The 1,130,787-nt window shown below is 40.1% G+C and overlaps 11 protein-coding genes, 3 long non-coding RNA genes and 1 pseudogene across 22 annotated transcripts in view; 7 read left to right on the top strand and 8 right to left on the bottom strand.

Annotated features, from left to right (window-relative positions):
- The first annotated feature begins 1,551 nt into the window (after positions 1-1,551).
- Positions 1,552-4,229, top strand: cox20 (cytochrome c oxidase assembly factor COX20). The gene is made up of 4 exons (XM_086258799.1): positions 1,552-1,691; positions 2,402-2,516; positions 3,244-3,307; positions 3,454-4,229. Exons 1-4 carry the CDS (start codon positions 1,659-1,661, stop codon positions 3,596-3,598), a joined length of 357 nt encoding a protein of 118 aa, XP_086114925.1. The 5' UTR covers positions 1,552-1,658; the 3' UTR covers positions 3,599-4,229.
- Positions 4,230-6,989: 2,760 nt separating this feature from the next.
- Positions 6,990-9,902, top strand: LOC147315838 (uncharacterized). The gene is made up of 2 exons (XM_086258796.1): positions 6,990-7,184; positions 9,084-9,902. The coding sequence occupies exons 1-2, from the start codon at positions 7,022-7,024 to the stop codon at positions 9,806-9,808; spliced, it is 888 nt and encodes a 295-aa protein (XP_086114922.1). The 5' UTR covers positions 6,990-7,021; the 3' UTR covers positions 9,809-9,902.
- Positions 9,903-10,815: 913 nt separating this feature from the next.
- On the bottom strand, positions 10,816-20,679 carry LOC147315837 (solute carrier family 22 member 7-like). Its single transcript, XM_086258795.1, has 12 exons — positions 20,571-20,679; positions 17,921-17,987; positions 17,428-17,831; positions 17,121-17,224; positions 16,769-16,923; positions 16,464-16,632; positions 16,192-16,312; positions 13,540-13,649; positions 13,167-13,381; positions 11,872-11,980; positions 11,472-11,678; positions 10,816-11,210 (listed from the first exon to the last, which is right to left on the bottom strand). Exons 3-12 carry the CDS (start codon positions 17,812-17,814, stop codon positions 11,147-11,149), a joined length of 1,641 nt encoding a protein of 546 aa, XP_086114921.1. The 5' UTR covers positions 17,815-17,831; positions 17,921-17,987; positions 20,571-20,679; the 3' UTR covers positions 10,816-11,146.
- On the top strand, positions 20,680-23,252 carry LOC147315836 (uncharacterized). Its single transcript, XR_015124399.1, has 4 exons — positions 20,680-21,034; positions 21,238-21,324; positions 22,023-22,101; positions 22,985-23,252. It is a non-coding gene; the product is annotated as an uncharacterized LOC147315836 (long non-coding RNA).
- A 20,849-nt stretch (positions 23,253-44,101) lies between these two features.
- Positions 44,102-93,019, bottom strand: epas1b (endothelial PAS domain protein 1b). Of its 4 annotated transcripts, XR_015124398.1 has the most exons (17): positions 92,616-93,018; positions 70,734-70,924; positions 66,284-66,435; positions 65,044-65,131; positions 61,469-61,587; positions 60,512-60,714; positions 57,478-57,584; positions 53,444-53,591; positions 53,111-53,316; positions 52,721-52,956; positions 52,261-52,371; positions 51,184-51,716; positions 50,875-50,971; positions 50,576-50,663; positions 50,306-50,482; positions 47,778-50,068; positions 44,102-47,446 (listed from the first exon to the last, which is right to left on the bottom strand). XR_015124398.1 is itself a non-coding variant. In XM_086258793.1 (16 exons), exons 1-16 carry the CDS (start codon positions 92,639-92,641, stop codon positions 49,917-49,919), a joined length of 2,628 nt encoding a protein of 875 aa, XP_086114919.1. In that variant the 5' UTR covers positions 92,642-93,019; the 3' UTR covers positions 44,102-49,916. The 4 variants fall into 4 exon arrangements, 3 of the variants coding, with proteins under 3 accessions (XP_086114919.1, XP_086114920.1, XP_086114918.1); XM_086258793.1 differs by having other exon boundaries at positions 44,102-50,068; positions 50,312-50,482; positions 92,616-93,019; XM_086258794.1 differs by having other exon boundaries at positions 44,102-50,068; positions 50,407-50,482; positions 92,616-93,019.
- A 2,278-nt stretch (positions 93,020-95,297) lies between these two features.
- LOC147315833 (protein kinase C epsilon type-like) lies at positions 95,298-192,035 on the bottom strand. 2 transcript variants are annotated; one of them, XM_086258789.1, is made up of 15 exons: positions 190,961-192,035; positions 149,608-149,671; positions 140,716-140,884; positions 138,987-139,021; positions 138,808-138,896; positions 138,564-138,693; positions 138,285-138,427; positions 137,868-137,964; positions 137,511-137,779; positions 137,236-137,409; positions 117,670-117,824; positions 102,659-102,797; positions 102,225-102,413; positions 100,297-100,443; positions 95,298-100,014 (listed from the first exon to the last, which is right to left on the bottom strand). In XM_086258789.1, the coding sequence occupies exons 1-15, from the start codon at positions 191,306-191,308 to the stop codon at positions 99,868-99,870; spliced, it is 2,295 nt and encodes a 764-aa protein (XP_086114915.1). In that variant the 5' UTR covers positions 191,309-192,035; the 3' UTR covers positions 95,298-99,867. The 2 variants fall into 2 exon arrangements, with proteins under 2 accessions (XP_086114915.1, XP_086114917.1); XM_086258791.1 differs by lacking the exons at positions 149,608-149,671; positions 190,961-192,035 and adding an exon at positions 143,179-143,375.
- LOC147315834 (uncharacterized) lies at positions 169,107-170,380 on the top strand. The gene is made up of 2 exons (XR_015124397.1): positions 169,107-169,503; positions 170,050-170,380. It is a non-coding gene; the product is annotated as an uncharacterized LOC147315834 (long non-coding RNA).
- Positions 192,036-203,288: 11,253 nt separating the features above from the next.
- atrnl1a (attractin-like 1a) lies at positions 203,289-533,145 on the top strand. 2 transcript variants are annotated; one of them, XM_086258787.1, is made up of 31 exons: positions 203,289-203,771; positions 203,855-204,138; positions 236,639-236,722; positions 238,648-238,761; positions 239,649-239,777; positions 243,853-244,061; positions 247,132-247,306; positions 247,389-247,476; positions 249,817-250,063; positions 255,037-255,220; positions 257,906-258,060; positions 271,567-271,651; positions 273,170-273,381; positions 274,654-274,772; positions 275,992-276,108; positions 277,132-277,264; positions 281,864-282,051; positions 284,166-284,379; positions 284,985-285,176; positions 300,378-300,626; positions 301,040-301,177; positions 323,148-323,241; positions 336,813-336,865; positions 356,875-356,969; positions 360,418-360,496; positions 364,731-364,888; positions 380,877-380,938; positions 394,247-394,325; positions 471,094-471,189; positions 509,071-509,185; positions 531,406-533,145. In XM_086258787.1, the coding sequence occupies exons 2-31, from the start codon at positions 203,894-203,896 to the stop codon at positions 531,525-531,527; spliced, it is 4,230 nt and encodes a 1,409-aa protein (XP_086114913.1). In that variant the 5' UTR covers positions 203,289-203,771; positions 203,855-203,893; the 3' UTR covers positions 531,528-533,145. The 2 variants fall into 2 exon arrangements, with proteins under 2 accessions (XP_086114913.1, XP_086114914.1); XM_086258788.1 differs by lacking the exon at positions 275,992-276,108.
- On the bottom strand, positions 422,010-430,015 carry LOC147315832 (uncharacterized). Its single transcript, XM_086260148.1, has 3 exons — positions 429,827-430,015; positions 422,627-429,359; positions 422,010-422,159 (listed from the first exon to the last, which is right to left on the bottom strand). Exon 2 carries the CDS (start codon positions 429,047-429,049, stop codon positions 422,927-422,929), a length of 6,123 nt encoding a protein of 2,040 aa, XP_086116274.1. The 5' UTR covers positions 429,050-429,359; positions 429,827-430,015; the 3' UTR covers positions 422,010-422,159; positions 422,627-422,926.
- LOC147315830 (uncharacterized) lies at positions 523,938-540,113 on the bottom strand. Its single transcript, XR_015124396.1, has 3 exons — positions 540,058-540,113; positions 533,178-533,309; positions 523,938-524,163 (listed from the first exon to the last, which is right to left on the bottom strand). It is a non-coding gene; the product is annotated as an uncharacterized LOC147315830 (long non-coding RNA).
- A 5,016-nt stretch (positions 540,114-545,129) lies between these two features.
- Positions 545,130-657,725, bottom strand: gfra1a (gdnf family receptor alpha 1a). Of its 2 annotated transcripts, XM_086258785.1 has the most exons (11): positions 657,258-657,725; positions 656,499-656,804; positions 655,593-655,673; positions 636,703-636,873; positions 574,540-574,718; positions 573,456-573,628; positions 570,037-570,146; positions 569,215-569,349; positions 559,094-559,275; positions 550,496-550,543; positions 545,130-548,999 (listed from the first exon to the last, which is right to left on the bottom strand). In XM_086258785.1, exons 1-11 carry the CDS (start codon positions 657,295-657,297, stop codon positions 548,847-548,849), a joined length of 1,578 nt encoding a protein of 525 aa, XP_086114911.1. In that variant the 5' UTR covers positions 657,298-657,725; the 3' UTR covers positions 545,130-548,846. The 2 variants fall into 2 exon arrangements, with proteins under 2 accessions (XP_086114911.1, XP_086114912.1); XM_086258786.1 differs by lacking the exon at positions 636,703-636,873 and having other exon boundaries at positions 657,258-657,724.
- A 3,246-nt stretch (positions 657,726-660,971) lies between these two features.
- Positions 660,972-684,079, top strand: LOC147315828 (coiled-coil domain-containing protein 172-like). 2 transcript variants are annotated; one of them, XM_086258064.1, is made up of 8 exons: positions 660,973-661,140; positions 661,324-661,409; positions 662,861-662,977; positions 663,448-663,613; positions 666,210-666,311; positions 668,403-668,505; positions 683,481-683,556; positions 683,788-684,079. In XM_086258064.1, exons 1-8 carry the CDS (start codon positions 661,062-661,064, stop codon positions 683,821-683,823), a joined length of 765 nt encoding a protein of 254 aa, XP_086114190.1. In that variant the 5' UTR covers positions 660,973-661,061; the 3' UTR covers positions 683,824-684,079. The 2 variants fall into 2 exon arrangements, with proteins under 2 accessions (XP_086114189.1, XP_086114190.1); XM_086258063.1 differs by lacking the exon at positions 683,788-684,079 and having other exon boundaries at positions 660,972-661,140; positions 683,481-683,750.
- A 2,761-nt stretch (positions 684,080-686,840) lies between these two features.
- On the bottom strand, positions 686,841-690,978 carry LOC147315827 (uncharacterized). Its single transcript, XM_086258062.1, has 6 exons — positions 690,868-690,978; positions 690,618-690,706; positions 690,344-690,458; positions 687,561-687,673; positions 687,344-687,458; positions 686,841-687,102 (listed from the first exon to the last, which is right to left on the bottom strand). The coding sequence occupies exons 1-6, from the start codon at positions 690,908-690,910 to the stop codon at positions 686,927-686,929; spliced, it is 651 nt and encodes a 216-aa protein (XP_086114188.1). The 5' UTR covers positions 690,911-690,978; the 3' UTR covers positions 686,841-686,926.
- Positions 690,979-1,051,674: 360,696 nt separating this feature from the next.
- Positions 1,051,675-1,130,787, top strand: part of nrg3a (neuregulin 3a) — a 350,331-nt gene continuing 271,218 nt past the window's right edge. The window contains exon 1 of one of the 2 annotated variants that reach the window (XM_086258784.1): positions 1,051,675-1,054,110. In XM_086258784.1, coding sequence (XP_086114910.1) covers positions 1,053,387-1,054,110 — 724 coding nt within the window. In that variant the 5' untranslated portion in view covers positions 1,051,675-1,053,386. The remainder of the gene's footprint in view (positions 1,054,111-1,130,787) is intronic. The other variant, XM_086258783.1, reaches the window with a different exon arrangement.
- Positions 1,130,101-1,130,787, bottom strand: part of LOC147315826 (uncharacterized) — a 691-nt pseudogene continuing 4 nt past the window's right edge.

The raw sequence follows: 1,130,787 nt of genomic DNA, 5'->3' as shown, positions 1-1,130,787 counted from the left end.
TAGGTCAGCATATACTGCAAAAACACCAGCTTTTCTATTAACAATTTCAATTTCTTGAGCTCCGTGTTTATAATACTGGAGCTGGAATACAGAATAAAGTTTTAAAGCTAATAATATAGATATGTAAATATCTATATAGCCCTCCACATTTAAACAGCATTCATATAAATCATCTGTCTGCTAGTAAGAGCAGCATGTCTTACCTCTCCGGTGGCTGCAGGCAGTGTCTGGAGGTAAGCTGCCCAGCTTTATAAAGGACACAGGAGTCAAGTATCTAGTACCAAACAAACTCGTATAGGATATCAGTGTTAATCCCTACTACCTGTTTTTATTAGAAGGATAAAACATTTAAACCTTTTTTTTTTTACTCACAAGCTGGCAGAAATATAATTTTAAGAGGAAAATTTATTTTTAAAACCTTTTTTGACACAGAAGCACCAAAAATGTAAATGGTTTTCACCCAGTTCTAAACATGCAGTCTTCGCTTTAACTATTAAAAATAAAAGTCGGTTCAGAGAATGCTTAAAAATCTGTTCAAATAACTTTTATAATATATTTGACACAAACTTTAAACAATGTTTTACACTGTTTATCAGTCTACACCTCTTCTTTCTAGTCACCTGTTATAGGTACAGTGCTCAAGTCTTTAATCTTCCTCTTTCATTTTTGTGATATTCAATCAGACTCCTAAAGTGATGTAATAATAATAATTACCAACAAAACAGGATGACTGCTAATCTGTTGCGGATGTAGTGAAATAACCTTGTTTTTAAATGGGGGATCATTGTGACATGCAGGCTTCCTGTTTGATGTTGTTTAATGGAAACGTTTACCCTGTCACATAATTCCCGTCAGGATTAATGTTTGTGATAGGTTAGGATGACACAGCAGTGTGACTTCAGTTTCTTTTTCATTTAACTAATTAACCATTTATTTACTGTATCCATTTTCTATAACACATAAAACAAGGCAGCACAGTCTGTATTTAGAACACATTGTCTTCAACCAGTTTACTGGAGTTTTTTTTTCCTTAAAGCAAATAGGCACATCTACAAGCTGAAAAGTGATTGCAAATGTCAATGTTCTCTGTTTATTTATTTTTTTAGTTTTTTTTATATATATATATATCTGCTTATATTGGCAAATAGCCTGTAGTAAACACTACTGCAATCATTTTTTGTCAGTCAGTTTTATATATCTTTCATTTATCATGGGAAAAAAATTCAAAAAATTGGCAAAGAGGGCAACAGAAATAGTAGAAAATAAATAAATAAATAAAACAAATAACATCACAGTTCATATTTTAAGTGACCGAAAAGGCCTGGGTTGATTACAATGTAGGCACAGTAATGAAGAGTCATAAAGATACTTGCTAAACATGTCATTACTGACGTTTTATATCTAACCCCTTTATAAATCCTGTTCACTACTAAGTAGCGATATTAGACGTGAAAAACACAGAAAAACAACAGGAAATCATTTTTGCAGACGCCGGAACCACACATCTTTAGTACGTTTGAGTCGGCGACTTATAGGGAACGGACCATTCGACAGGTACGACGCATGCGTATAGAGGCAATGTTGTTACGAAAGTGATTATATGTTTTTAATATAAATTGAACTTGCACGTTGAAGAAGGACACAAATACGGCGGCTATATGGCAGGAGAAGATAGGGAGACTCAGACCAAGGTGAGAACTCGAAGGGACTCGATGGAATCGCGGCGGAAACGCATTGGTGTTTGCAGAAGGTCAACATCAGCCGATTTGATTTAGCTTGTTTAATTTGAACTGTAGGAGAAAATGAGGAAAATATAAGTTAACAAAGAGCTCAATTCGAGTAATGACAACAGGCCGAACGTTTAAATTAAGCAGCAGTTAAAGAGGACAGCTGGATGATACATAACCTTCGTGAGACAAGACGCTTCAGACAAGACCCGATTTGGAAATTTGGTGCTTAAAGATTAACTTTAAGTAGCAGACATGAAACCAGCATCCCTGTTAGTGAGGCAACGATTTTCTTAAACAGTATGGCAATCCGAAAACTTCGGCTTACGGATTATTGACCCTATTATTCAATATTTCTGTAAAACGCCTGTCTGTGTTCACAACAACACATTTAAATGAATAAAAAACAATGGACTGTGAGTGGTGTGACTGTGAGTACTGGAAAACATTAACGTGCAATAAACTGTAAAGATATTCTTTTTGGCATCAATGGATTTCTACCCAGTGTGGGGAAAATGTTGTAGGTGCCCGTTGGTCACCATGAACATCTGATTATTTCCTAACTGACAAACACAGTGTTCACACAACATTGTAAAGCATTTATAGACAAAGATGGAATTCGTTTTTGGAAGGAATTAAGATCAACGTGTATGTCTTTACTGTCTGTTCTTCAGGGTCTGAGGCTGCTGGGGATCCTGGATGTCCAGAACACTCCTTGTGCCAGGGAGGCCATCCTGCATGGAGCTGGAGGCTCAGTAGCTGCTGGGCTGCTTTATTTTCTGGCTACTAGTGAGTCTTGAGTCTGAAATGTCTCTGAATTTACTGCTTGATTGTTTTTATTACTGTCACTCAAATGTTAAAGTACAGTTACTTTTGGATGCTCCCTTGCCACAAGAGGTCGCTACAGCAGGTAACTGTAGTCAACAGGGTTTATAAAGGGGATATGCACAAAATAAAGAAAGGATGTGTTTTGTAATTATTTTTATGATGCTGCATTACTGTATCTACATTATAATCAATACAGTACTTTAAAAAAAACTTTTTGATAACAATGTGACTTTATCTGGATAAAAACAGAAAATCTAATAATCACTTTGCCAAAATCTGATCGCAGCTTCCACCTTGTGAGAGGGATGCTGTTTGCGACTCAAAATGACTTTATATGTTTCACGAGTAATCTATTTGGCAAACATATCACGGATTATAGGCCAACAAGTCACTTAGAACAGTTTAAATACAGGCAATCATTTTTTTGGCAAATAACGTAAATCACCTTTTGGCACAACATGCAGTACCCTTCCTGACGCAGCATCAGAGGGGACGTGTGTCACGGTTCGCATGTGGAGTAATTTACTATAATTTTCTTGTACAGTTCATCATGCAAAGCCAAAACCTCTTGATGTATCCAAACCTTAATACACATTTTATGGTAGTCCCTTTAAACAGAAATGCAAGTAAACAAAAGTTATTCCAGTTCGTCTTATAGTTATCTGACTCGTTTTCTTGTTTTCCTCAGGTCGGGTGAAGAGGTCTTTTGATGTGGGATTTGCGGGTTTTATGGTCACCACACTCGGGTCCTGGTAGGTCTTAAGGACACAATTTTTCTTCAGTGCCTTTCACGTTTTAGTCAGAATAAACATTTCTGTTTTGGCTCTTTCTCGCCTGTCTAGCTTGTTTACTACTTTGTTGTGTAACTGGAATGCTCCTGTTTCTTCCCACTGTTAAGGTTTTATTGCAGGATGAACAATGCTAAGCTCCGTGTGCAGCAGAGGCTGATACAGGAAGGCATCAAAAACAAGGTCGCGTATGAAGGAACTGTTATGGACCCCACAAAAAAAGGCAAAGCAGAAGCACCTTCAGGCCCCTCGTGACCTCTAGCTCTTTTCCTCTCGGAGGACAAAAGAGAATGCAGCTAGGCTAAACAGACCTAACTGCGTTTCTCTGAATTGATGGACAACATTATTAGAAACATTTCATGGATGTTTTTCTGTGTTGGATTGTTAAGGAGCTCCTTCTCTGTTATTGAAATTCCTTCATAATCTGAAAGCGCCAAAGCAAGTTAGTTTCATTTTCCAGTCCCTGACATGATGAGTTTGACTCATTTTCACTGTATCCTAATGCTAAACTAATAAAAGAAGTACTGATTTTGTTTTAAAATGATGATCAGGTTAAGTTATTACTGAGGTTTTCTACACATCAGCCTCTACATAATGTAAAATGGAAACTGCTAGTGTGAATCTGTTGTTTTATGTTATTAAAGCAACAAAATCAAAAGGTGTATCAGAAATGAAGGAAAATCAGGATGTACTGGAGTCTTTTCAGTGGTGTTTATCTGAATGTGCTGAATGAAGCGTCTGTGGGAGAAAGTACAGAGCAGCAGGATTTGTGACTCAGTCTTTAAATCCACTGTATCCCTGAAGGTTTGATTATTTAATGTAACAGTTACATGCTTTCGAAATTAAGATTAAAATTAAAAATCAAAACAAAGGCCTCATATAGAAATTGTAATTGATCTTTTTTTATTATAAACTTTTCTGTGATTCAACTATTAATAAAATTACTGTGAGCCTTAAATTTAGGTTTAGCTTACATTTTGAGTCTGTTACCAGGGTAACAGTTTCTGTGATCCTAGCTTACTGGCAGGTTTTCTTTATTAAACAGAACTTCTCTCTGACTCCTCTTCTGAAGCTGCAACTGAACCAGCTGACCGAGGCTCTTTTTCATTTCTGCAGTCACAAAGTTGCCATTTTGATATTAATTTGTTACTTTTGTTTGTTTAGTTTGCATCAGGCTGTCAGCCTCTTACTGTAGTGATCACGTATGTATGAAATTTCAAACATATACGATCTACGAACAAGGTCTTCTCAAGTTACAGCTGAATTCAACTCAAGAATCACATGAAAAATTTGGTTGACTCCTGCTTTATTTATAGAGTTAAATTGAGTGCAGATAAATGCTGACTGAGTGGAGAATGCTGATTACGATGACTCATTTTCCCTTGTGTATTATTTATTTGTTTCTATGGGGCTCATGGTCCACACTCAAACACATTTATTTGCCCTTTACGGCTGAATTAAAACTGAGGTTCTGCAAGCTGATCAGTTTTTCTGGAAATTCAGTTTCTCATTTCTAGTCAGGATTTTTTAAACCTGCTCTCTGGAATATAGCCCCAGATCCTAGCTGGATAAATGTGTTTGCTACATGTTCAAGTGGTTTTATATTCTTGGCACACTGTTATAAAATGTTGGCTAGCAAGTGTCTATCTGTCCTTCCTGTTTGTAGTACTGCAGGCCATTGTAGGTCCATTCTAATATCAAAACGGCCTCTTTAAAAAATATTTAGTATGTTTTACGACACATATTACACTATTTCAAATGCTTTTGGTGCCAGAAAATGTTAGTATGCCCTCCTGTATGAAATCAGCTTGCTTTTTGTCCTTAGTGAGTTCCTGGTACCAGCTACAGGACATGCAACAGGAGTGTAAAAGTAGTTTTATATCTCAGCTGCCTTAAAAAGGAAAAACTGGAAAATGAAATCTAAAACATTGTGCAGAAGAAGTAAGATATGCAAGGCTACATCAAACAGATCAAATTAAGAAGGGAATCATTGTTCAGTCCAGGTTCCTGTTCAGCTCCTGTATATTTTACTCTGATGCACAATGTACAAAGAATTTCTGCTCACATTCTTCATTTACATTTTTTCTCCTGCATAGTCACATAAAGTAAAAACCTTTATCAGGTTGTGTAGCTAATACTAATCTAATGAACATGAGATTCCATTTATTGTTATTTAGCGCATGTGAAAAGTTTTGTTTTAGGTTTTCTATCCGATCAGTTTTAGAAAGAGAAAAATCATTATTTACCACTTTAGCAAGTTAATAATTTGTTCTGTCTGATCACTTTTGACCATTTATAGCCCTGAGCCTTAGAACTTCAAAGAAAAAGACAAAAACAACAACAACAAAAAGAACATTTAGAAAAACAAAGCAGAAAATATGGCAGCATTTTAAACAAACAAAAATAAAAACAACAACTACCATTTTAGGAATTACAGTATTTAATTAAAAAAAAACGGAATAATTTGAGGGTTTTTTGATTTGTTTTTGTTGCGTTTCCTGTTTTTTGGTCTGTTTTGCCCTTGTGAGTCATATATTTGATATAAAACAAACAACTCTTTAAGGCAAATAATCCTCCTGGGTAAAAATAAAATCTAAGCCCCTCCCTTTAGAAATAAAAAATAGTGCGACACAAACATACAGAAATAAAGTTTACATACAGGCTGTTAAATTATACTGATATCAGTTTTTAATGCAAATCTTCTCATCCTGCTGTGTCACAGACACGAACACCAACAGAGGCTGAGCACATCCACGCCTCATTCAAAGCAGCTTTCTGAGCGCTGTTGAGATCATGAGGCTCAGCACAGCAGCAATAAACAGCTTTGTAAAAGTTCCATGACACGTAGTTTCACAAGAAGACTTAATTCACACACCAGACATGTTACTCAGACACATGGTGTCTGACATTTTAAGACGGAACTGACATATTTGAACAGTTTTTGAATTTAATCTGGAAAAAAGGCTGGGATCACACCTGAAGTGGTTTTGACGCATGGCAGTAAACACGACATACACCACAGGTAGGACATGAAGAAAGTTATTAAAAATGATAAAAATACAGTCTGTCCTTTCTCTGAATTCAGGATTGCAATGGATGTTTTTAGGATGCACCATTTAGTTCCATTATAATCTAGACCTCAAAAACGGGTAACTCTCACTCAGACGTTCTGGATGGACAAGTAGCACTGCAGGGAAGCAGAAAATTATGTAAATGTGGGGATGAATTGTCTCTTAAACGATCTCTAAACTTAACTCGCTTCTCTGCTGCTGTCATGTTGGTATGTTCCGTCAGTTTGATGACAAATATATATTTATTTAGAAAAAAAAATAACCATGTTAACAAAAAAACATTTTTTTTCTTAAAAGGAAATGTGCTTATATTGAAATAGAGTTCAAAGGTCTCATATTAAATTAAATGGGAGCTCAGTGCATAGTTTAGACAGAATCGTGGATAGCTAAGCACTGTTATTCGTCTATATTGAGGTTTGTGTTTAAGGGCTCACATGTACATATCGGATGTGTTTATCTGGCACATTAAAAATGATTTTGTCCTTGTGTTTTTGCATACTGCAGTAGGTGGTCACTACAACCTGCTGCCTTCACAGCATCACCTCTTTGATCATCTAAACAGCTGAACACATAAAGAGCTGCTGTGCAGCCTCTTATAGCTGACAACATGGTGACAATAGCTGTCCCTGACCTCGTCATTTCCACTTTTAATGCCACTAATAAGACCGCCACCAATGTCCACTTAGCCAAAGTGATGAATTGGCTGACCTTCAGCCTTGGGCTGCCCGCCATTGGACTCGCTCTTTACATCCTCAAGAATCTCTCCAAAGGTTTGTCTTCTCTGTGTTTAAATATGTCTTGTGATTAGAGTACAGCCTTTCAGAGCTAAAGATGCAGAGGTTTGAGTTAGACATTTTGGCTAAATCTGGGACAAAGTTGGCACTAGCAGTGTGTGCAGCACAGTATATGTTTTTTGTTTTGTTTCATTCTTGGGATTTTATCACTGTGCATCACTTTAACCCCCACTTCTAACTGCTTGTCACCACTGAACACCTTTTTCAAGTGTGGCTAATGGAAACCAAAGAAAATAGCCCCTTCGATCTAACATGAATTGTCTTTGATTACTTTTACCTCAAAAACTGGGCAGATAACAGCTTCTGGGCACCTCCTGCGCATCCTGCTGGACACTAGGAGGCAGTCAAATTTCATGTAAAAGTAAAATTTCATGTCTTGCTTTCAGCAGTTGTAAATTTACACACAAGGTAACAGCTAAATGTAGACAATACAAATTTGTTTCTTCACCCTGAATATATAGCCACTATTATAAATCTACTGAGCCACTAAACAGGTAAACCAAAGACAGTGGAGACGATTGTATCATATCATCAAAGAGGGATAAGGAGGCTGACATTTGTCTTCAGGAATGCAGCGTATGCTCCCGACAGGTTGATATCACAGCTAATGTGATGGCAGCAGCAGAATACACTGATCTAAATGGGACTGCTTACTGATGGCACCAAAAAGACCTGAAACAAAATTCAACACAGACACATGGAGATAAACTCTGGGTCTCTGGCATCATAACAGCCTGGCTGATAACCTTCAGGAATACTTCTTGTACCAGAAACCTTCAAACTGTTAGGTGTAGAACACATGCCTCACAGAATGTAAAAAGAAATGAGAAGAAAAGCAACAAGCCACTGAACCACAGCAAAGGAATCGTAGGCACAGATATGTAGTGGCTCTTAACACACTTTAAACAAATAGCCCAAATTACTGGTGACTGTGGTCTACGACATGCACATTCAGTGGAGAAGGGGTGATTAAATGCTGCCTCCTAAAAGTAAAAGACTTTCAGACAGGTTGTTAAAGCACAAATACGATGAATGTGATATTTTGCGCTGTGCCGCATACATTTAGAGAGGAAGCGTTAAACCTTGTTTAAGCCTGCTGACGGCTAACTGTTATCAGATGTCCACAGGCAAAGTTTTGTTTAAGCTACTCAGCCTGTGCATCTGTTTCAAATAACTATGTATTTTTTTCATTGGGATGAATTTGATAAACTATTTGAAGATCATCTGAAATTACTCAGAAATCTGATTGTGACCCACACCCAGTTTCACACCTTGGCTCAGGCGATTAGAGGATCATCAGGGGGTCCTTTTGTCCCTCTGTGGGGGGACACTCCCACTAGGTTTAAATCTGGGACTCTCCACCATTTGACCTTAGAACTGAAGAAGCTTCTCGGATGAGAGGTGAAACGTCTTCAAGCAACTTAAAGAAGTCCAGACACTTTTCTTTGCAAGCTCCTTTGACTACGATGACCTGGATGACTGAGAACCTTCACAGACATACTCAGAAATCTATGCTTATAACAGCAAACATCAATCTTCTTTTCCCTTCATCCCCCAATGACCTTGGCCACGTCTCATAAGTAATCTGCAGCTATACAGTAAAATACAAGAAAGTAATGTGAACCCTTTTGAACAAAAATATCGAGTATCTGTGGGACGTGCTGGACAAACAGTCGCCAACTGCTAGTGATCAGGGACTTCTGCGCTTCTGAATAAATATCTTCAGCACTTCTGTTGGATCAGCAAATAATGGATAAGCACCTGTTTCTAACAACATGTCATCATCTTGATAGGTTTTAGTATTTCCTGAGTACAAGTGAAGTATTTAATAGCAATAGCTCAGCAATTCATTTAATTTCTGTGTTTGTTTTCCAGGTGGGAATAAAGTTCCCATGCACGTCATCTTCCTCCTGGTTTCTGACATCATCAGTTTCTTCGGACGTCCTGATGCGAGTCAGAAAGTGGACAGCGGGTCCACGTTCTCTGCCAATCCCACCGACTTCATCTTATATTTTGGTGTCGTCTCCAATATCACCCTCATGCTGTTCATAGCTCAGGAGCGCCATCTCCAGGTGGCCTACCCACAATGCCTTGCCTGCTGCACCAGTATCAGGAGGCATCCCGTAGTGGCCTTGGTAGCATGGGCTGCCCCATTCGCCATCCTGGCTCTCGCTGTGCTACAGTACAACCTCTGGTTCGCTGTGGCTCTCCTTGCTCCTTTCCCCTTTCTCCTCTTCTTTGCTGTGGACTCATGGAGGGCTCTGAATTGCTCCAGATCTAATCCTTCATCACCAGAGAGGAGAAGGACAGTGGTGGGTATCGGTGCAATCTGGGCCAACTACACTGTCCTCTATCTCCCTTTCATCCTCAACCTCCTTCTTGAAGCTCTGTCCTTGACAGAGGTGGTGAGCTATCTGGGGCTAGTGTCTCACTTGCTGCTCTACCTCAGCCCTCTGGTGGACCCTTTCATCTATATATTCATGAATAAGGGTCCCAAAGAGGTGCTGCAGGCACTGCCCTGCTGCCAAAGGTGTAATCAGAAAGAAAACACGACACCCACAGTGAACACTGTGTCTGAGACAGTAGAAACAAGACTTTGAAGAGGAAATACAGGAAATACACAAATCTGGCATGGGACAGTTCATAAGTCTGTCAGATTTCTGGAAGAGATTTTTAGTCTGAGGCATTTTACACAGGAATGATTCTGTTACTCTAAACTTGTAAAACTATAAACCACTGTAAACACATAAGACTGCAGTTATGTGCGGGCAAGGAGAAAAGAAATCTGATAGCAATTAGCTTTGGCAAGACCACACAAGTAGTGTCAATGAAAAGTGTCAGGTTGAATATAATTGGATGTTACAGGTCAGCTGGTAACAAGGTGGTTGATGAGATGGTAAACAGAATGAGAGGCTCCATTCCAACACTGAAATAATGCATATAGAGAAATCTGGCTCTCAAATCCTTCCTCAGCCATACGAGCACATATGCTTCATATGCACAATCAAAATAAGGGTCACTGGATTATCCATTGTCCATCATAACTGCAAAGCTACCAACACGGTCTACTCATCTATTTTAGCTTATCATAACGTCTCTCTCTATATCTGAAATGCTTTGTATTTGTTTGTATTAACACTTGCTTTCTTTCATTGTCAATTTCTTTTTATAAGTTAGCGTTCCTTTTTAAGTATATTTACAATTGTAGGAAATTGTTACCAGTGCTGGAAAATCAACTTTTCTTGCAGGAATGTGCACACACACACACACACCTGCATCTAAAGGGCAGCCTAAAAAGCGAGCTGATGGCTTTTCCTTTATTTTTGCTGTGTTCTCATATTTTAGTTAATGCAAAGCTCAGTATTGCTGGATAACTGTAAAAAGTACAAGTTGAAATGTAATGAATTGTCTGTGTTTACACTGAGCAGTAAGGTCACTTTTGATCACCTGACAGGTTGTTCTAATATTAGAACTGCCTCACATACATTAAAAATAACACGGTGAAGCTCTTCCATACATCTTGCATACGTTTTTTTTTTATTTAAAAAAACAACTGTGAAAATGTAAATTCCTGCTGATTTGTACAGTTTTTAAGATCTCACAATACTTCTTGCTTCATGTACTTTATTAAACCTATAAATTTTATTGTACTTAGATTTGAATGCAGTTACACATCTATATTTCTTTCGTTTTCCTTTTTTCATTTTGTTTTTCTTTTCTTTTTTTCAATTGTGTAAATATCAGTGGGAAACTGTCTCGGTATTTAAAGAAAAAGGTCCACATATAAAGTCTAATACAGTGCATCATCTTTTAGATCAAATAAAATTGTAACTGAACATTGGTCAGTGCAATTTTTTAATGTTATAAAAAATGACATTTATTCTTTCTTTTTTTACATTTTTGGTCAAAATCTCTTTTGATTTTGAATTCATTCTTCGTTAACCTAATTGTGACTTAACTTCTAGGAAAATAAGCGAGGATTCCTTGGATACATCTTTCTTTCTGAAATTAAAAAGAATGGAAAAAAATGAATACAGACCAACATAATATTTAAAATAAGTTAAATAAAACATCAGTAGCTCAACAAAAGGCTTAAAAGTCTTTACAAAAAAATCACACAGCTTATATTTTAAATAACTTCATATATATATATATATATATATACACACACATATATACTTTTTTTTTTTTTTTTTTTTTTTTTTTTTTTTTTTACACATTTAATGTATTAATTTAATATATGTATTGTATTATGTCACCAACCTTGGATTTTCTATGTCATCAATTGTCTCAGGCAGCTTCACATTCAGTGTTTCTGGAAGAAGCAGAGCCACTAGGCCAGAAATAATGGCTAAAGAGCAGAGGATGATCTGAGGAAGAAGAGTCCACACATCCTCCAGCAGCAGGATGAGTGGAGCAATTGATACTCCCAGACGACTCACGAAACTAGTATAGCCCAAACCATTCTGCCTGATAAGACAGAAAATAAGTCAGAGGAAGTGAAACCTCTGTAACCCTGCTGAAGGCAGACGAGTTTATAGACCTTAGGTGATCTTTACTCAAATAATAATTAACATCCAATGCCGGAATAATGCATAATAATCCTACCAAATAAAAAATAACTGGCATGGGTCAAGGGATTGGAAGTAAGTGAATCACTGACCTGGTCACGGTAGGGTAAAGCTCAGTGGTGTAGAGGAAGATGGTTGTAAATGAAGCTTCTGAAAGGCCTTTTCCAAGTGTGGCAACAATGGCACGCACGTGCCACAGATCTAAAGAAAAAAAAAGGAAATAAATAAATAATCATTTACATTTAGTTACTGTGAAACAAAAGGGAAAACTGATCACTGCAGTATAAGCTGCAGTATTTATTCTACAGCAGTGGTCTGGTAATCTAAGGATATAACATCTGTAAATAAAAGTGGAGCATGGTTTTAAAGTCTTACCAAAAAAGTGCCCTAAAAACCTGCATTCTTTCTAATGGCCAGCAGAAGGCTTTTGTGAAAAAGAAATCAAGTAGTGATTGCTTGTAAGTTATTACTTGACTAAAAACTTAAGTGATGACTAAACAGTCTCAGTCACAAAAATCTTTAAAAAAGTCTAATTTACAGTAAAAAAAAAAAAAGATAGTAATACTTCAGGTAATGGCTACATTGTGATTGACAGGTACCATTAAATACAATTTCGATGCCAAAACTAGCATACAAATTAATATCATAGTAAATGAACAATGTATGCTGGGAAAAAAACAGGCTAGCAGAAACTAGCAAGCTTGGTTAGCCGGGTCCTGTATGTGTGGAGTTTACATGTTCTCCCTCCCGCTGTGTGGATTCTCTTTGTGTACTCAGGGCAAATCCCAGAGCTTAAAGACAAGCATTTCAGATTAATTAGTGACTCTAAATTGGCCATAGATGTGAGTGTAAGTCAAAGGTTATCATTCTTCGTGTGTTAGCCCTGCGATAGACTGGTGACCTGTCCAAGGTCTACCCCCCTTCTCCCAAATATGACAACAGGGATACGCTCCAGCCCTGCGATGACCCTAAACTGGATGTGTTTTCAAAAAACAGAATGGATGGATGGCTGGATGGACAAATAGATGGATGTATATCTTCACAAAATGCCAACAGGCAAAACTCCCAACTCAAGCCTTCAAATCAGTGATCCACAAACGACTGGCTGTAAAAACTGCATACACAAGAAAAACTGCATTCTTCCTCTTCCTGTAAAAGAGAGCACATTAAAATCTCACGGTATGATTTTATTGTGCTCTCTTTTACAGTGACCCTGTTTGGGTGAATGAATGCACCTGAAGTGAGAAGTTATTGGTTTCACAAAGATACCTCTGCTAATAAAATGAGTGCACTTTAGTTTTCACAGTATTACAAATAAACAAACCAGCCTGCAGTCTGTGCGGTTACAAAACTTCTGGAAAACAGGTAACAAAAAGCTCTCAGTGACCTTTGGGAATAAAGATGTTTATCCCGATGCAGATCCCGGTCAGTAGCAGCGTGCCTGATTGGCATTTCCTTCGTCCAATGATGTTGAGAAAACAATAAATTGTGAGCTTGGCAGGAACTTCAATGGCTCCATAGATAAAGTGTGTGAGGTACATATTCAAACCAAACCCAGTGATGTTCAAGCTGATTCCATAGTATGTTGAGGCGACTCCATACCTGCAGAATATAAAAAAGTATTTTTATAAAACCTACAGCATTCAAAATTCAACTATTGAAAAGAGATTTCTGATTAATTCAAAATCTCAGAGTAGTAGATAGAGGTAGTTTATGATTTATATAATTGTTGTTGGTATTGTCTTCATGCTGATACACACCAAACAATTCCAAGTAAAAAAGTTAACCATCTCATTCTCGGTGTTTTGACTAGGTGGAAGTACGTATAGTTTTTTGCCTGGTTTTCCTGGACTTCTATGTTGGAAAGAGTCTGTAGAAAAACAGAAATAATAAGCAGTTAAACATGGATATTGATTTCTGGGCTAAATCGAAATTTTTATTGGTTTTTTTGTTGCTATTTTAATATGTTGGTTCGAAACAGGTCTCTCTTGTAAATGATACACAGAGTCTCAATGTTTTGTCCTTCAGAATGCTGAGGCACAAAACTCATATTGTATTGTATTGAAGAAGGTGATGAAACAGGAGGAATGACTGCAGTTTTAAGCGGTCTTTCAAGAAAAGTTCATTCAAGAACTCTGGAGTTTCACAAAGTGTGGACTAAGGCTGATGTCACTGTTTCAAGAGCCACAATCCACATCAAACCACCCCTGAACCAGAGACAAAGTCAGAAACATGTAACTTAGGCTAAGGAGAAAAAGAATTGAATTGTTGATCATTGATAAAAAGTCCATTGAACATCAAAGTTAAAGAGTGTGGATGAAGAGTGCACAGTATCCAAAGTGTGTGAAGTCCAATGTGAAGTTTCTGCTGTCTGTGATGATTATACAACTGTCCAGAGGTGTGGACTCGAGTCACATGACTTGGACTCGAGTCAGACTCGAGTCATTAATTTTATGACTTTAGACTTGACTTGAAAAAATGTTCTAAGACTTGTGACTTGACTTGGACTTTTATACCAATGACTTGGGACTTGAATTGGACTTGAACCGGTTTACTTGAAAAGACTTGATATTTTACCCCAAATATAAAATTTAATATGCATATTATATAGAGATTGAAAATGTGACGTCATTCACGGGTAGAACCGCAAAGGATTCTGGGAACTCGTGGCAAGCGGTAGTAGCGCACGCAGGCTTTCAATTAAAATCAGTCACACAGCGATAAAAAGAAACACAAAAATGTCAAGAAGCTGTTGTATTATTAACTGCAATAGCCGGTCGCATGACAGCCACGGGAAGCCGACGGGTAAAGAGATCGGTTGTTATCGGATTACGTCGTTGAAGAGAAATTGTTCGAGCCATGTTTCCGAAGTAACAAAGACGCGACGGATGGCCTGGATTGCAGCCATTCAAAGATCAAATATAACGTCCCAGAACACTCCAGCTCACAGGTTAGTCTGCTCCAAGCATTTACACGAAGGTCAGTATTTTTTAGTAGTTAATACGTCATTTTCATAACATAATTGGTGATATAGGTTACAAGCAAGTCTGGCGCTGAACAGAAATTGTCGCGCTATGCTCCTTTATTTATTGTGCATAAATAGTGAATTGTCCTGACACAATATTGCGTTTCGCTTCTGTTATTATGGTACACTGACAAAAACATATACTTTTATTCACAGGATAAAACAGTTGTTTTGTATCACTAATTGCCCAGTACGATTACAGCATACAATATTATTGTCACTGCTACATTTCTGTAACGCGTACCAGAAATTATTTCCACTACTAATTAATTACCGTTGAGCTCAAAGGTCCTATTAATAAACGGTTAATGAATGTGTATTTATGACGACGATTTGTGAGACTGGTAAACTTATGATACGTACGATGGTCTTTCGTTCTACACGGTGCGTTTCAAGGTCCTGCACCCATCTGTCGGTAAACTGTACCTGGGCTTGTTGCAGTGACCGGAAGTTACTAAACTTCATGAGTGTATGCACTCACTCCAAGAACCGTATGATTATAAATATGCATATAAATATGCTACGATGAGATAGCTGACTTCATCTAACTAGCAAATGTTGTCCAGGCTACGTTGGTGATGCAGTTTTTTTTAATATGTATGATATTTTTGTCATGCGATTTTAAAGCTGGTCCTACAACCGCATCCAAGAATGACATGCAGCTTATCTCAGAACTGTCGGTGAAAATTATTCTTGGAGCTAGGTTTAATTGAGCTGCATTTTAAAGAGGTACAATTTCACAATTTGTGTATATTTTCTAAGTTCACTATTTTGTCATGTGTTGAGAAAAACACAGATTTTAAAATTACATGGTCTAATATTTACATTTAGCATATAACTGCAACATGCTTTTTTTCGTTGTTTTTTTTAAAGACTCGAAAGGACTTGAAATTCAAAGTTTCAGACTTGTGACTTGACTCGGACTTTTACACCAGTGACTTGAGACTCGACTCTGACTTGCCTGACATTACTTGAGACTTGACTTGAGACTTGAGGATAAAGACTTGAGACTTACTTGAGACTTGCAAAACAATGACTTGGTCCCACCTCTGCAACTGTCTACCAAGAGATTTCAGAGCATTTCTTTAGTCTGCTCACAAGCTTTGTACAGATCCTGAATCTCTTTTCCAGTAGGAGCTGGCGCCTTCTCACAGTGCAAAACTTTTTGCTTGATTAACCCATGCAACTTAACTTATGTACTTAAGTAGAATTGTCAGGTATCTGTACTTTACTTGAGCAGTTTTTTTCTGACAACTTTTTACTTTTACTCCCTACATTTTTAAACGATTATCTTTACTTTCGACTCATTTTCTTACATTTTCAAAATGGGCTTGTTAGTTTTGGTTTGACGTATTTGAGGGAAGTTATAAACGAAGCCCAGCCTTACCTCTAGTTTTTCTCTGGAAAGTTTTTGTCTTCTGTTGATGTTTGCACATTTGTCAAGATAAAACTGGGCCCTTTCCACTTTACCATTTGCTAAAAGCCAGCGAGCAGATTCAGGAATCCACCTACAATTATAATCATACAAAATAATCAACCATTAATTACAACGATTATTAAGTCAGATGTGGGAAATACACTTCCAAAAAATGTCATGAATTAATGTTGTTATGAATGAAAAACATCTGTTTTGTTCCCCTGCTGTTGTACTTCACTTACCACCAGGTTAGAACTGCGAATCCTAACGGGGCTGTAACTGTCATGGTCAACGTCCGCCAGTCAGTGAGAAGAAAGGCCATCCCAGCCAGCAGCATGTAACCTACAGACCAGGCCAGGCTGCCAATCACCCCAATAGTTGACCTATGACTTATGTCAGCCCACTCAATGGCTGAAAGGTATGAAAAGTACCAAAATGAATGATTATTAGTTTATTGTTAATTATGAATTTTAAACCTACAACAACTGATTTTAGGGGCGCAACATGTGATGTGTTAACATTTTTTGAAGGCAAAAAAGTCATTTACTGAGAACTATTGAGATGATGCTGATTCCTGTCAGTGAAAATCCAGTGAAAAATCTCAGCACTGCAAACAGTATGTAGGAGTTTGCAAATGTGCTGGAGAAGCCGAACACGATCGACAAAATGTAAGAGACCAGAAGCATGGTTTTTCTCCCATACCTGGAAACAGCACAGGAAGTACATTTTCCCATAACAACCTACAAAGGCCTCAAAGGGGTTTCACAAATGTAAAAGTACAGTCATGTTTTTTAAGTGTGGTTTTGACCAAAGAATTATCACAACTATTATTCCTTGTGCACGATAAATTGAACAATGGAAAAACAAATGCATATCCAGCATAAAGTGAACTGCCTTACTTATCACAGAAGAATCCAAAAGCTAGGGCTCCGATCATAACTCCAACGAAGAATATTGTGTTTGTGGTTTTTGTCAGGCTCTTTTTATCACAGACAAGGTTCCACTGGGAAAGAAACCCACAGAGGAAAGCATCATTTAATTTGATCCATTTAGGTACTAGTTTCTTCTATTCAGGCCAATGTAAGGGTCAATATTTTTTTAAATAAAATTTGAATTTCATGACAGTCAATTTATGTCACACACATCTGTGCATGTTTTTTGTTTTTTGCAATATTAGTTTTTAGTCGTACACTATTTTTACTGTACCTCTGTGGCCAGCGTGGAAATGAAGGTGGAATTGTCATAAACCCATCCACTCTGACACCAAACTGTGGGCAGGTCAGTGCGGTTGGAGTTGTTGGATAAAAGCTGAAACTGAGGCTCTGCGAACATCTCACAGGATTTCGGCTCCCCATCTTCTCGTACAGGAAGGCTGACAGTCAGTTTCTGCTCCTGAGTTAAATTTCTGAAGAGTTCTTCTGAAGACTTCTCCAGCGTGCTAATGTCACAGTGGTGAGGGGGCACAGCAGCAATGAAGTTATTTAGTAAGAAGTGACAGGGGAGAACCATCCGCGAGGTGCACAGCAGGATGAGGATGGCGATTTGGAAACGCCCAAACCCATCGATTTCCTCGAGGATGGTCTCAAACTTCATCTTTGCTCTGCTTATGACTGCAAAAGTAAGAGGTTTAGAGTTAGTTTAAAATGTCAGAAAGTTAAAGATGTGAACATGTATCAATACAAAGACTGAGATTACTCACCTGCATAAAAAGCTGCATAGGGTGCATGCACTCGAGCTGCAATGTCCTCTTCTGAGTTCTCTGCCCCCTTTTATATGATAGGGTTGGATTTAAGCTCTTCAGAAATTTGCCTGACAAACTGACTTGATCATTAACTTCAGGGTGACTTTTGAACATCATTACATTGCAAAATATGTCAAAGTCCAAGTTGGTACTCCAAGTTACACATTGGAGAAGCTAGTACAAATGTCAAATGACCCTTAACCCTCCTGCTACATGAATGTAAGGACAATAAAATTTAAATAATGCAAACCGCAAAACCAAGCAAACAAATGATCTCCATAAAAAGCTTGTGACATTTCCCTTCATAAAAATCAGTAAGCGAAAGTGACTCTGGGAAAGGACAAAATGTTCTTACTCTGATCTCCGTGTCTCGGGGTCTCTGTGTGGGTACCTTCTACAAAGTTCACAGTTCAATAGAATGCAGATTTTAAGGCAAATGCCTCAAACAAGCTAGGCTGGTTAGTAACCCATCCACTGATAACCCTCAGCCACATTTTAACTTACAAGTGTTAGTCCTTCTTCCAGGAACAATTGAGCTTCAGACACGCCGCACTCTGCATACGTTTAGGAGAGAAATGATGTAATGCTCGAGGGTCACTAGTCAGCAAATATGACAATTAAAATAACTGATTGGATAGCACTTCTAAGATATTAATTCTCTCACAGTTTACACCTGTGTACATTATTAAATTAAGATTTAGTCATGAACTGTTTTACTTCACATCTGTTTCTAATGTATTGATGTAAAGTAAAGTAAGTAAAGTAAAAATTTATTTATATAGCACCTTTCAAGATAAAAATCACAAAGTGCTTCACAGAAGCTAAAACCTAAAAATAAAAATCAACCAAAAGCAAGTTTAAAACCATGGTCGGCAGCGGCAAAGCCAAACACAGGCGCCATCATACCGGAAGATGTTTCACCTTTAACAATAACAATGTAAAAATCAGAAACAGATACAAAAGAGTTAAGAAATACTACTTTAATTCACACAGATAAACGAAACATGTCAGTTTAATCAATTACACAGAATAGTACAACATGTATACATGTTTTTTTTACTTGGCTACATGTGTGTCAGTGGATGTTTCAACCATCCATCCATCCATCCATTCGCTACCGCTTATCCTTTTCAGGGTCGCGGGGGGTGCTGGAGCCAATCCCAGCTGTCATAGGGCGAGAGGCGGGGTACACCCTGGACAGGTCGCCAGTCTGTCGCAGGGCCAACACACAGGGACAGACAACCATTCACACTCACATTCACACCTAGTGGCAATTTGGATTATCCAATTAACCTATCCCCACAAACTGCATGTCTTTGGACGGTGGGAGGAAGCCGGAGTACCCGGAGAGAACCCACGCAAACACGGGGAGAACATGCAAACTCCACACAGAAAGACCCCGGCCTGATGGTGGAATTGAACTCAGGACCTTCTTGCTGTGCAGCAACAGTGCTAACCACCGTGCCACCGTGCTGCCCTATGTTTCAACCAACCAAGCTTATTTAATTATTTAAGTGTGTAGAGCAGGGGTGGCAATTCCAGGCCTCGAGGGCCGGTGTCCTGCAGGTTTTAGATCTCACCTTGGGTCAACACACCTGAATCACATGATCAGTTCATTACCAGGCCTCTGGAGAACTATAAGACATGTTGAGGAGCTAATTTAGCCATTTAAATCACCCGAGGCCTGGAGTTGCTCACCCCTGGTGAAGAGCAACAATAGAGGAACTGCAAATGTTACAAGCAATTCCATTGAAGAACCATCTGCACAAAAATTACTTTTCAGGTTTACAATTTCCTGCTACTTGGAAAATTAAAGAGTAGAGGCCAAAAGGTCAAATATCATGCAATTTGAATTTGAAAATTGCATTTTATGCTGGATACTATTACAGATCATCGAATCCTCACTGAATCAAAATTAAATTAATATTTAAGAAAGAGGGGGCCTCTGAAAATTAGCATCTACTTCACCATTTTTGAAAATAGTCAGAGGTTAAAATGTATTTGAGTTATTTCTGGTTTTAGTAAACAACTTTTGATCAAATAGCTGAACCACTTTTTGTAGCATTTTATATGTTTTTTTCCCCCAGCTACAGATGTGAGAGACAGAATGTAAAAGTTAGCAGTGCCATGCTATCATGGTGCTTTTGTGATTTTTGTTTGGGAGTTGACCTGCGCAAATACGCATGATGATAAAACACTGTAATTTGGAAGTTCAAAGTTGCATCAGCAAGATATTTCCTCATGTTCAAAACATTCTCCTCATTGAAATCATATCACAAACATCTGTGATGATTTTAAGCAATCTGGCAGGACAACATTTGGCTATGATCACTTGCAAACCTGTAAAAATCATTCTAAATTTGGGAATAAACATGTCTTCAAGCATGAGATTGTGTGGGTGTTTTTATGGGGCAAAAAAGTCCATCAGAGGCACAGTTCTTAAGTGGAGTAACGCACATGTTCTAAATATTGGGATATATGTAAATACACTGTAGATATTTTCCACATCAAGTAGTAATAGATGAAAAAAGGGAAAAACGCATAATTTTGTTTTGAATAACTTTTTGTAAGAAGAATTTAAACCATTAACTTACATTACTCAACTTACCTGCAAAAGTCTTGAGCCACTTTCTTCTTTGCTTCCAAGGAGCCAGAGTTTCTTGCGTGTTTTTAAAGTGTTCTTGAGAAATGATTCTTCAAACTTTCTGAAGGTTTTTTTGTTTGCTTCTCAGTTAAGCCACTTACCACTGACCCAGGGGCGGAGCGTGGGGGTGGCTTACTGGGCTTAAGCCCGGGTTGTTTTGTCAGAAGCCCGGGGTATTTTGGAGTGCAATTTTTTCATAGTTAGATGCCTGGCTGACAACTGTATAAAACAAAAAGTACACACAATATTCGAAGCACATAGTGCACACTGTGGGAATTTACGACTGTGCGTGAATCCCCCCCTGATATTGGTATGATCCAAGCTCAGGCACTAAGCGACTGAGCGAGGGGGCGGGGCAGCTGCTGCCCGTCAGTGCGCTGTTGGAGAGACGGAGCCAGCCATACTAAGGAGAGCTTAAGTTTGACCAGGTACCAAAGCAAATCATTCGTACCGTACAAATAATGTAAATATGACGGTGCATCACGAAAGATTGATATCAAACTGATCACTTGACCAATATTACGTTACTTGCTCTTCAAGTGAATCAACAAATGGCGAAATGAAAAGCCGAACAAATGCTATTTTTTTTTTAGAGATTCTTAGCTTACGTGTGTTTATTTCATATTTTCAGTTCTTACCCTCCCCGACTAAATCGGTTTCAGTTATGTACTGAAATATAAGAATGGACATTAGAGGGTTCTTTCAAAGAAAAACTCAGGTAAATGTTATTTTATATATTATGCTTTGTATGTTGTTCAGTATATTTGTATGCAAAACAAGAGGGATTTCAGTACACAGCAGGATATTCACATTTGTAACCAGATATTTACACTTTAGGGAGAAAACATAAAACATTTTTACTGCACAACATCAATTTAGAGTAAACTTTTGTTTTAGATAAATATTGAAATATCTTTTGAATTAGTTAAATGTCACAATAAAGAGAGACAGAGCTTTCTGTTTTTTATCACTTTCATCAAATTTAGGAGTACATGTACACTAAGTTTATTGTTAATTAATAAGAAAACTCCAGACGATTCCATTCTGAGCTGAAGAAGCTTCTGATAGGTTAGTAGAGTCCATGTGAGTAAACAGGTGGCACAGCTGTGGATGCATATAAGGCAAAACACAGAGCCTGTTTCTGTGACATGGGAAAATCAAGAGATGTCAACCAAAACACCAGGAAAAGAACTGTGGAGCTCCATAAGTGTGGCTCAATTTGAATACAATTTGGTGCCATTTGCAATTAAGAAATACAGACGATTTCTCTCTTTACTCTTAAAGTTAACAAATATGTTTTTTATATTTATCAATCTAAAAAAATAAACATTTAGTCTGATTTGATGTTACAATTAAAAAGTGTTTGTGTTTTTATCTGAAGAGTTTGTAAATATCTGTATATTTGATGATTGTCAGCACAAAGAGGGAGAGAGGAACAGAGAGGGAGAGAGAGGGAGATGGAGAATGAGGACAGAACAGAGATGAACAAGAGCAGGTGAGACACACATGTTAGTCAAATGGTTGTTTACCAAAAGTATCACCGTATCATAGGTCCTCATGTATCTCGTACCTAGTGTTTCTTTTTAGGTTTGTTATTTTTCAAATTCTATATTTATTAAGTTATGCAGGCTTGTTTGCACAACAAGGCTAAATAATTATATAAACCTTTCTCAATCTAAATATTGTACTTTGGTAAAAATTAAAAAATAAATGTAGTGCAGGTCTATGATGATTTTTAGTGCTACTATCATCTAGTTCTGATTCTGGTTCTGTCTTGGTTAAGTCCCAAGTAGTCCTGATTTTGAACTGTTGTAGTCCTGTTTTAATTCTGGATCAGTTCTTGGTCTGGTTGAATTGGGGTTTAGTCCTCGTGTCTTGATACAGCCCTGATTTTGTTCTGCCTCGCTGCTTAATTAAAAAACTAGTTTAAGGTGTTCTGCACATGTGATATATATTTTTCCCTATATGAAGTCATTCTTTTTTGAACAAAACTCAAAACAGAGCCAATTAATCTTTCAGTCATTTCTACCCCCCCCAAGGGAAAAAAAAATCCCACATGCATACTATCCTTTTGGGCTAAGCCCCGGGTGTTTCAAATGTCTGGCTCCGCCTCTGCACTGACCTATCAATCAATCAATCAAGCATAAAAAGGCACCTAAACTCAACAGACAAACCAATGTTGAGAAGTAGAGCAGAGCAAATAAAGAATTATGCCTATTTTTTCTTCAACAAAACATATAAAAGTGACCATAGTGGCTTTTTTCATAAGAATGCATTGGGTTTTTCTTTTTTACTCACCTTTTTTACTCACTATGTGTTAATAGACCTCTCTGCATTGAATTGTACTTCTTATTAATCTCTGTCTCTCTCTTCCACAGCATGTCTTTATCCCGTCTTCCTTCTCTCACCTGAACTGGTCACGGCAGTTGGCCGCCCCTCCCTGAGCCTGGTTCTGCCGGAGGTTTCTTCCTGTTCAAAGGGAGTTTTTTCTTCCCACTGTCACCAAAGTGCTTGCTCATTGTTGGAATTTTCTCTGTATGTATTATTGTAGGGTCTACCTTACAATATGAGGCGACTGTTGTTGTGATTTGGCGCTGTATAAATAAATTTGAATTTAAAAAAATTACATTAAAGGTATATAAATGTATAAATTATAACTGTTGGCTAAATTTGACAATCTGTATTTATTAACTGAGCAAGTGTTTTGTTTTAGTCATCTGAAACTGATTGAAGTCATGCTCAAGTACAATGGGTATTCGTTACGGTAGTGACCATATTTGGACACTAGGTGGTGGTGTAGCCTCTTCTTATAAAGATAAATTAAACTCAGCATGCTACAGCAGGTGAAATGACAGGATTAACACACTGAATAAGTAATAAGCTAGTTTGTCTTCCGTATTTAACATTATTTTCTCATAATTTCAGAGTGTCTAGTGCACTGGTCAAACGCACAGGACATAAAAAGGAAAAAAAGGGATACAAGTCCTTTTGGACTTTGTTTGCGGTTCACTATTTTGTTAATCAAGCATTAAACAGAATAAACCAGCAGCCCACACTAAAAGCAATTAATGTGACTGATACACAGCAGCAAGAGTTGTAAGAAAGCAAAGAGTCTCTACGATACTATATAAAAGTCCTCAAGCAAACCCTTTTAAAAGGGAAAAAAAAAAAAAAAAAAAATCGCAGAAATAAAGGGTTGGCACAAATGTCACGTGCAAAAAAACGTCAACAGCTCATTCTGGACAGTGGGTGACGGATTGACCGTGAATATATAGTAACTGTATCCGCACAAAACTGGAAAAATAAGGCCCTTAAAAACTTTTATTATCTTACATTCTTTCTGTGTGTAAACGACTGTTGATTAAATGCATCTATACTGAAACTGGAGAAATATGTCCCTTTGGTTTCAATTTAACAGGTAAACCTTGTTATCAGTGCATTTCACTTCAACCCATTTCAAAGGATGAATTAGAGTGGAAACTGTGAGCCAGGCCTGCTCGGATCACTTCTGAAAGAATGGTCAAAAATTCCCATAAACACACACTTAAACCCTGTGGAAAGCCTTCCCAGAAGAGCTGAATGTCAGGAGATCCTGAAGCCTCAGAACATGAAGAAAGGAAAATATTTACATTTCATTTTAACATCATTTGTTATTTAATATTTTTTATCGCTTTGTTCTAAAATTCAGAAATTGGAAAAAAAAAAACAAGAAAAAGTCAATTAATTTATATATTTTTAATGTTTCCTAGTTAAGACAATACCAAAACTTAAACACACTGTTTTGAATAATCATACATGTTCATTTATTTTAAAGAACATGTGAAGATTTGTGTCAACTCAGAGAGGAAAGCTTTCTGAATGTATATACACGGAGAAGTGCTTTCTAAATGACAATCTTTTATTTTTTACATAAAGTTCAATATTGAGTACACATACAGACAAATACACACATGAAAAGCATCTAAGCAGTCAAAGAGAGAAGCGTTCTCATGAGAAAGCTGATGTTTACCCTGCGGAAGCTATACAGTCTGCACCGTCTGTGGCTTTCACTTAAACACACACACTGACGGATGAAACGTCTCCCCGGCCATATGTCTGTGTGCTTCCCCTACGCACAGGAAGTGCCCTCGAGGGCGCCGAGAGGTTAATGACGCCACACTAACACAAGGTCAGAAAATGTAGCACATTGAATAACAAAATAACTGGAATGTAAGATTTTTTGCTTATAACTTTTCATTTCTGAATATAAAGATGAATAAGTAATAATAGTATTAAATTAACTAAAACTCAGCATTTAAATTGTGACAATTTACTTAGAAGACAGAGCTTTGTATTGAGCGCCTCTTTGGGCCATCGAAACCACAAAACCACAACTTTGCTATTCTGGTTTATTCTGTCTGCTGAGACACTGCCATTTTTGGCCAAAGGCATTTATTTTCATTGCTTGAGCTCGGCGACATACAGCAGACAGATGTGGTTGTGCAGTAATTGGTGCACATAATAAAGCACTTAGTAGTTAAAGAGCAAGATATTTCTGTAAGGAACTAGTAGACACCATCTGCTACAATAAGCAGCTTTATTTATACAGCACAGCTCTTCAACAAGTTAGTTCAAAGGTCTTTACAAACACAGGGGTGACAAAAAAGCCAGAAACAATATTAACTGCTTTAGCGTAGTGTTGGGCCAACTCATTGTACCAGAACAGAGTCAGTGCACCCTAGCAGGTGTCTGAACTCAGCTGGACAGATGAACATCAATATTCTAAAAGGTTTACAGTGGAGGTGGAGTGCTTTCTCTAACAAGTCACTCCAAAATGTCACATTATTGTTGAATTTGGGTGAGATCTGGTAACTGTAATTATATTATTCACACCATTTTTTAAACCATTCACTTTGGTAAATGGTAAATGGCCTGTATTTATATAGCGCTTTTCTAGTCCCTAAGGACCCCAAAGCGCTTTACACAACCTGTCATCCACCCATTCACACACACATTCACACACTGTTCACTTTCTCCCATGGGGCTTAAAAAAGAATCATAAAGTAAAGGTTATCGCTCATAACAACTTTGTATTATTTGCAAAGGATCCATTATTTTTCCTTATACTTGTTGTTTGCCACCTGTCTGTAGGTGGAGCAGCAACCTCTAGTGCTGAAAAGCTATGAAACTCTAATATAAAAGTACCTTTTAATGTTGGCAGTAATCCATTCGTTTTTTATATTGAAGCTATTCTGCTTATTCTCAGCTTCATATTTTAATTCTTGGAATCCACTACAGTTGATTTGAATAAATCCCAGTTTAGAAATGAAGCATTTTTATGTTATACTTGGCCATGATGCAGTCCTTCAGCTCATTTTGCATGAAATAAGCCATTTTTGCTACCCTCCCTTTAAATCAACTTTCTTCTGATTGGCTCTCCTTGCAAATAGAAGGTGTGAAGAGCATGTAGGCAGGGTTTTCTGTGCTCAAAGCCAGAGCTGTGTCTGGTGAAAGTGAGGCTGATCTGGACAGCACACCACCTGCGGGCCCCGACCTCCGACCCCAGCTAGGTAGATCTCTCCTGCACGTTGTCCACCACCCCAGGCCGAGCACATCTTTCCAACGCTTCAACCTCCGGCTCCAGCTGGGCAGGACCTGCTGGCTCTTCAACCTCTGAGCAGGTGAATGCACAGGTGGTGGGGGTGGAAGTTGTTCAGCTGAGCTCCTCCAGGGAACAGGCACGGGTGCAGGCTCTTGCCGGGCACTAGCTGCTCCCACCCACGGAGTGTGTACAGGTGCAGAGGGAGGCTGTGCCTTGGGTGCCCTCACCCTGGGAACCGGCACAGGTGTCAGAGTAGACCAGACCTCAGCCACTCGCACACATTTGGGAGACGCCGGTGGGGATGGCCGCGGTGGCGGCCAGGACCTGATCTTAGCTGCCAGATCCTCAATCACCTGCATCTGGTGCTCGGTCCGCTTCTGCGGCTCCTCCTGGTGAGGGTGTGCCACAGCTGCCTGTTCCTTCTGCATGGCCTCTAGGTCAGCCAACATTTCAGCCAATCTTGGGTTTTGTCACCACTGTAATAAATCCACGGCAGACCTGACCAAGTTTCCATGATTTTCAGCATGGCAGCAGTCAAACGCACACAGGAACAGCAACACAAATTCAGGACCTAATACAGACTTTAAAGCCGCGCTGCAGACCACGCTCTGCCACACACTGCCTTGTAGTTGTTTTGCCTCAGCCAAACAGTTAAGTTGTGGTTTACATCCTTGTCTGTCCACCTATGATGCAGTATACATATGTAGTCAGTAGTGGCCAAAAACTCACCTTTGATTACCATATTGCATTTACTTCATCAATGAATCCAAGTGAACATTTATCCTAGATTAGCACTGCGGGGTCTTTACCTTACTGGTAAGTGGTGCTATAGGAATAAAACTGAACAGATCTAAAGAAATAGTTCCTGACATTTGGGTTTGTTAGAACAGGACGGCTGGGTGACCACAGCCCTTTCAACACAGGGCTGACAGAACTTTTCCTCCATATATTAAAAAATACAATACCCAAAATAAAACATTAAAATAAAAATACATCAAGGCAGATTACTATACTAAAAATAAAGATAAAAGTACATTTATTGGGTTTGTTTTGTCAAACTTTGCTACTCAAAGACAATGAGGAGCAAAGCACAATTAAAAGTGCTTGTTCTGATGGCAACTTTAAACTGTAAATAGTAGCTAAGTGTCCACACTTGGGGTTTTGTGTTTTCTAAACAATGTGAGGACGCTTAAACTCCATGGTTCCAGGACATCTTTTTTCTCTGCTGCCATTTACACAACTACATTCACGCCTCAAAATATCTTAAAAGTGTATTTTGTGACCCAGAAAGAGTAATATTACAACTAAGTAGCTGCCGCCAGGGGCGGAGCGTGGGGGTGGCTTACTGGGCTTAAGCCCGGGTTGTTTTGTCAGAAGCCCGGGGTATTTTGGAGTGCAATTTTTTCATAGTTAGATGCCTGGCTGACAACTGTATAAAACAAAAAGTACACACAATATTCGAAGCACATAGTGCACACTGTGGGAATTTACGACTGTGCGTGAATCCCCCCCTGATATTGGTATGATCCGAGCTCAGGCACTAAGCGACTGAGCGAGGGGGCGGGGCAGCTGCTGCCCGTCAGTGCGCTGTTGGAGAGACGGAGCCAGCCATACTAAGGAGAGCTTAAGTTTGACCAGGTACCAAAGCAAATCATTCGTACCGTACAAATAATGTAAATATGACGGTGCATCACGAAAGATTGATATCAAACTGATCACTTGACCAATATTACGTTACTTGCTCTTCAAGTGAATCAACAAATGGCGAAATGAAAAGCCGAACAAATGCTATTTTTTTTTTTTAGAGATTCTTAGCTTACGTGTGTTTATTTCATATTTTCAGTTCTTACCCTCCCCGACTAAATCGGTTTCAGTTATGTACTGAAATATAAGAATGGACATTAGAGGGTTCTTTCAAAGAAAAACTCAGGTAAATGTTATTTTATATATTATGCTTTGTATGTTGTTCAGTATATTTCTATGCAAAACAAGAGGGATTTCAGTACACAGCAGGATATTCACATTTGTAACCAGATATTTACACTTTAGGGAGAAAACATAAAACATTTTTACTGCACAACATCAATTTAGAGTAAACTTTTGTTTTAGATAAATATTGAAATATCTTTTGAATTAGTTAAATGTCACAATAAAGAGAGACAGAGCTTTCTGTTTTTTATCACTTTCATCAAATTTAGGAGTACATGTACACTAAGTTTATTGTTAATTAATAAGAAAACTCCAGACGATTCCATTCTGAGCTGAAGAAGCTTCTGATAGGTTAGTAGAGTCCATGTGAGTAAACAGGTGGCACAGCTGTGGATGCATATAAGGCAAAACACAGAGCCTGTTTCTGTGACATGGGAAAATCAAGAGATGTCAACCAAAACACCAGGAAAAGAACTGTGGAGCTCCATAAGTGTGGCTCAATTTGAATACAATTTGGTGCCATTTGCAATTAAGAAATACAGACGATTTCTCTCTTTACTCTTAAAGTTAACAAATATGTTTTTTATATTTATCAATCTAAAAAAATAAACATTTAGTCTGATTTGATGTTACAATTAAAAAGTGTTTGTGTTTTTATCTGAAGAGTTTGTAAATATCTGTATATTTGATGATTGTCAGCACAAAGAGGGAGAGAGGAACAGAGAGGGAGAGAGAGGAACAGAGAGGGAGATGGAGAATGAGGACAGAACAGAGATGAACAAGAGCAGGTGAGACACACATGTTAGTCAAATGGTTGTTTACCAAAAGTATCACCGTATCATAGGTCCTCATGTATCTCGTACCTAGTGTTTCTTTTTAGGTTTGTTATTTTTCAAATTCTATATTTATTAAGTTATGCAGGCTTGTTTGCACAACAAGGCTAAATAATTATATAAACCTTTCTCAATCTAAATATTGTACTTTGGTAAAAATTAAAAAATAAATGTAGTGCAGGTCTATGATGATTTTTAGTGCTACTATCATCTAGTTCTGATTCTGGTTCTGTCTTGGTTAAGTCCCAAGTAGTCCTGATTTTGAACTGTTGTAGTCCTGTTTTAATTCTGGATCAGTTCTTGGTCTGGTTGAATTGGGGTTTAGTCCTCGTGTCTTGATACAGCCCTGATTTTGTTCTGCCTTGCTGCTTAATTAAAAAACTAGTTTAAGGTGTTCTGCACATGTGATATATATTTTTCCCTATATGAAGTCATTCTTTTTTAAACAAAACTCAAAACAGAGCCAATTAATCTTTCAGTCATTTCTACCCCCCCCCCCAAGGGAAAAAAAAATCCCACATGCATACTATCCTTTTGGGCTAAGCCCCGGGTGTTTCAAATGTCTGGCTCCGCCTCTGGCTGCCGCCATTGTTGGAATTCAACTTTTGCGAGATCCCGAGTTAGTTTTGCGAGATCCCGAGTTAGTTTTGCGAGATCCCGAGTTAGTTTTGCGAGATCCCGAGTTAGTTTTGCGAGATCCCGAGTTAGTTTTGCGAGATCCCGAGTTAGTTTTGCGAGATCCCGAGTTAGTTTTGCGAGATCCCGAGTTAGTTTTGCGAGATCCCGAGTTAGTTTTGCGAGATCCCGAGTTAGTTTTGCGAGATCCCGAGTTAGTTTTGCGAGATCCCGAGTTAGTTTTGCGAGATCCCGCAAAAGTCCGTCTTAATTTTTTTTTCCTCCCATGTCCCCTGTGGGGCTCCGTAATAAAGCAATAAAGAGGACTGAAAAACAGGGACAATGAAAAGATAAGGGAAGAGTAAAAAAAAAAACAAAAAAAAAAAAAACACCATTTCGGTCAGGCTAAAGTTTGGTGATGTATTTTAATGATCCAATCTGTTTGATTGCAACAGATTTCTAGAACAAAATAAAAGCCTGAATCTTACCGTAGCCTTGTATCATCTGTTGTTAGACTGCAGCACAGTGTAAAACTAAGAAATTACTTTACAGTCTCATTTTATGGTAATTCCTCTGTAAAATCACAACTCAACACTATTGTTTCCTACTTCTGAGGTACTTGTCTAAGTAAGAAACAGAAGAAAAACTTTTTCTTAAATCTCTCACCAATTATTTCTTTATTTACAGTGTGTGAAGGATGTGTTACAAATGTAGCGTTTTTATGTTTATTAATAGGGAATTACCCCTGACCGCTTTGCCACCCTGTCCCATCAAAAGGCTTATTTTTGTCGCCTTTCCTGATCAGGCAAACTGGGCTCTGCTGGGGTCAAACAGTAGAATGATTAAATAATCATTGCATAAGCGCTTTGTCTTTGTGCTTCCCAGATCAGAACAGTTCCTGAAAACAAAATTCTAGACTGGAAATGGTTTGATTTGGCCAAGCATTGTATGAATGCTGAGTAACTGTATTCCCACAGAAAACAGATTGTCAGAACTTATGTGATGTCAGATAGCCATTGTCTTACTATGTCACAGTAAAAAATAGCTGGGTTCCAGTGTAGCAAACATTGCTGATTATTAATAAAGAATTAATTGTTTTGAATAGCCATTTCCCCGAATGGGGAGGAGGGAGAGATAATAAAATTACACAGAAAGCTGAGACTTCTCACTTCAACAAATATCTGCTGTTAGTCAGTTTTACTGTTTTACTTACCATCAAGGCAAAAGGTTTTGGCAATGGCACAAATTTTGTGTTTCATTTTACTGCTTCAGTTTTTATTTGGTTTATATTTGTTGATGACATTCACACAATGCTAGCATCACAGGCTAAACACAGAAATGTCACCAGCATCGCTAAGGGGTCAAATTTCGCTAGCTGACTGGTCAGGTCCCACCCCCAGGTGTGTGTAGCTGTACTGAGCAGGGATTTTTCCTCAGCAACGTTTGCTGGACAAGGATTTGGGTAAAGTAAATGTTTATTGGATATTTATATGGTCTGAAGTCAGAAACAGTTAAATAAATAAAAATTTTCAGACACCGTTTTGAGAGAGATAATGAAGTTCATATAAACACTGAATTCTTTGGAAAGTATTCGATTGTGTTGATGTTTGGCTGTTTTTGTGTGCAGCCAAGATTTTCAGTCTCATCTTTGGTCAGCTCAGCTTTTCTTGTACTGCATATCAACTATTATCTAGAATTGTGGCATGGTTAAAATCACTTGCTAATAATGACAATTCTCATATAAGCACTTTTCCAGTAACGCTGTTCTGAGTACCGACATTGTTCCTTATATTTCTATCACAAAGACAGGTGCTAATAGCAGCAAAAAGTAGCACTGACCTGGTACCAAAACTGCCTGTGCCAAAGTCAAAGGAAAAATGGACATCTGTGAATATAGGAGGGGCTAGCACAAGATAACTGACCTATTATCAGCATATGCCCCCAGCATATTCTACCTGCTATGACTATTACTTCAGTGTATGCTAGTAATGCAATGTAAACTTTGGCCTGTTGAAATGTTGCCAGTATGTGATACCCTGATGGAAACTTCCAGTCATGCAGAATGGAAATCAGACACCAAGCTCCTCTTAAAGGAACTACGTGTCTTTTAAGTACATTTTGTCGTCTTTAATTTTTACTTGGGATTTAGCAGAAAGCAGTTCCAAAGTATTACTGTCCAAGCATTGGACACATGCTCCTCCAGGGAGCCTATGTGTGCACAGCAGAATTTATTCTCTCCACTATATTTACACCAGAGCAATCTCTGCTGTAGAGATAGCAGAGATCCTTAAACTATAATTTCAGCATCCTTTAAAGGAACAGTCTAAAGAGCTTGGAAAGAAAAGCATCTGGACTTCTTTGAGTTACTTGAAGACGTTTCACCTCTCATCCGAGAAGCTTCTTCAGTTCTAAGGGTCAAATGGTGGAGAGTCCCAGATTCAAACCCAGTGGGAGTTTCCCCCCAAAGAGGGACAAAAGGACCCCCTGATGATCCTCTACCTAATCACATGAGCCAAGGTGTGAAAGCGGGTGTGGGTCACAATCAGCCAGGGTTTCTGGTGAGCTCATTGTGAAACCTAGCCCCACCCTATCATGTGATTTCCTGAGGTCAGATGGCCCAGGATGTGAGTGGGCGTTAAGGCGTCTGGGAAGGGATCTCAAAACTGGATTATAGATGGCAGACAGTTGGTGTCGTAAACCAGCGCCTCTATTCAAAGATGGTCGCTCACAGTGGACGTAAATGGCTTCTTTCACTCTCTTTCAAACCACACCCGCTTTCACACCTTGGCTCATGTGATTAGGTAGAGGATCATCAGGGGGTCCTTTGTCCCTCTTTGGGGGGAAACTCCCACTGGGTTTAAATCTGGGACTCTCCACCATTTGACCTTAGAACTGAAGAAGCTTCTCGGATGAGAGGTGAAACGTCTTCAAGTAACTTAAAGAAGTCCAGACGCTTTTCTTTCCAAGCTCCTTAGACTACGATGACCTGGATGACTGAGAACCTTCACAGACTTTAAAGGAACATATAATGAGAAAATTAATTCTAACCGCTGTTGGGATCCAGTAACTTGGTTGTCAAAACAAGATGTAAGGTATACCACGACTCTCTTTCTATCTCTCTCATGTTATAATCTAAAAGTGCTCTCTGATTTTAACATGGGAAAGTGCCTGTTTGTTTACAGCGTGATTCGAGCTATACTGGGGGGGGGTCAGTCCCAGCTGAAGCAACGCAGTGTCTTGGGACTGAATCGGAAAAGAACAAACTGTTCCTGGATCAGCTTGTTGGAAAACAAGCTGAGTCCCCACTGCATTAGGCTAATATAAGAGTGGACAGAGAAAGGTTTTGACAGAAAAAAAAATGACTGAGTCAGGTCACACCCTTACAAAAGTTAGTTTCCTCTTTTTATCAGCTTATCTGTTGACGCTTCTCATAAGTAAAATAACTTGTTTTTGAGGGTAATATGAAGCTTTGAGAAGCTCATAATATTATTAGCAAATATTGATTTGATCCGAATAATAAATAAATATATATAAATTACTGACAGATGAATGGTAAAAATGGTAAATGGCCTGTATTTGTATAGCGCTTTACTAGTCCCTAAGGACCCCAAAGCGCTTTACACAACCAGTCATCCACCCATTTACACACACTGGTGATGGCAAGCTACATTGTAGCCACAGCCACCCTGGGGCGCACTGACAGAGGCGAGGCTGCCGGACACTGGCGCCACCGGGCCCTCTGACCACCACCAGTAGGCAACAGGTGAAGGACACAACGACCGAGACTGTCCAAGCCGGCGCTCGAACCCGCAACCTTCCGATTACAAGGCGAACTCCCAACTCTTAAGCCACGATCGCCCAATCTTTGAATCTATTTCATATCAACTCACCTAAATGACAAAATATATCAGCTGAGACTGAAGAAGTCACTTGGATAATGACGAAACATTTCTGCCACTGAAAACGCTACGTCCAGATGAAGCGAATCAACTTTTGGAGATATCATGGCTTGGTGCATTAACTCCACTGGTTGCAAACTGAGTCACAGTGAGTTTAAAACCTTACTAAACACTTTTCTGGTGTGATACAAACTACAGATTGACAAGTTGGTACTGTATGAGCATGCACACCAAGAATGCAGTGCTTGGCTCAACGGTCCCAGTTTGGTTGCAGTAAAAGTTAATCAAGACATTAAGCTCAAATCTTTGTTTAGGTAAAAAGAAAAAAGATCTACTAGCGCTGCTATCAATCCATATTTTTAATGTTGTAAAGCATTCAGTGAAACTTCCGAGTTTCAGCCTTTTACTTTTACTTTTTCTGGATGTTCAAAAGAAATTTCAAACCAGTCCGTTGCAAAAAAAGATCAAATTTAACTCCCCGTGTAATTAACTAACACATATTTGGAGTTAAGCTTTAGGTAAGGTTTTCAAATAATTTTTTCCCCAAGAAAATATATTGTTTAAAATGGTGAGCTGGCATTTAATGACCCCAAGTCGGTTACCTTGCACCGAAAAATAGGAGAATTTTAGTGATTGATGCTTGAATTAATGCTGGTTTCACTTGAGTTGATGAACAGCCATGCCCAGACAATGCAAGTAGCACCTCCTGGCTTCCAGCAAACCTGACAGGTGATGATTCATCTCTTCAGATAACACCTTTCCACAACCCCAGAGTCAAGTGGGTTGGTGTTATTCATTTCCCATGGTGTTCCAGGCAGTTCACTGCCAGAAAAGCATGGCATGCAGCTTTAACTGAAGCTATTTTTGATGCACGTAATAAAAGCCACAGCCCTTCAAGGCATGGTGGCATAGATAAAGGGACTTGTTGACTGTGTTGAAAATGTGGTTTGCCAGAACAAGCAATGTAGTGCCTGCCATTTGTCCTTCTTCATCTCTCTCTCATTGGCTGCTCACTTGTTTCTGCTTGTGCTACTTTTCCAGACACTTTTTAATATAGATTTGGAGACCCATCTCACTTGTACACCCATTATATCATGCTAATGTGGTAAGAAATATGCTGTTTGGTGTCTTCAAAATAAAAGCCTCATCCTGGTTTGATAATCTAATTTATTATAGTCAAGCAGCATTACATTTTTGTTTTTTCACCAGTATGACTAAAAGTGATTAATTGTAGTAAAGCTAAAAGAATAAAGTGATACCATAGATATGAAAGTGAACTCAACAGACCAGTGGCAGACTGCCATCTGAATCACTGGGTCTGGTGGCCTGAGATTCATATTAACCTGTTGTTAACATTTAACTTGTCCAACTTGTCCAAAAAAAGCAAGAATGAGATACTCTCTTGCTCATCTGCCTACAGGCTTTCTGCTTTTGTGGCAGTATCTGTGGTGCACCGTAGTGCACACCAAACATGCACTTTAGTGCATGTATGCAGCCTTGCGGTACAAGCCATACATACCAGCTTCTCGTGCAGTAAATTTTAGTTTGCCACATGAAATGGGCAGAGTGAGAGATGCACAAAGCTGCAACCTGATGCTGAATACTTTACCTGATTTACATTGTTTCAACCTAAACTTATATTAAGTGTGTCTGTGTGTGCATGTGTGATTTAACTTTGCTTACCTGCTGAATATAGATATTCATTTTACCTTTGTAGCCTCTGATTAAATGGAATGATCCTTTTCAAAAAGTGCTGAAAGACACCACAAAAACTCTTGTTGTAGAGAAAGTCGGACACGCTTTTACTTTTTAAAAATTATATTAAATTATATCACTACATTGACAAGAGGAGTTGCCCTCAGCTGGCCAGTGGGCCAATGGGTCAACTGGTCCTACAAGCACTGACAGCAGCTCATTCATCCATTTTTATTGCTGACACTGTATTACCCAATCAAATCTCTTAACGCAAACACCCCACCCCTACCTTCGTTGTGTAGAACAGAGTTTAGTGTGAAAGAAGTGGTGAAAAGGTGGAACTGAAAAGATAAGAGATAAAAAGAAACTAAAAATAAATGCAGCAAAAGGTGTCAAGTTAACTGACATGTTACCTGAGATTGTTGCTAGCACCAGCAGTGGAAAAGTGCAGGAGGAGGGGCCACGACCGCAACCCTAGAGACGAAGAGACGGAGAAGTTTGACCTGCTTTGACCTTGAGCCACTGCTAAAGTGTAGTTTTTAATTGTCACATGATGCAGTGCAGTGCAACTGAACTAACCCAACACCACCAGGACTTGTTAAGTCCAGTAGAAGAACTATTTTGAGATGAACTTTTTTCTTTTTTTTAAGTCAGCCTCAGCTGGTCATTACAGGAATTGCTGTTTCTTGACACTTCCTTCTACTCATTTTTCAATCCACAAAGTTTGGCAGTTTAAGAACATCATGATTGATAATTACATTAATTACAATAAATTCTGTACCGTGACACGCATATTTCACAGGCAGCTGTCTAATAATTTAACACAAACAACAACAAAACAATTCCAAAATATTAGGCACTAGTAGAGAAATGATACTAAGTATAATTTGGAAAAGATTTGGTGCCATTAAATGTTCTGCAGAAAGCACTGGATAAAGACTTGCATTGGAAACCTGAAATGAAAGGAAGCTGGTTGGTCTGCGTCGCCGGTTCCGCCCATTTTTACCTCCACCGTGTTTTCCTGGCTCCCTACCTGAAGGAAACAAAACACTCTGAATCAGCATGGAACAAAGGGATGCAAGATGTGTGTGTTGTTTACCTGCAGTCCTCTCTGAATGGCCCATGCATGCATTTGTATGGCCAAAAAGTTTGGGTTCCTGTCTTGATGCAAAGGAAGGAAGAGGTACAAAACATTAAAAGTTGAATGTATTTTGGCTGATAAGCCATCAGGATGTGCTGGCATAACACTTTACAAGAGCCTCTGCCGTCAGCTCCCATTGCTTTAATGACTGGGAAAAATTCTGTCATCATTTGTTTGAATTATGGGAAAACACTGAGCTAACTAAATGCAACAGGAATACTCCAAAGACTTTTGTTTGGTAATGGTTGTTTAAGTATATAATCTGCTTGTGAATCAGATTATCCTGTGGCGTTCATGTAAAAAAGATGGACATAGCTAGCAGGTTTGAAAAGAGAGGCCAACATGGAAATTTCCCCAAACCTGCAAAGTCAGTGAGAAAAGGATCCCACTTCTTAATTACTTCCCCAATGAGGTGTTGTCTCAGTTATTTGCACTATCAGATTATGTCTGGTTATTGAAGCCTTAGAGGGTACAGCAGAAACATTCAGTCAAGGCTCAAAAAACTCGCATCACCACAAGCGTGACATGTGAATCATACATCTGCGTCAGATCTACACCATAACCAGAACCCCATTTTAACCCTACACCACAACCTTCTACATAATCTTATGTGCACCTCCCAAGAAATGTAACTACATGGTTGACACAACAACTTGAATGGTGCGGAATATATGTATTCATAGCTGCTATAGTCAGCTGCTGTGTAGGTGTAGCACTTAGAGGAAGCTGAATATGTGGTGGTGTTTGTCTCATCCTACCTGAAAAACTTCCATTACTTGTGGCTTTGTGGTTTAGTTTATCCTCAGCATTGTGACCTGAATGTGGCAGAACCACTCTCACCAGGGAAGCAAAAATGTGGCGAGACAATAAGGCTATAATTGCCTTTCTGTACCCGTTTTGGTCTGTTTGTGTGGATCTCTCAGTATTTCCCAGTCAAATAGAGGATGTGCGTCATAATGCAGCATAAAAACACAGCAACAAAAGCACAACAACAAAGGTAAAGCTTTGAAAAAGGCTTTCCATGCAACAGGAAAGCAGATCAGACTGTCATCAAAAGGTTTTTAATAGCATGTGGAACATTAATGGTGGAAAGTATGCCCATCTTGAGTTTGCATTTAAAATCAGGTGGAACAAAGCCAAGTATATTAAAATGATAAAGTACAATTCATTACAGTTCATTTGTTAAACTGTACAGACAGATAGAAAACAAAAGACACAAAAAACACCAGCTGTCTTAATGAAACTGGGCCACCACATTCCTCCACAACAGGCAAACTGGTGTTCTGGTGATGGTGATGTTCACTTTGTTTCTGTTTTGATAATTGTGGTGCTGGTGTACAGCACGGTCAGTCTTCTACATTTGTGCTGACGTTAATGCCCGAGAAGGTTTAAAACTCTGCAGAGTTACTGATTTTGGTGACTTTTACTTACTATGCACATTCACACTCCGGGACCTCACTTTGTAACTTCAGTCTGTCACTTCACGCCTGAGATTCCTAAATGCTTCCACCTTACAATGTAAGTCCCAGATCTTCTATTGGTGAGTTTCAATCTAGTGATTCAAGATCACTAGATTGAAACTCAGTCAGATCACAGCATATACTTCAACAATCCATACATTTTCTGATGTTTATCTGGGTATGGGTCGCGGGGCAACACTTTAAACAGCCACGTACTCCAGCTATTTTGGTGAGACATTGAGGCGTTCCCAAGCAATCTCAGAGAGATAATCTGTCCAGCATGTCCTGGGTCTACCCTGAGGCGTACTTTCAGTTGAACATACCTAAGACACCCTTACCTAGGAAGCGCCTGGGAAACACCCTAGGCATCCCAGACAGATACCTAAATCACCTCAACAGCCCCTCCCAAATTACCAAATTCCTTGTCCTATGTTTAAGGGAGAAATGCGGTGAGGAAAAGGATTAATATCCCTTTTTTTAACGATACCATTCATTGGCCATGCAAGTAAAGTTTCTGCAACAGCACAAAGAAAGCTGCCAGGTGCTCCTAGTGTAGGATTAGAGTTTTTCCTTTAATTTTTCACCTGGTGTGTGTTGCCTCAGCTTGGCCAAAAGTTAGAGTTAAGTAGGAGTTAAGACGACTTTGTCTCAAACAGAACACTTTTTAAAAAAAAAACTTTTATGCAAATGTTAGTATTGTGTAATTATTGATTTCAAAGTGTGTGTGTGTGTGTTTGTTTAACAGGAACAGCAGTCTTGTTATTTATTTATTTTAAGTAAATGTTAATAGTCAGACGATTAATCATTTTCATGAGGTAATCACATGGAAAACAGTCTGCAAATATTAAGATCGAGTAGAAACACTTACTTTTAAGCTAACCTGAACTATGACAACAGAACGCTTAATTCCAAACTTTAACATTAGACTAAACCTGAATCCCCAAAACAAACTGAAACCCGCAGATTTACCTTGTAACATTTCTCCTTTGATCCCGTGCTCACAAAGATGGCGCTGCAAGAGTACACACAGCGAGCGAGGAAGACGGAGGGACCAGCAGCACAGAACAGGCTGTTACAGAATGTTCTTCAATTAAAATGTTTGAAACTGCTAAATGGTCTTGAACTGAGCATTCGATTGGCTCCAGACCAACTCAAACACAAGAATACACACGTGAGCGCGCACAAAGTTGCTTGTGCAAACTCAAATCATCTGGTAAACAGTCCCGCCTACCACAGTAACATTTTAACAAGGATGAGTACACTACATGATAAAAGTACACCAGCTTTGAAAAATGTGACACAGCTGGCTGTCAACCAGACGTGGAATGTAAGCAACTTTATTTAATGTGGTGGGTATTTACAATGCAGTTTTAATGTGCAAAACACACCATTATTTATAGTTTTGGAGCTTTACTTGTTTTTAGATGAAGTGAACATTAATTCCACATTATAATCTTTCAACTGATCTGAGAGGATGATGTTTAAATATGTCAGGTTGAAGTTCAGCAAAGCTGTGCCACATGTACCTCTGTGACATGTCATATTTTTGAACCGTTAAATACATTTGAGATGGTTTTCACTAGCTGGGACCACATCCTCATTTTAGGTTTGACAGCATTTCTAGTGGACAATGGCAGATGGCTTGAGCATGAGTTGAGGCTGTGGTTTGGGGAAGGCCTCAGAGGGGACTGGCAGCGTCTACTGGGCCGGGCAGATCCCCATGTACTAATGAGAAGTGAATATATTAAAAAAGTGAGGTAGGGTGGGGCATGAAAATGAGAGCAGCTTGTTGTGCCAAGGAGGGGGACACATATAGACAGTTCTCTGTCTACAGGAAAAAGCCATTTGCCTGCACTGTCCTTATGATACAGTTGAATAGCATATGATTTGTTTGGGGGTTTTTTTTGGGTTTTTTTTATTTTTATTTAGGACAGTTCTGATTTCTATTACTTTTCAAACATTATGACAGTCAAAAGGAATATTCTTCAAAAAAAGAAATTCAGACATAACTATGTGTTATCCTCAGTTATCTGACTTGACACCACAGGTCAGCCCACAGCAGCAGTGCTCCAAGCTTCAGACTCAGACATTCTGAACCACACCAGCGTAAGGGAGTGCTTTAACAGTCATTAGCAGGATGTGGTTAAGGGATAAGGGTAAGGGATATTGTCATGTCTATTTTTGCTGAGGTCATGGTGGTTTGAATGTTTTGTAAAAACCGGTATGTGATAGATATCTAGAGAATACATCAAAAATAATTACATCGAAAAGGTAGGTTTTATCTAAAAAGATGTTTAACTGGGGGGGATCACATTTTTATCATGTACTCCAACAAAAACAAAAAAGATGATTCAGTTGGTGAAGAATGTCAAACTTATCTATATCACACGTACTAGGTTTCAGCTTCTGTTAACTATTTATAGATGTAAGCTTGTCACTTTTTTTAGGTACACCTCTTCAACTGCAAATATCTAACCAGCCAATCATATGGCAGAAACTCAGTGCAATTAGGTATGTCGATTTGGGCAAAACGATCTGCTGAAATTCAAACCAACCATCAGAATGGGGAAGAAGGCTGAATTAAGTGATTCTGAATGGGGCATGGATGTTGGTGCCAGACAGAGTGGCCTGAGTTTCAGAGAAGGTGATTTCCTGCACAACTACCTTTAATATTTACAGAGATCAGTCTGAAAAGGAGAAAATATCCGGTAAGCAGCAGTTCTGTGGGTGAAAATATGTTGTTGATGTCAGAAGAGAATGGCCAGATTGCTATAAACAGATAGGAAGGCAACAGTAACAGAAATACCACCTCCTGCTACCAGGATGTGTAGAAAAGAATCCCTGAATGCACAATAGCAAACACATGGCAGCAGCAGAAGACCATACTGGTGCAGCTGATCATAGGAAACCGAGACTGAATATCAAATGTGGACCACAGACGATTGGGCAATCACTGTCTGGTTTCATGAGTTTCAATTTCTCCTACAAAATTTGGATGATCAGAATATTTCATAAATGTGAAAGAATGAATCCATCCTGCCTTGTGTGAACAGCTCAGCCTAGTTGTGGTGTTGTAGTGGGGTGGAGGATATTTTCTTGACACACTTTGGGCAACAGCCTGAGTATTGTTGCTAACCATATCTCTTTAAGACTACACTGTACCCACCTTCAGCAGGATAACACCCCATGTCAAAGTTCAGATCATCTCAATCTGGTTTCTTGATCATAACAATGCGCTCACTGTACTCTAATAGCATCCATGGTGAGCACATTTCAATCTTTCAATCTTTGCTCACCGTTCTCATGATCATTTTGACCCCACGGGATGAGATCTTGCGTGGAGCCCCAGATCGAGGGAGATTATCAGTGGTCTTGTATGTCTTCCATTTTCTGATGATTGCTCCCACAGTTGATTTTTTCACACCAAGCTGCTTGCCTATTGTAGATTCACTCTTCCCAGTCTGGTGCAGGTCTACAATACTTTTCCTGGTGTCCTTCGAAAGCTCTTTGGTCTTGGCCATGGCGGAGTTTGGAGTCTGACTGTTTGAGGCTGTGGACAGGTGTCTTTTATACAGATGATGAGTTCAAACAGGTGCCATTCATACAGGTAACGAGTGGGGGACAGAAAAGCTTCTTACAGAAGACGTTACAGGTCTGTGAGGGCCAGAGATTTTCCTTGTTTGAGGTGACCAAATACTTATTTTCCACCCTAATTTACGAATAAATTCTTTACAAATCCTACCATGTGAATTCATGGATTTTTTTTTCACATCCTGTCTCTCACAGTTGAAGTGTACCTCTGGTGCAAATTACTGACCTCTGTCATCATTTTAAGTGGGGGAACTTGCACAATCGGTGGCTGACTAAATACTTTTTTGCCCCACTGTATGCAACTAGCAGAAAGACTAACTCCCAGGTATTATTCAAAGCAGGGTTTTCTTTAGAGAAGTTATCATTTAAGGTATTTTTGTAACACCAAAGCTGCACATGTATATATTATATTATAAATATGTTCATTATTATTACAGCAGATTATATCAGTAAGAAAGCTGAAAAGATATTCATTGATAATTTATGGCAAAGAGGTGGGATTAAATAAGTGCACTTCTTCCTGCCCCTTTTCCATATGTAACTGACTCAGAACAGGTGAAGCGATATTGAAATTTATTTTTGCTTTATTTTGTTAGCATTTTTTTCTTTGCTAAATGAACTTCTGTGTATTGTTTACATGATCAAAATAAATTGAACACAAACAAACAATGGAATATCTTTGGATTTTGATGAAGAAAAAAAAAGAATCCTCAATTTTTTATTTAGAGATATATACAGGGAGTGCAGAATTATTAGGCAAGTTGTATTTTTGAGGAATAATTTTATTATTGAACAACAACCATGTTCTCAATGAACCCAAAAAACTCATTAATATCAAAGCTGAATGTTTTTGGAAGTAGTTTTTAGTTTGTTTTTAGTTTTAGCTATTTTAGGGGGATATCTGTGTGTGCAGGTGACTATTACTGTGCATAATTATTAGGCAACAAAAAACAAATATATACCCATTTCAATTATTTATTTTTACCAGTGAAACCAATATAACATCTCCACATTCACAAATATACATTTCTGACATTCAAAAACAAAACAAAAACAAATCAGCGACCAATATAGCCACCTTTCTTTGCAAGGACACTCAAAAGCCTGCCATCCATGGATTCTGTCAGTGTTTTGATCTGTTCACCATCAACGTTGCGTGCAGCAGCAACCACAGCCTCCCAGACACTGTTCAGAGAGGTGTACTGTTTTCCCTCCTTGTAAATCTCACATTTGATGATGGACCACAGGTTCTCAATGGGGTTCAGATCAGGTGAACAAGGTGGCCATGTCATTAGTTTTTCTTCTTTTATACCCTTTCTTGCCAGCCACGCTGTGGAGTACTTGGACGCGTGTGATGGAGCATTGTCCTGCATGAAAATCATGTTTTTCTTGAAGGATGCAGACTTCTTCCTGTACCACTGCTTGAAGAAGGTGTCTTCCAGAAACTGGCAGTAGGACTGGGAGTTGAGCTTGACTCCATCCTCAACCCGAAAAGGTCCCACAAGCTCATCTTTGATGATACCAGCCCAAACCAGTACTCCATCTCCACCTTGCTGGCGTCTGAGTCGGACTGGAGCTCTCTGCCCTTTACCAATCCAGCCACGGGCCCATCCATCTGGCCCATCAAGACTCACTCTCATTTCATCAGTCCATAAAACCTTAGAAAAACCAGTCTTGAGATATTTCTTGGCCCAGTCTTGACGTTTCAGCTTGTGGGTCTTGTTCAGTGGTGGTCGTCTTTCAGCCTTTCTTACCTTGGCCATGTCTCTGAGTATTGCACACCTTGTGCTTTTGGGCACTCCAGTGATGTTGCAGCTCTGAAATATGGCCAAACTGGTGGCAAGTGGCATCTTGGCAGCTGCACGCTTGACTTTTCTCAGTTCATGGGCAGTTATTTTGCGCCTTGGTTTTTCCACACGCTTCTTGCGACCCTGTTGACTATTTTGAATGAAACGCTTGATTGGTCGATGATCACGCTTTAGAAGCTTTGCAATTTTGAGACTGCTGCATCCCTCTGCAAGATATCTCACTATTTTTGACTTTTCTGAGCCTGTCAAGTCCTTCTTTTGACCCATTTTGCCAAAGGAAAGGACGTTGCCTAATAATTATGCACACCTGATATAGGGTGTTGATGTCATTAGACCACACCCCTTCTCATTACAGAGATGCACATCACCTGGGGGCAGGGATAGCTCAGTAGGTAGAGTGGTGGCCCCATGATCGGAAGGTCGGGGGTTCGACTCCACTGAACGGCTACCCTGAGGTACCCCTGAGCAAGGTACCGTCCCTACACACTGCTCCCCGGGCGCTGCACTGGTGGCTGCCCACTGCTTCACTGGGTGAATGGGTTAAATGCAGAGGAACTATTTCCCTATGGGGACTAACAAGCTCACTTTACACTTTACACCTAATATGCTTAATTGGCAGTAGGCTTTCGAGCCTATAAAGCTTGGAGTAAGACAACATGCATGAAGAGGATGATGTGGACAAAATACTCATTTGCCTAATAATTCTGCACTCCGTGTATATTACTATCTCTATCTCCAAATAAAACATACACACATATAGTTGATGAATAAGGGTAAGATCAGTATGCTTTAATAAGATATCAGTGCAGAAACACAAACTTCTTATTGGGTTACATTCCCCACATTGTTGTAGTAGTAATAATAATAATAATAATAATAATAATAATAATAATAATAATAATAATATTCATAATAATAATATCATCAACAGATTTTAAGCATATTTTTAAAAAAAAATCAAAATGGTATTGTATGACATTGACAGAACAGAATACAAGTAGCTTAACATGGATCCCATAAGGAAAAACAAAAACCCTGTTACACAAGCCAAAGATAAAATGCGGATATCTTTTTAAAGAGGAAGCGCGATGAGTGAGTGGATTAACTCCTGAATGATTTGTCACTTTACCCTTCAAGTAGCACAGTATGTTGCGCACTGGTGATAAGCCTCCTAGAGTTAAAACACAAAGCTAAAGACCCAATGATTTTTTTTTGGGTTAGCGTCACTAATGCTCGTGTCTCTTCGACATTTCTTCAGGGAAGGAGTTTTTGTTTGTTTGTTTTTTGCTTTTACCCCCTTTAATTTCCGACTTTGCAACATATCTTAGTTGTTGTTTTATTTCAACACTGGACATACATTTCACCTATTTGGCATTCAACAAGTTTCATGGTAGCTGCTGAATGCTAACAACATAATAGCTTTTAATTTTCTGACCAAAGCTAGTGGAGTTTTTTTTCCTTCTTTTTAAATCAACTTCCGTGTAGCCAACTTTTTCCACATGCATTACCACAGTTTCTTTCTTATCTGATGAGGTCATTTAAACTCATCTGAGGTGCTGTTCTTTGTCGCTGTGCATATTTCCTCACACTAAATACATCTTTGGTTTGTAATATTTCACTTACCACTGAGATTCTTTACTAGTTTATATTGCACATAAAATTTGCAATTAAAAAACGATAACATGCTTCAAACATGCTGTAAGGTGCTTTTCTGGAAACCAATGTTTCTATATTTTTATATATTTCAAACACTGTACATAATCCTACAAACATTATTAGCATTTAATTGAAGCCTCTTTTTACTCCAAATATGAAAAACTTCCAATTTAATCAAGGGTATAAATGGCCTCTTCTTTTGGGTTGAAAAGAAACATTTTGGTAAAGTGAAAGGAGTGAAGAGGAGAGGAGAAACAAAGAAGTGATTTATCAAATTGGCAAGTGGAGAAATATGGCGCAGGTAGGCAGGCTGAACAGGAAGTCTGTCATTTCATTTGTCCTTCAACTGAACTTCACTTCTTTACATCTCCTCTTATTTGAGATTGTTGCAAATTTTGATCAAGTTTTGGTTGCAATTTTACTGTTAAAACTCTTCCTCCTGACAGATTTCGCCTAATTATATGCGGTTAACTAGAGGAAATTTAGAGGTAATTAATTTAGAAGTAATTGCACATTTTCATTGTGTAATTACCTACTGCATTTTTTTTTTTTTTTTAATTGTTATCAGGACTGTCCCCTTCCTCTTTTTTGGCACAGTTTCAACATAATCTTTTGATATTTTACAAAATTATGCTTGTAACAGACACCTTTAGCACCACTCAGTACCAGAAAACCCTTATAGGCACATGAGCGCTGACTGAAGCAGCATGTTGAGACACTATATATTAAAATATAAGAGCTTAACATTACAGTCAAATCTTTTTTCCCCCACCCAACTAATTCTAAAAACCCACAAGCAGCCTCATTAGCAAACAGGTCATCTGATAAGCCTCACACAAAGCTTAATTTGTTATCAAAAGGAAGGATTGGTTCTAATGGGATTCTACTCAAATCCAAGAGACTGGCTCATCACTGCTGATCAATTAGGATCGAAATAGATCCCAAAAGCTCTATTAGGTTTGGGTATATTTAAGGAATAAGTGAAAGAAAGCTACAGTGGCGCAAAATCTGAAGAGTTATCATCAAAATCATTCCAACTGTGAATGTTTTCTCCAAATATTATAAAACACATGACAAATTTGTATTTAACAATAATCTATATTTCTTTAAAAAAAAAAAACTTTTGGGGGTTTTATTTTTAGATTGATATCTTCTACTTGGCTGCGAGAAAATATCTCAATTTCATATCCAAATTTAGATTCATGCAGCAAACAGGAGAAAAGAATTTACCTTTAACTTAAGATGCAATGTCAAGTTAAGATTGCATTTGATAATCATCCCCCGCAGACCTACAGTATGCCATCTACAGATCTAAAGGAACAAACTGTGCACTTGAAGGGTGACCTCGGTATGTTGAGACAACCATAAAGTCATAAGGCACATCATAATGATTAAAATGAACTTGAAAGAAGTTGAGCACATCAGGCGGAGAACATCAAAATACAGTGTTAGTGGATCCAAGAGATGTAATAAAAGTTCTACAAATGACAATGATACAATGTCTATGAAGCACCTTTTGCTTTATATATGCAACTGGAAAACTATGTGATTAACAATGTGGCAACTTCACCTTCCTTACAATATTCAAAATGCTACATATCTGAAAAGTGAAACTTAGAAAACTGATATTTACCTCTTGTTTTGTTGTTGTTGTTTTTTTATCTGATTTTTTTTCTTGTTATTTTTAAAGCAAGAACAACAACAGTACTGGCCAGCCAACAGATTCCATGGATATTTTAGGATAGAATAAAAAAAAAAAAAAATGCCACCACAACACAGAAACAGCACAAGAAGAAACAGCACTGTGAGGGACTGGCTCTAACTGCATCTATGGGGGGGTAAGGTAAGGACAAAGTACCAGGACACAAACACGAAAAACACCATCTTTAACATTAGTTCTGTTTTAAATACATAACATATGTGTACAAAGCTCAAAGTGGTCACCACACAGAGACAATTACCTCAAAAATATAGACTGAGCTTAAGAAAATACTTTGAGAGGAAAGAACAGAAAAACTGTATTTCACTGAAGACATACTGACAATGTTTGGATGAAAAATTAGTTTCAAAATCTGCTCTTATGGCAAGTAATAATCAAAGCCTTAAAGCTTTCTGTAACTGGCAGCCACTTGGTTTGTGAGTAAAGAAAAACTGGCCTTGTCCTAATCTTTAAGAAAATTATATAAACTCCACTTTCAAGTCATGTCACAGGCTGCTGTACTGCATTAAAACCATGGCTGCTGCTATGTACATATGCATTGTCTGAATGAGTAAGTGATCATGTCAACGCTGCCGTCTTTACCCTGTCTGTTATGTGCAGCGGTGTGCACAGGAGGTCGGGGCGGGGGACGACATCCAATCATGATCTTTTGCCCTAATAAAACACCAAGGGGCAACAGAGGTTACTAGAGCCGCTTAAGCTAAGCGCTATTTCGGCTCTACTGGGTCCCCCAAAAAACACCCCTCAGCTGCCCGTCTAGACAGCTCAAGTGCCCACCTGATCAGCTAAAGTGCCCTTTTGATCCCTCCCACGGCACTTGTGATTAGCCCAAGTGCCCCCTGTGTTGGGCTCAAATGCTCTCCAGTTGGCTTAAAAGAGCATACCAGTGACAAATCTCACATACTTTACCACCTGGGCGATCGTGGCTCAAGAGTTGGGAGTTCGCCTTGTAATTGGAAGGTTGCCGGTTCGAGCCCCGGCTTGGACAGTCTCGGTCGTTGTGTCCTTGGGCAAGACACTTCACCCGTTGCCTACTGGTGGTGGTCAGAGGGCCCGGTGGCGCCAGTGTCCGGCAGCCTCGCCTCTGTCAGTGCGCCCCAGGGTGGCTGTGGCTACAATGTAGCTTGCCATCACCAGTGTGTGAATGTGTGTGTGAATGGGTGGATGACTGGATATGTAAAGCGCTTTGGGGTCCTTAGGGACTAGTAAAGCGCTATATAAATACAGGCCATTTACCATTTACCTGACCATTCTCTAAGCATTCTGCAAACCACATTTCTTTTTCAAGCTGTGCTTCCTACAATGATTGTACAGCTTGTCTGCTAACAATTTTGTTGTGTACTGTACATAATTCAAACCAATAAGTGTCTCAAACTAAATGTAAAACCGTGGCACGACAGGATTCAGCAAATCATGCAAACTTTTTCTTAAAGCTTCCCCAAGTACAGGTGCAGGACAATAACGAAACCAAAACACCCCCACCACCACACAAAGGTGTCCCCCTTTTTCAAACAGTCCCTGGTCCCCTCATAGTCTGTGCACACCACTGGTCTGGTCTTTATGGTTTCCTGTATTGCATAAAATGTGTGTTAGCTAATAACATTTAATCATATGAACTCTTACAGTGTGTGCATGTCACATTCCTTTGTGCAGGCTATTGATTATGTACATAAAGTCTAGCTTTGTTACTGACAATCTAAGTTTTAGCTCAATGAAATAATTGCACAATAAGAAAATAACCCTGTATCCACACAAGCTACACACCTGACTGAGACACTAAAGTGAGGAAAGCGTGTTTAGACAGATTTAAGATGAAGATGTTAAATCTTAAATGTTCAGATTACATATATTGCAATATGTTTATTACAGTGTCAGAGAGAGAGTGAGAGACAGAGAAAATAAGAGAATGTAGAACGTTGAGTAAGAACTAAAGAAGAAAAAAAAAAGGCAGTGTTAATGTGGTGAAGTGTCCGGTCAGTTTGGATTGAATAAACTGGGGGAATTTCATAAAAGCTTCAATATCTCAATTCAGAAAAAGAAGAAAAGACTATTTACAATAATGATATGTCATTTGAAACATACAGATCTAATGCTACTAGTTTATCTACTAAAGCAGCAGAGATATGCTACAGTGATTTATGGGATGGATTCAGACAAAACGAGGCAGGCTGATGAATGTGAATATGTGGAAAAAGGCTTGAGCAAGGCTGGGTATCACTTTTACTGCTTCCGATTCTGCTCGGCAGTTCTGGTTCTGGTCATAGCCTTTCAAATAAAGCAACCTTTAATTCTCTAAAGATTAAAATAATACTTAAATTGGAGTATATTTTAAGTCTTGGGCATAGAGGAAATGAAATTAATACAGATTACCGCAAAGTTACAACATTACATCTGGCCGCACTGTAAAGTACTCCAGTCCAGCATATTGCACCACTATGATTAAAAAGAAATCATCTTTGGGTGTCCGTAATGAGAATACAATAGTGTAAAGGATTCTTAAGAAATCTTTAAAATGGCTACAATTTACCACAGTTCATGATACCCAACTCTTGCTTGAAGCTTCAACTGCGCTGTGTCTACAAGTTGCTGGTAAAACATGCAAATGTGAAAGAAGACCGTGTCTCTGTTCATGTGTAGGTAGTATAATATCATCTCTTCTGAGCCAAATGCTTTAGCTAGAAGAGCAGTAGGGCTGGGATCTGAGCTGCATAGAGTCCATATCAGGACGTAGGTCAGAGACCCACTGCTCACAGATTCCCGCTTTGCTAAACCTAAGCAGGAATCGGCTGGTAGTCAGGGTGATGTGGCTGTAGATGTTTGAGCAGAGCTGGCCTTTGAGGCAGGTTTTCTTCCACACCACTAACACCCCTTTACACCAGAGACCCGAGTTCAGGATGTGTTTTCAAACATAGCTTTGCCACCCTGTTGGCATCTATACCAAACCCGGTGAGATCCCAGTGTCAAAACTCTTAATTAATGTGATGGTGTGACCATTGTCATGTATTAAATGTGCAGCATTGACCTTTTTTTTTGACCAGTGATCGTTTGTTATACATGCGGGTCATTTGATGTTTGGCTCAATGGTGGTCAACCTGCATCTGATATGAGTCAAGAGCTTGGCAGGGAAAGGGGTGCATGTGGCTTGACCCTGATAACTCAGCTTGGTCTACACAGAGAACTTAAAAAGGGATGGGGAAAAGAGTGTGGGGCTAAATAAGGCAGGATGTGGCCATTAATACCATTCTCTATAGTTAGCTGAGCTATAGGGCTCATAGAAGGCCTAGAGGTACAAAGGTAAAGAAAGGCTTAAGTCTCGTGCTGCAGGTTGAGGCTCAGGGCAGGGAGTAAGTCCAGGTTTATGTCGGTGTTTGAATCTGGGGCTCTAGGTGGCCTGGTCCAGGGCTCTCAGCAGGTCACAGCCCTGGAGGAGGTGCAGGTTGCCCTGCAGCGGGACATTGACCTCGCAGTCATAGCGGGTCAACTCCGGCAGAAAGGAGGGTTCAAATGAAGGCCCCAGCAAACGACTGGCTATGCCTAGAAAATGACAGAAATAAAGAAAATCCCTGTGTGTCAGTGATTTACTTGTTTATTTGAATTAGAAGACCACTTGACATGAGTAGATTTAGTCAGAGCAAGATGTTAATGGCCGAGTCATATATTCTGCAACGTAAAAGTACTTTAAATTAAACAGAAGACTAAATGAGTGCTTTAACTGTCCACACAGTGATATTAGCTGACTAAAATCTGTAAATGTTAGTAATTCCAGCTCACCCTCACACTTGTTAGAAGGCAGCATGTTATACTCTCTGTAGTCACAGCTCTTTTGGGGAAAGCCTTTTTCATTTCGACCACTTATCCCATTTCCTGCGTACAGTGACTTCCTGTGTTGTTGCAGCGAGTTGAGACATGGAGCCATGTTCCCTGGCATCATTCTCGCCATCTCCGACTCTGAGAGGAGAGAGCGAGAGGTTAAAAAGGTGCAGCTGATGCGTGGAAGAGATGATAAAACATGGTTTCCATCCATTTGCTGCACAAGCATACCTGCCAGTGATCCTGCACAGAGGGAACGATCCATGCAACTGTCACTCCTTATCTTCTTCCATATGAACTCTGGCAGCTTGCTTTCACCCTGAAACAGTCATACTCAATTGATTAGCAGGTTGTGCATGCAGATATTTTTTTAGGCAAACTATCAAACTCAAGAATTTAAATCGTGGTTTGGAAACTAACATGCAACCTTGCGTGGAACACTAATGCCTCAAAATAATGCACTATGTTACACTGAATACTTTAAGTTGCAGTGGAACTTTTGCTGTACGGTAGGAGTCGGAGGAACTCACCACAGCCATCTGGCTGAAGGAGCGCTTCATACTGTTGGCCATGGCCACTCTGGCTGGACTCATGTCTCTGTAAGCTTGTACAAAGATGTCGATGGACCTGCATACATAAAGTGGATGAAAAAAAATAATATTAATAATAAATAATTGCGGCAATAATAAAGAGAATTTGGTGGTCAACACCCTTTTTTATTTAAATCATGTTGTTAAGGTTTTTATTCCTTATTCCTTTTAGTCTTATATTTTCACAGTTATATGCATCAAGTTAAATTTTCCTTGAGCACTAAAATAAGAGACTCATAGTTAAGTCACCTCTGTTTCTGCATGCCATGTGGCATGTTCTGCTTGCAGGATGGCCGTTCTTCCAACATCGTGTCCATCAGACAGGCTTTGGTGGGCCGTGGTTGTTGTTGGTAAGTCAACAGCGGGTCTGGTGGCCACTGCAGATTCTGACTGCCACCCATGGAGGACAGCGGGGAGCTGGCCGGGGCCTGGTATGGGGGATTGTGCAGATGCCCCATCATGTATGACCTTCCATGGGGATCTGCATTCCCCTGGCTGGAGACTCTCTTTTCCCCTCCAGCCCAGGATGAAGATGTCGCACGCTGGTAGTGGCCTGGGGATTGGGAGGAGGTGGACAGGGGCTGTAAGAGGCTGGCCACATTGTTGAAACTCTGCTGGGTGGTCTGGTTAATTTGGGGCAGGCTGGTGTTGCTCCCCATGGATCCTGCTGGAGCTGCCTCCAGGGGCTCTGACTCTGTGACAATGGGATTGAGCTGGAAGTCCTCTCCATCCATAGGGATATAAGGAGCCAGAGTCTCCAGGTCCAAATCATTCAAGTCCCTCTGGATAGCAGAAATAATTTTTGTTTTGTTTTTTCAACACAAATATTTAAGAAAAGAGATCCTTTTAAGCATTTGGTGAAAACTATAAATTATTGCTTTAGACATGGGAGTATTTGTGGCTGAGATAATGCTGCAGTGTTCATAAACTGCCACTCAGTTTAGACTAACAGGATTATGATGATTACATTAGGAACTCAATAATAAAAACATCATTGTGAGCACTAATATTTTATCAGCAGCCACTCAAATATGTAAACCACTGATTTATAGTTTTGTTTAATCCAGTACTCGTTAAATTGAAGAAATACTAACATAAAATGGAAAATGTCCTGGATGCTTTTCTCACAGATTTATAAGCTAAAGGTCAAAGACACTATAGCAGTAAATTAAAAAGCTAATGATACAGAATACATATGTTGAGCTGGTTAATTCAGGCTTTTTTCTTTGTTTGTCTGAGTTAACATAAAATTCACTAACTCTACACAACTTTGGTCACACACACACACACACACACACACACACACACACACACACACACACACACCTCAGTGTTTGCAGAACTGTCTCCCTTTGTGTCCAGAGCAAACAGCTTCTCTGTGAGCTCCACCCTCAGGTCACTCTCCACTGAGCTGTAGTAATCATCTGGGCTGCTGGGCTGCAGAGGTGAAGGACAGAGGGAAGGATGAACAAAAGGAAGAAATTAGATTTAAATGAGAGAAGTGGAGAGAAAGAAAATGATAAACACAGACAAAAAGGACTAATACATAAGAGAAACAAGAGAGATGAGTTTTGACAAAGGCACTATTCACTGCTACGAGCCTATTCCATCCAAATAACCACCCCCGTTATTCTCACACACTCTGCCCAGTTTTAGTGACCTCATCGCACACTGAAAGAATAAACCATGGAACAAGTGTAACCAACCAGTCACTCGCTCACTAACTAATTACTCTTTTCAATTTCACAAACTGGCTCTCAGTCGTGCCCTGTCGCGCTGTCCTCACCGTGGAGCAGCTGCTGAGGCTCGGAGTGGCGCTGCCCGATGGAGGATTCTGCTGCACAGTGAACGAACCACCGGCCATTTTACCCACGTCCCCTGGAGCTGCAGTTGGGGGTCCAGAGGCATTGGAGGCAGACTTGTGGCTCTCACTGGCCCAGGACGGTGGTCCCGGAGGGGCCATGGCTGAAACAGACACCTGGGAGTATGCTGGCTGCTGGGGCTCTTCAAACTGAACACGACCTGCGAAAAAGAATCACAAATTTGAGCCAATTTTTTAAAAAAGACAAAAGGAAACTGTATTAAAAAGTTGTTTCTGCTATATTGTTTTTGCCAAAGTAAGGTGGAAGAATACTGTGGCCATAACAGACACAGTTTTACAGAAGTAAATACTGACTGAAGTCGAGGGAAACGATCGTGTCTCCAGGTGTTGGAGCAAGCTGAGCGAGATCTTCCGGCTCCTCTTTGAATTCACTGAAGAGGGCATCTCCAGGCTCTCCGCTCATGCCCACTCCAGGACTGAAGAAGCTGCTCATGTGTCGTGGCTTGAACAGGGACTCCGTCTGCCCCAGGGACAAAATCATCGACTTCTCCTCAATGTCACTACGGATTGGAGAAAACACAGCAAATTTGAACTTTGAGATATAGAAATCTGAATATTTTATGATTAAATCCAGGCAAAGATGGCATTTAATTGAGGGAAACTTGGATTAAAAATGAAAACTCTTACCTGAGGACATAGTTGATGCACACGATGCACTGCGGCTGAGAGTTGCGGCTGTTATAAATGACAGTTCCCTGGGTTTCTACCCAGACGTAACCCCCGTTCTTAGCCAGCATACGATACTGACTGCTTACTGCCTGACCCTTGGTACACACTGCATAAGGAAGAGAAGAAGAAACAAAAAAGAAGCTATGAATAACATTGGCGTTATTGCTTGCAAGTTTAAAGCAGATATAAAACAATTTTCCTGAAACTGTGAGCATACTTCCTTTATTCTTCAAAAGTGGCACACTGATTTGACTCGAAAGTGAATGACACTGAAACAATAATGTCAGGATCTGGAACATTACATGTCTTTAGTTTTAAAAGTCTCCATCTTTTACTTATTAAGTCATTTCTCCATGTTCACCTTTTGTTGTCATTTTTATTAGAGTCTTTACATAACGATTTAAAATGCCATGAGATGACTGTTGACTGGCACTAAATAAAACTGCGCTGAATTTGATTTCAGCTACTCTCCTCAAGTGTACAGGACTGCTTTAAACAGGGCCAATGTAATCAGTGTTCTTCCTTATTACTCAGAAATTACTCACCGAGAGTACTTGTTGAGTTTTTGTTGTTCATGCGTAAAATTGTGACGCGTTCACATTGTTGTATAACCCAGTGAGTAATCTTCTGATGAGGAAACAAAACCAAAGAGAAAATAAACTGACAGTTCTTTTCAGTCTGTCGATGTCAGTGACAGATGGACTGTTTAATCTTCTGTGTTGCAACTTTCCAATCAAAGGTCACATCAGTAGTAAAGTTCATAAGCCTCAGGCCAGTCAAATTAGAAGACGGTGTAAACCTTCAGTACTACTTATTAAAAGATTTATGTGAGTTTATGTATATATTGGAGCTTGCATGTGTACTTTTGACCATGTGTGTATTAGAGGAAATCCAAATAAAGTCAATTTTTGCTTTTTAAGGTTATTAAAAGATCTATTCTAGGAAGAGAACAGATCAAAGAAAGTATTAAATTCATGCCCATTTGGAGTGCCTGTAAAATCTTGACCACAACTGTATGTGGTGGATTTTTATACTTTGTTTTTATTTAGGTGTTTAAAGTCCAGATTGGCTAATTATTTGTTAAATATTTGCATAATCCTTTAAAAATCAAGCAAATATTTGTAAGCGGGACAAGGCGGGATGTTTGACTTTGACTCGAGAAGGAAATGTTCTGGCTACAGTCCAAAGTTCAGCACTGGCGTGGGAAAGGCGTAGGAATGGTCACAAAGCGTACATAAGGCCAGTGACTCCCTGTGTGTGTGTGCGTGCGCGCGCAAGTAAGACTGTTGAGAAAGCTTGGAGGGGACAACACTGCATGTAGCAGAGAACACTGTTAGCATGTGCTGATCGACAGGCTGGTCACGTTGGCCGTGAGAGCGGCTCGTCTGTGTTTGTGAGACGTTCAGATGGATAGAGAGTCCTTTATCTTGGCAAATGTCAGACAGCTAAGGGCTGCGGATGCAGATGACTTAAGATCAGTGGAAAGACAACATGGCTAAAAGAAAAAAAATTCACATGCAGCACACTAAACAAAAACCCGAGGACTACAATCCTCTTTCAAGTCACTTTTTTGGTTTTTGTTGACATGCAAAATTAAAGTGCAGCGAGACCAAAAGAACATGTCTAAAAGGTCAACTTTGGAAGTGCAAAACTTCAAAAGACAACTTGGTATCAAACAATCCCAATATGTGCTGAAATATTTCTGTTTCAAGCACAATGGGTCTGTTTTTTAAGCCTATTGTTTTTTTGTTTTTTGAGCCAACCTTTCAAAGTAAGTCTTTGATTTAAAAAGTCATAATAATTTGACTTTTGTGAATGTGAGTTACTTTGTTTTTTGTTTTTTTATTTAAAAAGAATGCACTTATTACCCCAGATGCTTTTAGATATTATTACTTTGGGCCTGCGGTGTTTTTTAATCCATCCAGACCGTTTCAGTGTGAATTACCATTTTCGGAAATATTGTCCATGTTCTCTTTAATACTAAAATATGACAGCCATATTCTATACTTCTTATGGTTATTGAAGTATCAAAAACAGAATTTAAAAATTTGCATTTAAAATTGCACAAAATAAATCGATCTTTAATTGTAAGCAGTTTCCCCCATAAACTATTTTCATTCAGTTAAACTACACCCATAAACTGCATGATTGTGGAGAAAGACCCAACTGTGATGAGAGGCTCGTGCTTGGCTGTATGCATTAATGTCATCCAGTCTCTATTGAGGGTAATGTTAGCTAGCGGCATGTTTTATCTGACTAGTGAATGGAGAAAATTGTAAAACCACAATTTGTCTTTATGATTTTGGACTAATTGAGTGTGGAAAAAGTTGTTGGTTTATTTTATTTTTTACTTCATGGTAAGACAGGGAGAGTGCTTTTAGTTTAATGAAACAGGCAGCAAAGACTTGTACAGCTCTGAAACTCACACCATTACAATCTAGACTGAAACACACCACTACAGGCTACAGGGGGAAGTATTTGGGTTGTACTGCTTCTTTAAGTTTCTGCTTGACATCTTTTTAAATGATGAAAGTTTTGGATGAAAATATTATTTTCTGTGAAAAGTAAAATATCAAATTAGGTACAGTTTTGTGTCTTGATGCATACTCAATCATCCAAGTAAGGAAAGTTGATTCTGGTCATCTGGATGTAGCGAATCAACTTTTTGGAAAGTACAGTTTTACTTTTCAAAGAAAATATCAGGATTAGTGTTGGCCCAGATATGCCAGGAGGGAAAAAAAGAAAAAGAAAAGCATAATCCTCTTTGTAACAAGAGCATTTTTTGCTGTGTACACACACACACACACCCATTATGTTGCAGGGGTGGTTTTAAGGAACTAAATTACCACTTTCCCTCGTGCACTGTCAAAGCCTCTAATGATACAGTACTGTCAGTGAAGAGAATAGCCATGACACTTCAGAGCCTTGTCCGCATGCACGCGCGCACACACACACACACACACACACACACACACACACACACACACACACACAGTTATTAGATTGTAATAGAGGCCACCTGGTCCCCTGTCCACTGTGTTTGTGGCATCAGATGTGCAAACCTCATCAGGCCATCAGTGGATGCACCTAATTTAATAACAGACATCTTAATACCATGTTGCTGCTCTTTACATACACACAGACATCCACATATGTCTAAACAAGGATAAATGTATTTGTCTACCTAAAACATAAATAAAGAAAATAAAAATAAAATTTAATGAAACAAAAATGTCTGACAAGAAAACCCCCCAATATCGTCACTCAAACTTTAGGCTGTATTACCAGCTGACTACAAGCTTGAAGCGTTTAGCTGATCTGGCTAGTGATTATGCAGTTTTTACATCCTGATCACTAAAATTAGAGTTCATTTAGGGAATCCTTCAAAGTAAGTTTGGGTGACCATGGCTCAGGGGGTTGGGAAGTGCATCTGTAACCGGAAGGTCGCCGGTTCGATCCCCAGGCTCTCTGTCCTGGTCGTTGTGTCCTTGGGCAAGACACTTTACCCTACCGCCTACTGGTGTTGGCCAGAGGGGCCGATGGTGCGATATGGCAGCCTCGCTTCTGTCAGTCTGCCCCAGGGCAGCTGTGGCTACAATCGTAGCTTGCCTCCACCAGTGTATGAATGCGAGAGTGAATGAATAGTGGCATTGTAAAGCGCTTTGGGTGCCTTGAAAAGCGCTATATAAATCCAATCCATTATTATTATTATTAAGTGCCTCGAATGTGCCATTTCAAGATGGCTGCCAATACTGGCAACCATGCAGAAAGGCTCTAATTATTGTTTAAGAGTTGCTCCATATTTCATCAGGTTTTTGAACCAATCGCTTACTGCTACGAGCAAAATCTGAGGACACGCAGGCTTAGATCTTAGCTAAAGGCTAACTACACGTGCAGATTGTGTTCATAGCTGAATCACCGTGGCTTGTTTTGCTTCATATTTGATGTTTGAGGCGTTCAAAGTCTTTTTTAAGGTCCGAGCATGTACTTACAGTTTTGATGACTCTTGGTGACACTGTCTGAGTCCAAGGCGTGGTAGAAGTCGTAGATGGAACGACCCAGCAGATCCTCGGGAGTGTAACCCATCAACTCTGTTACCCTGGAACACAGACACAGACATCTAATAAGACACGGGCTTTTACTTATTATTTGAACTTTTCTCACATGTACGACTCAAAACACAAATCCTGCACTTCATCCTGAACTTAAAAAGACATCATGTACCACTTGGAAATCAAACTGAGCGGTGGATAGATTTCCAAAAATAAGAATTGCTCGTTCTGTCTCCAACCTCCCGGTGCTTCTGGGAACAGCTAATCTCTCGTCTCTCATCACAAGTTCACGTTGTTAATCAGGATTTTGTTGCTGGCTTTCAATAACCACGTTTATAAAACTCCCTTTTATTTCTCTCCAACTCTTTCGCCAGTAAGTAGAGGTTTTGAGAATAAATAACAGGATTACTGTAATCTGATTACAGGTGCACTAATTTAAATGAAGTTTTTGAGTGCTGAAAATAATTACATACTTAGCTTCAGGCTGTTTTGACAGCAAATAAACTCAAGTTAATAACGTATATAAATAAGTGTAATTTTGACTTCACTGAGAAGCCAACAATTAGGCTAAGGGTCAAAAGCAGAGCCTCTTCCAAACAAACTGTGCTGTGAGAACATGATCCAAACCTACAACAGGAAATGGGCCCCTGAAAACAAGGTTTTATCAGGATAAGGAGACCGGGGAGGGTAAACTGGGACAGAGAATGAAGATAAGTTGTACTTAACCCAAATTAAAGTGCTAGGAATGTGATTTTACTCCAACTGCCACCAAAATGTTTTCACTCTGGCATGAGGATAGACTCCAGAGTTTAGGGATAGGATACACTGCAGCATAAAAAAACGTTTCAAATTTCCAGTAGGTATAAATGTACTCTTTCACTCCGTTTCATCCTATTTGTACCTCTGATCATCACTCAACATTTTTTGATGTCAAATCAGTTAAAATACAGTTTTCATCATCTATATTGCCCTTTGGATAGCTTTGGAGGTGTGAAGCCAAAGTTTCATTGAGATGAACAGTCAGCGGATGATGATGATGATGATGCGGTGGATTTATTGTGTGAGGGACAGAGTGAGAGGTCTGGTGATGCAGACCCTCAGATTGCATAACGCTGACAGATGTAGTGAGGAAAGGGAGGGAAGGGAGGAAAGGGAGGGGATGAATGTCTGGAGGGAAGAGGAGTACATAGGCACAATGGGTTTAAAAAAAAAAAAAAAAAAAAAAAAAAGACACATGAAAAAAGGAAAAAATGCATTAAGGCCAGAGAGGAGAGTCAGAGTGGGGAAAGAGACGAAACAAAAGCATTAATAAAACATGGTCACAACTAAAATAGCTTCAAATTATAACAATGATGATTACGATGGTGATTGCTTTCTTTTCTTTCCTTCCATTCATTTCCTCCATGTTAAGTAAGTACAAGCGTTTCACTGTTATTTTTATGTTATTTTGTATCACGGTGTACTTTACATTATTACAGATATAAAAGTAACAAATGACAGGAAGACCAAAGCAGAGGAGCACATTACCCTGCGGGCTATCGTCTGCATACAAATGATTTTATACAAATGTTTGAATTAAAACTCTAAAATTAATTAATGCAGGAATCAACGCTACACAAATTGTATCTAATTTAGTGTAATATTTGGGTCAATGTCCCTGTATTACTGATAAATCTACAACATGCACTGTAATAAGTAGTGATTACTTGCATGACGTTTCTGATTGACACTTAAAAGTAACATAGTACACACAGAAGTGTTGTCCACGTCTAAATTATCCAAGTTGTATAACTTTAGAACTTCCCTTTGTGTCCTTTTGTGTTTGTATTCCTTATACTGTAGAATTGAGAATATAGCCAATAGCCATACGTCATTTATAAAGCTGGTATTTAATCATAAAATGGACTTTCTTACTGTACTTAGTAAATTATAAAGAATCAACAGGGATATTGAGGGGAGGAAATAATTGTTCTTCTTAGGTCAAGCAGAGTTTAAGCAAACTAGAAGGTTAAACTTCTGATTGTTACCCCTCTTGAAGAACTAATTATTCCTAAGTGATAAGTCTCTGTTCTTTCCCCCTCTCTCTCCTTCTTTGTTTCCTCCATCTCTCACACTGCCAGGCATGAGCTGAAGAAACTTTCCGTCCCTCCTCTAATGAGTGTAAGTCTCTGCTGAGCCAGGAGGGTCGACCCACCTACAATAAACTCATTTGCGTAATTGGAGAGAAGATTTAGGCGGCTATTAAATTGCACTAAAAAGGGTGAAAAAGAAAATGGGCTCTTGTTTGTAGTGCAGTCACACACAGACCTGTGCATGCAATACACAAAAGGAACATTTCTCTTGCATGAGAGGCTTGATAAGATTACAGATTTGCGTGCATGCGATTGTGTAACACCAATCTGAAAATGCGTTGTGTTCCCTTCTCGTGCCAGTGGGAAAGAAATATCTGGGCGCAAACTATGAGGTTCTTTGGGTTTAAGATAGCCGCTTTTCATGCTAACCTACAAGTGACGAATGATAACTGACACAATGTCAGATGTCATTTTGTTTGGCAGCTTTAAAAATGTTTCAGCTTTAGGCTTGTTCACGATCTAATCCAGGGTCATTAACACTTGGCACGCTCTGACAACGTCATGACAGCGCCTTATTAATTTATGTTTCATCACCAACTTCTATTTTCTTACCTGCTAAGTCAACACACTGCAATCGCTCAAATCTTCTGTGTGTGTGTGTGTGTGTGTGTGTGTGTGTGTGTGTGTGTGTGTGTGTGTGTGTGTGTGTGTGTGTGTGTGTGTGTGTGTGTGTGTGTGTGTGTGTCAGACTTTAAGGGTTGTGTTTTAATTGGCAGCAATGTGAATCTGCTGCTCTACTGAACTCTGCTGAGGTTCAAACCAAATATAGGTGCATAAAAATATATTCACCGAAGCATATATTATCATTTAACACAAAATCTAAAAAATATGTTTCTGCCTACCTCTCGTCACAGTAGGTGAATTTCATGTCCATGCTGTGTCTGCTCAGGAAGGTCTTGCTGTCCAGCGGCGTGTCGATGTTGGACGGGTGTGGTATCGGTTCGCACATCAGGACAGCGCATGTGAGCGGAGGCTCTTTGAAGCCGCACAGCACTCGCGGAGGGCAGCTGTTGTACATCCTCAGTTGTCCAGTGCAGTGAAGCACCTGAGGAAGAGCAGCAGGAGTGTAAATGGAGTTTACACAGTGTCAGAGTTACCCCTGTGGTGAATAACATGCAGCCATAGCGCGATTATTACAGTTTTCCCTATCTGAGTGTTCATATTTACCATGACGCAGACACCTATTGTAGTGGTCATGCCTTTTTTGGCCCCACATTAGTCGATATTAATGGCCAGGGCTGCGATAGGTTCTTCAAAAAACGGTAAAGTACTTCTTACCTTTGAAAATAATGCTTTGCATTACTGCTATACAACCCAGAGAAAGCATTTCTCTACACTATTTGTTACACTACTTGTGTTGCTGCACAAGATTGCTTGTGGAATTGCTATTTAAGGATATAACATTAAACTTTTAATATGGGCTTCTAGACTCCTACCAGCATCATGAATTGCTCTGGATGATGGAACTCCAGGCCTCAAGGGCCAGTGTCCTGCAGGTTTTAGATCTCACGCTGGGTCAACACCTGAATCAAATGATTAGTTCATTACCAGGCCTCTGGAGAACTTCAAGACATGTTGAGGAGGTAATTTAGCCATTTAAATCAGCTGTGTTGGATCAAGAACACATCTAAAACCTGCAGGACACCGGCCCTTGAGGCCTGGAGTTCCCCCAACCCTGTTCTAAAATCTAAACCCTACTTGTGTCCAATATGTGGCTAAATCTATTCACAATGTAATAATCTCATTTTGTGTGTGCAGTTGCTGCAGATGTGATGCTTTGTAGATGTAGCAGTTGTTACCTTCCAGCTGGCTGACTTGAGGTTGACAGTGCGTCCTCTGTTGGTCACCGTGCATTTCATCCTCATGAAGAAATCTCTCTCTGTGCTCAGCTCTTTGCATTTTTTACCAAAGCCACTTCCTGGAAGACACAAAAAAACAGTGTGTCAGAATTCATCATCTGAATCATCATACAATAATACAATGTCACTGAGCAGGGGCAAACATAAGCATTTAAATGATTCAGATCCTGCTCTTGTGAACAGCTTTTTAGCTTTTTGCACAGTATATAAAATTCGCTTGACATTAAAGCATAATAATATATGGATCCTATAAGTATGAGGAGATTTAAAACAAAGTTCAGTGTCTTTTGTTTTTTTTTTTGCAATATAATAAACTGGAAGTTCACTCCCTTTATCTCCCTTCCAGCTTAGTCACAGAGGACTTGGAAAAATAGGCCAAGTTGTTACATCATAAGGTCAGAGTTCAGCCCCGGAGCTGCAGCCACAAAGCAAAGAGAAGTGTGTCTTTTGTCAAACTCCACGCTTAAAAGTGTGTCTCTAACTCCATATGGTTACACTTGAGCAAAACAAACACCACATAAATGTTTCCCCGACACTTACAAGCACGTTCATGTTCAGATGTGAATGAGTGTGGAGTGAAAGTGCGTTAAATAGAAAAGGTCTATAAATCAGAAGGTATTGTTCTGCTGGTGTGCTTTGTGGCCACTGCTGATAAGAGTTATCAACCACAGCACAGCGAGTGTGACCCTGTGTGTGTGCAGGAGAGAGGGATGGAGTAGAAAGTGGATTCACAGACAGAAAACATGTAGTATGGGTGTACTTCTGGCTCTGCTTTGCACTGCGTGTGTAACATACTAAGGTCATTATCTCTACCCCATAATGCCTTGTTCCTCTCTCAGCGCCTTTCCTCGTCTGCTCTTCCTCACGGTAGCAGCTCTTATCTGCTTTCCTTTGCACATGTCCTTTACAACTCTACTTTATCTGTTTATAGGTTCATCTCTGTATGACCTTTGAACTTTTGTTCTCATGTTTTTCCCCCCCTTGTGGACCCATCAGATATAGAATATTAATAACCACACTCTGTTCATGTTTTGAATTGTTTTTCATAGATCATTTCTGTCCCACAAGTAAAAGCAGGAGAGTTGAATGGCTCTGTAACAGTAAGAGCTGCAAGGCTGTACAAAGCATGTGGAAGATAGTAAATCTGTGTAACACCTGACAATTTCAGAAGAATGATTTTTCATCCTCAAGTAAACTCAGAGGATATAGATGTCTGAGGGTCCATTAAATACTTTGGTCACTCCTAGATAAGACAGCTGCTGACAACAAGCTGACAGTACTGTGGAATATTATCGTCCTGTAGGAATGATAGGATTTACAGGCCCCTGAACTTTCCCCTAGCACCAAAGCCAGCCAAACACTTCTAACTAATCTACATTGGCCTCAATATTGAGCCACAGGTACATGAAGTGAAGAACCTGTCCAGGCTATATTAGACCAAAGGTAAAGTGCACATGTCTGCAAGTATGCACGGTGTGTTTAAGTCAGTGTTGACATCACCCACACTACACTACAACACAGCAACCACGCTTGAATCTTCCATATGGACAGCTGTCTATTCACAGCTGTCTGCATAAGTATCTGCAAAAGCATATCAGCAACTGTGCATTCAGTTTTCGGAAGTTCAAAGGTTTTTAGGAAGAAAATGGGCAGGGATTTCAATAACTCCTGAATAATCGTTTAAGTTAATTTAAATTCCTTAGATCCTAAAAAGTGAGCATTTATCTGATGGAATTAGCCACTGACATCAAATCGAGTCAACGCCCGGACCAGTGAGACGTTTTTGGGCAGCACAAGGGATTTTGTTAATTATGTGTATCCGGGAATAAAGGGCATAAAAGGAAAATTTAAAAAAAAATCAAAAAAAAAAAATCAAAAAAAAAAATCACACTATTAAGAAGAAGAAAACATGCTTATTATGACTTAATGTCATTAAAAAAAAAAAAAAAAAAGTCAAGGTTAACACAGTCATTACATCTCTCGGCCCACATGACAGGAGCTGGAAAGTAAGCCAAGCTGTTACATGACAAGTGAGAGTTCAGCCTTGGAGCGATGCCTCAGAGCCAAGAAATTAAGTGTCTCTTGTGTCAAACTCCAAACTCACAAGTCTTTATCTCCGTATAGCTAAGGTTGAGCAAAACAAACACCAGACGAACATCTCTTCAGGCCAAAAACAACTGCGTACGTTAATATGTGAGTGACTGAGTGAAAGATTTAAATAGAAACAGGCCTATAAAATATAAAGTATTGTTCTACTTGCAAGTTTTGCGGCCAGTGCTGATAAGCGTTATCAACACTCTGTGTGTGCTTATATTCTATATATACATGCAGGGGAAAGAGTTCGAATTCTCAACAAAAAATAAATAAATAAAATAAAAATCACAAAATCCTGCCTCAGAGTTTGTTTGCGTTAACATCAGCTGATGACATTTTATTTCACTGGAGTCACGCTGCAGATACGCAACACCAGTGCGACCACACATACTGAAGTAAAGAAGTCACACCGGTGTTACTTGTCCACAGAAATGTCCAGAAAGCAGCAAACTAACACAAGATTGGTTTATTGTCTTTTATAATTGAGGCGACTGTTGTTGTGATTTGGCACTACATAAAAAAATTTTTTTATTTGAAATCAGAAACAACTAGAATTAAAATACAAACTCTCACATGATTGGGGGAAGTTTACTTAGATTATGCCTCCAGTTATCCAGCATGGCTGCATGACTTCACACTTACATAATCTCAAAATGCTGTGGACCTAATGAACCACTGCCACGATTTCAAATAAGGAAGTCAGAGTATGTACAGGCAATTAATATGAGGCACACTCTCGGGCTTAGATAATACACAGTTTAACACAGTTTCTTTTGCTCTTGTTACTGTATGATGTCATTGTGAGTAGATTTCCCAATATGGTCATGAAAGCCGACTCAATACGGAGGGTGACCATAAATGAGGAGGAGCTGATTTCAGACAGAGTGAACTGAAAGGCGAATTGTTCCTTTACTAACAATATGAAGCTGGTAATGAGTATTACAGGTGACCTTTAAATGTTTCCAGTCTGAATCAAAGCTTAGGAATCTTGTCTTCTTCGAAGAGTTAACTATTTGTAATGTGAGCATCTTTTAAGTGTATTTGTTTTTTTAATTATTTTTTTAATTTGCGTGGTATTAATGCTCTCCAGTGAGTTGCTTAATTTGTTTTCTGTTACATAACTCATGGTGACGTGGGTGGGACAAAACATCAACTTTGTACACAGGATATCCTATTATCTAATGGGCAGCATAGCTTGTGAATTGCTGAGCAAATTTATTCTTTTATTGAGTAGATAAGACTCCACAGACATTCCTCTACTTTATTTCAGGGGGCATTTTCTGATAAGGAGGAGAATGAAAAGATCACTTGTCATGTCAGAATGACTGCATATTTTTTTTTAATCAGTAAACCATAATCAGGTGAATGTAACAGTTGTCATAGGTGGATAGAAGATAATGCGTATGAGACTGTGTACTAACCAGTCGTCTTCAGACTGAGGTTTTCTCTGATCTCCTCATGGTCGCATGGGTGGGTGAAGTCAAAGATGCTGTGACCAGTAAGCTCCACCTGAAAAACAAAAAGCAAACAAATAAATAAAAATCCTGAAATAAGGAATGTTAAATAAAGATATACAATTGCCTTTCTGTTACAGTTTTCTCTACATTTTACAGTAGTTGTTCCATCAGTTAGACATGCTGCATATTTCTTTTTCTGGCACCAGCACCAGTAGTTTTGTTTGGGATAAATAGATGAAGAGGGGGTAGTGAGCGTGAGTAATGGCGGCCACCATGAATGAACAAATGCACAAAAGTGTGTCACCTCCAGAAACACAGAATGCTTCAACACTAAACAAACAAAACTTTAGCAGCTTGTGATTGTAATCCTCCGATAACCAGTCAAGCTGCACTTTCTATGCAGTTTATATTTGCCCCATATAATATAAACTATGTAATGAACACACTAAAAGAATAAAATTTGGACATCAAAGACAAGTGTCCAACCAGAAGTGAAATGTGTTCTCCTTCTGTTCCACAGCAACGGTGTAAGGAGTGAAGGAAGACCACTAAGTTTTTGGACAAATCTTCTACCACAAATGATTTTCTTCCAGAAAATCCACTTAAGGGACATAAAGTTCAGGCAAATGGGTCACAAGGAAAGCCTGAAATCAGAAAGCTGAGGGCAGCGTAGGGTCGCAAAGCAGAGCTTTTGTTTCAGCGTTTACAGTAAACTTCTCCTTTACGATTTGCTGTTTAAGTTGGTGCCAGAGAGGGTGGGGAAAGAAAATGCACAATGTGTTTATAGTTGAACCTCACCGTCTTGACTGAACACACACTGCTGGCATAACAGGCATTTCACATAAACACACCCCTCTCTCTCTCCTGAGTACCCGTTAACATCCACATCTGCGTCCTGTCTGACTGGGTTAATGTCTTTCTTCCAATCTTCTTGAGAAGTTAAAGAAAATTAAAAAAAATCTATCCACATGTCACGTGCAAAGATGTTAGATGTTGGTGATGTTTATGACCTCTCAAAGCACTTTAAACTACAAGCCAAATTCACCTGTATTTATATAGCACTTTATTCTGTGTCTGTGGACGCCCCCCCGCAAAAACAAAAAATAGCATCAACTATGACTGCGTGCAAATAAACAGGAACTGATCACATTTAGAAGTGTCTGCACATGTCTGTTTATTTAAGTGTTCTTTAATGGCTGTGTACCTGCGTGAGTCCCATGAATTTGTTGATGTTCTCGGACAGGAAGATCATGTCACCATCTGATGTTACTACGGTGATGAAGCCCTCCAGAGACTTCAGGTACAGGCTGTCCATCTGTCCGTTGTCCTCGCCGTCGCTGCTGCTGCTGCTGCAGCCTGGAGGGAGAGGCAGCAAACAGGAGACGCTTACAAATTGTTTCTCATTCAGTGCTGATTATAAATGGAAATCATTGTGAATCTGTGTGTGTTTGTGTGCACACATCAGGCTTGTTTTCCCTCTTGAAGCTTTGGCTCGGGGACAAAACAAACCACTGTAGCTTCTTCCTGCATCTCCGGCCACCCCTGATGCTCGACCCTGACAAACTGCTCAAGCGGTGCCCGCTTTTAGGACATAACTTGCAATTATGCTCAAATACACTCAGCGCAGTATCCAAACATTTACACACAGTGACTCCAGTCTGTCCACAGTGTCTTGTTTCAGCTAATTGATAGAAAAAACACCTCTAGCCTCGAGCTGGCCCCAACTCAAGAGGCGTATGTGTTTGCAGACGCTGGCTTCACGCTGAACAAAGCCCAGTAGTTGATGGGGGTGGAGGGTGGGAAGCTTGCAATTCCTCTAGTGTGTTTCCCTGAGATAAGAGAGAGCAACTCTCAAGGCTTCCAACAAGGCCTGGGGCTCGAGTTTGGAGCTGGGCCCAGATAGCATTAGCCCCTAGAGGACCCGGAGCTTTCACATGGGCCCCAGGGAGCTGGGGAGACTCTCAAGGCTCTATCCAAAGACCAGCGCCACCTTTGGCCTAAATACTAAGCTGTGATTACCAGTCATTTGGACTGAGTTGCACTTTTCTTCTCTGTGCTGTTCTTTGGTTGCGTAACTGCCCTCGTTTCAGAATAATGGGGAGCAGAACAGAGCGTTTGATAGGGACAGCTGCTGCTAAGAGAATCATTTCCCCTCTATTTTCTGACATTTGTCCGGTCATACTGGACAGAATGAAGGGACAGAGCAGTGAGGCAAAATGAGTTTCTCATAATATGAACTCAGAACATTATGTGACTGTCATAGTGGGAATTCTTTTTCCACCATTTTCCTGTTCATCACGTTTGTAAAGACAGAATATCTGGTGCATGCTTTCACATGCCAAACAAAAGAGATAGTATTCAGGGTGTGCTACACATTAGGACGCCACAAGAGAAAACCTTGACAATGTCACCTACCCGAAGTGGGCTTCAGGGACTGAGGCTCAAATGAGCATCTATTTTTGGGGTTAGGATTTGATTTTAAAACGAGGAGAAGAAAACGTGAAACTGAACAAAAACAAATATTTTCTTTCTTTCTTGTTGATAGAGCCTAAACTGTCAGAATAGTTTTGTTAGGTCAGTAAATGCCTGAAGGGAACCAGTACCAAATATTTAGACATAAATCTAAAAGTAAGGCACAATTTCGATAAGTACCATTAAAAAAAACAAAACAAATGCATGACACACAAATTGTGTTCTGAAAAGATGAGAAATATTCAGTAATGAACGCAACCAAGAATAGAAAAAAAAAGAAAAAAAATCCATATGCAGTTGGAGAGTTGTCTGTCATTTATGCACATGTTACTAAAGCAGTAACTTAATATAAAAGCACTCTACTGAAAACATCTGTTATAATAGTTGTTTGGAAATTTCTATATTTTTCCCCTTATTTTGGTCAATCTGCTTTTTATTCTACTCCTTATCCAATCGTTAGGGTTGCTGGAATGCTGAGCATAATAATTTACGTTTTTAAAAAAAAGTAATATATTATGAACTCAATTGAGGGAACTTGCAATTTGCCAGAGAACAAATGGCGTACAGATGAAAACAAAATATTTGGCCGCCTGATCAAAGGGCAGTAAATCAGTATATTTCCCAAAATGTAGGACTCTACTTCAAACACAGCTGGGACCTCTGCAATTAGGAACGCATATGTTTCACAGTATTTTGATCCAAGTTAAGTCAAAGTCAAGACAAAAATACAGCTGAATCCTTTGAGGTATCTCCTAATCAGTACATCAAAGTTCATCAGGTCCCAACTGAGCATAAGTTACTTAAGGGAGGTGTTCCCTACAGTGGCTCTTGGGTGCATATACAGTATGTTTGTGTGTTTGTGAGGGTGCATTCCAGCATGTTTGGCGCCAAGGCAGTCGGCTGTTATGGCTAGCAGGGGTAATGCCAGCACCAGCCGAACGATGGGCAGAGCTCTTCGTTTCCTCCGCAATCTCTCCTTCCATCACGGAGCAATCAGACCGGCCTGATAATGCTGTATCTGCAGCTGCATCTCACGGATCTCCTTGTGCTCTCCTCCCCTCTCACCCGCTGCTTTCCTACCCTCATTACCTTTACAGCTCCTCCCCGTGCACGCCTCTTCCTCCTCCTCTCGTTCGCACTTGTTAACCTCTCCTTTACATACATCTCATACATACTCCCCCCCTTTAACACTTCTTTATCTATGCGAGCACGTCTGACAACCGCTACTGGAATTTCAGGAAATGTTAATTACCCTAAATTGGTTGTATCACCCAAATGACTTTTGAACCCTGCTTTTGAGTGCTTTGAGAAAGTTTCAGTAGCTACCATTGTGTTTGGATAGAGGCAGATGTTTTACAGGTGGATGTCTCAAAATCTTGGAATTTGAAACTGAAACCATTTGCATTTTTATCTCTTTTTGTGGTTAACTAACCCTTTAACGAATGTGCTGCTGGATTGCTTTTTTTTTTTTTTTAATCTTTGTAAAACACCCTGATTAATTGTTCTTTTTTTAGTGGAAACGCAGCCCATATTCCACATCTTTATCAAGCATCGATTTCATTTGTGTAATTTGTGCGCTAAAAATCCTACTTGAGATGCTAAATGAATAAAGAAACGACACATAAATGCTCTGATTAATGATAGTCTACAAAGAAGAAATGGGAAGTAGTCATCATTGTTGTTTAAGGAAGCACTGGTTGAATGCATGGCTATTTCCTCTGCGAACAATGAAAGTAGTCAATCATAAATAAAGAGCAATAAATAGAAAAATCAAAAGTTACATAAGAATAGACTAATGGCAGTCTAAAGATTTACAGATAAGTCTAAGGTATGGCATTAATCACAGTGCTTTCCTGTGTTTTATTACTATGGTGTCGTAGAGCTGACAGCTTTTATTAATTGCTATAAAAATGGTTTTAAAGAAATTATAAATCAGGTCAGCTCACAAAGTGTGAATGATGGGAATTATTTAAATTACATGCCAACATTTTTTTTCTCCTCCGTGTGTTATAATGACACAGTCAATAAAACAAAAACCAAAAACAAAGACAGTCATTTAAATCAGCGACAACATGAATATTGCTCATCTATACACAAACAGCTTTGACTTTAAAGATATCGTGGGGAAGTTTACCAGCATACAGGTGTCAAAGGTTAAAACCTCACTTTACCGCCTCCTCCCCTGTGTGAACTCAAGTTTTCTAGCTCTATTAAGGAAAAATAAACATTTTTTAACAAGCTGCAGTGCTGACAATTGACGTTGGTTGTTAAATTTTGTGGTTCTCTGATCTCACTTCGAGACACGGACGCAGTGGAGGAATTCCAGAACAATAGGTCTGATTCTTTGTTAAGCTTCCTCGGCTTCTAATTTTAACTAAGACGAGAGGAAGGAGGAGAAGTGCAAAGAAAGACGCCAGCAAATACTTTCCTGCTTTACTGGACAACTCGACATAGCAACAGACACACACACGAACGTGCCGACGCAAATCTGTGATCACACGTCAAAGAAGCTGCTGGAGGGAGGTGGTGTGCCGTTTGAATTTTTTCTCCTTTGTGTAACGAATTAAGATTCACTGCACGGAAGCTTGCACCGATTTGCATTTAGAGGTGTGTGAAAAATTAAAGGAAAAAAATACATATGGGCTTGGTAAAGAGCTGATGTGCTGTAAGAACAGCACATCTTCAGAGCACCTTGGTATTGACACACTAAGAACTCTACTGAAGGGATGGCCAATTCTCCCAAGTTCATTCTGTTCTCCTAGAGGTAGGGAGTCCTGTCTGAAGGACCAAAATCGTACATATTTGACAGCAAAGACCAATCACAGCATTGGTGGCAACAAAAGTTGCCTCAAGGTGCTTTATATTGTAAGGTAGATCCTACAATAATACATACAGAGAAAATTCCAACAATGAACAAGCACTTTGGCAACAGTGGGAAGGAAAAACTTGCTTTTAACAGGAAGAAACCTCCAGCAGAACCAGGTTCAGGGAGGGGCGGGGCCATCTGCAGCGACCGGTTGGGGTGAGAGGAGGATAAAAGACATGCTATGGACATGCATATGCCTATGACTATGTTCATAACTGAAACCAAGTCAGGAGTCTCAATTTCTCCCTTTAGTTTGTCACCCATGTGCATATTTGTGTGAGTCTGTGTGTATCTGCCTGTGGTGTAACGTTCGTACTTATGGCGAGCAGCTTGCGTGTACGGAGGAAGCTGATAGCGAGCCTCATGATGGATGCCTTGTCCAGGTGAGCGCTGACGCTGTGGGATAAAGGCAGCTGGTGGGCCAGCTCGTAGAACACCTCCGTCTCTTTGCTGCGCCTGCAGCGCGCTGCATCGCGAGACTTCTCCTTACGTCTCTCTGAGCTGCTCCTGCGCCACAAAACAGACAAATGGTCATTTAAACATGAACAATGACACATAATCATACGGTTACTCTGGAAGTCGGTTGGCTTAATGAGACAGTCGGTCTTCGTTAATAATTATATTTCAGGTTCTTCTGTATCATTCAGCAGTTAATCTTCCATGAATGCACTCACTGTCTGGGGTCTTTAAAATTTCCTACTCGACCTTGCTGCGGGCACACCACAGCATAAAGAAACCAATCTCATAAATCCCCATGTGATTCGACAAGCACCAAATGTGCCCGTTTCAAAGGGGGTTCGCTCACAAGTTCGAATACAATGCATCATTCAGTATAAATACAAAGAAGTGGTTGGTTTATAAAGCTTTTCTGCAGCCCTGAGGTACAATAATTGCTCTTTTGTTTTTTTCCCCCTGAAAAACTAGGACTTACATATTTCCACATCAGAAACAAACTGGGCCATGTTGAAATATCAGCAATATCAGAAATTCACATCAATGAGACAACAAATAGAGCTGCAGAAATGTTATTGCGCTGCCTTTGTTTTTGCAACCCAACACACATGAATTCACTTTTTTGATAAAGTTACGCAAACATATTCAGTATTCAAAAATTGCTTGACTTGCTTCTTAAAGGACTACGATTGAACCTGAATTTCACTTTGTGTGAGCTTGACACCAGTTATTGATCATCATACACAGAAACATACACCCCAGCAGCTCCTGCTTTTGGTATCGCTTCAAAGCCTATCAGTGTCTGTCAGTACAGAAGGGGACGTCCCTGTTTGAGATGCAGAAAGCCAGTTCAGTTCAGCAGTTGGCAGTCAGGCTGGTTTAAGTTGCAGAAACAGTTTCCGTGTAATGGAAAGAAATAACTTGTATAACGAGTAAAGACACTGCAAGGCAGAACTACAGAAGGAACACAAAAAAGATGTATTTAGAGATAAGAAAACAATAACTTCTTATGACGCGACACCATTTCCTTCACTTCCTGCATGAAGAGATCAGTCACCAGGTCACTAACACAAACACTGTATATCTATGAAAAACACACATATGTACTCGCTGAAACAGCACACTTCAAAAATGATCAAAAGATCCTTTTATGAGAAAAGTGAAATGTGGAAAAAAATGCATTAAACTTGTTATAAAAGATGTTCATCCTGGCTTCTGATTTGAATACTCACTAAAATTCAGTCCCTAACCAACTAAAGACTGGCTTTTCTCAACCTTTTCCTCTTGATGTTAAAAGAACAATTACAATATCTTAAAAATAACCATCCCACTGGTAACTCATTCACCTCCTGTGTCCACTTTCATGCATATTTTTGTTCAACTTTCTCATTCGTATTTGGATTTAGTGAAACCTATTGAGCAAAATTCAATTTGAACTTTGCCAACAGGAGGATTATACAGCGTGTTTGGAGTCTGTGTTCCATGCGAGGAAAATGGGTTTTAATAGATGTAAATTGGTCTTTAAAAATAAAATTTAAATTGGAAACCTGGTTAAAGACGTGTAGGCAGGTGATTATTTTAATTTCCTCTGGTTAATGCATTTGTTGTTTGAGGGAGAGAGCTTTTGCTCACAGCACCGAGGTTCCAAGATAAAAGCGTTTACTTCAACAATCAAATTGCAATCTGAAAATCTTTTCATGGCGGTCAAGCTATAGCAAAAATGCCGCCAACAAAGCCTACACAAGAGCGGGCCAAATTATGTCAGCAAGCAGAACTCTGGGTAATTTTCCATGGATATGGTTTCTTTTTTTTGGCTCCAGGCTCTGAAAAAGAAATGCATCAGATTTGGACGTGAAAGCTCAAATAGGCAAACAGTCCTAGTTTAATCGCTGATCCAAGACATCAGCACAACAATCCATATTAGGACATCACACGTGGAGTTTGGCTTTATCTGGGCTCCCTCGTATGCTCAAATTCAACTCTTAGTCACTGGATACCGTCTGCACAACATGGGACTGGTAAGGTTGCGCAACAGGGTTCAGATTTATATGAAAAAGCTGCAAAGCAACAGCAGCAGGGGAAGAAACTGACAGAAGAATGCTGCCGGATGGAATAAGAAAACTGTGGTAACATCATAATAGCAGACTCATCATGCTCCATTTAAATCCACTGAATCACCTCTGCTGAAATACCTGGACAGGAACAGCATGATTATGCAACAGGTGTGACTATAAATAAGACAGTGACCAATATGTGTTTTTTTTGCAGTTACTGCAGTTTCTCACTCAACCACCTGGGGATTACTCCAAAAGAGACAATTGTCATAGACTTTCATATTATTTAGAGTCTGTTACAAAAATCAGTTTTCATCTGTATAGCTGTTCAGAATTACTTGGAGGACTTTTTTGTTTTTCTAATTTATTCGTTAAAACATTTTTAAGGCTTAAAAGTTATACTCTCTTTTGCTAGTTTATTGTAGTTTATTGTATAAATACCCATCTATAAAGTCTTGGCTCCAGTTCTGGTGGTGTAGTACTTTATTTGGGCATTAAAAAGCAGGTATCTGCACCTTAAGTTCATAAAAGTGTATTAGCTTGGCTCTGGGATATCAATTCTCAGGTAAAACAGCATTTAATTCATTTTTTTAAGTAACAAAATTCACTTTAAAATTTCTTGAGTAACAAGACAGAAACATTTTTACAATCTCCATCCTAAAATGCAGAAAAGAAAAAACTAAAATAAAAGTTCCGATACAATTAAGTGGGACCTTTCTCATACAGATTTAAATTGAGCATTTTGTTCTTTAACAAGAGCCAAAAACAGGTTAAGTTAAAAAAAAAAAAAAAAAAAGTGCTGTGAACAAAAAGCTTTTTTACCCTCAGATCTGTGAGCAGCCTCTACGGAAAAGATAACTTTACAAACCACAACAGGCGAGGTGAAGCTCTGCTGAACTTCACATGCCCTCTGTCAGTGGTGACACGATGTGGTTTATCAGACTTGATCACATCTGTGGCAGAACTGCAACATGCAGGGCCAGAAAGAAAATGTAACAGTGCAGAAGAAACAAATATTTTGGCACCAAGGTTAAAAGGTAAAGAAGCCAGATGCCTTCACACCGTAAAAGATCTCTTCTGAAGCGGAGACTTACAACCCACTGAGATAAGAGAATAAAGTGCCAAATTAAACACCTGATGAAATACTGAACCAAGTGAGACGACTATAGAAGTGTTTTCTTGCTATGACAAGGTCGAACAACAGAAAACGTCCTGCATGCCCATATAGAAAGTGTACATTGAACCATTCAACCGTTGTGCATACCGATGCTTTACACAACACAGCAGCTAAATGCCAGGAAAAATGGCAGTCGTGTGTGTTCTGGACGCGTTTACATTATTCCATACAGCGGAAAGTACATATAAGAGGACATTTTATCACCACTTGGATCAGATTTACAGTCTCGGTGAAGGAACTCTGATGGGGGTGGGATCACTGCTGTTTTAGGACACTGTGGGGCTTAAAGTGTTTTTACTGACTCTTGTAGATTTCAATATATTACTGGTTTCCAATATTCAGCTTACACTTTATTTAAGATACTTTAGATGACTCTTGGTGAAAAACACTTGCTACCTTTGCATGTGTATTGAGTGGTTTTCACATTTCCATGAGCCCTGGCTCGATGGCACATATCCCTTTACCTCAGGAAGGGCATCCAGGGTAAAAAAAATTATTTAAAAAAAAATTAAAAAAAAAAATCTGCCAAATCAAAGATGTGGAGTTGCTCACCGTCATGACCCTTTGTGATTAAGTGTACTGCCAAAAGTGGCTTTTGTTGTGCTGCAATGAAGGGATACTTCAGAAAAACTAAGTTATGATAATACTCAACAGGTGCTGAATGTGTTCATGACCTTCCCACTGGAGACTACAAGACATAAATGCTTGTGCATTAACATAAGATCGCTATGATGTACATTTATCAATTTATGTAAATAAATGTTCTGAAAATATATATCCAAAATCAAAGTAGAAATAAAAAGGGTAAATTGGCATTTTATTTTCTATTATCAGAATTATTTTGTCACAACATCGTTTCTATGGAGAGCAAAAACTGCCAAAAGTAAATAATCATAAGTTACAAAAAATAAAATAATTTAACTAAAACAAAATTCTAGAAAGTTTATAACATAAATTTATAGTATTTCTGATTTGATTTGCACTTCTGTTAAATGACCATAATGTTAATTCCTTATATCTGTTTATGCTCCAGAGACAAATCCCCTCCTTTTAACAGACAAGATTTTTAAAAACATTTTTTTTTTTTTTAAACAAAAACAGGACCAAATCATCTCTTTTACTTAAACATAAAGCAAGAGCGTTTTCAGTGGTTCGCATTACAAAATTAAACTTTTCCCTGCAGCCAAAATCTGGAGTCCACAAAGCGCACAAACTAGAAAATCCAACATGCAAACACACATTAAGGACAAGATAGCATACAATTAACAGGAAAGGCAGAGCACAGAAGCACCATTATCTTATCTCATTGAGTGTTATGTCCCATCAGTGCGTCTCCCTGCTCGTCTCTGAGGTTTAAACTCATTAACCCCGACTGTCAGTCACTCAAAGTCTCATTACTGATGAGCCAGCAGACAGCAGACTGCTTCCACTCAATCAAGCCAACTGAGAGAGCAAACTTCAACTAGCTCCTTGATGTGTGAATGTGTGTTCTTTTGTCTTTGTGTGTGTGTGTGTGTGTGTGCCACTCTTTGATTGTCCAGGGCCATTGTTGCTGAAGATCCCAGCAGACTATTTCAGTACAGAAAACAATGGGAGTCACAGCGCTTCACCAGGGCATTGCAGCCTTCCGATGTACTCACTGACCCCTCGCTCATATTCACAAACGTGCACGCAAACACACGCACCCACCTGCGCGTGCATGTGCATACCAGAGGTTAGAGGTCAGGTGCATCTACTCAAGTAAAACTTAAAAAAAATTTCCAGTATTTTTCTTCTTCCTACCTTCTTTCCTTCATTCCTCAAATCGTTCCCACAACGATTTACTGCAGAAAATGTGTTCACTTTGACCTGCAGTAAAAGATAAATCTGGTCTGACAGATTTATTTCATCTTGTGCTTCAGTGACTCAAATCAAACAAAACCAATGCTGGTAATCAAGTAATGCCGTTTCTAGAAGAAAAGAGTCTTGTCAGATACCTCATATTCAATTATTTTCCACTTACGTTTATTATATATGTATATGGGTTTTTTTTTACCTTCCCTTATGTCATTCTTTGAATATATTTAGGCAGTAAAACTACGTGACTAAGTTTGCAATCATGGCTCGGGTTAAAGCACAATGCATTTATGACAGTATTGACACAAATGCATCACATCCATTTCAGACCATAAAGCACTCCTACTGAACTCTATAAATGCTTAAAGTGTTTTACAATGTGGCGTCTGAGTCCTGAGCGAATTGTTGTTCCAGTAGTAAAAATACATCAAGTGGAATGTCTCGTCTTAAGAGAGAGGGCCATATTGGACAATTTGCCAACCAAATTTACTCAATACTATCTCAAGTTCTTGTGTGGAATTGCCTCACTTGAGTGAGACAGGAAGTTTCCTCTTCTGAAGCCTGATTTCTGGACATTGAAAGTTACTGCGCAAACTTGAAGTGGCTTAGATATTGACCCAGATTGGTAAATGGAGGTAAATGGAGTCTTTCCTGTTTGCTCCATCTCTTTTTAGGGTTAACCCCAGCTCTTAGACTTTGCACCCTACTCATGCAGGACTCCTGATCTGATACATTTATTTAAAAAGAAAGTCTTCGGCCTACAGTACCTGCTCAGACTTGCCTTTGCATTGCTGCATTTTGTATGTTTTGTCTTGTTTTGATACAGTTTGAGATGCTGCATAAAAAAGGAAAAAAGATAGTTGGTAGTTGCTGCTCGATACAGACGCATATTTGAGAAGACAGTCTGGCTGCAGAGGGTACAGAGTTCATGCAATCAAGCCATGTGGAAAATTCTGTACGATCAGCCAGTCGCTGCCCTCCTCAGACTCTCAGCTCATCCCGAAAAGTTGGATCAAACATGAAAAACACATTAAAAGGGCTACTAAAGGACATTATACCATTTGCGCCACCCTCTCAGCTCCTACTGGCAGGGCCTCATCTTTTAACCTTGGGCTACGCACACTAAAGCAAACAAGCCAAAGGTTAAACATACCACAAACCAACATACCACAAGTTTCTGCCACTTCAGAATGACACACTAAACTCACAACCACAATATATAGGTACACATACATGTACAGCAAGGTGACCTCCAGCAAGCTGACAATGATGATCCGTCAGTGCTGCAGTCATAAATACTATTTTGAAAGCTGAAACACACCTAAAAGAAAAACCCAAAACAGCACACTCACTCACCTCAGGCCAAAACATGAATCTGTTTGTTAAAGCTTCTGAAATGAAAACATCCCACAAGTTTCAGCTCCAACTTCTATTCTTGCCATAAAATGATGTAAAACGCGGAGATAACATTCTTTGTTCTGCTCCGATTCATTGGCACATCCAAAAGCTGCTTTTAAAAAGGCCTACGAGAGTTGCAACCAAAGCTGAGAGGGGGGAGATGCGGGTCACCAGCTATTTTAATCATCAAGAACTCACGCAAACGTGGTATGAGTAGCTCCAAAAGGATTTCTGTTTGTGTTGCGTTTGTGATGGAACAGATGATTTGGTTTCGTCTGTTTCTCCTCTCTAACCTCTGCGAGAGAAGTGAGACTGTCACTCTAAACCACAGCCAGTCACATGCTCAGGTACATGCAAAAGGTACACGAACACGAGAGGCAGAGAGCAACATCAGCCTGACTCACACTGAATGTAGAGCCCTGAATGTGACAATACTAATTGTGGTTGAAAGGCTGAAGATGGAAATAGTACTTTAGCAGCAGATACCACTCAGAGATACTCAGTCCCTGGAAAAGCCAACCTTCATACTGAGGTATTTTCATACCTGCAAGGCCATCAACTTTCCTTTGTTTGCTTGCAGTAGTTGTGACTTAACTGGAAGTTGTGGTCAAGTCGGCGCCACTGAAGCAGACGTCATTTTATGCAACTCGTCAGCCTCGCACACTCACCAGTACTCTGTGTTGTGTTCAGATGCAACACTTGCTGGGAAGCGCCAATTATCTTTGTCACATTGTCATTCCGAATACCAGTTGAGCCAATTCTTTTAAATCCGTCTCAGCATATTTTCTGTTTCACTCACATTGCAAAATAATGACGTCAAACTCGTTGCAGAGCAGGGGAGCGTTTTCACATGCAGGCCGCTTATCCTACTCTGTTTGCACATTGTTCATACACAGATAAGAAAGCAGCTTCTTCAATTTACCCTCCTCCCCTCGACACACAAAACAGCAGAAGAAGTCATTACTTTAACTGACAGCAGCGTAACACTAATCAAAACAGTGGAGGAAATAAAATTAATCACAGTGAAATAAGAATAGTAGAATACAAATCACGTCTATTTTGATTTGTGAAATTAACTTGTGTATTTTTAAAATGACTTTTAATGGTTTTTAAAAAAAAAAAAAAAAAAAAATCTATAAATCATTTGGCTCTGGCAGTAATTTGTCATCCAACAGATCCACACTTGCTTTTATTGAATAGACTTCAAATGACCAAATTTGCTGCTCTAATTATGTGTAAGTCATGTTTAGAACTTTCACTTGGCTCTCAAATCGTTTTACAAGCATCAATCAGAATTATGAGCTCACCCGACAGGCAGCTTCGGAATCGAACAATGCAGCAGAGCCAGATGTTTTTCAACCTGAAGCGTTGCTACTTGGAAAGCAAACCTGAAATCTGAATGTGGTACAACAGTCCACACCCTCGGTCCTCATTCATTATTTTTCTCCCCCTTACCCGCAAGCTTTTTTCAATCACTTTTGGTACTCTCGCTGCGATAAACTTGCCATTGGACGCCTGCAGCCTGGAGCGTAAGGAGGAACATGTGCACGCACACTCACATGTTGCCCAGTCGCGAGATTATTTTCAGGCCTAATCGGAACAAAAACAAAGAGGGCAGAGCTGCTGCCGCTGCTGCTCTCGGACATATTGTGTCTGTTCCCCTCTCTGCTGGCAGTAATGAGGCCGTTAATACAGTTTTCCCCTGCAGCCCTCTCTGTCTGCACAGCACAAAGCTTCATCTGTTCAGATCTGCATTCAAACATGAACAGATAGAGAGCGTGGTGTTCAGGGTGATCTGACACTGCATCATATCTCATGCACTAACGTATGACAATCTTATGTAGATTCATGTACAGTAATAAGCATAACAATCTCTCTCACACACACACACACACACACACACACACACACACACACACACACACACACGTTAACATTTAATTGAATCTGTCCAATTCTTATTTTTAGGTGCTTAAAGATTTATTTTTGTATCTTTGGAAGGAGGTTTTAAGGTTTCCTGCGACAGAGATTTGATTTAAAGGATCATTTCAGCAAATGTGACGCTCCAAGTGAAATTAAGCTTTAAAAAAAAAAAAAAAAAACAACTCCTTTTTTTAATTAAAAAAAAAATTTAAGGCAAATCTTCCATTTAAGAATGGAAAACTTTCATCTCGTTACACATTTATTTCTTAATTTTTACTTACACAGAACATCAATGCCCATTCTTTGGACATAATGTAATGGTGTGTTATTACAACAAGGCCGAGGTTTCCATCACTTAAAAGATGCAAACAGATACAGCTGGAATTAAACGCATCAACAGCAGGCGAAAAGAATTCCACAAAAGCCTTTAATCTGAGTAAGCCGAGTTTAAAAGACACGAGCTCATTGCAGGTTTATGATTCATGACTTATGTAAAGACACAACAACAAAAATAAAAAAGGTGGATAAGGGAAAGGGGAGGCAAGAGGAGGAGAGACCCGAGGCGGCCGCCGGTCATAGTGGCAGAGGAACTGAACTTCAGGTAAGAAGTTATGACCTGCTGTCTATCTGTGTCAGATATAAACCAAGTTTAGTTGTAGTTTGTTTAAGTTGTGCTGACTTTTTACAGGCGCTTAGAATAACTGGTACTGCATACTAGCTAGCATGACGGAGTTTATATACTGCTGGGCGGGTGCTATGAAGTTACTGATAGTAAATTTTATTTTATGCTTAAGGTTAGTTTCTCAAACTCCTCAAAATCTTAACAAATTGTGCCAATCCTTACATGTTGCACCAGGCTGATTTATCATCAAAAGTGGAGAAGTCTGTGACAGAGGAGACAGAAGAGCAGCAGAGAGAGAAATAAAAGAGCAGGAGAGAGAGATGGAGATGGAGAGATGACTTTATGTCATCCATGAGGGATGCATTTGGCATATGTTTCACATATTATAGCCCAACAAGTTACTTATAGCAATTTAAATACGAGCAATCAGTTTTTGGCAAATACCGGCTATTTTTGTGTTTCTTTTTATCGCTGTGTAACTGAGTTCAATTGAAAGCCTGCATGCGCTAGTACCTCTTGCCACGAGTTCCCAGAATCCTTTGCGGTTTTACCCCTAATGACGTCACATTTTTGGTGGGCCGGTCTCTGGTCAAAATGCCCGGGCTGATTTTTTGTCCCAGTCCAGCCCTGCATATTGGTACCATTTAACCTCCCAAATCTTTACTTAAACTGAAATATACATACATATAAATATATTCCTGCTGTCTGGGAGATGTGTCTTTCTGTTGACACCAGAAACTACAACATGCAGGTGCTGTTAACTGAAGAGACACTAATCTACGAGTTTGTTATTCAAGTTCTGGATTGAATCTTCAGGTTGTTCAACAAGCAGCCCCATAAACACACGAACACAAATGCCCAGAAAACAGGTCCTGACTCCTGCTGTGATTGTTGTGATAACAAGCCAAAAGGTGCTTATAGGAAACAGATCCTGTAACCAGAGCAGGTGTCAGGCTGTGTTAGTGCGAGCAAGAGTGTGCACGTGAGTTTGTGTGCGCATGCGAGTGTGCTTCATGGACCATTTGCTCTTTTGCCCAGTAACTAAAACTGTTCTAATCAGTTTGTTGTCATTTCCATCACTCTCGCCGAGTACAGATCGACAGATTTCGTTGACTCTGAGGCTTGAACTTTTGTACCATTCCTTCACCTCTTCTTTAAAGATCAGTACAGCTGTATGAAGATCGCTATCAATTCCACTAAAACTAGATGAAGTGTGAACTAGATGAAGTCTTGTTGTGCGCAGCTTTGCTGAAAAGTACGCCGTTTACATGTCTGTCTTTGGTCTGAATTTAAAATAAAAAAAAGAAAAAGAAAAAAAATATTTATATAATTAATATATACATACACACACACACACACACATATTAGTTCTGATTTTAAAATTAAATTTTCATTATTTAACGATGAATAATTAATCTTTGTTTAAAAAAACAAAAATATATTATGTTGATCAATCAGAAGAGGGAGACTAATAGATTTAAAAGTAACCAAGTATTTTTTTTAGTGTGTTACTAAAACTATAACTGATGAAGTAGTCTTTGGAGGAATGTTACAAAACAAGAATACTACTACTACTATCATCATTATTTCTTAGTCATTTATTTCCCCGGGCAAAAGGGAGAATACACACTAAAGTCTCACACAGGCATATTGGCACTTATTTTTTTAAGTGTACTTTAAAGAATGTTGAAGTCTGTTTGGATATTTTTAGATTGTGCTTATGGAAAACATGCTGCTTTCCACGATAAAGGTGGTCTAGAGTCAGAAAAGGCCTACCCACACCCATAATGCACACACAAACAACTTAGCAGACACACACACACACACACACACACACCTTTCCTTGCTTACAGTGGGTCTTCCTGTAGTTGTGGCGCCTCGCCGAACAAACACAGAGCAACAATACAGTACTGACTAATCTGTGATCCTAAGGAACATCAAGTTCTGGAAACACAGCCAAACAGGCATTTGTCTGTGTGTGCATGCGCACACACACAGACACACGGGCGAACAAACAGCTATCCCAGACAGGGGCCCCGACTTCGCCTCAATCAAGGGAAGAACGATGCAGGAGATTGCTGATGATTCCGATAGTCCATGAAAGAGAGCAGCGCGCGCACACACACACACACACACACACACACACACACACAGAGTCACTCTGGCACAAACAAACCCGCCCACAGCACGCTGATGGTTGGGATAGACTGGCTGATTGAAAGAAGCACAGAGGGGATGGAGAAAGGGAAAAGGCGAAAGAGAGGGAGGCCACAGGTGGTGTGAGGGAGGTCAGCTGACCAGACTAGAAACCCCGCTGAGAATACCAAATGAGCTGAATGGCACAAATCTAAACATTTAGATAGAGAAGGCAAACTAAAAGTAAAAAGATTTACATGGTGAGTTCAAAATCATTTATTTCAGCTCATCAGAGAAAGTTAAAAAAAAAAAAAGTTTTAAATTTTAAAATGAATGGGTTATTTTGTTGCTGTCTTTTTTATTATCATTGTCATTGTTACTGTATCCAGATTCTCCAAGACCTAATTTATGTTTTAATTAGTGTTCTATATAATCACAATAACTATGTCAACAATGTCATTTTACACAGTGAATTGTACTATTTTACAGTAAGAAACTGCTGTTGTACATGAGAGTAAGTGCACTGTTAAAGTTTCCTGTACTTTATTGGAATTTAAGTGTTATTATATAAATAAATATTTAAAAAAAATCAGTACTGTTGGGGGGAAAAAACAGCACCCTTAGTCATGATGAACAAAGTTTTTCCCCATGTGATCTGAATTATTGCCCCCTGATGAGATAACAGCCGACCTGAAGTGATTAACTGCTACAGGAGTCTTGTTCATGGCTCTGTAGAACCAACACATTTACAACAACAGCAATCAATAACCTAAACACTTAAATCAGTAGAGCACTAAAAAGTTTGGGACGCGGTCCATTTTCTTATTATAACTACAGATGAAAAGGGATGAGCTGACTGCTGACTCAGTTAATGTGGTGGGGCAGATACAGATGGCACCTGAGAGAAGCTTTGGTGGGTAAATCTGTAGTATTTGTGGTTTAAGGGTCTCGCATGGAAAAACTGAAGAAAATCCAGTTCCTAGCAATGATAAAACTGTTTCATTACTCAAAGTTTCTGAAGAAAGATAAAGAGATGATTAAAAAGAGAACGTAAGGAGAAAACAGACTGTCTTTACTTTGCATGTTTTTAAACGCAAACCCAATGAACAGAGGACTGACTACAGCGGGATTACAGTGACAGGATTACAGGAGGAATGTGAGTGTGTTACTGGTTTTCACTTTATTATTGCTTTCACTCAAGTTTCTGACATAGTTGTCAAGTCAAGGTTACTCGACTTCAAAAGCTGCGAAACTCATTTTGGGGCATTTTTAAGTGTTTGCAAAATGTTTTTCTGGCAGAAAAAAAATGCACCAGGTGAAGGTCAAAAACAAGCCCTGATTTACTGTTCCGTCCTGGTTATCGGCTCTTGACCTCCGGTCCCGTTTTGCAAATTCACCTTGAACAGTAAAAGTGTCGAGAGAGCTGAAAAGGACATTCAAGGAAAAAGCTTTTAACACACAGGAGGGGGAAACAAAAGGGAACAGTAATCTCTTTCAACACAAAAACTTTTCAAATGACAAAAGTGAAATAATGACAACTGTAGTTCTGGAGAGATATACAAGTTTCCTGAATTTTTTATTTATTTATTTTTTTTAAAACAGCATAAACTCCACTGTGAAATTAAAAAAAATATATACAATCTTACAGAGCACTACAAAGTGACTTTTGCTAAAGTGCATTGTATTCCAGACTAAGAGGACGGTGTCTGGACTTCTAAATTTGTGAATGCGCTCTAAAGCTCCAGAACAGTGAAGCACGAGGGAGCATGTGGAGGCTTTTTCTGTGTTTGCTTTTAATGAGTGCATGAGGTGTGATCAAAAAATCCCCATAAAAAGAAATAATCTAATCTGATTTCTATTAGGCCGATCTCCCTATGAGGCCATCTCTTTGTGCACATACGTTCTGTTCTGACATGCAAATCTGCACAATGGATGTGGGTGGTGACTGAAGACCGTTTTTCCACTGCACCTGCTCACATACAATGATACACCAAATCTTAGACACCTGTGGACATGGCAGTAGAACTCTATATTGATGTCCTGATCCTGGAAGATGATTGGTGCATAAACTGGTTAATGTGGAAATGTGGGATAAGAGTCTTAACTGGAAATATAGCTCTCATCAGCACTGATGACCCCCCCAACATGAAACTCGGGTCACTTTACAGGGTGAGGTTTTCCTCTAAGAGCAAGTTTGAGGTGAAATTGTAGATGCATACGTACAAGTCTTCAACATGAACACTTGAATACATATAAATGTAAAAGTTTATGCAGCTGCACTGTGTTTAAGGAGCATGAATCCAGTCTTTATGCAGTGCGGTTAAAATGACTCTTCTGTTGAAGTTAAGGGAACTTTATCATTGGTTACAATAACAGAAACAAGGCTGCGGATATGGAATGATTGCGGTCAAGCAGATGTTTCGGTGTGAAATAGAACAACAGCGGTCCCTTTTTAAAATTCCCTGTTTTGCTGACATTTCCTTCCACCCTGACTTCTTGCTACATGGACTTTTTACTTGTGTTTTTTGTGGGAAATGCAAATATGTTTACAATAAAACTCCACAGGGCATCTTTAAAGTTAAGGAAAATGTGGCTACAGTTAGTTACGATGAGTTTCAGAAATTGGTAAATAAAGCAAAATCCCTTCTGCACACAACTTTCTATGTCCAGCTTCTGACTTTGAAGAGCAAACATTTCACAGTCACTCTTGAGGTGAAACGGGAAGTCTACAGGGAGATGGAGCTCAGCCAGGTGACATACAGGGGATCGTGGATCTCAGCCAATTTGGTAGCAGAGGAAAAGGAAGAAGGGGAGCTGGCGGACGGGAAAAAGGAAATGGCAAGGAGACACAGTTCTGAAAAAGAGGAGAATGTGGTGAAGCAGAAGAGGCAAAGAACAGAAGTGTGGTGGGGAGGCCGTGGCAACAACAACAAAGTGAGCGGGGTAAACAGCGCTGTCGGGTGTCCAGAATAAATGTGAGACAATGTGATACGAGCGAAAAGCAAAAAAGAAAGAGGTTAAAGACAGGAGGAGGTAGCGTAGGCGGGTGAGAATGAATGAGATAAAAATAACAATGGAAAGATATAGAGAGGTTTCCCAGACCGACTTCTCGCCTCCCCTGCTGTTTCCCCCTCACTGCGCAAGGGTCTGATGGCCAAATGGGACGCTGGACTGTACGTACGGCTGACCAGGGCCCTCAGCAGTTAGCAGGGTCTCAGGTTTACCAGTTTGTTTATTGCACACACTCACTTTTGAGCTCTTTTTGCCATTGAAAACAGAAACATTCTTTCTTTATTTAATGCTTGATATTTACAGCTCGTTGGTGCACTCACTCACAGACTGCATCTCTAGCTGAAGAAACTTACAGTTTAATTACAGAAAGAAGTGCAATCTAATTTGTTTAAACACTCAGAGTGTTTGTGAAAAATTCCCCAACACTAAAAACCTGCAGATAAGATAGTTGATCGTTTTATGTCTAATTATGGTTGATGAGTTTTCTCATTTAACTAATGGTTATGATAGCCAAAAACAACAACCGTTCCAACAGTCTGAGTACTTATAAAGAAAAGAAACTCATTTTTAATCATTTAAAAAATAAATAAAAAACAGCCAGTTCCCTTTTACCAAGGCTGTGTCATGCTGATTGTTCCAACGAGGGAACAACACCGTTTTTTTTTTTTTAAAGCTGTCCAGTGAATTCACAGCAGGTGAGTGCTCATCATTGTCCTCCTTTACTCAGGCAGCTCCCTCTGCTAAACCAAACCAGCGCGCTTCCAGTAGTGAGAACACGTCTGACACAAACCATCCCCTGCGGCGTGATACATGTGAGAAAGAGAAACCTTCAGATAATTCAGAACTGATTCTCCCAGCATTTTCCATGGCTCATGTGTAAAAACAGCTTGTGTCAATAAGATCATGTTCAGTAAAAAGCAACAAAGTAAAACAAGCACTCTGTTCACAGGCATTCCCACTCAATTCACAGCACTGTATAGAAAAAATGAAATAAATCCACACCTGTTGCTGGAAAGTAACAATCACTGACATGCACTTTTATTAACTTGTAAATTCTGTCCTTCCTGCTCTGTAAGTGCTCTCAGCGCTGATGTGTTAAATAGCTGTTGGCCAGCTGCCTCTTTCTGAATCCACACATGCTTCTAAAGCTTCAAGTCCACCGCTGTCCGTAAGCAGCAGCAGGAGAAGCAGCGGGCTCGCTTAAAACCGTTCACCCAGAAAGAATCACTCACGGTAAACCACACGAGTCACACAGCTGGCAAATGTAGCGTAGCTGTGTCTGTATCACTTTGCTACTTAATAACCCCAAGCCTCTCTCTCTCCCCACTCAATCTTTCACTTGCTCTACCTCGCTTTAGTCTCTCTTTTTGTTTGGCCTCTATTGTTTCGGTCCTCATCTTCCTCTCAAATTGTTTACCCAGAGTAAAACACTGAATAAGAGCTTGACAAACACAAACAGTGGACTCTCAAAATAAATGGACACATTCCTAACCACAGAGACTCAAAAACTGACAAACAGACTGAAGTGTCTTCTAATGTTGCTGCTGGTACCAAGCTTTTGTTTGTTTATTGAGATTCTAACTGAAAATAACTCATAATGGCAGAGCCAGCGAGCAGCTCATACTGTAGCATCCCCTCCCCTCCACCCCCTTCTTAAGGGAAGCAATAAATTCTGCCCATACTTGATATTGAAGACAAAGTTCAGTCGAGGTCTGGGAATCATTGCGAGTTGTTAAGAGGCGCTTCTTGTAAGTCATCAAACCAAAAGTGTAACATTACCGGTAGTATTATTTAAGGTCACGTTTCCAGCTTTGTCACACTCCGGGAAAACCGTTTTGGGAAATCCCAACACAACTTAAAAAGAACCAAAAAAAAGGAAAGGTAAAGCTTTCCTTCTTTAGACTGGGCAGTAAGGAAGATAGATTTTAGACATATTGTTCCCAATATGAATTATTTTAAAGAACTGAGGATTTAGAGTTTCAAACCTCACTAAAGCACTCTACTTGAGTTAATGTACTTAATCACTTCCCATCTCTGAATACAACAAACAAGCTCCAATTTTAAGCATTTGGGCTTCACCCTCTCCGTCTTTCCTTTCACTCCTCTGTCTTGCAGCGGGCAGGTTGCACGCCTTCTGTAAGTGGGGTGATGTTTGGGTCGGGAGACCGGGTTTGCCCGAGGTTAGCACACAAAAGAGGCACGAAGGCTCTGTGCCAACCAAGCCCTCAGCCCACTGTGCAGCACTGCGAGGATGGGAGGCACTGAGTTGACGGGCTTCTGTAATCTGACGCAACGCCACAGCTGCTCCTTCTGCACTTTACTCATTGGTCTTTAAATGCCTCATTGATTTACGCTCATCTATAATCACCTTTGCATCCACTTGATTATTTCTGTCCTCCCTTTTGTGTGCTCTCTGTCTTATCTTTGGCAACTTGCTCACCTCCCTCACCCTCCCCTCTCCTTCCCGTGGATGAGCATAAGAAAGCAGGACACAAAGATGTAACAACAGCAAGAATATGTTGCCAAACTGGTGTGTTTAGGAGATCATTAAAACCACAAATCAGGCTTTTAAACTACTCGCTCCACAGCACCAACACCACTCAGGATAAGGTTCAACATGACCAATATGATGAATGTGAGCAGTTCTAGCTTAAAAGCACTGCAGCACTGACAGCTCAAACAAGCTGCCAGAATTATTCAGCAAGCATTAACACTGCCTGATGTCAGATCACCAAAAGGTGAGTCCAGCCCACTGCATCAAAACTGCATTTTACACTTTTCATTATATATTACTCTAATAATCAAGTTGCAGGTTATACTTGGAGCAAATCATAAAACTGTTGCTTGTTAATTTCGTCCAAACCAGAAGTTTTTCAGCCTCCTGACAGGAAAAAACAAACACGACCTGTGGCCGCTGTGACGATCTGCTTCTTTGATTTACGATAAGTTGTTTAAATGACACTTGTTTTTACAAAGTCATTTGAGCCGGCCCATATATTTTATAAATGGATGGTTCATTAAATGTCAATGTTTTCCATATGTACCTCTTAAAACAAACAAAGGGAAAATTTGGAGGCATTTCTTTTTAAGTTATTACAGTTCAACTGGTCTGAGGTTTAAACTGGGCTACATGCGGTCCATAAAATAAAGTGATTCTAGCTCAGCATATATTCCCTCAAAAAGAAAAACTTTTCAGACATTTTCCCGTTGAGTCTTTGGAGTGAGTGAAAGGTTACAGACAGACAGCTTAGTATGTACCATCTCCTATAAAACAGTCATTAAGAGAAACTAAACTCAAAGTCATTAAAGGTCTTAAATTCATTCAGCTATGTTTTGGTGTGGAGATTAGAAGAAAAAGAACCCCACAGCTGTCATATAAACACCTCAAAGACACCATAAAATTTGGTTCTTGTTAAGATGACTTAACATGCACATGGCTACTAGTTGTTTTTCCTCCTAGAATTAAAACCAAATCATCTCCTCAATAAATGCAAAAGTTTTATACCTAGAAACTGCTATGATAAGGTTCTTAATATATTTTTTTAACATCCACAATTTAAATTGGCCCATTTTGTTATTGCTAGAATATACAGCTACACCCCCAACAACTATGATAACGGTAAAATGTCCTCCAAAGAGACAGAAAATACACCCGAATCGCTCAGCAGTCATGTAATGTATATCTGCCTGGCAGCTGCCCTGGACTCTGACCTTTGAGCATTGTTTCCAATGGGATCACATGCTGAAAGAAGCGAGAGGAGTTCCTCACAAGCCCACAACTTATTTCTGGTATCAGTAGACCAACATGTAAAAAAAAAAAAAAAAAAAAAAAAAAGGAGAAAAGAAAAGAAGCTATTCAATGTATTCAGTAGCGTGACAAACACTGCTGGTGTGTTACGGAGTCAGGTTGTGGTAACGGCTTTCTGAAGTTGTTACAAACCAAAGTAAACATACAAGTGTACACTATGTCAACCACTGTTATACATAACAAGAAAAATACTAGTAATGTAACATTACTTGTGAATCCAGTTGAGCAATGTAAACACTCGGGTCTAAGAAATGAATAAAAGAAAGCTACAAAGCAATACAGTGAAGATTTTTTTGGCTTAAATGATGGAGAACATTTTGAACTTATTGCCGATTATAGTAGTCACACTAACATAACAGGAAAAGTTCACGATGTGAACGTGGCGCAGACATAAGAATATAACAGATCAGGTGACTTGGACTTACAGCGTTGTAATAATCGTCATCGCAACTCAACAAGTAACAAAATCCAAATTATTGTCGCAAGAAAATTATGTTTATATTATTGATAACACAAAATATGAGATGCAATTCAAAAATAAGAGAGAGCTTTACTTTCCCACTGATGTACGGCCGACACCCTTGCAGTCATTGTTATTTTGGGAATTTCAGCTTGCCTGGAGGACATTTTGGGGTTTTGGGAGCACTGCTGGCTGCTTATACAAACTCAGGAAGTGTTTCTTTGCTCCAAATCAGAAAGGTGTGGTAACTCTACCAGCAACTAATATCATCAAGACTCAGAAAAGATTGCAGTGTCAGTTCAAATCAGCGTTGACTCAGTGGATGACAAGACACAAAGCTGGCCTTACGCACACAGACTTTATCAGATGTTTTTCACCCAGTTCAAGGCTCTTGTAACATTTTCGGGCTCCTCTTTTCGGGCTCTTGTGAAAAGGTACTCCTGAGAGGCTATCCTGAATTTATTTGTGCCTTTAGTTTGAACTTTTTTTTTTTTTTTTCTTATTAACTGATTTATCTGATTACGTTTTTTCTGTTTTTCTAAGAACTTGTGCGACTGCTTTAACTTGCCGAAACTCGTAATGGCAATGTAGAAAAACCTAAAAAGTACCCCGTTTCCTCCAATTTTGCTTTACTGCATTCTCAGTTTTGCTTCAAGGGGGAATGCATTTTCTCTCTGACAAAACATCTTCCAAGCAAAAAAAAAAAAAAAAAAAAAAAAAAAAAAAAAGGCAAAGCCCGCATAAGGTGGAAGCTTGATCCAAAAGATCCAAGATAGTACATGTAGGAGACAAGAGGGTTCAACTACAGTGTGAAATCACTACTTTTCCCCCTCATCAAGTCTGTTTGCTGATTTGTGCATTTTCTTTTTTAACTTTCAGTTACCCATCAAATTTTTGAATATTTGCCTTTAAAGTTCCAACTGCAGAAACATAAACGATTAATCAGTTATTAAAAAACACTTATTATTTTCTCCATTTGCAGATATCTGACAGTTCATTTTTCCTTCTTCCATGAACATGTTGGGCTTTTACAAAACAATAAGCAAAAAAAACAATCAAAAACGTTCCAGCTGTAGCTTTAAAATAGACACGCACACCAACATATAAAGAAAAATCAGTGACTCTGTGATGAAAATCTTCTGAAATCTTTTTGTGTATCAGGATACAGAAAATATGTACCTGCCGGACAAGAAGTCAGTTCATCACATCCACATGATTATTATTAATAAAACCAGTGAGAGACACCGGATCTCAAATAAACACTGGCAGCTGTCATGAATCAAAACTTATCAAACCAATTATGACTTCCAGGCAGCAGCAGTGACAACATACTACTGTGTGACACAAAGACAAACACACACAGAGCACACCAGCGAGAGGACAAACACCAGTGAACTCTCACACACTTACACACACACACGCTTTTCATGTGCAGCCTGACAGAGACACACTTGCAGAGATCCTTTTCCCTAAAATGGCCGATAGGTCTTCAGTGGGAGCACAGAGGCGTTGACCAGTCAGAGGAAATGCCCTATACTCATCTCACTTTCCATCTCCCCAAGTCATTTTCTCCCTCTTTCTCTGAATGTTTTCACCCCTGGCACAGTTATCCTGCCTTAGTCCCCTGCTTTGTTCACCTTTACGCTTGATCTGACAGACAAGAGTCAGAGAAAAGAGTCCGAGGTGCACAGGACATACAAGCAGGTGTCAAGTGAAAACAGCTGCACTGGTTGAAATCAGTTTTCTTCTCCAGGTAGTGTGAAAGATTAATTTGCAGAAAATCTCTGGGAATCTCTTAATTAAATATTAAGTTGAGCATCGTTTCACGCTCTCACCAGGAATCAACCAGGAAACCTAATTTAGAATTTCCCACAGGTAAGATGTTAAAGCTAACTGGCCTGTTGTGACCACACAAACCAAGACAGGCTGAGACGAGTAAAGCATTATTACTAAGCCTGAGGCTTCATGGCTACTGATGAACAATTAACAACCAGAAAAAAGGGAATAAAGCCAGGGAAACTGAAGAAACCTGAAATATTACAATACATAATTAGAGCCAAATTATAAACAACTTCACTGGTCAGATCAATGCTGGGATACACTGACCTAGATAAAACATGCACAATTATCTCCTGTTTGACTAGTTACAGGACAAGATTATCATGCTGTGTGATATGACTAAGTTAAGAAAAAAAAAAGATGTCACAGCTCTATGAATGCTGCCAGTCATGCCGCCAAATATCAGTTTTTGAGATTTTGGCTAAACATCAGGTGGTTAGAGCAAGAGCAAGGTACTGCAATATATCTGCAGGTCTAGAACTTTCCTGATCAGGCAGTCTGATATCTGCTGTAATGACTGATTATCCTTTACTGATGCCCAGCTTCTGTTAAAAGGAGGTTAAAGGTTAAGAGCTTGGATTCTCTCCAGAAAGTGCTGCCTTACTTAAAAAAAAAAAAAAAGGAAAAAAAAAGTGTGGTGTCTTTTTTTTTTCTTCTTGTTACCACTTGTTCAAAAGTCCATGTAGATCTTGTTAATATTTATACATTCATAATGACATGCACCTTTCTATAGTAAGCTGCTACTTCGCATGCAAGTTGAGCCTTCTCTGTGTCTGCTCTGCATCCTGTGTGCAGGATCAAAGTGTTTTATGTGGGTTTAATTATGCAAGAAAATTTTTCTTCATATGAAACTTCATAACTTCCATTTAAAAAGATTACAAGTGTTGTGCATAGAGGTATTTACACACATCCTTTTTTAAAAGTTAATGGTTTGTTTACAGGACCACTTAATGTGGAAATTAGTCAGTAGTGGGGTTTAACCTTAGAATGAGCGAGAAGCAGATCAGAAATTGTATTAAATTTCAAATTTGAATATATTTAGAAAGTATTTTAAAGTCCTTTAAAGTTCATTCGGGGTTTTAAAATATGCACAATTCAATGTGACTGCGGCTTCTCGCAGTGAAACCCAAATCAGCTCATTTCCAAAACAAACGCTCGGTTCAGTTACAGGCTAAACCGGCCACTTGCCTTCCAGCCCCGGTGCATCAGAATTAATGCAATGCTAAGATTAAAGCTGTGTGAAACCACCGCCTGTCGCTGCCTTCCAAACAAGCAGAGAGCGCAAAGCTAGGCCAAGTCACATGCAGCACTGCAGCAACAGGTCCCTCTCTGTGCCACAGCAGCCAACTGTCAGGCAATTTCTGCACTAAATAAACAGCCTCTGTTATTAAATCCGCGAATTAATAAAGTCACATCCAAGCGGAAGGCAATTAAAACCGCAGAGAGGCTGAAGGAGAGGAGTGAATCCAGTATCTCTTACCTCTTTTTCTCCTTTTCGGCTGTCATATTTTCGCAATGCTGTTTCCACGACAGTCTTGAGTAAAGTCCAACTTTAGAGTTAAAACAAAATTATATTTAAAAAAAAGCAGGTTTAAGACCGAAGTGCGCAGGTCACAAGGAGCCCGCTGACAGATGAAGTCATTAAACCTGTGAAGCGTTCAGTTAGTCCAGGCTGGCGGTGATTGAGCTGGGGGATTGGGGCCGTACAGTCTCAGAACACTGCCGAGGATTGTACAACCTCTCACCCGCTGAGAAAAGACTCCACACAGGCTGAACGCTGAGCTGCTGCTGCTGACAGAAGCCGCCCGCAGGTCCGCTTGTCAAAACTTTTCTTCGCTTGCTGATATGCAAACTCCCAGAGCTGCTCTGCCTCTGACCTGAGGCTCAGCTGAAGCTCAGTCCCGAACAGCTGATTGGCTGGAAATGCCACCGGGAGACCACCCCGCCCCTTTATTCAGCCCCGCCCCTCCCACTGTGGCCGCTGAGCTCCTTACCTGTTTTGTGCAGGTTGATCTTGTTCCTACAGGTGAGGACGTTATAAAGCTCCAGTGCGGACAATCTGTAGATAAAGTCGCTTTTTGGCCTAAAAACTAGCCTACAGTAACCAGACTAGAAGTATAATGTAGTCACCTCTCACTTTAATGTAAGCTTATGAAGCTTTACATGAAACCATGATTACGACTGTTCTGAGAATTTATCTTTATGCCATAAACACACAGGATCAGATTGTCTCAAAAGTGAGTTTTAACTCTTTAACAGTGTATCCTAGTTCTGCTCCTTTAAAGGCACAGTTTAACTACTCGTGCGACCTTTCTAGGAGAAACTAAACTTTTACTGGAGGAAATGCTGTGTCAACTTAGACTAAGAAGTTTAAAAAACAGTCTTAAGTTTGCCAGAGTTTGCCCATCATTTATAGTTCATGTATTAAACTTAGGAAATCCTAATCAGGTAACGCTCAACCTCCAAGTTCAGTAAAATTATGTCTTACTTGAAAGTGAATTGACATTTTGAGACCCTTGGTCAGTAAATTCAGATTTTGAGTCAGGTAACTCATTTTTTTTGACCATTTCTGCTTTTCTAGTGGTGAAAAGCCTCCACAGAGTGGGATGATTTTCTTTATTTAACAACTGGATGCATCTGGATACTGGAATCAGGGCGACGGCCGCGGTGATTATTCCACCGTCTCCACGCTCGCTCAAAAAACACGACGACACTCAAAATGCTATTGTTGAAACTTTAAAATGTGGAATTCAAAACCAGTGAGTGATGTCATGGTCATAGTCTGCATGTCATAGGTGTGTCATGACTATGATACATCTACAATCTGTTGTTTGAAACACACTAATGTCACCATTGCACAATACAACCAAAATCTATAGTGTTGTAGTTTGTAGTACTGTAAGTACTGTTACACAACCTGTTAAATTACTTTTGAGTTACTTTGGCGGTTAGTTTTAATACAGACGCCAACGACAATTTCCAGTTTCCAAATTTATATACGTTTATTTACACACACACACACACACACACACACACACACACACACACACACACACACACACACACACACACATATATATATACACATTCCATGGTTCCAACTTCCAACCATGGAATTCTTGACATTTTCAGTGTCTTGTGTCAGATTAAAATGCCGCGGCATGCAACGTCAGCCTAACGTCATTGAATGACCTGTGGTCTTAGTTAACTTGAAAAGTATAAAATGTACTAAATGTTTTTACTAGAGTTTTAAGTTGGATTAAGTAGGACAGGAGTCAGTCCCGAGGCCCGTGCACGAGAAGCAGCCTCGCGTGTCGTCTTCTCTTTGCCTTTCTTATCACTGATCTGCTGTCAGTCTTCACAGCAGTGTTTCCATCGGCGACACTCCAGAACGTTCAAAAAATGTCAAAAACATGGAAAGTATATTCATCCAAACTCATTTCTTCCACTCATTCTTTAATAGAATAATGAAAACAGCCTGCTGCCCTGCTTTTAGCCTCAGTTAAAATGGAAATCTTGTTCTGGGTTTTACGTAAAACTTAGATTTTCTATATTGAATCTCTTATCATGAAAATTTTTACCATTAAAGTCCATACAAGTTCACCATTTGCACTTTTCTGGCGGTTGCCGTTTGGGAGTCATTTACTGGCATTGTCCGCTGAACTAGAAAACAGATTTCTATCTATGCTGCAGGTTGTCAGGTGTAGATGTAACACAACTGTATCAATTTGTGTTTATGTGTAAGCACCTGCAGAACAGACCAAGAGCTGGCTTTAAATATTCACTTTTTCTAATTATGATATGTAAGGTGTACAACTAAAAACCAAAGTAGACAGCAATAAACAGCCTGCGTCACAGCTATTGTTGCTATTCTCAGCGAAACATCAAAGATGAGCTGTCGTTTTAAGAGCAGGTTGCACCGCATTGTTCAGAAACACATGCTTTGTGTGTTTAACATTGTCCTCCTGAGTCAACATCTCAAATATTTCAGATGGAAAAGATACACATACAGTAGCTTCTGCTTTTTGCTCACTGTGATGTAATATGGGGAGCAAATTATAAAACATATTTTCATCTGTTTTTTTTGACACATCTGAAATCAGTGCAAAGTGAGCATTAAAAATCATAGGAGCTGAAATGATACACCAAACAAACAGCCGTCTCTCTTTGACATCATGATATTTAATTCATTTCAAAAAAATTAAAATACACCTTCACATCCTTTTAAAATACAGTACATTTGGCACGTAGCGCAAAAGGGCGAAAAGAAAAAATCAACATAAACACACATGAAGGGCATGGAAATAATTCATCAATGAACAAAATGTACAGACAGAGCTTCACAAATACAGGGACTGCGAACAAACCGTATAAACATACAGTAACACTCTGCGGGAAGATGAACGTTTGACACTGTATGCATCATAATACTGTATCCACTGTTTGAAATCAACATCGTGCCTCCTTGTTTTACATTTATCTCCAACCGCCTCCATCGCTGATGTGACAACGAGTGAAGATGAGCTTCCTACATGAAGGATGTTTTTGTTGGAAATGGCATTTGGCATTTAACATGGAGGACTAGGCATCCCTTTCTAGTTGTAGTGGGACAAATAGTTTGACTTTTTTTTTTTCAAATGAAAGACTAAAGCAACAGGAGACACGAGAGAAGAAGAAAAGTTGGACAACGTTAATCGATAGATCCGCTGTATTTACAGTAACGCATCTTCAGCTCTTTAAACTGCTGCTACAGCATGGGTTTTACTGCTACATGAACGGTGCTGCTTGTTGTGCTATTCTTGGACTTTAATGAAAGCTCATTTAAATGTTATCTGCATGTGAATAAAATTAGATCACAACTCCCACAAATTACCACATATGTAACTGTTTTAGCACGATTTGAAACCAGTTTCGCAGTAACGGTCTTATGTTGTCATCTTTTGGCTGATATTAGCCAATCACAGCTGTATGTTGTCAGATTTCTTTCTTTTACACAATAAAAAGAAAAAGCATAAAAGATGCTTGATGACATTTATAAATGCTGTCATCACACAGTTTGTTCAGCTTTAACTGACTGGCGCTGGTACCGGTCCAAAAAATGCAGTATCACCCTTGAAATGTTTGAGCACTTCGTAAGCAGAGGCTTTATGGGAATGGATGGGGAATCATTTTGGAAATTGAACATTTATTCTATGCCGTTAACATCCCTGACACCCTGCCTTCTTCCTCTACTCTGTGCTACCTTAAAGGGACCAAAAGTAGCTTCTGAGATACTTCTGAAATGTGCTGCTACATGTCTGGTGGAAGTATTGTGCTCAGTGGACACAAGCAGCTCTGGTGTATTACCGGGACCAGTCTTGCTCCAATCATAATGCTTTTTTACACACAGCACTCAAAATCTTCAGATCTGAGAATGGCGTGTCTGAAAAACACTCATCGTGTATCCCTGTAATTTCAGGGTGATATCTTGAGGTTAGGCAGCTAAAACGTGGAGATGAATCGGATTTTAATTGTAACTGCATTTTCTTTCTGTTTGTTTCAACAAATACAAAAACATGATAATCAGCTGTTATTGATTTTAAGTTGTTATTTTGTGAGTTGTAAATTAAATGCAACCCATCAGTGCCAGTGCAGTAGTTTTGTCCTTGTCTAATTCAAAATCAAAGTCTTTGGCCAGCATCATCCATCCAATTCAGGGTCAAGGCGAGCTGGAGCCTATCCCAGCTGCCATAGGATGAAATTGGCATTTTGGACAGGGCTAACACGTAGACATCCACACCTACGGCCAATTTAGAATCACCAGTTCACCTAACATCTACTATCTGCATGTCTTTGGACGGTTGGAAGAAGTACCTGGAGCGAACCCATGCAGATGCAGGAAGAACATGCAAACTCCACCCAGAAAAGCCATAGCCAGATGGTGGATTTGAACCTGGGACCTTCCTGCTCTGAGGCTGTGTGCCCCATGATCTGTCAAGAAGATCTAACATGTTCCAGATATTTTAACAGATTACCTGCAACTGCTTCTGCCCCCAGATAACCAAGGATTTCTCAGCACAGAACCGGGGTGTTGTCTCCCTTGTGGCTACCGTGTTGGTCTATGTCCTCTCCTACTGGAGCTGTTGTTGCCTCTTCGTGATGGGGTGTCACACATATGGGTGGAGGCTGCCCCTGTCAGACAGGCTTTAAGGTAACAGCCCAGCATCCCTCACACCGTTCGATTAATTTTGTCATTTATTTGTTTTGTAAGAATCATTCTAAGTAAGAATTAAAACTACAAATGACCAAACTAAATGGTCACCATGACGAGTTAAGAAAGGTGTTGATGTCCACAACCTGCATGGGACAGGTTAAGAATACCAACTCCTGTGACCTCCAAGCACTCCAGTGTTGCACATTTCCTTAAAATTGAATTTGAAGTTTGCACATTTACTCACATAGCAGCTCAACATGAAACGTGCACTTGTGTTTGAGCATCAAGGAGAGTTTAGATTTGCTCCAACTAGTGGTGCATGAGCCCATCGCGGTACAGAGACTACTTCCTGTTTAGCTATTTGGGAACTGTGACCATTATTTACACAGTTCTTTCTGAAAAAGTACAAGGAAATTAAAGAGCACATACGCTTTAGGTATTAGTCTATTAAATAGGCTCCCAGTAAACTTACGGTCATGTTTGTGTTTATTAGTGCCCTTATCATCATAATTTCTGTTAAATATGCCCTCAGGGGCACTTATTGATATGTTTACATAAATGATTATTTTTTTATAGGATCTGAAGGCAGATTTCAAAGCTTCAATCTACTTTAAAGTGTAGCCATTGTTTTTCTTATAATAGCACGCTACTTTCTGCGCTGGCTGCTCTTGACAATATTAATTTTTGGCAAATATCTTTCATCAGTGTGTGGCAATTACATATGAATGTGAGAGAAATGGTGCTGAAATGCTTATTTGATGGTTTCTGAGAGAACGTGGTGAATACTTGTCACTTCTCTCTGTGAGCTGAACCTACTGTACTTCTCTTCAAATGCAGGAACAACGGAAGAAAAAAGAGCAAAAAAGATAGAAAACCCCCCAAAACTCCTATTTCAGAGTATTGCACATGGAGTTTTCTTTAACATTTCTGGATTCTTTTCAGCTCCCTATAAAGGTATCAACCTGCAACATGGAGCAAATTCGGTCCAATTTCTTCCTTATTTGAAGCTTATTTTACTTCCATGTTTAGGCCGTACAAGAGAGGGGAGGAAGAGGAGGGTCTGATCACGTGAGTTTCACTGAAATCTACAACATGAAATTTAAAGATTTCTAAAAACACAAAAAGAACAAGACAATCCAGTAAAAACTACTCAACAAAAACCAAAAGAAATGTATCAAATTAAAAAAAATAAGTACAACTTGATGGGAAAACGGGCTCTCCTCGTATGTACACACACACACACACACACACACACACACTGCAGAGCAAATACATTCAGTTGAACACATTCTCCTCTGTGTACGATCCTCGACTTTCCTGTGGAATCACGGGGGTTTGGTTTGTCATGTTAGAGACAGTAGGTCCAGTACATTCACTGGTAACACAGTTACTGTACACACACGCGCGCACACAAGGCATTTCAAGGATAAACTGGTCAAAAAGGTGTTTAAGGAGCTGACCCAGGAAGATTTCGCTCCACAAGGTGCATCGAGAGAGTCAGTAACAAGCACTTCAGCTAAAATGAATCGTGTTTTTAAAGGGCACCTCGGACGTTTCCGATTCAGCTTGTTCCAGCTTGTTATTTGGCTTTACTAGACTAGTGTCTCCGTGTCAAGTATCGTGTTATATGCAAAACAGCTTGTTAACACTGTAAGCAAACCTCATCCCCATAATGGACACTCCCAGTAGTAAGCTACAGTAGTACCATTTGTTTTTGTTTGTATTTTTTAACGAGGAACTGGAATGTCGATGTTGAGAAGCTAAAAGAAAGTTAGTAACGGAGCACAGCAGAACTACTGACATAATGCTAAACTCAAATTTAAAATGCCAAAGTATCACTCCAGTGATGCCTCTTCTCGAGTTATTATTTAAGGTAATGACGCACTGACGAATACTGAGACTAAACTTTTAACGTCAGAAAAATCTCTGATTTCTCACACCTCCTTTCCACACTTCTTTCCATAACGAATAAAACAGTTTTCAAGATATTTCTTGTTTAAATACAATCATTGGTTCAATGATTTTTTTTTTTTCATTTACATACACGTAGGAAGGAAAAACACTGTTTAAACACTGAGACACAGCACGCAGCACATCATGTAAAGAAACGACTCTCTCTCTAGAAGAGGTGTGCAACAACACATGCATGCACACTTGTACACACATGATCTTATTTCTCTCTCACTCTCACACACAGAGAACATGACCTTGCCTTTGTATCTACTTCAGTTTGGTTTTGTCCGCCGCGCTGCCTGCTTTTACAACACATCCGAACCAGCCGAAGGAGCATCGGGTCATTTCTTACAGTAACTGACCTGAACTTGCATGCTGCTTGAGGTCCATGGGATATGCACAAATGGACAAACGACAAGAGCACAGAAACCATAATGAGTAATACAAATGGTCTAGTATATTTCCTGGAGTGGTCAGAACCTGGAACAGCTCAGGAGGCCGTGTTTCTTTAAATACGGTGTCTTTGAAAGTTTTTCAGGTGTGGTGTGGTGTTTGTGGTTAATGTTACACATCGGCATGTACGTGTCTAGGCTTTGGTCTCATCGCCAAAATAGGAGAATCCTTTGAACTCGTCTTGGTTGATCTGCTTGATGATGCTCTCTTCAACAGGCGTCAGAACGGGTTCCTCACGGGTGAAGTCCTGGTCAAAGTTATTGACGTCCCTTTTGGTTTTCTGGAAGGAAAGGAAGAAGAGATAAGGTCTTCTTTTGGTGGATTTAGCCTTTGGACATGAAGTAACTGGGTGTGCAGCAGTGTCAGCAGTCTTCAACAAGTAAGATCAGTGTTTGGTCATTCAAAGAAATTGCATTTTTGCAACAAAGGCTTAACTTTAACTTCTTCTCTCTACCTTTGAACAGAATAGTAATAATCTTCACATTTTTGCATCATCCTCTGCAAACAGTCTACAGATGCTTTCCCCCACAGTTGCTTAGTTACTTAGCGTGTGTGTACTCACGATGCGAGGTTTGAACGGTGGTCTGATCTTCCTCTGCTCCAGCAGCGTCCAGTCAATCTCTCTAAAGAACGGGTGGAGTTTAATGGCCTCCTCCAGACCCTGAGCCATCACGCAGCCCAGACGCTTGTTAGGGCTCTTAGTCATAAACTGACAAGTGCCAGAGAGAAAGAGGAGAAACAAAGACGAAAAGAAAAAGAGTGAGAACATTTTAAAGGATATGATTTAAAGAGGGAGATTCACTGCTGAACAAGAATGTCTTTGTGAAGGAAAGAAAAAACTAAGACAGGGTTTTAAGTCTGTTTCACTATTCATTTCTATTTCATTTCCTGATTCTAGTCTTGTAAGAAGCAATTAACAGGTATCATTTTCAGAGATCTCAGACTGAGTCAGAGGAAGATTCGCACAATAAGGCCAAAAACACCAAACATCTAAAAAAGACAAAGTTTTGTTTCAGAACAGAAAGTAAAATTAAAAATCTTTCATTTTTTTCTGACTCTTCAGGGTCTTGCTGCTGCTCCCCAGAACACACTACCAAATATAAATTACCACTGATGGAAATAATCTTCTTCTAATATTGTGTTCCTACCTGAAATTAATTTTTGGCATTACAGTTTGCTCTTTTTCTAATGCAATCTTTTACGTATAAAGGCAAAAAAAGGGCTCAGGATGGGTTCAGATCCAAAGGTTTCTAAAACAGCATGTGAAGAATCACCATATTTTCAAGCAGAAAAGGGGAAATTCTGGGACTATTAGTTGCTTATTCGTATAAACGATACATAAGAGCCATTGCTTTTTATTAAAATGCCTTCAGGATATTTCGCATGTATGTTAATTAAAAACTAGTGGGGCAGTAGCGCACAAGCTGTTCATGTGACTTGAAGTCCTTCAGCTGGATGACATGTCCAATCAGAGCCCATAGCACCGGTCAAGTGACCGGTCAGAGTCCAAGACACTGTCCAACATAAACACACACTTTCCCACAAGGCTTTGCAGTCAAACTGTACCCACAGCCAAGGTAAACGCAAAGCTTGTGATGGAAAAACTGGATGAACAAATACACAAATGGACAAGTGGTGCTGCACACACAACCAGTAACACACAGAGACAAAAGTAATAGAGAGGGAATTATCTTATGTTGCTTTAGTGGAGGAACAGGAAACATGGATCAACAAATGACACTGAGAAAAAAGCAGCATCCTCACTCACATGTGAAAAAGAGACAAAAGCAGGGAAACACGAGGACAATTGTGATACACTCTACTTGAATCCTTTATAAAGTGAAAGTTTTAGTGCTAAAACAAACAAACAAAAAGTAAGAATTATATAAGATATACACAAGATCTAATTATATATCTTATGTAGCATAAGGAAAAACACAAGAAAAATCATGAAAGACTCAGAAGACAGTAGTAAAAAGGGTGATTTGATTATGTTAATTTGTGTTCTTACTAAATATCCAAAAATGTCACCACTGGAATTATCATGATATGTGGAAACCATTTCTTTCTGTCTTTGTGGAATCTAAAATTGGTTCAGAATCTTCAGAATAATCCCCAAAGTCTGGACGCCGCATTATCCACATAGCAGACTGCGTAAGTCAGGAGTGTCCAACTCCAGGCCTCGAGGGCCGGTGTCCTGCAGGTTTTAGATCTCACCCTGGGTCAACATACCTGAATCAAATGATCAGTTCATTACCAGGCTTCTGGAGAACTTCAAGACATGTTGAAGAGGTAATTTAGTCATTTAAATCAGCTGTGTTGGATCAAGGACACATCTAAAACCTGCAGCACACCGACTCTCGAAGCCTGGAGTTGGACACCCTTGGTGTAGGTGAACTGTTTCTATTTAATCTGTACGAAACTACTTAAATAACTCATTTGCTGGATGTCGACAACAGCGCAAACAACACAGTGCCACAACTAACTGACCGCTCTTAGAATGGACACGGCCTCCTTGCTGAGCCAGACCGGATAGAGCACGTCATCGTGGAGGATGGACTCAAACAGGTCGTCTTCGTTATCGGCCTCAAACGGTGGCTGTCCTGCCATCATCTCGTACATCAGCACCCCTAGCGCCCACCAGTCCACTGAAGGACCATAATCCAGCTCCTGGAGGATCTAAAAAAAAAAACCAGAAATACTCCTCTCAAGCCCAAATTGCTTTTATATACAGTTTATGAAGACGAGCATTGGTCCCCCTATTTAGTCTATCTTAATAAACTGTCAGGGATGGCGTGCTTGGTTATAAAAATACCTGTCTAATCACAGCTTAGTGTTTAATACTCAAGTGACAAACTCAAGTGTTAAGAAGATGTTATGTCTGTTGCTCTGTTTATGCATTGTTTGAGTGTTTCTGGGGTTACCTCAGGTGCTATGTAGTCCGGTGTCCCACAGAAGGTGGTGGTGGTGACTCCATTGAGAATTCCTTCCTTGCACATCCCAAAGTCTGCCAGCTTACAGTGACCCTCAGCATCCAACAGTATATTGTCCAGCTTCAAGTCTCTGCAGAGCGGAGAGGTTGTACGGATAAATAATGACAGACATCTGTGTTGTATAGCTACAGCGTGTTTCCATATTCAGAAAGATGAGTCAAATATAGGCATAGTAAAAGCTTTTCAGGAACAGGGGAAGAAAATATTTGTTTGCAATGACTCGGAAAGCAAACATGTTAGTTAAAGCTACAGTTATATCATGCACTTTATTTCACACAAGAGTATATATTTGAGAAATCAAAGATATAGCCACAGTTTTATAGTCACAAGAAAAAATAATACAGGGAACGGCAGGAGGACGGGGGGCAAAGAGAGAAAGTTAAGGGTTGAACAGGAGAAGCACGTAAAGGCAAAAGAGAGAAAATGAGAGTCACAGAGATAAGAGCAGCAGTGTTGAAAGATGACAAGGTTGGTCATGAATGCAGCCGCTCTGGGCTTGATGGTTGATCGCTACAAAAATGTCAACATGTCCTCGATGCAGCCACTGCAGCCATTCAGCCCGAGGTGTTTTCATAAATACAGTCGCCCTGACAAGCCAAAAAGGAGACGGAGCGTGCGTGCTTCAGGTCGAGAGCTTATGCAAGTGTTCTGTTTTTGTAAGCTCCAAAAATAAAAAAGGGAGTTGCACAATCCCGTGCTGTTGAAAAGTTTGTTCTTTTCTGTCCCACCGTGTTTTTGTCTGACGGCGCGTTAAAAAAAAAACCCTACGAAAAATTCAGATATGCTAAAAATGTCTATCTGGTTCCTGTCCATTATATTTCATAACTACACTTATATAATCTTTTGTCATGTGATGTATTTCGCAGTCATCTAACAGGTCCGAGCAGTTAGGAGATGCATCTGGATCTCGTGCAAAGTTAAGCCGCGAATGCTATGCTAATGGGAAAACTAGCGTGACATGTTAGATGCAGCAAAGCCTGACAGCTGGGTTTGACCACGTTTTTGCATAACAGTTACACTTGGAGTCAGGCTCAGGTCACAAAAAATACTGAACGTTTTCGTGCTTTTTTTCAAGTTGGAGTGATTTTCAATTGAGGAGGGGAATGTAGTGCACGAGAAGATGATGTTTAATGTTGCGCTGTTTTCACATTCATTCGGTGATTAAAGAACATTCAGCTTCGCCTGCCAAGAAATCAATTTTTTTGTGCTTTTTGTTGTTGATGAATGTTTGCTTTCATTTCTCTGAAATCCACTGGAAACCCTAAACTCTCATCAATCCGAGCTGAGCTGCCCAGAACAACCATGGTTTTGTCCCGCTGAAGAGCTGGACGCTGTGCCTTGCCAAAAGGCACACTGGCACAGCAAAGAGCAGCACTTGTTCTGTACTTTCCCAGATGAAAAATTACAACTGCGACCCCCCCGGCTGCCTGTTTGCATATCTCACCCCAAGGCGACTCCCTGCACATTAATTCTGCGCTGCCTGTGGAAAGGTACAAAAATCACATATGAATTTAATGCATTTTTGATTGAATTTAAAGGCACGCTGACGTTAATCTTTGTATTACACATCACCTCGGTGCAGGAAATTCAATATTAAGTGGCTGCAGGTGTTCAGCAGCACTAATGGAATGATATTTATTAATGTGAAAATGCTTTGTGGGCTCAGAAGTGGGTGTAAACAAGAGCTAATAATCTATGTTGCAAACCAGAAAACAGACAAAATTTATATAATCTTTGTGAGTATAGTTATGTCTTTAATTAATATACTGTAGATTAAGAATCCGTTTTCATCATCAAACTTAGATTCTCTGCACAAATCTTCACTGCTATTATCACAAGTGATGAAGTCTTTCTGTTAATAATTGGTAGGATTATGGTGTTATGACAGTCAATGGATGCACGGCAGCCTGGATCGGAATGAAAAAATAAAAAAGGTCTCTGGGCTTTGAACCAACTTCTTTATTAAGATTAACGATCAGTACAGCCTATAAATGTATTAGTTTTTTATTTGCAGGAACAACTTTCAATAGAGATTTCACATTAACATGTCTTTATTACTTTACTAATGAATGCTATGGTTTGCTCGTTTCATTCGTACAGTGTGCTCCTTAATATCAAGTCTGAAAAACATGTTCGTTGTGTTCAAACAACACAATAATCAAAACCATAAAGCATTATTAACTTATGTCATAAAGATTCAGGATCAAAAGTTGCAGTATCAGAGTCTAACATTCAGTTAATGCTTAAGTACGATGGCTTGTATTTCAGTCTTTTATTAAGTCCAATGAAAGCAAATGATAAAATGTATCATCAGTAGATGGTCAGGGTGTACGAGATATACAAATCGAATTGTTTGAGTTTCGCAGCTTCAAAGTCGATTGAATCAAACGGTGCGGAAGGTGGGGAGGGGGTCAGTGCATGCAAGGTAGTAAAAAAAAGAATAAAGCCAAGACAGAAGTGCAAAACACTACAGCTACTCAAACGGACACTTCAGAGTAGCTCGCAGAGATTGTGTTTAATGTCTCCAATCTCCAAAGCTCCGTATTGAAGCAAATATAAACGTGTTTGCAGACATTTAAGTTGCATTGCGACTTAAAGGTATACATCTTTAGAAATAAGGTTGCTCCATATCACACTGCCCAATGACAGAAATACAAAGCAGGACCAACATGTAAGCCGCCAATGATGATTCAATAAAAAGGGAAGATAAAAAGGGACCTACATGAAGGTTCAATATTAACGTTTTTGTATTCAGGTACCTCCGTCTGTTTGATAATATGCATTCAGTGCACTGGATCCAAAAATCAACATCTATGATATTATCCCTTTGCAAACTCTGAGGTCAATAAACAAAATTCTTACTTTAGGCAGCAGGTGAGCTTTTACTCAAATGTTCAAATACAAACTATTATTTATTATATTTATTTATTTATTCATTTCTAATGAATAAAGCATTACGAAAAACTGAAATTTTACTTCATAGAATCTCCTGGGATGGAATTTTGTAGAAGATTGTATCTTATTGTATCCAAATCAGTATCAAGTCATTTTCTTTCTGCAGGGAATTCACAGCTGTAGTTTCTTTTAGAGGAGCTGCAATAATGCTCAAAAAGTTGTGCCAATAAACAGGAGCTGCTCTGCTCACACTGTCAGGGGCTCTATTTGGAGTTCACACACACACACTCACGCATGCACACACACACACACACACACACACACACACACACACACACACACACACACACACACACACACACACACACACACACACACACACGGCAATCAGGCCCAATTGAGAGCATTTCCTGTGTTTCATGGTAATCTTGAGTGATTTTTCCATTACGTCCCCAGCGGCAGGGCCTATGCTCTATGACAGCTAACCCTTCTCTCCCAACTCTCTTACCCCCATCCTTCCATCCCTCCATCTCCTCATCTGTGTGACTATATGTTCCAAACACACATCTGGTCAAACATACAAACACACACAGACTGTTGCCACTGTATATTTTCTCTTTGTGGAATCACTGCATGAGAGGCACATCAGGCTGGGAGGATATTAAAGTCCATAAACTTGAGGATTAATTTGAAAAACTATAATATTGATGTCAGTGAGTGTGAATATTAGGTTTTGCAACTATACTTTAAATAAGCAACCATGCCATATGTGACAGAGTAGCACTCAAATACTTAAGTTAGATATTAAGGATGGAGTTTTATTACTTTTAAGCAGAATTTAAAACTTGCAAATTCTTCATAAGAAAAAAAAACCCTTATCTAATTACCTATTATAAAAGAAAACAACTTACCTAATTTCAGTTACTACTACTGCTTATTTTTTTGGATTCCTCTCAGATTGTCATATCTTTACTACTTGTTTTTGTGCATGTGCAATAATCGCTACTAGTAAAAGATCTGGGTCTTGAGGTTTGACCCAGACACCCAACAGCAGAGTTCAAAACAAGATTTTGTGATGACCAAGTGTTGCATCAGGACAGGAATGTGATCAATTGGGAGACAACAATATAATCGTCACTCAAATTGAAGACAAGCTGTTTTGACACAGATAAAAAGGTGGTCCGAGTAGGAATTTGACTGTGGTGTGGAAAGAGTCTAGAACTATAGAAAAAGATGATCCAGAAAGAGCAATGTTATTACATCTTGTGGATGGTGTTCCTTTTTAGCATCAGGGCAAGCAATTTCGATCAAATGCTACACTGTAAACGACTGAGTAGCATTAGTTGTTTTGACGTATTCATATTCACGTTCCTAAGTTAATAGCATATTAATTATTAATTAACTTAATAAACTTCATTTATTGCATTTAATAATTAATAGATTTATTATCCCATTGTCTTTTATTTGGATGTAATGTTTCCCAGATTTCCTCTAACTTCCCTACTGTGATACTGTCCAAAAGAGGCACATTTGTTTGTCAATTTCATTTAAGCAAGGGGTCTAGAACTCCAGGCCTCGAGGGCCAGTGTCCTGCAGATTTTAGATCTCACCCTGGGTCAACACACCTGAATCAAATTATTAGTTCGTTACCAGGCCTCTGGAAAACTTCAAGACACGTTGAGGAGCTAATTTAGCCATTTAAATCAGCTGTGTTGGATCAAGGACACATCTAAAACCTGCAGGACACCGGCCCTTGAGGTTTGGAGTTCGAGACCGCTGATTTAAGCTATCCAGATAGAAGATAGCAATAGCTATCTGCTATTCTACAGGACAGATTTAACAAGTGTTGGATACATTCCTGAGAAATTTTGGTCCATACTGGCATGATAGCATCACACAGAGGTTGCTGCAGATTTGTCGGCTGCACATCCACAATGTGAATCTCTCATTCCACCACATTCCAAACATGCTATTGGATGGAGATCTGGTGACTATGGAGGCCATTTGACTACAGTGAACTCATTGTTATGTTCAAGAAATGATTTGTGAGATTATTGAGCTTTGAAACATGTGATCTACTGGAAACAACCATAAGAAGATGGGTACACTGTGGTCATGAAGGGATGGAAACTGTCCGCAACAATACTCAAGTATGCTCAGTTGGTGCTAAAGGGCCAAGAAGATATCCCTCACCCCATTACACTACACAAGGCACAGTTCATCCGCGCTTTCATGTTCTTCACACCAAATTCTGACCCCACCGCCCCAATGTGGCAACACAACATAAGAGACACATCAGACTAAAATTTTATTTTCTACAATTTCGGCGTGAACTGTAGCCTCAGCTTCCTGTTATTAAATGACAGGCGAGGCATCTGGTGTGGTCTTCTGCTGCAGCAGCTCATCTGCTTCAAGAATCAATGTGTTGTGCTTACAGAAATGCTTTTCTGCACACCTTAGTTGTAACTAACACTCATTTGAGCTACTGTTGCCTTCCTGTCATCTTGAAACAGTCTGGCCTCTTTCCTCTGACCTCTGGCATAAACAAGACATTTTTGCCAGAGAAGTGCCGCTCACTGTCGCTATTTTCGCTTATTTGGAACATTCTCTGTAAACTCCAGAGATGGTTGCGTGGGAAAATCCCAGTAGATCAGCAGTTTCTGAAATAGCCAGAACAGCCCGTCTGGTACCAAAACTACGGCACGTTCGCTTAAGTCATCTTTCTTCCTCATTGTGATGCTCGGTTTAAACTTCAGCAGTTTATCGTGATCATGTCTACATGCTTAAATGCACTGAGTTGCTGCCATGTGATTGTCCACTCAGATACTGGCATTAATTCAATTCAATTAATTTTTTGCAAATGGTGCAAAAGTTACTTTATATTGTAAGTTAAAGACCCTAAACTATTAAAAAGGAACCCCAACTACATCTGACTCGTATAAGCAAGCACTTTGGCGACAGCGGGAAGGAAAACTCCCTTTTAACAGGAAGAAACCTCCAGAAGAACCAGGCACGGGGAGGGCAGGCATCTGCCATGACTAGTTGGGAGATTAGAAGGAGACAGGAAAAAAGGCTACACCTCTTCAACTGCATTAACAAGCAGCTGAAGAGGTGTCTCTAACAAAATGTACAATACTAAAATAGGATATAACTAATATTACTAACCATATAACTAGCAGCAATCACAGAACTGATTCAACTATAATACAGGTTAAAATGAACAAAATGGCTGAACTCGAAAGACAGACTATCTCATTGAATAGTGGCATTGTAAAGCGCTTTGGGTGCCTTGAAAAGCGCTATATAAATCCAATCCATTATTATCATTATTATTATTATTATCATTATTATCATTATTATTATTATTATTATTATTATTATCATTAGGTCAGGCATTCAATCCTAATAACATTATGCTGACTGTGACTCAAAAGACTGTGAGGTGCGACATCTAGGTCTTTGTTCCCACTATTGTATGATGCCGTGTGATGGTGTTTTACTAAAGACTGCGGTGTATATTCATAGGTTTACTTTACACAGATACATATCTACTCTTAAACCAGTCTCAACCTGCTCTGACAACAGTATCACCTCTAAACATTACCTTTCATTTGGTCACATAACAAAGTTGAAAAGAAGGGAGCTTGAGCTGCAGTCTAAAAATATTTCTTTACGAGGAGTGCGGGTTGTTGGTGGTGGTGATGGGAGCATAGATGAGAGGCTTATGGGAGAAAAGACGAGATGGTGAGGAGAGGGAGGGAGCAGAGGAAGAGAGCCGGGACGTAATGTTCCCAAAACACTTGTTGTTCATCTTCCTCTGTTCAATAAAGTGGGTCAGGGACAAGAGAGAGTGAGAGGAATAGGTGGCGAGAAAGACACAGTGGTAGCTTAGTCAACTCAGCCATCATGAATTAACACGCATGTGTGCGCATCCTTGCCAACCTCTGACAGAGTAATATTCACTATCAAAACAGCATGACTGAGAAAACACTGTTGAAAGACTGAACCATTAATCTCAATGTTCGCGAACGCCAAGTGGAGTCAGTTTGACCTGGGAATGGGAATGAATTCTTTCTGGAGGTGAGCCAGGAACTTAAAAAAATTTTCTCCATTATGGTGCATTTCAATATGCTCATGCTCTAAACTCAGTGGAAAATTACCTTCTATGATACATGAAACTGAGCTGGAGCAGTCAACAAAGCCTTGGAAGCCCTTTCTCCCCAAAAATGCAGAATTCAGATACAGAGCAACAATCCTGCTAACTAAAGCAAGTATTATTCTGACAACCTACTTAAAAATGTCCAAACATGGACATAAATCTTATTGTCAAGTGATGCTCTACAGCGATTAGTATACTAGAAAAAAAAAAGGTGCATCTTTTAGAAGTATTTCTGTTTTTACAAGATTATACCCCATTCATGAGGTGGACTTCGGGTGGAGTTTCACTTTAATGCGTGATTATGAGGCCAAAAGCAACAAAAACTAAACGCGGGACAATAAAGCTTAGAGCTCTTGGTTAGGACTTTGATGACTGATTTGGATACCATTGTGCCAACCAAAAGAAACACAGACATGTTCACACAGTTGAAATTGTATGATTAGACCCTCCCCCTTCATTAATAAAACCATTGTAACACAAGCTGTGTGAAACAATGAGTCCTGTTCGAGCAGGCACCAACAGGACGGGACATTTGTTTGTCTGAGATCATGTATCCAAAACAACCACGTAACAAAGCAGAATTATGAAAAACTGTAGATCTGTATTTGACATCCTCTGTTTGTAAATTATGTAAATATGTTACACAAGTGTTTTTTATAAAAGTTTTTTATCCTTCTTCTTTTTTATGTAATAGCTTGTTGCTCTTTCTTCATATTTAGTTTTCCACTATGTTTAACAGTTCTGCTCTTTGCCCTTGTTCTGACGGTATTTCTACATATTCTGAATTTGATGTTCAACCAACCATAACGTACTATTTCAGGCATTCACTCTGTAGCTGCTACTCAATTTAACAGTTATATGTTTCATAAGTAACTAGTTTAGTTTGTTTACCCATTATAGTCAGCTTTACATTTTTAATACTGTTAGTAATAAAAACTGTAACTTAGATATCTTTTTAACAATACCAAGTCGTTGGCATAGTTTTGGCAAAACACTTTAATTAACATTCATATTAATTAATATTGATATTTTAATATTTTAGCTTACTGAGAAAAACATATATCAACTGTTGTATCTATTATATGTAGCTAGCAATGTAACTTTCCAAAGCATGAAGTACTGGTAACTATTTAAAAACTTTTAGACCATTATTGTGTGCTTTAATTATTTAACCATTGTCAGCATTTTTTCTTTACAATGTTTGCAACCTAAGGTTGCTTCACACACGAGCACACACACGTCTTGATGGTTATCCGACTATTTTGTGTGTGTGTTTCTAAAGTTTGTGTGTATGAGCCCTCTTGGTGCCAGCCTGCTGTTAAACAAGTCTTAACTTGAATCTCATTGCATCTTATACAAGCCCAAACCATTACCTCATACTGTCTGTACTGTGACCACACAGTCAATCTCACACACACACACACACACACACACACACACACACACACACACACACACACACACACACACACACACACACAGAGCAAAAGGTCAAAGGCTTCAGTGAATAGGTGACATAATCCATTTAATCCATTACTGGTTAAACTTGTTCAAATATACACAATTATTCTCCGTGTACCCCTGGTTGGGAAACACAGCTGTAACTGGCTTATCTTTAGCACCCAGCAGGTACTGTTATATTTTTTGTTGTATTTCAATGTAAAAAAAGACTGCATAAGAGATGGATGTAGCTTCCAGGTTTTAAAAAGGGATGTTAGTGTTCAAGTGCCTTACATTAGCTTTTTTTTTTTAATGGCTATAAAAAGACTTTCAGTCCTGAGTCGAACACACACTTTCCTGGTGAGTTGAGGTTCTCAGTCACTGGGTTACAATCAATTTTTTTAAGTTTTCTTCATATCATGTCTTAGAGATGCTTATTTGTGGTATGCTTATTGCTTATTGGCTAATGATTTATTTCTTGTTCTTTTTTATCCTATTCTTTCATTTGAAATGAATATTTTTCCTTCAAAGCACATCTGATTTTACATTTTCAACTAAAATCTTCTATATTTAGTTTTATTAATGCTTTACTGACACATAAAATACTGTAAATATAAACTAAATAACACGTCAGACACTAAGATTTGTTAGGATTTCAAGGGAAAAAAGTTTTATTTCAGTAGATGCACTAAAAGTGACAAAAAAGTTTTCTGTTCTATTGCTCCTTTGACTCAGTCATATTTCATCTTGTCTGTCTGAAGAGCAAAACAAAGAAAACATACCTGGCAATATTGTGATCAGCTAAAACAAAATGAGACTTTATTAAACCCTCTGGCAGAAATGAGCTGTTGGAGCAACAAAAAAACAGGATTCATACAAAGTAAGCATGTTTAAAGCAGTTTCCTGCAACCATTATTATCCTGCACATATTCATCTGATAGTTATGACTTTTTGAGTAATTTTTAGAGGGGTGTTGAAGAAGAACTTCCCCAAAAAATACATGCTTGGTAGGTTTCTGGAAATGAAACCAAAAGACTGAAAGGGCAGATAACAAGAATTTTAGGTGGGTGATTGCAGGAAGAATGTGCATTGTGCAAATGGAGTTTACCATCATCTCTGGCGTGAACTGACCTTTAATTTCTGGGCAAACGAGCAAATTCCCAGCCGTGTTCTGCTCACACTGTGTTTTTGTGTGTTTGTGCATGAGGATTTCATCCCATCACTTTGTATTCATGGCTTTGAAGGGCAGACACATGGACAATAAAAAGTCACAACAGTAAACGTGCACATACACACAACCAGCAGCCCCGGGATAAGCTGCAACCAAAACAGCCACATCTCATGTTAATGCAGTATTTGTTATTGTAATAACTGATATATCATTTTAACAGAGGCATTTTTTTATTTTAGGGACATGTTTTGGAACAACTCAGAGACATTTCCAAAACAGTGGTGGTTCTTTTTGCTCTTAAAAATAGGCCCAATGTTTAATGCCAAGACTGGAACCAGTTAATTAGACTATTAAAGGCTTAGAGTTTTTGGAGGTTCTCACATCATAACCAGCCAGGGTACCTGCTTATTTGTGAACAACTGCTGTATTTATCAGGTATCATTAACAATATCAAAAAGTTTGGGTTCAATGAGAAGTTTTTTTTAGAGTAAGCTGAAAGTGCATCACCAGGCTGCTATTTTAGTTTAGACTGGCATTAGCTCATGTTCATCCCTTTGATAGGCTTAGAAGTTACGGTAACTTTGTAGAGCTGCACCGATTACTGGATAGTCACTGGTCTCATTGACTGTTAATTTACATAAAACTGTTGTGTCTGCTCTGACATGATGCTTACAGGTTTAAATACTTTCACGTCGTGAGAAAGAAGGTTTTCACAGGACTCTATGCAGTCCTTTGAAAAGTCGTCGTGGAGGACTTTTGGCCCACTCTTCTTTGCAACAGTTAACCAACATTTGCAGCCATTCATTTATATACAGCTCACTTAAGGTCGACCCACAATATTTCAGTCGGGTTGAGGTCTGGACTTTGACTGGGCCACAGGGACAACTTTTCTTTTTTGGCCATTCTGTTATAAATTTGCTGCTGTGCTTGGGACCATTGTTGTGTTGCTTGAGCCAATTTGAGCCAAGCATTTAGCTATCAGACAGATAATCTCACATTTGACTCTAGAACACTCTGGAGTTTGGAGTGCATGGTCAACTTAATTGCAAGGTCCCCAGGTCCTGTGGCTAGAAAGCGAGCCCAAATCATCACCCGAGGTGTCGACACGAGGTGTTTATCCTGATATGCTGTGTTGAGTTTTCGGCTGAAGTAGTGCTAAGGCTTATGGCCAACCATCTCCGCTTGAAGAGAGATATTTGGCACCCCTTTCAAACAAGCCATAGTTGTTCAGTCTTTTTCTAATTGTGTGGTCAGCTTTAGTATTCAGTATGCTGACTGAGGCCTGTAGAGTCTGATATGTGGCTTTTAGGTTCAGAATGAGGATTAAATGGTCTGATCTTCTGGTGAATCTGCTTGTACATCAATCCCTGTAAAGACTGTGGCCTCCTACAGCAGCCTACAGTTATCTATCCTCTTCTATGGAAGCAGTAAGGCTTTACTCAGTTTTTCACAGACCTACATGGAAAACTATAATTTTTACACAACTTCCTTAACCCGTAGGTATTGGTTCAGAATAACAAGGTAAAATGCAATTATTTGGTAAATTTTACAAATTATCCTGATTGCTAATGTCACCGTATTGTCCTAAGTTTGATAAGCAAACAACTACCAAGACTGAAAGTATAGTTTTCCTCGCAAATCTCACATCTGTCCTTTTTCCTGTCAACTACCAAGCATTTTATTTTTTGTTAGTTGGCAAACAGCTTTTTTTTACATTTCGTCCAATCTTCTCGCCCACTCCAAAAATAGCACACTCTTAACAGTGCCGTTGCACTGTGTGATCTAAATGTGTCGAGGGGTCAAAAATAGTAGCATTCAGTTCTGAAATGTTTGTGCTGGCAGAATTCATACAAACTCTTTTATCAGTAAATGGGTGTTTAAGATTTTTAAGAACCCGCAGCCAGCCTGTAAACAAGACAAGTAAAAGTAGCCAGTGTACTTATCTTTTCTTGAGACTTTTTTTGAGAATAGACAAAACAATGAAACAGTTTTCATTGTTCTGCTCAGTTTGTAGAGTTCATCACATAGCAAAACAGGGTGAATCTGAAACTGAATAGAAACTTACTACTATCCCAGTACTCTTTGGCCGACCTTGGCAGGGTGGAATAATCAGGGCTATGTAATTCTTTTCAGATAGGTCAAAGCTGTTGTGGTATTCTTTCTCTATCATTGACAGGAACAACCTAAGACCTTGACAGTCTCCACACTGTGAAGGTTTTGACAGTCTGCCTGATTTCACATAGCCTTCTAGGGTTCAATTTTGACCACTTTTGCATACATCTTCCATGTATGCAAAACCTTCCACTCAACTCTGACCCGTCAGAATTTAACATTTTTAAATATTATTTGTTTTTCTCTTGCTGCACTGATCTTTTCTGCTGTGGAACAATCAACTTTTAAGATAGCAGTGAGAAAAAAAACTCGTTTGGCTTATAGATGAAATATGAATATCAGAGATGTGCCTCAATCTTTCAATTAAATTAACTGACAAGAAACTGGCCTGAGATGTTTGAAGCAAACATGTCAGAATTTTGTCATCATCAAGTTAGAGACATTTTATTTCTAATGATAAAAGTATTTATGAATTCTTAATGAAAAGTACATGTAAATATGTTTAGAAAGTGGGAGTATTGAAAGTTGCAGGACATTTTCTTAAAAAAGATCAAGTATATGGACATGATATTTTCAAATATGGTCTTAGACAAGGATGACATGTGGACATGTTTAAAAAAGGAAGGGGCACATGGAGGCTGCTGTGCTTCAGGAGGTAAAATTATGGGTCGTGTAAGACTGGAAGGTCAATAGTGAATGACGCTTGTAGTATACAGATATATATATTTATTCTTTCTGGATTCTTACAGTGAGTGTATTTTCTAACATACAACAGAACATTTCAACAGTTTTTTTTTTCACGGCACCATTCAAAGAGACCTGGTTGTTAGTCTAGATTCAGGCTGGACAGACTGCTGTGAGGACACATCAGGTTTCAACTAAGGAAAATGTTTTATATCAACAAGCCTGTAGGTATAGATGTGTGCTTGTTTATGTGTTTTAAATATTTTGCTGTTGGGAGGATCATACAGGTGTCAGGGAATTGGAAACTTAAAGCCATAAACAAAAATTCTCTCTGCTAACATGCCACAGATGGTATGACATAAACACATGCAAACTCATGCACAGGTTGCATGATGAGAGACTCTAAACAGCAAATTAAAGTTCACATTCATCCGGGAAAACAGCAGAGAGAACAACATGCTTTTCTTCCATCAGTGATATTTTTGGATCAAACAACCAAAATCGTCTCTGAGTCTCCATCCATCACAATGGTGTTATGATTCAAGTTGTGTGGATTTTTTAGGACCAATTGTGTGTTTCTTATTGGTTGACAATGATATTATGACTGAATGGATCCATGCAGACAGAAAATACCTGGAGCAAAAGGACAGTGAGGTAATCTCAGCACACGTATGAACGCAGAGCACTTCCAGGGTCATGACCAAACACAAGAACACTCTGTGAGTACTCGACAACAAGCAACACTGTGTTAAAATGAGCTGTTCCTCTCTCAGTCGGTGTTCTGAAGGATCCAAACCAACCTGACATCAGTGCTACTCAACATGCCTGGATGAAGTTTAACTACACTCACATATTTGGCTTAATTGTTCTACACCTACTGTAAATCAGCTGATGAAGCTTGAGGATGTTTTTTCTTAAAGGGTGTCCATCCTCCACAGAACCAACTAGCAGTGGTATAGAAACCCAAACATTCACTTGCCATCACCGGGTAAAGTATTCGTTAGCAACACGAAGTGAGGCAAATGACTGAAGCAGCTATCAGTAGGAAAACCACTGATTTACATGTGACTGAGAAATAAATCCATTAGAGAGTTATCTACCTAAATGATTGTGCACTAGTTACCAACTGTCAGCTACAAAGCAACCCCCACTGAGTGAATCACTTTCTATCTTAATAGGGCTTTGTGTTGGAAAATTAAGATTTTCTGTGGTTGTTTGCAAAGCTAACAATGTGCAGCCCAAGACTGATGATGCCTGAACTAAACTTGAGTTTAGCTTGAACGGAAAGAAGTTAGAAAAAAACAATCAAACACTGGTCAAACATAGCTGGTGAATATAACTGAGACTACCAAAAATCAGTTATTTAAATTTTTCCCTGTCCTAGAGTTTCCATATTTTTATATTTTTTTAGGTTTTTGCAATGCAAACATCTTGGTATTTAACAAATAGTTACCAAGATTTTGAGTTTGAAGAGAATCACGGCTTTACTATTATTCTCAAAGACACCAAAGTGGTTTTTTTTTCATCCACCCAGTATTTACTCAGAAAATACATTCAGAACAGATAATATATTAGATAGACTTACTGGAACACACTTCTACATACAGGGGTGGATGCAGCTACCAGCATCACCATCACTGGCTGATAAATCATGCAATAAATGACTCTACAATAAATAAATTGTCGTTGCTAAAGTGTTTAGTAAAGTTTGCAGTTGTTGATCCTCCATTCATTCTCTGACTTTAAGCATTACAAACTGCTGCACTGCAGTGCTGATGTACCAACTTTGGACAAATGCTAGTGCCTTAGCCAAGGGCAATGACAAAATAATAATAGAAAGGTAAACCAGATTAAGCATGGCGACAGCATGCAAACTGCACAGAAGAGATGTTATGCAGCATTTTTGTCAAAATTAAATGGTTACCTAGCACCGTATAGCAAAATTTGAAAAGGACTGGTTCTTGCCCCAAAGCCACTATCAATAAACAGATAAAACTACATTTGGAACAGAGGAAAAATATTACTTTAACAAGATTTTATGTTTTTTAATTACTGTGCTGCATATGTATCAAAGCAAAGCAATAGTTGTAAAGTATTTGGTCATTTGTGTTTTCCACCTTGGAAACTCAAAAGTACATATTTAAAGGTTCTTAAATATATTTTCAAACCTACCACTCCACCTTTTATGGTTCGTGCATTCAGAAACTTTCAAACCAGCAGAATGATGTGCAGCCACTGAGCAGTTTGACAACAAAGTTCACAAATTACGTGCTCAGTGATTCTGTGAATCACCCACCCCTGAATGACTGTCCAAACAATGGAAACATGTTATGTGTTGTTAGAACATGGGCGCTCTGACACCTACTCAGACCAATGTACATTTCAGGAAAGGAAGGCTTTGCTGCAGTTTTCTTCATTCTTTGATTTTTTTCAGAAATTCTCTTACGTCTCCTGTTAATCGAACAAGCACATCACGGTTACCTGTAAATGACTCCGTGTCGGTGCAGGAACATCAGGGCAGATGTGACCTCGGCGGCGTAAAAACGAGATCGTGCCTCATCGAACTTCCTCGATCGCTGGATCTGAAACATCAGGTCTCCTCCATTAACATATTCCATCACAAAGAACAAGCGGTCCTGCGGGAAGACAGTGAAAAAGAACTTTATTCAGTAAGTGTGTAAATATTTCAATTCGAAAATGGCAAAAATATCAACATAACTCACTGATGTTGGTAATTTTGTGAATGAAACATGGCAATAACAGAGCAGCACTTCCTCTTTTAAGATTCTTGATTTTAAGCTAGTGCTCTTACATTTATCCATTAACAATAAATAATTTAAACTCATAAATCATATACAGTCACTAAAACAAAATACATTGTATACACTTGCTTTTGAATATTTTCAAAACTTTAGATTAATTGAGTTTTGGAAACTACGCAGAAATCGTTTACAGTTAACTGTTAAATCTTCTGTTACATATTTTTTGGAAACTTAAAAGGAACCTATTATTCTTTTCTTTATATTCTGTTTAATGAAAATCATTACACTGGCGGATGTTCATTTTAAATATGTTTCAAACGTTTCAAATAATGAGGTCGCTGTATGTACGAAGAACCGCTGTAAGCCAAAAGTTCCATTTTCAAACCGTTTTTCTGCTCTTGATTCTATATGATATCCTGGAGCCTCTCATATGATCATCACAGGTACACAGCTCTGGCTGAGCACAGCAGCCCCGCCCACCAGCTGTTCAAACATTCTGTTTTTCACAATTTTTTCACATCACATCTGCCTAAATCAAGACATTAGAAGAAAACAATAAATGGAACACGAACTGTTTATTAATCAGAGAGAAAATCTTAGTTGTAAATTTAACCCATTTTTAAAAACACAAGACACTTTGGATTTTGTCTCAAATTTCCCTGAGTAGAGAAAGAAAAACAATACAGATTGCTATGTGACAACCACTAATTGTCCCTACTTCCATAGAACCCCTTCCTGTGATACACACACATACAGAGGCGAAAAACAACACACACACTGCTGTAGACCACGCCCTCTGAGCCCTATTCTCTTGGTAATGAAAATGGGCTCCGTGGGGAAACAAACGGCCTCCTTCCTGAATTCCAGCTCGCTTTCTTCATATAGGAAATAAGAGAGAGAGAGAGAGTATGTGCAGTGAGGGTGCTGTGATATAAACAGCTGGGTATATAAGAAACAAGGAGGAGCCCGTCAGAGCCATTGTGTGAGGCCTCAGGGTTCACATCGTTAGCTGTTAAGGTGACACAGAGCTACAGATCTGAAGCTTCTGTGTTTCCACCACATTAAAGGAGACCCCCGGCTGTGAGGCGTATATAGGATTTGTAAAGAGCGACAAAGACTGAATCTGAGACACAGGAAGTATGTAAACAGAATATGTTCACGTGGAAAGGTAAAAAAAAAAACCAAAACCAATTTATCCTGTAAACTCTGTAGAACAAAGACAAAAGCATTTCTATGTGTGTGTTTCATTACATTGAGAGCAAACAAAGTTCTGTTTCTTGCATGTACCTAAAATTGTGGAGCTAGCTGCACAAACAACCGCAGTTTCCTCTCCAATGCAATTAGCTGTGAATGGGTTTAAGCATGACAATGATTGTGCATGTTCTACCCTTTGTTATTTAAAAAAGACAACAGCAAAGAAGAAGTAGAAATTTTATGATTGTCTCACACCCACTGAGTTCTCCTTATTAGCATTGGAACAGTGATTAAGCACGAACATTGAACATCTTTGGCTTTATACAGCACCTGCTCCATTAACTCATCAGATGCACGTCAAACCTAAAGCGCTTTGAGTGCTCAGAAGAGTGGAAAAGCGCTATATAAGAACCAGTCCATGTACCATTTACCAAACCTGTCGCCATCTGGATATTTGGGGCATGTTTACCTAAAAAACTGTCTGTATGTTTGGCCATAATGAGTGTTCATAACTGGCCACAGGATACATTAATTCTTAGTCATTGTCTATGTTGCCTGCCTTGCAACACATCTTGAGAGCTTTGGACTGCACTTTAAGAGACAGAGTGTTGAGTTGCTGATCCTGAACTAGTGAAAAATTTTGAAGGTAGTCGTCACACTAAAAGAAAGACACATCTTGATTTGTTGTTTCGAACATTTCAAAAAGCTGGAACATTTTTCTAATACCTTAAAAAAGCAGTTGGTCTTGGTTTATAGTCTCGGAATAGACAGCGAATGTGACACAATCGACCTGTCAGGTGCAACTCAGTCTTTGCAGGTTTGTAAGCGACTGTAAATGTCTAATGGGCTAAAGTAAACAAATACATAAGGACAACAGACATTTATGAGAGCATCATTAAGCCAGAGAATTGAAAAAGTTTATGGCATAAAAAAGCCTCTTGTTTCTTAAATCTAAAATTAGAGACTAAACAAGTTTTCTGTTTTTTTGACCACTTTGCCCCAGTTTTCCCAACCCACTTTACAGATGAGGACATAATTATTAGCCTCCAAATATGATTTTTTTTAAGTATTTCCCAAGCGATGTTAAATAGAGCACAGCTTTTCCAAACATCCTGGTTTTATTTTGGATGCTTACATTTGCACAGAAGCAAAATGAATCTGAGAAAAATCGAAAACTACCAGCGTCAAAATGATTAGGCCCTGTGATACTAATAGACAGTTATGTTGTAGTGCAATCATTTGTTGTAGTCTCACATCCTTCTCTCCCGAGTACTCCCAGACTATTTTGCTCTGGCGAATCTTTCAAACTTCTCTAGATTTGCTGGTCTTCCTGCATAGACCTTGATCTTCAGTTCACCTCAAAAATTTCACTGGGATTCAAGTCGGGGCGTCATGCAGGCCAGTCAGTAACCTTCCTATTGGTCTTTTGGAGGCAGATCTTCACCATAATCTTTCTCCAGGTTGTGCTTCACCTTCAGCCTGGTTTGAGGGTGTTTCTTCTGCAGAAGTGAAATTTCTTAGTAAGTGAAAAATTTTGAAGGTAGGCTGTTCTGGGGTCTTTAGATACTTTCTCACTTTGACTTCTTACCTCTGCCAGGCTTGTTCTGTACTGTGTGGCTCTCTTTGAATTTCTCAATGATTCTTCCCACTTGAATTTTAGACACTTGGAAACACTGTGGTAACTTCAATTCAATTCAAAATGTTGGAAATTTATAAAACAGTGCACAGATTTATTTCTCTTCTGATAGCAATATTAACCAGATATGGCAATTCCATTTTAACCATTGCAGCTCAAACAAAACAACAGTCACCAACTGTATGCTTCCTTTCTACCGATATGCATTAACCTTCCTCTGGTTCCCCTTTTTTAAAATAAAAAATACAAATAATTTATATTTCAAGTGCTAAGCTTCCCAAGGGTGAGGGTCGTTGCTAGATGGAGAAACTACAGAGCTTGAAAGACTTGATTGTTCTTTAATGAGAGTCGCTGAATCTAGACGATGAGGAAGTCCAATTTTGTTCGGATGCAAAAATTGTACATTAGCAGGTATTTTGCAGATGACTGCGAACTTTTCTTCTTCTCATATACAGATACTTCATAAGACCATTTTAACCCTTTCATGCATGAATTATGACAACCTCAATCAGGATTTTTTTTCTTAAGTATTTTTATTCATCTTCAGGCATGAAAAAAAGATTTTTGAACTTCATTTTTTTAAACATGAGTTTTTTTTACATATCTGAATTATGAATTTGGTATGGAGGGACACATCACTGTCCAATGTACTGGTTGATGTGCAAGTATACCATCAACACTGGCACAAATGCAAGAAAACAGCCTTTGAATAGCCACTGTAGTGACCACTATGCGTGAAAGAGTTAATGTGCTATCATTATTTCCAGTAGGCAGGTTAGTATAACAGATACGATGGAACTCCTTTGACTTCAAAACAGTTTGCAGTTGTGTAGCAACTATATGAAGGCTACAAGAGCTAAAATGTTACGCTCTATATGAAATATGTCAACGCTGACCATATCTAAGGGTATGATAAGGGTACCAGATGTTGGTAAATATTATGGTCTGCTGACCTGCTGAGATTGCGGTTTAAATGATTAAATTGGATATAGACTTAATTAAACAGCATTTGAAAATCATGTCTTCTTAGCTTACCAACCTCTGTCCCTATGTAGATGTTATACCTTATTTTGTGTTGTGTTGTGTAGCACTGCCTAACAAGTCTAAAACTGATTGTAAGCAGGTACAAAGTCCATTAAAATGTGATGCAAAAGGGTCCTGACTAGCAGTGGGTGTATGTTACTATACTAATACACTTTTAAATCCTTTTTAACTGCCATGAAATCAGGATTGCTACTGAGCTTTAGGTACCTTCCACAATGAAGTGTTATACTGTCTGTAGAGTATTGTTGCTTTTCTTTAGTTGGATCGGAACTGATTAAAAAAATTAATTTGGCCATTCACCAAAACATGTCACATTCATGCCATGTATATTTAACCCTTGTGTGGTGTTCGTATTTTTGTTACTCAGCCAGTGTTCATGGGTCTGGTGGACCCGCTAGAGTTTTGGCTTTCCAAATTAACACTATCAAACAATTTTATGTTAAATTACTCAACAGATGTTTACTTCATCCCAATTACAAGACATATGAACAGCAAACATGGTTAATTTTTTCCCTTTACCTTTGTTAGATCACATTTATGAATTAATGTGCTTCTCGTTTTTCTTTTATATAAAATGTTATAAATAAATCAGTTATAATCAAGTGGAGTGAGTGGAAAGACACAACACATTTACACGTGAAAAAATAATTAATTGTTTAATTTTTCTTTTGAAAAAAACTGAACACGGGTCTCACAGACCCGAACACCATACAAGGGTTAAAGCCAACCTTGGGCTCTTTTCTCCCCTCTGTTATCAGTTTAAAGAGGCCTCAAAATTTCGTGTTACATAAGTGGCCGATAGTCCACCTCAGAGAGAATTTCTTCCCTCCCTCCACTCCTCCTGAAAGCGACTTTAAACAGGATGTTGAAATAGTTTGTTTAAATGTACCCAAAGTCCCAGCTGGTCCCACCCAATCAAACATGAATAAACATTTCCTGACTGTAATTACAAATGTACAGATACTGGCTTCCCATTTCTGACACACGGGCGCGCACACATAGACACACACACACACACACACACAGACAAAGTCAGGGCATATTTTAGAGGCACACGGCCAGACGATTCACTACATTCTACATAATGCTGACAATAACGTCTTGATGGTTATCCGACTATTTTGTGTGTGTGTTTCTAAAGTTTGTGTGTATGAGCCCTCTTGGTGCCAGCCTGCTGTTAAACAAGTCTTAACTTGAATCTCATTGCATCTTATACAAGCCCAAACCATTACCTCATACTGTCTGTACTGTGACCACACAGTCAATCACACACACACACACACACACACACACACACACTTATATATATTAGTGCTGTCAGCGTTAATCTCGTTAAAATGACGTTACACCATAACCGCATTAACGCAGCAAATCTCCGATAACGAGTTACCGCGGATCGCCCCGTGCGTGGGGCTGCATGGCGTCAACGCGTTAATGAGCTAACCGCGCTTATACGGCTTTAAAAAGGATAATGAACACCACTGAGATTTATTTTATCAACTTTTCTTCTGACGATGTTGTCTGTGTTGAGCGCTCAGTGGATATGCGTTCAACTACTCCGCCTAGGCTGCACTGTCGAGCGCAGATCCACTGAGCACAGCGCAAGCTAGTGAGAAAGAAGCTAAGCTCTTTGCAACATGGCAGCTGCCTCAACGCTACCCGAAATTGAACCTCCCCCACCCTCATTCAGATCTGGCCTTTGGAACTATTTTGGTTTTCATGTGAAGCATGACCCTGATGGACAAAAGTAAAACAGTATGTCAGCTGTGCCACGCAATGCTCAATTACATGGGTGGGAGCTAGTGTGTTAGCGCAGTTAGCTCGTTAACGTGCTGGCCGTCCAGCCCCATGCACGGGGCGATCCGCGGTAGCTCGTTAACGGAGATTTGCCGTGTTGTGGCGTTAACGTCATTTCAACAAGATTTACGCTGACAGCACTAGTGGGAATATATATATATATATATACACGCCGGTTCGAGCCCCGGCTTGGACAGTCTCGGTCGTTGTGTCCTTGGGCAAGACACTTCACCCGTTGCCTACTGGTGGTGGTCAGAGGGCCCGGTGGCGCCAGTGTCCGGCAGCCTCGCCTCTGTCAGTGCGCCCCAGGGTGGCTGTGGCTACAATGTAGCTTGCCATCACCAGTGTGTGAATGTGTGTGTGAATGGGTGGATGACTGGATATGTAAAGCGCTTTGGGGTCCTTAGGGACTAGTAAAGCGCTATATAAATACAGGCCATTTACCATATATATACACACACACATACATACATATATTTGTTTATTAACTTGCAATAATTTTGATGTGCTCACATTGCCCTTAAAACTGAGATCTAATTATAGAAATGTTAGATAAGATGAGTTCATCTGCTGAATTACTTTCCACCACTCCAGTTGTTGAAATGTTAGCTGTAACGCACTGCTTCTCCTCTCCTGAAAATATGAACGGCTGACATGAAGCTAAAATAAACACTTTCATCAAAGTCAGTCAAAAACGGGGAACAAAAAAACAACAAGTGGGGTTTGAACTTTTGTCCATGCACGAACAAAAAAACTCAATTGCTGCCCTATTTTCCTCGGAACATTATGAGCCATTACCGTTTGGCTGCTGGTCATTACCACACAGAGGCAACCAGTAAAGATTCACTTGGTGATTTCTTTCAACAGAATCTGGGTCCTGAGTTTGTTTTGTGGTAATCAGAGTTTTCGTAATGCTATATGGTAACTTTGAGAAGTGACTTTCACTCCAGATGTGACAATTAGTCTTCAGAAAAACTTTGATTCATCCTTTTATTTTTATTTTTATTTTATTTATGTGTTTTTCGCAGATGTTGACTTGAAGAGAAGAGCTGGACTTTTCCTTTTTTTTCTCCTTGCAAAAGGAAATTATTGTAATTGGAGGACAGAGCGTACTCTGTGTGTGTGGCCACTGAACCTGTTTTTGCTTTCAAAAATTCTGCATTCTAATCAGTTAAACATATTAAACCCTAATGTGTTTAGTAGAAAAATCATTCCTGCATTCTTGGCTTTGCCTTGAGTCTGTATAATCTTCAATTTAATTTGTTCCTCATATTTATCAATCACTGCATGTATAAACACACAACAGCAGTAATACAGGGCAATGCAAAATGCAGTAAGGGTTTCATACATATTTGTTTTACGCAAATGGAAGTTAAAGTTGAGAAATGTTGATCATTTTAGATGTCTGTTGTATTCCAAATGTCCTTCTACTATCCAATGTTATTAAAAGCTACCAATAGCAGAAATTAAATATAGTGAGATGTACATTTAATAAGCTGCGGCTTAAGGTGGATATATTAATACAATTTTCTGGCTCTGGCACAAAAATACAACATCCAGAAATCAGTAATTGACTCAATCATACGAACAAATGTTGGCAGCAATTTAGAGTTTTGGAAGCAGCCTATAGATGATGTGTCTCTATGGACAGACCGTAGACTGTATATAAAAGACGGTCATAGTCATCCACTAGTTTGGCATTTCAGCCACAACTATGTCAGTGTTTCCAACACATGCTATATATATATAAAACAGAGCCATAAAATACATACTTTGCTCATTTTAAAAGTGTGGACATTGCATAGTTTGTATGGTACTGTGTGATGTATGGTATTGCTCTTAAAAAAAGCTTATATATTCCAGGCTCAAACTGAGAAACAGAGAGACATGCACTAAAGCATAGCTCGATTTATTTTCTATTTTCCACTAATTGGACCATAATTTTTTAATTTTTTTTTTTTTTTTTTTAGAAAAACCTGAGATACTATATCAAAAAAGTAATTTTCTTACAGAATTTCTTAGAATCTGACTTTTTCTCCACCTGCTGGCCATTAGAAAGAATGCAAGTTTAAGCCACTTTAGTTTTTGGCACAGATATGTAAAAAATTATGTCAATAACTATATTAAAAAAAACATGTCATCATAAACTAAAGACAAACTTTATAACAAAAAAAATCTTTTATAAGATTTAACATCAAAATTGATTTATATTAATCCTTTCTGACCTGCCACCTCTACCACTGTTGGGTTTAGGTAAGTAAACATCAAGTCTGAGGTCTAAGGAATGCATTATGTAAGGGTTTCAAGTATAAAATTACATGTTTGTCTATGCCTGAACTGCAACCCAAGAACAGCAAACATACCTCTACTAATGACTGTAGTTTTGTAAAGAACAACTCTGCACTGCTCAAGGCTGACACATATTTGGCCGGGCAACCTCAATGTTGTGCCTGTGTGTGTTTATTGTTCTCACACACTAAATTCACCCTCACTGTAGTTCTCTGACAGAAGTTAAATACTTGGTGTGGGCTGCTGGTTCTCCCACAGAATATCGTCTTACTCCTTGTTCCCATAATAAATAAATAAATGAATGAATGACAAGTGTAGAAATGTTTAGCTTATTTTAGAGTTTAGAAATGTGTTAACATAGAATGTAGAATTATTGTAGAGACACTGACACTGCCCTCAATGTAATAAAGGCCTGACTGTGTCATGAAGTTAGGAGTAGATTGTAGAAGACCCCTCCCCCAGTTGAACTGTGAAAGGTCTCAACATTTGTAACTGGATAACTGTGGTCTGGAAGGGAGATGGGTTTTTATGACCTCTAGGGAGTCACCTACACCCACAGTCTTTTAACTGTCACGGACACTCACTCACGAGCACTCACATAGACACAGACACAGAGTTTGCAGCACACCGTGGGGGGGTTTTATGATGGGGACGCCTCTATAAAGCTGGCTGTAACTAACAAAGGGGTGAAGATTTTGCAGAGGGGCACCAGCCTGGCAAGTCTTCCCTTCTAGAAGATGCATGCTTAAATGAGGATAAATGAAGATGAGTAAAGATGAGTAAAGATGAATAAAGTTTTGTGAAAATGACTACTGAGTCCGGTGCCGTCTCTGGTCGAGGAATAAAAAGAACAGGGGTAAAACTGATTTGTTTTTCATTGGTCAAAAGGGAAAAAAAGGAGGTAAGTAGTTGACTGTGATTCATTTAATGAGAAACAGACTTCCAGGAATGTCAGGTGACTATAAAAGGTCGATCAGGTGAACTGTGTACCGTGTGTGTTTTGTGTGATTTTGAACTGGACAAAGAGGTAGATGATTCTGTGAGTGAAGGTTTTTTCTGTCTCTAAGCAACAAAAAAGTGCTGTGAGGACAATGTTCATCCATACATGTGTGAGCACTCCCTGCACATCTTCAATGTGTGGACAGAGTGAGAACGTGTCAGCAGCACATCAGGAGGAAGAGAGGAGGATGGAGGGAACAAGTGGCATAATAAGGATGTTAGGATAACTGGAAAACAGAAGAGAGTGGGACAGATGAAGCCAAATATGTACTTTGATGGGTCGGCACAATAGTGCAAAAGTTCGCCTCACGGCGAGAAGGTTCACCTGTTGGTTCTCCTGTTTCCTCATGTTTTTTCTTGGTTTTCTTGAACGCTCAAAGATATTAAACTGTATTTATGGCTCCCTCTGCCTTCTCTAGGAGTAGGATTATGGGAATTTAACCAACGCAAAAGCTGAGGACACAAACCTGTGTGGAGGCCTGTACAAGCAAAAAGTGTGTTGCCCAACAACCATGGGGATGGATGCTACATTAAGGCCAAATTCTGACTGGCTGCAAAGTGAAATTAACCCAAGTACACATCAAAAATCATCTCAAGTTACTTTATGTACTAAAGTAATCATCGTACAACATCAGAGCGTCCCAGTGATGCGAAGACTCCCAATCAGGAAGAACAGCTACAACAGAGGAAGGGATTACCAGCAACATGACGAGAAGAAAACACAAAAAGTCAATCACATTAGGTGACGGTCTGGTGCAGAGGTCCTGAGATAAGGTTTTCTCAACTTCAAAGCGAGCAACTAAAGCAACTACCAATGAGAGTTAAGAACACTGTTGACAGACATATGGCAGGGTAGTATATACATTGGAGGGTTACCTAGGAAACCGGAGCCTGGACTGTGCTTTAGTGACCAACCAACAACTACATCTCTGTGTGAACGGCCCTTTAGGAGAGGCAGCCATCTGTTGCAACCAGTCAGAGAGTGAGGGGCAAAAAAATACAGAAAACAGTAGTACCAAGAAACCAAAAAGGGCAAAAAGTATGAAACATAAACTGAGGAAGAGACAGAACATGATATTTAATGAAAAAAAATCTACTTTAACTACATTAGTCCACTACGACAAAAAACCCTATGATGGGCTGGTGAGGCTGAACCCTTCTGCCCAGCTAGGCTAGGCCGCAGCTGCCTTCCACCCTAGTCAGATAAGTAGTTAAAAAATGGATGGGTGAAGATGTGATTGTAATAACAGCACTGTCAATGTTACCAGTGCTTTCCTCTTTTCATTTGAAAATGTGCAAAAATGGTGCCAGTAAAATCTGTTGTGCGAAGAAAGGAGCAGCATGACACTGCTGACATCGGGTTAATGGTTGTGTCAGAGATGCTTTTTTAACCCCACTGCAACTCTCAAAAAGCCCACTGCAGTCTTCAAAAAGCTCTTTGGGGAAAAGAGGACAGGACAAAATGCTCTCATTTTAAAGGTTGCACAAGAAGTGCAAGAACACACACACGCACGCACACACACACACACATCCAAATAATTTGTACTGATGAGGTGATAAACACAGAGCTGGCATCAGGTTGCTGGTTGTTACTACTGATCCGTCTATTGAAAAGCTAATTTGCCCAGAAGAAACGCTCAGAAGACATCTTCTATTCACATAATAGTGTCACAGTGACTTGTAAAGGGTCTAACTATCACCCAGCTCTCTTGAACACCACTGAAGATTTGTCATAATGATAAGAAGTAGACTATTCCTGGAAGGGAAGGCTGTCTGGGTGGATATGTTTGAAGTTTTTTTTGTGAGTGTGTGAGTGTTTACATTCAGTCTAAGGTGAAGAGATGGGGTCAGTTCAAGGGTGTCAAAACAGGCCTTGCAACTTACATTTGTATTGTGTAACATCAGGTGCTGGTCTTAGTTTATATTTAATATCTAAATCTAAATGCAAATTATGGTCTAGTTCACCATCTACATCTCACATGAGATTAAAGACTGCAAACACATCTTTAGCTTAGCTTAGTTGCAAGAAAGGTTCAAATTTCACAATAAAATAAGTTTGCTATTACCACAAATAGCTACTAGGTTTGTATTTAGATATTATGACTGTTTACTGTCCACATAAAAGCACATGTAGATGTAGATATTGCACCCCCAACCTCATGCACACAAAGTTATTTGCAGGTCAGGTCACTGCTAAACCACAGGTAGGTTTAGGGTTAGGCTGCATTTTAGCAAAACAAGCATAACTTTCAAAAGCAAAAAGATCTTATCTTTCAATCAAAGTCTCTGAGGTACAGTTTGGCCTTGCAATTCTTCAATTACTAAATTATGTATAAATTCCATATAAAGGGGAAGATATGACCCCAGCCATAACCCTGACACAAAGCCTGTGATGAAGTAAATGTGAATAATGTCCTGTGTTACCTGAGCCACAGGGGGCAGTGTTCATGTGAACTGTGCACAACACTGCTGCTGAAGAGTTTAAGAAAAGTGTCGGCAGTGACAAAAAGGGCATCCGCTGTGTCGTGACAGGTTAAAGTCCTCAAAAGCAGAGCTTATAAGCATGAATTAGTAAGTCTAGTACATCCTAAGTAGTGGTAGTAGGAGTGCTAATGAGCTCGATGCTCAGCTGAGACATAGTGTCACACATAAATGACCAAAACAAGGTTGCAAGATTGATATCTATCAAACTGATTTATCCATTATTACTGCTAAAACAAAGGTGGTCACTTTACATACAATAGGACAAAAAATTGATAAATACAAATAATTTTTATGTCGCCACATGTGAATGTCAATAGTTGCAGATATAACAGATGTTAAAAACTAAGACACATGGGTTGAGTTTGACTGATTTTCATCTCTGCTCTCAGTCTTCTAAACCTCAGTCTGTGTCTGCTATTCTCTGGCTGTCTTCATCTCTATCCGTCCTTCCATCGTTCTGTGTCAGTCCATCTGTCGCTCTCTGTCCTAAGCACCGAACAACAAAGGTTCATTAATGTACCTGCCTGGTTTCTGGCCATCCCTGCTTCCTCTGATCTTTCCCTCTTAGAGTTCATTAAAAAACACTCACTCTCCACTGCAATCTAACCGGGTCTTTGCATCACAGCTACTTTTTTTCCCCTTTACACCAATCTGTTTCAACGTCTGCTTCTCTTTATGTAATCTTTCCTTCACTTTGGCAAAAAGAAAACAACAACACAAATACCACCAGCCATCTTGTTATCACAAATACTGAAAAAAGACTTTTTCACGTCTTCCCCTCATCATCTCTAGTTTGCTCTCCTCGCCATCTGCATTTCCTCGTCCTCTCCTTCTCTGACTTCACTTTTCAGCCTCACAGTGTATCGAGCAGAACGAGGCCTTGGCGCTACTGTTGTATAATGTTATTTACATTTCTCAGCGGTAATTAGGCCGATAGGGGAACGGTTGTGATCCCACAGTCGATTAAGAAGAACGAGGAGGGCGGGGCGGTTGTAGGTAGAACATAGGTCACACAAAGTACAAAGACTTTTTTAGGCATAGTGATGTCACCATGAACTCAGTGCCTCCATCAGGTTTTGGGATATCTTATAATGTAGTCAGAAGTTTAAAATTAAATTGAATAAAAATGCATAATATAAAAATCGACCGCAATAATTATCAAAATCGATTTATACAAATAATATAATAAAATAACTTAAACAATTAGTAAAATAACAAAAATAAATAATCCAAATGATAGTTTTCTCAAATTTTTGAATTACTCACATTTATATAAAATGAATCAATACAAGCACTAAATAAAAAAAATCCTATAAATATTATAAATCAAAGAAAATGGATGGACGGAGGTTTTTACAGTTATCACTTTAGAAAAAAAATAATATTTCAAATTAGCACAATCTCTCTTAGACAGACAGACACACAAACACTTGCATAACCACGTTCCATGTATTCACCACCAAAGATTTGTGCACGGCACAACATGTCTGGACAGGCTTGTGTACCGGAGGCCTGCAGGTAGGGGCCACTGAAGCGTCCCGTCCTTAGACCTCACCGAGTTAAAGGGACAGACCTGGTTACTGAGGTGAGATAAGAGTTTTTTTTGGGGTTCTTTAAAAAAAATCATAATTATTATTTTAAAGTGGAGTAATGTTTCTAGCTTTGTATAACCTACAAGTAATTAGTAGGTTATATTAAAAGTAGCATCTGCAAAACCAAGGCATGGTTGTCATTTGGACAAGGGTGGACTGGAGATGAGTCAGGGCCTCAAGTTGAGGACTTCAAATATCTCAGGAACTTGTTAGAAGTCGGGAAGAGAGAAGATGGACTGAAGGCAGCGTCTTCAGTGCAAAAAGTGTATCAGTGCGCTGTGGTGAAGAGAGAACTGACCATAAAGGGGAAGCTGTTGATTTACTGGTAGATCAATGTTCCTTCCCTCGCCTATGGCCATGAGTTTTGGGTACTGATCAAAAAAAATAAGATTGTGGATACAGGTGGTGAAGCTTTCTCCAAGAAAAAGGTTGAGAAGCTTGTGATTGGGGAAGGTTCAGAGGGAAGCTGCTATGTCTTTGCATAGTAAGAAGCCAGTTGACGTGGCTCAGGCCTTTGATTAACACACCTCCTGAACACATCCTTAGTGAGGCTGGAGGAGGTGGCTGAGTAGAGCGAGGTCTAGGCGCCTCGCCTTAAACTCCATAGTGGAAAACAGACGGATGGTGAAAACACCACAAGGAACAGAAATCCTTCTGCAGACACTTAAAAAGAATGGCAGAATAAATCTCTTGGATTAAATTCTTCAGTTTAAATCAGTGCCACATTGTATCGTCACGGTCAGACTAGCAAACTGAGTCGATACAGATCAGCCCAGTGAAAGGCTGAGTGGAACTGGCGTTTTGCAAGAGGCGAAGAGTGACACCGCTGCTGTGTCTGTGTCATTGTAGATGCAGGATGTAAATGTGGGTTTGTTTACAGAGCATTCAGTGCGTGTTCTAAGAAGAGTGAGGTGGGAGGGTGAGGGGAAGTAGATGGGGTCAGTTGGGTGAGGCAGGTGATGAAGGTGGGGGTTCCACAACATATGGAATACACATCACTGATAAGGATCAAAGCTGTTACATAAGAATCGCAGTCCCTTTGTCTCAATCAAGAACACAGTTTCAATAACCGCTGGTGGGTGTGTGTGTGTGCGTGCGTGTGTGTGTGCGTGCATCCGAGGATGAATCTGATAAGAAAAAAATAGGAAGAACAAAATAAAGACGAAATAATGCAAGACACAAATACGCAATGCAGTCTCGTCTCTATGACGTTTTCTATCGTTCTCTCCGTCTCTGTCGACTCCACACACGTTTGTGTTCGCTTTGGAGGAAAATAACAGGAATAAATAAATTGAACAGGAAACACCATCAATTAGTGTAAGACTTTCCAGAGCATTCAGAGAAAATAAATACAGATGCAGCTTGCAAAATATCTTCTATGCCTCCTCCCTGACATATCTGGCTCCCACTGGTCCCCTGTAGAATTCCAAATTTTTCACTGCATATCTTGCAATGTATGTTCAAACATGAGAAGTAGAAGCAGAAGCAGGTGAAATAATCTCTTTACCGGTGTGTCATAATTCTCTTCCTTTCAAACATTTTTTTAATTGTCTACTTCTTCTAGATTTTTAAATATAAAGAAGGTGATTATGGTGACACTCCCCCTTTCAAAACATTAAAAAAAGGTCATGCAGCCCCCTGAAATGTCTTAAAAATAGTATTATATGGATCACTGGCAGCAGCAAACACACCTTGAGAAGCTACTCAATTGATGGTCTGTTGACACAGAAAAGGAAAAGAACAAAGAAGCGCTGTTTTATCAAAGAAAGTTATTCCCAAAAGTGAGGTCATGTTGCTTTAAATGAGCAGGTTAAGGATTCTTTCACACTTCTGACTTTTTACTTTGATGTTAACCTAACTTTGAGGCACGAAACCTCACCTGAACTTCGGTCCAGTGACGACAGCTGGACCAGATCACAAAACTTAAAGATGGTTGGTTTCAATTCTAGAGTGGAAACTTAACTGAAACTCTGAAAAATGTTGATTCTTTCCAGATCTCTTCAGAGATGATGACAGAAAGAATGGAAGAAAAACGATACCACGTGAAGATAAGGAAACTATTTCAGCAAACCAATCCCTAAAACAATGTAGAGCAAGAGAATAAATCCATGCATTTATTATTTATACATCCACTTTTGCAGATAGGAAGCTACCTGCTGAACTGACAACAGTCTATGTCAGAGGCACAACCTTCTATAAACTGAGGATTCCACATAAGTAAAGTTCAGTGGTGTGGTATGATTGAAATATGAAATATAACAAACTGAGAAAAACTCACATGCAGTAGAATCTGACCATTAGTGTGAATTATGTGTATAATGTATATAATGTATATCATTTTGACCCTGTGTGGATTAGAGAAAATTCTAAATATTATCAAAGTTGTGCACCCGATTGTTTTATAAAACCATAAAAGTTAAATGCTATAGAATCATTCCACCCTGCAAAAATTACATACCCCCCAAAAAATCATAGAAAGCCTAAAATTACCATGACATCTATGGCCGTGACAAGTGTCTGTGAACTTGTGACCAGAGCTATACAGACAACACACATATGCAGTATGTGTATATTCCATTTCCTGTCAAAACATCATTTCCTGGAACATAAGCTGAATTCTAGGAAGTAGACTTTGTTAGTACCTGTAAGAACTGCACAGCAAGTCTTCTAAAATAAATGCCTCATTTACAGCAGACCTATAGTGTACAGTGCATGTAGTGAATATATAGTGTAACTTTTTTAAAGACTGTTTTAATGACTGAAGTGTTATCTCATACAACCGATTCCTGTCTATCTACATGAACACGAAATGGCTATTTTTCACTTTTAAGACACAAAGGTCAGTAATGGATCAAATTATTTTGCCGATCACACCAGACACCAAAGTGTGAGAGATATGCATCATAGGCTTTTACGCTTTTACGGCTCCTGTGTGACCAGGCTGAACTCTGGATGCTGGTGGAAGAACTGGGATGGGACAGAGTCAGCAGGCTGTCTTTTCTCACATGTTGGACATGATGGGAAATTCTCTGCATCAGATGCATCCTCACTACTCAAAAGACTCTGTTTGTTTCAAACAAGGGTCTGAACCAGCAACGTCAAACATGCGGACCTAAGAACAAAAGTGCACTGGATGGCTTTTTGAAAAGTGTGAATAAAAGCAGAAAAGTCATTAATAACTCCAATTTTATAACTAAGTGCGCTGGTAGTATTGATGTGGGGTCACTAGTGTTGCTAAATAGCAGTGAAAATACATGCACATTAAAAAAAAACAACTTCCAAATGTGAAGTTGCATGGGTCATAAATAAGCAGCACAGCAACTTTTGTAGATGTACTGTGATCCATAAATTTTAATGTGCATGTATTGGCACTTTTTCAGAGTAGAAAAATAGAGATTTTTAAAGTAGTGTTTATCTTTCATCTGTTTGGTAAAACGATGGTTCATTAAAGGTGAACAATGCTTGGTCTAGACCATTTGAGGTCAAATTGAGCCAACTACAATGACTTTGACACCCTTGGTGTTAACTTTAAATGGTCTGGTAGAGCGTGCAGGAGGCAGAACACATGGCGTTCACTCACTCAGTGTAAATTCACTGGACAGCTGCCTCGGCTTTTCACACATGGGCATGATTAGATATTAAATTGTAATTCGCAGTATAGAGGGATGGCAAAGAATTTATAAATCCAGCAGAACATTTGCATTCTCGTACTCAGCTCCACCAGGCTGTGAAAGTGCACACATGAAGGCACATTGACACTGATGAGTGGTTTTAGCTATTTCAGGAAAGAGCTGAAGAGATGCTGTATTTGTAATAAAAAAATAAAGGTTTCAGCTTTTTTTCTTTTAAATAACAAAACCTCTCCAACTTTCATGCTTACCTCGCTGACTGTGTGTGCAGCTTGTGTAAAGCACCTGAACCTCTTCAGGTTCAAGCTGATCAGAAAGAAGTTTGCACCTCAGCGGATTATGTGTCCTGCTCTCTTCTGCATTTTAGAAAGGACACACCTGGAAGTAGCTTTATCATAAATACACACGCTCTCACACATGTGCATGTACAAAGCCACTATATGGTTCCCGACAGGAACATTTATGTAACGCACAATAGACAAAACATACAGAGGTCTGAAAGGGGCGTCCCACCCACAGCTGCCCTTTGTGTGTCTGTCTGTCACAGCCAACTTAAAGTATTGATGGATAAAGACGCTAAAAGTGGAGATGATGAAAGCAGAGTAACCTGTGAATGACAGAGCAAGAAGACTGAAGACTGGTGCTTCGCTGCTTTAGTGTTAAAGCTGCTTGAAATATTTTCTTAAAAGTCTTTCTTAGCTGCCTGTTTAACAGCACAGTTCATAAAATGTTGCATTCAGCAGATATAAAATATGACAGCTGAAGACGATTTGATCCAAAACATAACGAGAAGTTGTGATGTGTTCTGAGAAGTGAATACAGAGCAGTTCTCTTATTATAGTTCTTGTATAGGTTGACTGTCTTGCTATAGTTCTCTCAGTCTATTACTGCTCTGGATGTGTTTACAAACCTACACGGCATGCTTAGCTGTTAACACGTCCTCCTTTATGGCCTATTTAACCCTAAATAATGAACCTAAAATACAACTAGGTCAAGGGGTGGACAGGTAATGGCCTTAGGCCGTTTTCACACATGAACTTCGAAGTCTGAGAGGATCAAGTTGGGATATTTTCTCCACAAAGTCACTTAAATCCTAAATTTGAGCCACCTCTCATTCAAAATCATCTTCTCAGAGATGTTCAGGCAGCTTCCAACAATGAAGCGATTTTTGGATCACGCTCCGGAGGTCCTGGTCTGGCACCTGTGATATCTCTGTGGACCTTAAACTTGCTATCATCGATGTCGTTTTCAAACAGACAAGACTTTCATGTGGAAAATCGCTGCTGGTTATTAGAACTGTGCGTCCCACTACAACTGAAAATTTTTCATCATTTTGCTAGACCTACCACACTGTAAGGGAGGATTGAGGATTTTTTTTTTTTTACTTTTACAGGATTGTGCACTAAGAATGTGTACCCCAGGTTAAGTTGTTGGGGTGTTACTGCAGCATCCTGAGGGAGAACATTTGACAGCATGTCACAGTGCCATCTTGTGTCAGCACAGGGCACAATGATTATGCAACCCACATTCGCCTTTGACCTCTCACCCAGATATACATCCCTGTGACTTTGTCCACTTTCTGAAAATCTAATTTAAGGTTTGCTCATTTGACACTGAAGTGAATCCAGCAGACGTCACAGCGTAACAAGTCCAAGGGCCAAGGTGGCGTGCTTGAATGGAACTTCAGCTACCTACTGTCTTTACAGCAGGTAAGGGTTTTGACGTTTGGAGAACCATCATTGAAACGTTTTGATCACACCTCACTTCATTTGCACTGGTGGAAACACTCCACGTGGTTTAGCCAGGAGGCCTAAGGCGAGGAGCCTGACTGTGAAGGAGGCACGTACCTCCCAGTGGTAAATGCACCAGACTATTAGCAGCACCATTTTTACCTCTGAGCAAGCCAACATCACTCAGGCTTTGTTCTAGGAATAAGGCAGGTTAAATATCAGCTAATGTTCTATCCAACATAATCCCCTGCCAAGCACAAAGGTTCACTGCTGCAGTGCACGTGTGAACACAAGATGTACGCAGTTTAACCCAACAATCGTTTTTCTATTAAGGAGAGGGGAAGAAAACAAAAGGAAATTACAAAAGAATTAACAGAAGACTGCCTAACGGTTTTTCTCAGGTTTTAAATGATCTTTTATCCCCTTTACTAATAATCTAATAAGACTAAATAATCAAACTTAGAAGAGCAGTAAAATCTTTTATCCTGAACATGTAAGTTATTTTTATCTTATTTCTTCAAATTCAAGATGCAGCAGAAACAAATGATCAAAGATTTGGATTAAAGATGTTCAAAAGAAAAACAGCAGAGAAAAAGCTCGAGAACAGCCTGCAGTTTGATTCAGTTTTTCCTGTGATGTTAAAACTTGTCGGGTGAGAGTTTCCCTCTTTTTTTAAATTTTTCTATTTTCATTCTTTTTAATCTGTTGTACTTTTGAAGTTTTCATCAAGAAACAAACTGCAAATGTTTTCTCCAAGAGAGCTTGTCAGCTTCGATGTACGACGGTACAGATTCTAATTCCAATGCTGCCCCCTGGAGGTGCAAATAATGTCTGCATGTTTGTGTGCGTATGTGTGTGTGTGTTTGTGTGTGTGTGTGGGGGGGTCCCTACTTTAGTCTGGAAGCAGCAGAAGAGCTGTGTCAGATAGGGGTGTCTCCTGGCCAATGCTAAGATCCGTTTCTCAGTCATGGTGCAGTCCACGTCGTCATCCTGCAGGATCACGTCTTTCTTCAGCACCTTGACGGCATAAACCTCGTCTGTGCCCTTCATCTCCGCCAGCATCACCTGGTCACATGACACAAACTCGTTTGTGTTTTCTGGTCCATCCTTTTCACTGCACATCTTACTGAATTTCACAAACAGAGCTGCAGAGGAAGTGAGCCCACCTTTCCAAAGCTTCCTTTCCCCAGAACTTTGATAAACACAAAGTCATGCAGGTTCATCCTCTTGGCCTCTGGAGCGCTGTGACCTTTGACCTCGCCATTCGCCTGACTTTCTTCGCTTTCCTCTCCGACGCTGTTCCCATCACCTCCTGTGTGCGTGTCACACGTTACCGTGTCCACAGACGAGGAGGAAGACAGTGGGTGTGTTTTGTGCTCCTCTCCGCGGTGGTCAAATGACAGAGCCTTCCGGATGTTCTCCAGCTCCTTCACGTCTGCAAGAAACCAAGAAAAATAAGAGCTGTGCTGTGTGTCTCCATTCTGTTTGCTCTTCAGAGTTTAATAGTCAGAAAATGTGCCTACCCTGATCACACGGGGAGGTGGGGGCAGACTTTGAGCGATCGTCTTCTATCTGAGGGATCCCTGATAACGGCTGCTGAGGATCCTGAGCCTGAGTAAGCTGTTCACAGAAAACATGTCCCCATCAACATTTTCATCAAGAACTTATGATTCACGGTCGGTATGTTAACACCACATGCAGGCGACAGCAAAAACGCTCATCTCAAGGCTTCATAACAGGACTTCACACAGCAGCGGTTGACACCATAGTGCGTAGATCCATCTTTATAGTACATGGTTTTTGAAGGACACATCCCCAGTGGGTACGCCCCTCAATTAGTTTCCACTGTTTATTCAGAAACACCTTCTTTAAATACCATTAAATATAAAATTTAGAATAACTCTAAAGCCTCTTGAGAACACTCTGGCATATTTCCAAACCTTTTTCCGTCTCTGGGCGCTGTTAGAGATCTTGTCTGGAGTGACTCCGAGGTCAGACAGGACTTTAGCGATCCCTCTGGCATCAACGCCACAGTTTGGAGCTACGTTGCTCTCACAGCGTCTGTGTACGTTCACCTTACAAACTGGGAAACAAAGCAAGAAGAGTAAGAACAGTTTCAGAACAGATTCTAGAAAGAGTTTATCCGAACGATAATATACAGACATCTTTAATTTGCTTACAGTTGTATTAACTAAAGAATGTCACGTGCTCACTTGTACCTTTACACTGGAGTCCCTGTCGCATCAGACCCCACAGCAGAGACCCACAGTGGTCACAGAAGGTGAGAACTTTAAAGTTGTGGATGCTGAACTTGTGCGGGACATTAACGCTGAATCTCTGAGACCCCACCTGTAGGATGCACCAAAGGACAGTAAGACAAACCTGCAAGGATCTAATGTTAGAGTGGTCCCTGAACTTTCTAAGAATCCGTGCGTAGGTTGTCAAAGTGTTTCACATCCGTACCTCCCCGACCATGTCATCCTGCTTCTTCATGCCGGCACATTTGGTAATGATCAGCTCATGGCAGCGCTTGTGGACAACACAGGTGCACACTGCAGCAGGTACACACATACAACGCACGCATTAACAGGTTTTACGTGTGATTAAAGTGCAGCCACTTGTAAAGGTAAATATTGTCTTACCTTGACACTGATAGCCCTGCTTTCCTAAAACCCCCCTACAATCAGACAGAGATAAGAGAAATGTTTAAAAAAAAGTGTTGTGGACTGCTGTCTTCATATTTTTTACATAATTTAGAAACTTTGATTCCCTTTTTCAAAGTTTATGTCACAATTTTAGAAGATTATTTAAGCTGTATTTAATAGAAAATAGAATATCTGATTGTTGCAGTACTTTGATTTTGAAGGTCAAGCTTTATTGCAAGCCCCACAAAGGTTATGAGTGAACATCAAGGTCTGAATGATTATAAACTAGTCCATTAATTTGTTACATCAGCTTCTACCAGGGCCTAGAAAAACGGCTTATCTTTCACCTGTATTAACTTCTCTTTACTTTGAATTTATAATCAGTCTTTCACAGATAAAGTCCTGAATGATGAGGACTTATTGTATTTGCTCAATGCAAATACTTTTTTTTGATTTGTCTACTCTGTTCCAAAGTTTGGGTTTTGTCCTGTTTGTTGCCACTTATCTTTTTCCTGCTTAACTAACTACAGCAGGCGCTTAAACCTGAGGCTGGTTCGACTGGAAGTGTCTCCCATTTAAAAGGGAGTTCTTTCTCAGTTACGTCATTAACCAGTTGTTGTGGTTGTTTTTCTAAAACCGTGTGTCCTTACTTCCAATTTAAAGCAAATGTGTTTCACTTAATAAAAGAGAAAGAAGCGCAGCTGTAAGCCAGTTTGTGGAAAAAGCCTTTTTGTGTTTAACATCATGCAAATTCTGCAGCATCTTCTCTTTCTCCTTTGGCTTTTTGTTGCACACATAAGGGAAGGTAGAGGTTGGAAGTTTTCCTCCTTCTAAAATTCTACCAGGAGGATGATGGGAGTCTAGTATTATTCTTCGGCAATATTCAGTGGATTCTTCAGCCTCTGCAAAATGATGCAGTCTATGCTGGTTTCCGACACATTTATACACGGCCAAGAAACGAAAAGTGGCGCTGTTCTCAAACCCACTGAAAGGGTGTATTTTTCAGAGATTATTTCAGGATATAACAGTGAGCTTACACAAAAATTAAACAGACTCCTTGCAGTTTTTTTGCTGATTCACCACATCACAGACCCTGACCACTCGGAGACTGAAACACAGCTCCCTTGTGATTCTGATTACACATCAAACGTTCTTTCAGAGCGCAGCTGAAAGCGAGCGGAGCACCGAGGCCACATGGTTTCCATGTGAGTGAAGCTAATAGCCGTTTGTTGGGATGGAAACAAACACAGCTGGCTTTGTTTGTTACTCCCCACTTCACAGCATCCACTGTGCTTACGTGTAAACAAGAGAGCAGGTTATTACTGGGAGAAAATTGGGTTAAGGAAGTGAAGCAGTGAACACACATCAGTGAAAGGCAGCTATTGTAAAACTGATGTTTACATACAGCTGGTCAGTTAAGAAACTTTTTCTTTATTAACCTATCAACACTTCATATGTTCACTCTGAACCACCCTTGGCATTTTCAGTGAGAGACTCTGGATTCATTAATCTTTGATAGAAGGACTCGCAAATCACACAAGTGAGCCTTGCTTTCATCTCTCTGCACTGCTGCCACATTCCCGTCCTGTCTTCAATGCAGACACACTCTCATCTACAGTTTGTTGATTATTTTTCTTTCTTTATTTACAGGTTTCTTTCTGCCGACCTGTAACGACTGTGTGCATATTAATCACTCTATAGACATGAGCGTGCATGTGCTTCTAACCAGATAAAGTCCCTGCAGTGTGAGCAGTACGTGGGCTGTCTCAGGTAGGTGGCCATGAACTTGTGTCCGTTGACTTGGTGGACTCTCCGACGGACGGCACCTTGACGCTTCCTGGGACGCATCCGCTGTCGAAACACACGCTCCTCATTTTCGATAGAGCCTGCCGCTGCTGTACGAAAACACAACAAAAATACAAGAAGGATGTTATGTTGTGTTACAGTTATGGTTTTATTTCCAGTCTCTTCAGTAAGCCAAACTAATGTGAATAAGCTCCATTCATTCCGCTTTTTGATAGTCAGTGCTTTATAATCTTGGTTACTCATGCTGGCATCTCCTATAAATGAGCAACACCTGCACGATTGATGATAAATAAAAACTGCATTTCCAACAAGTAGCCAGTAGATGGCAATGACACTACAGGGCTGGCAGTGTGTCCCTTTGGTGACAATCAACGCATTAGTCCTTTTTCCTTAAACCAAGTCCCAGTGTTTGTGACCTCTGCTTTTCTTCTGGTTTAATTACTCAGGGGTTTCCCAATGGCAGTGCAGAGGTTTCAGTTACTGCCTGATCTTGTTAATTACACACACATTTCATAGGATAGAGGTGGTGAGAAATAAAAAAAAAATAGAAATGAGGTTATTTGTATTTATTAAATAGACCAAATTGTTCAATTTGATGTGTTAATACACCCAGATCTATCAGATTGTGCCATTTGGATAGAAGAACTCCATGTGGACTCCCCCCCCCCCCCGACTACAAGCATTATCACTCACAACTAAACTCCGAGTACTGTGTGTTACATTCCACCTGACAGTGTGTATATTTTGGAGACGACTCAAACTCTCCGCTCACTGAGAATGTTTAAAAAAAGAACAATTGAATAATTCAGTCCTGTGATATAACTGATTTGCATTTTTGATATGACCGACGCTGCGCGAACATCTGTCTTCTGACTCTGTCGGCCACATGTGCCGTCGAGTATGCATTTCCAGTTTCCTCAACAGCCGTGGCTTGAGAACTCCAAACATCCTCTCTCTTTGATCTTACATTATTCAGCATTCAACAACGCTCATCGTGTAGGAAAGTAAAGCAAAGAGCAAAGCTCATCTGGGACCCTGACAGAGCAGCTGCTGCCAGTGACAGCCCAGGCTCAGCTGATATCCTTCAACACACCCAACTGGACAATCTCAAATAGGGAAAGCTACTTAAGCTACTGCAGCATGCCCATCTGCAAGCTGCTCTGCATCCCAACCCCACCACATCTCCCTCTTTCCATTTAATGCTCTGACTACATCAGCGTCATATCTGCTGTCACTGATGCTTGTTCTGTTCTGCGCTTTGTTCTCAACTTTTTTTTCCACTGGCAACACCTGCAGCACTTTATCTCCCTCCCTCTGGAGGAATATGAGTTCCCAATGCTCCCGCAAATACATGAACTTGAATGCATGAAAACTTGGTTTGCTATCTAAAAAAAAGACACGTCTACATCAACTTACATGGAACCTGCTGAATGCTATTACGCTTAATGATTCTTGTTCATGTATATCGCATGTTTGCTCATGTATTTGGAGGTTTGAGAGATTGGCAGTGAAGCATTTTGCCTCTCTCTCCAAATACTAGAGCCAAACATGTGACAGATCGTTACACTTATTTCTATTTCTTCAAATTAGGGGAGTTCCTGGACTAATCTGATAGTTCTTTAGGTGACAGAGAAAACACTAAGAATATTCGAGTGGTCTAAAAGACAGAAGACACTTAAAACTGAGCAGATTGTAAATGCACAGTTTCCTGCGTAACCATATGTAACCATTCTGACCAGTATAATGCTGGTTAGTGCGGTCATAATCGGTTTACTTTCCACCTGTGCTGTCATAATCGGTTTACTTTCCACCTGTGCTCGATTATGACTTCCATTCAGATAGAGTGGGAGAGAAGGTAGTAGGAAGTGGGATGATGACATCTTCAAACGGGTAACTGTTGTTGTAGATTAATACTATAAGAATAATATGTTTAACCGACCAGTATTTCTGGATATGACTGGACATGCGCATGCCTGTTTTAACACAGTGTTAGCTTATAATGTGCGATTAATCACCATTTAAACTACTACAATCACAGTTAAGGTCAAATACAACAGTTGTCATGTCTTTTAGAGCTTTTTTCTTGGAGGTCAGAGGGTCGAAAAGTCTGGACAAGTGAAATACATCAATTTCAAAGTCATGATGTTAAAAAAAAGGAGACAATTAGTATCCACAAACATGAAGAGATGGATTTTTTTGGGTGAGTATTTCACATTTTGCTGCTATGCGGTGGTAGCTGACGGAAGACACTAAAAGAACAGAGAAAGTGAGAAAGAAAGCTACTGAAATAAAGACATAGACAACAATGCTTTAGCTGGGGGAGAATTGCAAATCACAATCTGAAGTAAGTACAGAACAATTTAGGACCTGTGGTTAAACTCACGTGCAGTATTTCCCATTCAAATTTGGCTGGTTTGTGTAACTTAGCTTGAGTTCTGCTGTGTTTTCTCAGAGTGAACCCTAGTGATTGTGGTGATGTACTAACTGAACTTTCCTCTGGTATCACCACCTTATCAAACTTTACATCTCCAGCAGCACTACTCTCTAAGCCTCAAAGACTTAGTCTACATTCCTTCCTGCCTGTCATGTTCTGCTTGTCATCAGTCTTACTCCTTCAGCCCCTTTGCCATCAGCATCGCCTAGCAACTGATGACTGCTGCCTGGCAACAGTGTTAGACTTGGTGTCTTACACTAGGGAAGGAGTCAGGGTTGGAGGTTGGCAGCGGTAGAAAGGTTGCTCCTCTGTCATGTCCTTATGACCCCAAAAGTTAGACTTAAGTAGGCCAATGCTTGCATCGTACTCCGAGCTCTTTTACCTTTTTTGGCTTTCAAAGTCAGGAACATATTGACAGATAGTCTCTGATATTTGTTGAGATGCAGCACACTAGTATCAAATGTTACCTTGAAGATTAAATGCCTGAAGAATTTTGTGAATAAATCTGAACATCATCTCCCTGCCATGAATGAATTAAATCTCTGAATCCTGAAGGATATCTGGATGCAGATTCATTTGTAACATTGTCTGAAGAACACTGGCCTGGTGTTCTTCAGCTCAGTGTTGATGTTCAACACTTTTATGCTCGGCAGCGCCAAGCTTGCTTGCATTTTCATGCAAATGCATCCACAGTGTTTCAAGTAATTTGGCAAATGAATAGTCAGACAAACCAAGTAATCACATTACATCCTGGGTGAGTGAAGGAGGTAAACATAACTGCAAAGCTAAGTTATGTTTATCTAAAATGTAGATATTTATTGTTGCAAGGATTTTAGTCCAGAGGGCCCGGTGGCGCCAGTGTCCGGCAGCCTCGCCTCTGTCAGTGCGCCCCAGGGTGGCTGTGGCTACAATGTAGCTGCCATCACCAGTGTGTGAATGGGTGGATGACTGGATGTGTAAAGCGCTTTGGGGTCCTTAGGGACTAGTAAAGCGCTATACAAATACAGGCCATTTACCATTTACCATACTGGCATGATATACTGGAAATGTTTTGGCTCCACATCCATGATGTGAAGCTCAGACTCCTCAGGCCAGGCAATCTAATCTTCCTTTTTTGGTTTTGGTGAGCATGTGCAAATTGCAGCCTCGCTTTCCTGTTCCTAGCTGACAGGATTGGTACCCGGTGTGGTCTTCTGCTGCTGTTGTTGCCCATCTGTTTCAAGGTTTCAAGGCTCACCTGCATACCTTGACTGTAATGAGTGGTTATTTGAGTTACTATTAGCTTCCATCAACTCAAAGAAGTCTGCCAGTTCTCGTCTGGCGTCTGCCATCAGAAAGGTATTTTCACTCGGAGAACAGCTGCTCACTGGGCATTTTCCTCTATTTTTGGACTATTTTCTATAAACCCTACTGAAAGTTGTGCAAGAAAATCAGAGTAAATTAGCTTTCTCTGAAATACTGAGACCAGCCCATCTGGCACCAATGATTATGCCACGTTCAAAGTCACTATATCACCTTTCTTTTTTTTATTGTGTGCTTTTTTTGTGTGTGGCTTTATTTTGAGCCCCTACTCTATTAACCTATTTCTATTCTGATGCTCAGTTTGAACTTTGAACAGCAGGCTGTTTGACCATATTCCCATGCATAAATGTGCTGGTTTCTGCCATATAAGCAGCTGAACAGGTATACCGAACAAAGTATTTGGTTGGTTAGTTTATGTTGCATGTATTTGGTTAATACGATTTTTTATCAATAAATTATCAATAAAGAACTCACTAAATTGTTGTGTGTCCTGGAGGAGGCCATAGTCAGTGTTTACTTGTAATTTTATTTTATTTTTTTGCTGTTGTTATTGTTTCTTGTTCTGTTTCATATTAATGTTAATATTTAGTCAACACAAAAGTGAGGTGACCCACTACTATCAGTATACGGTATCCCGTGTGCCGACAAGTCTGTGTTGAGCATGTGCATCTTAAGCATCATGACTGCAATTGCAGTAGATCACAAACACACAGGCACATAAACTTACTGTATGCCACTGCAGAGAAACAACAAGGAGCAGAGTCCCAGCAGGCAATATAGCTTTAGAGTCCATTTACGAAACACAGAGGGAAAAGGAAAATTAATATTTCCTGCAGAAAAACCTAATGAGACCTCTTTGTCACTCTCTACTGATCTCCCTCTCAATCACTTTCAATGATGTAACTGGTCCATTAGCGAACACTCCACTTTACTAATCGATTTATCACCCCACAACCACTCCCCTTCTCCTCTTGCGACCTCTGGATAACTCCCTTTCTGCCTTCTCTCTCACAGTCTCTCCAACATACCGTAAAAATGCAATTAGTTACAGATTAGATGTACCAATGTTAACTTTTCACCTCTGGTTCAACATTCTGTTAATAGGAGGCCCAATTGAAAAGCTCCACAAGTATGAAGAGAAATTTCAAAATAAAATTTTCTACAAAAAAAATGATTTGCAATATCACTGTATTTTGCTAATTTGCGTGCGCATATCACTCAGTAGTTACATCTCCACAACAATAGAATAGAATAGAATAGCTCTTTATCGTCACTGTTGCAAGAACAATGAAAGGCAGTTTGGCATCTCTCCATGTGTGTGAAATACACGGTTAGTGTCCAGGGTGCGAGGGGTCTTTGATGATGATATTGACTTTCTGCTGAAGTCTGCCAGTTTAAATGTCTCCGAGGGGGATTAGTGAGGTGCCAATTGCCCACTCTGCTGCCCTCACCACCCGCTGCACTTTCCTCTTGTTGTCCACAGTACAGCAGTTGAACCTGAGTGTGCAGCAGTAAGTCAGAAGGGTCTCGATGGTGGAACGGTAGAAGTTCACTAGCAGTCTCTGGGGTAACTGGGCATGACGCAGTTTCCTGAGTAAGTACAGCATTTGTTGTGCTTTCCCTACCTGGTGGGAAATGTTTGTGGACCAGGTAAGGTCGGCCGAGATGTGGACTTCGAGGAACTTAATTCCTTTCTACCCTTTCTACCTCCTCCCCATCAATGTAGAGGGTAGAGTGCTCAGATCGCCTTGTTCTCCTGAAGTCGGTTACCATCTCCTTGGTCTTGGTTGTGTTCAGATGCAGGTTGTTGTTTTCACACCATTGCTTCAGATGCTGAACCTCCTCTCTGTAGCTGAAACATTGTTGTTCTCGATCAGTCCTAGGATGGTGGTGTCATCAGCAAATTTGCTGATGGGTTAGGGTCTGAAGTCCGAGACTGAAGAAGTCACTTGGATGAGTGATGAAACGTTTCTCCCACAAAACGCTACGTCCAGATGAACAGAATCAACTTTTGGAGATTTACTTTCCTGGATGATTGAGAATGCATCAAGATATTCAGGTATTGCTACAAATTACCCAAACTGGCAGAACTGGCATTTCGAAACAAATTAATGCACAAAGCTGTAAAGGATGTCACCGTGGCTACATCCATCCGGTGGTGTAATAATTTCAGATTTTCATTGCATGATAGCAAATATAATTCACAAAAACAATAATATTGCAAAATTGATTGAAAATCTGAAAAATGGATGCGATCGGTCAAAATCATCCTCAGCTTCATTTTATTTACTTAGCTGAAGCAAACATCAGATATGCAATGCTCAGTTTTTATACTGCAGTAACTCAGTCAGGCCGTGCACAAACTGAAGTCACACCTGTAAATCAAAGCTCAGTGTAGAGCCACACAGTTGCAGTGCTATGGTTAGCTTACACTACTCAAAATGGAGAAGAAAAATCACTGCAAGAGAAGACAATAAATCAATAATTAAACTAAGTATTAATTCATCAACAGCTTGCCCGTCTCCAATGCTTCACTCAACACTGTAACAACAGCCTAACTATACTTTTGTATATGACTAAGGAAGCAGGTTTGCTGCGGGAAGTACCTCGCTCCACAAGTGAGAAGTTGCTGCAGCAACAGAAAAGTGAACCGGTTAGTGGTTGTCAGCTTACTTTAGTCAGGCATAGTGTGGTTGCAGAGTAATGGTTACTGAAAGGGAAGAGAACCACGATAAATTGGAAAGTGATTCTGCTGCCCTAACTGGGCTGGGCTGATTATTTTGTCATGTGCGAATATTTGACATATCAGTTCTTCATTTTTATATATCTTGAACCTTATGTCCATCTTTTACATGCAGTCTATGGGGCCTCAGCATTTAGTCAAAGCATCAACGATTATAGTCTTGTTGCAAGTGTAAGTACTAGTTCTGTATATCACATCAGCATCTGCACTCCTTCTCAACTACACTGTTACATCTTTGTTTTGCAGTGAAACATACAGCAACACGTAGGAGTACAAGATTACAGCTCGAGGCTCTCTTGAAGCACTGTGTCTCATATCTTAAATGATGAGGTGATCTCTGAGTTTACAGTCAAACTCTGATTGCATCATTTAACTTATATCGAAGAAGAGCGCTGGCTGCACAATATCATTGTCATAGAAACACATAGGGAATCTGACACATCTATTTCCTAATGTAATGCTGCAAATTCTGTGCAGTGACAGGGTGACTCACTCCTGACTTCACGTTCTCACTGAGTAACAAAAACAAAAAAGAGAAGTAACTTAGAACTAAACACACATATCTGTTGGTTCATCTAACACCAACATTGTTTTTACATTCTCTTTGTTCCTCTATTCCTAATTCCAAATAATTGTCATTTTTAAAGTGTATGCTGCATTATAGAGCAAAAACCTACGTTCTCTTAATACAAATGGAGCACTATGCTTACATTATTGCTTTCACTTTCCTTTCACTTAATACCCACTAAAAGCTCAAAAACTGCACATTAAGATGATTGGAGAAAGGATGTGAAACTATAATGACGATCAGTATTAGTGCAGTCATTTAACAAAGGCTGTGCAGACTGTTCTGGGTTTTTTATATTAGATATTTTTTTCCTTAATCTGATGGACTTTTATAAATCAAGAGGTTCAAACTTTTTTGTTTAACGACCATTTTAAAAAATGAAATAAAAAATAGCAGCTTTTTGCTGATGTTTTTACAATTTTGCCATCATTCTGTGTTTCTGGGAGACTTTACACATCATTATTTTACCTATTTTACCTCTATCAGAAAAACTATATGGACTGTAATTTCTTTTTTTATGACAGTTTAAATTTTAGGAAGGCTTTGAGTTGTGCATACTTAGGGCATCTCTTTAAGTGACAAAGCCAAAGCTGTCTTCTACTCTTTACATGCACTCATTCCCTTCTTCTGACTGTGCCTTTGCTAGCACTTAAAATAATATTGTTAGGTTGTTTTTAACTATATTCACTGCATGTTACAATTCGAGTATTTTATTTTAAAACTACATAACATGTGTTTGTCTCTATGCAATACAACCAGAAAGTCCAAAGGATGTACCCTAACAACACAACAAGGAGGGCCAAAGTGGTATACTTGAGCTCCTGCAGTTAGAAACTTTAACTTTTTAACTGTTTCTAGCTGCATGATAAGAGACCGTGGCTCAAGAGTTGGGAGTTGGGAGTTCGCATTGTAATCGGAAGGTTGCCGGTTCGAGCCCCGGCTCGGACAGTCTCGGTCGTTGTGTCCTTGGGCAAGACACTTCACCTGCCGCCTACTGGTGTTGGCCAGAAGGGCCGATGGCGCTTCTGTCAGTCTGCCCCAGGGCAGCTGTGGCTACAACTGTAGCTTGCCTCCACCAGTGTGTGAATGTGTGTGTAAATGGGTGGATGACTGGGTGTGTAAAGCACTTTGGGGTCCCTAGGCGGGACTAGTAAAAGCGCTATACAAATACAGGCCATTTACCATTTAATGGTGTAGTCTATGCTTTTATTTTAGCTCTGGCATACCTTTGAATTGTACTTACATATTTAACTTCACAAATATATCACTACTAGCGTTGTTATTACAAAATGCAAAATAACAAATGATTGAACTGTCATTGCATATTTATGTATCCTATTACTCTGTCCCATCTTAAAGATAGTGTTATTAATATCCTATTTATCTTCAATATTTGTTATATGAGCTTATTTGAATTTTTTGATATAATTTATTAAAGTTTATAAAACATGCTGCAAATATGTAGAAGGACTTTGCACACATGCAAGGTGTTTTAATACATCTGAATGTGGCAACACTGGTTTTCTGCAATACAAGGAGGAGAAGGTGTGAATGTAGCAGCAGCTGTGAGAGTCAGAGTGACTTGACAAACACAGGCTTTTGCCTCAAAATACATCATCATCATCATCACTTTACACTGAAAGCTCCTGCGATAGTTACACAGCAGCTCTTAACAAGAGATAAGTGAGACCGAGAGCAGTCGCTCTGTGTTACATACATGACAGACCCCGCTGAGCTTCATAAAACAGTTTCACTGAGTTCTTACCTTCACTGGAAGATCCTGATAGGTCAATAACAACATACACCTTCCCCTCTGGTTCCAGGTCAATCTGCAGAGAGAAAGGTAATGAGGAATAAAATAAGAAAAAGACAAAAAGAAGGCAAATACAAAAAAAAATTAGACAAACTCTTACTAAATGATGCCAAATTAGCAGCTCATGCTGCAGTGTACTCATAAGAGTCAACTTAATTCCTTTTATACTAAATGAAACTGAATTATTTCCTGAAAATAAGAAAATGATTCTTTAATAAATAATAATTTATTAACAATGCTTCTCTACTTTTTTACGTGTCAGGACCATTCACTCATCCTACACAGTTTTCCAGGGGTCCATAAAGGACAACACGCATAAAAAAATCACAATCCCCCAGAATAAAAACATTTAGAGATAAGATAAGATAGATAGAGATACAAAGCATTGCAGTTATGAAAAGCATTAAACAAAAGACATGCAAATATGTAAAACATGTCATTTTTCTCAAAGTATCATTGCACGTTTAAGGAAATTGGTGTTTGCAAGGATGTTACGAGGCAGCTAAGGCAGCTAGTTAGCAGAGTCAATAAGAGTAGCTTATGTAATGTTTTGGTTGTTTATTGTATTGTATTTATGCTTTGTTTTTTTTTAATGATAGTATTAAATGGGGTTTTTTATATACTCCTGATAGAACAATGAGTCATTGCAAACCTGATGCAAAAATAATATCTATCAAAATATGAAGCTGCTAGACTCGCAGAGAGAAAACAACTGCGATAGATATTTCTGATTATACCGCCCAGCGCTATCTATGTTGGTTAGATATCCTGAGTAAGCGGAAAATCACACTGAATGAGGCCCGTAGATTCATGTGGTAAATGGTAAATGGCCTGTATTTATATAGCGCCTTTACTAGTCCCTAAGGACCCCAAAGCGCTTTACTTATCCAGTCATCCACCCATTCACACACAGGCGATGGCAAGCTACATTGTGCTCAGATAACTCTTAAGTGGTGTGACTCAGCAATTTATAACAATCAGGCGCTATCAGTTTTAAAATGCATGAACTTCATGCAGCAGTAAGACCATTTAAATATATATGATATAATTCCAATGAAAAATTATTTAAATGAAGAAGTGAGAAGATGGGGGACACAGGTTAGTCTGGTAGGGATTTAAGCCCCGATTAGGGTGCGTCTTTGACCAAACGGTACATCTTACAAGACCATCCTCCAGACAATGCCTGCAAGTGAAGCCAGAAGCAGAAGGTTGCCCAGGCTGCAGCGGACTTGCGTGCCTCAGGAGACCAACATGGAAACCACAGGGCGAGTGAGCTAAAACCAGCTGCAAAGTTGTTACTCTGACAAGCGAACAGGGCAAGAGATGCAAAGTGAGATGTAGACAAAGGAAACCATTAAAAATCCTTGCACAGCTTCACCTGAAGGCACCTTGTGAGTGTTGCATCCTCTAAACACATCTTGTTGGCTGAGGACTCTCTTTTAGGCTGGAACTGAGCTAAACATCAAGTGAATTCTAACTTTCGGCAGGGTCAAAAGTGCAATCAAGTAAAAGAAAGAGGTGCACTGACTCACAACACAAGGGGAAAAAAACACGAGTTTCCTAGAATTACTAGTTTTATTCCAATACCGCTGGAAACCAAAACTGCAAATTAAATTAAAATACAATTTTCCAGCCACCCAGCCCTACCAACAACTTCCCAGATTTGATACCATCTGAATTTGAAAACGCATAAAAAATCTAGACTTTTAGACAAGGGGCACGTGGTCTGATGGAAAACTGCTTCTTATTCTGCTATCACTATGCACCATCACTGCAAGCTAATTAGCAGAGATCAGTGGAGCAAGAACAGGGGGTGCATTACCCTGCTCTGCCTTCCCTTCTTCAAAGTTTCAGTCACCTTGTCTCAGTTACAGTTAGAGTGGCAGGTATGTAAATGTGAGGTCTGTTTTGTCAAATGTTTTTGCATGCTATGTTGCTCTCTTGCATGCACAATTACGCAATGAAAAAACACAAACCCTACCAAAAGAAGTTTTAAATAGGGGATCATTCAAAGGACAGCCCTATGATGTGATTGTTTCACATGTGGTTTTCACATTATTTTCCGTTATGTGCTTATGGTATTGGAAAAAAAAAAAGCAACGCAACCAAAAATTTTTTACCAACCTGTGAGAAACCGTACAACTGTGGCATCCTGTTGGGCCAAAATATCACAGTGCCACTTGCAAGACACACTGGCAATGTGGCAAGAAAGTTCAAGGAAAAAACTGCTGTGGCGTGCAGTTGAGATTGACACATATCCTGTCAGACACCCACACGTCAAATATATACCTCACAAACACTCACAGCCACACTCTCACACGCATAAGACCCATATGCAAATATCGAGGAGTCTGAATGGTTTTAGGGAGAAGTTGAGGGAAGTGGAGATTATTGAGTGCCTGCACGTGTGTGTGCATACAGTATAAATCAAAGCATGTATGTCTGCGCCTTAGCACACTTGAGCAATATGATGAAAGTGGGTACTGGCTGAAGGGTTCACTGAGTTTCTACCAGCAGATTGTACCACCCACGGTGGTGATAATCCCAATGTGAACACACACATTCACACATTCACACGCACACCGTGAACAGCAGTAAGCGAAGACTCGTGCAGTGAAGGCGAACAGGCGTGGGTTCAGTAATGTATACAGTAAGAGATGGAAAGCAAAGAGGGAGACGGATGAGGGGGAGGACAGAGAAAGTTTGTTGGCTCGTTCCAGTACGACAGTGAAGGAGAAAGAGGAGGGGGAAGAGGGTAGCACTCTTCCTGATCTTTTTTTTTTTTTTGCAGTTGTAGTTGTTAAAACACATTTTATATCCAGTACTTGTTCCTGGAATGGCACTTCTTTTTCTTTCCCCGCTTAATGGATCTTCATCATTAGGCAGGACAGTACACTGTGAACATTTTGAGGTTTAACAAGATAATTATTCTCATCCATCTGCATTTTCTAGAAGAACAAACGGAAGGAAGGAAGTCATTGTGGCAGATGGACAGATGAGAGAGGCAAAAAATTACCATGAAACTGACAGAGGAGGGACAGTTGCATTCTGGTGACAAGACTGAACGATCTATAAACAACAAAATTACTCAGATTTGGGCTGTTTTTGTTGCCTCTGTCTATCAAGCAAAGAAAGTGTGTTGTCTTTGTGACAGATATGGAAAGAACATGTAGGTGTACTGACAAGTGTATTGGGGATGTGTTGTTTTTCTAAACCCATACACACTAAAATTATCCAGGGGAAAAATGTTTTATAGAGAGGGATTGACATTAAGTGTAGTTATAAGTCAGGCAGATTGTTTGGAAGCAGTAAAGCAGGCCAATGATAGCTGTTTTTGATGAATAAAATGGGCTGTTTCCCATAACTGCTACAGCACCAGAAGTCTTTTTGCAACCAGAAGTATAACAATCTGGCTGTTCATCCACCCATCCACCTTTGCTTATTCAAGCCTGGGTCATGGAGGTAACAGTTCCTTTAGTAACCTTCCTTTTCCCGGCAAACAAGGTGTTCTCAACCCACCTGAGAGATCAATGCAAAAAGCAGAAACCAGATCCTGAGAAAGTGCAAACCTTCCATCACTTGGTTACTCTGTTAAAATGGCGTTCATTCCCCTTTTCATACATTTTTTGAACAGAACTGGTGACAAAAGGCAGCCTTGGTGGAAACCAACGCAACTGGGAATGGCCTGTAGCAATATACCCCTACTATATACCCCACCACAAGATACCCCATACTCTCAAAACACCCCAACACACCCACATACATTCTCAAGGGGATAAACAGTTTATCCAGCATTCTGGATAGGACAATAACCAGATTGCTCCTCCTGAGTCCGAGGTTTAACTAATGGATAGACTCTCTTCTACGGGACTCCGGTACAGATCTTCCTAGGGAGGCTGTGGATTGTGATCCCCCTTTAAAACTCTCTGTTCCACCTTCTTAAAAAGGCAAACCATCCAATGGTCTGCCAATCCAGAGGAATCGTGCCAGATCTCTGTGCAAGGATGGGTCAACCAAGACAACCCCACAACATCAAGAGGGTTAAGGAACTCAGGCCGAATCTCATTGACCCCAGGGCCCCTTCTACTTGGGTGGATGAGAGTTGTTTAACTATCTCAGTGACATCACCCCTAGTGATGGATAAGGTACCCCCCACATTCCTAGAGTGCTTCCTCCATGGAAGCAGTTGAGGAGATCATCCAAGTATTCCTTCCAACACCCAACTATATCCACAGTGGAAGTCAGCAGTGCTCCATCCCCGCTGCACATAGTGTGACCAGATGATTTTCTCCTCCCTAATCATCTGATGGCTTGCCAGAATTTCTTTGAGGGCAGCCAAAAGTCCTGCTCCAGGGCCTTAACAAACTCCTCACACACCCAAGTTTTTTTTATGAAGGTCCATGCTGGTTATTTGGGATGTGCCTGACGAGGCCCAGCAGGCAAAGGCCAGGTAACCAGGCACTCTCTCTAAACCCCTTAAAGACCAATCACCTGCAAAGTTAAAATTACCAATTACTGTTTGGCATGTAGTTGGCAAATGTTTGCAGACATTTTCCAGCCCATTCTCACTCCTGAGGCGTAATATATTGACGATTTGTCAAGTCCCGAGGCATTCCCGGGGAACGCGAAAGGTGACCTTCCACATTCTTATGCTATGCACCGGGTTAGGGATGAAATCCAGTAGAATAACGCTCCCGTGCTAATACACATTCCAGCCATGTATTCCCTAACCCTAACCATAACCTTATCCCTAACTTTAACCAGCACTTTAATGATGTTAGATAGTGTTTTCCAAAGCAATTTAAGTAAAAAAAACATTACATGCGTAGAACGGTTCTCATTTTTCCTAATTTTTCCGATCTCGTAACATAGGGACGTGTTGTCACCTGGCGCAAAATGTTGCGCTTTGGGAGTGAAAACGTGTTGCATATTCCATGCAAACTACAGGAAACTGTAGCAATATGCTAACGACTAATCGCATCACTTGCCAACAAATTTTCCCTAGCAATCTGAGATTGTCCATAATTTTTGCCTGGAAAAGGAAGGTGTGGGTAATTTTAGTTCTACATTTACAATAAAAGAATATGTGAAGCCCCAAACTTAAAATCAGAGACCTACACAACAAACATTCAAAAGTATAAACACTGGTGTAGAACCTTAGAATGGAAACAACATCAGAAAAGAAAAAAGCGCTGTGTCCATCAGGACCTCAAAGATCACAGCATACATGCACACAGTGCCTTTGAGGTCACAGCTCTCCATTCATCCACTGCTACTGAGCGTGCTCAAACTCAGGTGCAGATGTCACTAAATATAGATGCTGAAGAGGAAGGAAAAGGCCCTTCAGTGTGCATGTGTGTATGTCCGCTGGTTTTGTTATTATGAATTCACACCCATACACATGGCACATGCTCTAGATTTACTTGTCATCGCGTTCGACTGGTAAAAGGAACATTTTAAGATTAATCAGGGAATAACTTCATCATATGACTTCATATAAAACAAATCCATTTTTCAGTTTTCATAAAAATCAAACATGTTAATGTGAGATGTATGTTAATTCAATCTAGATTTGATTGGTTATAAACAAACAGAACAATACTGTATATCTGCTACTTGATTTCACTGGCAGATCAAACGTCACATGGTTTTCATCAGTTAGTACTTCACTGTGCATATTGTGTTGTATATCAAACAAGTAGTCAAATTTAATATATATTTTTTCTTTCGAAAAGCCTTAAACTGTACACTTATTTATAGCGGAAAAGGCACACATACAGACACACACAGACAAACAAATGCGCACATAGGGAAATTAAATTGTAGCCTTTAACTCAATTGAGCAGGTTTTCCTCCATCCTGCCTCATCTGCCCTAATGCATCAAAAGCATGTGTGTGTGTGTGTGTGTGTGTGTGTGTGTGTGTGTGTGTGTGTGTGTGTGTGTGTGTGTGTGTGTGTGTTTGTGGTTTATGTTAATAACTGTAAAGTGGAGGTGCTAATTCTCAACTCACACTCGGCTGCAAACCGCCCTAGTATGAGCTCGAGGCTGTCACTCGATGAGGCCAACAGGACTTAATAATCGACTACTAGCATAGGTGAGATCCTATACCTGTAAATTCTTTCCATAAAAATCATTAACAATCTGGAACAAAGGGAAGCCTTAGTGGAGTCCAACAGCCAGCTAGTCTACAACTACCATGACCAAAACATATGTAGGGACTTTTTGTTACTTCACTGCTACTGTATAAAATGAATTAGAGATGCAATTAAGGACTTTTTGAACAGCTTAATTTTTGTTTATTATCCTTTTTGCAATTTACTAAGCAGGAGTATATTTTGATAATAAATTGAGCAAAATGTATCTTATCCACAAAGCCCAAGATTGGTTATTTTATGCAGCTGTTGACTAAATTTGGGTCTTTTCTTTTTCTTTTTTCCCCAGGTAGAAACTTCAAACAATAGCCCTGGGTGTAAGGGGCAAAAGTGTGACTCAGCTGTATATTGCTGTGCAGCTTCTACTGTGTATGAGCATGTGTGAGAAAGTGTGAACTCCTAGTGATCCAGACTGGCCCAAAAATAAAGGTCCTTCAACAAGTCATGACTCCTTTCCACACCTGCCAGCTCTCTAAACACACAGAGACACACACACACAAACACACAGCCCCACTGGCTGTCAAGGTTGAAGTGAAATCACATGACTTTGGTGAACTCTTGGCTCTAAGCCGCTCCAGACACGCTGTACGCTGACACGCTGACACGCTGACGTTCTCTCCTCCAACATGAAAACAACAATGGTAATGTAATAATATATGTCACTCTGATTTTAGGGTCTACATTTATGCAATTAACATGAATGAAATACTATGGGGCGACTGTGGCGCAGGAGTTTGGAAAGCGCATCTGTAACCGGAAGGTCGCCGGTTCGATCCCTGGACTCTCTGTCCTGGTCGTTGTGTCCTTGGGCAAGACACTTTACCCTACCGCCTACTGGTCTTGGCCAGAGGGGCCGATGGCGCGATATGGCAGCCTCGCCTCTATCAGTCTGCCCCAGGGCAGTTGTGGCTACAACTGTAGCTACCTCCACCAGTGTATGAATGTGAGAGTGAATGAATAGTGACATTGTAAAGCGCTTTGGGTGCCTTGAAAAGCGCTATATAAATCCAATCCATTATTATTATAATCCAGGGAGAAAACTGACAATAAAATCATCGTGTTGTACAATCATGCTGTATTTTAGTAAGTCAGGAGTGACTGGGGAGTGCCCAAGACTAAGACCAAGTATCCAAGTCTTTCAATGCCAAACTATCTGTGCAGCCAACTTGTTTACCAAACTAGAAACACCGAGCGAAGCATCATGCACTCCCATGGTAAAATGCCCTCTTTAACAGGAGGAAAAAACATTTACAGATTGCTACAGAAAATCTTTTCAGTTCATTTGAACTCAGCTGAGTAAAACCGTATTAGGCCTTTCTTATTGATCGGGCAAATATGGTCACTTCTGGTGTAAAAAGCAACATGTGATCAAAGCATAAAAATGGAATTCCTCAAACCAATCTCTAATATCGTGGGAGCTGTGTACAGCTTTTATGGAGTGTATAATTTTCAGTGTGGACAAAACTATTATAAAACATATTCAGCGATCAGGATTAAGCACGGATGTGGTCTCAAAAAAGAAGAGAATCACAACTGCGAGAGAAAAACTCTGAGTGATAATGAGTGAGAGACAAAGCGAGAGCGAGAACAGGGAGCACATTGTGTTTTATCTATTCTCCGTGACAGAGAGCACACGGCCCCTGTGGACTGACACACTGCAGAACCTTCAGACACACACACACAAACACAGACACACTGCTAAACTTGTAAGAGCGCCTGTTGAACACACGCCTAACATAAACCCATGCAAGCTTGGTATAAGCTTGCTCTTCTGCTCTAAGAGCTCCAAAGGACTGTCTCAGATTTCAGTTTCATCCCGTTTCAGCTTGTTGGCCTGATGTGCCCCTTTCTCAAGGAAGTGATGATCATGCTTCAGTTCACCTCAGTGTAGCCACTTTGTCACTAGGTTAATTTATTTAATTTTTCATGTCTTTTTTTTAATTATGGCATTAATTCATTTTCGTGACCGAAAAAGGGACATTGTAACATTAGATATAATAATGCAAAAAGGGTTATGAAACTACCAGAATCATAAAAGCTGGTGAAAACAAATTTGGTCATAAAAACAGAAAGACAATAAATAAATATAAATATAAATAAATATAAACAAATAAAACAGTTTTTTTTAAGTAATGAAAAAATGTCAACAATGAAGTGATGCATGCGTATCACTGTTGTGCATGGGATTGCTGGAGGTAGACAAGCTGAGATTGCAAACATTGCCACATTTACAAGAAACATGCAGAAAACGAAATCCTTATCCAACAAATATCTGAAAATCTCTAATATGTTACAAAATTTACAAAACCTATAACCTTTCAAAAGGGTTTCATAACTTCATTCTCACTCAACCAGCAAATTAGGTCACATTGCAAAGATGCCCAGTGGTCTAATGGATAAGCTATCAGCTACTGAAGCTGGGTCCAAGTCCAATCTGGGTCATATATATAGAGTCATATATAGACAATCCCTATGGTTGCAAACACATCTCTGGGCCTATAGAAGTTGATAAGAAAGCATCCTTCTGGTCTGAACTCTTTCATTATAAGTATAAACTCATCACTTCAGTTATTCATTTGTTTTAATATTTTATTTATTTAAAGTGAGAGAAAGAAGCATTATCTGAGACACGCTCACTGGCTACCAACACATAAATCATGAGTTGGTAGCCAGCGAGTACGGCGACAGTCAGGTCCATCACTCACTCATCACATCTGATTTCTCAGACTTGACAAACCAGTTGGTGATGTATTCAGCACAGACTTTTTGCACCATACGCTGAGCAGTGTGCATGATGTATAAATGCAATGAAAAAAAAAGTGTTTCTGTTTAGATCTGAAGGTCTATAGAGACTCTGTAACCCAGAGTAAAGGACGAAATGAAAATAATGTCTTTTGCTGTTGCAGTCAATTAATGACAAACAAATGGAGGCATTAAACCCAAGAAGTAAGATGAGCGCACATATGTTCTGGCTCCAGAGAATGACTTTAAACAGCTGGATTGTTTCTACTAATGCACTGGATTTACTTCAAACAAGCCAGAAATACGGCAAACATACAAATATACACACTTAAACACACAGCCCCTCTGTCGGTTCCCATTCATAACTGTCCTTGTCTTTAGCCACGTCTGTCTTTGCCTAATTTGTCCCTGTTGAATAAGTGATGCCGCAGCATTGTGAACTAAGCAGCTATGGTGACACACACAGACAGACACAGTTTCTCTGCCTCATATAAACTATTTCCACCAGAGTTATGCATTTAAAAGTGTTTACTTTATTAGTTGTCAGAGATTTATTTTTCAAATAAGACTTTTGTACTTCAGTTACTTAATAAGTAACTCAATAAGAGAAGATAAGAGAGTGTCGCTTTTTCCCAAAGTAACACTATGTTCACCAGAACATTAAATTCAGTGTCAGATTGTGGGTATTTTACATGATTTAATCTACTGCTGCAAACTGACACTAACAATACAGAGGATTCTCACACACAGCTACAGTCGTCTGATAATGTTTGATCCATTGCATATTGATCAGCCAGAAGCACCACAGAGGGGGACCTTGACCTTTCCTCGTTTTCCAAGCTGCATATCCTTAAATCCTTCACTCACTCCCCTCACACAAAGATTAGAGGAGAGGAGACAAGGCAACTTCCCTGGGCGCCTGCTTAGTGGCTGCCCACTGCTTCACTGAGCGAATGGGTCAAATGCAGAGAAAAAACAAGTAATTTCCCCACGGGGATCAATAAAGTATACATTATTATTATTATCTCCCTAAATGGGACTTCTAACCTCACTGTGACATTAGGCACAAATCCACCATACAATTTTTGCTGTAAATGGTAAACGGCCTGTATTTATATAGCGCTTTTAATAGTCCCTAAGGACCCCAAAGCGCTTTACATATCCAGTCATCCACCCATTCACACACACTGGTGATGGCAAGCTACATTGTAGCCACAGCCACCCTGGGGCACACTGACAGAGGCAAGGCTGCCGGACACTGTCGCCACCGGGCCCTCTGACCACCACCAGTAGGCTACGGGTGAAGTATCTTGCCCAAGGACACAACGACCGAGACTGTCCAAGCCGGGGCTCAAACCGGCAACCTTCCGATTACAAGGCGAACTCCTAACTCTTGAGCCACGATCGCCCCGCAATTAATGCTCATGATATGTTTTGCGGAATACTTTTAATTAATTTACAATATGGTAAAATATGACAAGATAACTATTATATAGCTACGAGTTCTCCTCTGGTTGTGGTTTGCATATTCCACAACTGTGTCATCCCTCTTTAACATGTTGAAGACAAAAACAGCACCTCTGCCCCTCCACCAAGCCTCCTTTCCTCTGTCCTCTCCACTCCAGATGTATTTTAGGAGTTAAGACCTCTTTCAATATGGCGTGCTGACACTGATTTCCAAGTCAGAGGCAGGGGTACAAAGCACAGAGGACACAGTTAGGAACAAATTAGAGAAATGAGAAAACCCTTTTTCTCCTACTTCATGCAAAACTACAAGCCTGCTTCAGTGTTTCGGGAATTTAGAAGCTGTTCGGGAAAAGAAAGGAGACCAACCAAAACAAAGACATTGATGCAGCTCATCAGGTTTGTAAGATGAACACAACGGGGGAAAGATAAGACAGAGATGTTGTAGTTCGAGGAGTTTTAAGAGCTGTAGTTAAGCTCACAAGGGATTTCTCCCCAAAACTGTAAAAACCTTCACTATGGGAAGCTTTTAAGAGGAGAGTTGCCCCATTTATTGTCATTAATGATCCAGCATTAGCTGTATGTAACAAGAAACCGGAATAACTGCAGAATAACTAAATTATCCTGGTTAGTCCAATCAATATTTGTGGACATGGATGTACTTGTCTCAGTAATGCAGAACAGCCAATTAGTCGATCCACATACTCACTGGCAAAGAGAGAGTCGGAGCAAGCGCCATACTTTAGAACATCCTCTCACATCCTCACAACAACCTGCCACCGTCTGAAGTACGTTTCCTTCCCCAATACAAAAACTTTGCCTAATTGCACCATAAATGAGCTTTTCTATTCTTATCGATCACTAAAGCATTTTACTTGATAAGTTACGCTTACACAGGCATGGGTACAGGGCTCGGTCTAAATGATGCGTGGTGACTTTTGAGTGACTTTAGTGACCTACTTCTATTTCCTAAATAAAACACAACCACATGATGTGCAGGACTGTGTCACAGCTTATGATGACCCATTGTCAAGGCGTTTCCTTGCTGAAAATAGGTCTTTGGTATAAATGAATAAATGAACCTGGACTTTAAAATATTCTAATCAGTGTGCTGGTGACTTTCATTTGGAGTAAGTCCAAAAGTGTCGAGTCTTGACTGAAAATAAGGGGAAAATAGTGATGGGGAATGGCAAAGCTTGAACCATGGATGACATGGTCAGCATAACCTGTGCTCAAACCTTTATCTTGACATTAAATGTTCTTTTTGATCTCATTTCATTTTTTTAAACCACAAAGAAAAACGTAAACATATGCAAAATAGCAGATGAACGAATGAGATGGCATTGAGGCAAAATTATAAATGTACACACTGTGATAACCAAAGTAGGTCAAAAATGTCTATCATCTAAAAATATAGCACATTTGGCACACTGGATAAATATATAGCAAAGCATATCTGCAGTTTTTGTATTGAATTCTCCTTTTCCATGCTAGCTAAATTACTCACATGTTGCTCAAATTTACAACAAAATCTTGAATAATCATGCCTCATAGTGCTGTATCACCCCAACAGAGCACTTTGCTGTCAGACTGCTGGCTTGCATGTGGCTCCTGGAGTATTTAAAAGTAAAACGGGAGGCAGAGCCTCCAGCTTTCAGGCCTCTCTGTCACGATCCTGGGTCTTAGGACCCAGTGTTTTGAGTTTTAGTTCATTTTGATGTTTATAGTATGTTAAGCTCATCAGGTCTCCTATGTTCATTTGCTTATTAGTTCCCTCTTGTGTTTTCAACCCCTGTGAAGTCTCCCTTGCCCTTCGTGTGTTTCATGTCTGTTGTCTTATGTTGTCATGTCTGCCTCTCATGTTTCCTGTTTCATTTTGGAGAGATCTCGTGTTTTTATATTATGGATTATGTTTTGAGTCCTTTGTGGTACTGTTTCGTGTTTCCCTAGATCTGTTATGGTTATCTTAGGTTTTGCTCTTTGGCTTTGTCATATGGCTTCCCTGTGTTCCATGTTATGTCTCCCCTGTTGCTGTTAAGTTTGCATGTTTAGAATTCAGTCAGTGTGTTTCCTGTTTTACTTTGTAGGTCCATGCCTCATGTGAGTGTTTCTAGTTTTGCGTCTCTGTCTCGTCCAGCCTGATTGCTCCCCTTCTGTGTCTCATTCCCTCGTTATCCCTCTGTGTATTTAAGCCTTGTGTTTCTCTTTGTCAGTGTCGTAGTCTCCATCATAGCTGTGTGATTTTTCCCTGTGGCTCCCTGTGCTTTAGTTTTCCCAGTTTAGTTTATTTTGTATTGTTTTTCGTGTCCCACTCCACGCCAGCAATAAAGCTGTGTTTTTTGAGTTTACCTTTTGTCTCTGTGAGTTTGCGTTTGGGTCCTCTCCTGCCTGCCACACAGCCGAAACATGACACTCTCATCTGCAGAGCCAGGTCCCACTTTGGATTCATAACACAGAGACACTCTCTACTTTTAAGATTAGGGTTAAAACTTTCCTTTTCATAAAGCATATAGGTGTAATGTTTATTTAACCCTTGTGTGGTGTTCGTATTTTTGTTACTCAGCCAGTGTTCATGGGTCTGGTGGACCCGCTAGAGTTTTGGCTTTCCAAATTAACACTATCAAACAATTTTATGTTAAATTACTCAACAGGAGGTCCGGTAATGGCGGCTGGCTGAAAGGACGTGCCCACTTCTGCTCCGCTATCTTTCTGTAAAATCCTGAATAATACTCGTTTGTTAGACATTGAACGACACCTAGGACAGCTGTGATGCCTCTCTCGCAAAGGAAACCCGGGAAAAACATTGGTAGACCGACTCAATCGAAATTATCTGACTTCACTTCTAAGTTGAACTCTGAGGCTAGCTGTGAAGCTAGCGTTAGCCGTGAAGATAGCGAGACTAATATTAACGCTAGCCAGGCGGTGGAGGAGGGAAATGATGAGCCGACTGAGAGAGAAAAGACGGCCGAAGGCTCAGACGTAATACTGGCGGCTATTGCAAGCTTGAAATCCGATTTTTCCTCCAAACTTGATGGTATTTTGTCAGCAATAGAGACCGTGAGGAAGGATGTTAATGAGTGTGCCAAGCGGGTCAACGAGGCGGAGGCCCGGATATCTGCAGCAGAAGATAGCATTACCACCTTGGAAGCAAAGGTACGGACTCTTGAAAATAACAACAAAAACCTCGAGGACAAAGTGCTGGATCTGGAGACCAGATCGCGACAATCTAACTTGAGACTTGTTAACCTGCCCGAGGACGCAGAAGGAGAAGACGCGTGCGCTTTCTTGGAAAACTGGCTACCGGAGGCTCTGAACTTGGCGCCGCTACGAACCACTCTGACGCTGGAGAGAGCGCATCGGGTCGGCCAGAAGAATATGTCAAATACCGCTGCACCAAGGACTATGATCATGAAGTTTCTAAATTACAAGGATAAAATGACCGTGATAAGAGCTGCCAGGGCAAAGGGACAGATTCTTTTCAAGAATCGCCCGGTGAGATTTTATGAGGACCTAGCGACCGGAGTGCACAAAAAACAGAAAGAGTTTGACGCCGTGAGACAACAGCTTCGCTCCATGGGTATCCGGTACGGCATGATTCCTCCTGCGCGACTGATAGTGACACACAACGGACAGTCCCGCATCTTTAACCTGCCAGGTGAAGCGGAGAACTTTGTGAAGGCTCTGAGGTCAGAAGGTGGACCGGGGTGAGATGATGTAATCATGGTCATACTACAGTGTGTTGGCATGGAGGGGTGATTACTGAGCTTTAAGTTTAAAAAGAAGTGAGAGGGAGAGAGAGAAAGGCCAGTTTGTTATATTTATTTGTTTATTGGTCCAGAGGCTCACAGCCACTATTAGTACCCTGATTTTCTTATCGTGTTCAATAACGAGTTTTTTGTTTGCATAGCGGGGTGGGGTAAGGGAAAAGTGTTCAGGCACAGTCGGTTGATCCTCACTTTTGGGTGGAACAACCTTTAGCTGTTAGACAGGTGCCAATATGTATAGGGGGAGGGAAATGGGTGCCCAAGTTCAAGTTAAAGGGGCATATTCAGTATTCATTGTTATGGATGTAGTTTTTGACATTCAGGTATTATTTGTTTCTCTGTCCTTTAATATTTCAAATGTGTTGGGAAGCTCATTCAGTGTTATATGTTATGTCTGGTGGGATAAGAATTAAAATTTCTTCTTGGAACTGCAGAGGACTACAAAAACTGGAGAAGGTAAAACAAGTAATGTCTAGGCTGAACTCTATGCACTCTGATATCATGCTGCTACAGGAAACGCACCTGTTGTCTAGTCAAGAGGCGAAGATTAGGAGGAGGTGGCAAGGCAGTATATATTCTGCGCCCTTCACTTCTCAGGCAAGAGGTGTTATGATCTTGATCCACAAATCTATACCATTTCAGGTGACAAGGGTTATTAAAGACAAGGCTGGGAGATATGTTATTTTACAGGGCACACTTATTACGGAAAAAATAATCCTGATAAATATCTATGCTCCAAACACTGACGACCCAAAGTTTTTTCATAATCTTTTTCTTACAGTATCGTGTCTGTCTGGTAGCCTTATTATAGCAGGGGATTTTAATTGTACGTTGAACCCAGAATTGGATAGGAGCTCAGGTATTGATCTCTCTCATCCTAAAAGTAGGCAAACTATTCAACATTTTATGAAAGAACTTGATCTGAGGGATATTTGGAGGGATATGAACCCTAAGGTCTTAAAATACTCCTGCTATTCACATACACATAAATCATACTCGCGTATTGATTACTTTTTAGTTTCTGCCAATTTGAGTTATAAAATAAAGGACTGTCACTATGATAATATTTTAATATCTGACCATTCGCCAAACTCGTTAATATATGAAGATTTGAGACTGAAGAGAGATCCCCCTAGGTGGAGATTTAAACAAAAGTGGCTCCTAGACTCAGAATTTATATCTTTCATAGATAACCAAATAAACATTTTTTTTGATACTAATAGGGATGAAACATCACCCTGCTCAAGATGGGAAGCTTTTAAGGCCTACATAAGGGGTCAGATTATTAGCTTCACAAGTTATAGAGCAAAGCAAACTTATCAGAAAACAAAAAAGTTGGAGGCAGAGATTGAGATGCTTGAGGGAGAATATTTTCAAAGTTTTTGTCCAAGAGTCCATCAAAAGCTTCTGTTACTAAGAACACAGTATAATGAACTTTCTGCTTCTAAGGCAGCCTCACATCTTTTGCGTCTTAAACAGACATTCTATGATCAAGGGGAAAAGCCCGGGAAATTATTAGCCTGGCGCCTCCGTCAATTACAGAATGAGAAAAACATTGCCTCAGTTGAAAACAGTGATGGACAGGTTATTGTTGACCCTCTAGGAATTAATGAAACTTTTAAGGTTTTTTTTGAAAAATTATATAACTCAGACATAACACACATGGGACAAGAGCAAGATCTCTTCTTAGATACCCTTCAGTTGCCCAGCATTTCAGGACTAATGAGCGCAGATCTTGATACACCTATAACAAAGGAGGAGATATCTATAGCAATAGACCATTTGAAAACAGGTAAAGCCCCAGGCCCAGATGGGCTGCCGACAGAAATTTATAGGGTATTTAAAACTAAACTGCTGTCCCCTCTTTTTGACATGTTTTCGGATTCATTTGAAAAGGGAATCCTTCCGGTCTCATTAAGAGGAGCCCTGATAACTTTATTGCCCAAACCTGGTAAACCGTGCAATAAATGTGGTAACCTAAGACCAATAAGTCTTCTTAATGTGGATCTAGTCAGGAGGGAAAACCGGACACTGCTCTACTATCATTAGATGCCGAAAAGGCCTTTGATAGAGTTGAGTGGCCCTATTTATTTGAAATATTAAAAAGATTTGGCTGTGGGGATAATTTCTGTCGGTGGATTAGACTTTTATATAATGAGCAATATGCTGAAATACTGACAAATGGAATTATATCTAAACCGTTTGAAATTAAACGGGGCTGTAGGCAAGGGTGCCCTTTGTCCCCTTTATTGTTTATTTTAGCAATCGAACCGTTTGCCATTGCGGTGCGGTCCCATAAGAGCATAACTGGTCTATCAGTAAACCAACAGGAACACAGAATTGCTTTATTTGCAGATGATGTTATTCTTTTCTTGGAAAAGCTGAAGGAGTCTATCCCAGCCTTGTTGGATCTACTACACATATTTGGACGGATATCAGGATATAAAGTGAACAAAGAAAAATCTTCATTAATGATACTTAACTCAGAAGAGAGAGAGGGTGCTGGAAATTCTTTCCAATTCAAAATGGTAGACTGTTTTACCTATCTGGAGATTAAGATAGTGCCATGTTTGAGAGACATTGTTGGAGCTAACTACACCCCTATGGTAGACTCAATCACCTCATCCCTAGATAGATGGAAGCCCTTGCCCTTGGCACTTATAGCGAGAATTAATGTTCTTAAATTAAACATAATGCCCAAACTTTTGTACCTGTTCCAGAACATCCCATTGTCACCCCCTGCTAACTTATTTTCACACCTGAAGACAATTTTTGTACGTTTTTTGTGGAATGATAGACGACCAAGGCTCCGTTTATCACTCTTGTACTTACCGTATGAAAGAGGAGGCCTCAAATGTCCCAATCCACTTTGGTACTATTGGGCAGCCCAATTGAGGACTATGATGTATTATTTTACAGATAAATCCCCCCCGCCTTGGACAAATATGGAAAACAGTTCAGTACCTCTTCCCCTTCCCCAGTACCTATACTCAGCAAAAGTCAAAATGTTGAAAAAAAAGACAAAAAATCCTATAGTCAGAAATATGATTATGATCTGGTATCAGGTTAAAAAATACCTGGGTGAACCCACCTCTTTCGCACGCTTTAGCCCAATATGGGGTAATCAATTTTTCCCTCCAGGCAGAGCAGACCCTGGTTTTAGGAAGTGGGCTGACAAAGGCTTAAAGACAATAGGGGATCTCGTGGGATCAGAGGGTGAGATTTTGATGTCATTTGAGGAGTTGATTTCCAAGTATGATATCCCATGCAAACATCGATTTAAATATCTACAAGTGAGAAACTTTATTAGATCATCTCAAAATCAGTGTTTGTCAATCCCTCCGTTTTCCACTTTGGAAACAGAAATGAAAAGAGATTGCTTTGGAAAGGGAATAATCTCCAAATTATATAATATGTTAGTAGAGGGTTCCCCTGAATCTTCTTTAGGAAAACTTAATGCCTGAAGGGAAGATTTACAGGAGGACTTATCCTCCGAAGACTGGGAGGAGGCATGTGCTGAAGCACAAACACAAACTACCAATACTCGTCTCAAAGTATTGCAATATAATTGGCTAATGAGGACGTATGTGACTCCAGAAAAGCTTAATAAGTATAATGGTGATATCCCAGACTTGTGTTTCAGGTGTGGAGAGGAGAAAGGGACGTTTTTCCACTGTGTCTGGGAATGCAATAAAGTACAACGGTTTTGGAAAGAGATTAAACAAGCTCTGGATATTATATTGGGTACACAACTAGCTCTTGACCCTAAACTTTTTATTTTAGGGTTATATCCTGATGGACATCTTATGTCTAGAAAGGTAATTACCGCCCTGGACTTATGTCTACTGCTGGCAAAAAGAGTCATAGCACTCTCATGGAGGAAGACCAGTAAACCAAAATACATTAACTGGATTAAGGAATTGTCCACAACTTTACCTATGGAAAAAATTACTTACATTATCAAGGGGAAACTACCACTTTTTCAAAACATCTGGGGTCCCTTTATGCAATATATGGGAAATATGGATCTTGGCAGTATGGTGGATGGGGCAGATGGGGTGTAAATGTTGGTGGTCCTCTGCAGTTTCCTAAATTAATCTCTTTTATACTTGATCTTTAATGCTGTGTGAATTGTACATTTGAGTTTGTAACTTTGAACCATGCACAATAGTGTAACCGAGTTGATGTTGAGCAACCCTTGGAAATAGAGAAGCTTATTATTATTATTATTATTATTATTATTATATATATATATATATATATATATATATATATATATATATATATATATATATATATATGTGTGTGTATATATATATATATATATATATATATATATATAAATGTGTGTATATATATATATATATATATATATATATATATATATATATATATATATATATATATATATATATAGAGAGAGATATATATTATTATTATTTATTTATTTATTTTTTTATTTTTTTTTGGGGGGGGGTTGTGTTTTCCTTTTCCTTTGTTTGACTAAGTTATTATTTACAGGTGATATAGTTTGTACTTCCACTTAACTGTTGCTCTCTAACATCTTATAAGTGTCTGATTTGCAAGGGAGGGCGATTGACTGTTATACAATAATTTAGCTGCCCTGGATGTTTCCTTTGCTGTGGAAGTACTCCAATTTCTGTATGTAATTTTGAAACGCAATAAAGATATTGTTGGAAAAAAAATTACTCAACAGATGTTTACTTCATCCCAATTACAAGACATATGAACAGCAAACATGGTTAATTTTTTCCCTTTACCTTTGTTAGATCACATTTATGAATTAATGTGCTTCTCGTTTTTCTTTTATATAAAATGTTATAAATAAATCAGTTATAATCAAGTGGAGTGAGTGGAAAGACACAACACATTTACACGTGAAAAAATAATTAATTGTTTAATTTTTCTTTTGAAAAAAACTGAACACGGGTCTCACAGACCCGAACACCATACAAGGGTTAAGTCATCTATACTTATACATCAATACTTGTTATTAATCTCTGGCTTTCCTTCACTTTGTGTCCTTTGTCCTGTCTAACTCCCCTCACCTACCGCTGTTTACGGCAGATGCCGCAGCCCCTCCCTAAACCTAGTTCTGCTGGAGATTTCTTCCTGATAAAACTGAACTTAATTAAATAGAATTTTCACCTCAGCCACCACATTGTGCACATTACATGCTGTGGACTGATTTATAGCGTAAATTACTTGATTGTGCAAATATAGTCTGTAAGGCATATGTAACCCAGTGTTAAGAACGGGATTAAAAGTATAAATATTCATACTCTCACGATGGGAATAAATATTGATAAAAACAAAGTTAATTATAATAAATACTGATAAAAAGCATGTAAACAGAAGTTTAATTAATATGTACATATGTATATGTAATGTATAAGTGGTGTGGGGGCAGGACTTAGTCCTGTAGAGTGTGTTTGTCAGATCCACTGAGCGACCAATCATTGGCCGGTCTGACCCTCCCCCCAGTCTGTGCGCTGCTGAGACACCTGTGCGTGCCTTCGTGTGCCAGTAAGATACGCCAGAGACACAGACGGTGAAAGATCAGTTTACCCGTGCGGCGAAGAAGCTAGCTGGATAGAGAAAGTCCTTTTTTCGGCAAGAATAATAAGAGTGATACTGTATTCCAGAGGCCGTGAGCCAACGTGAGCACTGTGAAGCCCCGTGTAGCATTTGTTGCTTCGCATGGTAAGTCCCAGGCAGCACACGTGCGCTAGCATAGCATGCTACTTGCCGCTAGCTCTGATGCTAACTTCCGTTAGCCATTTTGCAATGAAAGTGCCTTTTCCGAGGCTAAAGCAATTAGCACTGAGTCTGCTGCACTTTATATGAGATGTTCTTTAAAGGTTTATGTCACATTACTGTGGTATTGATGTATAATGTATGGTTTTGTGCGACGTTATGTTAGCACATGTTCACTTTTCTCATGGTGCTAATTATAGTTCTGCACAATTAAGTATTAGCAACGTGAAATTAAGTGCCTTCACCTGCACTTAGCTGAAACTTGATAAGTCTCAAGCCAATGTGTATTTTTAATGCACTGCTGAGCTATTTTGTATTGTTTTAAATGTGTGTTTCCTATGCACTTTTTCCCTTTGAAATGAGAATAATTTGTTGTACAACATAGAATATTTTGAAGAAAATTTAGAAGCACTACAAGCAACCAGTAGTAATAATAAGTTACAGGCATGATAGCTTAAATGTTGAACTACTGTGTTCTGGCCTGGTCCCCAGGTCAGGTTTTTTCCTTTGCTTATTTGGATTGGATTGGTTTTGAGGACCTGAGAAGAATCGAGGATCCCTTTTCCAGTACTGGATGGCGAGCCCAGCCCAAAGAGCCGGATGAACTGGTAGATTGTAACCCGACTGGTTACAAACACACTGAGTGACTACTGAACATTGAAAGACTGAAATTGACTTTTAAAAAAAAGACACAAAAGACAATATATCCTTAGGTCGACCATTTGTGGGGTTTATTTTATTTTGTTTTCAAGAAGCGCGCTCTACTTTTGTTAAATGTGCACAACTTTAATAATTGCTAATAAATGCAACTGTGTTTTCTACACCTACTGTGTACAAGTCCTCTGTTGTCATACACCCTTGGCTCCTACGAATCTAGAACCTGTCTGATCTGGTCCATATTTCCCTTCTGTCCGCGTACTGTGGTTAAAGGTAACTATACTGCCCGCACTACATGCAAAGAAGGCAAGAAGTAGCACTAACAGGTCTAGTATTGCACCACCAGTGTTACACATACTTCCTCTGATTGGTTAACTGAGGTCCTTTAGTTTGTCACTTTTATCTGGCTTTAAACAAACACTGTACCAACCAGGTAAATTTAGTGAGCGCGCGCGCACGCGCACACACACACACACACACACACACACACACACACACACACACACACACACACACACACACACACACACACACACACAAAAACACACACACACACACACACACCTCCACAAATATATCAGCAACTGCTGGACTGACAGTGCAGAATTTTAATATACTGCATGTTAGTTTGTATGTTTCACAGCCATAAACTAGTCTTTGCAGCATAAGACTTTAAAGCATTAAGTTAGAAAAAATGGCACACTGAACCTCAACTTCCACAACCAAATCACTCTCAGTGTGCCTATGCAGATCCCTTAGAGGCCCTCTCTGACAATATCTGTATGTACCATTTGAACGCAAGTGCATCTGTGCAAAAAGCAGCAGTTGTGGTTTCTCACAGATGGAGATAGAAATCATTGCCTGGAATAACGGAAGAGAGAAAAACAGAGATTGAGGAGAAACATGTGCATTAACCTCCAACTGACTCGAGGCAGGGTGGATGACGCTCTAAGGGAGCAGGAAGAGAAGTGGGGAAAGAGACAGACAATACTGGAAGGAGATTCAGAGACAACTATACTCACAGTTACCACTGACTGCCACACAGCGCCTCAGTGTCCAAACCAAATGTTAACAAATGTATCTGAAGACATTTACTTAACAGAGATAATAAATGCCGGTGCAGACATCAAAGGAAAATAAAATACTGTACATAAAATCTAATACTCATAACTAGAGCTGGGCAGCATCTCCAAACATTTGTATCACGATATCTTCTGAATTTTTGAGTTTGCATTGACTTCTTCTTTTCTTTGGAGTTTATAAAAACTCTTGTGTCCTCATAAAACAACAAAGAAGACATGAAAACAATAAAACACAGCTAAAACAATACACGCTCCACTCTCAGGCTCTGTCAACAACAATTAAATATTTGGCACAGGGCTTCAGAGCCAGTCTTTAAAAGACTTGTTATGATTTTGACTTAGCAGTAATGTCTGCTGCCACTGTTTTTAAAACAAGTCAACATCTGGCTCATTACCTTTAGTATTTCCAACACACAGCTGTTACATGTAGACTTGAAACAAACTCCATTTGGGATAATTCTTCCAAACTCGGGGGCACCAGTTACTCTGTCGTTGGGTTAAAACATTATCTTTGCCTCACCTGGTTCCTGAGTTGCCTCAGTGAAGTCCATCACACAAGAAGCACAATGACAAACAGGCGCAGTGAAGCAAACTAAGCAAAATGATTCTCATATTTAAAAAATAACAATATTTTCTAAAAAAAAAGGAAGACACAACTGGTTACATCGTTAAAAAACAGTCTGCAGGATTCCTTCTCTCCTATTTTAACATCCGGTAGCTAGCATTACTAGCATTTCCTTCACCTTTGTAAGTTTATAAATGTGACATTAATAATGTTAAAAATAATTTTCTTGGTTTTAAAGTAGTGAGCCAAGAAAATTAGTTCTTAGTTGTAGTAATACAGGCCTCTTCTCTAATGGCTGCTAATATATCATTTTTAGGCAACTACAAAGTCCACAATAAATTAATAGTGTGAATGAAATTCAGATCAGTACGCCACTATACAACCCGGCAATATTGGTCACTTCTACTTAAACACCAGGGTTTTTATAGTTAACCAAAACGAATCTAAAAACTAAAACTAGATGTGAAAGGACCTTATTGTAGCTGGAATTTTCGCCTCATTCACGCAGCTCCTGAAGCAGTTTAATATTCCTCGGCGGCATTTTTTCTGCTATTTAAAATTTCGTTCATTTCTGGAATTACCTGAGGAAACTTCTTTGGATAAAATTATTAATAAAAACATTCATAAGAGAGGGGCGATTAAAGAAATCTATACTATATTATTAGATCTACAGTCTCCTTCTCTCTCCATCCTTGAGGCACAGGGGAAGAAAGACCTTGGGATGGATATAACAGATGAACTCTGGCAATCTTTTCTCCACAGGGTACACTCCTCTTCTATATGTGCCAGGCATGGGCTCCTCCGATTCAAGGTCCTACACCGATTACCTATCTCCAAGGAAAACATAGCCAAGTTCTATCTGGGAGCTGACCCCCTGTGTAACAGATGTAAAGCAGAAACAGGGTCACTCCTTCATACTTTTTGGACGTGCCCCAATCTTCATAACTATTGGGTGTCTATATCTAATACCCTTTCAGAGATATATAACATTAAATTTGATCCTTCTGCTCTTAGGCTGTCTTTGGAGTGATACCTCAAAGTCACTCTCTCAAAATACTTTTCGAATTCTATTGTCTTTGCTTCACTTTTAAGATGGAAGCAGGAAGCTCCTCCCACACATGAACAGTGGCTTGCAGACCTCATGAGGTTTTTTCAACCACCAAATTTCTTAAGGCATGGCAGCCATTTCTATTTAAAACATTTAAAATGATCACCTTATCATGACCTGATACCAAATCTCTACATCACTATCGTAGTTAACTGTACACTGAATGTCCCTTGTACATTTTATTTTTATATTTGAGTTTTGTTTGGGGGTTTGTTTGTTTGTATTTCTTCTCGCTTTTTGTTATCTTTTGGGGTATTGTACATATTGAACAACAAAGTACTGTATATTCAAAGTTCTCCCAGTAACATGCGGTTGTAACTGAAAATTTAATTATTAAAAAGAAAACTAGATGTGAAAGAAAAATGTTTCAATTAATTAAAATCAAAATAGAAACTAGACTTTAAAAAAGCCAAAATAACTGAAATGGTTTTGGGAACCTGGAAATCTGAGTAAAATAAAATAATAAGAGAGAGGTAATATCCTTAATTTTAGTGCTTCTTAAGCTGGTAAAATTTGTTATCATAACTTACCTGATGATGCTCTGTTGGACATGTTTATTGAGACTTTAGATGTCTATAAGACTGTACCTATAAGTCAACAAAAATATAAATATGATATAACTCAGACAAACACTGAACATAATTTAGTAAAAAATGTCCCTTGAAAGAGATCCTTCACACTTAATGTACATTGTGCATTAATACTAGTTTAGCATACCATTGTGTTTAGCAGCAACAACCTAAAAAAAAGATTTTGAACGAAACTCTTTCAATGCAGTTTAATTAATTAAATTCAGACACTTTCTCTTGAAGAAAAAAAAACTCATCCACTGCCCGAAGCCCTTACTGTGCGTTCTGTGTTAACAGACACGTTATCTGCAGAATATGTTGCATGTATCCTTATGACTTTGTGCCTTGAGGGGAAACTGACTGTGGGAGGAGCAACAAGAAAATTAATATTACAGAGCTGAAAAACACAACTACACTGCGCAAGTTCATCTTCTCGATAATACTCGTGTTTATTGCTCTCTCACTCTCAGCATGAGTGGAGGAGAGAGGAAGAGACCGCCCACACACCCATCTGCTTCTACTACTACTGCACACACACACCCACACACGCAAAAACACATACATACATCTACATTCAAAAAATCACGCGAAAAAGACACAAATTATGCATTAGTATTAGCAATTACACCACAGCTTTCCAACTTAGATCCATTGTGCCACAAATGTCTGCAAGAAAGTGTTTTGTATGCACCAGCCTATATTACGGTCTTGGTGTTCTTCCAGGTCTCTTGTACTGTGTGATCTATTTGAACATGTTGTCATGTTGCTAAAAAAAAAGGTTGTCTCTGGGTTATCTTGCACACACTTCACACAAACACACACACACACATATTCACAGTACACACATAGTATATCATACTGTCCTCGCCCGCCAACGCTAATTCAAAACATACCTGAAGCATTAGTCGACCATTAGCTCCACTTAAAGATTTATATTAGAGCTGTTTGGCCTTTATAAACAGCAGGCTGCAGAACACAGCTCTGTACTGAAGGCCTCGAACACACCACATGACAAACATCTTAACTTGTAAATTTACAAGTTGAAAAAAACCCCCCGAATTACTCAAGATGTCTGCATCTGCTCTGGATGAAGAAACTACTATGAGAAATACCCAGAAACATGTGACTTAAGATTTATCTCTGTTTGATCAACAGAAGATGAATGTTAGACATTTTCAACCACATAAAACAGCAGTTTGTCAAAAGTCTAGACCCATGCTGACACCATATGAAAATAGGTAACAGGGTATCTATTCTATGTCAGAGTGAACACTGTGGTTATTTTAAAATTAATAGTTTATTTAGTGGGCAGCACGGTGGCACGGTGGTTAGCATTGTTGCCGCACAGCAAGAAGGTTCAATTCCACCATCAGGCCGGGGTCTTTCTGTGTGGAGTTTGCATGTTCTCCCCGTGTCTGCGTGGGCTCCCTCCGGGTACTCCGGCTTCCCCCCACCGTCCAAAGACATGCAGCTTGTGGGGATAGGTTAATTGGAAAATCCAAATTGCCACTAGGTGTGAATGTGAGTATGAATGGTTGTCTGTCCCTGTGTGTTAGCCCTGCGACAGACTGGCGACCTGTCCAGGGTGTACCCCGCCTCTCGCCCCATGACAGCTGGGATTGGCTCCTGCGACCCTGAAAAGGATAAGCGGTAGCGAATGGATGGATGGATGGATAGTTTATTTAGATGCCTCTCCTGTTGCACAGAAACAAAAAAGAAGCTAAAATTCAGTTCAGTTCTATTCTATTTATGTAGTGCCATTTCACAAAACCAGTCACTTCAAGGTGATTTATATTGTAAGGTCAACACCCTACTAGACAAAAAACTCCAAGAATCAGATGAGCCACTATAAACAAGCACTCCATCACAGTGGGGGAGCCCCCCCCGGCTTTGCTTTTAACACAAAGGGAGTACACACTAGCTTTGGTGGAATCGTAACTGGAAATGGGATACTGGCATACCTTTTATCTGCATCTAATGTAAATCAAATCACAGTTTACACAATAAACATGATGTACTGAAGAAGTCTCGCAAGTAATGACCGAGACCATAATTTCACCACAAATGAGTTTACCAAAGTCATAACTGTAGTAAGCACTAGGGGAGTTTTGTCATGTATATATATCATCTATATATATACAATATATAGGTTGTATATATACAATACAGTCTATGCTGGCCGTCAGAGAGATGGTTTAAGAAGCTTCACTAGTGGCTCCACTTTTCATTTTCACAGGCAATGTCCATCTTTTATGTACTTATATACTGTAATATCAAGTAACAGGTTGATATTATCTGTCGATACTAACTACTTGCCGATCTGACAGTATGGCCATTTGTGATGGCCTACAAATGAAAAATTAAAGACAGGAGAAAGATATTGATATTGTATAGTTAGTCCACCAGACAACATTGAGCAACTTCCCAGCTGATCCGAGCAGAGTCGGGCAGAGCATAAATAAGTAAATAAATAACTATACATAACACACGTTAGGAAAATCTGTTTAAGACTCAAAAAATATTGGTCGATATATCAGATTTTTAAATGACCAAACATTGGTTTCGGTATCATTCTAATGGCGCCTATGCTTTCAGGTAGAGGGATTCATTTTGCTGGATTCAAAAAATGTTGTTGCAAGTTTATAATATATAAGTTAATAAGTTGCTAAACCTTAGGTTTGGCGAAACATCAAGACAAAGGTGTAGTAAATATACTCTTTTTATTTTTCATTTTGCTTTATTTTGTTTTTACAATATCCGCAAATGACTAAGGGGGCAACTGACGAAGAAGTTTGGATACCTCCAAGAATTTGTGGTCTATCTCTGACTACGAGGTTGATTCAAAGATTCAATTATTAATGTCACATGTTGTCAACTGAAGCTTAATGAGCTTCATCTTAACCTAATCACACTGAGATGCATTCCTCTGGCGTAGGGGAGAGAGAAAACTTTCCCAAAGCCTTTACGGTATCACATGAGCTTTAGTCAAGCTGAAGTCATGTGGCTTCATGTATCCTCAAAGAGACCTACAGCTACAAACTCACTGACACTTGTACAGGAACACAGCACAGATAAACACAGAGATACAATCATCTAGGGGAAGTTTCATGAAGGCAAAAACTAATGAGAAGAATCATCTTGCACTTTTACTAAGAATGTCACCTAGATGAAAATTTGCAGTAATTTTCCAGTTATATACTGCATTGTGCATATGTAGGTACATTCCTGTATGGCTGCTTGTGCTTCGAAAGCATGTTAACATTTCCGAAGCTTTTATTGAATCTAGCAAGACACATGATTTATTATTCCCCAGGACATCACGTTGCCTTACTTAAGAAGTCGACCGCTTTGGAAGCCAACAATTTTTAATTTAGGAGACTCAGCTCTAGCCATGATTCACAGCTCAACAACTGTTGTCATATTTTGATTAAACTGATAGTTATATCTAGTTGGTACACCACACTGTAAAAAAAAAAAAAAGTAATATATAAGTATTTTACTGTGTATTTTACAGTTTTGTACAGTTTTTCTAGAATATCATTAAATTTACATAAATAGGCTGTGATTTTACATTTCAAATGTAAAACAACATAAAATCACTGTAAATGTAATAAAACAGAATTTTCTTGTTTTTTAAATATATTTGTCTGTACATATGCATATTTAGATTGTTAAAATACATTCACAAATGTATCATAATTTCACAAATATTTGTCCGTTATTTGACAGATTGAACTGTTAAATTCAAATGTAATGCTATGGAAAAATATATAAAATGATTCTTATAAACTTTTTTTTTACATCAAATAATGTTATTTAGGGCGATCGTGGCTCAAGCGTTGGCAGTTCGTCTTGTAATCGGAAGGTTGCCAGTTCGAGCCCCGGCTCGGACAGTTTCAGTTGTTGTGTCCTTGGGCAAGACGCTTCACCTACCGCCTACTGGTGATGGCCAGGGGGGCCCATGGCGCGATATGGCAGCCTCGCTTCTGTCAGTCTGGCTCAGGGCAGCTGTGGCTACAACTGTAGCTTGCCTCCACCAACAAGTGAATGAATAGTGGATTTGTAAAGCGCTTTGAGGGTCTCGAAAAGCGCTATATAAATGCAATCCATTATTATTATCATTTAAACCAACTGTTAACTGCATATTTCTGTACATTTAAGTATTATTATTCATATTGCCGGATTCATTGACCTTGTTTATAGGTAATTTCATTGTTTAATCACATTAAAATGAAAATAACCGTATTTTTATGAGAAAGTTATTTTCTGTTATTTTACGGTATTATTTTGGCGCCCCAGCTGCCGGAACATTACTGTTTTTTTAGGATTTTTCTTTTTTACAGTGCATCTCAGTCAGTGTTGACATTGTGGAGGACTATAAATACCTTGGAGTACACATTGACAATAAACTGGACTGGGCTAAAAACACCACAGCACTTTACAGGAAGGGCCAGAGTCGTCTCTATTTTTTGAGGCGACTGAGGTCCTTCAACATCTGCCAGAAAATGCTGAGGATTTTCTATGAGTCTGTTGTGGCCAGTGCGATCCTCTATGCTGTTGCATGCTGGGGGAGCAGGCTGAGGGTCGCAGATGCCAACAGACTTAATAAACTGATCCGTAAGGCCAGCAATGTTGTGGGGATGGAGCTGGACTCCCTCAAGGTGGTGTCGGAGAGGCGGATGCTGTCCAAGATAAAGACAATGTTGGATAACACCTCCCACCCACTCCATGACATGCTGGTCAGTCACAGGAGCTCGTTCAGTGAGAGACTGAGATTACCGAAAAGCACCACTGAACGACACAGGAAATCATTCCTGCCTGTGCCCATCTCCCTGTACAACGCATCCACTTAACACACTGTTTGCTGCTACAGCTACACATGTTTCTTTTCCAACTATTTATTTATAAGTGACTTATGTATGTATGTATATATATGTATATATTGTACTATTCTTAGTTAGCGTATTGTCTGTCTTGTCTTAATGTTGGTTTAAAATGGAGCACTGTAACAAAAAATAATTTCCCCCAGGGATCAATAAAGTATTCTGATTCTGATTCTGATCTCTACCTGACTGATCTGCTCTGCTTTTTCTGGGGTGGGGCCACTATCCAGAATACTGAGTTTACACCTAATTATGTGCATTAATAGTTGGATGGCTAGACGTTTACAGACATCTTTGCCCAACTGTTACATAAGAAGCTAAGTGGAAGACCACGAAAAGCAAAAGAAACCGATTACATGTATTTGTGTAATATAGAAGTAGCTGATCACAGCATCATAAGCCACTCAAATCCTTGAGTTTGGCTGAAAGCTTGATAAATGTCCACTCTGTGTTTGTGTGAATGGAACAACAGGGTGTTTTCTCTTCTCTCATCCTGTTTATGAGGAAATGTAGATGGTGCCTTACTAAGTTTAATTCTGTTGTGTGGAGCTCACCGGTGATTTACGTTGCAGACATTCCACAGATGCTTGACCTCTACACTGCAAATTATGATTTACAGACTTCATCAGGCTGTTACATAAGCTCTGCAGTACCTCTGTGTGGTATATATCAAATCTCCAGTTGATTTTCTTCCTTTCCTGTTCTGAGAGCCCATGTTTACATTTCTGTGTTCTGCTAATGTAATGTTAACAATTCAGCAGGTTAGCCACACATAGGTAGCACCATGTTTTAATCCTCCCAGTGCCATCCACAATCCTTTTACTAGTGAACAATCCCCTCGCACTTACTTTTCAGGATCAGATACAGCTGAGCAGCTAACTAGTAATGCTTGCTTTTGTTATGCTTTGGAGATCTACTGCTACTTTAACTAGAAGATGGTTGGGCAGAGAACCGTGCAGAAGCATTCTCTCAGGCTAATGCTGATATCAGTACTTGTGTCCAGACTTGTGAGATGCCTCTTTTCCGCCCCCAAGCTCAGGTGTCACTACAGGTTCTGGCACGTCCTCAGACTTTTGTTCTGTATTTAGCTGTTAGCATTTAGATATGAAAACCCACATTTTAAATGTGGTTTATCATAGCTACACATCCAACTTTTGCAACAAACCAAATTGCTTGAAAGTCACTTAATAGTTTAGCATGACATATATTTAGCACAAATCCTACAACAAATAGACTGTTTTTGTCTTTTGGGGTTGTTTTTTTTTTATTATTACTTGGTTATTTTGATTATATGGAAAGATTATGAATGTGTCTGTTTTAGCCTAAAACCATTCTGCAAATAATAGAGCACCGGAAACACACTGGAAAGAGACCAGGAAACGTCATCAGTCGATAGAGAAGAATATGTTATAAATGCTAATAATCCCACGTGTGGCAAGCACAACGATATGGAGAAATTTCACAGTAATTCTTGCTTCAGTTCTTTTCTTGTGAAAAGTGTTTTTATGAAGTGGTGCTGACAGGAACTGCAGGAGAAACAGTAAAGCTTTCATCACAAGTGGCTTATTTCTTCATCATGCATTCCTTACATATCTGTGCCACTGTAATTTACTGTGTTGTAGCGAACACGGACAGCACAGCAGAAAAATGAATGATAACAGAAGCTACGGCGGGGCACCTGGAGAGCCATATTTCTCATCTCCCTCTTCCTTTCTTTCTCTGGGAAGTAAACTTGGACAGTGAAAACAGGAAGTAGGGCCTACCGTGTGACTCCAACACACTGCCCCTATTTTTAGACGCACACACATACATAAACATGCACAGCCCAGCCCCCGTTTCCTTCAGCCCATACAGAGGACACCCCTCTACTACAGCCCACAGGCAAACAGGGTCAAGAAGAGAGCAAGCCTGAGCTCTTCCTCTATTCCCTCTGCATGAGAGTTTACAAAGCCTACGGAAGCCAAACTGCACTGCACTGAAAATGCTGAAGAGGCTTTCAGCAAGACACTTCCAGGTCCAGAACCCATGTAAAACACAGATATGCATGTCATTTCACAGTGTTTACTGAAACTTCTCCAACAGACTGTATTGCATTTTATTGTATAATGGTGTAACTCTGCATTAACATGCAGACAGCCTTATATTTTTGTAGCTGCCTGAGATGGTGCAAGTAAAGGACCATTAACTTTTAAGTGGCTTCATCTTCAGGGATTATCGTTTGATTTAATTTTCTACTGTTGCACCACTGTAGAAAGGCTCACTGTAAAAACTTTAGGTGAATGATTTAATAATAAGATTAGTAAAATTTCTAGATTCTACCAAATAGTCCAGATGTGATTACATGTAGGTCAATGGTTTAACGTGGTCAGAGTACTAACACTGCTCAGTAACAGCAACAGCGGTAAGTAATGCCAGTTTCTGGCAAATACATTGGTATAATTATTAATTTGATCACTATCCTCTGCTAGTTATATCCTTATGCAGATTTGGGTCATTTCCTGCACTTCTGCTATTTTTTAGGTGACATCCTGAAAGTCTGTTCTGACCAATTACACTTTTGAATGTGCAGTTTTCACCACAGACGTGCAAATAAAAACTGCTGAGTGAGCGAGACCCAATGGGCATATCAGAGCACAGGCATACTGGTATGCAGGTATTTTTTTCTCTCTCTCTCACCTTTCATTGTGAATTGTATCCTAGACTGAAGGGGAACTTTAAAAATGAACATCTTTACATTGTGTTCTTCTGTCAGAATTAAGTTGTCATTTCTTTTCTGAAAAAGCGAAAATGAAACACTGCATAAAACAATCAGCCGTTTGTACGCCCATTTGCATTAGCACACTAGGGCAACGCCTTTCTTTAAAATTATACAACATGAAGTAAATTTTACTTTCCACACAGACCTTCCAGTGCACAATTGTTTTTGCATGAAACATTCCTCAGATGACTGAACATAAAGTATATAACTGTTTACAGAAATCACAGGCTGGGGCCTTCATCAACATGAGCCTTGAAGTGTGGCGCACTCGTTAACTCGTCAGTCGGAGCTGAACTTGTTTTCGCCTCGGCAGACTTTTCCTGTGTGTCTCCTCTGTCAGCTCCAGCAGCTGAACCACAGTCGTTTCAACCGCAGACAACCACACAGCAATCTGGCTTTGTCACAGTTGCAATACCACAAAAACAGTGTTAGCGCCACAGCTGGGAACAAGAGAGCTGGGAGACACACCAATGATAGTTACTGGTTGAATAAAAAAATATTTTCCCATTTTAAAAACTTTATCAGTCTGCTTTCATTATCTCCATCCATCCATCGATTCTCTTCCGCTTTTGCTTTTCAGGGTGGGTTGGGTTGGGGGGGTGCCCGAATCAGCAGATCCCCTAAACCGATGCATCAGTATCAGATTGCAAATGGCAAAAGTTGGATCAGTGCATCCCTGGAAAGTGCAGTCTTAATGAAAATGAACTTGGTCTAACCCACATTTTCACAGATAATTTCACAGGTTTCATTTAATTCACCTAGGTAGTTTTTGTACAATCTTACCTCTACCTTAGAAGAAGATGAAGAATATTTGCACATGTTTATTTTCTCTATGTACAACGGTTCTATGGTTAATTCTGTGCTAATCACAAAGAAGCTATCTCAGCATGTTTGAATGATTTATAGTGTTTTTGAACCTGTATTGTTTGCAATGCACGCATCCCACGTGAATATACTACAATCACTGTATTCCTGCCTCCTACCCCTCTTAGAGTGATGTGTTCAGCTACACACAGATTACCATAGTCTACCACTGGCACTGGTACTTCATAGACTTTTTTTCATATGTATTCCATGTCCAATAGAATTAGACTCTGCACAGAGTCCATGGATGATAATTGCTAATCAAAAGTGATGCAGGAAAGTATAGAAAATGAGAATAAATTGTAATGCCTTTCATTGCAGTTCTGGCAGCTGCTGGCTAAATCCATATGGCACAGAACCAATGTTAAGAAGATATAGCTCCTGCCAACACTACTCACATCACACCCTTTACACTGCTAACAAATGAGGGAAGGTGGGAGTCTTAGCAGGAGAGAGTGAACAACAGAGAGAGGCCAAATGTTCATGTTTTTTTAACAATTATGTGAAGCATTTTCATTCGAGTGTATCAATGTGAGATGGGCTTTTACAGCAAGTGCGCAGACCACTTAATCTGATGAACCTAACAATGAGAAGAGTTGTGACTAAAACATGACTGGACAAAGCAAATGATATCTGTTCGTGCTCATCAGTTAGCCACTTCCTCCTCTTTCATTACATCAGGTGCCCCCAAAATACATGTGAAACATTACAATTTAAACACAAGGCACAGAAAGAGAGAAAGATCTTTACATGTTCCTGTGCAATCTTAATCTGCAATACCAATGCTCACTGTCTCATATCTCATTTTCCTCCTTCTGTTTTGCAGTACACTACAGTACACCCCCGCCAAGTCGCAGTTCAGAGTTTGTGGCCTCAGCCATTTGCAGATTTTTTCTTAGAACCTAACTAATAAATGTTCATGGAAATATCCTCCACAAATAAATACCCCTGTACTTGGAGGGGGGAGGTTTGAAAGACGGCATCGGCATTTCCGCATCATAAGAGTTTACCATGTGCAGCTATCTCGAGTGTTCTTTGTTCTTCTTAAAACCCTTAAGATGCCGCCCAAATGCATATTTAGGATTTTAACTACTTTTTTCTACCACATCTGAAATACACGGTTTAAGGATCTTGCTTTGGCACGTACCACCAACCTAAACACTGTTTTCAACCAAGCCATGGCAAAGATGTCCCCCCGGCAGGACAATAGGAACAAAAACCATGACACAAGCCCAAAGTGTTGAGCCAGCCTTAAAACAGTGCATATCCCAATCCAAGTGAGAGTCTGTGGGATGTTCTAGAATAAAGCTGATCCACAAAGCCTCCATCACGCAATCCACAGTACCCTGAGGTCCTCTGCCAGACACCACAGGTATTTGAAAACAGGAAAAAAGTTAATTGAGTGGGCTGCTGTTCAAACACCATTAGACCCTAACCTCCCATTTCCCAATGTATGGAGAGGTCTGCACAGCTCTACCTCCAACTTTGACCATATCCCTGACTTTCACAAGAAACACTTGCAACTATACTTCTATAACTAGGACTGATATATGTAAGAATATGTTTAGCTGAAAAAGAGAAGTTATGGTTCTAGCATTTCTATCACCAGTGCTATGGTATAGAAAAATGTCTATTCAACCATGGAATCCATAAGAACTTTTATTTTGATGTGCATTTCTAAAATCCTCAACATGAGTTTGACAGCTGCTGCAGTCCTCCCCCTCCATCCCTCAGTCATTTAACCATTCAAAAGCAGACAGCTTCCTTCAACACCCTCTTTGTCTTGCTCTTGACTGCCTCTCTACCTCCCCTCAATCGCTGCCTGTTTGGCAGAAACACCAAACCCTGAATGTCCTTCTCCACACTTCTCTCTTTAATGACAAGTTCCGACAAGGCAGCTGCCTACACACGATTCAGAGGAGAACAGAAATTCCTGACAGATTTAGGAATGCGATCTCCTTTTCATGTCAAACGAACATCAGTTCTTGCACCTTTTTTCTGTTCTCCAGCGTTTTTTTCTCCAGCTTAGCCAAGCCACATATCAAACTGATATTTGCTGGACTGAAGTAGCGTTAATTCATAAATCATGTTCACCACAGACCAACCAGTGACCGGCCCTGCTAAATCACATCCCACATGTGCTGGATATGCAAGGCAAAGCACAGTTCTCTCATTAATTCTGAAATTATTGAGTTTATTTACAATTTGCCACATACTTTATTACGTCTTGGCAGTTTGGAAACTGGTCAGTACCCAAATGCTGTTACTTCAGCAAGTCAACTGTGAGCTACTGGAGCACTTTGCACAATCCATTACACAACAATTTTCATATCGTTGATTACTGTTCTTCATGCATGCTTGAATAATGAGCTCAAATTTCTGGGACGTGAACTCACTGTTATGACAGAGTGTGTGTGTGCGCGCACTATGTGACCTGCTCGGCAGGTATGACTTTCTCCTGAAGGTGATTATTCACAGAGCTTGTAAAGGCTTGCGGGAATACAGTGACACATTTGGATTTATGCCCAGGTTTTTTTTGTTGTTGTATTAATATTGTTACTTGTCACAACACGGGTATTAGGTTTCAGTTCACATGCTTTTGTCAAATGAAATATCTGCAGATTTTTTGATTTCCAGGCACAGTGGATACTGTATCACCATTAGACAAAGACAACACACCAGTGTCTCCAAAACCTCTTTCGTTTACTGCAGAACTATTTTGCGTCATGGGATAAGATCTTGCCAAAGGATAAAACTGTCCAAAAACCTTAACTCTCTGACGTTCCTTTGCCATGAATGAAAAGGCTATTGTATGTGCTGCAAGTGGGGAACTGTGTGGATTATTTAATGGAGTTCATAAAATTCATAAAAGATTAAAGGAGAAAGCATTATCAGATATGAAGAGACAACAAAAGTGTGTGAAAGCAGAAGCCACAGACATAGACAGGGGAGGACAGTAAAGCATTCAGGTGGGACATTGTGGGACAGTTCAATGTGTTCTCGTCCCAGGGTTTCAAATACATCCATTCTGTCACATACTGCTGGCATTACAGAAATACACGCAGGATTACCTTTGGTGTTGGTGCTGTGATGCACCGACTGCGGCAATACTGGTCTAATGTTTTAAAGAACAGTGGACCCTGGATTGAGTCCCAGGTGGGGGCTTTGTTTTCTGCACTTTTTTCCAATTTCTTTTCACTCATGTGTTTGTGTTTGTTGGTAAAGTTTAATAAGGTTTGTTTTAGCATGCAACACTCCACGATATTAACCCTACACACTGCAAAATGATGCTTATGGCCACTGACTGCATCTAAATCAGGGGTCTTGAACGCCAGGCCTCGAGGGCCGGTGTCCTGCACGTTTTAGATCTCACCATGGGTCAACACACCCAAATCAAATGATTAGTTCATTACCAGGCCTCTGAAGAACTTCAAGACATGTTGAGGAGGTAATTTAGCCATTTAAATCAGATGTGTTGGATCAAGGACACATCTAAAACCTGCAGGACACTGGCCCTCGATGCCTGGAGTTCGAGACAACTGATCTAAATGAAAAGCTGTGGTAAGTCTACTGACTCTGAATGCGCCTGAGTGACTTTTATGTGGCAAAGAAATAATTTTAACTCAATATCTTGATGAATTACTGGATAACACAATAACTGCTGAGTTTAGATAGAAAGCAGCCTGGGTTTTGTTTTGTTTTCTCTGTGCCTGTGGTTACTGGCTACTGACAAGTGGCAAGGCACCATCTGATATGTGTATCAGTCTGATCCTGACCCAAAAGATTTCCCTCACCAACAATCAATGGGGCGGTCTATTCAGTTCTTTTAATTTATAAAGCGTGGATAGCCATGTTTAAGTTGAGCCGTTTGTCACCTTACACACAAAACAGACACTCACAGTCTCTTTATCATGCTGACGGATTCAGTTTCCTAATTTAACACTGATATTCATTCATTATTCTCATCATTTCTTTTAAATTAAAGATGTGTTTGAGTCCTATGGCCTATTTTTCATTGTCCCAAAATTTTTATATTAATTTCCATCCTCTATACAGCTACCACTGTTAGGCTTTTGCTCACTCTGAAATCACATATTTATTTTCTTGTCTGGTGTTTAAGCAATCCACACAACATTTTATTTCATCTCCTGTTTTCAAACCTACACTCCCTGAATCAGCAGCAAATTTCAAAAAAATGTAAGATGAATTAGTCTTGTATTCATTAGTATAAAGAGTAATTAAACTTGGAGAGATACCATCAGTCTCCCACCCCCATGGGGCCCCGGTGTTGGTAATACTAGCAGATGACACTGCAGCACTTACTCTAACACACTTTGGTCATCTAAACATAAAATGATGAGAACCATGTAGCTCCAGAAACAAAGCACAGACTGCATTTGTATGACACTCGGGGGAAAAGTAAGAAGTTGTGTTTCATGATTGATGACGTATGATACAAAAACAATCTGCTGACTAACAGTAAGTACTCTGCCTGAGTTCCTGGAAGACATGTTTGGGTGTCACAGACAGGTGGCACGGCTCTCCTGAAAAATACTGTGTATAATAAAACATCACTGTGAGGCAAACAATGTGCACATTGTGATTTGTGGTAATGTTCTTCTGACTTTCTAAGCAGTCTGAGTATCATTCTCCTAAAAAGATCTCATACTTCTTCAAGTCTGTCATATGCCGAAGAATAAAATAATAAGGTTCTTTTTTGTGTGGGAACTTACACAAATCTGTAACCGAGCCTGAGCCCAGAAATAACAAATAAATCACTCTTTGGTATAAGAGGGACTGTTTTAGTCTGGAGCAAAGTTAGTCTCCATCAACCTAACGATGAAATTTAGTTAAGGTTCCACTACTGATTTCACAGTCTAATATTATTATGGATGCATGTTATGCCATATTCTTGATATTTAAATAGATTTATTGTTTCCCTGTATGCATGATTGAAGAAATATTTGGAAAGATGTTACGGCCCTAGCGTAACGTAACAAAAGAACAAGTGGAAAAAATTTTATTCATTGACTTCGCACCAGATGCAGTCACACTGAACAAATCTCATAGTTCATAATATAATACAACATGACACAAAAAGATGTGGTACCATGTAATGCGATACGATACAATCCAATGGAATAAGATTGGATCAACAGACATGCAGGGTTGCTAGTTGGTACATGATACAGGACATGTTGGTTTACACAAGAGTTTTCTTTACAAGTTTCCTCTTTCTCACCACAATAAGAAACAACACATGGCCTCAGCTAATCAACTCACTGATTGGTGATTACTTCAGACCTGTATTGATTTCAGCCATAAGGGCAGCGCTAAGTGTTGGGAGTGAGAAAGAAATCCAGTCCAAGAAAATCATGTTTTGTTATTCTGGAATTATTTGATGTGAAGAATTGGTTTGAAGCTACTATAGTAAACATCAACTTTCTGAGCCTTTGCAATTCCTCTGCTTAAAGGATAAAAACACTCCACAACAGACTTATAGCTTACGTTAGCATTGCTCATGAGGAAATTACACAGTCTTAGTTCCCACACGCTGTTATCTAGTTCTTCTTTGTCTAAGCTGACATAACTCTTGATGTAGCTTAAGTTGAGACATGTTTGCCCGTGGGAGTGCCTTAAAACAAGTGCAAACACAAGGTGCAAGACTCAGAGGACCAAGATGAAAAATTCCTGTCATGCTGATGAATGAAAATGGATCAGGCTGACAGCCGTATAGCACCTTTTGACTTAAAAAGCACCACTGCAGTTCAAGAAGATTACTATTTTCATGTGTAGTAATCTATATTTAGAGGTATACCTCTGCGATCTTTCTTGCCCTTTACTTGCATACATGGAGCTGGAGGCTGGAAAAAAGCAGCAAGACTAGCACAAATCACAAGTGACCGTACTGGAACGAGAAGGCATAGCGCTAGGTTACCAGCTAATGCTAGCAAACACTTTTAGTAAGTACCATTCATAAACTGTACAATGCACAGACACTAATAAAATATCACTCATCAAAAAACTGAAGGACAAACTTCTTGGATTAGCTGTGCCTCACATGTTTTTTGCAAGATAATTCATTATAAGGCTACAACGGAACGAAAGCACAAACGGTTCTAGTTTAGCAGCTAAAGTTATCAACAGTGGCCATACTGTTGGTTAACATGCGTTTTGATGCTGAAAAGTTGGGCATTTTCACATGAAAGGTCTGATTTGCCTTCAGGAGTCAGCCTTGAGTGGCTACAAGAGGAAACACACTTTTTTGGCTTCATTTTTGAGCTCTGGAGGTTGCCACTTGCAGGCTAGAGTAGCTTCAATAGTGTACCTTAAATGAGATTTGTCAATATGATGCTTTACTTTTTGCTTGATATAACAACTTAAGAAGGTTTAACAAAGACCTGAACTCGATAAAGTACTCTGTGTTTCATAATAACTAGCAGAAAGTTTCAACAGGCACATTGTGTAATACTACTACTTAATTTAACTGAATTTTATCTAACTTGAGTTACTAGTGAGTAGTGAGGAGAAAAGTCATAACAGCATCCCTGTTTGATTATTCCCTACATTCTACAACATTAAGGGCAATTAAATGTTTTTAATATAGCACCAGATTACAACAACAGTCATCTCCAGCTGCTTTATATTTTAGGCAAGAGAACTCCAACAATCCGATAATTCCTATGAACAAGCACTTGGCCATGGTTAATAGGTAGAACTCAGTTTTAACAGAAAGAGACCTTCAGCAGAACAAGGCTGTGTGATGAGCAGCCATCTGCCACGACCGGCTGTGGGATGAGAGGAAAGTGAAGACAGAAACAGAGGAGCGCAGAGAGACTGAACAACAAACAAGCGAGCAGAAATAAATGTAATGATATGAAATAGTGTAAATGCACAGGAAGTCCACCAGCAGCACATGTGATACAGCTCAGAAATATTTAAACCCATCAGAAGATTCACTGAGAGTCTCGTATTCCGAGTCCTTCTGTCAAGAACTTAATCTTAACACATGAGACTTCACACTCCCCCACAGAACAACCTTCTCTGTCCTACAGTGCAACATTCTGTAAAGGTTTCCATCCACTGCTTTCTCTCTTCCTGTCCTTCTCCCAGCTCTCTCTCACTGTGTCTAATGGACCTGATGGCCTCATCAATAATACAATCAACCAACTATTTGCTTCAGCGGCTTCAGACAACAATGGACGGCTCCCCAATGCTTCTGTGAATGTGTGCATGAGTGTCATGCATTTGGCCTAACTGCATCCACTCTTTGTAGCTCTGTTGTGGGTCACTGGTTCATCTAACAAGAGCACAACAAAGGCAACAGGATCTATATTGTGTGTGTAGCGAACCCTGTTGTGCATCTGCTAAACTTAGCTGCAGGACAGCAGAGTTTGGGTTGCAGAGATCCTGTAGTGTACAACAAAAGTGTGATCATCTTTGCACAGTTTATAAAGATGCGATCTGTGGTCTTTCCAGTAGATGTATCAATATACTGTATATCTGTATGTGAGAGTTGGATGAAACACCAACAGTGACCATGTTTGGAGTCGCTTCTGCTCACAAGTCCCTGCATCCCAGCATTTTGTCTTTAACCACCTTTCAGCTGCTCTTAGTGTTATGTGGCTAGCTGCTGAAGACAGTCAAGTTAGCTAGAGGAGCATGTAACAGAAGCAGAGCCAGACATTTCCCTTGGTTTGGTTCTCTGCACAGAAAACATGACTTCATATGAATCAGCATATTGTTCCATGTCTGCTGGATGTGTAAATAAGCAACTGTTCGCTAACACAGCATAACAATTTAATAACACACTATGTCACTTTCCCACTTGTTCATTTTAGAGGAACAAATAAACTAAGAGTCAAGGAAACTGATGTACCAGCTCATGGTAAGAACATGAGCTTCTACAATATAAATGCTGTTATAAATAGAAATATTTGTTTGTACTTTTGAATGTTTGAATGAGCTAGTGTCATGCTAAACTCTTATGCCCCATGTCATCTGCTCTGTTCAGTTGACTTGCAGGTTGAGATCTGCTCAATCCAACTTTGTTTACCTAGTTCACAGCAACAGTCATTTCAAGATCTCAAAGATACGCACAAGGTGTCCCATCGCTGCATTAGGAAATAGTGAAAAGGGTTTCATATTCCCAACTCGTCCTATACGGAGGCTTGCAAAGGACCATCTGGAATCACATTATAAGTCATTTAATGTACATCATCAGTGGTGAGAAGGTGAGTTTAAAATTTTAACCCAAGCACTGCTCTTCTTCTTTCACCATGTCTTTCTTCAACACGCTAAAATGCAAACCACAGTCTCTGCAGCAAAAACCTCCAAGGCTAAAAAAGAAAGTTTCTTTTAATGGCCACTTGAAGCTAGCTACAGAAGTCCTCACATGTTAAAATGTCCTAAATTAAATGGCCCGAGGGGAAGTCTTTAACAGTAGGAAAAGCTGTAAAACTTGTTAAAATGTATCCTCTCCTTCACATTTTCCAAAGTAATCCAGAACTGCTTTGTTTGACACCCCTGTTGTTGGGTCTTTAGATTATATATACAGCGCCTGGAGGTGACTGCTGTTGTGATTTGGCGCTATATAAATTAAATTAAATTAAATTAAAAACAACATTAGCTAAGCCTTCTGTATTATTAAGTGTTGGTCCTGTCTTATTATATAGAGTCTGTAGATTATGTAATATGATGGAACACACAGCTTGTATTTTTAGGTGTAAATCCCTGCAACTATATGACTACTTATAGTCTGCTTCCTGCCAGACTCCCGGGAGAATTGTGATTGGAAAAAGAGTGATTAACTGATTCATTGGAAAACTTTCCACTGAGGTCCGTTTGCCTACGACAGAGAAGGTCTGAGCACCTTGTTCGACTATCACTCCCACTGTGTGTGCTTCAGGTGTCTTACCCAGTCCTCAAAGTGCTTGCTGCTGTTCTGCAGGATGTCCTCGAATTGGATGATGCAGTTGGCCACGAAGTCGTCGTAGCCAATGGGCGCGTCGTGGAAAACTGATAGCTCTATCTTGCGGCCGTCGTGGACCTCCGTGATGAACTCGTAATTCCACGTGGGGCTGTTGGTCTTCTGCTTGGTGGAGGTCTGGCCCACGCGAGAGTCGTCCACGTTGAGGGCGATGTACGTGTCCAGGAGGAAGGTCTGAGTCTTGGGACCGACGGCGTGACGCAGGGACCAAGCTGTGGGTTTGAGGTCCAGAGCCTCGCGGATCCTGATCTTCAGCTGCCCGTTGAAGACCACCATGGCGATGAAACGCGCTTCCAGTAAAACCACAGGACACCTTTCACCTCAAACACCCCCAAATCAACCGTGCTTTAGCGCTTTGAATAACAGCTCCGTTCAACCGGTGGTCCTCCGGGCAGAGCGTGTTCCTTCCACTCCGATATGAAGGAGAGAGTGCAGTCACCAAGCACACCAAGCTGCTGTCGTGTCTCGAAACGTCTGCACTTGTCGATTATGCTACAAAATTTCCCCCCAGAAACTGAACTTCAGTGGCGGAAAAGCGACCGTTAGCCCGGGAAGCCTTCAGAAGTGCACGGAAGAAACATGAATAGCTACGGCGCACATACGAGCAGAGGCCCCAGATGTGATTCGCTCTGTCATGGTGTTTACCTTCGAGGTATTAAAAAGCTCTGTTAGCTGCAGCGGGGCTCCCTGGAAGCACTGGCCTGCGTTGCATTGCACCGTGCGGAGGGTGGGAGGCTCCAAATACCTGCTGCCAGCCGCCGCGGCGCACTGGAGATGTTCGAGCTGCGAACCAGACAGCGGCCGGTAACGACCGCAGCAGGGGCGGAGAGAAGGGGGGCGGTGGGTGGATGTGTCAAAACGGGCTCCTGCTGCTTGGTGCACGGCCTGGTGTCAGTCCAGTGCAGCTGTTTGAGCTCAACTTCCAGTGGACACAGCCTCCCGACACCGCTGTGTGTCTCCGTCTCTCTCTCGCGCGCTCTCTCTCTCTCTCTGGTGCAGGAAATGCGAAAAACACGTCAGATTTAGCGGAGCCTGATGTGACAGACGGGGGAGTGCGACGCAACCAAGACTGGGGCGGTGTTTAGGAGCAGCGGGGCTGGGGGGGAAGGTTGGATGAATATGAAGGCAGAGAAATAAAAGCCTGAACAATTCACCAAGGTGCCCTTGAGCAAGGCTAGGGCTGTATAAAGAAGCCAGTGCAGGTTTACACAGTAATAGGCGTGTGTGTAAAGCTGTTTTATTAATGCAGAAAAAAACAGGTGTGTGTGCAGAAAAACAACAAGAGTGTTTAATACTGAAATGTGGACGCCTAGCAGCATGTCTCCACTCATTTTGCTGCATGTCCAGGTGCAGAATTATGAACATTCATTCACTCAATAAAGGCCACTTGCCAAGGCCATAAAAAGATGGGGCCTTAGGGGGATGAATGTAGGGATATGTGAGGCATGTGTGGAATTTAAAAGAGGTGACTGAAAGCCATGTTACTTATCAGCAGCATGATGTGTGCAGCACTGAAGAAAAATATAACCTAAAACATCTGCAGCCTCAAGTGGCTTTCACAGCATTAAGCAACATTTCAGTTTTCAGTTTTGGTTTACCAAGGATGCAATGCACAGATTGTGAGTAATTGCCCACTTTGCACCTGCAAGACTGCATTGCAAGATATGAATGTTTGCCAGGGCTCTAGCAGGACTCTAATTAGTTTTGCAAAATCGTGTCATGAGTCTTCATAGTTTCCATAGTCTTTAAAACTGTACCATCGTTGTTTGAATTCCTTCCAGGGTAAAAATGAAGCGGTGTGTTTGCAAGGAGCCAGACACAGCATGTGACACAGAGGAATGAGATTTTCTACCTTCTCATATATACAGACAAATGCTTTATATATTTGACACAGAACCTGCAGTCTGTTTCTCCCGAGGCACAGATGACAAATGTGATTTATGTGCAAGCTTAGTTTTATTTGGAATAATTGTAGAAGAAGAGTCAGGCGTCTGCTTCATTTAACAGCAGAAACTACAAGGTGACCGCATGCACGGGGATCTGTCTTAGTGCAGGAGCACACATACCTGACAGGCTCAGTACAACACCAAGAGTGATTCACATTTTACACAAGGGAAGGATGCATTTATGTGCAGATAGCATTTAGTGTTTTCAGCACTGGAGCAGCTGAAAACACTGACAAAATATCAGACTGGTATCAGTTTTTAATAGAGAGTGAACATGTTCTGTTATCTATTAGCAAATATGTAGGACAAATATGTAGGCTTTCACTGGCTTTGTTTAATGTGTTAGACAAAAAAACCCCAATTTAACCTGTTTTGTTGACCTGTTTTCAAACAGCTGGTCTCTTTCTTTAAGTTCACTTTTGTTGAATACTTGTGCAACAACAGTTACAAAAACAGAGAACCTTTTTTTGTGATGTATCTTCATCTCTTTATCTCAAATATGAGGAAGTTTGAGAAGACTCCAAAATATCTTTACAATCTGCAGAACACAAGTGTGTTAGAGGCTAGTTTACTTGCCTCATTTAGGCCATGTTATGCAAAAGTGAACATTAATATACAGTGGGGGTGCAGATTGACTGAAAAAAGGTGGATATTGAGAAACACTCAGATGAGCAGGGTGAAAGTGATCTGTTATGCTTAAACCTTGAACATCACTGACCCCTGTTGTCGATTGTTTGTAATTTCAAGTTTCAGGCACCTCCCACCAGCTGCAAAAATGATAAACTGCACTGCTTCTGAGAGAGGACAGAGAAAGTAAATTACTCTACACTGTCTGTCCCAGTTTAATTCTCTTACAGCCTCTTACCATGGCCATTTCTGTGTCAGAAATACAAGAACTAGCGTATTACTATCATGATTTTTTTCAATGTCCTAGAAAATTACAAGGTGGCTGAGAAATAAGACTTTTTCATATACTCATAATATACTGACCTAATGATTTCAAGAAACACACAGAGGTGGAACCATACTTGCATACAGGCAGGGAAACATTTTTAAGCCATCTTAGGTTTTTAATCCTCTGGTTTGTCAAATCAAATCAAATCAAATCACTTTTATTGTCACATCACATGTGCAGGCACACTGGCACAGCACATGCGAGTGAAATTCTTGTGTGCGAGCCCCACAAGCAACAGAGATGTGCAAACACAACAACACAAACGAGCAAAATACAAGAATGGCCAACCTGAAACTAATAAATATATGTACAATATATAATAGTGTATGCATTTCTGGATGTGTATACTAAATATTTTCCTACGTGTGTGTGTGTGTGTGTGTGTGTGTGTGTGTGTGTGTGTGTATACACATTTTTACAAAGTAAATAGTAAAAAATTTTATTAAATGTTACACTTTGTTACAGTAAATGTAGAATATTAGCAAATAGTTTAAGATAAAATAAGGCTATGTGTGTGTGTCAGTTTAAAATGAGTTTGACACCTCTGATCTAAAAGAAGTGCATTGTTACTCATGTTACCAGTAGCTGTGTTAGCTTAATGTTGGCTTAACATTAGCTAATGTAACATTTGATTCCATTCAGTGCTAATGTTAAGGCAGCTTTACTGCATAAAGTCAAAAAAAAAAAGAAAAAAAAAGGGATGGAGCCACAACAAGGCCAAACACGTGGATATTATATTGGAATCTGGCCTTGTGGTTTGTTTAATTTTTAACAAAGGAAACAAAAAAGTCCAGAAACTAAGGAACCATTAATAAGAATTATAAGGTCAAATATTACTACATGTAGAGAGAGGGGTGATACATAAGGATCAACAGAGACTTGAATTATTAGCAAAGTGATGAGGACCTGACAAACCTTTGAAGATATAAAACAACTATAAGCTTTAAATATTTCTTTGAGTGAAATCAATCATCATCCAGATACTTTGGATGCTTTGAGTGTATAAAGACATACAACTGAAAGCAAATATGTGGGAATGTCAGCAGTTCAACAGCTGCAGAAAGATGTTATTTGCTGTGTCTAGCGAGCATTTGGTGGAAGTTCAGTCTATATTGTTATAGATGTGAAAACACAGTTTGTCTTCCAATTGTAGAAAAGGGTATGAAGCTTCCTTTTATGACTCTTTCAGCTGCTGCAGAGAGGAACGACTGTGGTCGGTGGTTGCAGCAGTGAATCTAATATTCTTCTTTTCTGTGGTTTTCCATCATTGTTTAAAAGGAACAATGTATTTCTGTCGAAAACTTCTCCAACTTGTTTTCTCATTAGCACATCAGCCAATGTGTCTCTGAGCTCTGCAGATAGGAATCAATCACACGCACAGGAAATCCCCTGGACTCCGGCCACGTCCTGCCCTCTTTCCCCTCTCACTCGGCCGGATCTAAATCAAACGAGCATGGCTTGGCAACAGTGGATAGGCTCTTCATCACAACTGTAACTATGGTCACACTAGGACAGTAACATCCCCATGGCTACAGGAAAATAACTGTCCTGAACATTTTTCCACTTTAAGTGGCTGCAGGAATGAAAGGAAAATTCTTTTTATGGATCAGAGAGGAAGTTCCCAACAGGAGAGAGGAGAAACTGTAGACTGTAGAAAGATGGAAAACTGATCTGAATAATTGTAGGAACTGTTACTAATTTGTTTTTATTGAATTTGACATATATTCCAAACATAAAACTTCACATCTCCAATAACAGTTCATCCATCCTTTCCCTAACTGCTTATCCAGCTGTGGTTCCTGGAGGCTGGGAGCTGAATGATAAATAATAAATTCATTAAAAATAATAAAACATGCCAATATTGTATACGTTTATCTAAAAGGAAAGTTTTAAGATAGTCTTATAAGTCTTATTGGAGCCTGATAGCCGAAGACTCTGCCCGCCACTCCTACTTTCAGAAACACGAAAACGCTGACATCTAAAAAAATTGAATAAAGATGTTTACATCTCTTTCTGAGTTGTTCTTCCCTTCCTGTAGTCGTACAAGTCAGTTTCTCCACTACTTACCTACTTTTACTGGTAAAACAGCAATCTTTCTGAGAAACTGAGAAATTTGATTTTGAAATGAAATTAAACAATTACTAGTTGACACTAATCTCATTTTCTTACAGTTTATGACCCTGTTTTTCAGAGCGGTAAGTGTTTATTTACAGGGCAAGTCTTCTCTTCTCCTTTTCCAAATGATTGACACACTCAGTCACAGATGTCCTAAATCCATGATTTCACAGTCTTTTGTCATGCGTTTATTTTTCAAGAAGGGCAAAGAAATTAAACAAAGAGTCAATCATGACTTCCTCACATCTTCTGGGGGCCCTAAGCAGGATGGAAAACCCCACTCAGCCTCCAGTTAAGCCCTTCTGTGTCTTCTGTATCATTATTTTTTTTATTCTTTTCAACTGGATATTGTTTGTGTTCCTCTATCAATCTTGAGTCTGAGTCTGGCTTACATCTGCCGAAAGTTGAAAAATATATATCAGCATTGAAATCTTTATACTGGGGGTTCTCTAAGCTCACAAGGACCGAGTGCCAAGTTAGGAAACCAACATATGATTGAAGACTTCACAAGAAAATAAATGTTTAGTCCATGTTTGAAATGTGTCAGGTCAGTGCACCAGCTGTATTTGTTAATGTCAGGGAGGGTTACACTGTTGTGATGGCTAGAAGGGCTGAAATTGAACACAGGGACACCATCCTAGCTTCAAATCACGCACTGACGACTTCACCTTGTCCTCGAGCTTAGAATAATTGATTCCAAATTAAACAATTGCTTTTCCCCTATCTTGTTGGTAAATTTCTATGTAACCTGACTTAGCAGCTACTAAACACCAGGGGGCACCAAACATCAATCTCATTTCTAACGTTTTTATTATCTCTTCCCAAGGACAATATAATTCCCCTTTCTTTTTTATTATCCACTCTCCCGCTGTACGTCAGTGTGTGTGTGTTTTAGTGTGTCTTCTTTCTTTTTTATGTCGGTGAAATGGCTGCAATAGCTCTCAATCTGTAGCCATTTTTGAGGCACATCTGTGTTATTAAACACCTCACAGCTGGTAGTGAAAAACATTAATATGAGCACGGAGAGGAAGCTGATGGGCAGCAAACCAAATACCAAATGCACCTTCTCTGTATCCTGCATGTCCGCATAATCCTTACTCATCCCTGTCCCTCCGCACCACTTAGTTATTGCACTGTTTAATTATAAACAAACTGTCAAAATCAATATTGGTTTATTTATTTTTTTCATTTTTCCCCTCAAAGTGGGTTTTTTGTGTAAGACAATCAATAATCCTACTTTGGCCCTTGGGGGGAGGTTAAAAACGATCTATAATAGGATTCAACTCAAGCAGCAGGAATAACAACGAGCCAAACCAATTTCCCACAGGCTAACAGTGAGGTTTAACACCACAGTTTGCTGTCCCTTGTAGCTTAAAACCATGAAATTTGAACACAGAAGTGACAGTTTGCGTTTATTAGGCCTTTCAGCCTAGAAGTGTTTTAAAAGAATGATGACATGTAACTTTCATTTGTATTTATTCACTCAGAAACATCACCAGGGATGAAAGCATCTAGTTAAAGTTACAACACTGACAGTCCTGACACCGCACTGTGACAATTAATTTTCTACTTCATGTCCTGCCAGAAAGTTAATGAATATGGATATGGAAAAGGTGCACACCCCCATACCTTGTCATTTATCTCATCTTATGAGGCGAAGCAGAACCCAGATCAGTATTCTCATCGGAAGACATTTGATAAATACTCTCCCTAATTTAGAAGCAAAGCAGATGGTCTTGTTGCTGGCAATAGAGTTGCGAAATTGGGGCAGAGAAATAAGTGTATGTCAGCAGCAGAAGCATCAGCAGCAGCAAGGTGCTCTGTGAAGAGCAGGAGGTAGTGCTGCGTGTCCCAGGAGGGGTGTAGAAAGGGAAAAACCAGCCTGCAATAAAACAGCTGTTTCCGCAAGAAATGGCTGGCTGCCGGAATACCTGCTCCGCTCAGATAAAACCAAGTCCAAATAAGAGTTCTTTCTAAGCCAAATGTACTCTTTACATACCCGAAGGCACTAGAAATGAATTTGAATGTTCTTTTTTTGTTTTTTTTTTAAAGTAGGCTGTTAAAATCATTTAATGTTGTTGATTAATGTGCCTAGTGTGAAGTAACAAACCCACATAAAATCAGTCCCAATCATATGCAGCTGATGGATCTTTTACACTGTAAGATATACTCGGTGTTTTTGCTGAACACTGCAGGCTTTCATTTATCTTTTTCAGAGAGTCATCTTCTTTTTTTCTTCTTCTTCATTTTAAAATTTCCTAAATCAGTGAACACCAAAGTTTGGATGCTTGGTGTGCGGATCTGTTCCTAACCTCAACTAAACAGTTTCAAGTCTTGAGGTAAGTATCACTCATGTGAATGTTGCTCCTGAATGGCTTATGGGGATCATAGGAAATAAGAAAAAAAGCTCCAGAAAAGCATCTAAATTGATGTTTGCAAGCTGTTCTGGTGCGATAACGTCACCAGCTGTCTTATGTGTCAACTTACGGTAATTATCATTTAGGTTTAAGACATTTTTGCACCAAGTAAGGTTCTCAGACTCAGCGATTTCTTCTGAGCTCACTGTCTTAGAGGTTGCTCTATTTACATTTCAAAATAATATTTCATCAGTTATATTTGTATTAATGATATTTGTAAATGTCATCATGTAAGGTTGTGTTACATTGGTGCTAATTTAAGCTTTTGACCAAACAAAGATTTATTTATAAGTGAGTAGTCAAGGATGTAAAATGTGTGTTTTTGTTGTAGCCTTTACTCCTGGCCTATACTTTCTTATAGACACCTGCCACCACCAGTATGTGTGAGTGTAGTGGTAACAGTACTCACCTATGAAACTAGGGCGTGTGCACCTGTAGGTAGTAGGTCCATATAATGTGTTTTAGACCCTTTCAAGAAGACAGAAGTAATATTATGTGAATGACTTATTTGTAATAGCTGAAGTCTGTGTGTGCTTTTTGATCTTTGACAGTTGCTCCTTGTCTTGTTCAAGCATCATCATGGTGTCAGTCAGCAAAATGTTTGCACTACACAGTCCCCGTGTGGTTTAATGTTACACAGGTGGACACTGATACTGGACCATAAGTAATGCATCACAAGAAGCATCACGATCACCCTCTGATAAAATTAATTTGTCACAACAGTGTTACAAGAACTTAATGTCATAAAAAGGATCTTTTTTAACCAAACTATGATATTTTCTTTGATATACACAAACTTAAAAAAGCAGCAAGTGAAAATCAAAGCAACACTGAGTGAAAGCAAAACTTAACTGTGGTCACAGATGAAGCTTGAACTCCAGTTCATGGTTGAAAGTCGGGTGTGTTCGTGTCACCTTCCTCCGTGGTCACATTTCTAATCTTTTTGTTGCTTCAGGAATGCTAAAAGAAATCGGAGCAGCAAATCTGGTGATCTTTCAGGTGGGAGACTTATTTAATTTAAAGCTGCTTTCTTTTTTATTTTGGCTACTTGGGGGAAAGATTAACTCTTGTTCTGAGTAGTTTTGTAAAGAAACTATTTTCTGTGTATCAAACTACACCTGCAGTTACTATGGAGGTTGTAGACACCCCTGTTGCTCTGGTCAGCTGAGCTGCTATGTTAGCTAGCTTGCTGTATACTTGTTGATGTAGATGTTGACATTAGACTGTATGGTCATATACAATAACCTATGGCTACAAAAAAGTCACACAGACTAGTGCTAAAGCCAACAACAGTAGCCCACAATCACATTGGTCAAGGTCAAATTTATTTATATTGCACATTTCAAACAGCTGATGCTGCACAAAGTGCTTAACAATGTAAAAATGGCATTAAAAAGCAACAATGTAATACAATAACAACAATAAAAAACAATAATAGGACAATAAAAGAATTAAAACACTAACTAAAACTAATTCAAATAAGACCAAAATGCTTGGGTCATAGTGTGTTAAAAGCCAGGGCATAGAAATGTGTCTTTAGTAATGATTTAAATTGCTCAAGTGTTTGTGCAGATCTAATATTTAAGGGGAGACTATTCCAAAGTCTGGGACCTGCCACAGAGAAGGATCTATCACCACGGGATTTGAGATAAGTCCGTGGGATGGACAGCATTAGTTTTGAGCTAGACCTCATGGTTTTACCTGGAGCATAGGCAGAGAGGAGCTCAGACAGGTAAGAAGGGGCTCGGGCATTAAGTGACTTATTAAAAACAAAAAGTAAAAGTTTAAATTGGATCCTGTAGGAGAAAGGAAGCCAGTGTAAAGAAGCTAAAACTGGGGTTATATGCTCTCTCCGTTTGGTACCAGTTAGCAGGCAAGCAGCTGAATTTTGAAGACGATGGATGATGGCCTGATCTAGACCATAATACAATGAATTGCAGTAGTCTAATCTGCAAGTAAGGAAAAGGTGAATAACACGCTCAAAGACGTTAGCTGGGAGGTATGGCTTTACCTTGGCTAGCTGTCTTAACTGAAAAAAGCAGGTGAGCAAAACATTGATGACATAGGGTGGCCATGCTTTGCACGAGGTATGATCAAAACGTCCAGGTCCATAAAAATATCTACTTAAATCTGGCCAGTCTTATCTTTAGAGCTCTCATTGTAAGTGATGTTATGTCTCTGTGCGTCTGTGTTGGATCTCCCCCATTGTGCCAGAAGACCAACTCTTCAACTTGTTTTTATTTTTATTTTTGGGAAGTGGGTGAAGCTGAAGGGAGGAAGATCTGGGGTACAGCTGGTGAAAGAAGAATGTGCTGGTGTGACCCACTCCTCAGCTGTTGCAGCATGACCTGAATCTCATCACCAGCCGTGATCCTTTCACATGAACTTCAGGTCAGTTTGATACACTTGCTCTCTGCACAAGTTAGAAGTTTATGGTGAAATCGCTGAGCACACAGTATAAGTGGTCACAAAGGGACTTCTCTGCTAAAAACAGCTGAGAGAAGCTGTCTGTACATGCCTGAACAGACTTTGAACTGAATTACAGCCAAATTTTAATCAGGCAGGGTTTTTGACGTTTATTAACCTGCTGGTAAAATCTATATTCTCCACTAATTATTAAGAGTCATTTATGACCGTTTACGAGCTCTGTAGATGTTCCTGTTCCATCATCTGCTGACTGCTAACTTTGCCTGACTGTTTGTTTTGCAGGAAGGACAGTGTGCAGTGGATTTATCAGAGCTTGTATTATTAAATAGTTACATATTCCTGCTGAAAACAGCTTTTTGGTGAGGGCAGTGAGATCGAACCTTGCAGCAAATAAGCTGTAAACCCCAAAACTGCAAGATCAAAGATACTCACAAAGCTGCACAGTTAGTAATAATTTGGAGTCCTTTTTTGTATTACACACCTGAACACAGAATACCCTTAGCTTTTATGTATTAGTATAATTTAGCCAATAAATGCATTTTTGGCAAATTTTGTCCGTGCCTTTTTGTAGCTGGGGAAGACATTTGGATACAAATAACTCACTGCAGTGTTGAGACTCACCTTGTTAAACACCAGGTGTCTACACACATATGTAACTGCTGTAACCAATATCTCAAGTTGAAACAGTGTTATTCTCTTCATCACACTGTGGCAGAGTAATATCTTGCTTTAGATGTTTCGGTTTGAGGATTATCGTCTTTTGGCTTGCTGCATGGTTTTTCTGAGCCCTCGGGGAACGCAGATGCAAATCTTGGCTTTGTTTTTCAAAAGCACCGCGTGGCTCTAAAGAACATCTTTGTGTCTTTAAAGCCTTCAGAGTGAGATGGAGTTATAAATCAGGCAGACAGTTTGGGGAATTAGGCCTCCGTTGTGTCAGTCCGGTTTTAATGTTGCTGTCATATCTGTCTTTGAATCGACTCAGATGCATCCAAATGTGTCCAACCAATGCACCGAGAGCTTAGGTGGAAAGAAAGAGGTTAGTTTCTTATTTGAAAGCATCTTTTCTCAGCTGTAGATATTTTGCACTTTAAATCAACACTGATTGATCTCTGAAATAAAAGGACAGACTGTAGGATTACACATCTTTTACTGTTTCCAGCTGGTTTTGAAATGTACGATACATAGATAATAACTATTTGAGTAATAAAGTGTACCAGTGATTGCTAGAATGAATTCGGTGGGGGTTGTTATGCTGTCTCCAATTTGTCTCGGGGCAATTGTTCTAGAAAAAATTACCATTTTGCTGCAGTTTTATTAGCGATCATTCCCCGCGGTTACCCTTTCTCATGATAAGTTTCTGTGAAGTGCGCGAGTGTGTGCGTGCGTGAAAAACTTCTGTCGAAAATGAGTAACAAAATTGGATTTTGACATTATGGTTGAATTTACTCAGCCTTGAAAAACTAAACAGCCAGTGTTGGATTTTGCTGAAAAGAATTAAGAGCTTCTTTGAGTAACCAGAAAATTAGCTATTTTTTTCATCAAAGACACAAGAAATAATAGAAAGACAATCATATGGATAACAGACTTTCAGCCTCACTGGGTAATGCTGTGAGTAATAACGTGTCCTTTACAAGGCATGCATTTTGTTTTGACATAAGCAGCACACATATACAGTGTGCATGAATATCCTTGGTGGCCTAATTACTGGATATCAAGGTCATTCTGCATGATGTCCAGGGCCAAAAAGGTCCACATTCACAACACTTCTTCTAGATTTGCTGGGGGAATATCAGGAGACAGCTGGCGGTCAGGAAAATGCAGAAAGATGGTGGGTTTTCCCTGTTTTCCTCCAAAACATGTGCAGTTTTTGTTTTACTGGCGAAGTTTGCTGTAGTTGCAGATAGCCAAAGATTTCAGTGATCAGTGACACTGAAAAAAAGCTACAAGAATTAAGTTTCTAAATGGAAGAAAGAAAAATAATTAAAATAAATGTAAAGGAACCCCTATACCCGATTACTTACAGTACAGCACATGGTGCATTATTTTTGACTTGGAAATACAATAACTCTCTCTCTCCACCCTCTCTCTCGCTATCTCTGTATAGATTTAGGTAAGGAAAGTAGTGTAGGTATGCATGCCATCGGGATAATTATTGTAAAAGGAAAATATTTCTACTGTGCGCAAAATGTCTTTCTTCATTCTTCCTTCTTTCATTGTTCGTCTCGAACATGCGCTTCAGGTGTAGAAACGCGCTGAGATAGTCGGTGTTGCAGACGAATGTCACCGGCTTTGTCTCTGCTGCATGCCGTTTAAAGGGAACTGCCCCTTTAACCGCGTGGCCGTACTGCTCATGCTCGGGGCTTTGTGCTGGAGTTTCCCCCTGTCAGAAACTAGCTGTGTGGACTGAAGAGCGAGAGCAGCAGGCAGGAGAAAGAAGCAGAAGAAGCGACGATCCGGGGGGAGCTGCGGCTGTCGCATCCTCGGAGGAGGACAAACCCAGAGGGGAGGGCGCGTCTTTGTCTGGGAACACATCCAGCAGGAGAGAAGCGCACGGTCGTCTGAGCTCCGTGGTTTGATTTTATCTCCTGGATTACAGCTTTTCCCCGCTGAGAGAGCATCATCCGGTCACGATCGCTTGTATTCATTGGAAACTGCACACTGGAAGTTATCTGGAAGAGTTGCTTGGACGCGCGTAAGGGGGCTTTCGATGTGAAAGTGGATGAATACGAGAGGAAATGCGTTCACGGGCTTTTTAACGTCGGAGCAGTTTCCATCAAAGTTTCACCTCTTTGTCCCGTCCCGCAGCTTCTCTCGTGCAGCTCGGCATGTTCTGACAGCGTAACTGCTGTTTTCCTGCGCCTTTCCCACAGGCGTCACAGGTAAGCTGCTTGAGCCAAGTGACACCTCAGCTCATGACAACACATCACCTCACAGCCTAACGTGACGGCTCGCTTTCTCTCAGCTTGCAGCCTCCGAAAAAACAAGTCTACCCGCGTCCATCATGGTCCTTGTTAGCGGGACACGTCTGCTCACCTGGACCAGGTCTTCACAGAGCAGGTCCCGGGAAGTGTTGAAAATATACCTGGGAATACTGATGATGCTTCATCTCGTGGTCCACGCGGAAGCCTCCTCGGTGTCCAAGTCTTGTGATAAAAGCTGTTTTTCAGGGAAGTGTATTAACGGAACCTGCGTGTGTGACCACGGCTGGGTCGGGGATCAGTGCCAGCACTGTCAGGGAAGATTCAAGTAAGTTGGTCGACAGCTTGCGTGAATTTACAGTTCAAATCGTACCTGTTGTACTGTTTCTCATATCACTGTTGTGGTGATCAAAGGCCAAAACATGCAGGGTCTAAACTCTGCTAATGGTTACTACATCTTCTTTTCTTTGTAATATTAGTTAACTAATCTCACTCTTCGGGGATTAAGTGTAAAATGTTCACCTGCGTTTAAACCCAAGCACTGTGGATGATACTTGGCTCTATTGTCAGAGTGTATGAGGGTAAATTAATGCCACAGCAAAACAAAGACTGAGCACCCTGATATTATGCATTCATATTTTATGTAAAAAATTGGTAGAAGTTGGTAGACAGGAATATTAAATGTAATCTACAATAGTAAGTCATGGTTATGCATGAGTGTAATGTACTGCACAGCTTTGTTTGGTTTGGTTGGCTACATGAGTGTAAACATATTTCTAAAAGGAGGACATTAAGTTTTAAAGCCCAGAAATCAGACTGGTCACTGCTTTAGAGCTGCTGGCACGAGTCTCATACAGCTGGCATCAACCAAGTGATTCAGTGATGCCTTGCCTGTGATGTTTTCTGAGACAAATTTGATTTGGTTGCAAAGCTGAATTTTGAGTGCGTTTGAGTAGTAAGTGAAAAAGTAAGAAGCGACCATACTTCTTGAGAAAACTTAAAGCTGACTTAAGACGTTAAGTTCTGATTAACGTCTCCAGAGAGTCTGAACGGGTTCTGCTAAAATATTTATAAAGACACAAGCCTGACCCGAAAAAAAAGGAAGAGAAGAAAAGAATAGGCATTGTTTTGTAGAAGCACTAATTAGTACAAACCACTGTCACCTGCTCAGCCACAGGCAGGAGAAGATGGTACAACCACAGAATACAGTGCTAGTGTGTACTCTAGAAAGGATTGCAGCAACAGTTAAGTTTAATAATACATCCGAGTGGGGACATACGTGTCTGCGTGCATGTGTGCAAAAAGACAGTATGCAATAATTTCAAATATGGTTCATACGGACCACATGTTTTTTTTGTTTTTTTTTGTGTCACTTGCCCAGAACTGGCACCAGAGTAGGTCCCTGGTACACCTGTCTCAGCGGGCTGACTTGATCATTTGATCTCTTCATCTTCATACATGTTCTGAATTGTTCTTAGTCTGGTTTCATTGGGAAACCGTTACAGGAGAAAAGGTGGAGATTCAGAGAGGGTAAAGAAATTCCAGCCCCACAACTCATTCAGTATTATATATAGATATGAAAACATCCCTTCTGAGAAGTTTAGGTGTAGAAACATAATCTGTACCACTGTATTTCATAGCACATTATCTTTTAATGCATTAACGATGTAGTAGTAGACTGCAACTGATTTTTTTTATTTTAATCTTTTGATCTTATGCTGCATCTATGTTCAGCAAAAAGTTTTTAAAGGTACAGGCAATGGCACATGCATATTTTGTCATTAAAATCCCTTTTAGTATTGCACGTAATGAAACCTCTAATAAGTGGAGCCAAGTGAAGAATGACACTTGGAAGGGAAATTACACAGCAAAGAGCAGATACTGGGGGGAAAAGTCAGTCCACCCACTGCCTGTTCAACTGGTTTATTCCCTCTTGACTTTTATAGCAATATGGAAGCCCCACATCACATATGCATGATGATAAAAGTGAAACATTTTATATGAAAACAATGTGTTTGCTGTTCATAAAAGCACACTAGTATAGTCACTGATGTCTAGGTCAGGTTAGGCAGGAATTGCTCTGCAAAATGCTTCCAGCTACAGAACATTATTCTGATAAGCCTTCCTGGGGAGTTTGTGTACGTGACAAAGAGGCAACTTAATCAAATGTTAGATTAAAAGTCTTCTATAAAGGAGGTGTTTCATGCTTGACTTAGAAAAACTGCTTTAGGTATCATAAAAAAACAAACAAACTTGGAACAGATATCCCCCTCTCTCTGCCTGGAGAGCAGCTTAAATGGTCAGATCCCCTCTCCCTCCTTGCTCTGTGGCAATATTCACCCCTCATATCGTCCTGAAGGAACAAGCATACCTTGTCATGGTCACCTGCAGCCTGCTCTGTTGAGTATGGATGAAGAAATGGCAGGATATCAGTCTGGTATTTTCTCTCTAGAGGACAGTATCGATTCCTCAATCAATACGAATGTTGCAAGAGCACTGGGCAAGACAAAACTGCAGGGATGAGCTTTTCTTCTTAGCGTCCGCTTGATATCATTCACTAATACAGAGTGCTTCTTATATACAAGCAATGGGAAATGATGGGAGTGCTCGATTAAAAAGGTAGAACAGCTGTGCCATCAAATTGCCCAATGAAGTGAAAGCGTATCATTGATGATAGTTCTGAGCTATCAGTCTACAGCATGTTTAACCCTTACATGACCACTTTACAAGTATACAACTAATAAGGGCTTGCTAAGCAGAGGCTTACGGTGTCAGGAGGTCCCTGCAGCAGATTGCATCTGTTTGGACTGTTTACATTTCTTGTTTGAATGTTTATCAGCTTGCTACAAAGGTCACTAAAAGACAAGAAAGGGACTCAAATGAGTACAGAGAGACTGACATGACCATAAAGAAAGAAATAATGATTGTAGAGAGACACGAGCTCACTACAAAAGGGTGCAAAAAAGCAAATAGATGAAAATAATAAATGACCACAAAGAGATAGTAAAAACGATACAAAGAAAAGACAGCTAAAGTGACCACCAACAAAGAGAACAGTTTACAAAAAAAGAGCAAACACAAATAGCATAAATTGGGATTTTCAGGCAATAAAGACACAGATGAAAATGGCCCACCCGCTATATCCTAAATGACCGTAGACCACAGGGAGACCTAAATAACCACAAGGAAAGACAGATTTATCGCACGGAGATCCTAACTCATGAAAAATATGAAAGAAATGCAAAGAGATGAAAATGATGGATGTTTTTTTTCATTAGGAAGAAGCCGTGAAGCGAGACTTTTAAACACGGCACGTCTTAAATGAAGGTGGTGGCATTAACCGATAAACACACTGAAGATGGTGATTTAATGGCATAGGAGGTCGTTACATATAATGGGGACACAACTATGTGGGAAGTGACATGCGGGGAAAAATTGCCTGCATCTCGGGCTTTATACGGCATTTATTCTACTGCCAAGTGGCGATTAAAAAGTGCCTACTGTGGCTCTCTTTATCCTGTTGCAGGTATGGGCTTAATTAGAGTTGCTTCGCATGACTGACAGTTCAAAAATAATCCTTATCTATGTTTGACCCTAAGTTCATCCACTGTATGAAACAAGCTGTTCTTTGCTCCTTTCCCACTCTCTTTTAGTCAACTTTGGCTGCCCCTTGCAAACAAAGTTTAAATGGCAGGTGAATAGCTTACAGTCAGTGATATAACCACATTAGGGATATCCTCTCTCACTGATCTTATACAGAGGCTAGAGTAGAATAAAAATTGTCTGAACACTGAGCTCAGACATTTGGCATCAACTTGCACATATCCTAAAATAATTATATGAAACTTCAGCCATGTTTGATAGAAGCATCCACCAGTGTAGCAGGTTATGCATGACAGAAAACAGGAGAGAACAAAATAAGATCCTTTCATGATACACATCTGATGTCAGAAAAGGATTAAAATGACCATGAAGTCTTGATGTTACTGGAGCGGTGGGGGAGTGGGGTACATTTACAGGCCTATGCCTGGGCACCACTGACTCAGGCTGCTCAAGATGTGACTGTTGAGTGACCTTTGACAACAAGTTTCTAAACATAATAATCTTCCCATCCTACTTGTATTAATGTCTAAAATAAAAGTGGATGGATGGATTTCAAAACCTTCCTTTGACCACTAGAAGCAAGCCTCATTGTCATGCACTGTAATTAGCCCTGTGTATATATTTTACACATTGTACCTTAAAAATGGACCGATCCAGCACAATGGAACCTACTGTTTAGACTGTAGCTATTTTGTTCTGTGTGTTTTTTGGAGTCAGAAGTATTTAAAGGATGGAGTGCTAATTGGAGTGGAGTACAGCAAATGCTGCATCTGTAAAGCATATGGGTGCATATGGGTACACCTGCCAATTAGTGGGAAATAACAGATAATTAGTATCCCAGAGTTTCACTCTGAGACTGGAGCACAGACGTCATATTGTCACATACTTCCAAGGGATCCAGTTTAGTTATGGAGATGAAGTCTAGCAGACAGCTACATACTTGCCAGGACTCTAACTTTAAACCTCACCAGTATCCAAATGAAAGAGTTTAGTTCTTATGAATAGGGAAAAATGTATCAGGGTGTAAAAATGTTTATTTCAACAGTTATTTTAACATGGAAAAATAACTATTGAAACATTTTAACGTGGGAATCTATGGAAATTTAAAGTGGCTATTTGAGGAACTGCAGTTTTCAGTATTTCGACATTATCTTCATTTTCCAGCCTTGGAGGTTTTGCATGGAAATATAAAAAGATACCTTAAAAAAAGACTTCTAATTTTAATTTGTAAAGTGAAAATGTGTCTTTATGTTAAAGTTTTCATTTCTAAATCATCTAATAAGGGAGCAGAAAGACACTGGAGGTTGCTTCTTGGTATTATGAACAAGCTGTTGATAAGTTTCCTTGTAAACTACCTGTATTACAGGAATGCTCTCTCCAAACAGCTGTATTATCTAATGAAATTCACTGTTTCATCAGCTGCATCTAATAGTGAGGACAGACTGAAGGGATCTGTGCTGGTCTGCTTTGAAAATGCTCTATAAAGCTAAAGCTTTACTGGCCATTGGATTGCAGTTGGATGAGACACACACACACACACACACACACACACACACACACACACACACACACACACACACACACACACACACACACACACACACACACACACACACACACACACTGTACTGTGCCACATAGATAGATCCAATAAAGGAGAAATAGGGAGACAGCTCTGCTTGTCTATTGATTTAAGGCATATGTGTTCTGTTTGGTCTTATTGGTTCACAGTATCACTCTTTGTTTTCAAAAGGTATTTTCTCTCTTTATTTTTTTCTGCTCTCCTGTTGTTTTTCTTTTGATACAAACTAGATAGCATCTTTTTCCCCACCTACAGCACACAAAAGCATACTTAAAGAAGTCATCAGCCATCAAAACGCTTAACTTTAAAATCCAATTTTCTTTGATGAAATGGTTTTTATAACATTTCACAGCACTACAGTTTCCAGTATATTTTAAGTTTGTGAAGCTTTATAACATCTTTAAACACATTGTGTTTTCTTTTGTGTTGGTTTGCAGTAATCTATTTCTGTCAGAGCTTTCTATCACAGTGAAAGAACTCATCAAAGATCTATCCAAGTCAACATGGTAAAATTGTTGGCCAATCCTTAAGCTCTTATTTTGAAAGTTCAGTTCAAAGTTCACTAACAACCTAATAGGTCCAGTCGCCACCCTCTAGTAATTTCCTACAGCTTGATCAGATTGCTCTTCTTGTGGTTCTCAGTGACATTCTGCTGTCTTGAATCTGTGATCTTCATGTCGTACTCATTCTTGTTCTGCTCTGGAGATCGGCTGTAAACTGGAGGGTGACTCAAAACACAACCCACAATAGTTGGAGAGCTGGTGCTACTACACTGAGTTCAAAGAGGCACCCAAGCAGAATGGGGAAATACTGCTCAGCTGCTCTCCAAGGTAAAAGAAACTATGTTTAACATCCATTTTCACAAGTGCTGGATCTAAGGTGTAGTGGTTTAGAAATGTTTGCCCTACATTAAAAAAAGATTCCTGGTTTGAGACCCAAACCAGCCTCTGAGGGTCACAAGCTAGTGCACTCCCAGTGTCTCTCCCAAGCCTGGGTAAACTGGAGGGTTGGGGCAAGCAGGGTATTTGGCATAAATGGTTACAGTCCCCATTGGGAAATAAAGCCACAGCTGAAAGTACTTATCTTTCACAAGTTGTCCTTGTGTCCTTCTGTTAAACTGAAACATACTCTTTCTTTTTATTTCTGTGTTGGCCTGTATCTACTGTTCGGTGTGGGTATTGCTATTTATGTATTTACTTGGTTGACATCAGCTGCAGGACTGCATGCTTGCCTTGTACTATCCCTCCTCCCCACGCTCCTGCTGGACTGTGTACACCTTGCCTTGCATATCAGTTTATGTTAGCTGCTCTCTTGCACTTGCTCACTTTCTCTTTTATGCACTCTTGAAGCTCAGCTGGGGAAGCGTTGACACACTGTCCTCTAACATATTTGGTAATTAATTAACAAAATTATTTTTTACAGAGGTAGCAGATCCCTGGTCAGACACTGGTAACGATCACACTACAGACAGACTCCTACGGTGCATGATTTGCTTAACTGTGCAGTTATCACACTAGTTGAACAAACTGATCTTTGGGGGACAACTGTGCCCAGAAACATTATAGAAATCGCTAAAGAACTACAAAATAGTCTCTTCTAGTAAATGCAGAGGTCGTCATCCTCCTTATGTTAACTTTGGAAGCACTTCGTGTAGTTTAGCACCAAACCTCAATATCTCCATAACTTCAAATAAAGTATAAGAATAAAGGTTAGCAGACCCATCCATCCACACCAGGAAACTCTTGCTTACGTTAACACAGTTCAGAAAAGTAGCCCTACAAACAAACAACCACATTGTATTCGATAATACCATAGTTTTGAAAACAACTTAAATTTCGGTGATGAAAGCCGAGTGTACGATGTCCAAATCAAGCGCTTTGCTTGTGTATTCATCTTTCATAGCTCCTGTCAGCAACCTTTCTATTGGAAACATTTGAAAAACAACCCATGCTTATTTTTGTAATGTTTTCAGCACTGTTCAAATGGCAAATTGAAGAGTCTCCTTAAGTCAAGTGCACAATCAGTATGAGTAAATCATAAATCACAAAGGAGAACTATGCAGCAATGAAAGAGTACTCTCAATAGAAGGATTTCTTCAAACTAAATATGTTACCTGTTTGTCCTCAATTAACCTCATGGTTAGAAGGAAGAGGCGGTGAAACACTTGTAGACCGTGGCATCTGGCAGTTTCACCAGCAAACTGTCTGATGCAGCACATCAAAGTAAATCTTCTTGCCCAAGGTTTTGCTAGAATAAACTGCTGCATTAATCTTGCTTTGTCTCTTGAAAGTTAAGTGAAAAATGAATTCACACTGATCAAACATTTTCAAGCCATTATCTCCCAACAGAGATGTAACAGGGAGGTCTGAAAGGAGATGCTGATGGTACTAATTGATAGAGAGGAGGGGAAAAAAACATAATGCTGCTGCTGTTGAGCCAGATGGAGCGAACTCAGTCAGTTTATCAGGCTTGGTGTGATAAGTACAGCATGCTTCGCTCCAAATTTAGACAGCAGCCGATCAGATGACAATACAATATTGCAGTTATATTTAGTGAAAATATACATGCAGAAAATGCTATTTTTATTTCTATAAAAATGATTATAGCTTTAGATTAAAACCCTCCACTTCATGTCTGATTTAATCTGTCAACTAATACTGTGAGCGCAGTTTTGATATTATAGTGGCACCAAAATCCTATTACGTGATGCTGGAGTCCATTATGGTCCCCGTTCAGCTCTGCACATCACATCTGTGTGCAGCAGTATGAATATCATGAATATCATTTCCCTTGTTGGTTTAGAAGTTTGGCCTAACAGAGTTAAATCCATAGAAGTGATAAATGAGAATTTAAATCATGATCATGGGAATTTGTTCAGTCTGAACATGACATGAAATCTTGTTGCCAAGTCGGAACAACGTAGGATCTGTTGCCAAAAATAACTGTTAACTGTTTGAAGATACTTTACCTTCTAATAAGTTGATGACTCATTCTTCTGTATAGAGTAAATTGGATTCAGGACACATCCATTGCAAAAGTAAAATATGTACCTTAGCAAAAAACAGTCTTTTATTTAATATGAATTAATCAGCAAACATTGACCTATACTAACTTTGAAAATAAATCTCCACCACAGTAGAAAAGCTGAAAAATTAAGGGATTCTACATACCATATGTAGAAATGTGTTATTAAGGAGCTTTTTGTGTTTCTAACTTATTGTGTTAGACTCATGGGGTGGTTGTAGCTCAGGCGGTAGAGCAGGTCTTCCACTGATTGGAAGGTTGGTGGTTCGATTCCTGGCTTCCCCCTAGTCTGCGTGCCAAATATCCTTGGGCAATATACTAACCCCTTGTTGCTCTCCGATGCATCCATCGGAGTGTAAATGTGTGACTGTTAGATAGACAGAACAGATTAGAAAAAGTGATTGAGTGAATGAATTAGTTGTATAAAGAGCTTTGAGTGCTCAGAGTAGAAAAGTGCTATATAAGACCTAGTCCATTTACTATTTACTTATATTGGGAGATAAAAAAAAATGAGATAAATGTAGCCACTATCATGTGACTTATTATTTTGTGATTTTAAAATTATGAACATTATTGTTATTTTTATTATTATTATTATTAGTAGTAGTGGTAGTAGTAGTAATTGGTATCAGAGCAATCATCTTGAGTTATTAGCTAATGCTAGCTTGGCTAGCAAGGTGTATCCATGGACTGATGACGTAGCTCGAGTACTGACTCCTTCTTGGTCTGTCAGTACAGCTGAGTGCAGAAAAGTCATTGCTGTAAAACCACAAATGTGGTTGAGAGTTCCAGTTTATAAAATTAGCTGAGGTGATGCCTGGCAGACAGTTAGTGGCTAAAGCTACTCATGACAGGAACTGTCTACCATTCAAAAGCAGCCTTATCCTTATTAACTCTTTTTCACCCAAGTATCAGACAGACTGCCTGGACCTATGTTGTAATTTTGGCTGTAAAATTTCAAGATAATTCTCATCTTTTCTGAACCATTTCAGTTTTCTCTCTAGCCCAAAACGGTTGAGGAGTTATGGAAATATAAGCACACATGGTAACATCTATGCCCAGCTGATTCCTCTGTCTGTGTGTTAAGTGAGCAGTACCTTTTGAATGGTTTGTGCTATTGTGATACAACAACTATCCTTATAAAGCACGTCTCTTTTCTTCTCTTCTTTCTGAAACCATTTGCGTTTCTCTGTAGCACAAACGGTAACAGAGTTACGGTCGTTAAAAAGTGCCCGTAAAATTGGCCCACTGTCAGGCTGATGGTAAAAAGAGTTAATGTTTCATGTCTTAAAACAACTGAAGTGGCTTTTTATGATTAATACCATAAAAGGAAAAAAAAATCTACCAGTTATCAGCTGTTACTAGGAAGGAAGAAATGAGCCTTTAGAGAACAAAAAAAGGTTTCCTACCAGACTGTAACCATGTTAATTTGTGCTTTAATGGGAGTCTGTTGTAATTGACTTACTTTTCGAAACAACCCCAAGTGGCTATTACTGTGTTTTGTTTTGTTTTTTCTTGGTATTTTAGGTACATCTTTTTTAGGCCATGAGGTTGTGGAGCTTGAGTCTAATCCAGATTGTTGTAGATTGTGAAATAGAACAGCACGGCTTATTTGAGCTGCAGTGTAGAGAATGCAGAGCTACATTATTTATGGCCAGTTTAACCATTATCACACAAGACGCCTCTATATGAGGATCAGGATTTAACTGTTAAAAACTAAAACAAATGCCCCTTTTAAATAAATTTGTAGAGAAGTTGTAGAAATTTTAATGTCTTAAAAAATGCCAGCAACACGATGTTTTAAGTGCATTAAAAATATTTTGGAGACTAAAATTCCCAATCAGGTATCATCATCTCACTTAAAATAACAGTATCTATTGTATTTATAATACCGTGCCTGTATAGTTATTGTTTTCTGTAAATTAAGTATATTAAAAATATATCATATTACATTTTCTTGAATATCCTGAAAGTGATAAAATGAACACTGTGGCTTGAAGTTTAACACTTTATTTTATAGTTTGGTAAGTACCGAAATATTCAACTTAAAAAAAAAAAACCCCACACACACACACAAAAAATAAACAACAAAAGAAAAAGTAAAAATGTTCTATAACTACCAGTAGCTGGCAAGAATTTCAGTTCAAGAAAACTCCAAAATATTTATTGCAGTTACATCTCAATCCTGCCAGTCTCGATTTATCAGAGCATTTATACCCGCCATCAGATTTTCTGTTTTTTGTTTTGTTGTAAGCCTCTTTAGTGAATTTGACCTGAGGATGAACGTTATCGAGAACACAAAGTATAATATAAGAAAACATTTTGATTGCCTTAGGAGATGCTTTTGATTACAATCAGTGTCTTATTCTTAAAAAAAAAATCTTAAAACACACTCATCATGTTTACAGTAAATTATAGCCACAAATATGCATAAATAGTCACAGTCGCAAAGGGAGTTCCAAATATAAATCCTGCTGGGAGAATGGAGCCATTCAAGGATAAAACAACCACACAAGTGTTTTAGTGAGAGACGTGCAGAGTGGAGACAGAATAGAGTGCTTTTTTTGCCATCAGAGTCATCATCTGCTGACATGGGCTTCAGTCCATGTGTGTATGTGTGTGATTACGTGTGTTTAAGCCTCTGGCAGTGTGGCGTAATGATGACACAGCTCGTCTACTGAAGATGCCACCGTTCTGTGCAGAGCTGTGGTTTGTTTGTGAGTGTGTGTTTTTGTTGGTGTGTGTCTATGACAAACCGTGCGTGGGAGGGAGGAGCATCACACTGCCATCTGTCCAGTGGGAGTTAATCCTGCTATGATGAGAGAGCGCAAGGGCATAACACACGCATGCACACACGCACGCGCAGCCGGATTGGCAGGTGTGTTACATGAATAATGTCCCCCATGTGGTCCTTCCTGAGGCCGTAGCAGTTTCTCAGAGATGAAGGTCCGTATTTATGACATCACAATAACAATGGAACAGTGGGCTCCACTAATACTCCATCTATAGATCCGACAGGACTAATTTAGGTTATTTTCAAGTAATTTTCCATCATTTGAAGAATTTAACATCAGTCATCTACAGCAACCACATTAAAACAAGTAACGTGAATGTCACTGATCCAGGCATGTGCACCCCATTTAAGCATATGGGCTAGGCACATATGATTGGAGAGAAATTATAAGGCCCAATCATATCATTTCCTCTCTGTCACCTTGTTTTCAGTCCTGATTTAGTTACATGCAACTCCACATCATTAACTGTCCTTCTATTAAAAGTGAGTTTTTTTTCCTTCTGAGTGTTGTCAGTCTCTGCTATCAGGTTACTGTAATAATTTAGGATGTTTACCTTTCAGTATAAGGGGGTGTGAGGTGACTGTTGTTGTACATTGGTGCTTTATTAATGAAACTGAATAGAAATGAACATGCCTTCATGAAGGCATAACACTGCCTTCTGTAATGCCACACTGCAAAATCTGCTCAGTGTGTCAACACATGAAAAAGAGCCGAAGGTACCGACCCCGATTCTCCAATCTTAAGATGTTAGACTAATTAAAACTCCACAAAATGCTATGAAATCAGCCTGATCTCTGGAGACACCGCCCCATAGAACAAGGTGGGAAGTCACTCAAACTGGCCAGAAGGAAGTGACTCCTCTGGTTGGAAAAAGAAGTATGATTGTTGGACTCTATAGTTAGCTTAATTTAAGACCTCAGTAAACACCCGATGACTTTATAGTCTGAATCTATTATTTTATTTTATACAACATGTTGTAAATTTTTGTTTTCATATCTCAAGGTCTTGTTTATGAGTGTGGGAACAGCAGAGTGGGAGATTGACAGAAAGATTGGTGTGGCATCTGCAGTGTTATGGACCATATACTTGTCTGTTATAGTGAAGAAAGAATTGAGCATGAAGGTCAAGTCATTGATTTACTGGTCAACCTACCAACCCTTAAGGTGGTTGCATCTGACTAGGATGCCTCCTGGATCCTTTCCTGATGAGTTTCTTTCTTTCTTTCTTTCTTTTTAAATTTGTATCCTTCTTGGAGGAAGCTACAGGGTAGAAATGCTGGAGAGATTCCATATCTTAGCTGGCTTGGGTACAAACTGGTGACCTCCCAGAAGAGTAGATTCAGTCATTAGGGAGACGGAAATCTGGGCACATCTGCTTAGACTGCTGTCCTTAGACTTGGTCGAATATAGAGACATAAACCTGGATGTGCTTTAGGATGAGAAAACCTTTTGACTGACATGTTTTTTCACTGCATGAGCGTGCAACATTCCTCTGTTTCATAGTCAGGGTCACATTTGGTTTCAAAATTGGTGGAGACAGTTATCCAACTTAGGACAGCAAGACCCCGCTATGCAAGGGAAGACCTCAGGTGATAATATCTGTCTTTCACCTACAGATTTTGCCCTACTACAAAACCCATTTTTGTGACTGTACAATGTGAAGTCAGTTACTTGTGGTTGTGAATTAATATATGCTACAATTCAGTGATTTCCTGTGGTTGGTATATTTGTAACTTGAACATCTTTGTAGTTTGGTCAATAGTCAGCTAAAACAAACAACAAGATCTGGTAAGATCCTCACTCTAAGCGTAATTTATGTTCCTTAGAATGTGTCTGTCTCAGTACATCTTACCGTTCACACAGCAAGCAACGAGGGTTTTCATCCACATCAGACATGCTCACACTCAGTGCTTCAGAATTCCATCTATGTGTCGCTGGAAGTGGATGACATTTGCATCTGCTAAATGTTGATTGGTTAACACTTGTTTCTACTTCATCTCTTTGTATGTTCTAACTTGCTGATACAGCACAAGCAACAGCAGCCCACAGACTGGTTGTATCATATACTTTGTGCATTGCCTCCATTGACAACAGAGCTCTTAGCAGATAGATGGGTCATCCTCAGATTGGCAGCAAACTGCGAATGTGCTACCCTCACTAAACGGCAAGTTACACTTTAATAAAGGTGTTGACAGATTTAAAAGTAGTATGATAGTAAAATAGTTATCTCATGTGTAACCCAAAGGCCATATTTCCTCTAAGATGCAGTATGAAAATGATTTTGCAAATAAGACTCTTTTTTTTTTTAAATTCAGTCCAATTAAAAAGAGGACAGCATAATAGAAACTTGAACTCATCAGCAGCAATGGTAGTAGAGCAAACATACTCAGCCTTTAGCTTCTTAGGCATTCGTAATGGCAAAATTTAGTGTCCTCATTGGGTAATTGGACAGAATGTTCATAGAAGTGACTTCTGGTGGAGTTTAAATCAGCTGATTTTCAGTGACATTTGAATTTGAATTTGATCAGTACTCATGGATAGCTTGCTGGATTTCCAGACGGTCTTTACTCCTGGCTTTCTGCTGCATTAGAGCTGAAAAGACATGTAAACAACTCACCCCAATCTTTATTTGTCATCTCAAGACATGTTTGTCACAAATATGTAGAACCTGGTGTGCTGTCTGTTCATTCATCTGTCACTTTCAAGTTCTTCCAGTGACAGGAAAAATTGATATAGCTTGCTGTTTAGCTGATAATTGATGTCATGGTCCCGGGACTTCTACCTGGTGTTTTGTGTTTTCCTGTATTTTTGTCATTTGCTGTTATTATGTTTTAGGTCCACTGCTTATTCTAAGGGTTCCTAGGTTATTCTGTTTAGATGTCATTTATTAGATTTCCCCTCGTGTCCTTACCCCCTGTGTCTCTGTCTCCCTCCGTGTATCGGTCAGTTTCCATGCCTCGTTTCTCCTCCTTGTGTTTTATTCCATGGTTTCCCAGCTCGTTTGGTCTGTGGTCTTCCCGTGTTCTCTCACTCCCTCCTGTCTGCGTCTGTGTGTACTTCCTGTTTTACTTTGATAGTCTCCCGTCAGTATACGTCGTGTTGTTTGCTCCTGCCCTGTCTTGTTATGATTATCAGTGTCAGCTGTGTTCCCATGTCCCTCGTTATCCTTCTGTGTATTTATGTCTGCGTCTCCCTCAGTTCCGTGTTGCATCCTCCCTCTTGGCTGTGTTTTTTTTCTCGTGCGCCTCCCCGTGTGATTAGTTTAGTAATTTCCCGGTTTAGTTTTGTATTGTTTGTATCGCCTTTTCCTCCGTTTCAGCAAATAAAGCTGATCTTTATTTGGTGAGTTTGCGCTTGGGTCCAATTCCTGCCTGCACACAGCTAGTTCATGAGAAATTGAATCAAAAATGGTAAATATCTAAGACTGACACCATATGTCTGGTCAGCTACTTTCTGTTAATGTGTGGGGAAACATCAACATTTTGTGTAAAAATTAGACTCTTAACAGATAATTGTCACTTTTTCCTCTGTCAACTAGAAGTCTTGTAGGCAACATTCAAACTGCAGTCCTGGGTGCACAGTTCAGGTTTATTGCTAACACACAAAGACTGTAGAAAACTGTTATACAGTCAGTGGTAACACCTGATACTTTTTCTCTAGGTGTTCACATTTTTGTTTTTTAAAATAAAGCCACAGTATTTAATTCCAGCGTGCACTGGTCACAGGCCTGAAAGCCATCACATGAGTAATGCTATTGTACAGGAAAAAACACTGAGGCCACAGAAACCAACATTTACAGTTTTAGAGACGAGTCATTAGAAGATGCCATTAAAGCCAATAAACTTGCATGGATGATAAAGACATAAAATTATGGCTTTTCTATGGAGTGGTGTTTCTGGCTGCTAGAGCACAAACAAGTAAACTAATTGAGAGCTAAAAATAAAAGTGGTTTAGACTGAGTGTGTGATGCAAAAAGAAAAATGAGATCTGCATCTGAATTAGGATGATACACGGAAGTGGACAAAGTTAGATCTGAAAAGATTAGATATGATGTGATTTGTGCTGCTATTACTGTAATCATTTTTTAATAAAAGGAAGAGGCACCAGGAATCATGAGGCGTACCGTGCTGCTGCCGGAGTCTCTGTTTACGATCTCTGTGAGACCACTGCTGGTTTCCATGAGTCAGTTTTGTGTCATACTCTTTGCTGAATGGTCAACAGAGTTTGATTTGGGAAACAAAACATGTTCCTCTAAAGTCAGGAGCAGATTTTCCTACACGTATACCAACCAACTGTGTCTGTTACGCATCTAATAAGTACATACATACAGATTATAATGTTTCTGCGCAAGATTTATTATTGTGGGAAGCAGTCACATGAATTTATGACATAAGCTTGATTGTGTCCATCTTGAATTTTTACTGAAATACGACCAAGAACAGCTTTATTCCCCTGCTGAAACCCTTAGAAATAAATGGTGTGTGTATGTACGGTATGTGTCGTGTGTGTAGTTGCTTTAGAAATGCACACAGTGTGTTGATGATCCTGTGGGTCTCTGCTGACTCTGAAGTTATATCCTGGCGGGGTGCATCTCTTTGGATTCAGACCTCTGTGTCCTTTCTGTTTTTTTTTTTCTTCACTCTACCTGTTTTCATCTCCCCTTTAGTGCTCTCATTTTTGTCCAAGCAGACAGACACACACACACACACACACACACACACACACACACACACACACACACACGGCCATGTTTTCCATCCATGCCTTGAGAAAAAAAAAGTCAGTTTCTCTTTTTTCTAACAATCTGTTAGTTCTCACAAATGATTTCATCACTAAAGCATGTGCTAGCTCTGCTTTCCTGTTTTCTGTTTTTGTATCCATCTGTGTGTGTTTGTGTGTGTTTGCACGTGGTGGGTGGTTGTGTTTACAGTGAGAGCTGGGCCTCCGTTATTTGTCTCCATGTTTGGTGTTTGCCCATGTTTGCTTGTAACTCCCAGTCCTCTTCGATTTTATTTTCTTTCTTCTATCACTGGCATGATTCTCAGGCAGTGCTCTCCAGACAGGAGTGTACGTTTATGAGCGAGAAAGAGGGAACATTTGTGAGAAGGACAATGTGATAAGAAGTCGTAAACGTACGTATCTGCTGAGAAATGCATGCTCTGCCTGAGGGGGAACAGTTGTCTTCTTGTGGCCTGTCACTTTGTGCAAGGTGGTCAGGACTTCATGTTCTTTCTCAGGTACTCGGGATAACCAGGTATTATTATTTTACTTGGCTTTAAAAAAGACAAAAAAACAAAATAATATTATAATAAAAACACCCATTTACAAATTTTTAAAGACTGTAGTCGATAACCACGTTTCTCTCTTCTCTATAGGACGTTATCAGAAGTGTGTATTCTGATGGTGGTCTTACCTAAAGCTAAATCTTAATACATCCAAGATGAAGGGACATTTGTTTAACCGGGTCTTATCAGTTCTGATCCCAGATTGTGTTTTAACTTTAATGCCATTTGGGATCAGATCAAACCCTTGTTGGTCAGTTTTGTGTTGGCGCACTACTCCAGGTAATTATGAGCAGAAATTGCTTCTAGAAAGTCAAAACATCAAATTACATTCCATTATAATATCTGCCAGATGATTTTGAAAAAGGTGACTTGCAATAGTTCAGCTTCTGTGTCAGTGGTACTCAGGCTTTTTCTGGCGTGTACCCCTACAGAAGTTCAAAAAAGTTCAAAACTAATTTTAGTGAAATAAAGGTTATCATCATATCCTTTAAATCATGATTGTAATAAAGCCTTTTAATGATGAATCAGTGCTATGGCAATAGTTTGATTCAATTTAAGCCAAAAGCAAGTTGGTTATATTTAGGGAAACTTTGTGGTTTAGGTTGAAACTACATAATTTAAGATTAGAAAACCTTTGTTGTCTTGATTACAGTAATAAACAAGTGATTAAGGTTGCGGGTGTTCCTTCAGCAGCCAGTCCCTGGTACAATTCCTGGCATACTGCATGTCATTCCCCTGCTTTGTTATCTAGAGGCTATGACTCAGTAATCACAGGGTTGGCTATTCAGTCCCTGGCCCCACCATGCTGCAAACTTTCCTTGGCCAAGACAACAAATCCTTGCTGATCTTGATTGCAGCTAAGCACCTTGTGTCTTTGTGTGCGTGTGTGGGTGCATGAATTGGTGATTGGGAAACATATTATAAAGTGCTTGGTTGACCCAGCTATCTAGCATTTCTCCACATTTTCTGTCTAAAAGTAACAATAGCAAAATGTCCAAAAAAAAAAAAGAAAAAAAAAAAAAAGAAACAGCAGATCTGGGACATGGGAGAGACTCTTTGGACTTCTGTGTCTATTGACTATAATAAAAATGTGAAACTTGCAAGAAAACTGCTGCAAATTGTATTGTGTAAGACCTGTTGCAAATATATTCTTGATTAAATCATCTGTTCTGGTTTGTTTTAAATTAAAGTTGGTCTCTGTAATCATCAAGAGAAATTAATGCACAGCAAGAAGTGATCATTTGGCCACAAATGGCATGGATATGAAAAATCTACCAACAAAAAGTTTGATAGAAAACAATTGTAGTGTTTAATGCCCTTTGTAGTCATGTGACTTTTTGCCTCATGGTGTATTACTCAACTTTAAGTTTCCCCAGGTTAATAGAGCTGAGACACCATTAATAGACTGACTAATAAAGCTCATTATCTACAGGTTAAACCTTGGGGGACTGATGAAGATGAATATTTGAATATGACTTTCACTTCCTGCAGAGGCAGATGGGTAAAGCAAAGTCACCTCATGCGTATGGATGTCCACATCGATATGCGGCTTGCTCAGTGTTTTTGTGAGTGATGGTGGAGGAGGCTGGGCACGTGTTATATCTGTTCTTCCTTCTTTGCTCCTTTTCTTGCCCATAAGAATAACAAATAGAAATAAAACCCTTTTATCCTTTATCCAAAAATATCTGGTTTTTGGTTTATATCTAGATGCCTTAAGACTTGTAAGTGTCATCCCGTAAAACACTTTTGTGACTAAATATCTATTATAATACATATTTATCATAGACACCCATCCTATCTTCAAGGTTCAAGGTTCTTTATTTGTCACATGCATAGTTATACAAGTATAACACACATTGAAATGTAACCTGACACGCTCCTTGACATGTGCCAAAAAGGGGGGCGGGGCGGGGGGGGGGGGGGGGGATGTAGAGGAAGAACATTATATATATATGGTATATACATTAGGTGAATGTCTATCTGTCTATCTGTTATCTTCCTAACCACTTTCTCCTCTTCTTCCTTTCCTTTCCTTTCCATCATTTCTTTCTACTTGTTTCTCTTTTTATCTTTGTCTTGAGTCTGTTTTCTTTCTCTTCTATTCTTCTGTATTGATTCTATTTTCTTCAGTCATCCTTCTTTTTCATCCCTCTTCCTCTTTGTCTGCATCTTTAATTTTCATTCCTCATTTTTTCTTTATTCCTCTGCACCACAAATTTCTCTTCTCCATCTCTTTTGTTGTTTAACATCTTGTATTCCTTTCTGTTCTTTTTTGTTTTCCCCGTATTCTTCTCTTCCGATCCTCTTTGCTTCTTTCTTTTTCCTTCTTTTTCTTGTTTTGTCTCTTCTCCTTTAGGTGACTCTGCTCTGTTTAAACAGGTCATGTTGCTATTAGCTTTGCTTTGACCTTATTTGAGGTACAGGAGTAATTTGAAGTGTGTGTGTGTGTGTGTGTGTGTTTTGAGAGAGAGTGCGGGAGAGAGAAAGATTGGGGGTTCTTGCAATGAATGATGCTCTAGTGTGAAACCCATTGGACCATGACTATACCTTAGGTGATAGAGACCCAGTAACATCAATCATACACACTCACACTCTCTCACATACACAGACACACAGTCTCACTCTCTGCCTTTGTTATTCCCGGTAGAAGGGCTTTTCTTGATTTTTAATAAAGGATATCTGCAGAGAAGGTCAAGGTTATTCAATTGTTGGCCATTCATCTCCTCATTTCACTTTCCCTCGACACACACACACACACACACACACACACACACACACACACACACACACACACACACACACACACACACACACACACACACACACACACACAGATATCTCAATCTTCCTTGTTGGCCCTAGCTTGGGGACCCCTACACCTTTGGGCATGTGTGTGTATGTGTCCACCTTTGTGTGCACACTCTTCCGTGTGAACAATGCAGCCGTCATTTCTGGCTTGTCTGGTTATCCATCACTGGCTTTACGCAGCTCTGTCGCTATCTTCTGTGTATTTTATCCACTGCGAGAGTTTTGCACAGACTTCAAGAGGTGTCACAGATAATATTACTTACTGTTTTATCAGAAGACTCTTTGAACTTAATACAAACATAAATGTTTGTGGATGTATTGCCAGTGGCAAGATAATGCTGAAATAATGTATGGAATCTAGTAAAAGGCAACTGTGGCAGGACAGAGAGGGCATATAAAGCTCTGAGGTTACTGTGGAGAACACTGTTAATCTGTTTCCTTGGGGGATGGAAGCTAGAGATTTTTGAAAATAACAGATTAACACAGGACAGTGAATTACCAGATGGAATATTATAGGAAATTCCAAAAGCCTTTGTGTTGTAATCGTTGTGAACCAGAGACGAGATAATATAATCAGACCTTCTTATGTGATCCAAATAAAGGCTTGAAATAGCAGAAATGCTGTATCTACCGTCCCCTTCAAAACAATGGAGAGAAGCCTTTCCCTATTCAGAAATAAAAACAAGGCAGAGGCCCAGTGGTGGTCTGCTTCTCCCCACCGCAGGGAAAAGGGTAACACCACCTGGGTCTGGGTGCAGTTCCCCCCTCCAGGGGCAAGGGTACCTAGACCCGGTTTGTAGAGTACGCTTGGGGAGTGTGATCGTGTGTACAGCGTCTCTTTATGTCTGTCTCCACGTTGGTTGAGTGTGGAGTAAGTGCATATGAGAGCATGAGGGTGGGAATGGATGTTTGTATCTGTGTGTGCCTGTACGTCTGTGTCTATATGTCAGGTTGGGTATCAGACGCCACCTCTCTGGGGACATCTCAGGCCCTCCAAGGTTTGGAGGCCTTTCTCCCCCCACCACCACTTCCCCTGCTGGTGGCGGACTCCCTCGGATATCGGTGCATTGGTGGTTCTTTGTGTCTGGGGGTGGGCGTCCAGGTACACACCGGCTCACTCCTTGGCGGCCACTTATCGGGGCCTGGAGCCTGGGGCTCGCTCGGGCCACTTCGGAGGTGGGGTGCCCCCAGCCTCTCGGCCTGGGGCTCAGTCACTCAGGCGCAGCTGGCTGCTGGCGGAGCTCACGGGCGCGTCACTGCAACTCCCCCTGGCTTCTGCTCCGCGGCTGCTGAGTGAGCCCTCATCTGGGACTCTCCTCAGCTCTTACTGGGACAGTGGCGCGGCTGCCCCTCTGTTGGTCTTCCTTGGTCTCTTGTGTTCTGGGGGCCTCTGGATGTCTGGAGTTTTGATCTCCTCCATACCTGCTTCATGCCCTGGAGGACGGGGCTGTGGCCCCCCCACACCCTCTAGCAGATCATTACATGAAGGAACCTTTTAAAAAAAACAAAAAAACAAGCGCGTCCATGCTCACAGGTGTACACACGGGTGATCACACCCACAAACTACACCCTTTTTGGCTCCTACCTCAAAGCACACTGTGTTCTGTTGATCTTATGTGCTGCACAATAATGTTTAATATTTAGTATTTACTGTCATATTCCCATATATCATTGTGATGTTGTTTATTCTATTACTCTTGTTCTCTTCTGCTTGTTTTCTTTTTTCTTTCTCAACAGGTGATCCAGGTGATTGATATATGCATTTTTTTTCTCTGCTTATTCTGTTGGTTTTTGTTTTTTGCCCTTCTCCCCCGTCCCTCTTCTCAGCTGTTTTTCTTTCCCTCTTTCTTTCTCCCCTTCTTTCCCCCAGTCAAGTCTGTCCCGTATTCAGCAAATGCAAATAAAATAAACAATAAAAGGTGAATCAAATGGACCATTACTGCAAGGCTGGGATGGTCAATTTGGTAAAGTAAATCTGTTGGGCATCTTTCCTCGTCTTTAGACAATAATTCTGATGGCAAAAGAGCCAAACGGGACAGGCAAAAAAAAAGAAAAAAGAGGCCCAGTGGTGTCCTCATCTTAACGAGATCAATACATCAAGCTTAGTTTGCTGATATGGAAATTAATTCATTAAAAATGCCAGACTGCATTGAGGAAAAATACGTTAAGAGGGTAGACAGGTACTCAAAATAATTTCTCAGGAGGGGAAATAATGGGGAAAAAAAAATCTTATTTACTGTTGAATCCAAGTTTGTGGCAATAACAGAGAAGTTTATGTTAGGAGACAAACAGGAGAGAGAGAGAGTGATTCTGAAGGAGAAGCAGCAGGACAAAGAGCTCAAACTCACCTTAAACACTAAGTACTTTGCAGTACGGAAATCTGAGAGGCGTTTATATTTGATTATCCATCCATTGCTTTTCTTCTGCATGTCCAGTTCAGGGTCAGATTCAGGGGCTGGAACCCATCTTAGCTGCTATAGAGAGAGGTTATAGGCAGGGTATAGCCTGGTCGCCAGTCTGTTACAGACAACCAATCACATTTACAATAATGGGCAATTTACACTGCTTCAAAAAAAATTAAGGAAGTAGCATTAAGTCAGTTAAACTTTTGGGATATTGATGTGGTCAGTTAAGTAGCTCTACACATCTTTTCTGACTGTGTCTCTACTGTTAGCTTGAGCTGATACCTGGAACCTACAGAGGTTGCAGAGGTAGTCCAACTCCTCTAGGATGGCATCATCAGTACATGTCATTGCCAGAAGGTTTGCTGTGTCTCCCAGCACAGTCTTAAGAGTATGGAGGAGATTCCAGGAGACAGGCAGCTACTCTAAGAGCGCCGGGCAGGCCTTAATCCATCACCAAGTCCTTAATCCATCAGCAGTTCCGGTATCTCCTCGTCTGAGCAAGAAAAAACACTGCCAGAGCTCTAGAATATGACCTACTTCAAACTGATGGTGTGAGTGTCTCTGACAAAACAATCAACAAACAGACTGCATGAGGGTGGCCTGAGGGCCCAAAGTCCTCTAGTGGGCCCTTTTCTTATTGCCTGACACCGTGGAGCCACAGAGTAAAAGAATTAGCATATCCACCACTGGCACCATGTGCTTCTCAAAGATGAGAATATTGACCCTCAGTACATGTGGCAGATGTGAAAGGGCATGGAGGAGCTGTGGAGAACTTGTAACATCATTCAGTATGACTGGATTTGTGGCGTGTCAGTGATAGTCTAGGGAGGCAGGTACAAACTTCATACATAAAGGTCCCGTATAGATAGTGGATTCAAAACCAGGACCTTGCTGTGAGGCTATGGTGCTAATAACTTCACCTTTGTGCTGTCCTGCATTTAACTGTGATGAAATAAAAGCTAAAGCCAGTCTCTGCTTTTGTAGCATATGTGTTTTGATCTCAAAATAAAAGAACTAAAGTAGGAAAAACATTTACAACCTGTTGTCCAAAAACTCTACACAGTCTTACGGAGTGATTATACACGATGTACCTTACATATACTGTCCATTCTCTTCTGCTTGTCCTTGTCAGGGTTGGGGGGCTGGAGTCTGTCCCAGCTACAATAGTGCGAGAGACAGATTACACCCTGGACAGTCTGTTACAGGGCTAACAAAGAGAGAGACAGACAACCATTCCCACCCTTATTCACACCTATGGGCAATTTAGATTCACCAATTAACCTAACCCCACTAATTGCATGTCTTTGGACTGTGGGAAGAAGCTGGAGTACCTGCAGAGAACCCACGCCAACACGAGTCCGCAGCCCGGTGGTGGACAAACTCAGGACCTTCTTGCTGTTAGACAACAGTGCTAGTCACTGTGTGTTGCTTCCTTTAAAATAAAAGTTTTCACAAACTCATTAGTATATCATATTTACAAAAAAAGTGCATAAATTGTAAATGGCCTCCTCTCGATTCAACACAATTTCATTTCCCATCTATATTTTATTCATGGATCCCAGATGTCTTTGACTGACTGAACACAACAGAAAACTGAACACTGACGATGAATCAAAGTTGGAAACGTCCCCAGGCTCTAGTGGGACCCTGTATTCGAGGACACATTGCTGGTATTGTTACCTCAATGTTACCTCAGAAGAAATGAACTTTACTTGAAATCCCCTTGTGATTGAATTCCAACTTTCTCTTGCTTCAGTATTCCCACCACTTCAAGCAAGCAAACTGCATGTACAGAATTAAAATAAGGTCCCAGTTATTCATTCCCAGATGAATAGAAGAGGCTTCTCTCTCTGCAGAAATGAGCAAAACCTTTTATCAACCAACTTATTGGGTAGATTTACAGTAAAGTACTCTTAGATGATGTTGTTATTGTGTTGTGTGTGATGATATAACCACATTTAACTGGGCCTTCTAAAGTCATTCAGAGGGCATATTCAGAAAAAGCCCAAGTAAACAAAAGTGTTGTTTGGAGGTGCAAAGGCAACCTTCCTGACACTCTACTCTCATTCAGGTTAGGAGTTGTCAAGTCATTATCTAACCCCAATAACCTAATATTCAGCTGGAAAAGCTGGCAGGACATTGGATCTTTATTTCTTCTCGTTGCACCATTAGACTTTCCTAGAATGTAAAATGCAAAACATATAATATCACAGTGTAGTATATTTTGGATCTGCACCTGAACTATGATCCATTATACTATATATGGTTTTAAATTTCAAATTAGATCATTTACGTTAAAATATGACTTGCTATGTCATATCAATATACTGTGATATAATGTGCAACCATGAAAAGTATTCCCATGTAGTAAAAGTGGTGAACAGTGCTGCTGAGTGTACTCAAGCTGCAGCAACCTCAGCAGAGACTCAGCTGTTTTTTTTAACACAAGGGAGGGTACCGAGTGGCCTTAGAGGGAATTCCACTGTGCTGTGCATTGTTATAAATTATATGATTCAATCAGGCGAGGCTCTGCCACAAGCTGTTTTTTCTAAATATGGTCATCTAAACTATACAGCGCAGGAGTGGTGTTATTCTTGGAGGATTTTCAAGGCTGTGAATTTTTATGATTTCTTTTTCCCCAAATGTATGAAAGTGTGTGTGTGTGTATCTGTTTCATGAGGGAAGGCATTTTTGCAAAGTGAAATCACTTCTGGACAACTCTCCCTTCTTTAATAAGTCAGTTTACGGCACAGTTTGAGAGCAGGCGTGTGCTGTGAAGGGTTAGGGTGATGATTAAAGGGCTGGGAATGAAAACAGTCTCTGGAAGCTCTTAAGCACAAACATGTGTGCGTCGTTTTGTTTCTCACATGGATGATGTCAAACTCAGCTGACTAGATGCTGTCACTGAAAGTCTTTGTGTGTGCGGTTGTGTGTTTGTGTCACTGCGGTTGTTTTTGATTATGTGTTCCTCTCTAGTATGAATGTGTCACTGGGCTGTCGTGCAGTTAGCGGTCAGTAAATGTCTGTCTGTAGTGAGGCATGTAGGGATTACAGAGAAAATCAATACTACAAGGCTGCTTTGATGTAGCCAGTAAGACACATTGACCTGTCAGTTCAACTTGTAGCCTTGAATTTCTTCTTCTCTTTTTGGTGAGCAGACAGTCTGCTTAACTTTAGTTCTGTAATTCAGTTGGGAAGGGAGACAGTCAGGGTGTCACTGCAGACTCTCTGGGCTAATACTGCTGTAATTCAATTTCCTTACAGGTGCCATTATGGCTTATTAAATCTTAAATAACCTGATGCATTAACTGTGGCACTGCTGTACAGCATAACAGTATAGACAGATGTCCACCCAACTTTCTGAGGCATCCTCCTGGGAGCTGTAGTTTTTAAATGCTCATAAAGATGGTGTGTTTTGTCTTTATTAAATGAGGTGTCCATAGTGTACCCACCTCCTGTCTAAAGACAGCTGGGATAGGCTGAAAAATCTGATTTAAACTTGGCCAATCTCCCCTTGAAAGTCATCTCTGTGCGCACCTCTAGGCCACTTGCTGTGCTATTTTCAAATCACTTCCTGGAAGTATCACTTGGTACTTTTGTGCATTTGTTATGAGCCTCAAACATGCATAGAGAGTAAACATCAGCTCTGAGCCTAAACCGACTTTAATGACTGCTGATAAAAACTGGGTCTCCAAACAGCAGCTTGTAGTGGGAGATTCATAGCTAGAAAGCAGCACGGGTTTTTTTGGTTTTTTTTTTAAAGACATCTACAGTGCTGTGCATCATAAATTCTTCCCTCAGGGTGAGACTGTCAATGCTGTGTTCTTCTGTAAAATCTCAAGGTGTATGTAAGGCGTACGCCTGCAGTTTCAGCCCCTCCCCTACCCAAGCGTGCACGGGTAGGGCCACGTATAATCGACACTTGCAAAACAGACGTGTCTGTCTGGCTTGCATGAACACGTACACAAGAAGCAGTATTTAGTGTGTATGTGTGTAAGTAGCAGTTGTACTGATCCATCATCAAATAACAGAAAACAGGAAGATATTTCCGACTATTGATTTTTAAATCAGATTGTAATTTGACTGCATTTGCCAGTAAATGTCATGACTTAATAATGTTATAGCTGTTTAGCTAAATGCAGGCACTTGTGTTCACTAATTAGAGTTGGCTAAATCAATCAGCATTGTATATCAACTTTAAAACATTTCTTCATGTTGGAAATAAGAAATACCTTATAAATTTACTTCCATTGATTACAACCTTTTATAATTTACTGAGAAGCTGAAAGATTTAGCTTCAGCATATGACAACAACTATACTGCTATTCTGAGACTGAAATGCTCGAGAGAAAAAAGTTTGAAAGGGACGAAGAAGTTGTTGGTGTCATGAGTAATGCTGCTTTAAAAGAATATGTTTTTTTTTTTTTTTTATTTGAATAGATGAGGAGGTGAGTGAAGGCTTGAGCTTTCCATTAGCAGATGTGTGCATGACATGAGCAGATGGTATTAAATGAGTAGGGAGGTGGTGCAGAAGGTGTAGCCAGGCCTCCCTCTGGATAGAGTGACAGGGGAGAAGATGAAAAGGGAGATTTGTAACTACACTACCTGGCGATATTGGGCTCTCTCTCTTAATCTGTCGGTCCCGCTTGTTCTTTTTCCATCCATTTGTCTGTCTATCCCCCATGCATCTGTCTTTTGTGCTGCATCAATTATTCACCCGGAGCAAATGAATATTTCAAGGGGGTGCTGGACTCTCTTCCTCCATACCTCATGCTCTCATTGCTGTCTCTGTTTTTATCAGTCTGCTCGCTGCCCCTCCTCTTGCTCTGCCACCGTCACCCTTTCATGGCTCGTCCCTCGGTGCTTTCGTACAATATATAAGCATGTGTTACTCCTGATCCCAATTCTGTGGTGTATGTAAAGGATTTGACTTTGGCCTTGTATTATGACCAGCCTTCTGCCCCTGCTCACCATTTATAACCTCAGCTAGCTGTGAGTCTGCCTGTGAGTGATGGCTTCCTGCCGACACATGTACGCCGTCTTCTTCTGTGCCAGGCGTTTTTGGGGGGAAGATTAATGGGAGAGGTGTTTGGAGTGACGGCTTGTTGGGACTGTAGGAGGCTACACCAGTCAGCTTCACATTAACAATGAATGTGATCTACCTTGCACATGCTTTTATAGATACTGAATATGCCAAAGATCTCAGCCTGAGAAAACCAGAGGAGAGCTACACCAAGGCTTTGTCAAAATTTAACTCTTGATTCTATTTTTTTGAATAGTAATTTTTGCACGTTTCAAAATGTTAGGGTTTGGGCGATATAGTGAACCAGTCATTGTCCCACACATCTGTTTTCATAGCTGCTTATACAACTGTCGGAAACAATGATTGCAAATAGTTGTTCACGACTTCAGATCACAAAGGAGAGTGGGAGGCAACCTAACTGCAACCAATCACACTCCAACATGGGCAGGCTGCAGTCAGACTGAATGGTCAAGGTTTGCAAATAATTGGCATCTAATTTCTAAACACAGGCAGATTACTAACACGTTACTATCAATCTGAATTAGTGCAACTGTGACATGTCTTTCTGCAATAGCGGGCTTGACTCAGCTGGTTCCCAACTGTTCATATTCTGGTTATATTCCTATATAAAAGCACGACTGTCAAGCCCATTTGTCGTTGTGCAGTTAAATTGCTGTCTTGCAGCAACTACATCACTCTTCATGGAGGAATTTCTGGACTCTGAATATCTGTTTAATGTAACTTTTTGTGTATGTAGACAGCAACAGATTTGTCCTTTCTTGTTAATTTATAGCAGTTAATCACCAAATGATCACAGGTTGCATATAACTGACTCCATTTTATCACAAACCTAAACTGTGCACAAAAGCTGCTTTGAAGACAGACCTGATTGCCGTCCTTGAGGCAACCATTTCAAATTTCCAGTCTATTGCACACGGTCACATTAGTATTTAGCATCTGATTACCACTTGCTCGTAGTAATCATATGATGACTAATTAGCTGTTTGTTTGTTTTTCAAATGCAACTGTACCTGTAAAAATACACAAACAATTAAAACACAAAAAAGAAGAAAAAAACAAGTGACAATGGACTCTGAGTGACTGAGGTTCTGCAATTGAATTTCTAAGAAGTTTACAACGCAGTAAGCAGTAATTAAAATAATAAAAATATAGGCTGGGAAGTGCGTTTCACTGCTGCCACACATCAGCACGGTTTAAGCTTTGGCTTATTCAACCCACTGAGGAACTTTTTCTGCAGGCATGTAACCCAGGCATGAGTGGCCTTCTTGCTTTTCCTCACAGTCTAGTTACATGCATGTTTGGATAACTGAATAGATTCCTTCAACATCTGCCAGAAAATGCTGAGGATTTTCTATGAGTCTGTTGTGGCCAGTGCGATCCTCTATGCTGTTGCATGCTGGGGGAGCAGGCTGAGGGTCGCAGATGCCAACAGACTTAATAAACTAATCCGTAAGGCCAGCAATGTTGTGGGGATGGAGCTGGACTCCCTCAAGGTGGTGTCGGAGAGGCGGATGCTGTCCAAGATAAAGACAATGTTGGATAACACCTCCCACCCACTCCATGACATGTTGGTCAGTCACAGGAGCTCGTTCAGTGAGAGACTGAGATTACCGAAAAGCACCACTGAACGACACAGGAAATCATTCCTGCCTGTGGCCATCTCCCTGTACAACGCATCCACTTAACACACTGTTTGCTGCTACAGCTACACATGTTTCTTTTCCAACTATTTATTTATGAGTGACTTATGTATGTATGTATATATATGTATATATTGTACTATTCTTAGTTAGCGTATTGTCTGTCTTGTCTTAATGTTGGTTTAAAATGGAGCACTGTAACAAAAAAGAATTTCCCCCAGGGATCAATAAAGTATTCTGATTCTGATTCTGATTCTGATTCAAAGATTCCAGCTGAGATTAGTTTTTAGTGTGAATGGTCATCTGTGCGTCAGTGTGCATTATTCCCTCTATTACACCATCTTATTTGAAATAAGCTTCATCCTGCTCCAACCTTGCATGCAACAGTGTGGAATGAATAAATGTTCCAGCATTTTTTTCTTTTCTATTTCACTTTTGTTTTCTAGCTTATGAACTCGCGCTGTCACAGCACAGCCTTTTAACCTTTTAGTTGCTGTTGTGGGTTAAGATAAAATAGCCATACTAGGCTTTTGGTTGCTGGGATGTTGCTTCGTTCTAGTTCTTCATCATTTAACACCCACACTGCAAAGAAATTGCACGAGTGACAGTTAGTGACTTTGTAGGACTGTTCCTCTTTTTCTTAGACTTTGATAATGGCTTTACATTTTATTAATTTCACCTTTCAAAGCTCTTTGCTAAAGTTTTACAGCATTTCCATAATGACCTTCTTTGAATGGGATGTGAAGTATGGCCCTAAATTCAAAAAATGTGAACATCAATAAAACAGGTGCAATAATAAGACAAGAAAATAGACAATAGATCTTGGGAACAGACATTCAGTTTTAGACATTAAAGATGTTCATGTGTCATCAGCAGTAAGAAACGAGTTTTCATCATCATCATCATCATCATCATCATCATCAATATGATCACCATCAATATGATCAACATTTAAGTCAGTGTTACAGCAGCATGACATGAATATTTGTCTTCTAATCCAGGATTAAAGTCGGGGGATCTAACTGTGATCAGCGGGGACTGATAGAAGAGGGATAGATGGAGGAGTAAATGGGCAGAAGTGAAGGGAAGAAGAGATGGAAAGGAAACAAAACAGACAGACCTTCTGCATCCTGTCTTGTTCCTCCTTTACATATATTTTGTCTGTGTCTGTGAGTGTGAGTGTATGTGTGTGCTTCTGTTTTACTGGCAGGATGTATGCATTTACTGCAGCTCGCATCCCGCTGTGCAGCAATCTGTTAGCACTTCCTTAGGTTCCTTTGTTTACCAGAAACAGCATATCTGGCTGAGGTTCTGAGCTGGGAGTGAAATGTAGTGAAATGTTGCACTCGCACAAACACTTGTTGCCTCAAAGACTGAGTGTATGCACTCTGCAGGATGCTAGGGACAGGGCAGTTTCTTCTAAACGTAACTTATGATGGTTTATGACTTATGAAATGCTGTTTTACAATTGCAGCAGTAAGTGTTTTGCTGGGCGTGAGAAGCATCATGGCAAATATAAATATGCTTTACCTTTATTGATTCGATGGATGCTTCTATTCAAAGTTATGGTGGTAATGTTTTCCATTCCTGTGCTATATATGTTGCTAGAGGTTTTTTTTCCTTCCATTTATGCTTTCAATCACTATTTGACGTTTTATTAGCAGTAATACAATACTATATGCCTTTCATTAATGAATGTCTTTTTCTCTATTTCATATCAAGCAGCACTATGTTCAAGACAAATTTCCTCTTGGGGACAATAAAGGTTATTTGGCTTGATTGATTTATTTGAGTTCTGTTTCACCTGACCTTAGATTAAAAGGTCAGAGGAAAGCATTTTACATTGATTGTAGAACTAATTGTCTTTAATTGGTGTATCATTGGACACAGTTCATAAACATGAGTTAGGATAATCACATAGACTGACGCTACACCAGTGAATTATCTTCATTTATACCATACTTTTTAAAACAGATTTTTCAGTGGGTTATTCCATTTTCGATGTGTGCTTCAGAACTAGCTCTCAGCTTGCCTCATGTTGTGATTTTGTGGATGAAGTTTTATCTACTATGTCGGTCTCTGTTATCTTGTTTTATGCTTCCCCCCCAAAGACACAAGAAAAATGAGTCTTTCACCCAGAAAAATCAGAAAAATGAGAGTTTCACTCTATTTTTCTCCTTCTTTTTCTAGTCTGGCAGTGTGCCACAGTGAGCACAGATCCTATAGTGAGGGCTTAGATAATGAGCACACACGGTCACACAGTAACATAGTGTTCAACTGGCGGCAGCCGGCGACATCGTCACTGTATGTGGTGCCGATATGTTGTGTGTGACAGTGTGCGTGTGTGTGTTTTCAGATTTTCCCTTGAGCATGGGATTACTTTGATTGACAAGTGCAATCGCTGGTTACCACCATCTTGGTTTTTACAGATGTCACACGAATTTGTCATGTTGGGATCGCTATAGCAACAGCATCAGGGATTGTCTCACCTTGATTTCAGAGGGATGCCATGTTTCGTCACCTCATACTGTTATTCTGCCAATCTGTCAGTCAGTCTGAATCAATCTGAGATGCTTGTTAGGCCTGCTGCCTGGGAAAATAATAATTATTAACATGACTGCAAAGCAGAGCTGTGTTGGGCAGTCTTTGGTTCCACTATAGCACCAGGAAGGACAAAAGGGGAGATGACAAATCTTAGTTTTACAAGACACAATGTAATGTAATGTAATCCAGGATTAAATAATGAATACAGCCGTGGTGTCTGCTATTGTGAAACCTGATGGTGTCTTCACAATAAAACCAGCTCCATTCATAAAAACTGGCACGAAGAGGATGAGTTACAATACACACCAAAGGAAATTACATTTTTGATGGGGTGGGTGGTGCTGAAAATATGGAGAAAATTTTATAATAAAGAAGTGTGCAAAATATTAAGTATTCTTTGGTAGGTAGACTGAGAAGAATCCTAGCTGAAAGTAAAAGATGGTGACTGGACAGAGTTCAACCAAACTAAAAACTTGAGAGGGAAAAAAAAGATGATACACTGAAATAATGTTGTACACTTATAAAATTTACTGAAATAACATAAAATATGTTGGAATATAAAATTTACAGGCTTTAGTTTTAGTCTTTGGTGCATCTGTTTATTGAGTTATCTGCACTGAAAAGGTGCTGTGTTCTTATTCTAATACCTGTGCAGAACCTCCATATAGTAACAGTTAAAAATACTAAAATGAACAATCAAAACTAAAAACTGAAACTGAACATTTTAAAATGGTAAAAACTCAACTGGAATGATACCCTCACCCAGGCACCACCCACCCCCAACACTGCTCACTGGTGGTGGTGATGAAATCATGGCTCATGAAGACTTTGGATGAGGTGCCTGAACAAAACACATGATGTACAGTAGAAATGGGGAGGAGGAGGATCACTTCGCCATGCCAGACCCCTTCAAGGGAGAGTGGAAGATCACAGTGGATTAAAAGACTGGTGATAAGAGGCCGACTGGCTGTGTAGACACAGTTTGTTGGACAGGAACATTGACATTTTGAACGAGGTGAATTTGACAGTGTGAGATAATGTACGTGCTGAAGAATAAAAGGCAGCAAGAATAGGCGATGTTACCAACTAACTTCCTTCCTGGCTTCCACCTTCTTCTGTGTACATGTTGGTTGTGGGGATAATGAGTTGAGCTGTGTTGATGTTTGCAAGCATCTCTCCTGATAGGATTTTGTCAGAGAGCCGGCACAGTTGCGTCCCAGTTTGTGTGGCTTTGTGTCTTCATCCTCAGCTCAGTGGATGTATCCATCATGGCAGGCGGTTTTCCTTCTTTAACACTGCTCTCTTCTGCCAAGGTCAGCTCATTATATCCATGCAGCTCAGTACTGGTCCCATTGTATTGCAGGCTCTCAATCTCTCACTTTAATAGCAGCTTCCTCTCACTGATGTTAGGGCACTGAGCTACAGGATCCTTCTTGGTTAGTGTGGATGTTCTTCTGCTCGTCCATAATTTCCATGTAAGGTCTCTGCTCGGTCCTACTGTTATAGCAGTCTTTAGGGTGTATGATGTTCTTAATCTGGGGGATAAAAAAAATAATTAAATGGGCCATTTTAGAACAGTTAGGCTGAGCACCAGTTGTTATAAAGTGCTCACTATTTCATATTGCCAAAGTTTTACTGTGCAGTCATCAAATGGATGTTGATTTTAAATAATTTAAGCTATTATTTTCAATTCAAATGATATAATATTAAATTCTTTGCCAAGAAGAATGGTTTCTTCTTCTTCTTCTTTTTAGATGATTAGTGTGTTTGTTTAAAACAAATGTTTATTTGTATTTTCTTACCAAGGAATAACCTGAAATAAGGAGGGGAAAAAAGCTCATGCCCTGCCACGCTTGATCTGGTGGTAGTAAATCAAACATTAAGCCCAAATACAACTCTTTGATGTCACATGATTGCACTGATGGGGACCCTCACTGATGTAAGAATGAGTATCTTTGTCTTGTAGAGGTCACAAGATAAGATTTCAACTCTAATTTTTGTCTGTTTTGTCACAGACTCCCCCAGTTGTTTCTGATTTTGAGCATATTAAACTGCGTCGCTGTGTTCATGTTTTCTCCCCTCTGTGTCTCTTTCTGCAGGTTAACAGACCTGTCAGGCTCTCTCACAGATGGTCCATTCAACTATAAGTACAAGACCAAGTGCACTTGGTTAATAGAAGGATTGTAAGTACCACTGTTTTTATCTTCCACATGTCATCATTAATCTTACTTACTTCCACTTGGATAAAGACTTTATTCTGTATCTAACTTAAGGGCTCTAGATAAGAGAGACTGTATTATTCTGTAAAAAGAAGGAGTTTGTCTGTGAATATAGTAGTTACTGTGCTTCGTAGTTGCTTTTTGCATATTTACTGCTCATGCTGCACCGACTGAAAGTGCTTCATTTGCAATTTTTTTCTCTTGCTATGGAAATACAATGCTTGCTTGCACTACATGTAGTATACAGTGGTAGACCACCATGTAAAAGTCACAGAATGGCAATCATTATTTTCTAACACGGTGTGTAAGGTTATACATTTAATGGTCTCTGTATGCTCTGAAATGTTAGATGAGCTCTGGGCAAAGCAATGAAGATGTCCATGATCTCCTTGGGAAATGCTGAAGGGCAGCTCATGGTTCTGTAATATATTACTACTATTATATATGCTATTATTTATTTTACTGTACTAGCTGCATTTTCTCTAAGAAAGATGAGAGAAAGTTACTCAAAAGTGAGTTCAAGCTAATTTTATTTGTATATCGTATCACACATTCCCCTCAGAAGGCTTTAACTACTGGATGGGGTGCCAAGAGATTTGGAGCAGATATCCATGGACTGTGACTGAAAATGTGATTTTCAGGCATTTTGTTGCACAACAAGAAGGTCACCTTGCCAACACATTTCAACTCCCAACTCAACACTTAATGGGACTCACAGTAGTGTGTTTGTGTCATTTTGTGTAGGTTTTTGGTTACTGACTAGAAAAGGAAGTGTCAAATTTTAACTCTCTGCTGGTTATCAGCTCTTTGTATTTTATAAATTCGGGCTTGATGGCTGAAGGACCAACAACAACACAAGCCAGTTGTTCCACTTATATTCTTTTAATCAGCTCCCAGCTAACATCTACATGTAGAGGACAGTCTACAAAGCTCTGCACACTCTCTGATAGGACCAAAGCACCAAAGCTTCTCCTTTCTTGTTATACTTTAACATAAACTTCACTGATATGTCTCCATTTACAACACGTCACATTACTGTGACAACTTTTGCCCACTGTGTTGTTGTGCCCATTTCAGACATTGAGGCATTCATTAGAACAAGCTGCACAATGAAAAATGATGCTAAACGGTTACTGCCAATCATTTTTACACATGCTTTAAAACGTGCTACTCAGCTAATATGAAGGATGATTTTAAGTGATAGCTTCATTTTTAAAAAAAATTTATTTTTTAATGACAGATTGCTATAAAATCTCCAGAGCATATTCATTTGTCAAAGAGGAATAAATAAATCAGGTATGAGCTAAGAAAAGAAAAAATCTCCTCCATCACACCCTGGTGTATTTAAATTTGCAATGATTGTACAGTGCAGATTTTCCTTCATTTTAACGTCTAGGCCCTTATCACATCAATTATCATTAGGACTTTTATTTTTTATTTTTTAACCAATTAGGTATGCATGTCCACATATGGGAGACAATGATTAGTTCCCTGGTGTTTGCCTTCATGTGTAAAATTGGTTGATTATCATATGCAGGTTTATCTAAAGCTGAAATAAAGGTTTATTTCAGGATTGGACCTTTACAAAACTAGGATACTTGATACTAATAGTCTGCATGTGAACAGACACTGCACGAAATGCATCTTCTACAGTGCTGGCATTAGGCAAGGACACATCTCACAAGGATTTTAATATAGCAAAAAGGTTTTCTGCAGTGAGTGTGAGTCCCTGAACTGTCGATTTATGATCTCAACCACAGATTTTATGAATAGTGGAGACACTTCTATAAAGTAAGAATCATATGAAGCTTATAGGTAGTATATATATTTATCAAGAGTATTTTTGTCACACCTGTTTATTCTGCATTCCCTCTCTCCCCGTCGCCCAGCCCCAACGCTGTACTCAGGCTTCGCTTCAATCACTTTGCCACAGAGTGCAGCTGGGACCACATGTACGTCTATGATGGAGACTCCATTTACGCCCCTTTGATTGCTGTCTTCAGGTGAGCACCTGCTAGTCTGAATAGGAGAGCTGTGCAATGGAGGAAATATGTAAATGACTTAGGTACCCTTTGGCACTGCTTCAAAAGTGCCAATAAATTTGTGCTTGTGCAGTCAAATGACTTCATGTATGGCCAAACAATGGACCCCATAATTGCTGGCTTACCACAATACAGCAAAAATAGAAAGAAAATACTGCAATTACTCACATTATCCCTGAATGCCACTTCTTTTTCTCGAGATTTATTCTGTACTTTGCTCTTTTTTCCCTTCTAAAGAACAATCTACAAGCATGTGGGTGGAACTCTTTCATTTCATGCAAATTCATTAAAACAGTAATGCTGCAATATTTTACCAACCTCCCACTTATTCTAATCCACTGAGGCTTATCTCTTGTTAAGAGTTCAGTTGTTTCCATAAAGGGGCAATTTGGACTATTTCAAGAAAAATATATAAAAATATCTGCCATTTGATTATACATAGTCTTGACTTGTGTAGCATTCTTACCTACAGTAAGTAAACTTAAATTGTTCATTATGGATGGGTACCTCCGCTTTGCATTGTAAAAAAACAAACACTAGTTCCTGCAGGGAGCTTGGGCTCAGTGTGGACATGGGTACATTTACAGTGCATTGCACGGATTAAAAGTGACAACCCGGTCCCCACAAAAAATCATAATCAAACGAAATTTAATTTGCCACTGCACTGCAATGTTTTTTACTTCAAGGCTAATTACTGTCATGTATTTTCTGTGGGGTGGCAGTGCTTTCAGACTAGAGCACATCATACACCAAATACATTTCAGAAAACCTTCTGTTATTATTTTGGGTCCATGGGGGATGTCTGTCTTTGCAGGTCTCATTGCCTTTCTGTTGAATTCTTTTCTCAGCGGTCTAGTGGTGCCAGAGACCAGAGGTAATGAGACAGTTCCTGAGGTTGTGACAACGTCCGGCTACGCTCTGCTTCACTTCTTTAGTGACGCTGCCTACAACTTGACTGGTTTCAGCATCGCCTACTCGTAAGCCTCAATATTGTTCTTACCGTCACTCATTTCCTTGTCTTCACCTGTTTGTTTTTCCCATCCTCTGTTTTTCCAGTTGTTCCAGTTCATGATCAGTCTGTTCTCTCCGATATAAACAAAAGAGAACACATCTTATATTTGTATTTATACTGAAATTTGTACTGAAATGTCAGCCAAATACCAAATCCTGATAGCATCAGCTTGTTAATGTGTGCTTATTTGTGGCAGCAGATCAAATGCATCATCAGCTAACTGATTTGCAATATCAAGCAGTTACATCGACAGCTTACTAAGTGATTATTTTTACCAAATGCTATGGCTGTGTTATATTTAGGTGTGCTTCTATTGTCTGTGTGATTTCATTTGTCACTTGTAGGGCAATGAAATTAGTCTCACCCAGGATTTTCCCATTAAGACAAGTCAAAGTGACACGAAAAGTTCAATACAGACAGAAAGTGCGCAACAGGCTCATATTATTAATATTTTGATAAGATAAGATAAGACTTTACTGATCCCACGACGGGGACATTTTTGCATTAATGAGAACTTAACAAGGTAAAAAATGTAATCTGTATATTCCAAAATTAAGCAAAGGCTTTATAAGAGTTTTTGCAGCTTCTCATTATCATCTGCTGCCAGACTTTGACTTCAGCTTGTAGTGGCATTTGTTCCCTGGGGCGACAGAGAGAGACGATCACAAATTTTTGTGTGTTGGTGGCTGATTTAACAACCGTGATCATTGATTGGGATGATGCCCACTCATGTGAACCTGGTTATGTAGAGAGAAAACTTGGAAAGACATATAACTGGCAGCTGTGTGTGGATACTCTCCCAGGAAAACAACACAAGAAGAAGGGGGGAAAAAAATCCAGATTTTTCACACCACCTAGCTTCTTGGATTTGGTAAACCACATGCACTATTAGCTACACTAATAGTGTGTTCAGAGACATTGCATAAGCAGGACACATGACATTTAAAGAAAACTTACCAGGAAGCCTCATAATGCTCTCCAATGTTGCTCTCTATAAAACCACAGTTGAATTACAAATGGCAACAGTAAGCCGGTCTCCATTTCTGGGTGTCTGTTGCCGGTGGGGACAAAAGAATCCAAGGTCACTGGGAGAAACTCACGTGATTGGGAAAAAAAGAAGAAGAAAGAAACAAAGCTGAAATACTTTCAGCTAGCACAGATCGTGAAGACACCATTATGTGGCACCACCTGGTGAGTAATGATAATAGTCAAGCAAGGCAAAATTATAATCTATAATCACAGCTGTGTCATCTGAATTGACAACAATGCTAACTTACATCCATCCTCCTATCAGAAACTTTGACACAATCCACAAAATGTTCTTGCTGCCTATGGTGCAAATCCCATGTCTTTTTTTTCTATATATGCTTCCAGACACCTCTTTAGCTTTGGCACGTTACCTATGGGCTGAAAGCCGTTGAAGTTCCCAGTCTGATGAAGTCATAAAGGAAGTTGCTTTTGCAGTTGTTTCTTTTCTTTTTTTCCTTTAGCTGGTTTTGTGTACACCATTTTTCTATCTTCTCACAAATGCTCATCACTGTCAGGCAGGGCCTTTGATATGTAATAATAAACTTAATGTTATTCATCACTTTTGTGGCTCACACAAAATCTCAAGTGTGGGATGGTTATGGCTTAGGGAGGTAGAGCAGGTCATCTACTAATTGGAAGGTTGGTGGTCAGGGAGGGATCCTTGGATATCCAAGATTCTGAACCCCAAGATGCTCCTGATGCATTCATTGGGGTGTGAATGTTAGATAGAAAGCACTTAGATGTGGAAAAAAGTGCTTGTGTGAATGGCTGAATGGGACATCTTGTATAAAGTGCTTTGAGTGCTCCAGTAGAGTAGAAAGAGTGCTATATACATTTACCATTTACTCGGACTGAAGGCCAGCCAGCCAGTCTGCCTCGCCATGCCAACTGGGAACGGTGTTTGGGAGCCGCTGTAACATTGCTGGTTTTTGTTTCCTGGCTCTACTAAAAGCTCAGTCGTACAGGACCATTCACACTGTTCATGTAGATTTCTATCACCCCTAACGTTAAACCAACCCACTTTGTGCAATTAGTGATGGTCATTACTGAAAACTGAATGCTATGTAACTCCTCCCAAGCTGGACACCTGCTTGGGAGGAATACGTGCATTTACTCAGGTTCTTCTTAGCACACACATACACATACAGACGCACACACATGCCCACGGAGAGGAGATGAAGGTTGTCATGACAACACCCTTGTTACGGTAGCAAACCAGCTTTTTGCATTAACAAAAACATGATTCTCCGCCTCTGGTCCTTCACATCTTTCCCCCCAAATTTTCTATCTCTTTCATCTCGAACTTATCTGATATTCCATAGAAACGCCTTGTAATGTCGGTCTCAGTGCTTTTTGTTCCGTTTTGATTTTTATGTGCAATTTCTTTGTTCCACCTCCGTTTCCCATTTTCAGTCACGTCTGTCTTTTTCTTTGCGTTTTCCTCGCTGTGTCTATAATTTATCTTGTTTAAAATCAGAGGTAGTTTAGCTCCATCTCTATTGTGTGTCACATTGTTTATTTTTGTATAACATTCAGTTAGATTTGGTGGCTTTTATCCAAAGCCACTTACAGTAAGTGGATTCAAACTTTAATGTAAGCAGACTCAGATGGCATCAAAAACAGGAAGTCCAAATCTACACAGTGATGCCTTCGTGGTCTCTGGCTTTGCTTTGTATTTTTAAGGTTCTTCTTCTTTTTCAATACATAGTATTGCATTTGTTGTCACTGTTATTGTTAGGTTGAGTTCTGATTCCTCATTTCATTTCATTATCATTTTTTGTATGCTTAGTTTACTCTTCAAGTCTTATAGATTTAAGACGTCTTTAGTGTCACTTTCTATTGTGACTTTGCTGTAATTCACTCAGTAGCTCCTATTCCTGTCTCACCTTTTGTGTATCCCCCCCAGTCCCTCTTGTGTCTTGGGTTTTATTTCCAGTCTGATTGTCTTGATTATGTTCAGCTGTGCCCCTTTCCCATTTCCCACCTGTCTCCACTTCCCCAATCAGCCCTTTTTGTCTTTTTGGATTGTGTGTTGTTTCTCCTGAGTTCCTTGTGTAAATTTCCTGTATTTCAATGCCAAGTTGTTTGGGTTTTTTTTTTTGTATGTATTTGGATTATTTATCTTTTGTTGTCTTCCCAACAAATCTGATGTTCATGTGATGTTTCAGTTTCACGCAGCAAGACTGAGTGAACATTCTTTGCTACATTTTATTTAATAGTAAGAAATAGTTGATGTACTTTGTGGTTATTTAAAAATGATACAAGATGTTTGTATACAAAAGCCTTGAGAGGGAAGTAAGAGAATAATATATCCTAGGGATGCATTTTTCTTTTCTGTTCATGTGTGGTCATCAGCTAGTGTTTGTTATGTTGAAGGAGAGGTAAGACGATTGAGTAGTAGTAGCACAAACGCTGTTGGCTGATAAACTTGGCAAAACTCAAGACTATTTTTTATTTTTTATTTTTTTAAGCTGGAAGAAGCAAAACTGGATTAGCTTAAAATGAGAAATTCAAAGAACTGATCAAAAATGACAGCAAGACTCCTGATAAAAGAATTAAGAAGATTTGATTGTCTTGCCTCTTTAATGAGACGAGAACCTCAATTTTTACTGGGGTTGATAACGAGGAAATTGGAAGACTTTTAGATAGCAATGCTGGTGAAATATTCACTGAAGTTAGTGACAGTTTTGATGGTGTTGGGCATATCTGCTGAACAGTCGTTCCAGCAGATATTGAACATGAATCCACTCTAAAGCAAATAATACACACATCTAATATGTAAAGGTAAAAAATAGCAACTTTGGCTATCAGTAAATTTTACTATAAGTATATAAGTAGATGACTGCAGTCACCTCAGTTAATATTTCATGAGGCATGCACAATATCTCAAGGCCATATACTCATCTAAAAATAATATCTGGCCCGTCACAGTCAAGTATTCTCTTTTGCTCATGGCTCTCCATAACCTTGAAGATGTTGTTTGACTTTCTGGCTAACTGTGTCTCCCGCAGGATAAACTCTTGTCCCAACAACTGTTCGGGCCACGGCAGATGCAGCACTGCGAACTCGGTCGCAGGACGTGTGTACTGTGAGTGCGAGGAGTACTGGAAGGGGGACGCATGCGACATCCCTTACTGCAGAGACAACTGTGGCAGCCCAGATCACGGCTACTGTGACCTGACCGGGGAGAAGCTGTGTGTCTGCAACGACAGCTGGCAAGGTAAGAAAACGGAAGGCTGAATTTTATTGGGGAATTTAAAACTTAGTTTAGTGATACATAGTAAATGAGGATTTTATTGGGGGAAACTTGGCTTCATGTGGTGCAGCCAGGATGGCAAAACAGGCACTTTGGCTTGGTGCTACTGTAATGGGCTTCCTGCAGTGAAGACAGGAGTGGAGTGCAGGCGAGATGATAACAGAGAGGAAAAGGATAGGGATCGTTTAAAGTGCTGTATCTGAACTTTCAGGACCTTATTTATTAATTCATGAAGTGTTCACAAACACAGTAACCACTGATCCAGTAAGTATTTTGTACACTGATGTCTACAACTGTAGTCTAAAATGGGGCAAAAATGACTCTGAGATATGACACCATGTTTTTAGAGATGCTTCTTATTGGATTCTAGTCATGCAAACACATTTAAAACGGTTAATTTAGTCCAGTTTCATGATGCTTTTTTTAGTCATTAAATGAACAAATGAGCGCAGTGTGAGTTTTTTGCTTATGCTTTCCTTTCGGTTTTGCAGTTTTCAATATTAATATGAAAAGCAATTGAAAGCACAATCCCAGTGTCCTCTTGGTTTATGCCTAACACAATGCTGCCTGAATCAGTATTCTTTAATATCATAAAATATTATACGGGATTCCCAGGGAAATGTTCCCTAGTGGCACAATATATATCTAGCTTCATTTTTTTATTTATTTTTATTTTTATATTGCAGTCATAAACAAATCCCTCTTGCGGCTTCAAAACCAACAACTTTATTTCAAATGACGTTTTCTGACTGAGAGTGATTTTAGACTAATTTCTTTTTATAAGAAAAGCGGCTTTTCTTGGTGCTGTTCGCAGAGGTTTCATCATTTGTAAAAGGCTTTTGCATGAAATGAAAGTAACTGTTAAGTCACATTCTTCAGCCAGTATTTACATCTTCTAAAGCACCGGTTACAGATTTACGTGTTTCGGTTCAGTTTTTGTAGTTAAAACATGGATAATCACGAAAATCTGACCAACTGCATGTTCATTCAAGATTCAGATCCAGTTTGATCCTAAATGTCTAACAAACATATTAAGAGAATACATAAGAAGAACAATTCAGCAGACAACAAAGTCTGTTGAAGTTGGATGGTGAAGTGCTGCCCCCTCCTGGAAGGATAATGATAGCACAAGGAGAAAGGAAAACCAACTTTTTCCCATAAAATGTTGTTAAAAACAATACAATAAAAATCTCCAAGAATGAAGATTAAAAATGGATGCATTTTAAAAGCAAAAAAAAAAAAAAAAAAAAAAAATAGGCAAATATCCCAAATTGTACAGTACAGTGATGAACAGCAGGCTAAGCAGTATTTACCCAGTGTTGTGTATGTCAGTTACATTTTAGTTTTTCAGAAACAAGACACCAAATTGATGAACTGATTATGTGTTATAACTAAACAGATTAATATGAGAGGTGCTACAGTAGGAACATATTGCTAAATGGCAATGATCGCATACTCTGTGACTTGTTAAATAAAGACCCAGTTTAAGTACAACAATAGGAAAAAATATTAAAATCATTTAATATTTAACACTTCAGTTTTAGGGATATGTATGTGAGTGTAAAATTCAGCAAATATGCTGTCTATTTCAGTATTTGCTTTAAGTTTTTTAGACACAAAGACATAAGACTAATCCTAAAATCAAAGGTGTGTGTGTGTGTGTGTGTGTGTGTGTGTGTGTGTGTGTGTGTGTGTGTGTGTTGGTAGGAAAAAAAATCCAACCTGCTCACAACAATGCTTGTTGATTTATTTATTTATTTACTTTTTGTGTAATGAAGTCATAATTTGCACAAAGAGATATCGGTTAACATATATATATATTTTTTTGGTGTTTTGACAGCCACAAAGGTATCATCTCTGAACCTAACTAAGTCACTTGAAAACAATTCAGATGGACTGTGCTATCCATCTATATGACAGCGAATGAGTCAGATTCTGAGCTTTGGGATTCAGCCTCTTATTTCCACAGATCACAAATTGTTCACACAAAAGCAACAGAGACACCAGTGAGGCAAAGGGATGTATGTGTATCTGTCTGGTAATGAGTGAGGTGGAGGCAGATACAGAGCCTCGGAGCAGGCATCAGAAACACAAACGGGCTTTTAATAAAGGTATTGGTCACCATGGAAACCACCAGTTGGCATCACCAAAAAAAAAAAAAGTTTTTTGCATTAATGGAAAGAGCATTTTCTACAATTTGTCCTTCATTCCCCTCTTCCCTCTACCCCCCGCAGAAAGAAAAGTGCTGAATGCGTCTGTGATCGAGTGCTTTTCATTTATCTCGTTTTCTCACGTCTTGCTTTAATCACTTGCCTGCAATGTTAGAAAATCCTCATTTAATTCTCGACTGCCATCTGAATAAGCTCTGCTTTGTGGTCTGTCAGTTTTCTCACTTTGAGTTATAATATTTTAATGTGCTTTACAAACTAATAAGTAAAAAAAAGAATAAAATCATTTAAAATAAAGGTTTTTTTTTGCATTATATAAATGAGTAGAAGCAAAACTGTTCACTGAAGAAAACACGATCAGATCAATTAGTGAAACTAAAGAAGGCAAAACGGTGACGATGGGTAGAAGGGTTCAAGGAAGAGCAAGAAAAAGGTAAAGGTCTGAGGGAAAAGTATAAGCTTTAGAAAACAATGGACAGATGCAGTGAATAACGAAAATGTATATTTTAATAAAATGTATTGTAGAAGTGGTCTTGTTTTTCTTTTTTTAAAAGATATGAGGTTGCTCATCATCTGCTCATAAATGAGCTCGAGTTGTGTTTGGTGCCTATTCATAGAACAGCCACTAGGTGGCACCAAAGTAAAAATAAATAAATAAATAAATATATAAATAGACTGGCAACCTGTTAAGGGTGTTCATAGGCTACAGTTCCCCCATGACCCTGAACTGGATAAGCACAATAGGATTTATAGATTGATATTTTGAGAAAATTGAATTCATTTGCCCTTTACTACCTGTAAAATAAATACTGGAAACAATGTATGTACGAATTCCAAAAAGTGAAACGTCCTTTTGCCTCCATCAGGTCCAGACTGCTCCCTTTCCGTTCCCTCCACTGAGGCTTTCTGGGTGCTGCCCAGCATTAAACCATCTGCTCAGTCTCTGGGTCGAGCGTCCCACCGGGCTCTGGTGCATTCTGGGTTGATGTGGGTGGTGGGAGGTTACTCCTTCAACTACTCCAACTACCAAATGGTCCTCAAGTAAGACACATCCATCTGACTTAGTCGACTGTGATTGTCTTTGAGCTTTTGCACTTTTCCTAATCTTTCCCTTTGTTTAAAGCTACAACCTAGAGACCAGCACGTGGGATGTGGTGCCTGTCAGCAGCGGCCCTCTCTACAGATACGGACACTCACTGGCTCTGCATCAGGTAATCCTGCTTAAGTTTTACATTTCACCAGTGCTAAAAACAAGAAACAGGTACTACTCCATACTACTCCACAGCAGTGAAAATGTGGACTACAATCAGAAGGTTTTAGCATTTATTCTGGATTCTTAGCTTCATATGCTGCCTTCCTCATGTGCTTACCAGACAGTGTTGAATCATTATATTTGACTATTGTTGGAATGGAGTGGTGCTGTCAATTAATAGACTTCCTCAGTACAGATGTTCAAATTAAAGAATTAACTGACTGCCTTGAATGCGTGCTTCTTTCTTCATTTTGATAAATATTAAATAAGTCTGCTTTGACATTGTATATATCATTTATGGGGGGGAAAAAGCCCAGACAACAAACTGATTAGAAGTGTACGTGTTGCAGTCCATGTCTAGAAACAGCTCTTGCTCTCTGAAGTTATATGGGGTCATTTCACAAGACTGAGGCGTTTCTAGGAGACTGGCCCATATTTCAGCTTACCTATAAAGAAATGAGAACATCAGAATCATTCATGTGTCTGCTATAGATCAATCACGCCAAAGCCAGGAGCATCAAATGATGTGTCGCTGTCCAAATACTGGGGCGCTTTTTTTTTTTTTAGCGTGGAAGGAATGGTTTAATGGTGGAAGACAGGAGGGAGAATGAAGACAAACATCTCGTCCTGCTGTGCTGAAGGTGAGATTTGATCCAGAGGAGGTCAGAGCGACTGACTGAAGCCTGCTGATGATTTGTAGCCTGCAGTAACTCCTGGCTTGTTTACTATACACACAGCTTTAACTTCAAACCCACCCTGTTACTGTGAAGGTGGATGAAAGGAATCACTTTGCTCCATCGGCAGAGTTTCTTTTGAAACGTCTTTGACTTGAGGACAAAGCAGACGTGCTTTTGTTTTTTTCATGAGACACTCATGTCTTCACCTCTCACCCTTTAGTTTCACACTGGTATTTTTGGTTACTCACTATTTTAGGTGATTATGTTTGGCAGATGGGAATCACACGATGACTGATGGGTGCATGACAAGGTGTAAGGCTGCAAAAAAGAACAGCAAACAGTTTTTTTTTTTCCATTTACAGCTATTATGATTAATATATTCATATTTACAGTTACTGACTAAATATTTACTGTGCCAAAGGTGTTTGTCAGTATAAAATGCATTAATAGCTGTTCTTGAAAGGTTCACAGCAGCTAAGTGCTCCTGCAGCAGCACCTGCAAAGACAAGTGATTTTATTAGCTGATGCTAACAGACGCCATATTAGAACCACCTGCCTAATGTTATCAAGTTCCTCCTTATGCCACTAAGTAAACTCGGATCTTTAAAGGAGCTGTGGTGTTTTCTGTTTTATGGCACCAGAAGTGTACAGCAGGTTTTTGGGGTCCTTATTTGGGCTTGTAGTGATACTGTCAGGGTGTAACATGTACACTAATCAGGCATAACATTATGGGCACTGGCAGGTAAAGTTTATAACACTGATTACGTCTTCATCGTGGCGCCTGTTAGTGAGTGGGAGCAGGAAGATTGGGCAAGCATAAGGATTTTAATGGTTTTGGAAAGGGCCAAAATGTCATGAAAGACGACTGGGTGGAAGCAACTCCAAAACTGCAGCTCTTGTGAGATTTTCTCGGTGTTCTGTATGAATCAAAAGTGGTCCAAGGAAAGAGCAGTGGTGAACCAGAGACTGGGTGATGGGCAGCCAAGACTGAAGGCTGGCCTGCGTTGTCTGATCCAACAGACGAGTCGAACGTGCTGGACGAACAAGTCCAATCCAAAGAGGTCCCACTTTGCAACTTCCACAATTTAAGGATCTGTTGCTAACATCTTGGCGCCAGATACCACAGGATACCTGCAGGGGTTTAGTGGAGTCCATGCCTTGATGGGTCAGGGCAGTTTTGGCAGCTAAAAGGGGGACCAACACAGTATTAGGCAATTGGTCACGATGTTATGGATGATCGAGGTGCACCCCTGAAGATCACGCAGCAAAAAGTTGAAGCAAGATGATCAGTTTTATTCAGGTCACTAGTTTACTGCAATCCCCACAAAGTGGTCAAAGATCAGTAATAATATTAAAAACATGTTGATTGAATCAATGTCTGGATGTTTTGTCTTTGTTGAACACAGTGCTGTCTTTTGCTGCAGAAGACATTTCTCATTATCATGATGGGGGTGGTAAGAACTCTGAAGTCTTATTACTATCAGACAACCAGGGGGCCCATCAGAAGGTCTGCAGACTGCTCAAATGTGATTAGATATTAGAGCTCAGGCAAAACTTCATAACACTTCCACAAACATCACATCACTCTAATACGAAATCTGCCTCGTGTTTCCCTTGTGTAGGATGACATCTACATGTTTGGCGGGAAGTTGGAAGCAGGTCCTGCTAATGTGACAGATGAGATGTGGGTGTTCAACATCCCCAGGCGTACCTGGTCGTTACGGAAACCAGTCCCGCCACCTCCTTATGCCCTGGAGGGACACATGGCGCACGTGGTGGAGCTGGCCAATGGCGAGCCAGTGATGCTCATCATTTTCGGCTACTCACCAATCTACAGCTACATCAATAAAGTGCAAGAGTACAACATCAGTAAGTGTGCTTGCTGAACGATGTGCAAAAATATCATCGTCCTTTAGAGACTTTTCAGTTGGTTTTCACTGATGTAAGCTGGACACAAGAAACCATCAAAAACTGCTGATATTTTCTGTAGAACATTTCTTGAACTGGTTGGACCGTAATTAGGTGCTTTTAGGTGCAAGTAAAAGGAAAGCCATTTTTTCCTTTTGCTTCCTTCTACCATTGGATGTTCATGTCAAATGTGGACAAAGTTTCAAGCAGTGACAAAAGCTTCTGACTGCTCTGAACTCTCATAGTAATAGCTTATGTGAGGAGGGGATTCTGCACTTATGGAAGCCAGAGGAGGGGCACCCAACCGGTAGAAAGGCTTATGGTAAAAAAGACTGACTGACTGATGACTGAAGCTAAAGTGTCTTGTTCCAGAAAAAGTAAAGACATAGTAAAGAGACAGTATTTTTTAACTGCAAAGAAAATCTAGTGGACCTATGTTACTGCAAATCTATCAAGAAGTCTAATGTCATAAATTCAATAGTTGTCAGTAAGAATACTTCCACTTGTCCTTGAAGTGAGCAGTTTTAAAAGCACGAGGACTACAGGTTGTGTGAATTCTGTGAATTAAGAGAAGATGAGAACGTGTTGAATTTTCTTCTTTGTTGTTATAGTGATAAGTTAAAAAGACATTAAAGTCTAGGTTTAATTAAATGTCCTTTAACAATTCAGAAATGTTTGTGGCACACTGGTGATGACAGAATGAAATGGGTGCTTTAATAATTTTTGTGTTTATAGGTTAGCAGTCTTTGCTTAAAGGTTATGCTGCTACCCTGGTTTTGCTTTCTGGCTATGTAATGCTTTGTTGCAATCTATCTGGGCTGGGCGTGTTGTTTTATGCATGGCACAACAATAAAATCCAATAAATGAAGCCAGAATAAGAAGACAATGAGCAAAATACATCCATATTCATATTCTTGTGAATGGAGTGGTTTGCAATTGGCATTTGTTTCCGGTTTGACACTGCTTTTGTACAATTTACAATAACATTGTACTGTACAGTATACATGCTGTTGTAGTACATAGTGGAGTATAATGTAATTACCACACAATAGTCAGATATGTGATAAACAGCCTTGTGTTTCATTTCAGTTTGTTTTGAACACAATTGTGGCCTAAAGACTAAAATGACTGGAGAAAAACATCAAGCCAGACTATCTAAAAACTGAGAAGTACAACACGCACAGGCCCTGAAATCTCTTAGTCTCAGCTTTGTGTCTGTGAGCCATACTTCCCCAAGCTTCTCTGGTTGAATTTAAAACACCGACTACATTAGAAGATTTTTCTTGAAGAATGCAGTTTTGCACAGTTGCAGGCTAAGTGCTGCTCCCTGATAGCAGAAAGGTTTTATGAGGAGTTTACTCTAACAGTCCATGTATGACTGATTACTGATTTTATTCTGTCTGTGATAGATGAATGTGAGCTTGCAAAGTTAACTGTGTGGACTAAAACCACACCGTAACCCTGGTTGGCTGAGGCCCTGAGGAAATGGGTGGATGGTTCTAGTTTTTCAGGTTGAAAAAATCTTCTCCAAAGCAAGTTTACTGCTATAGTTTTGTCTGTGTAGCATCGCTTTCACATGCTTTTAAAATAATGTTGATATTGCATTTATCATCAGTGTATATCTGACGCCGTGTCTTTATGGCTGTATAGAAGATGGCGGTATTGTAATGTTGTACACCAGCTGATGGCGCTAGAACCAAATGTTTAAATAATTCTGGAGAGGAAAACACACAAGCATACACATATTTACACACTTCCCGCAAGATGCACAGACTGAAAAGCAGAGGTGTGTGCAGCCACACAATCTTTACACACACCAGTGCACAGAGCGTGGTCATTAAGAAGAGGTGGCACCTAGGCTGGATTGTCTGGGAGAAGACGGTGATTAATGAATCCGCTGCATCCCCTCACTCCTGTACCTCCTTGTCATCTTGATTTTTTTTCTCCCCCTCTCCCATCCCTCCCTCTGCACTCTTTCATTTGCTCCTCACATGCTTTCTTTCTTTTTTAAAATCTCCCTCTGTATTTTTCTTTTCACCTGCCAGCCTCAGCTTCTGACCCCCTCTGTCATCTCTTCCCCCTCTGTCCACATCACTGTGTGCTCCTCTGCCTCACCTTCTTCCTTCCTTATCTCCACTCAAACGTCTATCACTTTCATCTTCACCCACCTCCATCGATTCCCTCCTTCCTCTTTCTCTGACAGTGTCACAACGTAAGTCTGCACTGAGCATCATTAGGCTTCAGAAGGAGCAAGAAGGAGTCAGTGTAGTGTGGAAATGAACAGAGGGGGAGTCGAAGCGAAGTGTAAAATATGAGGTAAAAGGATTTAATGACCACTCGGAGAAGCGGGTTCACAGCAATTAGCTGTGAGAGATGTGATAAGAGTTGACCTTCTCCCTTCTTGTCGTCACTTCAGTGCTGCCTTTCCTCCTACCCCTGTTTCTCTTGTTCTTTTATGCTATTTTTTTCCACTCCAGGTGTGTGGTCGGCTGTCAGTTGCTCGCCGGCTTTCTTTTCTCCTGTCATTTTTCCTTTCTCAATTGAGTATAGTTCAGTGAAGCTTTTTTTTGGGCAAAATGCTGTCATTAGCAAAGAGAAATCAGATCGACAGGCTGCTAAATCATTTCAAGACTGATGTCAATATTGATATATATATGGGGCAGGGATAGCTCAGTAGGTAAAGTGGTCGCCCCATGATCGGAAGGTCGGCGGTTCGAATCCACTTAACGGCTACCCTGAGGTACCCCTGAGCAAGGTACCGTCCCTACACACTGCTCCCCGGGCGCCTGCTTAGTGGGCTGCCCACTGCTTCACTGAGTGAATGGGTCAAATGCAGAGAAAAACAAGTAATTTCCCCATGGGGATCAATAAAGTATCCATTATTATTATTATAAGACGAGAAACTCTGGTCTAAAAGATGAAACAAACTTTCCGCGTCCCTGCTAAAAATATATAACAAAAATACAGCAATTTTGTTCTTCTGGCTGCTACCATCAGGACCTTATCTCTAGCATTCACTCTGTCTCACCAACTCTTAGCATGTCTTTCACTACAATCATTAATTTTCTTTGTCTTCTTGACAACTCCATATTCAAAATCCTTTTTTCCAATATATTCACTATCCCTCCTCTGCACATCTGCCTTCGTGGCCTCTGGTCCTTGCAGCTTCACTGTTACACCTGTCTACCTCTCATACACATGCATTCTGTTTTTCTTCTACTTACCTTCATTCCTCTTCTCTCAAGTGCATGTCTTTACCTCTCTGGACTCTCCTGTGCCTGCTGCCCACAGATCACAATGTCATCTGCAAACATAGTCCACAGAGACGCCTGCCTGACCTCATCTGTCAATCTGTCCATCACCACTGCAAACAAGAAAGGGCTCAAAGCACTGATGTAATCCCACCCCCACTTGAACCCATCTTTCAGTCTAACTGCACACCTCACCACTGTCTCACTGTGCTCATACATGTCCTACACCACCCTCACGTACATCAATGCTTTCTCTAGATCCACAAAAACAATTCCTCTTCTATTCTTCCCCGTCAACACTTGCAAAACAAACAACGCATATAGTATGCAAAGTAACTGCAAAGTGCTCTCTTTAACTTTGCTCAGTTTCACTTAAGCAGCATCGATCTTTTCACAGGTAATTCTCATATATGGTTTTCTTCCATTTTTGATCCACTGCTGCATATTTTCAAGGGGGTTATATGCTATAAGAGGCCAGGCCAGGAAAAACTCCCTCATAGTTTGCTGTGTTGTACCCTCAGTTACTTTGACACAGTGGCATCTGCTGTGATGCTTACACCTCTGAAGTCTCACAAGTGTTAACTTTAGTTTGATACCACACAGTTTGTAATTGCGGAGAAATGGTCAGTTCACTTTGGGCATGTCCTTTTCAAGCAGAACCTCAGAAAAACTTGAAAGTTTAATCATTAAAAAAAAAAAGACTTGGGGTGCGTGGCCATCTGGTGTAACCTGATGGGATGAGGGAAAAGCAAAGACTAAAAAAAGAGCATAAACGACAGACAACAAACAATATAACAATAAACAGAGGGCATGTTGGTGAGCTGGTAACCGCTGACCTGAAACATTCAGCTCTGGAGCCAGAGATGCCTGCAGGAAGGTACAGAGCGGGCAAAGCATGATCTGTGACATGAAAAAGGCACAAAGTTAGTGACATGAAATATTGCATGGAGCATAAAAATGAGGCATTTTATTTTCGTTTTATTTTATTTTGCCTCCAAATATCTTAGAACTTTGAAATTAATTTAGCTTTGGTGTAATAACCATCCACAATACCAAATAGATCGGCTTTCTCTGAATTGTCTTTTATGGCTCTCGCTGTGATGTTACTATGAAGGAATGCAGTTATTATGATTTGTAATTTTAAAGTGTTTCCATTTTCCTTTTTGTACAAAGTTTGTGGAGTGTTCAGATTTGTGTTTCTTTTTTTTGAAATCGTCATTCTCAGATTTTGAAAGAATCATGAGCAGTTTCAGTTCAAATGCACTCTCTCCTCCCTTTTCTGTCTCTATTTTTGATACTACGCTTGGTCTCAGAAAATTCTTCTTAGGCTTTGTTTGCTTTCTTTTATTTATTGGGGTTTATCTGATGACGTAACCCCTGCCCATTTTTAAAATCATTTTTTTATGCACCTGAATTAATCTTGGCTCTTTGAAAGGCCGCTTTTAAACTGAAGAAACTCTAATTTTCTGTGGCCTCGCTCCCTGTTTGGCTCGCTCTCTCCTCTCTTTGCTTTATATCACCTCTGGAATAAAAACTGCTTTGCTTTTTGGCAAGCACAGTGAAAAGCCAAACTTGCCAAAGCATAAAAAAACATTTTAAGTGATCAACTTTGATCTTTCCACAGGGGTGCACTCCATTAATCAGCCCCTCTCTCTCCCCCCTCCCTGTTTGTTTGTGTCTCAGGGTCTAACTCGTGGCAGGTTGTATCTTCCGGAGGTGCAGTGGTCCAGGGAGGTTACGGTCACAGCAGCGTGTATGATGAAGCCAGTGGCTGTGTGTTTGTCCACGGGGGATACAAGGCACTAAATAACAACAAATACGGCCTGGTGGACCACATGTACCGCTACCACGTCCACACAAGAACATGGTGAGAGCACATTAACAGTACTATGGATTTTTTTAAAATTGCAAACATTTCTTTTTAATGCTAAATGGATATGATTTCTTCAGCATCAAAAAAAAGAAAAAGAAATTTACTTTGATGTCCATAGTAAACATAACAGCTGTCTGAATCATGGTAACTCCAGTTTAGCTGTTTGCCGTGTTCAGGGCTATACAGAGGTTTGACCAATCCCATCATGCACGAGGTGAGTGGTTCTCTAATTGGGGTGCAGGGACTACATAGTGCCTGTGACTGAATTACATCAATAACACAAGTGAAATGAGTCCATTACTCTTTCCCTCATTATCTTTTGGCCATAGCACACCATGCACTCCATGCACTCTGTTATGAAATCACTCACTTCTGTGAGTTTGCAGCAAGGTTCCTGCTGCTACATGGCTTGGTCAGATGTTGGTCAGCTCGTGTCCCCGGCCTGTTCACGTACTGCAGTTTTAAAGCTGCAGGTGTTTCCATTAAAATGTTCTTCTTTACATTACAGATAATGATTTTGTTCTTTTTAACCCTGCTGCTTTTCCTGACTTTTCCTGATGTCATTAGTCACTCTGAGATGATTAAAACATTACTTCCACCCTGTTGCCTTTTAGACATTATTCATGCATTCTTGCAGCCTTTAGAGGACTTGCATGAAGGAGAGATTTTCATAACAGAAATTTATGCAAAATCATAATGTGCCAGAAACAAGAGTATCCCTTGAGGAACAGTTCTTCACAATGGGTGTATTTACCTTTGATATGGTCCTATTTACCTTTGTTAAACGTTGAGGCTGAAATCATTGAATTTAGCAACTTTGTTACACAGACCAAGATAAATTTGTGAATGCAACAGCGGTGTGTTTGCAAATAAGCCTGTTATTATAAAGATATTGTACTGTTTACATCACAGCTTAATATAGAAATGTTTCACCATATAATAAAAAAACATGTTTAATAAGAGTTCTTAATAATAGTAGTGAAAATATGATAATTTATTGTAGCCTCATGTCTTAGAGGATAAAAGAGAGTCTGCATAAAAGCTGACTTAATAACTAGTTAATGTGATAATATTAATAGTTCTGTGTAATCACTTTAAATATACACAAACTCTTTCTGAGGAAGGAAAATCACCAAGTTCCTGTCAGAAAGAGGAGACTGGAGTGAGAATGCCAGGATCTGCCAGGAGCTTTGACCTCAGATGAACTCTGACAGATGGATTGGTGAAAGTGGATGCTGGGCTCTATCGTGCTCTTAACATCTTTTAATATACATGCGGACAGTGGACACACAAGTAGGCATACATTAACAAATGCTCACATGTGCATGCAATCTCTCTGTGCCTCTCACTTTCCAGCTGGAATGTGTTGTTGGAGTCGAGTGTCACTTGAGCTCTTGGACTGATGAAATTCCCAGACTGACACATCCCTGGGTGTTCCACTGATTTATACTTCTCCCTACCAATGTAAAGATCATCTGGCCTCTGTCAGTGTAAAGCTTCTGACAGGCATCCCACAGCATGACAATCTTTTCTACATGACATCTATATGTTAGTGGTTTCCAACTGATCTGTAGCCATTAAATTTGTCACATATACTGGTCAGTTTAACTCCTATTCCAAACTGTTGGACGACAGCACATTTTGCTTCTGTACAGCTCTACAGTAGCTTTTTCCCCATCTTTTCTCGTGTTTGCTCCCTGTAGATGGCTGCTCTACAGGTAACCCAGGATTTGCTCAAACCTGGAGAACTGCCTTCTCTTATTTTTCACCCTGGTCAATTGAATAACCTTGAAAAAACACTAAAGCTTGATGATTTTTGCATCCCTGGGAGTGTAGAAGCCTCTAAAAAATATCCTAAAGAGTTTGGTAGCTATTCCAACACCTAGTCTTTGGTTTGCTTGATTGTTGGCTTTTTCTATATTCATTATGCTTGATTTTACATTTTTATAACCTTGTAATGGTGTGAGATATTTACATTTATTGGCAATTTTACCTTAATTGGATTTGTTAAATTACACATGTATTTTTTGTTTGATAAAAATGTTTTTAATATAAAGATATTTCAAGCTCTTAGAAGTAGACGTTTGTTTTGTTTTGGGGTTTTTTTGTTTGTTTTTTGTCAATATTTTAGAATCAATAAATATGACTTCCATTCCAGGTCGCTGTTTCAATACCATATTTAAAGTATGTTCTGAGTAGTCGTTGCCTTTTCACAATAGAGATAACGACGCTGCTCGTACATATAAAAAGTCTGACATGAAGGGGTCTAGTTTCTGTATGAGAAGATTTAAATCAGTTGAAGGCAGGGCAGAAAATCAGCATTGCTGCAGTAAATTAGCCACAGATAGACACTGCAGTTGTTCTCTACTTTACAACCTTTGACCTCAGAGAGATTGGACACCACAGACTGAGACCCCCTACAATGTCGTGTGTGTGTGTGTGTGTGTGTGTGTGCGTGTGTGTGTGTGTGTCTCCTGTGAAAGAACAGTTGGTATGAAGGGCAGTCACCACAGGCCAGGTCACAACCTGAGACAGATGCCATCAGTTGCAGTACATGCATCTATGGACACACATGTCACGCAGACACACGCATAGCTGACAAATTGATGCTTTCCTGACGTGCCTCACATTGCTGATTAACCCAACTCTGTGTGGGTGTGTGTTTGTGTGTGCACGCAGGTTAATCCTCAAGGAGAGTGGTTTGGCACGGTACCTCCACTCGGCGGTGCTGCTGAGTGGCACAATGCTGGTTTTTGGGGGAAACACTCACAATGACACATCTCTGAGCAACGGAGCCAAGTGTTTCTCTGCAGACTTTCTGGCTTATGATATTGGTAAGAACAAGTCACATATAAACAGACACTTTCACATGGGTGGATGCTAGATTTTGAAGCAAATGTTGGTGTGAACACCAGTTTTCTTGTGCACAGCTATTAAAGGTCAGCCACTTGGCAGGTAGGTTGTTCCAGCTAAACACCTCTCCAGAGTTCTCATGTGGATTTAGTCATGCCAGGGTCTTTTGTATCTTCATGTAATCCAAAACTGACTTAATAATGTTAAGATAAGGCGTCTGTGGGTATATTTCACCGTCTCTTCTCACAGGCAGATAAGACAGTGAGATATAGTTTTTGCTGCACTCCTTGTTTTTGAGTTAATTTGTGATAAATTATATGCCTGCCTGATGGTATTAGTTATTATTGATTAATAACTGGAACATCTAAAGGTGCTTTCATTTATTTAATTCTTCCTCTAAGGCTGGAAAATAGGTCCTTTCATTGAGTGATCTGGATGGAATTCACAGAATGTCTTTTCAGATAGATTTCCTATTTTCTGTTAATTTGATATAATACTACTTGGAACCAAAACATTCAGTTTCTACAGTAAACTGTATATAATAGGTGGCTCTAGCGTCTGAGTCTCAAAAGTGAAGCTAATTCAGAAGTACCGTAAACAATAATTCCCCCCCCCCCCCCCCCCCCCCCCACTACCAGCAGGGGGCGACTCCTCTGGTTTCCAAAAAATTGACATGTTTATTTTGTAAATATGGTCCTGTTGTGAGTAAAGCAGAAAGTAGAATATGCTTTAATATAGAGCTCTGCCAAGCCACAAGTGTGCAGTGTGTCTGTTTTCAGAGCCGCTTTTTGTATGTTCAAAAAATTAAGATGATGACAGTCAAAATATTCAAGTCAGAGTTTAAAAACCAAGCTTCAAAATCACCACTGGGTAACAACATGGTGTTTTTATCTCTCTTTTAAAAAATTAATTTCACTTTTTGGGGTTTTCTCTTTGATTTTTTTTTTCTTTTGTCCTTCCACTTCCATCTGTTGCTGTTAAAAGGCCAGATTTGCCTCGTGCCTACTTTTCTACATATAAAATTGCCTGCTGCTTCTAACCATGACTTGTAGTTGACTAAAAGGGGATGCTTTAACCTCACATCTACACTCTGAGTGCTCCTGCTTGCAAGGAAAACATGTTTTTAAATGATGTTCTATATCTTATGTACGATAAGCCTTGGTTTGCTCTCAGTTCTGGTATTATTATAAGCATTCTACATATTTATATTCTGTATTCACAGATGATATTATCTGCAGGGCAGTTCCATTCACTAGCCACTCATAAGCATAATATTCAACTCATCCTGACCATCAAGCTTTATGTAGTATTTATTTGTTCTTATTAGTCATTTAGAGTGCTTTCTTCTAAAAAGAAACACACATGCATATGGTATTTGGAAGCGATTTCCTGGTGTGAATCCAATTTGTGCAGCAACAGCATGTTGAAATGCCCTTAATAGTACATAGAGGAAGCTGCAACGTTACTGCGCTGTGACAGACAAGCTAAAAATATTCTTGCAGCCAGAAGAGACAGTAAGAAAGAAACCAAGACTGTGTAAGGTTGCGAACACTGCAGTATAGGTATGGAGTATTGATGATTAAGGATCCCATTATAGGCTAACCAGTTACACCATCAACCAGATGGTATGGGAACATTAACAGCCCTTGACAGGGATAGAGAGAGACAATAATGAAAGGGGCTTCAGGTGAGGAAGATGTAGATTAGTTCTGCTCTTCACAGGAGGAAACAGTGTGCAGTAGATAGATTAACAGAAAGAAGGAGGAAACGATAAAGATGTGCGAATATTTATGCAAAAGGTGCTGAAAAAAATCGAGTGAAAGTGAAACATGAACAGGAAAAAGCAGCATGTTGGTGATGGTGGTTCTTTAACTGTATATTTATCTGCATGTAAGGTCAGCAATGCTTGCCAGTGTCTGTTAGTGGTGAAATAATTGTTTTACTGCAAAAAAAAAGTCATTCAGAATAATCGTCTGCCAGTTTTTATACTGATCAGTGTTTCTTTGACTATGTGATCAGGGGTGTGAGTGAGACATTCATGGCATAGAGCCTCGGGTGTGGTGGTTAACCTTGTCAAATCTGATTTCTAATCACATGGCGCTAATAGTGAGAGGCAATGGAGACCCTTTGTTTATTTATTTAAGATACTTTTTAGGTTTTATTATATTCTCGAGGTGCAGAATATGTTAAAAATTTCCGCTTAGCCACAGTTCATCCAACAGATGTCAGTGCAGTATGTTGGGATGTTGCTGGAATTTAAAAGCTCGGAACAAAAGGAGCAGAGCCTTAAAACGTCTAAATGGAAATCATGTAGGGATTATACTTGGGAAAAATATATTGTAGAAAAAAGTTTTATATTTTTAAATATTGTTAGTTAGAATGTTTTTTTTTTTTTTTTTTTTTTTTAATTTACGGTCTGCCAAGAATTGGGAAAACAATTTTATTGAAGCAGCAATTATAGATTGTTTAGGCATCGCTGGGTGAAATGAGCAAGTTTTCATATCAGGGAAAATGAAACATGCTAATGCTTACCTAGCTTTTTTTGTAAGGGTCAGGAGCTTGTTATCTCTGAAAGTTGGTGGCCACATCCACATCACAAATGTTAAATGTAATCAGATTAAATATTTTTTTGAGTGCATTCATAGAATTACATACACCCAGCACTAGACTTGACCAATTATTCATCTATTTCGCCATCTTTATGTAGGTGATGTTGATGCTCTCCTCTTGTTTTCAAAGTTGCTGATCAGGTTTATTATAGTCCTTTGAAACCTGTCAAGTGATGTCATGACCTGTTGTATTGTCACTTTAACTAAAACTTTAGTTTTATCCAGAAATCTCAACCACTGCTTCGACAGCAACTTCTCAAACTAAGATCCACTAAGAAGCTTTTTAGAGTAAGTAAGTAAAATTTATTTATACAGCACATTTCACAGATAAAAATCACAAAGTACTTCACAATAAGATCAGACATACAGGTTAAAATTAATTAAAAAGCCATTTGTATAAAAATGTCTTCAGCTGCTTTTTAAAGGAGTCAGTAGAGTCTAGACAGCGTAAAGACAACAGCAGAGAGTTCCACAGCCTAGGTGCCAGTGCCTGAAAAGCCCGATCCCCACGTGTTTTAAACCCAGTACGTGGGACCACCAGTAGCCTCTGACCTGAAGACCTAAGTGCTCAGGATGAAGCATGAGGTTTCAACAGGTCAGAGATATACTGGGGAGCTTCACCGTGCAGAGCTCTAAACAACTAAAATTTTAAAATGAACCCTAAAATTTGCTGGAAACCAATGAAGAGAAGCCAAAACTGGAGTAATGTGTGACTTCTTGTTTGTACCAGTTAAGTCTTGCCGCTGCATTCTGTACAGACTGAAGGCAATCGAGAGCTTATTTGTTGAGATACGTAAAAAGACCGTTACAATAATCCAAACGAGAAGAGATAAAAGCATGAAGAATCATCTCAAGTTCTGCTTTTGACACCAGCAGTCTGAGTTTAGAAATGTTTCTTAAATGATAAAAACAGTTCCGGACAAGTTGTTTAGAGTGTTTCTTAGAGTGCTTTCAGCCATGACAGAAGGTCTGCCTATAATGCTAATGTGCTCAGCTATTCCGTGTTTGAGTTGTAGTTGAAAGCTGCAAGTATTTTCTTTTAAATTTATAAAAATGGGCTTTAAAATGCTTTTTTGTACTTGGAAATATCAGCCCACTGTCCAAATCTGTCGTCCTTCCCACTCTCTCTTTCATATTTCTCGTCACTCCTGTAAATTACAGAACAACAGGAAAAAAGCGACTGCTGATATTAGAGTAGCAGGTGTGAGAAGGGTGATGAAATAAAGGAGAATAGTGCTAAAGAAGGAGAGAGGGACGAACACGGAGTGGAAGAGAAATAAAGAGTAAATGAAGTAGGGATTTAGGGAGGGGAATGGAAGCACTGCGGACTTGTGAAAGAGAATTACCTAAAGACATTAAAGGTGTGCCAGGGTGAAGATGATGATAAGCTTGTGAACAAAAGGCAAAATAAAAGGTGATAAACAATCAGGCATGGGTTTACAGAACGTCCCCATCTTAATGAAGGTGAAAGCCAAATGGTTTCAGATACTGTTTTCGCTCCATCAACGCTTGCAATAAATGTGTGAATTTACGTGTCCCTTAACTCTGTGCAAACACCCCTGTCTTCATAAATATCATAATTTATTCATTACTGCTTTTATCACCTGCAACATTTGTCCGTTTTCTAGCTTGAGTTTACCGGAGAGGCAGATAGAAGCTGCATTATAGTTTAGGTGGGAAAATGAAAAACCAAGAGGAAAGATGATGACATGAATGATCATCAGCTGGAGAAAATAATATGTTGCAGTCAAATATTTATTTGTTTTTTAAATATTACTCATGTGTGTAACTTAACTGGGCCTTTGCACATTTTAATCTGGCCCACATGTTGCTTTAGGTTCGTATTCCTGCACAGTGACACTAGGGCCGTGCACCTATCAGCCTAAACAGACGGGCGAACCTCCACAGCACCTGCAATCTAACTAAAGCTTCAGTTGCACAAGGCCGAGACTCCTCCACGAGAACTATGGATGAACACAGCAGTCTACTAGAGGGATGGAAGCTATTACAAGTGGTTTTAACCGGAGCCATGTATACCTATTGTTGACCATTTTCACCTGGACACTAGCAAGCAACTTTCAGCAATCATTCGTCAACCAGTCAAGACCAACCATAGCAATCAATGGTTAGGCTGTGCATAAAAATGTTTACTATAATATTTTGTTTATAATTACAGTTTTGTTAAAACTGCATATGTGTCCTTTGTACAAATGTGACATAAAAGGCATTTTGTACATCAAGCAGTTCTGATGGGGACCAAGAGTTTTTCCAGTGTTATCGTTATATTATGCTTGGCTAACTGACTGCTTGAGTTTCCATAGGTAAAAGCTTAAGTATATGCTTGCTGGCTCACTAGACTTTGATCAAAATAGAAAGCAACCAACACTCCTCAGTGTTGTAACTATAAAAGTGAGCTTTCAAGCTATGATTTTCTCCTAACCATAATCATGTTGTTTTTGCAAACGTTGTGCAAAAACTGAAACTCGAGGCATTTATTCCACCGTTGGAAGTCCCGCTGCCTCTTAAAGGGACTGTTGTTTGGTGTAAGTGAAAACGCGTTGCCCATTATTTCTGTCCACCGAAGTGGAACAACCACCATTAAATCAGGTAATAACTGAGTTCTGGGCTCTGCCCTGCAGATTGTCTACTTGTAATATCTATGGCAGTAATAATAGTTAACAACCATACAACAAGCTGCTAACATTCAAAACCAGTGGTTATGTTTATAACACAGACATGAAATATATGATAATTTCATAAACACTGAACAGTTGGTTTGGTTTGAAGTAAAAAAAAAACCCAAAAAACAAAACCGTAAACATCACTATCTGTGATAGGAACACTTTTTGGTTAAGAGTCAGCATTGGATAATTATTTTGGTTAAATGAATAATTAGGTTAAGGTAAAGAATGATTATGTTATTTGTTCTCCGAGGCAGTATAAACAGGTTTCCTGTGTCAAAAAACAACTACACTTCGACCCACACTTTATTGTTCACTAGCTCTTTCTTCTGTGTGTGACAGTAGGTTTTAGTTCAATGGCAGTTTTACGGTTTTGCCCTGAATACAAACACCGGCTGCTCTGGGATTTGCTTAAACAACCAGTGCTGTTTGTTTTCTTGGGAGAACAGTCTGAAGTATACACTGTGTTACAAAAATGTACGACTTGGGGGTCATGACATTCTGAGACAGCTGCAGGCTGTTTTCCAGTGTGGCTCTCTTCTTGCACATTATAGCGGGCTCCCCAGTGTTATGGACTGCATCTTCTGCAATGAAGCCCTTTCAAAGCAAGGATGTCAAGGTTTGGCTAAGAGAACTGGGAGAGCCAAAGTGACCGCTGAGTAAGGGTTCAAATGAGTTTATGGAAAGTTCAAATAATGAACTTTGAGTTGGGTGAGAGCAAGACTAGATTGTTTGTGAGGAATGAGGAGGCAAAAGGAAAACTTGAGCAAAGGTGAACCAGGTGAAGGAAGCCATAAGCCAGCAAGCACATTTAAGGAAACCAGGACCACACAGTGCTGGAGGTTTTAAATTCAGCAATCAGACTAACCACTCACGTAAGGTGGCTTATTAACTCGATAAGTCAGGCCAGGAAAGGGCCAAGAGAGCTGGCATCAGAGCAGCATAATTTACAAAGAAAATAAAACTATCATTTTACAGCAAAAATACAAAAAGGCTAAATATTACAGGTTAAAAGTGACACGGCTGCTGCACACAAAGCTAATGCTTGAGAAGAGTTTTGCATGTATAGTATTATTTAGCACAATGTCCTGGCTTCTAATCTGTTTGAAACCAGGACAGATGCTGTGTAAGTTAATAGAAATATCAATTTCACAGTTCTTTCATTAAGACAAAGAACAACCTCACATGAATACAATTCTGTATTCCATTATATTAATATATTGTTTAGATGTGCGTAGGACAATTTTAGCCTTATTCTTTCAACTGCAGCTCCTGCAGCAATAAGCAAAGTGAGTTCTGAACTGTCTGAAAGCATCTTTTAGCCAACAGGAAAAACCAACAAACAGTGAAGTGAACATTTTATAGATGCTCATCAGCAAAAGACAGAGTTCAAACCTGACTGTCTTTAGGATCCTCCAGGTGATGTAAGGAGATAAAACTGACTGTGTGTGTGTGTGTGTGTGTGTGTGTGTGGTCAATGACCAAAAATTAAAGGAAAGTTCAATTATAGCAAACAAAACACACATTAATATATTGATATAAATATTTTAGTTCAACTTATGTATTTTTTAAATTTGTGTTTCGACATATATCTTATTCTTTCTAGTAGAAGTTTATCTGGTTTACGACCTTGATCTTAAATATCTTCTTAGTCTTACAGAATTACTCCATCCCTGTTGTAACCATGTTCCTTGCACAGTACATTATATTTTTTGACACACTGGCAGTTGAAATTTGTTCTTCGTTTGTTTTTTGGGCATTTTTTTTTAAGTAAAAAAACCCCTAATGATTCCTTTCACTACAGAGTGTTGTGGTGCCAGGTTTCTCAAGGAATTGATTAATTAAATACCCGAAAGGAAATATCAGCGTCAGTTTCTTACAGTCCAGGATGAAGAATTCCAATTAGTGCTGAACAACCGACCAAAACGAAAAGATGTTCAGTTTACTATTGCCTTGGTTTAAGGAAACAAAATAGTTTGTTTCAGTAGTTGCATTTTTGCTTAATGGGATAATTAGACAAGCTAAAAGCTGCACTAGCATCATATATCAGTGTGGAGTGTGTCGCATGGAATTCCTTTCTTTCCTCACTGTGGTGCAACAGACTCCTCTCACCCAGAGAGGGATTATGTGGAATTAAAGGCCTCCGCTGGGCCAGTGTGGTGACTGTTAACACACTCAGGGTTATGAGGAGCTTAAAAAAAAAGAAGAGTTTAAATCTGAGCCAAGAAATGTCTCCTAGCTATAGTTTCCTCCTTCCTGTCTTCATTCTTTCTCTTGCTGCATTCACACTTTTCCTTTAATCCCTGCTAACTTTAGCTAAATCTGTGATTTTCGCCCTCAAGTTAAATTTGAAAATTTTGATTTTTACTTTGTTCTTTGTGATTCCTGTCTTTGGTTTTTAATCATTTACAGATAATGTTACCTTATTAGCTGTTTACTGCTCTATTGGCATCTGCATTTATAAGGGCTGATAAATTAAAATGTATAAAGTGGAGACCATCATCGTGAGTAACCATCATTTTCCGACCAGAAAGCACTTCAACTTAAATGTGTCTGGAAGTCCACAAACATAACAACCAGCTGATCCGAGCATTGTTGGGCAGAACTTAAGCAAGGAATACGCGACAAAACCCCTAAAACAAAACAAACAAGATTATCTTAGAATTAGCATATAGTCTTTACTAAGACAATATGCTATCTCTTTATTTTTCTTGCATGTTTGAAAAAAGAATCTATTCTATTTTTAACTCACCAGCTTTCATTGTGAGTATTGGTCTTAAAATCCTGTATCAGTGAATTTCTAAGTACAAGAACTTCACGATGAAGGCATTTATGAATCTCCTTATAAATGGAAAGAAGTCAGAAGAAAACGTCTTCTCCTTCTTGTTACGGTGCTGAAGTTACAGTATTCATATTGGCACAACGTGGTGTAGATACAGGAAAGGCCCCTATATCGTTTGTTTACATGTCTGTGGCTCCACCCAAACATGAGGTGATGAAAAACACTTTTAACTGCGACATTAATTCTGCATGTGCACAGACAGGGGAATTTAATAACAAAAAAGGAGAGAGCTGAGCTGCTTAAAGGCTTTTCTTCTTGTTCATGTCAAAGTTTATGCTGTTGAAGTTTCAGAGAGGGCAGCAATCCTCAGACCTAAATAGGACCTTTTATATAAAATTCTACCTCCCTCTTTTTATTGTTAGACTATTCCAGGGTGGCTTTGTGTGAGTCACAGTTCAAAATAATCCTGGTTTATCATTGTTGTTACTGCCCATGTTCCAATCACATAGAACTGAGAGTAAAAAATAAATAAATAAAAAAAAAAAAAAAACAGAAACGGAGCATTTAGAACCTCCTAAGTTTTGGGCTCACTGCCCTTATTTGTATGTATACTGCTTTCAGTGTTCAAAACAGGGCATGTTTAAACATCCTAACAGTATATCGACACAACAAGAAGCACAATATAGCTCTTATACCCTAAGATTGCTGAACCTCTATAAGCAGGCTATCAGGGGCACTCAAAAATCCTCAGACTAGCTACTTTTTTCTCCTCCAAAATGGCACTAAAGGAGGCCGTGCAGAGGTGCTTCCTGCAGTGGAACACAAGTTACTGAGAAACAGTTTTTCTTAAAGTGGCTTCAAGCAGCAGAACAAAAAACATCAGTTGGCTTTGACAATAACATCGTAACTAAAAGCACAGCAGATAATTTATTTGATTCTTGACTTTAAAGAAATACAAATTTGTTTCTGGAAAGTCTGAGAAATGTGTTAATTGCTGTCATTCTGAATAATGCGTCTCGACTGAGCACAATTTGGTCATTTATGGGGGAAACCTTTAGTGTTAAATAGGACATGCTGTGAAAAATACTATACATGTTTAGAGTTACGACAGGGGGTTGCTTGGCTTCGTATCTACGCGTCTTCACAGAAAGTGTTGATCTGCACAAGTTCTTTTCTAAAGCTCTGCCCTCTGTCGCATCTCTTCAGGAGATAATTAATTAGTTCCACCTGTGAAGTCACTTCTCTCCATCCCTTGTTTTGTCTCCATTTGCTCCTCCGTTCCTCCCTGTCTCTGCACTCGCTGCGAGCGGGGGCGTTTGGAGCACTAATTTGTTTTTGTTTTGCCGCGCTAACCTTGGAGGGGTGACATGACGTTATTAGCTTCTCCTGCTCTTCTGCTGCCACACATTAGATTCAGGTAGACATGGAAGGCACTTTTCATTTGAATTTAATTCTCCCCCTTCAGCTCTCCTTCCTCCCCACTCCCATCCTCCCACATCCTCCCTTCCCCTTAACCGTGCCACCCTCACACTTCTAATTAGATTTTGGGGGAAAATGAACTCTGATTAAAAACGCAGTCCTCTCCAACCTGACACACCATAGGCGCACGCCCACGCTCTGTGTGCAACATGCAAACACCTGACACATACACAGATCTCGCTGAAAGGCCTGTGGCAAGCTGAAAGCTTGTTTGGAAGATGTTGGAAGTCGGGATGTATCTGAGGAGCAGACAGTGGCTGCCGTTCAAACCTCCATGTCCTCCTCCTCCTCCCGCCTTTCTCCATCAAGTTCTCCATTAGCACAGATCCGATCAAACTGTCAATCAGCCCGGCCGCACGGCTGCTTTGATCTGGACTCGTGATTTCTCCCTCTGTCCCACCATGCATTATTAACACAGATTTTCTCATATCCTAAGAGGAAATTAAAATCTGTGTGGGTCTGTGTGTGTGTATGACTGTATGTGTGTTGTGGCTGATAAGTATCTGTTGAGCCTGCAGTTCTTGGGTGGACAATTTGACAGCAGTCTCGGGGTGGCTGGTTATGGCTAGAGGATGGGATCAAAAGTCACAGAGGTTGTAATCTTTTTTTCATTTAGAGCTTGTTAGAGAAAGATTTTTAGCTGTGGCTGGAGGTTTGAGGTCAGCTTCATCATCACAATCAAGCTCTTGATTCACATGCACGAATCATAGTTCCACATTACATTTTCTTTATAGAGTAGAGCTTTCAAGCACAAGTTCACTCCTACTTCCAAGGTGCATGGGGAAGCTCTGGATCCTCAAGAAGTAAAATCTCAAAAATGCCACAAGTTGAAATGTGTCATTCAAACAATAAGTAGACAATAAGTCCATCCATCCGTCCTTTTAACAGCATATCCATTTTAGGTACCATTCCCAGCCTCGTCAGGGTTTCCTAAATTAATGAGAACTTGTCATAAAGAAAGGTTTAGATTCAGTCAAACTGGAAGACACAGGAAAGGGAAAATGACGGGACACAAAATGGAAAAATGAGAATACTTTTTTTTCCCCTAGAGGCATTTACATTCAGAGTTGCTAATTCCTTTTAATAATTTTTTTGTCCACTTAGGATTTAGTAGAATTAGTACCTCAGATTTTATTGCTTCGCTTATGTTAGAAAATCCATCTTTTGTCCATGTAGTTGTTACTATCCATTCCCTTAGAGGTGGAGTCACAACGTTGAGTCACCTACAAAAAAAAAAGAAAAGAAAACTTTAAAGCGTTCAATCAGAAATCTGTCCTCTCACCATGAAGAGGGCTTGAAACTGTTTACCTTGGGCTGCCTGAAGCAGCACAGAGATGCAAATCTGCTTGTTTACTGTTTTCTATCTTTCTATTGGAACACAGATTGCAAACAGCTGGGACATTTCGGTCAACAAAAGCGAGAACTCCACAAAACAACAAAACCGTATTATTTTTTATTATATATTTCTGATGCTGTTGGTTATTATTTGCTTATTTTAGCAGTTATGTGTCTTGCAGACTGTTTCATGTGGTAGATTCTCTAAATCACATGAAACATACAGCAGGTCTCCGAGGGTGTTTATTGGCTTCACAAGAACTGCAAGGCTTATTAATTATTAATAATTATATTATAAAGTGAACATAAAAAAAACACACGGAAATATTAACGTAGGAAGCTGTTGACATTTTGTCATAATTGTCTTGCAGATTAATTAAAAATAGCGCTGGCTTTAATAATAACCTGCTTATTTAAAAGATATGGGCCCGTTCTCTTTTTAACCGCTCTCTCACTGACTTCAGTAACAGTAAATCAGTCCAGAGAAAATAACAAACCAAGCGCACCTTGGTATATTCAGTACTAACAACATGATTTATTAATTCTGATGCACAAATTCAAGTGAAGTTTTGGTTGTAATGATTAATTCTGGAGCAAAACAAGTGAATAAAATATCGAAGATAAACGTCAGCTGCTTTATTCTGCAGCCAGCACAACTTGGAAAGTTCTCAAGGAAACAAACTCCTGCCTCACTGCTGATTCCCTGTAGTGCCTAAGCTTATTTCGGTGCTCAGAGTGCCAAGTGCCACAAGTGAAAAATATTTAAACTTTTAGCACCACGTGTGACTCAGGCTTTAGATGGATGTTAGATGCCATATAGTTGTGCACACCTGGATCCCACACTGAGTGATGATTACCCAGGTAGAGGTGCCAATTTGATTCAGGTCCTTGCAGGTTATATTAAACATGAGCTGACAAACAGCTGTGTGTGTGTGCAAAGCTCTAGAAATAGATGCTACAAGGATAAATCTCCAGACTGGAGTAAAAATGTCTAGTGTTAATAGCAGCTGTCTTATAAATTATTTGCCCTTCTTTTGTGCGTTCTTAATAAACTTTTGGTATTCTGCTTCTCATTGTTTAAACCCTAAGTTTTATTTATTCATAAATATTATTCATCAGTCTTTTTGTCAAACAATATTAAATAATAATTCCATTTACATGGTTCTTTTGCAAAGTGCTTTGACAGACTAGCAAAGCCGAATCCAGAATTTCAACAGAAAGCTGGAAATTAGAGCTTCCTGTTTAAAAGCAGTTAAAGAAAAAGACTGCACAAAAATGTAATGACATCACATAATAGTGAGTTTGTAAAAATGTGTTTTTAGAAGTGATTTGAAGGAGGTCGCAGATTATCTCCTCAGGGAGGTCGTTTCAAAGCCCACAACTTACTCGCTTTAGTGATTTTTGAGTTTCTCGAGCAAAAAGACTTGAGAAATCTTGCTGTGGGAGGTTAAAAATCGGTTAAAACTTAACCTATTTAAAAAAAAAAAACCTGAGTTAAATACCTACAAACCGGTGCTGTTTAATTTAGCCGCACAATCACCGTTCTTCAGAGCTGCCTGATTACATCAGCATCACTCTTCTTGTCGTGTTAATACGAATGACCTTTAACCCCTGCTAGTTATGAACCCATTGCTCTTGGCGTTGATTAGAATAACCTCTTTTTGTCTGTCCCGTCACTGCGTCCTCTGTGGCATCCCTCGCTCTTAAACAAGCGCTCCCAATTAGCACAGCGCTTAACGAGGTCGTTAGCAACCTGGTGTCCTCAACTCTACCAGCGTTCTGTGTTTAGGGAAAGGCGCCTATAGCTAAATGGCACATTTACACTCACAACTTGGACTCCTTTTCCATCTATCTCTCTCACTCTCACACACACACACACACACACACACACACACACACACACACACACACACACACACACACACACACACACACACACACACACACACACACACACACACACACACACACATACATTCAGTCACTCAGTCATTTCCATATTAATATAATGGGAGTATATAGGGGTCATTAAAACATCAGAGAGTTGTAAAATCCAAATAGTAAAACACACAGAGCTGAATAGCACCAATGATAACTTGAGAGGGAGAGAGAAAGAGAGGAGGCTGTTTTATGATCATATTTGTGGCATGATGTGTTTTATGAAGTCAGCTCCCACATTATCTCCCCTATCATCTCTCGATCGCCATAATTCGATGTGAGAAGGTTATGGTAATGAGTTCTTATGGAATTGGGGGAAGGGGTTGAGCTGTGGGTCACACTCTACTGCTCATTGCTCTTGCATATAGTACGTATGGTTCTCCTTATTCTTCTATTATAACTGCATGGGGAAAAATGAAGACAATATTATCCAGTCGTATATTATCGTTAGCATTACCAGTTAAGGAAAACTGTAATTTTGCTGCTTACAGTGATGTTCACAGTAGCTCTTTGTCTGTTTATTTTGTGCAGTGCATTATCACTTCCTCAATAAGTGGGTTATTTATGTTTTGGTTTTCAAACGCTGCAGCAGTATAGCAGCACACACTCACGAGTGAATATATTCCTAAACATCGTTGTGTGTCTGCATGTGCTCGTCCTCAGCTTGTGATGAGTGGACTGTCCTTCCCAGACCAGGCCTGCACCAGGACATCAACCGCTTTGGACACTCTGCTGTGGTTAGCAACGGGTGAGTTTCTGCTTTTCATAACACGTCCCCCTAACCGATCCAATCCCAGACTCTATTTGGCTAATTCTTGTTTCCACCCTATATACAATAGTAAAACTTTGATAGAAAGTTCTTTGTAATGTATTTTCTGAAGTTAATGTAATTTTGGAAGGAGAAACAGTCATAGCCTACAAATAACGGTAGTTCTGCCCAAGGACAAGCCCCCGTATTACTAAAGGTAACAGAGTATTTTATTTTTTCTGAGTGTATCTTGAAATAAAGCGATTTGGTTCACAAAACATGCATGAACTTGCATTTCCTAAGTGTTTTCTTGTAAAAGTGCCACTTTAATCATAAATCTGTACCTTTACCAATCGTCCTTTGGACATTTCAGCAGTGATATTCAACCTTTGAAAAATATAAGAACAAGCCTTCCTGCTCAAATTACATTCATGCAAATAAAACACATCTATCCACAATGCGTGACACTCCAGCACAACTTTTTCATTTCCTTGATGTCTTCCTGTGATGTCCTTCAAATCTTGAGCGTCTCAGGTGAATTTTGCCTCTGCCTTCCTCCTTGACTGGTATAGTTTTGTTGTGTAGACTGTTTATGGATTGATCTTTTTTTATCTCAATCTTATATTTAGTTTTGGTTGGCACTTCTCTTGTCACTTCTTCCTCCGCCTGCTCCTCTGAAGCTCCCTGTTTAGAAACTACGTCTCTCCCACCTCAGCTCTCGCCTGTATGTGGATGTTTCTCCTGCTACACTCTGTCAGAAACTTTCTTTGCACTTTCTATATATAGATACTGCATATATATATATGTGTCCACGTGTATTTCACTTCATTACCTCGAGACCTATATTCATTTCTAGTTTTTTCCTCTCTAACTTTTTCTCACCCTCATTCACATGCAGGCGGATGTGTGAATGGCCTTTGGGCTCTGCTTTCTAGAAAGATGTGGTTTTCAAATGACTTATTACAGCTATGTACAACAAAGAAAACCCTGCCGTTGATGTACTGAGCATTTCTTGTTGCTCATAGGGTTTAGCCTGAAAACAGATTTTGATTTTCTTGAAAAGAATCTGTGAACATCAGTCCCAGACAATCGGAGAGTACAAGACATTTTGTTTGGTGAAATAGAAAAAGTTATAGTGAAAATATAAATATCAGTGCTTTGTGATACTTAAATGTTTGCAGGAGTTTCATCGACTGACTTATTGCTGGGCTGAGAAATGACAGCCTGACCTGTTAACACCATTTACCCACCAAAAAGTCAGCTTTGAGCTCAGAAATGTCAGCTTTGAACTTCACAAGGACTGCTTCAAAATAGCAGCTTTTCTTTTTCACCCCCCCCTCACCACCACCTAAGTCCAGGTTTATTTTTAAAGGTGTTCCTCTAACTTTCTCCTCCTTTCTGGAGGCATTTCTCATCTGTATAAAGCGTGTAGTGTCTCGCTGTTGCTTCCTTCCACAGCTCTCTGTATAAGTTCTCTTTTCCTGTTAGTTTGTATAATCGTCCCTTCTTCATCTTCAGCTCCATGTACATCTTTGGAGGCTTTTCTGGTATGCTTCTGAACGACGTGCTGGCTTACACGCCTCCATCCTGCCAGGCCTTCTCTAGCCCAGGTTTGTGCGCCACTGCCGGGCCAGGTGTTCGTTGTCACTGGGTGAAAAGTAGATGTGTCCCCTGGAAGCCAACACCACCCGACCACATTTTTCCTGCTCCTTTCTGCCCTGCTCGGCCTGGTATGTTATGCTTCTGTTTACCGAGCAAATTCTTTGCCATTTATATGCATCTGTTTCTTTGTTTCAGTCTAAATATTTTCACTGCCATGTCAACATAGTTTTCCTGAAATGTACCACACAATCAAGCACAAGTGCAACTCCCAAAAGGCTTATTTTTTCACAAGAATCGTAATTATTCTGGAGGGCTCTGAAGTATGTTTGCAATTCATAATTACAGGAACAGAAGGTCAGCACTGCAACAATTACCTAATTTCAAAGTAATTAGGATCGGTCTGAACCAGATGTAGATGCGGTAGCTCTTCCAGGTATTCTGCTTCAGGCACCTCGCTCGAGGTTTAAGTAGAAAGTAATTATGAAAATGATTTTGCTGTCAGTTTTAAATGGAGCATAAGCCCACATGGATTGAATGAATTAAAAGATCAAATCAATGGGTTTGCATTTAAAAGCCTGCTCATTGCAATTCACATACACCTTATCTAACCTTCATAACTCATGACAACATTTATGTGTCATCCCAAGCACACAAATCCCATTAATGTCCATAAAAACAAAATAAAATCTAACCTTAATTTAAAAGTTAAATGCTACATTTTCAAATTTTTTTCCTGGGTAATGCGATAAATGACTGACACACGCCAAAAAAAACCCCAATAACAGGTTAAAATGTATTCTTTACTGAGGCCAGAATAACAAATTATAGAAACTATAGTTCAAAAAGAGCATGTAGTCAAACCAGCAGCCTTGTGAACACTGATCATCTCTTCTACTGCCTGAGCCAGCCTGTGCAATCTATGCTTAGCATGTTGAGACAGTCTTAGTGTTAGGTCTGCAAATCCCGAATAACGAAGTTGTCACTTGGTAGCTTCCTGATTATTGCATCCAAATATGGTAATACATTTTATTTTACACTGCCCTAATAGTTTAAGTAGTTGTACATGTTCACCTCTGTGCACTATATGTATTAACTGACTGATAGACATTTCCATGAAAATCACATTTACATCTTTGCTAGTCAAGAAGTCAAATCACCAACAGATGAACTCTTTGAAACATTTGTTGGCTGATTTCAATAAGTGGAAATCGATTACTGAAAGTAAAACTGTACGAGTTGTGCTCAGTCCATAATATTATGAAAGCATTTTATTGTCCATACACTTTATTTAGACAGTAACAATACAGATTAGGGGAAAAAAGGCTGTGACCTGGTGTCTTTGTTGCCTTTGTACCGATGTGCTTATGTTTTTTTAATTTGTCTGTGTTCTCCATTTTTAGACAGTACAGATGAGCAGTGTTTCCGCTTCTCAGACTGTGCGAGCTGCACTGCCAACACAAGAGGATGTCAGTGGTGTGAGGACAGGAAGTGCATATCTGCCTCAAGCAACTGCACTGTGGTGAGGCTTTACTGACTATCAGTAAAATATCTATGGTAAACCTTATCGTATAGTATTGATAGTGCAATAATTGAATTAAATCTTTGATGGAATACTTAACATATTGGTTCCTGACAATGCTAGAAGTCATAAAAAGTGCAAAGACTGTTCTGTCAGTGGCTGAGCATCAATGCAATTTGGCACCATAGAAAGTATAAAATATGGATAGAGGTAATTATATTTGTATAAAAAGGGCTAATCAGCTAATTGTAGCTTGTATGGTTTTCATCCATAAGCTGTATAGGGGAACACACACATTTGCTAGTTAGCTAAGTGGCATACAACACTCAACAAAACCAAAGCAGAAACTTCTTGGATGGTCTGTGTCTCACAGCAAGCCATAATCTTAGATTACTCAATAAAACGTGACAAAAGACAATGGAAAGGTCGAGTGTAATGACCCAAAGTATTTAAAGCAAGGCCTGCCTCCAGCTGCCTAATTTGGGACACCTGTCAAATTGGCCATGCCTAAAATGCCCCACTTAGTTATTATAGAGCTGTGAAATTTGACATTTTATCATACAAGTCTGTGCGGATTGACTTGCTTTTGCAGTCAATCTCAAGTGACCATTAAAGAAAATGCATTTAAAAAATAAATAAATCTCCCGAGGCCTGAGGCTTTTCCTTGTCTGTCACCAAAATTGCACTCAGAAAAAGCTAAGTGAGTGGTGGATTGGAGATGCAGCCATTTGGAAACGATCCTTTGTTGAGCGTGAGCTGAAAACGTGAGCTGATAAATGCTGGAGGAAAGTTCAGAGGCTTTTCAAATGACTGGTTAAAGGAAGAAGCTGTCGATGTCTTATATAAAGTCTTAAAACAATCAACACCAATCAGTGTGGTCTTTTTAAATGATCACACAGACACATACGCTCATTTAAGGTTTTTGTTTTTTCTTTTATTCTCTGAAGCATCAAAATGAACATTTAAAAAAAATAAAAAGCAAAGTAATTGTTGGGCTGAAATTAAACTTGTTATAAATATTTTCTCGTGTTATTTTGTTACGTTTGCTCATTTTGTTTCCTCCTTTCACAGTCTCTGTTTTTAATCTCAACCCTGCTTTGTGTGTGTTTCTTTGTGTGTTTGGCTATCTGTTGCTTTCTTTCTGTCTACGTGCTTGGCTGGATTTGATCTGAATCTGTGAATGGATCGGACTGTTTGTGTGTGTGTGTGTGTGTGTTAGCTGACTCTGGAGCTGGCCCAACAGCATGGCGGCGCTCTGTCTCTGTCTCCCCCTCCGTCCATGTTGTCTGAACATCAGCTGAGCTTGTGGAAACACGGAGCCAGGAGAAGGGGACATGTGTGTATCATTTGACACTTCCTGTTAAGCTTCAGGTTTGGGCTGCAAGGTCACAGGTCAGAATAGCCCCTAAGGTTATGTGGACACTGGGGGGCAATATAAGTACAAATTTGCATGTATTTCATGCATTTCTTCTTTCTCCAACAAGTGGTACTAAAAATGGTGTGAGAAAAAGAACACTATGGTGTGAGGAGCTGTTCACGTCATTGAGCGATGCAGAAATTGTTACTGATCAAAAGCTTTTGAAGGTTTTGGTAAATAATTTGTAAGCAATAAAGAGAATCATAGAATATGGTCTCTGTTCTGAGACAAGACTTGTCATGCTTGTTTGAACATGAGTCTGTTTTTGGATCAATCCAAATGACACATCCATTTAATGCCATTTCAGGAGCAGAAAAACAAAATGTACGCTCAATAATCCTCAAGAAAATACGTAAGCAAAAATTGTCATGAAAACAGGACATGAGCAAAGACCTCTCCTTGGCCCTTTGTCTAACCTTCAAGGTTTTCATAGAAATCACTTTTTATTTAATATGCTAAGAAAGTGGTGGACTAAAAAAATGAAGGTCAGGATTGTATTTACCTGTGCAATCATGGATATAAAGATGTGTCATCCTTTTGCAGAAAATGGGATTTTGTTTTTTAGGCTAAAGTACACTTTGCTGGTACCTGATCAAATTAGATTTTTGTGTTTTTTTTTGAAACTTTTAAATAAAAAAAAACAAATTTCCTTTCTGTTCTGAAACCTTATAGCTAAAATTGCTGCAGTGTAACTGTGCAGCATATAGAATAAAAACTACATCTCAGTATAATGTGTCCTGCATATTGATTTTCTTTTCCACTCTGCATGTTCTGTTGGCTGTTTAAATCACCACGCCCATTTATACTTTATTCATTTTCACCATTTGTTGCACACTATATCGAATTCTCTAGCTTTACTGTATTTATTGTTGAAGAGAAAACTGTCAAAGAACTCTAGCCCGACTGATATTATTTCCTGTTATTTTGTGTGTGTGTTTGAAGACGGTAAGAGACTCATCCAGGTGTAAGCGCAGGGAAGAGCTGGAGTGTTTCAGGCTGGCCAGCTGCAGGAGCTGCTTGCTGAACGTCAACTGCCAGTGGGAGCCACAGCAGCAGGAGTGTCAGGCGTTGCCTGGTGAGGAGAAACACTCATGCATGTAACATAGTAGCAAGCAAATTAAGTACCTCAAGTTAAATTCATGAAGCTCATTTTATTCCAAGTGAATCTGAAAACTTTTTCACCCGGCTTTGCAAAGTCTTTGCACAGCATGTTTGTGATTTGCTTTCTAATCTGCTTCCTCATGCAGATTGAGGCCATATGCAGCAAAATGAGAACACCTTGAGAATCTACTCTATTTACATAAAGAGTTTACAAATGCACGCATGGATAACCTGTTTTATAAATGCTCTGTGAATCTTTTTGATGATATTTACGACAGTGTAGCATTCGCCCTGAAGTGACTGCAGTACTTTTTCAGAACTACTGGAATGTGTGTCATATAAAACATACTGTGAAGTAAGACAAAACATTTTGCATGTTCCCACGCTAACCAGTGGCATAGTCTTAGTGGTCTTCACAAATAAACACCCTCATATTCAGGCAAGCATACATTCAGACAGAATTAGTATGAACACACACATAGAAGCATGCACACACTTGAGAAATGTGCTCTGCACTCAGCAGCATAGAGAAGTAGGCCAATTAGAAGTGTTTACTGGATGTTCTGAATATGAATCCTTGGATGACTAACAAGTTTGAGTTATGCTGTGCAGCCTTAAAGCCATAGCTGCTCCTACTTTGACTTTTACTGCTAGCAAATATAGGGGCACAGGAAACACTCCTGCTACTTGAGTCCATAAATGATGCAGTTCCATCTTTTATTGTGTTATAAGGACCTGCTGGGTTCATTGGCAAAGACTTGTGAACTTGTACTAGCTTTAAGCCGAAGATGGCGGGCCCTTATGTTTTGCTGGGATAATAGAGTTTGATAACTTGATTATTACTCAGGAATGTGGTAGTTTGTTCATTTGCAGTTCAAACCCATGTCTGAAGCTGGATAAAACGAAGCAGAAATATCAAGATTTTTCATGACAGTACAATGTAGACTAACTAGGAATGTTTCCGATGACTAATTTAGCAGTCCATTAAACAGGAGAACTACTAATGGGCTAGGTCTGTGAAACAGAAAAACAAAATTATGCTCAAGCTAATGGATCAGGTTGGGGGGGTTCATTATAAACGTGTACTCAATATTGTGTCAATATTGCACATAGGATAATGTCAAATAATTTGGTAATTGTTCATTTGCACAATTATGTTCAGAAACATCTCACTACCAACATGCACGTTTCATTTGAGTTAGATCTTGAAAATAACAAGTACAAAATAAAACCATAGATCAATTTTAGTCAGAGCATTATTACAGTGTTTTTTTGTTTTTTTTAAATATTCTATAAATGTTACAATACTGTGAACATTTTTTCACTATTGAACTGAAATTCTGTCAGTGTGACAGCCCTAGAAAGGTTAAACCACAGACGGTATATATGTATGACTCATTGGGTTTTGGACTGAATTTTGAAGCCTAAGCATTTCATTTTCATTTTAGTATCATATCCATATTTGGATGAGACAGTGTACTGTTAATCTAATCATCTAATATATACAAGGAAACTTCATTCAACTGTAAATTGGTGCAAAGCACTGAAACATATGAGTTAATTAAAACTAACATGATATCAATAATAAACAAACTGGATCTTCTGGGTTGGTTGTACCTTATAGCAAGTTATTCTATGTTAGATCATTCCATTAAAATTGCACCAAAAACACCAAAGACACAAACATGGCCCAGGGATCTAATTCAGTGACTACACTTAGCAGAGGTGAGGCCTAGCAGAATTCGACTGACCATAACACCCACGCCCTTAATTCCAGTATCCAGATTGAAGAGACAACTATACAGTTGTTATGAGAGAAGACCCCATAGAGGCCAAAGTTGTTTTGTACCAGGGTGTAAAAATATTTTAATGCTATAAAGTTAGGCCTTTAACATGGCAGTGCCAGATTTTTATCAGGATTTAAAATAATTACTGGTTAGTACTTTTTGTGCCAAATAGCAAGGGCATTAACGTACTGTGTACAGTCGAGTAGTTACCCACATCCCCAAATAATTCTAAAGTTATGGTTTTCTAATTATTTTTTTTTCTATTGTTTTTTGGACTCCGTGGGAACTGTTTGGGAAGTGGCTTGTTTTTTAGCTGCTGAGGTTGCAACTTGAGTTGAAGATCATCCATACAGTTGTTGCCTCAGAATGTTAGAGCGATTTAAAACTGTTAATTACAGTTTTAAATAAATGAAATGTATTTGAATTACCATTGAAAATTTAGCCCTTACAATCATCTGCCTAATATTTCACAAATGTACGTAGTTTATCAAGTGTGCTTTAACGTTAGCAGTGCTAGCACTAGTAGACTCATTTCCTTGCAGTTTAATGTCGTATCCCAGTGCAGACTATGGCTGGATATTTCTCTGGTGGAGTGGAGACTTCACATTGGTTTATTATCCAAATGATGAAAACGGCAGTTCATTTTCTGGTGGTTCTGGCAGTATAATTTTGTAATGGTATATTTATTTTCAAGGTTTAGGAAACTAAGGCTGTGATTGTATTTTGTTTAAAGCTTAAATGGACAGAGATAGAAGACAACTATGTGCTTCTATTCTCTGTAAATCAAAATGAGTACTACTATTTGCATCTTCCATGCATTTGATAGTATTCTGCAGCTACCCTCTTATATTGCAACACTGGAGCTTCACCATCCTGCCACTTCTCTAGTATTTATATGTCCACAGGCAAGATTATGCTACTTGGCATGAAGTGTTGCAGACCACACAGAATAAATAAGATATTTCTTTTTTGTTTGAGTCCATTAACATGCTGAGGCCGAAACAAAGCTTCTGTTTTCCTGGAGTTTTATGTGGAGATGGCTAAGAAGAGTTGGGTTATTTAAAGCTGTCTCTAACACCATGACAGCAGTGGCCTTTTCTTTAGACATCATGTTATGACTCATTCTAAATGGTCCAACATGTTTATCTCTGATTTTTACACAAAGACTGTAACCCAGTCAATCTGTTTATTCTTACGCTCCCCCCTTTTTAACCCTTAACTTTACTTTCTCCTCCTGTTTCAGTCAATTATTGCGTACTTATATTGCATGTAAAAAAGATAAATAAATAAAGAGAGCAGGTATTTTCTTTTCTGTTTTGGAAAGGTTGGTGATGGAAGCCATTATAGGCATGTGAATGTAATCAGTCCTGGAGACCAAAATAAACAGCAGTGCTCTGGAGACTGAATGGCTATTCTTTCCTTTCATCCTGGCTAATTGAACGGCCTCTGCGCTGTTATAGTCTCCCACAAGACACTTTAGTGACCCAGATAAGAACAATGAGTGCATATATGCGTTTTATGGGTGAATTTATCTTCCGCTTCTACTCAGTCCTGTTCCTTTATCCTACGGGCGACATATTGTTAACTCCTGGGAATCCTATTTGTCAGGTCTGTACAAAGCAAGAATTTGCTGCTTTAATCCAAGACAGCATTAATCAACAATTACATCAGCCTCTAATATTAACTTCATAAATATTTAATCACATAAGCCAGAAGAAATTCTTTTAATGTGGTTCAGTCATCTGTTTGTTCTGGCAGAAAAGTTTACTCTCCAGGCCATCACATCTGTTCCAGTATCAGTGACTTCTTTGTCCATCACTTACCTTCACTGAGGATCCCACTTTGGTCTCAGCTGACTCTCAGCTCACTTGCACACCTGCTCCTCATTAGACTTGGTCTAAATACCAACCCTCAACTGGCAGCATGAAGGATATCAATTAGATGCCTGCTTGACTAATGAAACCTGCAGTTACATCCAAGTAAAGGCTGCTTACACCATTCTTCTTGTTTGCTCCCCCTCCTTGATGTTGCATTGTTGCAAAAAATAAATCTGTAATATAAAATGTGTTAGTCTAGCACGGGGGTCGGCAACCTTTAACACCCAGTTTCCACGCAAAAGAAAACACTGGGAGCCGCAAATACTTTTTGACGTCTAAAATGAAGATAACACTGTATAAATTGTTGTTTTTACCTTTATGCTTTGTGTGAACAACTAAGGTGTGTTGCTTATTAAATCCATTTTATTTATGTAATTAACACATTTTGAACTCTTAAAGAAATATAACAAAAGGAAAGACACCCAGCTGAACTAAAATGATCCATGTAGCAAACAAAAACTGTTATATCGCCTTTGGGCTTTTAGAGCCTTGACCTGACTTTTAAAAAATAATTGGGGAAAAAAAGCACTATGCTGCTAAAAAATGAAAAATAGATATTTGCAAAATTCTGCCTAAATATATATTTTACCTGGTTAATGTGTGTGGCGGGGCGTGGTCTGCAGCGCCGCTGCATGGGAGTCGGACGCACCTGAGCGGCACCCGCAATCACACCTCGCTAAGGTATTGCTTTGAGGTTTTTGTTTTTACCCCAAATGTGTAATATCTCTACATCTATTTATTAATCATATTGTTCGTTTTCTTCTGTGTAATGAATGAAAATTTGAGGATTACAAGTCTCTAAAAATATCATTTTTATGCTTTTTATAATGTACAGATTATTGCACGAAAGTTCATTGTACAAATGAAGTCGAAGGAAAAAAAAAAACAGTACTGTGTTTCTGTATGCAGGCCAGCTGTGTGGGGATGGCTGGCACCAGGTTGGTGAGGTCTGCCTGAGGATCAACTCCAGCAGAGAGAGCTATGACAATGCCCAGCATTATTGCAAAAACCTTGGAGGAAATATTGCTTCTTTGTTGACAGACAAACAGGTCAATTTTGTTCTGGAAGAGCTACAAAAGTATCAGCTACAAGACAAGGTGGGTGGTTGTCATGCAGTAAATTCAGAAATGACAGGCATGCAAACAATGTCAGTGACAGGTATTCATTATTTTCCACTTGTATGCCTTATAAAATAGCTGTGGCTGTTTATGCACCATTATATGTTGGTGGGCGAAGATATAAATCCAATTTTTAGACATGTTTGGAATGATAATCATAAGAAAGAGTAGTGTGGAAGCAGATGTAGGTTATCACTTTAGAATAGAGGTTCCTGGTGAAAGCTATATTCTTCAAGTCTGTGTGTATTCTACAAAAAAGTTACATTGGAATGCCAATAATTTAGGTTTTTAATCATCTTTAGCACTCCTGACTAAAACGATGTGTAGTCACAGCCTTAAAAAATTATTGTTCATAGTTATCTTTATTAATTTGGTCATATGAAGAATGCATGAATCTTCTGTGTATAATTTTTTTAAAAATTTAGCTGATGTACCTGAGGTTTTACCAGGCCAAATTTGGTGGCATTCCTTCTTGTTGAAACTTGTTATAACTGTAAGAAAAGGTTTGAAAGTGTATGCTAGATCACTTCAGGGCCAGTGTTGAAAAGATGTAATTATTTCCAATAGATCCTCCAAACAAAATGATCAACTCAGTTGTTTGTGTCTATCCTCAGGAAACTGGATGAGTCTGGTCTGAGATTAAGCAAAATTTAAAAGCATTTTGCCCAGATATGATTAAAAAGTTGTATATGAATGTAACTTAAGGTTACAACTGCCACCATCTTCGTGCCATTGACACAGGTGCAACTTTGTGAATTGTGGCCATTCTGTGATATATGTGTACGCAAACCTGCCTCCATACATTATTTATCATTGGATGCCAAATAATGTGTTTCTCACCAGCACAAAGCAAGGCTCACAAGCAACTAATCATTAACAGAAGCAGTTGTGGCGGTTCCATTTCCATAGATTCAAGATATTTCTAACTGGGGTGTGTATGTGTTTTATCTACCATGGAAATTGGACATTTAGAAAGCAAAAAACCCTTCTAAGGCCACCATGGAGCACAAAGACAAACTGCATGGTTATAAATGACCGTCACACTGAAATGTTCACTTCTAATTCTCATGTTAGGAACTCCATATGAGAATCTGACATGCTTTACAACATTTCATGATGAATCCAATCTGTCCAGAGAAACAGTGGAGGGTACAAATGTAGTTAATTTTCTTCATTTTTTGACATTTAGAAATCAAAATCTCACAACCTACATTTACTATGCCTTCAAAAAAGGTTTTTTTCTTTTCATCTGGATTACAAAGGATTTTCAAATGGAGGAGCTGACTAGACACAGAAAGGCGTGCGAAAATATGCATTTGCTGACATATAAATGCAATGTCACAGTATTCTTGGGATCCTGAATTTATCTAATGAAATGAATCACAGCTGTGGGAAAGAATTCTTTCACGTCACAAATGTTTTGTCGGCAGATAATTCAAATGTTCACTGAACTACACTTCAATCAGCTGCTGTAATTTCTGGCCCTTTTTGAAATCTTGAATGAGTTTGTGCTTTTATAGCAATTACAGTCATTTGCAGATGGTTTGATTTAGGATCCACTTTAATGGAAAACACGACACTGTCTTCTTGGCAAAGTAGATGTTGTCTTAGTTAAATTACTATGTGCTTCTTGCTTAGGTGATAAAAAGCATAACGTGACCTGCTATGAAAGAAACAGGATGAGGATTCATTGTGTTTATACTCTTTCATTTGATGAATCTGACAGAAGCACAGCTATCTCTCTAAAGGGCAGCGTCTAAATTTGTGCAACGTTTACTTACACAACTCTACGTAAGAGTTTATGAAAAATTGTAGGGAACATGAATGGAGACTTTTACCATCTTTGTCACCCCAGAAACACGTTTATATTTAACTATGAATAATGCTCAGTTAACTTCTGAAGAAAATATTGGAAGGATCTTCTCTTACTGTGATATGAAACAGTATCAAGTAACATCATAAGGACTGTCAGCTTTCTCCCAAGTTAATGACCAGTGCTAATTCCACATAACAGAATATCAAGAAAAAGTTTGTATATGTTGTACATAAAGTCAGTCACTGACTAATTCAAACCTGTCTTTCTGCTTCTACAGATGTTATCTCCATGGGTTGGCCTGAGGAAGATTAATGTGTCGTACTGGGGCTGGGAGGATGCATCCCCCTTCACCAACACCACCCTGCGATGGTCACCTGGAGAGCCCAGTGACTCAGGCTTTTGTGCTTACTTGGAACAAGCTCAAATGGCTGGTCTTAAGGCCAACCCCTGCACTGCCACCACTGATGGCCTGATCTGTGAAAAACCTGTTGGTGAGAAAAAAAGAATAGAAAGACAAAAGAAAAAAATGTATTTGAAGGTTAGCGCACCTAATGAAACCATACACCCACCAGCCACTTCATTAGGAACATCTGCTCAGTGTGCAAAATGCTAATCAGCCAATTATATGGCAGCAACTCAATGCATTTAGACATGTAGATGCGTTCCAGGCAATCTGCTGAAGTTCAGACTGCTGTCTTTTTCTTGCACAACCATTTCTACAGTTTACAGAGGTCAGAGTAATTTGAGTAGTCTGGCCGTTCAGGCTCATGGTGGTAGGGTCATGGGGTCATAGGGGGATATTTTCTTGAAACACTTTCGCCCCCTAAATATTACTTGAGCATTGTTTAAGTACCACAGCCTGCCTGCGTATTGTTGCTGACCCATGTCAATTCCTTTATGAGCAAAGTGTATCTATGTTCTGATGGCTGCTTCCAACAGGAATGTGCCATATTGTCTCCAGATCTATAAAATAGTCAAACTTGTGTTTTTACAGCTACACTATCTTACTATTTGGATGTCACTGAATGCAAAACAAATATAGCTAACAGGTCATTTAATGTTTCACACACCATGGTGCTGTCTATCCCTTGCTCAGGGAGTCCCCAGAGTCAGAGTGCTCGTCCCTGTAAGACGCCTTGTGCTCTGCGCACCAGCTGTGCCAACTGCACCAGCCAGGCCATGGAGTGCATGTGGTGTGGACGTACTCAGCGCTGTGTAGACTCCTCTGCGTATGTCATTTCCTTCCCCTACGGCCAGTGTCTGGAGTGGCAGACCCAGGATTGTACTGGTGAGACTTTTTACTATGCTGCTACCATCATTGTAGAGGAAAATATTATATTGTTTTTTGCTTTTATTCATCTGACAGGTAGACTTATAAGTATAACCATAGGTAATTACGTGCAAGAACAAAAAATCACACTCATTTAGTGTGCTTGGTGCGTTACACTGTTGTTTTTTGTTTTGTTTTTTTACACGTAGCCTGAACAATTCCTTACTGTCTGTAATTCCTATTTATTTAGTGGAATATTTACTCAAAATGGGTCATTATTTTTCTTTTTTTGCTTTTATTAAACTGAGAAATTCTAGTACTTTTTATTTGATTACTTTAATTTTTGCGAGTTTTTGGATTGGGTTCTTGTACAAGTCTCAGTGGTTTAAAATTGTTACTGATATTGGGAGAAATAAGTTACAAAGGTCAGGTATAATATTATTTGTTCATAATCGAAGTGGAGTGTAGAGCCATGCCAGAAAAACATAAACTTGTGGCATTTTTGAATGTTTGTACTCTGCTGTATGTTATCTTTGTGTCAGGATAGTTTATGTCTACACAAACAAATGAACAAAAGATAAAAACTGTTACTCATACCTTTGGGAAAGAGACCAAAGTGCGATGTGTGGACAGAGTCATTGCAGGCTCCCATCGACTGTCTTATCAGCAGTCAAGGCTACCCATCAGCCTCACACACACATTGACTCAAACACACCAACACTAGGGCAGCGCCAACTCTCCTGTAGCTACAGGGCAGACAATCAATCACCTACAATGACACATGACTCACTCAATATGAAGTCCTCGCTGCTGTCTCTTAACATTTCTCTGATATACAACCTCTCCCCGGGGATGGTATAGTTCAGCTTCACCGCTGCTTTCTGATGAGATGGTTTCTTAGCATGGCTGAGCCCTGTGACTCTTTCGTGGCGCCTAATCGTTTTTGGAGTTTCTAAATCCTCAGTCTCACCGGGAAAGTAACTTGGTGAATTCCGTACAACAAATTAAACAAATAGGTGGTTAGGTTTTTAGGTGAATTTTCATCCACTCTGGGTCAGATTTCAATTGAAAGGTTGGTTTGTCCAGGCTAACACAAACAAGACAGAGGGTTAAGCACTAAGGCGCAAATGGAAATACAGGGAAGATGTAACTATTACTACTAGTACAGAAAAACAACAAGATGGGAACCAAAATACAAGCTATCACATAATTGAACTGTCCCTAGAAGTGATAAAATAATAAGCAGCAAGAGACTAAAGGGACAGGAAGATCAACTAAAGACTATATCACCACAACTGAGATTCACAAGAAATGTGAATAATAAAGAAATGAAATATAATTATTCTCAAACACAACCCAACAATATTCAAACATCCAGAGTACTCAGAAAACAATAATAAACTGATAATAAACTGATAAATAATACATGAATACCAAATCCTCACAGTAACTCAAAATCCAAAACCTGGGGATAAGTACTCTAGGTTGTACTTTTGGAACAGCCAGCAGACCACATAGGGATTATAGGACCACCTTGTGTCTTCCTTTTACATTTTACTTTCCCTTGCTGTAAGAGCTCTGTAACACCAAAATTTCTCATCCGTGGGATAAAGGTCTATTCTATTCTAACTCAGAAAATCTAGGGAAACAATAGAAATTGCAGTTTAATTGACCCGAAGAAGAAGTTTGGGTAGAAAACCTCAGTTTATTAGGAATATTGAATAAAAAAAAAAATAACAACAGTGACTTTTTCTTTTAGTTCATGGGACAGATACAACCAGTGTGCCAACCAGTCTTAGTTTTTCTGAGATGTGGCATGAGACTCTATAGGGGATGTCCTTATGAACAAGAAATATATTAAACTGGTAACAGTATACACTGTGGCACTCAGTCCTAGCTGGGGCTGCACAAGACCCTCAGCCATGGGTCAGTTGCGTCTGATCGTCCAGACAGCTCAGGTCTCACAGGCCGAGGTGGCTCACACAGGGGGCTCAGGATCCACCAACTGGGGCACAGATTTTGCAATAACCTGGACAGGTGCCAGTTCAGTGTGGGGAGGCCCGAGCAGAGCTGTATCCGGTGGAGCCATCTGTGGGGAGGTCCTGGATACCCTCAAAACACTGGACACATGGATTTCAGTCTAATGTACAGTAAGTAGAGCTGAGTTAATCCTGCTTCCAGAGAAAATGGCCAACTGCAACCTTGAGGTGGCAGTAGGAGGGAGGCCAACAGGCCAGAGTAGACATCATTTTAATTGAGATCGATTTTCAGATTTGACTTGACAAGCCCTACTTGCCTCACTTGCCCTAATTCAATGCTGTGAGGAATGAGGCATGACTTATTCTATACACATAACACTCATTTCCTATATTTCTATATACACAGCTGCTTGTGCAAAACAAAGCTTTACAAGATGGAGTTGATTACAAATTTCTGCCTTTGATTTTATTGCAACTTTGGAAACTTCAGACGTCTAGTTTAAAATTCTGGACCTCACTAATTTCCAAACCCTGTTTAGAAATTAGTTTGGTTTTATTTTAGGGAAAGTTAGAGCAAGGTAGAACTATATTTTATTTGGCAGTTCAACAAGTGTCTCTTAGGGGACAAAAAAAAAAGTATTCCCCTGAGGCAAAACTTTGCATTGTTATTTTCTGTCATTTGTTAGACAAATACTCACTTTGGAGCAAAGTGTTCTTGTTTGTGCAGTTACAGAAACGGCTTCAGAAACAAGAATTTTCTTTCTTTTTGTGACTGGTGATTATTATTCCTTCCTGATGCCAGTACTCTAAGTGCAGACAGCTCTCCAGCCTACTGTTAGCAAGCCAAGGATGTCTTCCTGTCTTTCGTCTTACGTTCAGTGCTTACATAATGGCACGTCCCCCATCTTCTCTTTTATTCTTCATGTCTCCATTTGGTGACAGAAGGTATGTAGGAGGCTTTTGTTTTGCTATTTTTTTTTTTACCTTTGTTGCTGAAAGCACAGCTTAGTTTACTTATTGTAAAATATGACATATTTTATTTTTCAAATTCCCCCGATGGTGCATCTCAGTCCACAATAAAGGCACTTCAGCTAACATTATTTAATATCAGGTAATTTATAAATTAATTAGCATTAAGTAACGATAAACAAATGTCTCAATGTTTAAGGATTTACCTGTTTATTGCTAATGTATGTTACTATATGGTTAGTGAAAATTACTAACATGTATATCATGACATTGACAGCCAAGGTGTTTCATTAATCATAAGCGATTGCTTTATAGTGATAAAATACAACACCATTTACTTTTTTAAATCAAATTTATTCAAGGTTCATGGTTGTCCACCTACTCTTTCATTCTCTAACTTGTAATCGGTTTTTCCTTGAGACTTACGTGAGACTTATATTTACTGATTTCAACTCTGACTTGACCCCAAACTAAGTGATACCACGTCAACAAACAGAAACATTAAAAATGTGCACCACCTGTACCTGAAACAGTTTTTTTTTTGTTGTTGTAATAAAAAGGCCAAATTTGGGTTCTGCAGTGTGATTGTCCCCCCCCCCCCCCCCCCCCCCTTCCTTTCACTTCCTTGTTGACTTGTTTTCAGCTAAAGCGCTGTCCCAGTTCTTGCCATGGCTATGTATGTATTCAGTTTTTCATTACAGTAGTTTTGTCCTTAAGAAGTTAGAATTAGAATTTCACTGTGTTTGGTCTTATAGTCCTGTTTTAAAAACCAAGTTCACCCTTGGTGGCTTGAGCTTCAATATAAAATAATAAGGTTAAAATGTTGAAACATGTAGAAAATAGCAGCATTTATTTTTTATCATTTTTCTAGGTTGGTAGAGCACAGTTCTATGTTCTCTGGTAGACAAAGACTGGTAGACTCTCGCTCGCTGCTGCTTCTACTTCTATAGTGCGTAGACGTTGTGGAAAAATAATTAGTTAACAAATGGTCTTTGTGACCTATATTGTAGGTCGAAAACAGTTATTTATTAAGAAATGCTTTAAGCTAAGATAAGATAAGATAAAACTTTATTAATCCCTCGGGTGGGTTCCTCTGGGAAATTCGGTTTCCAAAAGCACAGCACCGACAGAAGTTACAGAATATTATATATATATATATATATATATATATATATGTATATGTATATATGTATATGTATGTATATATATATATATATATATATATATATATATATATATATATATATATATATATATATATATGTATATGTATATATATGTATATGTATATGTATATATATGTATATATATATATATATATGTATATGTATATGTGTATATATATGTATATATATATATATATATATATATATATATATATACAAGTGAATTGCACATTTCAAGTATTGAGGTCTATTGCACCATTGACTATTAACAAAAGTATTGCACAGTGAAGTGAAGAGGCACTACAGCTTAGTTGTTCCCCCCTCCTTTGTCCTCCTGTTTCCCCTCCCTCTCCCCTCCAGAGAGGAGGGGAAACAGTCTGATGGCGTGTGGGACAAAGGAGTTTTTAAGTCTCTTAGTTCTTGTCTTGGGGAGAAGCAACCTGTCACTGAACAGACTCTTCTGGTTGTTAATGGCCATGTGCAGAGGATGCCCAGCATTGTTCATAATGTCCAGCAGTTTTTTTTAGTGTCCTTTTCTCTGCCACTGTCATCAGAGTGTCCAGCTTCATGCCGACCACAGAGCCAGCCTTCCTGATCTGTTTCTCCAGCCTGGATGAGTCCTTCTTTGCTGTGCTGCTATACATGATAATTATGATTGATCAGAATTCATAGCACTCACATATGCACACATTTGCTGTGAATGAGCTAAATTAGTACATTGGTAAATTGGTACATACACAACTGTGGCACAATGACCTGCCGTAAACAGCTGAAGGGTTCATGACCGTGGCGGTGGAAACCCCCCCCCCAAAAAAAATAAAAATAGAAAAACATTCTATTGCTTGTCTGATGATCCAATTTGAACTGTGTTATTTCTGTCTCAGGCTGATTTGGCTGCAGGCTTTCTGTATCATTCCCATATTTCATGTAAGCCAGAGGCTGTCTACACACTCTTCAGCCAAACATACTGAAATAATTAATTTCTAGATGTCAAAGTTGGACGCTCTTTTGTGGGTAAACTGGTTTTAATTTCCAGTCTACAGCAATGACTTTGTGTTATGAAATGGTGTATATCGTAGACCTAACAATGCCATGGGAAGGCTCTGTTGAGAAGTTCTCCAAGAGCAAACTTGACTCATACTTGAATGTGGCAGCTGATGTTCAACTGTCAACTGTGAAAGTGGAGAACCCACAGAGATTGACTGCAGCGCCTGTGTTGCATCATCTACAGTTAGGTTGAAACACGCTGGGGTGCAGTACAGGGCTCACCATCAAACATCACTTACATCATCAACAATCAAAGATCTGTCAGCAGCAGACACTGCAGGCCACTGGATCTGGATAAGGCAGCAGAACACCATATGGGCAACAAAAGCAACATCAACATGGTGCCATGGGGGGGTGAACTTGGGATGTTGAGATTCACTGTTAAGCTCTCTGGAGGGGGTTTCAGGCTAGTCAACAATACAGAGGAGATGGAGGACGTTACTTAAGAAAATGGTGATGAAATCATGCGAAGTCTAACAGCAGCACCGACAATGTTTGGTAATAGTCCTTGGACTCTTATGTATATTGTCAGTAAAAAAGCTCTGGCAGCAAAAAATACTTTGTTAGCTTGTCTTCAGGTGGTGTTAACTTTGGTGACAATTTTTATTACACTTAAGATGATTAATGGATATGCTGTTGATGTCTATGCTTGGGGTTATATGGCATTACAGTTTATTATGGCAAATAAGGCAAAATACATGCTGTTAACATGTGGCGTGAAATCAGCAGTGGTGTAGGAAATTCACAGGTTCTTTTGTTGAAGTAGTAATAAGTCACCATTAAGACTCCGTTACCTTACAAATAAGAGACCTTCTTTCACGATAAATCAATTATACTTGTTGTCTGATTGGGAAAACAGTCTTTTAGACAACTATATTTACAGTGGAATAGTTTAAGAAAAGCAGCAATGATGAGCCCCTCCAACACTTTCATCTTCTGTTTCACAGTCTGTTTCTTTCCCAGAGACCCAGGGCTCCCTCTCCCTAAACATACATGCACTTGTGTTCGCCTTTCAGTTTCTATTGCTGTCAATTTTAGCTTTTCTTTGCCACCTCTGACAAAGAGACATTTTCTTTCACTGTGGAGAGCTTCCACAGTTAATCTGCTCATTCCATTATCCTTCATTTCAGCAAGTGGCAGTGGCCACAGATAGCAACAAAAGTGCTATCCTGTTCTTGGTTTGGTTGAAAAATTGTTGCAGATTTGGACCCTGCTGAAGGGTCTCTTAAGGGTTAGAAGAAAAAAAAAATACAGGCTTTCAGTTCAATTCAGGTTTATTTATATAGCTCCAAAACACAACGTATCTTCAAGGTGCTTTGTACTGTAAGGTAAATACCCTACGGTCTTCCTCCAGTCTCTTCAGCAAGTTATGGTCATTACCTATTGGAAAATGTGCCTTTCTATTTTAAATTCTTCAGCAGCACTTCCAAAAGGTCCCATTTAATTATTTTGTTTGTCTTGTTCTTTATGATTAGCATTTATAATGGAAACAACAAAATTATAATTTTTTGTGCATTTATAATTTATTTTTTTTTTGGGGGGGGGGACATATATAAATAACACAAGTTATGGACATGATTAGTTTTTGTTTTCTTGTGTATAAAAAGTGGCTTCCTGTGGTCTGCTAAGCAGCGAAAAGCCAACATTTGCAAAGGTGGGGTTCCCCACTTTATAGCCATTGTTTTATTAGGGCTAATTTTCTCATGATTATAAAATAAGCAATGAGAAATTTCAAAAGGAGCCAGTTGAGGAAGTTCTGGCTAGGGTTCCTGCCTTTGGAGGTTTTACAGGCACACCTAACTGGGTGGAAAGCCTGTAGTACACTACGAACCTGTTACTGAGATAATGTGTCTCCTCTGGCCTGAGAGTGCCTTGGGATTCCCAGGAGGAATTGAAAAATGTGACTGGGAGAAAGGGGATCTGGAATACCCAACTTCTGGTAAGCAGAAGAGACTGGATGGATGGATATTTACTACCTTTATGTGGAGCAAGGTGTAATTCAGTTGAATGTAACAAATCGCTACAGTTCAAAGGCTCAAAAAAGCCCTCAGAGATGAAAACTTAAGTGCTCTGCTGCAGAACTGCAGCAATTTGAGCAGAACTGGTTACATTAGTGTGCATGATTTTATTTTATTTTTTTGCTCACTTACTACCTTCTTGTCCACATACAGACATAAACCAGGTGTTAGTTATATTATTTGAGCTGATATTGAAAAATAACCTTATTTTCTGTGAGGAAATCATGATGTGAAGTCTGTGTGTGTGTGTTTCATGTTTATCCCACATGGTTTCTGTGTGGCGTTTGGGGGTTTCATGTGCTTGGAGAAAAGTGAAGGGGGAAGACAGCCTATGGGTTCTAGACTTGATGTATTATGCATGGAGGCTTACAGATCTGTATTCTACTGGCTTCAGTGATGCTAACTGTCAAGCACCGTAGGAGCAAATAGATTACACGAGATGGAGCCAGACGATCTGCGCTATCCAGGGACACCAGATATCAGACCCAATGTGATGAACAGAATGTGGCACTGAAGATTTTTGATAAGGTGAAAATTCCCCCTTCAGAACAAACAGTCCTTTCTTTGCAACACCATAGATGTCATCTGTTGTGTTTAGGTATCCTCAGGGTGATTTCTGTCAATGATGATGACTAATCCTGATTTCAGTAAGGAAGCTGATGAGAAAGAACACAGAGCAGAAATGTACCTTTTTTTTCTACACATTGCTTGAAGTATGTGGTGGGTGTTATTTCATTTCTAGCCATTTAAAGCTGCCATCGTTGAGGAAATGCAGTGCTTAATGTTTGTTGTTGACACAACTTTAAAGGCCCTCAGTCTCCAAGTGATGATAGGAACTTGAAAAAGTTTTTAGCGACTGATGTTGTGTGAGATGCAAACACATGTCCTCTTGGATATGACCCAGTTACTGCATTTATGTCTCTTCTTCTAGACGGAAATCCAGTAGATCCTGTCTTCCCCAACTTTGACCAGTGCAAAATACAAATTTTGTTAATCTGGTTACTTTATATATTTTACAGGAGTAATTAATATAATATACATCATTTTACCTGCCTATGCAAAAGGGATAATTGTCTCATTCCCAGATCGATATTTTTGTTATTGTACAGTATAACATCAGTTGTGCATGATTCATATTTCAGAATAAGAATTATTTATCTTATATTGGGCCTTGGTCCAGCATCACCCTTCATCTGCCACCTGGAAATGAACTATTTTGGATTTGCTCTGAAGCAAAGTTGAACAGCATGTATGAGGGGCTTCTGTGCCACGCCTCTCTTTGACCCAGAAAGTTGATTCTCTTCTTCTGGTCGCTGTGTTATCAGTTGGAGAAATTATGATGACTTTAGTCTCACCTGACTGCAGTTTTCCCCAACCTTATAAATGTAGCTACATAACAACTGACTAGCACCATTACATAAAAATGAACCACAAGCTCAGTTTCATGTTTGTTAATAATTATCATGGCCAGTGATCAACAACCATTGGTGTCATTCACAGAGAGTTGAAAAATTGCCGCAATTCCAGCACTTTAGCATATACTCTTGTTCACTGATAGTTGTTACCTTGACTCCCCATTCAAATCGGCATTCCTCCCAGTCCAGGATGTGCACATGCTCTTCATTGAAGGTCTGGCCCCTAGCCTGTAAACGTAAAAAGCCTACAAAATCCTGGTTTGATACGGTAACTCTGTGTTTGTGCCGAGGGACTCGATCCTTGGTTTGATTGTTTTTTGTGTAGCATGTCTTGGGGTTTGAAAATCAGAGAGAGATTGTGTTTTCAAAAAAAAAAAATGCACCTCAGCTATTCTTACACTCCTGACACATAAGAGATCACCACTGAATTTCCTTTAGGAAGCAGTTGTCCTTCTCTCTTGGATCACCGGGAGAATTCTTTAGGCATCTTCCCAGCTTTGACAAATGTAACCCTGGGATAACCACATTTACTCAGGCTCTTTTTGATGTGATGTAGCTCTGCTTCGCCTGCCACTGGGTCTTTGAGGACAGTGATGACACCCAGTCTGTGCTCCAGTAGATGATGAGAGTCAAACCTTAAATATTGACCCGTATGTGCTAGTTTACAGTACACATTGACTTTCACGTCCCCCACTACTTATGGCAATGCTAGCCTGTCATTTTTCATATCCTCCCTGTTGAATTTGATGTATTTGTCCAGCGAGTTAATGGCATCTGTGAATTGAGGTAGGTCCTGAGATTAGATTTTCGACCAGGTCTCATCCACATACCTGAACCAATGGCTCTGGGATGTCCTGGGATAGGATAACAGAGCCCTCTTTTCTACTTCCTCCTTATACAAGTTGGCCGTAATAGACGAAACTGGGCAACCTGTAGGACACCCATGTTTCTGCCTGCAGTATTAGCTCTTATAGCTAAAATATGTGTGTTAAGATACTGTTTAAAGAGCAGACATGCTTGGTTGATAATAAAGCTTGGGTTCATCCTGTAAAATATTACAACTACCTCCATAGCTTCGGTAACTGGAAAACAATTGAAGTCTCTTATGATATAGCATTCTTATTACAGAGCGTTGTTTAATCTGATTCCATAATGACGTTCCTGACCTTCCCCTCAAAATTCAAAGTGTTCTGAATGTAGTTTGTGAAGCTGGCTATCGACGGGTTGAAGACCAAAGCCAGAAAGCTGTAGGGAACTCATAGGCTACAACCTGCTGCTTTCATTTGTTGTGCTGGAGAAGGAAAGTAGTGGTACAGTCTGCAGTGTGGATATGGGCATTACTTTTCATTACTTTTTAAGTGCAAACTCCAGGACAGAAACAACAATATTATGCTGCTAACACAATTTTGGCTCTTTGCTAGTTTATGCTAACAATAAATTAGCCAAAAGCTCAGAGTTAAACTGAGTGAATCCCGACCCCAGCCCAGCAGTCAGACCCTGAACTCATCCAGGTCTGGAAATCCCCAAAAAATAGTTATGTTCATCTGGACGTAACGTTTTCAGTGGGGGAAAATTTTCCATCACTCATCCAAGTGATTTCTTCATTCTCACATCATTTTATGGAGAAATGCAAAAATAAAGTTAGAAGTGTTATAAAAAATGTTTTTTTCCTGGGAGTAATTACTTTTAAATTTAAGAAAAGTATTCTTTGTAATATGTGTAAAGCATTATTTTGTTTTTGAAAACAACTGATCACAACAAAGAAGGGAAATACTTCCAAGATACACAAACATTTGACCACACAGCATGCAATTAATCTACAGGAAGGTAATGTCTTTAATATGCAGCTTGGTGATGGTGTTGAATCTCGAAGCAGAGCTAATGAAAACCCAATGAGAATTATTAAGAGAATTGATAAGTGATATTGATAATGGAATCAGAATCTCTAAAATCGTATCATTTCCCATCCCTACACCTCTATAGCAGGTTGTACAGATCCAAGAATAGAGGAAAAATGTGAACTGAGCATTTGACCCTGAGCTTGTGGATCAGTGATTACTTTTACATAATATATTCAAATTCAAATTCAAATTCAAATTTTATTTGTCACGTACACAGTCATACACAGTACGATATGTAGTGAAATGCTTGGACAACTGCTCGTGACCTAAAGAAAACAAAAAAGGAAAAGGCTATGAATAAGATAGGAAATAAATATGAAAAATTAAAAAGGGTAAATTTAACTAGGAAGGAATAGAATATAAATTAAGGTTAAAAATGAAATAACTGTACAACACAAATTAGAATGAAGGGTAAATTTAACTGGGAAGAATAAGATAAAGATAAATATATAAATTAAAGTTGAAAATAAAATAACTGTACAACAAAATACACAATATAGAACTATATAAGAATGTATAAAGAAATATAAATATAAATAAATATATACACAATAACAGCAGCTGTACAAGTATTAACCGGAAATGAAGAATATAGTGACCAGTGTTGTGCAAAACCAAAGTCCAGAAAGTCCAGTGTGTGTGTATATGTACTGTAAGTGAGAAAAATACAGAAAAGCACAATAACCTTTTTTAAATGATTTGTTCAATCGTGACTGTAACAGCATCTTTGCATTGCATTTGCCAGCCATAATTCATATTTTAATAACTATGAAGTGCAATACATTAAAATTAAATCACCATTGTCCATCATTGTTTACTCGTTGAGATTGGTTAAGTGAGAGAAAACAAAGCTCTTTTGCAAGATATTAGAGAAAGTATTTTAAGCCATTTGAAGTATGTAAGTTATTATTTTCTTATTTTAATCTTAACAATATTCAAGAAGGAAAAAAGGAAAAAAAAATAGCCAGTGGTCAACAGTTTCATCAGTGAATCATGATTAGATCTCATGTTGCTGTTGTTGTTGTTTTTTTTTTTTTTTCCCACTCTCATGAAGGCACCATCCAAGAGAATATTTTCTCTAGAAATAACCTGGAGCTAATGTCATGCAATGGCACATGGTACAGCTACATCTTTGGTGCTGTTAAGTAAAACTAAGGCCTTGTAAACCCTGTAGGCACTCTATTTTTCCTCTCTCTCCTTCATCTGCTCTGAATCCCAAGACTTCAGGAGGCAATAACCTCTTTAAATTCTTTCCATGTGGAACACAGATGAAGCCAGATAATTGGAAATGCTATTAAAAATAGAAAAGGCTCAGGCAACGAGAACATAGCAGGTAAATTCAATCATCCATGCAAACTACTGTTATGTAAGTGAACATCTAAGGATCTCTGTATCTTCCGTCCATGCTAGTATTTGTTTTCTTCTACATTCTCTCACTTTTGAATTAATTGCTCTTACTTGTGCCACTTAGTGCCCATTGAGCCCGTTTTATCCCATTTGTGGCGTTCAGACTGATGCCTGAAATATTTGGTGCATTTTCTCTCACTAATTTTGACACATTTTGCAAATGAATTGCAGTTCAAACTTTTAGTCAAATCTTACATTAATATTTTGCTGAAAACAGCCTTTAGTCGTGAAGAAATTGTCTTACACTAAAATTACATCTCAAGTCTAAATCCTGTAACTTTCAAACCATGCAAACCATTGAAACAAGTATCTGCAGACACACAACTATACAATTCACTTTTTGGAGAAAAAAAAAAGCTGGGGGAAATTTAATTGGTTGTTGAGTAAACATTTTGTCTGTCTTATGGTCCAGAACTGGTTTAGATTGGATATAAATTGAAGAGGAGATAGGCACAAACTCAGCTGTGACTAGATAAATAGTGTTGCTTCCTTCTCAGTGTGGTTCAAGAAATCGAGAGCCAAATAAGCTGTAGAAAAGAAAATCTTAAAAATTTTGAGATTTTTAAGGAAAGGTTTTGTTCATGTGTCTCAATGCTAGATTGTGTAGCATTCATTACTTGGTAAAGACCGATATGTAGTGATGATATATAGTAATGACATATCATTACTATATAAAGGTATAAAGAATGAGATCGCTGATACAAAGGGGGGGGGGGGGGGGGGGTGGTGGTGAGGTTTCTCCAAAGGGTGGCTGGCATTGCCCTTAGAGTTAAACTAAGTAATTCGGTTATTTGAGAGGGGCTCAGAGTAGAGCCGCTCCTCCACATCAAAAGGAGCCAGTCGTTTGGACATCTGAGTAATAGGCATCCTAGTAAGATGCCCAAACCATCTTGGGAGATATCCTAGGGAGTCTGCTTGGATCTGGAATCTTATTCTGACGTGCCTACTGGGAGAAGAACCAGGAGTAGGCCGAGGACACACTGGAGAGATGACATCTCTTGGATGGCCTGGGAATGGCTCAGTGTTACCCTGGACAAGCTGGAGGAAGTGGCCGGGGAGAGGGAGATCTGGGCTTCGCTGCTGTCCCCACGACCCGGGCTGGGATAAGCGGAAGAAGATGGATGGATGGAGCAAAGAGTAATGTCAGACTGGTTTGCACTCAAGTATATTAAAAAAAAATGTGTCATTGTCCGGGGACTATGTATTGAGCATTACTAAGACTGAAGCAAAAATTGTGGCCCTGCACTGAGAGTCTGACCTGACCTGGAGGGACAAACAACAGCTGTCACAGAATGAGAACAGATTGGATCTATTAAATCAAAGAATTCTCTTTTCATGAAAAATGAATAAATAAAAAGATCTGGCAGAAGAGAATTGGAGTTGGTACCAAAATCTGCCAACATAAATGCAATGGACTGATATTTTTAAATGGTAAACAGGCCTGGTATATTTATTGGATATTAAAGCCTGCTCTTGGGTATGTAAATGTGTGCTTTTCTGTCAGCGGAAACCCTACCATGCGGTGGATTAGGGATATTCTGTTGAACCGCCTTTCTTTGAACTACTGACTTTAGTGAAAGATCAAGTGAGCTGTAAGAAGAGAAGGGCAAAAAGAGATGAACTAAGGGGAGGTGAAAGTAAAAAGGGAAAAGAGCACAGTGGGAGAGCAGACAAAAAAGAGAGGATGAAGGAAAAGTAGAGCGGTTCCGTCGCTTGTGATTTCATTTGTGCCTAAAAGGGTTTTAGACGAATAAATGGAAAAAATCAAATTAAATCAAAATGACAGAATATGTAAAAGAGGGTATAATGGTGGAAAAAGCAGCAGTGAATGAGCACGAGATGGGGAGATGCCTTAGTGAATAGAAACGGAGAAAGAAGGATAGGACTGTGGCAGAGAGGAGATAAAGAGCAAATCTGAAAAAGGGGGAGCAGAAGTTGGTAATTACAAAGTGGGAGAGAGAACAAATGAATCAGCATTGCTGAAGCTGAATAATGCAACGGCGTAGCTTGCAAACACACAGAGGACAAGGAGTGTATTTCAAGCAGGAACGCATAGAGAAGGAAACAGATACTGGTTCGGCTAGAACATCTGTGGCTTATGAAAATGCCTCATGTTCAAAAGAGAAAGAAGTTCTGGTGAAAATGCAAATGTTACGCATTCGAATCATCTCACTGGGCTATAAGAAACAACACCTCGCATACCTCCTCTCAACCTTTTGGTTTCTTGTGTACACGGCAAGATACCCACAAAGTCTCTTTGTCAGTGTGTACTTCCACCCTGGCTTTGTAGACTAAAATTCATCATGACAAGAAGATGAGCTGAACTGGAGAACAAGAGCAAAACAAGAATGAGATTCAAAAACAAGCTGTAGAGTTAACTTTGGAAGGCCAGAGACTCTAGAAGAAAAAAATCTAATGTTCGTCACCGATTGCTTGCTCTCTGCAGCGTTTGCTGAACTAAAAAGGCTTCAGTATGGAGATTTTCAGTTTTCTTCTACAACTATTAAATGCCATACCTTAAAAACATAATGCCATTTTTAAATCCCACTAGTAAAGTGTTTTTTGAATGTCACCTCCACTTTATGAATACAAATGCTCCTCTGAACATGTGGAATGGCATGGAAAAGAAAAGCCCATTTATTTCTAAATGTTGAGGGTCAAAGAAAAGGTGAAAGCAAAAGATGCAAACAATATTAGACGGTGTAGATTACATCCCAGAAGGCTTTTATGGTGTTTATGCTTTTATTCAACCTGTTGGGAAGAATTGTAAGTGTAAAAGACAGAATATGGTTAAAATCAGCTTTTAAGGTTTCAAACCAAATGTGTGTTGAACATGTCTCTCACACACAGATAAGACTGGTGCTGAAGTATATGATAGTAGTTCTACATATTTAAAAGGTTTTGAGTTTGAAATGCTGCACTAACTAATATGTTGGGAACACAACTGGTTTTTGTGCCTCTAAAGTATAATCGGTAAAATTTGTCAATATTTTACTATCAAATGTAAATTGAGTGACCCATTAGTTGAATGTTCATATTCAAATGAACATATCCAGATACACTGATGTTGTGACCTTTAAAACTATGCCAGAGAGACTGAAATATCATGGAGTAACATTACTTATTTTCCTTGGGCAGTAAGCAGCTTAAGGTAACTGTTGTTATGATTTGGTGCTATAGAAATAAAACTGAATTGGACTGAATTGCATTGTCATCCTGACTACACAAGCAAAATTATCTTCCGTGACTGTAAAGTTTGCATGCTTGTATGCAAGTTTATATTTGATTTCTTTCTTTTTACATCCCTTATCTGTCAGCCCAAAACTGTTCAGGTCTGAGGACGTGCGCCGAGTGTCTGGAGAGGGTGGAGTGTGGTTGGTGCGGTGATCCCAGTAACACCGGTAGGGGCATTTGCATGGAGGGCTCCTACAGAGGCCCTCTAAAGCCTGTGACCGCAAAGGCAGGGCCCAGAGACCGGGATAAACTGCGAGACAGGGACATGGTGGTGGATCAGGGTCTCTGTTCATCAGACAGAGGCTGCAACTGGGCTTTTATCCAGTGCCCCGGTGAGTGAACCACGAGACCAGACTGGACCAGATGACACTAAGGTTAAGCTTTGTGGACTCACCTTTCATACCCTGTAATTGAGTATCCCACTTAATATGAATAGTGTAGCCTCTTCTGGCTGCGGTGTTTTATCTGCTGCTAGAACTGAAGTAGGAAATGTGCATTTTCAATAGTTACCCACTTCATCTATAAGTATGCGATTGCCAAGTGATTCTGATAGTGAGCAATGTGTATGATGGAAGCAGAAAAAATATTAGAAACTCCTTTCAATGCGACGTTCAGCACAAATAAAATGATAACCTTTGCAGGTATTTATTGTAGTGTTCTTGCATTAAAACCACTTATGGTGAAGTGAAGATGATGTGTACTACTGCACATGCTTTCTTATGTTCCTATGAATGTTCTCTTCCAGCATGCCAATGTAACGGTCACAGCAGGTGTGTGAACGGCAGCGTATGCGAACACTGTGGAAACCTGACAGCAGGGACGCACTGCCAGAGCTGCATGCCTGGTTACTATGGCGACCCCACCAATGGAGGGAAGTGTAATGGTAAGTGCAAAGGTCACGGAGGTTAATAACTTTAATTTTGATGAGCATCAGCAAACCTTGTCAGTGCTCTGCAGAAACATCCTGTTCTGTGTGTGTCTGTGAAATAAGTTCATTTAAACGCAGCAGAAACATTTTGGCAGACATTCCCTATTTTAACAGCTTTCAGACGTGTAAAAATATTACTTGTAACCAGCAGTTTACAGCATTGTAATGGCCACAAACAACCTGGTGGGGGCAGTGTTTAGAAGGCATGATTCCCAGCTTTGGTTCCTTTAGAGCTTGTGGTCACCAGCAGGACACCGGATGAAACCTGAAATGTATGTAGTACGAAGAGGAATGCAGTGTGTGCTTTTCCTTTATTATTTTTTCTTTCTTTCAAACCTTCAGAGTGAAGATGAACACACACAGATCTGTATGTTTTGATTAGAAGCAACCTCTCAGCAGTTCCTCCTCACTTTTTTTTTTTTTTTTTTTAAATGCTTCATATGGAAATAATCGTAGTGCATAATCCAGCAGTCGAAACAGGAGAGCGTGTGAGTGTGGGATGAACCCACAGGAAAGCATGTGTTAGTGGAGTTAAGCGTGATTTGAAGGCTTCTGGAGTCTGGTTTGGGAAGGTATGGGTCTTGATAGGAAAAAAAAAAAACCCATCAGCGACAGGAGAGTGTAATGAATGAGTGAGTGACTGCTAGAGTGTGAGTGAGGGAGGGAGAAGTGAGAAGGAGGTGTAGGAGCATCAGTCTCACAGTGACAGATGTGCGTTTTGGCTTGGCGGCGGCATGACATTAAATCGCTCTTAATCATTTTCTTATTTCCTGAGTTGACTGGTGTCTCTGTCCCTGGCGGCTTTTTGCAAGGAGCATGGCGCTGATAGATGCACGCCTCTCTACGCCCCCATACAGTACAGCCTTTAATACAGTTTCTCTTCTTTTTTTTGGCTTTATTTTCCTCTGTATCCTGTCTTTTGGCTTTTCTCGTGGTCTCCTTAACATCCCCTGGTCACATTTTCCCAGCTGTGTTTCTCTCCATGCTCTACACATTTCCTCTTCTTGACACCTCTTTAATATTTCCTCCATATGTTTTATGTCATATTCAACTTTCTTTTTTTCCATTCTTCTTCTCTCCTTACTTCCTCACTTTATTCCTCATGTCCTTTCCCTATTTAATTTAGTTGTCTAATCTTTTTCCTAAACTGTTAACTATCTACTTTTTTTCTCTTTGTCACATTATCAGGATTTGAGTGATCACGGGCGCTGTGCTGTTAGGAGTAATTTTGTTCTGTGAGGGTTTCTATGGTCAAACTGGTCACTGTTGAGAGTCCAGACATGCATATAACTTTAAAAAGTTATATGCATTCTAAAGTAGTTGGAGAAGGCAGCGAGGACAGCTTTGTGGGCTTTGACGAAGACATCTCCTATAGCCACGGTGTATAGAGAACAAATCACCCTGCCTCAGAGAGGGTTACCTGGTCACCACCTGGGCCAGGCCTGGTGTGTTCCTACTGGCACAGCTCAAAAGAGCGACATGGGGCTTACCTTCCTCTAAGCCAGGGGTCTTGAACTCCAGGCCTCGAGGGCCAGTGTCCTGCAGGTTTTAGATGTGTCCTTGATCCAACACAGCTGATTTAAATGGCTGAATTAGCTCCTCAACATGTCTTGTAGTTCTCCTGAGGCCTGGTAATGAACTAATCATTTGAATCAGGTGTGTTGACCCAGGGTGACATCTAAAATCTGCAGGACACCGGCCCTCGAGGCCTTGAGTTTGAGACCCCTGGCAACCACAGTGTTGTGTTTATGTTTTACATTTTATTTTCTTCTTTGGCATATATGTGCTGGTTAAACTGGATTTCTTAACAAACTAATATCATCCATAATGTCTTTTTTCTTCTTTGACTACAGTGACTGCACTGATAATATAAGGGAAATCCTCCTTCAGCCTTAAATCCATCTATCCGTACCTCTTTTCACATCACCTTATATTTTTTTCTCTTTTACACTTCAGCTGTTTGCTCTCTTAGACCCTACAGCAACTCTTTGTCATCTCCATCTTTTTGTGTCACCTGTCCATCATTTCTATCAATATCCATTTTCTCCATCTTTCTTTATAAAAGGGACCACTAGATTTACCTTGGGCTAAATGGCTGGGAGGCAATGATGTGTGGCCGATTACGGTGCTGAATGATAGAGACACAGCTTTGTCCCTAGCAGGAAGGGGAAAGGCCTGTGCTCATAGCATTGTAAAGAGTATGGGACAGCAAGACAGTGGGGGGAAAAGAGTGAGAGAGACAGAAGCAAAGACAGGCTGACAGGGGAAAAAAAAGATAAAAGCATGTGGTGAGATTTACAAGGTTAATATCGGTGGAAAAGGACAGTTGCCCTTGGACAGAGAGACGATGAAGGAGTAGAGGAGGAGATGGAGGGATAAATAGAGAAGAAGAGATGGAGGACGGACAGAGGAGAGGGGAGTCTGTCCGTTCCCCTGTCCCCGTGACAGATGATTAACTAACCTTGTCAAATCTGGATGAAGTGTGTGTCTGTGTCTGTGTCTATGCATGTGTATGCCGGGCATTAGTGTCCCTTTCCTCTGACTATTCCATTCACCTTGTCCTGCACACATACAAACGCGCCCACAACCACACCAACCTTTAGAGCTGCAGCTGACAAAATGTTAGATGTTTGGTTAGACTTTCAGGCCCTCAGAGGAGAACATACATTTTAGTGTGACAGGAAGCATGCATGTTTTATACACATTCTGGCTGTTTTTGTTCTGTTGATATTTTTTTTTACAGCAGAGAGACAGACTGGTGATTCTTAAAACATTTTATAATAAATTTGTCATAGTTGGGTTTGCCCTGGAGTGTTTACTTGCTTTCTAGAGGAAAACATCCACACCTGGGAGTATTACAACCTGAGTTGTACTCTTGTACCACGATCTACACAATGCCTGACCTCCAGCCTGTTCAGTGGCCTCATGTGGGCCATTTAGCCACCAAACAGCGCTTGACCATAAGGACTGAGTTACGGTGCATTTACACATCTTTGTGTAGGTGTTACAAAGGCTGTGTGTAGGTGAACATACAAAAGGATTGTTAAATATTACCTGACGCTCTCTTTGTTCTAAAATTATGAATTGGGGGTCTTTGTCAACAAAGATGTTAATTTGTGGTTGGCTTTGTTGCTGCCATGAAGGTGTCCAGTTACCACTGCGGCCTCTTTTTTTTTTTTTTTTCCCTGGTCTGTACATGCTGATATCCTTTGGTGGTGGCAGTCTCCAGCAGCTTCCATTAGGAGACAGGCTGACGCATTACAATCAGGTCCACACATTTGTATAATGACAACATTTTTGTAGTTTTCCCTGTATTTTTTTCCCATCCGCCACACTGGATGTTAAATAATGAACTGTCATTGAAGTGCAGACTTTGAGCATTATTTCACAGGGTCCAACAACATTATTACTTCAAGTGCTTGTCCCACACCTGGATAAATGAGGAGGGTTGTGACAGGAAGGACAGCCGGTGTAAAATCTTTTTGCATCTTTGCCAAATAAGACATGGAGATTATCAAGAAAGACATTCACATATCAGATTGGTTGGGGTGATTGCCCCTGGTGCAACAAGTCATTGCTGGAAACTGTGCTACTTTTTGCTGAGGAGAAAGTAAGAGGAGGGGGGAAAGGAGTGTAACGACAGGCTGGACTGTGGAGGTGAGTAGCAAATTTAAAAGTAGGGTCACAAGTAAAGGGAGATAGTTTACTGATATGATGGAAAACACATAGGAAGTAAGTGTGCAGGAGACCGGGTGGCAAGGAAGTAAAGCCAGGAGTATTAAAGGTTGATTCAAGCTGTTCTACAGGAAAATCATTAAGGAAAAGTGTGCGAATAGTGTTGTGAAGGTGAATAGTGTGTCTAGAGCTGGAAGTCAAAGGGGTGCAGGGCTCGCAAAATCGCCCGACGGGCAGGGCTGAGATAGATTTTGGTCGCCCGACCGGAGATGTCGCTAGCCCCGGGACGTCAGGCTAGCGATTCATCACCGCGAGCTAGAGCTGGGCGATATATCGAGTTTTTAAAACATATCGATATATTTTTATACGAGATATAAGATGTGACAATATCCTTTATATCGATATAGTCTATGTTACGTTATAATTATAGTTGTGGAGCCGCAAGTTTGCCTCTCTTTCGTCCACTTTTGTCTCTACGCAACGTTACTCCGCCTCCCCTTCACTGAAGACAACTCCCCCTCCTCCCCCATCGCTTCACATGCAGGCAGCGACAAGACGGACACGGCAAATCTCCGTTAACGAGTTACTGCGCATCGCCCCATGCGTGGGGCTGGACGGCGTCAACGTGCTAACGAGCTAAACATGCTAACGAGCTAACAGCGCTAACCCTAAAATCCTTTCATTCTCTCAAAAGTTGATAGCGCGCCTTATGTATGAATTCTGGTTGTGCTTGATGGCCGCGAACTGATTTTATGTGGTACACGGCGCTCAGCAATCTGTCAAAAATGTTTGAGTACGACTTTGGTAAGCTACGGAGCTGCACCGCTTGATAGATTGTCGGCGCATTACGGCTACCGAGGAGCTTCGCGGAGTGATATGTACTGTGCATCAACGTAATATTACCGTATTGTGTGTGTATAAGGACCATAAATGGCACCTGTAAGAGACGTGGTTATGAAGCGGATTTCAAACTCCAGGCTATCAGTCACACAGTAAAACTTGGGAACAGAGCAGCTGTGAAATCTGTCTGTCTTTGTTATTACGCTCAGCGTCTTTTAGTTTACATTTTGACTGCACAATTGTGAGCTCTTTGTTTAGCACAAAAACAACCTTGTTTTCTTTTATTTATGGAGCATTATTATTTAATGAATGCTCATAATTTAATTTTGAGTAATTTTTCATGTACATCTGTGCTGTATGTTAATAAAAGTGCCTGTGTGACATCTGGGACACAGCTTTGACTAAGAACTCTCTTTTTGTTCTTACTTTATGGCTTAAAAAAAAAAATCGAGATATATATCTTATATCGCCATCCAGCTAAAAAATGTCGAGATATGAATTTTGGGTCATATCGCCCAGCCCTACCGCGAGCCCTGCGGTGATGTTCAGTGTTATTCGTGTGTATGCCCCACAGGTTGGATGTCATCTAGAAGAAGTAGTCTTGATTAAGGCCTGGTTTAGATTTCTGCAGAGTCTTTGTAGAGCATACAGTGTAATCTATGTGGTCGACTTATGTTTCCAGCATTTATGCTTGTTTGTGTGCATTATGTGTTAATTACTGTGTGGTTGTGTGCCTGTGTTTTACATTAGGTGTCATCCAATAGAAACAAATAAGATGCCACCCTCTTTTATCCCCGCTGGGTCCCATCTCTCTGTTGTGATGTGTCTGTCTAGAATTTTCACTTCTTTGTACATCCCTCATGTCCATTCTAGTTTCAGTCATCTCTTTCTGGGAATTTATTCCTTATATTGAGACAATGATTGTTATTCTATCACTAAAAAAATTTTAAAACTCCAGTGAAAGGATCTGCAAAAAGTAGCTGGAAGTGCACAGGAGTAGTTGATGGTGCTTACAGGCCAGTCATAATAGTGTAGTTACATTTCTAGAGAGGTGCACTTCAGGTTATGGTATAGTGTTCAGAGGGTTTGTAAATTTCCAGCTGAAGCATAAATCTTCAGTAATTTGGATGAAGTGGTGGAGTGTGTCTCCTGGGACTGGTGACAGAGAAAGAGGAAGGCAGTGGCAAGGATTAAATGGTGGAAGTTGAAAAAGGAAGAATGTTGCACAGAGTTCAGGAAGGAGTTGAGACAGGCTCTGGGTGGTAAGGAATGGTTACAGATGATGGGAATGTACTGCTGAAGTATTGATGGAAACTGAGAGACACATTTGAAGTGTCATCTGGAGAGAGATGACACTTTGGAGGATGGTGGTGGAATGAGGAAGCACAAGAAAGTATTCAAAGTAGACAGGGGTACTGGTAAGTTAAGTGTATAGCAGAGGGAAAGCCTTATAGTGAGTTGTATGTGAGGCTGGACACTAAGGAAAAAGGAAGGGACCTGTATTAATTGGTGTGGCTTGGAGTGGCATCAGCTCATTACGCCTCCCCTGTTCAAAAGAGTGTGCCCGGACCTGGAGGTGGTTGTTGTGTGTAGGACACAGCTGAAAAGCTGCGGCCGTGTTTCAAGGCAAAAGCAACCAAAATAAAGGGTGTAAAGTGGGAACGATGTGGTCGGGTCTGTCATTCCCGTTACAATTGGTTAGGTAGAAAAATTAAGACAGAAGGTATGTGTAACAAGTTAGGATAATTGATGAAAAGAGTCCTTGAGAAGTAGGAAATAGTGCTTTGAGGAGCTGATTAATGAAGAAAAGAAGAGAAAATAGGATGGAAGAAGGACAGTTAGTGAATCAGAAAATGCAATCAATTGGTAAGGAGGAAGTGGGGGCAGCTATGAAGAGTAGAAAGGCAGCTGGTAAAGGTGACATAACTGTGAAGGTATGGAGTTGTCAAGAAGAGAGCGCAGTGGAGTTTTTAACCAGATTGTTCAAAAGTGAGACGATGCCTAAGGATTGGAGAAGAAGGTGCCAATTTTCAAGAATAAGGGCGAAGTGCAGAGCTGTAACTACAGAGGGATAAAGTTGATGAGTCAAACAATGAAGACAGTCTGGTTAATCAGTTACTGGTATATCTTGTGTACTTCTTATAAATATCTGTTGTGCTTTAACAATAAATAACACAAATCTTTAAAAGTGCAATTCTTTAACACACTCAAACTAAGAAGACAAAAAAACAAAAGATTTGTCAACATAATTGACTGTTGACTTTCATTTATTTTGTGGTGAGAGTAGACGCCCAGCTAACATGTGATTCATTCTGTTTCCTGATTTTTGGGGGAATGCAATTTCTTGGCCTCTGTTTGCTTTGTATGGTATGAATATAGCTGCATATCCTCATTATTTACCAATTCAGAATAAATAAGGCTTTTAGAATAATCGGAATGCTGTGGCACATATGTGGCTCTTTCCCTCAACCAAGTTCCTCATACTCATCTCATTTCTTGTATTCAAATTATGTATTTCTTTTAAAATATTTCTAAATATATTTTTTGGGTATTGCTCAGCCTCGGTGAAAAGTCATAAATAGCAAACAGACCACGGACCTTCTGTGCTGCCCTCTCAATTGTCTTCCAGGCAAGACTTGAGCATGTATTATGTCTTCTTGAGCTTGTTATCCTTTGCTACCCAGTGCTTCAGCATATAATGCTCCTCTGCCATCGGCACCTCCTGTTGAACAGTTTTATTGCTTCCATAAATTTTGCATGATTCACATCAGTAGCTCCCTGTCTCCATTGCACTCTGATACTCCATCTTTCTCTGCACCACCTCACTTGCTCTCTCTGGCTGTCTCGGAGTCGCGGTGAATGTCTGATACACAGAAACGCTTCACATTTCAAAGGTAGCTACTGGGGCTTGGGGATGTTTTGTCACTTATCTGTATGGTTTCATCATTTCTTACAGGTTCAGCTCAGGTCAGTACTTGTTTCTTGTGTGATACAAAGAACTTCTTCAGTGTCCTTTAGTGTTCAAGCCTGACGAGATTAATAAATCTGCAGAAGCTTACAAGAATAGGCAATCTGCTATGAATTAACTGACAGAAAGAGAAAGGAGGACTTAGTTGTGGAGAATTTTTTTCAGTCAGGAGTTTTAGTTTTGTTTTAGTTTTTTTCTCATCACACATCTTGTCAACACGGCAGCACTTATTTTCCAGTTGACTCCAGACAGTCGATTGATGGTTTACTTGTGAAAAAACCCAAAGAGGCTGAGAACTAGAAACCAACATGAAAGTCCTTCGATGACCACTTAGGTTGGCTCCAAAAGTGGGTGAATCCCCTTAGATTCTCATGTTAAAGTCATAGATAAAAAAACAAAACCAAAACATGTTTGTGGTCTCTGTACAGTAGCTATTTTTTTCTTTTGCCAACAACTGTACAGGGAGTTAAGTATAACAAAAAAGAGCTAAACATCCAGAGATGAACACCTTATCTGGTTATTTAGTTTTCCTTTTGGAGAGACATTAATATCTGTAACATTATGCGCTACAGATGCGCTGCTCATTGGTTCAGATGTTTTAAATGGCCTATATTTACGTTTCCCTGATGAGCAGCCTCTTGCAGACAAGTGACCCAAGACAGCAGCACAGTGGAAGTAATTCAAAGTTTGTTGAAACGCTTTAAAACCTCTTCAGGATGGAGTTTAGTGGATGTTTTGGATGGTGTCCTCACCCTCAGTCTCTGAGCTACTATTTGTCTATTTCTGGCTTAAGTAGAAGGAGTTTTGGATCAGGCGTGACTCATGAGTTGAATCCCTTTGTTGGTCATAGACACATAAACTGTGTTTTTATTGAATTTTGAAGTCAACCTCCAATATCACAGGAAAATGCCCACAAAAAAGAAATCAGTTGGATGACTGTAAGGCATTGCTGCTCTATGAGCGAGTTAAGTTTGTTTTTTTGTATTTAATGTTTAAATATGAACATTACTGATGATTATTTGGTAAAGGTGGCATCTTATGTTCCAACTGATGCCTTTTTGTTTTCCCTTTCTCTGTTTCAGTCTGTCCCTAGTTTGAGGTTTTGATGTACAGTCTCTAAGCGGGGTGTGACTGCAGGAGCTCTTTGTAAATTTGTGTTCAGTGCTGGAGCTATAGAGATGAGTGCTGTCTCTGCAAGAAACTGGCAACCCAGTAGCATCAACCACAGAATGGGACAGATAGGACAGCAGGGGTGTGTGTGTGTGTGTGTGTGTGTGTGTGTGTGTGAGAAGGATCAGACAGAGCCGGCTGCTGTTCAGCTTCAACAGCAGTGGAATAGCAGAGGAGGGATGCTGACTGCAGAGTCGCTCCATTCACTCTTCTCTGTGGAAATGCTGCCAAATTCACTCTCACCTGCTGTCTCGAGTATGTCTTTGTGAGTGCGTGTGTTTATGTGTGTTTGTGCATTTTTTTAAACATTTTTTTTTGCCTTTAAATATGCTTGTGTGTGTTTATGTACCTGTGGATCCCTGTGGCAGAATTGCAAACTACCCAGCATTCGTAGCGGTATCCAGTCATCTTCCCCCTGGCAGCTCTATTCCTGGCATGTGACTGGTCAACACAAAAACACATAGACAAACCCAAAACACACAAGCAGACCCACACACAAAACCACACACGTACAAACACTTCTGTAAATATGATTTTAAACGGCTTTTGAATCCTTTTTGATCTCCAGTCAGTGGAAATAGTGTTTTTGAAGTCTTTCTGCAGCTGTGACTCATGTCTCATCTAGAATAAGCCGCTTTCTTTGAGACTCATTTATGGCATTCAGCTCAAAGAGAGATTAACCGGCATGCATTTAATAAATTAGTTCATGTGCTATCATGGAAGACAAGACGTTGTGCTGAATATACTAAAATAATGTATCCTTTACCTTTGACAACTTTTTTCTTACAAATGCAACCACAACAGTTCACACAAAAATAATATTTTAGGGTAAATGTGATTTTTGCTTTGCAAGGTAAAAATGGTGTGCATACTCCTAACTGGGGCCACTGACCATGCATGGTTGACTAAAACAGCATTACAGGTTTTTAAAATTAAGTGGAGACCATGCAGAGAAATGTAATAGTATAGAATGTAGGGGGTCAGTGAGGTACTGAGGGTCTTGCAGGTGAGGAGTCTTTGAGGTTGAACCCCGATAAGCTTCTGCAGCATCATTTGTCCTGTTCATGTATATTTTTTAAATGCATCAGTTTGGATTTGTACAATGTTGAACAGTGTCTCCTGAATCTCTGGGCCTGCCTTAGGTTTTTACAGTGCTTAGATGCTGACCAGGCCCTGGGGGGTTGGTGGTATTTGAGGGATTTTAAATAATATTTTGTGTTTTTGACTTTTATATTTACCATATTTGGGAAAGAGAGATGATTTTTTGGCTTTTAAGACAAAACACTATTCAATTCACCAAATAATGAAATATTTAATACCAGTGCCACACATTCACAATCGCTGTGATCCCACTGCAGTCCTCCCTGATTTTGCTCCATCTGTCAGTTGAAACATGCATAACAGAAAAGAATGAGGTATAAAAAATTACTTTATTTCTGTTGGTAGAATATTCTGTATAGGATCAGTAAGCAGGTTTATGTTCAGTGGAGGTAGTGTTTTGTGAGTGTGTGTAGCTACTAGCCTATATTTAAAACTAGACTTAAAGTAATTATAAAAGAGATAAATTAATTTCAGTTCATTTATGTCACCTTTCATGTATCTTTAATTTAATTGCTTAGCTTAGTTTTTTTTTCTTCTTGACAATGAAAAATATAATTTGACAAAGTACGCCGATGTTTTGCAGAATCGCCAAACAGTAACGTTTGTTAGGTGAGTGACTTGAAATCATCAAAACACCAGATAAATCTGCATTTGGAGAAAGAGTTGATACTTCACATATTACAAAGAAGAAAGTGAAAAATAACATCCTTAGATAGAACTGAGAGTCGGTTAATTAACAGCTTACTGCAAGTGTGAAAGCCATCGCTTTTATATGTGAGTAATATTAAGTGACAGCAGCGTGTCAGGCTAAAACAGATGTGCACTTGCACATCTGTACTACTTGGGCAGCACTATAAGCACTTATATATACACATACATTATAATCATCCACTATATGATGTCTATATTCTGGTCTGCAGGCCAATCAACACATATGGTCAATCAACACGCATTCCTGAATGCGTTTCATATTCAGGAAATCCACTGGAAATAAAGGCGCTGCTGACCATATGTGTGACCTCTAATTAAATCATAGCAACTCTTTCTGAATTGGCCAGCATGAGGAACTGAATCTGAATCAATATGTAGTTAAGAATTGACCAAAGTGATCTTTTAATAACCATCTTATTTAGGAAACTATTTCCAAGTTTGCCAAATCTGCATAGACTTTATTTAGATGGCTGCTTATTATAAGGAATAAACACCTGAATATGGATCTCTTTTTATTTATCTATTTATCTATTTGTAGATGACAAACATAGCGCTGCAGCTACAGTATGTGTGCTTCACTTCTCCTGCAGCTGATGATTCCACACATCGTGTGCCTACATTGCTGAATTGCAAAGAATTGTTTAGTTGGTGTTATGGAAAGAGATTTTTTATTTACTGTTGGGCTATCATTGTATGATCTCTACCTTACAATTTAAAGAGCTTTGAGCTGACTGCTGTTATGATTTGGTGCTTTATAAATACAATACATAAAACAACCCTGCAGTGTACTCTCTGAGTACAAAAAAGTATTTGTATCAGGATTGATTTTAAATGTAGTTAACGTGATCTTTATGCAGAGCAGCACACGTCAAATCTGTACTGGTATACATTTAATGTTCTTTTTTTTATTGATTGATGCCCCCAATGTTGCAGTTGGATAGCTTATTATATTATAATCTAGCAATGGCATATTTTAGTGGTGATTTTTTGTTTAATATAAATAACCTAAAACTGCACATTAACAAAATAAAAGCTTTAAAACATATTTTAATATAAGTAGAAGTAGCATGCATATGAATGAGTAAGTTACTATTGGCAGTGATCACTGTGGTTCATTATAGAATGGAAACGAATGAAGAAAAAGGGGGAAAAATTATTATGAAGAGCTGTTATTTACAATGCCTCATTTATAATGTTGCATTTAGCTGTACTGAATTTTTTCAGCTCTAAATACCTAATTGAAATATATGCTGTTATTAGCTTAGACTTACAGTGGAAAAAGTGTTTACCCTCTTCCTGATTTTCCTTTTTTTTTTAAATGGAAACCAAAATGTAGTTTCTAAGTAAATGCGTTTATTTTTAAGGGGAAAGAAATCCAAATGTGCATGACCCTGTGTGAAAAGTGATTTCTGAAAAACTGAGATGAGCCTTTATTTCTTTTGCTCAGCAGTGATTTTCTTGGAACTCCATGCAGGCCATTTTTGTCTCTTTGTTATGTTGGAGTTATGAATACTGACCTTAACTGAGGCAAGTTAGGCTTGGAGTTCATTGGGTGTTTTTGCTGCACTTTTGGGGTAATTTTGGTTGGTTGCCATTTGTGCATAATGGTCACTGTGGTTCGCTGGAATCCCACAGCTTTAGAAATGGCATTATAAACATTTCCAGACTAAGAGATCTCAATTACTTGTCCTCTCATTTGTTCCTGAATTTCATTGGATCACAGCTTGATGGCTGGCTTTTGGGGATCGTTTGGTCTATTCCACTTTGTCAGGATGGTCCTATTTAAGTTTCTTGATTGAGAGCAGGTGTGGCAGTAATCAGGCTGGGGTGTGGCTAGAGAAATCAAACTCAGCTTTCTAAAGATGTAATACACCACATTTAATACATATTATAATGGGGAGCAATCACTTTTTCCACACAGGGCCATGTAGGTTTGGATCCCCCCCCTTAATAATAACCACCTTTATTTAGAAACTGCATTTTTTGTTTACTTGTATTATCTGTCTCTAATATTTAGATTTATTTGATCAAAGTCCACAAAACTTTATTTATCCCCAAGGGGCAATTAAGATACATGATACCTTGCCAACCATACATACAATACACAAACATCACATTGGGGAGACAGGTCAGGCTAGGGTAGCACTGGCCGGTCGACCAGACGAGCAGCGACCAAAACCGAAACCATAGAAAATGCACAACATGAGGAAACACGAGGAGAAAGAAAGAACTCCCCCAGACTGAGCTCCAACAGGGAGATCAGTTTGAGAACAGAAAAAACCCACCTCAGCACATAAATCATCACATCTCACAGCGTAGAAGACATAAGCTTCGAAGTCATTTCGAGGGGGTGGGGGCTGGAGTGTAGGTATGTGTCCGTGTACATGCGTATGTGTGTGTGTGTGTGTGTGTGTGTGTCCCGTGTTCAACTGAGAGAAAGTGTCCCTTCACCCGGTTAAGCAAAAGTCAACAGTCTTCGGTTGACGCAGGTGGCCTTGAATGAGGGGAAGAATGTCACAACACAGTCCTATTATCTAAGGGAGAATTTTGTTATTCCCGTCAGCTTTTGCCTTGAGCATCCAGTTGGCGCCGGGGGAGGGGGGGGCATGAGATGAAGATGGTCTGAACCAGCTCCAATCAGCCAGAACTCTGTTATTGTGGTTTCGAATTGGTAGATGTCGTTCAATGTCCTCCATCGAGAGTGTCGCCAGACACACAACGATTGATGATCTGAAACGTTTAAGTGTGACAAACATACTAAAAAAATAGGTAATTAGGAAAGGGGCAAACACTTTTTCACACCAATGTATAAAATTCAATAAGTGATGTAGCAAATTATATCTGACCTTTTTCTCCTTGTGCATCCTGCACATGTGCTGAATCACTCCTGATGTAGATAATGTGATACAGTGTGTTTGGACTGAAGCTGCAGCTGGCATCGGCATGTTGCTACGCTGCCAGGATGAGCCATGCTAAAGGTAGCTGGCTAATAGTTATTGTTTTTGGACAGGCTTCTGACGGCTTTAGCCGAGATCAGTGTTGTTAAGGATTGCTGTTAGGTTGTGGGGCAATTTTTTGTGTGGTGTTAAAGCAGGACATGGTACCACATTTGGCTCTAGTTCTCTAGGCAATCAACCAATGCAGGTGAGTTTGCATGCATTCCTCAAAAACCCCAAAGTGCATTGCCTGATGTTGGTGATGCGATTCATAGGTAGAAGGCTAATGGCTTGAACAAAATGGGAGTGACAATCTTTTGTCGTTTATTAGTTCAGTGGCAGGAGCAAAAAGCACAAACATGAACAAAAGTAGCACACATTAGTTTGAGATGCACTTCCCCATGTTTTAAAATGCAATCTATTTTTTCAGTTACTTTACATTTTAGATCAAATTCTTTTGCCTTCAAGTGTGCATGAAATATTTTCCAAGTCTTCGTAAAAGCATTCATCAGATTTTCTAAAGAGCTTTTCAACTGTAGAGGTAAAAGCATTTCATTTGTGTCTGCATGATTTTCAGTATGTATGTGAATGAATTTCACTTGTCTGTGTGAAATGTCCAGATATATAAATGAACACATTTGATTAGTATGTGAGGAAGCTTTTTGATAACACGTGTAAAAGGTTTCACTAGTTTATGTGAAAGTGTTTCAGGTGTGAGTGCATGGTTTTCAGCATAGTGTGCGAATGAATTTAATATCTCATGTCTATATTGGAGATCATTCAGAATAATGCCTGTAATGGTCGCATTAGTTTTTGGTGTGATACCTGTTTCATTTTGTTTTTCTTCTTGATAATATTGTTGTTGATATTGTTATCATTATTATTTTACTTTGCTACATGTAAACATGTGCTTTTATTCTGAAGAACTGAAAAGTTGAAATTAAAGGGTAGTGTCTTTTTTTGTCTAACCTTTTTCTAACCTTATCATCTAATCATCACATCACATAACCAAGTGAACAGTACAACAGCAACATGCAGCACTGGTGCAACTGGTGATTGAATTGGAGAATGACAAGTGTCATGACCTAACATAGCAAGTGCTGAGCAGTTTTACAGCCAGTGTTTGTATAGCTATCAAAATTCAGCTTTAAAAAAACAAAGAAACACCGACCAAAACGACAAAACACAAGAATGGTAATGTGTCTTGTTTAAGCTCCTTAATATTTAGCAGAAATAACATTCTGCTGGTTTGGAAGTCCAACTGCACAAAAATCATTTATTTATTTTTTTAACCTTTTTCTGCAGAAATGAAGTTGCATTGAGTTTTGTACCTGCAACCCTATCGGGAATAAGACAGAGCAGACCAAAGTAACGTAAAAGGTTCATTTATGAGTCAGGTTTTCTGACTGACGAACATACTCGGCCACCTTCTCACCTAAACACACATTCAAACACATACTGGCAACAGTCTGGCTTTTTATTGTGTGCGTACATGCGGAGGCAGTGGAGTGAGAAATTGTACTCTCTTCAGGGGCTCACAGAAGTCATGGGAAATATGATTTATATCAAATTTTTTGCTAAGAGATCAGGTTTCTTTTTTCCCCATTGCTTATTTTTGTGTTGTCAGCATTTGCCTGATGTGCTTTCTCCTCCATCCATTTCATTCATTCATTTATTTATTCATTTTCTCCCCCTACTCTTGGCACTTGAATACGTCATATTATGTGGATGGACCGGATGACTTAAGTACTTATTTTACTTTTAGTGACAATATATCTGTATTAAAAAGATTCAAAAAATATTTTCCATTTTTACTGAAAGAGTCTGTCTTAATGAAATGGTTTATTGAATAGTGAATTCTGAGAACTCCTAACCTAAAGAGAACTATAGCTATATTTAAGTGGTAGAGTTAGCTTCCATATCATCTTTCAATAGAGAGTAATATCCTGTGCATTTAGCACGCACTGAATCATAAGTAGACATTTAGAAGACTAATATAAGATAAGATAAGATAAGACTTTATTGATCCCACAATGGGGAAATTTTTGCATCCTTGGTCAGGTCGTCTGGTCGTCATCATGATGTCTGTGCAGGACAAACGTGGATTGTACTTTATTATCTGAAAAGTATGATAAAAGAATGCTGGTTAAACAGATCTTATTGCCACATTAGAAAGACTGAAACAAGTTTCAAGTAATGTTCGATCTTATTTGCATGATGAATTTTATTAACAGCTTACTGGTTGAAAACTCATTTTGATACAGGAGGGAACTGCGGGTCCATAAGAGGGAAAACATACCTGTGTTATATCTGCCAGGTTGCTGTATTTAGTCATTTCATATGGTGGGCTAATTAGGTTTAAACTTTCACAGTGTTTCAGTTTGTTAAGGAGGAATTCTAGAGAATCTATTAGCTGTCAGAGTCAGATTGTGTACAAATTTCCTTTGTTGCTGATGTTTGCTTCACTGTATAATCCAGCTCATGCTACTACGGTAATTACATTTTTCCATGAGTATATTTGTCAGCAAGTGAAAAATATAGTAGTGTATTTCTTAAAGTAAAGATAATTTTGGTTGAATCAGTAGTTTTTAGTAGTATTAGTGAATTCTGACTAATAACACTTGTTACACTGGGGTGTGCCAAATGTGTGTGTTGGGGGATATCTGGGTTTATACAGTAGCTATTAAATATATGGATGTTAGGTAAAATGCAACGTATGTTCTGTCATAATCAGTTGTTTTTCAGTCATATATTTTGCACTACATCACTGAATTACTCTGTGTGGAAAGCAATTTCTTACAGTACTCAATAAGTTACTTTTGCAATAATAAGCTGGTCTGAGAGGCATTGTCACTACTCCTTTTGTTAATGGTCTAAGATCAGGCTCTGGCTGCTTGGCTGGGATCAATATGCACTCAGCTTTAAAACCACTCTGGATTTGTCACTGCTAACTTTGTGCTGGCATGCTGTCAATGCAGATATTTGCAAAGTCATATTAGCAGCACCTACAGTATACCAGGCCTGGGCACAGTTTGCACTTTACAAAAGTTGCAGACTCAACTTTTCAAAAGTTACCGACTTCCCTAACAATTTCCTCATCCCTTCTGAAGTCAGCTAACTGTAGAATGAGGATAAAAGGGTAATGTCAGGAACTGCATTTCTTTATTCTTTTTTTTCTTCAGTTGCCATTTCCAGTTGAGCTGTGGCTAGGGTTGGAAAAGTAATGTATTACATATGTAGTCCCAATCAAAAGTTTAAGACCACTTGAAAAATCGCGAAAAATCCTATTTTGCATGGTTGGATCTTAACAAGGTTCCAAGTAGAGCTTCAACATGCAACAAGAAGAAATGGGAGACTAAACATTTTTTTCAGCATGCAATTTATTGAACACAACGCTTAAACTAAAACAGGCTGTTTTTACTCAACAGTTTGATTCTCAGATGACTGAAATTCTGCAAAGAGAAACTCAAGACCCCATCACACGTAAATCAGTACTAGCCACATTACTTTGAACTGCATTATCAAATAGATTAGCTATGTGCTGTACTGAGAAATGTTAGGTAGACTTCATTGAATTACTTTCAGTGTTTCGTGGCTGTGAAACTTAAATAATTTTATTGAGAACATGAGGTGAAAACTGATTAATGCACATTTGTAAATGAATTTTTTACATGTTTTTACACTGAAAGGCCACCTGTCCTAGAGTGGCCCATATGCTGTGAAGTGATTGCTCTTATACCACCCATCCATTTTCTTCTCAGGGGTCATCCCAGATCAGTTTATTAACGCAGAGAAATTCATGCCTACAGTCAATTTACCCATTATCCTGAGATGCATACCCTTGGACCAGGGGAGGGAGCTAGGGTACAAACAAATAGAACCTATGCAGGGATGTGGTGAATATGTAACCTCAACCCCTTTTGGATTTGAATCCAGGATCTTTTTGATTTTGCCGCTGTCATGATTCGTCTTTGATTTAAGAAAAAAATCTGCATGCGTTCATTGGAACCATGATATCTTTTCAGGATAGCAGTCCAATCATTTTTAACAAAGTAATCAGAAGTGGAACCTCTAAATTTTGCAGACTTAAAAGCAAAAGTAGCACAAAACCTAAAGGCAATGAATCTGATCACAACAGTTAAACTAATCAATATCAAACTACATGATCAAGTAAATGGACTCTTACATTGTTTTGGGCCAAGAAAAAGGTTTGTGAAGACTAAGGATTTAATATGAAGATGATGTCAAATGTAACTTGCTTTCACATGGTGTGGGGTTTTCTTTTGGAAAAAAAAGTTCTACCAACTAATTATTGAATATTTGTCAGTAATGTGTTAAGAGAAATCAAAATAGTGCTAAAACTGCAGGATACAGCCACTGATTCCAGAGTACTTTTGGATGTTTAACACATTTATTCGCTCCAAAACAGGCCTTCTTGCCCTAGTCGGAAGTAGGAAAGTAGGATGTACAATCATGAGCTGGAAATGCTGTGCAATTGTCAAATGGAACAAACTTATTTTTATTTTGTGCTCACATTTTACTCGAAACCACACTCATTAGAATTTAAATTGTATTTAATTTGTCTCACTGAGCAGTACCTCAGCTGAAATTTGAGTTCGTGCATACGGTTTTGTGGACAAACGGCTGGACTAGATTCTAGTCTCGGCACTCATCAGAACATGCAGAGCAGAGGATTTGTCTGTGCCTGCTCTGTTGGAAGCAGGGTGGCTTTTTCTGCTGAGGGGATTACAGTAGTTTCATGTTTGTTTAATCAAAGGAAAGAAATAATGGTGCAAAATTGACTTTGTTATACTGTGAGATCTTAAATAATTGAACTTAATTCTAGCATCAAGTGGCAGCCAAAGAGGTTGCGCTATGTCTCTGTTCAAGTGTCTTAATTCAGCCTTTAATTAGGCCTTTGAGATTACAGTTAGACAGCGGGGGCTGAGAGGGCTTTTCTGCTTCTTCTGTGTTGAACCTTGTGTGTGAAGCTCTCAGATGATTGCAGTGTTCAGTACCAGCCTCCAAACCAAAACAGTACTTTTCTGTCTGTTTTTCTCCCTCTGTCCCCTGTTCTTATTCTTTAAGAGCCACTGGCAAAATCAGTGCGACTAGATGAATACATGTTTCTCCTGGCTGTGCCCTTTGTGCGCCTTTGTTGGCTGCCAACTAAATCAATATTGTATGAACAGCAGGGTGACCTGAGCCTGCGCTAACACACCTGTGATTTGTCTATTATCTCAAGTCTAAAAGCCACTTCTTGTCAAGATTCTGTTATCTTCCAGAGCCGCGCAGTTCAGTGTGCATCTCTGAAAAGGTTTTCTATTTTTCTGACCGGTCAATTTAATTTAAAGTAATAGATTGAAATTGTATTTTGTTATTGTTTCTGTCTCACCAGTTGGCATCTGTTTCTTTTTTTTTTTTTAAGTCACAGAATGTCAGTTCAACTCAGCCTTCTGACATTTAAGCTCCCCTTGTTTTTGTGCTGTAGCAATGTTTACGTGTGCTACTTTGCTTTTGCTCCGTATAAGCAATCGAACCGAGCGCTCTTTCCAGGCAGAAGAGGAGAGGGAGGACTAGAAGAGGTTGCTTTCCTCTCATTATCAGTGTCTTGCCTTTACCTTGACCTGAGCTCACCACTGGTTTTATTACAGGCCCTGTCTCTGAGCCAATCGGGAAGAATAAGAACAAAGCACAAAGTCAATTCAGCTGGAGTGGGACACAGTAACGAGTGGCTGTGTGTGAATGTGAACACACACACATACACACTGAACTACAAGGGTGCAGAGAACGTTCTTGTTTGTCACTACCTTTAGGAGCTGCATGCAGAAGTGATTTAGTGTTTAAATTACAGGCTTGGCTCCATGTGAATTATCTGGCGACATCATGCTTTTATACAAGAAAGTAATTAAAAAGATTAAACTCACCAAAAAAAAGGCAACAGATAGCTGGCAAAAGTCAAATTTTACCATCCACACTCTTACCACAGGGCTCTATCCTCTTTTAAAGTTGGATTTTTTTTTACATCTTGTCATTGCCAAAAGTTTTGAGAATGACCCAAGTTTTGATTATCACAGTTTTGCTGCTTTAGTTTTTGTGATGCCAATTTGCGTAAACTCCAGAATCTCAAGAAGAAACAAACAAACAAAAACAATTTATACTGCAGTTCAGCACTGCAACATGAGCACCTGTTAGCATCATTTCAGGGATCCTCTCATTTACACAGGTGCTAGTGGACAAGGCTGGAGATCACTCTGTCATGTTGGTTGAGTCTGAATAGCAGACAGGATCCTTTAAAAGGAGAGTGGTGGTTGAAATCATTGTTATTTTTCTCTGTTCACCATGGTTATGTGCAAGAAAACTTCATAACTTTGCATAAAAAGGCCTTGTCCAGAAAGACTGTTGCTGCCAGTAACACTGCACTCAAATCGACAATTTACCGAATTATTGAGAACTTTAAAGTAAAGAGAGAGGTTAAATTGTTGTGAAGAAGGCTTTGGGGCACCCAAAAATGTCCAGAAAGTGCCGGGACTGTCCCTTAAAGATGATTCGATTATAGGATTATGGCATCACCAGTGCAGAGATTGCTTTGGCATGGAAGCAGGCGGGTGAGGGTTGGCACTTTGCAAGTTTGATTCAGACTCAATGGGCCAAACCAGACACTTGCTTCAGGCCACAGTGGGTGCTACGTTCCCCTAAAAAGGTCCAGGGGATTAGGGAAAGTAACAAAAGATGTCCAGGTTGGAAAAAAGACAAGGAGGCAAAATGGTTAAATTAACAGGTTTTATTAATGTTTCTATTAGTAACTAAACTAAAAGAGACGGACAAGCCGCTATCACCTTTTAAAGAAAGAAAACACCAAAACTCAGGTGTTGGTTGATAAACTGAAAATAAGTCAAAAAGGGTTAGTACCAAAACACACTCCTCTCCACAGAGCAGGAGCAATCAATCACCACACACACAGCTCACTAGCTGCAACACAACACGGCTCTCTGGCACTACAGCTCACCTTTCTCTGGCCTTAAGTATTCCTGATTGTTAATGGGAGTGAGCTGTACAAAAAAGGTGGCACCTAAGGCTGGAGAGGTCAATTTCACAAGTAACAGTGGTCACATCCACTGTAGACTGCAGTTTGGTCTCTTGGTTTCTCAGTGATGATCCTTGACATGAAGGTCAGTGTGACAGACGATGATATGTGCTCTCTGTGCAGGTTTGAAACCATGCGGTGAAATCACAGATGCGCATGCGCAAGTGGTCAGAACAGGACCTCTAGGAAAAGATCTAAAAATAACAACAGCAGCGCTGAAAGCAGTGCAACAATGCCCAAGATGACTTAATTTGCATTAGGAAGCGGGAGTGGTCTTCATATGGACATTTGACTTTGACATGGACAGTGCTACACCTGTCAACACAAATGGTACATTACACTATTTTTCTTACATTTGTAACACACACTTTCATATTTGTTGGTTGAGACATTTTAGTTATCCATAATGACTTTGAGAAGCTAATGGGTTTCTAAGAAATGCACATTGAAAGAGTCCTTGGCTGAGGCAGTCTTTCCTCGTGTTCATACTTCTGCTGTGAATAAATCTCCTGTAATGTACTGCAAGATGGAAAAAAAATGTCTGTCTTCATTCTGTGTAAAAATGTGTAAAGAGGTTGAGCTGAAAAGCTGAAAGAATAATATTCTACAATTGGTTGAACAAATTATTTTATTTCTGCTCTTCTGCTAGAGTTTGAATTACAGGATTAAACATCCCACAGAATGAGGACATCATTTACATTTCTTTCTTTAACTTTGAACAACATGGGGAACAAGAAGATTCTGCGTCCTTTAAAAGTCCTGATAATTTTAACAGTGACCCTCTCATTGCATGGATACAATCCTGACCAAACACTTTCTTTGCAACTGTTGGGAAATGTGTCGTGTTTGAGTGAGCGTTCTCTTTGAAGAATGCATTAGCTTAAGCTCACTTTTGTCCAAGAAGAGGGAAACAAAAGAAATTAGTTAAACAAGAGATATCAGTTCAATCAGAAACTAAACAACTGTTATGATTGGGAATGATGGGAATGATTCAGAGCTGCAAGATGCCTTGATTTTCTTCCAAAGAGATGAGTGATTTGTCCTTTCCTGTGTTTTATTTTTTCATTGCCATTTCTCTGCTTTCTTATCCATTTTAGCTGCCTTCTTGCTTCCTCCCCACACTGTTTTCTTTCTGCCTCTATCCCTCCTACAACTCACTTTGTCTGCATACATTTACTCATCTGGAACATTGTGAACGACAATGTTTGAGGATTAGTGTGTTTATATACAGTATGCATGTCTCATTGCTGTGTGCTGAGCAGGTCCATTGCAGTAGATGAAGATTAATGTCTTGCTTGAAGGGCACCTCAGCATTATTTCCACAAGTTGTCATCAAGAAATTGCTGGTTTTCTGTTATGTCTCTTTGATATCAAGAGTTTTCAAAAACCAAACTTGACACATCTTTGCTTCTTCTCTTTCTCTTTTTGTCTTTACAGCATGCAAGTGTAACAGCCATGCCAACGTTTGCCACGTCAACACAGGAAAGTGCTTCTGTACCACCAAGGGCGTCAAGGGAGACCAGTGTCAGCTGTGAGTGTGCCAACCCCGATCTAACTAAAATAAAACTTATTTAATCAGTCACTTTAATACTTTAATATATGATATATGTATACTGACAACAAGAAGCGGACTGGAGAGAACACTTATTGATGTTTCAATGTGCAAAGACGCTTCATCGTGACACCGAATCCATTTCAGGATTGTAAATTTGCTGATTATTGCATACGTTTTGGATTACGCCGAAATTAGGTTGATTCAGGATTTGATATTTTGGGTGATTGGAAAGCTAGAATAGTGTTTAAAGAGTGCATGGGTTGTGTATGCATGCTTTCCCTTGACTGCCAGACTGCACCGCCGCAGCACTACAATATCCTAAATGGCTTGGCGGACCAATGCGCCGCGGAGACAGACTGAAAACTGCTGCATCAATAAATCTAGCAGGCGAGGGTAGAAAGCAGAGCTGGTGAGTGCTCTGGTGTTTGTGTGGTCTGCCATGTACAACATGCAGCATGATGAGACAAGACAACCCCGGCTGGGACAGATTTCTTTCCCTTATTCTTAAAGTATAATAGCATACCTCAGATTATTTGAGGTCATCTAAGTGAGTGTGTTTGATAATTTGCCACCAGTTATATATTTTAATAATCAGGTATAGATTCTCTGCCCAGTCTTTTCAATTACTTCACTCAAAACATCAGTATGTTAACTCATTTCATTAGAGCTGCGGCAATTGTTTTTGATTTTCAGAACAAATAACCATCTAGAGAAATGATTTGCAACATGCGTTTTTATGATTGGTGGTAAACATGGTTTATATAATGATATTTCCTCCTCATTATTTCTCCTCCATGCTCTTGTAGCTGTTGCCTTTACCTTTTCTTCCCTCACTATATGCATGAAGCTTACAGCTATGTGTGGAGGAAGAGGGTGTCACATTAGTTATTGGTGTTATCTTCCATATTTCTTTTGACATTTACACTAATGTTTGCATCTAGTGTCAGTACTTAAACAGTCTCGGTCCTTCAAACAGTTAAAACTAGAAAGTAACTCTAGCACATGGGTCCTGATCATCTTGAGTCATACCTACTGCATGTGACATTTTGACCCTGATTTAGACTTTGACCCTCACCACTGACGGCCTTTTGCCAACCTCTCCATGACCTTTAAGTAATCCTGAACCCGAGCTCTGCTCCTGACATGAACATGACTTTGTCTGAGGGCAAAACACCTGCCCCCTCACACTACCAGAGACTCTCCACATGTTTTCTGTCAACTTTAATCAGTGTTTTCCTGCTGTCAGCGTGCAGAACATTTTGTACTCATATACAGTCCTCCCCATGTGACCTTGGAAACTTAACCTAGAGAGACACAGATTTTTGCCAATATTTCCCAACTGCATTTTGTCTTCAAACGTGTTTCTGTTGAATTGTGTTGTTTTTGATGGACCTGCAGAGCTAAATAAATTTTATAATACTTTTGAAGGCCAGGATCATTTTTTACAACACAAACTTTGATATTTTCTGATAAACAGTGAAGAGGTTTGTGTTCCTATTTCAAACAACAGCACCAGGGTTACAAAATGAAGCAAATGCTGAACTCTTGAAAACAGTCCCTTAACTGTCTGTGAGGGTGGCTGCTTCAAAACACTGACAGTATAAAAGGTGGATGTAGCCACTTTGGCATCATCTACTGTGTTACAAAGTCCCCTTTAAAGGCTTGGAGATGTGTGTTTTAAACATTGCCATTGTGACGTTGTGAAACTCGATGTCACAAGTGGTGTTTTGTCAATCACAAGTTGCTAGCCAATGAGCATTCCCTGTAAAATTCTTCTTTCTGATTCTTAATTTTAAAATGTACAAAATGCTCAACAATGGCATGAAAAAGGAAGAAAGGACGTTTGCTTGAGTCATGTTTGAGTTCCCGTCACTTTTAAAACCTGTAAACTGCATCCATCTGTTTATAGTGTATATGCTCCAAAAGGAAGTTAAAGCACCACATATGCTCCCATTTTCAGATGGGGATCTTTACAGCACAAACAAAAGACATGTTTTTGTATCAAGAACTCAGTAAATATTCACTACACATTGTCTGGGCTTTGGCTACTCAGACAGTCAGGTGTCTGTAGCTGCCATCCCTCATCTAATGAGAGTATCTCAGCTGGAGCTCTCTAGTGTTTATGCCTTTGTGAACACAAATATTTCTATATCATAAATAAAAACAAAAGTAAACAAGTGAAAATAAGGCTTAAAATGGTCCCAGACAAGACTCTGACTCTAGCTTCGCTGGTGCTTAAATATGGAACTGTTTGCTTATGCTGTCAGGTAGTACAGTAGGACCAAATGACTTGTGTTAATTTAGTTGGAGGGAAGTCTAAACAGGAGAAATCACAGCTACAGTAGCTGGTTAGCATTGAGTGAACTTTGAAAATAAGAGTGAGGGGTTTATCCACTAGTAAGTCATTGGCATTATTGTCTCAGATGGAATAAAAAGTCAAAAGAAAATAAATAAATCACCAAATTTCCATGTGCAACCTGCCCAAGCTAAGACTCTGTGGGAAACCCCGATCATCACTCAGCTACATCAAGTCAACCACTATTAATAGAAACAGCTATTAAATATGTGGTGGGTCACTCTGATTATCATGTTAATAACGTGGCACATTTGGAACAAAACTCAGCTGCAGTTAAGCGGACTAAATAAACGCTGAATTGGAATCGGGCATACGTCCTAAGTACACCTGCTCATTTGGCATTTGTGCTTGTTTTTCCGTGTAACGTTTCCTTTCAGTGCACACGGATATTTCATTATTCTGTTGGAAACTCCACAGAGGGCTGAAAGCAGAAAAGGTTCACTTGTGTGTGTTTACTTGTGCATCACTAAGCCACCGTGCTGCTGTCGCTTTCACCTTTGATTTGCCCTGACGCCGCATCTCTCTTTCTCTCTTACTCTCTGTAAATGTGTCTCCGTCACAGCGGTGGGTGTTTTGGTTGAGTCACTCCAAAATGGTGTGCCAAGCAGAGGGCCATTTGTTTGTTGTTTTGATTATGAACAAGCAATTTCCCCCCGGGGGTGGATGGCGAGCACCCTCGGGTTGCAGCAGGTGCGTGGATGCATATTTGTCTGTGTGAGAGAGTGCATTCATAAATGCAGAGAATCAGAGAGACGTTGGGACTCTTTTTTTTTTTTTTTGTCTTTTGTGTCTGTATATTTGTACAGCTCTGTGCTCATGAAGATATTGTCACTTTGTCTCGGATTAGAGTGTCTTTTATATTTTTTTCACTTTATTTACTTCGCAATAATTTTGCATCCAACATTTACATAATCAGGTCAGGACACACACCAATACAAGATCTTCACTGACACATTAATATAGATTCAAATTCCAAATAACAATAATTTTAAACTTCACTTTAAAAAGTTGCATGCATTAGTTGTACATTTTAGATAATTCCAGCAATCTTTGATTAATGATTATTTGTGCACACTTGTGTAAAAGAATATGTAATCAGCCATAACTTGAACTCTAAATCAGATAAAGCTACATAGCAACAAGTACCTAGTTTATCAAGAGCATGAGATTGTTAGCTTAGAAAATTTAGCTTAGAGTGTTAGCTCGGACATGGAAATGGAGACTTTCCATTTTCAACACTAACACTCACTGTGCGTTGTCATAGCACTACATAGTCCTGTTACACAGTCATAGTCATACTGATTACGATTTCTGTCAGAGCATATCTACACAACCTCAAAACAACACAACTGTGGGAGGGACCATGTTGAGGGAGTCGCTCAGTAACAGGTTCATTATTCACCTGTTTGAATTTCAATGAAGTAGAGTTTCAATAAAATGACCAAATTTGTATAAGAACAAAATAAACTGTTTATAAACTCCAGCAATGTGAAAATCTCAATGAATCAATTGGTATTGATTTAAAAATTTTCAAGCAGTATGTACTTCCACAATAAATGATATTCATGCTGTAAAGTATTTGGTTTTGGTTACAGTTTTAATGTAAATTTATATATAACCTTTTAAAAATCAAACCATTGTCTGTGTCAGCACTTTTAATGTGCAGTCTATTGAACAGTCCATAATTTCTTCTTTCTTGTCGTGTTGTTTGATTCTTTGATCATTTTGATTTGGCTTTAATTTGCCTTCTCTACTGGGCTCCTTTCATTGAAAGCCTATTTGCATGTTTTACTATTCCCAAGTTCAGACCTTCCCAAAGTGTGGGGCCTGCCCCCTAGGGGGGCGCAGAGCCATTGCAGGGAGGGCGCGGTGTGGAAAGGGGGGGAAAAACAAAACACTTGGACACTGCTAGCACGGGGCGCCCACACAAATGCAAAGCAGGAGATGAAGCATCGCTGAATATGTTACCAAACCAACTTCATTCTAAGCCAAAGACTAGAAAATATGGTGAAGCATGTCTGCCCTTTGGCTTCACCTGCACAAGTGCCGAAGTTGGTCTCCCCTGCAGGATTAGTTTTCCCTGCATCGGGAGCAGCGCTGGGGCCCGTTCTTCGTACCTCGCTAAGTAAGTTAGCTGGATTTGATTGTTGACGATTTTGCGTGATCTTGGATCGTTCGGTTCCCCGAAGCTCATCCGGGACTTGCTGTCATAGCAACAGATCCGTAAGCGTAAACCTGCTCGGGAGCAGGCTTACTTTATGTAAACAGGATTAGATCGCGGCCACGCAGGTATGTCCGCTTCATGTATACGAAAGCAACAGCGATATTTTACCACTGTTTTTCCATAAATAAATATTATCAATGTAACTAAAGATAATGCAGTACTTGATCCTTTTATTGATTTCACACAGATACATACAGGTCATTTCCTAAAAAAGGGAAATGTACTATTAATCATTCTATTTCATGTATTTGATTATTTCAGATGTAATTCATATTTTAGAGTAGTAATAGTAAATTACTTCGTGTAATCAAGATGAGAGACCACGGCTATAAAAGCGAAGGTGGATTTGGGAAGCCTGTCGCAGCCATGTCCTGTCCGTATACGCAAACCACCCATTGCGGAAGGTGCAAGATTGATAAGGACAGTGATAGGTTTGTAGCTTGAACCTATTCGCTGGAACGTTGAAGACAATATAATTACACAGCAAGCAAGACACGAAGTAGGCAATGTTCTTCATGTTTCTCGTGCACGGGAGAGAACCGGACAGACGCCGTTCCTTCGCTTGACCCCAGTTGCTCTCGTCCGTTCTCCCGTAACACTGCTCTTTTATTGAGGTTACATGAATATGCATAGGTTCATTAACATATGACGTCTACATACAAACAAAGAGTACCTTGCCTGTGTGTGTGTGTGTGTGTGTGTGTGTGTGTGCCAAAAGGCACTTAGACTAAGACAGATATAGCTACGTTAATCCTACCATAAAACAATAAGAGAAGGTACGACCTCTCCCATGCTCCCAGAGTGCTCTCTATGCACACAAGGTTTGCAGACTATCAAGGATCAAACCTCTACCAATCTAAAACTAATTATAAAACTCTAAGCATATATAAGTAGATATTTCTAAGCATAAATGACAATCAACAATACAAAACCTAACAGAGTTTTCAGAATTCCGCGTATATTGCGGGACAGACAGGATCCTTTAGCTCAGCGCGACAGTGTGCTCATAGAGAGATATCGATATTCCCGTGAGGGTATTATTCACTTAACCAACTTGTTGACGAGGGGGTGCAGGACCACCACCTGTCTTTTTTTGCTCTGCCCTTTTCTTGGTTGCTGTTATGAACAAACAAACAGATTATTTCAGGGTCTCTTTTCAAGAGACGAAAAGCAATATAAGTGATAAATATTACCATTCTGTAGAATATTCTTATATTTCACTTTTACTTGTTCCCATGTTCTAGTGGGTCCTGTTGTGGCTCTAATGTGAAAGAGGATATAATGTAATATAATGTAATATAATATTGGATAATATAGTGTAATATAATAAATCTACCCTACCGCCTACTGGTGTTGGCCAGAGGGGCCGATGGCGCGATATGGCAGCCTGGCTTCTGTCAGTCTGCCCCAGGGCAGCTGTGGCTACAACTGTAGCTGCCTCCACCAGTGTATGAATGTGAGAGTGACTGAATAGTGGCATTGTAAAGCACTTTGGGTGCCTTGAAAAGCGCTATATAGATCCAATCCATTATTATTATTATTATTATTATTATTAAATTACTTACGAGTTTAATTTGTCAGCAACTTTCTGCCAGCCCTCTCTCCTTGCTTTTGCAGCCTTTGCAGTGTTCCCTTGCGTTTTAATTAAACTTTGAAACTCCTGAAATCCCTCAATCAAGAGTTCTTGCTCTGCTGCCGAAAAATACCGAGCGCGCTCCTTCGACATTTTCACCGACCAATCAAAGGGTTGCCGATCAATGTTTCTACTATCGATGCATAGCCCCTGTTAAGCCACCCAGTGATCTCACATTACTTCATCCAGCTATACTAATCGTCAACAACAGGTGTGTTCGAAGAACCGGAATAGCGAGCTCAGAGTTAGCGCGATGATTTGATCTTGGATGTGTCATTTGATCTTGGATGTAGTAAGCGAGGTACGAAGAACGGGCCCCTGGGCTCTTCAAATCACGGACAAACAGAATCCCACATTCTTGATTTTTAGTTCACAAACACTTCTCATAATGACTAACCACTCCTGACATTTTGGAGATGTTAGCTCTTTATACAGTAAAGTTACAGCGGGATACAAATAATATCAGGCTGATCCTGCCACGATTTGTCCCCTGGTTCAAATCCTGGACAAACAGTATCCCACAGTTTTTTTATGTTTTTAAACCCATTTTGCACAGAGGCATTTTTTTGAAAAATGTATTGATAGTTTTTTTTAAAACTCCAAAAAAGGAGTTTTAAAAAAATCTCCATTTTCAGTGATTCAAAACGCCGTTAACGTGTGGACGAAACAGCTGCGTTTTCAAAAATACCCTTATAAGTGTGGACGTAGCATAAAAGAGTTAGTAGTTTATTTTATTACTACCTGTAATTTATTGCAGATTACTTGTATTTCCTTAATTGTTTAGCACTTTTCTTGTAAAACAAAGGGGGACCTAGCAAAAAAAGTTTGGGAACCACTGCCCAAGTTTAATACCATGTGTGGTCTTTTTTGTCTTGTTTTGTTTTGTTTTATTCTGTGAATAATCTGCCATAATTAAACCCATGAAATCCCAGCAGTAAAAACATCTTTCTATAGTAAAAAATATATATAATATATATGAGCTAAAATGTTTCGTCTTAATTTTATTTACCTTTGCTGAGTTTTACAAGATCGGCGATCACAGCTCAGCACTTGTCATTTGCTGTGTGTGTGTGTGTTGTGTAGCTGAGTCACCATTTGTTTTAAGTGATGAGGCTCTCCAGTCTCGTGTGGCCCCTATCTTGTTCCCATTACGGTTGTTTTAAGCAGCTTAAGTGTCTGTCCCCTTTTTGTGGGAGCTTTGCATCCAGGACTTTATGGTCCCTTGAAGAGTAAAAAAAAAAAAAGAAAAACACGTCCTCTGCCCATAAACTAACCCTCTTGCAAGTCTTTCAACTTCTTGCGTGTAAGAGTTACAACATTCAGTATATATGCATGTTTAAAAAAATCATTATTGATTGCTGCTTCAGCAAATTTGCTAAGTGTGTAATGTTTATAAGATTGTTTATAAGATTGGGGAAACCTGCAGTCAGCTGAGACTGAAGAAGTCACTTGGATGAGTGACGAAGCGTTTCTCCCACTGAAAACGCTACGTCCAGAAGAACAAAATCAACTTTTGGAGACTGTGTATTTTTTTTATTCAAGATTATTAGCAACAATCCTTCCCCTTTTTACAAATGTAATAATATAACTTTTTTTTTAAATATATGAAAGTAGTATTCATGTTTTGAATAGAGGAGATGAAGCAGGAAAGTCCTCCACAAGAGATGTTTCTGTGCATATGCTGCTGGTGACAAACTTTTTAGAAGAAACAACGTTAAAAATCTGAGCTCATATCACCAAATGCAGCCTACAAGTAGAGACAGCTACTTCAAAGCCATCCTATCTATAATTGGGGTCGCACTTGAATTTGTCCCAAAAGACGATATTCCTGCGCTGCAAAAAGATCCAGAGCAACAGAATATATGTTTTGAAAATACTATTTTTATAGGTGCCCCTTTTTTTTTGATCAACAATTAGATTAATGACTAATTTAATTGCATGATTTCTGTTCGTAACTAACTCGGAACTGCACCCAGAATGACAACACCGCTAATTAAAATTAATCCAAACTCGCTCACAAAACCATAAAATCTGTTTGCATTTGTGTTTTTTCAAAAACATACATGACCATTTTTTTCCACTTTGCTGCAGAAATGTTCTGCTTGAATTGAAAATACAAAAAAATAGGACAAAAGTGCTTTCAGTATTAAAGGACCAGTCACTCACAACTTTATTTTGTGAGGCGAGAACGGCACAAAACAGCCTCGTCTAAAAGGAAAGCTCTCTCCATTTTGGCCTCCGCTGTGTCCGGCCTTGCAGAGCATTTGTTTGATAAAAGTGAGTGCAGAGTGAACACAGTGCCACATCATGAAATAACGGTGGTTAAATCCAAGAGTAAATTTTGTAAGAAGGCAGAGTAGGGCAGGTTCATGCTTCTTGTACCAGCTAACATATTCTTCAGAGCAGCTATTGTAAGTAGTTGGAATGAATCTCTAACCTACGTTGTGGGTAGAGAAGCAAAATTGAAAATATTTGGAAATATAACCACAGCTTAAAAGAAGAAAACTATGATTAAAATGAGTGAAAGTACTTTTAAAATCATATTTGGCTTCAGATAAAGGCCCAAGGCAATTTATGACATTGTGTTTATCACAGTAAATCTCCTTGTGCTGAAATAGGCTTACTATATTCATTCCTTTGTGGCAGTTGGCTGGGAGCGACTCCAAAGCTTTTAAAGTCACAGAGTCCTCTTGAGATGACGCAGCTCCATTTACCAAGTCTCTTCTCTGGATTCAACACTTTTTAATAAGCCTCTTTCATCCTCTCTTAAGCTTCAGTTCTCCTTTTAAGAAGGGCACTTCACCTTCCTTGTGCTCCACTTTGCTTTGGCTTCTAGTCTCAGAGACTGGGTGGGGGGTGTATTTGATTCTTATGTTTTTTTTTTTCTCCATCCACATCATATCTGGTGGTCTATATGTAATAGAGTCTTGCTCATTTAAGTGGTTTTGAACAAATAATACAGAGGGCGGTACTGTGAAGCAGGTTCAACAAATCCAGATTTTCTTGGTTATCCAGAAACCTAATCAGGGTTAACCCAGACTTCCTGCTTCAGGCTCTGTGTTTGATTACATGTGCATTTGCAAGGGAAAAAAACAAACAAAAACAAAAATATACATAAAAAAAACTAAAAGCATCTGACTGAACTTGGATCTTGACTTGGTAATTACACCCAAAAGCTAATCGCGTTTTTGCTTTTCTTTGGTACTTTTGGGTCAATATCTTGTTGCACCACTCAGGCTGTCCTTAACATTAGGTCTTGGACTCCTGCTCTGATATTGTTTCTTAAAATTATGAATTTATTGTTGTCTTACTGATTTTCCAACATGGTCCCAAATCATAATGCTACCTCCACCATGCTTCAGTTTGGCTCAGTTCCTGGCATTGGTGTGCCATGCCTTTTTCTCCAAATGAGTGTTGTTTAAACAGAACATTGTGGTGTTGTGGAACATCCAGGTGGTGCTTCACAAACTTGACATCTGTTTTAATTAATGGATTAATTTTTTAAGCAGTCATTTCTTCTGTTTCCTTCCGTGTCCTGGGTAGAATTCTTTTTCAGTATGATTTTTACCAAGTTATAGAAATGTCTGCAGGTGCAGGTTTTGTTGTTACTTTATTTCATCTTCACCTTTTCAAGGATTGTATATTGTGTACATCATGCCTTCTCCTAAAGATTGAAGCTGTCCTTTATTTACTTCAATTATAGACAATATATAGTTTTTAGAAATGCTTTTTGGGTCTTTTCCAGCTTCATACATCTTTAAATTGCTTCTTGTAAGGTCCTGTGAAGGTTTTTGTGATCGAGACATGGTTCACACCAATCAGTTTTTAATGAGCGGAGCTGTAACCGGGATTTGTGTGTCTTTATTTATAGGCAGGGCACATCTACAGCCCACTCTACTAGTCTCCTAATTGGAACAACTGACACCAAGTTGCTTTTTGAAAAGTATCGTTTGAATCCATACTGTTTCACGGGTACTTGGGAACCATTGTTTATCTGTTTAAAGTCTGAGAGGGCTTTTCCTCTAATTTATTAGAGAAGAATCTTGTTGCTGTTTCTTGTTTTATTGTTGTCCTAAACTCCTGATTCAGGATAAAAGCTCCGTGAAGCTGCTATGGTTTAAGGCCACGTCCTTGGCCAGGGTTTATAGAAGAATGAAATATTCAGCATCCTCTGTCAGTGCGCCCCAGGGTGGCTGTGGCTACATTGTAGCTTGCCAGTGTGTGAATGTGTGTGTGTGAATGGGTGGATGACAGGTTGTGTAAAGCGCTTTGGGGTCCTTAGGGACTAGAAAAGCGCTATACAAATACAGGCCATTTACCATTACCATCCAGCATAGCTCTGTGACCTGCTGCAGCGCTACAGAAGAATTCATAAAGACCAGCTGTAAACTCGACCTGCTCTCGCCTTCTTGTTCATGTAGCCCCCCCTCGCCCATTGTACTCTTGAATGTTCTTTTTAGGCTCTATTTTCTTCCCACTAACTGTCTGTGTTGTTGAACCCTCCCTCCTTAATCTGTTGCACTATGAATCAGTCATTGTTCTGTGGAGCTCTTTGGATGATTCATTGACCATATTTGGCAAAGCTTGTCAGTAAGCTGCATTTGATAGCAGCTGGTTTGCTTTCTCGCTCTCTCTGGTCAAAATACAGGATTCATCAAGTCATTGCAATATCAGTAAACACCTTATTGTTTTTCATTTTAAAGTCTTCCAAATGAATGTCCTATAGAGCCACTCACCCACTGACACAAAAGAGATTTTTCACTCCCTCACGGTGATGCAAAGAGCCTTGAAAGCCTTGGCATTAAAATAACAATTATATTTGCTCTTATCACATTTTTTACGGTTCCTTTTCCACTGAGCCTGCACTGGGAGTTTAATAACTGTAGCTTTTGTTCTGTTCTGCCAGGCAATAATTTACTTATCTGTGGCCTAAGCTGCTTCAGGTACACATCATCCATCTTGGCACTTTAATGGCTTTAAAAGTATGCACATCATTTCCTGATGATAACAGAATAAAACCTGTAACTCTGACGTTTTTCTTCTATTACTTCTACTTACGAACTTAAAACATACATTAATTCTCTGTTTATGTTTGATTTTTTTTTTTTTTTTAGTTTTTAGGGACTTTTTGTGGACCTAAAGGTCACAGATGTCAGCAACAGCCAATTACCGCCCATCAACAGATGATGCATGCATTTTAAAAAGATGTTAAAAGTCTTTTTGGTCACAGTGAATCCGCCTAAATGTCAAATGAAGTCCAGATAAAAAGTGAAACACAGACCCTGATAAACAATTTATTGTGTCACAATGCTTTTTGGAAAATACGTCCACAATGACAGCGGCTGTTGTCTGAAAAGTGAAATGTCAGGGTGTTTGTCTCTTGCCATTGTCAAAAATATGACGAATATGTTTCCTTCTTTGCTTTCCACTCAGGGACCTTGATTAGAGTCAGCCCAGACAATCCAAGACAGAAATTTTAATCTGAGTGACCTAGAAGAGTACAGATCGAACCTTTGAGTCACATTTGAAAGAGGTAGTATTTACCATAAAGCAATGTGCTTTTAAAAGTCTGTCTACTTCAATATCAGTCTTGAAAGATAGCAAAACACTGTCAGTGTCTGTTGCTTGCCTAATGTTTTGTCTGAGCTCTTCTACAAGTCTTGTGAATTTTATATTTATTATAATTGAAGAAGTTCATCCTCTGGTCAGTTTTTGATAGATTAATCTGTCATTACTAATCCGTCACAACCATTGTAGCAGAATTTACATTTGCCATAATTACCACAACTTGCTATCATTCTGTCTGTGAAAGTTTATTGGTCCACGGGCACCTTCTCTGAGTGATACTCAAATAATTTTTATTTATATCCGTAAAAATGATAATATGTGCTATGTGTAGTGTGATGTACTTGAGCTACCTGTCGCAAACCACTCTGACTGACCTGGACGTTTTACTTTCTTATCCAGAAGCATTCTTTTTCTCTATAATGGATAATGCTGAACTGATTCCACTTTACAGGCTGTAGCTGGCCAGTCTGTCTGACCAGTTAACATCCTGTCTTATCTAGGTAATCGTTAAATGCAAAAACACAAAAGATAAACAAGGTTGTTCCAAAGTTTTCCACCCCAGCCAAACCCGAACAGTTGTTTGAGCTGACGTGGTACTCTAAAGCGTGATCGAGAACAGCTACGCTATTGTCCCAGCTATGGATCTGAGTGCAGCAGTTGCTTTTCAACGTTGTCTTTTCAAGTGATGTGTTTTTGTATGGATTTCCAGTGTGTTCTCATCCCAGGGCATCTAATAGTGCAGATTTGTTCTCTGTTTAGCTCTTCGGCTTATGAGGGAGGCACAGTTTGTGCCCTGTTTGTGGCTTTGTGTCTGATTTAGGCAAGGCAAGGCAAATTTATTTGTATAGCACAATTCAACAACAAGGTGATTCAAAGTGCTTTACAGAGACATTAGAAACAAAAACAAATAAAAAGCATGATTTAAAATTGATTAAAACAAGCAAACAAACAAACTAACTAAACACACACATTTCACACCTGTTCGCGCGATCTGAACCCTTATCGTAAGGGGAGCTACCAGTCCTTCTGTGGACGAGCTACTTTCTATTTTAAATTCTCTGAATTTAAAATACTCTCTAGACCCAGTCTAGACCCAGTTGGGGAGCTACCCAGAGCTCTAATCCCACACCTGTTCGCGCGATCTGAACCCTTATCGTAAGGGGAGCTACCAGTCCTTCTGTGGACGAGCTACTTTCTATTTTAAATTCCCTGAATTTAAAATACTCTCTAGACCCAGTCTAGACCCAGTTTACTGTTAAGGTTGCCAAAACAGCTTTTTTTATATAATGGAAGTGAAGCCAAAAGGACACCTTGAGCAGTTTCCTTTGGACTTGGATTGAGCTGGGCCTCTATTTGCATACAGATCCGCCACATTTGTTCAGTTTGTTCAGAAATCTAACCTGGTGACCCACTGTTTCTCGTGCATGTGCATGAAATTCTTTAGGATGTGGAGACATTGAAGACTTTTGAAGAAACTGGCTCTCTCATCAGCGTTATAGTTTGAGGTTTTATTTTTGGTAATTATGCATGCCTGCTTGTATGCGTGAGTCTGTGAGGCTCTGGGAAATAGAGAGCACGCAGCTGATTAGAGAGAATTATCGGGGGAATTGGCCTCACACACACACACACACACACACACACACACACACACACACTTTAAGACAAAAACTTCATGCAAACTCAAGCTGCGTTGAATGCAGATGCTATTATTCTTTGTCTCACTTATTCTTTTCTTTGTACCGGTCTCTTTTTCTGTGTTGTTGCAGATGTGACTCAGAGAACCGTTACCTTGGTAACCCCCTTCGAGGAACCTGTTATTGTAAGTATCCCGCCACCGATACACCTGAGTCTCCCTCGCCTGCGCACATCCATTCTTACCTTGGTTAATATGTCAGTCTGTGTGCATGTTTCGTTTCATTTTGTGTCTCCAAAAAGAAAGGAAAGCGTCCAGGAAGCGGACACAAACCCTGTTAGTTTTCATTATTTTACGTGACCACAGAGTAATAATCTTAAGTAATTACTTAATTTAATAAAGTAAAAGAAACTTGCTTTATTTGAACTTTGTTGAAACTTACTGCAATGGACATACACTTCAGTTGGGCAAATGTGGAAATTAGTGATTAGCTTTATCAATCACACATACTGTAGCTATGCCAAAGGGTGACTTTCAGTACAGCTTAGAAGTGTGATTAAGTACATTTCATAGCATTTTGGTGAAAAATTGATTGTAACTTGAATACAAATTTGCATTGTTGTTTACCAGTTGTATCTAGAATGTTAACTGATTTAATCTCTATGAGCAAACAGAGCTGTAGTAACTACAGAGGGATGCAGTTGATGAACCACAGCCACAGGCTGGGTTTACATCACGATCTGCCCTGAGAATCTTCTTGTTTGCAGTGACTGATAGACTGATAATACTTTATTCATCCCGAGCGAAATTGGGTTAAGGCTGCCAGCCGTGCCAGCGCCATCTTACCATGCATACATTACACAAACATCACATGGGGAAGACAGGTCAGAGAGGTATAACAATGGAAAATGCACAACATGAGGAAAGATGAGGAGAAAAAAGATTGGTAGATGTCGTTCAATGTCCTCCATCGAGAGTGTCGGCAGACACACAACGCAACCGACCAATGCGTGTCCGGCAGCAAACGTCTCCGCAGGACAATCGGGCTCTCCCAAGCCCAGGAAGGTGTCAATTCCGTTACGGGACCAGTTGATCAAATCCATAATTCTTTAGGTTTTCGAGAACAAGACTGAGAAACTCTTTGAGGCTTAGAGAATAAGCGAGACTATGCAAAAGACATGAGAAACCAAGCAGGAAAGATAAGGGAGAGGGAGAAGGAGAAAAATGCGAAGAGCCAAGAGAGCAAAAAATAAATAAATAAATAAATAAAAAATGATGGAAATGATGATGGACAGGTTGACAGAAAGGCCTGGAAGGGCTCTCGTGGACTATGATTCAGATGATGTTGTGAGCTGTAGTGAGAGCTGGGAGCATGTGAAAGTGAGCCTGGAACGATGGAGGTATGAACTGGAGAGAATAGAAGCAAGAGAGAATACATGTGGAAATGAGAGGAGGACAGGTCTAACAGGCTGCGAGGACTAGTAAAAGTAGATGAATTTAAATATGTGGTTCCAACTATTCAAAGAGAGTGCAGACAGGGTGGAATGGGTGGAGACAAGTATCAGGGGTGATTTGTGACAGAAGCACAGCAGCAAGAGTGAAGGGCAAGGTTTATAGGATGATAGTGAGACCTGCTATAAACAGGTTGCCTCTAAACTCCACTATGACCTCTAAACGGAGCAGAGCAGTCAAAAGAAGATGAATCTCTTCAAGAAAACATGACCCTATTTAGGTAAAATGCAAATGAAGCTTTGGTTATGTCCCTTAAAATTGAATTTTCAAATCAAATTTCTGGCCCTGACAGAGAATCACACTTCCTTCCTTCCTAGCATGTCATGTAGCAGGTTTACCACAACTATACATTCATTTGAGAGTCTAGTGGGGTGATTGATTTTCAAAGAGTAGTTAAATATTTTCCAGCGAATATCTGTCTATCCAGTACTTTTGGCTCAAAATGGACATTCTTAGTTGGTAGTAAACCTTTTGGTAGATGTTAGTATTGAAATAACTGCATCACTGTGTTGTTTTGTCCTCTCGTGGGCAAAAACATGGTATGAACCTGAAGGTTTTCTCATAAAATAAGAGTCAGATCCAATTTTAACACCAATATGTGCCTCACTTTTGATTGTGAGAGAGGGTCCAGTTATTGTTATTTATTTGCTTGACCACAAAAGCATCATATCTACTGCATGTCTGGGGCAAATGTAGAAATATTCCATAACCATCTCTCAGTAGTTGGACTCATATATTGAAGTTTTGAAAAAGAAACCGCGAACACCATCTTTGTGTAACAGTTGGTTGCAAATATTTTCCTACTTTTGAAATGGATAAAGAAACAAAGTTTTGTTCCGCTCCACAACTTTGTTTTCCTGCTTCCAGATGCTAGCAAGGATCACATTGACTTATCTCATTTGCAACAAATTGCTGGTTTTCCTTTCAAAGGGCAAACGAAGGAGGAATGCTGCAGACGGCACACAACCATTCTCACTCAGTCTGCATCTTCTCTGTCTCTCTCGCAGCCACTTGTGCATAAATACATACACACGTTCAGTCTATGAATTGCCATCATCGCTTCTTATATTATAACACACTACAATCAAGTTCAAGTCCTGTCAATGTCAATAACCCTCTAGTTTGAGTGAGGCTATCATTGTTTCAATGAGGGAGGCTTGAAAGGATACAGCAATCAGAAGAGTCATGCCATCAATTGCACTGGTAACATCAGAAATGCCTTTGATCGCAAAACAAGGTCTGTTGAAGAAAGGATAGCGGCATACTCTCACCTTTGCTGCTGGAAAACTTTTATCGTGATATGCTTTGACTGAGCGGTTTGCACCATTGTGCCCTTCAAGGAAAGGCAACAGTCAGTTAAAGAAACAAACCAGCTAAGATTTTGGAAATTAATTATTTATTGTTAAACAGTTTGATCACACTGCAGTTATTTTTGCCTGGAAAGAGGGCAGTTTGCTTTGAAGGTACATTCAGTAGCTTTTTTGAGGATTTTAAATAGGAAAAAATAAGTTATCGTCTTGTACATATACTCTATACTGGCAAAATTATTCACTTATCAATTAAAACTATTAAAATCAGGTGTTTTGATCACTTCCATAGCCACAGGTGTAAAGAGTTAAGCACCCAGGCATGCAGACCGCTTCTACAAACATGATTGAATTACATGCTCTGTGAATTCCAGCGTGGTATTCACTACTAAATATAACACAATCAGCTGTTAGCAGTATTATAACAAAGTGGAAGCGATTGAGAACAAAAGCACATCAGCCACAAAGTGGTAGGTCACTTAAAATCACAGAGCGGGGTCGGCGGATGCTGAGGTGCATAGTGTGCAGAGGGCACCAACTTTCTGCAGAGTTAATCAGTACAGACTGCAAACTTCATGTGGCCTTCAGATTAGCTCAACATCACTGTGAAGAGAGCTTCATGGAATTGCTTCCAGTGGCTGAGCAGCTGCATCCAAGCTTTACATCACCAAGCACAATGCAAAGCATCAGATGCAGTGCTGTAACGCATGCTGCCACTGGAGACGAGCAGTGGAGACGTGTTCTCGGGAGTTAGAATCATTTGGCGATTGATGAGCCTTTTGATTGATGAGCCAATTGAGGTTCTGTACTTGTCAGGAGAACAGGACTTGTCTAACTACACTGTGCCAAATGTAAAGTTAGATAGAGAGTGTTGTGTGAGTTTGTTTCTTCAAGAGTTAGGCTCAGCTTCTTAGTTCCAGTGAAATGGACACTTAATGGTTGAGCATACCAAGACCTCTGGGACAATTTTAGGCAGATGAGCAAACACTTTTGGCTATGTAGTATAAATTGAGTAGTGTGTGATAACATCTTCCAACAAAATGATGCATTCTCATGAACTTCAGAATTAATCTGTGATTCAAATTCCTTCCACTAAATTGCTTTTTATTTATGTGGCTAGAGACTGGTCAGATACTTAGCACCTTCAAACTCAAGATATGAAGGATCATACCTATGTTTATTATTTAAGAAGGGGTCCCCTTTATCCAAGGAAGTAATGATGTGAAAGAAAGAGATAATGAGACCAGGTTAAAAAAAAAAAATCTTCCTCCTCAGTTCAATCCTCATCTCCTGAACTGAAGTAGAGCTCTACAGGGAGTGCAGAATTATTAGGCAAGTTGTATTTTTGAGGAATAATTTTATTATTGAACAACAACCATGTTCTCAATGAACCCAAAAAATGCATTAATATCAAAGCTGAATGTTTTTGGAAGTAGTTTTTAGTTTGTTTTTAGTTTTAGCTATTTTAGGGGGATATCTGTGTGTGCAGGTGACTATTACTGTGCATAATTATTAGGCAACTTAACAAAAAACAAATATATACCCATTTCAATTATTTATTTTCACCAGTGAAACCAATATAACATCTCCACATTCACAAATATACATTTCTGACATTCAAAAACAAAACAAAAACAAATCAGCGACCAGAATCAGAAAGGGGTTTATTGCCAAATGTTGAGCAGGTTTACAACATTAGGAAATTGCTGCGGTGCTTCAGTGCAAGCGTAGTGTCATAAATAGCACTTAAATAGACATGAAAAAATAAAAGTAGGAATAAGAATCAAAAGTGCTACGTAGAAAGATATGTGCATGAGATATACATGAGATATATACATGAGAATAAGAATTAAGAGTGCTACGTTGAAAGATATATACATGAGTGCAGGTGGTGATCAGTGCCAAACATGGAATGATGCAGTGACACAGCGTAGGGTCATGTGTTAGGGGTGGGAACAGTCATATGGTTATTGTTCATGTGTCCAACAGCAGAGGGGAAGAAACTGTTCTTATGGCGAGAGGTTCTGGTGCGAATGAACCGGAGCCTCCTGCCTGAGGGGAGCAGGTCAAACAGACTGTGTCCAGGGTGAGAAGGGTCAGCTGAGATCCGAGCTGCACGCCGCAATGTCCTGGAGGTGTACAGGTCCTGCAAAGATGGGAGTCTGCAGCCAATCACCTTCTCAGCAGAGCGCACAACACGCTGCAGTCTCTGTTTGTCCCTGATAGTGGCTCCAGCATACCACACGGTGATGGAGGAGGTGAGGATGGACTCGATGATTGCAGTGTAGAATTGCATCATCGTCCTTATTGGCAGGTTGAATTTCTTCAGCTGCCTCAGGAAGTACATCCTCTGCTGGGCTTTCTTGATGACGGAGGTGATGGTGGGCTCCCACTTCAGGTCCTGGGTGATGGTGGTACCCAGGAAGCGGAATGAGTCCACAGAGGTGATGGGGGTGTCAGTCAGGATGATGGGGGGGAGTGGGGCTGTGTGCTTCCTGAAGTCCACAATAATCTCCACTGTCTTCTGGGCATTCAGCACCAGGTTGTTGTGGCTGCACCAGGACACCAGACGTTCAACCTCCCTCCTGTAGGCAGACTCATCCCCGTCCGAGATGAGCCCAATAACGGTGGTGTCATCTGCAAACTTGATTAGCTTGACAGACTGGTGGGTGGAGGTGCAGCAGTTGGTATACAGGGAGAAGAGCAGAGGAGAAAGAACACAGCCCTGAGGGGAGCCGGTGCTGATGGTCCGGGAGTCCGAGACATTCTTTCCAAGCCTCACATGCTGCTTCCTGTTCGTCAGGAAGTCAGTGATCCACCGGCAGATGGGATCAGGCACATTCATCTGGGAAAGCTTGCCTCGGAGATGGTCTGGAAGGATGGTGTTGAAGGCAGAGCTGAAGTCCACAAACAGGATCCTGGCGTAGGTTCCTGGGGAGTCCAGATATATCCACCAATATAGCCACCTTTCTTTGCAAGGACACTCAAAAGCCTGCCATCCATGGATTCTGTCAGTGTTTTGATCTGTTCACCATCAACATTGCGTGCAGCAGCAACCACAGCCTCCCAGACACTGTTCAGAGAGGTGTACTGTTTTCCCTCCTTGTAAATCTCACATTTGATGATGGACCACAGGTTCTCAATGGGGTTCAGATCAGGTGAACAAGGAGGCCATGTCATTAGTTTTACTTCTTTTATACCCTTTCTTGCCAGCCACGCTGTGGAGTACTTGGACGGGTGTGATGGAGCATTGTCCTGCATGAAAATCATGTTTTTCTTGAAGGATGCAGACTTCTTCCTGTACCACTGCTTGAAGAAGGTGTCTTCCAGAAACTGGCAGTAGGACTGGGAGTTGAGCTTGACTCCATCCTCAACCCGAAAAGGCCCCACAAGCTCATCTTTGATGATAACCAGCCCAAACCAGTACTCCACCTCCACCTTGCTGGCGTCTGAGTCGGACTGGAGCTCTCTGCCCTTTACCAATCCAGCCACGGGCCCATCCATCTGGCCCATCAAGACTCACTCTCATTTCATCAGTCCATAAAACCTTAGAAAAATCAGTCTTGAGACATTTCTTGGCCCAGTCTTGACGTTTCAGCTTGTGTGTCTTGTTCAGTGGTGGTCGTCTTTCAGCCTTTCTTACCTTGGCCATGTCTCTGAGTATTGCACGCCTTGTGCTTTTGGGCACTCCAGTGATGTTGCAGCTCTGAAATATGGCCAAACTGGTGGCAAGTGGCATCTTTGCAGATGCACGCTTGACTTTTCTCAGTTCATGGGCAGTTATTTTGCGCCTTGGTTTTTCCACACGCTTCTTGCGACCCTGTTGACTATTTTGAATGAAAAGCTTGATTGTTTGATGATCACACTTCAGAAGCTTTGCAATTTTGAGACTGCTGCATCCCTCTGCAAGATATCTCACTATTTTTGACTTTTCTGAGCCTGTCAAGTCCTTCTTTTGACCCGTTTTGCCAAAGGAAAGGAAGTTGCCTAATAATTATGCACACCTGATATAGGGTGTTGATGTCATTAGACCACACCCCTTCTCATTACAGAGATGCACATCACCTAATAATAATAATAATAATAATAATAATGGATACTTTATTGATCCCCATGGGGAAATTACTTGTTTTTCTCTGCATTTGACCCATTCACTCAGTGAAGCAGTGGGCAGCCCACTAAGCAGGCGCCCGGGGAGCAGTGTGTAGGGACGGTACCTTGCTCAGGGGTACCTCAGGGTAGCCGTTAAGTGGATTCGAACCGCCGACCTTCCGATCATGGGGCGACCACTTTACCTACTGAGCTATCCCTGCCCTAATATGCTTAATTGGTAGTAGGCTTTCGAGCCTATAAAGCTTGGAGTAAGACAAACATGCATGAAGAGGATGATGTGGACAAAATACTCATGGGTAATGTGCGATCGTTGGCAATTAAAATTGACGAGCTCTCAGCACTGGTACGGAGTCAGAGGGAATACCGAGAGTGTAGCCTGATGTGTTTCACCGAATCATGGATGCACCAGGACATTCCCGATGAGAATGCTTCCGTGGAAGGCTTCCACACTGTTCGGGCGGACAGGGACAGCATCGCTAGCGGTAAGCGGAAAGGAGGTGGGCTTGCTGTTTTAGTTAACAACTGGTGGTGTAACCCTGCCAACATAACAATCAAAGAAAGGAGTTGTTGCCCGGACACTGAACTGTGTGCTGTTGGACTCAGGCCGTATTATTTACCCAGGGAATTCTCTCACGTCATCTTGGTGGCTGTTTATGTACCCCCCTCTGCTAACCCCACAGCTGCATGTGACACTATCCACTCTGCCATAGCTCGGCTACAGACTCAGCACCCGAGTGCCTTTATTGTGATCTCGGGTGACTTCAACCATGTATCACTGGACAATACACTACCAACATTCAAACAATATGTGGACTGTCCCACCAGGGGAGAGAAAACTTTAGACTTACTGTATGCTAACGTCAAGGATGCATACAGCTCCTCCTCCCTCCCCCCACTTGGTAGGTCAGATCATAACCTGATTCACCTCACCCCCCGCTATGTGCCAATTGTGAGGAGGGAAACTGTGACCACCAGGACTGTTAGGAGGTGGTCAGAGGAGGCAATAGCGGAACTACAGGGCTGTTTCGAGGTGACCGACTGGGAAACACTCTGTGAGCCTCACGCCGAGGACATCAATGGGCTTACTGAGTGTATCACAGGCTACATAACTTTCTGCACCGACTCCATTGTTCCAGCTCAGACTGTTCATTGTTACCCAAATAACAAGCCGTGGGTGACTAAGGACATCAAAGCCCTCCTCAACAACAAGAAGAGGGCTTTCAGAGGGGGCAACAAAGAGGAGGTGAGGAAGATCCAGGTGTTACTAAAGGACAAGATCAGAGAGGCTAAGGACAATTACAGGAGGAAGCTGGAGTGGAAACTCCAGCAGAACAGCATGAGAGAGGTGTGGAGGGGCATGAAGACCATCACTGGATTCAGGCCAACCAACAGCAGGGGAACTGAGGGAGGTGAGAATAGAGCCAATGAGTTGAATCTGTTTTTCAATAGATTCGACACCACAGTGTCTGCTCCTACCCCCACAACCTCACCTGTAGTCAGCCTGGAATCCAGAGCCACACCACTGTGCCAGCCTCTCTCTTCACATGTTGCCTCCTGTGAGATTCCTGACACCCCTCCCCCACCCATCACCTTCACTCAATACCAGGTTGAGATGCAAATGAGGAGACTTCACTCAGGCAAGTCTGCTGGACCAGACGGAGTGAGTCCCCTTGTCCTCAAGACCTGTGCCCCCCAGCTGTGTGGAGTCTTTCATAAACTGTTTATGCTGAGTCTGAGTCTGCAGAGGGTCCCGGTGATGTGGAAGACATCATGCCTCGTCCCTGTACCAAAGACGCCTTGTCCCAGTGGCCCCCAGGATTACAGGCCCGTGGCACTGACCTCCCACATCATGAAGACCCTGGAAAGGCTCAGCCTGGACCAGCTGCGACCCATAGTAAGACCACACCTGGATCCCCTTCAGTTCGCTTATCAGCCTCGTCTCGGAACTGAGGACGCCATCATCTACCTGCTCAATCGTGTCTACACCCATCTGGACCAGCCGGCGAGCACTGTGAGAGTCATGTTTTTTGACTTTTCCAGTGCTTTCAACACCATCAGGCCGACCCTCCTGGGTGATAAGTTAGCAGCGATGCAGGTGGATGCTTCTCTGGTGTCCTGGATTGTTGATTACCTGACAGGAAGACCACAATATGTACGTCTCCCACAGTGTGTGTCTGACAAGGTGATCAGCAACACAGGGGCACCACAGGGGACTGTCCTCTCCCCCTTCCTCTTCACCCTCTACACCACAGACTTCAGCCACTGCACAGAGACATGCCATCTTCAGAAGTTTTCTGATGACTCTGCGGTGGTTGGATGCATCAGCAGGGATGATGAGACAGAGTACCGGGCTGTGGTCGACTCCTTTGTCACGTGGTGTGAGCAGAATCATCTGCAGCTCAACGTGGCAAAGACCAAGGAACTGATCGTGGACTTCAGGAAGACCAGGAAACACTTGACCCCTGTTTCAATCCAGGGGGTCAGTGTTGACATTGTGGAGGACTATAAATACCTTGGAGTACACATTGACAATAAACTGGACTGGGCTAAAAACACCACAGCACTTTACAGGAAGGGCCAGAGTCATCTCTATTTTTTGAGGCGACTGAGGTCCTTCAACATCTGCCAGAAAATGCTGAGGATTTTCTATGAGTCTGTTGTGGCCAGTGCGATCCTCTATGCTGTTGCATGCTGGGGGAGCAGGCTGAGGGTCGCAGATGCCAACAGACTTAATAAACTGATCCGTAAGGCCAGCAATGTTGTGGGGATGGAGCTGGACTCCCTCAAGGTGGTGTCGGAGAGGCGGATGCTGTCCAAGATAAAGACAATGTTGGATAACACCTCCCACCCACTCCATGACATGCTGGTCAGTCACAGGAGCACGTTCAGTGAGAGACTGAGATTACCGAAAAGCACCACTGAACGACACAGGAAATCATTCCTGCCTGTGGCCATCTCCCTGTACAACGCATCCACTTAACACACTGTTTGCTGCTACAACTACACATGTTTCTTTTCCAACTATTTATTTATGAGTGACTTATGTATGTATGTATGTATATATATGTATATATTGTACTATTCTTAGTTAGTGTATTGTCTGTCTTGTCTTAATGTTGGTTTAAAATGGAGCACTGTAACAAAAAATAATTTCCCCCAGGGATCAATAAAGTATTCTGATTCTGATTCTGATTCTGATAAAACATTTTTGCACTGGGTTGTAAACATGCTTATTCCTCTGCAGAGTTAGGGTTATTCTAACGTGGGAGTCCAGGGAGCTGACTAGCTTTTGGAGTCTGCCTCAAATGGCCATTTAAGGAACAGCAGTTTTTTTGGTTTATTTTTTTGATTTATCCACGTTGTCTTAATTGTTTCCCCAGACACTGCCAATTGATTTGTCCCAGTCTTGCAGCTGTCTCTGACCAGCAAGCAAATGCTATTTAGTTCCTTCATGTCAAAATCAAATCAAACGCTCTACAGTGAACACTACTACAAATAAGAAGTAAATATGTGAAAATATGTGTTCAAAAGGATAATATTACCCCTGTGATTGCTTTTGAAACAACTGCTATTTTATTTGACTCTTAATAGATTGTCTATTTTTATCCAGTCTACTGGCTTTAAGACTAAAGATTCAAGGCACTAGATGGCACCAATCCAATGCCCTTACTCAGTAGTGTGAAGAGCTTTGGATAATGCTTATATATATATATATATATTTATATATATATATATATATATATATATATATATATATATATATATATATATATATATATGAGGCTGTACGCTAAGCGGAAGGAAGGGGGCCGGGGACTGGTGAGTGTCAGCACCACAGTCCAGGATGAGACAACGAACATCCAAGAATACATTGGGAAGATGGCCCCAACTGACCGAGTGCTCAGTGAATACCTCAGGCAGCAGAAACCCAAGAAAGAGGAGGGAGACGAGGAACCATCATGGAAGGACAGGCCCCTGCACGGTATGTACCACCGGCAGATAGAGGAGGTGGCTGATATCCAGAAATCCTACCAGTGGCTGGACAAAGCTGGACTGAAAGACAGCACAGAGGCACTAATCATGGCAGCACAAGAACAAGCTCTGAGCACAAGATCCATAGAGGCTGGGGTCTATCACACCAGGCAAGACCCCAGGTGCAGGCTGTGTAAAGATGCCCCAGAGACAATCCAGCACATAACAGCAGGGTGCAAGATGCTAGCAGGCAAGGCATACATGGAACGCCATAACCAAGTGGCCGGCATAGTGTACAGGAACATCTGTGCCGAGTATAACCTGGAAGTCCCGAGGTCAAAATGGGAGATGCCCCCAAGGGTGGTGGAGAATGACCGAGCTAAGATCCTGTGGGACTTCCAGATACAGACGGACAAAATGGTGGTGGCTAACCAACCGGACATAGTGGTGGTAGACAAACAGAAGAAGACGGCCGTAGTGATCGATGTAGCGGTTCCGAATGACAGCAATATCAGGAAGAAGGAACACGAGAAGCTGGAGAAATACCAAGGGCTCAGAGAAGAGCTCGAGAGGATGTGGAGGGTGAAGGTAACGGTGGTCCCCGTGGTAATCGGAGCACTAGGTGCGGTGACTCCCAAGATAGGCGAGTGGCTCCAGCAGATCCCGGGAACAACATCGGAGATCTCTGTCCAGAAGAGCGCAGTCCTGGGAACAGCTAAGATACTGCGCAGGACCCTCAAGCTCCCAGGCCTCTGGTAGAGGACCCGAGCTTGAAGGATAAAAACCGCCCGCAGGGGCGTGCTGGGTGTTTTTATATATATATATATATATATATATATATATATATATATATATATATAAAATGCAAGTCAGGCATAGAAATGCACATGTGCAAGTTTTTAGTGTTGTTAGTGTGTATGTACAGGGGTCCTTAAGATCACCACGGCTGCACCTGAAGTGCTGCATGTTCGACTCCATTATGTTATGTCATTAATGTGGTTTTATCTTTTCTGCTGTTTATGAAATGGAGCTGGCTCTGTTTGAATAAGAGCAAGCACACTTGGCTATGCATGCATGAAAGCACACCGCAGCCTTTTCTGTGCACACATGCAGAGAGCGAGTGTATAAATTACAGATTTAAAAGCCATCTATTTCCTTGTACTTTGAGGAAAGGAGCTACAATTGTGGGAGAGGTCAATATTAGCTTTAAATGTCATTGGAAGGAAGGTGCTGATAAGAGAGGCTTCATCTCCATCATGTGAAATTACATGCAGAGTACATGAGAGGAAGCACACCATGTGCTGGAGATTCGGACAGATTTACAGTAGAATTTTGGTACAGCTGCACCACCTGTGGATGTCTATTGATGTGGAGAAATGGTGAAAAGCTGTCAGACGGCTGACAGCAGAGAGATTAACTGGAATCTAAGGAGTCAGTGTTGGGAGTATTAGCCATGCGAATAATCAAAGGATGTGTATTTAAACCTTTATGTTTATAAAGTGCAAAAGGAAACCAGTTTATATGCTTTTCCATTTTTTATTTAAATAACAAAGAACTCCCAAGTTTCAAATCAAGAAGTTTTTTTCTTTTTTTATTATTTCAATCTTAAATTGGCAAATGGAAGCACTGAGTTGCTGTCCAAATTTTTTTTGCTTTCACTTCTGATTTTGTTAGGCGTAGGAAAGAAAACTACTTGGTTATGAAAATGTTAGTATTTTCCCCATACAAAAATTCAATTTTCTGCTTTGTCACTTCTTTAGTATGAGAAACAGAAGCCAGGGAAACTACCCAGCAGCACTCTGGACCTCTAGTTATAAGGCAGGACCTTAGTCAAAGGCATAGTGACACAAAAATAAGTTTAGCTTGTTTTAATGGAGGAATTCGCCCCACAAAAATGAAAATTCCAGAGAAATGTTCGGCTCTAGCTTGAGTTTGAAACCAGGACCTCGCTGCGAGGTAACCGTGCTAACTGCGTGACAAATATATACTATTTAAGGTTTAGGAAAATATCCCAGTTCAAGTTAAAATACACCATTGAGCAACACATCAGAAAACATCCATAATCCAGTGCAGCAAGATTTACTGTAAAGCCACATTTAAAGGTGTCTGCACCGACTCAAACATGTTTGTGCACACTGCGGCCAGAGGTTGCTTTATTTAACTATAGGTCATAAAATAGCTTTTGATAAGATTGTTTTGTGTAGAAGAGCAGTCACAGCTGCTTCAATACCCTCCTTTTCCTTGAATTAGGTTGATGCACCTAGTTAGCATCACTGTAGTCACAACAGGGTTGAAATTTTCCCTCAAAACACATTCAACGAGATATTTACCTTTTCAGTTTATTGTAAGCAATGTTTCGCTTAAGTGGTTTAAGCCAGTAAAGTCTGCAGTGGGACTAAAGGCAAAATTGGCCTCTTAAGGGACAGTCATAAGGAGTGTACGTGATTCTTAAATTTAAATAAAATATTTCTACGCTGCTTCTGCAGAGTAAGGTTGGATTTATTCCATTAATGTGGCAGTGACCATCTGCCCTAAGGAGCAGCAACCCTTACACAAAATACTTAACAGGGCATCAGAAGTCCAGGAAAAGGGGTTGAGTACTCACCTCGAACTTCTTAAAGGTGAGCAACAAGCCATTATCTAAACCAAGCAGCTACTCAAGGTCTAACAGCTGAGTGTCATAACAAGTCCAGCACCCTTGGCATCTGCTCTGAATCAGACATGTTTAGCAATCTGCTCCCTTGTCTCTCTGCGTCTGCTAACCTCTTACTCATTTGTACAGACTATTTCAATATCGGCTGTAAATAGGATCATTGGACATTATGTGTTGTTTCAATCTGAACTTTGACCTAAATTTTCAGGAAGATGGACTGATGCTTGAAAGCTCATTCAGTCATCGACAGTTTTAACTCAGAAATCCTGTTCTGGTAAACTGCAGTGAATTAAACAGATAATTAAAAATTGCTGCGGGAGGTTTGCTTTTTTATTGCTGTCATGCACACATGGGTAGTTCTTGTACAACATCATGGTCACATGAGTTCTTTTTGTGTGACATCATGTGCACGTGGGTTGTTTAATGTGTTCTTAACCTGGGTTTGATTGAACCCTAGGGGTTCGGTGAGTCGGTCTCAGGGGTTCGGCAGAGCGTCCGCCGTGACATGCACGGCTCATTTTGTGCACCAGTAAAAAACATATCTATGTCTTGAATTTGAAAAAAATCACATTTTATTTTTCACTAAAGAGGGGTTCAGTGAATGTGCATATGAAACTGGTGGGCTTCGGTACCTCCAACAAGGTTAAGAACGACTGGTTTAAACAAAGCATATTGGATGTGATACAACCACTGGGGGGTTTGGTGAGGGTTGCTGTCTAATTCCCATCTGATTGGTGAGTGATTCCTGGAAGTTGCCATATAGCCATATAGCCATATTGACCTGTTGCTTGGTAAACCAAAAACCTCCTGGTGATTGCTTTGGTCACCTACTGTTTGCATGGAAGATGCCAAGTTGCCTACAAACACTTACCAAATACTAGTCAACTGGTATTAAAATCTGAGAAAAGGCAATGCAAACTGGAAAGGGAGAATGTTGTAAACATATCTGTAGCCAACATACTTCAGAAGGCACAGCTTTTACATTTCTGTTTCCGGTCTGTGTTGCACTTTTTGCAGTTTCACTGTGTTCAAGGCAATCTGCTAACGACCAATGCAGCTGCAAGGTGGTTTTCACTAACCAATTGTCAAATTCAATTCAGTTTCATATACACAGTTCCAAATCTCATCAACAGTCACCTCAAGGTGACCTGCTTCAATATATAATTGGTCCATCCTTGTGCAAAATTTGAAGAAATTCCCTTTAAATGTTAAAGAAAAAGAATATAAAACTTGATGAATTGGCCAATCTGAAGCCTCTGGCCAGAGCTTCCTTCCTGGCACAGAGGCATACTAATATCATCTCTATCATTTAAGCACGGCATCTTATAATGCAAACAGAGAGCAACATTTTGTCCTAGAAGTCTAATTTTCACAGAGTTTACAGCAAATGTGTGGGAAAAAAAACAATCCAAAATTCTTCTTGATGAAATCTTTTTTTCAGAGTGACGAATGTGAGCGTCTGACTGGTGACTGCAGTGTTTCTCATCTCACTTGGGGATGGAGAGCAGAGAGCAATGCTTTGCTTCAGTTAGCACTGTCATATTGAACTAGCAGATCATTGATGAAAAGCAACTTTGCTATTTAATGAGTTTGCCCCCAGTCAGACTAGCATTTATGAGGAGGCATCACCAGGACAACGCTTTAATGAACCACTGTCATATTCTATCACAGTCAGCTACAAGCGACGTCTAATTAGGAATGGCCACCAAGTGTCCCACCACTTCCATTGGGAAGAACAGCAGTCCCTTGAATTAAAAGCTAACATCAGTCACTCCACAGTCAGTGGCGCTTGCTACCCTCAGGTCTGCTGGGAAAGCCTAGTCAGGCCGAACAAAGAGGCTCCCGTGTTTACTGACAGTATCACACTCACAATTAAGGGATAATTAATGATAGACACCAACAAACGAGACTGAATAGTGATGCAATTTCTATAATATGAACCAGTGATGGGAGAATATTGAGGACATATACTTTGTCATATCCCCATTTCTTCTAGATAGCACTAGATTTGTTCTTGTGGTGATGTGACATCAAAGACAAATGAAATATAAATTGGAGAATGTTGTAGCCACTTCAAACCTCAAAGTAGCCGCATGGCAGTAATCAGCAAGCAACAGCATTGCTGGCCAAAGGCCGTTCATTAGGCCACGACGTGGCGTCCGTCCAAGACGCCTTAATATTCGCTGACAAGCAGTCTGTCTGGACTCCTATCCAACATACACTAATTGGTCCTATCAGGCCAAAAAACCTTTTTTGCAATCCAGTAGTTACCCTTGACAGGCTATTAAATATTATTTTAGATCACTTTCACTGAGGTTCACTTAGTTTGATACATAGTTATGAGCCTGTGACATTTTGGAATGATATACACACCAGACAGTGCAAACATTTTAATTGCAGTCTGAGAATACAGTGCACACAATTTTTTATGGTGTACTAGGCTCCAGTATATACAAGTCCTATGGAGTATCTTTGTATGACAATCTGCTAATAATGCATCATGGACATTTGCTTATCTAGAGTATTGGGAAAACTGACTGGATGGAGAATGTTACCTGTGTAGTCTTATTTTATAGTTATATAATATAACCACAACAATTATTCTTTGCATAGGAGTATAAGTACATGTCCATGTGCATTATTTAACATTAACAGAAATGGCATCAATAATATAATAATTGCTTTGTTGTAGCGAAAAAATGAGACCTTGGAAGGTGATCACTTTTTAGCTAAGCTAGTACAGGTAAAAACTTTTCCACAAGTTTATTTCCAAAAAGTTTGTTACTTAATGTCTTTTATTTGCAAAGTATAGTGGAAAATGATGGCTCTTTTCCAGTCCTTTAAAAACACACTTGCTTTCATTGTTTTGTCGCAATATAAATCAAACTCGATTGAACTGAATTTTGTGTTACATTCTTGAGAAAGTAAGATGACGTAGAGCTAGCATGGTGTGATATTTTTGGAATATGCAAATTTGCACATCATGTACATGTACTCTTTCTGTGATATCACCACCTTTAGTATGCATTGTATTATGTATTTTCACATGTATTTGAGCAACTTTGGATGCATCTGAAACACTGGTGATTGTGCACTTTGCTACTTGCTTCCACCTCTGATTATTGTATTGTTAAGGCTCAGCCAAGGTCACTTGACCGCATGCATATATTACCTGAAGCACCTTGAGCTCCTTCCGGGTCTGATATTGAATCCATTGTGTCCAAGTGTTTACTCGCCCAGGTTTAACTTGTTTTCTCAGTGAGGTGACGTTGTAATATCTGGCCTGTGCTCTGTCAGGAAAGTGTTGCAAATGGGAAATAATGAGTTGTTAACAAGCATTAAATAAAACCTCAGCAAGAGATTGTGACAGCCTGACATTGTAGGTGAGTTCACGCTTGTTTTGAATTTCTATTTGAAACAGACTGCTGGAATATCAGATTATGTTCTGGGTGAGGGCTTCCTCATCTGTCTTCTCATTTCTCATCACAGTGTTTAGTTTCATAAAGGCTAAATCAGCGTACATACTATGGTAATAAGATCACCCATCTGTGAACCTGAGAAATTGGCACAGACTATTTCAATTTCAGTTGTTTTTTTAATTTTTTTTTTTTGGTGTCGGGAGGGGTGCTAATACCTTTAGTGACACAATGATACGATTCATTCAGAGTGAGAATTTGCACATGCACACTTGTAATTGAGATTGTCTAACTGCTGTCAGATTTCTCAGATGGGAATTGTAATTAGCTGAAATGAAACGAACTTTTAAACCTGCATGATGCTCTTCTTCTTGTTAGGCTTGAAATCAAGCATATTGGAAATGCACAGAGGGACTGGCAGAAATTGTTTTAGTGCTACTTTTCCTACTTGTTTCCTTGATTAACCATACAGACAAATATGCAAACAAACAAAGATGCATGCAACCACCCATGCACAGGAAATGTACATACTGGATGTGAGGACTGAGAGGTAAATACATGAATACTCTCTTCATGCACACACGCACACAAGTCCCTATCCTACTTACAAAGTTAAGAAAAAAAAACAAAAAACAAAATACTGTGAAGTTGTACTGACGACCCTTATGGGATAAACAACTGAGCAGCAGCAGTGCATGTCTGCCTGGGAGGGAGGGAGGACGGGAAAGATGTTAAGGAAAAATATTGTCTTTGATCTGATGATATCTGCTGTTTGGGCTAACTTGCCATGAAGGCTGAACAAAACAGGGCTGTTTGTCAAACATAATTTGCTTTCGTCTTGGAGACGCCCCAGGATTCCACAGCTGAAAGGAAAGTAGTAACTAAACATGTTTCTTTTTTTTACAGCGTGTGACACAAAGTTTTTCTGCTGTGTCTTTTGAAAGCTTTCACAGCGTCTCTACTGACTCCTGCCACTCAGTGTCACATTTTACGTTTGACAGCACTGGCGGTTCTTTTTTTCCATTCACACAGTAACTCTGCATCAGATCTGCTGTGGAGCTACAAAGCCCTTTTTACCACTCAGCCGTAAAAGGCTGATGGGGTCCTGTCGTCACCCCACTGGGCAGGAGGGCGGGTAGGTGGGGAGCCTGAACACATACGTTTCTGAATGCATCAACTCGAGAACAAGGCGACGTAGGAGCTTAAAATTGATTCCATAGGTGTATCTACGAAAAAACTTGGACAAGTTCAAATCTCAGTGACTTCAACCTCAAAGTCAGAGGTCAAGTTTTTTGAAAATCTTGTGACTGCAGTAACTCCAGAACGAGGTGACGTAGGATTTTTAAATTGATACCATAGATGCAGCTACTAAAACTCTTGGAGGACTTTGAGGACTTTGTTTCTTCAACGTTGTCTGCTTTCAGCATGGTCACTATTTTTTACTCGGTGCAGGTTCCAGTCTGACCGAAGCCATCATTGACATCTGTGTCAAACTGACCCGACTTTTATGTCAACTGTCAACATGGTGTTCTCCTCGAAAGACCCGAGGCATGTGACAGAGAACATTTGGTAGAAACCACCAGAAGTGTGGGGTTTGTGCCATTGGGTGCAGGCATACAGTACATTGAAAAGTCAATAGACACCTGCCTCATTAGCCAGATTTGTCTCCCTGTGACTTTGTCCAAATTCAAGTTGAATGGTCTGAGGAAAAGTGTCTGGACTTCTATAAGTTTCCTTGAAGATGTTTCACATTTCATCGGAAAAGCTTCTTCATTTCTTAAAGAAGTCCAGACGCTTTTCTTTCCAAACTCCTTAGACTACGATGACCTGGATGACAAAGAACCTTCACAGACATATTCAAGTTGAGTGGTTTGCCTTCATGACAGTGGAGGACATCCTGCACACAGTGGTCAGAATGAAACTCAAATAACAGCATCACTGGAAGTAGATGCATTATCCAAGGGAACTCCCCTGAAGGAGCTTATTTTGCTTTGTATCATGGAGCTTTGTAACTGCAGCTCGTGGTTTGTGTGGTTATTCAAAGTTCAACTAATTAAATCAGTAAAGGGTAAGAAACAGTGGGATTGAAGTCTTGCCTACATGGAGGAAAAACCCCCCCAAAATAAAACAATTATTTGGTTACATCATGAGTTTTTTTAGTTACATTGGTTCAGTTTTAAGACTTTGATGTTTTGTGTTGTGGTTTGCATGGAGTTTGGGTAAAAAAAGTGTTTTATGTATTATGTCAGTCTCCCTACTGGTAATTATCTGACAGATCTGGTGCTGAAATACAATACACAACTGCTCCGGCAGATTGTTAAAAACTATGAAGAAAAAGAGAAAAACTATGAACTTTTTCTTTGACCTAAAAATAAAAGTTGTGCCCGAGTCTGCTATAACCTTATTTTCCCTTGTATATGTGCATGCGTGCACACACAAACACACACACCTGAATTCCCCTGAAGGGTTAGCAGGCAGCAGTTACACTGATTAACTAAAAAATTATCCTCTCAAACAGTTATCTTCTCATGGCCGCACAGCTGCTTTCTCTCCTCTTTCTGTGTGTTCTCTCTTTTCCTCAGTGTTCCCTTCCTCCCGTTCTTCTACCCCCCCTTCCGACAGGCAGACAAGGTGACCCAGCGTCGCTCCTGCTGTCCATCCAGATGTTGAATCACTGTGATTCTCTCCATACGTTGCTCATTGTCTCGCTGACAAAGAGCTGCCTTGAGATGCTCAATAAGAGCTCCTTTCAGAAATTATTAAATCACTGAGACAACATGATTATTTAAACTCTAAACCGTGTTGTACTGATCGATTGGCCTGTTTGCTTATAGAAAAGACTGGCATCCACAATGAAAGCAGCCGTGTTCGGGTTTATAAAATACATGTGTGGCTGCGCTTTTACTCAAATATGCGCACCTTATTTATTTTGTCACTGATTGAGATCTTTGAAACTCCACTACTGTAATCTTATTCATCTAATTGAATATCGACTCACCATCAGTGCCTCCAGTGTTTTTACTTTCATAAATCTGTGTTTGATAGTGACGTCAATAAAATCAGGCAGGATGGAGCCTTTATTTGTAATGCCATTCTTGAAGAGAAAACTATTGAAATCAGAGGCAGCTAAATACCTAAAAATGCTCCACTGCTAAAAGATCGGCTTGTTCACAAGACTTCTCATTTGTGTTTTGTGCCTCTGTTTGTCTTTCTGTTGATCAGATAACCTGTTGATCGATTACCAGTTTACCTTCAGTCTGCTTCAGGAAGATGACCGCTACTACACTGCCATCAACTTTATGGCAACACCTGAACAGGTAATGTCAAGAGAGGTTAAGGTTCATTAATTATTTTTAGTATTTAAGAGTGGCCTGTTAAGTTTTTATCCAGCTCGGTGCTTTCATTATCCTCTCTACTTTTAGGATTTAGGCTTAAAACTTTCCTTTTTGATAAAACCCATAGCTGCCCCTCCCTGAGCCTGGCTCTGCTGGAGGTTTTATCCTGTTAAAAGGGACTTTTTCCTTCCTATATTCTCCAAAACGCTTGCTCATAGGGGGTCATATGACTGTTGTGGTTTTCTTTGTATTATTGTAGGGTCTTGACGTGACGTGACTGTTGTTTTGATTTGTTGGTATATAAATAAATTGAATTGAAATATATAGTTCCAATACATGAACGTTGTGTAATACATAGCTACAGTGGGGCAAAAAAGTATTTAGTCAGCCACCGATTGTGCAAGTTCCCCCACTTAAAATGATGACAGAGGTCAGTAATTTGCACCAGAGGTACACTTCAACTGTGAGAGACAGAATGTGAAAAAAAAATCCATGAATTCACATGGTAGGATTTGTAAAGAATTTATTCGTAAATTAGGGTGGAAAATAAGTATTTGGTCACCTCAAACAAGGAAAATCTCTGGCTCTCACAGACCTGTAACGTCTTCTGTAAGAAGCTTTTCTGTCCCCCACTCGTTACTTGTATGAATGGCACCTGTTTGAACTCATCATCTGTATAAAAGACACCTGTCCACAGCCTCAAACAGTCAGACTCCAAACTCCGCCATGGCCAAGACCAAAGAGCTTTCGAAGGACACCAGGAAAAGTATTGTAGACCTGCACCAGACTGGGAAGAGTGAATCTACAATAGGCAAGCAGCTTGGTGTGAAAAAATCAACTGTGGGAGCAATCATCAGAAAATGGAAGACATACAAGACCACTGATAATCTCCCTCGATCTGGGGCTCCACGCAAGATCTCATCCCGTGGGGTCAAAATGATCATGAGAACGGTGAGCAAAGATCCCAGAACCACACGGGGGGACCTGGTGAATGACCTGCAGAGAGCTGGGACCAAAGTAACAAAGGTCACCATCAGTAACACACTACAACGGCAGGGAATCAAATCCCGCAGTGCCAGACGTGTTCCGCTGCTGAAGCCAGTGCATGTCCAGGCCCGTCTGAAGTTTGCCAGAGAGCACATGGATGATACAGCAGAGGATTGGGAGAATGTCATGTGGTCAGATGAAACCAAAGTAGAACTTTTTGGTATAAACTCAACTCGTCGTGTTCGGAGGAAGAAGAATACTGAGTTGCATCCCAAGAACACCATACCTACTGTGAAGCATGGGGGTGGAAACATCATGCTATGGGGCTGTTTTTCTGCCAAGGGGACAGGACGACTGATCCGTGTTAAGGACAGAATGAATGGGGCCATGTATCGTGAGATTTTGAGCCAAAACCTCCTTCCATCAGTGAGAACTTTGAAGATGAAACGAGGCTGGGTCTTCCAACATGACAATGATCCAAAACACACCGCCCGGGCAACAAAGGAGTGGCTCCATAAGAAGCATTTGAAAGTCCTGGAGTGGCCTAGCCAGTCTCCAGACCTCAACCCCATAGAAAATCTGTGGCGGGAGTTGAAAGTCCGTGTTGCTCGGCGACAGCCCCAAAACATCACTGCTCTCGAGAAGATCTGCATGGAGGAATGGGCCAAAATACCAGCTACTGTGTGTGCAAACCTGGTAAAGACCTATAGTAAACGTTTGACCTCTGTTATTGCCAACAAAGGTTATGTTACAAAGTATTGAGTTGTATTTTTGTTATTGACCAAATACTTATTTTCCACCCTGATTTACGAATAAATTCTTTACAAATCCTACCATGTGGATTCATGGATTTTTTTTTTCACATTCTGTCTCTCACAGTTGAAGTGTACCTCTGGTGCAAATTACTGACCTCTGTCATCATTTTAGGTGGGGGAACTTGCACAATCGGTGGCTGACTAAATACTTTTTTGCACCACTGTACATACAGTTTAGGTTTTTGTCCTATAGACTGATGGAAATGTGGGAATAAGCTTGCATGCTCTTTAGTGGCTAGCTGTGGATGACTTCTCTGTCCTCCCAAAAAATAAATAAAATAAAAATAATAATAAATAAAGTCTAAAACTGATCCTAATCCTTCATGATTGCTGCCCACCAACACCACGGCTTTTCTGGTTTGCTACTGGAAACCAAATGCCCCATAGAAATTTGGTCATAGTGACCATCAAGTCATATACTGGTACTGAAATCCTGACTTGTAGGCTAAAGTAGGAAATTTGTCATTTTCATTGCCATCTTTTCAAACGGGATGTGATAAGTCAGGAGGAAAGTTAAAGTAAGAAACCAAGTTAGCTCTAAGACATACACCGATCTTCCTCATCCATTTCCATTAAATTGGAGCATAATTTGCAAAATTAGGGTCATGTAGTTTTCAATAAGACTTAAAAATAATGATTGAGACCGTAAGCTCACTATGACTTTACTTAAATAATAGATCAGTGGAGCTGAACACTCTTTTTCGTCTAGGTTTCTTTTTGCAACAAGTAGAGTTTCCCTCTGCTGGCAGTTTGAACAAATGCTTAATTAACAAGCTTCTACACTGGCTTCACTTTTTAGACCTGGTAGTTGTCTTTCATATACCGTCTAGCCTGCAAAAAGAAGTGCATGTAATATGACAACTATAAGAAAGTTTCCAAGTTGACATCAGATCAGCGCAAAATTTTAAAAACTTGAGAAATCATGTGCTTGGAGCAGTATAATCCCTGTGCCCTTGCTTACAGGGATTATTTATATATTCCCTGACCTCATGAACTCTGCCCATGTTCCATATCAGCATCTGACATTGTAACAATACTTTTAAATGGTAGAAAAAAGAAAAAAAAAATCAAACAAAGACAGAGGATGGCATGTTGTGGCAGCGTACAGCTTTGGATCTATAAAAACATATATCCTCCAAATGTAAAGATCTGTTGTCAGACTAAGGAATCTGTCTAAAGTCTTGACTTTTATCTGTCCTGTTTTTCCTTCTCTGTGCCTAAAGCTGTGTTGAAATACAACTCAGAGTGGTAACACTGGAGACAAAATCAATGTAACGATGCAAAAAGAGGCCAGCAGATTCAGATTTGCCCTAGGTGACATGAGTTGAGGCCAGGATGAGTCTGCTCAAGTTAACAATGTTTTCCCAAATAGTTCTTCTGTTGACTGAAGGAAAGCGAGTTGAAGTAATGTAAATAGCCTGGGGAAGGTGTCCAACAACAGCGTGAACTGCAAAACCTGTACATAGACCAAAAAAAGATGTGAAAGAAATAAAAAATTTGCTTCAGTTTCTTGCTGATTCCTTCTTAGGTCTGTCTCTAAGGTTCTCCATCTTCAGTCAGTTTGTCCCCAAGCTTTGATTTCATTCTTCAGCTCAGTAACACAACCTTGCTTTTTTTTCTTCTTCCAGGCCAACAAAAACCTGGATATGTCCATCAACGCCTCAAACAACTTTAACCTGAACATCACCTGGTCCTTAAGTTCAACCGGTATGCTGCACACACACTTATTCATACTATTCTTAAAGAGTTCCTTTTGCTTGAGTTGCTTGAATGGCTTGTCCATCCACTTTCTATTAAATAATAAATAAAAAGAAATCTTCAGGTAGCAAAGTTTGCTCCTTCACACACACTGGGTTGTGCCCCATCAAATAGCTTTAATGTGGACATGAAGATATCTCGAGGCATGTTCCCTGTTAGGATGCTGCATATGAGCGTTACATATAACTATATATAACAGTGTTACACAACTTTGTAATACTGGAAAACAAGGCCACCTTTATTTGTACCCATACACAGACTTTATCTGCAGATAGTAAAGGGTTTAAAAAGATGAACATACCACAAGGAAAAAAACATCCGTTTATCTCAGAATAAAAGCTATGATTTGGTTATCCGAGTGATGACTGCTGGAGCAAAACATTTTGGGACTGTGTTTCCATAAAGAAGAAATTCAAACAGTCAAGTTAGCAGTGTCATGTTGCCCTGCATCACACCCAGATTCATCACCAGCTTGTTAAAGCCAGGTCAAGTTGGGAGCTGATTTAACATGGCACATTTGAGTGGCATTTTTCCTTAATCAGAATCAAATGGCACATATAAATAAAATGTATTATTATTACTATTATTGTTGTTGTTATTATTAATAATAATTTGCTGAACTTATTCTTTATTCAGTACTTATTTTCAGTATCTCCTATTAAATGTGTTGTATCAGGAATTAAACTGTACTCAACTTCGAATTGCAGCACATGTTATGTTGATCTGATAAAATGTGGGTGAGGGGTTTGTTAAAGTACAATCTCTGTCTGTAAACAAAAAAGTGCCAAAATTACCCGGTAAATTAAAAAAAAAATACAAAAAACCAAGGGGGTGGGGGGTTCAGGGCACGAGGCTTTTTTGGGGCTGCAGAATTTTGTACATGGATGTGAAAAGCCTCCAACTAAGTGGTACTTCTAATACACACACACACACACACACACACACACACACACACACACATATATATATATATATATATATAAAAAAAAAAAAACACCCAGCGCGCCCCTGCGGGCGGTTTATCCTTCAAGCTCGGGTCCTCTACCAGAGGCCTGGGAGCTTGAGGGTCCTGCGCAGTATCTTAGCTGTTCCCAGGACTGCGCTCTTCTGGACAGAGATCTCCGATGTTATTCCCGGGATCTGCTGGAGCCACTCGCCTAGCTTGGGAGTCACCGCACCTAGTGCTCCGATTACCACGGGGACCACCGTTACCTTCACCCTCCACATCCTCTCGAGCTCTTCTCTGAGCCCTTGGTATTTCTCCAGCTTCTCGTGTTCCTTCTTCCTGATATTGCTGTCATTCGGAACCGCTACATCGATCACTACGGCCGTCTTCTTCTGTTTGTCTACCACCACTATGTCCGGTTGGTTAGCCACCACCATTTTGTCCGTCTGTATCTGGAAGTCCCACAGGATCTTAGCTCGGTCATTCTCCACCACCCTTGGGGGCATCTCCCATTTTGACCTCGGGACTTCTAGGTTATACTCGGCACAGATGTTCCTGTACACTATGCCGGCCACTTGGTTATGGCGTTCCATGTATGCCTTGCCTGCTAGCATCTTGCACCCTGCTGTTATGTGCTGGATTGTCTCTGGGGCATCTTTACACAGCCTGCACCTGGGGTCTTGCCTGGTGTGATAGACCCCAGCCTCTATGGATCTTGTGCTCAGAGCTTGTTCTTGTGCTGCCATGATTAGTGCCTCTGTGCTGTCTTTCAGTCCAGCTTTGTCCAGCCACTGGTAGGATTTCTGGATATCAGCCACCTCCTCTATCTGCCGGTGGTACATACCGTGCAGGGGCCTGTCCTTCCATGATGGTTCCTCGTCTCCCTCCTCTTTCTTGGGTTTCTGCTGCCTGAGGTATTCACTGAGCACTCGGTCAGTTGGGGCCATCTTCCCAATGTATTCTTGGATGTTCCTTGTCTCATCCTGGACTGTGGTGCTGACACTCACCAGTCCCCGGCCCCCTTCCTTCCGCTTAGCGTACAGCCTCAGGGTGCTGGACTTGGGGTGAAACCCTCCATGCATGGTAAGGAGCTTTCTTGTCTTTATGTCAGTGGCTTCTATCTCCTGAATAGGATGAGGGACCTATGGATATATATATATATATATATATATATATATATATATATATACCAGTTTTAGTCATGTGTGCAAATTTCAGAGAGTTTTCAAGCAATTTAAGATGTTAAGAGGAAAAAAATGTGATTAATTTTGTAGGACATTTTTAATAAACACAGCAGTTTCATGAAGGCCCTAATAAAAGAATCAAAGTGCCTACAGGGTTAGCATAGAAGCTTTAGTAATGTTACTGATTTTAGCTGATTAGTGCTCAACTCAGGACTCTCTCTGAGCACAGTGTGTGCTTGGCATTAGGACTTCAGCTAACTATTTTTAATTACTTTCATTTCTTTTTTTGAATTAATAAAAATATATATATTAGTCCCGCAGAGCCCTGGGCAGGAGACAAGCTCGTGACTCTCCTGTTAGCTTGTTAGCTTTGTTGCCAGCATAGTTCTGCTCACGTTTACACTGTGCATAGATCTAATCGGCCAACATAATTGGAAACACTTTAAAGACACATTTAAAGAACTCCCTTCATTTTAGACATCTCTCCATTGAAATCTTTTGTCAGTTCTCGTCTATGTCAATGTTGTGATACAGTGGTCCAGTCTGTCTCCAAAGCTCTTATTTAGCTGTCAGTCTGTAATGTTATCGCACAGTCAGGATTTGTCCAAAAATGGTCAGCTCCACTTCCTGCTTGCCTTGCAGGGATTCCCCCCCCTGACAAAACACATCAGAAGATATTCAGAATTTTGGCATTAGGGTATTTTAGACGCTTTCCCTCCTGATTCCAATTAAGATAAAAGCACTTTCTCACTCTTGGGATCTTGGGGCCCACAGCTTAGTCATTTTGGGACTCTCCGCTTTGTGTGTGTGTGATTGTCTTCAGACTATTGCAGAGTGTTTAATGGCCCTCGATAAAGCAGGAGGTGGAAATATATTATTCACACCATCTGAAAACTCAGCCATTAACACAGAACTGCTGATGATGCTCCGAAGGATCCTGAAATCAGACCTCTTCAGTGCTGCGAGGAATTTACAGGCTCACTGTGAATTACTGCAAGGTGTCATGATAATGCTTTTGCTGTGAATGTTAATTTGCCTGCTTGAGATGAAAGGCACGCCTTGGCATTTTAAAATTCACGCTGTTTTCGCTCAACCTGTCCAATTACCAGTTTTTGTTTTAAATTTATCTTTACAAGGACATTTGGATTGAAAACAGCCTTGCTGATGGGCAGCTCATTGTGGTGTTCTCATGTGGCTGCTGAGTATGAAGTAGGAAAAAAGGAGAAAGTTTTTACCGCTGTAAAACAGAGTTGTACTCTCCAGGCTGACATGACACTGGTCTTCATATGTCTTCGTTTTCAGAAGTTATAACAAGTGTTTTGTCAAAATCTGTGTAATTTCCGTTGTGATTTGAGTTATTATGAAATGTATCTGATCAACTTCATTCAAAATATCTACAGGAGAGACAGGTGTGCTGGAAAGAACTCCACAAAAACAATTGTATGTTACCGGCAAAGTTTCAGTCATCCAGTCAAAGGATATTTGGCTAATGCAAACTTAACAATTTGTTAAATGGGGCCTTAAAAAAATGGTATTACTTTATGCCAGAAAAACCTTCTTTTTTCTTCTTTTTTTAGGGCTTTTTCATCTATTTTTTAAAAATATAACATTTATAGGAAACTATAAAATTACACTAAATAAACCTTTTTTTCAGTCCTTTGATGGTGTCTTTAATATAAATAGAAAGCCTCTCTTCTTCTTAAAAACAAGTCCTGATCTCCACCTCTTGGTGGCCCTGAAACAAATTCAATGCCACAGACGCAAAGGTCCCATTTAATATCATTGAAATGTGCTGCTAACAGCTTTACGTATGCATGGCCATGTATTTTTACAAATGCAGGTACTAAGGCTTGTTGTCACCCAAGAAGGCTTTTGACTTTGAAGGCAAATTTTGTTCCTTTTACCTCTTCTCATGGACTGTTATAAACTGCTAATACATGTGTTTGCTGAAAACTGGTTATTGAAAACAATTATCACCACAAGCCACGAGCGGTTGTTGTTAAAATAGAAGAAAAATCGTATTCATTTTTTAACCTTTTTCTGTTCCTCTCAGCTGGAACCATCTCAGGTGAGGAGATGCCCATCATAGCGAGGATGAACATTAAAGAGCACCGTGACAGTTTCTTGAGTGAAAAGTTTAACTTCAGACTTCACCACAACATCACCTTCTACGTGTATGTGTCCAACTTCAGCTGGCCAATCAAGATCCAGGTAAGGTTGCATGGATGCAGGGATGTGAAAAGTCAGGAGAGTTGGGAATGCTGTAACTTCATATTCATTTGACTTAGTAACTGACTGTAAGTCATGTAGACATGCCTTCAGATTTTTCTTTTTCTTTTATGATACATTTTCTGAACATTAAAAATCAGCAGTTTAGAAATGTGTTAGTAAAAAGATTAAAACGAATACTGAAACTAAAACACAACAACTCTGATTCTGAGTTAATGAGGTTATTATTGCAATTATTTTAAATTGACAATAATATTTCTGCTGTTTAATCTGCCATTGATACTGGATATGATGAAAATTATTAAGATGGTGTTCATTTTGAGGTCTGACTGTGATGCGTGCTGGGAACTCATCAGCTAGTCCTCCAACTTTAGCCTCAAAAGGCAGACATTGGAGCTAAAACTTCCTGTTTCATCCACCTACCGCTCTGGTGGACCTGCTACATTATCAGGTCTTTGAATCTATACCTTCAGTACAATATTGTGGCAAGCTGAGGAATCTTAACAACAAAGAACTCACCCAAAGGCTGAGCCTGTTATTCTACCCCAAGCAGAAAGGGGGGGGGGGTTTATTGAACAGTTCACTGTGTTATACTGTGCTTCAGAGGGTCAATAACCCCACACATGGACTCACTCATGGTGTAATATTTTCTCTTTCTATCAAAACAACAACTATCAGTGAATTTACACCAGAATATTAGCAGGAACGGTCATAAGTTACGTAGCCAAAACAAATGCAAGTACAGTTTAATCGTCTTAACTGGCAACACATGTTCCCAAGGCATGATGGGAGATAGCCGCTCCCAACACGTCACAATGTGCTATATCTCACAGCCACAGTTCTACTGTGTGTTGAGAGCACATTTTTCTTTTATATGTGCATAGTGTGGAGGATATCATAAGGCCTTGAGGGAATCCGATATAAAACACAGTATTTATGAGTGTTTTAAGTTGTAAATTGGTCAGATTTGACCCGAACATGACGGGAAGGTTAATCAGCACCGTCACATGTGTCTGCATTTGATGTGGAAGTCTGTGCTTCTTTTTGTTGCTACTGGGCCTAGAACAGGATTTACATCAGGAACATCTCCTGAGCAGGACTAGTTTGTGGGTGGCATATGAAATAAAATGCACATGAGTAACTCCCACCATTCCCTTTGGCCCCAGTTGCACCTCAGCCATGTGGGTTGGCTCATGTGTTGGCAAGACGACCATTCAGTCCCACCATTTTTGACAACCACATTTCTCATTATGAATTTATAGAAAACATGTTTTTATATTTTCTGCAGAGGACAATAAGCAAGAGGTTGAAAAAAAATGCATTTTTTTTTCTAGTAAGCATTGAAAACAGATCAGGCAGACCTGAAGATCAAAAAGTTTGTGCAAAATTGTTGTCTGATGACAATTGATGGTTTAGTATTTTAGTAAATGGACTCGCTCTTTTGTTTGCCACCTGGTGAGCGTGCTCAAACATGAAGGGTCAGTAGAACTCAAACTGATTACAACCACAAAACTAAAGCTTCATGTACTATAATCTTGTTTGTTAAATACACATTCCCACTGTTCATATGCAGATATGTGTTTTTTGAGACAAAGTGTGATGTAACAGAAAGGATGCTTGAAGTTGACTTTGTTTGGATCTCAAACAAGAAAAAAAAGAAAAGGTTCATTGTTCAGTTGTTTTCATTTTTTTAGTCATCTATAAAAGTGTGTTGCACAAGTTCTCTGCATTTAATTATATTTTGAACGTGGTATTATTGAAAAGAATAACTTCTGTCCACACTTTAAATCAGTTTAGCTTTGGGAATCATAAACTTAATCAATCAATGAATAACACAATGCATCATGCAAAATCTGAAATGATTGAGTCATTCTGTCATGTTTAACTACACAGAGACCAAAGTTCACAAAAGTAAAAACATGTATTGTTTTCTTTTGTCTCTGATAATCTAACATCTACTGGGACTGTGTCTACCTCACATGCTTTGCTTACACACCATATGCTGCAGATATGCAAGCCGAGAGTTTGACAAGCATCAGTTTCCAAAGGCTCAGGAAACAAAGGTTTATTACAATATTACAATATTGCTCTCTGGGGACTTGTGGGTAAGTTAAAAGAAGCTATTAATTACTCATTATAAATCCAAATAAAACAGTTTTTGGATGGACCCATTTAAGTCGCAATCATTTAAAGATTCTTGAAGATTTAAAGTGTTGGGAAATATAATGTCTAAGGACTTCACAGCCATTGTGTTGAAACGTGTGCCTGAGTGAGTCAGTAACAGTGTTCGGAAGAAAATGTTAAAACACAAAGTATGCCTCGTGATGATGATCACCATCATTCCCAGTTTTCAGGAGCTGTCTCCCTGCAAAACATATAGCCCCGACAGGACATTGAGCATAAACTATTCTGAAAAGTGTTTGGCAAATCTACTATCACATTTAATGATCTGTGAGTTTTCCAGTGTCTCTCCATCAATTATGCAGCACCGGATTAAATCTCCAGGCGGCAGCCGCACACACTGAATATTCACACTCCAGCCTTATGATCCATTAAATTGAAGTAGACTTTTAGTGGTGATATTTTAAAATGACTGTCGTCATGCAGGTTCTGGAGTGTGGGCTGATGAACGGTGTCAAGAAGTGAAAGAACGGAGAAATTAGGGCAGAGTGATGACGGGTAGGATAGCTAACTGATGTTGAGACTATCTTACAGTCACAATGTCCAGTGCTGAGGAATTGGAGACATTTTAATTGACAGACTGGGGAAGACGGACAGCAGGTCGAGAAACAGCTGAGGATGGAGGGTTGGATGAGGAGATGCATGCAAAACTACAGTAGCTCTAATTTTTGTTAACTCATTCATTCATATAGTGCTTACTGCAAATGGGGGGCTTTGAGAATCGTAGGGAACCTTGTTATCAGTGCATGATTATCTGCTTATAAGTTGATTAAAAAAAGACCCTTAATGAAGATTTAGCAATAGGAATGAAGTAGTTAAAATCAGTAAATCTACATGTGATACTATTAGAGGAAGCTCAAGGCATTTGTTAATGTTCTTAAACAGACTGTAACTGTAGGATTGAATTGACTGAGCTTCAACAGAGAAGAAGCTTAAAACAAAAAAAAACTTTTCCTCACCTAATTCACCTAATGAAATATAAATTTTATATTATCAAACCATTTATTTATCACATTATTGAATCTTTTTTTGTTTTCATCAGCCCACTGCTGAATATGATATGAAGCACGCCATATTAACTTCTAATTGTTCTTTCTTTCTGAGGGTTTGATGTATAAAGTACATTTTAAGCGCACATGGATCAGTAACACAACCCCAGTCGGCTTGTGTTATCAGAGTCGTTTGGTGTGTGTAAAAGTCAAAGTTTAGTGCAGAGTGTTCTGTACCTCATTATGGGTCATTTGTCCATCGATCGCTCCCCTCATATGCATTTCCCATTAATGGTACATTATCAAAGCTCCATATATCTGCTGGTGGAAAGGTGATAGGCTTCCTCTTGGTAATTATCATATCTCGCCACCATGTCAGCCAGGCTCGTGTGTAACATGAGAAGCATGCGGCGTCCGGTCCTGTGACCTTGGTGGCTTCTGATGATGGAGTAGGGCGAGTTTGAGAAATTGTCCTGAGAATTGATAATGACCTGGCCTGATATATTTGATTTAATAGAGCTGGGTACACGCACACACACACACACGTACATGCGAGTCACATGATAGCAAATGGAGTGACGGCACAAAGGGGCAACACAAGAAAACAACAAATCTAGAGGTACCTGCTTGATTGTCAGGAAATGTAGAATTTGCTAGAGGGAACGATTGCAAGGCCACCCCTCTAACCTTGGGTCGTGAGCTCCCATCAGCTCCCGTCTATTTGTTTTGAATTTAAAAATCCTAATATCTGTGTTAAAAAAACGTTTTTCTCATTCACGGGCACTGGCTTTTATAATGTCAGGGATGCAGTGATCCAGCAATAGTGATAAACTAATAAATTTAGCAGGTGCTACAGAATATTTACAGACATTGCAGGAAGATATAATTCTGTTAAAGTTAACCTGGCTTACTCTGTTTGACCTTTTAGCTGTGTGCACTGCTGGCAGCATGAGTTGACACCAAAAGTGACGTTATCTTTTGTGGCAGTGAAACACAAATAAACACTATGATCCAGTGTCTCACTTCACATGGCTTTGATGTTGGCTCCTCCTCGACTTCATATTGAGCCCCGGGCCAATAAGACTGCGGGCCAGCTGAAGTCTGTCATTCAGAAGCTGTTACACAGACTCAGGGCACAACCTTACATGTAACCTTTTCTCATTCAAAAACAACCTATGTAAAAAAATAAAATAAATAAATATTGAAAATATCTGTGGCAAACTATTGTGGCCTTACAGTGTTTCCCTCACAGGATCTTGATATTGGCTGAGAATTGAGAGCTGGATGCGGAACAGATTTTTATTAGATGATATTCCCCCTTAGCTTTAGCTCCTCTGCACTCATCTCATATTTTTATGTATTTTATGTCATATGTAACTCCATCCATCGGTACCTACATACATCCTCTGTCATGTATCTGGGTCCAGTTTGTGGGGGCAACAGTCTAAGCAGAGATGCCCAGTTTTCCCTTCAAGTGGCCAATTGCTCCAGTTCTTCTGCAGGGAAACTGAGAAGGCTCCAAGACAAGCCAAAAGATATAATCCCTCGAAGTGCTCTGGGTCTATCCCGGCCACCTCGCAGTATGACTTGCCTGAAACACCCGAACAGGCATCCAACTCAGATGCCTGTTCGGGAATCTGATTAGGGTACTTTCAGGGTGAGAGAATACAAACATGGAGGAGGAAGATGGCATAATGGGTTTTCATTAAATGTGTGTGTGTCTGCTTTTTCAGATCCAACACTTTGCAAATGCTGAATTTCTCTCTCTTTGATTAAACAAACTTAAGTCAGAGATAATAAAATTATATGTTGCATCTGCAAATACAGATGCAACAAATCCCAAGAAAATACAGACCATCACTCTAATTTGTTCATTTGACACCATTTTTTCCCATAAAGTAGGACTGGCCTGGTTTTGTTTCTAATCAGAAAATCATGTTTTATTGATTGGGCACACAAACATTGTTGGAACATGACCCAGTTTCTCTCCATCTTTTCTTTTCATTTGTTTGTTTTGAAAGAACAACTAATTTAGCCAGAAGTTCTATAACTCAACATCATAACTGTGTCTAATTTGAACATCTCTGTTTGTAATTTAGCAGAAAAAGTTATTTTAACAGCGAAGGCTTTGTAATATTGCTTAAATTAACAGACGTGTGTTTCCATTTTTCAAAAACACTAAATTGGAATCGATGACAGGAAAATTAGCTGTAAAAAGAGCTTGTTCTGTACATCTGCTTCCCTGCTGCATCGCTCCATGCATTGCAGCTTATACGCCAGTTGATTAAAAGCCTTCTGTCAGAGGTGAGCAGCCATTTTGTTGCAGAGGAACTCAGGGCTGTGATAATTTGATTTGCTGCGCAGTGCTCGGTCACTCATCGTCTGTGCCATTATTGAAAAGGATGCCTCTTCTAATCAGATATCCGCCACACACACAAACACCCTCTCTGATCAGTCAGTTGCAAAGTATCCATTATTGGATTAAAACAGAAGCCTAAATGGTTAACTGTCTGACCATCACACACACACACACACACACACACACACACACACACACACACACACACACACACACACACACGACAAAGGATGATTGAAAGCACATCTATCTGATGCATCTCATTGAAGCAGTATCACATTTCATAGGCTAGAACAGAAGTCAAGAGGCACGGTGCTACACATGTAACCAGAAAGGAAGTCATCATCAGTCATCAACACAAATTAGGTTGGTTACAGAATAGATACATGTGTAGCATGCGTGTGCGGGAAATGGTCACCTGACATTTATAACAGCAACATTTAGTGACCAAAATCAATGTATTTAATCAATCATCTGATCAGTAAAGCTAAGTCAATTTAAATATTTTCTCAAGACATTTGCAGGTTTAACTTTTAATTCAGAGATAATATTTGAAATATTAAATTGTAACTAAATAGTTCAAATATTTGAAACAGAAGTCCTGACTGTTCTGTTATTTGGGGTTTTTACTGCAGTTTGTTGCTGGTGTTTGAGCTGTAGATTAATGCATGAGCGTGCCTTAAGCACCTGTTTAAAGAAGACTGCATCTGTGAGCTCTCCTAACAAGTGCACACATATGGTAGAGCAGGACTCATTTGCATAACATGTAGGTGGAAGCAGCACTTGGCAACTGCTTCACTTTGGTCATTAGGTTCTTATGAATATTCAAATACTGAGGGAGCATGCACTGTAAACACATCGCTTTTCGTTTAACATGGTGATATTAGCATGTGTACATGATTTCTATATGCTTCATAAGCAACTCTCAATTTCATTTTATAATTGAGCACTGTCTCACTGCTTTGGGCTGTTATAAAGCTTTAAACCCTAAAACTAATATAGAGTTGTATGAAATAGTTTTAGCATATTTATTTCTCACTTAGACTATTTTTGTACCAGATGTACAGGAGACATGTATGTGTGGATGTAAGAAATATTTCCCAACATATTGATTGTTTTAATGGATTTCCATACTCATTTTACAAATACCTTCAGAATTTCGTTTTTAAATATACTGTACTACACTTAAGCTGGTTTTATAGTTTAAATTACTATTAATATTACTTTAGTAAATAGCACTTAGGTGGGGAGTAGGATTCCTCTTTTAATACTCTTAATACACTAAAATCGAGCATACAGGCCAGTGAATATTTTAAAGTCAAGTGAGCTAATGCAAATAGATAAGATGACTGCACAGCCAGCCACTATCAGCAGATTGGTAAAGCCTCCAGATACTGTACATCTGCAAGCCGCTTTGAAACCCTACTCCACACCTCCTTTTTTATGCTGTATTTGACTCAATCACTGACAAATGTGTTGGTACTGGTGCCTGTTCAGTGCTCCACAGGTTTCTTTCTGCTGCTCTTACTCTGCTTTATGCTTCCCGCATGCATATTTACAAGGGCAGTTAGGGAGATGAAATATGTACTTAACTTTCTGACTGTTGAACAATATTTTTATTTCAGTCTTTAAAAATACCCTTGCTATATTGCTCAAGGTTGATATTTGTTATGATAAACATAGTGGCTAAACTCAAATACGTTGCATATATTAAACATAAAAAGAGACCTTTGATTTGGATCTTAATACACAATCTCTCTGCTTGTCTGTTAACTCCCCTACACAATCACTTGCGCAACCAAACTTGACACACAGGTACATCTTAGGCTTCTGAGGATCGGCTATCTAACAACATTGTGCTGCCTAGCAACCACCTATGAATTGATTAAATGGTATATTTGTAATGTTTATGCATGTATAACAACTTAATAAAAGTGCTGCCATTTTAATTGCATGAGTATCTAATTTATAGCCACAAAACATTATCAGTTATGATAACTGATGATGCCATCACTTTGCCTGGCACCCACCTAATAGACTAAAACGACTTTTCCATAGTAGGGCTTATGAATGTAGTAGCACACATATTTTTTAGACAGAGAATGGTTGGCAAATTATCAAAATTATCAATTAATCATAGATATTTAATTATGCATATTCACTTTTTTCTGGATATTAGCAAACAGTCACTCTGTTCAGTGTTATCTTCAATACTGATCCCTTTGTTTTGTTGCTTTTCTCAGTGTGATTAAGTTATCAGTTTGCCAGAAACACAAACAAACCACTGTTGTAGTATTTCCATGAACTAGTTTTTATAATTAAAAGGCCCCAATTGCTGGTTTGAGTGAACAATTTATTCTTCTTTGGCTTTGTAGAAAAAGATTCCCAAAAATGCGCACCACATTGAGGCCTTCCTCATCATTACTGCCTGAAGTCTGTGTCAAACATGAGTTCCAAAGTTTCCACTTACTGTTTTCAGCTGCTATAGGTTTGAGTATCTATCAGGGTCTCTGTGTTATAAAGTAGTTTCCCGATGATGGACTGTTTCTTTCAGTTAATATGAACCATAGTTCCACTGCCCTGCAGCCTTGATGAAGATTAAGTGAGAAAAGTTCCTCAGCTGCTCTTTTCCATCTTCTTTTCCTTCTGTACTTTCTGTATACTCATTTCCTCCTCCTCCCCCCCCCCCTCTTTCGGTGCACCCCTTTCTATTTTTCTCCTTTTCCTTTTACCTTCCTGTATTGATTAGCTAAGCACTTTCTTTTATTCCACGTTTTAACAAGCAGCCCTTGGTTCAGGGTTAGGGAAATCAAAGGCAGCCCACTGCTGTCACAGCTCTTAAGCTTGTCCCCAGAGGGCCACCGGAGTCCCTTCATAATGACTGGATTGTAGCACTGGAGTCCTTGGAGCCCTCTTTATGTCATTCCTGTTCTTCTCATTTTTTACTCCTCCCTCCCAGTCCTTCCTCTCACTCTCACTCTCTTCTCTGGTAATTGCAGTTCTGACTAGCCGGTTGACCCCTGACCTTCAAACAATTACATTCTATCATGTGTTTGTGCTGTGATGTGTGGGTTGTTTCAGTGTTTATTGTCTGAGTTTTGGAGAATTCCCTTCTGTAGTATTTTTTCTGACCCATTCTCCCTGCTGTATTTCCTGTAGCTGCAGTTTCTGTTAGGACCAAGTCTGCTCCAGCAGCACTCACCGTACTGTTTCAAAGCTTTGTTATATCGCAATAGAAACATCAGTTCTTCTTATGTTATAGTCATTTAAATCCGTAAGTGAAATATACTGAGGCATCTCTTTTATTCTAAATCATTGTTCGGTGTATATGAATTCGATCTTTTTCCTGAATCCTTCATCTTTTTCTTTTTTAACTTGAGGTATGTCTGAAACTCATTTGAAAATTCTCGTAAAAATTTTCTGTAATTTTTGAAATGTTTGTTTGAGCGAACTCCAACAATAAATGCACAACTATTTTGACAGTGCTATGTGTGCTTGTGCCACACCCCCACAGTGTATTATTGCAGCTTTGTAGAATAGTTTGCTAATGTTAACAACATAGCACTCCACCCTTCTTGTTCAAAACACCAATAACATGGCATTGGCCAAAATGCTGATGTTAAGGCTTTAAAATGAGCCGAAAACTAGTTGGTGATGTCACTGTAGCTATGTCCATTTTGTTGAAGTTAAATTCACTGATTCTGTTGTGAAAAACAGAATCTGTTTTATTATTATTATTATTATTATTATTATTATTATTATTATTATTACAACAGCTGCAGTATATTAAACTAAAACCACTAACCTCAGTAGAGCTGTTTCCTACATCAAAACTATGAACGGGCTTAAAAAAACTATGTAGCAATAAATAATTCAACATGCAAAGCACACAGGAGCACTTTCCATTCCATAAATAGCATATACTGTGGTGACTCATGTAATCGCTCTTTTTCAATGTAAATTTCACTAACGATGTCTAATCTTTCAGGAGTGCAGTACTTACCATTACAGTATCTGACATTGATTTGTCTTAAGCCCTTTTTGGATGGGATTATTGTTCCCTGGGGGCCTCATGTGATTGAGAAATTACCCGTCCCACTATCTCTGTAGGTTCTCAGTCATCCAGATCATGGTAGTTTTGAGATCTTGAGAAATAAAAGAAGGAAACTGGACTTCCTATATTAGTCCTGTGTTAGAATCCCTTTATTAGAAGTACAGTTACTATTTATTTTCTATCACTCCTGCTCCAACCAGCTGTTTCATATGTTAGTTTCGCAGATTCAGTTCATTTCAATTCAATATAGCGCCAAATCACAAGAACAGTCACCTCAAGGCACTTTATATTGTAAGGTAGACCCTACAATAATACACAATACATATGAAGAACAACCCCACAATCATATGACCCCGTATGAGTAAGCACTGTGGCAACAGTGGGAAGGAAAAACTCCCTTTTAACAGGAAGAAACCTCCGACAAAACCAGGCTCAGGGAGGGGCGGGGCCATCTGCTGCAACCGATTGGGGTGAGAGAAGGAAGACAGGATAAAGACATGCTGTGGAAGAGAGCCAGAGATTTATAAGAAGTATGATTCAAAGCAGAGAGGTCTATTAACACATAGTGCATGAGAAAGGTGACTGACTGACATAGTATTTATAAAGTGTGTTTTACTCAGATGTACTGTCATCACTAGTCAACAACTAGACCTAAAGTCAACCTAAAGGCTGTTGGGCCTGTTCACAGTAAGGACACTGTCATTTATGTTATCCATCTCATTTCCTTTGACAGTTTGCTCCTCTCCATGCTGTACAGAAGCAGAAAACCTAGATTTGTACCAAAAGGTTTCCCAACTTTCCTTTTTAATGACAAAGCATCACTTTAAAACACACACAAAGATGTTCATTCAGAACATCGTTCCTACAAAAAATATAGGAAAAAAGGCAACATCACCAAGATGTGACATTGTCTTGGTGAATGAGGCTAAAATTGTCACAGGACATTTGTCTTTGATGCGATTTTATTGACATGGCTTTTATTGCTAAGGATTGATATTGAAAATGACTTACTACAGGTCTCCATAAAATAATTACATCATGTAAAGAATGGTAGCAGGATAACAACATGGTTATACAAATAGTTTAGGGCACTTTCTTATATGCATCAGTTCTGTGTTTAAAAAATGCTGCAAGTTACACCATGGCAAACTCCCAAACGATAAGTGTGCACAGGTCTTTGCTGCCAAAATCTAAATGCCAGTATTGCTGTACACCACTCTGCAGTTTTTACTTAAAGCATATAAAACCTGTCAAGAGACACAGTTAAGTTTGCTTTGAAGAAACCAGCAAAAACAGTAGCTTGAAAACGACCATAGAATTATCTCCTCTGTATCTCAGTAAGAGTTGCACAAATATAGTGCATTTCTTGTCACTATTGAAATGAATTAAGTTATACTTAAATTGTCCAAATTATACTTGTCTGATGGTAATTTGCTCATTCTATGTATGTGCACATTAAGCTTGCATTATGTGTTTGTCCTCGTGTTAGATTCTCGTTTGTGGCTCTGCAGTGGTGTGTGCTGGGATGAAAAGGGTGTGGTCTAAACATCTTATTGATTATAGTTGTTTAACGACTGCAGTTGTTGTAAATTGAAATGATGGTAGTTGGCTGGAGCTGGTATGGGACTCATGAGTGCGGGAGAGAAAAATTAAGAGCAGTTTAAACTTACTGCATTAAGTGCAGCGATCATAATTTGTCCACTGTGCAAGTTTGTGTTTGTGTTTGTTTTGTTGCATTTGTTTTTCAGTGTACAGGATGTTTATCCATTGTTTGACAGTAAATGTGTGCTTTTTTTTTGTTTGTTTTTTGTTTTGTTCTTTTACCTTGTTGCAGTATGTGTGTACACTCATAATAACTCTTTATATTGTCAGGGGGGAATGATGTAAACTGCTGCAGTAGAAGCCTGAATGCAAAGCCAGGCTCTTTTCTCCCTGATGCCTGTATTAATGCTGTGTCCCACTGGACCAAAATCAGCTTTTCTGCAGCTTTTTCACTGTCAGGCCATTTTACCTGCTGCACAAGTGCTGGTAAACCTCTTAAGCTCATTCTGCCCCATTTCTTTCCCTCTTCCCTCCCAAGTAGTCTCAAAGGATTCACCAAAGACAAAGACGCAGCCTCTTTGACTATTAGGGCCATTTAAAGGTATCCCCATGTTGAACATGGCTGAAATACAGTGCCGTTATTTTGATGCGTCCCATCAGTATTTATTTTATAATTTACAACCCCAGTTAGCTGCAGTGGTTTAATGTTTTTAAATTCATTTTTCACAGTCTACTGTGTGCTACTACTCAGTGCTACTAAGTACATAAGTGGTTTTGCCTGTACCTCTTTTATATTATCTTAAAGTTTCATGAGAGAAAGTGTAAGATTTTGACACCTTTGAAAGACAATTAGTACAAAATGAAAGACTTTTCGCCTCTTAACGTAAAAATGAAAAAGAATGAGAAAGTGCGGGTCTGTCTAGCATAGGATGATTTCTTATTAAACTACTGATGCGCATTTAAAGACATCTAAAGTTTAATTGTTAAGAATTTATCAGATTCTAAAGTTAGCTTTTAATTTCAAGAGAAACTCTGAGGGCAACATGTCCTCATAGTAATTAGATGTCATAGTCTCTCCTCGGATATCTTTTTTTTGTTCCAATACACTTAATATCAAAAGCATAAGCTGTCCTTATAAACATAATTTACTTTACAGTTGGAAGAAGTGATATTTCTTCATGAATGACACATTTGTTATTTATATAATATGGTTTGATCTTCATCTACATGTGAGTCACACTTTTATGCACAAACTCACTCAACAAATAAACAAAAACACAGGTCTCAGATGTTCTAGTTAAGGAGGTAAGACAATGTTTTAGTTGAGCTCCTATAAAGAAACACATACTGATAAAGTACGCTCTTCTCAAGAGGATTGGTTGGTATGAACTATGCCTTGTTCACAACAACTTTCTTAGGGCCTTAATATAATCATTATGTAATATCCTGGAGGTTTGAAAATGCAAAGAAAGCTATTCTAAAGACATAGGCGTTCATTAATCCACAATAAGACAAACAGTTTACAAATGGAAGAAATGTTGGGCTGTTGCTATTCTGTATACGGGTGAAGCTCTGTGGATGGTGAAGGAGAATTTGAAGTTTTTGGCAAAAATGCACAAAGTTCCTTTAAGAAAAGAGACACTGCCAAAAACTGACTGAGAAGCATGGTGGATGCAGCATCATGGAATAGTTGTTTGGCTGTCTTGCAATCACTGTGGGATCAAAGAATTAGAAATGACATTAGGACATGTTGCACAAGAACATCTGGGCAGCAGTTCCTTAAGCTTATGAGCGCATTCTGTAGGTGATCTAATTAACCTTCCTGCCTTCTTGGGACCTTTTTGTGCCACTGCTATGTGTTAAATGGCTGCCATTTCCACTGTGTTCAGTGGAATATAACCAAACTTGCCACAGGATAGTTTTTACCTGTCAATGTTAATATTCCAGTGTGAATTCCTTAAATCAGCCTAAAATGGCTGAGCAGCAGAAATCCCCACACCCATCACCCTGGGGACCATTTTCTGCCCATTGATTTCCATTATAAACGCTATTTTTCAACCCCAAATTATCATCATATGATTTTATTTTTTCTTCTTTTCTTGGATGTCAATGAAGACTCAGGGCCTTGAAGTTTTAATTTTTAAATTGCAAAAAAAATGCAAAAAAAATAATGGCAGGTCAAAATGTATGTTGGTGCCAATCTTTGGTCCATCTAAAGGCCTACTTATAATGACAATCACATATTACTTCAACTGGTTTTTTGTGGAAATATTTAGTTTCGTTTTTTGGTTTTTGGGGCTTATAACACAGGGCGCTCATGTAATAACACTGGGATTTGAAGGGTTAAAACAACGAAAATATAATTAAAACTTTACATGAATATTTCAGGGAGAAGTCGTTTTACAAGGTTGGCTAATTTAAAGTGGAATAAAATATGGATATATGGTCTTTTTATGGCGTGGCTGAGAATGGTCCCTAGGGTGATGGGTGTGAGTTTTTTAAAGGATGGCAGGAGGGTTAAACAATAAACCAAACCAAAGTAAATATTCAACAGAGTGCTTGAGAGAGAACTAAATTTAAGTTTTGGAAACTCCAAAGCAAGTCACTAACTTTTACCTAATTTAGACGTCTGTGGAAATGCCTGCTGTGTGCCATCAAGACATCAGTTGATGATGTGGAAGTGTCAGAAGCAATTTTAGGCTAAATCTAATGAAGGCTATTGCTGTTAAAAGAGGACCTAAAGGTTTCAAGGCTACAATTTGCATTTGTTCAGTAAAACCATTAAAAAAAGCTTTTTATTTATGTTAATGTCAAAATAGCAGCAAATACAAACACATTACGTGTTGAGGTGTTGAAAAAAACTCCTTTGTGAAAAGGTTTTTAATTGGCAGTCATCTTAGTGGGACTTTGACAAATCAATTGTTGTTTGGTCTGCTGCTGTGCAACTTTTCAGTTCTCCATTCTTGTATTTTCGTAACCAAGAATGCTCACTTTCTTAAATGTAACCATATTTTAAATGAGTGGATAAGACATTGGGAAACACCATTAGTAACAGTCATACTGGTTGAGCTTGGAAGAAACTGACAGGTAATCAGTTTTCCTGTGAAGCAGACCTCCTAATTGAATTACTCCATTTAATTACTAAATGGATCAAAGCTCTAAGATGGTCATTACAATTCTTAGACTTTACTCTTAGTTTTCTACGAAACAATAGCAGTGATTTTGCTCAGTGCACTGGCACACCAATACTTGCTCTAAGATGATGACTACTACTTTTCCCCAGTACTTCTGTACTGGTTGTGCTGCTGGCATGAAATCATAAGTGAAAACAAACAAACCACCAACCAGTAGCCGTCAGTAAATTTGTGCTGTTGAGAGTTTTACTTTTGTACACCAATATTCCTTTTGTTTTTTTGTTTTTTAAATTATCCTCATTAACCGCTCGTCTTTGGTTGACTTGGTCATTTGGTCATTTATCTTAGAGCATTGATCCATATGAGGAGTCTTTGTGCCTTCTAACTGTAACTGAAATATCAGCTTTTTGTTGTCCCTGCAGGACAGGAAAGTGAATGGAAAATCAATTATTTTTGTAATAAATAATCCTCTTAACATGATGGATTTGAGACATAGACTGCAGTGGCTTTTCAAGAGTTTTCATATCTGAGAGCCAAAACTGTACTCTGAAGCCAGAAGGCACATCTTACATAGACACAGAAAAACACACAGTAAACTCACACAACTGTTCATAAACACGGATTGTATTGAGTTACAGAGTGAGGGATGAGATGAGGTGAGAGGTGAGGATGGCTTTCATGCTGTTAGGAATATGTGTGGGTGTGTATGCTGATGAAACGAGTGGAAATATAGATAATACATCTTTTAATATTGCAAAAACAGTACAAAAATGTGGCTCATTTAAACATGCACAAACTAGATGAAGTTTTTGGCCACTTTAAAAAGGGCATATCATATTTTTTTAACTTTATGAGCCTTAATTAGTATAGCAGACATTGGAAACATAGTAAATTGGAAGCTTGGGTTTCCACAAGCAATAAAGAAACATTGTTTGATAATCAGCCAGGATGTTGTATTCACTAATATGGAATTGTGCTTTTCTTTACTGAAATATAGAATAATCTGTTAAAGTTAAACCAGTTAATATCTGCATGGTTGAAGACAAGCGGAAAAATCAATTACCAATAATTACAATAAATACACAGTGTGCATTGACTGAGTCGACATGTTTTATATCTGTGGCTTTGAACACCAGAGTGTCACACACTGCACCAGCATCCCAGAACAGAGAACATGATGGATGATGCAGCCAGTTGATTTAGTGGAGCTATAGCATGCAGTAGGTTTGTCAAATTTCAATTGTTGAACAAAGTGCTGCAGAATACCGAAGAACACAAAAGGCCAGAAGCTTTTAGTCACAGGCTAATCTTATAATAACCTGCAACCCATACGGTGGTGCATCACATTGTATTCTTTGTGTTTGTGTCATGTTTGAATGTAAAAGGCAGGAATAAAACCAATGGTTTTTTGTAAGAGGTCTGAATGCTGGCCTTGGATAAAGAAAGATGTTTAACAGATACTGTTTTAGTTTCCAGTGTTCTGTAAAAGGAGCAATAAAAAAGCAGTGCAGTGACTTGTGTCGATTTTAGTCTGTGTTGTTCTTACATTTGCAGGAAGAAGTTTTGTTGGAAAAAGTTCCAATCACAAATGGGAGGAGAAGAAAATCAGCATTTTAACTGCTGTTCAAAGGTCATATAGAGGCAAAAAGTCAAACTTGTACATTTTGCACTAACCTCTTGCACTCTCTTTCCCTTTCTTGTCTTGTCTCAGATTGCTTTCTCTCAGCACAACAGCATCATGGACCTGGTGCAGTTCTTCGTTACCTTCTTCAGGTAAGTTTTTTTTTTTTTTTATTGTTATATTTACTTATTTACTGACTCTTTCATGCCGAGCACCTTGTAGGGCTTTTGCTGCTCAGTGGTTCAGCTCCCAGAAGATCTTTGCTCAACTGAGCTCTAACCTGAAGTCACAAAGTTACAGTAGGAGGCAGCAGCCTCAGGAAAGACACTTCACCCTCAGCAGCTGTGTTACCTTCTGCAGGAGAAGTGTGGGTTGCTAAGAAAGAGCATGGATGCACAATTGATTGAAACATAATTTTATCTTGAAGAAAACCTGCAGGATTAATAAGATGAAGGGTTTTGTTTGTATAATGTATAAAGTTGCTGTGCTTGCTCTTAAAAGAATCATTTCGAAATCTTAATACTTAAAAAATTTAGGTTTCATGAAACAAAAAACTTTAAAAAGTATCCAAATGAGTTGCTTTGACCTGCAAATCAGCTAATTAGTGGGCTCCCAATCTTTGAAAAACCAGTGCATTATTAATAAGCTCATAAGAATTTTATAGTTGTTTTTCATACCTTCTCACTCACTTGAATTGAAGAAAATATATGAATTTCATATCTAAACTCAAAATGCTGAAACCTAAGAATCCAGTGAAATTAACTATGAGTTTTTCCTTACTATATTTGTTATGTTTCTCTTATTATAATAAAGCCATCATAGCAAGTGAGGAAACTTTCACTAAAAGATTAATTTATATAGTAATATTTATGACATACTTGCCCTTGGTATACTTTTTATTGCATACGTGTAAGAAGACTATAAGTGTACACTATTTGTGTCCAGATGGTTGATTCTTCATAGTCTTTAATCATCTCTGGGTTGTTAAAAAACACATTATAAATACAATAATAGTGGTTATAACAATGACGATAAACAGCTAAATAAAACACGAAGAAATGAATGTAGGTTTGTTAACAGCTCACGTACCTTGTAGTTCACTAGTGCACATGCATGTCTTTTTAAAGTAACCGGTCATCAACAGCCATCAAGTTGAGAATCACAGCTTCTGGGATATTACCGAGCACTTCCATTCAGTGCAATTCTTTCCTTCTAAAATTAAGTTTTTCAAGGCTAAGTGTAAAAAGAGTGACCAGAGCCACAGAAATAACTCGTCATTTCCTTTTCTAGTTGCATTATAGTCTTTCATGTGGGAGAGTATTAAAGATTTCCCACTACCAAATTACCAGTACTTGGATGACAAGCTTTGATCCAACTGTGTAAAATAGACTTTCTGGCAACTCTCTAGAGGGTAGGCCTAAGAGGAATCATCTTTTGTATTGCTTAATTTATTTTTTATTTTCCACTAAGTTCCAGGAAATCCTAAGAACCTGGAAATCAATTTACTCCCCAGAAGCAGCAAAAATATGTTCGCCTCTCAGAATGCCACTTAATGCACAGATGAGGTTTTACCATGTTTAACTATATACCTTGATGATATTTGACATGTGTTTGTTCAGACAGTTTGAACTGAAACAAATGCAAACATACATATAAATAAAGTGTATATGTAGGCGATCGTGGCTCAAGTGTTGGGTGTTCGTCTTGTAATCGGAAGGTTGCCGGTTCGAGCCCCGGCTCGGACAGTCGCGGTCGTTGTGTCCTTGGGCAAGACACTTCACCTACCGCCTACTGGTGATGGCCAGAGGGGCCGATGGCGCGATATGGCAGCCTCGCTTCTGTCAGTCTGCCCCAGGGCAGCTGTGGCTACAACTGTAGCTTGCCTTCACCAGTGTATGAATGTGAGAGTGGTATTGTAAAGCGCTTTGAGGGGGTCCCAAAAAGCGCTATATAAATGCAATCCATTATTATTATTATTATTATTATTATGAGAAAAAAACAGAATTTATATAATTCTAATGAGTTTGGGAATCAATATTTGATATGATCACCTTTATTTTTCAACATCGCCTGAAATCTTTTTGGCAAATTTTCATAATTCCATTAATTCTGACAAGATCCCCAACACTACTGCCTCAAATGCAACCCCAAACCATGACAGAGCCTCCTCTACATGCTTTACAAATGGTTGTCATAATCAGTGCTGTACCTCTCTCCTGACCTACTCCAGGAACCAAAATTTTCTGATTTGGATTAATCACTCCATCAGATCTGTTGCCACTGATCTTCATTCCAGGTCTTGTGTAGTTTGCCATACCCCACTTTTTTCCTCTCCATTTCTCTTCCTTATGAACTTCTTGACAGCCACGTTTCCACTGAGATTTTGGCAAACAGTAGATGGATCAACCAGGTGCCAAGGACCAGGTGCATCGCTTAGGCCCTGTGTCACATCTTTGCTGGATTTGTTTTCCAATTTCTTAAGGACAAGACTTTCTGATGTTATTCATCTGCTGTAGTTTTTTTGTCCTCCACTTATCTGGTTTCCTCAAAATTTTTAATGGCACACTGCACATATGCTGCCTGTTGTGGTGAGATTGGGTGCCAAATGTTCATCTAAAAGCTCTTTGGAATCATCTTCCTGGTGCAGAAATACGATTTATAGCTGTAAAACTATGTTTCCCCTGTTACTTGTAATTTTTGGTTTTCTGGAATTAGTTTTTTTGTTGCTTGTTAGACTACCTGCCTCACTCTAATAAAAGTTCATTGTCCATTTCTTCATTCTGTCTGCAAGTCTGCATTTGGCTCCACATTATCCACACATTATGATAACTATCCGGTCGTTAAGTGATGACGTGACGAATCCTACTTCTGGGCCTAAAGTAGTCTGTGTTTAATATGGCTTTTGTGTTGTTAACATGTTTAATGTTTTGTATTTTCTTCTATTTAATCTCAAAAAACTCCTAAAACAGTCAGTGATCACTGTTGACCTCCCTCGGCTTTTATTACTGCTAATCATTTATTTAAGCTCAGTTTTTAAAACCTTAGGCTGTAGCTACAGCCCAGCCCATGCAGCAGTATATGAATGACTAACCTCATATTGTGGATGGATTATCTCAGTTGTTCTCCTGGCTGAAGTTTGGTCCTTTTACAGCATCCTGCCATGCGATTACATTTGTTCCTGACCACCGAGAACACTCACGCTAACTTTTATCGAGTGGAAAAAAAGTTAGCTTGTGTATATTATGCTAACATAGCTGTGTCGCTAGCGGTCACGTAGCACATCATTATATACCAGCTAGCAAAACTTCAGTAACCCTACAAACGTCACTGCTGTTTAGTTTTCTGTCTTCATTTACGTTGGAAGTGATAACAGAGCTGTACGTTTTAATTTGTTTCCAAAACCCCGCAGTCAGAACATGCTATATTGTATTTTTTTATTTTTTTATTTTTTTTGTGTCCCGTTTGGATCTTTAGCCATCAGAATTGTTGTCTTGAGGCCAAGAAAGATGCCAAGCGGATTTATTTTACCAAGGCCCTCATCATGGCCTTGCCATATTGGTCCATTTGATTGACCTTTATTATAATTATGAATTTATTTTATTTTCAGTTGCTACAAACGGGACAGACATGACTGGGGGATAGGACAGGGAGAAAGAATGAAAGAAAGAGAGGGAGAGAAAGAAAACCAAAGGGGAGAAGAGACGGTGAGAAGGGGGGGAAGAAAGAAAAAAACAAACAAACAAACAAAACACCTGGATCACCTGTATGGAGAAAAAAAACAGAAGAGAAAGCAAACAACAAAGAGCAACATAATAAAAAAAACATCACCATCACAATAAACTAGCTAGCAGTAGATACTAAATAATAAACAATGTTGTGCAGCATGCAAGATAGACAGCGCACAATGTGCTTTGAGGCAGCAGCCAAGAAAGGCTGTGAACACACGTGTGTACACCTGTTTGCACACCTGTGTGGATCAGCATGCTTGTATTCCAAAGGTTTCTCCATGTAATGATCTGCTAGGGAGTGTGGGGAGCCATAGCCCCGTCCACCAGGGTATGAAGCAGGTATGGAGGAGATCCAGGCCCCAGATATCCAGAGGCCCCAGAGTACAAGGACCCGAGGGGGACCACCAAAGGGGGGGGGGGACCGTGCCACCCTCCTGGGAAGAGCTGAGTAGAGCCCCAAATACACCGACCATCCTCTGGATGCTGTAAAATGTGCCCACCCCCAAGGCCCTATATGTGTGTGTTATGTGAGAGTGTGAGTAATGTGGATGTCTAGGTTGCAGAATAAAATTGAGGCACAGGCGGCCAGAAGGGGACAGAGGGGGAGTGCCTCCCTGCACCCTCGTGACATACCTGCACCCCAAGCCCTGCGTGTGTGGGTGGGTGACCCCAGTGGGCACCCCCACACTCTGGAACCCACCAGGGCAAGGGGGCCCAGGCCCATCCGGACCGGGGCCCGCAGCTATATATAGCTATATTGTATTTAGATAGACGCTAGCGAGCTAACTCCCTGCTAACTTCTAACTCCGTTAAATGTCATAAATTCCGTTTTCATGGATGCCTGGATGTTAAACTCAATTGTTACACCTGGTAGAGCAGAACACTGATCATTTTATTAAAGATGAAAGACTTTAGACAGTTTTTCAACTCTCAGTAATGCCATAGTGATCGTTTGATATATGGACCTGCAGCGGAGCTTAGGCCCAGACACGGCTAGTGACGTCAGACTTAACGACCCGATAGTAGAAAGGCAGTGTTCAGCAGCCAGTCTAGCAGTATATCATCGTTGATTATGCACACAAAAAAAGTCAAAAGATAGAATGAGTTTCACATTTACACATTAATCAGCTTAAAGCAGCAAGAATACAGATGATGGGAAGCTACATGGGATGAAATGTCTTGCTTACCCATCTTGTTTATTTGTCTATATACAGTAGAGCTTGCTGTGGACATTTAAAGGAATCAGCACAAATAGACATGAAACAGGACAACATCCTGCTGTCTGTGCATTTTCCTTTATCTTTCTGAGGCAGGACGTTGTTTAATAATATTATTATTGCTTTTTGTTGTTTAAGATAAATGGAAATAATTAAATCCAAAAATAATTTCCATTCCATCTATGGTTTTCCTTTACAATAACTCCATTAGAAAACACACAGCCAGTCATTTTTATTTTTCTATTTTTGGACTGGGTGAGAGTCGTTTGTGTTACAGCTCATAGTCATGCAGACCCACACTGGATCTAATGAGACTGTTTTGGGAAAGATGTCTGGAATGAGCTCTGCTGTCTTCAGGCAAGATTCTGCCACTCAGCTCTGACGTCGGACAAGTGTGTGTCTCTGTTTGTGTTAGTGCGTGTGTGTGTGTTATTTCCTGTATATGTTCACATGTATCCTCTTTCCTGTGTTCATGCTTGTGTGTGTGGGAGTGTGTGTCACTATGCAGCCATGTGGGGAAGTGAGACGTTTTGTGCCCAGGGCCGGCTTCTGGACATCGGTGACCTTTAGGCCAGCATAGAGAGATGATGTCACCATTCAGGGACAGTGTCAAGTTTTGCCGGGAGAGTTTCTTGCATGTGTGTATGCATGTTAGTTACTGCTATGTTGATGAGTTGCTCTCTTCTGCACTGCAGACTTGAGAAAAGGATATGTGCTAAAACAAGGGGACTTTTCTTTCCATTGTTGGTTTATTTGCAGCATGTTATATAATGTGATGTGCATTTATTTTTCTTTAAGTTGTGGTGAGTTCATTAAAGGGTTTTGAGCAGCAGTTTTTGCCAATGTTGAACCGAAAAGCAAACAGACCATCCCGTTCTCGTTCCCATAACGAGGTGAACAATGTGGCCTTTGTGTCTGTGATATTGGGTTATGAAATAATAAGACTTGTTACCACTATGCCAACTCTTGCCACAATGCCAACATTCCCTGCTGAGTTTGGAAGTTTGTTCACTTACAAATGTATGAAAAGGCTCTGCGGTAGCTTCATTGTTAAGTAGAGAGACAGAATATTAACTAGATCCAGACACATAACATTACATAAAAGTTATAAACGGCTGTGTGCCCATCTGCCATTACACAATAGACATACATTGTAATATACTTTGCATAATAGATTACAGTCAATCAGTTACAGATAATACTGATCTCAGCTTGTGTGAATAAAGCACACCTGTACACAGAATCACCACCATCATTGGCAAGACCAAAGAGTTGTCAGATGATGTCATGGACAAGATTGTAGATTCTAAGGAAGAAGTTCGGAGAACTGTTGGTTATTCAGAAATGGAATAAATGCAGAATGACTATCAATTTCTCTTGGGCTCATACGTGAGGATGATCATGAGAGATGGTAGATCAATCCAAAACTACACGGGAAGATGCTTGTTAAAGTTCTGAATGCAGGTAGGACCAAAGTCACCAAGAACACCTGCTGTGTTTGAAGGAAGATAAATGCTAAATATGATCCAAAGAACACCATGGCCACAGTCAAGCAAAGAGGTCAATCTACGTTGCTCACGAGCTCTGGGTAGTAACCAAAAGAATGAGGTTGCGATACAAGCAGCAGAAATTAGTTTCCTTTGAAGAGTGGGTGGAGTAGAGCCACTGCTCCTCTACATTGAAGGAGCCAGTTGTGGTGGTTTGGGCATTGGACTAGGATGCCTTCTCAATGCCTCCTAGAGGTGGTTTTCTGGGCATAGCCTACTGGGAGGAAGCCCCGGGGCAGACCCAGGATTCTCTTTAGAGATTAGATCTCTGTGTTTTGAAAAGTGAACTACTTCAGCTGGGAGGTAGGGGTGGGGCAGTGTGTTCCATCTATGCTGTATGAAGTTGTGTGTAAAACTGACAGAGGTGAAAACTGTTCGGTATTGGATGGATTATCTGTTCAGAGATTAATTGTTAGTTATTAGTATCTGAATATTTTTTGACAACACTTTAGGGTAATTGAAGAAAAACTAAGAAGTCTGATAAATGAAATGCAGTCTATGGTCAAATGTTGTCCTTACCATGTCCACATGCGGTGCTGTAGATTCTGAGTGTGTCACAAGTCTGGACTTCTTGGCTTGTGTTGCAGTGTGCAAGTACCAAAGAGCCTTATGACTCTCATTTTGTGTGTGTATGTGGGGGGTAGCCTTTAGGCAGAAGGCAGAGTGATGAGATGCAGTCTGGCAGTGGGAATGCAGAGAAAATTGAAAGATATGCAGCTAAGGCAAAAATCAGGACTGAAAGTAAATATTGAACATGTATCTGCATGTCAGTTAGTGATCTGATTTACCCAGATTACTTATTACCCTAAAAATACATTTAATTTCTATCTCTGCAATAACCACTCCAAACTTCTAAAAAGGGTTCAACAGCTTTAAATTCAGTTTAGGCAATCAAATCTCTCGGTTAAGGCTGGAGAAAGATTGAGTTCTGGGCCAACACTGCTTTGTGCATGACAGTGATCTACAAACATCTGTTGAGTATTCAACAGTTAATTCAGTAATTGAGCAATTAAGTGTCCTTCAAAATCAATTGAGGCAAATTAGTTATAAACATATTTTGTCAGAGATAGGTGATGGAACCTGGCCTCCATTGCTGCCTGAAGAATTGTGTGACAGTGTGATGTGAAAAGGCATCATGTTTCTTTCAGCATTGCTGGTCAAAAATCCACAACAGTCTTATCATATTATAATTAATGTAAATGTAGAAACTGTGGTGCAGCCGATTAAGTAGAGTACTTTTACCCACTCAGAGTTGAATCCTGTATGAAGCCAAAAGCCTGCATGAAGCAGGCTTAATACAGAGGGGGAACTGCTGCAGGAGAAGGGCTGTCTATTTTCAAATCCTTAAGGGTTTTTATTTTTCAGTTCTAGATTTCTGCCTACTGCAGCTTTAATTATAGTCCAAAAATTTGAAGCAGAATCAAAGTTGGCGACATGAGGGCAGAGGGGAAAAGAGAAAAGACTGAAATGCTGCAGTATTAAACAATAGCTGGAGAAAAAGCTCAGCCATTATTAATTTTATGTGATATTTTGAAAGTGGCATCGTTTTAAGTGTAAATACAGTCTCGTAATGACTCATATCGATCTGTGTTGGATGTGCTTTTGAAAATTAGGCCCAGATGTTTAAAGACTCCCGGAGTAGTTGTAAAATTTTCTTCCACAAAGAATCTACAGTTTAAAAACTCTCCTCCCCTCATCTTCCCGTCTCTCCCACCCTTCATCCCGTCTCTCCCACCCTTCATCCATCCTCCATGCACATTCTTTTTCATATCCAAATGAAGGAGAATGGCCATAATTAAACAGCATTTATGTTGCTCCTCTCCACAGTCTCAGATGCTAATTGGTGACACCGCAGCGCAGCTTTGTCCAATTACTCCCAGCTCTGACTCGCTTGATTAGCAATCAGTTTCATTCTCTCTCTTTTCCCCTAAAACAGCAGAGTCGCTACTCAGAAGTGAGTGGCTCATGAGACTCCCTGAAATTGCCCATGTCATTTCAAAATGACCACCATGACCAACATCCACTTCGAGTTAAATTCTCTGTGGTGTTCTCTTTGATCAAATATCTGGGTAGTGACCGAAAGAATGAGATTGCAGACAAGCGGCGGAAATGAGCTTCGTCTGCAGGGTATCTGTGCTCAGGCTCAGGGTGAGGGTGCTTGCTCATTTGGGAGGGACTCAGAGCAGAGCTGAACTTTAGAGCAGCTGACTGAAAATCTGACTAGGTTGCCTCCCAGGTAAGGAAATTTGGACAGATTTGGACAGCTTTACATTCAAGTGCAGATAGCTACGAATTTAACTATTGATCTTTTCAGCATCGTCCCTAGTTACTAAATTTTTCAGATTTTACACTCAAGTCAGTATAAGGAAGCTGACTGAGTGGCAGTGGGATAAACCAGTGGTCCAACCTGCCAAATATTATGATAAATAATATAACACACGAGCACATCAGTGCATTTTTCCCCTTTCCTGCCATGAAAGATGACTGCTCTCTCTGTGGGCATAGTTCTTCAAGAGGCTTCTTTCTTTTAAAATGAGTGCTGGTTCACAGGGAACCGTTAGACAACCGACATTGTCTAACTTTGTAAGATATTTACCTTACAGTGTGGAGCACCTTGCACTCACTCACTCTTTTTATTTTTGCTTCACTTGCTGTTTGATTAGGTCTGGGCACCAAAATGATCAGGTTATATTTGCATGTTGAAAAGTGATAGTTACGGATTCCCAGTGGGAAATGCTGGTGTTCCATATGTGATTAATTGGAAGACAGACCAGATAACTTATTGCAGAGACCAAATGAGTCAACTTAAATGGTTTCATCCAGACTGTGCAGCACTTTGTAACTGTTTATTTTAAAGAGTGCTTTAAAAATAAATTATAATTCTTTCCTTTGCTGAAGTGCCAAAATCAAGGCTTAGAAACAAACAAACACACACATTGAAAACATTACAGTTAGAGAACCTGCAGCTTCTCTCTCATGACTCATGCCCTCAGCCTGTCCCTACACTTAGAGTTGATTTGCTGCTTTAGCAAATAGCACAGAATCAGAAACAGCTTTCTATCTGTGGCCCATGTTAATTGACTATCTTATTGATTTTTTTCCTACCTTCAGGGGTTCAGATGATTCACTGTACTTCCCTGCATGTGTGTGCTCTTGTGTCTGTCGTATGAACTGTGCTTTTCTACATTTATTTGCCAAAGGCTGAGTCACTTAAAAAAGAAGGAATAAAAGCTGTGGGACCCAGAGTCGTTCTTACACATCCCTCGGCTGTTTAATCGTTTCAGTTGTTCTTACCTGTAGCTGAACAGTCTTAAAACTAAACCTATCAAGAAGCTCAGTCGAGTGTTAACAAACCCACAGGACAACCCTATCCTCCCCTCTTCTTTCTCCTCCCTAATAATTGTAAGAGTCACAATTAGCCATTCTGCTTCATTGGTTAGATGGCTAAGCTCAGGCCCTGTGGCCCATTAATGAGCTGAGGTAAAACAGATTAAATTGGGAATCATGTGCCCGATTGAATCTGAGCCAGTGGAGTGTTTTTAGAATTTAGAGGATGGGAAATCATTGCAGTGGAGTTACTGAGTGTGTATGTCTTTGCAGTAATTATTCTGGTGAATAGTTGCTGTAATGGGGGTCCGGTACTATCCGGTGTGGGGGTTGTTGAGCCTGTGAAATCAGGATCATGTTATGCTGATGGTTCAAGTGGTTCTCCAGTTAGCTGTGAATACACCAAAAATAATGTTGTGTTGTGTCATTTAAAAAAATCAAGTTTGTCTAACTGGTGACCACTTAAGCCAATAAAACAAGCATTTTATGTTTATTATTATACAATCTTTGGGCAATGGAAAGACACAAAATACATATTGCATCAGTCTGTCATGTATTCACTACAACCACCTTTGTACTTCAACAAAGGCTGAACTCTTTGAGGCAAGCTTTTTTATAATTTATTTAAATAGCCTTCAGAAATGGTTCTCCAGACTTCTTGAAGGATTCAATTCAATTCAATTCAATTTCTTTATTGTCCCACAAGGGGAAATTAGTTTAGCAGCAGGAGGATAAGAACAAACAGAACAATACTATAAAACAATAATAACAATAATAATGATAGAAAATTCAAGGACAATTATTTGCCATTAAGGAGACAAGACGCAGTAGGGATAAAAGAGACCTGGAGTCTTTTAGTCCTCCTCGGAGGTACTCTAAAACGGCGGCCGGAAGGCAACAACTCAAACTCACTGTGAAGTGGATGGTTCACACAATTAATAATAGAATGAGCCTTTCTAAGCACATTTCTATGTTAGCTACCTCTTCCTTCTCTCTGTCAAGATAATTCCCCACTGCTTCAGTAATGACCGACCATGTGGTTTTTTTTTCCCAGATACGCTGTTTTGCTAATGTATTAGGGATCACTTTCATGCTGTGAGAAAAATCTGTTGCCAATCAGATGTTTTCCAGATAGTATTGCATGATGGATTCAAATCTGACAGTACTTGTACGTGCTCCTAATTCCATCAGTTTTGACAAGAAAGCCACTGGTTGAAATCAGCCATGACAGAGGCACCACTGTGTTTTACAGATGGCTCTAGATACTGTTGTATCTGCCATACACACTGACAATAATTTGAAACACACGTGAAATTTGGATTCTTCACTCCCTATGACCCTTTGCCACTGATCTTTATTTTAGTTCTTCTGTACCTTAGCATACCGCAACCTTATCTCTTCCTTAAGAAGAACTTCTTGACAGCCACCCATCCACTATGACCATTTCTGAGGAGACTTCAGTGAACAGTAGAGGGATTAACTGAAGGTCAAGCTGCATCTCTCAAGTCCTTTGTCAGATCTTTGCTTTTTTCCCCCCAATTTTTTTAAGGACATGACTTTTATTTCTTCTGTTCTCCCCTTTTCTAGTTTCTCTTAACTTTTTTAAAGACAAAATGGTGAGAAACGCAGCGAATAGCTCTTTGGGAATCATCTCCATAGTACAAAAATACTACTTTATTTATTTTAGACTGTGCTATCTTTGGCTTTTTCATAGTTTCAACTAAAGGAACAGAAAAAAGTGTTTTGATGACAGGCTGGTAGTAATATAAAATCTAAAGATACAGTTAGTAATTGGCTCTTTGCTAAGCTGCCTGCTGCTTGAATAAGTCACAAATCATTGGTTCAACAAAAAAAAGTTCAGTGACTGAACTGAAAATCAGTGAAAAAGCAGCCAACGTCCAACAAAACTCTTAGATGGATGGATGGACGGATGGTCTATCAATCTTCTTCCAAGTATCCGTGGCCGGGTCGCGGGGGCAGCAGCTGGGTCTGTCCCATGGCCTCCTCCAGGTGGGACATGCCTGGAACACCTCACCCAGGAAGCATCCTTGTCAGATGTCCAAACCACCTCAACTGGTTCCTTTCGATGTGGAGGAGCAGTGGCTCTACTCTGAGCCCCTCCCGGATAGTTGAACTTCTCACCCTATCTGTAAGCGAGAGTCCAGCCACCCTTCGGAGGAAGCCCATTATTGCCGCTTGTATCCGCAATCTTGTTCTTTCGGTCACACCCACAGTTTGTGACCATAGGTGGGGGTAGGGATGTAGATTGAATAGTAAATTGAGGCTTCACATTTACACTCAGCTCACTTTGATAGACATTCAGAAAAAAAGTCTTACTCCTTGAGAACTAAATCTAAAGCCATGAAAGGTGACACAATACTTTTGGTCAGTACTGTAGGTGTTTGCACCATGTTTGTTTTAACCGAAGACATGAAAGACACTGTGATGCTAGATGAAAGCTTTCATAATCTGCAAAGGTCAGCAGCAAGAATCTTTAAAGTGGATGGTTTTCATCCAGCAGCAGCAATGAGCATCTTGTCCTCACCACCGGAGGGGATTTCCTGGTTGCGATGTCTCTGAATGCAACTGAAAAGTCAGTGGACTGAAGAGGCCATGACAGCAGTCTCCTCGCCACAATTGGTCTGAAAATGTCACGCTCATTACAACACTAATACCCTTTACAATGCTGTCATCTCCATACTGAGAGATGGGAGAGCACATGCACACGCACTGACACACACAGAAACAGATGAAGAGCAGGATTGTTTCGAAGCTGCTGTCCTCAGCACTTTCTCAGGGACTTCCTGTTGTTAAGTCTTTGGGTGTGCTTGTTTTGAGTTGCTGTCAGAAGTTCTGCTTGAGAGAGAAGCTTTGTGTTTGGCCTGATAACTTTGGCCTCCAGACATTGAACTTTGTAACAGAATGTGTGGATGTGTGTGCGCATCTGTGTGTAAATGAAACCTTGTTCTTTGTTAGAGAGCATCATGTCGCTCATTGCCCTCTTGCCGCCCCTTTTGTGTCCTAAAATCCCCAGCTGCCTGTGGTTGCTGCGGTTTTGTATCTTGCCACATATTTCTCAAGAATTCCTCTCTCCTTTTTAGCCTATGGTCTGCAAGAAATGGAGGTAAAGGGGAGGAAATTAGTGTGGAAATGCAACCATTTATGGTTGTATTTTTATAGTGAGAGCTTAAATGATTGTGTTATCCACAGATACTGGACGCAGGATAACCCCAACAAATAAAAAGAAAACATTAACAGCTGAAAAGCTAATTATAAGCATGAACACAATGATTTTTCTTTTGTTTCACTGACTATTTTGTCACCTTGAGTGACGTCAAGCACTTAGTTGTAATATTTTGACTAACAAGCAGAATAATAATAAAAAAAAAAAACAACCCATGTAGTCTCTTGGTTGAAAGCCATCTGTTCTGATTCGTGCCACATCAACTGCTGGTTACTTGAAATGCTAACATTTCTTGTATAACCTTTTATTCCTAGAAGTAAAGCGGTTCTTTAAATTGTTTCCATCTAATGCTGCCTGATGGGTTGTTGTTTTGTTTTTTTGCATATTCTTGTTCATGCACTACTGAGAAATCATTGATTTTGGATTGATTTATCATCTGTCTGTCTCCTCTGTCCAGCTGTTTCCTGTCGCTGTTGCTGGTGGCTGCTGTAGTTTGGAAAATCAAACAGACCTGCTGGGCCTCACGGCGTAGAGAGGTAGGACACATCTTGGATAATGTATTGCCTGTGTGTTTGTAATGCGTTTTTATGTGTGCCATTGTGTGCATATGCATTTGTATACATTACATGCAGAGCGTTGTCAAGCTGTGTGTGCACTTGATTCTGCTGCACAGAAACGCAGATGCAGCTGACACATCAAAGGGTAAACACTGATACTACTTCCCACCCACAAGTTGTGAAGGGTGGGTTAATGTCATGAGTACTGGAAGGAAAAAAAAAATCTCTCTGCTTAACGAGCATCGCCATGACGATAAACAAGGCCATTCCCCTTAATTAGTGCTCCTCATGAGCCAATTAACTCAGACGAAGTGATGCTAAACGGAGTGGAATAGAGTGATATATCACTTAAAGCCTGAACAGATGCCACATCATTTCATATTTACTTCTGACCCTCCTCCAAACACACTCGCAGACACATGCAAAAACAATTTAGGCTCCAAATCAATCCCATGCTGCGCTGTTTGACATGTTTTTTGGGGGGATTTTTGTTTTGTTTTTTAGCAGTAACCCTTATTCTCTTTATCACACTTTGTGTTTTATGTTTGTGTCATCAGGGAGGAATCACTGTTGGTTTTGGACAGCTGTGATAATAGTCTATTGTTACTAGTGTAATCCATAGATGTACCACAGGGAGCTATTGTGTTTAAATACACTTGTTGGTTCTTGCTCTTCCCCCTTTTCTCCTCCACTGCTGTTTTGTCATCGTGCAGAAAATGCTGATCTTTTCATTTGCAAATTAACTTTCCCCATTTAAATGATGACGACGTGTGTCTTTAAGATTTATGATGTTTCAAAAATGAATTGCCTTCAATTAGGACTATTCGTAATCTTCTTAAGTGGAGTAAACCTTTATGTTCAGTTAGTGACGTTTTTCTCACATGGTGTATGCAAAACTAATTGTTGTTTGGTTTTTACAGATTTTAATGAATAGAGTCCAGATTGCAGGTTGAGCCAGTATGTGACTTTGAGTTTGCATTAGCGTCTCTGCCGAAGAGAAAAGCTTGAAGAACATTTCTGGTTGCAGAAAGTAAACAGAAAATATATATATATATATATATATAAAAACACAAAATAAGCTGCTAATTATGTACCTGAGACTCTAAAAGATGTGTGTGCTGAAAACTTTAACAGACTTGCTGTTTTTTTTAAACAGTCCAAACAAAATGAGCTCCCCTGCTGCTAATCAGTATAACAAACAGCAGTGTTGCAATGACAGTAAACTGGCATTAGCACACATCTGGCAGGCAAACGCTAATGAAGCAAACACGAAACACTGAAAACCGCAGTTCTTAATATAGCCACCAGAGGCTGTCTTCTAAAGAGTCAATCCCAATAAAGTCCAATGTTAAAGTGACTTTAAAGATGAAAGAACTATTTTTACAGCTTTATAACAACAGTATGTGTGGTGAATCTTTTATAACTCACCCCGTCTGTATCACTGTATTAAGGGGTTAGCGTTATGCGTGATTGGAGCCATGGCTGCTCTGAGGCCACTAGCTGTTTTCTGGGTATACCCTTAGCTAATTTGTGGTATTGTTGCCTTTTGGAGCATTTTGGGAGTGAAACTGTAGAATTTGCTTACATGTTAATCACCACTACTTCATAGATATGCGTCTTTGTGTTTATATTATGTACCAAGGTTGTTGGCATTAGGTAGTTACTTGAAGCGGCATTTAAATATTATAACTAAAAAATATTATTAGAAAATGGCATCACAGTGGTAGGACATATACAGTCTGATCATCCTACAGCTATAAAGCTGTAATAAACCCACCATGCTGTGACAAGGGGCAGAACAAGCTATGTTCAAGAGTAGCTCATTTTAAACGTGTGTGTGCATTTGTGTTTGTTTGTTGTTGTATATGTATGTATGTATATGTATATACATAGATAGATCATCAACTCATTGGAGTGTCCAGATAATGAATGCAAACGTTGCTCTGACCAAATCACTGCCAACACATTTCACACATGAGCCTGATGATAAATCAGTAATGTGTTTAACATCTGAAAAAAGGTGCTTACCGACAATCCAGTTGTTGTCAATTTAAATAGTCAGATTTTTGACCTTATCATCTGTCTTTAATATTTTATGTTGTGCAGAGTCTTTCCTGAGAAATGACAAGTGAAATATAGAGCTTGATATAAACATTGAGGATTCTTGAACAGCTTTGTCCTGTGTGTGTGCGCGCGTGTGTGCGTGCGTGTGTGTGTACTTACAGGTGTGTATGTTTCCAGCGCAGTGATTGTTTAACCCTGTTTTATCAGTGTGAGGAGCAGTATGTTGGTTGCTGGCAGGCTGCTTGACACTCTGCTACAATATTTATGAGAGCTGGTCTCATATCACAGCACATTCGCAATGCTCACTGCACTGTTGGTTAATTTCCACATTTCTCTGTCTTTAACTGTGTGTCTCCCTCATTCTTCCTGAGGGCTATTTTCTTTTTACTGTCCTTTCCTCTGGATGATGGAGGATATAATAAGTGAAAAGTTGCACAGTGGAGAGAAATTATTGTTATTGGAACTTGAAAGATCCGGCTCAGTTTTCCTCCCATCATTATTTACAGTGCAGTTATATAAAATAAATTACTTCTTTAAGCACATGGTTAAATCAGAAAATTCTAATAGAATTAAAGTGCAGCATTCAAAGTATCAGGCAACAGCCATTTTTACAGCTAGTAGTGCAAGTAGTTACTGTCTACCACATGTATATAAGCAATGCATTCATTGTTTTTGGTAAAGAAGTTGGGGGTTTTCTGTAATACATGACCTCAATACTGACCTTAATCTGAAAAACAACAGATTAGTCTGTCAGTGACAAAATCTCATTTTCCTTCTTTAGCTCTAAGGGCCAATTGTGTCTTTTCTATTTTCCTTCAGATGATACCTGAAGCTTACAGATCAATCTCCAACCTCAATTTCCCACTGTATCATTTATGTCAGATGATATACGTGACTCTGAGACACACTTACTCACACAGATATAGTTCTAAGCTTCGCAAACTCAGTTTGGCTTCAGAAAACCATCAAGCAGAAAATTAACCAGGACAATCAATAGTGCTGATTTCTTTGTTTTTATGATTTCTTGGTGTTGATGTGTTTAGTGTCAACCTGATTATTAGAGAGATAAACTGCTGCTCCTTAAGGGGAGAGATGGATAGTACAGCCATGTTTATCTCATGTAAATTTTGCATTATATGAACTACAAGCTGATTGCTGAGCTGTTTGTGTGAGCCTTGTTGTAACAGGAATCCACTCAGTGGTCAATTCATTAGATACACTTTTTAATCTACCAATTAACGCAAATATCTCATCAGCCAATCACATGGTAGCAGCTTAATACATTGTAGACACGGTCAAGGTGAACTTCTGAACTTCAAACTAAGCATGAAAGTGGGAAGGTGATTTGTTATTTAAGTGACTTTGAACATGGCATCGTTGTTTCCAGACAGGCTGGTCTAATTATTTTAGAAACACACAACCACCTCTAGGGTTTAATAGTTTGAAAAAGAGAAAACAATCCAGTTCTCCTTCTTGATGCCAGAGTTTAGAAAAGAATGCCCCAACTGCTTTGAGCTGAAAGGAAGGGACATGAACTCGAAAAACACGTCTTACATCCAAAGTATGCAGAAGAGCATCTCTTGAAAGAGATGTGCTACAGCAGCAGATAACCACATTGGGACTGTTAGTATCAGCTAAGAACAGGAAACTGGACAATAGAAGACTGGATAAACATTGCCTGGTCTGATGAGTCTTGACTTCTGCTGTGACATTTGGGTAATGGGCTCATAAACAACATCCTGCCTTGTGTCAGTGATTCAGGGTTCTAGTTTTGGTGGGAGGTTTTAAACACAACTGCTGCCTGAGTGTTGCTACTGACCATATCCATGTCCTTATGACCACTGTGTATCCTCCTTTGATGGCTAACACGCAGTGTCACAAAGGTCAAATCAACTCAAACTACGTTGTTGAACATGGCAATGAGTTCACTGTATTTAAATGGTCTCCAGAGTCAAATCTGGCAACTGTGTGATGCTACCAGGTCAATATAGACCGTGTTAGTGTGAGTGCTCGTGACAGTGTGCCCGGCTCACATTATGCTACCGGTCTGCTGACGTCACTCAGGACTAGGGCTTTTTGATATAACGATAACGATTATGGGGTGGCTGTAGCTCAGGTGGCAGAGCAGGTCAGCCACTAATCAGAAGGTCAGTGGTTCGATCCCAGGCTGCATGCCAAATATTCTTGGGCAAGATACTAACCCCATGTTTGCCTACTGGTGGTGGTCAGAGGGCCCGGTGGCGCCTGTGTCCGGCAGCCTCGCCTCTGTCAGTGCGCCCCAGGGCAGCTGTGGCTACAATGTAGCTTGCTATCGCCAGTGTGTGAATGTGTGTGTGAATGTAGTGTAAAGCACTTTGGGGTCCTATGGACTAGAAAAGCGCTATACAAATGCAGGCCATTTACCATTTACATATCGGATGACGATATAAAAACATCTATCGTTTCATTTTACACTATTGTTTGTTTCGTGGTGTCGCAAAATAAACTGTTTACGGCAATATTTTTCATCGTTCTGATGGTCACTGTACTGTCTATATTAATTTCTTAAAGTTCTCTCTTTCTCTTATATGTAATATAACCACACTACTGACGGACAAGCGCCTGTTTTTATGCGTTGTGGTTAGCAACAACGACAACAGCATCGCGAGTCCTCTTGTTTATGTTCCACATAAACCTTTCACAATAAAGCTCAAGATCCTTTTGAGACTTTTCAAAATAAACTGAATTACGTAAAAGAGCAGATTATTTACGGATGAGAATTAAAAAAGAGCCGCCAGGTGCTAAAAAATAAACCTTAGACTCAAACGTTAGAACAGGCTTTTCCCCGCAGCACGCCGTGTAATAAATACTCACAAAGAAAACGGCGGCCGTTACAACTTATGTCTAAAAATGTATCGTTTCATGCATCGGTTAAAACACTGGACTCCAGCTACATGACGCGCAGCTGGAAACACTTCCCGCAAGACGAGCTGCCCGAGATTCACAGAATTTACAGGAAATGTTAAATTTTTGTGATTTAGATCATTATCGGGACGATATATGTCTTATATCGTGATATGAGATTTTGGTCATATCGCACAGCCCTACTCAGGACTTCCATATGATATGGGTGTGACATAGATGTGAATATGCATATTTCAAAGAGAATTTTCTGACATCTTTCAACACATCTTTGTTTATAACCACCTTTTTAAATGATCAGGATTTACTGTGACTTAACATAAAACGAATTTATGAACTGAGCCATAATATAAAGATATTAAAAGTGTCAAGTCTGTCAGGTTGTAATACTAGAAAAAAAAAGTCTCTTTCTAGCTTTTCTGTGTGAAGTATCATCTGTTCATTGCTATCTCCCTCTCTCTGCTGCGCTCTCCAGAGAGCTGGTCTAGTGGGGAACCACAGCAGAAGGTGAAAATGGGATCTCTTCACCGTTAATTATGGATCACAACCAGCCACGAGACTACAGAGAAAACTGGATATTAATGGAGCTGCAGCTTTATGTTAATTGCTTTTTTCTCATACTTGTTTTTTATTACCAACAATCATTTTTGGATATGAGATCAAACAATCAAAAGCTACTTTGAAATTCTAATGCTGATGCGCAGAGACAAGCTGCGCACCATGTCTCTGGTTTTCCCTAATAGGGTTGCTCCTCTGAAGACTGTGTGAGTGTGTGTGTCTGTAGTGTGTGGATTTTTTGAAATCCACCACAGCTGATGCTGCCTCGGGGCTAGATAAATTAGTCAAATAAAAATGAAAAGCTAGAAAGATGGCCAGCCAGAAGGACAAGATTAAGGTCTTCTCTGCACCGCTGACACCCTTTCAGATGCCTTTTTTTAATCATTCTTTCCTCAAGTAGCGAAGTCATTTTTTAAACTCTTATTTGGCCTCATCAGAAAAGCAGAATTTTGTTATATGAATCTGTATGAACACTCTTATAGTGGAAACACGATATTTATGGGACAATACCTTGAAAAGGTCTTGGATTTGGTGATTCTAAATTGACCATGGCTCATGGTTATGTGCCTCCATGTGTTACCCTGCAACAGACTGACAACCTGTCTGGGGTTTACCCTGTGTCTTGCCCTATGATACCTGATAGGCTCACATTTTAACATATTTGGGCAAGAAAGTTACATGGCAAACCCTCCTTCCACTCGCTTAAAGCTTGGAATGGTATCTGATTAATGTTACATGCCTTCTGTTACCCATCCATCCATTCGCTTCTGCTTATCCTTTTTTTCAGCGTCGCGGGGGGCGCTGGAGCCTTTCCCAGCTGTCATAGGGTGAGAGGTGGGGTACACCCTGGACAGGTCACCAGTCTGTTGCAGGGCCAACACACAGAGACACAGACAGCCACTCGCTCTCATATTCACTCCCACATTCACACCTATGGGCAATTTAGATTAATCAATTAACCTATCCTCACAAATATGTCATGTTAATAGATATGTCACCAGAGTGCATGTTAGATGTCTGGCAGTTTTGGGATATTGAGGTCTGTCCAGGGCTTTGCTGTTGATCCCGAACAAGACCCCATTGCAGTTGTCCAGTGGGGTGGTAACAAAGGCATCGACGAGTGTCTCTGCTACAGAGTCAATAAGTGATGGACGAAGTCAGCGATGCTCATTTATTGGAAAAAAACTGCTTTATTGACAGATTTAATATAAGCCTGGAATGCAATGGATGCTGATGTGGTGCAACCGTCAGTGTCGAGGAGTAGAATTCCAGCCTTCGAGTAGGGCCTGGGGGGCCACAACCAGGAGTTCTGTTTTACTACTGTTGGGCTTGTGCTGAAGATTATAAAATTGGAGTATGTCTCAAGTGGCTATAGAAGAACTGCAATTTACTACATTCTTACCTTGGCTTCATATTTCAGCCCATATTTGAACATTTGCTAAAAGCAAGTCATAAAATGCCCTACGGTCTTTACTCCAAGTCGTCAAACACCAGTTTAACCCTCGGTTATCTTATGAATGTTCTGATGTAACACCTGTGGCTCTCTTCTAATGAAGTTGTGTTTTAATACTGCGAAGCCACACCCTAAGTTGATAAACAAGACACATTTACTCAAATATTAAATTGTAAATTTTAGCTGTCTTCTTAGCAGCATTTAAACCATCATCAAAACAAACAAACTGTCAAAAACCAGATTTTCAGCTGCTGATTCACATAATTATCTGATGCTATGATGATTTAGTTGCTGGCTTTATACTTCTAATACAGATTAAAACAAACTTTAATATCTGATTCAATTAAAAGTAAATTTTTACCGACTGTTTAAGCTGGAAATCAATAGAATATTACAAAATAACCATTTTTAATTAATAGGAAACCTTTTTGAACAAGTCTGTCTCCCATGTTGTTTTTATGATGATGTTAAAAGTCTGCCTTCACATTCTGTGCATCTGTCTCTCTACTCTATAAAAAACTGATTCTCATTTAGTTTATTGGTTTACTTGGTAGAGTATTTTTTTTAAATTCACATCCCAGATGTTGTCACTCTTCTTTGCTGATAAGTTATCCTGAAGACTTTATTACTTTGCAGCACAGCCGGTTTCTGCTTCTGAATCTGAGCATCGCTCTCCCTTTAGCTGACGGTGCCCCCTGACCTCTGCAGTCTTCACTACAGCGGCTCCACCTCTCACATTAATTTTCTTAAATTAGATGTTTGCACTCCCCTTGCATGAGGCAATTAACATATTGTGTCATTTTTCCTCTACACTCATTAAGGAATTATACTCAGAGATGCTCCACTCCAAATTACAGGAGGGTGAAAATTCTGTGCATAATGAAGAAGAAGCAAGCTTGATTAAATTTAAGTTTTGAGGCTGTTTTGTTTGTTTAGAACTTGTCAGTGCTGCACTGCAACCAGCAAGCTGGCTTATGGAGCTAATTATGCTGCTGTAAATGCTTTCCTGAGGTCTCTTACTGTCTAATTTCAATGGCAAGATGATGAGTCAAAGGTGCTTAAGCTAATTTTAATGACAAGATTGTGTCAATATTATGGCGCTGTGAGCCAGAAGCCATTTATTACCAAAGTAAGTAAGTCAAGTTTAAAATATAATAAGCAACCTTAATTTTTTAATAAAGCTTAGAATTAGATTATATTGCTCGGAGACTTTTTTAATTTCAAAATAAAGGCTCTTCTTTTTTTCCCCCTCTTCTCCTTTTTATTAAAACTGTTGGATTTCCACGATTCTGCAGAGGTGATGTTATGCTCTGATTGCTCAGTCCTTGGCTGCAGCACACTCCAATCTGCAGTTGGAGAGATTAGCCTGTCTGGACCACTGAATGCCAAATCACTTGTGTACAGGTGCTGTTTTTTTTTGGGGGGGGGGGGGTTCCCCTATGTGTGTTGGTGCTACACAGCATGTGCATATGTTTGTGTGTCCTATTATTTAGTTGGCATTAATCGAGGTGGCAGATTAGTAGAAGAGGTTTAATGTGGCCAAGCATGGCTGGATGTCTGCGGATGACCGCTGTTTAAACAAATCAAAGGGACGAGAGGAGAACGTAGACAAACACATGCACACACCATGACCAGCCACCATGCAGCCTGTGCTTAACCTCCAAACGTAGTCGTCCCTACTGTTGCATTTACGAGCTGGCCAACTTGCAAGTGTACAAACACAGCATACAGAGAAAATAATGGGAGTTAGTTTACACTCTGTTCATCTATTTATGGATAGTTATTTATAAATTAGGCAAACATTAAAAATATATTTTTTTAAAAAGATGAATGAATCAAAAAAAGAAAGGAGAGGGAGGTCTGGGCATCTCTCCTTGTTCTGCTGCCCCCACCTCTCGGACCTGATGGAGGATTGAGGTGTATTCAGTGGAAAGCCTTTTTTATTTATTTGGTTAGTCTTTAAATTGAGCCGTGTATTTGTGTGCTACTGATTCTGGCATTTTCAGGTCTCTATACTTTTTGAAGCCACTCAATCAACAGAAAGCAGAATGACATCCTGACATTTTCACTATTGCAATGCTGGAAAAGCATTCGACCTTTAAATGTATTCATTTAAATATTTTCCTACCCATGACGTGTTGCATTTAAAAAAGAAAAACATGTACTTTGTGTGATATGTGGCTTTTTGAGTCCTAAAATAAAAGTCTGTTTGTATTCATTTAAAACTGCAAAGCCTGATGCACATTACTGTATAGATAGACTTGTGTGTCAAGTGTTCATATGTTGCTGATGATTTCTTTCACATAGGGAACATTCTTGCTGTTGATAGTACGGAGTCTGTTGTCTACCACCTTTGATATATATTAGGGCTGAATTTTGCAAACAATGTGGCAATTATGTCATATATTCCTGTTTGCCTAAAGGATTGCAGAGTCATCCTTTGCTCCTTCTTTTAAATATGGTGCTTCTTTGTTTGTGAACGCACATTGAGCCGTATGTGAACAGGATTCATAAACGCGTCTCTGGGTTGAAAAAGACGGTGCTCTGGAAAAGCACCACCAGGTGCAACAACTTCTATCCAACGAAAGTCTTTTTCAGGGAAGGCCTTGCATATTTTCAGCAAGACAATGCTAACTGCGTATTGCAGATATTACAACAGCATGGCTTCATCGAGAGAAGACCAGGTCATGAACTGACTTGCCTGCAGTCCAGACCTTTCAAACCTTTTGGCACCACACGGTATAAAATACACAAAAAGACGGTGAATGCGACAGCATCAAGGGTGTACCCTGCCTCTCAACCCCATTTCTCTCCCAGTATGAAGATTATTCTGAAAAGCATTCTTGCGAAATTGTTTTGCAATTTCAGAAGCACAGTGGAACCCCGACTTACGAAATTAATTTGTTCCCGAGGGTCTTTCGTAAATCGAAGCACCCATCGTGCCTTTTGAGTGAAAGATAGGGCTATAGGCTAACTGCTAACTGCAACAACAATACGTCGTTCAAGTGGAACAGCAAAGTGCAAGTACACAAGCCAAGGGGGTTGTCACATGATTCGGAAGGCATTGTGGGCATTGTAGCCATTCTGGGCTCAGCCAATCAGAGCCAGCGGATTTCGTTACGCTGGCATTTTGCCGTAACACGAGCAGAAATATTGCCGTTAAGTGCCTTTGTAACTTGAATTTTTCGTTAAATGGGGTATTCGTAAGTCGGGGTTCCACTGTAATGTTAGACTGCTGTCAGATGGGCTTTTGTATTCAACCATATATTTAAGATACTGTCATTATATTAATGCTGCTATCCTGTATATATTGTACATACTATTGTTTGAGTACTTACGATTGTTTTTTTGTACTTTTTATATTTTACATTTATATTTATTATTGAAACTTGCACCAAGGGAGTGGCACTCCAATTTCGTTGTACTCCGTACAATGACAATAAAGGCTATTCTATTCTATTCTATTCTATTTATATTTTACCATGCTCTGTTGCTATTGACCCAATTAGTTGCAAAATTTTCCTGCAGATGTTTCTTTATAGTACCACTTGTTACCCCATGTGATGCCACCATATCTAAAATGAGCTAATATTATTCTTAAATGGATATTTTTGGTACTAACAGTCTTAAAAACTGTTCAACTATTTCTCAGCTAGTGCTCATGTTATGTTTACTCACTTGTCGCTGATACAAAAAAAAGTAAAAACAGGCAATATGATAAATGTTAATGATGCTGCTATCAGTGCAGGCCAGGTGACCACTGTCACTGTCAGAGACCCCGATTAGCTTGAAGGTGTTGGTGTTCAGAGAGTGGTTTAGCAGCACCTCACAGCCACCAGCAAACTTCAAAAGCACCGAAACGTGAGAGACGATGGGGGAGAGGGGGGGAGGAAAGGGGTGAAGAGAGAGAGTGGAGTGTTTTGAGGGACACAACAAGGACATCTCCCCGGAGCCATATGGTGGTGGAGATGGTTTTATACGGTTGTGTTTGTCTGCCTGTTCCGTTTAAGATTTTTACTGGAAAGTGCCTCAGGCCAGCCGTCTGTAATAATATAACTCCCTCCCTCTGCTTCCCTCTCCTCCTTTTTTTTTTTTTTTTTTTTTGTGGTTTCTTTGTCTCTGCTGCCGTCCTAAAAATCTCTCCGCCACACAAAGCATTTTGATTGATGGCTGCTGTTGACTCTGCTGTTGACACATATCTGGGTGGGCGTGGGTGGTCGGGCTCATATAAATAACTCTAGCCTAAACCAGCGACTTGATTCCTGGACTTTAACTCTCCCCTCCTCTTCACTCTGCTGACCCATGACTGCACTCCATCATACAGCTCCAACCTCTTCACCAAGTTTGCGGACGACACAACGGTGGTGGGTCTCATTAGCAACAGGGATGAGACCGACTACAGAAGTGAGGTGAGACGCCTGGCCACGTGGTGTGCTGACAACAATCTCTCTCTGAATGTGGAGAAGACGAAGGAGATTGTTGTGGACTTCAGGAGAATGCACACCCAACATGCTCCTCTGACCATTGACGGAGCGTCTGTGGAGAGAGTGAGCAGCACCAAGTTCTTGGGTGTGCACATCACAGAGGATCTCTCCTGGACGTACAACACCACAGCACTGGCCAAGAAATCACAGCAGCGTCTCTTCTTTCTCCGCAAACTAAGAAGAGCAGGAGCACCAGCCCCCATCATGTACACTTTCTACAGAGGCACCATCGAGAGCATCCTGTCGAGCTGCATCACTGTGTGGTTTGGAACCTGCAATGCGTCCTGTCATAGAACCCTCCAACGCATAGTGAGAGCTGCAGAGAGGATCATTGGTGTCTCTCTCCCCTCCCTCCAGGACATTTACAGCACCCGTCTCACTAAAAAAGCCCTTTGCATAGCGGCTGATCCCACGCACCCAATGCAAAGCTTCTTCAAGCTGCTGCCGTCGGGGAGGAGACTGCGGAGTCTCCAGGCCAGGACCAGCAGACTGAAGGACAGCTTCATCCATCAGGCTGTCAGGAAGCTTAACTCCCTCCCGATTCTGCCCCCTCTCCCCTCTCTCCTCCACGGTCCTACTGAACTCTGTCACACACACACACACACTCTCTAACTCACTCACTGGCCTGCACCAGTTACCAGTCACTTTGTGGAGCAGTGGACTGCCACTACCTCATAAGACTTTGTTGTTACACTATCTCTTACCGTACATTACCAAATCTCCATTTGCACCATTTGCCCATTTGCACTACTCTGCCTGGTTTGCACTCAATGTCATTTACTCATTATATTGTATATTGTATAGCTTTCTTGTTATATGTAAAAATTGTATTGTATTTATTTATTTAAATTTTACTTTTTAATTATTTTACTTGCATTTTTAATCACTCTTATATTTAAATGTTCATTTGCTATTTTATCTAGGGATTGAGAGTAACGTAGTTTCTATTCTCTGTATGTCCTGTACATGTGGCAGAATTGACAATAAAGCTGACTTTGACTTTGACTTTGACTTTGTGCACGTCTGCATGGACAGACTGATATTTTATTGACAGTTTCTCTGTGACTTTTTTTTCCCATTTGTTTGTGTTCTAGACTGAATACGACACGTTAACATGATCATATGCTTGCATATATTTGAATAAGTGTAGCCTAATTATTAGGAAGGCATGTAACCCGTATATGTTTAATGATATATTTTCTAGTATTGAGAAAAGTTTGACATAAGAAGAGTTTTGACTACATCCCAGGAGAAACCAGAGTATAAACTGAAGCTCATCATTATCTTTTTCACTTTATAATTCCCTGACAAAAACTGAAGGTGCTTTTCACTTCGTGTCAGTGAATTATAAATGGATTGTGGTCAGATTGTGGTTGGACAGAGCATGTGCCAGGTATGAATGGGCGTCACTGTGTGAACAATGTGATCTTATAAAAGAAAAATTACCTGTCAGTAAAACTACTTGGACTAATTATAGATTTATCACACTTGACTTGAAGGAAAGAAAGATGGTTTCAATTAAAAACCTGTTCTGTCTTGTGACTCCAATCAGCATAAAGGTATTCCAATGGGGGTGAGAGGTGGAGGTGCAGTAAGTCACTGTTTTATCAGCCACGAGAGAGAGGGTGTCTGTCACCCAAATCTAAACTGGGAGCTGGTTGCAGAGAAGAGGAGCCCAAAAGGTGAATGCTCTGCCTCCCGTTGTACTGTCAAACTCTAGGAACCACAAGCAACCTGCAGTCTGAAATCAAAGTGCGCTCTGGGGTGATGCAGTACTGTCAGGTCTTTTAGATAAGATGGGGCCTGATTATTCAAGACCTTGTATGTGATGAGCAGGATTTTAAATTTAATTCTGGATTTAACAGCCAATGAAGAGAAGCCAATATGGGAGAAATATGCTCCCTCTTTTGTGGATTTCCAACTCTAGTCACTCTAACCAGGATCATCTTAAATACAAAGTAATGTCTACAACCCTCGATGTAGTCTAGATTTAGCCAGTTCAGCAAACACACAAGAAAAACCTGATTTATAGATTCAGTATCTGATTTTAATTTTCTAAAATGAATGAGGACATTACTTGTCTATAAATTTTCACTTGCTGAGCAGTGAGCAGTCACCTCTGAAAATAATGTCTAGTCTTCCTGTGCTTCTCACATTTTTCTGCATCTATCAGTGTCACACATTAATGTTTTTGTTTTTTTTTACTCAGTGAATAACACAGCAACCGTACATTTACAGACACGATTTCTGACAAATGGTATACAGTAGGAAGAGTTTGTGTGTTTGGGGATATTTACAGAGTCATTTGAAATTAGTATTGAACGCTGTTTGAGATCATACCAGCATACTTTAACTCCTGACTTTTATACAGTATATGCCCAATATATAAACATGCATCACAGATAATTGTGTCATTTCAGCACATTTGACTGAGAGTCAAATGCAGTAACTAAATATTTGTCAGGCCTTTTTGCTGTGGTAAAATATTGCACATTTTTTGTATTTCTATTTGTATCTATATTTTATTAAATGGCTGAATACACTAATATAAATCAGGAAGGAACAAATATGTTAATACAGGTTTATCTTCATTGTTTAGTTTATCTTAATTCAGTTTTGCACCTATTCTGAGAAGTACAGCTGTTCTGTCAGGTGTACTAAGATGTAAAAACAATTCTATGCCATTTACAGGATGGGCAAGATCATGACATGAGTGACCGGTGTGCTGCTGGAGTCATAATTCCACCCATCCAGTCCCCTCTGGAGCCACAGTGCCTGGCTGAAGGAAGCTGTCAGTCCCCTGACTCCCTCTCAGAACAATTAGAGAGACCTTTAATGGACTACAACTAACAATGTGCACATAAATGCATCAGCACAACATGGCATCTGGATAGTAGTTAAAGTGAAAAGTTATTTCATATGATCTGGATCAGTCTGATAATTATTATACATAATTATCAGACTCGGCAAAGGGCGCTGGTGTTATCAATCCTCATTTTCATTATATACACAATAAAACTAGAAATACAAGCTGAAAATACTTTATCACGTTAACACTCGTAATAAAAATAGAATTTTTTTGTATTATTCACAGGTTGTAGGCAGGCAGTTTAGTGCAGCATAACCTGTTGTTGTTGTTTTTTTTTGGTTTTTTTGCAGCACTGTGGGGAAGTTTACAGTGATGCATTATGTTCGACTGGCTAAATCTAGACTACATCAAAAGTAGATATTAGTTTATATTTATGATGCTGCTGGTTAGATTCACTCACTAAATTCCATCTTTTATACCTTTATAGTATCTGTGGGTTGGATAATCAGCCGTGCAACTCATGTTACATGTGCGTATTTCTTTTTGAATGCAGTCGACTAAATCTACAGTGAGCAGTGAATACTGGAGCAGCACAGATCAGCTGATCGCAGCCTACTAGTAAAACATCTATTGGAGTTCACTAAACAAGTTTTTTCCTGAGTGATCCTTTACCTGGGAGGGTTACCCCACCTATCAACTGATATGGTTCACATTGTATCCTCTGAGCTGCTTGATTTTACATGTTGAGCACATGTGGAAAATGAAGACAAGAAGCAAAACCTGTTTTGAGTTTAAATTATAAGATGCTATGACTGCAGTAGAGCCCACAATCTATAAGCTGCATCCCAGTATACAGCGCCAGTGTGGGCGTGCAAGTTTGGGATGTGTTGCTAAACATATCTTTGTACTAACATAATCCTTGTCGTATCATAAGCCAGTGGACAATGATGATCCTAATCCAGCTCTAAGAAGCTTTTCATAAACAGGATGCTCACATGCACTCACACACGCATGCAGAGCGATGCTTCAGCAGCAGAACTTGGAATAAAAATTCAGAATGAAAGCTTTGAAATGTGCCTTCAGAATTTGAGGTTCACAATTTTAAAATGGTGTTTTTTTTACTTACTCATCATGTGTCCTCACATTTCAATACTTTGAGGATGCTTTTAAGTACCTGATTATTGAAAAAATTTACCCGCTATAGCAGAAATTCAAAAGCAGCATTTATTGTTTTGGTGAAAAGTTTAACACACTATAGATACACCACTCAAATTCTTAAAGATTCAATTTAAATTAAAATCCATAGATGCCATTAAACAAACTATGTCCTTTTTAATTTTTTTATTTTATTGTTTATTTTATTTTATTTTCACTTGCTAAACACAGGACAGACATGACTGGGGGAAAGAAAAGGGAGAAAGAAAGAGGGAAAGAAAAACAGCGAGGAAGAGGGACGGGGATAAAGGGCAAAAAACAAAAACCAACAAAACAAACAGACAAAAAATACATTTATCACTCACCTGTTGAGAAAGAAAAAAGAGAAAACAAGCAAAGAAAAAGAGAGCAACATAATAAACAACATCATCACGATGATCTATAAGATAAGATAAGATAAGATAACCTTTATTAGTCCCACACGTGGGAAATTTGTTTTGTCACAGCAGGAAGTGGACAGTGCAAAAGTTATGAGGCAAAAATTAGAATACAATAAGAATAAATACAGTACACAACTGTACAGAATAGAATAAAATACTATATACAGTAGAATAAAATAAAATAAATATACAATAAGATAAAAATAAAATACAAATACTATATACAACTGAGTAAAAATACAACGATGACAGAAAGGATTATTGCACTTAGTATTATTGCATATGTATGGATGGGAATGTAACCGTAAATACTAAATATTAAACATTATTGTGCAGCACGTAAGATCGACAGCACACAGTGTGCCTTGAGGTAGGAGCCAAAAAGGGTGTAGTTTGTGTGTGTGAGCACCCGTGTGTACACCTGTGAGCGTGAGCGCGCTTGTATTTAAAAGTTTCCTTCATGTAAATGCTCCCCACACCCTCTAGCAGATCGCTAGAGGGTGTGGGGAGCCACAGCCCTGTCCTCCAGGGCATGAAGCAGGTATGGAGGAGATCTAGGCTCCAGACATTCAGAGGCCCTCAGAACACCAGAGACCAAGGAAGACCAACAGAAGGGCAGCTGCGCTACTATCCCAGAAAGAGCTGAGGAGAGCCCCAGAGGAGGGGTTACTCAGCAGCCGCGGAGCAGAAGTAAAGGGGGGTTGCAGTGATGTGCCCGTGAGCTCTGCCGGCAGCCAGCTGTGCCAGAGTGACCGAGCCCCAGGCCGAGAGGCTGAGGGCACCCCACCCCCGAAGTGGCCCGAGCGAGCCCCAGGTTCCAGGCCCCGACAAGCAGCTACCAAGGGGTGAGCCGGTGCGTACCTGGACGCCCATCCCCAGACACAAAGGACCACCAACGTACCGAAATGAGCCAATGTTCATTTCAAGAAATCATCAGTTAGCACATCGCATGTGAAGGTCAGAGCTTTCAATCAGCATCCAGCAGCTGCTCTGTGAATGTTTCTGTCAGATCCATAACTAGATTCAGGGAGAACTTGAACCATGAAGATGACTTTCCATATTCTTAAGGTGATGCTTACAGTACAGATTTCAGGAGCACTTATGAAATCATAATTTTCTTGTGTTTCAAAACACGACTGAGAGATCTGTGATTTCATCAAGTCTCTACTCCCATTATCGCTTCTTTTCTGACCCACTGAGGAACATATTTTATATGATGGGATATTTGGGACATGCCAATCATTCCTGAGGGGTAATTGTTTAACCCAGTAGTGGGCAGTTCATTTTCCCGTGGGGACCACATGAGGAGCTGGCACTGTTGTGAAATACAGCACCAATAAACTTAGAGATATAAGGTAAAACTAATATTGGGCGGTATTGAGTTCAGCTAGCTGGTGTAGTCCTGCAAAACGGTCCAGCTTTCTCATCCGGCCCTTCTGGACAATGAACTGCCCACCGCTGGTTTAAATGCAGCATGAGTCATTGAACAGGAGCTTTTTCCATACTTTTATTTGGCATATGTTGGAAAGTGCCTGTTTGTTTTTTGTTTTCATTATCTCCCATCACACCACAAACCTTGGTGCTCAATTCTTATGAATTGCTCAGATCTCATTTTTTGTTTATCTATGCGCTTTATTCTTTAGATGTGGCCAGTATTCAGGACGCTCCTGGAACTCACGTGTCAAAACGATGCCGCGTGCGTCACGCTTTTACGCAGGAGTAAATATGGAGGCGGCTAAACTCAGCATTTACGGTTTCATTTACGAGATCATGTGCAGTGAAGGGAATTTGTGAGGGGATGACAAAGAGGATGCAGATTGTGATGTGGAAAGAATCATAACAAGACATTAAGGTCAGCCAAGTCGCATGTAGATAAAGAAGAACAAAATCAGACGTGTCTACGATTCAGGACCACAAATGGACAGAATTGAAAAGATCATATTCAGTGTGATTGGGACCAATCACACTGTCATGAAAAAACAGATCTGGATCACATATAAATAAAACATGCATGATTTGGGCCACTCTTCCCTGCAGTGTCGACTTAGCCCTTGAAGTCTATAAAAAAAGACAGAGCAAGAAAAAGAGGGCAGGTGCGGGATTACAAACCAAAATAGCAATGTACAAATATATAAGCATTCCTCGTTTCAGCTTTTAATAAATGATTTAAAATGTTTTTCCCAGAAGGAAACATGCTTCAGTTTGAATGTACTGCACAGTTGAACATATCTACACTCATTACACAAAACAAGCTCTCTCTTAACTATCTATGACTCTGTCAGTTCTGTTTAAGACCTAATGAAGCTTTTTTTTCCCTCTTTCTCTCTCTCTCTCTCTGTCTGAACATGGCGATGATTCCTTGAGTGCAGAACAATCTCAGTCCAATTAGCTGCTCGCACTAGAAATTCATCCTACAGGGAAGTGGAGCTGATGCTTTCTCAGCGATGTTGACTTGTTTAGGGAAGCAGATTAAACCGATTCTCGCTTGAACATAACTTCATTTCACATACCTGAACAAATATCATGCTGAATATGGGGGAGCTCTTTTTCTTTTATTATCTTTTTTTGAATTAGTGGAAGCCAAATCGCTTGTTGGGATTCAATTAGAGACTGTACACACACAAAACAATAATGAGGTAAATCTACAGAGAGAGCGGCTTGCATAACACTGCACAGTCTGAGTGTAAAGTGTTTTATACTCTTCTGTTAACCCCCGAGTGCAGTAATAGTCACTGTTGTTGTCTTTAGTGAAGGCATGTCACTTAGTAAGGACAGCAATGTCAACATCATCATCCTTCTGGTAGACAAGGGTGTGTGGACAATTTTGTTAAACCAGACTGAGTGTAATGAGAAATTTAAGTCACTGTTCAGTGACAAAGATACTTCTGAGCCCTACAGATTACAGGGAGTGCAGAATTATTAGGCAAGTTGTATTTTTGAGGAATAATTTTATTATTGAACAACAACCATGTTCTCAATGAACCCAAAAAACTCATTAATATCAAAGCTGAATGTTTTTGGAAGTAGTTTTTAGTTTGTTTTTAGTTTTAGCTATTTTAGGGGGATATCTGTGTGTGCAGGTGACTATTACTGTGCATAATTATTAGGCAACAAAAAACAATATATACCCATTTCAATTATTTATTTTTACCAGTGAAACCAATATAACATCTCCACATTCACAAATATACATTTCTGACATTCAAAAACAAAACAAAAACAAATCAGCGACCAATATAGCCACCTTTCTTTGCAAGGACACTCAAAAGCCTGCCATCCATGGATTCTGTCAGTGTTTTGATCTGTTCACCATCAACATTGCGTGCAGCAGCAACCACAGCCTCCCAGACACTGTTCAGAGAGGTGTACTGTTTTCCCTCCTTGTAAATCTCACATTTGATGGACCACAGGTTCTCAATGGGGTTCAGATCAGGTGAACAAGGAGGCCATGTCATTAGTTTTTCTTCTTTTATACCCTTTCTTGCCAGCCACACTGTGGAGTACTTGGACGCGTGTGATGGAGCATTGTCCTGCATGAAAATCATGTTTTTCTTGAAGGATGCAGACTTCTTCCTGTACCACTGCTTGAAGAAGGTGTCTTCCAGAAACTGGCAGTAGGACTGGGAGTTGAGCTTGACTCCATCCTCAACCCGAAAAGGCCCCACAAGCTCATCTTTGATGATACCAGCCCAAACCAGTACTCCACCTCCACCTTGCTGGCGTCTGAGTCAGACTGGAGCTCTCTGCCCTTTACCAATCCAGCCACGGGCCCATCCATCTGGCCCATCAAGACTCACTCTCATTTCATCAGTCCATAAAACCTTAGAAAAACCAGTCTTGAGATATTTCTTGGCCCAGTCTTGACGTTTCAGCTTGTGTGTCTTGTTCAGTGGTGGTCGTCTTTCAGCCTTTCTTACCTTGGCCATGTCTCTGAGTATTGCACACCTTGTGCTTTTGGGCACTCCAGTGATGTTGCAGCTCTGAAATATGGCCAAACTGGTGGCAAGTGGCATCTTGGCAGCTGCACGCTTGACTTTTCTCAGTTCATGGGCAGTTATTTTGCGCCTTGGTTTTTCCACACGCTTCTTGCGACCCTGTTGACTATTTTGAATGAAACGCTTGATTGTTCGATGATCACGCTTCAGAAGCTTTGCAATTTTGAGACTGCTGCATCCCTCTGCAAGATATCTCACTATTTTTGACTTTTCTGAGCCTGTCAAGTCCTTCTTTTGACCCATTTTGCCAAAGGAAAGGACGTTGCCTAATAATTATGCACACCTGATATAGGGTGTTGATGTCATTAGACCACACCCCTTCTCATTACAGAGATGCACATCACCTAATATGCTTAATTGGTAGTAGGCTTTCGAGCCTATACAGCTTGGAGTAAGACAACATGCATGAAGAGGATGATGTGGACAAAATACTCATTTGCCTAATAATTCTGCACTCCCTGTATACATAATCTAAGCTACACCAAGTCTGTGTGTCTTACTAAAAGGCTGCACCTTTTAAACCCTTTGCTAGTGTGAACAGTTGTGTTACCTACAACATCTTCCAAGTTTCTGATTTCAGTCTTCAGTCAGTTGTTAGGCAGCTCAAAACACCACATTCAGAACACTTTGGGTTTTATGGAGAAGGTGCGGAGGCAGATGAAACACTGGTCTTTCTTCACAAGAAATTACAGGATGACCTCAGCAATGGAGACACCCTGAACGTGTGTCTGCTCTCCGAACTGTTTACAGTCCACATGGGTGTCCCACAGGTTCCCCACTTTCACCTATTGTGGCTAACTTGTATCTAGAGGAAGTAGCAAAGATAGCCCTGATATCCTATTCTGGAACAGCACAGAGCTGTTGGTTCAAGTATGTGAATGAAACCTGGGTGAAAATCTAATCTCAGGAAGCACCACAATTCACAGATCACATTAACCCAGTGGACAAATACATCAGGTTCACCAGCGAGTATATGAAAGATAACAGGCTAGCATTCTGGGACTATGAAACTGCCATCAGTAAAGGGGATATTTGAAAGTTGATGTGTGTTGTAAACCAACACACCATCTCTGTAGACTCAGTTGCCAGGGAAGCACAAGAGCATCATATCAAAAGAGCCTTTAGTAAATGTCGTTATCCCGGCTGGGCATTCATCAAAGCTCGGAAGATGCCGAATGAGCCAACTGATCCAGGAAAGAAGGACAACTGCTTTCTATATGAAAACCAGTGGTGATCCCTTTGAGTATCAGAATGGCTGAAAGGATTTTTTTTTTAACACACAGCATCTCTTTCAAAGCCCCCAAACATCCATGGATTCGGTCTTCAAGCACAGACAGAGAAATATAGTGTAGTAGATTAAGTACCCAGAGGATTGCCTTAATCAGACATTGGGGAAACAGAACAAACTGTTGCAAAGTTGTCAAATACAGAAGAGCTACTTCGTCAGGCCAGAACTTTGCGACTGTTTTATGCCTACAGGCTAGACCAGTCCTTCAGTGATGAGGAAATGCACATCCTAGATAGGGAGGGGTGCTGGTTTGAGTGGTGCAAGGCAGCCATCTGTATGAAAAGGGAATGACCATGATTTATACTACTGCAGGTAATCTAAATCATAACCGATGACATAACCGAGAACCGATCCACGTAACCTGACTGCTCCTTCTGAGAAATGTCACTAGTTGTTGGGTCCACGGAGCCCCACAGTGACTGAATGCTGTGGAAGGAGTTTGCGATTACATTGCAAGTTACAACATAGATTTCCTGCAAAAGTCTAAATCAGGCGTAAAAGTACATCTGTTACCATCTTACAGTGCTGTGATTGCAGCTATTCCCCATCTCTATGTGAACAGTAGTCATGGATCAGTAGTCATGACAGTTTGCATATTAATGATCAATAAAATGATCTCTGGGGCTGAGCGGTAGGTAAGGGTGCTAGTTTTAGGTTTAGTCGTTATGCAGCTGTACTGTTTATAAGGTCCGGGAAACTTGGAGTCAGCTGAGACTGTAGAAGTCACTTGGTTAAAATGTTTCTCCCACTGAAAAGTCCCAGAATCAACTTTCTTGCATCTGTATGTATGTGAGTATGTAGGTAGAAAAAGAATGCAGGGCAGCAGCACTGGCACATCAAACGCAAGCTTTACGCAACATGTGCTGTCATATTGCTGCTAACTGTCCAAGAACAAACATCTCCTCTGTATAAGAAAATGATTTTCAAGTGACAAAGCTCATGTTGTCTATATTCAACAATAAATATGATAACATGTTTAAAAGCTTTAAAAGTAATGCAGCATTTTACTGGGTACATTCCACAGATGCAATATACCAGAGAACAGGAAAACAGAAAATCTCATGCAAAACCAAAGCACTGGGACATGTTAAAGAAGCATGCTTTGACAGCTATGATGTTTTCAACATGAATATGTATCTTGAATTCTGTGGGTAAAGTTTTATATATTAAATATATTAAATAAATTAAACATTATCGGGGCTGTATGATCTAGTTAGAGACCTGCTGAATGTGGTATAATTTCATTCTGTTGTTGCACTCTGTCCACTGCCTGTGCTTGCTCCTGAGGCCGTCTGCAGGACTCAAATGAGATTTACATTTTCCTTTTTCAGCTAAGTTTTCCTTTGTGATTAAAAAAACTTTGTAGTCGGAGGTACACTCATACTGCAGGGAGATGCACTGGTAAACAGACTGAGAGACCTGGTGATTATTAAAAGTTTCAAAGCTCTGTTCCTGGGGCATTTGGCCCATCATCTGCGTGTATTTGTATTTTGCTACATTTTTGACTCACTCACAAAAGACTGATTTGATTTACCTCGAATCCACGAATGCTCTCATTCCACCATCTGTGGCGTTGAGTAATCGCAAGAGAAAAATCAGGCATATTCAGTGATGTCAAAACATTTAAAAATACACATTTTGCATCCATTTCATGTCTACAGTTACATCTCAGACTGCAAATAGCAGTGATCCGTGCCAGCAGTTCAGCAGTGACTTCATAGATTAACTTATCAGCCTGAGAGAAGAAATTAATCAGTCAAATCAAACCTCCTGCAGTCTGGAGGAAAAGGAAAAGCTGCAGACACCCACTCCATGATGCATAAACACAGGTCAGGCTGAAATTACTGTCGACTCAGGAACAAAATAATGCCAGCACAAGTCTAATGGTAGTTTAATCCTGGAGAAAAACATTGTCTGTAGTTTTCTCCATCATTTCTCTTCAGCTAGCCGAGTGTCTGAAGCATTAGCATCTACTTGGTTCAAAACTGTTTTATTTTGTTTTTTTCAAACTGGGCTGAAAAAGTACCCAAAAAGAAGCGAAAAAACTCAAAGAAATTAAGGTTTTAGGAGACTTTATTTTGTAGACAAAATACTTAATACTCAGGTTAAGTATGTGTGTGTGTGTGTGTGTGTGTGTGTGTGTGTGTGTGTGTGTGTGTGTGTGTGTGTGTTTTGCTGTGACTACAGCAGCAATCACACCTAAAAATGAAAATATGTAGGTAGACTAAAATATTTCAATGGCAAACTTAATTACAGTAAAAATTCTGATTTAATATGATGTCATTACTGAATAACTTCCATTTGCACCATGTCTGATTGTAACATTTGTAACAGACACACACTGGGCATCAGGGTTTAAGAGTGTTTTCTTCCTGCCAGCCCAGCAAGCGTATCAACAAGTACCTAACAGCGTACATCCTCACAGAGACATCCACATAAATACTCGCACTTTCCATTTAAGACGCCCAGAGTGACTCCACTACCAGGAAGACAATTAAAGCCTCTAATCAGAGCCTCTGATCAGAGCGCAGCATCTCGCTTTCCTCCCGCTCTCTACCTCGTGCTCGCGCTCCTCCAGTGTACTTTCCTGTTTCTCGCTTTCATTAGATTAGACATAGAAAAGAACATACAGACCAGGGCGCTTAAATGTATGATTCATAAAGGCTGGAACGACAATGGTGTTTCTCTGTAAACATATTGGTTGCATGTACCCAGTTAAAGTGCACCAATACATCAGACAGTTTTTATAGTAGGCTTCTTTTCTCTGAAGAACATGATTTATCTTTGAATATCTTTTTTACTCTTTCAGACAATAAGATTTCCTGGATCTCTTGTTCAGTGATGCAGTCTATGTATTTTGAATTTAGGTATGAAATATGCCTGCAGAGATGCGTTTGAAATTCAGCTTTCTTATGTTTTTTCCACTTAAGCTGCTGTTAACTCATCTTCTATGCCGGGGGTCAGCAACCTTTAACACCCAAAGAGCCATTTGGATCCGGTTTCCACACAAAAGAAAACACTGGGAGCCTCAAATACTTTTTGATATCTAAAATGAAGATAACACTGTATATATTGTTTTTTACCTTTATGCTTTTTGTGAACAACTAAGGTGTGAAATCAATGAAGTGCTACAGAGAAAATTACATTTTATTTATGTAGTTAACACATTTTGAACTCTTAAAGGAATACAGTATAACAAAAGGAAAGACACCCAGCTGAACTAAAATGATCCATGTAGCAAACAAAAACTGTTGTGAGCCGCCACCCTTATATCGTCTTTGGGCTTTTGGAGCCTTGACCTGCTTTTAAAATATGTATTTTACCTGGTTAATGTGTGTGGCGGGGCGTGGTCTGCAGCGCCGCTGCAGGGGAGGTTGACGCACGTGAGCGGCACCCGCAATCACGCCTCGCCGCCTTAACGTCTGTGCTATCTATGCTGTTGTGTTGGTGTGTGTTGGGCTGTGAGCTGCAAAGCTCAACGGACTGTACGAAGTCACTTTCATCTTTACGCAGGACTGTAAGTTGTCATCTGTGAGGCGTGAGCGGTGTTTGTTTTTCACATAGTTCACGGTGGAGAACAGCTGCTGACATAATGTGGATCCGAAGATCCATAATTGGCCTACCTGGGGTTGAAAGCCTCGATAAATGCACGGCGTTTCGGCGGGTACACCGGCTTCCGCGAGTGTGGCACTTATTTTGAGCGATGAAAAAAATAATAGAATATAATTGTATTTTTATATTTCAATATCAAAATAATCTTTCAATTTAGAACTACAAGTTAAAAAAGAACTAACATAAATAAAATACACTTCAGCTAAATACTTCTAATTTATTTTCTCAAACCACCCGGAGCCGCACTATAAGGACTAAAGAGCCGCAGGTTGCCGACCCCTGGTCTATGCTGATGTCGGACTGTAAAATGTGTTTAATCAATGGTAAGGTCAACTCTAAGTATTCCTCATTAAACATAGCTAAATGTCACCAGGGGAAAATGAGGAAGTACCTACTGTAGGTTCACCTCTGCTTTACAACTTTTTCTCATGTTCACAGTTCACATTAAGAGAATTAGTTAATCTGTTTATTAGTATTTTTTGTGTGAGCGCTGATTAGTTAAAAAAAAAATCTGTGTCTGTTGGGAATGTTACATCAGTTACATGCTTTAAAATGACTTAAATAAATATAGTGAACAACTGTAGATGATATGTGGTATTGTTGAGGAAGGCTTCATAACAAATATGATACAAAGAAATTTGAGACTATTTTTCTCCTGGTGTACGGCTCATTGTTATTGATGCTTCTCTGTATATACTTGTTCTAAGCTGCCTGACGTATGTGTGTGCACTGCACTTATGAGACTTCAGAACTCATGCATATTCAAATTTACATACATTAAAAATGCATATAATCTTTTAAAAAATTCAGCCAGCAAGACAACGAAAAAACAAGCTAAACTCACAGATAGCTGCTTATATACAAGTGCACTTTGTTTTAACCACCACTCTGACACTGAGTGTTTTTTGCCCTTTATACACACAGATTGACTGGTTGAGCTTCATATGTCTGGATAAATAGGTTCATCCTGATTCTGAGCATGTCGGTGCAAATTTCACTAACCTCAGATAGAAAATTCATATTCTCAGGTTTATTTATTTACTTATTTTTTGTCAAAGCCACTGGCGTCTCATAGATATGCACATTGTGTCCTTTGGTTTTTCATGGCAGGTTTTAATGCAAGAATGAGATAGATTTTGCTCCCAACTTATTAAATATGATTAAAGACCCCTTGGAGGCACATTTAAACACGCAATATAAACAAATCTTTACAAAATGCATGGTTATATTGTGAAGGAGCTTATTTTAGCCAAAACCACAAACTTTTCCAGTCATTTTCAGGACCTAAACCTAAACAAACAGCCATCCTTTCAAATTCCAAATGCAAAATATCTGCCTAGAAAATGGTAGCACTTTTCAGAATTGGCTGTAATTGAATGTTTCATCTTTGCAACAGCAGTATTTGATACTCTGAGGTGGGTGAGAAGGAACATGTGATTTAGCTGTGACTAGCTGTGTGAAACTGTTCTGTTGACCTCAACTTCACAATCAGCTGTTGTACTGGCTCAGTTGTTTTATCCTTTTTTAACCATTTAAACCTTGAAAAAGTTGGCAGAAAATTATATATTTTTTGAAAATTATGTTTATTAAAGCTTCTGACAAATTTAATACAAGAAAAAATGTTATATTAATTTGACTATATGAGTTTTAATTTGTATTATATTTGCAACGTCCCTTTTTTTTTAAAGCTTTTTTTTGCAGTTTATTGCTTAACAATGTATTGTGCAATTTATTTAGAATTTTCAGTTGAAAGAATAAATCACACTGATGATGCAGAAGGTTCAAAAACTAACTCATGTCTTAAATATGATATACTCGGCATTACAGGGTTCAAATGTTACTCTAGTAAGCTCTAGTAAGGTGCAAAGGCAGTCTTTCTCTTTCTGCTCAGTTGTTGAACAATCAAACTAGAGAACAGTCTTCACTGTTTCTCGTGCTTGGCTGTAATGGGATGGGGCCCTTCTCTGTCTGAGTGATTGGCTCAGTAATGTAGGCAGAGTGCTGTGGTGGCAGAGTAATTGGCTGTGATTTAAAAACCCTCGGATGGCTTAAGTGGGAATGCAGTTTGGCAAATTAATGGTTCTTAATCGAACATGTGTGAATGGTTTAATATGGTGGAAAAAGACTCCTCGGAGGGCTCTAACGGAGAGCGGCGAGGCCATGGAGCTGTATTCCTCCCATAAACCGAAAAACAACTGACGGTTACAATATAGACGAGCGTACGATATTAATAACACAATGACGCATGCTACAAAGTTTTTGAGTTCACTTTCCTTTTTCAACTTTAAATTATAGTTTGTCAACTCTAAAAGCCTAAAAATTAAGTTTAGTTTAGCATAGCAACATGTTCCATGTTAGTGTAGCCACGGCTAGACGAGAGGGTCCCTTCAGAGCGTGAAAGTGGAGCTGTTTCTCTTTGATTACCTGAGAAGGTAAATATTGTTGTGCAGTGGAGAGAGAAATGGGCGAGAGATAGAAACTCCTCGAGTTATGACCCTCTCTGTTCGCAGTCTCTGTTCTGCTTGACGAAAGATGCCAGGAAATTAGAATAGCTGGGATGGGAGCACCGGATGGGGTTGATCAATAGATTTAACACGCTTGCGAACACCTATCTGATGTTTATATTGGGATATCGGGATAACATGAGCTACTCAGTCTGCTTCATTGGTCCCGTCTTTGCAAGTAGCTTAGCCTGGAGCAAGTTATTTCATCCTAAGCCTCTTCTCTTCATCTATATTCATCTATATCCAAGGTACAACACCATTGCGCTGATGTCCTCTAGGAAAATTAAATTCCAATGTGACTGGACACGAGTTATCATATTTTACATGATAATTATCCATATTTCCACATATTTTTAGCTGCTTCCTAAACAGGCTCTTAGAGTAAAGGATGTTTGTCAAGCTCTCTAAGTTTGTGCAGCTTCCCCGCTTGAAAGGGATTGATGCATCTACCACAGGTGTTTAACTGGGTTTCACTCAATGACCAGGCAGATCTTTTGTTTTCCTTTTCTTTAATCTTCTTTTCGGCCACAGTCAGCCATAGGTGAAAAACCTTTAAATACAAACCAAAAAACCAAAATACAAATTATGTTTGTTATCACACATCTGCAAATATTGTAAACAATCCCAAACACATTTTCTTTTTTAAACACATCAATGCAGTGCGCAAGCTTTGTAGTACAATATTTACTTGAGTATTTTTAAATGCTCAAATTATGTAATTCACTAGCAATTGTACATACACCTTGAGAAATACTGCTTTCTATTAAAGTGCTAAATTAAATAATCAATCTGCATTAGAACTTGAGCAATAACAATAGTATTTATAACCAGCTTCTCTTAACCATATGCAAGCATTAACAGTCTTCCATATGCAGACCAACAATAAACAATGGTGCCGCTCGTAAACAGGCAACCAACTCACGGCACAGTGCTAATGCTACGTAAGCTAGCGGCAGCCGCGATTCTTTAGCAACTCGCTTCAAAGTCTTTTACCATAGTCAGCAACCATTCCCTTACCGGCTGCCTCCCTGGCTTTGTAGATACTTCAGTTCCACACAATATTCATGTTGGCAACAACTTATTGAAAGAATTATGCTGGGCTTTTCCCGAAAGTGGCAACTTCCTGTTGCTCCCCAGTTCGCCTTCTTTTTCCTTCCCGACAGAAACCCAGACACAAGATTAGTTCCGCCCTCCAGTCTGTCACGTTTACTTTTTTCCCTCAGGGCTCTCCACCTCCTACTCGGTTTGACTTGACACCTCCCACTCGATCTTCCCTTGGAACACAGGAGATCGCCAAGTTCACAAGCAAACCACAGTTTAACTCATCCCATTTAAGCATGACACTGACGACTTGGTCCCATTTTGCTCCTCCACAGGTAACAGAACAACTAGACGTCTGACGTCTCTATGAAGGATGGTAGCTTGAGCCACTGGAGTCGCTCCTCTTGAACTAGAGCTTAAGTCCTCCGCCCTCAAGGACTTAGCCACAGAACCACTGTAACTTGGGCATACCCGGACATTGACGTCCCTCACAATACCCTTTTTGTCTGGATTAGTGCTGACAACTATGCCCATTTTGAAGTGCCCTCTCAGCGCATTCTGATCACTTAACCAGACGACATCTCCAACAGTGACATTTCTGTGTGCAGTGTGCCACTTGCTCCTTACAAACAAATTAGGGCCAGCAAGTTGGCTCCAGGACCTCCAAAACTTGCTCACTTCTGCCTGGATTGCTTGAAGTCTCTTATAGGGGTAAACGGAAAAGTCAAACATCTTGAAGTCCCCACTTTGAGATGCTCGACCAAGCAAAAGACTGTTGGGTGTGACGTAATGAATGCAACCTTCCCGACTCTGTACTCTGGCATCAATCGGGCGCTCATTTGCAAGGTTAGCTGCCACATGAAGAGCTGTCTGGAACTCACTGTAACTTAGCCCAGACTCCCTTCTAAGACTCTGGAGTGCTCTCTTCACAATGCGCACAGCAGCCTCAGCAGCTCCATTTCTATGTGGGGAATCAGCCGGATTTACTTTCCACATCCACTCTGTTCCATTCTTTGCTGCAGTCTCCTCCAAGACAAACTTATTCTGACTTTCCAAGAATCCGTAAAGTTCCTTCAAGACAGACTTTGCTCCTACGAAATTAGTACCTGGGTCTGACCAGATCTTTCTTGGATGTCCTCTAATTGCTGTAAATCTCTGGTAAGCCATTAAGAAGCCTTCAGTCGACAAGGAATTTACTAACTCCGTGTGAATCGCTCTGCTGGCCATACAACAGAATACAACCCCCCAAACCTTTATCATGACTCTTTTCTTGATGTCATCCTTCACTTGGTAGGGTCCAAAGAGATCCACTGTTGTGAACTCAAAAGGTAAAGCAGGTTGAGTTCTTTCCGGAGGTAAGTCGCCCATTATTTGCCGGCAACTCTGTGCTTTTGCTTTCCGGCAAACCACACAACCATCCACAACTTTTTGAGCAATCCTTCTCCCTCTTATGACCCACGCTTTCTTCCTCATTCTGAGCAGGGTCCCAGCAACTCCCTCATGACTCTCATTGTGGGCCTCCCGAGCCAACAGTGTAGAGATCCAAGCATCATAAGCCAAGATGGGAACACTAACCTGGTCTTTCTTAAAAGCTTGCACTCGGCCGCCACAAACAAAGAGCCCAGAGCTTGGGTCTTTGTATACAACCAGTCTATCTGTAGTAGTGCTTGGGAAGACAGCGCTGTCTTGTGCTGCAAGGAAGATGTCTCTTAGGGCATCTTCACGTTCCTTCACCGAAATTACTCCTACCAACGGGACTGCCTCCCACTTTGGGTCATTAGCAGCTGGATGTCCCCCAAGAAACTTTCTAGCTGCTCTCCAAGTCCAAGCAACTGATCTAACTAATCGAGTTAGGTCACTGAACCGCTTGACATCTACAAGGTTCTTGATGACTGACCCCGCAGGTGGCCTTCGCTGCTCTCCCTGGGCCTCAGCAGCCCGACTTCGCTTTTCTTCTTGCCCTTTTATCTCGGCCCTTGTCAAGGCAGCGACAAACGCCTTTCTTTGCAGCTTATTGACGTTTTCTTTGGCAGTGGCGGCTAACTCTTTAGCTGACCTGACTGGCCACTCGCACACCGGCAAACTCAAGAACTTTGGACCATTTTGCCATTCTGAGTCTTCATCTAGATCCCTGGGACTAGCTCCTCTTGTAACTACATCCGCAATGTTCTGAGGGCCAGGAACCCACCACCAATCTTGAATCCTTGTGCTGCTCTGTATTTCTCCAATCCTATTTGCAAAAAAGGTCTGGTACCCATAGCTCTCCCGCTGTATTGCCCCAATGACGGTTTGGCTATCGACAAAGTGATACCACCTCTCAACCTGAATCTGGCTTTGCGCCTCAAAGTATTTCTTTAGGCGTGAGCCAAACACTGCCCCACACAGCTCTGCTTTGACAACATCCCCTTTGTGGTCCAATGGTGTTAACTTAGCTTTGGACTCCACCAACCTGATGATTGGGCCCTGATCTGAATTCCACCTTAAGTACAACACTGCCCCATAGGCTTGCTCACTTCCATCGGAGAAAGTAATTGCCCAGGGTTCTTCGGTGAAGCACGGGGGAGTTAGCGCCCTTGCAAATGTGACTTTGCTGAGCTGGGCATACTCCTCAAAAAGCCTAATGGCGTCCTCCCTCAGGGCATCTGAGAGCGCCACATCCCAAGTGTCCTTGACCAAGCAGCTTTCTACTTTTGTCTCTTGGAATGCCCTGCGAACTAAGATTGCTCCTTTTTGCTTTGCAGGAGTGACCAAACCGACTGGGTCATACAACCCTGACACTTGGCTGAGAAGCTCTCTTCGCGTCAGTGGGTTTGGCGTGTGGGTCTTAATCTGCTCCTGGGCAAGGTCTTGGCCAACTCGCATCTTTTTCTTCCTCTTGGAGAAGTTGATTGCTACCATGACATGAAGCTTGTCTTCTTCCACTATGTAACCCAGACCAAGAGCTTTGTTTTCTTCGTCACGCATTTGGTTTGGTAGGACAATGGTTTTCATTCTTGTTTTCTCACCCTCGTCATTGCGCTTCCTCCTCCCACTTTGACCAGACAAGACCCAAGGTTTCAGCTCAAATCCTCCAGCCTTTAGGATCCGCCCAATGTTCTCCGTAATGGCTTCTAGTTGGTTCATGTCATTGTGAGAGGTAAGGATGTCGTCGACATAGCTGTCTTGCTGGAGTACACGACGTTCCTCCTTGAGGTGGGAAAAGGTAGAAAGGCTGGCAGTTTCACGCATTGCCAGCTGTGCAATGCATCCTGCCGGTTTATCTCCAATGTTCACCCTTGTGATGGCATATTCCTCTAGCTCGTCATCCACAGAGTCCCGCCAGAGGAACCTATGCAGGTGCATCTCTTTGTCTTCCAACCAAACTGAATTGTACATCTTTTTTATGTCACCAAGGGCTCCGTACACTCCGCCCCTGAATCTGAGGAGAACTGCTCGAATCTGGTTGAGGACATCTGGACCCTTTATTAGCAGGTCGTTCAAGCTCACACCTCTAAACCTCTGGCTGCTATTCCACACAAGCCTCACTGGAGTTGTAACAGAGTGGGGATTCGGAGCAATGAGGTGGCTCACGTACCACACTGGCCCATCCCAGTTACTGATCATGTCCTTGGACAACTTGACTGCGGCTCCACGCTCCACCATGTCATGCACCTGAGCGGCATAAGCAGCTTTCCATTCAGGCTCCTTGGCCAATTGTTTCTCTGTCCGGAGGAATGTGCTCTCAACTCCTTTTTTGTTATCTGGTAAGGATACTGGATCTTCAGCCCAAGGGTATCTGGTATGCCAGTGTGGCTCGTCGCTGTGGCCATCACCCGTGACATAGGTGAGTCCTTCTCTTATTATTTCAAGCTCTCTCTCCTCGGCCAGTGTCATTTCTTTCCCACCTGGCTGGCAATTTCCGCAACGACAACCCCCACACTTTGGCTCACATGCAGCACCAATACTATCCCACTTCCACCACTCTAAGAATCCTCGACTGGTGGTTGAGGTACTTGACCTCTGAAGCTTAGCGGGAACGTGCTTCCTTGTTGAAGACTGGTCTGAGGCCTCGCCAATGAGCTCCTCATACTTGACAGCTGCTGCTCTCATTGACCTGGCAAAGTGTGTCTTGGACATGTGGGCAGAGACAGTAAGCTCCTCGAAGAGCTCAGGGTGAGTTCCCCCAACTGTCTTTCCAAGTGGCCCATCCCATAACACAAGGTCACCGATGACTCTGCTCCTCTGAGGCGCTAGCCGACCTTCTTTATGACTTATAAGCAGATGAATGTCTTTCGGTCTTACAAGATCGTTGAGTGGTATATCCGGAAAGAACCTTTGTAGCTGACTCGGTGTGACATGTTTGTGGACTTCTGCTATGCTGTCGAGTCCATAGCAGACCAGTTGGTGTGACCTAAGGGTGCCTCTAGGCGTTCTGACTCGGATCTTCAAAAGATACCGCCTTGTTCTCACGTGCGTTTTCATTGCCCCTACTCCATGAACAACCAGAGTGATTTCTTCACTTCTTAGGTTAAGACTGCTTGCAGCCCTGTGGGTTATATAGTTGGTGTCAGAAGCCAGGTCAATTAATGTCCCAATCTTTTGCCCAGCATTAGCTGTGACCTCAAGGAGCATCATGATTACTGGCAGCTCTCGAAGCCCACCTTCAAACAGGAGGCTTGGCTTCTCCTTGGTGGTGCTGCATGCCCTAGATGCAGTGTTTGAAAACGCATCCCTGCATTCTCTTGCCAGTTCAGGTGACAGTTTTCTGAGGAACTCCTCCTGATCCTCCGTACATTTCCTGCTGACCTTTCCTCCCTCTGGATCAGATCTGTTTTGCCTCCCTGCTGCACTCCCCTTCCTCACCTCAGCATTAGGGCATAGGTAGTAATGGTGCTCCGCAGCGCGTGCTTCTTTGCAGCCTGGGTTTTTGCACAGATAAGCGGGTTTGCAGTATGACCCATTGTCATGAACCTCGAGACAACTCCAGCATGCGCCTAGTTTCTTAATTGCAGCCTTCTTTTCTGCAAGCTTTAATGTCTTAAATTGCCTGCAGAAGTAGAGTTTCTTTTTATGCTTTCCATCACCGCAGACCACACACCCTTCATCACTACCTGATTTGGTGAATTTGGTTCTGGAATGTTTCAGCTCCACTCTTTCTCGCTTACTTGGCTCTTCCTCTCTCAGATGATCAAGCTGTTCATATATGGTTTCTTGCTCTTTGAGGAATTCCAGAAGACTATCAAATCGTTTTTCTGGAGTGACCGTGTTTCTACTGTCAGCAACATAAATAAGCCACTCCTTTTTGAGTGTTTCCGGAAGCTTACTTTCGATTGACTTTGTCACCAGTGGGTTTTTTATGGCCCCCGTGTCACCAAGGTCAACCAGGTCTTGAAGTGCCTTCTCCACAGCTTGAATTAATTCCACTATTTTTCTTGGCTGGTGGCTCTTGACAGCTGGCATTCTCTGTAACTCCTCCACTATTTCAATAGCAATTGATGTTTGATTGCCGAACCGATTCTCCAAAACACGAAAGATGTCGTCTGCAGTGTTGTAAGTGGTGAGTCGAAGTTCTCTCGTTATTTTCTCATCCACACTATCAAGTAGCTGAAACTTTTTGATCTCTTTCGAACCAGATGGCTCCGCCTGCCCCTGAAGAACCTCCCATTCCTTCTTCCATCTGTGGAAGTCTCGTTTATTTCCAAGAAACTTAGGAAGTGCTGTTGGTTTCAGCTTGATGATTGGCATGGGGCAGCTGGAGGTAACTGGCAATGATGACAGGTGATCAGCATCCTCCTTTATTCTCATCTCCAGAAAGTCAGCTTTTCTGGAAACCAGCCTGGGGACGCAGAGTTCCAGCTTCTGTATATTGCTTTGAAGATCTCTCCGAATACCTGATGGGATCCAATGCTTCCACTTGCTATACCTCTCCTTTGCCACTCCCACCAGTTCTTTCAGGTGGCCAAGAACGAAATCATACACTTCATAATTACCGTCAGGCGTAATGGCAGCAACATGTTCACACTCAGCCTCTGCTGCCTGTAGTGCTGTGGACAATTCTGCACTTCCAAAGTTGGCCCAGAGAGCCTCTCTGACTAGGGTTTTTATTTCCTTCAGTTTTAACTCACATTCACTTGCAGTCTTTGCTAAGTCGGCTCTCTGCTGTTCTGTCAGCACAGCTGCTTCACTTGTGTCAGGCTTTGCCTCTAGCTCTGTAATGAAACCGGCCTCTAGATCATCATTGGCCTCCATGACTTTCTCTGCTTCCATCGTCAGTCTATTGAAACTGTCTTTGAGTTCTTCTTCAGTCATATCCTCATGCGTCCTCGTAATGCTATTAACCAGACGAGAGAATGATCTCTTGGCTGTTGCCCTCACTCCTTTGAGTTGTTCAACTGACTTTCCAGCAGCTTGGTCTGCCATTTTTGTGTGCTCAGGCTTGAACTGGGGTTTATTTACTAATGGGAATGGCACATGCAACTTGAGGGATTCTCCGAATTTCCTCTTTGCACTAATTATTCCCTTATCCCAGGACTCCAGGTCATTTTTCCCAGATTTGATTTCCCGGTTTTTCACTGTCAAGCTCTCTAAGTTTGTGCAGCTTCCCCGCTTGAAAGGGATTGATGCATCTACCACAGGTGTTTAACTGGGTTTCACTCAATGACCAGGCAGATCTTTTGTTTTCCTTTTCTTTAATCTTCTTTTCGGCCACAGTCAGCCATAGGTGAAAAACCTTTAAATACAAACCAAAAAACCAAAATACAAATTATGTTTGTTATCACACATCTGCAAATATTGTAAACAATCCCAAACACATTTTCTTTTTTAAACACATCAATGCAGTGCGCAAGCTTTGTAGTACAATATTTACTTGAGTATTTTTAAATGCTCAAATTATGTAATTCACTAGCAATTGTACATACACCTTGAGAAATACTGCTTTCTATTAAAGTGCTAAATTAAATAATCAATCTGCATTAGAACTTGAGCAATAACAATAGTATTTATAACCAGCTTCTCTTAACCATATGCAAGCATTAACAGTCTTCCATATGCAGACCAACAATAAACAATGGTGCCGCTCGTAAACAGGCAACCAACTCACGGCACAGTGCTAATGCTACGTAAGCTAGCGGCAGCCGCGATTCTTTAGCAACTCGCTTCAAAGTCTTTTACCATAGTCAGCAACCATTCCCTTACCGGCTGCCTCCCTGGCTTTGTAGATACTTCAGTTCCACACAATATTCATGTTGGCAACAACTTATTGAAAGAATTATGCTGGGCTTTTCCCGAAAGTGGCAACTTCCTGTTGCTCCCCAGTTCGCCTTCTTTTTCCTTCCCGACAGAAACCCAGACACAAGATTAGTTCCGCCCTCCAGTCTGTCACGTTTACTTTTTTCCCTCAGGGCTCTCCACCTCCTACTCGGTTTGACTTGACAATGTTTATCGGGGGTAAAAAAAAAAGAAGAAAGCAGATCACGTGACCATAAATGCTCACAAGCACCCACTATTTACCAACAGGAAATGCCAATGCTTTGTTTCACCAATCCAACACCTTAACAGGACACTGAAGGGGAGGATTGTGCTTCAGTGACTGGTGAGTCAAAGTATTGTGTAGCTGCCTTTGTAATGCTAAATAGGACCACCAAGTGTGCACCCTTGGTTGCACTAAAGACATGCAGAGTAATAACAGTGCTTCTAACTTTCTTAGTGAACACAGAAATGAGCAGGGAGCTGTGTGCGTGCGTGCGTGCGTGTGTGTGTGTGTGTGTGTGTGTGTGTGTGTGTGTGTGTGCGTGTGTGTGTGTGCGTGTACTTCTGCATCCCTATCTACTGCCCACAGTCACTGAGGGAGCCACTCAATCCTGCTGTTGCTTTCAGCTGCTGTTACCACTGAGAAAAATTGCTAAAATATGTTTTCTGTTTGAATTTTGAATTCTATATCAGTAAATTAGAAATGTCCAATGGGATTTTTGAGGAAGAAGTGTGTGCAGAGCATAAGTGAGCATCCCACAACCATCTAAATGTGGTTAGCTGTACTACACACCAAAAAAAACTGTCATTTCATTACTTGCGCTACATGTTAATTAATTGTGAACCACAACTTTCAAGAAGTCCTGATTAAAATTAATAATTATAGAATAATTGAAATTTATTAGCACAAAGCAACAAGAATAAGTGATTTAAAAAAACTGACTTCAATCCAGGAACAACAATATAAACACATCTGCAAACAAACCAACTCTATACAAGATGGCCATACTGGCTGTAGCTGTGTAGGTAGAGCAGGTCACCTACTGACCGGAAGGTTGGTAGTTCGATCGTAGTCTGCTCCAGTTTGCATGCCAAGTATCCTTGGGCAAGATACTAACCCATGTTGCTCTACGATGCATCCACCGGAGTATGAATGCGTATTGATGTTAGTTAAAAAGTACTTAGAAACAATAGAAAAAAGTGCTTGTGCGAATGGGTGTGTAAAGCAAGTTGTGTAAAGCACTTTGAGTGCTCAAGATAGAGTAGAAAAGCACCATACAGGAACCAGTCCATTTATTATTTCTAAGCATTTGACAATGCAACGTGCTAACCTCATCCATAAACACATTAAGCATGTTAATGTTAAGCTAGCAGAGTGCGGTGCTGAAGTGGAAGGTATGCTAACACCAACTTTAGCACAGGTGACCAGGTTTATTTCTACCAACTTTCATAGGATCGCTGTCAACAGAAAGGCTTCTTTGAACTGCTCTGTTAGCTGATTTTTCACAACTTGGTTGTCAACTCAACCTATCCCAGCTGGCATAGGTGCGGAAATGTGAGCACATGAAGAGTTTGGGAACGGGAATTACAAAGACGGCGTATGATGATCACAAAATTAATGGAATGTAGTAGTGATAGTAGTATTAGCAGTAGTGATTTAGCAGTGTAACAAATAAGTAAATAAGTAATCCAGTGCATTACTTTAAAAAAAGAGCAAATGTTAGTGTGAATTTTTCGTGACTTTTTTTGAACAACAAATCCTAAACTAACTAAAAACAGAACATAAGTTCTCAAAATACATACTGTACCATATGTCCACCTTTGCTGTCTTTGTTTGCCATAAGAGAAAGTGTTGTGTGTTTTTGTCTCTCACTCCTTCTAGAGCATCCCACCTTGTGTGTATTTACTTGCCAGTGTGTCTCATCTGCCTGCATGTGGAGACGAAGAGTAGATAAAGAGTGTAACTCTGCAGACTAGTGGAAAAGTCTCCAGGGGCGAAAAGCCACTACAATCAACCAAACGGAGATGCCATTAACCCCCCACAGGGACACAGGCCCAAGTGTGTGTGCGTGCATGTCTGAGAGTGTGTGTTTTCTGATCACGTTTAGCCGCCCTCGTCGCTTTTTACATCATTACTTCATAAGAGAACATTGTGATTCTTCTGTGGTTGGGTTTTCATTTGTATGTCTGAGCATCTGTTTGTGTGCATGTATCCATGCATGTGTGTCAAAGTATTTGAGGGTACTTTCTGACAAACGCGCTTTTAATCAAACACTTGAGTTTCTTCTTTCTTTAATTATGTGCGACCTAATGATGCATAGGGCTTTGTTGTCTTCATTAAAACACAAACGCTCGTTCTGCTCTTCACTTTCCCCCTCTCTTTCCTCACGCTCACTCTGCCCCTGAAGTTAAACTATTTAAACTTTTTACCAGACGTTTAATAGAGAGAAGAGTAAGAAAAATAAGATGACGGAAAGAAAATTAATTTTGCTGTCCAGTGAAATTCTGACAGTTTCACATTTAATCTGCTGCAAAGGAAGTTTATTTTTTCACAACTTGTAATAAAATTATTTTCATGTAAATGCTTTGAGCAGTGGTGAGAGAAGAAATTATTAAATTCAAGGAAAAGTAAACTTTTACCCTGTCTTCCTGAAAAGTAATCAGGTATTCGCAGTTCAAAAAAAATTGTATTAATAGATAGTATAAGAAAACTTAAGAGTTTCTGCTACATAGTCTAAGGAGCTTGGAAAGAAAAGCATCTGGACTTCTTTAAGTTGCTTGGAGAAGTTTCACCTCCCACCCGGGAAGCTTCCTCAGTTCTTTGGTCAAATTGTGGAGTGTCCCAGATTTAAGACCTGTGGGAGTTTCCCCCCAAGAGGGGCAATGGACCCCCTAATGATCCTCTATCTAATCACACGAGCCAAGGTGTGAAGTCCCCTGTGGGGACACTCCCACAGGGCTTAAACAGGTGAAACGTCTTCAAGCAACTTAAAGCAGTCCAGACGCTTTTCTTTCCAAGCTCCTTAGACTATGATGGCATGGATGACTGAGAACCTTCACAGACTTTCTGCTACATACACACGAGTAAAAACTGTGGCTGGATTCCACTAATAGAGTCTACTATTGCAAAGAGATGCATCAGATTGCTGCTCTGCTTTTACTCCAGTGTCTGATCCATTTGTCTTTTTTAAAACTTTGGAACAGTTCATATTTAATGCTCTAGGAAAAGAAACTGATTTAGGAGATGCCAGTAACCTCACTCCCACTTTATGTCGCTCAGTCCTCATTGGCTTCTGACCACTTTAACAGCACATCTGAAGGTATGGCCCAAACTAGGCAGTCTTGGATCCGTGCACTATTATGAATGTGCAAAAGTCACGGCATCAATCTAAAGATGACTTTACAAAAACTTACCTGCAGAATCAGTGACATCTAACTAAAACTAGATTAATTAATGATTTTTTAAGATTTGTTATAATGAGATTGTATCAGCCTTTCTTTTATATATTAATAATATTGATAATAATAATAATAATAATAATAATAATAATAATAATAATAATAATGCTTTTAATGTTTTTTATTCACAGCAATTTCAACTTTTGAATTACATTCCTGTATTTGTTTCTTCTTTTACATTTGACTTAGTTTTATCTATTTTGGCAGATTTTTTTTCCTTTTGGTTTGATGTTGAACAAAGAAGCAGTGACATAATAATACATTACAGGAGGCGACGGGTGTATTTGCTGACATGCTGATATTCTATTAACTCATTTCATGTAAGATAAAAGTGTTCGATGGTCTCTAAATGTTAGAAAGTAGGTAAAAACTAAACTCCACAGTTTATTTTCACCTAAAACCTTTCTTTTTGAAATCTTGTGAATCTGTCTAAGATAATGACACTGACTGGACTCCAACAGTCATATTAACAGTTCAGGTCGACCCATAAAGACAAACCCTGACCTGGACTACAGTTTTAAGGAGGAGGGTAAACGAAACGGGCAGAGTAGAATTACAGGACGGAGAGCATGGAGGTGATATGAGGAAATAGTTGTGAGAGGACAGGGACAAAAATACAGAGTAGTTGTGTGAAAGAGAGAGAGAGGCATAGCCGAGGCTACCTGCCTGTGTGATTAATGAGACGGTGGAGAAGCTTGAGCTTCTACATGAAAGTGACTTCAGGAGAAAGTTTTTATTAGGTGTCAATACAGCCCAGGTAGTTTTTAAATACTTTAAAATTGAAAAAAGCAGTTTCCCATCTCTGTAATGATTTGATTTTTTATTTTATTTTTGCTTGTTGTTGGTATCGGTGCCTTTTAAAATGGGTTAAAAGAAGCAAACATCAACAGAGTCAACGTTGTCAAAATGTGTGCTGTTTTTAGTTGTAGTAATGTGTCAGATTTGAGATATGAATATTTAAATATATATATTTAAATATATTTTTTCTCATTCTTAAGCATTTAATTGTTTTGGTCTAGAAGAGAACCTAAGATGGTTTTCTTAGAGTCTCACTTAACATGCCGGATATCAGTTACACAAGCGTAGAAACTGTTACACTGTTACAATCCCTGTTACAGGGACCACCACCTTAATACATCATGTGTCACTATATTTAAAAAAATAAATTTAAAGCATGTATCCTACAGCTGATGGTACATGCAAAGATAACAGATTATTCTCATTTAATTTGTGTGCACAGAGAAATACGATGGAGGAATTTAGTCACTTAAAGCCTCGTACAGTCACACAGCTGCCCTGGCATTTTTCTAAGAAAAATGTGCATTACTCAACCAGTTGCCAAGTAGTTGCTAGAAGTTGCCAGCTGTCACAAAACAGGTACAAGGTGCTCCTCCTGTGCAGTAAAACTTATGAACAGTGCAACTCTTACTTTGATGGTAAATGGTCTCTGTTTCCAGTCTTTTAGTTTCACCATCACTAAGTAGGTACCATCTGTTTCCAAACAAGTCTTCATTCAAATTATGGGCATATTGTGGCTACCAATCACGAGGAAGTTTTTGGTACAGCATCCTCTTCGAGCCTGATTCCACCTCCAATCACTCACCATACCCTCAAAAAGACAGTTTCCTCTAGGAACTGCTGATTTTCAGGAGGTCACCAACCAATCTCTCAGCCCTAATTACAGCACCCTGAATTCTTATTATCTATTTGATTTAGGGCTATATTGCTAAAATTAAGTATTCCAAATGTAATTTATTGAGTGAGTAAAATGTAAGAGTCACTTGAGATAAATCAGAAATACTTGAAAAAATGTAAATACGAGATGATAAAGATTATACTTTTGATTCAAATCTAAAGTTTTGGGTGTTAAAGATAATAAGAGGTTGCAAATTAAAGTAACATCATTATTTACATATGCCCTTGTAGATTCTTACTTTTAGCTCTTTGTATGGGTTTAGCTCCAAAATCAACAACTCTCTACCATCAGTTGTCACCCTGTCTGGTAAAACCATAAAGGAAAAAGAAAAGATGTTGTTCATAGCTGCGACATTCCAGCAGCTTTAACAAAGCAGCAGTAATTGACATTACTCAGAGGACTGTCCCTTTCCAAAAACAAAACAGTCAGCCCACACGTCCCTGATACATATTTTCCTTTCCTCCTCTCTTCTCGTCTCCTCTTTTATCTTCCTCTGCCCCTCTTTCTGCGATGTGACCGGTTTGTTAAAAAGTGACCGCCTCTCATTAAACAACACTAATGCAACTTTTAATGAAGCTGCCGTTAGGAATTACTGGGCAGTAACACATTTGCTTTCACATCCACAGAAACACTCACACTATGTGAGGGAAAACAGTCTCATTAGTTTGATAGTTATTGTCGTGGTTACTGCGAGCATCGTTACTGTGGACACAATCTGACATCATTAAGCGTTGGAGGCCAGCCCTTTAGTTATGAAGTCAGCAAAGATTTCACATTCTCAAAGTTTGAAATCCCTGCAAGGTTATATTTACAGTGAACAGAAATAATGGAAATCGGACACTTCCTGAAAGGTAGTGTCCAATTTTAAAGCGTTCTACCAGTATATTTATGTTGTATCGAGTGTATTAGCAAGTTCACAGTTTCCACTTGGTGGCTCTAATAGCTTAAACAGACAGATATTTTTGCTGCGTTGTTTTATGTGCAAATCAGTGAGTGTGTATCAGCATGTCCATGTTAGCTTGTCTGTGAAATTGCTGAAGAAATGCTCATTGCTGATTAAATCACTGATGCATGATTTGAGAGTTTAGTGATGAGGAGGCTGACAAGAAGCATTCTCCCTGATTTGTTTTATACAGTTTTGAAGTTGAATTTTTTTTCTTCTTCTTTTGTTAAATCAAGCATCATAGAGTGAAAACACTGTGCCGATGAGTACACCAGAGCAAGTAGAGAGCAGGTTCTTAGTAGAGATCCACCCCCCACTGTTTTGGTCAAGTAAAACCACATAGCTACATATGCATGTGGGTTACTGAAGGCTTTACTTCCTCATGCGTAAATACAGTCCTCTCAACTAAACATTTATATTAGCCTTTTGTTCCTGCTGGCAGGCCTGTAAGTGTTCCCGAGGCAATATTTACCAATGCCTTAAATCTGCGTTCTCTTTAATGGCCAGCATGGATGATTACTCTAGCTGTAAAAAGATGAAACCTCGAAAAAGATGAAAAATAACCCCCAGTTCCTTTACTCTGTGACCTCCTTAAATACTTTTTCCTGATGACTAAATGGGCTTATTGTAGGACAAAGTGAATATAACACAAAGGTCATTTTGTGAATTTTGGTCATTATTAGAATCAAAGAGGAAGACTGCTCAGATTATGCTCATTGGCTGCTCTCATGAGGATGCTCTCATAAAGCAATCACCATTACCAGCCAGGAAGTATGTTAAGTTTGCAAAGTATGCAAATACAAACTCTCTATAGCTCAAACGTGCCACACACAATCTATAGCTGGCTGCCATTTAAAGGGTATTTTCTTCAAGTATCTTTAGGAAAAATCCACTGAAACACCTGCTTTCACAGTTTATGCAGGTAAAGTTCAAAGGTAACTCCAACTGATACGCAGCTGCATGTAAACGCACCGACTGCCCCATGCCTCAGAGGTACGGCAGCACTGCATCATGGTTGGCTAGCTGGCAGGAAGCCTGAGCAGCAGCAGCTGTTGGTGCCACTCTGCAGATGTAAATAACGGTCCAAGATCATGAGCCCACACTCACAGCTTATACACAAACACACTCAGAGAAAAACACCTCCCATAGCACCTTGGGAAATTCTCCTGCACTTGCGTGCCATCTGTTAGCGTACATGGATGAGATGGAGAGGAGGAGAACAGGTGGGAAGGGATCCCATTCAGCGCAGGTGGTAGGTTAGTCAGACATAAAGGGAATGAAGTTGGGAAAGAGAAAATAAAAAGGACTTTATATACAGTCGGCGTACTCACGAAAACAACTCATTTTACAGGTTTGAAACAAAGAAAAGAACAGACTTTGACAAATTAGGACATAATGTCTCAATTCTTATTATTATTTTTTTTAATAACCAGCAACATAACTGGGGTTGCTGTGGTCGATCAGAACATCTGCTAATTGTAAGGTCAGGGGTTCAATTACTGGCTCCTCCAGTTTGTTGTGTGTGTGTGTGTGTGTGTTAGTGTTTTTGGGACAGGGTCCTGAACCGGAGCGTTCATCAGGGAACACAATAAGCTATAAACAAAGTAATATATAGTCTTGACCTTTGACTCTGTTGCTTAATTTCAATACTCCTCCGAATGTGATATTACTAAAATCACAAGCAACCTGGTGACACAGTCACCGAGTACTGGAAGTGTCTTGCAAACATGGCACAAATAAGTCAAGAAAAACCCTTGAATGCAGCACACAACTTTACCGTTTACTGACATCAATCTTGGACAGCAGCGTGTTATTCTCACTTTTTTCCCCCTTTTCTGTCCAGATTGATAGTTTTGCTTTCGTTTCTTCACTCATCAAACTTCTAAACACAGACACCTATAATGACACCAAGGGAAGGTGGGGCCTTCGGTACTAACCACTGAGAGCTCATATCTCACCCACCAGGTTCCTCTGCTGTGTTATGGAAATCCCTGCTAATTTCATTAACTTTGTGCTTTTTATTTGTAACCTTATGAATCTCTTGACACAGTATTCAGGAGTCTTTGTTCTGGTATTTGTTACACTGCAATAGACACCTTCTTGTTAACATGATAACTCAAGAATGAAACACACTTACACCACAGGTGCTCCATATGGAGATGATCTAATTAGATGTTAGCGCACCTTGTTGCATATATTTTCATTTTAATGAGAGAAAACTAGCTTCCCAGAAAATGCTGTAACTTCTTAACAGTTTACAATTCAAACTGACACCAGACGTTAAGAGTACGCAAAAAGTCAAACGTATTATTGTTGGGGAAAAGTTGATAATTGCTAATTAATGAGCTAATTGGCTGAATTAGGATAAACTTTTTAGTGAACATGATAACTCTACAATACAGGAACTTTGCACTTAAACACTGCAGGAAATCCACATGAAGTAGATGATCTGATTAGATGCCTCTCGGCATAAATTTGCATCGTAATGAGTTCAGTTTGATTTGTTTAAAAGTATTCGTGGCAAACTTCTAGTACGTGTTCTGTTGTCACAGAATTAATGATGGGACATAAGGCAGCCAAAGTGCCTTTTGCATTACTTTCTCAGATTTCGGTGACCTTGCGAAAATCGAAACACAGCTCTGCCAGTGTTAAAAAGCAACATAGGTTTAATCAGCCAAAAATATGCAGTCAACTTAAAAACAAGGAAAAAGATCATAATAATATGTAGCTCCTATTTGCTTTGCAAACATATACTAAACCTACTTACTTTAGCTGTGCCCTGACCCAGATATGCTTTCATCTCTTATGCTGCCCTTTTCTGTTTCTGTAGAACACTTCCAAACTTTATTAGTATTAAAAATCAGGATAATAAGAGCTCCAGTCAGCGCTCCAAAACCCTGTTATTTCATTTTGAATCCTTTCCTCTCTGTGAGCATGCATTCTTCAAAAAGGGATTTTCTTTTTTTTTTTGTAAATGATGAATATCTTGTTTTCAGAGAAGGGCTCATTCATTTCCACCTCCTGTCATCAGACTGAGTCAGGAACAGACTCTGATATGTGCCTTCCAACAATCTGGTCCCCTGCTGTCTATTCATCTCTAGTAATTTCCTCACCTCACTAAGTTCATAATTATAACTCTGCACAGCCATTATTAGGGCTTCAAAACAAACAACAGAGCCCCTGCAGCTGAGAAGCCAGCCATGACAGCCTAAATACTCTTCCTTTCCTTTTATTAGCTAGCTTATTAACATTTTAGCCATCAGGGCTTTCAAGATCCAGGCTGCCACACAGAAATGATGAAATGTAATATCCAGCAGATTATTCAAAGTAAGTTTGACATTATTATTATTATTATGGTGTGTGTGAAGACGTTGATGGCAAAATGAGATATTCAGCTTTTAAAAGTTTGACATTCACTTTGAAGATAATCAAAGTAAAAGGAGTAACACCTTTATGGACTAAGTGTGTTGTAAGATATGTATGATAATGTTTTCTTTTTTCTTTTTTTTGACCAAATATTGACTTTCAAGCTCATTAAAATTGTACACACTCATCTGATATACTGTATTTAGATTGTACGTTTGCATAATTTTCAATAAATCAATGCAGCTGATTCCCAATTTCCAGGCAAAATATAAAGAAATGAAGAGTGGCTCGAGAAAGTTGCACAGTCCTTTATCTTTATTCAGCTCTTTTTTTACAAATAAGTATGGTCCAGTTTTCCCAACAGTGCATGAACTGATTTCGCTATGAGCTAAAGTAAAACAGAACATTTCCCTGTGAAAAACAGTATAAAAGCATGAACAACTGTCAAGATACTAAAATACAACAAATCAAAAGATAAAACGTTAGCCGGTCATGTCAAGAAAGGCGTTAATAAAATTGAATAATACTTGAAAGACAGAAATATAAATAAACACACTAGAACTTTTTAAGTTTATACTTATGTTTGGACAAATGCACATGTGCAAGCTTCAGATACACAGATATCTGAGTGATGGTTTTGGTAAGATTCAGGGCGGATCTCTGTACTAAAGCTATGAAAGCATGGTGACGTCGCAAAGTCTCTTTTAGGCCCACATTTTGTCACATACAGGTTCTCACACCCTGTACGAGGGCACAACAATAGGCCACCCACACATTACTGCCCTGACTTCACATTCCAGTATTGTAACCTGTGAGACTACAGAGTAAATAGAGTGATATTTTTCAACTTTTTGTATCAGTTAAATCTACTGGAAAAAACAAAAATGCTAAAGTGTGTTTTGGTTTTAGATATATATATCAGTTGGACACAGTTGGTTTCCGTCACATCCTAAGATGGGGAAACATCTGAAGTCCAGACAAATTTGAACACCTTCAACCAAATAAATAAAGAGAGAGAGGGGCAAAAAGATGATATAGACCAGGGGTCGGCAACCCTAGGCATGGGTTGACTGATGGCACGACCATAGCTGGACTGGCCATCGGGCATACCGGGCATTTGCTCGGTGGCCCGATGATTTTTTATTTTTTTTTGTAACGGTATAAACAGTGAAAGGTGGTGGATTGGCCAGATGCTGGTCGGTGTGTAAAAATAACTCAGTTGTTTGGTGGTGGCTATGGCGGAGCTTCCACAGATTCAGTAAAATTAACAAGTGGTGGAGGCCAGCAGGTGGATGAGGGAGAGGGGAGGCAGGAGGAGGAGAGACCCGAGGCGACCGCCGGTCCGAGTGTCAGGTGAACTGAACTTCAGGTAAGAAGTTATGACTGCAGTCTACCTGGGTCAGATATAAACCAAGTTGTGCTGACTTTTTACAGTCAGTTACAATAACTCGTACTGCGTACTGGCTAGCATAACAGAGTTTCTATACAGCTGAGTGGGTGCTATGATGTTACTGATAGTGAACTTTATTTAATTCATAAGGTTAGTTAGTAGAGTTGCCAACCGTCCCGTAAAAAGACGGAGTCGTCCCGCATTCAGAGAAATTATTACGCGTTTCGTGTTGAGCTGAGAAGGGACGCAGTTTGTCTAGGATGAAAAAAGACACAAAGGTGGATTTATTCTGTCGTTACGCTGAACAGCTGCCTCTTCTTCTCTCATTCTCTCCCCTCCCTCTCCTGTTGCTACTTTAATTATGAAACTGATCAATGATCAGCTGATCGGCTTTTCTCTCGTTTGCACCAGAAAGAGGAAACCAGCGGTTGTCGCGCTAAACAACAGCAGCACGTTTAAGCTTGATCAGCTGTTGTTAGAATTTATTTAATATTACTTTCTAGTATCAGCTGATGTTTGCTGGAGCCACAGCTGTAAAGCTGCTGGTCATGATGTCGGTTTGGTTATGTGGTGAGAGGGAAACATGAAGATGAAACCAGGAGATGTCCTTACTGAATCATCAGAGCTGAACAGGTGATGGAGAAACAGGTTTACCTTTTAGGTGACATGAATGAGTTGAAAGGAAGTTATGAACTGTTTCTGAGAGACAAATAACACCAGGATCCTTTCTGTGTAGCTGACAGCTGGTAACTGTGCAGGGGCGGGTCTAGCAAAGTGTTGCCAGGGGGGCAGGTAGGGCATTAACAGGGAGAGGGGGCAAAAAGAAATACTTTCTTATTCTCATTTAAAATGTCTGGCTGTTATTAAATAATTATCTGAAGCTTACAACCAAAGTTTTTATCTGATATAAAATGTATAGAAATCATACATATACCAACAAGACTGTACATCACTGTCACAACAGCATTTGTTTTCATTCAAAGGCTTTATGGCTTTAATACCCGGTGGGCCGGTCTCTAGGCAAAATGCCCGGGCTGTTTGTTTTTTTTTTTGTCCCAGTCCAGCCCTGGACTGGGACATCCCAGAGGAACCATCTCACGACACGCAGTGAAGTAATCTGAGAAGGTGCATCAAAAAATAAATGGCCGCGCCAGCAGTGCAAATCGCAGATTAGCTTGCATAGACACTGTCACTACCCGATCCGTACCGGAAACCCGATCGGTACCCCGCATGCACGAAAGGTTTCTACTTCCGGTCGTAGCGTTTTACGATAGTTATGGGTCAGAGTATCTGTTAAGATGTTAAGAATAACAAGTATATCTTAAAATGTTTGCAATAATGAAGCATTTCAGTGCAATGTAGACAAAAACGAAAAATAAAAAGAAAGTTACGGATCAGGACTCTCCGATCCTTACTGCGCATGTGTAGAGTCTGACCGTACAAATCGGGTCTACCCGATCCGTACCGCGCATGTGCAGATGTTTTCTTCTTCTTCTGTTCATTTAATGGCAGTTTACTCCCCAGTGTACGAGGATACCACCACCTGCTGACCGAGCGAATAAACCCTATTATAAACTGAATTAGCGTCATTACAAACGTGTGTTAAATTTGATTTAGCGATAGTCGAGTGTGTTTATGCTTGTCTGTGAGGAGAGGATTGTTGGAATAGTGATGATGATGTCCGCTATCACTGTGAATTGTCATTAAACACTTAATCTGGCTGATGAATCTACACGTGAGATATTACAAAGTCTGCATTATTAACTCTGTAATTAGGCGCCATTCTTCTTATTTTACGGCGCTGTTGCTCAATCGGGGGACGCTCTCTGTTGAGGAGAAAAGCATGAATTTCTTTGTGTACGGATTATCCATTGTTTAAATGTCCCGGGCAGTCGAAAAGGAGGCAGAGCTGTTGAGAAATGCTAGGAGCTAACTGGGCGCTAACCGTATCATTCAAATATATTGAATGTCGCAATGTTGGCAAAGAGAGGAAGTGACGTAAGATTTGCGCATGTGGGGTACCGATCGGGTTTCCGGTACGGATCGGGTAGTGACAGACATATTAGTTGTGCCTCTTCTTAATGACGGTGTCTTAGCTAACAACCCCAAATACCAGATTCAACTTGTAACTGGCTAAAAATAACTTAACCGGTGAGAGGGACGTTGTTAGCTTTCCACATTCCGACACTTCAAAAGCTTCAGGAGCTTTCCGCTCAGCACAGCACCAGCACCACGGAGATACACGGATACATCCATAGACTCGAGACACAATGGATTTTTGGGACTTTCAGGTGTATGGACCAATGTTTTATTTTCTGATCAAACCAGAAATCTTTAATAAGCAGCTGGATTTGTCTCGCATTAACTGGCTGAGTTAATGCCAGTTAATGCAACATCGAAGCAGCTGGAATCCACAGCTGTGTGTGCTGCATTTTCACCTGCTGGACATCACTACCTGACAAGTTTAACTGTCTTCAGAACATTGCAGAGGCCTTATTGACAGTATTTGGCTCTACATGTCTGTGTGAGCAGATTTTCTCTCACGAGTGTCCTCAGGTAGCCGTCTGAATGCTGGACACTCGGAGACGTGTGTCTCTGAGTGAGAGACCAGAGATCACATTAACATGTGTGTCTCTGTATTAACAGACATGCCATATTGGCTTAGTTTATTTTTGTTATCATTGTTGTGAGGCGACCATAAATAGCATTTGTATTTTCTGTTGTACAGTTCATTTGCTGTTATGGAGTTCTTGTTATGGATAAAAAGTGTATTTTTTTTGTTTCAAAATAGCTGATAACTATTTGCTGATAGCTGCCAACATCTGCGAACAAATATGATTCTATAAACTGGTTCTATATAGTGTGTAACTGGTCATATAGAGCGTTATTAAATTCATTGCTAATGCAATCATATGGCACACTGACTTCTGAGGAAATTTTAAATGGCACTCGCCATCAGAAAGGATGCCTACCCCTGATATAGACAATATAGTGAAATATTCAATACCACAATATAAGAGCAGCAACGTGTTTTATGGATCCATGAGGCTCTTTGATAGGAAGCTTGATCTCATTACACATCCTGAGCTCGTTGATTGCAACATACGCACTCGTATTACCATAAAGAGCTATAGGCTGTGAGCACCAGACCATGCTGTGTGTGTGTGTTTTCAGCTACTGTACATGTGTGGTCCAAAGACATGTGACTGCGTGGTTCCTATCTTTGTGAAACTTCTCACTGGGAGCAGTGAGGCGAGACTGAGGAGGCGCAGTTTGTGACCCATGCTTCATTATCCGTCTTGTAACGGGCTACAGTGCGTGGTGAGCTGTGACGGACACTTGGCACAGCCAATCCTTGCTGGCAGCCAGACAGAGCAGACAGGTCGTTGACAGCAGCAAAGGAGGCCCAGGGTGAGCGACTAGCCCACAGAAAACGAGAATGCTACTTAAAAGATTTATGAAGCTACATATTCAAGTTTGAAACAGTTTGCACATCAGAGAAGGGAATTTATAGTTGAAGGGAAGCATTTAATTTATTTATTTTTTTCCAGAAAAAAAGTGTTGTCATTGCTTAAAGACGATGATGATGATCATCAGTGTTGATCAGTCTGTGGGATCTACAATTATCAAATGACACATTTTATTATTATTATAACTAGTAAACTAATTTGTTCCAATAGTTAATGTTAAAAAAATGTAACACTAAAAATGTTTTCCCATACTGAAGCAGACGGAAAGCCCATGCAAGACCCCAATGTTGAGATATGGGAACCTGTTGCTTTACTTGAGTTGCTGCATCTTGCTTTCTGGTTTCAAGAAATGAATTGAGATGTGCTGTAAGGATGCATGGATGCTTGAGTGTGCACGTGTGAGAGACACAGAGGAGCAGAGAGGAGGAAGGTGATTGCAACTGAGTGGAGAGCGGACATCTGCTCTCATCTCACTGGAGAGGCACTCGCTTCTCAAGAGGACTCGATCCCCATGGGCCAATCAAAAACCAAGCGCAAACCTCCTTCCTGAGTCAATCGTCCAATCAGGCAGAAGGACACCAGCTCCTTGTCAGTCAGTTAACCAATCACTCTTTTTTTTTAATTTTCAGGTTAAAGTATGCTCTTTTTGTAAATTTATCAATGGAGGGCAAACACAGCACTTGTATTTAGGCACGGCCAGTGCTAGACTAGAATGCTGATAGACTGCAGTGTGGTTACAGCATGGATTGAACCAGCTAGAATATAACTGAGTATATTTGCTTGAATACAGGTACAAACTTAAATTAAGTACAACAGGGCACATTAAGTTTTTCTGTTATGCTACTTTATTCTATTTTGCCACTTGCCTTTACGCCAATATGTATGTATATATAATCATGGCAGCACAGGAACAAGCTCTGAGCACAAGATTCATAGAGGCTGGGGTCTATCACACCAGGCAAGACCCCAGGTTCAGGCTGTGTAAAGATGAGACAATCCAGCACATAACAGGAGGGTACAAGATGCTAGCACGCAGGGCATACATGAAACACCATAACCAAATGGCCGGCATAGTATACAGAAACATCTTTGCCGAATACAGCCTGGAAGTCCCGAGGTCAAAATGGGAGATGCACCCAAGGGTGGTGGAGAATGACTGAGCTAAGAACCTGTGGGACTTCCAGATACAGATGGACAAAATGGTGGTGGTTAACTAACCGGACATAGTGGTGGTAGACAAACAGAAGAAGTCGGCCGTAGTGATAGATGTAGAGGTTCCCAATGACAGCAGCTCGAGAAATACCAAGGGCTCAGAGAAGAGCTGGAGAAGATGTGGAGGGTGAAGGTAACAGTGGTCTCAGTGGTAATCCCAGCACGTGGTGACTCCCAAGCTAGGCGAGTGGCTCCAGCAGATCCCAGAAACAACATCGGAGATCTCTGTCCAGAAGAGCGCAGTCCTAGGAAAAGCTAAGATACTGCACAGGACCCTCAAGCTCGAGCTTGAAGGCTAGACCGCCCGCAGGGGCGAGAGGGGATTTATTTTGTTGTTCTTTGTAATACATCATTAACTGTTAGGATATAGTACGGTATATGACTGGGAAAAGTTCCATCATACATAATGATTATGCTCACTTTTTAGGTACTTTAAATATGTTTTGATTATACAACTTGTGTGCTATTAATCTACTTAACTAGAATTATAAATTTTACTTACTTTTCCACTTTGTACAACAGTTATCCAACACAATATTACTCATATAAAGTCTTGTTCAGCACCACTTTGTGTAATGAATCGGACGCAGGGCTGCAGTCTGAATATCATGCCCAAACTTTCTGGAAACACCCCTGTGGTCTGGTTAGGATAATTTAAACCCATCCTGTGCTAAACTGTAATAAACATTATGCTCATCTTAGTAAATGAATCCAAGCAGGATTGAGATTGTAAACACTTTTTAAAGGAACTTTTTAAATGTCTGGAGAAGACCAGACCCAAATCCAAGGTGCCTTAGTGTCACTTTGAATGGCTAGCCTACTGCTGTAGAGAGGTCTCACATGAAAAGAGGACAGACATTACCACAACCAAAAAAGGTGCAGCACTGGAAGATAACTGACAGTGACTCAATAACAAAAATCTATTAAAACCAGTAAGATCTTTTCATTCTGCATCAAAAGGGTTACACTGATCTCAAAATTAAAAAATAAATGGCACAATAAGAACCTTTGATCAAAACAGAAACTGGCATAATGTGAGAAAATTGGTTATTTCTGATGCTGAAATGGTGCAGCGTAGAAGAGGGAGTTACAACAATGGGTGTGATATTAGTTACCGTCAGGCTCTCAGTAAGATGAATGGAAGTGCATTAGTGCTGTGTTTATTAATGGTTTGGAACAAAGGAGCTGAAAAGTTGCTATGCAGCATAATTTTTTTCATTCTTCTTCCCAGCACAGAGATTTCGTGTTCACGTCTTCCCTGTTTAATAGCCATGTCATAAAGGACCAGTAAGTAAATTTGTTATCAAATGAAGTTTTAAAATTAAAGAGCAGAGGTAACAGAAAGAAGCTACTGCTGAAAAGATGTAAACAGCAAAGATGTCGCTGTGAGACATCCATGTTTTTTAAAAGGAATGACAGTGTGTGTGTGTGTGTGTTTTGCTTAAAAACAATAAGAAACTACAGTGGCTTGCAAAAGTATTCGCCCCCCTTGAACTTTTCCACATGTTGTCACATTACATCCACAAACATGAATGGATTTTATTGGAATTCCACGTGAAAGACCAGCACAAAGTGGTGCACACGTGAGAAGTGGAACCAAAATCATACATGATTCCAAACATTTTTTACAAATAAATAACTGCAAAGTTGGGTGTGCGTAATTATTCAGCCCTCTGACCCAATACTTTGTAGAACCACCTTTTACTGCAATTGTGTGTGTATATACATATAGATATATGTGGAGAGAGAGAGATAATGTATAAACGAGAACACCAACATTAACCCCATGAATATCAAAAGTTGATGTTCCTCTGTAAGTTGGAAAAATGAACCGACCTCAGTCTCTTGCATCCGCGTCTTAACTCTCTCCTGCTTCTAACACTCACCTCTGCTTTCCAGCCACAATGTTTTGTCTTCCTGCAGTACTTTGTTGCGTATCTCTCTGTTTATCCACCGTTCAGGCAGCCTATCTGTGCCTCTATCTCCTTGTTGCTTCCCCATCCCTTTCCCCCCTCTTCTTTCATCAAACACCACTCCTCACCTCATTTCTACCCCAACAAATATAGATCTTCACTTCTGCTGCTATTCCTTTCTGTACCTCTCTTTCTTCTATTTTCTTCTTTCAAGAGGAAAACATAGTTTGAGCTCTATGGATGTGAGTAGTGCTGTCTTATCACAGCACAAATCTATCATCTTCTCTCTCACCGGTTTCTTCATCACTTTGTCTCTCAACACCCAGTCTGAGAGTCCTTACCTCTGTCTGACTTGTGGAATAGTGTGCAGCTCTCTCTCTCTCTCTCTCACACACACACACACACTCACAAAGTCACACACACGCAGACACACACACACACGCACTCTCAGGGTTTCTCTGAGGAGTACAGCTTCGTTCCAGTGGCTTTGACTGTGGTACTTTACCTTTAGATGCTGCTCTAAATGCTGTGTGCTTCCTCTGTCCTCAGTCTCTAAGGAGCTATTTCCTGCCTTTTCATGTAGCTCTTTAGCATCTCACCAGTCTCACTGTCATTGAATGTCAATCCAGTGGAACAGATCCTGTGACTTAGTGCTGAGAATAAAACCAGTGACCTCCCAGTTATCAGTCAGTTCTGCCACTGAACAGGCATAAATGCATAAACCGTGTGAGTAGACAGTTTTCAGCTTAAAATTTCTACAGCCTCTAGGATTTTATCTTTTCAGATGTTTGCATTAGATTTTTTTAGACTATAATAAGAAAAAAATGACTTTAGCCTCGTCTGAAAGGCAATGGACTTTGATATAATTATCGCATTGCCTTTAGTTTAGACAGATAAAACGTATTGTACTTTATTAAAAAAACACCTTCCCTCATAACTGAGCCAAATCTGAACATGCTGATGTATACATGAAAAACCACTAAATTCAATTTGATTCACAATTTCACATAGTTCACATAGTTAAGATTTTTTTGATTTTAAGCAGGAGGTAAGTTAGCACAGGGCCAATTAGCTACTTGTGAAGCGCAATGCATTGTTCTTCCTCTAATAAGAAACATGATCAGGCTAAAAAACAATACAAGTGATTCTGTTAAGGCGAAAACAACAACAAAATGCAAAGATTTAAAGAAACTATAAAGCTGAGCAAGAAAGAGTGAACAAAGCCCACTGATTTGAGTCAAACATTAAAAACACGCAGGTTGGAAATCTATTTAATCACAGATTTAGTCTGCATCCATTGTTTTGGGAAGCGGCGCGAATCAATAATTTTGTGATTGTAACAGCCCTGAGGGACGAAAGAGGAAAGGAATCTGCTCAGATAATGAGCTGCTACTTGAAGCTGCAGGGCAGCAAATTATAACAATACACACATCACACACACTTCTGCACACACACACAGACTGCTGAATGGAATAGAGTGAGTTATGAGCATGCCTGATTTATATGTATTCACCTCATGTCATATTTCATGTCATCAGCAGCCTTAATTTTGCCTGGAAGTAAAATTGAGAAAGTAAAGACACTTTAAAGAATCTTTAGGCTACACGGTGATAAACCTGAACATTGTAATGTATACTGCTGCTCCTAATAACTATGCCTTAAACTTAAAAGAATATCTCAAAGTTTCTATGAAATAAGACAAAGAAGTTCTTGCCATCATGTTAAAGAATCAATAAGATGTGTGCACTAGGTTTGTGCTTGTTTTTGCTCAATAGAAACAGGAGAAATCTGAAAGCAAAAAGCATAAAATATTTCTTTTAACAATAAAAATGTTAAAACTGCTGCTCTTGGTTAGTGGCTTTCTTCTTTTGACTTGAGGCTCTTCTATAGTGTTTATCTGTTGTTTCTGTGGCCCTTATATAGACAAAAACTGCAGCAAAAAAAACACACTACCAACATGTAAGACCACGTGAGAGTTCACGAGTCTCAGGTGTACGCTCGCTGCTCCACAGATGCACGATCAGCTCTTGTTGCATTGGTCTGATGGGGCAGACGCTCTAATGCCTCTATCCTGTATACTTAAGCTCTATGGTAATCTGCAATAGTGCTGTGCTGGCTTGTTTATTGGCAAAACCGTTGGCTTCCCTCACTCTGCTCTCGAATTCCTCCCTCCCTTTTACCACCTCTCTCTCTCTTGCTTTCATGCGTGCTGTCTTTCTACCTCGCTCTCTCCATCTCTCTCAGAATATTTGTTTATCCCAACGTTATTGACTTCTCCCTCTCTGCCAACTTTCCCTCTTGGAGGCCGATAGCTCGGCCAAAGACGCTGCTGGTTTTTCATTTCCACAGCTGGCACACTGTGCTGAAAGGGGCCCGACAGGATCAGCACTATGCCTAGATGTCTAAATTAGTCAGCCTGACAAACAATTGCACTCACACACCCCTGTGTTGGCGAGCTTCAGCTAGTTATCGATCAGAGATTGATTGACCGGCTCCTTGTTAAAAAGATCTCAAGATGAGGCCTGCATGCTGGCCAGTAAACTTGCTGACTCCTCTGTCACTCACAAACACAATGATGGTTTACACACACGTATATACACACTCCTAGTTGATGAGTTGTATATATTGGCGATCTGAGGCCATTGTTAATGAGATGAGGGAGTGTTGAGTAGTGCTGGTCTCGGCAGCTTTACACTGAGGTTTCACCGACACTGAGAGAAAGATGAGGGGGGCAGACAAATAAAAAGGGAGTGAGATAGATCGTGTGGAAAAAAGATGGATGAGATGATACAGTAAAACAAAATTAAGTAAACGGACACCGGGAAGATGTTTTGGTCATATATCATGTATATACCGTAATTGTCGGGCTATAAGCCGCTACTTTTTGCACAAGCTTTGAACCCTGCGGCTTTTAGTCAGGTGCGGCTTTTCTATAGATTGTCCATGATTTTTGTGATATCGTAAGACGATTTGTTTTGTTTGTTCCGCTGTTGTACGGCACTACGTTGCCTGGCGGAAGGGGATGTGATCAGACACACAGTATCGGGGTTCAAGAGTGGTATGTTGGTCACGTGTCCATCCGCCAGGCAACATAGTGCTGTACAAATAGCGCGAAAAACAAACTTCAAATTAACGCTACGCGTTCAGCGGGAGTCGTGGATTACGAGCGGCGATAAACTTGCGAAAAGCAAGTTATGCTCAACTCCACCGGTGGAATCTGACAGCGTAGAAAAGTGTGAAAACATCCATGATCACCAACGGATTTCGAAGGGCTGGACTGCTGCATGATGGAGAGGAGGACACCGCCACGGCCCTTCAGAAGGTGTTCGACTCTGACACTGACAACAAGGATTTCTTTGGTTTTGTAAGTGACAACGAAGGAGAGAAGCGGAGAGTGGATGACGAAGCCATCCTGAGCCTGTTCGTATCCGACACTGGAGAAGAGGACTTTGGTGGTTTTAGTGCGCAGGAAGAAGAGAAAGATGGTGGTGAATGACTGACTTTTCTTCTTGTTAAAGCCGTGTCACTGCACCTGAGCCTAAAAGGTAGTCTGAATCTATTTTTCTGGTGTGCTGTAGGTTATTGTTATGTACTACATTTGTTACTCATTTATGAAGCACAGTACATGTTTCGTACTTGTAATTACCGCTACTTGTACATATACCTAAAAAGTTATGTAAATATGTACCCATAACTTGTTTTTCAAAATATTAATAAAAGGGGTGTGTCTCCAAACAGCCATCTCTTTCCTGACAATTCCCTTTGTGCATATTCTCTTACATATGATAAGTCAACATTGAAACACCTGCGGCTTTTAGTCAGGTGCGGCTAATGTATGTACAAAACAGGATTTTCCCCTGATTTTAGCTTGTGCGGCTAATATTCAGGTGCGCTTTGTAGTCCGGGAAATACGGTACTTTACTTTCTATAACTTCCAACTGGTCAGTACTTCTTTTTAAAACTCCACTTTGTGAAACTCAAGTTACTCAAGTTAACTCAAGTTAAGCACTCAAGTTAACGTATTGTAGCATTTCAAATGGGCAGAGACGTCAACCAGAGCATGCAAATACTTTTAGGTTGGAATTGTAAATGTGGACTAAGTCAACCAGGACACCCGGTTTGTGTTCGACTTTCTTTGATTTTTTTTTCAGGTAAAGGTCTTGGTTTAGGCTGAAACATGCCCCTTCAGAACATTAATTATGAGTGCTGAAATACAACAAAAGGTTCAGAAATCATCGAAAATAATCACTTTAAAATGGAAGCAACTACCACTGAGACCAAAGTATTGATAAAACAGTACATATGCATCTTTACATTTTTTGGTTTAGGTTACCAATTTCTACCTGGTTCCTGTTTTTATTTTAACTTGTTAACTCGGGTCTGTGACAGTGCTTACACACAATCTTCGAATTTGAATTCCTATTGAAAAAAACAAAAGTTGTATCCAAGATGGCCGACTTCTAAGTGGCCACCATGGTCACCACCCATCTTGAGGAGTTTGCCCCCTCACATATACTAATGTGCCACAAACAGGACTTTAATATCACCAACCGTTCCCATGTTATTACGGTGTATCCATATAAAGGGCCCACCCTGTACAGTCATGAGAAGAAGAAAATGTACTGTACACTATGCAGTCTTGTGAAAAATTAGGTACACCCCACGATACAGTAGATTTTATCAATCATTAGGGGGGGAATTTTGGCCCACTCTTCCTTACAGTGCTGCTTTTGTTTATTGGGGCTTACTGGCATTCGTTCATGCACAGCTTTCTTAAGGTCTGACAATAATACTTCATTCAAGATTCTATTGTAGATTTGCTGCTGTGCTTGGGATCATTGTCACCCTGCCTGATCTAATTTTGGACAAGCTTCAGCTGTTGGGCCTCACATGTGACTGTAGTACATGATCAGCTCAGTCACTGCAAGGTGCCCTGTGACTGAAAAACAAGCCCAAATCAGCACCCCTCCACGACTATGCAGACGACTGATGTGAAGTGTCTATGTTTGATTGTTGACAAATGTGATGCTGAGCATTATGGCTTTACATTCTTACTTTGGTGTTGTCTGTCCAAAGGACATTGTTCCAGAAGTCTTGTGGTTCATTCAGATGCAACTTTGCAAGGTTATGCTGTACTGCCATGTTCGTTTTAGAGAGAAGATGCCTTGTCCTGGCAACTGTCATAAACTTTAAGGTTTTACATGGTGACATGGTCTATACAGGGTCACGGCAGCCTCACCCCCTGTGATTCTGATAAGGACAAGCTGAATAGAATGGATGGAGAATGGATGGATGCTGAGTGTGGCCTTTAGAGTCAGAAAGCTAGCTATTGGGGGGGGGGGGGGCTTTGAGACTCGTGGTAACACACCTGAATGGACCAGAGTAGCAAACTGCCAAAACATTAGATTTTTTAGAGGTGCGAACACTTGCTGGTGATCAGTTAATCAAGTTTGATGAGCAACCTTTCTGCTTTTTAACCTGTTAATTCCTATGTAACTAGTAACGGTGGAGTCAGTTGTGTTTTTACTAGCATTTTCCTTTTTACATGACTGTATGCCTATTCTCTTGGTAGCATGATAGTAGCGTTCATCTCATTTCTGAAGCTTGAATACATGCAGAGAGTTGTATGATGTCATCGGAAAAATACCATGGTATAATAACTATATAAATATATTACTGCCTCTTTTGATGTATTATTTTACAAAACTTACATCTTTGGTGTTTCCAAGCCACCAGAACTAGAAGCCAATTTTATTCAGTTGACCTGTGTTAATTCCCTTGGAGGAACCATAAAGTTGTGAATAAAATTATATTTGACAGTAAATTAAGCCCAGAATGATTAAACATCTCTTCACATTACTACATCATGAAGATGTAATGATCTCATTAAGAAAAGGTTTGCCTGTGTGGATGTTAGCCCCCTAACAATCATTTAGAGAAACCTCTCCTTGACCTCAGGGTTGACAACCTTAGCCAGACTATCCTGGCTGGGGTCACTTCCCCGCCAGAATCTAATTGGGCATGGGGCAGGAAGTGGCAGTCACCTGGCCCGTCAGCTGTGGAGCATAATTGGTGGATAGGACGGATGCCAGCCAGCCAACCAGAGAGGTCAGAGATAATGATCGTGTGCTGCGTCACTGGTGCAGGTGGGAATTGATGAACGTTAATCTGATATTTGATTAGTTTGTGAAAGGGAGGGTGTGATGATCAGACACACACACCCCACACACACTACTTTTGTCACATACATATACACAAGAATAGTTAAATACACAAGCATCAGTCACACACACACACTGGCGCTCCTCTTGGGGCCGGGTAGACAGATGGGAGGTTGATGCTAATGGGACACACGGCTAAATGGACTAAATGGACTGGATAAACACAGTTCCCAAGGAAACCAAAGGACTGTGTGTGTGAGAGAGAAAGAGGCAAGAAGAAACACAAAGAGAGAAGACCAATGCATTTACAAAGTCTGTTTGCAATGTGTGTGATTGGGGACTCCTAGAATAACAAGCCAGTGGGCTCATTGTGGATTACATGTGTGTAAGTGAGAAAGACTGCGGTCAAAGGGATGCACGGTTGTTTAAATCTTGTAAATCAGGCTGTCAAGGCCATAATAAGAACCACCTACAGGTTTCTCTCCTGGCAGACACATTTATACACACACACCTACACACAGGCCTCATCTCGAGGAAAAGTTATGCGTATGTAAAAATAAATTCTCCTTTATAGAAACCATATGTACATCCATTCAGTCAGGAAAGATTTAAAAAAAATTAAAGCAAGCTAAACCTTAAACAATAATAATCCAATTAAGTGGTTAGTGAGGAATTTAGTTATATAACTCAGCCCTACATACGAGATCATGACTGACCTGAAATCCTTAAATATACACACGTACACATAATTTTAAAAATGAATAGTAACAATAACCTGTTGTAATAATAACACAAATAAATCATATGTTAGCACAAAAAATTAACAAAAAAATACAGAATCAATTAACAAAGTGAAATTTATGAACAATACAACAATAAACGATGACTTAATGAACAATAGTCTATCAACTCGTGCATTTGTATAATAATTTTGAGTAGTTCTTATTCAAGTCTACCTTTCTATATCGGTTTACAAGTAAAGAAGAAACTTACATGTTCACATACTCAAGTGGAAAATGGTGCAGTTCTGCACTGTTGCCCTCTGCATGGTTCTCCAGTGCTGGAAATATTTGATATTTGTGTTTTATTCTTTATTCTAAGTTGTCAACTTCTAATTGTAAAAAACAAACAAACAAGAGTCTAATAATATAAATGCAGGCAGACTGACTACAACATGTCATCTGAGTCAGTCTGCATCGATAAGCCCGACTTGTGTGAAATATGTCTCTTTGGGACTCCACTCAGCTGGCTGTGTCCTGGACTTATATCTTATATAAAAACAGGGTTTCCAGGTGTCCGTGTCACTTTGCAGTTAAATCGCTTTGCTACAGCAACCACGTCACTATTTCTGGAGAAATTTCTGTTTCAAATTAATGAGCTGGCTGGACATTGAACGCAAGTAATCACAGACCTGCCTAGTCATTGTATATGGTCATACCTTTGGTCTTGCTAGGCTCTCCAAACACAATTTTCCCAACTGTGACTCTAGCATTAGGCGATAAAAAACTACTTGGTTTTATAAAAAGATTGTGATTTTGGTTAAAACAAACCCCCACACAACACTGACCCTTCATACTAATAAACTATGTTTGATTAACATCAAAGGACACCTTGTGCGTATCTGTGAGGCCCAAGTGGCTTATCCAAAATTATGATATTTGATGTTCTCAGATAGAGAGCAGGCTGGCAACACCTGTTGATCACTTACTGATATTGGTTATAAATACTGGTCTGAAACACTTCTGTGGGAGCTCTATAAGCACCATATTTGGCTCATATACATGGTTGTGTTTCAGTTTGCAGAAGTTCTGAGCGTAACTGGAGAGATATATACTCCAGGTACATCAGATTAACACCAGCTGCTGGATTTTTGTCAGTCCTGTAACAAAATGAGATGGCGAGACATGCTAAAGACACCAACACATGCAGCCTAGTTATACTCGCTGGTCTTTCATTCTCTTAAAATATGTGCACACATGTGTGCTGGCCTGTGGAGAATGGGGATGGATGATGGCTGTCTGAGGAGGCCAATGATGAGGGCTAATGTGATAGGATGTAATGAATGACCTCTGAAAACAGCCCACTTTTCTTTCGCTCCAGCCCTGTCTCCTGCTTACTCGCTCTGTCTTTATGTCTCCCTCTCTCTGTCTGTCAGCCGGGGGTGATTTAGTGGACCAGGTCACCACACTGTTTAACACTGCAGTCGCTATGTTTGAGGAATAGAGGGGTGGACAGCGGGGTGGAGAATAAGAGACATGTCATCAGCTTATATTTCCCCTTGTTCTGACACATTTTCGATCCACCTTTTTATGTTTAGTTTGGCCAAAGTAACACAAAATGTTACGATTTTGACCAGACTTGCTATTTTTCATGTTTTGTATACATCAGTGTCATATTTTGACTCTGAGAATATATTTGGATATTTTGAAGTTTATCATGATCGTTACAAGGTTGGATAAAAGTGCTGAAACTTCACGTGTCAAATCTCATAAATGGATTTTAAAAAACTGATTCAACTTTGCCTATTCTCCCCTTCAGGTTCATCTACTTGATCACATCTGAACTGCCTGTTGGTGTTATCTAAGATGGAGCATTATGCATAAACGATTATAGCTGTTCATATCACTTACGTAAACTGATTTCCACTTCGGAAGAAATGCAGTCAAAATTTTGTGTAATTGTAATCTAGTATTATTGGACATATAGGATAGGAGGCAGGTGTTTTGCAGATCCAGTATCAATCCTTTTTTTGGTAGCAGTGAAAAGAGAGCTACCCACCCGCAAGTGAAGTTAAGGGTCTCTTGTAAAATGTTCAGGCTTTCAAACTGTTCATGTATACATATCGCCCATTTTTGTCACATACCCAGTGATTTTTTTTCCTATTTCTATTTTTTCTCATGTAATTCCTCTATTTGTGTCTCTGTGTGTGGCCTTTTCTTTTCTCTTTCTCCTTCCAGTCAAAGCCTTAGCAGAAATTGACAGACAGTTAGCCGTGAATGGGACTTACTGGTCATAATACAAGAGTGTGTCCGCCTTGTTCACAGTAACAGCTACAAGCCATGCGATCTATAAGCCGTTTCTGTCTCTCTTTGTCTCTCAGGCCCTCTCTAATTAGCTCCCGAAATCAATGGGGGTTAATTCTACCACTATGCCAGGATGTGTGTCAAAGATATTCTGCTGCAATCAGATTGTGTGGCTCTAGCTGTAACATACCGCCTCCAATTACTGTAAAGCTGTTTTGAGCATGGTTTTCGCTATTGGGACCAGAGTGAGGTTTGAGATGCAGCTTTACATTTTAGTTGTCTGTTTTTTTTTTTAATCCTCAACAAAGTCTGCTGTCATTCTAACCTTATAAATTGTGCTTTTAAGTCTTTCAGCACAACCCTCACCCCCCACCCACCCCAAAAAAGACAATCACTTAATTGTTATGCTGAGAACCTTAAATGACCGGTCAGTAAGTGAGCAGAGGCATATCACATACAGACTTCCGGTTGTCATGTTTTGTACTTTTGGGAATGTATTTAGTGATTTATTGTTGAATTTTTGTAAAACAAAGGGAAACAAAGGCTTAATGTCAAACATTTGCTCCTAAAGACAAAGTCAAAAGATGAAAAAACATACACAAAAAAAACATGCGGGTTAGAGGACCCATTCCTGAAGGACTCTACAGGAGTGTTTTGCCCGTTGCCTCTCGAATGCTAGCATGGGTTTGTGTCATCAGTTGCAAATATTGTAAGCCCCTTACAAGACTGCAGACATATTTTTGTTGGTATCCGTTCAACTACAATCCAAAGCCTTGTCTTGCAGCCAGCTCTGAAAAAGAAGTGTTTTGTCCAGTCCTCGAGATGGTGTGTTGGAAGTCGGTGTAGAGTGGCGGATTCTATCAGACGAGGATATCTGTGCCCTTGTTTACTCTACTCAGATCCCACTCACCACATTCAGCCAGGAGACAAATGCTGTCTGGAAACTTGGCAAACATGGCGGAAATGAGATTTGTTATCGCCTCTTGATTGCGGCCCCGCTAGCATACAAATTCAAGAGGCATGGAAGTGTGTGGGGCGAGTGTGTGTTTGTGGGTGTGAGATTCCCAGTGTAAGTCAGTCTTTCTTTACTCACACCTGTTTCTTTGCAGACACCCCACAGACAAATTTGGCTTTTTTTTTTTTTGCCAAGTGTTTTTATGATGTAAATCCTCGAGTGCACCCATGTGTGCGTCCTTTGTTAAGCAACCGCATTGTATCAAACAATCAGTCCAGCGGCATCTCTGTGGACACGACGTTTGTACAGATTCATTCTTCTTTCAATAGCTAATATCATACTTTATGCTGAGAAGCAAAGCTGAAAATCCTATCTGTCTTCAGTCACATTGCTGAACTCCAAAGCCACATAATGAAGGACTAATTGAATACTTATCACTATCAATCATGGCTTTATGAATATCTGTGTGTGTGTGTGCGTCTGCGTGTGGTGTTTGTCCATGTGTCTATTATGGTGTTCCAACAAAGCTTTGCTGAGAGAGTAAGATATTATTTGTATCTCCTTGTATTTCTTGTCTCTTTGTGTCCTTTTCTGAAAGCATCCATGTGTCTTGGCATACTTGAAAGCCTATGTATTAAAAATGAAACAGCATTTCTGGATTGCACTTTTTGTGCAGAATGAGTTGATGCCCCAAGTTCATGTATCTAGGGATCCCATTCCCATTAATGAGAGTCCACCTTTTTCACACAGGCCTTGAACTGTAAGCTCCATATCAACAGCAAAAAGGCAGCAGCTTCAGTCCTCAGCCAGTTAGCACAATTAAAGGAACAATTCACCCCAAGTTCATTTTTCCCCCCTATTTGGCCTGTAGTACTTTTTTATGGATCTTGGTTATTTTGATCTAAATACACTCTACACTAGATGTAGGGCTGTGCGATATGACCAAAATCTCATATCCCGATATAAGACATCTATCGTCCCGATAACGATATAAATCACAAAATTTAACATTTTCTGTAAATTCTGTGAATCTCGGGCAGCTCGACTTGCATGAAGTGTTTCCAGCTGCGCGTTGTGGAGTCCAGTGTTTTAACCGATGCATGAAATGATACATTTTTAGACATAAGTTGTAACGGCCGCCGTTTTCTTTGTATTTATTACACGGCGTGCTGCGGGGAAAAGCCTGTTCTAACGTTTGAGTCTAAGGTTTATTTTGTAGTGCCTGGCGGCTCTTTTTTGCTTCTCATCCATAAACACTCTGCATACTCTTTCACATAATTCAGTTTATTTTGAAAAGTCTCAACAGGATCTTGAGCTTTATTATGAAAGGCTTATGTGGAAAATAAACAAGTGGACACGTGATGGTTTTACTGTTGTTGTTGCTAACGACAACGCATAAAAACAGTCGCCTATCCGTCCTTAGTGTGGTTATATTAAATATAAGAGAAAGAGAGAACTTTAAGAAATTAATATAGCCACTACAGTGACCATCAAAATGATGAAAAAATATTGCCGTAAACAGTTTATTTTGCGACACAAACGATAGTGTAAAATGAAACGATAGATGTTTTTATATCGTCATCCGATATACACTCAACAAAAATATAAACGCAACACCTTTGTTACTGCTCCCATTCCCCATGGGATGGACGTAGAGACCTAAAATTCATTCCAGATACACAATATAACCATCCCTCCCAAACAGTGGTCACAAATCAGTCCAAATGTGTGGTAGTGGGCACATCTGCCATATTGAGATAATCCATCCCACCTCACAGGTGTGCCACATCAGGATGCTGATCTGACATCATGAGTAGTGCACAGGTGTACCTCAGACTGCCCACAACAAAAGGCCACCCTGGAATGTGCAGTTTTTTGCACTATTGGGGGTCTGGGGACCCAGAACCGGTCAGTATCTGGTGTGACCACCATTTGCCTCATGCAGTGCAACACATCGTCGCATGGAGTCTATCAGATTGTCAATTGTGGCCTGTGGAATGTTGGTCCACTCCACTTCAATGGCTGTGCGAGGTTGTTGGATATTCGTGGGAACTGGTACACGCTGTCGTATACGCCGGTCAAGCACATCCCGAACATGCTCAATGGGTGACATGTCCGGTGAGTATGCTGGCCATGCAAGAACTGGGACATTCTCAGCTGCCATCTGCCCTGAACAATGTGAACCATGATTCATCCGTGAAGCGCACACCTCTCCAACGTGCCAGACGCCATCGAATGTGAGCATTTGCCCACACAAGTCTGTTACGGCGACGAGCTGGAGTCAGGTCAAGACCCCGATGAGGACGACGGGCATGCAGTTGAGCGTCCCTGAGACGGTTTCTGACAGTTTGTGCAGAAATTGTTTGGTTGTGCAAACCAATTGTTCCAGCAGCTGTCTGGGTGGCTGGTCTCAGACGATCTTGGAGGTGAACCTGCTGGATGTGGAGGTCCTGGGCTGGTGTGGTTACACGAGGTCTGCGGTTGTGAGGCCGGTTGGATGTGCTGCCATATTCTCTGAAACGCCTGTGGAGACGGCTTATGGTTGAGAAATGAACATTCAATGCACGGGCGACAGATCTGGTTGACATTCCTGCTGTCAGCATGCCAGTTGCACGCTCCCTCATTGCTTGTGGCATCTGTGGCATTTTGCTGTGAGACAAAACTGCACATTCCAGGGTGGCCTTTTGTTGTGGGCAGTCTGAGGTACACCTGTGCACTACTCATGATGTCAGATCAGCATCCTGATGTGGCACACCTGTGAGGTGGGATGGATTATCTCAATATAGCAGATGTGCCCACTACCACACATTTGGACTGATTTGTGACCACTGTTTGGGAGGGATGGTTATATTGTGTATCTGGAATGAATTTTAGGTCTCTACGTCCATCCCATGGGGAATGGGAGCAGTAACAAAGGTGTTGCGTTTATATTTTTGTTGAGTGTATATCGCTATATCGAACAGCCGTAACTAGACGTAGATTTACGCAAAGCAACATCCAGTCTACAGCTGTGCACCTTATTTTGAATGTACCTATAGTGTCCTAAACAAAAAGTTAATATATTGAAGTTATATTATATTTATATTATTACTAAATTTGTTACTAAAGCAAACTGTTTTGTGAGCAGTTTCCCAGAGTAATATTATTTATTTTACGGAAAAGACAAAAAACCCTTGATGATGTTGACAATCTTACAGGATGCGAACATTTGCGGCACCCCCTTCAGCAGTAGTGCTGTCATGTTAGCACTTCTTTCAGTGGCAAATGTAAACAGGAGACATAGTTTCTATGTAAAACTTTGAGTATATTGGTCATGTCTCTAGAGACAGGCATTGCTTTTGAGTTTTTCAAATATATTCCTGGGAGCTTTACACACCACACGTTGAGTGGCATGTACTTCCATGAACAGAAGGCAAACATTTCCACAGATGAAATCTCCAAAGCTGAGCAACTCGCAGCATCACAACACTGCTGTTATGACATATTAGTGTCCAGAGCCTAACCCAGACACAACTGAGGTATGTGCAGAAGTCAGGAGCAAACAGACTTGATGCCTGAAAACTACTTGCTGGTCTAGACAGATATATTGATACAAATTAAGGCTTATCTTCCTATCATGCTTCTGTAAGACAGATGCCTGAAAAACATGGCTTGAATGCATTAAAGGTAGATGGAGTGTTAAGATGGTGTCTGAGATCAAAGCTGAAGACAAATCTCTGTGTTTCCAACTTGCACCCATTGTTACGAGTTGAAAAACAAGTACTTGGTCTTTGAGTGAAGGATTTGTTCAGGTTCAAAGCTGTCATTTGACTCATATTCCAGCTCTATTTTACAAGCTTTAATAAGGACACCAAATGAAAATTAAATGAGATAAGACTGCAGATGTAGGAGAGGGAAAAAAAACTTCCTCAGCAACAGTGAGAGGAGGCCAGAGCTGACTCTGGTTTGTAATTGCACACATGCTGCTGTATTATATATTTTGACATTGTGAATTCCTTTTTAGCTCCTGCTTATAATCGCCACATTGATCAATTATAGAATGTAGCATATCAGCAGGAAAAACCTCAGAATCCCTTTTATAGGCTTTTATTATAAACAATGAATTACCTTCTCCTGAGACTAATTAAATAATGTACTGAATTACTTTTGAGTAAAGTGCTCTGTTTCATATGTGTAAAAATGACTTTTTTGAGTAATGACCCCAACATTGCTCACAGCAAAGAGGGGAAATACCTCCAACATTCACAAAAATTTGACCACACAACAAATCTGCAATTAATCTGTAATGTCTTTGATCTGCTGCTTAATGATAGTGGTGACTCTAAAAGCAGAACCAATGAGAACCCAATGAGAATTGATAAGGTATCGAATCGAGAAGTGATAGCGATAATGGAATTAGAATAGCTAAATTCTTATCAATTCCCCATCCCTAATCGGGGCTTGCTGGTTGTGCAGCATAAAAGGCTGAAAACTGAAGGAGAAAGAGCTTTTGCAGGCTCTGGAAGTCTCTCCCTCTCAGATCTGTGGACTGTGGACTCTATGCAGGTTTTCAAAAAAACATCTTAAAACTCAACTTTTTAGCCTAGCGTGTGGTTAACTTTTGTTTTTATGTTCTGGCATTTTGTTGTGAAGCTCTGAATATTGCTATACATTTAAAATTTAATTTAATTTAATTACTTAGTTTTGAATATAGCAAAGGACAAAAATTCTTTTGGGGAAATACTGTTCCATCCCTCCAGAAGGTTTCCAGGTGTTTGGAGTAGACTTAATAATTTGAATCATTTTGGATAAGGATAAGTGTAAGATAATGGGGAGTTTCAGTTTTTTACTTTATAATTTGTTTAGCATAAGATTTACAGTTAAATTGTATTTTTTTTCTTGCCTTATTTAATTTTTACGTACTGTTCCTTTAACACACGGTAACTGTGCACGGGGGGAGCGTTCGCGACGGGCAGTGTGGAGCAACGGGGGCTTTAACTAGCTGTGGAGAAAAACAGTTTCTTACCGTGTTTGCAGTGTACAGGAACATTCAAACGGATCACTGTATTTCAAAACTGTGGAAATAAATGTTTGCCTGTTTGTTTTTCGACGACAAGCGGACTTTGTGGATGTTCAACTGCACTAAGACACGCGTACGGCCCGACTACCAGCTAGTGCTTCCGCGGTATTATCCACAATCTTAAGTCAATCTTACTATATATGCATTTTCAGGATTGGATATGGTTCTCAGAGATGTGTTTCCTTTTTATCTTATCTTACCCAGAAACATTAAGAATAATTTATCCATCACTTTACCAGTGCCATTGTTACTACAACTCTTTATCATAAAACTATACAGACAAAAATATTCACACTGCTTTTCATCGTTGAAGTTTTTATTAATACTCATATCTTTGAACTCTTCGGGGGAAACCCACTCAGGCACGATGATGGTATGTATTCTTTGCAAGGAAACCTTTAAAAGGACTGTCTTACTAAAAAAGGACTTTTAATTTACCTAAAACTGAACTTTATCCCGCTTCTTCGAAACGGATAATTATGTTCACATGCATAATGACACAAATAGGCCAAGACCCAGATCAAAGCCAGAGCAGTGATTTTTAAACACCATGAAAGCATATCACTCTCTTAATCTTTGCTTATAATCAAAGGGGGTGAAATCAGTTTCAGATGACTGCTATTCCTGTAGCCAAGGGACTGATAACCAACTTTTGTTCCTATTGTAATTTTCCTCAAAAAGATTCCAAACCTGAAATTGTAATTTGTCACATCTAACGGATGAATAGGCTTGTCCTGCTCTACTGACACAGAAGAGAAGACTTTATTTTACGAAATCACATATTGCTTGACCAGATTTTACATTAAAACTTAACTGAACCATAAAATGTACTGTCACAGTCACCCTTTTCATCTGCTCCTTCGCACATTTGCATTTCCCTTTGAGGCACACAGTAGACACTCTTTCAAGCAGAACTATATTACACTCTTTATGGGACATTGGGTGATTCTGTAACATCAGTTTCAACAAGGCCTGCGGGAATATTTGATTTGAACATTTTACACTAATTTCTTTAAAAAAATCAGTTTTTAGCAGCAGCCATTATAAGAACTACAAGTTGTTTTTTTTTCCTACAATTTAAAGTGCTACTTATTCTGGGACACTTATCATTAGTTATAACACTACTTTTGAAGCATACCTTGCAACAGAGTGAAATTCTTTGCACTGGGAGCAGTCTGTAAGAGTTATTAAGCCTTGTCCAGAAGAGGTGGTTTCTCTTGTATCTCTGATTAACACATTAATCACAACTAAACTTGCAGCCTTCGGTGGAATTGATGAAACCATCTAGTTAGGTTACAGATAGACTGTGGGGACATGGACGCTGATGTTGCATTCCCTCTACAGGGGAAATGTGAGGCTTGCTATGCTATTCTCCTCTGCTTTATCAGTAAGGCTTCATTTTATAACAGATTTGCACATTCAATGCAGGAATCAAAACTTTATATTACTGAACAGCATTTCACAATCCACAGTCAAACTGGATGACAGGTTTAGGAGTTTCAGCTCCTTATGTGCGACGCCCTTTTTAAAGGGACCAAAAGTAATTGGACAACTGACTCAAAGGCTTCTTCATGGGCAGGTGTGGTCAATTCCTTCAGGGTTGATTTGAGGTGTGGTGCTTGTATTTGGAAGTTTTTGGTGTTGTTGAATATATCCCAATTCTTTGATCTTTGGACTGAAGGAAGAACAACACTCGGTGTATAAAAATGCTCAATCAACAATCTCTTTATTCCATACAATTCTCATTATTCCCTACAACACTTCGACCATAAACGCCCAGACGGGAGATGTGTACAGGAGGGTGTCCGCCAGATCTCGAAGTGTCTGACAGTTTCTCACATTCTTATAGCGTCAGCCCCCCTCCAAAGTCATAAAACCTAAACATCCACATTCTTTCTCTCTCAGTGAGCCTAAGTTTTGACCTTCGCCTCCTGTGCAGTATGTTCTGTTCTTTTCTAATCAGACAAATAAGGCCATGATTCTCCGAAAACAGTATTTCTTATAAATCAGCAGTATAATGCATCATAAAACAATTTAATTCATTCACAATAAATCAGCAGTCTAATGTAATACAAATCAGTCTAATAAATCTAATAGTTGTCAGGAGTTAAATGCAACCTAAAACTACATAATGATTTTACAATCTTTAATTAGGGGTACAACGTGGTATAAGTTAATATAATAATCTCACAGTGTGAACAGACTAGATGCGGTTTAAGGAGCTCTCCATGCAGGTGAAACAAGCCATCCTTAAGAGTCTTCCTAACTTGGCTAAGAGACTGGTCAGGGGTAATATCGGCAGCAAGGGGTTGGGCAAATCTGCGAAACAGGTGAGGGCAGTTAGACGGGGCAGAGTAACCAGGGAGAATGTGTCAGGTAGCGTGTACACAAAGTAATAATGAGATCCTTGGAATCCAAGCTAGTCGGGCAGAGGAGGAGGCAGTAGGAGAGACCTTGGTCCGAGAGGAGGCTGGTGGTGGATGGGCAGGGGGCGAGCGAGGAGCAGTACCGGAAATGAATGCCAATAGCCAGTAGGTGAGTGGTGGTCCAAGCTGACAGGAAATAAGTGGTGTCTGTCTAAGGGGGTTGGTGCACATGAGATAAAATCTGAGGCGGGCTGGGGAAGCGGGGGAAATAACGGACAGGAAACAATCACTAAAAAACGTCTAGCTGGACTGGCCGGTTTATCACACTGAGTGAGCCGATAATCTGCCAAAGACTGGATAGCTGCATTGGTCATTTTGAGCGGCGGTTGTTTGCGTCCGATGATTTGCAGGTGTTATTACAGTTTTCATTCATGTAAGTCACCTTCCTGTGACTTCCTATATTTGTTTTTCTTCCTGTCCACCCCATTTTTTCCCACCTGTCTCATTTCTCATGTGCTTATATTCCTGGTAGTCAGTTCCTATTATGTTTGTAGTCCCACCTTCCCCTCTTTCCTTGTTAAAGTGTCAGGTTGTCTGCCTTTGTATGTCACTGGTCTCTCTTGGAGTTTGTGGATTTTCATTAGCTTTGCGTGTACACTGACAAACGCATGCTGGTTTTGTTTTTGTAGTACCACCAATTAGGAGCTAATGGTTACTGAGTGCTTGGTGTTGTATTACACCCCCCACCCCCCCAACAAAGACCTACAATCATGCAAACACCCACATACATGGATGGGTTTACTAACCTTTCTATAGCTGTGCCCTCACAGAGCTTTAACTGCTGCCTCAGTAGAAGAGGGACACTTGTGGTGCTATGAAACCCATCATTGGACAGGAGTAGTTCTGAAATCAACAAACATCACATTACACAGATATTTCCAGCCTAACAGGACTGGCAGTTTGAGCTTGCAGGTGCTACTATGGTTGAGCGGTGTTCTGTGAAACATAATTCAGCATGTGATTGGCTTCAGTGTCGCAGCGCTCTCATTTTTTCTCTTGGCTGTTTATGCGTCTGTCTGTCCAACTGAGATGGCTGGATGAATAAATGTGTGGATTTTGTCCCGCCCCTCATGGCTAACTAAACACAAACATATTTGATATGGAGTAAAAAATGTGAAGAAACGCCAGTATTACCTGAAAAATATCAGCTTTGTGTCTTTCTCTGATTTAGTTTGGGATTTCAGGTACCCAGCTAAAGCCCTTGCAGGAAAATTGGATAATATTTCTAACTGTAACTTAAACACATACTCGCATAGGCTTTCTTTGCTCTCCGCCCTCTTTTGTCATCTCGGTGGTGTGTGGTGTGGCACTGCTTGTTTACAGCACAGCAGAGTTAATTAGCTGTTTTATGGCTGATTTACAGTCCGACGGGCAGACAGAGGAGATGGCCGCTGTCTTGTCCTTGTTGCCTGCTCAAGGACTTGTCAAAGAGGGCATTAAACTCGCAACACATGCACAAGCACTCACACACAGACATAGACAGACAAGTGGTCTTTTTCTGACCAAAATGTATATTTGTATTTTTTCTTTGTATTTATGTGTATATATAAAGACGTTTGGAGGTACCACGTACATGCAGTACACACTTGCATCTTCAGTACACTTGAAAACTTACCCCAGACATGAATATTAAACCCACTTTTTATGTCTAAACATAATTCCACTGTCTAGACTCATTTTTCAGGTTGCAGCGCTCACACACGCAGATGTGACCCGGCTCACCTTGACCAGTTTGTCTAATCTCACTAACAGAGGAGCAACAGCTTTAGGGAATAAAGAGCAGAGAGAACACCTCGCATAACACAAACTTGCACATGGGTGCACGCAAACGGTGTATAAACAACTCAGCTACCATACTGCGGTAAAAGCTATCAGGAAGGAGACTTTGTTTAATGGTCTAATGTCTTCTTCACACCGTAATCCTTGTCTAAACTAAACCAAACAGCCTTAATTTTGGAAACTTAAAGAAATATTAAGGGATCCAGTTAAGGATGAATTAATTAGGAATTTTCAAGCCCAAATTTTCCAATACCAGCACAGCTAAGAATAAGAAGTGGTAGAAACTCCGATGTTACAAAAAGTAATAATGTAAATGGAAAGATAATTTATTAGGATGAGGGATATGCATTCAGCATACAGCATATGATTTTGTTTTTTAAGCTTTAACCCTTTACAGCCGATTGGAGCGGGCACGCTCCATTTTGCGTAACTATTTTTAAATCCCGGTAGCTCTGCAACCACGTAAGCTAGCGCAATAATTTTTTTTGCATATGAAACCGGAGGAGTTGTACTTACATCTGATGCCATCAGCTTGTCCTAGGTCACAGTTTCCTTCCACATATAGCTTTGCAAAAACTGCATAAAAATCACTTGCAGCAACAAAAACATGATATTCCAGAAACACGCTTCGCCGATCCAATCAGCTGTTTGTAACACTTCCTACGTCCATCAGCGCGAACTATCACATGACCGCATGACCTGCCCGAAACCGGAAGTGACGTCATTTTGCGGAAATGTAGTTTTTTTACGATCGGGGCCTTATGAGCCTATACTTGTGTTTTAAAAAGTTATGTTTGAGTTTATGACTTTCTGTGTCGTTTCTGGGATGCTTAGGACTCATATTGCACTGCTGGAAATAGTTTATTTTGATGCATATGCTGTTATTTTGCAAATTTGCACTATAATATTTATTTTCGTTTTTCCTGCAGTGTATAAAAATTGGTGTATTTCAAAAATAAAACTATGAAGACACTCAAAATAAATTTCCTGTGGTGGGAAACTAGTTTGTGCAACTTTTTTGTATTTACAGTTTTGAGGGATAAGCCTCTTAAATTTCTCTAACTAGAAATATATGTTAAAAAAACAAAAACGATTTTCAATTTTTTTGTAGTTTATTGCACTTTTTTGCAATTTATGTAATTACTATGCACCTAATGCAGACATATTATTAAAATTTAGGCTGTAATGGTTGTATTGATGTATAGCAACTTGAAATGCTCCCAAAAATGGCTCCACAGCATGTAAAAATATAATATAAGCTCTGGCGGACTTGGTTCTATGGTAGGTCTTAAAGGGTTAAACAAAGATGGATAAATGAAATAGCAGTGAAGTTTTGGATGGTTAGTGAACCATCAACCAAAGCTAGGATTGCTAGGCTAATATATAAAACAGAGGCAATCCAGTTTATTCACCACACTGACATCCTAATTGGCCAGACGGTGGTTCTTCTTATCAGATATATTAGTTTTGGTGTACTAGGAGTCTGGAAGCTGAATAAGCTTAATAAGTTTGCATAAAGGTCTTTCAGTCAGAAGCCACTTGGATGAGAAGTGAAACATCTTTGCAAACCTAAAGAATAGATTGTCTGTTTTCAAGCTCTCAAGATTTGCATAATGGTAAACTGCACATGAATACTGTTAATACATCAAATGACTACTGTAAATGTTTGGGCGATCGTGGCTCAAGAGTTGGCAGTTCGTCTTGTAATCGGAAGGTTGCCGGTTCGAGCCGAGCTGTGGCTACAACTGTAGCTTGCCTCCACCAGTGTGTGAATGTGAGAGTGAATGAATAGTGGAATTGTAAAGCGCTATATAAATGCAATCCATTATTATTAAATTCTGAAAACAAAAAGGAAATCAACACTAAAGCGTGACGGACGAAATCCAGAAATATGGCTGACATTTCATTACTTACCAACAGCGTAGCACCGTCGCCCACTTAGGTTCAGTTACTCCAGACAGTACAGACTAGAGGCACATTTGCATGTATAGTAGTGACCTTCACATTCAAAATTGTGCCAATGAGTCTGAGTGTTACTTATGAATAGTTTTTCAAGGGGGCTAATATGCAATCTGAAAGGCCTGGGATGGTTTGGTGCTGATCACAGGTCTGTCACACTACATTTTTAAAATAAATCCTTTTTTAAAAAAACGTAATCAGGGTGATTAACAAATGTCTCTGTGTCTAACAGATGCACCTCTGGACCCTATTTTCAGTAGTTTTGGGCCTATTTCTTTCCCCCTGCCACCTATCCTGCCTTTACAGCAGTATAACAAATCCTGACGCACTCATAAAGGTTTAAAAACGCTTAAAGGGGATCTCTTACCTCATCCACAGCTTCCAGTACACAGACACCCTTCCTCTCACACACACCTACTCAGCTAGTCTTTTACAAATCTAAACTGACATCTGCAGGAGGCTAACAGCGATGCTAGCAAGCACTCGCTGTCATGTGAGCAGCATTCCCACAGTGGTGACAGCTAACAAGGAAAGACATCACATTAGCCGGCATGGCAGCGTGCTAGCAGAGCGCTTGCCGCCGCCGGAGCACCTGACTGTGCTGATGTAGCTACAGGTGTACTATTCAGTCATGCTTAAAGAGTCTGACACCGGCAATCGAGCAGCCGGCGGCGCGCTAGCACAACACCTGACAGCCAGTTAATGTCAGTGTGCAGCCTTTTCTCATCAACAGGAGAGGACACAGCAGCAGGAGAGCTGCTTCAGTTTAGAGAAGTGTAGCAGAGTGTAGAAGCCATTGATATTTAGGATGGGTTTACACTTTTTTCTCTTTCCTTTGCTTTTCTCCTTTTCCTGTCCTGTCCTTACCTTGTGTTGTTAATTTGTTTTTATTTTTCTCTTTCTTAATCTAGTACTGTGCTTTTGGCTTCTTTTATTGGTTTTGCTCCTTTCATTTCATTTTTTCTTTATCGCCATCCATCCATTTTCTTTTGCTTGTCCAATTCAAGGTCACAAGGCGGGCGGGGGCTGGAGATATGCCTCGTTATCTGTTTCTTTTTCTTTCAATTTCAAATATTCTCTAACATCCTTGCAGTGCTTCTGTTCCTAATGTCTTTCTTTTCTTTTTCTTTTGGGCTTGTTTCCGATATTTGTGTACTTGGATGACTTAAAGCAGAGAATGTTAGGAAGTATAAGGAAAAGTCTGTTTTAAACCACTTCATTGCATCCTGATGTGGTGAAGTGGGTTTTTTTTCTTTTTTTTTACTTCGACCTACTGTGAGTGTTTTTGCATGCTAAGTCAAACTCCTCCAATGTTCAGGTTATTCACATTAGAGACCAAAAACTTGATCGACTCCCTCTGTCTTCCCAACATTGTTTAACATGTCACAGCCTGCATCAGGCAGAATTTCTGCCAAAACGACCAGAAACATACTGATTATTGCCTGGCATGTAATTGGCTAGAAATGAGTTCTTCTGTGTGTAAAACAGGTGGCTAACCCCAAGCTAAATGTAGAAACAAAACCCCATTAACATGTCCGTATTGATTTGGAAAGAGCTGGGAAACCGAGCTAATGATGGAGAGGGGAGATGAAGATGCAGTGAGCATGTTGTTATTTTTCAGGTGTAGATGGACTCCTTAGCTTTATTGATGATGGTGCGTGTCTCTGTTTTACTTTGTGTGGGAGGATTCTTCTCTTTCTTTCTTTTTCATTCTTCATTTAAATGCTGTGCTGTATCTTTGTTTGTGTTTTCGGTCAGCGTTTGGACCTCATGCTGATGAAGGCCTCGCTGTCTGCCTTTGTTCATCTGACATTTCCTCATTAATGAAGTTTGCCTGCCCTCCTCCTCCTCCCCTCTGACTCCCACCATTCCCCCACCAGCTGCTTTTCCCCACTCATCGTTGCCTTCCTCCTGTGTGTCTAGCAAGCATCTACTTTGATCTCTGCCCCCCTCCATTCCTCCTAAACCTATATTTTCATAATCCTCCTTTCTTTTTTATCATTTTTCTTCATCTACCTGCTTCTTTCTTACTGCTTCGTTACTTCTGGCCTTCTTTCCAGTGATATCCTTTTTGTCAGTATTACTCCTTAGCCCTGTTACTTCTCTTTCTTACCACCTTAACATGTTTGCTTTTGTCAAACAACCCTGATCGGTTTTGGGGAGTTTTTTTTGGCAATGGAGAAATTGTGAAGCACTTTAATCTCATTTAGTTTGCACTGTTAGGATGCCCTTGAGCAAAGCACTTAACCTTCAGCTGTTCCCTGTAGAGTTTCTCAAGGATAAATCCAGTAAAAGAATAACAACCTGTGTTTGAGTTCTGACACAGTAATCTGTCAGAAATAAATCCATGAAAATAAATAAATTAAAACTATTTTCTTTTTTTCCCCCATCTCACTCTACAGCAGCTGATGAGAGAGCGACAGCAGATGGCCAGTCGTCCCTTCGCCTCGGTCACTGTAGCACTGGAGGTTGGTGATGACCAAGAGGAGCTGCTACAGGTCAGAACAAAGGCACAAACACAGAAATATACAAAACCAAAGAGGACTTGAACACGTGGGTGAATTCTTAGCATTGCAATGGATAAAAGACATGTCTAACACTTGTTGTGTTTGCAAATCAGCAGACTTCATACTGTTATGACTTTGTTAGCCCTATGACCTTCTGTCATGGCTGCTGTTGTGGAAATGATATGTGTGGATGCAAAACATGATCTAGACACTGTGTCTGTGTGTTGAATTGCAATTTGGATTTTTCCTTTGAACTACTTGGAATATCAGGCTCAAGTTGTGAAGAGCTGTGATAAGAATTATCTCACATCATCAGCATCAGCAGGTTATCAAAGTAAACTGTTCACATGAGTCCATGTAGTAAGCGATCAAGTTCCTTTAACAAAAGAGTAAAACAGATATTAGTGATGGAGTCCAAAGATCTCCCATGTAGTTAGGCATGTAATCCCTGCTGGTGGCCCAATAACTGAGAACACTTGTACCAAAGCCATAACTATTGGGATAGTGCACCGAGAGCTACAAGGAAGTCTGGTGAGAGGGAGAGGCTTAAAAAGACAGTGTGACATGATTAAGGTTTTTATTTGGAATACACAGAGCCTTCCTAAAGCACAGTGCATGGCCAAGTCAATAATCGACCTTTGACAGTTCAGACAGAATGACAGTGTGGTTATACCATTGTTTCTCAAGTAGCCATTAGAAAACAATGAGCTACAGAAGGTACATGCCAGCCATAGCAGCAGTGTGTGGTGGATCTGAGCAGAGTTCAAATTATGCACAAACAACCTCCTAATCCCTCTCTTGTGCCAGGAAGCACCTGTATATACTCTGGTGTTGCACTTATAACCTCATAACTTTGTCATAAAAATGTAGAACGCCAGGTTTGTTCTGCAAAATTTGTGTAGTCACACTGACTTAACCCGCTAGGTTTGAAGACTTACCATTTTTTGTGTTGTATTTTTTTTTTTAAAATCAAACTCATTTTGGTTCACAGGACACAGGCAGGCCTGTGCATGAGCCGAGAACTTAAGAGAGCTGAAACGCTGAGCTCAAGTGAAAAACACCCTTTACCCCACTCTCTTTTATAATTTGCCAGACAACATAAGATTTTTTCCTGTTGAAATATCTTTCTCATTCAGTTAGATATTTTTAGAATAAGTGCATCATTTTGTTTATATTTAGTGAGTCTGACATACAGATCACAAAGGAAAGGCACAAAACCTCCTCATGCACTCACTTGTAGTATTTTTTTGTTTTTTTGCAAGTAAACAAGAAAATACATTTTCAGTCCTGTTCAGTGAGGCTGCTGTAACCACAAAATAAACAGCAGTGCATTTTATAGAAAATTTGGAGCAATTAATGACTTCGGTTAATCTTCCAAAATTCCCAATGTGACAGGATCTCCACTCATGTGTATGACACCACTGTCACTTCTGGTCCAGGAGGGTGGAATGTTTCCATATTGTTTATCAATATTAATTCATAGACTTTATAACTGTGTCACATTGGTGTGTCAAACAGGTGTGTCTCCACAAAAAAGGGGGAGCGGTCCAGTTCAGGGACTGGTTAAGATGGGAAGGCACCTGTTAGCTGCAGGCACCTACGACACCATCTCCATGTTAGTCACCAGTATGACTGAGTAAAGTTTAAAAAGATGATTCTTTTGTATTTGTCTTGTTATATTGTTTTTAACTTGGTTGTGTTTTCTGCTGAACAGTTGGACATTATTGTAGGCTATGGATATTGACCCTCTTTTGAAAACAACCTGAGGTGGTTATTAGAGAAACTGCACTTGTTTGGATCTTAATTCAATTAAATTCAATTAATTTGAATTCAAATCAATTTGAGTTTATTTATATAGCACCAAATCACACCGAAAATCACCTCAAGGTGCTTTATATTGTAAGGTAAAGACCCTACAATAATACTGAGAAAACCCCAACAATCAGATGACCCTCTATGAGCAAACACTTGGTGACGGTGGGAAGGAAAAACTTCCTTTTAACAGGAAGAAACTTCTGGCAGAACCAGGCTCAGAAGAGGCAGCCATTTGTTGCGACCCAATTGGAGGCAGGAGGAGGAGGACAGGACAAAAGACACGGTGTGGATGAGAGTCAGAGATTAATAACTAATGACTGAATGCAGAGTGGTGTATAAAAACTCCTGTGTTGGATTATATTTTCCAGCCCTTAAGGTTGGAAGAAAGAGTCAAACTTCCCTTGACTCTGAACTGAAGCCAGTGTGAATACTAATGGCTGTTTGTTTATTTTCTATTGACCAAGCAAAGAAGTGTGTTGGCATTCTGAAACAGAACTAAACAAAAGATTTAATTTTTAAAGAAGATAACTGCTCAAAGATTGATCTACAAAATACAGTATGCTGTACTAAGTGAACTGTGGGTGAGCTGCTGAGCAAATGGTGTTAAGCGGACATTTGCAGACATTCAGTGTGTTTGTGTGTGTGTGTGTGTGTGGGCCACAGCAATTGATAGAAATGACTGAAAACAAATTAAACACTCGCATGTCTTTCTGTGATGTTGCAGGCGCCCTCAGGCTTTAAGGTTGCAAGAAAACAGGACGACATGAAATTGTCTTTAAGATGCTCTGCCAAGCAGATGTAGACAAACACAGCTCACCTTAAAAACATCCATTTTACACCTCAGGGAAGATAGGAAGCTGAGGGGGAGAGAGTGCAGCTGGTTTCAATAGCTCACTTTTCACTTAACTGTCCTGTGTGAGAACAGGCTCGCTCTGTGATTGTCCAACATGCTGGCGCCTCACCTTCATCTGCTGGCTCTGAAGGGTCCTCCAGAGGCAGTCTGGGTGGTGGAGTAGGGGCCCTGAGAGAGGCAGCTGGCCCCAGTGCTCCTATCAGCCTCTTGTACAAAGAGAGCAAAGGACATGAAAGCAGCACTCTCAGTGAAATGGTAACTGCCAAATCAGCCGTGCCCTTCTCCGGCAGGCTATTGTTCAAATACTGGTGTCACCTCTGTTTTGTGATTCCTGCCGAGTTTAAATAAACAGAGAGACAGATCGGCTGTGGAGTGGTAATTAGACTGAATGGCAAGTGGATCCAAATACCCAGAGTGAAACATTTCTGAGAAATGAATTGAATTGCATTCTGAACAATGATGTTTGCTTCCAACAGTTGTGGGAAAATATATTCAGTATTGTGCTGCATACTGTTAAAATAACCCCTTTCCTTAACAGCAGTACACTCACTAACAGCCCAAACACATTCCCTCCCGAGCTGTGACAGGTTTAGTTCAGCTTAAGCCTAAATAAGAGAAACAGAGCTTTTGAAAATATCAAAACAAGAAAGAAAAAAAAAGAAAGGTTAAACTAGTTCAGCTGGTTGGAAGCTTCATGGTTTCAGCGAATCTGAGAAGAACAAATATATCTAAGTTCAACCTCAAAAGTTGATAAAGTGTGACATTACTTAACGGGCCATAATGAAACCGCTAGTGTGGGGTTAAAAGATGTGGTTATGGCGAACGAGTGGGATTCATTTGGTTCATAGATTGGGAAACATTTTTCTACCTTGTCTCTTGTCTAGCATATTGAAAAATTGATTGGCTTGATTTTACAACAATGAGCACTGCTGGGCAGACACTTTATAAGGTCTAGCTTTTCTCCAGGAGCTGTACTGAAAACAGGGAAGGCTGCCCCCATGGGAGAATGCGGGTCACCACTAAGTCACAAGCTTTGTGGACTTTGTTGAATATCACAAAAACGACCTCAAATATAAAGAAATGCAGCTACAACAGAGACTCTGGCAGTTCCGGTAACTGGTTGAGGCCATTAGAAGGTGACAGAGTTTGTGGTTACTTCTGTTTTTTGCATTACTTCTGTTGTTCTTGAGTTTCACAAGAAACTTGTGGATTGAAAAGAAATGTGACCATCCATGGACGCATCGCTAGTGAAATCCACTTGATTAACAGACAAAACGGCAATTAAAATATCAATGCAGTCTCATTGCAGTTTGTGAAATAGTCACAATGTGTAATTATTGATTTGCATTTCTGATGTTTATCTGTTCCTGGATGGCAGGATAGCAATCTGCCCAGGCGGATTAGGACACACACACACACACACACACACACACACACACACCTCTGATCATCTCCCTGCCTTAAATTGTTTTTAGTGCTGCATCTTGAATCAGTCTAGAGCTCAAACAACAACCAAATCAGAAACTGACTTTCACTTTCCATGCTTGGCACTGCATGGAGGGATCAGGCAATTTGGTCCATTCCAACTTTTCATTAAGCAACCAAGCATGAGTGAAAACTACTGCTGACTAAATAAAAGGTCAATAAAATGGATTTAGAGCCTCAGATTTTACAGGAGACTAAAAAAAAAACCCCTGCAAATACTTGCCTGAGCACTGACATTAGAATTCCTCACAAAGGTGAGATCTAAACCTTCCTATTTTAACTTGCTGGATTTCAGTTTAGTTTCACCGCGTCTGCAACATCCTGCAATTAGAAAGGCCATCTTTGCTTTGCTGATAAACCACAACTTACCTTAGTCAGAGCATGTCGTTCTGAAACTTGTGCCAGAGTTCTTCTTTATATATGGAAACATATTGCTAAAGGTTTATGCACAACAATGTGTTGCACTTTTTCCCTGTATGCCCTAGTAAACTATCGATGTGTCATCTTTGCTTAAAAAAAGAGAAATGTGCCTAGTGTAATGTACTGTGACATTGTTTATTTGCAAGTTGTTTAACAATAGATTATCTCATTACACAAGGTGCATGGAGCAGCAAATCAGAACAAACTAATTTAAGTGACCTTGCCTTGATGTTACTCATTTCGGCAAATAAATAATCCTGATGGGAGCAATGCATTGTGGGAAGTGAACTCTTACTCCTGAGCCATCTTTGTCATCCACATCTGAAGCCACGGTGGAGCCCCGTGACAGATGCTGCAGGAGATTTGATGGCATTCAAGAGGCCAGCTAGTCAGAATAAAAGCCACATGAATAATAAAACTCTTCTATCAAAACACGATACATGTGCACAAGTGTGCATTGAAAGCTTTGTTAGATGATGTGAAGTTTAAACAAAGACTACTAGAGTCCTCGGCATGTTTGCTAAATCAAGAGAGATTCATAGACTTTAATAAATATTTATTGTAATAATTGTTTTGGGTTTTTTTGCAACATTCAACTTTTTGTAGGTTCAAAGATGCATTAAACTTTAACATCCTCTTTATTAAACAAATAGCATTACTGAAATGATATCACATTGCAGATCTATTGGAAAATGGTTCCCCTTGTGTTGTCGATGACGTCGATGCAGGAAATATATCGATTCACGTCTTCAATTTAAAATCCCGTCCACCTCCACGTATCTCCCCTTCCTGCTTAAGGTTTCCTCTCTTCACATTGTTTGAGCTGAAGGTTACAGAAACAATAGTGAAGAGGGCTATCTGCACCTGATGTTTAATTAGTTTTAGTTTCGTTTTGGCCGCGTTGGATTTGGCTGAGCTCGGTGTGGCTCATGTGCCTGCAGAAACCTCAGGAGTTCCTTCCCTTATCGCTGCCTCTCTGCCTGGTTTCCATTTCATTCTTGAAGGTGAGAGACAATGGAGCAGAACGCTATCTTCACACTGAGGTTAATTACACAACATCTGGTTCATAGTCAGGCATGCAGCTTAGCATAATTGTGTAATTAATGAGAGAAAAAGAACATTTCCATCCTGCCCCGCTATTTTATGTTGTCCTGCTTATGCAGTGCAACAAATAGAGTCATCATCACCCCATTTCATGCCATGTTTAGACAGCGAACAAGGAGCACAGCACCTGTTGTTTCCACACTTGAGCAGTGATTTGGTGTGCAGAGGAGAGATGGGGAGGTGTGTCGATTCAATGATTAACATATAATTGCAAGGAAAGAAGGGTGATGGAGGATACATGCATGGAGGGTGACTGAGTTGTGCTTGTTTTACATTATCTGAGTTGGATCGCTTTTTTGACAATTTGCGCTTTGAACCATTATTTCTCCATTGTCATGCTGTGTGCCGTTTTAATCCAATCACCACTGTTGAGCTTTTCATTTTATATTCAATCCAAGGTAATTGGTATTTCTGCTTGTTATCTATACATACGAAGTGAGATGACTGTTTTTTGTAGAGATACTTTGTCTCAAATTCAATCAGCCATGAAGAAGAACCTGGCTGATTACTCTGAGGGGTGAAGTAGGGCTGGGTGTCGTCACTGATTTCTATAACTGATTCAATTCTGATTCACAAGGTTTTGATTCGATTCAGTTTTGACTCAGACAGTCAAAAATATTATAATTCTGATCATTTATCAGTGCTGACACTTGTGAGACTTCATCAGAGGTGCGAGCATCGAAGCAGATGCCTTTGTGTCAAAGTAACTGAGGATGAAACACAGAAAAACATGGAGATTTTTCTGGCCTGGCTTTTTATAGCAGATAACCACCTTAAAAATATCCTGCAGTAGATCAAAAACAGAAGAAAACCATGATTCAACATATGAACATTACCTGATGCTGCTTGTCTCGAAGTACACAGAGAGAAAGCTGTGCAGGGAGTGCGATTTTATTGTGGTGGAAGCAAAACTGCCAAAGTAGGAGGGAATTCAAGCATAGTTTTGATCTTCTTTTGCTGCTGGTTCAGTGAATTTGACAAAACCTGCAACTTCAGAATCTGTGAGATGTCAATTTTGAGCACCCGACGACATACCCGCGTACGTGCTGTCATACTTTGTGTTTACATCTTTTTGCGGAATCCGTTTACCAGCTCTTTAATCGTTTGCTGTTTTAGCTGTTTGATGGTTGTTCAAATAGTTTTGTGAGCTTTAAGCTGAGATTCTGGCATTTCTGGCAAAATACATTTATATTTAAAAATCGATTCAGGATTTAATGAATCAAAACTGCATTATTCAAACTAAAATTGATTTAAATCAACCCCTAGTGTGAAGGTATGAGGACTGAGAGCTCTGACTACAGTCCTGAAAAGTGCCATAGTAGTACTAAATAAGACAGCAATTTATATATTTGTGAATTCCATTTCAGCACCAGTTTCTGAAAAGTCTGAACATTAAAAAAACAGCAACTGATTTGAATCTAGCCAATTTCCCATTCAGTGATATGTCTTTGTGGACCCTTCCAGCATGAATGCTGTTTTTAGTTTGCTCTTTCTGAGCCACAAACTGAAACTGCAGAAAAGCATCTTTTCTTTGTCGAACTGATCCAATTTTCATGTTGAGGTTCATCACTGTTGTTGAGAGCTGATCCATCAGTGTGAAGCATCCAAGCCGCAGGAGTCTTTTTTTTGGGGGGGGGGGGAGCACACACTAACTCTAACACATTTTTTGCTCGCTGTCTCCCTTGCTTACCAGATTTGCCTCGCTGCAACTTTTCCTGTTCCCCAAAAACATATTCAGTTTGAAGTCTTGTTGTTTTAACACATCAGAGGTGATGCAGTGTGATCACAATGGTTCTTACAATGAAATTTGAATCAGGTTACTTTATATACAGTAGTCAGAGTCACAGAACTCTGTGATCATACTTGATGGGTAACATCTCACTAAAATCATTTTACTGTAACCAGAAACAAATATTTAGAACAAGTGATTGTGTAACCAGTATTCAGTAGCTGAACTTTGGTGTCAAGTTTCACTGTACTGTGCTTTCCATACACCCCACTCACATCTGTACACTTCACCATTCTTTTGCATGAAAACATTGTCTGGTAACATAACTGAGGGAATCACTTGCTTTTCTCACGGGAATATAATTACATGAGCATCAGTTCTAAAAGCCATGATTAAAATAAACGTATTCATATGCACAAACATTCATCAGCTGACTGATGATTCATGCTCACTTTAACCATATGGGATCATTTTACCATATGGAGAAATACTGTATCTTCTTGCATAGTAAATGGTAAATGGCCTGTATTTGTATAGCGCTTTTACTAGTCCCGCCTAAGGACCCCAAAGCACTTTACACACCCAGTCATCCACACATCAAGGATGAACTTAAATTCTCCAGGTGGATTTTTCTTTAGACATTATTTCCATCTGTGGAAGACTTGCAATTACAGGTATTCTTGGAACAAGAGCCTTCTGTCATTAACATTTTCAAATGGCGAGGTGTCTGGGCTCGGTTAATCTCTTTTAGTGATGGAGACTGCGTATGTCACAGCTGGAAACTTTTTTGTCGTCTAAAGACTTGCAATTATACTCTTTAGACAGAAAGAAAAGTACGTTGAGCAGAACTCTGTCAGTGTCAGGGATGGGTTAATGATACAAACTCCATGTGTCACAGCTGGAAAGAAATGTGTTGGCTCGCACACGTCCATGCAAACTCGTCTGTGTTATCGTCTCTGTTCTCAGAAGATGAAAAGTCCAGTCGCAGAGAAAAACAGAAACCATATGAACTTTTTACAACTTCTTTCTCTGGAGAGCATTTTCAGCTGGAAATTTACAAATTTTCAAACTTTCCGTGGCTGCAGTGAATACTGTATGTGTAAAGTTTATTGGATTAGATTGTCTGATATGCAGTGCTGAAACAGTTCATGGTTGACAAAGATTAGAAAACTTTTCGATGGCACGCCACAGTTTCAATTGGTTTACTGCTTAAAAATGATTCAGAATTGTTCGAAAGCAATTGTTCATCTTCCCTATTTTGTAAACAAATCATTTCTATTAAAAATTAGAAATGAATGCATGAGACTCAGATGTTTTGATCAAGTAACCATTAACATTGTTAACAATGCATTGGTAGTCGCTTAAGTTAACCCAGTTTTATCTATGATGATTTATTTACCAAATCGATGTTTTTTCAGCATGTTGTGGGTTCAGAGATGCTCTTCTGCATATCTTGGTTGTGGTGAGTGGTTGTTTTAGTTCAAAGTTCTTCCAAATCGACATTTTTACCTGCTGCTTACTGGATAGGTTCTCTTTTTTGGACCATGCTCTGTAAATCCTTGAGATGGTAGCAAAGGTAAATCTCAGTAGATCAGTAGTTTCTGAAAACGTCAGACTGTCTGGCACCAACAACCATACTACATGCAGCCATGATACATTCAAAGCCACCACCCCATGGCGTACGTGAGCCCCTTTTGCAGCTAAAGATCACCTCCTCTACAGCCCAACTTTATCAGAGCTTTCCAGCGAGTCATGGAACCCAGGCAAAGTCATCAGCATAAATCGATGTTTGCACCACCTCTATAAAATACTGCCATTACATCATAAAGCTGATGAGCCCGCAGCAACTAGCATCTGCACGCCGCACGCCTCCGCCTGCAAAAAAATCAGTTCCCACCTTGCTGCTGATTAATGGCAGGCTCCTGTTTTCATAATGCTATTTAAAGGAAAGAATGAATCAATTTCATATCTTATGTTTTAATGTGGCATATTTATTCTTCAGTTGTGTGGATTTAATGTGCCTCAGAAAGGAGTGTTGGTGGGTGGAGATGGATGCATGGATGGATGGATGGAAGAACAGCGAGAGCGAAGGGGAAAGAAGCAGATAAAGAATATTTATGATGACTGGGAGTAATACAGTGGGGCAAAAAAGTATTTAGTCAGCTACCGATTGTGCAAGTTCCCCCACCTAAAATGATGACAGAGGTCAGTAATTTGCACCAGAGGTACACTTCAACTGTGAGAGACAGAATGTGAAAAAACAATCCATGAATCCACATGGTAGGATTTGTAAAGAATTTATTTGTAAATCAGGGTGGAAAATAAGTATTTGGTCAATAACAAAAATACAACTCAATACTTTGTAACATAACCTTTGTTGGCAATAACAGAGGTCAAACGTTTACTATAGGTCTTTACCAGGTTTGCACACACAGTAGCTGGTATTTTGGCCCATTCCTCCATGCAGATCTTCTCGAGAGCAGTGATGTTTTGGGGCTGTCGCCGAGCAACACGGACTTTCAACTCCCGCCACAGATTTCCTATGGGGTTGAGGTCTGGAGACTGGCTAGGCCACTCCAGGACTTTCAAATGCTTCTTACGGAGCCACTCCTTTGTTGCCCGGGCGGTGTGTTTTGGATCACTGTCATGTTGGAAGACCCAGCCTCGTTTCATCTTCAAAGTTCTCACTGATGGAAGGAGGTTTTGGCTCAAAATCTCACGATACATGGCCCCATTCATTCTGTCCTTAACACGGATCAGTCGTCCTGTCCCCTTGGCAGAAAAACAGCCCCATAGCATGATGTTTCCACCCCCATGCTTCACAGTAGGTATGGTGTTCTTGGGATGCAACTCAGTATTCTTCTTCCTCCAAACACGACGAGTTGAGTTTATACCAAAAAGTTCTACTTTGGTTTCATCTGACCACATGACATTCTCCCAATCCTCTGCTGTATCATCCATGTGCTCTCTGGCAAACTTCAGACGGGCCTGGACATGCACTGGATTCAGCAGCGGAACACGTCTGGCACTGCGGGATTTGATTCCCTGCCGTTGTAGTGTGTTACTGATGGTGACCTTTGTTACTTTGGTCCCAGCTCTCTGCAGGTCATTCACCAGGTCCCCCCGTGTGGTTCTGGGATCTTTGCTCACCGTTCTCATGATCATTTTGACCCCACGGGATGAGATCTTGCGTGGAGCCCCAGATCGAGGGAGATTATCAGTGGTCTTGTATGTCTTCCATTTTCTGATGATTGCTCCCACAGTTGATTTTTTCACACCAAGCTGCTTGCTTATTGTAGATTCACTCTTCCCAGTCTGGTGCAGGTCTACAATACTTTTCCTGGTGTCCTTCGAAAGCTCTTTGGTCTTGGCCATGGCGGAGTTTGGAGTCTGACTGTTTGAGGCTGTGGACAGGTGTCTTTTATACAGATGATGAGTTCAAACAGGTGCCATTCATACAGGTAACGAGTGGGGGACAGAAAAGCTTCTTACAGAAGACGTTACAGGTCTGTGAGAGCCAGAGATTTTCCTTGTTTGAGGTGACCAAATACTTATTTTCCACCCTGATTTACGAATAAATTCTTTACAAATCCTACCATGTGGATTCATGGATTTTTTTTTCACATTCTGTCTCTCACAGTTGAAGTGTACCTCTGGTGCAAATTACTGACCTCTGTCATCATTTTAAGTGGGGGAACTTGCACAATCGGTGGCTGACTAAATACTTTTTTGCCCCACTGTATATGTTTGGTAGAAAAAAAGCACAGATAATTATTGAATGCATGCAATCACATCACACACAACGACCACTACAGGGCTTATCGGATAACACAAAAGCTTTTATCCAACAGAGAAGAAGAATGAGAAAAGGTGCAAACACATATGAAACACACACTCATTTGCATTCATCTTGGACAATTGCATGTACGCTCCTTCGGTTTACTTTGGCTTTCCAGTCACCTGTGGCTCTTTCTGTGTGTCTCACGGCTGAAAAGCATGGCTTTCACACACAAACACGCAGAGCTGTTATTAACTCAATAACTCACACCTCTGTCAACACTAACGAGGCTAAAACAAACCCATTCCTCTTCATGTTCTGTTTGCACTTTACTAAAAAGGCGCTTTTTCTTTTTTTTAATCATCCAAAGCATGAACAGACAGTATTTCACTGCACCTGAACAACCTCAGCTGAGCAAATTTACTGATGGGTTTTCACCAATCTCTGTTTCTTGTTTTCTTTCTAGAGTGTTTTTCTTTCTGTCTTTACTACCTCGCTGTCTCTCTGCGGTGTATTTAAAATTTTTCCTGAGGGAAACAAGGGGTGAACGGTCTATTTTTTTTGCGTCTTTTTACCCAGCAATTTTATCATTTTGCAGTTTGCAATGAAGTAATTCAGGGTGAAGACAAAGATGCCAAGCACTCAGTCAAGGATAAACAGTGGAGGTTAAGATATGGCGCCAGAAAATTATGGTTGAACTTGTTGACCCAGCTCAGATAAAATACCACAATAACCAGCTCCTCCTGAAAAACATGCTGTGCTCAGTCAGACTTGGATTTATTGTTTCTAGTAGGACGAAATTAAAAATGTAATCAGTTTTTTTTCTAAATTAATCATTAATGTCTCCATTTCTTTAAAGGTAAGAAATGCTTGAGTCAACCCATATTTTAAAATCTAAAAATTGAGAATCAGATCTGTATTATATATCTTCATATAGATAAATATACAAACACAGTCCCATTAACATACTTTCCTTTTCACCCAGATAAAGTTATTTCTTAGGCATTGTACGTAAAAGGCCAAATAGATTAGTCTAATGATTAAAATGTTACTGAAGACTAATAAAACATGTATTATTTATTATTATTACAGACAGTACCACTAATGCTAAGTTTAAATTGTCCAACAGATTATAAAGGTTGCATTAGATGTATATTTCTAAAAACATCTCAAAATACATTAAAAAACTATTTCCTGCTACTAAGGCCTGTCTTTAAATACTGTACACATTTATAATAATGATGTATCTAATAGTAATGTGGCTCTTACAGACAAAGTTCATATATTTCTGCAGAGCTAAGAACTTGTTATATTTCTGCTTCATTGTCCTTCCTCCTCTGTACTAGAGGATTTACCTTGAAACAGTAGGTGGGAACCAGTATCTTGCGGAGAAGAGACACAAAGGGCAACAAAAATATGGCCGTTAACCTTTTATGACTGAGCCTCCATCCTAAATTTTGGACTTTTTGTAGAGTCTAGTTTTAGCTTTCGTCCCTGGTTGTTTTTAACAACTTTTATCAGTCGAAGCCAGATTTTTTGCTTTAGCTTTAAAGAACAGCTTGCTCTTTTTACCAATGGTACACTATATGTACCCTCTACATATTTGAGGAAGCATAAATGGGTGTTTCATTTGATCTTTGACAAAACTTTACATTTCTGTTTTATTTTCAGCCTATATTCTCTTCAGCTCTCACTACTTGCAGCAGTGTTGCTATCACGGTGTTTCAGATGTTCTGAACTCTTTACAGCCTCTTCACAGGTCATTTTATGGCTGCCATTGCAAACGTAGCGTACCTGCTTTCTGACCATCTCTCCTTGGGTGAAATTTTGAAAGTTGCATAGATTAAATTTTTATTCTTTAGCATAACCCCAGTGAGTTCTGATTTGATATATAGGAAACAAAACCACTGCTGCTATTTTAACAATTAGGTTTGTTTGGGTTTTACTTTGCAAAATTGTTTTTTTTGACAGTTTCAACAAGATGATCCAGCTGAAATATATTTATTTAGACATGTTCTCATGATGAAAAGTACTTTTCTTTTGCAGTTGATAATGATGCCTACCTTTCTTTCTTCTGCACTGTATCAATCGCATAATGGGTCTGTTATGTTGTTGTTGTTCGTGTGTAGGCTATCACCACCAGCCTGTATATAAAAGATTAATGTAGCCCCCGTGATGTCACCTGTTAGCTTGTGAACTGTCTTCAGCATTCTCACTGTCTTAGTTATCTTGAACCTGTACATGACTATATTTGGACCAGAGGGTAGATTCAGTAAGTTAACAGCCAGCATTAGATCTGGCCAGCTAGCCTGGTTAATAGGATCCATATACAATTCAGTGTGATATTGAATGAAAAGCTCATTTTGACTAAATACAGGTTTCTAAGACTGTGTACCTTCTAACAGCACACTTAACCCCTTAGAGACGTGCTGGTAAACATGTGCCACAGGGCAAATGCTAACCTTCATGGTGCACACTCCGGTTTGGCTGACTAGATGACTTTTCAATATATGGACATTGCAGGAAGCCATATAATCACTTATTTTTAATGGAAACCAATGCCGTTCTCAGTGTAGTGATGGAATGCCATCATTTCACATACAGAAGTTAAGTGGAATGTGTGGAAAGTTGGCTTTTTTGTACTGCCAAATCCAAATGTTTCTGCCTTTTCACTGTTGTCATTACAAACTGGTGACATATTGATATTGCCCTTTTTTTTCTAGAGACTTTAACTGTTAAGAACATTTCAGATTGTATTCTTATTCCTTAACTGTTAAAAACAGGGAGGCAATAGGAAAGAGATCCATGGACCTAAATTTCTACACAGGCCATTTATAAGTATTAAAGTATTAAAACCTTGCCTGGCCCATTGGACATTTGTAGTAATAATAGTAGCATCTGAGCTGTGCTACAGCAGTGTTTATGGGTAAAGTGACCTGATGAAAGGAGCTGGACATGTTGTTGCCCTGTGTCTCAGGTGGTACAGCTGTTTAGTGCCCACTAGCTTGCTGCTTCTATGGTGCAAAGAATCACTCCGTGGCAAAAACATCACTGTGCTTAAACGAGTTTGACACCCTTGCATTGGAGTCTTTCTAGAAGTATGTCTCGCCTCTCACTTTAATTTCAATGGTCCTCAGAACATAAAAAGTGTCATATGACATGACTCTTATATTACTGAACACTCAATGAGAGGATATAACATCCATTTATCACTCAAAGAGCCTTAATTACTTGCTTACTACTTAGTGAGATTAGGAAAATTCACCTTCAGAAGACAAAGTTTTGGTATTTTGGTGAAACTATAGGTTTTTTCTTGGGGGGGGGGGGTTGAAGCCCCAGAGGTTGGCTAATGGGCTGGCAATGACAGGCTCAATACACAACATCTCAAATTGTGTAATGATGTTTCAGTATCTCTCAAATTTTGCGCTCATTTCTTCACAGCAAAACCCATTTCTCTCTTTGTGTAGCTTTCTTCATGTTGCGTCTTTCCTCTCCCATCTTGTTAATCCATTTTTGAGCTCCTTCCTCTTTCTCCCCCATCTGTCCAGTCCATCACGTTATTTAGTGTCAGTTTCAGGTTCAGCTGACCAAGCAGCAGCGCCTATTATGTCCAGAACACTCAGCATATACTGCGTTTGTGGGTGATGTTTTAGTGTGTGTGTGTGTGTGGATGTGGGTGTCTGTCCCTGCTTGCAACAGTTCTCATTTCTCAGTTCTGAGAAAAGGGTTGGGGTGTGTGTGTGTGTGTGTGTGTGTGTGTGTGTGTGTGTGTAGATTCACAAGGTTAGAGGTAAAAGTTTTGTGTTTACTTGATAAACCATAAACTACTGTACATCAAAAGAAAAATAACAATAGCACTTTTGTTACTGATGTGACACCAACTTGCCTCAGAAGGATATATATTTTATCCAATCATTTTTAGACACAAATAAATTTGAGGATTGATGGAAGTATGTTGATGTGTTAACATGAATAATACCTTTCCCTAATATTTAAAAATCAGCTTATGCATGGCTTGTTCTGGTGTCGAGACAGGGACTCAAAGCAGGCCTCAATGATAAACGGATAAGAAGCTGATTAAATCAGATATATTAAGAAAGGAGATTGGGTGGTGGTGGGTTGTAAAGCGGCTTGTAGATTGTGCCGTACATGAGGTAGCCAAAAAGGAGGAGGGTATCAGCTGATATGGACTGGCACTGACATATGCTGGGATGGAGGTTTGACTCTGGCCTGTCCTAATTAATGTTAAGCTTGATTTTGGGCATCTTTGTTTTACAAGGTTGTATATGTGCATTAGGGAAACAGACTCCTGATGTGTCAGGTTGTAGCAGAGGCCAAACTTGTCCTATTTACATAGTGTCATATCTTCTTAACACTTACCTTATCTGTCTGTGGTCCATTGCGGCTTACTTTATACATTAATAATATAATGTAATTACTTTTAATGTATTTCAGTGTCAGTGTCAGGCCCTGACTCTCCTTTGTGCTGCTTTTTTTTTTTTTTTTTACCTTCCATATACTTAATGATGAACCGGTTAAACGCTATTCTCTACTTTTAGCTGTGAATCTGAATATCTTGGAGTTACAAATATTTGCTATTTTGTCTTGCATGCTTGAAAGCACAGTTTCATTATGATTATTAAACATCTGTCCCAAAGTCGACCAAGGTTTTTCTCATTATTGTTAGTATTGTGTTATTTCATATGTGACATTCATGCACTGTAGCATCAGCAAGCCTTAAGGCTCTTTAGATAGTCATACTTTTAGATTGTAGCACCACTGCCACACCAATAAACCAGGGTTGTGTGCCACAAAATTGAGAGAGGGAGGAAATGGTTAAGAATATGCTTCAATCAAACTAGGCCGCTTGAGGTCTTGGTGTTGTCCGGCCGATTCTGAATTATCCAATTAGCTATGATGAATTTGACAAACAGGAATATAACGCATGCTTTCAAACAGCCTGTTCTCAAAGATGTCCATAGTACCGAAAACCGATGGAAGCAGCCGTGTAAGGAACGAGTAATGGCTTCAGAGAGAAGGTGAAAATATTCACACATCCTAGACATTCACTATGCCAGCTATGGCTGCCAGCTGTTAGATGTTTGTTTGTAAAAGTAACAAAATTTGTTGCACTACCACAAAAAATCAGATTTGTTAAATGCTTTTTTTAAACTTAACAACAGCCACTGATGGAAGCAAAACCACGTCTTTTTAAATCTGATAAAATATCTGTGCGCACAGAGACTGTCAGAGGTGTGCTACAATGCAGTATTGTACTCATTCACTTTAGGCCATTTCTTCAACATACAGCCTTTGCTTCCCTGCCCTCTTAATGATGAGTGTTTCTTTGTTCTCCTCTTGCCTCCTTAATCGATAGCTCTTCCTCTCCACCTCTACAGTCCATCAATACTGAATTTGGAGGGGAAAAAAACATTTTCAGGAATGATGACAGCCATCTGAGGATTTTTATGTGGTTCGTGTCCACATGCGTACATATATACAGTACAATACATGTCTTTGTATATGTGTGTACAATCATGCGTGTACGTATTCCCCTATGGATGCAACCTCACATCCTTGGCAGCAAAACACATTAATCTTTCCAACACTAATAGTGAAAAAAGAAGTGGAAAGGACAGAGGATGTGTGGGTGTGTGTGGAGAGAGGGTGAATGAGAGATATACTCCACCTTCCAAATTAAGAAGAGCCAAAAAAAAAGTTTGGCTTTCATGAGGCATTAGAGAGATGATTAATTTGTCGTCTCAGAGAAAGAGGGATGGAGGGATGGAACGAGACGAGGGAGCGGGAAAGAGACAGTGAGGGAGAGGTTGTGAAGTGGCCCTTCTGTCCTCCCTTGCGGTAATAGGATTGTTCGTTTACTGACGTGCTGATTAAAATGGAAATTCAACACAAGTCCAGACTCCCTCTGTCTCACACACACAAACACACACATTCATACAGTGTGCTTTGTATGCAGGTGTGTGGAGACAAGGATGTGACCTGGTGTCCCGCTCTCAGGAATGCAAGAGGAAATGACAGGAACAAAAATGAAAAAATAAATAAGTAAAAAGGAATGATGGAAAGTGAGAAAACATAAAAGACAGATAACGGAGTAAACATAAAGCAGGAGGGGGAAACAAAACTTAGGAAAGGCACAAGGATAAGTTTCAAAGTTACAGGAGTTAATTTAATCATAAATTATTCATATTCAGGAGTAAAACTCCAAGCCGAGGAAATATCAGCTTTTAATTATATAGTAAATATACATGATGGCTGCTTCCTGTGACCGCTGTGGTTTTGTTCTGTTTGCTGTATGACCATTTGTGAACTTTAAACATGTGTGTTTGCAGACTGCAGTTTGGTACACCAGCATTTAAGGATGAGAAATTACATGCCAGCATTGTATTAATGCAGGGTCTTTACTTTATGTACCTAATATAAAGCATCTTGAGGCAACTGTTGTTGTGATTTGGCGCTATATAAATAAAAATGAATTCAATTATTAAGACATTTCCAAATTTGCTCAGTGTTGTAAATGTTGTAAATGAATTGCCATGCTTTGGTTATGCCAAAATACACAAGAAGTAAACTGTACAGTAAGCAAAGCAAGTGCTTGCTTATGGAAAAACTCTATGGTTTCTGTTCATTACAGAGATTATGACTGATAAAAATATACTCTTTGCATAGTTGTCACACAAACAAATGTTAATTTTAGACATAGATATCCCAAGTACATACAAAATGCACTTTTTAAATGGTGATTTCATTTTTTAAGGGAAAAAAGCTATCAAAACCTACCTACGTTGTCTGGAAAAAAATGTGTCCTCTAAACATAATAACTGGTGTCCCACTCTTCTTACTCCGGAGTCTGAATAGGCCACTCCAAAGGCTTCATTTTGCTTTTTGTTTTTAAAGCCATTAAGAGCTGGACTCACTGGTGCATTTCTGATCACTATTCAGCTGCATAACCCGAGTGTGCTTGAGGTTCAGGACACAAAATGATGGCCAGATATTGTCCTTCGGATTTTCTGGTACAGAGCAGAATTCATGGTTCCATCAAATACACCAAGTTGTCCAGGTCCTGAAGAAGCAAAGCAGCCCCAGGCCATCACACTACTACCACCATGTTTAGCTCCTTTTCCATTAGTACCAGCTTGGATTGACTCGGCTTGGTTCACCATGGTTTTCAGGGTTTTCCATTTTAGTACCTGCTCACCTGGGGTTCCAAACAATCTGAGCAGGTACTAAAATGTGAAGCTGTCAGACTGCATGCCACCAGTTGGTTATTCAGTAGCATCACCCTCAGTCATAAGAGCGTCTCATTCATGGAAAAATACAACCACCATTTTTGAAACCCGGCAATGAGGGAAATAGCTACAGAAAACAACGCCATGATCCCCGGGTCTGCCGAAAAGCCACAGACTGAGCAGGAGGTATATTCTTACCTCAGCATTTGTGTTGCATATTAATTACGTCCCAGATGCTCGGACACGTTGCAATGACAATGCACACTAGTACGGACTGGTTGATGATCCGTAGCAAGTCGATCCCAGTAGGTACTAATGGAAAGGTACAAATGGACTGTTTTTTCATGCAATGTTCTTAGTTTTGCTCCAGATACTTTATTCCAACATTTCAACTTTTATCTTGTATTTTCCCAAAAGTTGGCAGATTATCAGGATGTATATTTGGCAAATGTACTTGTTGGTCAGCATTGGAACTTGGAGCTCTCCCATTGATGCCATTCTTAACCACTTTCCTACTATTGAACCATGAAAACTGACCTTAACTGAGCCAAGCAAGGCCTGTGGTTCTACGTGCTGTTGTAGGTTGTTTGGTAACCTCCTGGGTGAGTCATCAGTGGGCTCTTGGAGTAATACCTAGGAAGGTTCACCACCGTTCCAAGTTTTCTCACAGTGGTTTGGTGGATTCCAAAGCCTTGGAAATGGCTTTGTAACCTTTTCCAGAATGATAGATGTCAGTACTTTCTCACCTGCTCTTTTTTCAGATTGTGACATGTTGCTTTTTGATATTTTTTAAGCCTCCTTCACTTTGTCAGACATTTTCTGTAAAGTAATGTCTTGATTCAACAGGTCTCACAGTGGTGAGATGGTTGTAAGAAATGATGGTTGATAACAGCACCCTGTATTTATTGCAGGGGTGGGGAACTCCAGGCCTCAAGGGCTGATGTCCTGCTGGTTTAAAATATTGCCCTGGGTCAGCACACCTCAATCAAATGATTGGTTCATTACCAGACCTCTGGATAACTTCAAGACATATTGAGGAGGATTTAGCCATTTAAATCAGCTGTGTTGGACACATCTAAAACCTGCAGGACACCAGCCCTTAAGTCCTGGATTGAAGACCCCTGATTTACTGTATTGTATTTATTTATGTTTTTCTAGGACAGAGAGAGCGGTTATAGCAAGAAACTGTTCAGCACTTAAAATGCCAAGTAAATAACCATAAATGGTGCGAATGTAACCTGGCAATGAGGGGAAAAGGACACCAAGGTTAGTTAAGCATGGAAATTATATGCACATATTTAGTGTTTATGATGATTTTTAAATTATAACTGTAATATTTGAAGATGTTGCCGTTCTTGTGGAGGCTTCCTTTTGTCTGAGTTAATGAGGAACTCCCATACTGGACTTTTATTTGGTTGATGTAAAACTTGACTATACTGACTTCAGACTTGATATTCAAATTTAATTAGAATTGGAATTTCCTTAATTATGTTTTACTAATTCTAGAAAGCGGTCATTCCACCCTCTTTGCAACTCAGTAGAGCACAACAAAGAATATAAGAAGAGGAGGGAAGAAATGCAAACCAACATGCAGAAGGAATGTGAAAAAGGAATGAAAAGAGATGAGAAAAGATAAAAAGCAGCCGTTAACAGCGAGGCAGAGGGTGTTGTGTGATGTGCAAGGCATAAGCTATAGACACATTAACACTTATAGATGAGAATTGTAAATAATTTGCAGTAATGGTGCATTCAGGCAGCTGTTGCAAAAGGCTGATTCAACATGACACTCGATTTCAGTCCCACTCTGGGAGCCTTCAAACACCACTAAGCGATTTGCTTGACAAGCAGCCGACTTCGTTCCCACCAGCACAGAGAGCAACAGCGAGCCACCAACTCCCAGCGGTGCAGCTTAAAGCCAGGGTGCATGTGTGTTTAAAGGAGTATCATTCCTCATTTCTGCTCCTGATTTCAGCCCTGTCATCCTCTCTCTCCCTCATCTCTGTCCCATCATCTTTCCTCCTCCAGCTCTCTACCCTCCTGTTTTGTTCTTCTCCCACTCTCATCTCTTTTCACATTTCATCTTGTGTTCTTCTGCTGTTTAAGCTTCTTTTCTCGCCTTTCTCTTTGCCTCCCTTCACTTCCTACACTCTTTCATCTCTTCTTCTTCTTTGCTGTCATCTGTCTTTAACTCTTCAGTCCCTCTCCTCCACTTTTATCCTGTTCTTTGCCCTTTTCCTGTATTTTAAGGTCTGTTTTTTGCTTTCCCTCATGCCATCCATCTGTCCTTTGTCTCCTTGTGAATGTATGTTTCTAATCTCTTCATTTCTCTGTTTGTTTTTTCATCTTCTTTTTTCCCCTTGCTCTTCCTCTCTCCCTTTGAGTCTTCTTTTCTCATTTACTTTCGTACATCCTTATAGTGATTTTCATTTGAAGTTGAAAGTCTGCGTTTCCAGTCGGAATTTTCAGCTGGAATGCCCCCTCAAGTTGAGCTTTTAACTTGGAAAGTCAGAGCGGCCCAACCAACCCCAACTTAAAGATTCAGCGGCAGTGTACATAAACATTTAGTGAAGCTGTAAAACTTGTGTCATATTTGTGACTCACTAAATAAACCACACACAGAGCACTGACCAGGCTTTGCAGCAGTGTCTTTAAGTTAAAACTGCATTGCTAGTGATGCATTAATGGATTTGCCTTTGCTAATGAGCAAAGCAAATCCTGCTTTTCCTTCTGTTTTCTAACTGTAATAATGGAGCACACTCAAATTGGGATTGACATCACTTCCAGCTCCTAAAACTGATTTCTGAGGATTTCTGAGGCACTTTGCCTCCTTTCCTTGTTTCTTTTTCTCATCACCTCTACTTCTCAGCATCCCCTCCTCCTCCTCTCTTCTCCTCATGAAAGCCACTCTGTCTATCAGTGTATTCATACATTTTAAAAGGAGAGCTGTTACAATAATGCTGGAGGCAAGCCTGCAGGAAGCTGTCAGAGATACAACAGAACGTCCGCACTGCTACTCCTTTCTGTTTACTTGTTTACCAGTTGTGACAACAAACAGTTTAAGAGAGAGAAAGCGCAGCTTTTATAGAGAGAAAAGAAGAAAAGGGAGAGGGAGAAGAGAAGCGACGAGGCAATCTGTATCTCCTGTTGGATCTCTCTGATTATAGGGATAAAGATACCACTTTGTGCTGGAAAATCTCTGCTCCCTCTCAGAGCCAGAAGGGATTTTTTTCCCCCCTTTTTTTCATAGAAATACCTCAAACATGTTGCATGCCTGCTGTCTCTGTCGTCCTCTCCTTGGGCTACCGGCTGAATCCAAATGTAAATGGCAAGCTGCGCTTTTGTTTTTTTTTCTTGTTTTATTCATTAAAAGCAAACTGCTCCTTGTTAAATGCCACAAGGAAGGAATAAAGGTTAGAGACATTTGCGTTTGCTCTATTTGTGGGTTGACAAGTTTTGAGATTTAAATCCTGATGTCATTTGATCATGTTGTTGTGAACTCCAGAGTAAATTATTGCAGGTATATATTAAAAATTACTACATATTAATCTGTTTGAAGTGATGAACAGCTTATCATGTGAAACGATACCTGCACTTTCATCCAGTAATGGCCTAGAGTAGAAAAATAGTAGACTTTTTTCCCCCACCAGTTACTGATTTGATTCCCTGGTGCAGCTGAGTGTGTCTGGACAATAAAACTGAACGACATTCATACTTCTCTGGAAACTCCTCTTATACAGGATCACAAGCAGAAGAATGATGAGCTACGTAGAGCCAGCCCCTTCTTAACAGCACAAACAGCATGAAACTCTTACCTTGAGTGTCCAGAAAATGATAAATGTTGACTTAAAATTACACAATTATTAACTTTAATTATTATCAACTGTTTGCTTCCATACTGCATATTCTATGTCTCTGAAACAGATTTTCGTAAAAACCTAAACGTACTTATTGTTAAAAAGATAAAGACCTTTGATCCAGAGGAGGTCAGAGGATTGTGAGGCTGGCCCAGTTAGAGTGAGTAATTAGACTTGAATTAAACACACACACAGATGGTGAATAGTGACACTAGTCAATGTCTGATGCTGCATTAATTAATGGCGATTAGCATGTTTTCCGAGAAATTTGTGTTGTTGTTTTGTTTTTTTCTCTTCGTGGAAAAATGAAATGATACATAATCTGATCATTGCTGACTGTTTAAACCCCATCAGGTTTTACACATGCCAGAGGTCTGTAGTACTGGACTCAATCCTGACTCAGCAAACGAATATGAAACTGGGTTAGCCAATATTTTCTACGAATTGTGAGGAGTGCTTCTGCTGTGGCCTTATTTAAAATGCATACAGCAAAAAGAAAATCATGCTTCTTAAATGTGTTCCCACCTAAAGTAGAATATCACACAGATAAGCAAGTCAAATGTACTGCACAAACACACACACACACAGACACACACTATCTGTGTTGCTCCCTGATCAGCACCATTTCCTCTCAATCCAGCAGACTTCCCGGCGAGAGCGGCGACAGATACAGACAGACAGAGAGAGGAGGAAATGGCAAAAGGGGCTTTGGACGGAGAGAGGATTGGACACGACAATTTTCTGCCCCACGGGGGTGGACACGCATGGGCGGCCTAATCGGCTAAGGAAGGCACGGCGGGGGGGGGGGCACTCTTCACACCTCAGGGGTCAGAGAGCGAGGCTTTGTGTATCTGTGTGTTCCCACGTGTAGGCTAGTCTGAGATGTGTTTGGCAGGGAGGCCATTCCAGGGTTACAGCACCTTCAAAGCCCTTCAATCCAGCGTCAAGCCCTTTGTGTCAGTTTAAAGCCACTTAAAATGCCACCAAGGAGGATGGGAAATGGTTGATAAGGGCAAAAAAGGGGAGAGAAGTAATTCAGGACCTTAAATTACATTCAGATATGTGAGGTTTTTTTCTCAAAATTAATTTGGCTAAACAGTAGAGCATTGCCTTTTTTTTTTTTGTATTTGTAATTGTATTCTTCTGGATATAGGAAATTTAACAAGTCAGAGTCCAACTTTGGTTCCATTTGGAAGTCTGGATACAGCCATGTACAGCAAAAGTACATGTGATCTTGGTTTAGTCAAGCATCTGAAAACGGATTTTTTGCTAACAACTACCGGTAACAGTGTTGGCAGTTTTGAGTCAAGCTCAATTAGGGGTCGGCGATATAAACGATATACGATAGAAACTATATAAATTTGGCCAACGATAGAGATTTTGACTATACCGCTCTATCGCGATAGCGCATGTTGATGATGTCATAAAGCTGCGCCTGTTTCGGTCGAAAGCATCGCAGCGGCTAAAACCATTATCATCTGCAAATTATGGCGGGCGACAGTCATAGCAAAGAGATGAAGCACTTTTGAAATATGGGGAAAGCCAAAAACTGTGCTTCCTCCACTTCCGTAACATTGATTCATTAATGATGAATTCTCTCGCAGCTGTTCTATTCCCATGTTGTTGCAGTTTATTAATAACTAACCTCGTATTGTGGATGAAAAATCTCAGTTGTTCTCCTGACTGAAGTTTGGCCCGTGTATAGCATCCTGCTATGCGATTGTATTTGTCCCTGACCACCAGAATCCCTCACGTTAACTTTTATCAAGTGGAAGAAAAGTTGGTGTTCATCCTCCAGCTTCACTCTGCTAATGTTATGCTAACATAACTGTGTTGCTAGCAATCACATCGCACAACATTATATACCAGGTAGTCCAACTTCAGTAACCCTGCAAATGCCACTGCTGTTTAGTTTTCTGTCTTCATTTATGTTGGAAGTGGTAGCAGAGCTGTACGTTTTAATTAGTTTCAAAAGTCTCTCAGTCAGAACATGGTATGTCATGTTTAGGTGGAATCTAGCGAGCTAACTTCCTGTTAACTTGTAACTCCGTTAAATTTAATAAATTCTGTTTTCATGGATGCCTGGATGTTAAACTTAATTGTTACACCCGATAAAGCAGCAACGATGATTTTATTAAAGATGAAAGAATTTAGACCGTTTTTAACTCTCAATATTTGTTTGACTTTGGGACCTGAAGCTGACTGAGTTTTGGACCCAGATTACTCCGCGAAGCTCCTCACTACGGCAGCCGTAATGCTCTGACAATCCATCAAGCAGTGCGGCTTACCAAAGTTGTACTAAAACATTTTTAACAGATTTCTGCACGTCAAAATCGGTTAGAGGTCAGTAAGCACAACCAGAATTCATACATAAGGCACACTCTCGATTTTTAAAGGATTTTAAGTGTGCCTTATAGTGTGTAAAATACGTTATACAGAAGAAAAGAATACATCGCGATATATATCGTTACCGCAGGTGCTTCAAATTATATCGCGATATGGAGTTTAGGCCATATTGCCCAGCCCTAAGCTCAATGCATGCTCAGCAGAATAGCTGTCAGTAGAAGAATGCAACTGAAAACTGTTTAAAAACAAGCTCCTTCAAGGTAATCACTTACTACTGCTCTTTTTAGAGGGCTCCCCATTTGTTTTTTTTAACAAATGCACAAGTGCATCTGTGATTTCACCACACGTCTTCATTAAACTCCCCCGACCTTTGTGATCACTGGCAAATGAAGCTTAGTCTACTGCTAGCATGAATACACTAGTCCTAAATGGAAGAGTCCACAGTCTCGAAACGTCAAAGTGGATGATGTGAGTGTGAACAAGTCTCTGCTGGCTTTGTGATGGACTGGCAACCTACACATGGTAATCCCTGGCGCTTACCCAACACCCCCTAAAGTTGGGGTAAGTCTGTAAAATAATAAAACTGCCTAAATACCCCAAAAAAAACAAAAAAAATACAACAACAACAACCAAACAAAAAAGGCAAAAGTGGAAAAGACACGATCCGGAAGATAGTATTATACATTTTTATATCATTTCCATTCCAAATATTGTGCTTCAGCCTTCTCAGCCAACATGAGGTGAATTTATCTCAACTGAATCTTTTGTTACTTTTATTACTTAGCAGTGCACAAAAAGCTAAACCCAAGTAGATTTGATAAGGAGTTTAAGATAAAGGAATCCGATTAAGATTCAAAGGCACTTTCACATTTGATAAAAAAATTTGCCAGACACCCCTCTACATATCGGTGCCGCTTTGCACACGTGCAAACACACACACCGCAGTAGCTTTGAACATTTGAGTGTGAGAAGTGTAACAACCAGACAATCAGCGTAGCAAAGATCCTGCTGTGCATTGAGATGGTCCCTGAGGCTCTTGTTGATATGAACAAAGATAAAATCCTTTTCCTGAGATGTACGTGATATCCAAGTTTTAATGCATATATATTTTCCTCACTTGTTAGAAAGCATTTGATTTGGGACATATTTAATAATTTTTAGTCATTCATCTTTAATCTTGTTGGTCTCTTCTGACCAGTAAAGTCACTGGATTGCTGGGATGTTCAGGACTGTTGGACATTATCTGGTATTTGTTCTGCAATGCCTTGATAGTGTCAGTTTCAGAGAGTTTGATGAGATACAGAAAGAGGAAAATGAGATGGGAAATAGAGGGACACAGTGACAGACAAAAGACAGAGAGTGATGGAAGTAATGGGTAAGATGAGCCTGACAGTGAAGATTGGCTATGAGAGGACGGTGGAACCAAGGAAATGATGTGAAGCAGAGGAAATGAGGGAATTTGGAGAGGGGAGACCTTGGGAAGTTCACATGCAGGTCATCTCACTGTTAATATGCATATTTCTGCATCTGTTTGTCCCCTGAACTATAGCCACTTTATTAAATTATACTCTGAAAATTGGGATTTAAGTTATCACCTTGCTGCAAGTCTCAGCTAATCCTGAGGCCCGACGTTCACTCTTCAAACATCTGTTATTTTAAGAAATGTCAAACGTAGACCCTTCAGGTCAGGTATTTTCCTGCTGAATATTGAATGCACATTTTTACTGACCTTATAGTGTAGACACTGTGTCAAAGCACAAAAGAAAACAAGCGATTTTAGAATCGTTTAAATATACCTGACACAAGTCCTCACAACTTTGCTGAACTCTAAGGTTCTACCGGTCTTTGAGAACGATGCTGTCTGTGATCAGTTTTCTAATTTTGTTTCTGTGCTGGTTGGCTTGCTGGCTAGGTCACTGTTGTGCTACAGAGCAGAACCTCAACTACTGCCACTAGCTACAGTCCATGATGTTAAAATTTACTGACTTATTGTGTAGTGGATTCAGCCTACTACTCAGATGTGAGATGAAATCCTGTAGGAGAGGAAAAATATTCCAGACTTAGGTTGTCCTTTGTTTGCTCAAACAAGAGATAAATTAAAAAAACAAAAAACAAAAAAGTTTTGTACTACACAGTAAATAAAAGTGCATAATACAAATTCTAAAATATAAAAATTATTATTGCTACAATGAGAACGACTTGATCCCTCCATTTTTGTCAAAACCTATAGGTAACTTGACAAAACCATCTCCTGTAGCTATTTCTCACAAGTTTGCCACCTTAACCTGAGTGCAAAGAGCCACAGCAGAACCCAGTCACCTGGGAAGAAAAACAGGAGTGCTACTGAATGGTGGTAATGGTGTGGGATATTGGTGTGTTGATATTAAATACTTCCATTATTCCAGATGTTGCCTGTGTTCATCCCACAGTTGTTCTTTGTCCACCAGCTGCAGTAAAATTAGACACCTCTAGTTTGCCTTTAAAGGGCAAAAAAGGGAGTAAGTCCTCCGTTTGTCAGCAGGGGACTGGCAGGTCATGTTGGACCTGGTTTTGACTGTTAGTATGTTAATGACTGTTAATAACTCCTTCCTTTGGCTTTTAGTCACTGATTAAGTTAAAGCACTAAAAACTGCTGCTATCCACAAATGTGCCTCCCCAGTGTGGATAAATGTGACACCAGTGGTGTCTTTTACAGCATCCATATGTGACAAGTTGGGTGTGAAAGACCTGTCTTGCTAGAATCTGTGTCACACACAGATGTGTTATTTTTAAGAGCAGAAGCGAGCAACTGACTCCCAAGGAATCACAGCATGTGCAAAATGTTAAAAAAAAAAAAAAAAGCAGAATGCTGATTGGTGGATCATTTCAATCATTTATTTAATTGAAAACACAGAAAACGCACTGCAACCTGAGATAGAATTATATATTAATACTGTATGTACTACATTTGGCCAGCTTTCTGTCAGTGGCTAAAACAACAGTCTGTGGCTGCTTCTCTTCACCTCAGAGTAGATTGCATTTTCATGCCATGCTTGCTGTCCACTGGTTACTTACATGCTTATTTGGATGTCTGGATTAGGAATTTGCAATTTACCACATCTGTGGTTTCACTCTGCTATACCCGGGGTTGAGCACATTCTCAGAGTAAAAATGACAAAATGCAGTTATTCAGAGGAAGATAATCTTTGGCTCTATTTCCTCTGGCCACAGACAAAATATCTATCAACGTCGTAACACACTAACCCACACCTACAAGCACTGCTCAATTGACAATTGTTCAGTCAGGGAACAAAATGGGGGTGGGGGTATTGGACTTTTGCAAAAACTGTTTATTTGAAACAAGTACAAGAGACAAGAAGCAGGGAGATTTGAATGAGGACCAAACCGGAGAGCTGAGAAAGGATGCTGTGAAGGGAGGAGATAAAAGCAGGAAAGAGGCGAGACTGACACCTTTTTGAATGACCTCACTTTTCCTGAAACATCTTAAAATTTTCCTCTTTTACTCTGCTCTTATATTTGGTAAATGCAGAAGGAAAGAACCTGAAAGAGACAGAAGGAATGGACTTAAAAGAAAGTGCAGCGTAAAGTGACCTTGTCTGTTTCTTTTTCTTTTCAGTTTATAGGGTGGAAGGGGAAAAAAAAGTTAAAGGCAGTTTTCCAGCCAGAACCAGTTTCGTGATCTGATGTAACCAGCATTTTCTTTTTTTTCTGTACAGGGGGGAAAAAACACACACAAAAAAAACATTGACTAAATCATGAAATAAAAATTACAGGAACACAAAAAAATATTCACACTTTACTTACGCACACAGATAACGCAGATAAACACACTGTGTACCATTTGCTGCAATTATGGTGCTACTGCTCTGCAGTGACGTTAGCTGGGGTCATCAGCGCTACAACACTGCATGGCCAAATCTGACTCCATCTGTTCTCACAGGAAGGTGTGATTAGAAAGCAACAATGTATGGCACTGAATATTAGATTCATTTACAAAAATGTTTCCTTTAGAGGTTTTTCTTTTAATTACCAAGACAAAATATTCCTCATCCTGTTAATTTGGAGAAAGGAAAGTTAGAGTTTGTGTTTACTGTAGGACTGTAGGACAAAATGCTTTTGTCACACAGTTCTGCTGATCCACTCAAACTATTGTAAAATGTTAACAGAAAAGAAATTAACATGCTGTGAATTGATTTTATTTGCACAGTTTAGCATATTGTTCACGCATGCCACGTTACCAAGCTTAGCGCACATCCTTTGGATTTCGATGCCAAATTGGTAAATTGCATGTAGAAAATATGCTAATTAAGCTCCTCCTATGACCCTGAATTGATTACGCAGTTGTGAAACTGCATAGATGGAGCTGGTTAAACTGCCTTAGCGTCTCTGCCACCAACCGTTTACCAAAAAAGTCCATATAAATCCATACTTTATGGATTCGCTCGTGTGAGAACGTTAAAAATACGAGTTTGAGATCTACATTACGGACTGGTCACTAACTATTTAGAGGGGTTTTTTTGCTTTCCTTTTTTCATCCTGTTTATTGGTTCAATTGAATCGAATTTTATTTATAAAGCACCACATCACAACACTCGTCTCGAGGCACTTTAAATTTTAAGGTAAAGACCCAGTAATACAATAATACAGAGAAAGCCCCAACAGTCAGACGACCCCCATGAGCGAGCACTTGGCAACAGTTGGAAAAAAAAATCTTTTAACAGAAGAAACCTCCAGCAGACCCAGGCTCAGGGAGCAGCCATCTGCTGTGACCAGTAGGGGGTGAGGGGAGGGAGAATGCAAATGCAGAGTGGTGGATAAACACATAGAAAGTGGAAAAAAAGATCAAGAAGAAGAAACTCTCGGGAACCTAGGCCTATTGCAACGTAACTAAGGGAAGCTTCAGGGTCACATCCTCCAGCCCTGACTATAAGCTTTATCAAAAAATCATCTTAAAAGTAGAGAGTTCCATAGGAGAGTACCTATGGAACTGGTAAAAGCCATTCAGTGGGTGACAAAGTAAAAAAACAAAATTAGTATAGTTGTCTGTAAGGTGAATGAAAATCTGATATGAGACAGTTCTGCCTGTCAAACATGAGTAGAAGTAAGCAAGTGAACAGTGTGTGCAGATAGCTTTATAAGATTGTGCTAAAGACAGCACAAAATCTTTATCCTTTATTGCTGAAAATCATTTTGTGTCTGTAAAATTACATTGTATTAATAATATGCATGGAACAAATGAATAAATACATCAAGACAGCTTTGGCATTCCCAAAGATGGGGCCAAAGCTCCAAGAGCTGCATGCTTAAAAACAACAATCTTTCTGGATTATTTCCAGTAATTCTTTATAGAATGAGGGAGCGAAATAGCTCAGTATTGCCAAGTAGCCAATTTCAACATTGCACACAGTCAGCAAAAGCTGTTGTCTGGGCTTCAGTGACATTTAATATTTAAAATATAAATAAAATGAGAGTAAGAGACACTGAGAGTGTGTTGTCTCTCTCTCTCTGTCAGGTCAGAACCTTCATCTCTACTCGGTCACTATCAGCTGAGAAAGCTTTTATACTACACACACAGCTCAGCACGAATTTGCTCTACACTTAAATTGCTACCTGGACACCACCCACCTGACTCTCCTTTCTAACCTTACTAATTTCTGTACTCAGCCCTTTTTTTTCTTTGGTTCATGTTTACCCCCCTCTTCCCCCAGCACAGTCACCCCCCTCCCCTCCCCACTCCTCGCTCCCTCTTACTTACCTTGATTACTTTGGGAAAGGAGCCAGAGAAAGTTCCTACAGTTGTCACACTGGTTATGCTATGTCATTTACTATCTCACACACACACGCTAGCATGAAGTCAATATACCATAGAAAGACGCACGCACTGTACGCTGTGCACACACACACTACTATTAGATTTGTCATTTTGCAGAACTGATAAGACTGCTATTAGACAGAAAAATAAAATAGTCCAGCTTGTTATGTTTTTTAAGCTGAACTGCTAATTGCACTGCTCACACAAAAATCAATGTAAACAGTGTGTGCGTGTGTGTGTTTGCAGATATTGGTCAGTAGGTGCATTGCTGTAACTGTTTACTAGTAGACAAGCTTTTCATACTATATCATGGTTCCTCTATTCAGGTTCACTACTCAAGGCACTATAGGACAGTCTACATTTGTGCAAAAGGCAATGGTGTTTTGTTAGAGATGTGTTAAGATCTCTTTATTAAGTTTAAAGATGAGTCTCTTTTATTCACAAGTAAAAGGTACTCACTCAGTAAATACCTTAAAGATGTCTCAAGTGTGATCTATTGGTTAATCTTTGAATCACCTTATGTTGCCCTTCCTGGTCGTGGCAGGGAGTGGTGTGGTCATAAACTCTGCAACTGTATGTTAAAACAAAGAGCAGCAAATGTATGCCTGACTGCAGAATGTATTCTGCCTTCTTAGACAGTGAAACAAACTCACAATAAATAGCAAGTTGTTTTAAAGTGCAGTTTGACACATGTTAATACATTTATGAAAACCCCATGTCTTCCACAGGACTCTGTGCAGTGTGCAGTCCTGTAAAAAAAAAAAAAAAAAAAAAAAAAACTAAGTACATGCTTAATTCAATTCAATTCTTTTTTATTTATACAGCGCCAAATTACAACAACAGTCACCTCAAGGCGCTTTACCTACAGAGAAAAACCCAACAATCATATGACCCCCCTATGAGCAATCTCTTTCATGACAGTGGGAAGGAAAAAAAACCCTTTAACAGGAAGAAACCTCCGGCAGAACCAGGCTCTATCACTACTCCTCCACTACTGCTTCCATTGCTCATCATATCTGATCATCAGCAGAAGGTTTTAGCAGTTTGCTGGTCTGGAGCATTCAGGTTTGCGTTAACACAATGCCACAATCCTTCCAATAGTGGATGCTGGAGCAGCTTCTCCCCATGGTCAGACCCCCAGAACTACACCTCAGACTATAAAGGCCTCAATTAGCATGTTCAATGTGAAAGTTCATCACAGAACAGTTAGAAAGACTGAACAAGCCATACTTGTTCAGAAGGCTTTCCAGGTAAAAAAAGAACACAGTAACACAAACTACTATGCTAACAAGTTTTCTGCAACAAGGAGATTCATTTACTAAGATTTGCATAGAAATGTTCTTACCCTGAGCGAAAAACAAGTGCGTATCCAAAATTACCATTCATAAAACATATGCACCAACCTATTTTGTTCTGTGTTGGTGAATGGACATCAATCTAAGCCAACAAGCTTCTGCAAACTAAATGCAGACAATCTGCATACTATCCCACCTCCAGTTTCTCTGTAATGAGACCCGTTTACCTGCAGGTAAAACGGAGACAGCGGTGACAGTGATGTAAGAGAGAAGACTGCACCTCAAAGGCAAGAAAAGTGGGAAAAAGCCAGACTCAAGAAACTGTAAAATAGTGCATGTGAGGATGCCACAGCTTTCTAAAGTGTTTCCACCACAGTGATGAAATAACAGGATGCTGAATATCATTTCCCGTGAGATGCTCACTGTGGCTAAAGTAAAAAGTAAAAAAAGTTTGGACATCAAAGCTGATATAGAAAAATGAAATTGTTCAGAAATTGTTGTTCGAGAATATAGAAGTAATTTTTAATAAAAGATTCTAATTCAATTCAATTCAATTTTATTTATATAGCACCAAATCACAACAGCAGTTGCCTTAAGGTGCTTTATATTGTACAGTAGATCGTACAATAATAGATACAGAGAAAGACCCAACAATCATATGACCCCCTATGAGCAAGCACTTTGGTGACAGTGGGAAGGAAAAACTCCCTTTTAACAGGAAGAAAACTCCGGCAGAACCAGGCTCAGGGAGGGGCGGGGCCATCTGCTGCAACCGATTGGGGTGAGAGAAGGAAGACAGGATAAAGGCATGCTGTGGAAGAGAGACAGAGGTTAATAACAGATATGATTCGATGCAGAGAGGTCTGTTAACACATAGTGAGTGAGAAAGGTGACTGGAAAGGAAAAACTCAATGCATCATGGGAATCCCCGGCAGCCTACGTCTATTGCAGCATAACTAAGGGAGGATTCAGGGTCACCTGGTCCAGCCCTAACTATATGCTTTAGCAAAGAGGAAAGTTTTAAGCCTAATCTTAAAAGTAGAGATAGTGTCTGTCTCCCGAATCCAAACTGGAAGCTGGTTCCACAGAAGAGGGGCCTGAAAACTGAAGGCTCTGCCTCCCATTCTACTTTTAAATACTCTAGGAACAACAAGTAGGCCTGCAGTGCGAATCAAGTGTGAGGCCATCTGTCCAACAGCAAACGTATTGCCCAAAATGGGACACAACGGGACGATGAGTCCAAGAACTGCAGCCAAAGAAAAAAATCAAGGTGTTACAACAACCAGTCAAAGTCTAGACCTCAACCCCACTGCCACTGCTCTGGCATGGCCACCAAATTTATTTTTAACACTTTAATTTCTGGCCAAGTCAACAAACACACTGATGTTTTCACCGTGTTTTCTTCATCAGAACATGCCAGAAAATGGCAGTCATATCACTTACAGATGACAATCTACAGTAAAAGTTTTCGTGTTTTCTATTTTGGCCTGTTTATGACACTTTAGTGCATATTGAGTGAAGTTCCCAAAGGATTTTAAGCCATAGTTAAAGTAGAAAATACCACATTTTCTTAAGCAAAACTTGTTTCTTACCTCTTATATTTTATACTAGGTGCTCCTAACACATGCACTTGTGACCTTTATGTGACTCTGCAGATATTTTTACTGTTTCCTTACGTTTGAATTTTAATGACCCCATGCAATAGTAACGAGTAATTTCCTGGGGGAAATAGTGTCTCGTAAACAAGATGTAATGCGAACATGATTGCGAGTGTGTGTTCTCATTCCTTGTGGGTTGCAGTCTATGCATCTCAGATTAAAGAAACTAGTGGGCCATAACTATACAAACACACACACACACACAGTCAGAAGGGCTGCTGTTGCTTTGGAAACGATGCATTCAGGTAAAAGTATAAACCACAATGAAGGAAATAAATAAAAGTGAGCAGTTTGATATATGTTGATGAGTGAAGTATGCAAGTGTAATTTTCAGGTCTAACAAGCACCTGTTGTTCATTTGATGCCATTCCTTTCTTTCCCATATTATCTTCCTCAACCTCTCACTTAACAATCCTCAGCAGAACAATGACTCATTTGTTTGTCTGTGTATTATCTCAATCAGGACAAAGAGTGTTTGCTAATAAGAAGTGGTAGTTACAAACTCAGTTAAGTGTGTGCATGTGTCTTTCTAGTTAGCAGAGTATTCATCATTTCCTGACACTCTGGAAACACTAAACAAATAGAGGAGCTTCCAGCTTCTAATTACGCTGTACACTCCAGCACTTAAACCTATTAGCACTGCAGGGGAGTTTGTGTGTGTGTGCGTGTGTGTGTCCTGTACCAAGCTGGTCCAAGTGCTCTGTTAATTTGATCACTTTTTTGATAAAAGCCCACTGTGCTGCCCACTACTTATATTTACAGTGTTTAACATACAAACATTGTACTCAGTGTTGGAGAGTTGAAATCAGTCTCATTGAATTTTAAGTTATTAGAATCTAAGGTCACCCGTAGTAATCCCATAGTTGGAGAGCTACCTTTATTTACTTTTGTACGCACAGATGGTGTTTTCTCACAGCGGCCTGTTATGAATTTATTCAGTTTGACAGAGTTGTGCTTTGAGCTGCCCATGTTAACCACAGTATTATACCAATGTGCAATTGTGCATTCAGCATTTGTGTGTTTAATATTTAATGTTCTACCATGTGTTTGATTTTTCTAAAAAAAAAAAAAAAAAAAGTCATGTCACTCTGCAAAATTTCACTGTGCTATAACCAAGCTATGCAAAACACTCACCAGAGCCAACGCAAAGTGCAGACATTGGAAAGAAAAGTTTGCAGACATCTCTAAGCAGTCCTGTGAAAAACTAAATACATCCTATGATTTGTAGAACCAATTTTAGCAACACAAATGTGAAGAGTCATTTTCTGTATGACTTGATCAACCCCTCAAATGAAAAATAAACAACATACCATAAACATAGGTGTTCACAGCCTGTGCTCAGTACTTTGTTGAAGCACCTTTGGCAGCGATTACACTCTCAAAACCTGTGGTTGTGATGCCACATGCTTGACACACCTATTTCTAGCCCATTTCTCCCATTTGTCTTTGCAGTACTGCTCCAGCTTCATCAGGTTCGATGGGGAGCGTCCGTGCACAGCCAATTTCAGATATTTCCAGAGATGTTCAAATGAGTTCAGGTTTTTTACCTTCAAGTCTGTGACAATCACACAATGATATTGAAGCCACTCCTTTGTTATCTTGGCTATGTGCTTAAGGTGGTTGTCCTGTTGGAAGATTAACTTTAACCCCAGTCTGAGTTCCAGAGCACTCTGGAGTCGGATGTCTCTGTACATTGAAGCATTCATCTTTAGTCTCCCAGTTTTTGCTGATGATAAACCTCCCCACAGTATGATGCTGCCACCACTATGCTTCATTTAGGAACGGTATTGGCCAGGTGATGAGTGCTGCCAATTTCCTCTAGACATGATGCTTGGCATTTAGGCCAAAGAGTTCTACCCTTAAACTGGGGGATTTTGTTTCTCATAATTTGAGTGTCCTTCAAGGCACCTTTTGGAAAACTCCAGGCAGACTGTCACGTGCCTTTTACAGAGGAGTAGCTTCCGTGAGGCTTTATCATACAGGCCTGATTGGTGGAGTGCTGCAGAAATGGTTGTTCTCCAGGAAGGTTCTCCTCTCTCCGCTGAACAACGCTTGAGTGACCGTCCTTTTCACTTGCCAACTAAGAACCATTTAACCTGATTGCTTAGACTGGCTTTGGAGCCAGCTCTAGGAAAAGTCTTGGTGGTTTCAAACGCCTTCCATTTGTGGATGATGGAGGCCATTGTGTTCACTGAGACCTTCAATGCTACAGATTGTTTCTGTACCTCGATGCAATCCTGTCTTGGTCTTTTTCTTGGACTCCATGGCTTCATTTGTGCTCTGACATACACTGTCAACTATGGGACCTTATAAAGACAGGCACACCATCCAAATTATGTCCAATATACTGAAGTGGACTACAAGTTGTAGAAACATCTAATATCTGATCAGTAGAAGCAGGATGATACTGAGCTTGATTTGCAATTTTCAACTGATCTTCATGTCAAAGACTGTGAATAGTCATGTACAGGTTTTATTTGTTTTTCATTGTAAATACATTTGCAAAGAAATCAAGCAAGTTTTTTCAGTATGGGTCATTGTATGTAGAATTTTGAGGTAAAAAAAACTTTGAATACTAAGTTTCAGTGTGTTTTAAAAAATTGATGTGCATATTTCCCATTTTCCAAGCAAAGTCTGAAGTAATGAGATACTCAATACTTTTGCATAGCACTGTATGTTAAATGGCCTGCATTTGTATAGCGCTTTACTTAGTCCCATTCACACACACATTCACACACTGGTGATGGCAAGAAGAGATGGGCAGTAACGCGTTACTGTAATCTGATTACTTTTTCAAGTAACAAGTAAAGTAAGGGATTACTATTGCAAAAACTGTAATTAGATTACCGTTACTTTCCCGTAGGAACACTGCGTTACTACGTTACTAAAACCGTGATTTTTTTGCGAGAATGTCTCACGACAGTGATGTAAGCGAGTGCGCCGTTAGTGACAGCAGCTGTGTGCAGATCAACAATGGATCACATATCGATTGTGGGAGAGAATATGAGCGTGCAGCGTTTAAAGCGTGGAATTACTGACCTTACTTTGAGTTTGATTCCATAAAAAGTGACAAAAACATTAGCGTCCATCGTGCGTGGGAAGAAAACTTCTTTTTACAGCGAAAAAAAACCCCTAAACTTCCGGGAAATTCACAGAGAAATTCGCGGATTCTTCAACTGACCGCAGCACACCTGCACCAGGGTAAACCTCCGCTTACCCTGCTCCTGCTTTACAGGTGAAAATAGAGCAACAGGACCGCTGAGTCCAGTAATTAGTTACTGATTACTTTTTTCAAGTAACTTGACCAACACTGATGGCAAGCTACATTGTAGCCACAGCTGCCCTGGGGCGCACTGACAGAAGCGCCCCAGGGCAGCGTTGTATACCATAGATATACATACATATATTGTCTTCATTTGTTTTATCAAACTGCTACTGTATTTCACTTTCTTTAAAAGTAACAACACAGAATAGTGTATATTAAAACACAAAAACTAGACTGCATTTGCAGATTCTCTGAATGTTCTTGTCTCCTGATTTCCACACGGAAAAGAGGATGGATCAGAAAAAGCAGAGAGAAAGGGTAAACAAGGCAATAAATTGAAAGAAAAAGTTGTAATAAGAAAATTATGTATTTATGCATACAATATGTGAGCATGCCACTTTCCCACAGACTGCAGTACTAAACAGAGTCCATCCCTGTGACCTCTGTGGTACAGTGCAGCAGGCGGGTCAAACCAGATCAATATATCAGTGACTCTTATCCTTGTTGTGTATTCAGATGAAAGGAAACACAACTCTATTAGACATTTAGGTATTACACAGACAGTAAGGAAAACTACATGTAGTGAGTCCTAGTAGGACTGCACAGGGATGATGTGGTGTCCTTATATTTTTTAAAACTTCATAGCTTTCATTTTTTACCATATTTAAATGTGGTTAAATAAGGTAAAGGTTTGTGTTCAGGAATTTAAAATCAATTGCAACACCTGTTTGAATGCAGAACTAACTGATGATTACGGATTGCTTGCTTGATGGATGGATCAATGGAAACAGAGGAAACAAAGTTGTTTTTTATATATAAATCTGTGTCTGTGTTTGGGGCTTGTAGAAAAACACAAGGCATTAGCAGAAGGGGCGGTGCAGCTGATATTTTAACGCCTGTTTCTGTGCACTCACCTGGAGAGCCTGATAAGATGGTCTCCATCTAAATCAGCTGCACAGCAGGTGCAGCTCCACAGGCTGCCAGTCAGCCTGCTTCCCCCAGCTGGGAGCTTTGCTCATGGGGATGTTGGCAGCAGGGATCTGGGCACCACAGCTTGAGTTGAGGATGTCTGCTACATCCTTCAAATTGACTGGCTTGCTGTTCTGTTAACCTATAGGAGTACTGTGTACATACAAATCACACCACTGCCTACTTGTTGCATACTTAATGTGTTGATCCTTTTTGTCCCTGTCTGTGTGTTCTGTTTGTAGGCAGTGCCGAAGCCCATAGCCATGGAGCCATGCTGGGGAAGCAGAGCAGGTGTTCTCACAGTGCTACTGTACCTGCCCAGAATCCCATCTGGAATACCTCCACCTGGACAGTCTGGTAAGATCCTTAGACAGTAATAGACAATATGCAGTACAGTATGTTTTATGTTCAAAAGATTGAGAAATTCTAAGAATGATGGGCGGTATTTGCAATGTTATTTAAGGACCTGAACCTTCTGCATACATCACTGCAAATTTCTAGTAAACTTCTGCAGTGTTGTGCATGGATTTATTTTTTATTTCTTTGTTTAGGGAGGGGAGTGGAGTAGTAATTTCCATCTAATTCTAATTTGTTGTTTGTTTTTTTCCTTCCAATATATTGTCCATTAAAGTTTTACACAGTTTCTCTATAAGAAAAACAAAAAACTGCTGCCTTGGCCATATTTTGTGCTGGCAAATTTTAGAAGGCAGGTTGTACATAAAGAACAGCTGCAGTAGTTGCAACTATCAACACAGTATTTATGTCCACACATCCATCTCCAACGACCTAAGTTGCTTTTTCGTGATCAAATATAACAAATACAAAGCCCCACACTGGTTATTTCTCTGCTTTCATTTGATTCTCACCGCTGTAAACTAACAGCTGTTTCTGAAACCTGAATTCCTTTGTTACTGCCACAGAAAGCATTCACACCATTATGTGATCTTTTACAAGGTGAGCTGAACGATGTTTCAAAAAGATCCAGATGCAGCAAGCTGTGCTTCATATGTGCCTCGCAGCAGCTCCCCATCAGCTTTTTTGTAGAACAGGCTGTGGCATTATAATCAAAAGCAGAATAAACACTAAAATGTGATGGCATCAATGGCATCATCAAAAAGATGTCTTGATGTTTCTTGGTTGCCACCATTAGAACAGACTGCTGCCATGAGCAGAGCAGAAGGGTAGCTTAGTAGTTTGTTTCTAAGTCATTTAATAGCCCAAAGGTTAAATCTTCAATCCCTGATCTTACGCTCAATCATGGCAGAGCAAAAACGTGTTCTACTTACACTGAGTTTAATGTTGAAACTGTAAACCTAGAGGTAGGGCTCACAGTATCCTGTGTGCAGAGTCTGTGCAGGTTATGCTCTGCATCAATCTGTGGCAATTAAGGGAGAAACAGCGCCGTTTCATTATTCCTCATCCAATAGTGTTTAGTTCAGCACATGTAAATCGGGATTCGAAGTGTACCCACTGACGTTAGTAAAATACAAATCTGGGATTTAATTAATTTTTTCTTAAGTTGTTCTTTTGTTAATATTTGGAGCAACACAAGAAAATCTTAAGCAGGTTTTAAGAATCCCATCTATAGCTTCAAGACTTCTAAAGAGATCTAAAACCCTCAAGTGTCCTAGACTTAAGTTTTCCCATTATGATGGCAACACAAATAAGGTTTAGTCAGGAAAAGATCAAAGCAATGGCAGATAAAAAATGAGACCAAGTAAAAATGTATCTTATAGGGTTGAACAACAAAATAAAAAGTGCATTCAAATCATGATTCTGATAGCAAAAGATCCGAGACAAGACGGGCTTAAAAAAAAAAAAGCAGCTCCTTTGTTGTCCAGTATCCAGGAATCCTGCGGTCCAACCAAATTTAAATGTGTTGACTTTACCTAATTTCATGTTGAGTTGATATTTCTAGCAACTGTTTATCACATAACCAGCAATACGCTTGTTCATTTCCTCTTGGAGTCCCAGCTTTAGCCAACACAGTTCCTTTCCCCTTCCTATGGAGCTGCAGATGTTTAGATTGCAGATGTTTCTTGTCTTTCATGTATCTCTTTGTATCTGATGCACACACATTAGAGATATAGTGTTTGATCTACTAGAAAAATGTTCAAAATGTATGTTTTTTTCTTTAAATCAAGATATTAAAATGTCCTTAATTTTAGTATGTGAAGAATAATGAATTATTCAGAAAGACTCTTGACATATGGCATGTTAAAGTTGGTCTGATGTGGTTAGACCTGCCTGGTTTTCCTCCAACACTTACCGTTGGATCAATTGTTCCCCTCAATGAGACATCCTGACTTTCCGCTGTCTGAGCTCATGTTGCACTATAGACGGGTGACATGCGATATCCCCAGGTCGCTCCAGTCGACCACCAAACAGCTGTGGAAATCAGTGTAAAGACAGCAGTGCTTTCTTTGAGACCTGACCAAAGCTTGCAGGGATGTGCACTGTCAGCATGAGGTCAATCTTCTCTCTCTCCAGCTCATCTTCCACCTCAGTCAACCTTTCATACTTTTCTCGCTCAGGCATATATATTTAATCTCCCCTTGTATTTTCCTTTCCCCCTACAGCCTTTTGGTTGAAGTAGACTGTATGTAACTGAAGCTGGTGTGGGAGGCTTTTGCTCCTCCAGGCAGGAAGTGTTGCCTTCAATGCGATGAGTACCTTGATGACGAAAACAAACAGAGCAGACAGAAAATTGACCACTTTGCAAGAAAGCATTTTCTCAAGGTTGAAAGATCCTGCAAAACATAGCAACAGTCACTGGAGTCTAACACAGGGGAAGGAATAAAGCATTAAAGACCCAGAAGTAATTATGCTAACTATAGAGAAAACTAGAGACACTAAAGGTAACACAAGTGTTTCATGAAAAAATGAGGACCAGAAAGTAGCCAAGAAATGTTAAATTTCTCCTTTGTGTGTCATTAGGCCATCCATCAATTTCCTGCCATTAATCTTAGCCAACCAGTCCATAAATAACAACAACAATAATAATAATTTGCCCCACCAGCAGATAGAGCAAACTGGCTGATATCCAGAAATCCTACCGCTGGCTGGACAAAGCAGGACCAAAACAGCTTGTCCCTGTGCTGCCATGATTAGTGCCTCTGTGCTAATCATGGCACTACAAGATCCATAGAGGTTGGGGTCTACTTCCCCAGACAAGACCCCAGGTGCAGGCTGTGTTAAGATGCCTCTGTGACAATCCAGCACATGTGGCTGTAGCTCAGGCGGTAGAGCAGGTCATCTACTGATCCTGGTTCAATTCCTGGCTTCCCAAATATCCTTGGGTAAGATATTAACCAGATGCATCCATCGGAGTATGAATGTGTGTGAATGCTACTTAGAAAAGCACTTAGAACAATGTGCTTGTGTGAATGGGTGAATGCACAAGTTGTGTAAAGCGCTTTGAGTGCTCAGAAGAGTAGAAAAGCGTTGTATAAGAACCAGTCCATTTACCATAACAGCAGGGTGTAAGATGCTAGCAGACAAGGGCATACATGGAACGCCATAACCAAGCTTAGTATACAGAAACATCTGTGCTGAGTATGCCCTGATGATACTTCCAGATACAGATGGACAAACCAGTGATGGCTAACCAACTGGGCATAGTGGTGGTGGACAAGCAGAGGAAGACACCTGTAGCGATACCGAATGACAGCAACATCAGGAAGAAGCAACATGAGAAGCTGGAGAAGTACGAAGGGCTCAAAGAAGAACTCAAGAAGATTTGGAGGGTGAAGGTAACAGTGGTCCCAGTGGTAATAGGAGCACTCGGTGCAGTGACCCCAAAGCTAGGCAAGTGGCTCCAGCAGATCCCGGGAACAACAGATCTCTTTCCAGAAGAGCGCAGTCCTAGGAACAGCAAAGATACAAGCTTCCAGGCCTCTGGTAGACGACCCAATCTTGAAAGAATAAAGACGGCTCACAAGGACAAGAGGGGATTTTTTTTAAAATGCACACACACAGAATCCCTATTATAGGAATGTATTCACTGTTGACAAATTTGATTTTAAAAAAAGCCAGTTAACTGCTGAACCACACATGCAATGTGTTATAATGAAAGGCAAGGCAAGGCAAGTTTATTTGTATAGCACAATTCAACAACAAGGTGATTCAAAGTGCTTTACAGAGACATTAGAAACAAGAACAAATAAAAAGCATGATTTAAAATTGAATAAAACAAGCAAATAAACTAACTAACTAATTAACAAACAAACAAACAACAGTATATAAAATCAAAACAGATAAAATCAGAACAGTAGATAAAATCAGTAGTTAAATGTAAGTTTTGAAATTTAAGCTTAAAGTGTGGATTTGGTGCTTTATTCAAATGCAGCTGAGAACAGGTGAGTCTTCAACCTGGATTTAAATAAACTGAGTGTTTCAGCTGATCTGAGGCTTTCTGGGAGTTTGTTCCAGATATAAGGAGCATAAAAGCTGAATGCAGCTTCTCCGTGTCTGGTTCTGACTCTGGGAACTGATAAAAGACCGGATCCAGATGACCTGAGGGATCTGGATGGTTCATACTGGGTCAGGAGGTCATTGATGTATTTTGGTCCTAAACCATTCAGAGCTTTATAGACCAGCATCAGAACTTTAAAGTCTATCCTCTGACGGACAGGCAGCCAGTGTAAGGACCTCAGAGCTGGACTGATGTGGTCCACTTTTTTGGTCTTAGTGAGGACTCGAGCAGCAGAGTTCTGAATGAGCTGTAGTTGTCTGACTGATTTTTTAGGTAGACCTGTAAAGATGCTGTTACAGTAATCAAGCCTACTAAAGATGAATGCATGGACTAGTTTTTCCAGGTCCTGTTGAGACATCAGATCTTTTATCCTTGATATATTCTTGAGGTGATAGTAAGCTGACTTTGTTATTGTCTTAATGTGTTTTTCTAAGTTTAGGTCTGCATCCATCACTACACCCAAATTTCTCGCCTGGTTTGTGGTTTTTAGATGTATAGATTGAAGTTCTCTGGTGACCTGTAATCGTTTTTCTTTGGCACCAAAGACTATTACCTCAGTTTTGTTTTTGTTTAGCTGGAGAAAATTGTGGCACAACCAGTCATTGATTTCCTCAATGCATTTACCAAGAGCCTGTACAGGGCCTCGGTCTCCTGGTGACATTGTGATATATATTTGTGTGTCATCTGCATAGCTGTGATAGTTTATTTTGTTGTTGTTTATAATCTGTGCCAGTGGGAGCATGTAGATGTTAAACAGAAGGGGTCCCAAGATGGAACCTTGGGGAACTCCACATGTGATACTTGTCTGCTCAGATGTGAAGTTACCTATTGATACAAAGTATTTCCTGTTTTCTACGTATGTTTTGAACCAGTTTAGTACAGTTCCTGAAAGACCTGTCCAGTTCTCCAGTCGTTTGAGTAATATGTTGTGGTCAACTGTATCAAATGCTGCACTGAGATCCAGTAAAACTAGGACTGACATTTTTCCACTGTCTGTATTCAGACATATGTCATTAAACACTTTGGTCAGAGCGGTTTCAGTGCTGTGGTTCTGTCTAAAACCTGACTGGAAGGCATCGTAGCAATTATTCTGTTTTAAGAAGTAACTGAGCTGTTGAGAAACTGCTTTTTCAATGATCTTACTTAAAAACGGGAGATTTGAGATCGGCCTGTAGTTGTTCATTTGTGTCTTGTCAAGATTGTCCTTTTTCAGTATAGGTTTGATTACAGCAGTTTTTAGTGATTCTGGAAACACACCTGATAATAAAGAAAAGTTGACGATCTGTAACAGGTCTGACTCTAAAGTCTTTGAGACCTTTTTGAAAAAACTTGTTGGCAGGACATCTAAACAGCAGGAGGAGGAGTTCAGTTGACCTAAGATGTCCTCCAGGTCTTTGCTGTTAATAGGTTGAAACTGTTTCATGGTGTTTAAACAGTTTTTTGGTGGACACAGTACATATCCTGGATCTGCTGTTGATGTACCAATTGCTTGTCTAATCTTTTGGATTTTTTCAGTGAAGAATTTGGCAAAGTCATTGCAGGCCATGGTCGAATGAAGTTCAGCTGCCACTGACACAGGAGGGTTTGTTAGCCTGTCAACTGTAGAAAATAAGACCCGAGCATTATGGCTGTTTTTAGTGATGATGTCAGAGAAGTAGGACCTCCTTGCATTCCTCAGTTGTAAATTATAATTGTGAAGTTTCTCTTTATAGATGTCATAATGAACCTGGAGGTTTGTTTTTCTCCATCTGCGCTCAGCTTTCCTACACTCTCTTTTTTCTTTTTTCACCAGTGTGGAGTTTCTCCATGGAGACTTTTTCCTTCCAGAGATAACCTTCACCTTAATGGGAGCAATAGTGTCCATTACATTTAACATGTTAGCATTGAAGCTATTGACGAGCTCATTGACTGACCCTCTGGGCAGGTCAGGTGTTAATGGGAAGACCTGGTTAAAAATTGCACTACTGTGTTCAGTTATACACCGTTTTGTGATCACTGTTGTTGATATATTTGTGTGGGCTGAGATTTTACTTTCAAAGAAAACACAGTAATGATCAGACAGGCCCACATCAGACACAGTAACCTTTGAAATGCTCAGGCTACAATTGGCATGATGTTTTTTGTTCACTACCTTAATCTACCTGATGTTTTGGACATTAGCTCATCACAGAAGGTTTAGACTCATTTTCAGAAAATTAAGGGCAATACGAGGCTCATTGTTCCAGTCAGGCTGCTCTCTGGAGAATGTTTAGGCCTTTCTCATCACAGTGGAACAGCAGTTATTGTTACCAGTGTTTGAAGTCTGACATTGTTACTGTTGCTCTGATTACCACATAAGCACACACAGACAATCACAGTATTCAGAAATACAAACGAAATGTAGAACATCAACACAACTTTTAGAACGCCACATGAAAGTGCTTCAGTAACAACAAATTTCCCGCCTACTATACACTCATGCTCCTCTCCTACCAACCTTATGCTCCCTAGAGAGGCTCTTGTGTAGGGTCAGACAGCAGTCCCCCATTGATGTTAGCATGTATGAAGGTGAAATCACTGCAGGCTTGCTCCACCCACCCTCTGTGAAAGACACTTCAAGAGGAATCTATGATGAGCGTGCCCATTTTAGCTCGCTTTCCTTCGCATCATCTTTGTTTTCTTCTTGTCCTGCGTTGCTCTGCTCCCTCGAGGTGTTACCATTAACTGACCCTTTACATGTAAGAGGGGGAAAGAACAACTGGAAACAAAATGAAGCCCCATGTTTACAGCTCACAGTTTCTCAGCTTCCTGTAAAAAAAAAAAAAAAAAGAAAAAAAGAATAAATCCTGCTTACTCTTTCCTTATTCTGTAATGTTCCATTACTGTTCTTCGAAGGCGGGGGATAGAAAATGTCCTCCACACAGGTTCTTTCAGACTGCAGGAACTTATCCATAATTCTAGTAACTGTACAAGATAGTACCTGGTATTTTTGCCTGTGTGTACACTGCTGGACCTGGGAACCATTCTACTTTTTGGTGCTACGTTTTTGTAGTCTTACTCATCTTGCTTAATATAACGTAGGTGCACTATAACTGGTGTAGATAAATGTATGCTAATTGGTCATTAAATGGACAAAAAGGCGTAACGCTAACAAAAACAAGAGCTCTTAACATCAACCTTTAAAACAACACAACTAAATAACCTGAAATCTATTAAAAAAGCCAGAGGAAATTATAGTTTTGACAGGTAAGAGCAAAATAGAGAACACGTCACAAAAAGCACAGAAAGAAAAGGAAGAGGCTGAAAAAAAATGAAAAGACCACAACAAGGCGACACTGCATTACCAACCACTACCCAGCAACTAGTACTTCACTTCAGAGTTCCTGTTAGTGCAAATGTCAAGAGAAAAATGCCTTCGATCAACATGATTTCCATGTAGTGGAAGGTATGTAGTTACTGTCCAGCATCCACTTAGTCTTACATAATCAGCACAAAAAACACTGATCAAAAAGCACCTACTGAGAAGAGCTACATCACCTTCCAATTCAACTAAAGATATTCTGTAAATCACCAAAAGACGTCATTCCAAGCTGATGTGTGGATTTTTTAGTAATCGTCTCACTTTTCATTATCCAGACTCCAGCAGAGAAGACATTTAATTGCAATCAGTCCCTAAGTTGAAAAACGTCATTTACTGTACCTGCAGCACATCTGGTGCATACTGCAGCAACTACGCGACAAATGGCACATTTTAAGCATTAAGCCATTACGCTGTTCTAAGAGGTTTCTTTATTTCAGCCGAATTTGATTTGGTTTTCACCCTCTTTCAAAGCAAGCGATAAATGGAGCACAGATAAACTGGCATATTGTTCAAGCATTAGCCAGGGTTCTGCTAAACTTATGATAAAGAGAGCGTACGCCTAAAGGCAAAGCTCCTGCTTTCCTGGTGAGTCTAGTGTCCAAGTCTAATCAGTGAAAAATGAGACTGCAAATCCAAGCAGTTACTCTTTCTGCTTGGAGAGGTAATTTGGGAATCTGATGAGTTTTAGAGTGTGACATGTTGCACTGCATGAGCTGCAGAGCAGTTCTACTTTCCTGCACCGCTACAGTGTAACTGCACTCTCCATGTATCACAGGATGGTGTGAGTTTTTATCATGCTGCATGAGCTAACCTCTGCATGTGAAACATCCTTTCTGGATAGCAGAAGAGGCCTCCAAAAGCTCCCGTGTGAAGCTCTTGTTTCTTCATTTTGATCCAGCTAGACAGAAATACAGTGACATTGCAAATAACACAAAGATCACTGTGTAAAACCAAATCCATTTCTCTAATAATAGATTCACTTTCTGGTCCAATAATTCAATCAGAAATCCTGAAAAGTCAAGTAAATAGCAGGCAACCAACACATAGTGCCTGCCTCTAAGAGCTCAGCGCGACAGCTTGACTGTTTGACTGATTCAAAGTCACAGTGGCCTGACATGATGGACAGAGCAGGAGAAAAAGGCTGACAGGATGGGTGACATAGGGGAGAATGGAAAAAAATAACAAGAGATCGTATTTTTGGCTCCAGCCACCACTTCTCCGTCTCTGCATCCCAATTCAATTGAACTTTCTCATGTCAGTTTTACCCGTTTCTGCTCCATCTGCTGCAGCTGGTGTCTCCCCCCCCCCCTCCCACTTTTTTATTATTTGATACATAAAGCGGCTCTATCAATGATATTAGTGGATTTAGCAGAGTGCAACTATTCTCAGTTCAACGCAGCAGAGTTCAGGATGGAGAAAGACAGACTGTAGGCTACATTTTCTTCTCAGGCGCTCTCCTGAGCTTAGATAGTGGGTCAATAGAAACAGAGGCACAGCACTATTCACAGCCGCCTTTTCCTGCACTAATCTGCCTATTCAGCAGCACAGTTAGGCCCTTGAATATATGAGAAAAGGGGAAAAAAGAGAGAAATACAGGTACTGTAAGATGTTAAGTCTTTCAAGAGTAAAAATAGAAAAAGCAATGTGACAGACAAAGAGAGAAAGGAAGACTTCAAAGACAGTTTTGATAAGAAGCAGAACCAAGTTTCTAAAATGAATTATTCAATTCAATTCAATTCAATTTTATTTATATAGCGCCAAATCACAACAAAAGTCGCCTCAAGGCGCTTCATAGATACAGAGAAAAACCCAACAATCATATGACCCCCTATGAGCAAGCACTTTGGCGACAGTGGGAAGGAAAAACTCCCTTTTAACAGGAAGAAACCTCCGGCAGAACCAGGCTCAGGGAGGGGCGGCCATCTGCTGCGACCGGTTGGGGTGAGAGAAGGAAGACAGGATAAAGACATGCTGTGGAAGAGAGACAGAGGTTAATAACAGATATGATTCAATGCAGAGAGGTCTATTAATACATAGTGAGTGAGAAAGGTGACTGGAAAGGAAAAACTCAATGCATCATGGGAATCCCCCGGCAGCCTACATCTATTGCAGCATAACAAAGGGAGGATTCAGGGTCACCTGGTCCAGCCCTAACTATATGCTTTAGAAAAAAGGAACGTTTTAAGCCTAATCTTAAAAGTAGAGATAGTGTCTGTCTCCCGAATCCAAACTGGAAGCTGGTTCCACAGAAGAGGGGCCTGAAAACTGAAGGCTCTCCCTCCCATTCTACTTTTAAATACTCTAGGAACAACAAGTAGGCCTGCAGAGCGAGAGCGGAGCGCTCTAATAGGGTGATATGGTACTACAAGGTCATTAAGATAAGATGGGGCCTGATTATTTAAGACCTTGTATGTGAGGAGCAGGATTTTGAATTCAATTCTGGATTTAACAGGAAGCCAATGAAGGGAAGCCAAAACAGGAGAAATATGCTCTCTCTTTCTAGTCCCTGTCAGGACTCTTGCTGCAGCATTTTGGATTAGCTGAAGGCTTTTCAGTGAGTTTTTTGGACATCCTGATAATAATGAATTACAGTAGTCCAGCCTGGAAGTAATAAATGCATGAACTAGTTTTTCAGCGTCACTCTGAGACAGGATATTTCTAATTTTAGAGATGTTGCGCAAATGGAAGAAAGCAGTCTTACATATTTGTTTAATATGTGCATTGAAGGACATGTCCTGGTCAAAAATGACTCCAAGGTTCCTCACCGCGTTACTGGAGGCCAAGGTAATGCCATCCAGAGTAAGAATCTGATTAGATACCATATTTCTAAGATTTTCAGGGCCGAGTACAATAACCTCAGTTTTATCTGAATTAAGAAGCAGAAAGTTAGCGGCCATCCAGGTCTTTATGTCTTTAAGACATTCCTGCAGTTTAACTAATTGGTGTGTGTTATCTGGCTTCATGGACAGATAGAGCTGGGTGTCATCTGCATAGCAGTGAAAATGTATGCTATGTCTTCTAATGATACTGCCTAAGGGAAGCATGTATAATGTAAACAGAATTGGTCCTAGCACTGAACCCTGTGGAACTCCATAATTAACCTCAGTGTGTGAAGAGGACTCTCCATTTACATGCACGAATTGGAGTCTATTAGATAGATATGATACAAACCACTGCAGCGCAGTACTTGTAATACCTACAGCATGTTCTAATCGCTCTAATAGGATATTATGATCAACAGTATCGAACGCTGCACTGAGGTCTAGCAGGACAAGCACAGAGATGAGTCCACTGTCAGAGGCCATAAGAAGATCATTTGTAACCTTCACTAAAGCTGTTTCTGTGCTGTGCTGAGCTCTGAAACCTGACTGAAACTCTTCAAATAAACCATTCCTCTGCAGATGATCTGTTAGCTGTTTGACAACTACTCTTTCAAGGATTTTTGATATGAAAGGAAGGTTGGAGATTGGCCTATAATTAGCTAAGACTGCTGGGTCTAGAGATGGCTTTTTGAGTAAAGGTTTAACTACAGCCAGCTTGAAGGCCTGTGGTACATAGCCGATTATTAGAGATAGGTTGATCATATTTAAGATCGAAGAATTAATTAATGGCAGGACTTCTTTGAGCAGTTTTGTAGGAATGGGGTCTAAAAGACACGTTGAGGGTTTGGAGGAAGTAATTATTGAAGTTAACTCAGAAAGATCAATTGGAGAAAAAGAGTCTAACTTAATATCAATGGTACTAAGAGTAGCTGTAGATAATATTACATCTGTGGGATGATTATTGGTAATTTTTTCTCTAATGATAAAAATTTTATTTGTGAAGAAGTTCATGAAGTCATTACTAGTTAACGTTAAAGGGATGGTTGGCTCAAAAGAGCTCTGACTTTTTGTCAGCCTGGCTACAGTGCTGAAGAGAAACCTGGGGTTGTTCTTATTTTCTTCAATCAGTGATGAATAGTAAGATGTTCTGGCTTTGCGGAGGGCTTTCTTATAAAGCAGCAAACTATTTCTCCAGGCTAAATGATGATCCTCTAGATTTGTGACACGCCATTTCCTCTCCAGATTACGAGTCATCTGCTTTAGGGTACGTGTTTCAGAATTATACCACGGAGTCAGGTACTTCTGATTTGAGGCCTTAGTTTTCACAGGAGCTACAGTATCCAGAGTCGTACGTAGTGAGGAGGTGAAATTATTAACAAGATAATCGACCTCTGTTGGGGTAGCGTTCAGATAGCTGCTTTGCTCTGTGTTGGTACAGGGCATTGGAGATGATAACAGTGGGTGGATTATATTCTTAAACTTAGTTACAGTGCTTTCAGAAAGACATCTACTTTGATAAAGTCTACTCTTCACCGCTGTGTAATCAATTATTGTAAAAGTAAATGTTATCAGGAAATGATCAGACAGGAGAGGGTTTTCAGGAAACACTGTTAAATGTTCAGGTTCGATGCCATATGTTAAAACAAGATCTAGAGTGTGATTAAAGTGGTGGGTGGGTTCTTTTACATTTTGAGAGAAACCAATTGAGTCTAATAACAGATTAAATGCCATGTTGAGGCTGTCATTTTTAGCATCTACATGGATGTTAAAATCACCCACAATAATTATTTTATCTGAGCTCAGAACTAAATTAGATATAAAGTCTGAGAAATCAGACAGAAACTCTGTGTAAGGCCCAGGTGGACGATAGATGATAACAAGTAAGACTGGTTTCTGAGTTTCACAGCTGGGGTGGACAATGTTAAGCATCAGGCTTTCAAATGAATTAAAAGTCTGTCTTGGTCTTTCATTAATTAATAGGCTGGTGTGAAAAATTGCTGCCACACCGCCCCCTCGGCCTGTGCTTCGAGATTTCTGGTAGTTAGAATGGCTCGGGGGTGTTGATTCATTTAAACTAACATAATCATCCTGCTGCAACCAGGTTTCTGTAAGGCAGAGTAAATCAATTTGTTGATCAATTATTAAGTCATGTACTAACAGAGACTTGGAGGAGAGAGACCTAATATTTAATAATCCACATTTCACTGTTTTACTCTTTGGTTCAGATGTGGATACTGTATTGTTCTTTCTTTGTGATTGTTTATGTTTAAGTTGTTTGTTGCTGGTTTTTAGTTTGTTTTTTGTCTTTTTGGAAGCTGACACAGTCTCTATGGAGATGGGTTTTTGGGGGGGTAGCAGGAGGAGAGAAGCTGCAGAGAAGCGTGTAAGACTGCAAATTATGTGTGAAAACAAGTAGAAGATTGGCGATACATCAGTGGTTACAGAATTGTTAAGAACGGAGCCCAAGGTAACACCTCTTTGTTAACAAAAACAGATTTGCACAGTAAGACAAATGTTGTAGGCATCCATCCATCCATACTTGTTCCATCCATCCATCATCATCTTCTTACCCAAAATCAGGTCATGGTTGCAGAAGTCTAAGAAGATATTGTGACCAATGTTTTTGGCTTCTCGTGTAGCATCCTGAGGCATTCCCAAGCCAGATACATCATGTAATCCTCCAGTGAGTTTGGAGTTTAGATCTAGGGGCTTTGCAGGAAAACATGCACAGATGCCAAAAGTACCACAGCTGACTATTTTCTCAGACAGCAGCTTTGTGTTGTGCTCTCTAAAGTTGGATACACCCAAAATGAAGTTCAGATAAAGTACATTTTCATTCTCTTGGTCATAATATAGAGGTAATGACTAAACGTGAAAAGTGGAATACAATCTTGCCTTCTGATTCATGTTTGAAAATCATTTGGTATCATACCACTATTACTTACCCATCTCATGTTCCATTTTACCATCATTCGCAGATTTCCAGATCTGAAGTGCAAATCAGAACCACATTATCTGTAAAAAGTAGAGGCGATTCTGAGTTTCTGAACCCTGATACCCTCCTCACCTCAGCTGCATCTTAATCCTGGCACATCACAATGCCACTAGAAGTTCAAAATCCACAGCACCTTCCACAGGTTTTTGTGGACAGTATCCACGGTGAAATTCTGTCATTCCATAAAGCACATGTTGAATGGATGGTCAAACTTGGGGACAGATTTGGGAGATAAGCCAAACCCCTCTAAAAGGCTTCTCTTTGCCTTGTTCCCTCTCCTGAGAAAGCATCTTTTGCTCATTTTGCTCTATCATTCTCACGTTGGCCCTCTCCCGAAAGGGAAGAAAAATTCAACTTTATTATCCCTGAATAGGGCAAAAATACACCACTATGGAAAAAAAATGATAAGAGTTGACACATTAATAAAACACTTTCCTAATTTAGTTAAGCCTCGTTTGCCATATTACTCCTTGATGCAGTATGATTGTGCAGGGAGCAAACAAAGGATTTATAGAAATATTCTGCAGCTTTATTGAACAGCTTAGTAGATCCACAAAGCTGGTCAGAATGTGCCTAACATCTCTCTTTGCACAATTGTTGTTTGGAAACAAATATTTTAAAAATCCATTTTAAAACAGCTAAGCAGCAGTTTCTTTTTTATTCTAGAAGTAACAATGAAATTGGAAAGCAACTGTCTGTTTTTTTTACCTCAGGACCAAAACAATGGTTCGACTTTTATGTCGTTCTACTACATGTATAGCTACCTGTTAAAACTGTGTCTAGATAGGGACCCTCTGAGACTGCTTTCAAAAGTGAGCAAAAAAAAGTGCGTAAATTCTTGAATCCTTTGTTTAAATGCCAACATTTACAGCAGAAATCAACATCTTTAGGGCCTAGTCCCCAAAATGGTTTGGGTCTCTTTAAGTAATTACACAATGTTAGGGTATGTGAAACCAGGAAATGATCCCCTTGGTGTTCTTCAGTACAGGGCCCTGATATGTACATTTCTAACTCCAATAAAAATAATACCGTGAAAAATACTCAAATCGAGGCTTCTACATAAACATGTGAAATGTGTTTTCAAGCTATGTTCATGGATATACACAAAGAGCAATGCAAGCTGTTACATACTGACAGCTGGACTGATGAAAACAAGAATGCATTTGTTCTGTCAGACGTAAGAACAACAAGTGCAAAATGCAGCTGAAACTGTTTTTGTGTTGACAGGCCAAGATGTTTGTAACACTAGCTCAGCTCATAGAGTGAGACCAGAGGGGTATGCTAGAAAGAAAATGAATAGGTTAACAAGCTTTGTTGAGCCTAAAGCCAAAGTTTTTAGTGTCACAACGATGGCTCTCTTTACCTGGTTAGATCATGATAGACATAAGCTGCACGGAGCAGATCAGATTTAGAGCTTTGGTTTAAAATCCACAGGAAATGCCATGTTTTCACAGATTCTTTTATTTATACTATGCGTTAAGTGTTGTATAGACTCTTTGCTGTAGGAATATGTTTTATACAATGATCTCGTAAAGAATGTTGTCACAGGACTGCATTACAGTAATGGATGCCCCATCAAATTCACCCCCAGAGCAGAGTGTACAATGGTCAGACATTATTAAATGTTAAGGTTTATGACAGTACAATTAGAAAAAGACAAGTAAGGCTTTTTAGGAAGGGATGCCAGGAGAAGGCCTCTTCTCTCTAGAAACAACACAGGAGCACAGTTTAGTTTTACAAAGTTGCATCTGAAGAAACCACAAAAGCTCTGGAACAATGTCCTTTGGACAGATGTGACCAAAGTGGAGCTTTTTGACTATAAAAGATAAGTTTGTTGAACAAAGCCATATGAAAAACTGTCGAGGGTAATGATTTAGACTTGTTTTGTAGTTACTGGATCGGGTACACTTTGCATTCACCTTAAACTCATCTGCATACCAAAGTATCCTGGAGTCAAATACTGGGCCATCTCTCTGACAGTTCAACTCAGTCATGCAATGTGACACTGATCTGTGACACTGTATTTTACTATCACCACTGAATGGAGCAGAGCTTTGCAGTTACAGCAGTGCAAACTGTATCACACTATTATAGAAATCTTCCTGTTTTCAGTTGGCAATGCAGAAAATGTATCAACGTTTATATGCTTGATCCTCATCTGCTGCCAAGTCTCTTTTACATTGCTCAAACTACAGCTAATAGAGAAGAGATTAGAAAATTGATCAGTTAGAATGGTATGCTATTTATCACTAACAGCCTTCAATGAATAAAATTGATGCCTGATTAAAGCGAGATTAAATTAAACACATTTCCATGTCTCCTTTATTAGGCGGGAGGGTGTGAGACCCAAAACCAAGTAAGCTTTACCGTTTATAGTTGTGACTAAACATTAGCACCAAAAGGACAGAATAGAAAAATAAATATTAAGCCAACTTTTATTTATTTTTAATTTACATGCTGTTCTTATGAAAATAGATTTAAGAGAGAAAAGTGAGCTCTCTGTGTTTTGGGCTTCAATGCTAATTGTTCTTAAAGATTTTTAAAGAGCGAGACAAAATACTTCTTGGATCTTATTCTATACCCAATGATTAGATTTCTATCGACCTCATTTAACTGTCTGGCTATTATAAATAAGCACATTTCTCAACATGAATTTTTATAAGCAGACTGAGTGTCCTAAAAGGATTGCTGTAGCTGTATTGTCCTTTTCTTCCACTCTGTGAGTTGACCTCTTCAAACCCTCCTCCCTACACCCCCACTGTCACCCTCTGAGTGTCAGACTTGAGAGCTGCATGACAGGAACTGGAGGGCAAAGCTTGGAAACTCAGCTCCATTGACCCAGAATGGATCTCCAATACTTTGATCCTCTCCATCTTTGAAACCATCTAACCCACTGGGATACGCCCTCCTGTCACCCCCCACTCCTCCATCTGTCTGCTTGTTGACTTTTACCCATTGTGTGGCATTTACACACAAACAACTCCTGTATTTATTGTGCAGGTTTGAATGATGAAGTCTTAACCCTTATCTTGTTTTTCCTTTGCCACTTGCCTTTTGTTTTGCTCCAAAATGCGGGCGTACTATTAAATTGATGGACATCAGTTTAGAAGTGTATACGGATCAAGTAAGAGATTCAAGGTCTTGCTGACTTTATAATTTTATCAGATACATTTAAAAGAAAAACGCAGCAAAGGAAAGTCGAGGCAAAGTCAGCTCCCCAATGAGCACCACTGCTTGAATTCATGTAGCCACTAAAATGACTGCTTTTCAACTTTAAAGACACATGGTTTTGGTTGTTTTGTTTTACTGTTGGGCATACTGGTCTGCCTTTTTGTCCTCTTGGCTCTAATACACTTAGAGATATTTAAATGTAAATTTGTGCACTTCAGATCTCTTAGCAGGCGTGAAGAAATCCACCACCAAATGCTGTCATGTACTATTAATGTAAAGCATCCTAGATATCTGAATCCCAACATGTGTACTTCAAAGCCACTGTAGCTATGTGTCATGTTTACTGAAATCTGTGTTTCGTGGATCTATTAATATTTGAATATCAGTATGTTGCTGTTTGACTGACTTTAATTTACGTTGGCTTCATTGAATGCTGATAGCTCTGTTCTTCTGTTTACCACTGCTCTGCATCCTCAGCACGCTTCCCACTTTCATTCAAGGGGAAACACAAAACCAAGCTTTGATGTTTCTTATATAGGAGGGCCTCACTGTGAGTTTTGTGACCAGGTTAGCAAGCAGGCTCCGCCTGTCACAGATGTTTTCCAGCTGCAGTCCCAGTTTTCCACATCGGGTCTGTGTCGATATGTGTTCCTGGGGAATTTTGTCTCCTGCTAATGACCCTATTAGTACATCAGGAGTTGGAGGGGTCTGTGCATGTTAGGGGGGTGAGGTGGGGTGGGGGGATTAATGATGCGTCAACTCACCTGACAAAACAATCACGTTAATGTGCTCTGTTACCACGGCAGCAAATGAGCACTTGCACTCACCTGCAGCATGATTTGATTACTTTTGACCAATTTAATTTTGCAAATGGAGATGTGTGTGTTCACCTGGAAAAATCAACACAATTATGATGGCAATTTGTCAGAGGTGAAAGCTTTTTTGATGGAGGAATATTCAGATATCACGTTAGAAAATTAATTCGGTTTGCTTTTTCACTCTGTGTGATCTTTCATTGTGAGGCCATGTGTTTGATAATGTGCAGATGCAGTGCATGTATGTAGGTAAATGAAAATGGCTCAATGTTCCACAGAAACATTACATTCCTGCTGCATGTGTCTTTTTATAAAGTTCTTGTGGTAAGCAAATAAGTTGCAAACAACCAGGTAACAAACCTGTGACAGCAGATTTAGGAAATGTGAGAAATGCCTCTTATTATCTGTTGTGCTCATGTTTTTCATTTGATTATTTATCAAACACTTCTAAACCCTCAAGTTTCTTTTCTCTTCTCATTGAGGGGAATTTAATTTAACCTCCTAAGACCCGAACTCTTCCACGGCATGCATTTTTAATTTCTCTTTGATATTTGGGCATATTGGGACCCGATGAATGTAAAAACAAAGAATTACCAGATTTTTTTTTTCTACCTGATTTTTGTTTCTAAGAAAAATGAGAGCCATATATGAGGACATTCGTTTAAAATTTCAATAGAACAGTAGCAGTATAATGTCCTCATAAGTGGATATCAGTAGGGTTGGGTATCGTCACTGATTTCTAGAATCGATTCGAATCAGGGAATTTTGCCTTAGACAGTCAGAAATATTATAATTCAGTTCATGCAGCATTACATTTCCATATTTTTATATCTATAAAAAGAAAGCTGACACTTGCCAGATTTTATCAAATGCCTTTGTGTCAAAGTAACTGAGGATAAAACTGAGGCGATTTTCCTGGCCTGGGATTTTATAAAAATATTCTGCAGTAGATCAAAAACGAAAGAAAACCCTTAATCAACATATGAACATTACCTGCTGCTGAAGTGAAGCAGAGATTTGATTAGAGACACACCTAAGAGTTTTGCAATTTTGCATAGTTTAAAGTTTAAATTTGTTCAGTATTGAACAGCAGAAATTAGGCTTTCTTTTCGGAAGTAAGTAAAAGAAGAAAAAAAAACAGCGGCCGATAGCGCTGTAAACAACGGTAGACTTGTGCAACAAGCAGGTGAATAATGCAGAAAACAGAGATTTTTAGACGGGAAACTGTTCTTGAAGTACACAGAGAGAGAGAGAGCTGTGCATGAAGTGTGATTTTTATCGTGGTGGAAGCAAAACAGCAAAAGTCAGAGGGAATTCATGACGATGTTTATGTGAAGCGTAGTTTGGATCTTCTTTTGCAGTCAATATTGTTTGGAGAGAGATAAAACCTGCAGCTTTAGAATCAGCGCAAAAAGGGCATCAACACAAAGCGCGAACCCGCCGAAACATCAGAATCAGTGAGCTGTCGGCTTTCAGCCCCGACCGTGTCCGTGCCTTCGGGTGAGAAATGCGACATGTCACTGATTCTGATGCGTCGGCGGGTCCGCGCTTTGTGTTTACGTCTTTGTGCAGAATCCGTGTTCCTGCTATCATTTACCGTTTTAGCTGTTTGGTGGTTGTTGAAATTTTGTGAGGTTTAACCTGAGATTCTGGCGTTTGGGGCAAAATAAATTTATATTGAAAAATCGATTCAGGATTTTAATGAATCAATATCACGTTATCCAAGCCAGAATCGATTTTAATCAATAATCAAAACCCACCCTTTGATATCAGGCCCCTGTAGAGTATTTTGGTCTAAATAACCCAAAATGTGATGTCCACATATGTGGATGCCAGGTCGTAGGAGGTTAATGCAATAAATATATCTTTTTGCTGTCCCAACAATCTATGAAGCCTTAAAGGATGTGAAAGGAGTTGTTTAAGCTCTTTTGTTGAGGTTAAAGACTTCTCAGATTTAAATGAATTAAAGAATACTGGAATCTGTCTTTACTACATTCAATAAATATTGTTTTAAAATTCCAATTTAAGAAAAAGAGGAAAATCCAAGCACACAGCTCAGCGTTATCAGTGGCACTGCATAGAATAAGCATACAAGCAATGCAGCAATAGCATGGGCGTGTATTTACTCCACAGACATGCAGAGAATCTGCAACAATCCTTGCTGGAGTTTAAAGCAAATTACAAATTACCAAAAGTCCAAGACAAGCCAAATCCTGTATGTATGGTCGCCAAACAAGCATACCTATGAAACTATTGCCAACAAAAAACAAAGAGCCGTAATGAACCATATTCCGACACACCATGTGCTGCTAGCTGATCATCTGCCTCCAATGTTTTTTGGAAGAACAGAGCACATTACCACTCGCTGCCATGTTTGCTTGTGTCAGAACTTGCAAAATACTCATAATACTGTGCACAGGTGAATGCACACTTAAATGCATAAACTTGCAGAGTCATGTACACACTGTCACGCACTGTGTAATCAGCTTTCCCCTTTCCACCCACTGGAGAAAAAAAAATATCCCAAGAATCACTTGAGTGTGAAATGCTGAAAACATCCTGCATCCAAATCATATCAAGAGCACGGCAGATTCCCTTTGCTATTTGCCTGTTTTGTTTATTTGGCTCCTGCATGCCGGCAGATTGAGCACTTGTCGTAATGACCATGCATTGTCAGGCCCACGGTTGTCGGCAGGGAGAGGACTGGCTGTATTGACAAAGCTGCCATGACTCTAAAACCACATTAACAGTACAACTGCCAAACTAACACAATGCTCCGAGGCATCTGATGCTTGGTGCATCCATCCTGATGTCTGTAAGCCCTGCTGTGGAAACCGTGGCAAACTTCACTCACAGAAGATGTTTTTAGAGGTGTGACATCCTGATGGATGGTGAGAGGGAGACAGAGGGAAAAGAAGGAAAAGAGACACAATGGCGGGAAGATATACTTCACTGACCTGAGCGCTATCCCCGCTGCCTCCTACTGAGTTCAGAAAGATGTTGATAAAACATTTTTTGGATGTTGTGAAGAGGTGCCTATTGAAAAGATGATGCATCGCCACATGCTAAGGAATTTCACCTTGATGTTTTCTCCCATAGGGCCAGATTCACTAACTCGTACCACCAGCACCAACTAGCATTAGATATCGTTCTATATTTACAAACAGAGTGCAGTGATGGACCCTCTGTCAAACGCATCAGGTTCCTTCCTCAATGCACAAAATATAAGATGGAGAATATTTAACTTAAGCAAACAAATTGATTTACTAACATTTGTGCCACACAATTTACATAATTGTGCCAACATTTATCAGATATTTTCAATTACTGAAGCCGGTGTTCATTAAAACGACTCTCTCTGCCAGGCTACATTTAATTACATTAAATGTAGGCCTACATGCAACATACGTATGACCTATATTTATATGTTACTGATTACAATTAACAAGCTGTGCCTTTCTTGTTAGTAAATTACCTGCAGCTGAATATCATCTCTTAGTTTGTGACCTAAATTGCACAGGTCTTGGCAGTTACATTGAAATGAACTCTGACTTTATTTTGAAAACAGCAAAACTTTTGTAAATTACCTGCAAAACTAACCACAACTATCATTACTATTTCTAGATTGTGCTCACATGCCAATTTGCCCCATCTAGTAAATCTGGCACAGCCTCTTTACTTTCATCTGTCCTATTGTTTATTTTTACCATCAGTAATAGTTTAATATTAACATTACTGGAAATCATCCCTGAGAGGGTTGCATCAGGAAGTACTTCTGGCATAGAAATTTGCAGAATACTATGCAGATTCATCTGCTGTGGCCAGAAAGAAGCTTTATTAACATTATTAGATAAAAGAAATAAATCACAGTCCTCCTTTCACTTTGGGGGTCACCACAGCATCTATTTCCATCTAATCGTATCTGTAGCATCCTTCTCTGTTACACCAAGCCTCTGCACATCCTCCTTCACTACATCCATTCAACATCTTTTGTCCAATATAACTATTATCCCTCCTGTGCAAACCAACCCTCATGCCCAAACCATTTCCAAAACACTTGACTTGAGCTGTCTCGCTGATATACCCACTTCTGTTCTTGTCCATTCTGGTCATTTCAACATCTTCAGCTGTGCTACCTTTAGCTTGGCCTTCTGCCTTTCTGTCAGTGCGACTGTGAATATATGAAAGTCCAAACGAGGATAAAATAGCACTTCTCTGATCAAACTCAAAAGATACAAACAGGGACTTGCTTTTCTAAGGACTATAAAAATAGAAGGTACAAATTTAGATCCTTGCAGAACTCCACTTTGAACTCCACAATTTAAGCACTGAAAATAATTACTGGATATGGAAAAGATTTAACCATGTGAGGTATAAGTTATCATTGGTGACAGACCCAACTCTCCTTTACTGGCTATAATGACATTTTTAAAAAGAATGTCTTTTCAATCAGTCTTGTCTTGGCAGGATGTGTTCTTACAAATGAAGATATTCTGCATTTAAAAAAAAAAAAAGAATTTTAGCCCTCTCTCTTTTAGGGACTTCTGAAAAAGGGTTATTTTCAATATTGGTAACAATTAGCTGTTTCTAGCTGCTTGTAGATAAGGAAAGACACTATGCCACTTTACTATCTAGAGAGATAATCAACCATGTCAGTTGCAACATGTATCCACCCTTTCTTGGTGTGAAGTGATATTCTACGATAAATGTATCAATGTTTTGTACTACTTGTCTACATCCCTTTAATTATTTCTGTATAAGGACAAACATGGGTTTATAACAAATAACACAGGCACGTATAAAAATCTACTCTCAAAAAGTGGTCGTAGTTTTACCTTGATCAAGCCGTATTTATCTCACCTCTGTCACATCACACTTTCAGTAAAATTTGAGCCCATCTAAAACAGCATAATACTGCCCATCTTTCACTGATTACCCTATTTTGTCTCTGGGATTGCAGGTATCGCCATAGCCAGTGCTCTGGTCGACACGTCACAGCAGCGAGTGATGGACTTGAAAGAAAGAGCCCTGGGTCTGAAGCACCGCAAACACATTGTGCACCATCAAGGGACCTGTGTATGAACTATGTGCCCTCAACGAGGTACCACCGCATCCAAAACGTCCAAAGGGGAATTTCACTGGACACACTATTTTTGACTTTAGACACAATGGAGAATTGTGAACACAAAGGCAAAGCCTGCAAAAAAATAGGGTTGGATGATCCCTGACCTTAAAGTGGTTTGGAAAGAGGACGGATATGGATTGAAGCATACAGATGGGGCGAAACTACTCTCTTCACAGGCACCCAAAAGGGGTAAATGGTACTTGTAGTCTTATTCTTCCTTGGACCAGATACAAGGTTTTTGTCATTGTCCCTTGTCTGTATATTTTCAGAGAAGTACTTGCAAAGTGAGAATGTCTCTCCACCACAGCTTTCTTTGAAATTTGCCACGAGGAGCTGGCAGACCTTTTCCATTTTCATGCCATGTGGTTTTGTCTCTCCCGGGTTCTACAGTCTGCCATATTGACAGAGAAAATAAAATAGAACTTGTTTTTCACCAAACAAAACTAAATGACTTTGACCTCCAGTCAAAAGATATTGATAGTTGATATAAAGTCCTCCTGATTTACAAACCCAATGAGACTCAGGAGCAAAACCAGTAAAGAAGAACACCGATTTAACTAGATAATTGCAAAAGTCTTTAGTTGGCAGAGGTCTATTACAATGATTCACTAGAGGAAAAAGTTTAATTTGCTAATTTTGAAGTTGTGAATTCAAAGAAATGCATTTTTGCTATGAAGCTCATTGGATGCAAGTAAAAAAAAAAGTGTTTTATGAAATATGTGTGGTTTGTTTTTCCCTACACAGTTGAAGTTATAGGTTTTAATATCTGCTCAGGTCCTCTGTGATGAAAAAGGTCCATTATCTGTAGCTCTGGGCCTTATATACACACATTTGTATATGCACTATAAGTGAAATGCTTTACCCGTACATTAGAACCCTCTGTGGAATTTTATTATGCAACTGATCTTCCAAACATGATGTTTATTCTGGGCTGCGATGTAACCTCAAGGTCGGTATCACACACAAACTACTGATGGTGTTCATATGCCTGTTTTATTTTTTCATTACTGTGAAGCTACCATATACATCCTCCCTCGTGATATTTCAAGTCTGTTTATCCGTAACACAAACTTTAATATAACACATCTCAGTATATATTATTTATTAAAAATGCAAAATGCGGTTTAACATTTTTTAATTAACTCACAAATGTTTGTTTTTGTTTTCTTTTTTTAAACAGAAACTGTAGATAATTAATTTTATAAAGGAAGTCTGTGCAGTAATCACATTTCTTTGCTTGTGCCCTCAGTGTCTTTATTCATTTCTAACTCTTTATTTTGTACATCACAGAACGTTTCATGTGATGTTAAGATGCTTTCCCTTTATCTCTCGTATCAAACCTCCATTTAATGTTGTAAAGTCACCTTTATCAGCTGCACTGCATACAAAGTAACATGATGTCTTTGATGCACATGTATTACCTACTGTTTTCTTTCAGGCATTTTGATGTAATTTTGCACCAATTTGTTGCTGAGATTTGGATTTACAAAGGGCAGCTCACCACCGTGTATTTGTCCATATGAGCATTAAATCTGCACATTTACAATTTCAAAAGAATAAATGCTTCTTTGTGTTGATATTCATTCTGAAACTGTGTGTACTGTTACCTCTGGTGTTGGGAAACCGCATTGATTGGTGTTCTCAGGATGTCAGTCAGGTCAAATGACAAGATCAGCCAGAACTACAGACAGTGTCATTCAACACTGTTTCTAGAGTTACACAACGACTCTCACAGCATCCTGTGAAACAGAGTAAAGTTAACGTTACTTTAAACGTAATGTATCGCAGAAAGATGGTGTTGAATTTCCACGATTTCCATGTGCTATCAACATCCTAGGTATCTAAAGCACCCCTGCTTTACTAATATGTACCAAATCTAATTATTAAAGGCTTCGTTAAGTTAGAAATGCTTTTTATAAAGTGGATTCCACAGGTGTACCTAATATAGTGGCCACTGAATTGTATCCTGTTCACTTTCTGTTCTCTGTCTCTGTTTTATAATGTCCCTGGTTACAACCATCACTGCCTCCTATTTGTCATAATGTGTGTGCAAAGGGGGGACATCGAGAACAAGCACTTCCATTACATTTCTCACCATACAAGCCAAATGACCTGTTTAATATACAAATTAAACAATAACTACATTCCATCCATGTGTACCTCCCTGCCAGAGCATCACAGTAAGATGTTGTTTAATAAAACCTGGATATGGCTCAACATTTGTACAAATACTATCGTTTTAAAATAAATCCATGTCTCCTTCTGCTGCACTCATAAATGGCTCCTGTATGCTTTTAAATCGACTATATCCCTTTGTCATAAAGCGGTGGGGGTTGCTTGTTGAGGTGATCCCAGAATCTTCTGAATTAGACACTTTTATGCAAATGTGGGGCTCTAAACAGAAGAAAATGCCAAAATATATCCTTTCTAAGGAAAAGCCGTGGGGGATCTAGTGGCTACACTGCTCTAATGCCTGGATGCATTTCAAGATCATTCACAGTCTGTAATACAGAGGTAAAGACATCCAGTTAAACAATGTTTTCATGTCAGTAATCATTTATATATTCCTTCTTTTACCTTAAAATAACCTTAAGAACTACCAGTTTATTCCACTGGGCATTTCTTTCATGTTTTTTAATGTCATATTTATGTCTAATCAAACAACTACATTAGGGTGTACATCTTAATTGGAGCTTAATTGCAGAAAACTATGAACAAAGGCGTAATTGTTATATTAATAGAAGCAATTTAACATGCTGTTTGACTGTTTCCTTTGAAAATCTCATCTGGAACTTGAAAGCCCTCTGAACATTACATTGGGTCAACGCTGCTGCTGTCACCACCATTAGTGACCAAGAGGAGATAAGTGCTCCTTTTTATGCTCTTAGCTCACTGTATTTTCTTCCCTCAAGATAAAAGGCTACAGTATTTAACATTAAGTGGATTGCTGGCATCTCCACTCCACTCAATACCCAAACGTCAGGGGCAGCAGGAAGTGGTTCACTTTCCCTTTTATCTTGATCTGAGATGTTTTTGAACTGGTTCTGAGTATGAAGAGGGCCTGTGTTTTTAGGGTAAAGTCAATGTAAGAAGCTCAATAAATGACTGACATCCCCCACCACGACAACACGCAGCACCAAACAGAATGCAAACATGCAAAGTGTCTCAAGAAAGAAGGGACACCTGTCTAAGCAATAGCTTTCTGCTACTCTTAAGCTCAAACTGCTTTACAACTTATACATGCAATTTACCTGTCATACACCCAGGAGGATAAGATGGGTAGGAAAACAGACAACAAGAAAACACATATAATGTATTCTTGAATATATACATGCACAGTGACTTAATTACCAGTGAATAATGATTATACGCCATCTGATTATATGCAACACATGTATTCTCAGGTTATATTTCACACCTAACAGAAGACAAATGGAACTAAAAGCTGATCCACATTTTGACATTTGGCTACACAATACCATTGGTACTTCACATATGATTTGACATTGAATACATTATAGAAAACTGCCACAACTATCATGTCAATTATTATTAAGATAGCTCTCTGTCACTCACTGATGACATCAAAGGATTGCTATCAGCATGCCAGTAACAGAAGGTTTTCAGTAACAGAGCCTTTTTAGCATCATTTAGGGTGTCATTGGATAGCCCAAAGTGATGATTAAAAGGGTTAAGGATGCAATGTATTGATAACAGCCTCCTTTTTGAAGCCAACTACAACTGCTAGTCGGCCTCACAGCTGCTCAATAAATGACTGTTTGCCACGGTCCTTGAAAACTGAGGTTATCCAATTATATCTTGATGCATCCTCAATTATCCAGGTAAGTAAATCCCAAAAGGTTGATTCTGATCATCTTGACGTAAAGTTTTCAGTGGTAGAAATGTTTCTTCACTCATCCAAGTGGCTTGTTCAGTCTCGGCTGACTGCGGGTTTCCCCAATCTTATAAACAGTACATTTCCATAATTACTGAAACCAGCCCACTGAATGAATGCGCTGTGAGGTCAGTTCCTTGATCATTAATATGCAAATTTTCATGACCATTGATCAACAACCATTGATCAAAGACCACTGATCAAAGGCCATGAGTACCATTCACAGAGAGTTGGGGAATGGCTGCAATCACAGCATTGTAAGATGGTGAAAGTAGCCTTAGGCCTCCTCGATTCAGAGATGGTCTTTCCCCTCACATGTTTCTGTGGTTTCTTGTTTTCAGTGTGCTTCAAACCCAAAAACACGATGTCCCAGCTATAGCAGCCGGATAGCATAGTGGTAAGACCACATGTGTTTCGCGTGGGGTTCGCAAGTTTGATTCCTGCCTTGTGCATCTGTATCCAGTCCTGTATCCCCATGGCTAAAGATTGATGAATTACAATAGACATGCTAGGGCAAGGGGGAGTCAGGACAACAGGTCGGGGGGGAGATATGATCACCCACCAGTGGATGAGGTTAGCCAACTTCGGGGCCTTAGAGGTGGTAGTTATATTATTAGTTTGAGTCCTATTTGTTACTACAATACCTCCCAAACATGTGCTCTTGATGCTCAAGCTTAAATATGATAACTTATCATTAAAAAAAAACTGCTACTACTTAAATCCCCTTTGTTAACTTTTCAGTTTTATGTCAGAGATGATTTTCAGCTCGGTGGAGATAAAGTTTCTAATTTAGAAAGCTCAAGGTCTAAATTTAAGACATAAGTAGAACATTTAGTCTGAAATGAGTCTTCTATTAAATTAGCAAAAATCAATCACACATCACCTCTGCCAAGTCTGCATTTTGTCACATACACACACAGTCTCTGTTAGGAGCCTAGTGCACACAGTGCAACGCTCTGTGTGCATGTCCTTTTCAGAACATGTTAAGTAATAAAACTGATTACTTCTTAAGGTCAGAACTCTGGTTTTTCTCTTTTCTCCTTCAGCTTCCCCATCTCTCACTTCTGTCTCAATGCACCATCTCTGCTGCCCTCTTCCTGCCTCCTTTCTCACATCCGCTTGGCGTCACCTCCTTCTTGTTGAGGACTCAGGGTCAGCTGAGCCACATCCTTGTGATTAATGCCCCGTCCAGACCTCAATCTTTATGCCATTACGGGCCAATTGTGGCGGGTAATTCGGGCCACAGTCTGAGGACGAGTAACCGAGTCAGGCAGATGAGGGTAGGGGGTGGGTGGGGAGTGACGAAGGATTACAAAGCACACTGCTGTCCTCTGTCCACCTCCCTCCACACACACATAGGCGTGCGCGCACACACACACACAACCAAACCAGCGACCAGCCAGCAAGTCAGCCAGCCTCAGTGACGCTGTGAAGAATGTTGGCCCTGTCAGCGTCGTCCTTTACTCAATACCACCACGCACTGCTCTGTCATAAGTGGCCTTCTGCACTAACAAAGAGAGTATTTTTTTCCCCCTCACCACACAAAGTGCAATGATGTGGATGAAAGAGGAGTGAAGCTATTGATGCACTATATCAGCTTAATTTTGTGAGCAATAACCAGAGAGACAATAAGCAGGAGGGTCAGCTGACAGGTCGAGGTGACCGGTTTCCTGCTTTGTCAGAGTTTAACTTCAGAAAGAAAACATTTTGTGTCATCGTGTAATCTGTGTTCCCTCTTGTTCTATCAGTTTGTCACCCAGACTGACTTTATGTAATCATCTAAAGTTATTCAAACTTTTCTCTAAATAAAAAAGCTAAGTTAAAAAAAGTTCAGCAAAACCTTGATTTCATCCTTTATGTTTAGATCAAACAGGTTTCTTCAATATGCTTATAAAATAATCCCTGTTTTGCATTTGTCTACAGCTTTTACGATTTTATTTAGCAAGGTTAAGGCATTTGAGAAATGTGAACTTTTTGTAGTGTGCCATCCCATATGGAAAAGAAATAGAAAAAACGTATAAAAGACTTGCATCAGATGTGGCCTACTTCATATAGTGAATCATATAAGGTTTATATGATTTACTCATGAAAGTGGCCACTTTCATATATTGTTTTAGTAAGTATACAAAACATACAAGTTTCATTTATATAATTTCTCTAGGGATCACTATTGCATGCTTTTCATACAAGTTTCACACAAGACAGATACAAACTTTATAAGATTTATATACTTCTGTTCCATATGAGGTAGCACCATATGACGATCCCATGTACCACCTGTCTTCTCAAATCTGCTCTGTTTACACTCAAATCTGCCTGACAGAAGAACAAGCCTCAGCATTATGGTCTGTGTAGGTTCTCAGTCATCCAGGACATGGTAGTCTAAGAGCTTGGGAAAAAAGTGGTACAAAAGGGTAACCGTGGAACATGCAAAGAGGAGGCTATTAAGCAGTAGAGAGTAAGACACCCAATATCACGGCAAAGCATGTCATAGGCACGTCTCTTAAGCGTGAAATGAACACATATGCTTCAGTTGCAGATTATATTTCAGTAAAACAAAACTTCAAATCTTATTCAAGCCAACATGAAAATAGTCATAGGAAAGCATAAACAGACTGAGGAGCTTGGGGAAAAAAACGACTGGACTTCTAAGTTTCTTGAACAACAGAGCTCTGGTTCTTTAGACTACCATGCCATGGATGAGACTGAGAACCTACACAGACACATTTAAAGAGACATTACTAACACATTTGCATATAAATACACACCAGCCACCTAGCTTTATTGTTTCTGGCTTAAAAGGAGCTTGGAATTTATACCTTCCTTGGTGACTAGTGGCTTGTTGGCTTTAAATATATTATCTCCCTATGCTGGTACTGCAACTTAAGCATGCGTGTCCATTTCACTCTTAGGAGAGACAAAGCGTGACATGTACACAACGAGCCAGCGTGTCTACTGAATACTGAGGAGTCTAATGAGGTTTAATTAAAATGCGCCACCATAAAGTTTTGAGATCAAGAATTCTTACACTGTATTGTTGCAGAGCTGTTAGAATTGTTCTCGTTTTCTTGGTTTTAGTTTCAGTTAATTTGCTTGTTTCCCCTTTAGATTTTAATCTTTAGTATTTATTAATTTCTCTTTTAGCTTTTTTCTAATACTATAGTTCTGCGTATGTTAGATGCAAGGTGTAGAAAGAATTTGTATTACACACTTGTATGAAGGCCTGTTAATTCACTGTCATGGCATCCACTGATGCCCCCTCAGACTGGTTGTATTTACCAACACAGCCAAGACAAAGACCAAAACAAGGACAGTTTATATACACTTCTATTTATTTTTGGAAACCAGGGGGTATTCTTTCTTTTTATCATGACTCTAGCGTCAACAAAAATTGTACTAAAAAAACCTTTGAAGCTGCTGTGCATCTGCAAACCACTTTGCAACCCTTCTTGAAATTGCTGACTTTTACACTGTCATATCCATTTTAACTGATGCCTGCTCTGTGCTGATCTTGTTGCTGCCCCTCCCATCTTTATGTCTATGCATGTAGAAGGCAGTAGGTGCCAGAACAGAACATTTCTCCAAAATATAATATAGGTCAATAATACACATTACAATGTTCTCAAACCCCAGTGCCAAGTCCTAGAGGCCAGTCTGTGACTCCCTGGCAACCCCAAATCCTTGTGATCTCTAGCAACTAACGCAATGAAGGAGAATCCACATTTTTTTAACCAGCAAACTTGGTTGCCAGGTGGTCACTAAGTGGTCACCCACTGGTCTGTATAACTTGTGACTGGGACATGAGAAGACTGTTATTTGTTTTGTTATTTATTTACTTCTAATTATAAAATTATAAGTAAGTATACTTATATTAATAAATATTCAGGAGCATAATTCTCGGACCAGCCTACCTCGTATAACACCTGACTTAACACATGAGTTTATCAGTAGTTTGTTGAGATACATTTTTTCTTCTTCTTCTTCTTCTTTTTGATCTCTTAAAATGTTTATTCACATCTCACTAACACACATTATTGGTTGTTCCGTCTTACAAGAGAATTAAATGAAGAAGAAAAAATTCAGACATTAAAGTTACAAACAAAATGACCAATTATACCGGGATTATAAAGACGCACAGATGATTACGACAAACACATCTATTATTATTCATAACCTATTTGTCACAGGGACATGAATTGACCACACAGGAGTTTACTGCACTGCAGTGCAATTCCCTCATGATACATTAATAGCTGTTAATTCATGCTGGTGTCAGGAGACCCGGTGTGTTTATGTTAAGTTTTATGATCCTCTTATAAACTGCCCATTAATGAATAGAGCTTTTGTATTGATGAACTATAAAAATAGATAATATCAGGAGCCTTGTTATGAGTGTGAGCGAATGAGGCTGCAGGATGATTGTCAATTCTAACAATGAGTCTGGTTCAGGTTTATTCTGGTTATAATTCATATGCATCACCTATCTTAAAAGTTATTGATGCTAAAGTGAAAGTGTTTATTGTACCACAAATCTCTATAACATGTGTGCCTAGAGAAAGGAAGGGCAATGCAAGAGTGTGTAGAAACCTTACCTGTGTTGAACTCTGGAAAGGTCGAGTCAAAGAAGATTAAAATGTTATCTGGACCTATCAAGGTGGATGAGTTGGAAAACAAACAATCCAGTCAGTTCTTATGAATGCAGAAAACACAACCATCTGTAAACACGCTTTAATGCTGGTCATTTTCAACATGTGGTTGAGAGGGGACTGACTCCAATTTGGTGGCTACATGAACTTTTAGCACCTCCATGTTGGCTACATGCTTCATCTGTGGGGGTTGTACCTTGATCCTAACAAATGACAAATTCTGTGGCCACAAATCAGAAATCAGTCCAACAACTAGTAACTGTTTGAGAGAAGAGGCTTAGATGGAGATCTACTTTGTCTCGAAATTAAAACATTTTTAAGAAGATCAAATCTAAACTGTAGTTTCAGATTTCATAGAACTTAATGACCTCTAAAAATGAAAAATGTCTGAGGAGGGTCAGATAGGACACCTCCTGTTACTTAATATATACAAAGATATTACAACCTGAGGGACAGAACTATTATTTAATGGGAAGCATCTTCATTTCATCTCAGCCAATATGACCAAGCAAATCTCATATAAGACTTTCAAACATTAAGGAAACACACAAAAACATGTGCAGAAAGCTTCTACACTAAAAGAACTTCCAAATGGCACCTAGCGAGGTAACCATGCAGATTTTGAAGCCAACATTCAAAATTTAGATTGTACCCATGGCCACACTCTAAAGTCAGTAACTATCATGCATTCTTTGTTTCTTCATTCAAAACAACACATTTTAGTTTGCAGTAGGTTTATTGATTTGGACCTATTTGTAAGCGCATCCATTTAGTTTCCATATGCATTTATACCAATTCATTTCTTTTTTGCTTTGTGACTAATCATTGATTCTCTTACCTGCCATGAGCCCTGGGAGTTGCCAAACAAAAGATGGCAGCCAGGGTTTAAAGCACTTAAATACATAGAGGGGATGATTGGACCGCACCACCACTTCCTGCTGAAGGGGGAGAATGTGTATTTTCTTTGATTTAAAAAAAAGCTTTTGTATTTGATTCAATATTTGTCTTTAGGGTTTAGTGGTTTTGATTTTCTTCTTTGGTGTTTAATTTATTGACAAACTGGACTGTACCGCATCGTTTTTGTTGTTTACGACTGTGTTTTGTTTAGTTACCCCCTGTTGCGTCATAGTGGTCTGACCTGCCTTGTGTGTCATTTCCTGTTTAGGTTGGTTATGTTTGGTTTGTCAAGTTCAAAGTTTCGTTTTGTTTCTTTGACCTCTTTTATGAGCTCAACATTTATTGTTTTGTAAATATAACTTTTTGGGTTAAATAAATGAAAACCCTCTTTTTCTAATAAGTCCACAATGCAACAACTGCAAAAAGAAAGCAAACAATCACCTGGAAAAAAGCCATGAAATGACCACAACTACCATAATTATCAAGTCAAGTAAATTCTAAACACTCATTGAAAAACAAAAAGAAAAGTACAGAATTTGCCTGTGCAGTAATTCAAGCATGGTGTCAGTCCGGTCAGGCTAGGACGTCACGTCTAGAGGCAGATTTGCTCTGCCTACAGTTGCTGCAAATCTGCAAACTAATTTGCAAGGCATCTCTACACCGGCCATGTTATGTGCAGTTTCTGACTTAAACGCCATACCTGTTGTCACTGATGCCTCCTCTAATATTTGCTGGGTTTTGCTAAAACTCCCAAAATCTTACTAAATATATACAGTGTCACCTTAGATGGAAGTATTAACCTTCTTTTGAATATAGTGGTCCTATGTTTCATTTGTATTCTCTTAAAAACAAATCAGCATGATTCAAGATTTTGATGAAAATCTCTTGTGGAAATGACACCTTTGTATTCGCGCTAGGACCAAATTCTAGTTCACTAAAATACGCGGTCATTAATTTGATTTTGAGAGTCAATTCTTAACTAAAATGAGGTGAAGCTCATTCTTGTCGATTTTATGAATGATGAAATTTGCATCTATAGCCAACCACTGTTCTTATTCTAAAGTTATTCCATTTTACTGCACAGAAGCCAGGTGATGCCTGCTTGTGCCCCACAGCTTTAATCACAGCACATTCATGAATGGCGTTCCACAGTATGAAAAAAATGGCTTTAATGACTCTTAATAGGCTCAATTTCTGAATGTGAAACGTTGCCTGCTATCAAAAAGTCATATTTTCCACATTTACTGGATTTTATCATTTGATAGCTGTCTTTACAGTTTTGTTTGGAAGCTGCAGGTGGAGTGGGGACTAATTTTAGGATTGTATGTCATGTATTTGTGTGACTATTTTATAGTCTATATTGTGACTTTCAGATTCAGCACCACCTGCCCAGGGGCTCGTCCATGTAAAGTAAACTGGGTAGAAAGAGACTTACAAAGGGGAGCTATAAGGTTGAGATTTATTATTTTAATTGGTACCATTCCAACATGTTAGATTTTGGTGCTTTGGTGTTTTCATTAAACATAGACTTTTGTTTTTAAGCATGTCTCACACCTCAGTAATCCACACTTTTCCTCCAGGAAGTAGAAAGAAAATGTCACTTTTAATTGTGTTATCTGCTCTTTGTACCCCCTCAGGGTGGAACAGAAGCAAAGACAGGTTTGTAAAGTGGACAGAACTGAAGGGTAAAGTATGTTTTTGGAACAAATTAAGTCTTTCCACTTGAGGCTGCCATATTAATTACATCATTGTAGTTATTCTACTGTATATTCTGCTTGATTCTCGGACATCGAAAATGTCAATGCAAGACTAATCTTTGAAGGAAATCTGAATTGCCAGGGTGAAGAGAAACAGCCAGTATGATTCAACTTGTTTCTTTTTCCACAAATGGACTCCAGATGAAACAGATTATAAAATAAATAAGTTAATAGAAAATGAATGTAAGCAAACCTACAAACAGTAACAGATCTGGAATCCCCACTGTTCTTTTACCATATAAGTGAAACAGCCTTTATTTTAAACTGATGTAAAACAAAAACATCAGTTTGTTCTACAAAATAGATTTTTCACTAGATTTGCAAAGTAACTGGTACAGTAACCTAGATAATAAAGTATAGTTTAACAGGGATTTTGGAGGTTGTGCATGGTGGACCTCGACAGCAGAAAGTGGATTAGCACGCACAGCAGCAGCTCTAGATAGCCGAAGTGGAGTTCAGTAGACTGTATAACAAAAAGTTGGGTAAACTGCTAGTTAAATAAATACATTTGAATAAATATCAATAGTAGTAAGAGTTTCCATTAACTGAGCAGGCACAGTTTTGTTTTGTATGTGGATGTTTGCAACTTTGTTACAGTAAAGGAATAAATAAATGACATCTGTGTTGAAACTGGATATGGAAATGTATTCTTTTGTTCACTTACGCTTTACAAATGCTGAACACAAACTTCAGACCAGAAATGAGAGTCAGCAAAGGAGTGCACACTTCACTTATAACTTTCTTTATGTTCCTATTGCGACCAACGGTTGTGAACTGGTCTCCTTGGCAATAGTAAATAAATAAATTACTGAAACCATTACATTTTCTTTCTGCGTGTATGAAATTTGTTGTATAGTTAATGGCTGCACATAAAGAGTGACTTGAACACAGTGGTAGAGAACGATGTCCACGGATCACCTTATTTTAGGCATTAAAAATACTGTGAGTCAGATATTTTTTGCAGCTTGTTGCATTAAGTGATGTGGCATTTATGTTCACTTCCCCAAATTAACAAATTCTTGGCTAATGGGTTTCCAACTGCAAACGCTTAACACAGTGCTTGGTATTAATGGGTGAGGATGTGCAGTTCACTTAATGGAAGAGAAAGTAAACTCAAATGTCAGACTAATTTGATGACATTTGATGACGATGCACACAACAATTTCCCCCATCGTGCTTTTCTATTATACAATAATGTTTTATTCATATTGCTTAAAATGCATCTGCAGATGTGCCCAATGCCAACTATCAACTCCACTTTTATGACACATTTAGCCATAACTGGGAGCTCGAGGGCCAGTATTTACCTGTTCAAAGGAGTTTTTCAGCCCACTTTCTGAATCTCTGCTACAGAAGTGCTCCAAAGCACTAAGTATTTGGAAACCTTTCATGAAAACCGATTCAGATAGGAGGTGGAAATGAGGAGGGACAGACAAAAAGTGAAATGCTGGAGGAAGTTTGGCCTCACAGTGCAGTAGGTCAGTTTTTTTGTGCTTTTTCTAAAGTGGCTAAAGTGTTTTCTTGGTAGGGAAATTTTAACAGTGCAAGGTAATTTCTTTATGCAGTTAACGTTACACTCAAGTGTTTCCAGAAAATCAGCAATAAGACCACTCGAGCCAGGTGCTTGAGTCCAACCCACATATTAATGACTCCTTAAGGATTATTAAGTGCAGTTGACATGAATATTTCCTTGCTTAAAAACGCCAAAAAAAAAAAAAAAAAAAAAAGCCAAAAAGTCCAAGTCTCGGCATGTGAACCATACTTCTGGTCATTAAATTATTTAAAATAAATAATGGCCCCCAAAGCCGTTGAATGGAGGCTCTGGTGTCGTAGACCCCAGCCTCTATTGATCTTGTGCTTAGAGCTTATATATACATAAATAAGATGTAATTGATCAAAATGCTGCACATTATCTGTACAAAAAAAATATCTACAGGAGTATGGATCTTGCCTTCTTTCTTTGAAAGTTTTTCTTAAAGTCCAGCACCTGCCACAAAGGTCTCTGGTATGCGTGTACCCTTTTGTTCCCCGTGGTTCTGTTTCTCAGCACGGTGCCTCGGATAATATAGTATTGCTGTGTGCTCACTCGGTCTGCTGTGACCCCTCCTCCTCACACCAGTTGGTCAAAGCTAAAAAATTGTGCGAAACCTCAGATGACTCTTACTTTATCTTTGGGTTTCCTCTGGCTTGGTAACCCAGGGTCAGCTGCATTAACACACATGATCTTATCGGCCTCTCTGGATCACCTCACACGGCCTCAATGTTTCTTTAATCCTGCCCGCCTCACCTGCCTTTCCCACGGGCCCGGTGCCTACCTTTCATGTTTCCACAGGGAAATAACATCACATACAAGCAGTCTGGGTGATTTAACAGTTTTTAATTATAACTTTTTGTACAACAGATTTTACATTTTCACAAGCTAAGAAGTTGATGATGCCACATAGCTAAGGGAGTCTGCAAACTCAAAATCAAAAGAAGCTGGTATTTCTGGTATTTCAAAAGAACAAATGGGACTGTGAAGGACAGCAAATATTTTTACCATCTCTACTGTTTGTTTGGTCCAAAAGTGGGGATCCTTTCATTGTGAGGAAGTGTCCCCAGTTTTGAGGCCTTCTGTGATCAGAAAGCACTGAGTCACTCTCATATTCCAAAGACCACGAAGACACGGCTCTGGGATTCAAATATAAAATGATCACACATACTCTAAGACACAGTTCTTAGAAATGCAATCAGTCCCAGGCAGGGCTTTTTGTAAAACAACAACTAATAAGATTTCTCTTTAACTTTCCATCCAAACAGACATTCAGTTTGTGGGAATCATCCCACGTCCCCAACCATCTTCAAACACACCATGAAAAAATCCTTCCAAAGCATGGTCCGGAATATATTTGTCCTTAAATATTGATTTCTAACACCATGCAATGAGTTTTCTGTCTTCCTTAACTTCAGCATAAAAAAGAACCATTTAAATCTTTAGCAGGTCCATCTCATTAACTTCAACTCATCAAAAGAGCACAAATTAGTAAAAGATAGAAAAATAAGTGTAATTTTTATCCAAACAACAAACAAACAAAGAAAAACCTGTCAACACTGCATTTTAGCAACGTCATAAATGGGGCTATGGTACAAAACAGTATGCTTAGGAAATACAGCTGTTTTTAAGGTACAGTAAGAGAGTTATAATGATATCCTCTGCCTCAGATGCAATAATATTCCATAATCATGTACATACTGAGAGAAATATACATTTAAGTTGTTATAAAAAAAACAATATTCTGGCTTATTCAATGTACTCTATGTTGTATCTGAATGTCAAAATAGCTCACAATGCTCTGAAATAGAATATTATCAGACATTTATTTGTCCAATTCATAGTTTCAGCCAAGTACATACAGTGCATATACCATGTTTATGCTCGGTAAATAACATTAAAGTTCTACTATACATTAGTTGTGTTTTGAGAAGCGACATAAACCTAAGCAGCGAGTGATGAGTATCTTGTCAGTGGCTAGTGCTGAACATGCCACAGAGATGTGTGTAAGTATCCTGATCACAGAGAAATCTGTCAAAATTAAAAGCTAAGATTTTATTTGCCTCCAATGGAAAAGCTGGAAAAATGATGCCACAATGCCGTGTTTTTCCCTTTTTTTAATTTTTCCAGTAGTCATCCAAAGTAGACGCACAAAACCATTAATGATTTCCATATAGATCAGAAGACAAAAGTAACCATTTGCTAAACTCCTGCCTGTGCTTAAGGTGTCAAGCTTTGAAGTCTGTTCAACATGGCAAAGTGGTGTTCGTCACGAAGAGCAATTTAACAATATTTGAAAAGTAGGAAGGGTGGTATCATCTCTTGACTCTAACGTTCCATTTCAAATACCTAAATCAACTCTTAAGTTGATATTCTTTATAATTCAAATTTGAAAATTATTAGGTTATTAACAACTAACACTGTCAGATCAGGACTCTTTGCCCTCAGGAGCATCATCCACGGAACATTTACCAAAGTTAGCTCTCATTCTCAAAACTGTTTCTAGTTTTCCAAGTTTCTAATGATGACATATTAGAACAAAATAATTTGCATTTCCAAATCTGCTAAATGCATGCTCACGGTTTCCCTGGAACCACAATAGGCTGTCTATTGTGTGTGCGTCTTGTTTTAAAGCAGCTTGTACTGAACTTTGGATACTTTCTTGTTATTTGTTTGTTTTTGGAACTAGAAGTGACAGATTAGGACCACAGAGTCAAGTGCTAAGCTGTTAGCTAACACTAACAAGTTTTCTTAGGAAGGTGCACCCACAGACTGAACTGTCACACTGCACAGACACATATACCTGTTGATAATATTCAAGTAATATACAACTAAAAGATGAGAACTTCCGTTATTAAAACTGGACTTAGTGGACAGACTATTGGCCAAATTAACCACACAGGAATCTTATTGAATAAGTGATCACACTAGAAATGCTCCAAAAGGTAACAACACCACGAATATGGCCGAGGGGTCAAGTTCAGTGACCTGAATTAGCTGAGGTGAAGGCTAGCAAACATCTAGCATATTTCAGGCAAACAGCACAGCTTATATTAGGAAGCAGAGTTGGCGTGTAGCCTGCAAGTGTACAACAAAAACCCTCATTTGAGGTTCTCGTTCTCTAACCAGTAAATGTTAATTACGTAAATAAGCTTGTTAGTTAGAGATTATAAAGTATCTGTGACAGATCTTTGCTACTTAAAATGAAGAGGAAATTCTGCCTCTTTTATGTCATTTGAAACTCACCATACTGGAATTAATTAGCAACAGTGACTACGGCTTATGGGGTTTAGCAAATGGTCAGCTTAAATTTAACATTTCCTCTCTGAACATGCTTTGACAGTTTTACAATTGAGGCAATAAGTTGTAACACAGAAGTGACAGAAGACGATGTACTGATGGATGCATGAGTTAGTGCTGATTACACTCTACAGCAGCAAGCCTGCTTTTTGTCAGCTCTGGTTTTTGTGGGCTCGATGCAGTGGCGTTCATCTAAGCAAAAAGGAAAATTCAGGTAAAACTTTAGCAGCTTCTCTCTTACCTTCTCCAAAAGAAACATTAAACATGGTTTGGACAATTGCAAGTATGCACAATCACTAACGAGTGGAGTGGATTCAGCCGTCCACAGCAGCGTCCCGACCTGTGATCGCTGAGCAACACGCCGTTTTATAAAGTGAAGAAAGGGAGCCGAAAGCCTCGGACCTAGTGTGTTGCTGTGTGTTTCTGTCTGACTGTGTGAAAATGTGCATCAAGTGTTTGTGGGACTTTGCCTGTGTGCTTCTGCCAGCGGCAATCTGTGTTCAGTATGAGCTACAATAGAAACAGTTTGGGCGCCAAACTTCTCTGACGTTTTAAGTTAATGTATTTTGTCCTAAAAAAAGAAAATGACTTTTTTTCGTCAAGTGACATTTAATTCAGCTCATAAAAATGTAAAATACCAGATCACGGCATTATCAAAACAGACACATACCACAGAGGAGATGGAGTAACACCTAAAAGGCTGCCCAAGTGATAATATGTAGCCATTACTGAACTCACTGTGACTTTTAAGCGAAAGATCCCACCTATAGCCTCAACACACAAACAGACATGGGTGAAAACTGATCAGACAACTCTGAAAATTGATGTTCGTTTACATTGCGTTCCAAGAGTCACACGCTGTGGTTTATTGGAATGTAGTCCTCCAGTATTTTCTCATCTCTGCCCAAGTGAGCGGGGTACGAAGCTGTTTTAAATCACCTCTTTCTCTGACTAACCCAACGTGAGCACACAGTCAAAACTTGAATTAACATGTATAGCAGATCACTGTTTTAGCACACAGCAGCAATGCTAAAAAAAAAAAACAAAAGAGAAGAAAGAAAGAAACAACAAAGCTTTTCAAAAATTCATTAAAAAAAACAACAACAAATCAAAGCAGGAATTAAAAGACAGAATCCAAGAGAAAAAAGTACAACAGGTCTAACTGAAAAGAAAGGATATAATTCCTTGTTTGTCTTCTTCTTTTATACAAATGTGTTTGTCAGTCTGTTTGTTGCTGGGAAGTGACGCAGCTACAAATTGCCTTGCCAGGAAAGCACCGGCAGGCTGCAGTACCACAGCCAGAACAGCGGGGGCAGCAGGGAGGCCAGGCCCTCAGGCCGTCTGGAGGCAGCCGAGTTTCTCAGGATGGCGTTGGAGGTACTTGGACCATCTATCTGAGGGTCCTGTTAGACAGGTAGACAGAGATTGGAGAAAATGAGCTCAGCGTGGTTCTGAGATGTCCCAGAAAGATTATGTTCACAATATGCAGCTGGCATTGCAGAGGAAATTAGGAGGAAATGCAAATGCCTCAACTTTTGCTTATTTTTATTTTATTTTGTTAATATTATGCCTACATACTCATGTTCACAATGTTTAAAATGTCTTCAGCATTCATTTGGTGTGGCACACTAAACCATGAAAGGTTGTTTTTATAAGTAAAATGCCACCGTGGAAAGTTAAAAAGTAAAAGTGTGTGTGCGTGCTTAAATTTGCATGTGCACCACGTGCTGGTATGTGTATACAGGACTTCACCAGCGGTCTTTGGCTAATAAAGCTGCAAGCTAACGGCTGGGTCATCTCCCCAAGACCTGGCCCTGCCTCTATTAAATGTCAGTCCAGTGCATAACAGTGCCTTATTATTGTACAATGACATTTACAGTGAACTTTAAAAGCCACCAGATAAGCAACGATCCCATTTCAGCCTCAAAGGAAATACAAAGAAGAGGAGTTTACAAAGAAGGCAGGAAGGATTGCTGTGGCAATCACTGTCAGATGGAGGTCAGAGACTTTCAGCTGGGTCAGATTAGAATTGGTGATGATATGATAACTTGCCGATTGCCTTGTGGTCTTGAATGAAATTGTCGTATCAAATGAAAGGGCATAACAGTTTGAGCTTTCACCACCGAAACAAGTTATAGGTTCTCTTTGTGCGATACTGTATCTCAAAGCAAATCTTTAATAGCAGTTTTAACCTGTAACATCAATATAAACCAAACGGCCACCGTAATAAAACCTCCCGTCTAAAAAAGCACAGGTCCCCCTCGTGTCACCAAAATAACCCTGACGCTTCGGAGATAGATACAAGACCTTTATGGTGAGTTTTCTTAGTGTGCTGTGGTGTAGATGCGGGGATGTTGGCAGCACATCTTCTGTTTCTGTTACTTTAAAATGAGTGAGGAGGAGAATACCTCACACATATTGTGGGATACTAATTTGGACTCAGGGCTGGGTGAAGACCTTATGATCATGTGAACAAGTGTGATATTATTTATTTGGGTGGTATGTGTCACAGTAACACCCACATGTATACCAGGAACACGTTTCCCTAGCAGAATCATTAAATTATAACGAGATTATCAATGTTAGTTACTTTGCCTGTCAGGGACAGCGTGCTGTGGATAGATACTTGCAGAGCTGTGAAACATACTTTAGATGGATGCTTTCCACTCTAGTTATTAACTTTTACTTTAATGTCAAGGTTTTGGTATAACTCTTATCAGAAGGTCTACATTTTGTTGTTTTGTAGATGCCTTTTTAACCGTAAAAGGTTTACTTAAATACATCTCTAACCTTACTCAAAACACATAGTTGCTCTTCATGTGCTAGACATTCAGCTTATGCTTATTCTTCACTTTATACAATAGATTTGTAGTACAACATTCACCAACATTGAACTTACCACACAGATGACGCCATCGGCACTCGAGTTTGACTGCGATTTCTGAGCCTGCAACAGAAGGATACAATCAAACATCTCAACCTACAATCAAGCTTATATCTGCAAATGGCAGTCGGGTTATACGTTACTGAAGTTTCAAGGTCGAGAGTCTGAAGTGTGCATGTTACATCACAAAACAGAGACTGTCAGCAGAGAATCAGAAGCAATTCATTTGCTTTGTTCAACAATCAATGCAGCAATATAATTTTAATTAGACTGAAAATATTCTGTCAATGTGTTTTCACAACAGGTGAAAACACACGGATCGGTGTTCAAACACTGTGACTGTGACTAAACTTCAAACAACTATCACATTCATTCTGTGCATTTATGAAAGCTCGGTGCTGCTCTGATCATAAAAACAGATTGGAACCTGAAGCTGAATTGGAAAAATCTACAGTAACCTTGCAGAGTTTACGCTGAGAGCCTGTTAAACTTTTAAAGCCTCTGATATTTACACAAGAAGAACGAGAGTGAGCGCAGGGGGACAGTCAAACCCCCACTCTGATTTGATCTCAGATTTATCATTCAGCAGCTGTCACACACTCGAATACACTGCCTTTGAGTCCCAGTCTGTCACACACACACACACAAACGCTTTCACCGTGTGCGTAAATGAAGGTTAGGGACTGTTCTGTGATGACAACCATGACGGATAATTTGAAGGCTTAACTTTTTTTCATGATTATTACGAGAGTACTATTAAAATTACAGCATACGTAGATATCATACCAAACGCAGAAATGCTCTGTGATGCAGAATGCAACTCTGTGGTTGAGCTCAGCCAACCATGACCATCCAGTTTTTCAACAAAATGCTTGCTGGGTTACTTAATTACTACTTAATAACTGTGTGTCAGCTAATATTAGTGTCTTTCATTTTTTATTTAGGAAAAAATGTAGAAATGTATTTGTATTTTGTTAAACAGTGTTGATTATATCTAACAATATATCATACAATCACATAAGGCAAAGGTACTAAACTAGAAATTGCTTTTTACATCTCTAGCTGGTATTTCAATCATACAAAAACATACAAAATACAGTCCTGATCAAAAGGGACGGTCGGTTTAACTGGAAATAACTTTTGTCATATCTAAGAGATCATCTTTAAAGTAAAGAAGCAGCTTCATTATGACAACTGTGGTTTCAGTGTTGAAGTTAACCACCAGAGCCCAGAACTTAACATTACTGAAGGTTATTGTGGCATCATCTTGACAGAAAACAGAACAAAAAGTCAGCAAACATCCAAAGACTGGGAGTTTGAAGTCTAGAATCCAAAATTCAAATAGAACAGAAACTAATGCGCCGCAACCAGCGTTGGAACATACATCAAAACCTCTGAGTTCACTTTGCACGAGATAACTGTGAACAGGGAATACAAAAGAACATATTTAACTGTGTTGAATTCAGCGTTACTCGGCACAGTACATGAAAAAAATATATAATGGAAAAAAAGAGCAGCAATGGAAAAAAAGAAACATATATAACATCGTGACAATCATGTCCTCTGGGTCTAAGCTCTTCAGGCAAATTTCTAAACAGATTAGAAGTGATTACCACTTTTGCTGATTGCAAGCCCACCATGAGCTGATTCACTGATTGGCAGTGTAGACCTTGTAATCAGCATGTGAACATCTTGTATTTTTGTTGTGCATTTGGTGAATTAAGCAGCTGGTTATGAGTTTGCTACCTGTTTTTCTTTTCTACCTCCAAGAAAAGAAACTTTATTTTTCTCTTTTCTTCTAATGACCTGCACACTGAATATATGTATTGAGGATGGATGCTGTAAGTGAAACGCCTGTGTGTATACAGGAAGTAGGTGTGACAGCATAATAAATGGCTCCTGTATACAGTATAGTGAATTCAGGCCAAAAATAGGGACGCACAGAATGTAGCAGGCATAGTATTATAGAAAGTGAGAATGTGTATTTTGTTATTATACCCATGCTTCAGCGCTAAAGTGGGAAAAAAAAGGGTTGGGTGGAATGATGTCTATAAATCATGGTGTATTTGCAGGCCTCTGCACAACGACCCAAACAGCAGAACAAGCTGAGATTTTAAAGCATTGTCAAGGAAAAAATAACAACACAATGACTAAGCACAACTTGCTTAGTCATTGTGGGGTTGTGTTTCCTGATTAAGGCCCATCTGTGTTTACCGCCATTGTGCTAAACGTTTCCCCGTCTCATCACTGAAAGAGACGATAAAGTTTTACAGCTTGTTGCTGAAGTTTCGAATCCCGAGGGCACCGAGTGTTTCGCTGCAAAACGTTGGAAAAGCTTAATCATGTGAATGTGAACCTTACATCGCACATAGATGTAGGCTTCCATCTGCCACTTTATTGCTTTTATGATTGCAACATCTTCATGATGACTAACAAATTCAGCAATTTAGATGCAGATATTTGTAAGATTTGCATTGTTGCAACTGTGAATATTAGTCATTCGTGTCTTTATAAGATTTTCTGGTGATGTTAAAAGTGTAATGTAATAATAATTGTGATTTAAAACTGACAAACATAGCAATTGAAACACATTTATTGCCTTAGCTTCCTCTTGGACTTTTGAGCCATTTAGAGTTTTCGTCTTCTTTTACAAAGACATCAAGTCCGTTAACAAATATGTGCATGGGTGGAGGTCAGTGAATTCAAATACACATCGCTGTTCTTTGTTTTGTTTTTCTGATTTACTTCCCTGTTTGGAAAAGTCACATTAGCATGTAGAACATTTCCATATTTGTCCAGGGTACTTCCTGTCTGCTTTGGAGTCAACTATATTTATAACAACAAAAAAGAAAAAAAGAGAAATCAGGCTGACAAAGCCCTGCGGTTTTTAAATGTGTGCTGATCTGCACACATTTATGTGTATGTGTTTCTCTGAACATGTGTGTAAATTTTAGCCCTTTTGTGTGAGGAAAGAAGAAACGCGGCAATTCTAGTATCTTAATTTCCTGTAAAAACTAAAGAGGATGAAAGCGTCTTCACATTACCGCCAAAACAAAGACACACAGTGGGGAAATTAAACAGAGAGGAAAGTACCCTCTCCAGCACAAGAAACGAAGACAAGAAAAAGGAAGCTGGGTCTCTTCTAATTCAGCTGGCAGCTTGAGAAAAACACTGTTCAGCCACATGTTTGAACATTTTATAAAGGAGCCAAGTTCGATTTATAGACACTGATAATTTGAAAGGTCTCAGGCTGGTTATTCTCCAGCCCCTAAAAATATAGATCTCACTGGGAGGTGAGGAGCTTTCAGCTTTTAACACCTTCAACATTTTTTCTCTCCACTTTAATTTTTTTCGTCTTTCAAGCCGGGGTAAATGCACTTCAGATCTGCCAGATTCTCACTGGCTGAAACTGGAAAGGTTTTGAGTCAGTGTTTAATGGTGATTGTTCTGCATGTTTGTGCGTCTGTGTGTGTGTTTGTACAGGAGAGAGATCAGTGAGGAGAGTAGAGTGAGTTTTCTTGACAGGCCTGTCCCCCGAGTGTGTCATTTCAACAGCATCGTCCGCATTGATGCTTACATACACACACACATTTAAAAAAAAAAAAAAAAAAAAAAAAATCACACACATACATGCAACAGCACTCGAATATACCACACACACACACACACACACACACACACACGGACACAACAACTCTCTCATTAACTTGTATTTGACGTGGTATCAGAGCAGTGCCAACAGCACACACGCATCAGTACACTACCAAAGCTCATTATCAGTGCAGACTGGGTGTTTGTGTGAGTGCGCTTGCCTTTGTGTGGATTTGTGTGAACAGGCTTGAGTGTGTAATTGCATCTATCTAGAATATCTGTCTGTTAACTTAACTTGCAGGGCTTCATGGCTGCTTATACTGTCTGTGCCTACGTGCATACAGTACAACCTTCCTCACCCACATACATATTATATGTTGCAGCTATCACTTTCACATAGATTAAAAGCTATGCTATTCTCATACTGAGTAAGTAATGTGGAGAACGGCCCAGCATAGCCAGCTACATTGCTACTAAGACACTTTGAAGTGTTGGTGTGGCGCTCGGTAACATCACCTCAGAACCACATTACTGGTTGATTCTTCTCTACATCACTGAAAGCAGCCACTACTGATTTGTCCTGCAGCAACAAGTGTTGTTCAGTGTCAGGTTTAGCTCTTAGCAGACTTTTTCACCTTCTAACCTCTGATATACATACAGCAGACCTTTGTAGGACTTTGAGCACAATGGTATGTAAGCCAGGTTTGCAAAGTCATCCTTTGTCATTCTGGTACATCACTGTAATGCCAGCCCACATCAGATCACCAAGCAACTGGCCGATTTTATAAATGGCATGCTATTTGTGCATCTGCACGCCACTTTGCAACTTGCTCAACTTCCTTCATGCAGTCAGTCATAGTTTGTCTAAATGTGCGTCTGTAGTTTCATAAAAATCAAAAAGATTAAACATAGAAAATATACACAGAACTAAAAGTAAAACTAGCTAAAAGCAAAAAATGGTAAATTTTCATAATTATTACTTTTATTAATGAATTTTTAATGTCACAGTTGTTCTGCCTTCAGTCAGGTGCCCAGTTTTCCATGATTAATGCAGCTCTGGCTTCAGTGTTGTGCTAATTAATATTTTAAATATTTAAATAAAACATGTTTGGTAGGTTAATTAAATTCTAAATTGGCTGAAGATGTTAATAAGTAATGAATGTTTGTCAGTCTTGCTTTATCAGCCATGTGATAGACTGGCAACCTGTCCAGGACGTACCCTGCCCTGACTCTATAACGCTGAACAGTCACGGGTTCAGAGTCCCCCTTGACTCTGAACTCCATAACTGGTTGATTAAATGGATTAGTAACATAAATAATCGATTTTGTTTCTAAAATGAAATAGGTGATTTCAAATGACAAGGCTACATAGATCTTATGTTATCACTCTTTATTTTGGCCGGTTTGTCGTGGGTTTAAAACCCTCAGCTTTACTACTGTGGTGCACTCTTACTACACCCATCAAACAGGTTTCTAGAAAAAGCAGCAGTAAAAGCTGCAATAAACTCGGCACCAAACTGCAACCAAAGTGCTGACTTAAATCGCTAAAGACCCAGTCATTTCCCTCAGAAGATGGAGGATCTCAAAGGAGGCTTAAATTTATCAATCAATCAATCAATCTTTATTTATAAAGCACTTTTCATACAGAAAAAATGTAGCACAAAGTGCTTTACATAGTTAAAAGCAGCCCACCCCACCCTCCAACTCACTCCCCACACTCTCAATACACATATATCCCCCCACCCCCACCCACACACACACATACACACACGCGCACACTTAAAGAGTAAAAATTGGGCTGGGCTCGCATGAGCCAAGTGAAGAAACATTATAACAGAGAGCCGGTCACAGACCGCAGCCTCCGGGCTGGGCACACAGCAGGAGGGAGGCCAAGGAGCCCCCCAACCAGGCTGAGAGGACCCCAGAGACCCAGCAGCCACGGTCAATAACAGCCCCGGTGCAGAGAGCGCCCTCCGAGGAAACACTGGAGATATGACGCAATACGATATATACAGGGTAAAATGATAAAATAAATAAGAACAGGATACAATATAAATATAAATATAAATAGAGTAAGAAGATTAAAAAATGAATAAGAATAAAATCAATAAATATTAGGTAAATCCTAAATTAATAATAGAATAACAGGATAGAATAAATAAGCATAAAAAATAAATAAACGCTAAGTAAAAGCTAAATTAAAAAGGTGGGTCTTGAGCCTGTTCTTAAAAACATGTACGTTCTCTGCGGCCCTGAGCTCCTCCGGCAGGCTGTTCCACAGACGAGGACCATACCACTGAAAAGCTGCCTCTCCGTGAGTATGTGTCCTGACTTTAGGGACAATCAAAAGGCCAGTACCAGAGGACCTCAGGGTCCGCGAGGGTTCGTATGGTAAAAGCAGATCTGAGAGATAAGAAGGCCCAAGACCATTAAGACATTTAAAAACCAATAAAAGAACTTTAAAACCGATCCTGAAACACACGGGGAGCCAGTGCAGCGATTCTAAAACCGGTGTAATGTGGGCCCGCCCTCTGGTCTTCGTCAGCACACGAGCTGCCGAGTTTTGCAAGAGTTGTAAAGTTGAAATATTCTTCTTAGGAAGACCAGAGAGCAGGGCATTACAGTAATCAATGCGACTGGTAATAAAAGCATGCATCAGCATCTCCGTGTTGGCCCGAGAGAGAATAGGGCGGACTCTGGCTATATTTTTTAGATGATAAAATCCAATTTTGGTTACATGTTTAACATGTGGGATAAAACCAAGCTCAGAGTCAAAAATAACACCCAGGTTTTTCACTTGTAGCGAAGGACATAGTGAAAATGCCTCTAATTTAGACAAGAGTTTCTCTCTCTGAGCCTCAGGACCGACAATTAAAACTTCAGTTTTGTCCTGGTTAAGCTGTAAAAAGTTTTCTGCCATCCAAGATCTTATATCCAAGATACAGTTAAAAAGGGCATCCATTGGTCTGGTGTCATCAGGAGACACGGAGATGTACAGCTGCGTGTCATCAGCGTAACTGTGGAAGTTCACTCCATGCCTCCTGATGACACTGCCGAGAGGCAGCATATACAAATTAAAAAGTACAGGGCCTAGAACCGACCCTTGAGGCACACCACATGTCATTCTATGGATCTTAGAGGAGCATGTATCCATACTCACCATAAAAGTTCTGTCAGAGAGATATGAAGTGAACCAGTTGTGTACAGCACCAGAGAGGCCCACCATGTGTTTCAGTCTGTTTAAAAGAATAGCGTGGTCTACTGTATCAAAGGCTGCGCTTAGATCCAGTAGCACCAGGACTGAGAGCTTTTGGGAGTCCCAGTTACAGGTGGCCAGAAACACGTCTCCCAGTGAATCGTAATGTTGTGTGTGTCCACTGAATGTGGAAATAAACAGTCTAAAAAACAATGTCAATAATTGTCTAGCACTTGTTCAGTTTCTCTCAAACAGCAGAAAAGAAAAAAAATCAATTTATGAAAGGCTGGGTTCAAAGGCTGGGTTTTTAAAAACGAAGCTAATTTTGTTAAGTGGAGTTTATCCTCTTTAAAATTTGCTGACTGTGGATTTTTAGCGGTATTACAAAGACGAAACCAAAACTATTCAGAAACGGCCGAAACAGGCACATCATGTGCAAATATAAGATAAGGATAAAACATGGTGTTTACAGTTAAGATTTCTATTCACAAAAAGAAACGATTAAGGTGAAAGTGCCTGTAAACAATAACTTTAACAGTTGCATGCTGCTGCATTGGGTTGTGGTATCGTTATATGTGAAATGGCCCTCTGAGGCTCTGTCATCTCTCTGCTGGTAATCACAGTGTTATCCTCATTTCCTCCCTGACCCAGGAAGAGCCCGTCACCAGTGTTCAGGACTGATCCCTCCATTTAGTCAGCCAGATAACTGTTGTTCCTGTAGTGCAGAAGAAGCTGCTCCAAAGGACAGACTGACAGTTTCAGAGCCTTACAGGCCAAATTAGGGAATATGTGGATAAATGCATAGATACACACATGAGTGTGTCAGTTAATGAAGGGGCACGCCTAGAAATCTACATAGGGGGTAAACATGAATAATCCCACTAGAGAAAATATTCCTGTCCACTTAATACAATATAATCTCTGATTTGACCTAAGAGGAAAATCTCCCTCCATATCCCCATCGGCAACTTTTTAGTACCAACCTGGCAATATGACAATTAAAAGAATCGTAATGTTGAGTAAAGCTGCAGATGTTAGCTGGTATTCTCAGTCTATTTGGCAGTAAGGACAACACCCCACATTTATTTGTACTACAGTACTCATGGATCTAGGGGGGTGGTCTTCACACGACAATGAGGAGAATACTATGAACCAAAGTTATATAAGATTATTCTTTTTAGAATATTAATTAGAGAGAGAGAAATGACATTTACCAAAGAGTTGCAGATTATCAGGTCAGATAAAAAAGAAGGAAACTTTAATACCTTTTAGAAAAAAAAAATCCTTTTTTACAAAGTAAAACTATCTTGCACCTGTGCTACATTGACTAGAATCCAGCAAAAATAAATTTGGGGCATGCTGAAGGAGGGTTTCAATCTTGATATGTATAACCTCAAATGTGAGACTCACATGTATGGTGTCATATGGTGTCTAACTGAGAAATAACACCGGGAAAAAGGGAAAAAAAAGGTCTGAGAATCATTTTCTTACAGACTTCAGCAGTCATTTTTTTCCTTCTTATAGTGCTATTTAATTTTCTTTGTGATAGCCTCTATAAAATCCCCCTGAAAACTCCTTGCCGGCTCGCTTTGTGGTAGTTTGCAATTTTTGAGGGGCAGCATTGGAGGCAAAAGATGATGACAGGTTGACCTGCAGGATGACAGCCTTCCCTGCCATCTTCAAAGCCACTGGATAAACCCAGACTAAAAAAAAAATAGTACCGCTCCTGCAGTGTTGATCTTTGAAAACTAGACACAATAAAAAATGTTGGAGATTGGCTGGATATGTGGGACATCTGGTCAAGCTAACCTGCGTGTGTGACCCACCTGTAGGCTGCCGCAGAAGTGATAGATTGCAGGGTCTGTGTTAATGTGGTTGTCAATGGTGTTGGGGTTGCGTTCACGGTTTCTTTGGTAGGGGGTGGTGATGGAGGTGGTGGTCTGGACGGGGGACATGGGCTGCCACACCCCGACATCAGTTCCATTCCCGAAGGCCTGGATGGCATTACCTACAAAGGGAAGAAAAGAAATGATTATAGGTTTCCTGTCCAGAAAACCAAATCCAGGTAAGTTAAGTTATTTCATGGCTCAAATGCACGATAATCCCCGTGTTAAAAGTAAAACTGTATTTTGCCCAAACCACAATTATAGGAGAGTTAGTGGGTACTTAAGTTTTGTTATCACTTCCCTCCATTATAAATTCACCACACCGTCAAAAACCTGAGTGCTGATGTGGCTATTTACCATTAGAGTCCATTAGCAACCCTATTAATAGCCTTCTATGGCTTTGATGTAAAACACACACACATGCATATACACACACATCAGAGGGAAGCTGAGCCTTACAGAGCTGCTGTTTGAACGTAATGATATTCTTCCCTCCAACAGTGAATTATGACCCTGAAAACTGTGGTAAAGGAAGGAAGAGCTGATCTGCATAACTGCTCTTTAACCCCACTCAAATATTCATACTTACATGTGCAAAGACACGTGATTATGTCGGTATGATGAACAGCATGCAGTATTTTCATATTGCATGTTCAGGTTTGTTGGTTTCCGCAATTTTCTTTGACAAATCCAACGTCAAAAATTAAAAACGCAGTTGTGAGACAAATTTATATAAATATTAGTGTAAATTATTACTATAATCTGTGTTTAAAATTGATTGCCTACATAGAGCATCAATGCAGAAACGCAGTGTTGCTTTTAGAGGGGAGCTAAAATAAAGTGCTGCAATTAAGTTTAAAATAAAATGTGTTTTATTAGCAGAATAACCTATCAGTCTTTTCTAGCTCTTATTGAGATATATCTGTCTTAACCTTCCTGCCTTCTTGGGACCTTTTTGTGCCACTGCTATGTGTTAAATGGCTGCCATTTCCACTGTGTTCAGTGGAATATCACCAAACTTGCCACAGGATAGTTTTTACCTGTCAATGTTAATATTCCAGTGTGAATTCCTTAAATCAGCCTAAAATGGCTGAGCAGCAGAAATCCCCACACCCATCACCCTGGGGACCATTTTCTGCCCATTGACTTCCATTATAAACGCTATTTTTCAACCCCAAATTATCATCATATGATTTTATTTTTTCTTCTTTTCTTGGATGTCAATGAAGACTCAGGGCCTTGAAGTTTTAATTTTTAAATTGCAAAAAAAATGCAAAAAAATAATGGCAGGTCAAAATGTATGTTGGTGCCAATCTTTGGTCCATCTAAAGGCCTACTTATAATGACAATCACATATTACTTCAACTGGTTTTTTGTGGAAATATTTAGTTTCGTTTTTTGGTTTTTGGGGCTTATAACACAGGGCGCTCATGTAATAACACTGGGATTTGAAGGGTTAAAACAACGAAAATATAATTAAAACTTTACATGAATATTTCAGGGAGAAGTAGTTTTACAAGGTTGGCTAATTTAAAGTGGAATAAAATATGGATATATGGTCTTTTTATGGCGTGGCTGAGAATGGTCCCTAGGGTGATGGGTGTGAGTTTTTTAAAGGATGGCAGGAGGGTTAAAAAAGATCCATCATAATTCATTAATGATAAAAGATCTATATTTGAGAGTAAAAGCAGATTCATGGTTGCAGATTCATGTACCTTAAGGTATAACATGTCATTAACCTGCACCTGCAATAACTTGCAATGCATTAAATACATTAAAAAGATCAGTCAACGTTTGACATTAAAAACTTTGCATAAAGTCCTTAAATACACCCAGCTGGACTTGATAAGTTCATTTGTGAAATGATGTAATGTAACACACAGTAATGTTGTTACTTTGAACATAAAAATGATAAAAAATTAGTATAATGACATTTAGTTGCTGAGCTACAGATGGTGTAGCAGGGGTTTGAGGAGAAATAAGCATACATACATAAAGACAGATATTTTTTGTATTATAGTAAGAAAGCTCATACTGACTAATACATATATGCCTGGTGATTTGCCTTGTATCTGAATATGATGCTGACACCAGTCTATGTTGTTGCTTCTGGAGAAAATGAGGCTTTATTTTCTCCAGTAGTTCAGGAAACATTCACTCCATTAAAGAGAATATGGACACACATCCATAACCAGTTTAAAGGAGGATCTAAAAACCAAGTGAACCTGTTTCAGCCTGCAGACCTGTAAATTTGCTGATTCAATTCCAGGCCTTTGTAGAGTGGCATCCTTTAGACCGGTTGTTTCTTTGCAGGACCAAAGGAGTACCAGCAGCCGTGTTAGCAAAATTAATTTGTGAAAACTGAAGAATGGCTGATATCAGATCTGAGAGAAACAATCCTCGTAGTCTTTTCTGAACACAGCAAGACAGCGTCCCCTAATTCCTGCTGACCCAAATCTACTCGTTTTCTTGTGCAAGAGGAATGATGGGATCCTCGGTGTGTGCCTGGCATCTCAGAAGGTGATAATGTTCTCAAAATGTTTACCTCTGGCTACATGCATTAGAAAAGTCTGGATTTTAAGGATATTTTATGGAATTTTATGCAATCAGATTTTGTTCTGATCTGTTTGAATAGTCCATGTAAAGAAAATGGTGAAAGATAAATGACTTAGATTTAAACAGAGTTTCTTTGAAGCCACTGAACAAATCACGATCTTCCGCTCCTCTGGTCTTTCCTTTCCTTCCTCCTGAGAAACTGATTTCCAGTTGAACTCCCCATGACCTAGAAAGAACCTTTGAGTTAGTTCCAGTCTGCAGATTTAATAAATGTGACTAGTAATCTCGAACTAAGCAAACCCAGAGGCTTCTTCACTTGATGTGCCTTGCCAAAGTGAGCTCTGGTAAGAGAAAGATCTCTGACACAGACAAACAGCATAATGTTTTCATTAATGTAGATTCTATAGAACTTTATTGTGAAGGTCGTTGTTGTGATTTGGCACAACTTAAACAAAACTACTTTTTTGTTTAGTTTAGTTTTATCAGTGTAGAAATCACATATAATGGCAGAAAAAAAAAAGGCTATGATTGTGTTTTATTTATTATTAGCTATAACAATAGACACGCCTTTTCTGTGTGTACCTTTCATTTTGACAGTGACAATGCAAAATATTATTCCCTCAACATATTTGTTTAACATTTCACAAGAGATGCGGTAGCTGAAGAAATTGGCTGGCATTAATTTTTGGAGATGCAATATTCAGCACAAAACAAGTAATTTTTGTCAATATCCTGCAGCCCTGATGCGTGCGGCTCTGCTCAAGCAAGTGAATATTTAATTTTTCGCCGATGTGTGTGTATGTGATTGCGTAGCTGGTAGCTTTGTGTCGAGACAGCAGAAGGCTGATGGGGATATTGGAGGTGTTGATGGGCTCTTTTTTGTCTCTTCTGTCTGTCTCCTCACCTAAGGCCTAATTACAAAACACACTCGCAGCACAGTGAGCGTGCGTGAAAAACAGGTTACATGTCAAATTAAGGCACAGGACATCAGACCTGCATGTGTGCTCACTCCACTCCTTATTTTTAGATATACAATGTTTTGGAACCTGTGTTTTTTCCTGGCTCCTCTCTGACATTTCCACTCATTTGAAGTGTTTTTGGCAAGGTGACGTCTTTGACTAATTATTCAGCATGCTATTGTAGAAAGAAATAAAAACTTTGTTCAGAGATTAAAAAAAGGATTATTGATATTTCCTTAGTTTCTGTTGGAAGAGCTCACATACAAATATCTGTAAATATATCTACAGTTACAACAGTGGATGCGCATATTAAACATGACCACAGTTTTAAATATTGAGGTCAGTATGTGTATAAGCCAAATACTAAGGATTCGAGTTTTTTTTTTTCCATTTTAAAATCACACTAAGAGCAGAATTTCATACTATAGTCATTTTAAACATTAGTGCAAAAGTAGCACTAAAACAGTTTCTTTCAGTCAGAAGATCAAGTGAGTGGCTGCACAAGGAAAAGGAACCAATGATGATTTTGATGTGTGCATCATGCAAAGTCACTCTCGTGAGTTGGCAATGAGGATAATAGTTCCCATTCTCAAAATTAGACAACAACCAAAACTGAAAAACAAAATACAAGCTAATCTTCTCTAAAACATTATAAATGCAAATACAGCTAGGTGTTATGCAAATTATTTTTGCAAAATACCACATTTTAAGCATCAGAGCTGTTTGCTTACCAGCATTTGCAAAATAGCAGTTAATCAATATTTGATCTTCTTATCTTGAATGAAAAACGAAACCTTTTTGTACTTATGTGAAATAGCATGTGTAGCTTTCATTGTGAGTGAAAATGTCATCAGCACACTAACCAACACGAGCATATTATTCACTAAGGTGACACTGGGCAAGTTCACACTCGTACCTCTGACATTCACACACTACCACACAATTTCTATGGTTTCACTTCACTTCCTACAGATTAAACTTCAAGAAGAGAAAGTATTATGTTAAGGGCAAAGCATCAATCCTTGAGCATATTTGCATAATAAACCTAAAGACACTGAGCCTTTGGCTTTCCTCAACACATTTGATACAGAGCTAATGGAAGTCCTGCTACTATTTACTCAGGATACATAAAAATGACTCTGTGGCATACCAAACAAAATATATTCAGTACATTAGTTTTCAGATACTGTTGACTGTATGAGATTTATGCGGCCAGTTTGATGTCACCCGCTGGTTTTGGACTCCACATTCTAAAGTTTCAGCATCAGCCTTTAATATGCACCCATGCTGTTTTTCTGAAAAGAAAAATGGCCGCAGTGAGAACGTAGAGCGTTAAATTATCAGCTAAAGCTAGAAAGCAGGGTTGTTAAGCATGTCTGCCAATTAGTGCAAAGTAACAAACTAAACAGGTTAATCAAAAAGAAATTCACAGACTTTTTGAGTGGGCTACACCAGCGGTCTCCAACCTTTTTTGTGCCACGGACCGGTTTATGCCCGACAATATTTTCATGGACCGGCCTTTAAGGTGTCGCGGATGAATACAACAAAATAAAACTAGTACCGTTACCGAAAAAATAAGATTTATTCATAACACACGTGAAAAGACCCAGGAAAACCAAGTTAATGATAAAAACGATAACAAAATAACGCTGAAAACCGATAAAAACTATACATTTCACACCTGAGCCTCAACTCTCACGGCCCGGTACCAAACGACTCACGGACCGGGACCGGTCCGAGGCCCGGGGGTTGGGGACCGCTGGGCTACACCACACAGAAAACCATATTATACCTGATATAACTTCATTAATAAAAAACGACTAAAACCACAAACACAAGACGTCCAGTTCAGTGACTCAAACAGGCAGAACTGATGACTAGTAAACAGCAAACAGCCACGTGCATAACTCCAGTATCCAAATGAATGAGTCAAATTAAACCGGAAGCCTTTTTATATACACTAAGTAGCAAATCTCTTTCAAATAAACCTTTCTAAAACACTAGGACAAACAATGATTTAACCTTCATCAATGCAAACGGCAATGTGCACTAGAACAAACATGATATCATCTTCCCACTGCAGCAGATATTGGTGTTAGTAGTATGAGTTTGCCTCATGCAGATGTCTACATTACCACTTTATCTCACTTTACATGTACATGGATTGTTGTAATACTAGAATTATGTTGGACGGCGTGACCTTTGCATATGCAGGAAACAGGGAGGAATTACACTAAAAAAGCTTTGAATATATTAAAGTTACAGTGTCTCCTTGAGAATATTAAAGCAGCGGATCCGAACCTGGGGGTGGGTCACACAATAACCGAGAAGCTGTATAAAAAAATTACAGGATAGGAATGCAGAAGGAGGTGTGTGCTATAATCAACCTCAATACTCTGAAAGCTCACACAACAAAACATACACATTTAAGGAAGTCAGAAGCTTAGAAAGATACAAACCAATGTAATGCTCAAAAAATCCTCTTTTCTGTCTTTTTGTCTAGTCTTTGTCCTTCCTCAAGTTACTTTCTAGCCATGACCCTGTAGCTGGTGTGTGTCAAGATCGTCAGAGTTGTCAGTTCCACTTACTGCTGAGCAAGCCTAATGAGAGCAGAAGGAGGGAGGGCATGAAAGGATGGAGATGGAGACAAAGAGTTGGGATGAGCAGACAGAAGTGGGATGAAGCATGAGCTGGAGAACAAGGGAAAAAGAAAGGGTTGTAATGGGAAAAATAAGGGAGCAGTGAAGAAAAAGGGAGAACTGAGACTATAATGAAGAGTCAGAGGAGGCGTATTCCTTCTCACTTTGAACTATGTTCAACTTCCCCAGTGAATAAAAGCAAATAGTAGATATAGAGGGTGTGTTTTAACCCACGTTAACCCCCTTTGATCTTGGAAATCTCACAATGACACTTGAACACACAAAATCATGCCAGCACGCAGAAGCAAAGACTTACAATACGTTTCATGTCTCCCACGTGCACTAACTGGGTGCAGACTCACACACACGCACGCCGACTGCAGCGGCCCTTATTATCTAGAGCAGAGGAACCTTGTTAACCCTGACTGGTAAAAAGACAACGGAGTAGAGAAAACAAGAAGAGGGAGGGGAAAAAGATAATAGAAGAGGAGAAGACAAATGAGAGCGTGAAAGAGCGAAGAGTTGGTGAAAACGAGGCTGCCTCTTGTTGGTGTTTTCTCATCTGCTAACTGCCATTCTGACAGAGGAAAATCAAACCACCCACTCTGCTCATGTAGAGCCGAACAACCGGCACCAACTCATTCCCCTCATTGTGACTACAGCTCATTGTCTTCAATGCACACCACTTTCTACAGCACACACCCACGCATGAACACCCTGCCCAATTGACTGCTTGCCACACGGGTCTCGTGGTTGATTGCTTCATCAATCGAATACTGAATTTTTAATTAAGGTGACTGTACATCTTGACAGCTGCAAATAGATAGTGGTCAATCTGTGCTATGTTGCACAAAACTAATTCATCATTCAGACCAACTTTCACCCAGTGACAGGTTAAAGCTGCTTGTACCACAGCAACGTGAACAAGATTTCAAAGAAGCTGCAAGTAGTGTTAACTCATTCAAATTGCCACTCGAGGCTTTTTCAGGAAAAAACAAAAAACACTGTACATTACACTGTACATCAGGATCAAGCTGGTGAATACAGAGGGACCTTCAGCAGCTGATAAGACAGATATTCTCACTGGGAGTTGGCAGAGATTAGAAAAAGAACTGAAGGACAGTTAAATATTGAATTAATATCTACCCTGTGACCAGAAACACAGCTAATGGCAGCGTATGAGATGTGATTATAAAGTTACGCAATTCCGCCCAGGAAACATAACTTTCAAATCCTCCTGGTGCACTGCTGGACCACGTCAACAATGGCTGCTATTTGTAAATGCCACTGACATAGTCCTGAAAAATGTACTTGTATGGGAATTTTAATGAACCTCCACTTCTCTTTCAAAGGAACCCCACTTTTATACCGAGGCTCATTCACCAGTGATGATGAGAGCTGGGTTACCATCTACAACACAGTGGGAGTAAGTACCATGTTTAGCATTTATAGAGTTCAACATTCTTATCGTAAAGCTGACATGACAGCCGTCTGATGGACTGGCTACTTGTCAGGATGTACTCAGCCTCTTGCCCTGTTAGAGTTGGGATAGGTTCTTAACCTACTCTGAACTATATAAGCAATGCAGAGGCCGCATTACTGAAACAACAACCAAGTTTTATTTTGATATGTTTAATTTTTTTTTTCAATCACATAAATAACAATTTGCAATTTTAACTGATTTTTGCTTGCCGACATAATTTAAACCAAAATGCCAATTAAAAGTGTCTTAAAGTAAAATTCCAGAGCGCAAGAAAAGCTGGAATCTTTAATAGGAGATTTGTTTTTATCAACACTTAACCCATGTCATACCAGCTACCACACATCAGAAGCTACATTAAACATACTTTATAACTAAAGCAGGAGATGGCAGCGACACTGTCTCATCAAAATCTTTGCTGATTAAATGAAAACATTTTCCAATTTTAAGTTCACCTGATTGTTTTCACCTGTTTTCTGCTCCCTCCTGGTTCTTGTTGAGTTATTAGTCCACTGTGTGTCTGTTCCTGCATTCCTCTTTCCTGAGTCAGCTGTTATGCTTCCCCTTATGATGCTGCCCTGCCTTGCTCTCCCTCTCTCTTGAAATACGGTGACACCATGAGGATAAACATTTGTTTAAGACTCTGCATTTTGAAGCCTCTGCATGCCATGTCAGTTTTTTGGAATAGCATTTGAACGAGAGGGTTGCATGCCAAGTTCCCAAGTAAAGCTATTATTGTTAGTTGCATTATACCTATGACGGCACACTCAAGCACACATATCTGGCAATTAGTGCAAAATAGCAAACCAATGAAATATTACAATTTCACTCACAAAAACTGAAGCATAAAAGTGACAACAGCATCTAAAACGCTCTAAAAGGAACCACAGAATGGTCAAGTGGTTCGGGCTCAGGAAAGAGGAAGCCTAGCAGAGAGCTGCCACCTACACCTGCCTGGATCAAGACACCTGTAATCCAAAACCAACCACTTTCACAACTCAAGTGTCTAGAGGGATTTTAAAAACATCTACACACCATTAGGCCAAACCCATATTTTAGAACCAGCTGTAAATGTGCTTTTTAATATTGCTAAGATGGGTATTTAACCTCCTAAGACCCAAACTCTTCCACGACATGCATTTTTTAATTTCTCTTTGATATTTGGGCATATTGGGACCCGATGAAAGTAAAAACAAAGAATTACCAGGTTTTTCTTTTTAACCTGATTTTTGTTTCTAAGATAAATGAGAGCCACAATGAGGATATTCGTTTAAAATTTCGATAGATCAGTGGCAGTATGTCCTCATAAGTGGATATCAGGCCCTTGTAGAGCAAAAGTGAGTATTTTGGGCTAAATAACCCAAAATGTGATGTCCATATATGTGGACGCCAGGTCCTAGGAGGTTAAACATGGGAATGTGTGGAAATGTACTCACTTTTAGAGCCAACCTCAAGTGGCTGCTACAGAAACTGCAGTCTACAGTTCCACACTGCCTTCATTTTCCAGCTGCTCGGTGAGCACATATGCTCATCCAGCATGGGTGTCCTTGAGGGAGATTGTCTTCCAGCTGTGACCCTGTCTCCTGACCTCCGTAGAGGAATCAATTAGGAATCACATTACACTTAAACTGTGTTGGGGAGGAAAGAAGCAGCTGACTGCCACTGAGTGTAGTATCAAAACAGAAGGAGCAGAACCAGTTTAGATTACAAGGAAACTCAAAGTGAGGCTGGCTTACATGTGCACAGACCCATATTAATCTGGTTAGAAACAGGTGTGTTTACACTGAATGTATGTGGAAGAGAGAGAGAGAGAGAGAGCGCGAGAGAGTTTTCCCGTCTCCATGAGTTTGAAGACATTTTTAAGACTCCAAAAGTGGTTTTAGTGTCAAGGTTACAATTAGGCTATGGTTCCATTTATGCTAAGGGTTAGTGTTAGGCATTCATTTTCGATGCTTAGGGTTAGGGTCAGCAGCTAGGGAAATCATTTTGTCAATTAAATGTCCCCACTAAGATATGAAAACACGACTGTGTGTGCGTGTGTGTGCGTATGTGTGACTTCAAGTAGGTTTGTTAATTAAAGTCATTGCGTAAGAGGGTTTAGATGGAAAAGCCTCTTTCTGTCAAAGATCTGGAGCAGGAGTTCTGCTACACATTGAGACACTCTGGTGCAATATGACTGGCTTTTTTTCTGTTATGCTGCTGGATAACAATGCAAGCATGGCAATGGGATATATTTGGTAAGAAGGAGATACTGGAAAGAAAGGAAGGGATAAAAGTGCACAACAAGAATATGACCAGCAGAGCAGAGTAGGTGAAAACAGACAGACACAGAACTCAGAAGAGCTGCTAAAACTAATCCACAGTCAAAAAAGAAAATTGAACAGATACCAGCTGGTCAAAGTAGAGCAGCACAAGAGGAAAACTTACGTAGGCAGGTGTTCTCTGTGAAGAACTCAGTGAATTTGTCACACTCATCCTTATTGTTGCCGCTGTTGCTGCAGTCGCAGAAGGGAGAGACACTGATTTTGGGTGAGCGCAGGTAGTTGGGAGTCATGACAGTACCTGGAGAAAGATGATAGAATGATTCACTGATTATTTTCAGTAACAAATGTGGTCCATAAACAAGGCTTTATTGTAAACTGTTCAACCCTGAATGAGCTGCTAACTACCAATTAAAAAAATAAAATAAAATAAAAATTTAAAGCCTTCAAAATATCAGGTATCATCATCGTGCTGTGTTGATGATAAATGTTTAGCAGTGATGATTTTTATTTTCTACAAGAGAAACGCAGTCTGGTGGAGTTTCTCCAGGAAGCAGAATGCAGAGAAGGTGGAGTGAAGAATAGGCTCTCTCTCTGCGAGGGAAAGTAAATAGCTTCAGTCAGTGATTTCTCACTCCCCCAATGGATTGTTCCCTTGTGCTGGCTGCAGTCCAGAACAGGCCATTTTGTTTTGCAGTAGGCAGAATGAATTGGCGCTGTGTGGACAGTGTGTGTATGCGTGGTCAGGTTTGGCGACTTGAGAGGACCAAATCTCGAGTGTTGCAGTAACTGTTGTCGGGAAGAAATCAAGAGTGGGATTGGTCCACGTTGTGAGTGAGATAGCTACAAAAAATTACAGCTTGGTTCTTCATGTCAAAGCTGTGTTGCATTTTTAACAATGTCTTAAGCAAATTCTCATATTTCAAGATCTTAGAAACTGCAGTTAATCCCGAGTCAAACCTGACCGGTCACAATCGAGCGAACTCACCAATCAGACCCGAGTAGGCAAGGAGGCAGTCTGCATAGTTCTCCTTCAGGCAGCCTGACAGCGAGCGGGGCTCCGGCTGGCAGTTGACAAAGAAGTCAGCGAGTCGTGACCTAAAACACACACAGATCAAAAACTATTTTGTGATTATAGCTCCAGCAGATAAGTTCAGACGGCCAATGCGACTGTAAATGAGCAGCAAAAGGCCCGGTTGAAATTAGTGTCCACTGGAAGTCATTTGTCTCAATTCAATTAGCCTTCTTAATGGCTGACTTCAGTGCAGTAAGATGACCCTTTATGCTGCGGCTGGTTTGTATCCTGGAATGAATGAAGCTACGGACTATTCTCCGCCCAGTCTGTTCTGTTTCATTTACCTCCTTCAAAAATGTTTGTTTACACTTTTGCACCAGGTGCAGTGGTTTGTGAAATTGAAATGGTGTTTGTAGTCCCAAGGAATTCACAATTTGAAGTGAAATTACGTGTGATATAGTGGCTCTTTGACACAAAGCTAACACCTTCAGACTCAAACATCTTTAACCATCTTGGTGTGTTGGTGCAGTTTCGGCTATAAATCCTCTCACTACTGTTAAAACGTCAAACTAAGCTGAGACATTTCCCAACACGGTCAGAACAGGTCAGAAAATCAAAAGTTACTTGCACAAAACAGCAGATGTTACTGGATAGATTTTCACATTTTTTGTACATTTTTTTAAAGTAAGTATGACACATTTTTTCCAAATGCTTTTTTTTTGGTAAAATACTGTTAAATGGTTTTAAATGTCAGTAAAAAGCTTCGCATAGCTTGTGTTCCTGCACTGTTGCTGAGTAAAAGCAACAACAATAGCCAAAACTGCACATAAAATTCAAAGGTGGTATGCTGAATGTGCAATAATTGGTCTCCACCAACTACTCTTGCTTAATTTGTGTGCGTGTTTGTTAGGACTTGTTTAATACCTGTAGTGACTTCGAAGGAATTTAAAAACTGGACACCAAAGATCGTCTTTAGTTCAATATTTGATCAAATGTGAAATATATTCAGTGGTGTTCTGTTTGATTTACTAGGAACAAAAAAGTCATTGAAGAATATTACAATGCCCAAGTAAAGTTGATCTTTGCAATATAAGTGAGTTTGACCAAGTTCATGCCAAACATGAGATGTTAGGTTTTCAAGGACTTGATGGACAGCCTGGGTTGTATTCATCAAATTCAAAATGAGCATGTTTAGTATTTCTCATTTTCAGCATTTAAGATGCTCTTTATACTAGTTTCACGCATCCAGATACAGTTCAAATGATTTGCAAAGCAGTGTATCCTTTTTCCTCCCTCTCTCTCTTTTGTTCCTGTTAGTTTTTTTGGGCAGCACGGTGGCACGGTGGTTAGCACTGTTGCTGCACAGCAAGAAGGTTCTGAGTTCAATTCCACCATCAGACCGGGGTCTTTCTGTGTGGAGTTTGCATGTTCTCCCCGTGTTTGCGTGGGTTCTCTCCGGGTACTCCGGCTTCCTCCCACCGTCCAAAGACATGCAGCTTGTGGGGATAGGTTAATTGATTAATCCAAATTGTCACTAGGTGTGAATGTGCGAGTGAATGTGAGTGTGAATGGTTGTTTGTCCCTGTGTGTTGGCCCTGCGACAGACTGGCGACCTGTCCAGGGTGTACCCCGCCTTTCGCCCTATGACAGCTGGGATAGGCTCCAGCGCCCCCCGCGACCCTGAAAAGGATAAGCGGAAGCGAATGGATGGATGGATGGATGGATGGATAGTTTTTTTGGACATGGGGTTGTATCTGCACTTGCAGTGTGATCCGTCTTATCACACCAATCTGGTGCAGAGCTGAGCAGTGCCTGGCGAGAGCTGTCAACAGCAGCCAGCATACTACACCTGACATATGGTGAGGGAACTTGTGGAAATGCATGGCTTTAATCTGTCTGTGCTAACTGACAAATGGACCGGGAGGAAGCCGTGCTGCAGTGAGACCTGTTGTTCAAGCCCTGAGCATATGTGTGATGGATTGAGTGTATGGAGGGTTGAAGCTGCCAAAATCAAAAATGAAGAAAAAAAGATAAATGACTGAATATGTAAATATGTTACAACAACATAAAAATAAATGCAGCCATTCATTGTGTTTCGTTTTTGATTTACGTTTATCAATATTAATAAAATGACAAGTCAAAGAATTTGAAAAAAAAAGTATTTATATATGCATCCTTTTCCTCTGCATCCACCATACTAATGTCCTAAAACCCTCCAAATTCAGTATCTTTCTATATTTCTGTAATCACTTTAAAAAATTACCTTATACAAAAATAAATGCAGAAAATTTACATTGAATTCTTAGTATAATAAACTAAATTCTGGCATCTTCGGTCCTTCATAGGAGAGTTCCATTGGGAGAAAGATGGACAGAAGAAGAGAAACTTGCAGTATAAATTTACTACTGCTGCCTGCTGTTAAGCAGAGACAGAGGGTGAGGCGAGAGGGAGGGAGACCTGAGGCCACAGTCCAAATGGAGCTCATTTATGATGCCTAATGCCTCCATTTAATCCCAGAGACCCACAAGACTGCTGGCTCAAGCCTCCGGAGACTGCATAACCACATATACACACACACTAGTGAGGGCAGTGTCAGATGTCCATCACTGAATTACTCTTTTCTGACTCTTAATGCAGGAACCCTACAGTGTACGTGGGTGTGAGTCTGAGACTTGAAGCATAAAGGCAGACAATTTATTACTGCTGGTGCTACACTGACTACTACACAATGTAAAGAGGTGTCTATGGGGCATGTTAATGCACAAATGTGTTTCACAAAGTGGGGACTTGCCTCAGATTTGCAGACAGAAAGCTTGTCTGCACACTGTAAAGAATTCGATTTTAGGCTCTGTGAGTTAAGATTAGAGTAAAGCCGAGGTCAAAGCATATTTGCCGCAAGCCACTTTCGGTGAAATTTCCCTCTAAGTGAGGACATACAGTTTTTTTATTTAGTTATACTGTTGGAGGTTTTGTTCCATTTCTCTATATAAGGAACGACAGTATGTCAGTGCACTGTGTACAGGCAGCTGCCTTGTTCATCAAAGAGCCAAAACACAAAATGATACTGATCTTTTTTCCAAGCTTGCACATATATAGTGCGTCCTCACCAAACAGAAGGGTAACCCTTAAAAGAGCCATGGTTAGCCTATGGTTTTGACTGATAGGCACAGGATGCTACCACATGATGAAAACTAGTTACACAGTTGATCACAAATCGCTTTTCCTGCATATCCTACATCGTCGATTTGCATCTAATGCCAGCTTAAAAAACACAGTTAATATCCAGAGCACACAGCATTTATCTCAGAAATAAACCATGGCATCACATGGCATCCAAGTTACAGTATATCTGGTACTTATTGACCATATTGACATAAAAAGGGGTTCCTCACTTGCAGATGTAGTTGGTCTTGCAGGATGCCTGCAGCTCCAGACAGTTGGGTTTCTGTTTCTCTTCGTACGAGCAGACAGGAACGATGGTTTGACGTCTCCTTTCAGAGCATGCGGTTTGGTCGCTGAGCGGGCATGAGCAGAATAGCATGCCGTAACTGTGCTTGGGAGGAACCTGTGTGGCAAAAGAAACCACGACATTAAGGATAGAAATTAATTCCTTTATTAAGACCCGCATTATTGCTCATATTTTAGCATTATTCTGGGCTACATGTTGTACCGTCTGTGCCTTTAGACACATTTTCTGGATTTCTTTCTTGATGTGGTCTGAAGTAGCTGTTTTCTATTCGTTTTGATGGATTGTTGTTGTTGTTTTTTTTAACTGCTCCTAACTTTATTCAGTATTTATTGGTACAAACTCACCTTGCTGCAGCTCATTTGCAGCAAGATGGTTTAACATCGCTTCAATAAAGCATCAATCAAATCTGACGTTCAAGTTGAAAGAAAATGTAGATGTAACAAATGACAATCGGACCACAATAGGAGAATGTAATGATACTTTAATCTCCAACACAAAGAAAAGCCTAACGCTCAAGGCTCTTTACGCAAAGACATCTCTATTATGATAAAATAAAGAAAAATTATACATCACACAAAGATTAACAATGTCACACTTTCTCTGTAACATTTCTATTTATTCATCTTGTTGCTTTGCAGAAGCAGTGCCAAGTAAAGTTATTCAAAAAGGGGCATCACAGAAGCTGGGTTGTAATTACAATGCTTCACATCATTTTTCACAGTATGGAACAGACAGCAAAAACATCTTTTGTGTTTTATGACTGAATCAATGTCAAAGCTTGGCGCTGGAATAGCATACCCTGAACAAAAAGACCCACATGATTATTTATTGTGAGTTTGACAACCCCTCAAACTTATGCACTTCAAAATCGTTCTTTCTTTTGAAGCAGGTCCTTTGTGCTGGACATTCAGCTTTTATCAGATATCAGTCATTTGGAAAACCTCCAGTGTGTGTGTTCTTTTTCTTTCTGTTTGTTTTTTGATAAGCTCGTATCAGAAGTGCCTTGCCTTGTCAAAGAACTGCCGCAGGGCCTTGTGGCACTTCCTCTTGTTGCAGACTTCAGCTGTGGAGACGCGGCTGGTACAGGGGCTGATGTAGGCCGAGCGGTACTTCTTACACGTGTCGTTCAGGTTGCAGGCCTTAGCAGCATTGAGACAGTTGTTCTCTCTGGCCACTGCAGGTTCACCTAGTGACATAAAGGGGAGAGGAGACATTGGGGAGAGGAGAGGATGAAAACAAGAAAGAAGGGTTATAATCACAGAGGTCATCAAGCATGTGATGCTAATGCAAAGCAACCCAGAGATCACTAGAAAAAGCAGAAAGCGCTATCACTGCATAACTTATTGTCACATTCTTCATAAAAGTGACTGTGTGGGAGTGAGAAGGAGGACCCAGGTGCAGACACGGAAGGAGACGGAACTGAGTGTAAACAAAAGGCGAAACGTTTGTTAGGCTGAAAAAACATGAATACGAAAGCAAAGCAAGGCGAACAAGCGGCGAGAACTAAAACTAAAACCTAAACTAGGAGAACTAAACTGAGATAACTATGACATTAGACATGAACAAGATTCTGACCTGAGAAACTATAATGAGGAAGAAACAAGAACATGAAACATAAACATGACCTGAGCAGAATCATGAAACACAGGCACTGACACGGCGTGGTGGGAGGAAACACGGACGACCTGACGAAGACCGAATGAAAACACAGACTAAATACACACAGGAGGTGATCAGGGGAAGTGGAAACACATGGGGAAACAGCTGACTGGAATAAACATAATGACACTGTGGGGGAAGTAAAACTAAACACATGAAACATGGAAACACCAGACTTTTCAAAACTAAAACAGGAAACAATGAGAAACGTAGACATGACAACACCAGCTAGACACTTGAGACGTAAAACACGTGGCGAGACAAACGCACAGGGATAAGTGAAAGTACAACACTGAGGACAAGACAGACCACATAGAGACAGGAAAGACTCATAACTAAGGAGACACAGAAGAACCTAAACTAGACTTAAAACTCAAGAACTTAACATCCTTTCAACTGAACATAAGAAATCACAAATACAAAAATAAACTCAATATGCTGTGTCACAGACCCAGCCCCTGACACTTATTGTATAATGAACAAAGCATACGAATCCTCTGCATCAAAAACAATCACAACAATGCAATACATCGTCAAATTAAAAGTGAAATGTATTAGCTTATGTAACACAACTGGTTTTCTTTAAGGCCATGTGAGGTGGCTTGTTTTCGGTCAACGAGGTTGTATCCTATCTCAGCTCCACATAAAAACACTTTAATTGTGGACCAAGACAATTAGCCAACTGTTCCAAAATAACTGCATTTTCATCTGGTGTAAGAGCTTACTCAGGCAAACACACATACACAAGCCTGGCCTTTTTAATTTGCTCCAACAACATTTTATGCCATTCAAAGTATATTAATGAGTGAGAATTTCTTCCTTTGGGCAATTGGTGATCTAGCCTAGGTGCCAAATCTATGCTATGTGTATCTATGTGTGGACAAATTAACAGCGACCACAGGCAGGCTAAAGGAGCTTAAACAAAGCTCGGTGCATAAAAGGGCATCAGCTGAGCCAACAGCACGGAGATCAGCTGGAGTGTTGCATAGCTTCCCTCTCTGGGCTGTTGAACTAATAAAGTTCAATTTGTTTGTGGAAAAACTGCATTAGGACATCATATCTTATTTAACTATTAACAATCAATACGTGTATTACACTAGAAATGCAGCATCTAATAAGCTCTATGGAGCACACAGATTACACCTACAGATCATTACAAAACCGAAGCATATCAGCTGCAAAGGTCTCTCAACAAGAGAAGTAACAAAAGACTCAGAGACAATGTAAGAAGCAGAGGGCCGGCAGTCTAATAATGTTTTCTCAAACGAAGCAGATAACCTCAGCAACACATTTTCAACCTACATCGGTGTTTGTGTGCCTTAGTGTTTGCATTTCTGTCTTTGGAAGTGTATGTGTGCATATGCTTATGCTAATTGTACAGAAGACCCCATTTGGAGTCTCACTTTCTGTTTAGCCTGTAACAAACAGTTGCCTTCATCTCCGTGGCCCTGCAGGCTAACAGGCATGCTTTTGTGTATGCATACAGTCGAGGTTCAGTACTTGTCACAGTCTCCAGTGCAGTGCATCGCCTGCCTGTCAGCCTGCACTAATTGCCAGGGTTGTCCTCAATCCACCATTAATTAACATTTTTATACACCCCCTTAAAATATTTTCTTAGGTTAAAAAAAAGGAACAAAAACAGCATTTTTTTTCCTTTATGACAGCGTCAATTAAAATGGGTGCAGCCCAGTGTGATAAACATACCGATGCTGCAGTGGGGGGGGGGGGGTAAGGTAAGATCCGTTATCAAGTCGACAAACCCATTGGCTGATGAGTGCCGTGTTGTCCTGAGCAAACTGTGTTAATGAGATTCAACACATCAAGGCGAGGGTGGAGGAAAAAAGAGGGAAGAAGATAAAAGGGACCCAGAGACATGTGGGGATATGAGCTGATAGTCCAGCGAGGTATTAATTGGCGACATGGTGCTGTTTGCTTTACTACAGAGGAGGAGATCCTTGAGGTGAATGCTTCCCAAAACCTCCAGCCGACTCAGAGGAAAACCAGTGCTGACTCACTCATTGCCAGTTTTTACTATTTCTTTGCTTTCATGCCTTCACCTTACCTTTCACCTTTTTCTTCCAACATGGAAAAACAACAAGCTTTTCCATTTACAAGACTTTCCCCCCTCTCTGTTTGACCTGCCTCATTTGGTCCACACCTCCCTCTGTTAGTTTTCAGGCTCATTTGGTGGTATTAATTACAATGTATGCAATTTGTTTTGGTTTGAATGTTTTTGACAATTTTATATTGGAATCAAGTTTAAATTGCTTCATTGATTATTAATTTAGTTTTAATGCTGTGTGTATAAATGTCTAAACTATGAATAGTGTTATTGTACATCATCCTAAACAGGCGCATTCTCTTCTTTGTCTGCTATTAACATGATACTGTAACAACTCATAATAAAATTCTATCCATCCATCCATTCTTATCTGCTTATCCAAACCAGGGTCCCAGGGGTGCTGGAGTCTATCCCAGCTAACATAAGGCAAGAGGTGGGGTACACCCTGGACAGGTTGCCAGTCTGTCACAGGGCTAACACAAAGAGACAGACAACCTTTCACACTCACATTCGCACCTATGGGTAATTTAGAATCACCAGTTAACCTAACTGCATGAAGGAAGCTGGAGTACCCAGAGAGAACCCACAAGGACACTGGGAGAACATGCAAACTCTAAACAGAAAGGCCCAGGAATTTATTTATTTTTTTTATCTTGCTTTTATTACAGAGTGTTTTATGATCTTATTCTTTCTGTTTTATTTGCATAAACAAAGAGCCATGTTTAAGACAAATTTCTATTCAGTTACTGGCTACTGTTTTAACCCTGTCTCAAAGATGACTTCTGTTATAATGATAAGTCTGACCTAAGCCCCTAAAGATATTAGGACTTAACCGCAGGAACAGGGGACAAGACACAGTCACTTTCAGGTATTTCTTTTACACTCTGAATGGTTCTGTGACATCTATAGGGAAGATTAGAGACAGCAGGTCTAGTTGAGGCTGGATATTCATTCACTGTACCCCATTTCATTTATAGTTATTTTAAATATAGCATGAGAACAAAGACCTGAAAAATGAATCACTTCCAGTACTGTAAAATTTGCTTTTCTAACATTTAAATGGCATTTTTATGTCACATGTTTATTTTACATGATTGTTTGTGCTTTTAACTCCCCCGTATCACCCCCACTTCTACACAATCAAACATGTGAACTTTTTTTTTCCTTTCACTTGCTCAGATCAACTGCCTGACTCCAAAGTGTCCAATCTGTAGTTGCCCCATGCACTGCTTTAAGAGGTTTGTTTTTTCCCTTGTTTATGTTCAACTCTATTAGTACAAACTGATGTAACTAAAAAAAAAAAAAAGCTTCACAAAGCTTCATTTTAGAAAGTCCAAGACTTTTGCAGTTTGGGAGGCTTGATCTAAACTAGAATTAAGTATAAAAAGAGCCTCTTGTTCTCTAATTAGATTCACAAGTTATTTTTTTTAAAGTGTTCTCATCAAAATAGAGTTTTTAATGTTAGGGACGCAATATTTCCTGAAGGAGAAAAAAAAAAAAAGCTTGTGTTGTAGGATTAGTACAAATCAAGACTTTTCAAGACCCTTTGAGGTTGAAGCCAGCTAGTATTTTCAACTATTATGCCTGCCTTAATAAAGGCTTTTAATGTACTTTGGATCCTTACTCTGGCTCAGAGCCTGAATCGTTTTTTAATTTTTCCTAGCATTTAGCTTCAAAAGTACTAGAATTATTCATGGACTAATATTCATGGACGATATATATACATGTATAGAGGTACAGCTGACTGAACCCTTTCCCTCTGAATTCCTTTTTCTTTTCATCAGATATATTACTTTTGCTTTGATATCTCTCATCTGAGCCTGCATCCGCCATAACAGCACATGATTGACAGTCCCATGGACTCTTCTCCCTGACTAGATGAACACGCTACTTATTCCTCTGCCATCAGTTGTCTGATTTTCGGACCGTAAAAATATGGCACCTGTTCAGACAGCATCAAATTTCTGCCAAACTATTCCCTCAGATGAGTTTGTGAATACATCTGAGCCAAGAAATAGCTCATGCACTTGGAAAATTGGGCTTTGTTTTACATCTGTTAAACCGTGTTTAATTGTTTGTTGACAGGCACTTTCAAGTTGCAGCACAGTATGTCATCATCTAAACACTTCTTAGTGAAATCCGAACACACCTGATGTGCTCTGGAATTATGAGACTTAAATGTATCTGCTCCATAAGGAAAGTGACAATTCTGACTAGTTCTACGGTACTCTAGATGTTTGGACTTTCAACAATTAGTCAGTGTTTGACTGGTTTCAAATGCATTTTGAAACATGACAACCTAACGTACACAAGATTTTCCTGGCTCAAAGTGGGTCTTTGAGGGGTGAATGAGCAAATAAGGCAGTCTGCATGTAGTAAAGGCAAAGTATCTGTGTTAGCTTACTTAACTGAAATCTGTGTAAACTAAAACAATTTAGTTAATCCAGGCAACACTAATATATTCAAAAGAGAACAGCTTTATTCATGTGCAATAATTTAGATGTATTGTCATGGTTCTGTTCTGGGTTTTTTCCACGCTTTCTTGTGCACATGGAAAACTAGAGGCAACAGCAAGATGCCCACACAGAACAGAACTAGCATCAATAATATCATGTTTAACGCTGATTAAGTTATTAAATACAGAAGGTGGGTTGCAAAGTGGCCTGCAGATGGCTTGTAACTATGGAGTAGCATAAACACCATGTCCTGTATGAGAATTGCCAGTTGTATGTATAGTGGGGCTGTTCAGTTAGTCAAATTTACCTTCACTTACAGTTCTGACTGTAAAAAATCTGCATACAACCAGAGCAACAAGCAGCATTCCCCCTACAGAGACTTGATCCGAAACATCCTGGAATCTGTCCATCATTGCACAGAGAGATAGAAGACAATGTAACATGACCTAAATGGTAACACTGGGAAAAGGTTTCATCCAAACAGACTCACTCGGTTGCTCCTCAGTGACCAGTGGTGCTTTGACAAATAGCCGCAGTATCATGGCTTTACCCCAAGGGCCCATTAGGACAAATACAAAGTTGGACTGCATGCAGTGTGAATGTGTGAATCAAGTTTTTGTGGATACATGCCCTTCCTGCATCAATCTGCCCACATCCTTGAGTCTGAATATGTCTGTTTTCCTCACGCAAACATGCACAAAAACATGTTTGTAGTATTTTGCTTATACCAGCCTGCGCCCCTAGTGTCAGCAAATACATTTAATGAACTCCCTTTGCACTCCTGGCAGATGGCATTGTCTCTCCAAAACACAGGCACACACACAAACACACTGCGTGCTATGACAGGGCCCATACAGGGTTGGGGCCGGGGCCATCTGGAGGCCTGGTAGGGGGAACGAGGCCCCCCCAGTGGCTCATGTTTCCGATTCAGCCTCAAATTGATTATCATGTCGCCTGTTTCCTCCAGTCCCGCTGCCACCCTACCCACCACCCCCACTGTCTAATTTCAATTACCACGGGACACCACAGGGTCGAATCCTGACCTCATCCACCTCTGTACTCCCCCATGCACCACTTGTTCAGCCCCTCTTCTCATCTTTTTCTTTCTTCTCCTTCTCTCTTTTTCTGTAACTCCCCTGAATCTCCTTCCCTGTTTCTCTTTTCTGCTTCACTCTTTGTGCTCCTCTTTCATGTCTTTATCCATGCAGCTCTGGATGTATTCCAATCATTACCTCCCTTCCTCTTTCTCCATCATAATCATCCATCTCTAGACTTCTCTCTTGTGGCTTCCATCGCTCTTGTTTTCCGGTATCTCCTCTCCCCTCTGCCATCTGTCCTTTATTTTGTCTTTGGAGTGAAGTGTAGCCATTTAATGGCCTTCGGTGGCCTTTGTATGACTTTCAAATTTTCATTATTTACCTTATAGGAAGGGTTTTTGTACTGCAAAAATTTGTGAATTTAAAACTACCGGTACCCTTCCTTTTTTCTGTTTTTCTCTGTCAAGGTTGTACTTTTCCAGGCGAATATTGACTTTTGTTTTATGATTGATATCGATTGCTAAGGAAAACTGTGTAAAAATGTATGAGTCAACCCTGAAATCCAACTTGACTTCAACCTCCACTGGTGGAAGGCATGTTTTTCACTCTCCATGTCATTGATATGAGCATACCATTGTCCTTGCCTTGAGCCTTGCTATTGTTGCAGTATGTAACTGTCCTTGTTATAGCTGTTTTAAATATAATGACATTCTGTTTTCCCAGCAGTGTTTGTCACTAGCGGTTTTACTCCAGTCTGACAGAACATATTACCGCACTTTATCCAGTCATTTGGGGGTCAGCGAGGGGAAACTGGGAGCACTTGACAGGTGTGTTTGCTCATAGCTCTGCAGCAGTGGAAACAGTCAGTAGTTCCATGCTGTGTCACTGGGTGACTGCTCATAATTCACAGCCTCTTTGTTTGCTAAGTACAATAAATGCGCAGGGATTTGTCCTGGTGGTGTGGCTGCAAGGGATTAAAGAACAAACAACGTGACACCCAGGGCCAAGCAGACTTCATAGACAGTGAAAGGTGACAGCTTTAAAACACTACATATTAAAGTCTAAAAATAAATATATTTCTGTTACTATTTTAAATATTTGCTTCATGACTCTGCTTTCAAACTGCACCAACTCAATTATTGTTTTTATTAATTACTGTGTGGAGGACTTTCGGCTTTTCAGAGCTGTTGTTGTTGGGTTTTTTTGTTTGTTTTTTTTAAACACATTTTGCATTAACTCTTTAGGAATTGTTGCAAGTGCAAGTGAGCTAGGCCATCAGTAGACCTAAAAAACAAAACAACAACAACAACTAATGAATAATGAAGAGAGAGCAAAATCTTAAAGAGTAGCCAATTCACCATTTTGGTACATTCTTAAAAAGAAGGAATGCAGAGAGTATGTGAAGGCAGCTGCAGTAAATCAGAATGTCACACAAAACAAGAGTGGTAACAAAGCACTAACACAAATTGAAGCAACATGAGCCTCAGTAAAAACAGTAGCTGCTCGGATCTGAAAAAGGGTCGGTACGTCATCACTTAACAAGCAGATATGGGTGATTTCAATCTGTTACACATTATAGGCCTTGATTTTAAAATGTGATGTTCACTTTTTATTTCCCCTTAGAATTTTTCCCAACCGTAAACTTAATTTGCTCTGCTCTTGTCTTGATTATTCATTGTCTAAATTATTTTCCTTGCACCTCCTTCCCACTTTGAGAAATTACCTCGCAGTCAGATTCAATAGAAAAATCTAACATAATAAACGAGGCCTGAGGTCTCTTCTCTGGGAATCCTCTCTCTCCCTCTCTCTGTTGATTATCAGTGGTGAGTTACACTGCCATCTGCTTTAATGGGCTCCACGCTTGAAAGTGCAAGACAAGCAGAAATGGAGAGTGTGGTGTGGTGAAGAAGGAGCCTTAAGGTTTACTCATCTTTCTTGGCCTCTTTCTATTTTTCTTTCCTTTCTAAACTATGTACCTCGTTCTTTTCTCTGTGCTTTTCTGATTCTCTGCTGGCTTCCTCTACCTCCCTTTTACTTTCTTTCAGTGTGGTTAATAATCTCACTCTTCCTCCAAACACTGTCCCAGTGCAATAAAGCCACATGGCACTTGGTGCAGCAAATACCATAACTCACAGTTCCTAGTAATTGATCCCTGTAGTGCAACAGTCTCTTTCTCTTTTCCCTTTCATTCCCACCCTTCCATCTATATCTTTTCCTTCCCACCTCTTGTCATTTGTACCAACTTTTCCCTTCCAATTTCATCAAATGCATTGAGGCTAGTCCAATAAAAATCCGCCAAAGACAATTATTTCTGTCTCTCCCATTAGCTGCTTTCTGTTCTCAGTTTCCTGAAATCACATCGCACTGCAGTGTTATACTTCTCCCTCCGTCAAGAAATCCCTTCACCTCATTTCATCCGTCCTGCTTTGCTAAAATTACAAGCCAGGTCCCGACAGGAGTGCTTACCTGATTACTTAAACTGCTCTCAGACCCTCATCAGGTCTTCCAATTTCATACATGAAAGGTATTTTCTTGCCTGAAATTTTGCCTTTGGTCCAAATTTGTCCTCCTCAAACCCGGGATTTTGAGAGCTGGAACTGAAAGAGGAGCAGCAGTACAACCCTTTGGCAAATGGTGTATGCTGGCTAGAAAAAAGTTTCCCTCCTCTCAGCTTTATGTTGGCCCTATATCCCAGCCAAAACTTATTTCCTTTTGAACCCCCCGGTCTACTTTGCAATATCAACAAGCTATTAGAAGCATGCCTCTCATGGTTGAGTGGTTACCTTCAACACCTCTGGAACTAGATGTTCCCCACATGGCTGGAATCCCAGCCGAGTTTTACTCCTTTGATTCCCTTACTTCGACTTTGTCCCAGCTTTCAAAGAGAGGTAAGAGATAGCATGTTAATTGTTGATTTCTCTTTAATGTTTTCTCTAAAACAACTTGTTAATAACAGTTTCATGAATTTGGCTAAATTAGCATGACAGAAAGAAAGAGTTCTAGTGTGTGAGCTAACCAACTGCAGAGCAAGTTATGGGGCTAACAAAAATAAAATCAGTAAGCTGAATAAGTTTACCTTGTTTCCCTGTTAGTTTGTTTGCTATGTTGGGTTAGGCCTTGGGATTCAGAGGGAACAACATGTTGTCAAACTACGATTAAATTCTCTCAGTCCTTCTGGGATAGGAGAAAAGAAACTGGCAGCAGTGAGCCAGTAAGACAGTCATATTGCTGGGACAAAACCCTGAGAAGCTCTCACGTGTTTGAACCAGAAGCACTGCATCACGTTCAACAGAACAAAGCTCTGTGAGAGAGGAAGAAAAAAAACTTGAGGAGGCAAAAGAAAAGGGGAGTGGGAGGAAAAGAGAGGGAGAATTGCCTTGGCTCTCCACAGTGATGAATCTCCAGTGAGGCCTGTTTCATAACCAGTCTGCCAGTGTGGAGATCAGCCGGTAAGAGCAGGCCCTTTATGGCTCTTTAATAATCTCCACAAACACACTCCAGTACAGTATTGTACAGTGTACCACCCCCACACAACTCCCACCCTGGTCCAACCCTCTGAACACTATCTACACTCTTAGAGTTCTTGTCATATAGATTTTTGTTATGTATAGATTTTGGTGGCCAGAATGAGGAAAAGTAACCCAATGTGGTAATGAATGGGAAAAGAAAATCTATTGTCTGAGTTGTTTTGCTTTATATGACCGTTTAAAAAGTGCCATAAAGATGCCACTATGAAGCTTAGCATTTGAGATTTTATTTATTTATATATATATATATATATATATATATATATATATATGAATGAGAGAGAGAGAGAGAGGGAGAAAAAAAAGACACTGTTTGCCAGAAGCACCTGCTCTAAAAGCAAAAACGGTAAGAATTGCAAGGTCCTTCACTCTCATTAAGTATTTTTAGTTCTGACACAAAAATATACTTCAGTGGAAGATTCAAACACTTCATAATGACTCAGCACATTAACTGATATTTAGAGAGCTTTGCCAATTCCTATACCCGGTTAAGAATCTGCAAGTGGAGGGGTCAAGTGGTTGTATGCGCTGGTTTGTTCTAGAAATGTTGGTATAAACACAGATGAACTGCATCATATGTGTCTGCTCAGACCTTCTCCTGTGAATACAGCCATCTATTACCCGTTTTGTGGTCTACGTGTAAAAGTTTAATTTAAAAGTTGCTAAATGAGTTGGGGAAAAAAGGCAGAACATTTTGAGTTTTTAAGTCTAAGTCTGGTGTTGTAAAATAGCTGATACTCTACCTATCACCATGTTGATGCTACTTCTACTGACCATAAACAACACTTCAAACAGTACTAGCCTTCTTATTCTCAATTCACTAGATCCAGGCCATTATCTTGATGCCAGACTTTGTGGCCTCTAGTTCAGTACCTTAAAGCTAATGCATCATCGCCCTACCTCACACCAACTACCACCCTCATATCTGGAGAATACCCCTAACACCCATTTCCTTCTGCTTAATATACCCAGCCATTCTGCTTTCCACTGGTCCCCTGCTCGAATGGCTTGTCCCTTCTCCCCAGCCACCAATATGTCCCAGCCCTTCTGCCTTTACCGTCCCCAACACGCGCTCCCTCTTTGAACATCAAACAGTCTGCTGCAGAGATGGATGTGGACATCTAACAACTGCTGAACCTGTTTACTCCTGTGTGAGTACAAGTTGCAGCACAAGCACATGGTGCATGAATGTATTCAGCACCTCACTTGCGTCTGTCATATTGATTTACAATAGTGGCAATGATGTGCCAATGAATTTGTTACGCAGTCGGGAATAAGCCGGAGCTGGAGGGGGGCAGTTATTGTTGTCCGTAATTAGTCCTGCTGGTGCCCTCTCAGGTATCTATGTGCGAGAGAGTGGTGAGCAGAGATGGGCAGTAACGCGTTATTTGTAAAGCGTTACTGTAATCCGATTACTTTTTTCAAGTAACGAGTAAAGTAAGGGATTACTATTGCAAAAACGGTAATTAGATTACCTTTACTTTCCCGTAGGAACGCTGCGTTACTGCGTTACTAAAACCGTGAATCTTTTGCGAGAATGTCTCACGACAGTGACGTAAGCGAGTGCGCCGTTGGTGACAACAGCTGTGTGCAGATCAACAGTGGATCACATATCGAGTGCAGGAGAGAGTATGAGCGTGCAGCGTTTAAAGTGTGGAAGTACTGACCTTACTTTGAGTTTGATTCCATAAAAAGTGACAAAAACATTAGTGTCCGCTGTGCGTGGGAAGAAAACTTCTTTTTACAGCGAAAAAAACCCTAAACTTCCAAGGAAGCACCGAGTAGCTACGACGTGATGGGAAACTCACAGAGCTGCCATATCCTTCCACTGACCGCAGCACACCTGCACCAGGGTAAACCTCCGCCTACCCAACTCCTGCTTTACAGGTGAAAATAGAGCAACAGGACCGCTGAGTCTTTGACTTTATTTATTTTCTGCTGTGTTTTACTTGCATCTATTTGAAAGACTGAGTGTAAACACAAAAAATATTTTATTTTATGTGCTGGAATGTGCAGAAAATAGGTTTAAATGTTAAACTAATTTCTTCCAGTCAGAGAATGTTGCATATAATTAAATTTTTGCTTGATGCATAAAGTTAAAAGATTAAAACTAATAAAACAAGTTAAAAAGAGACTTTTCCATTTGATTACATTTTGTATGATGGGTTATGCAGAAAAAGTAGAATTGGGCTGAAAGATCTATCGCTTTATCACCTCTTCAGGTTGTAAATCGTGTTTTTAAAAAGTAACTAAGTAATTAATTACTTTTGAAAATAAGTAATCAGTAAAGTAACGGGATTACTTTTTGGGGGAGGTAATCAGTAATTAGTTACTGATTACTTTTTTCAAGTAACTTGACCAACACTGGTGGTGAGCAGATAAAAAGAGAATGAAACGGCAAGGGAAGGCCAACAGGAGAGGCAGAAAGAGGATGCAGTTCCCAACAAAAAGTTAAATGCAGAGACTGGCAGCACTTTTCTTGACGAGAGAAATTGAGAAAAGACAGAAAGACAGGATGATTTCTCTTTTTTATCCTGCAAAAAAAAAAAAAAAAATCAACAAAAACATCACCACATTCCCCATCAATCCAGGTCATAGACTCAGCAACAGCACCACAGCCATGCTTCCTTCAGCCATCGTTCATCTCTTTCGGACCACTAAAAGAGGGAGAAATCTGTGCAACTTTCCCTTTATGACAGGAGGAGGTGATGGCTGCTGAAAGCAATCTGACGGCTCAGGACTTTCCGATCGATACTAAGAGGCGGCAGCGCAGTCAGCTAGTGCAGTACTTGGGCAGAAAGGAAAAAGAGAGAGAGGCTGTCACTGTCGAGCCTGGATAAATAGATCACCGGGATTACCAGCAGTCACATTTGACTGCTAACCACACTCTTTTTAATCTTCCAGCCTGACAGAACTATCTTAACCCAAATGAGAGCTAGGTAGCAATTCATGAATCCAGGGAGACATTTGGGACTGAAAAGTATGATTCACTATAAATAACTTAAATTGCAGGACCTGTGGATCAAGCCCTTTAAATATTCATCCTGCCTAAGTGCCCTGGAGCAATCCAATCCAATCTAATTTTATTTATATAGCACCAGTCCGTGACAAAAGGCGCCTCAAGGCACTTTGTACTATGAGATAAAGACCCTACAGTGTTACAGACAGAACCTGAACAATCAGATGACCCACGATGAGCAAGCACTTGGCGACCATGTTGAAGAAGAAGTCTCTCTTAACGGAAGGAGACCTCTGACATACCGAGGCTTAGGGAGGGGCAGCCGTCTGCTGTTTGATTGGCAGGGTTGGGGCAATAAGACAGAAACAAGGAGCAACAAACAGAAACTAAAAGAGAAAGTAGAGAGAAGCTAATGATATGGAGCAGTAGCATAGAAACTCATGGGAAGTGAAAAGAGGAAAAAGTAGAGGAAATGCTCGGTGCATCATGGAGGGTGTAGGAACCACAAGCATCCCTGCACTCTGACAGCAAAGTTCTCTGTTGAGATTATATAAGGTCTTTAAAATAAGGATTTTAAATTCAGGAAGCCACTGAAGAGTAACTAATATATAAGAAATATTTCTCTTTCTTGTTAAACTGGATCCACTGAATGCTTTTCAGGGAGCCTTCAGGATGACCAAACAACAGCAGTTTGTGTCTAGAAGTCACATATGCTTTTTCAGCATTAATCTGAGAGTAATTTTCCTAATTTCGTCAGCACTGGCAGGTAAAAGAAGACAGTGCAAGGCATGGAACTGCAAAGAGCTCTACAGGTATATAGATAAACATGTGCTCTATTATGTAACTAATCACTGAGACATCAAGGATTTTGTTTAAGGGAGAACAAACAGGTTGCTGATCCATGCCTGAATACAAGCATGCTGCCCTCTGGAGACTTATGCTGCTACTATCATGACTAAAAATATTCCTCATTTGGTGTAAACACAATCTAATGATAACAAAATAGGCAAAATGATTCACATCAAATGTAGAAAAACACTGTTTACCTAATGGAAAATACTATCAAAAGTGAAAACAGCCAATAAAATGTGAGGCACTGTCGGCAGAATGAGATCATTGTGAGATCTGGACAGTGTCTACAAGCAGTTTTAGGCTGCTATATGTTCTATATGTAAACTTAGTATTTTGTTTTTAAGGTAACAACTTGTGTTATAATGAAAACATTAGAGGCAACATTGTGTTCGCACATACTACAGTGGGGTTGCTAACACATGTGTAGACATAAGCTGCTGGGATACTTCACAGAAACTTGGTGTTTTTATTTTTCAGTATTTATTTATTTATTGTCATTGTCAAGAACAATGAAATTGCGTTTGGGGCTTCCATACAACCCCAAAAAAAGAAGAAAATAATAAATACCCCTAAAACCCAAGTGTACATATTTAACCCAGTGTGACTCCAATGCAATAAGACAATCCTTAGCAATAATGTTCGTAGAAATTCAGACAAAGACCTGAGAAACATGACAAAATACAACAATGCAACCCATTCAATATTATTGTACTGTGAGATATGATATCAGATATGATAGTTATCTATTTAAGAAAGAGGGGGGGGGGGGGGGGCAGGAGGGGGAAGAGAATAAAGATATGATGCACCAATGCAGACCAGTTCATTGCTATTAAGAAGTTGGATATGGTTATTGTCCGTGAGAGGGGGGCAGAGAGTTCAGGAGCCTCACAGCCTGTGGATACAGGCTGTTGGCCAGTCTGGATGTTCTGGCCTGTATAGACCTGTACCTTCTCCCTGAGGGCAGCAGATGGAAAAGGTGGCGCGCAGGGTGATGTTGGTCCCGCAGGATACTGTGCACCCTCCTCAGACTAACCAAAATGCATTTTCTTAGCATTTTAGCTTTCTGTTGCTTATCATGGGACTGAAACGTTCTCCCTCTAGTTAGCATGGCTTCAACAGTATTGCATACTTTGTTCTGCTTTTATGGGGGAATGGTGTGTGTTTTATGAGTTATATGTGTGTGTTTCTGTAGCTCAAGTCCTCTACCAGAGGCCTGACAGTTTGAGGGTTCTGTGCTGTATCTTGGCTTTTCGTGTGTTTGCACTCTTCTGGATAGAGACCACTAATGTTCTGCATGGAGTCTGCTGGAGCCACTCTTCCAGTTTCAGGGTTACAGCTCATAATGCTCCTATTACCAATGGACTAGCTTCTGCATCTGCTCCACTTGTTCCTTTAGTCCCTGGTCCTTTTCTACTTTCTCGTCCTCCTTCTTCCTGAAGTTGCTGTCAATCATCACTATGCCCGGTTGGTTGGCCAGCAGCTGTTTGTCTGTCTGGAACTTAAAATCCCACAGTACACTAGCCCTGTTGTTCTAAGCCACCTCTGGTAGCATCTCCCATGGGGACCTAGAGACTTCTAGTCTATATGCAGGACAGGTGTTCCTGTACACTATCCCAGCAACGATCCCAGAGGTTGTGATGCTCAATGTCCGCAGTTATGGCTTGCAGGTACATCCTGCCACTATGTGTTGGATAGTCCCCGGTAAATCTACCTGGGAAGATTATGACATGTTAAGACACACCTGAATGCTTCAGACAAACAAACTGCCAAAACTGTTTCCATATGGAAACAATAAGGATGTACTTACTTTCTCACAGGACTGCAAAAAGTCTTCTGAAAACGTTCTTTTTCATCATAACTGTCATCACAAGGAAAGAAACTAAGTTGAATCCTTGGCCATCAGATCAATGAACTGGTTAATGAAGTGACTCTGTGATAGAAGAACTGCTCCCTGGATTTACAGCCCAGATATTGAGTCTATCACATATTGTGATGTAGAGTACATAAACATGGGTTATCTTGAGGAGCAGACACGGACGTGGCCTGTCACTCAGACAATCTCTATACCTCACATCAAGCCAGTGAGATATTTTTATATGTTTACATCTCTTTGCTACTGTGTTTCTTTTGTCCATAAATACATGTCCAAGAAAACAAATCCCTTGCCATCCCAAACTCTTGCCCTCCCTCGTATAACTGACATAGAGATGGGCGATATCAGCCAGTGCTCTCTCCTCCACAAGCCTTTTGCAAAGGCATGGGAAGCTTTTGATTGATGATGTTCATTTTCCAAGCTGTGTCTTGGACACTTTAGCTGCATACGACCCACTTCTTTTGGGCTATATGTTTTTAATTTAACATCCAGACGTGTCAAAGTCTGGCTTGAAGATGGATGAGAACTCCTCTACCTCTGCTGGCAGGTTGAAAGAGGAAAACTGAGTGGGAGGGGTGGAGTTGTAGTTGGGGTGGTGGTGGTGGAGGAGGGGGCTGAATAGTAAGATACAGAGTGTACAAAAGCTGCCTTATAATGAAAAAGAAAGGAAAGTGAGTGCTGCCGACGCTGTCCAGACTGCTGACAAAGGCGGATGAGATGAGAGACAAAACGAGTGAGCAAGAAAGAGAAAGACAGAGGGAGAGTGGAGGAGAATTGAAATGGAGAGACAAAAGCACAACTGGCATTTGGGGAGAAGAAACTTTGTGGGAGATGGGCGAACAATGATGGTAAAAGTGGAAACAAAGAAAGATAGACAAAGAAGAGGAAGAGTGCACGCATTTCCCTCATAGGGGATGTTAGTTGTAACAAAAGCTTTTTTTTAAAATCACAGGCAGGGCTACAGTGAAACTCATTTTCTAACGAATATAAATTCTATTAGTTTGTACAGGAATTATTGAAGGGGAAAACTGAAGTACTTTAGAAGTCTCCAGTTTTGCACACAAAGTTTGTAGCATACTTGGTAAAAAAAATAAAATAAATGAAAGGTTCTTTTTTATGGTCCTTGTTTGCATTCTTCTGCAAACACGTGACATCGGTGCTTCCTCACTTAACAAGACATTTCCAACCATTTGCACATTTTATCTTTCTAGATGTTTGATTAGATGTCTTACATTCTTTTCAGAAATTAAAAGTCAAACTTGCATCAAATAGATAATCCATCATGTGTGTGAGAATTTGCAGTAAGCAAACGCAGACTTTTCAGTTATGCTACGATAAACAAATACACCCAGACAGCAGACACATTTAGGCTACACACTTGGGGGCTACTTGGTGCCGTAAATGACGTGACCACAAGAAAACTGCAAATGTTGGCAACATTTGAGCTGTATTTGATGATACTGGTATGACAAATGGAAGACGAGCAGATGATCAGATTTCAGGTCAATAAATACACACAAATCTGGGCTCGTATGAAAAGTAAAGAAGATGCCATTACTGCACTGGGATCTCTCTACAAGTTGAGCACACGTTTTAACAACAACATATAGGAAAGCAGGGAGGACTTGTCTCACTACAGGGGCACTGGGCAGAAGTAATTTAGCAGAAAAGACTTTATTCCAAACAATAACGCCACAGAAAATTTGGTTAACAGAAGTCAGTCTCACAGTGCCTCATTTGCAGCTGCCTAGCTTAACAGTAGAAGACGAATATAACATCCAGGGCTCAAAAGCAACGCAGGCACAGAAGTGCCTTTAACCTTAATGTCCACCAGGAGGCTTCCAGTTCAATAGAAGTCTACGGGGAAATGGGCTTGATTTCCGTAAACACTTTCCTAATGAGTTTATGAGCTCACTTACTCATTTCAGGTCATACTGAATAAAAAAAATCTCTAAATTTTTTTATCATCTTGGTGGCTCTAAGTTTCAGAAAGCGACTGCGGTAATGGTGCTGCAGCCAGTGGACACACAAATCAGTCATCGGATTCTAGACGACTAGTTCATGAATATTTTACTGACAATTTTGTCTAGTTGCACCTCAAAGACTGTATATTGCCAGCATTTCTTGATGAAACAAATTTCCCTTCATGCAGCCTTATCCTAAGAGGGAAATACAAAAGAAATTGTTTTACCTGGAAAGCCAATGAGCAACATGAAACTGCAAGCTGATTTTAGAGTCGTGTACTGTGAAGCTACACCAGACAGTGCTGACATTTAGTTTACAGTGTAAGGCCAGTGAAGATCTGTGCCTGTAGTACCCATAAAGATTTCTCCCATAGCACAGGATCTGGTGGGAGTCTGGGGGCTGGGGAACAGAAGGGTTGTGTGATGAGTTCATGATTAAATGAGATTAGTTAATGATTACCTAATGACTCGACAGGCGACCCCAGCCTCATTTACTGACCAGCGACTTCCCCTGCATACTCTTATTTGGCATCATGAAAACAATGGGTCAGTGTGCTCAGACAAAGCCTAATTACATTGACTGTGGATGCTGTCTCATTTCAAACCTTATATTTCAAAGAGTAAACCCCCAAAAAACAAAACAAGAAACCCACCTCCATAAGCTTAGAATTAGAATTAGAATTAAACTTTATTGTCATTGCACATGCACAGGTACAGGGCAACGAATCTGAGCCAGTTTAGGTTTATATTCTTTGCTTTCCCACCCTTTCTCTGTCTCGCTTTTAGACCGTCTGCATTGCTTACAGTCCATGTTTCATTCAACAACTCTGTTCTGTACCTTTCAGTAAAATCAAACCAAATAAAAAGCACTCAAAGGAAATCAGCAAAGGCTCCAGTGCCTTGACCATCCATTTGGTCTCACTGTAGAGGTTTAAACACAGTGGCTCAACTGATTCTATAAGGCAGTCTGCTGAGTGACTCAGGATCCATGAGCATTTCCCATCTATTACCAGGTGAAAGTGAAATTGACAGAGTGAAGAAGAAAGCTTCTGGAAATATATTTTGAGTGTGGGCTGCCCTTTACTCTTGCTGTGCCAATAAAGTTATTTGTCTTTCTTGACAATCCTGCAGGACTTAGTTTGTTGTCAGTTGCTTCTAAAATTTGAAGCTTGCAAAGTTACAGCTTATCTGCTTTGACCTCCAAAAGTGGACTTTTTAGAGACTTCAAAGAGTTTTTGTAGTTGTTGTTTTTATGTTATTTTATTCCTCAATTATTACTGAACTGCAGTGGAGAAAGCACATTTTGGTATTTTCCACTTAAGCCAAGCTTACAGTATATACATATTGTTTGTTTGTGTGTAGCTGAAGCTGGTAGAAGACGCCAGTTAGTAAGACAAAAAGTTTGTGGCTCAAAGACACTTAAAGTGAAATACTGAACATGAAATATAGGAGTTACTACTATCACATAAACTCATCTGTTAACCTCTTGTAAAAAGTTAGTTTAAACAAAACAACAACTTCTTTTCAAAACAGAGAAAGTCACATTTTATAAAATGAAAACAAAAGTAAGTCTCATCAACAGCAGACAGAACCAGGCAGGACTGACTGTATATAAAACTGTTAGACGGTTTATACACGAATTGGCCAATGGGGGAAACTCATTTGTTTGCAAACAGCAATTAAATTGTGCCAAATCCATCCTTTACATACAGTCTGTGGTCTCACTTCAGCCAAATGATGTTTAAAGTACATAAAAGCTGAATGTAATAGATGGAGCATCCTCCTGATCAAACCTCCCCAAACCTCAACATGAATTTAAAGCTTTAAGCTGTTCAGAAACAGCCGTTTACAGTCGCCATTAAAAGAAATGTTGAGTCACTGACATCTTATAAAGAAACATAAATGTTTCTTTCCATCCATTTTGTTTTGTTCTGAATAAGGCAGCTGAAATCTTAAATATTGGCTTTTTCTCTTGCTAACTCAGGGTGGGCGCGTGTTTTGTTATTAAATTTAATGAAGGAAAGAAAAAAAGAATCCCCTTGTTAAAAAAGAAAAATAATAAAAATCTGTGTTTTTCACGTGTTCAGAACTTTCTATTAGCCTAAATGCATGTGTTTGCTTCAAGTTCCTTGATCAAAAGATTGGCCAACCAATTATTTTCTTATTAACACTTTCAGACATCGTGTAATGCCGTGGAAGTGTTTGACTTGTTCAGAAATCCTCTGTTTGAGTGACAGCTGCGATTTAGCTGCTACACAGCACACGTCAGCAAAGGTTTGTTCATCCGCTTTGCTTAATCCTGTTTGTTATCTAAATCCACTGTTTTCTTTATGACTGAAAAGGGATAGAGGTGTGTGTGTGTGTGTGTCCATGTGTGTTTATAGTGGAGTATAAATTTGCAAGTTTAGCTCTGTGTATCATTGCGCACTCAAACCCCTGTTTATGACTGCATGTTTGCCCACCTGTATGCGAGTGCAGTCACATAAATATGCACATTTACCTGTGTGTGTGTGTGTGTGTGTGTGTGTGTGTGTGTGTGTGTGTGTGTGTGTGTGGTTACTCGGTTCTGTCTAAATGCCTGCCTGTGGTTTATGGATATTCATTACAGAACCATTACAGCAGAGGTTACACAGGACGGGGGGATGTATTATCTGCTAATGCATAAAATACAGTCTCCCACAAACACGCGCGCACACAGACACACACATACATGTCCATATCTCTTCACATCTCAGGAATGAAAGCATCAATCATCCCGTGTGGAGGATCGACCCGAGCATCTACGACGCCGTGTAGTGAGATGATGAGAAACAAATCACCCAAACACATTCCTATCTGCTACTTCCCGGACAATTGAATCACTGCAAGTCACAGCGGCAAATCACCGCCTCGCAGGCCCGACATCCGTAAAGACGACTCACTTGTAATTGAGCTTTATTAAAATGGGAGCGCGTCAACGACAAATAGATCGCAGTCGCTGGCTTTTCACGAGGCAAACTTTCATTACATTCAACAGCCGCTTCACTTCCTCACAAGGTCGATCAATCCCGTATTCCTCACCGGATCGATGGGATTGATCTGCATAGCCGACTCCATCATGTGACAATAACAGCTGGCTGATGTCCCGCCCAAGGCGCTGTCAGTTGAAACGATGGGTGTTTTTATTTACTACTTGCTTCATCAAAGTGAAACAGAGTAAAACTGTGCCTCATATGCTCAGGATAGATTTCAATCATTGGAAAAATGAAAAGAATGCCACGGAAGTTATGGAAATATCAATGTGCCGAGATATTGTGATATAGCGGGAATTTTAAATCTATAAGTTGAAATTTGTTCATGAAAAAAAATCCAGAACCTTTAAATTCAGTGATAAAATTATGCCCAGGAATAAATAACAAAAATAAATATTTGTCTCAAATGTGAATGTAAAGACCAAATAAGCAGAGCACATTACTAATAATGGGTACAGAGACACAGTTTCTTAAAACTAGGTCTTTCAAATGTAAGTATTTGAGGTTTCTCATTCCTGCTGAGTTTCAGGCATTGTTTAGTTTAGCTCTTTGTTTGGTGAAAGTTATTACAAAAGAGGCTGAGGGCTGTTTGACTTTGTTAGAGCGAGCGCTCCCCGTGTGCCTGCGGTCATGTTCAGGAGATAAACACAGGACATTAGCTTCAGGTTGGATGAGCCTCAGGGGCTACATGAACTAATCTCCTCTAATAGACAGCAAATATTCACTCATTACACCCGGAGTGTTCAGTGCTGGTCACTTCATCCCTGTTTGACTTGCGCAAAGACACTGAGCTATAGTTAAAACAAAACCATAAAGTGTGAAGTAGAGCAGAAGTTAAACGTTAACCATTGGCAAGGACATGGCTTATAACCAGAACCAATGACAATGAATAATTATCCTCATTGTCTTAGAAAATCCAGCCTTGACAAGAAAAAAATAAAACTCGATGGAGGTAAAGTTACTGAATGAACAATGATGCCGGCTGTGAGTTTAACCTCATATTTTGAGGTCCTCATTTTTTGGTGTTTATTTTAATAAATTAAAAGAATGGAAAATGCAAATTGATCAGTGTTCATTGTGAACACATACACACAAAACAAAATCTGATCTGCTTATTTAATAGCATCTGTTTGAAAACTCCAGGTACGTTTTGGTTTGGTGTTAAACAAATATTTCTGTTGTTCATCCCTTAATTTTTATCTTGGTACTTAAAGTGTGATTTTCCACTGACAAAATGAAATAAAGATTTAAAGAAATTTTTGAATTCTGAAAGTTGGCGTGTAAAACGGTCGCAACTTGGACAAATACAAAGACATGCGAGTAACAACAACTAGAAGTAGAAATTGCATCATTTCAAGAGCGAAGGAGGCAGAAAAGTATGTTTTGTCTTTTTTTGTGAAAGGGCCTTTCCACAACAGACAGCAGAGAGGAGGAGGACAGAGGGGGAGAGTGGCAGAGTGGGACAGACAGAGAGACACTGACAGACAGAGACAGATGGAAGCTGAAAAGAAAAAAAATGGTATGCACAAGAGGAATGTTCTTAAGGGGTTTTCCTCCCGGACAACGAGAGATTGTTGATTTAAACTGAGATTTAAGCAGCTGCAGCAGTGGATTATATATGTAAGTCGTCTTCTACTGTCCATCATTTCACTTTTTAGCCAATTTATCTACACACGTTCCAGCTTCATTCCATGTGAGCACGTTTTTGTTGTGCATGTTCCTGTGCGTTAACCAGGTACCATATATCTACGAGAGTGTGGTGCAGAGCACAGCTGTGGAAGTGGAACGCACACTGCAGCAGCAGTGATTGACCATATTCCCCCTGGAAGGAAACATAGTGTCTGTGCATCTCTGCATGCATCACGCACCGAGCTGGGAGAACACTGATAAACCTGCCGCAGCCTGATTACCTGCCCGCCAGATTCACTCACTCAACAAATCCCGCTTAGGCCGAGGCCACATTGCAGATTTGTATTCATCAACGAACACTTTACCTGCAGTCAATCTCCATGGTGTGCGCTAATCAGGACCTTCAGAACAGCACTGGAGACTATTAAGCAGGACTCAACACAGTCGAGCCCACTCCATTTCCGAAAGCACGCCTGGAGAGGCACCGATGGAGCCATCACCTCTGCTGGTTGTTAATTCACTCTTTTTCACGCCGTTGCTCCTTGTCTCCCTGTAAGTCGCTCTTTCTGTTCGTCTTCCTGTCTCTCTCTTGCTAACTGCTCCTCAGTGATTTGCTTTTGCCAGGTTTGATTCATACAGACTTCTTGTTGCCTCTCTACAATATTTTAGCTGATTTTCTGTATTTCCTACAGCAATTCTCTCTCTAGTGTCTGCATGTTGATGAGGGGACCTGTATCGAGCGCTGTGGCTGTATTAATCAGGGGCACATGGAGCCATTCCAGGGACTCTGGGCCCATTACTGAAACATTTAATAATTGATCAGGTTACTCAAACACGCACAGGCTCTCGCACACAAGCTAGTACATCCACAGAGAAACTGCATATGTCAACGTTTGTCAGGACTGCAGTACAAATTAGTCATCAATTCGAGAAGGGAGCCGTCAGGTGAGGAGCTGAAAGCTGACAAAAATGTGCATACAGTTACTTAAAATAACCAAATATTCAAAATACACTGTTGTTAAATATATATTTTAAAAAAAAAACCCACACAAAAAGAAAAACTCTCAGCTTCAACTGCTTGTTTTAGTTTTCATGTTTTTTCAGTTTTGTTAAAATAAATTAGAAAAGGCAGTTTTAAGTCAAATAAGCCTTACTGCCAATTTTACATGTCACAGTCAATCACAGAATTAGTTTTATGGAGAACTACTCAGCCCGTGTAAAGAGTCACAGATGTCTACAGCAACTTTGGAAAAAACTTGAGGAGCCTGAGAAAATAACCCACTTTACAACCTTTGCCTGGGTCTGAAGCGTACACATTTCTACAACAAACCATGAATGGATTTCCAAACTTGACCAGTAATAGAAGCCGATAATGTCACGGCCGAGTCCGCTTCAATTCTGACCGCTCTTGCCGTTGCCTCTCAGAGGTCACGCAGGGGTATGAACATGCAATATGAAATCCCTGCAGTATGTTGAGATAACACTGATGACAGATTATCATGATAGCATCATGATTGGAACACAAACCTCCCTCCTCCATCACACTCACATTTTCTTAACTCTGTCCCCTCTGGAAGGTGCTCATGCGGTTATTACCAACAACACCATTTCACCCAGCTGGGGTAATTTCATGCTCACCAGAGTCACACACAAGTGTCCATGTGGACTGTGGCATACATTATGCTGGAGAACTCATGATGTAACATCTGGTAAAACTTTTTTTCTTTTAATCTAAACCACTTTTAGAAAAGTGGAAATTGAGGTAATAAAAGCCCCACATAGAAAGACAGGCAAACTAACTGCTTCCCTCCGTATAAACACTAGGCATTTCAGCCCATCAAGGCCTTAATGAGGAATTTAACATTACAGCACTCTTGTGATTGAATAGCCTGCGTCACGTCTAACAGTGGTATGTCGGTTTATTTATCAGACAGACATACCTCTAATAGGTGGAAAAATTAGGAAATTAGGAAAAAGTACAATCCTTGTTGCATGGCTGGAACATAACATTGATATATTTCTCTGTACACCTGTTCATTGTATTTTTCTACTAATGATAACTTGCAACAATCGAGGAGTAATATCAAATCAAATCAAATCACTTTTATTGTCACATCACATGTGCAGGCACACTGGCACAGCACATGCGAGTGAAATTCTTGTGTGCGAGCCCCACAAGCAACAGAGATGTGCAAACACAACAACACAAACGAGCAAAATACAAGAATGGCCAACCTGAAACTAATAAATATATGTACAATATATAATAGTGTATGCATTTCTGGATGTGTATACTAAATATTTTCCTACGTGTGTGTGTGTGTGTGTGTGTGTGTGTGTGTGTGTGTGTGTGTGTGTGTGTGTGTGTATACACACATTTTTACAAATTAAATAGTAAAAAATAAAAAAATAAAAAAATAAATAAATTAATTAATAATAATAATAATAATAATAAAATATATAAAATATACAGAGTTGAATATGTGCAAAACAAGTGGCATTTATATACAGTGTGGAGTGCATAATGTTGAAAAATGAAATATGAAAAATTCTGCATGTGTTTTGTGCTCGAAATGTAACACAGCAGTTAAAAAAATCCCTGTCATGTGTTTGGAATCGGAATTAATGTATTTCCAAATCTACTGGATTTATTTGTTTACTTATTTTTATTGAACATTGAATGTTCGTCTCTTTTTTTGATCGATTTTCTTTGTACGGTGCCACGTATTACACAACTGTTTTCACTAGCTAAATGACTGAATAATTATCTGATCTCCAGTTGTATAACTGGTGAAGTGGCCCAGTGTGGTTAATACGCCATCGTTGCTTAGAGCTGTGAGCTGATTGGCTGTTACTGTTATGCAAAAACTAAAGTTTATGCAACTAAAACTTTGGGTGAGGTTAGGTGGGTTAGTGTTAGTGTTTTCAAACTGTTGCAGTTTTAGGTCATGAATGAATAAGAAAATGAGTGAAAAATAGATTTTTAAAAAACATCTTGAAACAAATAAAACTTCCTTGCAGTAGAAAATGTCTTTGCATGACTTGACTGAACCCAGAAAGCAGATGTACAGCAGACACCCACCCACCACCCGACTCAGCTCCCTTACTTTTTTACTGCATTATATCAGCAGAAAACTACAGTGCTTTGTGTTCCTGTCTGCCCTGAATAGCCTTTCATGAATATTTCTCATATTTTTTCACACTTTTCATGTTTACTTTGGCTTTAGCACTTTGTTGTTTGCATTTTAAGATGTGTTAATTTAAAAAAAGAAAAAAAAACCTTCAGGAGGACGGCCAATCCAAATGGTTGGAGCTTCATTACCCATCAGTAAGTAGCGTAGGTGATGAAGAGTTTCATATGCGACTCTCTTAAAACCCCTTGACCAGCTACACAGCTTCAAAATGACTGCTTGAAGAGTATGAATGCATCTAAGAGAGTGTTTGCATAACTAAGCAAATAGCTTTTAAATAACCCTGTCAGAAGAGGCTTCAAGTCACCATATATGAGCCCTCTGGTGATAATTTAAGATAATCATGTGAAGCAAGATGAAAAAGGCTGATGAAAAGATGTAGAGTTACTGCTGTAATTCAGTAGCAACCCTGCAGGTATATATAATGCTTCAGCCACAGAAGCGCTTATTATTTCCAAATGGTGTGAAATTCACTGTTATTTCATTTCGATACAAACGTGTCACGAAGAGCTAAAAACAAACGGTTGAAAGTCAAATTCAAGCAATGGAAGCGCTCTTTGGACTTTTTTAGTAAAGAAACAGCCGCTTCTTGGCTTAATATATAAACAAGAGCAGTCTACACTGGCAAAGACACCACACTGTAATTCTCAGTGTGAAACCTTTTTATGGTTCAACAGTGGCACAAACAGGAGGTAATCTCTGCAGGTACAAAACACTTTTCCCACAGGCTGCTTCCTCTTCACTTCCACACAGCATAAATCACATGATGAAGCCACAAAGATGATTTTATGTGCATGTGTGAGACGAGGAGTGTGAGCGTGCCACTGGATGAGCACTCATGTGGCCGAGGACAGAATGTCCCCCAAAACTGCTTCAGTTTAATTGGTACTTTCCATTGAAGTGGACCTAGTACAGTGAATCTCTTGGACTTTTTTAATAACTTGAGCTCCAAGTCATCAGTGATGATGAGAAGTTGCATATCCCCAACTCCTGACTCTGTTTTGGAGAAAAATAAAGGATTAAAAAATAAAATGGAAACAATTTCTAAAGTTAAAGTTAAAGTTTGTCCTCCGATTGTCGAGTCCTTGGAGAAAGATGTTCAAAAATCTAATGTTTTGATGGTCTAGAGTCAGCACTAACAGGCCAGCATGATTGCATAGTATTGGTGCCACAGTGAGCTTTGCAGGCCATCGTGTTTTAACAGTTTATGTGTAACAAATAGTAATTGTGGTGAATTCTGTTGCTGCTACTTGTCCTCTTCAAGCCAGCTTTCTTTTCCTCTGATCAGTCTTCTACATTTGCATAGCACCATCAACATCAAGCTTTTGAAAGACAAGCACACAAGTCTTTCTTTATAGCCTCTGCGCTGGTTGAATTCCCACAATTCCTCATTTGCACTGCCAAAGAGACATGTAAACTGACTCCAGTGCTAGAACATAAATCCTACAAAACTTGAATCCAGCAACGCAACTAGAATAAAATCTGATGGGAAAAAAGAGAAATAACAGTTGATCAGATAAGCAGGTAGGCTATAAGCAAGCCAGTTTAGCGTGCTTAAAGCCTGAAACATCTTATTTGGATCTAACGTTTCTAAAACACCTCACATTAAAACACTTTACCATAGAAGGATATGTCTGAATTACCCGTGATACCTGTAACATCGTAAAAAGAGTTCATATACACGTGAAAGTCCTCTCATTAGTTCATTGTCACAGAGTGAAAAAATCCCCTCTGTCCATTAGGTAGACGGCCTGCTATGATGAAGGAGGCCATATAGGAGCAAGTGATGCTCCACAGATCCAGCTGTCTACATACAACCGGTGAGCGTCACACCATAGATCCCTGTCTGTTTGAAAGAAGATAATGCAGGACACATTAGAGCGCACATGCACGTACACACACACAGCTTAACTTGTACATTTGGTCAAATCTGTCATCTGAGGTAACAGAGCTTAGTTCTCTGACACTGTTTAAATAACAATTCCTGACCAAGACCGAGCAGTTCTGCGATGAAGTGAAGCGATCACACTGTGACCTTTGACCTGCAATAGCACTCCAGAAAACAATGACTAACCTCTCTGACATGCATCGTTTTTTTTTTTTCACTTAAAATAAAAATCTCTGCATATACAAAATTGACCTTTTGAAAAATTCAGGACAATTTGTCTCTTATCCTCTTATCCTTAAAAAAAAGTGCTTATCAGGTCTCATAAAGATCTCATAATGAAAGTGATTTAGCGAAATTAAAAAAAGCCTCTTGCACTTTTGAAGAAATGAATAACGGGAAAGATGTGTTAGAGTAGTGTGGGTAAATCTAACAACAGTGTGTTACAAAGTACATCCAGGCTGTTACTTCTACTACTACCTTTAAGAGGCCTTGGAGAGGTAGTAGTTTGTCTTTAAGGCATGTTCCCAATTCCCAGCTCCCTGCTACAGATACCGCTGCACGACTAGATGTTTACTTTTACTCGTAATCCGAAGAAGCCCTTTCCCTCTGTCATTCCTCTGTCGGCGTTTACACCCAAACCCTCCATCTTCTGGACACAGTCTAGATGTCAGATTCTCTCCACCCAAGTGAAAAAGTGGGGATGTTCCCAGGTTGTAAAGATGACAGAGAAGATAAACAACATGGGGGAGCCAGAGAATCAGCAGGAGAGAATAGGGTCCCCTGCTGTTTTGCTTGAGCAGCCATTCATCAGGTGTTCAAGTTGTTGGGCAATCTATTTCTCTATCCTTTTCGGCCATGTTGCTGAGATATGGCCTGGCAGACCTGCGGGCAAAGGAAATGGGCTGCCTTTTTCTTTCCTCCAAGGACCTGGATTTATTTCCTTTAGTGGGAGGCTCAGAGAGGATCCTGCTAAACACAGAACTGGATGAACAAAACAATTGCCGCCGTTCTAACCCATTGCTCAATTTATACTCTGCAAGGGGCTGAAAAGAAAACTGCATAACAGCTATTCAGTCAAAGCTACTAAAAGCTACTTATGCATGACAACAAGAGTCCCTGAGGATGACCTTTTGCAGTCATGCATTTAATGATTGCACTCTCCAAGGGTTAACAGCAGCTACAGTGTGACGTCAACCATAGCTTGCCGTAAACGTCTTCGGGAGGAAGTTGAGTTTTACGGTTGAGCATATAAACCGTCAGACTTGAAGAGCTTCACCAAGTAGTTAATTGTCACAGTTTTAGATTTTGGTTGTGTGTCAGTGTCATTTTTTCCTTTTTTTTTTGCAGGACTTACAGGGGTCTTGCAAAGTGCTAACAAAGTTAGCTACCGTATGAAGACTTGTTAAATTAGTATCAGTGACACTAAGCACCTGCCCTTTGAGCTCAAGCTCATTTTGGAGGTAAACTTCGACCTGGACAGGCTTTTAAAAGGGAATGAATAGAAAAAGTTACACAACAAATCAAATACACACATTTTACATGGCTTGATGATAAAGATCTTTCAAACAAGAACAAATCCATGTGAATGTCTAGTTATTAAAAACTGCTTTATATTTGATATAATCTTTCAGTGCAGAGGAAGGATTTAAAAAAACAAACAAACAAACAAAAACTAATGTTAACATTATGACCACAACAAGATGAATAAAACCACAAAGACCTCAAAGACACCAAAGCACTTGCCTACAGGCATAAAAGACAAATGCGTTCCAGTGTACAGTGTTTTTGATCAACTAGTGCATCTAAGGCATGAAAGAAAAAACGTAAGGCTCAGAGTCAAAGTGTCAAGGCGCCACGCTGATGCACTAGAGAGAAACTTTCAGCGGGTCTAAATAATATTTGACAAGCTAAAACACCTGACTTACCGCGGCTCTTCTGCAGCACTGGGTTCCACTTAAGTAATATGTTTCCCCTGACCATTTGTAAAGCGAGAGCTGCTCTTGTTTCTCACACACAACATTTCCAGCCGTGAAATACAATTTCAATCTATCCAAATAGTGAACCTGTATCTATTTTCCTCTTTATGTGGCCTCAGAGACAGACGGCAGTGCCAGGGCGGCTGGTGATAAAAGCAGGAAATCGGGGCGGTGGTTTTATGATCACCTGCTGAGTTTTTGATGTGTGTCAGTGGCCATGTGAACATGATGGCTGAGGGGAACAAAGGAGCTGCTCTTGTGAACTTTGGTTCAGTAGGAAGCTGATTGCAGCTGTTGATTTAAGAAGAGGTGAAAGCCTTTTCATTTGCAAGTGGGCCACAGCTGAAGACTAACACAGACACAGGGCTGGGAAGCAAAGGAGTGGATGCACGCAGCACACGTGAGAAAAGCATAATCGACATAAACATGCAAGAACTGCTTGATTTCCTTATGGACAGAATTAAATATAAAGGAGATTTACTGTGTCCATAAGGATAAGAAAATACAGCACATTAAAAGAAACCTAAAACTCTATCATATCCATTTCGCTCCAAGCTATTTATGCAAGAATCCCAATCAAATGTACCTTTTATTATCATGGTTGGCTCTAATAATCATTCTAAGAAAAAAAAAAACTATTTGAGAAAGCAACAGCTTTATTTATTCAATTAAAGGAGACAATGTCAGAGCGGAGACTTAATTCTCTTTTAACCGCTGCCAGCACAATATGGCTCAACCGACATCCATATTAAAGACCCTAGTGCATTAATTAAAATGTGACGCAACCAGTGCACTCAACTGCAATTTGAGCACACAAAAGAATCCATTCATTTGGCCTAAAATAATCATTAAATGCCGCATATCCTGTTCCCTAACTCATTGCCGAGTTTTCCTGTTATTTATTCATTGAATGTCTATTAACCTGAAGGCATTTCACAGAGAGTAATTTATTATTCAATAAGGGTAACACTGGGGTGCCAACACTCGGAAACAACATTTATTTGAGACAAATGTGAAATAAATCTCTGCTTGAAGGACCAAGAGAAGGTGAGGAAGACAGAAGAGAAAAGAAAACTTTACCAAGATTTTAAAAAAATAAAAAAATAAATAATCAAGTGCTGAATATACCAGTGTAAAATTTCAGTTCCAATGAATCAGTGTGCATGTTTTCGTGTGCTCTGCATGCCAGCAAACATTCCTAACAATGATGCGATTTTCAGCCTCCAGGCTACGGCCAGCACAGCTTCACATGTTATTGACCGTCCAATTTGCTGGATATGAGTTGACCTTGACATACACATACAGATCTGGGTCAAACAGCTGCACATGCTAACATACATGCAACGTACACACATACCATCAGAGCCGTAACAACCCCAAAACCAATCCCTTTCCATCCCTGTAGCTATATTTTAATTTGGTAAAGCTCACGCAACTCAGGCTCATCTATTTTATGTCATGTTCAGCATCGTAATTCAATTCCTTAACATGTTATATGACCCAGTTAAAATGTATTATAGGCTTGTACAGTGGGAACAACAGTGAGCTGTATGGACACAATGAGCCATTGAAAGTATTTTTCCTGTTGTGAAGATCTCTTGTATTAGTCGCATTTTGTTACCAGATTTTAATTATCTTGAGAAAAATGCATCACATGATCAGAAATAGTCACACATATGCAAAGACTTATGTCACATAACAGAACATGACAATATTAGGAGGATCCCCTCTCTATGACATCACAAAGATTCAAGAGTCAAAAAAACATTGTATGAAACTGAGCTTTTTGCTCACAAGAATTCCTTGTGCACACACTGACATCATTACTTGGTAGGACCCACTTTTGTAAAAGCTTTTATTTGACAAATACTAAACAAAAAAGGCCTTTAAGTTCATAAGTAATTTTCATTTTCAGTCACCTTTCAATTCATTGACAGCAAATTTTTCTTGCATGACTCTCGAAGAGCAATATCATCCCACTTTGATAAAGATGTATTATTACAGTTGCAGCCATTGAGAAACAGCTTCATATCCTGCATCTTTTATTCAAAAAGCTGAATCCATATATTTGCCATATTTCCACATATATCAGGAAATGGTAAAGCCCCAAGTTACAGTAAAGCCTGATGGAACATTTCTTGCACCTCTGGACAGGCTTAAATCAAAATCATTTTTTTCTCAGAGGTATAGGAACACTTTCCTTATAGCCAGTGCTGAGGTCCACTTTTTATACTCTGCTTAAAAGTGCAATGCTTATCATTTTTGATAAGTTTTCTGCAGACAAATGCAAGTCATCCCACCCAAGTGCACTCCAAGTGGACTGTTGTAAAAGAAGAAGAAAAAAATAGCCTCTCAGACTCCATTATTTCCTTGGCCGTCTTCCAGTGTGTGGACACGTTTCAGCATTTAGCCAGAGTAGTGAGAGAAGATAAAACAAGCGCACTGCGAACTGTTTCCGTCAAATTTCCATCGTGCAGTATGATAGCTGCAGGTGGAGAACACAGGCAGCGTGTTTCTCTCAAGAAATCTTTCTATTTAATTTCCCAGGCTGCCCGCCTGCTGCCTGCCTGCCATCCAGAGAGGATATGTTAAATGTGCTTGGCCTGGGGATGTTTGATTTCTCTCTGCTGCGCTCCCTTCCATCTGACAGATTGGAATAATAAGGAGAGCTAATTGGAGAGGCTGCTCATATGCTTATTAGATGGGATTTTTTAAAAAGCTCCCACCTCTCCCTTTTTTTTCTTTTTTTATTTATTTATTTATATACATTTATTTATATACACACACATACATACATATATATACACACATATATATACATATATATATACACACATATATACACATATATATACACATACACATATACATACATACACATATACACACATATACATACATACACATATACACACATATACACACACATATATATACACACACATATATATACACACACACATATATATACATATGTGTGTGTGTGTGTGTGTGTGTGTGTATATATATATATATAACCCTATATATGTACACATGTATATACACGCACACATATACATTTTCTGTCCCTCATAGTTCATATACTGCGGCAAACTGAGTGTGTGTGCCTGTCTGTGGGCGTACGTCTGTCCTTATATATGTCCAGAGCTTTGCCACGACTCTCTCCAGCTTTCTCCAGCCAGCTGATAACAGCATATTGGGACACATTTTCAATTTCTACTACTTAGCATTACAACGCTTCTTAATCCGGGAGAAAATCAATGCCTAATAACCTATGAAAATGTACAATTGCTGTTTTACCATTGCCAGAGGCCTCGTCTGCATCCCCTGGGCATCAGGCTATAAATATGCCTACATTAGCGCTTAGAAGAAAATAAAAAACACAGAGACAGGCTAAAGACTGAGCTGATACTGAATACTCGAGCTGGGCAGAAAACAAACACCCCTCTTGCTCTTAAAGTTGTTTGAAAGCATATTGTAAACTGCTTTTAAGGTCACACCATTTGTCGGTAACATGAATGTGTCTGGTAATGCTACCTTGTACATTTTAATGATGGAACTTGTGCGCCACTTTGAAATAAATCTGAATACCTAAGCCACTTAAACATTAATGAATTTAAAATATACACTGCATTCAGCACCAGTGCTCTTCATTCAAACAAGAACAAAGACCACACAGCTCCTTCAAAAGATGCATTTTATTTTGCTCTGTTTTTTGAGCTGAATTTTCCAGACCTGCTTGTATGAGCTCTTTACTTTTGCTTCCAATGCACAGTATATTATTTTTAAGCAAGCTTTTCATTACAAATTTGCTGTCTGCCATTTCTCTGATATGGAGTTAATATTGACTTATGTTAAGCAAACTGAACCGCTCGTATGGATTTATCCTTTGAACGTCATCTCATGTGTTTCCCTGTGCAGCGATGAAAGTGTGGCTTCTGTTTAGCTTCAGGAACAGAGAGAGCTTGCTGACAGTTCAACCGGCTGAATTCATTACTTTAGCTCATCTTATTTGCCTTTAAGGTCAGATACCTTCCTGTATGTTACCTTTGAAGTGCTAATTACACTTTTTTTAACTACATTATTAGTTAAAAGCATGATTTAAACCCAAGCATGTGAGATTGTTGCATCTACATGCATGAACATTTTCATTAATTATTAACTGATAAAACTAAAAATCTGTAGAAATTCTTGACAGTTTATGTCATAACCTAGTAATTCATAACCCAGAAATACCAAAGATTTGCTAGTTCAAAGAACTATACATGGGTTTTGCAAATGAACAACTAATCTGAAGCAGATATAAATATAATCTGTCAAAAAAAGGGTTTATGTTCTCATTATAATCTCAAAAATAGCATGGATGGTGTAAATAAAGTGCCAAAGTTAAAGTTTAGTGGTGGAAAAAAAAAAAAAATCAAACCAGAACAGTGCTGCTGTGGGTGAGCTAGCTCATGATCCATCACAGTTTACAGGTGTTTGCCTTTAAAATGACAAATGTGATGCTGACCTTCAGCACAATTTGGGTAAAGAACCATTAGGTTGCAGGTTTCACTTTAATTTGAATATTCAAGGAGGATTAGAGATGAACTGTGAATGGACAGGATGGACAATGGATGACTCACCATGGCCTGAGCTTATCGGCTGGATGAGCTAATGAAAATATCCACTTTTAAAAAAAGAGGGAAAGGGGGGAGATGCCACTTCAGCTCTGTTCCTTTTTTCACAGTACTTTCGAATGCCGCTTCCTGCGCTAGTGACATTGTATTTATCTGAACCTCTTTTGGCCATACAAAGGTTTTCACTGAGAAGCCTAAGTAGTACTATTTCAATTCCATCTCCTATCAGTTGCTGATCATTGTCACATACTTTTCACCACGTCAACAATTTGAACCAAACTCGCAGACTCAAGATCATTGTTGTACCCGAGTCTACCTGGGCTAGGCCATTACCCCAGCTGTGATAATGAAAAAATCAGAGCTCTCCTGAGCCTGCTGAAATCAGGGTGGGGGTGGGTGCAGCATTCTCCACAGACTGTTTGCGCTACACTTTTTTTGCTGATTTTTTTTGTCAAAGCAAAGTGTTATGGAAAGTGTTAATTGTAGATGAGAAATTTGCTAAACAGCAAACTTCAGTTAACTGAAGATTTTTGTTACAACTGAGAGTGAGACAGACATCAATCTGAGATTGTAGATATTAGTAATTATTTTATGAACAATTATGAAAATCTCCCAAATTGAAAAAAAAAAATCAAATGCTTTCCCCTCACTGACCTTTGCCTCAATACTTAAAGTGCAGTTTATTATTAACACTTTAAACAGACTTACTTCTTTCTGTTCATCAGTTAAGCACTGTGACAGTATAAACCTTGCCAGACGGCACCTGTCTTTTTGTCTGTGTGGGTCTATGCACGCATGTTTGGGTTCTCTGCAGCAGTTTATCTTGTGTTTTGGTGAGTTGGAGGAGAGATTTTCCCTGGTGACACAGAGCAGGAAAGACCTGGCTTTACTGGATGTAAACAGGCATGCCGGCTAGGAGGATGAATGACTGCAGAGCTTTGCTCGGGGCTTCATCACCTACCCACACACACACACACACACATCACATACAGTACATCACAAATACCTGCCACCTCCTGCAAGCAAAGCTCTCCATCTTAGGGGAGACAAAGTTCAACTTTGCTCAGTTCTGCTCTCATGAATGCATATGGATGCTCGTTGCAGTCCGAAGCTCATCGCTAGCAGGTACGCTATGAAATCCATCAGCTCTTCCTCCTCCAGAAGAAAGTGTAGCAGCATTTCCCACTTTAAACACTCACACGCAGGGTGACAAATCAGTTTGCAAACACAAACACACCTCTGAGAGAAACACAGGGCCCATGTGAATATCCACAACCTTACATAAGCAGAATGAAGCAGTCAATTAGTCATTCACCAGAATATTTATCAATAAAGAGCTCAAAGATTTTGTTTTCAAATATTACGCACACAAACTTAAAACAGCAAGCCAATCACATACATATGAATAGCATCCAACCATCCATCCTACCCTCCTCTTCAAAGCATCTTCTTAATAACATTCATAACTTGTGCCTGGCAAGAGCACTTCTGCCTGGCCTTGACAACTTCGATAGCTCTTTGGAAAAAAATCGATGCTCAGATAGGAATCTGAATCAGAGCCTGAGGCTGAAAGAGAGGAATATGGCACAAGTGTAGTTTTGAAAGAAAAGCTACTATGGAGACAAAGACAAGAAGGGCAAGAGATAAATTAAGATGTTGGGAGAATGAGTGTACAAAGGAGGAAAAAGGAAGTATGCGCTTGACAACAAAGGATACTTGTTCCAGTATATTTAATTTAACATTCAGCTGTATTTTACACCTTTTAAGATGAATCTTACAGTCATCTTACAGTGGTTGCTTATTGAGCCAACAAATAACATATTTATTAATAAGGAGATCTGGAATCCCAGCCTGTTCCCAATCCCAGGGTGTCAAAACTTGTTGTTTTGCCAAAGCTATGGCCGACTATGGAAAGTGACATTGTTTTCACTCTCTACTCTATGCTTTTGAAGGACATCTGGGTATCAGACTTTATTTGGCAAAGTGGAACCTGGGTGAACAGTGTAAAGAGACAACTAGACCAAGGAGTAACTGGTGCCTAAACCTCCCCAATGACTACAAGTGGATGTACATGTACAAGGAAACAAAAGTAAAACAAAGTCCCAAACAGGACAGACATTGCCGTATCTTAGATGTTTCTTCCAAACCATCATCCCCCCAGTCTCATACTACAGGCTTCGCTGCTCTTTAAAAAATGACTGTTGTCTCTTTGCGTTGAATATTGCCTCAGCTAGTGCGCAAACATTAAAGGACATCTTGAGCATATTTTTGTAACATCAGTAGCATCTAATAGAGCAGCAGTATTTGAAGCCTTGTGATAAGAGTGCTTTAGTAATCCACAGCAGACATTTGTGTTTAGCACGGTAAAGAAAACATTCATGATAATAGGTAAAGGAAACATTTTCCTCCACAAATCTGAACCGTGGTTTAGTGCCTACTCTGGTCCAGGAAAGTTTAATAGAGCATTTAAATAAAGTGCTCTTCTAAAAGCACCTAACCAGTGAATGCTCTGATGTAAATGGTTAGCAATATATAACTTTTATTTTATAAAGGAACATATAAAAGTGAAAACCATCTTACAAAAAGCCCCAATTGGCAGCTTTTAGAAATCTACACCACATTTATTGCAAGAATTGTAGCTCTCCATATCACAGGCCACTCTTCTTGTTTCTTTGAATATTGTGTGTTCTTAACTTGATGGAATATGGACCGAGTCTACAAAGACTTTCTGGCTCACTTTGCTCTGTAATGTTTCCTGTTTCATACATTTATAATTCAATGGACAGAGAGCTTATGATGGGGTACAGAGAGGACCTGTGGTACTGCGTGAGGAAGTCAGTAGTGGCAGAACAGTATGTGAAGCTGGTTCAGGACACCACTGTCTGGTGCGAGACAGTGTTGAGGTGTGCGATAAGAGTGGGAGATGGGTTTGAGGTGGGGGGGATAACATCAGCTATCGGCTCTGAGCCACTTGTTATTTGCAATGGTAATGAGCAGGTTGACTGAGGAGGTCAGGCAGGAGTCTCCGTGGACGTTGATGTTTACAGATGGAACTGTGATCTATACTGAGAGTAAAGACAGGGTGGGAGAGAGCGTGAAAAGGTTGAGGTATCCAACTAAGAGAAGAAGAATGAAAGTCAGTAGAAGCAAGATATAATATGCGTCTGTGAATGAGAAGGAGACAGAAAAGGTGAATATTCAAGGAGCAGTGAAGCAAAGCCACAAACAGTGAGCAAGAAAGGGAAAGCATGGAGTGGGTGGTGATGAGTGTCAGGCGTGGACGGATATCAGCAAGAGTGAAGCACCATATTTACAAGATGGAAGTGAGACCTGCACTGGTGTATGGTTTGGAGATAGTTGCACTAGTAAAAAGACAGGAGGCTTAACTGGAAGTGGCTGAGTTGAAGATGTTAAGGTTTTCATCAGGAGTCACCAGGATGGACACAATTAGAAATGCAAACATCTAAAGTACCAGCTCAGGTTGAACAATTTGAGGACAAAGTTAGAGAGACAAGATTAAAATGGTTTGGACATGTGGAGAGTGGGGATAGTGGATATATTGGACAAAGAGTGTTAAATATCGAGGTGCCACGCAGGAGGAAAAGAGGAAGATGAGGGAGAAGATTAATGGACAGAGTGAAGGCGGACATGCCCGTGTGACAGAAGGGGATCCAAGAGTTGGGGTAAGATCAAAGGAGATGATCTGCTCTGGAAACCTCTAAAGGAAACACCCAAAAGATGAACAAGTAGTTAGTAGTTATTTCTGCTGGGCTTTATTTTTTATTTTTTTTTAACTAGTTGTGGCATGTTTTTTTATTACTGTTTTGTTTGGGGGTTTTTTGCTAGTGCACTTTTTTCTCACATATTCAGCCATCTATACATTTGATTCCCTATCCAATTAGGTTAACAGAGGGTTTGAACCTGGACCCTTGATAGGTTGCCAGTCTGAGTGATGTATGTAGCTTGTTAAAAGGTTTACTTAGCTACTTAGCTTAGGTTTACAGCTATGCTACCTAGGAAGTTATTTCCGACAAGAGGTTGGAGGACATTTTTCTATACTTTAAAAGATGGATGTATGATAGTGACTGAGTGTAATTAGTTTAGAGTAGATTACACGAGAGGTCCTTCATCCAATGTCCAATGTGCTCTGACAACAGGCCTGAAAAAGTACAGCTCTAACTCCTAAATGATTTTGTATGACAGACAAGTGCAAGAAGAGGAAATAAGAGCTGAGGAGATAGAAAGGATTTATTTCTACTTAAACGATAAGAGTCCAGTTCAGCAAAGTTGAGGGGCGAGATATGTGAGATGGGGATGTAATTCAGGGTGGAGCGAGGGACGTGAACTATTTCATGAGCAGATGACAGCTCAGATTAGAGCAAGAGATTGGTCCGGGCATCTGAGTAACACCCTAACTGGAAAGGTTGTTCTGCCACGTTGTTAGTAGTGACAACAGCAGTGGTTCAAATGTTTTCTTCCAAAGTTCAGTGTTTAAAGAGTTAATGGAGGTTCAAAAGTAACTAAAAGACCGTTCAGTTTCAACATTGTTTTCTAAGTCCATAGCAGACTGATTTACAAGGAAATAGTTTTGAGTTTGTTTCTCTATTCAAATTACTAATGAAAGCTGAAGCTGGGAGCTATACTGAGCACCCTCAACATACGCATCAAGATGTCATGTAAATAAATAAGATTATGACTCAAACAAAGCTATAATTATACTCTACATATAGACAGAATAATGACACAGTGAGGTCAGCATTTCTTGATGTGGTGATGACAGCTCTGCTCTACAGGAAGAAGGAAAAATGCTACTTCTGGCAAGATTTCACTACATCATCAAAGAGTGATTAATGACTTGGGATTTGCTATTGGTAGAAAACTAAGGAGAACCATTTCCATGTATAGAAACTCTCTCACAGACCTTAATGATTAGTAATTAGGCTAAGTCATGGCCAATCAGTCAACAAAATAGATGTAACAAAGTGAATCTTTCCATAGAGCAGTTGTTGCTTACCAGCATGCTGCACGTAACAAGAACTGCATCAATTTAGAATTTGAAATGACATTTCAGTATCCTGGAAATGTAAATAAAAGGCTAGTTAATGTTCAAAGACTAGCAGCATTAATTTGGCGACTGATGCACAATGGTGCTGATGGTTCCAACACCATCATTAAGTTTGCAGATGACACCACGGTGATTGGCCTCATCAGTGACAACGATGAGGCCGCCTACAGGGAGGAGGTGGATCGTCTGGCTGAGTGGTGCGACAGAAACAACCTGCTGCTTAACACCGAGAAGACCAAGGAGCTCATCGTGGACTACAGGAGGAATGCTGACCCACATCCACCCATCCACATTAAGGGGACGGCTGTGGAGCGTGTGAGCAGCTTCAAGTTCCTGGGAGTCCACATCTCCGAGGATCTCACCTGGACGACCAACTGCTCCAAGCTGGTCAAGAAGGCTCACCAGCGCCTCTTCTTCTTGAGGACTCTGAGGAAGAACCACCTGTCCTCAGACATCCTGGTGAACTTCTATCGCTGCACCATCGAGAGCATCCTGACCAACTGTATAACAGTCTGGTACGGGAACTGCTCTGCCTCGGACCGGAAGGCGTTGCAGAGGGTCGTGAAAACTGCCCAGCGCATCGCCGAAGCACCACTTCCTGCCATAAAAGACATCTACAGGAAGCGGTGTCTGAAAAGGGCTGGGAAAATCATCAAAGACCCCAGTCACCCATCACATGGACTCTTCACCCTCCTGCCCTCTGGGAGGCGCCACAGGAGCCTCCGGACTAAGACCACCAGGTACCGGAACAGCTTCTTCCCCACAGCTGTCAGACTCCTGAACTCTGCCTCCTGACATCTGACCCACGTTAAACTCATGGACTGAACATACACACACCCACAATGGACAACTGTACCCTCAAACACAATAATAACATGGACTGAACCACCACTCACAACCACTAGCACTTTATATAGCCTCTGTAGAAACTATCTACACCCTCACTTATCTTAACTGCACTACTGTATAGCTCTGTGTAAATAATCATTCTGTACATTCGATAATCTTTAATCCTACAACTGTTTACAACTTGCATAGTTCCCATTTCTGTATAGCTGTATATCCCAGATTCTGTAAAGTTATTTATTTCATATTCTGTATAGTTTTTCATATTTATATCCTGTTCATATCCTGTACATAGCTTGTACTCACTACAGCCTGTACATACTTATAGTTATAGAATATTCACAACATACTTCATACCGTGTACATTATAACATACCATAATAGACCCATTTCTGTAATATACTCACATATCTATATTATTGCTAATATATATTGTAATATATCTATATCACTAAAGCACTTCTGGATGGATGCAAACTGCATTTCGTTGCCCTGTACCTGTGCATGTGCAATGACAATAAAGTTGAATTCTATTCTATTCTATTCTAATTAAGCAACTTTAAATTCTGACCAGATACCTGAGAGGCAACACGTGCTTGTACAACTTCATGAAAATCTAGTGGAAAGGGAGGGTCAAGGCCAGTAGTTCAAATGAGGAGCAAGAGAACTAAAAGTATTAAAAGCTTCATTTCTCTTTTTTAATTCATCAAAGAAGGAACATTTCATCCAAGTTTCAAATATTTTTACATGAACTGTCTCCATCTTTAATGAGAAGTTCCTAAATGGACTGAGCTCTACAACCTCGAAGACCTTCTCCAGCACGTGTCTATCTCAGTGACTCTTTCTCTGGTATCTGTCTGTATTATGTGTATCTGTGTTTGTAGTCATATGACGATCAAGACGCTGGGCAACACATTAGAAAGTAGCCTTTCTGGGTAAAGCAATGAAAAAATATTTGTCTATAAAAATTCTGCCAGTGAGTGGATAGTGGATAGCCCAGAATTGAGGTGATCACACAACCTGTAAAGACTCGTGGTTGTCTTGTTCTCCTTGGTACCAAGAAAGCAACAGAAACTAATTTTAAAACTTACATCCAAATCTCCCGAAGTGAAGGAAAGCTGGTCTAATCATATACCACCAAGTGCTTAATTACTTAAATGCAATGCTGGCTGAAAGAAAAGCCATTGAACTGTAATTCTCTGTGACTCACAGTGACTCAAACAATGAGTCAAATAAGTGCACCACATTAAATCATGTGACTTCCAGCAGTGTACCTTTATGTTCTAAATGTTACCATTATCACATCATATCCATAATTCCCGTGTCCCAGTAAGATCCTTCACAGGACACTTTGTCCTAGCATGTTTTAAGGCGCTACACTGAACATGAAATTTGTATGCTAATAAAATCTGAATCTTATCTGCGTTACCATGGCAAACACATTGCAGGGGTTCTCTTTCTCTTTTCTTAAAGACAAAGTCAGTTACATGGAAATGAGTGAAATATATTTTCAGACAGGAGAAGACAAACAGTATGCAAACATTGCATTAGACCACCTCTTTACCTGTGAGCTGAAGATATAATGTACACAAATGATTCCTGCCACAGAGCCTGTGGGGAAATCCACAGCAATTCCAACTTCAATTGACATTTAAGTCAGAGGCGTGTGCATGATTGCAAACGCCTGTGTGCAGATTTATGTGTCTAAGCATCCACGTTAGTGTGTTTTATGCGTTTGAATCTATCTTTTAGATTGCATGTTTTCTCTTGATTCACGCTGCTCTCCCCACACAGCCGGAGTGTAAATGTGCTCCTCTCTGTCCGTCAATCAGCGTGCTTATTAGATCGAAGTGTCAGCAACTAAACAGATTATTCCAGCAAGAGGAAAGCACGAAAGCAATAACACACTCCCAGCCTCAATCTGTTGCTTTTAACTTCATTTCACAGACAGACTCCTCTCACTTTCAATATCTCCACCAGCATCACAATTCACCTAAAAGGCAACAAGAATTTTTATTGGATCAATCGTTCTGCCACAGAAAACACAAAACATAATGTTTATGTTTTCCATTTAAAGGGAAAAGAGGAACCCTTTGCACTTACTGTATAACTCTAGTGCAATGTTGCTCTGGATCAAAACAAGCAAAATGAGAATTAAGGGACCATTCAAATATTTGTGCCCACTGAGTGGCCTTTACAAATATTTATTGTTAATGTTCAGACCACAGGAAGTATTAAAGAGCCAGTCAAAAGCGGAAAACTACAGAGGAATACTAAGCTATCAGCTAACGCTAACAACCTCGGTTAGCAAGCAAGTGCATGCATGAACGACCAACAACAATGCCGACTACTCTGTACTACAAGAGTTTCACTAGACTAAATGAATTGGCTGCTGTACAGTATAGGCCGTATTACATTATTTATAACAGAAGTGCAGAAAAAAGGCACCGGAAGTTCAGCCGCTCGCGTTAGCAGAAATGAAGCCTAGCATAAAACAACTGGCCACATCTGCATGAACTGACTCATGTGCGAGTTAGACAAAGAAATAAATATATAATCTGTCTTACAACTGTTGTACATTCAGCTCTATAGATAAATATAAAGGAAAAAGAAGACAAATTTTATATGCCATCAAACAAATGAAGGCAAGGACTCACTGGGCTTCTAATAGTATAAATAATAATCATTTATTTGTTTGTAAGTAAGGTCAGTTCTTCCTCATGTCATTATATAATCATAAACATATTTTTTTAATCAGTTCCAATCTCCTCATCAATACAAGCACTTTGCACTTCAGCATTTCAAACACTTTTGCAACATCACCAGTTTTGTTTTTTATCTTTTTGATTTTCTTTTGTTCAAGTTCAAAAATGTGCATAATGCTTGCGTGACTTACTTATGGTGTAAAAGACTCCCTGCAGAGAGCTTCTCTAATTGGCCTCCCTCTCTCCAAGACCAATCAAAATAGCTGATAATTGGAACAGCAAGGGGTGGGCGGGAGGTCAGGCAGGACACTGCCTCACTTCTCATCGGTGTCTTCTCTAATTCACTCTTTCTTCCTGTTGGTCTCTGCATCTCTCTCTGGCTCTCAGTATGCATTTACAACCTTAATTTGGCTACTACTACCTCAGCAGTAATGTCCACATGTTGTCTGCCAAGTCTGCCTCTATTTCCTCTCAATCTGCTTCCTTTGTGCTACATCCACTATAATGTATTCTGTCTGATTCTCATTTTCCTGAGGTGTGACACCACAACATTGTTTCTGTGTGGGCTCACATGCTCATATTGAAAAAGCAGAATCATCCGTAGATACCATTAAGTAGAGAATGACTGAGAGGGTGTGCGACAGAACAGCTGAATGCATGAATAAAACCTGAGAGCTAGGTTATGTCATCAATATGTATTTTTTTTAAGCTGGCTTTGTATACATATATTAGCTTAAAAATTGTGTTCACCTGAGTAAAAAAGTTCAACTTCTGATAAGAGAATTTAAATGTGAGCCGAGCCCACAGTGGTGCCACAGGGGTGCAGTTACTTTTTTGTTTTGGCAACTAAATTCCTCCGCATAATCTATTTCACCACCTCCCACTCCCCATTCCAGCCGACGTTAAATTCAATCTCTATAACGTGCAGCTGCTACTTGTTTTTCTGGATCTCACTTTTCATTAATCATAAACGGCATTACATGTCTGTGGTGAGTGACTGCATTTCTTCTGACAGGATAACAGCAGTTGGGTAATGGTAGGACTGCAGATGCCTTTGCAGGGGAAAAAAGGCTCAGATGAGCACTAGTACCCTTGTGTTCTTCTTCATGTGTCCAAAAAAAGAGGCACAAAATCAGCGTCTCGCCTATGCAGATAATTGGTCCTCCGAGATTTTACGCTAGCTATCTGTAATTAACTTCACCTATGTCTGTATGCTACATGAGCCGCTATATGATCTTCTGTGTAGACAATAAGATTAGCAGCGTGGCCATGCCGAGTCAGGCCGAGTCACATCTGTTCTCCACATCTTGATTTATGGTTTAGAAATGATGGCCTTCCATACTAAGCCCTTAAAGACACACTGGGGAGACTTTCAGAGTCTGTTTGCCTTAGTGGAATGGATTTGGCTCGGGATTTCAGTAAAACTGCAAAAAAATAAAAGGAAAAAAATGTAAGACATTCAATGAAATATCCCCCCCAGGGAAAAAAAAAATCAATCAAGAAATGAAACGTGTGCATATGCAAAAACAAAACAAATGCCCTCTTTACCCTTGAGGCAACAGCTATTCTACAACCAAATCCCCATATTCATTACCTTCCTGGAGCCTAACGGTAATAAGAAACAGTTTCAGACCTTCGTCCACTTCATTCAGTTCTTTACGTTAATACAACGTAGGCCAGGGAGCAGAGCGCAGGCAAGCTGAGCATAACTGGCAGCTTGAGCACGTAATCCCAACTACAACATGGCACAAAAGCAGAGAGGAGGAGAGAGGGGGACTGAGGGGAAGGAGAGAGGAGACAGGGATAAAAAGGAAGGAAAGAGAGCAGAGTTTAGAAGAGGAGAAAAGAAAGAATCAGCTGAGAAAGAGAAAAGTGGGCAGATACTTAGGAGATCTAAAAGGTGTGTTATTCATTTACAAAGCCTTTAACAAAAAGGCAAATGAGCTTGTCGTTAAGAGTGAAAATATATAATATATATCATCCAGGATTGTAAATTTTACATTAATGTTCATCCAAACCAGTGAATCTGTGCTGCTCGCTTGCATGTCAGACATTTGGGATCATTCCGTATTCAGTTACAAAAATGAAACAAAATGCAGCCGACATAAACACATCATACTTCTTAAAAAGAAAAACAAAACAGATGTCTTAGAAGGAAGAAACAGCTGCAACACTAAACTAATGTAAATCACTGCAGTGTGAATGTGTTTACTGACAAATCTGCATTGCAATTACAGGAAGTTCATGTGTTAGAAAATGTCATATTTTTCCCCCCTTTTTGGTTTTTTATGAGCGATCCACGCTTGATAAAAAACAACAACAGAATTATTGTTTCACTCGGAACTGCAAATAAAAATAGAAGGCTTAAAGAAGGCCAGAGTTAAATGTATTTACAAGCAGGTTTTTTTTCCTTTTTCAAAATTGATTTCAAGCCACCGCCACCACTCCCCAACCCACAAATTCCCCCACCCCACAAGAAAAACAATGATGACGGTTTCATCATGACAGGTGTAATCTATGGTCAAGCTCCAGTTTGTTTATCCGTCTGTCAGGCACACAGCGGACAGCTAACAGGCATCACCACAGTGGAGATTTCACCCAGGTAACATGAAAAATAAGACACGAGCAAACCTGCAGAGTCACTTATAATGCAACCTGATCAACAAGCAACCCGGTTGTTCAGTCTGACGTCACTAGCAGTGTCTGGGTCTAAACTCCGCTGCAGGTCCATATATCAAACGATCACTATGGCATTACTGAGAGTTGAAAAACTGTCTAAAGTCTTTCATCTTTAATAAAATGATCAGTGTTCTGCTCTACCAGGTGTAACAATTGAGTTTAACATCCAGGCATCCATGAAAACGGAATTTATGACATTTAACGGAGTTAGAAGTTAGCAGGGAGTTAGCTCGCTAGCTTCAATCTAAATACAATATAGCATGTCCTGACTGCGGGGTTTTGGAAACAAATTAAAACGTACAGCTCTGCTATCACTTCCAGCATAAATGAAGACAGAAAACTAAACAGCAGTGACGTTTGTAGGGTTACTGAAGTTGGGCTAGCTGGTATATAATGATGTGCTACGTGACCGCTAGCGACACAGCTATGTTAGCATAATATAAACAAGTTAACTTTTTTTCCACTCGATAAAAGTTAACGTGAGTGTTCTCGGTGGTCAGGGACAAATGTAATCGCATGGCAGGATGCTGTAAAAGGACCAAACTTCAGCCAGGAGAACAACTGAGATAATCCATCCACAATACGAGGTTAGTCATTCATATACTGCTGCATGGGATGGGATGTAGCTACAGCCTAAGTTTTTAAAAACTGAGCTTAAATAAATGATTACCGGTAATAAAAGCCGAGGGAGGTCAACGGTGATCACTGACTGTTTTAGGAGCTTTTTGAGATCAAATAGAAGAAAATACATAACATTAAACATGTTAACAACACTAAAGCCATATTAAACACAGACTACTTTAGACCCGGAAGTAGGATTCGTCGCGTCATCACTGAACAACCGGACAGTTACTAGCAAGAAACAAGTTAAGCCATATTATCAACCGTTTCCATCCACCAGTGTGTTTCATACAACTAAAGCAGCTTAATATCTTTGTTTGTGAATAAACTAAAATGAAGCAGCAACTTCCAGATTTAAGAAATTAAGTCCACACATACAGTGTAGTTCTCTTGTGGGCATTTGGGGATGGCTCCAAAAGTGAGTCCATTCCCAAAATGCAGAACTAAAAAGTATTATAAAAAAACATTTTTTGTTATATCTCCTTGGGTTAAAAATAAGGTTTAAAGCTAGAAATGTTGTTTCAGTGACTGACAGTGGTGACAGCTGTGGGCGCTGTGGCTGATCCCTTTTCGCTAGATCTCAACTCTGCTAATAAGAATCACTAACCTTGATCTGATCTTCTTTTGGACTACTTTTAATGCAATTATATAACAAATGATGTAGATTGCTGAGATACATCAAAGCATGGTAACATCAAAGGTGCTATTTAAATAGTTAGTGACTTGTACATTGCACTTTGCAACCAAGCTTGATTAACTCAAATACTTAAACTTGTGGCTCAAAAAAATAAGATTAAATAAATAAATAAATAATTCCTTTCTGTTCGGTGGCAGATTAGACAGATTACATTTGTCTAATGTGAAGTATTAAACTACTGAGTACAATATACCGGGTTTAAAAGCTGACTGGAGGGCATGGAAAACATATTTAAGTTTCACATCCATAGTTCTGCCCCTTAAGTCTCATGCACATTTCACCTTAATCTGCAAAGCGAAGAGGCCTTGAAAGTTATTGAATTAAAGGGTTCTTGTCCCTTGTGAGTGTGAAGCAAAATTGCTAAAATGACCTCAGGCTCCATCGGGATCAAATTTGCTCTTGACCAACAAATGAACTACTGCATTAATGCATACTTCCACACTCATTTACTCACTGCACGAGCCGTTACTTCGCCCGCCTCGTCTGATTTCCATAACTCCACTGCTAGTGAGGCTAAAGTGGTTTACCTCAATGGAAATATTAGCAAAAACATTGCTTTACCAGCTGAGTGACTTTACTGTTTAATTCAGTGGTAAGTATGCACACAGGCGGCTAATTCCGTCTGAAAGTGCATGAGCCAAACAGCTGCGGATGAATTAACTTATCGTATCGTGGCCTGGTTATTCCAGGGTGTAAATCTTTAGTCAGGAAAACAAGTCAAACATCTTAAGATGGAGCGTGGTTGAGTGTGGGAATACATTATTTTGAGTTCCCACTTGTAAATGAAATTGGTTTCCTTGCCAGTCGTAAGCGCATTTGCACCGAGTACATTTCAACCTTCACTTCCCCAAGTTAAGATGCAGGAGCACCGGCGCTTTGCATGTAAATCTCTCAAGTTTAAGCACACAGCCTACGCTTGCTGGCTTGATCTTTCTGTCCCTTTCTTTAACTCACACACACACTGTCTCACACCGTCTTACTCTCGCTCACACACACACAAAGCTGCACGGCAAATCCAACTCTTGACTTTAACTCTCTAAAACTCGATAACTTGAATTTCCCATGAAATACACTGCAGGGCAATTCCAAAACAAGTCGCTGGCAAATTCAACTACACACAGACCTAAACACACACACACACACACACACACACACAGAGCTTGTATATACACTCATTAGCACAACTGCTTCAAGTCTCTGGCAAGTAGATACAGACACCTACGCACACAAATCAGCGCTCACCCGTCATCTGAATAAGTAAATGTAACAAGGCAAGTTTTTTTCAAATCAGGTAAAAACAGACCAGGTGCTTATTTATTTATATAGATAATATAGCATACTTATTGGAGAAGAATAGATACGTGGGTTAATATTTATGTGCTTGAAAAACACACTATAAATTTGCTAATAATATAAAGTGTATATAAATTGTTACAGTATTTCATTTTAAAAAGCAGTAGAAGGTTAAAATAACAGTGAGAAAGAAGGACTTTGTTCCTGAGTCCTTTTTCTTCCATATCTCTGGCTAATTTATTAAATGGTGGTGGCGGTGTATGTTGATATAATGTGGGTCTGTTGAAATCTTAGCAGTAAAACCTCACCGCTTCATGAAAGCCACAAATTACAACCATGGCCCATGACTTTGACCAATGCAAATCAACCACTGCTTTAAAAATACCCGACAACTCAGCGGACTCAATTCTGACGGCATAAAAACCCTGTGTTTGATTTACATTATGAGGCCGCACAGACCCCAGTGCTGCCAAGGAAAGCAAATTCTGTTATGACATTCATATGTCAACATGCAGCCAGGTTTAGAAATCCAAATCAAACCAGAAAATTACTCCAACGAGCACGGCCAAAGTTTTTACTGCAGAATGAACACACAGTGGGTCCAGAGGTCCAATATTTACATCATTATCTCCTCCATTTTCCCGCACTCTAAAAGCTCATTCTGGCCTGCAGCAAACTGGCACAAGAATCCTGCTCCCGTCATGTGTTTCTCCATAATTAAATACACTTCATTTGATTTGCTGTGATGGTAAGTTGTCATATCTTGTAGGATTTTGTGTGCATGTGTGTATTTACATTTATTTTTTATTTGTTTAAGTGTTAGAAGTTTTCATACAATCTAATATTTAAGGTGACACAAACAAGTTTTGAAGTACATAAAAGTAACGTTTCCATGACAGCTTTTAAAGACACATTTTCAACCCATTTCCAAGTCAATACCAGATCTTTTGAAGTCAACTTCAGCCTTTCTTGGGACTTTATATTCCAAACCAACATAAAGCCAGTATTTTCAATTAAACATGTATTTTTGTCTTTACATTGTCTCTGTGAAGCAGAGTTAAAAAAAAAAAAAAAAAAAAAAAAAAAACTACCTGCAGACTTTCCCGTATACCTGCTAGTTTGATCATATCAAGGCTTGATCCTGTTCTCCGAAATAAATAAACAGCTCTGGTGTTAATCTGGAACCAGACCAGGACCAATTCCTCCAAAGTGTCGTGATGTGGCTACTTTGGTCCGTACAAATGAATGAACCACGCCAAGAGGAAGTCCAATCTAAACAGACTATACAGCACAGGTGAGAAAATGCCCCAAATGCTTTAGTCAAATGGCTGTAATCTCACCTGACGTTCAAATTGAAGTTATGTTTTATGGAACAGGGAATATTTGGCTCATTACAATGCTGCCTGTTATAAGACAGCAAAAGTATTACAGAGTTGTGGTTTTCTTTTTAAACTGCATTACTAAATCCATTACTTAATTACGCTTCTGCACTACAGTAGAAAACCTGAGATGCATGTTTGCAATATGGTGTTGACACGCAGGTATCAGCTAACCAATACTGAGGACATACATCTTTGAACTTTATTATATTCTCCACCCCTCTAAGATGGAGACCAGTCTACAGAAGACTTCTCCACCCCCCATACAAACTACTTACCACATACCTTCCATATAAACTAACACGAGTGTGTAAACACTGATTATTTATTATTTTCCCCCCAGCTGCTCAGTACGTAGGTGACTTGTTACAGATTTAGGTTATGTTTATTCATGAAGTCATTTCCAGTTTTATGTTGTAACCACTAATCTCTATTCCTGTCTGCACTTTGTCTATTTTCCACCTACTTCATTCAGTACATTTACCAAAAGTAATTCTCATCTAATGAGCCAGATTCATTTGTGTCATTTTTCAACAAGTTTCCACATTTTGGTCATTTCTCAGCTCATTCATTTTTCCTGTATCTCCCACATTCTTTTAACTGATTTCTCCTTAATAGCCAACTTTTAGATTACCCCGTTTACCCCAGATGAGGTGACTGGAGAGAACAGCCTGGGCTTCTCTGCTCACACCCAGTGTATGTTTCAGTGAGGCATCTATGTCATAACCTACGACATAACAGTAAACACCTCTGAACCCCAGACTCTAACCTACGATGTAAGCTGACGTGCACATCCCAAGAAACGTAGCTACTACACAATCACATGGTACTTCACAAGTAACGCACCAGCACAAGCATGAATGCAACAACGTCAGCCATAGGTTACATTGAAGGATTTACAAAGATTCCCCACAGAAGTCTAAATCAGGCTGCCCCTCAACACGGTCAGGGTTAAGAAGAAAATGGAAAGATGGGTGATTTGGCCTGATTTCTGAATCCTATCTTTGACCACCTGTTATTAACCTTTGGCTTTCTGAATGAACGATTTAGATTGCCAAACTCTGGTCTTTCATCTGTCTGAACTGATGCAGTTAAATTGTTTCACTAAAGACAAAATTAACCGTTCCTTTTGTAAAGCATACACAAAAATAGTAATAAGTTATGCTCTTCCCTGGCAAGTGTACTGTCAGTATGGAAGTAGTACTTTTTATGTTTTACACCATAAAAGAAAATCATTAATCTTCTCAGATCAGTATTAGCTACAATGCCATCGCTTCTAAACAAAATGCCCAGCCCCTAACTTACCATCAGCTTGTTCTCAAGAGCACAATGTGGAAAGCCAAAATAGCTCTGCAAAGCCACGTCAAAGTGCCCGCCAGGGTCTGAACCACCACCACAGGCTTTCCGTTGACACAGCATACTGATATCAGTGGGAAGGAAATGCCCCCACTCATTCTTCAGTCCACAAAATGAAGCAGAGGCAGCAATCTGGTGGGAATGTATGTACGTGTGTGCGGCGTGCCAACATCAGTGATTTAAACGGGTATGCTCCACAGGCACGACAGCGGAGTATTGTGAATTACCCATCAGGACGTCTTTCTCTCTGCAGTGCACAAAACAAGGCCAACTCCGTGCTCACACACAGACACACAAACACCTGCACACACACACGCCCATGATGCACATTAGCACGTTTGGCTGTGCAACTCTCATGCTGGTCCAATTGCACAGTATGTCCCTTTCACCTCTCCCTCCCTCTGGCTGGACGGTGATAAGTACCCTGCTCTCAGGCAATGCAAAGCTGTGAATAATGGATGAAGTACAAGTTGCGAGTGACCACAGCAGAGCGCTCACATGACAGACACAATGACAGACATGGCAGGGACAGCAGGCATCTGTCTTTTTCAGCGCCTCTTCTCCCCCATGTCTGTGTCCATTTGCCACTTTCTTTATCTCCATGTTTATTAGAACAAATCAGCAGGATAATACTTCTCTTTTTATTTCAAAATAACATGATTCAGACTTCTGAAAAACTAATTTCACTCAGCAAGTTTTCTTGTCTGACAGCCTCCAGTGATTTGACCCGGGGTCGGCAAGCTTCACTGTTTGCTATCTCATTTGACCTTAAAACCACTCACACCATGTCTGTCTCAATTTATGAATAACGGCAGCATCAACACACATGCACAAACATCACCCTCCGTTCCCTTAAGGTGGTATGGTCATGCCAGCTCTAATTCTCATAATACTTTGTGTGCTTTATTTCAAGCTGTCCTGGAATGCTTTTTACCATTATAGTCTCTTTTAGCGTTCATGTGCACAAAGTACACACGCGTGCTTCAGCGCAACTCTGAGTCCGAACGCGAAGGAAGGGCAGTGCATGTGACATTTTGCGAGGTCTTTGAGGCTCGGTGCCAGTAACCTGTGGGGGTGGTGGTGGGTATCTCGCTCCCGCCTGGTTAGCTGACTGCCACGGTTACCTTCGGGGCTCACAACACGCTCAGTGACCTGTGCTGCTCTACTTGAGCAAATAACACAAGAGGGGGCGGGCGAGCAGAGGAGCTGAAGAAGATCTTTAGTAAACACCACATTATAATGTCATGTAACTGACCCAGCCCTGTTTTGTAATTTCGCCTAATGAAGTTTGTGGGTTTGTTGGTTTTCTCAAACCTCTTTAAATATGCACTGTTCCAACAGTCGGGTATTTATCTTCCTGTAGCCGCGGACTCTGCCTGATGAATTGCTCATCTTTATATTCAATCATTTTTGCATCAAATAAACAAGCAGGAAGAGAACTAACTATCTTTTACTCAGGCCAGATGCTTGGATACAACTACAGACTTTATCCAAACACATGTTATTTTGATTTGATGTAAATTTGTAACATCCTGTGAGGCTCGACATGTGATTTGTCTTCATATGTAAGAAAGTTGGCCTCTTTTATATACCGTATTTCCCGGACTACAAAGCGCACCTGAATATTAGCCGCACAAGCTAAAATCAGGGGAAAATCCTGTTTTGTACATACATTAGCCGCACCTGACTAAAAGCCGCAGGTGTTTCAATGTTGACTTATCATATGTAAGAGAATATGCACAAAGGGAATTGTCAGGAAAGAGATGGCTGTTTGGAGACACACCCCTTTTATTAATATTTTGAAAAACAAGTTATGGGTACATATTTGCACATGTAGTACATAACAGTAACCTACAGCACACCAGAAAAATAGATTCGGACTACCTTTTAGGCTCAGGTGCAGTGACACGGCTTTAACAAGAAGAAAAGTCAGTCATTCACCATCTTTCTCTTCTTCCTGCGCTCTAAAACCACCAAAGTCCTCTTCTCCAATGTCGGAAACGAACAGGCTCAGGATGGCTTCGTCATCCACTCTCCGCTTCTCTCCTTCGTTGTCACTTTCAAAACCAAAGAAATCCTCGTTGTCAGTGTCAGAGTCGAACACCCTCAGAAGGGCCGTGGCGGTGTCCTCCTCTCCATCATGCAGCAGTCCAGCCCTTCAAAATCCGTTGGTGATCGTGGATGTTTTTGCACTTTTCCACGCTGTCAGAATCCACCGGTGGAGTTGAGCATAACTTGCTTTTCGCAAGTTTATCGCCGCTCGTCATCCACGCCTCCCGCTGAATGCGTAGCGCTACTTTGAAGTTTGTTTTTCGCGCTACTTCGTACGGCACTACGTTGCCTGGCGGACGGACATGTGACTAACATACCACTCTTGAACCCCGATCCTTCCGCCAGGCAACGTAGTGCCGTACAACAGCGGAACAAACAAAACAAATCGTCTTACGATATCACAAAAATCATGGACAATCTATAGAAAAGCCGCACCTGACTAAAAGCCGCAGGGTTCAAAGCTTGTGCAAAAAGTAGCGGCTTATAGCCCGACAATTACGGTAAACAGAACATGTAAACATGAAAACTCAGACGTAAGTCCTTTTCAAACTCCATGCCAATACTATACGCTTTTTTTTTTTTCACCTACTCTTATACTGCCATTCACACTGACCACTTTATTTCACTGGATGAATTGACAACATGTATTTTTTCAAAACAAACTGGATTTTTAAAAATTATTTGGATATGAAATAAACTGATCTGACATTCAGACCATTATGTTTGGCAACAAGTGCGCTTGTAACTCAAAACCTGCACCGGTATGAATATGCAAGAACACGGCTAGATGCTGCTTCTGGTCAATCAGCTTTCTGAAATTATTGCTCTGCCTCCTCAAACGTGGTCCTAACTCAAAACGCCGATGGCAAAATGCCTCAGGTACACCAGTTTCTCTTGCAGGTTAAAAGATGTAACCTGTAATATGTACGACTTGACAATTGATCAACTAACCCAGTATTTAATTTTATGAGGTTATAATCCTCAGATTTAGCATCTTGCTTGGCTCTTTTCATTAGCTGTAATCTTACACCCACTGGCCAGAGCAATGTCAAAACTGTTTTACTGACGATCAGAAATGATCAAAACTGTGACAACATTAACATGTGAATAAGGTCTGGGTGTGGTTCACAGTGTTGTCATATTGGTTTCTTGCTCTTTAATTCGAGTTAATCTTAGTTGGCCTTTTTCAGGTTGTTTGATTAAATTCTCAAATTCACAATATATCATATACTGAATTGTACCTGATATTTTGACAGTGGGCATCTCAGTCGAAACAGACGTTTACATTACAGCAATTATTTAGGAAAACGTTTAATATGACACAACATCCACATTAAAAGATGCATTTTTTTCCTTTCCCTTACGCATTTGTTTTATACAGAGTGTATTTTCTTGGAATGTGCAATAAGTTTGCTCATATGCTAATCTCAAGCATTTAACACCATTACACAGCAAAACAATAGATTTACCTTGGAGCTCTGTTTCTAATTAATCATCAGTATTTATATTAAGGCTGTAAAAACTGTGCAAAGTCTGTAAGAATGGAACCAGAGGATAAACACTCTGGGCGTGGCCCATCGTAAGCTCCTCTGAGTAAGAACGCTGATTTAAAATAAGCTCTCTCTTTCAGACAGTTATGACTCATTGGTTTGGGAGGAGATTTTAGGCTTTCTCGTTAAATGATAATAGCTCATCCTAAAGAGTGCGCGCCGGTGGCCAAATCTCCCGAGACGACAAAGCTACAAGATGATGACAGTGTGTTCTGTGTGGTAGAGAGGATCGTGAAAAATTCCCCTAGTGTGCTCACACAAATCAGTGTTTTGTTTTTCAAAACTTGAGGAAAAGGATAGCACTGTATTAGAGAGAGTGGTGATCATTGCTCCAATCACAAAGTCAAGGTAAAACACTGCAATGTTAAACACTTCAAGTTGTCTGAAACTGACTGAAAGTCGAGCTTAAACCACTGAAAGAATAGACTGATGTTGAGAGCCACTTTCTCAAAATTGGACTCATATACCAGCGAGAATGTCTAAAACTGCACAACTCAACCTCTTTTGGTGATGTGTTTTTTTGCAAAAGAAACCCTCTCATATCGCTTTCGGTGAAGTTGAACAGTTCGCAGCATAAGCATTCTGACCTGCCTGAAAAGAACAAGAACAAAAAGGCCCAGAGTGAAGTTGCTAGCCGACGGCTGTGTTTTGAATCTGACACTTGGCTGCTCTTCACATGACAGCATTTGGGGACAAGAAAGAAATCCTCAAGGTGGTTGATGCAGTGAAACACTGGTGTCATGCATCCAAATGGTTGCATCACTAAACCACCTTTTCACATTCAGTTAAAAGTGTGGTGTGGTTAGAAAGTCTTCACTGAGATGACACTTTTGAACTCTGAGCTGATCTAATCTAATGGCAGGCCTGATTGTGACATTTAAGGTTGTCTGACATACATTTTTAATGATAATCTTTTAATGTTTGATATCAGAGCAGCTGGTCTCCCTTGGGCTAACATACCCAGCTGTCTTACTGAGGGCAATATTTATGTTTAATCTATTTTTTTACCATGCTGTTTTTGTTGCTTAATTTCTTCTTTGTCATTTAATTTCTTTAAGCCGTTATACCTCATTAATCCATTTTTCAAAGACTAATGATGAAATGGAGGGACAGTTTACACAGTACGGCCTTCTTTGTCAAAGGCATGTATAAAAATTAAAACTAAAGTAACCAAGTCATGTTTGACTTGAAACAACTGTGTCTTACAGGAGAAATGAAAAGTCAGTTCACAAAGTCCGTTTATTTCTCCTTTTCAAATCCTCGCTGCAGGACCATAAACGACAATTAACACCTGAGATGATGAATCTTTTTAAATGACAATTTTGGAGAAACGGTATTTACAGTTAAGCCCTCAGCCGCATCCATATTCCTGTCAGAGAACAGAGGGATTGAAGTTTTTAATTAATCTGAACACCAGCATCCCTGAGGATGCACAGACATAAATACTCACTCTGTCTGTCTCTCACACACACACACACACAGACACACACACACACACACACACACACACACACACACACAGAGAGAGTATAAACCTTTGCATACACGTCTCTCTGAGACACTTTGTCAAAGTAAAAGTGTCTAAAGAATGAGATGGAGCAGTTGTGCCCATTTGAAAGTGCTACAAAGCTGTGAGACACAGTTAAGAAATGTACATACATTTACATCATCTTCAGTCGGGGAACACATCATCTATTGTTTGATGACTCTGGGCATGCAGCCCGATATTTTAGAGCTTCTGCTGTTCTCACCAGATATATGGGCCAAGACTTCCTGTCCCATGCACTGATCAGTGTTTACAAAAACGTAGAAATGTATGAAAAAGCTAAATTATAGTCAGGCAATAGCCAGTAGCCATAGACACAGACCGAGAACCGCAGCTGTGTAAAACAACAGCCAAGCAATCGCCCAATCAAGAGCAACCAGACGTTCCAATATTTCCTGTGTTTGTTATCTTAACTTCACCGTCCGCAAGATCTCTCAAATCTATGTCTGAGAAAGGGGGTTTATTGAATAGTTTCTTATGCGTGACATTAGAGCTGGGCGATAGAACGATAACGATATGTATCGCGATATAACTTTTACTCGATAGAGAAATTAAGCTATCGCGATAGACTTCGCCGCTCTTGTCCTCAAAAAAAAAAAAAAAAAAAAAAAAAAAAAAAGGTCAGCCAATCCAAATTAAGTAGCGCAGAGCCGAACCAATCACAGCCGCAGCGTCACGTCGCGTGACTTGTTACGTACAGCACAAGTGCCAAGCCACACGTGTGTTTGTTTGGGAAGCAGCCAGCGGGTAATGGAGCCAGCGCGTAATGGAGGAAATGAGTGTGCCGACTAGAAAAATCAACCGAGCGTGACCGAAGAGAAAACAGATGATGGTTGCAATGCCGGAGAGATTGTCGAACGGAAGAGCCATAGAAGTTCCGTAGTGTGAAGGTATTTCGGCTATTTCAAGTCTGACAAAAAAATAGAGTAGCGTGCACTGTAAATTGTGCCGAAAGCAAGTCTGGAAATACAATAAACTGGTGCATGCGTCACACTGTGCGCCACGTTATTGTTTCGGTGAAATGAATTTCTACAATACTGTTAATTCTACTCTCTGCAGTGTTTAAATGCTTACATATACACACAGTTACTGTCCCTCCACACATACACTCGGTTCTGCTTCTGTGCCCCAGCTTTGTTTACTTTTTCCCACCGAGGCTTCTAGACTTCTGATTGGCCAACATTTCTGCACGGTTAGGAATCTAGCGCCACCTGCTGCTTTGGCATGTTCATAGCAGCGTTTTCCTTCATTTCTGCCTTTATGTGTGGACGGGATTATTTTTAAAACGAAAACGGAAAATCTCCGTTTTCAAAAATACCCGTGTACGTGTGGACGTAGCCTCAGTCTCTGACTGGAAGCGCTAATTCGTCATTCGGCTTTTGTCAGACTAAAGTAACTGTTAAAACTGTTTGAAAAGCTAAGCTATACAACAAGGAGAGATTGAGAATTTCCTTTTAGTTCTCAGTTTATTTGATATTGACAAAGGTTAGTCAGTTTTGTCTGTTCTTCTGTAAAACAAACTAAGATTTATTTTTAGAATTAATATTTTGTTTCTAAGTGGAATTGACAATTTAGTCTGTTTCGTTTGTTCTATTTTGAAACTTAAACGCTTTAGCGGCTGCCTTTTGTGTAGTTTGCAATATTTGCCTTTATCTATCTGAAAAAGTCTCATGTTCCTTAAGTACATCTACCCTGTTGAACTTATTATGGGAAATAAATATTTAAATAAAAACAAGCTGCTGATTATTTCACATTTTACTTGTGAGCAACGGCACATTTAAATCTTACAAATATAGTTATTTGGCTTATATCGTGATAGATATCGTTATCGCCTGAAATGAAAAAAACATATCGTGATATGAAAAAATCTCATATCGCCCAGCTCTACGTGACATTAAAAACATACGATCTGGCTCCAAATCCTCATCAAACAAACCTTTCGTCTACGAGAGGATAAACCCTCACTCAGCGTGGCCACACACGACACATGGGTGCAGCCCAGTCAGCCAGTGAAATCTGCCTCCTTAATGATGCTGGTGACATTTGTGCATTTAGCCTGTGCGATAACGCCGTGCGGATTGTGATTGTGATGGCTTCTTGCAGAGGTGGGACCAAGTCATTGTTTTGCAAGTCTCAAGTAAGTCTCAAGTCTTTATCCTCAAGTCTCAAGTCAAGTCTCAAGTAATGTCAGGCAAGTCAGAGTCGAGTCTCAAGTCACTGGTGTAAAAGTCCGAGTCAAGTCACAAGTCTGAAACTTTGAATTTCAAGTCCTTTCGAGTCTTTAAAAAAAAAAAAAAAAAAAAAAACGAAAAAATAATGTTGCAGTTATATGCTAAATGTAAATATTAGACCATGTAATTTTAAAATCTGTGTTTTTCTCAACACATGACAAAATAGTGAACTTAGAAAATATACACAAATTGTGAAATTGCACCTCTTTAAAATGCAGCTCAATTAAACCTAGCTCCAAGAATAATTTTCACCGACAGTTCTGAGATAAGCTGCATGTCATTCTTGGATGCGGTTGTAGGACCGGCTTTAAAATCGCATGACAAAAATATCATACACATTTAAAAAAAAACTGTATCACCAACATAGCCTGGACAACATTTGCTAGTTAGATGAAGTCAGCTATCTCATCTTAGCATATTTATATGCATATTTATAATTATACGGTTCTTGGAGTGAGTGCATACACTCATGAAGTTTAGTAACTTCCGGTCACTGCAACAAGCCCAGGTACAGTTTACCGACAGATGGGTGCAGGACCTTGAAACGCACCGTGTCGAACGAAAGACCATCGTACGTATCATAAGTTTACCAGTCTCACAAATCGTCGTCATAAATATACATTCCTTAACCGTTTATTAATAGGACCTTTGAGCTCAACGGTAATTAATTAGTAGTGGAAATAATTTCTGGTAGCATCACAGAAATGTAGCAGTGACAACAATATTGTATGCTGTAATCGTACTGGGCAATTAGTGATACAAAAAACCTGTTTTATCCTGTGTATAAAAGCATATGTTTTTGTCAATGTACCATAATAACAGAAGCGAAACGCAATATTGTGTCAGGACAATTCACTATTTATGCACAATAAATAAAGGAGCATAGCGCGACAATTTCTGTTCAGCGCCAGACTTGCTTGTAACCTATATCACCAATTATGTTATGAAAATGACGTATTAACTACTAAAAAACACTGACCTTCGTGTAAATGCTTGGAGCAGACTAACCTGTGAGCTGGAGTGTTCTGGGACGTTATATTTGATCTTTGAATGGCTGCAATCCAGGCCATCCGTCGCATCTTTGTTACTTCGGAAACATGGCTTGAACAATTTCTCTTCAACGACGTAATCCGATAACAACCGATCTCTTTACCCGTCGGCTTCCCGTGGCTGTCATGCGACCGGCTATTGCAGTTAATAATACAACGGCTTCTTGACATTTTTGTGTTTCTTTTTATCGCTGTATAACTGATTTTAATTGAAAGCCTGCGTGCGCTAGTACCTCTTGCCACGAGTTCCCAGAATCCTTTGCGGTTCTACCCGTGAATGACGTCACATTTTCAATCTCCATATAATATGCATGTTAAATTTTATATTTGGGGTAAAATATCAAGTCTTTTCAAGTAAACCGGTTCAAGTCCAATTCAAGTCCCAAGTCATTGGTGTAAAAGTCCAAGTCAAGTCACAAGTCTTAGAACATTTTTTCAAGTCAAGTCTAAAGTCATAAAATTAATGACTCGAGTCTGACTCGAGTCCAAGTCATGTGACTCGAGTCCACACCTCTGGCTTCTTGTAACCCTAATGCAAAGTTTGATCATTTACGAACACAGTTTGACATCTTTATGTAAAAAATCCATAGAAAATAAACAAAGATAAATATATGAAGTATAGTTTTTGTTTTAAAAACTTAACAAACAAAAAACAAAACCCTGGTTTTCACATGTAGCATCACAAATGTTCTCCTGCTTTTGCTCTTCACATGGATTGTTTACTGGCATGCAACCAAAGCCCACTTAAACATGATTGGTCAGTACCCATTACTACTGACCACTCAATAAGTTCATTACAAACTGAACAAATGGTAAATGGTAAATGGCCTGTATTTATATAGTGCTTTACTAGTCCCTAAGGACCCCAAAGCGCTTTACACATCCAGTCATCCACCCATTCACACACACATTCACAAACTGGTGATGGCAAGCTACACTGTCGCCACAGCCACCCTGGGGCGCACTGACAGAGGCGAGGCTGCCGGACACTGGCGCCACCGGGCCCTCTGACCACCATAAGAACAACAAACTACAACCATAAAGCTTTTAGAACTATTTTGATGTACACATAGCTGAATATGCAACAAAAGTATTTATACAGAGAGCCACCTTTTTTCTGAGCATTTCGTTATATTAGTGCTACTGAAGTCGGGGTGCCAGCACTGGGCCCCAGAAAGACTCCAATCCAGCTCACGGGATGGCTTTAGAAAAGTCATTAAGGAATAGATGACAGTCTGATTTTTCACCATCTACAATAGAAATGTCTATATTTTAAAGTTGGTCCATATCGTTAAAAAAAAAAAAAAAAAAAGAATGGGGAAAAAAATCATGCAAAAACATTATTTACTTAGTTTCATTATTACAAAACATTTTTGGCTGTTACTTTTTCTGTAATTTTACACTTTTATTGGTCACAGTTTAGTCCCAAAGTGCTGTGCTGACAGATTTCTTCCATTTACTATACAAGGATTTATTTACCATGTAGAAAAACAGACATGCTGTTACCACGCATTGACTCCCTCAGTTAAATTCCTTAAAACACTGACAGAAAGGGGAGTTTCACTGGTCTTCACAATGTAAAATGACTTTGACATCCATGCTCTATAGTGTCTCTTTTAGCAGAGCATGAACAATGCCATGGAACTAGCAGCTTCCTTCAGTGTACTCTGTAGTCAAGCAGAACTCTTACGTGTTAACATCTTCCTCCAAGTTTGCTCCTATGCTGAGACCTCTTTACAAAAGTAAGAGTTCTCATGTGTGTGTGTCGGCTTACTTGACCAGTGCAGCTCATTGTGATTCTAGCTGTAGGGCTGTATTTTAAGGTCAGATGCTGAAGCACAGATTAAGAGGGAAAAACAGACAAACTTTACTCAAGGCTGAAAAACAATTCTAAACACTGCAAAAAATGTAACACAGTGTGAATTATGTATAATAACGTGAATTACTCAACATGGCTTAACAAGTTACCACTCTGGTCATTTACTTCTTTCAGCCTGGTGATGTTGCAGTTCTGCATCTCATGCAGACATTCATTTTTCTGTTACAAAGGAAACAAGTCAGGAAGCTCTCAAATGCAGACACAGGTAGCACTTCACTGCTCATTCAAATGTCGTACTTCTCTTAATGCGTGCATAAAAGCCAGTGGACTGAAAAGTCCTGCTGAAATCAGGAGAGGAAAGAGGAGAGAGAGAAGATGCATACTGCCCCTGAGGTTTTAGTCAGAACACACAATTCAGCATGATTCAGCCTCATTCAGCTCGTTGCCGTTATCCCCCTACAGCAAGACTTGGAGCGGGTATGTGTATTTGCCAGTGAGTGTACGTCTCTGGTTAGTTGTGCAAGCACACAGATGTGCACCCACACGTGATGGTGTCAGTAATAAATGATCATGATTTCCAGTCCAGCCAGACAATCTATTAGCATGACACGTGGCTATATTTGTGAGTACATATGCACTCCGGGTGGATATTTACTCCAAAATGCGGTGAATTGCAAATTCGTTCTTAGCAAAGTAACTTTTCAGCAGGCTCTGATGCAAAATGAAATATTTCGCATATACATTGGCGCTGCCTGCAATAAGCCGTTTTAGGCCATAAAACTAATGTAGCAGTCACAGACATTGACTGCCCTCTAAAATGGAAATTCATAAGCCAAAATGGCACAGTGGGAATATCAAAATATGACACATCCTCTTCTTCTTTCAGCCCTCCCACTTCTCACTGGCTTCTGCCACCTCCCCATCCCTACCCATATCTTCTCCTGGGTTTTCCATCTGTTGTGGAAGTTCTTCTGAAGGACATGTCAGCTCTTCCTGACACAGCTGACTAAGCAGAGAGACGGACAGACTGGACTGACACCTCTCTCATATGGTCCCGAGTGAATTCTATAACTGGCATAATCACTCACCAGTGTGGATGAAATCAGTATTAATATCTTAAAGTCAATTTTCCTTGGATCTGTTAAGTCTCATATAACAGAGTAAAATTGATTATATTCTATTATATTTTTACATTAAATAAAAATACGAACTACGAGACACCGAGAACATCTTAGTTTTTGTTTGGTTTAGATATGGTTCCCTGTGGTAAGTGCAAAAAAACATTCAAACATGTAGTCTCATGGGTATACACAAAGATGACATTTAATAATTTGCAAAATGAGGCAAATCAAGAGTGATGTAATGTAGTCAGGCTCCCGTAATAAACTTAAACTACAATCAAATTTAGTTTTTTAAATATGAAACCTCATTAGATGACAGAAACCCTGAAGTTGTGCAACCACGACTGCTGCTGCTACTATTTTCACAGTGTTTTAACATCACAAACTGAAAACACTCTTACTTTATCTCTAGAAAACATCATGCATGATCAAACACACACACAACTCTATTTCATTACCCAGAATGGCCCAATTGGGATGAGCTCTCCTGTTTCTACTGGGATCCTGAAGTTCCGTGGAGGAAGGGCTCCCTCTGCCCAGAGCAGGCTCTCTGCCCTGGGAAAACCTGCCCTGGGTGCCCCCCCTGCCCAGAGCCGAAGTGGCAGAGGTGCTCCAAGGTTCCCCACCCTCTGTAAGAGATGTGCTTCATTCAGGACCACCAATCAACATCCATCAGGGTTCACAAAGGTCACAGGGAGGTCAAGATGATAAAAGGGAAGCTTACAGAGCAAAGGGAAAAGGAGAACAAGAACCAGAAGTGAGCATTCACATCATTCAGGGTGTTTTCTAGGTAGGAAGAAGGGGCACAAAGGAGCCAGGCGTCTTGTGATGCTAGGTTTTACAAAAGGAAGAAGTCTAGGACAGCTTAGTGTGCTACAGAAGAGAATAAGGAAAGAGGAACTGTAGCCTGTCACATCACTGAGGGAGTATAGTTCTTATCTGCAGGCAACAGAAAGAAGAAGCTCTTTAATCAAGGTAATCACAGCTGGTCCAGATGCTGCTCTGTACCTGCTCAGAGGGATCGCAGCAAGCTCCACGACTGACATCTATGTGACTAAGGAACAATTGGCTGGTTTTTACCCATACTACCAATCGACAAAGTGCACAGTTGTGTTGGTGGGGATCACTCTTTGGCTAACTTATAAATGAAGAGGTGTACATAAAACCAAATGAAATCAAACAATCACATTAGCCTGACAATTAAACAAGTCAAGAAAGGAAGAATCTGACACTGCCTGGAAAATTGGGGGCACGCAGTTATGGAGTTTTCGTTAGAGGAACGGTTGTGGATGAAACAAATGCAAATTTATGTATCAATGCCCTCATTTAACATCATGGAGAGCAAAGACTCAGACAGAACAAGAGCTCAGCTGGATGCTTGTCTGTGTGTGTATGGGTGCCAGCGGGTGCATGCATTCCCCAACATTTGTGTGCATGTGTGTGTGTGCGTGGGAGTGGGGGGGTGCACTCTCAGTTCTTGGTTATGTGTGTCTGTTTAAGGCTGTGTTTGCTTTTCAGGGATGCTGCTGTTCTGTGATCAAAAGGAGAAGCACAAAGGGAGAAAGGAGAGAGAAAAGGGGCAAAGCTATTATTCTCCAAAGACAGCTGTTTGTTAGTTAGAGACACAGCTTTAATCAGACGCGCTGTGGCTGTTGACAAACACGATCACAGGGGGGCGAGTGTAAATTCCTTTTCCAATTGACCAATGGGGAAATGAAAATGTGTACAGAGCGTGGAAAGGAAATTTGTACTGCCGTGCTACTCTGAAGCAAAAAGTTTAGTAGAAATAGAGACTTTAGACTATTGAGAAAAGATATCACTACACTACAGGTTTCACAGCTAGCTGAGAAGATGTGCATGATCATCACAACCAGCTTACTACTAATAAGTGCAACTACTGCAAGATGCAAACAGAATAAGATGACAATAATACTCAGGATTTGAAAAACAAAAAAGTAGGACCGTGACTTTTAATGAGTTTGCAAATTAAACCTCTCCAAATCAACTGTTGGACTGGTTTTGGAGAAAACACATACATACAGTGCAAATACTAAAGTAACACCAGTGGTTTCGTACAGTACAGTGTGATGCTGCCCTCCCTCAAAGATAAAAACAAAGAAAAGTCACCGCATAATTACTAAAATAATTCCTAAAAGCCATTCTTGGATTTAAACAAGTCCATAAGAGGTCAAACATTCCAAAGATTTTGAGCAATGGAAGCAGAATAACTTTACAAATCCACTCCTATAAAAGAATGAAATGGTATAGCTCATTGCAGTCCCATTTGCTTTGGGAGAGTATGAAATTCCATTAAGACACACCGACACAAGTGGAAGCCCTGACGGCTGGAGCCGAGGCGAGTTAATCCTGCGAGTTGACTGTGTGCAGCCGAGGGCTTAGAGCAGCAGCTTAACACAAGGCCGCAGCTTTGGCACACCTGCCAGTGGTCAGTCACGCCTCAGCCAGCTGAGCGAAACACAATGTGATTATAACACATCATTATTAACTACACTGTATTAAATCAATTTTATCCTGAACGATTTAAAACATTGTTTAAATGTATTTGAGCATGGTGAGTGACGCAATATTAAAGGTAGGAGCAGGCAACTCTGTGAGCGCTGATTTGGGGACACATTTAGGTTGAAATTGGCTTAAATTTTGGAAGAGTTTTAAAAGTATTTAAATGACTGAAAGTCAAAATAAGCCAGACTATAGACCATGAGAGGTATCCGACTCCTCTATGAAAAAGAATCTAGCTACACTCATTGAGCATTGGGTTGGGTAATTAATCACATTTGTAAAAATGAATAATTTTTGCATTTATTTTGCTAAAGAGTCTGCGTTTCATAATGAAGAGCACAGCGTTCCTTTACAACAGCGGGCTCTGTAAACTTACTAATTCTGTCACGATCTGGTACAGGGATTCAAACGCAGAGCGGTAAGGTATCGCCAAGGTGTAGTTTATTTACAGTGCCAGTGCAATATATGTACAGTGAAGGGATCCAAAACTCCGTGGGAATCACAGGGTAACTCGCTCACGTCTTCTTCGCTCACACTCACACACACGTTCCCGCAGCAGGGAGGTCGCAGGTCCCGGGGGGGGGGAGATCTGAGGCAGACGAGAAGGCAGGTCACCAACTAATCACAAATCACGAATATGAAGCACAAGAGCTGTGAGAACACTAACGTTAGGGGTACAATCATCCAGCGACGAGAGGATCTGTGTTCCAGCCTCAAATAGTGCTCCCGGTGATGATGGGTGAGTGTTGTCAGGTGTGTGTGTGGGCCAAGGGCAGGAGCCCACAGTGAGCTCCGCCCAGGCAGAGAGGGAGAGAACAGAAACAGCAATTGTAGCCTTGTGGGGCCGACCGGGCAGGCACGGAGACCATGACAAATTCTTTAGTTCAAGAGCAAAATTGGGACAGAGAAGACCAAGTCTTCCACTACGGATACAAATACCCAAGTGAAATTTGAAAAGTGGAGAACTTTTCTAAATCTTTAGGCATGTAGTATTAGGTTCAGAGAAATATATGCAATTTACACTTCCAGCAAGCAACATCTGCTCAAGTTTATTTTAACGTGTACTGTTATACGAGGCTAAAAAGGGTGTTCACGCTGCATAAAAGAGTCTTTCAACCCCCCCGCCCCACGCAACTCTTTCTTGAAAACTGATCTTTCCCAACTTGTGCAGTTTAAGCTATATTTTTGCAGTGCAATTTTTGCTTGCGAGTCTTGCTTGACTGGATGTGCACACATAGCCGTGTATAACAATCAGCGTAGGTGTCTGCTGCTGTGTATGTGAAAAGTTAATTGTCCATTTTTGCATGCAGTATAAAGCAGCAGCGGGAGGCAGACCTGGCACATGCTCCCACCCACTGATTTGAGCTGTCAACCACGTTTATTAACTATGATGAATCACCCCTCCACTTCACATCCAATCAAAGACCTCTCAGAGGGACTCAAATCTGGTCACCTTTAACTAAATGATTTTCTTGGCCCATGGTGCGGCAGCCAGCGATTAGACTGGCAACCTGATGATATGGCTGCTGTTAGAATTATTCTGCCAATAGCCCACAGCTGGATCAGTCATTTTTGAAACAGTGTGGTGAATTAAGTGGCCAGCTGACATGCCGCTGCACGGTTAGGAAAAAATTTAAAAAGCTTGCTTGGCATGTTAAAGCAAAAGATAAAGAGCTCTACATACTTGGAATATAAAGGTGTTCTCTTGACCTTGCCTTGAGGATTAAATCTGTACTGGGTTTCATCTCTGCTGCATAATATAGTACATTTTACAATATGAGCTGACAGGTACCACTGAATCAGAATAATCTTTCTTCCACAATGTAGAGGGATTTTCCGTGAGTCTTGCTTTTTCTCCCAAACCTCCCGAAATCCATCTATTTTTAACTAAACATGTATTTGCACATGTTATACTAAAAATGTCAGCAGCACAGGGAAGAGACAAGGTCAATGAAAACACAAACCCCCAACTGACCAAGTCCTTCTCCCAGATCAGAAAAGTAGACCTTGGCGTGGAACTGTACACCTTGAACGTCGCTGAAGGATAAAACCTTTGATCCGGGCCTGAACGGAAGAGCTGGGGCAGCAAAGACAGAGGGAACTGCACAAAAGGAGAGCGATCAATAGATTCTTGTAGACACGGCCTCAAGTTTCCAATCCAACACAATGCTGTATTGATTAGATTTCAAGGAACAGGGATCAGAATGTCAGCAGTGGATTTGGGAGTCTTTAAAAAAAACTACTGCGCAGAGGATGGAACAATAGTATATAATGAGGCACTTGCTTATGCACTGCAAACTAATAACATACTAGACCTGCAAGATAGTAGCACAAGAAGATGCACCAGAAACATGCCATGTCGGTGTAATACAGAGGGTTTTAAAAAGTACCAAGGACAGCAAAGGTCTTCCACTACATGCATCAGAGAACCAAACAAGGGAAGTTATTTTCTGCAAATATTAGAAGCACTGGATAGCCACTGTGCAGAGAAAGAGGAAACCATCATCATCTCAAAGCAAACAAACAGAAGCTGCAAGGTAATTGGAGTAACTGTGGTCTAAAGACAAATACTGTCTAAAAAGTTATTATAAATATATGCTGAAATGTTATCATTGAGTATCTCACTAATAACTTGTTCTAAGTCTTCCCATTAATCCCCATGTCATGCTGAGGTAAATGGCTAAAATAATTAGTAGTAGAGGTGACACGATATGACTTTTTTATGTCCGATGCCGATACCGATATCATAAATTTGGATATTGGCTAATACCGATATGAATCCGATATAGTGTGTTTTTTAATCAATAAAACTGTTTTTAATATCTTGCTGCATTTTGTATAAGTTCATACTCAAGTTTAAAAAAAAAAAAAAAACAAACAAAAAAAAAAAAAAAAACACTAAAGCTATTCTGTTACACCTGTATGCAAAACATACACTGCACCCAAAATATTTCATAGTTCAGCAACACTGATTAATCTAATAAACTTAAACCTACTCCATCCTCCTTATTCTGGTATTTTAAAGAGTAAGCAACCTAACTAATAGGGTTCCAAACTCCCAGCAAAATAAATAAATAAATAAATAAAAATAATAATAATAATAATAGGGAACCACCCTCCAACTCATGATGCTTAATCGACGTACTCAACTTTAATTTGATACAGTGTGGGGAAAAAAATGCACAGAAATCAATTATTTTTCAAGAATAATTAAATAGATTCAACATCTTTCTTCAACAGAATTGCAGACTGCACAGATGGTACCTTCCTAAAGGAAAAAGTAGTATAGCTTACTAGGGTATATTAGACTTAACAGTTACCATATACAGTAATGGACTTCTATACATTTTACATCAGATTAAAACTTTGGGTGTAAAATTCCGATAAAAGCTAGACATTTTAAATGAGAATAAGAAAGAAAAGTATGTCTTTGTGCCTCCTGCCTTTTCCCTGTTCATGCCCTATCGGCCCCCCTGGCTAAACTTTGCTAGACAGTTGCCAGCCATCAGCTACGTAGAAAAAGATCCTGGTGTAGAAAGTAATATTAAATAAATTCTAACAACAGATTATCAAGCTTAAACGTGCTGCTGTTGTTCAGCCACTGGTTTCCACTTTCTAGCACAAAGTGGGCCAAAAACAAACAAGAGAGACAGACTCGCGACAGAAAAGCCGATCAGCTGATCATTAATCAGTTTCATGATTGAAGTAGCAACAGGAGAGGGAGGGAGAGAGAGAGGCAGTCGCTCCATATATCGGTTGTTAAGCTAAACGCTGGAATGCTTTACAAACATTCAGAGATGAACTTACACACTTGCTTTACTTCTCTCTTGGATAACTTTCTCGGAGATGAAATGCCGGTTTGGTAGCGAGGCTCCAAATACTCAACCAGACCGCTGACAGGTCTCGCACACCACAGCCGCTCTATCACGTGAGCACACTGCTCCGACGTGCTATGGTTATGAGCCAAGTTACGCCATGTCGCAAGTTTTGTGAGGTGCTTTTTTGATATTTAATGGATCGGATTACATTTTTTTTTTTTTATTTCTCTCCGATATCCAATCCAGTAATTTAGGTCAGTATCAGACCGATACTGATACGTAATATCGGATTGGTCCATCTCTAATTAGAAGCATAATAACACCTTACACTTTTAGACCAAAAGAACACCTCATTGTATTTTAGAGATAAATGTAAATACAGCACTGATAATACATCTAAACTGAAATAAAGCTACACTTTAGTTGTTTTCAAGACATGCTAGCTTTGCTAGGATTCTGCTAAGGCATGCTGATTGGTCTTTAAGCATTTACAAAATGTACTTCATGGCACCCATTTAAAAATAGTAATTAGACAGAAACACTGCAGTTAAACTAAACCAGAAACTTAAATGTGTGTTTAATAAGCATCTGGTTGTGGAACTGAAGACAGCTGTTATAAGGAGGATGCCCGAAAACAAAATGACAGATGTTGTAAAGTGGTGTTACTATGACATTGTATCCATAAAATATTTTGACCGTTTCAATCCAAAAGCATGATGGACACTGCTGAAAAAAAAAGAAAAAGAAAAGAAAATGTTAATGCTATTAAATTTACATTTGGGGGGCTGCAATTCCATTGGGCCCTCTTCACCCAGGGTCATTATTTGTGGTACGGGGTTGTTATTGTTTGTATTTGTACTCAGCGATGCTTGTTTCCAGGTGGAGGCCGCCCATTGGTGGAGGAAGGAAAGCCAGTGTGCATGGTGCGGGTGCTGTACTCCTGCAGGAGGATGACCAGGGTATTGATCACCCCGTGTGTTACTTCTCAAGGAAATTCAATAAACATCAGGTGAATTATAGTACCATCGAGAAGGAAGCTTTAGCGTTACTCTTAGCCCTCCAACATTTTGAGGTGTATGTCAGTTCCAGCCCCGCTCCAACCGCTGTGTATACGGACCACAACCCCTTGGTTTTCCTCTCTCGCATGAGGAATAACAATCAGCGTCTCATGCGTTGGTCTTTGCTGCTGCAGGACTTTAATATTGACATCCATCATCTTAGAGGGGCTGATAATATTGTGGCCGATGCCCTATCCCGGGTGGAGACCTAGGTCTAGCATCTCTCTAATGAGATGCTTGATTTTAGGTGGGGGGGTGTTATGACCCAGGGTCATTATTTGTGGTACGGGGTTGTTATTGTTTGTATTTGTACTCAGCGATGCTTGTTTCCAGGTGGAGGCCGCCCATTGGTGGAGGAAGGAAAGAGGCCAGCTACAAAAGGGGTTGGACTGGGCCGGTGAGCAGACTTTTCCTGGTTCCCCGTGAGCTGTGTGGCTGGGGACCGTCGTGGCGTGTGACTGCACGGGGCTGCAATATTACTGTTGAAAAAGGGTTGTACCTGGGCTTGGTAGCTGTAGGGGTGGGAAGCCGTTTTCTTTTATTCCCCTCTTTTTTCCTGTTTCGGGTAGGGAGACAGGTTAGAGAATTGTATTTTGTTTTGGAATCGTGGGAGGTAAGTTAGCTCTGTTTTTCTTTCTAGTGTGTTTTGTTTGTTGTTTTGGCATCGCCCACCCTGAAGCTCGCTACCTGTTCAGTGAATAAATTAACCAAACTCGTCATTCTGCCGTGGTGTGTTTTTTTGTTTGTCGTTATTATGTATCGGGTTTATTTTTTTGTTGTGTTGCACCCCGGCTTCGGGCCGGTGTGTAACAATATGACAAAGTGCACCGTACTAAACATATCCGTAGAGCACGCTATTATCTGACACTAACTGGTACTAAAAAATTATTATTGCTTAGAAGCTCACTTGTAACATTAGTGATATAGTGTCGTATTTGCTACCACCAACAGACACACAACTTCAAACTTGAAGTCAGGCAGGCGCACAGGCCCTCCTCATTAATAGCTGAAGCAGTCGACTTTCATGTCACTAAACAACCCGTCAGGAGGAATTTTGAGACTTCAGTAGAGCTCTCTTATTTGAACAACACTGAAGTTTGAACATTTATCAAAAATGTTAATCTAGCCATTAGCTGCTTAATTATTAGCAATTACCACACAGACACAAAGCCAGCCTCAGGGAGTCACAAGCTAGCATAATTCATAGAGGCAACACCAAGTTAAAACATGTGGATCTGTTCCCTGTGGAATAGGAGCAGCTAAAAGTACCTTTATCTGCTAGCCACATTAGCTGTACTAACACAAATAATAATGGCCTTCCTATCTATAATAGTTGGTGTTAATTTAACAGGATAGCACAATTATTTGTGTCTTAAACATGTTAAGTTTTATTTAAACCCAATAACTTTTGTTAACCCTGGCTTTAGGCCTTGTATTTTTTAGGCTAACTCTCAAACCAGCTCCTGGTGAATCCAATACATCTCCTGGTGTTTGTTCAATACAATGCCTATGAGCATAATCTAGCCAGCAGTTACATATTCCTAAATGTAACTGAAAACAATTTAGGCAAATAAATTTGCTGCAAAGGTAGGGCAACCCCTTTCTAGGAAGCCTGAATGATAACAGCTCCAGGCATGTGAGTCATTCTAGCTTACAAAGTAAAAGTCATTTTCTGGGAAATGATGGAAAAGGTTTTTAGGAATGCTGATGAGGTCAGAAGTGCATGACTGTGATACCTAAACTAAAGCAGGAAACTCATGACTTCATCAGCTGCTCTGTGTGTTCCTAGAAAAACACATGACCGCTCTTTCTCTTAGCTGGCATGAGGACTGAATAGTGATGGACAGATGTTTCTTTATGTCATGAATCTTTACGCAGTCTCTCAACATGTGTAATTCCTTGGCCTTGTTTTTCTTGTGAAACACATCAGCTATGGAAGGCTTCTTTGGACATTTTGTAATAATTTAAGGCTGTCTTAAGGGATTTTGTACATTTAACAGTTATAACTGCTCAAGGTAGCAACCTATTTTACCTGTGTCTGCACTATAGAAACTGGGTAGTCGTTGGGTCTCTGCTGTTAGGATCTTGTTAGCTCATACTACTTTCTTAGCATTAAAGGAGCATTGAGTGACATAGCTGTAGTTGGGCCAGGTAGTGCACACTGATCGGCAAACACTGCAGCACCAACAACTGCCATTAAAAAAGTAATAACATATTAGTTACGTTAACAGCGAATCTGGATACGGGCATTAAAAAACAAAACAGAGAAATACAATGCCACACTGACTCAGAGTGAAATACTTGCCAGCATTTGCCAGGAATTGCAAGTCTTTCACAACATAACAAAGCAATGTAGGAATAAAATGAAGAGGCTCAAACACGATTTCAGGGAAAGCAAATGAGTACAAAATACAGCAAAGGTGTACTTCTAATCACTAGCTGACTATAAAAGCACTTAAGCATTTTTATTATGAGTGTGGATGCAAAAGAAATAAGGCTTGGAAGGTATGTTGTTTCTAGGGAAGTTCTGAAACTAATCTGAAAAGAGTCTAAAGGGACTTTTATGTGGTCTGGCCACTAGTACTCCATCTGTTTTAATAACATCAGAAAACCAGTCACAACCAGTGTTGGAATGGTCCATCACTTAAAAAAAAAAAAAAAAAAAAAAAAGTAGTGATAAAGTCCTTTAAAGGAAACTGTTATGTCCAGAGAAACTCCCAGCTGTAAGTCTATTTGACTGAATAAGCATGAAGCAGGAGGAAAAAAAACGAGTAAATGCTCTCAGTCAACTAAGAAATAAAAAAAATCAAGTTAAGAGGCAGGATCCTCTCTCATTCGCTCTCTCTAAAAGATTCGGCACAATTAATGATGTTTCTACCTCCCTTAACTCCTCTGCATTTCCTCCCTGAGTTTCTCTTACTCTCTTAAACACACACACACACAGATGCAGGCGTACACACAAACACAAGCAGGGAAAGAGATAGCGATAGGCACTCTTATCTCTAAACATTGGCAGCTCATAATGAGAGTAACTTCCTCTGTAGCCAGTGGTTGAGTGGTGCTGACAGCTTCTCAGCACTGTGTGTCAGCACGGGGGGATTTGAAGCGCTGCCTTAGCTTGACAGCCAGGCCACGCACTTACAGATGTTTTCACACTCACAACACACACATATGCGCAGACGTCGCAGCGACTACGCTTCAAGGTTGACTTCTGTGGGGGGGAGGACAAGATCTGTTTGAAGTCTTGACACATGGAAGAGACACAATATTGAGCTTTGGTGTATTGGGGCTTATGAGTGGTGAGTGGGTGATATACAGAGAGCTGCTGTAGCAGCCAACTGAGGGGAGGACTGAGCTTAAGGAGAGAGTTTAAGCCAAGCAGACATCAATACACGGCGACAGGGACTAAATTCATTACAAGCCAGAGACCACACTTTCTGATTACTGCAGAAAATTTGGAACATGCACAGGTTGGAGATAAATACCTTCAACACCTCGGGTGAATTTAAGCAACACTTCTTGATGCCCTTGACATTTAAGTATAGGAAAACACACAGAGAAAGGTTTAAAGAATGTAAACATTCTGTCATGCTATACTGAATTTATTAAAAAGTGCGCTGTTTATTTTAAACTTTTGAAGCAGTGGTTTAAGATAAGTGCTGCCAAGCTGAACACTATATTATCACCTCAGAACTGTCAACTGTGAAAGGTCAGTCTCCAGGCCAACGTGACAACGATAGTTGTGTAAACTCATCTTTATTCATAGGTTTCACGTCCTGGAATCTATGAAGCTCTTATCCGTTTTCCACCGCTGCCACCCTATCATTTAAGCAGTGCAAGTTGTTTTTACATTAAGTCACCTTTGGCTGCTGGCCTGACAGTCGATTAAGGTCCGTGTCACTTTCTGCCCAGTGCAATGTTTCTCTCACCTCTCATCATGCCGGTGTTATATGATAATTGTCTCACACAATAATAACAGTCTTATCGGCAAACAGAGGGATCACGCAGTTTAATCTTTGTGGCGTCACGTCAAAATATATACATCTGTTTTTAGATAGGAAACAAATAGTGAAGTTCATGGGGAGACCTGGGAATTTAATATGCACCAATCAACCACAAAATGTATACAATTTAATATTTTGTGGTTCCTCCATTATGCTTATGAGGCCTCTAAAGGTGTTCTGTCATTACAGCCATCCAGACATTAGGCAGATCTTCTAAGTCCTCGCACCTGCTGGGCGAGGCTTTCATGGACAAGACTTGCTCAGTTTTGCCAGGTGTCACTGCCTCCCTGACTGCCAGTCCAAGTGGACACCTGACACCTCAGTCTCTTCGTGCTGCTGTGTAAATAGAAGAGACGTAAGTAGACAATAGCTGCCAGCGGTGCCAGCCAGCCTCTCCTGGTACTGCCCCCTGAACCCTATGCTCCATCCCTCCCCTGCAGCAAAGACAAAACTACACCCTGCCACTACAATTATTCATATTTTTTGAATAATATATAATATAAAACGTTTTTTTAAGTTCTTTCTCTCATGTTTTATTATCTGACTCGCTAGCAGCTTATTGTTGTGGCAATTGCCTGTATCAGCTACATTCCAGCAGTCCAGCTGAATCCAACTTGACAATGTTGGACTGCAGCTGCTGGTCGTAGTCCTTCTGCTGTCCTGGAAAGCTGCTGTGTGCTGGAGGCGACTCTAACCAGAACCTGAAGCAGATGGAGGACTGGCTCATGCCGAACTAACTCCACAAAGCAAAAGAACGACTACCGCCATCAGCTACACATCACAATAGTAGTTTGTGTCCATTGCAAGGAAAAAATGCTGCAGAAAATGTTAATCAGCTATTAATCTGCCACAGTGAAGTAGATAATTAAAATATTTGCAGATAAACTGATAGACAGAGCTGATTGATTTAAGACTGTTTCCTTTCCTTGGAAATGCATGCACAAATACAAGTGTTTGTATCCTCCAGCACATATCTAAATCTGTGGGAAACCATCATGGTAAATGGTAAATGGCCTGCATTTGTATAGCGGTTTTCTAGTCCATAGGACCCCAAAGCGCTTTACACTACATTCAGTCATTCACCCATTCACATACTGGCGATAGCAAGCTACATTGCAGCCACAGCTGCCCTGGGGCGCACTGACAGAGGCGAGGCTGCCGGACACAGGCGCCACCGGGCCCTCTGACCACCACCAGTAGGCAAACATGGGGTTAGTATCTTGCCCAAGGATATTTGGCATGCAGCCAGGAGGCAGCCTGGGATCGAACCACTGACCTTCTGATTAGTGGCTGACCTGCTCTGCCACCTGAGCTACAGCCATATTTAGATCAAGGGGATTTGAATGTAAACATCAACACTCTGAACTCTTTCTCATGTTCTCTACCCATTTCTGAATTGCCATCTGGAAATGCCGCTGGCTTGAAATGATGTATGTAGTCAACAGCAATGTTATGGTATGTTTCAAAGCTACATTCACATGAATGCAAGGACCCAGGTTATTGCCCAGCGTTGCCCATATTATTGCGGCTCTGATGACTTGCTGTTTTTTTTTTTTTGGGGGGGGGGGGGTTGTAATTCTCAGCATTCAGTCTCTTCGTTAAAAGACACACAGGAACAGTAGCAGGTTCATGTGTCCATTGCAGGACCTAAAAATCCCTCAACATTAACATTTATGCCAGCCTATGGGGAGCAGGCAGATACTGTAGCTTCTATAGTAGCTCTACTATCCGATCAAACTGCACAGATGAGCTGCTGACCGTCTTGTTGGTCCATCAATTCTCCACCCTTTTCTAATGTTTTGTAAGTACTAACCACTGTGTACAAGAAACACTCAACAAGACCTGCCATCTTAGATATCTGACGCAGCTGTCCAGCCTGCATGACATGGACCATGTCAACTTCAACTTCAACATCTGACTGTTTACTTCCTGCCTTATGCTTTATAACGCATCCCTTGGAAGGTACCATTTTAACAAAATAATGAATGTTACTGGCCTGTCCGTCTTTATTGTTGCAACTGATTAGTGCATTTACAGAATGAAATTGTCAAATAACAAGATAATGTGGAAGGCACAAGAAACAGAAGGAGCCACTGAAGAGGAAAAAAGAGAAGCGCCCATGGAAACATGAAAGGTACCTGTAGCAGCAATTGTTCATGAAGATAATAATAAGAACATACCCAGGCTGTGTATTCATCCATTTCCTGGCCACTTTGATTTTCCAGCACCCCGGGCCAAATGGCGTGGCAGTAATTCCAAGTTCACTTGAATCTCAGAATAATATGCTGTGTTTCTGTGTTGCTCTCTCCTGCATGGATCACTGACTCATAAACATGGGCAAGTGGTGAAGAAAAAGGCAGCTATTTCATGTAAAGTCTGCTCTCTACTTCCTCTAGGCTTAAACGGACTCATGCCGTGTGATAGAAAATTGCTTTTTCCCCCCTCCTCTCAACGCGACGTCTACCTTTTTTGTTTACCGATTTCCAAAGCCTGTCACTGCAGTTCAACGAAAGGTTACACATTAAACTGAATCGAGTATGTATACGTTTGATGAAAAGATAACACATGCAAGACATATCGATGAAAGTATCTGCATCGTCTATATATGTCAAATGAAAACAAGATTTTTAAAATAAGCGGTGGTCTCTGCAGTTTCACAGATAGCAGAAGACATGTAAGCACTTTAATGAAGTAAAAGACCAAGTGAATCAGACAGAGTTGCTAAAGAGAGATGGGAAGAAAGGGCTAAAGCAACTGAAAACTTTGATATTTTAAAGAGGAAGGAAACTGATTAGTGCAATTGACGGCCTAATTTAAAGATGGGTCTGCTCTATCCTCACACACTTAAGCCTTGTTTCCTTCCACCACGCACAGTGGTTAAATAGTTAAGCACCAGTTTTAAATATTTCATGTGCAGAGATCGCATTTAAAAAAGTTCCAGACTTAAAGCTGTCATCACTTTGATACAAAAACAAGCATTTAATGGAGCTGCCAACCTACAGGAAGATATGGTAGTGTTGCCAGTCCGCAAATGACCTCTAGCAACTTCCAGACAGCAAAGAGACATTAATCTGCATATATGAGAGACTACAAAAACAGACAAGAAGGCATTTACTCTTCATTGCTTTTGAGGTCTACTGGAGAATTTCAGTAGGGTCTTTTTCACCCCAGTATTTTATCTTTTTTTTTTTCAAAAGCTAAACACCAGTGAACACAGCAACAGTAGGTGCTCATCTTTTTGTACCTCACACTTGATTGTCAGTCACTAGACTGACAAGAAGTAAAAGGACTTCTCAGGTAAAGATCTGAGCTAAAATTTCCTAGAAGCACTGTGTATGTAGTATTATTTCATTATTTTGAGAGTACTATCATGTCAATAATATACAGCGGGGAAAATAAGTATTTGACACATCAGCATTTTTATCAGTAAGGGGATTTCCAAGTGGACCATTGACACAACATTTCCACCAGATGTTGCCATCAAGCCAAATATTGACGTCATACAAACAAATCAGAACATATAAGTATACAAGTTAAACCACAATAAATAAAGTGAAATGACACAGGGAATAAGTATTGAATACATGGAGATAACAAGGGGCAAAATGACATAGAAAGCCAGGAGATCACCTGAAATCTGTCAGTATTGATAGAGAAATCCTGTCCCCTATCAGTACTAATTGATATCAGCTGCTTTAGTCCTAATTGATGGCCTATAAAGGCTCCTCATTACCCAGAAGGCACACAGGAAAGACTTCATGATGGGTAAAAGCAAAGAACTCTCTCAAGATCTTCGTAATCTTATCGTTGAAAAGCATTTTGATGGGAATGGTTATAGGTGCATTTCCAGAATGCTGAATGTTCCTGTGAGCACTGTGGGGGCCATTATCCGGAAATGGAAAGTGCATCAGTTCACCATAAACCTGCCACGATCAGGTGCTCCACGCAAGATCCCTGTCCGAGGAGTCCAAAGAATAATCAGGAGGGTTCTCCAAGAGCCAAGAACCACTCGGACAGAACTTCAGGAAGACCTTGCATCAGCAGGTACTGTTGTTTCAAAGAAAACTATAAGCAATGCACTGAACCGCCATGGCATCCATGCACGCTCACCACGCAAGACTCCATTGCTGAACAAAAAGCATGTCAAGGCTTGGTTAAAATTTGCGCAACAGCATTTGGAGAAGCCTGTGGATTATTGGACGACTATAGTATGGTCAGATGAAAGCAAAATTGAACTTTTTGGCAGTCATTCTACACACCATGTTTGGAGAAGAAATGGCACTGCTCACCACCCCAAGAACACCATACCAACAGTCAAGTTTGGGGGTGGAAGCATCATGGTTTGGGGCTGCTTTTCAGCAAGGGGTACTGGCAGACTTCATATTATTGAAGGCAGGATGAATGGAGAGATGTACCGGGACATTCTGGATAAAAATCTGCTGCCATCTACCAGGAAGCTAAAAATGAAAAGAGGGTGGACATTTCAGCAAGACAATGATCCCAAACACAAGGCCAAGGAAACAATGAAGTGGTTTCAAAGAAAGAAAATCAAGTTGCTTGAATGGCCCAGTCAATCACCTGACCTAAATCCCATAGAAAATCTATGGAGAGAACTGAAGATTAAAGTTCATAAAAGAGGCCCAAGGAACCTTCAAGATTTAAAGACCGTTTGTGTGGAAGAATGGGCCAGAATCACTCCTGAGCAATGCAGACGACTGGTCTATCCATACAAGAGGCGTCTAGAAGCTGTAATCACCAACAAAGGCTTTTCTACAAAGTATTGACTAAAGTGTGTTCAATACTTATTCCCTGTGTCATTTCACTTTATTTATTATGGTTTAACTTGTATACTTATATGTTCTGATTTGATTGTATGACTTCAATATTTGGCTTGATGGCAACATCTGGTGGAAATGTTGTGTCAATAGTCCACTTGGAAATCCCCTTACTGATAAAAATGCTGATGTGTCAAATACTTATTTTCCCCGCTGTATGTTGGGTGATTTAAATATTTTTAAATGTTTAAAAGCCACTAACAGAGATTTGCAGTTACTAACGATTGAGTGAAGCCATGAGGAGGAAAGTGCAATGGTGTTGTGATAAACAGCATCATGCTCTCTGCTTAAAATTCCTGTTAAGCTTTCTTTAATGTTTTTCTCAAAGTCAGTGCACATATACTGTACATTTATGTTGCATAAACTGTGCATCTGCATGGCTAAGACAACACTCTACGCGTCTGTCTGATAAAATCAGACTGAGGTTTATGGGAGTGTTACTAGGAACAGGTGTTCAAGGGCGGTGCAGTGTGTGTTTGAGCATCTGTGCATCTGTGCACTGTATGTATGGGTGTCACTAGAGATTAGTGGCTTAGGTCAGAGACACGGGGTCGATTATGGAATTACAGGATCATCGGGGCTGCCTATTGTTCCTATAGCCTGGGATCACTGCCACGCTGCCTCACTGAGACAAACACGAAGCACATGAACAAGAAGAGAGCCTCCAGAAGCGGAGGGCTCATCACAGATCAGTAACTCAAATCATCTGTACATTACAAACAGATGTCTCAGAACCTGAGTGCATTCTGCAAGAATAGTTTTCTTTTATTCAGTAATTTGTCTCACAAATGAGTAGAAAAGCTGTCCCTAACATTTTGGGATGCAATTGACAGTGTGCAAGAGAAAGAAAATGTGTTCAGTAAGAACTTGAAAGTGATACAAGTCACCAAAGAAACCTGTGGAAAGACGATGAGAAATGCATGCTGGGTATTGTGCCGAACCATAATATGCTTCTTTAGAAAGTTCTGGCAGAACGGGATCAAAAATTGCATAATTTTAAAAAATGACAATCCCCCAAGAATGCTGTTCATATAGTTCTCCTCTCAAAGTCTGTATTTTTTTTTTAGCTTTTTTTGTATCCATTAATATTCTTTGCTCAATTCAATGTGCCACACTGTAGAAGTGAAATATAAAAGGCTGTCTGAGTGATCAAAAACAAGCACAAATCATTTCTGCCTCGATCCTTCTCCTGTCACCTTGCCCTTTAATTTCCTGCAGAAAGCGCACAAGAGGCAGAGTGAGCGCAGGCTTTCTGTTTCTGTGCTCCCTGTCCTCTTAGCCTTATCCTGCTACTCACTGATTAACCCTTACTCTGCAGCCTTCTTCTCTCACCCGTTCTTCTACACTTTGAATCTCCTCTAATGATAAGAGGCTATTCTCATTCTAGCGATAACTTCCTGCATTATCCATCTTTCCCATGCTCATCACCACTGCACATTCACTCGCCATAGAAAGAAGTCATGCTCACCATAACTGCGGCTTAATGACAGACTCGGGCTGATCGGATATTAGAGTAAGAGATATATGTGGACATAAAGAGGTATCTGGACGAGCACGGTTAAAACTCGTCAATTAATCCGGTGATTCCCAACCAACTGCTCGGGACCTCCCAAGGGGGTCCTATGATAAATTGAAAGAGGGTCGTGGGAGCATTGAGGAAATTAAAAACTAAAGATTTATTAACATTATTCAAACTTTTCTTTTCTTTCCTCTCTTGAGCTTATGAAAATCTGTCAAGTCCAAACAATTGTGATGATAAAAGTAATTCACCTCAAAGCTTGACAGGAGGGGGTCACATTAAGACATTGTTTCATTCATTTGAGGAGAGATGTGATGTGAACTATTAAATTATGCCACAGCAATTTTGCATTTTTCACATTTCTGATCTTTCACTAAAACAAAAGTAAATACAAACTTGTCAGCCTAAAATCATCACAAGAATGAGACCATAAACCTGTCTGTTCTCGCCCCGGGAAACCACAGCTTTGACTGTCTAGAAGTGGCACCTGCCTGTGAAGTGAACTCTGATACCGTGCCGCATGTGTTTCAGCACCGATGGCCTTTTTCAGACTGGCTGGCATACTAAAAACCACAAACATATGGCGTTTCTCCTTTGAATGTACTTCCTTTTTTTTTATATATATATAAATAGAGAGTAGGAATAGAAATGATTGAGCTTTACACAAACACTGGCTTTCCATCCAGTATTTCTAAAGAAGATAATTGGTCATGAAGTCGATAACCCAGTCTAAGATTTGGCTTATCTGCATCTTGCCACCCACATTATGATCTCACCCGGCTGGGAGAAAAGCACTGGTTTAGGGCGAATCAGCCTATTGTGAGATTTCACAAAAAAATAAAAAATAAACCACACACAGATGACAGAGGAAACAGAAGAACCACCTCTCTTTCAAAAGGGGTCACAATATCAGCCTTGTTCTTTGGAAATGTGGAGGCAGAGCATGTCTGTTTGATTCGTCATGGTGCTGATCACCTGCAGAGTAATAATAACAATATAAGCAGCAACATGATTGCGCCACATACATACGTCAGCCTGTCTAATATCCACAACAGTCTCAACTGTGGGACCACAGAGAGCCTGAGTGGCTGCAAAGAAGGGAATAACATCGCCATCTAGAGGCTCGAGTCAGCATCTTTCCCACACACAGCTCTGAACAGAAAAAAAAATGCTTGTCATGCTCTTCCAAGTTACTCACAGAACTACTCACACACTTCTCAACAAGTGGATTCAAACAGCCGCAACAGGAAGCTGCCCACAAAACCGCAGTAAAATACACCTCAAACAGCAGAGAGGCCCTTCAGCATCGAAAGATTTACCCACTGCTCAATGAGACTCAGAACTATAGCTCCCCATGCAAGGTCACTTCCAGCCAGCATGCAATATTGCTGGGGTGAGAACAGGGGGAGAGAAAGACTGATAGCAGAGATGATGAGGGAGGATAAATACTTGACACACAGATAACCTTCGACGAGAGCATGCACAGCTTGGAGCTTATCTCAACTGAGACAGGTGACAGTGAAACAATGGCAAAATAAATGGCCAGAGATGGAGGAAAAGCCTCCACGGGCGGAGAATTTTTAAATATTCTTACCTATGATGGGAGCCAGACGGAAAATATCAGACAGACGGCTGTTCACGGGTTCATATGGAGAGTCTTCTAAGAAATCATTACCTGCAAGAAAGATGACAGCATGTTATAGATACATTTTCAGCCTCCTTCTTGTGTTGTTAATCACCCTTCAACCCATACACTGGCCTGCATGTGACACGGGTTATGTGGGTCAGTCGATATCCACGCTGGCGCACAGCCACATGCTTGATTAGGCAGGTTGGTCAGCTGTGTTGCGCAACTGGAAGTCGACTCGCTGGCGATGAGCTGGGTGTAGTTTGGGGACTAAAAGGCTGTATGATCGACACTTTGAGATGGCACAGCTAGCGCTAAGGGGCTTCACGCTCTATTACCCGCGAGGGAAGTGATTTGAGAGGTCAGAAGGTATCTGAAGCTCAGTAGGACCACGTCTGTGAACCAAGTCAAGGGGGCAAATTTGTGTTGTGCATGATCACATTGGTTGTGCGCTACTTGTTTTGTTTTTTTTTCTTCTTATGTTTGTGGAAGCAGATAAAAGGAGACTCGTACTTTAGAACTAGAACGAAAGGAAAGGAGGGCGAGGGCTCATTTCGCTTCCGGAGGAGCTGGAAACCAATCATGTCACCCACTTTCAAGACAGATCAGAAGGCTTAAGCTGTTATAGCTGAAAGCCCTGAGGTGGGGCGGGGGGCTGACTGGGTTTGTGACACCCCCCAGAAAATTATAATAACAACATTAGATGACAATGAGCTACTTTTTAAATTCTATGATAGACCTTTAAACTATAACAACACAAATCTATAGTTTAATTAGAAGATGGTTAAATAGTTCTAAACATAAATCTGTAGCTCGGGGTCGTTTATTTTGTACAAGAACACACAAAACAGTTCCACTAAAGTCTAAGCCAACCTTGTAAACTCTGATACATCCCCCAGTAAATGCGCAGGCAGTTCTTCTCCTTCTTCATGCCCCTTTTACACCGGCAGTTGTACAGCCGGCTCTGTTTGAGCGCGTCAATCGCGCTCCGGCACTCGTCCTTGGCTTCCAGGCCGGCCACCATGCTGAAGTTGCTCTCCTTGCCGCCGGCCACGCACTGCCTCATCGTGCGGTACTTGGTGCTGCACGCCTGCTCCTTCAGACACTGCTCATTGGCCCGCACGCAGTCCAGCCGGGTGGCCCCGGCACGCAGGTTCTCCTCCGCGTAAGACAACACATCTGAAAAATAAAAGTTTTATCCGTCGCGTGTTTTCTCACTTTCCCAGTAAACACTGGAAGCTTAAGCACTTTTCAAGCTGCTTTAGGGATTAAAATATTACACAAATATGAGCTTTTATTATGAACACGCCACAAAAGAGTACACGGGCTATTTTTTGGAGCCACTATTTTGGAGCAGTTATGCACATAGTTGCCTAACTGGCACTTTCATTCAGCTGAAAGTAGAGTATAAATTGCTGTCACGTTCACTGTTGTTTGTTGAGGCACTGACAGCTCCTCAGAGTTTTTTTCTTTTTGGAGCAGTTTACTGCACAGTTGCGACCACACTGTACTGCGAGCAGCCGATGCGTCTGCCGGGCGCCTCTTTATTAATAGACCGCTACTAAATATTTGATGAAACTCTATAATCAATTCGAAGCGAGCAGTTGCTGGTGCGAATCAACTTAAACTTACCTAAAACAGGAAGAAGAACATAAAACACAGCGAGGATCATCGTTTTCCTCTGCGTGGGAAACAAAACCCCTTGTTGGAACGTAATTTCTTAAGTTGATGCGAATTAACAATCGTTAAATTCCCAGGGTACTTCCACTGTATTGAAATCCATTGAAAAGGTGCAGCACTGCGCGCTCCTCTGTATACAGGACAGATCCGGCTCGCCTCATGCGAGAGATAATTTCCCCTCCAAACAAAGTGTCCAGTCCCGATTTCTGCTCTTTCCTTGACTCAATAGAGGGAGAGAGAGGGAGAGAGAGAGAGAAGAAGCGCTTCTTTTTTGTCTTTCCCGGGCGGGTTTGTCTTCTCACCGCGAGGAGACAAAGACAAGGGATGAAAGCAGCGGTGGAAAGCGAAAAAACGGGCGAGTGTCCTCCAACTCCAGCCAGTGGGATGCTTGCGTCTGTGCGTCTGAGCGCACACAGCCAACTGGAGTCCCACTGCTGTCTAGCGCATTCAGCAAGGAGGAGAGTGCCAGCTTCCCCCTCGCGCTAAAGTACAGTAATCTGATCATAAATTTACAATGATAGACCTTCCCATCAGAGCAACCCCCCCCCCCCCCCTTTTACCACAATCTCAGCACAAAAACTCAATCGTGAACTTTTAGCCCACTTAACTCAATAATGAACCAAATAATGTAGAATATGCTTTAGCGTTATGATCCTTTTGTTTTTAATAAACTTTCCATGACAAGTACTATTAAAATGGCCACTTTTGGTGTATTTTAACTGCTGCTGCGTGCACGTGATTACATTTAAAATAAAGGGAACCGACTTTAACAACCATTGATGTGAATGTGTGTGTGTGTGTGTGTGTGTGTGTGTGTGTGTGTGTGTGTGTGTGTGTGTGTGTGTGTGTGTGTGTGAGAGGGGGTGTTCACATTTGAGTGTGCATAAGCTGCACTGATGGGGAGAGGGCAGAGGGCATGGCTCCTGTGTATGTTTATGACATGATTAATATAGCAACACGTGTAGATGCTTATATGGCAGGGTTTGTTTTTGTTTTGTTTTTTAGATGTGAAGCACCTTTTGAACCTGGAGCGAGAAGGTGGGACGGATGTATTTCAGCTGTTTAGTCAATACTCCACACATATCACGCATTTGTGACTCCTCCCAGCTTCATATCGTTTTCATATTATTTGCAAATACCAAGATTAGAAGAAAAAAACTGTTATGCAACAGTAGTTACCAGCTGTGAACACAGAGGACTGTTGCGTGTTTGCTCATGTCAGAGGTATGATATAATGTTTTTGATGGCTGACAGCAGCCTGACAGCGCTGAGCTGAGAAAAACCTGCCCTCAGTCTGACACAGAGGAGAGCGGACACTGTCGCCATCTGTTGGTGATTTGAAAGAAAAGTCACTTTGGTGCTTCTGGTGATGGGCAGCTCAATTTATTGTCACATGTATAGAAAGGCAACAAACTGATTATTACAAAAACAGGGATGATGCATCATGGAACTGCACTCTTCCTGTAACTCATTGATTGCCTGTATGGTATATTTAGGGGCTAATCCACTTGGATAAATACATATGTCAAGGAGCCGCTCTCTGCATTAACGACTGAGGCTGAATCAATCACGCATCCTGCGCCCAAAGCAGTAAATCAACTGCACATATATATAGAGAGAGGCAAGGAGCAGGTTCATTCACAGATGGGCTGTGAAGCAACTGATTTGAACATCAGTGACTTATCCCTTATTGAAAAAGGTAGAGATAGGTTGGTACAGGTCAATCCTGCAGGCTACATTGACATGACACAGGCCATGGATATTATTAAAAAGAGAACATGACTGGAAAAGAGACAGAAAATGAGATGAACGGCAGTCTCAGTCCGCACTGTGGGATAATTGTCTGCTTACAATTTGATGACTTTGCTGTTCTAACGTCTCCAAAGGGAAGTTTGCCAGTCAGGGGGAAGGCTCAGGCTGGTGATTTATGAAAAAAAGCCCTAATCAATATTTGATATTAATTTTGTAAATGAATGTCAGAATGATGTAGCCCTCTGGTCATTTAACTGTTTCACGCAGTAATGTGTTTTATGGCACCGGATCAGAGGCTTTTTCTTTTCTTTTTTTTACTAGAAACCTGGTCAAAGTCTGGAATTGTGTGACAAATGTAGGCAGCAGGTGTAGATGGATTACTCTGAGAAAGCTGACTGCGCCGATACAGCACTTCATAACACTCAACAGTCAGGCTGAGTGGGGACTGATAAATGTCAGTGTACTGCCGGTCACTATAGTTAGGCGGTACTTCTCTAATTTATATTACCAGCAGATACAGGACAAGGATGATGACTCTGAAGAAGGAAAACGTCAATTTAATTGCTGACTTGAAGATTTAACACAGGTTGAGTTGTGATTTATCTGATAAATCCATGAACTATCTACAGTTAACTGAGGCTATATCCAGGACATAAATAATTAGCTGATTGATTGTGTTTTTTTTGTTTGTTTTTTTTTTATTTGTATTTACTTAGCGAGGATAGGTTAATTGGTAACTCTAAATTTCCCATAGGTGTTAATGCGAGAGTGAATGTGCGAATGGTTGCCTCTGTGAGGGTCCTGCACAGTATCTTAGCTGCTCTTCTGGATGGAAACGTTGGATGTTGTTCCTTGGATCTGTTGGAGCCACTGGCCTAGCTTGGGGGTCACTGCACCTAGCGCTCCAATTATCACTGCGACCACTGTTACCTTCACCCTCCACATTTTCTCGAGCTCTTCTCTGAGCCCTTGGTATTTGTCATGTTCATGTTCCGTCTTCCTGATGTTGCTATCATTTGATATTGCTACATTTATCATTATAGCTGTTTTTCTGCTTGTCCACCACCACAACTATGTTCAGTATGTTAGCTTTTACCAGTTTGTCTATTTGTATGATGATATTTGTGGGTGTTACATACTGTGCAGGGGCCTGTCCTTTCATGATGGTTCCTCCTCTTGGAGGAGCACAGTATGTAACACCGGCAAATAGAAGAAGTGGCTGATATTGAGAAATCCTACCAAGGGCTGGAAAAAGCTGAACTGAAAGACAGCACAGAGGCACTAATCATAGCAGCAATGGAACACGCTCTGAGTATAAGGTCAATAGAGGCTGGAGTCTACAACACCAGGAAAGACCATGGGGTCTTGCCTGGTGGGGTCCTGCCTGGTGTTAGGACATGTTTGCAACTGTGCAACGTCCACTTGTTCATGTCCACTTGCCTGAACTTGAACTAATGTCTAGTAATGTGACTCACTGATTATTGTGTGTGTGATAAAACCATTTCTTTTTCTTTTTCTTCTTCTTATTATCATTATTATTAGTAGTAGTGGTATTTCATCAGATTTTGTACTGCTATAATGGAGGGATTTTCCAAATATAGAATCTATAAGTATAAGAGCATAAAGTATAAGATTGATTGATTTATTTTCAAAGGAACAATCTTTATAATATTTAATGTCAATATCATGATATCAAATGTCAAATTTAATTTAAAATAACTGAATAAGCAAAACTAAAACCAAACATTTTAAGGACACAATAAAAGTAATGACTCCTGACTGAAAACTATGACTACTAAAACTAAAGCTAAATATACTGAACTACAAATACAAATTAAAGTTTAACAACAAAAAAAAAAAAAACTAATTAAAAAATGTTGCAACAATGTCACAATTATAATGAGCTAAGTCAGTCATTCAGACTCTTTGTCCTGACAGAAACGAGCCTCCTTAGGTTAGATGGTCTGCTAGCTAACTGTTTATTGACCCAGCTACTAAGCCAAAATGAGTTTGGACACACTTTTTCAACAAATTCTTTTAACTGAGCAACAGTTAGCAGAACAGACACAAAAAATCAAAGATGGTAAGTTTTGTTTATTTCTCTGAATCTGTTTTTTTTTTTTTTTTGCTTAATTATCACTCTTCAGCTAGCAAATAAGCTAACAGCTAAACGCTAGTGACAATGCTAAATATGTATCTATACAGGCTACTGTATTTTAATGTTTAATGTTGCATCATGTGATGTTTTTTCAAAAATGTTTTTTAGTCAAAATAGCCATCATCAGATGCAATGAGAAGATAAAGAGTGTCACTGAGCAGTATGGAAAGAGCAAAGAGGAACTTGATGAAAAGGTGAAACTGTTGCTAGTTGATGCTAACGAGTGAATTATATATATTTTGTGACCAGAGGCAAAGCCATAGCACTGTTTTTAAGATGCTCACATTTATTAGATTTTAGATATAAACCATTTGGTTCTTCAAATAACCCTTTGTGTGATGGTAGCCGTAGTTTACTGAGCTTAAATTCATCATATATAATGTCTTAAATGATCTTGAACTGTGTTTATTAAATATTTACACACTAGCTGTAAAATCATGTCACAGGGTGATGGAAAGTGTTCACTTGTTGCACTGTATTTTAGAAGGAGCCCCTGTAAATTGGTCTGTTTCATGGTACTGTGATTTATTACATAACAGCTTTATGTTTACACAGCTCAGTGCAAATTTCAGAGGTCCCATATTATTAATTTTCTAATAAAAATTAGTAAAATGTTGTTCCTGGAATGTTTTACCTGGGATGTAACATAACACGTGTGTATGTATAACAAAAATAATTAATATTTAATTTGTTGTGGTTTCCAAAAGGAAAGAGGCCATTCTACTCATCATCACCTTTATAAAACTGAAAAAATACACACAATGTAAAATATGAATAGAAACTGATTAATTTAAAAAAAGCAGACATTGAACTATCAAAGCAGCACAATGCCATATTGAGGAGCTGATCTAGTTTATGATTTAGAACACTTAATCTCTACATTCAATGGCTAATTTCCCCAAATAACATTACTGAGACCTTTAGTTTGTGAGATATAATGCCCCATTAAAAATAATTTAAAAAAAAGAGGCTCTGTGGTTTTTTCACAAATATTGCAAGGATCACACCATGCCCTACTGATGATTTGAAACACATGGCAGCGGTATCTTTTTTTTTTTTTTTTTTACTATTGAGACTGTTTACATTATGCAGATATGCAGGCTGTGTTTACTGCACAGTGTGTTTACAGCTCTCATGATGTAAGGTCTTATGGTTTATGAGAGCTGTCTTAAGATAATTACAGTGTTTATAGGACTTGGAAGCTGATTGTGCTCACTGAAACATGCTGCACTTTAGTATTACAGCAGAAGAAAAGCAAAGCTACTTTCTCCTCTTTAGCTCAAGAAACAGACTGAAATTACACCAAAAGTTATGCCCAAGGCAAGAATCTACCTTCCTACATAATCGCTCTTTCTTTATGTTTATGATATCGATTTAAAAAGAAACCTGAATTGTTGCTGAACTAGTTAACGAAACAGGATGTTTTTAGTTACAGTTTCAAAATAACTCCAGTTATTATGTCTGTCTCTAATAATCAGGTATAGAGTATATACTGATTGTTCCAAACTAGAACTTTGATCTCATTTCACCCCGTCTGGTATCAAGTGATATTGCTCACATACGAAGCATCACCAATCCATCTCCCTCGCTGTACATCTGTCTGTCAGCCTGTGTGTCTTGATCATCTCCTGTATTTATGCTTCAGGCTCAGCAGTTGTCTGCAATGAGGCTGCGGTGTGACCTGGCAAAGAAATATGAGAACCAGATGTTAAAGCAAATTGAAGAGCTGCTCTGTCAGAAGAGCCACCTCAGGGATCATCTAGTAGGTTGAAGCCTGGATCAATACTTATCTCTCAAATTAGACAGATTGTATCCAATATGGATACCTCTTCAGCTTTAATAGCTTTAACTTCTTGATTGAATCACAGTACTATATAGAATGACCCGATCAATTAATCAGTGAAAACACAGATCAAAAAAGTGGTACCCTTCAGAGATGTTTGCATTTTCGTAGAAACTGAGTTTGACATTTTAGAATTGCTTGTTTAAAATTCCACAGGTATTAAACTAGGTTATGTAAAAAATAATGTAAAATCAGAGCCTCATTTTAGAAGCAGAATCCCACCAAAAATGGTGGGATTCTGCATTCTACACAATAAGCTCTTAGAGCAAAGATTTTCTTTTTTTTCCAAATGTTATCATAATTATACAGTAACATTAAGTCTGTAGTACCACAAGGTCTGTTAATATTGTTGTTAGAAGTATTTCCCATGATCCTCCTTTTCATACCAGACCAAGATAAAGATGGTGGCTAAAGAAGAGGAGGAAAACTTCCTTCAAGAGATCTCAAGGTTTAACAGTGACTTCAGTCTTAAGGCGAACAGAGAAACAGTCTTCAAGAGCCAAACTCACACTGTGCTCCTGGATCTGGAGAAGGAGGTGGAATCGATACACAAAGGTTGTAAAACACTTTACTGTAGTGTTTTCAGGGAAGACAGAGGTTACATGAAACAGATGTGGCCCTGAATGCTGCTCTAGAAATTATTAGTTATTTTAGAAATGGGCAAAATAGATCTCCAATGCCTATAATTCATGAAAAAGAACGTTTTCAAGGACTCCATGCAGCACACTCTTTCTGCTTCTGTGGGAGTTAAGAGAGTGAGTAGCAGCGAGGTGCTAGTAAAGAAATGCACTTGATTCACTCATCATTAACAAGTGTGACCACCTTAATAAAAACAGAAATTTTGCCAGCTTGCTCGTTTGGAACATTTACCATAATCTTCCCAGGAATGGATGTCCCAACAAATTCACGCCAAGGTCAGATCGTGCAGCGTTTAGAGCAGCGGTCCCCAATATTTTTTGAGCCACGGACTGGTTTAGGTCTGACAATATTTTCACTGAACGGCCTTTAAGGTGTGTCGCAGATAAAAACAATAAAATAAAACCAGTACCGGTACATAAAAAAGACGATTTATTCATAACACATGAGAAAAGACCCAGAGAAACCAAGTTAACGATAAAAACCCTTAAAACCATAAATTTCACACCCGAGCCTCAACTCTCGCAGCCCGGTGGGGACTGCTGGTTTAGTGAAACAGCTAAAATTCCTACAGCTACATCTCAGACTCACTTAGCATGTTAAATGTTAAAGTTCATGGCAGTATAATTAGAAAACGACTGAATAGCTATGCCTATTTTGGAGGGGTGTCCTGATTTATCTTAAAGACTATGGCATTGAAAAGGGCTTGAAAAGTTGAACAAACTAAAGAACTTCAGGATCAATGTCCTTTGACCAAATTGTAGATATCTGGCCATAATGCACACCACCCTATTTGGCAAAAACCAATGAAAGCATCTCAGCACGAACACTGCAAACCATCTGTCAAGGACGGTGGTGGAGGGGGGGATTATTTGGGCTTGTTTTACAGCCACCAGCTATCTGTAAATAGTCACTAACATGTCAGGTCTAGTTGAGTATTGATTTAGTCCGCAAGTAAAAAGCCCTAATTTGGCAGATCAGGTGATCTCATTGCCAGCTCACTGCTGGTTGGGAACCAAAATCTCATATCCCGATATAAGATAACGATATAAATCACAAACGATATAAATCACAAAAATTTAACATTTTTTGTAAATTCTGTGAATCTCAGGCAGCTCGACTTGCGTGAAGTGTTTCCAGCTGCGCATCCTTTACCCGGAGCCGAGTGTTTTAACCAATGCATGAAACTATACATTTTTAGACATAAGTTGTAACGGCCGCCGTTTTCTTTGTATTTATTACATGGCGTGCTGTGGGGAAAAGCCTGTTCTAACGTTTGGGTCTAAGGTTTCTTTTTTAGCACCTGGCGGCGCTTTTTTACGCTCATCCGTAAATAATCTGCTCTTTCACGTGATTCAGTTTATTTTGAAAAGTTTCAACAGGATCTTGAGCTTTATTGTGAAAGGTTTAAGTGGAACATAAACAAGCGGACACGCGAAGGTGTTACCGTCGCTGTTGCTAATGACAACGCATAAAAACAGGTGCTTGTCCATTAGTAATGTGGTTATATTACATTTAAGAGAAAGAGAGAACTTTAAGAAATTAATATAGCCACTACAGTGACCATCAGAACGATGAACAAATATTGTCGTAAACAGTTTATTTTGCGACACCACGAAACAAACAATAGTGTAAAATGAAACGCTAGATGTTTTTATATCGTCATCCGATATATATCGTTATATCGAACAGCCCTATACCCTTCTACATATTCTGTTTGCAGATCAATGTCCTGTAAGATTTTCAGGATACTATATAAGCTGTTGCCACACAGCTGCAAGCTGCTTTGCATCCCACCTCCTGCCCAGCTTATCATTTTATAAGATAAGATAAGATAAGATAAGACTTTATTGATCCCACAACGGGGAAATTTTTGCGTCACCTCAGCTCAGGTACAGATATATTCTTTTGACTGAAGTGGTCCTGAATGAAATGAATAATTGCTACATCTACTGTGTATGAGCCCAGACATCTCATAGTAGTATAACAGTTGCCTGCTAAATATAGAAATGCAAGAAACTATATCTGTTTAAACACCCAAGATTCCAGTATAATCTGTGTTAAGTTGGTTAGTGAGCTCAGGACTTATAATAATTATATAAGCTCACACTCAAACACCTGGCGTTTGCTGCACTATTAATACTTGTGCTGTGAACATATATATCTATTAAAGTGTGGTTAGATATTTAACCACACAAAGGTAAAGTAAAGGTTAAATATCAAAAAAGGTTTTAGAAAACAAGTTTAATGTAACAAAGGTTTTCTTGACAGTTTGAAACCAGCCAAACAAAAACACTGTGTTCATGTTTTTAATGTAATCGTTAGGATAACTAACAGCTCTTATACAGGCCTAATATGAAGTGATTTAAACTCAGGTTGTGGCCCCTATGACAACCTTTGCATTATGTATTTGTATTTTTGTCCAGCAGTATACATTCATTATAGAGTTTCTGGTGATTATTACTCAATCCATGAGAACCTTTGCAGATTTATCTTTTCCTCTTCTATAATTTAGAGAAGGAGTTGATGAGCTGCACAAACAGTCACATGAGCTCCATTGCAGAAGAGAAGAGAGCACTCCTGCTTGAACTACAGAGTCTGAATGATATCGACGAAGGTGAGCAGCGAAGGTTCATTTTATGCAAAACAGACCATAGCCATATTTTTAAAAGGACCTCTGTAAGCTCCTTTAATTTTTCCACATGCATTCACACACCCTTTAACCCAGACCAGCAGTTATTTTATAATTCAGCTGGTCTGCCAAGGCAGTTTAATCTTGAGCCCAGATGTTAGATCTTCTACAACATATTTCTGGCTCCATGAACAGGTTGAGCGGGTGTGCTTGCCGTGTTTTTTAAATCTGAGTTAAGGAGGCTGTACACACACATACTGTAATAAGTCCTTTCTAAGAAGAGGAGCCAAACATTCCATGTCAAAGTAAATCCAAAAGTCCACAACTTTGTTTCTGTCCAGGGTTTTACCACATAAAATCCAAAAGGTGAGGCAGAACAAAGTCCAAAAACCAGTCTGTACATGAAGATAATAAAAATGAAATAAAGACACTGGCAAAACAAAGCAAGAAGAAAAGCTTATACTAGAATTATAAGAAAGGGCTGGAAGTCTTGACTGCCAACAAGACAATCTGGCATGGAACCAATGGGAAAGTGAACACACACGAATACACAGGTGAGTAATTGGCTGATGTAGAACAGGTGTGAAAGAAAACTGGCAGCAGACTGAAAAAAGTTAGCAATTAAATAAAATGTAAGAAAACGGACAACAAATTAAAACAGGAAGTGAGAGAAAGAACGTAACAAAATTCAACGTACCATCAAAAGATTAAGAGTGGAAAGGTAGTTGGTACAGATGACATACCTGTGGAGACATGGAGCTGAGCTACATGAGAGATTGTGTGAGCTCTCCAGAACCTCACAAAGTCTTAGAGAGTGAGAGGATGTCTGAGGAAAGAAAAGTGGTGTCAGAATTAATCATTTAAGATTGTCATTTATCCTTAGAAATATATATCCATTCGTATGCTGATAAAAATCATATCCTTATTAGGTCTGATAAGATTCTGTGTGCACTTGTGTACCATGAGATGAGAGGAAGCAGTCTCGATGTTATAATTCTATTATAGCTTTTGAAACCAGACTGTCCTGTTCTGTTTAAAAGTGCCAGAGTTCACACCTTTAAATGTGAGTTTGAGAGTTTGAGATATGACCTATTGCAAGTTCCTGTTTTTATAGTTTAGCAAGATGCTTACTTCTGCATACAATTTAAGTTCACTGAAAGGTCATATGTCTATGTATAGAATGGCTGGAAACACACACACACACACACACATACACCTGCACACACACACAGAATACAGACACTGATGTTGCTCAGATATGCCTGTTTTAAGAATGTCACGTGTATTTGTAATTGCATATTCATGAATGATTGCTTGCTGACAATAAAAATAACTGTAGCGAAGGAATCAGTTGAAGTTGGTCGAGTTCAGGTGAAGGAATCTTTTCCTCAACTTTGATTGACTTCCCTCGCGAGCCACAAACACAGAGAGTGCCTTCTTGCCTTGTTTTGTCGTGCAGTTGTTGGTCTCGTGTTCCAGCGGGGTTTGTGCCTAGATAAACCCAACAAGTGGTGTACTGGTTCAGGCTTTCAAGAACAAGGGTGCTGTAGCTGTAGCTACTACAGAGGAATAAAATTGATGAGCCATATCATGACGATATAGAATACAGATATAGAATATAGTTATGATATGGTCTCAAGACAGGAACTGTGTTACTCCATGAGTAAGTCATGTATGTATGAGAGAATGAGAAGCACAGACTGGCTGCAGTGGACAGTTTTTGTTGTTTTTAACATTTAGTTTCACTTCACTACAGAGAACTTCTTTGTCTTTCATGACTTTGGTCTTCTTTGTGGCAGGAGCTTAACTAAAAGATCGACAAACACAGAAGCGTAGCCCACATAGCTGTTTTTGGCACTGCCCTCTTGGTGAGGGTACACAGCTGCATGACAGTCTGCAAGCTCTGTGTAGGACCAACACACAACCATACCAGTCCCTTTAGAATAAGAAACTTTAACAGTTGTAGTGTTGTATAATCCAAACCTTGTTCTGTTGTTTTAACCGTGTAGCTACAGCATGTGTCTGTCTTCCCTGAGTGACGTCGTCTTATGTTTGATTTATTACTCCTGACTGCAGACCTGGATCGGCAGCTGAGTGAGGCTGAAGCAATGACAGAATCTCTGAGATCGGAGAGCCAGCTTGTCAGTCAGAAACCTCTCACTGACAGCTCCTGTCTGAGGTGAGTGCTGGATAACTGTCTGGATGCTGAGGCAGGTTTATGCATTTGGACACATAGATGGAATCTACAGTACCAGATTTACTTGCAGTTACATCATGTCACAGAATAATCTTTGGGAGGTCCAACACAGTAAATATTACAGATAAATAAGACATAAAAGAGCAGAATTACATAAAAACACAGCATTAGGCTTCTCAGCATTTCATTAACAATATTTCCACAGATTCCTGGCGTTTTAAACATTCCTTGCTGAGCAGCTGTGATTTTTAATTAGTTGAGAATTTTGTTTTGTGAATGCTGTCGGAGGACTCGGTGTTCAGAAGCACAACCGCTGTCCCCTCTCTGCAGGACCCTGTGGTTTTCTTTAGTGTAACTGCAAAAAATTCCATCTCAGTAGTGGTATTATCAGCTTTGGTCATTCTTACAACGGTAAATGTACTTAAGAAAAAGACAGACGAAAGAAATGCTGCAGAGCCAAGCATTCTGGCTTTTAAATTAAACTGTTTACAAATGGGAGATCTGGATCATACCAAGAAGGGCTGAATAGACCAGTAAACCCAGTTCTTGTCTTGCCTTTTTCTCCGTCTTGATCCTGCTGGGTAGAGTCCAAACATAGAAGTGTAAATAACAGCACATTAAGGCCATTTGGTTTAATTAAGGCTTTGATCTGGAGTTTATTTCATTTTGTCAGCAACTGGAGAAAAACAACCAACTGAGGCTATTGTGATTGATATATTTATTAATGATGACAGTGTAAAGCTTAGCATTCAAGCTAAGTGTTTAATCAGCTTTGGTTTTAGTGGAATAATAAATCATGCTTTAACCACAGACTGTATATAAACGATGGGCATAGTAATGCATCATGTTCATTTAGTAAATTGCTGCATTTACAGTAAAATAGATGTTAAATCAGGGTATGATGGATATTTTGAAATCTACAAGTAGGAGCCTGCAGTTTCCCATCGATCTCTGCTCACCGCATTTCACAAAGTGCTTAGCTCGAGGTGCCAAAATGGAGTCTGATCTCGTGTCTGCTGTCTGTGGCTTTAACTGGAATAATCTATAAAGGAATTCAAACACACTCATACATGTCACATGTAGAAAACCATGTTACACAGAAGTCTGTTTTTTTTAGGTCACTTCAATAGTTTGGATTTCTCTAACAGTAGTTCTTTGACTTTCAAAGCAAATGAAAAGTATTGAATCTGTTACCATTAAGGCTCCTCAAAGTCAAGTCAAGTCAAGTCAAGTCAAGTTGGCTTTATTGTCACTTCAACCATATACAGTTTAACAGTACACAGTGAGGCGAAACAACGTTCCTCCAGGAACCAAGGTGCTACATGCAACATAAATTTACAACATAAATTAACAGAAAACACTAAACTAGCTAACTAAGAGGCCTAGTTAGCTGGCTAGCAGAGACAAGACAGACTGACCTAACATAAATTACAACATAAATTAACAAAAAAATAAAAAATAAAAAAAACTAACTATCTAACTATCTAAGGAAGACTTTTTTTTTTGTTATCAGACAGCAGACAATAAATGTGCAAACAGAGCAGCAAAGTGACAGAATGATAGAAAAACACAACGTAACTTAATAATAAGGTTTTGTGATGATGAGTTGAGGTAGTGGAGGAACAGTAAACATTCCTTAGTGTAGCAGCAAAAATTAGGAAGTACAGAAGTTAGTGCAAAAAGTCCAGTAATAATATTGTGCAAAAGAGCATTTACAGGTTGGTGTGTACGATGGTTTGGTGGTGTAGGTCAGTGTGTTTGCGCTTGTGTTGATTAGTCAGTCCAGTCTCAATGTTTTGAGGTAGTTGAGTTAACCTGAGTGATAGTGTGTGTGTGTGTGTGTGTGTGTGTGTGTGTGTGTGTGTGTGTGTGTGTGTGTATCAGTCAGTCCCTTTTTGCTGAGGAGACGGATGGCTTGTGGAAAAAAGCTGTTGCACAGTCTGGATGTGTGTGCCCGAATGCTTCGGTACCTTTTTTCAGATGGCAGGAGTGTGAAGAGTGTGTGAGAGGCCCAACAGGCTCAGCTTTCCGATCAGTTGTTGGGGGATGATCGTGTTGAATGCTGAGCTGAAATCTATGTACAGCATTCGGACGTGTGAGTCCTTCTTGTCCAAGTGTGTCAGGGCAAGATGGAGTGCAGTGGAGATGGCGTCGTCCGTTGAGCGGTTATGGCGGTATGCAAATTGCAGTGGGTCCAGTGAGGGGGGCAGCAGGGTCTTGATGTGTCTCATGACGAGCCGCTCGAAGCACTTCATGATGGTGGGTGTAAGTGCAACGGACGGTAGTCGTTGAGACAGGACACAGAAGACTTCTTGGGCACGGGGACGATGGTGGTGGCCTTGAAGCACGTGGGAACGACGGCACTGCTCAGAGAGATGTTGAAGATGTCGGAAACTTTAGGGAGACTGCTTTGTCAGATACAGTTATTTCATCATTCTTTTATCTTCTAGTGGGTATGAGCTTTATTGTCATGACTCGTGCTGTGGCAGGCAGAATGTAGGACCCAGATGCAGGACTTGAAACGAAAGGTTTAACTGAAGGAGGCAGCTTTAATGGCTGTGCAAAACTCAATACAAGAAAACATAAATAAAACTAGAAATATATAAATATAAAAATAGAAACTTTGGAACTACAAACTAAAACTAGAAACTCAGAAGAACCATTTAGTGATAAGGACCAAAAAGGCACAGCAAGACACACAGCAACATAAGGTAATGACAACACACGGACAGACGAAAACACAGGGCTTAAATACACCAGGAAGTGACGAGGGAATTGGAAACAGGAGGGAGACACAGCTGTGACTAATCTGACCAAACGAGACAGGGTGGAAGCTAAACTCAAAACAGTGAACACAGGACACGAGACCGTCAAAGTAAAACAGGAAATACAAAACAGGCAATCCAGACGCAGACTTGACAAGGAGACACGGATGACAGAGAAGACCGAGGAGATGCACGAACATAGAAACCAGGAAAGAACAGACAAGAAAACATAACTGACTTGACACAGAGAACACAAGGGAGGCACAGTAACAAAACCTAAGATCTAAAAATCACTAAAGTATAACCAGAAATCACTGAATCAAATAATATTAATAAACAAAAACATAAACACTGAGTCACCAGACTCAGGACCGTGACATTTATAGCATGACATATTGAACTCTGTTAGTATCATCAAATGTTATCAGGGCCCAAATAACAACAAAAGGAGGCACTGATCATAGTAATTTTCACAGCCAGAGAAAACAGTCAACAGCACAATATAAAATTGAGGGCTGACGAGTTGCTTGAGAACATTAGATGACTGTTTTAGTATCCTGTATTCAGTTGGTGTTAAAAAGCTAACATTAGCTACTTGTTAACAAGTTGCTACAGTTAGCCAAGTCACTTGGACACTTTCAGTGTAAAATGACCTGAACACTCTCAGAAAGCTTCTGAGCTTAGCTTCCATGAATATAGCAGCTTAAAAGTGACATTTCCCATATGGAAAAGATATATATAAATCTTATAAAGTTTGTATCTGTCTTGTGTGAGACTTGTATGAAAAGCATATAAGAGTGAAAACAGATATAAGATCCCGTGAAAATTTATATAATGAAACTTGTATGTTTTGGATACTTACTAAAAATATATATGAAAGTAATGAGAAAGTGGCCACTTTCATGAGTAAATCATGTAAGCCTTATATGATTTACTCATGAAAGTGGCCACTTTCATGAGTAATCACATATAAGTTTTTACTATCTCTTTTCCATATGGGTTGTTTGAAAGAGGACCAAACTCGTGCTTCACATGTAGGAAAGCTAAGCATCAAGATCCCTCTGTGCTCACTGTTTTCTCTGTCCGTTATATTACATTGTTAATAGTTGTTAATCGGTGCAGTTCAGTATTCAATTATAAATATGTGGGTGTCACAGCCCTGGGTTCTCTGTTTTTGAACTCCTAAGTTGTGTTGACGAATAATCGTCTTTAGCTTGATTCTTTGTTTATTTATTGCGTTGTCACTTTGGTGCTTCTGTTCCAGTTACTTTGGTGTTTATAGTATTTGTTCTGTCAGTTAAACGTGCCTCCCCTGTGCTCCCCATGTGTAGTAAAGTCTCTGTCACTTTGTTAGTGCTCCCCTTTTAGTTATTTCCCGTATTACTTTGATAGTCGTTTGCTTTAATTTTAGTTTACTTTTCGTGTCTCATTGAGCCATGAGCAGTTCCACGTCACCTCCTGTGGATTTAGTTCCTTGATATGTCATACTGTTTCCCATAGTTCCTGCTGTTTCTGATTTTTCGGATTAACCTCTAGTGTGTCAGATGGTTATTCATGGAGTTCCTGTCTGGACATTTTGTACCAACACATCCTTCTCCATTGAATAATCAGTCTGTGTTCATCCTGCTAAGATATTTAAACTGAAATCCATAGCCTTTGATCCATGTGGTTTTCATTTAGCCTGTCTTTGCTTTTCAGTTTCTTTATTCTATTTTTCATTCATATTTTCATTCAAATCTTTCTAACGATGTTGTTGTTGTAATTTAAATCTGTTTTTACTTTGTGCTGTAGCCGTAAAGCTACATGTCTTAATGTTTCTTATTTCTCAGTAAGTACAAGAAAAATATACACATGGATTTTTTCCCCCTGTTCTGTCTGACAGTGTAACAATCAGAATTGCTGTCTGAAGGCCAAAGAAAGGCCAACAGTGGTCTGCGTCATAGTTATATTTTATTAGAATTTTATTAGGATTTCTTTATTTTGGATTATTACATGCCATGCCAAGCGGCTGCCAGGAAGCAAACCAGTACACACCCGAGCACCCAGCCCTGGACACCGGGAACCACCAACGCAATGGCGGGTTGGGGCACTGGGGTAACCTGAGATGTGCTTAGAAGAGAAAGAGTCTTAGACCTGACCTGACACATAGGCATAGACAAACAGGCACCCACAGACACAAACACGCATTCCCTTCCTTACGCACACAAATACAAGAATTGTGAATACTTAAATATAAAACTAAACACTAAAAAGAAGCGGCAGAAAGCACCCGGAACGACATTTAGGACAGAGATGTGCTCCCATTGCAGTACAGATGGACAGTATACAGTATAGATGCATGGCATAAATTACATTCTTTCCTACAGAAACGTATTGAAACAGGTTCACCCTGTTGCTACATTGAGAGACGTCCTTTATTTAATTAAAGGTTGGAGATCAATAGTGTTCCAGGAAGGAAGGGTCATTGTTGTTGCTGATGCTGCCACTTTGGATAATGTCCTCTCCACAATACCACGGATCAGTTTTGTTTCAGGTTTTGAAATAAAGATATTAAAGAGGAAAGGAATAAGGGCATGTAAAAAAACATTTGCTTCCCTTTGGTGTGCTTTATTTATATTTCTCTATATATTAATCTTCATGTGCGCTTCCTTTTTTTGTTAGCCCACCTTTTGTCTCTCGCTCTCTCTCACTCTCTCTGTCTTAGTATCATCTTAAATCATGCATGTGCGTGGCATGTCCTGTTCATCCATCAGCCTCATTAAACATACTAGGTCCTTCATTACCGCTGGGCTTATTAGCCCTGGGAAGTGCTGAGGATGTAGCTTTGGCGGAGACACCCCCTCCTGTCGTAGCCATTCTTATGATCATCCATTCTGAACTGAAACCATCAATCCTGTCTTTAGCCACTGCAGCGTCTCTTTAAAACGCATATTTAACTCTCCGCTTATTGATTGTTGGAAATTGAATGCATGTCAATTTGAAAGAGTGCAAGAGTCATTTAAAAAGTGTTCAGTGTGCAAAACAGTGGCTGCTGGTGCAGACTGGACACTGTCACAATAGAAAGATACTTGAAATATGCACCTATGTGATTGGAATCGATTATATAAGAGCTGTATGTATTTTATTATGTGTCGGATTTTCTTCACTGACATATTACTGGCAAATTATTTATGAGTGTTCATTTAAAGATGTCATAGCTCTGTAGAGTTCCAGTAAAAGCCAGCAGAGACCACCAACAGCCAAAATGCCAAATGAGTATTGCTTTAGGGACATTATTGCGTCGATTGAAGCACAGCCTGGTCGCCTTAAAAATCGGATTTGTAAGTTCCAGAGAGAAGTGTAAAGTTTAAAACGCGTCTGTTGGTTTTCAAACTGTGAAAATGCAATTTTAGGCAGGCTGTTTTATTGTTTCATTAACTTCCAATAAAAGCAGAAACGGTTCGTTCGTCTTCAATTCAGGTGTAGCTCAGTATGGATCCTCCACAACTGCCATAACAGTTCAATCACAGCCAAGGCGTCACGCTGCGTGGATCAAAGTCCAATGGTTTATCAGAGACAAACTGAACTGAGTAACACAATTGTATGTTTATGAAATTATAGTGTGAAATATTAACTCTGCTGCCATAAGCGCAGACTGCTTTTAAAGGCACAAGAAGAAGTTTGTTTCAGTCTGTAACTGAGGAGCAGCAGTCCATAAAGTTCACATATGTGATTACGTTCAAGTGCATTTTTGATCTGTCTTTATCTGATATACTTTATGTGATTGCTTTGTTTAAAACTTGTCATTGTTATTACATTTCTTCCAAGATATTGTTGCAAAAGTGCTAATTTTTAAAACTTTACAGTAGTAACAGCTTCTTTCTCCCTTTTATTCTAATCTTAGGTTTAATTAAGCAAACACTAGCAGAGCACGTTAAAACTTTCAGTTTACACATATCACAGTGAAACTTGCCCAGTTTTAATGATATTAAGGCAATAAAATCATCATCACAACTTCCATTCATTATATTTTTGTAAATGCATTTTTTACACATGATTAGGACTTAATATTATGTCCCCAATAGCAAAAAATGGTTCATCATCATCATCATCATCATCATCATTTATTTATTTATATAGCACTTTAAAAACACACCTGGTAGACCAAAGTGCTGTACAATACTAATATGCACATAGTAATAAAACCAGACATAGCAATAAAGTTAAAAAACAATAAAAAATTAAAAAAATTAAAAATTAAAAAATTAAAAAAAAAAATATATATATATATATAAAATAAAATAAAAATGTCAGTTACCCACAGAGTTAAAAGCCAGGGAATAAAAATAGGTTTTTAATAAAGACTTAAAAACTGGCACTGATGCAGCCTGTCTAATATGGAGAGGAAGGTTATTCCAAAGCATCGGCGCGGCAACAGAGAACGCTCGGTCTCCTCTAAGTTTCAGCCGTGACTTTGGGACCGAAAGCAGCAACTGCTCAGCTGACCGAAGGGAACGAGTGGGGACGTGGGGCTTCAACAAATCAGACAAATAAACAGGTGCCAGACCATTTAGAGATTTAAAAGCCAATAAAAGGACTTTAAAACGGATCCTGAATTCAATTGGAAGCCAGTGTAAAGAGGCCAAAATCGGAGTGATGTGATCAAATTTTCTTCTACCAGTTAAAAATCGTGCCGCAGCATTTTGCACTAATTGCAAGCGTGACAAAGTGCCCTGCCCAACCCCTGTTAAAAGAGAATGACAATAATCTAAACGTGAGGTAATAAAGGCATGAATAACGCTTTCCAAGTCACGCTTGGAAAGAAAGGGCTTAACCTTTGATAAACGTCTGAGGTGATAAAATGCTGATTTTACCACCCCGTTTACATGGTCATCAAAGGTGAGTGCAGAATCAATTTTAACTCCGAGATTTGTGATCGAACTCTTTAGTTGGGAAGTCAAAGCTGCAAGATCAACATCCGGAGTATGAGAAGAACGATTTGGGCCAAATAAAATTGCTTCTGTCTTCCGATCATTAAAATTTAAAAAGTTGTTTGCCATCCATGCTTTGACATCAGTAAGGCAGTCAAGCAGAGGTCCAGTTGGGAGACTATCAGAATGACTAAGAGGTAAGTAGAGCTGGCAGTCATCTGCGTATAGATGGAATGGCACTTTATGCTTTCGGAAAATCGCGCCAAGAGGCAAGAGGTACAATGAAAACAATAACGGCCCAAGAATAGATCCCTGTGGAACACCCCAAAGCAGAGGGGCCACAGAGGATGAAGCCGACCCCAACTTAACACAAAATGTCCTATTTAAAAGATAGGACTTTAACCACAAAAGTGCCGAACCAGTAATTCCCACACCGTGCTGTAAGCGGGAGATCAGCAAATCGTGATCCACAGTGTCAAATGCAGCTGTCATGTCCAACAAGACCAGCACTGCATATTTACCACGGTCTGTCGTTATCAGGATGTCATTCATAACTTTTACGAGGGCTGTCTCCGTGCTGTGGAATGGCTTAAAGCCGGACTGAAAGATTTCTGACAATTTAGAGTCATTCAAGTAGTCCATCAACTGAGTATAAACAATCCTTTCCAGAATCTTACTAAGAAAGGGAAGCTTAGAGATGGGTCTAAAATTTGATATGACTGAACTGTCTAAGCCTGGTTTCTTAAGTAAAGGATGTATGACTGCATGCTTAAATTCCCTAGGTACTTGACCAGACAAAAGACTAGTATTAATAATGTTCAGAATATGTGGTCCGATGATAGGAAATACCTTTTTAAGAAAACGGGGAGGAACAACGTCATTTGGAGAGCCACACGGTTTAGCATTCAACACAAGTTTCTCTAAATCAGATAAAACAATTGGTAGAAAAGCAGAGAACAGACTTGAGCAAGAACCATGCATGGCTGGGTCAGCAATAGGTAGAGTCGGAGGTCTCAAACTAGCAACCTTTTCCACAAAATAATTAAGAAACTTATTGCACATAACCGCAGAAGAGTGCAAAAGAATATAGCCTTCCGGATTAAGTACAGAATTTATAGTGTTATATAGAACACGAGGGTTATGCGAGCTGGCAGCAATAAGTTGAGAAAAATAGGAGTGCTTGGCAGCCTTTACTGCTCTCTGATAGACTTTCCAGCTAGTCTTAAGAGCTTCCATAGAGACGCACAGCCTATCTTTTTTCCACCGTCTTTCACATCTTCTACATTCTTTTCTAGCGGCTCTGGTAAAATCAGTTAGCCAAGGACTAGCCTTTGGCTTGCATTGTCTGAATATAAAAGGAGCGACAGCGTCGAGGACAGATTTACAAGCAGAATCCAAAAAAGAAACTAATCCATCTGAGATGGACAACTCAGGAGGATAAGAAATAAATTGGTCAAACAATATGGAAAACCGCTCGGCAGTATCTGAGCCAAAAGCACGATAACATCGAGCAGGTACAGCACGCTTAAGAACAGGATTAAAAAGAACAATATCACATAAAATAGGCATATGGTCAGAGAACACCGCATCCTCGACAAGTACGTTTTGGACAGATAAACCATGTGATAAAACCAAGTCCAGTGTGTGACCACGTTCTTGAGTGGCACCTTTAACAGACTGAATAAAGTTAAAAGAGTTCACTAAGTCCAGAAAGTCCTTAGCCAGGGGCTTCCCCGGGCAGCAGACGTGTATATTAAAATCACCAAGTAAAAGGATCTGGTCATACCGTGATGCACAGTCAGCAAGAAACTCTGAGAACTCGGATAAAAACTCCTTGTTATATTTTGGGGGCCGATAAACAATCGCACACAACAGCGAAGACGAATGGCCCAGTTCACACAAACAGAGTTCAAAACTGGTGTGGCGTGTTGATGGGGATAGCTGCTTAAAGTCAAGATGTGCCTTAAAAACAACAGCTAGCCCTCCTCCGCGACCAGAAACTCTCGGAACACTAAAAAAGGCACAACCAGCCGGCAGTAATTCAGAAAAGGCACTTAACTCACCGGGTGGAATCCAAGTTTCAGTCAAGCAAAGAAAATCCAGTGCATGGGAAGCGAAAAATTCCTTCAAAATGAATGTCTTATTTGCCACCGATCTGGCGTTAATTAATCCCAACCTGAGAGGAATTGGCTCGGGAGCTTCCGAGGCAGCAACAACCAGATCCACAGGTCGGAGGTTTGTTTGGTCCACTCCACGCCAACGCAGATGTCGGAGAGGAGAGGGTTTTGCAGAACCCTTCTCGAGAGATCCCACAACAGGAACCAAGCAGGAGTCCACCGGGTCCAAAGCACGCAACGGCACCAAGAGTAGCGGGCAGGATCGACAAATTGAGCGAAGCTCATGAGGAAAACAAGAGATCCTGAGTCTCAGTTTGACAAGGCGACCTCCACGGTTACCTCGTCTCCTGCGTCGCTTCCGCACATCCAGTGGCAATGGTAAGGAGCGCCAGTGAGGTGGTGTTACTTCCAAATCGGGAGGCAGAAAGCCTTGGTTGTCATTTCCAAACCGAGCTAAAGCTTGGGTAGATGAGCCTATTTCCAATAATGTCTGGCGATCATAAAACAATGCAGGGCTGACATGTTGCACAAAATTGACTAAAAACAATAAAATAAAACAAATAGAAGAGAGCGATAGACGGCATGCCAAACACACAGGCGCCATCTTTCCATCCATTTCTCCATTTTTTCCCGTTCATGGTCGCAGGGGGCTCGGGCTGGAGAGACAGACAACCACTTACACTCACATTCAGACATATGGTCAATTTAGCAGAGATTCAGATCATTGGTTCACCTGACATGCATGTCTTTGGACTGTGGGAGGAAGCTCACACAGCCACAGGGAGAACATGCAAACTATGCACTGAGAGGCCAGTTAAAACCCAGAACCTTGTTACTGTGCCAAAGGTGCTAACCACTGGACTAGGTCACCTACTAACTGGAAGGTTGGCAGTTCGATTCCAGTTTGCATGCCAAATATCCTTGGGTAAGACACTAACCCCATGTTGCTCTCCGATGCATCTATTAGACTGTGAATGTTAGATAGAAAGTGTTTAGAAGAAGTTGTGTAAAGTGCTCAGATTGAGTAGAAAAGCGATATTTAAGAACCAGTCCATTTACTAAAAAATATAAAAAATAGTCCCATGAAAATCTCTATATCGTTGTTGTTTTATGTGTTCAAACTTTTCTTAAATGTTCTGATTTTTCTTCGGCCTTCACCACATTTAACCTCCATGTTTTAATCAGCAGACTTTTAAAAACAGTTTGACATGAACAAAAATCTTTTGGGCTGGATTCCTGACTTTGCCCCTGGACTGGCGTCACACTGGGTTGCGTGCTTTCACTCCTACCCTTTGTGTCCTGTATCAGAGTGGGTGTGGAAGCAGGACCATTTAAAAGTATGCAGATGACTCTGTTAATGTTAGACTTTACCTGACCACGCATATCCTTTGCATTATGAGCTTCAGTTTCTTCTGGATAAACACAGTAAAACCAGCTTTGTTCCTGTGACCATCACTCAGATGAACAAATGATAGTTTTTGATATCCTACACTCAACAAAAATATAAACGCAACACCTTTGTTACTGCTCCCATTCCCCATGGGATGGATGTAGAGACCTAAAATTCATTCCAGATACACAATATAACCATCCCTCCCAAACAGTGGTCACAAATCAGTCCAAATGTGTGGTAGTGGGCACATCTGCCATATTGAGATAATCCATCCCACCTCACAGGTGTGCCACATCAGGATGCTGATCTGACATCATGAGTAGTGCACAGGTGTACCTCAGACTGCCCACAACAAAAGGCCACCCTGGAATGTGCAGTTTTTTGCGCTATTGGGGGTCTGGGGACCCAGAACCGGTCAGTATCTGGTGTGACCACCATTTGCCTCATGCAGTGCAACACATCGTCGCATGGAGTCTATCAGATTATCAATTGTGGCCTGTGGAATGTTGGTCCACTCCACTTCAATGGCTGTGCGAGGTTGTTGGATATTCGTGGGAACTGGTACACGCTGTCGTATACGCCGGTCAAGCACATCCCGAACATGCTCAATGGGTGACATGTCCGGTGAGTATGCTGGCCATGCAAGAACTGGGACATTCTCAGCTGCCATCTGCCCTGAACAATGTGAACCATGATTCATCCGTGAAGCGCACACCTCTCCAACGTGCCAGACGCCATCGAATGTGAGCATTTGCCCACACAAGTCTGTTACGGCGACGAGCTGGAGTCAGGTCAAACTTGTCAGATCAGCATCCTGATGTGGCACACCTGTGAGGTGGGATGGATTATCTCAATATAGCAGATGTGCCCACTACCACACATTTGGACTGATTTGTGACCACTGTTTGGGAGGGATGGTTATATTGTGTATCTGGAATGAATTTTAGGTCTCTACGTCCATCCCATGGGGAATGGGAGCAGTAACAAAGGTGTTGCGTTTATATTTTTGTTGAGTGTACATAAAGCAGTGATTTTGGATTTATCTTCTAATTATATTTTATTCTTTATATTTGTCGTCTGTGTTTGTTTTGAAAATGTGCATGTGTGGATGGATGACTCACCTGCTGCAGACGAAATCTGCCTACGAGTACAAAGTAATATGACCCTGGCTGAATATGCAGATAAGGCGTCATCTGTCTAATTCCTCTCTTTTTATCATTTAGAAAATGTTGTCCAAAAAAATCTGCTCTTGCAACATTTTTAGGAATAGAAAGTTCTATAAATCAGAACATAGATGGGACTAAAACGTCAACTCTGAGTCTGAGGAAAACTACTTTTTAAGAAAACGTGACCTTTAAATATGTGGAGTGAAAAATTCTGCGTATTTCTTCTGGGGTAAAAAAATATCATGTGTGTGTAGCAGCTATGATTTCCTAGAAAAAGAGAACTAAGCAGTGCGTATACATATTTGAGCTAAATAAAAAGTCTGGATTTCCAATTACTAATTGAATTTGCACATCAGTAGTTCGGCTTTAACCAGACTAAAAAGCTTTCTGCTGGTCTCAAAATGTTTCTTTCTTTCATTGACGCATTCCTTCTGCATCTGTGTGTCCTCATCTTTTATGTCTCTTCTCACCTGCAGCCTAGCACTTTAAAGCACCCAACCCGCCTTTAAAAATTTCCATTTGAATGATTTTGGTGTGAGAGAAATTGCTACACTTGATTTATTGCTGTCACTTCATTTTATACTTAGAAATTCGTCCCTCGTGGTCTTCTGTTCATCCTTATATCTGTGGAACAAGCTCCAGGAGACATTACTAAATACACAAAACAGGGAGAATGCAGTGTTGACTGCAGCTTTGTGGAGGAGCCGCAGAGTCTAACATTTTAGGCTGTGAGTGTTTGTGCTTGTCTCTACACTCCTCCTCTTCAGCTGTGACATTTGTCATACATGGTGTACATTTCGAATTAACAGCGCACAATTATGCCTCATGCGGTTTAGTCACTTTTATCAAGTACTGCAGTCCCTCGGTCTGGCTTCATTTTCTTAGTGTGCCACAAAGGTTACATCATGCAGGATCTGCTGATCACAGAATGATCTATTACCGGTTTTGGCAACAAGGCGTTGGACTTCTGAGGCTTCCACCTCTGAACGCTGCCTGATACATAGAGCACCAGAGCGAGGGTTACCCCAGTGACTCATTGTAGCTGAGCCAGTAGATGCTTACTGGCAAAAGCCTCCCCAAGGCCAGTGTGGGGCCTGGTAACCCTGTCCTGGGTGAGGTATCATGGACGATTTTTCTCCTCATCATAGCTCTGAATCTAAGATGGGTGAGGCGTTCAGTCATTTGGAACAGGGTTAGGTTACAGAAGGCAAGGCAAGGCAAGGCAAGGCAAATTTATTTGTATAGCACAATTCAACAACAAGGTGATTCAAAGTGCTTTACAGAGACATTAGAAACAAAAACAAATAAAAAGCATGATTTAAAATTGATTAAAACAAGCAAACAAACAAACTAACTAAACACACACATTTCACACCTGTTCGCGCGATCTGAACCCTTATCGTAAGGGGAGCTACCAGTCCTTCTGTGGACGAGCTACTTTCTATTTTAAATTCCCTGAATTTAAAATACTCTCTAGACCCAGTCTAGACCCAGTTGGGGAGCTACCCAGAGCTCTAAACCCACTTAACAAACAAACAAACAAACAAACAAACAAACAAACAAACAAACAAACAAACAAAACAGTATATAAAATCAAAACAGATAAAATCAGAACAGTAGATAAAATCAGTTTTGAAATTTAAGCTTAACAAACAAACAAAACAGTATATAAAATCAAAACAGATAAAATCTGAAATAGATAAGATCAGTAGTTAGTGTAAGTTTTGAAATTTAAGCTTAAAAGTGTGGATTTGGTGCTTTATTCAAATGCAGCTGAGTCAGTCATTTGGAACAGGGTTAGGTTACAGAAGCTACTCCTCTACATCAAAAAGAGCCGTTTTAGGTATGCGTCTGATCAACATGCCTCCTGTGTGAGGTGTTTTGTGCATATCCAACTAGAAGGAGGCCCAAGAGCAGACGCACGGGAGAGATTATGCCTCTTAGCTGGCTTGGGAATGCCTCTGTGTCCCCCTAGGAGGTGGCTGGGGAGCAGGAGGTTGGGCATCTCTGCTCAGACTGCCCACACTTTTCCCTGCTGACCCAGATAAATGGCAGAAAATGGATTGGTAGGATCTTTTTCAAGATAATTCATCAGTTTTTAACTCATGTAAATGTATTGTCAGTGGATGCTGGGATACAGTAAATTGTAAATTCCTTAGTTGAACCATAGTCCTAATCCAGTAGTGAAATTGTTTTTGTGCAAACAAACAGTCACCGAGTCAAACGCTGTGATTTATGTTGCACATATAGTTACAACACCTCGCTCTGAACATTCATCTGAAATGTCAAACAGTCAAGTAAACTCAGACTTCAGGGGAAATCTGTTTAACAGATGGCAGCTATTGTGTTCATTTTGTTGTTTTTCAGAAAGCATTTGAAATATTTTGTGCATGTGGATTCGGTGTTCCCACCATTATAAATACTAGAGGGAAAATTGTATTATGTTATGTATTTCTTTTATTTTGGACACAATAACAAAGCAAAAGTAAATATAATGATAAAAACAATATACCAGAAAAAAATAAGCAGTTTAAACTCTACATGCAAAAATGAAGTTTATCCAAATGTTATGTTTTGTTACTGACGTGGTTTTATTTACTTGCCAGGCTGAGGAAGGAGCTGGAGATGCACAAAGAAGGACAACTTGAGCATCTGCGAGAGGAACTAAGCTCAGAAATTCAAGTTGGTGGCTTTTATTTAAATTATTCCATTTATTTTTTTCCCTTTTTTAGCATGACAGTCATACACAGATGCTGTCAAATTTGCTTAGATGTTTTGAAAGGTAGTTGTGGGCAAACTTCCAAATGTAACACATGAGCTGAAATGCATATCTTTATTCATTTGCAAAACATTTGTCATTGTCACATTTGTTCTTTGTAAACCTATTTTTTTTCCTTTCTTTTTTAATTGCAGAAGCTGGACAGCAGCCAAGGGGCTGAGAAGTGTTAGGTTAGGCACGCTGATAATTTGCAAAGTTTATCTTGTTTGTCTTATGTTCAAAAACAAAGATGCTGATTTACAGACGGTTAGTTTCTGCTTCCCTGCTTTCTTTATTCTTCTTTATCTCCTAAGAGTCTTAACTAAGCCCTGGATAATATTTGTTTTTCTATGTGTGGATTGAATATTTTCTTTCTGTTGGTCTTTACACTTTTGTGCCCATTTCTGAGAAAAAAAAAAACAAGTTTATTAAAATGTATGAATCCTTTTTTCCATGTGTCTAATCCTTGCTTATAACACCAACAAGTTATATAAAAAAATATGATTCTTATTAATGTAACTACTCACAAACACGTGCAAAAAAGGTATTCAAAGTTTTGTCCCAAAAGTGATTTTATATTGCCCTCTAGTGTATAGAATATGGTATTGCTACATTCCAGTCCAATCAGATCATGCCTACTGAAACAGCGGTGAACAGACATTGCATGATTGTTGCATGCATTTTATTTTATTTTTATTATTTATAACATTCATCATATCCTGTTCCCTGGATACCTACCTATCTAATGCTGCCTTTTTCAGCTTAAGTATGCTCTTTACCACCAGACTGAAACAAATACATTTTTTGATAAAAAAAAAATGGCTGCAGTTTTCTCCCAGTTAGCTATAGGATTGTTAGAGAGGACAGCCACTCATCACTGGTCCAACAGTAAAGTCACAATCATAATAAGGGTTCATAGACGAGGTCTGTTCAACACAAAGATTAGATAAGCTGAGGGTTAGGGCTTTGAGCAAGGTTGCCATGCTCTTCCATTTCTAGCTGGGTAATTAAACTTACTGATCAATAATAAATTTGGAGTACATGGGTAAATAAAAGTTTTACTGAGTGAGTTACCAGCCAGAAAACACAGAAGCTTAAGATGCAATATTTAGGCTTTTGCCACCCAATGGAAGCTCTGTGCAATTACAATTTACCACCATTAATCATTCAGTCCACAGACAGTTATTTCCTTAATTGATAATTAGATGGTCTGCCAGCTTACACCAGAGGGTCGTGCTGTGGGGCATTTTCTCTCTGATTAAAGTGACTCCTACTAGAATGATGTGGAATGTCAATGGCTACCTAATGAGATCCTGCAATCTCATTTTGACTTTTTAACCTCGACCCCGGTGAGCTACATCTGGATGCGTCTGCAAAAACTGAGAGCAGACAGAACAGCAGACAAAGCAGTCCATTTGACAGGGTGGTTAACCTCATTTTAATGGCTGCTCTCATCAATATATGGCTGTCAAGCACATGAATATTGAGTGTCTGTTAGTCAAATGAAGTCAGATGGAAGAACAGTGAAGATGGTGGTAAGACATCTGCTTTTGTTAATGTAAATGGAAGAGATGCAGCCATTTATTTATTGATATTTAAGCGGCTGCATTGACACAGATGCATTTGCATTGTTTAGGTTCACCTCATTTTCCACCAAAGATGAAGACCTAGATGAATTCCAGAGGGTGGTTGAAAAGCTTGTCTTGAATATAGTTCCAGTTGCAGAGGTAATAACCAATATACTCTGCTGTGTACACCAGTTTTTCTTTTAACTTTAAAAATCTAAGTTTAAATTACTTATTATAGGAGTAGTCAACAGATAAATTATTAATGTCAAAAAGGGGCAGAGGATGGCAAACTCTTTTGGCATGTTTGCATCAGCGACGTGTTTAACTTTATGTTTTTTGCAGTGCCACCTGTAAAGGGATGTGACATAAGGTAGCATTTGAACTATGATATCTCGGTATCACTAGAGTAACATAGGAAATCTTGTCTTGTCAAATGTATAGTACCTACATTACCAAAAGGTGTCCCTGTAAGGACGTATTTTGAGCCAGAGAAGGGAAGAATAGTCGATTAGAGTTCAATGATGCTGTAATCTCAATACGTGCAGCTTTTGGGTGCTTGTTTAGCTCAGTGTGTCGAGCAGGCCACCACATGCCATACAGCTGAGAGCGGCCGGCCCGGGTTTGAGTCCATCCCATTCGCCGCATGTCTTTCCCTCTTGCTCTGTTTTAGAAAAGGCTAAAATAACAGCATCTTTTACACATATAGTTAAAAACCTTAATACTGGTTGTGAGAGAAATATGTGAGACTTTGCAACTGCTTTGCCTACTCTGTCTTTTATTAGTTTACTACCTAAAATTCCATAAGCACCTTTAACAGCTGCACAATAATATTTACATACTAATCACAGAGCGCGACAAATGTGAAAATAGAGTTTCAACGTGCGTTGTATGCCCTTACAATATATTTTGACATCCAATGAAGAACAGTTTGGAGACAAACACACTCCGAACTTTAAAGAGTGTATAGTTAAGACTGGCTCATGTGACCCGAACCCTCCTTTAGTTACACGGCAATGGGCCTAGGCTGTTGGGAGCTTCCCATGATGCACTTCTTTACTCATCTCTTTTCACACTCTGTTTTTAATCATTCGTTATCATTAATCTGTCTTTTTTTTACACAGTATGTTTTTTGTCCTGTCTTTCTGCCTTCACCCTCAGCCGTTTGTGGCAGCTGGCTGCCTCTCCCTCAGCCTGATTCTGCCAGAGGTTTCGTCCTACTGTCACCAAGTGCTTGCATGCAGGGGGTCTTCACTTTGTTCAGGTTTTCTCAGTGGTATTGCAGCATCTTGGCAGAATAAAGCACCTTGAGGTGACTGATGTTGAAATTTGGCCCATATCAATAAAACTATATTAAAACGAACTGTTCCTTTGATCTGACAGCATGAGGGGCCAGTATAATATTAGTATTAAACTGTTTCATTATGATACATGATACACCGCCAGTGTGTAAACTTTAATCTGGATTTTGTCCTAATAACAGGTGAAAAATATTGAGATATTTTCAGGCTTTAAGTGCACACGGGTTATGAAAAATAACTGCTACAGTGGTGAGCCACTGTGAAAATGCAGGGTCTGTAGAGTGTGAAACTATGCAAACATATATTTATGTCCATATGCACAAATGCCAGAAAAAAAAACACTCCATGTTCAAGTATTTATTAAAATGTTTTTACTGCAGCAGGAGGTCCTTTTATACCCATTTTCATGACACGGTTCTCTGTCATGTTTAACCGCATACAAGACAGGCATACTTCAGCTCTCCTTGTATGCCTTTACCCTTCAGCTCAGCAGTAAAATCTTCAAGGATGCGATTCTGCATTTGACTGCTGCTCTTGGTTGTTATGCAGTCCTGATCTTTTGGAAAATATGCAGTTGTTGCTCCTGAGACTTGAATAGATGCTTCTAGAAAGCAAGAGCAAGACATAAGTTCAACCTCATATCTTAAAATTTACATACAGTTTCTGGTATTTAAACTCTCTGTTTAGGGCCACTAAGATTACACTTATTAAAATGCAATGAAAAAGAACTTTGCAGAGAAAATTGCAAGCACATTTGGATATGACTGAGTCGTTGGGAGCGACTCCCTGCTTTGACCTCAGCTGCAGATTCATAGTAATAAGAGATGAATAAACTGCTGCCTTACCGATGCACTCAGCCAGCTTGTTTCCTCCTACGTACTGGCTCTGCCACTGATATCCTGTTTGCCCACTACATTCATCAAAAACACGTCTTTTTCTCAGAAAACCAAAATCATAACCCTGTGAAAAAAGACTCGTATTACTCATCCCACTTTCCACTATATGAATCATGAAAAACTGAAAAATATATGACAGATGCTGGTACATGCATGTACCACTTACATAGTTGCACATGGGTTTGCAGTAACGTTTGTTGGCAACAGTGGCACATGCTAGCCCCCCGTTTTTTGGCACTTCAGCTTCCTTGCATTGTGTTGGCTCAGATCCTTGGCATTCTGTAAATCAATGAATCGTGAACATTTATATATTAGATGTCTATTTCTTCTGTCTTTCCTGTTTCTTTAGTTCTGCATTATACCAGAGCTTCTGTTCAAAAACAGGGAAAGTAACCTTATTTTAAATGTAAATGTTATTTTCAGAGGGATTGTGTTCCTCAGTAAAGTTAAGGGTGACATGAAAAGCCACTTGGCAGTTACTACTTTCAAGGGTCCTTCTGTGCATAGTAGACTACAGTTCATCTTAATAAAGCTTCAGTTCCAAACCAACCACTCGTGTGCCAGTGATTCCACTTCATCAAGTATTCCTCAAGGAATGTGCTCATTTTCTTGTACTCTAGAGCACTTCTGAAACCAGTTGTTTCCAAACCTTTTTTGCTAGGCCCCCTTTGTTTTACATGAACATCTTTGCGCGCTCCTCCAGCCACATACACCTATATTTTGTTTTCAAACTCCATTGTAGTTTATTTCACACCTCAAACCTTTTGTAAACAATTAATCAAATAAAAATGAACAGCAATAAATTAAAGGTAGCAATAAAATAAACTACTAACTCTTTTATGCTACGTCCACACCTACACAGGCAATTTAAAAAATGCAGCTTTTTATATGCTTCTGGGCCTTTTGTCCACATGTAAAAACGGCATTTTGGGTCACTGAAAATGGAGATTTTTAAAAACTGCTCCCAGGGTGAAGTTTTCAAAAAGTTGGTTTTTGCTTTTAAGTGTGAATGAGGAAAACAGAGATTTAGTCACACAACGTCAAAGGTGTGCACCTTTTTTGACGTCACTAACCTTCCGATCAGTAGATGACGTGCTCTCCTCCTGCACTACAGCCACGAGGTGGAGTAGTGAAGGTTAGTAATAAAGAACTATAGCAGCTAGGACGGGCTATGAATGGATGGATGGATCTAGCCTTAAACTCAACTACACACCCCAACATAACCAGCCTCTGGATGTGGTTCCCAATTATGTTTCAGACTCAGTAACATGAGGAGGGTCCAGTGGGAGCTCTAATGTGATCCTTACATAAATCCTCATCTGGATAAACATAAATTTCAGTTTGGGGGATCATTTTAATCGCAAACTAAAGTAAATATTAGTCATCTAGTTGTTAATGACATTCTGCTTCTTGTTCGGTGGTACTTTATTAGTGCGTCTTGTTTCTAATGAATATATTCAAGAACTTTCACGCCTCAAAATGGGCTTTTGGGAAGAGACTTGTTTTTTTTTCTTTTTAATGGCCCTTAAATATACAAAAATACATTTTATGCTTGAGTGAATGAAACTCCATTAAAAATGGTTGAAAATTGACATTCAAGTCGTGGCAGTTCTCCTTTGCATGAAGGCCAAAATGCCATTGCTGAGCACCAATATTTATTTTATGCAGAAAAAAAATGCATTTATGTATTTGCACTGCCGCTTATGAATCTATTAAACGTTATGATCTTGCTTAGTGCTTCTTTTTTGTTGACAACTGAGTTACAATTATTTTAAGATGGCTAAAATTGGATTACTAAGCTATGAATGTCATGAAACGTCTGTGTGCAGGCAGGATAGGACCCAAACGGGAGTATTAAATACACGGGGAAGGACACAGGGAAATGCATACTGACACAAATACACAGAAGGATTACTAGGAAATGAGAACACACGGGGAACACAGCTGATACGAATTAACAAGACGCCACAGGGGAACTACACCGAACATGAAAACACAAAGCTTTCAAAATAAAACAGGAAACTGTCGAATATCACAAAGGAGTGGGAGAAAGATAAGAGTGAGGAAGGGAGAGAGACATTACACAAAGGGAGACAATACACCATAACATGACCTGGGGACTGGGAGGACACAACATTCGGGGAAATGAGAAGGTCTAAGGAGATAAACATAGATGGGAAACATGGAATGACACACACAAGGAAGAGAAGATGGGCACAGAAAAGGGAGATAAGGGACAAGGACTGACACACCTAAACACATACAGAAGCGGACACAGACATGACGGGAGCCTAAATGTACAAAGGTTAACATAGAATAAACTCAGGATTACTACTAAGATAATAAACCATAACACCAAAGGTCAAGAAAACACAATATATATTCTTTTTGACACTGGTTCACCCTCATCCCAGTTACAGTTAAACACTAAATAAATAAAAATATACTTTAGTCAACTTTTAAATGTATCTTCCACTAATTTAATGAAAGGGTGAAATACTTTGAGTGGACTCAAGTGGATGCGATGTGCAGTTAAGAAATGGTCGCGTCTAAGACATTTCAGCAAACCTGAGGTTGTGAGATCAGCAGTACTAGTCAATGTTTCTAATCAAACTGCTAACACCGTGATCAATAACTTCTTCATGTATAGCAGCAGGTTGTGTAACTGAAACAGAACCACACATTTCTGGCGTTTTTGACAGAACTGGCTTCTTTTTAAGGTCCAATGCACAAAACTGAGATGAGAACAAATGTGGAATTATAGACTGTAAACATCAGTCGTTAGGTTATATTTACATTCATATCAGCCTTTATTTTTAAACATTGATCATTTTATATTTATGTTGCAATGGTAACTAAAGCCTAACACTTATAGTTGTTCTAACAGAATTGAAGTGAAATGCAGAAACAACACAAACAGTCGCACATGTCGCTGGCTCATCCTCCTACCTTTCAGCTGGTGTTTGTGCAGAGTATCCGTCAGATTCCTCATGTAGAGCTCCAGTGCAGCTGTCTGCTGTGCAGTCCAAGAAGATGGTGGGTTTTCGCCACACTCTACTGCCACCTATTGGTTAATATCAATTTAGTTTATATGGAAAGCAAATGGAGAATATTGTCAAGTTATTTATTTTCCTTTCCTTTCTTTACCGTCACTTAATTTTAAGTAAGTAAATGACGTGAGTATTTATATGCATGTATGTGGAAAGACAAATTAATAACTTGCACTGAGATCAGCTGACAAACGTTCCCAGAGTTCAGCTTGTGAGCTGCAGTTGAGCGGAATAGTTTCATGAGCCACACAGGAGGACAAGACTGCAACCAGGCACACAAACATAAAGAAAACCCCAATGTAATATTCATCTTCTCTTTTACACCTTACATTTTAATCTTCCTTTAGCTGCATATTTGTATTCCTCATGTACACTCTGCCTGTGATCTCACATTAAGATAAACATATGTAAATATGAGTTTACCTGCAAGTGAGCAAAGCCAAGTCAGTGTTGCCTTTAAAGCCATGGCCACTAAATGAGGGTTTTCTGCCCCAGAACTGAGAACTCAAAGCTATGACAGGTGAATTTATTGACTCAGTCTGTCAGGGCAAAGTTTACAGAATTGGTAAATACTGTTGTTTTCAGCTGCGATTGGAGTCAGCATCTGCCAGCATTTCCTTGACTATGACGTAACATGAAAGTGAAAAAGATTAATTATTGAGCACCTTTACAAAAAAAACCAAAAAAAAAAAAAACCAGTGTCACTTATACATACAGTATACAGGAACTCCAGAAATTGTTCTTCTCTTAGTAAGAGAGTTGTTTTCAGTATGCATGTCCCTGCTTTGTGCTGATGGGGGAGCTGGAAGCACACACTTACTGCTCCAATTAGGGCTTTGTGCTGTTCTGCTTCAAACTGGATGTCACTACTACTTCTTAGCTGCGAGACCATTATGGAGCCAAATGTCAGAATGTGATTCAGACACACACCCTCTCACATACATGTGCGCACAGCAGCCCATCAGACACACTGGGTGACTTGGTGTCAGCCAGTAGTTGTGCCACGAAGGATGACTGTGTAAATAATTCACGGTGGATGTTATTCATTATGGATGTCTGATGATCTGCGAGAAAATGAATTATTGAAGCTTTTAGGAAGAGTGATTGAGCTCATTAAGATGGAGGGTTGCCTTCTTTGTTTGATTTGACTAAAAAAAAAGAAGAGTTCCTCCCTGTCTTCTTACCGACTTGTCCTCTACATCCTTCTATTCCTTGTCCTTCTTAAGAAAATCCTTATTTTGTGAATGCCGCCTGGAATTCTTTCTATAAAAAAATTTAACAATAATACATTTCTTAAAGTGTGAACCTATGATTTTCTTCATGTTGCAATGGTTTGCACAACAAAGGGCAGTTACTGTCGGGGAAACCTGTGTTGAAGCTTGCTATTTACTTGCATCAGCCTTTGTAGAAGTTTGAACAGAGAGAGCAAAAGAGAGAAAAAAACAACAATCATCTGGTGAATTATGAAACTGCAAGGTCAGACGTACAGTTTTATCCATTTTATAAAAATGTCTGACTGAAAATATAAAAGTATAAAATATAAAGGTCTTCTGGTACAGCAGTAAGAGTAAAGTCATTTTTCATCAGCTTGTTCTGGCATACAGTCCTTCATGTAATTCTACAAATCCCCCAGAAATGAATCATTTTAAGTTATTCAGTAGCATTGAAGCAACAACATAGCCCTTTGATGCTGTGATTAAGCATTTGGTAAAGGACATTTCGAGTACCTATATCTTTTTGAAACATGCACTGGAGTTAACCTAACTCAACCATCTCTACCACTTGCTTTTGGCTTTTTTATTCTCAAAAACTCCACTGAATGATGATCTGCACTTTTCATTTAGCTTCCTTTTCTCATTGCTAACTTCCTCAGCTAAGTATAATTTAAGTATATTGTTTAACATGATATAGTGTCATAGGGTTAACTGAGCAGAATTAACTAGCATGTTAAGACCTTTAGACCAAATGCCTTTTTCATACACACATTTGTAATGTAACGTATATATACGTACCCAAAGGACTGTGATTTAGCAAAAAAATGTTTCCCCAAAAAATACATTATGAAAAAAATTTAATTGCCATCAAGCAATCCAAGCTTGTCCTGATGTTTCTAAAAAAGAAAATGAAGAAATAGAGGTTCTGAGTTCATCCAGATTCCAATTCCTAAGAGATGGCAGCAACAGGAACAATTTCATGATTTGATCCAGAATTTGAAGCGGTATGACAGCTTTTTGGGACCACTTCTGATGAAGGCAGAGAAATAATTTCAGAAAGCCAACTGATCCAGTGTCTAGCTGTGTGTCTGAGGTAAAATAGTCATATTTGATCATTTCCACATCTGCATTTGTTCTGCACCGGCACGTTTTCAACTACTGAGAGCACACTTGCTGCCACTTGTTGCAGTGGTCTGATTGGTCATATCTGCATGTGAAAAATAAAGCTTGACCCAAAAAAAGCTGCCGAGCCGCTGCTGAACTGCTAGCTCGGCAGTGGTATCCTTTGCTCCAACTGGTTTTAACTTCGGTTGCTCACATTGTAATTGTGAATCATTTAACTTGCCCATTGTCTTCTCAACGTTAATGATTATTTTGTTTAAAATCCCTTTTTAACAGTAACCCTATGTGTTCTAAAGAAATGCTTGTCCAGTGTTTAAATGTGATACCAATGGATTTCTTTTTATTTTTTACAAGCATCCATATGTGGTGAGTTGGGAGTGAGACCTATTTCAGTATTGCCATCACTTGGCATGCCAAAAACATCAGTTAAACGAGGCGGCAGTGGCTTTTACAAAATTAGGGAATCAGTACAGACTGTCATCTCTGTTTAAAGATGTTCCAACATAAATGTCTCATTTGATGTCTGTGATGACTTTAACCCATTTTCAGGCAGACCTCTAATATAAGACATTAAGAGTAAAAGTTCACTCATTTCTAAACCCTGGTTAAAGGTGTAGGACCTGTTCTCCTGCAGTAGAAAAGGCTACACTTCTGAAGAGACTGAGTTTTAATTTGATACAATCAAATAGAGACATTTTGAAAACTGTAAAGGACTTTAAAATTCATTCTTTTGCAGTATAAACTGTTTATCTAGAAATATGGTAGAGGTGTGTTGTGTTTAAAGATGGGGTTTAAAAAAAGTAATCTATTACACTTCATCCCTTCCTGAGCACCAGCAGGCCTCATTACCAAGTAATGCAGTATTACATACTGATCAGAGAAAGAAATTTGTTACACTACTTATTGGTTTACTTTCACATTACTATGTGAAATAACCTGAAATGCATTGTCATATAATCAGTTAACTATATAAACCTATTATTACTACTACTCATTAGAAGGTTCGGTGTTCGATCGCTGGCTGCTTCAGTCTGCAGTTATCCTTGGGCAAGATGCTAACCCCAGGTTCTCTCCAACTCTTCCATTGGAGTGTGAATGTTAGATAGAAAGCACAGAAAAGGTGCTGGTATGAATGAGTAAATGAGGCAAGTTGTATGAGCTGCTTTGAATGCTATAAAAGAGTATAAAAGAGCTATTTAAGAACCATTTCATATATATACATAAAACACAAAACTGACAACAAAAAGTAAAGATCAAAACCAGCACAAAAAGAGTTTAAAGCAATGATTACTCCAATTCTGTTTATGGGTTCTTGGTTAGCGTTAGCACACTGTCTGTGCAGATGTTTGCCAAGAGCCAAAGTTAGCATAATGGACGCAGCTTGTCTTTTGTGCATATTGTATAATGTGCATAATGTCCATATCTCCACTCCATAAAAGCTGGAGGCCCCTCCACCATTTCCCTTCTCCTGGTATGCAGACATTTGAAGATCCTTTGCAACACAAGTAACAATTTTATTTTAACAGTGATGTAATTACTGAATTTTATAGAGCAATGTGTTACTTTAGCACATTACTAGAAAATGCAATTTGATCACAATAACACATTCCAAACATTGCTTGTGTTTATAAAAAAACTTTCTGTTTATCCGAGACTGGTTTGCAGGGGCGTGTCCCCAGCCACCGCCTACAGGTTATCCAAGACATTCCTGAACCTCTTCCTAGACATGCCAAGAACACCTCACCCAGGACACTAAGGAAGCAGATCCCCAAACCACCTCAACTGGCTCCTTTCATATGGAGAAGTGGCTCTACTCCGATTTCCTCTCAAATGACTGAACTCCTCATCCTATTTCTAATGGAGAGGCCAGCCACCCTTCAAAAAGAAGCTCATTTCTGCTGCTAGTATCCTCAGTCTCATTTTTTTTGTCACTACTCAAAGCTTGTGACCATAGCTCATGGTATGAGGAATTAGGTCAACTAGTAAATTGATAATTTGGCTTTTATGCCCTCACCATGAATTGCTACCTTACATGGAATATGGCCCCGTCCACCTGGAGAAGGTGCTATAGGGGATGACTGTCCAGGCCCCAGCTATCTGGAACAAAATTACACACCACAGAATTATTCTTTAGTGTTATTCTTTACTATTGTTGTCACTGTGGTGACCTCATAGCTGGTTATGGCCATGTTTCCAGGGAAAATGATTGGCAGATTTAAATGAACTGTTTGCTATAATAGGAAAGAGAAGCTCATTTGAACCTTGGATCCACTCCCCAAGCATTCTCCTTCTTCTCCTGGATTTATAAGTGCCTGCTTGCTCCACACGTCATGTCGTTCTCATTTCCGTGTCCTACCCTGCTGCCAGGACTGGCCTGTCGTGAAACCGCAGCCTTGGACCCAGCTGTTGCTTTATATCAATAAACATTTTTCATTCCCATTTAAGGTTGTGGTCCTTCTTATTGGAAGAGAAAGGATGGTACTTATCTTTATACTTCCTTTATTTAGATACATCTGGAAAGCTTTTTAGTAAACTTAAATAAATATGGAAACAATAAAAACTAAAAATCCACACGTTAATCACACTGAACACTGGTGCTCCACAGGGGTGTGTACTGAGCCCTCTCCTGTACTCACTCTACACCTACGACTGCACAGCCACTAACAGCTCCAACATCATTGTGAAGTTTGCGGACGACACTACAGTGGTGGGTCTTATCACCAACAGTGATGAGACAGCTTACAGGGAGGAGGTCAGCGCCCTGACCCACTGGTGTCAAGACAACCATCTCACCCTCAACGTTGCAAAGACAAAGGAGTTGATAGTGGACTTCCGGAGGTGCAGAGAAGTACACACCCCCATCACCATCAACGGCGCTGCTGTGGAGAGAGTGAGCAGCTTCCGGTTCCTTGGAGTACATCTGGCTGAGGATCTTACGTGGTCAGTACACACAAACAAAACAGTGAAGAAGGCGCAGCAGCGCCTCTTCTTTCTCAGGAGACTGAAAAGATTCGGCATGAGCCCCCACATCCTCAGGACCTTCTATCACTGTGCCATTGAGAGCATCCTCACTGGATGCATCACCACCTGGTATGGCAACAGCACCGCCTACAACCGCAAAGCTCTCCAGCGAGTAGTGCGGTGCTCTGAACGGATAATTGGAGGTGAGCTTCCCTCCCTCCAAGACATCTACAGGAAGCGGTGCCTGAGGAAAGCGGGGAGGATCATCAAGGACTCCAGTCACCCCAGCCATAAACTGTTCAGACTACTTCCATCAGGAAGGAGGTTCTGCAGCATCCGGTCCCGTACCAGCAGACTGAGAGACAGCTTTTTCCATCAGGCCATCAGACTGCTGAACACGTCATAGACACCTCAGCTTCACTACTGGAACTTTAACATTATGCACTCCACACTGTATATAAATGCCACTTGTTTTGCACATATTCAACTCTGTATATTTTATTATTATTATTATTATTATTATTATTATTATTATTATTATTATTATTATTATTATTATTATTTATTTATTTTTTTTAACTATTTAATTTGTAAAAATGTGCATACACACACACACCACACACACACACACACGTAGGAAAATATTTAGTATACACATCCAGAAATGCATACACTATTATATATTGTACATATATTTATTAGTTTCAGGTTGGCCATTCTTGTATTTTGCTCGTTTGTGTTGTTGTGTTTGCACATCTCTGTTGCTTGTGGGGCTCGCACACAAGAATTTCACTCGCATGTGCTGTGCCAGTGTGCCTGCACATGTGATGTGACAATAAAAGTGATTTGATTTGATTTAATCTAATATTTTGTCAATCTTTTTTATTTATTTTCTTTATAGCATTCAGAAGGACACACACAGTTTCCTGTTATTGCACAGAAAATCTAGAAATAACGCTCTAAATACATTCTGCTTGGGAACATTGACGTCCAATATTTAGCCCTAGGGAGCTTCACTGGTGTCGGTCACTGTAGTGACAGAAGCTGCAGCCAGCATCTGGTTTTCTTTGCAAAGCATCGAGATTCAATGCAGGATTAGCCTTGCTGTCCGTGATAATGAAATCGGTGCAACAACCATCCAAAGATCAATACTAACACTTCATTTTTCAAATATTTTTGCACAGCCCTCTGTTGTAGAAGGGGATAATTATGGTTATTTAAACAGTAGACAAAGGTTGTGTATGCAGTATATTGTGTGAAACAATGACCACCGGTGCTGTCATTGTTTATTCACACAAACAAAAAGTCACCTGTCAGGAAAATATAACCATGAGTCATTTTAAATATTTGAACAAACCAAAGCTGCTGTTGAGGACTTTGACTTTATGTACAAAAGCGCTCGCGCACACACACACACACACACACACACACACACACACACACACACACACACACACACACACACACACACACACTGCTTAAACAAACAGACAGTGTGCCAATCCAGCCTGATTCCCTGCACACTCGCTTACATCAGTATAGAGCCATACTCACACCTACAGACACCCTGCGTTACTGTGTGCTATCAAAGCGATGACGAATGGCGTGTATGATAGCAACATGCTCTCCTCTCTGTCTAACCTTTCTGAAATACTCGTGACATTCTCCCTGCAGCGCACCTTGTCTGCCTCCCTCACAGGCATTGTGCTGAATTAGCCAGCCATGGAAAACGGCTACTCTGTTGTCAAATGATTCACACGGATGAGCTGCAAAAAAACAAAAAAGTCTGGGCTAATTGGTATTCAAGAAGACGCCGTGCTACCTGTTTCAGAGAGTCTTCCTGTTTGAGAGGCTCACAGTGCCTCCGGGGAAAGTTTGAATGCAGTTGCAGCTGATGAATAGCTAATAACTTCTATTAGCTCATTTAATTACCTCTTTGCTTTTATCACAAGGCTGATTTATTTTCTCAACACACACACGGGCTGCAGCAATTGCGCATCATTTTAAAGCTGCAGCACACGGCCCTGTAAGAGATTTTGGAAGATTAAATGCGTAAATGCCTTCGGAAGCGAGGGTTTAACACGGATGTTTGACTCTGAGCTCACGAAGAGACAACCAAACTGATCTTGTCAGTTGAAAAAGGGCTTTTCTTTCTAAACAAAAATCAAAGCAAAAGACTGAGAGAGAGAGACACGTAGGGAACAGGCCAGTTAAAAGTGGGCCTGATAACTCCAGCTGTGCAGCATCACACATTTGAAGCACCAAAAAAGAGGCTTTCTTCTCCCTGTCTCGTCTAACCTTGCACACTAATTAACAAACTATTATAGTGACAGAAACGTCTGCTGAGCGCTTTCAATGAAAATGTCTAAAAACAGTTGACTGGCAGCTCCAATCACCACTCATCTCCCACTGTTTTTTCCTCTCTCTATTGTTTAGTGTACACAAATTAGAAGGAAATCACAGTGGTACCATTTTGGGGTAAAAGTGCAGCAGGAGAGAACGTTTTAAATGAAAGACTCTCTCTGCCAGATAAATGGATCCCACTGAGTGAGCCTGTTCACACAGTCACTTAGTCACCCAGTCAGTCAATCAGTCAAATGAACATGCAGATTGTTCAACACCTACCGGAATGAAGAGAACATCCACGTACTGAAGCAACAGCCCAGAACACACACCAGATGGGGGAACCTATTAATTGATCAAATATTTATAAGATGCAAATGTGGGGGGAAAGAAAATGATGCCGTCGCTGTCCCTGAACACCTGTTTCCCGGCCGGCTTACTGAGCTCTTGTTTACCACCTGTCTTTGTACATACTTCCTCCCTTCCTGAGCACCAGCAGGCCTGTGACTTTGCCTCATGTCTCACTGCTTAAAGATTCTACAGCTTGTTGGCTAGCAGTGTTGTGCGCTACAATTATCCAGTAAACAGGTATGTTTACCCTTTCCTTTACCATCTGTATTCATTTAATCACCTACATATTACATCCCTGTTCACTGCTCCGTGTCTTTTTGCATACCTTGGTCCACTAATGTCCAAAGATTATGCTCTAATTGGCTTTTTGTATGCTAATGGCTATAATGGACTGTATATAACAGTGAATGTAGGCTCGCTTTTAGCATGTGGACTGACCGTATTTGCATGACAAGTTGGAGCGCTACATTTTCATCTACATACATGTGACAGGTAACAATAATAATTAGTGCTAAGAAACAACAAAATACAAAAGAAAATTGAATTTCCCTGAGCAAAGATCTGTGCTGCACAGCATTGTTAGATAATCCAAAACAAACATGCTAAAAGGTCCAGTTTGGGGACTTGGAATCTTGTCAGATGCCTGAAATTGCTGTTACAGGCAACTGAGCTCCTCACTTCATCTCTAAAGGTGAGCCCAGACACCTCATTTCTGTTTCTGTATCCACCCAGAGCTTGTGGCCGTAGGTGAGGACAGGAACGTAAATGAACCAATAAATCGACAGCTTCACTTTCACGCTCTACCACAACAGGCCGGTACAGCATGCACACTACTGCAATCCATCCGTCAATCTCCCACGCCATTCTCAGTGGACACTCTACCTTTCCAGTGGGAGAAGTTAGTGTTTACATCATAGTGCAGTGGCAACTACTGTACTGCAGAAATCGCTTGAAGTATTTTCATAGGTGTTTGTATGTCTGTGAACAGATTTTGTCAATAACGTCACAGCTGGTGGATTTTGTGCAGCCCAGTTTTGCAGCAAAACGTGACACAGTCACAGAAAAGTCTATTATATTGAGTCCATGGACACAAATGTCCCGTTTTTTTTCTTATTTTCGGTACAAATCTCATCTCATCTCACCGCAGCAATTTCCTAATGTTGTAAACCCGCTCAACATTTGGCAATAAAACCCTTTCTGATTCTGATTCTGATCTTAGAACATATTTCTGCTTCCACCTCTAATGTCATTTGTAAGGATGCCTAAACCTAACCATATAACAGACTGAAGTGAAAAGCAATACCAAAATTATTGTAAATTATTGGTATTTAGACAACAATACTTTGTGTACATGAACAGAAATAAGTAGTTTTCATGAAAACGTGGTAATAATAAGAGAATGTTTGTGGTCACAGAGAAACACAAAAATAATGCAACAAATTACTTTCTCCTTTGTATTTAAGTACAATACCGCCTCACTCTTAGGAACATTTTGCTGTGTAAAATATGTAATATAAGTACATTTTTTTAAATTAATGACCCCAACACTGATCACAACAAAGTGCCGAAATACCTCCACAAACAGTTGACCACACAGCCTGCAGTTATTATTGCACTTGCTTAGCGATGTGAGCAGAGCCAATGAGAACCCAGTGAGACTCGATAAGAGAATTGATAAGTGATATCGATAATGGAATTGTTAAATAATTATCAGTTTCCATCTCCAATCATGTGAGACTGTGTTGCTTGGTATGAATAGCTTCAATCTGCCGAGTATGTCATGATTTTTCTTTTTTTAAAAATTCTTTCCACACAAAAGCAAAACAGGTGTAGTCGATGGAGTTCTGACAAATGCCTCACTGCCTGAGTATCTGAGAATCCTGCACCTTAATGATCTGTAATGTATGGAAAATGTAAATGAAGGAAAAACAAGGTTTTTGAGCACTTGAATTTGCAGAAAAATAATGAGCTCAGTCTGTGTTTCTAACTTGTCGCTATCAGAGAAAATGTCAGTGTACATGTTGAGTGTCACGTAAGCCGTGTGCTTATGGTTTCCTTGAAGCAGAAAGTCATATAACATAAATGAAAGTGCACCGGCTCATCCACGGGGGATCAGTGTCAGAGGTGGGGATACGCTTCACAGCTTCATGACAGAAGGGCACAAAGAAGGAGCAGGAGTTTGTTGTTCTTGTCTTTAAGGGGTTAGCGCAGCTGAGGGAGGCTGACAGGAGTGCCAAAACTTGCAAGTGTCTTTTCTTAAAGAACAAAAGCACAAGTATGAAAGGTTTTTGAATTGTGCGAGAGGAGGCTTTGTTAGCAATCAAAAGGATTTTAAGTGAGATTTCCAACCCTTTTCTTTTAATAACTTTTTGTGCTTTGAGGGAAAAAAAAAAACAAACAATAAAAATGCTCTTGACATGTTGGTGCCTGGTGGTTAATTTATTCTTTGTTGCAGACAAAGATTTAGAACCTGTGATTCAATGAGTCGCTGCTTTAATAACTACATGAACATTTTCTTTTAAACAACAGAAATGAATTATATTAGTTGAAAGTTTTTTAGAAAAAGATAGAGCTGTAGATGGCAAATTAAATTAAACAGGAATACCGAAGCAAGAAATAGAGATGGAGCTACAAACAGCAGCAGGACAAAAGCCTGGCTGTAAGAAATGAAAGAAAAAGAACGTCTTTGATTACTGCACTGCCACTAAATGTTAGGTGGCACAATTTTACATCATGTTTTCTTGACACCACATTTGGTGTCACGATGATAGTTGCTGGCATTGCTGCTGATTTGATTGGTTGTAACAGACAAAGACTACATAGGAGGGGAAATACCTTCATGGAGGTTCTACGAGACTTGGCCTGAGATATCTTGACACAGGACTGCAAGGCTGAAGGCAGTGTGCATGTTTGAATACAGCAGTGATACCAAGTGATACCAAGTGCCAATTTATTTACTTGTGCTTCCTGAAAAAGGGCTCGCGAGCCTCTGGGCTGGGCATCCTCTGTCCTCTATTCTTCATTCATCCAGAAATCAATCACAGTAAGCCAACTAGAAGGATGTCATGATCCTCTCTTATGAAGATGTGCTTTAGGAAGAAGAGGGAAAAGCCTGATGAAGGAACTATAGGATATTGTATTATTGTCGTCCTGCTATCTGGAAACCTTTCTGCAGCCATTGGAATAGGTTTAATTTGAGTAGAACTTAGATGATCATCACATGGGAAACCTTGACTAGTAACCACTTTAATTCCGACCTTTTCAGTCCTCTTTTATGTTGGTCTCACTTCAGATGTGAGAGTTTGATATCAGACTGTTTTTTGTGTATCTTTTAAAATGTTTTAACTTGGAATAGCAACTTGATTAAATGCTCTTGAAGTAAACTTTTCCGATCAGTTATTTTAATTCATAAGCTTGTGGTTTGACTGTTGCTCATTTGTGTCGCATTAATATTTCTCCTTGTTTGCTGTACTCATTCAAAAAGTCACAAATATGTTTTGGAAAGATCTTTAGGATTCATAGATTTCTTAGCTGTGTTACTGAGTCCAACTGAAAACAAGAAGTGGGTTATTTCGCACTTTTTCGAAACCTAAGAAAAAATAAAGTGAGTCACAACTTCCTTTTTGAGGAAAAAACAAAGTCTACATATGAGACCTCCTTCTTTCTGGCTCCTCTGCATTTATTAACACTGCCAGCGTGCAGCTGCTGACTGAAATCACAACGCCGTGCGTGTACACGTGCCTGTGTAAGCTTACCACAAAAGATTCAATAGTGGTATTAACTTATAATTCATATTTTGGGAGCAGAAAGTTTGAGAAAGAAAATAGATGTTTGCTGCCCGAGGCATTTCTTGTTTAGTAGGGGAATGTCAAATGCATGTGTGCTAATTACTGGAGGACGGCTCTGTATTAACCAACTCTAGTGCATCTTTAAACTGGCAAATTTAAGATTCTTCTTAGTGCCAGCTGTGAGACTCTCCGCTGTTAGGTTTGGCTACACACAGACGCACACACACACACAGACGCGCGCACACACACACACACACACACACACACACACACACACACACACACACACACACACACACACACACACACACACACACACACACCAAGAGTTCTTTTTAACTTTGAAGGCTGGGTTTGATGCTGTTGCATGTAGTAGAATAAGAAAAGCTGCCTTTTGGGGTTTCCATTTACATGTGTTGATTTCTATATGCGACAGTGTGCCTGAATTATTAGTTTAATTCTCCCCCTTTAAGTCACTGAATGAGTGCTGTTTAAAAAGAAAAGCCCAGTAAAAGTGCAGGGTATGAAGCAGGTATGGAGGAAATCCAGGCCCCAGATATCCAGAGGCCCCAGAGTACAAGGACCCGAGGAGGACCACCAAAGGGGGGGGAACCGTGCCACCCTGCTGGTAAGAGCTGAGTAGAGCCCCAAAGGAGAGGTCACCCCGCAGCTACGGAGCAGAGGCCAGAGGGGGTTGCAGTGGCATGCCCGCGGGCTCCGACTCACTTTCTGACTCACTTTTAAAGTGGAGCGAGCTAAAGCAGAGAGACACGTAGAAGTCTGTCGGTCTGAAAACTGACCAGAGATCAGACACTACATAAAGTCAAAGTATAATGTGGGTAGAGGCCGTTCACCCACACTCATCCAATGATCCACTTCAGCCAGCTTTGCAGACAATTCATTTGATTTCTTTTTCAAACTGTGGTAGAAAAAACATTAAAGGGACAAATTTTCAAATGATACGTCATTTCTAATAAATCAGTTTTGGAAAGCCTTTGCTGTGTGACATAGATAAGCTTCTTTTTTTTTCTCCCAAATCCAGTTATTATAAACCCAGTAAATGCCTTTAAAAATCCCATTTGAGCAGTTTTCATGAAGGCATTGTGTTGTGAATTATTCATAGGGTCTCATTCTGGGTTGTTACTGATCAAAATTTCATGGTTAACATCACAAAATCAGGTTTAATAAAAGATATATACCTGTGTCATCCATCCGATTAGAGGCCATCCACAGGGATCGGTAACATTTACCTCCAGAAAAATGACTAAAAAATAATTAATGCATGAAGGGTAAATTTAAGGGCGTGAGATTCCCAATATATAGGCATTAAAACACGAAATAATAGCACGCTAGTGTTTGCACTCCTCACTCCAGTAATGATTGTGGAATCACTTTCAAAATATTTTGCAGCATCCTTTTTTTCCCCACAGCAGAAATATTGCATTAAACTAATGAAGTTTTTTTTTTTTTTACCTTGCACTTTCATCTGCTTGATAAATTATTTTTAAAAAAATAACCTGCCATCTTTGTTGGGAGCTACCGGGATGGAAGTGCAGATATTTGGCTTTATTCAAACTCATATTAGTGAAGGTTTTCTAAAGAAACATTTCAGCTCTGCTTGTTGACTGCTGGCTGTTTGTCTGTTCTTTACTGTTTGGAACGGGAGACTGAATCATTTCAATGAAACTTGTTTTCTGGCAGACATTGAAACAGTCATTCCAGGTTACTGCACAAGGTTTCAAATGTTCTGCATGTTTTCACAGTTTTCGCCTCATGGAGCGTTTGCATTAGTGGCAAAGCATAGAGTATACAGAGATCCCCGAGCCGGCGAAGCTTATTGGCTCACCTGAAAGGAATAAAATAACATTTTATCTTATTCAGTGGAGCAGTATTTCAAATCTCATTGTGCAAAAGGAACCAGATTTCAAGAATAATAATTTAAACTTTTTAAAAAAACTCTGATTTTTCTTGTAGGTTGTAGCTGTCTGTGAAGAAAAACACTCAGAATATAGAATAAAAAGTCTCCAAAAATTTGATTCTGTTCATCTGGACGTAGCGTTTTGTGGGAGAAACGTTTTGTCACTCATCCAAGTGACTTCTTTCACCATCTTACATTGCTGTGATTGTGGCCATTCCCCAACTCTCTGTGAATGGTACTCATGGCCATTGATCAGTGGTCTTTGATCAGTGGTTGTTGATCAATGGTCATGAGAATTTGCATAATTAAGATTAAGGAACTGACCTCCCAGCCCATTGTTCCTTCATTGGGCTGGTTTCAGTCATTATGCAAATGTACTGTTTATAAGATTGGAAACCTGCAGTCAGCTAAGACTGAAGAAGTCACTTGGATGAGTGACGAAACATTTCTCCCACAAAACGCTACGTCCAGATGAACAGAATCAACTTTTTGGAGATTTACTTTCCTGGATGATTGAGAATGCATCAAGACATAGAATAAAAAGCTTAGTCATAAGTCAAAAACTACGCATTATTATCTACTCTTAAAGAAAAAGTTTTGACAGGGATAAATCCATCGTTGAAATAAACTGTAAGAACTCTTGCAAGTCAACAGAGCATCATATTAGTATGCTGGTGACATGACAGAGGTTGGATATTGAATACAGATTCATTAGGACAGTCCTGTTTGTGAGGTCCTGTGCAAGATTAATCATTTGCAAGACACCATCATGCGACTAGTGTTGGGTGCAACTTGTCTCACAGAAATGCATTATTGCAATCACATTACATTTTTGTTACTCTGTATTATAATGCATACGTTTATAAATTCAATAGTCACATCACAATTATCTGCATGATGGGTGGATAAAAAAATGTGCTTGATTTATGTGCACTTCCACAATACTCAATAATATAAAAAAGGTGGAGGTATTACTTATATTTTATTGCACAAAGTATGGAGGCAAAGAGCAAACTGTTCCTAGAAAAATCAGTCCATCAATGCAAACTTGTCTTTAAAGCTCTTCAAACAACCTGCTGATCTCTGTTACCCACTCTGTGATGCCAAAATGAAACTAGCAGCACAGGTTATACTGCAGAGTCACACAAATGTAAAACATCACTTTGAAAAGGGAGTAACGAATGTAAGTCATTAGCTATTTTTTAGAAAGAGTAATATGTACTACGTTACTATTTTTAAGTTAACACCCAGCTTGAAGTTTCACAGCAGTTTGCATCACGCTTGCTGTTCCCATTGTTTATATACAGTCTGTGTTTGCACCATTGCTGATAGCTAATAACACAAATACATTTATCTGACAGTTTGACGATTGTGGGCCAATTACCTTGCAGTGGTTTTCCTGTCCAGTCTCTTAGCAGCTGAAAGATAAAACCATATGTTTAAATATTATCTATAAAGTCTTTGTTCTCCTACATGATCATAAAAAAAGTAAACCATGATTTGTTCATATTCCTAAATTCATCCTATATCAAAGGATGAATAAATATTTCCCTAGATAGGCACACAGATGTACTTTTGTTTTTGTCTCCTTTAGTCTGCCTTCTTACTTTTCTCTCTCGTATCATAGCACAGCAGTATTAGCATATGAGTCAATGTACAAGTGGGGCAACACCTGGGCTAACATTTAGTCTCCATGCAAAAAGAACAGCACAGAGAACGATGGCTCACTGACATGTCAGGTATCGTTTACCTCCAAATCTGCTCAGAGTGGCTTTGTAGATGTAGGGTGAAGCACCGTATGTGTCTGTTTAACCCCGGGACCTAAGCAGATGCTTCACTTAACACGCCGGTGAGCGTTGCTCCTTCCTTCATTATTTTTAAATGTCATGTTGTCTTTGTTTTTTTTTTCACATACACAACACTGTACACCGCAAATGTCACAGTCTCAGCCCAGTGTCTGTCTTCTGTTATACCCACCAGTGTTTATTTTATTTCTACACACAAATCAATAGAAAATTCAGACAGGATGGTAAATGAGCTTCTTTGTCCCTAAGCAGGTACCGCTAGGGTGCCTCTAGTCGAGAGATTCAAGCCCTTCTTTTTTGCCACTAAGCTGTTAGAAAACTGAATTGTGCAGCTCACCACAATCTAACCATGTGAAAGTGATGCCTCATGATTAGCATGAACCACATGTTTTATCCTCACTTTGGTTTTTGGTTCCCATGCACATCTCCTCACGTGCCCTACCAGTCAGTGGAGCATGTGTGTACAAAGTGCACCAGTCTTGTGTACTTAAAGGGCATGTTGCGCTTCAGTTAATATAACCTCTTCAGGGAAAATGTCTTGAATGATTAAATTAGCAGCATGTGAGCTCAAGCACACATAATTTCACCACCTGAAGCTTAGTGACTAATTGATTGTTTCTGAGCAAGTAACAGCAGCTGGTATTGGGTTCAATGTGCACACAACCTTAACCAGTGGTGGCATTATGTGACTTTGCCTGCCCTGATTTCAAATCAAAAATAGTTTATACTTTTTTATCGTGCAGGAGGCAATTTAACTACATGGATATCCCCTTTATGTCCCGATAAACGTCCAAGGAAGACAGAAGTGTAAGGGCCAAGGGGTACCACACTTTACACTCCTGTCCCACATTCTTTCCTGAGGGCACTGCATATTATTTTAAGAACCAATGGGTTTTGCACCTGAGGCTAAATTCTCACAGTTGGAAAGTTTTGCAGACAAAAAATAAATAGAAAAAAAATCCACCCACAAACATCCCTATGCTATCATTGTAAATACCGTCCACTGAATGGGCCGCCATTACGATAAGACCACTGCTGTTTTCATCCTCTCCTCTGCTGTTTGTTGCACAGTGTGTGACCAGCCCCACTGGTAGTGAAACAGAAGGTAGAGACGAGCAGAAAAACACCTGAGGAGACTTGCACTGAGCTTAAACGAAACAAGTTTGAATGGCTCAATAAAATGAATGCACTCTTTTTAACTATTTGGATTAATGGGAACTGTTTGTACTGTGTACTCTCCATGCAGCCAGTACCAACAAGTCAAAGTAGGATGTGAACAACAGCTCCGTTATTCAAGTGTTTAAAAGTAAAAAAAAAAATTGCACTTTCACTCTTCTCAATCAATCAATCATTATTTTGACTGACTGATGTGAAATCTACCGTGGTAGTGAGGTGAAACTGAAAAAAAAGTCTCTGGCTTGAATACACTACCCATACACTTTCCTCCTTTCTTTACCATTCTTGTGACAGAGGGGACAGATGATTTAATGCTGCAATTTTAAATTTTGCATTATTGAACGGTGACTTTGTTTCAGTTTGACTTCTAAATCAAAAAACCAATTTAAGAGAGAAAGTTAATGTCACGTTACTTTATTTTAAGCTTTTTTAAAATGTGTCGTTTCAGTATTTTTAATCCCCATTTCAAATTTAATTACCAATACTGATAAGTAAAAATATCTTCTTGCAAACATTAGCCAGTCTTTAACTTGCCAGCTCCTTCACAAAGCCTAGGTAATAACAGACTGTGCTTTTGTGCGTTCAGAGCTACTGAGTGGGTGCGGGTACTGCCTCCTGCACACTCTATCCAGGCAGCTCCCTCGCATAAACCACTGTGTAATCCCAGGAGTGCAGAACTGTTCAACGTGGAACGCATCCTGCTGTGTGCTACCCGTGAGAAAGTGGAACATATCTAAACCTGATTCTGTCAAAATTATCTGAGGTGTGATGGCTTCAGTTTTACAAGCTTCATTTTTTAACTTAATAAAGTAGAGTTTGAAATTTCATTATTTTTACTGTCTGGTCTGTTAGAGAGTTACCACTTTTGATTTTCTACTGTTGCTATGTCTATTTTGGTGTATGGCATATGGCTAGTGGTTGGTAAAGATCGTGGTCACTAATGCATTGATGCGTACTCAATAATCCAGGTAAAGAAATCCCAGAAAGCTAATTCTGTTCATCTTCATTTTCAGTGGGACACACCTTTTGTTACTCATCCAAGTGACTTCTTCAGTCTCAGGTGACTGCAGGTTTCCCCAGCTTTAAAAACAGTACATTAGCAAAATGACCATAACTAGCACCACCTATTACCAGTGGGTCATGAGAAGAGTTTCATGTTCATTAATGTGCAATTTGTCATGACTGGTGATCAATGGCCATAAATATTATTCAAAGAGGTGGGGAACAGCTGCAATCACAGCATTGTAAGATCGTGAAAGATGAACCTTTAGGCCCCCTCCTCGATTTTCACCTAAATGGCCTCAAACCAGCGTGCGCCTCCATGTCCAGGATGTATACATTCGCAGCAGTGAAGGCGTGGTCACTGGTCTGTAAATATAAAATAACTGTGGTAGCTCTTCTGTGTTGTGCCATCTGCTTAGTCAGAGGTTGAGTTCCCTGATGTATAAATCACAACAATCATCCTGGTAATTAATAGGATACACTGTATCATTCTGTTTCTGCCAAGGGACACAATCCTTGGGGTGGACACATTTTGGGCTTAGTGTGTTTTGTTTTTTGGAAATCCACAGAGATATGGTGTTTTGAGAATACCCTGACACATAAAGATCACTAAACGTTTTCACCTAGGCAGCAGTTGTCCTTCTTACCTACAGTGACTGAAGCATTCTTAAGGTGCCTTACATACATCTATAAATATCAGTTTTTTAAAAAGGGAGAGCTGCAACATCGTGCTATTCAATACATCATTTTCAATAATTCATTTATGGATCTTTTGCCTTTCTGTGCTACAAATGTGCTTCTGTTGGGAATAAAAGTGGCCTGCGAAAAAAAGTTAAATACTTTGTGCAAAACACAAGTTTCTTGGACAGTTTTAGGATTATTTTATGGTTTTACTGGTTTATTGCATTTTATAGAGAAACAGTAAGATTAGCATGAGAGGTTTTAAGACATGAGACATGAATCATGAACTGCTGTCAGAGTCGTTCAGAGTTTTATAGTACTACACGTTTCTAAGGATGCTGTGCCTCATGGGACAGTTTTATATCCTCATGAGACACGTTTGTGCAAAACACCTCCCTTGATGCATTCATTTGGCATGAAACTGATGCTTAACCGTTACTCAGATTCTCTTTTTTCCTGCTTTAGTCTAAAGAGAAGTGAAGTACCTGGCAACTACTTGAAATGCATTCAGTGCATAACAAAATACATTTGGCCAATATTTGCATTTAGATTTTTTTCAAAACTCAAATGGTTTAAAAAAGTATAATATAATATTTGATTGTAGCCGTTTTAGCAGCTCATTATACAGACTTAACATTATGGAATAGCGAAAGGAAGACATTTGCATTTGGTCTCAGGCTTAGCATGGTTTGACCGAGTGGTTTTCCTTCCCCAATTCTTCCTTTTTTTTCTTTCCTTCACTTAACATCTCCTTTGTAGTCAGCATCCATAAGTTTGTCATACGCAGCTGTGAACTGCAGACCTCAACGCAGGATGCTGAACACAAAAATTAAGCTAAAAATCAGCCTTAAATATTGTTTGCTTTAAAGTGTTGTATGTTGGAGCAGCAGTTTATCGGCAGCTGAGAGGGAGAGGTTGGATAAACTCATTAGGACGCCAACTCTGTTCTGGGATGCACCCAGTGCAGGTGGTGGGAGACGGAAGGACTCTGGTCAAAATAACATCTCTGATGGACAGAGTCTCCCACCCCATGCATGTAAATGTTGCTGAACTGCAGAGCTCCTTCAGTGACAGACTGCTGCATCCTCGATGCATGAAGGAGCGTTTCCGCAGGTCCTTCCTCCCTGCAGCTGCCAGACTGTACAATCAGAACTGCTCCCAACAAACATAGATGTTTTTTTATTTAATTTAGTTACGGTACAGTACTCTGTTTTTGGTAATCATTGTCCTTGATGTAAATATGCAAAAATTGTGTATGTTTCTGTTCTGTGTCTTGTGTACTACTTGTTTGTATATGTGTCTTTCTTGCTGCTGTTACACCCAAATTTCCCCTTGTGGGACAATTAAAGAATTATTCTATTCTATTCTTTATCTATATTAATTGATACTATATGCAGTGATACATACATTTCTGTTTCAGTGGTCATTTTTAGATGCTTTTAAAATGTCATTAAGATTTTCATGAATCGAGATCTGAATGGATCAGGAGTTTCCATAAGGTTAGTATCACTTTCAAGTTGAAGTCATTGCTAAGGTATATGTAGCTTCACAAATAGATAGTGTCCCTCCAGATGGTTCACAAGTAAGAGCGAATGGTCAACAGCTTTAGTATTATTGGAGTTAAATGATGCAGCAAGATGTTATAGCTGCTCTCCATTTTTAAAGATGATCAGAGATGCTCATTTTATGGAACATTTAGTTCTGTACAGTTGCTCTAACTGCACTAACTGACCAGTGGATAGCTGGAATTTGCAGTATCACAGTATGCATAGTATTTAGGCGTTTCTCAGATTTGTGTAAAATAGTCAAATGAAAAGGTAAAGAATTACAGTCTTGGGCTACACTTTAAATGAAAACAATGTGGCAAACACTAGGTATGTGAGAGTCATCAAATAAACAAAGAGCTAAAGACATCAACATTTATTTAACCTTATATTAGCTAATATTAGCAACCATAATATTGCGACTTCACCAGACTGAGTGTCTGAGGAAGAAAAAATGCATTTCGTCTCTTATGTCACTGATACCTTAAAATGGAAGAAGTGGAATGTGTTTCTTCTTTTAAAAAATAAGCACTTTAATATCTCAAAGAAACTTATATAAAATGTTTTGCAAACTGTTCATAGGCAGCGGATAGCTTTATGATGGGATTTCACAGGCATTTTTTTTATGCCATTCAATCACAAGCATTTTGTTGGACTGACAGCTGAATTCCTATTTAATCTCATCCCAGCTTTCTATCTAGCAGGAAGGCAGGCGCAGTTCTGAAATGTGTTTATTGGTTTCTTTAGCTCGCAACAAAGTTACACTTTCATGTGTATTCTGTTGCTTTCCACGAGTGGGATAACACTGATAGGATAACATTTATGTAATCATAGCATGCAAAACGGAAAATACCAAACATGCATGAAGGTAAAATTGTGCATCTGTGAAAAGAATCTCCCCAAGTCTCTGGAAAATGTGCATCTTTTGCCTTTTGAAGGCTAGGCTTATTTTTTATTATTTCAAAATGAAACTTAAACTAAGAATTTAAAAAAGAATCCTTCTATGAGGAAAATTCTGTGGGAATGGTAGCAGTTGTCACTGTCTATACCAGAAAGAAAAGAAAGAAAAAGGCCCATTTACCTGGAAATAACTACAGTTAAGTCCTATCAGTGAATCCTGTGGCAGATCCAGTGATTTGCCTGCAACTGGCCCTCAGATGGACCATCTGTCCACACAGACATACAGGTGGCCAGATGGTCTAACATATTTGCTGGCCCCTGGGCCCCACAGACAGAGACAAGAGGAAAATTGGAGGCTTTCCACATCAGCCTTCTGCAAAATAAAACATATAAACAGACTCTCTCCGTCACAGATGTGCACACAGAAGCGAGAATATAGAATGAAATGTGACTCTTTGACCACACGGAGGTATCATCAAAAACAAATGCTTGAAAAGAAGTGTCTTCAGAAAAACCACACAGTGTATGTGTGTTTTAAGTTGTGACTGTAGACTGAATGATATTGTGAATTTAGTCTGCATGAATTGAAAGGAAATGGTATGCAAGTTATTATTACTCCCCAAAACTGCCCTGAATGCTTACATTTCTCTAGACAAGTGTGCTGTAACCCAACAAAGGTACAAAGGTAATCTAACGATTTCTACTCAGCATCTGAAAACAATCCAGAGCTTACAGGAACTGTAGTTTTGTACATTTGGTCGGGACCATGGAAGAGAAAATGATACGTTGACTACACATAGACAAAATATGTCTAATGAAGGAAAGGGGAAAAAAACCCAACAAAATTTAAATAAATAACAGGTGGCATTATGTTAATGAATCATGAGGCAAACGACTAATAATTCTGTACTGCTGTTTAACACAGTTCCAACAGAGGGCCTTCACTTATGTGTGCTATGTCGGTCTCATTATTTATTATTAATGGATTCATGCATAAGATAATGTGTTAAATAAATAGCAAAAATGAGCAAGTTGTCCATTTTCCTAAAAGGTATATATGTCTGAACTCACTGGTCAAATGTATTAAAGGCATTTCTTTATATTTTGTTAGAAACATTGAAAACATGTTGTGGTGGGGCGTGGTCTGCGGTGCCGTGCAGAGAGGGCAGACGCACCTGCACGGCATCCGTAATCACGCCCGCCGAGTTAAAACACCGGGACTCAGGTGTGTGTTGTGTTGTGGTGAGTGTAAATAAAGATGGCTCTGAATGATGATCTGTGGTCCCGTCGTGCCTTATTCTCACCACACATGTACGACAATTTATTGAAAAATATGAGCACATTCATGGAAATACTACTACCTCAATTCTTCAACACATCCTAAATTCTCAGCCAAACTTTTTTTTTTTACGTCTTCAGAAATAGTTCTCCAGGCTTCTCGAAGGATATTCAAACTCTTCTTTGGATTTTGGCTGCCTTTTATTTGTTTCAAAAATGTTGAGATCCAGGTTCTGGGGAGGCCAATCCATGACTGATAGTGCTCCATTGGTATTGCAGATGGTACTCCAGAATATTGCACGGTAGATAAAAATAGCGCAAGACTCTTGCACAGCACTATATGTTCAGGAATAAATAACAAAAAGACTGTATGGTTTAAAAAAATGGTTTGTGAAATGTGAAGTATCGGCAAATGTATAGTAATGTGTATATAGTGAAGTATAAAAGCAGTATTGCATTGAAACTAATTTCATATGTTAACCCATTTTCTAGAAATAAAAGTCCAGAGCAACACTTTGGCTTGGTTTTAGTATTGAAAAAAATCACCTCCCAAAAAATAGATTGTCTGAAGATTGCACTTGCACTAGAAAACCAATTTAACAGAACAATTTCATGTCTCATTTTGTTTTGTGCTTTTGACATAGGCTCACTGCCGTACATCCCTCTGCTCAAGCTGGCCTCCTCTCAGTCCTCTGGCCTTTGCTCTGTCTGCTTCACTTTCTTTTTAAAGCTCCTGAACTCCACTCTACTTATCTCCCAAGTCATTTTACTTTCGGTGATTTTGTAATCAGCTCCTCATCATGACTGTCTGCAGCTTACTTCTAATAGGTTTTCCTGTGGCTAATATCAGCTCCTTGTCTCTGTATGCTATTAGCCTCTTTAATGAAAGCATGACCCCTATCTGTGGCCCTGCCTCAGTCTTCCTCTCAGCCCATCCAGAGCTTTAGACGTCGCAACAGTGAAGTGATGGAAAATGTCACTTCTTGTCCATATTCAATTTGATCTTAGCTATTATGGCTCTGTGGGGCTCAAACACAGCTAAGGCTACAGCTCGAGGCTGAAAAGGGAGTTTGTTGGTTCTTTGTGATATTTGTCCACATGATGGGATCATTGAGGAAGCTCAACATAGCATGCAGAGCCCAGATTTTGATCTCAGCAGCTGTTTCTGCAGCCATGTTCTTGAAGTAGTTGTACAACAAAGACAGACAAAGGAGATATGAACCGCAGAGAAAGCGCTTCTCACAGTAAGACAAACCTTTCTCTGGTTTCAGCAGGTTCTCGCGACAATGCCTGCATGCCTAAATGCATTGAGATGCATGCAATGTGATTATTTGTCATTTGTGTTCGCAAGCACTTGAAAAGATGTCCCTAATGAAGTGGATGAATGTGGTACGTTCAGTATAAATGTGGCTTATAGTGTAGAATGTTTTCAGTTGTTTCTTGGACTAGAACAGTAACTATACAAATGCAGTCCATACGAGGAGTGAGAAGAAAAATAGCAGAAACTCTGAATGAGAGGTACAGACAGAACAGTGTGTTATATTAAAGTATATTGATAGACAGCATGTTGGACCGGTTTTCTTTCCACCTTACTCATAGTAATAACTGTGATAAGTGTGATATATTAACAGTAAACAACGTCAAAAAAGCCAATACATTGCCAGCTGGGTATCTTTAAGAATCTAATTTTATTCATAAAACACCATTTCACAACAACAATTTCTTTCAGGGTACCTGTTGTTATAAGGTAACCATCGCGTGTGAGCAGGATTTGCTGACAGTGAGGAAGAAGAACTCCCTTTGAACAGGAAGAGACCTCATGCAGAATAAGCAAAACGCAAGCTAACCAAACAAAAACAAAGGTTAATGCCAGGCACTTATATAAATAGCAAACTAGCTATTAATCAAATTATTGGTTTAAATATCCACAAGCTAACAGGCTGAAATACACAAAGTGTAAGCCCTGACGGTGGTGGCTTTACAAATCTACCAAGAGGCAGCATAGCTATATGAGCAGGACCTTGGCAAGTGTTAAAGACAGTAAGATATGTCTGGGAGCTGCTAACAACAGCAGCTGAGCTATGTTAGGTTGTGTCAGGGGGACAGGTTAGCAGTATGTTAAATGATCTCAACAGAAAGAATGAAGGACAACTTCTTAGCCGCCACATGCGCTGCTAAAGAGCAAGCTAAACTTTGTGAGGTTGTGATGTTTCCTTTTCTAAGGCTGGCAGTTTGTGTGATGTTACATAAATGATGTGTAGGCAGGAGAAGGTGAGAGAGCTTTTGTCGGTGTCAGATTCAAGAGTGTGAAGCTGCAACTGCTTCCTAGAATCTTTGCAGACCCAAAATCAAAAACTGAGTAAGTTTTTCTTTTTTGCTCAAATCTCCATAAGAGACCTATGGTCACATTCCCATCTGAGCAGTTTGCATTGAAATTGCACTGCTGTTAAATCAAAGAAAGAACAGTTATATCTGCTTGAAGCTCTTAAGGCACATTTTAACACTTCCTGGGAACCAGTAAGGTTTTATCCGAGTCAGGAAATTTTGCACACGTGATAAGACAAAGGCAGATTTTCTGCATATACACGAGTGCCCTGTTACTACTGAAGAGTCGTTTTTCCTCCCTTTAACAAAGAGGAAACGTTGAGTGGGCTATTGACATGAGAACAAACATGTTGGTTAGATTTTTAGTCCGGTGGATCCTTGAATAATTGAACATACCTGCTTCAGTTTGGCTCAAGGGGTAACTAGAAGTGAAGGATATGTAACTCATTTCATTACTGGTACTAAAACTGACAAGCCAGATGATGCTGTAAAAGGACAGCACTGTCAACACAACCTCGACTTTTGGGATAATGTCATCTAAAAATGGGAGAGAGTGGGATTAATGTTGACAGTAAATCAAATATCAGGATAAAGGTATCGCTGTGAATATATTTTGAAGAACGCGTTCCAAAATTAGATAGCATGCAGTAAAAGTTGTTCCTGAAACTGTGCTCAGTTCAGACTTGATGAAGTCTGTAAAGCCATTTATTTGCTTGAAACCTGTCCTCCCAGCTGCATCATTACTTCCTTGTTCTTTCAGAGATGGAGTCAGGGGGACTTCAATAATTAATGACAAACTGTTCCTCAAAGTGCTGCTCTGGAACTTGGGTTCCACCCACATGACTTTATTACCAAATGTGGCCTACCCGCCACTTAAAAGAGCACAGCCAGCAGTGGTTATTCCAATAAATGTGTAGTCGAAACACGTTCCTGGGAATTACTCCTCTTCAACGCGTCGCTCCTGTGGGTCTCTCCAGGTTTAGGATTAGCCTTTATCCTTTGTTTTCCTGTTCCAAAGAAGATTTTGCTACATTGTACCAACTTTTTCCCCCTGCAGACCATTACTGAGCAGAGTTTATTTATTGTGTGCACTCAGGGACCCCCAAAAACCTCAGGGGCTGAGGGAGCTGAGACATTATCCAATGGATTCATTTGTTTTTGCTGTTGTTAAAATAAATAAATATAACTTCCTCCGTGTTGATTTGAACTTTCTAAAAGACAAATACATGGAGGCTCTTAATAAAGCAATCTTTCAGTGTCAGAGCTCCTCTGACACCCTGCATCCTCTCTCTCCCGACTCTTCCTGATCAGTGTGTCACACAGCTTCAATCCAGTTCCAGTCACTGATCTCCAGGAGACTTAACAGTGCTTGCCATAGATTTAAACTCTTTAAATATGGTAAAGGTTTCTGAAAAGTGTGTCTATGCATGCATCAGTGGTGCCAGTACATTGCACTCCCATTTGATGGACCTCATTCTTAATTAATCAATACAGCTGTCACAGGCTGGTATTTTTGTACTTCTGTCTGTTTTGCTCCATTTTATTTTAGAAAGCCACAGCGTTTGTGAGCACTGCCAAAATGTGTGTGACGTGCAGCTAAAGCTGAAGCTGCTGACATGCTTCTTTCAGAAAACTTCCTCAGTAGACAGCGATGGCACAACAGTCTAACACTGTTAGACTTGTAAATGTCAACATCCTGATTTAACGACTCGTGATACTTTAACCTACACCTTTTCTGATTTATATGTTCGATGTCTGTCATGACTAATGGAGAAAGCCTGATGGCAGATGGGCTTGTACCCATTCTCGCTTGGACGTCTTAGTCATTGGTAATCACGCTGTCATTCCTGCCACCCTTTTTCTTTTCTTTTTAAAAATTTAAACCCTCTCCTTTTCAACGTGCTACTATCTGGGGAGACCTAAGGAGGGTTTAGTCCCAGTGGAGCCTTACAATGAACTCTGTCTACTGATGGAGCTCTGCAATGGGAAAAAATGACAGGACAGAATATGGAGAGGTGATGTGGGAGAGAGTTTAACGATCTCTGTCTCAATGACTATGCCTGCTGTTACGTGTTCACTCGTCCTTGATACCAAGTGAGTTCAATCCATGTTTTATACCATTTGTATGTCCCCTAAACATTTTTTCTGCATGGTCTCATCATAAATGTCATGCCACTGACTGAATAAGCTGGCTGTAAGCATTGCTACAATATGAGTAACCGTAATGTAAAAGAATAATATTTCTGAAATGTTAAATGTTGTGAGCGTTTCATGTGTGCAGCTCTGCTGTGGCTCTAAAAATGAATTGCAATGTATGTTGTTCCATGACCAGGAAATGCTTATTATACCCTCGATATACTCGCTCTAAAGAACATCAGGCAGTTAAAACACTAATGTTAATATACATGCATTCCAGAAATGTTGATATGAAATGTATTTTATGGTTGACAAACATCTGAATTATTATTTTTTTTAACATAGCACTAAAATGTTGAATCCTTTACTTCAGTTTGTTTTGCATCAGATCACAACAAAAGCAACAGGACAGAAACGATAAAGAGTGACACTGACACAGCAGGTGGTCTTCATGTTTGTGTCCCCGAGAAACAAAAGTGAATTTGCTCTAACTCATCCCTTTTTCTCACCACCCACGTCAGAATGCACACCTTCCTTCATCCTCCTGCAATCCTGCCTTTCATCTTTTCCACTTTTTCTTCCTCCTTCCCTGCTGATCCTCATATGGTGCACTAATAATCAGCTCAGTAAATCAATATCCAAACCAATAACCATTACCTCAAATTAGAACTGCTTGCTCTAGTGAAGGAAAGCAGCTGACACCTTTGTAAAAGCACCCATCATTAGTGTCCATCGACCTGACCGAGCCACACAGAACCTGCGGGACGACTCGCACAGCATGAGGCAAAAACAAAAGAAAGGAGGAGAGAAAAGGGAAGACAGAGACTGACTGCTAGAGAAAGAAAACCCAAAGTTGTTTCCAGTAAATAAATCTCAGCCACAGATAAATTCACTCTGCCAGAATTTATCCTCCTTTAACAGATGGGATTTGGTTCGCTGCTTCTGTGGCAGAATTACTCTGTGTGTGCTCGTTTTGAGGCAGAGTGGGATTGGAGGATACATAAAATGGCAGCCTCCCTGTATCCCTCCTTCCATCTCTTTTCACTCCTCCTCGATCTGCTGGAAGCATCGATGTGGGTCACATGTAAATCAGTGCAGTGGGTCGAGCTGGTGTTACGGGATCCCCCAACTGAGACATCATACATCATCTCAGCGTGCTTATTGTAAGGCAGGCGCTCACACTGTTGGTTTATAGATCACTTATGTAAGCGAGGTGTTGGGGCGGTTTTTATTTATTTATTAATTTTGGGCTGGTGTTCACTCACTGGCCCACAGATGGCAGTGTGGGATAAATGATTTCAGCTGGCAGTGCTGGTCATCACTGTCCACTCACCTGCTACCCTGAATCAGAAGAACAGGTAGATTCAGGTAAACATGCCAAACACACAAACACAAAAACACTATATCACTCTCACTGTGTGTGCTCTCTCACCAGGTGTGAATGATGAATCTTATAGAAAAAAAAAATACTACAGACAAATGGTTGAATTGAGTTGGTGGGGAATTAATGAAAAAAACAGCAGACGGCCGGTGATGCCGTCTGGCATCAATACAATAATACATACAATATTTATATAGGTTTTATCTAATAAAATTGGCATTGCCACACTTCACTACGATAACCTTTCCTTCCATCCATTCGTCTGAGTATCAACAAAGTTCAGCTGATCATCAGAAGATATTAAATTGATCCACAATCTCTGATTCATCAGCAAGATGATCGACTGAGGATTGTCGTGTAGGCTGCTAGAATGTCCACAACAAATTACATGAAATCTTGCTAGTAGATATCCAGATAAGGTGGAACTAACCTATCACTCAAGCTTATTTCAACATATTTTAGTTTAAGTAATCTGAGAAGAAACTACACTTTTGTACATCCTTCAGATTCTGTTGTTGGGTTACATGCACTTATGTCAATTAGATGTGTTTTTAGAGGCAGGTTGCTACTATTAGCTAGTCTACTGTTTCAGATTTGAATTAACATCCCTTCAAATTTTGGATTAATCTATCCTGCAACAATCAACAAGAACTGGCTAAACTGCCTTGCAACCCCATTCAATGACTGTCCTCTAAGCCTTCAGCATAAGACATTGGATTGGACTGCTTAGATCAAAAGTTTAAGATGTGCGATAAGTGTGATATGAAATACATTCTAATGTGTACAGGTGATTCCTGCAGGTTTCAGATTATGATACAGAACTGCTTTTGAACTATAATCTTATGTCTTGACTGTATGTTATGTGTTTTTTAGCATCTTAGTGATTGATGGTCATTTTCCTTTAAGGGTATACACTAGGGCTGGTTTCGATGTTCTCTTCCTCCCTGGCCACACACCGCCCTTAATGATCCAGGCCCAAGTGTGCATCACTTTGTCTCAGCATTTGTCTCTTTTGAAAAGCACTCTTGCAGATCACAGGTTTAATGATTTTATGTATTCTTGGGCTTAATTGGGGAAGGAGAGACAAACATTCTTCACACAAATTGGTTCATTTCTAAAAGCAGTTTTTATGGAGGCAGCTGTGGTTGAGGAAGCACTGAAGACCTATAGTATTCACACTATATGCGTACCTTGCCCAAGTACAACGAAACATGCATAGGCCTGCATTTTTAAGCAGGCCACAGTTTGCAGCAATCACATTATTCAAACTAACTGAACTCTGGGGATCAAATGCATCTGGGCACAGTACGAATCATGTGAGCACACCCCAACTGTTTGTCTTGATGATGTTGGAGACCGCTGGTGTTAGCAGTGACTGTCAGGCCCTAACTTTAAAGCATGCGCCCTTGTCACAGCCACATCTTCAGTAAGTGAGAGTTCTGACTCCAAAGGTTAAACAGGCGTGCACACACCACAGAAAAGTGAAGCAGCGGTTAGTACTGTTCCTCACGATAAGAATGCTCTCAGCTCAAACAGCATGCTTGTTAGGTTAAATGGTGATTCTAATCTAGTCACATCTGAGAAGGCAGTGGGGAATAGCTGTATATCCTGCTTCTCACCAATAGCCTTCCACCAACTATGAACCTGAACAGCAGGTAAGTAGGAGACAAATATGATGTGATTCAACTCATGGCTAAAGCTGTTGCTGATTCATTTGAACATTTAAATTTAAGTAGTCAGAAACTTGACTCGCTGCTTATGTTACACACGTATGATTGCACTTTTTTGGGAGTAGGCTGTATTTTCAATTTTTTCCCCCTGATTTTCCACATTCTGCTTACTCTCGTTTTACAGCCTGCCAGTATTGCGGTAAAAATGTGAATGACGGTGAGTTACACACTTTGTGCCATAGTTATTTTAAAAGATTCAGTGAAAATAAAATCAAACATTGTTAACATGCACAATGCAAAACATTCACAATCAGGCAATGCACAGAGTAAATGTTACGATGAGAAAACTTTATTCTCCCATTTCAGGATTCATTTTTCTTGCCGTTCTTTATAACAGTGATTTAATACCAAATTTCACACTTGATTATTTCTAAGGCAGGGGAAAATGTGATTTGTTAAATAAGCCACTTTAGAAACAAAATACTGCAAATGAGCTCATTTTAAGGTGCATTAAAGATGTAAGAAGATATCCTTTATAATATCCCAGTTTCCCTCTGATTAGGCTGTAGGCTCAGATAAATGTGATTTCACTTCTCCAAGGTGAAATAAAACTGATTTAAAGAGGATACATGATGAAAGTATTGATAGCAGATCTTATTGTCGGTGCCCCAACGTACCATGTAATTCTTTGGCACCACTTTTCCGTCTGTATCAGGTTTTGATGAAATCAATGACTCCCAACAATTTGCACCTGCAGATAACACTGAACCGTATCAACGTGACAAAACCCATTAATTAACATTTTCTGCAATTACTTGGAAACTTGCAAAGTGGCAAAGCAGACTTTACTTGGTCAAACATTGTAAATACAAGTGTTGACAAAGAAGACAGACAGAGACAGGCTTTGGGCTTTGGCAGGCAAGCTAAAGCAAAAGAACACACAGGCTGACGGGGAGGACAGAAATAGAGGGAGAAACTTTAATCTGGCAAAGGGGCGAGAGCTGGTTGGTAGGTATATATACTGGGCAGATGACTAAACAGGAGCAGCTGTGTAAAGAGGAGGCTGACCAGTATGAAAGTGGTATGACTCATTTTGCTGAAGCTTCAGGGCTGAAAGACATGGTTCCTTGAAACAGTGTTCAACAGGCTTTGGGGTAAATTTCCTCTTTGTGAAAAGCTTGTATAACAAAAGAGGGTGTTTAACACACCACTGTTTCTGTTTAAATCATCACTTTCAGCACAGCCCAGGTGACAGAGAAACAAAGGACAACTGGTGGGCAGGTGCAGAATGGCAAAATCTGAAGTGATTGGATCCCACTGGGCACAGCTGTGTTACATTAAAGATCTGACATATTTACCAGAGCTGATTGTCACCACTCAAGAAACTGCAGATTATTGGCAACAAATCTGTTAGAATCTGGTGGTTAAAATTCAACCATCCACACTCTGAGTCACGTTTATTCTTGAATAAAAGCTGCAAATGAATGAGACAGGACGTCAGACACAGGAATGGCATAGAGCCTCTAGCCAATTTTCAAAACAAAAGACCGTGTTTCGACTTATGGCTCTGCTGCTGAAACTCTCCCAGAGTGATGTGAAGCTACGAGAAAGATGAAAGAAAATCTGAGATACAGTGTCATCAAAAGCTAATGTCTTAAATGAATATATGATAATTTAAAAAAATGCATGTCTGCTTTCTTCCTGAGAGTGAGATGTGAAGATCATTGCAAAAATGAGGACGTGACCTGCTTAGTGTAGTCTAAAAGTATATTCTCAGACAGATGTTACTAGCTTAGCTGTGCCTAAGTACCCATTAACACAGATGACCCACAACAAGCTGACCTGTTGTGAGGAGCTCTTTTATCACGAGCTGTGGTGTAGCCAAAGGAAAGGCAACCTCAAGCTGACCAAACGAAATAAAAACTGCAAATTATTTCATTTAGGAAATAGGTTAAAACTGTGGTCAGAAGTAGAGTCGCAAAGCCAGGTCAACCAATATGCACTGACCTGTTTGCACAGATAGCAAATCTGCTTTTTCTTCCCATTTTCAAAGGGTATAAACCACAATTTATCCTATTGTATCTCTTTCCTTCCTTTCAACAGTTTTTTTCCTCTTCTTTTCAGTGTAGTGCCAACCATTCATCTTAATTTAAGATGCTAAATTATAATGTTAAACATAACTCAAGTCTCTGTAATGGAAGGAACGACCCAGTTCCCCACTGATTGGCAGGCTACCAGTAACTTCAGCTCATCACATCTTCCCACCAACTGGCTTTTCTGTCCCCTGTCTGTCTCACAGCTAATTTTATTGATGGTGCCATCTTACACAAGACAGGAAAGTGAGTCACTTCGATTTTCTGCAGCAATCTTGTGCAATTTTTACACCTTTCTCTTCTCTTAGGGCAGTTAAAGTTAGCAGTTAGTATATCATAATTACAGGGAAATTGGCAATATTCAAGCAAAGGTTGAAAAAGGGTATTGAAATTGCTGTCAGCCGAGCTACACAAACCAGGCACAATCAATGAAAATACCAGGGACAGAGAGGCTTCTCTTGTTTGAACAGAAACTTTGGATGAATGGTGCTACCAAAAGAGGACAATCATTTCATAACATTGCCTTTTACTCAGTGCAGGTGGCTGCTCTGGATGAGTGATTTCTGAGAGGAAATGGAAAGCAAAGCATAAGTGGAGGTGAAGGTGGAAGTAGGAGAAATAAGAACTGGATGACAGTATCAGCAAAGTGAAATGCTTAAAGTCAAGCTTTACTTTACTTACGTGTCTTTCCCAGTGTGATTTGAAGGTTTCTTATACATTCGATCCAATAAATTGACTCTCAGTCATTCACAGCAGTTTCTATGACTCTTTAGATGGTGATCTAAATTGATTTTACTGCTGTACTCAACTGCATATAACACGGTGGTTCATTTTAGATCAGGTCCAAAAATTATAAGTCTCTGTCATCTTCTGGTTTACATTTTGTCAGCTTTTAACTGCTCATTGTCAGGAAGATGATTTTTATATTTCTAATGGGTGAAATCACGTCTTGTATTGCTCAGTAGCAGTTTTTATTCATATATACCCTTTTATTTTTACCTTAATTTATATTTATTCAATTCAATTTTATTTATATAGCGCCAAATCACAACAACAGTCGCCTCAAGGCGCTTTATATTGTAAGGTAGACCCTACAAGGTTCAAGGTTCTTTATTTGTCACATGCATAGTTATACAAGTATAACACACAGTGAAATGTAGCCTGACACGCTCCTCGACATGTGCAAAAAAATTGGGGGGGGGTGTAGAGGAAAAACATTATATATATATATATATATATATATATATATATATATATACACACACACACACACTGGGTGAATGTGCAGTAGTAGCAGCAAGCAGGTGAATTCTGTACATTAATATGAATAGACATCTGACTATTTTGCAGGATAGACAATATAAACATATTTAAAATTAAAGGAATTGAAATGTACATTGTGCCTTGGTTTAGTATCTGGAAGAGTCCTGACTCAGTCAATTATAGATGATGTGAGAGGGCGGGTGTGTGTGTTTAGAGCACGGATGGCTTGGGGATAGAAGCTCCTCTTGAGTCTCTCTGTCCTTGCCCGGAAGATGCGGAACCTTCTACCAGATTGCAGAAGTTGGAACAGTTTGTTGCCAGGATGGGACGGGTCCTTCAGTATCTGCGCTGCTCTAGTCCGGCATCTCCTGGTGTAGGTGTCCTGAAGCGGGGGGAGAGCAATCCTGCAGCAGCGTTCTGCTGTACGGATCACTCTCTGGAGAGCTTTTTGGTCCTTCACACAGCTGTTCCCAAACCACGATGTCATGTTCTGTGTGAGGATGCTCTCCACAGCGCCTGTATAGAAAATCCTGAGGATCTTTGGAGAGACCCTGAACTTCCTCAGTTGTCGTAGGTGATACAGGCGCTGCCTAGCCTTTTTGGTCTGGACCTGAATGTGGGCAGCCCATGTCAGGTCTGAGGAGATGTGGACACCAAGATACTTGAAGGACTGCACCCTCTCCACTGGAGCTCCATTGATGATAATGGGCTTGTAGACTCTGTGCTGACCCCTTCTGAAGTCCACCACCAGCTCCTTGGTCTTGCTGACGTTCAGCTGGAGGTGGTTGTCCTGGCACCACGATGCCAGATTCTTCACTTCATTCATGTAGGCCGCCTCATCGTTGTTGGAGATGGCACCCAACACCACTGTGTCGTCAGCAAACTTCACAATGGTGTTGGAGCCATGGGTGGCCACACAGTCTGAAGTGTAGAGGGAGTAGAGCAGTGGCGAGAGGACACATCCCTGAGGTGCTCCTGTGTTGATGGTGATGCTGTTGGAGAAGCACCTGCCCACCCTCACCACCTGAGTTCTGCCAGTGAGGAAGTCCAACACCCATGCACACAGACGGCTGTTAAGTCCCAGATCCCTGAGCTTTGTGAACAGTCTGCAGGGCACTATTGTGTTAAACGCTGAACTGTAATCAACAAACAGCATTCGCACATAGTTACCCTGTTTCTTGTCCACATGGCTGAGAGTGGTGTGTAGGACGTGGGCGATGGCATCCTCTGTGGATCTGTTGGATCTGTAGGCGAACTGCAGCGGATCTGTGGTGTCTGGGATGGAGGAGGAGATGATGTTCTTCAGCAGCCTCTCAAACACCTTCATTACTACCGAGGTCAGTGCAACTGGCCGGTAATCGTTCAGGGATGAGGGTTTGCTGTTCTTGGGCACAGGGATGATGGTGGATCTTTTGAAGCAAGTGGGGACCACAGACTTCGCCAGGGACTCGTTGAAGATGTAAGTGAACACACCTGCTAGCTGGTCAGCACAGCAGCGCAGCAGACGGCCGGTGATGCCGTCTGGCATCAATACAATAATACATACAATATTTATATAGGTTTTATCTAATAAAATTGGCATTGCCACACTTCACTACGATAACCTTTCCTTCCATCCATTCGTCTGAGTATCAGAGGTAGGGAGTTCACTGAGGCATTCTCCAGTGTTTTCTGGCTGTATACCAGTCTCCTCCTGCCCAAAATACTTCACCTGGTAGGCTTCCAGTAGACACCTAATAAGACATCTGAATCATCTCAACTGGCTCGTTTTGATGTGGAGAAGGAGCCTCTAGTCTGAGACCCTTCTGAATAACTGAGTTTCATATGTCTAAGAGAGACTCAAAAATAACTCTACAACAGTGCCATCTGGATTGAGTGGTGGTCAGTGATGGAGACCTTGTTTTCTTTTAATAAAATTCCCAATGCAATGTTGGGGATGGCTATAAATATTCAGTCTGTCAGATTTCTCGATGATGATACCACTGCACTGCACAGAGCTCGTACCTTTCTCTCTCTTGCTGCCCAGCTGTGGCTGTTTCTTGTCCTGTAAATCCTATCCAAGCTTTTCAAACACTTTGTGACTGTGAGCACACAACAGGTCTGGCAAATCATTAGACAGCTAGGGGCTGAACAAGTTTTTATGGAGTATTTATTCACTTGGTAATGCATAACACAAGCAGTCACAGATGCACAGCAGATGGGTTCTTTTAATGCCTTGATTTAAGCCTACACCGCAAGGACAACTAAATAATGGCTCAATTAAGATTAAATACTTCAAGTCAAATAATGGGATCTCGGCTGACCCATGACACTTTTTCAGTCACTGTTATTGTGCAATAAATTAACAATGGCAGGATAACACTTGTGGCATGCAACCTTTACTCCACACAGATGCTGTAAGTTCTCTTTATTTATTATTTTTCCGGTTGTAGGAGTACATTATCTGTGGACTGATTACCTTAGATAGCTAAATGCTTTTTCCCCCTTTTCTTTTTTCTGCAGTTCACATTCTAACAAACTTGACTTGCCATAAGCTTTGAAATGTGCAATATGGTACACTAAACACATCATGGCTCAAACAGTCACATGAAAAATGAATGTATTTTTTTGTGCATGTGCATGTATTGCCATTCTGAAGCGCATTAAGTAACTTTATTCATTTATTTAAATGATATTCCTTCTTTTGGAATAATTTCTAGTCCAATGTACAGGCGTTTTAAAAGTCCGTGTGTGTGTGTGATATTCCCAGATAGACTAGATACAAGATGCCACTTACTAAAGGTTGTGCTGGTCAGATGGCAACATGTGCATGTTGTGCAATTGAAGAGACAGCATTAGACCAGTGAAGTTAACTGTCAGGTTGCAGTTGGTGATATTTAGGTTAGCATGTCCTCGAGTGCACTGCTGACTTTATGGGTAAAATACACCATATATTGGTTTTTATAAATAAAATTTACAATAAACGAGAAAGCCAAGTAATCAAACCATGTGTACTTTTTCCCCCAAGGGGGTTAAAGTCATGCAAAAAACAAACAAACAAACAAACAAACAAACAAACAAACAAACAAACAAACAAACAAACAAACAAACAAACAAAAAAAAAACGAAACCTGAAAAACACAAAGCTGTATTGTTATGAGGCAGTATATGAGATAAAAAGTCATAATTTAACATTTTTGGATGAGGGAAACCATGACCCCTCCCTTCCTAAAAACTTGAAAGGCCTCGATTCATAAAAAATATGGATGGTAAGGATCATGCAATAATGGAGATGGATATGTCTCAGCAATCAATAGTTGTTAAGATATGTTCCTTAAAACCAGATCAGGTGGAGCAAAAGCCAGTTATTTATTTATTTATTTATTTATTGATTGATTGATTGATTGATTGATTTAGGTAAATGTTTTTTATTCAATTGAAAAGAGAGTGTAGTGTTTTCCATCAGTGCAAAAAGGCTTTCTTGAGTCAAATGCTTTAGACACTCAACACTTGCCCATTTACAACACATCCATCACAGGATTCCTAACTGTGCACTAAAAGGCATTATTGACATGAACGTAAAACCTTTGCATAGGTTTCCTTGAAATGACCAAGGCTACTGGTGCTGGCTTTTCAAACTGCAAGAATGACAAAGTGCGAAGTTTATTTGTGAAAACACACAAAAGTCATCATCAGATGGTGTTACCCAACAGACAAGTGGATGAATGCACATCTAACTGAAAAAACTGAAATCACAAACTTAGGTGTTCATATAGAATCAACTGATATGTTATCATTTTAGAAAAAAAAAATCATGCTGCTGCATCTTTGCCAGATGAGCAAAATGCTCATGAAGTGATTCAGGCAAGTTATTTATATAGATATATATACACAAGACTAATACGATTATGCCCATAAAGAATGCTGAAACTCCACTTTTGCTGTCAAATATTATTGGTGGTTTCAGGAGTTTAAGGCAGTTTATCTGTACAGTGACGTACAGGATTAAATGCGAGACCTTGAGCTGACCAACGACTCGGAGCTTTTCGGTCTGCAAGCACATTGCAAATTTATTAAGCATTTTAATCAGGTTTTCATTTACTCTTTCTTCAGCTACAATTCCCACTAAAGGATTGCTTCTTAGCAAGCCTTGCTGTCAGCCAAATGGCCTTGTGGTGAAATGGACAGAAGGGTGAAAAAAGCAGCAGGATATGAGGCTAAGTCCCTATTCTCTCCCTCTCGCTCGCTTTATCCACAGTAATCCCCGGGAGCCCTGAATGATAATGGGTAATGGATCTCCAGACCAATCCCTCCCCCCTGTAGAAACACACACACACTAATGTTTCTGTCACTTTAGAGGACATTGCATTGACTTACATTCATTTCCTGGAGACTTGAACCCTCTGTGTCAGTGGCAGCTGAACTTCATTCGACCATGGCCTGCAATGACTTTGCCAAATTCTTCACTGAAAAAATCCAAAAAATTAGACAAGCAATTGGTACATCAACAGCAGATCCAGGATATGTACTGTGTCCACCAAAAAACTGTTTAAACACCATGAAACAGTTTCAACCTATTAACAGCAAAGACCTGGAGGACATCTTAGGTCAACTGAACTCCTCCTCCTGCTGTTTAGATGTCCTGCCAACAAGTTTTTTCAAAAAGGTCTCAAAGACTTTAGAGTCAGACCTGTTACAGATCGTCAACTTTTCTTTATTATCAGGTGTGTTTCCAGAATCTCTAAAAACTGCTGTAATCAAACCTATACTGAAAAAGGACAATCTTGACAAGACACAAATGAACAACTACAGGCCGATCTCAAATCTCCCGTTTTTAAGTAAGATCATTGAAAAAGCAGTTTCTCAACAGCTCAGTTACTTCTTAAAACAGAATAACTGCTACGATGCCTTCCAGTCAGGTTTTAGACAGAACCACAGCACTGAAACTGCTCTGACCAAAGTGTTTAATGACATATGTCTGAATACAGACAGTGGAAAAATGTCAGTCCTAGTTTTACTGGATCTCAGTGCAGCATTTGATACAGTTGACCACAACATATTACTCAAACGACTGGAGAACTGGACAGGTCTTTCAGGAACTGTACTAAACTGGTTCAAAACATACTTAGAAAACAGGAAATACTTTGTATCAATAGGTAACTTCACATCTGAGCAGACAAGTATCACATGTGGAGTTCCCCAAGGTTCCATCTTGGGACCCCATCTGTTTAATATTTACATGCTCCCACTGGCACAGATTATAAAGAACAACAAAATAAACTATCATAGCTATGCAGATGACACACAAATATATATCACAATGTCACCAGGAGACCGAGGCCCTGTACAGGCTCTTGGTAAATGCATTGAGGAAATCAATGACTGGTTGTGCCACAATTTTCTCCAGCTAAACAAAAACAAAACTGAGGTAATAGTCTTTGGCGCCAAAGAAAAACGATTACAGGTCACCAGAGAACTTCAATCTATACATCTAAAAACCACAAACCAGGCGAGAAATTTGGGTGTAGTGATGGATGCAGACCTAAACTTAGAAAAACACATTAAGACAATAACAAAGTCAGCTTACTATCACCTCAAGAATATATCAAGGATAAAAGATCTGATGTCTCAACAGGACCTGGAAAAACTAGTCCATGCATTCATCTTTAGTAGGCTTGATTACTGTAACAGCATCTTTACAGGTCTACCTAAAAAATCAGTCAGACAACTACAGCTCATTCAGAACTCTGCTGCTCGAGTCCTCACTAAGACCAAAAAAGTGGACCACATCAGTCCAGCTCTGAGGTCCTTACACTGGCTGCCTGTCCGTCAGAGGATAGACTTTAAAGTTCTGATGCTGGCCTATAAAGCTCTGAATGGTTTAGGACCAAAATACATCAATGACCTCCTGACCCAGTATGAACCATCCAGATCCCTCAGGTCATCTGGATCCGGTCTTTTATCAGTTCCCAGAGTCAGAACCAGACACGGAGAAGCTGCATTCAGCTTTTATGCTCCTTATATCTGGAACAAACTCCCAGAAAGCCTCAGATCAGCTGAAACACTCAGTTTATTTAAATCCAGGTTGAAGACTCACCTGTTCTCAGCTGCATTTGAATAAAGCACCAAATCCACACTTTAAGCTTAAATTTCAAAACTTACATTTAACTACTGATTTTATCTACTGTTCTGATTTTATCTGTTTTGATTTTATATACTGTTTTGTTTGTTTGTTTGTTTGTTTGTTAATTAGTTAGTTAGTTTATATTCTTGTTTTAATCAATTTTAAATCATGCTTTTTATTTGTTCTTGTTTCTAATGTCTCTGTAAAGCACTTTGAATCACCTTGTTGTTGAATTGTGCTATACAAATAAACTTGCCTTGCCTTGCCTTGCATAGCTCTTAACCTTTACCTAACCTTAGCCTTACTCTAATCCTTGCCTTGACCATTAACCATTATCTTCCATGGTGCATTTTTGTGATATTGCTTATGCTGTCTTGGTCTTTGTTCCTAAACTGCTAAATCCCCACAATGTTTTGGTCTAGACAACATTATCTATAAAACTGTGCATGATCTCCTGTATGGTCAATGCTAACGATGCAGTTTGCTATGACTAACACACTGCATCTGCAGGTCTCCATTTCTCCATCCATTCCATCCTATATTATTGTTTCCTCCCTCCTTTGGTGGCAGCTTAACATCCCTTTCCATAGGTATTTGGGAAACGTTTAAATGTAATAAACAAAGTACTTGAACAACGTTTTCTGGAAAGAAGTGAGCAGAAAATGAGTGAGTCATGCATATTTGACACACACACTGATACATATTGACGTGTGGGAAAATGACAAAATATCACTTGTAACTGACTTGTGAACAACATGTACACATTGCACATGACTGAATCCAGTTGATGTAGGTGTTGTGCTGTTTTTGCCAGTGCTCAAAATCCAAAAACATAAAATGTCCAGTAGACACCATACCTGTTGCATGTGCCCCACATTATTCTTGATACAATATAACATGTGACTGACACTGTTGTACAACCAAATGGAGCCCGTGTATTTTACACACTTTTTGTATGATATAAAAAGTGCAACTAAAAATCAATGCTTCTTTAAAAAGAAAGAGAGAGATTACATGGTTGATTTCCAAAACAGGAAACAGCTAATTCTAATTCTTTTGTTTTTTTGAACTACTGCTAATAAAGATCGAACTACTGCCCAAAAACATTCAACAACTTTCTGGAGGAGTCTGGTGCCAGAGGAAGGCTAGTAAACGGATAAAAGGTAGCGCTGCTGTGTTGCTGCATTGACCCAACCTGGTGGTCGATATCCTAACCCAGAGAAATCAAACGCCCACCCAATGTCCAGTAGCCAGAGGCCATTTAACACATTTCAAAGTGCTTGGATCTCAAACCTTTGCAGACCCATGAGCCACTTCTGTTAACTGATGCCCAGCAGCAACAACCCACAGAGCTGCAGATTAATTTTCCTCATCTATAGTGCTGTTACGCCTTCTATTAGGCATCACGTTCTCAGGTTCATAACCTGTTGATTCATATTTCCCAGGTCTCCCACTGCCTTTTGCTAGCATGCTCAGAAGAGAAGAACAAAGTATGCCTTGTTAAATTCACCAACTGCTGACAAGGAAACTTTAACGTAGAAAATGACTTAACTTTGGATTTCTGAAGTAGGCTTCAACATCCATGCGGCGCTAGGAACAAAAAACTAAACAAAAACAAAAAGAGTAAAATCTCCCCCAATAATGCTGTTGTATACAACACAGTAGATTTTTTGCGCATGGAACTTGAATGAAGAACATAAATTGTTATCAATTATTAAAGACTAAAAACTGTAACAGGATGGATCATTCCATCTGTGTAATTAACTGATAGCTGCATTAACACATTGCTTCATGAGGAAAATAAATGTTCTAACAATACTCAATGTTTAGTCATTCGAGTAGTTTTCATAAAAAGGAATAAATTGCTTTGCCATGTAATTAAATGAAATTGGTTGTAACTTGTAAATTATAGCATTGAAAATTGTGTTTTAATCCGCTAAACACGTCAGTAGACGTGCAGATCATATCTACATTGGGTTCATCAGTCCATGACCAATTCTGCGTCTATATCAGGGATCCCCAATCCCAGTCCACGAGGGCCGGTGTCCCTGCAGGTTTTAGATGTGTCCTTGATCCACCACAGCTGATGTAAATGGATAAATGACCTTCTCAACATGTCTTGGAGTTCTCCAGGGGTCTGGTAATGAACTAATCGTGTGATTCAGGTGCGTTGACCCAGGGTGAGATCTAAAACCTGCAGGGACGCCGGCCCTCGTGGAATGGGATTGGGGACCCCTGGTCTATATAATGTCCAAATTTGGTCCACAGTTTTGACATTCAACATTTGAACTCTAGACAAGGTCATTTTTTGAACATCATGTGGACGTGTATGACTGGTGTGGGAAATTTACATGATTCACACGTAATTTTTTGTTTGCTAATATCAACATTGCTGTTATCAACATTATACATATGAATATTATTATAAACAAACATATAACATTAGGTGTTAGCATATAGATTTATTCAGTGCATGTGGGTTTTTGTGTTTCAATTCTATTTCAAAGGTTTTTGTATTTCTATTAATAAACTTCTATGTTTGCAACCAGGTTAAAAATGTTGGAACTCCTTTTAAAGGAGTACAATCTGTTTAATACGTTTAAAGGAGCATTTGCATTGTATACGGTCCGCTTTTACAAGTGTCCTGTTTTATTGTGAAGAGCTTATTAAGAGGAAGTAAATATGACCTCCACCCTATGGAAACATGGGACTACAAAAGCTATATATGTAGAAGCATTATAAAAACAATATCTAAAATGTTTGACACTGAAAAGATGTCCACAACTACCACAGCTGGACTATAAATAGCCCTTACAAGGAGATTCTGTGGACGTCAATACTCAGTAGACGTAGAAAAACAAAAAAGACGTCGTCTGGTGTTACCAAACAACCCCTTCAGTGAACCAAAATTGTACTTCCAAAAATGACTTATAAAATACGCCACTTAGGGTTTGCTATAGAATATTCGTTAAAGGTGGAGTAGAAATAAATTGTAATGCAGTGTCCCCAAACTAACCTACAAAAACTGATAGTATACTAATACTCTGGTAGAGTACTAACATCATGCGTTTTTTTTACAAACACTCTAACCAAATGATAATATCCTTTGTGTGTTCCAACTGTCCAAAACAATCCATACAAGCATCTCTAAAGTAACTTAGACCTAGAACAGTTTCTCCTATAGATAAGATAAGATAAGATAAGATAACCTTTATTAGTCCCACACGTGGGAAATTTGTTTTGTCACAGCAGGAAGTGGACAGTGCAAAAGTTATGAGGCAAAAATTAGAATACAATAAGAATAAATACAATACACAACTGTACAGAATAGAATAAAATACTATATACAGTAGAATAAAATAAAATAAATATACAATAAGATAAAAATAGAATACAAATACAAATACTATATACAACTGAGTAAAAATACAACGATGACAGAAAGGATTATTGCAAAGACGGCCTAGGGAGTAACACACACTCAACTCTCAGTCAGTAGAAATTTGACCACCTTTTCTAATACTAGCCGTTTGCTTTCATCCTCATAAGTGATTCTGGTAGAAAGTACTTTAGGCTAGGAAAAGCTGAAAATCACTCTTTTCATCTGGGGAAGAAAGAAAGAGATTGTTTCTGGGCTGCTTTGGAAAGCAGAGCAAAGGTACATTCAGCCTCAGTACAGCTGCTAGTTTCCCAGCAGCTCAGGAAATAATATAACTTGGAAAGCAATTGAAACGGTGACTACCTGAAAGAATTGTTGATTAAAATATCAGAGAAACTGTTCTCATATTTAAAAGACGTTGCACAAGCCTCCACCAAGGTAGCTACTGTCTGGTCAGTCTTAGTTTTTAGGGAATGTTATTATATTTTGTACATGTTCGTTTTGGCTTATTTATGCTTTTTAAACCTACTTTAATTGTGTTTAAAAATAGAGCAGTAAAAAGGGTAGATAGGGTAGCATGGCAGATGTTTACTTTGATTACACAAAAAGTATGTAGGAGTAGGCCCTGGACATATACTACTCAATAACTTGAGCTTATATAATATCATACTACAGTATATTTCTTACTAACTATCTTTCTCTTGGTAATCCTTTCTTTAAAGATATAAAGCACTTTGGGCTCAACTTGAAAGGAAAGCAGGTGTGAAATGTAGGCTAAATGTAAGATCAGGGTTCAAAAGTGACATATTTGTGTGTGAATGTGAGAGTGAATGAATAGTGGAATTGTAAAGCGCTTTGAGGTTCTCGAAAAGCGCTATATAAATGCAATCCATTATTATTATTATTATATTTGGGTGGAACCTTAATAATCCCCCATTCCCTCTGTGTTGGTATAAACAACGGCAGTCAGAAATATAGTTTTAACTACCTCTGTACACCTGTAGCATTATTATCACTTTGACCTTCAGATTAATGATTGAAGGAGAGGTTAGAGGTTAAATGTGACATGATATGTTTAATGATGACATAAGTGGGCATAACACACTTGTAAGAATCATAGTTTCTAAGTTATAGGACTTAACCAATAAATCATTAAGTTGACCTTGAAGGCCTCGGTGGATGTAAGGCAAATTTTAATGGATTGTTAACATGACCCCGTTCTTCATGCCTACACAGATTTATCAGAATTCATTCAAAACCTTTTAAGCTATCGTGTTTACAGACAGAATGACACAGAAGCAAATGATACAGAAAATATACCCTCCTTAAGTGGTGGTGGTGATGGTGATGTGGTGGAGGGAGAAAACTGAATTGATATATATAAATATTAAATATATGCTTTTATTCTGCAAATACCATCAAAGGCAGGGCCATGAAATTAGAAGCAAATATTAACAGCAAATTGAGGACATTGTTTCAGCTCCAGCATACTCAATTGCCTGTGATGAGTCAGTGGACATGAATGATACTGAGCAGACAGCGCTGATGTAAGTAGGCGAACCTAGCTGGGCTGCAGTTGATACATTTGTGAGGCTATTGTGAGCTATTTAAAAGCCAAAAGAATAAATTCCAGACACATTTTGTCAGTAGCTACAGACAGGACATTCAATGAAAGGAACACAGACTGGTTTTATGACTTTGCTGCAGAGCTTCTTGGATCGAAACCTACTTACTTTTAATTTCATCTTGGACCATGAAACACTGTCCAGTAAAACATTATTTCCAGAATGTATGGACATGATGAACCTTGTCATCCAAATAGCAAACAGAATAACTGAAAAAGGTTGAGGTGCAAAGTTTGGTGGCTGTACCAAATGATGTGAAATGTAAAAACTTCACTGCAAAGCAAAGACCCGACCTATTAAAAGCTGGAAAATACCAGTTGGCTGGAAAAGTTACATTTTATGGTGGGGATGACAAGTTATCCAAATGTGCTGAACAAAAGTGTCTAGAGGAAGAGAAGAATGACCGTACCGAGAGGCACACACTCATAACAGTTTAAATAGGGACACATCAGCTATGAATCTTTACAAAATGTGATTATTGGAAACTGCATTTGTAGAAAGAATTAGTGTCTTTCTCTGTCACACCATTATCCCACTATTCCAACACCTTTCTTGTTCAAAAACACAAATTGGTCACTATAGAAAAACTCCAAGTATCGGATCTATGATCTATGATCTATGATCTATCAAATCTATGTTTGGATGCAAATATAAATCCTGACAAATATATGAACGTAAAGATTTTTTGCAGGCCTGTGCACCTTTGGATCAATGTACTGATGCAAGTATGTTTTCTCAAGCATGAACTACCGGAAATTCAAATATTACCCTGCCCTCACAGATGACAGACTGCAGTCTTGTTTGAAGACTTACAGCCCTGATACTGAGAAAATCTCTAGTGTTGTTCAGGAACAGAAATCACAATAAATAGGAGACAACATTGTCCTTTAATTTATATCAAACTATCTGTTGTAAGTTGTATTTTGTAAATTGAATGACTGTTAGCAGTTATCGCTTATGGGTGTTAAGGTAAGATGCTGTATGGGCTGAAGAAAGCAAAGGATTGCCTCAGTGAACTCAGCTTAAATAACATAACATTAAATAACATAAGTGTTTACTTTTTGATAAATGCTTTTTGTTATTTTAGTTAAAAAGTTAAATACATTTAACAAAATGTATCATTCAGGAAAAGGTACAAAATAATCATAAATAATCGAGAGTAGTTACTTGTGGTTAACATTTTTTTTTACACATATTAATAGGGATGGGAATCAAATTGCCAGTAATATAAATGTTAGTCTGTCTGTTGATTCCTATTATTGGTTCCACTTGCTTCACTATCAGCTGATTTGTTGGAGGACAGAAATAGCGGGGCAGTCTACAGTGTGGATATGGACATGACTTTGATTTCTATTGTGTAAAAGGTTGAGAGCGTGATGGTTGCTAATGTTGCTAAAGTTGCTAACACAACTTTAACTCTTTGCAAGTACCTAAGCTAGCCAGACAGGATGCTAACACTAAGCTAACCAAGAACAGAGTAAAAGCTAAGTGACTGCAGACCCCAGCAGTCAGACCCTGAACTTCAACAGGTAACAAACCGAATAGCAGTCAGGCTGCAGCCTCAATTTCTACCTGTTCATGAGTAGAATTGCTAGGGCGATCGCTTCAAAGTGTCTTTCTGCTCGTTTTTCCTTTGTCCTGTAGGTTTTGTATTCATACCTAATTACTGAGAATATTCATGTGTGTCCTCATTAGGATAGGGATTTGTGTTGGTGTGTGGGTCTTTAGCCTGGTTTATATTGTTAAATGGTAATTATGAAACAGTGTGCTTCAGCAATTTTATAGAGTAACATGAAAGTAATGTAACGAGTAGTATAATGAATTACTTTCTCAAACACACTGCATTACTTTTTAGAAAAGTGTTCTGTGTAAAATGTGTAATACATTTTGAGTAATGACCCCAACATTAAAAACAATAAAGACAGAAAATACATCCCTTCTACTTTTGAAAACTCAATGAGCTACAGGTAAGCTTGCAGTCTGATGTTACTACAGTCGTTATAATGGCCACCTGGGACTCACTATCCTTTAGAAGTCCATGGGAAAATGGCCCAAAACCTCTGTAGACACTTTCCTAATAAGTTTCTAGACTCAGTCATTCGGTTTAAGTCAAATTCATTAAAACAGTATTTCCACTTTGCATGTTTTGGTGTCACTGAGTATGATTATTCATTGTATCAGCTAAGGACTGGTGACTGTATGATTTCCTTTGCATTCTGCCCAAACTACCATGAGGAAGCCACAAGGTTTTATCCACAAGAAAAGCAATATTTTCTTTTACAGTATTCACTACTGAGAATCAGGCTTTGGCTGTTTCCAGTTGGAGTTTTCTAAAAGCACACAGATAAAAGCAAAATGCTAAAGGTGAGCGATTTAACACTAAAACAAACGATGCAGAAAGGTTCTTCAGAATCAGGCAATAATTTTCTATAGGCTGATAACCGTCTAAGGCTCCTTTCACAAATATATAGCCACTTAATTCATTTTATATAATATAAAAAGCTCATAATAGCAGTTTTATGGAACCTAATTTCTATTCTGGGCATAGTGACAACGCATCCACTGAACCGTCCCTCTGTGCACAGACCCCTTTTAAAGCTGAGAGAACTAAGTGAGAAGTGATAGACGTAGCCAGACGAGGCAGAAAAATAACTGAGCCTAAAGGTGTCATTCATAACTGCCCCATACCTCCCACATGACTGTGTAGGAGAGAACATCTTAGATATCTATGGATCATAAGATGACAAATTCACCAACAACCCACACTGCTGGTGCGGTATCGACACTGCTGGCATCACATATGATCATAGATTGATGAGTTGAAGTTAAACTGATCTATACATCTGACATAATATACCAGCAGATTCTTTTTTGTTGGGGGGGGGTACACAATCCTGCTTGCTTATTATAAATCAGCAGCCTGCTTTCTTATCTGTTCTGGAACAAATCGTGCAGAGAAAATCTTGGCTTCACAGAAACCAGTATAACGAGCATGACATTTCCCTGACAGTAATTAGTGCTTCCCTCTTGTAACAGGAATTAATTGTGGCATTATTCTCTAATGTCTACTATGAACAAATAAACAGTGATTTAAAATAAGATTATGTCTTCGTTCGGTCAGTTCTGCTGAAGATAATGTTTAAACATAATTTATATATTTTATATATAATAACTACTTTTTTGTGGAGACTGTTGTTAAGAAAGCTCACAGAGTACAATGGATTTCTGTAGACTGTTTTCCAGAAGATTTTTATCATTAGAAGCTCTGTTTAAAAAAATACCTCTTTCGTATTGGTCATATTCCAACACACCAATATATTTTTTTTGTCGCACTTGATTTCTAACTGAAAGAACAGTTGATAACTTCATTGGGAACTCGTGCAATCATTTGTTTCTTATTCTTTTTGGATAAATACAGCAATTTAAGCCATCACAGTAATCAGGGGTTCCATTGTATGGTAAGTGACACGTCGTTCAGGTTTGCTTGCTTGTGTAAGAGCTGAAAATAATGAATTATGCTTGACTGAGTGCCACAAACTGTCAGGACTTTTAGTGGTTTCTGTCTCAGTCACTGAGGATGTGTTGTTTAATGGCTACATCACAGAACAGCAATGAAAGGGATACATAAAGAGACTGAGACTTAACATTAAAGTTCACAATTTCATATCTCCTAGATAGCTAACAAATTTCTCTTTGGTTATCTCGGTAGTATTGTAGTTTCTACAGTATAAACTGCTTTGAGAATGACTGATGTTAACTCCTGATATATAAATAAAATTAAATGAAAGCTACTGCTATTTTTAAATGTTACATTAATATCTCTCAATCCATTTTTACCTTTTATCCAGATCTGTGTAGGCAGCAGCTTAAGCAGAGATGCCCAGATTTCCCTCTCCCCAGCCACCTCATCCAGCTCTTCTGTTGGGATACTGAGATGTTTCCAAGACATCTGAGAAACGTTATCTCTCCAAGACAGTTCTGTGCCAAATCTTAAGCCAGGTCCATCTTTTAAATATTTTCTTCCAAGGAGCCAGTCTTTCTTGTAATTTTTAAAAGTAGCCTTGAGACATAGTCCTCCAGGATTTCTGAAGGTCTTTTAAAGTTTTTCTTTGGACATCGGCTGCTTTTTCTCTCATTTTCACTTGCACCCGACCAATTTCAGAGCATTTATTTTTATTTTCTAAGTCACTTAACAGTGATGTATGACTCACTAAAGCATAAAATAGGGACACAACAAGGAATGAGTCAGTGTTTTGTCTACACATAGCAGACGACTTAGCAAAGAACCAATTTTAAATCTATAATTTGACGGGAATAAATGAATGGAGGAAGAAGGCAGCCAAAAGGCCTCTGGAAGTCAATTCCTGAAGACTTCTGAAAAAATGTACAAGAACGTTTCCTAACAGAGTTCAGGCTGTGATGACAAATAAAGGTGGTCATACGAAATATTGACTGACTATTGACTACACTGCTCCAGAGTCCGATGGCAGCGTTCTTTACACCACTGAATCTGACACTTTGCATTCATGTGACACTTGGATTCAGCTGCTCAGCCAAAGAAACCCATTCCATGAAGCTCTTTACACACTGCTCTTGAGTTACTCTGAAGGCCACATTATGATTCGAAAGAATGGGTCTGCATGTCTTGGTGCTTGGCTTTGTGCACCTGTGGCCATGGAAGTGATTTGAACACCTGAAGTCATTGATTATGATGGACAAGTGAATATTTATACGTGTCAAAATACAAAAATCTAGCACCCCAAAATATCTCTTTTCTTTAACAGTCTGGAGTATTAGCTTTTCTTCTTACTAAGTTTTTGGGGCAGCTATAAGAAAGATGATTATACTGGTGCAGACATTGTGATTAAGATGATCTCAAACTGTGAAGACCAGTGTGACAGAAATACTGGAAATTATACTCAACAACGTAGTGTAAGCTGTACAGTGTAGCGCGGAATGCCTAGATGTCTACATTGGAGAAACCAAACAGCCACTTCATAAACGCATGGCTCAGCATAGAAGAGCCACCTCGATGGGACAAGACTCAGCTGTCCATCTGCATCTAAAGGACAAAGGTCATTCTTTCGAGGACGCCAATGTTCACGTTTTGAACAGAGAGGACAGATGGTTTGAAAGAGGAGTAAAGGAAGCCATTTATGTCCACTGTGAGCGACCATCTTTGAACAGAGGCAGTGGTTTACGACACCAACTGTCTGCCATCTATGATCCAGTTTTGAATCCCTTCCCAGATGCCTTAACGCCCACTCACACTCTGAGCCATTTGACCTCAGTAAATCACATGATAAGGTGGGGCTAGTGCTCACAATGGGTTCACCTTGGCTGATTGTGACCCACACCCATTTTCACACCTTGGCTCGTGTGATTAAGCAGAGGATCAATTGGATGGTCCAATTGATCCTCTATGGACCATCCACGCCCTATGGGAGTGACCCTCTTGGGGACCCTCCCATAGGGCTTAACATCTAGGACTCTCCACCAGTTGGTCTTAGTACTGAAGAAGCTTCTCAGATGAGAGGTGAAACGTCAACAAGGACACCTAAAGAAGTCCAGACGCTTTTCTTTCCAAGCTCCTTTGACTATACTCATAGGAAATTCAGCTACGGAAAGCAAAATATAATAGCAAAGTATTGAAACCAAGAATGAGTTGCACGAATTATTACTTCCTTCTCATCTGTTTTTCCATTAATAATACTTATCTGGTTTGACAAGTAAAAGGAAAATGTAACAGATTTTTAAATATTCATACTGATTTTGATCACTTGCATTTTTTCAAATATAACAAAAGAAGGCAATTGTATCTTTTGGTCACAAAGTTGACAGAAAAAAAAAGAAATTATCATTTTAAGATGAAAAAATTGATCAAAACAAAACAGAAAGCCCTCCTGAGTTTTTCCCCACTTTTTTTTTTCATTTCTCATGCTTCAACTGGATTCTATGCACTCCTTTAATTCTCTTTGTCTCTATCACAGTTGCTGGTCGTTAACTATAGCTTGAACTGGTCAGCACATGTCTGTGGTACTCTGTTCCCCAGTGGCTTAAATGTGCTGAGCGCAACACCGTTTTACTGCAGAACTTGCGCAGCACATTACCTTTTTTTCTTTGGGGCTTTATCATTGTAGTGAAGCTCACTGTGCACCTTCCTTTGCTCACAACATTCACCAGAATACAGTGTTGGCATTGTATATTTCTCGAAACCAAAAGCATACTTTAAACAATAATGGGTGTCATATGTTAAGATACTATATGTTACTTTTCATTGGGTTTATTCATTGGCATCTGACAATGAGTTAAATAACATTATTTTAAATGTTCTTTATTTGAAACAATAACATAAAAGTTTCATTAGAATTCTCCATTTAACAATTTCTAATAAAGCTTTTATTTCTAGCCTGTTCATTTCGTTTTGTATATTAATTTAGGTTATTTCATGATCAGCAAAGTCATTCTTTCAACGATGTTAACACTTAAAGCACTCATGCTAACACAGGAATATTCAGTGTTTTCATAAAAAAGTATGTATAAATCCACCCTTTATTATAATGCTTGCCTTGTTGTTAAAAATATATCCAAATCTAGTTCTTATTTTCAGTCACATGGTCCAGTATCATGTGACTCAATGTCTTAAATCCTGTGTGTTTAAGACATTGTGTTGTATCACTTTAACCAAAGGAGTGGTGCTTAGTGAAGTCGCTTGGTAATACACACAAAGTCTGCATTAGTAAGAGCTTAAAGGGAGATTTATTGTAGATGTGAGTCTGGCAGTCAAGTGTGCATTTGTGTGACCACATCAAAGTAAAAATGTAAAATGAAGGCTTTTGGGGCTCAGCAGAAATGAAGATAATCTGAATTTGAAAGGTTTTTCCTAATCCAGAGCAGCCTAATTTATTACATTAACAGAAAAATAAACAAAAAGCCTCTCAATTCTTCATCATACTGAGGAAAAACCTCTTTGTCAACAATTAGGACTGATTTGTGAGGGGTTTTCAGACACACTTTCTGCACTTATCCTGTGTGCAGCCTCATTAATGCTCTGAAACATAAGGTTTGCACAAGAAACCAAATTCTCGTTCCCAGGGGGTCAGATACAAGTAATTTTTCAAAGTCAGTGGTATCTCAGGGATATGCACCAGGTGTGCTTTGGTGTTGCCCCCAGGAGCTGAAAAATGAACAAATCAGGTAACTCAAGCAAATGCCAAAAACTGCTGCTCTTGGAGTGGCCATCTGAGGCTGACATTGAAATTGAGGTAATCCCCATGCTTTTCTGTGTCGAAATACCCAAAGAAATACTATAGTGGGTGATTAAAAAAACAAAAACATCCATCTGGTGATGCTTTAAATGAGAGATGTGCTGACAAATGCAGCTATTGTCAGGAGCTGCAATATGGAGAGAGAGAGACAAGTGGACCCAAATGCAGGACTCGCAGGCAGACCAACAACAAGATATTGATACAATATTACCATAACCTTTTCCCCAGCGATTTATGCAATCATTTAAAGAAAAAAAGAAAAATGTAGACGTTTTCAAGGTTGCTGGTTGTTAACCTTGAATATAAACTGAAGAAGTGGTTGCAGCATCCCTCCAGGAGGAACTGTTAAAGCTGAAAGTACTGATGCAGCCAAAGGTGTGTGTTTGTGTGTGATTAAAGAGAGTGTTTAATGATTTGAGAAGCTGCACAGCAAAAGGTAGCCTTTGATGTGCAGAGGGTTGCTCTCAGAGTGGAAACGCAGGTGCTGGTAGACCTCTGGCTTTTGGTCAAGCGACTTGGAATGAAAACACAATTCTGTACATATATGCAAATATATGCATGTGCAAACACATTCACTGAAAAAAGAACATCCCACATCACACAATACCACCCGCACACTTGTGCACTACCTCTCGTGACTTGTTGGAAAAAGATGACTGCATCTGACATATCAGTTTGACCCTTGCTTGACTGGGGTCAGAAGTGTGGCAGCTACAAATGTGTGCATATTTGTGTGTGTTGCACGTGGTGTCAGGACTAATGTGGCGTACGGTGACATTCTGATAAATCTCCAGACGGCCTGTGCTCTGCCCTTTCACAGCTGCTGACTATGTTAATGGAGAGTGGAGATGCAGGGTTTGCTGGGTCTCCCTGTCATTCCACCCCCTCTGGAGACACTTACAGTAGAGATGGATTCGATATTTAAGTCGATACAGCTTGCAGTCCTACCTGAGGGTGGAAGACTTGAATTTAGTTTAAATGCATCCTGATAGAAAACAAAATTGGCGAATGGATATTCTGCCCAAAAGTATCAGCAATCGTGCAGCGGGGCACTCGCTACTGCTCAGAGGCTAAAATGCCTCAGGAAAGAAGGCCATTTGCCACCAGTAAAATATAGCTGCAGTGTGCCATCTGTCTGTTGCTGCAAAATACAATTCACAAGTCAGTTTAGCTTGTTTAGAGTTCGTCCAGAGAGCAGAAGTATGGTTTCATGCTGAGAAAGAGCAATAAAGATGAGATGTTTGCTTTGAGAGTGTTGATGGAGAAATATAGAGAAGATTAGAAGGAGTTGCACTGTGTATTTGTGGCTCTAGAGAAAACAAATGACATGATGCCAAGAGAGGAGGTGTGGTGCTGCATGAGGAAGTCTGGAGTGGCAGAGAAGTATGTGAGCCTGGTGTAGGAAATGTATGAGGACAGAGACAGAATGGAGAGGTGTGCAGAAGGAGTGACAGATGCGTTCAAGGTGGAGGTCCATCAGGGATCTTCCCTGGGCATCCTCTTGTTTGCAATGATGATGGAATGGTTGACAGATGAGGTCTGACAAGAGTCGTAGTTCATGGGCTATAATGTTTCCAGATAACACTGTCAACAGCAAGGATGCAACGAGTAAAAGTAGTGAAAATCAAAGAGTTTAAAAACCTTGCAAAGCATAGACGGTGAACAAGAGTGGTGAAGAAGAGAGTACGGGCAGGGTGGAGTGGGTGGAGATGTGTGACAGAAGGATAGCAGAAAAAAATGAAAGGAACTGAGACTTACAATGATGTATGATTTGAAGACAGTGCCACTGACAAAAAGACAGGAGGCTGAGCTGGAGGTGGCTGAGATGAAGATGCCAGATTTTCACTGGGAGTGACCAGAATGGGTCAGGATTACTGTGTACATGTGAGGGACAGCTCACACTGAGTTTGGAGACAAAGATAGAGAGGTGAGGTTGAGATGGTTTTGACATATGCAGAGGAGGGATAGTGGATATCGTTAGCTTCATAGCATAAGTGCCTAAGTCATTGACTTAGTCAAATGACTTAGGCAATTATGCTATGAAGCTAACGATATGTTAGATAAAGGGTACCATATTCAGTACAGATACTCCCCCCCCCCCTTTATTTAAATATTTGTCTTTATAAGCTGGTCTTTGATTTCAAAGAGCAAATACATTGCACACTTGTGTAAGCGTTGATACAGGTATTACTAGTTAAACAATCTGATTCTAGCCATATTGCAAGATCATCGTCAGTCAGTAAAACAAGAAATCCCACACCTCCAAGTGAAGTAGAAATCACTTTTTTCTTATGTATTATAAATGTATTCAAGTCATATTTCTCACATAGCTCAGCATCTGTTTAGTGAAATATAAATAACCTCTCTACAGCCTCAGCTCCAGTTTGTCCTCCTGATGCATTTAGCATACATTTGATCACAGGCTGAATCCAGCTTGTCTGCTAAGACTGTTAACAAGAATGATTTAAAGGGATGTTAGGAACCGTTAAAAACTGATATGCTGTCATTTGTCATTGATTGATTTTAAGAAAGCAGGTTACTAGCCTGTCAGATGGAAGACACAGGAGAGAGGAGTAGAGGAAGTAGAGTAGAGGACTCAACCATCCAGTTGAGTGAGTTAGGCTGGAGGGGACAAATAAAGCAAGTTTGAAGAGGGTTAAAAGACGCTGGATATCCATTGTGTCTATCTTGCTGACTTAATGTTAAATATGTTATTAATTTAGGTTTCCATGTATGACACGATGAAACATTGATAGATAAACACAAGATTTCCTTTGTTTCCTGGTCATAATTAAAAATCTCTGTCTTTTTGTTCAACTCAACCCAAAGCACATGAGAAAATAGCTGCATGTATTTAACATTATTAAATTAGGAAAGCAGGGGGCGACCCACTCTCTAAGCAACACTGATGTGTCAATAATGAAAAATTGTTGACAAATTAATTACTCAGTGCTACACTCACTATTGACTGAGAGTGTAGGGGAATATAAAAATAAATGTGATAACATTTGTGGACATAGTAAAAGGGGAAAAGGACGAGGCAAAAGAATGTGAAATGGGATAAAAAGTAGATAAAGGGGGAAAGACAATGGAAAGACAAAGGGGAAGTCAGGATGAAGGAAAATGAGATGAGGCAGAGCTGAAGAGGGAAAGGGACTGGAAGAAGAAGCAAAAAATGCAAGCAGAGATTCAGAGGAAAGATGAGGCATTATTAACATTCATTATCATATAATTTCACATAGTAAATATGATTTTTTTTTCCAAATCCTCAAGGGTTATTCCAAGCATGCTCTTGATGTTCTTTTGACTCACAGTCAGTCTTGAAATAGAGTTCTTTTCTTCAGGCGCTGTGGATTGTGATGATTATTCCCGCGTGTGAACAAACATGTCTGTGACAATGCACAGCTTGCATTTTGCTGTGCTGAATAGTTTGCAGAAAATAAAAACTTTATATCTCCCTTGATTGTTAACTTTCTGTCATTTTAGTTATTTAAGGAAATGTGGAAATAATGACAGATTGCTTCTGTGTTCGGTGCTGCAATACAGAAAAAAAAAAGCACAAAGAAAGCACCTAAGCGAAAAGTTGAGCAGATGATGGGGAAAAAAAGGAAATTGCTTTATAATGGTATAAAGAGAAAGATGACAAAAATGGCAACATAGGTCTGAATGGAAAAGCTTGATGTATGTCAAACTTTTTAAATAAAGCACATTACTAAGTTAATTATAGCCTCAAAAGTTTTCATTTTCTTAAGAATATGAATGCCACTTTTAAGATGTCTTAATCTCAAAAACATGAATACTTTTTTAACTCCTAATGTAAATTTTAATGTCAACACCATATCCACCACAGATTTATTCATTTATTTCTATGTGCCTACAGTGCTTGGTGAAGAAAAAACATGATTAAAATCCCAGTTTTTCTTCTAATCTTAACCAAATTAGTCTTGAGCTCTTGAGAAGAAGTGAACTTGACCTCCTTGGTTTATAAAGATGTTTCACCTGCCATCCAAGAGGCTTCATCGGTTCTCAAACAGGTGACGGAGAGTCCCAGTGGGATTGTCCTCTCGGGCATGGTCTTGAGGGTCACTGACCCACTATTAATGCTGTGAGTTGTCACATGAGCCAAAGTGAACTATGAGTCATTACCAATACAGGGGCCAAGGTGTGAATCCTCTATGAAACACACCCCACTATCATGTGAGCTATTAAAGTAACATGAGTCAAGGTGTCAGTGGGGAGTTGGAACTGCTTGGAAAGGTACCTCGAGACTGGATTGCACTGTAGGTGGCTCATAGCTGCTGTCATAAGCTTGACCAAAGCACTTTTATAGCCCAAATCTTGTGAAGTTCAAGAGGCAATTGCAGGAATGCGGATGCAGGAACAGATCAACACAACACAAGAAATGTAAGATAGAACAAGAAACACACCAAGGTGTGGGTAGTGGAGGAGAAACAGCTATATAACAGATGAGTTGATGAACTGAAATTAAATGCAAGACACAAGAGACGATAAACTGAGAGTAGAACAGGAAAAAAACAACAACCATAACAGAAACGTGAGAATGCGGGAACATGAATATATTTGACAAAAAAATGGAAAGACACAGGAGGATGAAACAGAGGGAAAGCCAGGGGCGAGTAATAAAACTCCATAGATACAAACAGTAATAAGAGCAAAAATCAGAGGCTCAGAAGTCCAAGGAATAAATTTTAAAAAATCAAAACCAGAGAAGCAAAGCAACTGAAAAGAGAACATCTAAAAATAAACTCAAGTACCCAGGAACAGACCAGGGATCATGACATATAGATCTGATACCAAGAACAGGTCTGTGACATACCTAAAATCTGTGTCTGATCAATTTATTTATTTCAAAACTGTAGTACATCATATTATGGCAAAACAGTAGGAAGGGAATGCTTTCTATGGATGAAATAAACTTATAGACAAACAAGAAACCTTCATTTTAATGACAACACTTAATAAAAAATTCTTAATTTGGTTTCTACGAAAAGATAATATGATTTTATCCTGTTCACATATCAAGTCACCAACTTGAGTGCCAGTCTCCATTTCACACCCCACTAATCAAATAGTGGCCCTCAGACTTTATGAAAAACTTTTACTGGCAGCTGAGGTACAAGAACACATCAATTGCTTTGCCCATAATAGCTATATTACTTTTCTTTTATTTGATTATTCAAATTCTGCCTATCCCATGACTGAAAACTTCTTCCTGCAAAAGCACACCACAGTGCCGGTAAAGCAACACTATGGCTGCCAGTACGTTGGTTGTATAATTAATAAGCTTCTCTGAAACAATAAATCGAGTTAAAATATTGTTTTGCAGGTGATATTGCATGTGTAAGACTCTTATTGTATGCAAAGAGGATGGCTTTGTGTTGAGAAACTACAATAAAGAAAAAGCATCAAATATATATTGAACCTTGAACCTTTTATTGATCTGCAGCCAAACAGGAAGCTGCAGAAAAGTTGCCCTTAGAGACGAGAGTTTACCTGTAAGGCATATGAATGTGTGTCTCTGTGTGACATCAGTGTGTACATGTGGGTTACAAACATGCTTGTTCTCATCAGAGATGGGCAGTAATGCGTGTAATCTGATTACTTTTTCAAGTAACGAGTAAAGTAAGGGATTACTATTGCAAAAACGGTAATTAGATTACCGTTACTTTCCCGTAGGAACGCTGCGTTACTGCGTTACTAAAACTGTGATTTTTTTTTGCGAGAATGTCTCACGACAGTGACGTAAGCGAGTGCGCCTTTGGTGACAACAGCTGTGTGCAGATCAACAGTGGATCACATATCGATTGTGGGAGAGAGTATGAGCGTGCAGCGTTTAAAGCGTGGAAGTACTGACCTTACTTTGAGTTTGATTCCATAAAAAGTGACAAAAACATTAGCATCCGTTGTGCGTGGGAAGAAAACTTTTTACAGCGACAAAAACCCCTAAACTTCCAAGCAAGCACCGAGTGCGCAACGACGTAATGGGAAATTCACAGAGAAACTCGCGGATTCTTCAACTGACCGCGGCACACCTGCACCAGGGTAAACCTCCGCCTACCGCAGTCCTGCTTTACAGGTGAAAATAGAGCAACAGGACCGCTGAGTCTTTGACTTTATTTATTTTCTGCTGTGTTTTACTTGCATCTATTTGAAAGAGTGAGTGTAAACACAAAAAATATTTTATTTTATGTGCTGGAATGTGCAGAAAATAGCTTTAAATGTTAAACTAATTTCTTCAAGTCAGAGAATGTTGCATATAATTAAATTTTTGCTTGATGCATAAAGTTAAAAGATTAAAACTGATAAAACAAGTTAAAAAAAGGGACTTTTCCATTTGATTACATTTTGTATGATGGATTATGTAGAAAAAGTAGAACTGGGCTGAAAGATCTATCGCTTTATCACCTCTTCAGGTTGTAAATCGTGTTTTTAAAAAGTAACTAAGTAACTAAGTAATTAATTACTTTTGAAAATAAGTAATCAGTAAAGTAACAGGATTACTTTTTTGGGGAAGTAATCAGTAAGTAAGTAAGTAAAATTTATTTATATAGCACTTTTTAAGACAAAAACGCTGTTACAAAGTGCTTCACATAAAAACATGTCAAACGAACAATATTAGAAGAAATATAAAAGCATATCAAACAGGCAATAGTACAATATAAATATAAAATAAGACAACATATTACCCAAATGCCTGTCTAAACAGATGAGTTTTAAGCTGTTTTTTAAAAGAGGCCACCGTGTCGATGGTGCGTAGTGAGGAGGGTAAACCGTTCCACAGTATTGGAGCCAGGGTTTGAAAAGCGTGATCCCCCTTTGTTTTCAGACGAGTCCGTGGAATAGATAGACGACCACTATCAGTGGATCTAAGAGTTCGCTTTGGAGAATAGGGTTTGAGAAGCTCCGAGATATAGATGGGGGCCTCACCTTGTAGAGACATAAACGTAAAGGTGAGGATTTTAAACTTATATCTATACCCAATCGGAAGCCAATGCAAGGATTTTAGTATAGGAGTGATATGGGAAAATTTATTGCTGTGGGTTAAACGCCTTGCTGCAGCATTTTGAACCGCTTGGAGCCGATTTAGTGAGGCCTTAGATACACAGGAGAAAAGTGCATTACAATAGTCTAGCCGGGAGGAAATAAAGGTGTGGACCAGCATCTCCAGTTCGGTTGTGGAGACAATAGTCCTGAGTTTGGCAATATTTCTTAAGTGGAAAAAGCAGGAACGGGTCACGGATTTAATATGAACGTCAAAGGACAAAGATTGGTCAAAAATTATCCCAAGATTCCGAGCAATGGCTTTTATCGTCGATGAAAAAGCACCCAGATGTTGACTAATTTGGGGCTTGATATTCTCTGGGGCAAGGATTAAGCACTCTGTCTTATCTGCGTTCAGTTGCAGGAAGTTGTTTGTCATCCAAAGATTAATTTCCTTAAGACAGTCCATAAGAGTGGATAGCTTGTCTAATTCCCAAGATTTAAAAGAAATGTATAATTGGATGTCGTCTGCATACAAATGATAAGAAATATTTTTGAAACCGCTAATGATCCGGCCTAAGGGAAGAATATATAGTGAAAATAACAGGGGGCTTAAAACCGAACCTTGTGGAACTCCACATAGGAACTTCGCCACGTCTGATTGGAAGTTTCCCACTGAAACTAGAAGTGTCCTATCTTCCAGAAATGAGGTGAACCACTTTAGGACAGATCCAGATATCCCTACCATGCAATTTAAGTGATGGATTAAGATCTGATGGTCAACGGTATCAAAGGCTGAACTAAGGTCCAGAAGAACCAGGACTGAGCAATCACCCCTGTCTGCAGCCATCAAGAGGTCATTTGTGACTTTCAGCAGAGCTGTTTCTGTAGAGTGTAACTTTCTAAAACCCGATTGGAATTTATCAAGAATGTTATGCTTCTCCAGCGCTTTCTTTACTTGTAGCCAAACAACTTTTTCTAAGATTTTAGAGATAAAAGGAAGTTTTGAGATGGGCCTGTAGCTTGACTGAAGTGTTGGATCCAGGTTAGGCTTTTTCAGCAGAGGTTGAATAACCCCCTGTTTAAAGCACCTGGGGACAGAGCCAGATAGCAATGAATGGTTTATCAGCGTGACCACAGAGGGCCCGATGGTCTCAAAAACTTTACAAAATAGATGAGTAGGTAAGACATCAGCTAAACTCGTTGAAGGATTCAATTGAGTCAGTGTTTCCAATAAATCCTCTAAAGAAACTGGGAGGAAAGATTCCATAATTATGGAGTGTGGACGATCATAGTTGGTGGGGTTACCTGAGGGAGTTATGTTACCTCTTAGGCAACTAATCTTATCTTGAAAAAATTTTAAAAATTCATTACAGTCTTTATCTGAAAAGACAGGTATACATGGCGTTAGGGGGGAGACGATGCTACTCACTGTATCAAAGACAACTTTTGGATTTCTTTTTCCTACTGCAAGTAGTTGAGAGAAGTAAGTGGCTCTTGAGTCTGTCACCATGTCATTAAAGGTAGATAATAGTTCTTTTAAATGGAGCTTGTGAACCTCGAGTTTTGTGATTTTCCACAGGCGCTCGGTTTTTCGGCATATTCGCCTAAAGCTGCGGATAGCTTCTGTAAACCAGGGCGGGCATTTAACAGTACTGCCTTTCCTGATTTTAAGAGGAGCCACTTTATCTAGAATTTTTTGACATTGTGAATTGAAGGAGGCCATCTGCTGATCTATATCATCTGTTTCAGATAAATTGTTATCAAACAATTCCATAAATTCTTCTACCGCTGAGTCGTTAATTAATCGTGAACGCTTCTCATAAACAGAGGGTAGAGTGTCATAAGTAAAAGAAAGGTCAAATAAAAGGTATTTATGATCACTAATAAAAATGTCTCTGCAATGGACTGGGCCGATATCCAAACCCAGTGATAATATCAGGTCCAGGGTGTGGCCACCACTGTGTGTTGGCCCAGTCACATGTTGGACAAGGTTAAAAGAGTCTAAGAGAGTGAGAAAATCCGAAGCAGCGTGACATGAACTGTCATCAACATGAAGATTAAAATCCCCCAGCAGAAGAATTCTTTCCAGCTTAATGGTGGAGGATAGAAAATCCCCAAACTCCACTAAGAAACTCCTAGCTAGTCCCGGTGGCCTATAGATTAAAATCACATAGAAGGGGTGAGTCCTATTGATCTTCATCATCTGGATTTCAAAGGAGTTAAAGGAGGGGGTCTTTACCAGCCGACAGAAAAAGGAGTTTCTAGAAATAACTGCCAACCCACCACCACGTCCTGAGAGACGCGGTGTGGTTAAGCACTTACAGTCTGCTGGACACAGTTCATTAAAATGGACAAATTCCATATTCCGCTGCCAGGTTTCAGTGAGGAACATAAAGTCCAAATTATTCCTAATGAAAAGGTCGTTGAGAACAAATGCCTTATTTGAGATCGAGCGGCAATTTAATAGAGCCATGTTAATCGGCGGTGCTGGAGCATCACTGTTTACACCCTGAGGGGCTTGGTGCAGGTTCGCACTGCATACTCCTCGGGGCTTTTTACCGTTTAGTATAATCCGTGGGACAATAGGACGGTCACTCACATGGTCTGGGAAGACTGTTCTCAGACACGGCGTCCTGATGAAGCCCAAGCGGGGAAGCTGTGTATTTAGCTGTAATTAGTTACTGATTACTTTTTTCAAGTAACTTGACCAACACTGGTTCTCATATGCTTCTCTTCTTGTCACGTGCACCTTGTACAGTTGAGCAACTCAAATGTGCCAGCTTTCTCACGTTCTTTTGATCTAAAAGGCTGAAAAATGCAGCCCAACACATTGTTCCTGCTATTACTAGATAATGGCCAATCATCACTCTTTCCAGGAAGGCAGGGAATAAAAGGTTATTTTTACTTCTTCCTCTTCTTTGTATTTCTTGCTTATACCACCTATATTTCATTTCCATTCTTTAAAACTCTTGCCCTCTGACTTCTATTGTTATGCTTGATTAAACACACATTCATCAGTGACAAAACTATTCAGCCTGAATAAAACTCCGCAAACTCTTGCGTTGGTTATTATTTGCATTTTATTTACTGTTGTTGTTCTGTGCCTTCTTTGTCAGCAGTAGAGTTCCTCAAAGGCAAACACTCCAGACTCTGGTGTTCAAACACCTCAGACTTTTTTTTGGCTTTGTAGAAACAACTCCTTCACACAGCTTAGTGAAAAATGTATGGAGTGTGTTTTCACCTACGTATTTCTGTCTCTGTGAAAGCATCTTCCTTTCACCTTGATCTCACCTCACTTCAACTCGGTATGTAGCAGTGACTGTCAATGCTTCTGTGTCTGCATTTGTGTACATAGCCTTTTGATAATTTAACAGTGTGCACGCACACACAGACACACAAATATCTTTGTAAAATTGAGAGGAACCACTGTGTAGGTGGCACTTTCTTTTTCTGCAATAGCTTTTACAACTGCTGAGGAAATTACAATGCAACATCCTACATTTCTTTGAGCTCCAACCTTTAAATCCTGGGATCAGATATGGTCTCTGAGATACAAAATAAATCGTAACATAAAAGTCAGAAAAGGCGCAGAAATTGATTCACTTTACTCTTCCATATTCTTAGCTGTTTTTGTTCCCCACACTGAGTTACATTTGGTCAGGACATTTCACCTTTCAGAACTACCAAATGCATATTTGCACATGCCACAGCATTTTATATGCACAACTATCTTCACCAGCTAACTGCAGCTGATGTCTTTCTGCTGTTTGCTGCTTAACATAGATGGCGTTGATACTGAAGGCGTGAAGTTGTTGAAACGGTTTGCAGATCAGAGGGGAACAAAAGTGCAAGGTGTTAATTTACTGTGTTCACATTGTTATGAGCAACAGGATGTAGAAAATAACCAAGAAAGTAATACGTAGGAGATAATAATAAGAAAAAATAAAAGTCCAAAAGCTAAAAAAAAAACTTGACATGAGCGACTTAACGGCTATTACATTGACAAAACGATAATAAGGCCTAAAGGAATAACAAGGGAAGGAGAAAAAAACAAAAGCAGGAAGTGAAAGTTTTAGGAGAAAAAAAAAGCTACTTTGAAAATAAAGCAGGAAGTAGCTAAAAGAGAGACAAAGCATGAATAAAAATGTTAGAAAAAATAATAATTAAACTGATTTTATGTTGTGTGTGTGTATATATATATATATATATATATATATATATATAACTTTTCTTTTTCCTTCCATTTTCACCAGTGTTTTTTTGTTAACCTCATATTTACTATGTGCAGGGTTGACTTGGCCAAAGGGGAAAAAGAGTAAACGACAGAAACACTGGGAGTCTTGCCTTCAGCTTGCTGTTTATTATGGAGCTAAATGAAACTAGGTGGCAGATGGGTGAGAGGCTTCACTGCTCTGAGATCCAGCACCATTCATCTGCATTAGGACCACTTATTATAAAGGCAGCAATTTATTTTCTTGGGCACTTTTTGCTGTGAGGCTGAATACTGTAAGTGGGAGAAAAGGAGGAAAAGCAATGGAAAGAGCGAATTGATTTTGCAGGATGAATGGAGTGAATGCAGTATAATATTTATCTCCACTAGATTAACTGGGAAAAAAGGGAAGCTTAATTGAACATTTCCAGCATCCCTCTTTTTCTGGCTGTCATCAGCTCACTGTGTGCCCTTTTCTTGCTTTTTTCTTTTCATTTGCCCTCCTGCCAGTGCTCCAGAAGAACAGATGACAAGGACTGCAGTCATTCATCGACGGAGGAGAGAATAAAGAGAAGACAAATCATGGCCGCTGAAAAATGTGGCGTTTTTATTAGGACCGGGGCTGTTTCTACGTTGATTTGCATCTGGATCGTTTTCAAACTCCAATGAAGATGCACAAGAGCACACACACGATGACAGATTGTCAGGGATACAAACTGACACATGCAACACACTCGCATTTGCACGATAAAAGTTGCTCTAATGAGACGGCAGCAGCCCCACAACAGTGTTTGAGGAGCTCCACTCCTGCTACTAAACCTCAGGCCCTTTATACATACACCTACACACTACAACCTACCATTAGCATTCAACAAGCTGCCTGAGTGCATTTTGCAGCAGTTATTTTAAGCACAGAGTATGATCATGCACAAATGATCAGAAACATGCTAGTGGAAACATGTTTAAGTATTATACATTCCAACTGAAGTTTGAATCATCACAAATGGAGGTTATTGAGCAACTAGGCTGTGGTTTTCTGAGACGGCATACGCTCTTTTGCTTGTTTTTACATGTTTCGTCTCTATTAACCACTATGACTATGACTATGCTAGGTCTAAGCAGTGCTTCATGCAGAATATAATACAAATACAAAGCATGACAGTCACTTCACATTTGGGCTTCCATACAGCAGAGCAGGTCATTTACTATTCAGAAGATCGTCAGCCTGTTATCGCTCAGATGCTGAAAAAATAAAAACTATGGTGCACTTTTTCATTTATTCTTACGTTTGAAACGATCCATAAGATTCTGATTTTCATGTTTGTGTGAGCTTAACATAATTTTCACCAATATTAAATCAGCTTGAGCTGATATTGGTATCTAGCATCACATAAAGTAAGAAAATGATATCTTGAACCAACACAAGTGTCACACTTGGATCTACGCCTCGCTCATCACATCTGGTTTCAAAAAACTGACTACAAAGGCACCAAACTTCAGTTTTCAAAACAGGACTGGGGACATTACAGAGGTTAGTGGTGGCTATGCTTGTCTTTTATATATCTGTGCTCTATGGATAAAAGCTAACATGAGCCAGAAGCAGCCAGATACATATGCTGGAAGGAAAGCTACGTTAGATTTGGCACATGATGCCTAAGATTCTGTCAACTGAGAAGGAAATAGTCTGTTAGTTTTTCAGTATTTAGTCTTTGATTTGTGTTAATTTAAGTCAGCAGAAGTGTTGTTGAATAAACATTTTAGTAAAATATTTGTATTGTGCATAAATCTCCATAAGTTTACATCGTATATTTTTACTTTTCAGTTTTTACATCTTCTAAATATTTTTAGTTTAATCACATCCTCTAAAGTAATGCACATTTTCCAAACTCTTACTGTCTGAACAAAACGCTTCTCTCTCTCCTCACTTAGCATTAGTGTTACTGCAGCTACCTGCTCTCCAAACTGAACATCAGCATGTCAGTCAGGGGGTGATTCACTCACTTGTTCATTATAATCCTGTCTGATGGCGCCATTTAATCCCCAGGGAACAGAGTATTTCCAGGAACAACTTTCATCATTATTCCACCCAGCCAATCACAGCAGTTCACCTGCAGCCTTGAGACACAGCTCCATTAGTTTAGTGGAGTAAGGTAAAAATGGCCTGCTTACAAGAGAAAGATGATCTCAATTAGAGTGTAGCACCTGTCCAGTGTCACGTTGCTTAGACTCTATTGCACTCTATTTCTGTAGTAGTTTGACTGCACAGAGGTGCAGAGAGTGTGCAGAGACACCCTCTGGTGCAACTTTAATAAAATTCTGAATTATGAAGCACAGCACACAGACAACTAGATCTCTGTGTCTTACAGGTCCTGTCGTCTATTTTAGTTTCCATAGTGCTTCATCAGAACTTCCAGCAGTGGTGGGAAACCCCGCAGATACCATGTCAGGTTGTATTTGTGTGTCTCTGTGTGTGCCTCTGCTTTTATCATCAGAACATCTAGGAAGGTTGCTGGAGGGAGCAGCTACATATCCTCCAGCGTGAGGCACTCTCTCATACACAAAAACACACACACAAAAACACAGATTTGCTCTCGTAATTTGATATCTGTGAGCAACAATAAGAGTTTTCACTCTGCAGAGTGGCACGTTTGGAGACTGAGGACAATCCCAGTTCCTGGTTTGAGAGCTGGTTGCTGGTTAAATTACATTCCACATGTTGTATTTCTCAATGTTTAACTATATGCACTATGTTACCGTCCTTCAAAGAGGAGTTTCAAGTAGTACACACAGTAGTAAGGCACAAACTTTAAAACCACAACTATGGCCTGAAGAATGAATTATTAATGCCCAAAAGCTAACTCAGAGTTTACCACATTGTCTTCAAAACATCTATGATATATGCTCTAATGCAAGTGCTCTCATCCCAGAGCCATAGGTGTAGTGTTGCTGGAGTGCAACCAGAGCAACACTCCTTTACTTTCTTTCTTTATAGCTTACATATTTTTATTAATGCTATTTGCACTACTCTCTTGCACCATCTCAATCTTACTTTTTAACTTCATTTTTTTCTTTATTTATTATAGAGTGCACTGGTTTTATTCTTCATCCTGCTGCTGTAACACTGTAATTTCCCCTGTGGTATCAATAAATTATTCATCCATCTATGAGTCTATGAAGACTAACACGGGAGATGACAGAGATGGGCGGTAATAGAAACATAAGATAAAGGCAGGAGCTATTATTACTACTACTAATGAAAATGAAAACATGATCCAACACATTAGATGACAAAACTGAAACTCCTCACTAGTCTAGTCATAAAGTGACATGAGAAATCAAAGACTCAAAATGACATGAACTCATATCACACCAGAAACACTAAACTAAGTAAATAAATCAAAACATGACCCACAATTAAAAACCCCAAGTTATAGAAGAGAAAGAGTGAAATATAAACTCAAAACATAACAAAGAATGCAAAACTCAAAGAGTTCACGAAACAGTGGGACCGTGACGTAAAGCGTCCTCGGTGTAAAGCTGAAAGCAAACTTTTCTTCTTGTAAACTCTGTTTTCTTCTTTGTCTTCCTTACAAAATAATGACGATGACGACACTGGGACAGAGCAGCGAGCCACAAGGTGCCTTTTTCTTTGCCGTTGTCCCTTAAGCAAATGAGAAGCAGTGCTTGCATCATCCTTTCGTCTCTCCTCCCACTCTCTGCCCTGCTGGATATACTTTGATCAGGCATAATGAGTGTTGCACTTATGAGCAAAACGTATACACTTGGCTACATTCGCTTTAAGAAGTCTTTGTTCTGACTCTGGTATAAACATGATTTTGTTGTTGTAATTACTTCATTTCATGCTGCTCAGGACCTTTTGAAATGCAAGACCTTACAACGCAGTCTCAACAGACTTGCATTAAGGTGAATTTCAGAGGGAGTGATCTTAGAACATGAAAGGTAATAGAAAGTCTATATTAGGGACCTTTGTTAAGCTCTTAAGCACAAAGAACGCTGCAGAATGAAGTACTCTCAGGGTGTGATGATAGATTTTTGTCTATCACAGGAACTGTGGTCATGACCCATGACATGTTGTTTCCTCTTCCCAGCTAATTTGCATTTCTATTTTTATTTGTCCAATAAAGTGGAAACAATCTCAAAAAAGAGGCAAAAATAGGTTATAGTTTTGAAAAACTTATTGGAGTCTATGATACGCACAGCTGTTAAAAGTGCTTACCCAGCACATGTGCCAAAAAAGTTTCTTCTTCTTAAACCAACTGGGCCACATCATCTCTATTTCTGGACCTAACTTGTCATGAACTTTTAGCTTCGTATTGAAATTCGTTTTCAAGGCTTAAATACAAAATGACACAAATAATGTTGTCAGACAAAGAACTGTCTCTGTGTTCTGTTTGAGGAGTCCTATTAAATGTTTTTTCTGGAAATTTTTGTTCATAAAAGAGGTGAACACAAATAATGAGAATGCAGTCTGGATGGCCAGTCCTGTTTTTTCTCAGAAAATGCTGTCCACTCATATTCACTCCACATGTAAAACTCATTGCAAACATAAACCAAAAAGCTTTCATTGCTGATTATCTTGTCACTTTTCTAAAGATGCTGCGTATTCCAATGCAGATATGTGTTTATAATCTGTCACTCAGAAAGGCTCGAAATGGATGGATGGGTGGATAAGAGCCGAAAAGGCCTACATTAATACCGTTTTCTCTTTTTACTTCAATTAAACCTTAGCGTTTCGAAACCCTGAACTATTTCATTGAAGAAAAAAAGCTCTCATCTTTTATAGCAATCATGTCTCCTGGCTTTCTTTCATAGGAATACGTGCAAAGTCTATTTACTTGCTAAATATATATATTTTTTTCTTTTGGAAATTGGTATGTGAAAAGGAAAGCCAAATTCACCGTGAAATATGAAAAGGAAAGGGTGAGAAGGTCAGCGTTAATGTGTCTTTTTCTGTGCTAAATGGTGGTATGTAGTGATACAGGTGGATGATACACAGAGTGTACTTTCCCAAACAGATGTCTAATGGAAGGTCCCTAAAAGCCATCCCAAAGCAAATACTTTAAAACAATCATTCTGTCTTTGGAGTGTCTCATCAGCTGTGAACCAGTAATGCAAAAAAATCATAATTGAATCAAACTGATGTGGAGCCTCAGTTTGATTCATATCTATCTAATATATATATATATATATATATATATATATATATATATATATATTAGGGGTGCAACGATACACAAAATTCACGGTTCGGTTTGATACTTTGTTGTCACGATTCGATATTTTTTCGATACAAAGAAAAATGTTCATGCCTTTTTAATTTGTCATTTATTAAAATTATAAATATATATTTTAAATCAAAAATACAGTTTTTAAATGTAATGTTGCTGAAACAACAAAGTAATAAAAAAAATCTATCTGATCGAGAAATCACTCATCTTTGGAAAAGAGAGTTTATTACAGAGAAATGGCTCTTTCCAAAATAAAAGCTATACTATCCGCTTCTTCTGGGCTATATTCTCAGCAGCATATTAAACATATCAGGTCCCCATAAGGAGAATCACGTGCTAACGGCTGTCTAAATGACTCTGGTAAAGTTTGTAGCATGCGTGCTTGTTGTTTTTGTCTGCTTCCACTTGTCTTTGCACTAGGATGATGTCGGAGTAAATGTGCAGTCATATTCGTTGTGTTCCCACTAGTGCTGTCAGCGTTAATCTCATTAAAATGACGTTAACGCCACAACACGGCAAATCTCCGTTAACAAGCTACCGCGGATCGCCCCGTGCGTGGGGCTGGACGGCCAACAGGTTAACGAGCAAACTGCGCTAACACACTAGTTCCCACCAATGTAATTGAGCATTGCGTGGCACATCCAACATACTGTTTTATTTTTGTCCATGACACGCTTACCTTTAGGGTCATACGTCACATGAAGACCAAAATAGTTCCAAATGCCAGATCTGAATGAGGGTGGGGGAGGTTCAATTTGCCATGTTGCAATGACAGCTTAACTCCTGTCTCTCTAGCTTGCCCTGCGCTCAGTGAATCTGCGTTCGACTACTCCGCCTAGGCTGCACTGTCGAGCACAGATCCACTGAGTGCTCAACACAGACAGCATCGTCAGAAGGAAAGTTGATAAAATTAATTAAAAATTTTGCATTGTTCGATACATGTGCGTACCGAACCAAAAGCACTGTATCGAACGGTTCATATCGATACAAGTATTGTTGCACCCCTAATATATATATATATATATATATATATATATATATATATATATATATATATATATATATATATATATATATATATACTATGTGACTAACAGTATATATTATTTCCTCTTAGGTTGAGTTAGCTGAGCTATCAACACCAAGATGCTTCATTTAAGGCTTCAGTGTTGGACTTTATTCACCAGTATGGCTCCTATCTTCATCTTTCATATACTGTCTGCGAAAAATAACCAACTACTAAATTGCCCTTGGTGGTGCACTAATATTTTTAAATGTAAATGGAGCCCTGCAGCAATCCATGTTACTTGATTAGCTCAGTAATGGTGCACAGTCTTTTCTGACAGTTGCTTATGTTATGATGCCAAACTTTTAGATAATGTAATTTATTCATGTTCCACTAATACCACCCTCTGGGCATGGATGACCATGCGATCAGGTGCTCACTCTCAACAAAACTCTAATTTTAAAGCTGTTGGCATCAGTGCAAATCAGCTGTGTCGAGACTGTACGGTCACAGGAATAACAGCCGGTTAAGCTGTATAGAAAATAACAACATGTAAACTTTGTTTTTCTGCTTTAGTTTTAGTGCATTGACTGTCACTGGAAACATGAAGAAAACTGTGACTGCATTCCCATGTCTTGCTACTTTTGTTGAAAAGAAATCAGGATGTCTAGACTGATAATCTGGCTGTTGTTTGATGTCACGCGTGAAAGACTGTTAAGGTCACCGCTGACATTACTGTGGGTTAATTGCTATGCAGGCCTTTTTTGAGGAGGAGGGCGTGGGTTAGGGTTTGTGTTAACATTTTCAGCATTTTCAGATGTGAGATGTGAAGACTTCTCACTCAAACAGTCAGAACATGTAGACAGACAATACCTTCCAGTCACATATTGACTTGATGGGAAACATCAGAATGCCCTTAGAGATTAATATCATTTTCAAAGTATGCCCTGTGGCTGTAAAAGAAAGTTTAATGTTGGAAGTACAGAGTATGATGTGAGAAAAGTAACCTTATTTCTCCTTGAGTTAAATACTTTGGTTTTCCTCTAGTTTTGCTCTGCACAAAGACTTTAAGTTCCCCTAAATGTTCATGGTGGAGCATATATACAAGTGCCTCCTCTCAGTATCCCTGGACAGCATACTTTCACAGGATGCACCCACAACATGAAATAAATCACGTAGCTGTGGAATTCATCACACCTGCTTTTCTTTCTTTCTTCTTTCTTAAATAAAACCTAAAGATGCTTGAAAGAAAACAAACAAAGAAAAAAATGTCGACCTATTGTTTTTGTACGCTGGTATTTTTATACATTTGGTTTACAATTTATCTATTAGTAACCATCAGGAGCAAACAGTGTGATAATCACTAACATTTTATCTGTCAGTTCGTCTGTTGACAACACTTTCTCTCTACATTGAAGACAGGCTTCAAACTTTCCTTTTAGAGCTGAATCAGACAACACTGACCTTAGATTTCTGTTTGTTTGTTTGTCTTGTTTGACCTAAGTGCTGTGTTGTGGTGTTTGGAAGAAGCGGACTCGAGCGCAGATCTCCTTGCAATGAGACAGTGAATTTATTTACAGAGTGAAACAATTACAGTCCAGTGAAATCCCTTGGCCGTGGCCCCGTGGTCCATTCACCCAGCTCCCGTGTTCTCCTCTCCACCTTCTGGTGCGAAAGACAAAAAAAAGGAGTAAATAGCAATCCAAAAGCGAGTTGGAAAGAGCACACGATCAAGACACTACTAACGAGCTTAGTCTAATGGTCCAGCACTGACTGAAGCCTGGTTACCGCGTTAAATACACCGGGGTCTGATGGTGGATAATTCACGGCAGCTGGTGAATGTTAATTAACATCCGAGCTACTTCCGGGTCGGCGGACCTGCCTCCGGGGAAGCACTGCTCCATCAAAATAAACCCAAACATAAATGATCAGGTCGCCCAGCAGGGCTGGTCAGACCATGACATGCTGGGAGACTTGAGTATGTCTTCATAAAGCACTATTGCATTCTCCCTTCTCTCTTCCATACTGTATGTTTTGGCCCAGCTTACTATGCTCTCCTTTTTTCCCTTTCTTCTGAACACTTATGTTTGCACATGAGATAGCAATAAAAAAATCATACGTCTCTGTTGCCTTCAAGGCTGTTGACCTTGACCCTTTTCTCTATCAATTTCTGTCTGCTTCCTCCTCCCAACCTCCATCCCTTCATGGCCTCCTCCATTTCTATCTGTATGCCACAGCAGGTGGCCAAAGGTATAAACATTTCATGTGGTGTGTATCTGCGGGGCTACGCGTCTTCCTTACTGGAATCCCATTGCTGCTTTCCTCTGGCCTTAAACCCTCCCACCTCTCAGCCCTGCAGCAGTTTACACCACTATTGATAGACTCATCCACCATTATCATCACCAGACCAAGACAGGGCTGCTTCCAATTGTTGGTCTTGGTAAGGCAACAGACACCTTGAAGGGAGTTAGTGGACAAGGTTAGCTGATCTGCAGTATGCATGGCGGAGCTACTGATTGGCTTTTGTGGTGAGAAGAGTTATCAGCTGAATGGCTACATTCTGCTCTGACAGGTTCATTGAAGTACAAAAATGGAACACAATAATTCAAGCTGTTCAAAATGAGACGTGTAATTCATTACGTTGTGAACTTGTACCACTTCCTCACATCATCACACCAGCTTTTATTGTTTTTTCTGTAGGTAGAATAACATTTTGAACTAATTTAGACCCGATTAGTTCAGCATGATTGATAACGACATAAATAAACCCAGTTACTCTGAAATATTTCCAGTTCACTTAGGGCTTCTTTTACCATTACAGCTTGAAGTTATAAGTAAGCATTATTTATATGAACTTTGTGGAAATAGTACCATGACATAATGACTGTTCATTTCACAATTGTTGCTATAGTAGCTTTTATATTATCTATCAACTGCATGCTGTCATAAATCTTACTCTATGTAATATATATATATTACTATAATACATCAAACACTGAATTATAATGGACTTCGTAACATTTTGTTCAAGTTATTTTCAGTATGAATGTTTTGACAAAAGGTAACAGTGCAAGACTTAAACATGACCCATAATGTGACTTCAGCTCATGGAGTGGTGGGTTAGAAATTAATAGTATGTTATCTCACCAGAATGTTGCTTAGAGGTTAAAGACTAGAGTCCATGTTAACAATTTATTTATTTACTTTTTAATCCGATTCCCTACTTTCACCATGGCTATTAGGCACACTAGTTTATTGACTCTCAACATTGTTATCCACACAAAACAGAATGTCAGTTGCCATCCTATCATATCGTATTAATGATGATGCAGACATTGTGTCAACAAAAGGCAAACACAGTCAAACTGCATAGTGCCATAAAAAGAACATCTGACCACATCAACTGGAGATTTCCTTGCTAATCAACCCATTTAGAATTAAATGTGACACAAAGCTGGAAACTTTCTGTCTAACTTAAAAAATGCAGTTAAAAACAAAACTACCCTTAATGGGTCCCAGTGGCTTCTCAGTCAATTTCAGTTTAGTTCCTTGCTTTAAATGAGCCTCGAGGCTGTGCTGCTTGGGCTTGGTGCTGCAACTGCTATCATACCACCACTAATGGTGTGCAAAGCTTTTGTGTAGATTCAGATTTTTATTATTTTTTTCTGTTTCTTTCTTCTTCTTCTTCTTTTAATAAAGATTACGGGCTGAATGTCTTTGAGTAAGGAGTGGGTTAATTTAAACCCGTTCATTTATCAACATTTCCCATGAGTGAGGATCTGTACGAGGGCTAGAAATGTGCACAAGTGATTAACTGTTCCAAAATAAACTATAAAAATGCTGTTGATGCTACTGTACAAAGGAAGATTATTAACCGCTGCCATGAGATTTAAAATTCAGTGAGTTAAAAAAAATGTGCTGGAATATTTGTTTAATTCAAGGTTCAGAAAATCTTTCAGAAGCCTGTCTTGGAAACCTCATTGTAATTTGTATTTCTCAGTACACAGAAAGGAATTAAACCAAGATTTAAGCTTAGGTTTAATTTGTATTTCTTTTTGATGGCTTAAAGAGGTAATACAGACATATGAGTTTGTATTATTGAAGGATCTTTATCCTACAATATAAAGTGCCTCGAGGTAACTGTTGTTGTGTTTTGGAGCGATATAAATAAAATTGAATGAAACTGAACCAAAATTGAAATCACAAGCCACAAGCATAAAGACACCACAATGCAGCAAAATGACACTATATTGGAATATCTATTGCTCAATAGCATCAAAAAATACAACAGTGTGTTTCCTTCCTATACATCCTCAGCATTATACCCACAAGCAGGATTCCACTTGAGAAAAAGAGCCATGTGAAGCATGAAATTAGTTCATGACAGCTGTAAAGACAAAGTCAATACGGACTAAAGAGAATCTGTGGGGCTCAGCCAGACAAATAGTTGTGTGTCATTGACTCCCTCTGTGCTAGGGTGGTGTGAAGAAATCCAAGTCTATAATGCAGGCGAGAACATAAAATCAGGCAGTGGAAATTAACCAAATCCTTACAAATAAATAGACACATTTGAGATGTTTGTTATGACGAGTATATATATCTTTTCAGCTTATGAGAGCTAAGATTGTTATATTAAATGTTATGCAATGCTAACATGAACCTATCTGCATATGTGCAGAAATGACAAGCTAATTACTCAAGGGACAAAGGCCGGGTTAAAAAGGACTACAATTTGCACCCATGTAGATATATTTGTAAGCGTCCATTTATCTGAGGAAGGAGTAACTTTTTTTTTTCAAAGTTGGACAGATTTTCTTATTATTTTATGAGTCACTCAAAGTTTGTTTTGTTATCCCTGCTGTTACAGTTATGCTACTTAGGCTGCAACTTTTTTGCTTCAGTTTAAATGACTGCTAAGTGTAATTTTTCATCATTTTAACATAATCCTTTTTAATTATCAGAGAATGTTGTGCAGTTGCTCTTTCATAGGTTTAACTCATTGCACTGCAGGGAGTTCCACCTTCTGGTTTTCTACCTCGGTTCAAAGACATACAAGTCAGTTAGGGTGAATATTTTATAATTGCTCTAGTTTATAAATGTGATGTATTTCTTGCTTTTCGGTGTTGGCTCTGAGAGACTGCTGTTTTCATCACTGTTCTTGGGGAAACCTGCTCATGCTGTGCAAACTATGCCACTGACACCCTTGCCAGTAGCACAGCATGAATAGAAGTTCAAAGTGGCAGGTTATTATGGAACCTAAATGTGAACAATAACGGATTCAAGCTTCTAAACTTTCCTAACAAAAATCAAAACTTCTAAATGACCAAAAATGAAAATAAAATGACAAAAACAAAACAAAACAATAACGATTCCTCACAGACGTCTGAAAAAGACGCTGCTCACTAACTCCCTCACACACTTGCACTCTGTCTCTATCTCTTTTGCACACACACGCACGCACACACGCACGCACGCACGCACACAGTTTAATGCCGACTTCAATGGAAAGAAGTGGCAGAGGTTTAAGAGGGCAGGTTGCTTTCAACTGGGATTTAAATGGACTGATGTCATGACCTTGTCCAATCTAGAGGCAGCAAGCCCTTCAAATGGATGAATCATGGTGCACTACCTGATGCCCGTCATCCTAGCACGCACATCCACATGCTCTTTGAAAAGAGGGAAGAAAAAGATCTGTAAATTCATTTGTCTTCAAATAAAGTTGTTACAGTATCTCTAAAATAATAGGTAGTCAATGTAGACATGACATCGTAGACAACTTAGTGTAAGTTCATTATTATTTTAGTTAAACTGGAACATACAGTGATTTGCTATCTTTCTTTAGTGTAGATCAATTTCAACATGTCACCTTAGGGTCTTGGGAAATGTGACGACTATTTTGGGATGCATATTGATTTGTCGTAAACAAAAAAAAGATCATTAAAGCAGCGGCCACTTTGAGTGTTAAACGATAATGACATGAACACTTAGAAAGCTTGCAAATATTAGTTCTCTAAACTGGTCATGTTCCATTACATAACACCAGAATCCAATTAAACCTGTCAAAGGAGTCAGTAGCACTCCAATTTCTTCTTCTGCCCTTTACTCACAGCTAATAATCATCTGGCTTGGCCTAAAAATAGGAAAACTTTTACATATAACTGAATATTTTTCATTGTTGTGTGTAGTTGAGAAGTGTAGCACTCAGGGTGGAAGAGAAATAGAAAATGAAGAAAGTGGGTGGCAAAGTTAAGAAAACTTAGAAATCTTGACATTGCAGTGCTTTCCAACCCGTGGCATCAAAAACGGCTCCAAAAGGCACCAACAGCTCAGACGTGGGGGACAGACCGTGAACAGCTACAGCTGTCTGTGTCTGAACATCTGTCAGGGAGGTGGCCACACCCCAAAGCCCAGTGCCCAGGTGGATGCTTTAAATAAGAAAATGCCCCTTGAAGAAGGACCCCCAAGTGGCCACTACAGGAATTGCAGCCTTTTTCTTTCTTTTGAGTTCTGGAGATTGCCACTCGGTTTAAATATTCCCCTTCACAGAGTAGAAAAATGCTGAAAAATTACCCATACTTAATATGTTTAAATATTATTATTATTGAAGGGTCTTTACCTTACAATATAAAGCTCCTTGGGGCAACTGTTGACTTGGTGCTTTATAAATAAGCCTCAATTGAATTGAAAATGTGTTGCTAAGGGGTCCTTCCCATCTGTCCATATGTGACAAGTTGATAGCGAAACTCACCTTTGAAACCGACAACCTGGTGAGTCACAGCATCAGTGCTGAAAGATGCCTGGTGTGTATCTGTGTAATAGTATTTAATGCCTAATTAGATTGGATCGATTATTCTCACATCGTTATGTTGCTCTTTTGTGCTTATTTTAAAATGAACATGTTTGATTTGTTGATGTGTTTGAAGGCATGCTTCAGGGTCACTCATTGATCTCACGCTTTATTCATATTCAAATTAGCAGTCTAATCTATCCCACTTCATCTTCCGCGTCGTGATCAATGGCTCAATTTATAAAGCCTTTGTATGGTTGTTGAGGAAATAAGCGATCCAAAAGCCGTAGGAAAATGTTTCCAGGCAGCTTGCTGACAATGACCGCAAGTGCATGCAGGTGGCACAAAACAAAAGGCACAAGATGAATAATTAGCCCATCATTTCTAATTGCTGTAATATAAATGTGTGCCACATTTACCTATACAACCCTTTCCAAGTGACATAAATATTTGATTTCCACTCGCACTAATGTGCTAATGATAGATCTTCTTACTCTACAAGTGGTAATTCAAGTCACCGCATATAAAAGTGGCTAAATGTGCTCGTCAGCGCTACACTGAAGTGTTCATCTAACTCCCAAGAATATTCAATTTCATACCAGCTATTGAATTTTAAGAGGATGCAATAATCCTCTGGTTTGGTAGAGTGTTTTCTCTTTGCCGAGAAAATTGCTGATAGAGGTTACAAATGGCTGCGGAATGATGGAGACAATTGTGCTCGTATCCCTGATCGCATTCGCTGTGCCATCTGTGTGAGGAAATTGGTTGAAGGGCTTTTAAATGCAGAGTAAATGACACACAGAAGTCTACTATCGCGTTATATTCTGTTAAACTGCATGTCTAATGATGACAGGAATGAAGGAAGATACAAATATAATCTGTCTTCACAAAACAAGCTGTTTCTTCATTAATTTAGATGTTTAACAAGACACCAAAAAAAGGTCCATTTCTCTGGTGTCTGAGGCTACAAGTACATGAACATGTTTTAGCACGGTTTCAGAAAAAATCTGTGCCTGTAAATGCACATCACATTGACCATTCATGCATGTTTGTAAAGTGCACGAAGACAGTTGGTCGCTTGTACAAAATGAAGTGGAAGAGCAACAACAAAAAAGTAAGACAGGAGATTTTCTCTGCTTGGACTGTCGCAATGATGAGGTGGAACAAAGTAGCATAACACCTGCACTGGGAGTTGTTGCGAAGCAAATATGTCAGCGTTGCTGGGCGGATTATTCACTGCTAGAGGAAACCATTGCAAAGAGAAAGGTGTGCACTTAAAAGAGGAATTTAATTTCACAAAATATTGAAGTTATTATTGTAATGTTTGGCTTCATTGTTGCGACTGACAGGCAGTGTTGGTCAAGTTACTGGAAAAAAACTTTTCTTCCCATGCAGTGAGCAACGGATGCTAATGTTTTTGTCACCTTTTATGGAATCAAACTCAAAGTAAGGTCAGTACTTCCACGCTTTAAACGCTGCACGCTCAAACTCTCTCCCACACTCGATATATTATCCATTGTTGATCTGCACACAGCTGCTGCCACCAACGTCGCACTCGCTTACGTCATTGTCATGAGACACTCTCACAAACAAAACAAATTACTTACTGCCCATCTCTGCTGACAGGACAAGAATGTTTTCATCATCGCTCACAAAAATCGAGACGCAGTGTTCACGTTTTCTAAAGTGACCCATTAAAACCTGCAGCTGACTCGGTTTAGTTGTTTTATAGTTTCCAAAAGTCACACCTTTACTATTTCTAAAATGGAAAATGTAGTGTAAACATGGTGCTACTGCTCTTGAATTGCAGATATCAACGCGCCAGACTTTACTATTAAAGTAAACGTTACTCCAGATATTTCTGTTATCCTCCTCCACACGGGCATAAAAAGTGACTAACAAGTCTGAAAGTTGTCTGTTTGTAAGAGGTGGGTATTTATTGTGTGGATGTTGAAAGGCATAGGCACAGTATTTGAGACAATTCATAGTATTTGTGCTAAATCATAGTATTAGTACTTCAGTGAAATTATAGTATTTCTGCTAAAACATAGTATTTCTGTTAAATCATAGTATTTGTCCCAAATCATAGTATTTGTGGTAAAACACAGTATTTGTGCCAAATAAAGGTATTACTGCTAAATCATAGTATTTGAGCCAAATCATAGAATTTGTGCTAAAACATAGTATTTCAACCAAATCACAGTATTTCTGCTATGTTGTAGTATTTGTGCTACATCATAGTATTTGAACCAAATCTTAGTAGTTGTGCTAAAATGTAGTATTTCTACCAAATCATACTATTTGTGTTAAAACATAGTATTTCTGCTATATTATAGTATTTGTATCAAATCATAGTAATACTGCTAAATCATTGTATTTCTGCTTTGTTGTATGTTTGCTAAATCCTAGTATTTCTGCTAAGTCACAGTATTTCAGCTAAATTATAGTATTTGTGCCAAAACATAGTATTTCTGCAATGTTTAAGTATTTTTGGCTAAATATAGTATTTCTGTTATCTTATAGTATTTCTCCTAAATTCTTGTATTCCCGAGAAGTTGTCATATTTCTGCTGAGTTACAATATTTCTGCTAAGTATTATGTTTCCTCTAAGTTATTGCAGTTCAAATTCAAATTTTATTTGTCACGTACACAGTCATACACAGTACGATATGTAGTGAAATGCTTGGACAACTGCTCGTGACCTAAAGAAAACAAAAAAGGAAAGGCTATGAATAAGATAGGAAATAAATATGAAAAATTAAAAAGGGTAAATTTAACTAGGAAGGAATAAAATATAAATTAAGGTTAAAAATGAAATAACTGTACAACACAAATTAGAATGAAGGGTAAATTTAACTGGGAAGAATAAGATAAAATATATAAATTAAAGTTGAAAATAAAATAACTGTACAACAAAATACACAATACACAATATAGAACTATATAAGAATGTATGAAGAAATCTAAATATAAATAAATATATATACACAATAACAGCAGCTGTACAAGTATTAACTGGAAATGAAGAATATAGTGACCAGTGTTGTGCAAAAACAATGTCCAGAAAGTCCAGTGTGTGTGTAAGAACCATATGTGTGGGTCAGTACTGTGTGGTGGTGTGATTGAGAGACCGTATCGCCTGCGGGAAGAAGCTCCTCCTCAGTCTCTCTGTGTTGGTCTTCAGGGAGCGGAATCGCTTTCCTGACCTCAACAGAGAGAACAGGCTGTTGTTGGGATGCTAAGTAATTACATTTTTCATAAGTTCTTATGCTTCTGCAAAGTTTTTACAATTTTTGCAACTTTTCAGTTTTTTCAGCTATTTCCAGCAGACAGCTTCAGCTTTACAGCATCCACACAGCATTTTCGCAGGAAATGCACATTTTTCTAGTTACACTAGTGATGGTCACAGCATGTTACCATGTAAAAATGTCCCCAACACCTTTGCTTTTCTGCTCCTAATTCATACTCGGTGTGTTTCATGTGTGCTAATTTGGTGTCACAGTTTCACCTCCTGTGATTTTTCTGAATAATGAGGAACAAAAAAGATGATTTATTTGGAGCATTTTGGAGTTTGAGAGGTTATCAAATAAGCAGAAGCTAAATTAGGAGGCTTTTGGAATGTCACAGTGCTTAAAGATCAGTCTTGACTTCTTTCATTTTTAGTCTGTGGTTGATAGCTCAGTAGGCAACCTCCAGAGTAAAAAAATAAAAAATAAGCCAGTGCCACAGTCCTGAAATAGCCACTTTAATCTGGCTCAAATAAGTCAATCCCAGGCTACCGTATTAAAATGCCTATATTTACAGCAGAAAAATGTGGATGCTTTGACCGAAAGGTCGGTGCTTTTTTCTCTTTTTTACCACTTAATATGACAGTGAATTAAATATGCACGTATCTGTTTCAGTGCTTTAAAAGGGTGTTCTCTGAACCAGGAAGTGATGTCACTTTGGCTGTGATGACTTCGGGGAAGCTCCACTAGCTTTTTAATAGCTTTAAAGCCTGCAGGGTGTCTGTTTTCATCAGCCCTACTGTATTTCTGGTCATCGTGTTTGAGTATTGATGATGGCAAAGTCTGTTAAAACATTTGTTTTGTAATCTCTAGAAGCCATGTATTGTTAGAAATACCAGTTTTTCCATACAGCCTTGACTTTAGATACATACAGCAAATTGCTATTACCTGAAGTAAGGTACAGGGGTTCACAAGACTGGCTCTCAAGGTTATCTGTGTAAACAAGGAGGTCTGCCTGCCAATCTGTGCCCTGCTTGATCCCTCATGCTTTCTTTGATCCCTTCCTAGCACTTTCTTTGTCTGAAGCCCCTCAGGTGATCAGGCTGCTGACCAGATGAATTTCATCCATTTTAACCTCCTATCTCTTCATTAGCTTCCAGTGCTCACCGCATATAATGTAGGCTGGCATTAGATTCATTTCCATCCGTCTCCTCTCCTGCTCTTTGATGAAACGACTTTTATGTAGGCAGCATTATTTCTGGAATATATGGTTCAAGTAAAGCTGGACATTTTCTTAATATTAAATATATTTTTATGCTTTTTCACAGAAAGCTTGGAAGATAATTTTATTATTATGATTTTATGATTATGGTCGGGAAATCATGGAAATGCCTGTTAGTAATAGGCATTTCACCTCCTTACACCTTCACTTTCAACATAATGAAATTTGTTACAATGAAATCCCAATCATAATGTTTTCCTTTTTATTTGCTCAGATATGTTGACACTACCTTGGAAAAAAAGTGTGTAAAGATGTCTGGTTTTCTCCTGTATATGAATGCACTTTATTATACGTGACATGAAAAGCCAAAAAAAAAAAAAGACTATAAATGCACTTGTATTTTTTTTACAAATGGGAAAAAATAAATCAGTGTCCTGTTTAATTGTCTAGGTGCATCTAATTTGGTGTGCGTGTGTGAGTGTGTGTCATAAAAACCTCTTCACACTGGGAAACCATCAACAGAAGATCAGTGCAATTGCTATGCTGAGCAGAGTTTCATGTGTCGCATTGAACCTATTTGCATATTGGAACAGCTAGATTTCCCTCTGGCATGATTAGTTAGTAAGCTGTCACTGCTGTGCTGCCACAAAAGAAGAGAAGCATCAGTGCAACTCAGGTACTGGCATTTGCAACATGGGCTTGTCTCTTTCTCCTCCATATGATTTGAATCAAAGTACTTAGGGTTAAAGATTGATTTGCCAGTCTGCATTCATTTAAATATCTGAACGGATCAGTAAAGTTTTAGTTAATCTTATAAACTATGGCAGTTTGTGTTGACAAGAAGAGAAAACATTTGATACTATGGCACTGATTAACAACAGCGCCAGTTCCCATCTTCACGTGTGTGATTTCAGGGAAATAAATCACTTCTTGTCAGTGAGGCTAGAACAATACCACACTGGCTCATTAACTGAGAAATAACATTAGTCAGTCGATACAGGACAGACTTCAAACAGACTGGAATGAAATCTGCCTTACAGATGGATAACATTGTAATCAATCACTGCATACCTTCAATAAACACAGGATAACATTGCCTTATACAAATGACAAATATAACCCCTCATCAATTTCCTTTGAGGTTGCTTAACAAAGATACCAGCTCCAGAGATGCTGTAGTCAGTACGTCTCATTTGTAGTATTACAGCTCACACTGCATCCCACACCACTCATATGTCAAAGCATGTGGCAGAACACTTAATAGTTAGGCAGAAAGTAAAGTCATGTACGTAAGAATTGGCGAAATGGTAGAAAAGAACTGGTTTATTTAACATGAGATGAAAAGCCATCTATCACAGAAAGGAGTAATTTGTGACCATTTAAATATGGGGATAATGGCATGCGTTTTCACACACATTCACCTGGAAGTCTTTCCACATTATTGTGGGATGTGAAAATGACAGAAGCTGTGTAAAGACGGAATAATGGGAGCTATAGTACAAAATGTGCATTCTTCCTCACCTTCACAGAGCCGGCCAATTACAGTGTGAACTGTGATTGTTGTGTTAATGAAGTTGGAGAAATTGCCATTTTCAAAGGACTTTTTTTCTTTTGACCATTATGAAGACAACCTTTAACCACAGTATAGTAATAGAATGACAATACGATTCTTGAGTTCACCAGTTTATTCTTGACCTTGAATGCAGCAGGTGACAAAATGATGTTGATTGAAAGACAAAATGCCACTTTTTAGTGCTTGACGTTCCAAAGTCAAAATCTTACCACTAGTGTTCTGCTTAAGAGTTAATACAAATTAGTAACAGATGTCGGTACTTGGCTATCATACTTTGCTGTCTCAAGCTATGGCTGTAAATACTCTAATGAAGTAAAAAAAATCAGCTGTGTTCTGTTTTTACACAGTCTTCATTTTAGAGCAACTAATGCCACAGGTTATCCAAGGTTCATTTTTAACTTTATATAATGTTCCTCTGGAATAATAGTATTTTTGAAGCATTAGTTTTTATGTTATTCATTGTATCTAATGTGTATTTTAACTTCACAATCTGTAATCATTTATAAAATGAATAAAAACCGTAAAAAATAATCTTTGAATACTAACTTACTTAAAATTAGACAAATCAGATGACATCCTGGCATTCCTAGTTTTGAAACACACACACACACACACACACACACACACACACACACACACACACACACACACACACACACACACACACACACACACACACACACACACACATATATATTTGTCTGTTTGTCTTCTTCTATAGACAAACAGAAGAAGACGGCCGTAGTGATCGATGTAGCGGTTCCGAATGACAGCAATATCAGGAAGAAGGAACACGAGAAGCTGAAGAAATACCAAGGGCTCAGAGAAGAGCTCGAGAGGATGTGGAGGGTGAAGGTAATGGTGGTCCCCGTGGTAATCGGAGCACTAGGTGCGGTGACTCCCAAGCTAGGCGAGTGGCTCCAGCAGATCCCGGGAACAACATCGGAGATCTCTGTCCAGAAGAGCGCAGTCCTGGGAACAGCTAAGATACTGCGCAGGACCCTCAAGCTCCCAGGCCTCTGGTAGAGGACCCGAGCTTGAAGGATAAACCGCCCGCAGGGGCGTGCTGGGTGTTGTTATATATATATATATATACACATACATATACATATATTGCAACTTAAACTATAATTAGGAATCATCAATTTGTTATGTTGAGACAAATATATAGTTTGCATTCACACAGTGTCTTTGAAGATATTTCAGTCCTGCCATTTATTTCTTCTTTTGTGACAGACACAAAAAGGCGCAGTTAACCAATTTCAGATTGTGTAAAAACTCCTTTGAAATCTAAACATGTAACTGCATGTAAATGAAACTGGGAACTGGATTGTATTTTGTGTTCGGATGCCATGATACACAACACTTTTCATAACCCATAATTTGGTCAAAGTAGCTACATAATTATGCTAATATGCATGAATTTGTAAATGCCAACATAATTTCTCCCTCTTTATCGTGTTATGTTTCTAACAATGTACGCTAAATGTGAGACTGGCCACAGCTGTGAGCTGCAAAGCATGTGAGACCACATTTTAAGTGCAGCTGTCCAACAGATTCGCGCGGTGCTACCTCTTTCTCTGCCTTACTTCCATTTGTGTTTAACCAATTACAGTTTTTGTGTTTTCCTCAAGCTGTGAGAGAGCAGCTTTGTTCCTTTGCTCCTTCTCGTCTTAGTTATACAAGTAGTGTTAATTTACGATACAAGCTTTCTGACTACCATCTACATATGAATGCATTTTCTTGAAGCTTGTGTTTGGGCACTGCCTGTATATGCATGCAGCTTATTAGTGTCGGGTGTCCATTGATCACCTTCATGTAGTGCAAACGCCCCTCTTGCGATTTGATTAAACACACTGCATAGAGAAAGGGATTCATTGTAATATTGATTCTTGTCTGGGCCTCCAGAAAAATTAAAAAAGATAATTATTGATGGGGGAACCTCCTTCTTATCTACAGCACCCATTGGACCCCTGTCCTTCAAAACACAGAGGTCAAACCCACTTATTTGCCCTTGTGTGCTGTACATTGCACCAGCATCATGCAGTGCTTTGCTGGGGAACTTTGTGCTCTCTATCAAAACCTGCATGTATTAAAAATTATTTTTGTAAAAAAGAGGAAAAACCAACTATCACACTTAATCAACCAACCAAGATTTAACATTTTGAAGAAAATAATAAACCTGCCTCAAAGTAAGTTATGATTTTATAAACAGACCTGTCCAAGTAGACAGGAAAGGAGGGGAAAGGCTATGCTGGAAATAGTCTAGGCTAGACTCAAACCCAGACCTCTGTTGGACCTTTGCTACATGGTCACATGCTCAACCAGGTGAGCTATAGCCATCATGATTCATGGCAAAGAACTCAGAAGCAGACTTAGACTGAAAGCCACAGATCAGAGATTTATTTTTCAGGAACTGGTTGACACAAGGGTTAAAGCTATAAATCACAATAAACTTCAAATAAGTCTCTAGTAAGGACATCACCAGTTTCTCAGAGTGAACCTTAAAGGAAAGGGTCTTATTGTGTTTTTGTAGGGTCTTTACCCTAGAATGGCAGCGCCTGGAGGCAACTGTTGTTGTGAGTCGATGCTACATAAATAAAACTGAATTGAAAGTTGGCAGACAGGTGAATGAGATCTGCAGCTCACCAGAGCCTGAAGTGCTGCAGGTGACCCTGAATCCTCGCTTAGTTGTGCTGCAATAGGCTTAGGTTGCTGGGGGTTTCCCATGATGCAGTGAGCGTTTCTTCTTCATTCACCTCTTTTTGCTTTTTATGTGCTTATACAGCGCTTTGCATTTAATCAGTTAGTATTACTTTATTAAATTAGTTACTCTTACAGTGTTGAACAGAGTGGTTTAATCTTTTGTCCTCTACCGACCAATTGCCTCAAGTTACTTCCTGTTAAAAGGGAGTTTTTCCTTCCCACTTGTTGCCAAATGCTTGCTCCTAGGGTTTTTTTTCCAAAATGAAATAAACAAAAACCGTTAATGAACGATATAAAAATCATAATTAGAGAAATGTATTTGATTTAAAGAAGTATTTTGAGGGGACAACGTTGTACATTTGCAGCATTCACTTTTTTAAAAAGAACTTTTGTTTTATTCATGCTTCCTGCTCTGTATGAATCAGTTGGGATATTCAATGGAAAATCCGCAACAAAGCATGTCTACAGCCAGCCTGACTGGGAGATAATCGAATTCAATAATAGCCTTGACTCTGCACTCTTTGGTGCTCCCTCAGTCTATTTCTATAGTCTCTTTCCATAATGCCTCCCTCTACCCCTCACTTTCTCTCTTTCTTCCTCATGTTGTTGCCAGCCTGGCGATGGCTAAGTGAACTGATGGATCCCATACAGTTTCAAAGTCTGTGTTGAATAATTCAAAATGTTTGCACAACCTATAAGGACCATCTGATACATAAATATACACTTTGTTAGACTTCATGTTTTGAAATTATTAAAAAGAAATGTATGAAAGAGAGTTCCTTTGATTTTCTGCAAGGTATTTTGCTTTAATAGAAGCAAGTGTCTCTGTACTGCATGAGACATATCCTTAAGAATCAGTGTTAGCTTTCTATTTCAACTCCATTTTATGGAATTAAAACAGTCTTCAAGGACCTGCGAGGATGTATGTAAGAGGCACAGCTTTGAGCTAACTCGATGCTTACATAATGGCCACCTCATGATGCAGAACATGGTGTTGATCAATAGGAACACTGTTTCTATTAAGAGAAACCACAATTAAATGTACCTAAAAACTACAGATGCTAGCGCAACTATACTGGAAGTCAAGAGAGGTGACCCTTTAATAGGCAGTTAACATTAAATACCATATGGTTTAATCAATCTTAAGCCCTTGAGTTCTTCTGTTTGCTTCACAGTGCTTATATCTGTAAATTATGCCATTGTACATATCCTTGTTATCTGTTGTATCACTAGAATCCATCGCAATGAGTCAGGCTGACAGATGTTACCTAATTTAAATGAATCACCATAGTCAATGATGATGTACTCCTAAAAATTGCCACCAGCACCTTGCAGTCGCCTGAATGCTGCTTCACTTACATTAACATGCTTATATGTCTCATGCTGCACTAGAGCTGAAATGATGTGTCAAATGCTGCTGTGGCGTCTCATCAGCCAAGACAGTGTAAGGCTCACGCCGGCTCGCCTGCCAGCATCCAGAATCATCCTGTTGAATAATGCAGAGCCGAGCCTGCTCCTTCTCTTTGACTCGCTCATGTCTGTGCACGCAGAGCATCAAGCAAACTGCGATGCCATCAACATGCTAATTGCATGCAGATAGGTCGTAACATGGCAAACGGTATAAAGGGTACAACAGCGACTGACTCATTCATCACAAGCGGATTACAGAGCTTAGGGGGTCAATATTAAAGCTATGTGAGCATTCCATATATGTCGCCGTTAGCACATCACTGGCACCGAACATTTACACAGGTCCCCTGACAGACACACACTTACACACACAATGTTCTTTCTGAACCATAGTCCTGATTTACAGCTTAAAAGATGCCTGATTATTATTATTTTTTTTTTTTGTGGTAAACATCATGTCAAATGCAGTAAAACACACTTGATTACTGATAAGTCATCTCTTATATGGATTAAACAAAGTGTAGTGACAAATAAAGAAGGGCAGCGTTATTATGGCCATATGTTAAAACAATACAGCAACTACAACTCATTGATGGGTGACAAATATTAGCCATTCCAACATAGGAGGGTGCTGTTATACAAGAAGCTTCCAGAACAGCTTCAAACGTTCTTGTCATACATTTAAAAGGTTTTTTCAGGCTCAGGTTGGGGTTACTTTATTTATACCCGTAGATAGATTTTGAGTCTAATAGGTGAGTCATCCATCTACATATACATATTTTTACACAACAAACACACAGAACACACAACACAAAAGCATAACGACATAACGAAGAAGAAAAATCATCCACACCACATCATGTGGAAAAGAAAAGGTAGGTGGAAGCATAAAGGGAAATGTGATAAGTAAGGCAAGCTTGAAAGTCAGTCTCTGTTATAACCACCTTTTTTTCTCCAACACAGCCTCTTTAAGGTAAGTTTCTTGTAATTTCTTTAAGCAGTATTCACGATTGGTTCTCTTCTACGCATACAGAGGATCTTTCACCACTACACCGTGGAGCCACTCCACAGAGGCAACAATGCTAGTAGCAAAGAGGGTCTTCTTAGCTGTAGTCACTCATAATCACTCACAAGAAGTTAAGAGGCCATGCTATGAAGCTCAGTTCACTGACAACTTTCTAAGTCACCAAAATTGCTAATTCATGTTGCTGTATGTATAATTTTGACCCAGCAGATGTGATCACTTTTTTCTGTTAACCCATAATAAAGTCATTAAAGAACCAAACTTCATGAATGTTTTTTGTGACAAAGAAGTATCTGTTCCAATCACTCTATCAGAGAAAAATCAGAGTTTTAGAAATAACGGGACACTCAGTAGATCCATTATGTTATATTCTTTACAAGTGTATGTAAACTTTTGACCACAACTGTAAATACACATGATGCTAGGACATGCACATGAGGAATCAAAAGAAAAGAAAAGAAAGTGGAACTGAATAATGAGAAACTCTAGGACAAATGTTTTGCAGGATGGGCCACAGGTAGGTACAAGCCTGCTAAAAAGATACAAGGAGCAGAAATGGAAGGGTACAGCTAAAAACAGGGTGGCAAAGAGAAAAAACAAAACAACGAAAGGACAGGATGCAAAATAAATAGAGACACAAAATCAAAGCATTTAACAAAATGAAACTGGAAATGACTAAAATAGTGATACAAACAGTACAAAAGATCACTTAAAAATGGAAGCACCTAGAAAACATTGAAAACAACAAAATAAACCACAACAAAACCCCTAAAATCCTGACAAATATGAAGCACTGACAACAGAGGAATATAGATTATATGATTTTTTTTAAAAAACATTGTGAAAAACCACTGTTTAAAAACACAGTGGGTGTTTTTGATTAAACAACAACACAGGATGTGTGCTGGTGCCACGAAAAACTTCTGCAAACTTTTCTGTTGAACTGCATGACGTCATTGGGCTTCCACTCTATTCTTTGTAAACCAGTTACTAAAATAGGTTTTGATTGTCCAATGTTCTTGTATTAAAGGCAGTTGTAGAACCAGATCACTGCTGTTCCTACACTACAACTGCATTTTGTAAATTACCAAGCAGGCTGAGTTTTATGTGTGATTTTACGATGGTGGACAGCCTCATAATTGAGATGCTTGCATTCTGACATTAAAGTGTTCTCCAATGTCGATGCCTCCAATAAAGATAAAACATTCACGCATTACTGACATTCCAATCAGCAGCAATTTGACCATTGGGGTGATCATCAGGACCAGAATTGCGGGTCATTAACCATTTCATGCTGTGCAAACATCAATGAGAAGTCGCCTGCTGAGAGGGTGCCGTGCAGCCTAGATTCAGATTTTCTGTTATGCCCAGTCTGTTCTCAAATAAACCACCTTTGATATTGCAGTTTGAGGTTGCATCTAAGTAGCTTTTAAGCAAAGATCACAGGCAGAATTTTATTAGAATTAAATTAATACCAATTTGTGTCTTTTCAAGAACTACAGTGAGACCGTGGACTCCCAGATATGGCTACAGTCAACTGTTTTTTTTGGGGGGGGGGGGGTTTTCTGGAAAGCATAGCAATGAATAAGCCATCTAATTATGCAGGCTTGTGAGCACTTACCAATGCTTCCATTATTTTAGGCTGTTCGTATTGCAAGAAAAAGAGAAAGGGAATAATCTGAAACTGAGTATTCACTAGGATTCTGATAGACATGCAAAAACAAAGGGGAAATACACACGTTTACACCAATGGTGTTCAAGCAGTCAGAAGCTCCTGCTGTGGGTGTCGGTAAAAAATGACCCCTGCAACTGTCATCCTTCCACTTTATGGTCATTCTGCCCAGTGGGGACTAGTTCAGCCCCATTCCTTTGCAGTTTATGTCTCACTTTCAGCCCTGGGGCAGTAAGCATTGCTGCTGTGTCACTTGGCAAGAGGCAAGAGGATGTTTTCTAAAGCAAGCTTTTATGTAGCACTCCAGGGCTGGAATCTGAAAAAAGAGAGAAAACAGTACAAGAGATCAGGCAAAAAAAAAAAAAAAACACAAAAAAAGGAAAATAAAGAAATAAACTTTACCTTTTCATAAAACTGGAAATTTTACAGAGGGAATAACCATGACAAGTAAATAGAAAGCCCAAGATTGTATAGGCTTTTTGGTGGATTACCTCACTCCACGAGCTGCAGAACAACAACAGCATGAACACTCAGATACTACACTCAGTTGTAGCACACAGGCACACAGGCAGTAAATGCAGCCTTTGTAAAGATAATAATGTTCAGTTTTCATAACATTCTGCCGGAGATTCATTTCAAGTTAATTCGTACACAGCTTTTGTTGTTTCCAGAGGCTATTATTACATTGTATGTAACAATGACATTTTTAAAAGTTACATTTGAAGTTCAAATCAATACGCCTTAACCAGCAAGTATAATATAAATATATAGGATAATATAAAAATGATGTTGTATTTAAGAATAATCTCCATACTCTCAATCCACCTTATTTCCAGCAGCCGTCACCAAATAAGCTCTAAAAAACCACATTTTGTATCCTGCAGAACCAAACGACAGAGCTGGCATGCTGGAAGAAAGATGAGTCTTATAAAAGGAAATGTGGCCAGATTGTCTGAGGATATACTATGCTGTAGCACGGCAGCTAGGCACAAGGTCCACAGAGAATTGAAAATTTATGTCTTCCCAGTGGCCTTAGCCTAATGTGGGGTTGCTTTATATAAATTGCAGGTTTAGTTAGCTTTTGCGATGATTCCTGTTGTTCCTGGGCCCAGTGATTTGAGTTTTGTATAGGTTATCTTTTTATGAATAAGTTCTTGGTTCATTTGTTGTAGTTATTCTAGTTTCGTTCTTGGTTCTTTCTTCTTTATAGTTGTCTTTTTAGGTTCTCAAACATGCTGAGCTACCTGCCGTGGAGACCCCTTGTGAATAAGGGAGCAGCTGAAAGTACCTTCTTATAGCAGCTTCATTTTTAGAGCAGCAGGCTGCCATCTTCACCAAAACAAAGCTCTCATTGATCATTTGGGTTAAACGGCAGGATCTTCACCAGACAGCTGGTGGTCATGACATTGTAAATAAGGGTGTTCACTGATGTTTGCTCTCCTGGAGCTGCTGATTTCTGTGAGTCCTGAGTTGGAATACAAAAGTTGTTTACCTCTGTGTGCCTTTTAAAGCACAGATATTCATGTAACCCTGACTTCAAAGGCAAGCACACTTTGTTTGAGATCTTGAATGCATTTATTATCCATTTGTTGAAGGGTAACTTAAGTTACTGGCAACCACGAAAATGTTTTAATCAAACTATTAATTCAGTCTAAATATTCAGGGCTTGTAGTTGTGCTGCACATTTAGAAATACAATATCAACACAGTTGCTTCGATTTACTCCGATTGTTCAGTCTGACGTCACTAGCCGTGTCGGGACCTAAACTCCGCTGCAGGTCCATATATCAAACGATCACTATGGCATTACTGAGAGTTGAAAGACTGTCTAAAGTCTTTCATCTTTAATAAAATGATCAGCGTTCTGCTCTACCAGGTGTAACAATTGAGTTTAACATCCAGGCATCCATGAAAACGGAATTTATGACTTTTAACGGAGTTAGAAGTTAGCAGGGAGTTAGCTCGCTAGCTTCTATCTAACTACAATATAGCATGTCCTGACTGCGGGGTTTTGGAAACAAATTAAAACGTACAGCTCTGTTATCACTTCCAACATAAATGAAGACAGAAAACTAAACAGCAGTGACGTTTGTAGAGTTACTGAAGTTTGGCTAGCTGGTATATAATGATGTGCCATGTGACTGCTAGCGACACAGCCATGTTAGCATAATATAAACAAGCTAACTTTTTTTTCCACTCGATAAAAGTTAGCGTGAGTGTTCTCGGTGGTCAGGAACAAATGTAATCGCATGGCAGGATGCTGTAAAAGGACCAAACTTCAGCCAGGAGAACAACTGAGATAATCCATCCACAATATGAGGTTAGTCATTCATATACTGCTGCATGGGATGGGATGTAGCTACAGCCTAAGTTTTTAAAAACTGAGCTTAAATAAATGATTAGCGGTAATAAAAGCCGAGGGAGGTCAACAGGGATCACTGACTGTTTTAGGAGCTTTCTGAGATCAAATAGAAGAAAATACAAAACATTAAACATGTTAACAACACAAAAGCCATATTAAACGCAGACTACTTTAGGCCCGGAAGTAGGATTCGTCGCGTCATCACTGAACAACCGGATAGCATATTAAGCTTTTCTCTGCACTCAATTTGCTTCAGTTTTTATTTTCCTATTTTTTCTTACCTTTGGGATTTTTGGAAAGTGAACCAATATTCATCGTTCTCTGTAATCAGTTGATAGATGCAAGAAGGGAGATTGTCATCCACATGATGAGGCAGAGGCTTGTGTGTCTTTAAACACCTCCTCATTTCCCTGCTTATATAAACAACAACCCCAAACCTTTATCGGGTTTGGGGTTTTTTTTGGAAAGAATGAAGCATTCTGTCAGTCGACATGAGGATATGGGTTTCATATATGAATCAGATATCACTGTCTGTCCACATATTAGGGTTTTATATTCTCCTATCTGAAGCTTGGATTAGTTTACATTGCTTGCACTCGATGTTTTGTTTATTTATTTATTTATTTATTTATTCATATGTGATCATAAAGTTTCAGGACTGGACAAAAAAGTAATAAAACACAAGAAATAAGTGTCATCGGCAACAGTGAGGCAATAGTGCTAATTGCAATAAATGCTGTTGTAATATTCTAATAACAATATAATGCAATCATAATATTAATAAACATAAGCTTTTGGAATTTTAGGTTTTGCACCTTACAATTATTTACTGAACCAAATATTTATCCTTCCTACCTCGAAAACAGCCCATGCTAATAAAGACCCTCCCAGATGAGATAAATAACAATCTAATTATGAGAGCTTCAACTTTTTGCTGTAAGCCAGTTTGTTTACCTGTCCTGCGACATCTTGCTAATTTGGCTGAGCATTCCTCCATATTGCTGTCAGTCGTTTTGATAAGCAGCTTCCTTCACCACAGAGTATAGCCTGAGGCTGAAGTATCCACCACGGGACAGAGGAAGCAGATGGCAATCACAAACTGTGTACAATAAACTCAAAGTGATGCTTATGTTCTTGAGCTTTCCTGAAAGGTTCTGCTCTTTTGAATATTTACTGCCATTGTGTTTCTTTACTTAAAGCCAGCTCATGCATGCAGTAATAGCCTTTAGCAAACATTACAGACATCACTGAATAACCAATTTCAGACAAATGGGACAAAGATGAATAATGTAATAATGTACAGTACAAGGCATTTAAATTTCTGATTAGAATATGAGTAATATATTGTTGATACATTGCAAAGAGAATATACATACACAACTGTAGCATGTATATGTATGTGGTCTCTCGACCTAAAATATCTGACAGCACAGCATAACAAGAGCTCTGTAATGCTACTGTGTGACAATCATGCAATAATGTGCAGGATATATTAGGTTTCATCTGTGCCTTCAGGTGCTTTTGAGGCAGCTAAATCTTGTGGCATATTTTGTGCTTCTAAATTTTCAGTGATTACAGTTGAGTTGATGTAATTAAAAAGTAATACAAGAAAGAGTAAGACTTATTGCATTTGGAAGACTTGTGATATTAAAGACTGCAATTGGCATATTTAGATTTCAAATATAACCATTTCCTCCTTTTCCATTGTGAAAACATTGGATTATGTGTTTGCAGTCACAAATTTGGCCTATTTTGCCTCCATATATTACTCAAGTTACTACTGTCTTGACCTTTCACATTATATATAGCTGTTGCGAGGCGAAGTGTCCATTCTGGATTAATCCTCACCCACTGGGATCCTCTCTGCATCTGAGCTCAGCACTAAGAAATTAACTTTGTCCGAATGTCTAATGAGTCTTATAGTGTTGGCACTCATAGGTCTGCATTCTGGAACTCTTCCAGTCCTCTTAGGGGCCTGTGCAGCGTTACCTGTTGCAATACGTTTTTCAGCACTTTTCTTTCATCAAATGAGCGCTGTGTGGCTTCTGGGCTGCACAATTAATCCTGCGTTAATTGTGATCATGATTTTGTCTTTCACTATTAATTAAGCTTGATCAAGTGAGATACTGACATTTTCCAATTTGTTATGACTGCTCCAGTACATCAAATCAAGCACTCCCTATACACAACTAAACGGTCTCACCAATCATAGGTGATTAACTGGTCTCATGCCTTTCACACACACACACAAAAAAAGTTATGGCTTCAGGCAAATCCTTTTTCACGACAAAGAAAATGGAACAACATTTTTTGTACTGTGTCAAATAATTTTTACTTGCATCTGGAAATCTCTGTGGACAGGGCTTTACAGAATAAATACAAACTGAAAGGGCTGAAAACTGAAGGTATTAATAATTTCACCTAGTTTCAGATAACAAACAAAATATGCAACCATCTTTTTTTTTGGTTGGGCTGCCTCATGAGGTTATTGTTAAAACAAACCCCGTCACACCTCTTACTTTCCACTTTCTTCAAATTTTAGTCAGTCATCTCCCACAGACAAGTGAGATGAGAAGCAGACATTCACACAGAAACTCTTCATTACACATGAATACTTCGTATCACATGTCACTGTTTGAACACCAAAAGTCATATTCAGTGAAACTAAATGGAAGGATGAAGCTAAAACATACAGGAAGTATAGTCTCCTGGCAGACCACTGCACTGCTATCTTCCCGGATCCTTACCAAGTACTTTGGAGCCTTTGAACAACAGAGGTTTAGATAATATGTTAGTTTGAACCCCACTAGAGCAAATACACAGTGCTGCTTTACACTAGTGTTTGTGCGTTAAGCTTTGTGCAGTCATAACAAGTTGGGGGTACGTGGTCATTTGTATGGGGATTGCATTCACCCTCTGATGACAAACCTTGAATAGTGACAGATATAATGTTAGCATCCAGTCTCCAATGTGAAAATGTGTTCCTATTTGACTTAAATGGGTTGATAAGTGCTTCCTAGTAGGCGCAAGGGGCCATTTAATGGCATAACATATGGGGACTGATAACAGCCTAAACATGAGCCTAGATATAGTCACATGTTGACTTCTCCGCTGGGCATTTTCTCTCCAAAGTAGTGTATAGGTAAATCCTTTACTTTTCTCATTACAAATGCACAGAAGTGAGAGCATGTGGACTGGGAGGAGCATTTTAAGAAAAAATAAACCATTCCAACCTCTATGTTAAACTACTGTAGCTGTACAGATGCACTCTAGAGAAAGCCAGTTAATCACACTTAAAGTCCCGATACTCATGATGAGCCTTAGTTTTTAACCTGCTCAACTTTATTTATTTCATACATGTCACCTCACTACAGTATGCACCATAGTGATGGGGTTGAGCAATGCATAACAAAGACAGGGTGCGTGGGAAATTTATGAGGCAGCTTGCCTGGCTGTGCCTGCAGGTCTGGTGCAGATGACTCTCCAGTGCTCCTGGGAGGAATTACTCTGACAGGGCAGCAGAGGGATGCTGACTGGTTCACAAACAAACGGCTGGAAGAAGAGAAACAGAGAGGGAGAGTGGGGACGACTTTCCAGCGGTGGAATTAGTTGCCTAATTTATGAGAGTTAACTTTGTTGGAGTCAAAAAATACTTGAACGGCTCTTCAGTTACTGCTGTTGTCTTCTGTTTTAAAGGACAGTGTTGTCACTTTGGGAAATCTGCCATTGTTAGTTTTTGTTGACAGTTACAGAGGCTACATGTCCTTCTGTTAAATCCATGCAATTTTGGTCTTGACCAAGATTTTCTAGGCATTAAACCATTTTCTCAGCCATACTATGTGAGTGCACTTGTAGTCTTTTTGCATCAGTCGGTCACAATACTTGTGACTAGTTTTTCAGTATCAATCAGCTGTCACTAAAGTGCTACCAGAGTGCAGCTGTCTCTGTGTGACTACAGTTTCCCTTTTCAGGCATAAGACAATTAAATACATGAACACACACACACACACACACACACACACACACACACACACACACACACACACACACACACACACAATACGCTCTCTCTCTCACACACACATACACACTAAACACTATATTATGATTTATTCTAAGCAATAAAAGCTACGTTAGCATAATTGGCACACCTATGTAACATATGCAGGCTTTGCCCAGGAGACACTATGATAAACATAAAGACAGCTTAATTGGGAGTATTCTCCACAGGCCAGTGCCTTTTCTCAACCTTTCTGATCTAAATTAAATTCTGAAGCAGACTACCAAACAAAAAAGATACTTATTTTAGGGCCCTAGAGACACAAGCGGGTGCGATAATGCTTAAAAAACCCTACTCTGAGCACTTATTTTTAACCTCTACAGTAGGTAGTTCTTATTATATATAGATAGATAGTTCCCAGTAAAACTCATCAGATCCAAGATGTTGTATCTAGTTCTGATAGGAGCTGGGCAAAATAGATAATTTTCCCCCATTTCAGCTTCTTTATTGACTTTCTCTAAAGAAAAATCTTAGTACTTGCAGTCTGAGCCATTTATTGCTACTCATAATTATGTCTTAATGATTTCGAGTAGCTCTTATAGTTAGGGCTGGTTCAGGTAACCCTGAATCATCCCTTTGTCATGACTGAATAGGTTCAAGTTTTTGGAGGACTTTCAGCGAACACAAGTACTCCCTTGTACTTTTATGCCACTACTGCAGTCACTCAACTCTCTCCCTCTCTCCCACAGTTTGTACTTTCTCCTCCATGTCCTCTCTTTGCTGGCCAATATCAGGTGCTGAGAGATAACAACCCTGTTTTAGAGACCTACTAAATCCCCATAAGATGTTGACAGCGAGGGGATTTTTACAATTGCACAGGATAGAATACCCACATTCAGGAACACATGAGAAACCTTTATTCCAAGCATAGAAGACACACAGGTAAACAGTCTAGCATGTGCAAACAATGTGAAAAAGTCCAGAAAAACAAGGAAAACTTAAGGCATAATAGCCTGAGAACACCTGACTACTTTTAACTAAACATACTCCAAACAGAACTCTACTTTCAGCTGATCAGCTTCTTCTGCTTGTTCTAGAAGCAGACTACAAAACAGAGGAGACCGGGCCTTTGTGGTTACTGCATCTAAACTTTGGAACACTCAGCCTTTTTAACACAGGACCTCCTAACACTCAACATTGTGTCTTCTGTTTCTCTCTATTTTTATGCATATATATTTATTCTTTTTCGTTCAGTTTGCACAGCACTTTGGTCAACCTGTGTTGTTTTTAGATGTGGTAAACTGACTTCACTTGACTACAACAAGAACAAGAAAGGGGGGAAAATGAGAACTTGGGGCCATACACACAGCTGAGTAACAGACGTTCTGCTTTCCCCAACTAGTCAGGGCAGATGGCTGCATGGCTAGTCAGGGCAGATGGCTGCACTCCCCTCAAATCTACAATGGTTTCTTCCTCTCCAAAGGAGGATGGCACAAATTGTTACGAGTTGATTAATGTTGTGAACTTGAGTAAAAATAATTAAATTCTTTATCTAATTTCCCCCTTTGAAACCAGCTTTTGTAAGTTAACGTATTCAGCAGCAGCTCCTTCTATTACAGTGTATCAACACCTAAAATAGAAAATGTAAAATTATAAAATGACATACAACAGGAAATATAAAAGGACACTGGTGTCACATCACTGCATATTTTGCAGGCATCAGCCTTTCCATGACCTGCCAAAATGCTGCATTAAAGACTGTTAACCTTCTTTTTTTAACACCAGCTAGAAAGGAGTGACAGGAGAGCCGGAAAAAGAGCAAGAGCTGACAGGAGGGAGAGAGAAACAGCGACTGTGACGGAGAACACTGCATTGGCTTAATTCCGGATGACCTACAAAACAGCAAAATTTATATATTTATGTAAATAAATCTGAGTAAGGCACGGGTGGATGACAAATGTCAACTGGCAGGCTTGACAAATTGGAAACATAGACATCTTGTCTTCTAGCTGTTGGTGAACGAGATAGGGTTAATGTCACATTTTAATATGTAGTGATGATAAATTGTGTCTTTTAATTTAGTCGCCTCGTGTTACTATTATCTCATTACCGCTGGATTAACAGTGTTTAATTCATAATTAAATATTTTGTCTCCAAATATTTAGCAAGTGTGGATGTCAGAGGACCTTCATGATAATTTAATCTAATTCCTGACAAAGTCTTGATGCTCAGTGTTAGTGCTTAGAGAGTTTAAATGAGCAAAACATTTTTGCAAGCAAGCCTTAAGCCAACCCAATCTAGCATAATTAGAAGTTTATAGCATGATATTATTATAACCAATACGTTTGCTTGTGTTTTCATTTGTGATCCGCCTTTTTTTTGCCATGTTTTCTAGCAGCTAATGACTCACGTCTTTAGCAGTCTATTTAATGTTACATAAAATGCAGTGCAAACTTTTGCTAAAAGTTCAAAGTGAGTTCAACTTCATACAAAAGCTTTCTTACTGGCAGAAATGAGGTACAAAATCTAAAAATAGTGATACAGCCCTGTTTCCCAGCTATGTGGCAGATATTTTTCATGTGTCCCATTAGATTTTGTACTTAGGTTTAAAAAGCCATTAGGATTGTTTACAATCTAATTTTCCTGCTGGGAATCGTCATGCTTTTAGAAGTGAAAATAAATTGGGTTTCAGACAAGAAAAACTTAATTCAACAAGGATTTTCTGTGAAGCCATAAGAAAAGTGTTTGCTGCTTTATGTTCTAATCATCCATCTGTTTTTCTTTTTGCAGGTTTAGGTTCACAGTCACAGCTGGGCAAGCAGAACATCCCAGGACAGCTGTAAGCAGATCATCCCAGGTGCCTGTTCCCTCTGCATCTTCCAGATGCAGGATGTAGGAAGGTGCTCCCAGACTAGCTAGAGCACGCGGCAACGCCATCTCACGCAGGCATTGGGTCTGTTTGAGGTTTTCTCCCATTTGTTTATGCCTAGTATAAGGGAGGCTCCCTGGTGGCATCCGTACTGGTGCCTATCTCGCTATTAAACTATTTAGCATGCAGAGAAGCAGATGCTACTTTATACATTTAACGGCCACGAGGCACTTATTGGTTCCCCTAAACATGCACTCACCCAAAGATAGACTGATGAGGATTTTTCATTTTCCTTTAAATGACTTTAATGTTTATTGTTTCACCTTTCAGGTGTGTGAGACACAACCCATACAAACAATCACAACAAAGACTGTTTTCCAATGTGTACGCACTTTCTATTCCCTTTTAATAAAAAAAACAAGCTTGATGTAGTTTACCTTCTTTAAAGTTGGAAGGTGAAATTACCTACCATCTACTATATACTAAATATGAAGACTAATACAGGGATGCAGTTTGACTACTTTGATTCCAGTGTGTTTTATTTTCTTTGCCCTTGCTGTTTGCATCATTGTTTTATTTGACACCACTGCTGTTTTCACAATTGTCTTAGAATTTTAAAACTTAAATACATTCAAAATTAAAAAGAAAAACACAATTTAGATTCAAGAACTCATGTTATAAAAACACAGAGTTAAGACTTATCTCTTCCTCAGAGTTTTAATTCGGTGCAATGCTCAGAACTGTCTTGTTCAACAAGGTTGTGGTGCGTGTTCTCATAAAGACTGACCCTTAGACGGTCAGCTGTCCATCCAGGTTCATAGTGTTACAAGTATCGGTGATGATTTGAGGCCCTAAATTGTTTACACAGTCATGCCACAGGGATGTCTGTTCCTCATGATGACAAAAAGCAAATCCCCATGAAAAATCTCTCAATTTAAAGACCAGAACACTAATGCAAGTTGATGTAATGTCCTCTGAATTCATGGACACAAAGCTGTGTGTGTTTTGAGTGTGTGTATGTGTGGAAACACATCAGCACCCAGGTGTGTTTCTTGGTGTGTTTCTTGGCAATCCCGTCCACTGACTCTGTGCCAATGTTGCTGCTTGGCTGAACATTAAATCTACTGAAGGGCTGAGTTTATTTTCCTTGCTTTGAAGGCCGTATTTATCGTTTTCAATTATCTCACATCCATAAAAGCTGACCCCTGCTCTTGGCTGCGCGGTCTGAACCGCTGGAAAGAGAAAAAAGACCAAATGTAAAACTGTACGTTCAAGCTTTAGAGTGTGTGTCTGTTCATGCATCCTGCAGGAACTTTTATAAATGCACTTATTTTTGCAGGCAACAACAGTGGCTGGTGACACAAACGTTAAAGAGGAACAAAAACCAGCATGGCATGAAGTTATTTTACACCAGTCACCTTCTCATCTCTCTTAAAAAATGCCATTACATAGTCATATTGTGGACAATCTTGAGATTCCATCCATCCATTCGCTTCCGCTTATCCTTTTCAGGGTCGCGGGGGATGCTGGAGCCTATCCCAGCTGTCATAGGGCGAGAGGCAGGGTACACCCTGGACAGGTCGCCAGTCTGTCGCAGGGCCAACACACAGGGACAGACAACCATTCACACTCACATTCACACTCACATTCATTCATTCATTCATTCATTTATTTATTCATTTTCAGGCACAACAAATACCTATATTGAACATAAAATACACAAAACAAAAAACAAAACTTGCCTGAAAAAGGAGTGGGACGAAGAAAACTTATTAAATCCCACCCCTATACTCACTCATCAACAAAAAAAAACAATAAACTTCCCGCAGTTACGCCCATCATTGCATACAGACCCATCAACAGCCCCGGGCAGATACAAGCATCTAAGCGGCAGCTCGCAACCAACAATTAGAGCCTTCATAACTGAATACAGAATATATAAATTATAAATTGCATTACCACAGGTAACAGGCAGTAATAACTACAAGTAACAGACACACATACATATACATACATATATATCTACACACACAAGTACATATATGTACATACATACGCACACTTTATTTTTTATTTTTTATTTTGGAATCCATACCAGCAATGGTAAGAGGACAGACATTACAGAGCACACTAAAACCCATCATTGAGTATACTGTGACCAGACCAACTGTTTGTAGAGAAATTTAAATCTATGAATATTTTTGCATTGTTTCAATTGTAAACTCAGACTGTTCCAGATTTTCACACCACATACAGACACACAAAAGCCTTTACGGGTTGTTCGAGTTCTGGGTAATTTGAATTCTCCAAAGCCTCTCACATTATAAACCTTTTCTCGAATTTCAAATCTAGTTTGTAAATTTGCCGGTAAAAGTTTAGTAAAAGCTTTATACAAAATTATGGATGTATTGTAATTAACCAGATCCTGGAATTTAAGTAACTTTGCCTGAAGAAAGAATTTGTGAGTATGATCTAGATAACCAGCCTTGTGAATAATACGCAGTGCTCGTTTCTGTACTGTGACTAATGGATTAGTTGTATTTTTATATGTATTTCCCCACACTTCCACACAATATGTAAGATATGGAAGAACCAGGGTACAGTACAGAGTACGAAGTGCATCTTTATCAAGGAATTGTTTCACTTTGTTCAAAACTGCGAGGCTTCTAGAAATTTTGGTTTTTATGTGTCTGACGTGGGGTTTCCATGAAATTTTGTTATCAATTATAACTCCCAAAAATTTGTTTTCACTCACATTATCAATTGGTACACCTTCAATGATAATTGGTAATTCTATATTATATTTTAAATTACCAAAAAACATTGCTTTAGTTTTATTTATATTTAATGATAATTTATTTATGTCCATCCATTTTTTTATTAATTTTAGCTCCCTGTTTACGGTCATTACAAGATCAGTATAACCATCGCTACTGAAAAATATGTTGGTGTCATCTGCGAACAGTATGAGTTTAAGTACTTGAGAAACATCAAAAATATCATTTATGTATACATTGAAAAGTTTTGGTCCCAACACTGACCCTTGGGGAACACCACATGTAATACCAAGTTTCTCTGAATGGTAATGCCCTATGCTAACATATTGTTCCCGACCTGTTAGGTAACTTTTTAACCAGTTACCAGCTTTCCCTCGAATACCATATCTTTCCAATTTATCCAGTAAAATTGAGTGATTGATTATGTCGAAGGCCTTTTTGAGGTCAACAAAAATACCAACTGCATATTTATTTTTATCCAGTGTATCAGTAATTTCTTCTACTGCCTCAATTATCGCCATTGAAGTGGTTCTTTGCGTTCTGAAACCATACTGACCAACATTTATTATTTGATGTTTTTCAAGGAATTTTTCTAATCTTGAATTAAAAAGTTTTTCTAGAATTTTTGAGAATTGAGGCAGTAGAGAAATAGGCCTATAATTGGTAAAACTGTGTTTGTCATTACTTTTATATAGTGGTATTACTTTCGCAATTTTCATTTTTTTTGGAAAACAACCGGACTGAAATGATAAATTACAGATATATGTTAAGGGACTAGCAATATTCAGAATAACCTGTTTAACTACAGACATATTTATGTCATGATAATCCATTGAAGACTTACTTTTACATTTTAATGTGATATTTATTACTTCTTGCTCATTTGTAGCTGAGAGGAACAGTGAAAAGGGATTTGATTTTATATTACTGATATTTTCATTTTTATGACACGGGATGTCTGCTGCTAGTTCAGGGCCAACATTTATGAAGAATTTATTGAACCCATCGACAATATTACTCATGTTGTGATTTTCACCATTTGCATCAGTAAAATATTCAGGATATGATGTTCCAGAAGATCCTTGTTTAATTAAGTTGTTTAACACATCCCAAGTTCCTTTTATATTGTTTTTATTTTCATATAATCTTCTTCTATAATAAAGTTGTTTGCTCGTTCTTATCATCCACCCGCCGCTCGAGATCCATGATCCGTCTGTCCTTCTCGGCATTTTGGAGGCGTAGCTGTTTTACCTCCTCCAGAAGCCCCAGAAGCAGCTCCTGCTGTGCCCTGACTGCGGCCACGTCTCCGCACAGCGCTCCGAGGGAGGTTTTAATGTCCTCAACCTCCTCTGGTGTTGGGCCTTTCTTGGGTGGCATACTGAAGCGAGAGCACGAGGCGGCCACCACGAGGGACCCGGAAGCGGAATTTCTGATGATGGCGCCTGGCTAGGCCTGCTGGCTGATGGTGGAGCCTGGCCTAGTGCCACACCTAGTGGCAATTTGGATTATCCAATTAACCTATCCCCACAAGCTGCATGTCTTTGGACAGTAGGAGGAAGCCGGAGTACCAGGAGGGAACCCACGCAAACACGGGGAGAACATGCAAACTCCACACAGAAAGACCCCGGCCTGATGGTGGAATTGAACTCAGAACCTTCTTGCTGTGCGGCAACAGTGCTAACCACTGTGCCACCGTGCTGCCCACCAATCTTGAGATTATTTTTTAAAAATTTAATCACATTTGTTTGTTGGTCTGAAAACGTCTTGGGCCAAGGATAGGTAATATTAGTGTCGTATGTTTTTAAACGGCATGTATGAGTGCAGGGAAAGTCTGAAAAAGGCACACAGAAGGACTTCGTCTGGGTTTTAACACAAAAATCTCTTCCAGTGATGAAATATAATAGTTTAATTATTATAGCCTTGTCTCAGTTATGACCTTAAGTTACTCACTTACTCACTTTACTTTATTAAAGACACACACACGGGTCCATAGCAAATAAAATAAATACATGCAAAATACAAAAAAAGAAAAGAAAATTTAAAACAAATTCCACAATATTACACAATACAACCTAACTGAACTTAGTGTAGAGTCAGTCAGAGATGTAATTATACTATTTCTGGAGTCCTTTACACTACTGTGCATCAGATTGTGAAATATAGCATAACAGGTAGGTAGTCCAACACCAGTGTTGGGCAAGTTACTTTGAAAAAGTAATTAATTATAGTTACTAGTTACTTCTTCAAAAAAGTAACCGAGTTAGTAACTGAGTTACAAGATTCTAAAAGTAAATGGCCCGTATTTGTATAGCGCTTTACATAGTCCCTAAAGACCCCAAAGCGCTTTACATTCAGTCATCCACCCATTCACATACACATTCACACACTGGTGATGGCAGCTACATTGTAGCCACAGCTGCCCTGGGGCGCACTGACAGAGGCGAGGCTGCCGGACACTGGCGCCACCGGGCCCTCTGACCACCACCAGTAGGCAACGGGTGAAGTGTCTTGCATTTTCTTCTTAGTAACGGCAACGGCGTTGTAACGATAGAAACTGTAATTCGTTAGATTACTCGTTACTGAAAAAAGTAACGCCGTTAGTAATGCCGTTACTTGTAACGCCGTTATTCCCATCACTGTCCAACACTAACAAACATTTGGCTTGCACTGGCCCACCTTAGCAACTTCAGCATCAACCGCATTCCATCATTATGTGCCAGATTGGAAGAAGGCTTTGAAGAGTCCAACCTTGACTGGAACAGTGCACATACCAGACTTACGGTCAGCATATTAGCTTGTGCATACATTAAGTACTGGCATTGTCTAGAAATGTCCATATCATCAGACAAATCGTCAGATCGCAGCTTGTTACTTATACATCCACTATATCGTGGAGTCCATGCAGCCATGTTCTGCATGTAGAGGAACCACTCCAAAGTGTAGCACTGCAGGATGCTGCTTCACAGTCCTAATGTGTTTGTGTCCTGGACAGCTGAGGCAGTGATGCCGGAGGCAGAGCTCAGGTGTTCATGTCTGGTGATCTGCAACTGATATGACAGTGCTATATTTTGGCTATTGATTCGTCAGAATAACAATTAAAGGATTAGCATAGTAATGAAATTGATCCACTGATGTAAAGATCCTCACCTAAAGCAGGACAGTTTCTCTTTTCTCTTTTGGCTGACTGCTAAAATATTTTAATCAGACTCACCAAAATGGATTTTTTTCAGAAAGAAAAAACGATATATATTTTTTAATTATGCTCAGTTATTTTTTTTCCATCACAGAAATACCCTTGTACATTTTCTCTCTCTGTTGCCTCTCAACGGACCAGAGCAAACATTCATTTGCACCCTTCAATGAACTCAGCTTTATCTGCTGCCTCTTAAAACCTTGAAATCCAAACAAACCATATCAGTATCTACAGACCTACCCACTCCCTCGCTTCTGAGCGATAGTGTGATACTAACATCTCCACACTTTTGATGTTAATAGTAAATTAATAAGAGTTTGGATTTTAAAGTCTCATTATCCTGCTATGAGATACTCTGCTGGCCTTGGGGCACACAGCCAACAACAGTTCCCTTTGAACGGGGAGTGTATCAGCCTAACCCCCCTCTGTTAGCCATTTCAAAGCAACTGCTGCAATGGACAGAAAATGATGCCATCTGCATGTGAATGTGACTCCCACCCACTCTCAGCACTGCACATAATCTCCTTTTTATGCTGATTGTCAACTCTTGTGATTATGAATTTGAACAGTGTGTGTGTGTGTGTGTTTGTGTGTGTATCTGTGTGTATATGTGTGTGTGCACACGCAGGCGCCTGTACCTGTGTCTGTATCTGTTTATTCTTCATAGTTTGCAGAGGTATGGGGGTCAGTGCACAGAGATGAAACAAAAAATATTATTTGGCAAAAGAGGACAAAGTACACATTTGAAGAAACACATCATTGGGAAATGCTCATCCATTTATCAGGTTGGAAGGCTGGTCATTACATGCACAGTACTTATTGTTAAGCTGTTAGCAAATGTAGCTGCAGTTCTTTGGATGATGACAATGAGTTCTTGGATAATGTTAGCACTACTAACAGTTTTTTTATTTGTTTTTTCCCTCAGCAATATAAAAACTTCTAGGTCAACTTCAGAATAACCCATGTGTGGTCATAGAAATATTCAAGAATTAAAACTCTGCTGCCCGTTTAAGCTATTAGCTAACAGACGCAGACAGGGAACATGAGAGCATCACACATTAACGTCAGTGTGTAATCTGTGTCCAGTTGAATCAGAGGTGCCATTTACATTTCCACAGCACCCGTTTGGTATGGCAATTTATTCGTCACTGTTTCATGGTTTCAATACATCAAACTTGGCTCCATATGGATAAGTCATTTGGTATGGGTTGTGTGGGTGTTTATGTTCATCTGGGATCATTTTACAAGCATTTCCAGGTATCATAATGGTCTTTTTAATCTTTGTGTTGGAATATTATGCCTCACATCTTCAAACCAGCAGAACCTTTCTTCAGTGTGGCCTGTTGGTTTAAGAAGAGACACAAAAAATTAGTAATTGTGATGCACTTTTTGCATTTATTCAGGAAGTTTCTATGTTGCTCTATTCTTTACGATAATATTAGCTAAAAAGTTAAATGAGTTTTCCATTAAAAAGCAAAGGTTTCCACTGATAAAATGATTTGTGTTTGTACTTCAAATCTATCAAACATGTTGAACGAATTTGTTTAATCATAAAAAACTGTAAACAAAATATTATTTAATAATTAAAACTTACATTATTTAGACTGGGGCTTGCTGGCTTGGAATCCTCATCCTATTTGTTACCACTAGCATAAGAAATATTGATACTGATACATGGATACACAGATACAACAACAAAAAAAATTGTAGGTGAAGTGAATAACAGCCATAATTTCTTTACAGTGCAATATCAATTTTGGAAACCTTGGATCCTGGTATTCATGTGGATGCTACGACTACACAATGTTGTAGACCAAGCACACTCACCATAACCATGGATCTCCATGACTGCAATGGCCTCACCATCCCACAAAACCAAACCCACACTGGTTTTGTGGTATCCATATTTGTTTGAACAGAACATCTACAGCACAGGTGTCGAACTTCAGGTCTCGAGGGCCGGTGTCCTTCAGGTTTTAGATGTGTCCTTGTTCCAACACAGCTGATTTAAATGGCTAAATGACCTCCTCAACATGTCTTGAAGTTCTCCAGAGGCCTGGTAATGAACTAATCATTTGATTCAGGTGTGTTGACCCAGGGTGAGATGTAGAACCTGCAGGATGGCGGCCCTCGAGGCCCGGAGTTCGACACTCCTGATCTACAGGATGCACTGGAACAAGTGTGATCCATATCCAGCTATCAAACCGGGTTGAGACAAAGGTGTTCTTTCCATGAGTCAGAGCTGTTGTGGTAGAACAAAGTGAAAGATTACGAGCACAGGCCTAGAGTGATGCGTACTGAAAAACTACATATCTACCTTCATACAACTGAGAAAAGAAAAATAATCTCTAAAATGGACTCAAACAACAACAGATTGGTGTCCATATTTGTTTTGACTCTGACCTTCCATGGCGCTCATCCCCCTTCCAAAAAGTAGCTGTGGAAAACAGAATTCTTTCCTCAATCTGTCAGAGCGCAGCTTTTTGAGGGCTCCGTCTTCCTCACACGGTCACTGTCCCTGCTGGCTGTTGGGATCTGTCCCCTGAGCAATCTGCCACCCCCTTCCAGTCAAGCTATTATGGGAGAATGGGTGAGAGGCTGCCGCCAGCTATTTTCTGCTCACACTATTTAGTGCTTGGTTTTGCAGCTATTTTTCCCATTTGTGGTCCTCCAACCCACCCGCTCCTCTGGATAGGGATAGCAATTTGAGGGTGTGTTGTTTATAAAGTTGGAGCTGTGAACCTTCTCCGGGGCTACAGTAACCTCTGTCTTCTGATAATCTGCCAATTACCAAGTACTGCTCAGTGTTAGGAACTCCCCTCCCTATCTCTTCCAACACGCATACACACACATAGACACGTTCTACTGTCTCCATGGTAACCTCTTCAGGGGCTGACAGAAGAACTGTGGAGAATGAACTCAGAGATCATAATTTGACAACAACTGTGGGTCCCTTTATCCCATCCTAAACCATACTGGGCAAACTGTGTATTTTGTGTATTTTTTCATCAAATCTGCAATGTTAAGGCAGTTATACTCCTTTGTTTAAATACATTTACATAACCCAGTACAGGAAACTTCAGTAAGAATAATGTCACTCTATCTTAAGCATATTGTGTTGATAATAAATGTGAAATCTTTTGGGGGTTTTTTGGATTCTTGTGATGCTTGGTAAGGATTTCAGTGCTCTTGCTGCATTTAGATTGCTTAGTAAAGACACTACTACTTCAAACTTCTGGGGGCAAAAATCAACTTCTGTATAAAATTGATTCAACCTTCATGTTCAGAACCATTTCTAATGATTAGAGATGGGCTTCCAGGCAACAATTCAGAGACCAAACAATAGTTTGGTATTGTTCAGATGACCAGGAAAATGCTTGTTTTTTCTTTGATTGTTATTTATATTTATATTCTCTTGGTTAAAAAAAGATTGTGGTGTAACTTAAAATTTAGTCAAAGTCAAAGTCAAAGTCAACTTTATTTGTCGATTCTTCCACATGTACAGGACATACGGAGAATAGAAATTGCGTTACTCTTCAATCCCTAGATAAATAGCAAATGAACATTTAAATATATTTAAATATAAAAGTGATTTAAAAAATGCAAGTAAAATAATTAAAAAGTAAAAATTTAAATAAATACAATTTTACATATAACAAGAAAGCTATACAATATACAATATAATGGGTAAGTGACATTGAGTGTAAACCAGGCAGAGTAGTGCAAATAGGCAAATAGTGCAAATGGAGATTTAGTAGTGTACGGTAAGAGAAAGTGTAACAACAAAGTCTTATGAGGTAATGGCAGTCCAATGCTCCACAAAGTGACTGGTAACTGGTGCAGGCCAGTGAGTGAGTCAGAGAGTGTGTGTGTTTGTGTGTGTGTGACAGAGTTCAGTGAGACCGTGGAGGAGAGAGGGGAGAGGGGGCAGAATCGGGAGGGAGTTAAGCTTCCTGACAGCCTGATGGATGAAGCTGTCCTTCAGCCTGCTGGTCCTGGCCTGGAGACTCCGCAGTCTCCTCCCCGACGGCAGCAGCTTGAAGAAGCTTTGCATTGGGTGTGTGGGATCAGCCGCTATGCAAAGGGCTTTTTTTTTTACCTGATGTAAAAAAAAAAGAAAATAATTTCCCGGCTTTGGCATAAATATACACCATCTCATCTCATCTGATGTCAGCTCCATGAAGCTGAGGGATTTGATTTGGGAAATTTAAAGCAAAGAACCTAAATTTTGCCACACATCCTTGTGTGGCTGCTTAGCCCTTTAGAGCCGGTCGGAGCGGGCACGCTCTGTTTTGCGTAACTATTTTTAAATCCCGGTAGCACTGCAACCACGTGAGCTAGCGCAAAAATTTTTTTTGCATATGAAACCGGAGGAGTTGTACTTACATCTTATGCCATTAGCTTGTCCTATGTAACGGTTTCCTTCCACATAAAGCTTTGCAAAAACTGCATAGAAAGCGCTTGCAGCAACAAAAACATAATATTCCAGAAACACGCTTTGCCGATCCGATCAGCTGTTCATAACACTTCCTACGTTGGAATAGACATTTGCGCGAACTTTTGCATTTCCGCCATTACCTGCCCGAAACTGGAAGTGACGTCATTTCGCGGAAATGTAGTCTTTTTTACCATCAGGGCCTCAGGGCCTATACTGGTCTTTTTAATCTTTGACTTCATGACTTTCTGTGTCGTTTCTGGGATGCTTAGGACTCATATTGCACTGCTGGAAATAGTTTATTTTGATGCACATGCTGCTTTTTTGCAAATTTGCAGTATAATATTTATTTTCGTTTTTCCTGCAGTGTATAAAAATTGGTGTATTTCAAAAATAAAACTATGAAGACACTCAAAATAAATTTCCTGTGGTGGGAAACTATTTTGTGCAACTTTTTTGTATTTACAGTTTTGAGGGATAAGCCTCTTAAATTTCTCCAAGTAGAAATATATGTTAAAAAAGCAAAAACGATTTTCAATTTTTTTGTAGTTTATTGCACTTTTTTGCAATTTATGTAATTACTATGCACTTAATGAATACATATTATTAAAATCTGGGCTATAATGGTTGTATTGATGTATAGCAACTTGAAATGCTCCCAAAAATGGCTCCACAGCATGTAAAAATATAATATAAGCTCTGGCGGACTTGGTTCTATGGTAGGTCTTAAAGGGTTATAGCACATTGAATAAAGCGTTTGACTTTTCCCTCGTACCACCGAAAAATTAAAGCTGCAAGGTTGCTTTTAAATGTGGAAGTGAAAATGATCACAATGGGGCTGACATCGAGCGATCAGCAAGAGTGTAGAAACTCTCAAAGCACTTTGCAGGGAGCCATCCTAGAATAACCAAATTAAAATAAAAAATCCTGATATGTGGTATTTAATTCTGCGATCACACACACACACATATAGGTGTGTTTATAACTGTGAGCAGTTTCAGTTTCTACAGTATGTATTTTTAGAATGGCTTGCGAAACTAAGGTATTGTGGGACATGGAATGGATTAAAAGAGAAAACATCAGGATATGTTAACAACTGAGAATCAAAGAACCATTAAACATTGAATCTAAAATATCTCTAATTTGCCACCAAGACTTCCAGACCTGCATTATAATAACAATGATGGAAAAGTTGCACAAATTTAAAAGAAAAAAACAATTGATTGTGTGTATTTTCACATCATCATATCGCCAGTTCCCATTACAGGCCTCACGTAAGCCAAAGGCCTGACACATTACCACATCAGCCCTCGAGAGATTGTCTGGGGTGTAACAAATGTTGTCACTATTGGAAGGTCACATGTTACCTGGAGTAATATAGAGGGGAATTGTCAGGGTTGAGCTTTACAAATCACTTTTTCAGCCCACAGCTCAATGTTCAAGGTCCCTTCATTATATTTAAATTATTCCACTGGTCAGTTTTTGTTCACCCTGGGAGTGCTGTCTCTTTTGTTGAGCTCTTAAAGTTTAAAATACATAAATGACAGGACATAACATGATGGCTCAAGCATACAGAGGCATGAAATATGAAACATCTGACACTTTTGAAAGCTTCTATCTTAACCTATGCCACCGTTTAGGGGATTATGGGCGAAAACAACTGTTCATAGGCTTTTAGGCTCCTTTCAGATTACACAACTAGTTTAAGTGGGTACTCTTTCATTTACATATTGATCACATCTTGTGTAAATCTCACAGAAAGCCATTAGTAGAAAATTATCCTTATCCTTGCAAGTAGAGCAGGACTTTTCAACTAAAGATGTTGCACCTGGTCAGACCTGCTCATAGATATTTGCATCAGTGAAAAAGATGTTGGACTTTTGCTTTGGTGAGACTGAGGCATGGTCGCTGGAGATAAATATTACCTGAGATATAATGTATTTAAGCAGCTTTCTGTCTGTGCTTTGTTTGAGTAATTTGCCAAGAGTAAACACCGTCTGTTACACTGCAATTTACAAACAATTCACATGGATTTTCTAATATACAGTAAATGAGCCCCATCCACCAGAAATTTGGACCACTAACAAACAAATAATGTTCTTTACCAAATGTTGCTCATCATAATCTTTAAGCTCTTGCTGTCTGCATGCCAAGTACCACAGAAAAGATAGTCAGAGCAACTTCTGTTTCTGTAATGCAGTGAGTTTCCAAAAAATCTGGGCTAATCACTTATGAACATAGTGGATAAAAAAAAAAGTGAACATAGCTTAGCATGTAAACAGTCCCTGTAGATTCAGTCTGATAGAGAGCTTAAGAAGACTGCATCCCCTTTCATCCCCTTGGCCCCCTAAAAATATTAAATTAGCGTTAAATTTAATTATTAGTGGACCACTTTTTGCCAAATAGTAGTATATCTTCTTTTCACAATAATTAAGTGAATACATCTCACCACCCATTACACTACTGCCTATTACGGTGGACTATAAGCTAATGCAAGTGCAATTTTAAATGATTATTTACTGGTTAACTCAGATAAACTTTTTTTTTTTCATTGCCAACTTTGTTCAGTTCAGACAATGAAGACAAAGCACTGCCCCTCTAGCTGAAGAGAGAAGTTTGAATTATGACTTTGTGACAGTTTTCTTTCCGATATTATTACATTTAGGAACAGAAAGCTGAGGGGTAGGTTTTGGGAAAAACAAAATACAACATTAACCACACTTTGGAAGGCAAACCGCTTTCATCTGTAAGAACTTTCTCGACCATTTCCTTGTCGGTGAAGAAATATACTAAATGTGTACCTTGTGCACTAGAACACGGTGTCAACGAGTCCTGACCATTCCTCCATATTTGATGAGTGAGAAAGGTTGGTCTGTTCCCTTTGACTGAAATAGCTCTTTCCATTTTTTGCTTTTAGTGAAATGTCTTGGAAACCACTGGATGGCTGATAGTGGTACCAGTACCATCAGACTTACATGGGAGAGATGAGTAATAACTACAGATGATCTTCAGATCAAATGAGCTTACCAGATAACGCTGGGCAAGTCAAATAGGCATTTATCAGTAAGAGGAAAGAATTGTTAGTCCTTTCGTTGTCTGTTTTGTTCCTCCTTCCTCCTTTTGTTTAATGAACCTTATCAATAACTGTATGAGCATTTCCAAAGTTTTGCTGATGAGTGGGTGTGAGTGTTTGTACAGTGGTGTGTGTATTTGCTGCTGGGCTGGCAACAGCAGCAGTCAAGCATGAGCAGTGAATAATACACACAGTCACAAACAAGTAGTGTATTAGCAAGGGCCATTACCCCCATCTCTCCCTCTCCTATGAGCACACACATCCATGCAGACACTCAGACACAGAACAGGATGTAATGGACTGTGTTCTGCTGAGCTTTGATGGTAATGAATGTGAGTAGAAATGTGAAAACAGTATAAACTTCATAACTTATCTCAGCAGAGGGTGAGGAAAATAGGTCCATTTGTTTAATTCTGCAGCTTTACTTGGTTCTGATTGAAGTGTGGTTAACAGCAGTCATTTGATTCATGATTTGGTTTTGACTGCAGCTCCTCTCAGAACAAAATGTGTGGCCTAATTTTAGGTTTCAGTAGTCAAAATGGGATTTTAATTTCCACAAAACTGTGTTAAATAAAACCATCCATCCATCCATCCTCATCCGCTTTGTCCGGGGCCGGGTCGCGGGGGCAGCAGCCTAAGCAAAGAGGCCCAGACCTCCCTCTCCCCAGCCACCTCCTCCAGCTTATCCGGGGGAATACCAAGGCGTTCCCAGGCCAGCCGAGAGATATAATCTCTCCAGCGTGTCCTGGGTCTGCCCCGGGGCCTCCTCCCGGTGGGACATGCCTGGAACACCTCACCCAGGAGGCGCCCAGGGGGCATCCTTGTCAGATGCCCGAACCACCTCAGCTGGCTCCTTTCGATGTGGAGCAGCAGCTGCTCTACTCTGAGCCCCTCCCGGATGGCCGAACTTCTCACCCTATCTCTAAGGGAGAGGCCAGCCACCCTTCGGAGGAAGCTCATTTCTGCCGCTTGTATCCGCGATCTCGTTCTTTCGGTCACTACCCACAGCTCGTGGCCATAGGTGAGGGTAGGGACGTAGATCGACCGGTAAATTGAGAGCTTCGCTTTTACACTCAGCTCCCTCTTCACCACGACGGACCGGTGCAGCGTCCGCATTACTGCAGCTGCAGCCCCAATCCGTCTGTCGATCTCCGGCTCCCTTCTCCCATCACTCGCGAACAAGACCCCGAGATACTTGAACTCCTCCACTTGGGGCAGGAACTCATCCCCGACCCGGAGTGGGCACTCCACCCTTTTCCGGCTGAGAACCATGGCCTCAGATTTGGAGGTGCTGATCCTCATTCCCGCTGCTTCACACTCGGCTGCGAACCGTTCCAGTGCGAGCTGGAGGCCCTCACCCGATGAAGCCAACAGAACCACATCATCTGCAAAAATCAGAGATGAGATTCTGAGGCCACCAAAGCGAAAGCCCTCCGCCACTTGGCTGCGCCTAGAAATCCTGTCCATAAAAATTATGAACAGAACCGGAGACAAAGGGCAGCCCTGGCGGAGCCCATCACCCACCGGGAACGAGTCCGACTTATTGCCGGCAATGCGAACCAAGCTCTTGCAACGGTTGTATAGGGATCGAATGGCCCATAGCAATGGGCCAGACACCCCATATTCCCGCAACACCTCCCACAGGACACCCCGAGGGACACGGTCGAATGCCTTCTCCAAGTCCACAAAACACATGTAGACTGGTTGGGAAAACTCCCATGCGCCCTCAAGTATCCTGGAGAGGATAAAGAGCTGGTCCAGTGTTCCGCGACCAGGACGAAAACCGCATTGTTCCTCCTGTATCCGAGGTTCGACTAACGGACGAACTCTCCTTTCCAGCACCCTGGCATAGACTTTCCCAGGGAGGCTGAGGAGTGTGATCCCCCTGTAGTTGGAACACACCCTCCGGTCCCCTTTCTTAAAGATGGGGACCACCACCCCGGTCTGCCAGTCCACAGGTACTGCCCCTGATCTCCACGCAACATTGCAGAGGCGTGTCAACCAGGACAGCCCTACAACGTCCAGAGCCTTCAGGAACTCGGGGCGGACCTCATCAACACCAGGGGCTCTGCCACCAAGGAGTTGTTTAACTGCCTCAGTGACCTCGCCCCCGGAAATTGGCGGGTTTTAAATAAAACCCTTTTTATAATTTGTGGAAGAAATGACCTTCCTTTGTGCAGTAATTGGTAACTCTGCAATTGCAGTTCCATTAATGATTTATTTTCATTTATTTTTCTTAAGCTTTTTTTTTTTCCTTTGGAGGGCATTCACTTTGTTGCACTAACCTCTAAACGCTATTTCCACCAATGAAGTTTTACTATTCTATACCCAAGAATGTTTTGTGTTGTATCATGGGTTAATAGTGGATGGTTGTGTGTCCATCTGTGGCGCCTTCATTTCTTTTTATTTATATTATGTAGTCAGTTTTTATAAGCCCATTTAGACTTAAGGGTAAGGTATGATGTAGATCAGCCCTTCCATGTGCATAACTTGAACGTAGCGCAAGCAAAACCCCACCACAGAACACAGTAGGCACTGATAACAGATATGGTAAAGATTAAGTTTAGCATAGAAAGACAGATAGAGCTGAGAGGCAGGTGGGTTGCATAGCGGCTTGCAGATCACAGCTGTAGGCACGCTAAAGCAACTTCATGTACAGAAACTAATTAACTGAGATATCAGCTGATAAGATGCTTGAATAATGTCTATGTTCAATATATGCTGAGCAAGAGGGACATGCCCCAAATGATTTTTAGTTTACCTCATATAACTCCTTGTAATGACATGGACACTATTTTTCCTCTATAAATTGACTCAAAGGACATTAATGGATTTTTAATGTTTAACTATTTTCCTTTTCTTCTGCTAAAAGTAGGCTAAGTACAAAGAGTACTCCCTAGAGACATTCTCTGTATATTCAGCGTCTGTGTAAATTCAGATTTTCTATGAATTTTAATAGACAAAACTCCCAATTGTCTAAAGAGAGTCATACATTTTACAAGACCCAGTTTTGAAGGAATATATAACAGCGGAAGAGTCGACCTGAATCCCAGCAGCTACCAAGAGCAACATTTGTCAGCCGTGCTTCCATACACTGGAGTATTTTTGGCACTGCATAACAGTTTAATGATGGCCAGAAAAGAATAATTAAAAAAATGAAAACTTCTGTCATAAATCTTGTAATTAAGCTGTGAAGGCTGGGAAAAACCCAGAAAAGTGATATTTATTGCTGTATAATGTACAGTGCCTAACTGTGTTCTCGATAATGACAGAAATGATTTCATAAATCTGATTACTTTGGAGTGTACCAACCAGTAATTACACCATGACAAAACACAACATTTTAAAAGGAGAGCTGCGTGTAGGTAAACTAAAAACTGTAAATAAAGTATTTTTTCCCCTAAATTATAGATTACACATGTTACGGAACGAGAACAGTTTTTATTAATGATTGGGGTAGAAGTTCAGAAAATAAAAAAAAAGAAAAGAAATTAAAATGATGTCAATAAATTCACCACCAACCACACTGTTTTTAGCCACTGCTGATAAAACAGGGAAATTACTTAAGACGGCATTAGCTAAAGTGTAAAATCCATTTTTTCCTGAAAAGTGAAAAAGCTACACGATCATTTTGATGAAGAAAACAAAGTAAAATAAGCCATTCTACATTGTGGCTGTGGCTACAGTGTAGCTTGCCATCACCAGTGTGTGAATGTGTGTGTGAATGGGTGGATGACTGGATATGTAAAGCGCTTTGGGGTCCTTAGGGACTAGTAAAGCGCTATATAAATACAGGCCATTTACCATTTTAACATCAGGTCCTTGTAGTTACAAAAAATACATGAAAAAAGAATAACTCTTGGATGTGTAGACAAGCTGCAGTCAATCAATCAAAGCCTTAATCAGTGCCTACATTAAAGTTGAATATACAAGTTAATCAGATTAATATAACTTGACGACATCTATTATGAGGTGTTTTAGTAATTTTGAAATAATGAACTGATTGAAAATAACAGACTATAAACTTTCCAAACAGACAGCGGGGCCATGTGAACACAGCTGTAGTTACAGTTATTTAAAACACTAGAGGGAAGTTTAATTATGTATATTTGAGTGCAATTTATCATAGTACATAATATAGAGCTGACTAAATGGATGATTTTTGTCTTTTTCTCAAATTCCCATAAACAAACTTATTCCACCCCCAACATCAGTGTCTAACATTAATAACCTCTGAATAAAATCTCCTCCAGTAACAGTTAAAGTGTTTCTCTAAGCTTGTGTTGCTTCATTTTAGATTTTGAGTCCATTGCTCATTTGCAAATGTTTCCAGATCACTAATGACCTTTGGTTTCCCTGCAGCCCCTAGGTTCTTTAAATGCCACAACAGATTTTCCACTGGATAACCGTCTGGGACTGAGATGGCCATTGGAGGACAATCCAGAAACAATTTCTGAGCCGAGCTTCAGTCCACTCAGATGTATGATTGTTCAAGCCTATCTTCCATCAGCAGAGCGTATAGCTTCAGTAGGTGTAGAAATGTTCACTTTGCAGCTGCCCTGCACATGTTGTAACCGAAGAGTTCTACTGCAGCAGTTAATGTTAACAACAGTGGCAATAGTTTCTAAAGGGAGAGGAGATCATTACTCACTCTTGCTCCGAGTTTTCCTGCAGTGGCTGGGGATTACAAGTGGTAACCTTTTTCGTTACAAGCCCATTGGACCCTTAAATGAAAAGGAAAGCTGCCCTCAGCCAATTGGTTATAACATCAATTTTGGTGTCACATATTTCACCGGTCCTACCTTGCCTACCACTTCAGCAGAGTGGAAACACTAATTGGACTTCATGATGAAATATCTGGAGAAGAGACATGCACAGTTGTCCAATGTACTTGCCCCAGAGCGGTCGACACCTCTGAATTCTCAGTCACATCCAATCTTGGGGCTTGCCATTTGGGTGTATCATCCTCCACACCACTTTCCCCCACAGTTCTCTCAACTATTCTCCCGTCAATATCTCACTCTTCTCTGTGTTGTTAGATCAAACGCTGCCCAGTGGGCATTTTTCACTACAACCTTGAAGTATAATCAAGGGCTTACTTTGGTCTGGTGCATCACAGCTAAAGACATTACATAAGCTATCCGACATCATATTTTATTCAGCCCTGTTTCAAAATCTGAATAACAATATCGAACAGAGGAAAATAGCTTGTGCGTGAACATTTCAAAGAAATGTGCGTAAACCATACTGATACAAATGAGCTGTGTACCAACAAGGGTCATTAACCTCATCTTGCTTTCAGTCCACATTCTGTATGAACAAAATTGTATACACACACACACACACACACACACATACACACACACACACACACAAGCTCTATAATGGGCTCTGCGGTGAGCAGCTCTGATGGTGATGAATGAGAGTATTAACAGCGTCTAATTAGCAGCTAGCCACAATAATATGGTGTGTTCATGGGAGTGAAACAAAGATTGTGGGCTCATGAGGGCCAAATGCTCTGGCCGTCATTAATTTTCTCCTCTTTTTATTTATGTTGTTTATGTTTTACAATCTAGTAATGGGAGCAACATATCGCATTAGGTCTTAATAAGGTTACTACAAATGGGTTTATGTTACTTTTTAACATTATATATTTCATAGGTGTTTTAAATTCATTTAAGTTTTGTGATAAAGCAGTGATGACACACTTCCACCCATTCAATCTTACTGCTTGACTGGGGTCGGCAGAAACCTGTGTTATCAGTATAATGTCACTGTCCTGGATGCACTTTTCACTTTACCATTGCACTCTTGTCCTATTTTGCAATAAAAATAAAAGTAATGTCCACATCTCTGCTCCTCAAAATTGCAACCCACTTTACCATTTTCATTTTCTTGTACACAATCAGCTGATTTTAGCACAACTGTGGAGGAATTCATGTCTGATATTTCTTCACCGCCTTCCTGTATTTCTAATGTCTTTCATTACTGCATCACTAAAAAATGTGATTACAGTTACAGTGCAGGAGGTTGCAACTAACACTGACTATAGCTAACCCTTACTTCTGAGTGTCTGACAGTTTGTTAAAATTCTGCAGCTCAAGTTTAATCACCACTTGAAAGCTTAATTCAAGGTAAATTTAGTGAAACTGGAAGGACATAAATAAGTCATCTTGTCTACTTAGATGCATTTATGTTTTACTCCTACATGGTTATTACTGCTGCCAGGGAGGTCACTGCTACTGCCTCAGCAGGAATCCATATGGTGAAAATACTGGCATGAACATTTCTTCACATTTTCAAACTGTCAGTGATGATGTTAACAATAGTGATAGATTGCAATGTGATACTATCTGGATGGAGCCCAGATTTAATATTATGCTGTCAGTTAATCTATATGTAAAATTATATCCAATCAAAAAGGTGAGATTTTTGTTTCATGTATTTTCTTAAGACACCTTTTCACTTTAATCTTTTAATCTGTTTTTTGTAACATATTTATAGGTTTTTAAATAAATTAAAAGACTAAGCAAAATGAATTTGAGTTCTCACTTGTTTTGTGTTTTAATAATGAAGTGAATTTAAATGCAAATGCCAGCAATGGTGGGTGTGTATTCTCATCCCAGGCCATCAATTACTGCTGTTTTGTCTAAAGCTGTTATTGTCACAGAGATGCACTCAAAGTGGCCTTCGTGTTGGTGGACACAATGTCCAAGGCAATATTCTATAATAGTCCTGCTGGGTACATCAGTCTGCTGCTTTACAAACTTCCTCCTCTCGCATTCTCTATCACTTTGTCATTCAAATAGGAGCTTTGTGTTTTGTACTTTGTTTTATTCTGGTTAGGTTTTGTAACACAGGAATAACCTTGTACATGGAAATTGACCCTTACATATGCCACTTCACCAAATCAACACTGTACATAAGAAATAGGGAGTTTTAATGTGACGCCAAAGGGTTGTTTACCCATATTTTTTACTTACTATACTGCTGAGTGACTGTCTGCTGCTCGTCAAATAAATTTCATTGCAATGTTGACCCTGTGCTAACTTGCATATGACAAATAAAACTCAAACTGATATCAGTATGGACAAGTCAGGAGTGAGAGCTACGTCAGTTGTCCCTCAACTGTCATAGCGATGGTGCTAAGAGACGACGTGCACATGTCGCTGAGATGCCAGTGACTTTGACAAAGTGGCATTATTTGATGCCCTGAGCATAAAGATGGGTAGCTGTAAAATTATTTTGAACCCTTTTCATGGACAGTTATACAATTGATTTTTTTTCCTTCAGAAAGTGTCCGTACTCTTTGTTTGACAGTGCATTCCAACTCGGACTGATGCAAAAGATTGTCTAGTTTTTTTCCTCATCTATTTATAACAGGATACAATATTCTGTTACATGAAAAACAAAAACAAATGAACAAACAAACAAAAAAAAATGCATCACACAGAGTGCCTAAATATGCTAGAAGGAACTGTTAGAGTTGGTATTAAATGTCTCATAGGACTTTCAGTTTCACTTTATATTAATATGTTTTCATATTTTTAATACATCTTGGAAAACACGGGCCAATGATGCCTCCAGTGAGCTGCAGCTTTTAAAATTTTATCTGCAGAATCTAATGTAGAGAGCTGTCAACGCCACTCTGCAGAATCAAGATTTTTAAAACAGCATCTGACAGTTATTTTATTTTATGTTATTTTATTGAAAATGTAAGACTGCAGACAATCAGAAAAAACAACAAAACATTTAACCACCTGGTTTAAGTAATCCTAATGCTCTAATTTTATTTGATAGAAGTATAGAAGTATTTTTCATTCAAAGAGTTGTAACAGTTTGTGTTGAAATGTTCTGTATATCACAGAACATTTCAACACAGTCATAAACTGTGATGCTATGAGGCATTTGACACCAACTCTAACAGTTCCTGATGCTGCACCAGTCGTAAATGCAGGCAGCCTAAATGTGTTTGCCTTGTCACAGTTGTTGACACTGCAGACTTCTGCAGACTGCAGAGAGACATCAAAACATCAGAATTCAAAAAGAACAGAAAAAGGAAAAGATAAGACAACTTATATGAAGAAAAAAAAAGACAGAGGGAGTGTAGGAGACGCAAAAGGAAGCAACAGAATGGCACCCACAAGGATTTTGGCTGTGCGATAAGACTTTGCCTTAATAATGTCCAACAGCAAGCGTTTTGGTGATCACACCTTGCTGTCTTATCTACAGCTCCAGAAGAGAGGAGACATTTATGAGTGTCTACAGGTGTGTGCTTATATGTACGTGTATGTGTGTTTGTGTGTGTGATAAAGTGAGCAAGAGAATTATAACAGTAAAGAGAAAGAGAGAGAGCGAGAGAGAATGGTTCATAATGTTTATTATATTTTGATATTTTTTATTGTACTGGTCTGCAGAACATATCATCAAAACTGTTCATACAAAGCATCTGGAAAGTATTCAAGTGCTTCACTTGTTCCACATTTTGTCATGCTACATTTCAAAATAGATTAAATTATTTTTTCTTACCTCACAATTCGTGAAAAAGCTTTGATTGAAATCATTGCAAAAGGGACATGACACTCAAAATTGCATCCTGTTCCCACTTATCATCTGTCAGATGTTTCTACAACTTGACTGGAGTCAATTTGTCTATGTGAGGTCACACACCGACAATGCATGTCCCACACCAAGCCAAGGATCCAAGGAATTGTCTGCTGAACTCTGAGATGGTACTGTATCGAGGCACAGATCTGGTGAAGGGTACAGAAAAATTTATGCAGCACTGAACGCCCCAATGAGCACAACAACCTAAATGGAAGAAGTCCACCAGGACTCTTCAGAGAACTGGCCACTCAGCCAGTGTGAGTGGTGAAAGGCCCTAAGTGAGGGAGGTGACCAACAACCCAATGGTCACTCTCACAGCGCTCCAGCATGTGGAAATAGAAGAACTCTCGAGGACAACCATTCCCTCCTCAAATCAGACCTGTATGGTAGAGCCACAAGGAAACCATTCAACAGTAAAAGGCATATTAAAGCCAATCTGGAGCATTCTAACAGGTACCTGAAAGATTCTCAGACCATGAGAACCAAATTATCTGGTCTGATGGTTGAAAGATTGAACTCTTTGGCCTGAATGTAAAGAATCATGTCTGGAGGAACGAGGTACTGCTCATCGCCTGGCCAGTACCATGCTATGAATATGTTTGTCGGCAGCAGGAACTGGGAGACTAGTTAGGATAGAGGGCGAGGTGAATGCAACTATGAAAATGACATACATTCCTCAGTTAAACTTCATTTAAATATATAAAATATTCAGCTTTAGTAAATCCAACAAAATTTATGCAGATTTACTCAGCATCAATCAAATACCTCAGAGCAACAAAATGTTGCTTTGCTAGATCAACTGTTTTTTACTTTATGTAACAAGTATCAGTCTTGTTGAATGAACTAATACACAGTCAGATAATATTACATATCTCAATCTTGTTGTTTCGATTATTTAGATATAAATATAAATTACATTATTAACACATCCAAACAAATGTAACATTTTTACTGTAATTGGCAACAGTTAACATCCAACAGTATTGTTTTAACTAGTTCCTCATCCTTCAACACCTTTTTAAACCCATTTCTTTGTTTTTTGAGAATTAATTAAGGGTCATTTTGTGCTGAGGATGTTTAGCACTAGAGATATGTTGTAAATGCAATATGTGTTGGTAGAGCAAAAACTTGCCTGTTTCCATTATTACTTTCTGTTCTGTGGAGGGGTGAATTTAAGTGCTAAAAGAGGTGAATCAGAATTAAATAACATGAACATTTCACAGTTTGTGAGCACAGAAAAACTGTAGAAAAATGTAGAGCTTATCAAAGACGCCACATTTGAAAAGCTCTTTTGAAACAAACAGTTAAACTGAATCTGTTCCATTAAATCGAGTTTAACCTGTACTGTATTGTAAGACACACTAATTATTTCCTGCCTCAATGTTGTACTTCTATAAATGCTCTAAAAATCACAAGTGTAGTAACTTTTATGCATAGACATTCCATTCAGTACTGTGAAATTAAATACATTCATTTTTTTACAGTCAATATTAAAACAAACTTTCAAAAATAATTGATATTTTTAACATATTTAACATAGATTGAACAGTAGAAGGGAAAAACTGGGTTTGTGAAGTCCCACCCACAAGTTTAGCATTTGTAGGTGTTGCTTTTTTGTTCTGGCTGTAAAACTGCATGCTCATTTGCCAACAATTTGTCAATCACCAGTCATTAGCCAATGATAGTCCTCCTTTCCAAAACACAATATGACCAAGATTTGCAAAATGAACTTTGCAGTTTGTAAAATTTGCATTTAATATGACCTGAAGTGAGTGACTGAAACCATAAATCCAATAACAAAGTGTTTACAGAGGTCCAATAGTTTCTGCAGAACCAGAAATATTTTATGCAATCACATGTAAGCGACTTCCTTTTACAGAACCAGAAGCTGCAGCCATCTTTTATTCTATCTATGGTGGTAAAAATTAGTGCTGTCAAAATAAATTTAGACAACAGATAAAGTATGTATAGTACTGTGCAAAAATCTTGGGCCACCCTTCATTTCTTTTTTATTTTGCTTCCAGTGATCCAGACTTTCTATTGACTTTTAAAAGTGATCTTGAGCAATACTTTTCCAGGCTTTCTGAAATTTTTTCAAAATGTTTTTTTTTTTTTTTTAATATATATATATTTTTTATATTGCCTGTATGCTCACTCAATTTCAGCCCAAGGGATCACCCAGTGTTGTATCTACACATAACAGATCACTTATTTGTAACTGTATATGTAGGTACTTTGTAATAGCAAAAAGCAGTCTCAGACAGTTCACGTTTTGTTGAAGAATAAAGTTGCTGATACCAAATATTGACTTTCAAGGTCATTAGAATTGTGCAAACTGTTTTTGTCTTATATGCATTTCCATGTGTGGTTGCACATTTTAATAAATACTTCCTATTTCCCTAGCAAAAACAAATAAATGAGTGGTTCACAACTTTTGCACAACAGTTTCCAAAACTAAACATGTTTTTAAAAATTACAAGCAAACTGAATTAGTTACCTCTATTTTTGTAACTATCCTAAACCTAACACTAAAGGGTGCTGTCCTCTTGTTCAACTTGTCCCAAGTGCTTGTTTTTGAGAGTTTGTTTCATGGATGATGATTTGTGTCCATCAAGATTCCAAAATATCTTCAAATATATATTTGCTGGATACCTTAAGTTTAAACAGCAGACAGCGCTAGACAAACCACTCAGGACTACCACAGCTTGAATGAAGACACAAACAGATTTCCACACGTGCTCTCTTTCTGTATGATCACTTTGAGACAGTAAATTGTACCTGGAGTATTCTACAAAACACAGCATAGGGCTAAGCTAGCTTTGCTAACTGTAAAATTATAACAGTTTAATAACTAGTTATACTCATCACTCCTGCTTAAATTAATAAGTATTTAGGTCTATATTTATTCACATGCATTGCTTACCCTTGATATTAAGGATGCAAAAAAAAATAGTTTTGCAACTGGTAGCTCTGAAGATGTGTTAGCTTAACAAACTTCCAACGCCTTTTCCCGCTTGCTTTAATTTGAACTTTTGCCGGGTGTGGAGCATGTGCAATAGTTACCAGTGACAGTTACAAGTATTTACTTCTCATTGGGTAAACACATATAAATTTAGTTTATCTGAATTTTCTTTGATTCAAATCCAACCAACAAGAAGGAATCATTTATTACCACAAAACATAACATATTTATGGTATTCAAGCATTTTTATATCTAAGTAATCAAACAAGTGCCTCCATTGATGGTTTTGAGTGTATAAAAAAAAAACTGAATTAAATTTGAAGGTTTTCAGCTTTCAGGAGCCACGTAAGTGGTAAGATAAAGGAAAAAAATAGAGAGCTAAGATTATTTGGCTGATCTACAAAAAGATGCTAGCAGTTGGAAAAGTTTTGAAAAAAATGGCCAAGAGTGTTTTAGAAGTAAAACATATTTGACTGAGAGATGTGAAAATGGGCACAGAAATACCTTAAATGTCCTCGTCTGTGGGTGTGCGTATATACACACACTCATATACACACTGCAGCCCTGAGTGTCACTTATCAGAGTGCTGTTAAGCTTCACAAGAGGTCTCTATCACACAAAAGGTGAGCCTTCTTAACAGCTTAGTACTCCATATTTAAAATACTACATTATGCTTCTCACTGCAAACTGATTCAGAATAAGTGTCAGGGTTTAGGTCAGGATCATGAGTAGGTGAATATACATTGCCTGTGTAAAATATCCCAGCTCATAAACAAGTATACGAAGCAGGAAAGATTTAGTCGACTCTATAGCCAGGTTGAGATAGTCCCAATAATACCTTTTGTTTGTGTGACATTTAAGGCTCCTGACAATACATACATTGTTTATCCCCGCCAACTGCTTGCTCTGTGACAGATAAAAAAAAATAAAAAACAGACAGCTCAAGGCGACTCTTGCCAAAAAGATTATGACTATAGCTGTTACCTTGGGATAAAATGTTACTTCGTAAAAATCTAAATTTAAGTTTAGCGAAGCTGCAGACCAATTTTGCAAGTCATGTAATGAGGACATTTATCTTTGTCTTTGAATAATGAGCGATGGATTAACAACATTTGGCAATGTCACCGGCAGTCTGGGCAGATATACCAGTCCAAGGAAAAGAGTCCAAGAATTTTGTGCTATACACACTGCGCAATAATACCGTTTGTTTCATGTTTTCTTTTGTTTTTTGGTTTGTTTTTTTTAAATAATTATAAGAACAGGTCTGCCACTTTGAAAACAAAGAACACAGCGCTACGATGTTAAAAACTGTATTGTGCTGCAACTTTGCATAAGAAGGTAATAATAAATGAGCAGGGGTTCCCGAGTCCTTCTCAAGCTTAAGCACTTCAATTGATTCTGAGAGACAGCCATTCCAAGCTGAACTTAGATCTTCTGCTAACTCTTTTGTTCTAGAGAGATGACAAAATAAACAACTGAAGTGAACATCCACATTCTGGTATGCACCTCTGTTAAAGAATTACTAGAGATGTTCTGGGCAGTAGCGCAGATTATCTAACAAAAACAAAGCTGGGTCAGCTTTTAATTCTGGACAGGTGAATGATCATAATATATGCATAATTATTATTTAAATAGTCCATAAGAAAAAGTAAAACTCAGGAGTACACCCTGGGACCCGACTAAAATGTATCTCTTATTCTCTCTTTCTATTTTTTGTCATGCAATTTCAAGTAAAGGATAATCTCGTTATAAATTCTGCTGTCCCCGGGCGATAGCCAGCCTTTGAAAACCCAATGGACAGACACAAAAAGTACTTGTTGTTCAGCTAAAAACAAGTCTGTTTGTGGTGTTCATGGCAAGCGAGTTTTAACCCGACAGCAATGATAAGCAGAATCACCCTCAGTGGACGAGTGCAGACGGCTGGGTTGTTGCTGAATGTTGAAATATGACCCACAAGCAGCGTGCGTGACAGTAGAGGTCAAAGGACTTGTTATTCTGATGTCATTTAAGGTTGCATAAAGCCTCAGAGAGGACACAAAAGCAACAGATCACTGATGATCTGATAAAAATATGGCTTTGGCAAAAACACCATTGTTGTCTTTTATGGACGCTCCAAGAATTCATGCCACTGTCTGTAAAACCTTATATGTGGACACTGGAAGTGGGCCATTGAGAAACAGAAAAAGATTAATGCAGTGGGATGAAAGAAACATGGAAATGTCACACTGTGAAGCCGCTGGTGGTCGACTTCTGCAAGCTGCTGACTGAGAAGCTGTGGGTTGTGTGGGTATAAGATTTTTGTAAAAGACATCAATGGGAAAAGCACAGCTGTGGGGTAAGACGAAAAAGGAGGTCATGTAACGGAGAGCCTCACTTAATAATTTTGGTCATTACTGTGGTGACTACTTGATTTTCTTAAGCAACACCTGATTAGTGAACTAATGAGTGAATGAACTCTCATGTTTACATGTTTACATGAGCATAACATCAGCATCCTGACAGAAAAGCCATGGATTTTTCTTTTAAAGCAACAAAAATAGATTTTTAATTTATTGTTTCTCATTGTAGTCTGTATGATTCTTCATATCTAACATGCACACACACTCACAACGATAGCATCTCCTTCCAGACAACTCACATACAAAACTACTTTAACACTTTTTTTTGGCACACATGTAACAACTGTGTCAGGATTGCAGACAAGGTGAGTAAAATTCTAGCCCTACTATAGGTAAAAACTTCATAGGGAACCTTTAATTCAGGTTGAATTTAGGTGTTTTTTGACTATTATCTCTCATCAGCTCCCAGATCACTGCGAGTATGCTGACTGGATATCAATAAGTAGCGTGTTGTTGTTAGGCCACAGCACTACATGCACTGTTGCCATGTCTAAGCCACTTGCTTGCGGGTATGACTCCAGCCAGCAGTCAATCACTAATCAATGGACTAGCAGGGCTATAAGCAGTGCATACATAGATGCCTGTCACATCTTAGCTTTGACAGTTGGCTGTTCTGTGGTTTCAGAGTTCAAACAAACTGACAGTTATTTGAGGTGCTCTGATGTTTAAACAAACGCATGCTGTCTGTTAATGCAAATTCACAGAACACCTTTTTTTCAGTTCTCTCACATTTCACTTAATTGGATTTCCGTCTTCTTTTCCTCTTTGCTCCTTAAGCAATTTGTCAGCGTAAAAGCTTTCAACAGTATAATTGCACAGACAAAAGTAGCTTGGGCTCCGTGCTCATACGGAGGATTGATATCCATGTGAGTCATTTTCTGTTTACTGTCAGGTTGTGGGCTGAGAAGTCTAGGGAGTTATTGTAAATGTCTTGCATGTGCATGCTGACAGGCAGGGGTGGAAAGAAGATGAGCAAAATAATGGCTAAATGCTAGTGATGTGATAAAGGGTACGGAGGTCAGAGCAGAGAAAATCCAAAGTAAAACTGAGGGGGTCAAAATACAGAACAAGGAAAGGACTAAAATGGTTCTTGTCAGCTTGCAAAGTTTTTTTTTTTTATTTACTGTTATCCCTACATTTTCTTCCACATATCCAAGTGAGCAGCTGGTATAGGGTGAGAGGTGGGGTATTTAAAAGTAAATGGTAAAATGGTCTGTCTAGCACAGGCCCACCGCTGGAACGAGACAATTTAAAAACACAGCAAAAGCATTGAACACCAAGTAGGCAAAGTTCTTCTTGTTACTCATGCATAAGGGAGACCTGCCTGGAGCCAAGTGTCGTTCCACCACTTGACCTCCCTCAGACTCTCAGCCAGGTTCCCCATAGCATTCATTTTATTGTGGTTCCATGAATATGCATAGGGTCATCAACATATAACATCTTACATAGGTATACATGTGAACAAAGAATACTGTGTGTGTGCGTGCGTGCGTGCGTGCGTGTGTGGGGTCAGAGTGTGACCCCATAAAGACTTCCCTAAACCTGCTGGTCTGGAAGTCCAACAGTTCATCTAAACAAAAGGCACTTAGCCTAAAACAGATACAGCCACGTTTATCCTACCATAAAACAATAAAACAAGGTACGACCTCTTCCCATGCTCCCAGGATGTAGGTGTGCTTTGCAACCTGCTAAAGATCACACATCCTATCACTACACAATTGATTATACACCTCATATATGGCATATATGGCAATCAACAATACAAAACCTAACAGCCTGTATTTATATAGCGCTTTACTAGTCCTTAAGGACCCCAAAGCGCTTTACATATCCAGTCATCCACCCATTCACACACACATTCACACAGTGAAAGTATAGTACTTACAAATCTTCATGTAATCTTTAAGGTGATTTAACAGAACATAATATATTTTTTGTATGGTTGCTGTTGGCAACCATACATAGAACAACCTGTGCTGCTAAATATATTCACAGTATTCATTCACTGTGTCTTTAATGATTTGCTAGCTTGGGTTAGCTCGTAGCTGACTTGCTAGCAGCTTGGCCTCTTCACCTCCCTCCAGCACCGTCCTGCTCAGTGTGTGGTGTGTTTGCTATGGCACTCCTTGGCCTCCTTCAGTAATAATGATATTGTAATAAATATAGTAATAAAAAAGTGGAAATTATAACTTGGTGTTAATATAAAGATCACAAAACTATACTATATGACAATTTAAGATTTGTATGTTTGGATATCTTCATCTATTTCTTATCCTTCTATTCTTCTTCCATCTGCCTCCTCCACTACTGCTGTCGCCTCCTTCATCTCCACCTCATCCTCTTCTTGCTTACCTCAAGCCTCCTGAACTGGAGTCAGAGCCTGCACTTCCCAGATAAATAGCCACCAGAGTGTTTGAGGTGGTTTAGTGGTAAAAACATAACATATCGCAAAATACTTATTTGTCACAGCTCTTTCCCCCCCAAATGTATTGCTAAGTGTTGATATTATTAAACTATGTTTAAAAATATTATATACAAAAACATTTTTATACACAAATAGTAGTAGAAACATACAGTTATGAGGAAATTCAAGATGGCCAGCCATGGTCACTATGGGGCACAGAGGGTTAAACAAAATTCTCCTGTTGGTAATTTGGCTGTATACACCCGTGCTTGTTATTTGGGAAAATGTATTTTGAAGAAAAAAAAACAAACAAACAAAAAAAACAAACAATACACAAACTTGTAGAAGGTCTGTAGGGGTGTTTAATCTCGACCAGGGTCTTTGAACTCTTCCTCGGCATGCATTTTTAATTTCTCTTTGATATTTGGGCTGATTGGGACCTGATGAATGTAAAAACAAAGAATTTCCAGGGGTTTTTTCACCTTATTTTTGTTTTTAAGAAAAATAAGAGCCACAAATGAGGATATTCGTTTAAAATTTTGATAGAACAGTGTCAGTATAATGTCCTCGTAAGTGGATATCAGGCCCTTGTAGAGCAAAATTGAGTATTTTGGTCTAAATAACCCAAAATGTGATGTCCACATATGTGGACGCCAGGTCCTAGGAGGTTAAGCATAAATTGTGCTGTTCCGCTCTACCGTCACATGTCCATCCATCAGTCTTTTTGCTGCTAATCCATGTCCATGTGGGGGTAACATTTTAAATAGAAACGTCTCTCTCCTGACATTTGCTGCACCTCTATCAGGAGGACAACAAGGCCTTTCCAAAGCCAGCCATTAGACGAAATCTCTTTCGCATGCCCTGGAGTCTATTCCCAGCAGTTCTTTCAAATTTGATTGAATATATAAATGGTAAACACAAAATACAAAAACAAAATTCCAGTACCACAGGCAAGAAATGTCTAGTTCTATAGTTTCCAAGGAAAGTAAATAAAATATTTGTCCATCACAAGGCTAGAGAGCACAAGCATTTTTGCTGATTTGAAGGTGCTTTATTCTGTGACTGGTTTGCAGGAAGGTAACGTTGTGTGTGTGTCAGCTGCAGACTACATTCAATTTTATTCAAAATGTCATGAATAGAATAGAATACAATAGAATTCAACTTTATTGTCATTGCACATGCACAGGTACAGGGCAACGAAATGCAGTTTGCATCCATCCAGAAGTGCTTTAGTGATATAGATATATTACAATATATATTAGCAATAATATAGATATATGAGTATATTACAGAAATGGGTCTATTATGGTATGTTATAATGTACACGGTATGAAGTATGTTGTGAATATTCTATAACTATAAGTATGTACAGGCTGTAGTGAGTACAAGCTATGTACAGGCTATGAACAGGATATAAATATGAAAAACTATACAGAATATGAAATAAATAACTTTACAGAAATCTGAGATATACAGCTATACAGAAATGGGAACTATGCAAGTTGTAAACAGTTGTAGGGTTAAAAATTATCGAATGTACAGAATGATTATTTACATAGAGCTATACAGTAGTGCAGTTAAGATAAGTGAGATATAATTCCTACAGAGGCTATATAAAGTGCTAGTGAAAGGCTTTGTGAAATAACTTGTGGACCAAAGTGCAGGATGCAAGAGACAGGGGTTTAACATTACCAAGCATTTAATACTGATAAGTCTAGAAAATGGAGTGATCAAAACTAAGGAACACAAAATTCCAAAATTCTCCAGTAATTTAAACAAAGGAAGCGCAGAGAATACCAGCAATCTTCCACTATGAGAGCACACAATATATGCATGAGACAAGGAAAGAGGAAACAGGTGAGGAAACCATTAGGAAGAGAGAGAACGGGAAGTAAACCATATACAATATGGAGGGAAACAGAACCTTATAAAGACAGGAAGTTAAAAAAAAAAAAGGCCTGTATTTGTATAACGCTTTTACTAGTCCCTAAGGACCCCAAAGCCCTTTACACATCCAGTCATCCACCCATTCACACACTGGTGATGGCAAGCTACATTGTAGCCACAGCCACCCTGGGGCGCACCAGCAACCTTCCGCGAACTCCCAACTCTTGAGCCACGATTGCCCCAGTAGTAGCTAAAAGGGAATGTGTTTGGAGACAAAATGACAAAAGAGATGAGGCATAAAGCACTGAAAAACAACACTAATAAAAAGTAAATACCAACAACAACACAGAGAAGCCCAAACCAAAGAAAACCTAAAATGCAAGACTTGAAACAAAAGTTATGAATCATTTCTAAATGACAGTAAGAAAAGAACCCAATCAAGAATCACTTCACAAAACTAATAGGAAACATTAATTCTCAAAAACTCAAGCCATTGGTCCATGACTAAAATGGCTAATGAACTGCATTTAGCCTAACTGTAGTTTTTTCCCCTCCTTCAGCTAACTACAGGCTTTATAAAAGAATATCTTGAGTTCAGTGCTGACATTTATCAACTTGGAGTCTGTCTGATGCTCAGCTTGAGACAGGGTTATGCATATTGGGCCAGCATGAGCCTTTGGTAAAGTCAAAATGCATTAATTAACTTTTATCTGCAGATTGAGCTTCATGAGCAATTGTCTTTATGCTCTCTGTAGGTTTTCTGAAGATATCTGTTGATCTCCATCTCAACCACACACATACACACAAGGAGAGAACAAATGAGGCAATGAGAAAGCGAGAGAGAGAGAGAGCGAGAGAGAGAGAAAGAGCAACTGAAGAAAGATCTTAATTAAGATTAGGCAAGAGCCACTACTGTGTGTCACCAGCTGGCTCTGTGTATCCACTACATGACTCCATTTTTTCCTCCCCTCTTCCTCCTTCTGTTTCTTCAATCTCACTTTTTTTTTTAAACCCACGGGTTGACTTTTCAGTCAGGTTCTCATTGATGTTGAGAACACTTCGTCTTTTGTGGATATCTAGCATCCAAACATTCATATGCACGGAGAAGATTGAACTTCTTATAATCATCTTATAATATTATAATGCTAATTTTAATACTTAAACAGCAAAGACCACTGAGTATACTTTCACACTGGAAATTTCTGTTCTCATAAAAATGTTTTGAGGGAATTTCATTGCACAGAAAACACACAAACACACACATACACCCCGAGTCAAACTTGACACAGTCACATAGTTGCTCTGCACCTGACACCAACTCCGACTTAAAGCTGCTAAAAACAAAAGCTATGCAACCCCACCACTGTGCTCCCCCTCACTGTTCTTCCAGGAATATTGTGGGGGAGGAAAACACACACACACTGCACACACACACTGCACACACAGTACACAGAGCTGTCATTGCTTTCTTCAGGGCAACTAAGAGAGAATAAGCAACCGGGTGTGTGACAGATGCAGTGAAAGGAAAGATGGATTGGGGCAGTTGTTTTTGTTTCTTCTCTTAGAAAACACTGCTTGTACAGTATGGTGAAACTAGGCTGCTGCTCACTGGTGGTTTGGCTGTTTGCTTTATTCCATTCAAGCAAAAAGTTGCGGTGTTGCGCTTCCTTGGTGTTTTTTTTAATCACGTCTTTGATTAAAATCCAAAAACATCAGGATGAATGAAAAACTCAAAATCTTGTAAAAGCATAACATTTTGCTTTTATACCTCTGCCACAGAAGGTAGTTTCTCTATATTATATTTTCCTAATATGAAAAGCCTGGATTTCATATAACCACATACAAAATACTGTAATTTTATGAATATCTCAAAAGAGATTGATGGGGAGAAATAACAGTTTTTCAGTCTATGAAAGAAAAAAGAAACACTCGATTCCCTGATGGTCAAACTTGTGCGGTTATTTTCATGATGAACTCACACTGGCGCATTTCAACTTTCTATAGAATACACTATATGTGGTGTGACAGGAAAATTAATTTAAAAAATTGTTCATTTAGAGAAGTTTGTCTCTTGTATCTGAATTTCAAAGCAAAACAGGTGGAACTGGGGTTTTCTGTTCTAAAATCTTGCAGATTTCCAAGCGTTACAAGCCAATCAGTTCCACTGTGTTTCACTCATCTTCTCTGCCTTCTCCTTCTTATGCATCTCCCAGGTAAAACGTTTCCACCTTGGGGATTGAATGTGCTCATCTCTCATGGGCTGATTTAAATTGAAGGTATCCAAATGCAAATGGGAGCCCCCAAAGGGGACCAGACTTGAAGCATGGAGCCCTACTGGTCTATAGTTAATGAGAGTAACTAAGCCTAATTTTATTTTATCGTATTCACTATTTTCTCTCTCCCCGGTCCACTTTGAATGGTCAAAGGTGGGCATGCAATTACAGTTGTCCTTTAGAATGTTTTAACTAATACATAAAGATTATCCACATGCAGGAGACCAGAGAGCAGCAATGTTTTAACAAAGAAACGTATTGGCTATGTTAGCTAGCAGACAGAAAACTAGTTTGACATTACTAGAACACCAGGGATATACTCGGGGAGTTGGTTTGGTGTCAGTATCATACAGCTGATCTATAATCTGTTGGAAAATTGTTGGTAGAGCTTGGGTAGATTTACCCCGTGTTGATTGCTTTTTCACTTTCTTATACTCTTTTTTTCACATTTTCCTTATTTGCAACAGATGGTTTTACACCGTTCATAGTAAGTGTTAAAGGAACATGATGGTGACATGCTGATTACTTGATGCAGAGCAGGTGTGACGGCCAAAGAACCACCCACATCCAGGCATCAGCACTTTGTGTCTTCACTGTCCTCTTTCCTCCTACTCTTAATATAGAAATCAAAATCATTATGCCATCTTGAAAGATCTCTCAATTTCTAAAACACATTTGGAGGAGAGAGGAGTGAGGTGAAAGGAGCTTTGCTGGTAGAGCTATAATTGAGGATGAACAGGTGCATGCTTTGCAGAATTGTTCTACCCACGATGTAGACAGAAGTGTGCTGGGATGTACAAACCAATGTGACAAGAGGACTCTACAAGTAACTTGTTTTTATTTGGTTTTTTTTTTTTCAAACCTTCTTTGTTTTACCAATTGTGTCTTGTTAAAATACAGATCTGTTCATTTATTTCACGTTGTGTTGTAAATGTAAAGCATGTATTATTATTATTATTATTATTGATCACTGGCTTTCTTCCACTCCTGTCTTTGTCCCCTCACCCATCACCATAGCACTTGCTTATAGGAGGTCATAGGATTGTTGGGGTTTTCTGCGTTTTCTCTGTATTATTGTAGGGCAGAGGTGGGCAACTCCAGGCCCCGAGGGCCGGTGTCCCTGCAGGTTTTAGATGTGTCCTTGAACCAACACAGCTGATTTAAATGGCTAAATTAGCTAATCAACATGTCCCGAAGTTCTCCAGAGGCCTGGTAATGAACTAATCATGTGATTCAGGTGTGTTGACCCAAGGTGAGATCTAAAACCTGCAGGACACCAGCCCTCGGGGCCTGGAGTTGCCCACCCCTGTTGTAGGGTCTTTACCTTACAATATAAAGCTCCTTGCGGCAACTGTTGTTGTGATTTGGCACTGTATTAATTTTTCACAGTAACAGTAGATAGCATTATAGTGAATGTCAAACAACTATTACAACTCGTAAAATTCTGTATATAATATTCAAACACTGGTCACTGAATAAATTAAAGCATGCTGGAATGGAAATAAAGAAGATGAAAATATGTTAGCATGAGGAGACATTTTAGAATCCTTTATTTAGTTTTGGTCATAAGGACAAAAGTAACTATGAAGTTAAAAAAAAGATGACAACAAAAAGCTACCTAACTTTTTAATAGATAAGGGCATCTGCTGAAAAAAAAAATCAGTTAACAGATGTTTAGGTTCATCAAATGCACTAGCGGGTCGGACTCAGGCGCAAGCAGCGGGTCACGTTCACAGTTCTTAACTTCATTGAACACTAAGTGCTATTTACAAAGTGATGGATTTTGGGAAGGGCTCCACGGGTCGGTGGGGAAAGGGGTGGGTTCTCCACACTCGCGGGGTCTCAGCCACTCCTCACACTCCGCTCACACTCACGCTCAATCTTCCAAACAGCGGGGAATAGGAAGGGTCCAGGAATCTGAAGACAGGAAGGGAAGCAATCACTAAAGGTACATGATATAGGGCATGAATCTATAAGCCGGGATTCTCACTAACGTGGTAATTCAATATTCCAGCGACGAGAGGCTCTGAGCTGCTGCCTTTAGTAGTGTCCAGAAACAGTGATGAGCTACAGGTGAGTAATTAGCGGCAGGTGTGTATGCCAAAGGCAGGAGCCCGAGGTGAGCTCCGCCCCGGCCGAGTGATGCAGGAGCAGGAGGGAGGGGAAAAGAGATCAAAACAAAAACACATGCAGCCTTGCAGGGCTGACCGGACAGACACAGGGACCACGACAGTGTTAATAATATCAATGCACACCACTGTGTGTTTCATTCTCAGTGTCCTTGTATTTACCATGCCGACACAGTGACAAACAGGGATGCTAAGTAAGCCCCATCACTAATTTGTGGTTTAGTGCTATGTCAATGAAGTGACTCAAATGTAGTGTAGAGCTGTAGTGCCTCTTCACCTCACTGTGCAATACCTTTTGTGCAATACTTTTGTAAATAGTCAACGGTGCAAAAACTCAATACTTGAAATGTGCAATTCACTTGTATTTTTATTTTTATTCCTATTTATTCTATTTATCCCCTTCGTATATTTTATTTATATTGTCTCTGTATTTATATATATATATATATATATATATATATATATATATATATATATATATATATGTGTGTGTGTGTGTGTGTGTGTGTGTGTGTGTGTGTGTGTGTGTGTATTATATATATATATATATATATATATATATATATATATATATATATATAATATTCTGTAACTCTGTAACTTCTGTCGGTGCTGTGCTTTTTTGGAAATCGAATTTCCCAGAGGAACCCACCCGAGGGATTAATAAAGTTCTATCTAATCTAATCTAAAAAAAATAGCTGATGTCAAAGAAACACCTGCCTTTTTCCAGACAGTCAAAATGTCATCTGTGAAGAATATGTACTGAAATAGCTTTTGGTATGGTATGAAAAAAACCATGAAACCTTTTGAAGAACAAGGCAACAACAAAACCATTTTCATGGAAATTATTATGATTTTAATCAGTTTTACTTATATTCGGTAGTGCCAGTTCACAACAGTCCCCTCAGGCACTTTATATTGTCAAATGAAGATCCTACCATTTCTGAAAGGAAGCCCAAATAAAGAGTCAATCCCCTATGAACAAGCATTTGGCAACTTCCCTGTTAAAAGACATGAAAAGAACAGCTCACTGAAGGTGAGCTAAAGGGAAGGCTACAAACAGCAACACAAGGTATGGGAGAGGGTAGATAAAAGTTGGCAACAGTGCCATATAAACATACTGGGAGTTAAAGAGCTGAGTGGAGAAGTGCTCACTGCATCATGGGAAGTCCCTATGCAGTCTGAGCCTGTAGCAGCACAACTAAGGGATAGTTCAGCATCACCTGGCTGAGCCCTACCAATAAGCTTCATCAAAAATGAAAGTCTGAAGCTCTTAAAAGTACCGAGTGCTTTTCTTCTGAGCCCAAAGTGGGAGTTGGTTCCACAGGAGAGCTTCGAGATTCTACTTTTAGAAACTCCAAAAACCCAAACTAAGCTTCCACTCTGACACTATCATGCTCCACTGGCATAATATTGTGGGATGTTTAACATATGATGCAGCCTGATCAAACTTAACTTACTACATGAGGATTACATTTTCAATCTGACCTGTATTTGTAACATAGTAACTGTGATATATTCACAACCTTTAACGTATTGATTTGTGTTGCTGGACACAAATTTTCTTCAAAGCAAATTCCTGAATTTATTTTGTGTCCCCGAACACTTCCCCCCCTGTCAGTCATCTCTCATATATACTGACTAAAAGGCAAGGGAAAAAAATCTGGATTTGGAGGAGGTTGTCTTGACTTTCATTCTAAAGAAAATGAATCATACAGGCCACAGTTATAATTTTTAACATATCAATTTTTAATATGTTATTAATTATAACTATTTTGCTTTGTTAGATACAGATATTAAAACCTACTTGGTTAGCTTTAACAAAATACAGTAGTTTGGTTTAAAATGCAACAGTTATCATGTCTTTTAAAACATTGTTTTCCTGGTTGCCTTTGTGACATCTCCCTGCTTTCTCTACAAAAAAAATACATCCCCCTAACCGAAATATATTTCCTATTGAAATGCATTACTTGCAAATTCATGCTCAGTGACTTGAAAAAACAAATTTATTCTTCTGACTATTTCATGAACTGCCTTGAAATCGGGCTGCCTTTTCAGTACTTACTGCAGTATTTTGGATCAGCTGAAGGAATAGCTGCAACTAATTCATGTATATGTACCTATATCTTTATATCTACAGTAGATCTAGACAGAGATAGATAGAAAAAAAAATCTTCTTCCCCTCTCGCCCCTGCGGGCAGTCTTTATCCTTCTATCCTCCATCCTCTGGTTCTCTATCCAAGGCCTGGGAGCTTTAGGGTCCTGTGCAGCATCTTAGCTGTTCCTGGGACTGCGCTCTTCTGGACAGAGATCTCGGATGTTGTTCCTGGGATCTGCTGGAGCCACTTGGTAGTTTAGGTAATCTTGGTAACCGGCTATAGAGGATCCAGGTTTCAGGCTTCATCATGATTGCATCTTTCAGGTCAGTTCCTCTCAGACTCAACAATCCTTCTTCCACCGGCTTGATATCTCCCCCCTGACCTGTCGTCCTGGCTCCCCCTTGCCGTAGCATATGTGTTGTACCTCGTTAGTCTCTTGTCCAGAGAGCAGTCCCTTCTTCTGAATGTTGGAATCTTGTAATCATACTTGCTTTCCTTAGGCAGTGTTATTAGAAGGCATAGCATACATTCTCATTGCTATGCAGATGATACTTAGCTCTTTCAATGAGGCAAGATGACACACACCAATTACTGCTTCATTTTGCCCAAATGACAGATGACTGTTCAAACTTTTATTTTACTTTTATTATTCAATAATTTGTCTTACAAAAATATTTATTTTTAAATTCATACTGAAAGATTTGATTTAATAGATTTAAACTCGAATGCATAAAAAAAAATCTGATTTTCAACATTATCAGTAGGAAACTAGTAGGTTACATTGAGTTAAATCAAGCATAAGTCATCACCCTCTTGGATTTCTAGAAAACCATTTGCAAACTTAGTCTTTCTGCTAGTTTCTATGGCGTGTTGCTATTGTTCTGCCATCAGTCTCCACCCTGTATTAGAAAGAGAGAGTGAAAGAGAGAAAAGTGGGTGGGGGTGGTGGGGGGTAAATTGCTAGGTCCTTTGGTTAAGAACATAGCATCGAGACTACATTTAGCCTCAGAGACAGTATGATGGGGAGATAAATGAGTGTCATATCCAATCTTTCTTTTTATTCATCTAAATAGACAAAAGCACATCTTACTAACTTCTAGTCATTCTTTCATATCATTCAGAGTCAGGGCCTCACATTCATTGAAAGTCAGAGAAAAAGCTGTGCTGTGACGCAGTCTGCCTTGTCATGCAGAGACCTTGTACTGTGTAAACTATTTAAAGGAAATTCAAATATTTATTCTTTTTAATCATACAGATTAAATATTTTCAGGATTATTTTAACTTTTTTTTCCATGTAATATCAAAATTCCATATAAATAGCATGCTTGTAGATGCACAGTGATAAGATAAAATGTGTTTTTGGGGTAGCTCATGTTATATTTCAGCCCAGTCTTGGATCACAAAATTTGCTGTGTTTACATTTGTTTATCTATTCATGCTATCTGGCTCTGCCTTTGTGCTGAAAATACAAACAACATGACAGAGCACTCCTCACCATGGTCATGGTAGATGACTGCCCCTCCCTGAGCCTGGTTCTGCTGAAGGTTTCTTCCTGTTTAAAGGTTTTTTTTTTTCCTTTCCACTGTTGCTAAGTGTTTGCTTATAGGGCATCATTAGATTCTCTGGGTTTTTTCTGTATTTTTTTTCTGTATTATTGTCGGTTCTTTACCATACAATATGAAGTGCCTTGAGGCAACTGCTGTTGTGATTTCAGATTTTCTGAATAAAACTGAGTTAAGGTGAACGGAATTGAAAGAGCAGATAATGAGATTTGTCCATGACTTTGGATAATAGTTTTTCAAGAGTGATCAGGTCTATTGGCTACTGTAAGTACTTGTCCAATATTTGTTGTCTTAGATTGATTGCAATTCTGAACTCAGTTGTATATTTTGTTTCCCTTTGTGAAGTGGTCACCTTTTTTTTTTTGTCATAGTCTGGTTGAAGCAGACTGTGTGCGTTGTAAATAGTGGACCCAAATGCAGATAAAACAAGGTGTGGAAGCCAACTTAATATTAACTGAAACTGGTAAACCGTACAAAATCAAAAGGCAAAGGCAAAACTAACAATTACCTAAACTGGATGGGCTAAACATAAAAACCCTAAAACAAGAACATGGACCTAGAACCTGACACGAATTGATGAACCTAGAAACATAGCATGACATGGAAACAAAGCAGATGATCGGACAAGGGATGAGTGGAAACACACAGAGTAAATATACACAGGAGGTGATCAGGGGAAGTGGAAACACATGGGGAAAGAGCTGATTAGACTGAATGAGATGAACTGAATGAAACTAAACACAATGAACATGGAACACCAGACCTCTTCAAAATAAAACAGGAAACATAATGAAACACAGACATGACAACACAAGCTTGACAACATAAGACATGAAACACATGATAGGCAAGGAAGACTTAAACACAGGGGGTGAAGACATAAGGGGAATCTAAGAAACAATGAATTATATATGGCAACCTAGGCATAACAGAAATTAACTTAGATAACCTAATGAACTTAAACATAAACCATAACCATCAAAATATATAAAAACTCAAAACCAAAATCATCACAGGACTGCTGGAAGGATGTAACTACCTTTCATCTGGCAGGTGAAAAAGTAGCTTGCATGCTTAAAAGTTTGCCTTTGATAGAACCTAGAACTCCTCTGTTTCCAACTAGGACATAAGTCTTAAGTGTAAATTATCCACTGAAAAAGTGAGAGCTACATGACTGGTGTGAGACCTGTATCCATGGTGACTTTGCCATACACTATGCACGTAACAACACCTTGGGGGAGCGATAATTGCTGCTTAGTCTGTAGGTGCCTTTAGGAGCCATGAGCACCTCTGACTGCTCATTTTGGTGGTTAAAACGAGCACATTTCCCAGCTCAACCCAGCTTTTTCTTAGGAACATTCACCTGTTTCAGTTGTCAGTCAGTCACCTGCCTTCTGTGTAATTACTTATATCATTTGGTCACTGGAGTATCTGTAATTATCTGCTCTTTATCCCCACCTCTAAATATTAATTTCTGCACATAATTACAGAAACATTGTCACACAGGCACTGCCGCTCAGCTCAGCTCAGCTCAGTCTTGTAAGAGTTCACGTCAGTTACATCAGGCATGGAAAACCAACTTTTCAAGTGGTAACCCTCCCGAGGTTTTTTCAAGGACACATTATGAAATCATTGAGCATCTCTAATGAATTTGTAATTAATTAAACAAGAAAATGAAAGCTAGACCTGTTTTAATGACACGAGAATATGTGCAATTTTCAAGGATTTTGTGATGATGATAAGCATTAATGGACTGACATGCTAAAAATCTTGTAACAGATATATTATCCTGCTCAGTTTACTTTTTAAAAATGTTTAGCTAAAATAATTACAATATATAGTACTGTGTAAAAGTCGTGAGCAGCTCCTATTTTCTGTGTGTTTATCAGCAGTATTTTTGCACCAACAAGGTGATTCCTAAAACTCTATTAGCCGAGCTATTAGCACACAAGCTTGTCTTTGAGAGCCCTGACTATACTGAGGAATAAATGTGGTCATAATAAACTTTCAAGCTAATTGCTTGAGTGCTACCCTAGGCAGCAAGAATCAATCAGTCAGTCAATCAAATCATTATTTTAAAAGTAACAAGTGTCATAACACATAAAAACAAATGAACATAAAATCAGTGAAAGCCTTTATCTTTACATTAAAAATGTTGACCATTTCCCATTCGAAAAGGAAACAGCTTAATAAGTCTGACCTCTGTTTAGCTCATCTTATATATTTGGTTTGATCATGCAATCAAAAATATACATATATACTATAAATAAATATACCTGTAATACAGTTTCATCAAACTTTTAAAAATGATTAATATTTGAATGTTTTGTTTTTTTCAAACCTTCCATTTTATTCCACAAATTCACACCAAAGATTATGCTACACAGATGTGCTGACTTTATTTATGTATTTATTTATGTTTAATTTGCCTCTCCCTCTCCCTTCAACTCATATCATTTAAAAATTATTTTCTGGTAACAAAAAATATTTTAAAAATATACAAATATTTAAATATACATGCTCGTCCTATTATATGACCAGCTTTAAATCAGAAGCATACATTGTTACATGTTTCAGCTTAAACATTATGAATTCATGTGCTCCAGATATCCAACCTTATTAACTATCCTTATTGCTCTTTCTTGTAATTTGCATAGTGACTGTAAAGTGTTTTTGTATGTCTGTTACTTGAATATCCACTCAGTAAATAAGTAAGTAACAGAAAATTTAAGTCTGAACTTTGGCTAAGTCACTTTAAAACCTCCGTTCTGTTTATTTGTTTATTTTTGCTTTCTTCCCATACGGTAAAAAAATACATTTTTCCTGGCCAAAATATATTTCAAATATATGGTAAATATATGTTGTATTTGTGATGCTCAAAAAATATATATTTTTGAAATTGAAAATATATTTTTTTCAAACCAAAATACATTTCAAAAGATATTTCAGGGTGAAGAAAATACATTTCCAACCTTACCTTGTATATCAAAGTATCCTTTATTTAAAATGTATTTAGTGCAATAATGATGATGATGATGATAATAATAATAATAATAATAATAATAATAATAATAATAATAAAAGTAACAACATGTTTTATGTACATTTGCAAAAAACAGTTGGATACAAACAAAACGGAGTCAAAGGTTTAGCAAGAATTAGGTTGTTTATTCATTTGCTTACAGTACTTCACATTACACAATATCTCACTATAATGTAGCGTTCACTTGACTTTGAAATTATCTGTCAGTGATACAGTAAACAAGATACAACAACTGCTATGTACACTTTAGTTTTTGACAATATATATACAATATAGTACTTAAAGGAACACACAAAGGAATGGTTTTCTAGAGTTAAAAATGCAGCGTCTTCTTTCTAGATCCGTACGTTAATAGGGCTCTGGAGCGTGATCTTACCAGATGGGGCGTAGCCAGGATTTTTGGTTGAGGCGCCATATTAGCAGGCCAAACAAATGCTTGCTGTGTGGTCGGTTGTAATGTTAGATTGCACTACTGGTAAAGGAATAAGCTTAAAAAAGTCTCTCTTTTCATTGTTTCCTCAAATGGAAGCATCATGAGGGAGCTTATGTGTTGGATGTTACCAAAGGAATGCATCTAGCCTGGATAGCAGCTGTGAGACGAGCTGATATTCAGTTCTCTACCAGCCACAGATATCTGGTATCTTGGTATATTGGTGTGCTTTAGTATTTTCATTCTGGTAAGTTCTAAATAAGTTCATATTACTCTTTTTATTTTCAATGCGCTCTGAGGTCATAGCAAATTAGAACAAACATGCAGGACTACCTTTATTTATAGAGTTGCTAATTATTTGGCATTATTGCAGCAAACCAGCCTATGAAATGAATGAAACAATCCTGACTGGGTTCCAACACTACACATGGGGCACTACAGTAGTTTTTTGCTAGATGTAATGTGACGCAAACCATGCAATCTAAGAGCTGCATCTTAGACTCCACAGGGCTCAGTTAGCATGTTAAGTGCTGAAGTTCATGATAGTACAATTAGAGAAAGAGTGAACAGTGGCTTATGTTTGCAAAGTTGCATCTGAACAGAACATGGGACTTCTGGAACAATGTTCTTTAGAAAGATCAAACAGAAGTGGTCAAGTTCAGCAATAGTGGGCAGCGCCAGATGTGTCAAACCAGCATATAAACACAAACGGCTCATACCAGCTGTCAACCATGACCATGGAAAGGTGATTATTTGGGCTTCTTTTTTTTTTTTTTACTGCCACATATCGACCCTTGCGGTCACAGAACCAAAAAATGAACTACTCTGTATACCATCTGTCTAGTAGCTAAAGCTTGGTGGAAACTGGATTATTTAACAGGAGAATCATCCCAGCACCAAATCTACAACAGACTGACTGACCAGACCTCAACCAGACTGAAAGGTTGTAGTGAGACCTCAAGACAGCTGTGTATAAATAAATGTCTGCAAATCTCAATAAACAGGACTGCAGAGAGTCCTGTGAAAACTTTCTTTTTCACATGAGTGTATGAGTCTTGTCCAAGGTGTACCCAACTCTCGCCAAATGACTGGCGGGAAAAGCTCCAGTTCCCCCATTCTGGCTAGGAATTGCTTCCCACAAAGCAATGTGTCACATGCAAAAATTGAAACAGCAGCCCCTTCCAAATCTGTCCCTGGCACCATCTCTCATTTCACTCCATTTGCACATTCGTGTGGCGGGACTACTGCAGTGTTGTTTCAGAGGAACCAACCAGGCATCCACACAGCAACACAGTGATGCGCAATGACTGAATCACTTTCTGTGTCAGTAGCGGACATTTCAGGTTGTCTTGGTAGCCTTTTAATAACAAAAAAAAAAAAACAAAACACCCAGCACGCCTCTGCGGGCGATTTATCCTTCAAGCTTGGGTCCTCTACCAGAGGCCTGGGAGCTTGAGGGTCCTGCGCAGTATCTTAGCTGTTCCCAGGACTGCGCTCTTCTGGACAGAGATCTCCGATGTTATTCCCGGGATCTGCTGGAGCCACTCGCCTAGCTTGGGAGTCACCGCACCTAGTGCTCCGATTACCACGGGGACCACCGTTACCTTCACCCTCCACATCCTCTCGAGCTCTTCTCTGAGCCCTTGGTATTTCTCCAGCTTCTCATGTTCCTTCTTCCTGATATTGCTGTCATTCGGAACCGCTACATCGATCACTACGGCCGTCTTCTTCTGTTTGTCTACCACCACTATGTCCAGTTGCTTAGCCACCACCATTTTGTCCATCTGTATCTGGAAGTCCCACAGGATCTTAGCTCGGTCATTCTCCACCACCCTTGGGGGCATCTCCCATTTTGACCTCGGGACTTCCAGGTTATACTCAGCACAGATGTTCCTGTACACTATGCCGGCCACTTGGTTATGGCGTTCCATGTATGCCTTGCCTGCTAGCATCTTGCACCCTGCTGTTATGTGCTGGATTGTCTCTGGGGCATCTTTACACAGCCTGCACCTGGGGTCTTGCCTGGTGTGATAGACCCCAGCCTCTATGAATCTTGTACTCTGAGCTTGTTCTTGTGCTGCCATGATTAGTGCCTCTGTGCTGTCTTTCAGTCCAGCTTTGTCCAGCCACTGGTAGGATTTCTGGATATCAGCCACCTCCTCTATCTGCCGGTGGTACATACCGTGCAGGGGCCTGTTCTTCCATGATGGTTCCTCGTCTCCCTCCTCTTTCTTGGGTTTCTGCTGCCTGAGGTATTCACTGAGCACTCGGTCAGTTGGGGCCATCTTCCCAATGTATTCTTGGATGTTCGTTGTCTCATCCTGGACTGTGGTGCTGACACTCACCAGTCCCCGGCCCCCTTCCTTCCGCTTAGCGTACAGCCTCAGGGTGCTGGACTTGGGGTGAAACCCTCCATGCATGGTAAGGAGCTTTCTTGTCTTTATGTCAGTGGCTTCTATCTCCTCCTTTGGCCAGCCTATTACCCCAGCAGGGTACTTGATCACGGGCAGGGCGTACGTGTTGATGGCCCGGATCTTGTTCTTACCATTCAGCTTACCAATATATATATATATATATATATATATATATATATATATATATCCAACAGCAGGCCAGGAATTCCTTCTTTAGAGCAGAGTTCACGCCAGCCTCGTCTTCGGCAGACAAGAAAGAGCCTCCCATCTTCTTGTCCTTCCGCTGGCCCATCACTTCCCAGCCCGGCTTGCGTTCTGCACCTGAATCCATCATGCGACCACCGCCACAGCTCCCCTTGCGTCGGTGTCCTGTAAAATAACAAATAGGGGCCAGAACAATGGTCCCAGAAGCGGCCCTGGCTCATGGCCATAGCGACCCTCTCCCAATCCAGCTGCACCCAGTAAACAACAGTAGAGACCCTACTCACAACCTCTGCCCTGCTGCCAATCACACGCGTTGTCTCTTACTGTTGCCGTTCCATGAGGTCAGGACTGGGTCGCCGCGTCACGCTGGCCATCTCACATTAACCTTCCAGTCTGGGGCCTCTCTCCTTCAGTGCTCAGCTAGCCTGTTTTTAAAAGGTCTTTACACAGCTGATAGGCCACCTCTGGACACACCCCTGCCTCAGCAGGTGGCCCCTATCAGCTAATTTGTCCCATGTGCAGCCAGTCCACAGTGGATAAAAACCATGTCACATAAAACACTAAAAACCATGCAATAGAAACAGAATATAACCATGCAAATAAAACGACACTCATAAATAAACACTAAAAATCAGAATAAAAACAATATACAAGATAAATACAAATTCTGTGTGACATAAAATTTTCTGTGGTCATCATTTTCTGTGGTCTTTGGTTACCATGTAGATGCAAAATAAAGTGCAAACTCTCTTTCATGATCAGGGTGGTGTGCTTAAAAGATTTTTTTTTAAAAAGAAAAAGCTGCGAAATCAAACATTTGAAGGTACCCACTGTGGTGATGCCTCGTGAATAAGAAAAGGGAGCAGTTGAAAGTAGCTTACACTTAGTTCCTGTTTCCACTGGAGAAAGACAAGGTGGTTTTTACTTAATTCTTTAATAAAAAGACCACAAATATGAGTCCACATGGAGTTACACCCATCACTTATTTGAAGAGTGTAGGGAAGAGACTGGAATTGGGCCAAAATTAGAATGATTGTTGTGATTACAGTAATTACCTAGAAAGTTAAATTTACTGATCACTCAACTTTTGAGTGGCTCATCTTTAAACATTAAGATTCTCACCTTAAAGGGCAATTATGACTTGGAATCAATCTAGAAGCATCTCTCCAAGAACATTATAAAATCCAACCTGAAGTGGTTGCACAGGAAGCTTGGCTCAAGGGTGACACTGAGGACTCACTGAGTAGATAGTTACAGGCATCAGAATCTTTGGCCAGATTTCATTGGTTGGAAAAATGAGTCAAGCAGTTTTTTGGTGTTTTTTTTTTTTCTTTCTTTCTTTTTTTCCCCTTTATGGTCAGTAAGAAGTGTCATGGTCCCTCAGTGCTCCCAGGCTAATTTAATTGGGTTTATTTTCTGTTTGTCTCTCTGCCTTAGTTTTCTCTCCCGTCTCTCCATCTGTGTTTGTGTGTTGTGGTATATGTTTGTGGGTGGAACTCCTCTCGAGTTCCTGCCTCTGGCTTGAAATACCTGTGGCAATCACCCAGTCATTGTGTGCTTCAGTTTACTGTAAATAAACCTGTAAATAAACCTACTAAACCTAGACATCCAAGCCTTGTACATGAGTCCAACCCGCCTATTGACTGCTATAGAATGATTCAGCAATAAAATGAACTCTAATCCTGTTCACAGGAGGCCCAGTTGGACCAGAAAGAGCGGTCGTTCTGCCACATGACTAGATCGCCCAGGAGATCACAGTAAAAGTAAAAGATCACGCAGCCATCTCATCCTCCAGAAAACTGGTCTCCATGTTTCTCAGAGCCGCCAGAACAATCCTTGCCAACTCCCAATGTGCTCACAGGTGAGTTGAGCAACTACGCAGGATTTATCACTCAATGGTCACTGATTTCAGACAACCAAAGAAAATGTATGGAAGTGGCCAAAAGTAGAGAGCACAGAACGGATGACAGCGGGTGGAGCTTGGCCGGACTTACCTCCGAGTGCAGAAGAAGGTTAACGGCAGGTGAATGCTTTTAATGTGGCCAAAAAGCCCATTTCATTGCATCCTGCTCCTTGGAGCCGAAAAGACTTGCTTGTCAGTAATGGTCGGGGAACTGGCAGGTAAAAATCAGAAAGACTCTTCCCTACCACGACTCATGAGTCCTGCAAAAGTTTCAATAAACACCTGCTCTCAAGCACTTCAGGCCTTAATAGACTCAGAGGCAGAACAAAGTTTGTTGTGTTCTTCCAGGCCTTCTCTACGTTCCCTCTACGGTCCTTGAAAGTTATAATATAATTGATCTCATTAAAAAAAATTAACAAAATTAACAAAAACTATTTTCCAATCTCATGAAAGAACAGTGTCAGACCTGAATACACTCCTTGAGTATTATGTTTAAATGGATCATGTTTACATTTTTACAGTTCCAGCAATGATGTCTTTGACTGCTTGATTGTAGTTTGTGTTAATTACTACAATCTACATTCACAGGACTAATCAAAGGTCCCTAGTTCATGACTGGGAGGAGATACAAATTCCTTGGAGGGTTATGTCTGGTGAAAAAAATATATATGACCAAATCATGTAGAAGCATTGCTGTGCAAAAAAAGACTTATTCAAAAGATACTATTAATTATAACTAAAAGGTGCCTCAGGGTAAGACATTGGGTTTGTTCAGCAGGTTCATGCATTAAAAACAACAAACTGCAGACATGCTAACTGTAACTGAAGTATTTTATTAGTAACAGTAATGGACTGGTTTTATTCAGCAGTTTTCTTCTCTAGCAGACAAAATGAACCAGCCACATAACCTCGTCCTTGTCTCAGTAAGAGGGTCCTGGGTTTGAAAGCACTGGCCAACTGGTTTTGTGTCGAGTTTGCATGTTCTCCCTGTGCCTAATGTACTGTGCAAAGTTATGTAAATTAGATCAACTGATGATTCTAAATTGGCCATGGTTGTGCATTTCAGGTGAATGGTTGTCTGTCTTTGTGTTAGCCCTACATTATTACTAGTCATCTTTTCAGGCTGTACACTACTCCTTTGACAGTCATGACCATCATGACCTTGATGTGGATTAATGGTTAGAAGGATGGATGGCAGCACAAACCAGGAACCAGGCATGTTGTTTTTGCTACGAAATATATTTTGTAAATTCTATTAAATCGCTCAATGAAACCCGCTGTTGGTTTACTGAAGACAGTCCTACTAGAAATTAGTGGATTAATTTGATATCCATTATATTTGTTATGGAAAGAATAACATTTAGACTGAAGTCGCAGGCAGACTCGTTTGAGGAATACTGGTCGAAATGGTTGAACTATATACAAGAGGGAAGGCCTGATTTTCTATAATCTCGTATTTCGTGCCCCCCTTTTTTATTTATTTATTTTGGGTTTTATTTTTGTTTTTCCCACTGTTGTTCTGTTACTAAATTGTACTTTGTATCCCTTGTATAAAAAAGAAAACCAATAACACATAAATGGAAAAAAAAATCTTTCAATGAACTGTTCTTTTAGAAGGGACAGCAAAAGAGTCACATGTCAAAAGCCCACAGTTATGGGAGTCTGGATAAAACCTCGAGCAGCCTGGGATGACAGAGCAAGTTTAGAACCACGTTGTTGATATCTGTTATTTCTATTATAGGATTTATTTAGCTTGCCATGAAAAAGAAATCCCCGGCCATGTTGAAAATAGTTACGGTACACTCATGTGATCTTAATGAAGATGAGCTACACTGAACTGATTAAATTAGAAGCAGTGACTTGAGCTGAAGGCAGCTTACTAGGAAAGAGTCGAGGCATTTGACGATGTTTATGGGGTTCAACAAAATCTAATTGTGTTTAAGTTGATGTGTCAATAATTCCAGAACCCTTTGAGTAATTGACATCCAACTAATCTTTTGGTACAATATGATCAAAGGGCTCTGTAACCCTCTCAGTCTTTTCCACAGTAAATCCATTCCACTTATGCTGGCTGCCTGAATGGTGCAAATGTCAGTATTTGTTTATCTGGGTGGACTATGGTGACAAGCAAGAAGATAGAATAAAGACATAAGAAGAAAGGGTGAAGTGGAATACTGTTTTCTATTTTGTGTCAGTTGACTGCCTCTCCGTGTTGATTTATAATGTGCTCAATCAAATGTTATTTAGTTTGGTGGGGGTATTAAGAAACTGCAGAGAATGATTATCACTGTGAGTAGCTTCTTAAACTAATTGTTTATTCATTTACAGAGGGTGAATAATGGGAGAGAAAAACACCAGAAGACAGATGAGCATCTCTCCTATGCACACAGAATCTCACACAAAGATTGGAAACCAAAGCCAACAAAAGCACAGCAGATGCAGTAAACAGCCACAGACAAAGAAGAGGCTGCAGTCAAACAAACATTTTATTATCCAAGATATTATGCCAGTCCATTTTTATGTGTGTTCCTCAAGCTCAGGTCCTCTAACAGAGGCTTGGGGTTTATTATATAATGAATTCTTCATTAATTACTGTCTTCCAATTGTGCATGCGCACATGTACAAGCCGGTTTAATGGTTTCATGAACATGATTAAGAAATCTTTTCTATTTTTTTTAATAATACAAGCTAAGGATGTTGTATGCTGCAAATAAATTGAGCAGTGGCTCAACGATTTGAATTCTTTGACCTCAGCTTACAAGGTCAACATTCATTACATTTGTGTCTTTACGGTTTATCTGCACAAAGTGTGACTTGTCTAGTTCAGTCACTTGTGGGAGAGTAAGGCAGTTGAAGCAGAATCTTATCGCTCGAGCATTTAGCGGCAGAATTTAACAGCAATTAAAGCTGCAAAACTTCTGCCACTTAAGCTGAAGTGCCAGACATTGTGCTAAATCTACAAAGTTTTTAATTCTGCGTAATTTACATCAGCCTTTACTGACTTTTAGTCTTTGTTTCTACCTTTATTCCAGTAATGCTGTGTGTCTTGAAAATATACTATTAGCTCTTAATCAGTGGAAGACACTGGCATCACTGGTAAGGATGTCTGTGTCTTTCAGCTGCTGAAGAGCAATATCAAGTCCCATAGGGTACTAACATGCTGGTGTTTTTTTTAACCTGCACAGAAGATATGATCCACACATCAAATACAACTGTATCACACAGACTACCACTGATGATGTATCAGTTGATGGTGTAAATAGATACTAAATAGAGGTGTTTTGCTAAAAAAAAACCAACAATAAAAAGAAGCAGTAAGACCTTTTTCCAGCCTTTACTCTGTGCTGAATGCCTTCTAAAGCTTAAAGCTGTCTCAATTTCCAAAACAATGATCTCTTATTCATAAGACATCTCTAATGTCTTATTTTCTCTAAATTCTCCAACTGAATACCTCAGAGAAGTTAAACCCATGTTTTGTTTTTCTGAAAAGTACTTTTTGTCTAAAGACTTTCCCCTTCTGACATTCTTTGTAACTTGATTTGTAAAACAGTGACAGGGAGAGGGATGCCCATAACACAGTAATGCCACTCGGTCACTCTGCCTCAATCATGAGATATTTTGGTTTCGTTACTACTGGATGGCTATCATGACCTCTGTTCAATATGGAAAGTTGTTTTTTTTTAATCAATAACTTATGACTTACTACTTAGAAGCTAGGCCTGTTCTACAAAGTCCTGCTTTATTATCTATTTGACTCTAATGGACTGTTATTTACAATCATCCTATTATAGTTAATAAAACTTGAAACTAGGACCTAGCAACTGAGTCCATGAACCCATTAGGAAAATATTAACTGAGGTCAGAGAGCAGGTGGCATGTACGGCCATTTCCCATAGCTCTTATCTTAAGATCTTAGATCTTATTTTTGCAACCAGAGGAATAACTCTCTCTCTCTCTCGGCCATTTGAAACAGTGAAGTTTTAAGGTACTTAAGCATTTGCTTCACTTTTTAGACAAATTATATCTGTCATTTAATGCTACGCAAGCCATAATTTATTAGATCATATAGTATATTCTGTTTTAGACATAGCTGGTAGAATGAGATTGATATTGAGATTCCTTTTTTTTATGTCCCAAGTAGAAACAAAACAAAACAGTTCTTATGTTTGTTTTGTTAATTATGTTGTTTATTAGTGGTATTACTGGCAGGAATATTTGTATTATAGTCCCTGGATGCCTATTAAACAGTCTTGATGAGCTGAGAGTAGAGTAACATAGTAACCACACAGTTAAAAGCCCCTTATCTAGTAGGATTCGTTAACAAGCAGTCAACCAGCAGTGAGGTATAAGAAGCAAACAAGGCCAAACCCATAAAAAGGATAGAACAGTATGAATGAAGGTACAAAGACAATCTGGCCAATCAAAAACATGATTGATATCTACGCAGCATACTAGATAAGTAATGAGGGAATGAACAGCAGGTGAGGTGGTTGTCAGATGGAAGGAACACAGTTAACTGCAGGGCACGTGGGAGTGGCTACATCTGAAACCACAGGAAACAGAAAAGTAACAAGAAGATGAATTAATGAAAAAAAGCTTAGAAGCTTTGGGTGTCAATACTGAGGAAAAGTTCAGTTTAACAATATATTTAGTATCAGTTGCTACTAGCTCTGCTCTTTTAAATCTCAAATGTATATCTCCATCATAATTAATTATGTGCAAGTGTTATATTCAAAGTATTTCCCAATCAGTCATTGGTACATAATTACACATTAAATACTGTCATTGTAGTAAGTGATTTTTGTAAACAACAACTGGACAAGAACAAATGGCAAATCTCTCAACAGTCATTAAAAAGTCTTTAGTTTCGGAGTTTTCAAAAGCCTCTGTCCAACAATATGTTTTAATCTCACAAGCAAATCATTTTCATCTTCCAAGTAATTAAGTCAAAGCATTTTTTAAAACCTTGCATAATTTCTGCCGTCTGAAATGCAAGGATCATAAAGACGATTTACAGTCTAAATAAACAGCTGGAGGAACAATTTGCAAATAATTAGGTTTATGATATGCATATAAAAACAAAATCTCAGATTGAAAGAAGTAAATATGGGCAAAGGGTCACCAATCTGCAAAAAGATGCAAATTATAGAACAATTTTAGACTAATGTTGCTCGACATAAAATTGCAAAGACTTTGATGACATCATGTACTGTAGATCAGTATTGGATGGCCATGATTTTCAGACTTGGATGGCAGTGCATTCAAAAACAAGCATGATTATGTCATAGAAACACTGCATGGGCTCAGGAACACCTCCAGAAATCACTGTCTCTGAACAAAGTAGAATGTGCCATCCCCAAATCCAGGTTAAAATTGCAAAATAAAATTGCAAGGAAGCCTACGCAAACACGATCCGGAAAGGCTGCTATCTTCTCCGAGCCAAAGCTCATTTGAGGCAAAGTGGAAAACTGTTCTGTGGTCAGACAAATCAAAATTATGAATTCGTTTTTGTAAATTATTTCATCCTAAGGACTAAAGAGAAAAAAAACATTCAGCTCTTTCATCAGGAAAAGGACCATCAATGCTGAAAGGTTTACATATGCTTCCATCCAGATCATATCATTTTCAGGGAAAGCCTTATTCTGCGTATTTCTGCAAGAAAGTGCTAAACCATATACTACAGCTATCAGCAGACCAGTGTGGGTGCTGAACTGGCACGCCTATAGTCCAGATCGTACACCATCAGAAAAGATTTGGCATATCATGAAACAAAAAATATGACAAAAATTACTGAGGACTGTTGAGCAGCTAGAATCCTAAATCAAACAGAAATGAGACATTTATGTTTGTGGACCTAAGGGTGGATGTTACTCAGTGGTATATCAAACTTTTCAAACAACTTTTTTGACACGTGTTGCTGCCATCATATTCAATATATAAAAAACATGGGTTTATGAGATTTACACATTCTTGGATTCTCTAGAATTGTATTTTACTGTATGTGATTAAAATATTAAATATAGATTTGATTACATGTTTAAAATCCACCAGGTCTGTACAGATGTTCTCCAGGTTTATATGATTTTTTTAATTGTTTGGGTTATAATCCATCCAAAGTTTATTTGGCCAAGTTTTCAAATGAGGCATGATTATTGCTGCCCTTTTCAAAATAAAAACTCTCTCATCACTCCTTTGATGAATGAAGACATTCACTTTTTCAGCTGAGAATGTATGACAGTGAAGTAATAGTTTTATCTGCCATTTGCTAGAGCTGAATGACTGTCTACTGTTAATTATTATTATAGAGACACATAAGGTGTTGTCATAGTGCTAAACACTTACTTTAACTTAAGTTGGTTGTGTTTCTCTGTTAATTGTATTAATCAAAAATTACATATGTAAAGTCAGTATTGTAGGTTTTAGATCAGATTGAAAGAAGTAAATATGGGCAAAGGGTCACCAATCTGTAATCCACCTTAAAAAAGTCACAACAGCTACGCAACATAGTAGGAGCTCTGCCCTGCATCAGTTTCTATAAACGTTTAAAATTTGACAATTTACTATTATTTACAGTAACTGGCTTTCTAAATTGAACATTTCTAAGAGATCACCATTAAGTAACAGCTCATGTAAGTAACAGCTGTGCCAAGACTTTCCACAAGAACATCTACGCAATAAACGTAAGAACTCATATAGTCGCTTGATTAGTCCATACTTTTTCATTAAAGTTCAGTGGTTTGCACAATCTAATTTCAGTTAAGGAATATTGCTCGGTTATAGAGCTGGAAGCTGCAACTTTGATAGTACCCACTAAAGCAGCATGTGGTTCTTATATATCTCCTGTTAACAGCCTCTGCACCAGGTTCCCATTAAACACGGGCTGATCCCAGGATTCCTCACTCTGCTCTGCGTATTAAGATTATTGCACTGTGAGATCACCAAGAGACATCTTAAATCTTCTGAAAGCTAGTTTTGTTGTTGTCTCGGAGACTCCATTATCTCTGAATTAGTCTCTCAGTACCCTAAAATCTTGAAACTTTAAGGAGCTGCAACACTTTGGGAGTATTTATTTATTTTAGATTCTCAACCATCCATTTATAAAATTCAGGGTCACCAGGGGCAAGAGCCAGGGTAAAACTTGGGCAGTTTGCCAAGCTGTTGCAAAGCAAACACATATGTTAAATTCATTAGAATTACAGATTAACCAATTAACTCCACGCATATCCTAGGAGAACATGCAAGCTCCACACCCCAGACTGAATTTGAACCCAGGACCTTCTTGATGTGAAGTGCCTGTGCTAACCAGGTCAGGTCAGAGTATGAGTTGTTGAGGTCATATTACCCAAAACAGCAGGATTTTCGATGCTGTGTTGCCATTAGAACTGCCGGTATCACTGTGGCTGAGCTCTATGAATTATCTTTTATTCAGAAAAAAAAATATGCTAGAAACATTCCTCATAGATTTAGGTGAATATTAATATTATAGCATCATGCAGTTGCTGCAGATTTGTGAGCTGCACATCCATGATATGAATCTCCCATTTCAAGACATCCCAAAAGCACTCTAGTGACTGTGGAGGCCATTTGAGTACAATGAAGTTATTGTCTTGTTCAAGATCCCAGGTATGTTACCTTGCTGGAAACAGTCATCCAAAGAGGGCTACAATACACAGGTAAGCTCAGTTGATACCAAGAAGACCAAAGTCTGTTGAGAAAATATTACACCACCACCACTTTGAGTACCGACCCTGGTGTTGGGGTTGTTACTCAAAAAACCCTTACTTGCTACTTGTTACTTTTTCTTAAAAGTAATACAGTATGTGACTTAGTTGTTTGCTTGAGAGAGTTGCATGCCCATGTAGGGTTTTGAGGCAAATTTAACTGACCCATCCAACTACCAGCCAATAACCTGCTTCAGCACAACATGGAAATTCCTGTCAAGCATCATATTGGCAAAATGAACAGGCAATACACGAGTGGTGCACAGAACGGAATTGACAGGGACACCCGAAGGGCTAAACACCAGCTATTGGTAGACAGAGCAGTCCCAAACTGTTCATCGCCTGGACTGACTATAAGAAAGCCTATAACTCTCAGTACTCTCAGTATGAAGCGCCTTGAGGCGACTTATGTTGTGATTTGGCGCTATATAAATAAAATTGAATTGAATTGAATTATAACTCTGTGCCTCACACATGGATCCTTGAATGCCTAGAATGATACAAGATCAATGGGAACCTAAAAGCCTTCATCAGAAATTCAGTGGGGATATGGTGAACAACACTAGAGGCCAACATCAAGCCAATTGCACAAGTTGCCATCGAGTGCAGGATTTACCAAGGAGAAGCTCTGTCCCCACTGCTGTTCTGCATGAACCTGAACCCCTTTATCAACTATGGAATGGAGCAAATATCAGCCACCTCCTCTTCATGGATATCATCAAGCTGAACAAGACATTGACACTCTGAGACTGCACACAAAGCGGAAGGAAGGAGGCCCAGGAACTAGTAAGTGTCAGAACCACTGTCCAGGATGAGACAGTGAACATCTGTGAGTACATCAAGAAGATGGCTGATAGTATGCTTAGTGAATACTTCAGGTGGCATAAACCCAAGAAAGAGGAGAAGCAGAGACATAACAATCATGGAAGGATGGTATGGGTATGTACCACCGGCAGATAGAAGAAGTTGTTGACATCCAGAAATCCTACCAGTGGCTAGACAAAAGTGGACTAAAAGACAAGCACAGAGGAACTAATCGTTGCAGGACAGGGACTCAGGGACAGGCTCTAAGCACAACATCCAGGCTGGGGTCTAGAGGGGTCTACCACACCAGGTGCAAGCTGTGCAAAGATGCCCCTGAGACAATCCAGCACATACCAGCAGGATGCAAGATGGTCGCAGGCAGGGAATACATGAACACCATAACCAGGTGCCCGGCATAATATGCAGGAACATCTGTGCTGAGTATGGCATTGAAGGACCACACCATCCAGCCGGCCGAGTTCTTCTCGGTTCACCGCATGGACAGGATGGGACTCGGGGAAGTCAAGGGGAGGCGGCATGTGTTTAATAGTGAACAACAATTGCTGCAACAGCGCGAGTGTTGTTCCTCTCACACGCTCCTGCACACCAAATCTGGAACTGCTGTCCATCATGTGTCGTCCTTTTTATCTACCTCGGGAGTTTACATCGGTCATTATAAGTGCCGTTTATATTCCACCACAAGCGGACACGGTCAGTGCCTTATGCGAGCTGCATGAGGCACTCACACAGCACCAGACACAACACCGGGACACCGCGCTTATTGTGACGGGGGACTTTAATAGTGCCAACCTCAAATGCGCAGCGCCGAACTTTCATAAACATATCACCTGCCCCACCAGAGGTGAAAGGACACTGGACCACTGCTACACGACGGTCAAGGACGGCTACAAGGCACAATCTCACCCTCCGTTTGGCAAATCCAATCACGCCGCCATCTTCCTCATGCCAAAATACAAACAAAGGCTGAAACAGGAAGTTCCGGTTCAGAGGAAGGTCGCGCGCTGGATGGACCAATCGGTGGCCGTGTTACAGGACGCACTCGATGACGCAGACTGGACATGTTCAGAAACAGCTCCGATGATGACGCCAACGTGTTTACGGAAGTAGTTGTGGGATTCATCGGGAAACTAGCGGATGATACCGTGGAGATAAAGAATATCACAACGTTTCCCAACCAGAAGCCGTGGGTGGATAAAACCATCTGCAACACTCTGAGATCCCGCACCGTTCCCTACAACACGGGACTCGCGACGGGGGACATGGACCTGTACAAAGCCGCATCATATAACGTGCGGAAGGCGGTGAAAGAGGCGAAGCAGCACTACGGGAGGAAACTAGAGTCACAACTCCAACAGAGTTACTCTAGGAGCCTGTGGCGGGGATTAAGGTCAATAACGGATTATAAAGCACCAACAACCGGTATGACGAACGCGGACGTGACTCTGGCAGACGATCTGAACACTTTCTATGCTCGCTTCGAGGCTGCAGCTAAAGACACTAACGATGCTAACGCTAGCGGCGCTAACGGCTGCAGACAGGAAGATACTGCCAGCACCGGAAACGTGCTCATCATCTCCCAGCATGACGTGAGGAGAGCCTTTAAGAGAGTGAACACCAGGAAAGCAGCAGGACCAGACGGCATCTCAGGTTGTATCCTCAGAGTCTACGCATACCAGCTAGCACCTGTGTTCACTGAGATATTCAACATCTCTTTGTCTCAGTCGGTGATCCCCACATGCTTCAAGGAGTCCATCATTGTTCCTGTCCCGAAGACACCCCACCCTGCTTCTCTCAATGACTATCGCCCTGTAGCCCTCACCTCAGTAGTGATGAAGTGCTTTGAACGCCTGGTCAGAGACTTCATCATTTCTTCACTACCAGACACACTGGACCCACTACAGTTCGCTTACCGTCCAAATCGTTCCACAGACGATGCCATCTCTCATCTCCTCCACACATCACTCACTCACTTGGACACTAGAAGGGGGAATTATGTTAAAATGCTCTTCATAGACTACAGCTCTGCATTTAATACCATAATTCCCTCCACACTCACCACCAAGCTGGAGCATTTGGGACTCAGCTCATCTATGTGTCAGTGGATCTCCAACTTCCTAACTGGCAGACCACAGGCAGTAAGGATGGGCGGACATGTCTCAGCCTCCATCACTCTCATCACTGGAGCCCCCCAGGGGTGTGTTCTGAGCCCCCTGCTGTACTCTTTGTACACATATGACTGTGTGGCCACTACCAGCTCCACCACCATCATTAATTTTGCTGACGACACCGTCGTGGTGGGCCTGATCTCTGATAACAACGAGACGGCCTACCTGAAGGAGATTAAGAATCTGGAGAACTGGTGCCAGAGGAACAACCTCCTTCTAAACGTCAGTAAGACAAAGGAGCTGATAGTGGACTTCAGCACCAAGCAGGAGAGGAACTACCAGACCCCCATCATCAACGAGTGCCCAGTGGAGAGAGTGGACAGCTTCAAATACCTCGGAGTTCACATCACGCAGGACCTGTCATGGTCCTGTCACATCAACACCGTGGTGAAAAAGGACCGACAGCGTCTCTACCACCTCAGACGCTTGAGAGACTTCCGACTGGCCTCCAAGTTGCTCAGGAACTTTTACTCCTGCACCATAGAGAGCATCCTGACGGGAAACATCTCAACCTGGTTCGGAAACAGCACCATGCAGGACAGACGAGCTCTACAGAGGGTTGTGCGATCAGCTAAGTGCACCATCTGCTTCGAGCTCCCTGACCTGCACTCAATCTACAACAGGCGGTGCTGGACCAAGGCCAGGAAGATCGTGAAGGACCTCAGCCATCCCAACAATGGACTGTTCTCTCTGTTGAGGTCAGGAAAGTGATTCCGCTCCCTAAAGACCAACACAGAGAGACTGAGGAGGAGCTTCTTCCCACAGGCGATACAGTCTCTCAATCACACCACCACATAGTACTGACCCACACATATGGTATTTACACACACACTGGACATTCTGGACATTTGTTTACACTAGTGGCCACTGCACAACTACACTGCGTGGTCATCTAATCTAATCACTTTATCACAAGTCACTTAAATAAATCACTTTAAGAATATTTGCACTGCACAAGACACTTACACATGTGGATTGCACAACCCTGGACATTATATTTCTTCATACCTTTTAGTACTTGTACAGCTGCTGTTATTATTCTATATTTCTTCATATATTCTTATATATTTCTATATTGTGTATTTGTGTATTGTGTATTTTGTTGTACACTTATTTTATTTTTAACTTTAATTTTTATATTTTATTTTATTCTTTTCCTAGTTAAATTTACCCTTCATTTTAATTTGTTGTTGTACAGTTATTTTATTCTTAACTTTAATTTTTATATTTTATTCCTTCCTAGCTAAATTTACCCTTCATTTTAATTTTCATATTTATTTCCTGTCCTATTCATAGTCTTTTTTTCTTTAGGTCACGAGTAGTTGTCTAAGCATTTCACTGCATATCGTACTGTGTATGACTGTGTATGTGACAAATAAAATTTGAATTTGAATTTGAAGTCGCAAGGTCAAAATGGGACACGCCCCCTAGGTGTCACGACTGGGGCAGCAGTCGAGTGAAGGTGAGAAAGGAGGATCCAATAGCAGACAGTGGCGGAGGTGCAAGTGGGTTTTATTTACAGTGCACAAAACCAAGGTATGGGCAGAACCGAACATAAACCTAAAGTGGGAAAACTAATACAAAAAGGAGGACACGGAGCAAGGAGCAGAGAGACATGGAGAAACACGGAATAATGCTGAGTATGCTAGGTACACAGAGGTACACAGACAACGCGACGAGGAGCACAGGCAGACACGCAGCATAAATACACACACCAGGTAATTAGGAAATGGCAGACAGGCGGGGACACAGCTGGAACTAATGGACATAACGAGACACAAACCTACAAAGTAAAATCGGAAACTCACAGACTGTTTTACATTACCAACTCGGGGACACGAACAGAACACAGAGGAGAGACACAGGTAGGGATGATAGAAACACACAACTCAAACCCTAAGAACAAATACAAAATTGGAATAAACTAGAAAAATGATAATAATAAACTTAAAGCGCTGGGTCACCGACCCAGGACCATGACACTAGGGTGGTTGAAAATGACCGTGCTAAGATCCTTTGGGACTTCCAGGGCAGAAACACTGATGATGGTTAACCAACCAGACATAGTAGTGGTGGATACCAAGCTATACCAAGTGACAATTAATCCAGGAAAAAGGAAGATGAGAACTCAAAAAGTACCAGGGGCTAAAAGAGGATCATGAGAAGATGTGCAGGGTGAATGCAACAGTGATCCCTGTTTTAATTGTAGCACTCGGGGCAATTTAATGTTTAAATTTAACATTGTTGGCTGCAGTGCAGTCATGCCTACTGGGCTGCATTGTGCAACAATATAAAAAAAAAACCTAAGGCATTGTAGGGCATTTAAAAAAACATCTTTACCACCCTTTTCTTTTGTTTCTTAGTTTTCTAGACGTGAACCTAATGTGAGGCTCGATTTTTGTGATTTAGATCAATTTGGATATTTTATCGGATAAATGAATGATCCTCCCAAGATGGATACATCTTAACCCTTGTATGGTGTTCGGGTCTGTGAGACCCGTTTTCAGTTTTTTTCAAAAGACAAATTAAACAATCAATTATTTGTTCAACCTGAAATTCATTGGCTTTGGCTTTTTTTCTGTGAAGAACATAAATCCGAACAAATTTTCAATGACTATATACTGTACCTCCTCCCACGCATTTGCATTACATACAAGGTGTTCGGGTCCACTGGACCCAGGTCTAACAAAAGTGTTGAAAGTGTAGGTCCTGTGTTCCCACACTCTGTCTTCCTCCTTTCTGGTGCTGCTGATAGTGTTTTTGCTCCTGCACAAAGTTGCAACATTATTGAAAATTCAACTATCAACACCGTCTGCTCTTACATCTCGCACATTTTACCCTCTTTCTTGAGGTATCCAAATTTTATTTTCTCATAGCCTGTCCCACATGAAAATTAGGGGCATAATACTATAAATAAGACTTTGCCAATATGGTTCCTTATCACAACTGATCAAGATGGCCAAAGGATTATCTGCTGCGATGGCCTTGCAATTGATTTTGGAAGAGAGAGGAGCTTCTGATGATGATGTCGAGGAAAAGGTTTCAGAATATGAGGATCGCATTTCAGAGAACATGAGGGCATGAGTCTGACAGTGACTTTGAAGAAGAGGATGAGGTTGAGCACCATTTCATAACAAAACGAAGACAAGTACCCCATCAGTAGCAAGCTCCAGGACCAGAACAGGCCCATCAGACAGCAAGTGAAGAAAAATGAATGTAAAAAAATGGTGAAATTGAATGGTCTTCTTGCCCAAGAAATGAGCCAGCCTGCAGAGTTGCTAATGTAATAAGGATGCAACCAAGGCCAACACGGCTGGCAGTTACTCATGTGCAGGACATCAAGTCTTCATTTGAGATTTTCAGCCAAGATTCCATCCAAAAAATTATTCTGGATTGCAGTAATCTAGAAGGAAGGTAAGATGGACCAAATTGATCTACATGCCTACTGTGGGGTTCTTTTCCTTGCTGGAGTTTTCAGGTCCAAAGGGGAATCCACAGAATCTCTGTGGGATGCAGAAACCGGCAGAGAACTTTTCCGTGCATCAATGTCTCTGGAAAACTTCCACAAAATTTCCAGGATTTTCCGTTTTGATAACCGAGATGACAGACCAGCTCGATGGCAGAGAGACAAGCTAGCTGCCATCAGGACAGTGTGGGATTAGTGGGTGCACCGCCTCCCCCTGTTTTACACCCCTGGGCCTAATGTCACCACTGATGAGCAGCTGATGCCATTTAGTTGTGAAACATATTGCTTCATGTGTAAATGTGTTGTCTTTCCACTCACTCCACTTGATTATAACTGATTTTATTTTTTATAACACTTTATTAAAAAAAACGAGAAGCACATTAATTCATAAATTTGATCTAATAAAGGTAAAGGGAAAAAATGAACCATGTTTGCTGTTCATATGGCTTGTAATTGGGATGAAGTAAACATCTGTTGAGTAATTTAACATAAAATTGTTTGATAGTGTTAATTTGGAAAGCCAAAACTCTAGCGGGTCCACCAGACCCATGAACACGGTTAAGACAAGCAGTCAGAATACTCAAAGTCCTTCAACAAGTCGTTTTCTCACTGAGTGCTTCAGCTCATTATCCATATTTGTCACTTGGTCGCACACACTCCAAGGCAAGTCTGCTCTTTGTCAGCTGTTTGACACGTTCTTCACCAGTGGGAATGCTGGTACTCTTCATTTCCATGGTGACGCTGAACATAACAAGTTTGCTGTCTTTCTGTGTCTATGATCAAGAGAGACTAAAAAAACTGATATCATGTTTGCAACAGACACACATGTGGGTTTCTGTGCATTGTTTCTATGCATGACTTTCTTGCTCCTTTCCACTCATACGTGAACACAGATGTTAAAATACACAAAGTCACAGTAAAACAACACACAGGCATGTTTTTAATTACCACTAATAGCCAGCATGCACACACTTCCCTTGTTAGCTGAAGTCTGAGTAGTTTGTGGGGAGCAGCTTAATGATTTTTAAACAGAGGAGGAACACCAAAGTGAATAAGGAGCCAAGCAGAAGACCCCGACACAATTTCTCTCATTGAGCTGTGGAAACATATTGTACATGTAGCAGGGTAGAGTGTGACAAAAAGAATAAACACGTAACTGTATATTTCTTAAATGATTAGCACATATGAAACTGGCAGGGAGGGATGTGTCCATGATGATCCTTAAATGAACAATGCTGTTTTAGTTATGACAAAACAATTTCCGAATAAACATGAAATGATAATGATTTACTTTGAGTTAAGCTTCACACAGAGATGTGCACTTCCCAGTGGGTTGGTTCTTATCTGTGACTCACAAAGGCTCGTTGTCGAAGCAGAAAACATCTAAATAGTTTCCAGAAAGTTATTCTGTAAAAATAACCAAACCAATATTGCTGCTGTTTACTTATTTACTGTAAGCAATTACTAAAGAGTTAATTGACAGACTAGGTAATTTATTATGACCAAATGCATTCACGCTCTGAGCTACTGTGTTCTGTTCTTCTCAGTGTAAACTGCTGTATCAATCCTCTCTAAAGGAGAGAAAGAAATACAGTCTCTACCTAGTATGCAAACAGTAATTAGCCTGTATCACATGACAGTTTGGTGTTTCATTTCTTATCTTGGTCAGTTTCAGAGGAACAGACAGATTACCGCCTTATCTATACACAGTCTATGTCATTAAAGGCTTGTCTTATACTTCCGGTACTGCTTCAGCATAAAACCAGTGTCACAACAAATAAAATGAAGCATCATCTCGTAGCATAGCATATACACTCTCCCTGCATGTGCAGACACGTTTATGAGTCATTTACTGCATATTTTGTGAAATTATATACAAATATATGCATATTTAATCTAACGTTATAACATTTTAGGGTTTTTTTTCTGAAGGTGCTTCTCCAAAATACATGCAAATTTGAATTTCCTTTAAACAAATTATCCAGAATGTTCACTGTTAATTGTTTGTAATGTGTTATAACGTGGCCAGGTTGCTCATATTAAAATAGAAACATGAAATATTTTATAAGACAGATGACAGCAAGACAACACAGTCTTATTTGTCACTTAATAATTTTCAATCCAATCCAGCCTAAGCATGATTGAAATTATAGTAAGACTATCCTTTTCAGGTTTGCATGTTTCTTTGTCTTTTCCCTAATGTATTCCGGGAAATGTTCCAGCCCACAATGTAGCCCACTGACCTTTGCTCAACTGCAATGTCCAACCTCTGGCCTAAGCTCACAAATATTAATTGGCAGCACCTGCATGTTTGATATGGATACATGAGGGAATTCCTGGATGTGGTCAGTCTCGTTTCTGAAATTGTCATACTGCCAGAAAACCATGACTCAAGATTCAGACTCAGAGAGACCGGTCAGCAGTTTGCAAAAGACTTTATTTAACAAACCGTGGAATGAAGGAACCATGGCAAACTCACACCCAGGGATTCTGCAGGGAAAGAAAGAAAAATGTTAACAGGGATTCCGAGGCAAATGAGACACTTTCAGAAAACTGAAGGTGAGACTGTCTTATGTTTTCCATGGGGGTTTCCAAGTCTTTCTACATGATTTTCCCGGGAAGGTAAGTGGTTACGTAAGGAGTGGGCAGGCATATGTTTTTATAGGCAGAAACTCTTACAAGTGCAGATACCCTGAGGAATGGGCAGGCTTGAGACAGATGACAAGGAACCGAACTAGAAGTGAGCAGCTGAGGTGGAGAGAGAAGATAATTACTTGCTGAGAATTGAACCCCACAACTAACGAAGCTGATTACCACTGCAGGGGTGATGATGATCTGGCAGAGATATGTTGCCTGCGCTGCCCTAAAGTACAGCCAAGGAAATGCAGGCCAGGTATGGACAAAGAGTACCAGAGGCAGAGCTCTGCCCAAGAGTGGAACCACTTTAGTCAACTTGAGGAGGAAAAAACGAACTAAAAAACCTGGCTGTGACAGAATGTATCTAGAATAGAATAGAATAGAATAGAATAGAATAATCCTTTAATTGTCCCACAAGGGGAAATTTGGTTGTAACAGCAGCTAAGAAGACACATGTACAAACAAACAGTACACAGGACACAGAACAGAAACATACACAATTTTTCTTACATATTTACATTTTTACATATGGACAATGGTTACTATAAACAGAGTACTGTACAGTTATTAAATTAAATAAAAATAACTACAGATAAGAGGCAAACCAGGTTTTAGTGCGAATCAGTTAATTAACTTATTGCAGTTACAGTGCAGATGTAAACATCTATGTTTGTTGGGAGAAGTTCTGATTGTACAGTCTGACAGCTGCAGGGAGGAAGGACCTTCAGAAACGCTCCTCCGTGCATCTAGGATGCAGCAGTCTGTCACTGAAGGAGCTCTGCAGTTCAGCAACATTTACATGCATGCGGTGGGAGACTCTGTCCATCAGAGATGTTATTTTGGCCAGAGTCCTTCTGTCTCCCACCACCTGCACTGGGTCCAGGGTGCATCCCAGAACAGAGCTGGCCTTCCTGATAAGTAATAACTGTTATTTTCCATCTTATGCTATAATCTTTTTGAAATTTGATGTTGTTGCCTTGTGTGAAATGTTTGATGGCCTAAGTTTAAAAAAGTACTATAAACAAGAATTATTATTTCTATTGAAATGTTAGGTGATGGCTGCAATCTAAGTGTTGTATTTGTGACATTCTTACTTTGAATTTAAGATAAGATAGAACTTTATTAATCCCTCGGGTGGGTTCCTCTGGGAAATTCGATTTCCAAAAAGCACAGCACCGACAGAAGTTACAGAGTTACAGAATAGTATATATATATATACACACACATACACACACATATATAAATACAGAGACAAATATAAATAAAATATATGAAGGGGATAAATAGAATAAATAGGAATAAAAATAAAAATACAAGTGAATTGCACATTTCAAGTATTGAGGTCTATTGCACTGTTGACTATTTACAAAAAGTATTGCACAAGGTATTGTACAGTGAGGTGAAGAGGCACTACAGCTTAGTTGTTCCCCCCTCCTTTGTCCTCCTGTTTCCCCTCCCTCTCCCCTCCAGAGAGGAGTTAAACAGTCTGATGGCGTGTGGGACAAAGGAGTTTTTAAGTCTGTTAGTTCTTGTCTTGGGGAGAAGCAACCTGTCACTGAACAGACTCTTCTGGTTGTTAATGGCCGCGTGCAGAGGATGCCCAGCATTGTTCATAATGTCCATCAGTTTCTTTAATGTCCTTTAGCTGTATTATCAACTTTTAGGATTAATATTAATTGTGCTTCAATCACAGATGCTGGAAGCCTTGAAAGGTTAATCTATGAGTGAACACCAAAAAAGCAAAAAGGGAAAAAACAAACAAACAAACATGTAGAGTTTTCAGTCTCTGTATGTTTTGGAGGAGTCCTGATTCCAAATCATTATATAAACTTGAATTCACCTTCTTTCAGCTTTTGTATCACAATCATGGACTGGGGTTACTATCTGTGACATCCTGTTAAAAAGCCGTGATGTGCAGGGTACATCAAAAGAAATGTTACCAGCTGATGGCGCAGCTGCCATGAGAGGAGCAGACACACTCCGATGTGGGAAGATCAATCCTAATCTGACAGTCATTCACTGCATGAATCACCATGATGCTGTCAAACATGCTACAGAGGCAACAACTCATTTTCTTCTTCACATATTTCGCTCCACTTATTGACTCTCTGGACTAGTTATTTATTCTTTTTTTTTTCATCTATAATGGACCAAGGGTTATCTCCAGATATATGGAGAGGAGGAGTTACATGCCAATGATGGAAGCCCCTACCCAAAGAGAACAAGAGAAGCTCAGACGTCCATCCTCAACATATCTTGATTTGCAGACTGACTGTAGCTCAAATATTAATTTTTTATTTATTTGGCTGACAGCATGCTGTATCTTTACATTTCCAAATGATTTCATGTAAGTTATTGAAGTTTGCATGCCTGACCATATGATGCTATGTGCGAAACAGGGATTTATTTCTGGCAGGGTACGTTTGTATTGTTTGGTCTGACTGCTTATTCTGTGTCTTTAAGAAGGAAACATGACACTAAGAAAAAATAAAAAATAAATTGCTTTATTTTAAATAAAGAGGTGAAAATATTTTTGCAAATGCAATAATTGTGTTTAGGTGTCACAAGTGTTTAAAAAACAAACAAGCACACAAAAATCTGATTATTCTTTTTTTTTTGTGTGTCCCGTTTGGATCTTTAGCCATCAGAATTGTTGTCTTAAGGCCAAGAAAGATGCCAAGCGGATTTATTTTACCAAGTGGATCATCATGGCCTTGCCATATTGGTCCATTTGATTGACCTTTATTATAATTATGAATTTATTTTATTTTCAGTTGCTACAAACGGGACAGACATGACTGGGGGATAGGACAGGGAGAAAGAATGAAAGAAAGAGAGGGAGAGAAAGAAAACCAAAGGGGAGAAGAGACGGTGAGAAGGGGGGGAAGAAAGAGAAAAACAAACAAACAAAAAGATAAAACACCTGGATCACCTGTATGGAGAAAAAAAACAGAAGAGAAAGCAAACAACAAAGAGCAACATGATAAAAAAAACAGCACCATCACAATAAACTAGCTAGCAGTAGATATCAGTAGATACTAAATAATAAACGATATTGTGCAGCACGCAAGATAGACAGCGCACAATGTGCTTTGAGGCAGCAGCCAAGAAAGCTGTAGTCCGCGTCTGTGAATACCCGTGTGTACACCTGTGTGCATACCTGTGTGGATCAGCATGCTTGCATTCCAAAGGTTTCTCCATGTAACGATCTGCTAGGGAGTGTGGGGGAGCCACAGGGTATGAAGCAGGTATGGAGGAGATCAAAACTCCAGACATCCAGAGGCCCCCAGAACACAAGAGACCATGGAAGACCAACAGAGGGGCAGCCGCGCCACTGTCCCAGTAAGAGCTGAGGAGAGTCCCAGATGAGGGCTCACTCAGCAGCCGCGGAGCAGAAGCCAGGAGGAGTTGCAGTGACGCGCCCGTGAGCTCCGCCGGCAGCCAGCTGTGCCTGAGTGACCGAGCCCCAGGCCGAGAGGCCGGGGGCACCCCACCTCTGAAGTGGCCCGAGCGAGCCCCAGGCTCCAGGCCCCGATAAGCGGCCGCCAAGGAGTGAGCCGGTGTGTACCTGGACGCCCACCCCCAGACACAAAGAACCACCAACGCACCGATGTCTGAGGGAGTCCGCCACTGGCAGGGGAAGTGGTGGTGGATGGAGATAGGCCTCCAAACCTTGGAGGGCCTGAGATGTCCCAGAGAGGTGGTGTCTCTGATTATTCAATGACAGGTGGAACAACTGACAAGCAACTGACAGGTGTAAAAGGTTTTCACTCCAGATTTGTGATATCCCATAAAGGTATGCAGCTTAGTTGGTCCAATATCATAATTTTTTAAATATACATTTGCAGTGTGTAAAAAAACAAAAAACAAAAAAGAACAACATTCTCAATTATCAAGCTAATGCTAATACAAGTTAATGTTTCATAGCTGTTGGACTGTGAAATTTCAGAAATTGAAGATTAAGGATTCAAATGTACTTGCACATTTGGAGTGGGGCATCTGTAATTCTTCACAGATTTAAAGTCTTTGAGATAGGGTGGCCAGAGACATACAGTGTAGTCAAAAACAATTTCATTTGTATACAAACCAAACACCAATTTACAAACATTCTTTTGGAGACACATGCTGTTATGTCTGTACATTATAAGAATGTTCCTCCATCTCTGCATTCCAGTAATGCATGCCTGCCACAGTTCAATACCAGGCAGGTATTTTTGATTTCATTTGAATAATAAAGATTCAGTAGGTTCTGTTTAAATAAATCAATACATAACTCAAAAGGCTTTACAGACAGATTTTTGTACAGTATGAAAATCAATTACTAGAGTTAAAGAAACACTTTTGAACATGTTACCTTGAATTTAAACTGGGTCAGTGACAAAATAATGTTATGTGGCGGTGCAGTTTAACTGTGGATTGACTTGAATTCAGAACTACCGGTTTCAGTCACCCACTGCTTTTTAAATTGGCTATTTAATCTTTAAAAAAAAAGATAGTACAGTGTTAACGGGTATTTTTAAACAGCAGCACTTTGCCATATATCTCTAACTTTGTCTAACCCATTTAACCTTATAAATTGCAGGATTCCTCCTCACTGCATTAGTAATGAAAATTTTAACACAAATCTCAAGTAATCAATTTTTACAGCTTTTCCAAGTGATAGATACAGAAGTTCAGCTCAGTTAGGTATATTATATTTATTATATTCTTTGTAGATTAGGCTCTACAGCTCCTTCATGCCAAAGTGATGTATAACAGCAGCACTTGGAAAAGCCAGAATACAATCCATTATCATGACCAGTGACATCTCATTATCAGATGTTCAGCTCATTGGATGTAGCGTTACGCTAACACCTTCAGCTGCCACACCACTCAGATTCATTTCCACTGGGCCAACCCCAACTGTGAATATATTGCTTTCCATGCACAGTGAGTCATTCTGGCTAATAGCATATGCCAGATAGCTTTAGGTTAATGTCAGCAAACAGCTTTAAATAAGAGAACAAAAACAGGTTTAGTGTTTCTCTAAATGGCCACGACTCTCACCTTTCTTAGAGCATAAAAAGAAATCATGCTGAGGCAATCGACTGTCACACACTGATTCAATAATTGTCTTTAGGAGAAGACAAGGAGTCAGACAGAAATGTACTCTTGGCATGAAAGCTTGAATCTCTGTCCGGGAGCTCCCAGCTCAACTCTTCTTTCCAGCCTGGAATCCCATAAAGCCAGGAAAGTCCAAAAGAGGCTCCTTTGGCTCATAGTAGTAGGCCAGACAAGAAGCTTGTGTGTCTTTGTGGGTGCATGGGAACCTCTACGATAACACTTTCTTTTGTATGTGTGCCCAAAAGGTCTGAAGAGGATAAATGGAACCAATTACTGGTACTTAACCACTCATCGTGGCTCTTCCTGTAGCCACATGGCTCTATGACAACAGTTACACACTGACACTTCACACTTACACAGATCTGGAATTAGTGGCCCGAAAACCATCTTCCTGTGAGAATTGTCTTCATACATCGGCTGACGCTTGTGGCTGCTCTCTGTTGTGTAGCTAATTGAAAAGTGATATTTTTATTCCATATTTAATAAGAAATAATGTTATCAGGTTCCAGACTCCATACTTGAGGACAGATTATCAGACAATAGGCCCCTGAGCCCAGACACACAGTTTTTAAGCCCACCTATCCCTTTTTTTCAGAAACACAAAATAAAGACTGCTTTTGAATTTCCTTCAGCAGGTGATGCAGTACATTAGGTAGTAGTGCAGCTGAACTTTAGTATTTTGTTTATACTGTAAATGAAGATGTGCTGTCTAACAGCTGTCCAAAGATTTCTGCCACTGTTCCGTCGTTCGCCTCCACAGGTTTCCTATCTTTTTTCATTGTATTTATTATTTTTAGAAGAGAACAACCAGAAGAGAAGTATATAAACAACATGCACATATAATATGTAGTAATACACAATCCCATGATAACATATAAATTGCTGTTTTGTTTAGCAGTGCTAAAAGTAAATGCATCTCTGCAGGTACAAGGTATTGTTTTAGTGAGAAAGATACAGACATAGTGTGATGAAGAGAATAAAAAAGATATCATTGCAGTCAGTTACAACCCTGTCCTGCCCTTCAGCAACATCTAAATGATTCCACAGGCTGCGTAAATATTGCAGTGTTTCCTGCAACCACTGGGGGTTGCTGTTTCAGTAAGAGATTAAATGGCTCTTCAGGCCAAGTAACACAGTAAATCTGCATTGCTCTGCATTGTAATGAAGAGAAATGTATGCATATCTTTCTTCCTAGATTGTAACATCAATATACTTATTCTTGTTTTGATGTTTCTATTTTATCTTTGATGTTAGTTGAATGTGCCAAATATTAGACAATGACATAATAATGTCAAGTCATGTCATTGTAGTTTTTAGGTAGTTCATTTTCCATATCTGTTGCAGTCTTATTAGCTCGACCCCTTTACAGTTATATCAGCACTGTTTGACAGTGATGACATATTTTTATGGTTACAGCACATCCACTGACTGAACTGTGCCAGCACTGTACGTTACAAAATGATCCTCTAATCACTGTTACTGACAAATACAAGATGAATTTGTCAATATCAAAAATTGTCAACATCCGTCTTTTGATATGAAAAATCCAACAAATATTTAGAAAATTGCAAAAACAAACCCCAAAACATCCCTTCTACTGCAGGGTATGTGACATTTGCATATCTGTTACTAATGTGGAATTTATGCAGATTTTTATAAAGCTACACATAAAACTGAAAAACATGGAAGGACAAAATAACTAAGTAATAATTAATTGCAATTAAGAGTCTTCTTCTTCATAACTTGAATTAGCCTGAGAAGTTTTTTTGTGTTAGCACCATGAAAGGTATATTTACCTGGTGACTATACCTGTAATAGTGCCACATGCACCTCCCACTGACCATTTAAATTAAGGTTACTGCCCCAGACTGCTGTATGGTGAGGCTTGCTTCAAGACGCAGTGGTGTTTAAATTCTGTATTGATCCTTTTACCTACTTTGGCCACAAAAATAGATATGAAGATCTTTATGCATATCTGCATCTATGTAAATAGAAAAAGATGAGGAATTTTTTTTTCTATCTCTTTTCCTAAGAGCCACCAAGAGCTTTACTGTACCTCAAAAGCAAAACTAATTATTATTATAGTTTGTTTTTCATGCTATAACAGGAAGAAAATAAATAAAGGTGCAGAAGCAAATTGGGATGAAAACAACGTAATGGAACCATAAATAGAAGAGAGAATGACTGACAACAGAGCGTTAGTAAGCTGAGGAAAATTGAAATGCAGATGACTTGGTATTCTGTTAAGCTCTTATACTCTCTCTACTCTTGAAGCACCATCTGCAATTTCACTCTCTCTTTACACTTCTCTATAACATGTCTTTTTAGTTTTTTCCTCCCTTTTATCTTTCCCTTCAGTTCCTTTTGTATTCTATCTCGTACTCCAGTCTGTGTGCCCTCATTTTTATCAGCACCACTCTTTTCTCCTTGTTCTTGTCTCTCCAATCCAAATGCAAGTGACAATGAATTCCCTCCCTGACAATGAGCCGTCTAACCTCAGGAGCAGCAGCAATCCTCAGCCATGAAGAAGGGAAGATATCGCTCTTCTCAAATCTTATGATACCTACTGTCTGTGTTTGTAACACTCAAAGCACAAGGTTCTTCCTACTGTACACTTTTGTAAAACACTTTTAAAGTACTTCTAAATGTAACAAATGCAATTCGTTAGCAATAAAAATGTATATGATCTGTATGCTTTCTGGTATGTTTTCTAGGGTAAGATTTTTGGATCTTCATAAACCTGAGCTCCTTAGCATGGACATCCATGTGTCTTGGTAAAGCACAAAACACTTTATGCTAACATGCTGCTACATGTCTATTTTAAATCGATGTATTGTTACCTCTATCTCTACCTCTATTTATATAACTGTACAGTAGCAACCAGCAGTCCTACCCTTTACTCAATGTGCAATACCATCAATCACATCGCACCTTATACTGCACTGAACCTACTTCTTACACTGAACCTGTAGATATGAAATGAGGCACTCACACAAAGGCCATGCCAGTGCCTGTGTTGGGGGTGTTAAGAATGGTATTTAAAGCAGATATCTCCATAAAATACTCACTTTTTCAAAATTGTCTTTCTGTATGTAATAATTATAGAATTTTAAAATGATTAGATTTTCATTTTCTATTTAATGGGGATGCATTACAAAATCACCTTTCATTATGTTGACGGAGAAGGATAAACCTGGCCAAGATCATCCAACAAAATTAATAATAAATAAAAAAAAATTTCAATATTTCTCTGCTTCTCTGCCACAAACTCAATACTAAATAGAACTCCTGGTCCAATTGTATTTTAAATTGTAAAAGTAAAGCAGTTGCTGCTCAGACTTTCTAATATATCTGAAAAAGTACAGTGCAGTTCTATGAACCGAGAACCTCTAGTGAATGTAAATGTATGTAAACTGAAAACATGGCACTGGGAAACAAGGAAAAAACAACGGGTCATTTTATACAGCGTGTTTGGGGGTAAAAAAAAAAAATTTGCTCTAACAGTGCCTGACTTGCCTGACACAACCACGCACAAACAAATGTGGGGTTTGAAAATGCAAAAACTGCAAACTTTACTCTGTTAAGATAAGATAAGATAAGATAAGATAAGATAAGATAACCTTTATTAGTCCCACACGTGGGAAATTTGTTTTGTCACAGCAGGAAGTGGACAGTGCAAAAGTTATGAGGCAAAAATTATTGTTATTGTGTATTCTTAAACACAAATCATCAGGAAAGCTAAGGCTGCCTATAGGAGGAGGATTGAAGATCACTTTGCTGACAACGACCCCAGAAAAATGTGGCAGGGGATCAATCACATTAATTCAATTCAATTCAATTCAATTTTATTTATATAGCGCCAAATCACAACAAAAGTCGCCTCAAGGCGCTTCATAGATACAGAGAAAAACCCAACAATCATATTACATTACCAACTACAGAAGCAATAACCAGGCAACATCTAGGACTGATGCCTCACTGGCTGAGGATCTAAACCGTTTCTTCGCCCGCTTTGAGACGACCAGGCCCTCAGCTGCCACACCACTTCCACCCGCCCCTAGCACTGGCACACTAACACTCAGGGAGCATCAAGTGAGGTGTGTTCTAAGGTCAGTGAATCCCAGGAAGGCGGCAGGTCCTGATGGAATACATGGAAAGGTTCTCAGAGCATGTGCTGACAAACTGACCGGAGTCTTCACTAAAATCTTCAACCTTTCCTTGTCATCAAACACCGTCCCGCCCTGCCTCAAAACCTCCACCATCATCCCCATCGCCAAGAAGACAGCTGTGGCCAGCCCAAATGACTACAGGCCTGTTGCACTTACGCCTGTAGTGATGAAGTGCTTTGAGAGACTGGTCTGTCAGCACATCAGGGCCGGTCTGCCTCCCACTCTGGACCCCCACCAATTTGCCTACAGGACAAATCGATCCACCGAGGACGCTATCGCCATAGCGCTCCACACTGCGCTGAGTCACCTGGAGCACCGAGGAAGCTATGTGAGAATGCTCTTTCTGGACTTCAGCTCAACATTCAATCACATCATCCCGGAGATCCTGGTCCAGAAACTGTCTCACCTGGGACTCTCCACCCCCATCTGCCTCTGGATCAAGGACTTCCTGACAAATAGACCACAGTCTGTCAGACTCGGCCCCCACCGGTCCAGCACCATCACACTCAGCACCCGGTCTCCACAAGGATGTGTTTTGAGTCCCCTCCTGTTTACGCTCTACACATCCGACTGCTCCCCTACCCATCTCTCAAACACCATCATAAAGTTCGCGGATGACACCACAGTGGTTGGACTCATCTCAAGGGGGGATGAGTCGGACTACAGAGATGAGGACAACAGACTGACTGAGTGGTGTTCAGTTAACAACCTCCAACTGAACACCACGAAAACTAAAGAACTTATCTTGGACTTCAGGAAGGGCAGAGCAGACCCGGCCCCACTTTACATTCACGGGAACTGTGTGGAGAGGGTACACTCCATGAGGTTTCTGGGCGTGCAGATCTCTGATGACCTCTCCTGGACTGCAAATACCACGGCGGTGGTTAAAAAGGCCCAGCAGAGTCTCCACTTTCTGAGAGTGCTCAGGAGGAACAACCTGGAGGAGAGGCTGCTGGTGACATTTTACAGAGCCACCATAGAGAGCATCCTAACGTACGGCATAACAACATGGTATGCAGGGTGCTCAGCTGCGGACAGGAAAGTACTGCAGAGGGTCATCAACACAGCCCAGAAGATCACTGGCTGCTCTCTGCCCAGCCTGGAGGTCACTGCAAACTCTCGGTACCTCAGCAGAGCTGGCAATATCATCAAGGACCACTCTCACCCCAGCAACCAACTGTTTGAACTATTACCGTCAGGCCGACGGTACAGGTCACATAAAACCAGGACAAACAGATTCAGGGACAGCTTCTTTCCCAGAGCTATCACCGTAGTAAATAAGCACAAAAACAATTGAACCTATTCCATACCGTCACTGTCATTATATTATGCTGCTATTTATACTGTCATTATATTAATGCTGCTATCCTGTATATATTGTACATACTATTGTTTGAGTACTTACGATTGTTTTTTTTGTACTTTTTATATTTTACATTTATATTTATTATTGAAACTTGCACCAAGGGAGTGGCACTCCAATTCCGTTGTACTCTGTACAATGACAATAAAGGCTATTCTAAAGGCTATTCTAAATAGATTTCCCATCACCATGTTGTGGTGATTTTCTCTTTAATTGACTAAAATCTGTTTCAGTGTTCTTCATTATTTTGTGAACAAAGCAGCAATTTTTAGCGTAGGTGAAGAAACCATCTGATTAGCTACTTATTTGAGGACTTGACCGAGCTCTGTGCAAGGTGAAGTTGATAATTGTGAACAAAAGCTGTGTTTCTCTCATTACAAAAAGGCTCCAGAGGTTGTGATAAAACACAGTGCATCTTTTCAGCGGTGTGATTTACTTTATAATAGAATCTGTTAAAATTCAGTTTGTAACATTTTTATACTTCATTGTTTACGGGGCGTTACTCTGACTGATGCTAGTCATTCAGTGATTTATTGTAGTCATTCAAGGAGCAACAGACAATTAACGCTCAGCTGATCTCATGTAGAGCTGGAGAACAAGCACAAGAGTATATGTAAGTATGTCTTTAAGCTGTAAATGTCCCTTGTGGTTTTTCTCTTAACTAAGGACTCCTCTTTGGTACCTTCAGTGGTCTTTCACAGTATTGCTGTCCTGCTGTTTTTCTCTGCTCGTCAATAAATATGTCTTCTATCCAGTATGCATATGGTTTTTCTTTTTCTTCAGCTGTGGACTCTCTGTTTACTCCGTTGTCTTCACCAAAGCAGAAAGAAGGATCCCATATTCCCTCCTCATGCATGAAGGCCAGCTCTTTATCAGTCACCCCTGTGGAGATGGAGAAAAAGAAAGATAGATTGGAGGAGGGAAAGTTTTATTGTGTTTGTGTGTCCGTGCTGGATAAACAGACAAAAGAAACACAGAGTGAAAAGCTGTAAGTAATACATAATTGCAATATCTGAAAAGATAATGGAATGGAGAGCATGCATGGCAGCACTTGTTAGGCAACAATTTATCTTTCATCAGGCCACAAACAGACTTCATGAGGACATTCTTATGTTGCGTTACATTTCAATCAAACATGCACATACTCACTGGGATTTGGTCGCTAGCTTTACGCTAAAGGTTGTGTTTTTAACAGCTTAATCAAGAGAGATCCCCCAGATAATACTTTCCCCCTGAGAACAAGGCTTCTTCAGAGCATTACATTTCACATAATACACAGAAAGTCACAAACTGCAACACTTAAGGTTCTTGACATTGTCTTTCATTACTTCCCCTCTGCACTGCTTTCAGTCCACCTGTTTGACAGCTTGATGTGGATTTATTAATCCTGGTTTCAGTGTGAAGAGCTTCTGTGAGACCTGTGACCTCATATGTTGAGGTCATACATCAGCTCTACACACACACAGCGATGGGGATTTCAACTTCTTTTGCTTTCCTTGGTCACCTCTCTGCACAACTTGACTCTTACCAATTCCAGTTCTTCACATGGACAACTGAATTTTTCACTAATATTAAAAAAAGTAAGATTGAAATGTTCAGTATGAGCTATGGCCCAGAGCAATTCTCTACTCAGCTAGTTCTCACTGAATCATGTACACTCTCATTCTCCACTTACTGTCATGTGTTCTGCATCATTTCTTTGGTCTCTTGATGGCTTCTCTTTGTGCTGCTTTCTGACATGATCTTTCTTGTCTGTTGAAATGCCACAACTGTGACTCTTGATATCTCTATTATTTGTCATTTTTTAAGCTGCTAGGCACTCGATTCATTTAATGTTACTCTATAGTTATGCAATCTGGGCAAAGGGGAATGACAGCTGTATCTATGCTTTGCTTTAAGCGCAGAAATTTGAATATCAATGTTTTAAGTGGTTGAGGTTAAGATTTAGAAAACTTAAATCTGGAATCTTAAATCTGCATTAGACTTTACAAATAATATTTTTTCTTGACAGATAACAAGTGACTGACATTGCTGATTGGCTTGTACTGTTGCATGTGTAGGAGGTGGCACATGTTCCCAGCCAAGACGGCATAGGAACAGAATTATTAAAAGAACCCTCCTGTGTTCAGTAATTTTAATAAAATTATCTCCATGATCAAGAAAAAGCAATAATTTGATTACTTTGAACACTCATTATCTGTCATGGTCCTGGGCCATGTGGGCCCAGTATTCTTAGTTTTCATGTATTTTTGTATTTCGTTCTTTATTTAGGCCATGCTTCCTGGGTTGATCTGTTACGTTGTTCCTTATGTGTTTTCCCTTCGTGACTCTTACCCCCTGTGTGCCCCTCTGTGTATTTATGAGCCCTCGTCTCTCTTTGTGTTTTATTCTATGTTTTCCCCAGCCCGTTATGTCTGCGTTCTCCCCGTGCTCTCTCTCCTCCTGTTTGAACCTCTGTGTACTTCCTGTTTTACTTTGCCCATCTCCCATCAGTGTTACGTTCACTCCTGCCGTGTCTTGTTATGATTATCAGTGTCACCTGTGTTCCCCGTGTGCATCCACTTCCCCTGATCATCCCTCATGTGTATTTAGTCTCTGTGTTTCATACAGTCTGTCTCGCGTCGTCTGTGTTATCTCCCCTACCCCTTGTCATAGTATCCCAGCCATAGTTTGTAGTTTGCAGTCTAAATCTCATTAGAGTCATAGTTTCCCAGTCTATGTTCAGGTTTTCCCTCAGTTACTTTGTTGTTCTTTTCCATGAGTTTTTCAGCCATAATAAAAGGCTCGTTTTGGTTGGAATCCACTCCTGCATCCTCGTTTGTGTTCGCACCTGGGTCCACCACACACCTTTCCGCACGGTCTGCCTCCGCAGACCTTGACAGTACGACGCGAGCATGTCGGACCCAGCGACTCCGGGCAGAGACGTAATCTAAGCGGTGGAGTCGTTATGCTACCAGTGGAGCCGAAGCTCTAGTGAGGAGGAGAGGGAGGAGTTACTTTACTCGTTGGGGACAAGCGTCACGGTTTTTCCCTGGTTATGGGAGGCGCTACCCCCTCTGATCTCGGACTTCCTCCGCACCATCCTCCCAGCCTGCCCTCGGCAGCATCAGCGGTCCGGTGTGCGGACTGCGTCACCACAGCCCCGTGGCCGCGCAGTCTCCCCTCCGCCTGCTGTAAGCATACAAGTCGGCACGCTGAAGTTCGCCACGCCACCACACTCCTCTACGCTGGCGCCGTCCCTCTACTCGCCGGTTTCCACTTCGCCGTCGCAGCTCAGTCGTTCACCCTCACCGCCTCGACCGACCTACCCGTCTTCCGCTTCCTATCTGGCACGGATGTGGTCAGAAGACGAGGAGCCGGTCGCCACAGAAATCAAAGTTTCATCCACGACCACCTCAAAGAGGAAGCGGCGTTCGCGTCGCCGTCGCCCAGCGCTACGGCATGTTTCGCCCTCCAACGAGCCACACGAGGATGCGGGGGAGGTCATGGATTTCGACCTGGAGGAGCGGCAGCGTGCAGCATGCGCTCAACTGGATGAAGAGCTCCGGTGGAAGCCGTGGCTAGCTCCTGACTATGAGGAGATCTTCCGGGGAACCCGCCTGGCTCTCGGGGGTCCCCTGAGCTTCCAGGAACTCTCATCTACCGCTCCATCAGCACCCAGTTCACCAGCCTCTGCGACGCCGCCCGGCGCGCATGAAGCGCCGTTGTCTGGTTCATCGGGAGCTGCAGTCAAGAAGAAACGGCGTTCGCGTCCCCGTCGCGCTGCGCGACAACCGGAGGTGAGTGAACGCACTCTCCCATCACCAGCCTCCGTTGAAGCCGTAGAAGAGGAACTAGATTCAAGTTTACAGATTCAAGGGTCACCATTAAAGGAGACACATAGTGTGGAGGCGGCGGACTCCAGTACTGTGACTGATGTGGTCAGTTCTTCTGGCTTCCATGAACAGGGAGTAAGACCCACACAGACTGTAAATCCCAGCACTGGAGAACCTCAGCCTGTGTTCTCGTCACCGCCACCAGAACAGGAGTTTGACGGTCCAGCCTCTGAGCCGACCGGGGAATCCCCTGTTCCGTGTCTTTCTTGCAGCGAAAACAATGACACTATTTCAGAGACAGCCAGTGCTAACTGTAAGCTGAGTAATACAGTGCTAACCGGGCCGCCGCCCAGAGATTTTGCCCCGAAGACACCCGTAGACAGACCTAGTGATTTGGCAGGGACCTCTGGTGTAATACTTAGAGGGAGGGAGACCTCCACAGACCTAAAAGCTAATTGTGTGACAAGAGGGGGGGAGGAATTTCCTCCGTTGTCCGTTGCTTCGCCTGGGGTTCCATCTAAAGCTGAGTTGCCTGTGGCTAACGCCTCCTTTCCTGAGTCTGCTCTGCTCACCTACGAGGTGCTTAAAGTAGACACTTGTGCTTTCACAGCGAGTGAGGACTTTTTAGAGGAGGGTCATGTCGCAGAGCATATAAGAACGGAGGGTGAGACGAGGTGTGATCATGTTTTGCCTGCTGCTCCTGTGTCCAATGAACTTAAAAATAAGAATGCTGGTCATGACCTCATGTTGGGACTTAAAGGTGACAACAGGGATTCTAATCAGGGTAACACGAACTGTGAAATGTCCCCACCTAAATTCTGTTTTCCCCACAGTCGTGAGCAGGGTGTTTTTGGACTGTTTACCTCCATCCCTGCCGCCTCTACTCAGAGGATTGAGTCTGAGACCAGGGGATACAATTCTACTATTAATGACCATGTAGCGTCCCCTCACGGAGTTACTTTGACACAGTTCTCCGAGGTTTCTGTGAGCACATTATCGGACAGGGTTTTGAGTCCCAAGGTTAATGTTAACACCAGCACACAGCCGGAAATGTCACCCGTCTCGGCCATGGTTGCTAGCACAGCATTATCCGTACCCATTTCACCATACACTCTACATAACACCCTTGAGTTACAGTCCACCTCTAGCGTGGTCCCAAGTCAATGTACCACTTACCACTATCAGACTGGTCAATTCTCATCACCCAGATCCATATCTGAATATCTCATGTTCACCCAGGGACTTCCCCCTGGAGGTTTAAGTCATGTTTTTGTGGGTAATATAGTAATCCTTGTTTTCCCTGTGGCTGACCCTGCTTACCTGTGCCATAACGTTATGTCATTGATTGAGTCTGAAGGGCGGAATGTAGACACAGGGCTTTCTGTTTCTAAACCTATTATGTCAACTAACATGAGTCTTGCAGTGACTGGGCTGGTCTCTGCCTCAAGACATCTCACACCTGTTTGTTTCTGGACTGATACCTATAAGATGTCATGTGAACGCAGCCGGCCTATTGCCACGTCAGCTGGAGGGCCCCAGGAGCCCGTCCGGCCTGTTGCCACGTCAGCTGGAGGGTCCGAGGGGCCCGTTCAGCCGCCTGTCTCCGCTGGAGGGTCCGAGGGGCCCGTTCAGCCTCATGCCTCGTCAGCTGGAGGGCCCGAGGAGCCCATCCTGCCTCCTGTCTCCGCTGGAGGGTCCGAGGGGCCCTTTCAGCCTCCTGTCTCCGCTGGAGGGTCCGAGGGGCCCGTTCAGCCTCATGCCTCGTCAGCTGGAGGGCCCGAGGAGCCCATCCAGCCTCCTGTCTCCGCTGGAGGGTCCGAGGAGCCCATCCAGCCTCCTGTCTCCGCTGGAGGGTCCGAGGGGCCCGTTCAGCCTCATGCCTCGTCAGCTGGAGGGCCCGAGGAGCCTGTCCAGCCGCCACCTGCGGCCGCCTCGTCGTCGCCTGGTCCTGCTTCAGCCTGTGCTTCGTCTGGTCCAGCTTCATCCGAGTCTTCGTCCTCGCCTGGTCCAGCCTCCGCCTGTGCTTCTGCTACGCCTGGTCCAGCCTCCGCCGGTGTTTCTGCTACGCCTGGTCCAGCCTCCGCCGGTGCTTCTGCTACGCCTGGTCCAGCCGGTGCTTCTGCTACGCCTGGTCCAGCCTGTGCTTCTGCTACGCCTGGGCCAGCCTCTGCTTCAGCGTCGCCTGGGCCAGCCTCTGCTTCAGCGTCGCCTGGTCCTGTGCCCTCCAAGCCTCGGCCGGTACGCCTGACACTTGGGAGCCGCCGCTGCCTTCCGCGCGGCCGGCCTCCTGAACTGCTCCGTCGCCTTCGTCGCCGCCGCTGCCTTCCGCGCGGCCGGCCTCCTGAACTGCTCCGTCGCCTTCGTCGCCGCCGCTGCCTTCCGCGCGGCCGGCCCCCTGAACTGCTCCGTCATCGCCTTCGTCGCCGCCGCTGCCTTCCGCGCGGCCGGCCTCCTGAACTGCTCCGTCGCCTTCGTCGCCGCCGCTGCCTTCTGCGCGGCCGGCCTCCGGACCGGCTCTGTCACCTGTGCCGCCCGCCTGGTCGGCCCCCCGACCATGTGACCCGTGTACTCTTGTGCCTGTGGGCTCTGGGTCGGCCCCCTGAACTTTGTTTTGACTTTGGTCTTGTGCTCCTGTGTTTTCTGTTGTTTGTTTTTGTTTCCCGTTCTGGTCCCTCCGTCCTGGTCCCCCGCCTCCCGCCCTGGGTGGGTTGTTTTCTGTTTTTGTTTTGTTTCTCGGGTTTGGGCTGTCGGGAGCCAGCCCTTTAGGGGGGGGTGATGTCATGGTCCTGGGCCATGTGGGCCCAGTATTCTTAGTTTTCATGTATTTTTGTATTTCGTTCTTTATTTAGGCCATGCTTCCTGGGTTGATCTGTTACGTTGTTCCTTATGTGTTTTCCCTTCGTGACTCTTACCCCCTGTGTGCCCCTCTGTGTATTTATGAGCCCTCGTCTCTCTTTGTGTTTTATTCTATGTTTTCCCCAGCCCGTTATGTCTGCGTTCTCCCCGTGCTCTCTCTCCTCCTGTTTGAACCTCTGTGTACTTCCTGTTTTACTTTGCCCATCTCCCATCAGTGTTACGTTCACTCCTGCCGTGTCTTGTTATGATTATCAGTGTCACCTGTGTTCCCCGTGTGCATCCACTTCCCCTGATCATCCCTCATGTGTATTTAGTCTCTGTGTTTCATACAGTCTGTCTCGCGTCGTCTGTGTTATCTCCCCTACCCCTTGTCATAGTATCCCAGCCATAGTTTGTAGTTTGCAGTCTAAATCTCATTAGAGTCATAGTTTCCCAGTCTATGTTCAGGTTTTCCCTCAGTTACTTTGTTGTTCTTTTCCATGAGTTTTTCAGCCATAATAAAAGGCTCGTTTTGGTTGGAATCCACTCCTGCATCCTCGTTTGTGTTCGCACCTGGGTCCACCACACACCTTTCCGCACGGTCTGCCTCCGCAGACCTTGACATTATCTGTAAAGACTGAACCACTTTGCATGATTTATTCTGGTTTGAAATCATGTTTTTCATGTTTTTTTCCCCCCAAGTAGAAGCAGTTTGTCCTTCACACATTCCTCCATCTGTTGTCTCAGAGGAGCTTTTAGTGCGCTTTTGGAGTTTGTGAATAATCAAAAACATCGCTCCTGGTTGGTTTGCCGAGTGTGTGTAATTTTTGTTGGAGAGCATGCATTGGGAACACTTGAGAGAGACAGACAGTGTAAGAGAGAAAAAGAGGTTGATGGAGGGAAAGAGAATGTAAGGCCAAGCTGCTGTTTGGTTAGGCAGTGAAGAGATATTTTCTACAGTGTGTTCCCTTTCCATCCACAGGGGCCAACTCTTTATCTGCTTCCTCTGTGAGCAGGCAGGAAAAGACGGTGGTATGAGAGAAAGGCGATGGACACAGTTACCTGAAAAAAGACTGGAAATGGTGGTGAAAGAAGAACAAGGCACATCAAGGGGATATGGACCTTCTTCCTTTCTCCCACATGTTGAGAACAAAAGTACAAGTTTATTGTATGTGCACATTGCATTACAAGAAAAGCTACTGTTTTCTTAGAGTAGGACTAGCTTTTGAAAGAAGAAATAATCTTTTCTCTAAAATAAACAAAACAAGTTTGATTCTCAAGCAACAAAATACCAACAAGCCTAACTCAGTAACTCACTATCATTATATTTTTTCATTAATGTAGACAGTCATTAAACAGGTATTATTTATCCACATGCAGTGTGTTTGCCTCATTTAAAAGCTGTTTTTTAATGGCTTTAACACTAATTTGGGCAAGATCGGGATAGACAAAGCGTTCAACAGGATTTGGCAGCGTGGTGAAGTCGTAATGATTTAAGATAAGTGAGGTTGATTGTATGTCAACAATTTGTATGCGCCTGCTTTAATATCAACTTGTAAGAGGCGATTCAAGAGCAGCCCTGCAAAGTCCATGGTCGCTCTGAGTACTATCATCTTAAATTGGTTAATTCTGTAATCTTGTAGGTACACTGATGTCTCTATTAGTTCTCTTCTTGAAGAAAAACTTGGCTGAGGCTAAATTACATATTGTACTTAATGAGCACATCTGAAGATTTTTGCCAGCTTATTTGGAGCAATTATATTACACATCTGTAACTTGCAGTTTCAACAAATAAGATTATCTCGTCAGAATACATGTTGACTTCAAAATAAACGTATCTCATCATAAAAAGCACACTTTACATTTTGGATTCCAGCACTGAAATTTTAGTATTCCAGGGTATTACATACTGATTATTCAAAACAACTTTGTGTCTCCCAGATATGCAATAGGTGTCCTAACCAGCAATCCACTGGCTTTATGGTGACAGTTAGATATCTTCTAAGTCATCACATATTGGCCACGTGTGCTTCTTTTAAGTGCGATGTTTCTAAAAAAGGTTAGATCCCATATTTAAACACACATTTGTACACAACATATAACCAACCACACTTATCCTAAGCCATTACTGCTATCCATATCCACTATCCTGTCTACATTATTTTAAAATAAAGAAAAATATTTGTAATACTGATATTGGTGCTGAAATATTAAGTATATTTGCATTAATCTTTTTTTTTTTAAATCTTCCATGAAAAAGTAAAATCTACTCTTGTCACCTAACCTGTGATCGCCACTTCTCGCCCATGAGGCTGTGTTTTAGCAAAAGTGTTCCACTGATATTTCCCTGCTTCTCCTTTGGATCCTGAATACACAGAATGGGATTACATAAATAGTAAGCATTACAGAAAGCCTGCCAAACCTGCCTATGGTAATATAATAATAGTTTAATAAAAATCTGACGAAGCTTGAAAATCAGATGACAATCGTGAATCTCTTCAGTCTATGTCAGCTTCTCCTCACACTTTCCTGTTTTTATCAACATATTCTCTCTTTCTTTCTCTCTGACTCACTATGGAGTGAAGAAAACAGATTTGTACTTGGCACTTTGTTTGGAAGATAATTACCTAGACCTCTGTAGTCTGCTCACTGAGCCTGTCTAAAAAAGATATACTCTCACTCACACACACACACACACACACACACACACACACACACACACACACACACACACACACACACACACAAACAAAAGGGAGAGAGAGGATCCATCCTCAGAATTAGTGATGTCGTAACTATGGTGGATCTGTTGGAATGCCTGCTGTTGTGTGTGTTTTTCTGTGTGTTCAAGCACTTTTACATACAGACACGTACACACTGCCAATGTCCTCGTGTCTTGTAGACTGTGACAGAAAATATTCGCCCACCTGCTCCTCTTCATTATCCAAAATGCAGAGCTGTAGATGTAGGGCGGAATATCTGGCCGGTTACCTTCCTCTTCTGTCTTTCTCGCCTCTCCCTTCCTTTCATTTCCTCCTCTTTGTTCCCCCTCTCCATTTTGTTACAGCTCCATCTGTTTCCCTTCCTATTCCTTTTGGGTTACCGTTTGTAACTACTCCCCCCCCCCCTTGTGCAGTGCATATTCACCTAATTTTTTCCCCTTTTGGTTCTCTCCTCCCCTTGTTTCCTCCCTTCTCTTATTTCTGTCACTCAGTATTTTGACTCCACAGTCGTATTCAGTGTTTTCTCCGTCTACTTTTCTCCCTTTATTCTGTTTTCTTGCAGTGCTGTCTTCTACATTGCATTGTTTCCTCTCCTTCCCACCCCTCTTGTCTTTCTCTTATTCCATTATCTTGTCTTCTTACCTTCTTATCTTTTCACCTCCTCCCTTCCCTTTTTGGTCTTTTTTATTTCCTCTCTGGTAATATTCTTAAATACATGTTCTTTAATATTTCCTTCATTTTTTACTCTCTTTTCTTCTACTCTTTATTAACTTGTTTCCTCTCCTTTTCTTCCGTGGTTCTTTCTCATCTTAATCTACTTTTCCACATCTTGCTTCTTGTTTCTTTTAATGTTCCATCTTTGTGTTTCCACCCGTCTCCTTTTCATCATTCCTTCGTGTCGCCCCTTTATGCTCTTTTGTCCTCTCCTCCTACTTTTCATCTCTTCCTACTTTTCTTTTGGTTCTTTTTATCCATGTTTCTACTCCTTCCTGTTTCTCTCACCTGTTCATTCTTCTCTTCTCCTTTGAATGCTTTCCACGTATTCAATTACTCTGGAGTTGATTACATGCTTAAAATGCGACACTGAAGGGCAAATGGTTACTTTCAGAAGGAAATCTAGGGGTGTCCTGCTTACGATGCTGCAAGGTTTCTCCCCTGCTTTTGTTTTGTTTACATGCTTTAAGAGGCACCTGTCCTGCTTTATGCTGTGAGGTGTGTGGTGTAGCAAGAAGAGGGAGGGAGGGAGAGAGGGAGGGAGGATTCTCCATAGGAAGGATGCGGCAGTCTCTCTGACCTTGCACCTTTCATTACAGATAACACTTTGGTGCTCAGTTGGTTACATTGTGCTATTTAAATTGGATGGTTTTACTGAACATGTTATCAGCTGACTGATGCATACCTTCCCAAGCGACCTCTCTTGATGTTTCATTTGCCCTTTAGTACACACACACACACACACACACACACACACACACACACACACACACACACACACACACACGAGATGCCATGTTTTAAACAAGCACAAAATATTCAAACAGTGATGAAGCAAACTTTGGTTTGGTCCCTCTGTTAATTAGTGCTTGTCAAAGATGAGTAAAAAAAAAAACTTTAAGAGTGATTTTGCATATTTTGCATATTGATTTTGCATATTTTAAAGTATTTGTCAGACATGGACGTAAACCTTAGATGAAAGGAAGTGCTTGGATTTTGACCTCACATTCTTAAATCTACAGGTGTAGATTGTGCTATGATGATAAAAATACCCCTCATGGGTATCAGGGGACTTTCTGATATCGCAGATCGAGCACAATCTAACCCCTTACCTTAACTCATGTTTACATAAAGGCTTCCTCCTCACAAAGCATGTTCTAGCTCCCTTTCTACACTAAGTTTCTACATGATGCAGAACAACACAATCACAATATTTGATTTCATTTTATTACACTTAAATTGACTGTGTATGTAACTTTGAAGGAAAAATCTGTAAACAGGTTGCAGTAATTTTACAGTGAGTGGCAGCTGGATGCCAGTAAGTTACTGTACACACTGTACAAGTTCATAGTAGTTTTGCTGTTAATGAAAGTTACAGTCTATCAATATACCAGCAAATATAGTTTAGTCTTCTGCAGAAGACATTGACACTATGTGTCAGTTATTGAAAATTCCCATCCCTTGATTCCTGGTGTGTGTATTTATAGTGTGTGTTACCTTGTCCTCGTTGCTGGTTCGTCTGCGTCTCTCCGTCCGTCATTCTATGTTCACTCGCTGCATCATTCTCTACATCTCCCTGCATCTCCGTTTGTGTCTCAAGGTTTCCGGTTAGCTTTATTCTTAGTTTTTTCCAGTTTAGGTTTTACTCAGTTCTTTTATTGCCACCCTCGCCTTTTGTTGTATGTGCACACTCCACATCTTGGGTCCGTTAATAATCCACACGGTTTGCCCGGCTAACCGTGACAAATATATAATTGCATGTAAGGAATATTTGAGTTCTTACTTTGGCCCCTTTAAAATATCACATTACCTTTAAAAAAAAAAAAATCATATATTTTCTTATAAAAGTTCATACTATTATGACCTCCAGTATAGTCAGATAAAAAAGCTCTTTTTCATTGGATTGTTGTATAGTTTTAATACTGACACAATCCTGAATAACTTAGATCAAGCTGTACTTAAAATGAAAAATCCCTTAAACATTATCTGACTTGGTTTATTGACAGCATAATTGTACTGAACTTAGAATATTTTTAGGCTGAATGCAAATGAAAAGCCTTAAAACAGACTGAGGAAGTCACCCAGATAAGTGAAATGGGATTTTTTTTCACTGAAAACAAAACTGCAACCTTCTGCTTAAAACCCAAACTTACCGTTTGTAGAGAAACTGCTGTTTTGAAAGCTCATTAGCTCATGAAACATTTGCTGGTTGCTGCAGACACTCAAGTTTTAGTTTTATTAGATTTGAGTACTGAATTTGACAGTACAGATTGATGTATTTTATTCACTCACCTCAAATACCTGGTTGGTGTTTCCAGAACAAAGTTGGTTTTATTTTTACTTAGGGTCGGTCTTCTGCTGTTGATGTTGGAATGTCACATTCATCTTCTATGAAGACCTGTGGAGAACCTCAGGAGTCTGTCCTTGGCCCTCTACTCTTTTCTTTATACACATTATTTCTAGGATAGTCATTCACAATCATAGTTTGAATCATCACTTTTATGCAAATTACACAGCTCAGCTGTGTCCAAAAGGAGATAGAGACAGTTATACATGCTTTTATCTTCTCTAGGTTAGAAAATTGAGGTCATGTACTGTGTGCGGCAGGCAGGAAGTGAGGACCCAAATGGAGACAGGGAACTCAAAAACAGCTTTATCGCTGATAACCAACATTAACTAAACTGGGAATCAACTAGGCCGGAAGGCAGGCTTGGCAAAAGTAACGCAATGAAAAGCGGAGGAAGATGCAAACACTAAATATAAAAGCGAAACACAGCTGTCACTAATTACACTGACTTGATGGGGAGAGCAAAACAGAACATGACGCACGCCAACGAGAGACTATCAAAGTAAAGCAGGAAGTATAACACAGAGACGTGGACCTGACACAGAGACAGAGGCATGAACTGTGGGAATAGAATTTTCAGCTTTATTCCATTGTGTTGCCAGAGGGTTATGAATTTCTGATGTGCCTTTGTGAACTTCTGTCCAATATCACTTTGAAATTTTGACATTTAAGAAAATATGAACTTACAAAAATAACTCCAAATGATCAGTTTGACAGCTATTCACACAGCCTGTGGAAACCCTCATATTAAGATTTTGGAATCAAATTAGGCACTAAAACATTTTCCTGTGCAATATCCAAGAAACATTGGCCAAATGGGGAAAGAACTTTGTAAAGACTTTGTTTAGACTAATGCAGGCTGTGGGGTGATAACTTTAGTACCTCCAAGCATTTGAGGGCTTGTCCTTGATTGTAGGTGAGTTAGACTTAGTGCGCTGGTTTATTCATCCATCCCACCCGTGTGGTGAAGAGCCTTGGCATGAATTATTCTCATTTTCATTTCTTGACATTGAGACCATCCCTTGTGAACCTTCATCTGGGACTTTTATTGAAACTGCTGCAGCAATGGGAATGACACTTTATCATCAGTAATTTTGAGAATTACTCAAAGTCAAACTCAAGTACATCCTGAATGAATTAGATTTTTTATTTATTTTTTGGTGGGGCGAGAATGTACCCAGTTGCCACTTTGGGATTTATGTTCTTAAGTAGATCTGGCTGTCGCTGCTGAAAATAAACACTGAAGATAATGAGGGCTATGTTTTTTTTGGGTTTTTTTTAATAAAATGTGTGCATTTCTCTTTTTCTCCTAATTACTTGTTGTAAGTGAGCCGTAGTCCTTAGCAAAATAAAAATACCCAAGCAATTATCCATCTTGTTTACAAAGTGAATGTCCCATCAGAAAAGCTAATTGCAATTTCCAGCATAATAAAAAAATATTTTTTTGAAAGAGTAATTGCTATTATGGCAATGTATGTGAATTATGTGTTAAAGTGCATAATACACAACACTAGAATAAAGTCAAATTGTTCTCTCAGGTCCAACTTCCTGGGCTGAATAACAAAACCAATCCAGAGGAATAAAAAAAATTTATTCGACTAATGGACATTTGAGGCTCACTATAAAAGCAAGGAAATCTCCAGAAAAAGCAAACTACCAAAATTTACAGCAGAAGTAAACAAAGGATGGCCCAAAAAACAATGTTTGGTCCCCACAATTGTTTAGTTGTTTATTTATTTTTTAAAAGCAAAACCTTGAAAGTATAATTATTAATATTAAAGCTTAAAGTTAGGGGTTGGACAGGTGGATGACCACACACCAACTGGAGGTGGTAGTTTCTTCTTCTCACTTCAACTAATGTGTATATATATATATATATATATATATATATATATATATACATATATATATATATATATATAAAAACACCCAGCACGCCCCTGCGGGCGGTTTATCCTTCAAGCTCGGGTCCTCTACCAGAGGCCTGGGAGCTTGAGGGTCCTGCGCAGTATCTTAGCTGTTCCCAGGACTGCGCTCTTCTGGACAGAGATCTCCGATGTTATTCCCGGGATCTGCTGGAGCCACTCGCCTAGCTTGGGAGTCACCGCACCTAGTGCTCCGATTACCACGGGGACCACCGTTACCTTCACCCTCCACATCCTCTCGAGCTCTTCTCTGAGCCCTTGGTATTTCTCCAGCTTCTCGTGTTCCTTCTTCCTGATATTGCTGTCATTCGGAACCGCTACATCGATCACTACGGCCGTCTTCTTCTGTTTGTCTACCACCACTATGTCCGGTTGGTTAGCCACCACCATTTTGTCCGTCTGTATCTGGAAGTCCCACAGGATCTTAGCTCGGTCATTCTCCACCACCCTTGGGGGCATCTCCCATTTTGACCTCGGGACTTCCAGATTATACTCGGCACAAATGTTCCTGTACACTATGCCGGCCACTTGGTTATGGCGTTCCATGTATGCCTTGCCTGCTAGCATCTTGCACCCTGCTGTTATGTGCTGGATTGTCTCTGGGGCATCTTTACACAGCCTGCACCTGGGGTCTTGCCTGGTGTGATAGACCCCAGCCTCTATGGATCTTGTGCTCAGAGCTTGTTCTTGTGCTGCCATGATTAGTGCCTCTGTGCTGTCTTTCAGTCCAGCTTTGTCCAGCCACTGGTAGGATTTCTGGATATCAGCCACCTCCTCTATCTGCCGGTGGTACATACCGTGCAGGGGCCTGTCCTTCCATGATGGTTCCTCGTCTCCCTCCTCTTTCTTGGGTTTCTGCTGCCTGAGGTATTCACTGAGCACTCGGTCAGTTGGGGCCATCTTCCCAATGTATTCTTGGATGTTCGTTGTCTCATCCTGGACTGTGGTGCTGACACTCACCAGTCCCCGGCCCCCTTCCTTCCGCTTAGCGTACAGCCTCAGGGTGCTGGACTTGGGGTGAAACCCTCCATGCATGGTAAGGAGCTTTCTTGTCTTTATGTCACTGGCTTCTATCTCCTCCTTTGGCCAGCCTATTACCCCAGCAGGGTACCTGATCACGGGCAGGGCGTACGTGTTGATGGCCCGGATCTTGTTCTTACCATTCAGCTGACTCCTCAGGACTTGCCTGACCCTCTGCAGGTACTTGGTGGTTGCAGCTTTTCTAGCGGCCTCTTCATGGTTCCCATTCGCCTGCGGGATCCCCAGGTACTTGTAACTGTCCTCTATGTCTGCAATGTTGCCTTCTGGTAGTTCAATCCCCTCAGTTCTGACTACCTTCCCTCTCTTTGTTACCATCCGACTACACTTCTCCAGTCCGAATGACATTCCAATGTCATTGCTGTATAGCCTGGTAGTGTGGATCAGTGAATCGATGTCTCGTTCACTCTTGGCATACAGCTTGATGTCATCCATTTACAGGAGGTGGCAGACAACTGCTTCGTTCCGTAGTCGGTATCCGTAGCCAGTCTTGTTAATGATCTCACTGAGGGGGTTCAGGCCTATGCAGAACAGCAGTGGGGACAGAGCATCTCCTTGGTAGATCCCGCACTTGATGGTGACTTGTGCTATGGGCTTGGAGTTGGCCTCTAGTGTTGTACGCCACATCCCCATTGAGTTCCTGATGAAGGCTCTTAGGGTCCCATTGATCTTGTACAATTCTAGGCATTCCAGTATCCAGCTGTGGGGCATTGAGTCATAGGCCTTCTTGTAATCAATCCAGGCAGTGCACAGGTTGGTCAGTCTGGTCTTGCAGTCTCGGCTGACTGTTCTGTCTACCAGTAGCTGGTGTTTTGCGCCTCTGGTATTCTTGCCAATCCCTTTCTGTGTCCCGCTCATGTATTGACCCATGTGCCTGTTCATCTTAGCCGATATGATGCCTGACAGGAGCTTCCATGTAGTACTGAGGCAGGTTATTGGTCGGTAGTTGGAGGGGACCGGTCCCTTCTTGGGGTCCTTGGGGATCAGGACCATCCGACCTTCGGTTAGCCATTCCGGGTGTCTCTCGTTAACTAGCAGCTGGTTCATTTGTGCTGCCAGACGCTCGTGGAGTGCAGTCAGCTTCTTTAGCCAGTAGGCGTGAACCATGTCGGGCTCTGGTGCTGTCCAACTCTTCATACTTGAGACCCTTTCTTGGATATCTGCCACTGTGATGGTTACTGGACCCTGTTCAGGGAGGTCGCTGTGGTCTGCCCTCAGATCCACTAGCCACTGAGCATTGCCGTTATGGGTTGCGTCCTTCTCCCATATGCTCTTCCAGTATTGCTCCGTCTCCGGCCTTGGTGGTGCTGTTCTCGTATTGTTCCCTTGCCACTGAGAGTACACCATTGCTGGTTCTGTGGAGAACAGCTGGTTTATTCTCCTGCCTTCTATCTCTCTGGTGTACCTCCTCAAGCGGCTGGCCAAGGCTATGAGTCTTTGCTTGGCAGTTTCCAAGGCCTTAGGTATGGACAGCTTGCTGTATTTCTTATGCACCTTCTTTGTCGCACCTTTCTGCAACTCCGTTACTTGGCTAACCTCCCTCCGTGCTACTTTGATCTTGCCCTCTAGCCTCCTTCTCCATGGAGGGTACTGCCCCTTGTGGCTGTTCAACTTGTAGCCAAGCATCTCACTGATCACTGCTGCCATATTGTAGATCAACTTGTTAGTGTCGGTAATCGTGGTTGTAGGTATCGTCCGTAGTGCTGCATTAACATCATCTAGCAGACCTTCTGAGGGTACTTCACGTAATCTTGGTAACCGACTACGGGGGATACAGGTTTCAAGCTTGGCCATGATCCTATTTTTCAGGTCAGTTCCTCAACGATCCTTCTCCTATCGCACTTGGGGCTATGTACCCAATCTCGGGTGGGGGTGATGATATCTCCCCCCTGACCTGGCGTCCTGACTCCTCCTTGCCATAGCATTTGTGTTGTACCTCGTCAATCTCTAGCTGTGAGAGCAGTCCCTTCTTTCGAATGTTGGAACACTGAGCTACTAGTTGTTTCGCCGTCATTGTGGATGTTGGGTATCGAAGAATCCATAGGTCCCGCATCCTATTCATGTAGCCCCTTCCGCCGGGGTTACTTGCGTAGTAGCATTCCAACAATGCCCTGTTTTCGTCTCTTGCCCACCGATGCCTTCTTGTTCCAGTAGCCCACTTTTCGTCAGGGTGCCCTGGTTCCTCAACACCTGACGCGGACCTTGTTGATCCGGGCGACGTCCGAGCCGGCATGCCTTCATATTTATCTGTCTCGCTCATGTCTGCGATAGGCTTGCTTAGCATAGGGGGTCTAGCCTTAGGACCCTTACTGGATATAGACGCCCCAGGCAGGAATCAAACTTGCGATCCTCTGTTCCAAAGGCGTGTAGTCTAACCACTACGCTATCCAGCTATATATATATTTAATAATTATCCTAAAAATTAAGATAAAACTGGGCTTCATAAAACAATAAGTAGTGGTTTTTCTTACATTGTTTTAATACAGTTTATATTTAATCAGCTGTGGCTGTACTTGAACTCTCACAGTTACACTGCTTTTCCAGAAATGTAATTTTAGCTACACATATAGCCTAATCAGATTTCCTTTGTTGTTCCATAAATGAAGTTTCATTATGTGGAAACATTACGACTAGTTTTATATTGTCACAGAAAGAGAACTGATGACAATTACATCCCAAACTTGAATCCTCCTTTTATTAGAGGTGGAGGCAGTGTATGATGGGATCTCCTTCTCTCTTACACATATATACGGAAACAGAAGTTTTTTGCTCACACATAGCTGGACTACACAGCTCCTGACAGACTTGCATGTCTGAGAAGCACACTGTTAACAGGACGCAAAGTCTGAGTCACACTGTGCAATGAGCCCCAGGCCCACTCAAACATACAACTCATCATCACACCTCAGTAAACACACACACACACACACACACACACACACACATAATCCCAGGAGTGTTACGGCAGCTCAGTAGGTTAAAGCAAATAGCAGGTACTCATCAAAGGATGATGGGATGAATCTGGCTCAGGACCCCTCGTGCGTGTCATCCTTGAACTCCCTCTCATACAGTGAGGAGTGACATGCTGTCCCTCCTCACTGTATGCTATCCAATATATCTGAACTAGCATGAAAAACAATTTTTTTTTAAATCTCACAACCTCAAAACATTCTTGATCCTCACCCTTGAAAAAGTCTAGATTAGGAGATATTCAGAATTCTCAGCTGAAGATTTCCTGTGAGTATTCATTTCTTTGGTGGATGAATATAAGCAAACTGAGCTGTTAGTTTCACTTTGTGTTTGTATTCTTATTAAGTGTATCTATCCCATTTGCTTCTTCTTGAGCAATGGAAACTTTTTCAATGCACAAAAGAATGGCAATTGGAGCTCTCTTCTGCTTTGCTTGAGGGGAGGCTTCCTTGGATAAAGATTAGTCAAAGATTATAACACCATCTACTCATGCTCATTGCCCTTTCACCCTTATGCCTCTTCTTCAAGAGCCTCTGTTTCTATCATTAACTTCCAGAGTGTGTAGATATTTTGTGCATGTATGTGTTGTGAAATGTGTGTGCATGTGTGTTTGTATGTGTGCCTGTCAGTGTTGGGAAGGTTACTTTTAAAATGTATTCCATTACAGATTACAGAATACATGCCCCAAAATGTATTCTGTAACGTATTCCGTTACGTTACTCAATGAGAGTAACGTATTCTGAATACTTTGGATTACTTAATATATTATCATGCTTTTTACAACAACGTGAATGTACTATTGCTGTGTGATTTATTACTATTACTGAAGGTCCGCAGCTCCGAACCGTAGTAAAGGGACCTCTCTCTAATACGTCGGGTTCGTGTGGGGCTCGTAGCCGAAAACTAGCTTTACTTTGTTGTCTGGGTCAACTTTGTTAGCCAGAGACAGAGAGAGGCGTTGAAAGGCTGCTCCAACAGAACTTATTGTTTCGGAGGAAAACACGAACACGGTGTACAGTCGAGTCTAAATAGCTTACTTACAACTGGGCTTGTCAGGCACTCTTCTTGGCTGCAGTGGTTATTATTATATTTACATGCTTCCAGCTCCCGTTTTTGCTCGATGACACCTCGTACTTTTCCACTCTCCTTTTTCTCCCTCCTCGCTCACAGACACATAACGGGTATGGCAGTCCATTCTCCCTGCAGCACGGACTACACTGCCCATGAGGCTACATTCTTTAGAGCTATGCTTGTAGCATTCTGCCTATTAGCTTAGCACAACAACAACAACAACAACAACAACAACAACAACAACAACAACAACAACAACAACAACAACAAGGCACACTCTCACCCAGGAAACACAGTCGCAGAGAGAGAGAGAGAGAGAGAGAGCGTTGCCCTGTAACCATGGCAACCGTAACGCTGCCGCCTGGAACAACAGAACGTAGCTGTCAAACAAAACCCAAATAGTCCTGACCCGCCACAATATGAAACAGGAAAATACCACCGTGTAACCCATTTATTTCAACAAAGTAACTGTATTCTAAATACCACCTTTTTAAACGGTAACTGTAATGGAATACAGTTACTCATATTTTCTATTTTAAATACGTAACGGTGGTACATGTATTCCGTTACTCCCCAACACTGGTGCCTGTATACTTAATAGAACAATAACTGCCTGCTGACTGGTTTAACCAAGACATCTTGCAGTACAGTGAACGTCTGCAGACCCTCGGACACATACGCTTCCAGCAGAGTGATTGATTACATGTCAGAGGTGTGAGTAAATTTGCAGATTTGTATTTTTTGTTATTGTGTGTGTCTGTGAGTGAGATAGATTCTTGAAATGGTTTATAGCTTTCATGGCATTTAAAGAAAGAAGAAATAAGTCAGAGATAAAAAAAAAAAAAGCAAAAAAAAAGCTATATAACATCACAAGAAATGCAAATGGACATTACTACCTGTGGTGAAAATCGAATCAATATGGAGAGCCACCGTCTCCATGTTTTTACTGTCCCTAATGTTTCATTTGACAGAACCCACACAGAACTGAACCGTTTGAATAGCACATCCACAACAGGGTGAACTGATGCAACAAAAGGCAAAACTACTTTTGGTGCATTCATTTCATCAGAGAAATGTCTTTTAAAAGTTCTAAATGCCTGCGTATTTCAAACTTTAAACAAAATACATGAGTTATTTAGAATGAACATTCATAAACTGTCATAAACAGAAAGCAGGAGGATAAAAGACTTTCAACATTCAAACAGATTTATTATCTATATGAAGAGGACATATAGGAGAATTGAAGTCATGATTCTCTCGCCTTACTGCAAATAAAAAATAAGAAGAATTAAGAACTGAGACAGATAAAGGACACTCTAGGGAAATCTATGACAGTCAAATCTATGTATAATAGTGCACTAGTGCAAGATATGAATAAAATAAATAAATAAACAGAGCAGCTTGTGAGTCGTACATGGACAGATTGCAGTCAACAACAGCAGCAGTGGTGCACATAGTTGCAGTAAAGTGCCAAAGACAGTCTGCAGCATTAAAGATATGAAAGTAACTGGTGTGAGAGTGTGTTACAGTGCAGGTAGAGTTAGTGGGACGTAGGGCAGAGTTTTGCACTATGCATGTGACAAATAAACCTTGAACCTTGAACCTAGTTAGCTTCATCACTGTTAGTGTGAGGGCCACTGCAATCATGTCATCGAGCCACAGGGACATGTGTCACATGATACTTTGTCCAGTCTATTCTCTGTCCCTCCTCTGTCCAAACCATCTCAGCCTTGTCTCGCTAGAACTTTGTCTCCACAATGTTCACGCTGAGTGGTCCCTCTCATGTACTTATTTCTGATTCTGGTCAACCTGCACTGAATAAAATAACATGTTGGATGTACTTATTTCTACACTGGACATACAGATGTTTTGCTTTAGCGGCAACTTAAACAACTGAGTTAATTTAACTTTAAAACATGAGGCAATTGTGTTAAATACACCCAGGATGCTTACATAAATCCAAGAGATGCCCAGCCTCCTTTTTCAATGTGGTCACTCCCAATGCAAATCTTAATGTCTTTAACTTTGCCACCTCCAACTCAACTTCCTCGCTCTTCAACCATAAAACCACACATTATGGTATTTTAAATCATCTACCATCACTATCTCTACTCCTTACAACTGCCCCCCTCTCATTAACACACATGTATTCTGTCTACTGACTTCCATTCCTCTTTTCACAAGTGCATACCTTCTACCTGCTCCCTATTCTCACTACAAATCATAATGTCATGTGCAAACATCATAGTCCATGGAGACTCCTGTGTTACCTCATCTATCAACTATCACAGCAAAGAAAATGCACAAAGCTAATCTTCAATTTCCAAAAAATAATTAAGAATTTGACCTGCTGTATGCTGAATAATGGAGGAAATAAATAACAAAATATTATCTGAATTATATTTGAGATATCAGCACAGGGATGTGTGCTTTTTGTTGTTGTTATATATTTTCCTTTTAATGGCCCTTAGGTATAAGGCCATATTCATATATTCTTTCATATTCATATTTAATGCAAGAAATGAAAGAATCATTAATTTGTTGCTAAAAAAATATGATATATGCAATGTAATGTGTGTGTGTGTGTGTGTGTGTGTGTGTGTGTGTGTGTGTGTGTGTGTGTGTGTTGTAGCTGCATGACTGAAAAGCAAAAGGCTGTGCACATTGCCTTTATGACATGATAGCAGAAGAAAACCACCCACAGAGATTAGATACAGTAAAAAGTAACATACTGAGGGTATGTGTGGCTCTATGATAGCATCATATATGCCTTTGAGGTAAAGGCACATTTATGTTGATACGTTTACTGAAGGGAACCATAAGATAATACGTTTCAGTTGCCAGGATGCTTATCATAATGGTTTGTGTTATGTGTGTTAGAGCCATTATGACAATAGTGTTGCCAAACAGCCTTCTGTTTATCATAAATATGTGAAATTGCACAATAAATAAATGGAAATAAAAACAGTTCATACAAAATGTTTTCTGTCATTACAAACAGAGAAACATAAAAGGGAAGTGGAAGGAACCCGAAGCTCCAGGAGAAAATCCACAAGGAATGTGCAATCTCTAGACAAAAACAACTTTATTTAAATACTGTGAATCTTGCAAGGAAACACACACACAGGCGCACACACGCGTGCGTGCGTGGTTTTCAGAGTGGAAGTTGCTTTGTTACTGTTAATCCAAACAGATTTGGACCAAATTTCAAAGACCTACTCTTCCAACCTACAGGCAGTAAGCCTATTTTTACGCATACTCACAAGAAGCCATTTAACAGCTGCCTTGTAGTCCCAGTGCTCTACTTTTGGTTGCTAACCAGCCCTTTTTATCTCAACTCACTGTTGTTTTGCCAGATGGTCCGGGGGGGGTGTTACATGATCATACTTTTTAAACTTTCATATTTTCCTGTCCTTGAATGGCTGTTTGACATCACATGTAAGTTCAGTACCTTTTCCCTTTCATGTGTGTTGGATCAAAAGCCAAGATTTCAAATGAAACAGAGAGCTGCAAGTTTGTTCTTGGTCTGGTGCAGCGATGTGACAGACACACTTAGAGCTGTGAACGTTTGTGTCTCTGTACAAACGTGTGAGTGTGTGTCCCTGCTTGCCTGCATGTGAGTGTATCTATCAGAGGGTGAGTGTGATGGTGAGAGAAGGCAATGCAGAACATAGACTAATGTTCTGACACTCTTACATAACTCTGACAGAAAGCCAGAGGACAACAGTAATTCTACGTGTTGAGTGTGAGTGAAATTGTGTGCGTTTGTCAGCAGGATAGCCAAGACAGTGCATGTCCTTGAGCACTGGGATAAATCTTTCATCAAAAAAGAAGAAAATCTGTGCATCAGCACCTCCAACACTCAAATATTGAGTCATATCACTTTTATTTAATTATTTGAAACAAAAACTGTGAAAAAAACAAGGAGTTAATCAATTTATTTTTTAAAGTCAGACTTTTCTTCACTGGCTTATTGTAAAGATGGGACTCCAGGAAATAATTGCCCCAGGCGAACAAACCATCACACATATTGTTCAGTAAAGCAGTGTACACTTTAAACTTCATATTAAACAACAAGGACATATCTCTGCCAGAATAATGGTTGATTGCTTCCTGTGGGCTGGGAGAGATACTGCAACAAGTATCTTGGGATCTTGTTAACAAGTGACAGGAATCGGTGCAGTGTCAGCAGTTATGCTGTGTAGTAACTAATAGAAAATTTTAGATAATGTCTTGGTTTTTCTATCAGAAAGTTCCCAAAGGCTTCATGAGTGGCTTCTATTAGTGGCCTTAAAGCATTCCTCTGGCATCTGTCGGTCTTACACTTACTTGTGTCTGTAACAACATGAAGGGGAAAAGGCTCAGCTGTAGGCCAAAGATTACAAAATACCTTATCAGAATGAACTGATGAACATAATATTTGTCTGTTGCATACAAATGTACCGATGGAGGATATTCTCAGAACTGGGGATTTAGTAAAACCTGTAAGGATGTAATGTTGCCTTGGTTGTCTCTTGTAAATGCAGTAAATGCAATGCATGCATCACAACTTACATTTGACTCTACTGAAACTTCTTTCTCAGTACAAAACTATTGTGATTCGGGAGCTGAGCCGAAAGGCAAAGTTTTAGATTTACCAGTCAATCTACGTTCCAGCCCTCACCTATGGTCATGAGCTCTGGGAAGTGACTGAAAGAATGAGGTCATGGATACAAGCTGTCGAAATGAGTTCCTCCATACGGTGGCTGTGCTCAGCCTTAGAAATAGGGTGATGAGCTCAAACATCCAGAGGAAAAGGAGCCAACAGAGTGGTTTAGGCTTCTAATCAGGATGCCTCATGTCTCCCCTTGGAGGTTTTATAGGCATGGCCTGCTAGGAGGTGATCCAATGGTAGAGACAGAATTTGCTGGAGAGATTGTACAGCTCATCTAGCCTGGGAACAAGTAGAACATTTTTTTCTGTCAAAAAAAACCTGATTAAGATGGACTGAATGTAAGAAGAAGATAAGATAAAGATAATCTAACGGAAATTAACATGATTTAAGTTATTTAACCTTCATTATGATAAGCTCACAAGTTGTTCAATGTAGATTTATATTTTTTGGAACAAACAAGTATTAGTGATCTCATCCTGATCTCAAGAAGAAACTGAAAATGGTTTATTAAGCAATTATTAAACTATTATTACATAATAAATTTTTTCAAAATTCAGTAAATTGTTAAAATCATTATTTTAACTTGTACATCTTTACATTGTCATCATTAAAGGCTGAAATGGCTTAAAGAGAGAGGAAAGTCATAGATAATATGGAACTTGACCTTGTGATTTAAATTCATTCTGTCAGGTGTATTAGTCTGTACTAATATTATTTATAGTACAATGCTTATTGCAAAAAAAAAAAAGCCACAGACTGTGATGGAGCACCAGTTTTGCTTATTTTTTGGACCATGTTGACTGTAACTTTTCCACTTCACCTGTTGTTTACCAGATCTTCCTGATAACGCTGTTTTGTTTTCTTCTTTTTAGACTCAGCCTGTAAATATAAAAGGCATTGGGGATGGGGATGAATCAGATTTTTTATTTTTCCAAAATACGCCCCTGTCCTTCATGGTTTCTATCTGCTTCAGACAATCTTATCATCATTGTTCCATTATTACCTCCTCAGTGCTTTCTCCAGAGTGGCCCTATGTCACATCTTCTGTAATCCCAAAGAACGCTTTTTCTCCAGCTTTTACAATGTGGCACGTCACTCAAATATGAGTCTCTGATCGTGGTCCTGCAAAATACCCCAAACATCTAATGACACATGCAAATTCCTTTTGATGGTGATGATAAAGTTCAAAACGGTTTCACCAAGTGGCATAATTTCAGCTCTTACACGACACTTTTCCTGTCTTTTAGGTGTGAAGGTGAAGATGTCCCGTACACTCCTGGGACATGTTTTGGAGTCTTTGTCACAGAGAAAGACTCTTAAAACAGTCAAAGTAATTGAAGGGTTGCCTGACATCCCATTTTCTTTGAGTTGTTATAAATGACAATCATTTTTAGAATATGAGAGTGGCAGCAGATATACTACAGGCACACTGGCACTGCTATCAAGCATGAAGCCAGACAGTTCAGATTCTCTGTGGTCTCCACCAACAGACTTCATTTACTGAACGAGATATATCATGTGTTCTATAAATCAGGAACTCAGAGAAGTACTGAAATTCCATAATTACACTGCAGTTACTCAATAACATATAAGTACTGCCCAGGTTCAAAGAGCAAATAATTGCTGTTTTATTAAGTTGATTGCTGGTGATGAGAGTTGGGTCCCTGGCTACATCCCAATTTACCTCGGCGTGTCTGCACTGTCAGTCAGCGAGGTGTTACGAACTTGTATGTCCGTGTGTTTGTTTGTGCAGGTGCTGTGTTTTTGTCTATGTTAATTTAGCTGTGCCAGGGCCCTGTTCCGATTGGTGCGTGGACTTACTGCCCCGGCGTGATTGGATCCAGCTGGAGGACCCGCCCAATAAAAGGAGGCTGGAGTGCTACAGCGGGAGAGGTCCTCGCATTTCTCCTCATCACCCAGCAGTAGTCCTGTGGTAGCCGCTGGCTGCAGTATACGTGCGAAAATTGTGGAAGTGGAGTGGGTAGGGGTGAGCTGCCGTTTATTTTGATCACCCGTTTTCTCCTGTTTTTGAGTTGGTTAAGGAGGTCAGACTCTGTCTTTATTTTGACTTTATTTTGGTGAGGTCAGGGGTGCGGGATTTGTGTAGGTTTGTTTTGTTTATTGTTTTGGCCTTGGCTCACCCTGAAGTGTTGACACTCCCGTTTTGGTTCTCTTTATTCACCTTGTCAATAAATCACTTCACATCTAACGGATTTGTTGCGTGTGACTGCTTGGGTCTTGGGGGGGGAAGCGAGTGCCTCGCTCATGTTATGGCCTGGCCCTAGACGGGTCGTAACAGAGGTAAGACAGAACAAGAGAGAAAGAAAGAGTGGAGATAATGATAATATGATGGGGAGGGTAAGAGGATTGAACGGAGGATAGGGAAGTGTGAGACAAATGAAGAGAAGAGGAAGAGAGGGACTGGTTTGCAGAAAGAGATCAATAGGCAGAGGATATGGTGCATGGGAAAGTAAAATAGATGACAAATAGATGCAGTGTCCGACTTTGGTATCTTCCAGCTGCGGTGTCTCTCATATTTGGTGCATTGCTTGATACCTTAAGAAATTCAGTCACGCACACGCAAGTAGAAACTAGTCCTGTAAAAACTTGTGAACACACTGTGGCACAGGCCCATTCATACAGTCATCCAATCCCTAAAGGGTTGCTCTAGTCTACATAGGAGATAAGGATGCTAACCCTTGACGGTTCAAAATGGATTAGACGCATCTTGATTGTGAGTCAATTTTCTCTGCGCTGTAAGCCTTAATGTGTGTTTTCAGCACCAGTGCTTTGCTTTTAATGGTTCCTGACTGCTTTCTGAATTTAAGGATGGAATTAAGTTATCTAAAGGGAAATAGCTCAATGAAAACATCACTTTGCAGTTGGTCGCTGCAGAACTGTCTGTGTGCATGTGTATACACGTAGCCATGCGTGCACTAAGCCTTTGAAGAGAGTGAACAAAATAATGCAGTAGCATTAAAGCATCAGTAATGTGGGTATTTTCAAAATCCCAGCACTTCACAGCTCTTGGTTCTGTCTATTCAACTGTCACAGCTGACAAGACAACAAATGACTTTTTGTATTTCCCAGAGTTCAAACTTTACGTAAAGGCTGTGGTTATCAAAGATTATGACTGTTTCGCAGCAATGCTTTGTCAGATTTGCTCAGTTAAAGGCTTGCATTAAGATAATTTTAATGTCTCATTCTGACTTTTACTTGCAACAGCAATCAGATGGATACAATTATAAGACAGAGCCAGACAGAAGCATCCATAGAAGAAATTATTTTTACTTTGCATTGGAAAATCTGAAAAGCTGAAATACTACAGATGTTGCTGTGATAACAATAACCTAATAATTCATCTAAAGGTCTTAAAGAAGCAGAACGTGATGTCACTCATTTGTTTGCAAGATGCTGTTTTAAGCCTCTTGCTCACCATTTCAGCTTTTTGAAACAAGAGTTTCAAGAGTGAGCTGCTAAGGTGATCAGACTCTTATAATCTGCTACAAAATGAGTGTGCACTTTCACATATTTTCAATCACAATGTAACCCAAATGCACATCTTGCTTTATTGCTCTTCTGGATTCTAATGGGGACCATCATTTACAAAACACACATTGTGTTGTATTCAGTATCACTTCAAACTAGTGACTGAAGCCATAAACATATCAGGAAACTGTTTACTAAAGACATGAATTAAAAAGAACTGAGGGCATAAAAAAGTAGTTTTTGTAACCAGAGTAGCACAAGATGGAACATAAGATGGAAAATGTTTGGCTTCTTAGAAGTCAAATGTGGCTTTGTTGCATAAACTCAACAACACTAGTTGCTGCTGCACAGGAAACAATAATGCCAGTGAACACAATGCATCAATGATACTTGCTTACGTGCCAAAACAAAGTTCATTAGCTGCATTTAAATGGGATTTCTTCTCACCATTTGTCCCACTCTACTTCTCCCTTTAGAAATTAAAAAGTTGTAATAGTGTTATGAAGAGACAAATGAAAATGTATTTTTAAGTATCTTTATCCGCCCACTTTGAAAATATTAGCAAATTTGTCCTTTTCTCCCCATTAAACTATGCCTTTTATTTATTTAATTCCACAAAAATGCATTCTTTTAAACAAAGGAAGAACATTTAGGAAACCTATAAAAAGTATAACAGGGTCTTACCTGCAGTATACACACATTTCTTTTTAGCCACCAAATGAGGTTGGAGAATGTTGAAGACAACTGACGGTAGCCTCAGTAAATCCAAAAGCTAATGAACCTATACAATAAAATCTGAATTTCATATAGCAAACATTTGCTTTCTAGTCATAGATTTAGCAACTGCCACTTCACACACCTACCAGTAAAAAACAAACAAAGAAAAAAACATCACTATTGGCTTTTTTTCCACACAAAGAGAGGTCTAAGCTGCAGGCAGACAAGCTGTTCACAGCATGCTATGATTGTGGATCACCCATGTAAAACACCTCTTTAATTACAGATTGCATACTAGTATTTAGTATTTATTTATTTATTGTCATTGTCAAAAACAATGAAATTGCGTTTGGGGCTTCCATACAACCCAAAAAAAAGAAGAAAATAATAAATACCCCTTAAAACCCAAGTGTACATATTTAACCCAGTGTGACTCCAATGCAATAAGACAATCCTTAGCAATAATGTTCGTAGAAATTCAGACAAAGACCTGAGAAACATGACAAAATACAACAATGCAACCCATTCAATATTATTGTACTGTGAGATATGATATCAGATATGATATGATATGATATGATACTACCTACATAAAGCAACATTGCTTGAGTTAAAGACATTCCACCTGGCAGCTTCTGTCTCAATTTTGTGTTAAACTGGAGTACATAATGGCATGTTACACAACGTACCAATTAGTAATACAAGTTGCAAAGCATATTGCTTAGAGGACATATGACAGCTATGCTTTACAACTGTGCTGCATTTGCTTGGCTCCATGTGCCAGCTGTTTGATCTAATTAAGAGGCTGTTTCAAACCTGTTAGAAACCTTATTCAAACTCAGCTTATAGAATCACAAATTTCAAACAACATTTATGTCCTTGGCTGTCCTCCCATGTATCACAGCTCTGCGTTTTTTGTTGTTGTTCAAGGACAAACTTATATTTTTTTTCTTCAAGCTGCTGTACTCCTCCAACACACACACACACACACACACACACACACACACACACACTCTCTCTCTCTCTCTCTCTCTCTCTCTCTCTCTCTCTCTCTCTTTCTCTCTCTCTCATTTAATTGCAGAACATCCACCTTTAATTCGTGTTATGGCTTTTCCCTCTAAGTTACAACAGTAATGAGGCAATTTCTCACTCCCCCATTTGCATGTGATGTCACGTCACCACTTATAGAACAGAACAGAGGTGGGGAAAAAATATGGCTAATCTAGGACAAAATCTGTCAGGGTGTCATTCAAGCTTCTAGAAAATGTAGAACCTCCACAGATGGATGATGAGTGGGCATGTATGTATTCTCACAACATTTCTAGTGTGTGTGTGCGTGTGTGTGTGTATATTTATGGAAATATGTCAGTGAATGCGTGTATGTGTGAGAGAGATTGGTCACATCCCCATGACTTTGTGTTTGTGATGATGAGCAGGACACAGTGGGGAGCTGCAGCCAGCTGTTGTGACAAAGTTATAACTAGTGTTTATCAGGCCAGTCAAAAACTGCTCCACCAAATGAGCCAGCCAAAGGTATTTTAAGGCATTAAACATCTCATCCATTAAGGGGAAAAAAAATCCACATGGTACAGAAATCTTTATCTCACTCTACCAGCTGTTTCATAGTCTAGCAGTTCCTCATTCCCAATTTTTTAAACCTGTAACGTCTCATGTAAGGTTCATCAGTGCCATTATGCACCAGGTTTTAGAAAAAGTCAGATGGGTTTATCACAAATATACTTGTGAAGGGCCCCATAGCATGTACCGAGAGCTATTTTTTCAATTTATCCTTAATCTTGTGAATTTTATTTATATAGCGCCAAAACACAACAACAGTGAATACAAATACAAAACTAAAAATAATGTCTGCATTATTGTGTAACTTGACACATGGCACTCGTCAGGTGACTCAATATCTAGATTCCAAAAACATTTTATCCTTTTCTTCTAATGATGCTCCGCGTTACACTTTTACATAAAGACACATTCATAGCACATCATATGATGACCTTTCAGTTGGTTAATTTGTGTAATTATGGCGGTATTCTTACTTTATGTGACAGCCTTGAGCGGGGCAATAGCATTAAGGCGTTGACTGACATCAACTGCTTGTTGAATTATACTTTATAATTACTGATTCATTCAATCATCTGTGTAGGTTCTCTGACAAAATGTGTCTGACAGATCATGGTAGTACTTTTTAAACACAATAATATGAATTTTGTTTGATATAATGGTAAAATACTTTTTTGCAGTGTATAATTTCAATTTTTTGAAACATTTACCCTGAAGAAGGCGATAGGGGAATGTAGTCTTTACTTCATCTATTCTATGCCTGTGAACTGTAGTAGGAAACCAAAATGCCTGATACCCACACCTAAGATTCTGTCCAATTAAAAAATTAAATTAAATTAATATATAGAATAAAATAAAATGAAAGTATGGCTCTTGAATTCTGTTCAGGTCTTTTTGCTGTGAAATGTTGTCAGTTAAATTGTATCCAGCTGAAAGAGGATAGTTTGCTGTGTATGTGAACATTTGTTTAAATTTCTGTGTGAATTTGAGCATATATATATATATATTCCATCAATGAATTAGTTGGATATGAACCTACACATTTGTGTGTTTGTATCAAGTCCACCAACAGTTCCGGTAACTTGAACTTCCCAAAATGAACGTCAGAAAAATGATTCTCATCTTTATTTGAATTTGCATTTCCACATCAGTGCTAAAGCTCAAGATGATTAAACAAATTAGTACACTTGCATATCCCAAAAGATAGCCCACATAGTACCCTTTCTTGTGATCCAAGATGGCGCCGCGTATGGATGCCCTGGTGCTTCAGTGCGTTACTTTTGTCTTGTTTTTGTGCATTTCTTCTGTGTCTGGGCACTCCTCTGGATATTCTTACACCAGAGAAGAGCTCCTTAACTGCAGGACTACAACGCCTGTGGATTTATTTCCAATATTTGTCGCATCTGCGGCAGATTTACTGCTGACTCTGATCAGGAAAGTGAGACGTCGAAAGAGAGGTAAGCGAGCCGGCGTACTCGTGCGTTTGAGGAAACGCAGACTGAGAACGGCCCTTCCTGGGATCTTCCTTTCTAATGTACGCTCACTCTGGAATAAGATAGACGAACTGGCCCTGATGAGAAGCATGAACAGAGACTTTGCCTCCTCCTGTGTCTTATGTTTTACGGAGTCGTGGCTCAGTGAGGACATCCCGGACTGCGCGCTCAAGCTGGAGGGCTTTCATCTGCTGCGCGCGGACCGGCAGGCCGCTCTCTCCGGTAAAACCAAAGGTGGAGGTGTCTGCTTCTACATCAATAGTGGCTGGTGCACAGATGTAACAGTGATTGCCCAGCACTGCTCTCCCTCTCTGGAATATCTTTTTATTCACTGCAAACCGTTTTATTCTCCGCGGGAGTTTGCTTCATTCATCCTGGCCGCTGTTTACATCCCGCCAGACGCGGATGCGCAAGCAGCTCAGTGCGCACTCGCAGAGCAGATTCTCCACACGGAGCGGACATACCCGGACTCTCTCATCATTGCTCTTGGGGACTTTAACAAAGCCAATCTGAGCCATGAGCTTCCGAAATACAAACAGTATATTAAATGCCCGACCAGAGAGGAGAGGACATTGGATCACTGCTACAGCACGATCAGCGGGGCCTATCGTGCGGTGCCGCGCGCTTCACTCGGACTTTCTGACCACGTCATGATCCACCTAATCCCCGCGTACAGACAGAGGCTGAAGCTCTCCAAACCTGTCGTGAGGACCAAAAAACTGTGGAGCAACGAGGCTGTGGAGGAGCGGAGGAGCTTCGCACGTGTTTGGAGACCACAGACTGGGACACAATGAAGGCTGCTTCTAACAGCTTGGACGAGTTTACGGACACTGTCACCTCCTATATCCACTTCTGTGAGGACAGCATTGTGCCATCACGCACCAGGGTGAGCTATAACAATGACAAACCCTGGTTTACTCCTAAACTCAAAAAGCTGTGGCTGGAAAAGAGTAAGGCGTTCAGAAGCGGAGACAGGGACTGCTACAGAGAGGCCAAGTACAGGTTCACTAAGGAAGTGGACATTGCCAAACATCAGCACTCTGAGAAGATGCAGCAGCAGCAGATCTCAGAGAATGACTCGGCCTCTGTGTGGAAAGGTTTTAGGAATATTACAAACTACAAGCCTAAAACCCCCCACTCCACTGATGACTTGCTCTTAGCCAACACCCTTAACGACTTCTACTGCCGTTTTGACGAGCCATCAGGCAGCCTTCACACCTCCAACGACCCCAACAATAGAGGCACTTTGGACACTCATTCCCCCACCTCTCCCCCCTCCATAGAGCCATCACCACCTTCAAACTGTTTACCTGCAACACCCGCCCCCTCACCCCACACAAAAGAGGATTTCACACCACCTCCTCCGACCACAACTCTTCATATTCATGAAGCAGATGTGAGGAAGCAGTTTAAGAACCTGAATGCTCGGAAAGCTCCCGGCCCAGACGATGTGTCTCCTGCCACCCTCAGACACTGTGCAAACGAGCTGGCCCCAGTGTTTTCTGGCATCTTCAACTCCTCACTGCAGGCATGTCATGTGCCTGCCTGCTTCAAGTCCTCTACCATAATCCCTGTCCCCAAGAAACCAAGGATCACTGGACTAAATGACTACAGACCCGTGGCTCTGACATCTGTGGTCATGAAGTCATTTGAGCGCCTGGTTCTCTCCCATCTCAAGACCCTCACGGCCCCCCTCCTGGACCCCCTGCAGTTTGCATATAGAGCCAACAGGTCTGTAGACGACGCCATCAACATGGCCCTACACTTCATCCTGCAGCATCTGGACTCCCCAGGAACCTACGCCAGGATCCTGTTTGTGGACTTCAGCTCTGCCTTCAACACCATCCTTCCAGACCATCTCCGAGGCAAGCTTTCCCAGATGAATGTGCCTGATCCCATCTGCCGGTGGATCACTGACTTCCTGACGGACAGGAAGCAGCACGTGAGGCTGGGAAAGAATGTCTCGGACTCCCGGACCATCAGCACCGGCTCCCCTCAGGGCTGTGTTCTTTCTCCTCTGCTCTTCTCCCTGTACACCAACTGCTGCACCTCCACCCACCAGTCTGTCAAGCTAATCAAGTTCGCAGATGACACCACCGTCATTGGGCTCATCTCTGACGGGGATGAGTCTGCCTACAGGAGGGAGGTTGAACGTCTGGTGTCTTGGTGCAGCCACAACAACCTGGTGCTGAATGCCCAGAAGACAGTGGAGATTATTGTGGACTTCAGGAAGCACACAGCCCCACTCCCCCCCATCATCCTGACTGACACCCCCATCACCTCTGTGGACTCATTCCGCTTCCTGGGTACCACCATCACCCAGGACCTGAAGTGGGAGCCCACCATCACCTCCGTCATCAAGAAAGCCCAGCAGAGGATGTACTTCCTGAGGCAGCTGAAGAAATTCAACCTGCCAACACGGACGATGATGCAATTCTACACTGCAATCATCGAGTCCATCCTCACCTCCTCCATCACCGTGTGGTACGCTGGAGCCACTATCAGGGACAAACAGAGACTGCAGCGTGTTGTGCGCTCTGCTGAGAAGGTGATTGGCTGCAGACTCCCATCTCTGCAGGACCTGTACACCTCCAGGACTCTGCGGCGTGCAGCCCGGATCTCAGCTGACCCTTCTCACCCTGGACACAGTCTGTTTGACCTGCTCCCCTCAGGCAGGAGGCTCCGGTCCATTCGCACCAGAACCTCTCGCCACAAGAACAGTTTCTTCCCCTCTGCTGTTGGACACATGAACAATAACCACATGACTGTCCCCGCCACTAACACATGACCCTACGCTGTGTCACTGCATCATTTCATGTCTGGCACTGATCACCACCTGCACTCATGTATATATCTTTCTACGTAGCACTCATAATTCTTATTCTCATGTATATATCTCATGTATATCTCATGCACATATCTTTCTTTCTACATAGCACTTTAATTCTTATTGTCTGCACTGAAGCACCGCAGCAATTTCCTAATGTTGTAAACCTCAACATCTGGCAATAAACCCATTCTGATTCTGATTCTGATTTCTAAGAATCCAAACCACTAAACAGCGGACAGACAAATCAGTACTACAGGTCTGGTTGGAATAAATAGACATGCCAGTTCTTTGGCAGAAAGCAGAAAAACAATCAGTGTTAAGATTGATGAGTTCAGAAGCTATTTTCTGTCATGTTGTTGTGTATATATATATATATATATATATATATATATATATATAGAGAGAGAGAGAGAGAGAGAGAGAGAGAGAGAGAGAGAGATCTAGAAATCTAGATCTAGAAAGTACTTCATACTACATTTGCCTTGATCATATTAATAATTTGATTTGTCACACTTTAAGGATTTAATCTCAGTGTATGTTCACTCTAAAAAAAAAAAAAAAACTCAATGCAGAAACATTGTTGTCATTTTTGACAAACATATTGTGATTTCACCAGCTGTTTAATCAGTTCCTCAACCTTTGCAACAATTTTTGTTTATCATTTTTAGAATCATTCATTCTTTTTTATTTTGTTTTTAATCAACATTTTCTTGTGGACCATTATTTTCTATTTTAGCATTATAGTATAATGTTTAATAGCATTTATTTGGCTTTTTAATGCATAAAATTATTCTTAATCATTTTTGTCTTGTTTTACCACATTTAATTCCAGTTTTTGATTTATTATTCTGACTTTTTTTTTTGCACAACAGTTTTTAGTGCGCATGAGTTTGTAAATCACTTTTTCTCACATCAATAACTTGTAAAGTGATCACTTGTCAGTTTGCACAATGATGTGATTGCTGCAATCAAAATATTAACCAAGCCACAGCATAGGCAGCGGTTGCATTACTGTCTCCATGCATGTTAATCAGAAGCTACATTATCACAAGAATACATTTACAAGTCAGGAAAGGCAATTATGTAAAACATCAGCGAATGCAGACTAACATAGTCACCTGTTTGGACACACAAACATATGTATAATCTATGGTTGAAATAAATATGTTGCTTGATAAAATGATCACAATCTCAGCTTCAGGGAAAGTGTAACAGATGAACTCAGTACTAATTAATTTCTTGGTTTTTCTTGCATTCCCCTCCCTTTCTATCTCCCCATCTTTCCTCAGGTGGCTTTCCTCATTCATTTCATTACATTCAGCTGGCCATATTCTCTCACTCTCTCTCTTTGCCACCTTCCCAGCCCAAAGGCATCTTCTACACTACTCAACTCAGAGCTCATAACTCCCCTAATTGAAACCGTCATTGCCTTAATTGCTTTAATTAATCACCTTTCCTGTGGTAAAGCCTTTGTGGGAATTTGTAATAGGTGCTGACATTGGCTGCTTGCTGAGAGTGACAAAAGAGTCAGACAATAAATATCTTTCCTTTATCAAGAGAATGGAAAGCTGGATAGAGGAGTTAAAGGACCCGGAGCAAATGTTTCCCTTCTGAAGTTCTAATATTCTTCATCAAAATAAGTTTTAAATGGGAATATTTATGCACAACGATCTGTTTGACTCCACTGATTCAGATTCCTGAAACACAGCTGTGACTCATCCTTGCAGAGTATGCTGCAAACACATTTCTTTGCTCACAAAAATCCCTATGTTTGGAGAGCTGGATGCTGTAATTTAATATTGCAATGTCAGGTTTTCTTTTTTCCACCTCTGAGACTTTTTCTGAACTTTGATAACAACATAGTTCAGCATAATGACTCAATAAAATTGTATTCTGACTTAGCAATTCATAGGAAAAGTTACACTTTAAGTGTTAAAGTGTAGCCTGACAGTTTCTCTCACACAGTTATTGAGGTTTCTGAGATATTGGTAAGTTATGTTTAATATAAAACTGAATGAAAGGTAAAGGACAGCTAGTCCGTCAATAGGAGAGTGCCAACAATGACAGGAGTGATATATATCTGAGGTGTACCAACAATACGATGGGTTAGCACATCTATACGTCCATAGATGGACTGGGATACTTCATCAGTGATGGCCATCAGGTGTTTGGGGTCTGGCAACATCAGACAACTCACTCAGGTGACCCAGTCATAGGTGATCAGGCTCAGACTTATGTCCCAGCAACATAGGCCCACAATTTGGACCTTTTGATCCAAAACCACCTACAATTATTTTGGCTCACAGTATGTTCTCTAGCTCCTCATTCCTCTTTGTATTTCAGCCATTTGCATCAATTTGCTTCTTCCACATCCTAGGGAACTGAGGGAACTGTAAGCTTACCTACAAGGGCCTGTTTGGAAGAATGGAAGTTGGTGCTACTTGGTCTGGAAACTTAAACTGCTTGCCCAAATCCATGAAGAGAATAGTCTGACTGATGATTTCGAGTTTGGCTGAGGCTTCACTCCAGCCCTTACAAAGGAGACTGTCCTTTGGCCACAGAACTGCTTATTGGTGGCCACTGCATTGAAGATGACATTCACCAAAAACTTCAGCAACTGGTTATAGTGTGAGTGACAGTCGTCCTCCCCAAGGACTATTAGACAGTGGGGAGGATACAGTAGAATACAGTAGAATAGCCCTTTATTGTTATTGTACAATAAAAGGCTATTCTACTATTGTACAACAAAATTATGGGTACTCCATGCCAACTGTGAAGGAATACAATATAAAAAGTAAGACAGCAGGAATAAATAACAATCAGGAGAAATATATACAATCAAAAGGAATAAATTCAAAACGAGGGAAAGGCACACATTAGATAACAAAATGCTTTGAAGTGCAAAGGACTTGCTCTGACTATGGAGTCTGTACGCAAGTAGCCTGCTCTAGCGTACCCTTTGGGCAGAAAGGGCATGTGCTCACTTTTGCCTCAGATATGCAGGTTTCCTGGACTGGGTAGCACTCTGAGCATAAACCGGATACACTGACCTTCTGCACATCAAATGTCATCACAGGTCAGCCTCACCCCTAGTTTGTCTTCCTGTTTCATCAATGGCCCCTGATGCTGTATGCCTGCTGGTCCTGACCTCCTCAATGCTTGCTCTCTCCTCTTGGAGGATTGGATTGGATTTTTTTATTGCCCTGTTCCTTGTTGTATCAGAGCAGTGAGTTGGATCTCAGCCCTGCACGTCCTGTCACCACTGTGCCCAACAAGGGGTTTTTATCTAAGCCGACAGTCTGTCACTTCCATCCCCTCTTGAGCTCACCACTTCAGGCCTGCCTGCACCTGTCTGATTTTCAGATCTCGTTCATACAGCTCTACTGCTGCTATATCCGCTTGCCATTGTTGATAGTCCATTATCTGAAGTCAGCATCTTAAAGTCCACCCTACTGGGGTGCTCCCACCCTCACTCCTTTCTGTGGAAACCTTTGGGTATGTTTCAACGGGTTGATCTGTAGCTTAAATGGGTTCTTCCTCACGGAAGATGCAGGTTTGGCTGCCAACCCCTCCTACCCTTGATATCGTCTCCCCATGCTATCCGGTGCCGCTCCAGTAGTCCTCCACCAAGCTATTTTTGGTCATTACCTAGCCTGTTCCTGGGGGTGATTGGCTAAGCCAGATTAATAAAAAAAAAATAAAAAAAAAAAAAAAAAAGTTGAAAAAGTTGTATTTGGGAAAAAAAGTGCAACCAAAGCTAGACTCCAGAGAGATACTAGAAAAAAAGAATAATAATACATAACAAGGCTTTTTTTTAGTTCCCCTTAAAAAAGGAAACACAAGATGAATTTCTCATCAAGAAACAGGAGAAAGAAACAGAGCATTTGTAAAAGTAATTAACATGGGTGAGAACACTAAGGGAATCAGGGAAGACTGTAAACTGTATATGAAAGAAGACAAAACAAGAACTAAACAAAATAAGTACAAACAAGTCAAAGCAGTAACTACACTTAAAAAGACTAACACTCATACTGGAATAATAAAAAAATCAAAACAGGAATCCAAAAAGAATTTATACTTCGTGAAATTTGAAATAACAATAAAACCCATTCAGAAATACATATCATTAATAACCAAAAATTTCAGTTTCAATATCAATTACCCAAAAAATCCCAAACCTGGGAGGCCTGGGACCATGAAATTGATTTTCTTTTGTTAAGTATCAGGGGGAAAGAAAGAGTACAAAGTAGAAACTATTCAGTATACTATACTGAAACCATGCAATAGTCAATGTGTAAGACTTGGACATTGTAGTGGGATTAACAAATATTACTGTACAACTTGCAGACTTTATGGTTTGGTTATTTCAAAGTTGTTTTCTTTTACTAATTGTTTGCATTTTTGTCTGCTCTCTGTAGGGAACATCAGCTCATGTGATTCGTTACAGAGCAGAGAGCCTGACACCCACTGAGTATTGATCTGTCTAAGAAACATCACATCGAGCTGTTTTTATTCAAGCTACTTTTCCCTAAAAATACATAAATGTTTTCAAAAGGATTAACAGTTATTTCTGTGGATTATAATGCATAACAACAAGGATGATGTAAGATGAAATAAAGGGCAACTTTTTTATTGTTTTTGTCGTTTGGTAGAACGGGGGAGTGTATGAATGTATACATGTTGAATACAATTAGTAGATTGACCTTGACATCCCATGTAGCCTTGCATTTAATTGCATTGCCCCTGTTTCTCTTTTGTAGGAGCACCTTTGAATTGATTCCTCTGTTTTGATGTCTCTTGCTATTTTTGTTGCAGCCATCCGTCCTCATGTAGGATGCTCAGATCTCTGTGAAGCAGGAAAAAAAATGTTGATTTGAGGAGAGTTTCAAGGCTCAGCTGAGAGTCTAGGAAATAATTGACTCAATAATAGGCTTTAAATTTGATTTTTCTCATAATCTCAGATGTTGCCCGATCAAAATGCACATTTATAAAAAAGAATGCAATGCACCATTTGAAAAGTTGGAACAGGACCATGAACCAGTCCAGTCCATAAATGTCTAGGAACTGAGCAGACCAGTTGCTGGAGTTTTTGGAAAGATATTGTCCCATTCTTGGATTCTACCTGCTCAAAAGTCCTTGGTCATTATTGTATTTTTCATTGCATGCATTTTGAGTTTGTGAAAGGTCTCAGCTACGCACAGGCTGCTATAGTACCTCGTCTCTTTTACTCTGAAACCTAGGCGTCATAAAAGCTGCAGTATGCGGTTTGACATTGTCTTAATAATATGCTATATAGGAACCAGTACATTTACCATTTAGGTTTGTTCTTATTTCTTACACTTATGTTTCAGATCAGCAAAGTAATTCTAATTTTATTATACAAAGATAACCTGAATAAATAAAAATGCAGTTTTTAACTGATGATTTCCTTTGAATTGAGCATAGTGGAAATCAAGTGCAAATCTTATAGCTAGTCTGCTGACCTACCCTTTGGGAACAGCATTTTGCAATGTAACCAGGATATCTGATTAAACACATGGATTCATTGACCAGTCACTAAAGGCAGATAAATTCAGGCAACATGAAAAAATGTTACAATGAATAATTACATAGATTATTAAATAGATAAGCTGACCATAGATAAAGAATAAATGAATACATTTAGGTAAACACAATTTCTCTCACTCTTCACATACCTGCATGCAACCAATGCCATACTACAAGCAAAGCACATGCAAAAAGAAATGGAAGGCATGAGTCTGAATATCACATTTATGAGTCTGCATGCACCCAGCCCAGACATTGGTAACAGCTACTTCAACTTTTAGTTTCAGGCCAGAAAGAAAAACAAAAATACTGAACTCAAGTTGGTACTGCAGAAGACGAAATATGGGATGAGCTATTCTGATGTGGAGTGCATCAATATTGTAAAATGAGAGCAGATGATTTTTTTAATTAAAATATGAGAAGCTGTTATTATTTGGCTTAGCCAAGTGTGTAAATGAATAAAAGGATTGCCTTCAAGTTAACCATTTGGAGTTTCTATTTTTCTTCTTGGCTTGACTTCCCACTTTTGCTCTTGTTCTCCACAAGTCAGACTGTCCACTTTCATCATTCATTTTTGGTGTCACATGGCCTGTGGTGTAGACTCTGTATTTCTAGTAGTTCTAAAGACAAAAAGACAATCGAACAACAGAATCAAGACAGAAGTCTCCTGAAATTTGAAGAAAATGGATGTCCTTATTTTGAAAGTATGACTATTTGGCCTAAATAGTGCATTTACAATGTACCATGTAGAAAAAAAAAAACTTTAGTTTTTTTTAAAGTTAGGTCAACTTTTGAATTTTAATTGGAATCAAGAACCAGTTTGTGTGGAGAACTGGTTCCCAGTAGTTCAATTCCTTGGAATTGTTAGTCTTTTTATTTATTGATCTCACTTATTGGTTCCACTTGTGCTACAATCAGCTGATGAAGAAAAAATAATACATTTAGGTAAAAGCAATCTCATGTTTGTGTGCTGGAGGAAGAAAAAAAAATGGCACAATTTACACCATGAATGTGGCTGTTACTTTAATCCTTATTACACAAAAGCGTGAGAGCACAATGGCAAAGTGCAAACTGCATCCAAAACAGAAACATCCATATTATGGTGCTTACACAACTTTGGCTGTTTACAAGCACTTGTTGTCAAGGTGGACGGACCTGACTCAGGTGCAGACTCAGAGTTTTGAAAGAGATGGTTCGCGATTGTATTTACAATTACAGAGAAGCTCTGAGCCATCCTTAGTGGCAGGAAAACTTGGTCAACGAGCAGCAGCAGGTGGATAATCAGGACAGGTGCATAGGCCAAAGGCGGGACCCCATAATGAGCTCCGCCCAGGCAGACATGAGAACGAGGCGAGAGAGAGAGAAACAATAACATCATGTGGCCTGGGGTCCGTTCTTCGTACCTCGCTAAGTAAGTTAGCTGGATTTGATTGTTGACGATTTCGCGTGATCTTGGATCGTTCGGTTCTCCGAAGCTCATCTGGGACTTGCTGTCATAGCAACATATCCGTAAGCGTAAACCTGCTCGTAAACCTGATCTAACAAGATTAGATTGCGGCCACTCAGGTATGTCCGCTTCATGTATACGAAAGCAACAGCGATATTTTACCACTGTTTTTCCATAAATAAATATTATCAATGTAACTAAAGATAATGCAGTACTTGATCCTTTTATTGATTTCACACAGATACATGCAGGTCATTTCCTAAAAAAAGGGAAATGTACTATTAATCATTCTATTTCATGTATTTGATTATTTCAGATGTAATTCATATTTTAGAGTAGTAATAGTAAATTACTTCATGTAAGCAAGATGAGAGACCACGGCTATAAAAGCGAAGGTGGATTTGGGAAGTCTGTCGCAGCCATGTCCTGTCCGTATACGCGAGCCACCCATTGCGGAAGGTGCAAGATTGATAAGGAGAGTTTTCAGAATTCAGCGTATATTGCGGGATAGACAGGATCCTTTAGCTCAGCGCGACAGTGTGCTCATAGAGAGATATCGATATTCCCGTGAGGGTATTATTTACTTAACCAACTTGTTGACGAGGGGGTGCAGGACCACCACCTGTCTTTTTTTGCTCTGCCCTTTTCTTGGTTGCTGTTATAAACAAACAAACAGATTATTTCAGGGTCTCTTTTCAAGAGACTAAAAGCAATATAAGTGATAAATATTACCATTCTGTAGAATGTTCTTATATTTCACTTTTACTTGTTCCCATGTTCTAGTGGGTCCTGTCGTAGCTCTAATGTGAAAGAGGATATATCCATCCATCCGCTTCCGCTTATCCTTTTTCAGGGTCGCGGGGGGGTGCTGGAGCCTATCCCAGCTGTCATAGGGCGAGAGGCAGGGCACACCCTGGACAGGTCGCCAGTCTGTCGCAGGGCCAACACACAGGGACAGACAACCATTCGCGCTCACATTCACTCGCACATTCGAACCTAGTGGCAATTTGGATTATCCAATTAACCTATCCCCACAAGTTGCATGTCTTTGGACGGTGGGAGGAAGCCGGAGTACCCGGAGGGAACCCACGCAAACACGGGGAGAACATGCAAACTCCACACAGAAAGACCCCGGCCTGATGATGGAATTGAACTCAGGACCTTCTTGCTGTGCGGCAACAGTGCTAACCACCGTGCCACCGTGCTGCCCTGAAAGAGGATAAGAAGAAGAGTAATATAATATAATAAATTTACCCTACCGCCTACTGGTGTTGGCCAGAGGGGCCGATGCAGCGATATGGCAGCCTGGCTTCTGCCAGTCTGCCCCAGGGCAGCTGTGGCTACAACCGTAGCTTGCCTCCACCAGTGTGTGAATGTGAGAGTGAATGAATAGTGGCATTGTAAAGCGCTTTGGGTGCCTTGAAAAGCGCTATATAAATCCAATCCATTATTATTATTATTAAATTACTTACGAGTTTAATTTGTCAGCAACTTTCTGCCAGCACTCTCTCCTTGCTTTTGCAGCCTTTGCAGTGTTCCCTTGCATTTTAATTAAACTCTGAAACTCCTGAAATCCCTCAATCAAGGGTTCTTCCTCTGCTGCCGAAAAATACCGAGCGCGCTCCTTCGACATTTTCGCCGACCAATCAAAGGGTTGCCGATCAATGTTTCTACTATCGATGTGTAGCCCCTGTTAAGCCACCCAGTGATCTCACATTACTTCATCCAGCTGTACTAATCGTCAACAACAGGTGTGTTCGAAGAACCGGAATAGCGAGCTCAAAGTTAGCGCGATGATTTGATCTTGGATGTGTCATTTGATCTTGGATGTAGTAAGCGAGGTACGAAGAACGGACCCCTGGAGTGAGCCAGCCATGGAGACACAGGGGCCACGACACTACAGACAGCATGTTAACACTAAGCTAGCCAAGAACCCAGAGTGATGTTAAAGCTTAGTGAATGCTGACCTCAGCCCAGCAGTTAGACCTTAAACTTCAACAGGTAACAAAGGCAGTGACTCATATGATTCACTTATTCATGTGTCTAAAGTGGAATCTGTCACAAACTGAAAGCAGGGACTCAAGCGCAGAGCAGGTTGACGTATCAGAACACGATTTATTTACACACCAGTGCAATACTATATACAGTGACGGGGGAAAGTCCAGGATTCCAGGGGATTAGGGGAAGGCTCTCTCTCTCTCTCTCTCTCACGCTCGCTCACGTCCTTACATCCGACTCACACACGTCCGTACCGCGGGGAGGTCACAGGTCCGGGAAGATAAACTGGAATAGGGAAGGGAGAAATCACTCACAAATCACGAAGGTAGGGCGTAAAGGTATAAGACCAAAAGAAAGACTAACGTCAGTAGCTCAATCATCCAGCGATGAGAGGATCTGTGACCCAGCCTCAAATAGTAGATCGGTAATCAGCTGATCGCCATCAGCTGATCGCCAACAGCTGTGTGAGCCAAGGGTGGGAGCCAGCTGTGAGCTCCGCCCAGGCAGAGAGGTAGGGGAGAGAGAGAAAAAGCAAAAACACAAGTGTAGCCTTGTGAGGCCGGCTGGGCAGGCACAGGGACCATGACAGTACCCCCCCCTCAACGGGAGCCTCCCGGCGACCCACCAGGCTTACCTGGATGCCTGCGATGGAAGTCCCGAAGCATATTCTTATCCAGAATAGCCGCCCGAGGCACCCAGGAACGTTCCTCTAGCCCGTAGCCCTCCCAATCCACCAGGTACTGAAAACCCCTGCCCCGGCGCCGGGAGTCCATGATGCGGGAGATGTCGCAGACCAGCTGACCACCCACAAGGCGGGGGGGCGGCGGGGCCCTGGCGGGAGGACACAGCGGGCTGGAGAGCACAGGCTTGACCTGGGACACATGGAAAACATTGTGAATCCGCATGGTACATGGCAGCTTGAGGCGAACGGACACAGGGTTGACAATGGAGTCTACGGGAAAGGGGCCAATGAACTGAGGTGACAGCTTCTTAGACTCTGTCCATAACGGCACAAAACGGGTAGACAGCCATACCTGTTGACCGACGGAGTATTCCGGGGCTGGTGTCCAGTGGCGGTCAGCGAGGGCTTTGTTGCGCTCCTTAGTGCGGAGTAGAGCGGCCCGAGTAGCACGCCAGGCCCGGCGGCACCTGCGGAGGTGAGCCCGAACAGAGGGGACAGAGTGCTCACCTTCGACAGCTGGGAGCAGGGGTGGTTGGTAGCCCAGGGATGCCTCAAAGGGTGACCTGCCCGTGGCAGCGGAGGTGTGGCTGTTGTGGGCGTATTCAATCCATGGCAGCTGTTCACTCCAGGTTGATTGATTGTGGGAGGCAACACACCGGAGGGCAGCTTCCAACTCCTGGTTAGCCCGTTCGGACTGTCCGTTGCTCTGCGGGTGGAAACCGGAAGAGAGGCTGACCTTGGCTCCCAGCGCGGTGCAAAATTCCTTCCACACTCGGGAAGTGAATTGTGGTCCTCTGTCTGAGACGATGTCCTCGGGGATCCCGTGGAGCCTGAACACATGTGAGGTGAGGAGCCGAGCCGTCTCCAGAGCAGTAGGGAGTTTAGGAAGGGCGACAAAGTGTGCGGCCTTAGAGAAACGGTCGATGATAGTTAGTATAGCGGTGTAACCTGCAGAGGGAGGCAGTCCAGTGATGAAGTCAGGCAGAAGACGGCCCGACGGCGGTTGGTTTGACCGCTTGTTCTGGGCGCAGGTCGGGCAGGCGGACACAAACTCCCTGACGTCCCTCGCCATGGTGGGCCACCAGAAGTAGCGTCGAAGGAAGGACAGGGTGCGGAGGACCCCGGGGTGACATGAGAAACGGGCAGTGTGAGCCCACTGGAGTACCTGGGAGCGGACCGCCGAGGGGACGAAGAGGCGGCCAGTCGGGCCGGTACCAGGATCCGGTTCAGTCTCTTGTGCCTCCTGAATGAGGGATTCAATCTCCCAGGAAACTGCTCCAACCACCCAGGCCGCCGGCAGAATGGGTTCGGGGTCCGACTCCTCCTCCGTGGTGGAAAACTGCCGGGACAGGGCGTCTGGCTTCACGTTGCGAGATCCTGGCCTGTAGGTGATGGTGAAATCAAAGCGAGCAAAGAACAATGCCCACCTGGCTTGCCGAGAACTGAGACGTCTGGCCGAACGGATGTACTCCAGGTTCTTGTGATCCGTCCAAACAATGAACGGGTGAGCAGCTCCCTCCAGCCAATGTCTCCATTCCTCCAGGGCGAGTTTTATGGCCAAGAGTTCCCGATCCCCGACGTTGTAATTGCTTTCTGCGGGCGAGAGACGGCGAGAGAAGAAAGCACACGGGTGAAGCTTACCGTCCTCTTGTTGCGAGAGAACCGCCCCCACCCCGGAGTCAGAAGCGTCGACTTCCACCACGAACTGCCGTGTGAGGTCCGGTTGCCGGAGGATGGGCGCCGAGGAAAACCTCTCCTTGAGCTGGGCGAAGGCTCGCTGAGCGGCAGGATCCCACTGAAAAGGAACCTTTGGAGAGGTGAGTTTAGTGAGAGGGAGGGAGAGCCTACTAAAATCGCGAATGAATCTCCTGTAGAAATTAGCGAATCCCAGAAAACGTTGCAGTTGGCGGCGATTAGGAGGAACAGGCCATTCAACCACCGCACGCACCTTTCCAGGGTCAGTCCGTAGATTTCCCCTCTCAACTATATAGCCCAGGAAAGCTACTGCAGGCACGTGGAACTCACACTTCTCCCCCTTCACAAACAGCCGGTTCTCCAAGAGGCGCTGCAGGACCTGTCTCACATGCACCTGATGTTCCGCGAGCGTCTTAGAAAAGATGAGAATATCATCCAAGTACACAAAGACACAGCGATTAACAAAGTCACGAAGCACCTCGTTCACCATGGTCTGAAAAACCGCGGGAGCGTTGGTGAGGCCGAAGGGCATAACAAGGTACTCAAAGTGCCCCTGGTGAGTATTGAAGGCCGTCTTCCACTCATCCCCCTCCCTGATGCGAACCAGGTGGTAAGCGTTGCGCAGGTCCAGCTTAGTAAAAACAGTCATGCCCTGGAGCAGCTCAAAAGCAGAGGAAAGCAGCGGCAAAGGATACCTGTTCTTGACAGTGATCAGATTAAGGCCCCGATAATCGATACACGGGCGCAACGAACCATCCTTCTTGTCCACGAAGAAGAACCCAGCCGCAACCGGGGAGGAGGAGGGACGGATCAAGCCCGCAGCAAGCGACTCAGAGATGTAACGTTCCATAGCGACCCGCTCCGGCTGGGAGAGGCTGTACAGGCGGCTAGACGGCAACGGAGCCCCCGGAAGGAGATCGATAGCGCAGTCATACGGGCGGTGGGGGGGAAGGGACCGCGCCCGATCCTTGCAGAACACGCCTCGCAAGTCATGATAGACCCGCGGGACCGCCGAAAGATCCGGGGGGCCGGACGGCGAACCAGAGGGCAGAAGCGGAACGGGTGACGTGGCCGCCCGAAGGCAAGACATGTGACAATTCACACTCCAACCTAGGATGTCACCCTTCTCCCAGTCAATGTGCGGGTTATGGTGCACCAGCCAGGGGTGACCGAGAACCAGCGGGGTGAGCGGAGCCGTGAATGCAAAAAAACAAATCCTCTCCGTGTGATTGCCCGAGAGAGACAGCGAAAGGAATTCCGAGACATGAGTGATATCAGGCAGGCGGTGACCAGAGAGCACGTGCACGCGGAGATGGCGCGACAAGGGCTCCAAGGCGATGTTCAGTTTGGCAGCGAGCGAGGTGTCAATAAAGTTCTGCTCAGCCCCAGAGTCAATGAGTACTGAAAGCGAGTGAAAAACAGATTGTACTCGAAGTTTGGCAGGTAAGAGAAGTCTGGGGAGAGGGTTTTTACTAGACAGATCGCCCACCAGCACCCTCACAATCACTGGTGAGTGCGCCCTTTTGCCAGTGTCGGGCACGAGGAGACAGAGTGACCCTTACGGCTGCAATAGACGCACTCACCGGCGGCCAGACGGCGCTGGCGCTCTGCAGGCGTCAGCCGCGAGCGTCCAAGCTGCATGGGCTCCTCCTCATCACAGGTGTCGGAGTCGCGCGGCCGGCAGGAGAGGCCCCGTGATACTCCAGTGAGTCCTGTCCCGTCCGTGTGTGTGCGCTCTGGTGTGCGCGCACGCGGTCATCCAACCGGACGCACAGAGTCATAAGCGCGTCTAGGGAAGAAGGCAGTTCACGAAGCATCAGTTCTTTCTTTATTTCTTCGTTAACATTAGAAAGCAAAGTGCTCTTAAGAGCCTCCTCCCCCCACATTGTCTGTTCAGCCAAGGTGAGGAAGTCAATAGAGAAATCAGCCACACTCCGCTTGCCTTGTTTGAGCGCGAGCAGGCGCTGGCCGGCTGTGAGCGTGGTGGATTTTCTGTCGAATACGCCTTTGAACTTATCCAGAAAGTCAGAATACGTTATTTCAGGGTTGGCGTGAAGCACAGCTTGAGCCCAAATCAGAGCGCGATCCTGGAGTAGCTGAACTATATATGCAATCTTATCACCATCGTTAGCGAAAGCTTGCGGTTGCTGACGAAACTGAAGGGCACATTGAGTGAGGAAGCCAGCACACTTATCAATTTCTCCGGAGAAAGCTTTTGGTGTGGGTAGAAATCTGTTAGATTGGATAAGTGAAGAAGCAGGAGGTGTGGCACTTACTGCGGAGGCCGAGGCTTCCTGGAGAGGAGCGACGGCAGGTGGAGTTGCCGGCAGGGGTGTTCGTTGGGCCACAGCCTGCGTGAGAGCAGCGATCTCGCCACGGAGATGAACAAACATCTGCTCGTGTCGCTCCAGCATAGCTGCCAGGGTGGCGAGAGTGGGAGTGGAGGCCGCCGAGTCTGCTGAGTCCATTTCCTGGCTGGATGATTCTGTCACAAACTGAAAGCAGGGACTCAAGCGCAGAGCAGGTTGACGTATCAGAACACGATTTATTTACACACCAGTGCAATACTATATACAGTGACGGGGGAAAGTCCAGGATTCCAGGGGATTAGGGGAAGGCTCTCTCTCTCTCTCACGCTCGCTCACGTCCTTACATCCGACTCACACACGTCCGTACCGCGGGGAGGTCACAGGTCCGGGAAGATAAACTGGAATAGGGAAGGGAGAAATCACTCACAAATCACGAAGGTAGGGCGTAAAGGTATAAGACCAAAAGAAAGACTAACGTCAGTAGCTCAATCATCCAGCGATGAGAGGATCTGTGACCCAGCCTCAAATAGTAGATCGGTAATCAGCTGATCGCCATCAGCTGATCGCCATCAGCTGATCGCCAACAGCTGTGTGAGCCAAGGGTGGGAGCCAGCTGTGAGCTCCGCCCAGGCAGAGAGGTAGGGGAGAGAGAGAAAAAGCAAAAACACAAGTGTAGCCTTGTGAGGCCGGCTGGGCAGGCACAGGGACCATGACAGAATCACTGTGACAATTGTTTTGTGTTCATACTTAAATCTTGAGAGAAAGATTATATATGTGTCATTTTTAGGATATAGATTTGTGTTGGTGTGTTTTGACTGTAGCCTTTAGGTGTATATTGTTAAATGTTAATTGTGAGACATTGCATTTCACATTGTTTTACAGACATTTGACCACATAGCATGCAATTAATTTGCTCAGATGTAATGTCTGATATCCTGCTTAGCAAGGGTGGTGATTCTCAAAGCAAAGCCAGCGAGAACCCAGAGAAGTAGTGACAAGTGATGTCAATAATGGAATCGGAATACCTTCTACCTTCCCATCCCTACTTTTAAATATTTCTTCAAGGCCAGAGGTATTAAACATTTAGATGGAGAATTGTTCTGTGAATATCTTAATCACATCTTAATTATTGTTTGTTTTTGACACTCCATTATATTTTATACTGCCCAGTTGACTTTGGAGTAAAAGTGAGGCCCATTTGACTAAGGCCCAAAGTGAGCATTATCCTTAAATAAAAGTAGATGGTGCAGTGGAAATGTGAATTTTCCAATCATAACTCAAAACCTCATAGATAGTGTTTAAAGTGAAGCACAAATGTGACTGCTGCACACACGCAGCCAAATGATCAGCATAATGATGCTGTTAATAAAACCTGAAACAAAACCACAGCCAAGTTTCCCATGATCAAAACCAGTTCATAACTCTATACACTGAAAAATTATTTTGGCAATTGGAAAATAGAGCATTAGGGATTATGGTGGAGGAGACAGAATTTGCTGAAGGTTTCATACTTTTGAAAAATCTCTTTAAAAAGAAATATGTTAATCCTCGTTGGGGTTTATTTCATTGATCTTCTCATCTTGTTTAAGCCCACTGTTATAAACTTAAAAATTGTGTTTGATATTTTTTATATATATATATTTATTAGGGGTGCAACGATACACAAAATTCTCACAAAATACACAAAATGTAGAAGAAGCTATACTATACGCTTCTTCTGAGGTATATTCTCAGCAGCATATTAAACATATCAGGTCCCCATAAGGAGAATCATGTGCTAACGGCTGTCTAAATGACTCGGGTAAAGTTTGTAGCATGCGTGTAGCATATATATATATATATATATATATATATATATATATATATATATATATAATTAGTATTTACTGGGAAAGTAAATAATAGGTCAACAGTTGACCTATAATAAAACCTGTCCATACAGCCATTGGTCTATTGAGACCAATGTCAGGTCTTTGCTAGATTTGTTCCTATTTAAGAAAATGACTTGAAATTCTTTTGTCCTCCATTTGTTCAGTTTAGTTAAATAATTTAAGGACACACTGCCAAGTTTTCGGGCAGTAGTGGTTTGGAAATAACCTTATTACCTACATTGTGCCAGTGCAACTGTGTTATCTTTGGCATTTTGCATGTGTAGATTGCCGTTTGGGTTCAAGTTCTTTATATTGTGCTTCATTGCTACAGTTCACAGGTAATTTTATTTCCTGGACCATTTCCAGCTGCATCCACAGAATAAATATGCTGCAGCATCTTCGTGTACCCATTTGTCCTTAGGGAATGATTGTCAAGTAGTTTTTTAAATTTACTTTTATGTACTTTTGGACACAGCTGAATACCGATAACATTTTGAGAAAAATTAACTGCATACAAAATTGAACTTAACAACACTTCATCAATAGATAGTTCAGGCAAACAACCTACATAAATGCGCAGGTCTCCCAGATATGCAGAGGGTTTCAAAACCATGTCTGTTTAACACACATTATCCTCACTTTTCCCAGGGGGAGTTTCCTGCTACATAAAGGGCAGGTCAAGGCACAGCAGGAAGGTGAAATAAATGACATGTGTATTTCACTGTTTTCACCAACCATGTCAAGACGGGTGCCATACATCATTCCACCACAGTGACATTTTAAATTGGTTACGTCAAATTAATCTGATGTATCATGGCGCCATGCTGAAGGCTCAAATTGGTTTTGTGGCCTGTTATGAGCAATGGGTAGGGATTTGTCAATGGAAAATTGTATTTAGTAGTCAGTATAATCTTTTAGTGATATAAGTTTGCATATGGTAGAATACTGCATGTAGTTATTTGTATTAGGAAATGTTTAACCATGTATGCTTAGAGGCATATAATCAATTGTGTAGTGACAGGATGTGTGATTTTCAGCAGGCTTGGTTCACCCCCACATCCTGGGAGCATGGGAAAGAGCTCGTACCTTGTTTTATTGTTTTACGGTAGGATTAACGTAGCTATGTCTGTTTTAGTTTAAGTGCTTCTTTACATTTAGATGAACTGCAGGACTTCCTCACTGTGTTATCCAGGGTGAGGGGGGGTCACCCTTCTCCTGACCAAGGATGTACCTTTTGTGCTTTATGACCCTTTGATCAGCAACACACACACACACACACACACACACACACACACATTGGAACTATAAAATAAAGACCGGGGCAGTCTCTGAGCGCGAGTCCCTGAGCCCTCACTCTCGTGCGAGAGCTCAGAGCTGCCCTTGCTAAGCAACAAGTAAAACTGTCTGTGTTTCTCTTCTCTGAAGTCTTTACTGAAGAAGTGTTTTATAATATTTTCCCTAACAGGATTCATCAAGGGTAGCTTTTAGTTGTTGCCAGGCAAGTTCTGGCATACTTTCTTCCTATCCTTTTATAGCACAAGAAGCTACACGTATGTTAGCTTAGCATACTACATCATGTATGGATGCATGGAAAATGCAAAAAACTACTTTAACATTAACACAAATGTACTCACTGAAATGTGGAAACAAGTTGAATTTTTTTTTTTAATTTCTTAAGCTTTATTTTCATTTTTAAATTGGAAAACAAACAAAAACAAACAAACAAAGCAAACAAACAGAAAGCTCACAACTATGGGACAGAGCAATTATCAACAAATAACCACAACATGGCAGGCCATGTGACGACAGAAGCACTCGCAGGTGCACACTCTCTATCTATGCCTTTCAAGGATAACCTCAGACATCCGAAAACCAAACACAGAAAATACAAGCATAATAATAATAATAACATAACAACATTGATAATTACAGAAAGAATTTTAAAAACAAACATAGAACTAAAAAAAAAGTGAGTGAGCAAAACAGAAAACACAGAACACCATCATGTGAACCCCTCCAACCATCCCCAACAAGTTGAATTTGAGCTTAAGGTGACCTATCCAGTTGAATTTGAAGAACTCGACTTTATTTTGAATAATTAGCATTGCAACTATAGTCTAAGGAGCATGGAAAGAAAAGCATTCGGACTTTTTTACGTTTCCTTGAAGACGTTTCACATCTCATCTGAGAAGCTTCTTTAGTTCTCAAATGGTGAAGAGTTGCAGATTTTAAGCCCTATAGGAGTCTCCCCAAGAGGGTCATGTACCCCCTATTGATCCTCTACCTAGGTGTGGGTCACAATGAGCCAAGGTTTTGGGTGAACCCACTGTGAAGTCTAGGCTAGCCCAGCCTAGACCGAGGCTTCACAATGGGTTCGCCTGAAACCTTGGCTGATAGTGACCCACACCTGTTTTCACACCTTGGCTCGTGTGATTAGGTAGAGCATCAATAGGGGGTCCATAACCCCCTGGGGAAACTCCCATAGGACTTAAATCTGGGATTCTCCACCATTTGACCTTAGAACTGAAGAAGCTTCTTGGATGAGAGGTGAAACGTCTTCAAGGAAACTTCAAGAAGTACAGATGCTTTTCTTTCCAAGCTCCTTAGATTACAATGACCTGGATGACTGAGAACCTTCACAGGCACAACCAAGCGCTTGCTGATTTGGGGGTTGTCCGATTGTTGGGGTTTTCGCTCTGTTATACTGTTATAAAGCGCCTTGAGGTTTGTGATTTGGCAGTATACAAATAGAAGAGAACTGAGCTGAACTGTATCAAAACTGGTAGAGATGAAGTTGAAAAGGTTCACAAGAAAAATAAAGCACAACAATATTACATTCATTTTAGTCTGTAGGAGGGCTCCTCAGTAAATGTAGCATGGTTAACAAGCTTTTAAAATGACACCAGACTTATTTTAATAGGAAATTTGGCCCGGGCCGCTGTAGGAATCTTTTAGGAAGGAAGTGGTTACGGGGTTTTTAGCAATCACTTAGAGAGTGTATAGCTATAATTCACAATCCCTGAATAAGATTTAAATTCCTTGCTGCATTTATTCATAAAGCAGTAGGAGATGAAGGGTTGACTTTCCCACAACATTCTCAAATCCACTGTTATATTGAGGAAACACCTGTCACCAGGAGAGAGAGGATATACACTGCTGCATATTCTACCACTACAAGCGTGTATATTCAGGCAACATGAATGCTGATCAGAAATGACACAGTTCACTGATCCCTATCAACACCTCTAGCCATGTGGAAACTACAGCCAAAAGCTGTATGGCAGTTTAACACTTCTGAATATTCCTTGCCATTTGGGGCTGGCAGTTTATTTTTTGACAATTCCTGAAAATGTGACTGCAGGACATGTCGCGGCACGTCTGGCAGTCCAGTTATTCAGATCAATTAATACCATGTCCCACACAAAAGTCTTTAGTTTAGTTTTTTTATTCATTGATTTTTGCCAAATAGGCCTCAGTATCTGGAAGCTTTAAAAATCTCACCAACTTTAATTTTCATTATAGTGACAGTGCTGGTATCCACAACTACCTGTAGTCTAATTAGTCTGTCTGTAGGCTTGGCAAGTATTTGTAAAGAGAGAAAAAAATGTAAAGAACATTTATACCTCAAATATTTACTGGGATATTAGCTCAAATTTATCTTTGTACAAATCTCTATGAATGTGCTAAGCAATATGAAGACAACCTAAGGAAACCATTGATTTTATCTCAACAATCCATTTGGACTGCTACTATTTTAATGATGATGATCACAAGTGAAATCCACCAATGCACTCTCATTTTTAAACCTGAATGATTGAGCATGCATCGAGACAAAATAATGGGTTAAATCTAAAAAAAAACAAAAAACTGATTAAACGAGAAATTGATTAAACATATTTGAGGCAATTGGACATGTTTGTATCTCAAAAATACTTTTTGCCCAGTTTATTAGTTTTCAAGCTACCATCTGAAAGTGATGCAGTTATGAATCTACATATCAATATAACTAACAGGGATTTCTACTCCACATTGCAGTTTGCTTTTTATATTTATTGATTGATTGCCTGACATAAAGTCTGTCGTTGTTAACCATGATAAAAGCACATGTAGATAAACAAAAGCTTTACTCACAGAATTTGGGTAAAAATCTAGAAACCTGGACTGATGCTTTCAGCTTCTGACTCCTATCATAACCAGAATTCTGCTTATTCTCTCCTGGCTATAAAACAAATAAAAAACAATTCAACATAATGTCTCTGAAAACCTCTCTAGGCAAGGATCTCTCATTAACAGAGAGGGAAATATAAACTTTGTCATTTTTTTATCAGTATATGTACAAGTAGAAAAGAAAGAAGCAGGGAGATAGAAACGGAGACAGGTTGAGGTTAAGACTACAACACACACACACACACACACACACACACACACACACACGGGAAGGAAAATAGGTGACACAAAGGGACTTGCCTTGAGTTATCAAAATGCTAATGTAATACAATGGACAACACTGGCTATGGATTTTTTTTTGGTAAACTGGTTCCTCACTTACGGTGTATCTGTCTGTCTGAGGCCAGTGGTGTTAAGATTGAGAAAGAGGAGAGGACAGCGGAATTGAGTGATAATACGCTCCATGTTAGTTGACCTTTTTCTTTCTCACCAGCTGACAAACAGCAGGAACAGTCTGTCAGGAGGAATCAGAGTTCGTTTGAGTCAAAATGCTGAGCAGTATGAAGACATTACTCTCCAAAATAATAATAATAATCCTGGCACAGATATTGGGAGTGAATATTGAGGGATGTGTGCATCGAAAAATAGGACATTTTGATTAAATCAAGTGATTTGTGAGTTTGATGCAAATGACTGTGTGAGTGTACACATCATTACACGCCTCCTGCTTAAACCAGCCTTATTCCATTATGTGAAGTACCTGCTAGAGTCCTTTAAGGTGGCACATGGCATCTGTCACACTTAGTATCCTGGCTAGAAGAAAAAGGCCTTAAGCCAGCGGCCCCCAACACCCGGGCCACGGAGCAGTACCGATCCATGAGTCGTTTGGTACTGGGCCGCACGAGTAGAGGCTCAGGTGTGAAATTTATGTTTTTTATCGGTTTATATCAATATGTTTTTATAGTTTTTATCGTTAACTCTTTTCCCTGGGTCTTTTCCTGTATGTTATGAATAAAACTTTCTTTTTTTGGTACTGGTTTTATTTTGTTGTATTTATCTGCGACACCTTAAAGGCTGGTCCGTGACAGTATTGTTCGACATAAACCGGTCCGCAAAAAAGGTTGGGGAGCGCTGCCCTAAGCTATAACTTTCTGTATTCAAAGGATACAACCAATCCTAGATCAGACACGGTAATTTGAAGTTGGATGTTCCCTTTTGTGTTTGCCACATTTACCTCCATCTCATCCTATCCCTAGCATCATCTTCTCTCACATTACATGTCTGGATTTTCTCTTCTAACTAATGTTAGTTAGTTACTGGTAAAACTTGAAGGGCTCAATTAGGACTCCTACCAACAAGAGTAATATTTGTAATGTATATAAATATACATACATATATACACACATGTTTTATTTTAAAAAAGGAGCACTTTCTGGCAAAAGTATGCTCAGAGTAAGTAAAGAAACTGGCTGCTTCTGATACTTTTTGATCCTCCTAAGAGGAGAAAGTTAAAAAGATGCAAAGTCGGGTGAAAGAGTTGTGAAGAATTCCATGTCCCCTTATTTGCAGTCTAATAATGCAGATTTCAGTCAGGGAGATTGCTTCTGGCCCATGATTTTTGATGCCTCTCATTTTGTCCTGATGTTTTCTGTCTTGTGTTTGTCGTCAGTGTTGTGATCAGTATTTGAAATGAGCCGTTTTCAATTTCTGTGACAAATGAAAAAGGACAAAGAACTGGATTGAAAATTTGCAAAATTCACCTTCTTTTCTTTGTTTTTTTGTCAGTTGTAGGAAAAACATAGATAGTGGGCTTTCTCCTTTTGTTTATTTATCATAACAGAAACATTTCTATCTACTGCACACTTGCAGATAAATATATATATATATTAAGATATTCATAACACAGATTTTCTTGTCTCCTTTGATAAAAAGGGTTTGAAAAACGCACACGTCATATTCATGTATTTAAATGGGTTTTTTTTCTTTTCAGAAGTTGCTATGCTACCATTTGTAGTAGTTCTTGGATCAGAGGTTTGAGGTAATAACAAGCCACCAAAATAGTGACATAAACAACAACCACCCACACACAGAGAACCATACATACTCTACATATTCACAGTCATACTGCATTTAGTTGTTAGAACAAGCAGTGCAAATTGTCCATGTGTGGTTGAAGTGCAATTTAAAAAAAAAAGTTATTGACAGAGACAAACATCATGAAATAGAAAAAAGAAAAGTTGAATGTCCAAACTTGGGTTTAGGAGCACTTATGCAAATATGTGATGTCTTGATAAATCGAGCAGATATTCGAAGTTTACACAGCACCATTCTCGCATGAAAATATCTTAAAAGTTTATTTTGTGACCCAGAAAAAGTAATATTTCAACCTCCACCACTCTGTGTTCCTCTGCCACTGCCTCGTTTGAGTTTTGGACGAAATGGATTCTGGGATATTGCATTTCGGCATTTCGAGCTGTTTGGAGATCAAAACAGCCAATCAGATTTTTTTTGCATCCAAGTCTGTGATTGGCTGGTTGTGTGGCACAAATATAACGGTGTACAGAAAGAGTTGAGCGCGCACGGCAGAAATATTGAGAGCGCGAGCAACACATTGCGAGCAAGCGCAAATGCAAAAACTGAGTGAGAAGGGCTGCTATTGTGTGTGTGTGTGTGTGTGTGTGTGTGTGTGTGTGGATAATAGGAAACACTGAAATACATTTTTTGCACGCAGCAATGAATTTTGTTCACTCAAATTTAGCTTTTCCTCACTCAAAATAAATTTCTCCTCAAAATGCAACACTTGCACCTGCAATCTTTTTTTTTACGTGCGCTGATAATAGTGGCACAAAAATAAAGCCATACTATTGGCCCCCCACAGAGTTCATTTGCACCCACCGATACGAACATGTATGCAGAGGTGTGACATTTTAAAATGCTGAGGATGCATGATTATAGCAGATGAGCAGAGATCAGATGAACCCTTGAGAGGTTTCCCGTTGATTGAACCAATTTCATGAAAGGATGGTCAATCACTCACTCTTAAGTTGCTTCATTACTTTTGTTGTCCTGGCAACTGAGCATAAAGAGCCTCTAGAAGGTGTTCAAAGCAACATGGAGATTTCCATGTAAATGGCCTGTATTTATATAGCGCTTTACTAGTCCCTAAGGACCCCAAAGCGCTTTACATATCCAGTCATCCACCCATTCACACACACATCCACACACTGGTGATGGCAGCTACATTGTAGCCACAGCCACCCTGGGGCGCACTGACAGAGGCGAGGCTGCCGGACACTGGCGCCACCGGGCCCTCTGACCACCACCAATAGGGAACGGGTGAAGTGTCTTGCCCAAGGACACAACGACCGAGACTATCCAAGCCGGGGCTCGAACCGGCAACCTTCCGATTACAAGGCGAACTCCCAACTCTTGAGCCACGATCGCCCCACATGTGATGTGCAACTGCAACCTACAAAGAATTCAGTTTGGATCCTTGTGGCTTTGACATTTAGGATTATTTTCTCAACTTAACTAAAGCTAATAAAGCAGACCACGTAAAAGATCTTTGATTTTAGAGTAGAAAGTTCATACAAAACCTTCTTCAGTCCCAACAGAAGTAAAAACAGAACACAAAAACACATGAAACAAGCACTTGAAAACACAGGCAAACCAGCAGATGGCTAAGATAGAAATCCCCAAACCTAAAACCAAATTTGTGGAATTCCTGTTGAAAAAGCTTGCATTTACTCAACTGTGATATTACACAAGAACAAAAAAAAACATTATTTTATTCGGAGACTTGTATGAAATTATATTATGTTATGTTAAGGCTTTAGGAAGTTGTCATTTTTCAGGCAAAACTGCTTAGGGAAATCACTGATATAGTCACATGAAAAACTGCCCCAACCCAAAACAGCAAATTTACCTGCACTTTATAGAAATTGTTTATTAAAATCCATTAAAAGTGATTGGGACTTTTTTCCTTTTTCTAAAAATGCGCTGGTGGGATTGACTCTCCTCAGGGAAATACACCTTTTGTCGGATTTGGGCCAGGGGGCACAGTATACAGACAATTAAGATGAATATGATTCATGGTTTGTGTCGGGAGAACAAACATCATTACTGCAGGTATACCTGGTCGATCTATTCATCTTCTGCTCCGTTTTTTTCAATGTCCCGCTGCTAACCAAGACCTCAAGCTAGTTAAACTCTGGCACTTGAGGCAAATACTAAGGCTACCTGAGGCAATCTAGAAGAGAAGCAGACCCATAGATTTTGTTTCTTACCATAGATGCTTCATACCGCAAACCACTGCAGTGCATGCTTCAGGTCATTGCTTGACAATATCATGTTGTCATGGTGACCCTTATTCCTCTAAATTTCAACCTCTGTCCTGTTTTTATTTGTTAGAGGAATTGGAATTGGAGCTAGAATGCCATCTTAGCAAAAAATAAATAAATATGACTATCATAAACAACTGTAGATTTGTATTTTCTTAATAAGCCCTTTGTCACTGCTCATTCTTTTGCAAAGTCCAGTGACTAATGACTTTAGATCTATTTTGAGGAAAATGTTCTTGCACTGCACTAGAGAGACTCTGACAGCCACACTTTGCTTTGGTGAGATGGCATAATAAACCAAAGCAGAATTGACAGCTTGAACAGAGAGGCAATGTTTCATGCACAGCACGACTGCAGCGCCCTACAGGAAAACGTTGAAATAAGAGAATCACCTTGCTCCTGAATAGGGGGAATCTTATTAAAGGGGGGTAACATAGAGGTGAAGCAACTGTAGGAGGGAAAGCAGATGAGAGTGAGGATAAGAGAACAGGTTAGAAGGGATGGATGGAGAAAGCGTCAAAACCTAATACCCTAACACTCTTTGAACATCTGTCTGCTTGCTCCTAAAATCAGGGAAGCAGCTGCAGCTCATATGCTGATTAGAGCTGTAATCAATCACTCATCACACTGTGTGTGTGTGTATGTAACCCATGGATACATATGTGCAGTTGGAGCAGTAATTAATAAGAAAATTCAGTCGGTTCAAGTTTAGGGCCAGATTTAGAAGCCTTCAGGAGCTATAATCTTTACTGGTCTTGATGGTAATACAAATGTATGATCATTTTAATCAATCTGAAAACACAAAGTGATGGGAAAGTCATTTTAACAGAGACTTGATAGCTTCATCATTTTTATCTAGATGCAATATTGACCTTGACTTTCTCTGCCTTTACAGAGTGCCTTTTATAACCTTTGTTATAGCCACCAGCAAAGCTCAGATTTGCCTTTACTCCTGCTATGACAATAAAATCAGGTCTGTTTGAATGAACGCAGCTATTAGATTTGGGGGAAACTATACAAATGTGGTTGTGTGTTTGGTACAAGCACAGCACCTCTCCCATCTGTTCTCACAGCAGTGCATACGTCTGATTCAAAATTCTTTGTTATCATTATGTCTTCGTGTGATGAAATTGTGCCTCTCAGTGTAGAACATACAGTTTTAGAACACAGAAAAACACACAATAAATAAATGTACACAATAGGGAAAGGTCGTAAACAATAGGATGTGGAATAGGCAAATAATTTTAAATAATAGTGCTGTATTAAGTGTGGTAAAGCGCAGTTGTCTGGAGTTCATAGCTATAGGGAAGAAGCCGTGTCTCAGTTCAGCGGTTCTTGTTTTTAGAGTCCTATACACTCTTTGAGAAGGCAGAGGGGTGAACGGTTTATTTCCTGAGTGGGCAGACTCTGTAGCAGCGTGGTTGCCCTTCTTCTAGATATGGTTAGCATACACTGAGTCCAGGTTTTGGAGAGGATGACCCACAATCTCCTGTGCTGTTTTCACTACTCGGGCCAAGTCCTTCCTGTCCTGTTTTTGTGCAGACTGTCATACTGAGACAGAGAATGCTTTCTGTAGTGGAACTGTAGCAGTTTGTCAGCAGCTAAGAGAAAGGCCTGGCCTGCTTGAGATTCCTCAGGAAAAATAGCTTTTTGCTCAGTCTTCTTCACCAGGTGAGATGTATTCAAGGCCCAGGTCAGGTCAGCTGTGCTGTGAATATCCAGGAACTTGATGTTGTTCACCTGTTCTACCTCCTGCTGTGCCTTTCTGGACCTCCTGTAGTCACAATGACCTCTTTGGTCTTGATGGTGTTCAGGACCAGATTGCTTGGATCAGATGCTGGACCTCCTCTCTTTGGTGGGTCTGGTCATTATCTGATATAAGACCCACTATACTGGTGTCATCTGCAAACCTCACAATGTTATTAGTGGAAGAATGGATGACTGTATAGGCATGTGCCATATTTGTTCATTTGTTTTCATCAAGTAAACTCTGCCTTCAGTTGATCAAAAATGCCACAATCAGTATTCATTTTTTTTATGACAACTCACCTTTCTTCGTGTTTTGTCAGACACAAAAGGAGGTGGTGCTCCAGTCAAACTGAAATGTTTTTTTTCTCATTAGATAGGCACTGGCCTGTCATGATTATAAATATACTGAAAAGAATTTCATTATATCTGACAGGACCAATTGAAAGCATGCTTCATCATGCAGTAAAAAATTGTTTTCAAGATTAGGTCTTTCTGTCACATCCTTGAATTGTTTTTTTGTTTTTTGTTTTTTTGTTTTTCAAAAAAACTGAAGTGGACAAAAAGGCTTGGGTTCCTCTGAATGCTGTCTGCAGTACACACAGATACCACTGAAACACAGAAAAATGTGTTTGTCCAGTATTGATAATGCGTATGTATTCCTGAGAGGTGGCTGTGGTATTTTGATGAAAGTATTTATATTAAGTTTGACTGTGGGTGAATTTGCCCTGAGTCATCTGCCACCAAGAAAACAATAAAGATAAGCAAATCATGTCAGCTCTTTTCACCTCAACATATATTTGGTTAGACACCAAAATTTACACAAGTGGCACAGTCAGGATATTGAAGTGAGATTAACACCATACTTACAATCATCTATATTTCTGAAACATTTACTTTAAATGGTTAAGTGTTACCAGCCGCAGTTATAAAACACTAAAATAAAATACTTTATATCTAGTTAGAGCAGTTTTAAATATTTTTTTAGATATTACAGTGATATACTTCTCAACAGTTTTTCATATTACTGTCTTTAACACCAAAGTGCATTTGTGTTTGTTGGGGGAAAAAACGTGTTGATGTGTGTATAAATGTAAGTTTGCACGCTACTCCGGTTTTCTTCTTTGTCTGGGAAACATATTGCCAAAGGAGACAAACAAACTCATCTCACGCTGTGCCCACATGGTAACCAGGGAACAGAAACGAAAAAGAAAAAAAATATAGAAGCCGAGACAAGAAGCTGAGCGAGGGGATGCAAACAGATGCTCAGGGATGAAGAGAATAAGGGATTGAGGTGAGGAAACAAGACTGTGTACACTCACCTAGATGGATTTCAACACATTCAGTGAATGGCTCTAAGGTCTCTTGTTTAACCAAGTTATAGCTATGTATGAATTTGCAAAAAAGACAAAAAAGGAAACAAACAAAAAAACAAACATGTGAAGTAACTTAGAATTCTGCAAAAATACCTTTTAACCAAATATCTACCGAATGTCAGGCATGTCTAGAGGAGTCAACTCGATGTGACAAAAAAGGTCTGAGTAATCAACACCTATGCCCTGCTGGTCATTAGATACTCTACTGGGATAATAAACTGACCAAAAGAGGAGATAGAAGCCAGTGGCAATAAGACAAGAAGGAGGAGGAGGAAGGCGGCCAAGGACTATTGAGTGTCAAAACCACTATCCAGGATCAAACAATAAAAATCCATGAGTCCATCAGGAAGATGGCCACAACTGATTGCACGCTTAGAGAATACCTCAGGCACCAGAAGCGTGAGAAACAAGAGGAGCAAGAAGAGGAACCATCATGGGAAGAGAGGCCCCTGCATGGTATGTACCACCGGCAGAGCACTCAACCAGGTACTGAGTGTATGCTGAGTGTGGCCTGGAAGTCCCAAGGTCAAAATGGGAGACGCCCCTTAGGGTAGCTGAGAATGACCAAACATACTTGGTGAGTGGCTCCAGCAGATCCCAGGAAAAACACCTGAGATCTCTGTGTCATATGTACAGCAAAGATGGTAGACAAGCACCTTAAGCTCCCACACCTCTTGTAGGGGATCCAAACTTGAAAATTAAAGGCAACTTGCGGTGCGATTTTTTTTTTTTTCAAATACTGTTCGATGTCTGTTCAAGTTATGATAAACAAATTACCTTACTACTGTTTAATGATATGCTCGTATATTGTTTTGGGGTTTTTTTTCCAGTTAAAGATCCCAAAATCCTGACTTTTAGGCATTGTCTATGAAGCTACTTTCAGCTGCACTCTAATTTAAAAGGGGTTGCCATAGCGAGTAGTGCCAGATGTTTGATGTTTTAAGCAAATGTGTAAAATGCTACACCATTTAGCCACACTTGAGGAGTTCTCTATGAGTAACCTATTGAAGTGAGTCTTGATGCATGCTCAATCATCCAGGTAAGTAAATCTCCAAAAGTTGATTATGGAGGCAGATGAAACCATGGTCTCGTACGATGTTACATCTCTCTTCTCTTGCGTCCCAGTCACGGAAGCATTGGAGGTAGTTCGTAAGAGATTACAGGATGACCCAAACCTCAGCAACAAGGACCACTCTCAGCATCGACCAAGTGTGTTTGCTTTTGGAACTGTGTCTTCATTCCACTTACTTCACATACAAGGGTCAGTACTACAGGCAGAAACATGGGTGTGCCATGGGTTCCCCAGTTTCACCCATCGTAGACAATTTGTACATGGAAGAACTGGAAAAGAGGGTTTTGTTATCCTACCCTGGAACACCACCAGATCATTGGTTCAGGTATGTGGATGACACCTGGGTGAAAATCAAAACCAGGACGTGCCACAATTCACAGATCACAATAACCCAGTGGACCGACACATCAAATTCACAAGGGAGGATATGAAAAGTGGCAGGTTAGCCTTCTTAGACTGTGAGATTTCCATCAGTAATGGGGGACATCTAAAAGCTGATGTGTACTGGAAACCTACGGATATGGATCAGTATTTAAGGTTTGACTCTCATCATCCACTGGAGCACAAACTTTGTGTCATCAGGATGCTACAACACAGCGAACACCATCCCCACTGACACTGCGGCCAGGGAAGCAGAAGAACAGCACATCAAGAAGGCCCTGACTAAGGGTGGTTATCCCAGCTGGACTTTTGTCAAAGCTGGGAGGGCGCAAAAGGAAAGCTCCAGCCGATCCAGGAGAGAAGGACAAGCAGTGCCTAAGCGAAAACCTGTAGTGATTCCGTATGTGTCAGGAGTATCAGAGCAGTTGCAATGCATTTCTTTCAGGATTTATACATCGGGGAAACCAAACAACCTCTGGTGAAGTGGATGAGATAACACAGAAGAGCTACCTCGTCAGGCCAGGACTCTGCAGTCTATTTACACCTACAGGCCAGTGGACACTCTTTCAATGATGAGGATGTACACATCCTGGACAGGGAGGAACGCTGGTTTCACCGTCTTGCAATGCTGTGATTCCAGCCATTCCCCAACTCTCTGTGAATGGTACTCATGGCCATTGATCAGTGGGCATTGATCAGTAGTTGTTGATTAATGGTCATCAGAATTTGCATAATTATGATTAAGGAACTGACCTCCCAGCCCCTTCAGTGGGCTGGTTTCAGTCATTATGCAAATGTACTGTTTATAAGATTGGGGAAACCTGCAGTCAGCTGAGACTGAAAAAGTCACTTGGATGAGTGACGAAACGTTTCTCCCACTAAAAACGCTACGTCCAGATGATCAGAATCAACTTTTGGAGACTATAGAAATGAGATTAATAAAAAAAAAAAGAAATTCAGAGCAGGACTGGATAAATTTTAGGAGAGTGTGTTCCTCTCAGCCATCTGTCCTTTGAAAGGGAACCAGTCTGTTTCAAACTCTGTACTGGAGCTATGTGGTTCACTCCTGGGGCTTTTTACATGTGTATGTGTGTTTTTGTGCATTTGCATGAACACGAAAAACTGTGTTCCAACATTCATGCATGTTGTTTAATTTGTTGTCACAAAAGGACTTTAATCCCTTTCATACTATAATCCTTTTGATTCTGGCGCCTAAGTGGCACAATTTAGAAGAAAAAGTCGGCTTTGTCTCCCACAAACACTATTAAATTAACCATTGGTTTATGTCCACTTGTTTTTGAAAGCCACCATTACAAAGTGACACACACACACACATACACACAGAGAGAAGTGTTTTTCTATAGTTACGAGGACATCTGATTGAGTTAAGTCACCACAGGAGCTTTAAATCCATAATCCTGTGATCTGTGATCCAGTAATCGGATCCATGCTATGTAAATCTTCTAGCACATTCCTCTTAATGACGTCAAATCATTGTTTCTGTAGTTGCAGTTTTGAGGGCCTGTGACTCTGGAATGTTCTCAGGTATGGCATGAGGGGGATTAAGGACGACACATATGCAATAAGAGGGAAAAAAGAGCTGTGTTAATGTGAATAGCTGTGTGTGCTATAGTAAGTGTTGTATGTAGTACTTCATTTTTTCACACTGCAGAAACTGAAGCTTTGGCCATGTCCACACTAATAAGTTTTCATTTGAAAACGCATCTTTTTCTCTCAGCTTTGGCCTTCCATCCACACTGAGACAGAGTTTTCGGTCAAAGAAAACAGAGCATTTTGAAAACGCTCTCCAAAGTGGATACATTTGGAAACACAGTTTTTGCGTCGCAGTGTGGACAGCGAACCCGGAGCCTTTTCGAAAACGATGACGCATTTTAGTCATGTGATTCAGTCATGTGACCAATTAAACTAAGATAGCAGAGGGCATTATACAGCAGTTGTTTTGTTTGCTCTGAATTTTGACAGTCCTATTAAAGATTAATATCTGTTTGTACATGCTCCAGGTAGCTTTTCTGCAAATTCTCACTCGCTTTTGCAACTTTGTACTTTTGTGTTACTCAGAGAAACAATTCCACCTAATTGTTAGTCCATTTAAAAAACTCTGTGTTTTTCCTCAACATTTTGCCGTGACCTTTAACAGAGCCGGAAAGTAAATAAACGGCAGACAGAAATGAGGCAGGTCAAATCGTCTTGAGTTGCACGCATGCGCAGTACTGGAACGTAAGCATTTTCAGCTGTTTCAGTGTGGATGAACAACTCTATGAAAATGATAGTGTTGACGTGGAGCGTTTTCAGATGTATGTGCCATTTTCAAATTTATCCGGGCTAGTGTAGACGTAGCCTTTGAGTAACTTATGTGTAGTGCGATTGTTCCAAAATAAGAGTATGCTGACTGATCAAACACAAGAAGTCAGCATATTAGTTATGTAAGTATCAACAGAAAGGGAAGAAAGAGACAGAGGATTATAACAAAATAAAAGACCACAACACTAGGTGATGAGCAGCATGGTGTCATGGTAGTAAGGACTGTTTTTCCTCACAGCAAGAAGATCCTGAGTTCAACTCCACCTTCTGGCCTGGGCCTTCCTGTGTGGAGTCACGCATATTCTCCCCATGTTTGCATGGATTGTCTCCAGGTACTCTGGCTTACTCCCACAGTCCAAAGACATTCAATTATTGGAGTTAGGCTGATTGGTGATTCTAAATGTCCCATATGTGTGAATGTGAGTTTGATTGTCTGTCTCTCTGTGTTAGATCTGCTGGTATTGTGTGACTACTTTTGAGTTCATTGAGCAAATTCAGAATTAGCTGCCTTCCTAAGCTACACTTTTTAATCACACCTTCATCTGGTGTTCCAAATAAATTGACATGAGTACAGGAATGCCTCACTCTTCCAGCACGCACTCTTAAATCCCTGCATGCCTCAACAATAAATGGCTCCATATAAAGCACAAAAAAATAATAAATACATTTTTAAATATATTCAATAAATATAAATGTTTTAAATACTGGCACAATTATGACTAAACTGCATGCTACAAATATAAGGAAATAAGTTTGCTAGCTTAATTTGAATATTGCCCTCCTTATATTTTGTGCCTTAAGAAAAGAATTCCCAAAAATGCATATGCAAGAGGCTTAGTCTCATAAAGCTCATCTTTCCAAGCTCTGTTACCCAATTTTCTATTTGTAAATACCAACCAGTACTTTTACATGCCGAAGCCCATTTGTTCTGGCACAGCACGTTAGTAAATCTGACCCTAAGTTCACAAGCGCATGCAGCAGGAACATGGGCTCTGGCAGCGATATCAAAAATGGCAGCACTGCTCAGGTTAGTATAGACCCGACTGCTTTAGAAAGGCAATAAAATAAGAAAGAACAGGTCCAGGGTGACTCACACTTTGGTAAACCGTACATACACACATACACGCACACATGCACACACACACACACTACCCATCGAGCCTCCACCTCACGTCTATAGCTGACAAAATGTCCCACTCAATCATGTTGTCTTTTTCTCCCCTTCATTGTCACTGCTCTGCTACAGCATTGCAGACACAAAACACACTTAGTCTCTCTCTCATATACACACCTTTCACTCGCTCTCCCCTCTTTTCTAACCCCCGTCATCAAAATGCAAGCAATCTCTGAATCCAGATATGACCATTTTATTCCATACAGCAATCTCATAATTCATACATCTCCAGCTAAGCTGAAAGCCGGCGTATCGAAACTACAGAAATTGCTTTGTATATTTGCATTTGGGAAAAGTTGAGGAATTGTAATTGATTAGGCTACCATTCTAGAAAACGTACAAAGTGTCAACAGTGTTTAGACACAGAGGGGAAATGCACACAGCTAATCAGTCACTAAAGCATAAAAAGCTCTCTCTATTTTGATGCCATTTGATGATAAGAATAGGACTGTTGTTTTCTTTCTCCATTTGGGTGAAAAATGTGTCCGATTTAATGAAATTCTCCTCTCATTACCTTCTGCTATCTTGCCACTTATCTAGTCACTCAGAAATTTTTATGTTTGCTCTGTTGACAGCCATGGCCAATACTTGCACTCTCAAATCACGCACAAATCTGGGACAGAGGAGGGGCTTTAAGCGCATTAAAGATCCAACATACAAAAAGACCGTTTCATTGTGCTGTCACTGGATGTCAGGAAGACAGTCAGCTGTTAAAATAATAAAAGAAAAAGATTATAGAAGCTGACAAGAAATTTTATAATCCGTTTGGTTTGTTCTTGATGCTACAGTTGCTTTTATTCATAATATCATCGTGTTGTATGGAAGCAAAGTGTCTGTCCACTTGCTTTGAGAGCCTTCAGAGCACCAAATGGCTATTATCAATTCTAATCACTCTAAAAAGCCTACAGGTGTCATTTTGTACCTACTAGTAATCCTATATTATTGATCCTGATCACTCATGAAGAAAAAGTTAGGCAAATTATGGAGGAAACCTTACTTTGGGCCTAAGATATAAAATCTATATTACATACTCCTCAGAATCAGAATGGGGTTTATTGCCAGATGTTGAGGTTTACAACATTAGGAAATTGCTGCGGTGCTTCAGTGCAAACAATAAGAATTAAAGTGCTATGTAGAAAGAAAGATATGTGCATGAGATATACATGAGATATATACATGAGAATAAGAATTATGAGTGCTACGTAGAAACATATATACATGAGTGCAGGTGGTGATCAGTGCCAAACATGAAATGATGCAGTGACACAGCGTAGGGTCATGTGTTAGTGGCGGGGACAGTCATGTGGTTATTGTTCATGTGTCCAACAGCAGAGGGGAAGAAACTGTTCTTATGGCGAGAGGTTCTGGTGCGAATGGACCGGAGCCTCCTGCCTGAGGGGAGCAGGTCAAACAGACTGTGTCCAGGGTGAGAAGGGTCAGCTGAGATCCGGGCTGCACGCCGCAATGTCCTGGAGGTGTATAGGTCCTGCAGAGATGGGAGTCTGCAGCCAATCACCTTCTCAGCAGAGCGCACAACACGCTGCAGTCTCTGTTTGTCCCTGATAGTGGCTCCAGCGTACCACACGGTGATGGAGGGGGTGAGGATGGACTCGATGATTGCAGTGTAGAATTGCATCATCGTCCGTGTTGGCAGGTTGAATTTCTTCAGCTGCCTCAGGAAGTACATCCTCTGCTGGGCTTTCTTGATGACGGAGGTGATGGTGGGCTCCCACTTCAGGTCCTGGGTGATGGTGGTACCCAGGAAGCGGAATGAGTCCACAGAGGTGATGGGGGTGTCAGTCAGGATGATGGGGGGGAGTGGGGCTGTGTGCTTCCTGAAGTCCACAATAATCTCCACTGTCTTCTGGGCATTCAGCACCAGGTTGTTGTGGCTGCACCAGGTCACCAGACGTTCAACCTCCCTCCTGTAGGCAGACTCATCCCCGTCCGAGATGAGCCCAATAACGGTGGTGTCATCTGCGAACTTGATTAGCTTGACAGACTGGTGGGTGGAGGTGCAGCAGTTGGTGTACAGGGAGAAGAGCAGAGGAGAAAGAACACAGCCCTGAGGGGAGCCGGTGCTGATGGTCCGAGAGTCCGAGACATTCTTTCCCAGCCTCACATGCTGCTTCCTGTCCGTCAGGAAGTCAGTGATCCACCGGCAGATGGGATCAGGCACATTCATCTGGGAAAGCTTGCCTCGGAGATGGTCTGGAAGGATGGTGTTGAAGGCAGAGCTGAAGTCCACAAACAGGATCCTGGCGTAGGTTCCTGGGGAGTCCAGATGCTGCAGGATGAAGTGTAGGGCCATGTTGATGGCGTCGTCTACAGACCTGTTGGCTCTATATGCAAACTGCAGGGGGTCCAGGAGGGGGGCCGTGAGGGTCTTGAGATGGGAGAGAACCAGGCGCTCAAATGACTTCATGACCACAGATGTCAGAGCCACGGGTCTGTAGTCATTTAGTCCAGTGATCCTAGGTTTCTTGGGGACAGGGATTATGGTAGAGGACTTGAAGCAGGCAGGCACATGACATGCCTGCAGTGAGGAGTTAAAAATGCCAGAAAACACTGGGGCCAGCTCGTTTGCACAGTGTCTGAGGGTGGCAGGAGACACGCCGTCTGGGCCGGGAGCTTTCCGAGCATTCAGACTCCTAAACTGCTTCCTCACATCTGCTTCATGAATATGAAGAGTTGTGGTCGGAGGAGGTGGTGTGAAATCCTCTTTTGTGTGGGGTGAGGAGGCGGGTGTTGCAGGTGAACAGTTTGAAGGTGGTGATGGCTCTATGGAGGGGGGAGAGGTGGGGGAATGAGTGTCCAAAGTGCCTCTATTGTTGGGGTCGTTGGAGGTGTGAAGGCTGCCTGATGGCTCGTCAAAACGGCAGTAGAAGTCGTTAAGGGTGTTGGCTAAGAGCAAGTCATCAGTGGAGTGGGGGGTTTTAGGCTTGTAGTTGGTGATATTCCTAAAACCTCTCCACACAGAGGCCGAGTCATTCTCTGAGATCTGCTGCTGCATCTTCTCAGAGTGCTGATGTTTGGCAATGTCCACTTCTTTAGTGAACCTGTACTTGGCCTCTCTGTAGCAGTCCCTGTCTCCGCTTCTGAACGCCTTTCTCTTTTCCAGCCACAGCTTTTTGAGTTTAGGAGTAAACCAGGGTTTGTCATTGTTATAACTCACCCTGGTGCGTGATGGCACAATGCTGTCCTCGCAGAAGTGGATATAGGAGGTGACAGTGTCCGTAAACTCGTCCAAGCTGTTAGAAGCAGCCTTCATTGTGTCCCAGTCTGTGGTCTCCAAACACGTGCGAAGCTCCTCCACAGCCTCGTTGCTCCACAGTTTTTTGGTCCTCACGACAGGTTTGGTCCTCAATGGGTCCCTGTAAATAAATATATAATCTACATTGAAAACCCTCGGAAGGACCGATTTCTGATGTTTAAAAAGTAGTTTGGTCCGATCCATCACAGAAACATCCATACCAATGTGTTTGTGGCATCCAATAACTGAAACTGCATGACATCCAATAAAAAGTTGTGCATGGGTTAACTTAAAAAAATTGTAAAAATATCAGGCAGTGTTCTTCATTTCTACCACTCAGTGGCTGTAATACCATACATACAGGTCTAATCAGGCTGCACATTATTTTCCAATTAACATAGCTGTTCTGCTCAACGTTTATCTACACTCTAAAAACTACAACTGACATTTACTTAAAATTTTTGAGGCAACACTTTTACACTTAAAAATATTGAGTAGATTGGAAACCAGTCAAATCTGTTCAATATACTTGATCAATTCAATAACTAAAGCTTAAACATATTAAGTTGAAATGAATAATTGTAGTTGTTACACAAACATGAAATAATTGGGTAAATAACACTGAAATACTTGGTCAATGTAACTGTAACTTGGTCAATGTAACTGAAATATATGTATATATATATATATATATATATATACATATATATATATATTAGGGGTGCAACGATACACAAAATTCACGGTTCGGTTCGGTTCGATACTTTGGTGTCACGGTTCGATATTTTTTCGATACAAAAAAAAATGTTCATGCCTTTTTAATTTGTCATTTATTAAAATTATAAATATATATTTTAACACAAAAGTACAGTTTTTAAATTTAACCCTAACCCTTGTGCGTGTTGTTTTTTAGCTCGTCATATTGCAGCCACAGAAATTCTTTTGTCCATGAAACCATAAAGCTGCACTTTCTTTTTGCCTTATAGTCTGATTTGTCATAACTTCTCCGTTTTGTGGTAAGCTTTTCTTTGGCTGTCACTTCTTCACCCTGACCTGTCTTATTTGGCTCAGCAGAACTAAAATATATATCTGTCTGTGAAGGTTCTCAATCATCCAGGTCATCGTAGTGAAATATATATCCTGCCGCACTCACATAAGCTCAGCGATTCTCTGCGCGATCAACCTCTCACATGTTTAAGCTGCGGGAGATTTCACTTGTCATGTTTGCATAGTAAGCTAACAATTAATAAGACGATGTCAGAGGAATTGGTGCACAAATTATCATCACTCACAGATCAGTGCTGTCGCTCTCTATACACAGTTCGCGCAATTGCAAAGTGAAAGCAAAAAAACAAGCGCAAATTCAAACACGATTTCAATATGTCACATATTGACAGTGGCTCACCCAATGACATAATTACCCAGCTACATTTCTGAAAGAATGCAAAAGCATTGACATATATTTTTCCTTCCTACAATAGCCCGACAGGCAGGGGAGAGATAGCCCCGGGATGTCGGGCTAGCGATATTGCAAGCCCTGTATCTGATTGAGGAATCACTCATCTTTGGAAAAGAGAGTTTATTACAGAGAAATGTCTCTTTCCAAAATAAAAGCTATACTATCCGTTTCTTCTGGGCTATATTCTCAGCAGCATATTAAACATATCAGGTCTCCATAAGGAGAATCCTGTGCTAACAGCTGTCTAAATGACTCGGCTAAAGTTAGTAGCATGCTTGCTTTTTTTTGTCTGCTTCCACTTGTCTTTGCACTAGGATGATGTCGGTGTAAATGTGCAGTCATATTCGTTGTGTTCCCACTAGTGCTTTCAGGTTAATCTCGTTGAAATAACCTTAACGCCACAACACGGCAAATCTCCGTTAACGAGCTACCCTATACAGAGGGGCTAGACGGCCAACACGTTAACGAGCTAACTGCGCTAACACACTAGCTCCCACCCATGTAATTGAGCATTGCATGGCACATCCAACATACTGTTTTACTTTAGTCCATGACTCGCTTACCTTCAGGGTCATACGTCACATGAAAACCAAAATAATTCCAAACGCCAGATCTGAATGAGGGTGGGGAGGTCCACTTCTGTCTCGCTAGCTTGCCCTGCGCTCTTCCTTCTGACCATGCTGTCTGTGTTGAGTGCTCAGTGAATCTGCGTTCGACTACTCCGCCTAGGCTGCACTCTCGAGCCTAGGCGGAGTAGTCAAATGCAGATTCACTGAGCGCTCAACACAGACAGCATCGTCAGAAGGAAAGTTGATAAAATAAATTACAAATTTTGTATTGTTCTTTTTTTTTCTCCCCTTTGGTTTTCTTTCTTTCTCTCCCCCTCTTTCTTTCATTCTTTCCCCCTGTCCTATCCCACAGTCATGTCTGTCACGTTTGCAACTGAAAATAAAATAAATTCATAATTATAATAAAGGTCAATCAAATGGACCAATATGATGATCCACTTAAAATAAATCCTCTTGGCATCTTTCTTGGCCTCAAGACAACAATTCTGATGGCTATAGATCCAAACGGGACACAAAAAAAAAAAAATAAATAAATAAATTGAAAAAAATTGTATTGTTCGATACATATGCGTACCGAACCGAAAGCACTGTATCGAACGGTTCAATATCGATACGAATATCGTTGCACCCCTAATATATATATATATATATATATATATATATATATATATATATGGTCAGTTAATCCAAAATTTTGTTCCATTTACTTAATATTGTAAACTGAACGTAATCAAAATTGTACTTAATATTAAATATGGTAAATGGCCTGTATTTGTATGGCACTACATTTAGTCATCCTGAGTGTGTGAACGACTGAAGGATTCAAACACACATTCAGGATAACTTAATGTAGTGTAAAGTGCTTTGGGGTCCATAGGGACTAAGTGATGGCATGCTACATTGCAGCCACAGCTACCCTGGGGCACACTGACAGAGGTGAGACTGCCGGACACTGGCGCCACCGGGCCCTCTGACCACCACCAGTAGGCAGCAGGCAACCAGTAGGCAACCGAGACTGTCTGCCCCGGGGCTCGAACTGGCAACCTTCCGATTGCAAGACGAACTGCCAAATCTTGAGCCGCGATTGCCCCCTAACATTCAAATATGAATGTTCACTGGTAGTCTAAGTCTAAAAAACCAAACAAACTAATATGTAGTTGTGTGTTTCATAATACATGTATGAGAAATGACCACATGTTAAACATTTTTCCAAACAAAAATGTAATTTTCATAAACATGTTCAATAACTCGAAATAAACAAGCACTAAACAGACAAGAGCCTTTTCCCTTTTAGCTCAAAGCCTTACATACTTGAAGGATAAATGGCAAACCAAGAGAGCAAACACAAAAGCTCAGAGTATTTAAAAAACAAAATGAACAAAACAATGAAAAAGGATCATGGTAGACAATTATTCGTGTTTTATTTACACTTTTCAGTTGTAGATGTTGACAATAAATAATATTGATTTGAAAAATTAATGATTTTAGTACAAGATACTGATGAGTATAGATACATATTTCTCAAATATTTTGATTAAATTTTAAACAAAAATATTAAGTACATGCAAAAAAGGTATTCTGTGAACCACATACTGAATTTTTTGTCTGAGATAAATGTAAATAAATACCTTAATTTAATACAAACACATAAGTTAACATTTTAGACATTTATTTCAACTTACCAAACTCACAAAATTACTAAAAGGATATTCATAGATTTTATCAGGCTCATCTAACTTATATTTATAGTGATATTTACTAAGCCTCTGAATTAGTTTTTAGAGTGTATAGAATGATATGGATTAGAGTGTATCATCTAAATAAAAATTGTACATATCTATATTGTTGAACAATAATATTTCATTAATTCTCAATTTCTAACTACAGAGCTGGGAAACACTGAGATCTCCTTGAGAATGTCCTCTCCTGAGATTTACTTCACTTTGTCTCGAGTCCCAGGGTGCTGTGGTTTTCTAAGGGTGTGTCTTGAGTTGGAAACCACATGGCTCTGTGATATTGTAGCCAGGCTGACAAAAAGTCAGAGCTCTTTTGAGCCAACCATCCCTTTAACGTTAACTAGTAATGACTTCATGAACTTCTTCACAAATAAAATTTCTATCATTAGAGAAAAAATGACCAATAATCATCCCACAGATGTAATATTATCTACAGCTACTCTTAGTACCATTGATGTTAAGTTAGACTCTTTTTCTCTAATTGATCTTTCTGAGTTAACCTTCCTGCCTTCTTGGGACCTTTTTGTGCCACTGCTATGTGTTAAATGGCTGCCATTTCCACTGTGTTCAGTGGAATATCACCAAACTTGCCACAGGATAGTTTTTACCTGTCAATGTTAATATTCCAGTGTGAATTCCTTAAATCAGCCTAAAATGGCTGAGCAGCAGAAATCCCCACACCCATCACCCTGGGGACCATTTTCTGCCCATTGACTTCCATTATAAACGCTATTTTTCAACCCCAAATTATCATCATATGATTTTATTTTTTCTTCTTTTCTTGGATGTCAATGAAGACTCAGGGCCTTGAAGTTTTAATTTTTAAATTGCAAAAAAAATGCAAAAAAAATAATGGCAGGTCAAAATGTATGTTGGTGCCAATCTTTGGTCCATCTAAAGGCCTACTTATAATGACAATCACATATTACTTCAACTGGTTTTTTGTGGAAATATTTAGTTTCGTTTTTTGGTTTTTGGGGCTTATAACACAGGGCGCTCATGTAATAACACTGGGATTTGAAGGGTTAAAACAACGAAAATATAATTAAAACTTTACATGAATATTTCAGGGAGAAGTAGTTTTACAAGGTTGGCTAATTTAAAGTGGAATAAAATATGGATATATGGTCTTTTTATGGCGTGGCTGAGAATGGTCCCTAGGGTGATGGGTGTGAGTTTTTTAAAGGATGGCAGGAGGGTTAACTTCAATAATTACTTCCTCCAAACCATCAACGTGTCTTTTAGACCCCATTCCTACAAAACTGCTCAAAGAAATCCTGCCATTAATTAATTCTTCGATCTTAAATATGATCAACCTATCTCTAATAATTGGCTATGTACCACTGGCCTTCAAGCTGGCTGTAGTTAAACCTTTACTCAAAAAGCATCTCTAGACCCAGCAGTCTTAGCTAATTATAGGCCAATCTCCAACCTTCCCTTCATATCAAACATCCTTGAAAGAGTAGATGTCAAACAGCTAACAGATCATCTGCAGAGGAATGGCTTATTTGAAGAGATTCAATCAGGTTTCAGAGCTCATCACAGCACAGAAACAGCTTTAGTGAAGGTTACAAATGATCTTCTTATGGCCTCTGACAGTGGACTCATCTCTGTGCTTGTCCTGCTAGACCTCAGTGCAACATTCGATACTGTCGACCATAATATCCTATTAGCACGATTAGAGCACGTTGTAGGTATTACAGGTACTGTGCTGCAGTGGTTTGTATCATATCTATCTAATAGACTCCAATTTGTACATGTAAATGGAGAGTCCTCTTCACACACTGAGGTTAATTATGGAGTTCCACAGGGTTCAGTGCTAGGACCAATTCTGTTTACACTATCTAACCTTAGGCAGCATCATTAGAAGACATAGCATACATTTACACTGCTATGCAGATGACACGCAGCAATTTAACTCATTGGTGTGTGTTATCTGGCTTCATGGACAGATAACACACACCAATTAGTTAAACTGCAGGAATGTCTTAAAGACATAAAGACCTGGATGGCCGCTAACTTTCTGCTTCTTAATTCAGATCAAACTGAGGTTATTGTACTCGGCCCTGAAAATCTTAGAAACATGATATCTAACCAGATTCTTACTCTGGATGGCATTACCTTGGCCTCCAGTAACGCTGTGAGGAACCTTGGAGTCATTTTTGACCAGTACATGTCCTTCAATGCACATATTAAACAAATATGTAAGACTGCGTTCTTCCATTTGCGCAACATCTCTAAAATTAGAAATATCCTGTCTCAGAGTGACGCTGAAAAACTAATTCATGCATTTATTACTTCCAGGCTGGACTACTGTAATTCATTATTATCAGGATGTCCAAAAATCTCGCTGAAAGACCTTCAGCTAATCCAAAATGCTGCAGCAAGAGTCCTGACAGGGACTAGAAAGAGAGAGCAGATTTCTCCTGTTTTGGCTTCCCTTCATTGGCTTCCTGTTAAATCCAGAATTGAATTCAAAATCCTGCGCCTCAAATACAAGGTCTTAAATAATCAGGCCCCATCTTATCTTAATGACCTTGTAGTACCATATCACCCTATTAGAGCACGTCGCTCTCGCTCTGCAGGCCTACTTGTTGTTCCTAGAGTATTTAAACGTAGAATGGGAGGCAGAGCCTTCAGTTTTCAGGCCCCTCTTCTGTGGAACCAGCTTCCAGTTTGGATTCAGGAGACAGACACTATCTCTACTTTTAAGATTAGGCTTAAAACTTTACTTTTTGCTAAAGCATATAGTTAGGGCTGGACCAGGTGACCCTGAATCCTCCTTTAGTTATGCTGCAATAGACGTAGGCTGCCGGGGGATTCCCATGATGCATTGAGTTTTTCCTTTCCAGTCACCTTTCTCACTCACTATGTGTTAACAGACCTCTCTGCATTGAATCATATCTGTTATTAACCTCTGTCTCTCTTCCACAGCATGTCTTTATCCTGTCTTCCTTCTCTCACCCCAACCGGTCGCAGCAGATGGCCGCCCCTCCTTGAGCCTGGTTCTGCCGGAGGTTTCTTCCTGTTAAAAGGGAGTTTTTCCTTCCCACTGTCGCCAAAGTGCTTGCTCATAGGGGTCATATGATTGTTGGGTTTTTCTCTGTATCTATGAAGCGCCTTGAGGCGACTTTTGTTGTGATTTGGTGCTATATAAATAAAATTGAATTGAATTGAATATCAAAGTATTCACAATTTATTTGACAAGAAAATGTCTGAGTTACATCTTGTAGGTTGTTCTAAGTAATTTTGGGAGTCTTTGTTTCCAAATAGTAACTCAACTGTTTATTTCTACAGAGATTTTAAATAGTCTCTGTGTTAAAAGTTTCATGAATTAATTTATATTAGAGAGAGCAGCAGCATTTTGGGCCCAGCTGCAAATTAAACAAGAGAAAACGGCTGGGGAGAGGGTGTGTCTGTCATTGCAGGGACTCTTAATTCTTTAATGTCTTCTTTTGTCCTCTCCTGGAGAGTAAAGGCTTTGTTCCTGGACTTGAATAGCTCAATTTTTCACTATGATTTGTTTTCAATGCTCCAATAAGTGCTCTCCTGAAGGTGATTAGTTTTCATTCCACAAACACATTAAGTTATCTTTTTTAGCTGCCTCTTGCAATTCTGCTGTGGTTGCACGCTTCCCAAAATGACTGTGTCAGATGTAGAATATGAATGAGCTCTACACATCCAAACATACACAGAACAGATTGTTACAAAAATTGGTGTCCTAGAACAGATGCATGCTTATGTATTATGGGTTAGTTTATTAGCTTGTCAGTCCAATTAACAACACATTTGGACACCGTGACAAATAAGGAGCCTTCTGATCTTGTTCTGGGTCTAGACAGATGGCCAGTACAGATTTATCAGGTAATGTTAAGTATTTCTATGTGTAGTCTCACCTCAGCGATGGAGTCCCTGACAGATAAAAGTCACTCTGATCATAGCAAATGTTGAAGTGAATGACTCAGACTCTGGCTGCTTCCTGTGGTGTGACTTTATAGATGAAGTAAATGAGCAGAGACCACTGATACACACTGAGACCTGAGTTTACAGTGAAGCAGAATCCATTCCTGTCTATAAGACAGAAAGGGAATGCTGTCTAGGATTCTACCTATCCTAATCTTATCAGTGTTTCCTCTGAGTGTTACTCAGTTTCAGTTCATCCGTATACTGTACAGGTTTGACTGACCCCAGCTAGTCCCAGATTTGGAGCAAAGAGTGCTTTCTCTTTGTTCTTTCTTATTCATTACCATCCATTTTTTAGTCTATAGAGAGACACAAAATATGAAAGGAATATAATGCTGGATTTGGCAAGTTTACACTTCAGAATAGAGCTCAGCATCTATAGCATTCAGGGCTTAGGAGGCTAATCAAAGTTTCACCATTAAGAAGTTTAGAAATTTATCAGCCACAACATTAAAACTGCTTAGTTTAAATTGTTCTCATTCTGCAAGCTCTGAAATGTTGGAGCAGATATATGGGACCATTATGGATGTTCAGCGGTGACTGGCAGCAATACATTTGCAGCAGATTTGTGGGTTCTGATGGATTATGGAATGTAACCATAAATCAGGCTTTTCTTGAACTTCATGCTTGATCAAATTAGGATCCATGGATTTGTATCCTTGTGTTTCCCGAGTTCCTGTTTTTTGTAATTTGGTGGGTGCATCATGCTCAAAAAAAGCATTTACAAGAGACAGGCAAACAATACCAAAATGGTTAGCCAGTAGCCATAGACTCCCACAACATGCAGGCAGAAGAAATGAAGGAAGTCCTACGTCAAACACAAAATACTTTTTAGCAAAGAGGAGCTGTCTGTGCTCGTGGCATACTGGTGTTTCCAGAAGCAGAGAGGCAGGGAGGTGAGTGATCCAGGAAATCCAAAGCTCCGGGAACAGGAAAGCAGGTGAGTCGTTGCAGGAATGACCAGCGATCTGGGGAGCTGTGGAAGTGTGGAGACTGTGGCACAGGGAGACAAAATATTATCACTAGGAAAAAATCAAACTTGAGTTCAGACATGGAGGCCGATTTACCACAGAGAGTAGGAGATGATCTGGGGACCAGTGGAAATCCGTGCTGGCCTTAAATGCAGGACCGCTCATTGCTGCTGATGGTTTACAGATGAGGTTGGGCCAGCACTGTCGGCACACCTTGCCCAAACAGGCAAGGCCAAAACCACGAAAACACAAGACACTTCCCCGGACCATGACACCAGATTCCTTCATGCACACACACAAACACACACAGCATTACACACAGGTTTGAAGCTTGTGTCCTGTATTCTACAAAATCTGTTTTATGTTCCATTTTATCTTTCAGCACATTTTGATGACCACTCATTTGTCGACTTTATGTGATTGTGTCTTATCAATAACTCACTCTCACTCCATCCCAAGTGCTTTAGGCTCACTTCTCTCTTTTGAGATTTAAAGGCATCTGTAAGCGACATCTGAAAGACTTCTTGAGTCATTCAACAACATTACAGGCTCTTTAGTGTGAATGGGGGACATCTCTCTAAAAGAATGACCATTATTCTGATGGAAAATGTCGCCAAGAAATAGTGGCAGGAGCTGGCAGGATGCTTGACTCTGGACACATTTTGCTTCCTAGGAGGTGTGAAGATGAAAGAGAGGAATGAGTGTAGAGATAGTATCATTACTGGCTAGTTCACCTTGAGGTGATGCGAATTCCACTATAAATCCAGAGACTGTTCTCACCTTGTCCAGGTGCTACAAACTGCTCCTCTAGAGTGGTGCACAGGAATCGGGTAATGTTTGAGGAAGCTGTGTTTGAAAGGCTGGACAGGCCACTCTGTGGCTTGCCTTGAGTTGTTCTGTAGTCCAACAGCTGTATTTGTCAGCTGTATTGGTACAAGTGTTACTTAGATATCTGGCGTCTTAATGGCTGTTTAAAAAGGTTACAGTGAGAAACCCCTCAACGCTAACTCACACAAAAAATCTATTATTCCATAGAACAATAGAATAAATAATCAAGAAATAAAAGAGAAAAAAACAGCAATATACATTTAGCATATTGGATAAATTTTAAATGAATGAAGTTAAGGTTATGTTTAAAGCTATTAACTTTGTATTTTTTAAACCGATTTTTTTTTCTTGCCTGAATATGATTAAGGTTTTGCTTCATCTGACATCTTTGAATTTCATGTTCTAATCCACTGGTGCAATATGCCACAGTCCAATCAGGAAAAAAAGACTTATGGTTCATGGGTGATTAAATTAATTTCCTGGTCGGCACAATAACAAAAGAGGAAAGGAAAGCTGAAGCACTATGTTCAGGAGCAAAGATTCATGAACCATGAAGTCATGAACTTTTAGAGAAATTATCTAGCAACAACAACCCAACCCAGATTTTGCATGCACTTGGACTGGACTTTAAATGGACTTCCCAACTCCAGTTTACCAATTCTGTGCAAACCCCAGTTTAAGTACATACAAGAAAAGGCAGAAGGTAATTTACTGGAAGATTCGAGGTGATTCAGTGGGTGTCATGTGTCCTACCTCCTGCATGCTTCTCATCCATCCCCCAAGGAATGTTTCCAGTAAGGAGAATGCATTACAGGGGGGCAGGATTTTACAGTAAGAGCATAGATAGATAGTTTAAAAATATATAAACATAGGTTATTTGTTAGAACTTTAAATATTTAAATAAAGATTTAAATAAATATAATTAATGTTTATATTAAGAAAATATTCAACTGCTTTTCACAAACAGTAGGCTAGAGTGAGGAAAGCCAATAGCTCTCTTTTTTCCCCATGGCTGCAGTCTGTAGCTTGGTGATTATCACACTGCCAGAAATTGATTTTTTTGAATAGTAGGCAAAGCACTGCTACACTGGGCTGAGAGGTCCTGTCAATACAAATCTTATTGCTACATTGACAAAGTGATATAATTTCATTAAAAGTAGAGGACTAGAAGAATGATGCAGTTTCTCCCAACTTTGTTTTTACCCAGAACAAGAAACAAGACAGAATAAAATTAGACACCATAGCTTTGAAATATTATTTGTAGCTTAATTAGCAAGAGTCTTTAGTTTTGTTTTATTTGGTACTTGAGTGTACCAAATAAAACAAGATGATAATGATAACAACCTCACGTAATTACCTTAAGAATAAACCTAGTTTTTCACAAGTATTACCACAGACTGATAAAAAAAGCTGGAGCCTTTCACAATTCAGAGATAATAAGAAAGCATTTAAAATACAATTTGTGGCTTTTTTTCAGCTTGTTTTTATTATATTATAAAAGAACTGTTAACCATTTGGATATTGGTTTAAATAATGTAACTTTAGGTAATGAGAGAGTACCTTCATGAAGAGTATGATTGGGGTGGCTGTAGCTCAGGTGGCAGAGCAGGTCAGCCACTAATCAGAAGGTCGGTGGTTCGATCCCAGGCTGCATCCTGGCTGCATGCCAAATATCCTTGGGCAAGATACTAACCCCGTGTTTGCCTACTGGTGGTGGTCAGAGGGCCCGGTGGCGCCTGTGTCCGGCAGCCTCGCCTCTGTCAGTGCGCCCCAGGGCAGCTGTGGCTACAATGTAGCTTGCTATCGCCAGTGTGTGAATGTGTGCGTGAATGGGTGGATGACTGAATGTAGTGTAAAGCGCTTTGGGGTCCTATGGACTAGAAAAGCGCTATACAAATGCAGGCCATTTACCATTTCACCACAAATTTACAAGTGGCGTTGCCACAGGTAGACTTCTGAAAATGGAAAAAGTAGCATCAGTGCGAGTACCAGAAGTCAAATTATTAGGAAGAAGGTGTTTTCTCAGCATCAATTCAGTTCAATTCAATTCAGTTGTATTTATACAGCGCCAAATGACAACAACAGTCGCCTCAAGCCGCTTTATATTGTAAGATAGACCCTAGAATACAGTGGGGCAAAAAAGTATTTAGTCAGCCACCGATTGTGCAAGTTCCCCCACCTTAAATGAAGACAAAGGTCAGTAATTTGCACCAGAGGTACACTTCAACTGTGAGAGACAGAATGTGAGAAAAAAATCCATGAATCCACATGGTAGGATTTGTAAAGAATTTATTTGTAAATCAGGGTGGAAAATAAGTATTTGGTCAATAACAAAAATACAACTCAATACTTTGTAACATAACCTTTGTTGGCAATAACAGAGGTCAGACGTTTACTATAGGTCTTTACCAGGTTTGCACACACAGTAGCTGGTATTTTGGCCCATTCCTCCATGCAGATCTTCTCGAGAGCAGTGATGTTTTGGGGCTGTCGCCGAGCAACACGGACTTTCAACTCCCGCCACAGATTTTCTATGGGGTTGAGGTCTGGAGACTGGCTAGGCCACTCCAGGACTTTCAAATGCTTCTTACGGAGCCACTCCTTTGTTGCCCGGGCGGTGTGTTTTGGATAATTGTCATGTTGGAAGACCCAGCCTCGTTTCATCTTCAAAGTTCTCACTGATGGAAGGAGGTTTTGGCTCAAAATCTCACGATACATGGCCCCATTCATTCTGTCCTTAACACGGATCAGTCGTCCTGTCCCCTTGGCAGAAAAACAGCCCCATAGCATGATGTTTCCACCCCCATGCTTCACATTAGGTATGGTGTTCTTGGGATGCAACTCAGTATTCTTCTTCCTCCAAACACGCCGAGTTGAGTTTATACCAAAACGTTCTACTTTGGTTTCATCTGACCACATGACATTCTCCCAATCCTCTGCTGTATCATCCATGTGCTCTCTGGCAAACTTCAGACGGGCCTGGACATGCACTGGCTTCAGCAGCGGAACACGTCTGGCACTGCGGGATTTGATTCCCTGCCGTTGTAGTGTGTTACTGATGGTGACCTTTGTTACTTTGGTCCCAGCTCTCTGCAGGTCATTCACCAGGTCCCCCCGTGTGGTTCTGGGATCTTTGCTTACCGTTCTCATGATCATGTTGACCCCACGGGATGAGATCTTGCGTGGAGCCCCAGATCGAGGGAGATTATCAGTGGTCTTGTATGTCTTCCATTTTCTGATGATTGCTCCCACAGTTGATTTTTTCACACCAAGCTGCTTGCCTATTGTAGATTCACTCTTCCCAGTCTGGTGCAGGTCTACAATACTTTTCCTGGTGTCCTTCAAAAGCTCTTTGGTCTTGGCCATGGCGGCGTTTGGAGTCTGACTGTTTGAGGCTGTGGACAGGTGTCTTTTATACAGATGATGAGTTCAAACAGGTGCCATTCATACAGGTAACGAGTGGGGGACAGAAAAGCTTCTTACAGAAGACGTTACAGGTCTGTGAGAGCCAGAGATTTTCCATGTTTGAGGTAACCAAATACTTATTTTCCACCCTAATTTACGAATAAATTCTTTACAAATCCTACCATGTGAATTCATGGATTTTTTTTCACATTCTGTCTCTCACAGTTGAAGTGTACCTCTGGTGGAAATTACTGACCTCTGTCATCATTTTAGGTGGGGGAACTTGCACAATCGGTGGCTGACTAAATACTTTTTTGCCCCACTGTAATACATACAGAGAAAAACCCAACAATCGTATGACCCCCTTTGAGCAAGCACTTGGTGGCAGTGGGAAGGAAAAACAGGAACAAGAAGAAACCTCCAGCAGAATCAGGCTCAGGGAGGGGCGGGGCCATCTGCCGTGACCCGTTGGAGTAAATTCATGACTAAACCAAAGGCTTATAAGAACCAGTGCATAACACACAAAACCCATTGTATCCAAAAAATGACTGGACAGTCCAAAACTGGCTGCAACATCAAAAGATCAATATATCAAGCTTTATTTTCTAACAGAAAATAAGTCACAGACAAATATAAAATAGGCTAACCACTCCAGTCTCTAATTACTTTCCTACCCAATCTGAGAATAAAAAATGATTACATTAAGGAGTAAAAACCAACAAACAATAAATAAATATATAATAATAAAAAAATACTTGGATTGATCGCAATGGGCCCAATTTACAATTTTTTATTGGAATGTTATTACCTGTTCCAAAAATAAGTCTACAAGCACAAATTTACCATCAGATTTATGAAAATGTGCATGCTCTCACTACACTGCACATCTTCCTGAATCAGAATCATTCTAAATCTATGGGCTTATGCTCGCTACACACAATCTGCATACTACCACGGCACCTTTTCTCTTCATAAGGAAACACTTTTACCTGGAGGTGGCTCATGGAGAAAGCTGTGACAATGCTGGATAAAAATCCAACTGAAGAAACTGAAACAGGGGGGAGGTGAATCTTTCCAAAGTATTTTTGCAGAGCTCAGGCTAAAATAACACAGGAACTGAATATTGCTTCCCCTGAGACTCTCCATGTGGCTCAGGTAACAGAAGAAAACTTTGGACATCTAAAGCTGTTTTAAAAAGGAAAAAGACTAACAGACCATAGGAAAAAGAAGAAGACAGTTGGTGAACAAGGAACACCTGATCTATCAGCACAAGATGAGAAAACATCCATATTCTTCAGTAAGCCAACAAAAATTGAATATATTAAAAATTAGTAAAATAAAAAATACATCATTTCAATATGATATTATCCTTTCAAGATAATATCATTTTATTATCTTAAGGTTTAATATCTTATGTATTAAACTGTAGTTCTAAACATTTCTGGCTTGTGAAGTTTAAGAAAACTGTGAATGACCAGAAGGAAATAATAATGTACTGAAAGCTAAATAATCATTCCTTTTGTTTTTAAATAAATAGACATAATCGCATCTGCTGTTCCAAAACTGTCTCTCTGTACCACACTGAATGCCTAACAGCATGATTGTCAGTAAAAAAGCCAATACAGCCCAGTCTTGGAACGAATTGTGCTCAGATTGGACAGTTATACAGCACATTATTAAAATTCACTTTTACCATTCAGCTGTGTTGTTAAAAGTATCCCTTTATGTAAGGTGAAAACTCCATGGCGCAGTGGTGTATTGGTGCCTGATGTCCCCGTATTTATGTGAGACATTAGATTTATGATGTGGATTCAGACACTACAGCAAAGATCCAAACACAAAATCTAGAGACAGAGTAAAAACAAACCACAGAAGGTCATCTGTTATTTAGACACACACACACACACACCCACACACACACACACACACACACACGTGACTTGGAAAGCGTTATTCATGCCTTTATTACCTCTGGTTTAGATTATTGTAATTCTCTCTTAATAGGGGCTGGGCAGGGCACTTTGTCACGCTTGCAATTAGTGCAAAATGCTGCGGCACAATTTTTAACTGACAGAAGAAAATTTGATCACATCACTCTGATTTTGGCCTCTCTACACTGGCTTCCAATTGAATTTAGGATCCGTTTTAAAGTCCTTTTATTGGTTTTTAAATCTCTAAATGGTCTGGCACCTGTTTATTTGTCTGACTTGTTGAAGCCCCACGTCCCCACTCGTTCCCTTCTGTCAGCTGAGCAGTTGCTGCTTTCGGTCCCAAAGTCACGGCTGAAACTTAGAGAAGACCGAGCATTCTCTGTTGCTGCGCCGATGCTTTGGAATAATCTTCCTCTCCATATTAGACAGGCTACATCAGTGCCAGTTTTTAAGTCTTTATTAAAAACCTATTTTTTCCCCTGGCTTTTAACTCTGTGGGTAACTGATTTATTTATTTTTTTATTACTATGTGCATATTAGTATTGTACAGCACTTTGGTTTACCAGGTGTGTTTTTAAAGTGCTATATAATTAAATAAATGATGATAAATGGCACACACGCAGACACACACGCAGACACACACACACACACACACACACACACACACACACACACACACACACACACACACAGATACAAACAGAATAAACACAAGAGGCATGAAGAATCAAAGTCCCTTTGCAAGAAACAAAAGAAAAACCAAAAACACATTGCAACTAATACAAACCTAACTGAGTAATTGAAAAATCAGTGAATTGCAAAACAATCTGAGTGCAATATGGAGCACATTTAGTGTCAAAGCATTCAGTAGGTGATAAATTAAGAGAATAGTTGAGTGGTCACCAAAGTTGTTAGGATTGTATGTGCAGCATGCATACCGTCACATTTCTTGAAAATCAATTCAGTAATTGAAAACAAATTAAACAAATGTAAACGCCTTTTTTAACCATTAATCAGAATGCTAACTCAACTGACTTCCATTCCTGTCATGTCCTTTCTGTTTTTAAACATGAAACCATAGAGGAAAGGAATGTGGTGATAGTGTTACCCTTTGATGTTAATTTTATTAACTCTGAAGCTGACGTTATTGGAATAAATTACGTTTAGGGTGAATTTGTCAAAAGGTATTTCGTTGCAGGAAGAGTGGGGTGATGGCAATCCATGTCATACATCTCATGAATTTACAAACTCCCATCAGGAAAGTCACTGGCTGCTGGCTGCGAAATGAACATGAAAGATGGGAGCATCTGAGGACCGTCAGGGTCTTTTGAGGGCACATTCACACAAACAATTCCTATATGAGCCCAGCCGAGCACAACACAAGCAGACAGGCAGGGAGACAGCATTTGAATTGTAATTAGCAAGGGCCACCCAAACAGTTAGGAAAGCCTTAGAGGCATGAAAGTGGAAGCAGGATGTCCGCATGATCCTTGCACTTGGGGCTATAAAACAAAGCTACAGACAAAAAAACACTGGGCTTCACTGGTAACTTTGACACATGTTAACAAGGATGGAAATGGAGCTGTATACAGCTCCCCCTGCAGCTTAGCGCCATCAAAAAGTGATGAAAATTTGTTTGCTTTCCCCTCTCACATTGTAGCTAAATATGACAATAGCTGCATTATTGAAATGTATAATAGAAGCAGTAATAATATAGTTGCATGCTATAACAGCTGAACTTGTACAAGAGAGTTAAAAAAAACAACTGAAGACAGATTCATGCTTGTTTTTACCTGGAAGTCCGTGGATATTACAGTCAGACTCATTTCAAACCATACATAAGAGCAATTACGGACCTTATTTTTTTCATTAGGAAATAGCACTGAATAACTTTTAAGTAGAGTTGATTTTTAAGATTGTTGTTTAAAAAGAAGTTGTCAGTGTTTGCAAGTAATCCTCGCCACTGCGTAGCATCAGAAGCAACCAAATTTAATTTGGCTTAATTCGTCCTAATTAAATGAATGTCTTTTTGAAAGCCTTTTAGCACTGAAGGTAAAGACTCTCAAAGCCGCCTTGAATTAAATTTTGAGAGTGGATTAATGATTTCTGTCAAAGGGAAAATGCTCCTGGGTGCTGAAAATGTTTTCTTAGAGGTCATTGGTGATCAGGAGGAAAGAGATGAAGAGCAAGAGACAAGAAAGATGGCTGAAGGGGAGGGTGAATGAGAGTCAGGTAGCTGGACAACTGCTGAGTCAAGTAAAACTAATGTTTGATATTAATATCCTATTTATCAAATGAGATTGCCTTTCCTCCATGCTTTGGCCTCTTCTCCTCAAACAACAATGCGCTGAAACCACAGGATTCACCACTTTTCTGTTCTTCAGATTGCTTTTTTTGGGGGGGTTTTTTCTCTGTCCCCTCCATTCCTGCTTCACCCCCTTCCACTTCCCACACCCAGCATGCTGGCAATGCTCTTGTTCTCTGCCCAGTGCTCTGTGGGTATGTCCATTAAAGCTAGCCATGGCAGGAAGGATCATTAGCGCTTTGGTTCATTTGCTACGGCCAAGCCTCTAAATCAGCTGTCAGACACCTCCAGACGTTTATACAGAGTCACAGTTCCAGCTATTAGATAGATGTGGAGCCTCTACACTGCAAGTCACTTCACAACGGTCCTTATCAAGTTTCCTCCATTAATCGTTCTTCCTTGTTTTTGTCTCTTCATGAATTATTTTCCACTTATCTCCTGCTACACAGTTCTACTTTCGGGATATATGTTATATGTCTTAAATTTTGTATTAAAATTTTTACTACTTTTACTGAAGTTCAGCACAAACATCATCATATTGATTTGTTCATTTTTATATCTAGCCTCTGAAATAAATGAAGCTTTATTTATTTTTCTGTTTTCTTTTTAAATTCAGATGTTTACTGGATATTTATGAGATAATGATCTGTGTAATCCCCAGATGGATTTGTAAAACAATTTACATTTGAATTGATTGTGTTATTATTAATAAATAGCCTATTTTTGGAGCCGCTAAAGCAAAATATTTCTTTTCTAAGAATATTTTCTTTTTTTCATTTAGAAAAAAAATAAATAAAAAAATAAATAAATATATATTTCTTTTCAAGTTGATGAAGCACAAGTTTAAGCTTTTGTGTCAAAACAATTTCTCTGAAACAACAATAAATACATCTTCATCAGTAAACATCTTTAACACTCTTACCATTAAGTGAATCCACTTGCTTTTATACTCATTTGTGAAACAAAATAGCTTTTTATTTTAAAATAAATTGTTTTGATTTCTTGAAATTCTTAAATGCTTTACAAATATATACTCATTATAGATGGAATATATGTTTTATTAGTGTAACTAAAGCTGACCACAGATGTGTGCTCCTGAAACTGTGACGCCGTTCACGACTCTGCTCACAATGATCACCTGTGTTTATGTTACTGATCACTGCAACCAAGATGGCGGCGCGCACAGACGCAGCGGCCCGGAGCTCCTACACTTTTGCACTTTTGGTGGTACTGTGTATTATTTCACACAGTCTGGGGTTACTTCAATACAACAGAGATGATCTACTACAACTAAGCCGTGGAGATCTTCAACTAACATCCGAGTATCTCATCCCCCCGGAGATCGTTAAGCAACCCCCGGGGCTACCCGCAACAGCAAGCCGCAGGAGGAGACGTTGCGAGCGGAGGCAGAAGAGAGGCAAGCGGGGAGGCCTGTGGGCACGGCTAAAGACTAGTCCGTTTAAACCACCACTCCCGATCATATTCCTCTCCAACGCCCGTTCAATCCGTTACAAACTGGATGAAATACGACTGCAGATCGCCACTCGACGGACTTTTAATAACTGTTCGTGCATGATTTTCACTGAAACCTGGCTGGACAGCGCCATTCCCGATGCGGCTATCGATCTAGCAGGCCGCACCGCCTATCGAGCCGACAGGTCTGCGGACTCGGGTAAGAAGACTGGCGGGGGGCTGTGCATCTATATTAACAACCTTTGGTGCACGAACGTCACGGTAACGGAAAGACTGTGCAGTACAGAGGTAGAACTGTTGGTGTTAAAGTGCCGTCCATTCTATCTCCCTCGGGAATTTTCTGCCGTTTACATCTGCGCTGTTTACATTCCACCAGATGCTAATGCTAAGCTAGCGTTAGCACAATTGAGCAGCAGCATCAATAACAGCCTGGTAGCACACCCGGACAGTGTCTTTATTGCGGCTGGGGATTTTAACCACGCGGACCTGAAATCTGTACTTCACAATTTCCACCGTAATGTGAAGTGTGCTACCAGAGGAGATAGAACGTTGGACCAGGTGTACACCAACATGGCGAATGCGTACAGAGCCCAGGCTTATCCCCACCTGGGTCTGTCAGACCATCTCTCCCTTCTGCTACACCCAATATACACACAAAAGATCAAGAGCACTGGGATTACAACCAAAACCGTGAGAACATGGCCGCAGGATGCTATTCCGATGCTTCAGGACTGTTTCCACTGCACAGACTGGGATGTATTCAAGGTGCAGGACACTGACAATCGTGTCGCATTGGACAGTTACACCTCCACTGTCTTGGACTACATCTGTTTCTGTGTGGACAATGTAACAACTTGGAAACGATTCCGTGTGTTCCCTAATAATCCACCCTGGATGACACACGGAGTTCAACAACTTATTCGAACAAGGAACAACGCTTTCAAATCCGGGGACCAGGAGGCATACAGTGCTGCCAGGGCCAACCTGAGAAGAGGCATCAAGACTGCCAAGCAGCAGCACAGGAGGCGTATCGAGGCCAGGTTTGAGAACAACACAAACCCAAGGCAGGTCTGGGAGGGCATCAGGGCTATCACGGACTACAAAAGAAGAACACCATCACCCTCAGCCGACAGTTCTACTCTGGCTGAGGATCTAAATCTCTTTTATGCCCGTTTTGACAGGGAGAACACCGACCCTGTCCTGTCCCCTCTCCCCTCAACCGACCCTGCTCCGGTCCTGAGCACTCATGAGCTGAGGCGTGTGTTCCGGAGCATTAACACCAGGAAGGTGGCCGGGCCGGATGGAGTGCTGGGCCGGGTGCTAAAAGACTGTGCTGCGGACCTGGCGGACGTCTTCACCTCTATATATAACACCTCGTTGTCCTGTTCACTGGTACCATCCTGTTTCAAAGCAGCAACCATCGTTCCCATCCCAAAACAGTCAAATGTCACATGTCTGAACGATTTCAGACCTGTGGCACTCACCCCCATTCCCGCCAAATGCCTGGAGAGACTGGTCATTAAACACATCAGAGCTGCTTTTCCACCATCCCTGGACTCGCACCAGTTTGCATACAGGGAGAACCGGTCAACCGAGGATGCGATCGCCACAGTGCTGCACACATTACTGAAGCACTTGGAACACAGGAATACCTATGCACGGCTCCTCTTTGTAGACTACAGCTCGGCTTTTAATACCATCCGGCCATACAAACTCCGTCCCAAACTCCACCAACTGGGACTTAACTCCTCTCTGTGCAACTGGATTGTGGACTTCCTCACTAACCGTAGACAGAGTGTCAGAGTGGGTAAGAACACCTCTTCCACCCTTGTGGTCAACACCGGTGCCCCTCAGGGGTGTGTTCTGAGCCCTCTGCTATACACTCTCTTCACCCATGACTGTATTTCCTCCTGCGCATCCAATCTCATTGTTAAGTTTGCAGATGACACTACAGTGCTCGGACTTATATCCAACAATGATGAGACAAACTATAGGACAGAGGTGCAACAACTAGAGTCATGGTGCCACGACAATAACTTGGTCTTAAACACCAAAAAGACCAAGGAGATCATTGTAGATTTCCGGAAGAGGGGTCATAACAACCATCTGCCTCTCTTCATTGGCAGTGAGGCGGTGGAGAGGGTGAGCAGTTTTAAATTCTTGGGGGTAACTGTGACCGAGGACCTGTCCTGGGGCAACCATATCACCTCAGTTGTACGGAAGGCCCAACAGCGCCTCTACTACCTGAGGAGACTGCGGAGCGCACACATTCCCAGATCTCTGATGTTGAACTTCTACAACTGTGCCATCAGCAGCGTTCTGACGTATGGATTTCTAGTGTGGTTCCCTAGCTGCACCAAGGCCGATCAGCAAGCACTCCAGCGGGTGGTGAAGGAAGCTGGCAGAATTATTGGAACAAGTCTGCCAGAGATCAGTAATATCTTCCCCACTCGCTGTCTGAGGAGGGTGCACAGTATCCTGCGGGACCAACATCACCCTGCGCGCCACCTTTTCCATCTGCTGCCCTCAGGGAGAAGGTACAGGTCTATACAGGCCAGAACATCCAGACTGGCCAACAGCCTGTATCCACAGGCTGTGAGGCTCCTGAACTCTCTGCCCCCCTCTCACGGACAATAACCATATCCAACTTCTTAATAGCAATGAACTGGTCTGCATTGGTGCATCATATCTTTATTCTCTTCCCCCTCCTGCCCCCCCCCCCCCCCCCCCCTCTTTCTTAAATAGATAACTATCATATCTGATATCATATCTCACAGTACAATAATATTGAATGGGTTGCATTGTTGTATTTTGTCATGTTTCTCAGGTCTTTGTCTGAATTTCTACGAACATTATTGCTAAGGATTGTCTTATTGCATTGGAGTCACACTGGGTTAAATATGTACACTTGGGTTTTAAGGGGTATTTATTATTTTCTTCTTTTTTTTTGGGTTGTATGGAAGCCCCAAACACAATTTCATTGTTCTTGACAATGACAATAAATAAATAAATACTAAATACTAAATGTTAAGATAAGATAGAACTTTATTAATCCCTCGGGTGGGTTCCTCTGGGAAATTCGACTTCCAAAAAAAGCACAGCAACGACCGAAGTTACAGTTACAGAATTGTTATATATATATATATATATATATACACACACACACACACATATATAAATACAGAGACGAATATAAATAAAATATACAAAGGGGATAAATAGAATAAATAGGAATAAAAAATAAAAATACAAGTGAATTGCACATTTCAAGTATTGAGTCTATTGCACTGTTGACTATTTACAAAAAGTATTGCACAAGGTATTGTACAGTGAGGTGAAGAGGCACTACAGCTTAGTTGTTCCCCCCTCCTTTGTCCTCCTGTTTCCCCTCCCTCTCCCCTCCAGAGAGGAGTTAAACAGTCTGATGGCGTGTGGGACAAAGGAGTTTTTAAGTCTGTTAGTTCTTGTCTTGGGGAGAAGCAACCTGTCACTGAACAGACTCTTCTGATTGTTTATGGCCGTGTGCAGAGGATGCCCAGCATTGTTCATAATGTCCAGCAGTTTCTTTAATGTCCTTTTCTCTGCCACTGTCACCAGAGTGTCCAGCTTCATGCCGACCACAGAGCCAGCCTTCCTGATCAGTTTCTCCAGCCTGGATGAGTCCTTCTTTGCTGTGCTGCTCCCCCAGCACACCACAGCATAGAAAAGTACTCCAGCAACCACCGACTGGTAAAACATCCTCAGGAGCTTCCTGCAGATGTTAAAAGACCTCAGCCTCCTGAGGAAGTACAGTCGGCTTTGGGCTTTTTTATACAGGTGTTCTGTGTTGCATGACTAGTCCAGTTTATTGTCCACCCACAGCCCGAGGTACTTGTACTTGTTGACCACCTCCACCTCCTCCCCCTCTATCTGAACTGGCAGTGGACCTTCTCTGGACCTCCCGAAGTCCACAACCAGTTCCTTAGTCTTTGAGGTGTTGAGTTGCAGGTGGTTTGTGTGACTCCATGCGACAAAGTTCCTCACCAGACTTCTGTACTCCTCTTCCTGATCATCCCAGATACACCCCATGATGGCCGTGTCATCTGCAAACTTCTGAATATGGCATAATTCAGAGTTGTAGCAGAAGTCAGAGGTGTACAGGGTGAAGAGAAGAGGGGACAGCACAGTTCCCTGTGGTGCTCCTGTGCTGCTGACCACAGTGTCAGACATGATGTCCTTCAGCCTGACGTACTGTGGTCTGTCGGTGAGGTAGTCGGAGATCCAAGCCACCAGGCAGGGGTCCACCTCCATCCTGTTCAGTTTTTCCTGAAGCATACAGGGCCGGATGGTATTAAAGGCACTGGAAAAGTCAAGAAACAGTATCCTGACCGTGCCTTTTCCCCCATCCAGGTGTGAGTGGGCTCTGTGTAAGAGGTACAGGATGGCATCCTCCACTCCGACACCCGCCTTGTATGCAAACTGTAGTGGGTCCTGGGCATGTTGTACCTGTGGTCGGAGGAAGTTGAGGAAGAGCCGCTCTAGAGTCTTCATAAGATGTGACGTCAGTGCCACCGGTCGGAAGTCATTCAGCTCATTGGGCCGGTTCTTTTTGGGGACCGGGACGATGCAGGATGTCTTCCATAGGGCGGGCACTCTCCCCAGTCGCAGACTGAGGTTGAAGACTCGTTGTAGCGGCTCCCCAAGTTCAGCAGCACACGCCTTAAGCATCCTAGGACACACCTTGTCTGGGCCTGCTGCCTTTCTGGGGCGAAGCTTCCTCAGTTGCCTCCTGACCTGATCCACTGTGACACTGGGAGATGTTTGGGAGGAGGGGAGGGGGGGGGGGGATGTCTTGCTGCTGAGAGAGGGATTGGAGGAGGGGGGTGTCATGGTGTCAGGAAGGGGGGGAAGCGAGGGAGGCAGGAGAGTGGGGAGAGGACTCTGTAGTGAAGGTGAGGGTGGGGGGGTTGTGGGCTGGTCAAACCTGTTGAAGAAGTTGTTGAGTTTGTTTGCCTTCTCCACAGTCCCCCCCACTGTGCTTTTCTTGGTGTTGTGGCCTGTGATGGTTTTCACACCATTCCAGACCTCCCTCATATTGTTCCTCTCCAATTTCTGCTCCACCTTCCTCCTGTAGGTGTCCTTTGCTTCCCTCAGGCAGCGTTTCACCTCCCGCTGTGCTGCTTTCATCTCCTCCTTCACTTTGCTCCTCAAAGCCTTCTTCTTCATGTTGAGGACAGCTTTGACTTCCTGTGTTACCCACGGTTTGTTATTAGGATAACACCGTACCGTCTTAGCAGGGGCGACTGTGTCCACACAAAAGTTGAGGTAGTCTGTAAGACAGTGTGTCGCCCCCTCTATGTCCTCACCATGTGGGCTCAGGAGCACATCCCAGTCTGTGGTGTCATAGCAGTCTCTCAGAGCATCCTCCTTTTCTGGGGTCCATCTCCGGATGGAGCGCGTTGTGACAGGCTGCCTTTGGACGAGGGGTGTGTATTGTGGCTGTAGGTAAACCAGGTTGTGGTCTGACTTCCCTAGTGGGGGGAGGGGGGTGGCTCTGTATGCATCTCTCACATTAGCATACAGTAGGTCAATTGTCCTGTTGCTCCTTGTGGGACAATTCACAAACTGGTGAAAAGCAGCCAGAGTAGAATCCAGTGTGGCATGGTTAAAGTCTCCAGATATAATAATGAAAGCCTCGGGGTTTTGTGTCTGAAGTCTTGCTGTGACTGTGTGTATTTTCTCACAGGCAGCTGTTGCGTCGGCCCTCGGAGGGATGTAAACACACACACAGATCACATGACTGAACTCCCGAGGTAGATAATATGGCCGCAAGCTAACAGCTAGCAGCTCCAGGTCCGGACGGCATACCGAAACTTTAACGGAGACGTGTCCAGGGTTACAGTATCTGTTGTTAACGTAGACAATGAGTCCCCCACCTCTGCTTTTTCCGCTGGCCTGCGTGTCCCTATCGGCTCTCACGGATGTGAAACCGCATAGGTCTATGTTAGCCTGCGGCGTTAGCTCGGTTAGCCACGTCTCCGTGAAGATAAACAAGCTGCACTCACGGTATAGTCTGTGGTTGTTCAGAGCGCACAGTTCGTCAATCTTATTCTGTAATAGTGATGGGTCGTTCGCGAACGAAATGGCTCTTAGAGCCGGCTCTTTGACGTGAACGACGCGAGCCGGCTCCTTATCGCGAGCCGTCACGTGGGTTTTTTTTTTTTTTTTTCTTTCTCTCAGCCTCTCTCTCGCACTTTTTTTCCGTTTCACTCTGCACGCGAGCCTTGTGCTTTACGCTGGGCAGAGGGGGGAGGGGCGGTAGTTACACTCAGTAGCACAGGAACAGAGCCAGAGAGAGAGAAAGAGAGGCAGGGACAACAACATTAGAAAGGTATAGTAATCATCCACAACTATTTTCGGTTGCAGATGATAAAGGATTGAGAAAGTTTATTCATGCAGGTCCATATGACAGAGAATATGCATGTTCTTTTAGTTTTCATATTATAATTTATATTTAATTGTGTTGTGGTTTGCAGTGTTTTGTGTTCTTTTCACTTTAAATTTGTGAAAGGAAAAAGCTGAAAATGTAAATAGTTAAAACTTGAAATGTGAATAGTTGATTTTTGTATTAGATGATTTATTTATTACATTTTATGTGGAGTGAATAAATAAAAGTATATTTACGGTGGCCCCTAGAGACAAAGCACATACAAACTTCAAATCACGTACGAACTCTGAAGCATGTACAAACTCCAAAACACGTAAAAACACGTACAAACTCCAAAACACGTAAAAACTCCAAAACACGTAAAAACACGTACAAACTCCAAAGCACGTAAAAACTCAAGCATATAAAAACTCAGAAGCACATAAAAACTCAAAACACGTACAAAAGAACAACAGAAGTGCTCCAGGATGCTGGGCGCAGTGTTGAGCCTTTGTTATCTTGTGGCTACACAAGCCAGCAAGTACCAATGACCGGATTTGGTGTGTGGTAATAACAGGTAAATGAACTTTTTTTAAAATTATATGAATATATATATGAGTGCCTGTGTATAAATATACAAACAATACACACATGCTTTCAATTGTGTAATTTAAGTGATCTAGTAGCTCTGCTTTGGAAGTTCAGTTCATGCTAGAAATGTGTTTTGGAGTTTGTACGTGTTTTGTCTCTAGGGGCCACCGCATATATTTATATATAAACATATATAAATAAAACCACTTGTTTTTACGTTAGTAATTCCTTTTGTGCATAATTTTATATTATTGTTAATAATAAATTAATTAAAGCAACAAAACAACCTGAAGAGCCGGTTCGGAGCCGAAAGAGCCGGCTCTTTTTAGTGAGCCGAACCGAAAGAGCCGGATCTCTAAAAAGAGCCGGAAATCCCATCACTATTCTGTAACGAGTTCACGTTGCCCATGATCACTGTCGGGATTGATGGTTTGAATCGCCTCCGGTGATCCGCTCTCCTCGCTCCAGCTTTGCAGCCTCTGTAGCTCCTCTTTAGCTCGGCCGGGATGTAGTGTCGCATGCCGGTCTGTCCCTTTGTTTTTAGTGCCAGCAGCTCCGCTCTCGAATAAATGAAGGAGCTGGTTCCAGAAGTTTTGAAAAGTGCATTATCCATCTTGTATCGCTATATCTAAGAGGTATAAGTAGAGGAAGGTGAAAAAAAAACTTTGAAAAGCCTAGTCTAAAAAAGTTAAAGTTAAGAAAAAAGGTGCGGTGTTGCAGAGCTACTTGGAAAGGCTGCCGTCACTCCAGCGCCATCTTGACTATTGTTACGTCTGGTTCAGTTTGGGTAAGAAGGAAAAACAGCCGAGTCCGTGTAGGTGACAAACATAGTGATTTTATTACATGCTTCTAAGACAGAAGCATGGGAAGACAAGCGTACAGCCACAGATCTCCAAAGAGTGGACCGTTCCCCATCCTTATATAACATCACACAGTTAGACCTTACTGGAAATGATAACAGTCTCCCCATAGTCCAAAGTTCTCCTTATACAAACATCAGATGATACTTTAGAGAAAAACAAGTGTGTGACATGTCATGTGGTGCAGTTCTGTGAGCCTGTGTGTCCAACTAGAGAATGTCCTGACATGACCTCCCTGTGTAAATAAGGGTGAACGTGCGTGTTTACATAACTCTCTATGTGCATGTTCTGATGTAGGCCTGCAAATGAATTAGAACAAGGTCCTGCTGGACCCTCCAGTTATGGACGGTGAATACAATGCTGTGGATACCATTTGAGACTTGATTACAATGATGATAATATGCATACATTAATCTTTACTCAGATTACCATAGATATAAAACAAAGTTTATACTGTCATCAGATTCCACAATGGTAAATGATTAATGATTGATACTTCTAATTATAACTGTGATCATAAGAATACAAAATAAAATATCTCCTGGTCACATTCCTCCTCTTTGGGCTGGCTTGCCAGCCCAACTCACACCAGGATTTGTCTCCAAACCAAACAAACACGTTATGACACTTATCAACCCCAACACCTCCGTTGTTTTCCAATTTTCCCACAACCCAGCTGTTCTTTTAGCTTCAGACTCGAGTTTCAGCCTGTCACGCTTCAGGCCCCTTTACCACCTCCTCTTGGAGTGAAGAAACGCCCTCGGATTCTTCTTTGTTCGACTTCCGGGGTTAGACCACCCTTCAGTCGTTACACAGATCTGGGGATCATTCTGCCCCACTTTCAAACAAAGATCTGTGTGTTTGTTGTCCGTTGTCACCGCCGTGTCCCCCTTTTTGCCAAAAGCCTCTCGAACCTCGTTGGTCTCTGGTGTTCCTAGTTTTCGCCAACCCCTTCCTGGTTATCGCTGTGGTTATGGGATCCATCTTCTCAAGGAGCCCCAAGGCCATGACACTTGACCCCAGTTGCTGTGCAGGGTCCCCATATCTCCGTGTCCCCGTCTGGTGTCTGTTCCCTTCTCTGCAAGAGACAGAAAGCCAACACCTCTCCTGCGCTGGCTCTCCTAACCTAATGTTGTTGACTTTGTTTATTCCAATCCTATGCCATGCTTATGTGTGTAAGCGTGCATGCACTTAACCCTCTGCACGTGAAGTCAATAGCTCCAATATATCAATCCGATCCGTTGTCGGATGAAGCTTTTGACCTTCACAGACTAAGTGCCAGCTCCTTATAAGCACCTTTGCAGTGTGTGTGTAAAAATGAACAACAGACCTCAAACAAATTAGGCGTTCTCAATTCTAACTTAAGTGTAGTACTCAGTTTCTGATCATCTAATTATGCTTCTCACTGGTCCCCTAAATTGTCTAGAAACCTTTAATTTTGCCATACCTAAATTATTAAAACACAAACCAAATGATAGACCCCCTATATAGCTTTTGCCTTTATGAGCACACTTCAATAATGAGCAACAACCTGCAATCTGTACCAAAAATCTTCATGGTCACACCTACAATTAAAGATCAAATGCATTTTATACCTGTTTTAATTCTTCCTTATATAGAACCTCCTCAGTTTCAGGTTAGTTGCGATTAGTCTCAATTAATTGTTCTAATTGTATTTTGCAATTCAGCTAAAAAGCAAACCTGTTAAAGCAAACAGCTTATTTACAACCACCTGCAAATCATAAGAGTAATAAAAGATTCAGCACAACAGACAAGTATCATGTTCAGGTTTCTCCAATCATTAAACCACTATTATTGCCGCAATTTGCTTTATTCACCCTTTGGGCAATGTTACTCCAAGAGAGAGAGCCCCCTAATGGCCAGTTAGTGGGCTCTAGGTTAAACTGTCCCCAAATTAGTTATTTGTTATCATTACTTGTTTTCATGTCACTTGTCTGTTTTCTACTGCACCCTCCTCACACATTCTTAACAAAGCAAAGCAAACATTAGCAGCACATCCACATTCCAGAGGTGCTATAAAAAGATTTCAGTCTCCCCATAGTCCAAAGTTCTCCTTATACAAACATCAGATGATACTTTAGAGAAAAACAAGTGTGTGACATGTCATGTGGTGCAGTTCTGTGAGCCTGTGTGTCCAACTAGAGAATGTCCTGACATGACCTCCCTGTGTAAATAAGGGTGAACGTGCGTGTTTACATAACTCTCTATGTGCATGTTCTGATGTAGGCCTGCAAATGAATTAGAACAAGGTCCTGCTGGACCCTCCAGTTATGGACGGTGAATACAATGCTGTGGATACCATTTGAGACTTGATTACAATGATGATAATATGCATACATTAATCTTTACTCAGATTACCATAGATATAAAACAAAGTTTATACTGTCATCAGATTCCACAATGGTAAATGATTAATGATTGATACTTCTAATTATAACTGTGATCATAAGAATACAAAATAAAATATCTCCTGGTCACACTATGTTGAGCAGCACAACATGAACACAAGTCACATGACACGGAGCCATCTGCCCCTGACCTTGGGCCTGGAGTTGTACTGCAGCTGTGGCTATTCTCACTCTGCTGTGCACATTTTGTGACTTTAAGATGTGGCATTTGCTCTTGGTTGTGTCGTGTGAGCTGCAAAATGCTCGGTGGAGGATGATAGCTCGGTCACGACCATATTCACACCATGTCACAGCGAGGCATCAGGAATTACTTTAGCAAATCTTATATCAGTGGGATTAAAAGAAGAGACAAAAACTCAACTAAACTAAAATTCTGAAGCATGCTTTTGCCAAAAAGTAAATCATATAAATAACAATGAATGTGTAAACACTATAAACTATTGTGGCCATATTAAATTGGCTATATTAAATCTAAATTTAATTTCAGCTTCGATTAAATGTTTAACACTTCCAGGGCTCTTAGGAGAAATTCAAGACATTTAAGTTAAACTTGTCGTGTATTTTTATGGTGCTTCTACCTGAGAGTTTCAGCACTGATCAATATGAATTGCTACTTTAATTATTTTAGCTTACGTCTATCACAAGCCATGAGATTCAATCCTGTGAAAACCTTAGTACACCTAATCATTAAGTTACATAAAATCTTGAAAACATTGTTTTGTTTATGACTTTATCATTCTTTCACATCACTGTGGATGAATTTTGGCTGACGCTTCCTTACAACTTTGATTTGCATTGATTGACATACATCTTTCTTGAATCCTCAGCAGTTCAGCAGTGTTGTGGTCTGGACTTTGACTGGGTCAGTGCAACGCCTCGGTTCTTTTGTAGCCGCTCTGTTGTTGGTGTGCTTGGGATCATTGTAGTGATCGCCTCACATATGATCTCACATGACAGGAATTCTTTGGCAAACAGAGATGTTCATGGTTGGCACATTGACTGTAAGCTGCCCAGGTCCTGGGGCTGCATAACACTGAAAATCATCAGCCCTCCACTACCATGGTTGGTATGAGGTGTCTCTTGACCTGTTGTGTTTGGTTGTTGCCAAATGTGACGCTGTGCATCAAACATCCCCACCTTTATTTTATCTGTCCAAATGAAAATGTTCCAGTTTGTTCAGCTACAGCTTTGCAAACCTAAGATGTACTGACATCTCCTTTTTAGAGATCAGAGGTTTTCTCCTGGCAATTTCAAACAAGCCACACTTTGTTTAGTCTTTTTCAAATTATATTGTCATGAACTTTAACATTTAGCATTTGCTTAGAGATCATGGAGTGGTGCAGCGCTCGTGGGTTTCTTTTGGAATTGCATGGTGTCAACTTGAGGTGAATTTGCAATGACCTCCATTTTGGAGTGTTGTATTAACGTTTCAGGTGTCTTATCACTAGGGTTGCCAACCGTCCCTTAAAATACGGAATCGTCCCGTATTTCGAAACAAAAGTACACGTCCCGTATTGAGCTAATAAGGGACGCACTTTGTCCCATAATACAGTGAGAATCAAAAGTAGTCTATAAATGTTAATGGAATTAACACTTTGTTTGAAAACATAATTCCCAGCCCCTCTCCTGCTTTGTGACCAATGAGCTGACAACACACTTATGACAATTCGAGTATGACAATTCAGATTACCGCTCATCTCATTGGTCGAGGAAAGGTCGCTTGCGGAGAAAATACCGGAAGACAACAGATGACCACAACAAGAAGCATGGCCAACAGGGGAACAAACGCCGACTCTGCGGTGCAAGTCTCGGATGACAGTACACCTAAAGCTGGGCAAACACTGTGCGATTTTTTTCAGTCACGTTATTCAGCTCCTGCTCAAACTGCACGATTGACTCGCAGGGGTTAGAAGTTCATAGGTCACGATGTACTCTCACACTATACCGCCCGATGCTCTGATGCGACCTGAGTGCTCACACTGTGCCTCCATAAAATGAAGGTTATAACAGATAATCTGTCGCTCGCTCTCCCTCTGTCTTTCACTCACACAGACACACCACCACCATCAACTTTGCTAAATTGCTAATGAAAAACATTGATCAGGCAGCTGTGATTGAGCAGCAGTGTAAATCCAACTGTTTTCACGGTTGTTGTGGTCGTGATAATTGTGTGATGCCACATCGAAAAGGCTCGGATGAGCTTTCCAAAGTTCTACAAGTTGTGCCTCCATCGCTTGTGTCCAGATCACACGCTGCACAGCCGTGCTGCGCCGTCTTTTTCACCAACGTTTACGTTTGCGCGTGAGCAGTGTGAGCGCCTGTGGTGACACCCTCACGAGCGATTGATGATCGGGAGCTGGTCGTGAGGTGTTAATCACTTCTCTTTACCCCACGTATACTACACGACGCACGATGAAGGCCAAAATCGGTCCGATCACTCAAAAATCGGCTCAAAATGGGCCAAAAATCGCACAGTGTGAGCCCAGCATTAGAGCAGCAATGTTTGTTCCCCTCAGAGAAAGGGAAGAATGGGAAAAGGAAAACACCTGGCTGGAAAACGTTAATATGGGCATGTGCAGTGAATATCAGTGCTATGTGGCCAGAAGTGTGATAATATAATTTATTTTGTGTAATAAGCAACTGCAAGGATAGATGATTACAACAAATTGATGACTAATACATAAAAGTAATACATAGATGAATAATGATGATGAGTTATGATGCGTAATCATGGGAACAAGCGGGTTTACAAACAGGCGCAGCTGATTAGAAAAGCTGAAATAATACCTCAACTGAAGCCAATTGTACTAAATGCACTAAATGTGCACTGTTACAAGAATATTTTTCTTTCTATTGTTTTCTATTATTTTAAGTTAAGCAGGACAGAGTGCTTTTAAAGAAAGATTTACTTATATTCTCAAACGTTAAGCATGACAGGCTTCTGTTTAAGAAAGAGACCTGTTTTACTGTGTTAATGTTGTCATTTTGAGCTAAAAATAAATGGCTAAATGATCATTTGTTTCACATGTGTTCATATCACAAAGAATAGAATATGCATCTACTTAAATCAACTTCAAGTCAAATGGTTAAAAAAATAATTTCACACACAAAAAAAGAGCTAGAAAATTCACCACACTGGGAAGGGTGAAGACAACTGGGTCGCCCGGCCCTGGCCACGAGGTGTCCCTTATTTATTTTTCAGGGAGTTGGCAACCCTACTTATCACATACCTGAATGCTCCAGATTAGCAAAACTGCAGATTTGCACTTATTTAAAAGTGCAACTGGCTGCTACTTATTCTTAATTCCCATGGAAACATATAGTGTCCCTAAAGCTTGAGTAGTTGACAAATGTATAACTGGACAGAAAGTGATAAACAGACATCTGAAAGCATACATCTGCAAATGTCTACTTAAATGTCACTAGTTCTGCCTAGACACATCCTATCAAGACTGTAACAGAAAAGTGAGTCTGACAATATTTTAATATGAAAGCAACATGCAACACTGTCAGCACAAGTTATGTATGAGCAGTGCACTTCACCTATTTTTCTACATTGCAAATGATCTTACATCCAAAGCAAAAGCACCATGGTATTTATATGTTAGACTGATCAAGAGATTATGTGTGGAAAATAAGAGATCCTATTTAGAGATTGTGAAACATAATTGTAGGTATGGGTTGCCATGGTTGCCTTTCAGTATGCTGGGGTATTTGTCAGTTTGTCAGCTGCTTGAGTCATTTGACCTTGAAAAATTCAAACATATTAATGTGAGACGCAATCAGGTGAGTGGGCTACATAACAGCAGCACTGTGTTCCTTAGTAAGCCTCTATTAAAAAAGCCTACCTGAACAGCTAGTGAGAGGCAAAGATGAAGAAGAGAAGGAATGAAAGAAAAGTAAAGGATCCTAGTGCAGGTGAAAATGCTCTGGCTACATGAGTGTGTGTGTGTGTGTGTGTGGGTGGGTGGGAGGGAGGGGGAGGGAGAGAGGCGTTCAAGGTGACAATTTTCTTGTCAGCAACCAGCAGAATGATTTGATTTCTGGGGAGCAATAAGCAATTCATGTATACAGATTGAGTCACTGTTTTTGAGCATCCGAAGGTTATAGCTGGAGTGTTATGACATATTTACTGAAAAAAAGTTGTGTAAGTGTGTGTGTGTGTCTGTTACTCCTCATGCGGGGAGGTTATTGAATTTTGGTTTTGGTTTTGCTGTTTCCTTCATTATTTTGAAAATATCACTTTTGTTATGTGTTGTGGAATTAAAGAAAATTTTTTACAGCTACAATATATCCTGCAGCATTAACATTGCATTAACAATATAATCTACAGCATTGATATTGCTTTAAGATGGTTATTAAACCTGCTGGCCTCACATTAACCTTGTATTACAGGTGCAGCCATAATAATTGTATACACACATTGCATTTTGTGCTTATTAAAGAGTGGAAGCTCAGTCAATTAAGAAAAGGTCATAAGCCTCGTTCGGCGCGATGTCCGGATGATCTATTGTATAAGTGATTTGGAGCTATAGAAGGTTAAAACTGCGTACACACTTACAAAACACATATAGTACACATAATCTAGAAACAGGCCTGAGCAAACTATTCAGCAACCTGTGGCGTTTGAGTTTGCTTAGTAACAGGTGACAGAAGATGTGCCAAAAAGAAGACAAGTCCCTGTGGACCTTCAGGGCCTGAATTCATCGCCATATTTGGAAGAAGATGCTAGAGAGGGGAACTTCAGTGTCTGCATTTATCTCTTAAAATTGATCATTGTCTGTAAAAGATGCAAATAATGTTCTCAAGATGCAAATAATGTTCTTGTCAAACCCTGACATTATAAAAGCAATTGCTTGTGTATTCTTGGGTGGAGATCTATGCTGATTGTGTGCAGTATCCATCACCCCACGCGTGTGTTCAATAAAATCATTGTTTGACCAGACTCTTCGGGACCAGTGTTATTTTGTTTTCCTCCTCAATATTTTCGAGTTCGGGACAGTGTGTTTCTTCCTTTGTGTTTCTGCGCCTGTGATTATCTGCTCCGCCCTAATTGTTTCCACCTGCATCTCATCACCCCATCTGTCTCTGTGTGTGTATTTTCTCTCCATTCTTCACTGATGCAATACATCGGTGTTCCCTGGCTGTTCTCCTGGTTAACCTCCAGCATCTCTCCCTGCCTGTCGTGTCATGTCAGTGCGCCTTGGATCTCCTTTGATTTAGCTGGTTGCATGTTGTACTATTTAAATATCTCTATTTAATAATTTGATGGACTTTCTCAATGATGCAGTATGTTCGGTGGACTTTTCTCATTTTCTTCATTTCACCTCTTTGACCTGGAAATCAGTCGCAGTACATAATACTAAAGCAGTAAATGATTCTGAAGCACAGAGGAGAAAAGACTGAAGAAACTTGCCAGAGGAGCTGTAATCAGTGATGTGCAGGCGTACCCTTTGTGGAAATGTTTTTACCTTCAAATGTGAAAGAGGTGAAGTATGCAGCTGGAAGATGCAATTATTGGATGACTCTTTGCATGATTAGTCCTTTCTGTCTTCCGTTGTTTCTTTTTGTGATTAAAAAGAATTTTTTTTAATGAGATCGTAAAATGCAGTCGTATAACAAATATAACACTTGTGTTTCTCTCCTCATGTCCTTTCTTTGTGTCCTCTGCTTGCTGGTGGGAGGGACTAGGAGTTGACGAGAGGAGTTAAGTACAAGAATCGACAATGTGCTGTTTAGGAACGGGAGGATGACGCTCACATTTATCTGCTTTCCTCTCTGTTGTCGCTTAGATCTATTGCTATAAGTACAAACTGATGTACTCAGCAGACATGAATCTTGAGCTCAAATCCTGTATTGTTATTGTCATGGTCCCCGTGCCTGCTCGGCTGGCCCTGTGTGGCTACATGTTATGTTTTGTCTTTTCTCTCTCTCCTCTCTCTCTGCTCGCTGCCTGGGCGGAGCTCATTGTGAGCTCCCGGCCTCCACCACCTGTAGGCAATCACCTGTGGCTCCTCACCTTGTTTGCTCCCGCTACTTAAGGCAGTGACTGAGAGCACCTCGCCGCTGGACAATTGACTAACGCTCGTCAGTGCTACTTTAGCCTCAGCCAGTTTTGAGCTCTGTCTGTGAAAGTTCCGTGCTAACCCTTGTTCTCTGTATGCAGATTTCTCGTGTTTGGTTTGGAGACTCTGGACGCTTTTCCCGACCCCGCTCTGCACCCCTGGGAACCCTGGCCCCCTTCTCCTTCACCTGTATATAGTGCACCTGGAGTGTGTAAATAAACCTGTTTTTCTGAGATTTCAGTCTGCGCCGAGTCCTCCCTGCTCCTCCGTGACAGTTATGGCCCTGGGCCTCGGAGGGAGTTAGACCACCTTTTCCCTTCAAGCAAATCCAAACTGTGGCACTCCGTGAAGCAATCAGTGGCTGATCGTGCTCACCTGCCGCTACAAACGACTGGAGATCCTTCACTCAGGGCGGCTGCTTTGGAGATTGTGCAGCTTGCCCTTCCTGACTCCCTCTGTGAACTGTGCCCGCTCAACTCTGTTCATAGTGGTGAACTTTGCGGTTACCCTGGTGTATGGTTGAGCTTAGCCTGTTTAGAGTTGCCATTTGTTATTCTCACCTATGTTTGCCTTATGTGTTAATTGGTTGCCCAGTGGTGTGTTGAACACAGCCCTGTCGGTTTTCTGTTTAAAGTTTGTAATAAACCTTTTTTTTAACTGATTCCCCTCAGGGTGGCCTTGTTTGTGTTTGTCTCCTTAGTTATGTTGCGGCTTATGAGCTGGGTTGTAACACCTATACAGTAGGGTATTTCATTGGATGAGCATACTGTAGTGAGACTAAACTCAGCTGCTGCAACTCCATAGACTTACAGAGATTACAAGGACTGCCAGCCTACACAAGTGCAATATAACTAAGCCCAGTCTTATGGCTGTTTTGTCCATGGCTGAAGTTTGTATCTGTCTCCACTGATGTTTGGAGGAACTTTTAGGTCTTCATGATTTCCACATGATGTGCTGGGCATGAAGTCTGCTTGCCTTTGACTTGTTGGCTTCCAGGTTAGTCCAGTCTCTGAGGCAACCACCGTCCAGATCAGCATCCCAGGTGGTTAGAGTGGGACTGCTTAACTATAACCCTCCCCACCATTCTGTTCCAGTATCTGAGTCAGATAGCCACCAGACTGCTACAAACTCTGCCAGCCCACTGTCAGCATCAGCACCCAAATTGGCTGGCCACTGGCCGGCTAGTCTCCAGTATGTTTATGCTCCTGAGTCAACTTGCTACTTGATAGCCCTTCCTCTGTGTTAGCTGTCCTCTCATCTGCTCGCACTGAGGACAGCAGTCTTCACCTTTATTGCCTTTAGACAGCAAAGCTCTAGCCAGTTCCTTTCACTAAATCAATTAGCCTCATGTCTGTTCCGGGTTTGTTCCGATGCTTCTGCTCCCGAGTCATCTGATGCCACCACTTTTCCCGAGTTAATCGAAGAAAAGATTATATTTTGTATCCCAATGGGAAGAAAGGGGGTGTGTTAGAGTGGACTCTTTGCCAATGTCAAATACTGTTTCACTCAGCAACTGGTGCAGTTGTCAGGCAGACTGGTGAGCAATACATAAACAGAGGAATGTAGAAACCAGATGGGGACACCACAAAGGACAGTTTTGATCCAGATTGTTTTAAGTTTAACAGTGTGAGATTTAAGCTGATCTTGATTTTAGACTACATGCTTTTCTATTTTCAACTCAAGTCCATGACATTTCAAAGGTGAACCGGAAAACAAAGTAAAGTGGGTCATGTCTCATGAGGCATCTTATATCAAATACATGATGGATGCCAGCCTTTGTTGTCAAAGGCCTGCATTTGTTGGATTCCTACTCATACCTATATATAAATATGGAATAGATGACTCAATTTCATTTCTGAATTAGACACTTTTTTCTCTATCAGTCACTAAGTGAACTGTTTTGTGTCTCCTTTGTTTTAAGTCTTCCATGTCTCCTTTAGTAGACTACATAGGTCACCTGTTTAATAATATATTAAATATAATATAATAAACTACAATATTTATATATTGTTAGTTCCTCCTATACACTCATTCAATTATGAATTTTCAGTCTTACTTACTTGAGACCTATGCAATTGAAGTGCTGTGAGGTTGAAGCACATCACAAAGCTTGTCACAACAAATATGTTTTTCTCCGGGAATTTCTGTAGAGTTTATGTATGTAGTGTCAAGGCTAGTATGATAAATAAGAGGTTTGTGTTCTGTTAATTCACAATGACACACTGATGTGCTCATTCATGCAAACCAGTGTCCATAAAACGCATGACCACACATGTGGCTACATATTAGATTTTCACGTCTTTGATGTATACTGGATAACCGTTGCTCTCTTTCTCTTGCTGTCAAGAGTCAGGGTCTTTCCTGTGCTTCTGTTTGAAGTCTTCACTGTCATTTGGGATTTTTTTTTCTTTTTTTCCCCCTTTCTTTGGTCTTGAACAGCTTTACCTTTTATCCAGCGGTGTATGGCCACAATAGTAGCACTATGCTACTTCTGTATATAATACTTAGATCGTCTTCCTTTGTCACTGCCTTGTCTGTCCAAACGCTCCGTAATTGGTGCATTCACATCATCCACATTTAGTCAAACCCAAAATCTTTTGGAAAGTAGGACATTTTTCTTAACTTTGCCCTGTGAAGTTCCACAATCCATTAAACAGTCACTGTGCAAATGAATGTGCACACTTCATCTTATGTATCAGATTAAGGGAATTTGCAAAATATTGCAAAAACTGTTCAAAGATTATGGATGTTTTTCCATATTTCTGCTCAATGTAATTGTTCAACTGATTGTTTTACAGCCAGCTGTGATTTCTCTTCTAATTATTTGATGATAAATAGATCAGACACATACATACTCTCATTATGGGCATGAATGGTAATATGTGGAGCTTTTATTGATTTTGTTGAAGTGTCCTTTTTCCAGGGTGGAATGATTAACCATTAAACATTTTTATAATTCCTAAAGAAAAAAGTAATGGTGCATAAGTTTGAATTGGCCACAATCTCTCTCTCTCTCTGATATATATATATATATATATATATATATATATATATATATATATATATATATATATATATATCCTAATTGTTAACCTGCAGCTTTCCATCCACCAGTGATGGTTGTGTGGTGTTATGAGGCGAAGCTTTTTACCAACCTGGGATGTTTCCTGAGCCTGAACTTTTCCACGTTGTTTTGTCTCTTAAGTACTTTTTTTTTTTTACACCTCTACATCTCCTTAGGGTGTACTCTCAGTGGCAAGGGAACAATAAGAGAACAGCACCACCAAGGCTGGAGACGGAGCAATACTGGAAGAGCATATGGGAGAAGGATGCAACCCATAACGGCAATGCTCAGTGGCTAGAGGATCTGAGGGCAGACCACAGCGACCTCCCTGAACAGGGTCCAGTAACCATCACAGTGGCAGATATCCAAGAAAGGGTCTCCAGTATGAAGAGTTGGACAGCACCAGGCCCCGACATGGTTCACGCCTACTGGCTGAAGAAGCTGACTGCACTCCACGAGCGTCTGGCAGCACAAATGAACCAGCTGCTAGTTAACGAGAGACACCCGGAATGGCTAACTGAAGGCCGGACGGTCCTGATCCCCAAGGACCCCAAGAAGGGACCGGTCCCCTCCAACTACTGACCAATAACCTGCCTCAGTACTACATGGAAGCTCCTGTCAGGCATCATATCGGCTAAGATGAACAGGCACATGGGTCAATACATGAGCGGGACACAGAAAGGAATTGGCAAGAATACCAGAGGCGCAAAACACCAGCTACTGGTAGACAGAACAATCAGCCGAGACTGCAAGACCAGACTGACCAACCTGTGCACTGCCTGGATTGATTACAAGAAGGCCTATGACTCAATGGCCCACAGCTGGATACTGGAATGCCTAGAATTGTACAAGATCAATGGGACCCTAAGAGCCTTCATCAGGAACTCAATGGGGATGTGGCGTACAACACTAGAGGCCAACTCCAAGCCCATAGCACAAGTCACCATCAAGTGCGGGATCTACCAAGGAGATGCTCTGTCCCCACTGCTGTTCTGCATAGGCCTGAACCCCCTCAGTGAGATCATTAACAAGACTGGCTACGGATACCGACTACGGAACGGAGCAGTTGTCAGCCACCTCCTGTACATGGATGACATCAAGCTGTATGCCAAGAGTGAACGAGACATCGATTCACTGATCCACACTACCAGGCTATACAGCAATGACATTGGAATGTCGTTCGGACTGGAGAAGTGTAGTCGGATGGTAACAAAGAGAGGGAAGGTAGCCAGAACTGAGGGGATTGAACTACCAGAAGGCAACATTGCAGACATAGAGGACAGTTACAAGTACTTGGGGATCCCACAGGCGAATGGGAACCATGAAGAGGCCGCTAGAAAAGCTGCAACCACCAAGTACCTGCAGAGGGTCAGGCAAGTCCTGAGGAGTCAGCTGAATGGTAAGAACAAGATCCGGGCCATCAACACGTACGCCCTGCCCGTGATCAGGTACCCTGCTGGGGTAATAGGCTGGCCAAAGGAGGAGATAGAAGCCACTGACATAAAGACAAGAAAGCTCCTTACCATGCATGGAGGGTTTCACCCCAAGTCCAGCACCCTGAGGCTGTACGCTAAGCGGAAGGAAGGGGGCCGGGGACTGGTGAGTGTCAGCACCACAGTCCAGGATGAGACAACGAACATCCAAGAATACATTGGGAAGATGGCCCCAACTGACCGAGTGCTCAGTGAATACCTCAGGCAGCAGAAACCCAAGAAAGAGGAGGGAGACGAGGAACCATCATGGAAGGACAGGCCCCTGCGCGGTATGTACCACCGGCAGATAGAGGAGGTGGCTGATATCCAGAAATCCTACCAGTGGCTGGACAAAGCTGGACTGAAAGACAGCACAGAGGCACTAATCATGGCAGCACAAGAACAAGCTCTGAGCACAAGATCCATAGAGGCTGGGGTCTATCACACCAGGCAAGACCCCAGGTGCAGGCTGTGTAAAGATGCCCCAGAGACAATCCAGCACATAACAGCAGGGTGCAAGATGCTAGCAGGCAAGGCATACATGGAACGCCATAACCAAGTGGCCGGCATAGTGTACAGGAACATCTGTGCCGAGTATAACCTGGAAGTCCCGAGGTCAAAATGGGAGATGCCCCCAAGGGTGGTGGAGAATGACCGAGCTAAGATCCTGTGGGACTTCCAGATACAGACGGACAAAATGGTGGTGGCTAACCAACCGGACATAGTGGTGGTAGACAAACAGAAGAAGACGGCCGTAGTGATCGATGTAGCGGTTCCGAATGACAGCAATATCAGGAAGAAGGAACACGAGAAGCTGGAGAAATACCAAGGGCTCAGAGAAGAGCTCGAGAGGATGTGGAGGGTGAAGGTAACGGTGGTCCCCGTGGTAATCGGAGCACTAGGTGCGGTGACTCCCAAGCTAGGCGAGTGGCTCCAGCAGATCCCGGGAACAACATCGGAGATCTCTGTCCAGAAGAGCGCAGTCCTGGGAACAGCTAAGATACTGCGCAGGACCCTCAAGCTCCCAGGCCTCTGGTAGAGGACCCGAGCTTGAAGGATAAACCGCCCGCAGGGGTGTGCTGGGTGTTTTATATATATATATATATATATATATATATATATGTGTATATATATATATATATATATATATATATATATGTATATATATATATATATACATATATATGTATATATATATATATATATATATATGTATATATATATGTATATATATATATATATATATATATATATATATATACATATATATGTATATATATGTGTGTGTGTGTGTGTGTGTACGCATGCTAATATTTGGTTAATTCTCCCTTTGCAAGATGCGCCCTGACGGTACACATTTGGTACACACTTCTGGCATAGCTAGATCTTTGGCCACTCTTCCAGGCAAAATTGGAAGTTGATTTATGTTGATTGATTTCTGGCACAGACACAGCTTCTAAGCATGATTTAAATTTTCAGAAATTTGGGAAGACCATTTCAGAAGCTTAATGCTAGCATGCTGATCCATTCCAAAACCAATTTTGATGTGTGTGTGGGGGATCATTGGTCCTCATTGACTAACAGGGCCTATACACAAATATGTGGTTAAATAAATGTTTCTCACACAAATCATTTATCAATATTTCAGTACATGAATTTGTTTTTTATCAGTATTTATTATTCTCACTACATAGAGTCCTGACCTCAATGACTTTACAAAAGAAACATTGGGTAGGATATGTTATATGCTGCACAATCATTCCACTTGAAAAAGAACAGGTCGTGATGTGCGACAGGATGTGAACAGGACATATTACAAAACAATAATATGATTAATTTCCCAGAATGGAGTTGTAAAGGAATTAAATACTTAGAACATATATTAGAGGGAACAGAATTTATTCCATTTGATAGACTAGTTGAACAATATGGGATCAACAAGACAAGGTTTTTAGAATATCAACAAATTAAATCCATAGTAAAAAAGAAATTTAACCTCAGTCAAGTTGAATTACAAACACCACTAAGTGCGGCACATTTTCTTACTCTTAAATCCCCCAAATTATTATCTAAAATATACAGAACACTTTCTAAATTAGATGAATCAATATCCCTTCCTACTGCAAAGTGGGAAGCAGATTTATCAGTCAACCTAGACCAAAACTTCTGGTCTCAGATTTGCTTAAAAACTTTTAAATTAATTAAAAATCCCAGTCTGCAATTAATACAATACAAAATACTTCATAGAGTGCACTATACAGGTCATCGGATGTTCAAGATGGGCTTTACATCTTCCAACAACTGCTCACACTGTCAAGGCAATACACCAGACAATTACATCCACGCTCTTTGGTTCTGTCCACCAGTGCAAAAGTTTTGGCGCGAGATATGTGAAGACTTATCAAAGTGTCTGAAATGTAACATTCCAACTTCCCCCTTAGTGTGTCTACTGGGCAGCTTAGATAATGTCACTTCAGAAAAGAATATAGCCCATATGATCTTCACTGCCCTATGCATAGCCAAGAAAACAGTCCTCATGAACTGGAAAAATAAAAATAATCTTAATTCTAACCAATATAGAAATTATCTATTAGATTACATTAGTCTTGACACAGCCTCTGCCACCACATTAGATCAATTGCTCTGGGCCCCTTTTATCAGCTCCATCACCTAGTGGGGGTGGGGGGTCATAGTTTGGTCCCGCCTTCACTGTTGTGATTGGTGAGGGGGTAGGGACAGGCTTAGGGCATCGGGGGGTTCCCCGGAGGCATCTTCCTTGGGGGGCTCAACCCGGGGTAGCGGTCACGTCCGGTTGGGGGCTCTGTTGGCTCTCAGGTGACTGTTTCCTCGCGGCTGCGTGCAGCGGGGCTAGGGGAGGGTCTGTGCTGACGGACGTGAGTTACTGACCTGGCAACCTGGCTGCCCCTGGGTGGGTCCGGGATGGGCGTGAGGTTCTGGGGGCGCTCCGTCTCTGGGCTGGGGCCCGGGCCGGGCCTCGGGGGCTTGGGTCCTGGTTGGTGTGTTGCCGGGGTTGTGGGCGGGTGGGTGCATGGGGGCCCGGCCCTGGAGCAGGGTGCCGCCGGTGCGTCGAGCCGCCTGGGGGGCTCTTCAACTGGTGGGGGGGATGGTCACATCTTGCAGGAGCTTTCTTCTCTTCAGGAACTCTCTGCAGGAGGGGGAGATACAGGAGAGGTGGAGGAAGATCTCAGCCTGGGCGTTTACCGTCTTATGTAGTCTGGAAGATGTGTGGATGGTGGGGTGGGTGCAGTTTTCTCTGTGGTGGGGTTGGGTGGACTGTCCAGGGCTCTGTGGAGCCGGAGGGCGCTACTGCACTGGGCCCCGGTCTGATGGGCCTGGGCCCCCCTTCCCTGGCGGGTCGCGAAGGGTGGGAGTGCCTACTGGGGTCAGCGGGGGAGCTGGCCCCAGGGAGGGGTTACCTGCCCCTCCCTTCCTTCCCTCCCCATCTCCAGCTGCCTCCCTCTTCCCGCTCCTCCACAACCACCCACACATGCAGGGCCTTGGAGTGGGGGTATGTCACCAGGGTGCAGAGGAGGCTACCCCCCCCCCCCTGTCCCCTTCTGGCTGCCTCTGCCTCAATTTTATCCCACAACTTAGACATTCACATTATTCAGACTCTCATTACACATACATATAGGATCTTGGGGGTGGGCACAATCACGGAGTCCAAATTACCATCAGGGTGTATACCTCACCCCTGACGTCGTTGCCCACCTCTCAATTTTAAATACACTTAGTCATTGAGGGCTAGCAGGAGGGACTATGCGCTTACCTGCTGCTCCTTGGCAGGTAGCTCCATGCCCTCCTGGGTTTTAATTGCACCTTAGAACACATATGCATCAACACTACAATGAGCGGGTGGAGGGAGGTTTGGAGTCTTCTCCCACCCCCATTCTCTGCGGCCTGCTGGAGCGGGAGGGCTAGTAGGAGGAGTTGGCCGTCCGACTGCGGTCTGGGGTGTGGGGCCTCCCTGCTGCTGCGGAGTCGGGGTGGTCTGCCTCTCCCCACTGCAGGGAAAAGGGTAACACCACCTGGGTCTGGGTGCAATTCCCCCCTCCAGGGGCAAGGGTACCTAGACCCGGTTTGTAGAGTACGCTTGGGGAGTGTGATTGTGTGTACAGCGTCTCTTTATGTCTGTCTCCACGTTGGTTGAGTGTGGAGTGAGTGCATATGAGAGCATGAGGGTGGGAATGGATGTTTGTGTCTGTGTGTGCCTGTATGTCTGTGTCTATATGTCAGGTTGGGTATCAGACGCCACCTCTCTGGGGACACCTCAGGCCCTCCAAGGTTTTGGCCTATCTCCACCCACCACCACTTCCCCTGCCGGTGGCGGACTCCCTCAGGTGTCGGTGTGTTGGTGGTTCTTTGTGTCTGGGGGTGGGCGTCCGGGTACACACCGGCTCACTCTTTGGTGGCCGCTTGTCGGGGCCTGGGGCTCGCTCGGGCCCCTTTGGAGGTGGGGTGCCCCCGGCCTCTCGGCCTGGGGCTCGGTCACTCAGGCACAGCTGGGGGCCGGCGGAGCTCACGGGCGCGTCACTGCAACTCCCCCTGACTTCTGCTCCGCGGCTGCTGGGCGAGCCCTCATCTGGGACTCTCCTCAGCTCTTACTGGAACAGTGGCGCGGCTGCCCCTCTGTTGGTCTTCCATGGTCTCTTGTGTTCTGGGGGCCTCTGGATGTCTGGAGTTTTGATCTCCTCCATACCCGCTTCACACCCTGGAGGACGGGGCTGTGGCCCCCCCCACACTCCCTAGCAGATCATTACATGGAGAAACCTTTGGAATGCAAGCATGCTGATCCACACAGGTATGCACACATGGGTATTCACAGACGCGGACTAAAGCTTTCTTGGCTGCTGCCTCAAAGCACACTGTGCGCTGTCTATCTTGCGTGCTGCACAATATCGTTTATTATTTAGTAAATATTGATATCTATGACTAGCTAGTTTATTGTGATGGTGCTTTGTTTTCTCTATTATTATGTTGCTCTTTGTTGTTTGCTGTCTCCTCTGTTTGTTTTTTTTGTTTGTTTTTTTTTTTTCTCCATACAGGTGACCCAGGAGTTCTTTTTTTTTTTCTCTCTCTTCCCCCCCCTTCTCACCGTCTCTTCTCCCCTTTGGTTTTCTTTCTTTCTCTCCCCCTCTTTCTCTCATTCATTCCCCCTGTCCTATTTATTAAAAAAAAAAAAAAAAAAAAAGACAAAGGATGAACTGAAGCTCTGCCATCACGTAATGTCGCATACTGCTGTTTCTGATGTCATTTAGAAAAAAAAAAAAAAAAAAAAAAAAGAACAGGTCAAAGAAATCATTAAAAGCCTCAAATTACCATAACACCATAATGACTGTATGTAAATGTTATACTGAGTCTAAACCCACTTGCCTCAGTTCAGACCCCCTAGGCGGGGTGTTAGATTCGTTACAGCCTAGATACCACAACTGGTTCTGGTAAAGACAGGAATCAGGGAAACTACCAGTAAACCCTGGCCTGCTAGTTAAACTTAACCAGTAGTAAAGAAACTACCTCAGACAACTCCTTAACACAAAACAAAACTTTACTGAATGTAAGGGCAGAAGAAATAATGTACAACACACCCCTTTATTTTAGCTCAAATGATAATCCAGTTCCTTAACCGAATGAAATATACTGTATAAATGAAATAATTCCCTTTGAAAGTATATTAAACAACCCAACTTATGTTATCACCTCTTGGTAAGTGACTCACTAATAGAGCAGGGCGATATGACCAAAAAATATTTATCACAATATACGTTTGAAAATTTGCAATAACGATATAACCGACAATATAATTTACACTAGACAAAATACTTTACAACTCCACAACTTAATTAGTGCAAAAAAAAATCAATGTATTTTCACTTAAACAAGCAGCTGTTTTTTATGTGCATTAAAGTTATATAAAAATTTTACAGTGGAAATGCAAATTCCTTGCTGACAGTTTAATCAAAAGGCCTTTTCAGCGGAAGTACATATCCTCAGCATAACCATGTATAATATCCACAAAACGTAAAAAAGAAGTTACACACACAATAGAGTAATATTATGTTGAAGCACAGTATGTATCACTCCGCGAGGCTCCGCCTACAATAGCCGTAATGCTCCGACAATCCATCAAGCGGTGCGGCTTCGTAGCTTAGCAAAGTCGTACTAAAACATTTCACAGACGAGTGTCGTATACCACATAAAATCGTTTCGAGGTCAGTAAACACAACCATCCGTTTCATTCAGCGAGCCACTTTCGCCCTTCTCATTCTCCGTCACCGTGCTTTTTCCGCGATGTGCATATGAAAACAAAGGCACTGCGCATGCGCATTTTACCCATATTCTATCGCGATATTTAATTTTCTTATCGTTGCCCAACATTACACCGGTATTACCGTGAACAGTATGATATGGCCCAGCCCCACTCACTAATATACACTCCAAAATATGCTATATAAATCCACTAAATACACCATATTCACACATGGGCCCCACACACACTCACATTCACACTTGTTGCAGGCTTGTTTGCTGTTCACGCTGGACGATGGAGAAAAATCCTCTTCTCCCCAGTAAGAGCACGAAAGTCTGACTTACAGTTCAGTTGCTCGGTAGGTCGCCGTTCCCTAGTGATGTGCGGATCGATCCTGAAATATCAATTCCTCCGATACCAATCATTTATGTTCTAGAATCGATTCTCACATTAAAATATCGATATTTTAGTAATTTAGGGTAAATTTGTAGTCTATCAATAACAGGAACACAGTGGAAAGAAACTATAACATTCGGATTGTCTACATTCAAAGGAACTACTTCCTCTTTCACCTTTCATAGTCATGTTCGAAATACGGCTGTCTGTCTCGCAGCCCCTTGGCGTGTGCACTCACAACAATGGCTGAGCGTAATTGGAGTAATGTGCGAACATATTTTACCTCCACAAAAGCTGAAACGTGGTTTGCGATACATGTGGCAAAAACGTGAGGTGTTGTGGCCACACTAGGGAGATATTCAAAAGGACTGCTGGGGGGATAAATACATTTTACAGTGTTTATTTATTGGATAAAATAAAGTACGTTAAATGTCCGGAAACAGCGGGGTTGTCCAAATTCAGAGGCTGCTTCCACTTGAGGACCCGGCCTTCGCGGTCTAAAGAAAGCTGGGTAGTACGTCACGAGCTCCCTCGGTGGAGTGAAACTCTGCCGTCTGCTCCTTGCTATCTAAAATATAACCGGGCACTGGCGTAAACTCTTCTGTTTAATCATTTTCTGTTTGACGTTTATTCAGCTGTGTGAAAACCCAGAGGAACCCTCCCGAGGGATTAATAAAGTTAAATTTAATTTGATCTAATCTAATAACTTTAATCTCAGCCAAACTGATTTACAAATAAAACACTAAAAAAGCCAAACAATAACATTTTCAAGTTTTCTAAGTGACTTATATATCATGTTTAACCCGAGTAGCAAAAGACCGCGGGGGTTTGAAAACGATGTGTTGATAGGCTCAGATATTTGAAGTTTACACAGCTACATTCTCATCTGAAAATATGTTAAAAGTTTTTTTTGCGACCCAGAAAGAGAAATAAGAGTAATATTAAAACTAAGTTGCTGCCGAAATTGTTAGAGACTGGAATTGGCTGGGCCACGCTATGAATTCTGCAATATGGTTTTTCAATTTTGTTGTCCGGGTGGAAAATCGGGAGAAATTCGGGAGAATGGTGGCTCCGGGAGATTTTCGGGAGGGGCACTGAAATTTGGGATTCTCCCAGAAAAATCGAGAGGGTTGGCATGTATGGTTGTGGCAACATCACTAACCTTGTCAAACACCTCAGAGTAAATCATATCACAGAATATGAGAGCGTATGTTGAGGCGAACTGAAGAGGAGGAGAGGGACAGGTGCTGCTAGGGCGAGACAGACGTCTCTCACGGAGTCCTTTAGTGCTGCAGGCAGGCAACAAGTTCAAATAGCCACAACTTCAGTTTTTTTTTTTTATTTCTATGTGATGAACTCTGCGTTATTAAGTGATAAGAACAAGTAATCTGATATCCTGTAATCATTATGACGCTATAATTTGAGATACAATAAATAAAATAAGTTTTTGTACAAAGTATCGGTATCGGATCAGTATCGTCGATACCACCCTGAATATTAATTGGTATCGGATCGGAAAGGAAATCAGTGGTATCGCACATCACTACCGTTCACCAGTCCCACACTAAATCCACTCTCCGCACTCCCTGCGGACCGATGCTGTCTCTGCTACAGCGCGTTAGCCAGTCACTGCCCAGCTCACCGGCAGTCCATAGCGGCTGCCTCCGTGGCGCAGCCAAGCAGTCCCGGCTAACCTTAGCTGGAAACACAGTTTTTTCCACGGTGGTGCGACCGTTGGAAACAAAAAGTCACTTCACCGACACTCTGTTGCGAAGCTCTCACACAGTTAACTTTCCACTCACACACTCTTTTGTGCTAGTTAACCTCAGTGAAACTGGCTGAGTCTCTCACTTTGGTTCAGCTAACCTCGTGCATCTCTCCATACCGTTCTCTTCTCCTCCTCCATTGTAACAGAAAAACAGGTCCCGTCCCATGCTACCTTCTCAGGCCTCCAGAAAATTAGAACTCTGAACAATATTTTAACTCCCTTCAGAGTTACATACCATAAAATAATACTTTATGATTAACATACTTACTGTGTTACTGTGGCGTTTAAGTCCATGGGAATTATGAGTATCTACTTCCAAATTCCCATCCGGGCTACATAAAGTTCTCTCTTGTGTGGATATGCAATCCAAAGAGTTTTTGATAAGTGATGAGTTCATCTTGAGACTGAGAAATAAGGCTTCACTCACTATTTCACCGGAAAGACAGCAGCAACAGTCTATTTGATCATATGCCAAAAAGAACCTCCAACGGTTTCCTGACAATGCTGTGACAATACTCTAGGAGGGGCAGAGGTTCTGTCATACTGTCAAAAAAGCCTCATAGATCCTGCAAAAAAAGTGTTTTGACATCTACTTAACCTTCAAAGTTATGGCATGCTGAGATACCACTTTCAATTCCATCAATCTGAAAGTCACAAAACATTTTTTCCTCTTTTTTTCTAGAGTCAGTTTTGTATTTTAGATTCAGTATATTCTATGCGGGCATCATGAAGTCTGAATATTATTTGCATGTGTGCTTGACTGAGGAAGTGAAATGACCCCCTGCATAATCAAGATCAATCAATTACCCAAACTTTCTCATTTCAAGTTGGCAGGTGTTATAGGTATTGATCTGCACAGTCTGCATGTGTGTCAACTGTGTGTATGTGTCTGTGTGTGTGAGACAAAGAGCATTTATGGAGCCAAATACTGGGGAGATTTAATACAAATTAAGCAGATGATTTATTTTGTCAGATAAGTACAGTGAAACAAGCAGACAAAACAACAACTCTTGTTACATCCCATGGCACAGTATTTTGCATGGTAGTCTTAATTTCACAGCCAATTAAGTCTAGAGGTGCAAAGCCTTTGGAAATAGGATTCAAATCTGGGCTTTTATTTGACCATTCCTGACCTTACACCGCCCACTCGCTTCCCACTCACTTTAAAAACAATGTATTTATCTTTATTCATATATTGCTTATGTTCTGATGATCATTATCCTTTTGACATGTCCTCTTATAGTCCAATATTAACTGTCACAGAACTGATACTGCCATACAGGACAACTGATATAAGATTTTTTAATACCATTTTTCTCCTGAAAAGCTGCCTTTATCCTTTATCTGCCAAGGGTACATCATTCAGTTAGTTCAGTTTATTTCAGCAAGTTATATTTTATTGATATAAAGTCAAATCACAATAACAGGTCCTTTATATAAGGTAAACATATCATACAGTTAAAGAGAAACCTCCAAAAGCAGATGATCCACTATGAGCATGCACTCAGTGACAGTGGGAAGGAAAACTCTCTCTAAACAGGAAGAAACCTCTGGCAGAACCAGGCACAAGGAGGGGCAGTCATCTGCCACGACTGGTTGGAGCTGAGGGGAGGGAGACGGTACAAAAGCCACATTGTGGAAGAGAGACAGAGATTAATTATTACTAATGATTAAATGCAATGTAGTGTAAGAACAGACAGTGAAAAGAAAAAAAAAAGAAGAACCGCTCAGTGCATCATGAGAAACATCCAGCAGCCTAGGCCTATTACTGCATAATCAAAGGAGGGTTCAGAGTCAACTGTTTCAGCACTAACTATAACCTTAATCAAAAAGGGAAGTTTTGAGTATCTTTAACAGAAAGTATCCCACATCCAAACTACAATCTGATTTGTCCAGAAGAGGGGCCTGAGGTCTAGCATCACAAGCACAGAAATGAGTCTTGAGTTTTCACTCCTTCTTTTTTTTTTTTTTTTTTTTTGGCCTGTCCCGTTTGGCTCTTTTGCCCTCAGAATTGTTGTCTAAAGGCAAAGAAAGATGCCCAACGGATTTACTTTACCAAACTGACCATCCCAGCCTTGCCGTAATGGTCCATTTGATTCACCTTTTATTGTTTATTTTATTTTCACTTACTGAATACGGGACAGACTTGACTGGGGGAAAGAAGGGGAGAAAGAAAGAGGGAAAGAGAAACAGCTGAGAAGAGGGACGGGGGAGAAGGGCAAAAGACAAAAACCAACAGAACGGGCAGAGAAAAAAAATGCATATATCAATCACCTGGATCACCTGCTGAGAAAGAAAAAAGAAAGCAAGCAGAAGAGAACAAGAGTAATAGAATAAACAACATCACAATGATATATGGGAATATGACAGTAAATACTAAATGTTAAACATTATTGTGCAGCACATAAGATCAACAGAACACAGTGTGCTTTGAGGTAGGAGCCAAAAAGGGTGTAGTTTGTGGGTGTGATCACCCGTGTGTACACCTGTGAGCATGGACGCGCTTGGTTTTTTGTTTTTTAAAAGGTTCCTTCATGTAATAATCTGCTAGAGGGTGTGGGGGGGCCACAGCCCTGTCCTCCAGGGCATGAAGCAGGTGTGGAGGAGATCAAAACTCCAGACATCCAGAGGCCCCCAGAACACAAGAGACCAAGGAAGACCAACAGAGGGGCAGCTGCGCCACTGTCCCAGTAAGAGCTGAGGAGAGTCCCAGATGAGGGCTCACTCAGCAGCCACGGAGCAGAAGCCAGGGGGAGTTGCAGTGACGCGCCCGTGAGCTCCGCCGGCAGCCAGCTGCGCCTGAGTGACCGAGCCCCAGGCCGAGAGGCCGGGGGCACCCCACCTCCGAAGTGGCCCGAGCGAGCCCCAGGCTCCAGGCCCCGATAAGCGGCCGCCAAGGAGTGAGCCGGTGTGTACCTGGACGCCCATCCCCGGACACAAAGAACCACCAACGCACTGATGTCTGAGGGGGTCCGCCACTGGCAGGGGAAGTGGTGGTAGGGGGAGATAGGCCTCCAAACCTGGGAGGGCCTGAGATGTCCCCAGAGAGGTGGCGCCTGACACCCAACCTGACATATAGACACAGACATACAGGCACACACAGATACAAACATCCATTCCCACCCTCATGCTCTCATATGCACTTACTCCACACTCAACCAACGTGGAGACAGACATAAAGAGGCGTTGTACACACGATCACACTCCCCAAGCATACTCTACAAACCGGGTCTAGGTGCCCCCGCCCCTGGAGGGGGGAACTGCACCCAGACCCAGGTGGTGTTTCCCTTTTCCCTGCGGTGGGGGGAGGCAGACCGCCCCGACTCCGCAGCAGCAGGAAGGCTCCACAATCCAGACCGCAGTCGGACGGCCAACTCCTCCTCCTAGCCCCCCTGCTCCAGCAGGTCGCAGAGAATGGGGGTGAGAGAAGACTCCAAACCTCCCTCCACCCGCTCATTGTAGTGTTGATGCATGTGTGTTTTAAGGTGCATTTAAAACCCAGGAGGGCTTGGAGCTACCTGCCAGAGAGCAGCAGGTAAGCGCATGGTCCCTCCTGCTAGCCCTCAATGTCTATGTGTATTTAAAATTGAGAGGTGGGCAACGATGCCAGGGGTGGGGTGTACACCCTGATGGTACTTTGGACTCCGTGTATCGTGCCCACCCCCAAGATCCTATATGTATGTGTAATGAGAGTGTGAGTAATGTGAATGTCTAAGTTGTGGGATAAAATTGAGGCAGAGGCAGCCAGAAGGGGACAGAGGTGGGGGGGGGGGGGGGGGGGTAGCCTCCTCTGCACCCTGGTGACATACCCCTACTCCAAGGCCCTGCATGTGTGGGTGGTTGTGGTGGAGCGGGAAGAGGGAGGCAGCTGGAGATGGGGAGGGAAGGAAGGGAGGGGCAAGTGACCCCTCCCTGGGGCCAGCTCCCCCGCTGACCCCAGTAGGCACCCCCACACTCCGCGACCCGCCAGGGAAAGGGGGCCCAGGCCCATCCAGACCGGGGCCCAGTGCAGCAGCGCCGCCCGGCCCCACAGAGCCCGGGACAGTCCACCCAACCCCACCACAGAGAAAACTGCACCCACCCCACCATCCACTCATCTTCCAGACTACATAAGACAATAAACACCCAGGCTGAGATCTTCCTCCACCTCTCCTGTATCTCCCCCTCCTGCAGAGGGAGCTCCTGAGGAGAGGAAAGCTCCTGCAAGATGTGACAATCTCCCCCACCAGTTGAAGAGCCCCCCAGGTGGCTCGATGCACCGGCGGCACCCTGCTCCAGGGCTGGGCCCCCATGCACCCACCCGCCCACAACCCCGGCAACACACCAACCAGGACCCGAGGCCCGGTCCGGGTCCCAGCCCAGAGATGGAGCGCCCCCAGAACCTCACGCCCATCCCGGACCCACCCAGGGGCAGCCAGGCTACCAGGTCAGTAACCCACGTCCGTCAGCACAGACCCTCCCCTAGCCCCGCTGCACGCAGCCGCGAGGAAACAGTCACCTGAGAGCCAACAGAGCCCCTAACCGGACATGACCGCTACCCCGGGTTGAGCCCCCCAAGGAAGATGCCTCCGGGGAACCCCCCGACGCCCTAAGCCTGTCCCTACCCCCACATCAATCACAACAGTGAAGGCGGGACCAAACTATGACCCCCCACCCCCACTAGGTGATGGAGCTGATCAAAGGAGCCCAGAGCAATTGATCTGATGTGGTGGCAGAGGCTGAATCAAGACTAATGTAATCTAATAGATAATTTCTATATTGGTTAGAATTAAGATTATTTTTATTTTTCCAGTTTATGAGGACTGTTTTCTTGGCTATGCATAGGGCAGTGAAAACCATATGGGCTATATTCTTTTCTGAAGTGACATTATCTAAGCTGCCCAACAAACACACTAAGGGGGAAGTTGGAATGTTACATTTCAGACACTTTGATAAGTCTTCACATATCTCGCGCCAAAACTTTTGCACTGGTGGACAGAACCAAAGAGCGTGGATATAATTGTCCGGTGAATTGGTTTGGCAGTGTGAGCAGTTGTTGGTAGACGTAAAGCCCATCTTGAACATCCGATGACCTGTATAGTGCACTCTATGTAATATTTTGTATTGAATTAATTGAAGACTGGGATTTCTAATTAGATGAAAGGTTTTTAAGCAAATCTGAGACCAGAAGTTTAGGTCTAAGTTAACTGATAAATCCGCTTCCCATTTTGCAATAGGAAGTGATATTGATTCATCTGTTTTAGAAAGCATTCTGTATATTTTGGATAGTAATTTGGGGGGTTTAAGAGTAAGAAATTGAACCACACTTGGTGGTGTTTGTAGTTCAACTTGACCCGGTTTAAATTTCTTTTTTACTATGGATTTAATTTGTTGATATTCTAAAAATCTTTTCTTGTTGATCCCATATTGTGTAACTAGTCCGTCAAATGAAATAAATTCTGTTCCTTCTAGTATATGTTCTAAATATTTGATTCCTTTATCACTCCAATCTGAAAAGTTTATCATATTATTGTTTTGTAATATGTCAGGGTTGTTCCAGATTGGTGTACGTTTGCATGGGATTAATGAAGACGCCGTCAATTTTAGAAACTCCCACCATGCTGTCAGAGAAGAGCTGATGTTGATGCTTTTAAAGCATTCATGTCGTTGGATGTTTGAGCTGATAAATGGTAGGTCTGAGATCTCTAGATTATTGCAGAGTGCTTGTTCTACATCTAGCCAAGGTTCATCTAAGAGGGTGTGTTTTAGCCATCCTGAGATAAACTGAAGCCTGTTGGCTAAGAAGTAGTGCTGAAAGTTAGGCAGTTCTAGTCCTCCTTTATCCTTGGTCTTTTGTAGTGTTTTTAAGCTTATACGTGGGGGTTTATTTTTCCAAAGGAATTTGGACATACATGAATCTAGAGATCTGAACCAATCTTGTGGCGGTTTAGTTGGGATCATTGAGAATAAATAATTTATTTTTGGTAAGACCATCATTTTTATAGCGGCAACCCTTCCCATGAGTGATATGGGTAGACATTTCCATCTAGCCAGATCATCTTCTACCGTCTTTAAAAGTGGGATATGGTTTAATTTAGTTAGATCTGCAAGCTTGGGAGAAACATTAATACCTAAATATTTTATATTTCCCGATTGCAGTGGTGTAGAAGAGGAATTATGGAAGGAGCAATTAATCGGTAGGACTGTAGATTTTGACCAGTTAATTGAGTAATCTGATATTCTTGCAAAAGAGTTTATCAATTCAATCACCCCAGAGATATTGGTTTGTGAATTTTGGAGAAAGAGTAACACATCATCCGCATAAAGGCTGATTTTATGTTCCACGTTCTTGCATTTTATGCCCTTAATTACTGAATTCTGTCTAATTGCTGCTGCTAGTGGTTCAATAAAAATTGCAAATAGTGAAGGGGAGAGTGGGCATCCCTGCCTGGTGCCCCTCAAGAGACAGAAGCTGGAGGATGTCTGGTCATTTGTTCTAACACAAGCTGTTGGGGAATTATATAATATTTTTAACCAGTTTATGAAAGAGGATCCAAAACCAAATTTGTGTAAAGTTGCAAATAGAAATTTCCAGTTAACTCTGTCAAATGCTTTTTCTGCGTCTAAAGAGAATATTGTAGTTTCTAGGTTTTTACTGTATGAGTAGTCTATCAAATTAAGTAATCTACGTGTATTTGTTGATGAGTGCCTACCTTTTATGAAACCAGTTTGGTCAGGATGAATTAAGAGGGGGGTTATTTTCTCCAGTCTCTTTGAGAGAGCTTTGCAGATTATTTTAAGGTCTACATTTATAAGGGATATTGGACGATAGCTTGAGGGATATACAGGGTCTTTGCCTGGTTTTAGCAGGAGATTAATGTTTGCAGAATTCATATTTGATGGAAGTCTGCCCTTTTCTTTAATTTCCAACAACGTTCTGTAGAAAACTGGTGCTAGAATCGACCAGAATTCTTTGTAGAATTCTGCAGGAAAGCCATCTGGACCTGGAGCCTTATTATTGTGCATACTTATCAGGGCTTCCTGGAGTTCAGCTGGTGTCAGTGGTGAATCCAGTGCCATTGCTTGAGTGTCCAATAATTTTGGAAGAGTTATGTTGTCCAAAAACTGATCAATTTCTTTTTTAGATGGGTTTATTTGTGGTGAATACAACGTTTTATAGAAATCCCTGAAAATGTTGTTTATTTGTATCGGTTCATATAATGTGTTCCCAGATGAATCTTGAACAGCACATATAGTTGTTTTTTCTTTATTTATTTTTAGCTGGTTTGCTAGAAATTGACCGGATTTATTACCATGTTCGTAATTTTGTAGGCGTAGTCTTTGTACTAAGAATTTTGTTTTTTTTATCAATTATCTCATTTAATTCTAGTTTTGTTTTGCGTATTTTGTTCAATGTTTCCTGATCTTGGTGGGACGCGTAGGCTTCTTCTAGTGATTTGATGTTTTTTTCTAATTCCTGAATATTTTTGTTTTCTTTTTTATTTTTATGTGATGAGAAAGAAATTATTTTACCTCTCATCACAGCTTTCCCTGCTTCCCATAGAACAGAAGCTGATGTTTCGGGAGTGTCATTATAGTCCAAATATGAAGTCCACTCTTTTTTAAAATATTTAATAAAGTCTTCATCTTTAAGTAGTGATATATTAAATCTCCAGTTTTTTCTTGGCGTAGTATTATTCTTGTGCATTAGTGTTAAAGACACAGGACCATGATCGCTGACAGCTATAGGGTGAATCTCAGTGTCTGAAATGTCGTTCAGCAGTGAGCTGCTGACCAAAAAATAATCCAGACGAGAGTAGGAGTGATGGACATGTGAGAAAAAAGTATATTCCTTACTGGTGGGGTGAAGGGAGCGCCATGCATCGCAAAGACCAAAGTCGCTCATATACTGTTTGATTATATTTGTGGACTGCCAATTACGCTGAGTTCCCGCTGTATTGAGCCTATCCATGTCTTCATTTAGTCCAAGGTTGAGGTCACCTCCAAGAACAAGTGTGCCATCTAAGTGTTCAGAGAGTGCACTGAAAAAACCGTGAAAGAATGAGGGATCATCAACATTTGGACCATACACACTTGCAATACATAGCTTTTTATCACGTATAGATAGTTTAATGATTAAGAATCTACCCTCTGGATCTATAACTGTATCGAGTACTGTGAAATTAATATTTTTATGTATTAAAATTGCTGCTCCCCTTTGTCTAGAATTATAACAAGCTGAGAACACATTGGGAAACTCAGGTGTTTTAAGTTCATTCGAACCTCTAAGAGGTCTGTGGGTCTCTTGTAATAGGACAACATCCGCCTGTAGTTTTTTGAGTTGGTTAAATATTTTTAACCTCTTTTCTCTGGAGCCAGCTCCATTTATATTCCATGTAATGAACCTCAGTGTACCCATAGATGTTTGTGTATAACTAGGGATGTATGCTGTGTGCGTCGCTTAGACAGGTGGAGAGAATATGTCACTTGTTCATAAATAAAGAGAAGGAGAGAGAGAAAAAATGTGTGGCGAGATGCTCCCTGAGTCTGACTTTGTGTATGCATAGTTACTAATATGAGTAAGCTTGGCTTAAGTGTGTGTGTGTCTTATATGACTGTGTGCGCTGTCTGACTGATGTAAATGTGCTGCCGTTGAGCGCATGGTGCGTATGTGTCGAAATAAAGGATGTTTGTGGATGAGCGTCGAAGCAGGTGATCGAGGCAGTGAAAGGAATAAAGAAAGAAACCAAGGACAGGGGTGAGCAGCATACAACCAAGAGAGGGAAAAGAGAGGAGAAAAAAACAAAAAAAAAACAGAAACAAAACGTAAACATTCCAATTAAATCACTGACGGAGAGTGACGGTGTTAATTCTGCTATGAAATCACACTTTAAGATGCGATTTGATACTGGTAAGTTAAACAGATGTTAATGCAAGTTAGTGTGAGTGAAATTCTTCAAATAAACCATTCCTCTACAGATGATCAATTAAGTGTTTTACGACTACTCTTTCAAGACTTTTTGAAATCAGAGGAAGGCTGGAGATTGGTCTACAAATAGCTAGGTCAAGTGATGGCTTTTTAAATAATGGTTTATTTATCGCTACTTCACAAGGCCTCTTCTTGGATTTTGGTTTAGACCCAGGTGTATCTGTATCTGTACCAAAGGCTACGTGATATCCCTTTGAAAGAGCCAAGAACTTTAATTTCCACTTCCTCCATATAAAGGTTGACTACAATGGGTGACACCATGCACAAATCGGATCAGGGTAAAGTTGGTTCATGTATAAAAATGAAAAGTGAGACCACATAGAAGGACACTATGGTTTCTGGATCCAGTGAAAGTTTACAGATCTTGTTTGTGGTCAGTAGAGTTCATTAAGGTGATGGGGCGTTCTCGAAAGGGGATCTGGGATGATGGCGAGGCTCATAGGGTATAGCATGCCCTGGGTAATGGCAGTTGTATGTAGACTTTTGACAGCTTTTTCCCTTTCAGGTTGTTGTAGGCAACTGATGATTTTCTTTTTTTAGTTGCTTGTGGGGTCTCGCCTTAAGGCTTCATTAGGTATTGTTGTCACTGAAGAGTGATTTTGGTGATAATCAGTTGAGTTTAGAACAATGGTGCACTTCTTCTTGTCAGCTGGTCAGCTCTTTCCTCAGGGATGTGATGGCCCTCTTTTCTTGAGATTGGACGGAGGAAATCTTGCAGTGAAGATGGTACCTGAAACCTTCATCCTGATTTGCTCTGCTCATGGTTGTGTTAGTTTAGCAATTCTTACCGCTGTTTCCATGGCTGTGATGAGATCCATTATGACATGCAGACAATCCATATTGTCAGGGAGCATAGAACTCAGCATATCTTTCAGTTTCTTGTTCAGTCAGCATTTTTCACTTACTATGTGTTTATATAGCTCTCTTCATTTAATTATTAGTTACTATTAATCTCTGTCTCTCTTCTACATTGTCATTATTCCGTCTTCCTTTCCTCACCCCAACTGGTCATGGCCTATGGGCTCAAAATGTGGTCGTAAATATTTTGTACTTGTAAAAAAGATTTGTGTGTGCGTAAAAAAGATTTGTATGTGTAAAAAAGATTTGTGTGTGCGTAAAAAAGATTTGTGTGTGGACTTAGAAAAAAAACCCCTGCAAGTTACAAGTACGGATTTTGACCCTATTTTTCTTCCTTTCATCTGATTGGTCAATGTCATAACAATCCAATCAGAGAACAGATGGGTTTGGCTGTCGAGGGGCGCTTTTTTTGAACTGCAGGTCTTTGAAGGGAATAAATGCCCTTTTACATGCCAACCTAGCGTTTTCCTTCATCACCACGAAGGAAAAGAGTCTGTGGTCGTCCGAGTTTGGTGATTTTTGTGTCACAGGTCTACGTGTTTAATACAGGGACTTCCACAGCCTTTTCAACAGCGCTGCGGACTGCGGGGTGGGGGCAGTGTTTTGGAAATGACAGTCTTCATTACAAAGCTTTCTTCATTATGAATTAGCATACATGTTTTTATTGAACATTTGAAGAACCAGCAAAAAAAACAAACTCTTGTAGAGGACATAAAGTCAGGGATAGAAAAGACAAGGAGCAGGTGCATCTAGTACAGGTAGAGCTGCTGCAAAAACCCACAGAGCTCAGCAGCCAGCGTAACAAATTCTGGATCCTTTGCTTTTAGTTAGCAGTTAGCATTAGCAGCACATCCTGCGTCCAATGTCAAAGGACTTTTATGCTGCGCACTGTGACTCACAGCAATGGTCCTGGGTCAGCCCTGACTTTGTGTTAAACTAATCCTAAAGTAATAATGGTATTTCTAACCACTGATATACCACAACTTTTTCCTTTAAACAGCTACTTAAAGTTAGGGGACCTAGCTGCTATCGGATATTTATATAGCGATCCTCCAGCTTCAAACTGTATCACCCTTCAAGGACCTGCAGTTCAAAAAAGCGCCCCTCCGACAGCCAAACCCACCTGTTCTCTGATTGGATTGTTACATTTGTGATTGACATGACATTGACCAATCAGATGAAAGGAAGAAAAATAGGGTCAAAATCCGTACTTGTAACTTGCAGGGGTTTTTTTTCTAAGTCCACACACAAATCTTTTTTACACATACAAATCTTTTTTACACATACAAATCTTTTTTACAAGTACAAAATATTTATGACCACATTTTGAGCCCATAATGGCCGACCCTCCCTGATCCTGGTTGTGCTGGAGGCTTTCTGTTGGACATTTTTCCTTCCCACTGTCGTCAAAGCACTTCCTCATGTGGGGTCATCTGATTGTTGAGATTTTGCCTGTTTTCTTTGTATTTTGTAGGGTCTTTATATTACAATATAAAGCACCTTGAGGCAACTGTTGTTGTGATTTGGCTCAATATAAATAAAACTGAATTGAACTGAACTAAATTGAATTTAATCACATGGAGAGCATAAAAGCAACTTCTGAGTAAAAGTATAAGCCAGATGCATTTCACTATAGATGTACTCCAAAATAAGATCAATTATTTTATCAATTATATAAGACCATTTGGACAAGCACAGGAAAACACCACAACCAAAGACAACAGAGAACGTCGGTGAACCTGAAAAAGATGTGCTTGCCAAAGGGCTCAATTTTGCCATTGTTAAACCTTCAGTATAAAGTCTTTAATTTGCTCCAGCTTGTTTTAACATTGTTATTGTAGCAGTAAGGGAAGATGGGACTCATCTGGGAGATTTACACTGAAGGAGAGAGAGGGGCGAGAAAGCAAGAGAGAGCAAGACAGAGAGAGGGAGGGAGACATTTGCACATTTGACAGGAGCACAATTTACAATGTAACACACACAGATTAAGCACACTTCAGGGCACAGACAATCCCTTAACACCCCTATCTGACCACAGCAGGATTTGTCTGTATTCTGAATAAACACAAAAACTGGGTGGAAGCCAAATAAACTACACAGACCTCACAATAAAACCAAAACAGGCAGTAGGGGATAATGAGAAATGGGCTTATGTAAAACGTGATCAATGAAGAAATTCCTTCAAAGTTGCAGTAAACTATACATATAGTCTGAATCTAGCTCATTAAAATCAGTTTAGAATGCTAAGTGTAAAGAAGCGTGCACAGAATTTTCTATTTAGTCCGGCCGCATTAGAGGTTTTGTATGGTCACCCTATAATGTTAATGGCATATAAGACAAGGTATCATATATATTTTTAATCATACACTGTCATCCTATGACAGTTGTGAAAGGGTCCAAACTAATCCCCCCAAAAAGAAGAAGATGAAGAAAACTTACATGGAAGCTAAGAGGAAAAAAAAGACTTGTGATTAGCAAAACAATTAACAAAATTCTCTGGGCATTGTCTTGTAATTGATAACCTAATGAAAATATGATGCCACAGCATCTCTGAGAAAATATGCCCCCCCCCCCAAAAGGCTATCAAACACAGTAATAAGCCCTTTTAAAACCAAGATTCTGGCAGCCCCTTTCCTCCACTTGATTCTAAGTCATTATGGGGAGTAATGAGTTTGGGAGAGTGTGTGTGTATGAAGACACAAATAAAAAAAAATGTGTCTGTGTATGCACAAGTACTCCTGTGTGCATGTTATATGCTGCTTGTAATTGCAGAGATACTTTTAATACCTTCTCTCTCTGGGCCAGCTGGATGTTTCAGAGTCAGCGGGATAGGAGAAGGTGGAAATATGGCAGAAGGGGGAAACGTGTGGCAAGAGGACTGAGCAGACCTTTACTGTGTGCTTTCTGTACAATCCTTATCTCCTCAGTGCAGGGTCTGCTTCATGGAACCAAGCCCTTGTAACTATGCTAATGTAAATGTCACTGAGCTGGGTGGGGACACTAATACTCTCATCCCAGACAGGATGTGCTTAATGTATTTTATTACTGCCTGTATGTTCAGGGACGGAGACTCAGTGTAGACTTAATTGGTGATATGGCAGTTTACCTAGGTTTTTCCCTGAACAAGTCAACTCACGGTAAGGATACGCACACGCACTCTTTATACTTTTTGATCTCTCTATCAAATGCAAAACTACTTCACTGGCATTAATATAATGTATTCATTGAATACATAAATTCTATAAGTACCAGATGAGAAATTTAAAAATGAAAACATAAAAAATCCGTACATCCTTTTCTATTGTGCCTTTCTAGTTCAGGGTTGCAGGAGACTGGAGCCTATATAAGCTGTCATATGATGAGAGGCGGGGTAAACCCTGCACATGTATCCAGTCTGTTGCTGGGCTAACACAGGGAGACAGATAACCATTCACATGGATATCCACACCTATGGGCAATTTAAAATCACCAGTTAACTGCATGTGCACATATTGCACACTAGCCTACACTGCTCCAAAACTGACATCTTCATAGTCACCTGAACTTTTGCAGGTGTCCACTCGAACTAACCAAATGCCTTCTGGAGAAAAGTTTGATGGTCAGGTGAGACATTGAGCTATTTGGCCAGACAAAAGGTAAAGGTGAGGCCTTAAGACCTATGACCAAAATACCATATGTGAAGTGCGGTGGTCACATGCCTCTCTGTTTTGCTGCCACTGGTACTTTGTATATTGTGCAAAGTGGATGGAGTAAGGAGGGATTCCTCCAAATTCTTCAACTTTACCTTAAGCCAACAGCTAGACAGTTGAAATATAGACACAACTGGGTGTTCCAACAGGACAAGGGTCCTCATTATTAATATGTGCATGAAAGCGTTCTTATCCTGTTCAAAAAACAAGTACACATGCAAAGTTACTACTGGATTTCTTAAATATTTGTGGAGAAAGTAAGAAAGCAAAACAGGGGAAAACCCAGCTAAAGAAACTGAAACAAATATCCAAACTAGAGGCCAGAAAAACCAGTTTTCCAAAGATTTTCCACTGGAGTGAATAGGTTTAAAAAAAAAATACTACTTCTAGAAGTAGTATAAAAACAAATTTTCAATAGTCTTTAAATCGAATCACAGATTCAGCTGACCTGAAGAAGGCTGTTCCAAAGTTTGGGTGCTACACCTTTAAGTCGGAAATGAGCATTGAGTGGAGGTGCACCTACTGATGTTGCCACAGCAGGAGACACATAAAGAATCCACAGTGGCTATAGATGAAAACTCCATGATGAGCTCATCCTTGTCCTTGAGTATGGCAGTTAGCATACAGGCTAAAAACAAAGTTAGCTTGTAGTAGCTGTGGCTGTCTCCAAGTCTGCCGGTTGTCTTTTAACAATGACTAAAAAAGAAAATGATGGGTAGCTTTCACCTTTCATCAATTATACACAAGACGAAATGTTCAAGAAAATGGATGAATGCATGGAGGGATGGATGGCATGTCCTCTGAGAGATTTATGCCAGTTATTGAGGAAATAAACATTCACACCTTCATATCAACCATGTGTCCACTTCAACCATGCAATCATTCATAAATGTGACTCCTACCAGTTATTACATACTGAGTTACGCCAATATTGTCTCCTGCATGTCAAGCTCATAGAGAGGTGAGGGTACAATGTATCTGGTACTCGAAGAACATGAGACTTGTGAAGCCAAATGAAGGCACAGAATCAAAATACCCACTGATCAAGAGGCAATTAGTAATTTCCAAGCTGTTTGCCTGATTTGCCGTGAAGTATTTTGCTGTGGGAGAGCTGAGCTCACAGAAAGCTTTGTGCGGCTGCCACGTTTCAACAAACCAAATCACTCACTAGATACTTCTGTGACTGCAGCTGCTTTTGGCTTTCAGATGAATGTTGTCAAGAGTGAGTTGTAAACCTTAATGCGATGTTGCTTTTATCAGTGTTCCTGAATTCACGCTTGATTTGTGTCGTCCACTGTGAAGCTTTCTGTCTAAAAACAATGTTCAACTTCAAATCCGCACTCAGTATGCATCCATAGAGTCACAGTATGTCATTGTCAAGTGAATTAACTTAGTTCTTCATGGTGAAGCATGTAGCTTAACCGGGGTGCATGCTTAAAGAAGTAAAGGTCGAGAGATCTTAAGCTTTTAACCATTTTTATACCTCAAACATTAATTTCAAAACTCTGTCATTATTCTAGTCAAGACATTTAGCTCATTCTTTAAGTAAACTCTGCCATATCTATTGCACATAACAAGTTGACATTTTAATAAAGCTATTAAATCTGGAACTAACACAAGGATATTAAGAAAAAGGTATATCAAAAGAATCATATGTCTTTGTTTAAACCTCAGTTTTAAATCCAGTATGTGATCCTTTTAACTCTTCCAGTGGGACACTGGGCATTGAAGCAATGCTGGACACTTTGAGAAAGACGAAGATGTGTGAAGGGATTTCGGAAGCAGTGACAGCAGGTGAGAGGAGAAGAACACAAAGAATGCACTTCCTTGCCTCTTCAGCCTGCATGACAGAAGCTTTCATACTGTTTGTTTTTGGCTAATGGAAACAGTGTAGGTGAGATACAAGTGGAGTTCTGCTGTTTAGTGGATATGCAGACACTGCAGGTGCACAGCAGCAATTCAGAACATTAGAAAAAGCAATTTTATATCAATAGAAGCTGCCAAGTGTTGTATTTCTATCACTTTGGTTTAGACATTTGTTGTTTTATGTCAAATTGATTTGTCTTTCACCCAGAACAGTTTGGTTTCAAATGTCAGGACAAGTTAAATCAGCATCAGAGTGTGATGTTGCACTAAAAAAGAGCAATTCTCCACCAGGCCAATTATGTAAACTGCTATAATATTGTAGACTTGCCAGTAGCCATGAGCCTTTTTATTGTTCAGACTTATATTATACTTTAGAGAGTAATGAATTTAAAGAGAGAAAAAACTGCAGAGATCCTGCCAGAGAAGTTTAAGTTTTGAGGTGAAACATTTCACACAGTGAAGATTAAATACGTAATGTCACAGGCTGTGGAAATAGTAAATAGCACTGCACAGGGTGAGGTAAATCTAACATTACTGTCTAAGACCAATTTCCAAGTTCTTTGAGAATCTATTTCCGCTGTGTGCTGGTTTCAAGTTAATCTGCACTGGCTTCAAAAGGCAGTATGCTTTTACTTACCAGGTTTTTAAAAATTGCACACACACACAAACAGAAATAGAGAGAGCGAGAGAGAGTTGTTATTTCATCTTTAGCTGTCTATAGGGAGGAATTAGCAATTTCTAAATCCAAAATAAATGCACTTATCTGTTAGCATCTTAATAATAAAACTGGGGAGCTGTAGCGCACAGAAGGAACCAAACAATCATAGGGAGAAAACCACGTTACTCTTCTAGTTTGCCCAAACAAAACTGACTTAAAGAAAATTAAGAAGATTTCAGGTTTCTGAACAGCACTATGTCTTAAAATCTGAAACCGGACATGCTTTAGTGACCTCGACAAGTGAGAGCAATACTTGGAACATATTCTATACTTTATAATACACGAAACCAATAGCATGTGTAATAATTTCTGTAAAAAATCAATAATAAATTGTCAGGCTAAGAGCAACGGAGACAACTGGAATTTCAAAACAGACTTCAAGGGCATCTCACTGCCTAAAAAAACCTTCTTATATCAGCTCGACTGTCCTTATTACATAGGAAAGAGGGAATAAAAAAATACTATTAATATTGATTATTCAATATTAATACAATTCGTTATCAAAGCTTCAGCCATTGAGTAATCCCCCAGCACTTCCCAAACCCATCTATTCTTTGAAAAAGAGAATATTTACATACTGTATTTCTTCAAATATCCACATATAGAAAGAAATCTGTCTGCAGGCAAAATGAAATAGAGAAGGGGCGAGATAAAGAGAGTGTGAAAGTGTCGGACAGAAAAAAAGTGTCAAAAATTTTTTTTCTGAGTATGTTATCGCGGAGTTTCTCCAGCTCTGGAGAGACAGGAAGCACTGAACCTTTTATTTCACAAAAGCTTTAGCTGTATATTCTGCTATGCATACATAATCAAATGCATAAGCCACCTGTGTTAGAGTACAGTTAGTATATAAAAGCAGAAGTTAAAAAAAAACAGAGTCCTAGAAACATAAAAGAGCAACACGTGCCTTTGCAAAATCATGGCACATTCCCATAAGTATATCACAGTGGAAAGAGGACTATTCAACTACACCTTGTCTAACAACCTACAACCATGAATAAAAATATTACATTTTCCTAGATATTGAAGCAGAGAGTAAGGTCTGTAAATGTTAGTATCATCAAAAGTATGAGGAAGGAGAACATTATTGAAAATAAAGAAATAAACAAACAAAACATATTCCTGTGTTGTTGTTAATCGTGCCAACAGTGTGTTGTTCTAATTTTGTCAACCAAATCCCTACATTATAATATTTTGTGTCAGCCAAAGTATGACTTTTAGATGGAAAATTGGTCTTTTTTCCCCAGAACTACAAATCTATCATAACCTTTAAAGTTTACAGCCAAACGTTTTTAGTTAGTTTTATAGAATTTGAGATAAATTAAAAAAATATTTTGCTTACACATGCAGAGATAAAACATAAAAAACAAATAAATCATCGAAGGTTCTTCTTAGCAATCCACTATTTTTAATTCTCTACTTGAAAGATTGGCTGAGGCCATGTTTGAGTTAAGAACTGATGATAACTGTCAAGAATCAAGGGATTCTATATATACTCCCTATACTGAGTGCTGATGTTAGTGCCAAACTTTGACTGCTATGGCTCAGTTGCATGGCAGATATGTATGGGAAAGAATCTCCATGCCCTTCTTTTGTGGTTGTCTTTTAATGATAATCACTGTATGCATTGTGTGTGTGTGTGTGTGTGTGTGTGTGTGTGTGTGTGTGTGTGTGTGTGTGTGTGTGTGTAAATGTGTAGCTAAATGTGCTGGCACTCCTGCTGTTGCTGCTGTGTGTGAAAGAGTGTGTAGCGCAGTGTGTGCCACCGGTGTGCTTGGTCAGCAGTCCTGCTGCTATCCCATTAACTCTGCTGCTGCAGGGCATGCTGGTGCAACCCAGAGGACCCTGGGTAACAGCAGGCCCTACTGAAGTAATTTCCATTCAACCAGCTCACTCCTACTAGTACACTGCTGCACTGTTTTGTATTTGTGTGTGTGTGCGTGTGTGTACCAGGCTACTAAGATGGAGAGATTGGGTGGATATTGAACTGAGAGGCACAGAATAAATATTGGAAGATTAAAACAACAAACTGCAGTGTTATGAAATTTAAATGCAGATGGAGAATTAGCAATACAAGCTACTGACTGAATAATTAAGGAAAAGAGAAGCATAAGTAGATACAGGGAACAGTAATGATACCTGTCTCAAGAAAAACATTGTTGAAGCCTGAAGAGTGAGTGTGCAAGCACTGTTTGTTTTGTAACATGGAGGAGGAGTAGGATGAGGAGGTAAAGCAGAAGGAGGATGAACATTAGCTATTTCTCTGCCAAAAATGTAAACAGATCTCAGAAAGACATTGCTTTCTACTGCAACAGCATATATACAAAACTGTTAACTGTGGGTGGAACTGAAATGCAAATTTGTTACATGTATTTTATTTTATAGTCTTTTTTCTTTTGCCTATTTCCAGTTCAGGTAATGAACACTTTTTCATCAGGTTAACCTGAATTTTTCTAAATACACAGTGTGTCTACTCGTCCATGTGCACACACACATTTTGAAAACATTTAGACATGTTTTGCACATGATTCAATCTGACAGTGAAAACATGCTGTCACCCATGTAGTGGATTGTTTAACAAACAGTAGGTATTCGAAAAATCAAGTTCATTCATCTCTGAATTATCATCATTCATCCATTTATCCAAAGAGATTAATTGTTCCCTCACATGCATGGTAGGGCTCAGTGGCTAACCTTCCCTACCCCCTAAACTGGAACACCACAGAGTATCTATTAAGTGTCCCATCTTAACAGAGTGTAAGGATCAAAGTGGATCTAAAGTACAAAATTTGCTGTGAAGTCCACCTACATATTACACTTGCAAGAACTGCTTGACTATGGAACCCATGTGATTACGCTCCAGGCCTCTAGTTTTTGTGCTAATGTTAATATTTGAGGAATTTTGAACCGCTGTTGGTAACTTTTGCACACTACCAGCCTCAGCAACGACCTTCATGACCCCACTTTGTAACTAGTAATTCTGGTCTGCGACTCCATAGCCGAGGTTCCTAAATACTTCTAATTTATAGTAATATGAGTTTTGCAATATGCAATTTAGACTTTTTTCTTGAAATATAATTTTGACTTTTTACTGTAATCCCTGGTATGGGTTCGCTATTGTTTTATTATTTGTACTTCATGTTCTGAGTTATAGATGATTTTAGGTTTATTAATTTCCCTTCCTGTTCATTCTTTGTGTCAGTCCTGTCTGTCTTGTTCTTTAGTTCAGTTGTTGAGTCTCTCTTCCTGTTTTATTTGGCTAAGTGTTGTTCTCTGTGTCTTATGTTGAGTTTAACTTCCTGTGTCTCGTTATTCCTGATTTGTTCCTGGTGTGTCTGCCGCCTGTTTGCCCCTCACCTCATTATCTTGTTTATAAATTGTCTAAGGCTCCCTCTGCTCTTTGTTGCAATCTCATCTTGTTTCCCTTTTCTCTTGCTTTTGTCACTATTCCCTGCAATTCTGATGGACTTTTTTCCATCTTCAGTACAGTTGTTTCCATGTGATCCTGCCTTTGAGTCTGCATTTGGGGTCCTCATTCACTATCCAACCTGACATGATTAAATCCTTGATTTCAAATACCTGTGGTAATCGAACTATAAACACCTGAACTCAAAGATTAAGAGGTGTGGCCCAAGACGTGTCCCTTAGCAAGTTGCACCTCACCCAGATGCTTTTGTTATGCATCAACAAGCTTCTGGCATAATTCTAGCAGGATATTTGATCATTGGTAGAGTGGTGAAATATGAGTTCTAAACAAATTCAATGGCAATGGCAGGGTTTTCCTGAGGGGATACCACCTATAGATAGTTGCTTATTTAGTCCTGAGATGTTGTCATGAAAATTGCATTAACAAAACAAAAAACGTACCCCCCCCCCCCACACACACACACAAAAACAACAACAAAACAACAGTTTTGTAGTTCCTCTTATTTTGACTGAAGAAGTACTGATGCAGCAGAAGTTCAAATGATGTATGTAAGTCATTGCTTATTCATATTTTTTTTCACATAAAGATTATTTCTTTTTCCATGTTGAACCGTATAATAAACAAAAAGAGATTTATGACTCTAAACCAGTCATGATTTTGTCCCTCCTATTAAAGTGAGCATGTACAAATAGTTTTGATTTCATAACAAAATGCTGGCTAATAACATTGATACCAAAACTAGATGACTACAACCTCTCCAAAAAAAGTAACAATAATAATAAAATTTAAAAATGAATTTAAAAAAAATGTGAATTTCACAGTGTGTCTTTTGTTTTTTCCCTCACACCCAACTGGTCACAGCAGAAAGTTGCCCCTCCCTGAATGTGGTTGTGCTGGAGGTTTCTTCCTGTTAAAATTGAGTTTTTCCTCAACACTGTCACCAAGTGCTTGCTCATAAAGGGAGTTGTCATTTTTAATAAAGAGATATGATTTGTGAGGACTTAATGGCATTTATGGAGCAATAAAATTAAATTAAGATATATGGCAATTAGACTCAAGTTAGTCATTGTAGCAGAACAGAATTCCAGCAGTCATAGAAATCACAGGGAACCCCCATCCCCTGAAAAAAGAGCAATCTTACAACGGCAGGGAAGTTCAATTCTATAGAATATAAAAGCACATAAATCTTAGAGGAAGAATATCCAGAGGCAAAAAATATAAGTATGACATAGTAAGGAAATGAAACTGAGGGAAGGGTCAGGGAGCAAAGAGGAAAGAGAGAACAGAGAGTCTGCGATAAGGCAGGGAACTGGCAGAGATCAGACGAGAGAAGAGAGCGAACCTTCAGTAATGATTGAGAGTAGCTGAAAGCCATGAGAGAGAGGAAGGCACATGTCTTAAGGCTCAAGGGGAGTTGGAGGGAACTAAAGAGAGCAGAGATCCTGTGATGAGGCTGAGAGTTGATAGAGGTCAGGAGATGTTTGATGAGGTTCAAGGGGCCAAGGGTCAAAGTTTCCTAAGTGTTTCTCCTATTATTTCGTCCATAGTCTGCAACTAAGACATGTATAGAAGTGTGTATGGTGGAATGAATGATGATTAGATGTTTTTATATGTGTGTATTTAATGCGTAACTTTTATTCACCGTGAAGCTGTTTATACCAGTGTTTGGTGCTATGCAAATTATTGTTGTTGTTGTTGTTGTTGACAGACAAGAGAGAGGGCCTGCATGAAACCTAAACAACCTAATTAGGCTTTACCAACAGAGCAGAGGAAACCAAGGAACCACAGATATTTTTAAAAAGGGGTTTATGATAGAACTACAAAGTATTTAAATTGAGCTCAAATTTGAACAACAGTAGTAGTAATACTTATCACAGATTTTTCTGCAGAACCATCATTCTTTCTTTTCATACTTTATGTATAATTACTAATAAAAAATACTGAGGACTTCATTGTGTTTTATTGCTCCTTTGATTCAAACTCTCCAGAACTTATCAATGTCTACTAATGGTACATAGTTTAATGATAGCTATAGCAATAACTTTTATAGTTCTTCAGCCAGGAAGAAGTGCACAAAGGTGAAGATGTCCATGCAAAGTGTAGCATACATTAGAGTTAGTTTTAATCTGGCCCGACTTGTACTTTTATTAGTGTGTGTGTGTGTGTGTGTGTCACTACATGCCATTGATTTATGTAATGGTTTCTTTCAGTCTTGCATCCTCGTCTTTAAGAAATGCTTTTCAATGCATTAGGGCATCTTAGTATTTTTGCCAAAGCTGTTTCTCAGTACAGCCTGCTTGTTTGGAATGCTGCAGGATGCCCATTTTCAAACACACATTTTGTCCTTAAGCAGTACTACAAGGCTCTAAATATTTAGATTTATGACACAATACTCTCTTTCATTTCTCATTTATTTGATTTTTTTCCTCTGTTTTCTTGTCAGGTGTACTTGTACCTGGATGTGTGAAGCCTGTTGTCTGTTGGCAGACAAACAAACAAGCTGACAAAGGAATCCAGAGGGACAGTTACTTTTATCAGATATATTTTTCCTTATTGTCACTTCTACACCTTATAATGCCACACATCTAGCTACCTTAGTGCCATCTTTCCTGCTGTGTCTGCTCATATCACAACAGTCTGCATTTTTTGTACAACTGTTTAAAGAATGGTTGTCGTAAGGTTAGATAGATGTTACTTAAAGTTTAAGAAAGTTCAATTTGGTTATTCTTTTCATTTCATACAAGGAAAGGGATTCAAAGAGAAAAAAAAGATTTGTGAATGATAAAAGATCAATAACCACTTTTCTTAAATACAGTCTCTAAAGGTGGACACTGCATCACTGCATTCTATCTTTGTGAGTCAGTTGTGTGTGGTGAGAGCACCTGAGTTTTGGCCAAAGCAAACTACAGCTGTAGTGCATTTAAAATGAGGCACAATCAAGACGAGTACATCGATTCAAGTTTAGCCTGTAACATATCACATCAAAGTCCAAGAATAGTTTGTCATAATTAAGCAAATATAAGTTAAGATTTAAAGTTTTAATGAATACTAATATGAAGTTGTGCTGCTCATTAAGTTATTGATTTGTCAGTAAGATGGAGAATTTCCCAGCCTCTATTTCATTTCACATCATTTTTTCAAATAAACTCTGAGCTGCTACATCTTACAATAACTACTTTTTTCTCATATGTTTACAATACTCATGAGGGGATACATTATTTTGGTTGATGCCTGATGCAGTAAGCTTTCTTTTCCACAAGACAACCTTGTCTGATTTTATTGTCAGTCTAGGTCTGCTAGACTTTCTAGTATCTAGATGTCTTGTGATAGTATAACACAGAGAACTCAAAGGTAATTTAAGTTTTTCTCAGTCTTTCATGCCTCAAAGTAATAACAGCTTGCCTTTCGTCTGTCAAAAGCTGGTACTTACCTGTCTCCCTGACTGCTGAGAAGATTTAAACTTTGATCTTAAGGACCAAGCAGCTAGTAAGTTCTTATGTAAAAGTGAGTTGGTGCCTGTAAGTGCACAGGTTGTCTAATTTCTATTCAAGCACAGATAGTTAAGAATGACTTAATTGCATTTTCTGAAAAAAAGAAAAGCACAGGGATACATTTGTGGGGATAGAAAGCAGCATTTTAAGGTAAATTTACCTTTTGAAAATCGAGTCTGTAAAAGAGTATTCAAAATGTATGTTTCGGTCATAATGGACTGAAACATATGAGGTCCGGTATTCCTCCAGAAGGATTATACCAGGGTTGCAGTTGAATTATAAGAAGCTACTGATTTTCTTCTTTGCTCACTTTGCCATGTTGGATGCCATTCTAGAATTTTTGAAACTATACAGATCAAGATGATCAAGAAACTGACCTCATTGCCCACTGTTCATCAGTGGTAGTGTTTATTAGGTTGGGAAAACCTGCAGTCAGCTGAGTCTGAAGAAGTCACTTGAATGAGTGACGAAAAGTTTCTCCCATTGAGAACACAAAGTCCAGATGAACAGAATAAACTATTTGGGTAACTGTACAGAGTTGCCACTTGTATTTTCCTTATTATAAAACAACTGTGCAACACCAAATGTGGATTTATCACGACCGGTGTAACGGAGGATGTCACTTTAAGAGAGACAGACTTGACCACCTGCTATGAATGCCAGGGTGATAAGGTGCTGACTCCATGAATCCACAATCTCAACAGGGTTGTCCGATAAGAACAGATGGCTTATCTACAAAATCCACTGCCACTCAGGTATCTGCCGTTCACTCATTTATTGAACAAGAATCAGGGTTGCACATCGATAATGTGAGTGAGTGGAGTATAGTAATATGCTGTATGCCATGTGGTGAAGTGATGGTGTGCCTTCCCTCTGATTGGCTAATCAGCAGCTGTATGCTGATATATTTACTCGGCAGATCTGGCTCCATTCATCAGTACAGCCGACTGGCTTGCCTTTTGTACAACAGGTGCTTTGGAGCTTAGACTCTACTCTAGAGTCTCAGCTCTCTCCTCTTTTGCTCTTTATCTTGCCTCTCTGCCATTCTTGTTTATATATCTGTGTGTGCCAGCGTACTGATTTTTGCACAGTGGTGGGACTCATTCAGTGTTCCCACCTTTGGTCTCCGAGCACCTGCTGATGGTCACAAACCTGTTCTTAATTCCTCGGCTCTAGTACTTGTTGTCTTGCTCCTTTAACCAGTGTGGAGAATCCTGTAAGTGATGAGCAAACAATGTTTAGAGAGTGAGTCTCGAAGGAGAAAACTATTGACAACAATCACAAGCACATGGAAGTTGGGATTTTATAATTACTGTGGACTTTATCTTGAACTGTTGTTGCGTTATTCAATTATTAATAAAATCACCGTCCTGTATTGGAGAGTTTGCACCTGAGTCATGACAGCTTCACTAATGTAGACGGGCTGCAGACTTGAATATGCAACTCCCTTTACTCATGTCATGAGTAATGAGAACACAATTTTTCTTTCTAAAATATTATGTTGAATCTTTAAATGTAGTGAAGCCATATTCTTATTGCATGCACTCTATCCTAACAATGCTCTATCAGGTAACATTACCTCATAGTGTTTGGTAATTATTTTGATCAGAGAAGTTTGATTAAACACTCACTGGTAGCAGATTAAAGATACATGAATATGAATGATTCATGTTACAAAGTCATACTATACCTACTATACGTCACAAACAGTTTGACATATAATATTTTAACATAAAACCAGTACTTTCACTTTCTGGTGAAGACAGGTCTTTTTTTGTAACTTAGATTTTTACAGTATATCCCCGTGAAATGCCAGAGGAGCATTTCAAAAGACTTGCTCTCTCTTTGTCTCTCTCGTGCTCACACTGACGTCAATGCTGAGACCTACTCTTTTGGGTCAGGGGCAGGCTTTGAATCTGTTCTCACATAAGCTGTGATTGAAATAAAATGAAATGTCTGAGAAGTGAGTGTAGCTTCTGGCCAGATAAAGCAAGTCCCTATTTCTCCAACAGTGATATAAGTGCATTTCGAAGTATTGAGGATAAAGGTTATCAACAAATCCTCCCACAGTGCAGAAAGTCGGCAGTCTGTCCTTTAAAAATCGCTAATACCTGATGATATCCCATATTCCTTTTAAAAGAGTGTTTAGCATCTGTGTGTGTGTGTGTGTGTGTGTGTGTGTGTGTGTGTGTGTGTGTGTGTGTGTGTGTGTGTGTGTGCAGAGAGAGAGACAAGCAGAAGAAGATGGCCATAGTGACACCGAATGACAGCAACATCAAGAGGAACACGAGAAGCTGGAGAAGTACCAAGGGCTCAGAGAAGAGCCCAAGAAGAAGTGGAGGGTGAAGGTAACAAGTGGTAATCAGAGGTGCGGTGACTCCCAAGCTAGGTGAGTGGATCCAGCAGATCCCAGGAATAACATCAGAGATCTCTGTCCAGAAGAGCGCAGTCCTAGGAACAGCTAAGATACTGTGGACCCTCAAACTCCCAGGCCTCTGGTAGAGGATCCGAGCTTGAAGGATAAACTGCCCACAAATAAGGGAAAATGTGATTTGGACTTCTGATGTGAGTCTAAATGTAAGAGGTGTGTTTCTAAGCCATCAGGTTGTGTGTTCTGCCAGATGATGGGTGGACTATTCATGGATAGATGAACTATTTGACACAAATGTGTCAAATCACTCACTGACCTAAAATTGTCTGCTATTCAAAGTAATTGCATTTTTCATATGACAGACAGGAAGGAAGGTCAGGAAAGAAACAAACAATCAGAGTTCAGAGAGAATCAAAATCATCAAGGAAAGCCAGAGAGGCAGTGCATTTCTATTAAAGGATGTCAAATGATTCTTTCATCTTTATTCACAGGTTATTACAGCTCTAATTTTATTTCCCCCAAAGTAATTTTTTTTAAATTGAGCTTTTATTTTATTTATATAGCCCCACATCACAAAAACAGGCACCTCAAGGTGCTTAATATTGTAAAGACCCTATAATAATACAGAGAAAGCCCAGCAATCAGACAACCCCCTATGAGGAAGCATTTTGGCGACAGTGGAGAGAAGAAGCTCTCTTTGAACAGGAAGAAACCTAGAACCAGGCTCAAGGAGAGGGGCAGCCATCTGCCATGACTGGTTGGGGGTGAGGAAAGAGGGACAAGCAAAACACATTCTGTGGAAGAGAGCCAGATTAAACATAACTCATAATTAAATGCAGAGCACATGCATAAACACGTGGATAGTAAAAAGGGGTTAGTGAAGAGAAGGAGAAACAGTGCATCATGGGAAGCCCCAGCAGCCCTAAGTCTATTGCAGCCTAACTAAAGGTGGATTCTGGGTCACCTGATCCAGCCCAAACTATATGTTTTGTTGAAAACAGAAGAGGGGTGTTAAAGCTGAAGGTGCTGCCTCTCATACTACTTTATATCCTAGAAACCACAAGTAAGCTAGCAGTCTGAGAGGGAAGACCTTCTGTGTGAGGTGAAGGATTTTAAATTTGATTTTGATTTTAACAGGGAGCCAGTGAAGAGAAGCCAATACAGGAGGAATATGCTCTCTTTTTCTAGTCCCTATCAGTACTTTTGCTGCAGCTTTTTGAATCAACTGAAGGCTTTTCATGGAGCTTTTAGGACATTCTGTTAACAACATATTCCAGTAGTCCAGTCTAGAAGTAATAAATGCATGAACTAGTTTTTCAGCATCACTCTGAGACAGGATATTTCTAACTTTAGAGATATAGTGCAAATAGAAGAAATGCATGTTAACCCTTTACAGCCGATCGGAGCGGGCACGCTCTGTTTTGCGTAACTATTTTTAAATCCCGGTAGCTCTGCAACCAAGTAAGCTAGCGCAATAATTTTTTTTGCATACTGGAGGAGTTGTACTTACATCTTATGCCATCAGCTTGTCCTAGGTCACAGTTTCCTTCCACATATAGCTTTGCAAAAACTGCATAAAAATCACTTGCAGCAACAAAAACATGATATTCCAGAAACACGCTTCGCCGATCCATCAGCTGTTTGTAACACTTCCTACGTCCATCAGCGTGAACTATCACATGACCGCATGACCTGCCCGAAACCGGAAGTGACGTCATTTTGCGGAAATGTAGTTTTTTACGATCGGGGCCTTATGAGCTTGTGTTTTACTTGTTATGTGTTTTAAAAAGTTATGTTTGACTTTATGACTTTCTGTGTCGTTTCTGGGATGCTTAAGACTCATATTGCACTGCTGGAAATAGTTTATTTTGATGCATATGCTGTTATTTTGCAAATTTGCACTATAATATTTATTTTCGTTTTTCCTGCAGTATATAAAAATTGGTGTATTTCAAAAATAAAACTATGAAGACACTCAAAATAAATTTCCTGTGGTGGGAAACTAGTTTGTGTAACTTTTTTGTATTTACAGTTTTGAGGGATAAGCCTCTTAAATTTCTCTAACTAGAAATATATGTTAAAAAAACAAAAACGATTTTCAATTTTTTTGTAGTTTATTGCACTTTTTTGCAATTTATGTAATTACTATGCACCTAATGCAGACATATTATTAAAGTTTGGGCTATAATGGTTGTATTGATGTATAGCAACTTGAAATGCTCCCAAAAATGGCTCCACAGCATGTAAAAATATAATATAAGCTCTGGCGAACTTGGTTCTATGGTAGGTCTTAAAGGGTTAAATACATGCATTGAAGGACATATTCTAATCAAAAAATATTCTAAGAGTTCTCCCAGTGTTACTGGAGGCCAAGGCAATGCCAACCAGAGAAAGGATCTGGTTAGATACCATATTTATAAGTTTTTTACGGCCAAGTACAAAAACTTAAGTTTTATCTGAATTTAGAAACAGAAAGTTAGAGTTCATCCAGGTCTTTATGTCTCTAAGATGTTCCTGCAGTTTAACTAATAGGTGTGTGTTATCTGGGTTTGATGATAGATAAAGCTGGGCATCATCTGCATGTGATAAAATTGTCAATAACATTTGGCCTAGCATGGAACCCTGTGGGACTCCATAATTAACCTTAGCTCGTGAAGAGGACCTCCCATTTACATGAACAAACTGGAGTCTATTAGACAGATATAATTCCCCATGGGTACCTTTACTGTATTAAAATATTATGGTTAATATGAGGTCTAGTAGGACAAGCACAGAGATGAGTCCACTGTCAGAGGCCATAAGAAAATCATTGGTAACCTTCATGAGAGCTGCGTCTATACTGTGAGGGGTTCTGAAACCTGACTGAAACTCTTCAAATAAGCCATTCCTCTGCAGATGATCTGTTAGTTGTTTTGCTCTCTCAAGAATTTTTGAGATGAAGGGAAGGTTGGAGATTGGCCTATGATTTACTAAGACAGCTGGGTTTGTTATTTTTTAGGTGGCAGTTTAACTACTGCCAGTTTGAAGGCCTGTGGTACTTAGCTGATTAACAGAGATAGGTTGATCATAAGACTAAATATTGGTAGTATTTCTTTGAGCAGTCTTGTCCTGGCTACAGTACTGAGGGGAAACCTAGGGTTGTTTATAAAGCAGCAAACTGTAACAAGCTTACGTGTTATCTGTTTAAAAGATATTGAGTGTTATACCAGGAAGACAAGTATTTCTGATCTGAGGCCTTCTTTTTGCAATGAACTACAGTATCCAGAGTCGCATGTAATGAAGATGTAAAATATTAGCAAGATAAATGACCTCCGTGGGATCCAAGATCAGGTAGGTACTCTGCACTAGGTTTAGTATCAAACAAACAGAAATGCATATTGTTTATCATAGTTTGTATGTCTCGCTAGTATTCTAAGAAATTAAATACACATTTAAGAATTTTGTGATACATAACTTAGAAATGGTTTAGTGCTAATGCAGAAATAATGTGCAATTCATGTAGCAAAGCAGACAGTGAGGGTACTGGTCTGTGACTGGATGACATTCAATATATTTGCACATAGATGTCCAGATTTTGTGTTACTTATCAGTAAATTAAGGCTCAATAGAGCAATAGTCACCCACTGCAACCTACTGTTGAATGAGTCCGACTAAGTCCCTTATTCAGAAAAGGTCATCGCCGTGCCACACAGCTCTGCATGTTTGATTTGGCAGATTTTTAAACCAGATCATCTTGCTGACGAAAACTCCAGTCCCCATTGCGTCTCCACTATGACCTAAGCAATAATCCATCTTAACCTTTACTTTCCTATGTATCAAGCTGAAAATGTAAAAGAGTCTAAACTAACATTTACAGCTAACCTGTTCAACTAATAGTGATGTGCAATGCCACTGATTTCCTTTCTGATCTGATACCAAGTAATATTCAGGGTGGTATCGACGATACTGATCCGATACCGATACTTTGTACAAAAACGTATTTTATTTATTGTATCTCAAATTATAGTGTCATAATGATTGCAGGACGTCAGATTACTTGTTCTTATCATTTAATAATGCAGAGTTATCATGTAGAAATGAAAAAACTGAAGTTGTGCCTATTTGAACACCTTGCCTGCCTGCAGCACTAAAGGACTCCGTGAGAGACGTCTGTCTCGCCCTAGCAGCACCTGTCCCTCTCCACCTCTTCAGTTCGCCTCAACATACGCTCGTCATATTCTGTGATATGATTTACTCTGAGGTGTTTGACAAGGTTAGTGATGTTGCCACAACCATACATGCCAACCCTTCCGATTTTTTCTGGGAGAATCCCGAATTTCAGTGCCCCTCCCGAAAATCTCCCAGAGCCACCATTCTCCCGAATTTCTCACGATTTTCCACCCGGACAAGTGCGCACGCCAAGGGGCTGCGAGTTATTGTACAGCCGTATTAAGCACATGACTATGAAAGGCGGAAGAGGAAGTAGTTCCTTTGAATGTAGACAATCCGAATGTTATAGTTTCTTTCCACTGTGTTCCTGCTAATGATAAACTACAAATGACTAAAATATCGATATTTTAATGTGAGAATCGATTCTAGAACATAAATGATTGGTATCGGAGGAATCGATATTTCAGGATCGATCCGCACATCACTATCAATTACATTCACATTACTCACATTAGGACACCTGTCCAGTTCAATAGGATGGGGAAAATAAAGAATTTATTTTGCATACACATTATGTACAGTTTGACAGCTTTTGTTTTGTTTGTTTGACCTTTGGTATGTCATCAGAGGCAGGGGATATCCTTAATATTATCATCTTAAGCACACAGCTCTGAGTGTGAGCACAGCAGCCCTGCTGTTCAAACTCTCTGATTTGAGAGGCAAAATCATAAGAAGCTAGCTTAAGTGGAGGGTGGTCTAAAGGAGGGCGGGAGCTAAAACAGCTTGTTTCAGACAGAAGATAAATTGAGGGGTTGAACAAAGCCCAGCAAGATGTTTTTTTTTTCTTTTTTAACTGGAATCGTGCAAAGGCACAGTTCAGAAATTTTAGACATGGAGCTCAAAATATAAATAATAGATTCTATTTGACCTAAGAGGAACTCTCCACTCATGCTGGTTTGGTAAGCAAGCTGGGAGATGATGACAAGCTACTTGTACTATACACAGTCTCTCTCTCACTCACACACACACACACACACACACACACACACACACACACACACACACACACACACACACACACACACACACACACACACACAGAGCGAGAAGCCTTCATTACTTATAGAGCTTCTTGACATGTCAGCCCCAAAGACCTGAGGCCAACCTCTTCCCTGCACAATCCTGTCATGGCGGATGGCGGAGCAGTCAAAGGTCATAAATCTACAGGCGCCTAGTGACACGTGACATTATGACTGACTATAAAAGGCCACGTCCCTTTTACTGCTATCTCTGACACTCTTTTCCACTGTCAACGCTTCGATTTGTATTTCCTCTCAGTAATGAATCCAGCAACTCTACTCTGAGACGTGAAAATTTCAACTTTCAGTACATTCATTAAATAGGATTGAAATCCAGACATGAAAGCAGGCGTACAAGGGCATGATCCAATAACACTAAATGGTAATATGGATCTCAGCTATGGCACCTTATCAGCCTGGTAAAATGCAGTCCAATCATGATCTAAAATTACAAAATCACCCCGTGTCTCAGTGATGTTTTTAAACTCCAACACAAACCTGACAGTTTCACAGCTTTACATAAATGCCCAGCAAAGATTTCACTGCATTTGCTCTTATGAACCCGCACCACTACAACAATGTGTGTGGGTATTTTCACACACGCAAACATTCGCACACTAATTTGCATCGAGCCAACATCATTTATTTGTATGTGTGCTTTCGTCTCCATACTTTGTGTACAAATATGAGATGAGTATTTACAATAACAATGCTGTCATTGCATCAGTGTATGACTGTGTGTGTGTGTGCCTCTGGGAATTTGGTTTGATATTTTTGCATCTCTGTGTTACAGAATTTTGCTAAAGTGGTAACTCCCTGGAAAAGAGGTTGTCGACTGTCAGTCAGCTGTCAGCCGCAGGTAGAACATGAGGTGAATGTGAAAGTCTGCGAGCAGCAAAACATTCAGAACAAGACAGGTGCTGGAAATATAGGAGACAGAGGGTAATAGTCAGAACTGGGATTGAAAAAGGGAGCTGTTAATTGGCTGGAATTCAATATCTCCTCCCCATGTATAGTTCTGTACCTATGTGTTTAACCTACAATCACCCGTTATGTGGTCAATTATGAATCATCGAAAATCATTGAATCATTGGTCATGTCCAAATTCATGGGCTGCATCCTCCTGAGGACCCAGCCTTCGCGGTCTACGTGGGCCGGGTCCTCAGAAGGTCGGGTAGGCTGGAAGTAAATGCCTGAGGAAATTGGACGGTCCAGCCTTCTGATTAGCGTCACCGCTGTCTCGGTGGAGTTTAATAAACTCAGCCGTCTGCTCCTTGCTATCTATAATATAACAGGACACTGGCGTAAACTCTCAACTGTCTCATACTTCTGTTTAATCAGTTTTCTGTTTGATGTTTATTCAGCTGTGTAAAAACCAAGGAGGAACCCACCGGTGAATAATAAAGTTTTATTTTATCTAATCTAATCTAATAACTTTAATCCCAGCCAAACCGATTTACTCACAAACAAACAAAACACTGAAAAAAGCCCAACAATAACATTTTTAGGTTGTCTAAGTGACTTATATGTTACGTTTAACCCGAGCAGCGAAAGTCCGCGGTGATCTGAAAATGATGTGCCGGCAGTTGTGCCGTTCCCGGCGGCTTCAGTGACCCTCCAGCTCTCGGCTAGCTATCGAGCTGGTAGGTAACAAACGTCTCTGAAAACGTCGAAGCACTTTTGAAAATATGCGATATCTTGATAAACCGAGCAGATATTTGATGTTTACACAGCTACTTTCTCGCTTGAAAATATGTTAAAAGCTTATTTTGTGACCCAGAAAGAGTAATTTTAAAACGTAGTAGCGGCCGCCATTGTTGGAAGCTGGAGTTTGGCTGGGCTATGAATTCTGGGATATGGTAGGCCATAAACGACAGACCCAACCCATCCTTCAAATTCGGGGAAAGGAGGACTCTGTCACTACCCGATCCGTACCGGAAACCCGATCGGTACCCTGCATGCGCAAATCTTACGTCACTTCCTCTCTTTGCCAACATTGCGACGTTCAATATATTTGAATGATACAGTTAGCGCCCAGTTAGCTCCTAGCATTTCTCAACAGCTCTGCCTCCTTTTCGACTACCGGGACATTTAAACAATGGATAATCCGTATACAAACAAATTCACGCTTTTCTCCTCAACAGAGAGCGTTCCCCGATTGAACAACAGCGCTGTCAAATAAGAAGAATGGCGCCTAATTACAGAGTTAATAATACAGACTTTGTAATATGTCACGTGAAGATTCATCAGCCAGATGAAGTGTTTACTGACAATTGACAGTGATAGCGGACATCATCATCACTATTCCAATCAATCCTCTCCACAAAGACAAGCATAAACACACTCGATTATCACTAAATCAAATTTAACACACGTTTGTAATGACGCTAATTCAGTTTACAATAGGGTTCATTCGCTCAGTCACCAGGTGGCAGTATCCTCGTACACTGGGGAGTAAACTGCCATTAAACGAACAGAAGAAGAAGAAAACATCCGCACATGCGCGGTATGGATCGGGTAGACCCGATTTGTACGGTCCGACTTTGCACATGTGCAGTAAGGAGAGTCCTGATCCGTAACTATCTTTTTATTTTTCGTTTTTGTCTGCATTATATTAAATGTTTCATTATTGAAAACATTTTAAGAGATACTTGTTATTCTTAACATCTTAACAGATACTCTGACCCGTAACTATCGTAAAACGCTTTGACCGGAAGTAGACACCTTTCGCGCATGCGGGGTACGGATCGGGTTTCCGGTACGGATCGGGTAGTGACAGACGCATTTGTCGGCTGCATTCTTAAGAGTCTATGAATTTGGACAGCCTTCGGCTCGTCGCTGTGACGTAATCGGTCTACAAATGCGGCCTTAGGAGGATGCAGCCCTGAATGTGTCTGTCCTGAATTAAACAGGAAGCAAAGATCAACTGTGTCTGAACACTGAAAGGTGAAGAGCACGATGAAGGGAAAGTTTGAAGGAATGGTCTAAAAAAAAGTCTAAATAAATAAATTATAGAAATTAAGTCTGTTCTGAACTTAAATTGATTCTGGTGAATTCTTGGTACTGTGACAGTACTTGATAAATTAGAGAAGTAAAAAGAAAACATGATCAGCACGACAGTACGCCACATTCAGCAAAGCAAAATAGAGAGTTTTAACGTTTACCGTGTGTCTCAAGGCTTAACACCATAATTGCCAGGATTCCGAACTCCTGAGAACCACCACTAAAATCATTTCTTCAAAAAGTAATTTTCATCTGATTTTTTTTTTCATATTTTAAGTAAGATTTGACAAAACAAGTATTTAAACGTAATATTTACAGGTTTTAACATTCTTTATCAATGATTTAGATCATTTCATTACCGACCGTAAATGAAAAATACACATTCGAATGAACTCACTCTACAACAAATCACACATCTAAAAATGTAATTACTCCAGAAAAATGGCTTTGGTTGCTTAAAAATGAAGATAGTACAAAACATAGTGTTGTGGAGTCCACTGTTTATTTGCTCTGGTTAGTTCAACTATCGTTACTCCGCTGCTCAGAACAGCCAGCATCTTACCTGGTTTCCCAGCTGTTCAGTCACACTGTGACATTTTCTTCTCCAGCGCAAAATCCCATCCTCAGCCTGCCAGTAATTAGTCACCTTTTATCTAACTACAGTGTCCTACATATGTTTTTAACAAACACAACTAGTTCTCGCTCATGTGTGTAAATAATTTTATTGCCAGGCAACCTGGCATGCAGCAATAGGGGTTATACATTCATTTCCATGGGGTCTAATGACCCCCTTGCCAGTTCTAATGTTAATAACATTATTTTTATCTTCAGAAACCTGGTAGTGACGGATAAATGTGAGTTAGCAGGGAGAGTTGGAGCTCTTGCCTACACTGAAATAAATATGTTGACTAATTTGTTTTATAAACATGACACTTAATGATAATAAGCTAATAAGCTTGTGTGCAATATTTTGTGGGTTCTCCTTCTTTTTTGAATGTCAAATTTGTCTCCTTTAATATATCTATGTGTTGCCTGTGCACATGCATATAGCTTCACATAAATGTTTGCTTTAGCACAGTCGCATACATGATTTTTTTTCTCATTATAGTGGTAAAAACAAGATTTTTAGTTCCTGTAACATCAGTTCGAGTTCAAATGTGTTTATTTCTTGGTATGCTTGTTAGTGTGCAAAAGATGAGTGGGTAGAAGAAGGCTTGTATATAGGCTTGTGTGCTTTTTTTATGGGAAGGATGCTGTTTGTGATTTTCTGACTATGACTAGGTGCCTCTCTACTGCTTTCCAGTCTCCTCATCAAATTGATCTGCCTGAAAGTTTGCTATACTGAATGTCTTCTTTCCCCTTAGGAGAGCAGGTCCTGTTCACAGACTGATTTTTTTTCATACTCCTCCTCCTCTCCATCTTTCTTACGAATGCCATCAGGTGTCCCAAAGGAGAAAAACAAAGAGAGATAAATTTGGGATATAGACGAGTCAATATTGACACCATGATGTTTTTCTTCCATTGCGCATATCATATCAACTGAATACTGACAAGAAGAACTGCGAATGATCATATCCAATCAGAAAATTTAATCTGAATTCCCAACACTGCATGAAATCCATCTCCTCTGTGTTAACCTTGTACTCAACTCTCCCTAAAGTTACTCTTGTTTATATGCTCTAATGCTGCTGGAGGAATGAAACAAAGCCTTCAGAAATGTTTTGAAGTGGAAATTGGTTATCCCAAACTGATACTCGGCAGATTTTAGATCTTTAAAATGTAAGCAATTGTACAGTGAGGTGCAGATATAATCTGTGTAACTGTGACATCCCTGCTGGATATGACTGCAAGTTGCACTCATGTAATTCGTAGGTTTTACATGCTTGGGAATCAATATTTTTATGTCTGCAGTGAAAAAAGCACAAAACAGCAAGGTTGGCAGCCATAAATATATTTTGGCTTTCCATCATAGTGCCCTCCCACTCCCTCTGCCAATCTACTGCATTAGACTCATTAGAACAGGTCCCCAGATCCTCCTTATCTTTTATACTGAAGGATGCAAAAGGAAAATGCTTTTTTCCTGATTACTGGCACTATTTAAATTTAATGATGCCACCATTAAATCACTTAACATGTAGCATGGGTAAAGGGTTAGGGTTAGGTTAGGGTTACAGTGTCTTACATAGTGATGACATTTCCATGTAAGCTGCTGTTTTATCCACCCCACTTGAAATGAAAAGCAGAATTAAACTCCAATGGGGATAACTTGCAACACAGTCTGAAGGCAGTTTGTGAAACAGTCAAATTTTCCTTTTCTTATTTATTCATATTAATGAATAATAACTAAATAATCCTTCATTAATATGGAGGTAGTGGGATAACCTTAGATGTTGCAGTTTGAAAAGGAACCAGCCTTTTTTGTGTGTTACTTTAATTCAATGTTTTATTTTCATTTACTTGCAGTGGGTGTAAAAGCCTACGCATTTTGTTTGAGCAAAATGTATTAGAGCCTCATCTGTAAATGAAGTGTAAAGTTTTTAACCTTTACATGTTTATCCCTCAACCCTGAACATGTAACCACTATGTTACCGATGAGACAGGTTGGCTTTTTATCATATATACATGTTTTGGATATTAGAAAGAGAAAAATTAGGCATATTTATTCACAGCTTCAGTTTGTGAATTTTTTAAGCACATACCCATGTTTTAAAGACAAAACCCAAAGTTATGCAGTTGAATCAAAGGTATAAATGTGCTTTGGTATTCAAATTTCTCAGATGTTAAAATGCTGCTGGTATCACACTGGATTCTGTATAAAATCTTCAGGGACTAAAGGATACCTGCTGTAACCATACCTCTTTTGTGAGAACTTTGCAAACAGTGAAGCTGTAAAAGCAAGAGATAAAGACAAAACCAGGCAACCTGCTGCAACAAAGGAAGCATGCAGAGACAATGAGGTAGGGTAGTAGTTTTCCCACACACTGCTCCTACAGTGGCTTAATATCTGATAAAGAAGTAATGACTCAGTAAAATATGATGTGTCATGTTGTTCATGTCAGATTATATGCAACCAATTATTATTATTATTATTATTAGTAGTAGTAGTAGCAGTAGTATCACTATCATGCTTCTAATTTTCTCTATTAATCTTTAAAGTAATTGTTTCTTGACTTTCACTACCACCTTTTTCCACTCCAGCACAGTTTAACAAGACATGGTGCCTTGTTATCTCAGTTGTCCTTCTACATTGAAGAAATACTTTTCACTTTAATTCCATCTTGTGCAGTCATCTATATTGGACATTCTGATCCAGATTCAGCAGCTTTGTCTCTGTGATAACACGAGACAGAAGGCTCACTTCCTTTATCACTAAAAATCAATTCATCACAGTTGGTTGTGGTGCAGCAATTCACAACCCTCATCTGATTCAGAAATAGTACAGAAGTACAAATGACAAGTTGTGAGGCGGGACTACTGAAAGACAGCACTGGTGTCTCCATGCCAACCTAAACTAGTGTATTACTCACTTAGTCTGTTGCAGTAAAAGAACAGCTGTAACGGAAGCTGCTTTGATGTTTTCATGGCCTGTGACATTGCTGTCTAGCTAAGCCACATCCCCCCCCCCCAGTGACCAATCTTAAGCATCTTTAATCCCATGACACTGTGTGAACTGTTCAAAATACCACATATCCTCTCCATGCCATTTGTCCCAGCTGGCGACCACCAAGATTACAGCATGACAAATAGAAGAATTGAAATTGAAGGGAAAATTAACATGGCTTCTGAAGCCAGTACGGATGATGGTGCAAGCAGATGCACTATATTTAACAAATCTGAATTTAAGAGACATACATGTATCCTTAAACACTTACATTTGTAAATGTATGAGGCGTTTTTGCGACTATGAATCATTAAAACAAAACAAATAATCAACCCATCCTTTGGCCACCCTTAGTTCTGTAAGATTACTAAATGTCTTTTAAAGTTTTCTCTTTGGGGATTTGCTGCTTTTTCACTTATCACTTTCAGTCCAGTCCTTGAATCTTAACAATTATCACTGGATTTTGGTTTATTTGTTTTGTTATAAAAGTCACAGAATTCAAATGAACCAGTGTTGTGTCTACACATAACAGACAACTTAGCAATGAACCATTTGAAGAAACTGGACAAAAGAACGAGGACAAAAGAAAAAAAAATGGAAAAGAAAAAATAACTATTAACAGCAGATGAACAGTGAAGACCTCACACAGTACCTGAGAGATGCACATAGCTGTACTGCAGGCTGTCAAAAAGTTATTCTTAAGGAAGGGGAACAGGGATAAAGATGAGATATTGTAAATTACCCAATATAGTAATATATAATTACCCATATAGGTCTTAAATTTGGATCAATCACTTTATAAATTGTTTGGCTGGTCAATCAGTACAGAAGAGGTCAGGAGAGGGCTACAACAGTGAGTCTCTATGACCATCTGCACAACATGGTAGATGCTCTGTTACAGCTCAGGACTGCATTTTAGCAAGTGGTGTCATGGATCTTGTGAAAATGAATCAAATTGTGAAAAATGCCATGAAATTCTGTTCCACCATCTAATCTAATCTGGAAAGCATCTGATTGGCAGAGTCTTACTTTTTCATCATGGCAGTGATCCCAAAGTGATCACCTAGGCCTTTGAAGTAAAAGTATATCTGGATAGAAAAACATAAAATAGAACAGTTTTGCCTCTTCCAGGGTCTGAGGAATCAAAAGGAAGTCAGCATCAGAGGGACAGCTCAGGAATGTCCTAGCGGAGTAGAGTTAGCTTATATTCTGGAACAGAAAAAAGGGAAAAAAGAAAGAAGGGGGGGAAAAGGGATCAAGAGTCAACAAAATGTAAAGGCCATGACTCAGATGTCAAGAGCAGGGAGCTATTAGTCTTCTACTCCTCAGTGATCTACCCAGTGCAAGTGTGTCACAATAATGTGTCCACCTAACATGATTAAGTCTTGCCACAGCACCGCAAAAATCCAGTTGGAAGAATACGTTTCAAAGGCCTTTCTCCCACTGGGTGACAGCGAAGCGATTCATCCTCCTACAAAGAAAATCCTTGACCAATCTTTACATAACACAGACACAAGGTTCTCTCTAAAACTGACCAAATTTATGGTAGTTGGAGTAGAAAAGCATGCCAAGTTTCTTAAATTATGCATTTCACTTTAGATTAATAAATATATTTTTAGAGAACTGAAAGTGTCCGTATGAAAATGTTTTTTATGAAAGAGTTGCCCAACTGTGTTGAACTGCTGTGGCCTTACACAAAATGTAAACAGCGTATACGAGCATGGCTTTGTGATGTTAGTTTTACATTCATTCATTATAGTATTTGTTTTCTGTGAATGAATGGTACTGACTTTATCAAAGTCCTGATGTTTCCTCTTGTGTGGTTGTGAAGAGTTGACATTGTTAGTTTTGCTTCTGTGACTTGCTTTGATCTTGTTACATTGATCTGTTTGTGAGTATAATGATTTGTGAGTGGTGCTAAACATGGGTGGCCAATATTGTTTCTGAACACTTCCAGTGTGGACATAGACCATCTGCCAAGATCCTGCTAAAGCTACACCAGATGTGGTGACAGGATTATGAAAATGATCAATATCATTATATAGGATTGAAGCATGTAAATATCTGCTTACTGCTAGTGTCCTATTGATTGACCAGAATTCTGCAAGAACTATCACTCCTATCAGAAAGGGTGTCTTGCAGCATTTTCTATCATAAGTTAAATATGACAAATTAGAAATGATTAGTAATGGCTCTTTCTTATATGCAAAAAACCCCCCACACTTATGACAATTACATTTTTTCTTTTCTTTTTTCCCCAAGTGATAATATAATCAGATTTAAATGAGGATTTGTGTAATGTTAATGCAAATTCAAAGGAACCTGTAACAAATGAACTTGCTGGTTCAATTTAGTATGTTTTAATTCCCATTAGTTTCTTCAGAGTCATCTAAACAATATCAGGAAACGGGATTGCTCCAAACAGAGCTTGTACATTCATCTGACTTTCAAAAAATTGCCCCAGTGAGGTTATTTCCATTAATCACTTAGCATGAGTGCTTCCACTAAATAGGTTGTTGATTAGATCACTTCACTTTAGGTGTCCAAAACAACTGTCATTGTCCTGTTATCACAAAGTACAAACATGATGCACTGATGCTGTCAACCAATTTCTGGGGAATGGATCCATCTGTCTGCCATCTGCCACTGATCAGGTAATTTGTCCACTTATACTAGTTGGTAATGCTAATAAAAATGTGTTCTAGTTAGAATTCATGACAAATAATGACTCAAAAACATGGAGAAAGAATTGGGGATAAACTCAAAATGACAATGGGAAATGTCTAGATTATGTGTTCTCTTTGGAGAGTCCAAACGGCTCTTGCAGACTTCAAACTATGCCAAGTTAATATATGTTCAATATGGTATTGGAAGTTTGTACAATGGCTCAGAAAATTCCTCCATAGTTAGGCCCGTGTTATCATCATGGACACTTCGGACACGTCAAGAAGCAATCTACAGGGTGGGCCATTTATATGGATACACCGTAATAACATGGGAATGGTTGGTGATATTAAAGTCCTGTTTGTGGCACATTAGTATATGTGAGGGGGCAAACTCCTCAACATGGGTGGTGACCATTGGGGCCATTTAGAAGTCGGCCATCTTGGATACAACTTTTGTTTTTTTCAATAGGAAGAGGGCCATGTGACACATCAAACTTATTGGTAATGTCACAAGAAAAACAATGGTGTGCTTGAGGAGTTTTCCCCCTGAAACCTGGCCCCACCTTATCATGCGAATTCCTGAGGTCAGATGGCCCAGGATGTGAGTGGGCGTTAAGGCGTCTGGGAAGGTGATAAGGTGGGGCCAGGTTTCACAATGAACACACCCGAAACTCTGGCTGATTGGGACCCACACCCAGTTTCACACCTTGGCTCAGACGATTAGAGGATCATCAGGGGGTCCTTTTGTCCCTCTGTGGGGGGTCACTCCCACTAGGTTTATATCTGGGACTCTCCACCATTTGACCTTAGAACTAAAGAAGCTTCTCGGATGAGAGGTGAAACGTCTTCAAGCAACTTAAAGAAGTCCAGACGCTTTTCTTTGCAAGCTCCTTTGACTATAACATATATTTTTATTTTACTTATTTTAGGTCTGTGAAGCCAAACTTGATGCTGGGGATTTATTTTTGTCAGTGGAGTCAAATGGTAAGTTACAATTTGTGCATTTTGTCATACTGGAAACACCACAGATTATATTTTAACTTAATAGCTCTGTAGAACAAATGATATAAATATTGTAGTGTCAGGGTACTTCTTAAGAAGTAATATTGCACTATTGATGATCGCATGCAGGTGGCATAAACTAAATATTCAGACGTGCTACCAACAAATGATTCATTAACAAAAGCAATGGAGCAGACTGTTTAGGTTGTGGTTGTAATAACATCCATAACTGCAGGTTTGTCATTAATTTATTTTCACAGGTCTAGATGATCACATGTGTCTTTGTAATTTAAATGAGGTGGACTTGGAAACCTTGCACTCTTTTGGGTAAATTGCTGTCCACTACATATACACAGAATGTGCACAGTATTTCAGATCTAAAAAGGGAGTATGTAATGGACTTGCTGGCTTTATTGTAAAAAGCCTGTTGTGTAACTTTAATGAGGCAGTTGGACTAAAGCAATATTGCTCGTCAGGGTAAACATCTGAGGAATAAGGAAATTGTTACTTGTCCTTTTACTCAGTGTTCTTTTAATCGCACGTTTACTAAAGTTTTACATCACATAAGTCATTTTCACAATCATTCTACTTTAAAAGATTTCAAGACAGAGCTTATTGTTCTCTGAACTTCCTTGTTCACTGAAAGGCAGGTAAAGTGCATCTTTTTGTTTGTTTGCTTTTGTGTGTTTGTGTTTTCTCTAAAGGGCCTCGGATGACGGTTTGCTTAAATTTGGGTCTCAAAGACTTTTTTTCAATTCTGCCTGTACTCCCCACCCCTCTTCTTCTATTGCTCAGGTTGAAGCAGAATTTGCCCGTCAGCAGCTCCGCCTGGTCCGGCCTCCGAGTCTGCAGCTCCGCTTGGTCCGGCCTCCGAGTCTGCAGTTCCGCCTGGTCCGGCCTCCGAGTTTGCAGCTCCGCCTGGTCCGGCCTCTGACTCTGCAGCTCCGCCTGGTCCGGCCTCTGACTCTGCAGCTCCGCCTGGTCTGGCCTCAGCCTCTGCAGCTCCGCCTGGTCCAGCCTCCGAGGGTTCAGTTTTGTCTGCCCCTGCACGTCCTGCTCGGCCTGCACGTCCTGCTCGGCCTGCACGTCCTGCACGGCCTGCTCGTCCTGCACGTTCTGTCCAGCCGATGACTGGACGCCGTTGCCGTCATGGACAGCCCTCTAAACTACGCCGCCGTCATGGACGGCCCCCTGTACTGCTCCGCCACCAGTGCCTCCCGCCCGGCCGGCCTCCTGACCTGCTCGGTCGCCGTCGCTGCCTGATTTGCCCCAGCTGTGTTTCCCTCCTGTTACCCATTCCCTGATTGCTCCCTCTGTGTATTTAAGCCCTGTGTTTCTTAGTGTCTGTGTCGCGATCTACCGTTTATTTTGCTGTGTGTTTTGTCTGTCCACCGGTGTAAGTTTATTTTGAGTTTTTCAAGTTATGTCATGTTGCGTTCAGAATTAAAGCCTTTTCTGAGTTCACGTCTGTCTCCGGAGTCTGCACCTTGGGTCCTATTCCTGCCTGCACACAGCCCCGCCTAACAAGGAGGGCTAACTAGGCTCATAAAATGCTTCGGTGATGATGTAAGTTAGTTATGGCCAAATGAAGCTTTCCGAAGCACTGAAGCTTGTATTGAAAAATGGTTCATTACTCGAAGCTTTTCAACACAGTCCTCTCCGGTGACATCTGGTGGTGAAAATTTTGAAGAGCAGCTTGAATCTGCAAAATAAAACGGACTGCTCAATTATCACTGCTCACTCAAGAGTGGAGTTCTCTCTGATATTGGGCCACCGTTCCGTTGCTTTGAACATGTAATTGGTTTTGTTTTCTCGATTGGGGGGCTGAAAAAAATGTAATGCGTATTTGCGTAATACATTTTGATCAATAAACTTTCCCTATTTAAACATGCACTATGGTGGCCTTTCTTTGCTCATAACTCCTTGATGTTGGTAAATACAATAAGTGAGCAATATATATAATATACATATGATAATGCACAGCACATTATGGAGTATGCCCCTGCTGTGAAGTCCTGCCTCCATCTACTTGTCGTTTAATCACTGGACAGCTGGACAGGTTCATACAAAATATTAGATTAGGCCAATTGTCCTATACATATTTTTGACCTAGGGGTGGGATTGATTGTGAACTGGAAAGGGAAAATGCTTAGGAAGCTGAGTACGGCTGCATCGTTACTGATTTGTAGAATCATTTTGATTCGATACAGGATCCGATTCAATTTGATTGGAATCTTGAAAGTTTTGCCTCAGTCAGAAATATTACAAGTCTGATCATTTAACAGTATATATCCATAATTTCGTATCTATTAAAAGAAAGCTGACACATGTGAGACTTAATTAGAGATGTAAACAGAGAGTTATGAAACCTGCAGCTGCAGAAGCCAGCGAAGAAAAAAGAGGCAAACACAGCGCGGACCCGACGACGCACCAAAATCTGACTCTGACGCGTCGGGTCCGCGCTCTGTGTTCACGTTTGTATGCAGAATCCGTAAACCTGCTCCCAGTTACTGTTTTAGCTGCATGGTGTTTGACGACATGTTGTGAGGTTTAACCTGAGATGCTGGCGTTTCAGGCATAATAACGTTAATTTACAAATCGACACGGGATTTTAATGAATCAATATCACTTTATTCAATTTAGCATGGATTGTAATCAGAAAAGCGATAATCAAAACCCATCCCTAATCAAGAACTTGCAAAGTAAAAACATGATCAATGTAAGGTAGCCCTTTTGTTATTTACATTTAAAAAGAGGATTAGTGTTACTGTGCGCTGGCTGAGTCTGTTTCTTTTCTTAGAAATAGTTTCTCCTGCCCTGGAGAAAATCCACTTGCATGGAACAGAAGAGGCTGTGGAGTGCAGGAACTACACTGCAAGTTGGTAGATATGCAGGTATTCCTGGGTCCTGCAGACTATCACCTAAAAACAATAAACAAAATGATTTTCTAAACTGTGTAGCAATGTAATGTACGTATAGTGTCAAATACATTTTTGTAGTCTTCATTAGCTTTAATTCACATGGAAGTGTTCCTAAAGTCATATGCTGTAATGATATTTACATTATGAAAACATGATTTTGGACATTTCAAGTTTTTCACTTCGGCAGATAAAATGAATTGAGCAAAATCAACTCAAAATATTCCCACACGCCAGAACGTCCTCTCTTCCTCGCTGGCTCCATATCTGTCAGTGGAATGATCACCTCGTCGCTATCTGTCACCATCAACACACTCCACGAATCCCGTGGATGATTCACTTCCTTATATCTGTTTGAATCAGGTACCGAAGCAGTTACGTGCGTAATGAAGCTTCGGACGTCACTGGTCACGTGACTTTTGCCAAACGAAGCAAGCCTCGACACAGTGCTTCTGAACCAGTGTGTTGTTTTTTTCGACACACGCTCCGGAGCGTCAGCTTCAAGCGGGCCATCACTAATGTAAGTGTTCAACTGCAAAATCTAATCCTTTGTTTAACCTTCCTCTCGTGTTAGCTTTCTGTTATCATCTCTTATGTTAGCGGGTCGGTTTTGACCCGTGAATTAAATCAGCTATAAAATATACTAAAAACAATAAGTTATCATCCAATTTGTTTCTCATCTCTTGGTTACCTTGTTAGGCTTCCTTATCCATGAAAATGTTGGTTTTAATACTTTTGGTGTGGGCCTCTGGGTCTTTTTTTGTCACTATACCCCTCGATTTCAATTAAAAAAAAATTGTAAAATTAACCTCAAGAGAATCATATTAATAAATAAAAGGTTTCTGTGTTACCTGAGTATTACTGAGGGGTATAGGACACATCTCTTAAATAAATCTGTTTTATTGATTTTTTTCATTTTAAGATTAATAACTAAAATGACATCGATGGTGTTACGGGTCAATTTCGACCCATAGACATTTACATCAAGAAAAGACAAAAAAAGTTTGTTTTTTTTCAGCAGTAGACCTTTAATATAAACTGAAAAAAAGAAAAAGTCCTCTCCTCCTTTGTTTTGGTTATAGCCGTGGGTAATTGTGGGCTTTTTATCACTTCCCAATGATACAGCTTCACCTGAGTTTCCTTTGTGAAGTTCTTGTCCAAGGTCATATCTGGTAAAAAATAAAATAAAATAAAATATCACAGCTGATATTGTGATCCTGCAGTCCAGTGGTCATATGGAGGACCACACATTTTCATTGTTTCTTCTCAGGGGTGCCACTCGCAGCTTTGACTGTGAAAATCTGTACATTCCAGGCATAGTTGGTTTTTGCATCACAGGCTTCCCAGATTTTTCTGCCGTTTTTCCCTTGCTTACTGGGTATATATTGCCGGAAGGGGCATTTTCCTCAAAAAGTGGACAAGACATTCATCCACTGTCACTGGCCCTGGGATGAACATCAGTGGAAGAAGCTGCACCCATCTCTCCCAGACATCCCTGATGGGAGCAAGTTTGTCAGACCTCGGTCTGGTCTCTCTGTTGTCAAATCTGAGGACTCTTGAATCAAAATGATATCAAATGTGTGAAGTGACATCGTTGCCCAGAAAATGTTTCTGCCTGTCGATGCATCCCATAGACGATCAGTGGCCTCATTGCAGCATCTGTACACTCCAGCAAGAACAATGAAAGCATCCAGGTATTCCTCATCATGTCGCCATTGACTTTTTTTCCTTCAAGGTTTATCATAGTAATGATGATTCTTTCTAGTGACAATGGCATAAATATCTCAAAACATCTCTTGATGTCACTGACTTTGGTCAGAGCAAACCTTGTGATTCCAGGGGTCATTTTGATGACATTTGCAGCAGCTGCCCTGCCATGTACATCATGAGGTACTGAGCTCCAAAAGATCTTACCATTTTTGGACTTGAATCTTTCAGCAGGAGTAGCTTCAGCACCAGCGACCTCCACCTCTGATCAGATGTGTCTGTGTCTTCTGGATGATAGTCCACATTGTCTTCCTCCTTAGAAACCTGCCCATCTGAATCGCTATGCTGCTCTGTGTCCTCTCCTTCATTTTCACCAAAAATATGATCCAGAACTTAGCTCACTGTGAATCTTCTTCTCATTTTTTGTATGCTGCAAATTGTAAATGTGCACTCTGGAAGTCAAATGGCCACTCAAATAGTGAATTCACCTCACATTTTGTTTTGTTTTTGTGCAGGTATACTGCAAAAAACATGCAAAATAAGAATCCCCTAAAGCTCATATGATTAGGAGAGGCGCTTGCTGTAAGTGTTTTAGCTGACAGTGCACTTATGATTTCAGTTTTGGCTTTAATTATTGCTTTATACTCATAATATTATACCTGGGTCGAAACCGACCCTAACAACACAAAGGTCATAATTTCAACTAGGGCATTTTATAATTTAGTGAAAATAATTTTTTTTATTTTATTTTGTAGAAATAGAGGTTCCTGACAAAGTCAAAAAGCCTTGATACAATAAACAAATGTATGTGATTTTTTTATGCATTTGAAATTTAAAATGGGTCGGTGCCAACCCTAACACGAGAGGAGGGTTAAGTTTTAGGTTATCCAGTTCAACTGATGAACTCATTGAAAGATAGCTGATAAGTAAAGTCTGTCATCATATTTCACAACTGGACATTTAGTGTGGTAACTTTTACTGTGTATATTGGTGGTAGGTTGGATATCATATTCTACTTGAATGTCCTGATAAGCCCAATTCAAAATCTCCAATGTTGATGGAATTATGTATCAAAAAGCTGTGAATTTGGAGCCGTCTACATGCTTCATAAACACTATTTAAAAAGTGTTTTTGTTTTCTTTTTGACTTCTTTGACCAGAGAGCTCTACACAAAGGAAGAGGGCAGAGGACCTCATTTTCTAAAGGAAGATCCCTCACAGACTCTCAAGACTGTGAAGGTTAGCATTGTTTCTTTTAGTAAATTTAATAATGACAGCACCACAGTGGATTTTAAATGAAACATGTGATAACATGTGTACTTCCTCCTCACCAACTGTATTATTACAAGATCTTTGACACTGGATTTGGTCTAGGTTTCAGAGAAACTAACTGGCAAGCTAGCATTGATATTATTAGTGTCTTGTGTTTATTCATGTCTTCACCAGGGTCTTTGACATTTCGCTGCTGTACTGTTCACTTCAGCTTTACATTTGATTTCTCACATTGTATATTGTAATGGCAGAGATATTAGGATAATTAAGGGGCTGCAGTGGCTGCTACCGCTGTGGGGGGCAATACTTTGGTGAAGTGTCCTGGACCCTGGAAAAGAGAATGTGTAGACTGGGTAAGCAATTAAAGGTTACTGGCCCAGAGTCATTGGGCAGCTGGGTAAAGGTGGATGTTGATATTCAGTGCCAATTATGCAACCTGTTCAGCCATGTCTATATGCTCTTTTTTCATGCTGTTAATATAAGGGGAAAAAATAAACTCTTACTGATTAAAGAAGCATTGTCTATGGAGCCACAATCTGATCCTGTAGTGTAGCTGCAGTTTGCACATTTCGTGTATTCTCAGCCACATTTGGTTTAGAGCACAGCCAATATTTAGCATAAGTAAATTTAAATTCACACACACTGGTGATGGCAAGCTACATTGTAGCCACAGCCACCCTGGGGCTCACTGACAGAGGCGAGGCTGCCGGACACTGGCGCCACCGGGCCCTCTGACTACCACCAGTAGGCAATGGGTGAAGTGTCTTGCCCAAGGACACAACGACCGAGTCAACTCTTGAGCCACGATCCAGTCATCCACCCATGTGTGTGAATGACTGAATGTGTAAAGCGCTTTGGAGTCCTCAGGGGACTAGTAAAGCGCTATACAAATACAGGCCATTTACCATTTAAATTGAAAATTTTGTTTGAATTCTGCAATTGAAGACATGCTCAGTTATTTATGAACATGGTCTTTGTTTAAAGCAAGAAATGGATTTGTAACATGGGGGTGCATATCTCATTCTGAAAAAACTTTAACAACTAATAAGTGTTACCCAAAGCCAATCACCATCAATCAAGGCATCAGTGTGGCTCTTCTTTGGAAAGACATGAATTCTTAAGCACAAGGGATATTGTGTAATTGTAATTGTGTATTTTTTATTTTTTATTTTTGTCTTTGAACCCTTTTATAGCCGACAGGTACTGAAGACACGTTTTCTAAGAGGATGAAAGTTGGCATTGTGATGGTGAAAGAAGACATCATCGATGTGTTGGTTGTCCTTGAGGCGGCAGTAATCCTGTCTAATCTGAGGGATGTCTCAAGTGCCATTTCCATGCTGATGGGCCTTCTTTTTGCCTTCAACATAGATTATCCAAAGGAACTTGAGGACATCTTTGAAGTCATTCAGAACGTCCTAATGAACATTGGTGGAAGTGTATGCAGAACTTTAATTGTATGCTGACAGCATACAATTGCCTTAGTGTTAAGGACAGTTTTTATTTTACTGTTTGTTTTTTAATACTTGCAAGTTCTCATTCTCACTTTTGTATGTCACTAAATGACTACACTTTACATTCCAGATTAGACAATTACTCATTTGTTCATGGTTTAAGAAACTTATGTGAACAACAATATAACGGTGGACTCTGCAGATGCTTATCTCATGCAAGTCAGTAGTTTTTCCTTTGTTTTGCAATTGAGCAGACTCAAACGAATGTTTCTGAAATATCCAGCTTATCAAATGTTTCAGAAGCATGCACTCATTTTCAGAGAAATTGGTTGTGTGGAATTTGTTGCAATTGTAAATGAAGACAAATACAAGAGTTTGATGTCGTAGTTGTTAAACTGATCTTTACTGTCACTTATCAAAGGTTTCGTACTATTTGAATATTTCAAGTTTTATGCTAACAGGTGTGACCGAGCACAACGAAGTTTAAAAAATTTGCAAATGTAAAGAATAACTAAGCGGCCGCTTATCGGGGCCTGGAGCCTGGGGCTCGCTTGGGCCCCTTTGGAGGTGGGGTGCCCCCGGCCTCTCGGCCTGGGGCTCGGTCACTCAGGCACAGCTGGGGGCCGGCGGAGCTCATGGGCGCGTCACTGCAACTCCCCCTGGCTTCTGCTCCGCGGCTGCTGAGTGAGCCCTCATCTGGGACTCTCCTCAGCTCTTACTGGAACAGTGGCGCGGCTGCCCCTCTGTTGGTCTTCCATGGTCTCTTGTGTTCTGGGGGCCTCTGGATGTCTGGAGTTTGGATCTCCTCCATACCCGCTTCACACCCCGGAGGACGGGGCTGTGGCCCCCCCCCACACACTCCCTAGCAGATCGTTACATGGAGAAACCTTTGGAATACAAGCGCGCTGATCCACACAGGTATGCACACGGGTGTTCACTGCTCGTAGACCCAAATTACACCTTTCTTGGCTGCTACTTCGAAGCACATCTGTCCTGCGTGCTGCACAACAACATTGAATATTTAGTATTTACTGCTGTTTACACTTAGCTAGATTAATGCGATGGTGTTGTGTTTAGTATGTTGCTTTGTTTTTTTTCTGCTTGTTTTCTATTCTTCTCTCAACAGGTGATCCAGGAAATTTTTATTTTTTTTCTCCCCCCCCTTTCTCACTGTCCCTCTCCCCTTCTGTTTTTCCTTTCCTTCCTCTTTCTTTCTCCCTTTCCTATCCCTCACTCATGTCTGTCCCGTCTGTAACATCTGAAAATAAAATATAATAAATAATAAAAACAAAGCTCGACCAAATGGACCAATACGGCAATGCCACGATGATCCATTTGGCAAAGTAAATCCATTGGGTATCCTTGTTGGTCTTCAGACAACAATTCTGATGGCTAAAGAACCAAATGGGACAGGCAAAAAAAAAAAAAAAAAAAAAAAAAGAATAACTTTTCTAAAATAGTAAGTGTCCCGTTGATACATTACATTAATGCAGACTTTATGTTGTTACTTTTAACACAGCAGGTTTTTTTTTTTTTTTTTTGAAAGTCTGATAAGCTCATGCCATGGTGAGGGTTCTGTTGACCAGCTGTCCACAATTCACAAGAATCACTACTGCTCCTAGAGTATTGGTCAGAATTTAATCTTCCCCCAAACTGGGCTCAAGACCAAGTTCAAATTTATTGTTTCACAGGGAGCAACCTATGAGTTTTGATGGATTGTGAGCCTGATGAGCTACGTCACTGATTTTTCTGTTTCTCAGATGCTCATGAGTAATTGTCTTGTCATGTTCTTAAAACAAACGTTCTGCATGGATTGATCAGATGGACTTTAATGGAATCTGTGGCTTTTTTTTTTTTTTCTGTAAACAACAAAAAATTAATTTAAAGGGATGTAGATATTTAAACCAGAGATCTAAGATAGCCCTAACAGGTAGTTTTTCTGAAATGGATGTTGGAAAGCTAAAAAAAAATACTTAAGATGTTCAATACACATTTTTCTTTACATCCAGTCAAGCAACTCTGATAATTAAAATGAAACTGATTTACAAGTTCACTCAGCTACCTTAAGGAGCTCAGGTAATTAATAAAGTTAAATCAATTCAGCTAACAGATTATGTTAGTTAAGCTAAAATAGATTCCCAAGTTAATTCAAATACTGTAGTAGTTCTTTTAACTAAAAAACCCAAGTCAACTGAACTTATACAAGAGTTGAAACAATAGATTATTTTAATTTAGCTGGAAGGGTTTTCCCAAGTAAAAATGACAATTAAAGGAGTTGAACTGACTAACAAATCTCAGTCAACTAAACTAAGACGAAAGTTTAGACAACATGTGATTTTTCATCAAAATAACATTTGGTTGTGTTACAAGAACAAACTTTATTTCTTGACTTAACTTAAAATTTTAAGGCAGCCCTTTACATCATATATTTAAGTTGAAACAAGTTATATTTTACAGTGCACCATGGTGGAACTGGACTTTGCTTCCCCGCCTCCTAACCGGCCCCAACGCACACCTGTGGCTTGTTCACGCTGATTCTGCTCTGGCTTGTAGTTAGTATTATTCCTGGCAGGCTAAGGCTGTGTCCCAATTCAGGGTCTGCATGCTTGAAGTACACATTTTAAGTGTGATTACGTCACCGCCACGGCTGTCCCAATTCGAAGTGTACTTCAAATGCATACTCGAAATGCGCCGTCGATTTCCCCAAATATCAAGCGTGGTCTGGTGCACGCATCGTGGTCCCATATATCACACAATTCATAGCGCGGCGGTGGGTGTGGATAATTTTGCTGCAAAACACGGCAGAAGGGAGCGGCCGAAGAGTGAACTGTCAAAAGTAAGTACTGACTATGATGTCACTTATTTATGTGCGAATGTTTAATAACGAAGAACATTAAAACATTGCTGTTGGCCACATGTCGGCAAAGTTGTGTGACATTAGTGATGTTTGTACTTTCAGCGTTAACTTGGTTGTAAAGCCTTTATACACACACACACACACACACACACACACACACACACACACACACACATACATACATACATACATACATACATATACATATATATATATATATATATACATACATACATACATACATACATACATACATACAACCACGATTACCGACACTAACAAGCTGATCTACAATACGGCAGCAGTGATCAGTGAGATGCTTGGCTACAAGTTGAACAGCCACAAGGGGCAGTACCCTCCATGGAGAAGGAGGCTAGAGGGCAAGATCAAAGTAGCACAGAGGGAGGTTAGCCAACTAACGGAGTTGCAGAAAGGTGCGACAAATAAGGTGCCTAAGAAATACAGCAAGCTGTCCATACCTGAGGCCTTGGAAACTGCCAAGCAAAGACTCACAGCCTTGGCCAGCCGCTTGAGGAGGTACACCAGAGAGATAGAAGGCAGGAGAATAAACCAGCTGTTCTCCACAAAACCAGCAAAGGTGTACTCTCAGTGGCAAGGGAACAATAAGAGAACAGCACCACCAAGGCTGGAGACGGAGCAATACTGGAAGAGCATATGGGAGAAGGATGCAACCCATAACGGCAATGCTCAGTGGCTAGAGGATCTGAGGGCAGACCACAGCGACCTCCCTGAACAGGGTCCAGTAACCATCACAGTGGCAGATATCCAAGAAAGGGTCTCCAGTATGAAGAGTTGGACAGCACCAGGGCCCGACATGGTTCACGCCTACTGGCTGAAGAAGCTGACTGCACTCCACGAGCGTCTGGCAGCACAAATGAACCAGCTGCTAGTTAACGAGAGACACCCGGAATGGCTAACTGAAGGCCGGACGGTCCTGATCCCCAAGGACCCCAAGAAGGGACCGGTCCCCTCCAACTACCGACCAATAACCTGCCTCAGTACTACATGGAAGCTCCTGTCAGGCATCATATCGGCTAAGATGAACAGTCACATGGGTCAATACATGAGCGGGACAAAGAAAGGAATTGGCAAGAATACCAGAGGCGCAAAACACCAGCTACTGGTAGACAGAACAATCAGCCAATGGGACCCTAAGAGCCTTCATCAGGAACTCAATGGGGATGTGGCGTACAACACTAGAGGCCAACTCCAAGCCCATAGCACAAGTCACCATCAAGTGCGGGATCTACCAAGGAGATGCTCTGTCCCCACTGCTGTTCTGCATAGGCCTGAACCCCCTCAGTGAGATCATTAACAAGACTGGCTACGGATACCGACTACGGAACGGAGCAGTTGTCAGCCACCTCCTGTACATGGATGACATCAAGCTGTATGCCAAGAGTGAACGAGACATCGATTCACTGATCCACACTACCAGGCTATACAGCAATGACATTGGAATGTCGTTCGGACTGGAGAAGTGTATGGTAACAAAGAGAGGGAAGGTAGTCAGAACTGAGGGGATTGAACTACCAGAAGGCAACATTGCAGACATAGAGGACAGTTACAAGTACTTGGGGATCCCGCAGGCGAATGAGAACCATGAAGAGGCCGCTAGAAAAGCTGCAACCACCAAGTACCTGCAGAGGGTCAGGCAAGTCCTGAGGAGTCAGCTGAATGGTAAGAACAAGATCCGGGCCATCAACACGTACGCCCTGCCCGTGATCAGGTACCCTGCTGGGGTAATAGGCTGGCCAAAGGAGGAGATAGAAGCCACTGACATAAAGACAAGAAAGCTCCTTACCATGCATGGAGTGTTTCACCCCAAGTCCAGCACCCTGAGGCTGTACGCTAAGCGGAAGGAAGGGGGCCGGGGACTGGTGAGTGTCAGCACCACAGTCCAGGATGAGACAACGAACATCCAAGAATACATTGGGAAGATGGCCCCAACTGACCGAGTGCTCAGTGAATACCTCAAGCAGCAGAAACCCAAGAAAGAGGAGGGAGACGAGGAACCATCATGGAAGGACAGGCCCCTGCACGGTATGTACCACCGGCAGATAGAGGAGGTGGCTGATATCCAGAAATCCTACCAGTGGCTGGACAAAGCTGGACTGAAAGACAGCACAGAGGCACTAATCATGGCAGCACAAGAACAAGCTCTGAGCACAAGATCCATAGAGGCTGGGGTCTATCACACCAGGCAAGACCCCAGGTGCAGGCTGTGTAAAGATGCCCCAGAGACAATCCAGCACATAACAGCAGGGTGCAAGATGCTAGCAGGCAAGGCATACATGGAACGCCATAACCAAGTGGCCGGCATAGTGTACAGGAACATCTGTGCCGAGTATAACCTGGAAGTCCCGAGGTCAAAATGGGAGATGCCCCCAAGGGTGGTGGAGAATGACCGAGCTAAGATCCTGTGGGACTTCCACATACAGATGGACAAAATGGTGGTGGCTAACCAACCGGACATAGTGGTGGTAGACAAACAGAAGAAGACGGCCGTAGTGATCGATGTAGCGGTTCCAAATGACAGCAATATCAGGAAGAAGGAACACGAGAAGCTGGAGAAATACCAAGGGCTCAGAGAAGGGCTCGAGAGGATGTGGAGGGTGAAGGTAATGGTGGTCCCCGTGGTAATCGGAGCACTAGGTGCGGTGACTCCCAAGCTAGGCGAGTGGCTCCAGCAGATCCCGGGAATAACATCGGAGATCTCTGTCCAGAAGAGCGCAGTCCTGGGAACAGCTAAGATACTGCGCAGGACCCTCAAGCTCCCAGGCCTCTGGTAGAGGACCCGAGCTTGAAGGATAAACCGCCCGCAGGGGCGTGCTGGGTGTTTTTTTTATATATATGTCATTATAATCTCAGCCCAACAATCATGTTTTACAGTCCCGTGGTCTCAGCCTCAGATACTCAACTAATCAAAGTGATGTCATGACAAAAATGAATGACCAACAAATCATTTCTGTCAAACAAAGCTGTATGTAACGTTTCTCGCGGTTAGTATCATGGTTGCTAGGCAACCTGAACAGCGCGACGAAGGCCAGACCGTCCCATTTCACAAGCCTCTCACTTCCTCACTTCTCGTACTTATAGTACGCACCGTACGTAGTACACGTATTGCACGTACTTCAAGCGTGCAGACCCTGATTTGGGACACAGCCTAAGATTGCAGGACATGTTGCTTCCTTGCTGGATCATCTTACTACCTAGCGTCAGCATAGCCTAGCTACTCGCCTCTGCCTAACAGATTGTGACACTTTATTTGGCTGAATATGACTTATATTCATATTTAACAATTAACAGGTAGCAGTCAAGAAAAAGTAAAATAACAAAAAAAATAATTCCAAGTAAAATCTCAAATCTGAGCTTTCTGAGATGCATTTAACAGTTCCCTACAAACCTTAAACTCCAGTCTCAGGTGTTTTATAAACCACCTCTCCACCTGACTGCCATTGTGAACTCCTGTGAGGACATTTCAAACTGCCTAATCACGTAACATATATGGTGTATTTTCATATTTTCAGTGTATGGAATAATAAATGAGTGTTTTGTCTGTTGTTTGAGTAAAGATGGTCCATCATGATCTTGTCCATAAAATAAGCCATTTACATGATGCAATCTCCTTGTAAGAGAAATTCAGTAGGTCTAGAAAAAAATCACTTCAGTTTTAATTGTGTATAAATGCTATACACTATCATAGTTCTTGGCAGGACACAGTGTCTTGTCCTTTTGTACTAAGAGGATAGATTTGGTTTTAGCCTTTGCTTTCTTTTTTTTTTTTTTTTTTGGTCAGATTTGCAATTATGGCTTTCCATAGCTTACATTTAAATATCTTAGGCTGAAACTACTGGTTAAAAAATGTCAATATGAAGATGTTAGAAGTGAAGAAAATGAAGATGATTAATCACATGCATTGCCCTTAAGTCGCTGAGTCTTGACACAGGCTAAGCAATGAAGCTACGCCAGTTGTGCTAGTTTCAGTCATTATGCAAATGTACTTTCTATAAGATTGGAAACCCGCAGTCAGCTGACACAGAAGAAGTCACTTGGAAGAGTTGGGAAACGTTTGTCTGATTAAAAACATCACATCCAGATGAACAGAATCAACTTTTTGGGATTTCCTTAACTGGACGATTGAGCATGCATCAAGTCGGTGAAGCTACCATTTATTTAATCTTTTTAGTCTGTGTGTGTGTTTGTTTTTCTTTGTTTTTTTGTCATGGCAAAATGTGGTAGTACTAGCTACTGTACCAGGAATTAGCGCAACCACAGTTTTTAACACTTTGGCAGATGTTTGCTGTGCTATGAGCGTAGTGTCTTAAGTGTATGTGGCTGTATGTTACACTCTCACATGCAGCATATGCATTGTGGTTCATCACTAAAATGTATAATTTGTTTACTTGTAATTGTTTGTGGTTAACAGCACAATGGTTAGTGACTTGCTAAACAGATTTCTTTAGCTTATTAAAGTTTCATTATTTCTTCATTTGGTGTCAGGGCGTATTCAGCTGTCACTTTCTCCTTCAGAAGAAGGCCCAACTCGTAATGCTGTAGGCTATTTAGTCTCATTAAAGCCCAGAATCAAGATAAGAAGCGTTACGTTGACTGGCAGACTAACTGTTTATTTGCATTTTTCAGTGCCACAGTATTTGCTTCTTTTTTGTGATCATTTTTGGAAGGAGAAAATGGTAAAAGCAGTCCAGTTTTGGTGCTAAACATTGTTTTTTAGATCCCATACAGATGTAGCATGTTGTTAGCGTTTTTGGTGCAACAAAAGAAAAATCCAGAAAGCCAAAAATGCAAAACAAAAGTGTTTTTTCAATTTGTCCATTATGTTCAGATTTTCATAAAAAATATTATAATTCCTTTGCATGTAGAGAGAGATGTTGAGCTGGGAATTGGTCTGCTGCTGATTTTTCCGGAATACTCTCTTCTATCACTTTTTTTTTATTAAACAGATAGACACAGACGCACACACTCCAGACACATAGTCCCTCTCTCTGCTGCCAAAAGCTGTCAGGAAGATCAAAGTGGGTAAATGTGTTTGATGGAATACTCTGCTTTCTTCATTTACCACATAGACTGGCTTTGACTTGAAAGAGTTTTCATTGAAATGAACTTGATACTGGAGTGCATTTGAAACAAGAGTGGATATTTAGAGGGGTACAGCAGATAGTTGTGTGGGTGTGATTAGTGTGTGTGCCAGGGCTGTTCCTCAGTCCGTTCTATTATAATTTGGGGCCCCAGCTTTCAGTACAAAGCAGCACACAGAATCACATTGTGATATGAATGAGGGTTAATGTAAAATGTCAGCATTTGTTCGCTTTTGCATTTTCACTGAGTTCAACTCGCTCTTCCAGATATGTAGTCTCTCTTATCTCCATTGCATTAATTCATCTTCAAATCTTGCTATTATCTTCATTTCCATGTCTAGATGGTCCCAAAAACATGCTCAATCACACCTTCCTCCTGTCCCTAGTTACCCTCAGATGCAGATGCAACTTCACTTCCACTTAGACCACTAACCAAGACCTTAAAAAACCTGGTAAGAAAGTCTGTTGGGCCATCTCTAAGCGTAATTAAGTGGGTAGGCGACCCATGTCAGTGAACAGACCCCAACTGTTTCTTCCCTTCATTAGTAAAACCATGACATGCAAAGGAACCATGGCAACCGCCACAGAAAACTCACATGAGAAAGATAAGGATCCCTATTGTAACATTGTGTCTGTGTTTATGCAACTGAGTGTGTTATATGAGGGGCAGCCGTCTGTCAATAATGAGCCTACACTTCTGATCAATAGCTTTGATGCCTGTTAGGATTGAGTGAGGTGTATTCACCTGTTTTTCCCCATGTTAACTGAAAAATAAAGCACTGATCTTTGTTTTTTTTTAATTAAAGAAAGTACAAATGTATTGACAAGATATGCCAACCACAATATTTACTGATGGTAGGTGTGAGTCATTTTTTAATACAATATTAAAAACTAAGTGAAAGGTAAAAGGTTAAGGTGCTTTGTGTAGCGCTGCCAGATCATCCTGATGCATCAGTTTACATCCTAAATGGACAGGCTTGTGTTTTTATCAATTCGGGGAATTCACTTGAACCCTTTTCTCTTATTTACAAGATATACACATCTGCCTGTATTATTGTCTAATACTGCAGAACAAAGTAATACACTTGGATAACAACAACATTATGTTGTCATTAAAAAAACAACTGCCATTTAGTATTTTTTTTTCTAAAACTGATTCATGAAACTGAATTTTGCTGATAAAATTTTATGGGATTCAAGAGTCCATGCTGAGTGTGAGAATAGGAATAGTAACAGAATGTAAAAATAGTAATAGAAAGAATTGGATTAATGATGTTTTTCTCTGTAAAGAAACAGTTATAAATCTAAACCATTCTATTCACCACACTATGGGCTGCAACTGCATCTAACTAGCATAGGGTCTTTGTGTCATCTATACTATAGCTATATTGCAGTTTTAATTCTTGTCATTTTATTCTAAATGCTACACCTGTCACAAATGCTACATGTTGTATTTCATTTCAGCTTGGCCCCCGCACCACTCTTACTGCAACTCTTTTGTTATTGTCGTGATGCAACCATACTCTTTTAATGGATCTTTTTCTATGTTGTTGTCAAGTTAGTGAATATCAGAGGTGTTACTGACTCAAAAAAAAATCTAACTTTTCAATTTTGTATCGAAGCCTTGGATGTAGCTGCTCCGTGCATGTCAAAGAGCCGTGAAAGTGAGTCTGAACTTGTTTGATTCCATCAGTATTTGCGATGTCTCACAAGTTTAGACGAAAAGCAATATGAACAGCTTTTAGTTTTCACTCAGATGAGTCTTTCTAAATCAATGTACATTTACCAAGCCTAAACATGTGGCTACAACAAATTTTGTTGGGGAGTAAAAGATGGTGAAAACAAGGACCCTACAGACCTCATTTACTTTTTTAATAGAATCCCTAATCAGAGATAAAAAAAATAATGGAGGCTTCAGGCTGCTTGAGTGTTTGGAGGGCTTAATGAGATAACAGAGGATCTATGCACAAACAACACCAATTTTCAGAGCTGAGGAAAAGGCTGAGATGGAGGGCCGAAGACAAACAAATAAAATGGGGGTAATGGAAATTCATTCTGGGTTTGATTTGTTCGCATAATCAACAATAAAACAAGTTTCAGGATATGTGTTGCCACTTACTGATCTGGAATCCCAAAAAATATTACGAGTTACAGCCACTCCATACAGAAGACGTATCAAACTGAACCTGTTCACTTGTAAAATCTTTAAGAAATAAGTAAACAAAAGACATGAAACTTCAAAGAATAGTCAAATACACCTGAGAAGCAAAGCAGCTTTGTTTCATTTTGAGGTAAAAGCTAATTGTATGAACATTTGCTGTACATAGCTATTTTTAAAGCCTCCACACTGATACATTTCATGCAAATTAACACCATGAAAATGACAAACACCTTACCAATACAAATGTTGACAAAAGGAACAAACTATATGTATAAAAATACAATTTGTACTTCTATTTTACACATTGCTGCTGATATTTTAAAGATTTGCTTACATCTGTGTTACACAGAAAGTCTTGAAATGTCTTAAAATGGAGTTGATTAGAAACATTTTGTTACTCTTGTGATTATTCAGGCTCCCAGTTTTGCACAGTAGCTTTGCATTTTACATCTCAGTGGTTGGTTTTACATTCCAAAATGTTCCTCTTTGATTCGGTCTCACAGCATTGGATGAATGATCAAAGCCAAGAGTTTTGTATCAGTGGTACAAGTGTATGGTGCGCAGTAGAGCAGATAAGACCAATAGTCTCTTACTTTGATTAGTTTCAATAACATCTTCCAAATAGTCTAATTGTTGTTGTTATATCTTAGTTCATTTCTGTTGATTGACCAAACAATTCTCTGACATAGGATCAGAATTATTGGTAGTGGCAGAAGTGAAGCAGGTGGAAATTTGGATGAGCATCTCTATCTGGCCAGATTGAGGTGTAGGGGGTGGGTCACACCAATCAGCATCAGGAGGGCAGAGTGTCAGAAAAGCAATGAGATTCAGAGGACACGGGACAGGGGCTGAGTGCTTTGCAGAAGAGAGGGAAGAAAATAACTGGACCAAAGCGATAATGACAGAATAAATAATAGCCTGGGAAAGTGGAAGTGATACAAAGAGTAGCTGAGTAGCCCACCTCGGAATGCAAAGAGATGAGTGAATACAAGATTTATTTAAAAGAGGATGCTATCCAAAGCTCACTGAATACTGTTTGGTAAATAAAAGCTCTGAATACATCCAGCATCTATCAAAAGTAGAGGTCAGTAACCCTAATATACACAATTTTAAACTACACACTACTTTAAATTGGCAGAAATGATATCACACATCCCAATGAAAGTTTTTTTTTTCAATCCCAAATGAGCCCTAACTTTTGTTTGCACCAGTTCAGAGTACCCAGTTGGGAGTTCCCAGCTTTTTAAAGTCGATGAGTGGGAGGCTCGAGGGTGCTCCATCTGAAGACTCTGTTGTCTTACTGGGAGGCTTCAACACTGACGTGGGCAATGACAGTGAGATCTGGCAGGGACTGATTGGTAGGAACAGCCTGCCTGATCTGATCTGTAAAATCAGTCTGTCAATAAAGAACACCATGTTCAAACATAAGAATGCCCATAAATGCAAGTGCACCAGGTCGTATGTTGAAGAAATCATACGCAAAGAGTGATGTGTGTCTCTACACACAACTAACTTATCCAACTGCCTAAAAATACTACAAACTGTAGTATAACTAACGTATGAAGGCCAAAAAACAAAACAGTGAATCGTCCAACATCAACTCAGAAGTTTATAAAAATACAATGTGTCCACCCAGCTCACAAAGATATACTGGAATAACCAACACAGTGGCCAAAGATATGTGTCCAATAAACATGGTGAGTAACACTGGCTTCAGGAGAATGCTAAATTTACTGGGAAAAACAGCTATGTTATCCCCTCACACTGTTATTTTTCTAAAATAGCTTAGTGGGGAAAATATAGAGAGATACACAGCTGATAAGCACTTTGCTACAGATTTTATTCACATTCATCACACAGGTGCAATGAATGGAGTGAAAGACAATATTTTGCTTAGATCTGAATGAATAAACATCATATTGACTCTATTGAATGAATTGATAAAGATTAAATAACAAGAACTGAGGACAATGTAGGCGTAACGCAGTTCTCCGGTGATTAAACGTTGTGTTTGGTTTCAGTACAGTTTAATTTTTTTCTCTAAGGGCTGCACGAATTTAGGTGACTAAGGAGAGAACAGATTTTTATGATATAAACAAATCTTACTGGAGCAGGGTTGTCTTTAGATGATGCAATAAAAACATTTTTGTCACTAAAATCAGTCAATAACCCCGATAAATAATTGTGATCTCAATATTGATTGAAATCGATGTTTTCTGTGTTGTGTATATAACGTCTCAGCTTTTTTGGAATTGGGGTAGTGGTACATTCTGCTTTTAAAAATGCAAAATCAAAAATTTTGATCATATCGCTAGAAACTAGGATGTTGTAGTCCAGGGGGCATGGTGGGGAATACGAAAGTAATTGATTGTCTCTGGCTAACCCACAAAGAGATGATATGCAGCAAAGAGCTAGCAATTTTTCTGCTCCAGCTCCTGAGCAACCCTGAATTGGATAAGCGGTTAGAAAATAGATGGATGGATAGATGGCTATTATAGATTATCTTTCACCTAAGTGAATCATCCGAACACATGTCCTCTGAGTTTGCCGTCTGGCTTCTTCGATTGTTCACACAAGACTGCAGCTGAAACTATTGAACATTTTTGATAGTGATCAGACCTTGACAGAAGAGGCTGGGAGCAGTGGATTAAACCAGGGTGTGCTGACCCTATTACAACACAGAGGACAAGACAATTATGGCCCTGCTTTTTTTTTTTTTTTTTTTTTTTTTTTTTTTTTTGGCCTGTCCCGTTTGGCTCTTTTGCCATCAGAATTGTTGTCTAAAGGCAAAGAAAGATGCCCAACGGATTTACTTTACCAAACTGACCATCCCAGCCTTGCCGTAATGGTCCATTTGATTCACCTTTTATTGTTTATTTTATTTTCACTTACTGAATACGGGACAGACTTGACTGGGGGAAAGAAGGGGAGAAAGAAAGAGGGAAAGAGAAACAGCTGAGAAGAGGGACAGGGGAGAAGGGCAAAAGACAAAAACCAACAGAACGGGCAGAGAAAAAAAATGCATATATCAATCACCTGGATCACCTGCTGAGAAAGAAAAAAGAAAGCAAGCAGAAGAGAACAAGAGTAATAGAATAAACAACATCACAATGATATATGGGAATATGACAGTAAATACTAAATATTAAACATTATTGTGCAGCACATAAGATCAACAGAACACAGTGTGCTTTGAGGTAGGAGCCAAAAAGGGTGTAGTTTGTGGGTGTGATCACCCGTGTGTACACCTGTGAGCATGGACGCGCTTGTTTTTTGTTTTTTTAAAAGGTTCCTTCATGTAATAATCTGCTAGAGGGTGTGGGGGGGCCACAGCCCCGTCCTCCAGGGCGTGAAGCAGGTGTGGAGGAGATCAAAACTCCAGACATCCAGAGGCCCCCAGAACACAAGAGACCAAGGAAGACCAACAGAGGGGCAGCTGCGCCACTGTCCCGGAAAGAGCTGAGGAGAGTCCCAGATGAGGGCTCACTCAGCAGCCGCGGAGCAGAAGCCAGGGGGAGTTGCAGTGACGCGCCCGTGAGCTCCGCCGGCAGCCAGCTGCGCCTGAGTGACCGAGCCCCAGGCCGAGAGGCCGGGGGCACCCCACCTCCGAAGTGGCCCGAGCGAGCCCCAGGCTCCAGGCCCCGATAAGCGGCCGCCAAGGAGTGAGCCGGTGTGTACCTGGACGCCCATCCCCGGACACAAAGAACCACCAACGCACCGATGTCTGAGGGGGTCCGCCACTGGCAGGGGAAGTGGTGGTAGGGGGAGATAGGCCTCCAAACCTTGGAGGGCCTGAGATGTCCCCAGAGAGGTGGCGCCTGACACCCAACCTGACATATAGACACAGACATACAGGCACACACAGATACAAACATCCATTCCCACCCTCATGCTCTCATATGCACTTACTCCACACTCAACCAACGTGGAGACATACATAAAGAGACGTTGTACACACGATCACACTCCCCAAGCGTACTCTACAAACCGGGTCTAGGTGCCCCCGCCCCTGGAGGGGGGAACTGCACCCAGACCCAGGTGGTGTTTCCCTTTTCCCTGCGGTGGGGAGAGGCAGACCACCCCGACTCCGCAGCAGCAGGAAGGCTCCACACTCCAGACCGCAGTCGGACGGCCAACTCCTCCTCCTAGCCCCCCTGCTCCAGCAGGTCGCAGAGAACGGGGGTGAGAGAAGACTCCGAACCTCCCTCCACCCGCTCATTGTAATGTTGATGCATGTGTGTTCTAAGGTGCATTTAAAACCCAGGAGGGCTTGGAGCTACCTGCCAGAGAGCAGCAGGTAAGCGCATGGTCCCTCCTGCTAACCCTCAATGTCTACGTGTATTTAAAATTGAGAGGTGGGCAACGATGCCAGGGGTGGGGTGTACACCCTGATGGTACTTTGGACTCCGTGTATCGTGCCCACCCCCAAGATCCTATATGTATGTGTAATGAGAGTGTGAGTAATGTGAATGTCTAAGTTGTGGGATAAAATTGAGGCAGAGGCAGCCAGAAGGGGACGGGGGGGTAGCCTCCTCTGCACCCTGGTGACATACCCCTACTCCAAGGCCCTGCATGTGTGGGTGGTTGTGGTGGAGCGGGAAGAGGGAGGCAGCTGGAGATGGGGAGGGAAGGAAGGGAGGGGCAGGTGACCCCTCCCTGGGGCCAGCTCCCCCGCTGACCCCAGTAGGCACCCCCATACTCCGCGACCCGCCAGGGAAAGGGGGCCCAGGCCCATCCAGACCGGGCCCAGTGCAGCAGCGCCGCCCGGCCCCACAGAGCCCGGGACAGTCCACCCAACCCCACCACAGAGAAAACTGCACCCACCCCACCATCCACTCATCTTCCAGACTACATAAGACAATAAACACCCAGGCTGAGATCTTCCTCCACCTCTCCTGTATCTCCCCCTCCTGCAGAGGCAGCTCCTGAGGAGAGGAAAGCTCCTGCAAGATGTGACAATCTCCCCCACCAGTTGAAGAGCCCCCCAATTATGGCCCTGCTGATGTCCAGCATCATGAAAACTGACCCGGCTCAGCTAATCAGATACAGAAATCCCCGATCTTAACCCGTAGTAGAATAAAGCTGTACATTAGGAAAAGATCTGAGACAGACAAGGGATTTTAGAATCTACAATCTCATCCAAACAGTATTGTGAATAGATTGAAATAAAATGTGTCAGTAGTTTAATAACAAATTTACACTGACTTAAGAAAACTTTGACCAACCAGCCATCACGCCTGCTTCTCGTATTAGAAACACATTCATCAGATTACAATCAGAATTTTCTTGTTTAATTTTTTTTATTCTGAACCTCTTAAAAAGATCATTAACAACATAAAAAGCAATCATAGCAAATTTCACAAAATAATAAAAATGTAAAGCAAACGCAAATTTAAGGCTGGATACAGTGCTGCCCAGAACTGAACCACAAACTAAACTACACACACAAAAAAATAAATAAATAAGTAAATAAATAAATAAATAAATAAATAAATAAATACATAAATAAATAAATACATAAATAAATAATAATAATAATAATAATAATAATAATAAACCCTCTGCAGCATAGTCAGTGAATTCATTTATAATGCATTTTAGGAGGCATGCAGAATAAGCTACATCTTTAGGACCTGATTTAAAAAAGGCATAAACTTTTTTCACACACAGGTCATGTGATGTAATCCCACAATTTAGTGAGATACAATTTCAGTTTATATTCAGAACTGTCACAAATCTGTTTTTGTTTTATTTTAATTTCATTATCATTATTATTATTATTATTTTCGTATGCACAGCTAACAGCAAAGCTTCTCCTCCAGAGAGGCTGTGAGACGAATTGTGAAAACAATTTTTAACTAACACTAACGTTAAATACGGTTTAGCTTTAATGTTTCGCCTGCTTTATTGGCTCATGGCACCAAATTTGTTCAAAAAGAAATATATCAGAAGATAGAAGCTCTGTAATGATGTATTTGACATATATTCATAAACTTCATAAACATAAACCTCTCCAAAGTAATATATTCACTGTAGGACAAGCCTATTCAAATGGCGGCCCGCGGGCCAAATGCGGCCCAGAAGCAACCTGCGAGTGGCCCTGCCTGTGGTCCTGGCAGAAACACAGAGAAAACGCAAAAAATTAATTCATTAATTAATTTAAAAAAAAATTAAAAATTCCTACAGCGTAGTGTAGACTGTGAATGCAACACTCCTAGTAGCCTAGCAATATTTAACCCACAATGCACCGTGATGTAAACATATTAAACAATCATCGTAATATACACTGAACAAAAATATAAACGCAACACTTTTGTTTTTGCTCCCATTCCCCATGGGATGGACGTAGAGACCTAAAATTCATTCCAGATACACAATATAAACATCCCTCCCAAACAGTGGTCACAAATCAGTCCAAATGTGTGGTAGTGGGCACATCTGCCATATTGAGATAATCCATCCCACCTCACAGGTGTGCCACATCAGGATGCTGATCTGACATCATGAGTAGTGCACAGGTGTACCTCAGACTGCCCACAACAAAAGGCCACCCTGGAATGTGCAGTTTTGTCTCACAGCAAAATGCCACAGATGCCACAAGCAATGAGGGAGCGTGCAATTGGCATGCTGACAGCAGGAATGTCAACCAGATCTGTCGCCCGTGCATTGAATGTTCATTTCTCAACCATAAGCCGTCTCCACAGGCGTTTCAGAGAATATGGCAGCACATCCAACCGGCCTCACAACCGCAGACCTCGTGTAACCACACCAGCCCAGGACCTCCACATCCAGCAGGTTCACCTCCAAGATCGTCTGAGACCAGCCACCCAGACAGCTGCTGGAACAATTGGTTTGCACAACCAAACAATTTCTGCACAAACTGTCAGAAACCGTCTCAGGGACGCTCAACTGCATGCCCGTCGTCCTCATCGGGGTCTTGACCTGACTCCAGCTCGTCGCCGTAACAGACTTGTGTGGGCAAATGCTCACATTCGATGGCGTCTGGCACGTTGGAGAGGTGTGCGCTTCACGGATGAATCATGGTTCACATTGTTCAGGGCAGATGGCAGCTGAGAATGTCCCAGTTCTTGCATGGCCAGCATACTCACCGGACATGTCACCCATTGAGCATGTTCGGGATGTGCTTGACGGCGTATACGACAGCGTGTACCAGTTCCCACGAATATCCAACAACCTCGCACAGCCATTGAAGTGGAGTGGACCAACATTCCACAGGCCACAATTGACAATCTGATAGACTCCATGCGACGATGTGTTGCACTGCACGAGGCAAATGGTGGTCACACCAGATACTGACCGGTTCTGGGTCCCCAGACCCCCAATAGCGCAAAAAACTGCACATTCCAGGGTGGCCTTTTGTTGTGGGCAGTCTGAGGTACACCTGTGCACTACTCATGATGTCAGATCAGCATCCTGATGTGGCACACCTGTGAGGTGGGATGGATTATCTCAATATAGCAGATGTGCCCACTACCACACATTTGGACTGATTTGTGACCACTGTTTGGGAGGGATGGTTATATTGTGTATCTGGAATGAATTTTAGGTCTCTACGTCCATCCCATGGGGAATGGGAGCAAAGACAAAAGTGTTGCGTTTATATTTTTGTTCAGTGTATGATGCGACAAAAAACTCCAAAAGCGCAAAATTGACAATGAAAACTGTCGGTTTAACCCTGCCTGGACTGACAAATACTTATTCATTTTACCGAGTTTAATAATCTTACAACCGGAGTTGTACTACCATGGTGAGGGTCCTGTACAGCCCAAGAGAGAGCTGCAGCATCTTCCCTTCGTGTTTGCTTCTTGGCGAAGAAGAAAAGGCCTTTCACAGATTCTGAAACAATGAAATACTGCATGCTGGCCGTGGTGCATGCATGCTGCTATTAAAAACGTACCCCTGTAGGACAGTTCAAATATTCGTAGAGTTGAAGTTCTGGCGTCAGACGAGTTTGAAATGCTGTTAGATGACCTGAAGAAAACTGATGTAATGTCTATAGCAGGAGATCACAGACAGAACTGATAATGCACAGTTGTGCGTACATGTCCGTTTTTTGGATGGGAAATTGCTCGGTTTACTACCGTTAGAGGGACACACAGCTGGCGAAATGATGTTTGAGAAGATTTAAGCTCTTTTTGAGGAAAATGGTCTGGATATGAAGCGTGTCTGTATACTTGTGACCGATGAGGCTCCATCCATGGCAGGAAAAGTGAGTGGTCAGCGAAATATTTATTTTAATTTGAAAGGGAATTATCAAAATGTTTTTTGTTATTATTATTATTATTTCAAATGTGCAAAAAATTGTTTAGTTATAGCTCCCTTTTTTTTAAATGGACCTTTTGGTGTGCATTTGTGAGAGGTCACCACCAGATTAATAGGGGAAAAGGAATAAAAAAAATAATTGTTTTTCAGTACAGTTGTGTGGGTTTGAAATTGATCATGATCTGCTGTTTACTGGCTTCAAAAAAAATATCTGGCCCAGATAAATTCCTCGGTTTGAAAATCTGGCCCAACTAACTTCGTAGTTGAATAGGCATGCTGTAGGATGTCACAGCAGGAAATGTCCCCATTTCCTACTAGTTCTGTTGTTGGCCATTACAAAATGAATGTGCACTGGCTATCCTCTGGAGTTTGACATTAGGCCTCCAGGGTGTACTCTCAGATGTTTTCACCTGGCTGCATTGATTCAGCAGAATTATTCAGTTCAACAGCAGAGTGGTAAATGAGGAAACTGCTGCCTCAAAAATAAAAAGGAAAAACAAGGAAAGGAGGGCTATGAAATGAGTTTATAGTCACTGATTTTCATAATTAGAAAACTGTCATACCTCTGGTAGATATTGGCAGTTTGAGACATTATTTCCAAGATATACCACAGTGGCACAGTACAGGAAACTATATATTTTCCCTTATTTTGTACAGCCACCTGAGCTGATTGTAGCTCAGTGAAAAAAGAAAATAGTGAGAACAAGCAGCCTTTTTTATTTATTTATTTGAAAAATATAATCTACAGTTATTTTTCAGCAGAATAAAAATTAATAATGGTTTTCTACATAATGGGACAGAGATAGACTAGAGCTGGAGGGTTAGTACATTAAATCATTTTTTGTTGCTTTCATAAATCTTAAGCATAATTGATATGCAAACTCACAGGATCCAAGACTTAAATGGTGAGAAGTCTGTGTGTGCATGTCCAGGTATGTGTATGTTCCTCTCCAAAGCCCTTGGGCCTGACCCTGCATGACCGAGCAGACACTTGTGCCATTTTAATGGAATAGGTATGACAGTTAGACTGAGATAAAACACTACATGGCTGCCTAATCCTAAGGTACAAACAAATATGAACTGTACAAAATCTCAGATAATCTGTGATTTAAATCAGTGGTTGTAAGTATTCAATATTTACATCGGCCTTCCTTAAATTGCACTTCATTTAAATCAAACTGGTAGCAAATCTGTGAGGTTTTGAAACAAATATGTTGCTGAATATTTGCAAGGATAGAAAACAACACACTGACTGATGACTTCTGATCAAATTACTTGAGTCGGATATTCCTGGAAGGGCTGATTAAGCTGAGAGCCCACTCTCAGGCACACATTATTGCTCTGAACAAGGCACTAACACTTTGACCTTTGGGATAGGGCAGATTTCCCACTTGTTGTTTTTTTGTGATTGTAGACAATGCATTTGTTTGCTCATTAACTAAAAAATAAATTGCATAATGGTAAATGTTGTCTTGCAGACAAGCAATATCATCAAAACAAAGGTCAGCAAAAATGATGCAGTTGGTAAGGGCTGGCATGTTTATTTTATTTGATTATTTCCTTCATTCTGCTCTTTGCAGATCTTTGCATCTATTGCAATACATTTATTGTACATTGTTCCCTTTTGTTTTTACCTTAGTTCTACCTATTAATATTATGTTTTTTGTTTTGTTTATTTAAAGTTGCCAACATTTCAGTGATCTCAAACATTTTGAAACAGGCTGTTCGTGCAGTGTGTCACTTCTGTGTGGAAAAGGATCGTCTTTATCTGAATCACAATCAGAATCCTTTTATTGCCGTTAAACATCAGATGTTTAACATTTTTAATAAATAACAACCCCCCCAGATAGTTCGCAATAAAAAACATCTCTGTGCTACAGATAGTAACAAGTACATATTAATTTATCTCCCAGGTTTGAAGCTGTATGATAGTGATGTCCACAGACCATGCTAAACAAACACGTCAGTATAATCTAATAATAGACCTGGGGTATGTTATGATGTATGATGGGATTCCACTGTGAGGGGGTAAACAACAGATGGCATTAGAACAACAGTACTGAATATGATATGTACAACTACAGATGAGTCACAGGCAAAAGCTTAAAAAACTATTTCAGTCTAAATGTGTGCTGTACATAATTACAGACAGCTCAAACTAACAGCGGGATTACCATATAAACAGAAACAAACAAAAACTTTTGTTATTCTTGTTAGTCTTCAGATTCAATTCAGTCTTTATTGAAAATAATGTTACTTCAATGTAAAGTAATTGAATACCTTTCAATTTTGGACCATTTCACGTGGAGTACAGGCCTTTTAGGGTAAACAGAGGAATTTCCATGTGTTTACTTCACTGTTTTGTGTTGGCTTTTAAATTATTAACTACAAATGAGTTCCAGTTTAATTAGCGACTAATGAATGTGATTACAATGAGGGATTATTATCAAAGAAAGCAGTTATCCAATCATTAAAAATAGTTTTCTTCTTCAGTGAAACTAGAGGTTAAGACTTATCCTGCCATGCAATGAAAAGAGATTCAAAAACACCTTAATAAAATCATTCCTGTACAAATAATCACTGCTGGGATTCATGCATCTGTTGCATTGTTTGGTTCTGATATCACATTTATCAAGTTGACATCCTAAAACACAGAGCTGTGGCTCAGTAAACTAATAACATTATACTCCGAAAAAAAATGTGCAAAGGGTTTAAGCAAATAGACTGCACGTCCCTCAAAGTTGACACAAGTGTAGTACAAAGATTTACTGACCTTGTTCACCGCTGGAATTCTTTGTGCACCCACTGCTCCCACTGCACAATTTTCCTGAACAGGAAATTTTCTTTTTAAAGTATAGTGATGACTGTACTTGGTTGTAATTTGTTGGCAGATTCTTTATTGGTAATTACAAAATTCTCCATCTTAGGGGTAAAGTAGTGCACCTAGGAGAGCATTTTTACATACTTTGATTGACTATGCTAAAGTAAAAATTAGGAATCCCTAAAAATAAATACTGCAGCCTCATTTCCAATTTAAATTGTCACCACTGAATATCATCTACCTGATTTAAAACTTTTAAGAGACTTGGATCCTCTGGTTCTATAATTGGAGCTACAATCTGTTTTAGAGTTCAGCCATATATTTTTATGTTGGCGTAAATGTCTTCTTCGTCAAATGGAAGTGCAAATGGGTTAACATATAACTTATGTCCTTTTGGCTGTTTTCCAATGTGATTATTGGCAGCTCTTTAAAAGCACAATGCTGGTGGCTGTTTTAACAGTATTGGGTATTAGATATTTGTTTGTCCGAAGACAGAAAGAGACTGTGGGCATCCCTTGGGTTTCCCTGTGGGATCAATTGAAGGATTCTCCTACTGCATGACTTTATACTAGTGTCTGTCTCATGATGCTATCATTCTAGTAGACACACTAACAAGAACATTTGTACATAGAAGGATGAAGACACATAAAAATAGGGAGAGTCGACTTCAATGATGTAGCAGCAGGTTTAGTTTTAAGTTGCTCTTGAATTACAAACACAGGATTTATTTAACCATATGCAAAAACAGGTACTGCACTACATGAAAGAAACTAAACTTCAGCATTTATTTCAAAGTTGAAAGCTATCATTGGAGAAAATGGACTGTGGCATTTATACAGGAGACAATTATTCACATTCACATTCAACCATCAGATTCTGATGGCTGAGTCTATTTGCGATAAAAGTGCTGCAAATACATCTCTTTGTTTTTTCCCCAGTCTCTCCTCTAATGCTGTGCAGTGGGTGGGGTCTGAACAAATGAGTGACGGCTCATGCGTTGTGCCTCCGCTCTGATCCATCTGGGACTCACCGTTAACTGCCTGTGCTGCTGCAGAGCTGTCTTTTCCTGCCCCTTACCCCCCAACACACACACACAAACACACACATACACACACTCATTATCCTTATCTGTACCCCCCCCCCCCCCTTTTTTTTTCTAGTTTTCTGTATGCAGACTGCATCTTTACTCGCTCCCCTCCCTGCTAACGGAGGTGGGCAAGCTTCCCAGTGCTGGTGCATCTAGCAGGTGCAGCCTCTTTCTCTCCTCCCACCCTTGCTCTCTGCCTCTCTCTGTCTGTCTCTCCCTCTCACTCTCTCTCTTCTCTCGCTCAACCAGTGTGCACTCTGCTCTGTCTGTGCCTGCATTTTTTCTCCCTTCTCTTTCGTTCTTGGTCTCTCAGAGGCGGCAGCTCAGGGAAGCAGCTGCATGTTTGTCTGCATCCCAATTGCCACAGGTAAAGACAGCTGTATCATCTGATGTTGCTAACCCCGAGGGGGGTTGGGGAGCCTTTGCTGCTGCGGCTGCAAGTTCTCATCCCGGCGCGGGGCGCACATTTCTAATCATCTTGAAGAACGCATCCTAGAGGGAACGACGAGCAGAGGACCCCAGCAAACAGACCAACAAATCACACGCTGACTGGAAAGAGCACAGGCTTCCAGGGACTGAGGAAAATATAACACTTCTCAGAAAAAGAATCAGTGGGATATATTTTCAACATTGTGGTGTCCTGTTTATGATTTTCCTCTTTCCTCGTGTTTTCTCTTCTTTTGCTTTCAATTCTTTTTGTCTTTTCCATGCTTCTCATCCTCTTCCTCTCACAATTTATTCCTCTGTGCCGGAATGCTCCCTGCAAATAGATGAGAAGAGGCTTTCTGTGCGCTTGCTGCAGTATTAACAAACAGTACACTGAGTCAGTAGAGAGCTGAGCGGACAGCTTGGAGGAATCTGATCCACAGCCGGCTGGAGAAGGAGCAGGATCACGCGTCGCAGTTGCAGATTTATCCGCCCTGTGATACTGTGCAACAACACCCCTCATTCTTTTCCCCCCACTATCCATCTCTCTGTCCTCATCTTGAGTGTTATTTTTTGACTGGATCAAGAAAATTAATTGGATTCTACTGCTTTATTTTTAGCCTTATTGGAATATTGTAAATATAAAAAGGAGCAAAGGGGGTTTGGATTTTTTAGGTGAAACGGAGGAGGCTGCTTGAAAAGCAATGGGAGAGAAAGATTAGCAGATTATCATAGGAGAGTGTTGAAAAGACGCATAAGCGATACACGTCTTAGTGAGCACTCTTTTTTAGTTATGAAAGAGACAGATTTTGGGATGTGAAGGACGCTGACTCGGCTAAAGCAGTCGGAACAGACTGCATCAGGAAACATTTTTTTTCTTTTTTTCGGTCCTGCCCAGGGTGGGGAAGCAACTAGACCCACCCTGCAAGTTTAACTCTCTGATTCGATATTACTGTCCCGTCGTGGATTCTACATGGAGGGGACACATTCGGCATGTTAAGGAAAAGTGTTTTGGATTCTTTCTCTCCTTTTTTGCTGCAATGGCATCCAAATACTGATGCCATGGATTTCCTACACGTACAGATGTAAATCTGTTTCTTCCCATCCATCTCTCCCTTCCATCTCTCCTTGTTACTCCCTATTAGAGGCATCACTTTCATTTTTCCTCTTGTTAACCCTGCTGTGAAGACTATTGGAGTTCACTGTTGCTTCAGCTGGACATTGAGAGTTGAGCAGGACTAAACACGGACTAAACACTTATACGTCTATGCCAGCTCTTCAATTTTTCTCTGGGTGTCTCTGCGTGTGAGTGTGTGTGCTTGAGCGTTTATGATTGTGTGTATGCATGTACCTCCTGCACCCTTTTTCCTCTCTGTCCATCCTTGGAATACATATTTTTGTGTGTGTGTTATTGAGAGACAGATTCTGTGGGGTCCATTCCTTCAAATTTCCATTCGTTTTTTTTCTTCTGGCCTTGTTGGAAACCTTTCTGCCATGTGCAAACGATGCCTATCACAGAGTTAACCTTTAATGAGCCATAAAGGACGACAGGGAATGATGAGTGAGTGTTCTGGGGCAGCTGCATCTGGGGCAGTAATCCTGGAAGAACCTGAAGGTTCGGTGGCTTCTGCGGGCCGGGGGGAGGGCCAGGCCCAGGAACAGGGTCCCCTTCGCTGTGCAGTTTGGCCTCGTCAGCAGACATGGCTGTGTGTGGTTCCTTTACTTATTGGTTTTATTGGCCTTGGATTGAGCCTGATGCTGCTGAAATGGATTGTTGTTGGTACAGTGAGGGATTACGTCCCAACAGATCTAGTGGATGCAAATCGAATAGGACAAGATCCCATCTTCCTCTCCAAGCCAAGTGGGATTCCCAAGAGCCCCGATACTACCACCACTACAACTACTCCTACAATCGATAGCAGGAACCCCACTGCTAGAACTGCTACTGTGGCAAAAGGTAGAACTCGCACTACTGCTACCACCACAACTATAAATGCTAGAGGGGGCGGGGCGTCAGGCAGTCAGGTAACTCCTCGGAATCCTGGAAGTCGTAATGGACGTGGACCTTCAGGTTTTACCACAACTACTGCAGCACCACGTACAACTTTCATAATTGGAGCTGCAACATCTAGCTCCTCACCGCCCAATCCGACGGTTCTTCATGACTCTACACAGATGTGGACGGCAGAACATACTACTACAGAGACGATCTCCACCACACTCACCACACGTACGCACAGTCACCGCAAAACCCGTAAGTCTTTCATATACTACTGACTTGTGTTGTGTTTCAAAAGCTCCACTGATTGGTTAATCATCACTAAATATGACATCTGAACTTTTTTTTTTTAAACGTGATCTTATGGTTTCTTCCAAAACTTTTTTTTTTTTTTTTTTTTTTGCAATTTACGTGCATGACCTTCCTGTTTGGGAAATAATGTTCTTGATTGGTTTTATAGTCAAAACATTGAAGATGAGTGATCAATAGTATTGATTGGCATAGCGAAGGTTTCTAAGTAGTAGTCAATAATCAAGTTTAGTATCGTTTTGAGTATATATAGGTTTGGAGGGTTTTTTGTGTTTCTCTAATAATCAAATGATCTTAAAATTCTTTTGCAAACAAACCACATGAAAAGATCTTCTGCAGCATCCTGAGTAACTTGAATAGAAATTTATTCTGATGCATTAGATGGTGAATCTTTCCCTTCTGTTTTTACCTCTGTCATGCAACTGCTCATACTATTGATTTGTGCTACGGGGAATTTTCTTGCAGCAATCAATGAAGCACACACACGCACGCAGAGACACACGCACACACACACACACACACACACACACACGTCTTCCTCCATGACAAATTTCTCAGCTCCCAAAATGGTGTCACATTGTGTGCTGAACCTTCATCTGCTTGTTATGTCCCTGTTTCTGATCTGGGCTTTGGACTACGCTCACAGCTTCACAGTCACAGGAGTTGCTTTATTTTTAACAGTGTGATCTCATGCACTGCATGTATCAAGTCTCTCGCATCTGTGCAGAGGGGTACAAAGCCTCACAAAGAAAAAACTCAAACCTAGCATGTGTTTCGTGATTTTTAGCTGATGTGGGTTCCTATATTTCATATGCTGTTTATTCCTTCCTGCAGTTTAACACTGTAGTTAACTTTCAGTTGACATAATATCAGTTAATGAGTTAATGCCAACGCCATGATCAATTACTTGTGAACTAATAGATGAGAGTGCATGTCATATATCGTTTATCATAGTATACATCATCAAGTATTTTGGAATGTATGATGCACACAATGCCCCCTATTATATTATGATAATTACATATTGACAGTCATTTTTTAAGTATCTGATAAACAAAATCACTCCATTCCACCTTGTGTCTTGACTGCAAAGGTGCAGCTGCTTCTTTTGTATCCATGATAATGAAAATGTCCCCAGATTACATGAGAGACCGGGGAATGTTCCCTCTGATAATTAGAAACATAGAGGAAAAATTGTGTATCATTTCATTACCAGGAAGAAAAATGGGAGCCATTCATCATCATCAGTTCATTTATTAATTAACCATTAAAAAGGAATGCCATTTCTCCACCAAGTGAAAACCATTAAGCTTCGGTGATAGATATCCCAGGGAAAATGTCATTCCTTCACCAGCTCGCCCAAGAAAGTTCTGGCGTTGCACAATTGCCAACTTGTGCGATAATCCTAAACACCCTCCACCCTCCCACCTCTTCTATTCTACCACCCACATGCTGCTTTGATGTGAAAAGGCCATCATTTTTACATTAACTATCCATTATGTGTAAATGCGTTATATAATATGACTGAATTGGCTGTGTTGGCTTATGCTCAGAAACTGGAGAATTAAAGTATAGCGGGCCATCTGTGTGTTCTTATCAATGCTCTCCCTTCCTTTGTAGGTCACAAAATGAAGAGTGACACAGATTTGTATCTCACACTGGGCTGTGGTGCTGTAACTGATCTGTTAAGTGAGCAAAATAGTATGTTGCCGTGCACACGCTCTCAATGTAAACTTAAGATCCCAGATGTAAAAGTAGAGCATCCCTAAAATATTGGCTAATTTTTTGTTATTTTATTTTCATGACTAAAAGCATTTTTTATAATAAAAAATGATTTACTAGGTTTCAAATATCATTGTTAATGTAAACACAGAAATCTATATAAATAATTTCTTTTCTTAAAAAACGCTCGCCAAGCACAAAGCTCCTAGGAAAATAAAAAATAGGCAGTTATAAGCCTTTTTAGAGGGGGTCTAAAGTAATTCTCAAGTAATTCTCAAGTAATACTTAAGTATTTCAGCTATTCGTGGGCGGTTGGGTCCTTAACCACCGCGAATACCGGGGGTTAACTGTACTTTCATCCGCAGAACTCCTGATGCTTTTTAGCTTTAAGGGATATTTGGTGACATTCTAGCTTGTCAGTCAAAAATTCAGGGTCTGGCAACTACAGGAAGATATTATAGTTAGCAAGTGTCACTTTGCAAGAGTGACTGACATATCTAAATCTGTCGCAAAATCTTAAGTTATCCCTATGCTTTAAGCTGTAGAAAAAAAGAGACCTAGGATAAAAGATATCATTAAAAGGAGCCGAGTGACCTCTGTGATACAGGGCAAAATGTCACTAATCCCAGTGGGATAAAATGAACTGAAAACTGGATATGTGTTAATTTAACTAACTGTAACTAGTGCTTCAGATATAATGAACTAGAAATCAAAACATATACAAAATAAAAATAACACGTATTAGTAAAGAGTAGCAGATGAGACTATGTAGTCATGAGTAAATCCATGAAAATGTTGATTCAGTGGTGAGAATAGACCAGGACTTTGTGTTTTTGTGTATGTGTGTGAGAGACATGCTACAAACACAAATGAGAGAGAGAGCGATAATGATACATTCAGTAGATTCTGATTTTTGATTGTTCTTTACGAAATCATTTTCAGTGTTAAGCTTCAGAAGATGTCGTAGTGCAGTCTGAGGTCTTTGCCTCCATGCTGAGCCACTCAGTGGGATTAGGTAACAGTCAAACACTGGCCCTGAAACCTAAATCCAGATTAACAGCCCATCACCATGACCATGGAAGCAACAGAATTACATCAGCCCACCTATCAGTCACATGCATTCTACACAGACTTACAAGCAGCAGCCTAACTCCTGCAGGATTGTTTTGATATATGATCTGTGGCGGGATGTTTTTCATTAAATGATGCTGAGGTGACATGTTTAAGGCAGCGTTTTGTCTTAGCCATGTTTTAGGATCCCTCAGGGGTACTGTGAAGCAGTCTGGGGAAGTAGTTTATGCTTATGTTAACAACACAGATATGACAATTACACAGAGTGAAGTTGTGTTTATAGCTTCATTCTGTGGCAACAGTATGATGTAGGGAAGTTGTATCTGTTTGTAGTGTTTATGACAAACATATATATTTTAAATATGCACATTTTACAGAAAATAAATCGACTTATTTCTTTGTGCAGATTCTATTATTTCATCTGGCCAGAGCTTTTTATGAGGACCTGTTTATGGTTAGCATATAAAATAAAAGGATAGTTTCTGGGCTGAGCTCTGGTTAAGAGAGATGCTTTTCGTCCCCTGTGTGATAAAGTGAAACATAGTTGTTTTTTCGTCCAAGTTGTCTGATAAGGCTATTGAGGTTTAATAAGATACACATTCCATGGTGGTGTTGGCATTCCTAATCCCAGTCTATCTTTAACCTCTCAATCATTACTATCATTCAAGACAGAAGAGTTAGTGCTATTATTGTTTGGATTTCAAAGTCGTTGTTTCCTAAAAGAAACAAAATATAAATTAACTCATTCACTGCCAGCCATTGGCAGTGAATGAGTTAAACCCATTGACTCATTCACTGCAATTGACGGCTATAGACGTCAATGGCAGTGAATGAGTTAAATGATCAATTTTGAAAGTATTCCATTCATATATTTCTTTCTAAATGTATCTGTTCAGTCACTCATTTCATCTCCCATTTAATCTGATGACGAGATCTCAACAGTAAATTAATCAGAAAATTTACTTCAGCTTTCGTCACCTCTGGCCAACGCCAGCGGCATCACTGTACATGTTTGCATTACACTAATCATCTCAGAGGGAGAGCTTTTCAGTTTTAAACCAGATTTTCCTTTTTAAACCAGATTGTACAGTTCGCGATCTTTACATTTGGATTAGCTGTCTGGAAGCTGCTTAGGAACAAGTTCCCAATGGGGTTTTTCTATGTACTCTATGTGTGCACTGTATTCATTGATGCCTGTGCCACAGCAGCCTATGACTAAATACAGCTATATATATTTAATGCATTTGAACAAGCTGCGACCACTTGTGTGAATAATAACGCAAATAAGCACCGTTCTAGAAGTCTGATTGCCTCCTTTGCAAAGAAATGACTTTTCTGCACAAAATTACAGCTTATGGTTGATGAAATGTGCTATCCAATATTCTCTTGTGCCCTGTAAGAAATGTGTTATATTTTCTCAAGAATTCTGCCAAACGGTTGAGGTTGTTACTTTACTGGGTTATCTGAGGTCTAAGCAAAAGAGAGAGAGAGGGGAAAAAAAGATCCCATACTATTTGTAATCAGTGGGCGGGCAACTGCACTGAGCCCCAGACTCCCATGGGCCCAGAAAGTCTCAGCCAGCTCTGTTCTAGGATGCCCTCTGGACCCAGTGGAGGTGGTGAGTGACAGGAGAATGGCGGCTAAGCCTGACCCCTGTTGGACAACGTCTCCCACCCCATGCAGCAGACTGTGACAGCACTGAGCAGCTCCTTCAGTGGGAGACTGCGGCACCCACGGTGTGGGACGGAGAGATTTCGCAGGTCTTTCCTCCCCACTGCTGTAAGAATCCACAACAAAGACTTTAACTGAACAAACACACACATCCACACATGTGCAATAACACTAAGTGCAATAATCTTTTCTGGCATCGTTGTATTTTTACTCAGTTGTATATAGCATTCGTATTCTATTTTTATCTTGTTGTATATTTTTATTCTATTTTATTCTACTGTATATAGTATATTATTTTATTCTATTCTGTACAGCTGTGTACTGTATTTATTCTTATTGTATTCTAATTTTTGCGTCATAACTTTTGCACTGTCCACTTCCTGCTGTGACAAAACAAATTTCCCACGTGTGGGACTAATAAAGGTTATCTTATCTTATCTTATCTTATCTTAAGTTGATAAGCTGCAAATTTAGTTTTGGAATTTGTCACCTAATATTGAATTTAATCCATCGATGATGCCATAGCTTATATATTTTATGGCAATCCATAGCATTAATATTAATGTATCTTCCATGTAACGTGACATACCCCTATCTTACTGACTGCTTTGATACACACAAATGTAGCTATATGTGTGTGTGTGTGTGTGTGTGTGTGTGTGTGTGTGTGTGTGTGTGTGTGTGTGTGTGTTTTCCTTGTGATCCACCTTGAGTGGGATGGATATAACCAAACACTGATCAAAGCACCTTGAAGTTTTTTGCTGATGCAGGCTGCGATGCTTGACCACTAACCGATCACCTGAAAACCTGTCATCTCATCTATTCAGAGTTTTAATTTGCTCGAGATGCTGTGCAAACAAAGCTTAACATGCCTTTGATTCATTGTGATGAAATGTCTTGCAGGGAGAAGAGTGATGAAATTTTAATGATGCGAAAGAGAAACATGTTCAATATGTAGTGGAAAGTGTAAATAATTGAAAATGGCCCTTTCACGAATCATCCCATACTGAGTAATTCCCCACTTCAGTGAATGCAGGTGTTTAGGATTCTTTCACTTTTTGCAATGGGCGAAATTGCTTTCGGTGGTGAGGAAAATAAGACTTAAAGGTTTAAGAATTTTTCAGAAATGTTTGCCAAGGTTGAAAGTCTCCATCTGCCTCACTTCCTTTTTCCTGTTCGCCATCCCTTACGAGTACATCTATCAGCAGGGTCCAGATGATGATAAAGTGCTACCGCTAACTTCTGAGGAGCTTTTAATAATTCATTCAGGTTTAAGCTGCCTTGATTAGATGAGGCTTACACTATTTTATTGGAGCCCATGGTGTTGAAGGTAACAGCAGATGAGATGTAGGAGAAGTAAATTCCTTTTCTGGTCGGGTTCTCCAGAGGAAGCTGCCACCTGCTAGCTAAGTGCTCCAGTGTTTCCACTTTCTAAGGTGTTTTCTAATGTGTGGTCATTCAGAGTGCTCGTGGAAAACAGAATCATCAATATCACAAACTGGAATCGCTTTAAAAAAATTAGCATTAGCAATAGCATTTTTATTATATATATTAGGTTGGACAGAACACAAGGACTGTATTGATTTTTCTGGGTTGTTAAATATGAGAGTTTTCCATGGAGGTAAATAATCTACAGCCCCCCCCCTTTTCCCCCAAGCTGCACCTTTGCCTCTCCCTCTTATTAAATCTGTCAGCTGGCCTACAGCAGCAAACCATTTAAAAAAAGTAAGCAAATAAATATTAGACTGTTATGAGTTCAACTATAGCCAAGAGCTCTTTTTTTTGCATGTTTTGCTGTACTTATTTTCGGGGAGTTTAGACTGGGACACACAGCTCAGGGGGAGGGGAACTTAAATACCTAGTTGACCTGCAGAATCAGTGGACATAATAAAACAAAAGTAATAATTGTATGAAACCAAGACGTAACTTGGCTGTAAAAATGTAAACAATGACCAATCGAAAGCAAGCAGCTTTAAGTACCAGACGGCAAATCAAACATGGAAAAAAGGCAGCAAATGAAGATGTAACCTAGCAGGGTATCCTGACACCGTACAGCCTATCAATGGCCTATTTTGTAGTTTTAAACAGTGTGGTCTGAATCCAGACTTAAACAGAATGTCTGGTTTTGGGCAGGCACTGTTCTACCACTCTATCAATTTTCTATCAATTTTCATTTAACTCTCCATTTGTCGGAGGATCAGATAATCAGAAAGTTACGTTTGACTTCTGGTTGCCAGGATTCGTGTAGATTCACATTTGACATCTTAACAAGTAAATGTTTCAGCTGTTGGCCCCAAACTCCAAACATGCTATTAACTATTAACTGTTCAAAATAGCAGATCCTGCAACACTGAAAACATGTGAAACTGGTAAATGCTTTGTAAGGACAAGAGAAACATGAATGTTCATATATAAATGCAGAATTTCCAGAACTAATTTACACTGTTTCAGTCTCATTTAGCTCCCATATTCATGTGTTCAGTATCATTTGGTGTTCAAGCAGCCTGTCAAAAACCAGGAAGGACTATACCACGAAGGAAAATTGTCCATATGTAGACATTAACTTCAAAAAATATATATTTTTTCCTATTCCAGTGTAAAATATTCAACACTGGTCTGAAAAAAAAAACCAGAAACAAAACTCGTTCACCTTACATTCTGCTCATTATGCTGCTGGCACCTGGTGGTAAACAATGCCATTAGCAAAGATAAAATGCTGAGATAGAAATTATTTCACCTTGACATACAAAGGGCTAGCAGAGGGCCCAGCAGTTCAGCCCAGAACCAGTTCTAGTCCGACATGATTTCTTTCATTGACTAAGCCGCTGATTGAATTTTCTTTACACTGCTATCTCTCTCTGCCCCCCTCTCTCTCCTCGTGTCACTCACTGCATGTCTCTCAAGGTCAGCTTGACTGAATCATTTTGCTGCCACTCCTGCAGCTGATGTTGACTTTACTCAGTGGAGTTGCATTATGAGTGGTTATATGCAAGGTAAAACTCAAAGTTAGCATTTCCAGTAAAGATGGAACGCAGGTATTGCAAAGTAAAATACATGAAAAGAGAGCATCCCTTGTTCAAAGAGCGAGAGAGAATAAAAAACGTGACACAAAAAGTAAGAAAAATTGTGTTTGGTTGATTATTTTTTATGCTGTAACATTACTTCTTGGCAGTAAATCTTATACTGTTGGAAAGCCTTTTTATTAGCCTTTAGATGATGCTACATTTGCAAGGAAAATGCATTTGTAGGTTGAGCAGCAGAGTTGAGTATGTGGGCTGGGCCCATGAAAAACTTACAGCTTATTCAGCAAAGAAGCAATTGTCTTGCTTCCGTGCTGTTTAATTGAAATGTAGACATGTATTATCTATTCTGACATACAATAATGTGTAATACAAACTAGACAAAGATAATCTTGTTTTTTATCAATCATCAACATTTCATTGCATATTGTGAAGAAATGTAATATTGCATCAAATTAAACTTCAATTAAACTGTTTAACAATAAACATTCTAAAAAAGTAACCAAGGTGGTTCAAATGAGATTTTACAAATACATGATCTTATGAACTATAATGTTAAATCTAATTCCTTTTTACATTTAGCACTGCTGCTGCATACGTTATCTTTCATTTAAGGTCTAAATAAAGATGCCCTCATTGTAATCTAATAAGCCAATTTTCCTGACAATCATTTTACACATTAGCATTACCTAAGTGGTTCCAGCTTGTTGTTTAGTTATTGGTAATGATATATTTTCTAAATCTAGGTGTCTCCATTATATGAGCAACCTTAGCCTAAGCAGCCTATGCAGGTTATTGATCCCATCGTGATTGTATCCTAGTCTTTTGCCACTCAGCAGTTTAGCAGGCAGCCCTGTGAGCAAACGGGCCTGCGTATGGGTGTGGGTCTGATTATCCTGTGCTCACTGCATTTTGCTGTGGTTATTTTTAGCTTCAAAGATTGTTGCCAGCTTCTCTCTGTGAGGCTGCGTGGACTGGCTTTTCTGGTGGAGGCCTTGGAACTGACAGCACTGGAGGAAATAGAACAAAGAACCACGGAGGCAGACAGTTGAAACAGTGACTTTAGTGTCAGTAGAAAATGTTTTTATTTGGGAAGCATAACAGCTAGGGAGGATTTAGCATGTTCAGCTCAGTGAAAAATGATTTCTGTCTTGTGTTTGTTTATTTTGGGGATTCTGCCATTGTACCGTTTCTTATTATGCAAAGTAACTGCAACTGTCTTCAATAAGACTCTAAAGATGTAGGAGGCTATTTTCCAGGAAATCAGAGCTGTTAAGCAGGCATTAGTCATTATGTTACCATGCTGAAGGCAACAGGAAGCTATCCAGAAGGTCACTTTCACCTTTGTGAAAAACACACTTCAGTCACACACACACACACACACACACACACACACACACACACACACACACAAACTCATTTTCACTACCAGTTTGTCACACATTCATTCTTGGTCAGGACTATGGGTGGGACACAGTAATGTGGTATATGCTTCATTGTTTCTTCCTTCAATACAATCATCAAAGCACTGCCATCAATTATGATTAAGTGTTAATTTATTGCAAGTGCTCTAAATACATTCTACCCACAGTTTGACTTACTGCATTTATGACTTTATGAGTGCCCTCTGTTTTCTTTAATATTGTATTTTTTCTTCTTCAATTTCATGGATATTGTGCTTTAATATATTGTAGATATGGATCGTATATAGCGATACAGAATTGCTGTATCATGGCACTATTGGTATTTTTGGCAACATAAATTGTAACCATATCGTAACCATATCATATTGTAAGCCAGTCATCAGAGCCCTGTGTCAGCACATTTTAACACACTGTCGACCATTTTAAATCCACTTTTGATATTCAGATTGTCTAACTATGTGTAAGTATAAAACTAGAATAGGGAGGCTGCAGTGACCACACAAATCACAGGAAATTGAATCCCACATAGGTCCATCATTTCTATACTTTTGTGTTTCATTGTTTTGAGATATTTTTTTCAGTCACATTTTGGTTTAGCTATAGACAACCAGCTATTTGGTTAGGTCTGAGGGGGGAAAGAAATCATGGTTCCTTTCAGCAAGCAGCCAATTTCAGCAGCCTTGTTTATTTACTCTCTTCTGCATATCTATAACAGGTCTTGAGGGTCTGCTATTTAAGTTTGCTCAGTATATAAAAATATGCAAGAGGTATCCTGTGTGATGTTGAGGTTGTATGGGACAAGTTCAGAGCGGAGCTGCCATCATATGAGAGACAGTGGTCCTCTCAGCTCTTCGAGCAGATGGTCACATCATTTCTGTTTTGTAGCCTGACAAAGAGCATGTGTTTGTGTGTATGTTTAAACAGGAGATTCAGTATTCTACCACTGTGGCTGTCTCTTTTAGTCTATAATGCTGTCAAACAGTTTGTGTTGTACCTCATATATATCGATTTGTGTGTTTGTGCATATATGCAAAAATCTTCTTCGTACTTCTATGCCTAGTGTCTCCTGTTCTCATGTCTCCTGTTTTTCTGTCTGTCCTCGGGACACTTATGAGGTCAGACCAACTTTCTGTGACAAGCCAGGTGAACTGGTGGGTTGTCTGTATGATTTCGAAGACACAGGCCTATTTATGACAGATGGACTCCCTTGCTTTCTCTCCTTCGGCTGTCTGACTCAGAATTTGGGAACAGATAAGAAAAAAACAAACAAACTATATATTGTACAATAAGGCTGATGTGACTGAGCATGGTTTAAAAGCCAAAGGCAAGAAAGCAATGAATGGCAACAGAAAAATATGTGGAAAATTTATTTATTAAATTAATAAATAATAATCATAATAATTTGATCCAAGGTATCCACTGAGGATGCGCAAACAGAATTACAAAGGAAACCTTTCCATATTGATAAGATGAGGGGGAAAGGAAAAGAGCCTTGGTCCATTGCAACCGTGCACTCTCCCTTCATTCCCCCTCTATTTTCTCCTCTCTGCCCACTCAGTTCATTTACATTTACATTACACCCAGCTGGACTTGATTTGGTGGCCAGTTATAGATGCCGAGATTCTGATGTTGTTTATCGTAATGGGCTCTGGGGGCTAGCAGTGTCAGCTGTTTGCAAGGTGGTAAGTGCAGTCAGTTTGCTAGTTACAAACTAAGTAGCTTGCTGCAGTGTTAGCAACCTAAGAGTTTAATGTCTGCTACTTGTCACAGTAACTAGCTAGTTGGGATATCTAACAAAGTCTGTTTGCAGTTAAACCCTTTTGGGCCTGTTTTCTGGGCCTGAGCTTTGACACATCTTATAGAAATCATTATATCTGTAATAAAATACGATAATTGCAGTGATTAATAAAAGCACCTATTATCTAATAACAGCCATAAGTGTTAGACTTAGAGCATAATAAATCATTTGAAACCGTACAGAGTTGTTGTGTGAAAGCCAGAGATGGCTAATTCAGGCTGATATCATTGATGCAACTGTGACCCACTGAAACTAATGCTGTCAGAACAGGGCATTTTGTGTAATACCAGATGGTCATTCATGCTGGAAAAAAACTCAGCTGAATCACTGCTCAGAGACCAGACAATTCCCCAGCCGCCAAAATGTAACACATTGCTGCTCTATAGCAGAGTTTACACTTGCTGCACATTATTATTATTATTATTATTATTATTTATTTTATTTTTTATGGGAATTCAAGTTCATAAATATAGTTGTTGTTAATTTGACATCTTTAGTAGTATTTTTGGATTTTTAAGATCATCACTGCCAGTTTTTTTGTTTGCAAACAAATACACAGCTGATGCTGAATATGTTTCCATAGAGAAGTGCTGCTTCTACAGTGCTGAGGTATTACTCACATATTTACCCATTATTGAACAGTCAGTTTTTAAAGTGGTTAGATATTGCTGCCCAGGTAAAATAAGCAAAGTCCTCACAGCTGATATATATGTAGTCTCTCTCTCTCTCTCTCTCTCTCGCTCTCTCTCTCTCACACACACACTCACACACACACACACACACACACACACACACACACACACACACACACGCACATCATGCACAGGCTGTTGCTAAAGTAGGTAAGGTAAAGTAGGCTTAATACGTCAGCTAAATGAAGATGAAGCACTGAGGGAGATGTGGTTTGAAAGAGTGCAAGAATGTGTTAACAAAAGGAAACATTAGGAGCAGGCTGAGATGTAGACCAAAATAGTCCATCAATCCATACATTTTGGAGGGGGCTGATGCATATAGCAGCACGCAGTCTCTGCGAGCCAAAGTAGACCCCAGGCAGCTTTCCAGGCTATCACAAAGCTAATGCATACACACGCAAAACATCTCATTCACACTTAAATTGACACTGGAGGCAATTTGGGCTCCCAAATGAAGTTCAGGAAACTTGCAAAACCCATACTGATGAGGCAAAAACATAAGATCTTCTTGTCTCACATAAACGCTGCTCAGAGCAGTTAGACATGCTAAGACTGAGGAAGCAGGATAAACAGTTTTGTGCAAACTATGAAAACTAAGAGAATGGTTGATTAATCAGTAAGTCCTCTTAATGTTGATTAAACTAATGATTTTGACAAATTTTTTGTGTCACAACTACAAAAATGATCTGGCATGGTTAGAGTTCAGCAATAACTTTATGAACTATCTATGATAGCAAATATTCTCCGATCAGCTAATTATTCATCTTCATGCTTTTTGTCAACACCAGTTTCATTCTGGCAGGCTGTGGTGCCCCAATACTGACAACAGTTATTCAACTGAAGTAAACTGTGCACTGAGCAATCATCCAGTTTGATTATAATGCCCGCTGATGTTGCTGAGATACATGCCATCACAGTATTATCTTGGTAAAGGCAAACTGAAACGGACAAATAGAAATTACACCACATCCTGGCTGCCCTACCTTCACAGTTTCCTGTGTCTTTATGGGACATGCATTTATGGAGCAGTGGGCATGTGTGATACAACACAGCACAAACAGTTTGTGCCATGAATACTCTCTTTTCCTACATACCGGTATAAAAAATTCTGTTATGATAGTGAACTATGAATAAAACGGCTTTAGTGATGACATTTTTCAGTGATTAGCTGGACAGTGGACTTTCAGTCATCGCTCTTTACGTTTTGAATCTTTTGCTGTATAAAAATTGCTTAAATTGTTTCTATTACGCAATAAGTCAAACGTGGCCTGTGGTTTAGATGTGCTTGATTCCTGCAGAGATGAACACATCAGAGTCATGAGCTGTCAACACTCCATCCGCCACATGTCAGCGGTGACTGATGTCCAGCGGCAGCACTCTCTGTTTCGCAAATCACAAACACACACTTTCTGCAGCACATGCAAACCAGTTGTGGACACACACATCTACACACCACCTCCCACATGAAGACAGCTAGGGCATCGCACTCGTGGCCATGTGCCCTGAGAGGAGCACAGAGAAAGATGGACAGGCAGCAGGGACACGGAGTCAACTTCTCACTTCAGATAATGAACCACATGTGAAGCATCAGCTCAGCTCCAATTAGATGAGATGATAATTATCTCAGCACAATTCACTCATCCTAATCAGGCTCATCCTGTTTATTGTTTTCTGTTTGTCCTCAGTTACCCTTCTCTCTCAGTCTCTTAAACGTGTAAAAGAGGGACGGTCAACTAAACCATGAATGACCTACATCGATGACAGTTTGGCCTTGTTTCTGTGTCAGTCCCGTTAGCGTTGCCTTTGACATTTGGTAGCTGACCTCAGTAGAGCACCACTCTGCTCCCCTGTAGTAGATTTATGATCTGTTTGAACATAAATAGAGAAAACGTGTACATATACCTTTTTTAAATTCAGCACGGACACTACAACATGAATAATAAATATATCACCTTCTTACAGTGTGACACAATAGACTTTCTTTTTTACAGAAACTCCATACTGAGAATATTCTCTGTGGCTATGCTTGAGCAGAAGTATATGATGACTATGGCAAACTGGTTGAAAGTATCTGACAAGAAGGGACTACAAACTACCAAAACACAAAGAGGAAAGAAGCCAAACCCCTGTACTGGTAAACCAATGACACACCAGTCCACCGTGTGTATGTCATGCTTTGCCTCTCCAAAGCACGAAATGGACAAGCATGCAGAAGTTGCAGCAAGCTGCCCCAGCTGAACATAAACACGGGACAGGGTTTAAAGCGGTTTTACTAGCACATTTAAATGTAAATACACATTAGCCACCTAGCTTAATCATTTCAAGCATAAAGGGAGAATGCACTTCATACCTTCTTTGGTCACTAGCGACTTCTTGGCTTTAAGTATATTATCTCCCCCCCTGTTGGTACGGCAACATCTGCTTCACCTTTCCAAAGTGTGGCATCCACACAGTGGTCCAACATGGCTATTTCACGCTTCGCCATGATATTGGGTTGGTTAAACAGGATGATGTCATATCCGGGTAATTTAAGGGTTAACCCTGGGTCTACTGTGCTATTAGGCTTGGATATAATGATGGTGAGAATGAGATGAGATAGATGTTTAGAATGAGATCATTCATCAACAGGAATAAATGAAAACAAAAAGCCAGTGGTGTCTAATGTGTTTGCTTTGCCCTGTTGAGCATCACTAATAGAGATTCTTTTTTTTCCCCTTCCCTACCCTAACCCGACAAGGGTGCCAACAATTAATTTTGTTCTATAGTCCTTAATATATAATCATGTTTGTCTATTTATTCCTTAATATTACACCGTTAAACACCATTAGATGTGCTGAGAAACTATCCTTTAAATATTAATGGAAAAATTGATTATAATCCATCATCTCCTCCCATGTCTTAATGATAGAGTTGTGATACTGGGGGGGTGTTTTAATGAAGCAGATAGCTAGCTTTTTTCTGGCTTTTAAAGCCAGGCTTTTCAAGTGTTACAGACCAAAATGTTTAAAGGACACACACATTGTTACAGTCATTTAATATTACTGTTCTTTTCCTTTCACACACACATACACTCACAACACCTGTTTCTCTGCCGCCGCTGTGTTGCTTTGTTCTTGTATTATACTTTTAAAAGCTCCATGTCAGCTGCTTTGTTGCTACACTTATCCATGTTTGCGATTCATCAGACTCTTCCAACATCACCCTTTTCATGGGAATGTGCAGGGAAAAGCCTGGGTTACCTTAGCTGGTAGATAACCACCCTTGCGTGACTGCTTATCCTGATTGTTGATGTTAGGATACGTGAAAAAAACAAACAGACAAAAAAAATCATCCTGGGTATGCTGAACTTGCTCATAGCAAGGTTGAGTGGAAGAGAGAGCTGGCTAGATCATAGGGCTAGCTTCTACAGCCTGGGAGACAAGAACGCTCCATTAGCTCACAATCATCAAAAGCCAGCCAATTCTAACCAATCTTTGTCCAATGTCAGTATGAACTGCCTCTAAGATATTGTGAGGTTTATCACATAACTGTTCCAGACACTTAAAACTAAAGGATTGTGGCATGTTGTACGATTTTCTTATAGACTAGTTTTTTAAATTCTTTTATTCTCTTCCTTTTTCTCCCTAAAATACAGAAGAATTGCTGCAATGTTCTCCTTGGCAGTATGTATGTTTGTTTTTTGTTTTATTTTCTATTCTATCATTTTAATGCACTTTTCAATTTGCACATAAACAAGCCTTAGTGTAGATTCTTTAAATGCTTTAAACTTGTGAAATATCTCAAAAAAGCTTGTGTTTCATAAAAATTGTTTTTCTGAAATGTATTTATTATCAAAACTTGTTTATAACACATTCCACTTTCACTCATTTCTTTTTCTATATGGCTTACAAAGCGGCCATTTACTGGAGAGCAAAGTGTGCACAAATCCACATTAGGTGAGCAGCAGTGAGCTGTCATGATATGTCAGAATTAGTGGAGCTTGCCAAATTATGTAATCTTTCACTTCAGTTTATTTTCCCAAAGGCAGTTGATGCTCTGAAACACTGATGCACTGATTTATGTTTGGATTGGTGAAACTTTATGAGGTAAAATTTCATATTTGGTTAAACCGTTCTGTTACAGTGAAACAAGAGCTGTTGATTTTCCAGCTGATCACGATGCTACACTAACCTGTGATCAAGAGCTCTGCATGGCTACTGAAATAATGAAATCCATGGATACAAGCTTCCTCCAAATGGTGGGTGGCTTCAGCTGTAGAGATGGGATGAGGAGTGTGGGAGGGGCTCTGAGTAGTAAAAGTCTACTCCTCCACATTAAAAGAAGCCGGTTGAGGTGGTTCAGGCATCTGACCAGGATGCCTCCTGGGCTCCTCATAGGTGAGGTGTTCTGGGCATAAGCCACCAGTAGGAGGCCCCAGGGCAGACCCAGGACATACTTAAGAGATTAGACCTCTCACCGCGTGGGACTCCCTTGATTTCCTTTAGAAGAACTGAATGATGTGGCCGGAGAGAGAGAGGTCTGGGTCTGATCATGTATCTGACATGATTGTTGTCCCAGTCACATAGACCTGGATAAGGACACTGGACGCGTAGATGACATTTGCATAGAAACCTAAGAACTATTTTTCACTGGGTCTCATAATAATCAGATTTGAATTCTATATGCGTGGCTTTGCCTGTGTTTACTTGTGAGCCCTTATTAAATCTCATCCAGTATGTTAACGATAATCTGAACATCATGGTCTAACAAACATCTAAACTTCCTATCACATCTCTTTCAAAAGCACCACACTGACTGCACAGAGAGACTATTAACTTCCTGAGCAGGGCTTCAATGGGATTAATGTGATTTCACTACTGACCTTGTTCTGTCTGCCTCTCTCTCTCTCTCTCTCTCTCTCTCTCTCTCTTTCTCTTGCACTTCTATTTCTCGCTCTTAGTACTCAGTTTCATCATGTGAAGTTACAAAATGTTACAGATGTTTGCTTTCAGTCACGAACGAATCTTCACTACCCCGTCAGCGACCTTAATCTGCCTTACCTACATACTACATTTTTTTCTCTTATATATTTTGGCCTAGTTCTTGTTTCTTATTTAAAATAACAAGCAAGCAGTCCACACATGTTGACTTGAGAATATGGCTTCTTTATAACACAGTGTAACACTTCAGAGAGGTCAGTGCCCTTTTTTTTTCTTTTTTTCTTGCAATTTTTAACAAAAGTCTATTGGACGCTGCAGTTACTCCTTTGTGAAATTCATGGCCAAATTCCACAGATTCCAAATTCCATCGCATTTCATGGAATTTGGCTTCGTAGTTGTGTGCTATCTTGTGAGTTTTTAAAGAAAAAACAAACTCACATTCAAGCATCATTGATCAAATACTTCCTTATTGGGTTACTGAAGACAAAATAATGTGTTTTGCGTGTGCCTGAGTCCACCAGATATTTATTTTCTATTACAGAATATTTGGATGTTGTGTAAATGTAGATGAAAACATTACAAAAACTCAGACATCTTTATGTAACATAACATCACGCTGGTCATTTTTGTTTATTGTGCTGCAGGGATATCAGTAAACTTAGTTTGCTTACCATTTAGCACCAACTTTTACTGTAGCATTGACATAGACAGTCGATGTCTACCTGCACTCAGCAGAAACTGATGAAGTCATTTGGATGAGTGACGGAACGTTTCTCCCACTGAAAACGCTACGTCCAGATGAACTGAATCAACTTTTTGGGACAGTCGATGTAGAGTCCACCGTGCCCTCACTAACACTAACTTCAATACAAACAATTATCTCTTTTTTAGAGTCCGTGCCTAATTGACCACTTGTTAAATATATTCCAAGATAATGTCTATGTTTCTATACTAATTTTAGTACTCTACATCAGACAACAATGGGAACATATTTTGGCTGGCATAGCATACTGGAACATCTGCACCGAGTATGGCCTGGAGGGCCAGAGGTCAAAAAGAACACGCCCACTATGGTTGTTGAGCATGACCAAGCTAAGGTCCTGTGGGACTTCCAGATACAGACAGACAAACTGGTGATGGCTAACCAACCAGACATAGTAGTGATGGATGAGCAGAGGAAGACAGCCATAGTGATAGATGTAGTGATACCAAATAACAGCAAGATAATGAAGAAGAAACATAAGAAGCTGCAGAAGTACCAAGGGCTGAGAGAGGAGCTTGTGAAGAGGGTGGAGAGTGAAGGCAAAAGTGGCCCCAGTAGTAATTAGAGCATTCAGGCCAGTGATCCACAAACTGGGCGAGTAGCTCCAGCAGATCCCAGGCAAACATCAGAGATCGCTGTTCAGGAAAGTGCAGCCCTAGGAACAGCAAAGATACTGTTCAGAATCCTCAAGCTCCCAGGCCTCTGGTAGAGGACCTGAGCTTAAATATATATACATATTCCATATATAAATACTTACATACATTTGCAACATTTGAAACATTTTTGATATGTAAGATCAGGCTTAAAGTATTTGCAAACTATTGCATTTTTCTTTCCTTTGACACTTTAAGTAGTGTTAGCTTTTTTAGGGATGGGGATGGAAATTCTGTTTGCTTGCTCCAACCTGTAGATAATGCATTAAGGGCACACATGTTATCCTCATGCAATAGCTACACATGCAGCTAAAATAATTCTAGTAATTGCTGTCAGTTGTATAAATTCTATTAAAATGTCAAATGCACAGTGTAATTTCTTATCCTTTTTACTTCCTCGGATGGGTATTTAGCTTTTCATCATAGCTACTGTCACGGTCCGCTGTGACGGACCGAGTGGAGAGTGCGTGGAGGACTCAGGTGCAGACACGAGTGATAAGGAAGTGGACTTAAACAAAAGCGAGCCTTTTATTGTGGCTGATGAATACAACAGAAGCAAACCAGAATAAGGGCAGCACAAGAGCAATAACTAAACAGAAACCTAAACTGGGAATAAACTAAGGTAAGGCTATGACTTGGAATACAATAGACCGGGCATGGAAACACGGAGGGTGGGAACACAGACGACGCGACACAGACTGTACGAAACACAGAGACTAAATACACATGAGGGAAGATCAGGGGAAGTGGATGCACACGGGGAACACAGGTGACACTGATAATCATAACAAGACACGGCAGGAGTGAACGTAACACTGATGGGAGATGGGCAAAGTAAAGCAGGAAGTACACAGAGGTTCAAACAGGAGGAGAGAGAGCACGGGGAGAACGCAGACATAACGGGCTGGGGAAAACATAGAATAAAGCACAAAGAGAGACGAGGGCTCATAAATACACAGAGGGGCACACAGGGGGTAAGAGTCACGAAGGGAAAACACATAAGGAACAACGTAACAGATCAACCCAGGAAGCATGGCCTAAATAAAGAACAAAATACAAAGATACATGAAAACTAAGAATACTGGGCCCACATGGCCCAGGACCATGACACCACCCCCCCCTAAAGGGCTGGCTCCCGACAGCCCAAACCCGAGAAACAAAACACAAGCGAAACAGAAAACACCCCACCCAGGGCGGGAGGCGGGGGACCAGGACGGAGGGAACAAAACGAACCAAAAACAAGGAGCACGAGAACAAAACTGAGTCCACCAATACACAAAAGAGTCCAGAACAGGAAGGCGAATGTCCAAAGAGGCCCGAAGGCCAACCCGAGAGGCGACAACACAAAAGTCCAGTCCAACCGTTCCGGAGGCCGGCCACGGGAAAGGTGGCCACGGTGACAGAACTGATCCGGAGGCCGGCCGCGCGGAAGGCAGCGGCGGCGGCGAAGGCGGAGCAGTTCAGGGGGCCGGCAGTGCGCAAGGCAGCGGCGGCGGCGAAGGCGGAGCAGTTCAGGGGGCCGGCAGTGCGCAAGGCAGCGGCGGGTCTCCAGTGTCAGGTGTACTGGCCGAGGCCCGGTGGGCACAGGACCAGACGAAGCACAGGCTGAAGACTCTGAGGCTGGACCAGACGAAGACTCTGAGGCTGGACCAGACGAAGACTCTGAGGCTGCAGCAGACGAAGACTCTGAGGCTGCAGCAGACGAAGACTCTGAGGCTGCAGCAGACGAAGACTCTGAGGCTGCAGCAGACGAAGACTCTGAGGCTGGAGCTGCGGCTGACGAAGACTCTGAGGCTGGAGCTGCGGCTGACGAAGACTCTGATGAAGCCGCAGCAGGCGAAGCACAGGCTGGAGCCGCAGCAGGCGAAGCACAGGCTGGAGCTGCAGCAGGCGAAGCACAGGCTGGAGCTGGACTAGGAGGAGCAGAAGCAGAAGGTGGCTGGATGGGCTCCTCGGGCCCTCCAGCTGAGGTGGCATGGTGCTGGACGGGCGGCTCGGGCCCCCCAGCAGACGTGGCATGAGGCTGGTGCGGTTCTCCTGAACCCCCAGCTGACGAGGAAGGTTGCTGAACGGGCCCCTCGGACCCTCCAGCGGAGACAGGAGGCTGAACGGGCCCCTCGGACCCTCCAGCGGAGACAGGAGGCTGAACGGGCCCCTCGGACCCTCCAGCGGAGACAGGAGGCTGAACGGGCCTCTCGGACCCTCCAGCGGAGACAGGCGGCTGAACGGGCCCCTCGGACCCTCCAGCTGACGTGGCGTGGGACTGGACGGGCTCCTCGGGCCCCCCAGCTGACGTGGCATGAGGCTGAACGGGCCCCTCGGACCCTCCAGCGGAGACGGGAGGCTGAACGGGCCCCTCGGACCCTCCAGCGGAGACGGGAGGCTGAACGGGCCCCTCGGACCCTCCAGCTGACGTGGCATCTGAGGAGGCCCTGGGGAGAGTCTTAAGCTCAGAAGCGACTGGTGAGGCAGCACATAGAACACTGTTAGCATGACAAGCTTTGAAAACATAATTTCTCAGGTCATGAACACTTTCGGTAACTCGAGTAGTAGATGCCAACTCCCTGTCGGTATTGTCAACACAATAGTTCATGGTAGGATTGCACATAAGTCCGTAGCTGGATTCAGAGTCACATAAAGAGGCAGGCATGCTTATGGCTGGCCTAACAGTCTGCGACTGAGAAGCAGTAGCATCAGAGCTCACGTTCCTGTGCATTTGGTCTTGAGCACTGTCTGCAATCCCACCATCAGGGAATACGGAACTAGACTCCACTACGATCTGCACGCGGGGGTAACACTCCGTCTCGGCTGTACGAGTTTGCTGCAGTAGATAACAGTCTGAGGCGGAGAGAAAGCTCACGCCATTCCTAGCAGGCTCAGAAGCAGACTGTACAGTCGACGTGTGAATCCCTTTCGCTGTCTCATGAACCTTTGCTCCATGTGGTGCGGCTATGGGAGCAACACTAGAAAAAGTCCTGGATTCTACAGAGACAAGAACATGGTCTGTGGTTTCGTTGTGTGCTCCTTCAAAACAGTTACACACAGTTCTTTCAGCTCTGGAGCCCAATTCCGTTATAGTCTCCGGTCCCGGCAAATCAACACTCATCTCACTCTGCTTCATAGAAGGGAAGTGAGGCGCAAAAACGCAGTCACTCACCGGAGTTAGTGCGGTGCAACGGCGGCGCCGGCGCCGCCCCCTTCTGGTAGCTGGCGCGATGGGCGCTGATGCCACCACTGCAGAGGGTGGCGTAGCGGCAACATCCTCCTCTGCCCATATCCTCGCTAACGGCGAGGCAGGGGAAGCGAAGTCTGAGCGGGTTGGAGACGGCGAGCGGCTGGTAGGCGGTGCAGCAGGTGAGAGTTCCTCCTCTGGGATGAGCCAGGGTTTCCACCGGAGCTCGTCCTCCCGATAAGCCCGTAACACCTGCTGACGCTCATCGTCCCCGAAGTCTATGGCCTCCACCGCCTCCGTGTGCCGGTTAGTGCAGCATGACGGTGGCGGAAACGAGGAAGCCGATCCACGGTGAGGCGATGGCTGAGTGGAAGTGGGCCTCAGCGTTCCCCCTGTCGCAGCCTCTGGCTCATGAGGCAGCGGCGCCGACACCCGTTTACGGGGTGGAGGTGTGGGTGCTGAGGCGGCATCCAGGACCCTCTGGGCCAGCGCACGGGCACGAAGCTCCTCCTTCAGGGGGCCCAGGGAGTCAAATGCCTCGACGAGGCGGGGGAGCTGTCGCAACCGCGGCTCCCGCAACATAATGGCGTCCACGGCCGCCAATCCCGTGGAAACCACTCTCGGATCCGTGCATCCGATGATGCGATCCATAACGCGGCAGAGCCTGTTCAGCTCCTCTCCCACCTCCTCCGAAATGTCCGCTGAGTCCGACATGGTCGCGTCGTACTGTCACGGTCCGCTGTGACGGACCGAGTGGAGAGTGCGTGGAGGACTCAGGTGCAGACACGAGTGATAAGGAAGTGGACTTAAACAAAAGCGAGCCTTTTATTGTGGCTGATGAATACAACAGAAGCAAACCAGAATAAGGGCAGCACAAGAGCAATAACTAAACAGAAACCTAAACTGGGAATAAACTAAGGTAAGGCTATGACTTGGAATACAATAGACCGGGCATGGAAACACGGAGGGTGGGAACACAGACGACGCGACACAGACTGTACGAAACACAGAGACTAAATACACATGAGGGAAGATCAGGGGAAGTGGATGCACACGGGGAACACAGGTGACACTGATAATCATAACAAGACACGGCAGGAGTGAACGTAACACTGATGGGAGATGGGCAAAGTAAAGCAGGAAGTACACAGAGGTTCAAACAGGAGGAGAGAGAGCACGGGGAGAACGCAGACATAACGGGCTGGGGAAAACATAGAATAAAGCACAAAGAGAGACGAGGGCTCATAAATACACAGAGGGGCACACAGGGGGTAAGAGTCACGAAGGGAAAACACATAAGGAACAACGTAACAGATCAACCCAGGAAGCATGGCCTAAATAAAGAACAAAATACAAAGATACATGAAAACTAAGAATACTGGGCCCACATGGCCCAGGACCATGACAGCTACACATGCAATTTGAAACAGCAGGCTTATTGGCACAAATGCAACACTCAGAGTCACATAAATCTGATGGTTCCTGTTTGCAGTAATGGTTTTAATTGCCTTCCATCCTAATGCAAACAGGCAAATTGAATGCAGATGTACTGCTGTTATAAAAACGTGGAGATAGATTCACATGTAATGATACATTATCTTAATACTTTGTACAACCATTTATGATAAAATGCAAGACTAAATTACGAATATAGAAAATGATAGAATATTAGAATGAAAGACCATATAATCATATAAAGTGTGGTTCTACTTTAATACTAAAAAGAAATGTTTGGAAGATGAAACAACAACTAGCACACAAAACCTATGTGACTGTATAACTGAACCACAACAGAAATGTAAAGAATTAGTCCTGAGCCTTTCAATGGTGACCTAACATCAACCTGGAGATGAAGGACATTTTCTTGTGATGCTTCAATTAGAGATTTTGCATTAGCTGAGAACTATCAGCTCTTTCATATCTGCTTAACTATAGCGTGTGTGGCTAACTACCAACATCAATAACATCAATCAAGCTATACTATACAATTGGTGACTGAGATATGTTTCAGTTGAGAGGAAAAAAAAAACCTTGGTCTCCAGGGAATGAATACTGATCACTGAACACATATACATCCATATGAATGTCATTAAAATAGCAGTGCAAAAGAAAGGACAAGCTTTGTTTTTTTAGTTAAGACTTTCCTTCTTCTCTCCTTTGCTATTAGTAAAAAGGGCAAATGCCATCCTGCTGTTTGGGACTTACTCTCACACTCATTAGAGTACCAAATACCCTCCAGCAACCAACATCTAAACACACATTAACCTTTACGTATTTTTTTCTCTCTCTCACACGCTCATTCTCTCTCTTTCTTGCTAAAGCTTTAATTTGCTAGACCCGCATCCCCCCACCCTCCTCCTCCTCCCCGCATTCCACTACATCCTACTTGGCACCAGAGTGAATCACTCTGAAGATTTGGAGCAACAGCTGTGTTGATGTATGACTTGCATGCTATGTCTGGGCCAGTTGTGGCAGTTATTGCTCCCTTTGTGACAATGCAGCAAAAGAAATGTGGCAAATTTAAAGCCCTGTGGTCCTGCATTAATAAACAATGAGGTCACTTTGATTTATGGAGGTTTCTGTATGAAAGTTTAATGAGAAAGATAAGAAGACAGGTGTCCTTCTGTGTGGAGCATCCTATTAGGAGGATCCAACTTAGCTAACATTTGCTCTCTGTCTCTCATTGAGTTTTGGGGTACAGCTTGCAGGGCATTTGGAAGTGTCTTATCTAAGGCAGCTAATGTTTGTCTTTGATTCCTGAAGGATGCGTTGGCAACTATTGGTTGTGTATTTTTTGCTCTTGCAATTTAATTGGGCCAAAAACAAAACTTTCTCTCCATCATTTTTGCCAAATAGCAGTAAATGTCATGATTCCGAAGCGTGAATATTGCAAAATAGCCATTGCTGTAGAGGTTCTTACTTCAGTGTACCACTTGTGGAAAAGAGCGGCCCTTCGTGAGAGTGCTCTTTCTTTAAGCCCTAGACGGATTACAACAATGAGTGCTGGTAAAGTCATGGTTGTGACAGGCAGGCAGAAAGGTTTATTGAAGCTGAGTCTTTTATAAAGGTGCGAGATGAATTAAATATATACTTGGCTTCATGTCTTCCTTACTCAGTTTTTTATACAAAAATCCCTCAGTGTCTTACGTATGCTTGTTGTCCCAGAGCCAGCTGCTAATTTTGAAACTGAAATTATAAATCTTGATATAGGCTCTGATTGAGCAGGGCCAATTAACAACCTCGACAAATCCCTTCAAGTTATGTCAGAAGCAATTTAGGAAAGGACTCTCACTGTCTAAAACACTACAGTATGTACAACCTGTTTACAAGACGAAATTGTCAACTTGCCTGGAGGAATTAGGATGTAATTACAAAAACAGGCATGCTAGCTGGCTTTAAATTTGGGAGTGAAGGGTGCTCGTGGAGTACTTTTTAAGTGATTTTCCCTCAGCGTATCTTGTTAATGCTCCGCTGTGTGTTCTTGTCACCGCTAACAGTTCTGTTTGTTCAGGTGTTGTCACTTCTGCAGGTTTTGCCATATATTTGAACTAGTATCATTCTCAGGCTTTTCAGCGTATTTCATCTCAATCAATCAATCAATCAATCAATCAATCAAACAATCTATCAAGGCTTTATTCGCCACGTGCAGGTTGCCCCGCAGTGAAATAGGACCCCCCCCGACCTTACACACACAACACAGACATCACATGGAGATACAGTTCGGAGATCGGTAGCGTTACAGAAAAAAACCACTGAAATACACACTACAATGGGAAGGTACAAGAGGAACTGACTATCCCCGCTGTCATATACCCAGGACAGGTCATCATCTATCACAGGGCTAATGCATACAGACAGGCAGCCATTCACTGTCACACCTACAGCCAGTTTAGAAGCACAAACCTGACCCCCTGCATGTCTTTGCACTGTGGGAGGAAGCCTGAGTACCTGGGGAGAACTCACACAGACACATGAAGAACATGCAGACTCCACACAGAATGGATTTAAACCAGTACCTTCTTCCTAATCAGGGCACCATTATCCCACTCAAAAAGACTCACAAATATCTCAAAATTCAATATTCATATAGCACCAACAGCAGTGACCTCAAGGTACTTTATACTGTACTGTCAAGACCGAGACCCAGGGAAAAAAAAGTATTTTGATTTTGATTTTTTTCAGATAAATCAAGTGTTGGGATGGTAAAAAACACATTACAAAAACAAAATTATTTTTAACTAATTTTATTTAAATTTTACAACATGTGCACTACAGTGCACAAGGGGAGTTCACTGATCACGAATGTGAAACTAACAAAATTCAAGAGCTATTTAAGAAAATTAAATGCTCCACTGAATTTTTTGTAAGCAGGATATTAAAACTTATTTATATAACAATATCATAAAAATGTAGATCATGGGTCAACTTAGAAGTCACTGACACTTCATTAGCTGTAAGCCATTGGTTCAGGAACAAGTGATTGCACTGGGCTTTCTATTTCACAAAAGTCAATTCATTTATGATATCTGAGGAAGTAATGTGATTTTTTTATTTGGAGACACAAAGCAACATTTGGCACTTCCCACATCTCACATATGTTTTACTGTTGCACCCAACCATTCTACAAATGAAATGCCTTGGACTGTTAACCATTTCAGGCAAGTGGAGTGAACCATATTTTGTTACAGTCTCATCTGGTTGGGGCTTCCTTTTCTTGATTTTTGGAGAGAACTCTTCATTTTTGGTATTATTCAGGTCTTGATCACATGTTTGCCCCTGGTTTCTCAGCCAAGAGGAGCTTGAACTCCAGATACTGTGAGTTCTTTTGGTACATTGAGATCATTGACAACTTTCAGCAAAGACGTGATCTTGTAGAAACAATCAGGTGTCATGGATTCAGCTATAATTACGACTCTTGTTTTTTTTTACTTTAGTGGAAAATGTTTCTGCATTTTACCCATATTTTATTTTTAACTCAAAATCAAAAATTCCAGATTCTCCTACATGTTGGTTTTGGACCAGATAGGACGACAGATTTCAGGTGGCCCTGTGTCTTTCTCTATTACATCTGCCACTGCATCTTGATAATCTTCGTCCTCCTGGGTTCTCACCCTCTCCTATCTGGCTCACATGACTCTCATCTTCTGAAAAATCTATGTTTGAATCACCCTCAATTATTCTGTTAAGAATTCTCTCTGCCTTTGTCAAAGAGTTGTCTACTAGGAAAAAGTTAAATAAATATAAGTACAAAGTCCCGACGTGCACTAGACTACACATTAATAAACTAGTCATTTCCTCTGTGAAACTAAATAAGCTTAATTCTTAAAAACCCCTCAAATTATTTACTAGATTTTTATTTTTGAAAATTAATCAAAATCTGATTTTAAAAAAACATTTTAAATGTAAATATCATCCTTACCTTTCTTTCTTCCATAAAATATGCTTGTGGGCATGCCAGCCATTTTGAAAAGGTGGGAAAAAGACAATTGGCAAGGCCACACCCCCACACATGTGATATCATTTTAAAGGTACTGTTGTCCTCTCTAAGAAACATCAGGACTTAGAAGAGTGGCAAGTAGAGTATGAGAGGTACAAGCAAAAACTAAATGTGTACTACAGTGCACAAAAATGAATTACTGTGTTTCAGGAGGTTTTAAACTACTAGACAGGAACCCCTAACATGACCCCCTATGAGCAAGCACTTAGTGACAATAGGAAGGATAAACTCTACTCGAAGAGGAGGAAACCTTTGGCAGAACCGGACTCAGGGAGGAGCATCTGTCTGCCATGATTGGTGGTGGCATGAAGTGAAAGAGAAGAGGACAGAACACAAACTATGGAAGTGAGAGAACAGAATTTGATGATATGCAGCAGTAATATATAAAAATATAAAAACACAGGAAGTGAAAAGAGGTGACTGGAGACCCAGGCCTCACTGTAAGATGTATCAAAAAGAAAAGATTTACATTTAATCTTAATTCATTCTTTAATCTTCTACATGAGAGGGGGCTGACAGATGAAGGCTCAGCTTCCCATTCTACTTTTAGAAACTTTAGGAAACACGAGTAAGCCAGCAGTCTGTTCTATCGGGACACTATGGTACTGTGATGTCTTTAAGATATGACAGCACACAATTATTCAACACTTGTGTTTGAGAGTGATTTTTTTTATTCAAATCTATAAAAAACAAGGAGCCAATGATTTTATTTGAGTTTATATTACATTTCCTACACGGCCTCTGAGCTGGCATTTTCAGGCCTGTGGGGAAAAAAAGGTTATGAAGAAATATGTATAAGAACACAATTACAGATTGTGCATTAGAAGGCTGTGTGGTACATGCATTTTCAATTTAACAAAGCATTTAAATGTCTGGCTTTTGATGTGATTCTCATTACCCAGTGTGGCTCTTGAGAAACCTGAGTTGAAACCCCTTTCTTTGAGTCATAAAGCTACTCTTGAAAGTCTGCTATTTCATTGTTTTTTCATAAAACATGATGTGCACTTGATTTATATTTAGTTCCTATAGCCATGCAAAAGTGGTTACTTTTGATATGAGTTATAAGTCTAATAAGATAAACAACACATTTAAAACGTAAATCTTCATCAGACGTTGTCTCTGTTTCTTTTCCTTATCATCCTTATCTTTGTCACACGCTGGAGAATGAATTGCATGATAAGGATCTAAACGTCTACGTAGCATAACAGTTTTTGCAGACTGTTTTAACTTTTGGGATTAACAAGAAGATTTTTGCCCTCAAGTAAGTGAGTAAGCAACATAATTCACAATGCCTCAAGTTTTATGGCTAAAATGAAATTTTGGGTAAATCATGTCATCATGTCATGCTGCATTAGCTGCTCTCACTTCCTGATTGTGCTGTAACCACAAGATGTACAGACAACACTTATCAATTGGATTAGAACTGCAGAACTGAAGAACATGTTCATCTGCTGATAGTGTCAGAAGTTATATTTTAACAAGATTTGCAAATTGATTTATGGAAATTTGGGCTGTGAGTTTATGACATAGAGGGGGAAAAACATCGTGTCTTGAAACTAAATGTGACAACCAGGCACTGGAGCCCATGTTTTTACTCTTCAGTTATCTGTTTTTCTTCTTCCTCTTATTCTTTCTTCTATGTGCTCTCTGTACATCTTCCCTCTGTCTCCTTTTACAACAACACCCCATATCCTCTACTCATTTGTCTCCTTGCACATTGCTTGGGGAAATTAAGCTGTGCCAGGCACTAATGGCACAAAAATCCACTAGTCTCCCTCTCTTTCTTTTAACGTCTCTCCATTCTTGTCTGCTTGCTCTGACCCCCAGTTGGGTGTGGCAGGCTTCTTTCTTAATCCCATCCTTTTTGGCGAGAGTTTCACTGAATACATGGCGAGAAGACCAAGGGGGCAAGGAGTGATGGATGGCCATTCCTAAGGCCTTCTCCTTCCCAGTCCCTGACCGCTCTCCACTCATTGCCTTCCCGAGGCTCAGCTTTGCTGGTAATGGGTTGAAACATGATATCAGTCTAACCCACTGTTTTCCAAGGGAGAGGGAAGGAGTCCCCTAGCCAGCCAGGGTAAAGCTTCTGTTTGACAGGCTAAAGCAGAGAGGGCTTCTGTGGTGAATAACAAGCTGATTTACAATGTGAAATCCCAGGGAAGCAAGTGGAGAGAGTACACCAAGATTTAGTCAGATCTGATAGAAGGGAGGGAAATTAATAAAACATTCATGAAACATGTTCAGTTGCCAAGTGACTGTCTTTCCCATCATCATGTACCTATTTTAGGTCTTTACACAGATATGTACTATATATAGAAAGCAATATGTTCACATTATTATCCCACAAAGCCATTTGTACAACCACACAATGTATGTATCTGGTCTCAGCAGTCACACAGGTCTGTCTAACTAATAGTGACAGACGATCTGTGAACCTCGTTAACTTAAAAAATGAATAAAAATGGTTCAAAATGGATTTTGGAGGTTCAACTGGCAGAAAATATCTCTCATTCTTTCTAGAAAAGCAGACACGTTCAATCAATTTGAAAATCAGAAGGAAACGAGTCTCACACTCCAGTGAAATGTGTACTTGTCCTTCAAGTCTAGACAAGATTCATGTTGATGGAGACAGCTTTCAAGTTTCAGCACTAAGGAAAAGCCACAAATCCAAATTACCAATGAGTTGCACATACCTAATGTAAATAAGTATGTAAATACTTGATGATACTACTAATAATTACCAACTTTACATTCAATATTATAGACTTATGCTTTGCTGGCGAAGAAGTAAAGCGTGAAACAAAAACTCAGACCAGTGGAAATAAATTCTCCTTTTTTCCTTTGCTGTGCTACATGTTGTTTCCTCCTTGTTATTTGTCCTCTTGCTCTGTCAGGTTAGAGGGGCTCAACAGCAGTTTGCTGCTGGCAGCGACAGCCGGCGGAAGCAAAAGGAATAAATAAAGGAGTGAAAGGTTTGTTAAGGAGGGCGAGCAGAGCAGCCAGACAAGTGGAGCTAAAGGGGGCTCAGTTGGAGAGTGGCTGTTTGAACAATAGAAAGCTGACAAAGAGAAGCAAATTGGCAAGTGAACAACCTCAAACAAATGCGCTGACGTCTCTCTCGCACAGATGGTCAGTCTGAAACTGTTTGCTTATCTGAGTGTGCGTGTGCACTCAAATGCGTGTCACTGTGCTGATGTCATTGTGTAACTCGGTGTACAGTATGTACACAATGTGAATGTTTAATATCGTTGTGTGATGTCAGGATGGTACGAGTGTCAACAAATAGTCTATAATTGTTTGGCAGTTCCGTTTGTTAATGTCAACGAATGAAAAATATCAAAATCAGAGGATATGCTGATTTCTTGCGCTGCAATAATCAGAAAAAATAAAAAATAAAATAATTGCTCAGTGGAGTATTGATGTGTATTTCATACATTTCTACAGGGCTTGGTGATCTTAATATTTCATTCTAACAGATTGCAGGCCATTCATGCTGCTTCATATTGATCACTAAAGTAGTTTCTAAGGCTTTGCAATCTTCATTTGAATTATACATGACTTATATTATTATATCATCCCATCTAAACCCACATACTGTAAGTTGCATCTCCTGAATATCTATATTAGCTAACCATCAATGGCTGTTGTCAGATCATTTATTCATCTGGTGTATTTTTCCTGCAGAAGTGTCTGTGTCCTGCTTCCTCCCACTCACATGAGAGGATGTCAGTGTTCTAAACCATACTTCTAATCCCTTTGAATGGCTTGCACACAAACACACTTTGTTTAAAAATCACAATTGCTTTTGTGCATACATGTGCAGTTAAACAGATGTAAACACACACACACGTGTCACACATGTTCGTGTGACGCAGGCCAGAAGCTCTTGCCCAGTGTCATCTGAATCAGCACTAAGAGGCTTAACATGAGCGACCACTTGCCTCAGCACAGCCGAGTCTGATCAAACTGAATGGATGCCCCCAGTGAAGCACATCTGTTCCTCTCCCTCTTTTCTCCTCTACACACATCTGCACTGTGCTCCTTGGAGGCATATTCACACACAAACACACACACACACACACACACACTCGCGCGCACACACATTATTGTCATCTTGGCAAAAACACAGACTAGGTTAAACCTTATGTGGCCATATGTGACACCGTAGTTGTTGTAGTGTGGTGGTGGATGGAACTGAAGCCCATTGCAAACACACACACACACACACACACCCACAAGCTTTTCCACCACAACTTTTCCTTTAAGTAACTCAAGGTAAACAATTTTAACAGCTGAAGCAAAAGAGAGCAAATAATGCATCGCCTTGTCTAAAGTCGTTTTGTGTTACATTTGTATGTCCGTACAGCATTTTTGAGGCTGTAGTGTTTCTCAATAAAAATGAATGCAGTTTCAGCACATTCACATCAGTATCAGATTAGAGCTGTAAAGTGGTAGAGGTGTCCCAGTTTTGACATCAACAGAAATTTTAAAATAAAAAATTTCCAAAACATTTACAGTTGTTGATTGCGAACTTGACAGATTTTTAGGAATTCTTCACAGTACTGATTTTGGCATTTTCATGTGGTATGATAAATGGCTTCTCACTGCATTGCTTCCAAACCCCCCCCCCCCCCCCCAACCACATTTACCTTTTACTCGTTGTCTTCAGTTTTCTAGGGCAAAAATGGAAACATTGATACATAAAGAGAACTTTTACACTCCTATCTAGTGACCTCAATTTTATGCAGCACTATCCAGAGACACTCAGACCGTTGATTTATGTTTACATTGTGCTGGTCCATATTAAAATCAGAATCCGGTTTACCCCAAAGGTGCCAAAGGTTTCCCTGGTGGCAACATGAGGATACAGTTGAACAAGCATCACAGTAGACTCACAGAGCATGGCTACAGATAAGATGTCATGGCATGGGCCAGAGGGGAGAACTGTGTTGAATTTGCTCTATATAGACATCAGGAGAGGAAAATACACAGAGCGGTGTGATGGAGCAATGAACAGGCCCACATGATACACTCTAACGGACATGTGTACAACTCACCTATTGTATGTTTTCTCTCACTCCTTCTGCCCTCCCTCCAAACGTTGCTGTGCAGTTTATGGAGCAACACCATGCTTTACCTTAATGTAACAACTTCAAACATCATTTTAGAAATGTGGTGGTTTGCTGTGTAGTATCTAAGAGGATATGTGGATGTATGAGACTGAAAACTTTCCAACTACACAGTATATTATATATAATATATAGCTTATTCCAATTTGAGTTATTGATAATAATGTACAATGAAGCTGTGCTTCATTGTACATTGGACCTGGACCTCATGTTTAGAACATAGAGGTCCAGGTCCATTTTTACAAAAAGGGTGCTCCACGTTCATTAATTAGTGCTGACATTTTACTTATTTATTTGAGGTGCACAGCAGGGGAAATAAATGACAACTTTAGGGCATTTAGGCTTTTAATGTCTCTTTAGGACATACACTACAGCTTAGGGTCTTGCGTATGAACATAGAAAATATAATAACCATGAGAAGACAGAAATACAGAACTTCTAACTTATCATGTTTTTTGGAAGTTTGTTCTTTATTATATTCAAGTAACAAACCGGACAGTATGTTGAAGACGAACATGAAAACAAACTCTCCCCAGCGCAAACAAAATAAATCGCTGAAAATACAAAACAAAACACGACATTGCATTATCTTATTCTGTCATGATGGCAGAGTAGTTGACAATTTAATCCAGTAAGAACAATATCATAGAGAAGTTTTTTTTTCTTTTTTTGTAATTTTTGTATTGTTAAACAGTGATTCTTTCTTGTATAACAGCATCGCAGTGCCGTAAGACTCGTGTTAACAGATGGCATGTCAGGATCACTCCAATCATACATACAACCCCGGTATACCTTTGTGCCTGTGACTACAGTAAATACAAAATGCAGTTTTTAAATGGTGATTTCATTTATCACTATCCAAACCTACCTGGCTGTGTGAAAAAAAGTAATTACCCCCTAAACCTAATAACTGGTTGTGCCACCTTTGGCAGCAAGAACTGCAATCAAGCAATGAGTCTTTCACACTTCTGTGGCGAAACGTTGACTCACTTTTTCTGCAGATTTATTTAAATTCAGCAGGACAGGGATTTTGACTGTGAGCAGCCTGTTTCACATCATTCCAAAACACCTCAACAGGATTTAAGACTTTGACTAGACCATTCTCAAACCTCTGTCTCTTTTTTTCTTATTCAACATTAAAATTCAATGTCCTAATCCTTCATGATTTTCTTCACTTAATTTTAGTGAAGCCACAGACAAGCAGCTGACAGTGGCTATCCCAACAATTCTGTGCTATTGAGATTAATAGTAAAATGGACAACTGAGCAGCAGTGAAGCATGCCGGGTGTGGGTTCATCAATCAAATTCAAGAGAGTGTTAAAAGACATCTATCATGAACCAAATGGCTGGTTTTGCTAATGATGCCAAAAGACCATTAAAAAACTTTTATCAGTCAATCACACAAATGCGTGTCAATCATCTCATCCCAAGCAGTAACTGAGCGCAGCCACTGAGCATGACTGCCTGCTGTCTTTGTTTCTATGGTGTATATCCTACATAGCTGCATCACAGTATGTGTGTGTGTGTGTGTGTGTGTGTGTGTGTGTGTGTGTGTGTGTGTGTGTGTGTGTGTGTGTGTGTGTGTGTGTGTGTGTGTGTGTGGAAAAGTGTAGATTGTTCAACATCACTTGGGATTTCCATTTGTTTTCATTTGCTTATCCAATTCAGGTTTTCTGGGGCAAAATGTGGGGTACACTGCGGACAGGTCATGTGTTTATTTTGGGGTAAACACAGGCAGATTTAGAATTATCAATTAACCTAACCCACTCACAGGCACAAGGAGAGCATGCCAACTCCACAGTCTAAAGACAGGTATGCAGGGATAGGCCACAACTGTGTATTTAACCCCCAAACCACTGAACCTGTAGTTACTGCTAACTACTGCAGCACCTTGCTGCCAACTAATTAACTGAATATGATTTGCAGATTGTAATCATAAAACAGCACGGTCTTTACACAAACTAATGCACACTGTAAGGTTGTAGCACACCCTGGAAGAGCATGCACTTGCACATTCTTAGCTTCTGCAGTGACAATAACACCCTGTTATTAGTATAATTACCCTTAATGTTCATTCACTAAAAGGGCAAACATACACCCGTTTAAAATGCAAAATGCCACATTTTTTCCTTTAGATGCACTAACTTGCAGAATCAGTAAATAAAACATGAAGACTGATTAATAAATGAACAAGATGATATATAAAAAAAAAAGTATTCCAAAACTTTATGTAACCACGGTCATCTCACTCTGTCACATCATCTTAACAGTGATGTGACAGTGCAAACCACAGAGCTACCTCGCTCCTCCACTTTCTCCAAAGTGAAAGTGGAGGAGCGAGGTTGTCCTGACTAAATTAGGCAAAGCAGGCATAACCACAGAGCACGGCAGCATTAACATCAAAGTGCAGTCATAGTGAGTGCTACAGGCAATGTCAACAGTGGTAGTGGTAAAAATCTGGATCACCTGACTGCCGGTGTGCATTGTGAGTTGACTCCAATACTGGCAGATTATAAAAACGCAATTATTCTTGTTGTCCACTGCACATCTTTTCTGATTATCTTATTTTGTGCTTCCCTGCCCTGCAGTGCATTATAACATTTGCATCTCACATGCCCACTCGTACCATATAATAATCCATATCCATGGCTATTAGTTGTCCCTGTTTCCTGCAACTTCATGACATTCCCCTGCTCTTTTTTTTTAAAATTATTACTAATATTGGTAGTTTTCTATTATACTGTTATATCTGCAAGCCTTTACTACAGAGTATCAGAATTATAGATGGTTAAATAAAGAACCACTCCATCACTCTGCCCTTCCATTTTATTTTATATAAACCACTGTGTTGAAACACATTATCACAAAAATAGTCTTTGTGTTTATCTGTTAGCAGGATCATGGCATTTGGCATAAGTAGATGAGCACACACTTTTAAAATGCAATAAAATAAACAGGGAAAACTCTGAGCGGATACACATCCCTACAATCCTTACAATTCCATAAGACTTGCAGCCCCTTAACTTCCACTCAGTATTTTGTGTGCTATTCTTTTGCTCACTGGCATCAATTCAAAAGTGTTTGAGCGCAACATGTGTGTGACTAATACATCCTCATCCTTGGCAAGGCCTCTTCAATAGCACAGCAGCCCACAGAGATTTTAGAGAAAGACTTAAAAAGAACTCTCCACGCTCCCAACTGTACTGGAGCTTCTTCTGAGGGTGTGAGACACCGCCAAGAGGTAAGAGGTACAGTCAGTAGTCAATGTTTGCCAGGAGTGCCAAGCAGGCAGGAAAAGGACTTGAAGTTACTGGAATTGGGTAAAAAAGTGAATATAGAAAAATGCATTTTGGTCTGCTTTGTATTTTTTTGTTTTTTTAAATACAGAAGGTGCAGCAACACAAAGGACACACTACAAATGCAGCCTACTTTAATTATGCCTAGTTGATCCCATTCTTTACTTAGAAAAGACAGCAATTTTCTTTTTCTTAATAATGACTAATGGAGAACAAACATTTAGTCATTAAAAATATTCATACCAGGAGATCCTTGATTATAACAATTAAATGCATAGAAAATTAAAAATATTTGTAGTAATGCAGTAAGTTTGTCTGTTTGTTGCAAATGAAGGTGAGCAACTCTGTTTCTGCAGGTCTTTCCTAAAAGTCCAACAGCTCTATACTTTGTTATTACAGAGCTGTTGGTTTTACTTTGTTGACTTCCTTTACATAGCCGAACGGCAGAGCTATAAGGAGCGCAAATAAGGACACGTTGCATGTTTCCATCGTGAGGCATGTTATGACACTGTATTAGAGTCTAAATAGCTATTTGATGTTTATAGACTTTGTCTGGCATGATGGTTTTTCCCAAAATGCCAAACCCTGTTCTCATCTCCTGCTCTCGGCAGGCTAAAGCAAACCTTCAAAGAGCTGGAAGATTTCACTGACTGACTGGCTCGAGGTGGAACACAGCTGAGAAGAAGTGAACAGTGCAGACATACTCGAGCATGCCAGTAAAATACTCTTTTTTCTCAGTCTGAGACATTTCAGGTTATCAGGATGATTTGGTGGGATGGAAACAGAAATACAACAGAAAAATGCTTTAAAACATGATGTTGCATTCATAAACCATTTATTTAAGACAGGCGTTAAACAAAACATCTCTATATTTCTTTATGGCACTGTTTGTGACGCAGGTCTGGATTAAAATCTTTGAACTTGATGTAGGGTACTCTGTTCCAAAGGTGGAATAGATTTGTACTGAAGCTATATGCTTACAAAGCACCCATAAATTGCATATAAAATATGGTGATCTATACTTGCCAATCACAAAGTAGACATAGCCAATAATAATAATACCTTCCTTTATGTAAAACTGGGATCTTGACTTGTATATTAAGCATTACGTTGTAGTGAACGGGACTTCATTCTAGCAGTTTTGGCTATGAACACATCAGACTGTTGTATATTTAGGGAAAGCTGCCACTGAGAAAAGTCTTTGGTTTAGTTCATTCTTTATTGCTGTTTTAAATACAAGTATCAGGTGAGTGAAAATGATAAATACATTTTATTTAGCTTTTCTTTGCTTTTTTTTTCTTATGGTCACACTGCATTTATAATTTATTGGTGCTCTTTTTAGATTTCTTATGGGGAATCATAACTGCTTAACAATTTACATGTTTTCCTTTTGCATTTTTTAATAACCCCACCATAAATTGCATGGTTTGCTTACAGGAAGTAAAAGAGACAGCAGCAAATTGTGTCAGGTATATGCCATACGACACAATTGCAGGAAATGTTAATCCAAACACGTGAGAACCAGTCTGAGATTTAGAAGTTATTCGATCCATCCTATCCCTGATAATGGTAAACAGAAACTTGGTGGGCAGGAAGTGATTCAGTGCTCCTAAATTTCTTTAGTGGCCACAAAATAAAAACTGAGAAAAAAATGAGGTTTTCAGACTATGAAGGTGCGGGAAGCGTCTCTCTCACTAAGGTGAAGCACACACTCGCAATGTCTGATAGGAAGTTTTGGTTTTGTTATGCTTTTATTTTGAAGTCCACTCAACCAACCTGTCTTTTGAGGTCAACTTCCTGAAGGCCTAATTTATGGAGTGCACACATGATTATGGGCTAATGACATTCACCTGAAAGGAATTCCCTGATTATCCACTGTTAGTGGGGTAAACCATTAGATGAGAGCTGAGGGAGGGAGCAGGGTGAATCTTCAGTTTGATTTAGTTGGTTTGAATATTTTTTAACTGGGGGTTTGTTTCATAATCAGATGTATGTATGATGTGTTCAAATAAGTGCAGTATTTCACTGTATATGTTTATTTGTAGCTGGAGTGTGTAGCAGGGATTCTCTCAAATTTTATTGGTGGTATGATCGGTGGCTATTTAAGTGGGATGGGGACATTCATGTTTAGATGTGCTGCTGGTGAGAGTGTTGAACCTTTGTGTCTGTAAGAAAAATGCAATCAGAGTGCTGGAAAATGACTCAAGTCCATTGTTGGGGGTTTTCTGTCATCTGGTCCCCTTCACGTCAATTACCGGCCACTACATAGACCAAAGTAAGCAGTCAACGCATTTAATCCATTCAAAATTGCAAAGCTTTAGTGCAAACGTGTGTGGTTGTAGGTGTTTGTTTCTTTCTGTTACAAACATAATACAGTTTCACTGTATGTTTTGGAAAGATGTTTTTACCACTTTCTAATTGAAAGGAAAATGGTAATGGAAGCATTTAGAAGGACTTGGAGAGTGGAGCAGGTCAGTCTACAAAGAGTGTCCGCAGTGTGAGAACAGTGGCACGGCGTGGTAAATGTCATGTCGCTGCCAGCAGAGAGAGCAGAGGGAAGTGGAGGAGGTAGCGATAGAGGGAGGGTGATGAAGAGGAGGTGGAGGAAGTCTCATTATCTGCTCATCACACACTGAACTTGGAGGTGAAATATTTGAAACTTTCTTACCTTGTTACTGTGTTGGAACATTGCACCGTCTGTCAGCCACACGACTCCTAGCTGTGCATATATTCCAGCACTTATGAGCAGATTTGGATAAGTTGGTAGTTTTAAGTAAATGTTTGATGGAATTAAACTGCTTCCTCCAGCTTTTGTGCCTCTTTTATGTATTTTTTAAAATGGCCCTAACAAATGGAGCCATGAAGCCATCAGAAATACAGTGGTAAGCATCAAAATTTTGCCTCCACTCGGCTCAACATATACAGAGCAGATTTTCCCATCCAAAGCGCCAAGTCTGGCACAGAGAGGTTAATCCAGCGTTTGTAATTCTCGCATCATTTACTCAGTGGGGCATAATTATGCAATTCTGTGTGTGTTTGCATCTCTCTTATCAGTCAAACTATCATTATGGGAAATATAATGATTTACATAAATGTAAGATGGATAAAGATACAAAGTGCTTGATCAGCCCTGCTTTTGTCATTGTGTGCATCTAACTGCCAAGAAGCTTTTGATCATGTCAGCTTAATAACACAGTCCATCTTGGATAAGTTGTTAATGTTACCTACGTCTTTGTCTTTGTTGGTGGATGTACTTAGGTAGAAAGACGGAAACAGTGCTGTTAGGTTTTCTAAGCATATATTTAAATGATGCGATTGCCAAACTAGCCAACACAAACCACCACAGTGTAGGTGGATAACTACAGGTCAGGGCAGAAAATGTAAACTACATTTTAGACTGTCTTTTTAAATAACACACTTTGTAGAAAAAATATATCTACAAAATATAACATAAATATAAAAAAAACACATTTGTAATCATATACTGAGTAATGATGTCCAAAATAAATAGCAACTTCATAAAATATTGTTATTTACATTTTTCACATCAACCCAATTTTTCATATCAACCCAAGGCAAGTAATACTTCTACAACTATATTGCTGCTTTAAAATTATAAATTGAAAAGATTGTTTAAGAATTGTTGCTGGAACTCTTCTAACATTACTCAGACCAGATAAAGAGAGATGAGGAGGAAGATAAAACCTTCTAAATACTCAGAGTGAGACCACCCTGAGCTGCTGGATGTGTGCACATAAGCTGTCTTCGAGGTGCTTAGAGAACTGAGGAAGGCCTATGGCAGCATTGTCAAGAGGGTGAGCAGGCTTTGTTTCAATGGACGATTAAACAGCTCTCCCTGCTTGTCCTTTGCTCCTCTCCAGCCTTCCGCTCCAGCCAACAGCTCCTCAAGGTTGAGTTGTTTCTCCACACATGCACGCACCTCTTCACTGCCACCCAAATCTCCTCTAACACTCCCTCTCCTTCGCTGTTTCACTTCCTGTCTCCCTCTGATCAAAAACCTCTGCTGAAAAGTCTCAGACAAAAACAGAGATAAATAGACATATTTAACTCTGTTTTTGTCTGAGACTTTTCAGAAATGTATTTAGCATACTTTACAGTTGTGTTATTGTCAGATTACGTGTCTGTGGAAATGATTTACTGGGTATTATTAAGTTCCAAAAAACATAAACCACTTTTTGTTTAATATTCATTTTGGTTGCATGTTTCATGGAAATCAAATCAAATCACTTTTATTGTCACATCACATGTGCAGGTACACTGGTACAGTACATGTGAGTGAAATTCTTGTCTTGGAAACACAACATGCTCATGTTGCCTTTAACTCAGTCGCATCATATCACGTTGAGTGTTTGATCAGTACAGTTTTCTGTTTGAGTTGTAATTAGTGAAGGGCTAGCTGTGGTGTTCTGTAACATTTAGGGAGCTGTCCAGAGTGCTTAAACCCCACTGCAGCTGTCCACTTCGTGCAGTGATTCTTTCAAACCCGGGCTCGCTTATTGGCTGTGTGCTGTCTCACTGCATGTTTCAGCTGAAATAAGAGTAATGATGTGAGGGAGCTGTCCACACAGTGTGGTGCTGAACTTTAGCTATTAGGCCTGCACAAAAAAACAGGACACACAGGCACAATGAAAGAAAAGGCTTTCATTTCATCAAAACATTGATATTTATTAACCCTTCTCTAGTGTGTCTCTAGTGATCTGTTAATATTGAAATTTCTGGGCTCAAAGTTCTGCTTTTAAATGGATGTTATACTGAAAACAGGGATATTGTTGGTGTGGATGTGTGCCCAAAATATATTTAAGCAAATTATTTCAGTGTTTCTTTGTTTCAGAAATTCTTCAGAGTATTCTCTATATTCTTTAAAAATTATGGAAGACAACTTTAACAGGACATGGACATCAAACAACCAAATTTTAGATGCAAATGAACAAACAAACCAACATTTAAACAAAGCAAAAACAACAACAACAAGAATTACAGTGCTGAATGTTTTAACAGATTGCATTCTTAGGAAATAATTAAGGACATTTGTAATCTTCAAAAAAGCCACTTTTAGACTGAGTAAACACGTACAATGTTATTCTAGTGCCATATAAGCCAAGATGATAGAACTCTACATTTCCTATCTAGCTCATTAAACTTTGAAATAGGGCAAGCAACTCTTGTGTCATCAGCTACTTGATTAAAATTAGACTCTATTGCAGTAATAATTGGAATCTATACTGAAGAGTGTGTTATACAGTTTTAACAGATGGAAATGAATGTCCTCAGTGACGGCATTTACATCATTCCTTTGTTTCTGTTCACCCGGATTTTATGATATGTCTCTGATCTATAGCTGCGGACAAAAGGAAATAAAAAAAAATAAAAGAAATCAAACATTTACAGAGGACTTGTTATAATAACCACTGCTTGTAATGCCTGCTTGAATTAGTAGTTAAAACCAAAAGTCAAACTAGCACTTAAAAAAAAACAAAAACAACATGTATACAAACTGTTGTTCTATTGTTTATTTTTTTATATCTATTTACCTCAGCGCTAACCCTGAGAGCTGTTGTTTGTTTAACATAATTTATGTGAAAATCTAAAAAGAGCTGAAGAAGGTAATTTATGATTAATTAAAGTCAGCTGAGTTAACACTGACCCATTTTAAATGTATTCATTTAATCAACCACCATGAAGCACTTAATGATTGAATTTTTTTTTTGCATTAGGCCCACAAATATATTAATCATAGGATGAAAACCTCAACGACAGAAAGACCAAACTGCAGTCCATGAGAACCACCAAAACTGCTCTCTGCTCTTAGCGAAGCTTCTGAGGAAAACAAAAATGGGTACTTTATAGTGGCCACATTTTTATATTCAGTGTCTGCAGTCACATAGGCTGAATGCATGTAACTGTTCAAATATTGGTGGTCTGAATTGCACCTCTTATGATATGCATGTGTTGTTTTATTTTATTTATTTATTTTTACTTGTGTTGTTTATGTCTCCTTAGAAGTCAGCAGCTGAATACTTTTGCAGGCTCACCCCATTCACCAAAGTGCGTGTGCATGAGTTTTGTCCCCATTAAAACCATGATTATACTCTTCACTGCCGCACTGAATGAGCTCAGTCCATTCAATAATTTGACTTGATGAAAGGCCCCTTGCCTATTCAATAATACCTGCCACGTCCTTCTCAGCATAGGTGTGACCAATTAGAGAGGATTGACGCTTTTATCCTCAATCCCTACGAGACAAGCTGTCGTAAATACAGCTAAGGCCTACCGACGGGGTTGTTTATCTGTCCTCTGAGGGGGAGAGAGGAAGACAGGAGGGGGGAGTTGTATCCTGGGTTAGCCAGAAAATTTGGATTTGCTGCTTGGTTGCTGTACTGAGCCAGGCTTCAGCTTAGAGCAAATGACTATTTAATCTGTTCAGTGTTGCAGGTAATTTCTCTCATTCACTCAGAGTAGCCCTGAACCAAAGTGGCTGAAGGCAAATCGATAGATCTTAGAAATACAGAAGACCCTAAAACAAGTTAGAATGAGATTGTGTCGGGTGTATGTACAGCAGAGTCTGGAGATTGATGGTACAAAAGTGAAAGTAAACACACAGGAAGACAATAGCAGAGAAGAACAGAGAGGTTACACTTTTTGCTTTTTTCACAACATTCAATCAGACCATTTGGGATGACACATATGAATCATGGAAGTTTGTCCTAAGGTTAAGCACAGCTGAGTGAGCATTTTGAAAAGAGTATGGGTTTCTTTTTTTCTTTTTTTTCTTTTAGTCGATGTGTTTGTGTGCTCACAAACCTTTGCCCACATGTGAAAGGACAGATTCAACCAAGCGCCTGACTCCTAAAAGTGTTTAGCTGTTCACCACTTGGATGAAGTAAGTCAACTCTTACTTCATCCAAGGAAAGCAGCAGAAGAAGAGAGACAGAAAGAGAAGTTGTGGGAGAAAAGGAGGTTAGCGCTGAGTCTTTGACATGCTGCTGAAATATTGATGAAGTTGCAAAGTGGTGTTTCACTAATAGCCATCTTCTCATTGGCTGTTTTCTCTTTCCCCCTCCCTAGTCAATGTCCCTTCTGTCTCTTACTTAACAGCTACAGCATAGTAATTATCTCCTACAGCTGTTACGCTCTTTTCTAAAGACTGGGCATTTTCAAATCTGAAAGAAATCAGCAGTAATGTAATGAGTTAAGTGATGGAAAGTGTACATGTTGTTTTTTTTTTTGTTTTTTTGTTTTTTTTTTTAAGATGTGAAAGCTAAACTTTGGTGCATCTAACCCTGTCTCTTACAAGACACACTTATAAGCTAATTTGATTTTCCAAGTACATTTTGTATCTAATGTAATTTCTGCCTGGATCATGTTTACTGGCAACATCATTTTCCAGTCCAGGAATGGGAGGTATCAGAAGTCACAAGGAGGATCACATTCTGGGTCCCAAAAGGTTCAGCTCAGGGTCTAACAACAGTTGCCTATGAACTGCAGAGGAAAATTTTCAATCAGCTAAATATGGTACACAGAATCTCTTCCCCTATGAGACTAATACATTTTGCATGAGTACAGTGAGGGTACGTGAAGTATGATATATTCGTGCATGACTCCAGGCATTAAAAAATGTAATAATTAATGTAAACTCCATTATCAGTGTACAAGGATTAATATGAGTTAGAATTTAATATATGCCTGAACCTAAGAACAATACATGCAATTATGCAACAACTAAGGTGTTTTAATTGTCATTATTCATAAGATATTAACCATGTTCATGTCTTCTCCATAGTCAACAGTTTGTAGGAGAAGCTGAAAATCAACTCCTGTCAAATTCCAAATGTTGTATTAATCATTATCAAAGCATAAATTCTTCATGCCTTTATCATGACATCATGACTGTGATGAAGTGGTGAATGGAATAAATGGTTAATGGAACACAAAATTTAATATATCCTAATCTCTGTTTGGGGTAAAAAGAGCTGTAACTCACTGTCCAATGTCTGATTGTTCTTTTCTTTAATAGAAAAAACTACAACCATGTTGTAGAGACAAATATTCTCATATATATATACACAGCAGTAAACAGTTTAAGAGATCACTAATAAACAGCAGCACAAGACTTGACAAGAGAGCAGTGCCTCTCCACTGTAGCCAGTGCAGTCAGTCCTAGTTTGAACAGAAACAATTACTTTATAGGGGAATGAGTGTGATTACATGGTGCCCTGAGAGACTCAACAAGCAATTACAAATCAGTAAATAATAATTATAATGGCAGCTTGGCTGAGAAGCTGTCTACAGTGGAAGCAAAGACCTCCTGGTAACAGATACGAGGAATATCAAGCTAGATGCACATGAACATGTGTTTAGCCATTTCACTTTCTTTCTCTCTGTCTCACATCATCTCTCACACATAAGCAATCACTAAGCACGTATGTTAAATATTATCTGAAAATACCTGCATGCCTCTAAACTAGTAGTGTTTGAGTGCACACACACTGAAGGATGGAAATGCACATCGATGTCCTTGTTTCTGTGTAGCATGCTGCATGTATTTCACTGTTAGTTACATTTCATTGCATCTATAGACTTGTGGGAATTATCATGCATACTTTATACATTCTTATGTAGCCATTTACTAAAATAACTCTTCCAGACAATTAAGCATTTCACTGCTTTGGATAATGATGATGATGATGATGGATGACTTGTTATATTTTATATTCTACTGTTGTCAGTCATGGAAACGCCTGCTGTGTGGTTTATCATGTTAAAGAAGCTTATTATACATTCTTACAATATAAAGAATGGAAAAATAAAACGTTTACACAAATCCCAAGGACAGGCCATGGATTATATCAGCTATAATCTATCGGAGGGTAATCGTTTTAACTCTCTTTAAATATTGCCAAAGAGCAAATGAAACGGAGATAAGACATTTTTACCTGCTATTATGAGTATGTACGCTGAATTACTCTTTGTAAAAGATTGTTTTGACTGTTTTGTTGCACTCCTTCTTCAGCAGAAAATAATCAGAGCATGCTGTTCCCCAGTGTCTCACTCTATGTCACAGTTGGTTAAAAACAAAATCCTAGTACAGCAGGCTGCCTTGAGAAAGGCAACCTTGTTTAATTCCTCTTTGTTCTGGTTCTGTTATGCATGTCTGATAATAAGCCAGAAAGAAATGGCCATTAAGACCATTTCATGTGTTTTGTTTTGTTTTTTTGCTTGAATGGTGTTTCTATGACGATTACTCGTGATATTAAAATCTGTCTCGGGTGATTGGACCACAAATCTACGACCAAGATACGCTGCCATTTTTTGTGCCTCCAGGGCATCTGGCTAGCCACTCATCACTTCTGCTAGAATGTTAAAAGGCCGTCTGTCACCAGTCAAGCAACACATTTGTCTAGCGAGGGCTAGCAGCCATGTGATAGACTAGCAGCCTGTTGGGACTGTACCCCACCTCTCAACCTCTGATAGCTCCCTCCTAATGGTAAACAAGGTCTATCTATCGCATAGAGCAGGTTCGTGTCATGAACAAGCTACCAAAGCTTTAGCTATTGAATCTCACCAAATTGTGGCCTATAAATATCAGTTTGTCTTATTCTGTTGACCCTTTTTTTTCAGGAATATGTATGATCCATTCTGAACAGTCCAAAATTGGTGGAAATATTGTTCCCTGAAATGATCAACATTTTTAGAGTTTAGCAGTTAGTAGAATCACAATGATGACCCTGCACGTCCAATTTATTCCTGCAGGTTTCCCAAAGTGGCTCAGCTATTGCCTCACTAGCTCACATCAATGTTAAAAGGCACTGAAGCTGCCTGAAAGCATTCTGTTTTTTCCTTCTCTTTTCTTTTTTAATGGAATTCAGCTACAGTATATTTTATAAACTTCAGTAGCTCACTACAGAGTGATTTATCACATAGGTAATAGTATGCCAGCACTATTTGAAAACACATTGTAGGGATAACAGTCAGCTAACATATTATAACAAATGTTAAGCTTCCAAGCAAGTGCTTAGGCCTGTACATCTGTGCTGACTCAGAATGGGAAAGGCTACACCCTTTTGACCTCAGCTTATGGTGGCAAATTCTGATTATTCAGGGTTCTGGAGAAGAAAAGCGGTTACAACATGGTCCATCGCCAACCTTAAACTGGAAAGGTCAACATTTTGAATGGAATTGAATTGTAGCCGAAAATGAAAAAGTGCGTGTACAGGGAATCAAACTGTGGCCACAAGTTGGCTGCTGAACTTATGGGCTGTAAAAGAAGTGTGTCGGAAAGAAATGCAGAAGCTTTGAGGGCAAAAAAAAGAAGAAACTGAACATATATTTAAAATTCCATAAGACACCATCCATTATTATTGCATGAAGAAAGAAGCAGAGGTGGGACCAAGTCATTGTTTTGCAAGTCTCAAGTAAGTCTCAAGTCTTTATCCTCAAGTCTCAAGTCAAGTCTCAAGTAATGTCAGGCAAGTCAGAGTCGAGTCTCAAGTCACTGGTGTAAAAGTCCAAGTAAAGTCACAAGTCTGAAATTTTGAATTTCAAGTCCTTTCGAGTCTTAAAAAAAAAAACGAAAAAAAGCATGTTGCAGTTATGCTAAATGTAAATATTAGACCATGTAATTTTAAAATCTGTGTTTTTCTCAACACATGACAAAATAGTGAACTTAGAAAATATACACAAATTGTGAAATTGCACCTCTTTAAAATGCAGCTCAATTAAACCTAGCTCCTAGAATAATTTTCACCGACAGTTCTGAGATAAGCTGCATGTTATTCTTGGATGCGCTTGTAGGACCGGCTTTAAAATCGCATGACAAAAATATCATACATAAATAAATGATATTTTTTTTAAAATATCATTTTTAAAAAAACTGCATCACCAACGTAGCCTGGAAAACATTTGCTAGTTAGATGAAGTCAGCTATCTCATCGTAGCATATTTATATGCATATTTATAATTATACGCTTCTTGGAGTGAGTGCATACACTCATGAAGTTTAGTAACTTCCGGTCACTGCAACAAGCCCAGGTACAGTTTACCGACGGATGGGTGCAGGACCTTGAAATGCACCGTGTAGAAAGTAAAGACCATCGTACGTATCATAAGTTTACCAGTCTCACAAATCATCGTCATAAATACACATTCGTTAACCGTTTATTAATAGGACCTTTGAGCTCAACGGTAATTAATTAGCAGTGGAAATAATTTCTGGTAGCATCACAGAAATGTAGCAGTGACAATAATACTGTATGCTGTAATCGCACTGGGCAATTAGTGATACAAAACAACAGTTTTATCCTGTGAATAAACGTATATGTTTTTGTCAATGTACCATAATAACAGAAGCGAAACGCAATATTGTGTCAGGACAATTCACTATTTATGCACAATAAACACAATAAATAAAGGAGCATAGCGCGACAATTTCTGTTCAGCGCCAGACTTGCTTGTAACCTATATCACCAATTATGTTAAGAAAAATGACGTATTAACTACAACAGCAGACTGACCTTTGTGGAAATGCTTGGAGCAGACTAACCTGTGAGCTGGAGTGTTCTGGGACGTTATATTTGGTCTTTGAATGGCTGCAATCCAGTCGCCTCTTTATTACTTCGGAAACATGGCTCGAACAATTTCTCTTCAACGACGTAATCCGATAACAATCGATCTCTTTACCCGTCGGCTTCCCGTGGCTGTCATGCGACCGGCTATTGCAGTTAATAATACAACGGCTTCTTGACATTTTTGTGTTTCTTTTTTATCGCTGTATAACTGATTTTAATTGAAAGCCTGCGTGCGCTAGTACCGCTTGCCACGAGTTCCCAGAATCCTTTGCGGTTCTACCCGTGAATGACGTCACATTTTCAATCTCTATATAATATGCGTGTTAAATTTTATATTTGGGGTAAAATATCAAGTCTTTTCAAGTAAACCGGTTCAAGTTCAATTCAATTCCCAAGTCATTGGTGTAAAAGTCCAAGTCAAGTCACAAGTCTTAGAACATTTTTTCAAGTCAAGTCTAAAGTCATAAAATTAATGACTCGAGTCTGACTCGAGTCCAAGTCATGTGACTCGAGTCCACACCTCTGGAAAGAAGGCGATAAGGGATTTGGGGCTTTAGATAGAACTGTAATGATAATTCAGTTTGAAGTGTGGTGTGTGTATATAGAGTCTTTTATGCAATGTAAGGAGAGTCCTAATATTGCATCAGTACCGAAATTTATGCTGAAATTGAGTGTCAAACAAGGTGCACACTTCTCAAAGCAGACATGATTCAAATCCACAACAGACTCCTACTGCCTAAAGGTGGGTGCAGCTTTGTCCTTGAAGAAATCACTTCTGTCAGGAGAGAAACATTTATCACATAAAGGTGATCATTCAGCACAACAGAGACTGGAGATTTTCCTGCTATAGTGTCAGGGATTTCCTACCCCAGAATAAAGCATAACACCATGTGAAGTCAAACTAATGCTATATTCTGTTCTGAGAGCTCAAGCTGTGTTCACTTTTACGCATCCTGAGAAGCCAGGAGGGAAGTAGGGGAGAAAAGGTATATGCATAAAGCACTGATAATGATGAGGAGTAACACAGAAGGCAATATGATTTTAAAAAGAGAGGGAAGTAAAGACAGAGAATGCAGAGGAAGCGAGAAAATATCCTGTAAGGTCTATTTAACTAGGTCATCGAAGTATTCATCTTCACTGGCCTCCTTCTCTCACTGCCTCCCTCTCCTTTTCTCTCTCTCAATTCCCCATCTCCCCATATTGTTCATCCACTGCCTGTGTAGCCCGATGCCTATTGCCATCTACTTCTGCTAGCCTGGATGCTAATGGCTGGCCATGAAAGTTTAAATACCCTGAATGGCTCAATAATTTAATAATTATCACTCAGCAGATGGACAGCAAGCACCTCCTCCTAGCCTCTTTGGTTTCTCTGACAAGAGAAAAACACATCGCCAACTTGGGAAGATTTTGAGAGTTTATTAAAAATATAAAACTAAGCATGACATGAAATGGCAGTGAGATCTGTCCGAGGCGCTTTACAGTGTGTAAACTGAGCATCCCTGTTGTAGGAAAAAGAAGGATGAGGTCCCCAAACAGAATGCTCTTTTTACTTTTCATAAGGAAATTTGGCGTACATAACTTACACACATTCACAAAAAAAATGTACTTTATTTACTTTCAATAAATGTGCGTATTATGACCTTAATCTAGTCCCCATAGCAGCTGTAAACTTCCAGAGATTTATATGCTCCTTGAATGGCCAGTGGTCTACAGCAGAAACCTTTTGTCCGTCGTATCTTTGCTCTGTTAACTGCATTTTCTTTATCACATAAACTTGCAATTGTGTTTCACCTGGGGACTTAAATAACAAAGCAAGCATAACTGGGCAGGCAAAAAACCTTCCTCAAAGAACAGAGTTTCTGGTGAAAAAGCATTAAAGGCTTGCATGTTCATTGCAATATCTAAGAATACACCTCAAACACTGAAACTGCTTCCAGCGCTGACACACTGGTGTGTCATTCTCAAAGACAACCAAGGAAATTACAGTATATGCCACAACTAATGGTTTTAAAAGTGACTGAAAACTCCCATTGTTACACTAGCATTCAACAGAAATTGGTGGTAATGGAGCAGTGACAGTTGAGTCTCTGATAGAATAGGTACTAAAACATTGCTCAAGCTGCAGTGGATGTGTCACCAAGGAATCTACGGTGATAGATTTCAGGGAAAAGGGAGCTGAGACTGGAGCTATGCTATGCCTTTTAGAGATAATCGTAGGACAGCAGGATCACAAATTTTTGTGCACGAGAGTATTCCTGGTTTTGCATGCCCTCCCTCTTTTTCCCTTTCCATCTTTTCCTCTATGATGTGTGAAGGCCAGTGGGTTCCAGTCTTAATTACTGATGAGAAATGGAGAGCCCGGACACCTGGCCTTACCTCTCGGCATAGTTCACTCTGGGATCATTTCTCGGTCGATGGTACAGCACGACTGTAACGTCCAGCCACAAATAAAGTGCTTGCGTGTTTGGTGTGTATGTGTGCATTTGTGTGTGTTGTAGCTTACTACCTGACACCTAAGGTTGTCAGGTGGTAAAGCTCTCCTGGGCGTTCTGATATGAGTCTGCTTGCTTCAGCACCAATATTCCCACAGCCTTCTGTAGCTAGGGGGCCACGTCAGCAACACAAACAATAACACCAAAGACAGTGTGGCACATGGTAGAACACATACCTTAATTAACCCTCTGTAGACCATATAATGCACCCTCTGGTGCATTATATATTCTTTTTATTAGCCCAGTGATATTCGGCTTGTTTGCTTACATGTAGGTTAGGAAAGCAACATTTCAGTGATCCCGTGTAATGCTGATATTACTGTCATTGCATATGATTTATTATTCCTCTGCTGGTGGTAAACTTCCACCCGACCCATATCTTTTGATCGGATCAACAACAAAATGCAGCAATTCTTTTTTTTAAAAGGGGAAATTCAAATAATTACAGGGGTCCTCAATATTCAAGGCTTGATAATCTGGATATTCAAGTCAGGTAGAAAAGTAAGAACATAATAATAATAATTTTTGAAGCACTAATGCCTGTCACCCATAAGAGTTGCAACTGTAACATGTCGGTGTATGGTAAATGGCCTGTATTTATATAGCGCTTTACTAGTCCCTAAGGACCCCAAAGCACTTTACATATCCAGTCATCCACCCATTCACACACTGGTGATGGCAAGCTACATTGTAGCCACAGCCACCCTGGGGCGCACTGACAGAGGCGAGGCTGCCGGACACTGGCGCCACCGGGCCCTCTGACCACCACCAGTAGGCAACGGGTGAAGTGTCTTGCCCAAGGACACAACGACCGAGACTGTCCGAGCCGGGGCTCAAACCGGCAACCTTCCGATTACAAGGCGAACTCCCAACTCTTGAGCCACGATCGCCCCTGTATATCAGGGAGTCAAGATAAAGATAGTGAGCCTGAAAGAGAGAAAACAAATTATGGATGTTATCATAACACTGATGTGTGTTGGCCTTTTACTACAGATATATTAAATCTTTTTTGGAGGTGTACAGGTATCCCATAATAAACATCTGAAACAGTGCCATCCTTTTTATTATTTTGCATAGCCTACTTTTTGTGGCCACTTATTTAATATGCTGTCATTTGTATGACACTTACATAGATATAATAAAGTATATAATAAAGTCAGATTAAGGGGGGAAATTAATTACGTGCCATGTGAGTAACTCAAACCTTATTTATGATATTATCTATTATCTATGAACGTGATGATATTTCCTTTTTGATAACTTAAAGCTAAAGGTTAAATTTTGCTTTGATTGCACTGCTGAACATCATACAGTAGCTTTAATCTGAACATATTTTCCCTCTTGTGATGTCTGCTTAGATTGCACTTTCATGTTTGACCCTCCTTCTCTCCTCCTAGTCTCTTTATGTCTGTCTTGTGTTGTCTCATCTCCGTGCAAAACTGCAGATGTGCAAGATTTTAAACGTTTCCCTCAACTCAAACTTCTGTCCAATTACTGTTGGTCTTTTTGATGACTTCAGCTTTATCCATCTCAGGACATTTAGCTCTCCAATGCCTTTTTTTCAATTCTGCATTTCCCTCGTCTATTCCATTTTGCTCATGTGCTGGATTTTTTTTTTTTTTTTCATTCTCTTACCTCTCCCGTCCTTATCTGCCTTACCTTCTGATAACCCTTTTCTCTTTTCCTCACTGCTGTGACTTCCAATGCTCCCCCTCTTCTCCCTCTCAGTCCTTCTATCGTCATCCATCTCATATCATGCTAGCCTGGGTTGTGGTGTGGCATGCTGTCTATTGAATAGTTATCAGAGTGCGTCTCCTCTCAGCTGTGGGTGTGAATGCTGAACATGGAGTTATGCAGGCAGAGAGGGCTCTGTGAGAAGAAATGGGTGGGGGTTAGGTTCGAGGGGACAGTACTGCAAGCTATAGGAGATGGATGGAGGGTATCAGAGGCTTGACTGACAAGGCAAATGGTAATAAATGACTCTCATGCCTGCTGACAAATGAACACACGGGGCTAGGAATAGAACCAATCACTGCAGATAAACACTGACATGACACGCAGTTTGTGTGGTCTCCTCTAATGTGGGCCACTTTTCTGTACTTTAACCAAAAAATACTGCAATAATTTGCTCTTTAAGTTTCATGGAGTCACTTTTTGGTCAGATCACAATTGAAAGTCTGTGTTTAGGATGTGAATTTGTGTGTGCATGTACCGGATTGTGTAATGCTCAAAGAGGCATTGATGTGATGGATGGACTTGTGTGCTGCTCCACTGGGGCCATTAGTCAGCTAGAGAGCAGGGATGGCCACCTGGGTGTGATGCACCATGCTGGAGGTTGAAGGCCAGGACAGACAGTTCCCACTGCCTGTGTGTTAATGCTACATTTTGTGTTCTTGTATCCTTGAGAATGTGTAACCATATGTTTGTTTAAGCGATGGATTCTACAATTCATATGCTTGCATTGCTTCCGTTGGGAAGAAGGTTGCATAACAGATATTAATCAGAACAGAATACAATAATTGCACATTGTCTTAATTTACATATGTAACAATGTGTGCTTGTTATTGCAATAAATCCAGTGGAACTAAATACTGGACAGTGAAAGAACTGTAAAATAACTGTGGAAACTGGTGTTCCTTCTTTCCCTGTAAATCTGTGTTAATGCAGGGGTCTCTCTTTTACATGATTGCTATCATCAGTCTTTGTGAGAAAAAAAAATGAAGCAGAAAATTTCAGTTTGTTATCCAAATTGTTCTTTTAATATGTACTGTGTGTATAGATAAATGTAGCTGACTATCAAAATTCAGCAATATTCTGAATAAATCAGTGAAAATGTGAATGGCTAAAGCTTCTTATAAAACACTAACAAAATACTAGTTGGATGACTTTGATTTTGTAGATTTTTATGTATTTCAGCTACCAAATAGAGGAGGGAGCTATAATTGATCCTCTTTGTAATGATTTGATATTAATTATTCAAGCATTTTCCTAAGTATCATGTCATAAATTCTAAAAAGTTCTGTGTTTACAAAGTTTGTAAGACCTTGTCATTTCAATGTGGGTTACAAAAAAATCAAGAAAGGTAATTTGTATGCCATTTCTTTTGTCATATTATCTTCATGTATCAAATTGGAAAAAGTAAACAACATAACAAAGATATGGTTATTATATTTTATCACAGGTTATTCTGACACTGTCTTATTATTCTCAGTAGACGGAGTATATGGATTCATATAACGAGCTGAACACAGATCCTGGAAAGGCATGCTGTTATAAGAAAACCAAATCAATCACCCTTTAACATCAGCTAACCTCGTCCATGTGTTCGGTGCGTAAATACACGCTCACCTCTAAACCAAAACCTTCACATCAGCAGCACCTTGGCCGTTGTGTCCAGCACTGCATCAGCTACTCTATTATATCTGCTCACATGGCCGCATACAGGTTTGCTCTAGACTTTAAACATGCAATCACATGTGGCCAATCACATGGACGTATGCAGATATTGTGGGAGGAAAACAAAAATTTCAATTACCCGCACTGTCAGTTTGGTTGCCTGCTTGAGTAATGCTGTTTGGGTTGATGGCAGACATTGCAGTAACAAGCCTCTCTACTGTTACTTCAAGCCTGCACTGAGGCTCCTTCACTCTTTCAAAGCACTAGACCCACAGTTGCTGACATGTGGATGTGCTGGCAGTCACCAGAGACAGCAAAAAAGTTTGCAAGCTTTAGATTAGAGAATCTGAGAGCTGAACTGTACAATTTAAAAGATTGGATGGTGTAGCAACCTAGAGAGCAAAAAATGTATATATATCATTTAATCAAACAGAGTTATGTAAGTTTTTCTTCTTCATTCTTTCATTTACCCTCAAGTATGTACTTTTATTTCTTTCCAAAACTAGGTAACTTAGTACTATTTACTAAGTACAGTTGAAGCTATCTATTTACTGTTTTTATACTATTTTATGTCTTCTACAAGTATTTTTTTATAATAAATAATAATGGATTGCATTTGTATAGCCCTCAAAGCGCTTTACAGTTCCACTATTCATTCACTCTCACATTCACACACTGGTGGAGGCAGCTACAGTTGTAGCCACAGCTGCCCTGGGGCAGACTGACAGAAGCGAGGCTGCCATATTGCGCCATCGGCCCCTCTGGCCAACACCAGTAGGTGAAGTGTCTTGCCCAAGGACACAACGACCGAGCCGGGGCTCGAACCGGCAACCTTCCGGTTACAAGATGAACTGCCAACTCTTTGAGCCACGATGTGCAAACTGCGTTGCATCCCACTTCCATCTCAGTTCCTCCTTTTCAAGCACTCTTTAATCAATAATCGAGTGCAGTCATCCTCATTTCTATGTTTCTTTGGTTTTATTTTAGCCGAAGGTATCTGTGTTGCCGAGGTGCCCGGGCGTTTTTGTTTTGCTTGGAATTATTTAAAGTAGCCTCAGAGTATTGGTACCTGCTTATAGTGTTTCATTTCACTTGCCTATGAATTTGCCTCCTTTCTGAGCTGAAAATCTGATTATTACATGGCCCAAATCCTAAAGTTGTAAATATGTATGACCTGACATAATGAGGTAGTAGAGCTTGGAGCAGTTTCTTCTAAAACCAATATCTCTCCTGTTTTATGTTTTAACAAATTGCAAAACACAGGTTGTCTTTGACCCCCACCACAAACACATGCACAGGCACACATCCACCCACACGCACGCACAGATTCATGAACAATAGGAATAAAATGCAGGAACTGCTATTCTTCAAAAGACATTCACATATAGCTTTGACTCCTCCGTTTGCAGGAACGCACTCAGCTCTCTGTGGACTGTGCTGGTGAGAAACGGTCATGCAACAATGAGCCAGTGAAAGACACCAACACAGAGTGAAAGGATCAGGTTAACAGGAGAGAGTGAGAAAGACAAAACCAGGCAGATGCAGTGCAAAGCTCCTTTGTGGAGGGGGAGCTTTAACTAAAACCCAAATGACTTCTGATGCCCCATATCGCTGTTCTACATAAATACACCCCCACACACAGACACACAAAGATCTGCATGTGAAAACACACACTGACACCCATCCGCCCACATATACACTCCTATCGCTGCCACACATGAGTAACCCAGATGTGCTTCCCACGTACATCTCTTCTCTACACCCCTCCCGCAGTGAGAATAAAGAGGACAAGAAGAACAGAGCGCACTGCATAGACAGGAAGAAAATGAGAGAACTGAGCTTTCCCGATACAGTAAGACAGCGAAAGAGTGGAAGGACCCAGAACACAAGCAGAGAAGACAGAGTGAGGGGCGGGCAATAGAGACAGTAGTGATGTGTCCCAATAGGACAAAAAAAGAAGAGGGAAGCACAGAGGAACAGTGGGATGACTCACACTAACACATGAGAGAGGACACAGGGAGAGGAGTTCAATAATATATGTTTGGGAATCCCCTTAATGCTTTGTTGAGCCAACTCCATAGTGTTAGATGCTAAGTAAGAAAAATAAAGAAATCAAACATATGATGAGGATCCACAAAGATTTCAGGTGTCCAAAATCTTTGAAGTAGGCTTTTAAATAGGCTTTTTTACATATATGTATGTATATATGTATGTATGTGCATGTCAGTAAGATCTCACCTGGAAACAAATGCTGTTGTTTGTTGTATCCACTTATTTTCATAGATGTAAAGGCAAAAATGCTATTGGTGATGAGTGTGAGCAGCCGTATGTAATATTAGATTATGCAATATGTTTGCTTCCTTCTTTTGGCCTCTCAATAAAGGTCAGTACTGCCATGATTGCTTGCTAAGTTGCGTGCAAAGTTGAACACTTGAAACAAAGTTCAGCCATCCGAGAAAGAATCGGACTACATTTTTAAAATTCCTTCAATTTTAAGGTAAGATATTAAATAAATAAAAAAAAGTGAGACTATTTTCTTAATAAAATCAAGAACAAAAAGTCCAACTTTTAGTATCCAAGTTCCCAAAATACTAAATCTGAAAATACTTAAATCATATCACAGGTATCAAGAGAAAGGAGTATTGCATATACCGTAGAGTCAGGAAATACAAAAACCTTTCCCGTAGTGTGGTCTGGAAAATGACAAAGTTATGAATAAACTGAATTTCTTTTAAATAAAAGTTTGATTAAGTCAGAAGAATATTGCTAGAAGATAAAATATGATTCCAGCTGAGGATTTATTAGAGGTTATGTCAACTTTACTTCCTCTGTGAGAAATAAACAGAAGCGAAGAACAAATGACAAATTAGCCACGGAGGCTGCATGATTGGTTGAATATTGTGCAGCAGGTGTTGGATATTGGAGCCTCGAGTTCTGTTCTGACTTCTGCAGTTACAGGTGGGGGATCTCCTCAGCTGGGGAGACACTGATTGACAGCCTGAGGTGGGAAGCCAGATGCTCCCCCTGCAGGTGATTCTTCAGCTCAGTTTTCCTCTTAAGTTAAAGAGATGATTCTGAAGCGCAACTGACTGGGGAGCAGAGGTGGATTTGAGGAGAGGATGTACAAATGCTGTCCCTGTGGTGTACTGCTGTGCAATCATGTCCTGCGAACATGCACATTTCAGTTTCGCCTGATTATTTCAAATGATTGTCGTGATCCGTTATTAAAATAAAATAGAAAATCAAAAGATGTCGTTCCTCAGCCTGCAGTTTAATTTTCACTTCAACAAATCCATGAAGGTTTGCTCTTCGCTGATCAATGAATCCAAAAATCCTCTTGACCATATTTTGGTGATTTCTACATATATCTGTGGTCTGATGCTTGGCTAACCAAGCTGCACGTTAGCACAACCACCACAAAGTGGACAGCCACACGGCTCACTGACTCATGTTCCTTTCCAGCACACAGAGCATGTATACACGTGTCCGTTGTGTGTGAATGTCTGCGTCCCAATGGTCAGATGCATGTGTCTGTGTACCCATATTAATATTGCATACCTATCCCCCTCAAAAAAAGGAGGATGGAGGATTCGCTTGAGAGCACCACTCTCAAAACACATTTACTTTTCATTCATTTAATTTAGGACCAGTTATGCAGAAACTGTCATTTTGTATGCAGCTTGTGCTTGGATGAGTTTAATTACTTAACTGTCAAACATTTTCCAGCATATGCAATTTCTGAAATATTGGTTTTGGTACTTATGTGGTATGGTTCTCAATGGGACTGATAAAAAAAAAAAAAACAGGTTTTAACAAAATTGCTATGACTTCACTTGAAAACTGCAGTTTTCATGGATAGTTTTACCAGTTTTACTGCGGAATATGTGATGTTTTGTCAAAACACGTTAAAACATATAAGTACATATAAATAAAACTGTAGAGGAATCAAGCATCTATATTACGACAAAAAACAAAACACACGATACACAGATTAATACTCATAGTTGAATGTGCACACAGTTAGCTAAAATAATTATATAGAAAAGCACAGAGTGACCAGTCTTCTTCAAGAGATGAGGGTAACTGCGGGCTATTACCCTCACAGAGGCAAAAGACAGCTTGAAGCTAGCAAATAGAACCATTACAGCCAAAGAGAGCCAGTGTTTCATCACTAGATAGGAAATCAATTAAATATGGTAAATGGCCTGCATTTGTATAGCGCTTTTCTAGTCCATAGGACCCCAAAGCGCTTTACACTACATTCAGTCATCCACCCATTCACACACACATTCACACACTGGCGATAGCAAGCTACATTGTAGCCACAGCCACCCTGGGGCGCACTGACAGAGGCGAGGCTGCCGGACACAGGCGCCACCGGGCCCTCTGACCACCACCAGTAGGCAAACACGGGGTTAGTATCTTGCCCAAGGATATTTGGCATGCAGCCAGGATGCAGCCTGGGATCGAACCACCGACCTTCTGATTAGTGGCTGACCTGCTCTGCCACCTGAGCTAAAGCCAATATACAGTATGTTGCCTTCTCACTCCCGAATGCTTGTCCTTAAGCTCTCAGCACAGGCTCTTATTAGAAATGGAGCTGGAATACAACACTATCATACTGTAATAGGTCTGAAATTTCCTCTAGGATCCTCTACACATTTCAAAGACAAAGACCACATCCCACGAAATCTGATATATCTGGACTTAGACTGAATAGATTAACAAATGCAGCATGGCATTTTGTCCAGCAGTGCTTGAGACAGTTCATATATGCATGTATAGTCAATATTTATTCATTGCCTGTAATATCTTAGGCAGCCTTTCTTGTAGTCTTCAATCCATGTGTTTTTCTGTGGCACAATAATGTGATGTGTTGTATCTTTGGCCCAAAGACACGGTGGGAAGGTGTTGTTTTATTGATACATTTATATGCACTTTTTAATAATACAGCATATTAATACACTGAGTATGCACAGTGTGTATGGAAGGCTCTCTTGCACCCTTTTGCTGTGATAAGACACTCAAGAGGTAGAGTGTTTGCCCCATGATCGGAAGGTCGGGGGTTCAAGTCTACCCTGAGGTACATCTGAGGTTGCTGGATTGGTGGCTGCCCACTGCTTCACTGAGTGAATGGGTTAAATAGAAAGTACTATTTTCCTATGGGACTAATAAAGCATACATTATAAGCTCTGAAAGTACCTCGTTAGTGCAAGGATGTGGAATTTCCATGGGGTCGGTCAGCCTGTGCACTGGGCTACCTGGTCACATGCAAATATTTCCATGAACAAGCTGATGATAGCTGATGCTTAGTTGAAAACTCTCAGTGTTGTTATGGGATTCTTCCTAGAACAAAAATGTAATAAAAAAAAAACAGGAGAATATGAAAGTTTACAGGTTCTAGAAAGGACACAGGCAACTGTGTTTTCTATGATAAATGTCTTATTTAACAATTTCCCTGGACATCCTAATTGTGGTGTTGGCTCGTGTTTCAGTGCACTGAACTGGAAAACCTTGGCATCTGTGCTGCTCCCTTTCCTCCTCCTCTCCCACTTTCTCTCACTTTTGGAGTTTCTCTTGTTTCCACATTCCCATCACACCAATATTCCCACGACATCTTTTTTTCTACCGCTTAGCATATGAAAAATGATCACAATTATGTCATAGATTTGGTAAGAATAACAATATCAGTTTTTCCAACTGGAACCCCAAGCATTATGCAGTCGAGCTAAACCAAGCATCTGCTGTGTGAAGTAAAGTAGTGGTTAGATGCCAGGTTTATTCATTTAAAAAAAAAAAAAAGATGCGTGTATATCTATGTGTGGTTGTATGTCTAACGTTAACTGAAGACACACGCCTTTGAAATTGCATTCAAATTCGCTATTTTGTGAGCAAAATCACTGCGAGCAGTAATTTTAATTGGTTAGGCGTACTATGAAACACTCCATGCAGTACATGTACTGTATCTATTTTTGGTCCCATTCAGTGAAGGAGCCCAGACCTGTGCAAGCAGCCAAAAGCCATTTTTATGAGCACTAAATGCTGTCCAGTGCATTCACCCCTGCAAATAAAAGAAGCACTAGTCTTGTCTCTGTGAAACACGCCATTACTCCTCCATTGTTTGCCAAAGCACTTTGTTGAGAAATAATTTACACCAAGTCTTTTCCCTTCCAGCATTTTCAACACAAGGTCAGGTCCACAACAGCAATGGCCCAGCAGTGTCAATATACACCAACCAATAGTGATGGTGCTTTTGTGAGAGGAGTATGAAATTGATTAAGCTGGTTTATTACAGCTGGACACTACATTTGTTTTTGACTTCACGAGTGAGCCACGAAATGAAAAGAGCCCTAATTAGGCTCTTTCTTTTTACAATGATGGAATACTTCTCATGTCTAATATATATTTTTCAATAGTACAAACAGGGTAACGTCATGCAGCATGGAGACCGAGTTTTAAGAACATGTTGAACATGTAATTGTAAATTAGAACATGATTTTGATTGTGTACACCCCACACAAAAGCATAATAGGCACTGAAAGGCTGGCAGGGGTGTGTACATGCAAACTATTGTTCATGAATGCATATTGCAGAATGATGTGTATCTTGTCATTTTGTCTTCATTCAAACCTATTTCATGTTCTAATACTGAAATGTAAAGATTGGTTTGAAGCATATTCCCATCTGTAAAAGTAGCACAGTTGATGAAAATGACAGTTAGTGGTCACAGAACATTGGATTGGACTGACCTGGCCTTAATGCTGAAAAGGGTTTCTTCCCTTTGTTTACTTTCTGACTTATCTGTCTCCACAGGCCTATTGTTTTTGCGACACATAATCAAACAGCAACACTGCAATTATTTCTCAACAAGCACAATGTTTCAGTGTAAACATACATAGGCTCTACAAAGTCTATTTATTTATATTCTCCGTGTTTCTCCATGTTGATTGTGTTCTGCCTGCTGGTTTTGACAATTACACAAAATCAGAATGGATATTTGGGCAAACCCAAGAAAACAAGATAAAAAAAACATGACTTGTGTAACACTCATGTGTTCCAAATCTACCCTTCTTTGGTTCCCATTGGTATTAATGGCTGATAGACACCTATGTGAATACAAGCCTGGATTCAGTGTGCATGTCTGCAGTAGCAAGATTAGTCCTCATCATCTTGCTCTCCAGGGGCATATGCCACCTCCTTTGCGAAACCACTCAAAGACCCACTGTGGATGGATTAAACTGTACATTGGGAGAAAAGTGTGTGAAACATGCTTCTCATTTGCAATGCAAATTTCAGCTTCCAGTCTCATGGGGCCTATCATAGACAGCATGCACAACCAGATGAACACGCAAGCAAGTGCTAGTCCTTTCATTTTCTATGCTCTCTAGCACCCTCTTCTTCCCCTGCTTTCTGTTTTTCTCTTTAACTGGCTCCATTTCTAAAGATGTTTACACATTTCATGGATACTGATTCTAGTGGTGTGTGGAGCTCCCAAGTTGGGAGGTAAACAGAGCTTCCGAGATGGCTTGCTGTTTTACCCACCAACCAGTTAAAATGTGGAAACAGCCAACTAAGAAGCTCATTATGCACCATGAGATTGCTCTAAATGGGCCTTTGTTGCACTGCAGCCATCACTAAAGCATTTGTATGACTGTGGGTGAAGTTGAGCAGTTCATAAAGGTTTCACAATGGTATATATAATATGCATTAGATACCACATAACCCACAGCACAGATGTTTTGATGAGGATAAAAGGAGACGAGTGTCTGCTTGGTTGGGTTTGTGGTTGTATTGCATTCTAGTTAATAGATAAAATTGTAAAATATTCCCAAAAAATCTGCCTAAAAATAAAACATGTGCACAAGTTTGTGAATTATTTACTAGTCTTTAAGGGTTTAAACACTAGCAATCGCCTGCAATGTGAGAGATGTCTGAAATCAGCTCTCTTTTGCAGAAAAACATATTTTGTATATTTTAGTGCAGTGAACATGTAATTATATTAATGTATACATATACCATGAGCATCAACCCTATCAGCGTTTAATATTGAGTGACTTTGATTTGCTGGGCCTTCGTCTTCCTCTCTGAGCAGCAAAAAGGTGAGCAGATGTTCCGTTGTTGTTCCGCTCGGCAGCAGGACATTTTTTTGATCATAAGAGAATTCCAGCCAGACAATGAGCTTTGGAATCCAGACATTTCAACAGCTGGTAAAGACTTTGCTCACACATAACCACACATCTGCACAAAGTTGAGATTATTTATATATTTATTTCTCAGAAGTGCCGTCTTTGTTTGTTTCCTCCTTTAATAGAAATGTACAGTAATTGTTCTGAGAATACGCCTTGAGGAAAGTTATCAAGATCCTTGTTTTGTTTTTTTTCAAAATGTGAATATACCACACATTTTCTCCACAAACTCTCCATTTGCTGACTTCAACCCTAACCTGATTTTCTGCTGGTTTATGGCATGCTAAGTGGAACTGTGTCTCACTTTCAAATACAAGTAAGTTTGCTGGTAAGTAATGGCATTAAGCCCAAATTACCACCAGACTGAGACGTGTTTACGTGTGTGAGTGTGTAAGTTCACTCAGAACTTCCTTGTCAAAGCTGCTTTAAGTTGTATCGGGATCGATTTTGCTGTCTGCTGAAGAGTTTATTGAGCGTTTGAATAAGGCAGAACGTATTGATTTTCATGCATTCGTGTCCATTTTGTAAACTGATTTGACCATGTTTAAGACAAAAAGACATAAAAAAAATTATTTCCTAAATATTAGGCTATACGTACCTTTCTCTATGTAATATTTTGAATATTCTCTCCATCATATGTCTGTCCTATGCTGTTGGCATACCATAATGTTCAAGCTTTTTATTCTGTACAATTTATTGTGATTTTTTTTAAGGACCCATCCCAGAGGTGAAGGCTGTGCAAAGAAGCCATTTTCCCTGCATAAATCAATTATATTTTCATTTTGTTGGATTTTATTCCGTGGCAACTACAGATGTTTTCTAAACCCACTGTGGCCACATGCAATCACATGAAGCACGTCAACAAAATCATTTGTCGCTGTGCCAGTTATTTTTAGTTTCTTTTCCTTTAATTTCTGTTCCGGGTTGGCCTGACCAAGTGGGCTTACTCTTCATAAGCTCTTTCATAATCTCTACAATTTATAATAATTCAATTTCACACACATTTGGGACCAAGGATCTTCACTGAAGAAGTGGTAAACATGTGCGGTGTTAATATAATGTAGCGCAATTCTCTTGTTTATTTTTCTCCTTACTTAGCTTCCACTATTGCTTCTCATAAACTCGATGTTCTGCGGCACAGAAGATCATTGACATTTATTTTTCATAGCTGCTGTTGATGATGCTTGAATTGGGTTATCTTTAATAAAAGCTAATGAGGTTAGGTGGGATTTGGTAGGTGGCTAAACCCAAAGATCTGCTCTAGCAGTGCAAAGAGGAAAAATGACTCTCTTCAAAATAGCGAACTGTGTTTGAGCTTTTTGCTCTGGTTGGCTCTGTGTACACGCTCTGATCAGCTGAGCTGTGCTGCTGCTGTGGATCTGAATTTTACTGTTCTTGGTAGATTGAAATGCTACATGGGCTGATTTAGTACAGTGCCGGAGCACTGTACACACATTATGGGCCTCTTTTACATGTGCGGATGTCACAGCAGAAGAAGGGAAAATTGTTATAAAGAGGATATTTATTTATGGTTATTCATGTGTGTGTGTGTGTGTGTGTTTTCTTTCGCTAAAACATCTAAACGCACTTTTCCCAAGTCCTCGAAACTTTACATGTGCAAGGCAGCAGTCTTTATGCTAGCTTAGTTTTCAAGACCACAGTGGAGCTTCCATGTTTCCTTTAAACCCTAGATGAGACGAATCATGACAGAAACAAGCATTTAAGAGTCCTGGATGGCCTGAGGCACCTAATGCACTTTTGTGATTGGTTGTAGCCTGTGTTTACTGTGCTTAGGAAATCCCATCCTCCCCTGCTCGTTCTTTTATTTAGCAGCATAGCCACTGTATTTCCCTTGCAACCAGTTACATCCTTTTCCCTTAAATTTCTCATGTAAGAAAAATAAAACATAGATAACAATGAAAAGCAAAGCAAATGTTATATCCTTCTTGTATGATTCACATCCACGACTAGAGGAAACACTTCTTAAGACTGGCTGTAGGGAAGTTCCTAGGTTTTGTATAGCAATCATTCATGCACCCTTTGTTTATTTATTTATTTTTCACATTGCACAACTCTCATGCCCTTGTCTCCAGAGACAAGCCCACAAAATAAAAAATTTAAGTATAACAATGTTTGCTTATACCTATGGAAATATCTGAGCTAGTAGTACAAATGCGAATGCAAATCCACGTGTAAAAATGATGGAGCTGTTTGTTTGTGACGTCATTTTTTTTGTTCTTTTTTCTATGATGACAAAGTAATGAAATGACAAATGCTCTTAGAGCTGGCTCAGCCATTACTGCTTAATGCAGCTGAATTGTTAGAACTTATCAAATCACAGCTTGCTTCTTAACTTTTTGAATCTAGTAGTTTTTCCTCCTCTTTTTTTACCATATTTTCCCCTCCTCACTTCTGCTTCTCTCCATCTCTGTGTTTCCCTCTCTTCTGTCTTTCCATCATCATTTCCTGTTACATAAGGCCATGCAGGGCATTTACTGAATCTGAGTACAGATGTAGATGGCAGGTGGATAGGTGGGGGTTGCCTTGATTTTGATCCAAAATCTAAATCCTAGCTATTTCCCATTCTCTTACACACAGGCTGTCACACAGACACACATATGAAATGAATACACATGATAAACAAGGTCATATTGTCTTTCCCATATTTATTTCAAAGATGCAGAATTAATTGATTTAAAACATATTTTTTTCTTGAGTAAAAAGTCAGTTTAGTGACTTCTTTGTGTCTGCAAGCATCTGCATAAATTGCATTGCAAAAATATGTTTATACACATGCATTGCAGAGACACTGTGCACAAACTTTAGTGATTCAAGCCATCAGATGAGCTGGGTTAAGAGCAGCTCTATCTGCCAGGGCTAGCATGATGAGTGTTATCTTTAACATGAAATGCAAAGCTAAAAATAAGCCATGAATGTGTAATCCTGCATGTGCAGCATGCAGTGACAAACCAGAAAAATACAAAAACAAAAATGCAAAACGGTAACAACAATAAAACATTTGTACTTGTCTGAATATACCTTTGTTGTGGACGCACATTCATAGTCAGTACATATTGTCAAGAGAAAAAAAAATCCACAGAACAACAACAACAGAAAACTTTTGGTGAAACCTTTTTAGCACCTTTTGTTCCTCAAAGTCTCAAAATTCCCCTTTGAAAAAAATAAAAGAATTTTAATTTAATTTAATTTAATTTAAAAGGCTGCTGCATAAATATACATTTTAGATATGTTTTTTTCTGCTTACTTCAGCCCAATGTTGACAGAACAGAAGGGTTTTTAAAAGGATTTCTGGTATAACTGCACCCTCTTAAACTGTTAAACATACAAGTTTTTAGAACAAAATTGTCATTCAAGTGAATATCCCACAAGTGTAATCTGGGAGTTACCCAAACTACTTTTCTGTAGGGTATGAGCTGAGTACTTCCTCGAGTGCTTCTAATTCCCAAACTGTCCATAATCATGCAACAAAATGAAATACATCAATGCCTTTGTTGCTGTCTGTTATTGATGTGGTATGCATCTCTCAGAGGATCCCTAACAATGAAGACAGGAACAGGAAAATACTGGGCAAGTGTTCTACAAGAGAGAGTTGAGAAATTTCACAGGCACTTATTGCATATCGCTTAAATTCATATAAATTCAAATATGACAAGTTTGGGCACTAGATCAAACAAACATGAATTTGAACATTTGCTGTTTGTATAATATAGTAGTGTACTGGTTGTGAAAGTTGTCGTGTTTTTAACCCTTTGTGCAGACAAATAGACTGACAATGTTACTAGTAAGACAAACACAGCATGTTTCCCAAATGAAATGCATAGCCTATCCCCAAAACATGTTGACTGTGACTCAACACAATGCAGTAATGTAGGCTAGACATTCTGTGTTTCTATTCCTGTCCTAAATACATCAATGTTTATGGATACAATGAATCAGGGATAGCTGCAGGAAGGGAACAAAGTCTGACCCAGTACAAAGGGCGAAGCAACAGGAAACTGAGCAGAAAGAAAATACCTGATTTGAAAAAATGTAAAAGGAAATATTGGACAAAAAATTGCATTTTTTTCTGTGATATAATATGCCATGCTACAGCATGCTTGGTGTAATGAATTGCTGTTGTGTGCAGTTGGTGGAATAGCAGTATTAGATAGAGAATGTCTTGCTACTGCACTGCTTGGCTGTCACTGAGGCTTGTCCCTGTCAGCAAGATAAATGACATTCTAGCTACACTGCTATTAGCTTGATACCTGAGAGACAGCCCTTCAAATGCTGAATACGATCAACCCTCTGTGTGTCTGTTTATTGTTAGAAGGGCAGTCTGTGTGCATATGTGGTTCCAGGTGTATGTATGCTCATGTCACGACATGGGAGCATGCAATTTGCAAACATTGTACCTGTATTCTTGCATTTATGCATCCAGTTTACCCATTTTAATTTAGCAACATGTGCAAAAAATCCCAAGGGCCAATTATTTTAGCCTCCAAAGAAAAAAAAATTGACCACAATAAAGAGTAGGGTCAAAGGAGGCGAAAAATATGCAAGCATTTTATTTTTTTCTATTGGCTGGCAACAAAGCATCAGGACGTGACCACACGGTAATTAACATGTAACCACACACAAGCACAAATGTGGGCAACAATGTTCGCCACTTAAGTAGGTTACGTAGTAGACGCTTTAAAGGCTCCCTGCAGAAGTCTAACTCAGGCATAAGCAGGAGCCAGGTCTCTGTAACTACAGTGCATGTACAAGTATTAATGCTTAAAGGGCTACGTCGCAGGGGGGAGGGTGGAGCCTATTCCAGCTGCCATAGGGTGAGTTTGGATAAGCCGAAGAAAATGGATGAATGGATGGCTGATTATATTGCCTTGGAGTAAGCATTATAAACGCACGCGTGCACACACACACACACACACACACACACACACACACACACACACACACACAATTATTAATGTAATCAATAGAAAATGTCCAGTATATCAGCACGATAATGTCTGCATTCCCTCAGGGCTGGCCACCAGAGCTGATTAGGGCCACTGAAGACTGCTTGTGATTCAGCCAGTTGCCTTGCAGCATGTTTCAGAAGCTGATCTCTGCTCAGCTGAATATACATGCAGGGTCTGTTTTTCATGTGAACTGCTTCAGGCTGGAGAAAAAAATTATAGCTGGTAAATTTCAAAATTGAAATTTTTTTGTGATAATTACACTATTTGCTTATAATTGCTGGATATCTGTGAAAGCGTGCAACACTAAGCAATAAAATTATCTCTTTCTTTGTTAACGATGCTTTTTTTTTTTTTTTTTTACATTTGATGCCTATTTATTTTATTTAGATTAAGTTGACATATTTATGTTTGAACTCTGCACTACTTCTTCTTGTCCTTTTTTTCTTTCTCTCTCAGGGATAAAAAAGTCTGAACTCCTTGCTCCGTCCTCACAAGCTCTTCCAAATCCTTGATGAAAGCAGAAGCGAGCTGCAGCAATTACAAAACAAATATTAGCTCCAGTGACAATTCCAATGCCAAACACCACCTATTTCCTTTGGCACTAAGCGAGCGCAAAGCTGCCAATGGCCTCACTTTTAGCCCATAATACCACTTCCTGAGGACCACACACTCAGAGTTAATAATGCGCTGGTAGCTGACTGTTGAGGCTGCCAAATCTCAGTAGTGACCACAGCTTCGCTACCATCTCCCTCAGCCTTTGCCTTCAGGTGGGGAACCTGACCTTTGTGAGCAGCCAGCTGGAAAATGTCAGTGCCACGTAAACTGTTAGCGATCTCAATTTGTGATGCCATTTTCTGAAGCCAGACCCTCAGGCCGCCACTGTGTTGTTGTAGCTTGTGCATGTGTGCGCATTCATAAGTGGTTATTTACATGTTTGTGTCAGTATGTGGTTGTCAATTCTGGCTTAAAAACAGCTTGACGGATCTGATGGAGGTGTGGCTTTGCAGTGTGCTCATTCTCTCCTTTACTGTTTTTGTTTTTAATGTTTCGCTTTCCCCTTGATACTTTTGCTTATCTGACTATTTTCTCTCTTAAAAACAGTCAAGTTTGCATTTTAACTTCTGACACTTTTCACTTACTTTTCCAACTTTATGTAAAGCCTTGGCTCACAATCACTGGCTATGATTTAATAAACTCTATGTGCAATATATATCTCACAGATTAACATTGCAATCACTGACCTAGTTTATCTGGCAAATATACAAAATAAACAGCAGATAAAAAGATTAACAGCCTTCTCAATTAGAATATGATTCCTTTCAAAGACTTAAGTATGAATCAGACTGTCTAGTCGGTCCTAAAAGCTGAAAATTTTCTGTGTACAGTATGATAAACTAAATCCCTTAGGCTGTTTGGGCCTATTACTGAATATCTGGCTTTGACTGCTGAATAATGAAGACGGTCTTCACAGAGCTGGGTGAGTCGACTGATACAATCTTAATGTTGTCAAATCCGACAAACAAAAGGCAGGATATCAGCTGAGCAGATGAATGTGGTCCTTACAGAAAGGGATGGCCTTGCAGATGGCAGTGCCATAAATGGCAGAGAGGACTATTTTGAAGTGAAGACGTTTCCTGCAATGTGCTGTGCTCCAGCAGCTGTTTTGTGAAGACGTTGCTACATTTTGGACAACCTCAGTCAACCTATAAGATACACTCCTTTTGAAGCTGATACAATCCTTATTCTTACATTTCACATTGTTGAGTGTGATAGCTTTTATTGGCTCGGTTACAAAGTAGTAAAATGCAATACTTTCAGAACATTTTATTCAGTGCATTTGCAGCTTTATTTAAAGAAAAAAAGCCAACAAAGTGCCTTCCCTTTGTTTTCTTCTGTACTTCTTGAACACGTTTACCTATTAACTAAGGACTGCTTGATCTCCTAGCTATTTCCCACTAGAGTTCACCTTGTCCAATTTCTTGCCATTACACACCTTGGCTGTGGTTTCCTGAATCATGCTCCAATTATGGGAGAAAGCACAGAGGGTGATCATGCTGTCGAGCAGCGTCCATTTCAGGATTTGAGTGCTAAAAATCCTGGGACAAGAGAGACAGTGTGAGGCTGAGATGGAGGAAACTTCAATTAAAACTTCCACCTGAATAAGTCATGTCTTTCTAATAGACTTCAGGAAATAGCCATGAATATATAAAGAGGAAATGCATTCATCAAATCCTTCTTTCTGGTCACACAGTGAGAGGAAGAACTGAGAGGGACAATGAATGAAATATGTTAGAGGGCGCTGCAAAAGCTTTCAGGCCGACTTGGAGATGAGAAAGAGAAACTTAGAACGTAAAGCAGACAGATTTTAGATGTATACTGGCAAACTTTATCATCACCCTGTGGTAGAGAAAGATAGATGCATGGGAAACAAGACAGGGATGGTCAGAGATGTGACAGCAGAAGAGGCTGTGGAATCAAGGGCAGTGTGGTGAAGGCTTTTAGGGAAGTGACCTTTAAGAAACAAGTGTTGGAGGTAATGGCAAACTGACATACAAAGAAAGTTGATGGAAATCTGTTTGCAAGGCAGATGTGGGTTGAGCAGATTTGTTGAAAGTCAAAAAAGCTTGTATTCTTGTATCGACTGAGGGATGTCGACTCATATAAGGGACGCATATACTTTTGCTACAGTGGTTTTACTTCTTGTTAACACTACATTTTGCCTTGAGAGCATTTCAGAATGCTTTGTTTCCTCATTTTTTTCTTTCAGAACTTTTGGCTTTGTGTGCTTCTTTACGCAAACTGCAGTGCAGGAGCAGACTTACTTTCTCTGTCTTTTCTTCTTGGTCTTGGCATTCTCATTCATGTTCTGTTTGACTGGCTGATTGAGTGATTTGTCAGAGTCTGGTGCTGGCTTGTCTGGGTCTGCATGAATATTCCTGGGATGATGGAGGTCCCCTGGAGCCGGGGTGCTGTCAGGGGGTCGCTGTGACAACTGATGGGACTTACTGCTGACAGATGACTTTGTGAGAGAGGGAACAAGAGAGCGAGAGAGGCCTACAAGTGTCTTCTGACATCTACAGTATATCTCAATCTTCATCCTCAAAGTATTGGCTAGTAGGCACAACAAAAAACACAGAAATCTTGAGCTGCCCCCATACTGAGAAAACTACTATGACAGGACAGTGGTAAAATGTGTTTACATTTTACCAAAATTTACCATTTTACCAAAATATTCTTTTGGGCAAGTGTTTACTTGCCCAAAAGAATATTTTTCGTACCCTTTTCCTCAATTCCTCTTGTTGATTCTCTGTATCTGCACTTTATTCATTTGGCAGTTATAGCAGGAGGGCTGCCCTCAGTGATAGATTAGTTTTTACCATCAGTGAAGACAAGATGGAGTGTACCAATTAACATGGCTTTTGACAAATTAACTTCAAGACGGAGTTCACTAAGGGACCAGACTGCCTGAATGTATAATATATGATGTTTATTATGAAAGATGGTGGTCTCAAATGCTTGCAGAGTGAAAGAATGAACCGATGGATAATTGTAGAATTTTGCAACAGTTTAGCTTAGGCTTTTAGAGCCTGAGGTTTCAGCCTCTTCCACTTGATGTTTAATGCAACAGTAACCAAAAGTAAAGAACTGAGAGAGCAAGTTGCAGAGTGTCTATGTGTGCTACTTCCTGCTTAAACCACTTGCGCACCCTTTCAGTTTCTGTGAAATGAATTACAAATTTAGTCAGTCAGCCAGCAAGGATGGTGGTTTATATGCTTGTTTCTGACTCAAACCATCCATGGATGAAAACATTGTTTACTGCCAGTGAAAGCTAAATGTTTTCGATGTCAATGAGCAAATTCTGGTTGAACAAATCAGAATTTACTTTGGTTCACTGAGAAACTGACAAAAAGGAAAGACAAAAGGGAGAAAAATACCCGTATTTTTGTCTTTAAAGAATGGAAAAGACAATGCAGCAACACTCACAACAGGCTCTTCTGCCCTTTCCCTAGAGCAGTAACTTGGCTGCTTGGATGGAGCTGAAATGGGCAGGAGCAAAGAGACTGAAAAAGTACAGCCAACAACATCCCCAACGGGGTGGCTCTCCGTGACATTTCAGCTGTGGCTTGAGAATGTGTGCTAGGGACATGTAAGACTTCTGATGCATCTGCATGTACACACAACCATCTCTGTATATAAGCATCTTTCTGGTTTTCTCGTTTTCATGACATCGTCAGAGACGTGGGAAAGACTGGCATTACATGTTTCCAGCATCAGATCAAACATTATAACAAACTGTAACACAAAGCAGGCAGCTGAAAGCTCAGAGCCTGTGGTTTCTTCTAAGTACAGGACACATGAAAAACATGAGCTCTCTCTGTGCAAAAGAAACAATGATGAAACAAACTGCATTAGGTTGTGTCAAGCCTTTTCTGCAGTGAATCATAATGTTTAAATAGCATGACTATGTTACATTTAATCACACATACTGGGCTTGTTTAGACTTTTCTAAAACAAGGAGGCAGAAATAAAAATGTAAAAACACATTTTACTTGTCTGCAGTCATCAGAGCAACCTTTGCCTGCTTCTTTGTCAAAGGTCACACAGCATAGTGTACAAAATTAGTCAACCAAGCCAAATTTAAAAGTATGTAGCTAGTTATGAACATATTTTAATGTATTCTTACAAATTTAATTGAAAAAATGCTTTGCAGGGACAGACAGAGAAATAGACAGACCACCCAACACTGAAGCCTGAAGACACGATGTGTTCATGTGTGCTGAAGGCCATCATTGTACGAACATGCGTGTTTCCCTCTCCTGTGGTGCTGCTACAGGGACATTTGACTATACAGCCAGAAACACACCAGAAGCAGTTGCAATAATTAGCTGGAGTGGAGTTGCAGAGAAACGTGCAATTAGAGAAAGAGACATAAAACCAGCATTAGAAACAGTGGAAACATGTCTCCCATTCACAACATACAAGACAGAACATTCAGGATCTGTAATGTTCAACACAAAAGATGCTTATTTTAAATGTTTACACAAATTAAGTGTCTTCAGCCAAGTACCCAAGAAAGACATGGCCTGGTATAACTATACAGCTGCATACAGAAAGTATTTGCATATCTTCTACTGATGCTAGCATTGGTGTTTAAAAATTCACTGACCATCAGCGAACAAACTGAAGTATTTCGCTAATGTTTGATACCTTCCTCAAGTTAAGAAACTGTACAGCAAAAATGTACAGTAAGATTTGCCAAAGTTCTTACACTATTCCTTATTGACTGCACTTAACGCTAAAGACCAGCAGAGATAGGATTTAAAGAGGCATAAAAAAGCTCTTCAGACAGCGTTTAAGGAGCTACGTTTGTATCTTTATTATGATGGTGTAATGGTTAACACATTCACTTGGAAAGCAAAAGGTTGCTGATTAGACTTGAGCTGGAAACACATTCCCTTCTGGGGTTGCATCAGAAATAAGCGCCTGGTGTAAAAACTCCCCTTTATGGGTGGCTGGAGCTTAGGTGGCAGAGCAGGTCAGCCACTAATCAGAAGGTCGGTGGTTCGATCCCAGGCTGCCTCCTGGCAGCATGCCAAATATCCTTGAGCAAGATACTAACCCCATGTTTGCCTACTGGTGGTGGTCAGAGGGCCCGGTGGCGCCAGTGTCCGGCAGCCTCGCCTCTGTCAGTGCGCCCCAGGGCAGCTGTGGCTACAATGTAGCTTGCCTCCACCAGTGTATGAATGTGAGAGTGAATGAATAGTGGTATTGTAAAGCGCTTTGGGTGCCTTGAAAAGCGCTATATAAATCCAATCCATTATTATTATTATTATTATTATTATTATATGACAAACATCTTAAAGTAGGCTTCAGGTGTTGCTGAACAGCTAATAGCTAATAGTAAAATATAGCAATAGCTCTGCTATATCATAACTACTGCAGATACAGACACTTAAGTTGATATGGGGGTCATCAAGTTAGCATTTAGCTTGTGGATTCCCATTAAAAAAAAGAAAGAAACGCAGCACAAAAATGATGAATGACACTTTTCTGCCTGCATAGTGAAAACATATGAAAAATATATCATGGACTCTACATAAAAGATTAGAGGCAATATCTAATGAAAAACTCTACATCAACTGCAGCAATTGAGATAGTAGTGGCAAATTTTTAGGTATTTTTTAAAGGTGTAAAGAAAGATTTTAAAAAGACACAAGATTTTTTTTTATTTGACAACAGTGAGACAATTAGTTGTCAGAACATGTGAAGTGATCTGACAAGTTGAAAACAAGTGCAGGTTAAACCTCATATTAGGCATGTATAGAAGAAAATAACCTTTATTAAATGTTCATTGCATTACAATTCTGCATGACTTAATACCTATGAGCAAATTTTACCAGCTTCATGTAGTGAAAATAAACGTTCAGACTGTATGTAATCAGCAGATAATTAAATGAATATTTTTTTCTAACACTGTGTAGCATGTAAAACTTTTGAATTTCTCCCCACATCTCTCAGAAAGCTGATATGAATCTTTAAGTCAACAGAAAGGCAGATGGAACAGAAGAAGCCTGACAAACTGCCTGTTAGCTTGACAGTGTTTTGGCTGGGTTCAGTCTGTTCTTGCATAATTATAGCTTCTCACAGCAACCTAGATAAAATTAAAATCTGGGATGTTACAAAATGACATTCCCCAGGCTCAGATATTCTGTTATATATACAATTACTAGGATTTGACCCTATATGAGCAGACTGTTTCCATAACTATTATACTGCCACCTCTTCTAAGAACTGGCCAGAAAAGGAAGCAAGGTCATTTTTAACACATGCACATGCACACTGTGGATGAAGAGACCAGATGGATGCTCTACACTAGCTCGCCTGCACACGGCACTCATGTGACCCTGGCCACCTGGGCTCCGGAAGGTGACAGCGTGTCTCTTTAGGAGCGCACACACACAAGCACAGAGATGTCAGCATGAACACTTGTGTGTGCACACTTACCTGCACAGATAACACTCCCTCCCCCCCCCCACCACCAAAAAAAATCATTTGAATGACAAAAGTGGCTCAACTAAGATGCCCGTGCATGTTGAAAGCATACAAACTGTACTTCGATATTATCAGTCATAGTTTGAGGGAAACAGCCTGTAATGATGTGAAACTTAATTTGATTTTAGGGAAACAGTTTCCAAGCTATCATGGGTTAATGAAGCAGTCAAATCTATTTTCTTTGTCAATACAACATGGAGGAATTAGAAACAGACAAGTGTAACAGCCACAGTGTGACACAGCAGCTGCAATGATATCTGTCGGTCCAGTTTGACAACTGGCAGCCTCAATTCCCAGTTTTAAAGAAACTGGCATGGGTACATGTGTTCATTAGAGGTATAATATGTAACATTTATATAACAATGTTCAATACAGTCCTATAGTAATTACCACTGAAAACGGATAAGCAAAAATGTATATGAAATCCTAAATCTATCTTAGTTATTGCTTTGTGTGATGAGCAGTCGATGTAGTTAAATTTCATGATCTCACTGCTTTGACAAAGATCCCACATGTGCCACACATTGTGTTTTCCATTTTCTGTCGTAGCCAAACATGAAACAAATGCATATATACATAATTAATATCTCATTACTGTGCGCATAGAGCACACAATGCATGCTTTCAGAGGGTGTTTTTGTTGATGAGATGCAGTTGCATGTGATCTTATGAGGGAGGCTGGATGATCGTGTGTGGTAGAAAACATACAATACAGTAGCTTGAAAAGTTAGAACAGGTAATCTCCTATAAGAGTTATGAGTGATGTTTGATTGACTGCAGTCTTGTCAACTGAGATTTTCTTTGTTTATATATATGAAAAATTTGTAGAAACTATTGCATCTTCAACATAAAGCAACAGAGTGACTTGATCCACTACATTAAAAAATACATGCAGTATTTTAAGCTGCGTCATGGCATTTTCTTTTTTTCGTCTGAACAGATTGTACAGTTTTGTGCCAGGCTTGTTAAAGGCTCACAATGTCTAACTCAAGCTGAACCTTTTCTGACAGTTTTATATTCCCTGTTTAGTTGTACCAGCAAACAGCTAAAGAGTAAACGTGTCTATCTACTGTATGTCAAAGACATTCCCGTCCCTGAAACGTGCCGTCAAAGAAGGCCATCTGTGCATCTGCGTATGCATCCACAGGGATAAGAACTGGAACTGGAGAGAGAGAAGTACTATAGTGAGCAAGCCAAACTAAGAGCTTCTGTCCTGGCTTTCAGTGAAGATAATGACAGTGCAGAGAGCATAAGTCTTTCAGAGTGGTCTATTTGCCGACACTGCAGGGAAATAAAGACAAATTGGTCCAACTATCACTCCTTTCTTGTGCATCCCATCTGCTATATACTTTCATCTCATCTTTCTGAGGCTTACAGGAATGCTGTCTTTCTCCCTCTCTTTTTCTCTCCCTCATTTCTCCATGCAACTGGGGAAGATGCCATTTGATTACAATCGAGTCTTGAAACAGTGAATAATGCTGCACTTCCTACAGACAACAAAAGACTAATGGTATAGATTTTCTAGTTGTGTTATCTCAGGTCTTATCTCAGGAATAACAATTACCTTCTGGGTGAAAAAAGACTTATTTCAACATTTTATCACTAAAATTATCTGATTTTCACAGAGTTTAATTAAACTTATTAAAGCACCTCTGCCTCAGACATTACCTTTGTTAAAAAAGGTTACAGATGCTTCAAATATTGTCATATATCTGCAGAAAAATGCTGTTAGTTAGGATTACTGTAGAAGTCAGTTCCATGTCACTAGAGACTGGGATGAAATGTACAAGAGCATTTCTGATTACGTATATTTCCTGTCACCAGAATTTAGAAAATCCCTTGAGCTGAACAGTGCATTTCAGATAAAAAAAGGGGCAATAACAAACTATGTACACTGCTGGGAAGTGAATGCACAGGCGGCAAGGATAAAGTATATACACAAAAACTGGGTAAACAGCTCATATTTGAACTCATTTATCAGAAACTTGTGCACTCCTTTGGGTTCCACCTGCGGTTGTCTGCAGAAGCTGAGAGACTTCTTTCCACAGATATAAGACTGAGAGACAGAGGTGAAAAGCAGGAGGAGGATGGGAGCAGTTATAAGAAGTGACAATGAAAATAAGCTCTGGATATTCGCTTGTCGCACCGACATCTTTTTTTCTTTCTGAGAGAAAATGGCTCGAGGAAAGAAACACACATTGTAAGCCTCAAAAATGCCTTCAAATTCACGAGGACTGGCATTTGATCCCCACAAAAACAGTGGCGTGCCACTGCTTTGTCCTCACAAAGATGTTTAAACAAGTACACACACACACAAATTTACCAAAAAACTAAACCAAAAACATAGTGGATGAAAAAAAAATGTTATTAAGTCAGTTGCCCTCCTGCTGGAAGTCAGTATTTCTCTGGTTTTCATTATTATTATTTTTCTTATTTTTTAGCATTCTGTTGCCTTGATTCTGATAATTGGGCGCTATTGTGATGTTAGCAGGTTGTCAAGGTAGTGAGAGTAAACAAAATAACCCCTACTGTGCTAAAAAGAAGAGAAAAGGTTTCTACTGACCACTTGCCTGTTTTCGTCGTTAGCTCCATCTATGTGTGTTTGTGCCTGCGTGTATTATGGAAAGTCAAACAAGAAAGAGATTTGAGATTGAAAGCAGAGTTTGGTTACAAAACAATAATAAGTGATTTGTTTGTGGGGGGCAAGAAGTTCAAGTTCAAGTTCAAAGTTTATTCGCCACATGCAGGTTGCCCTGCAGTGGAATGAACCCGCCCCCCGACCTTACACACACAACACAGACATCACATGGGGATATAAGTCAGAGAACAGTTGCATTACAGAAAAACCACTGAAATGGACACTACAATGGGAAAAGTACAAGAAGAAAAAAAGAGACCCCTACTCATGCTGGGCTACAGGAGGACAGCATGAGAACAGGAAACAAAAAAAACTCCTCTGCACAGAAAAGCACATAAACGTCCACAGTACAACATTATAGAGCATGTGACCAGCAACAGGGATGGGTAGGGGATAAGAAGTAATCCCAGGCAACACAGCAGCCATCCTGCCACTGCGCCGACTCTCCAGCGCGGGCCCAGACCCGCCTCGTGTTCCCAGGAAGCAACAAGCATCGAAGGCATTGGAAGGGGAGGGGGGATGTGTGAATGCTTATCAGTGTAAGTGTATGTGTGTGCGTGTCCATAGTTCAGCTGAGAAAGTGTCCTTCACCCTATCAGGCTAAGTAAACAGTCTGCTAGCCAACCCAGGTGGCCTTGCACGGGATGGGAAGAATAGTCATCACACAGTCGTTATCAGGGAGTTTTTGTTCGGCTCCAGCCTTGAGCCTGCAGCTGGCGCCGTGGTGTCCGCATGTTGATGTCGTTGATTTTTCTTTTATGCGAGCAGCTCAGGAGAATTTCAAGCTATTCTTTAACACTTCGACACTGGTCTCTCGATCTCCCGTTGGAGAGCCGCGAGCCTCCCCATGATGGTATCAAACTTCTGTTCTGTGGTGTTGTCATTCTTTTGATTCTGAGACCCCACAACTGCAGTGAGCCGTTCTGCGATGTGATCCAACTTTCGCTCAAGGGTCTCATATTGAAGAGGCCTCTCTTTGATGTATCCCATCATACGCTCAATGTTGTTATTTTGAGTCTTCACGGCAGCCGTAAGCGTCTCCAAGGTGTTAACCATGCTGCGTTCGTTGTGAGAGGTCGCGCCTCGTCCCATCGCTTCAATTCCAGCGGGCAGCCTTGGGGGGGTTTGAACAGCCGGTTCCGCTCTCTTATTTCTCCGATAAGTCAGGGCCAAGCCAGCTCCGATCAGCAAGAACCCTGTTATCATGGTTCCGAATAGGTAGATATCTTCAGCGTCCTCGATCGACAGTCCCGCCAGGCACGTGACCCTCCAGTTCTGCCACCCGTCCATCTTGTATCCGGCAGGGAAAGTCCCTCCAGGGCACTCGGGCTCTCCCGAGCTCAGACTTCTCGTTGAGAAAAGGGTGTCAATAGCATTCAGAGACCAGTTGATCAAATCCATAATTCTCTTTTAGGTTTTAGAGAACGACAGTGAGAGACTGTTCGAGGGAAAGTAATACACACGAGACAAGACAAGGAC

This window comes from Aulonocara sp. 'chitande type north' Nkhata Bay, linkage group LG13 (assembly GCF_057382095.1).
Source record: "Aulonocara sp. 'chitande type north' Nkhata Bay isolate Kocher_YH1m ecotype deep benthic linkage group LG13, A_spYH_male_GT1.1, whole genome shotgun sequence".
NCBI classification, from domain to species: domain Eukaryota; kingdom Metazoa; phylum Chordata; class Actinopteri; order Cichliformes; family Cichlidae; genus Aulonocara; species Aulonocara sp. 'chitande type north' Nkhata Bay.
The sequence above is the reverse complement of the archived record's forward strand: the minus strand, read 5'-3'. Positions and strand labels throughout refer to the sequence as shown.

What these genes read in the sequence shown, in the direction of transcription:
- LOC147315828 (XM_086258063.1), top strand. Translation starts at nt 661,062, where the DNA reads ATGAGTTTGGACACACTTTTTCAACAAATTCTTTTAACTGAGCAACAG. An exon ending in GCCACCTCAGGGATCATCTA is followed by an intron (nt 662,978 to 663,447) that starts GTAGGTTGAAGC and finishes TTTTCATACCAG; the next exon opens with ACCAAGATAAAGATGGTGGC. An exon ending in ACTGACAGCTCCTGTCTGAG is followed by an intron (nt 668,506 to 683,480) that starts GTGAGTGCTGGA and finishes TTTACTTGCCAG; the next exon opens with GCTGAGGAAGGAGCTGGAGA.
- LOC147315832 (XM_086260148.1), bottom strand. Translation starts at nt 429,049, where the DNA reads ATGGCAGACCAAGCTGCTGGAAAGTCAGTTGAACAACTCAAAGGAGTG.
- atrnl1a (XM_086258787.1), top strand. Translation starts at nt 203,894, where the DNA reads ATGGTCCTTGTTAGCGGGACACGTCTGCTCACCTGGACCAGGTCTTCA. An exon ending in CTGCAACGACAGCTGGCAAG is followed by an intron (nt 244,062 to 247,131) that starts GTAAGAAAACGG and finishes TGCCTCCATCAG; the next exon opens with GTCCAGACTGCTCCCTTTCC. An exon ending in AGTATCAGCTACAAGACAAG is followed by an intron (nt 282,052 to 284,165) that starts GTGGGTGGTTGT and finishes CTGCTTCTACAG; the next exon opens with ATGTTATCTCCATGGGTTGG.
- gfra1a (XM_086258785.1), bottom strand. Translation starts at nt 657,297, where the DNA reads ATGATCCTCGCTGTGTTTTATGTTCTTCTTCCTGTTTTAG. An exon ending in CCGTCTGGCTCCCATCATAG is followed by an intron (nt 636,874 to 655,592) that starts GTAAGAATATTT and finishes CATCTCTTACAG; the next exon opens with AGGGTGGGGAACCTTGGAGC. An exon ending in TGCGGCAGTTCTTTGACAAG is followed by an intron (nt 573,629 to 574,539) that starts GCAAGGCACTTC and finishes TTTGCCACACAG; the next exon opens with GTTCCTCCCAAGCACAGTTA.
- LOC147315837 (XM_086258795.1), bottom strand. Translation starts at nt 17,814, where the DNA reads ATGAAGTTTGAGACCATCCTCGAGGAAATCGATGGGTTTGGGCGTTTC. An exon ending in TTCGCAGTTCTAACCTGGTG is followed by an intron (nt 16,313 to 16,463) that starts GTAAGTGAAGTA and finishes TTATAATTGTAG; the next exon opens with GTGGATTCCTGAATCTGCTC. An exon ending in TTTTTACTTGGAATTGTTTG is followed by an intron (nt 13,382 to 13,539) that starts GTGTGTATCAGC and finishes TATATTCTGCAG; the next exon opens with GTATGGAGTCGCCTCAACAT.
- epas1b (XM_086258792.1), bottom strand. Translation starts at nt 92,641, where the DNA reads ATGACAGCCGAAAAGGAGAAAAAGAG. An exon ending in GCCGAAAAGGAGAAAAAGAG is followed by an intron (nt 70,925 to 92,615) that starts GTAAGAGATACT and finishes TTTGTGGCGCAG; the next exon opens with GAGCAGCTCAGAGAGACGTA. An exon ending in CATGGCATGCAGAAACAGAG is followed by an intron (nt 50,972 to 51,183) that starts GTGACTTAACTA and finishes TTATGTATGCAG; the next exon opens with GTCCATCGACATCTTTGTAC.
- cox20 (XM_086258799.1), top strand. Translation starts at nt 1,659, where the DNA reads ATGGCAGGAGAAGATAGGGAGACTCAGACCAAG. An exon ending in ATAGGGAGACTCAGACCAAG is followed by an intron (nt 1,692 to 2,401) that starts GTGAGAACTCGA and finishes TCTGTTCTTCAG; the next exon opens with GGTCTGAGGCTGCTGGGGAT. An exon ending in GCTTTATTTTCTGGCTACTA is followed by an intron (nt 2,517 to 3,243) that starts GTGAGTCTTGAG and finishes TGTTTTCCTCAG; the next exon opens with GTCGGGTGAAGAGGTCTTTT.
- LOC147315833 (XM_086258789.1), bottom strand. Translation starts at nt 191,308, where the DNA reads ATGGTGGTCTTCAACGGGCAGCTGAAGATCAGGATCCGCGAGGCTCTG. An exon ending in CACTGCAGGGACTTTATCTG is followed by an intron (nt 139,022 to 140,715) that starts GTTAGAAGCACA and finishes GTCTGATTGTAG; the next exon opens with GGGGGTTTTAGGAAAGCAGG. An exon ending in GCGCCCAGAGACGGAAAAAG is followed by an intron (nt 137,965 to 138,284) that starts GTTTGGAAATAT and finishes TTCTGTGAACAG; the next exon opens with CTTACTCAGGCTCAGGATCC.
- LOC147315827 (XM_086258062.1), bottom strand. Translation starts at nt 690,910, where the DNA reads ATGGCTTTAAAGGCAACACTGACTTGGCTTTGCTCACTTGCAG. An exon ending in TTGGCTTTGCTCACTTGCAG is followed by an intron (nt 690,707 to 690,867) that starts GTAAACTCATAT and finishes GCCTGGTTGCAG; the next exon opens with TCTTGTCCTCCTGTGTGGCT. An exon ending in CAAGCTGGCTGAGTGCATCG is followed by an intron (nt 687,103 to 687,343) that starts GTAAGGCAGCAG and finishes CTTGCTTTCTAG; the next exon opens with AAGCATCTATTCAAGTCTCA.
- LOC147315838 (XM_086258796.1), top strand. Translation starts at nt 7,022, where the DNA reads ATGGTGACAATAGCTGTCCCTGACCTCGTCATTTCCACTTTTAATGCC. An exon ending in CCTCAAGAATCTCTCCAAAG is followed by an intron (nt 7,185 to 9,083) that starts GTTTGTCTTCTC and finishes TTTGTTTTCCAG; the next exon opens with GTGGGAATAAAGTTCCCATG.